We start from the raw sequence: 983,706 nt of genomic DNA, 5'->3' as shown, positions 1-983,706 counted from the left end.
TCTGCTGTGCATCTTGAGGGTCATCAGTTTTACAGTTAATGATATCAACATTCATACTTGACTTGTATCGGAGTGCTGACAATTTGCAAGCATCAGTCAGCATTTATGTATTTAGCTGTGGCGTGTATAAGATGGTAGCAAAAGGGAAGCTATTCGTATCTTGAACAGAGTTCAAAACTAAATCAGCTGCCACAGGCTGAAGATGTAGTTTAATTTGTTATTGATCACCTTTTGTTACATTCGGGATGTAATCTCTGCTTGTATGAGACCAGCGCATTATGTGCTCCTTTGCACCTTTTTAAGCGTCATATAAAAGAAAGTAGAGTATATTTGTCTTAGATCAGGGGATTGATTTTCAAGTCAGACACCATTTTAAGCTTTTAGAGATTTAAAGCTTGACACATACTTATTTAGCGATGCGGTATGTGAGCTGTTCAGAACCTTGAACCATGGATGGGTTGTCTCATACCATTAGTATGGTGTGTTTGAATGGCTTTACATTTTCAGCAGACTTGATTGTTCATTCTTGTAATTGTTGTTCCATTTGTAATTCAAGTAACCTATCTGATTAGATGAGACCTGCTTACTTTTTACTTTTTAAAAATGTTAGTTAGGTACTCTATTTATGTATGTGTGTGCATGCGTGCGTGTGTGTGTGTGCGCGTGTGTGTGCGTGAGTGTGTTGGTGTGTAGATAGAGGCAACTGATCATCTTGTTCAGTTGAGAGATGTGCTTATCTTAAGTATTTTTGATCCATTTCACTGGGCAATTGTCAAATATGGTGCTTTCTAAAAGATATATGACTAATTACCTAAATATTGTGTTCCTTTTTTTATTTAAAGTCTTCATACAAATGAATAATATCTAAATGAATATCCAAAATGCTAGGAATGTACTGTAATATGTCAAAAACTGTATATAATATAATAGCATATATTGCACAATGTGTTAAAACATTTTAGTAATTTTGAATAAATTGGCCAATATATGCACGCAACAAAATATATTGATACAAAACATATTGTTTTATTTTGGATTCAGTTTCTAAAATTACACTTATGTAACTTTTTCATGAGGTTGGAATGCATGAGAGCATTTTAGAGCCAAGAGAGCTATTTTCGTGATGTAGATCTTTCAGTCCACTTTGCATTCACGTTCGCATTGAATTTGCAAATGAAATGTTTATTTTGTCAGTTTCTAGCTAAGAATGAATAGTTAAACATTTTCTGTTTCCACAAAGGCTGTCTAAACCTGAAAGGATACCAGTCTATCTCAAATTTGTCTTTGCAGGTGATTCTGCTACTGTAGCATTAGTCGTTGAACAGATTGGCTAACTCTAATGTGGCCTCATAAATGAGCTGTTTGGGGATTTTGGGAGGTTATTAATGCTAACTTGATTTGGCTCATGGGTGGTAAGATGAGATTCATTGTAAAGGATTCTTGAGCTTGAAGAAATGAACATTTGTCTTTTAGTAGCATTATAGCTGTGGTTGAGATTCATTCAGGTTGAATTATTTATTGTACTGAATTTTATATGCCATTTGTATCTACACAAGGTTAAAACATTCAATTACTTTTGAAAATACATCTCAAGATAAGCTTTTTTTTCCATTTCAGATCATTTTTTGAGGTGCATAATTTTTAATAAAAACATCTCAGTAAATCTTGATTTACTTTGTTTTGATTTTGAATAAATCACTGTTTCAAATCCTAAGTATATTTTGCATCTTCTATTTTTGTCATAAAGCATTCTTTCTTATGTTGACATCTTGTTCACATTTATGTTCTGAGCAGACACCCGCTTTCATAAGCAACTTTCAAGAAATTGCACATACTGTATTGCATTATTGGCAAGTACCCAAATATTACTTAATATTGAAAAGAATGAAGCTCTACACATAGGCAAACAGTTTTTAGCAGGTCTGTTGATTGTTTAGTTGAAGAAGATAATTGATACAGGTTCATGTGCATTAGCAAGAAATATTTGGGAGGGTTAAATGAAGGTGTAGAGCTGTTAAATGAAGCGCTGTTGCAATTCTAAGAGTCAAACCCTTGTTGTATTAGCTACATGTTTATAACAGAGAATACATTTGTATTCGTTATCTTTTTTTTTATCTTGATTTTGGGATTTTCCTGAATGCTACCAAACCTATCAGTCATAACATGGGTGCAAAGAGACATTGATTGATTGTTTGTTTGTTTTTTGGGCGGTTTGATTGTTCTGACACAACAGAAAGTAAAGATAGTTGCAGAAACAAATGGCTCTCTTTATCTTGCCATGAGATAAATTAAATCCCTTAATGGGGTCATGACATGTCTTTTTATTATTTGAATACTATATTATATACATTCTTTATTATGCTTTCTTTCTGATACTGACCGATACCACATCCGATACCCCCACATCAACAGATTTTTTTAATTTTATCATCAAAATGGAGTTTAAATAAATTAATGACTTAAAACTTGAATCAAGTGAATTAATAACAATATTTTTTTTATCAAATGAAGTGCTTATATAAATAGAACAGCACAATCCAAAATACAGCACAAAACTGCATAACAGAGCAGCACATATGTGAGATATTGCTTAAATATAATACATTTACCATTGAATTATATATTATTATTACATTGAATATTACATAACTTTACAATGGTGATATATTTCATACTAATCATAGTCATACTTTTTTTTAATTATTTAAATGTAGCTTTTATTTTGACAGCCTTTTAATTTGAAGTGTTTCTGCGTCATGATGGTAGCTTTTCAGCTGAAAAAGCCAGTCGTTACATCACTCAAATTGATTATTAAACTGCAAAAGCTTGTATGTATGTGCCTCGTACAACAAAGGGAATTTGTGCTCTGTTCGCTGTCATCTGCAACAAACAGAGCGCTCAGTGTGGTGTTTTCCCTGTATGACCAAAGGAGTAGCTTTAAAGGTACATGCAGCTGTTTTTTTTTTTTCTTCTTTTCAAAAAACAGAAACGCTCAGTTTTGGTGCTGCTTCCCCTTTAAGACTTGACCGTAAATGCTGCTGTTTTGATTGGCTACGGAAGTGATTAAAGGTAAAGTAGGCATTAGTGTGTTGTTGTGGAGGCAGATAGATGCAAATGTCTACTAATGTGACATCACAATGTGGAGGAAGTAGAGTCGTCATCATTTTGGTGGCTTGGATTCAACAAATGCTCTTTTGGCAGTGAGAAGGACATTTTGAGTTCTCATGTCATGATCCCTTTAACAGAGATTATGACACCCAAAAAAGATAATTTTCTCATTTACTCACCTTTATGCCAATTTAAAGTCATACGACTTTCTTCTGCCAAAGACAAACCAAGATTAAGTCCAACAATTGAACTATTCCATTAAGTCCAAATAACATGTTTTTCTTCACCTAACATAAATTGTGCCATGAAAACATTTGTATAGTAGTAAATTCACCGAAACATTAGTTATACAAGTAATGTAACAAACGAAATACATTGCACACAAAGTTTAAAATAGTGAAAGTTTAAAACCGATAATCTTCCCATCCACCATCGTGCTTTTTGTTTATTCAATAATATAATATTCAAATATAATATCAAAGATAATAACACCATTAAAATCCTATTTTATCCATGATTTTATAAACATTTTATGTACCCTTGTACAAATGTGCAATGCTTTTCCAATTGTTGACACCACTAATGAGTTAAACAAACTAATCTACAGTACAGAAGTTATCCTCCAAAAAAATGACCTCTTAAAGTACATCAGGGATACAAAAAGCATACAAATTAACTTGCTGCTCATTATTTTGGTATACTGTCTCAGAGAGAGAGAGAGAGAGAGAGAGAAAGAAAGCATGGAATCAGCACAATGTCGAGGACGAGAGAATGTGGAGGTTATGTCCTCACATGGCACTTAGTGCATCATGAGCCTGAAGGGAATGCATAGGGATTATCAGGATACCAGCTTCACATCAGACACATATATAGGTACACATAGGACAACTACCACAATGTGTAAATAAAGAGTGCAAATCATGCAATATATATATTTTTTGTGTATATGAGAATATGTGGTACACTGTGGTTGTTTATGGATGAGTGGTAATAGAGTAATTGTATGGTCTGTCCCTGTAGTACATAGAAAAATGTAGCAGACCTTCACTTTCAGATATCTATAATGTGAAAGAAATAACTATTAAAGATGGTATAACTTAAAAAATATTATGTCTAAAAGTTACAAATGCTATTAGAGTTACAAACCAAAGTGGATGGTGTAAACTACTCTTTTGTTTTACCTTTTGGTAAAATATTTCTTGTCATTGTCATCTATAGCTCTGGTTCAAGCAATACAAACTCAAATAAAGATATTGTCTTATAAATAACTTTGTTGAAGATCATGACAACAATGCAAAGTTGCAGATAAAACCTACATTTAAGTGTCATTTTATTCATTGTCAATTTAATTGTATCATGTTTTCATTTTTAAACATCTTTATCTAATAATTAGGGAACATGTAGTAGCTATATGGCATTTGCTGAATAGTATTTCATTACTGACTATGCCTAAGGAGATGATATTTGCTTCTTTTTATTTGAATGACTAAATGAACTATGAAATGGCCAATGTGAATATATTCGCTGTGTTCATCACTATTTTGTTCACATTTCACATAGTTTGATAATTCCATTCGGACTGAAACATGAATCACGATATAGCATGAATGTTTGAAGTATGTCTGATGACCTTCGCTTATTGTGCAGTAATCACATGCAGTTCAACATACCTGCAGCGATGGATATATTTTTCCCCATTATGTTGTCTAGTTACATTGCAGAGCGACTGATCGGCACAAGATCTCTTTGTCTTGTGTGGTTTATGTTGTTGTGGTAGGGTATATATGGCACCTGCAAGATGTATAGCAGCACAGTCCAAGATATACTGTATGTATTCTGTATTCTTATAGTCAACAGACTGTACCAGTAGAAATATTTTGACAGTGAACTGTGTATATAAATAACAGATATTTATAGTTATGTAACAGGAAAATTGGGAATCTTTAATTTTGTACTGCGATAAAAACCAAGAGAAGATTTGTTCCAATTTAGCTGTCTTGTTTATGGAGAAATATATGTTCCCTCTGCTTTTAGATGCTCATGGTAGCAAGGTGTGGTCATTAGCAAAATAGCAGATGATGCAAACGGTTTTGTAGTAGGTATTCTAACAACCACAGTAACCTTTTTCTAGAGACCTCAGTGTGGTGTGTAAGCAGCCAAACCATATAACATATCATGACCTGGATTGCTGATTTTGTGGACCAGACCAGAGAAAACTCTGCGCCTCACATCTTTCATGTAGATTTACAAAGATGTGAACTCAAGTGAGAAAATCACACATCGATACCTAAATTGATAGATAGATATAGTCTAAATTGTTACTTAAATGTGCTACCAAAAACTAGAGATGAGCTTTGACACATGAGACAATACTAAAACAACGCCTTTGGCAGACAGGAAAAAACAAAACATTTGGAATGTAAGAGGTTGTAGCTATTGTGCAAAATAATTTGGCCAATTTTTATTTGCAGGCCATCTTTTTCTGCTCTTGTATAAAATGTTCTATAGTGCTATAATTCTGGCTTGTTTTTTTTTTTTTTACAAACAAGTCAACATAGCATGTATACTAGCATAGTTTCCTCAATTTTATATATTCATTTTAAACTATAGAAACAACAGTGTTAACCCTGTTAGTAGCCTCAACATTGTACTGATGTGATATGTCTGCAACATCTATCTTTTCTTTTAATTTCTAAAATAATTTGCAGATTTGCACATCACACTATAACCTCATAAATATCCAGAGTAAATCAACTGGCTTTAATATGTCATGACTTAAATGCATTATTTTCTGTTGATATAGGTTTCAATCCATATGCTGTACACTGTTAACATTTGCCAACTAAACTGAATTAAAATGTGCATACACAACTACATTGCGTTGCAAGATGAGATCATAAAGAAAAACAAAGGAATTTATAGTGTAACTGTATCTGGACTTTTGTCAAAATTGTTTTGTCATAAATAACAATGTACTGTTTTTTTTTTTTACTTTTCAGATGGTTATATAAGTATACAATCCTGTATATACATACTGTATACAAATAAATACACACACATTATACATATATACATAGGCATACTTCTCCCAAAAAATACAATTTTATTTTAATTATTCACCCTTATGTCATTTCAATCCCATAATATTGTCTTTCTTCTGTGAAACACCCACAGATCATGGGGTTTTTCCCATCCAAGTTCCAAAAGGACAAAAAAGTACAGTAAAAGTATCATAAAATAGCCCATACAACTTGTGTGCTATATTCAATTTCTTCTAAAGCAATTCAATAGCTTTGTATTTGGAACAAGTCGCTACATCTGTATAATTTGTCAACATTATTAACTTTTCTTTGACTGGACTATATAGTAAATGTGAAGTCATTTAAGCAAAGTGACATGGCATAGGTTCTGGTGGTGATGGGTGGTTAATGCTACCATAGTCTGCAATGTGTTTAGATGAGTTTTTAGATCAGATTTCAATCAATACTTTGAATGGGACATTTTATTTAATCTCCAGCAGCTCTAAAGTGACTGACAGACACACAACCTCAGACATATTGAATCAACATCAAATTAAGACAAATTCTGTATAGCTTTAGTATCCACATTTGATGATGAAATGATGTTGAGTTCTTTGAAAGAATCAGAGGTGCTTTATTCACCAAGACTAAGGTCAGCCATTTTGTATATAGATCAACAATAAAAGCAGAATTCTAGAGGTCATATTAAAGTGCAGTTGTCAAAAAACAACTGACAACAGGGGTGGTGTCTAAGTGACAGATTGAATAGACTAAAGTGGAGCCACTGAGTATATAAATTAATACAAAAATTACAATAATAGTAGATACTGATCTCACCCTCATCACTTCATTTACATCACCCTGGTACAGCTCATAGATATTTTCAAATGCTAGACCCATGTAATCTTTTCGCTGCATCAAAATGTTTTGTATTTTGAGATAATAAAAGAGATATGATGACAGCATATTGGTGTGAGCTTGCTTTGTAAAGACCGGGAGCCGAGATTTTTTTATAGATCAAAGACTAGGCCTACTACTGTACATACTTGCCATCTTTTGGTGTAAGAAACATGTGCAAACAGTAATAGTGCCATTAAATGTTTATATAATATTTTATTTATATATAAAATAATAATAATAATAATAAATTCAGTGTTACAACCTGTACCAGTGGTTGGGGGCAATTTTATCATTTGCCCCACTGTGTTACAATTGCCTATGGACATATTTGAGCAGTGCAATTGTATCATTTACATAGAAAAGTCTTGCATAATTATTGTGTAATAGTCTCACATTGACTGCGTTAATGAGGCACAGTATGACAAATTATTATCATATATCTAGACCTAACAAAAGTCATCTGAACATCTGGGCCAATCGTACTAATGTGGTCACTCGGCGACGCGCATGGAATACCACTGCGCGGTCACGCTTTTGAATGTGGAGCCGAAGTCTTCCCTAGCAAGTGGCGGTAGGCGTGGCTCAACGGAGACGTCCGCTTACAAGACAGCAAGCTTCTCTTCATGTATCCGCAGATATGTAAAGGGACATTACATACGTAACGGTTCCAGTCACATATTCAGTCATATTTGTTTAAAGTTCAGTCAGGAACGCCGTGCGAACAGCTGGTTGGTTATTGCTAGCTGCAAAGCTAGCTCGACAGATTTTTTGAATGTACCTTCATAATTTCATCTCTCTGAAGTACAATTTTCCGCAGCACAGCCCTCTTTTGGGTGGACTTTCTGGGCTTTTCTCGTTTAAATATATATATTTTCACAATGCTACTCTCTGGAACCTGGTTTCTCGGCTGGCTCGATGAGGTCTTCGTAGAGGATCACTGGAGAGATCGGTGCTGAGCCACACTGACACCCAGAATTTTCATTTTCGCCATCGTTTATACGATTCTACCACCGGTGAGTACATACACATTGCGACTTTCCTTTAAAGTTATTTATAACATCAGGGAAATTCATGCGCGAGCGGAGAAAGTGGAGCGGCATGCATGCATATGCGCGCGCGCGTGTGGTCTCCTATAATAAACTCGTTTAAATGGAATAGCCGTACATTTATATCGCTCATTTGAGCAGTGTTCTCTAACAGAGTGTCACACGTAGTGGAGTAGGTGGAAAGTTTCAATCGATTAGGAGATTATATGAATATACGGCACAGTCTCTTGGGGGTAGACTGTGGATCTGTGTAGTCTATAGGCTACTTTTAAGGATGCGTAAGATCTTAATAGTTGTTGTCCTTAAATGGTTTTTAATCGGCCTTTAAGGTGAGATATACACATAAATGATATGCAGTGTTTATAAGCAATACAATTTATTATTATAACATATTTACACATTACGAATGACGACATCGAGAATCGAAAATTATAAAGGCAACCAACACAACAGCAAGGTTTTATGTGTAAATGTCTAGTAGACCATTGAGAATGCAGAAGAGTGTCTACCCTTTTGCTGTACATTTTTTTTTTTTTGATTACGAATCAATCAAATGGGCCAGGTGTCATATGTATGCTTTAGACAGTGAAAAAAGCTCTCCTCTAGGGCGCTTTCTTTTAAAATATAATGATGTGAATCCTAAATTAAAGTCTCTAAAAAGATTACCAGACTTGGCTTTAAGATTTTATATTCAGCTTGAGGGATCTGGTTGCATATTGAAGCAGTTCTGTGCTCTTCGGCTCTGCTCAAAATATTGATTTGGTGATAGAATTATAGCACAACGTATTGCTAAAGCTCTGTCTGTATTGTGATACAGCTTACATCATTATTATGATCATTATTATTATTATTTCTGAGCAAGCTTACTGAGGGCAACCACAATAGTCCAGATAGTCGGAAAGCTGACCTGCACAAAACAAATTCAAACAGATAATCGAGATCATTACTGTGTTGGTATATGTAATGGTAAATGGTCTGCACTTATATAGCACTTTTTTAACCTTAGCGGTTTCAAAGTGCTTTACACTGTGAACTCATTCACCCATTCACACACACACACACACACCAATGACAGCAGAGCTGCCATGCAAGGTGCTAGCCTGCCTTTGTGAACAAATTGGACTTCAGTGTCTTGCCCAAGGTTGCTTTGGCATGTGAAATTGTGTGGGCCAGGAATCAAACCACAAACCCTGCGATTAGTGGCCAACACGCTCTACCACCTGAGCCACAGCCACCCTGTTGGCTACTGTATCAGAGACCTGTTATTGCCCAGCACTGTTATAAACCTATTTTACACTCATTTTCTGTTCGGTGCCTTGCCTTACATTCTTGCCATACTTGAACCACACACATTGACTACTAAAATGATGAGCTGTTATTGATTGGTGCTATGCAGCTTTTCAAGGTCATATTTCCTCTCATCTTTCCATTTTTCTTGTGCCAGTTAACATACAATATCCTTTGCTGCACGATGAAAGATTATTTGGAGAGTAAAGGATGCCTTCCCATATAACATCTCTTGAAGATATACATATTTCTTATAGTTAGACACTAAATGCAAGTTACACACCTAATGGCTTATTGATGAAATAATTGCAGATTGCTTTCATAAGGATAAGCATCCAAACTGGTAACAGCTAATGTACTTTATAATAAAAGATACCATCTATCATGATGACTATTCAAGAGTTTATACAAAGTCTGTGTAAAGCCGACCAAGTAAAAAGCATCTACTTCTTAGCAAAGATTGCATATAGAATATTTTGTAGAATGCTGCAGAAGCTTTTCCTTTCCAAAATTCATTAGTTCATCTATTCTTTAACTCAGACAGGCAGTATGTATATGGCAGTGATATGTGACCTACATACCCAAGGCCGTAACCATGTCTTGAATATTGGGGGGGACCAAACCATTTTGGGGTTGCGGGTGTTGAGGTAAATATAATTGTCCTCTTTGGTCCTTTAAAATAGTAAAGGCTCTGAATGAAATCATTTTGAGTTAGAAATCATTTTCTGAATAAATTCTTTAAAAGTGACAAAGGCCCAAAATGGAATAATTTTGGTTTGAAATTATATATATTTTTTCCACACAGAAGTTCACACAGTACAAGACTACCACGTGTCTACATTGCTAAACATTTGCCTGTTTTAGTAATTTTCTTTCTTTTTGTATCAAAGAAAAGATTAACATGATTTGAATTTATTTTCATCACTGATGTATCTGTAAAACGACATGACTGTGTCAGCTGGCTAGCAAAAAATAAATAAATACACAAAATTATTTACTGACATCAAGTTGTCCCTCATTGTGTTTTTTCCCTCAGTGGAATCTTAACACAGTCTTTTTTTTCTTCAAGAACCCGAATGCTGCTCTTATACATACAAAAATAGTTCATATTGACCACTACTGTCAAGGTCCAAAGAAAAAAAATATTATTAATATATCATAAATTTAGTCCATTGTAACGCACACACAAGACGAGACAGTCACAATGTCCGAGTAAAACTGCTTTAATAAACAGTTCAGGCAACAGTACAAAAAGGGCAAATCCAGTGAAGAGTAGTCAAGGGGGGCGCGAGGTCGAAGCCGGGGAATCGGAGTATATCAAAGGGGCAAATCCACAGAAGAGTAGTCGAGGGGAGCGTTGGGTCAAAGCCGGGGAATCACAGTATATCAAACGAGACGAGACAAGCGAGAGGAAAAGACAGGGGAAGCTAGGGGAACACTAGAGCTGGCAAAGCGAAGGGGTAAACTAAACAATAACCAACAAGAGTGAAGCGAAAGGGCAGCGTATATATAGGGGAAAACGAACAGTGCAGGTGAGACTAATAATCTAGTGATTAGAACGAGTGCGGGTGAAACTAATACTCTGATGAATGTGAGTGAGCGCGAGAGCCAGAGGGGGCGGGTGCAGGTGAAACTAATAACAGGGAACATGAACGCTAACCAGGGGACTGTGGAGTTAAATAAGGGACGAAAGTAAAACTTACGGAAGACCAAAAAGGGACAAAATGGGCAAAGAAGAGGTAAGGGCAAAACGAGACAAGGTGAATGTTACATCCATACAACACAAAGCTGTTGTGGGGCCCCAGAAAGCTTGGAATATAATGCACGAGTCATATGGACATATGGATATGGCTGTTAAGATGTCTTTATACTGAACCTTTGATAGTGCTTTATAGTATTTGACCTTTTTTAAGCTTGACAGCTCCTGCTCACTATAAACTGTTATTCTATGGAATAGAGCTGCTTAAAATATTAAGTATATATTAAAATAATTTCAAGAATTATTTTTGAACAACATAAGGGTAAGACAAAGTACATTTTAAATGTTTTAGGTAAAATACTTTAACTGGTGTCTCATCCTCAAAATAAAATGATCTTTTTAAAAAGAAGACTCTTAGGAGATGCTGTACAGAATTCTGAATTAAAGACATAAATTATTTAGAAAATCTTAAGCTGATATTAAATTGTTACCTACTAATATTTGCATTAAAAAATATGACATTGTACTTGCCACAACCTAAAAAAATCGATCATGTTCTAGTTTTAATCTGAGGGTGATAATGCTCTACTTTCTGTTATAGATCATTCTCTAAGACACTATCAAGTGAATGGTACTTCAGAAACTTACTAGATAACCACATTCATTCAATTCCTTTACAGTATACAGTGCATTCGGAAAGTTTTCACAGCGCTTCACTTTTTCCACTTTTTGTTATGTTACAACCTTATTCTAAAATTTATTAAATTCATAATTTTCCTTAAAATTCTACAAACAATACCTCATAATGACAACGTGAAAGAAGTTTGTTTGAAATCTTTGCAAATTTACTAAAAATAAAGAACTAAAAAAAAAAAATCACATGTACATAAGTATTCACAGCCTTTGCCATGACACTCAAAATTGAGCTCAGGTACATCCTGTTTCCACTGATCATCCTTGAGATGTTTCTACAACTTGATTGGAGTCCACCTGTGGTAAATTCAGTTGATTGGACATGATTTGGAAATGCACACACCTGTCTATATAAGTTCCCACAGTTAACAGTGCATGTCAGAGCACAAACCAAGCCATGAAGTCCAAGGAATTGACTGTAGACCTCCGAGACAGGATTGTATCGAGGCACAGATCTGGGGAAGGGTACAGAAAGTTAGCTCAGTGGCCTCCATCATCCGTAAATGGAAGAAGTTTGGAACCACCAGAACTCTTCCTAGAGCTGGCCGCCCGGCCAAATTGAGCGATCGGGGGAGAAGGGCCTTAGTCAGGGAGGTGACCAAGAACCCGATTGTAACTCTGACAGCGCTCCAGCATTTCTCTGTGGAGAGAGGAGAACCTTCCAGAAGAACAACCATCTCTGCAGAACTCCACCAATCAGGCCTGTTTGTTAGAGTGGCCAGACGGAAGCCACTCCTCTGTAAAAGGCACATGACAGCCCGCCTGGAGTTTGCCAAAGGGCACCTGAAGGACTCTCAGACCATGAGAAACCAAATTCTCTGGTCTGATGAAACAAATATTGAACTCTTTGTCCTGAATGGGAAGTGTCATGTCTGGAGGAAACCAGGCACCGCTCTCACCTGGCCAATACCATCCCTACAGTGCAGCATGGTGGTGGCAGCATCATGCTGTGGGGATGTTTTTCAGCAGCAGGAACTGGGAGACTAGTCAGGATCGAGGGAAAGATGAATGCAGCAATGTACAGAGACATCGTTGATGAAAACCTGCTTCAGAGTGCTCTGGACCTCAGACTGGGGCAAAGGTTCATCTTCCAACTGGACAACGACCCTAAGCACACAGCCAAGATACCAAAGGGGTGGCTACTGGACAACTCCGTGAATGTCTTTGACTGGCTTAGACAGAGCACAGACTTGAACCTGATTGAACATCTCTGGAGAGATCTGAAAATGGCTGTGCACCGGCGCTCCCCATCCAACCTAATGGAGCTTGAGAGGCCCTGCAAAGAAGAATGGGAGAAACTGCCCAAAAATAGGTGTGCCAAGATTGTAGCATCATACTCAAAAAGACTTGAGGCTGTAATTGGTACCAAAGGTGCTTCAACAATGTATTGAGCAAAGGCTGTGAATAATTATGTACATATGATTTTTGTTTTGTTTTTATTTTTAATAATTGTGCAAAGATTTCAAACAAACTCCTTTCACGTTGTCATTATGGGGTATTGTTTGTAGAATTTTGAGGAAAATTATGCATTTAAATAAATTTTGGAAGAAGGCTGTAACATAACAAAATGTGGAAAAAGTGAAGTGCTGTGAATACTTTCCGGATGCACTGTACACACATTCGCGCTTTATCTCAAGGCTGATATGCTGAAAACGGCTTTGTTAATGTTTTCGCATTCAAAATTATGAATGACATCCGAATCACTTACTGTACATTGGCAAATGGCAAATTTTGCCAAATGGTGAATAGTTTGTACCCTTGGAAATTACTGTCAGCTTGTACAACATTTCAATCATAAAATAGTGGGCAAATATTGCATGTTTAGATATATACTGACAGCTTACATAACACTAACACTGTTAACCTGAACTGCTGACACTGATCCGTGTGTGCTGTGTGGCGCTGGAATAATAATAATAATCCACGAGGTTCCCGCTTTGCTTCTTAAATTTGAGTCCCGCCTTCATCCATTTTATTGGCTATCTCAAGTGACATTGACGAGCAGTGTTAGACTACTGTGCACGCTAAAAATGTAACTTTTTTTTAAACCATTATGTTATTCCTGCATCAACTTAATGACAATTAAACGGTGGTGCGTGACTGCAGCAGAACAAGGTTATCAATTATTGTGTATTATTATTATTATTATTATTATTATTATTAGATCTCTGTCATTTAGTCTGATTTTGTTTGAAGATGACTACACTGAAGACATTTTGTTTTGGTTTAACATAATGTTTTATTGTGGACATTGGTTACACACAATGAAAATGAGTTTCTTTGATATGAAATTCAAAATGTAGGCACTACTCAGATACTTCGTGTAGCAAGAACCTAATTGAATTTAGTTAACTTATTGATCTGGTCAAATTACTATATTGAACCTTACAACGTGCTGCTAGCTAGCATATTATATACATTAACATATTATATGTATCGTTTTATTTTGTACAGTATAAGAAGCATGGCGCTGCTGAGAGTTTACAGATCACCAATCAGTCATTATACTGATGACTCCTCAGTTTTTGCTTCATGAAAACAAGCAGTACACTGATTTCTCAGGGTAATGTATCCAACCTCCACCTAACCATTAGTTCCACTCTTCTCCATAATGGTAACTTCCAAAAACAATGTTTTAAATCCCAACATAACAGTACATTAAACACTAACAAGTCTCCTAATGTAGAAATACATTAAAATAGCACATAATTTTAAAATGTACTCTCCCAATCCAGTCCCATGCAAAGCATGATGGCAACTGAAAATCACAACAAATATTAGTCTATTCACATAGTCCCAATACAATTGGATTAAGTAAACATAGATGGATTGTACACAATGAAATTAAGTTGAGACCAAATGCTAAAGAATTGTGTTGCATTAGCTCATTTTAAATCAGTTAATTGAGCAATCAGTAAACATCACGTTTAGTGAACACCATCTGTTTGAAGTCTGAACATTTCATAGCAATGTGATTATATCACTTTTTGATGACTGGATTGAATATCAATTGGACTTTATGCAATATAATTATATTCTTACCTCAAACATAAATATATTAAGTTGATTTGAAGTCTACTGATTTAGTATTTTCAATAGAGCTTCTTTCCCTTTTTTTTGTGTTTCAGTGTTTTTGTTCAAGTTGTATGTTTTTGTCAATACAGCATTATTAAATTTTCTTAAAAGCTTGCCATTTATACTTTCTTTCCAGCATGTTTATTTTTAAGGCTACATTTTGTATCATAAAATGTGTATTGCTCTAAATCGTTTCTCTGAATTAAAGCTGGTAATTTACATTTTCTGAGTAAACAGAGTTTAATTCTAGATTAAATGAAATAAACTGGCTCAATGAAAGTTAGCTCAATCGACATTGCATTATGTTGATTATCACAAAAAGATTATTAAGACTCATCCCTCAAAAAAAAAAGTTTCATTGTCATGACAACAAAGTTGTGATATTGGATATAACTTTACACATGTACAAGACTAGTAAGCGATTTTATCTTACTAAAGTCAACAAAAACAAAGGACAGGTATAAATGATTGTGATGAGGAGGAGTGCGTAGCCAGGAGAGAGACGTGTGTGTGTGTGTGTGTGTGTTTGTTTGTTTGTTTGTGTTTATGTGAAGTTCATTTATATAATTAAACCATTATGTTGACTGTTCAGCCAGTTCCCGCCTCCTCCTTGCCCATCCTTTACCTGTTACATTGATTTTTTTTTTTAACTTAATTGCCACAAATAATGTTGATTGAGTTAACTTGTCTGAAACCCAGAACATTCCTTTTAAAGAATTTATTTCTAGATTTTTAGCTTAATTTGTTTTGTAGAAACCAACATATGTGATTTAAGAAACAGTGTTAGCCATATCTAGCCAATGTAATATTAGCATTTAATTCTCCAAAGCTGCCATCTGTTTTCCTTGTGTGGAGTTGGTGAATGCCTCCAGGTCATAACACTCTTCTGTGAAATGAAGAATTTTAAATCGTAGTGTTGAAACCTTGAAACTTATTGCTGTCATTATTTTTGAACAAAGTTTCTGCAGTTCAGGGGATGTAAACGTATGCAAAACATACAGAAATCCAGTAGAGCATTGTGGGAAGTAGACACACAAACTTTCCTCTTAGTGACTTCTTCTCTGGAATGAACATTTGTGCTTTTGTCAAGGGAATTTGTTAATATATTCTGTTGGATGGGCAACATCCAAGAAAGTAATAATAATGCAAAGTTAGCCCACTTTTGCAATATTTAAATTCCATCTAGCTTATTCTGACGTAGTAGTAACTTTGTATTATGTGGTGCATTATACTGAGAAATATGAATATCTCTTAAGCTATCTGTTAGGATGTTTGTCATGCACCACAACAACTTAGTGATCTCTCATTTATATACTAAAATAATGTTCAGTAAACTGAGAACTCACATAATTAGTTACAGGCAATATGAATTGTGCTCTGAACATTGTCTGGCTCTTTGCTCAGCTGTGGTCAGATATTAAATATTCCAGTAGGGACTTGCATAAGTCAGCTGAGCTGAGGCATAAGAGAACAAGATTGTTGTAATTGGGCTGCTTTTTTGTTTGTTTCGGAGAACCTGAGAGCTGAAATCGTTTGAAGGATGTTTGAGTCAGGCTGACGCAATGCAGCCTAACCAAATAGACTAATTAGACTGGCACTGAGAAAACATGAGGCAAATACATCCAGCAAAGTGCTGTGCATTGAGCTGACTCGTCGTTAGGCCCAGGGAAATGCAAGCTGTACTCAACCATATCATTAGGCTATATAGCTTTCTTTCCTAAAGATATGTCTTTTCAGCTAGTAAGCTGTTTTATGTGTGTTGCTGTTTGCATATGTGTTTATATTTTAAATCATTTTGTTCATGTCATGGTGGTGGAAGCAGCATTCTAATCACTTTATAAACCAGTTTCATTAACAGTTGTGAATGAATGCTCCGCTCAAAACGCTGGTGGTTTTAAGACTTATTCAGCAGGCCCCCCTTTTGTCTGATTGGGGTGGTTGGTTGGGGGAGAGTGTGGACAGTTATTCCATCAGCTTGCGCTACCCCGGCAGCTTTCACTGTTGTTTATTTCCGTGTTGCCCGCTGAACGTGTTTAGATGCGCTCTACAATATGGGACTGCCTTCTGTTAGGGCTGTTCGATATGTCATAAAAAATTCTATATATAACATTTTAACTATCTTTTTAGCCTATTGACGATATTCAATATATATCTTTATAATTATGTATTTGCTCTAAAATGTCTTAAAAGTGTTTTTTTGTTTGTTTGTTATTTTGCCTCAGAGGAACCATCATATTTTAAAGACATTAAATAAAAATCTAATAATTCTTTTTCATTTAAATAAAAACAAGGAAGAATAAAATTCAATCATTTTAACTGATATGCACTTTATATTTATATTTAATACACAATGATATATATTAGCTTTCATAAGAAGTATTATTCACCTTCAAATGTTTTCACTGTGAATGAACAAGGTGTGCAAAGCTACTTCACTGATTTATTTTTGAAACCACGGTTGAACATTGAATACTAAATTATTACTGTGGGACACATCAGTTGAATTTTTATAATATAATGCTGAATTATCATTTATTATTCTAATTATTAGATTGGCGTTATACAAAAGTAATATATTTCTGTCCTGTTTACTTCATCTTCACCTGGGGGCTTTTATTTTGACAACAAAAGTGCTGTCATATTTACTTCAACTTCACAAGGAGCTTTTATTTTGACACAGAAAAGGCAATGAGTATTTGACAGTATACAATGTTTTGCATTTCCTGAAATGTTGTAATCTCCTTTTTTTCTATTATTCTGTGCCATGTTTGTAGATTTGTATAATAACTTGTAACTGTTACTAATGTTTGGAATTGCGCAATTGCTTGAACCTGCATTACTTTGATTTCACAATGCACGTGAACTGATCTGAGATCGCCACCGTGCGCTTGTACACAGATCAGCGTGTCACTGGTTTATTCTGAATCACACACAGACCATGTTTATCTGTCTATAAATCACAGCCTTTTGTGGATTAATAATCACATATGACCAACTTGCCATTTTGATGTTATTTTGTTTAATTGTGCATCCCTGAAGGATCGTGAAATTAGTCTACTGATGCGCTTTTTATAAAAACTAATGGCCAAATGAAAGTACATTAAAATCATCGCGATATTCACGATATTGGTAAATTTTACATTGTAAGCAAAATTATAAATTATTAATATTCAAAATATTGCCCATTTCCACCTTCTGTGCACTTTTACATTTTTGAATGATATAGATTATGAGACTCGAAGCCTAAGATATGATTTAAAAAAAAAACTTGAGCCAGAAATTAACTTTATTTGCTGATTTGACTTTACATATCTCAGGGTTTAAATAAAGTGGCTCTGAAAAACTGGATCACCTTGGATCTTTGTTGATGCAACAAAGCAATCAAAAGTTATAGCATTACAAATATATAATACATTTTAGTGCCCAAAAAACATCTCCAAGTGTCCAAAAGCCTCTCCATACAAATCAAACATAATAATTGTACATAAGAACTAATTACACATTCAAATGAGCATGAGTAACAAGATCTCATTCAGTTCCATTCTGTCATTTGAAACATCATTAAGTCTGCGCTATCTCCTGGTGGCCGAATATAATTGGAGTGAACGATCCTCTCTGCCCAAATTTGGATGACTGTCACCTGGTTGCAGCGATCTGAATCCTAATAGGATTAGTTTAGCATTCCATGATGCTGCACAACATACTGCATAATTTCTGATCAAGTCATCTGATCTAGGAAAGCTATTTAAGTTCTTTTGGCAAATTTCAAAGCACTTGTTCAGTTTTGGTCATAATGGCTACATGCATTAAGTATAGCTTCTAAGCTTTAAGAATATACCTATTTTATTTCGGTTATTAATATTTTGATAATTATATTTTTCTCATGGGCCGCCATCTGAGCTTAAAAGGTTGAACCATTGTTTTTCATTCGCAATGCTTTATGGGAATACAGTTCATATCCTTATTAAAGTTGTTGCACAATGTTGTAACTAGTGATCAACCAATATGGTTTTTTTTAATGGCCGATACCGATATCCAGAATGCAGGGTTGCCAATAGGCTAATACAATGACGATATATCACACAATTTAATATAGCAAATAACATAAACATAAAATTGCATTTAAAAAAAAAACTTATTTAGCACTATATTTTCTCAATTTCCCACAAAACATTTACTTTGTAAAAAAAAATTATATTGTATTTTAAATGGTAGATTGCAGTTTCTTCTAATTTCTGTTTTTTTGTCATAAAAATTTTGTCATTTGTTTGCCCATGAAGAAATTGTTAACAGGAAGAAGGAAATAACAGTACACACAGTAGTCCAGCAACCATGGATTGCATGTCCACATTAGCATTTAGCATTTTCAAAAATACAGAATCAAGCAAATTGTACAGTGCATAGTAAAAATGATATTTACTTATAGCACACGTGAAGTGCTTTTACTTTGAAGTTGCCCTCACACACTCAACCTCCTGGATCGCCTGCTTAGATTTTCACTGAGTGACCATCATGATTTGTGAATTAGAGGAACTTTTGATCCTGATCCTGAAGTTTTGATACTGGCTGATAGAATATGTGCTTCAGAAGAAGATATTACTGTAGATGAGTGCTCGACAGGAAGAGAACGCTGGATTTTCATGAGGTTTGTGAATTACATCTGTTTAAATTAGATATCTTCATATTTGCAGATGGTATATAACAGAAGTTTTATCGATATTTGCCTTTATCATTAGAAAAGAAAGTTAAAAGTAACAGGGAAATGTTGAGGAGAGACTGTTAGAAAATGTGCTTCAGAGGAAGATTTATAAGCGTTCCGCAGGATGCTGGATCTGCTGAAGTTGTGTGTGGTTGGTTTATTACGTCAGTTTAAACTAGATATGTGCATATTTGCAGATGGTATATGATAATAGTTTTATCTATATTTGCCTTTTTATCATTAGACAAGATGGTTAAAAGTTACAGGGAGCTGTTGAGGAGAGGGAGAATGAAACATGTGAGCACTTAAACATTTTGAACTCAAACGCGTCTGCCGTGGCTCTGATATGCGGACTGTTTAAATTAGACTGTTGCACACCGGTCTAGTATTGTATTAATGCAATGGCAACAACAAAACTAAGCATGACTGGTCATTTACATGTCTCAGTCACTTCACATGCAAGCAGGCGATTCTCAGAGACCTCAAGAAACAAATCTGCCTAACAGGAAATTTATCGGCCAATATGATTATTAAGAAAATCTGAAAATCAGCTGATATTTATATATATTGGTCAACCACTAGTTGTAACTCTAACTTTTTGTCTGATTTTCATATACTTTTTTTGCTTTTTTTCTGACAAAAGACATTTGTGATTCTACTTGGAACTGGTTGATTTGGTTCATGTCTTAGAACTCTCTTTAGGAGGATTATATGAAATCCCTACGATAGAGAAGAATGGTAAAAATACTTCCTAAACATAGACGGCTGAAAAAGTTGGTGGGCATTGTTGCGCTGTATATTCGGCTGGTCGTAAAATCTTAATATTACACTACACTGTGTAGAATAAAACAGCTTCATCTTATGAGTTGACATAATTTTGATTCTATTTCAATGCCTTTCAATTTAAAAGTTTAGCAGAGTGCACTTTAATTTTTTCCCTAAGTGTTTTTCATTAATTATTTTTCCCCCTTCACATACAGTTTAAGGCAAAGCGAAGTACTATATTTTGTTAAACCTTCCTGAATATTCCAAATGCTTACATAACCTTTACATTTGCCAAATGAAACCATACTTAAACTCATCCTCTCAAAGGATTCATTGTCTTTTGACAACCAGTACTGCCACACACAAAGACTTGGCTGAACTTTAACCCTCAGCACTGAAGGCTAAGGGCTCATTGTGCTGGAATGAGGGCTTTGTCATTCCAGGCTGCATGTCCATTAATTACTGGAAGCGCATACATCAGTTCATCCCCTGACCCCCTAACTCTAGCTGAGCGAGCGAGTCGTGCAGAGCATGAAAAGCATCTCCATTGGTCTCCACTATGTAGAGATGTATTGGAATTCCTTATTGGATTCTTTGCATGTAAACAAATCCCACATTGAGAGAGGTTGTTGGAGAACAGCCAGGGAATTCCTACAATGGGGAATTCGTAATGAGGAAGTTTTGATAAAGAGTTCTCATTCATTATTCCATTGGTAACATGGTGTGTGAATCTGTGTGAGTGCAGAGGAGCCTCTGTGCACATATCTTGAGTCAGATATCTTGGAAACAGTTTATTACAGTGTTGCACTATTTAATGGTCTTTTCTTTGAGCATATCTACGGTGCATGACAGTAAGGGTTTGTGCTAGAGTGAGATTTTGCTTTCTGTCAATTACTTTTAATTATTTTTTTTTTCATTCAGTGCCCTATATCTTTTGGTTTCTTTGACACTGAGTATAGCTGAGTTAAAATTCAAGAAAGCCATTGGGTTTTTAGAAGACACTGTTTTATCAGTATTATCTGCCTGTACATCTGATAGGTTAGTGATCTTTTTATATATTTGAACAGTATTGTGCCTTGATCATCTCCTGAAATAACAGTTGATGTATATTGCTTCTGTGATTATTTTCACTGCAACCTTCCAAAGCAAAACAAGCATATGGCGTGATCCTCCAGCTGAGGGAATGAGCAATTTGAAGGATGAGTCATCACTGGAGATTCTTAAAAAATTCTGACAGCTATGCTATGTATTATTCTTCCTGTTACCTCTTATTTGACTGAAATGCAAATGGTGCTACATAGCCCTTCCTTTTCCCTGTTCCCATGCATTGCAACTAGGTAGGGCTGGGACAACGTGTCACGCAAAATATGCGCGTCGATTCGTCGGACCCAAAACAAAGATGGCGGCGCCGACGAGTATTAGCAACACGAGTGGCTCCTCAGACTATCAGAAGTGCAAGGCGGCATGCACTCGTTCCTCTAAAGTATGGGAATTCTTTAATTTAAAAGGAAACAATTCCGTGATATGTCGTCTTTGCAAAATGGAGATGCATTCTAGCACCACGGCAATGCACCAGCATCTGAAGAGGCGCCACCCGGGAGCAGCCGCAGATGACAGAGCACCGTAAGTTTTTTTTTCAACTCCCCACTTTGCACTCGATGTTGGAGTAGGCTATAATACGTTGTCGACACCTAAAGTTTTCGCTTATAGCTATTAATAATGTGCTTATAGCTATGAATGTCGTGAAAAATACAAAGAGGACACTGACAACGCGCTGACAGACAGGACCAAGCAGGTAACATTTAATAAAGTCTCAACTTTCAAATTTGGTCATTCAAAGAAAATTAAACCATAAATAGGCCTACTATTTTGTGGCTCTTTAATGTGTCGTGACAGATTGCCTCAGTTAAAGCTGCTCGTGAACCGATCATCTATTCCTTGGTTAATTTATATCATCAAATAGGCTAAACACGAATGTAGCCTACATCAGAAGGACTGTTGTTTTAACCGCGGAAAGATGTCAGTACAGTAGCCTACAATCCATTATTCAAATTCAAATCCACCGACGTTAATTTTCTCTCTCCTGACTACTTTGTCGGACAAAAATGGCGTATTATGATTGATTGATCAGATCGCCAGTCAATCAAACTCCCTGCAAATGTTTTTTTTTTTACATTTTATACACACCCACCCCCGATGAACCGGTATTACCGGTGTTGTCACAAGTCGATTAATCGAATCGAAATCGAATCGGACTGAAAAAGTAATCGTTAGATTAATCGATGCATCGAAAAAATAAATCGCTAGATTAATCGTTTATCCCAGCCCTACAACTAGGGTGTGAATTCATTAATAAGACTTTGGTGTTGGTATGGTTGAATTAATAGACTACAACATTATTGTCAGAATCAACTCATGGCAGGTACACCTTAAGGCCTTTGCACACAAAAGTTGACATGAGTATGAGAGGCAAATCAAAGAGGAATGGCACTTTCCAATATAAAGCGAAGCCAATGTTCGCCATTAGCACATTCAAGACTTTACTATAGGTTGTGCTAATCCACAAGCAATTTTACCCCAGAATGGTTCATGACTCAATGCACCTTTGAGCTGGTCCGCCCTCCACCCATCATCGGGTGAGAAGAAATAACCACTTGACAAGTATGCAAGACAAACAAGAAAAGCAAACGATTCTCTAATGAGCAAATCGAAAAAATTAAACGCATTTCTCTACAAGCTGCAGCAGCGATGTCACCTGCTGGACAAGTTTATCACAAATACACAGTCTGAGGGGTGATTAGAAAGAACTGAATGTAAAGAAAATGGAGTAACAGTTAAAACATATCATTTGGAACAATATTAATTATATGCCATTGTAACGCATACTGTATATACTTGTGTTAAGTATATTTGTTTAAAATCACTGCGTAATGCACACTCATAATGACTGTTAAAACAAATTTTGACTGGAACTTATTTCCATAATAATAATGTGTAATATTTACTCAAATCTCTGCATGTTACAAATAAAATTTGATGAAATGTAAACACTCCAATAATGCAAGCAATAAAATGCAGATCTTACCCAACAAAACCCATCTTCATTTCATCTCATTTTTATACTGTATGTACAGCTTATGACGGACAAGGCTATTAATGACTATTAAAACAGCACAATTTTGTTTTTGGTATTCAAAGGCACACAGAGCGCACTGCAAGTCACAGCAGTAGGATAATATTATTTATATTCTGCTAAGAAACACATTTAAGATCCAAAAAGTTGTTAATTATTATTTTATAAAATGTAAAAAAATGTTGCATGCCCAGTTCCCACTACCTACTAGGTCCTTGTGGTGTCACGGTTACTCACCTCAATCCGGGTGATGGAGGACAAGTCTCAGTTGCCTCCACTTCTGTGAAAGTCAAACTGCACATCTTATCATGTGGCTCAATGTGCATGACACCGCGGAGACTCGTGCTACTCTCCGCGATCCACGCACAACTTGCCATTGAGAGCGAGAACAACTATTAGCGACCACAAGGAGGTTACCCCATGTGACTCTACCCTTCCTAGCAACTGGGCCAATTTGGTGGCTTTGGAGACCTGGCTGGAGTCACTCAGCACACCCTGGATTCGAACTCGCGACTCCAGGGGTGGTAGTCAGTGTGAATACTCGCTGAGATTCCCAGCCCAAAAATGTGTTTATTAAAAAAATGATACAAATGCAAAGTTGCTGCGATATGTAGTATATTATAAATAAGATATAAGAGAACTAGCATAAGATTAATTGCAAAGGCCAAACAATGCAGGAATATGGAATAAATTATAAAGACAATCCACATAAGATCAGATAATTTTTAAAGGGGATGCAAGGCAGTGATGCAGCAATATCATATATATTTTAAGAGAACTCGTTTGCGAATTTAATATTTTTTTATTTTATTTTTTAAGGTGTTTGATGCAAATGACTACATCCTCACTGCTGGTTCAAGATTTCTTAATGGAGTTACTTCAGCATTGAATATCGGTGGTCAAAACAGCTTTCTGAGCTTTTGTCCCATGCACCAGTTGCTCTGGCAATGGTAACTGCAACAGCTTCTGACACATGATCTAAATCTTATGTATTATTGGTCAGGGAATTTCTTCGCGGGCAAAGAAAAAAAATCGACACACTCACCGAAAATAAAATGCTTTGACTATTCGGTGTGAATGTTCACTCCAGGTGAGAATGGCTCATTTGGAATCCATTGTTTCGATTCGTTTGGTGTGCTGATGCCTTTAATCAACGAACAGTTACCCAAAGCTGCTTTACCTATTTTACTATGTAACTAGCCTAATTTTTTATGTTTTCTGAATAAAATATGAGTGGTACTTGCCCAAGCAAATCTAACCATCACCATGTTTTGGCATTGTGGGTGGTTGCCTGGGCTTTCTTGTGCAGTTGCTATGAAGTTCTGATTGTTTTTAGTAGAGATGCACCGATCGACCGGCCAGGAACCGGAATTAGCCGATTTTCCGCATGCTCGGCCCGGACCGGTAACCGGCCGGTCAGCCTCACGTCTTACCGATTCCAAGCCGGTCCGTTTTGTTGCCAGCGGCGCAGGCAATAACGTCACAGCCGCACGTAAACATGTCATTGGCGTGGAAGATCTTCACTGTGAGTGAAGAATACATAAAGTTCGAAATGTGTAATAATTTTAAGGTCAAAGTATACCGTGGGGGAACCACCACAATAACTTTCGGAACAACAAACCTAATTAGACATTTAAAACACCATCACCCAGCTGAAAATGCCCATTTTAAAAAAGAAGCTAAAAAGGGAAAGCGGCTAAAGCTAGCCAGAGCTCAGAGCCAGCCACAAGTCAGCAGCCTCTCCTATCATTCCTTGGTATGAGCAGCGAAAAGACCAAAGCAATTATGAGGAAAATTATGGAATTCATGGCCCTGGATGACCAGCTGTTCTCCCATAGTTGAGGACAGAGGTATCAGAAATCTGATACATTTCCTCGATACAGAGAATGAGGTACTTTCTGACGTCGCGTTGCCTGAGTTGTTTAATCTCGTGTCATGTTACACATGCAGCCTGTTATCTGTCAACATTTGGGTACACAAATCCGGGAGAGGGGGGTGCTGGATGGCAGAGGCAGGCTAAATACTATAGAAATTGTGCCGTTGTGATTTTATGTAATTTTTCACACCGTGTCCGATATTAAAATCAGTGCGACACACATGCAAATGGCATGGGCATTGTCGATATGGCTTCAGGATATGAAATTCAATTCTTCCATCCAGCTGTTGTTAAATGTACATTTATATTTAGTTTTTATCACCGGAGCACCAGCTGAGTCTTCTCCTCCCCTCTACCAGTGATGCTTGATTTAACATCCTGCGTCTACTGCCTGCGCAGATATCAACAGCGCAACTGGGTTGTAGGTTGCCAGGTTGAGGACACAAATGATTTGTAATTTGTATGATGTGTCGTTTGTGTGAGTAGGATGGGTTTCAGTCAAGATCTGGCAACTGGACCACCTTGGAATAATATATTGATGTGATTATTCATATAACGTGGTTTGGGCCATACAAATTACAGGAGTTTTTTTGGGAGAAATAACAAAACGGGAGACTCCCGGGAAAAACGGGAGTGTTGACAGGTATGCAAGCCGTTCCCGAAGCAGTGCTCAGTTTTACAACTGATATTTGGACATCTAACGTAAGTTGAGCGTATTGGACACTTCAGTTTTTCAGATCTTTGGAATTGTTTTGTTAGACGAGTAATAAAGAGAAAAAGGTCCATTTATAAAAATAGTGGAAAATGACATCTGTTATATAAAGCAACTCATTTGCAGTTAATTGTTATTTCTACCTCTTTCCAGTCACAGAGCACTTTATTTTGAGAGTTGTGTGAGAAGTGAGAGAAGATCCTGTAACTTAGTGCAGTTTGGGGGAAATTGTAATGTTTAATAATTTATTTTATTATGAAAATCAAATTTAGCATTGAAGAAAGTTAGATTTTGTTTGTATATGTGGTCAATAATAGTTCTTAGAAAGAAAATCGGAATAAAAAAAAATCGGAAATCGAAATCGTCCAAGGAAATTGCAATCGGTGCAGCTCTATTTTTTAGCCTTTGGAAAATTGAGTGATATGAACAGAAAGGCTTTACTTCAAACAGGGTGCACTGTAAAATAATCACTCACATTAATTGAATTGGGATGTAGGCATTGGGTCAGACAAGGTCAAGCTCTATGTTAGGCTATCAGATAAGTTATGAATGGGCTAATAACAAAGCTAGATTGCAGGTTTGATCTTGGTTAAGGCAGTATTTCAAAACTTAGGGTTGAAAAGTATACAAGTTTCCTGTTACTAGTAAATACAGTTTTTTTTGGCCAGTCATTCTTATGATCTCATTTATTAGGCCTATGACAGTATTAAATTATGTATCGGTTTGAACAAATTAGAATGTGCTGTTCTTTGAGCAATGTTATTTTAGTAACTCTGATTTGACATCTAGACTTTTGAGTTAAAATTTTTGTGGGCCTTTAACTACTAACTACTATATTACTAAAAGCAGTCAGAGGTATAGCATCTGTAATTAAATGTGTTATGCACACATGTACTGTTATGGAGATACACTTTATGCTTTTTACGCTTGACTTATATTAGTCTCTGAGCATTGGGTTCATTTAATTTTTTGCACAGGGATTGCATGCCATGGAAACCTAAAAATCTTAAATTTAAAAATTGTGATTTCTAGGCCTGGAAAAGTTAATAAAAATAATAAAATCTAAAAAGCCCATTAGCTCTAAAATATTTAATCGGCTAACAATTGCTCTTTGTTAGCGCATTCTTTACAAAATTATATATAAAAAAAATATTATCCAATAATTGTGAACAGGGTAATAAATAATCACTCTGCCACACCAAATGCGGGTACTTCTTGTGCAGTGGGGGATCATTTTGGTCATCTTTTCCACCTGTAAGACTTCTCGGAGTGACATATGGAAAGAAATTCCTTCAGACAAACAAGATTTGCACTTGAACAAACACGCCTTATTATATTGTGAAGAACAGGCAAAAGAAAATCCGTTGGTACGCTTGAGTGATTCAATGTGTTTTCAGAGGTTCAGTGGCACTCGTGTTTTATTTGCATTGTGAACACATCACCGTATTTTTACATTACCATACAAAGCAAAGGGCATGCAGCTACATTGGGACTTCAGGTGAATTGACATGCGTTGTCATAATTAATATAGAGTTATCATATACAGTTTCTACGAAGGATTCTACCAAGCTCCTCCTGACTTCCACGATGCTCACACTCCACTGACGAACACACTACTCTGTACTCTGCGCAATGGCAAATTACTGACTTTATAATAAACATTTTTGGAACTGTTACATCTGCTCCTGGGTTATTCTGTCCAGCACATACATGTTACAAGTGTAGTTGAACCAAGATGAATAGTGAGGTTTTGGTCAAAAGATGTGTTGTCTGGGATCCCAAGGAGTCTTGGCAAGGTTGAGCTGAAGGTGTCATTCCTTCATCCAGGCCGAAATGTCAGAGAGGCAGGCAGAGATACAAGCTGAGACAGTAGGGTCATCAGGCTGGAATGACAGGTAGAGTTGCATTTCATCTGTATAGCAGTGAACGGAATAGCCATGCGCCTCAATGACCAGTCCACTGATCCTCGAGGAACCCCAGTGGTCAACTGGTGTGTCTTGGACACCTCTACTTTTCAGGAGACCTTGAATAATCTGCCAGTGAGATATGACTCAAACCATCCAACTGCAGTTCCAGTGATACCCAGGTTTCCAGTTGTGAGAGATGCGTTAATAATATGTGTGAGTGCAGGTAAGATCGATGGAGAGGCAGCTTGCATGAGGGGATAGGGCAAATTTGACAGGTAGTAGGAGCACTTTGGAGACCTCAGTCTCAGAGAGAAAGAGGAAAACAGGATGGGATGTTTGAAGAGAGTAGCTGTGGGTGTTTGGTGTAGAAAACTGGCTGCTGATGCTCACCACCTTGTCAGTAAAAAATGTGAATCAGAGAAGTTTGGGATGTGGTGGTGGAGGATAAAAAGGAGATGAGAAAGTTTACAATAGTTTACAGGAATCTGAAGTGTTACTGATCTTGTTCTGGTAATAATCAGTTTTAGCAGCAGAAACTCTAGCAGAAATAGAGGAGATAAGTGATTGATACTTACATAGGTCAGCAGGGTCTTTTGACATGTGCCACTTTTTCTCTGCAGCCCTCAGTTTGGTTTGGTGATCACAAAGTCTTTTCAACAGCCAGGGGATAGAGGGAGTAGCACGTCCTGGCCTGGAGGTTAGAACACAGACACTATCAGAGCAAGAATTGCATGAGATGTTGTGTTTCTGTAAGTAGAGCCCAAAAGGAGCATACAGTGTATATAGAGTGAACCATATAGAGGACCTATAATTGAGCCTTGGGGAACACAGCAAGTAATAGGAGCAGGGGATGAGGAACAATTTCCTGTTCTAATCTGAAAAGCTCTATCTTTATGCAAGAGGCGAACCACTGAAGAGCCATGCCATGTATACCAACCAAACACTTAAGGCGCTGTAAGGGAAATTTAATTGTTAGACCACCACTGATGTCATCTTCTATCTCTGTTAAAAACTGCTTCATTAAGGGTGAAATGTTCTGGCTTGCTTTGCCAAATCACTCTTTCCAGACTTTATTCCCAATGTTGTTTGAGTTCAAGAGACCTGTCAGAGGTGTTCATGTCATTGACAAGAGTTTCTGGGTCCCATTTTATCTGAGCCCTTAATAAAACAGCTAGAGTTTTCAACCTGACAGATAGGATGGTTCTCTTTGTTGGGCTAGTGTCTCAAAAATTTGCATTATGCCCTTTACTGTCCCTTTTATGGATCTTTTCCAAGTTTATTGACACAGTCTTTCCTCAAAGTATTTGCTTGTCCCAAAAACACAGTTTAACAAAATCAGGTTTGTAAATTTTTTTATATTGGGTAAGTTATTCATTATTTGTTCGGAGCAAACTCATTTGCTGTTGTAAGCTTCCCTAAGACTGCTGAATTGAATTTCAGAATAACTGTCAAAGAAGCAAAAGCCATCAGCTCTCTGTTCTGCACCAGTGAACCTCTTTCTGAGGGCATAGACCTGTTATACTATGGATTGAGACTCATACATTAATGATTAAAGACTGAATATATTCATTATTTATATGCACATTCAGCCAATAAAAGCCATCAGTTAAATCCCATTGGTCCATTCTGGTGTAAAGTGTCAGATATTTATTGTAGATTTCTTCCATTGACCTTTTTAAGCACTTTAAAAACTATTACTTTTAAATCTATGATGTATTTGGAACTGTGTTGTACTGTGCTATATTGACCCTTATTTTCACACTTTGTTCTTAAAAACAGAGTTATTTATTCTCTCTCTCTCTTGCTGGTGTGGTCCCTAATGCCACAGGCTGCCCAATGTTCTTTGATCAGCTGCTGGCACTTGACACTGGCACTGATTGCTCGAGAATGATGCCAGCCATCTGCCTGGGGTGAGTGAGAAGCATCAGAGTGATTGCATTCTGCTCCCTTGATATGCAGGACATCCAGATGTTCCTCAAGAGCTGAAATGATAGAGCTTGCATTGTCCTCACCACTTAGGCTTTTTCCCACACCTTTCTCAACCTCTGAGTTCCCTCAATTGAATGCTCACCCACCCCAAGTTGTGTTTTTCTTCAATGAAATTTACAAAAAAGTTAGTTTTTTTTTTTCTATCTTAGGAGGTCACAAGTCTAAAGGCTCTAGTAATTGTTTTTGATTTATGGTGGACTCTTTGTCTGTAGCGATGGTGACAAACCATCTGCCACAAAGTTACTTTTGGATGTTTAGATGCCAGGGTTTGTCAGTGCTCTGATGCAGATCTGAATTAATTAGCAGTGACCTCTCCTTGGACCCGCACCTGGAGCTGTCCATGTCCCTGTGGGCATGTCAACTGAAGATTACAATAATAACAATCCCAAGACACAACAGCTTGCTTTTTAGCACTGTAATGACAAGACCTTGTCAGATAAATGAAAACCAAAAGTCAAGGCTTTGTGGATTTTAGGTTATTTCTATTTGCTTTTTGCTCATTATGTAGGTGTTTTATAAAAGGTTAATAATTTTAACTTTTAGCAGATATATGTAATTTAAAATGTAGTCTTTCTGCTCAAGGAACATTAACCTTGTTCAGTTTTGTTCCAGACACTGTGGATTCGGCAACATTATGTCTAAAGTTTTGCTGCTGAAATCGGTCTCTTACCAAAACTTCAAACGCTGCCCCTCAGAGGCTGAAGCCGGAAGTGTTGCTTAATGTATGGGCACTTGTGAGCTCCAGTATCCAGTTGAAATGTCCACAGGATGGTGCCATAAGCGAGCTGAATTTTTAGTTATAAATTATGTAATGCAGTCAACAGGAGTGCATATTTTTTTATCCATATACTCTAATCAAAACCCCAACCCTAATCCTAAACATCAGTGGAGTGAAAATGTAACAGCCTCCAAATTGTGTGAAAATACAACCTCCAAATTGTACTTACTATTGTTTATGTGAGCGCTATTACTTCCTAGTTCCAATGAGAACAACCTTCCTGGTTTTGGAGGTTGCATGCACAACAAGCTATCAGCAGCGCTAGAGGGAAATGCGTTCACGCTTGAATTGATGAAAACATTTCTGACTGCGGATGGTGCCTGTCGAAAGTCGACTGAATGGTGTTGATTTCAGGGTTTATTATCTTTCTGAAGAAACACACTGCCCATTGTCCAATAAAGTGCTCTTTAGAATAAGACTAATGCCAATTGCAACAAACTAGCAATAGCAAGAAGCAAATCATGTTTTCACCAGACTGTGACATAAACCAAAGTGTTTCGATATGTCCCACCCCAGCCTCATGTTACGATAGGAAATATGTCAACACTGGAATGAAAATTGCATTCATCAAGTGATTTAATGGGGTCTTTAAGAACTGAAGCCAGCAATTGCCACTCATCCAGGATTAGTTGGTGGATCTTCTGTGATTGTTTCTGTGTCTCATTGAGCCTTTTCACAAAAACTATTTTGGCTTCTGGCTTTATTTAGCCTATTGACGATATTTGAGATTTTGCTTTTGGAAGTGTTTGCTTATGCCAGCAAACATACTGAGATGGAATTTGGATAACATAAATACCAGAGCTCAACAGATTTAATGTTGTTTGCAAATCCTAATATAATAAAATAATGGGGGAATCAGGGAGTCTGAATGTTTCATCTTTTTTTTATTGAAAAGTCTCTCTGGAATATACAACAAGCACATTCGTTTTACTCACAAACTAGTTTTTTTTAGCCATCTTGAGTCACTCCGTAAGAATTATTTCAAGGTTTGGGCTTGTTTTAATCGCCGTTCTTTGCTGTAATTAACAATGTGCTATTTCCCACATTCTGTTTGTTTCATTAAATAAGTGAAAATTATTTCGAAATTGTTCCCACGTAACATGCAAACATGTTTTTGTTACTTTTTGTTTTACTGCCTCATGAAACATAAACAGAATATGGGAAATGGGATTGTGGCGGGGGGAGGGCGAGGCTGTGTCATGATCCTACACACCCGGTCCCGTATTAGGCTAATCAAGCCTCCCGAGAGGGATAAAGGTGGACTGCAGAGGATCGTGTGGGAGAGAGAGATCGTTTACGGACATGTCCGTCACATGTGTGTGTTTGTCTTTTGTTTAAGTTGGTAATTAAAATATTATTTATATCATCAAGCCGGTTCTCGCGGCCTCCTTTCCATTGATCCCTTTACGCTGGTGCCGGAAACCCAGGAAGGAGGAGGGATACGCCGTAGTTCTTTCCACTACCGTCCACCCCAATGGAGCAGCCGCGGCCATCTGCCGGGGGACGAGGAGCCCAGCCGCCTGAAAGAGGACAATGGCTGCCGACCACGAGGAGAGAACGGGCTCCTAACCGACCGCCTGGAGCGGTCAGGGCCGCTGCCAGGGGCGGAGGAGTCCCCTACCAGCCGCTGAAACGCGGCGGGGTTTGAGACCGCCGACCGCAAGCTGGGAGGGGCTCGCTGCTGACCGCCTGGAGCGGGAGAACCGCTGCCAGGGGCGGGAGACCCCTTCTGTTCCCAGAGAACGCGGCGGGGCGTTCCATCCGCCAGGGGCTGGAGGTCTGCCTCTGATCCGCCCGGAGAGGCGCGGCTGTCGTCCGATAGAGGGTGGAGGAGTGGCCGAGGAACAAGCTACGGCGTATCGGAGAACTGGTGAGTAAGAGTTTTTTTTTTCATCTCTCCCTCTTCTCTCTCTCACTGCCGCTCTGTTTTTTTTTGTTTTTTTGGGGGGTACTACACTGTTACAGGAAGTACCCCCCCAGTTTAATTATTTCTGTTTCCCTCCCCTTGTCCCCTCCCTCGTCCAGGTAGACGGGGATGACCTGCCAGCAGACGGGGCTTAGGGCACATGGGCCCCCAGGGAAAGGGGGGGGGTGTACGTCATGCTGGGGGCGCCCCAGCCTGAGAGAACGAGGGAGGAATGTGGCAGGGCGGAGGGCGGCTAATTAGGCTAATCAAGCCTCCCGAGAGGGATAAAGGTCGACTGCAGAGGATCGTGCAGGAGAGAGAGATCGTTTACAGACATGTCCGTCATATGTGTGTGTTTGTCTTTTGTTTAAGTTGGTAAGTAAAATATTGTTTATATCATCAAGCCGTTTCTCGCCTCCTCCTTTCCATTGATCCCTTTACAGGGATGTTGTTACTTACAGCAGATGATACTGATTAAAACCAGCCCCAAAACAATGTAACAATATGGTGCAGAGAGTTTTAAATGATCCTCATAGAGCGACATGGGCTTGGTTTTCTCTCACACAGACATGTTATGTCTCTTGCAGCTGACTAAGTCCATTCCTGAAAGTATCTGCAGGCAGTCAGAGAATTTTTAGGCGCAAGCAAATAAACTGCAACAAATTATTGGTGAAAAAATGTCCTCTAATTGCATTATCTGCGAGATGGTATTAATATTTGTATTTTTATGGTTATCGGCCATAATATATCAGCCGCCAATATATTGTGCATCCCAACTTTCTATCACTTTAACAGTCTGAGATTTTCCTTCATTGAACATTTTTTTGGCAGCAGCCAAAGATACATTTCTGGTCACTAAAGCAAATGTAATGATATTTGTCTTGTGTCAGTGCTTGACTAAATATGCTTCATCTGAAGTGCGTGAGTGAAGCCTAGTTTTACGTGTGATGCACATGATTCGAAAACAGGAGAGATGTGAGCGATGTGATATTCCAGTGGAATAATTTATGGGATATTGTTCATTTGTTCATGTAACAAGATGGCAAGGCAGCAGTGTTGGTTGTGTTTTTCACATTGTAATGGCAGAGTTAACAGAAGAGGGCAAGAACACACAACACAACATAGTGCTATTACAACGAATGACTGTAGCGTAACCTCATCATCGAAAATGCATTTGCATTTACACCTTTGAATATGGTCAGAATCCGTCCTTTACCAACTCCAAATGTGGTTTGAGTGATCTGCTCACGATCCATTCACAATGCATCTTGGGTGCATTGACACCTGTTAGCCAAGAATTTTCATTTTGGTGTATCACTGTTAAATAATATAAACTTGATATACTAACCTTCTGGAACTATGACATTATCCATAATAGTAATCCATTACCAGCCCACAAATGCACACAGCACATTGCAGTCTTTGCTTATCGCAAGGGTAGAGCCATTGAGCAAGTCTAATGCTGATAAATGAGAAACAAGAGAGTAAAAGATACATTTGCATTTACATTTATGCATTTGGAAGATGCTTTTATCCAAAGTGACTTACAGTTCATTCAATGTATGCACTTGATCAGTTTGTGTGTTTCTTGGGAATCTAACCCACGATCTTGGTGTTGCTAGTGCCATGCTCTACTTGTACCGATCCGGTTAAAAACATCAGCATCGGAGACGATACGGATTCAGGTATTGGATTCCTACTTCTAATATTGTTTCTATCTTTACAGACTGGCAGTGTATACTGAGTCATAGTCATAATAGCCCAAAACGTTCTACTAAACCAATAAATAAAGACAATATATTTGCCCAGATATTTTTTGGCAACACCAGGAAATTGTTACAAATGTGAAATTCCAAATTGGTAACTTTTCTATTGCACTATGATATATCCACCAGTTTTCATTTTCAATGTCTCTTACCAAAGTGAAGAAATCCGTGTTCGCGTATGTCTGATTGTTCTTGCCACCATCAGTGGCTCAAACTTTCCTCCGTTGGACACCCTGCTCTCAAGTTTCAAAACAGTGCTTTGAACTAAAACATTTAATCTTTGCAAGGTCTCCAGGGCGACAGTGCGGAGTTTCTCTGTAGTGTGCATAATAGCCAAAAAAGCCCTGTGCTGTCACCAGCTTGCATTCCCATTTTTATCTTTGATATCAGTATGGTATCTTTTGCTGTCTAATTTTGGCACAGACCTTCTTTAGCCAGGCATCAAGATATGGCAACAAACTATGTGTCAATCAAACAGTCACTCCAGTGAATTTCCGCCATGCAGTTTCAGGAAGAGATTTACTGACATGATACAGATTCAACTGTTATTGAAGACACCCTAATGGGATTGAAAATTGAAATGACTTTGTTCATTTAAGATATATTTAAATAATTAGTTCCTGTTCCCTGTCTGTCGCTCTCTCGACGTTGTGTCGGAGAAGCGACACTAGGGGTCTCTCTTGAGCGGCGAATATGCCTTTGATCTATGAAACAAGGCCAATGAGAAGTTGGAAGACAGTATTTGCATACCCGCCCCGGACATACGGGTATAAAGGCGAGGAAATACTACGAGTTCATTCAGAAATATTCTTCAGAGCCGATGGTTGTGCATGCTGTTTGCTACGAATCACACCTGTTCCTGTATTCCTCTGACGCTTGCATGCTGTTGGATTGAAGGCGCATTACAGCGGCTATTTCTCCTTCTTTGCACGGCAGTGCAATTTCCCCGGCGCTTCGGCAGCGCAGAAACAAACTCTAAAGAGTTATTTAAAAGAGTGATTTCTCTAAAAGAGTATATTTCACTAAAAGCAATACATAGCTGAGTTTCAGGACGTATCTTTTTAAAGATGCCTTTCCACCCCTGTGTAGTTCCTGGATGCGGTAGAGTGCTCTCCACTTCAGACGGCCACAGGCGTTGTCTCGTGTGTCTGGGCAGCGCTCACACAGAGGCTGCGTATGTGGATGGTTCATGCTCTCACTGCGAGGGCATGACCTTGGCAACATTGCTGTCGCGGCTCGCTTTCAATAGATAGCAAGCCACTCCAGCCGCCCCCCACATTGCCCTGCTGATCGTGCTCGCCTCCATCAAGAGGGTCGGGGACCTGCAAGCGTTCTTTGTCAGCGACACTTGCCTGGAGTTCGGTCCGGCAGACACACATGTGATCCTAAGACCGCGACCGGGCTACGCGACCAAGGTTCCTACCACACCATTTAGAGACCAGGTAGTGAACCTGCAAGCACTGCCCTGGGAGGAGGCAGACCCAGCCCCTTCGTTGCTGTGTCCGGTATGTGCTTTGCTCACCTATATGGACTGCAAATAGGAGCTTTAGATGCTCTGAGCAGCTCTTTGTCTGCTTTGGTGGACAGCGGAAAGGGAATGCTGTCTCCAAACAGTGGCTTTCCCACTGGATCGTGACACCATTTCATTGGCCTATCACACCCAGGCCGAGCCCCCTGCAGGTCCAAGCACACTCAACAAGAAGTGTTGCATCCTCGTGGGCACTGGCCAGGGGTACCTCCCTGGCGGACATTTGCAGAGCTGCGGGTTGGGCAACACCTAATACCTTTTGCAAGATTTTACAATCTCCGGGTTGAGTCGGTTTCATCCTGTGTCTTCTCAGGTCCGAGCCGGTAGAACTCGGTGGCATGCTGACGAACTGGCCGGGTGGATCACTTTCTCCCAGCACCCTTTCCCTCGGCAGAGGTAAAACTGTGCGCTTTCTCTCCCAGGAGATCCCACTCACTAGGATCCCTGGATGATTCCTCCCTAGCCCTTTTGGGTCTGCAGTTCAGCGAAGAAACTTACCGACCCAGTCCACTACTGGTACTTAATCTACCCTGTACTGGAATAGGTGCTTCACAGGTCAAGGACTCCTACGCGGACTCCCCTATGTGTATTATCCGCGGTACGATCTCCTTACAAAAGTGGACCCGCGTCTCCCTTAGGCAGTCCCCGGCTGCCCTCCGGTCGCCGTGTTGTAGCAACTCCCCCCTCCTTGAAGCTGGATCTACCACCGCGCCACTTTCCACATGTCGCCTAAAAACCCATGTGACGTATTTACCACTCTTACCTCCCCTTCCGGGCAGGTGTGGTCTCTGCAGGGTAAACTGGGTAGGACCCCCTTCCCTTGATGCATGTAAGGGCCCCGGCCGTTTATTGCTCTATGCAGAGAAACATAGAGAGAAAAGAGGCCCAGCCAGGCCCGGCCCGTTCCCAGGTTGGCAAGCGTCACCTTGTTCCCTTGTCTAGGGTAACCAGAAGGATTCAATGACTTTATTGGGGAACGGTACGTGCAGTCTGACACAGCTGGTAGCCTGTGCACGTAAAATACCTGCCCGCTCCTATGTCAGTAGAACACGTGATTTAAATTGGACCCCGAGTGTCGCTCCTCCGACACACCGTTGAGAGAGCGACAGGCGGGGAATGTCTAGGTTACACAAAGTCTTGATACCTCCATCAGGGAACGAAGGTTACATACGGAACCTAGATGTTTTCCAGACATGAATCCTTATACAACAGTGCATATTTTACAACTTGGAGCAGGTTATGACTTTTTCCCAGTGATCTTTCTCAAGATTTGTAAACATTTGAAACGGGGCATAAGCAATTTATGCAATTTTGACTGGCTGGCGATGACTTGTCAAACAGATATTTTTCATACAAATAACAATTGAACTTTTTTTTGTTTAAGGTTCTTGTTTGCTTGTTTACACACATACACAAAGTAATTTACTCGGACAAAAGTGCAGAGAGTAAAATTACATTACAATGTTCTGAATTAGGTGCAGGTAAAAAATATTGATTTCTCGATGCATCACAATCTTCATTTGAACAATCTCAATACCGATTCTTAAATCCCAAGATTAATCTTTTTCTATGTGTGCAACCCTCCACTGCAATGAGAGGAAATCACTTGCATTTGCAACCTATTAAACTTGTCATTTGGCTGGTAAATGTTTACATTTCACTCACCAGTAAATTAATTGTGTAGTATAGTGGTGGAGTAATCAGCACCAATATCCTTTTACGGCTTGTTGGGAGTAAAAGTTGTTCTTTGTGTGTCAAGAGATCTACCCAACTAATTTATCAGTGAAAAATTTCTCTCTTAATTTACATTCAGTTGTTGATTAAAAAAAAGAAACATTTCATTCTAATCAGGCATAGCACAGATGGGATAAAGACTTTCGAGTCTCTCTCATTAACATGCGCTCTTTACAGAAATGCTGGGTTTCCTTAAAGAGACAGTACCGGTTTTTAGCACGTGTGGTGAGCAGGGCAGAGCCGAGCATTGTCTGGTCAGAGCATCTTAGCGAGATGAGGTGGGAGTATTTAAGGAGGAGACAGTGGCTGATGGGAGAGAGATGCTCGTAGCTTGTCCGCATTCTTGTGTTTTTTATGATTTGACGTAGGTGGCTGAAAAGCAGTGCGTATTTTTGTTTCTTTATACATGTATACGTGTTGTTAAATGTCTATGTATTTTTCAAGTCGGCCCCAGCTTCCTCCATTGCCATCTTTAATTGTTACAACATGTTATATATAAAAGGGACATTATATCTGAGATACACCAATATGAAATTATATTGAATTGAGAGCTTGTGAATTGGAATTGAATCTGGAAATCTGTATCAATACCCAGCCTTAATCTGAATATTAAAATGTTTTATATTATTAAATATATTAACCATTTTTTTTTATATTTTCCTTTTTTTCAACTAGTTGGGAAAGTCCACTTCTTATTTGCAGTTAGTTGGAACCCAGCACCAAATATTTTATTTCAAATATAAAGATCACATATTTAAAGCTCCATTCATGAGTATTAGCTAATGCTGACACGTTGATTTGTGTGAAAACCTTCCTATTTGCTTGAGACACTACAATGCAAAATATCTCAAAACATATTCTCAACTTCAGGAAACAGAGTATAGCTAAAGCTTTCGCTATAATAATACCTTGCCAAGACGTTAGGTTCACTCTTTCACAGGCCTGAAGTGCAGTTTGTTTATCATTCATCAGTCAGGCTTTTTCTGGTATGAATGGTTGAAAGTAACTGAATGCTGTTTACAAAGTTGTTGCTCTGTATCTTAATGCTTATTGGCTGGTTACGGAGATTCATTTAGAGACTATAAGCAGGTGTAATGTTCCTGTCATAGGGACTGCCAAATGAAAAGATCAGATTTCTCCTCTTGGTTTCAGGGGTATTGATTTATTGACGAATGGCAGCTGGAATGACTGGATCTTCAAGGTTCCTTTGAAACTCTATGGGTCTCAAAGTCAGACACAAGAACACATGCCTTGCTAAAGGATATCGTTGAGTAGAATGAATTGCCCTCTTAAAACTGAGAATAGATGTGTTTTGTCTGAATGTACTTATCAAGAAAAGGTTTAGTGTTTTTGTCATCCCTGTAATGTTTTTGCATTAGTGAAACAAAAAACACTGCATTCTAAGATACTACATTCCAGTGGTCGACTTCTCAGTTGGTTTGAAGTCAAAACATTACTGCCTAGTCAATTTAAAACATTATCTCTCTGAGCTCAAAAGTATTTACTATTTATTTGTAGGGATGGGAATTTTCAACAAAAAATCCACAAAAAATAACAACTAGTAGTGTTATTATACCTTTTTTTACTATAACTATATATTATATAATTATTTGTTGTTTTTTGTCGCTGTAAGATTCCTCTTTTTGTTGTTGTACATCTTTTTTGCCGTTTTGTTGTTATACCTCTTTCTAGTTGCTCATTACTGTTGTTATACTTTTTTTATATTGCTAAACTCCAATATGTAATCTAACCGTCCAGTGATATAACTAAATAATTCAATAATTTAGTCCTACCTTTGTTGAAATCTTTTTAATTGTCAGATGCTTTTAATTTTTTTTTTCGACAAGAAAAAAGCAACACTGTCCGGTTTTTGAGGTGATCTTGCGTTATGATGTTTCCAGCCACACTGAATACATGTCCAGAATGTGGTGTTCATTTTGTCAACTAAATTACTGACAAAAATGTTTGAGGTGTTGTTTGATTCTGTTAACAAAGACTGGATCATGAGGGTAATTAAACTATTTTAATTTGAACATTGTTGATGAAAATATGAGAGAAACAACACTGCAAGATATTACCAATGCACTGACAATGTTTTAGAAGAAAAACCTTGTTGAATTAAGCCTTGTTTATTCAAATGATCCAGTCATAGTATTGTGAGGATTTTTCCTGCCTAAGCGGCTTGCCATGAGTTGAAACTGCTGATACCTGGTAATATGAAGTCCTTTTTTGATCACCCATTTTCAAATGTGTCAGGTATGATATTAATAGCTGTATCAACAACATCAATTTTAGATTACAATTTAAATCTGCAGTGAAGCAAATGCACAATGGAGCTTGACTTTTGGACAGAACGCATAAATTGGCGCAAGCCCTTTCATTCATGTTGTTGGTGATATATCACGATTAAACTGTCCTGTGCTTATGTTTGTGAAGGAATTTTGGGAAGCTTTTCGTAGCTTCATTCAGGGACAAATGGACATGTAATTGATAAGGCTGCCCCCTAATATTCGACCAAATGTTAGTCAATGAGAAGAGTCTTGGTCGACCAAGTTTTGATAGGTTGGTTGATCGCAGAATAAACCCCACTTACGAACAACAGTATTACCATTGGTTGGATGCTAGGTGGTACTATGGGATCATTTTAGTTAAGCAGGGTTAGGGTTAAGTCTACATATTCTGGTATTTTGGGTATTTTGTTGGCCAGGAAATATATATCACAATATCCAGTTATATCAGCAACCCCTGGGCTGAGGGATCGGTGAATATTCTTGCTTTAGTGATTTTGCATTGAAAATGTATTTATTTAAAAAAACAAAAAACTTTATTGACTTTAACAATATTGTAAAGCCGTTAGTGGGTGAGGAGGCGGCGAGAACCGGCTTGGCAATATAAATAATAGTTTTAATAATAAACTGAACGAAAAACACACAAACATAAACACAGAGCAGCTCCATGTCATTCTCTCTCTCTCCGGAACCGTCGTCACCGGCCGCCTTTATCCCCCGGGTGCGCCCCATCGGGCTGATTGGGGACCCGGCATGCATTGTTCCAGCCTGGTCCCACCCTCCTTCGCTCTACAAATACATTTCTAAATTCAAATTGCACTCCAAACAAAATAAAAAAGCAGTTAAAATAATGAAGTGATCAAAAGAATAATATATATATATATATCTATATATATACAGTGTGTATGTGTATATATAGATATAGATATAGTAACCACCTTTAGATTTACCATCAGGCAAGTATCTGTCTAAACATGAAGGTGGATAATTACACAAATGAAGACATAAAAACAATCATAAATGTAAAAATAATAATTATATTGATGATAATAATCACTGAAATATAAATCATGGTTCGAAGTGAAAGTGTTTTTGTATTTTATTATGTTTTAATCACAGATGGTATAGGCTGTAGAGTTGTGGTCACAATGAACTGCTCTGTGGAAATAAAGTGAACTGAACTCAAAGCACTTCCTGATTTGAGATGTCTGAGGTCATTTGCAGCACTCATAGGCGATACTGTTCTTGCAAAAAAGACAGACACAAAGAAAGAGTGAGAACCTTTAACATGCACGTGTTCCTCGAGACTGCACGCCTCCGTACAAACTGCATGTCATACATGCGCATATCTTCCCGGCATCTCTTAAAATAATATCATAAACGTGTGACAACTAGTCGACCAATGGCTTAAACTAATGCCTACTAGTCGACTAGGAAAATCTGTGGTCAGGGGCAGCCCTATTAATTGATGCACCTAATCTGTGATCAGTCGTGTAGTGTGTGCATCAACACAACCAAATACAAAACACTCTTCATTGAGATGTGATGCAGTCCTCGGAGAGGTGGCCTATTTCCTCCTCTGCGGCATTATGAATTGCCCTGTGAATGCATGCTACCCGCTGAATTAGGGTCAGTGCTTTTTAGAAAGAGAGATCAAACAGGTCTGCTGATGAAAGAGAGAGGATGCCAACACAGAGAAAATCCTGCCATTGTGCTGCTGAAATCAGACTGTGCGAGCCCCTGTCCTTCAGGATAACTTCAACCAGCCTCTCTGATTCTATGTTGTGGAGACACAGCAATTCCCTTTCCTTCTGGATGGGTATATAGCCTTCTGCCTCTCCAATTTATTTTCATTTAGTGCTATTTTTTTATGTTATGCCATCTTTTTGGCCCCAGCCATTTGTCTTCTGGGTTTGTGTTATGACATGTTTGTCAGGATATAAGAAAAACATTATATAGTGATATTCTTGACATTTTGGGTTGATAACGATGTATATGATGATATATCATACACATTTTGATGGAAAGTGATTCAAAAACTTATGGGGAAAAAAATCCTTTTTGTTTTAAACGATGTCCAAAATAGCCTAATGTTATGACAATTATAATGAAATTTGTTTTATCAATGAACAATAATCAATAAAAATTACATTTAAATAGTTTTATCTACTCTGCATAATTTTTTCAATCTAAGCAAAGAATGAAGCTTGGATTTATTTGTTTTGGATTTAGCCTTTCATTGGATGCTGGAAACCTTTTTGGCAGCTACTGTTTTATAGCCTAATACATATAAATGTGCTGTTGACAAAGGTGCTATTTAATAATTCCTGAGGTAATTTACTCGATCACGATACCTTCTCTCTCTGTATTTGCTGAAGTACAGATGCCTGTAGGAAAGCTTGATGGCATCAGCAACAGTTACTAATGCAAGTGGGGCTTAAAGCGTTGGGTCAGTTTCACACCACGGAGAACTAGCATTTTATATGCTCTTCCTCATTTTCTCTCGCAATGTAAAGTGAATAGAACCTGAAGTTCTCTTTCTTTCTCCTGCATGCAGGAATAGCGCTCGTATCCAAGAATGTGAGAAAACTGAACCTTTTAATTGCAGAAAAAAATCCACCTGTGGTTTGACTTGCTTCGGAGTCATCCCGTGTTCTGTGTGTTTCTCAAAGTTTATTTTTTTTATTTTTTTGTCTCTCTTACTATCAGTCTCATGTGGAGCATCATGTGCACACACATTTACATACCACAATATAGACGGAATTGAAAAATCTCTATGTATTGCCAGCCCTAGTGCTTGCATTAATACATAATCAAGGCCGGTATATTCACATAATTTTGAAGAGTATTTGGCCATTTCAGAATCAGAATTAATTTATTGCCAAGTATGCTTACACATACAAGGAATTTGTCTTAGTGACAGAAGCTTCCAGTGTATATAACAGATATATATATATTCAAATACAAATCTGTTATATACAGATGCAAGGTTGTTGAAGTAGTGTTAATTTAGTTTACAAAAACTATGACGAAAAATGACTGCACCGACATTATTAAACACTAACCGGGACTATATCAACAGGCAATTGTTGACGAAAAAGTCGAGACTAAATCTCTCCTTATTTTTGTTGAAAAAAAAAAAAAGAGGAGACAAAATATTATAGTCCGTTTTTTTTTTTCTCTTGCGCTGTGTGCAGGATATCAGGACTAAGCAAGCACAGTGAGGAGTACATTTCAAGTAGTTTATAATAGTTCGTTAAATAATGGCTGCAACAGTTGGACTTGGGAGACAGAGAAGATATGAAGGCTAACCACAATTTGAGGTAGGTTGACCAAGGAACCTCTTGGTGGTAATGTTAGGTTGTTTTTTTTTTAAGCTATATTAAGACAAATAGTGACAACTATATTAGACAACTTAATAAGCTATATTAAGGCGGTGGTGTAACATTATATAGGCTGTGTTTTATAGCTAAACCAAACTCATTAAGCTAATAGGCTAGCATATTGTAGTGAATGAGCTGAAAATGAGCATAGGATTGAGTATAGACCAATGACTTAAGTATTTGGCATGTATTTGTTGACAGTGCTGTTTATTTGTCCTTCACATTGTCATCAAAATGAATTTGAATATGTTATAAAAACTAATTGCCTACAAAAACATACCTCAAAAAAGGTGTCTGCAGAAATACAGTGCATCCGGAAAGTATTCACAGCTCTTCACTTTTTCCACATTTTGTTATGTTACAGCCTTATTCCAAAATTGATTAAATTCATTAATTTCCTCAAAATTCTAAAAAAAACACCCCATAATGACAACGTGAAAGAAGTTTGTTTGAAATCTTTGCAAATTTATAAAAAAAAAAAAAAAGTACATAAGTATTCACAGCCTTTGCCATGACACTCAAAATTGAGCTCAGGTGCATCCTGTTTCCACTGATAATCCTTGAGATGTTTCTACAACTTGATTGGAGTCCACCTGTGGTAAATTCAGTTCATTGGACTTGATTTGGAAAGGCACACACCTGTCTATATAAGGTCCCACAGTTAACAGTGCATGTCAGAGCACAAACCAAGCCATGAAGTCCAAGGAATTGTCTGTAGACCTCCGAGACAGGATTGTTTCGAGGCACAGATCTGGGGAAGGGTACAGAAACATTGCATTGAAGGTCCCAATGAGCACAGTGGCCTACATCTTCCATAAATGGAAGAAGTTTGGAACCACCAGGACTCTTGCTAGAGCTGGCCGCCCAGCCAAACGGAGAGATTGGGAAAGAAGGGCCTTAGTCTGGGAGGTGACCAAGAACCCGATGGTCAATCTGACAGAGCTCCAGCGTTTATCTGTGGAGAGAGGAGAACCTTCCAGAAGAACAACCCTCTGCAGCACTCCAGAGGCATGTATGGTAGAGTGGCCAGACGGAAGCCACTCCTCCGTAAAAGGCACATGACAGCCCTCCTGGAGTTTGCCAAAAGGCACCTAAAAGACTCTCAGACCATTAGAAACAAAATTCTCTGGTCTGATTAAACAAATATTGAACTCTTTAGCCTGAATGGCAAACTTCATGTTTGGAGGAATCCAGGCACCGCTCATTACCTGGCCAATACCATCCCTAGAGTGAAGCATGGTGGTGGCAGCATCATGCTGTGGGGAGGTTTTTCAGTGGCAGGAACTGGGAGACTAGTCAGGATCGAGGTAAAGATGAATGCAGCAATGTACAGAGACATCCTTGATGAAAACCTGCTCCAGAGTTCTCTGGACCTCATACTGGGGTGACACAACCCTAAGCACACAACTCTGTGAATGTCCTTGAGTGGCCCAGCCAGAGCCCAGACTTGAACCTTATTGAACATCTCTGGAGAGATCTGAAAATGGCTGTGCACTGATGGAGCTTGAGAGGCCCTGCCCAAAAATGGGTGTGCCAAGCTTGTAGTTTCATACTCAAAACGACTTGGTTGTAATTGGTAACAGAGGTGCTTCAACAAAGTATAGAGCAAAGGCTGTGAATACATGTGATTTTAATACATTTGCAAAGATTTCAAACAAACTGCTTTCACGTTGTCATTACGGGGTATTGTTTGTAGAATTTTGAGGAAAATAATGAATTTAATCAATTTTGGAATAAGGCTGTAACATAACAAAATGTGGAAAAAGTGAAGCGTTGTGAACACTTTCCGGATGCACTGTATGCCTGCATAACTTGCATAAAGTACTTACTTTGTGAGTATAATACCACCTAGTTTTGATTGTGTAGAGTTTTCTTTTTCTGGATACTCTGGGTTTGTGTTAAGATAAAATCATAGCAATGATTTACTTATAGTGCAACACTTGGATTTATTGATGTTGCATCTGTCTGAATGTGACTAAATGTGACTAAAATACTGAGGGTTTTCTTTGATTAAGATAAGACTAAAATGCCCAAACTTTTAGTCAACTAAAACTTGACTAAAAAAAACAGGATAAGGTTTACTAAATATGATAAGAAGAGGTTTGGCATGTTGGATACATATATATAGACTTAAGTTGTGTATTACATGTAATTATTGCTCAATGGGGCAGTTTTAACGGTAAATGAGATAGATAGCCTTAGGGAAAAAACTGTTCCTGTGCCTAATGGTTCTGTAGCACCATCTAGAAGGCAACAGTTCAAAATGGTAATGGGCTGGGTGAGTGGGGTCCAGAGTGATATTTCCAGCCCTCTCCCTGAAAAGCAGCCTTATTGTGCAACAATACATTTCTACGTGTTTTGTCAAACCCGGGGAATTTGGAGGGAGATCACGCTGTCCTGGAGTCCTCGATGCTGGCTCAAGAATGCTCTACTAAGGACACACTATCTGGTGAGACACAATGGGTTCGTCAGCAGGCTACCGAAAGGGACGGCTGAGTGAGACCAGTGCCATCGCCTGGCATCGTGGATGGAGGTGGACAAGCTGGATAGGGACAGAGTGAGCAGCGTGTCTGGGAGCCGACAAGTTTTTTTTTCCCCTCGCTCTCTTTCTCTCTCGCTCCTCACTCCCCTCTCCTTTCCCTAGGGCTGTTCCAAGATGCAAGTTACAAGATGTGGTGTAATTCAAACATCTTTATTAATTATCTCCCGATTAAATGTCATTAACAATAGTAGCAACCGTAGAGTACAGAAACATGCGCTGTTTCTCCGCTTTCCTATTATTTCTTGCCCTCACGAGAGAGCATGTGTTCCCCCTCATTAAAGTTCAAGCAGCATCAAGTGAAAAATTAACTATTAATATAATCATCCAAATAAACGAAAAGGTAGGGAAGGAATGGATAAATATAATATTTTATACAATATTAAGGTATGATAATATAGTAATGTATATAATAATGCAAAAATAAAATGAGGAATAATAAAAATGACAGTATATGAAATAATGACAATAAATAAATAACCAAAAATGTCACATTAAGTATTATTGCAGTTTATTTATTATCGGTTTGTCTTCGGTATGACACCAAGCTTCATTTTTTTTATTTGATCTTAATATAGAGAATATTTAGTTAGCCTATATATTTTTAAAAGTCTTGTACATATATAAAAAAGCTTTTTTAATAAGACTTTTTAAAACTTTTTTGTCTGCACAACTAGGCTGAGTGATTTTGCTGGGGAGATGAAAATTGTATTACCGGTAATAGTAAAAGTGTGCAGAAATAAAGCTTACATATAGCTAGTTATGACAGAGATCTTGATAAAAGGTGAAATTATTATATCAGGATCGCTATTATCCAATCAAGTGACAAGAAGATTGGTGATCTGTATCGTCTGTAAAAATCCTGATTGGAGCATCCCTAAATACAACCATAGATATTACATGCGTTCACGTGAGGATACAGCCATTAGATTGCATTTCTTTTGAAGCATAAACAAGGTTAGCCACAATTTGATGAAGCAATTATGCATAATGATGCATCCATGCATGCAGACAAAACCTATTCTTCCTGCACACAGAAGGATAATTAATATCAGCGGCACAGGGCATGGATTTGATTGTGCATTTAAAACTAGTCTGTGCATTCTGTGTAAATGACAGTGAGATGAAAGAATGTTTCACTTCCCAAAATCAACCTTTCTGTGAATGATTCAGAATAGTAAGGCCTGGACATGATTTTATGTTTTGGCCTTGCGAGGAGATATATCTTAAGCAACAGGATTGTGGTGCTTTTTCACATTCTCTGTGTAATGAGGTAGTGTATCATTCTGTCTTTCTGAGCAAAAATGCAAGTGAATGCTCTGCATTTAATAAGAGAGTTGAGACTGGTTATCAGGCCTTTTGAATCTTTACTTGAAGAGCTTTGGTGAGGTGCTGTTCCTGTTTAGCACCAGGTTGGCACTGACAGAATTATCATGCTGTTATTTCTCCCTAATTATTCAAAGTAAGAGGCATGACGATGTGATCGAGACATTTAGCTAAGAATTGAATCCATGCGGCGTGCAGGACGAACAGGTTGTGTGCACAGTTAGCCAACGGGCCTTCTGATTGGCTGTTTGTGAGATTCGTTTTTGTTATCATTATCTCATTACTCTATTCAAAGGATGCCAATCGCATTGACAGTTCAGTCGAGTTTTGGCTAAATGGCTGTGTTTCATAAGTAGTGAGTGGGACAGGCTGTAAGTCTTTATTTTCAGTTATTAGGCTACATTGTGTTGGAGACCTTTGGAGGCCATTGCGAAATTATTTTTTATTCTGTGGATAAACAGTCTGATGTCATGTGTGTCTTTCTGTAGCACAAGATCCTGAGATGTGGCCTTAGTCTGAAGTTTGAGACTGCATTTCTCCATTTAACTTCTGTAGAGTTTATTTAGCTCTGAAAACTGGCTCCAGAAAGTAGTGATGTACTACATTAGTGAAATCACTTAACTGTTCCACAGCAGAGCTGCAGAGGCCATAAAAAAAATTAGCCTGCATGCCCAGCTCAGCCAGTCGTTTCTTATCTTAATTTTTTCTCTCTCTCTGCTTTTTTTTAATGCCTTTCCCCTGTTGTTTTGACTGTCAGCTTGTTTTTGTCTGCATGTAGGATGGCGATAGGCCAGTTAATGGACCACTGCCATGATCAGTGTTGGAACAGACAATGTCTTTGTGCAAGAAAACCTTTGAATTTTTTAGTTTCTTTTAAAAAAAAATGTAACTAGTGGACTATTAAAAACACTTCTCGAAAATTGAAAATGAATTTTCCTTTGCGCATTTGCCTGCCGTGAACACAATGAATTGTACTGTACTTTTTGCTCTTTATCTCTCACCAAATCTCAGTTACAACTGAGTTTACTGTATGGTGGTGAGGATATGTGTCATTGAGGAGTTGGATGAGAGGAGATATCATGTTGTTTTTAATGTGTGCTTTTGTGTGGCAGTAATTGTAATATTTTGATCTTTTAGAGTCGAAAGAAAGTGCAAAGTGGTATGAGAAGCTTTGAATCTTATCATAATAGTATGTGTGTATGTTTGTGATATCTCTAAACATGGGCAGAGTGCATTTTGTAAAATGCCAACTTTCATCAATTGTTTTTCTGAATAAAATCATGAATATGTTAATATACTGTCAATTATAAGAATGGAATCGCCTTTATGTATAGACTCAGAGTTTATATATGTGCATTATTCGAATGCAGTCAGCATTGGTTTCTATGTAAGCTCTAAGTGAGTACAAATGTTTTTTACTGTTATTTGTAAATATATATGTTTAGTTTGTTGAAAATGGTTTATTTTGAAACCATTCTTGGTAAAGTTTGTTAATGAAACAAAATATAAATTTCAAGAATGTGTAATACTTATTATTTTTAACTTGCATTTTAATTTACAAGTAATTGATGATACATTTTTTGTGGGTTAGGGTACTTGACTGCAAAATAACTACAAAATGCCCATTTTGCAATGTCAAAATTGCAGTAAATTTTTTGGAGAAGGCTGTATGTGTGAAATTTATAAATTTTCCCCATTACAAATCTGGTGAAACGCTGTCAACTGTTTTCAGTGATACTGTGTCACATTTCACATTACTTTAACTTGTGGCATATACAAATATTTGGAATTGTGCAAATGTGTGAACCTGCAGCACTTTGCTTTCACAATATATGCAAACCGATCTGAGAGAGCTAAAAACTGCATATCACGAGCCCTGCGCGTGTTCTCACATACCATGTAGTGTAATTTAATCGCAGCCTTTTGTGGTTTAATATTTTTATGTTTTTTTTTTATTATTATTTTTTATTTTTTGTATTCATTTTGCAGCCCAGAATGATCGTAAAATGAATATATGGTGCGTTCTATATGAAAAATAGTGACTAAATCTTTGGGATATTCACAATTTTGCTGAATTTTACATTACCAACAAAGTCATTGCGATAATATTGTGAATATTTGATATATTTCCCACCTCTATCCAGGATATATTTTTTCTGTTTACCTTTTGTAATACTGTTTTAGCGCAGTCACATGTGTGGACCACACACACAGAATTGCCTAGAAAAACTAGGCCGCATATTGTTCTGATGGTGGAATTTGGGATGCACACTGTGTGAGACATACTAGTAAACTGGTAAATCATGGTGGTGAGTTATTGCGATGGGAGAAAGGTGCCTGAGGTTGTTCCTAGCAGGGTACTCAGCCTAACCGGTCAGGATTAGGGTTGAGGGTGCAGTTAGTGCATCTGCTGCCTACCAGGAACTAACCCAGGCACTTTTGTACAATGGGTGAGTTTTACACGGGCAAGCACACCATATTTTCATTAGAAAATGGAATAATCTAGTGTTATACACTCACCTAAAGGATTATTAGGAACACCATACTAATACTGTGTTTGACCCCCTTTTGGCTTCAGAACTGCCTTAATTCTACGTGGCATTGATTCAACAAGGTGCTGAAAGCATTCTTTAGAAATGTTGGCCCATATTGATAGGATAGCATCTTGCAGTTGATGGAGATTTGTGGGATGCACATCCAGGGCATGAAGCTCCCGTTCCACCACATCCCAAAGATGCTCTATTGGGTTGAGATCTGGTGAATGTGGGGGCCATTTTAGTACAGTGAACTCACTGTCATGTTCAAGAAACCAATTTGAAATGATTCGAGCTTTGTGACATGGTGCATTATCCTGCTGGAAGTAGCCATCAGAGGATGGGTACATGGTGGCCATAAAGGGATGGACATGGTCAGAAACAATGCTCAGGTAGGCCGTGGCATTTAAACGATGCCCAATTGGCACTAAGGGGCCTAAAGTATGCCAAGAAAACATCCCCACACCATTACACCACCACCACCAGCCTGCACAGTGGTAACAAGGCATGATGGATCCATGTTCTCATTCTGTTTAGGCCAAATTCTGACTCTACCATCTGAATGTCTCAACAGAAATCGAGACTCATCAGACCAGGCAACATTTTTCCAGTCTTCAACTGTCCAATTTTGGTGAGCTCTTGCAAATTGTAGCCTCTTTTTCCTATTTGTAGTGGAGATGAGTGGTACCCGGTGGGGTCTTCTGCTGTTGTAGCCCATCCGCCTCAAGGTTGTGCGTGTTGTGGCTTCACAAATGCTTTGCTGCATACCTCGGTTGTAGCGAGTGGTTATTTCAGGCAAAGTTGCTCTTCTATCAGCTTGAATCAGTCGGCCCATTCTCCTCTGACCTCTAGCATCAACAAGGCATTTTCACCCACAGGACTGCCGCATACTGGATGTTTTTCCTTTTCACACCATTCTTTGTAAACCCTAGAAATGGTTGTGCGTGAAAATCCCAGTAACTGAGCAGATTGTGAAATACTCAGACCGGCCCGTCTGGCACCAACAACCATGCCACGCTCAAAATTGCTTAAATCACCTTTCTTTCCCATTCTGACATTCAGTTTGGAGTTCAGGAGATTGTCTTGACCAGGACCACACCCCTAAATGCATTGAAGCAACTGCCATGTGATTGGTTGATTAGATAATTGCATTAATGAGAAATTGAACAGGTGTTCCTAATAATCCTTTAATTTGAAGTAAACAATCATAATTTGAAGTAAACAATCATATAGTTATTATTAGGGAGGAGAGGTTTAGGAAAGCAATACCGCTGACATACTGGATCACAGAACTGTAGTTTCATATCCGTGATACATTTGAGAAATTGCCTATATATTTCCCTGCTTTGTAGTCTTATGCTTGATGGTGACCCGCAGTCCTCACAGTGGCTACATAGTGGGACAGTTGTCTCTCACCACAACCCCACTGTGCTGGATTTGTACAGCCGATCTGCTGAAGCTGTAGGTCTCCGGCCTATATTGTTTGGACTGGAGAGTCCTTTCTGTGGGCCCACTGAGCCAAAGGATTTAAGAGTTTCCCAGCCCAGCAGTCTCTACCCATTCCCATTCATTCAGATGCCTGCCCAATTCCGATGTAAGCCAGCAATGTAAGCAGAGACCAGGCTATTCATCAACTATGACCTTTTCTCCTTAAGATGTGCCCCGATTGATTACTGATGTCTGATGCATTCCGACATACCCATTCAGCCATGATGTATGTTGTGGAATAGTTAATTACTGTCTGCTGTCTAAATGTAACACACACAGCCGCCTCCTCCTTACTTAAGGTAAGCTAATGTCCATGGAAGATACTGCAAGCTGGGATTTTTGTTGTTGTAGTACCCCAGTCAATCATTAGTCATAAGTGAGAATCATTTCCAAATATAGCAAGTTCAGGTTGGTTTTCAGTACAAACTGTCCCTTTGTTTTCTCTGTCTAATTAAGCATAAGCAGCGCATCTAATAGCCATACCCAGGGGACAGGCAGCAAAGCTTTTCAAAGCATGCTAATTATTCTCACACAGGCATTGGATCTAAAATTCAGAGGCAGTTAAGTAATAAATACCCTTGTAGATCACAACACTCTTGACAGGTCTAACCTCGATGATGCTGTTGAGCTAACACACTTTTTTACTGCAGTGACGACACATACTTCTTCTGCATAGATGGTTTGGCAGGTAGCTGTATTGAATCTGTCAGGGCTTGTCTAAGTTTCCAGGACTCTAAATGAAAGAGAAAGGATGTGCTGAGTCATCCCTTATGGAAAGTGATATGACACCACTATTTCTAAAATACATAGCTCTCTACCTTCCAGATTATTAAAAACTTTGAAAATTTTTAACAGCAATATCAATTATTAAAGTTGGCTAAACAATCAGAAATTGAAAACATTAATGAAATGTTACAAAAATAGTATATTTGTCCTAACTGTATGATTATAATAGAGCTGTTCAGATTGTAAAAGAAGAAAATTAGCATTTCCGAGCCATGGGTTCTCTCTGGATTTTCCTGTGGGTTTTTATAATGAAAGTTTTGCATTTATGACAAAAAAAAGGTTTGTGGTAAACATTACTTGAAAGTAATTTGACGTTTTCTAATACAACATAAATTACACACAGTCATACCTCCAGTTTGAATTTTAAAGCCGCTGTGTTTTACAATGTATTTATTTTTTTTAAACGATGGCTTCACATTAAGGTATGACTGTGTTTAATATACACAGATCAGCCACAACATTAAAACCACCTGACTAATATTGTGTAGCTCCCCCATCGTGCTGCCAAAACAGTGCCAACCCGCATCTCAGAATAGCATTCTAAGATGATATTCTTCTCACCACAACTTTACAGAGTGGTTACTGTGAGAACATGACCATGGCAACGTTGCGGTCGCGGCTTGCTTACAACTGTGAGCAAGCCACTCCAGCCGCCCCCCGTGTTGCTCCTTCTTCCCACGGGATTGAGGACGATGCGGCTGGCGATGGAGGCGACTTGGGGATGGCAGCGGGTGCAGCTCCACGGGTACGCCCCCTCGGACCACCCGCACCCCAGCACGCTCGTTGATTCCCGTCCGTGCTCGAGGTGCCGGCGACTCGCCTCACAGCCAGTCAGCCGACCCTCTTGCGATGGAAGCCGATGAGCTCGCCGCGGCATCTGATGCAGAGGACTCCCCTGGGCTGCAGCCTTCGGGCTTGCACGCCCAGGCTGAGGCTGACGCACAGATATCCGACATGCTTTCCTGGGCAGCCAACAGCGTGGGCTTGGATTGGAACCCTCCATCCTCCCCACAGCCATCACAGCTGGATGACTGGTTCCTGGGGTCTGCGCGCCGCTCACAGCCTCGCCCTCCCGGTTCCGTTTTTCCCGGAAGTGCATGACGAGATGACGTCTTCGTGGAGAGCACCCCTCTCCACTCGTCACACTGCCACAGGCTCGTCTGCCCTCGCCACCCTCGACGGTGGAGCGCGCCACGGGTACGTGGCGATTCCCCAGGTGGATAGGGCGGTTGCGATCCATCTATGCCCCGGTACCCCTACCACCTGGCGAGGTCGCTCCGTACTCCCTTCCTGGACCTGTAGAGCAACCTCCTCGCTGACAGCGAAGGCCTACAGCGCCACCGGATGCGCCGCTTTCGCCCTGCATGCCATGGCCCTCCTGCAGGTCCACCAAGCCAAGGCACTTCGCAACATGCACGGGGGTGGCCCTGATCCCGACACGCTGCAGGAACTGCGCTCAGCGACCGACCTTGCCCTGAGAGCGACGAAGCAGGCGATGGCCACGCTAGTGGTCCAGGAACGTCAACTGTGGCTGAACATGGTCGAGATGCGTGAAGCCGACAAGACTCGCTTCCTCAACGCCCCTGTCTCCCAGTTCGGCCTCTTCGGCGACACCGTCGAGGACTTTGCCCAGCAGTTCTCCACGGTAAAGAAGCAGACGGAGGCCATCTCTCACATCATGCCTCGCCGCAAGCCTGCCGCCACGGCCCATGCCCCGTCTGCTCGCCGAGGGTGTCCTCCCGCGGCCAGAAGACAAGCTCCTGCTCCACCTCAACCCAGGCCCAGCTCTCAGCCCCAGCGTCGAGCAAACCGTGGCAAGCGCACTCCCCGTCTCACGGACCCCCTCGAGGACCCGGAAGGCTCCCAGGCGTTCCTGAGACAACACACCCAGAGTCCAAGAAGTTAGTTCCGGAGGTGGTAAGACCGCTCCATCCCCCGGTGGAGGGCCGGGAGGAGAATCCTTTGTTTTTTCATTTGCTGCACCCCTTAACGGGGGCTGCGGTACCCAAATTCTCAATAAAAGAGCTATTTCCTTTGTCTCTGGGGCATATGGCCCGCAAATGCCGGTCTCACGGCACTCTGCTTTCAGGCCCCAACAGTCCCGGCTCCATGGACGCGGTGTCCCCGCCTTCAGCCCCACAACTGTTCCCCCGCCAGCCGGTTCAGACGAGTCCAGAGGACGCCAGCATCAGACCTCCTCCTCAGTCACGAACCCGCCCCCTGCCGGGTGCACGGATCAAGGTAAGTGCTTTGAGTTTATTCTCAGCACCAGAGCCTCGGGACGCCACATTGCCTCCCGACGCCATGTTACCTGTTCTGCACCGCTGCGAAGCCCCGCCGGGTACGTCCAAAATCCCGTCCCTTTGGTGCCCCTAGCACGGAGTTTAGAGGCGTGGCTTTCACTGCCCAACCCGTCACGCTGGCTGCACTGGACCATTCGACTCTATTGTGGCCGTACATTTTTCCGGAGTACACGGCTAACATGCCAATTCCCTGCGCGAAGAAATCGCCTCCCTTCTATTAAAGGACGCGATAGAGCCTGTCCCTCCAACCGAAACGAAGAAGGGTTTCTACAGCCCTTTGTTGTACCCAAGAAAGGCGGCGGCTTATGACCGATCTTGGACCTGCGAGTTTTCAATCGGACCTTGTCCAAACTCCCGTTCGAAATGCTCACCCAGAAACAAATTCTATCTGGCGTCCGGCATCTAGATTGGTTCGCAGCGGTAGACCTGAAGGACGCGTACTTCCACGTCTCAATTTGCCCTCGACATCGACCCTTCCTACGGTTCGCGTTCGACGGCCAGGCGTATCAGTACAAAGTCCTCCCCTTCGGCCTGTCTCTATCCCCTCGCGTCTTCACGAAAGTCGCAGAGGCAGCTCTTGCCCCGCTCCGAGTAGCCGGCATACGCATACTCAATTACCTCGACGACTGGCTCATACTGGCTCACTCTCGAGAGTTACTATGCGCACACAGAGACCAGGTGCTCAGGCACCTCAGCCGTTTGGGGCTTCAGGTCAACTGGGAAAAGAGCAAGCTCTCCCCAGTCCAGAGCATCTCTTTTCTCGGTCTGGAGTTAGACTCAGTCTCAATGACAGCACGTCTCTCCAACGAGCGTGCTCAGTCAGTGCTGAAATGCCTCGCTTCCTTCAAGCCAGGCGCCGTGGTCCCGCTGAAACGTTTCCAACAGCTCCTGGGGCATATGGCATCCTCCGCGGCGGCCACGCCGCTGGGGTTGATGCATATGAGACCACTTCAGCACTGGCTCCGGACTCGAGTCCCGAGACGAGCATGGCGGCACGCACAACGTAGAAGTTACCTCTGCCTGCTGCCAGACCTTCAAACCCTGGACAGACTTTTGCTTTCTAAGGGCTGGAGTACCCTTGCAGCAGGTGTCCCGACGCGTTCTGGTCACGACCGACGCCTCCAAATTGGGTTGGGGCGCTGTGTGCAAGGGGCGCGCAGCCGCAGGCCGGTGGAACCGAGGCCCGCTGCGCTGGCACATCAACTGCCTAGAGCTGCTGGCTGTTTTTCTGGCCCTGCAGAAGTTTCTTCCGTTAATTCGGCACTAACATGTCTTAGTCAGGACAGACAGCACCACGGTCGTAGCCTACATAAACCGCCAAGGCGGAGTACGCTCCCTCCACATGTCACAGCTTGCCCGTCGTCTCCTCCTATGGAGTCAGCAGCGACTGGAGTCACTGCGCGCCACTCACATCCCCGGCAACCTCAATGTGATGGCGGATGCGCTGTCAAGACAAAGCTTGCCCGGCGGAGAGTGGAGACTCCACCCCCAGTCGGTCCAGCTGATTTGGGACCGGTTCGGCAAGGCCCAGGTAGACCTGTTTGCCTCCCAAGAAACCTCCCACTGCCCGCTCTGGTATGCCCGGACAGAGGCTCCCCTCGGGGCAGATGCGCTGGCACACAGCTGGCCCACGGGGCTGCGCATGTACGCATTTCCCCCAGTGAGCCTTCTTGCACAGGTGCTATGCAAGGTCAGGGAGGATGAGGAGCAAGTCATTCTGGTAGCCCCCTACTGGCCTACCCGGACTTGGTTTTCGGACCTCACACTCCTCACGACAGCCCCTCCCTGGCGAATTCCCCTGAGGAAGGACCTTCTTTCTCAGGGACGGGGCACGCTCTGGCACCCGCACCCAGACCTCTGGAACCTCCACGTCTGGCCCCTGGACGGGATGCGGAAGATCTAGCCGGTCTACCATCTGCCGTCGTAGATGTAATCAATCAAGCCAGAGCCCCCTCTACCAGGCATCTTTACGCCCTAAAGTGGCGTCTGTTCACGGACTGGTGTTCTTCCCGAGCCGAAGACCCGCAGAAGTGCGCAGTTAGGTCAGTGCTCGTGTTTCTTCAGGAGAGGCTGGAGAGGAGGCTGTCCCCCTCCACCCTCAAGGTGTATGTCGCCGCTATCGCGGCCCACCACAACACGGTAGACGGAAAGTCTCTTGGTAAGCACGACTTAATCGTCAGGTTCCTAAAAGGTGCCCGGAGGATAGCTCCCTCCCGGCCTAACCTGTTCCCCTCCTGGGATCTCTCAGTCATCCTTACGGGACTCCAGAGACCCCCCTTCGAGCTGCTTGACTCAGTTGGACTCAGGGCCCTCTCTCTCAAGACCGCCCTGCTGATCGCGCTCGCTTCCATCAAGAGGGTCGGGGACCTGCATGCGTTCTCTGTTAGCGACGCTTGCCTGGAGTTCGGTCCGGCAGACACTTTCGTGATCCTAAGACCGCGACCGGGCTATGTGCCCAAGGTTCCTACCACACCCTTCAGGAATCAGGTAGTGAACCTGCAAGCGCTGTCCCGGGAGGAGGCAGATCCAGCCCTTTCACTGTGTCCAGTACGTGCCTTACGTATCTATCTGGACCGCACACAGAGCACTAGACGATCTGAGCAGCTCTTCGTCTGCTTTGGGGACAGCAGAAAGGGAATGCTGTCTCCAAGCAGAGACTCGCCCACTGGGTTGTCGATGCCATTTCCCTGGCTTATCACACCCAGGCCGTGCCCCCCCCTTTGCGGGTCTGAGCCCACTCCACCAGGAGTGTTGCGTCCTCATGGGCACTGGCTAGGGGCACTGCCCTAGCAGACATTTGTAGAGCAGCGGGCTGGGCAACACCTAACACTTTCACGAGATTCTACAATCTCCCGAGTTGAGTCAGTATCGTCCCGTGTTCTCTCAGGTACCGAGCCCGTAGAACTCTTTGGCACGCCCACGATCTGACCAGGTGAATCGCTTGCATCTAGCGCCCTTCCCCCTAACCAGGGGAAACAGTGCGCCTTCATTCCCAGGAGATCTCAGGTTTGGGACACTGGTTGATTCCTCCCTAGCCCTCGTGGGTTGCAATTCAGCGGAGGAACTCGCCGACCCAAGCCACTACGGGTACCGCAAGCTACCCTGCACTGGTATAGGTGCTCCACAGGTAAGGCCTCCTTCGGACTCCCCCTGTGTGTAACGCCACGGTTCTGTCCCCTCTGGCGAGTGGACTCCCGTGCTTCCCTTAGGCAGCCACGGCTGCCTCGGTTGCCGTGCTGTATGTTCCCCCCTGTATAGGCTGGATCCACCACCGCACCGACTTTTCCACATAGGCCCTAAGTCAGGCCTCTGATGGTTTTGCCACTTAAACTTGCCTCCCCTCTCCGGTAGGCGTGGCCTCCGCAGGTTCTTCTCCGCCCTGAATAAGGGCTAAGACCCCCTTCCCTCAATGCGTGTAAGGGCCCCGGCCTAAGTTGCTCTAATCGAGAAACATAGAGAGAAAAGAGGCCAGGCTTGGCCCGTTCCCGGGTTGGCGGCCAGCACCTTGTTCCCCCCTCCAGGGTAACGATAAGGAATCCTGATGGCTTAAATGGGGCATTGGGGAAGGGTACGTGCGGCCTGATACAGTTGGTCGTCCTGCACGTAAGAATACCTGCTCGCTCCTGTATCAGCAGTTCACGTGCACGGCTCAGCGCGTGGCGCTTTTATAAGTGGACCCCTAGTGTCGCTTCTCTGACACAACGTGGAGAGAGCGACAGAAGGGGAACGTCTAGGTTACGTATGTAACCTCCGTTCCCCGATGGAGGGAACGAGACGTTGTATCTCCCCTGCCACGTTGCTGAGCCGAGCCACTGTTGTGGCCGGACCATTTCCGGCTCCTCAGAAAAATCCTGAATGAACTCCCGTATTTGCGCCGCTTAAATACCCGTATGTCCGGGGGCGGGACATGCAAATACTGGTTGCCAACTCTCATTGGCCTTTTTTCATAGTTCAGAGGTGAATATCGGCGCTCAAGAGAGACCCCTAGTATCGCTTCTCTGACTCAACTTCTTGTTCCCTCCATCAGGGAACGGAGGTTACATACGTAACCTAGACGTTATTTGTGTAGTTTTTCTACTCTTTTATTTTTGGCCTGTCAATAATATCAACCAGTGGATGTGTTGTGATGGATATCAACCAGTCGATTGCAATCAACGTAATGAGCACTGCTGGCATACAGTACATTTCCGATCTTGTGATTCTTCAGAATTTTTTTTTTACACTACTGGATGCGGTTTACACCTTATCTCTGGAATCTTCCCTGGCTTTAGACAGCTTTTATCCTCTTTGACCCAACTTCTAGTAATTGCCTATTTATCAAGCACATGTTTTCTCATCAGCCCAACCTTTGTATTTGTTGTGTCTTGAGATATTGAGACATGCTGTGGTGCCACCCAGCCTTAGCTCTGGGCTCACTGTGATTTATCGAACAATTCACTGATGTTCACCTTGGAGTGTGCATAAGTCTAAGTGCAGATGCAAGGGATGATTTAGGATCACTACTTTATTTGAATGTGAATGTCAGAATAATAGTGGAGAGATTGATTTATTTCAGCTTTTATTTCTTTCATTACATTCCCAGTGGGTCAGAAGTTATACACTTAGCTAGTATTTGGTAGGATTGCCTTTAAATTGTTTAACTTGGGTCAAGCATTTTGGGTAGCCTTCCACAAGCTTTTCACAATAAGTTGCTGGAATTTTGGCCCATTCCTCCTGACAGAACTGGTGTAACTTGGTCAGGTTTGTAGGCCTCCTTGCTCACACACGCATTTCAGTTCTGCCCTCAAGTTTTCTACATTTTCTATCAGATTGAGGTCAGGGCTTTGTGATGGCCACTCCAATACCTTGATTTTGTTGTCCTTAAGGCATTTTGCCACAACTTTGGAGGCATGCTTGGGGCCATTGTCCATTAGGAAGACTCATTTGTGACAAAGCTTTAACTTCCTGGCTGATGTCTTGAGATGTTGCTTCAATATATCCACATAATTGTCCTTCCTCATGATGCCAACTAATTTGTGAACTGCAGCAAAGCCCCCCCACAACATGATGCTACCACCCCATGCTTCTCTGTTGGGATGTTGTTCTTCGGCTTGCAAGCCTTTTTCCTTCTAATGACCTAAAAACAATGGTCATTATATGGCCAAACAATTCAATTATTGTTTCATCAGACCAGAGGACATTTCTCCAAAAAGTAAGATATTTTCTGAGGTCTTGGCTGATTTATTTTGATTTTCCCATGATGTCAAGCAAAGAGGCTCTGAGTTTGAAGGTAGGCCTTAAAATACATCCACAGGTACACCTCCTATCAGAAGCTAATTAGCTCATTGTCTAAAGGCTTGACATCTTTTTCTGGAATTTTCCAAGCTGTTTATAGGTATTGTTAACTTAGTGTATGTAAACTTTTAACCCACTGGAATTGTGATATAGTCAATTAAAAGTGAAACAATCTGTCTGTAAACAACTTTTGGAAAAATTACTTGTGTCATGTTCAAAGTACGAAGTAACATACAAAGTAAACAACTTGCCAAATCTATAGTTTGCTAATATAAAATCTGTGAAGTGGCTAAAACATTTTTTGAATTACTTCAGCCTAAGTGTATGTAAACTTCTGACTTCAGATGTACATTATTTTCACTCAATAATAATAATGGTAACTATTGCCAATAGCAAAAAAAATCTCTGCATTATTGTGGTGTTGCCTGTCAGCTTTGAGAAATGAGGGAAACATTATTCCTTGTCTCAAAGTGGTGTGTATCCCCACGGATATTTTAATAGACCCAGAGTAAAGGCCTCATATTACGCCTGTTGAGGTAATGCTCTGCATAGGCAGTGCCTTGCCCCCTGATGTAATGCCATTTAAGCAATTTCCCATCTTTTTCACATTAGCTCAGACAACCACGTCTTACCCCAGACAGATTGTGTGCTTGTCAGTTAGATCACATTTCTCCCAGAGCTTCATGAACCTGGAACCTTTGTTAACAATGCAATGGACTCTCATAAGCCTGTAATATTTTAATATGCTTTGGCAACTAACACTGAAGTGAAGAATGTTAATTTGTTTGTAACAAAGCAAAATGTTCAGCTATCTAAAAACAAAATAACAAATACAATGGATTCTTGTAGCCTTGACCTATTCCAAGAACAATTCCTCATCTTTTTCACATTAGCACAGACAACCACACTTTGCACCAGACAGATTGTATGCTTGTCAATTAGATAATATTTCTCCCAGAGCTTCATGAAGCTGGAATAGTTGTTAACAATGCAATTTATATTTTATTATTCTCTGATAACTAACAAAATGTTCTGCTATCTGAAAACAATACAAAATAACTAAGACACTGGACTCTCATGACCTTGACCTATTCCAAGAACAAAATGTTATGAATGTTTCTGATTATCTCTCTAGTTTTTGTGATCTAATCAAGGAACAGTATGGTTTTCGTTATCTAGGAAGTGTTGAGTTTCCTTATTCATGTATGTAATGACTGATAGAAACACTTTGTAGAAACACTCAGTCGTCAATGGGAAGCATCATTGTTTCGATGTTTGTCCCAGTTTCTCCCGCTTGCAACTAAATTACATGACATTGAGTAATTTGAATCTCCTGAGAAATCGAATTGTTAGGATGCAGTGTAAATGCCATGATTTTCTTCTCAAAAAAGTCAACCATATTGCTCCAGGGGGTTAATAAATGCCTTCTGACGCATTACCTCGCATTTCCTGCATGAGTACCACCATGTCTCCCGTACTCGCCGTCTACCAGATTATTTTGTTTTTGCCGCTGCTGCAGCCTCCTCCATCTCCCAGAGTTCCTGGTTGGTGTACTCCGGTTCAAACAAATAAGGCTGGGCAAAAAACTCAATCTCCTCTTCTCTTATATTGACATTTTTCTTTAAAAATCCTTGTTGTCTTCTAATTCGTGACCAGCGTTATGTGTTGCTCTATCCTATGCGCTTACCCGTTCATCACTTCTCACCAGAGCTTACGCTACGCCTACATCATAAGCTGAAACACGACCCTCTTGTGAATGCGTGGATGGCCGTTACCAGATAGAGTTTTAGATATTTATATTGGAAAAAAAGCCAAAGCAAAAACAAATCTAAAACATATTTTGTTGCAATGTATAATGGGGTGAAGACTAGCCTCTCTCACCTTTCTGTTCACTTTAATCCATCTTTAACTCTCAAAAAACAAACTCTCTCTTATTAATAAAGCTGCAATAAAGAAATGCACAGTCACATATATTATGATTTAGTAAGTCGAGAGCCATCACGTTATAATCTAGCTGCTAGAGGGATGACCATCCCCGCACCAGAGTGTGCCTCAGCCGGGTGCAGTTTCAATGTCTCCCCCTTAGAATGGAACATTCGCGTTCAACTCATAGAAGAGGCGCTGACCGCACAGTTTCGGAGTTTGTAGTTATTTACATGATCTGTTTCCTTATTATTTGAACTTTAATAAATGCATTAAATAGTACCGCATTTAAGATGTAGTGCTGGGGTGTTTCCTTTAAAGTGCTTTGTCTCCGCTTATTCCACAACGAGAATGCTTCTGTTTTTGCTTATTTGGTAATTTGTATAATTCCCTCATACTTTGCGATTTAAATCACCTGAAGCTGTTTGGAAAGTTCAGAGTGCATCTGGACTGTGAGCTGTGTAATTTTTCCTCTCCTCAGTCAGATGCGAACTGCAGTGTTGCTCTCGCACATTATCATTAGAGTTTAATGTGATCTCATGTTACGTTAAATTAGATCAAATGACAATTTAACAATGAACATTTTTGTCAACAATTTTTTTTTTATTGTCGACGTAGTCGATAACGTTGAAGTTACTTGGATAAGCCAGCTGGCAAAGTATGCTATGTAGCCAGTGATTTGGCTTACTAGGTTTTGGAAAAGAGCTATCATGTTATTATCCTGATCATGGTTTTGTACAGGGGCTGATTTCAACTCTCTTTTGTGCTCTGTGAGAGATTAGCCAGGCATCGATTATATGGTAAAAATCACTTATCCTTAATGGTTTGCTTCTTGGCTTGGCTACTGTTAATGTGTCTTAATGCACATGTGGAAGATGCACTTCGAGATTGTAGCTTTTAACACTTTGAGTCTTGGAAACTTTAGAGTCCATAGGCTTTGATTTTAACACTAATCTATCTTTTGTTTTGGGCGATGAAGTTTGTCCAAACCTTTCCATCAACCAGTCGTTGCTCAACTAAAAAAAATCAATGACAAAGAGAGTTGTTTACAATGGGAAGTTTCCTCAAGTCGAATCCTTGCGGCATGCTCTCTGCCAGTAGCACCTTAATGACACACAACAATCCCAAGCAAGTATGTGGACAACAACCCATCTACCTCATTGATGTGAAGCTGCTTGTCTAGTGTGTGTGGGTGTTCAGCGCTTCCTACAATTTTGCTGCCTGCCACTCTTTCATGTATAGTTCTCCCACCTGCTTCAGAGGACACAAAGAATACTGCACAGCAGTAGTTGAAAGCTACTAGAGGAGGATGGCTGTGTGGGTTTAGGGTTTGTTGTTTTAAATGGATGTGCAATGGTCTCTTATTCAGCATGCCATTTATCTCCTGTCTCTGCAATTAAATCATGAGGCATGGGAGTGGGAGTTTCTCTGTGTGACAAACATTGACTTTGTCTCTGATTGGGTAGCAGTTTTAATGGCCACTATTAGCTTGATTTAATAATCTCTGCTAAGTATCTGCTGTTGTACAAGAAGAGGGTACATTTAAGCAATTTTATCCTTGATGTGTTATTGATTTTAATCAATCAATAAATTAATCAAGGGATCTAGCAATAGGGATTCTCCAGTGATGGCTGTAAATAGCTGAGATGTGCTGATATAATATAAATATAATAAAAGCAAATAAGATGTGTACATATTATCTGAAATCAAATAAAAATATAATTTTACTATTTTACTCAAATTACACTAAAATATTTAAAGACTAAATATGTGCATTGTTCATTGCCAAGGCTTTAATATTTCTGGTTTATTTAAGTAAAAATAAAAAAATAAGTATAAATATAAAAAAGGGTTAACAATATGGGTTATAGTGAGACACTAACACTCTTAGAAGAAAAGGTTCCTTATAGATCCGTTTAAGGGTTCCCAAAATGCAACCGTAACATTGGGTTTTTGTTTTGTTTTTTAATGTATTTTTTGTTTTATTACCAGAAGAATGTTTAATGGTTATGCGACTTGAATAGTTAATTTACTATATCATTAAGAAAGTGACATTTTCACAGTGTTTCCGTTGTGTTTCCAAGGACTCTTATTTTGAAGTGGTATTTGTCTACATTTACACAGACTACATTTCCCATAATGCACTGCCCTCATCACTAGTGATGGGCATTCCGGCTATTTTCAATGAGCCGGCTCGTTCGGCTCAGCTCACCAAAAAGATATATGTTTTGTATTTTGCATTTTTTTTTTTTTACTATAATTGGTGTTAAGACAATTCTAATTAAATTATACTCTAACTACCATGTATTTAAAAATGCATTGGTTTGTTATGAAAAAGAATGCAGTTAAACATTTGCATTTAAAGTATAATTTTTTCTTGATATAAAAAAAGTGCATATAAATCTATCCATTCAAATCTAATACAATCTGAACAAAATAATTAGTTGGCTCCGCCCTCCCTCACACATCTTTAATTCATTGGTTGACACTGCGTGCCTGATTGACAGACGGTCAGAACGAATGTGTGCGCTTGAGCGTTTAGGCCTATATTATTTTATTTATTTTTTCGTTCTTTAAATTCATTAATTCTATTCATTTAAATAATTCGATTATTCATATCTTAATTTTTTTTTAGATTTTCATAAATAGATTTGGCTCTTCTGATATGCAAGCTTTCTGCCAACATTCACCTACAAGAGCCGACTCGTTCACGAAGGACCCATCACTACTCATCACTGCCATTTTCCTCATTGTTCTCACTAGTGTTGTCACGGTACCAAAATATCAGTAGTCGGCACCAAAACCAGTGAAATTTCACGGTACTCGATACCATTTTCGGTACCAAAGCAAAGCATAATAACAAAGTCTACAAAATATTAGCAGCAGAACTAAGAACAAAAATATACCATTGAGCAACACTTCAAGTTAAATATATTATTTTTGAATTATAACAAAACTGTACAATGTATGCTTAAAGTATTTTTGAACACTTATATAAGATTTGCTTCAACTTTTACTTTAAGTTTTTACCAAGTACTAATAAAAAACTAAATAAACAAGCATACAATAGAATGAATAATAAACAATTTCCAAACTAATGCGCAAACTGCTCTCGTATTAATAAAGCTGCATATTGCCAATTTTCTTCACGATAAGAAATGCACAGTGACATATATTATGATTAAATAAGTCGCGAGCCATCGCTTTCTAATCTAGCTGAATTAAGCGTCCGCGCTCGAGGGATGAGCGTCCCCGAGGCAGAGTCTCTCCCAGCCGGGTGCAGATTCAATCTCTCCCCCTTAGATCGAGACATTCGCGCAACTCATAGAAGAGGCACTGACCACACAGAGAAATGCCAGTTTCTGAGTTTATAGTTATTAACATGAGCTGCTTCTGTATTATTTGAACTTAAATAAAGCTATAACACATTAAAATAACTGCATTTAAGATGTAACGCATGTTTCCTTTAAAGAGCTCCGGCTCCGCTTATTCCACAACGAGAGTGCTTCTGAATTTATTCAGATTTTTTTTTAATTTATAATTCCCTATTACTTTAGGATCTACATAAGATGAAGCTGTGAAAGTTTAGAGTGCATCTGGACTGTGATCTGTGTAATTTTTCTCCTCTGTCATGCGTGAACTGCAGTGCTGCTCTCACGCTTCATCATTACAGTTTAATGTGATTTCATGTTACGCTAAATGAGATCAAACGACTATTAGACAACGAAAAATTTTCTCGACAATTTTTTATTTTCGACGTTGTCGATAATGTCGACTAAATGTTTCATCCCTAATGCAAATGATAATATGCTTTTAAACTCACCTGCTTTATTTGCTTGAATAAATCCGGGTGTCTGTCTTTCAGGTGCTTTTTTAAGTTTTATGTGTTTCCTCCTTTCGTCAGAAAATTGTGAAAGCAGCATTTACAAATAGGTTTTTGCTGATCTATGATAGTTCCCTTTTCATCAGCCTCAAATCCAAAGAATTTCCAAACCTGGCTTTTTCCACTTTTCTTTTCGACAAGATTAAGTTGAGACTCCGCATCAGCAGCTACTTTGCTTGTCATCATCTTTTGCTTGTTGTGAGCGTTCGAAAGTTCCCGACTCTGATTGGGAACCAGGTAGACCAGGTACTCTGTACTCCGGTACTCTGTACTCCGGTACCTTCTGAAATTCTGGTATGATACATTTTTTTTGGTTTGAGTACCATCTTGGTACCGGAGTACCGGTATTTTTGACAACACTAGTTTTCACCTGTTCTCCATTCCCTCATTTGCCCTTGTGTGTATAAATACCCTCTAGATTTGTTCCTTCTTTGTCAGTTCATGTTTGTTTGTTTTGCTATCATCATCATCTTCATTAAAAGCCTGCAATTAGACCCAGCATCTCATCTCAGCAACTACTTGTTACAGAAATAACCTTGTAAAAGACCAAGAAAAGTTTCATTAAGTAAAGCATTTTTAATAGTTTGTATTTACAACAACAACAACAACACAAGCAATAATTAACACAATTCATAATGCAATAGTTCAGAGAATTGACTTAATAAATCCACAGCTTTGTAATAATAAGCTAAAAGTTAATTAGTTGTAATATTATTTATATTAAAATCATAAACATTAAATAATTGAACATTATAAGTTAATGTCCCCTTTGACTTCCACTTGTCATGGCTCTGATGATATTGGTGGCCAGAACTTCAGAAGTGCTCTGAGTTAGTTGAAGGCCTTTGCTGAAAACCCATATTACAGTTTTTAACGATCACTATGAACATGTTTTCAATACTTTTACCAATTTTCCTAAACTCTTAACGCACCAACACACCTATAACACACAATTGGCAAAACAGTTAATTTGAGGCTCAAAACCACACTTCGTAAACTAAACTCGAACACTAATTTTCAAATTACTATAATACACTAACACAATACACTATGTCTACCAAAACACTGCAAACATGTCTCAAAATCAAATAATTATTCCAAAACACTAACAAATGTTCTCTTCCAACAGGAACATTTAGTCAATCATAGCATAATGTCTTAAAAAACTAACATCAGATGGAATTACAGAAACTGCATTATTTTGTGTGTCAGGTCGGCCCATATACAATAGACAGTATATTGTATTGATCATAGATTGTGTTTTGGACTGCAGTTTCTTTTGAAGCCTCTCTACATTTTTGTTTTGTTGGGTTTTGTTTCTTTTGCTGCAGAAATGCAATACAAAAAATGAATGACCCATCTCAGAGTATCTTTATAGAATGCACGGTTTATGAAAAAAAGAATTGTTACAATAAAGGCTTTATTTGCAACAGGCCATTACTGCAAGATAAAAATATGCAATATAGCTTTCATTTATTATGTGAAAATACAAAATATACAACAGAAAAAGCCATAGAAGAATAAAAAATAAAATAAAAAAAGTCAACTTTTAATCTGTCCAGTCTTCTGCATTTGGCCACATGTTCTCATTTGATATCTTCTCTGGCAAAGCATCATGGGAAAAATCTTTTGGCATGCCTTATCCACCCCTGGCAGTGTTCAGCCATGATGTATTGGCATGCAGCATCCATTACATTCATGAGGGACATTTGGTCCTGTGGACGATGGTCAAAATCCTTCCATCTCCAGGCTGAGAAAAACTCCTCAATAGGGTTGAGGAAAGGGGAGTAAGGAGCAAGGAAAAGGGACATCATCCTCAGATGGGCGTCAAACCAGGCTGTGACTGCACAGGAATGGTGGAATACCACATTGTCCCATGTGATCACATATATTGGCAAGTGGTCTCCCACCTGTCCCCTTTCTACCTCTGGCACCAGTCTTTCGTGCAGGAGAAGGCGGTCGGTGTTGTAGGGGCCAATCTAACATTTATGCAGGAGTGCACCGTTGTTGGAGATTGCAGCACACATGGTGATGTTGGCTCCTCTCTGGCCCGGCACTGTAACTGTTGCCCTTTTGCCAATTACGTTTCTTTTGTGCCGATGCCTTTTTGCCAAAATGACGCCAGCCTCGTCAACGTAGATAATTTCATGTGGCACTTGATTGGCCTCCAAATCCATGACTCTCTGAAAGTAATCAGACACAGTGTGTGTAAATGCTTTGCTGTATACCTTCTGTATGTCCTACTGTACTCGAGGTTTATAGAGTAATTTACTGCAAAACACACTATGTATAGTACAGTAATGACTGTGTTGCATAACCTTACCTGGATGTATTGGCGACAGAGTTCTTTGATGTGCTCATCGTTCCTTTCAAAATGAAATTTGTATAGTTGTTTCATTCGGACTCTGTGTTTAGCTAGAGTCTGAGAAATGGATGTTATGCTGATTGCTGCCATGTTCCCAAAGACAAGGCTGTCCTCTACAACTCTGGACTGAATGTCCTTCAGTTTTATTTCATTGTCAGCAATCAACATGTTGACAATAGCAAGATCCTGTTCTTCATTTAGGAGCTTTCCTCTGCCCCCTGAGGGAGTTAGACATTGAATCCTTAGAGAGACTAAATGCAGTTACATATTAGAGACCGGAGGATACATTCACTGTAATATATGGTAAAATTATTTACACTTTGCTGTAGGAGAAGCCCTTATAAAATGTCCTACCTGTTGGTTTTTTGAAAAATCCAGACAATGGAGGCCATTGTGTTTATTGCAAATGTGTTTATTGTATATCCTACACAGACAGATGTTGTGCTAACTGTGTTAAGAGTTTAGGAAAATTGTTAAAAGTATTGAAAAAAAAATTGTCATAGCGATTGTAAAAAAAAATAAGTAAAAAAACTGTAAATTAATATGGCATCTTCAAGAAACAAATGAATAATTATCATATTTTTGTAGTCTACATGACAATAAAATTACAAACACCAAATACAAGTTGAGAAATTGAAACATTTCCATAATTTCCTCTCTTTGACTTTGGACACTTGACATATTCACACTCTTGAATAGAGCTTGATTAATCTCTTTATTTCTGTGCAGTTGTCTTAATACAAATAAAAATGACTTGACTTAAACTTGTTTAGTTTTTCCCATGTTTTCTTTTTTCAAATAAATTTTATTATAACAACCTGGTTTCAGGATTACTAGTCAATCCACAGCAGAGATTTTAGTGATTCAAATTTGAAATTACTTGCCTCCTGGCAGAGAATATCGCAGGCCTGGACGAAACAGTTTTGTCAATATTTATTCTTTGTGCTTGCTTAAATAAATGTGTAAGTCATAAATAACATGGAGTTAGGTCAAAATAAATACAAATAACATAAAATTAGCACATTTATTAATTTATCTTACTTTCCAGGGTTACGTCGCCCGCAATCTTTCAGCTCAACTGACCTTCCGTCACCGTTTACAATTTGAAAAAGAATGCTTGTGTGTTTTGATCACTTGCACAAGTTGAACAGCGCTTCACGGTCAAGTTGTTTGTTGTTTGCAATAAAAATAATTTTTGGCATCTTTTGTTGGATTATGAGTCATAAAAAACTATACCATAGACTGTATATTAATGCAAAGATCAAAATGTTGTATAAAAGAGACAGGACATTGGATCTGATCAACTGTTATTCATTCTTTTCTAATCAAACCCAAAGCTGTAGAAGTACAATGTAAAAGTTTTATTTTTCTGCATTATGAAATGCAAAAGTAATGTAATGCAGTTTTCGAGTGCATTTTTTCTGTAAATCTTTGTAAATAGAACCTTTTGGCAGGAGTACTTTGGAGATGAGTAAAGAACCCTAGGGTTCTATATAAAACCCAAAATAACCTTTTTTTCTAAGAGTGTACAATGGAAGTGAATAGGTCCAATACTCACTCTTTCAAAGGTATAACCACAAGATGAAAACCGTATAGTGATTTTAGTGTGATAAAATTGCTCACTTACCTTTTCTGCACAAAGTTGTATCTAATTTTATCTAACTATATTGCCATGACGACGTAAAACTTAAAATCTTAAAACGACTGTAAAAACAACGATTGAACAAACAAATTTACAGTTCAAATAATACATGTTTTAACAGAAGCATTTTTATAAAATTATTAGCTTCACTTCATGCCTTTAAACACTCCATAAATTGGCTCTGTTCATTTCTATTGTAAGTGCCTCTCTGTAACCTCAATTTTTACTTTTTTCAATGAAAAGGAGGGACAAGTTGAAATAATTTATTGATAATGTTAATCAACATTTAGTCACAAATGCTGTCGACTGAGCTTAACTTGTATTGAACCCGGAATATTCCTTTTAAAGATTGGTCACATTTACCTTTGCACTGCGAAAATCTGGCGTGGAAGTTGTGGGCAGATGTGAAGCGAGTGTGAAACCCGCAAAAACTACTAACCATACAAACTTTTTTTTGCCCTTTAAACTTTAGGAGAGTGAGGTTATAAAGAAACTCACTGCTAAAAGAATTCCCTCATCTATTATGAATATTCAATTTAGTATGTACAAAGCACTGCCCACACAGAGGTCACTGCCAAACCATTGTATTTGTCAATGCTTAGAATTTTTGTGTAAAAGCTTAACAAAATTGAACCAAACCCAAAATTTGTGTTAATAAATACAGCAAAAAATCGTCCAGGTTTCCTATTGAAAAAAATTTTTTTAAAGAAAAAAAATAAAACAATTGTTAATCGGCAAAGCGGATTATCATCCAAAACAATGAAAAACATTTTGGCAATAGTACACACTAAAGTACACTCTTTGGCAATAGTACAAAATAGATGTGAGCGCTAGGGCACCACATTTCCATGTGTGGTCCGGTTGAACATGCTTATCGGGCGATCTTGCGTTACCATGATGGGAACAAACCTCAGTACTCAAGGGGGCGATAGAGTTACCTTCAAATGTCTGTGCCATTATACTGGATGTGTTTCATTAAACTGGATGTGTTATTATTCAGGTAAGTTGCAATAAATATATTGACTGTATCTTACTTGCTCAGCAATATTTTCTTCATACTGTTGCTCCACCTTGACAGTTTAGTTGAAAGAGGAAACTCATCATAGAAGCAGACAGTTCAAGCTAACCTCGCTATAGTGGCCCTTGCGGTAACATTGAGAAGTCAAAGTGTAGTTGCATTCAGTTATGCAATTGTCAGACACATTTTAGAATGCAACAATCTGTGAAATCGAGAAGATTTGTCTGCTTTCACTTTCTTGCGTAGGGTGTTTTGGCCCTAAGAGTGTAAATATTTTTTTTATTAGGGATTTGTTGGACTGTGCTGCTTCTTGCCGCCTCAGATGGACACAAAAATCATGCTGTGTCATTGTATCTCCTCTGCTATTTTTAGTATATTTTTTCCATTGTCCATCTTCTACTGGCTCTCTCTTTTCTGACTCTACATCTGTTTTATATTCTCTCTCTCTCTCTTTCTCTCGCTTTCTCTCTCTCTCTCTCTCTCTGGCAGGTTGCTTCTGCAGTGAGTCAGTATAATGGAGGCAGGCAGTGGGGATGCTGCAGTGGTGGGAAGTGCAGCTCTCGGACTGCTCGGAGCCACTGGACGTCATGACATCCCTGACAGGTAAGACTCACCATGTTTCCTACCTCACCTCATCAGACCTCCCCAGGGTCTTCTTACTTGCGCTGCTATTCCAATATTATGTTGCTGCTGCGTTTAAGCTGCCTGTTTGTTTATATATGCGTGTGTCCGCATTCTTGCCCCTGTGTATGTGCATGTCTCTACCTCAGCATGCCCTCTGCTGCCCTGCTTTTTCATTCATAACTGTAGAGGTTATTTCTCTGTGCTGTGTGTGTGCATAATGAAGGCTTGCGCACATACATTCTATTCCTCTCCAGGAGCTCAAAAATAAATGTCAGAATAGTGAGCGCTAGGAGGTTTAAGCAGATGTAGCTGAAATGGTGTATGCTAAAGGTTCTTAGATCCAGTCAAATCTCCAAATCACACTATCACAGGCCAGTTATATGCAGAAGAGACAGACAGATCACCAAGATGCTGTCAAGAATTCATATTCTGGAATTTCACCCAACTTGAGGTCATCAGTCAACTCAAAATAACATCATTCTGCTCATATTTCCCTGCCATCATCAAAACTCAAGTTTTCAGTGTCAAATAACTTGGTGCTGTGTGCACAGCCTGTATGAAAATCCATGATGCAGTGTAGTAAAGCCCTGGCAGCCAATAAAAGCATACAGTGTTAAAATGCTAGTACACTCCCACCCAGCCACCCACTCTCGTGGCTGAGCTCTGAGCTCGAGTCACATGACCGGTAGCGCTTGAGAGCATCTGCATGCTTAGCTAATGCTGTTTTCCTCTATGAAATTTAAGCCTAAATCTGTCTCCTATCACCTTTGTTTAAGTGTCCTGAGTTTGAGGATTATTGTCCAGCAATTTTTTACCCTTAGCCTGTCTTGAACTGGGTCCAAATCTGGGATCTCTAGGTTTGGCAAGCTAAGCATAGATTACATATTTTCACAGCGTTATAGACCATTTCAAGAATGTAAAGTAATTAGAATGGTCCAGACATATTTCAGGGTCCATCCTTTCAAAGTCTCTTTTTCAAGGTATGTCAGTCCACTCTGCGGCTGTTTTTGGAATGTTCATAGGCAGTTTTGGCAGCTATTTTCTATGTAAACAAATGGCATGAAAGTGCAGCTCTTATCTACTAGAATAGGGAATGACCGAAATCTCCAAAATGGTTGGTCAAGTTTACGATAAAAGAACATATTTCAAATAAGCAGTAGAATCTGACAACACTGCGGCTTCACTTGAGTGGTTTGGCATCCGGGCCGTTGGCTGCGATGCATGCTACAACTCACGCCAGAGTTCCGGGGTGCGGGTCAAGCGACGTATCTAACTCGCACCAGACCCTCCCCCCTCCATTCCTAGACCTGTAAAGATGTCAGCAGGTAGAGATCGGTCTCCTGAGGAGAGGTGTGCTCGGTTTTTAAAGGCAACAGTGATGAGGCTCTTCATTGGGATCACGTGAGCCTGGTTGACGATGATCCACGTGAGGGCATGTTGTTCCATCACAACTGGTATAATAAATTGTTTCTTTAACTCCGATTATGCTCTAAACACAATTATACCATCTTTTATAGCTAATGTGCATGCATGTTCTCCAGTTAATTTAATTTTTGTGTCTAAAAGGTGATTGTCTATTTTACCTGTAAGGTGGGTTGACCATTGGCTGCCGTTGGGCATTCCAATTTCTCCCATTAATTTTAAAAGAAGTGGCCCATGTCTGCTAAAAAATCTCTGTTTTGACAAGCAGGAAATGTTCATGGAGCAATGATGTCACCAACAAACAGTCCTTGAAATGGTCTATATTGAAGAAAGGCTTCGTAAGGACAAGGGGATGTGACATGTTCTCTCAGCTGTTGTGAAAAGCATTCAGAATTTGGCCATAGTTTCCATAGACACCAATGATTTATTGTTTCTGGTGGAACGTTTTAGCTGTTTAGAGGCTTTTGCATTTGCTTCACAGTCCCCGGTACTCTGACTTGGACCTCTGCAATACTTCAATTTGCTGTCCTGCCACTTCACTGCATGAATATCTTAAAAAAGAGTCCTCTGGAGTATACTTTGACTTTGAGTAGCCCCCAGCCAGTAAGGCAAGTAGTCCAAAGAATTTGCTTTTTGAAGTGCACAACTGCTTGCAGTGAGTATACTGTAATTCTTAACTTAATATTGGCCATCTCTGTTTCAGCATGCTATCTCTGAAGTAGATCTGTTAGTTGTGTGACCATTTACGTGCCATTACAGAGATGGTTATTATCTGAAGCTTCTTGCTGTGGATTGATTGCAGGGCCAGTTTGCCTGGAGCAACTTGAGGTTCAAGGGCCCTAAAGTGATAAAACAGGTTTGTGATCTCAGTGAATTTTGAGTTACTGCTTGGATTAAAAACCACAACCTTTGTGTTAGTGATTTTTAATCATTAGGTTGCTGTTTCCATGCATGGCTCAATTTCAACTAGCTCAAAACCTTACTGCTGATGTGATTTGCAGGTTAAGTGGGATCTTTGAAATAAATAATTTTACATGTGTAGTGATCGGTTTGTCATGTAGTGAACCTTAATTTATGTAAAAAATTTTTTTTTAACTTTTAATAAAAGAATTAGCTGTTTATTGATAGTTCTTATGATATCTGTGTTTGTCGATATCAATAATGAATTTGTCCCAACTACATACTTTTGGTACATAATTAATGTAATATGTTGTTTTGTAATTACACTTTGTGATATAAACATACAGCCAGTGAGTCAGATGTTAATTCAGTCAAGTAATATGACTGTAAATTGGACTAGACTAGTTTTGCTTTGTTTTTGAGTAGTCTGCAAAGACTTGTCTATTTATTGCCCTCCAAGTCTTTTTTTATTTAATCGCATTCACATTCAGTTCAGACTGCTAACTCACAGCTCTGTTGAAATATAATTCAGTTTGCTGTGGCAGTGTAGAAAATATTTGATTGATATTGATATTATTGAAAACTATTTATTGACTGCTCAGTTACTCTAGCAACATAGATTTACTCATTGTATTCATGAAAAGAATATTGGTCCAGTATAAATCCTTGGGTGAAACTGAGTATACATCAAAGACTTTCAGAGATATTTCATGCAAACCGAGTTAATTTGTATCAGCAGTCACTTGACAATTTGTACAGTTGAAGTCAGAATTTTACATACACTTAGATTGAAGTCATAAAATTTCATATTAGCAAACTATAGTTTTGGCAAGTCGTTTAGGACATCTACTTTGTGCATGATATGAGTCATTTTTCCAACAATTGTTTACAGACAGATTGTTTCACTTTTAATGACTTCCAGTGGGTCAGAAGTTTACGTACACTAAGTTAACTGTGCCTTTAAGCAGCTTGGAAAATTCCAGAAAATTATGTCAAGCCTATGGCAGTTAGCCAAATAGTTTCTGATAGGTATGACGGCTGCTTGACATCATGGGGAAATCAAAAGTATTCAGCCAAGACCTCCACAAGTCTGGTTCATCCTTGGGAGCAATTACCAAATACCTGAAGGTATCACGTTCATCTGTACAAATAATAGTATGCAAGTATAAACACCATGGAACCATAAAGCCATCATACCGCTCAGGAAAGAGACACATTCTGTCTCCTAGTGAATGTAGTTTGGTTTGAAAAGTGCAAATCAATCCTAAAACGAAGCAAAGTGTCTTGTGAAGATCCTGGAGGAAACAGGTAAACAATATCTATAGCCACAGTAAAACAAGTCCTAAATCAGCATAACCTGAATAAAAAACGCAATAAAAAAAAACAGACTACAGTTTGCAAGTGCACATGGGGACAAAGATCGTACTTTTTGGAGAAATGTCCTCTGGTCTGATGAAACAAATCTTGAACTGTTTGGCCATAATGACCATCGTTATGTTTGGAGAAAAAAGGGTGAGGCTTGCAAGCCGAAGAACACCATCCCAACCATGAAGCATGAGAGTGGCAGCATCATGTTGTGGGGGTGCTTTACTGCAGGAGGGACTGGTGCTCTTCACAAAATAGATGGCTTTATGAGGAAGAAAAATTATGTGGATATAAGCTCAGACACAAATGGGTCTTCCAAATGGTCAATGACCTCCAAAGTTGTAGGAGGCCTACAAACCTGACTCACAGTTACACCAGTTCTGTCTGGAGGAATGGGACAAAATACCAGCAACTTATTGTGAGAAGCTTGTGGAAGGCTACTCAAAACGTTTACCCAAAATAAACAATTTAAAGGCAATGCTACTATATACTAACAAAGTGAATGTAAACATCTGACCCACTAGGAATGTGATGAAAGAAATAAATCTGAAATAAATTATTCTCTCTTCTATTATTCTGACATTCCACACTCTTAAAATAAAGTAGTGTTCCCTATCAAAAGCTACACTTTGATGCTGTGCTGATTTAGCGCTTTGGGAACGTCTATAGGAGTGACCAGCTGTGAATATGTGTGCAATACATCAATTAAATTGACTTGAATTTATATCCTCTGCTGATGACATCTTCTGGATGCACCTGTAGCAGGGCTATAAATAGATGCGTCACAGGTGCATCGTCAGGTCTTTTGTCTTCAGACCACTCTGTGTGCGTTGTGCTTCTCAAGCTGTCAGAACTTTCTTTTCCTCTGCCTAACAAATTCTAACTCAAAACAGTGCGCAGAAAACCTTTTCTCCTTTCCAAGAATGAATGTGAAGTAAAGAAAGCAGTGTGTGTTCCCATGTTTATGCTCTATGGCTGAAACGGACACACACCAGTTTTGTTTTGTGTGTTTGGTGGAAGAGCATGCTGCTCTTGCGTTGGGGCGGGTGCGAGAATTGTGATCTGTTTTCAGTCAAAATGCTTCGCACTTGTCTCACTTACTTCCAAGAGCCAGCACCCACTCTTTCATCATGGGTCTCTCGCATGGATCTGGCTTAAATGCGAGAGACAGGTCTGTCCCTATTGCTTGCTCTCTCCCCAGATCCAGCTGGTCCTTCTCGTGAGCGCGCTTCAGAGCCTCTTCGGTTCACGAGGGGGACACTGAATCTCTTGAGTCTTCGGACTTTGAGTTACCCACCTCTGAACATTCCATGCACAATAATAAAGCAGCTGTGGAATTACTCAAGGTGGTTACTCGGGCTGTGACCAGGCTACATTTAGACTGGCCACGTGAACAAGAGACCCCCTGTCTGGTGGCCAAAGGAAGGGAACGCTATATCAGTCCCTTCCTTTCTTTGATGACCTCCATAACAAGCTTTCTCGTTCATGAAGGAATCCTTATACTTCCCGTGTCTTTGTGCCCTCGATGTTGACATATTCGACTGTCGTGGGTGCTGAGACACGGGGGGTATTCCACGAATGCGCTGGTAGAAGAGACACTTGCGGGTTATCTCTCGCCTGGCTTGGCATCATCTCTTAAGAGACCCACTCGCCCCACAAAGACTTCACAAACTGTATCCAGTCCGTGCCCTTCAGACTTATGTCCACCGCACTAGCCAGTGGCGTAAGTCAGGGCAATTATTCGTTTGCCATGGGGCTGACAATGTCACATTGGGTGAGGGATGCTATTGCCCTGGCCTATGAGGCGCACAGTCAAGCTTCGCCAGTAGGGATCAGGGCTCACTGTACCAGAGGGGTCGCCTCCTCTAAAGCCTTGGCTAGAGGTTCCCTCTACATTATATTTGTGGTGCGGCATGCTGGTCCTCTCCGCACATATTCATAAGATTTTTGGATGTTCATGCCACTCCGGGCCCTTACGTCCTTGAGTCAACATCACAAGCTCATGTCTGAGACCCCTCCCGCTCTTGTGAGCACAATTACACAACCGTAAATAGTCCGGACATCCACAGTGCGGTGGCATGGGTATTCTCATTCCCAAAGCGCTAAATCAGCGCAGCATCAAAGTTTATCTTTTGATAGGGAATGTCTCTGGTTACTTAGCTGTAACCCCTGTTCCCTGAAAAAGCGGAAAGAGATGCTGCGCTTCATTTCTGCACTGGGATGCCCCAGGACTGCTCTTCAGACAAAATACTTGACGATACACCTGTGACGCATCTATTTATAGCCCTTCTACAGGTACATCCTGATGATTTCACCAGCAGAAGCTATACATTTTAGTACATTTCATTGATGTGTTGCACACATATTCACATCTGGTCAATCCTAAAGATGTTCCCAAAGTGCTAAATCAGCGCAGCATCTCGTTCCGCTTTTTCAGGGGACAGGGATTACAAGTAGCCTGAGAGGACCCTACTGCCAGACTGTTTTCTAAGATGAAATGCCAGGAATTGTGAAAAACTGATGTTTTAAAAAATTGATTTAGCTAAGGTGTATGTAAATCTCTGATATCAACTGCACATCCTCAGTGACAAAGCATTCCTCCAAGACTTGTCTTTGCTTGAAATAAAACTCGATCTGTAATTTTGACAGGTCCTGTATTACAACATCCCTTAGCCTGTGCTGGTAGCACTCAGCAATTGATTGAAAATCATGTAAAAATGTGTGATTCATCTGGTTTTGATACACCAGTCTTCCATCATTCTGTTCTCCAAAAATCCCTCTTTATGATTGAAGAGTCGCAAAAGCATATGGCCTGTGATTTCAGTGCCAGCAGTCTCTCATCTTGAAACCGTTTCATCTTGAGCAATTTTAATAGAAAAGTGTTGCTCTCTGTGTGCTGTTCTGATTCACAGAATCACATTACTTCACTGACACTATGCTACTGAAGTTGGCAGATAGAAAATGCTCTTCAGGCACAGCATGCTCTAAAGGCCCAGTGTCTCCTATGAACAATAATTTAGACCAGCTCTCTGAACAGAGTCTCAGAGGCATTTGTAGCTGTTGTTTTGATTCAAACTCAAATATGCCGGTGATTCTACATGGTTGTGTGTGATTTAAATTACATATTTCAATGCAGTGCCTTCTCTCAAGTATAGAACAAGTTACCTAATGAAAATGCTATACAGTATTTTTGATATTTGATATCAAATATCTTTGATATTAATTTTCCCCATTCTTTTGCCTTCTCTCTTTCTCCCCTCTAATCTGAGTTTTAATAAAATGCTGACTCAGAATATAGAGCCACTTTCATGATTTATGAAGACCAAGCATGACCTGCACTATCCTGCAGGACTTAATGACCTCCTTTGGGATGTGAGGAGGGTATCGTGACATAACACAGCGACCACTAAATGTTGACCAATTAAACATTCCAATTATTTCTGTTGTCCTGCACTGGATGTAGAACAACCATCCATACTCCAGTTGAATTATTTATCAAGATCCAGTAGGCCAGAATGTTATTGTAACCTTCACACAAACACACAAGATGAGACAGTCACAATGTCGGTGAGAACTGCTTTTATTGTTAGTAAAAGCAGTGCAGGCAAAAGTACAAAAACAGGGCAAATCCAGTGAAGAATGGTCAAAAAGAGTCGAAAGCCGGGGAATCAAGGAGAGTAAAGGGGGCAAATCCGGGAGAGAAGTCGAGGGGAGCGAGGGTCAAAGCCGGGGTAAACAGGATGTATCACAAGTGGGAGCAAAGACAGGGGAACTAGGGGAGCTGGCAAGCTAAGAGGAAGAATAGTAGGGAGGTCAGAACTAGACGAGACTAGCGGGGGGGCAAAACTAGGCGAGCCTCCGGGGCAAAGATACGGGGAACTAAATACAATAACCAACACCAAACAAACGAAAGGATAGTGAGTTAAATAGGGGAACTAACGAGCGGTGCGGGTGTAACGAATATCAGTGATGAGACGAGTGCAGGTGTCACTAATGTGTGGGGATTGGAAGCGCGTGAGTGCAGGTGGTCATAATGTTCTGGCTGAAGCGGACATGTGAGTCAGAGGGGGGAGATAGTTTACGAGCGAGAGCTCGTAATAGCAAAACCGGGCGTGGAAGCCTGAGGGAGGAAAAAGAGCGTACAAGCTCAAGGGGGCGGAGCGAAGGAGCGGGAAGCGAGCACGCTCGCGGAGTGCATGTGTGCGTGCTCGAGGAAGCGGAGATGGGGCAGAGGAGCGGGGTTCGTGACAGTACTCCCCCCTCTATAACGGACGGCTCCTGACGGCGTGTGAGCTCGCGGGGGGCGGAACGAGCGTGTGAGCTCGCGGGGGGCGGAATGAGCGTGTGAGCTCGCGGGGGGCGGAACGAGCGTTTGAGCTCGCGGGGCAGAAGGCACAAAGGGAAATTAAACAGTCCATGGGCAGTTCAAGGTAAGGTCAGGGGGAACATAGTGGACAGGCGGGTGGTCGGGAGATCTAGGGGGCAGCCATGGGGCAGAGACTGGGTCAGGGGGTCTGGAAGGCGACTGGAGGACAGGGACTGGGTCCGGGGGTCTGGAAGGTGACCACCGGACAGGAACAGGGTCAGGAGGCCAGGGAAGAGGCCACAGGACAGGGAGAGTGTCAGGGGGCCACCGGACAGGGTCAGGGGGCCAGGGAAGAGCCGTGAAAGGCGGAGCCGTCAGAGGCGGCACCATAGGTGGCTCTGGAGGTGGGGTCCTGGAAGGCTCCGGAGGTGGAGCCGACAGAGGCTTTAGAGGCGAAGGCCTGGAAGGCTCTGGAGGTGGAGCCGAAGGAGGCTTTAGGGGCGAAGGCCTGGAAGGCTCAGGAAGTGGAGCCCATGGAGGTGGCGCCGTAGGAGGCTCCAGAGGTGAAGCCCTGGAAGGCTCTGAAGGCAGAGCTGAGGGAGGTGACGCCGTGGGAGGTGGCGCCGTAGAAGGCTCCAGGAGTGAAGCCCTGGTAGGCTCTGGAGGCAGAGCCGGGGGAGGTGGCGCCGTAGGAGGTTTGGGAGGCGGAGCCGCAGGAGACTCGGGAGGCGAATCTCTAGAAGGCTCTGGAGTCTTAGGGAGCAGAGCCAGAGGAGGCTCGGGTGGTGGAGCCGTGGAAGGCTCGAGAGGCAGAGCCCTAGGAAGCTCTGGTGTCTTTGGGAGCAGAGCCATGAGAGGCTCGGGAGGTGGAGCCGTAGGAGGCTCTGGAGGGGGAGCCGTAGGAGGCTCGGGAGGCAGAGCCATAGGAGCCTCTAGTGGCCGAGCCCTGGAAGGCTCGAGAGGCTTGAGGGGGCGAGCCATGAAAGACTCGAGAGATGAAGCCCTGAGAGGCTTGAGAGGAGGAGGAGCCCTGAAAGACTCGAGAGGGGGAGCCCTGAGAGGCTTGAGAGGGGGAGGAGACCTGAGAGACTCGAGAGGCAAAGCTGTGAGAGGCTTGAGGGGTGGAGCCATGAGAGACTCGAGGGGCGGAGCCCTGAGAGGCGGAGGAGCCCTGAGAGGCTCGAGAGGCGAAGCCGTGAGAGTCTTGAGGGGTGGAGCCATGAAAGACTCGAGGGATGGAGCCCTGAGAGACTCGAGAGGCGAAGCCGTGAGAGGCTTGAGGGGTGGAGCCATGAAAGACTCGAGGGATGGAGCCCTGAGAGACTCGAAAGGCGAAGCTGTGAGAGGCTTGAGGGGTGGAGCCATGGAAGACTCGAGGGACGGAGCCCTGAGGGGCTCGAGGGGAGGAGGAGCCCTGAGAGACTCGAGAGGCGAAGCCGTGAGAGGCTTGAGGGGTGGAGCCATGAAAGACTCGAGGGACGGAGCCCTGGGAGGCTTGGGAGGAGGAGCCTTGGGAGGCTCGTGAGGCGGAGCCCTGGGAGGCTCGAGAGGAGGAGCCCTGGGAGGCTTGGGAGGAGGAGCCTTGAAAGACTCGGTAGGAGAAGCCCTGAGAGGCTTGAGAGGCGGAGCTCTGGGAGGCTCGAGGGGTAGAGCTCTGGGAGGCTCGAGAGGAGGAGCCTTAGGAGGCTCGAGAGGAAGAGCCCTGGGAGGCTTGAGAGGAAGAGCCCTGGGAGGCTTAGGAGGAGGAGCCTTGGGAGGCTCGTGAGGCGGAGGCCGCGAGGGCTCTGAGGGGCGAGCAGAGGCTGGCAGAGCCGTGGAAGACTCTGGGGGCGGAGCAGAACCCGGTAGAGCCGTGGAAGACTCTGGGGGCGGAGCAGAACCCGGCAGAGCCGTGGAAGACTCTGGGGGCGGAGCAGAACCTGGCAGAGCCGTGGAAGACTCTGGGGGCAGAGCAGAACCCGGCAGAGCCGTGGAAGACTCTGGGGGAGGAGCAGAACCTGGCAGAGCCGTGGAAGACTCTGAGGGAACCTCTGCGGTCTTGAGCACAAGACGAGACTGGGGAGAAGGGGCCCTCTTCCTTCTCTTACGTCTTCGGCCAACAGAGGACGTGGCCATGGGGACAGTCGAGGCTACAGGCGCTGGCTCTGGGGCGGTCGAGGCTACAGGCGTTGGCTCGCTGACCGTGGCAGACATGGGCGCTGGCTCGCCGGCCGTGGCAGGCAGGGGCGCTGGCTCGTTGGCCATGGCAGACCTGGGCGCTGGCTCGTTGGCCGTGGCGGGCATGGGCGCTGGCTCGTTGGCCGTGGCGGGCATGGGCGCTGGCTCGTTGGCCGTGGCGGGCATGGGCGCTGGCTCGTTGGCCGTGGCAGGTATGGGCATTGACTCGCTGGCCGTGCCAGGCTTCGAGGCTGGGGCCGTGACAGGCATGGGCGTTGACTCACTGGCCGTGCCAGGCTTCGAGGCTGGGGCCGTGACAGGCCTCGGGATTGGGGCCGTGTCAGGCTTCGGGACTGGGGCCGTGTAAGGCTTCGGGACTAGGGCCGTGTAAGGCTTCAAGACGGGGGCCGTGCAAGGCTTCAGGACGGGGGCCGTGTAAGGCTTCGTGACGGGGGCCGTGTAAGGCTTCAAGACGGGGGCCGTGTAAGGCTTCAAGACGGGGGCCGTGTAAGGCTTCGAGACGGGGGCCGTGTAAGGCTTCGAGACGGGGGCCGTGTAAGGCTTCGAGACGGGGGCCGTAGTAGGCCTCGAGATGGGGGCCGTGGTAGGCCTCGAGACGGGGGCCGTGGTAGGCCTCGAGATGGGGGCCGTGGTGTAGAGCGCTGGTTCAGTATCTGCCTCCCCCACAGTAAACGAGGAATCAACGCACAGCAGGGCGAGGTCAATAAACTGAGTCAGGTTGAGAGAGCAGTGACCACCAGGCATGTATGATGAGGCTGGCTCATTCAGTCCATCTTGAAAAATGTCTTTCAGAACCACCTCATCAAAATTCACCTGGTTGGCCAGGGCACAAAAATCAGTAACATAAGCCTCCAAGGTTTGGCTCCCCTGACGCAAAACCATGAGTTGGGCCGCTGGGTCCATGATGTCGAGGGCGGGGTTATGAGTTACACAACCGCTGCCTCGCATAAAAAACCCTAGGTTAAGCGTCAAAAGAGCCGTCAAACCTCTCAGGGGTTGAAGGCTCACGGCGCTCAGAAATGCGCTGGGAGTATAAACGGGCTCAGGGACAGACACAGGCAGAACAGGGTGACAAAAGTCAAACAAAGTGCTTACCTGCTGTCCCTGGGCCGTGAGTGCGTGGTAATCTCTCCCAGCCGCAAATCCGCGCTCGGAACACGCCACGAAAATCCGCTCTAGTGAGCTGCGCGAATCCGTGGGGTGCATTGTGACTGCCTTTGGTTAGGTTGGTTATTCTGTAACCCGCACACAAACACACAAGTTGAGACAGTCACAATGTCGGTGAGAACTGCTTTTATTGTTAGTAAAAGCAGTGCAGGCAAAAGTACAAAAACAGGGCAAATCCAGTGAAGAATGGTCAGGGAAAACGTAGAGTCGAAAGCCGGGGAATCAAGGAGAGTAAAGGGGCAAATCCGGGAGAGTAGTCGAGGGGAGCGAGGGTCAAAGCCGGGGTAAACAGGATGTATCACAAGTGGGAGCAAAGACAGGGGAACTAGGGGAGCTGGCAAGCTAAGAGGAAGAATAGTAGGGAGGTCAGAACTAGACGAGACTAGCGGGGGGGCAAAACTAGGCGAGACTAGCGGGGCAAAGATACGGGGAACTAAATACAATAACCAACACCAAACAAACGAAAGGATAGTGAGTTAAATAGGGGAACTAACAAGCGGTGCGGGTGTAACGAATATCAGTGATGAGACGAGTGCAGGTGTCACTAATGTGTGGGGATTGGAAGCGCGTGAGTGCAGGTGGTCATAATGTTCTGGCTGAAGCGGACATGTGAGTCAGAGGGGGGAGATAGTTTACGAGCGAGAGCTCGTAATAGCAAAACCGGGCATGGAAGCCCGAGGGAGGAAAAAGAGCGTACGAGTTCAAGGGGGCGGAGCGAGGGAGCGGGAAGCGAGCACGCTCGCGGAGTGCATGTTTGCGTGCTCGAGGAAGCGGAGATGGGGCAGAGGAGCGGGGTTCGTGACAGTTATCATATTGAAAGAACTCGTTGGGATTTTCTATGCCTTTATTGAATAGATCCAGCCTGATCTCATGATAATAACACTTTGGAAACATTATATAATGTTGTTCCTTATGTATCAAGGCTGATCCAAGGTGAAATGTCCACTGTGTGGTGCAAAAAAAGAATAACATTTTCTATCAAATAGCTTATTTTAATGCTCCATTGAAAAAAAACCTGCCCTAAACCTTAAACCTAAATGAAAGTGTCATCATAAGGAAATGTAAGATGAAATACAGATGAGGTTTTGAAGGTTTATGCTCTACCGAGTTTTAAATCTACAAAACCTACCTCCTTACCCTAAACCTAACCGATATGTCATAAAAGCAAACACTTAATTTTTTGGTGCTTCTATGACACTTTCGGTTTATGTGTTGACTTGCATGCTCTTCTGGACTTGTACACTGTGCAGTTTTATTGCATTTGAACAAGCTAGTAAATGTAGTTGGTTATGTAATGCAAACTTTAAAATGTTTACAAGCCACCTTACAAATCATGCTCTATAGTTAAGTTGTTTATATGTTTATGAGTAGTAAGTATTTATGATCTGATACTCTGCCAACTTACTCGTGGTTTGTGTGAAAGTTGAATAAAACACAGTTAGCATGGGGAAATTCTCTCAGAAAACTAGACTTTATATGTATCCCCTTTAAAGCACAACCCCTTCAGCCATACACATTCAGATGGACATTTTTTGCCATCACGTGCTGTTTTTTAAGCATCCTGCGATGCAAGTGTTTGACAAATTGTGTCAAGTTCAAAATAGTTCATCTTTTAAAAACATGTCTTGAGACTTGTTTTGCACATCCCCAAAAGAACACAATGCTCTGCACCACTGCTTGCACACCATAGTCAAAGTTATTTTTTGTTTTAGCTTGCCGTACAATGGAAGTATATAAGAGGAAGATCTCATTGATGCATATATTTTCTAACATCACCAAGAAAACACTGCTCCTCTCCACACAAACATAATAAGATCTCATGGTCCATCGCACCATGCCTTATTGAACACACTTGTTCCATGAATGATTCCCCCACCCAAAATACACACAGATTTATGGCCGATCTTTGTTGTAGTTCAAAATAATGTGATTAATCAAGACATTGATTAAGCACTGCAGTTGGAAAGCACCTGAATCAGCAGAGTCCTGGCAACAGTGTCATAATGCAGCACTCTGTTGCTTTCTGGATATTCTCCATGATTACTGTTGCAAACTCTGCTGTTTCAGAACTTCATAGAGAATGACAGTTTGAGGTCAGCTACGTATGGATAACCCACCTCCCCAATTCCCCCCAGAAGTATGAGGAGTAAGAGTGTGGTGCTGGATCCGTGTCATGTGATTCTAAACTGACAGTGAGAGGGGGAAGATAGAGATACATGTAGTTTTCATCTGATATTTAACCTGGATGAATCCTGCTGTGCCACATTGAGGCATTAACAAACTAATGTCCTGTTTACACCTGGTTTTCAAGTAGGACTGGAACTAACGATTATTTTGATAATTTACTTATCTAATGATTATTAGAACGATTATTTGACTATTTGGGTGATTATTGCTTGCTAACAATAGAGGACAAAATCATCTTTTAAAAATAAATGACATTCACTGAATTAAAGGAAGAAAATACTTTTTATTAATTTTAATTCAGTAAAAAATTCACTGCAGCTAGATTATAACGTGATGGCTTGCAACTTATTTAATCATAATATATGTCATTGTGCATTTCTTATCTTGAAGAAAATTGGCAATACACAGATTTATTAATAATTAAGTTTGAGTTTTTTGTAAGTTAAAGATGGATTGAAGTGAACATAAAGGTGAGAGTGAATGTAGTGAGAGCAGAGGGTCGTCTTCGCCCCATTATACAAAAAGCAAAATACGTTTTAGATTGGTTTTTGTTTTGCCTTGTTTTCCAATATAATCATTGGGATGGCTGTGACTCAGGTGGTAGAGTGGGTTGGCCACTAATCACAGGGTTGGCGGTTCAATTCCTGCCCCACGTGACTCCATATGCCAAAGTGTCCTTGGGCAAGACACTGAACCCCAAGTTGCTCCCAATGGCAGGCTAGCACCTTGCATGACATCTCTGCTGTCATTGATGTGTGAGTGTGGGTGAATGAGTCACAGTGTAAAGCGTTTTGAAAACCGCTAAAGTTAAAAAAGTGCTATATAAGTGCAGACCATTTAACGTTTAAATATCTAAAACTCATTTAAAACAGTATACATTTACTTTAGCAGCTATACTGCAGTAGAAAAAATAGTTATCTGAGAATGTTTAATAAAATATTAAAAATACAAATATTTTTAAATATCTACAAATCTTTAAAAAAAGATGCATTCACCTGAGAAGTAACATATAAGATATTTAGACTCTCATTCATTCAGGGTGGAATGAATATATTTTTTTATAATGTATCACCACTTAAAATGAAGATCCCGTTCACTTACAGTATGTTAGCAAATGTTTCTATGTGCTGTTGTGGAGGGATCTCTCAGATCCTCGATTTGATCTGCTGCATACTGGATAATCAATTTTCCCCTTTGTCACTGTGATTAGTTTCGACATCTTGCCTAATTGAAATGATGCTGCTATTAACACCTATGTGAAGGATGGGATGTTGTAATTTACCATTGAGGATGTGTCATTTTCACTGCCACACTGTCTGTCTGATATTATATTCAGCTCCACTGTATTAATTCTCTATGGCAGGCACAAGGCAGCCTGTATCCTTTTAAGTTCACAGCCAGGCTATCAGTCTGACCTTTCACTCTTTATTTTCCCCTCTCGCTCCAGGGGTCTGAGGCCTGGACGGCACCCGGAAGAGGACGACATCGTGCCAGAGCTTGCCAGAAGTATCCACCCCCGAGAGCGACCTGATTGGGAAGAAACAATCAGCGCAATGGTGAGAAGCTCACAGTCTCACACAAGTTCAACGTCTGCCACCCACACTCTTCATTTAGAATGCCAGTAGTAAAGAGTGCAGATAGCACATTTTCTCTGAAGCTGTGAAAATTAAAGGTTGCTGTCTGATAGAGTCTCAGGCAATATCGCACTGGAAATCTCAGAAGGATAATAATTTATTGTGAAATTGGACTTTAAAGTCTTATTTCTTTTACACGACAAGACCTGTATTGGTGCGCTAGACTTGTATGTATTATTACCTGTTCATGTAAACTATGTGTTGTCAAATACCTACAGACAAAATATTAATAAATAGATTTTCACTGAAGCACTACACCATCCACGACAACTTTCTTTTCCCAACCTTTCTTCAATATTATATTAGTTGAATTCAGGATTATTTTACCACCACTGACATACTTGCATTCAGTGGATCTGAAACCTGAAACCTGTCTCCATGGCAACCTGATTGTTGGCTGATGTTGTTTTTGAGCACAAACAGATTAGCGAGGGAATATCAAGGGAATCACCATGTATCAGCTTACTGGTATAGTAAATTAATTTAATGCTCTTCTGCTTGATTTTACACCATTGTGTACCAGGGAATTAATTTAACTTGTTAACTCGTCAAGGGGATTGAGCTCAAGTCACTGTTGTCTCTTCACCAGCATGACCTAGTTTTGGTGTCATTTATAGTGAAGTGAGACTGTAAAGATCAACAGACTGTGTGATACAAATAATGAAATGTAACCGAATCTAGACTGGACCCTGTTGGGTAGTCACACCATGTTTTAAACTAGAAACTTGAGCACTGCATGGTTAACATACATTTAATAAACCCTTGTCTGGCAGATAAGAGCCACACTTTCAAAAGCATTATTCATATTTCATAGGTGTTCTGTGTTTTGGTTGGCCTTGCGAAGATTACTGAGTGTGTCTTTCACTTGGCAGGGCATTGAAGTGACTGGTAACAGAGTTTTATAAAGCATACCAGCTGTCAAAAGATTTATTCTCCATTTTTGTTTAAGGAAGGCAGAGCACACTTTTAACCTTCGTAAAAAAGGAGTTCAGGGGCACTGGGTCTCTTTTTTTGCCTTGTTTTTGTTTATTTAACCTGTCTTTGGCCCTGTCATGGCTCTCCATCTTCTTCCATTTCTCAGTAGGTCTATTTTTTTAAGGCAGCTGGTACTCCCTGATGCTGCTAAAATATATTCTCATTGTATTGTGCTCTGCACTTTAAAAGGGTGGTTCTTAAGTGATCAGTCTCTCAAAAGCTATTATTTGCACAGAAAAACTTGATATAGGAGGGGAATATTCATGTCTAGTTAAAGGCTATATTTAATGCTTGTATACGCCATCATTTTGTCCAAGCTCCTGCCTGTATTTGGTAGTATTTTTTCTAATTATTCAGGTTTCCTCTGTTAGGTTTTTCAAACAATAATGAAAACTCAGGATTAAACACAGTGGGAGTAGTTTTACTGCAAAAACTTGTTCTCAAAATAATCAAATATTTGCAAACTTGTCATTTTGCCGAATTGGACTTTGTGTGAATAAAGGCCCCGATATACTCTCATTTACCACTTTATTAGGAAAACTAATAAAATGGTCATAATAATGTGCCCAATGTGGTCTTCTGCTGTTGCAGCACATCCACCTTAATGTTTGACGTGTCGTGCATTCTGAGATGCTATTCTGCTCACTACAGAATAGCATCTGTCTGCTTGAACCAGTCTGGCCATTCTCTATTGACTTCTTTCATCAATAAGGTGTTTCCGTTTGCAGAACTGCTGCTCACTGGATGTTTTTTGTTTTTGACACCATTCTTAGTAAACTCTAGAGACTGTGCATGTAAATCTCAGGAGATCAGCAGTTATAGAACTACACAAATCAGCCCGTCTTGCACCAACAATCACACCATGGTCGAAATCACTGAGATCAAATTTTTTCCCCCCTTTCTTATGGTTGAACATTAACCGAAGCTACTGACTCATATCTGCATGATTTTATGCATTGCACTGCTGTCACATAATTGGCTGATTAGATAATTGCATGAATATGTAGGTGTACAGGTGTTCCTAATAAAGTGTTCAGTGAGTGTACTTCAGGAGATGTTCTTATTTGTTCAGAGGTAAAAAAAAAAAAAAAAGTTCTAAACAGCTGAGCAACATTATACTGTGAGAGGTGTTTAGAAGTACTTTTAAATATGAGGATTTTACATGTATACCTTAACTAATATGACATTTAAATGTGTTATCAATGGCTTTATGCCTCATTCTATGAGTATAATTCACATGAGGTCAGTATAAGAAGCTGTTTTAGCAACTCCTTGATTATTTAAAGTAATATAAGCAGTAGAAATTGTTTTATTTGTCTTGTTTACATTCTGAATTGATGACGCTAATGTGCTAACATGCTATACGCAGGCAGGATATGTACGGGTACACTTTGTTATTGTAATATATGATGACTGATACTATTGCAAATATGGGTGAATAACAGAGTGGTAATGGGCCAATTAAAGACAAAATAATAATATTTTACTTTGGGTAGATGTGTGAATGTCTTTTGCTGAAGATGGCAAATAAGTGAATTTGGAGTAAGAGTAATCAAGTAAACAAGATGGCGAGACCCATTGCTCTGACATCTGTGGTCATGAAATAATTTGAGAGACTGATGTTTGCCCATCTGAAGGACATTACTGGACCCTTTCTAGATCCCCTTCAATTTTCTTATTGAGAGAACAGGTCTGTGGATGATGTCAACATTGGATTTCATCATTTCCTGCAACATCTGTACAGACATAAGGATCCATTTTGTGGACTTCAGTTCGGCTTTCAACACCATCATCCCAGCTATTCTCCAGACTAAATTACACCAACTCTGTTCCCAAATCTATCTGTCAGTGGATCCCCAGCTTTCTGTTTTAAAGGCAGCAGCTAGTGAGACAGGAGAAATTCACTACCAGCACATGTACAATCAGCACTGGTGCCCCCCAGGGATGTGTGCCCTCCCCACTAGTCTTCTCCCTGTATACAAATTACCGCACCAGCAAGGACCCCTCTGTCAAGCTCCTGAAGTTTGTACACAACACTACTGTCATCGGTCTCATCCAAGATGACAAAACGTCTGTATACAGAAGGGAGGTTGAACGGCTGGCTCACTGGTGTAGTCAAAACAACCTGGAGCTGAACACGCTCAAAACGGTAGAGATGATTGTGGACATTGGGAGGAACACCAAACATTGTATTGATATATACATATATATATATATATATATATATATATATATAGTCTTATTGTGTGTTTCTATATACTTTATTTTCTATCCACTTTTTATTGTTATCCAATTAATTAATTTATTTTATTATCTGTGTCTAGTTGCTGTATTGTTTGTGCACTGGAAGCTTCTGTCACCAAGACAAATTCCTTGTATGTGTAAGCATACTTGGCAATAAATCTAATTCTGATTCAGTAGATTTGATTCCTCGTGTAGACTAATTAAACAAAAACAAAAATCGCAAACATTTGGACAGATGTAGGTACATTTGCAACAGCTCCCTAATAACTCTACACCCTGGTGTGTTCACGTTGACAGATCTTGACTGACTGAAAAATGTAAACAAAATTAGCTGTCTGCCTCATGGTAGGTGGAGCACCAGGTCACACCTACCGATGACATCGACCAATGGCAGTAAGGTGTCTAGCTGCTAGTAAGGCACGCTAGGCGTGCTGTTACAAACCACTGAAACAAAGGCAAAAGCACTTTCTTTTTGGACAGATTTTATTCTAAATGACACCCGAGATTAAAGGACTAGTGTCTGGCAGGTAATGTTATAATAACATGGCAACCCCCATGTCAGACCCCCTCCATGTTCATTTACATGAACGTTCTTACACTGATTATGCTTAATAAGCCGACAACGCGTCCGGTCATGTATCGGCATAAAGGCCATAAACGGGTTAGAATAACGCGATCGACACAGGTAGATTTTTGCCCATCACGCTGATTTTGCGTGCCATGTAACACCTTACCCCATGTTCTTACCGGCTCATCCAGTGTGCACACATGTTGAGCACATGCCTCTTCATGGTTTGATGTCAAAAGTAAAGAATAAAGCAATTATTTAAAATGTCACGTAAACGCAGATTTCTTGCATTGTCAGATTTTTTAAATGAGCTGATTGTAGAGAGTAATCAGCGTATTGGTGTGCATGTAAGTGGGCACATTGATTGTCATGACAAAAGCATGTATTGACAAACCATGTATCCTTGTTTCAGGCACGGAGTGCTGAAGTTCCAGAATTGATCTCCGAGCCTCCCATGCGCTCTTGCTGCAACACTGCCAGCATGAAGGTGAAGAACGTCAAGAAGTAAGTGTCAAAACATCTGAGTCTCTCAAAAGCTTATTAAACTGCAAAATGACATTTGTCTACTTGGTGAACGTCATTACATAAAAACACTATATATCTAGCACACACACACACACACACACACACACACACACACACACACACACACACACACAGACTTGTCCTTGAAATAGACATTGTGCACCATAGCTGAATGTTTAACAAATTTTCCTGTGATGTTTTCAGGCTCTCATTCACCAAGGGCCACTTCCCAAAGTTAGCTGAATGTGCCCACTTCCACTATGAAAACGTTGACATTGGAACAATACTGGTAAGAACAACAATAAACCTACTGTACTGTATCTACAGAGTGCACTTAATGACAGACCTGGGAGCTTGTGGAGATTAATTTCTAATGTGCATGTATGTTTGTGTGCAATGAAATGTCAAGCTTGCGCTTGCAGATAACAGCGAGAGTACTACAGCTGGGAGAAGACCAGGGGATTGGAAATTGAGGATCAACATGATTAAACCCATTTAAGCCTGCAGGCAACTAAAGTTGGAGAAGGCCTGTGCTTTTGTTGTTTTAAAAACAACAGGTGTACAAGTACACAACTTTAGAAAGACTTTAGACAAAATTCCTCTATATTAAAACATCTTTACGTGAAAAATGCAGTTAACAATTTTAATGTATTGCACATAAAAGTTTAAATACTTCTAAGACATGGTAAATTCTGGGCATTAACGGGTTAACATGCCTCTCAAACCTAGAGCAGCTCTCAGCTACTGTGACTATTTCATCATCTGTTTACTACAGTACATATGAACTCTCTATAACAACACAACTGATTCAAAGATCTGGGTGTCCTGTGGATATGAAGCTCTCACATTCTATCTATGTGTGGCAAGCCTCATAAGAGGTGTAAGGTGCCCATATTACTTGCCCATGCCTTCAATTTTTATTTTTTTTATTTTACATAAGACATTGTACTTTTTAAACAAGAAAGAAACGTATCTATGCTAATGCCTTGATGAATAGAGTCAGCTTCCTCAGAATGTCTTTTCAGACCTGCTGTTCCTTTTAAAAATTTTCCACTTTTTTACATTTCTCATTATAAACTGTAGCAAGTCTCAGTGAAAGGCTAAAAGGATTGCTAAGAGTGCTGAATAGCGCCTTGTTGTGTAAGGACAGGAGGTGGGGTGGTGCGACAGTGTCGGAGATCTTGGTGCTTCTGTGTTTGGGATTAAGGGGTATAATGGAGCGCTCAAAGAATGAGAAAATAGATTGGCATGGTGCAGAGGGCCAGACAATTGAGAGAGAGTGAAGCAGTGGTTTCTTGTGGGGCCCTTCTCACTGAATGGTAATCCTGCTTTGGGAGGCCAGGTCTGAATAATCTGAATTGCCCTGGGAAAGCCCAAGTATAAGACAGCTATTTACATGCACATGTGTTGTTGTGTTCTTGCAGCATTGACATTACTGTGCTCCCCCTGTTCTATTGTTGTTGGTATATTATTTATTAAGCATTATGTAGGAACAAGCATGAAGATAACTAAGGCTGTCCAGTAGGGGGCACCAGCTCCTTGGACTTTTCAATAGGCAACTGGTGCAGCAGGGTGTCATGGCGACGACAAAGAACATTGATAATTCTCTTTACTCTCCTGCATAATCATGGTTTATGCACAAAACACAACTAAAGCTGGAGAAGTCCCTTGCTGCCTATAATGAATGAGCTTGCGGTTGTGCTGCTTCAGTTCTTGGCATGGATACTTTAGTTGTGTTTGCTGGGTTCCTAACAAAGCTTGCATGTCATCCTTCTGGTGGTGATTTATGAATGGTTTGTAATTACAGGCAGATGACTAACTGATATTCCCAAAAGAGCTGCACAATGATTGGGTTTCTCAGGGCTCTGAAACAGTTCCATTGAAACAGTGTTGTCCACAGCCCTTTTGCTGAGAATCTGAATAGTTCACCCAATAGGCCTTTATTTTACTCACCTCCATGTTGTTCCAAACCCATATTACTTTCTTGGTTTCATGGAACACAAAAGGGGATGTTAGGCGATATGTACCAGTGTTAAAGCTGTTGCAGATAGAGGGCCTATATTAATGTGTATCTTTAAGGGAGGGGTTTATTTCACCCACTGCAAAATGTTTAGCAATAATCACTGCATGGCTCACATGGCATTGACCCCTTTGCCTTTAGCTTCAATCATGGATTATATTGCATTTTGCACTGCTCTACAGGGTCATACAATATATATTTTAACAAAACATGGTTCAGAACTTCGTAAATAGACTTGTACATTGCACAAATATCTTCTCATATTTATTGAGAGATTATGTTTCATGCTATTAAAAATTGTTGTTGATATTCCCAAGCTCCGGAGGTGACTTTGCATTGACATTAAAGGAATATTCTGGGTTCAGTTCAAGTTAAGATGAATTGACAGCATTTGTGGTATAATATTGATTGCCAAAAAACATTTATTTTGACGGCTCTTTTTCTTTAACAAAAATAAATAAAAATGTGTTAACATGATTTTAGTGTGAGAAAAATCACTTACTAACCTTTTCTTTGTAAAGTTATAGCCAATTTTACAACTTTGTTGCCATGGCCACAAACCCCAAAACCCTAAAGCGACTGAAAAATTACAATTTATACTACTATTCAACTCAAATAATACATGCGTATTAACATAATAATTAATAAGTGCTTTTATAAAATTATAACCTTCATAATTCTGCCTTTTAAACCCTCCAAAATTTGGCCCCATTGACAGTGCCTCACTTTAACCTCAATTTTTGCTTTTTTTACAGAAAAGATGGGACGAGTCAAAATAATATTTTGTGGTAATCAACATGATGCTGCAAATGCTGTCTATTGACCTTAACTTATTGAACACAGAAAATTATTTTAATAGAAATGTTGGATTTTGAGGTCAATTGTTTGTTGGCTTACACTTTTGCACAAAGGAGAACTTGTCTTGTGGTCTTTTAAACCCCTTTGCTCAGCTGTTTGGTAACTGGCACTATCCACTAACCACAGCCAGCCAAAGACAAAAGCTCTACTTAGATTCTATTACAGATATGTCTCAAGTTTGCCAGTCACAGAAAATGCATAAAGAGACCCAGCACTGCGTTCCAGTGTGTGTGGTGCCCCCTGGACAGCACGTGTGTGTTGTGCCAATGTACTGAGACTCATACTGGAGGAAATAGTTTCCATGGCTAACCCATCATGCTGGTGAATGAGTAAGTGAGGCAAGTTGTCAAGTGTTTTTAGAGCATATATTGGTGCTGTTACTGTGCAACACTGTCCCTTCCCCCATAATCTGCTTCAGGCTCAAATAGCTACTCTAGTGCACTCTCCAGCTATATGACCCATTAACACACCACTTTCTTTGGGCAGAGTCTGTACCAGGTTATATGCTCTACCCACCATTCATCATGAGGCTCTTTATAATGCATTCTTGCTTGTTCCAAATCTGTTACTTTTTTATTTTTTATTTTAAAAGGGTTATACAATTATTGGGTAGCTAAGCAGTGAGGGGAGACTTTTAGGGCTAAAACGCATCCCTGGTGGAAAAACGGGTGATTCCAGCTTAAGGTGGTCAAGCTGTTCAACCATTTTAAGCTGTTTTGGAACATCGTTAACCATGCTCAACCAGATTCCACCAGCTTAAAGTGTCGAAGCTGGTTAACCAGTTCAAGCTGTTTTAGAACATTGTTAGCCAGCTTAACCTGGATCACACCAACGTATGCTTAAGCAAATACACATGCACAAAACTAGGGATGCTCTGAACAGGATTTTCATGTCATCTGTTTGGAGACTGATCCTGACATCGCTCATTTAACCTTTTATCAGAGCTCTGTCATAACAGATTATATATAAACTTTCTGTTTACTGTCACTGTGAACTGAATTATCCTGTTGGTATTAACATTGTGGTTGCTTAGTTTTTGCTGACAAAAATACTGTTGGTTAGTTAATTAATAATCAAATAAACACTGTAAAACAGTTAAAGGATAGGCAAGGAGGAGGTGAGAACCGGCTTGTCAATATAAATCATAATTTAATGAAAACTCAAAACACAACATAAACAAACACACATGCAGACATGCCCGTAATTCTCTCTCTCGAACAATCGTCACCGGCCGCCTTTATCCCTCGCGCGCCTCATCAGGCCGATTGGGGACCGGGCGCGCGATATTCCGACCCGGCCCCGCCCCCCTCTGCTCCACAAACACAAAATAATTGATAATCAAACTCAAAATATTAATTTTTAAAATGAAAGTTTTTAAAAACAAGTAGGCTTATCCAAAATATTTTCTACATTAAGATAGATAGCCCTATAAAAAATGAGACTTTGTGTAAAACTGGTAACCAATAGGTGTGATTAAACTTAATGTGACATACACCGATGAGCCAAAACATCGACCACTCACAGGTGAAGCGAATAACATTGATCATTTCCTAACTCCTAATTTTTGTAGAGTAGAGTAGATATCATCTGATACCGAATGATGGGCAATTGATCAGAGCATCCCTACACAAAACACAACTAAAGCTGGAGAAATGCCTTACAGTTGTTAAGAGAGGTCAACCAGTGCAAGCTGTGTTTTGAGATCTGGTTAACCAGCTCAACTAGGTAACCTAGAACCTAGATGATCAACCATCTAAAACCAGCTAATGACCAGGCAAGCTTTTACTAGCTTAAAACCAAGTAAAACCAGCCACAATCAGAAGCTGGTTTTAGATGTATTTTGCTGCAAACACTACACTTTTTTCAAATTGTACTGTATCACTGACCAGATACAATGACACATCGATCTTCTGCATTTCTAATCAGCATGGCTCATCTTGTGCTATTCTCAGCTCTGTGAGTGTTTGAATTACCATCTACAGCCTGACCTATTATTATTTACCATATGTCTCTGTGTTGCAATTTATCGGCATATCTGTCTCTCTGTCTCTTAGTCATTTATATTGCCCATGTAAATAGTCAGATGATCTTAGCCCTGATTGTTGCACAAATCCAATCTCCTGAGCTATTAGGTAGCCTGGAGCGAAGATCCAACACGCAGGTCAAACATGCTGTCGGTGGGAATCTGAAGTCACACAGCTAAAGAAAAGTCCAGAGCGGCAAGAACAAATAATCCAATTTAATATGCTAGTTAGATGGTAGATGTCTCCAACTAGGACTCTCGGATGGACCGAATACTAAAAGAAACCTGCTCAGCCCTTCCCTTCCTTCTACCCCTCATCACTTTCTTTTTTCTTCTCTTTTTCACACTTTCTCTCTTTGTTGTCCATCCCACCACAGGCCAGGAAAGCTTGGAATTGCATCCTGCTTTGGATTGGTCAGCTGTTGATTTTTAGCGCCATTTTAATGTGTTGATCAGCATCATCTGGTGCTAATGAACAAGCTATAGGAAATAGCTTCTGCTTTGTTAACATTGCTATCCAGATTTATCAGTATTTGTTTAACACTGAGTCTTGATGACTGAGTATCTATATTTCTCTCTCATTTAGTGTTCCAGTATGAAGCTGCCTTATATCTCCTTTTGTGTTCCACAGAGAAAAGAAAGTGATATTGTTTTTTTGGGGGGGGGGTTTCTCCACATTTGACATTTAGCAAGCACTTCATTGCACATTCCATCTTACATTATAGTGTATTAGGACTTTTCATGCTAGCTGCCCTTTTTATTATATTGTCTGCAGAACAAACTCCAAAGAGTAATGCACATTCTTGGCATGACGTCTCATGTAACCTGCCCCCTCTCCATCTGAGCTTCACTGACTGCAGTGTGCATATACTGTACGTCTTGTCTTGTGTGCATGTGTAGCCTTATAAATCAAGTCAGTCAGGTAACCTAATCTATCCATGTATACTTGTTAATGATAGCATGCCTCAGCTGGTGTAGTAGGGCAGAGATATCAAGAGGAAATGGCCAGTGAAATAAAGCTTGGGGAGGGGATACTGACTGTCAGTCTCCCTCTTGCCCTGCCCCGTATCCTCTGTGTTCGATCTATCATTCTATCAATCTATCGTTTGGTCTATCTGTCTTTCTGTCTCGCTCTCTCTATCGCTTGCTCTCTCTGTCTATCTCACTCATTACTATATCTCTATCACCATCTCTTATCTGCAATGCATTTCTGTAGATACCACTGGTCTACCCTATTCCACCCTACAACCCCTCTACCTCAGTGTATTTCAGGATATTTGGAGCAGCTTTTAAAAAGCTGCATGCAATCTCGTTCTCGTTCCATGGAAATGCGTGTGAGGAGGAGGAGGGTGGGGCCGGGCCATGACTACACACATACGGCAGTCGGAAGAGAAAGAGAGAGCCACACGCAGCTACCGTGTGTGTATTTGTGTTTGCGTCTTTTTGTTTCATTAAATATTACTTTGACTGTTCAGCCGGTTCCCGCTTCCTCCTTGTTACTGTTACATACCAGGATGTTGTTCATTTAGATCAGTGTGCAGCATTGTTTACTTTTTATACTTTTTTAAGGATTTATTGTCGAGTTTTAATTTGGCACAATCTCCTGTAATAACAGAAGTAAACAACAAACCAGGCATATTTTTCAGTCTGATCTTATGAAAATTATGTGACTGTCTAAATTTTTGCAAAATATTACATGGTTCTGAGGTGAAATATCCACTGTGTGGCAATAAAAGTGAGTCAAATTTTCTTAGAGACAGATGAGTTTTTCTAATGTTAATGCTCTATTGAGTTTTAAATCAACAAAACCTACCTTCCTACTCTAAACCTTAAACCTAACCGATGGTGTCATAAAATCCAAATGTGAGACGCATAAGTCATTTTGTTGTGCTTTTATGGCACTTTTGACTAACATGTCATCTGTACCCTGGCCCTTTGAATCGCAAGTGTAATGTTCGATGAGTTGAGCAACTGTGCAATTTGATCGCACTTGAACAAGCTCCCAAATTTATTTGGTTATGAAATTAGAATTTTAAAATGTAAAGAAATTTGTTGTTGTAGCACCTATACTGTTTATTTAACCAGAAAACTGCTGCAATACAAATGAGCCATGTAAAAATTATTTCGCAAGAATGTAGATCTAGTAATTCTATGAGACCAGGTTGACATTTTTATATTGTTCCAGATGAAATTCAGTGATATTTTTCATGCGATTTCATGTTTCATAGCTATTTTATAAGGAGATTTGTAGTTGTAGTTCATTACCCTCTTCTGTATGTTTTAATCTTATCCACTTCAATCTCTTGTCAGTTTCAAATCCTGTCAAAGCAACCTTGCCTGGTTATGTCATCCTCAGAGACGCTGCAGTATCTGGGTCCCGCCTCTGCAATGATGCAGTGCAGTATTGCCCTATGGGCACCTGCACTCAAACACAACCACTCTGCAGCCCCCAAAAAATACCAGTTGTCCTACCCCCTTGGATATGTGAGCATGTGGGAAGACCACTTTATATGCACAAACCTGCTTGTACTTCTGCAATCCCTCCCATTCACCCGAAACGGTCTCTCTCCACATACTGGAGTTATCTAGCATGGAAATGTTTTGCTTGTATCATCACTTATATAATGTAAAACATACTTATTTGATGACAGATTATGAAACAGTTTCCTCTGGATTTTTATGATTTTTATGACATGTTCACCTCTGTGATCTCCTGGATTGTCTTCTCCAAGCATGATTTGTGGAATCATGTAAAGGATTTGCCCTGCTAAAGTTGGCAAGATATCCAGCAAATCTGGATAAACTAGGTCACTATTAGATGATCATTTTATGGTATTAATAGCTGTTCAGAGAGAGAGCATTATTTTGGTGTATCATCCAGTTGATGATGCTGTGTGTTGCCCCTTGGGTCTCAGAAGCAGTTCATTGCTCTCAGGGAGATTAGGTTTGATTTTCTGAGGGACACAGTTTTAAACACTCCTGCTCTGTTTGGTAGATTCTAGGGATGTTCAAAACGACACATTTTCAAAATCAGTGGGTTGTCTGAACAACTAGTATACTAATCGGTCTTAAGGAAGCCCTGTATATTTAGGCTAGTTTAGGTTAATGTTCATTAGTAGTTCACTACGTATGAACAGTCCTGTCAAACAAATAGACGAAATATCTATAATGTTACATTAATAATAATTGTAATAGATAATAATTATAGTGATAAAATTGCTTAAGGCTATGGTATACTTTTTTTCTACATGCTGCTCTGTGTCACGCACAGTCAAGCGCTCGGCATGCAAAGTATAATCGTTTGACCAGGAGCATATATGGCCGGATCTTCTGCATGCGGACAACGACTGCTTTGTAGTACTCTTTAGTACAGTTAATGACAGCCACAGCCGCATGCGCTGATGATGCACACAGACTCCATGTATCTACAAAAAACTGGGCTGATGATGAAATTTGCATCACGCGCACTGTGCTCCAGACATACGGAAAATCAATGTAAACATTTGCCTTTAGTAGCTTACAATAAAGTACTTGAATCATAATGATAAACTGTCTGTAATCCTAACACTAACACTTTGTATTTTAAGTGCTGATAAAATCTTGATGTACTGCCTAGTTACTGCCTTAGTCTCCGACCTGGGCCGGATGGGACTGAGCCTGGTTTGGTTTAGTTTAAGTAGTCTGGTAATTAATGAAAAAATAAATAGGCTTACCGAACTTGTTTCAGGCATGCACTCTCACTCACAAGAGAAGGAATTATAAAACAAGTAGAAGAAATTGTAAAGAGAGTAAGAAATGTGGGTTGGGTTCAGGTGCAAAATCTGGCAAAAAATTCAGGCCAGGTAGGGGCAGGCCACACGGTCTTGGGAACGGGTCAGGTTTGGGTTTCGTTTAAGCCCCGTGCTTAAATCGATTTATTGATTGTTGGACGACTCGTCAACTATCAGGTCCCATCCCTAATACATTCGGCCTGCTTTTAGGTATGTGTAATTTTCAAACAAGAGTTTTCAAACACAGCGTCTTGATTTGTTACAAAACTTGAGTATGCTAAATCTTACATTGGAATGTGTCCACCCTAAAGGATGGTCTTTTGCAGCACATCCAGACACATTGAGTAACTAAATAATCATCCAACTTGGCTTTTTTATTCAGTGGGATCACAATTCTGGCAGTTCAAATATCACCATTGCGTAACTTTAAAAAATTTTCTTCTAAGAATGGTTAATTTCATCATACAGTATGTGTTTCTAATCTTGCTGGAACACGCATTGTTATCCTTAGCAAATGGCATGACATGTGTCATTGATTAAGTCAAGGCATTTGTATAATCATCCTCACGATTCAGCTGTGGTCTCTAAGCTCTCATATTTGTTTTAGTGTTCCTGACCTTCTCCACCACCATGAAATCATGCAAGCATAGTGCACGTTAGTCCTAACCCAAACACAAATGATACCATCCTCCTTCCCCAAACACACACATACACACTCCCATATAATCATGTGTTTTTGAACGAGATGTACATTAGGGAAGGATTTGTCATTTCTGCCTGTTGAATAGCAAAACACTTGGATCCCTTTTGCATTACTACTTTTCACAACATTCCCCCTGGAAATGTTTTTTTTTTTTTAAATCTCACTGAGATGTTATGTGATGGTGCAAGAGATGTCATGTGCAGTGACCCTTTTTTGGGGGGGTTATTCTCTGTCCCCTGCTCTGTGGCATGAAAACGTTACTGATTTACAGCAGAAAAGTGTGTACTACCATTCAAACGTTTAGGGTCACTTACTCATTCTTTATTTATTTAGATTTTTTTCACATTTTAGAATAATAGTAAAGTCATCACAACTATGGAATAATAGAAATGGAAATATGGGATTTATGTTGTGAAAAAAAAAATCCAAAATAAATCAAAACTGTGTTATATTTTAGCATTTTCAAAGTGGCCACACTTTGCCTAGATTTTACAGACTTTTGAACTCTTGGCATTTTCTCAACCAACTTCTTGAGGTATCACCCTGAGATGGTTTTTAAACAGTATTGAATGAGTTCCCATATATATGCTGGGCACTTAGTGGCTTCTTTTCTTAATTATTCTGTCTAAGTCATCAATTTCAAAAACTTTTGGGTTTTTTTAAATAAAATTTTAGTTTTGTAATTAAATAAATTAATATGTTGGCACAATTATATTTTAGTCTACAAAACTAATTTCAAACATTTAAGCATACGCCTTTAGATCAAAAGGTTTTTAAGATCATGTGAAACATTTCAGGTAAGTGACCCCAAACTTTTGAATGGTAGTGTATATCTGGGTGCACATCTTTGCACTTGTGTTGGAGCCACTGCTTTAAGCCACATCTTAGCTTCAGGACCAATAAGGTCCCAAAGTGGAGAGAAGGATGGCCGACCATCAAGAGCCTGTCTGTCCCTCTGAAGTCACCTTCTGAGTTGGCATAAATGGATAGAATTCAGCTTAAAGGGATACTTCAGCCAAACATGAAACTATGCCATATTTACTTACCCTTATAGTATTCTAAATCCATATGGCAGACTTTCTTCCATGGACACAAAAGATGTTAGGTAGAAGGACAGCCTCAGTCACCATTCACTTTCATTGTATGTAAAAAGATGCAGGCTGTCAGTCACTAATATTCTGCCTAACATCTCCCTTTGTGTTCCATGGATTTGGAACAACATGGCTGAGCATATATTATCTCAGAATTATTTTTTTGGGTAAACTAATGTAATACTTTAAGTCCTGTATAATTAAGCTGGTTTAGGGTAATGAAAAATGCTCACTGCAGGCAATTTGAAGTTGGACAGTAATTGTGTTGAAATGTATTTTTAATGGCAGTGAATTTGTTACAAAAGCAGTGCTTTGATGGTTGTAGAACAGTATTTTAACCTGGGACAAATTTAGAGACACAACTTGGAAAGGGTTTAACATGCTGATAGTTATTTTTACAAGTGACATTTAAAGCATCACACTAAAAAAAGCTGGAAAGAAAAAACTCACAAATTGAAAATTACATTTTTTGACAACTTGACCACCATCCTGACCCATCCCCTATCAGCTTCATTAAACTCACACTTTAAAATGCTTCTAAACAGACAACATCCCATACTAAATTACGAGACATATGGGAGCTCTTTGTTCCCACTCATTATCTTTTATGTTACTCAAATGGTTTGATTTGTTGACAGTGCACCCATGCTGCCTTGAGCACCCTTTGTCATTCATAAAGGATTTTCAGGACTTCATACTGCAGGACTAACAGTTTTCTATGTAATTCATTTCCTCTCACTCTGGACTGCACTGGTCTCAAAGGATCAGGAGGAAAGAGTGAAGGGCACTTGGAGAAACACTCTGTCCAGGGGAAACCCCCTCTCTAGAGTTCTACCTACTGTTTCTATTGGCTCACTGGTTCTGCGCTTTGTCCCAGGGACTGTACCATTGAGAGCAAGCAAGGGGGAGGCTCTGGGGGTTGGGAACGGGGGGCAGAGCGTTAGAGTAAAAGAAGAAAACAAGCACATTGTGATTGAGGGAACACCACACCAGATTGGTGCAAAGGAGAACTGCTTTTTTCCATCAGCTTATTTTTTTTTTCCCTTCTATTTTTTCCCAAACCACTTTTGGCCTGGAATCCTAGCATGCAGTGTGCGCAGATGTTGAGAAATGTCCAAGGAAATAACTTGGAGTGAGAAAGACAGAGACAGACTAGTGTATTTAGCATCTCCAAGCAGAAACAAAAACTGCAGAAAGAAGGCCTGGAAAATTGAGATTCAGCAGTAAGCTGACCAGCTATCCACTCTGTTTAGGAGTGTGCAGGGAAGCCTCAGTCTGCGTGCTTCTCAACAACTCAGCCGGGACGCTGCCCTGGAGGGTGCGGGAAACTCAGTTGACATCTGTGTTTTACCGAGTGGATATTTGCCGGACAAGAACAGCAAGTGACCTGATCACTCTTTTCTCTCTCACACACTGATTGGTGGATGTAGAAAGCTTGAATGTTTAGGAGTGTGGCTCCTGGAATTAGCCTGCAACGTGCAGTCAGTATCTCATGGTGAACAAAAGATGCTGTGTTAATCAGTGTGGACGGGATGTTGTGCCTCTGTAAGTCGTTTTTGCAAGCCCGCTATTGCTCTCTTGCACTCACTTGCACTGTCTGCTTATTTTCCACCTTTTTCTTTTATGTTTGGTCTTTCCTCCACTTTAATATCTTGTGTTCTTTATTTAAACCTAGAGGCTGCAGACGTTCTACTGTTGAGAGATATGAAATGGCTTCAGGTCTCACTAGGGCTGTTGACTTCTTGCTTTGTACTTGAGATTACTGCTTTGCTGCCATATGTTTTGGATGTTTGCCTGCTAAATTAATTTCTATAACAGCTCTTGTGAAGATATCATGCCTCTTATGCACCCTCAGTACTTTAATATTTTTAATGCCTGTCAGTGTGTGCAAATGATTAGCTGAAGCATCCCCATAAAGCACATGCATGGTTTCCATGAGGGATTCCCACTCCGTCAAACAATAGACTTGAACATTCTGTCCCACCAAGGATCACTGATCACCTCTGTGAATGATTTTACCATGCTTACTATGTATGAGTGCTTTTGTGTATGTCCCACTGGACTTTTGTTAAAAATCCTCTTTGGTCATCGGTCAAGTATGTTTCCCTTGCCATTTTGTTCTGGAAACCAAGCTGAGTACATTTTCCTTGAACTTGTACCGGGATACCTCTCTTTCTCTCTTTTAGCTGCATGGAAAGCTGTTGCAGAGTTGGTATTGAGCTGTGCTGGATTACTGGGTCATTAGATCTCATGTTACCCTGTGTTCTGAGGAGTTCCACTTGCTCACGGACCACATGGCACTAAGCTCACTGCTTCCACTCAAACTTCCACTTACACCTGGTTTTGCTTCTTGTTAATCTCTTCCCACTCTTCTCAGATAGACAGGCACTAGCTAGTCAGGTTTGTTTCCTTGCTCCTGACAGACTGGCAGCATTAGATTTCATTTTTTGCATGTATGGATGTGGAGTACACTGTTGAATAAGCCTCAGACCGTAACAGAGTCTAGCCTTCATGTGGTATTGTTAAGATTTCTAAAGTTCACTCTCATAGAGACAGATATTTAATACATCACAGCTCCGTGTCTTTTTTTTAAGTGCTTAATCCTCTCACCCCAAAGAGTGTGGTGCCACAGAGTGTTCACAAAACCTTGACAAGAATACAACCTATTGGCTTCTTTCTAAACTCTGTGAGTATAATTAACACAGCTAAATACTCCTATTGGTGAGAATTGGCTGCTGGTTTTGGGGTTCACATGATAATTTTTTATGAAGGAAGATATTTAAGTTGTAACTCTATGGCTGGATCCTTTAGTTAGAAAAGGGAGAAATGTTCTGTTTGCATACACAGTATGTATGTTTACATGCTCAGTTATTATTGAGCTACAGTAGATTGTTGCGTTGTCGAACTACAGTTTTCATCTGTCTTTATTATTCGTCTTTATTAGGAACACCTGTGCACCTACCTATTCATGTAATTATCTAATCAGTCAATCATGTGGCAGCAGTGCAATGCATAAATTCTTGCAGATAAGGGTCATAAACTTCAGTTAATTTCACAACAGTCATCAGAATGGGGAAAAATGTGATTTCAACCATAGCACAATTGTTGGTGCCTGATGGGCTGGTTTGAGTATTTCTGTAACTGCTGATCTCCTGAAATTTTCACACACAACCTTCTCCAGAGTTTACCCAGAATGGTGCCAAAAACTAAATTGGCGGTTCTGTGGACGGAAACTGCTTGATGAGAGAGATCAACAGAAAATGGTCAGACCGGTTCGAGCTGACAGAAAGGCTACCGTAACTCAGATAACCACTCTGAACTATGGTAGTGAGCAAAATAGCATCTCAGAATGCAAAACCCAGCAACATTTAGGTGGATGGGCTACTAGTGTTCCAAATAAAGTGCTCAGTAAGTGTATACCTGAAACAATCTGTAATCGAATATTTGAAGAAAGGACATCAGCAGAGGAAGTAAATCTCCTCCAAAATGTCTGCTTGTAGGCACATGACTGGATTGTTGCTGCGATTTTGATTCATCTTCCCTTTTTTATTCATCCATTTTCCCTATAATAGCTCCGTTTGAGGTGTTTCCATTGTTATATGCAGTTTAAACGTTTGATTTCAGTTGGACTAGAACAATTTGTGTTTTTAAAATGTCATGTAAATGATTAAGTTAAGACTGAAATCATACAAGTACAATTTTTGAGAAGTTAACCAACAGTTAACTAACAGACCTAGATTCAAATGTAGTATGGCTTTGTCCAGCATGTATACATGTTAATTAGACCACAACTGGCCTCGGTATTGTGTATGTGTTCCTGAAGACAGAGGTGATGTGCAGCATGAATGGCTAAAAACGAGGAATGACAAGCTTCTTTAAAAAGTGAACAAAAAGCAAGTAAAAGCAGGCTTTATGTGAAGCTGAAACATTTTGTTATTCAAACACTAAAACCACATTCAGAGGTTGTTAGAAATGGGGATGTGCAAGGGTGGTCGACTAATCGACTAGTTGTCCAACAACTGACTAGACGATCACTATCAGACGTTATATCCTCTGTTGTGAGTAATACTCTTGTGTTTTTGAGGTGCTTTGACCAGATTAATGTATTTTGCTGATACTGTCTGACAGTTTAAATTACAGTTCAAGTCAGAAGTTTACATGCACCTTAGGCTAATATATTTAATTAACTGTATTTCACAATTCCTGACATTTAATCGTGGAAAACATCCACTGTTTTAGGTCTGTTAGGATGACTACTTTATTTTATGAATGTGAAATGTCAGAATAATAATAGAGAGAATTATTTATTTCAGTTTTAATTTCTTTCATCACATTCCCAGTTGATCACAAGTTTACGTTCACTTTGTTAGCATTCTGACCTATATTGTGATATAGTCAATTGAAAATGGAAAAACCTGTCTGTAAACAATTGTTGGAAAAATTCCTCATGTCATGCACAAAGTAGATGTCCTAAACGACTTGCCTAAACTATAGTTTGCTCATATTAAATCTGTGGACAGCCTAAATGTATGTAAACTTTTGACTTCAACTGTAATAGTTGTAGTTAAAACGTTTTAAACTGCTTGCTGTGTACCCACAATATTATCTAGGATTTCTGCGCATTTGAATGCACAACGAGGATCGACCTGAAGCACTCCAGTTACGATGACGCTTGTCATTCTGTGTTCAGGATACTCATAAGCAGTTTCATGAGTTGGAACCTTTTTTAATTCTTACTTTTCTTATTCTGATAGTTTTGTGCAATAAGATGTTATAGTTATTTAGTCTTTTTATTTGTCCTTAGCATCCATATATCCCTTTAAAATGCATCTGATCAGGGTCACATAAACATCCTAATTATACATTATCGTTGACACCGACTAGTCGACTACTTGTTCAAACATCCGACTGACTAGTCAGTTATGAAAATTAGTAGTTTTGCACATCCCTAGTCAGAAATGCACATGACCATTTGAAGTGTCACAGTGGTCATTGATGAGAGACGCATTTGTGATGTTTGTTAATGCCAGGTTTAAACGGTACCGTAATATGTCTTGTCTGATCACTTGGGGTCAAATCACTTTACAGATGTTAATACCAGTTGAAAACAGGGCTATAGAATTGTTTTACTCTTTCATTCTCATTTTTTTCTAAGTCTTTTGCCTGTGTCTGCCACATACATTCAGGCTATTTAGCTCCAGATAGAGATGGAGAAATACTTTATTGATCCCTAGGGGACATTTAGTGTAAATAATTGTATTATACATCAGTGGAGCCACCTGGATGCAACTTTTTATACTCCCTGTAAAATGGACAGTGTGTAAGTCTAGTACAGAGTGTTTGTATGAGGATGTTTAGTTTTATGTGGGAGCATGACTAGCTGCACATGACAGGCATGTGGTCTTCCAAGTTCTCTGTTTGTTCTTGGCAAGACAAAGATTTTTTAATGTGTGTGTTTTTTTTGTGAGTGTCTCATTCAGGTCATCACTGGTGTGCATCGCCCATCTCACAGTATGAAAAAAGCCATATGTGTCACTGTAGAACAACTCAGGCTGTTCACACACAATCAAGTGTGTGAACAGCCTGAGTTGGGAATATTTTTTAATACACAATTGAGCAGGGTAAGGGGACATTTAATTTAAATGATAGGTGCCTTTACCCTCAGGCACCCAAATGAGAGGTCTATTTGTTGTATTACAGACAACAATCAGATCCTTTGCATATGTTATTGGACAACCAGTCAGCCTATACTGAAATAATAGTCTTGGCTTTAAAATTGGCACACAGATGCCCTGTGGTTTGCATCCCAGGACATTTTTCAAGAAAACTGATATGTGATGGACTGCTCCTCCCATCACTGCATGCAATGTGCTTTATCTTCATTTATTTTTCAAAATATGTGGCAATATGCTCAGCTGGTGACACTTCTATCAACGCCTCTTCTAACCTGTGGTTCCATCTTAGAGAAATGGCTCTTTTCCAAAACCTTGTCAGCTCCCTTGCTACTCATTAGTCATAGAATACATAGGCAGCTGCCTTCAAAAGCAGCATCCTACCTAAAATGGAACCTTAAAAGTGACTGATTTAGCAACTCTGTGTCATACAAATTTTGCACATGCAATATGCACAGGGGACTCCATGCGCAATTGTTTTCAATAGAGTTTGGTAGTAGAATGTTGCTTTGCTTACTACTTGATACTCTAATAAGCATGCAAATACATAGCACATACAAATATTGGGTAAAATAATGATTTTTGTAATACTTTCTGGTAGTTAATGAATCATACGGGGTTTTTTTTTCCATATATACTAAATCCCAATCTTAGATGGAGTCTGTCACTATGTATTATAGGATTGCTTTTTGGGTGAAGAATACATGTGATGTTGCCTTTCAGAAGGCAGTATAATTATGCTGCCTACCTTTTGGAAGCATGCATTTGATGTCTTTAAATGACAGGCAGTTCATTAGCTCCTATGATATATATCTTATGTACTCTAAGCATCTGTAGCCTGTAGCTACAACAAGAAAACATCCTTAAATATTCTGTTCATCCATTCACTCATCATTTCTTTCTCTTTCCCATAGCTGACTCTAGCAGATGAACAAGGTGAAGTAACGCGGAATGGCCTGGAGTCAAAAGAGCCTGTGTATTTGGTCCAAATCTACTGTCAGGTAGGACATTAAATTAAGTTGTGTGGTGGTGGTGGTGTAGTGGGCTAAAGCACATAACTGTAAATCAGAAGGTCGCTGGTTCGATCCCCACGTCCACCACCATTGTGTCCTTGAGCAAGACACTTAACTCCAGGGGGGATTGTCCCTGTAATATGTGCTCTGTAAGTCGCTTTGGATAAAAGCGTCAGCCAAATGCATAAATGTAAATGTTGATTGAGACATGTATCACTGGTCTCAATCAACCATGGACTTGTGGAAGTATTCAGACAAAAGCAATTATCAAACAATTGTACCGATTTGTAAATACAAGAATGCCTGGTGGTTACTTACAGAGAAAAATCACACAGTTGAGATGGCACAATAAGACTACAAAATAAGCCCTATGCACAGATGCTTATAAATGTGTGATATAAACCTCCTACTTTTGGGGCATTGTTGGTTGCTACAAAATGTATTTGGTTGAGCTAACTATTTCAAAAAATATATATATATATAGTTTTTGAAATCTGTAACAAAATTCAAAACCTTTAAGAGCAGCTGTGTGTGCACTTGCTTTCAGTGCTGGCAGATCTAGTTGAGAACTCAATGGAAAAATATCTCAAGTCAGGTTTTGTGTGTGCAAACCTCATTCCATCCTGGTCTGTTAGACAATGTCCAAATTCACAGCACTGCTCCTGTGTGATTATAAAGAGAGAGAGAAAAAAAGCCTTGCCAACCAAGGGTGCAGATCTGGCCTGGAGCCGCATGAACTGAGAGGGATCAGACACACAGGAAAAGCACTTTAGTTCCACTCACATTGCAGTTTTTCCAAACAAATGCACTGCTCAGCCCGCTATGAAATGAGGTAGAAGTAAGAAAGCTGAACTACTGTTTTTGTTTTCTCTGTGGCTGCACTAGACGGCCAGGCTCTGTTAAGCTATTTTTTTTTAGATCTTTTTCTGCCTGGCCCTGGTTCAGAGGGATGTGTTTATTCCAAATCAAAGGCACTCTGAGGTTTTCCATTACTGTGTATATGGACTTTGTGGCTTGGAAAAAGTACAGATATGTACAGAAAAGTACAGATATTTCAAAAGATCCATGGGTGAGTCATAAACATACTTAAGGGTAAGGTTCATTAGAACAGGTTATACTCAATATAAATGTAATAAAGCATAGAATTCATAATGGTCTGATAATGTATATTGAAGTCAGAAGTTTATATACAACTTAGCCAAATATATTTAAACTCAGTTTTTCACAGTTCATGACATTAAATCATAGGAAACATTCCCTGTCTTAGGTCAATTAGAATCACTACTTTATTTTAAGAATGTGAAATGTCATGACGGCCTGGGTAGCTCAGCGAGTGAAAGATGCTGACTACCACCCCTGGAGTCACAAGTTCGAATCCAGGGCATACTGAGTGACTCCAGCCAGGTCTCCTAAGCAACCAAATTGGCCCAGTTGCTAGGGAGGGTAGAGTCACATGGGGTAACCCCCTCGTGGTCGCTATAATGTGGTTCGCTCTCGGTGGGGCACGTGGTAAGTTGTACGTGGATGCCACGGAGAAGATATTGCAGCAAAAAGGATATTATATCACGCACAGCATCATAGACCAACCAGTCTCTCTGTGGCACCTCACAAAATCTAATATTTTCATTTTCTAATCAGTTCTAATCTAATCATGTTTACTGGCCAGTTACCCAAAGCTAATTTGTTACTTGCATTTGGTGCACGTTAATTTTGGATGATGTATTTATATCATGCCAGTTTATGCTGTGTATACCAGGTTCAACAAAACCTTTATTCAAACTTATAAACATGCACATGCTGCAGTGTGCTGTTCAATTAAGAGATCTCAATGGATTGAAGGGAGATTGTGTGAGAGATTGCTTGTCGACTGTAGGTCTGCAGCAGTGCACCATGTGCCCTGAGTCAGGCTGCACCACGCTGTCAGGATGATTGATGCATTACACAGAGCAGCCACGAAGGCACTGGGTAAGAGGTAACCTATCAGCCTCCCACGAGAGGCAAGGAAGAGGAAGTAAACATACCCAATCCATTTCTGCACTCCTCCCCTTGGAATCTAATCAGCATACTCTTCTATTCATATTCATCAGTATCTTCACATTGGGAACGCTCAGGTGCTATTGTACAGCTGGTGATGTTCATGTCATCAATTGCATCCTGTTTTCAGACAGTGATGTAGTGCATTTCATTTAGATTAGAGCACTGCAGATACAGGCTGATGTTTCTACAAACCTGCCAGGGAAAATTTTGCCCTATTTAAGTGCACCTTATGATGTATTGATTTAGATGTAGAGTTCAAGTGTTTATTACTGAGGAATGTAAGTCAGCTTGTTTTGGCACTCCATAATTCATCATTATTTATTTCTGCATATCATAGTTGACGTTTTTATATTTAGAGGAATGAAATAAGGAACCAGTAACGTGCCCCAAATGTCCAAATTCACAGTCTAATTATAATGTGGATTAAAATATATGTTGACTATTGTCCACACATTCAGTTGTGAATTAGAGAAAACAGAATGATTGTCAATGGATGAAAAGACATGTGCAATCTAATAATGAAATCATGGTAATAACATTATAATAACAATAATGTTATACATTTACATAAATAAATATAAGGAAAAATAAGTAATTTGGAAATATAAAAACTTCCATTGTGAAGTCTCAAATAAATCTCTCTCTCTTTGTCTGTTCCTTCCCTATATCTACAGTATATTTAGGTTTACACCTTTTCAAATGCTCATATTACCTTTTTATTTATGTTTGTATTTTTTTACTTTGTCTGTTCTGGTATTTCCTCCAGGAAATGCAAATATAGTTGAATGATTGAACATTACACTTAAATAGATATTTTCTGACACTACACTCAAAGCACTTAACAGTTCTAACTGTTGGTGGATTTAGTTGTTTTCTGTGTGTCCCTCTCCTCTATGCGTACAATGCTCATCGCCTTGAATTCTACTTAGTCACACACAGCTGGTTGTGGTGGTTCCACTGAAGTGGTGGATGTGTGTGGTCAGTGTGGTGTTACACTGGCCTGATGACATTTAGCCTAGGAGACCAAACATCAACACACAGCAAGGCCTGTTTGTTTAACTTTTGAATTTATGGCCCTCTCTTTCTGCCCCACAGGGACGAAGCTGGATCGTGAGGCGCAGCTATGAAGATTTCCGAGTGTTGGATAAGCATCTCCATCTCTGCATCTATGACAGGCGCTTTTCTCAGCTCCCTGAGTTGCCACGTTTCGACAGCCTGAGGGAGAGAGCAGAGGTAGGAGTCTCAAACTCTTCTTTTTTTTTTTATGCTCTCCTGGGGCCAATGAGACATTTAAGACTCTTGGCTTTTACAGCCGAATGGTCAGACCTTTTTACCCCCTGTATACATGGTGCTTATCCTCTCAGAGTAGCTTTTGTCATCTGTAAGATGAATAAATGCTCAGTTAGGCCGGTTAACAGCACCTAATGGCCTCTTGTCAGATGGATGTCCCTGTAGTATTTTTGTTAGATAAACTTCATCTGCCGGCTGTGTTGGGTATCTCTGGCATTTGTTTCACAGATAAGTATACTTGAACCATGGCATTTCTTCACAGCTAAATCAATCTGCTTTGAAGTTTGAGTGACTGATGATGACATCCATTATGTTTTGTTGTATGGAAGTCTTTCTGAGCTGGTAAGTGGAGGCCCCCACAATGGTTGCCTGTGTAATCGGGTGTTCTGAGTCACCCAATGTTAGAACGAAGCTCCAAGGTCATATTTCACCTATAGGATCCCAGCCACTCCACTGTTATACATAATGCTAGGGTTAAAAGAGAGGCAGTCTAGTAGTTATGGTGAAGATAGATTGGGGATGGAGATCTAGATATGCACCAAAAAACTCCTGTCCTGAACTTACAAGTCCTGAAATCAAACCACTAATTGATTAGGTCAAATAATTTTAGATTATACAGTGTGTATGTGTGTAATAGAAATGCCTTGTTGATGAGAGAGGTCAATGGAGAATGGCCAGACTGGTTCGAGCTGACAGAAAGGCTACCGTAACTCGAACAACCGCTCTGTACATTTGTAGTGAGCAGAATAGCATCTCAGAATGCACAACATGTCGAACCTTGAGGTGAATGGGCTACAACAGCTGAAGACCACGTCGAGCACTTTATTAGGACCATGGTGTTCGCAATAAAGTGCTCAGTGAGTGTATATTAGTAGTGGTGCTTTAATTAGCATGCTGACAGTGTGCCATGCATTAGCTGTTAAATAGTTCACTCTGTAAAAACCTCTCAGCCATAGACATGCAGATAGATAGCTTTGGCTGTTATGTCTGGATATTCTTTTCTTTTTAATTTCCTTTTTTTTTAGCATCTCTGCCATAACTTTTATTGGTATATAAAGTTCATAATAACTGCATTTTTTAAAACACGTGTCTCTTGACCCTCATGTTCCGTTCCATTCCGTTGCGCTGTGTCTTGCTGTGTTTTAAGAAACGAACACATTTTATGTGAATGCCTCCTAAAAAAAAATGTCTGATCAGGGAAACAAGTGTAATTATACTTTGCTTCCTTAAAACCGATTAGTCAACTAGTTATTCAGGCAACCCAATGACTAGTTGATTTCAAAAGTATATGGTGTAGCACATCCCTGAAGGGTTTGAAAGGTTCACTGACTGATTTATAGCAACAAAAACACCTGAGGACTATGAAGCTTGACAGATGTGTGATATCTCACAAAAAAAACGAGCCTCATTGGCTCATGGGAGCAAAGTAACTCCCAAATAACAAATAACTGAAGCAGGCTGTCTTGTCATTATAGAATTCCATAAAAATTTTGTTTACCTACTTTATGTCATGCTCTAGTATAGTCAACATAAACCAGTTGCCTTGGTTCCTGGAGATGCATGAAACCGTATTGAACATTAGAGATCTTCCAGCTGTCTGTATTAGGGCAGAAATGATTAGTCAACATTATCAACAACGTCAACAATAAAAAATTGTCGACAGAGTTTTCATTTTCGAATAGTCGTCTGATTTCATTTAACACAACATGAGATCTTTTGAAATGCTAATGATGATGCTGGAGAGTAGCACTTCAGCTCTCACTTGATTGAGGAGAGGAAGAAAGAACAACTCACAGTCCAGATGCACTCCAAACTTTCCAAACCGATTAAGGTGATCTAGATCACAGAGTATTATAATACAAAAATGCAAAATGAGTAAATACAGAAGCAGTGTATTAAAGCGGAGCCGTACCTGGTGTTCCGATTGAGCAAAACTTGAGTCAGAGCACCTAAAAAGGAAACACTTCGCCGTTATATAGTATATTTAATGCATCCTTTATTAAAGTTCAAATAATATGGAATCGGACTGTATAAATAAGCACAAATTCTGATGGCATTTGTCTGTGCGGTCAGAGCTGCTTATATGTGTCACGTGAAAAACGCGACAGAGTTTCAAACTTCTCCCGGCTGAAGCACTCTCGCGCGGAGACGGTCATCACTGGCGCACGCTTACTGCAGCTAGATTTTGTTTATAGTGTTTGCTCACGACATAGTGAATAATAATATGTGTGTCATAATGTGTATGTTAGGGTGAAGAAAATTGGCAATACGAAGCTCTATAAAGAAGAAAGAATTCGTTTTTTGTGAGTTAAAGATGGATCGAAATCAAGTGAACAAAAAAGTGTGAGGGTGTAGTCTTAGCCCCATTATACATTGCAAAAAAATTAGATTTTGATTTGTCTTTTTTGGTTTTCTGTCCAATATAAATATATAAAACTCCATATGTACATTTATTTAGCAGCTATACCGCAGAAGAAATTATTTTAGTCTGAGAATTTTGAATATAATATTTAAATAATTTTAATATTTAAATATTTTAAATTATCGAAAAAACACTTAAAACAAGATACATTTACCTGAGAAGAAGCATATAAGATATTTAGACTTGCTTTTAGAGAATTTATGTTGAATGTAAGTATATTTTTTCTTTACTGCACAGCCAGAAGTATGAACAAGTGAAAAAATACACATATCAAAATACATGTATATTTAAGATACATTCTCTTAAAGCAAGTCTAAATATCTTATATGTTGCTTCTCAAGTAAATATATCTTGTTTTAAGGATTTTTAAATAATGTTAAATGGAAAAAAGACAAAAACACTTGATAAGAATAGGATTTTTTGCAGTGACATTTTTCAATAATTAAACAATAAAATTCCAAGTAGTTTTTCCCTTTTAATTCCCTGAATGTCATTTAGAGGTATTTTTAAAATATGATTTTGTCCTCTTTGTTGTTAGTAAGCACGTTTAATGCAACCTTTTAAATCGAGGCATAAGCTGAATAGTCGATTAAGAGCTAATGAGTAATCGCTGCAATAATCGCCCGAATAGTCGAATAATCATTCTAATAATCGTTAGATTAGTCAATTATAAAAATAATCGTTACTTGCAGCCCTAGTCTGTATAGTCTTCTTTGACATTATTATGCTTCCTTTGCAGCACCAGTTGGCCATAGTTTTACATTTTACATCTGTCTCTCCACTAATCTCAAGGAAGACAATGCTTTTTGCATTAATTACTGTAATATACTAATCATTGTAGATGTATATATTAGATTAGATGTATATATATATATATGATGTTTTTTAACACAAGACGTGTCTTATGTGAACCCCTCCTAAGAAATGCTTTTGATCGGAGAAACCCAAAACAATTATTTTAATACCCTCATTTATTTATGTTATTTTAATAACATTTGCATTACAGTGCATTCAGAAAGTATTCAGACACCTAAAATGCTTTACATTATTTATTTATTTCACATTTTTCAATCTACACTCCATACCCCATAGTGACGAAGCACAAAAATAGATTTTTGATAACTTTGCAAATTCATTAAAAAGGAAAAACTGAAATATCACATTGACATAAGTAATGAGACCCTTTTCTCATTTACTTAGGTGATTTTAAATTTAGCTCAGGTGCATCCCATTTCTCTGGATGTTTCTACACTTTGATTGGAGTCCAGCTGTGACAAATTCAATTGATTGGACATTATTTGGAAAGGCACACACCTGTCTATTTAAGGTCTCTCAGCATAAAATGCATATAAGAGCAAAAACCAAGCCATGAGATGAAAGGACCTGCCTTCAGATCTCAGAGGCATTATTGTGTCGAAGCACAGATCTGGGGAAGGCTACAAACTTTTTTTGGCTTCATTAAAGGTTCCCGAGAGCACAGTGGCCTCCATAATTCTTAAATGGAAGAAGTTTGGAAAAACCAGGATAAAGCAAAGCATTCACTAGACAAAACACTGGCGGCCAAAAGTTTGAAATAATGTACAGATTTTGCTGTTTCAGAAGGAAATTGATATTTTAATTCACCAAAGTGGCATTCAACTGATCAAAGTATAGTCAGGTCATTACTGATGTAAAAAACATCACCATCACTATTTGAAAAAGTAATTTTTGATGAAATCTAGACAGACCCCATTTCCAGCAGCCATCACTCCAACACCTTATCTTTAAGTAATCATGCTAAATTGCTAATTGTGGTACTAGATTGTACTAGAAAATAATGTGCCATTATATCAAGTAGTTTAAAATCAATTTGTAATAGTAATTTTCTCCCCAATTGGGAATGCCTAATGCGCTCCAAGTCCTCGTGGTGGCATAGTGACTCGACTCAGTCTGGGTGGCGGAGGACAAATCTCAGTTGTCTCTGAGACCATCAATCCACGTATCTTATTACGTGGTTACCGCGGAGACGTTGCGCGTGTGGAGGCTTCACGCTATTCTCCGCGGCATCCACGCACAACTCGCAATGCGCCCCACTGAGAGCGAGAACCACACATTATAGCGACCATGAGGAGGTTACCCCATGTGACTCTACCCTCCCTAGAAACCAGGGAAATTTGGTTGCTTAGGAGACCTGGCTGGAGTCACTCAGCATGCCCTGGATTCAAACTCACGACTCCAGGGGTGGTAGTCAGTGCCTTTACTTGCTGAGCTACCCAGGCCCCCAATTTTTCACATTATTATTGTAATGACTATACATTGTGATCAGTTGAATGCCACTTTGGTGAATAAAAGTACCAATTTCTTTCCATAAGAGCAAAATCTGTACATTTTTCCAAACTTTTGGACACCAGTGTACATCAGTCATTACGTCTGTGTTTTACTTAATGATAATAAAGCGTAAAAAAATTAAAAGGCGAGAAAGAAAGTGCTAAAAACCAGAGCACAGTTTCTCTTAATATTCCCAAAAATATTTCCAATCATACGCTTATTCCTTTGAAATCCGCACAGAACTTTCCGCACACCATTTCAAGTTGCCCTTAACGTCGTTCTGTTTCAAACGGATCGCCAAAAATACATCTTAAAATAAAGATCACGAAATTCATTAACAAACTTGCACACTCCTCCAATCTGGACTTTATGGCAGAGTGGCTAGACAGAAGACTCTCCTCAGTGCAAGACACATACATGAGAGCCCAATCGAAATATGAAAAAAGCACCTAAAGGACTCTTAGACTGTGAGAAACAAGATTCTTTGGTCTGATGAAATGAAAATGGAACTGTTTGGCCTCAATTCCAAGCTTCATGTCTGGAGGAAACCAGGCACTGCTCAACACCTATGCAATACCATCCCAACAGTAAAGCATGGTGGTGGTAGCTGTGGGGGTGTTTTTCAGCAGCAGGGACTGGGGGACTGGTCAGGGTTGAATGAAAGCTGAACACAGCAAAGCACAGAGATATTCTTAATGAAAGCCTTGTACAGAGTGCTCAGGACCTCAGAATGGGCTGAAAGTTCTCCTACCAACAGGACAATTACCCTAAGCACACAGCTGAGACAATGCAAGAGTAGCTTAGGGACAACTCTGTGAATGTCCTTGAGTGGCCCAGCCAGAGCCCGGACTTGAACCCAATTGAACATATCTGGAGAGACCTGAAAATAGTTGTCCACCGACTGTCCCCATCCAAACTGACAGAACTTGAGAGGATCTGCAGAGAAGAATGGCAGAAATCCCCAAAACCAGGTGTGAAAACTTGTCGCATCATTCCCAAAAAGACTTGAGGCTGTAATCACTGCCAAAGGTGCTTCGAGTTAATGGTCTGAATACTTATGTCAATGTGATATTTAAGTTTTTTTCTTTTTAATACATTTGTAAAGTTATCAAAAATGTGGGTTTTGCTTTGTAATTATGGAGTGTAGATTGATGTGAGAGAATTTTTTTTTTTAAAGCATTTTAGCATAAGGCTGCAACATAACAAAATGTAAAAACAAAAGAAGGGGTCTGAATATTTTGCACTGTGTATGTGTATATGCTCTGACTATGACAAGAAATGTTACCATTACATATCAGAGTTCATCAACATTTACACCATGAATTTCTATGGCATATAAAAAAATACACATAACCAAAATGTGCATTGAATGGCTGTCAGTGCTGGAATATTTACCAGGCTAATTTACATTATCAGAAAAAAATGCATGGAGCCAGATATCTGTTATAGAAAGGAGTTAACTGTGATTACTGGTCCCCTGATGTTTGTTACTGTGTAAAATATCATTAAGTGAAGCTTCAAGCTCTGTGAAACCAGGTCAAAAGACTGATGCAGATGCTTCTGTTATTGCAATTAAATCCTAAAATCTTCATGTTTGATGTCATTTAATTGGTGTATAATCCTTTAACATACAAAATATGCTTAGTGATTAAACTAGATCCTAAAATGGATGCTGTTGTCAGCTCATTGTAGCATTTCTAAAGTGGAAATATTGATATCTTGAGAGTGAAGATGTTTTGGAGTTTTTGACTTGCCTTGTCACTATGGCCACATATTGTACACACTGGAAAATTTTGGAGTTTCAACCACATTTAAATATGTGATTCCTTTAAAGTTTAGTTATTTGTGTGTACATAATTGAGTCCTCAGCTTGTGATGGTTGACATTGATAACAATAGTAACATTTTGGCATCTTGTTGCTGTAAACAAGAAGCGCGACACTAATTTGATTTAGTACTTACTATTTTTGTTCAAAGGAATATTAGTGACCCAAGACATATTATTGTCTAGTCATTTTTAGTAAACGACTGTAAACAGAGGTGCAAAATGTTGTTTATGCTTTAATATATTACGTATAAACAGTTCGCAAAGTATATATATATGTATGTATGTGTGTATATATATTTTTTCTCATTTTATAATAATAGTTTAGTCATCAAAACTATATATAAGAGTAATATATATATATATATATATATATATATATATATATATATATATATATACACTGATTAGCCACAACATTAAAACCACTTGCAGGTCAAGTGAATAACATTGATTATATCAATACAATGGCACCTGTCAAGGAGTTGGATATCTTAGGCAGCAAGTGAACAGTCAGTTCTTGAATTTAATGTGTTGGAAGCAGGAAAAATGGGCAAGCACAAGGATCTGAGCGACTTTGTCAAGGGCCAAATTGTGATGGCTAGATGACTGGGTCAGAGCATCTCCAAAACTGCAGGTCTTGTGGGGTGTTCCCAGTATGCAGTGGTTAGTACCTACTAAAAGTGGTCCAAGGAAGGACAACCAAGTGACAATGCCATGGGTGCCCAAGGCTCATTGATGCATGTGGGGAGCAAAGGTTTGCCTGTCTGGTACGATCCCACAGAAGAGCTACTATAGCACAAATTGCTGAAAAATGTAATGCTGGCCACGATAGAGAGGTGTCAGTACACATAGTGCATCGCAGCTGCAAAACCCATGCCATTGCTGACCCCTGTCCATTGCCGAAAGCACCAACAATGGGCATGTGAGCATCAGAACTGGACCATGGAGCAATGGATTAAGGTGGCCTGGTTTGATGTATCAAGTTTTCTTTTAGATCATGTGGAATGCCGGGTGGATATGCATCATTTACCTGGGGAAGAGATGGGAGCAGAATGCACTATGGAAAGAAGTCTGGCCGGTGGAGGCAGTGTGATGCTCTGGGCAATGTTCTTCGGCATTCATGTGGATGTTTCTTTGACACATACCACCTACCTAAAGATTGTTGCAGACCACGTACACCCCTTCATGGCAACTGTATTCCCTGATGGTAGTGGCCTCTTTCAGCAGATTAATGCACCCTGCCGCACTGCAAAAATTGTTCAGGAATGGTTTGAGGAACATGACAAAATAGTTAAAGGTGTTGAAATTCCCCAGATCTCAATCTGATTGAGCATCTATGGGATGTGCTGGACCAACAAGTCAGATCCATGGAGGCCCAACCTTGCTACTTACAGGACTTAAAGGATCTGCTGCTAACATCTTGGTGCCAGATACCACAGGAAACCTTCAGAGATCTTGTGAAGGCCATGCATCGACGAGTCAGAGCCGTTTTGGCAGCACGAGGAGGACCTACACGATATTAGGCAGGTGGTTTTAATGTTGTGGCTGATCGTTGTATAAAGTTTTCTAGGGTTTAACTGTAAGATTTTTGTAGATGAGCTCACATCCTCTTTGCTCTTATTTTCCACATGGAGAGAATTTATTATAATGGCTGTATTTTTAGATTGGGCTCTATGTGATAATTTTTAAAGAGGATGTACTGTTTTAGAGGGAGATGAGCAGTTGATGCATTAACTCTTTAATAGTCAAACTGATCTTTGAGCAGTATAAAATTAGACCGCTCCACCTCACCTTCTGTCATATGACTCCTTGTGAGAACATGTGGAATTATTATCAAGATCATTTTATAATTCAGGATGCAGCTGTTGCCATCTTAAACTTACATTGTTTTGTTTAAATAACTGCAGTCATTCTCATACACTTAATCTTTCTATAAAGCACGCACACCCAAAAATAAACTCTAAAACAATGAGAATTTTACACTGCTAATAAATGTATACCAAGCCCTTTACTTACTCTTTTACCTTTTTCTGAGTGTTGTTTAAATGCAATAAGGCATATTTTGCTCTTGCTTTGATGTCTCAAGGACTGAAGAGGAACAAGCAAACCTTCTGAACTATTGTTGACTTGCATACATTAAATATTTATAGATTTTATGCTACACTTTTTAATATGCAACCTATTTTAAGTATGTTTCTATCACTAAGTGTTGCCCATATAAGGCGACTGACTTTTAGAAAGCTACATTCCTTAAACCTACCCTACCATTTTATAATGAGAAAGTATGCAAACTCAAAACATTTGCTCTTCAATGCTCTCAATCTCCCTTGGAAGTTAGCATGCTTGTTAACCCTTCCTTTCACTTTTCTTCTTTCCTGATAGGCAGTTTCCCAAATGCTCATGGCTTACCTCTCCCGTCTCTCAGTAATTGCTGATAACAAAATCAACTGTGGGCCAGCCCTGACATGGATGGAGGTACTCTTTACATTTTGTTATTTCAGTACAGAGAGCTGATTGGTTTCTCTTTGATAATCAGTGAGGATGAATTTCACAAACCTTTCTTTACAAAATACTATTTTAATACTGCAATTAGCTTGTGTATCAGTTTTTGAATTAACTGACATTTATTTCTGCAGGTTGACAACAAAGGGAATCACTTGCTAGTACATGAGGAGTCCTCCATTAATGTTCCAGCTATCGCAGCGGCCCACGTCATCAAGCGCTACATTGCCCAGGCAGCTGATGAGCTGTCTTTTGAGGTGACTTGGCTAAAAATGAAGACAGCAACTGAAAAATTTGTTTTATTTTCAGTAGGACTGTCAATTGTTAATTGTATAATTAAAAAACAACAACAATTAATCATGCAAATTTTAAGTAAATTCCGTAAGAAATCAGCAAGCCATGAGAGGTTGTGTGGTACAGTGATTTTATCACAGCTTTTTGCAAAAGACTATGCTTCATAGCTCTTGACCCTCTGTCAGTGTTGTGCTATCCCGGACGAGCCCCCAATTATGTTACAACCAGTCGCAGGATCAGGACATAGATTTAAGGTCAAAAGTGGGTAGTTTAAGCAGCAAAATTGAGTGAAAGAGACACATTTTCTAAAGATGTTCAATACTCTTACCCAAGCAGGTCTAATTGGTGTGGATTTATAGGGGAGCTCGTCTCCCCTTGTCATGATGGTACAGGTTTACTACACCTATATTTGATTGAACAAAATATATAGAGGTAAAACAGAACAAAGGCTGCCTGCAGGCCAGCCAAAAAAAACACAACTTTTGATTTTGTTTCACCAAATAGACAGAGGGAAATAACAATTGACAGCCCTAATTTTCAGTATTGAAGATCTGTGATTGCTCTGCTAATAATTTTGTCAGGAGTGGTGTTAATGCATCTCTCTCTCTCTCTCTCTCTCTCTCTCTCTCTCTCTCTCTCAGGTGGGGGATATTGTTTCAGTAATAGACATGCCACCCAAAGAGGACACCACCTGGTGGAGAGGAAAGCATGGTTTCCAGGTTTGTTCTGTTTGATTTAGCCTTACTAGTTTAAGGTACATGGCAGTTAAGAAAATGTTCATTCTCTTGAGCAACCTACATTTAACTGTTTTTCTCAGTGATAATGGGGGATCAGAGTAACATGGGTTGTTCCTACATCAGATGGAGTCTGCAACCTTTAGCATACCTGGCCAGATCTTTGAGCAGAACTTAGCCATCACCCAGAAAGCACCAAAAACCTCAAGTTGATGTGATTTGTAATATTAATATTACCACTAACAAAATGACTCTGTTGTCAGTGTGTTTTTGGAAAATATGGTCTGTGTTTAAAAGAATTCAATAACAGTTAATAGCATTGCGCAGTTATGGCTAACTGGTTTCATTTCCAAGAGTGTGGCTCATTACCCACCCCAGGGAACATGTACAAACACACACATTTCTTGCCAAATCAAACTGCTCTCTCTTACTGGCCCACAAGCATATGCCCAGCATTTCTATCTTTGTTTGGCCCTTTATGTTTCAGTTTGTATTCAGTGCTGCTATAAAAGTTTTATTTTTGAGTGAACTATTCCAGATAAATAATACGTAGCTTACACATATTATAACTTGCCACGTTGGCAGCAATAGTACTTTGTAAAATAAATAAATAAATTATAATAATAATAAAAAGCAAATCCTAAACAGTCAAAATAGTCTCTACAAAACTTGGCAGGGATGAGTATATTGGGGGCTCAGAGACAGCCAAAGTAGTGGGGTCTGAGGGATCTTCTACCAAACGATTCAAATATTTCATCAAGACTTCATCAGTCGAGGGCACTTGGATATGAATATTAAAAGATAAGATCAACAGTTTGTTTTGAAGCTGAATGACAGCAGTCCAGTTTTTGTATTTAAATATTTGTACATTGTATGGAATGCAGGAAATAAAAGCGCGTCCAGCACTAGGGAATAATTGCGTAGCGCTGGACACGCTTTATTCCCAATCTAGAGAGAAATATTTCACTCTAGCACTGGGCATGCTTTATTGCACTATATCACTTAGCCAGGTGTCAGATAACTAGCACAAAGATGTCTTAGATCTCTGCCTGGATTGGATTGTCCTTCGGTAAAACCATAGTTAACAATATTTTTTTAATTACTTATTAACAACAATTACTCACAAACTCATAAGAAATGTCACCTATAGATATGTTGTTATTTTAGCGTGAATTTACTTTAAGCTGTTACTCTGATTTTCTATCTAATCATTACCTCTAATGATAGCACTGATCCCTCTTGTTTGAACGAGCCTTGTGATGGCTCAAACGCTTGTCTGCTTGTGTCTTTCTGCATGCATTTTAAGATGAGCGGAATAAGAAATTGTTCCTATCCTGCACAAGTATTTGCTAATATAGCCTTTTTATTTCACTTTGAATCTTATGATTATTGTTATTGTTAATGTTCATGGTAACCAAATGATAATATCCCTAGTTTAAAAAAAAAAAAAATTTATAATCGTTATTTTTGTGTGAGGATCAATACTTTTTATACAACATCAGTATCGGAAGTATCTTTACTTTAGGATCGATCCGCCCATCCCTACTAACAAGCTCAGCTTCAGGCATGTGATGTGAATCACTTCGCTTGTAAGCATCAAAGAATAAATTCTGATTGGACACATTTTTTATTTTTCCCTATTCGTTTGTAGATGAATTAGGAGTGGAAAGCGATTGAAAATACATAGGTAAAAAGTTAAAGAAATTAAATGAAAAAATGTTTAATTATTAGCCATGTTATGCCAGCAGAGAAGGCTTTGCTGGCCCTGAAAATTCACCACTGTTCAAAAGGCTGCCAATTCATCAAAGTTCACTTCTCACTTGACTTGCAGACCTAATATTGATATATAAATATCATATGCACTAATATTAGTGTATTTAAGTCTCTAGAATATAACATTTTAGCATAGTCACACAGAAAAGATTTCCTGCATGTGTTTTTATGTTATAACACTTTAGTATAACACCGGTGTGTTTCTGGATGTGCAGAATACATAAAATTATGAAGCCTTGGCATTTATGTCTCTGCTAGCTTTTTAAACCTTCTTTGCTCTCCACAGGTTGGCTTCTTTCCCAGCGAGTGTGTGGAGCTGATAAATGACAAGGTCCCGCAGTCTGTCACCAATTCAGTGCCAAAACCAGGTACCATAGCAAATACGTACACCAATGCATTCCTCAAATCCTGCCAGGATAGCTCATCAGTTCCTCAGCTCATGTCTATATTAACCATCCCATAATAGCCTGCTTCCACTGCAGGGTGTTATAAACAAAACCAACCCTATTAACATCATCAGGAAAGCAAATGCAAGGTCACGCTTGTTATTCAGAGTCAGATGCATTCATATTCCTCCTGAGGCAGTTGAAGCATTCAGTAAATGCTGGATTTTGAAAGCTAGCTTATGTGTTTCCATGAGATATGAATTATGTGAGTGAGAGATGGGGGCAAAGAAAATACTGTAAGAGGTGCCTTCAAGCCTATATGAAGAAAAGACTACAAGCTGCTATTTGATGTTGTGGAGCTTGACAGTCTTAGAAAGGAACCAATTGTTTTTTTTGTTTTGATTTTTCTGAAAGTGTCACTTCAAATTTCAAAACTCTTTGAAAAATTCAAAGAGTCATGCAAGATTTTCAGATTTCTAAGCACATTGTCAACATGCTGCATGGGAAATTTGTGGTTCACACCCAGCCCTACATGTGTCTATCCCTTTTTGTCCCTCTTTCACTTTGTCTCTTTTTCTCCTTCGTCTCTGTACCCCTTCCTGCCTCGCCATAGGAACGCTATGACCCTCTCTTTTTATCACCTTTATAATTGAATGTCTTTTGCACTGTTGTTGGCTTTCCATTATTTCATTCTGGTGTGTTGGAGGTCGCCGTATGTACCTTTTAATGTACATCAGACACTGTGGAACGGTGTGGCATGTGTACTATATCTCCTCTATTTATAGAACATTGAGCATACATCTAACTGGCCAAGCACTGAAAAGTCTAACTACAGACATCCCAAGTCTCCCGGAAGTTCCGGGAGTCTCCCGCGTATTGATAGCGGAATCAAGAGCGAGCGAGCAAGAGCGGTTAGACTGTGCTCCAAACCGTGTAGCGCGCACGGCAGAGAGGGAGAGAGCGAGAGACCTTGCGTGTGTGTGTGCGTGTGTGTGTATCAAGAAGTGCATGTAAGACAGAGAGCATCCTGATTGGCCTGTTTCGGTAAGTCAACCAATCAATTGTCAGTGTGGGCGGGCTTTTATCTCTTCTCCCGAACCTAATTAATCAGGACAGTGTATCTAGACACAGGAGCGCCATGGCAGAGGGAGAGTGCCCCAAAAAGCGAAAATATAAGACACATTTTACGCCAGACTACACGAAAGTGTACCCCTGTCTAATAAGAGTGAAACATAATGACAGTCTTGCACGCTGTACAGTTTGTAACAGTGACTTCAGCATTGCCCATGGCGGGTTAAATGATTGTAAAAGACATGTTGAGGTGAGTTAAACAACTTTCATTTCATGTGCATATTATTCAGGCCGGCTAGTTACCTAGGCAAAAATAGTTATTTTATTCATTCATTGTTCTGTTATTTTAAACTGGGGGGTCAGGGATACCTCCCTGAAATGACTTTTTGCAGGTTGGGATGCCTGTAACTATACAAACAACGTGATAAACAGCTGTCTGAAATGCAGTGTTGCTAGCTCACTATCCCAATGCGAGTAATGAATTTTGTCATGTTTGGAGTGGCCATGGACCATGCGGACTAAACCAAGCTTTTTATAGGAGGTCTGTTTACATCACAACTTGGACTGATCAACTTGCCAAGACCTCCAGAGAACTATCCATCATCTACAGATGTTTCTGTTTGGTTTCGGATGCCTTGTGTATCAAATCAATGCTAATAGGCATCCATGGAGGGGTGAATCACCATGACTCATCTGGCCAATCAGCGTGCTGTCTTGCGGTGGGTGGGAGGGTTCAATGGTACACAGTGTCTTGTGGGAGTAATATCATCACAAGATGCAATGACATGGCACAGCTCATGGTGCGTTTGGGTTGGAATTACAACACTGCTTTTTACTGGTTTATTATTAAGGGTAACGCAAGACTGGATTGAAGTACATGGAGTTTATAAGATTAGCTTTGCCACTGGAGAGACATAATAGCACATTGATTTCTGCTGTGGTTTAGCTTTTTTACTGCTTGTACACTTACTGACCTCCCTGTGGTATGTAATGTTTTTTAATGTATGTGGCATTGTTTTGCACTTGTTTGACAGTTCAGCCACAAACCTATTGCATGCAGGTGTAATGTATTTGACTGTGCTTCCCTCCACTGCTCCTCAGCGTCTCCCTGCTCTGGTCTGCGGCCGGCCTCCTGGAGTCTGTTCCCACCCTGTGCGTGCTGGTATACTCCCCCCAACACCTCCCTTTTTTCCTTAAAGGGATAGTTCACCCAAAAATGATTTACTCATATGATTACTAGGAATGGGAATCGTAAAGAATTAAACTATTCTAGTGCCGATTCCTCCTAATGATTAAATGGTTCTTTAACCGTTCCAGTAACGATTCCAGAAATTATTTAGGAAATTTTTAAACAATAATTTGAAAATGAGAAATACAATTCTTATTGTTTTTACTACTCTCTGCTACAGAGCAGATATAACAAATCAGAAATACACTTAATGCAATTCTTATAAAAGGTGTGTTTGCAGACCTTTTAGAGACATAAATACAGTCCAATAATAGAGTCTGATTTATACTTCTGCGTTGAATGTTCGAAAGAAAGATTCAATGGAAGTGATTGGTGACAGAGGCTAACATTCTGCCTAACATCTCCTTTTGTGTTCCACAAAAGAAAGAAAGTCATATGGGTTTGGAAAATCATGAGAGTGAGTAAATGATGACACAATTTTCATGTTTGGGTAAACTATCTCTTTAAACACACACCAACATATACACACGTACAGTCACACACCCTCCCTATTCTCTCTCTCTCTCTCTCTCTCTCTCTCTCTCTCTCACACACACACACACACAAACAAACACATGCACATATTTTCTCGCTTTATCTTTCTTTATCACACTTTCTCCCTGAATGCCTCAGTTGTCCTTTGACAGTATCATAAAACAGCATTTCTCTTCCATTGCAGCTTAGAGCACTTGGTAGCCATGTATATTTGTATTGAAGCGCATTTTACTGCACCAACTTGTTTATGATCAGTTTATGGCACCATCATTACAATTGTGAAATATTACCTAATGGACAGGAAATGTGAAGTGAGGAAATATAGAAATCCTCTCCTGAAAGAGTTTCAAGTGTCAAGCTAATAGAGAGCTGCATGTGCAGCTGTTTTTCTCATGTTCTCTAACTGGGTCCTCCCCTTCTCTCCTCCTGGCATGCAGATTTGGAGATGGAGAGTATAAAGCAGGACAGTGCATGGGCATCTGACCCATTAAAACCCTACAGGCTGAGCTCAGGTAGAGCAAAATTATCCATGTATTACGTTTTAACACAGACTAACCCCAAACTCCCCTGTGCATCTATGCACAGTCACTTCCACTCACTGGTCTTCTAAACACTACTGGCACTCCATAGTGTTAGAATAGTATCACTGGTCTTTCCTATCATCACAAGCAGAATGACTAACTTTAACCTGAATATTTAAATCTGTGATCACCCTCATGCTGTTTCAAATCCTGAAATCCTGACTCACTTCTGTAAGAACACTAAAAGAGAACAGTAAAGGGCAGATGGTTAGTCTCAGTCAACATTCACTATCACTGCATCTTCTTTTCCATACAATGATAGTGAAAGATGACTGAGGTTAACATTTTGTCTAACATCTCTTCTAGTGTTCCACTGAAAAAAGAAAGTCATATGGGTTTGGAACAACATAAGGGTGACTTAAAAACGTGGACTATCCCCTTTACCATACCAGGATCTGCTCTTATTTTGTGTGACAGTTAAGAAAAGGAGTCTTGTTTTTCACTTATCACACTTAGTGTCTCAGTGGCATGTGACTTTGAACCTTATGTCCTTTCTCATAGATTTGCCTTCATAGCATTCTGTCTCTCTTGCCCTGCATTATACCTGCATGTGAAAGCCTTTATCAATGTTTTGCATTTTATGTGGTCATATTGTAAACTGTCTTTTTTGACTATGTCCACACTTCAATACCTATGAGGTTCTTCTCCACAGATCTTGTCCAGTTTATGCTACACTTCCTCTGCTCTTTCAAATGCATTGTGTTTGCCAGACATTGTTAAAGGTTGTTTTGCAACACATTGTGGGGCTGATTTACATGACCCTTTATAAGAAAGGCTATAAAATAATCTCAGCTTTGTTCACTGACAATATGAACTACAGTCTCACCATGGTGACTCGAACACATTCTTGAGTGCTGCCTTAGTGCATGCTCAAATACAGCATACCTCTCAGCTCCCCTGCAGAGCTTTGACAAGCCTACCAAATGACACACAAATGCCTTATGAATCACTCACCTCATTAAGCAAATGCCCTGGGTAAATGGTTAACTTCACTATGTCCTATCATCTGTATTGTGGCACAGGTGGCATAACAGTGATAAAGGTTGTTGTAATGTTTTTTTTTACCAAGGAAAACTGGATATTTTAGGTTATGAAAACTTTGTATCCCTCACACTTTTACAAGTCCCCCCTTCACAATTATGGATTTATTCAGTCACAAAATAAGATTAGAGACTGAATTTAGTTTTGTTCCCATAAACTCAGATTTAGCAGGTCCTGCTCCAGATGTAGCTTCCTTCACTCCCTAACTTCCTTTTGGGGCACCAGTGTCTTCCTCTCAATGGAGCAAAGGGCAGCTGCCTCAGTGAACAAGCCAAGACAGCTGGAAGGATCTGTGCGAGTAAATGAGAGAGAAACCATATTAGAGTTACATGATAATATCGATCCTTTTGTCCTAGAGGGGATTGTGCGTTTCCTGACTGACCTGGTCTGAATGTAAGAGTAAAACACAGACTTTTCTTTGAACTTCAGCTAGATGTTAGGATTGGAGACCACTGGTTCATTTCTGGTTTTCATGACCCCTTTTTCTTTGCAGTGATTTAAACTTTACTTCAAAAAAGTATTTGGCCAAAAGGGAAGAAATATTTGGCCAAAAGGAAACCTTGATTGTACACATTTTTAGTAAGCCATTTCTCTTCTGTTTCAGAGATTGCATAGCTTTTGTCCATTATTAACACTGAGCCAGAGTTATTACCTTGCAAGTGTCTGAATATCTTTGTTTATTGTTTGACAGTTCAGCCACAAACCTATTGCTTTGGAGTCCAGTCCAGACAAGGTTGTCTTTGTCAAGTCCCTGTGGCTGCATTATGTCAATGTGTTTCATAAAAGCTGGATAGAACTTGGCCTTGGCATTAAATCGAGTTTCTTTAGAAATAAAGAATGTATTGTTGTTGCCCTTGTGGTGTAGTCAAATAAAAATGAAATGCCTTCCATATTTCATTCTAACCTCTTGCTTGGCTCTAATGTAACAGTTGGTGTGCACAGTAAATATTTTAAGGTGATTTTACCATATTTTGCTAATGTAATTATTATTTTTTTTAAATAATAATTTAATTTGCCGTCTTCTGCCTGTTTCCATTCAAATGGTCTGTTATCGATAAATATTGTGTGCCTGATGACATCATGTTTAAACATTTTGTTGCATAAGTTTGTTTATTGCAAAAGAAATATGCCCTTAAGCTGTTTCCATACAGAAATGTGTGTATATTGCTAATTGTGTACCTTTCACCTCCCAATGTCCCTAATTTTTCCCCACAAAGTTTTGGTAAAATGGGGAGAGGATTGAGACATTAATTTCACAAATAAATGCAATCAGAAGATGGAATTCCAATCAAAAGGGAGCAGTTGCCCTTCTGATAGGACTGTAATATTGGTCCTCCTGATGTTGCTTTATAAACTTTAGTGTCATAATGCAATTTACATTTTCTGAAGAAGCTCAGCAAATGTGATCCGATGTAAAGAGGGTTAGATTGAAAATATTTAAAAGTTTTAAAATGTTCAAAAGCTAGTTTGCTGAAAGTGAACTCAGCATTGGACAAATTGTTCTGATAGTTTATAGTCTTGAAAAAAGTGTAGAGCATTCTGAAAATATCATTCAGATGACTTTTTTCATCTACTGAACACTAAGTCTAATTTAAGTTTGTGTAAAGAAAAGAAAATTATATAGGACAAACAATATAATTTTTTAGTTTAGTAATTTAATTTTTTTAATGTAATGCTTTATTCGTTTTATAATTTATTTAACTTAATACAGGGAATTTTGCTGGCATTATTATAAAAAGTAAGCTAAACAATAATTTTATAGAACTGGGCTATATATGCCCATATAAGTGTTCCAAAAAAGCACACTGAAGCTTTTCTCCTTTTGTGTATTCTTTTTAATTTAAAGCATCTCTGTGCACAGAAATATGTTTTTTTGTATTGTGGGCCAATTCCGTGACTGCCGTCTATTATTTTGAATTGTGTGGAAAAGAAAAAACTTTAATAAGTAAATGGATGTCTACCGTGATTAAATTAATCGCAAAGAGTTGCCATTAATTTGTTCTCCATTATAAGAGATATTTGTGTTGGCACTCCTAAGTGTTCTGAAGTGTCCATGTTTGCGGCATCGGATCTGTGCAGGTATAGGCCCTACCGTTAAAATGGATCCATAATCACGTACAATAAATTGGCTTTCAATGATTTGTACCTTGTCGTCATGATCAACACAGGCTAAGGATTGTTGTTAATTCTGTGGTGTGACAATATTTTTACGTTAATGCCAATTTTCTCACACATTTTTTTCCCCAAACCAGTTTTTCACGACATTTTAAGTGTCAACATCGAGTTTTTGATGCTCTACATTTTGTTGCAAAAAAAAAAAACTTGTATGGAAACGTAGATAAGCGACATTCAACACTCGATATTGAATACCCGATAAATGCAACATTACCTGCAGGCTGAAACTATCTCGTTCTGGGTTGCACGAGCGCTCACGCCCCGATTACTGCAGTTAGAAGCCCGCACAGTTGAAAGTTGATATAAGGGGCTGGACAAACTCTTAGAGGAAAGAGAGAAGGGGGGAAAAGAGAAGAGGAAAGAATGCATGCTGACTACTAGCTTTAACCGGCTGACAGAAGAGAGAGAGAGAGGAGAGAGAGAGAGAGAGAGAGAGAGAGAGAGCGGTCTTGTGATGATTTTTAACGTTGTCTCAGGTCTATAAAAAGGATGCCGTTGTTGATAAAGCGCTGATTTTAAACTACATGTCTTTTTAATCGGTTATCTTCGCAACAACTGCTGCCAAAGTTCAGCATTCTTCACCTAGTCACAGTTTTCCCATCCTCGGATTCTTCCACGGATATTTCACATTTGAATCTAAGGTAAGATTTAATGTTGCTTTATTATTACCTCTAATACAATGGTTACAAGAGATAAAACAGCTGAAACTGTTTTTAAACAGCTGAATACTCGTGCACTAGGGTTTACTTAATCGTCTAAATACTTGCCGTTATTTGTTAAACTAGTATTGTTCTCCTTGAGACAAAACGCCCTTTCCGATAGATTTTGTGTTGTTGGTGCTGTTTTAAGTTATGTTTATATCATTTAAATTCGACATTAACTTAATGACTAAAGCTAGAGAGATTAATTTCAAACGTCACCCAAACTCACGCCAAAAAAAAAACAAACAAAAAAAAAAAAAACATCTAACCAAAGCTTTGAGGAGGGGAATAAAATCATATAATGCAGTCGGGCACGTTGTGATGTGACGTCACCAGTGTCTCAGCGGGGGTTAAGTGCAGCCTCGAGCACATTTTGGTTCTGTTGGAAAATAAATACTGTAGCATCTTTTCAATTTATGATTGGGCATGACTTCCCGGTAGTGTTTAAAGAATATAACACTCTGCTCAGAGTCATTCCTGTTTGGCCTAGCTCACCTTATTTAGAATCACTTTGGGCAGGGGAGGCACGCTGAAATCTGCTTTTTGTTATTTGGTAGAATGAAAATGTACTTTATAAGAAATGTGATGTAAAATATATTCACCAATTTCTCCAAAGAAAATAACTAAATTGTTCCTAGAGGCAAAAAGTCAAATAACAGTTGTTGATCCAGTGTGAAATAACTGAAAGTGGTCTTATGTGTGCTCTTATCTCATTAAGCCTTTATAAAATCACCCAGTCATTTAATCTCAAAGAAAACATCTGTTATAATAGTAGTACTATGGTATAACATTGTAATCAATTTCTTTATTTTATGTTTTTTTTAAAGTAGCGGATAGTTGTACTGTGTAACATATTACTATATAGTACCACCATGGTGAATTGCTTTAAAACTGGCTTCTGCCAAAAATCATGGTTAGTACAATATTACTATAGTAAAACCATGTTTAATTTTACCCATTTAATTTAGAACTCACTGACAGTCACCATGACTAAATCACTGTGAGGAATTCAAACTTTTTATTTATTTTTATTTTTATTTATTATTATAAGGAGAATTTAAGAAAATATCATGGGAAAAAGTGGGACAAAAGGTGGAATCGAACCCAGGTCCTCCATACCAGAGGAAAAAAAAAAAAAAAAACATTTACCCACCGTCATCACATCCCACACCACTGCAGCAACACTAGGGGTTCAGCTTGTCTTCAATTTCAGTTTTTCCACTAGACTATTGGAGTGCAAATATCCCTGCAGTGTGGCTAGTGCTATTTACACCTAATGCAAATAGTAACTTAGATGTATCTTTATACACAAAAGTTCTCAAATTCACAGCCTAATCTTCCCCACTTTTTAATTTTCAAATCTCTTTATTATACTAAAATCTAAGAAAAGAGGCAGATACACTACAAATTTGTTTTAAACAAAAGTCTGTAAAAAGTCTGCTTTTGTCCCATGTATTTTTATCCTTACACCAAACTGCTTTTGTCCCATATTTTTTATCCTATTTTTTTTGACTGTATGAAAAACGTAATGTGAGTACTTATTGTTGTCCTGCATATGTATGTACAATTACCTTTTCTTGTGGAGACTGGAGGGAACTTTCTGTAGCAACAGAATAGCACATGCATACAGCTAGACTTATCACACTTCTGCTTGCAGCTTCTCTGGGTTTTAGTACATGCCTATGTTTAGATTTTTCAAAATAAGAGGATCTGTGAATCTGTTTTTTATTGACCCTAAAGAGGAGAACAGGACATTTATATATTGTCCTCTTTTATTATTAACCTTACTGGATATAAGAGAATTAATTGCCTTCGTACCGGTTGCAACCTCTGGTTTTGATACTTTTCATAAGGAACAAAATATTGAGTAATGTTCCTTTTAAAAGTTAATGGCTCACAAAGGAGCAGCCATTGATGAGATCACAGCTGGCAGATATCCCCTGCCATGTCCACTTTGGCTTCAGTGTACCGAGATCACACATCCTTCAAATCAAAAGGGAGTGTTTAAAAAAAAAAAAAAAAAAAAATTATATTTGCAATTATTTTGCTAACCAAAATTGCTCCGCCTTCTGCAAACTCCATCACACATGCCCACACATATAAACACAAACACAGATTGACCATCATGCTTTTCAGGAATTCCACAGAATTTATAGTGTCTCAGACAGTATTTCTGGCAACAGATTGTGGGCTGATCCAGAAGGCTTCAATATCCAAACAGTTTTTGGTTAGTTTTGGTAAAAACAAAACAAAGAGAACAGAATATTCTAAATTGGCTCCAATATGCAATTGCCCAGGAAGTCCTCAATTTTTGTCGGTGTACAGGCAGATTTTAAAGCAAATATAGTGGAATTATTGTGGTGCACTTGTGCTTTCCTGTTTAATCCTTGACATTTCTCTGTTTTCTCACTGATATTTGTCTTCATTGGCATCCTAGGTCTCATACAAATTCTAGGCCAGACTGCTGGAATTATCATTATTATTTTTCTCATGGCTGTTACTGTCAGTATGTAATGTCAGCACAAGCTGCTCAGGAGACCAAATAGCTTGAGATGTCATTCCTGCTTCTTGGCCTCCTTCAAAAATCAAATGAAAGGAAACATTTATTACTTTCTTTAAAAGACTTCCACAGATGTTGTATGTCAGCCAATCATCATGCAATCAATTTTCAGAGCTGAGCCTCTGTGCTGTAATTCATAATTTACATGTTATAATATTAAACTTATGGCTGTTCAGTTTGCTTTATTTACAAATTAGAAAGCAGCTTGGTTCAGTATTGCTGTACCAGATGTACTACAAACACCCAAATAATAGTACTTTTGCCAGAACAATTTGAATCCATTTTGGGGTGGATGCACTAGTTCTGCTTGGCTGCTGAAAAAGCCTTTTTGTGTTTCAGGTTGTGACAAAATTTACAATGGAGGATTTGGAAAATTCCTTCTGTAAAGGAACAAAGACACTAATAATCCTAAATCAATTCTTTTCACACAACCCTGTGGTTTGTTTCACTTTTCATTTCATAAGATCTTGGCTCACTTACATGGTGTAGCTGGCACCGGCCTGTGCTAAAAAACAGATCTTTCTTGGGTTCATTATTGCCATATTACTTGTAATTCAGGGTGCGTCATTAGTTTCCCTGACATGTAAAATTACTAACGGTGTTTATTTCTGTTTATTTTCATTTTTATAATTCAGTGTCCAAGAAACACGGAAAACTGATAACGTTTCTGCGCACATTCATGAAGTCCAGGCCGACCAAACAGAAGCTGAAGCAGAGAGGTATCCTCAGGGAGAGGGTCTTTGGCTGCGACCTGGGAGAACATCTCCTCAACTCAGGCCATGATGGTAAGCTTGCCCCCTTCTGGCCATTCTCAATAACTTGCTCATTTTGTTTCAACCATTGTTCAATGGTTTAGCTTGACACCAGCCTTAGTGGCTTTCATACTGGGTACATGTGATATTGTTCCCGGCGCCCCATGTAGGCTTGGTCTGGTTTCAGACTCACGCATTCTGTCAAACCCTGGTGTGTTTACATACAACTTGTGTCATGACAATCGTGCACAGTGCACATGATGGAAAACACAATGTGGGTATAACTATTATTTTACAGATGTGCATGTACAGGAGAAGGCTTTTTTTTAAGAGACTCATTGGCTGCCCTGCATACATTGCACGCTTGCTCCCGCATGTATCTTAAAGGTATCTCACCTGTTCTGTGTCCCACAACATTCCCCTACCACTCCTGGTGCACATGTGTATGTGCAACTGATTATGTTGTTATACTTAAATCTGCAAAAATGCATACAGTTGTTATTTTACTTCTTGAGCAAGTGCAAACTCATGCAAACCACGCCACAGTTCCATTAAAACTGAGCTCCGACCACCTCCTTCAGGTAGTCTAGGGTTCGGTATGCTGATTTGGACAACACTGCCAGTGTGAAAGCCCTTTTAACACTGAGTGGGTGGGCTGGAGAGCAGACCCACCCCACCCCCTCCAGAATAGCCCTTGGATGTGCCTGCCTGGTTTGCCAACCGATTGATTGGCTTAAAGGGGTGGAAAGTCAGGAATAATGGTTAGGGAGCCATGTCTGGAAATGCATTCCCCATTGATTTAAAGTTCCATGGCAGCTTCAGCACTTGCTCCATTTGCGTGTCTCCAAATCTTCCCTTGAGCTATTACCTGACCCTACAATGTAATCCTTGTCCTTTTCAAACGGTCTCCTCGCAACTTGTGAAAAAAAACCTAAGCTTTTATTAAAATGCTTAAGAGATTTCATTTGTTGTCAGAGGAGCAAAGAAATGCAGACATGCTCTGTATCCACAAACCAGAGACGCTTCCAGTCATAAAAAAAAAAAAAAAACATTCCTGAAACTGCTACAAAAGATCACCAACTGTGGCGAGTTGGAGTGTACAGATGAGTGTGTTAAAAGACAAGTCTTTAGGTTCACTACCTAGATCTGAGCCCTGTGCCCCCTCCACTGTCCTTCCCTACTCATGAGCACACATACCTTTAAATGTGTTTATGAAGCAGGTGAAGGCAGATTGCTCTCCATGTCAGATGCTGTGATCTCAAAGAAACATGAGAATACAGGGATGAACACTTTGTTCAAGTAGTGAGCCAGTAGTATGGGTCAGTCACATTAGCGTAAAGCTCTTCAGATCTCCATGCATTGCAAAACAAAATATCCAGTTTCTTTTTATGTTTCCCATTTGATGGCATAAGCATTTTGACTTATTTCTTGCTTTGATGCATTTTGAACACATTGATTGATTTTTAAGATAACGTAGCTTAGAGATGGAACTTCTGGAGGATTTTTTGCTTCAGACTGCTATGTGAGGAATGTAGATGAACAGCTGCCTCTGAGAGACTGAGACTCACTCATCAGCCGGATAAAGATTTTCAAGAGCAGGAGGCCTGTCAAGGTTGTCTGCATCTCTGTGACCAAGATTCTTCTGAGTAAAGTTGGAGATCTGGAGTATATCTATTGTTACTGGAGCAAATATGAACTAATAAACTCTTATGTTAACCATGTCTTATTATGGTTAACAAAAACTCATTTAAAGTATTTTCATAAACTAAAACAAAAATAAAAACCAACATTATTTGGGGGGGATTAAACTAAATGATAATACTTTTTCATTAATCAAAATCCAAAACGAGCTAAAATAAAAATGACTACGAATTACGTTTATTTTTACGTTTATGTTTGAAACAGTTGAAACCTTTATGGCATCTAGCATTTAAATTATATCAGTTAGTGTATTAACTTGGCTGCCCTAAAATACAAAAAAAGTCAAACAAAAACTTGAAGCTGTAACCTTTTCTGTCTTAAAATACTTTCTCCTATCCCAGCTTAATATGCAGAAATTACTATTAGTAAGCCATTCATAGGTTAATTTTCTCAAACTGTAAACAGTTTCTGTTGAAAATGACTGTTTCTTTTGAGCGACCCGCTTAGACCCACCCCAACAATGTTTTTCAACCAATGGTGTGAGTTGGGGGTGGGATTATCTCTTTGATACAGATGGGGGACGTATTCAGAAACCAGTTTTGAAAAAAATAAAATAAAAATGAGCAATTCCGTTTGGTGTAGATATTACATTTTTCAGCTTTAAACTAAACTGAAACAATAAAACGCTGAAAAAACTCAACTATAAATGAAAACTGATGAAAACTAAACTAACTTGAAAGGACAAATTGAAAATAAGATGTAACTTTTATAAATATAATAACCCTGATGTGAACTCAATAAACTGCTTATACAAGAGAGTCTATCATGTACATGTTATCTGATAATCAGGTCCAGTTAACTGCCATCACCCCGTGCAGTGCTGTGCTGCACTGCAGCAGTTGTCCAGTTTATATATATCATGACAAATCCAAGAAGATTGTTGAAATATCGGTGCACAAAAATATCTGGCATTTTGACAAGTCTCACACTTTTCATGCCAAAAAGGATGCTCCAGTAACATTTTGTCTAAACCTCTAGTCCCCCAGGTACTCAAGAGTTGCACTGAGTTCATTGAGAAACATGGAGTTGTTGATGGAATGTACCGTCTCTCTGGGATTGCTTCCAACATTCAGAAGCTGCGGTAGGATATAAACACACTCCTCTTATTAAGTAGCAGAGATAGGGATTTATCATACTGCACAAGAAACTCTGAATACAAAGACTGAATATAAAGCGGCTGCTAATTATATTTAGTGATTGGAATGTTTGTATGAATCTAGATACAAGAGGAAGTGAGTGGACCAGAGATTAAATGGGGTTTATTACCATAGGTCCAGGAAAAGTTGACTCTGAATGTATAATGGCAATGCATAATTGCATGTTAACTTGCTCTATCATATGTTGATGTTAGTAGCACAGGGTAAATTATTGGTTAAAATGTAAATTAACAACAATGTCCATGCATGTCATTATGTATCATAATCTATTACTTCAAAACACTCTCTCATTTTAGGCATGAGTTTGACTCTGAACAGATCCCAGATCTGACAAAAGATGTTTATATCCAGGACATACACTGTGTGGGTTCCCTGTGCAAGCTTTATTTTCGAGAGCTTCCCAACCCACTTCTCACCTACCAGTTGTATGAGAAATTCTCGGTAAGCACTTACACCAGAGAGACCATTAAAAAACCTTTTCTCACTCACACACACTCTTTATCATACAATTAATTCTGGGTGAGAGAACCATTATATCAGAACAATAAGTCTATACTTATGATATCACAACCTTTCTAGTTTAGTTCTTGGTGTGACAGTATGCGTGGGTCTCTTATCTGAGACTGGCAAAACTGTGCAGTAGTCACTGAAGAGCTTAGAGTATTCATTCTATTGATTGGGTTTAATGCTTATGCAAAGTGCATTGGTTATTTTTTTAGAGTCTTTGCTTACTTTACAAGCAGTTCATCTGTATTCAAAACAAAACACTGACATTTACAACAGAGATAAAAGTCTTTGCAAATGGAAAAGGCCAGAGCAGGGTGGATAAATGTTTTCAGGTTGCTATGGGGGCAGTGAAACTGGATTTGACAGTAGAGGGGGACTTTCCATTTGCTTTTGTCCACTCAGCAGTATATTGTGAACATGCATCCCTTAGCTGGATTGTGTTTGAGAGTATTTTTGTTGGTCGTTGTTCTGGATGCAGTGACACTGATATACATCCGCTCTGCTCCTTTTTAGGAGGCTGTGTCAGCAGCCACAGATGAGGAGAGGCTGATCAAAATACATGATGTCATTCAGCAGTTGCCGCCTCCGCATTATAGGTTTGTAAATTACCACAGTGCCCTCTGCAGTTTGCCAGAGGACTCACAGTTCAATATGGCCTCATATTTCAAATGTTGCAGCTTTAAACTTTTGCATTAATGATACTTATTGAATTACTAATGCAGTTACAACTCTGTTAACATAAATGGATATCCAGTTGTTATGCCAGTTCTATGTAGCATATGCTTTTAATGGATCAATAGTTTTAATGCTTAGTATTTCTGCTTTTTTTAAGGACCTTAGAGTTTCTTATGAGACATCTGTCATGCTTGGCCACTTTCAGCTATGTAACAAATATGCATACAAAGAATTTGGCCATCGTTTGGGCGCCCAACTTACTGAGGTAAGATATCTGCATGATAAAATGTGCCTTTACTGCACAACACAGTAAAAAACAGTTACATTTGGTAAGTAATTTTTCAAATTCAGTTTCTATGATCTCTCCTGTGACAGATGGGTTTGGCTCAGCTATTCTTGCATTCAGGGAAAACTATGTGAAAAAAGGCAGTAACTACAAAATTCACCCTAAAACTAGGGCTGGGCGATATGGCCAAAATATTTATCACGATATACATTTAAATTTTTTATTTTTATTTCAAAGTTGAAGGAAGAAAAGAAGAAAAAATTAATTCTAAACAGTCAAAATAGTCTCTTCAAAACTGCACAGGGGGTCCAGAGATGGCCAAAGCAGTGGGGTCTGTGGGATCTTTTACCAGTTTTACCGTCTTTTACCATTTATCAATTGAAAATGAATGTTAAAAGATCATCTGTTTGTTCTGAAGCATAGTGACAGCAATATTGTTAAAATATTTTTACATTAAAATTAAATATTTTTATATTTCTTTAGATTCAGATACACAAGTATTGGGCATAGAAGCCCTTGTGACTGTGGAATGATGCATGTGGGTTCAGGGGTGTCCCGAGAGAAGATTTTAAAAATGTTTTTAAAAATAAATGTAAAAAACATTTGTATATTTTCAATAAAGTGAGAGACTAGTCTGCCAACTAGTAATTTTAGTCTTTCCTTATTCATTCCAGACATCTAATTTATTTTCACAAAATTAGAACAGAAATCAATTTGTTTATTATTAAAGGCTCATAACATGCTGATTAATAAAGATACATTTAGAAGGGAAAAATTTTGGTCTTAAAGGTGCTTTGAAACCACGTTAACTCTTGCGGCGCTTCATGTCTACACACATGCAAGGAAAAGAGGCAACGTGTGTGGAGCGGGACAGGGCAGAAATGATGCATGTTTGTTGCTAGAGAAAAATATTCACGATTACAGCGCAGAAAGATCAGAGCTGTTGTCCACATCACTGTTGATCTGTCATGTTCTTCACTAGAGATGATGAGAGGGCGCAACCGTTGTAATGAAGTCTTGCTGTGCGGATGGATTGTCCGACGTATCGTAATGGTTAGCAAGGCAGCTAGCATTAGCAAGTTCATCCAGTCTGACCCTACGTAACCACTGGCGCGTTGTGAGCGAAGCTGAGAGCGTTTTCAATTCATTCCTATGAAAGCCGAGCGTTATGCTCGCTAGGTGGATCGTTGAAATGGCAGTGGTGCGTTGCAAGCTCTCGCCTAGTGCTGTGAGCGCCTTTGAGCAGATTTTGTCTGCCCCTGTGGAAATGCAGCCTGAGAAAACCGAACTGCTTGTGTTTTAGTGACGCAGTAAATATCGAAAATTCCTCAAAAGCTTATCGTGGATTTTCTTTATCGTGATATATATCAATATCATTTTATTGCCCAGTCCTACCTAAAACCAAAAAACTTTGAAGGAATTTATATCAGAGTCCTTTTGATTTTTCTAACTGTGTTTTGTCCTTGTGGGGCATTTCAAGTGTTATTTATTTCCTTTTGTTAATATAAATGTGGGGAAAAAATATAATTGCCTCAATCCATGTTATCTTAACCTGACTATAAACCCCAGAATTCATAATTGTTTTTGCCTTTTATTCTATATCAATAAGGTCAAAGCAGATTGAATCAGCTTGCTTCAGCGGTACAGCAGCCTTCATGGAGGTGCGAATACAGTCAGTTGTGGTGGAGTTCATCCTTAATCATGTGGATGTTCTCTTCAGTCCTAAACTTAGCTCACTCATACGAGAGGGAACAGGTAAATTCATTTAGATTTCTATTTCTGTTTCCTATGTTTTTGAATATTTTTTATGTTTAATTAATTTCTTTGTTTTTGCCTGCTTAGGACACAACTCATTGTCTCGGCCAAAATCTTTGCTGGTGCCCTCCCCCTCTACAAAGCTGCTAACACTAGAGGAGGCACAAGCACGTACCCAGGCACAGATAAACTCCCCCATCACTGCAGACAGCAAGTACATTGAGGTGGGCGAGGGGCCCGCAGCCTTACAGGGAAAATTCCACACAGTCATTGAATTCCCCTCTGAGAGGTATATTGCAAGCTTTAAAGCCTTTATCCATGTCAGTGTCTGTATTACATTTTTTTATATTGCCATAAAGAATAAAGAGAGTGACTGTGTGCCTGCTATTCTCATAAATATACATTTTTGTACCTACTGTCATTGTTTCCTAGGAAAAGGCAGCCCATTAAGTCTAAAAAGTCCCCAGTTGGCAGTTGGCGGTCCTTTTTCAACCTGGGCAAATCCTCCTCGATGTCTAAACGCAAACTACACCGCAATCCCAGTGAACCAAACGAACTTAAGGCCATGGCATTGGCTGGTTAGTATTTTGCCATAATGTCATCAGATACCTATTAAGCAGAGCTCTGCTCAGTCATATATAAACAGATTAAATTAATTTCTCTGTTCTCACTTAAATTTTACTTAGGAGGAAGAGGAGACACTGGTACTCTTCGGTCTGCCAAAAGTGAGGAGTCGCTCACATCTCTACATAATGTTGAAGGTAACGGTGTACTTGAGAACAGTGGCATTTTAGAAATCTAAAGAGTCACGTTGTAAATCAAATAAAAGGAAAGAAAAGGTTGCAGACTGTGTCCATAGAAAAAATCCTAAAAAGTTCTATAATTTTTGTTGTACAGAGGACAAAGAGTGCTCATTGCAATACAAAACGTTTTCAAATTACATCATGGTCAGTGCACTTTTTGGCCTCTGTACAAGTGGTTGACCGATATGTTTTTTTTTTTTTGTTTTTTTTATGGCCGATGTGGATATCCAGAGAGCATGTTGGCCGATACAATGCCGATATATCACACAATTTAATATTGTAAATAACATAAACATAAAATATCTAAAAAATTAATAAACTCTTATTCAGCACTATATTTACTCAATTTCGCACAAATATTTTTAAAAAACTTTGTATTTGCGTCTTTGTAAAAAAAAAAATATAATAAAAATAATTTGAAAATAAGATTGTATTTTAAACGGTAGATAGCTGTTTCTACTGATTTCTGTTTAGTCAAAGTTTTGTAATTGATTTGCACATGAAGAAATAACAGTACATACAGTAGTCCAGCAATCACAGATGGCATGTGCGCATTAGTAATCACATTTTCTCACAAAAGACTGAATCAAACCAATTGTACATACAGTGCACAGAGAATATGACATTTACTATGAAGTTGCACCTATGCGTTAGTGTGGATCCAGCAATCTCCTGACAGTTCAAACGGCCTTGATTGTCACAGACTGAAAATCATTATTTGTGAATCCTGAAGTTTTTCTTTTGGCTGATAAAAGATATTATTAGATGAGCGCTCATCTTGTCACATTTCTTTTAGAGGACAGGTTTGTGTATTACATCTGCTTAAACAAAACTTTGTCATATTTGCAGAGAGTACATGATAGAAGTATGATATTTGCCTTTTTATCATTAGACAAGGAAGTTAAAAGTTATAGGGAAATGCTGAGGAGGGTCTGACAGAAAACGAAATATGAGCGCTCCACAGGATGCTGTATTTGCTCTAGTTTGTGAGGTTTGTTTATTACATCTATTTAAACAAGGTATATGCATATTTGCGGATGGTATATGATATTAGTTTTATTGATATTTGCCTTTTAAACATTAGACAAGTTAGTTAAAAGTTCCAGAGAACTGTTGAAGAGAGAGAGGGAGAGTGAAATGTGAGCTTTTTAACATTATGAGCTCAGCGTTTATTGACTTGCCTTTTAATCATTAGACAAGTTAGTTAAAAGTTACAAAGAACTGTTGAAAAGAGAGAGAGAGAGTGAAACGTGAGCTTTTTAACATTGAGCTCAGTGTCTATCGCAGACTTAAATGAGTTTGTGTTGTACACCGGCCTATTATTGTAGTAACACGATGGCACATAACAAAAAAATGAACTGTGATTGGTCATTTACATGTCTCAGACGCTTCACATGCAAGCAGACGATTCTTGGCGCCCTCGAGGCCTGAAGAATCAAATATGTGCTGATAATTAAAAAATTCCAAATATCGGCTGATTTATCAGCCTCCACAATATATCGGTTTAAGACTACTCTGTACACAAATAAAGAGAGAACTTTTAAGGATTTTATTCCATGGACACTGTGTGCAAACCTTTCCTTCCTGATTTTTTTAGACCAAGCACCTAAGGAATGTGGATACAAATATTTTTGCCCGGGCATCTGAGCTGTTGTAGATGTAAAGCAAGCATGGTAAAATAATTGTTTCTGCTGTTTCTTTAACACAGGAGAGTCTAAGGTGTACAGGCCACGTAGGCCTCGCTCCAGCAGTGATGCTCTGTCTGCTTCCTTCAATGGGGATCTGCTTGATAGCAGGCAACATTGTAACTCCTACGACAACCTGGACCATGGAGAGAGTGATGGGGATGACGGTCTAATCTGTGTGCCTGCTCTCATTTCCCCCCCACGCTCTGCTGATGATGTAGACCTGAGCCCCCCTGACATTGGCATGGCCACTCTAGACTTTGACCCAATGTCTTTCCAGTGTAGCCTTCCTCTGGCAGAAACTTCCATTTTCTCACTTGACACAGATGCCGGCAGTCTGAAGAGGAGCCCCGGCAGTGCCAGTGGCTCAGAGCCCATCTCACCAGTTAGAGCTAAGGTTACGAGCCGTTCTCTATCTCCAGAACACAGCCTGGCTCTAGGAGATACTTATGAACTGCCCTCTGCACCTTTCTCAGAGAACATTGCAGTTCAATCCATTGAGAGCAGTGAGAAGTCAATGGTTTTGACTCATTTAAACATCTCTGAATCAACTGGCCTCACGATAAGGAAAGGGCCAGAGAGCACTGTGCTTCAGCCCTCTTCTCCTTCATCTCCACTCGACTCTCCAGCAAAATTGTGCTCCACTGATCTGCCCCTGAGTGAAGCCATTCAACAAGAGCTACTTTCTAAAGCTTCTACTTTTGAGAGTAAAGACATTTCAAGCATTGAATGTTCACAGCCACCACAGACCATCTGCTCTCAAGAGCAGCCAGGTAAGCAGAACTGCAAAACAGGACTATGCTAGTCTAAATTCTTGACAGTATTTCTTGATGCTGCTGTGAAATAGCTGGATTGCAATTTAATAAGAGAATTATTTGATTTTTCAGGTTTAGTTCTCCAGTCTTTTTACCAATAACACATTGCAAAATTGCCCTCAGTGTAGAGAAATCTGTCCACAATCTGTAGATAGTACAAGCTTAACATTTCCCGCTCTTTCCTACTCGTGAAGATTAGCCTGCCTTCTTGTTTGAGTTCCCTCTGTTTTGTCCATCCATAGGAGCCGTAGTTCTGGACTCACCAAAGGACACTGTCCCTGTCAGCTCTGTGTCCCTTCTCCCTCCCCCTCCCCCACCAAAGAACGCTGCCCGCATGCTTGCACTAGCTCTGGCTGAATCTGCCCAGCAGGCCACCATTCTCTCTCAGAGGCGATCCTCTGGACCCCCAACACCAGTCTCTCCCCTTAGACCACAGGAGTTGCTGGAGACCCTGGACTGGCCACATCCTCCTTCGTTGCAGTCACAGTCATCCCTGGAAGAAGCTGCAGTAGAAATGTTGCAGATTTCCACTCCTACGTCCTCACCATCCTCCACGCCAACTGAAAAACAAACTCACTCAGATATCCTGCAGCTGAACACAGCTGATAGCGGAAAGCAATCTAGGACTTTGTGCAACAGCCAGGACAATGTCACACCAGTGACCCCAAGCCAGATTGCTATAACTTCCAGACAACCTTCTCAGTCTCAGATTTCCCAAAAACAAAAAAGCCCAGAAAGGCAGCAGCCTGCTGTGGGGCAGACACCTGTGAGCACAACCAAAACAACTACTACAGCCACTACACCGACCATCAGCAGCAAGGATATTGTCACTCAACAACCCAGCTCTGAGGTGAGCAGTGGCACATGAGTGAAATATTTGTACACTAATTGTTTAAATCTATTAATCTGAAACATTAGGACTTGAAATGAAAATCCACCTCAGAAATATCTGTAAATAATCTTTTTTTTTTTTTATAATTGTCCTATAATTATAAACAACTGGAAAGCAATGATATCAGTAGTACTGACTCAATTTGCTATGGCATTGATGAAATTCTGAATAATACTACAATGAAGAATTAACTAATGAAAATGTGGTCTATTTTGTTGCTTTTTAACTTTCCTGGAGTATCCAGATACCAGAGAAATATGCCAGGGCTAATATTTGCCATATTAGGATCGTTACATTTCCAATGTCTGCTTTTTAGCAAATCAGGAAATATTCATGACTTAGGCCTTCGCCATTGTAGAACTTGTAAAGTTGCAACTGGTTGCTGTCTGCCTGGCAGCCTGCCAGGAACCTGTGAATGTTCACAGGTACAACAAAAAAACGTGGTGAGCAGTAGTGCAATTGAGGCAGTATCACCTCCAAGGCTAATCGAAAGGAAATGTATCAACAGACACGTACGGAAGTACTTATTTTAAAGCTACATGCATTTTTTTTTTATTACATTTTTATGCTCCTTTTTAAAATCAATGTTTTTGTTGTGGTATTGGAATTGGTATCAACAATCCTAATGTTTCACTGGTATTGTTATCAACTTTTTAAATTACAGCACATGTAAATACCAAAAGAAAAAGACACTAACAGTGTTTGTTCATGCTTGATCCATAGATCCATATGGCTGAAAATATCCTGCCACCAAAACCCACAAAGGGGCCAGAACAACCAGTTGCTATTCTCCAGCCTCAGCCTCAAATACAAACTTTACTTCATTCAACATTTCGGTTTCAAACTCAAGCGCAGCCTCAGTCACAAGCGCAGCCTCAGTTTCAGCCAAAATCTCAGCCCAATGCTAGAGTTGCACCTACCCCTGCAACACCTCTTGACCCTGTGGAAAAACCATGGGAAGCCATAAAGCCTGTCCATCCAAAAGCAGATAGAGCTCCTCAACATTACACTCATGGAGTGACACCCCCGATACCCCCTGTTCGCTCTAATGAGAGTAAACTAGCAATGGCTGCTCTCTGCAATACTGAGGCTGCAAATCCAGCCAACATTCATGCTATCTCATCAGAGACATCCATGCGAGGCTCAGTGGATGAGACTCCTTCACAATCTCATCCACCTCATCGCAGGTCTTTCAGTCAACAATCAGGTTATATTTACCACTCGAAAGGAGAGGCATCCCTACTGCAGCCCACAGCAGAGGCATATTACAATCAGCGGGTAACCCCTTCAGGCCTGTCCTCAGTGGGATACAATTACCGACCAGAGAGTGTCCCACCACACATTTCTTATGTGTCTAAATCAGAGCCACAGATTTTTTTTAGAGGTCACGTTGATGGGCGATACAATACAATTGGACCCAGGTCTTATCATCAGTCCTTCAAATCTCGTGGCCCACCAAAAGGTGAATACATCTCCCCAAGCTCAGCGCATCACATCCATGGCTACAGTCCTGTAGATGGACCTACTCTATACCCAACTATACGTAGGGTTCACTCCCTACATGCGCCCCCCACTGCTATTCGATCAATGCCAATCTCCAGAACTGAGGTTCCACCAGATGATGAGTTATTTTATTACCAGCGGCCAGTCTACCAGTGCAAGTCTCCCCAACCCTCGTCTCAAGCTGACTATCACGTCACACAACTTCAGCCTTATTTTGAAAATGGAAGAGTACAGTACCGCTATAGCCCCTACTCTGGCTCTCATCCCCTGGATTCCACATACTATGATGTAGACCATTATGGTACTATCCGCTTACGTCATGTCCATTCTTTCAGTGGTCGGGACACAGCCCCTCTCCAAAGCAGGTCTGGAGCCAAGTCTGGTGGATATCACTACCTTTCACGGCATGTCATTCCTTTAAAGGAGCATGGCTTTATTAGCAGGGACATGCCTCCTTATGGTGGTTCTAAGGGGAGTGTTTACTTTTGGGACCCAGAAGAAGCAGAAAGGCTTCGTATGCACTCTATCCGAAGAGAAAGCCAAGCAAGGCAAAAGGTGAAGGGTTCTGTCATGTCTCAGTATGACAATGTGGGACCGTATATACCCGTGGATATTAGTGGATTAGACAATTTACATTTGCGCAGCAAATCAGATCCTGGCAAAACTGTTTTGATGAATGCTGAGGGAAAGGAGGCCAGATACAATATAGCTGCTGGATCTCAGCATGCTCCCAGGCATCTTATCTCAGATCCAGATGTCCTTTTGTATATGGAAACAGAGAAGCATTGCCAGGGAAATGGGATGGGAGACAAACCCACCAAACAAGGCAGCTCGAGAACCTACTCGTCGATCCATTCACATCAACCACAACTTCCACCACGAAGTATGCACCACTTACCTGAGGGTTCCCATGTTGACCCAAAGTTTGAGCCAGGGGAAAAGCAACTGAGTGGTAAACATTGGCAGGAACATTCAGAGGGCCGAAGCGCACAACCTCATTATGAAAGATCAGATTTAGATCGGCATATATGCAAGGTTAAAACCACTAGCAGCACCAGTGAAGATGAACAAGCAGCTCCTGTGATGCCAGCTCCTCCACCCAAGCCTGAGAGATCGCATAGTGTACAAGAATGGCAGCATTATAACCAGTCCAGTCTTCCCTCCAATCGACCAGACTGCTCAGAACATAGTGGATCCTACTCTCATCAATCACAGGGGCAGAGACAAAGCACCATAACTGTACAGTCACACTACGACAACCTGGATGATTACCACCCAGTACCTCAGTCCCAAACCTCAGTAGCAAATCGGGGTGGCTCCAGCTCCTATCACAGCCCTGGTTTCTCATCTACAAACAGTAATCAGGCATACTCCACTGCCTTGGGACAGGGCGCATTTATCCAAGCAAATGAGTTTTCATCACAAAGACTCGAGACGGAGATTAATGCTGAGTGATTCAGGCTTTTAAAAACAATGGGTGGGATGGATTTTTGACATTAATTGAATTATTATTGAAAACTTCAATATAGTTCAGCAGCCTCTGCAGGACAGTGGACTGTCTCATGACTGTATACATTCAGTTTCCTTAATTTTTTTTAAATGTGCAAAGAAATGTAAGACTTTTTACTGAGCTGAATGTACCATAATTTCATCAGTTGTTAAACAGCCACATTGTGACATGGAAATATAACTTGTCATAGATTGTATATACTCTATGATATTAACAATGGTACAAAAATCTTAACCAGAAGAGTAATGTATATTTGGAAGAAAGAAAAAACTACTGGTTATAAGAGATTCTTTTGTTGTTTTATTATTTTGAAAACGTCTGGTATGGGATATAATTGGAACTTAAAGGTTTGCATTTTAGAAATGCATGTAATCTATCTTTACAGAACAGTTCTGTGTACCTTGATATACAGTATATTGTGTACTTTCTGAATGTTACAGTAACAGTGAAAGGGAAAAACTGTTAATGTCATCATACCTTCCTTTTACACTCAATGTACTCAACTAGGTTGGACATGGAATTCTTATATATCTGCCTTCAGGTTGGGGGTCTAAAATGTAAATTTTTGTCATTTGTCCAAACTGTACCATTACCTTACGTCTGGTAAAGTTTAATCACAAGCAGCTGGATTTATTTTTTCTTATTCATTTGAAAACTTGTGAATGACTGACAAGATTGTCTGAACTGAGGATTGATAGGTTTCTCTTTGTTGTTAGAGGGACCAAACAATGAATGAGGACTGCTGTTGCAGAAGTTTTCATACAGATGTTGGTCTGCATAGTCCTTTCATTTATTTCTACTGAACTGTTTGTGCTTTTACAATGTAAATGACAGCACATTACCCAAGGAATGAAAAATCTCTCAGCTTGAGCTGACATTATTTTAGTTATTTAAAACAGTTTATTATTGGGGGACCCATAGTTTTTATGTTGTTTTGCCAAGTCATTGCATGTTCCATTCTGTCAAACAGTAATTAATATGGCAAAACAATGCCTATAAATTAGTGTTTAATTTAGGTATTTAATGGAGCCCAAGCTCAAAATGGCGTGTTTGTGGTTAGTTCCCTGATAACATCTGTTTTTTGTCTTATGAAGTTCATTTTTGTCGGCACTTTTATGATCGAAGTTAATATGCCGTGTTTTTGTTTTTAGACTGAAAGAATGGTTGGGTGGCTATTGTTAAAAAAAATAAAGGTACTCATATGTAACCTCTATGTTATGGGACCAAACTGAAATCATAAATCAGTATTTCTAAACTTGCACACCCCTCAAGATGACTTGACCCAAAATCTATCTTTAGCATTAAGCCTTAGGGCCTAATTTAATTATGCATGTATGAACCTGCAGTCTGATTTCATTAAGCCCCAATGACACAACTTTTTGGGCTGATTTTTTCTTTCTAACATTTTAAAGTATAGCTAGCAAATGAGTTAACCTAAATTAATATTTTTCTCTGTAAAATAAATACATTCCCCAACTAGCATTATATGTCAAATACTATAGCTGTTGTAAAATAAAGTATTTTTTATTGAATTTGGACAATACACTGCTGTAAAAGGCCATCGATTTAATATGTTAATATCAAGACATTATAAATGGGATAGATGTTTGGTCTTGATCCCCCAACCCTCTATGCATCTGCATCACCTAGTTGACAATATCTTTATGTAAAACCAAGACAGTATTATACTATACATGTTGGCTATTACTGAAACATAATATTATCCAAGTTAGCCATGGTTCAAATATATATTTGTGCTATTTGTTATAACATTTGGAGCATTTCAGTGTCATCTTTAAACACAAATAAAATTCAGTCTAGCCTGAGAGAAGGATTGATTTATTGATTCCTTTCTCTTTTGCATTTTTAATCCAATTATTATATAGTTAATGCTAATATAGTCCAATATTTTTTCCAGTCATTATATATATATATAAAATTTTAGCAGAATCCTCAGCATAGTTCAATCACAATTACATGTCACAAACTATCATCATCATCATAAATTGTTTCGTTTGTGTAATCAATGAGTCTAATTCATATTATGGTCTTCAATCCTTCACCCAAAATGTTTTACTAATAGACCTATAAGGATGCTGAGGAGTGGTGACACAATCACACAACGTTTGTGACTACAGGTTGCTGTTTCAAGCAGAGACAGTATGGGAGTGTTACTGATATTGGATGACAACATTTTTTCAGGATAGCTGTCCCTGCAATCAGAGTAATGTATGGATGAGGGGCAACTGCTAAATTACTAACTTACCTAGAAAGAAGTATTATACATTTTCATGTGATAAACCTCAATTGCCAATACCGATTTCTAGGAAGCATGGTAACCGATGGGTAATATAATTTTGATATAGGCAAGACAATTCAATGATGGCAAATTAAATGCATACAATATGGCTGATACAAATAAATATGATGGTAACAAATCAGACCCCCAAAAAAACAGTCATTGTTCATTATTTAATGACAAGGTTATTAGTAGATTTAGAAACACACAAGGGAGAACTAACCCTTATGTTAATTAAGTGTTCAAGCAGACACCGATATCATTCTTATCGATAAACTCGAAATGCCCAAATATCGGCCTATTAAATTGGACATGAACAATATATCAGTCTATGACTTAAAACTTTTAGTCCAAACAGCATCAGTGAACCACTATGATGGGCCTTTAAACATGCATATCACCAAGACAGAAGTCTAAATTTTAACTGCATTTGAATTCCACTTTCATTTTTTATTAATTATTTTGATATAAACACATGGAAACTACATGGAGTTAAATAGAGCATGTTGCTGAGCTCATTCCATCGTAAATCCTGAATCAGAGACTGATATGGTAGACAGATACATGGCTGGAGTTCAAGAGGACGGAGCACCTTCTCATCTATGACCCAAGGTTTGAGGTGTTTTCATGCAAACTTTGAAGGGCGAGATCTGACCACTTCATCTCTTGCTCTTTGACTGACTCAGTCGATCCACCGTTGTCTTGCTCTGCTTCTGGAAGTTCACTCTAGGTAAGAAAAAAGAATTAAAGGAATATTCCAGGTTCAATACAAGTTAAGCTCAATCTACAGCATTTTTGGCATAATGCTGATAACTACAAAAATGTATTTTGACTTGTCCTCCCTTTTCTTTGAAAAAAGCAAAAATTGAGTTCCAGTGTGGCACTTACAATGGAAGTAAATGGGCCAATCTCTTAACATTACTTTTAAAACAATGAATATTTTATAGACAAGACATAAACAATATGCATGATTTTAGTGTGATAAAATAACTTACCAATGTTTTCTGTGTAAAGTTATAGCCAATTTTACAACCTCACAACCATGATGATGTAATGTCAACAAAGCTTAAAATGACAATTTAAACTACTCTGCGGCTCAAATAATACATTAGTTTTAACAGAAGAATGAATGTGCGTTTTTATAAAATCAAAAGTTTCACATTTCTGCCTTTAAACCCTCCAAAAATCAGCCCCTTTTACTTCCATTGTAAGTGCCTCACTGTCACTTCGATTGTTTTCTTTTTTTTTCTAAGAAATAGAGGGACATGACAAAATATGTTTTGTGTGGCCATCAACATTATGCCACAAATGCTGTTGATATTAGTTTAAATTACACCATACATATCGGTTGTGGGTACTTTCAATTGGTAAAACACAATATATAAAGAACATACTGTATATAAAGAATATGTGGAATATTGCCATGACTATTAGGGCTGAGTATCGATAGCCGATTCGATTCCAATTCAAAAGCTCTTGATGTCGATTCAGATGGATATATTTCAGTTATAATGTTATTTTTGTTTTTGATCAACAACTGACTGTAAAGAACAGAAAGGGTATTAAAAGAGGCAATATTCAGTGATAAATGGGTCGCGTGTATCTTGGCTTTATATAGAGACTTTTCATGCAATCATTCTACAGACAAACGTCCCAGGAACAATTTTGCCCAACGATGACGTGAGGTTATAAGCAGTGATTTAACAAATAAACTGATTTACCAGTGGGATTGTCACATCCTCATATGGCAGTCTGTCTTCTCTCCAGGCATCATCTGTGAGATCAAGAACTCTTCCATCTCTCTGCACCTCACTATCCATCTGGACTGTTCAACGGCACACAAATATCAAACTTAGTTTGAAACACTGAATCGTAACTTGGAGATATGTGATGTATTATTGTGCAGTAATGCACTATTATCATAAAAGCTCTCTAAAGGCTCTCCGTTTTGCACACAGACCGTTGTTACGTCGCTTTCTGGTGACGACATCATATTGGTTGGTTATTTCCTGCAATAATTTTATTTTATTTTTAAGTGTTATAATCACAACGATATCCATGCATAACACACATATGTAACGTGGATAAAGCAATTAAAAAAATTACAATGTTTCTTTAAGTGATTCCGCTACATCTATCTGTAACGCCATGACCAGATCTCGCATCTGTCCAATGAAATGTCAAGAAACGGGCTCACCCGGTGAGGAAGTGAGCCGCTATTGGCTGCGTCGCGGTTTGATTATTAATGGTTTCTACGAAGTGATTGAACCGGTGTTGCCAACTTAGCGACTTTTCAGACCTCCTTAGCGAATTGTATTAAAAAAAATCGACTAGCGACTTTTTGGACAAACCTTAGCTACTTCCGTAGAAGAAAGTCGCCAATACTGCCCTCGAGCGCGTGGTCTTGCTTTCCTGTCCGGACTCGGAGGCACACCTCTCTCTGCGTCTACTTTGTTTAGTGAGACTAACAGAGAGGTGAGAAGGCAGAGCAGCACAATAAATTGACCGCACCAGTGTTGCCAACTATTTTCAATGGAAAGTAGCTAAAGCCTGCTCGAAAAGTAGCTAAATGTCGCGAGATGACGTCATGCGTCATTAGCATATTAATGACGTAATCGCGTCGTTTTTGCATTCTGCCTAATTTGTCGGTACTGTAGCCTACTTCAGTTTATAATAACGGTTATCTCCCCTAAACCGTGCTCATACTGTTTTTATATAAGTATATAGCCGAAAAACGGTCAAATTAAATGTTTTGAATTAAAACAAAGGAGAAGGCGGCTGCTATGTGATCACTGATTGGTTCCTGCTAACACAGCGTGCACATGCGCAGCTCATTCATGTCTATGTCCGCTGGCGTGCAGTCAACGGAATGTGCTGCTCCTCTCATCCGCTCACTGAACAGAGCAGACGCAGCGGGGAAGTAAGGCCTCACGCTTGCAGTACTGGCGATATTTGGAATTTGGAAAGTTGCTAAGGTTTGTCCAAAAAGTCGCTAGATTTGTCGCTAGTCGCTTTTTTGAAAAAATGTCGCTAAAAATAGCGACAAAGTCGCTAAGTTGGCAACAATGGACCGCACGGCAACTGACATATTAGACGTGAATGAGCTGCACATGTGCAAACAGCGTTGTCAATGACCAATCATGAATCTATATTGTTTGCTCTCCTTTATTTTTACATTGAAAGAGTTTAATTTTACCGTTTATTTTTATTCTTTTCATGCACTTGTTCATTCCTGTTTCTAAACTCTCTGAATTCAGACTCTTGATTGTTTTATTTTTTTGTAAATCTGCAAAACAAAATTGTAAACATGCAGTGTTTTTCTAAACATGCACATAGATTTTTGTAAATATGCACATAGTTGTTTTTTATTTTTTGTAAATATGCACATAGTGGTTTGTTATGGCTGAACGCTATGTGAGAGAAAAAAATAAGTTACCGTCGCTTCTAACTTTCTGAGTAATTGATATTGGGAATTAAAAGGGTATTACGGAATGTACGGTAAGCACAGTGCAGCAAAAACCTGTAAAGGGCGGACACTATGCAAAATGCAAATGAAACGAGGTGGCGGCACGAATATGTTAATTAGCGTATGGCGACATTTAGCGCCTTTGAGCAGGCTTTAGCTACTTTCCATTGAAACTAGTTCCCTTTCGAGAGGTCTCTCCTATTGCGTAAGTAGCTTACGCTATGGGAAAACTCAGTTTCTCGAGAAATATTGAAGTCTTTATGTAAAACGCATTGCAGCTGCACAGCAGACAGCAATGAGCGAGGCAGCTCGGTCATTGGCTGTGCTGCTGCAACTTGCTCGAACCAATGACGGGGCAACTCTGAACGCGCGACCAATGAGGGCGCTTCGCGCCCGCGCGCTCAGAGCCCGCCAAGATGGCCGTGGCTAAGGCTATATATTAGGCGCCCCGTCATGAGAGTTCTTTAGATTTACTCTCCTTCAGCAAAGACCTTCTCTTCGCTGCATCCTCCGGATTATTGGAGTCTTTTCGCCCGCCATCGACAAGCGTACAGCAGGACTGCTACGAGGACGCCGGCGCCTTCAGCCGCCTTCAAAGCCTTCTGCTACGCCATCCGGCACGCATCACCTTGATATCCTTTTACTAAAAGCTACTTTGCAAGTGTTCGCCTCTGCGACGCTTTTTGTCCTTTAGTGAAAGAGCAAATTCGAGGCGTTGTTTCAAATGCCTTCGACCTGCGCCTCGTGCATAGGCCCTCTTCCTGACGGGGACCATCACATTTTCTGCGCTCGCTGCCTGGGACCTGACCACACAGAAGCTGCTCTCACTTGAGGCGGATGCCCCGAATGTGACTCCCTGGGCCTCACCGAGCTGCGCGCTCGCTTTGCCGCCTTCGCCGCGAACGAGCCTGCTACCACCGTGCTGCCATCCCCTCTGTTCGAGCCGCGCAAGAAAAAGCGCCGCTCACGGAGGCCGCTAGAGCACGCGGACTTCAGTGACGTCACTTGGGCCAGTCCCCGCGTGCTTCACCACCACCCGAGGACTCCCTGCCGCCAGTTCAATTCACGCAGGCAGACTAGCACCCCTCCAGAGCGATGGGTCTCGTCTCGTTCGGCGCGTCAGGGGACGACGGTGAAAAGGATGACAGCCTTTCCATTGACGATGCATCCGACGACTGGCCGGGCTCGGCCTTCGACCCCGCGCCGTCGACATTAGCGGACACGAGCAGGGGCACCAGCATGGACTCAGAGATCGTCCGCATCCTGTCTAAAGCCATGGAAGACCTCGGGCTCGACTGAGAGTTCGCTGAACGCTTCACTGAAGCCCGGAAGAATTCGCAGGCTATGCGTCACTTCCTGCCCTAGTGCTCCAGCTCATCACAGAGCCACAAAGAGACTGCCTCAGCTGCAGCAGCGAGCCAGGGCGGCGCCTCCCGTCTCCCAGCCCAGACCTGAAACGGATGCTCGACGCCGCTCGCGTTCCGCTAACCGAAAGCAGCCACCTGAGCGACGGGGACCTCGGCCCAAGATCGTGCTGAACCCGGAGCCTCATAAGTCTTCCTAGCCATAGGAAGAAAAAGAGAGTGTGCGTGTCTCGCAAAAGCCGGACCACTCTCTCCAAAACGTGTAAAACATTACCCAGTCCCCTTACAGGCGGCTGGAAATGTCTGTACAGCAGTCAATGGGCCAGTCACAGAACTCGCTCACCTGCAATCAAATGCCGTTTTAACGGCAACACACAGAAATCACAAAAATAGTCATTTTCTGCCTGTGTCACTAAGGGGTCACGTGTCCACACTAAAGTGCGCATTCCCACATATCAATACTGTCCAAACAGTGCCGAATACTTCCCCAGCTCAAGCTGGACGCCCCATAAATGTGGATCGTGTGCCTATTGTCATGTATGCACCACTACACACAAGCACTGTTCCCACAGTTATAAACACTTCCCCAGTAAAAGCGGGAAATACTATAAAGGTAGCGCGCGTGCCTGCTGTCATGCATGCACCTCTACACACAAACACTGTATGCATGCCCAAAAACCCCCCGCCGCGAGCGGGAGGCTTTATGAAAATGGTGCACGTGCCTACTACGGTATATGCACCCCCACCCATAAGCGCTGCTCATACAGTTTCAAACAGTTCTCTGGCTCATGCCGCGAGCATCACAGATGCGACGATCAGACGCACCCCTGCACTCGGCACTCAACAAAGCTGCTCAGCGCGCTCCCGCGCCTCTGAGAGCAGTAAGCTCAGTGTTAACACAAGGCAATTCGCCGGCAGGGCCCATACGTCACTGCGACACGCCCCCAGCCAGCATTCAGCCCATATCTGTGCGAGCAAAAGCCTGGGAAAAAATCCCCGACATGCCGAAATGGGTTTTGAACATAATAAAACATGGTTACTCGCTTCAATTCGCTGGCAGACCACCCCGCTTTTCAGCGGTGTTCGAGACGAAAGTGAGGAAAGATGTTTCACATGTTCTACGCACCGAGGTGCTCAAACTGATAGAGAAGAGCGTTATAGAAACTGTTCCTCCCTCTATGAGCGAGGCGGGTTTTTACAGCCGCTACTTTCTCGTTTCTCGGTGCCTCCGCCCCATCCTAGATCTCAGACATCTGAACAAAGCTTTAATGATTCGCTCGTTCAGAATGTTAACGACCAAACATATCCTCGCGTAAGTTCGCCCCGGGGATTGGTTTCTATCAGTGGATTTGAAAGACGCTTACTTTCACATTCCGATAGCGCCTCATCACAGGCCATTTCTGAGATTTGCTTTCGAGGGACAGTCATACCAGTACACAGTACTACCATTCGGCCTATCATTGGCCCCCCGTACATTCACGAAATGTATGGACGCAGCACTTTCCCCCCTGAGACAGCGGGGAGTGTGAATACTGAATTACCTCGACGATTGACTAATCCTAGCACAATCAGAGAGTCAGTTAACGACGCACAGATCTTGGATTATCAGGCATCTAGAATGCCTGGGTCTGAGAATCAATTTTGCAAAGAGCGTGCTATCCCCCAGCCAGAATATCTCTTTTCTGGGAATAGTGCTAGACTCAGTGCAGATGACGGCGCGCCTCTCATCAGAGCGCCGCTCGCTATTCGGCGCTTTGCAACATCATTCAGAGCGGTAGCGCTCCGTCAAACGATTTCAAAGGATGCTCGGTCTCATGGCCTCAGCATCAGCTGTACTCCAGCTAGGATTGTTGCACATGCGTCCTCTCCAACGCTGGCTCAAGAGCTGTGACCCCACTCACGCGTGGCGCTCGGGCCACTGTTTAATCAGAGCGAATCACGGCTGTATAAAAGCCCTGACGCCCTGGAAGGCCGTCGACTGGTATCAAACCGGCGTGAGTCTGGGCGTGAACACACGAAGAAAAATGATCACGACAGATGCCTCCAAAATAGGATAGGGGGCCCTTTACGAGGGCAGGCCTGTCTCCGGTTTTTGGTCAAACCCGGAAAAGTGCCTACATATAAACTGTCTGGAAATGAAAGCGGTCGCCTTGGCTCTCAGAGCCCTGCTTCCGTACCTGAAAAATGAACACGTCCTGGTCCGAACGGACAACATGACGGTAGTATCGTATATAAATCGCCAGGGTGGACTCAGGTCGAGCTCCCTGCACTCTAAGGCCAGGGAGCTCATCTTATGGTCACAGCACAACCTGCGCTCGCTGAGAGCAGCGCATGTGCCAGGCGTCCTGAACCAGGGAGCGGACATGCTGTCCAGAGACAAAGTTCTCCCAGGAGAATGGTCTCTCCACCCCCTAACGGTTCAGTGGTTATGGCAAACCTTTGGCGAGGCAGAGATCGACCTCTTCGCCTCCAGGGAAAATGCGCACTGCCCTCTTTTCTTCTCAAAGAGCACGGACGCGCTCGCCCAAGTCTGGCCGAGCCGCCCCTTGTATGCTTTTCCCCCGATCGCGATGCTACCTCAGGTCATCAGTCGGATCAGGGAGGTGAAATGTGCAGTGCTCCTGGTAGCCCCACTCTGGAAGAACCAGACATGGTTTCCAGAACTGATGCAGATGATGCAATCTGCCCCATGGCCGATTCCGTTGAGGCTGGACCTCCTCAGGCAGGCCAACGGGTTGATTCTTCATCCCCGCCCCGATCTGTGGGCCCTTCATGCATGGCCCCTCAACGGGTTCCAGAGAACCTCCCCAGCGGAGTGTTGAGAACCATCACTGAGGCGCGAGCGCCCTCTACGAGGCGCTTATATGCCCAAAAGTGGAAAGTGTTCAGTGACTGGTATGATACCAAGAGCTTGAACCCCAAATCGTGCGAGATACCAAGTGTACTCGCCTTTTTTGCAAGAGCTGCTGGAGGCGGGCCGCACACCCTCCAGGCTCAAAGTCTATGTGGCTGCCATAGCAGCGTCACACAATCCTGATAAAGGACGCCCATTAGGGAAAAACGACCTAATCATTCGTTTTCTAAGAGGCGCTAGGAGGATGAACCCTCCTCGCCCCCCCTCGGTACCGATCTGGGACCTGGCCACGGTCCTGGACGCACTCAAGAGTGCCCCGTTCGAACCTCTCCGAACCGTGCACCTTAAACAGCTCTCGCTCAAAACTGCGCTCTTGCTGGCACTCGCCTCAGTCAAGAGAGTGGGCGACCTGCACGCGCTGTCATCAAGCGCTGCTTGCTTGGAATTTGGACCTAACGACTGCAGAGTTGTCCTTAGGCCAAAGCACGGGTATATTCCTAAAGTGCTCTCCACACCCTTCAGAGTACAGGTGATATCTCTGGCAGCGCTATCATCTCCAGCAGACGAAAGCGATGCTAATTTACTCTGCCCGGTCAGGGCGCTCAGAGTATACTTGGAACGTTCTGCCCCGTTCAGACAGACGGAACAATTATTCGTATGCTTTGGCGGCCGCACTAAAGGTCTCGCAGTTTCAAAGCAAAGAATATCGCGCTGGATAGTAGATGCTATAGCGCTGGCTTATGAAGCCAAGGGCCTTCAATGCCCCTTAGGCGTCAGAGCTCACTCTACGAGGAGCATGGCCTCCTCGTGGGCGTGGTCGAGTGGGATACCCATTGAGGATATTTGTGTGGCGGCAGGCAGAGCCTCGCCTTCGACATTTATCAGGTTTTATAACCTACAGGTCCCCTCATTGCATTCCAACATTCTATCAGCCTGACTGTAGTATGGACTGGAGTAGGTATGTGCTGAGCATTATCTCCTCCCTTATAAGGTCCGTCTCTGACTGACTTAGAGAGTTTTTTATGCATATCAGTAAATAGAAAAATCAGTACATAAGATATGTGCTTGTGTTTTTACAATGAGCGCCCCACCATGGGCCAAAGGCGCTCTGTATTATCCCATTATATAGCTCGCCGTTGGCCGGCTCACTTTGCTTTAAGGCTCAGGCATCTGCCTCTGGCTTTATAGAGCGAAGTCAGCACGCACGGCGTTTTGCATGGTGTTCCCATAGCGTAAGCTACTTACGCAATAGGAGAGACCTCTCGAAGGGAACGACTCGGTTACTAACGTAACCTCGGTTCCCTGAGAGGAGGGAACGAGTATTGCGTAAGCTGCCGTGCTTGTGCTTGGTCAGTCGCTTGAACCTAAAGAACTCTCATGATGGGCGCCTAATATATAGCCTTAGCCACGGCCATCTTGGCGGGCTCTGAGCGCGCGGGCGCGAAGCACGCTCATTGGTTGCGCGTTCAGAGTCGCCCCTTCATTGGTTCGAGCAAGTTGCCGCAGCACAGCCAATGACCGAGCTGCCTCGCTCATTGCTGTCTGCTGTGCAGCTGCAATGCGTTTTACATAAAGACTTCAATATTTCTCGAGAAACTGAGTTTTCCCATAGCGTAAGCTACTTACGCAATACTCGTTCCCTCCTCTCAGGGAACCGAGGTTACATTAGTAACCGAGTCGTTTGCAACACTGGATTGAACTTACTCTTGTTATTTCCTTCGCTGGCGTGTCTTCGACGACACCTTTACAGTGAGATAATTTTTCATACATTTATAGTATTCAGTCTAATGGCCATTTGTTATTCTTATGAATAGTTATCAATACTGCGTTTATGTTTATTCCTATTATAAGGCTTCATTATTTTATTTATGTTTTCATAATTTTTTATTTTACATTATTTTCATGACAGTTACACAAATTGCATATTATACATAAGTAATGTTATGTACAACAGCATATTTGTATTATAATACAGTAAAAAGAAAATTACTTATGGTAACGAGAGTCCTTATTTAAAAAAAAAAAATAAAAAAAATATGTTAAATATGTTAGGTTAAATATGACCAGAAACTTTTGGTGACAGTTTTGGTTAGAATCACCCCCCTAAAAAGTTTATTTTTGCCTATTATTCATGTATTATAGTGAGTTAACCACACTTTTTTCTATCTCATAGGGTTAAAGATGGACCTTGTGCTGAATGTTGCAGATTATTACTTCTTCACTCCATATGTATACCCCTCATCATGGCCTGAGGACCAGCCTCTGCGACAGATCATCAGCTTGATGGTGGTCACCAACCTGGGCACTGCAATCCTGTATTTAGGCCTGGGTGCATTAAGCTACTTTTTCATTTTTGTCCACAAATTGAAGCAACACCCTCAATTTTTGGAGGTTTGTTGATCAGCTATGTGTTTATGATCTGAAATAAAAGGAGTGTATTAAGTTCCACTTTTTCTTCCCTTTACACAAGGTGCTGTATTTAGCCCTGTACGTGTTTGTCAACATATGGACCGTCTCCATTCATGATGGGGACTACCGCATCCCCAGCCTGTTTGAGAATGTCATTAATGGTTCAGCACACCACACAGACCACCACCTCTTCTTTGACCACAACTATGGGCAGTACTTCACCTTGTGGGACCGCCTTGGAAGCTCTTACCGGTACCCTTCTGCGCTGATGGGAAAGGGGCCGCACGACCACATCAAGAAATTAATGACAGAAGGGAAGCTGAACTCAAATGGTGTAAATAGGCACAACAATAATAATAATGGTGCTCATGTCAAGAAAGAGTAGGTAGACACTCAAAAACATGAATATGTTTTTAAAGGTAAGTTTTCTACCCTTAAAATATGTCTTTATTCATATAAGGATCTAAAATTCTTCAGAAATAATCAGTTATGCATAAAATGTGTTTACTGTTGCCAAAAAGAAACATGCACAATATGTCTATCATCGCCATATAAAAACATTCACTATGGCTACCCAGTTGATACTCTTTTGTTTGCGTGCAACTTAATATGAATCATTACCCATCATTACTAAAATGAGTATTTACCAGGCTGATCTGTCACGTAAGCGTCTATAATTTTGCTGTCTTAAACATTCAAAGAATATTAAAACACTGTCAGTACTATCCCTTGCCTTTACATGACCCCGGTTCACCTTTCTTATAGCAGTATGCTGTCTTTAAAGTAAATTCGAATTTAGCTGTGTTTATCTGATCAAAGTTAAGGGCTTTCTGATTTACAGTCATCTTATTTTAAAGGGAAGCTGTAATCTCTGGTATGCTTTTGATATGATATGCACATTCTTTCCAAATAAAATGGAGTATATTTAATGGGTGTTGTAGTTGTTTCGTCTCTTAAATTCATTGACCGTGGACTTATAAATACTAGCTGTCAATGCTATTAAAATATACATTTATTTATACTGTAAATCTGAGTTCAAGTCAGGTTGTATTATCCTATACACATTCTTCAAACTGATGGACACCTCGGCTGGGGAGAAGAAAGCTGTATCGCTCAAGTTACACAATTGTTGACAGTGGACTTTGCAGCTTTGATACAAGAGTTGTATTGTCCTTTTATAGCTTAGCAACGGAGTACAATGTGGTACACAGTAGAGGGCGCTGTTGAATCAAACTTTATTCAGTCATTTGTGATGAGAAATGAAGTTCTGTAGAGGAAACGTACCTTTTCTGTTCAGTTTCTTTGTAGTTTTCTTGACAAACTAATGCCGTGGAAAGGGGCATCTGTATCAGAATTCTAATGAATATATTTCTACCTATTATGAACATCCAAGACATGCATTATGGCAAAATCATGCTCAAGTTAATAGCTAGATAAACATTTTGCCAAGCTAATTAGTGGCTGTAGCAACCATTTATTATTTGTTACAATATATAATAAGGGATTAACGTAAGAACAAATTTGCAAGTAGTTTAATCAATTGTTGAAGATGTTTGCAAAATGTTCCCAAATTCAATTAAGCTGGTGAGTGTTACATGTGCATCTGTGAGTGTGTGATGTCTGATGTACATGAGCAGGGTACCTTTTGGTCTTTATGCTGTGGCTTTTATAAAAACAGAAGATTGTTTTATCCTTCATTCTTTTAATTAATTTACTTAAAGGAATATTGCAGGTTCAATACAAGTTAAGCTCAAGCGACAGCATTTTTGGCACAATGTTGAATATTATATTGAATGTTGAATAATAGAAGTTATTGGGGCCAATCCTTAAACATTAAAGTACTCACCATTATAAAAGTATCGCCACAAATGGACAACTATGTGTGTTAACATGATTTTAGTGTGATACAGTCACGTTCTAACCTTTTTGGTGTAAAGTTATGGACAATTTAACAACTTCGTTGCCATGACGATGCAATGTCAACAAACCCTAAAATTATGTTTTAAACAACTTTACAGCGCAATTTTTTTTTTTATAATACAGAATAAATGTAAGTGCTTTTATAAAATTAAGCTTCACGTTTTCACCTTTAAAGCCTCCAAAAATTGGCCCCATTCACTTCCACTGTGAGTGCCTCACTGTAACCTCCATTTGAAAGAAAAAGGACAGACGAGTCAAAAGAATTAGTAGTGAGCAACATTATACCACAAATGCTGTCGACTGAGGTTAAAAAGGTGCTGTAAACGAGTTTAGCCTACCTAGAATTTCTTCAAATTGACCCGTTGGATTAGCCATGACACATTTTCCCCAAAATCCCGCACTCCAAAAAATACCAAATTAGTTTTATTAAAAGCAGAACGGTTGTCAAAAACAGCAGCAACTGTAGACGGCGTTTTCCTTCTACAGTCTAGCCTAGAGTTTTCAAAGAGACATGTGTGATATCTCAGGACAGTTATTTTATTAATATTTTTCAGGGAGTAGTAAAATATATTTGTGCACACCTTTCCTTTGAATAAATAAAAACACACCACACGTTTACAGCACGTACCTTGCATTTAACTTGGAATATTCCTTTAAACGGTGCAGCAAGCGATTTTTTTGTTTGTTTTTTAATTAATGGAATGGAGAAAATATTCCTTCTACCTGAAAGATATCACTGAAATGAGTGTGCAGAGATATCTCACAAGATCTAAGTGACAGCACTACACAAGTCATTCTATGAGACGGGTGCCATTTGTGTCCCCAACGTTTGATAAGATGCATAAGGCACAAAAAATGTCCCAAAGTGTGTTTCCAAAGCTTAAAGTTATTAAATCAAGTGTTCTTGTTAAAATGATATATGATAAAAAATACTATTCTTAAAGAGTAACATACTATTTTTAATCATTTTTCATTAGTACATAGCCAATTTCACATGTTCGTGTTGACCAACATGACATTGTCATCTAAAATATCACCACATAAGTTTTATAATTTTTTCAAACATGTATTTTTTTCAGGATTTTATGTGTGTCCCTGTATATATGAGATATATTTATTCAAAATAAACCTTATTTTTTTGTAATTATTTTATGATTTGTGTGCGTCCCTCAGTTTGACTTGCCATCCCGTCACACTAACTTGTTTTATCTATAAATAATGTACCATTGCTTTAAATGACATCACAAAGTGGAAATGACAAAATTTGAGCCTTGTAGCCACCAAGAACAAAAGCAGGCAAGTACTGACATTCTTTTACTTTGTTTATTTGTTGCTTTTTCATGTTAGGCAGAGTCTGTCAAGCTTAAACCAACCACCCCGTCATGCAAAATAGATAGGGAAAACTGTTTTTTATTAAAATATTTACATTATTAATGCAAAGAAAATTATATTTCAGATTGAATGCATTTATGCTATGTGAGGAACTTGACCACATGTGAGATCTGCAGCCATTTTGGGATGAAATTTACCACCCCGTCACATGTTTTATTGTGACGTGGTGGTAAGGGATGTGATGTGGTGATTCTGCTTTCCGTTTGAATGTGAGAATGTGTGAAATCAAGGATTCTAATATAGGCTAAGCAATTTATTTTCTGTTAACTTAACCCTGTTTGGTTCACTCACTCACTCACACACTCATCACTTACTATATCTTTCAGTCACTCACTCTCTCACTATATCTTTCACTCAATCATCACTTACTATCTCTTTCACTCACTCACTCACTCATCACTCACTATATCTTTCACTCACTCACTCACTATATCTTTCACTCACTCATCACTCACTATATCTTTCACTCACTCATCACTCACTATATCTTTCACTGACTCACTCACTATATCTTTCACTCACTCATCACTCACTATATCTTTCACTCACTCATCACTCACTATATCTTTCACTCACTCATCACTCACTATATCTTTCAGTCACTCATCACTCACTATATCTTTCACTCACTCATCACTCACTATATCTTTCATTCACTCACTCACTCACTCATCACTCACTATATCTTTCACTCACTATCTCTTTCAGTCACTACTTGCTCACTCACTATATCTTTCACTCACTCACTCACTCACTCACTCACTCATCACTCACTATATCTTTCACTCAGTCACTCACTATCTCTTTCAGTCACTCATCATTTATCTTGTTTTATTTACTGTACAACTTCCTTTATACAGTTGAATGCAAAAAGTATTGTGACATATATGATGATTATTACAAGGACAAAATTGTTTGTTAATAATTTTATTGTAAAATTTTCTAAATATAATTGGTTCTAAAGTTTGCATCCCCATTTCTGAATGTAACAGCAATGTTCTCAAATAATATATTTTTCCATTAAATGTTCATCCAACCTCTTTGGGTATTCTTTGAGCAGCTTTTTTTGTAGTTTAGAGGGATGTGTGGATGCGATACTCCCATTCACCATTATGATGCTCTTTTCAGGTATTCAGAGCATGACCAAAGTTTTCCATTACATCTCCAATTTTAATTTTCCCCTCCCCCAGTTTTATAAAGGTTAAAACCAGCAGATCATTTAGAAAAACACTTTGTCCATACCACCCTGTCACAGTGAACCACCCCGCCACATCAGTTACCACCCCGAAACGGGGTCATTTTTAAAATATTTTATGGAAAGGAAATAACATTTTACATAAATGAATGTTGAATGATGTTCTTGTTGTGTGGACTAATCAGATACATGTACATTATTTGTATTTTTTAAGTTAATTTGTTTTTTCAGTACAAACAATGAGGCCATTTAAATGTTGAATTCATATTTCAAGATTAAAAATCTAAAAATAAAAATAAAAATATTAAAATTACAGACTTTTTATTGATGGTTTCCAAAAAAGGGACATTTTACTATCAGGAAAACATTAGATTTAAAAAATCTATTTCTTGTTTTACTACTCTAAATGGCGTACATATTGTCCGTAACTGGGTGGTACGAGAAAGGCTCCCATGCCTGAATAAAAAGGATAATATTAATAAGGATTTTCTGCCTGAGGTGGGAAAATATGTTTTTTTGAAGGATTAACATATCTTTCAAGTTGTAAGTTTTTAAATTTTTTTTTTTTTTGAAAATTGCAAAGTGGAAATGGCACCCGTTTGGTAGAATGACAAATAACAAAAAGGTGACTGTGGGCCGCAGACAATAACGCTTTTCTGCCTGAAATTGACATTGTGTGCACATGTTCAGCGGTGCATGCCTATGTACCAGAGGACCAGGGTTGGGGAGTAACGGAATTACATAAAATACAAAATATAAGTAACTGTATTCCACTACGGTTACAATTTAAATAATGGGTGGAATACAGTTACATTCTAAAAGAATTTTGATTACTGAAGAGATTACATTGCATTTTATTGTCATTAAATATTTATTCCTTTCAGATGGAAGCACAACCGCCACAAAAATCAAAGAAAACAAAACGTGCAATAGAAACAAACATGAAATCGGAACAAAACAGCAGCACTTGCATAGGGCAACCAGAGTTTTAGCCTTGTTGCCCCGGCAACAGGAACAAGCCGCCAGCCATAAAAGGGTGCCTACAGAGAAGACAATACATTTAACAACAGAAAAACCATGATTTTTTTTTACCATGGTTAGGGTCAACAGCAAGCGTGAAAAACCCACGGGCAGCGGCTATCTAAAACACAAAGCATAAACAGCGAATCCCTGCTACGGGCTCAAGACATTAACGCTTGGTTAAAAACACCCATAAAACATTCCTGGGAGTAAGCAGGCAGTAGTTAACGTGCTATGAAGTGCAGGGAAGTCTCCGAATCCCAGTCTCAGGAGACGTAAAACGACTCGGTTACAAACGTAACCTCGGTTCCCTGAGAGGAGGGAACGAGTATTGCGAAGTAGCTTACGCTATGGGAAAACTCAGTTTCTCGAGAAATATTGAAGTCTTTATGTAAAACGCATTGCAGCTGCACAGCAGACAGCAATGAGCGAGGCAGCTCGGTCATTGGCTGTGCTGCGGCAACTTGCTCGAACCAATGACGGGGCGACTCTGAACGCGCAACCAATGAGCGCGCTCGGCCAGCGCTCAGAGCCCGCCAAGATGGGCGTGGCTGAGGCTATATATTAGGCGCCCCGTCATGAGAGTTCTTTAGGTTCAATCGACTGAAGGGACTGACCAAGCACAAGCACGGCAGCTTACGCAATACTCGTTCCCTCCTCTCAGGGAACCGAGGTTACGTTAGTAACCGAGTCGTTCCCTCTCGAGAGGTCTCTCCTATTGCGTAAGTAACTTACGCTATGAGAACACCATGCAAAACACCGTGCATGCTGACTTCGCTCTATAAAGCCAGAGGCAGATGCCTGAGCCTTAAAGCAAAGTGATTATTCAACGAGCCGGCCAACGGCGAGCTATATAATGGGATAATATAGAGCGCCTTTGCCCCAAGGTGGCCCATGGTGGGGCGCTCATTGTAAAAACACAAGCACATATCTTATGTACTGATTTTTCTATTTACTGATATGCATAAAAAAACCTCTAAGTCAGTCAGAGACGGACCTTATAAGGGAGGAGATAATGCTCAGCATATACATACTCCAGTCCATACTACAGTCAGGCTGATAGAATGTTGGAATAAAATGAGGGGACCTGTAGGTTATAAAACCTGATAAATGTCGAAGGCGAGGCCCAGCCTGCCGCCGCACAAATATCCTCAATGGGTATCCCACTCGATCACGCCCACGAGGAGGCCATGCTCCTCGTAGAGTGAGCTCTGACGCCTAAGGGGCATTGAAGGCCCTTGGCTTCATAAGCCAGCGCTATAGCATCTACTATCCAGCGCGATATTCTTTGCTTTGAAACTGCGAGACCTTTAGTGCGGCCGCCAAAGCATACGAATAATTGTTCCGTCTGTCTGAACGAGGCAGAACGTTCCAAGTATACTCTGAGCGCCCTGACCGGGCAGAGTAAATTAGCGTCGCTTTCGTCTGTTGGAGACGATAGCGCTGCCAGAGATATCACCTGTACTCTGAAGGGTGTGGAGAGCACTTTAGGAATATACCCGTGCTTTGGCCTAAGGACAACTCTGCAGTCGTTAGGTCCAAATTCCAAGCAAGCAACACTTGATGACAGCGCGTGCAGGTCGCCCACTCTATTGACTGAGGCGAGTGCCAGCAAGAGTGCAGTTTTGAGCGAGAGCTGTTTAAGGTGTCATAGAGTGCAGGGAGCTCGACCTGAGTCCACCCTGGCGATTTATATACGATACTACCGTCATGTTGTCCGTTCGGACCAGGACGTGTTCATTTTTCAGGTACGGAAGCAGGGCTCTGAGAGCCAAGGCGACCGCTTTCATTTCCAGACAGTTTATATGTAGGCGCTTTTCCGGGTTTGACCAAAAACCGGAGACAGGCCTGCCCTCGTAAAGGGCCCCCCCATCCTATTTTGAAGGCATCTGTCGTGATAATTTTTCTTTGTGTGTTCACGCCCAGACTCACGCCGGTTTGATACCAGTCGACGGCCTTCCAGGGCATCAGGGCTTTTATACAGCCGTGATTCGCTCTGATTAAAAAGTGGCCCGAGCGCCACGCATGAGTGGGGACACGGCTCTTGAGCCTGCGTTGGAGAGGACGCACGTGCAACAATCCTAGCTGGAGTACAGCTGATGCCGAGGCCATGAGACCGAGCATCCTTTGAAATCGTTTGACGGGGGCGCGCGCCCGCTCTGAATGATGTTGCAAGGCGCCGAATAGCGAGCGCGCGCTCTGATGAGAGGTGCGCCGTCATCTGAACTGAGTCTAGCACTATTCCCAGAAAAGAGATATTCTGGCTGGGGGATAGCACGCTCTTTGCAAAATTGATTCTCAGACCCAGGCATTCTAGATGGCCTATAATCCAAGATCTGTGCGTCGTTAACTGACTCTCTGATTGTGCTAGGATTAGCCAATCGTCGAGGTAATTCAGTATTCGCACTCCCCGCTGTCTCAGGGGGGAAAGTGCTGCGTCCATACATTTCGTGAATGTACGGGGGGGCCAATGATAGGCCGAATGGTAGTACTGTGTACTGGTATGACTGTCCCTCGAAAGCGAATCTCAGAAATGGCCTGTGATGAGGCGCTATCGGAATGTGAAAGTAAGCGTCTTTCAAATCCACTGATAGAAACCAATCCCCTGGGTGAACTTGCGCGAGGATATGTTTGGTCGTTAACATTCTGAACGAGCGAATCATTAAAGCTTTGTTCAGATGTCTGAGATCTAGGATGGGGCGGAGGCCACCGTCCTTTTTCGGGACGAGAAAGTAGCGGCTGTAAAAACCCGCCTCGCTCATAGAGGGAGGAACAGTTTCTATAGCGCCCTTCTCTATCAGTTTGAGCACCTCGGTGCGTAGAACATGTGAAACATCTTTCCTCACTTTCGTCTCGACCACCGCTGAAAAGCGGGGTGGTCTGCGAGCGAATTGAAGCGAGTAACCGTGTTTTATTATGTTCAAAACCCATTTCGGCATGTCAGGGATTTTTTTCCCAGGCTTTTGCTCGCACAGATATGGGCTGAATGCTGGCTGGGGGCGTGTCGCAGTGACGTATAGGCCCTGCCGGCGAATTGCCTTGTGCTAACACTGAGCTTACAGCTCTCAGAGGCGCGGGAGCGCGCTGAGCAGCTTTGTTGAGTGCCGAGTGCAGGGGTGCGTGTGAGATTACAGGCACGTGCGCTATCTCCGTAATGCTCGCAGCATGAGCTGGAGAAATGTTTGAAACTTTATAGATAGTGTTTACGGGTGGGGGTGCATACATTGTAATAGGCACGCGCGCCACTTTCATAAAGCTTCCCGTTCTTAGCGGGGAGTTTCTATGCTCGCGGCATGAGCCAGAGAACTGTTTGAAACTGTATGGGCAGCGCTTATGGGTGGGGGTGCATATACCATAGTAGGCACGCGCGCCATTTTCATAAAGCCTCCCGCTCGCGGCAGGGGGTTTTTGGGCATGCATACAGTGTTTGTGTGTAGGGGTGCATGCATGACAGCAGGCACGCGCGCTACCTTTATAGTATTTCCCGCTTTTACTGGGGAAGTGTTTATAACTGTGGGAACAGTGCTTGTGTGTAGTGGTGCATACATGACAATAGGCACACGATCCACATTTATGGGGCGTCCAGCTTGAGCTGGGGAAGTATTCGGCACTGTTTGGACAGTATTGATATGTGGGAATGCGCACTTTAGTGTGGACACGTGACCCCTTAGTGACACAGGCAGAAAATGACTCTTTTTGTGAAAAGGCTGTCATCCTTTTCACCGTCGTCCCCTGACACGCCGAACGAGACGAGACCCTTCGCTTCGGAGGGGTGCTGGTCTGCCTGCTTGAATTGAAGCAGGCAGGGATTCCTCGGGCGGCAGGGATTCCTCGGGTGGTGGTGAAGCACGCGGGGACTGGCCCTGCGTGACGTCACTGAAGTCCGCGTGCTCTGGTGGCCTCCGTGAGCGGCGCTTTTTCTTGCGCGGCTCGAACAGAGGGGAAGGCAGCACGGTGGTAGCAGGCTCGTTCGCGGCGAAGGCGGCAAAGCGAGCGCGCAGCTCAGAGAGGCCCAGTGAGTCACATTCGGGGCATCCACCTCGAGTGAGAGCAGCTTCTGCGTGGTCAGGTCCCAGGCAGCGAGCGCAGAAAATGTGACGGTCCCTGTCAGGAAGAGGGCCTCTGCACGAGGCGCAGGTCGAAGGCATTTGAAACAACGCCTCGAATTTGCTCTTTTACTAAATGACAAAAAAGCGTCGCAGAGGCGAACACTTGCAAAGTAGCTTAGTTAAAGGATATCAAGATGATGCGCGCCGGATGGCGTAGCAGAAGGCTTTGAAGGCGGCTGAAGGCGCCGGCGTCCTCGTAGCAGTCCTGCTGTAGGCTTGTCGACGGCGGGCGAAAAGACTCCAATAATCCGGAGGATCCAGCGAAGAGAAGGTCTTTGCTGAAGGAGATTAAATCTAAAGAACTCTCATGACCGGGCGCCTAATATATAGCCTTAGCCACGCCCATCTTGGCGGGCTCTGAGCGCGCGAGTGCGAAGCGCGCTCATTGGTTGCGCGTTCAGAGTCGCCCCGTCATTGGTTCGAGCAAGTTGCCGCAGCACAGCCAATGACCGAGCTGCCTCGCTCATTGCTGTCTGCTGTGCAGCTGCAATGCGTTTTACATAAAGACTTCAATATTTCTCGAGAAACGGAGTTTTCCCATAGCGTAAGCTTCTTACGCAATAGGAGAGACCTCTCGAGAGGGAACAGGAAATGTTAGCTCCCAGACCGTGACGCATTCCCGGTGACATGTACTGGCCTTAAATATGCGGGCTGTGACATCATTATGATGTGACGCAAGTCACTGATTCAAAGGAGGGTTTAAACTGCCCTGCCACACATCCTTTGGTATTCATGCAGTGTGTGTGTTTGTGTGTGTGTTTTAGGCAGAGAGAGTTTATGAACCCAATCACTGAACTTGAAAATGGTCTTTTATTTCATGCTGGGTGAAATGGCTTTATTATACAGTGGATGTGAATGCAGGCGTGGGATGCTGGCTGACCTATTTATATCATGGCAGCTAACTGAGTTAAGGAATCATTTGAAAGTTCACACTGTGGGTACCACAACGGACACATATTGATTTTTGTGCAACAATGCAAAATTTTCTTACTCATTATTATGATCATGAGAAACACAAAGAGGAAATTAATCATTATATTTTGGTCTACCTGCTATAATCTAACCCCATTACTTGAATCAGCATCATTGCATGGTGAACAGAGCTGGCTCTACTGCAGCTGGGGCACTATCTTTCAATTACAGAACACACCAACCCTCATTCTGTCTGTCTCCTAATGATATCTCCAGGCTGTTTACAAATGTGCCTGCCACAAAATTTATTTCCATACAAATTAACAAGAAATAAGAAATATTTTATTTCAAAGGTATAAGACATGTTTTTAGCATACTGTATGGTGGTTGATGCCGGCTTGTTTTTTGTTTTTAAATTAGGAGATCCAAAGGAGATATTTAACAGAATTTCTGAGCTGACCCCTTCCATACAGTCAAAGTGGATGGGAACCAGGGGCTTCCATGCTCTTGAAAGGACAAAAAAGTAGGGATGTCCTGAGACCGCTATTGGTATCAGAATCGGGTCCGATACCACGTTCATTTATTCATACTTGTACTCATAAAAATGCTCATATACCAAGAACCAATACCATCTGATGTAAGAATATCATTATGTAAACATTCAGCACACAAATTAAAATCCTGTTATGTCCTAGTGAGATTATTTTACTGCAAAAGCTGCAATTTAATTATATAAATATATAGTTTGCTTGAGCGGCACACTTCAAATGTGAGCACTTGTGAATGTGTGGAGACAGTGTTGTGCTGACTGGTGAGACAGTGTTATGGTTCAACTGGTTTTCATGTTAACTAGTGAACTTCTTTTTACACCATATGTTAATCAACGGTGGCAGATTTGTATGCTCCTGTCAGAAGGCAGAAATATGCAATATTTTAAAAAACTTGCAGAGGAAGGAGATTTGAACTCGTCATCAATAACATCTGATCAGCGCAACACTATAGCACATTATCAATTTGAGCTACCAGATGACGTTAAGACATGCCAGCCTCTTTATATTCAACTGAGTCTGTGTTCGGTGTGAGATTGTGCACATTTTCCAGAAATGTGTCCATGCCTCATGCCAATGTCCGTCTTGACGCATTTATGTAAACGTAGTCGGTATGGATGAAAGTGAACGTATATGTTGTTGGACATATCAAATGTTGGACTTGAAGTGTAATTCATGTTGACTTGTAACCAAATTGAGCACTGTTTAGCAGGCTACAACATATAAAGTTTATTAATCTAACAACAATAACAAGGAAACGAGAAAACCATGCACTACTTTTAGATTAATAACTTGAGTAACTTTAAAAGTATTAATGTAATATACAGGGTTCTTACATCTTTTCCAAAGTCAAATTCAAGCACTTTTCAAGCATTTTCAAGGTGCATTTTCAAGCTTTTCCAGCACCTTACAATTGTGGTAAATTATATGTTTACATACGTATACATACTTCATTACATTAAATCAGATGTTATTGTGCAATTAAAAAAAAACATCATACAACAATGTGAAAACAGGTCTCTAGCTTGCAAGCAAATGTGAGTGGAAAATACTGCATGTGAATGTGGAAAATGATTTGGTGCTGCTGAATGTCTGACACCTGTCATCAAAGCTTATCAACTTACACCATCAGAATCAAAACTCCCTATGCATCTAAACTTAAATAAAATTTACGTTTTAAACTGCAAAAGAACAAACAAAAAAAATAATATCGTGGATGACTGACATGTGCGAGTCTGGTTAAACAGTGAAGTATTTTGCTTGATATCACTAAGCTATGTCACCTAGCAATGTACCTGGCTGGCAAAAAAAGATACTTGTGTGACGCACGACGTACGAGTAGGAGCATTTTTTAACTTAAGATTGAGTTATTTCATTGCATATTTTTCTGACCTTTATGACACAACTATTTTGGTGTTTCTACACTAGAGGGCACACACAATTATTTTTGCCATTGAGAAATACATTAACGTTTTGAATGTTATTTTAGACTGTGATGAAATTGAAAGAACTGTAGGGTGACCATATTCAAAACAGTGTTACTATGAATGCAGACTTTAATACAGTGAAAAAGACACTCTATTAGCATAACATGCTAATACACACACACACACACACACACACATACATACATAGGCCTATATATATATATATATATATATATATATATATATATATATATATATATATATATATATAACGGTTTTGTACTGTTGAGTAATAAATTAAGATAAAAATTCAGATATATAAATAATATATAAAAATGTCCAACATTCTTGTGAATGTCCGTGTACTAAAATAAAATATTTTATGCCACGAGTGTGTCATCATTTACTATTACTATTTTTAATGGCCATTGAAAATGAAGCAATGTGATCATTTTACCTGGTCGCAAAAAGTTGTCTTTACCTGATGAACTTTCACCTTTTGCTGACCATTTATGCTTCGCAGAGCTAATGTGTGCCTCTAAATCACTTGCACCTTTATTAGCAAAGACACATAAGTGCCAGCTTTACATGTCATACATTCTGCTTCACACGGATATCCACCTGGACGAAAGCATGGGAATTTGTGTTGCAAATATTCTGTACATTTTCGTAAACTTTCGTTTGGGCATTGTTTCCAATCAGCTTTAATTTGCTGCTGTCAAGCAACTGTTTGATGCTGAACACAACAACGCTTTGCGCGTTCCCGGATAGACTGACAGGCAGGAATTTGGCCAATAGTTGCTGTAAGCCTCTTACACACACAATGAAGTATTAGACCAGATGCACATCATAATGCAAGTAAAGCCGAATCCAGGATATTTTCTCAAATTTAGAAATCCCGGCCGGACGCTTTTTTTAAGATCCCAAAAAAGAGGACGTATGGTCACCCTAAAGAACGGCAAATCTCAATGTTATTCGCATACCGCAGTTCGGGAAACACTGATATAATGAAAACGAGCAGCGACGTTCCCAATCACTGAAACGGAAGACTTCAGTCTAGCGCGAGCTCACTATGCACTCTCACATAAACTCCCGTTATAATCACTGAATCGAACTGTCTAAACTGCTAAATGAATCTCTTATTTACGTCTTATCTGCACTTTGTTGTTTATGATGAGATAATTCACGAGGGTGCCGAACTCAACACTCACTACTCATGAGTACTTTTAAATGAGCTACTCTTACTTGAGTAGCTTTTAGGACAGGGGCTTTTAATCTACTCAAACTACATTTTTTAAGAAGTAACTGCCATCATTCATAAAGCCATACTGAGTTTATTAGTGTGTGACGATTTCGGGACGAACCCGCACTTAATTATTGTATGAATGAATGAGACCAACCAATCAGGAGACAGACAGAGGATGAAGCAACGAGTATAAAAAGGGAGCGGAAAGGAAATGAAGGGAGTTCGGTAAACGAGAAGGCAGAAGTGGAACAGTCAGCAGTCATAGCTCAAGTTATCTTCATTCACGCTTGAATCTTCCTCTTGCTACTAAGAGTTATGTGTGGAAGGAACGTTACGGGTGAAGCGGGTTGACTCGGATCACCTGTGTGGAGCGTCTGCAGCGCACGCTGTTTCCAAGTTTGTCAACGGCGAGAGAACGAGCCAAAGAGGGTTTTTCTTGCCGCATATCTTTGGAGCCTTTCGGATATCAACTGCCACGCGTTGATCGTCCCTAAAACCTTGCCGTCTCAGGTACTCACACCAAACTCAAGCCCTGAAATCTTCAACGTTGGGGGTGTGCATTCACGACAGTGACTGATGAACATAACATTATACACCTCCCCACGACTGCACACACAAACACACACATACGTGCTTAATCCACGCACAGTGCGTGCGCTTTTGTTTTGTTGTTGTTTGGTTACATGATTATGTTTTTGAGAATGACGATCTGCATTTGAATGCAAATGTGCGTGCTCTTGCGGTACTAATTTGCATTTGTGGACTCTTTCCGAAATCTTGGACTAAGCATTAATGTGAACCTACACCACCCAACCTTCATTCATTGTGAACTGTCAATATACCAAACTTCATGTGTGAAATGTTACTACTTCTGTTTGTTTTGAACAAAAACGAAGAATATAAATATTTACTTCGAACCCCTTCTGTTTTGTATGGGTTATTCTATCTTTTGTTTTGTGTGTAACTGGTGGCCTTTGAGCTATCCGGCCTAACCATTGAATGTGGTAGACTAAATCTACCTGGCACCCGAAATAAATAATTTCGAATTTAAAGAATCTTTTTACAAGGGTGTGCCACCGTTACATAAGTGGCACCCAAACAGGGACTTGAACCTTTCTTTTGTTCTTTAGTAGATAACTCAGACTCAGATATTTTTATACTTGTGGGGTTATATTGTTATATTGTTTGACTTTTGAATGTGAATTCGAATATTTTTTGTGAAAATGTGTGACTATTATTCTGTGAAAAAAGGTGTTCAAAGGAACTGATTTATTTTGTTTTTGGTTATGTTTTTTTCTTTTTTTTTTATCCCTCAGGCTAGCAAATGTGAAGGCTAGGCCTATGTTAAATCGCTGTGGGGGATATTGAACATTGTGAGGTTTTTTTTGTGTGACTTACATACACACCACACCCATTGAAAGATAGTACTTTTATTCAGCATTCTATACATTGACTGATATAATATATATATATACACTATACCTATGGCCACAAAACCACCCTCTCCATCCACTTTGGTGGATATCGATTCTCCTCTGGACATCCCTACTCCATGTGGACTAACAGGGCGACAGCAAAATGTGCAACAATTCAGTCAACCGCCAAGCACTTCCATGTTCCACTCTTCATCCATACTGCCCCCCCCAAGCTCCACAGGAATGGAATGTCCGTTTTGCTTCTACACCACCTACTGATAACCTTCGGGTCCAAGGCCAATCCTGGGGGCTGGAACTAGATCCTATGCATCTGTGCACCCCATCTGAAACCTCTTTTCCAGAAATACAACATGGCTTACCTGGTTCCCTACCTGGTTTCTTTCCCACGCCTGGAAAAGAAATACATCATCTCACCACACAACTACAAGGGAATTGGGATCGTATATTTGAAGGACAAAAAAATCAAGAAAAGACTGTGAGTGAACTTACCCATGAAATAAAACTACTAACTTCTCACACTGGTGGGCAACTGGATGTTTTGACTTCAAAAATGGATTCCAACTATCAACAACTCTTCACCACCTTAACTGCAACAAAACAAGAAGAAACTGAGACTGATCAATTAATTAAAGCCATGCGAATACTACTACCAGAGAAACTACAAAAAACTGAAGCTACCATGAGTACTGAATTCCGCTTTATGATGGAACAACTACAACTGGAGTTACAGCAGGACATCAAGAATACCCAGCGAATTTTGCAAAAAGATCATGAGCAACTTTCTGCAGAAGTTACCAGAGGTAATATCAAGATAAACGAACTGGACAAGAAGGTCACTGAACTTCAACTTGAAATGAACAGTTTAAAAACAATTAAGGAAGATCGAGAAAGCCAAAGTGAGTCCTCCTCTACAACCACCCCCCCTACCGTACCCGCTCTACCAACAGTAAGTCCTGCACATCTAACTCCTGCCATTAAAAGTGACCATTTAAGATTGACTTTTCCTACCTTTGGAAGATCATCTGATGACACAGACCCACTACTATATCTAGCACAATGTCAAGACTTCCTAGCATTGCACCCTCTTGCCGACATTGACATTTTAGCAACTTTTCGCACAGTCCTACATGGCACAGCACGAGACTGGTGGGAGGTCGCCAGATCTTCAATAACCACTTGGGATGAATTTGAAACTTCTTTTCTTTCTGCTTTTCTATCAGAAGATTGGCGGAACGAGTCCGTACTCGAACACAAGGAAAAAAAGAGACAATTCGAGATTTTGCTTTCACATATCGAGCCCTGTGTAAACGGTGGAAACCAACCTTAACAGAAACCGAGGTGGTTAAATTGATTCTCAAAAACATAAAACCTCACCTGGCCAGCCAGTTACGTAGCCGTGTCACCACAGTGGAAGAACTCGTAAAGTTGGGTCATCAACTGGAGAAAGATTACGAGCAACAACCGCAACATGGAACTCATGTGAGTAACCCATCATTTCCAGTTGTGGTACAAAAATCCACCAACAGAACTGCTGACAAATCCTCTTCTGTCCGATGCTGGAGATGTAAAGGATATCACGCACCGGGTAACTGTCCTCATTATTCATCCACTTCTGAGAATCAACAGCACCTACTGGGTAATAAAAGGACATTTCAACCCCACAAACATGGTAGTCAACCAACCAGTAATGCTGTAACTGCTACAACCTTACCTAAAAAGCAAACAACCACAAACTTACCTTCACCACCTCCTCCTATCATTCCGCCACAGTTAGTAGTACCTGTCTGCATTGGTGTTTGGGCAGGAAAAGCTATTGTAGATACAGGAGCAAGTTATACTATGGTGCATGAAAATGTATGGAGAAAACTTACCTCACATGATAAACTGCAACCTTGGACTTTAGGGCCTCTGTATCTGGCCAATGGTGAAGCTGAAGTACCTTTGGGATGGATACATCAGCAAATTTCCCTACACGATTATTCATTTACGTTACCCATTGCTGTCTTGTCTTCCAAAGCCCTCGCCTATTCTGTAGTTTTGGGTTTGGACTTCATATTTTTCAGTGGCATGCAAATCAACGTCATTGACCGACAGTACTTCTTCAAGTCAAATCCAGAAGAACAATATTCATTTCAACCTGGAAATGCCAATGTTCCTTCAAGTAGCTCACAACGACAAAAAACGTCAGGCTGCGGAGTTTGTCCCTATTAAGTGCCATACCTCCTCAACCCACACTTGTATTGCCATCTTTTGAGAACACTGATGTAAGTCTGATTGAATATGCTGTGAATAAAGCTTGCTTGCCTCCAGATGGTAAACATCAGCTACAGGAACTCCTGGAGATGAACTCTCAAGTATGCACACTTCAACTTGGTCGCACTAATGTTCTGCAACATTTCATCTACACAAGTCAACAAGTACCCGTTAAACAGAAACCTTACCGCATGTCTCCTGTCAAGCAAGCTTTGGTAAAGGAACAACTGGAAGAAATGCTCAAGACAGGAATTGTAGAACCTTCACACTCAGGTTGGGCCTCTCCGGTCGTTCTTGTTCCCAAGAAGAACGGGAGCATGAGATTTTGTGTGGATTACCGGAAGTTAAATGCCATAACCGAAACAGATGCTTACCCTCTGCCAAACATTGCAGAGATCCTTGAATCACTTTCAGGGGCAGCCATTTTTTCCACAGTAGACCTCAACAGTGGGTACTGGCAAGTGGCTATGGACCCCTCAAGTAAACACAAAACTGCTTTCATCACTCCTTTAGGACTCTTCCAATTTAACGTTATGCCTTATGGGCTCAGAAACGCCCCAGCGACCTTCCAAAGGTTAATGGAGACGGTTTTGGGAAAGTTGCGAGGAGAACTGTGTTTTGTCTACATAGATGATATAATCATTTATTCATCAAACCTAACTCAGCATCTACAAGACCTACAGACTGTCTTCCACAGGCTACACGAAGCGGGATTGACTGTCAATTTAAAAAAGAGTAAGTTCTGCCTCCAAGAGATTTCGTTCCTTGGGCATGTTGTGAGTACGCAAGGTATTATGGCGGACCCAAGCAAAGTTGAGGCCATACGGTCTTATCCAGTACCTACCAACCTCAAAGAGGTACAGCGGTTTCTTGGACTAGCCGGATGGTACCATCGATTTGTGGCAAATTTCTCACAAATTGCAGAACCCATTAATGAACTGAAAAAGAATGGGAAGAAATTTAATTGGTCAGATCAATGTCAACAGTCATTTGAACAGCTCAAGATATGTTTGTCCTCCCCTCCCATCCTTAGTCATCCAAATCTGCAGCATCCTTTCACAGTATACACAGACGCAAGTGACACAGGCTTAGGAGCTGTGTTAACTCAAAGAAAGGAACAAGGAATGGAAGAAGTAATAGCTTACGCAAGCAGAAGTTTAAACCCAGCAGAAACGAACTACTCTGTCACAGAAAAAGAGTGTCTGGCAGTCATCTGGGCGTTAGAGAAATGGCAACATTACCTTGAGTACAGGATGTTCACAGTAGTGACTGATCACTCTGCCCTTCAGTGGGTAATGTCCTCGACGAAAACCACAGGTCGTCTCATCCGATGGGCCCTGCGGTTACAAAAGTTTGACTTTGTCATAGAATACAGAAAAGGAAAATTAAATGCAGCACCTGATGCCCTTTCCAGAATCACCAACTTACCTGCATGCAATGTGTTCACCAGCCTGAAGAAGGAAGTTGACTTTCCACTTACCGCAATGGACCTATGGGTAGAACAACATAAGGACCCTGAAATTCAAAAGATTTTCAAAAGAATCGCAGAGAACAAGCACGATACACCTGAACAATTTGAGATTGTGGAAGACAAGTTGTATCTCAAGACTCAACTGGGCAAAGGACAAGTTCAGTACCGAATGTACTTACCTAAAAGCCTTATTCCTGAAATTCTCCAGCATTACCATTCAGATCCTTTGAGTGGACATGGGGGTATCTTTAAAACTTACAAACGTCTACAGGATGTTGTCTTCTGGCCTAAAATGTGGACAAATGTCAAGAATTATGTTAAAAGTTGTAAGAAGTGTCAAACCTACAAGTATGATAATCGAAAACCTGCAGGCAAGTTACAACCTATCACTGTCACACGACCCATGGAAATGTTGGGAGTGGATATCATGGGACCATTGCCCAGCAGCAGCCCACACCGTCACGAATATCTTCTAGTCTGTGTAGACTATTTCTCTCGGTGGGTGGAAATGTTCCCAATGCGTAAAGCAAATGCACAAACCATTGCTCTGATTCTCCGGAAAGAAATTCTTACCCGTTGGGGTGTGCCAGACTTTATCTTATCCGATCGAGGAACCCAATTCGTCTCATCACTTTTCAAGGAATTGTGTTTAAAGTGGAACATTGCACAGAAATTGACGACAGCGTACCATCCACAGACAAACATGACGGAGAGAGTAAACCGCACATTAAAATGTATGATTGCCTCTTACCTGGAGGAAAACCACAAGAGATGGGACCAATACATACCCGAGCTTCGTTTCGCTGTCAACTCTGCCGTCCAAGAGAGTATTGGAATGTCACCTGCCGAATTACAAATGGGCCGCAAGCTCCAAGGTCCGATGGACAAACTGCTTCAGCCTCAAGGAAACAACCTCTCACCATCTGATCCATCTTACGATGTCATAACACACATAGCTCAGCTGCAGGAAAGAGCTAAAGAGAATTGCATACGAGCGAAGAAACGCCAACTACGAAACTACAATAAAAACAGACGAGAAGTTCTGTTCAAGGAACAGGATCGCGTTTGGCTGAGGAACTTTCCCCAATCCAGCGCTCAACACAATTTCAGTGCTAAATTGGCACCCAAGTGGAAAGGACCATATCGGGTACTCCAGCAGATGGGTCCCATTAACTATCAAATAGTTCTGGAATCTACAGGCGAAGATGTTCGAGTTACTCATGTCTGTAATTTGAAACCATGCTATCCCACCGCTGCTGATTTAGAGTTCTATGGTAAACAAAGACTCCAGGAACTTTTTCAAGAATCCTCAGATGAAGATACAGAATTCCGGGGATTTTAAAGCATATAACTCCCACAAACCTTGAGGTCGTTTTTCCCAGCGGGGGGGAATGTGACGATTTCGGGACGAACCCGCACTTAATTATTGTATGAATGAATGAGACCAACCAATCAGGAGACAGACAGAGGATGAAGCAACGAGTATAAAAAGGGAGCGGAAAGGAAATGAAGGGAGTTCGGTAAACGAGAAGGCAGAAGTGGAACAGTCAGCAGTCATAGCTCAAGTTATCTTCATTCACGCTTGAATCTTCCTCTTGCTACTAAGAGTTATGTGTGGAAGGAACGTTACGGGTGAAGCGGGTTGACTCGGATCACCTGTGTGGAGCGTCTGCAGCGCACGCTGTTTCCAAGTTTGTCAACGGCGAGAGAACGAGCCAAAGAGGGTTTTTCTTGCCGCGTATCTTTGGAGCCTTTCGGATATCAACTGCCACGCGTTGATCGTCCCTAAAACCTTGCCGTCTCAGGTACTCACACCAAACTCAAGCCCTGAAATCTTCAACGTTGGGGGTGTGCATTCACGACAGTGACTGATGAACATAACATTATACACCTCCCCACGACTGCACACACAAACACACACATACGTGCTTACTCAATCCACGCACAGTGCGTGCGCTTTTGTTTTGTTGTTGTTTGGTTACATGATTATGTTTTTGAGAATGACGATCTGCATATGAATGTAAATGTGCGTGTTCTAGCGGTACTAACACACATACACCCATACGTGCTCACTCAATCCACGCACAGTGCGTGCGCTTTTGTTTTGTTGTTGTTTGGTTACATGATTATGTTTTTGAGAATGACGATCTGCATATGAATGTAAATGTGCGTGTTCTAGCGGTACTAACACACATACACCCATACGTGCTCACTCAATCCACGCACAGTGCGTGCGCTTTTGTTTTGTTGTTGTTTGGTTACATGATTATGTTTTTGAGAATGACGATCTGCATTTGAATGCAAATGTGCGTGCTCCTGCGGTACTAATTTGCATTTGTGGACTCTTTCCGAAATCTTGGACTAAGCATTAATGTGAACCTACACCACCCAACCTTCATTCATTGTGAACTGTCAATATACCAAACTTCATGTGTGAAATGTTACTACTTCTGTTTGTTTTGAACAAAAACGAAGAATATAAATATTTACTTCGAACCCCTTCTGTTTTGTATGGGTTATTCTATCTTTTGTTTTGTGTGTAACTGGTGGCCTTTGAGCTATCCGGCCTAACCATTGAATGTGGTAGACTAAATCTACCTGGCACCCGAAATAAATAATTTCGAATTTAAAGAATCTTTTTACAAGGGTGTGCCACCGTTACAAGTGCAAACATGCTCACTAGGCTTGGGTCTCAATATTGACATTATTGTAGGTCGTCATCATAAGATCAGAAATCAAGTAGCCAAAATTACCCTTTGTCAATCAGTTTACTACACAGTCATTTTAACATTTAATGACATAGTTTGTCATGTTGGCATGCATTGTGTTTATGTGTCAAATAGTGTAACCATTTGTACCAGACTGCAGACTATTCAGACTATATTTGTGCAAACTTCAAAAGGACATGTGTACAACTGCATCAGAAAAGGTCTTGCTCAAATAAAGGCAATCAAAAACACCTTGGAGTTGGTTTCTTTGTTTTTATGGAAACTTTGAAGGGCGAGATCTGACCACTTCATCTCTTGCTCTTTGACTGACTCAGTCGATCCACCGTTGTCTTGCTCTGCTTCTGGAAGTTCACTCTAGGTAAGAAAAAAGAATTAAAGGAATATTCCAGGTTCAATACAAGTTAAGCTCAATCTACAGCATTTTTGGCATAATGCTGATAACTACAAAAATGTATTTTGACTTGTCCTCCCTTTTCTTTGAAAAAAGCAAAAATTGAGTTCCAGTGTGGCACTTACAATGGAAGTAAATGGGCCAATCTCTTAACATTACTTTTAAAACAATGAATATTTTATAGACAAGACATAAACAATATGCATGATTTTAGTGTGATAAAATAACTTACCAATGTTTTCTGTGTAAAGTTATAGCCAATTTTACAACCTCACAACCATGATGATGTAATGTCAACAAAGCTTAAAATGACAATTTAAACTACTCTGTGGCTCAAATAATACATTAGTTTTAACAGAAGAATGAATGTGCGTTTTTATAAAATCAAAAGTTTCACATTTCTGCCTTTAAACCCTCCAAAAATCAGCCCCTTTTACTTCCATTGTAAGTGCCTCACTGTCACTTCGATTGTTTTCTTTTTTTTTCTAAGAAATAGAGGGACATGACAAAATATGTTTTGTGTGGCCATCAACATTATGCCACAAATGCTGTTGATATTAGTTTAAATTACACCATACATATCGATTGTGGGTACTTTCAATTGGTAAAACACAATATATAAAGAACATACTGTATATAAAGAATATGTGGAATATTGCCATGACTATTAGGATGGGTATCGATACCCGATTCGATTCCAATTCAAAAGCTCTTGATTCGATTTCAAGTCAATGTCGATGTCGCGTGTAATCTTGGCTTTATATAGAGACTTTTCATGCAATCATTCTACAGACAAACGTCCCAGGAACAATTTTGCCCAACGATGACGTCAGGTTATAAGCAGTGATTTAACAAATAAACTGATTTACCAGTGGGATTGTCACATCCTCATATGGCAGTCTGTCTTCTCTCCAGGCATCATCTGTGAGATCAAGAACTCTTCCATCTCCCTGCACCTCACTATCCATCTGGACTGTTCAACGGCACACAAATATCAAACTTAGTTTGAAACACTGAATCGTAACTTGGAGATATGTGATGTATTATTGTGCAGTAATGCACTATTATCATAAAAGCTCTCTAAAGGCTCTCCGTAAAAGGAATTATTTTGCACACAGACCGTTGTTACGTCGCTTTCTGATGACGACATCATATTCTCTAACTTTTATTTTATTTTTAAGTGTTATAATCACAACGATATCCATGCATAACACACATATGTAACCCGATTAACGTGGATAAAGCAATTAAAAAATTGCGATGTTTCTTTAAGTGATTCCGCTACATCAATCTGTAACGCCATGACCAGATCTCGCATCTGTCCAATGAAATGTCAAGAAATTGGCTCACCCGGTGAGGAAGTGAGCCGCTATTGGCTGCGTCGCGATTTTAGGATTAAATGGTTTCTACGGAGTGATTGAACTTACTCTCGTTATTTCCTTCTCTGGTGTGTCTACGACGACACCTTTACAGGTGAGATAATTTTTCATACATTTATAGTATTCAGTCTAATGGCCATTTGTTATTCTTATGAATAGTTATCAATACTGCGTTTATTCTGATTCCCTTTGTCTTCAGGGAAACTGCATTATTGCTCGCAAGTTTGGGTGAATAACGTGTCATTTTCAAATGTTCCTCTCAATATTCTTTTAAATCATGCATTTTTATGATAAAAACAAAAAAACGGCAGCGATGCTCAGGTTTTGAAATCGGGTCCTATTTTGCTTCGAAATCAAATGAAACAAACAAGAAATGTTTTGCATATAGAAAATGAAGCCTATTATAAGGGCTTCATTATTTTATCATTTATTTATTTATTTTTACATTATTTTCATGACAGTTACGCACATTACATATTATACATAATAAATAATATTATATAATAATAATTAATACTCAATGCACTTTACATAGTTTAGGGGGGAAATCTCCTCAACCACCACCAGCACTTTGTTTATATGTACTGCCTTTCATTTCCCCTGATTTTAATTAATAAATAAATAATTCTACAACCGTATATTTTTATTATAATACAGTAAAAAGAAAATGACTGTTATGGTATTGAGAGTCCTTGTTAAAAAGGAAAATGTCCAGATGCGTTATGGAAATTAAAATTGATTTCCTGACAATAATGTCACAATGCAAAAAAAAAATAAAAATGTAGGCTTAATTTTTGTATGCAAAATGTACTTTTATTATTAATTGTTATTATTATTTGGGGTTAAATATGACCAGAAACTTTTGGTGACAGTTTTGGTTAGAATCACCCCCCTAAAATTTTTTTTTGCCTATTATTCATGTATTATAGTGAGTTAACCACACTTTTTACTATCTCATAGGGTTAAAGATGGACCTTGTGCTGAACGTTGCAGATTATTACTTCTTCACTCCATATGTATACCCCTCATCATGGCCTGAGGACCAGCCTCTGCGACAGATCATCAGCTTGATGGTGGTCACCAACCTGGGCGCTGTGATCCTGTATTTAGGCCTGGGTTCATTAAGCTACTTTTTCATTTTTGACCACAAATTGAAGCAGCACCCTCAATTTCTGGAGGTTTGTTGATCCATTCAGCTATATGTTTATGATCTGAAATAAAAGGAGTGCATTTAAGTTTAGGAGTGTAACCTTTATTTCCCCCCACAGAACCAGGTGCAACGAGAAATAAAGTACGCATTGTGGTCTCTGCCCTGGATCAGCATACCCACAGTTGCATTGTTTTTTGCCGAGGTTAGAGGCTACAGCAAACTGTATGACAATGTTGACGAATCACCGCTTGGTAAGAGAGCAGGGATATATTTAGTTATGTCAATCAAAGTTCATTTTAAATGAGCACTATGTAAACATGTCCTTTTGCTTTATCAGCTGGGTTGTAGTTAATATTCAAGTAAAAAGCAAGTTAAATAAAGAGTGAGTTTTAATGCACTGAAAGAAAACCATACCAGACACATTAAAAATGATTGAAATGAAATCAAACACACAAACAGCCTTAATGTTAGAATATGCTATTGCTGCAGGCTGTCAGATGTGCTTTGGGTGAGCTTGTTGCTATGGGCATAACCATCTCATAATGTTTTTGCTTGTTTTCTTGGTTGGACAGGGCTGATTTTCAGCATGGTGTCCTTCCTTTTTTTTACTGACATGTGCATTTACTGGATTCATAGATTCCTTCATCACAAGTTGATATATAAGGTAAATAAAACATTAAAAGCAGTTTATACTGTATACGTATAAGTAATATACTGCATGGAATCTATTTAGCCAAATTTGAAAACTGATCATTCAGAAATTGTAATACATTGAATTTTTGTTTCTTAAACATGATGGCTAATTTGATATATTTAATCATTTCAAATACAAATGAGAGTGTAGTACTGTCAACTCTATGTAATTTTACAATATTTAAATCCTATTTGCATATTTTCCAAAGATAAAAACAATAAAAATGTGATATTCACATGCTTTTTCAACTTTTCCCTAATACTCAGTATTTTCACAAACCGCACCACATTTGGAAGATACCATCTCCATTTGCCAGCCACGCTTTCCACCCTGTGGACGGATTTCTTCAGGGTCTACCCTACCACATCTACCCCTTTTTCTTCCCTTTACACAAGGTGCTGTATTTAGCCCTGTACGTGTTTGTCAACATATGGACCGTCTCCATTCATGATGGGGACTACCGCATCCCCAGCCTGTTTGAGAATGTCATTAATGGTTCAGCACACCACACAGACCACCACCTCTTCTTTGACTACAACTATGGGCAGTACTTCACCTTGTGGGACCGCCTTGGAAGCTCTTACCGGTACCCTTCTGCGCTGATGGGAAAGGGGCCGCATGACCACATCAAGAAATTAATGACAGAAGGGAAGCTGAACTCAAATGGTGTAAATAGGCACAACAATAATAATAATTGTGCTCATGTCAAGAAAGAGTAGGTAGACACTCAAAAACATGAATATGTTTTTAAATGTAAGTTTTCTACCCTTAAAATATGTCTTAATTCATATAAGGATCTAAAATTCTTCAGAAATAATCAGTTATGCATAAAATGTGTTTACTGTTGCCAAAAAGAAACATGCACAATATGTCTATCATCGCCATATAAAAACATTCACTATGGCTACCCAGTTGATACTCTTTTGTTTGCGTGCAACTTAATATGAATCATTACCCATCATTACTAAAATGAGTATTTACCAGGCTGATCCGTCCCGTAAGCGTCTATAATTTTGCTGTCTTAAACATTCAAAGAATATTAAAACACTGTCAGTACTAACCCTTGCCTTTACATGACCCCGGTTCACCTTTCTTATAGCAGTATGCTGTCTTTAAAGTAAATTCGAATTTAGCTGTGTTTATCTGATCAAAGTTAAGGGCTTTCTGATTTACAGTCATCTTATTTTAAAGGGAAGCTGTAATCTCTGGTATGCTTTTGATATGATATGCACATTCTTTCCAAATAAAATGGAGTATATTTAATGGGTGTTGTAGTTGTTTCGTCTCTTAAATTCATTGACAGTGGACTTATAAATACTAGCTGTCAATGCTATTAAAATATACATTTATTTATACTGTAAATCTGAGTTCAAGTCAGGTTGTATTATCCTATACACATTCTTCAAACTGATAGACACCTCGGCTGGGGAGAAGAAAGCTGTATCGCTCAAGTTACACAATTGTTGACAGTGGACTTTGCAGCTTTGATACAAGAGTTGTATTGTCCTTTTATAGCTTAGCAACGGAGTACAATGTGGTACACAGTAGAGGGCGCTGTTTAATCAAACTTTATTCAGTCATTTGTGATGAGAAATGAAGTTCTGTAGAGGAAACGTACCTTTTCTGTTCAGTTTCTTTGTAGTTTTCTTGACAAACTAATGCCGTGGAAAGGGGCATCTGTATCAGAATTCTAATGAATATATTTCTACCTATTATGAACATCCAAGACATGCATTATGGCAAAATCATGCTCAAGTTAATAGCTAGATAAACATTTTGCCAAGCTAATTAGTGGCTGTAGCAACCATTTATTATTTGTTACAATATATAATAAGGGATTAACGTAAGAACAAATTTGCAAGTAGTTTAATCAATTGTTGAAGATGTTTGCAAAATGTTCCCAAATTCAATTAAGCTGGTGAGTGTTACATGTGCATCTGTGAGTGTGTGATGTCTGATGTACATGAGCAGGGTACCTTTTGGTCTTTATGCTGTGGCTTTTATAAAAACAGAAGATTGTTTTATCCTTCATTCTTTTAATTAATTTACTTAAAGGAATATTTCAGGTTCAATACAAGTTAAGCTCAAGCGACAGCATTTTTGGCACAATGTTGAATATTATATTGAATGTTGAATAATTGAAATTATTGGGGCCAATCCTTAAACATTAAAGTACTCACCATTATAAATGTTTAGCCACAAATGGACAACTATTTGTGTTAACATGATTTTAGTGTGATACAGTCACTTTCTAACCTTTTTGGTCTAAAGTTATATATATTTAACAACTTTGTTGCCATGATGGTGTAATGTCAACAAACCCTAAAATGACTGTAAAAATGACGATTTAAACAACTTTACAGCTCAAAAAATAAATATATTTTAACAGAATAAATGTAAGCGCTTTTATAAAATTAAGCTTCACGTTTTCACCTTTAAACCCTCCAAAAATTGGCCCCATTTACTATAATAATTTGTGGAATCAACAAATGCTGTCGACTGAGTTTAAAAAGTTGCTGTAAACGAGTTTAGCCTTTTTACAATTTCTACAAATCGAGTTGTTGGATTAGCCACACCCCATTTTCCAAAAACCTTGCACTCCAAAAAATACCAAATGAGCTTTATTTAAAGCAGAAACGGTTGTCAAAAACATCTCGGTTACGTACGTAACCTCGGTTCCCTGAGACGAAGGGAACGAGACATTGCATTTACTAACTGAAACCTCTCTACAATAATGGCAATATTCTAATATTGGCTATGGTGTTTGAGCCCCGCCTGTTTTGGCGCGAACTGACCACTTTAAAACAGGTGCACAGACACCATTTTCTCAGAATTTCTGACTGAGAACAAGGAGCGCATTGCTCGTGCCTCAAGAACTCTGAGTCGTGTGGTGCGACTAGCATTCACAATATCTCGTTCCCTTCGTCTCAGGGAACCTAGACATTCCCTTACGAATTCAGTCCACTTGACATTGCGTTTACTAACGCATATGGGGAAGAGAGTCCATCACGCCGCACTACACGACATCCTATTGATGTACATGTGTATGCTGCAGTGAGTGATCCTCATGATGGGCAGGAGGAGAGCACTCATAATTAATATATGAGCTATAGCCATATAGTATGAATTACTCCTTATAAACACGGCCGGGAAGGGAGTTTATTTATAATGAAGTGCTTGTGCTTATGTTACACAATAGCCTGAATGCAGGCGGTTGTGTAAATGATGCAGAGCCCGTACTTAAAAGGGGAATACATATATATATATATATATATATATATATATATATATATATATATATATATATATATATATGGCAAATGAATAGCAAGTGCTCTAAACAGAGAGGACTTGTGAAGCAAGAGGCATTACGTCTAGGTTGTAAAACCTTGCAAACGTGTTTTGCGAGGACCATCCTGCTGCAAAACATATGTCTTGTAAGGACACACCATTCGTCCACGCCCATGAGGAGGCCATGCCTCTAGTTGAGTGTTCTTTAACACAAATTGGGTAAGTCTGACCCTGTGATGTGTAAGCCAGGGTAATTGCATCAACAATCCAGTGAGAAAGTCTTTGCTTGGAGACAGACATTCTTTTTGTGCATCCTCCATAGCATATAAAGAGCTGATCAGACAGTCTGAACTGGCAAGTACACTCAACTGATGTATTTAGCGCCCGCACAGGGCATAACAAATGCAATGATTGTTCCTCATCTGAATTAAATGGAGGAGGGAGGAAGGCCTGAAGGTGACCAACTGCGCTTTGAAGGGTGTGGTCAGGACCTTGGGTACATAGCCTTTTCCTGGGTTTGACAGTGGCTCTTGAAAGACCGGGGCCAAACTCCAGACAAAAATTGTCAACTGATAATGGATGTAGGTCACAACCCGTTTTACTGAGGCCAGAGCCAGCAGTAGTGTGGTCTTAACGGAAAGCATGCGCAAATCAACAGAGTTCAAAGGGGGGCCTTGCGAGAGCTTTTAGGACTAATGTTAAGTCCCAAGTCGGGACTGTAGCTGGCCGAGGCGGGTTTAATCGTCTTGCTCCTTTTAGGAACTTTATGATTAAATCATGCTTGCCTATAGAGGTGCCGGCTTCATGTGCGTGAACAGATATAGTTGCCACATACACTTTGAGCATTGACTGGGTGAGTCCTGCGTCTAATCGCTCTTGAAGAAATATTAGAATTTCATGTATGGGGCAGTTGCATGAGACACCACTCCATTTTAGTGCATAGAGGCATCTTGTGGACGGTGCTCTGGCTTGTAAAATGGTGTTCAAGACTGAACACGTCAGTTCTGGCGTGTACCCTGTTCAGGGGCCACACATGCAGGTTCCACAGCTGGGGCTGGGGATGCCAGATTGTGCCATGCACATGAGAGAGGAGATCCCTCCTCAGCGGTATTTCCCATGGTGGGCTGTACAACATCTCTATCATTTCCAGAAACCATGGCTGGTTGGGCCATTTCGGGGCAACTAATAGAATCGTTTCCTTGTCTTCCCGGACTTGACAGAGTGGATCAGGCATACAGGAGGAAATGTGTATTTGCATTTTGCCAGCCATTTCTGTGCCATTGCATCCATTTTCAACGGGCTTGGTACTTCGAATACCAAAGGGGACAGTGGGTATTCTCCATTGAGGCAAATAGAAAGATTTCTGCTTTGCTGAATATTTCCCAAATCATCAACACAGTTTGAGGATGAAGTCTCCATTCGCCGGTATCCCCCTTGGCGTGACAGTAGGTCTGTGCCATAATTCAGGGAGCCTGGGACATATGTTGCTCTCAGGGAGAGCAGATGGCGCTCACTCCATAGGAGGAGTCCCAACAGTGGTGGAGAATGAATTCCGCCTTGGTGGCTTATATATGCCACAACTGTCATGTTGTCTGAGCAAACCATGACATGACAGTTTGCTATTTCTGACTGAAAAGCCTTTATGGCTAGAATTACTGCTGATAGCTCTAGGCTGCTGATATGCCACGTCTTCCTCGCACCTGTTGGAAGCATCCATAGTCACCACTTTATGCCTGACAACCTGTCCCAGTGTGACACCTCACTGGTAATATGCAGGAGCTGTCCATGGTACCAAAGCGGTTATATAGCTGTGGGATGTAGTGATGCGCATGAGCCCTTGGCGCCAAGCATGTTGTGGCACACGGTGCTTCAGCCAGCACTGAAGTGGTCTCATGTGTAATAGACCTAATGGGATGATGGCCGATGCCGATGACGGTTTCAGAGGAAGTTTTCTCCCCAGTTTGAACTGAGACAGACACTGTAGAATGGCCTGAATGTGCTCGCTCGTGAGGTGCACACTCCCGCTCGTGGAGTCGAGGCAGACTCCCAAAAAGGAGATATTTTGGTTGGGAGAGAGCGTGCTCTTCACCCAGTTTACATCGAGGCCCAAGCTGTTTAGATGCTGAAGCAGTAAGTCTCATTGTTTTCATAACAGAGCCTCTGATTGTGCTAGTATCAGCCAATCGTCGAGAGTCTCAGATTCAGACCGCTCAGTGTGAGGAGCCAGAGACAGTCCGAAGGGCAGGACTTTGAATTGATACATTGTTCCCTCGAACGCGAATCTCAAAAACATCCAGTGGTGTTGTACAATTTGGATATGGAAGTACGCATCCTTCAGATCTATCGACGCAAACAAATCGTGTGGGCGTACATGCGATAGAATCTGTTTCTGAGTAATCATTTTGAATGGGCACTTTATAAGTGCACGATTTAAATGTCTAGTGGCCGAAGTCCGCCGCCTCTCTTTGGGACAAGAAAATAATGGATGTAAAGCCCTTTTTGTGCTTGACAATTTGGCACAATCTCTATCGCGTTTTTCACGATTAGTGTATTTCGGCTCGTAACACGGGTTCGTCTTCGGACGAAACCATGGAAGACAGAACACCATTGAAATGGGGTGGCCGGCGAGCAAATTGGATCGTATAACCATGTTCGATAATTTTTTGTCACCCATTCTAAAATGCCCGTTAGGGCTCGCCACACGTCCGCGTAATGGGACAGAGGGCAATTTGGTTTGCTCACCGTATGATATAATGTGTTGCTTACCACAGGGAAGCGGTTGTGCATTATGTGTGTGCTTTGAAGATGAAAAGGTCTCTTTTTTTTGAGAATATATGAGCATCTCGTTTATTTGCAATGAGTGTTGTATTCTTTATTGCATTTTTTATTGCATATGACACAGAAACAACATCTTTTAAAACATTGTGAACAACAGTATTCCTTTCCCGATGAACAGCAGTGGGGAGGTGGGGAACAGTGTTCTGTGTCTCCAATCGAGCCTTCTTCGGAGCAACGGAGGGAACCATGTGCTCCGCATTCCGCTTCAAAGTGTTGCGCCTGTCAGGAGCGCTTCCACTGCATGGGGGAGTTTTTTTAAATCAAGAAAATTCACATTGGATCATAATTTCTTTTTTATTAAGACCTTTGATATTGGGACAAATTATATTCTTGATCATTTGTATTCTTTTCCTGTAAAACTATCTAAAAATCTTTAAAACAAGATCAATTTGATTGATCTTGTTTTAGAAACAACACTACAGAAGATATTTAGGTTTTTTCATAGAATATATTTTTAACATGTGTATTTTGTCTTACTGTACTTGCAGTTTTTAATAGTTAAATCTACCAGTACTGAAGTAGTAATTCAAAGTATTTAGAATACATTACTGACCTTGAGTAATCTAATTGAATATGTTACAAATTACATTTTACAGCATGTATTCTGTAATGGAATACACTTCAAAAGTAACCCTCCCAACCCTGCAGAGGATGGATAAGAGGTTTCAAGTTAGAAAAGAGTTTGACTACACCACCCTGGGAAATGTTAATTAAAACACCAGATTTAACCAAACAGGTCACACAGGGTCATTCTACACACAAGGCAGTATTATTTAGTACAAAAAAAAAAAAAGAGTTCAAACCAATACAGCAAGAACAACTAAATGGCACATGCAGTATTGGAATCCAATCACAGAGTTCCCATTCAAATTATATATAATTTAAGTTTAAAAACAAATATTAATAAACTGCTCTGGGCACACAGCTCCTGCAATAGACAAAACACAATAAATTGACAAAACCAGTTGGCACTATATGAGTAGGCCCTTGTTATAAATATTGAGCAAGGCTTAAGCTGATCCAGTGCAAAAGCAGCAGTTTGGGCATAATATGTAAACAAATTACAGATAAAGTTCCTCAAAAGCAAGCAAATGCAAGATGCTCACAAAATAAGGAATTCCAAAACATAAGAAAATAAAATACAAAACACCTTGAGAAAAGACACCATCAGGGTATAAATTCATAAAGGGAAAGCAACTCTGAGTGTCCTAATATGAATCGACCTGGGACAGGGAGATGGAAGGGTTTCCCTGAGGGCAAAATACAGCGTTGAAACAAATAGCTGCAAACTCAATGAAGCTAATCTGGCTTCATTGAAGAATACAACCCACTGTAAGAAGAAGCCCAACTGCCACAAAAATCAAAGAAAACACAACATGTGCAATAGAAACAAACATGAATTCGGAACAAAACAGCAGCGCTTGCATAGGGCAACCAGAGTTTTAGCCTTGTTGCCCCGGCAACAGGAACACGCCGCCAGCCATACAAGGGTGCCTACAGAGAAGACAATACATTTAACAACAGAAAAACAAAAGACAAAACTAAAACCAAACAACAAAACACAGAGAAGCTGGTCACTCATTTTAACATGGTTAGGGTCAACAGCAAGCGTGAAAAATGCTAATTAACGGGAACCCACGGGCAGCGGCTATCTAAAACACAAATCATAAACGGTGAATCCCTGCTACGGGCTCAGGACATTAACGCTTGGTTAAAAACACCCATAAAACATTCCTGGGAGTAAGCAGGCAGTAGTTAATGTGCAATGAAGTGCAGGGAAGTCTACGAATCCTACTCTTAGGAGATGTAAAACAGGAAATGTTGAGTCGCAGAACATGACGCATTCCCGGTGACATGTACTAGCCTTAAATATGCGGGCTGTGACATCATTATGATGTGACGCAAGTCACTGATTCAAAGGAGGGTTTAACCTGCCCTGCCACACATCCTTTGTTATTCATGCAGTGTGTGTGTTTGTGTGTGTGTTTTAGGCAGAGAGAGTTTATGAACCCAATCACTGAACTTGAAAATGGTCTTTTATTTCATGCTGGGTGAAATGGCTTTATTATACAGTGGATGTGAATGCAGGCGTGGGATGCTGGCTGACCTATTTATATCATGGCAGCTAACTGAGTTAAGGAACATCATTTGAAAGTTCACACTGTGGGTACCACCACAGACACTATTGCTTTGTGTGCAACAATGCCAAGTTTTCTTACCCATTATTATGATCATGAGAAACCCAAAGAGGAAATTAATCATTATATTTTGGTCTACCTGCTATAATCCCCCCCATTATTTGAATCAGCATCATTGCATGGTGAACAGAGCTGGCTCTACTGCAGCTGGGGCACTATCTTTCAATTACAGAACACACCAACCCTCATTCTGTCTGCCTCCTAATGATATCTCCAGGCTGTTTACAAATGTCCCTTCCACAAAATGTATTACCATACAAATTAATAAGAAATAAGAAATATTTTATTTCAAAGGTATAAGACATGTTTTTAGCATACTGTATGGTGGTTGATGCAGGCTTGTTTATTTGTTTTTAACTGAGGAGATCCAAAGGAGATATTTAACAGAATTTCTGAGCTGATCCCTTCCATACAGTCAAAGTGGATGGGAACCAGGGACTTCCATGCTCTTAAAAGGACAAAAAAGTAGGGATGTCCTGAGACCGCTATTGGTACCAGAATTGGGTCCGATACCACGTTCATTTATTCATACTTGTAAAAATGCTCATATACCAAGAACCAATACCATCTGATGTAAGAATATCATTATGTAAACATTCAGCACACAAATTAAAATCCTGTTATGTCCTAGTGAGATTATTTTACCACAAATATCAGAAGTGTCTTCAGAAGTGATCTGGTAGGTTTGGGTGAGAAAGATATACATATTTAAGTAACTATTTGCTAGAAATTCTTCTCCCTGCCCAGTAAATGGTGATATGCACGAAGAATATGAATGTTAAAGTGGAGATTGACTGAGCAGAGAGGAGAATTTCTAGCTAAAATGGACTTAAATATTGATCTATTTCTCACCCAAACCTACCATATCACTTCTGAAGACATGGATTCTTCTCAGCTCAAGCTCTTGCTCAAGCAAACTGTGTATTTATTTTCTGAATTCTTCAGAAGACATGGATTTAACGTCTGGAGGCACATGGATTAGGCTACTTTTATGCTGACTAATATGATATTTGGAGCTTCAAAATTATGATGAGAGAATAACATTTTTGGTGAATTTTTCCTTTAAAGTCCGATGTGACCCATGTAATTATTTGAACTGCTCTACCGCCTCTATTGTGGCAAGTGACCATGATTTTTAAGTGTTTTGAACATGTTTTATGCGCAACAATAACTCTCTCAGTCGGCATTAAGGGAAATTTAGACCCTGTATATAAACTGATTTTAATTTAATTGTTTCATACATTATTGAAAAATATTGTATGAACTTGATAAAAACTTTTTTATCTTTTAATTTCTGTAATCATGTCGCCCTTTTATTTATGTATTTTGATCAGATTCATGTAGTGTTTACAGTATCATAGATAAGTGATGTATTTCAAAAGTTGTCAGTCACAAACACTTATAAAATACCTATATTTTTTATTCTTTCTGACAAACAGTTGCTTTCGCAACTCGGTACTCAACACTCACTACTCATGTGTACTTTTAAATGAGCTACTCTTACTTGATTAGCTTTTAGGACTGGGGCTTTTAATCTACTCAAACTAAATTTTTTAAGAAGTAACGTTAATTTTACTTGAGTAATATTTTTCAGTACTCTTTCCACCCCTGGCCTCATGTTGACAATATTATGTCTTGTCTGAATATTGTATGAAATATGAACAGCATTTTCTTGTCGAAACCCAAATATTATGTGACATAATTAAACCAATCAGTAATTGAATGAACAAACTGCCAACATTCATAAAGCCATACTGAGTTTATTAGTGCAAACATGCTCATAAGGTCGTCATCATAAGATCAGAAAAACAAGTAGCCAAAATTACCCTTTGTCAATCAGTTTACTACACAGTCATTTTAACATTTAATGACATAGTTTGTCATGTTGGCATGCATTATGTTTATGTGTCAAATAGTGTAACCATTTGTACCAGACTGCAGACTATTCAGACTATATTTGTGCAAACTTCAAAAGGACATGTGTACAACTGCATCAGAAAAGGTCTTGCTCAAATAAAGGCAATCAAAAACACCTTGGAGTTGGTTTCTTTGTTTTTACAACAGGCTTCTTCATTTAGAGTGACATGGGTCACATCTGTGTTCAGTATGTATGGTATGTGTGTTCAGTTGGTTCACCCAGGGAAAGAAAAAAGTTCTGTGATAAAGGAGCTTGACTAAAATGGTTTCAGCAGATTATCACATTGCCTACTGCATAGTTTGCAGTGCTAAGGGGGAAGGTGGTAGATGACATGCCACACAAAATTATTCCATAGAATAACTGACCATGGCAAAGTGTTTTTGATTGCCTTTATTTGAGCAAAACCTTTTTGATGGGATTATAAATTGTCACTGACATGTCCTTTTGAAGTTTGCACAAATATACGTTATGTACTTCTGCAGATTAATCTAATACTACCTCTTATTTTAATCTGTACAATGATACCAGCAAAAGTTTGTGAATTACACTGAATGGAGAGCAAAATATTGAGTCAGGAGCATGATTTTCAGAATCAACTAATCTGCTGCTGGTCATTCACATCTGGTGTATAAGTTAACATGAAAACCTGTTGAACCATAACACCGGCTGCACCACGTTCATTTAATAGATCCTCCTTGGCTCATACTGGGAATACATGCCGTCATGAGCATCAAACGCTCTGTTTCTTACAGATGACAGCAAACAGATCACAAATATTTTGTAGCGAGATGCACATACAGAGTACATATTTATTTATTTAAATAGCAGCCTTTTGTCATTAAACAATCACTATGAGTCACATAGCGACCAGCTTTTCTGGAGTGGGAAGTTCCTGTCTTATGTGAGAGCTCCATGGTCATAACAACACAGAAATACTAGCTCTGCCAAAATAAAAGCTCAATTTAAATAAAAACGTATTACAGAAATGTCATATTCACTGTGATACTACTACTACAACTACTACTACTGTTACTTATAATAATAATAATAAATAATTGGTAATTGTATTATATTTAAGCAATATATTACATCTGTGATGCTCATTATGCAGAAATTTATTTGACAAAAAATAACTCCAATGTAACTACAAGATTGTGCTGTGAGATTTTGAATAAAAGCACTTAATTTGATAAAAAATAATACAATATCATATTGAAAATTAATTGTTATACTTTCGTTTAATTAAAGTTTTAATGAATGTATTTATTTGAAAACCATTTTGATGATAAAACGTTGATGATATGCAGTTTAGAAAAAAAATAAGCAGGTATCGGACTCAGTATCGGCGAGTACTAAAAAAAAGAAGTAACGATACTCGTACTCGGTCTAAAAAATAATGGTATCGGGACATCCCTACAACAAAACATAATAAAAGCAGACCATATGATTCGTGCACTATATTCCTAGTCTTCTGAAGCCATGTGATAACATTGTGTGTATCTGATGAAATGTAAAAAATTGTATTCACTGGTTAGCCATGGTTAGCCTACCATTTACTTATATTGCATTGAAAAAATGGAGCTTGGACATTCTGCTATAAATAATTCTGTTTGTTTTCCCAGATAGATGATGGAAGATAGAAAGTCATACAGATTTTAAAAGACACAAGGTGAATAAATTATGTCAGAACTTTCATTTTTAGGTTAACAATTTAACTATTTAAGCATTTTCTCGATTAATCGCAGTTTAAAATGGGAAAAAGTGCAATCTAAAGACAATTCTGTTTTTAAAACTATGATAAATGTTGTCACAATGTTGTCGAAAACCATGAGTATGTGACAACATTGTGACAACATTTATCATAGTTTTAAAAACAGAATTGTCTTTAGATTGCACTTTTTCCCATTTTAAACTGCGATTAATCGAGAAAATGCTTAAATAGTTAAATTGTTAACCTAAAAATGAAAGTTCTGACATAATTTATTCACCTTGTGTCTTTTAAAATCTGTATGACAAGAGCTTTTATATAATCCACTAGGGAGAAAGTCAGTCTATATAGACAATGATAGACTGACTTTCTCCCTAGTGGATTATATAAAAGCTCTTGTAGCTCTGCCTGCTCCATCAAAAATGAAAAGCCCAAAGCAAATACCTGAGGTTGTCTATCAGTTCCACTTAGATGAAAAACAATTCCTCTTTCTTTTTTAGCACAGCTCTTATAATGTGGAGATATTGGAGATGTCATTTTTAATTTATGATAACCATCAAACTGAGACCGACTGGCCTCTTTTTTGTGTTTGTTTGTTTGTTTGTTTCTGTGTGTGCCTATTTGTAGTAGTGTATACGTTTATTTCTGATTCAGTCACTGAGCAGCTAATAGTACTAGAAATGAACTGCCATGCTTGTTTATAGATAACGCAGAACTGAACTATAGATTCAGGTAGCAACATTCCCTATCATGATATCCCTGTGTGTGCATGTTGCCTCTTTCCACGCGGGATCACAGTTTTGTTTACATTAACTGCATGTTATTACCATACAATTATTATTTAATCATTATAAACTATACATAATTAGAAAGGTATAATAATCCAGGTTTGATATTTAGCACCGTATCACAATAAAAAAGTTTCTTCATTTATGTCGAAATATAAAAAAATCAAATCAAGAGTTATGAAAATGAAACTGTTATAAAGATGCACATACCAATTCAGTGATATAAACTACTGTTGATTTGTCCCAAGCAGGTTTCAGTGAACAAAAAGAACCTTTTGTCAAAAAGTGTTAAATTTAGAGAAATACTGATGGATTCTCATAAGCTTATTTCATAAAGTATTATTATACATGTGCATTTTCCACTAAAGTATGCTATATGTAGTTCTGACGCACACTAATACTAATTCCATTATCTATTAACTAATCAGACACTAATCTATTCCCCAAGGAAATATATATATGGTTTGTCTATAATTTGTATGTGGCCTCTGGTATTTGTATGTTTATTGACAGATCTGTCACTGCAGTCAATACAGAATTAGATTATTTTAGAAAATTTTGTACTATAATGTTTGAGTTATTAACACTTTAAATCTATGGAATTTTAAGATTAATAAGTTCAATGAACTTAAATATTTGAGTTATGAGCCCCAAACCTGACATTTCAAGTAATGATAACTTTAGGGTTTACATTGTATGAATGGAACCTACATGAGATCATTAGAAGACACTGTTATAGCAACTAGATTATAATTTGAACTAAAAGACAGTATAATATGCCCTAGATAATGTGTAATTTGTCATGTGTACATTTTACACTCACCTAAAGGATTATTAGGAACACCTGTTCAATTTCTCATTAATGCAATTATCTAATCAACCAATCACATGGCAGTTGCTTCAATGCATTTAGGGGTGTGGTCCTGGTCAAGACAATCTCCTAAACTCCAAACTGAATGTCAGAATGGGAAAGAAAGGTGATTTAAGCAATTTTGAGCGTGGCATGGTTGTTGGTACCAGACGAGTATTTCACAATCTGCTCAGTTACTGGGATTTTCACGCACAACCATTTCTAGGGTTTACAAAGAATGGTGTGAAAAGGGAAAAACATCCAGTATGCGGCAGTCCTGTGGGCGAAAATGCCTTGTTGATGCTAGAGGTCAGAGGAGAATGGGCCGACTGATTCAAGCTGATAGAAGAGCAACTTTGCCTGAAATAACCACTCGTTACAACCGAGGTATGCAGCAAAGCATTTGTGAAGCCACAACATGCACAACCTTGAGGCGGATGGGCTACAACAGCAGAAGACCCCACCGGGTACCAATCATCTTCACTACAAATAGGAAAAAGAGGCTACAATTTGCAAGAGCTCACCAAAATTGGACAGTTGAAGACTGGAAAAATGTTGCCTGGTCTGATGAGTCTCGATTTCTGTTGAGACATTCAGATGGTAGAGTCAGAATTTGGCGTAAACAGAATGAGAACATGGATCCATCATGCCTTGTTACCACTGTGCAGGCTGGTGGTGGTGGTGTAATGGTGTGGGGGATGTTTTCTTGGCACATCGTTTAAATGCCACGGCCTACCTGAGCATTGTTTCTGACCATGTCCATCCCTTTATGGCCACCATAAACCCATCCTCTGATGGCTACTTCCAGCAGGATAATGCACCATGTCACAAAGCTCGAATCATTTCAAATTGGTTTCTTGAACATGACAATGAGTTCACTGTACTAAAATGGCCCCCACAGTCACCAGATCTCAACCCAATAGAGCAGCTTTGGGATGTGGTGGAACGGGAGCTTCGTGTCCTGGATGTGCATCCCACAAATCTCCATCAACTGCAAGATGCTATCCTATCAATATGGGCCAACCTTTCTAAAGAATGCTTTCAGCACCTTGTTGAATCAATGCCACGTAGAATTAAGGCAGTTCTGAAGGCGAAAGGGGGTCAAACACAGTATTAGTATGGTGTTCCTAATAATCCTTTAGGTGAGTGTATATTCTTGGAGCAAATGCTAATAGTTGGTGCTATACATGGCCATAATCACATGTCTTCTAAAAGTTTTAAAGTGATCAACCTCAAATTTTTAATAGAACCTTATCAGACTTGTGGCTTTAGATACATTGTGTTAATATAGATCTACTATATCAGTGTTATATATGATTTAATATAAATATTAGCAAAATAAATGGCATCTTTAATTATACCACAAACCAGACAAGTACTAATTGTAGTATCTCATGGGCAGAAGAAAATATTAATTTCCATGCTGAAGGAACTTAATAAAAAAAGAAGCATCAGATTTACTCAAAGATGGCCTATGAGAAAATTCAGCTAGGAGCCATTAAGTCTATGGCCGTGACATCTGTTGAGTGTCAACCTCTTGAAAACAATGAGAGCTCTGTGGACCATCAAGATCTTTCCTCACACTTTTTGTAAATCAGGAACTATCCCCACATTTAATGGTCGTCCATGACACTGCCATCTCAACCACCTCAGCAAAATGACCGCTCAAGGGCAGAGGTGATGGGCAATAAAAGACAGATCCTCCTGAATTAAAATGAACAACACAATGCCAGTTCTATGACTCTTTATTCTGGACAATAACCAATTTCCTAGGCTCCAAATTAGTAATTAGACATCCTCTCTGATCAGTATTCTGCATACAGCAGCTAAAAAAGAAGTCCCTTTGTTTCAATCATTTAGTAACACACAAACACTTAAAATGAGACATTTCCTGTCACAAGCTAAAAAACTCATTACCAAGACACAGAGCTAAAGACCCTCATGTTTGCACGATTCTAATATGAAGACATCTCATCTTAATCCAGGAAAATGTTACACAAAGTCACAGTACTTCGCTAAGTTAAGCCTATAAAATGTACAGAATACGCTTGGAACAAAATTTACACAATACCTTTTCTTGCTATATAATTCTGAAAATTACATTTTGCCCTGTGATCACTTTTATGACTGACAAATTAATAATTATAATCTTTAATCTTGTGTTAGTCATGTAATTTTTTTTACTAAGGATGGTAACTATTCAGGATAAAACGCCTCATGTTTACTATCGTTGAGATTCTTTCTGTATTTCATGATGTTTAAATTAATTATTTTTTTATATATTCAGTTGTATCCAAGATATAAAACGTATGGTTAAAGCATGTACTATTTTGAGCGGAAATTTTTAAGAATCCTTTACACAGGATTGTAAATCAACTTTGGAAAAGACAGACAGGTTGACCATGTGACTGAAAAACCACCTCTGATTGGCTTAGAGCCTCTTTGAGGTGTGAACAAACCAAATGGGTTAAAAAGGCAAGCTTGAACAACCCCCAGTGGAGTACAAGTACTGAGTTCGAGTTCTGAGCTCTGCAGCCTCCGTTGCAATGTAGAAGTCCAGGAAGGCTCAGAGTATAGCTCTGAGGAAGACCTTCTCTTTTCTGTGCTACAACAAACACATGTGGCTGTCCTCCCTGCAGAAGGGCTTGCTTCAAATCCCTCATCATCCATCGATACAACAGACAAAAACTATACATGTTCTTAACAGATGTCCAAAACCTTGAAGGAACCTCCCGAACTTTCTACAAAGAGCCAAAGAACCAAGCAACACAAGGAAAAGCAACGGCAGGCAAGTACATCTCCAGACATGGCTGAAAGTGCTGGTGTCTCTTTAATATAATTTAGGTTACCCGATTGCAATTCGAGTTAGACTGAAATAAGTATTAATGGTTCTTAAGACATTGTCTACAGACTCCATAAAGTTCCATTTCTCTGTATAGATGTTTTCAATCCAAGTCACTCTTTCACATTACTAAACAACCTGTTTCATGTTTGTATGTTAGATTAGTTTTTATGTTTAGATTAGCAATAAAGATTTGTTTGTATTAAAAGATAATTTGACTGTGGTATATTTTGAAAAATAATCTCATCACTTGATTTTTTTTAAAGCTATACCTAAAATATCTGTGATATTATTTTCAATAAGCATGAGAATAATATTACTCCAATAAGTGAATTAATTATAGTTAATTCAATTCATTTCAAATTCATTGTCTTATTAAAGATAATTCCTTACAATAGAATTTGTGAGCGGATACAACATTGTATTCCGATTTTAATGGTGGAAAATTTTATTCAGACAAATAATCGAATCATTTGTCATTTATCTTTCTTATAATGGTTGTCGAATGTGACTAATTCCATTATAAATAGACATACGGAAAATTGTATTTAATTCCTAACACACATACTGTTCCCCTACATACTGTTTCATTCTGTTTGTTGCAATGAACAGTTCAGCACTTGCAATGTAATGAAGATGAAAAGGCATGTGAAATGAACAAAACATGATGCTATTGACAGACAAAATCTGCATACAAATCAATCCACAATGGAAAGTTTGTAATGACTCCAAAGTGCCATTTTTGTGCCTCTAAATCAGATGCAATATTTGAGAATTGGCTCCCTTAAATTCATGAGTTTCTAATCAATCTAATCTGTAAATCCTTTATAACTTTACTTTTTATAAACTAACTTTTCAATCTAATATGCAAAGTCTTGATGGACTTTCCTTCAAAATTATGCACATTATAATTATTATTAATTGTATAATAATAAGCTTATTGGTGAAGAGTTCTCCACATCACCATCAAAGACACTCTCGGTGAACGGGTTCTTTGCTTCAGGCACTTCAGCAAAATTCTACCTGCTCCAGCGCTCCCATCTGGAGTTACAGTATCCTTTTTATATATACAAAATTAACTAAAGAGCCGCTTGCACGATATGCATATTTTTAAAGATGTTGTTCCACAAGTGTTTCCTAAGTAAACAGCACATCCCACCATCTGATGAGCGCGAGAGCTGTGTTTACTGCGTGGGCCGCTCCCACGCACAAGCAGTTCTCATGCAGACAAACTGCCCTCACTGCAAGGGCATGAATCTCTGGGCGTTGCGCTCTAGGATCGAACTTGTTTTGAGGGAAAATCCATCCTCTCGTGCCCTCTCACTCGCCTCTTCTGTGTTAAGTCCCAAGGGACCGCATGAGGAGGCACGGCAGCGCAGTAAAGTTAAGCTGGAAGAATTAGAGGAGGACTCGTGCTGGTGCAAGCCCTGTGATACTCCCAAACTTCTGATCTAACGTCCTCACCTGTGCAATATGTGTGTGATGAGCTCAGGCCCTCTATTGCAGTGAATGGGCGAATACGGCTCTGATGATGGGGATGATACTGTGTCACTCCCAGCTTCATGCACGTGGTTCACAGAGGATGTTGCCACATCTTCCCCCAGCGAGGGTGAAGAACGTGCACACTCCACGGACAAGGAGCTTCTTCATGTTTTTGAGGGAGCGTTGAAGGTCTTGGTCATGAGTGGCTCCCTCCAGAAGAGCCAGAAAAGTCTCGCCTGGATGAATGTTTTTTGCAAAATGGCCGTCTTCAACAGGCCACGGTCCGGTGGAGCATATCATTCTTCTCTGTGGTCCATGCGGAGCAAAAAAGTCACAAAGTCCTTGTGTGCACCCTACTTCTCACTCAGGTCGGAGATGCTGCCTTCCTCACTAAAGTGGATTACACAAAGGAAAAAGGCTACTCAAAGCTTCCCCCAGTGAAACATGTAGTCGCAGCTCACCTCTGCCATAATACTGCCATGATATGGAAATCCCACTCACCCCGCCCACCCCTCCAAGCCACCAAATAATGCGAGAGAGACTGACCCAGACTAAGACACACACAGCGGGGTTTACAGCAGTTATATTCTCATTCCGAAGAAAGGTGGCGGGCTTTGGCCCTTTCTAGATTTGAGATGCTTGAATTGCGAATCAAGAAGTGCCCATTCAAAATGATAACTCAAAAAGTCCTCAGGAATGGTTTGCGTCAAGAGATCTGAAGAACGTGTACATTCATGTTCCAAATGCACCACGTCACAGGAGGAAATTTGCATTCGAGGGGAATGTGTATCAATTCAAATCCTTCCCTTCATCTGTCTCTGGCCTAATGAGGTGTACCGATGCAGGACACGACCCATTGAAAAATTACGGTGTGAGTGTTTTGAATTACAGTTTCATTTTACATTTATGCATTTGGCAGACGCTTTTATTCAAAGTGACTTACAGTGCAATTATTACAGGGACAATCCCCCCAGAGCAATGTGGAGTTGAGTGCCTTGCTCAAGGACACAATGGTGGTGGCTGTGGGGATCGAACCATCGACCTTCTGATTAACAGTTATGTGCTTTAGCCCACTACACCACCACCACTCCACTAATCATTGAATTACCTCAATGTTTGGCTATTACTAGCCCAATAAGAAGCACTATTGAACGAACATAGAGACTTGCTGCTTTGCCATCTGAAAAATCTGGGTCTGAATTTCAACTGGGTGGAAAGCACACTTTTCCCTAGCCAGCAAATCTCCTTATTTGGGGTTCGTCTCGACTCCATGAGCATGCGCGAGCACCTCACGAATGAGCGAGTACAGATCATTATTCAATGTTTTTCTCAGTTCAAACTAGGTAAAACATTACCACTGAAGTAATTTCATAGAATGCCGGGTTTTATGGTGGCAGCATTCACCACCATACAGTTAGGTCTGTTACACATGAGACCTCTCCAGTACTGGCTCAAGCGGCATGTTCCACATCATGCCTGGAGCCTTGGGGTGACTAACTGCTGTCTGTCTGCTCTTGCACCATGGATAGTGCCAGCCTTCTACCAACAGGGTGTTATGCTGGATCACAGATGCATCAAACACAGGTTGGGGCATGGTGAGTGATGGATGCCCGACTTTCGGCAACTGGACATGTATGAAACGAGTGTGACATATCAACCGCCTAGAACTTCTGGCTGTCTTTCTAGCTTTGAGAGCTTTTCATTTCGACATTGTGAATCTCCACGTTATGATTCGTTAGGACAACACAACAGTAGTGGCATACATAAATTGTCAGGGTGGACTCTGATCGCCATAACTAATTATTAAACAGTGATAAGGATTTGGGAAATATTCAGCAAAGCAGAAGTCAACATATTGGCCTCTGTGGAGAAAACCCACTGTCCCCTCTGGAACGCCAAGTCCCAAGCCCCGCTGGGCATGGACGCGCTGGCTCACAAATGGCCAGTAAAGCAAAAGTTGCATTTCCACCTTCATTCTGTTATCAGCAAAGCCTGAGAAGACATGGAAACAGTTCTGTTAGTTGTGCAGAAATGGTTAAATCAATCCTGGTTTCCGAAGATTATAGAAATACTAGCCAGCCCTACGTGGGAAATAGTGCTAAGGAGAGACTTTCTCTCTCATGCATAGGGCACAATTTGGCATCCCCAGCCACATGTGTAAACTACATGAATGGCCCCTGAATAGAGGACATCGGACCCCCTAGAATTGTCTCAGACGGTGATGAATACCATTTACCGGATAATTGCGAGATGCCTCTATGCACTTAAATGGTATATGTTTGCAAATTGGTGCTCTTCATGTGGTAAAAACCCAGTGAATTGCCCCATAGCTGAGATTTTTACATTCCTTCACCTCGTCAATGCTCAAGGTTTATGTAGTGATTATCTCAGCATATCACGTCCTGAGGCTGGCTCTTTGATAGGCAAACATAATCTAGTCATAAAGTTCCTTAGGGTAGTGAGGCATTTGAACACCCTTCGCCCTGCTATGGTGCCAACTTTGGACTTGAATCTGTGCTGGAGGCACTCACAAACTCCCTGTTCGAGCCACTGCAATCTGTTGAGCTGCAGGTGCTTTCCATAAAGACCGCACTCCTATTGGCTTTGGCCTCATTTAAATGGGTGGGTGACATGCAGATGCTGTCGACTGACAGCTGATGCCTGGAGTATGGTCCAGATCTGTCAAAAGCCACCATTAAACCTAGAAAAGTGCCCAAGGTTTTATCAACACTCTTCAGGGCTCAGGTGGTTCGTTTACAAGCGTTCTTACCCACACCATTTAATTCAGATGAAGAGCCATCTATGCATATGTTATGCCTGGTGAGAGCACTGCATGCATATGTTGAGCGCACCTATCAGTTTGGGCTGTCGGATCAGCTCTTTATTTGTTATGGAGTATGCACAAAAGGAATGTCCATCTGCAAACAAAGGCTCTCTCGCAGGATCTTTGATCCCCAGTAACCAGTGACAAAGTGCATTCAACCAGACACATGGCCTCTTCATGGGCCTGGACAAATGGTGTGTCCTAACAGGACATATGTTTGGCAGCAGGATGGTCCTCAAAAAACACGTTTGCGAGGTTTTATAACCTGGACGTGGCGTCCATCTCTTCACAAGTCCTCTCTGTATAGAGCGCTTCTTAATTTCAAGCGGGTGAGCCCAAGCCCTTATTACAGGTGGGCTGCCGACTGTAATCAACACAGACCTGCTTCTTTTAAAAACATGAGCACTCCCATACAAAATAACACCTACTTTCCCAACCTTGTTGTGAGCTGGTTAATAATCCATTCTGTGTATATCTAAATTTTTGGTTCATATAGATCCCAGACTACATTAGTTTCCATCTGGCATCCGCCATGTGGGACTATTCGCATACACCATAATATGACATATAAGTCATCGGCCTGTGACTCCTCGTGAATATCTCTATTTAGTGTTATAACTCCGGGAGTGTAATGTCACGTAGTGTGGTGTGATGGGATATAATTTCCACTAGCACTCATGGCAATGCTGAGTGATCTGAATCTATATGAAACATCTCTGGTTTCACATGTAACCTCAGTCCTTGAGATGAAGGGAACGAGACATTACCAAAGTTGGCCACACTACTACTTCAAATTTCATAAAACGAGTGACTCACTCTTGTCCCTCAGTCATAAAATTCTAAAGAAAAGGTGACTGAGCGCCCGCTTATATAGGCCAACTGCGTGCCTAAAGGAGCAGGGCTCAGACACAATATTGTCTAGAAGGACTTCCCCATAGTGCTTACAGCAATGTCTCGTTACCTTCTTCTCAGGGAACCGAGGTTACATGTGAAATCTGAGACGTTACAATGCCATTGAAGAAATTCACTATTCACAGTAGGCCGTGATTGATTTTACCCATGATTCATTTTAAATGTCCAATAACAGGGCGGTTCCTGAGATTAAGCGATTATCTTTAATTTTATGATCATGTGATCTTAACATGGCAGCTCTATGAGGGGACTCCCTTCATGCAAAATAAAACCGTTTTTATAAAGTTACTGATATGACTGTAATCTTCATCTCATGTGAGTGGTTAGGAATGTTTCAACATTTCTATTGATTTCTATGGGAGTAAACTTTTTAAATGCAGAATATACACTCACCTAAAGGATTATTAGGAACACCTGTTCAATTTCTCATTAATGCAATTATCTAATCAACCAATCACATGGCAGTTGCTTCAATGCATTTAGGGGTGTGGTCCTGGTCAAGACAATCTCCTGAACTCCAAACTGAATGTCAGAATGGGAAAGAAAGGTGATTTAAGCAATTTTGAGCGTGGCATGGTTGTTGGTGCCAGACGGGCCGGTCTGAGTATTTCACAATCTGCTCAGTTACTGGGATTTTCACTCACAACCATTTCTAGGGTTTACAAAGAATGGTGTGAAAAGGGAAAAACATCCAGTATGAGGCAGTCCTGTGGGCGAAAATGCCTTGTTGATGCTAGAGGTCAGAGGAGAATGGGCCGACTGATTCAAGCTGATAGAAGAGCAACTTTGCCTGAAAGAACCACTCGTTACAACCGAGGTATGCAGCAAAGCATTTGTGAAGCCACAACACGCACAACCTTGAGGCGGATGGGCTACAACAGCAGAAGACCCCACCGGGTACCACTCATCTCCACTACAAATAGGAAAAAGAGGCTACAATTTGCAAGAGCTCACCAAAATTGGACCGTTGAAGACTGGAAAAATGTTGCCAGGTCTGATGAGTCTCGATTTCTGTTGAGACATTCAGATGGTAGAGTCAGAATTTGGCGTAAACAGAATGAGAACATGGATCCATCATGCCTTGTTACCACTGTGCAGGCTGGTGGTGGTGGTGTAATGGTGTCGGGGATGTTTTCTTGGCACACTTTAGGCCCCTTAGTGCCAATTGGGCATCGTTTAAATGCCACGGCCTACCTGAGCATTGTTTCTGACCATGTCCATCCCTTTATGGCCACCATGTACCCATCCTCTGATGGCTACTTCCAGCAGGATAATGCACCATGTCACAAAGCTCGAACAATTTCAAATTGGTTTCTTGAACATGAAAATGAGTTCACTGTACTAAAATGGCCCCCACAGTCACCAGATCTCAACCCAATAGAGCATCTTTGGGATGTGGTGGAACGGGAGCTTCCTGCCCTGGATGTGCATCCCACAAATCCCCATCAACTGCAAGATGCTATCCTATCAATATGGGCCAACATTTCTAAAGAATGCGTTCAGCACCTTGTTGAATCAATGCCACGTAGAATTAAGGCAGTTCTGAAGGCGAAAGGGGGTCAAACACAGTATTAGTATGGTGTTCCTAATAATCCTTTAGGTGAGTGTATTACTGAGTGCACCTTCAATGCACAACCCTGTTCAAATGTCTTTAAAAAAAATTCCCCTGCTTAAAAATTCTTAAAAGGTTTAAAATGGACATAAATATGTGTGCTCATTAGACTTGGCATATGAAGTAAACTAATGTACAGGTGTGAGTGATCATCAACTTGAGAATTCTGGGCCTTTTCTCCTGTCAACACTAAACTCTACAGAGGCACACATCATTCGATAGTACCCACTCTCAAAATAATCTATCCATACTGGCAGTTGCGCATTGCCTCACAGCAGGGGAAGCAGCCTCAAATCAGAGGGAAATCTGCTGGAGGCCAGATAACCTTCTTAATGAATAAGAGAAGACTTTCTGGAAGACATTAAGAAGTGACAACAAAGATGCAGAGCTGATTTTGTGTGTGAATGCAGTTTGTATAGAGTTTGTGAATTGTGTTTGTGAAACTGTGCTGTTGGTTGCACTGATCAATGCAACCAAGGGGTAAGGCATCACTTCACTTTTAAGGCGATGCATGTTGCATGATTTGCCCATAATTGGAGGGAACACTGTGGAGAGCTTGTTAATAACAGGATACAGAGTAAACACACTTAAATCAGTTACACGCTAAGCACAGTGTGATGGCTTGACTGATACACTCCCTTATTGGAGGTCCTTTTTTAAGGCAAGGCCATCTTGTGAAATGTCATGGTATTTATCAGTGCAACTAAATGTCATCTAGAGCTTCTTTGACTGAATCGGTGACCTATGCATGCCATAGATTTTCAGATATTATTTGTTTTTATAGTTGTGAAGATGTCCCTTATGGATCTAAAACTAAAAAGACAAATGTTTATGATATACACGTATTTCCTCATTCACATGACAAGATATATAATGTACACACACACACACACACACACACACACACACACACACAGTTGTGTTTCCATGTGTTATGGGGACTTTCCATAGACATAATGGTTTTTATACTGTACAAACTTTATATTCTATCCCCTAAACCTAACCCTACCCCTAAACCTAACCCTCACAGAAAACTTTCTGCATTTTTACATTTTCAAAAAACATAATTTAGTATGATTTATAAGCTGTTTTCCTCATGGGGACCAACAAAATGTCCCCACAAGGTCAAAAATTTCGGGTTTTACTACCCTTATGGGGACATTTGGTCCCCACAAAGTGATAAATACACGCTCACACACACACACACACACACACACACCATTTATAGGCCTAAATTGATTAATATTTAAATGCAGCAACATGGACAAAAGGTGTCCTTACTTTAAAATGGTTACTCAGCATTGCAGCATGAATCAATTTTAATATAGTTCAGTGGTTCCCAACCTGGGGAGTTCACACTGAAAGACTGCAAAAACCTCTTTAAACAACATAATTTGTTGGCATGTTAATGCATTTATAAAGAGACCGTCAAGCAGCTGCAGGCTCTGAATGTACACCGCAAGAAAAGTTCAACTATTGCTTCTATCACGGTTATGCAAAATACAACCGCATGGCAGGGAATGTGCATTCCAAAAAATATACTATTGTAATCATAATTTTTTTTAATCGGTCTTTAAACTTCTGCATGATTTTTGCATTTCTCATGACCTTTGCACTCTATCTCATAAGCAAATGCAGGCACACAGTAAGAGAGAGATTGAAAACACTTTTAGTTACTGTTGCTTACACTGTCGTTAAGCTTTCCTTTTAGCATCTGTTCTACCACAAAGCATAGAGGGGGAAGAGATGGAGTAAATTACCTCAGAAATGATTAAATAACACATTTTCTAACCATTGTGTTATATATAAATATAATATATAGTTCCCCTTCTGTCGCTCTGTCCACGTTGTGTCGGAGAAGCGACACTAGGGGTCTCTCTTGAGCGCCGATATCCACCTCTGATCTATGAAAAAAGGCCAATGAGAGTTGGCAGCTGGTATTTGCATGTCCCGCCCCCGGACACACGGGTATTTAAGCGGCGCAAATACGGGAGTTCATTCAGAAAATTTCTTCGGAGCCGATGGTCTGTCTGCAGTTTGCTGCGAGTTACACACCACTAACGTTCCTGTTTCCTCTGACGATCTGCATGCTGTTGGATCTTGACGCCGCACAACAGCGGCTTTCTCCTTCACATTGCACGGCGTGCATTGTTGCCCCTGAGCGCCGACAGCGCAGACACACACACACATTGTGTATTTAAAAGAGCAAATTTCTATTAAAAGAGTAATTTCTCTAAAAGAGCAAAACACAGCGGCGTTGAACGTCCTTTTCAGGACGTGTCTTTTTCAAGATGCCCTTCCGCCCCTGTGTTGTTCCTGGATGCGGTAGAAGCCTCTCCGCTTCAGACGGCCACAGGCGCTGTCTCATGTGTTTGGGCCGCGATCACATCGAGGCGGCGTTTGTGGATGGTTCATGTTCTCACTGCGAGAACATGACCATGACCTCGTTGCGGTCGCGGCTTGCTTTCAACAGAAAGCAAGCCACCCCAGCTGCACCCCGCATTGCTCCTTCCCACGGGATTGAGGATGATGCGGTTGGCGCTGGGGGCGATTTGGGGGCGGCAGCGGGTGCAGTTTCGCCGGGTAGCCCCCCGCGAACCTCCCGTTCCCCGACACGCTCGCTGGTCTCCGTCCTTGCTCGCGGCGATAGCGGCTCGCCTCACGGCCTGGCTGTCTATCCTCCTGAGCCCGAAGCAGATGAGCTCGCCGCTGCATCGGAGAGTGTGATGTCTGATGCCGAGGACTCCCCTGGACTGCCGCCTTTGGGCCAACAGGCCCAGGCTGAGGCCGACGCTCAGATGTCTGACATGTAGGCCGACGCTCAGATGTCTGGCGAAGGCCTACAGTGCGGCTGGACGCGCTGCCTCCGCCCTGCATGCGATGGCCCTCCTACAATTCCACCAGGCCAAAGCACTCAGAAGCATGCACGGGGGTGGACCTGATCCTGATGTGCTGCAGGAACTGCGCTCAGCGACCGACCTCGCCCTGAGAGCGACGAAGGCCACAGCGCAGGCACTCGGACAGGCGATGGCCACTCTAGTGGTCCAGGAACGCCATCTCTGGCTCAATCTGTTCGAGATGCGTGAGGCTGACAAGAACCGCTTCCTGGACACACCTGTCTCCCAGATTGACGAGGGCTGTGGTACCCACATTCTCAATAAAAGAGCTATTTTCTTTGCCTCTGGGTCACCTGGCCCGCAAATGCCGTTCTCACGGCAATGTGCTTTCAGATTACGGCAGTCCCGGTACACCGGACGTGGCAATCCCGCCTTCCGCCTGCCCACGACTGTCCCCCGGCTGGCCGGTTCAGACGAGTCCAGAGGACGCCAACATCAGACCTCCTCCTCAGTCACGAACCCGCCCCTGCCGGGCGCGTGGAGCAAGGTAAGTGCTTTGTGTCTATTCTCAGCACCTCAGACTCAGGCCGCAATGAAGCCGCCCAACGCTGCATTACCTGTTCCGCCCCGCTGCGAGGCCCTGCCGGGTACGTCCAAAATACTCGTCCCTTTGGTGCCCCTAGCGCAGAGCTGGGAAGCGTGGCATTCGCTTCCAACGCATCACGCTGGCTGCACCGGACCATTCGACTCGGTTACGCAATTCAGTTTGCCCGGCTCCGCCCCTTCAGGGCGTCCGCTTCCGCAGTACACGGCGAGCATGCCAGTTCCCTGCGCATGGAAATCGCGACCCTCTTAGCCAAGGGCGCGGTAGAGCCCGTCCCTCCAACCGAAATGAGGAAGGGTTTCTACAGCCCTTACTTCATTGTACCCAAGAAAGGCGGCGGCTTACGACCAATCCTGGACCTGCGAGTTTTCAATCGGGCCTTGCTAAAACTCCCGTTCAAAATGCTCACGCAGAGAAATATTCTGGCTGGTGTTCAGCATCTAGATTGGTTCGCAGTGGTAGACCTGAAGGACGCGTACTTCCACGTCTCAATTCTGCCACGACACCGACCCTTCTTACGGTTTGCGTTCGACGGCCAGGCATTTCAGTACAAAGTCCTCCCCTTCGGCCTGTCTCTGTCCCCTCGCGTCTTCACGAAGGTCGCAGAGGCGGCCCTTGCCCCGCTACGAGTAGCCGGCATCCACATTCTCAACTACCTCGACGACTGGCTCATCCTAGCACACTCTCGAGTGTTACTATGCACACACAGAGACCAGGTGCTCCGGCACCTCAGCCGCTTGGGGCTTCAGGTCAACTGGGAAAAGAGCAAGTTCACTCTGGTTCAGAGCATCTCTTTTCTCGGGTTGGAGTTAGACTCAGTCTCAATGACAGCATGTCTCACGAGCGAGCGTGCTCAGTCGGTGCTGGACTGCCTCGCTTCCTTCAAGCCAGGCACATTGGTCTCTCTAAAACTTTTCCAGAGGCTCCTGGGGCATATGGCGTAATCCGCGGCGGTCGCGCTGCTGGGGTTGATGCATATGAGACCACTCCAGCACTGGCTCCAGACTCGAGTCCCGAGACAAGCATGGCACCACGGCACGCATCGGGTAAGGATCACCCCCGCCTGCCTCAAAACACTCCGACCCTGGACAGACCTCTGCTTTTTACGGGCAGGAGTGTCCCGACGCATTCTGGTCACAACCGACGCCTCCCGGTCCGGGTGGGGTGCCGTGTGCAGCGGGCACGCAGCAGCGGGCCGTTGGAAAAGGGCCCCGCTGCGTTGGCACATCAATTGCCTGGAGTTGCTGACCATCCTTCTTGCTCTCAGGAAGTTCCTCCCATTAGTTTGGGACAAACATGTCCTTGTGAGATCGGACAGCACCACGGTGGTGACGTACATACATTGCCAAGGTGGCGTACGCTCCCGCCACATGTCACAACTCGCCCGCCGTCTCCTCCTATGGAGCCAGCAGTGACTCAAGTCGCTGCGTGCCACTCACATCCCCGGCAAGCTCAACGTCGTAGTGGATGCGCTATCACGACAATGCCTGCCTGGCGGGGAGTGGAGGCTCCGTTGGGAACGGTTTGGCAAGGCCCAGGTAGACCTGTTTGCCTCCCAGGAAACCTCCCACTGCCCGCTCTGGTACGCCCTAACAGAGGCTCCCCTCGGGACAGACGTGCTGGCACACAGCTGGCCCTCGGGGCTGCGCAAGTATGCATTTCCCCCAGTGAGCCTTCTTGCACCGGTGCTGTGCAAGGTCAGGGAGGACGAGGAGCAAGTCACGTTAGTGGCCCCCTACTGGCCCACTCGGACTTGGTTCTCGGAACTCAGACTTCTCGCGACAGCTCCTCCCTGGCGAATTCCCCTGAGAAAGGACCTCCTCTCTCAGGGACGGGGCACACTCTGGAACCCGCGCCCAGACCTCTGGAACCTCCACGTCTGGTCCCTGGACGGGATACGGAAGAGCTAGCCGGCTTACCGGCGACCGTTGTGAATACAATCAACCAAGCCAGAGCCCCCTCTACCAGGCACCTTTACGCCCTAAAGTGGCGCTTGTTCGCAGATTGGTGTTCTTCCCGAACTGAAGACCCGCAGAGATGCACGATCAAGTCAGTGCTCCTGTTCCTACAGGAGAGGCTGGACAGGAGGCTGTCCCCGTCCACCCTCAAGGTGTATGTTGCCGCCATTGCTGCCCACCACGATCCTGTAGGCGGCAAGTCTTTGGGTAAGCACGACCTGATCCTCAGGTTCCTGAGAGGCTCGGAGGTTGAATCCCTCCCGGCCAGGCCTAGTTCCCTCCTGGGATCTCTCGGTAGTCTTGGCAGGACTCCAGAGACCTCCCTTCGAGCCACTTGAATCAATTGGACTCAGGGCCCTCTCTCTTAAGACGGCCCTGCTGATCGCACTCGCCTCTATCAAGAGGGTCGGGGACCTGCAAGCGTTCTCTGTCAGCAACACTTGCCTGGAGTTCGGTCCGGCAGATACGTCTGTGATCCTAAGACCGCGACCGGGCTATGTGCCCAAGGTTCCTACCACACCCTTCCGAGATCAGGTAGTGAACCTGCAAGCGCTGCCCCGGGAGGAGGCAGACCCAGCCCTTTTGTTGCTATGTCCAGTGCGCGCCCTGCGCATTTACCTGGACCGCACACAGAGCACTAGACGCTCTGAGCAGCTCTTTGTCTGCTTTGGGGGACGGCAGAAAGGGAATGCCATCTCCAAACAGAGGCTCGCCCACTGGGTTGTCAACGCCATCACACTGGCTTATCACACCCAGGCCGTGCCCCTACCCTTGCGGGTCCGAGCTCACTCAACAAGGGGTGTTGCGTCCTCGTGGGCACTGGCCAAGGGCACCTCCCTAGCAGACATCTGTAGCGCCGCGGGTTGGGCAACACCCAACACCTTTGCGAGGTTTTACAACCTCCGCGTTGAGTGTGTCTCGTGTTTTGTCAGGTCCGAGCCCGTAGAACTTGGTAACACGTAGACCGACCAGCTGGGTGGATCGCTTGCGCCCAGCGCCCTTTTCCTGACATCAAGGTAAAGTAGTGCGCCTTCTTCCCAGGGCGCCCACTCGAGTCGGGACCCTGGTCGATTCCTCCCCAGCCCTCCGGGTCCGCGGTTCAGCGGAGGAACTTCGCCGACCCAAGCCACTCGCGGGTACCCTGATGGCTACCCTGTACTGGTATAGGTGCTCCACAGGTAAGGCCTCCTGCTCGGACTCCCCTGTGTGTAATTCCACGGTTCTGTCCCCTACGAGCGGACCCCCGTGTCTCCCTTAGGCAGTTACAGCTGCCCCGGTCGCCGTGCTGTAGCAACTCCCCCCTTTCGAGGCTGGATCTACCACTTTCCACACGAGCCCTAAGACGGCTGTGTGACGTGTCTACCACTTTTCCTCCCCAAGAAAAAGGGCAGGTGTGGTCTCTGCGGGGTCTGGGTAAGACCCCCTTCCCTATATGCGTGTAAGGGCCCTGGCCGTGATTGCTCTATGTGAGAAACATAGAGAGAAAAGAGGCCCAGCTAGGCTGGCCCGTTCCCATGTTGGCAAACATCGCCTTGTTCCCCTTCCAGGGTAACTAGAAGGATTCCGATGTTCTTATGGGGCATTGGGGAAGGGTACGTGCAGCCAGGTACAGACGATGCGCGGCACTGGATGAAATCCCTGCCCGCCTCTGTATCGGCGGTTCACGTACACGGTTCAGCGCATGGCAAGATTGGAATGGGTCCCCTAGTGTCGCTTCTCCGACACAACGTGGAGAGAGCGACAGAAGGGAACGCTTGGTTATGTATGTAACCTCCGTTCCCGAGGGAGGGAACGACACGTTGTGTCTTTCCTCCGCCATGTCGCTGAACCGAGCCACTGTTGTGGCCGGACCATTTCCGGCTCCTCAGAAAAATCCTGAATGAACTCCCGTATTTGCACCGCTTAAATACCCGTATGTCCGGGGGCGGGACATGCAAATACCGGCTGCCAACTCTCATTGGCCTTTTTTCATAGATCAGAGGTGGATATCGGCGCTCAAGAGAGACCCCTAGTGTCGCTTCTCCGACACAACGTGTCGTTCCCTCCCTTGGGGAACGGAGGTTACATACGTAACCAAACGGTCATTGACTAATAAGGTTGCCAGAGGTGATAAAAATAAAAATAAATATATATAAAAAAATCTGGTTCAAAAGTTCGTAGAGCTTTTAATCTTTGAGTTAATGATGTTTATCACATTTTGTAAAAAGAAAAAAGATTTAAAGACTTTAAAAATATCATGTGGTGCAACCATCAAGTAAAAGGTGTCCAATGACAACAAAATTGCTACTTAAATGTTTGTTGCACCACATGACTTTTGTGGACAAAAGTTTTTCAAATATTAATCAAATTTTTTAAATATATTTTTTTACTGCATTAAAAAAAATGTATAATTTTAAAAGATTTCGCACAACTCATGGCAACATTTTTTTTTTTTTTTTTTTCAAGAATTTCAGCTTTTAATGAGACTGAATTTTTTTACTGTCTCTGGATGGTTGCACAATGTGACATTTTTTACTTTAAGCCTAAGAAAAAATATCAAAATGACTTTGAACTTATTAATTGAAAACATGTTCCTCATAGACAAGGTATATTTAACAAATTGTTGTGTTGCATTTGTAATGGTTTTTGAATCATTTATTAGATGCGAAAAAAAAACGAGCGTCACATCATTGACCCATATATACAAAATATATATATATATATGGTTTATAGTTGAAATCGAAATTATTTAACCCCCCAAAGACAGTAAGGATTTACAAAGGTAAGCTTTTCTGATGACCCATCATTTATAAACTTTACATCTATATCAGTTGAGTGACACATTCAAAGTCATAGTATGAATATATAACCTAATATTTCTAAATAGCTGGATTTAAAAAAAATACAGTCATGTGATAATTATTCAACTCCTATTGCATGTAGCTGTTTCTTAAATATGTAAGGCTACACAAGTAATTGTTTTAAAACAAAATTAAGTCATCAATCTGCATTGGCACTTATTTAAGTTTTAAAATGTAAGTTTAGTGTTGTAAGCAAAAATGTATTTCTGTGTAAAAAATGCAATTATAAATAAGCTGTCACAAAAGCTAATAGAGGAGATTATTTCATTACACAAGAAAGCTCATGGTTAAAAGTACATTTCCAAGGCACTTCAATTTCCTATAGACAAAGTTGTCAGCACCATTCATACATTTTTTAAATATGGTACAACAGCAACCTTCTTGGGGTGTGGAAGAAAGTAAAACTTCATCAAGGGAAATGTTGACTCCAGTTGACTGAATATTCTAGAAGTAATTAGGAAAGACCTGTGGAGTCCTGGAAGGTTTTATAGACATATAACTCTAAACTAAAAATGAGTTTAAGACCCATGGGTCAGCAGTATGTCTGGAGTAAGATGACAAGGTGATGACAAGAACGACACCATCCCCACAGTCAAGCATGGAGGTGGGTCAGTCCTGTTATGGGGGTGTTTTTTGGCAGCAGAAAATGGCTAACCTGACTATGTGACTGACACCATGTATTCTTTCTGGTATCAGTCCATTTTGGCATGAAAAATGTGATGCCTTCAGTGTGTAAATTGAAGCATGGTGATCACTGGACTTTCTAGCAAGACAATAACACCAAGGATACATCCAAGTTGTCCAAAATCTGGTTCAGGGATGGTTCGGGGAATGTCCTTAAATGGCCCTTTCAGTCCATCATTGAAATCCCATTGCAAACCTTTGTTGGGATTTCAAGGAAGCAGTGGTAGCACAGAAACCAAAGAATGCCAATGAGCTGGAAGCTTTTGCTCATGAGAAATGTGTAAAGATTCTAAATAGAGAGGTGTCCGAATCCTGAGAACACTTACCTGAAACATTTATTTGCTGTTATTAAGGATAAAGGATGCTCCACAAATGATTGACTTTGGTGGTTGAATATTTTTGACATGACATTTGTGGAGATAATTAGTAATTTTTTATTTAAAAATTTGGGTAACCTGAACTCTTTGATCTCAAAATCACTCAAATGTGTTTAAAAATGTACTTTGACTGTTTACTGAGGTTTTAATTGATGTGTTTTAATTCACATCACCAGAATGTATTGCTGGTCAAGAGGGTTGAATAATTTCGATTACAAATATATATATATATATATATATATATATATATTCTCATATGTAAGTATGGGGACTTCAAGGGAAAAAGGTTGGGAACCACTGCTCTAGCTTGTCTGCGAGCTCACATTTCTAAGAGCGAAATGTGGTGATGAGAATCTAAAATACAAAGAATTTGTTTTGTATCCTTTAGAGAAGCCTGGGGTTTGTGACATATACATACAACAGAAATTACACCATATCAGCGAATGACACCATAAAGGTCAATGGATGTGTGCAATCTTCCACATTCAATGTGGAAATTACTGTCAGTCTGACTGAAAGCTCAGGCAGGATTACTCTGCATGATGCAAAATGCGAAAGAGCAGTGCAAGGAATGCAATGGCTTCAATGATCTGCCTCACTAATGATAAACAATGACTGCTAAAATGTAAAAATGTTATCTGCTTCTTTCTGAATATATAAAAAAAATGTTTTTATGTTCCATTTCCATACATTATTTTCACATTTTAATTGTAGCGGGTACTAAGTATTTTTTAAGGGCTGGGTATCAGCAGCCACCTCATTATACGATACACATTGCGATACACATGCCACGATTCAATATACTCAATACATCATGATACATATGTCATGATCCAATATATTGTGATACATCACGATATGATGATTTGATTCCGATTCACAAGCTTTAAATTTATTTGGGTATATTTCAGTTATCATGTCCAGTATGAAAGTATGAAAATTCTCTTAAGCTAATACGGTTATTCTTTATATATAATGGACATTCTAACTTGCTAAATTACGGAAACATTAATTTTAAAAATTTTATTTTCATAAGTTTCACTTATTGGTCACATTTGAGCTTTTTAAATAAATATTATGTCTTGAAATTGCATACTGTGTATTGTATTGTATTGCATTTATATATAGTTAAATGTTTGTTGTTAACATGCCTAATTTGCAATACTTACAAGTATTTTCATTGATACAGTATGCAGAACAAGTGCTTAAACTCATTAAGACTAGTGGCAGTTACTTTAACAGAAGTGTTTTGGTCGAATGGTTTCTTTACAGCATTTGTGCTATGTTTGATTATTAGAATTAACCATTTATTTTGTTGTTTTTGATTTATAACTGACTGCAAAGAACAGAATGGGTATTAAAAAGAGACATTATTAAATAAAAATGAAATATGAGATTTGTTTTAGACACACTTTACACAGAAAGAGTCAAACAACCAAACTTTTACTCAAACAAAACTGGTGTGTGTCCGTTTCAGCCATAGAGCATAAACATGGGAACACACACCGCTTGCTTTGTTTATCAGTCATTCTTTTTCCTCTTTTTTTTTTTTAAGAAAAGAGAAAGGTTTCTGCGCACTGCCTAACAATTCTAACTCCTAACAGAGGAAAGTCAAAAGTTCTGACAGTCAAGAAGCACAACACACACAGAATGATCTGAAGACAAATTATCTGACGATGCACCTGTGACGCATCTATTTATAGCCCTGCTACAGGTGCATCCAATGATGTCATCAGCAGAGGCTATAAAGTCTGGTCAATTTCATTGACGTGTTGCACATATATTCACAGCTGGTCACACCTAAAGTTGTTCCCAAAACGCTAAATCAGCGTAGCATCAAAGTGTAGCTTTTTGACAGGGAACAACAATAGTTGACCAATGTGCTGTACAATGTGTTTGGAAGAACTTTTTAAATACAATAAAACACACAATAAAACATAATACCATAGACCCAAAGACATAAAAAGATGGCGGCCCATGTTGTAGCTGCATTGTTGTGCCATATTCACTTTGATAGCGTTGTAAAAGATAAATGTTAATTTGTACATCCTTCACATTGCATTCATTCAAAGACGACGGGAAGTTTACTCAGAATTGCTGTAGTAGTGTCTAAACCAGGAGTGACCAACCCTGCTGCTGGAGAGCTACCGTCCTGCAGAGTTTAGATCCAACCCTAATCAAACACACCTGAACCAGCTTATCAAGGTCTTTAGAATTACTTGAAAATGACAGGCCAATGACAGGTGTTAGAGCTAAACTCTGCAGGAAGTTAGCTCTCCAGGAGCCGGGTTGTTCACCCCTGGTCTAAACCAATGTCCTTGTGTCAAATGTATTTATTTATTTATTTTTTATGGCAGCAGACATAGGCTTTTCTAGCTTAAAAGCATCCAAATGAGGGTTTGGTCTGGAAGCTAATTAAGCCCACAGATGAGAAGGTTTGCTTTGAGTTGGTATATCATCATTTGCTCTGAGGCAGAAACCAGAGATTGTTTGCCTTTGTTCTTCAGATGTCTCATTTGATCTCTCACCGTCTGGCTTCCACAGACAGTCATCCTCATTGCTGCCATCAGCTCTGTTGTACTCACTGCATCTCTCTTACTCTGTGCTATTTGTACACAATTATATCATAGTTCAAATCCATCACTCACTAATGTTTAGGTGTAATGCACATGAGTGTTATCGTTAAAGACCCCATAAAATGTTATTACAAGTGCAGTTTTCCTCCTGTGTTGACATATTTCCTATTGAAACAGGAAGTTTGTGCAAGACATATTTAATTGATGTCTCAGCTGCGGCACCTGTTTGGAGTTCTACAGTTTATATTTCCTATTGACACACTAAAGATGAAGATATAAATAACCATCTTCAGACAAATGTTTTTGTGAAACATTTTATGTGCCTAAAACTTTTGCACAGTACACATATAAGTTATAATACTATATAGAAGTAAGTTATAATATTAAAGCAATATTACATGAGCAAGAGTTCTGTATGGCCCTATGTCAGCATCAGGGCTGGATTGGTAATCTGGCATACTTGGCATTGTCCCAGTGGGCCGGCGAACTTTGTGGCCGTTCAGGGGCTAACTGGCCATCGGGAGAATTGAGTGCGCTGGTGGGTCGGCCGCGAAACGGGCCGAATGTGCCACGATAAGCTAAAATGAGCCGCCGCGTTATGCAGAACGGACCACAAAACGGCGACGCGCAGAAAAGGACAGCAAACTATTTTCTAATTAGATAAGGGCACCGGAACTAACTACTGTATTCATATAATTTAATTTAATATAATATAATATAATATAATATAAATCAACAAATGGTCAAATGAAAACTTTCTCTTTGTGTTTTCAGTTAGCATGCTAAGATATAATTTCATCATACATTCCCTACAGTTAGCAAGCTAATACACTATCTTTCTAAGAGAACATATTCAGCGTTAGTACTCATTGTTATTATATAAAAATGGTGAATTTGTGCTATATGGTAAATAGATATGCTAATGATATATTTACTGATTGTATTTATGTGATCAGCTAAAACAGGAATTAGTAACAGACGCTTCTGATCAGGTATTACAAACAACTACCATTGTGGGACAAGATTTTATGGGTGACAGAATATTGCATGACTAAATGTGTATATCTATATATTTTGTCAATGTTAAGGAGTACACTAGCATGCAGAAAATTAGTTAATAAACATGGCATAAATGCTACAAAACTAGCATTTACATTACATTTTTAGATTTTATTTCAGATAAATTATTTCCACAAATTGTATATTTGTATCTAGAAAATACCAAGGACCACATTTACAACAGGTAAGATAGCAGTAGCAGGGGAAAAAAAACTTCCGGACATTTTCTCTATGTTTCTCTCAGCATTTATCTCATTATGTTTCTCTCATTTGCTGGTGCTTAAAGTGGAGAATTTGTGTGTTCATTGAGTCATCAGTGTGTCTTGAGATCTGGTTAAATGGAGTTTTGTCAAGCAGGAACAGGAGGTGGTCAATCACTGCCTACTTTAACCCCAGCCACTTAAATAGCAGCCCTATCCTACGCTTCCTCAATCCATATTTAATGTAAGTGAGGACATGAAGAATTCTAATTTCCTACTCTCTTTAGGAAGTAATTTCCCTCCAATGAATAAATATCAGAAATTACAGACATATTCGCTTCTCTATGCACTATAATGTTCTGTGAAATGACGACTTACAGTATTCAATGTGTCACTTGATTGCTGTTCTTTTTTGTTACTTTATGTGTGTTTCTAATCACCTTACACACATATCACAGAAGATTGTATATTTTTCCCACTGTTTTAAGCAGAGATGTTGTACAATGGCATATGAAGTAGTTTTCAGATAGATTTAAGTATTCACGTATAACTTGTTTGTCAAATCTTTTTTGTCAATGTCAAGTTGTCAGAATAGACATACGAGAAACATGACAGAAATGTGAAGTATGTAGCCAGAAATGCCTGCACACTTAGTACTGCACACAGAGCTACAGGAAAAGGGGAAGAAAAAGGAAGAAATGAAGGTAGGGAAGGCAACGTGACATCAAGTCTGGCAGATCTCATGCCACCAAGTTACTGGATAGAAATGGGGCTTTGTTGTTACAAGTGCACACTTCAGTAAAATCTGGGAGCTTGTCAGAGCAATGCACTGCTGTGGAGAGTGAGCCTGTCTCTCTCTAAAATTCTAGCTGAGACACTGCTCCATTCTCATTAAAATGCACCCCATCTCTCTCTGCTTTTGCTACACATATGTGCCCTGTCCATTGTGTATCAAACAGATTCTTTCGTGATTCAGCGATTCAGTGATTCTATTACTGTACAAAATAAGAAATAAATGATGTAGAAGTCTTACCAAGACTGAATAAAGAACATACAATAATCAGGGGGCCTAGAGTCTCCTTCAAGGAGTCAGAGAGACTCGGATATGTGGCACTTGTGGGTATTATTTTTTTTTCAGATATTTTTTCAGAAATTGTTTTGCGTGCCCTTGCAACAAGTTTTGCATTCCCTTGCAATACATTTACAATGGTTTTTACTACAATAACAATATTTTAACCATGATATTTCAAGTGAAACCATAGTGACAATACAGGAAAACAAAAACTATGGAAATAAAAATACATTTTGAGGTTATTATGGTTTTACTATAGTAATATTACACTGTAGTAATCATACATTTTGGCATAAATTACTTGTCTATATAATATTGTAGTAACTATGACTTTTATAGTCTATATTTTGTTTTTGTTTTTTTGGTGGAAGCTTTAACTATAGTAATATTGTAGTAACGATTAAAGAATTAAGCAACCATGATTTTTTGGTGGAAATCATGGTTTAAATACAGTATACTGTATCCATATAGTAATCATACAAATTACAAACACATCTGTAGTAAAACCATAATAACCACAAAATTATGATTTTCATTACCATTTTTTTCATTTTCCTGTATTATTTCTATGGTTTTACAAAAAATATCAAGGTTAAAATATAGTTGCAAGCAGCGATGATGGACCCAAGCACCATGGGTCCATTTCTACCTGGTGGCTTTTGGAAAACAATGCAAGATGGGCACATGCATTTGGAATTTCACATTATTCTAAACAATTTTAAATCAATTAATGTAAACATAACAGGGTTTTTTCAAAGTCTGTTAAAAGTGCCATACTTCCTGCTGCCAGTTTACATTTATGTTTACATTTACATTTATGCATTTGGCAGACGCATTTATCCAAACCGACTTACAGTACACTTATTACAGGGACAATCCCCCCCAGAGCAACCTGGAGTTAAGTGTCTTGCTCATGGACACAATGGTGGTGGCTGTGGGGATCGAACCAGCAACCTTCTGATTACCAGTTATGTGCTTTAGCCCACTACGCCACCACCACTCCAGTTGGTGGCGCTATGAAAGTTCAGAGCTTACTATTTTCAGAAAATCAAAAATGGCTGACTTCCTGTTGGGTGGCGCTAATGAACATAATTATGAAAGTTGTCCAGCTTGGTGAGCGCTATATATGTACCAAGTTTGGTGACATGGGGCGCCCCATCCCCCTGCAACTTTGCCTAGCCCTAAAGGCCAACAAATCTGATAGGTGTGCATCATTTCAAGAGTGAAAACCAAAAAACCTAACTATAAAACGAGAAACATAAACATGAACTTGACTTGACTTAAAACTTGACTTGACTTGAACATGGCTTGACATGAACACGTTACCAAACACACAAAGTTACATTCACATTCAATACTTGACAAAGGACAATGGTAAACATTAGGGCTTAAATACATAGACATGGGAGAACAATGACGATAACAAGGTTATTAAACAATAAACCAATGAAAACCAGACACATGAACATGGAACAGGAACTAAGCTTTTCAAAATAAAAGACATGAAAAACATGACTTAACAAAAGACATAATGTTTTCTCTACATGTGAAGTGACAACATTTTATTGCATAACATAATATAAAACTTTTACAAGATTATTATAATAACTATTGTAATATCTTCTAAAATAACTGGTAACAATGTAAGTACAGTTAGCAGTTGGAGCCAGCAACTATTTTTATTTTCAACAAACATATTATATACTTTCTGCTATATATATTATACAAGATAATTCATCCGGAATGCTCCAAATGATCACATGGTTAATGTCGCTTTCTAAACTGAGAAAGGCCAGCCCATGTAACCATGGAAACCTCACACTATAGATAAAACAACTCAAGAAACCACGCTTCTGGGTTCTTTCGAGCAGCAGATTTCAATGGTGGTAAAAGGTAGCGCTGCAGTTTTAATAATCTTTTAAGCTTTATAGGATATAATAATGTATTTTAATGTTAATAAAAAGTGTGTATATAGGAATATCTATGGTATACAGTGAAAAAAGTATGTGGGTTCTTTTCCGAAATATCAGCAAAACAAGTTTAAACTTGGTTCAATGCCTGTATGATTATGTATTTCTTTCTACAGAAAATCCAGAACTGAAGCAAACTGGCAGTTAGCTGGTTCTGTAATAAGAACTTTAGTAGAAGGAAACGCATGCAGGTGCATTTGCGTTACTACGTTCAGCCCCTCCCAAGGGGGAGGGGGGGGACTGGGCGACTTGGGGAGAAGTAGAGGAGACATTGCGCTATCAACAGAGGCGAAGAGGTCCTCTTCTGCCCTGTAAAATCTACCCAGATCAGTTCCAAGTGGAGGGAGCCCTAGCACTTGAAATGGTCTCGATAACCTCAAGAGAAAAACCCTGTGAACCTCATTTGGTACCCTTAGGGGTCAGACATGAAAGGTTTCACAATTCGGGCCAAGGATGAGAAGGTCCTCCCTGTTCGGAATCGCAAAAGGCGAGCCGTCGAGGAGAGGAATTAACTCCGAGAAACATATCTTGTTCAGCCAGCGCAGCACCATTAATAGGAGGCAAGACCCTTGCTGGTGAACATTGCCAAGACTCCCGGGAGCAGAGAAACTGGGGAAAGAAACAGATGCATTCTGGGTCATGTATGTGTCTTAACGTCCAGACCCAAGGGGGCTGGGTGATTTCAGGGAGAGGTAGAGGAGACATTGCACTATTCATAGAGGCGAAGAGGTCCTCTTCTGCCCTAAGATCTCACCCAAACTTGTTCCAAGTGGAAAAAGCCCGGCATTTAAAAAGGTCTCGATAACCTCAGGAGAGAGCCCTGTGTCCCTCAGTTGGTACCCTTAGGGGCCAAACATGAAAGATTCCACAATTCGGGGCAGGGATGAAATATTGCCCTGTGCCTGAGATAGAAGATCCTTCCTCTTCGGAATCGCCTCAAGGCGAGCCGTCGAGGGAAGAAATTAGCCCGAGAACCAAGCCCTGTTCGGCCAGCTGGTGCTATCAGTAAGAGGCAAAAACCCTTGCTGGCTGAACTCTGGCCAACTACTACCTTAGGGTGGAGTTCTTAACTCCCCGTTGGTATTTTCTGTCTGGACAGTAAATCTGCTCCCATATACGGGCATCCAGGGATTAAACTGACCTGAGTGACAGGAGCTTGCCCTGGGCCCTAAGGAGAATCCGACGTGTCAGAAATACAGCTGACAGGAACGTGGGTCTCCTTGATGATTTATATAAGAGGCTACCGCTGTATTGTCCACCCACACCAAGACATGGCAGCCTCAGGAGGAGGTATTTCAGGGCCAGAAATACAGCCATCAAACCGAGACAGTGACTGTGACAACCGAGTTGACAACCCTCCTATCCCCTTAAGCTGGACGACCACTTAAGGCCGCTACCCCGCCTGTCAGGGAGGCGTCTGTCGTTAGCAGCCTGCGACAACAAGACGCACCTAGAGTGGGACCCAAGGCAGAAAACTGGGGTCTGAACCCCATAGGAAGGGAACAAAGCCTGAGGCCTGTAACCCTATTTAGCCTAGGGGTTTTGGCCCTTGGAAGAAATCCGCTGGCTTTTGGCCACAACAAAAACGGTCTCATGAGCAGAAGGTCCAGAGGGTTCACCGTGGACGTGGTCGCCCTGAGACCTGGAAATCGTTGATAATGATAGCTGTGCAACCTTGACCTAGCCTGACTTTGCTCAGGGTGATCTGAATGGACTCAGTCCTAGCGGGAGACAGTTGTGCCCACATTGTGATTGAACTCCATACAATGCCCCGATAGACAGTGTTCTGAGTGGGAGAGAGGATGCTTTTCTTGGCGTTGAGCCTCAACCCCAGAGAAACAAATGAGCTAAGACGATGTCCCTGTGCTGAACTGCCAGTTCCTGGAACTGCGCTAGGATCAGTCAGTCGTCTACATAATTCAGAATGCAGATGCCCCGGAGTTGCAAGGAGCGAGCGCTACATCATGCATAGTGAATGTGCGGGTAAAAAGGGCTAGGCCGAGTGAAAGAACCTGATCCTGGAAGACTTCGCCCCGGAAGCGAACCTCAGGAACTTTCCATGTTGTGGCAGAACTTCTAAATGAAGTATAGAAGTATGTCATAAGATCGATGGTGACCAGCCAAACGAGTTGTAGGACTTGAGACACGACCGTCTTGACAGGCATCATCTTGGACTTGAACACCCATGGGCAGTTCAAGCTTTAAGACCTAAGCCAGATGCCACCCCTCACCCTCCATGGGAAATGGGAAGTATTTAGTGTAATAACCTAACTCTCTCTCTGGAAGGGGAACACATATCATGGCCCCTTTAACCAGGAGATTGAGGTTTTTTTTTTACATAAAACAGAAATCCGGTTTACGGTAGTGAGAACAAGCCGTGGAAACACGGAAAAGAGGCGAGTGAATTAAATCCTGACGCCCTTATAAGACCCACAGAAAAGAATATATCCGGCAGAAGTTTCCACGCTGCCAGGATCTCTGAGATGGGTATTATATTTGAACACTTCCTGTTGAGGGGTTGTCGAGTGTTTCGCGTCCTGAGTAAAATGCAGGAACAGCGAAAACACCCAATTTTGACGGAAGCCTCTGCAACCCGAAACACCAAGAGGTGGCGGGAATGGAGGGGGTACCGGGAGGGGTGAAGTGAAGCATGCGCCCCGTCCCGATGGGAGCTACCCCCTAATCTAGGCGCAAGACCGTCAGGGTTTTCTCTTACTAGAAACGATAGCCCTGAGGTCTTGCTTCGGGGGCTGGCGAGGGAGGCGAGACTGTCCCCAATCCCTGGGAGGAGGAGCACGACTCGCCACGCTTTGCTTTTGAGCCTCCGTTCAGACAGGACTGAGGCGGGTCTGAGGCTTGCTCGTCAAGCGCAGAACCCACACTCAGGTCGCCGGGAGGTCATTCTGGTAGGCCTGTAAAACAGCATAGTGTGCAGAGCAGCACCAGCCTGACCTGCTGCTTGATAAGCCCTTCCCACTAAAGTGGAGGTTGTCCTACAAGGCTTTGAGGGGAGCGAGTGCTTCTTAATTGACGATGCCGAGCCCGGCGAGAGATAGCCCGCAAGCGTCTCTTCAACCGGCGGCATCACTGAATACCCCCGTGCCTCAGCACCCACGATGGTCGAATATAATGACGTCGAGGGTATGTGGACACGGGAAGAAAAATAAAAAATATATATATATATATATATATATATATATATATATATATATATATATATATATATATATAATTTATTTATTTATTTATTTATTTAGGGGTTCCTCCATGAGCTGAAAAAGCTCTTCATGGAAGTTATCAAAGAAGGGAAGGGACTCATGAGGCGTTCCCTTTCTTAGACTGGCAGATAAAATCTATCCCCTAATTTGGAGGGTTTGGTGTCTCTTTTCACGTGGCCAGTCCAATCTGGCAACCGCTTGAGTAACAACATCGAGCAATTCCTCCGTAGATTTTTTTATCGCGGACGGAAAGCTCGGAGGCGGAAGAGAATCGCGATCCTCCTCATGATCCGAAGAAGCGCCGAACGCGCCGAGATCATGTGAAGGACCAGCTGGGTTCGGGAGAGAGCGAGAGAAAGGGATCAACCCGTCTCTTGCTCCTCAGCCAAATCCATGCAAGAGCCCCACGAACGATCTTTATTGTTTTCTTTTCGTGAGTGCTGACTCCGAAGCAAGCTAGGCGAGCACGAAGCACTCTGCCTGTTAAAGCAAATCGCAGTGCTCGCACCCGCCCTGCTGCAACGCGAGAGCAGCGTGCTCTTACCCCCAAACGAACAGAGCAAAAACTGATGTGTGTCCTCTTCAGCTATAGAGCAAGAAGAGGGGAACACACACCGTTTGCGGCTTTCAGTCATTCTTTCTTTTTTTTCTTTCTTTTTTTTTTAGAAATATATATATATATATATATATATATAATATTTTCTAAACAGAAGAGAAAAGAGAACAACGTTCACTGCACACTGCCTAACTGATTCTAACTCCTAACAGAGGAAAGAAAGTTTTGACAGGGTTTGTGAAACACACAGAAAGAGAATCGCTCTGAAAAAAAGAGTTTCTGATGACACCTGGTGACGTATCCATTTATAGCCTGGCCGCAGGTGCATCTAATGATTACATCAGCCGAGGCTATAAATTCCGGTCAATGTTCATTGACGTGTTACACACACTATTTCTGCTCGGTTCACAGCTAGAGTTGTTTCCCGTAGCGCTTAGCAGTGCAGCATCGTAGTGAAGCTTTTTGTAAAGGGAACAATGACGTAATGTACAAAGAGACTGAACGTGATTCACTGGCATCATAATGACAGTTGAGGTAGCATAATTAAAATTACACAGTTGTTATTGTTTTACTACAAATGTTGAGACTAAACTAAAACTACTTATCAGCTAACATAGCATACTGATGCACACATACAGCTACATACTACTGAACTATACCAGTTTACTGTTGCACTGCACTGTTATGTTGCACTATATGTGCATGTAACTAAGGAGTTCTACTTCCGCTGCCTTGAGTGTGCGGTCGACCATTTCCGGTTCGCGACATTGCTATAGCAGCGAGACGGCAGGTTTTGATTGCGAAAGATGGCATATTTCACCCGTTGTCTACAAGGCCTCCCGAAAATTGACATGAACGACGTCCACAGGATTGTCGATCACTGTTCACCTGCACCCGGTTGCAAGCGAGAAAAAGGATTTAGATTGTACATATCAAGTTACATTCAAAACTTTGAAGGTGAGTAGCGATACGTTACCTCAGGTGTTAGCGGCTAGATCAGCTGTTAGACATTGACTAGCTAGTATTTTAACTCACATCAAATAGTGACAATATTAAGACATACTTTATTAGTGTTATTAAATACCTTGTTATGTTGATATGATTATCAACTGGTTGTGTGTATTTTTAATTTGGGTTTTGTATTTCCTCTCAGTGTCCAAGAAAGATCCAGTGACAGGAGTAGTGTGTGTGAGGGTGTTATGTCATCCGTCAATGGACCGATCTAAACCACCTCACAGTTTAAGTGTAGGATGAGTGTAGCGTTAAGATGGTTACCCATGTTCCTGGGTTAATCGTGTTCTTTTTGGTTCTTTGCTCTAGGTATCCATGTTCATTTGGTTGACCATGTCCCCCATTCACGTTAAAAATGACCAGTGTACACTTAGTGCTACGTTACTACTATGTTTTCACTAACAGCAATCAGTGGTGTAGTATAGTTTGTTTTTCCAGGTATGCTGAACATCCCAGGTGAAAGGTGAAAGAAAGGCATAAGATAGGTATAGAAGTTTATGTAAACCTGCTAAGTCTAAGTAGGTATACTGCAGTCTTGGTACTTTTTAAGTGGGGATTCTGAGTGTAAGTTACCTGCAAATCAAATAGACTGCTCCACTGACCACATTAAAAGAAAAAGATTATTAATCCCTTTACTAAAAGTGTTTACAAGGGAAAAAAGGTTACGTTTTTACTAGCTATTTTAACTAACAGTGTACAAAAATAAATAGTATCTTACTTGAGTAGTCCATATAAAAAACTTGTTGCAGGTGGGGCTGAAGGACTCGATCCCTGTTGAGCTGGTCCATCACAGCTGTACATGTGTAGCTGGATCAGTGCTCTGTAACCATTGTGTGGCTCTACTTTTTCAGTCTGCACATTATTCTCAGCTAGACATGCCAGTTGTTCCACCAGTGCTGAGCTGTATGGAGAGTGAACAACAGTGGCACAAGCCAAGAACCCTGGCAAGTCTTGGAATAATGTAACAATAATTTCAATACTACATCTACACACACACATCACATACGCTCATCACTGCTTATGGCCTATATTCACAGGGTGTTAAAACAGGTCCCGTCGAGAAGATGGCTGTGATGTCTGCCAAACCAAAGCAGAGGACCTTGGCCGAGGGAGTAAAGTGAGAATTTGGCTAGTAGTTAGTAATCTTGTAATTAATTTGTTAGGCCTACTTTTCTCAATCAAATCAAGAAAACTGTAGTTTTGTTACTTGTAGTTATGAAGTGATGTATCTTACTGGAGTTTCTTAATTTGTTTCAAATAGGTCCACACTGTACAAAGCCATCAGTGGAGAGTTGCTGGACCTGTCCATTCTCAGAGTGTCAGAGATCTACAAAGATTTCACCCCTGTTTCTGCACCAACCATTTGTACAATGGGTATCACCTGTGAGGTGCCACTAGTGGACTCTGCACTCGGTTTGGTACAAGCAGGCAGTCCCCTGTCATACCAACAACCCAAGGCAAGAAATCACCCTGTTGCTCACTATGACGCTCCACCATGCCCAGATTTGCCATTGGCTAGCTGCAGACTGGAGACATCATGCAGTATGTTTGTTTTCACTGAGCATCAACAGCTGCACTTCAAGTCACTTGAGGTTACCTGGGAGATGGCTAACAAAATAGAGGATGCAACTAGGAGTCAAAGTACATCAGCAGACTGGCATAGACTGAGAAAACCCAGACTCACTTCCTCACATTTTGGGGAAATATGCCATGCTAAACCATGCACCTTAGATAAGATGGCAGACCGGCTGCTCAAAGGGGTTCGTCAGACAGCAGCAATGAAGAGGGGTCTCGTAATGGAAGCTGATGCCATCGAAGAGTACTGCAAGCTCAAGAGGGTGAACTACTACCCTTGTGGCTTCATTATACACCCTGACACTCCATGGCTAGGTACATCCCCAGATGGGGTTGTCTTTGACCCAACAGAAAGTACTGAATTCGGCCTTGTGGAAATAAAATGTCCAAACGTTAAGAGCTATGTGGATTATCAACATCTGAAAATGAAAGACGGCAACCTGGAATTGAAGCAGGGTCATGGCTACTACTGGCAGGTGCAGGGTCAGCTGCTCCTAACAGGGATGGAGTGGTGCGATTTTGTGGTTTTTGCGGAGGAAGACACCCTGATTCAAAGAATATACTGGGACAGTGGTGTGATGCAAAAAATAAGAGAGCAGACTTCTTTTTTTTCTACACATACCTACATAAATATCTGCTGTAATAAAATGAATTATCAGTGAACAATAACTTCTAAGAACTGTCTTATTCTTTTTGATATCTCATTATAGTGTGAAGCCTTCAAGTGGGTTGTTTTAAAATATGTGCTAAACAGAGTTGTAACACTTTTAGGATTGACCACTTGACTTAAAGTGTACACAGCAAAGGTGAACCCACACCAATGTATTGCTAGATGTTAACCCTTTAACTGCCCCCCCCCCCCTCCCCTTTTTTTTTTCTCACAGACATGAAAATCACTATCAAAACTTAAATGGTTGTAATTCAAGAATGCTTTGGAATATAGACCTATGGTTGGTCTTGTTTTAAAGAAGACATTTGCCCAATTATTGTAGAAGTTAAATAAAAAAAAAATCTTAAGAAGTTGTGTTCCAAATTTTAGATTGATATCTCAAAAATGTATCTTTCAGTAAGATTTTATTTTGGCGCAGTACCAAACTTTTTTCGCACACAGGGGTACACAACAATGGAGTGCGGTCTTTTTCACGTGTTGATACGCCAACTGCCTCTCTTTTACCCGAAATCCGCTCATATTTAAACTTTTTCTATGTCTGTCTACTCAAAACTAGCGACTCCGGAAAATCTCCACTACAACAACACGACCTACCGGAAGTAGTCGACCGCACACTCAACACACGGAAGTTAACCGGAAGTTCTATTGTGCACGTAGGCTATTGTATGTTTTGTATGTCATATGTTGTACTACGATCAAGAAACCAGCAAATTTGCTTAAATTTATCCTAAATACCTGACTTTTATTATAAAGAGAAGATCATTGAAATTATTTGAAAGTTACGAAGCAAGGTAGCTTGCAATTCGTCAGCGTTAGCAGGCAAGATCAAGTTAGCTAAAATTACACAGATCAATCCTTATGGCACTATATTTCACATGCTTTGCCATTATGTAAACTTACCTGTCAAATAAGAAGAACGCCAATTCAGGGTTGATTTTTATCCCCTAAACTGGTTTTGATCCCACAAACCGAACGGAGTTCCTTCCAGGAATCAAATGCCCTGCAGATGTTCAATCTAGTTTTGACTCTACCATGATCACATTTCCGTTTAGCCAGACAGGATTCAGAAGTTAAATGTATTTATTTTTTTGGCTTACTCTGAGTTTGTGTATGTGTTGTGATGGGCATTTATACCTTCCTGATGAGGAGGAGATTTCAGTTTGGTGCTTTTTGTTTCAGGGTTATGATTGGCTGCTGAGATTGGAGGGAGCCCACACAATTGTGTTGTGCTGGGAGCCGGACGTTTGCTGGATTCCATCTTTAAGATAACGTTACCTAGTGTTGCAGTCTCTCTGTTGACGCTATTGAATAGCGGAAGAGCACTGAGGCAAGGCCTCAGTAAAATTGTAAGTAAAATTGTTTGTAACCTGATATTATGAAAACTATCTGAATGTGGTGACATTTTTGCAAAATTATATTATGTGGTTCATTGCAAGCATCAAAGCATTTCCAAGGTGAAGTGTCCACTGTGTGTGGTTTAAACAGATGCGGTTTTTAAACTTAACGCAATTAAGTTTTAAATCAACAAAACCTTCTTCTCTAACCTTAACCTTTAACCTAAACTTAACCAAAAGTCAGTGGCATCTCTACATTAGGGGTAAGTGGGGCTGAGCACCACCAGATGTGGTGCTGTTGTGCAAAATGCATGGCATAATAATACATTTATTTTAAGAAATACTATATTTTCCGCATCTAAACTTTTTGTCCTTTATACAAGAGAACAGTAGATATTCTTTTTTATAAATTCTGTAATTATTAAAGTCTGTTGCTTTACAGCCATTGAATCATTCTCATTTGCTATGCGTGAGCTATAGCCCACTGTCTTCAGTGTTAATCAAGGGAGATCTGGAGGACGTAATGCGCATGTTTAACAAGCATGCAATGTTAGACTGAGAGGCTTGTTTGCCTTTGCCCTTTAGCCAATCAAAATCTTTGATCATGTGGATCTCAAGCTTGAAATTTACCGTAAGTGTTAAGTTTTAAAAGCTAATTTTATTCCAATGTGCTGCTGGTTGGATTAGTTAAAGTGCACTGCTCATCATTTCAATTAAGTGTATGCCATATCTTTGAGATGTTGTAGATGTATTGGTTTGTATTATTACAATAACTGCAAAATATTGAGAATCTTTCATTTTATGGTTAGTTTTGTATGCAATGCTGTTCATGCGAGTTATTTAGATCATATACCTTTGAATATTTGTCTATATCTGGCTTTCTTTTTCTGGTCACTTGAACTTGTTGATGTTGTGTTTTAGTGATTTTATTTGCTGAGATAAAATTATTATATTTGTGCATAGCATAATGTTCAGAGGTTGCACTCGAGAGAATCTTTATCTATCACTCTGTAATTGTAAAATTTCTGACATGTTCTATTTTTATCCTTCTAACGTGTTTTCATTTTAAAAGTACTAGGGCTACATTCAGAGGCTTAGCATCCATTATACTGGTGTATACATTACAGTGGATAGGCCTCTATGATAGATCTTTTGACTCCCTATGTTTGAGCCTAGTAAAAGATAAAAGTTCTACCTGTCAATCAACCACTGCAATAAAACAAGTTTTTTGAATAGGTTGAAGCACATAATATATGCAAAAGTTCATGGAACTTTTTCAGTGTGCCTGAAACCTACATAAAGTGTAACAGAAGTTAATACATTTACTCCAATAAAATAACAGACAATTCTGCTCTAAATGTAATGTTGTGCTTATATGCAGAAACGATGCACCATTTTTTCAAGCTTTCTTTTTGTTATAATTTTTTTAAACTTTATTATCATGCAGGAACACACTAACATAATCCAAGCACAATTAGTCAAAAGAGATGCATATTGCCAGGTTTAAATGGCAATGTGCCTGTCAATACGCATCTTAATATCAGAAAATAAACAGGGCACACACAAAGTGTGTCTCTGTGTGTGAGAAAGAGAGTGAAAAATTATTTTTTTTTTAAATTCTGTCAAAACAACATTTGGAATTATGTCAATGTTTTAAAAATTGGCAAATGATGGAGAATTTTCGGTTAACGCAACAGAACCCCAAACATTTAGGGTTTAGTGAATATTTGTGCCCCACCAAAAATAATGAGCCTGAGACAATGCCAATAGTGTCATAAAAGCAAATGTTTGCAAATTACTGAAGCAACCATGCCATTTTGTGGCGCTTCTATGACACTTTCAGCTCACATGTCAAATTGAATGTGCTTCTGGACTCATAGCCACATGTATTGTCTTACAATTTATGGGCTTAAGTTAAAGAGTTTGGATGTCATAAGATAGCACTGTGTGAGAAATAGAGCAAATGGTTAAGTATTTAGGATCTAATACACTGCCGTTTTACTTGTGATTTGTGTGGATGTGAATAAAATCTTTGTTGTAGTGTTTATTTCATCAGCAAACTGCCACGATACAACCTGTACAACCAGGTGTTTAAAAATAATTTTGCAAATATGAGACCATGTTTTAGGATTTAGGAATGTACTAGCTTAAAGTTGGTCTAAAAATGAATAGACATGGACAAAAGCCACAAAGTTTCAATTTTAATTTAATGGGTTTATAAAGTAGTGTCCAAATACTTGTGGAATCCAAAAAATATAATTTCCCTGCAGGCTGCAATTGAGAGAATGTCTTTGAATATGCATGTGTAGTCAACTGGCCTTTGAACTGCTGCCTTCTCAGACCTTGAAAATTGTAAAAAAAAAAAAAAAAAAGACTTCTTTTGAACGCCCAAACACAAACTAATCTTGACAAGGCAGAGGAGGTGATTCTAATTAGATTCTGCACATCTGAAAGCTCACATGCTTGTATGGAGAATGATTCATGTTCTCTGTGGATGCAAATCTTGCTACAGGACATCCAGTTGCCTTGAATTCTATGCCAGTGCCCAGGGCTGTCTCTATTTGGGTGAAAGGTGGTGACAATTCTTGGGGCCCACACAAACTCCAGTAGATACACTACAATCACCCCACCCCACTGCAATGCGATATATTTGTGTATTAGTCAATCCTCTTTATCTCGCTTGCAGCTTTTACAAAATGCCACTGCGAGGCTTCTGACAAACAAAAAGAAAAGGGATCATATTTCACATGTTTTAGCCTCATTACACTGGTTACCTATACAATACAGAATTCAATAAAAATGTCTCCTAATTTGTTTTTAACGCTGTTCATGGTCTGCTCCAGAGTACATCTTGAATTTAATCAGTGTCTCTCAATCACAAAGATCTCTTCGTTCAACAGATCATCTGCTTCTCACTGTCCTCCGCTCTCGTCTGAAGCGTAAAGGTGATTGCTACTTTTCGGTTGCAGCACTGAGATTGTGGAATGACTTACCTCTGTACCTTAAATAATTCTGAACGTTTGACATGTTTAGAAGTGTTCTTAAGACTTATTTATTCTCTTTGGATTTTTATTTGGTATTTTGCAATTTTCTGCTCATCTTTTACTATGTAATGTATTTTTTTTTATCTTTGTACAGCACTTTGTTCTACTCTGTAGAGTTGAAAGTGCTTTATAAATAAAGTTTGAGCTGAGTTGTGAAAACATACAGGAGAATAGCAGAAAATGTGTAGTCTCAGTACAGAACAGAAAAACTCATTATAGAGAATTTCACAGACAGAACTTAGTAAACAAAGCAGAAAATGCAGCTTTGCTTGTGGATATCCACTTTACTTTCTGCTACATGCCTCAAATGAAACTCTGAATATCTGTAAAAGATATGATGTCTCTAATTTGGCAAATTTGTGTAAATTCTGTGATTATTTCATCCTCTAAAGTGCTTATTCTATCAATGTGGAACCTTGTGAACTCGGCTTTCAGAAGGACTGATCCTGTGTGCGTCTACTCGCAGAACTTCCATTGAACCAGCCAATCAGATTTGCACTGACTGATCAGGAACGTATTTTCCAGTTTTGTGTGCTATAAGCATCAGACGGTTAGTGCACAGACTGTGAGCTGTTCGTGGGTGTGCCATCTGAGGCAGTTACAGAAATACGTAAACCAGTCCGTCTAGCAGCAACAAACATGACATGCTCAAAATCACTGAGATCATATGTTTTCTACATTCTCATGGTTGATGTAAACATTAACTGAAGCGCCTGACCCATATCTGGGTTTTTATATTATATATGTTTTATGCACTGCTTCCACACTATTGGCTGAGATAATCGCATGAATAAGTAGTTGTACAGGTGTTCCTAATTAAATGCTCAGTGAGTGTATTATTTACTTGAATTTATTGAAATATTTGATACTGCTGTTAGTCACCTGAATAACTAGAAGAAACTTTTATTATATTGCTTGTATTTATTTCTTTGTTCTTATTTAAGTAAGTTTTCTTTAATAATTGCTTGAAGGCTAAATGCCATTTTTAAAAACAATATTTAGATAAACATTTCACTTCTTAAATAAAAGAAGATATACAATAACATAGGCTATCATTTTTGGAAATTGATATTTAGAAGGGTGAAATTTCACTAGCATTGGCATAGAATACTGAAATGTTACTGCACTACTGAAATTTAGGGATTAATGTGAAGATCTCTTAGGATGGTTGATGATCAGCTGTTATATAACAAGTATATGTAAATACAGTACTGTCTGGTACAGCTGATATCATAGACATTATAAAGTGAATTGGTCAGCAAAAAGGGCCAGCATTTTGGTTCAGCCAAGGTGTAATGAGGTAGCCTTTTTATGGATTTTAGAATTAGAAAAATGATTTACTTTAAAAAAATATCTAACAGTAGAGAGTGCTTCAAAAGTGGGGTGTACATTTAAGGTGCTCTAAGATAAAGGGTTCAAATTAGTTAAAAAAGAAAAATATCCAAAGCACTCATATTAGCCTACATTAAAAATACTTTATGGCTGTAGACAAATTCGGGAGTATTAAACATTTTGTCAACAGCTATGTATTAATAAAGGCTTTTTATTTCTTTTTTTAATAAAATAAGAATGCCATGTTTTATGCTTTTTAAGAGCAATTTTCACTGTTCAATTTACTCATTCATGTGATTATCTTATCAGCCAATCACATGACAGCAGTGCAATGCATAACATCAGGCAGATATGGGTCAGGAAATTCAGTTAATGTTCACTTCAACCACCAGAATGAGGAAAAAACTAATTATTTCAGGGATTTTAACCGTGGCATGATTGTTGGTGCCAGATGGGCTGGTTTGAGTATTTCTGTAACTGCTGATCTTCTGGGATTTTCACACAAAACAGGCTTTAGAATTTACACAGAATGGAGCCAAAAACGAAAAACCTCCATTGACCAACAGTTCTGAGGAAGGAAATGCCTTGATGATGAGAGAGGTCAATGGAGAATGGACAGACTGGTTCGAGTTGACAGAAAGGCTACAGTAACTCAGATAACCACTCTGTACAATTGTAGTGAGCAGAATAGTATCTCAGAATGCACAACACTTCGACCCTTGAGGTGGATGAGCTACAATAGCAGAAGACCATGTCGAGCACTTTATTAAGACTATAGTGTTCCCAATAAAGTGCTCAGTGAGTGTGTGTGTGTGTGTGTGTATATATATATATACACACACAGTGCATTCAGAAATTATTCAGACCCCTTCATTTTTTTCACATTTTGTTATGTTGCAGCCTTATGCTAAAATGCTTTAAACTGTTTTTTTTTCTTCACATCAATGTACAATATGTAACCCATAACGACAAAGCAAAAAACAGATTTTTGATAACTTTGCAAATGTATTAAAAAGAAAAAACTGTAATATCACATTGACATAAGTATTCCTCCAGGTAGTTCTCCAGAGGAGGAGCCGCGGCCATTCACCGGGGGACGGAGGAGTCGCTACCGGCCACCGGGAGTCGGAGGACTCGCTGCCGTCCACCCGGAGAGGAGCGGTTGTTGAGGACCAGTCCAGATGGCGCCCTGGCCTGAATCGTGCAGGGGAGGAGAGTGATGAGGATGATGAGGGTTCACGGCTGTCACTGAGTCAACTGATCAGTGGCAGAGCGAGATAAAGGGGAGCTGGAGACACCAGTTCGGAGAGAGAGAGAGAGAGAGAGAGAGAGAGAGAGAGAGAGATACACACGGCTGTGGATGTGTGTCTTCTGATTTATGTTTTAAGTATAGCCGGTGCCTCCTCCTTGCCCATCACCTACCAGTTACAGTAATATTTAGTTTTATTTAACATATTAGTAACATTAGTAATATTTAACATAGTTTGGACTCTATATCTTCACATAAATGCCAAGAGTATTTTTGAAGAAGTTTGGAAAAGGAACAATGCAGAGATAAAACTTTAAAGACATTGTTCTAACTATGTACTTATAATATGCAAATATTCCACACATAGAAGGGAGGGTGAGCCACATTGTGTGGGCTCCCTCCAATCTCAGCAGCCAATCATAACCCTGAAACAAAAAGCACCAAACTGAAATCTCCTCCTCATCAGGAAGGTATAAATCTATCCTCCTGATGACCACACCTTTGTCCTGAGTTGTGTTCTTTAGATTACATAACCTGTGGATCAAATATCTTGTGAAAAATGTATGAGTAATTTTTTTATATAGAAATAAGGTTTTCACCTTATTAATTAAGAGAGAAACAGCTATTTATATTTCAATAAGATAATAGTGATACTTTGCCATTGCTACATCCAATTCAACCACTTGCATTTTTCCATCCTATGCACATATATTTACCGGTTCATTTATGTTATCTTTTAGCATATTAGTACTAATTTGTAGTTTTATTAGTTATTCTGATTTATCGTTTTGATAATAAAACTCATTTTATTAAAACTGTGTGTTTCTTGTGTTGATGATACCGAAAAGCTCTAAAGAGTTAGGCCAAGACTCTTGAATCCTTCAGATTAATCAGATGACCAGCTCCTTCCAATTGACATATTTCTAATTTACTGAATGTTCTTTAGTCATTCTTTTACTGTTAAGGTGAAAATGCTTAGCTGGTGGCATGAGGATGGAGGGGCTGTTTGATATTAATAAACACATGCACATACACCCATAGTAATGAAGTACAAATACTTCGTTACTCTATTTAAGTACAGTTTTTAAATTTTTCTACTTTATTGAGTATAAAAATTTCTTGGGACTTTGACTTTCACTTTACTAAATTTTGAAGAGAACATTTATACTTTTACTCCGATAAATTTCTCCAGACCCTTTCATTACTTTTGTGACTGAATACAGCAAAAAAAATAAAAAAAAATAAAAATAAAAATAGCAACTGTAGGTGTAAAAATGCATGCTGATTCGTTAAAAGAATCAAAATAGTCGAATCTTTTAATTTTGATTCCTTTGAACTGAACAAAAAGATTCAGAAAGTGGTCTGAATGATTCGTTTTGTGAAAAACAAATCTGAATCAAAATCACAAGGGAAGGGTGTGCCAGATTGCGTGTTCTGTCGTTCACCTCCTCTGGTGAAGACAAGAAACTGATCAAGTAAGTTTTTTTTAAATTTTTTTTTTTAAATTTTTTTTATACTGATTAATGTGATAAGTTTAGGGTTAAACGTTATGAAAGCTGTGAAATAATGAAGTTGTGCGATCAGTCTCCTGAGACTTGTTCATATAATCACATGCGTTTACATTTTGCATTTTAACAAGGTATGATGTGAATGAATAATTAACAGCACTCGTGAAAATGTCCATAAATAGTTATTTTGATATTTTATGAAGATGCGAATGGTCTCTGCCTAAGCAAAAGTTGTTTTCTGGTGGTTGCTAAAGTGTTTGCTTTATAGCATATTTCGGGCATGCTATGCAGTTGTCAAGGTGATCTCTGCTGTGTGTTTGCTACAATATGTGGTTGTCAGGTTGTTACTATGCTGTTGCTAAGTTGCTTTCTGTGTTTTTTGCAGATTGGTCTGCAGTTTACATGATGTTCTAAGTGGTTGTCAGGTTGTTACTATGCTGTTAAGTTGTTTTAACTATGTTTCAGCACATTGCTATAAAGTTGGCAGGGTGTTCTGGGTTGCTGCTTATTGGTCCAAATGAAAAGAGCCCACCCCCACAAGTCTCTGTTCTGGTCACTAATATGACTTAACTCCCTCCTTCAATGTTCCAAAGAGTGTGGTGTTCATTTACGCTCATCCCATAAATATTATCATTCTGATTTGACTTGAATGCAAGTCAAATGCAGACCAGAAAACAACTTTTGCTTAGGCAGAGACCATTCGCATCTTCATAAAATATCAAAATAACTATTTATGGACATTTTCACGAGTGCTGTTAATTATTCATTCACATCATACCTTGTTAAAATGCAAAATGTAAACGCATGTGATTATATGAACAAGTCTCAGGAGACTGATCGTACAACTTCATTATTTCACAGCTTTCATAACGTTTAACCCTAAACTTATCACATTAATCAGTATTAAAAAAAAAAAAAAAAAAAAAACTTACTTGATCAGTTTCTTGTCTTCACCAGAGGAGGTGAACGACAGAACAGGCAATCTGGCACACCCTTCCCTTGTGATTTTGATTCAGATTTGTTTTTCACAAAACGAATCATTCAGACCACTTTCTGAATCTTTTTGTTCAGTTCAAAGGAATCAAAATTAAAAGATTCGACTATTTTGATTCTTTTAACGAATCAGCATGCATTTTTACACCTACAGTTGCTATTTTTATTTTTATTTTTTTATTTTTTTTGCTGTATTCAGTCACAGAAGTAATGAAAGGGTCTGGAGAAATTTATCGGAGTAAAAGTATAAATGTTCTCTTCAAAATGTAGTAAAGTGAAAGTCAAAGTCCAAAGAAATTTTTAATCTTATTCGATCCAAGATGTGTATGACTTTTATTTTGTTTGTGCAGAATACACACACACACACACACAAATTATTTTCAGAAGAATATTGCTGTTATGTAGATCAATTAAATGTAAGTGAATGGTGAACAGAACTTTGAAGCTTAAGAAAAGCACATAAATGCAGCATAAGAATCCAGTGGTTTCAACCAATGTCATCTGAACAGATCCAATTTGTTTTTGGTGAGAATAGTCCAAAATATAACTCCTTTTTCAACTATAAATCTTTACATTAGCAGTCTCCTTGGCGATAAGGATTTCAAGCTCAATTACACTTCCTATAGTGCAATCTAGGGCTCTGCGCATGCGTCAAGCACTAGAAGATGAAATCAAACTTGAAATCATGATCATGCCTAGAGATTGCAATGGCAAGATATTCAGTGAAAATTTGTTACAATTTGGTTTGTTCGCACCCAAATCTAACTAAATTGCTTCAGAGGACATTGATTTAACCTCTGTAGCATTATGGGTAACTTTATGTTCTCTTAATCTGCTTTTTGTAGCTTGAAATGTCTGTCCACCATTGACTTGACCTATAAAGCTGAAATATTCTTCTAAAAATCTTTGTATGTTCTTTAGACGAAAGAAAGTCAAACACATTTGGGATGGTAAATGATGAGCACCACCAATCCATGGGTCCATGGGTTTAATTAAATCTTCTGTAATGCATGCAATATACTTTTGATACTTAAGTAAATTGAATATCAGTTACTTTAATATTTTGCTTGAGTTGTTTTCTCATGATCTACTTTAACTTTTACTTAAGTCAGTTTCCATGAAGGTTACTTTACTTTTACTCAAGTATGACAAATGGATACTTTATACAACACTGCATACACCTTAAATGAAGTGTGATAAAAAAAAATCACCACATATTTTGGTGTCTTGTGTGCCCAGTTCATTTCAGTTGGTGCCAGGGTGATTCTCACTGCAACATCCAAGTATCCAAGCAACAGTGGCAGTGGCTGTCCTTGGTGCTCCCTCAAAAAACAAAAAATAAAATACAAAATAGGAGCCCCTGGGGATAGGACATGGGTGGTGGTGTCCCAAATCAATATTCTTTCAGGAGGCCCAGAATTCCCTAGCTATGGCCTTGCCAGAACCTTTGCACAACAAGACTTCTATTTAATGATATAAAAAGTGAGAAATACATGGAGAAGAGCTGAAGTCTCCAGTACTTGTGATGAGTCCATTGGTGTACCTCAACCAAATGTCCTCTGCCTCTCACAAACTTTTTTAATAGGTTGAACATGCCAGGATGGCTCTATGCGGGAGTGATATTTCATTTTGACAGGAAGCGAGTTAGTCTGTCGAATATCCTACCATCAAAGACGAAATGAAATTGAAGTGCCACACTTGACCAAAAGACCCTTTGCTAAGATTCACTCCTTGGTTAGTCGCTAAGACAAGCTTTACTGGTAACACTTTACAATAAGGTTCAATTTGTTAACATTAGTTAACAACATTAGTTAACATGAACTAACAATTAAACATTTATTAATCGTAGTTAATGTTAATTTCAACATATATGAATATTTTATTTTTAATCAAAAGTTGTATTTGTTAACATTAGATAGCAAACATTGACAAAAATTAATAAAGGATCTAAAAATATAATAACATATTTTAAATTCAATGTTCATGATACATTATGCATTAACTAATTTTAACGAATGGAACCTTATTGTAAAGTGTTACCGCTTTACTGAATGTCCATAGGAATAAATAATGGAGGTTTCTGTTATTTGTTCAGACATATATATTTAGTGGAATGAAGCATGACATTGCAAAACCTTTTTGATCTACTATTTTTCAAGGAAATTGTTATTACATAGTAACATGGTTTAAAACGGCAGAGGTATCTGATAACATTAGATCAGAACTGATCATAATGTTCTATAACGTACTATGCTACTTCGAACTTTTTAGCTACTATTGCTTTTGCTGTGACCTGAATAAATATGCTAATGTTTATGCGCTGTGGCTATACTTTTGAAACTGTGTGTTTTTGACTGGAGTTCCATTCATTTCCATTGTAATTGCCTCAATATAACTGCATTTATTTTATTTTTTATAAACAAGGGACAAGTTGAAAATATTTTCTGTACTAATCAACATTCAACACAAATTGAGCTTAATGTTTATTTGTTAAGCTCAATAGTATTGAATCAGAAATTATAAACATTAATTAGCCTTAGAGCAAACATTTAGGGGTCCCAACTAATGTTATATGTTCATTTGGGAATGAGGGCTGACCCATAGTCAGACACATTTTCAAGATTTACTTTAAGATTTGGAATATTTGTGAAAGATTTTTCATCATCTTGCTGTATTTTTGTCCTCTCTCAGCTCTGAAAGAGAAATGCTATTGGAGGAGATAGTCATGTTTGATCTATTTGTCACTTGAAAAACACATTCACCAATGTCTGAGACAAAAAAATCTTTCAAATGGAAATTTACCAGCTATTTTTGGGATGACGCAATGGCATGGCAATACGTGCCATCAAATTATTATTTATATGACTTCACATAGAACTATTCATGAAAAGATAAACCGGAACGAAGAAGATAAAACTGAGTGTTAATTAACCAAGAATACCCAAGTCTATGTCATAGCATATACTATTTATCCTGATCCATCTTTCATAGATGGATAAATACATGCTGTCCTCTGTAAATCATTAGCAGTCAGAGAGTTGCAGTGAGTGTCTTCTGTGAATAAGCTTTACCAGTGCAGACAGCCAGAGCGGCACTCTGAATAAATGCTGGAGCCGAGCTAAGCTCAAGAGCTGTCAATCATACACCTCAAGGATTGCACCCAACCTACTCTAGAGATTACTAAACATTACAGAATATCTGCTTTGGGGGGTCATCAGATTAATCTGGCACTGCCACATTGAAAATTATGAAGGGTGGCATGAAAAGAGTTTTTCTCACAAGTGGCAATTAAATGGAGTGATATGTGTGTTTATCTCTTTCACAGAGTGCAGGTGCTGAAGTTTGATAATATTCCTCAATGGACTTCATTATAGTTTATCTAAACTGACCAGGGTGTCAGTGGTTATATACCTGAGTGCTGTCAGTGAAGAGTACAAAAATTATAACCTAAGTGAGCCTAGATTGAGCCGCATTCTCTTAATACCTTCAAGGTTATAGAATATGTGGAATTCCATCATTTACGATATTAAAAAAAAGTATTTGGACACAAAAGCAACATTTATTTTAAAGAAAGTATCAAAAGCATGCTTTTCAGGCAAAATATTTCACAAAAAGAAGTTTTAAATGACTAAACAATAGAAATATTGTGAAAATGAAGACAGAGGTATCTGACACTTTCTGGCTGTCAAACCTAGTGAAGCATATTCATATTTAATTGGATGATTTACAACTTTGGATATTTTGCTTGAAAAAATCAGTATGAACTTGAGGGCCATTGACACATACATCCACTAAAATTACCTTTGGGACTAATTAGTCAAAAGTATTTAAATGGCTAAGGAAAGTGAAGTTAGTTCTTACAAAAGATCTGACACTTATTGTTTGCAGATGCCACTGTTTAAATGCAAATTGTGCCCAAACTAGAGTGTCCAAATACTTTTTGGGGCAACTGTAGATACCATAACCACTCAACTGTTAAAGTGGTGTCCCACTCATCAAGGGATTTTATTTTAATGGGTGTAAGTATTGTAGGATATTATGAGCAGAAGCATTAACAAATTCTATGCAGAATGACTTAAACACAGAATCTACACTGACATTCCCCTGAGGAATAAAGATATTCGCACTGGTGTCGGCCTTTCTGAATTTCTGGAATCTGGCAAATCTTATCTGTTTTAAATACAAAGGGCAGATCTGTCAAAACACACTCATAGAAAATCCCCACAACTGGTACACACATTCTAAGAGATCTGTTGCCACGGAAACCCGTGAAATCAGAGAACAAAGACATTCCATGGTTCTTCAATATAACCAAATCTCTACGGAGCCAGAAATCTGACTAAACAATTTGAATTCGAATTGTGTAAATTTGAATTATAGACTTTTGAATTTGAATTATAAGTGTGATTTGTCCAAATGTAATATTACGTTGTATTTTAAATAGGTTTGAATTTGACATTTTTAAACTCCAATCCTGGACATTTCATATTTAACCAAGTTGAAATGTTGTTTTTTTTATGGTACAATTTTATAAATATGTATTTTCAAACTGCAAATTTTTAGTTCTGCATTCTTACACTGTAAATATTCCATTTTAAAAAATACAGCTTTAAGTTTTCAAGATGAAGAAGAAATTCAGAACACCAAATTCAATATCTAAAATTCAAACCGCAGAAATTCAGATCTACAGAAAGTGGGCATTTTGGCCAATTACAGGCCGAGGTGCAATAATTCTCTGGCGCTAGCATGATTCAAAGGTCTTCATTCTGACCATGAAGTGGTTCTTAAACTTTTATGATTTATATTTTTATGGTTAGCACGTTAGCACATTCTCAGCACATGAGACATTTGTCTAAGCCAGGGGTCGGGAACATAACACAATCTTTCTGAGAGAATTAAGTTGTGAGTCTGATCACTCTTTAGAGTAATACTAGTTAACTCTCTGAGAGAGATTGAATTGTAAGTGGTAGTTCTCGCAGGGAGACTCCTAGTAGCTTCATACCTTTCAATGAATTCAATCTCATCCAATCATAATCCTGCCTCTGCTTCATAAATTTCAGCTTTTGTTCACCTCTCATTATGTTACATTTTGTTTTCACCCACCTTCACCCCATCACCACCAGTTCGAGTCACGTCTTGCCAGGAGGTAAGCTCCTCTCCCCTGCTGTCATTGCTTTCTGGCAGGATCTGAAGGTTCGAGTGATAAATCTGAGCAGTGAACCGCACTGCGATTGCAAAGCTTGAAGTCAATGACACTGTTTTTATTTCCTTTCTCCCGAATTTTAAAGCCTTCTTCTAGTTAACAAGGTTTGAAATTAACACCCGCCAAATGCAGATTTTTCATGGCGAGTATTTTTCTGATGTACCAGCTTCCACTACCTGTGAAAAGTGACCTATAAGACTTATTGGAGTGTTATATTACAATAAACGAAGACACAAAAATGCGCGTTTGATGAAACGTGATTTATATTTTGACGACAAGACGAAAGAAAAGCCGCCGATGCGAGTCTGATTTGATGTGTGTGCGCAGTGAGCTGTGCGCGAACATTCATAGAGTTCTGGGACTCGTTTCCCAATAACTATTGATCTTAACTGTTAAGAGCATTTTCTTCAAGCGATATTTTGAACGTTCGTTATTTTTACGTGCAACCAGGGTGTGATATAGCACCCGCAAAACGCGATGAGACTCAATACAGTTCGCAAGCTCCTCTCCAAATGCATTTCATGCACGGGTAATTTTGCTCATCTACCTGCAAAAGGTGTCTCGGAGTGACATATGACAAGAAATGCTGACGTGCTTGAAGAAACACTTTATTATGATGATTATTATAATTATCTTTATTAATTATATAATTATCATTTCAACTCCATTAATCCACGCACGTTATTGACGCTCACACGCGAGCATTTACACGGTGTGTAAATTAGCCATTAAATGCCTTACAATAATCCTACAATTTGCATGAAACGAATCGTATAATGTAATCACACCCGCTAAATCACACACATCTGAATGATCATTCGTGATGTTCATGTCTTGAGCTCAAAACGCAATTCAATCAATCTCTCTCAGAGAGTTAACTCGTATTACTCTAAAGAGTGATCAGACCCACAACTTAATTCTCTCAGAAAGACTAATGTCAATGCAAATTGATTATGAGTGGTGATAGAATCATTTCCCTTGGCACAAGCCCTGTCCCACAGTTAAACTCAGATTTATCACTCGAACCTTCAGATCCCGCTGGAAAGCGATGATGGCAGAGGAGAGGAGCTTACCCCTTAAGGAAATTTGAACCTAATTTGAACTGTATCCCCCAAAAGAAGATGAGAACTAGTACAACTCTGAGCACGGACAAGTTCTTCAGAAGCAGGAACAAATCTGAAAGAAAAATAATATGTAAAAAGTTATTAACATAATCCTGGATATGACAGTGTGATTAGCCCTCTAGAAAATGAGCACTAGTTGCATTGGTTATGCAATACCCTGCAAAGACAAACATTGCCCTCGTCCAAAAGATTCGCTTATGTTATCCTCTTTTGTAAGTCGCTTTGGATAAAAGTGTCTGCCAAATGAATAAATGTAAATGTAAAGAAAGGATAAAGCAGTATAACCAATAATAGTACAAATAAAACTGCACTGCAATGTGACAAAAGACAAAAAGTAAACATAAACATTATAGTAAACAGAAAAATGCATACATGATTTACCAATGAAGCACCCTGCACTGCATGTGTAATGTCAATATTTTCAAAGTGATAGCTGGTATTTGTATAGGATAGATTGTAAGCTCACTTGAGCAGTTCTTTTTTTTTGGGAGACCAAACATTGTGTAAAAAATTCTGTGAACCAAAATGATGCACAAACCAGAAAAACAACTGCCACAGAAAGTGAAAGTGGTTGGCACTGCCACGATCATGCAAATTCAACTTCCATTCATTGTCATTTTCATAAAAGTGGGGAAAACCAGGGTTACGGATATGACATCTCTTCATTGGACATAACAGTTGTGAAGCAGCACTTACATCATGAGGAAAAACAATAGAAAAATGCCATGACACCTGCAGACATAAACCCCTGAAACATTGTTATGATGTCCATCATGGCTGCATGATGAATTCAAATGAATAAAACTGGCATTTTTTCCATGATATATTTGACATTTCCATGAATGCCCTGCTACTTAAGTAATTAAATGGTATAGTGGTACGATGCCCATCCTATTTGGCAAGAGGCATGCATGCAATGACAAAACTCCCCTTAAGGAGAACTGTGATAGACCCATTTTAAATAAAAGGAAGAGTTAAGATTTATGTGACATAAAATAACAATCTAGTTGAAATTGCTTAGACAGATGCATGAGACAGAAAAAACTAATGAAATATGAACTGAAGACTAAAATTGTCATGTTTATCAGTATTATTGATTATCATCAGTATTTGTAATAATTTTGTAACATTATTGATAATTTACATTGCATTTTTCCACTTGTGCTTTTACGTCATGTGTCTTATATGCATTCTTTTTTCCTATGGATGGATTTAAGTATGCCATGTTTGAGTATGCTATTCAGAGAAAGGCTGCTTTTCAGAGAAATTCGAGAAAGAGGAAGAGAAAGATGGGAAAGACAACAAAGACCATCGCATAACACCATTATAATGAAAATTTTATTTTCTCTCCTGTGTCTAAAAATTTTAATATTTAATAAATGTACTTTTTCTTGGACTCTGTTGTGGCTCCGTGACTTCACAACAAGGAAAAAGTCATACAATTAAATCTTTCAATTTGGTGTCACCATTACACAATCAGCGTCTTCAGGCATCTGTCTCAAAACAATCAGGTAAGACTTTTGTTGATAATTTTGAAATCTGTCTGATATTAGTCAGTTATGAGGCTTATTGTCTAAGAACTGTGTTATCAACTGATACTAGTGGGTGTTGCCAAGATTCAGTAAATGTTAGACACAGCTAAATAAAGTTCCTAAATTTATGAGTAATTTAAGTTGATTGATTCTGTAGCATCTGGACCAATCAGACACGCAAGTATTCATTATTTAATGAATAAGCCAACAGATTCCTCAAGACTGTAACAAGCAAAGGTCCAAGTTGGCCCAAGCGGACTCCGTTATGTCTGCTCCCCTACTGATCATTATCAAGCCTTTACACTGTCTTTATAAGGTCCAGCAACCAGTGGACATCGGTGACATTCTAAGCGGGGGAGATTAGCTGCATGCCAGAGCAATCTTTCCCCCATAAGAAATGAACTCAAAGCCCAGAACAACAGACTTTTGTTATTATAATTATAGACAAACTGTCCATAAATTCACATGAATATCCCCAGGACATTGTGTATAGGATCATTACTGTCTTGTAAATAGTATTTTGTACTGTATACTGTTTTACACTTGACTTAGGACATGGCTACCAGCTAATATAAAATTATTTAGTATCATGTTTCCTACCAAATTAATCCTTGTGTGACATCCTGCACAATATGTATATCATTCTGACAGCATGCATTGTATGCTTGCTATATTAATCAGAGCATAAAGGGGCTTAAACTAACCCCAATCATGCAAATGACTCAGCTTATAAACAAAGGAACATTTCCCACTTGGAAATTGCACTCATTGGTCAAGCCAGACAGAAGTTAAAAGATACGTCCCGCCTCTTACTGTTGCTCTTTCCCCTGACCTTCTGCTGCTGGTCATGCCAACCCTGAGGTTGCAGATGTGCAACTACCTTAGAGTCAATGAACACCACAGTTCATCCTAATTTCTTCTTTCAACAAGGAAGAAATTGATTACAACTTGAACACCATCGATTCGAGGAACCATCAATATGTTCTCCTGTGACTGCATCCGGGCTCTCTCAACAGCCAAGGCAATTGCAAGTATCGTACCATTAGCTAACTGAACCTTTGTTTAATATAAGAGGTAAACCCCTTTGTAACAAAAGGTGCTTTTTAATTAAGAACTTGATGGTCCTCTCAAATGGTCAAATTATTATTTTCATAACTGCATTTCCCATATTCTGGTTTAATTTTATTTTCACTTTTCCCTTTCCCATGTATGAGTGATTTTGAGTGTATGTTTTTGTTTAGATTAGTTATGTGTTCGTATTTTAGTTAAATAAACTTTTGTGTACATTCTTGCTAGTTGATTCTGGTCTGCTTATAAATCAATGTAAATTTAAAGATTTGAATGATCTCAGCTCCATGCAAAGAAAGAGTTATTTTTGTTTGATATAGACGATCAATACTGAGTGTTCGCTGGATGAACTGATAAATTGATTGTAATATTAATTCAGCTACCTCAAGTTAATTCAATTAATCAATCAAATACTCATAATTAATTATAACAAATTATGATAAATTATAAATTTTTCCCTTTTAAAGATATTTTGACTGTGGTATATTTTGATAAATAATCTCATCCCTGTTTCTAAAAGATTTTGCTTCAAAGCTATACCTATATGTGTAATATTATTGTCAATAAGCCATGATAATAATATTAATCCAATAAGTGAATCAATCATAATTCTCTTATTAAAGATAATTCCCTACAGTAGAAATGGTGAGCTGATACAACGAGACGCTGTATTACGATTTTAATGGTGGAGAATTTTATTCAGACAAATAATTTTGTTATTTGTCATTTTTCTAAATTATGACGGTTGTCAAACGCAACTGTTTCTATTATAAATGACCTTACATTGTAATGTAGAAATAGGACTGTTTAATTTAATTCCTAGCTCACACATACTGTTCCCTTTACAAAAAGCTTCACTATGATGCTGCGCTTTTGCTAAGCGCTACGGGGAACAATCCTGCATTGTGAACAGCTGTGAATTTGTGTGAAACACGTCAATGAACATTGACCTGAATTTATAGCCTCGGCTGGTGATGATCATTAGATGCACCTGTGGCCAGGCTATAAAACAGAGGCGTCACCAGCGTGTCGACAGATATTTTTCATTCAGAGTATACTGTGCTGTGTGTCTCACAACCTGCTAAGAAAAATTTCTTCCCTCTTTGTTAGGAGTTAGAAATTGTTAGGCAGTGCACAGAACTTTCTTTCCTTTCTCTCTCTGCTCTGAAAGAGATTATATATATATAAAAAAAAGAGAATGGCGGAGAAACAGAGCAAACGATGCGTGTTTCCTTGACAAGGACACGCATGAGTTTTGCTTTGTTTGTTTGGGGGAAGAGCACGTGGCTCTCGCGTTGGGGCGGGTGCGCGCATTGTGACCTTCTTTCGGTCGGGATGCTTCGCGCTCGCCTCGCTTACTTCCGAGAGCCAGCACCCGCACTTCATTCATGGGGCTCTCGTATGGATCTGGCTGAGGAGCGAGAGACGGGTGCGTCCCTTTCGCTCGCTCGCTCCCCAGATCCGGCTGGTCCTTCTCGTGATCTTGAAGCGCGCTCCGGCGCCTCTTCAGTTCAGGAGGGGGACCTCGATTCTCTTGGATCTATAGATTTCGAGTTACCCACATCCGAGCACTCAAAGCATGACGCAAAATCCTCTGAGGAGTTACTCGATGTGGTTACTCGTGCTGTGGCCAGACTTCAGTTAGACTGGCCACGTGACCAAGAAACCCCCAAACGCTACAAGTTAGAGGATAGATTTCTGTCTGATGGCCAAGGGAAGGGAACACCTCATCAGTCCCTTCCCTTCTTTAATGACATCCACGATGAGCTTGCTCGTTCGTGGAGGAAACCTTATACCTCGCGCGTTCACGTGCCCTCGACGTCGTTATATTCGACTATCGTGGGTACTGAGGCGCGAGGGTATTCAAGGATGCCGCCGGTCGAAGAGACACTTGCGGGTTATCTCTCGCCGGGTTCGGCATCGTCTTTGAAAAAACCTGCTCTCCCCTCTAAGCCATGCAGAACTACCTCCATGCTAGTGGGGAGGGCTTATCAAGCGGCAGGTCAGGCTGGTGCTGCGCTGCACACCATGGCTGTGTTACAGGCGTACCAGGCTGACCTGCTAAAAGATCTGAGTGCGGGTAAAACTCTCGACGAAGAGGCCTTTTCAGAGCTTCATCGAGCTATGGATTTGTCTCTCCGCGCGACCAAGCAGTCAGCCCGTGCCATTGGCCGATCTATGTCCGCTTTGGTCAGTACGGAGAGGCATTTATGGCTTAACCTGTCAGGCATCCGAGATAGGGACAGAGTTTTCTTAATCGATGCCCCGGTTTCGCCTTCTGGTCTCTTTGGAGACGCCATGAATACGGTTATCTCCAGATTCCAGGAGGCGAAAAGCCATGAGGAAGCCTTTGGGCAGTTTCTTCCTCGCCGCACTCTGGGGCGGGGCCGTCGGCCACCCAGTCTCGCCCCGATTATGCTAGGCGAAAGGCTCAAAAACAGAGCGTGGCGAGTCGTGCTCCCCCTCGTAGGGACTGGGGACAGGCTCGTCGCCCTCAGCAGCCGCCCAAGAAAGACCTCATGGCTGTGATTTCTAAAAGAAAGAAGCCCTGACGGTCTTTTACCCAACTTTGTGAGGGTAGTTCCCTTCGGGACGGGGCGCGTGTATCATCCACTTCGGCCCTCCCGATACCCTCACGAAACCTCTTCACTCCCGCCGCCTTTGGTTTTTCGGGTGATAGAGGCTTCCAACAAAGAGTTGGGTGTACCGTTGCTTCCTGCCTTAATCCAGGACACGGAACACTCAACATCCCCTCAACAGGAAGTGTTGAAATTAGTACCCATCTCAGAGAACCTGGCAGCGTGGAAACTTCTGCCAGGTATTTCTATGTGGGTTCTAAAGACAGTAGAAAGAGACTACAGAATTCAATTCGCTCGCCGCCCTCCGCGTTTCAACGGCGTGGTTCCCACTACCGTAAGACCGGAGCAGGCATGTCTACTGTGGAGAGAACTGCAAAATCTCTTGGCAAAAGGGGCCATAGAACATGTTCCCCTTCCAGAGAAAGAGCCAGGCTATTATAGCAGATACTTCCTGGTTCCCAAGAAGGGTGGGGGGTTGCGTCCAATTCTAGATCTTCGAGGCTTGAACTGCTCGGTCAGGGTGTTCAAGTTCAAGATGCTAATGTCAAGTCGGTCATGTCTCAGATCCAACATCACGATTGGATGGTCATGATCGATCTCATGGACGCATATTTCCATATTGGAATTCTGCCACAGCACAGGAAGTTCCTGAGGTTCGCTTTCGGGGACGAAGCCTTCCAGTATCGGGTTCTTCCATTCGGCCTAGCCCTATCACCCCGCACATTCACGAAATGCATGGATGCAGCACTGGCTCCTTTGCGACTCCAGGGCATCCGCATTCTGAATTATTTAGACGACTGGCTGATACTAGCACAATCTCAAGAACTGGCAGTTCAGCACAGGGATATCGTCTTGGCTCATCTAGGTTCTCTGGGTCTGAGACTCAATGTCCAAAAGAGCGTTCTTTCTCCAACCCAGGAAATTACCTATCTAGGGATTATATGGAACTCGATCACGATGCGGGCACAGTTGTCTCCCGCTCGTGTCAGGTCCATCCAGAACTCCCTGAGCAATCTCAGGCAAGGTCAAAGTTGCACTGTTCATCAGTATCAACGAATACTAGGTCTCATGGCGTCTGCGTCCACAGTGATTCCTTTGGGCCTTCTCCATATGAGACCATTTCAGCTGTGGCTAAAAGCCTGGGGATTTCAGTCCCCTAAGGCAAATAAGGGTTACGCGCCGAGCGCTTCGTTCCCTTTCTGTGTGGTTCAGACCCCGGTTCCTTACCTTGGGTCCCACTCTCGGTGGGTCATGTCGTCGCAGGATGCTAACGACAGACGCCTCTCTGACGGGTTGGGGTGCGATCTTAAGTGGTCGTCCAGCCCAAGGGGAATGGGAAGGTCATCAGCTCGATTGGCACATCAACTGCCTCGAGCTAATGGAGGTATTTCTGGCCCTGAAATACTTCCTCCGACATCTGAGAGGCTGCCATGTCCTTGTGCGGGTGGACAACATAGCAGCAGTCTCCTACATAAACCATCAAGGAGGTCTACGTTCTCGCCACCTGAATTTGCTGGCACGTCGGATTCTCCTTTGGGCCCAGGGCAAGCTCCTGTCACTCAGGGCAATTTACATCCCTGGACGCCTAAATGTGGGAGCAGATTTTCTGTCCAGACAAAACATACCGAGGGGCGAGTGGAAACTCCACGCCGAGGTATTACAACAAATTTGGGAGAGATTTTACAGAGCAGAAGTGGACCTCTTCGCCTCAAGAGACTGCGCAATGTCCCCTCTACTTCTCTCTGAGTCACCCAGCCCCCCCTGGGTCTGGACGGCGATGGCGCATACATGGCCCAGAATGTGTCTGTATGCGTTTCCCCCGGTTTCTCTGCTCCCGGGAGTCTTAGCCAGAGTTCGCCAGCAATGGTCTTGCCTTTTACTGATAGCGCCTCCCTGGCCGAACAGGATTTGGTTCTCAGAAATTATATCTCTCCTCGACGGCTCGCCTTGGGCGATTCCGGACAGGAGGGACCTTCTGTCTCAGGCACAGGGGACGATATTTCATCCCCGGCCCGAATTGTGGAAACTTCATGTTTGGCCCCTGAAGGGTACCAACTGAGGGACACAGGGCTGTCACCTGAAGTTATCGAGACCATTCTTAGTGCTAGGGCTCCCTCCACCAGAAGAATCTACACCAATAAATGGGGTGTCTTCGAAAAGTGGTGCAGTTTACATGGTGCAGATCCAGTTAACTGCCAAATTGTTTCAGTTCTGGACTTTTTGCAGGAAAAACTGTTAGCAGGCATATGCCCCGCTACTCTCAGGGTTTATGTGGCCGCCATTTCGGCTTGCCACGCCTTGATGGACGGGGCGCCTTTGGGGAGGCACCCTCTACTCGCTCGCTTCATTCGTGGAGCCAGGCGACTGAGGCCTCCTGTTAGGACCAGAACTCCCTCATGGGACTTAGCAATAGTCCTGGAGGGTCTGGCTGAAACCCCCTTTGAACCTCTAGAGTCAGCGTCTGACAGACTTCTGACTTTCAAGCTGGTTTTTCTTGTGGCAATTACCTCTCTTAAGAGAATCGGGGATCTACAGGCTCTGTCTGTTTTGCCGGCCTGTTTAGAGTTTGCCCCAGGTATGGCCAAAGCTATCCTGCATCCTCATCCTGACTACCTTCCTAAGATGCCTTTTTCGACACTACACCCTGTCACTCTGGAAGCCTTCTGCTCCCCGCCGTTTTTAACGCCGGAGCAGGAAAGTCTTCACGGACTCTTCAGACTTATGTCCACCGCACTAGCCAGTTTAATTATTTGTCTGCTTTGGGGGCCGCAACAGGGGGGCAGCCGCTACCAAGCAGACTATGTCACATTGGGTGAGGGATGCTATTACCCTGGCCTATGAGGCGCGCGGTCAATCTTCGCCAGTAGGTGTCAGGGCTCACTCCACCAGAGGGGTCGCCACCTCTAAAGCCTTGGCTAGAGGGGTCCCTCTGCAGCAGGTTTGTGATGCGGCAGGCTGGTCCTCTCCGCACACATTCATCAGATTTTATAGTTTGGATGTTCATGCTACTCCGGGCTCTTACGTCCTTGACTCGACATCCCAAGCTCATGCCTGAATGGGTTTGTGACGCGGCGGGCTGGTCCTCTCCATGCACATTCTTCAGTTTTTTATGGCAGGCTCATGCCTGAACATGTTCGTGATGCGGCAGGCTGGTCCTTTCCGCACACGTTCATCGAACTTCATGGGTTAGATGTTTCTGCTACTCCGGATTCTTATGTCCTTGAGTCGACATCTCAAGCTCATGTCTGAACAAGTTTGTGATGCGGCAGGCTGGTCCTCTCCGCACACATTCATCAGATTTTATCTTTTGGATGTTCATGCTACTCCGGGCTCTTACGTCCTTGAGTCGACATCCCAAACTCATGCCTGAACAAGTTTGTGAAGCGGCAGGCTGGTCCTCTCCACGCACACTCTTCAGTTTTTTATGGCAGGCTCATGCCTGAACACGTTCGTGATGCGGCAGGCTGGTCCTCTCCGCTCACATTCATCAGTTTTTACAACAAGTTTGTGTTGCGATAGGGTTCTCTTCGCACACATTCATCGAACTTTATGGGTTAGATGCTTTGCTACTCCGGACTCTTATGTCCTTGAGTCGACATCTCAGCCCATGCCTAAACAAGTTTGTGATGCGGCAGGCTGGTCCTCTCCGCTCACATTCATCAGTTTTATGACAAGTTTGTGTTGCGATAGGGTTCTCTTCGCACACATTCATCGAACTTTATGGGTTAGATGCTTTGCTACTCCGGACTCTTATGTCCTTGAGTCGACATCTCAGCCCATGCCTAAACAAGTTTGTGATGCGGCAGGCTGGTCCTCTCCGCTCACATCCATCAGTTTTTATGACAAGTTTGTGTTGCGATAGGGTTCTCTTCGCACACATTCATCGAACTTTATGGGTTAGATGCTTTGCTACTCCGGCTCTTATGCCCTTAAGTCGACATCTCAGCCCATGCCTAAACAAGTTTGTGATGCGGCAGGCTGGTCCTCTCCGCACACATTCATCAAAATTGAATGGTTTAGATGTTTATGCTACTCCGGGCTCTTATGCCCTCGAGTCGACATCTCAAGCTCATGTCTGAGACCTCTCGCATTTTTGTGAGTACACTGCACAACCGTAGGGGTCCGGACAGCCCCAAGTGCGGCAGCGTGGGTATTGCGTTCCCCGTAGCGCTTAGCAGCGCAGCATCGTTGTGAAGCTTTTTGTAAAGAGAACGTCTCGGGTTACCCTTGTTCCCTGAAAAAAGCGGAACGAGATGCTGCGCTTTTTTGCCGCACTGGGACGTCCCAGGACTGCTCTTCAGAAGAAGGTATCTGTCGACACACTGGTGACGCCTCTATTTTATAGCCTGGCCACAGGTGCATCTAATGATCATCACCAGCCGTGGCTATAAATTCAGGTCAATGTTCATTGACGTGTTTCACACAAATTCACAGCTGTTCATAATGCAGGATTGTTCCCCATAGCGTTTAGCAAAAGTGCAGCATCTCGTTCCGCTTTTTTCAGGGAACAAGGGTTACACATGTAACCCGAGACGTTTCCCTTACAACTAATGGTAATATGCACAACACTTTAAATCGTGCAGTGTACATTTATCATACCAAATTCGCTACATATATTGGTGTGAGAATTTGAGCACTTTAACTGATTACTGTTTATTTGTGCATTGTGGAGCGTGCTGACGTTCATATGCATCAATGAAACTGTTATCATTAGGGTTGACCCAGATCACAAATCACTGGTGTTGGTTGCTATGGCAACGAAAGTTCATAGGAAGTCCTAAAGAGACTCTTCCGGGGCAACTAACCTCACATGCGCAACCTGCCAACGCCATATTGTAAAAACAGTACAGCTAAGCTAATAGTATAACAAAACACCGCTAAACTAACCAGTTAGCGAACTTTCATTGAAACCCCTAAATACGCTACATATTATGGTGTTGGAATGTGGGCAAGAATCTAAATTAGTTATTTGTTGTTTTATACACTGTCATTATTTCCTTTGAAGCCGGAAACATAGAAACTAAAGTTTGTGCCTTTGACGTATATATTATGCACCTGTTGGTGTCATGACAGCGAGAAACTTAGAGCTGTATTTACCTCTGTTATAAGTTAGGCTGAACGCCGCCTTCAGCGCTCATGAAAAGAGCACAGAAATTGAACTGAACTCTCTGATTAAACATGCCCAGACGCCCTTATGGAATAAGTTCCAGTTAAACTAAAACTCCACGAAGGAATTTAAAGAAAAGATATGAGTGATGTTCCTCTATCTCTTTCTAAATGGCCTTATTTAATAGATAGATTAATGACATTGCGATATTCCAGTGCATTCAACTAGACTATTTTAACAGTCTGAGGTTTAATCTTTGAAATAATTGTTCACATTTTTATGTCTGCTTGCTGAGCGAATGGAAAATAACATTTTCCAAGTGTAATTATGAATGGGAGTGTAAATGTTTGATCGTTAAAGATTTTCAGTAAATCTGGTTTAACCTCAGTGAAAGACCCTCTTGCGTATCCAGAAACTGACACAAAATCCGCTCTGATCAATTACGTGTTACATAAATACAATTCTTCTCGCTCCGAACATGTTGAAAGTATAAGTGCCATTCCGTAAAACAATTATGTGAGTTGTCTGTAATTCGCTATGTTAATAAATTGCCCTGTATAAGAACTAGAGTGATAATACCACACTGCAAACTGCATGATTTAGTTGTGCATTAAGATTCAACTTGAATGCATTGAGATCACAAGCGCCATGTTGAGCTACGAGCTAGACGGAACGGCTGTGATTTGTGCCTTGTAGAAAAAGACATTGTTTTAAGCGTTGTTTGCAAGCAACCCAGTAATCAGAGTGGGAGTGGTGGTGGCGTAGTGGGCTAAAGCACATAACTTGTAATCAGAAGGTCGCTGGTTCGATCCCCACAGCCACCACCATTGTGTCCTTGAGCAAGGCACTTAAATCCAGGTTGCTCCAGGGGAATTGTCCCTGTAATAAGTGCACTGTAAGTCGCTTTGGATAAAAGCATCTGCCAAATGCTTAAATGTAAATGTAAATGTAATCAATCTTGTGTGTTTGTCCCATAAGTTTTAACATCTTATTAATGCATACCCGTTTCTGATCAAATCAGATAGAACTATAGCTTGAAAGTGCCTTCCTATGAACATAGAAATCCTAATTTCAGTTGTTAACAGAGTGTAAATCTTCTCTGACGAAGAAATCTCAGATTAGCAGCACTTATAAATGGTACCGTAATAAATTAACCTGATCTTGGGCGATGAAATCCCCACTTTCAGCTTTAAATGTGTAAGTCTTCTCTGACAAAGAAATCTCAGATTAGTGGCATTAATTAAACTGGGTGACGAAGAAATCTCACTACAGTGAATAATGGTGATTTGAGCAACGCTCCTTGTTTCTCCGAACTTGTTAAGTATTATTGTATTCATATTGACCCGCTCATGTGAAACAAATGTATCAAATTAATGGTGTAATTCTAGCCTAGCAAAGTGGTTATACGCCATTGTCTGTGACGTGAATGTGCTGTTTTGATTTGTGAAAGAGTTGCATGCGATGTCATAACTGACAGTGCTTGAGTTGCCTCTGCGAGTTCACAGTGACTTCAAATGCTGCTCCATTTGTGGTGCTGTGAGCTTAGTGGTCTCTTAGCAATGCATGACCCGCGAGCAGGCTTTTCCAGTTCAATCTGATACCAGCGCAACACGTCACAGACCTTCATGTAAACAAACGGAACCACGTGTAGCCAAAAGCTAGCTCTTTAGCAGCCCTACATGCATACAAGTTAAAGCCCTTTACATCAGCCGTTAGCTGTTTGCATCTGACTAACGCTTAGATACGGTGTGAGTGTAATGTGTTAAAACACTTCCCCCTCTCTCTGCCCCTCACTCTGGTTTTACCAGTTGTTTGAGCTCTCTATCAGTTAGGTCGGTCCTTCTCCTTTGGATTTATTTGTGTTTTATTTTATTCCTCCCCTATTTTGTTTTATTTCAGTAATTCACCATTGTTTTGGCCTGAATATCCCTATTCAGCTAAATTGAATTTAATTAAGTTTGAAATGTAATTAAATACATTTATTTACCTTTCCTTTTAGCTTCCTAGAGCTATAAGGACATTTTATTTTTTACCTTATTTTAGTTATTTTACCATCACCACCTTCCCTCTAGGTAAAGGATTACAGTAGTTGGTGTATGAGTGTGAATGTGTGTGTGAATGGTTGATTGGGACACAGTGTAAAGCACTTTGGTAACCTCTAAAGTAAAAAAAAAAAAGCACTATATAAGTGCAGATCATTTAGTTCTAGCAATTGTTGTTTCCAGAGAGCACAAGAAACATTTCCTATTGTTTCTGTTTATTGAACTTGAGGTGTTGGGTGTATCCCTGCTAGCTTAGCTAACAGCCCCTCTAGGATTTATGAGTCTACTGCAGCATTACTCAAACTATTGACACCTGCTTAGCCATATCTCCTAGCCTAAACTAAATAAGGAAAACCCTCCTTTCTCCCTTTCTCTTTCTGATTATTGTTTTATTTCAGTTTAGTTTTAGTTGTTACCCTCATTGTGACCAAACCTGTGCGAACCATCAATGTTTAGAGTAATAGTTTGATAACATGTGTAGCCCCAGTCATTAGCTGACCCCTCCTTACATCCCGTCAACCAAGATTCTCCAACCTTTTATTTGTGTTCACCAACATACATTTTATCACCCTGCCTTACTAGCTGCCCCACATCAGCTATCCACACCTTACAAAGCCCATATAGCCGTTCCCCCCACACAGATAACTTAGCACCTCTGTACGAACTTGCATTTGCCTTTGCCATTTCTCTGTCGTGTTTCCACAAGTGTGCCAGCATGCCTCAGACATCAAACCCTGCCACCTGCCAGGACCCACTGAAGACCCGGCAGAGCAGGGTGATGGACATCTTTCAGCCCAAAGCAGCAAACGACCTGCAACGGCAGAGAAAGGAACAGCGAGACGGCAACACAAGTGAACACCTGACACCCAGCCTAAGCCACAAAGAGCTGACCAGCACCATCCTCTCCTTTGTCCATGCTCTCATGGACCTCAGACAGGAGGTAAATGAACTAAAGTTGCAAGTCACAGAGTTCCACAGGGATCCAATCCCCACTCAGCAAGAGAAAGAACAGCACAGATGTAAGGACCCTGACAGAATGGAGCAACAGAAGGCGATCACCAGCCTTCAGGAGGCTCTGACAGCTGCTGAACACAGAGAGCAGCTGGAGACAGCCACCAGCCAGGAGTTGGAAAAAGAACTGTTTCACACAAGGACACTGTTAAAAACAGCCTATGTGAAACTTAAAGAGAGAGAGATGCTAAAGCTAAGGCCCTTGAAGGCCATCTGCGTGCAGCCAGAACTGAAGTCCAAACCCTGACTCAGCAATTCTGCAGCATCAACAAGGAGCATGGTCCAAAAGGAACTGAAACAGTCCTACCAACTACAAATAGACCCCACAAGGAAAAGGTACCCAGCTGAACTTCACATCAGCAGTGCAAACTCCCCCAGCCCTGCACACAGGCACAAAGGGGGGAGGAGTCATATCCCTCTGCTTAACACTAAACCAGCCAGTTTCCTGAAAGCCTCTGTAGCTGCAGAAGGAAATACATTAATTCAGACAAACCCTGAAACGACACATGTAGTGACGCTTAAAGACCTCAACCGAATGGCTAGAAACATCCCTACATTCTCACCAGATCTCGCAGGAGACCACGACGTCCACGCTTACTTGCAACACATTGACTTTCACCTGCAGTCTTTGGCCAGTGTAAACCACCCAGATAAACTCTATCTGCTCTGGATCACTTCCAGCCCAGAGTTGCGATGCTTTCTGGCTCGGCAGCCAGGAAACATCCAATCAGACTACCAGCAACTGAAACAAGCCATTATTGAGGAATTTTCAGACCCAGAGTCTGAAAACGGACTGAGCACTGCCCTAGACACCAAACAGGGCCGGCATGAAACTCCTTATATCTATTACCACAGACACAGACAAGCTTACTTTGGAGCTCGCAACAAATCTGGGATTTTCCTCCAAAACCTCCATCCTATTGTAAGTCACCATTTAGGCATTGGGGCACCCACAAAATGCCTATCCAACAACTGCGTGACCTGACACAGAAGGCCTTTAACAAACACAAGGCCTCCTCAATAAAGGTTTTGTAAGACCCCAGTGATTCTGAACTGCAAAACCCAGAATCCAAAGCTGGCACCAGAAGGCAACCCGCATTGCCACAATGCAAGACCCTTCAACAAAATCTCCTAGCCAGCAGAGGGTAGAACCGTCACCATGGCAACAGACCCAGATACCAGACCAACTGCTGGGAGGAGCTATGGAAACAACACCCTCAACCTGCAAACTCCACTGGACGTCCCACAGCCATCTACCACAGCATCCTCATCCACACCCTTCACACAACCTGCTGACACCATATTGTAAACACAGTACAGCTAATCTAATAGCGTAACACAACACCGCTAAATTAACCAGTTAGCAAACTTTCATTGAAACCCCTAAATACGCTACAATTCATTTAAGTTTGATTAGATTAATTTGAGTCGATTTGTCCACGTTAGGTTGATCTGGTTGGTTGAGTAAATCTGATCAGTAAAACTCTGTGAAAAAGACCTCGGAAAAGAGGCATTTTAAGCTATAAAATAAGGTTAACAAGATCTGGTGTCATGACCTGGAGACCAGAAATGGTTAGCTATTCAAAAGGAGAGTAGGATTACTTGATTATAGCATTTCAGTTGGTTTTAATGTAAGTGGTATTTACAGTATAGAGAAAAAAGAGGAAATGTGAAAGAATAAAAGAAAGAGAAAAAAATATATATTTTTAAAAAGTATTCATAAAAGAACATTGTAAAACCAGATGTCTAGAATAGGAGAGTGAGCTAGCTCTCTTGCTCTCTCTATTGCTCCCTGTCCTTACACATATGAATACACATATGCACATGGGAGGGAGAGAAAGGGGGGTTCCAGATCACAGCAAAAGAGAGGACACACACATGCATACATTGACTGGACACACATTCCTTTCTAATACACACACACATAGCCCCCTGCCGTTCGGATTTCATACTCAGATCAGTTACACAAGTTTTTATATACATATACAGAGGATTTCAATTAAGTTTAGAAATTTAGATTACAAATACATATACACATCCCAATTGTACTATGGCTGAAAGTCAAAAAATAGTTTCTTTGGATGAGAATATTGAACTATCCATTAATGAACAGATTGATTGATTTAAAAGACAAAAAAACTGTATCAAGCATATGCAATACTCACAGCTCAATGGATTTTGAAACAAGGAAGAATTTGTTGTCATGTTGATGATTATCCAGTTCCACATGCTGAAGCAGTGAATCCTCCAATAAAAGCATATCACAAGTTGAATAAAATCATGTCAAATAAATGCCCAGATGAAGAAAATACAAACAGCAATGATACATTTGATCCAGACACTACAAACATAATACCTGAGGCTGAATGAACATATATCTGCAAGCACCTATCAACACAGCAATGATTTTAATGTCACCACCTTACAGACTGATATACTCAAAGCTATCTAAGCTGAGAGAAAACTGTTCCACTATACTCTTTACAGAGCCTCATGTATTGGGTCCAAATGGAGCCACAGTTGATAAACGTTATGTTGCCTATGCACAAGCAGCTCCTATAACTGCCTAATCCAAATCTGTCCAGCCAAACAGAGAAACACAAAGATTTAAACTGGCAAGTACTCATGATTAGACTGAGATTTGTTCACCTACAACCAGAAGAGCAGGATCCCATTCTGAGTTGACAACAGCTGAAGAAATACCATTTACACCAGTAGAATGTCAAGCCATTCTCACAGCCTTGCCACCGCTGAAGAGACAAGTCCCAATCACAGAGTTCTGGTGAGAGCAAGATTCCTTGTTTGAAGCACATCAAAGGACTTTAAGAGACATTCACATCATTGTGAAAGCTAAAACCACAAGTGATCGATGGAAATTATTACCATCCTCCATAACGACAGCCCAATGGATGGACTTGTGGACAGACGGTCAGGGATGACCATTGGGTCTCTAACAGACTTTGGATACGTTTTGAAAATAAATCCAAGACAGTAGTGGAAAGATTTTTTTCACAACATTGATAATGATTAAGCAAAAATATGGTGAATCATCAGATTATTATGTCCTATTTAAATGGAATGCCTATGAAAGGTGGGCTATTTGTGCTAAAAAGGTTCCTGACAGAGATGATTTTCAGTTCACTGATATGCTTGTGGATGGAATTGGCCCAAAATACCATCAAGCATTATCACTGGTGGTCAATCCAGGAGAAACGTATGACCAAATCCTGCAATGGGCATGTCGCCTATGAGATCAGATAAAGAATAAGGAAAAAAGCCAAGCTGGAAGGGTGTCTGCTTTATATATAATATAATCCCTTTCAACATGTTACAATTCACAATTCAATATTACATACCTTTATACATTATACGTGTTATGAATAACATCATCCTATGTGCATTTCCAGTTTAATTGTATCCGAATCAATGATGGTATAAATATAATTGACACATATACAGATAACCGACATGTCTGAATAAATGCATAAACACCAAAAAGTGTTATTATCCCCACTCGCCCCGTTCATCGCTGCTTGACTTGGCTAAATTAAGCCGTCTTTTTGAAAGATAAAACTTTAATGAGAAAAAAAAAATGTTGGCTTTGGTGATTAAACAGTAGTATCAACTTTTAAAGATATATAAATAGAAACAAAAATTTTGCCGACATCTGTCACATTGTTAGGAATGCAGACGACGGCAGATGAGGAGTGGGGATCTAACTGCAGGTTTTATTGAAAACAAAGTGAAAACAAACAAACAGGAACAAAAGAAACATCCACAATGGGAAAACTGAAACTAAAACATGAAAACATCGAAGGAACACGGACTGGGAAAACACGGCAGGATGAACACGGCTAGACAGGTAACAGAGTAAACATCAGGATACAAATCATCTGAAACATTCAACGATCGACAAAGGAATGGAGAAACAAACAGGGTTTAAATACACAGACACAGGATGATCTCAAACGACAATCAGGTGCGAACAATGAGTGATGAGGGCCGGGAATCATGGGAATTGGAGTTTTTTGACAAAGACTAGTGAAACACAGGGCAGACAACAAGGGAATCGTGACACACATTCCACAGCGCTCTACAATAAAGAAATGTTGAATTTTGGTAACAAAAATCGCGCGGTCATATGGTGATGTCACATGAAACAGGTCAATAGATTACATTAGTCTGATGTCACATCACAGACAACCGAGCTTCCAGGTTCTTTTGAGCAGCAGATTTCAATGGTGGAAATGGGCAGCACTGCCATTATAATAATTTTTAAACATTATATAATGTAATAATGTTTGTTAATGCTACTAAATGTTATTATAAAAGGGATATCTATGGTTTACAGTAAAGAAATTATCTAGGTTCTTTTTGAATTATTGAAAAAAACAAGTTCTAACTTGATTCAATATAATTATGTCAGACATGTAACAGGTTAATAAATACACCTCCTCACACTCTTCAAAAACCTGAGAAATGTGGCTTATAAAAATGAAAACCAGACATACAATATGCATATTTATTGCTTAAAATATTAACCCACATACAGTATATGATAATATTTTACTTCAATATCATCATATTCCATGTTCAAACCTAATTGTAGATGTTTCTGATTAAACAACTGTTACTTCATTCAGAATTAATGTAATGACATTGATTTAGCCATATTACATTATTTTTACTTGCATATCCTTTCACAAACAGTAGCCAATTCCATGGATTTTGTTCAAATATGATCATCATTAGGTCATATTTTTTTCTCATATCTGTCACAGCGATTGCACTTTTGGAAATTAAAAATATCAGTTTGTTATCAGAGTTTGTGCGATTCCTTCGTGAAAAGTTAATATCTACCAACAGAAAAAAAAAGTGGAGAGTTTTTTTGTAATTAGTAACTTCATCTATTCAGAGCCCAAATCAAAGAACATCTGCTATCATAAGAAAATCACAGATCACCACATTCTTTAAACTAAATCCTTTTGTGTTCAGCAAAAGACAAAAAGTCATACGGGTTTGAAATGACATGAGGGTGACACGTATTACCAAATCCTGCAATGGGAAACTCACCCATGAGACCAGATAAAGAAGAAGGAAACAAGCCAAGCCGGAAGGGTGGCTGCTTTAGACATAGAAACTTATGTTGTTTTTTCCCTATACACCATCTTTGAGTATGTTCATCAGAGAAAGACTGCTATTTTGAGAAAGAGGAAGAGAAAGATATCAAAGACTACAAAGACCATCGCATAACAAAAAAATTGACTTTCTCTCCTATGTCTGATATCTAAAAGATTTAATAAATGTACTTTTTATTGGCAATTAACTGGTGTGGCTCCGTGACTTCAGAACGGGGAAAAATATCAATTTAAAGTATTCATGAACTATGAAGAACATGTCTACAGATGATAGAGATAAATAACTATGAATACTAGAGGTGCATACATAAATAAATGCATGAACACAACCGGATTTCTCAAATGCAGGAATGTATTATCATAGCATGCTGATGCTACTGATAGTAAACAATATGACTTTGTTATCCACGTGGTGTGGAGTCGCCATCTGGCGGGAACATTCAATGTGAAAACGGAAGACTGCCAAATAGTAAAAATGAGACATAGTCACTTAAAAAGCATTTACTGCTGCTGTATGATGAAAATAATGAGCAGTGAAAGAAAAACATGGAACCCAAACCCCATCAGCCACCAGCTAGATGCATGATATTTGTTTCCCCCAAAGAAAATAAACTATGAACTTGCGTATCTTGAATGTGGTAACCAGCTGCTTTGCAGAAATAAGCGTTTATGGTTTCGCGTGAGGAGCAACCGACAGAAAACTCTGACTAATAGAAATAATAATACCATACACTGAAGACTTATGCATAAGTCAATATGCATGCATGACATTGCCCAATGCAGGAATTACAACTTCTCGGTTACGGAAGTAACCTCCGTTCCCTGATGGTTGTGTCGGTGAGTTGACACTAGGTGTCGCTCCTGCGGAGCCTAGACATCTCTGATCTTCAAATCAAATCAAATCACTTTATTGTCACACTACCTTGTACACAAGTGGAACAGTAGGTGAAAGTCTTGTGTGCAGTTCCGAGCAACATAGCAGTCATGACAGTGATGAGACATATACCAATTACAATAAACAACATATTTACACAACACAATTTACATATCAAATGTACACATACTTACCCAACCCAATAATTATATACAATGTACAGTAAACAATACACACAATATAGAATACACATCCAATAAAAAAAATAAATAAAGAGTATATCAAAATATATATATACAGTAGTTGTATTGAGGAGAATATATTTGACAGTCCAGTGTGAGATATAAGATTAATAAAGTGCAGTGCTGATTATTGATCGTGAGAGATAAAAAAAAAAAGTCTGATTTCTTGGGGGAAGAAGCTGTCATGCAGTTGGCTGGTGCGGGTCCTGATGCTGCGATACCGCCTGCCTGATGGTAGCAGTGAGAGCAGACCATGACTCAGGTGGCTGGATTCTCTGATGATCCTCCGAGCTTTTTTCACACACCGCCTGTTATATATGTCCTGGAGGGAGGGAAGCTCACCTCCGATGATGTTTCTGGCAGTTCGCACCACCCTTTGCAGGGCTTTGCGGTTGTAAGCGGTGCTATTGCCGTACCACGCGGTGATGCAGCCAGTCAGGATGCTCTCTACAGTGCTGATGGAGAACTGTGTGAGGATGTGGTGGTTCATTCCAAACTTCCTCAGCCGTCTTCGGAAGAAGAGGCGCTGGTGAGCCTTCTTCACAACGGCCTCAGTGTGGACGGACCATGTGAGTTCCTCAGTGATGTGAATACTGAGGAACTTGAAACTGATGACTCTCTCCACCGGTGCTCCATTAATGGTGATGGGGCTGTGTTCTCTGTCTTTCTTCCTGAAGTCCATCACAAGCTCCTTGGTTTTACTGACATTGAGGGAGAGGTTGTGCTCCTGACACCAGCGTGTCAGAGTGTGCATCTCCTCTCTGTAGGCTGTTTCATCATTGTCAGTGATCAGACCTACCACCGTCGTATCGTCAGCAAACTTAATGATGGCATTAGAGCTATGTGTTGTTATACAGGTACGGGGAATACAGGAGTGGGCTGAGAACACAGCCCCGCGGGGATCCATTATTGAGGGTCTGTGATGAGGAGATGTTGCTGCCCATTCTAACCACCTGGCGTCTGCCTGACTGAAAGTCCAGGATCCAGCTGCACAGCGAGCTGTTTAAGCCCAGAGCCCGGAGTTTCTCATCAAGCTTGGAGGGCACTATGGTGTTGAATGCTGAGCTGTAGTCTACAAACAGCATTCTCACATATGTGTTCCTTTTTTCCAGATGGGAGAGAGCAGTGTGTATTGTAGATGCAATGGCATCATCAGTGGAGCGGTTGTTGCGGTAGGCAAACTGCAATGGGTCCAAAGACGTGGGCAGCACAGAGCAGATGTGATCTCTGATTAACCTCTCAAAGCATTTGCTGATGATGGGGGTCAGAGCAACAGGGCTCCAGTCATTTAAGCAAGTAATTTGGGCTTGCTTCGGTACAGGCATAATGGTTGACGTTTTGAAGCATGTGGGGACTACAGACAGGGAGAGGGACAGGTTGAAAATGTCCGTTAAAAACACCAGCCAGCTGGTTCGTGCACACTCTGATGACATGGCCCGGAATGCCGTCTGGACCCGCGGCTTTACGGATGTTCACCCTTCGGAAGGATCGGGTTACATCTGCAACAGACACGGAGAGTGAACCATCATCTGTAGCGTCAGCCACGAGTGCTCTCTCCATGGGCGGTGTTATTGTCCTCGAAACAAGCATAAAATGTATTAAGCTCATCTGGAAGCGAGGCAGCGGTGTTCACGGCGGAGTTTTTATTCCCTTTGTAGTCCGTGATGATGTTAATTCCCTGCCACATACTTCTAGGGTTAGTGGTGTTGAACTGTCCTTCAATTTTGTGCCTGTACTGGTGTTTAGCTGCACTGATAGAGTTACGGAGGGCATAACTGGCTTGTTTATGCTCCTCCGCGTTCCCAGAATTAAAAGCGGAGGTCCGCGCATTAAGTGCCGTGCGAACATCGGCTTTAACCCATGGTTTCTGGTTGGGGTAGAGCCATATTGTTTTGGTTGGTTATTGTTATCGTCCTCTACGCACTTCCTGATGAAACACGTTACGCTATCAGCGTAAGCCTTGGTGTCATCATCAGAGGCGGACCGGAGTCTGATTGGTCCGACCAGCACTGGATCGTTCTGAGGGTGGGTGCTTCCCGTTTCAGTTTCTATCTGATCTTGAGAAAAGGCCAATGAAAATTGGCGTGTGGAATTTGCATGCCACTTCCCTGGGCATATTTGGCTCGTACTGAGGAGGCGAGCCAAAGACCCGGCTAATGGTTCAGTGTTGTGGCCGGAGGGACACAACGTCTCGTTCCCTCCATCAGTGAGAGAAGGTTACGTCAGTAACCGAGACGTTCCCTATCTGTCACTCACTTGACATTGTGTTGGTGAGTTGACACTAGGGGTCCCAATGGAAACCGCCACAAGAGCTGAACCGAGTTACGCAGACTGGCGGTACGAGATGGGCAGACCCCTGTGTCCGCGTCCTCCCTGACTTTGCACAATGTCTGTGCAAGTAGGCTCACTGGGGGAAATGCATACTTGCGTAGCCCCAGGGGCCAGCTGTGTGCCTAGGCATCTGTGCCAAGGGGAGCCTCAGTCAGAAAGCACCATAGTGAGCAATGGGAGGATTCTGGGGAAGCGAACAGGTCTACCTGTGCTTGGCCACCTGAGGGTCAGCTGGCCACCTGTGGGTGGAGCCTCCACTCTCCCCTGGCCACAACCTGCCGTGACAGCACGTCCGCTGTTCTGTTGAGGTGGCCCGGGATATGAGTGGCTTGCAACAACTTGAGCCAATGCTGACTCGAAAGGAGGAGACGGCAGGCAAGTTGTGACATAGGCGAGAGTGTAGGCCACCTTGGTGGTTGATATACGCTACCATAGATGTGTTGTCCGTCCGGAGCAACACATGCTTGCCCCGGATCAACGACAATAGCCTCCTCAGGGCAAGTACCACCAGCAACTCGAGGCATTTGATGTGCCAACGCAGTCGTGGACCAGTCCAAGGGCCGGCGACTAAGTGACCATAGCATACAGCGCCCCAGCCCCATTGGGAGGCATCTGTTGTGACCACGAAATGCCTGGGGACCTGGCCTAGGGGAACTCCTGCCCATAGGAACGCTAGGTCTGACCAAGGGCTGAAAAGGCGACAACAAGCCTGCGTTACAAGGATGCGGTGTTTGCCGTGGCACCATGCTTGTCTATCGACTCGGGTGTGTAGCCAGTGCTGAAGTGGTCTCATATGCATCAACCCAAGCGTCGTGACTTTCGCTGAGGATGCAATATGCCCCAGGAGTCTCTCAAAGGATTTCAGTGGGACCAACGTGTTCTGTCTGAATGTATGCAGACAGCTTAGCACTGACTATATGCGCTCGTTGGTGAGGAGCGCTGTCATTGAAACGGAGTACAACCTATTACAGAGAAAAGAGATGCTCTGAAACGGGATGAGCTTGCTCTTTTCCCAGTTGACTCGAAGCCCCAAGTGGCTGAGGTGCCTGAGTATCAGGTCCCTGTGAGCACACAACACGTCTCGCGAGTGAGCTAAGATTAGCCAGTCATCGAGATAGTTGAGGATGCGGACGCCCGCTTCCCTTAGCGGGGCAAGGGCTGCCTCTGCGACTTTCGTGAAGGAGCGAGGGTACAGGGACAGGCCGAAGGGGAGGACTTCAGGTCTACCCCGCAAACCATCTTGAATGGGAGTCTGTGCAGAGCCCGGTTCAGAACTTGTAGATCGAGGATTGGCCGCAACCTGCCGCCTTTTTTGGGTACGATGAAGTAGGGGCTGTAAAACCCCTTCTTTACCTCAGCTGGAGGGACAGGCTCTATCGCACCCTTTTGCAAAAGGGAGGCGATTTCCGCACGCAAGGCAGCGGCATTCTCGCCTCTCACCATGGTGGAGTGGACGCCATTGAACCTGGGCGGGCGCCTGGCGAACTGAATCGCGTTGCATAGTCGGACGATAATGATCAACCAATGCGACGAGGCTTGCCACTCTTACAAGGGCAAGCCTTGACCGCAACGTAGCCATGGTCATGCCCTCGCAGTGAGGGCATGAACATCCACGAACGGCGACTCCACGTGGGTGGCACCCAGACATGAGAGGCAGCGATCGTGGCCATCAGACGGGGAGAGACATTGACCGCAACAAGGAAATACACACAAACGGAAAGACATCTTGAAAAAGACGCTTCCCGTTTGTGCCACTCTTTTAGAGAAATATCACTCATTTATTTGTGTTTATATATGTATATAGGGATATAAATATATATAAACAAAGCTATTCAATCCTTGGATTTTTTCTCTGCTGCTGAAGTGCCCAGGGGTGTGTGCTCAGCACAACGTAGTGTGCGAGGGGGAGAACCACTGGAAAGCACCGTAGATCCAACAGCTTGGAGAGATGAATAGATGTGCTAGAGGAATTCAGCTCTGTGACTCGGCTCCGAAGAAGATATCTGATGTGTGTTTGCTGCGTCACTCCATTTATACCCGTGTGTCCGGGGGAGGGGCATGCAAATTCCACACGCCAATTTTCCTTGGCCTTTTCTCAAGATCAGAGATGTCTGGGCTCTGCAGGAGCAACCTCTAGTGTCAACTCACCAACACAACTTAGAGTGAGTGACAGATAGGAAACATGCAAACATTGTTGAAAACAGATAAGCAAAGAATGTGGACTAAGTTATCCCATATGGCATGGTGGCCGCTATATGCCGAGACACACAATTTTCCCCACAACAAGAAATCGGTGTAGGCTTGTAAAAGTAAAACATTGTTGTAAAAACTGTTTGGGAAGGATATCCCAGTGGGATACTGTGAGATCCCATGAAATGGATGTGTTTTGATGTATAACCCAGAGTTTGCGATTGTTTGCTTGAGAGCATAGGCATAGCGTTTGTTCCGCTCACGTGTGTGAAAGCAAACAGCGACATAATGAGAGGTGAACAACAGCTGGAGTTTATGAAGCAGAGGCTGGATTATGATTGGATGAGATACATTAATTGATTGAAAGGAATGGAGCAACTAGGAGTCTCCCTGTGTGAACTATCGCTTACACTTCCATTTCTTTCAATATTCCCCGAAATAATCATAATTGTCTTCTTGAGCTAAAATTCCTCATATATAAATTGTGAGCAGACACAACTAGCCTGTTGTATTAAATTTTTAAAGGTGGAGAATTTGTTTCAGATTTCTAATCTGATCATTTGTAATTTTTCCTTCGTATAATGGTGGTTGAACACAGCCAAGTTTCCTAAACTAATTATTTACAAATAAAATCCTACATATTTTTGGTGGATAAATGTGGGCATGTTTAAATCTGCCCATTACATTTAGCGTTCCATTATACAATTCTTACATATTATTGGTGATGAATGCTGGCAGTTGTAAATAAACCCTGCCACAAAGTTGTTCAGTATACACCTGAAACCCTTTTCAAATTAATAGTATGTAACAGAGTTTACTCTTTAGTACTTTTAGTGTCTAACTTCTATCAGGGGTCATGTGGGGAGACCTTTTTTTACTGACAGTAAAGATGGGTTTTGAGGGAATGTGATAAGTGTTATTGAAGGGAGACAAACAGTCCCTTGAGCATCATGTATGACTCAAATCACTGAGAGGGAAAGCAATCCAATATCATTGACTCTCAGCCTACATTACCAGGAACCAATTTTATCTCCTTTAGTGAAATTATCAAACATATCAACTGGAACTGACTTATGGGAAATATGTCAGCTTTTAGGATAAAGCTCCTGGTTGTGTAATCGACAAGTTTATGAAAGATAAGCATACAACTTTGGAGATACAAATTCTCTCCCAGAGCAGGAAATCAGTGACAGAAAGTTACATTTTTTGTCTGCTAAAATCAGTTTATGCTTTCTACATTTCTAAACTTCCCCCAGTGTCCAAAGCTGGAACTTTGCTCAACATTCCAAGTGAGTGCAAGACATATACCCTAAACCTAACCCTTAACCCGAAACAGTACTGAGTTATTTTACTTACTTTTTTGAAAATGTTGTATCTCGTTAGATGGATATCAAAATGAACGTGGCTTCAAAGATTTTTGGGTCATGAATATTTACCTCCTGATGGCATTTGTCCAGAATTTGGCAAATCGGGTGAAAATATCAGATTTTCTGCAAGGAAAACTGATTTCCTGCTAAATAAATTTGGAGACAGTGCAAAGTTCCAATGAAAATATTGCTAAAACACTAGTCCATCTTAAAAATCAAAATGTTTAGTTGCCTTGTAAACTTTTTTTTGCCTCATTTTCTGCATGCAACTTAATTCCTAAAAAAAATATGAAAAGAAGGTAGGATTTTTTATTGTATTTTTTGTGAGCTATTGTTTTTTTTTAAATATTCTTCTCCACATCACAGGCCTTGCTGTAACTTGTAAATGGCTTGAGTCTGTCAGCTAGGTTTGGCTGTCATCACTGTCTTCCACCTCAGACTAGTGACAGACTGCAAACAGCAGATATATCCTGGTGATATCCAAGCACCTGCTGTCATTATTTGAAATCAAGCATGACCAGATGCAGTAATAGCAGAATTCAATCATCCATCCCTCTACCTCTCCTTCAGTTGACATTAAGCAAGTGGCCTCTCTCTTTCATCTGCGCTTCCAGTGTTAACTGTACTCTTTATTATTATGTTTTCTTTAACACATTGTTATGCACAATCACAGTCTTCCTTTCAAGATGAGAAGTGACATGTTGTCATTTGTTTTCTTGCAAAAAAATTGCCTGTAACACAAGGCACAAAACCCTGTTTTGATATTTGTTTATCTTGTCAAGTGGTTCAGATCACTTTCTCAAACAGCTGTGACAAAACACCCCATTGTCTAAGACATTTAGTCAGGCAAGCACTGTAATTCTCACTAAATGGATAGAAAATGGAAAGTATAAATGTACAATTGTTTTTTGAACCTTGCCAAAACAAGGAAATACACCTTGATCGTCTTCAAAGTTGTCAGTTTGGAATTAATTTGTTCTCCACTTTTTTCCAAAATCCCCATATTTCCCCAATTACATTGTCATTCTGACTGCTTGCCTAAGATGGAGCAACAAGCTGTGCTGAATATTAATATATTGAAAATAACAGGTAGACTCCTGCTCTATGTCAGAGCAGCGTACTTTACAAAATGCTCTTGCAGTGGAGAAGGCAGAGCATGTTCATGCATTCATATTACAACCAAACAACCCATACGGCTGGGCTAAATTTGGCAAGTGCTAACAGCCTCGAAATGAAATCAAAAGGTACAGAGGCATTCAAACCGGACATGGTACGTTATAAGTGTGGGCACATTGAAAGCAAATCTTTATATTTCAGTCACGTTGCCTGGGGAGCTTTCATTCGAATGATTAAATGCAAACAAATAAACACAAACTGGACTGTTCACTTCAGCATTTTATGTCAGAGGGATCCAGGCTTGTGAAGGGACTTCGCGGTCTGTTGTGATCCAATCTCTTCTCTTCTCCCTAGCCAGCCTGGCTGTATGCTATCAGTGCTAGCCACAAAAATATGACAGACAATAGTGGCTCTACTGAATCCTGCACTAACTGGGCTTCCAGATTTGTTAGCTCAACAAATATGGGCAATGAAGCTTTCCTCGAGCCACAAGACTCTTCTGCTCCTGCCAACGGTCAGATAATAAGACGGGCATACTTTTCCAGCAGACTTTTCTGTCAATATTTCTCTTTGCACAGAGCAGACAGCTGGCTGCTATTAGAGATATGCTGGTGGGTGAGAGTGTTTGAGCTGGCTCTAACTGTGACACCTGACCAGTCAGTCATGACACACTGGCAGGTGGAGGGAATCCACTTCATCAGTCCATTTACAAAAGAGAAATGGATTAAAATGAAAATCCTTCGAGGGTAACGCTGCCTTTGTGTGCTTTTTTTAAAAAAAATATGGACATTATTTTACATTATAAGACCCAGAAAGTCATAGCTGAGCTAAATTGAAAGACAGTTGGCCTTAATTCTTGGTGGACTGAAGTTAAAGTTTCAATATCGATGTTTGAGAAAACTGAAGGATCTATGGTACCAGTATTCCAATGGATAATTTACCCAAAGAATTAATTCTCCTATCATTTACTTACACACACAAAATATAATTTGTGCTGCTTGTTCAATTTACTTAATTAAAATGAACTAAAGAAGCACAATTCTTGAATTTTTTGTCACAACTTGATTTCATTGTGTTCTCTCCATTTAAATTTGTAAAATGGAAGTTTAATTAATCCATTTGAGTTGGGACTACACGGATACTTTTTGAGGCAGCTTGCTTCGCATGGGACTCAATAGGGAGAGTAAATATTCAACTTATATGTTATTTTATGTGTTTTTGTGCAAGATGAATATAAAGGTTTTTGTGTTGAGATTACATAGTCATTTTAAGTTAAGAAAATTTATTTAAAACACGTGGAACCACTGTCCATGATTGAGTCAATTCCAACCAAAGATATATATATTTTTTTGAGTGTACCAACATGTGTTTTTAACCTGTTAACCTTCACCCCCACTCAGGGGCTCACAGCTGAAAATGACATACCTGAATTAAAATAAATATAGCTCCTGAGAACAGTGTACCACAGGCACAATTAAGGTCTCTTTGGAAAGAAGACACTTGGCACTCTACTAACAATAAATCAGAGTTGATAATGCTCAAACAAATAAAAAGTTATAAAAGTTGAAGTGCCTCATAAATAATGTGAACTTCAAAAAATGTTTTATTATTTCATGTACAAATATATAAAAATAGACCTGGAGGAATCCAATTAGGGAAAGGATTGAAAGCCACAAGTCTCATCAGTTTATATTTCAAATTTGAGGAAGATATAATGAAAAATGGGGTTCCTGCAAGCTTTTTTCCAAGACTATGTCAGTTCCCTTTCTCCCTTCCCTGCGCGAGGCACATCCCCAGAAATGACATCCCCAAACTAAAATAATTGTAGTTACTGAACAATTTGCTCTACATGCACAATTTAGACATATTTAAAAAGAAGACACTTTGGAGTTTATTACCCAAATGTAAAAGTTGAAAAACTTACACAGACAAACATTTATAGAATTTAAAGTGTCTTGAAGATAATTTGTACTGCAAGTAACATTGCATTATTTTATGAAAAAATAAATGAAAACGAACCTGGAGGAATCCAGTTAGGTAACTGATTGAAAGCCACAAGTCTCATCAGTTTATATTTCACATTTGAGGAAGATATTATGAAAAATGAGATTTCTGCAATATGTTTTCCAAGACTATGTCCAGGTACCAAGAAGCCTCCTTGGATACCTCAAAAAGCAACCTAATGACCAAATGTTATGAAGGGTACTGCAAGCTATTTTAGTCATCATATACACTGTTCCATGCTTTTTCAATTATAAAATAATCCACACAGCTGTTGCATGGGAAAGAATGGAAAGATAATTAGCACCGCATGTCAAGTGGCCATTCAATCAACAATCAAACTGATGGGCAGTCGCTTAGACAGCATTCATAAATCAACAATCAAACTGATGGGCAGTCGCTTAGACAGCATTCATACTAAAGGTCGTCCATACAATCAAACTGATGGGCAGTCGCTTAGACACGTATAATGTGTGCATGTTACATAGCAACTCACCGATGTGAAATTGGACCATCTTTTCCGGCCCTCAAGCATATCACCCTCGACGCTGTCTTCACTCTCCTCAATTTCGCCATCGCTGCTTCGAAAGTGATCGCAAATAAAACATCTTCAGCAGAAAAAACTTCTTTTGACGATCCATTTGATGAGATAATCCGCCCAGTAAGTAAGACGCTAAAACAGATGTTGACTGGGGAACCGCTTTTTACTATGGCTTGTTTGTTGTCAAATGACGGGGTGTGGTCACAGCCTACATCGCAGGTTAGCTCCTCAATAGAGAGTGGCTGATTCAAATAAATAAAAAAATATCTTGTTCGCGAGGAATTTAGACTTTCCTGTATCGTTGGAATCGTGCACTGCTTGGCTACATTTTCTATCAGTCATACAATTTCAATTCTTTCATTGGCTTTCGTTGTAAAGACAAAATAATAGGATCAGCATTTCATGACGCCAGAAAAACTGACCGCAGTGTTTGGATATTTTGACCTATATATTGCCTATCTTTGTATTTGTGTGTGTGTGTGCGGTCTTAATTTGTTCATTACACTCTAAGCAACACACCCATATAACGCTCGGCTACCGGAGTCTGTTTTTATGCATAATTTTATTGCATAACCGACAAGTATGATACTTCACCCTGAAGAAACTCGATGTAAACAAAGGAATAACCATCGATGTTACAACGTTATTGTTTCTTTGGACTAAAAATGCTCTATGGGATGTTATTCAGTGGACCCTCACCTTTCCATTCAATCTGGAACTTTTAGCAGTGGATGCGTGTGTGGCTCGTTATTACGACACTACTGGTATGTACTCCGCTTTTGATTACGCGTGTTTTGATCTGTACTGCTTACATAAATGCAAGAAATACATTCATTATAAGCTTTTCATCAAAAAACAGAGCTCTATCATCGATGCTTGAGGCTTACACCTTTAAAATGATATATAGTTTGCCAAGATTAATGATGTTCTTTCACGTTAAATCTATTCATAAACATTAAACTTGTGGGGGAAAAAAACTCTTCCGTGCGCTGGCGCTCTGGCAAAGGTTAACAGGTTAAACTCATATGACTTTATAACTTTATTGGAGCAGAAAAGAAGGCTTTTTGAAGAATAGCTCTTTTTCCATAATATAAAAGTGAACAGGGTTAGGTGCAGCAAAGCTTAGACATTATTCAAAAGTACCATTTAACAGAGGTGGGGGACTCGAGTAACAACTTGATTCACGATTAATCTCATGTTTTGAGTGCGACAAGTTTGAAATGACCCAACATTGCCTCTAAATGTGTATGCTTTTTCTAAACCTTCTCAACAGTCAACAATATACCATAACCATTTGTTGGCAATATAAAAACATAACGGCAGATTTGCAGTCACAACACTTTATTTAAAAAGTGACAAGTAGTATAAAATATATAGAATCACTTGTGACAAAATCTAAGTGTGCTCATAGTGATTATGACTTCTGAAGACATTTACTAAAGCCTTTGAATGCAATACTTTTATGACTATTTGATATAAATGTATCTCTGAAGGGAACTGACTGTCTTCCATAGCATTTTCTTTTCATCTTTCCTCCGTTTATTGCCTAATAATGTATTGTTTATAAGCGCAGGGCTGCTTTGTGTACATGCGTTACCAGGGTAACAGCTATATTTCTGCTGCATAAGCGCCACCTACTGTTAGAGAGCGAATTTGCATTTTCATTCAGCCCGTCTGCTGTTTTTGTAAGATCAATGTGAAAATCTGACCACATTTTTACATGGCATACACGCAGTGTTATACATTTTAACCGGTTAATTCTAAAAATGTAACAATTCGGATAATAAGGTATCTAGAAGTATTCACAGTAGTTTTAAGTGCCCACGATAAAAATACTGTGCATGTTTATTAACGAATTCACTGATATATATATATATATATATATATATATATATATATATATATATATATATAGATAGATAGATAGATAGATAGATAGATAGTATAACACATTACTGTTATACAATTCATATAATAAATTAATGTAAAGATATGTATACAAGTTAATCTTTTCAGAGCAAAAATAAATATTTCTATAAAATTTAACCTCTATTTATTTTAATACTGTGGCTTGACTCGACTTGACTTGAAACTCATCAGGACTCAACTTGACTTACTTGAGGTGAGTCACTGACTTTACTTGCTTGATTTGTCTGCACTGCACTTGAGACTTGACTCGAGACTTGCTTGTGACTTGAACATGTGTGACTTGCTCCCACCTCTGCCATTTAAGCACCATAAAAGCAGGCCATATGACTCAATATTGCAAGTCTTCTAAAGCCATTCAATACATTTGATAAACAGACAGAATTTTAGGTCAGTGGTTCTAGAGTGTCTCATAATCCAAACATAATTGATGTGATGCATCAAAGGTATCATATTTGATTTGATAGCTGCACAGGAGGGTTTGAAATTCTCATTCATGTGGGTTTGGAACAACAGCAGGGTGGACTCTAGTAAATGCATTTGACTAGGGCAAAATAATAAGAGGGTGATTATAGGGTAGGTAGATGAGAGAGAGTGTTTTGAGCTTTTGCTGTCTACAAGTGAGAGACCACTCACTCTAGAGATCATACTTAAATTACATGAAGACTTAAAAAGCAAAACTCAAGATGCATAACCTATTTCTTGAACATTCAGAAACAAATAACAAATCCCGGCTTAATGGAAAAGATGGATTTATTTTACATAAAACTAATTGTCCAGTGATGAGGATTAAGCATATATTTTGTGAGATAATGCAACAGTCTAAGTTCTTTTTTCTGCTCAAGTATATTTCTGCCCAGTATTATATTATACAAATGTTTCCATGCCAACAAAATACAAGGCAATAGCATGCAGTTTAACTTCTGCAGTTAATTACATGCCATTGCTTTCATCTGATGGATTTCTAATGTTTTAATTTATGTCTGTTTAATTAATCATGTCACTTTTAATAACCAGCTCTATTAATTTAACAAGCAAGAATGGTGTAGGTTTACTGGTGGTGAAATAGTAGTGTACCTCTATGGCAACCGCATGGCTCTACAAACATTAAACACTCATTGTACTGAAGGTCTTTTAATGCATAATTTATTAAATGAATGTGGATGCTTGCTATCATTTCTGTTTACAAAGTCAAACAAAAGCAATCAGTGCTTAAGGCAAATGTAGCTGTTACATATTTCAAATTTGGTTTACAGGCTTAAAGGAATACTGTAGTTCACCCAAAAACGAAAATTCTGTCATTACATATGCACTTTTATGTTATTCCTCTCTTCTGAGGAACATTCAAATATATTAAAGAATACTGCAATATCTGATTTCCATACAATAGCAGATGATTGTGACTCTCCCCCAAAGTGTCATAAAAGTAACCCATCTGACTCATGTGTCATATTCCAAGTCCTCTGAAAACGTATTATCACTTTGTATTATGACTTGAACAAAATTGAAGTCGTTATTTATTCTCACAACAAATTAATTATCAACTCATGTATTGACCTGTTTCAGTGACACAACTTTTCCCTCACAGCCTCCTTATTTGTGACCATCAGCGGGAGGAAACAATGGCGGTGAATGGAAAAATACCTGTAAAACTATATCAAGAAAAACCTAAAAAAAAACCCTGCTTTTGGTCCGTGCCAACTCCCAGGAAAGGTGCATACAGGTCTGAGGTCAACACAAATATTGCCAAATTCGACTTTCACGGACATTTTAATATATTTTATCCATGAATCATCACTGTACGCCGGCAAGAATGTTGTGTGACCAGCGAGTACGAATGACAACTGGTACAATAATGCAAACATCTCTCATTCAGAAGTTACAAATGTTTGTGTTGTATTCTGCTCTGATTTGGTCACAATATTACAACACATCTGTGATGATCCCATCTGTATGAATGTAAAAGCTGCTTTTAACTTGTGAATAATACACAGAAAGCAACCAAGGCATATTAGTGAATAATACTAATATGTTTACATTGTATTCTGGTGGTGTGAATAAAGTCTGTGCTTCATAATTTTATGATGCGTTGTTTATTAACAAACATTAGTATATCCACATTAAATATAATATATTCACATTATATTGATTTATCATTCATTACAATGAGTTACAATTCACAATTTAATATCACATACCTTTATACAGTCTGCGTGTTATGAAGAACATCATCCTATGTGCATTTCCAGGTTAATTGTATCCGAATCGATGATGGAATCAAAATAACTGACACATGTACAGATAACTGATGTCTAAAAAAATGCATAAACACCAAAAATGTTTATATCCCCACTCTCCCCCCTCATCGCTGCTTTACTTTGGTAAAATTAAGCCGTCTTTTGAAAGATAAAACCTTATTGAATAATTTTTTTGGGGGTCTGTGGTTATTAAACAGTAGTATTACCTTTTCAAGATTTATAAATACAAACAAAAATTTCTGTCGCATCCCACAGCGCACCACAATGAAAAATTTTGAATTTTGGTCACAAACATCGCAGCGCGGTCATACAGGGAAGTCACATGAAACAGGCCAATAGATTACATTAGTCTGATGTCACATCGCAGGCAACCGAGCTTCCAGGTTCTTTTGAGTCTGATTTGTGGGAAACAAAAACAAGATATTTAATGAATACCTGGAATAATAAATGATAAAATAAATTTCTTTCAAAGATTCAGCAAAGAAACATTCAGCCATGATTGAAATAACTTAGGGAATGAATACGGGTCATTTTAGACTCATGTTGTGCATTAGAAGGTTAGAGATACAAAAAAGAATTTTATTCAAAAAGTAAGAAAGGAAAAAAGAAAATAAGGATTTGTGATGACCAAAAAAAAGTTCAATGAGGAATACCTGGAATAATGAATGATAAAATTTATTTCTTGGAAAGATATAGAAAATAAAAACTAAGTTGGGTCACTTTTGACCCACGTTGTGCATCAAAGGGTTAAAGATCTCTAAAAATCTTTGTGAAACATGCTGTTTCAAACCCACAAACAATTCTGGGCCATTTTTAGCTAAGTTTGAGCAAAGCATCCATAGACAGCAGTTATTTTCTCCACTGCCAAAAACCCCCGGAAGTGCAGGAGCAGAGTGTTTGTTTGTAATTTGTAACTTCATCTATACAGAGCCCAAATCAAAGAACATCAGCTATTATAAGAAAATCACAGATCACCACATTCTTTAATATAAATGATTTTGTGTTCCAAAGAAGACAAAAAGTGATACAGGTTTGAAATGACATGAGGGTGAGTAAATGATGACAGAATTTTCATTTTTGGGTGAACTGTTCTTTAACTGAAAATATATTCTGTTGTTTGTGATTCAATAACATGTCTCAAAAAAAAACAATAGCATGGCGAATTTAGCAAATCAAAGGAGAGTAACGGCCCTGTGGATAATGACAATGGTGGTAAAGTATTTGGTCCGGTGTCTTATCTGAAGTGCCTATTTTATATGCATGCTCACTGACAAGACTTCAGCACCTAGGCTACAATACCTCAGTTATCAGCCGAGACTTCAAACCTCTTGCTTTAAATGACCTAGTTACAGAAGGGTGTCTGAGGATCCTTAAAGTAATGATCCCTGGCATCTTGGGGAGTTCAAAGTAAATTGGCAAGGGCTGTAAAGCGCACCGTATCTTCATTCTCACTGATCAAAATAGAGAAATCAGCCAACTATGTTAAATAGAAATTTCATCACTGCTCAACCAATGCCACAAATAGGTTATCTTGGATAATTACTGTGAGGCTTCATTACCTCCTTATCAAATTAGATTTATTTTTCTCTTTAAGCTAGATTTGAGGCTGATTACGAATTTCACCATAAGCTCTGAAAAACTCACTATGATGGAAAGCAGTTTGGAAGAGACGTGGATATTACCTTCATTTCTTTCTCTCTATTTGGCTTCAAATTTGTGTGAGACTGAGGCGTACTCGAAATGAAGAATACAAGGCCAAATCAATCCTCAGCTTATGGCAAAGCAGCCTTGTTTCCCCCCAATTTCACAAAATTTTCATAAGCATATAAGGCTTCTTTTCTTTGCCCTGCAGAGCAAAGACTGTCTAATTTTGTTGAATTTTAACAGGGCACGCCATTTCTCATCGGTTCCCGCATCACGCATTCATCCAATCATGTTTCAAAGATGCCAGTTTTCACCATTCTATACACCTCTACAGTGGCAGACGCTGCTGCAGAGTTAACTGTCCCATTTCATATTTTGTTGAGATCTCAGGTTTTATGCATGGTTGTCTTGGTGACAGCACATTGCGGCTTTAAATTATCAGTGGCTGCCTCTGGTTGGCGGGTGACTTGCATTGATTCAAGGTTAGACTGACAGGCATGTCACAGATGGTGCCACTGAGGTCCACTGCTGCAGAGCTGGATGATGAAACAAGAGGTAAGAAGGGACCACTGATGCTCGGAGAGGGAAATGTCCAAAAGAAGCCCAGCATCATGTCATCTCCTTGGTGAGATAGTCACAAGTTGGTAACCTCAGAGCATGGCAAGTGTTCATCCAATTATACTGTTCGGGTCATGAGAGCCACACGCGCTTTATTTAATTAAATCTGGGAGTGATAACACTTCACTGCCAAATGGTTGCATAAGCTTCGGCTGCTAATACTCACTGTGGCGTAGTGAGTTTAATCTCTACATACCCTAGATGCTCAGTCAATGAAGATTTACAACAACAACAGAAAAACCTTTACTCTGAGCTTCTTATCTATAACTTTTTGTTGTGGCTGAGCTAATTGTCTTTTATCATATTGCCCTGGGTTGGAGAACTTGAGGTGCTTATGATTTTAGAGTTTGTTTCAGTCTTACGGTCATAAAGTTGCAATGACTCATATAGCTTCAACATGTTCACATTAATTTTTTTATTTAATTTTTGCTCATGTACAAGCCCTTATTGTTTCTATACATATATGTTTAATAAACTGGTTTGTATCCATATATATACATCTATAGTATAAAAATAGACACAGGATGATGGAAATGTTTCCACATAAATTAACATTACGTTTTAAGACTGGCACAGCACTTATGTAAATGTGTTCCTATTTGCTTGCTACCCTCTTGTTTGATGAATTCTATGCCAGTTATGTATCATTGAATGCAACAATCCCATATGGTCATCATTTTATGCAGAAAGACTGAACACAAATATGCCATTATTTTTTTATTTATTTGTTTGCTTTTATCCCTAAATCCTCCGACAGAGGAACCACACTCTGTTTTCAGAGAGTGTGCTAAATTATTGTTACTTTCGCTGAGCTGAGTCAAAATAGGCAAAAAGGATGCTTTGTCAAAAACACCAATTACTAGCTACTTGATTCAAGTTCAGCACAGTCAACAGCATTTGTGGCAAAATGTTGATTATGACAAAACATAATTTCAACTCATACCTCCTTTTCTTAAAAGTTACAGTAGGACATTTACAATGGAAGTGAATGGGGCCAATTTTTTGAGGGTTCAAATGTAGAAATATGAAGCTTATAATTTTTTATAAAAGCTCTTAAAAATATTTCTGTTTAAAAACATATATATTGTGAGATGAAAAGGAGTTTTAATTGTTGTTTTTATGGTCGTTTCAGGGTTTTTTATTGTGTTACATCATCATGGTAACAAGTTGTAAATTTGGATATATAACTTTACAAAGAAAAGGTTAGTTAGCGATTTTATCACACTAAAATCATGTTAACACACATATTTCATTTGTCTTATGACTATTGTAATACAACTCTCCAAGGAGGGAAGGAGGATACAGGGAACAGGGCTTCAAAATCACAGGTAACGTTTAATTTAGCACTTTTATAGACATGTAATCTTTTGCATACAAAGAACACAGTAGGCTTCTTTGTGTCAGACTCTCTCTCGCCTCTGGAGGTTCTGTGGCTGCTTCTTATGCCGCTCTCCCCGTGCTTACTGAAATTAGAGACAGGTGTTAGACATAATTTAGCTCAGGTGCAAGCGCCCTTACCGCTTTCTCCCCTGGACGGGCGCTTGACCACGCCCCCGCTGCCACAGCTATACTTTTGAAACAGTGGGTATTTTAACGTTTACGAGTTGGCCCCATTCACTTCCATTGTAGGTGCCCCACAGAAACCCAGATTTTTGCTTTTTAAGTAAAAAATGTATAAAAATGTTGGTAATCAAAATTAGGCCACAAATTCTGATGGCCAAGGAACTTGACAAAATTACTTTAAGGTGTGCATTTTATGCAACAGTGTTGATGTTGCAGTGTATGTAGTATAGAACATAATTAATTATAAACAAGTAAACAACATAAGGCTGTAGTGCTGCTTGTGAAAAATACACACTGACATTTTTTTTTATTAATTCAAGTAATAATTATTTTCTAATTACAATTATTATTTTTTACATTTCATTATTCTTAAATAATTATGTGTAATATGGACACTATGATGTGTTACTTAGTTTAACTTTTCACAAATGGACCAAACAACTGGTTCTAAAACACTGCATCTGCAGACAATCAACTTTCAACACAATATGAATGTAGTAGGTGTAAGAGCCATTTCAATGTTTATGTCCAGGTTTGGCCATTAGGTGGTGACATGTTCATGGTATAGCTATTGGGGCTCAACTACTTAGGAGGATAGGTGTAATCAGACACAGGTGTTGCCAGAGGGAAAATGCCAACTAGTTTTTGACCGCCAAAGGAGGCTGTGGCTGTATGTTTGATAATGTGACAGTGTCGATGAAGATGGAATATTGTTTCGTTGTGGATAATGAAGACCTTGTGTAACAATAAATCATATCTCTCACGACAGAGAAGAAATCAGAACTTGAACTCCTGTAACATTATTTCTGAACCGAACTAAGCGACCACGGTAAGCGCGTCAACTAGCCTACTTCAACCCTCTGTGTAACCCTCAGCTGTTCTAAGCTTAGGCTGGCTTAGCGGTTACAGTAGGTGTTTTGTTAATTAGTAGCTACACTTGTAACAAGTAGTTGGTGAGATGAGACTGGAGACACTGGATCTAATTTTAAGCTTTTAATGAAGATGATGGAAGTGAAACAAACTGAAATAGAATCAAACAAGAACTGACAAAGAGGGAACAAAACTATAAGGTATTTATACAAGCAGGAATAAATGAGGGAATGGAGAACAGGTGAGGATGTTGGGGAACAGATTGCTGTGATGAGGGCAGTGCACCATAGGACATTTATTTAATGGAAAACAAAGGGCAGAAGACAAAAACTATTGAAATTAGAGTCCTTGGAAACATAATTGAAACACACTGTGACAACGCTAAAGAGTACATGCACAAATATGATACATAACTGGACCGTAATCAGCATGATCACAGCCAATTCAAAGTAATACAGCCTGTTTTAAGTGCTTTGTTTAACTTTGAAGCAAATATAAAATGCCATATTTGTCTCACTTAATGTCAGTTCAAACTTTTGATAAGTGATCGCCTACAAAGCCTCACTGTTTTACCATTAAAAAAGAACAGCGTAATTGTCTTTGAAAACTCCCACTGCTTTTGATAGGGGAGTTTGTGAGCAGAGATCATTAAAGCTATAATCCACCCAAAAATGAAAATTTGTCACTTTCTTTCTTCAGCAGAACACTTTTGAAGATACATAAAAATATCTTAGCTCAGTAGGTCCTTAAAATGTAAGTAGATGGTGATATGATTGTTGAAACTCCAAAAATCACAGACAGTCAGCACAAACATCATCCATACGACTCCACTGGTTAAATATCTTCTAAAGTGAAACGATTGCTTTTGTTGTGAAAAAGATAAATATTTAAGTGCTTTTTAACTATAAAGCATAGCTTATGGTCAGCAGCAGTATGCACATTCATATGCTGACTGTCTGTTCTTTTTGGAGCTTCAAAGGTCGGATCACCATCCAGTTGCATTTTAAGGAACTACTGAGCTAAGATATATTTCTTCAAATGTGTTTTGCTGAAGAAAGGAAGTCATACACACATGGGATGGTATGAGGGTGAGTAAATTATGAGAGAATTTTCATTTTTGGGTGAATTAACCCTTTAAGGGCTCACTATACTGTCTCACAATGTTATGATGCTGAACTTCATCCATCCATCCATCCATCCATCCATCTAGTTTGTGTGTGTAAAAGAATGTTGAGAGGTATTCAATAAATCCCAATACTCCAGTCTAACAAACTATTACTTTTACAGGCCGGTACTATTGACATTCAAGTCATATTCAACACTTCCGTGGTGGACAGACCATCAAACAAAAAGGATTTGACCCAAAAGTGAGGAGCACAATGTATCCTGATCTTGTGCTGAACTATCCCATCAGATGAAAAGCCCCCTGTTCACCTGTGTCATCAGAAAAGATAGCCATACTACCGGCATCATTTGCAGGGGAAACAAAACAATTGACAGTTTTATTTTCTGTCTCAATCTAGAGATTAAACTGTGCCCTATGAAAGCAAACCGCTCTTTCCATCTACCTCTGTCGCAGTGTAAGTGTGATTCAGTGTCCATTTGGCCAGAGATTGAAGTCATTTTGTGGGCTAAATACTGTCCCCCTGTAAACACAGCACAATTACTCCTCACTCCCCTCACTGTTTTATCTGTTCCCTCATACATCAAAGCAATGAATTCTTCAAAAGGCTAGCCTAGGCAAAGCTCTCCACAGGACTGCATTATGGATCAGCTTTGGGAGGCACTGTCAAGATGTATTATGATGGAGAATTAATAAGGGAAAAATACTTTGCCTAACACAAGCAACTATTGCATAGTTCTGCCCTTAAATAAGCATTCCCTCTGTCTGCACTGAAGCCACCATTTCATGAATGTGACATAATAGAGTCCTTTAGAGTTCTGACTGCTGATTTTGTTTCCCCCCTTCTTTGTATTCATATTAGATGTTTTATAGATCTATATACAGTGGGGCTCAAAAGTCTGAGGCCACATTAAAAATCTGGGATTAAAAATCTAGTTCAAACCTGAAAATACACGGGAAGTTTTAGGATTTAGAAAAATTGTAAACAAAGATATGTTATGACAAAATGAAGAAGAAATAGTTAAAATTCCAGGTCTCTATATAAATAAGGAAAAGTGAGACATTGATTATGGTTACTCCTTTGAGTGAAAGATCAAATTTTCACTGAAGCACATAACCCCTCTTTCAAAAAATCTCAAATCTTGCTAAATAACATGGATTATCACATTTTACACAAACTTATGGAGTCCATGTCAGTTCGCGTGCAAAGTTAACCACTACAAATGACCAACTCATCTAAAATTATAATCAGATTACTTTACTAAAAAGTAATCATAGTACTAATTACTTTACTTTTTATTTAACTTTCTAGAATACTTTTCACAAATGTTTGTTTTTCCACTCAACGCATTCAAAATAATGTCTATATTTTCTCCTTACATATGAACACAAGGCATGTATCGATTCACAAATTTCACAATATGATACAATGCATAGCCTCATTATACGATACAATACAATAGAATACGAGCACAGATATTTTGCTCAAGCTTATTAAAGGATTCTACATAAAAGTCTTTGTGGTGATGTGGCCGAGTGACATCTGTGGAGAGTAAGGCCAGGAGAGGAAGAAAGGTAAGGATTGACACCTGTGGGAAATTATCTCGAACAGCTGTTCTGTGTTGCAGTGAGAGCTGGAGAGGAATAAAAGGGCAGTCCTGACCGGCGGAGGATAGAGAGATGCACAAAGCTGTCTTTGTGTGTGTGTCAATTTGTTTAACGTAACTGATGAAAAGCAGTGTGTGTATTTTATGTGGTGCTGAAAACACCCCATTAAGTTGTACACTGAAAAGTGTTAATTAAAGAATTACTTAGACTGTTCACCTGACCCTGCTTCCTTCTTCATAGTAGAGAACTAGAGATCTGTCACAGTTGTGCTGAAACCCAGAATTAGGAGGAAGAAACACCATCATGGAGCTGGCCAAAGTAATCAAGGCCCTCGCCGGCATCCACCAAGCCCAACATCAGGCTCTGCTTGAGCTGCACATGGAAAAGGAGCAGCTGTTCCAGGCTCAAGCGAAGGACCAGCATGTGCTACGGAGCTTCATACACCAGGAGGGGTCTTCTGCTGCGACCCCGGACCAACCAATTGCCATGCCGCATGTCACGCTAACCAAGAAGGGACCTCTATCGAGCTCTATCAAGCAAACAGCCAAAGCGTGGAAGTAGCTGAGCCTCCAGTGGGTGGTCTGCCTACTGCCGCTGTTGTCTGGGGAAGCCTAACTTGTGGCTCAGCAATTTCCTGGGACCAAACTCCTGGTTATGAGGAAGGCCATCCTGCAACAGGTCTGCCACAGCCCAGAACAACATCGGCAACACTTCCGCTCATGGGAGCTTGGTGAGCATGGCCGTCCATTCGCATTCGACCAACAGCAAAGGTGGCAGCTGGCTGAAGATTGCAACGCCGAGGAGATACTTGATCTGGTGGTACTGGAGCAATTCATTGCCCGGTTACAAAAAGGACAGCAGAGTGCTTCCAGTGCCATCAACTGGAGTCACTGGATGGGGTGGTCCAGCTGGCTGAGGACCATATTGGGCCCGACGAGCCTTCTTCTTTTCTCTTTCTCTCCCTCTCTCTTTCCTCCATCCCCCTCTCCTTCCCCTAGTCCTGTTCCTATTCCCCAGAAGTGGGGAATTCTGACTCTAAATCTGGTTCCCCAGTCCCCTAACCCTCTCTGCTCTCCCCCACAGGTTGATGAATCTGCTGCCGCAGGTGTGGCTGTGAAGTTTGGGCCGGTCTGCTGGAACTGTGGGAATCTGGGCATTCCCAGGACCGATGACCTGCGATGGAGGTGGAGACATTGTTCTGGATCCCCAATGCACCACAGGCCATCCCCGGTCGAGTAGGAGCGTACTTGATACCTGTGAGTATTTAGTGGGTACATACCAAGTCTTGGTGGATTCGGGTTGTAATCAAACCTCCATTCACCAGAGCTTGTTTCAATCTGAGGTGTTGGATACGAGTGGTTGGGGGAGGTAAGGTGTATGCATGGGGATATTCAAAATGCCCCTGTATAATGGTCATTATTCAATTTCGGGGACAAAAGCATAGTGTCGAGGCTGCGGTTAGTCCCTGCCTCTCCATCCACTAATCTTGGAAATGAATTGGCTGGCATTTACAACTTTATTAAGGGGAATGTGTGTGGATGGGTCCTGCAACAAAATGTATCATTGTGTGGTGTGTGATTTTCTGGCTGGCAAGGCGGTGCCAGGGCCATCTACATCAGCTCCACATCAGGAGGACGTAAGGGAGGGGGAAGTCTTGACTTCCCCAGCACTTAGAGGATTCCCTGCTGGGGATATACCTCTGGAGCAGATGTGAGAAGAGACCCTTCAGCACACCTTTGATCAAGTGAAAGTGATTGATGGCCAACGCCTCCAGCCAGACATTGCACTTGCATATCTGCATTTTTCAATTATCAAGGATTGCGTGACACAGGATACTCAGACAAAGGAGGATAAAACCAAATTTATCAATACTGCAGAGCCATCAGGAAATGTTATTCCAGATGGCTCATTATAATCCAATGGCGGGTCACTTAGGGCAGTAAAAGACACTGAACCATTTCTATTGGCTGAGCATTCACGGGGATGTTTTCAGGTGGTGTGCGGCATGCCTTGAATGTCAGCTGGTGTATCCGCCGGCCATTCCAAGAGCGTCATTGCGCCCCTTCCATTAATCAAGGTCTTTTCACAATGCACATAGTTTCAAAACAGTTTTACTGAAAATCATGCCTTGTTGTCTGAAATCCCCCTGTGAACACCAAAGAAACAAAGAAAACAATTGTAACAAAGAAAACAATTATTTGAGAGAAACCTAACCTCTGGTTCTACGATACTTGTACATAATCCAATATTATTTAGCGGCTTGAGCAAAAACCGTTAGGCGAACATAATTATTAGTTTTTTGCCCTCTTCTCCATGGTTCACATTGCATGTAAAATTTACCAGCATTATTACCGGTCATAAGATGTGCTCAAGTGTTGTTCTCAAAGCAGTTTACATTTCAAGTCAAAAGCGAATAATTCTAAGTCTCATGTAATTGTGGGTTTCTTAAATTTTTTTGAATAAGCTGTTTTTTGATAGTTATGACTCATAACTTGTGAGTGTCTTACTGTGCATGTCACGCTCAGTGTCGACTGGGACAGACGTCTGTTAAACTTACTGCTGCTGTTTCTGCCTCACAAATCCAACAATTTGCATGGTGATGTTGGTATAAATAAAATTACATGTTTGATGAACTGTAGCACCAGGACATAACACCCTTGTTTGGTAAATTTGCGATCTACTTGTCGTTTGCCATCAATCTTCTCGACTATGTTATGTAAGTGTGTTTCTCTGTTTTCCTGTGAGCGCTCAGTGCCGCTTGTTAAGGAAGGAGACTGTTCCGTAGCTCTGAATATTGTGCTGCTTGGTTTTATTTACACTGTTTAATTACAAATGTGTTTGTTATGGTATAATACAATACATATGGTATTGTATATTAAGCATCGTATCGCACGATGCAAAATAATACTATATGTTTTACACCCCTAATGAACACATAAATTCATATTTTGGTAACACTTAACAATACAGTTCAATTTGTTAACATAAGTAAATGCATTAAGGATCATGAACTAACCATGAACACGTTTTTTACAGCATTTATTATCTTGGTTAATGTTAATAGCTAAATATACAATTGTTCATTTTTAGTTCATAATGCATTATCTAATGTTAACATATACAAATTTAATGGTAAAATATTTTAGTATTTGTGGAAATGTACATACACTTAATAAGTAGTTAGTCTATGTAGTTAACTAATGCTATCATATGCAAACATTTTGTAAAGTGTTATCCTTATTTTAAATGTATTATACATAAATATTATTTTAGAAATATGTGTAGCCCAAGTAATGTACTTAACCTTGTGTGATCCTGCATCCACTTGCATGGATATTGTATTTTGGCTTCCTAAATGCAACACATCATTTAAGTGAATAAAAAACAACTTAATATGGTTCACAAGAATCTAGACTGTCATTTAAAGGGTTAACTTCGAGTGCACAGAGTCACGTGACACAACAGCATGCTGTCGATTTCCTTGAAGCATTCCTACGGATGCAGAGCCAACAAAAGTGTCTTTGGTAAGACATCTCTTTAAGTTTTTTTCATTGAAACCTGTTTGGTTGTTAAGAGTAGAGCTTATAGTTTTGTTTGATTAGCTGCTTTTCCTTCAGTGCATCGGTTGTGTAGCATCTGGACCAATCAGACATACATTTATTCATTATTTAATGAATAAGCCAACAGATGTCTCAAGACTGCAGCAAGCAGAGGCCCACACAGGCTCCGTTATGTCTGCTCCCCCACTGATCATTATCAAGCCTTTACACTGTCTTTGCTGCCACTGGACCAGCAAAGAGTGGACCCCCCAGTGACATTCCAAGTGGGAGATGTAGACTGCTGCATGCCGGGGAATCTTTCCCCCATAAGAAATGGACTCAAAGCCCAGAACAACAGACATTTCTTCACTAAATTATAGACAAACTGTCCATAAATGAACACGTATATCCCCAGGACATTGTGTTTTTATACTGTATACTGTTTTATGCATGTCTTATGACAGGACTACCAGCTAATGTAAAATTATTTAGTATCATGTTTCCTACCAAATTAATCCTTGTTTGATGCCATGCACAATGGTGTGTATATATATATATATATATATATACACTCACCTAAAGGATTATTAGGAACACCTGTTCAATTTCTCATTAATGCAATTATCTAATCAACCAATCACATGGCAGTTGCTTCAATGCATTTAGGGGTGTGGTCCTGGTCAAGACAATCTCCTGAACTCCAAACTGAATGTCAGAATGGGAAAGAAAGGTGATTTAAGCAATTTTGAGCGTGGCATGGTTGTTGGTGCCAGACGGGCCGGTCTGAGTATTTCACAATCTGCTCAGTTACTGGGATTTTCACGCACAACCATTTCTAGGGTTTACAAAGAATGGTGTGAAAAGGAAAAACATCCAGTATGCAGCAGTCCTGTGGGTGAAAATGCCTTGTTGATGCTAGAGGTCAGAGGAGAATGGGCTGATTGATTCAAGCTGATAGAAGAGCAACTTTGCCTGAAATAACCACTCGTTACAACCGAGGTATGCAGCAAAGCATTTGTGAAGCCACAACACGCACAACCTTGAGGCGGATGGGCTACAACAGCAGAAGACCCCACTGGGTACCACTCATCTCCACTACAAATAGGAAAAAGAGGCTACAATTTGCAAGAGCTCACCAAAATTGGACAGTTGAAGACTGGAAAAATGTTGCCTGGTCTGATGATTCTCGATTTCTGTTGAGACATTCGGATGGTAGAGTCAGAATTTGGCGTAAACAGAATGAGAACATGGATCCATCATGCCTTGTTACCACTGTGCAGGCTGGTGGTGGTGGTGTAATGGTGTGGGGGATGTTTTCTTGGCACACTTTAGGCCCCTTAGTGCCAATTGGGCATTGTTTAAATGCCACGGCCTACCTGAGCATTGTTTCTGACCATGTCCATCCCTTTATGGCCACCATGTACCCATCCTCTGATGGCTACTTCCAGCAGGATAATGCACCATGTCACAAAGCTCGAATCATTTTAAATTGGTTTCTTGAACATGACAATGAGTTCACTGTACTAAAATGGCCCCCACAGTCACCAGATCTCAACCCAATAGAGCATCTTTGGGATGTGGTGGAATGGGAGCTTCGTGCCCTGGATGTGCATCCCACAAATCTCCATCAACTGCAAGATGCTATCCTATCAATATGGGCCAACATTTCTAAAGAATGCTTTCAGCACCTTGTTGAATCAATGCCACGTAGAATTAAGGCAGTTCTGAAGGCGAAAGGGGTCAAACACAGTATTAGTATGGTGTTCCTAATAATCCTGTAGGTGAGTGTATGTATATATATATATATATATATATATATATATATATATATATATATATATATATATATATATACATATAATTCTGACAGCATGCATTGTATGCTTGCTATATTAATCAGAGCATAAAGGGGCTTAAATTAACCCCCAATCATGCAAATGAGTCAGCTTCCAAAAAAAAAAAGGAACATTTCCCACTTGGAAAGTGCACCATTCTCATTGGTCAAGCCAGACTTGAGAGGAGGGACCTCCATCAGAATTTAAAAGACACGTCTTACTCTCTCTCTCTGCCCCTGGCTCTTTTCCCCTGACTCTCTCTTCCCTCTGCTGCTGGTCGTGCTGACCACGAGGTCTGCAATGCCAGCAGGCTTCAACACCTCATGCCATGTGCAACTTGAACACCATCGACTCGAGAAACCATCAACACATTCTCTTGCGACTGTATCTGGGCTCTCTCAACAGCCAAGGAAATTGCAAGTATCGTACCAGTAGCTAACTGAACCTATGTTTAGTATAAGAGGTAAACCCATTTGTAACAAAGGTGCTTTTAAATTAAGAGCTCGATGGTTCTCTCAGATGGTCAAAATGACTTATCATAAGTGCATTTCTCCAATTCTGTTCCAGTTTCATTTTATTTTCACTTTTCCCTTTCGCATGTATGAGTGATTTCATGCATATGTTTTTGTTTATATTAGTTATGTGTTCGTGTTTTAGTTAAATAAAATGTTGTGTACATTCTTGCGAGTTGATTTTGGTCTGCTTGAAAATCAACGTAAATTTAAGGATTCGATTTCAGCTCCATGCTAAGGAAGAGTTATTTTTGTGTGGCCACGAAAAATATCCTTTCTGAGAATTGATAGACGATCAATACTGAGTGTTCGCTGGACAAACAGATAAATTGATTGTAATGTTAATTCAGCTACCTCAAGTTGATTCTATTAACCGATAAAATGTTCATAATTAATTATAAGAGTTCATGTTTCCCTTTTAATAATATGTTGACTGTGGTATATTTTGAGAAATAAACTCATCCCTGTTTCTAAAAGATTTAGCTTCAAAGCTATACCTATATGTGTAATATTATTGTCAATAAGCCATGAGAATAATATTACTCCAATAAGAGAATGGAACGGGAACAATGGAAAGGAGGAGGCGAGAACCGGCTTAACAATATAAATAATAGTTTAATAAAGAAATAAACCAACAGAAACAAACACACACATGGGACGGACAGCTGCCCATAAACATTCTCTCTCTGTCGCACAACCGTCCCCAATCGACCTTTATCCCTCTCGGAGGCTTGATTAGCCTGATAAGGGACCGGGTGTGTAAAATCACGACCCGACCCCGCCCTCCGCCCTGGCACATTCCTCCCTCGTTCTCTCAGGCCAAGGAGCCCCCTGCACGACGTACACCCCCCTCTTTCCCTGGGGGAGGGCATGCCTTATGCCTCGTCTGCCAGCAGGTCATCCCCTCCTTCCTGAATCTGGGAGGGGACAGGGGGAGGCTAAACTAATAGCATAACACAACACCGCTAAGCGAACTTTCATTGAAACCTCTAAATACACCACAGTTGATTAACGGGTGAGTAGATCACGAAATTCATGCACAAACTCAACAGGAGTTTTAATTCGTGATAACATATAAACAAACAAAATAAAAGATCGGCTCGCACCGTTTGGGGTGATTCAAACAGAAGTGGAAAAGGGAGAGACACATCACCATTATATCTGGTCGTGTTATGCTTCTTTTTTGACCACTTTTATTTGGATTTCATGGGGGAAACTCTGGTAGAATGACACATTAATCATTAGGCCTATGTAAGAGTATTATTGCAGGGTATAGTGCAAAAAGTAAAAGACGAAAAAAACGCTTAAAACACACAATTTCTCTTAATTATACTTGCATTTAATATAAGAACAAACATGATATTACGAGCAGAATTCGAAGTAATGTAGAGTAATACCTGAGTTAAAAGAGCTTCAAATGTGCATGCCTAGAGATGAGGTTAGTGGATTTTTTCCCCATTTATACTGCGAACTTTATCATTCCTGGACATGTTGGATAGCATTAAACTCTGGTGTGCACTGGAAGGCAGGTGTTCAAATGCTGCAATCATGTTACAAGCACTAAATGTATTTTTTGTGTGCTTCATTCCAGTGGCGATTTCTCAGGGCCAGCAAAGCCTTCTCTGCTGGAGTAACATGCCTAATAAATAAATATTTTTTCATCCTTCCATTTTCATTTATCTTTTTGCCAATGTATTTTCAACCGCGTTCCACTCCTAATTCATCTACAAATGAATAGCAAAAAATAAAAGTTTATCCAATCAGAATTCATTCCTCGATGCTTACAAGCGAAATGTGACAACTGTTTCACAATTTGCATGCCCGAAGCCATGCTCCTTAGCGGAAGTATCGTGTGACTCTGAACTCCACCCCGTCAGGCCTTCAGAATATCCACAGAATCCCTAAACACTGCAGTAAATAGGCATCTAAATCAGATTGGGTTTTTTTTTGTCTTGGTGGGTGTGGTCTTTAGTATATGTCCCAGTCCAGGCCTTCTAGCTGGCCTTGAGTAACGTAATCACACTTTAAGTGATGTACGTAATTTGAAAGCAAAGAGTGCAAGATCTTGCTGATGAGTCGGCTGTCATCACTGCTGTTATTGCTGTTGAGAAAGAGATCCTTATGGATTTAAAAACCTGAGATGTTCTGCATGATTGTGCGATTGATTAATTAAACAGGAAATTAGGGCTTATTTTCACCATAAGCTAATTAGTAAGTGCTTTTTGCATTGTTATAGCAACATCAGGAGTTTTCTAAATGTAAATTAGGCTGCTTGAGCATTCAGTGTCAGATCATGTTTTGAAAATTAACCATGTACCCTGATGAAACAAATTTTATTGCAAGCAAAATTTAAATTGCAAATATTATTAGAGCTTTTGTGTGTGGATTTGTTTTTAAAATGTCAATTGGTATTATTAGCTGACTGTCATGTAATGTATGATAGGCATACTGTGTCTTATTCATTATGAAACTATGTTTTTTTAATGGCATGGATCGCACTGAAGGCCAAGACTTAAAATGCACGGTCCACCACTGCTTCATTCTAAATGTTCCACTGCTTTGCTTAATTGATAAAATACTTGCTACAGGCCTCAGCATAATGTCTCCCACCATCTGCTTTTGGTCAATGCATGTTTTTAAAAGGGCCATACACAGTTGAAGTCAGAAGTTTATGTACATTTAGGTTGAAGTCATTAAAACATTTTTTTTAACCACTCAACAGATTTCATATTAGCAAACTATAGTTTTGTCAAGTCATTTAGGATATCTACTTTGTGCATGATTTGAGTCATTTTTCCAAAATTGTTTACAGACAGATTGTTTCACTTTTAGTTACCTATATCACAATTTCAGTGGGTCAGAAGTTTACATTCATTAAGTTAACTGTGCCTTTAACCAGCTTGGAAAGTTCTAGGAAATTATGTCAAGCCTAATTTAGCTTCTGATAGGCAAATTGGAGTCAATTGGAGGTGTACCTGTGGATGTATTTTAAGGGCTACCTTCAATCTTAGTGCCTCTTTGCTTGACATCATGGGAAAATCAAAATAAATCTGTCAAGACCTTAGAAACAACAATTGTGGACCTCCACAAGTCTGGTTCATATTTGGGAGCAATTTACAAATGCCTGAAGGTATCACGTTCATCTGTACAAACAATAGTACGCAAGTATAAACATCTTGGTACCACGCAGCCATCATACCGCTCAGGAAAGAGACGCATTCTGTCTCCTAGAGATGAATATAGTTTGATGCGAAAAGTGCAAATCAATCACAGTAATCACAAGAGCAACGTGCCTTGTGAAGATGCTGGAGGAAACAGGTAGAAAAGTATCTAAATCCACATTAAAACAAGTCTAATATTGACATAACATGAAAGGATGCTCAGCAATGAAGAAGCCACTGCTCCAAAACCACCATAAAAAAGGCAGACTACAGTTTGCAAGTGCACATAGGGCATGTCTGATTAAACAAATCTTTTTGGACATAATGACCATCGCTACACTGTAAAATATTTCTGTAAATGGCCTAATTACTGAAGCAAACTACTGTGATTCTTAAAAACAATAATTTGCTGTTAAAAATGTTGCATTCTGGGAGATCAAGAGCAGGCTCACAGTGATGTGACTAGTTTTATGGTAAATAGCTGTTTAAAGCATGCCAAGTGTTTGCAAGGAATTAGGGGAAAATGTACATTCAAAATCAAAATATCATCTTGGTAAAAGCTAGTGACATTTTGAAACTCCATCTAATGAGATGTCAAATTACAAAAAGTATAAATTAACATTCGAAGCAAATGCATATTAAATGTAAAATGTTGCCATGATTGAACAGTATATTTTTTAATTAAAAAAAAAAAAAAAACCTACGCAATAACCTAAAGTCAAACTGAATATCTGACCCTACCTTGCAAATGGCACTATATGTGGCAATAGTGATGCATTACGCATAAAAACATAAAAAGTAAAAACAGTAAAGAATATTTCAGCAAACATTATATCAGCAAATTTAGTGTTTGATGTTTTTAACTTACAGCATATCTACAGTTGTTATAAAGACACACACAGAAATCAACTCTCGGCATACAAAACACAACAATGGTGACAATTAACAAACATACATTTAATGTAAAAAGTAAAACTGAACATTAAAATACAAGTAACTTGGAGTGCAACAAAAACAATGTCAAAATAAACCAGTAATGTAAGTCATTTCTTTATGCCGCAGTGCATGATGGGAACTTTCTGTTAATTTCAACAACAGCAAGACACCGTTAATTTTACAGTATCTTGCTGGCAACCCTGCTGCTAGTTCTTTACTGTTTTTTTTTATAAGGAAAATCTTTAACAGTGTATGTTTGGAGGGAAAAGGGTGAGGCTTGCAAGCCGAAGAACACCATCCCAACCGTGAAGCATGGGGATGGCATTATCAATTTGTGGGGGTGCTTTACTGCAGGAGGAACTGGTGCATTTAAAAAAAAGGATGGCATCATGAGGAAAGAAAAGGATGTGGATACATTGAAGCAACATCTCAAGACATCAGCCATGAAGTTCCAAATGGACAATGACCACAAGTATACCTCCAAAGTTGTGGCAAAATGGCAAAATCAAGGTATTGGAGTGGCCATCACGAAGCCTTGTGCGAGCAAGGAGGCCTACAAACCTGACTCCGTTACACCAGTTCTGTCTGGAGGAATGGGCCAAAATTCCAGCAACTTATTGTGAGAAGCTTGTGGAAGGCTTCCCAAAATGTTTGACCCAAGTTAAACTATTTGAAGGTAATGCCACCAAATACTATCAAATTGTATGTAAACTTATGATCCTCTGGGAATGTGATGAAAGTAATTATTCTCTATTTTAAGAATGTGAAATGATCCTATCTGACCTATGACAGGCAATGTTTTCTTCGATTAAATGTCAGGACTTGTGAAAAACTGAATTTAAATGCATTTGGCTTAGGTTTATGTAAACTTCTGACTTCAACTGTGTGTTAAAGGCGTTAAAATAATAGTGGCATTAAAGGAATATTGCGTTAACGTGTTATTAATGCATTAACTTCGACAGCTCTAGTAATGACCTTAATTGAAAGTCAGTAACTGTAATCTGATAACTGTTCATTTAAAATATAATGTTACACTACTTCTAATCTGATCACACTCAGCACAGATGCTGTCATTAAAGCAAAAGGGTGGTGTACCAAATTCTAAAATACTAAATCTGAGATTCATGTTACATTTTAATTTCCAACTTTTTGTCAAATTGTTATGTTAATAATATAATCTGTATGGGAAAAAACTGCATTACATTTTTTAAAATACAAGCATTTTCACAAGTGGAATCCCACTTTATAGCATTGACACTTAAAGGTGATTTGTATGTCACTGAAGTCTGCACTGTAAATAAACACACCCAAAAGCTCTATATAATAACTTTCAGTATGTTTGCATGTTTTTCTTTTCTGATGAAAGAAACACTTTAGAAATGAAATAGACATTAATTTATATCAAGGTCATTGGGATCATAAAATTGGAAATGGAGGCAGACTAAAAGGCTCTTCAGACAAAGAGAGAGAGGCTGTATTCTCGGAGGAAGATTACAAATTACCAGTGCTGCCTTTCTGTCCTTTTCCCAGCTGAGGTCCAGTGGATGTCTCGCCCGTCTGCAGGACCTTGCTGTTTGTGGTGATTGGTGACGGGGGTACTGACAGCTCCCCATTTTGTCAAAGTGCTTTTGTCACAGCCTGTGTTAATGCCTGGTAAAAATAATTCCCCTTGTGCCACTTCTGAAGGTTTCCAATAAACACAGCTTTTTTGGTGCATGCAATTGCTCTCTACTCCTCTGACATTGAGAGAGGGGAAAGGGGTTTGTTAAAAAGCAATGACATATACTAAATAGTAGTTTGTGAATTTTGGCATTCAAGGAGGAGATTGGAGCACAGATAGTGACAAAGCTTATCTGTGGGTGTATTAGGCAGTCTATTTAAATGCTTAGATAAAGTAACCTTGTGGAACATGTAAATCACCATTGACCAGTAATCAATTAAAAAATTGCACAATATGGCTGCTTGCATGCATGGCATGCATGTATAAAAATCCTCCACACTAACCTACAATTATGATGAAACCCTTTAAATATATACAGAATTGATGCCCTCACTTATGTGGCATATGAATACCCAGTACTCTTTAACAGGTGGAATTACAGTAATTCTTTACCATTATTGAATTTTTAATGTCGCACCAGTTTGACTAATGAAGGCAATTAAGAAACCTATTTTCTTGATGATACAGACATTAAGGGTACCAGTGGGAAGTGGTTTAAAACAACAGATGTGTTTAGTGAATCTTTTTAACAGAAAGCTCTCTTTCTCTCAATATGTAACTCCCCAACCCCCAACTATGACTTGTCAAGACTTTAATCTGACATGGTATTGGACCAAACCTTCAAGAAGCTTAAAATGAAGTAAACAAAACAATATGCGTTCCGCCAATCACAAAAAGTACATTTTGGGAATCTTTCCTGGTAAACTGTCAACTCTCAATAGACAGTTTTATAAAATGGGTTTTCTAATTACCCTAAGTAAATTCAAGAGTAAATCTCTGTTGTACTTTATTAAAACATCCCCTGCTTGTACAATTGGAAGCATTAAATGCAAAGAGATACAGGTAAATGCTTTTACCCACGCTTTGAAAGTGTGGCGATCTGAAGAGCGGTTTAATTATCAATCCTCACATCTACATCACTTGACAACATTGGAGTGCCACTACTTGAAAATTACACTTATTATTGTTTTGCAGCATACATTTTTTGTTCATTTTTTATATTAAGTGTGTCATCATGTGGATCATGTCTCACATGTTATAATAAAGAAGTGTTAAATACATACATATCCAGTAATATATATATACTGTGTGTGTGTGTGTATGTATGTATATATATATATATATATATATATATATATATATATATATATATATATATACAGCCTACTCCCAGGGCAGCTTTGCTTGCAGGCTCACCACCTGATCACTAAAGGGGGTCATGGGAACCTGGGCACATAGTCGGGGTCTTAAGACCACGTGAGAACACTCCGGACCAAACTCTAGGCAGGTGTCGCTGCCAGAGGATGCCTGCAGGTCCCTAATCCTCTTGATGGATTTTGTGAGCACAGTCAAGAGGGCTGCCTTCTTTTTTCTTTCTCAAAAAGAAAAATGATCTAGAAACAAGAATGTGCAATCAAGCTTCCTTTCAGAACAGTGCCATAGTAAAAATAGTTAACACTTTTCCCGGCGGCGGTCCTTTAGCTCAACTGACTCTAAGGGCTCAAACGTGGCTCTCCGTAGGCCCAGGAGGACCATGGAGAGACTCTATGAGGAAAAGAGGCATAGCCTAGGAGGATTCAGCCTCCTATTGCCTTTCAGGAACCTGATAATCAGGTTGTGCTTCCCCAAATAATTGCCGTCTACTGTGTTGTGGTGTGTCACTATAGTGGCTATGTGCACCTTCAAGGTGGAGGGGGACTGCCACCCCTCCAGCCTCTCTTGCAGGAAGGAAGCACTGACCCGACTGCGCATCTCTGGGGGTCTTCACCTCGTAGAGGCGCCCATATGACCCGTGTCTACCACTGCCAGTAGTAGGCCACTTGGATCTTCCACGTCCTGTCCAGGGGCCAGACATGGAGATTCCAGAGGTCTGGGCTCGGGTGCCAGATGGTGCCCCATCCCTGAGAAAGGAGGTCCTGCCTCAGGGTAACTTGCCAGAGAAGGGCTGTCGCGAGGAGCGTGAGATCCGAGAACCAAGTCTGAATGGGCCACTACGGTGCCACGAGGGTGACCAGTTCCTCGTCCTTCCTGACCTTGCACAAAGTCTGTGCAAGCCGGCTCACTGGGGGGAATGCACATTTGCTTCCTGTACCGAGGGGAGCCCCTGTCAAAGAATACCAGAGCAAGTAGTGGGAGGATTCCTGGGAAGCAAACAGGTCTATCTGTGCTTCACCGACTCGACTCCAAATCAGCTGGACCACCTGGGGGTAGATTCTCCACTGTCTCCTGAGCATCAGCTGCTACTACAGTGCATCTACTGTTTGATTGAGGTCACCTGGGATGTGAGTCGCCGCAGAATTCAGAGGAGGAGACGGCGGGCGAGTTGTGGCATGTAACTTGACTTTAAGCAGCCATGGTGATTTATATATGACACCGTCGCTGTGTTGTCCATCCGGACCAACATGTGCTTGCCCTGGATCAATGGCAAAAGCCTCCGTAGGGCGAGCAGTACCGCCAACAACAGTAGCGGTCCTGTCCAGGAGCCAGCTTCTGCGTGCCCGTTGCACATGGTGCACCAGCCTAGCTTGGAGGCGTCTGTCGTAACTATAACGCGCCTAAACACTTTCTGTAAGGGAACCCCTGCCAGTAAAAATGCAAGGTCTGCCAAGGGCTGAAGAAGAGGCGGCAGATCTGCATGATGGCCACGCGATGTGTGCCATGGCACCATGCCCATCTCGTGGCTTGAGTCTGAAGCCAATGCTAGAGTGGTCTCATATGCATAAACCCGCGCGGTCACCGGCGAGGATGTCATATGACCCAGAAGCCTCTGAAACTGTTTCAGTGGGATAACATTACTCCGCCTGAATGACTTCAGGCAGTTCAGCACTGACTGCATGTACTCGCTCCTGAGGCAGGCCATCATGGACACTGAGTCTAACTCCATCCCGAGAAAAGAGATGCTCTGAACCGTGGAGAGCTTGCTCTTTTCTCAATAGACCCGAAGCTCCAACTGGCTGAGGTGCACAAGCACTAGGTCCCTGTGGGCACACAACAAATCTCGAGAGTGAGCTAGAATCAGCCGATCATCGAGGTAGTTGAAATTGCGAACGGCCACTACTCTTAATGGGGCAAGGGCTGCCTCCACGAATTTCGTGAAGACGCGAGGCGTCAGGGACTGACCGAAGGGGAGGACCTTGTACTGATATACTGGCCCTCGAAAGCAAACCGTAGGAAGGGTCTGTGTCAAGGTAGAACCGAGACATGGAAGTACGCGTCCTTCAGGTCTACCAGCAGGAACCAATCTTGATGCCGGACGCACGCCAAAATGCGTTTCCGTGTCAGCATCTTGAACAGGAGTCTGTGCAAGGCCCGGTTCAGAACTCGCAGGTCCAAGATGGCCGCAACCCCTTCACCGGGGCAGGCACTTGGCAAATTGAATCGTGTAGCAGAGTCGTATGGTCCTGGCCAGACATCGCGACAGGTTGGAGAGCGCTTGCCACACCTCCAAGCAAGGGGCACTATGGGGACAATCGTGTCTGACGTAACTGGGGGTGGGGCCTGCTCCACATCGAGGAGACTTGCTTTGTCCCGAGCTCGTGGCTGCACTGAGGGGAACCTCAAAGCACTTACCTTGATCATGTACCCAGCATAGGGTGGGTCAGTGATGGGGAGGAGGGGCCCTCTGACTGTCTTCATAGCTCATCACAACCGCTGGCCATGGGTGTGTGTGTGGTGCGGCTGGAGTGGCTTTCCCCTTAAGAAGGAATGCCGCGACCGCAGCGTTACCATGGTCATGTTCTCGTAATGAGAACATGAACCATCCAAGAACATTGCCTCAACATGATTATGGACCAGGCACGTGAGGCAGCGATCATGGAAACAGATAGAAGAAATGTGGCAAATTCTCCAAGAAACTTGGAACATCCTATCTGCCAACATCCAAGAAAAACTGTGTCCAGGAGTACCTAGGAGAATTGGTGCTGTTTTGAAGGCAAAGGTGGTCACATCAAATATTGATTTAGCTTTTTTATGTTTACTGGACTTTGCATGACATTAATTGATAAATGAAAACTATTTATGGCATTGTTTTTGAAGACATCCTTACTATGCAACATTTTTCACCAGTACCTAAAACTTTTGCACAGTATTGTGTGTATATATACGTGTAGGCCTATATATATGTGTGTGTGTTTGTGCGTGCGTGTGTGTGTGTACCATGAGAAATGTCTTGATAAATCAAAAGGCATTGCAGAAGTGTTTTATGTGTGTGAATTTTCCTTTGTTTTCTCTGACCAAAACCTACAGTGCTTTCTTTGACAGGCCGTCTCCACACTGACAACAAGCCTTGTATAAATGTGTGCAATTTGCTAACCACATAGCTAAATCTAGAAAATAGAACAAAGAATGCCAAACATAAGCAAAGCAGCCTATTTAAAATGTAATTTTTATATATATATATAAATGGAGGCGCATTACTCGGTCTCCACTCTCTGCTGTCCCATCTCTAACTCTCTCACCCAGGTGAGGGAGTGTTTCCATGGTGTGTAGCATTTATGTCAGAGCTGACATTAGTTAATGTTGATGCAACTTAACTTTACATTATATACATTAGCTACATAGCTTTATGTGGCCTGTCTCGTCATTGTATATTACAAGCAAAATGTAAATTGGGAACAACAATTTGTCACTACATGCCCTGTCCCCTCAATCTCTCACAAAGTTAGCACTGCATTAGCTACATCCCTCAAAATATATTAAATAAATTATGTAGCTTGTGCACCTAGCTAGATGTCAAATAGCTGGCAAGCAACTGAAACTAGCACCCTAAAAAACTGTTAATATATAGGTAGCTAATATGTATAGTTTATACTCGCTAAATCTCTTTGGGTGTGGGGAGAAGATGAGTTAAGGTACAGATGCTGCGTTCCGTTCAATTCAGTTGTGGGATTTTCCACTTGATATCTCCGATCTCGGACAAAAGGCATTCCAATGCCATGATGCTCGGAAGATGATGTTAAAGGAAACAAAACTGCAATGCTCCCATTAGCCGAGCAGGTGTTTGACTGTCACCAGAGATGCCTCCTAACAACCCAGTTCATAAACAATCTGCAACACTAGCATTTGTGCTACAGGTGTACGAGTATAATATACCATGTTTTGAACACCTGCTACTCTGCTAATGTTTGTTAAAAAAGCTTTAATATCATGTAATGTAGGAACTTTGACTAATTTATCTATATTATTTAATAAAAGTGAATGTTTATTACTTATTTTGTACATCTTCGAGGGTGCCGACAAGATTGTGTGACGTCACGCACCTGCATATTGGCGAGTAATAAAATAAAATAAATGGCGAGTTTAAAATTTCCGCACAACTTCAAGTGGTGTTCCATTGCACTTTTCCCAGTAGGAAGTTGGAAAATCCGGCTTTCCGAGTTGAATGTAATGCAGCAAGAGGCAGATTGCTAACGTTAGCTTGCTAGCTTTGCTAGCATCACTTACACTTCTTTATGCATCCTTTCTAATTGCTGATCAAATTTTGATGTGGTCTCAGCTGTCTCGGTAAGCATTGCATTGCAGAATTAACATAATGCTGTGTTTTCTTTTGGATGCTTTTTTGCAGATGATCTCTTTGTTGTTTAGGTCAATGTTTCCCAACCTTTTTTCTGCCATGACACAATGTTTATGATTAAAACCAGTATCGCACATAACCATCGTCGATAGAGGTCACAGATGCCAAGCGCACTAATTGGATAATGAAAAACCAACAGATTTGTGTCTTTTCCAATTTAGATTTGTTCTTGCAAATAAATTCTTGCAACAGCACAGCAAATACATTTTTTATTATTTATTTACTATATTTTATGTTGATAGAGAGAAAAAAAACACATTTCACACCGACAGAGATTGGATCCGGCACTAGGATCTGGGAGCAGCCGCCCGGCCTCCATTCACTGGTTCAGATGTCAAACGCTCTCTGTGAAGATTAAAGTACCTCAGAACCTACACATCGTTTCACAGTGTTTTAGGGCTTGTTTTTAACATGAGAATTTGCTTTAAGTAATCGTGTGTAACATTTTCTCATATTCTTTTCATAAGCGAAACACGACAAGTAATCCACATCTGTTCATAACATCTTTAACTCTATGCTGTGCACAAATAAACAGCTTTTAGTCTTTGAGTAAAACAAGACACCTGCTGTATTGTATTCATTCATTCGGTTCACTGACTGAATGTTTTTACTACAAGTGTGATGTTGAAGCATCATTTTGCGGGCATGTGAGGAGTTGCGTTTGACAGCGGACTAGCTTTTTAGAACAATAATGTTGTGAAGGATAAAATATTTAAACTGGTTGCATAAAATACTTTGTAATGGAAAATATACTGAATTGGCAACTTTAAAACTCTTCTACCATCTCCATGCCTTCACTAAAATTCTAAGTAATTGAGGAATTTAATAATTTTCCATGGCGCACCTGACAATCTTTCACAGCACACCAATGGGCAGAGTGGTTGTGAAACACTGGTTTAGGTAGACAAATTGTATTACAGAAGATCTCTCAGACAGCCAAAGTTTCTTCTCCTGTCACTCGCATTCACTTTCTTGGAGTGCGTGTGAAGGAGGGGCGGGGAGGGGTGACAGCCGTTAACAATAACAACAATTACAAAATAGAAATGAGTCAAGTTATTGCTTGCATTTGAAGCAGTAACTTACATCCAATCAGAGTAATGATGTTAAAAAATAAATCAGACAGTGCACAGGCAATTAATTTAGTGATATACCCTCTGTTGTGGTCTTGACTGGTCTTGAAATAAAATCCTGAGTCCTCTTTGGCTGAGACCGAGACAAGAGTAAGACCTTCAAAAAGTAAGTCAAGACCTTCAAAAAAGTGGTCTCGAGACCAAGACAGATCTTGAGTACTACAACACTGGTAATTACACTGTAATGTGTTTATGTATCGTACAATACATATGCTGTTGTATAGTGAGCGGCATATCATATGATACAATATGATAAGCTATATTTTTCACACCTAATAAATATATATACAGTCTCTGAGCACTTCATAGGTACACCTGTATACCTTCTTATTCATGCGATTATTATCAGCCAAATGGGTGGCAGCAGTGCAATGCATAAAATGATACAGATTCGGGTCTTCAGCTTCAGTTACAGTTCACATCAACCATCAGTACTCAGAAAAAATTTGATCTCAATGATTTAAATAGTGGCATGATTGTTGGTGCCAGATGGGCTGGTTTCAGTATTTCTGTAACTGTTGATATACTGGGATTTTCACGCACAACAGTCTCTAGAGTTTACTTAAAATATTGCCAAAAACATCCATTGAGTGGCAGATATGCAGACAGAAATGCCTTGATAAGCAAGGTTAACGGGGAATGGCAAGACTGCTTCAAGCTGACAAAAAGTCTACGATAACTGTTGTAGTGAGCAGAATATCATCTCAGAATGTCGTTTGGGCTACAACAGCAGATGACCATGTCGGGTTCCTCTTCTGTCAGCAAAGAACAAAAAGCTAAGGCTGCAGTGGGCCTACAATCTGTGTACCTCAGCAGAAATAGAGATTAATCGGACCAGGCTATGTTTTTCCAGTCTTTAACTGTCCAGTTTTGGAGAGCTTGTGCCCACTGCACACTCACTAAGAAAACCTTACCAATTTAAACACTTGAGCTGATCGATCTCTGGTTGTGTTTTCAGACTTGTTTGTAATTGTTTGAATTGGTATGACAGAAAAGGTTTGAGTTCATTTAATAATGAATAACAATATAACTATGAAACCTTTCGTGGCATATATACCATTACAAACACAACCAGAGACAGAGGAGCTATAAGCAAAAAAATCTAATATTCCCTAGATATGCATTATGAATGTTTATACAATACTGCTACTATCATTCAGAGAAGGGATGAATAACCTTTTGTTTCCCTGACAAATATGAATAACTGATCTTGAACACTATTGAGCAATGTAAAGTAAAGCCTTATGAAAAAAAATTAATGAAATGAAAACATGGTTCATCATTTGTGAAGCAGCACTAAGAAAATATAATATTTGAAAGGAACTGAAATGATGTTTCATTGAAACCGAGTCTATTATTTTCAGTTGGAAATGTTAAGTGCAGATTTTCTGTTTCAATGCACTGACCATCAAAATGTTCTGCATCTTCTCAGGCTTACACCACAGTAAAATGTCAAGATGTGGTTTACAGTGTTCCCGGTTATAACATTGTTATATTATCACCTTGTTGGAATTGCAGGACCCATTCTGTATGATGTTTTTACATAAAAATGAAGAAGCTAACATAAACTAATAATAATAATACTTTTACAAGACTTATTAATCTTTGTTTATGTTAATTTCAACATATACTAAACACTGATTATTGACATAATGGACAAAACATGTCTTGCATACAAAAATCATCTTTATTTTAAAAAACAAGAAATTCACAGCAATTTATTTGACACAAATGACAGTAAGTTATGAAGTGAATAAATGTCAATTTCAACCTGTTCTCTTACATAGTTCATTAGCTGAGACCTTTGTCTACAAATATATCAATTCCAAATTAATTTAGGATTAAAAAATAAAACTCTTTAAGATTTTAAACATGTTTTGTCCCTTATCACTAGACTCAGTGTAATACATTTTGTTAATTAAAAGTTGTATTCACATTAACATTAATTAATGCATTATGAACTAAAATGAACAATTGTATTTTAATAAATTAATATTAACCAATTTTTTCCCTCAAGATTTTCATGGTTAATTCATGATACCTAATGCATTAATAATGTTAACACTACACTTAGTGTGTACATACGTAAATACTAGGAATGCTAATGTATTAAAATACATAATCACAATTAATCTTGTGATTTCAGGCATTCCAGTACTGTCAGTTTATATTTTGTAGGCCTACGTCATGATTTTAGCTTCATTTAGCATGTGTAATGAAGTTCATTTATTCAATGTATCTTAAAAAAAATAATATTTAAGTCATCTAGAGGCCCCATTTGAAGTTTTCTTTTGCCCCTATAGTGGGCCCTGGCCCCTGGTTGAGAACTACCACTCTTAACCTTCACCTTACTCTACCCCTAATCTTAATCCTAACCTACCCATTTCCATACCTCTATAGCAGCAAATGTGAATCTCACGAGAGTTTCATAGAATAACATGTATACATAGAACATTATATCAAATGTTGACATTTTAAAATTTAAGTACTTAGTTGTTAAAGACACGTAATATAAAAAGAAACCGAATTCCACAGCAATAATAGCTCCCAGATCGCTCTGGGTTGGAGATGAAGGCCATGCGGATCATAGGGTCTGAAGTTTTTCTGGGTCACCACGGCCTCAACAGTGGGTGTTATTGTCAAAACAAAGGAGGGTGCAAATTACCCATGCAAGTCATTTTAAATGTAAAAGATGCAGAGAATTTGGATAGTTAAGTCAGAACCTGGAAGCGATTCAAGACTTCCTCTATTTCATCTCGGTGCCAGCCACTTAACCAGATGTCCAACAACATGCTGCCTTTTGCCTGATGCCTTTGTGGAGCTTGCCAACGGCTGCTGAAATAATTGAAAAATAGAGCTCATCTGGCTAAGCGAGGACGGTCTGGTCCCCTGTGAGTATGTGAGCACTACTGAAGCCAGAGGGACCGGGGGGTGATAGATGAAGTGGAGCGGTCACACCTCTCTCCGCCGTGCGGACACTGCTCTAAGCTCAGGAGAGCCAAAAACAGCACTGGGAGCCTCTTTTATCTTTGAACTCACAAATACCTTTCCGGTCTCCCAACCAGATCAGTAAAAGGTCAGAAACAGGCTTTTAAATCCCATCATCCTCTACTGCTTCATAAGATTGGAGTGTAGGGACATGGGCGGCATATTCAGTACAGAAATCAGAAATACCAAATGCTAATTGCACCACTGTCTATTTGTGGGGCTTTAACGAGACAGAGCTAAATTGGGATGGATGGATCATGCCCTTCTTTATCTGTGGGACTATTTTTCTAAGTCCAGTGTTGTTCTGCTGGATGCAGGACTCAACATTAATCAAAGCACAAATAGAATGTCAGCAGCCTCATACAGGCAGAAAGCAAAAGTGAGAAGCCAGTCTATTTAGATGAATTCAATACCTGAGGATGTGGTTAGATACATTGGTAACACTTTACAATAAGGTTCCATTTGTTAACATTAGTTAACAAAATTAGATTTCATGAACTAACAATGAACAAGACTTTTACAGCATTAATCAATCTTAGTTAATGTTAATTTCAGCATTTATTAATACATTTTTAAAATCAAAAGTTGTGTCTGTTAACATTAGTTAATGCCAGTGGTGTAAAGTAAAAAACTGTATGTTTCACAGATCACATTACTTGTTTATTATAAAACAAAAACGTCAAAAATTTTAAGAAATTATGACATTTTGTCTGCGTACACAAACCATGTAGTACGTTGATCACAGGTGCTGATCCAGAGTCAGGTTTTCTCATCGCATTTTCCTAGTCACAGGAGCTGTAACCATCAGCGATCATTCCACGTTGTATGTAACTATATAGACTAATCATGCCGTGGCCTGGATAGACTTCTCCAAGCTTATGCCTGTGCTATATTATACCACGAAAATGCAGCCTACATGAAGCAATTGCGAGAAAGTTTAGCTTACACGAATGTTCCATTTTTGACAAAATGTTGCTTTATGACAGTGGTTCTCAATGTTATTTGGTCACACCCCCCTTTGAAACAAGAAACATTTGTGAAGGTGGCGAACGTTTAAACAAGGCAGGAGAAAAGGAAGAGAACAAATCACTCACATTGGTTCTTGTGTGTTTTGTCACTAATTTTATTGAATGTGTGAAGTGATTTGAGAACACAGCATTAATAATTGCTGTGAATAATATATATTTCATTTTTTATTCATGATACCTAATGCATAGGGTCAAGTCAAGTCAAGCTTTATTAAGATCCCTTATGGGCAATTTGAGTGCAGCACAGATAAACAGACACAAACTGACACATATAATACATCATAATAGCAATAACAATACACAATTACAACAATACAATTAAGGATTTAAAATACAATAAATACATAAAATATAGAATAAAAAAAAAATAAAAATAAAATAAAACCCTTAATAAATACCTTTAAGACTTATTTAGTAGTCTAATTGCACTCGGAACAAAGGAGAATTTATATCGATTATTTTTAATCTTTGGTAATCGATAACGACGAACTGAGGGCAGCATGGAGAACTCTGGGTATAGGAAGTGTTCACTGTCTAAAATCACAGAGTGCGCTCGACTCAAAACATTTCTGTTGAACAGACCTGTCAAGCATCTTTGCTCTTTGCCTATGATCTGCCCACTGTTTCTGACTAATTTATTTAGTGCATTTTTGTATGATGTTGCATTTTTTCCAGGACAATCTTGTATTACTATGTCTAGTGTCCCGACTTATTCAGAAAAAAATCATGTTTTGTCCCATATTTTCCTAAAATTACTCTATGGCCTTAACGGCTTTCTCAGTCACGTGATTATTCTAATCAAAGGTAGCCAAGGATACAGCTTGTAAAACCAATAAAATCACACCACGTTATATGGAGTATATGACTGCATTAAACTATCCAATCACAATCCCCTATCAATACATGTGCAGTTAGTAAACTGATTGAAGAGTCAATTTGAAAGAGCACATAGATGAAATTGCAGTTGGAAAAATGTCAAGGAAGCGTGCATGTACATTTATTGAGGATCTTCAAGAAGAGTTTAAATTTCTAGACCGATAGAGCCTAGTAAAGTGAGGTGTGAGATTTGTGGATCTCGCTTTTCCATCGTCCATGGAGGCCGCACCGACATCGTGCAGCATGTTCATACAAAAAAGCATGTGGATGCTGCTAAAAGTAAGTGTGCCACACCAAGTGTTAGTAATGTTTTTGCTAAGCAAAGTTCAGAATCTGACAAGGTGCACGCAAGTGAAAAAATATAACTGACATCACTTGGCTTGTTCAAGGGTTGATAGGATAAATGTCTGCACCCTGCCCCCATCCCCGTCGGACAATGAATAAGAAGGGGGCACTCTGAAAACATTTAGTACCGGACCCAAGAATTCCTAACTGCAGCCCTGTGTATACTTATACATACAGTATATACACACACTGAGCACTTTATTAGGAACACTATGGTCATAAATTGCCCGACGTAGTCTTCTACTGTTGTAGCACATCTGACTCAAGGTTCAACATGTTGTGCATTCTAAGATGCTATTCTACTTACTACAATTGTACAGAGTGGTTTTCTGAATTACCATAGACTTTCTGTCAGCACAAACCAGTCCAGCCATTCTCCATTGACCTCTCTCATCAAAAAGGTGTTTCCTTTCGGGGAAGTCCCACTCACTGGATGTTTTTGTACGTGGCACCATTCTAGAGTGGTGAGTACAGAGAGTAAATTCTAGAGACTGTTGTGTGTGAAAATTCCAGGAGATCAGCGCTTACAGAAATACTCAAACCAGCCTGCCTCGCACCAACAATCATGCCATGGTCGAAATCACTGAGATCACATTTTCCCCATTCTGATGGTTGATGTGAACATTAACTGAAGAACCATATCTGCATGATTTTTTCCATTGCACTGCTGCCACACGTTTGGCTGATTAGATATAATCACATGAATATGAAGGTGTACAGGTGTTCCTAATAAAGTTCTCAGTGAGTGTAAATGCATATATGATGTGTAGATAAACTAAACAGTCCAAGCCATATTTCTAATCAATTTAGAGTAATGTGTATTGCAGTGCTGTACCTTAGAAAAACAACAAAAATGCAACCTCATGCAATGCCATATCTGGTCCACTCTTTATGAAAATGAACGCGCTTTCATCTTGGGATCAAAGCCAGGTCTTGTGTCTTTTGAAGTTCTAAGAGACAGCAAAAAAAAAGAAAATGTGCTTTATCTACTCATTTATGTGACCCTTCCGAACTCTACTGCCCAGTATTTAAAACACAAGAAAGAAAAACCCTGAAAACTACAATGAAAACTCACGTAACAAGCATTTCTCTGTGGTTTTGTATATTCAGAGCAGTCATTTTTCAGTCCATTCAATTAAGATTGGGTGCAGGCATTAAGGTAGTGTGTGATTCCAGTACTGTAAATATTGTGGCTAAAAAGTGTTTGTATTCAAGGCCTCCACTAGGAGCTGCTCCAACGCTTGTGTGAATTCAGTTCTTGTGGTGCACGACCCTCGGAGGAGAAAGGAGGGAGACAAGCTGAATGAATGACAACAATATAACAAACCCTCAAATACATCTGCAGAACATGTTAGTGCATGAGCGTGTCTGTGAATGATTAGGAAAGAACAGAACTGTATTTAGTGTGCACTGTTCCTTCCCATATCTTTGGCCGGCATATTGTTTGAAAGCTAATTATGCTTTGCTACACACTGACATTTTGACAATATGACCAATACAGCTGACATTAAAGCAAAGCTTTTCTACAATAAATATAATAAATATAGCTGAATAATTTACAACTGTAAATGTCATATAATTAATGATGACATTAACTGGACATTAATGTTTACAATATCAGGCAATGCTGTTCAGAGAGGTTAGTGAAATGAAGGTCATTTTAAGCCCTAATTATGGGTAAGTTTTACAAACATGGTGTTTCTTTCTATATATACACTGATCAGCCACAACATTAAAACCACCTACCTAATATTGTGTAGGTCCCACTCATGCCACCAAAACAGCATCAACCCAAATCTCAGAATAGCATTCTGAGATGCTGTTCTTCTCACCACAATTGTACAAAGTGGTTATCTGAGTTACTGAAGACTTTGCCAGTTCGAACCAGTCTGGCCATTCTCTGTTGACCTCTCATCAACAAGGCATTTCCGTCCACAGAACTGCCGCTCATTGGATGTTTTTTGTTTTTGGCACTATTCTGAGTAAATTCTAGAGATTGTTGTGTGTGAAAATCCCAGGAGATCAGCAGTTACAGAAATAATTAAACCAGCCCATTTGGCACCAACAATCATGATATGACCAAATCACTGAGATCAATTTTTTTCCCAATTCTGATGGTTGATGTGAACATTAACTGAAGCTCCTGGCCTGTATCTGCTTGATTTTATGCACTGCACTGCTCTCATACGATTGGCTGATTAGATAATCGCATGGATGTTTGTTGCTGCCAGACAGGCTGGTTTGAGTATTCCTATAACTGCTCATCTCCTGGGATTTTCACACAGAATAATCTCTAGAAGTTACACCGAATGGTGCCAAAAACAAAAAACATCCAGTGAGTGGCAGTTTTGCAAATGGAAATGCGTTGATGATAAGAAAGGTCAATGGAGAATGGCCAGACTGGTTCCAACTGGCAAAGTCTACAGTAACACAGGTAACTGTTTGTTCCATTGTGGTGAGAAGAAAATAATTTCAGAATGCTGTTCTGAGATGTCGGTTGAAGCTGATTGGTGGCACGAGGGGGACCTACACAATATTAGGCAGTTGGTTTTAATGCTGTGGCAGATCGGTGTAAAGCAGTGGTTCTCAACAAGTGGGTCACATGTCTGTTCTGATAGGTTCACCGACAACAGAGAATGCGAAATTCAACATGCTAAATGCAACTACTAAAATGCCACTGACCACATAAGCATGCTTAGTTAGAATAGTGAAATAAATAGGCTTATCAACTTTTAAAAGAGAAGAAGAAATGCTTCCCATATCTTGTCTTGTCAAAGGCAGTTTTCTTTTTTCTTTAATTTTTTTTTTACATCATTTTGCTGCATTTGGCTATGCTGGTCCACCAGATAGACCAGCACTAATCAGTATAATACAGCCTTAGACCAGCATGGGAATTGCAATATAAAAAAATTTGGTACTGTGTTGGGTCCAGACAAATTTCATGAAAAAAACAAAATTATCGACAGGAGTTTGAATGTTTTGTCAGCAAATATTGTTGTATGCTCTTTGAATGTTCAACTGCCCCTCCTAGTTGCTGAAGCTGGGACTACTTTTGCAGCGCACTGCACATGAGCAAATTTTGTGTTTTGAAAGGCACAGTGCTTCAAATTTTCGAAAAACATTTGAGGATTAATGACATGAATGTACTCCAAACCATAAACCTAACCATAAAAGTACTGAGACCATTTCTTGTACTTCCTTGCAAAATTAGTACCTGGGATGTGACATCAAAGGCACAGCACAGGCAATTTCAAGTTTATTGGATCACTGATGTCCAATATAAAAACTGTGTCATTAAGCAAAACCAGTTGAAAACCACTTATGTAAAGGCTGCATAGAGGCAATGCTATCCAATGTTGAGGATTCCCACTGAAACAAAACACAACATATTTACTGTAGCTTTACGATTTCCCTCATGTGACTTCCACCAGTCTGTTTTAGCGCAGTTAGAGCAGCATATGAAATAAAACATAATCAGCAGCACCAGCAGTAGCAGCATCACCCACTGTCTCTCTTAGCTGCACGGAGCATCTGCATAAGGTCAGGCTGTGCTCAGCATTCTCCTGATACTTCACAGGCGTCTGCTGCTAGGCCATGGGCTATGCAGGGAGACACACTGCTTTGTGAGGCACAGAGATAAGTTCCAGCCAGTGGCACACATGCATTTTTCCCTCCCGCCTTGTCATTCCTGCATTTCAGCTCATTACCTTTTTCAGGCCTCTGAGTGCTCAGAAGACTCCGTCTCTCGGCTGCTGTGGGCGAGCAAGCGCTGGATTCATGAGAGTATTAACGGCCTTGGCTGCTAATTCCTCCATGCACCTCTCATCTGCAGCCAGAAGATTGAGAGATAGCGATTTACCATTCTGATTAGATAAGAAGCGATGGTGGGCGAGTGCAGGGATTTTACAGCAGGGTTGACCTTTGATGTGCTTTGACTTACTTCAGAGGTAACAGGGGCAAAGTGGCAACTGACTTATAGGGCCGCAGGTGCTCTATATGAACTGGCTATGCACTTTATCCAAAGCCTTCATGTGGTTTAAGGAGACAGTTTTGAGACTGTGGAATTTAGATGAAAAGTTTCTGACTCTGAGTACTTGGGCAGGGCATAAAAATTGTGGAGATTGTCCTTAGTTTTATAATTATGTTTTAGAAAGCATGCAGTGCCTTGCTGTAAGTAGAAGAGTGTAATAGAATGAACTGCTATCATAGAACATAGCTTGAATTTTAACCAGTGGAAACTTACGTACTGAAATTGAATTTGTAATATGTAAAACTGAAAATTCCCAGGGGAATTAAAGTGGAGTAACGCTGCCAGAGGTTGTTTGCATTGGTCCAGAAAGTCTTGCGTGACTTCAGACATACTGTGGATAAGGGACAATATTTTGGTTTTAGTAGATTGGGAGATGTTCGTTGCAATCTATTTGTTGTGCTTCCCGGACGGTTATACATTGTGGCGTATGGATGGTGGAGCAATGTGGGACAGTACAGGTTGCCAGGGTGTTGGGGTTGCTTTGAGGGTTTCTGTGATGCCATGTTCAGATGGGCATGAACATACTGAGTGAGGGTACTTCTGGCCTCTTCCGGTGCACAATACTCGGCTACAGAGTACACCAGGGCCAATGCCCTCTAGGTTAACTCTCATCTTAGTCTTAGCAGCTACCTTCCTCAGGTGGTCATGGCTGTGTTATCACGTGGTCCAGCTGTACTCTCATAGGTTGGAGAGTGGTCATGGTGCACAGTGTTACCACAGAATGTCACGTTCGGGGCGCAGTCAGCACTCCTGTTATCAAGATTAAATACAGTGAATGCTGTTTTCTTTGGGTTCGGATTAAGCCTACATTTTTGGAAGTATTCAGCCATGGCATCGAGGTCCTCCAATGCTTGCATTACAAAGGCAAGGTCATCCGTATATGCAAATTTGCACAACATTTTTGATTGCAGGCATGTCGCTCGTGTAGAGGTTGAAGAGCTTTGGTGTGAATACTAGGTATGAAAACATGTTACATAATATGACGTGTTTTTCTGTGGATTAGTTGCTGTGTTTTCTCTCTCTTTCTCTTTGTTTTCCCAGATTGCTGCTAATTCGCAGAGCATTTATTCCACCTTTCAGCAACCATTAGCTGCTTTGATGGCATTGCCTTATATAACCTCTCTTCCGCTTGGCAGTAGAGGGCTGTTGCGACTTCGGTCCAGTTGCGCTCCTCTGTGCTCCACTCCAGCAGCCAGACCAACCCTTTGTGCTAATAACCAGTCTGATGATATTTCTTGGTATTGGTGCTCATCCAAAATATGTGGTTTAAGTACGGTCTTTATGGCAGTTAGGTCTTGTAGGGGTGACCTGCCTTGTTTATTTTGATATTGTTCATTCTGTTTTTTTGTTAACGAAGTTAATCAAGTTTAGTTAATCTTTCTTTTTCACTCTTTTGAAGTTGCTTTGTTTATTTATTTGGGCCAGGGGTCACCCTGAAGTCAAACTACCTGATGCTTTTTCCATTCTAAAAACATTTCTTCCAATATAGATAATATTGGATTGATGATCTTTGTCTTCTTTTTGGGTTTTGGTCTGATGGTTGTTCAGGGAGGTAAATCTCCCTTGTATTTATTGCATCCTAACCTCTATGGGGCATAATAACTTAGAACAAAAATAACATAAAAAGCTAATAGAAAGTAAATCACAAAGTATTAGTAATTAAAAAAAAAATCATAATAATGCTCTATTGAAACTTCAAGCTGTAATTAAAATACTTGCTGTTAAATTTGGCAAAATATTCATGTTTGTCTTCTGTCATTTAGTTTTGATATGGAGGATTTTCCACTAACATGCATCCCATTTTGACCAACCACCACCCCCAATCCCCCTCCCACCCACCCCACACAAACACACACATCAATATTTTACTCTATTAAGCAGACAGTGTGTTTTACCATAGCCGGTGCTTCTAGCAAGCAACAGCCTCATTACTCATATGGACCAATGAGAATGAGATTATTCCAATACCATGAAAGTTTAATATGCCTTTAAAATCTTATATTTCAGATAATAGCTTACAGCTGATGTATGTCATTTTTGACACTAGCACCACCAAACGGAATTGCAAAAATAAACAATGTTTTAAAACAGCTTTCTGAATATGCTGCTCATCTGCTTTTGTTCAATCAGTCAGATAGTCCCGCCCCTAACTCACTCCATTGGTTATGTTATTGGGGCGGGTCTTAGCGGGTTACTCAAAACAAAAACAGGAATTTTTATAATGTCACAGAGACACAAGGTTTACAGTTTTTGAGAAAAATAACCTATGAATGGCTAACTTATATTTGTCTCTGCATATTAATATTAACACTGAAAAAGTTACATCAGCTTTAATTAAATAAAATAAACACACTGCTATGACAATAATATTAAAATGCAAATGATGTGCTTAATGCATATAACCTTTAGCAGAGCATAAAGTGGGACAACTATTAAGAATTAAGACACTTTCCTTCAAAGACATTGAGGAGGATATGTACCCCCAATATTCATAATAGTAGTCAACTGATATTTTCTTCCATTGTTGATTATTAAATTAATAATTTTATTTGGTCCCCTCGAATCCAGAATATGTGGTTATATCCTTGCTTTCCTTAAGAGGCTGCATTTATGCTTGTCTTGTAAGTGAAGAATAAACCGCAGTGATTCATATTGAGCTGAGTCAATCCATGCTCACCCACAGAGGCACGAACTCTCCACTCTAAAGTAATTGGGAAAGCTGTGTCTCCATGGAGAAAAAAATTCAAACCTTTTTTCAAATAATAACAATCCTTGAAATACATTCAGTGGATGCAGATCACTAAATAGATAAAAATGCTAAAGAAGGAAACATAATTAGATGTTAAATATACAATTCCAGGCATTATTTGTAATTATGTGACATGATCACTTTTTTTTGACCACTGTGAAGGCAGGTAATTAAAGGGGTGAACGTGAGAATGATTAAACACAGGTGATTTTTTTTTTTCAAAGTGCTAACCACATAAATTAAAGTAGATTTCCTCACAAAACATATTACATTTATAAAAAGCAATGCTGCCTCTGGAGATTCAATGCAAACAGTATGATGGTAGAGAAAGGGAGTCAATTTTCATTCTGACTCTTTAGCCAGAGGAGAGATTAATGCTCCACCATCAGGTGAACAGATTAATTGATTCCCCACCACTTCCCTTCACTAACTCCTTGCACTGGGTGACATTTATACAAACAGCAAAATACAAAAATGTTGTTGCAAGATCATGAGTGCAATTCTGACCTTATAAAACCCTAGGAGAGAAGCCAAAAAAGTGATGTGTACTCAGGACTGAAAGAGGGGCATTTGCTATTACACAGCACAATTACAGAGATCCCACTGCTCGAATAAGATCCTCCATAAATGGACTGTGTGTGTGTGGATAAAGACACAGAGTGGGACCCTTGAGACTCCAAATGCTACGATGCTGAGGCTCAGCCAATTATGTGCTCTCAATTGCTTAGGTCTGCTATCAATGGCCAGTCATATGCGGTTACCTCTGCCAGTTTATAGCATAAACAGAATCAGCAGCACTATCATACTGTGTAATACTAACAAATAAAAAGACAACAATATTTACTCACACCGGCGCGTTACATAAAACGCTGTACAACAATATGAGTGTAATTCTTCAAAGCACCTTGACAAGCAATCAATTCTGCTCAAGTCAACTCATTTCAGTTAAACATAATTTGAGATGTTATAACAGGATCCAGCGGATAGCTTCCACCCGTCCCTACGGCATTAAAGAATGCCAATTCCAATCATCACTCAGATGCTGTAGTAGAATCCCTTCATAATAAAGCTCTATTGAAACTGGCAGGGTAAACAAAAACTCAGTTCAAGCTGTATAATGTTTATGCTTATCAGTGACTAAAAGCTATATTTCTACAGAATGGGGAGGTGGATAAAAATAAATCTTTGTTGGATGACTGGATCAGATGTAGATTTTACACTTCACACCAGGGGTGGACGGAAAGTCTTGACCACCATAGACTGATTTATAGACTGACCCATGTCCTGCTTTGTAATAAACACTAATGTAATAAATATTGAATGTTTTAATGTTTTTATTAACTCAAAAATTATTTCAATCTCAATTACAATTCCTATAGCGCAATCTAGCACTCCGCGTCAAGCATAGGAAGTGTAATGACATCATGATCATACCCAGAGTCTACAATGACAAAATGTACAGTGAAAAATATTAATTTTGGTCTTTCTCACCCAAAACCAACTGGATCGCTTCAAAAGACATGGATTAAACCACTGGAGTTTTATGGATTACATTTATGATGGCTTTATCTCCTTTTTAGAGCGCTGATCCCCATTCACTTGCATTGTTTGGACATACATACAGAACTAAAATATGCTTCTAAAAATCTTCTAAAAGAAAGTCATACACATTAGAAAAGGCATGAATGTGAATAAATTAGTCATTTTAAGTTTTAAGGTGAACTATACCTTTAAGAACAGACCACTGAAATACCCATATCTGCAGAACACAAATATGAATAGCCTATTTAGAAATGCAAACATGCTGAATTCAGTGTTTCTTGGTCAAAATCTCAAAATTTTTAAGCTGGCTCTTTATGAGTCAAGCATCCAGTTACTCACAGACATGCGTGCAAACAGAATAATAGGTCCTATCTCGCTTTTTATTGGATTGCCTCTCAGTTTTTTTCTGCCTTTTTTTTTTTTTTTTTTTTTGCTTGCAGCAAAAAAATTTTAGTTCACGGCTCTTGACAAGTAGGTATAGCTGCAGCCTGGAGATCCCCAAAAGAGGGTGTGGCAACTCCAAAAGGGGATGTCACCTCCACACACTGTTAGGGAAAGGATTACGTTAGGTGCTATCTTTGCTGCTGCTTTGGCACACCAGCCCTCTTTTATTTTTAGCTCTGCCTGCAGCTACATCCGTCTCACCGCACGTGCAAAGCTGAGGGAACATTTTCTCGACCCTGCAAACATGTCCATTTATGTGCACTTAAGTTTGCACATTTTAAATTTCATAATAGCATAGTAGACATCAGACATAATTCTTGTTTTTTCTAACATTGATAATAGGTGTCACTTCCAAGCACTAGAATGGGTCAAAATTTATTTTTGCATAATTTGTAATCTCAGTTGCGAGCAAAACTATTAAATATCACACAAACACCCATTTCAAGCAAAACATTTCACAAAAATAACTTTGCTAGGTTTCAAATTCAACAAGATATATTGTTCAAAATTAATACAAAATGTATTTGGAAACTTTCTGGTTGTCAAACATTAGTGGAATATGCCCATAGTTACCAAATTACCCTTGGACCTGTTGGTTTATAGTGGGGAAAAAATATGGAAAAAATTTCAGAGAAAACTTCCAAAATCATTTGTTTGGCAATACCTCATAGTTTGATATTTTGTTTCTAATTCAATAAAAATCATATTTTTTTAAGGGTGACTTAAAAGAGTCAGATAATTTTTAGGGCAATTGTATATCTGTGGCATTCCAACTTCAGGGAATGTTGCAGACTTTATTAGGAAGCTCTTGTATCTTGATTAATTGTACCAATTGAGGAAGATTGATAGACTACCAGCAATGCAAACATATGATACAGCACATGCAAACATGGCACTTTATCACATTTCAGCTTGGATTTATGAGTGTTGAAAATAATTATTCTTCCTGCTATATTGCTTTAGGTGCACCATTTGTGTATTATATAACAAACACTGTTACCTTCATCAATGTCTCATTAACGCTCTCTCGCTTCAGCTAAAATCGAAAAATAAAAAAACAAAACAAATCTGCTGTCTGGGAAACAGCGATTTGCCAGCGATTGGTGAAGTTTGAGCACAACACAGAACTAATAAGAAAATTCTGTTTGTTTCCCAAATCCCAGATCATTAATTGCTTCGTCTGGATCTGTTATGAAGTCATAGAAAAAGGGCTCCGCTTTATTCCAGACCCCCTGATATTCTGTTGCTGAGGCTGTCGCCATGGCACAAATCTCTGCATTCCAGTAACAAGAGATGAGATGAAAGTTAAGCCAAACAGACTTCAAAGACATAAATATGATTTATAGTGACCTACATGCTGTTTGTAGTCTTATTACTCATTTACACACAACTGGCAAAATGTTTTAGGTGACACCCAGCTGGGATTTGTTTGTCTTTTACTAAAAAGAAATAATAGATACTATATATAGTACAAACTCGCTTTAGAGTTCACACAAGTCTGTGTTTAGGGTTTCCACACTTTTTGACCAATCAAGTGCTAGAACTTTTCCATGACCTTACCAGCCATTTGTGATTACTGGATAAAGAGTTTGAAAATCATTCAAAATCAGACCAACTTTCTAATGAATCATTCAGCCCAATTTGTGAACCGGATTGATAGATTCATTTAAAAGAACAAAGTCAAAAGAATGATTTGAATGTTTCACTCAGCAATATCTAGCTGATTAAATACTTTAGATGCACATACTGTCACAGTCTGTCTCTCTCATGCTTCCCAAGGACTCTTATGTTGAAGTTTTCACCCGGACTACATTTCCCATTGTGCACTGCCCTCATCACTTCCATCTGTTTCCTATCATCCTCACCTGTCCTTCATTCCATCATCTGCCTCTGTTTGCAAAAATACCCTACTGTTTTGTTAATTCCCTGACAGTTCTGGTATTGCAATGTTGTGTAGTTGTATCGATTCCTTGCTTGATATCTTCCACTCCAGCGACAATTATTAAATAACTTAAGTTACTCCTGCGACTCCTCTCCCTTTTACACAACTTTACTCATAGAAAGTATTTTAACTGTAGAAATTTCCATGACCGTGGGAGTTATACTTTGCTAACAGTCTGTATTTTATTGCTGACTGGATTGATCAGGTCTATTGTTTTTTTTTCAATCAACAAGAGAAACAAAACAAAATGTACAAATCATATGGCAAAAAAAGTGAAGTGCTTTTATGTTGTCTAATATGCTAATTTGAATACATGCTTAATATATGCTGTTTTGCTCTGTTGTTTTTGCAATAGAACCAAACCTCTATTTAATAAATGCATTTATTCCAAATGCCATGATCATTTTTGTCATTATTGCAGTGTAATTAACAGTTACTTTGCCATTTCGGGATCAAAAAATATCCAATAATTTCATATCCATATAATTTAGTCACATATATGGAAACATGCAGAATTATAGTTAGAGTGTGCAGGTGATTGCAAAGACATTGTGGATTATTCTTTCCATGAGTCTCAGATGATATCACAAAATAAAGGGATAACTCTGTCTAGTCTAGTGCCTGTATGGAGACAAAAAACAATACTGGCTTTAATAGACTATTACTCCATATCTATCCCTTAAATCTCTTGCAATTTCATTAATCAGTCCTCTTCTCACTTGTGGACCCAGACAACAGAGAGTGGAGAGCCTATGCTATTAAGAAACATCATTGTTGTTGTGAATGATCTTCCCTTTTCCAGCTACCTTCAACGATCCATTTAGAGTCTGCAAAGGTTGGCTCTCTCTCTATATATATCAGACTGCAGTAGAACTGATGTTCTGTAGTTAAATCATTTGTGCTGAGAGCTACTCAATCTCATCGGCTCAAGAAAATGTCAGAAAGTATTCAAATGTGATTTTTAGTCCAGATAAAGTAATACTTTATAGGTTCTGGTATTATCTTGAAAAGCTACAGGCCATGATTAAATCCTGCCACAGCCTTGAGCTAAGAAATGCTCCAGATCTCTTTCTGTCTCCCTCTGGAAGATGATTCCACGTGACATCTGTGCTCCTCTCTGCCTGTACCTTGAGATCCACCCTATCTGAGCAGAGGGTGACTTTGAGCTTTGGCAGTGTGACAACCCTGGTGCTGTGCTCATGCAATCAAAAACCAGGCATCATATAGAAGTAGGGAAAAAAGAAGCTCAAACTCAAGGTCAGTCAGGATGAGGACATGATGAAGCTTGAGAAAGAAGCAGTGGGACGTGTGCTATACCTTTGAGATATCTTCTGTCTGTAGGTTGCCTCGGTCGAAGTTCAGCTGAATAAAAGTATTTTGCAGCAGTGTAACATTGCTGGTGAATGCCATGGATAACAAGGAGGTGGGAAAATGTGAGGAAAGATAGATAGATAGATAGATAGTTAAATAAATAGACAGATAGACTTTATCTCATTATGTATTCTTACATATATTGTAACCAGTGTTGGGAGTATCCAATTAATAAATAACTGTAATCTAATTACTTTGAAGTCAATAAAGAAATGTAACACATTACATTTTAAATTCTTGTAATCAGATTACAGTTTCAGTCTTTCAATTAAGTCGTCATTTTTATTTGTATAGCACCTTTCACTACACGCGTCATTTCAAAGCAGCTTAACAGAAAATCATGAAATATGAATTCATATGTTCATCTGTTACTGTGACAGCTGAAGGGTGTGCAAAAATGAATGAGGAGGAAATATAGACATTTTGAAATTAGCGGAAAACCAAAACTTTATTCTAGGAAAAATTTTAATTTTTTATTTTTTTTATTTGTAGTCAGTTACTTATTTTGAGTAACTTATCCAATACTATTATTGTCACTGTACATTTATCTGCCTATTATGTTTTTTAATGTGTATTATTGAAAAGTGGTTGGGTAGGGTTAAGGGATCTAAAGAAATCAATAAAAATGTGGCTATATATATTTACATTTAGATTTATGCATTTGGCAGACACTTTTATCCAAAGCGACTTACAGTGCACTTATTACAGGGACAATCCCCCCGGAGCAACCTGGAGTTAAGTGCCTTGCTCAAGGACACAATGGTGGTGGCTGTGGGGGTCGAACCAGCAACCTTCTGATTAACAGATATGTGCTTTAGCCCACTACGCCCCCATCACTCCATACACATACACTGTATATTTAGAATATAATGAATTCATAAAAATCTAAAGCTGTAAATGCATACAAATGTTTGTTTAGATGCTGTCAATACATCCATATTATACATTCCAGCATCTATCCAAACATACTAAAATTTAGTTTTACACGTTATGTACAAATAGATACATAAAACATTTTGACCAGGCTGGCTAGATAGATAAAACTATTGATATCTGTGGGAGTATAAACACTTTATATTTGAAGTACTGAGTTTAACTTTATGTAATTTAATGTAACTATTTTGTGGTGCTGATTGTAATTAGGGCCCAAGCCTTGAAAAGGCAAGGCCCTATTGTTTTCGTTAGGATGACTATGATTATTATTTTTTTTACGACTATTGGGGCACTTTTGGGGCTCTTAACGTGCTCGAAAACTCTTGAAACTTTGCACACGGGTCAGAACCCGCGGCCATTAGGGCCAGGCTGAAGCTGGTACCGGGGCGTGGCAGGGGGGCTCGACGGCGCCCCCTGGAACGGGGTCCGAAAACTTGGTCCATAAATCAAACACACTTGCATGTAATAATATGAAACTTGGTACACATATAGATCTCATCGTTTCATATATCCTTCATATTTTTACTTTTTACCTCAGCCCAACAGGAAATCGTCTATTTAGGGTTGTTTGGAAAAGGCATGCAATGGAATTTGAAATACTCCTCCTAGAGAATTCCACCAATCGCCACGAAACTCGGTCAGCATGAAGTCAAGACATTGAGGATGAAAAATTGCCGGCGGATTTTTGATATCTCGAACAGTTTGGCCGTGGCGAGGAAACGAAATGATGGCGCGAAAAGAGAAACAGGAAGTGTGTTATAACTTCTGCATAAATTAATTGATCTCGATGAAACTTCAGCAGTTTGTTCGCTGTAAGAGCCCGATCGCATGGATGTGACTATTGTGAGTCAAAGTTATAGCGCCACCAACTGGCAGAAGGAAGTGTGTCACTATCAAAATGCTTTGAAATCACCCTCTTATTTTTACCCGATTTACTTAAAACTTTTGGTGTGTAATGTAAACACACGGCAGATGTAGACATGTGAAAGGATTATTGATATCTTGGATACTGTTGCAGCGGCAATGCTTCAAACTCGAATATTCTTTTTGATGCTTTTAGACTCTTAGCATACTTGAAATTGCATGAAACTCGACAGACACATCACATTTATTAGCCAGTAGACATGTGCAAAGTTTCAGAAACGGGCGTGGTGCAGGGGCTCAGTAGCGCCACCTTTTGACAAAAGTGAGGGGTTGGTTTTATACTTTAACCCACAGTCACAAAACTCAGTAATTATATTGTTCTCATCGAGCCGGACAACTTTCTAATTTACAGTCATTAGCTCAGACCAACAGAAAGTCAGATATTTTGGTTTGAATGTGGATTTTTGGAGAATTTTCTCTGCCTCTCCCACTGACCCTACGTCTCTCTGTGTCTGGGGGAGGGGCTGATTTTGCTGATGAGTGAAATGCTTTTATTTTGGTTTTTCAAGGTTTTGGGGCCCTTAACGTGCTCAAAAACTCTTGAAACTTTGCACACGGGTCGGAACCCGCGGCCATCAGGGCCGGGCCGAAGATGGTACCCGAGCGTGGCAGGGGGCTCGACAGCGCACCCTGGAATGGGATTCAAACACTTGTCCAGTATATCAAACATGCTTGCATGTAATAATATGAAACTCAGTACACTTGTAGATCACATCGGGCCGAACAACTTTCGTGCTCTAAGTTTTACGCCAGCCCAACAGGAAGTCGGCTATTATGGGTTGTTTGGAAACACATGCTCTGGAATTATATATATTTCTCCTAGAGAATGAATCCAATCGCCACCAAACTCGGTCGGCATGATGTCAAGACATTGAGGATGCTACATTCGGACGGATTTTTGATATCTCGAACGGTTTGGCCGTGGCGAGGAAATTGATTTAGGACTAAAAAGGACACATGAAGTGTGTTATAACTTAGTTAGTTCTATCTACAGTTACAAAACTCGGCGTGTATATTGTTCTCGTCGAGCTGAACAACTTTCTAATTTACAGTCATTAGCTCCGACCAACAGTCAGATATTGTGGTTTGAATGTGGATTTCTCTGAATTTTTCTCTCTCTGACAGACAGACCTGCGATTCTGTGTGTGTGTGTGTGTGTGTGTGTGGGGAGGGAGGGAGGGAGGGGAGGGAGAGGGTTTTCTCTGTTGGGTGAGATTTGCATTAAGATATTGTTTTTCAAGGTTTCCGGGACTTTTGGGGCCCTTAACGTGCTCAAAAACTCTTGAAACTTTGCACACGGGTCAGAACCCGCGGCCATCGGGGCCGGGCTGAAGCTGGTACCCGGGTGTGACAGGGGGGCTCGACAGCGCCCCCTTGAACGGGGTCTGAAAACTTGGTCCATATATCAAACATGCTTGCATGTAATAATATGAAACTTGGAACACTTCTAGATCTCATGGGGCCGAACAACTTTCGTGCTCTAAGTTTTACGCCAGCCCAACAGGAAGTCGGCTATTATAGGTTGTTTGGAAACACATGCTCTGGAATTATATATATTCCTCCTAGAGAATTAATCCAATCGCCACCAAGCTCGGTCAGCATGAGTGGTGGTGGCGTAGTGGGCTAAAGCGCATAAATGTTAATCAGAAGGTTGCTGGTTCGATCCCCACAGTCACCACCATTGTGTCCTTGAGTAAGGCACTTAACTCCAGGTTGCTCCGGGGGGATTGTCCCTGTAATAAGTGCACTGTAAGTCGCTTTGTATAAAAGCATCTGCCAAATGCATAAATGTAAATGTAAATGTAAATGTAAATGCATGAAGTCAAGACATTGAGGATGCTACATTGCGGATGGATTTTTGATATCTCCAACGTTTTGGCCGTGGCGAGGAAATTAATTTATGAATAAAAAAGGACAGCATAATAATGGGAGCATAAAAGCAATCCATACGACTCCATTGGTATAATTCATAATTCCCACAGTGTACTTGCTTGTTATATTAGCTACTACAAAATATATAAATACATTTACTATCTTAACTTTAATGATCTACTTAACATAATGATAAATAATTGTAAAATATGATATCGTATGCTATGTACTGTGAATACACCCATGTTAAACATAAAAATGTACTTCCATTGCATATCATACGAACACATAAGCGTAAATTATAATTACATTGATAAACCTGTACAAAGACCTCCAGATAAATACTGGCCTTCTGGATTAACACATTTAAGTGCTGCAAAAGATATTGACCTATGACATCCTATGACATCAAAAATTATTCTACATTTGAATTATCTCATAGATGTGACTATTGTGGTTCACGGTCATTGGCCCTGTCCTAAATGGCACACTTCATATGAATTTTCAGTCTTGTGTACTTATTTCATGTGTCCATTAACTCCATGAGACCGTAGGGTGTCTCATTTTTCATTTTAGGTATCGGAAGGGTGCTCACGCATACTTTGTGGTCGATATGTGCCCTCGATGCGCACTTTTGCAGAGCACACACTGATGCGAGCTCTACAGCACACATCTTCTCAACAGTCAAACCGAGGTTACGTTATTGCCCATCGTGCACAGCAACCCTAAAGGCACGGGGGTAGCGGTGCCACCGGCTTGGGCCCGCCATCGCTGCTCGCAGCTATATTTACACATTGTTATTGTTATTACATAAGTAATTATTGGTAGTAACGTAATATGTGTAAAAGTATTCTCATACTTTTAAAGCAGTATAGGTTCTTCGTTCCTATAGCTCTATTGGTAGAGCATGCACAAGCAATGCCAAGGTCATATGTTTGATTCTCAGGGAAAACACTGTATGTCACTTTGGATAAAAGTGTCTACCAAATGAATAAATGTAGAAAATCAGGCACAATAAATAAATAGCCATATGATATGACATATGCCTTTATTTTAAATGAGGCATTATCTTCACTGGCCTAAATAACATTCCAAGGACATAAATATTTGAATAGAGCAACAGCTAAACTGTTCAGGAAAGGAAAAACAATATTTTAGTGTAAAAGGAAAAGGGAATATTTGATGTAATAGATTCTTTGAAGGTTTGTGAGAAAAATCTATACAGAAGTTGGTGAATCTCAAATATTAATGTCACAAGCATCCTGTAAGATAAACTTACCTCATTTTCTTGATGAGGTTCTGTTCGCTTTGAAATGGATTCAAATCCCAGCGCTGTGTAGATCATTGATGACAGTTAAATACTGTCGCTCTCTTCACAGTCATGCTTTTAGAAGTCTGATTTAAAGAAAAACTATATTTTTTCTTGCAATACAACATCACAGGCAATACTGGAAGAAATACAACCAAAGCCATTAATTACTTTGAACATTAATATCTTTTCTTTTTATTAAGACAAGAACTCTCCATTTGTATTTTTATTTTGTAAAAATGTCTAATATGAATGAATACAAAATGTGTATGGGAATGTGGATATCATTTTTCTTCATTAATACACAGTAACATTGCCCAAGTACAGCAAAAAGACAAAAATAATCAACCTAAAAACAGTGAGTGATAAACTTTCAGAACTTTCAAGAATTCCAACCCATCTGGAATAAAAATGAGAAACATGTCAACTTGTTAACTGTGTTTGCACTTTCCTGTTCTTTCTACAGTTTGTGAAGTAGGCATTAAAAGGTACCGTAATACTCAACATAGTGTGAACATTATGTACACATGTTGTACAGGGCACCAAATAAACAAAAACAAAATGCATAACACATGTATAGAGTCCAAATGCAAAATTCAGTGTTTGTTTTGAGATCCAACTCGATTCGCTTCCTTAATCGGGGGTCGTAACTTTGCATTCTACCTGAGATGCAAACAGACCTTCAAATTGTATATGAACCTGAGACAGGGCTGAAACGAAACTGTGTCAAGTTCAAATAAAACAAATGAAATTACTTTCTCATCTCAAAAACAAGCAGTTATATTTGAACACTTTCAATTCAACCTCTTCCAACTTGCTGTACAAGAGACAGACAACAAAATAGATGTTTCAAAATCACTAGGGTAACCGTGTATTCTCACCAAAAATCTGTCTTAAAGTCCTCAAAAAACTATTCGGGTGGTTACTGCTTAAAACCACGATCACATTTAAAACAGGTCTAACATAACAAGTTCAACAAAATGTATATCAGTCCAGTCTAAATACCACAAATTAGTATACTGATGTCATGTCTCTCACATATGCAAAAGAGAAGAGATATCTGAACTCTTGTTCAGAAGCTGCCAGACCAAAGCTAAATGATGCTCACTAGTTAAGCACAAGCCACACAACTGTATATCTCAACTGCAACGGTTACCATCAAGCTGCAAGACATTCCCTCTGATTGGTATTCTACATAAAAAAAAATCTATAAAATAAAACACATTGAAAGTATTTCATATGGATAATGCACATACTCTAAAACGTCTCAGTGGATGTTCCTTGTTTTAAATAAGAAAATAATGCAAACAACAATGTTTTCCCCCTTAACCTCATAGTTCTATTTACACAGAGGTTGGTGCCTAATCTATGGCATCTAAATTCATCTCCACTACAGAGAGAGAGAGATAGCAATGAGAAAATGAAATGAAATAATTCTCTTTAGGAAAATTAGTTTAGACATTTTAGCCACCTTACATAATGTACCCTTAATAGGGTGCAGTTCCTGGTCTACATTTGTAGCTAGGCTTCAGCGAAATGTCTAATGTGTTCACAGGAGCGAAGACGGCATGGATACTTGAGCGTGTCGCTAGAGTTGTTTGGTTAGCATCATGTGTTGATGACTGTAAATGCAGGGGAAATCCACATAGCTAATTACATCATAGACAGTAATTTTACTAAAATATTTGGAATGTTATTAAAAGCTTTTGCAATTATTTTTATTTATTGGTAATAGAGGAGTGTTTGCTTCAGGGACACTCTCTCAAATTTAAACTAACCTCATTTCAAGCCCAAAACGATTATAAACAGGAACCCGGAGGAGCAACTCACAGCAATTATAAACAATAAAACGCACATTGTTTACACTTCAAGTCAAAATTATTTCTGTGCAGTGGTTTGTTTGTATTTTGCACAATGGAGTCTTTGATATTGGGCAGTTTATATTCAAATACAAATTCCACTAGGATAAGCTTCAATTGCCACAGTTTCATCCGAGGAAGAAGAAACAGACAATTAACTTGACAGGCAATCATATGCCATTACACACTTGTTGGACTGCTTAACATCAATGTCACATCCTCACTGACTTGCCTACAATTGAGAGACACATATGGAGATGTTTTTTGGCTGTTAAAATGCATTTTAAGGTAGTAACGTTATTATAATCAAATCTTTCCCCTCTTTATACCCTAGAGCCTGTTGAAACCAGACTTTAAAATATAAAACAGCTTGCTTTGACACAATTTTAGGTAGTCATTTATGTGTGCTCAAGGATCACCTTCACCAGTCTGGGAAAATGACAGATAAAGACAAAGATAAACTAACAAACATAAGTGACGGCATTTACACCTTTTTTTCAGTGATTTGAGAAAAATTTCTGGATGAAAATGCCTGTCAAAGACATCATTACACCAAAACAATAAATACCTGCTAGGGCTTTCAGCTGGGCAGAACGGGACAATAAGACTCTGTAAGTGCATCGTTGACAGTCAACAGAATCATTTGTCTGCACCTATACTTATTCTGATCAGCAGTGATGCTTCAAATGTACTGGCACATATAATTTTGAAAAAAACTAATGAAGTAAACAGAGGATAAAAGCATTCTACAGCAGTGCAGACGCAGCCTGTCAGAATGAAAACAGATGCAGTGTTCAGGATCAATTCTTTACCGGTCTCATCAGATTGTTGGGGGATGGGTAGGAAGGAAGGGAGGAACTTCCCATGCGATGCTAAAGGCATCAGATGCTGTGTGTCCTGGAGCTATCTTTAGGGTCGAGAAAATTAAAATGCTGTCATGTGATTAGGCCTGCTCATTGTACAGAGGATATGACATTTTGATGGAGAGGAAAGAAATGCCCACAGTGTAGGGAGGTGCCATATATACTTGCCCTCGTGTACCTTCATAGGAAAGCCAACAGGAGGTTGATAATTAAAGATGGGTATGTGTGTGCGTGTTTAGGGAGGGGGGCTTGGGTGGTGTGGCATGGTAGAGAAGGTTTAAAGCATGACTAAGAAAAAAAATTCAGAACAAGGCACAGAATTTTCTGCAAATGGTTGAAAAATGAAGAAAAATACCAGAAGTTGGGGAAGTGCTTTGTGGTGACGCTTTCTACACTAATTTCTGGCAACGTCTGGTAGGCTGCCCACCCTCAAAACAACCCACCCCTGACCTGTGTAACACAAATACCTACATCTTCTCAGCTGCCCGGGTAGCATTCTACATCATTCAATCCCCCCGGGAAAATCAAACAAATAGATAAACAAAAAAAACACTTCCTCATTTCAAATGCCCCATGTCCCACCCTCCCTTCCACCCACCAAATGATGAAAAAAATCAGCAACAGAGGCATCTGGTCTCAGATGTAGTACTCTTTCTTCTCGTCCGAGTTGTTGTGCCCCCCCTCGGCATTGATGATGGCTGTGTCGGCGTCCGCAGCGTCGTCCGCTCCCTTGGCTTCGTGTGTGAAGTAGGTGCCTGTGTGAGTTTCAAAGAAAGGGTTGTTGATAAAAGCAATATCTCCACCACCTCAGAGCCTCTTATTGCTGGGTTTTAAAAGAGATTAAAGACCATCTTGAGCAGCTTCTCTAATTTAGAGTGAGGGTCGATTCCAGGGACGCGCAAGAAGAATGCCCACAAGTACAACATTAATTTCACCACACTGCAGTCAGTTGTGCTGTACTGTCTTTCAACAGATAATACAGCCCAAACTAAAACTCCATGATGGAACATGGGAGACACTTTGATTGCAGCACATATTTCGGCAAATGAAACCTGACCCTCAAGATTGAGCTCTATTGGATAGAAAAAACAAAGGAACCAACAACAAATAAGATATGAAACAAAACGGTCTTGGTATGACAAATGCTCAAAAGAATAAACCTGTTATATTCTTGCTAATAATTAAAACAAATCCATAAAATTCTCTCCAGATTTGAGGAGGTTTTGTTTCAGTTTGACTTTGCACTTTGGAGTTAACCTTGGAAAGCGTTGCAAGGTAGTGGGAATAAGCGATCCAATTCAAACTTAATTTCCAAGTGGGATTATTCCCATTCTCTCCATCTGTGACGTGATAATGAAGGCAGTAGACCTGATAAAAAGCAGAGATGCTGTGGCTACTTTATATTACAGAACACAACAGCGCAGTGCACTCAGAGGGATAGCGGTCTTAATGCGGTCGTAGCCACGGGCTAATTCTAAGCACCCACAGAGCTTTAATGGTTGGCCACCGCTCTCAAATGATTTCTTCATCTAGAAAGAATCTTATTCAAAATAATGAGTGTATTGACCTTAGAAATGTGCCAAACCTTAAGAAAAAAGAAAAGAAAAATAAATTACCTTTGTGTCTTGCGAAGTATCGCCCCAAAACAATGAGAAGACACAACATGGCAAAGACCACAACGGCCACCACTCCTCCAATAACTGCATGGTCCACCGATCTCTGTGCTTCTGTTCCTGCTCGAGAGTCTTTTAGAAAGAGGACAGAGAATATGTATTATTTCCAAAGGTCCAACAAATGGTAATTAAAATAAAATGTTAGCTAACACTTTCTATGTAGACTATTTATAATAGCTTTTACTACACATTTTAATTGTTTAGTTCAAAAACAGTTATGATACATTATCATACCAGCTTATAATACATTATAACACATGATAATGCACAAGAAAACATTCATTTTAATGTTAATCATGTGTTTTAAATGCATTATCCTCTTTAAAGGTACAACCATTAATAAATATATATATAGTTCTATAACATACTGATTATAATATATATTAATATAAGGAATAACTTGAGAATGCATACCTCAAGACGTTAATATATAGGTTTCATAGAAAGTGCAGCCACTTCAGTCAAGCATGACCACAAATTTACATTCTGTGATTCCATAATGGCCAAAATATATGAGTTAATTAATTAGGGATGGGTCCATTTATAAATCACAATCTTTATTTGAACAATATTGATTCTTAAATCAATCTTGTACATTAAAGTTTACTTCAGTTGTGGTTGTGTTATTTATAATATTTGTCAAACAAATAGCAATTGAACTGCATATTTTGGGCCTGCTGTTACATTTCTTAATTCATATTTTTGTAATGTACCAAGTTAGAAGGTTCTTGTTTAATTTACAGCATTAGCTGAGAGAGAATTTCTTTCATATGTAAGCAAAAAGGACATTATAAATGAATATACCTATATTTATGAGAATCAAATTGCATCAAAATTCCAACCGGCGTTGAGTAAAAAAACATGTAAAAATAATAATAAAAGTGTCTGCAAAATGTTAATGTAAATACTCAGCACTAGTAATAATCTTTTGAATAGCAAAATTGCTGGAAATATTAATTAACATAAAATTAAAAGATTCCCTGGAAAACAAATGTGGTCCACAGAAGGAGATCACTTATGTTAGAAGAATGAACAAAATTTAACACAGCAGTGAACAAAGACATCAGGTAGTTTTGTTAGGTTAATTCATACAAGAGGTACATATAACACACAACAACTACGTAACAAGTATTTTCAAATGACATATACATTGGTATAAATATTTTGTGTGTCTTCTGTACAAGATAGTTTGGATACAGCCTTCCATAGAAAGAAGCATATTTGAAATCCTTCTGAAAAAGACCTCAAACTGTAGACATGAATAAACAAACGGAACTGGTGCAAAAAAAGTCTGAAAATGGTTAAACATTTACGAAGGTGACAGTGGAGTTTTGAAGAGATGGGGTTTGTTGTTTAGATTCCTCTGTCGACTACAGTCCTGACTTTAACTCAAACGAAACTGGCACAAACTCTGAGCTATCTACCAGCTAAAGCTGAAGAAATACACTTTGCCCCAAGACTAAAAGTACAAATCACAAGCCATTTTTAACAAAGATTTATTCCATTTGAGCCAGAGAGCCAGGCAGGCCTCTGAGGCTGCGTGGCGTAATGATATGTGAAGTTTATTGATCAAGTGTAGGGATCCATGACAACCCAAAGTTAATGCTGGTTTGTGGACTTGATTGGTTCTTCACAGCGCAAAGGAGGAGCAAAATTTTTCATCAATATCTCACACTCGGCTCGGAAATTAAAGAGTTTGAAGAGAGGTAGTGGGAGAAAATAGATAGAGGAGACGTCGCTCTACAGACTTCCAACATCATCTTTAAAGGCAAGAGTCAAAACTGAAAGCCAAGATCTTGAAGTCACCAAGGCTGATTAGTAACACCTGAGATTTGTGAAAAACTCTTCTGTGTATTTAAAGAGGAGGAGAGCATTTGAGTGTAGGAGCCAATTAAAAGTTTAGGGTTGAAGACATTTCGTGGCCAAATGTGAATACAATCAGTTATTAGCAACACCGTTTGATGATGCGACTTGGCTTACCAGTAGTAGACACAGCTGCACACTTCCAGAGGATGCCAAGTTGATTACGTTTGTCAACAGGGTTTTTTTTTGCTTTACTTTTCTATTTGGAATATCATATCCTATGTTGTTTGTTACATTTATCTCTGGTGTTTATAATTTAGAAATACTACTCTCATCAATTAAGTAGTTTATCATATAAACAGCATATATTATCTCAGCATATCCAAAGTCATCTATCTACAGTATGTGGACAGAGAATCAACAGCAAATAAACAACAACGTAAAGGCCTTTTCACACCAAACGCAAATTTTCGCTGCAATAAATATTTGAAATAAAAACATTGGATTCCTATGGAGCCATTCCCGGGTTTTATGAAGCGTGTTGATTTTGTATCCTCGTCTGGTCACACTGACTAATAAAATATGAGCTTTGGATCACATGTCAGAAGCTGTTGCAGTTCCCAAAATCAGTGCAACTAGTGGCGCTAAAGCACAGAAAGCTGTCTTAACCACCAACATTAAATGCTGAAGTAACTCAAAGGGAGAAATGCTGAACCAACTGCGAGGACGTACAGTATGAGTATTTTCTTTGCATCAAATGCCAAACAAAAACATCTTTTCTCAAATAGGTTTTCTTAAAATTTTAATTATATTTCTGCATCTCTGCCTTTCATCCCCTTTTAAAAACGTAATGATACATGAATTGTCTTCATAATGTATTTCATATTGCTGCATTTTCACCTTTGCATTTAATCTCACATGAGTTCTCTTCACCATAAAATATATATTGCAACATATTTGCCTTTATATAACTTTCAAAAACTTATTTATGGATCTTACGTAGTTTTTCTTCACCAAATATATGAAAACTATTTAATCAGCTTTATACTGTATGTCTTTGTATCAAAGTGTCCTTCATCCAAACAATATTGTGGTTTCTCCACAAAATTATGTAATCATTATTGCTGTGCTGTCATTAAAAGCTGTGCTGTCTTTAACAGTTTTAATGTATATTACATTGGGTCAGACTTAAGTTGGGTTTTGTCGGGATTTGTTTTTTATTGCTTTGTTATTCTACAGACTCTAAGAGCGTTATGTCATCAAGTTTATTTGGTAATGTAGAGTTTTGAACAAATGCAAACAAAGTAGATGTACATGGCAGTCACACGTCACAACATTTATTTTAACAGTAAATGTGTTATCGGTTAAATTTTTGGATAGGCTTGCTAGAGAATTCGGTTGTCTCTTATACTGTGCTTCCATGAACTTGCCAATAATTTCTTCTCATCCATGACATGTGGAGGGCGGACCAGCAGAAAGGTGCAGTGTGCCACTTACTGTACAATAGTAAAATTGACTGTCGATCAGCGGCACATATTGTAAAGGCATGGTTGTGCTATTGCAAATTATTCGCCTTGCTTTTAATGTGAACAGGTCAGTCGTCAGCAATCTGTCTCTCATTATTGCGTCACCTCCTGTGTGAAGGGTCTTAATAACAAAATAAACTCTATTTATATCTCGGAAACCTGCTGGGAAATATGTTTTTTTTTAAAGACAGGGAGCCATTATATGGAGGTCTGAAGTATCTTTTCCATCTTAGAGTCTGTGTACTATTTTATCGGTTCATGTGCTCATCCCCACTCCAAACATCTCACTTGATAAAAACGGCAATGAGAGAGGAAAGATAGGCAAAGGGAGGATGTCGCGACTGAGCAATCCAACACTTGGTAATCCAGTCACGAGGAGTTGATCAGCCTTCCCTGTTTATCCACGGCAATCTCCTGCTCTCATCTGTGGCCTGAGCCAGAGAGCTGAGGGGATTTCCTGGGGGAGTTAAAAAAACAAAAACGGCAGGCCACAACTTATTAGAGGATAACGAAAAGCAAGAAAACACAGAGCGGTGTGCTTGTACAACATCCCACCCAATCTCACCTCATAAACAACTCTTGTGTGAGGAGGGTGAGGATGGGATGTGGAAATGATGCTGTGTTGCAAACCACCATACCCAACAAAACATTACTTGAAAAACCTAATAAGCTATTTTGAGTTCAGATTTCCCTTTTTTTTCCTGAGGGAAGGCAGATTCAATTAAAGTCTGCTTGACACCTAATTCAGGCTTGTCAAAAGGAAGGGAGGGGGTTAGAGACATGGTTTAACACACATTCCTATTAAGATGTTAATGTGAACTGGACTTCAGATGGGGATAAACAAACTATAGGAATGTCAAGGATCTCTCTTCTTTCCAAACACACTTTGCTCTAAGATACTGTGCTGGTCCTGTCCACTGGCTCATGGGCTTGTTGCTGGCTTGGGTAATTCTCTCTGACTGAATGGAATTTAAAGAATCAACATAACTTAACTAATAGAGTGAGGACAGGGACGGGACTGTCTTTACCCATCCAGCTTAAAGTGATTTTAATGTCCTCTTTCTCCTATCCACCTTCCAACATTTTCTCTCTCACAGTAAGATAGATGAAAGGGCTGTATGAAGAAAGAATATTGAAGCTCACGATTTTGCCGTATTTGGAGGTGCGCTGGCGTGCGGAGCCACCCTTAACACAATGACTGAACCGTAATTCAATAAGAGTCCACTGTGAACCAACAGTTTGGATAATGTGTAATTTGAGAAACAGATGGTTAAGAAATTAGTAATTCTCCAGCAACCACCTCTAATCTCACCAGCTATTTTGCCTCCAGAATATCCAATAATTCCAAGAAATTGCCATCTTAATGAAACCCCAGAAATTTGCTCTCAATTTGACTAGAGTGAGTCACATAATTACACGTACTGCATGGTGCTTATGGAAGAATCATTACCATAAACAGTATTCCTGTTTAACGTTTATAAGTGCAGAGTAAGAGACTGGATACCCAATTACCCAATTGTAGCGAGCAAGATAGTGAAGGAAGACAGAGAATGCTGTTTAACTCTACGTATATGAAGTTGGAGGGAAAGTATATGAACATTCTCCAGAAATTGGCAAGCAAGAGTGCCATCGGGCACTGATAAAAGCCACTTTGATCTAATCCAAATTAACTGTGTCTGCGCTGAGGTCATGCTCAGCAGCTTCTATCTATATTGCTAAGGAATGCCCTTTGTGGAAAGCTCATCAAAGATTGACGTCAGAGGAAAACTTCAATTTGGAGTGTCCCATTGCATTGCATTGCATTGCACCGCCCCTCTAGCTAGCACAATGAATCATTGGTAGGATCTGACACTCATCCAAGAGTCCACAGTCTCCAGTTTCTGAAATATCTCTCCTGTGGTGAAGGAGGATTGCTGTGAGCTCTCAGGGTTCACACATCAGACTGCTGGAGGTGGTGTTGAGGAATATGAGACGAGAAAGGGAAAGAAAGAGGGGGGGTTTAGCTGCATCAGTCTAGAAGATGCACCAAACATATTTCTTGCTTGAAACAGGGCAAATCACCCGGCTGGAGTGGACACATTCTACCAAACTACAGTGAGAGGACTTGATGAAAGATCCTATGAGCTCTGGTGTTCAACTAAACAGTTTTCTCTACCTGAAATGATAACTCTTTGCCAGAAAACCTATAGTACTTTTCTTTGACAATCTAATCCAGTTATGCTAAAATGAATGTATCCCACTCAAACACACAGACCATTATACAACTCTTCATTAGATTCCCCGTTTCTTGCCTCAATATAGTTTACAGCTTTGGCTTGCAGATTTAAAGGAATAGTTCACACAAAATTAAAATTCTGTCATAATTTACTCAAACCTATATGTCTTTCTTATGTGAATGTTTTCATGAATATCTTGGCCTATCTTTTCAAAACAATGGCTAGTGCCTCACTTTAAAGATTAAAAAAGGACCAAAAGTATAATAAAAGTAGTCCAAGCGACTCCCATGAATGCTATGAGATAAGCTTGTTCAGAGTGCCTTGCGAAGAACATTTTAAGTGCTACAAACAACGTAAGTTTTTGCATGAACACGTGCATGAAAAGGCAACTGACATCAAGATTTTCACTGAATTTACAATTTCATGTTGTATCTAACAAAAACCTAAAATATGTCATCAGAAGACTTGGGAATATTATGCAGAAATAGCATGGACTACTTTTATAATACTTTTGAGTCCTGTTTACAGCTCTAAAGTGATTGACTATTAACTGCCATTGCATTGAAAAGACGGATCAGGTTTGGGGTTTGGAAGGATAGTTAATTTTTGGTTAAACTATTCCTTTAAAAGGTTATCAATCCCTTTAGCCTTTTCGGTCCAAAGATCCTTATAAAGTTCAATATTTTTTGTTTTTACACATAATTAAAAAATGTAAAACATGGTGTTACTTCAAATGGAGAGTTTCAAAGCAAAGCCAATGAGCGGAAAACATAAATCAAAGAATACTTATATAACAGACATACCAACATACTGTACTTCCATCACGTCTCAGCCCTACTTCACACAACCTCAAAGGAAAGCCAAAACCCAAAGCTTACATTTCATTCTGGTGTTCAAAGTCCAAATGAAGACGAAAGGTGGAAGAGAGAGAACGAGAGCAAACAAAGCTCTGCATGATGCCAAGACCTTGAGTTATAAGCGAAATACCACCGCAAAAGCAATCTGGTCAGCAGGACGAGAGGACATGTCTCTGAGGGCTTTCAGGTGAGGACTCTAAGGGCAGAAGTGCAGCAACACATCTCTTCCTACAGAAGTCATTCTTACTGGTTTGGAGAAATCTCCCAAGACAATGAAGTGTGATAGTTGGACTGATATTAGCGGGTCATCAAACTGTCCCATCAACACCATGTGTGTTGTGGACAAGTCAGTGGCCTCTCGTGGTACAACTAGATACTGTACCATTATTTACTGATTTCACTCCTTTTTTCTCCATCAGTGACGACATTTCAGAGAGAGGAGGATTTTTTTAAAGAATTACTTAAAATTAGATTACTTTGTGTCTTCACAGTATCTCTTCATACACTTCAATGGGTGTCCACATGTGAACATTTCTCCCTCTTTTCCTTATTTCTTAGTTAATGCAAAAATATTCTTTAAATGAATTAATTTGTTGAATAATGCATTAAATAATCTATTAAATAATCTAGTAGCCTATTAATCATCTGGTGACTCCAAGGTTAGGGTATATGAGGGTATGAAAAACGAAATAATAATAATTTTGAGTCTTTCATAATGAATACGTTTTTGAGAAAGGCCTGTGATTTTCATAGTTAATATCACATGATTAGGCTGTAATTATACAGCTCCACACAGAGCCATTTCACAGAGGCAGTTTCAGCTTCGAGGCAGAGTCTTAGTTTGGATTCAGCGTTTTTCTAAAACTACCAAACCAAATTATCCAACAGGTATCACAGCAAAGGTTTCACCACTAAAAATAAAATTCAGCCTCAATATTTGACCAGTAAATATACAGATGTCATCATACTAAGGCAGCTTAAAGGGATAATTAACTCAAAAAGAGTTAGGCAGTTTGTTAGTCTGTGTCTGAAAGTGACTTATAGGAATGGTGGTTGTCATTCTACCTAAATATCTCAGTTTGTGTTCCCCGGAAGACAGAAAGACACACAGAAACAATATGAGGGTGAGTATGATGACTGAATTTTCATTTTTGGGTGAACTATCCCTTTAATAATCAAACATTTCCAATGATACGTATATCTGCAACTATAACAAGCTGATTTGCAATGGTCTAGCTGGTAGATCATATGAAGGCTAATTGTTGCTCTGTTTGCCGTCCTTCATATTTTAATAAAGTTCAACAAATCCCTCAATCCAGAAATCTCATTAAATTCATCAAGCGTTTACTCACTCATGAAACTTCAACATCAATCCGTCATGGCAATATGAGAAGCGAGGCATTAGAATGTTCAATAAGCTTCTAATCACTTACAATGTACTGACTGCAAAAATGAACACCCAAAATGTGCCTCAAATCAGATGGAAGGATCATAAAAAGGCAATTTTTCTGCATCAGGTGTATCTGTTTTGACTTTGAAAACTAAGGCATGACTGTGGCAATTTTCTTAATTCCTCTCTCTAGGTATGCCATTTCCATGATAGATGGAATGAGAAGAGACAATGCTGCACTTCACTGCATTTTACTTTTACTTTCAAGCACTGCTATTAGACTAAGTGATAGGTAAATTAAAAGATGTGCTAAATGGAATGGTGGGTTTCAGAAAAGAAAAGGAATAAAATGACAGTAGGGTGTGCAAGGTGGCTGTTGACTGACTTCCTGAGACTGCTTGCGTTAATGTGTTTTCTCTTCGTATTGAGACACTGAAATCTCCTTTGAAAAAAAAAATGGCAGGGTCACTGTGTTCATGGGCAAACAGAACACATCGCACTCACTCAAGCGCAATCGATTTGACAAGGAGTCTACCCTCTGGGCAAAGAAAGTGTCTCATTTTAAAGGATGTGTTGATGTCAAAGACAGCAGATCTTCTAATTGGATCCTCTAATCTTGTAATTAAGCAAAAGTGATTGCCATGGTGAAAGTGTGAAACAGATTGGAATTAAATAACTCTGCACTCGGGCCTATGGATCACAGATGTGTTTTTACAAACCTTGGCTATATTTACCTGTTCCTTCAGCCCAGCAGCAATTTTGTGCTGTAGTGGAAATGTAATTAAAAATCTCATTGACCCCCAGTGTTGCTGTCACCCCGATCGGAGGATTATGTATAATGTTTGAATTTGTTATGGGCACTTAGCGGTAAAACATACGCAGCGGTTTTTCTCTATGAAATTGGATTTGAATGTATTTTTTCTGAAGGTATTTCTTTTAAATATTTGAATGAATTGAGAACTGTGGTATTTTATAGGGGCCATGGATATTGGCATATAGAAGACGATGATTTAAATTAGATATCTATTAAAGATAAGCATTAAAGTCTAGGTTGATTTTGTTAAGCATTGTGCAGGGCAAAGTCTTAGCCCAGTAGCATTAATAGAGCAACATTTGAAAGAGAAAAAAAAATCCTGTGAGAATGAAAGCGATGTCACATTGTCTGTGAAAAAATTAAGGCAAAGTCAGGAACAGTAAGATTTAATCTCTCTCAAGTAACCATTTTGTTTCCTATTACATTGTCTTTTTAGTTTGAGATAAAGGGTGTCATGGGTTCCTCCAGACAAATCATTATGATTAGCGATTACACTCAAGCGTGGCCTATTGAAGATGACAAACACTGGTTATATTCAATTCAATTTCCAAAGCTAAAATCTCTAGGGCCATTCTAAAGGGTTCCCACTTAAACATATTAAAATCGAATTGTTTTAAAAGGAAGTTCATAATGGCACCCACTAGAGTGTCAGGTGAAAATAGATCAACAAAAGGAATGCAGTTAGGAAACCATGGTATACCTAGCTTCCATATTCCACAAATGAATAGGGCTGACTTTAATTCTGGAAAACCTGGGAACATTAACATCCAGGTTGCCCTTTCTTTTTTCTACTGTCTGTTTATCATCTCCTCTACTGTGGCCACTCCTCCTTTTTAGTCCCTGCCTGAAGCTCCATCACCACTGACACATACGGCAGCCTCCCCAGATTTATAGGTACAGTACACAGAACTGGGGCAGAAGGGGCATTTGGAGGCAGGGCATGGAATGAGGGCAACCTTTACAAGGTGCTTTGTTTTCATAAATTTTTAGCTCGTCAGGTGTGCTTGAGGCTTACTTGTAGATGATAATCCAACAATCGTACAATCCTGCAATTAAGATATGTTTTCTAATACACTTGATCATTTGCGAGTTCAGACACTTTCCAGTACAATCAGGCCATGTTTTGCCTTTGCTTCTTCTCGTCTGCCCTTCAAACATCAATAAATCCTCAGCCTGCTTCTACTGCTTTTGTGGACTAACTCGCATTTACAACAATCCTGCATTATGCAAATCTGGTAACAACACATTCAACACAAGGGACTTGCGTTATTCCATTCTGTGAGAAGCAGGGGAAGTGAAGTTTGTCAGAGCTAATCCAGGATAAAATGTCCATTCCAGGGAACCGTACAAAGCCATTGGTGAGATGGGTGTATTCCTCTGATGCATCCTCCCTCATTTCCCTCGAGCTTAGGGATCTGTGTTAATTCTTCCCCCTTGGTTGCCAGTAAACCATCAGAGCCAGACAATATCCGATCGCCTTCGGCAGAGTGGAGCCACAAACTAGGCTCAACAGGCTGGGGTCATCAATAGAGCAGAGATCTGCCTCCCACACTCTCACTGACTTTACCAGAGCTAGCACGTAAATGGCTATATCTTCCGCAATGAGTCTCGAAACAGTAGGGGTAAAGTCATGAATTAAAAAGTCATAAGATGTCTTGTAAGGGGACATATCTAGCTGAGGCCCCTGGAACCTCATTTTGTGTGGCTTCTGCCAAATTTCTGTTGCTTTGAGAACTAACAAAGCGATGCTGTATCTCCAACACAGCAGGTAGGCCACTTCCTGGTTGTGTAAATGAAAACATTTGGCTGGCTGACTGGAGGAAGCCTGCACAGGTGTCCATCTAATACAGTCCTCACATGAAAGGATAGTCTGCTCTTAGCTTCAGTTCCTGGGCTGGAGAGGGAAAAGTTTCCCTGCTCTCAGCATGAGCTTTTTGGCCAACTATAGTTACAGAGTCAGCAGGGAGGAGATTATAGATGTTCAAACATTAATTTTTTTCTCAGCAAGCTAGACTATGAACAGTAATGTTTCACGTGAGGCTTAAACGATGCTCAAGGACACTTAATTGCTTGATGAAAGAGGTAGGATGGATGACCTAGTTTCACTTAATAACACTTATGTTACCTTTCAGGCAAACCTTGCAGTAAACTCTTGTAAGGGAAAGTGGGAGACACAGAATTTTAATAATGAGGAAAGATTTTCAGAGCTGTGGACTAGTGCATCCATATGTGTGCTCCGACACGTATGGATGCACTCATGTGGGTGATTGTGGGTATCCTTTTTAAACTATTTATTTTTCTTACCCCATTGGCAACTTGCATTTTCTTGATAGTTCTCCCAAAAATTATTTTATATCATTTGATCATTTACACACCCTCATGCGGTGTCAAATTTGTATGACTTTCTTATGTGGAACACGGATATATTTCACAGGATGTATGATGTATATTTGTCCATACAATGTAAGTCAATGGGGTCCAAAACTCCCAAGCTCCAAAAACGCTTTTCAAATGAATGTATCTTGTTTAAGGATGTTGGATAGTTTACATGAATATATTTGACATAAGATTTGAGAAAAGATCTTGTTTAGTGTGGATTATGCTTAAAACATGTAAAAATTATTTGACAGTGGGGCAAGGAATTAAGACTTATGTCACTTTGCTTTTCAAGTAAATGTATCTTGTTTTTAGTATGCTTAGATTTTTTTTACTGGAAAATAAGATTAAAAATACTGATTAAGAAAATGATCTTTAGCAGTGAGCCAATTGGGCTTGCATTATTTCTCAATCCAAAAAAAGAGGTACAAATCTGGAGAGCAGATTATATATATGGACAACTTGACTGTGGCTGGGTCATCTCTGATGTGTATGGGACTAGGCGCCATGCAGGTAAGGGTAATCTTCTTTCAGAAATTCACGTCTGGTTTGTCTGCATCTACTGGAGGAAAGAAGCTATCTTACAACCAAGTTCTTTCAACCTCCTCCCGGGCAGCCTCTCCGAGCTGTATCCCTACATTCCAGTTACCAGTCAGTGGAGGAGATTTCTGAGCAGTGAGAGAGGTGCACACTCGCCATCCTAAACCTCTGCTTCTGTTAATGCTGTGCGATTCTCAGACTAATTACTGCGGCATATGCGCATCACTTGCGAGGCCCCCGCAGGCAGTCCTGAAGGCGCCTCGTAGCCCTGCCTTAACCATTCACACGCCAGCACTACTACAAACCCAGCTCATCACACACACTACACACCACAGCAAAGCTTTACCGACAGCCATGTCAGTCGCTCAAAACGAGGAACTATGGTTGTGAGAAGGAAGATATAAGGAAAGATGAGTGTAAAGGCAGACTCAGAGAAAGTCTGCAAAGGAGGCTACCCTTGAAGCTGCAGAATAACTTATTCCTGTTGATTGATGAAAGCCCCAGCAGTGATGGCATCCAAATGTGACAATTCGGGGACATTAAAGGTACCAACTCTTCTGCTTCACCTGCCGCAGTCCAGCTGGGAACAAAGTGGTCATTATCCCACTGTATTCTGCTGTGGCACTCCCTGAGGTTCAGAATCTGCTCAATTATCTTCTTCTCCTGGGCTAAGGCTGACAGGCGTGTTGGCAGGCGTGTCCTTTCCATCCTGTTCTCCTCTCCTACTGGAGGACAAAAGAGCGAAAGGGGCATCGACTAACACTACAGATCCAGAGCTGTTATGATCCTGCCCTTTTCTGCCAGGTGGACAGATGAGCGATAAAAGAGCAAATGCTCGTCTTTGGAGAAGGAGCAAGGACACTAAGCCTCAGGTGACCACATATAACTGTTCCAAAGTGAGGGGACCATATGTAAGCTAAAAGGGAGCTTTATCAATGAGTAGAATTAGGAAAAATAGGAAAATGTTGCATTTGACACAAATGGATAAAGATGGATGTCCCACCTTATTAGTCTCTGAGGATGAAACCATAAAAAAATAACAAATATCAACAACATCCAGAATATCAACAGTTTAGTGAAGATAAAATATTTAATAATGAATATTTGTGCAGTGCTCGCACAATGCTAGTGTGTTGAAGATGGTTACTAGGGCATAGCTATGAATTGCCAAGATGGTCTGAGTCATTTTAATGCATTGCTAAATGGTTTCCAGGGTGTTCTGTGTGGTTACATTCTGGCCCAAGTCAACATAGCAAACTGCCAAGTCTCTGTGATATTTTGGTCTCTAGCTATGGCCTTCAATGCTTCAATGTAAGTATACATACCTCTCAAAAAACAACACATAATTTGAGGTAACACTGTAGCACAACCGTGTAGGATGAGTTTATATTTAGAGTTATGGGGTTTGCTCAAATGAGTAATAGTATGTTAAATAATGGTTACTAAATACTTACTAACTAAAATCATCAGTAGGTACAACCACGAGAACACACATTTGTTTACATGTACATCCTCACAGAGTCAAACCTTTTCGTGTGGTTTTTTCCTATGCATGAAGGGAATTCAAATCAGTGTTTGAAAACAAGACGTTAAGTAACAGGCTTTACTATGCCACAATGGGCAAGGGAATTGTCATGGCGACTGCTTTGAGAGGATGAGGGAGAAGCAGTTAACATGGGCTCTGTCAGCATATAAAACAGCTTCACATCAGAGGTGGCTAAGTTCATGTCAAACAGGGGCTTAGATTTACCGGTGAGAGAGCGAGGGGTGCGTTGGAGGGAGAGATAGGCTTAAATAAGCCCTTGCTTAATTTTGGCACCATGTGTGACACTCGCAGATTTTTATTCATCCTTTTCTAAAGCATGCCATTTATTATAGCGGCTTTGTTTCACAAAAGACACTCTTTTTATCATTCATAGGACAAAAATGTAGATTTAATTCATTCGTTGCTATTATGGAAATTGTGACAGAGGTGTGGCCAAGCAACAGAAAAATGAAAACCATTATTACATCCGTTATTAAAAGACCCATTCCTTTATGTAAAGACCAACTCCATCAAATTGAAAACAAGGATTGAAAAGTTTTACTTTTATAATTGCAAGCAAACAGTCCTCCAAAAGCAGTTGGCCAGTGTGGAGTGATTTCCAATTTGTCAAAATCCATGACAGACAAAGCAGTTATTACACCTGGTTTCATGCAGGCTCTTGCACCATTGTTACTTGGAACAAATCATCAAAAGATGCTACCATCATGTTAACTGAGCCCAGCCTTAAACATGTTGAGCAGTGCAACACTGAACAATGGATGACAAAATGAAGTGAAGTGTGTTCAATCATTCTCTTTGGAAATAAACAGGAATGAGGAGTATGCCTGGATGGAGCGATATAGAGTGAGAGCCAGATGGAGAGGAGCTGCTAAATGGGTTCTCACTATCAGAATTTACTACAGATCCCCAACGCACAGAAAACAGTGTCATGATAGCAATAAATCAGCTTGAGAGGAGGCAGGCAGAGAAGGGTGTGATAGCACACAAGCATTGGGTCAGGTGAAGAAGGGTGAGATTAATACCAGGGGTTCCAGTGTGTGATGATACAGTAAGAGTTTGACAGGGTTGCTGACACGCAGATAAAGATTTGATCTATCTGACCCCAAAAGCTATGTTTCTTTTATTCTGCAGTGTAATTCATATTCAGCCACACCACACTGCCTATCCTGTTAAAAGACAATTTGAAATGGTACTTGCAATCCATTTAACTTCCATATTGTGATATATTTCAGAGTGATGTTTGATTGCTCATATCTTAAAAATGCAAGGTGTTTGCAAGAATTTTGGTGTACTTCTACGATTTTTTGTAAACAACAAAATGACGTAACTGTGACGCCATCATGAGCAACAACCTGCTACAAATACATAAATATGTAAATCATTTGCCCCCCCACACACAAAATGGGCCTCACAATGATGTCACAGGTGTATTTTTGTTACAAAAAGTTATAGCAGTTCACCAAAAATCGTGCAAGTGACTTTATGCATTTTTAAGGTATGAGCAATCAAACATAGAGGCCCCCTTTTTGGTGGGCTAATAAAGTGCCCAACATAGTCTTCTGCTGTTGTAAGCTATCCACCTCAAGGTTCGAATTTAAATTTTTGGGTGAACGAACCCTTTAAAGTTGAAGTGTGTTATTTTTTCAGTGTTACAATACTTTTTACTATCCCAACTTAATATGCAGTATTACTTACAAACTAAAAGTAAGACATTTGTAGGTTCAATTTGTCTCTGTGTGCATTATATTTTTGCAGTTCCATTCTGGGGCACAAGTGGGAAAGAAATTACATGTTGTGCATTCTGAGATGCTATTCTGCCCATTACAACTGTACAGAGGGCTAATCTGAGTTACCGTAGCCTTTCTGTCAGCTCAAACCAGTCTGGCCATCCTCTGTTGACCTCTCCCATTAACAAGGCGTTTCAGTCCGCAGAACAGCTGCTCACTGGATGTTTTTGTTTTTGGCACCATTCGCAGCAAACTCTAAAGACTTTTGAAAATCCCAGGAGATCAGCAGTTACAGATAAACTAAAACCAGACGATTTGGCAGCAACAATTATGCCATGGTCAAAATCAACGAGATCAAAATTTTTCCCCATTCTGATTGTTGATGAGAACATAAACTGAAGCTCCTGACCTGTATTTGCGTGATTTTATGAATTACACTGCTGCCACATAATTGGCTGATTAGATAATCGTATGACTAAGCTGGTTTACCTAATGAAGTGCTCAGTGAGTGCATATACTGTATACAGTATATATAAAATCGGACAAAGTTAAAGGGATGTTTCACCCCAAAAAGAATGTCAACATTTGCTGACCATTAGCTTGTTCTAAACATATATGCCTTTCAATCTAACACAAAAATGGAACACAAAAGAACATGGTCAAGCAGAAATGTGTAAGCCACATTTCACTTTCATGTATGTAAAAACAAAGTTACAATGACAGTGAATGGTGATGAAGACTTCTACATTCTACATCACATCTTTTATGTTCCACATAAGAAAGAATGTCAAATAAGTTTGGAATGAGGATGAGCAAATTATGACAGAATTTTCATCTTTGGGTGAACTAACCCTTTAAAGTTGTAGTGTGTAATTCTTCCAGCATTATAATACTATCCCAACTATAAGTAAGACATCTGTAGGTTAATTCTCTCTAAAACTGTAAACACTCACTGTGGCACTATATTTTTGCAGTTCCATTCTGGGGGCACAAGTGGGACAGAAATTACAAACTTCAGCTTTAAGTCAAATGACACTGATTTAGTCTCCTGACTAAAAAAGAAAGTCTCGATGAAGGGCAACAAATGTAACAAAAATACACAAATAGGTCTGTTTTTCTAGCAACACAGTAGCTTTCGGTTCTAGTAAGGATTCTTGCCCACTGTTTCAGCCTCCTAACTCAACCTCTGCTGAAAACCCCACTTATTGCTTGAACAGCTTGTTGCTAGGCTACACCAGAGCGGGTGAAAAAAGACTGTTATCAGAGAGAAGAGAAATCTCCCAAACAGTTAGAGCAGCCCAGAAAAATAAGATGGAAAACAGAGTATGTGCATGAGCTACAAAGTGAACCACATAAAACACACAAGGTGTGACAAGATGGAAATTCGAGATACTTCTGAAGAGGAACATATGCTTTACACTGCCATCATAAACTGCTCTATGAGGGCAACTACGTTTTTCTGTTAACAATGTGCCTTAATTCTTGGTAGCTGCATTTGGAGTAAACACTGAATGTTTTATTTTGCACTTGTATTATAGCTGTTAGACAGCAGTGTGAAATGCTGTTTCCAACACAAACAAGCATCTTAACATTACCAGAAACACATATTTGCAACAGGTCAGGACATCAGTTTCACAGTCGGATTAAAGAATGAAGGAGCATGCCTGACATTTTACAAACAAGGTATTTCCTGTCCATTTTGATAATGAGAAAAGCGCACATGAAGTACTGAGATGACTAACACTAACCCTTTTTATTGCACTGAAAGAACATTTTAAGCACACAAAAAGTTATATGTCATATCTAGACAACACAAAGATAAGAAGCACTATACATTTAAAACCAATGTATTTCCCAAGATAAAACCTTGCACTCTTTGAGCATGACCAAAACCCTTTTGTAGAATCAAAAACTGCCTGGATTTTTTTGAAGGCTTACAGTGATACTGTGTAATACATCACTGGTAGGCTGATACAACTGTACAAGGTTAACACTGGCCTTGCAACATTGTATTTAGAAATGCAGTGAACTGCACAAAAGCTCAATTATAGCTCTGCTACACAGTTGAGCCTGACCACGTTTCTGCAGTCAAAGATGGCACGTCAAAATTATGCAAATAGAAAAGAATAGCTCTAACCTTTAGCTGTTCAATCACTTATATATGGTTTAACCTTTTACATAAGTAAAGCTGTAGATATGAGTAAACAAATAGTGATACCCAACTGATCCAAGCACAAGGTCACTGGAGGTACTTTAAAGAAAAATTCTGTTGAAGTGTGATCTGCTGCAACATACAACACAACTACTAATTAAATAATTAGAGGGTGTTATATGAGGCACAGGTGACATAATTACACAGTATCATGATATTATTTTTACTTAATCTAACACATTAACACAAGCATCTTCCTCTGCACACTGAAAGTTAGAGAAAGATAAAGGGATTAATTATTTTAGAAAGTGTTTTGTATTATATTGTAAAATACAATAAAGACCATGAGCTATGCAAATAGTCCCCTTTCTGTGACTTCAGCACAGAGCTGGCATACCAAGGTGAAGTACAATGCCATCTGCATCATGTAGAGAAAGAGCCCTCCATTAGTTTCTCAGAAATAAAAAAACAGCCATTTGGAAATAATATAAATTTATGAAAAATGATTGCTGGTGGACTTAGGAGTGTCTGTTGGGAGCTCTACAAGGACTCAAAAGGTGAGTAAAAATGCCAATAAGGACTTGACGAGGGCTCATGCAAGAGGATGGAGATGTGATGTGGCTTGGAATGATGGGGTATATGGGATTAAAACTCCCAGAGGAGCGTTCTGGCAAACAGCCAGGTCTTTGTGGGTGACTGACGATAGGGATAAAGCATATGTGGCATATATATGGGATTATTTTTTTGGTCACATGACAACACAATGGCTACCTGCATGTTGGTTACACCACCTGACTTTGATTTGATAGACTTTTTTTTTTTTTTTCAAATAATAATAAAAGATTATTTCAAACTTCTTATGCCAGCATTTGTTTTTTCAATAAGTACAGTTTGTAATAAGTCTCTAGACAGTTACATCACTAAGACATTTTAACTTTAAGCCCCAGAAAAAAATATCAAAATGACTTAACTCATAAGCTTGAAAGCATGTTCATCATAGTAGAGGCGTATTCATGCAATAGTTTTGTGTGAATTGAATGTTGAGTGAATTTTTGAATAACTTAATAGATCTGGAAATAATGGAAATAATTTAAATTAATGAAACATTTTTGTCGGGGGATTAAGAGTGTCTGCTGGGAGCTCTACAAGGACTCAAAAGGTGAGTAAAAATGCCAATAAGGACTTGACGAGGGCTCATGCAAGAGGATGGAGATGTGATCTGGAATGATGGGGTGAATTGGATTAAAACTCTTAGAGGAGCGTTCTGGCAAACAGCCAGGTCTTTGTGGGTAACTGACGATAGGGATAAAGCATATGTGGCATATGGACAGTTAAGGGCCATTGACAAATAAGATTGCACAAGATTATATAAATTAGAAATCTTTTAAATATCTAGATTAAAATACATGTCGAGTTCATAGAAATGTACTCTTTGTGTTCATGTCAGTTTTATTATATTTTGAAAAAAATAAATAAAGAAATTACATTATTTAATGACTTAACAAGTAAAAGATATAAAAATTCTTTACACCTGAATGAACATACTGTAACTTCATAATTAATAATAATGTAAAAACAAATCTAGATACTATATATATATATGTGTGTAATTTTTTGGGTCATTAATAAGTTTTCTCATTGTTACTCCATTTGACCCAAACAAACTATACCTTTTCATGCAAAAGTCAGAATATCTGAATTTTATTTTAAATGTAATGACCTCATAAGTCAGTCATGACGCTTAAAGATTTTATTTTTCTACTCACTTGACAACAAAATGGCTACCTGCATGTTGGTTACACCACCTGACTTTTATTATTATAAAAAAAAAAAAAAAAAAAGTCTATCAAATCAAAGATTATTTCAAACTTCTTATACCAGCACATTTTTTCAATAAGTAAAGTTTGTAATGAATTACATCACTAAGACTTTTTAACTTTAAACCCCAGAAAAAAATATCAAAATGACTTTGAACTCATAAGCTTGAAAGCATGTTCATCATAGTAGAGGTGTATTCATGCAATAGTTTTGTGTGAATTGAATGTTGAATATATTTTTGAATAACTTAAAACAAAAAATAAAATAAACAAGCACCACGTTATTGGCCCCTAAACAGACAGACAGGCAAACAGACAGACAGGAAGACATATATAGTGCAAATTAATATTAGTTTTATTCCCACATCCCATGCATGTCTCCAGCAATCTGTAAAAGCAGGAGGTATTACGTGCCACACTGTACTCAGCTGGCATGCAGATAATGCCATGCTGTGCTGGCAGAAGAAGGAGGGAAAGGTACCAACCGTGAGCTGCGGCTTCAGTGCTGGGCGCAGCTTCTGAGCACACGAGGAGAGGAGGTGCGGTGGAGGAGGAGGAAGGAGGGGAACAGGAGGAACAGCATGCATAAAAAGGAGAAATGGGGGAAAAAACAAGTGGAACTGATAAGCAAGCATTTACAGACAATTACAACAGTAAAGTACAGTACGACCAACACATTGGAGCAAACTCACAGTAGAATGAAAACGGTACACAAAATCAAATATATTGTACATTAAACAGGGCATCACCACATTACAAGTCTGACAGCTAAAACACAGTAACATTGTTCTCTTTGGAAATGGAGCAGAATATTTATGGTCATTTTTTTATTTAAGGTCTACATTAAAGGTACACAAAACCTTCAGTGCTTTTACCATTGAAGACTCAAAAAATGTGATGTTATAGGTGATAGTTCTCCCACAAAAATTCTGTCATCATTTACTTTTGTTCCAAAACCATATTATTTTCTTTATTACATGGAACACAAAAGGAATTAGTCTCAGTCACCATTCACTTTGAATATATGAAAAAAGTTGCAATGAAAGTGATTGGTGACCGAGGCTAACTCTTTGCATTAGGGTTTTACCTTGCTTGCTTCTCTCCTTTGGGTTTTACACAAGAAAAATTAATACAGGTTTGTCTTGGACATGAGGTTGAGTAAATGACTACAAACATTTTTATTTTTGGGTGAACTATCCCTTTAAATTGCAGAAAATCTGTTTTAATGTCTAAACCAGGTCAAAATTACATGCAAAACACTGAAGAGTTAAACATGACTATGTGGTGAGTTGCTTTGAAAATGTATTGTAGATAATTTCCAATGCACAGACAATCACTCCTGCATCCAAAATCAATATAGCAGGACCACAGCACTCTCAATAAATGATAACAACATTACATTACCTTTTCTATTGCTTCTCACAGCTCTGACTGTTGAGTTAAAAGGGACACTGTGGCACATTAAAATCACATGGAATGACTAATAAGCCCCAATCCACATTATATGCTATATAAAATAGAACTATGGCATAAAATAATAATACAAACACCAATTTTACAGCTTTACCACTATCACACGTAATTAGTCAATCGTACAGGAAGGACTTTTTGAAATGTTGACAACTCATTTGAAGTGTAAACCTGCATTACTGCTTGAGGTAATTCCTCTGATATGACATAGGAATTGAGGCTCCCTTTTCCGCTTTGAGCTGATGAAAAGCCCTGACTGAAATATGGAAGCAAACATATAACATAAAAAAATGTGAGCCCCGATCCTGGTGCATTACCTTAGGGCAGAGAGCACTTCAAACACACCAGGAGAACAATGATGCAGAGGTGCTCGTTATGGACAGACACATTAGAGATGTCAATCAACTGTAAGGGCAACACAAACTTTGCCCTTATTGCACAACTTGCTGTCTCCCGGCTCGATTAGATAGGATCTAGTCCTAATCCAGTTGTTGGCTTTGATGATTCGCATTCAGTTAAGTATTCCTCAATATTTATCAGAGATTGATGGATAGAAGTGGTGCAGATGGTGCACAGAATACCAAGCACAGTTAGAAAAGGTAGATGAGTAAGGAGTGTTCCCTGGATCTGAAGACAGAGATCAAGAATGCTTCAAAGATTTTCTTTGGAAGACTTTCTTCAAGTCACAAAGTAATTAATATAAAGTGTGTATTTTTTATGTTAAATTTTTTTTCTCATATCCCAGCTTAATATGCAGAAATTAGCTTTATTTAAGCCAATTTATAGGTTGATTTCCCCAAATAGTATAAACACTGTGGCACTATGAAAAAATGTCTCTATGCATCTCCTGTGACCACTTGTGTTCGGATTTGGCGGGGAGGGCGTACTGTATGACGACATACAGTACATCAATCAATATGTCAGTGTGTTAATGCATGACATTAAAGCACAACAAAGAAATTTAATATAAGCATAGATGCAATATGTCAAGCAGAATTATGTGCTTTTTTAGTGGAGTATGTCCGTGCTTGTCATTTGTGTTAAAATCAGACACACTAAAGAAGAACCGTGAAGCTCTCATGATTGTGTACGTATTTGCTTTTTTTAATTTTCTGGACATTTTGTTTTAAATCTGCTTGTAAACATCAAAGTTTAAACTCTTGTTTGAGCACAGCGGTTTGATTGACAGGTGAGGGGTAGCGTGCCACTGCTGACAAGAAGCATACAGGACGGATAAGTGTTCACACCACAAATGCAGTGTGGACACATTCGTTTTTGACAATATTCCTATGTGGTTTCTGCGATCCGATCACAAAATGTTTTAGACCCTGTTTAGACCTGTATTTAGGGCAGACCACATGTGATTGGATCACCCGAAATGCATCTTAATATTAGTTGGAATTAGGGCCTGATACAGCAAGATTGGCTGAACCAATGGTGGGTTTAGGGCAAGACTATCTATTTCCTACCAACAGAATATGTGGGGAGTGTTCGGGAAACCTGTTTGAAAACAGTCAATTTGCAAAGTTAGCTATTACTTTGCCATTAATTCAATGTGAATTGCAGTGCATTATCTACAGGGGTAATCTCCTTGAAGCAACCTGAGGTTACATCCCTGGCATTTATAGTTTGCCCTTTTGTGAATTTAGATCTTGGGACCTTTGGGTTACAAGACCTTTAAACACTACATGCATTTTCAGCAAAAGGAAGTATGTGAGAGGCTCTCAGCTCTTATATACTTGAGAGAAAATAATGTAACAAAGAACTAGAGAGAGAGAAGGTCTTTCTTGCCACCCTTGCTGTAAGGCCTTTAGGTAAAAACCTTGAGGTGGGTCAGGAGGATCAACCCACTGAGTGTTAGATTGCTCTTTCAGTTTCAAAATAAAACGTGCTCTCATTAAAGGCATCCACCATGCACAAAAGCACAGTGAGTCATTTAGCATACTCATTGAAAGAACTTCTCAGCAAACCACTGGCATTAGGTCCTTCAAATGGGTTTCCACCTTCCATTGAAATAAAATGAAAGACTTGTATACCACTGCACTTACTGCCACACAGCATGTTTGTGCAAGTCTTGAGCTGCTGTGCTTTTGGCTGGAGAAGTTTGAAAGTGAAACATGATCAAACATTAACTGTCAGTCCCTATGAATGTGAGCACAAAATTCTTTAGGCAAATAGTTCAAGGACAAAGTGGTGAGATGATGCAGGTGCCTACAAATAAAACACAATCAACATGAGCAATACCATCTTCAGGTTTTTATTTGACATTAAGAGGGAAGTGGGGGTTTCCATCAACCCTCGATTCCCATCAGGCAGAAGGTTTTGAGAATGTTTTTGCAAAAAAGGAGAAAGCATGGCATATATAATGGAGCTGGCCTGGTTATTTATTGCCATCAAGGGACAAAAAAATAAGGGATCTGTTCCAAAATAAGCATTACAATCATCAACCTCTCCTCCAACTCTCAATCATCACAGAGGCCTCTGGAAGCCTGCTGAGCCCATTAATGGTTCAGGCAAGAAGCCCCTCATTTAGTCAGCTGACGAGCAATGGCTTTCCCCTCTTGCGCCTGGACCGTTGTCTCAGTCTAGGTCACCTGAGGCGTTGTCCTTGCTTACATCAGCAGCTGATATCAGCAGAGATGACAATAGGCACACAGCTTTGTGGCTAATTGTGACAGCTTTGTGTGGCTCAGGAGACAACAGCAGAACATGTGCCCAGTGCCCAGGGGAAGTACACAACTCCTGAATCTCAACAGCATGCAGATTTTCATTGCAAAATGAGGGTAAAAATATACTAAAGCATTACGCATTTAGATAAATCTATTAAGCAATGAAGGCTTAATTAAAGCTGTTTATATAAACCAGAAAATATTGTATAATAAACACAGGAAAATGTAGTCTGTTATTAAACTATTATTACACTGCTCTCTGGAAAACTTGATTCTTACTAGTCAACACACTATCCAACGGTCAGATTTTTCTGAATAATGACCGCACATACAGGTATACTGTGTGATATATAATACATTTTTCACTGGTTATCTGGGTATTGCAGTCATCTTTCCTACTTCTTGTCTCACTGTACTCACTTTTCATTGTACTGAAAATCAGCAAGGCTGATAATCAGCCATAGGCACAAGGCTGCAGGCCAAATACTTAACTTGCAATTTTTACACAATATGGCCAGTTATTTCTGGCCATATTGTGCCATCATTGGCCTACTCAACCAACATTGAGTTTGTCCTGTGTACATCTATACCTGTCTGGTTTTGTTCAGCCACCAAATCAGACTACAACTGACAGTCAGGACTGCTGAGAGTATTTTTGGTGCCCCCCTGCCCACCATCCAAAACCTGTACGTCTCCAGAGTGAGGAAACGTGCAGGTAGAACCACTCAGGACCCCACACCCTTTCTACTGTTGACCTCTGGCCAGCGCTACAGAGCACTCAGCACCAGGACATCCAGCCACAAGAACAGTTTTTACCCTCAGGCCATTTACAACATGAACAATAGTGCAAAAAAACTCCCCGTGGTGCAATAAAATAAATAAATACATATGTACATGTGTAAATTCACTCACATTTAATTCAATATCTGTACATAACTGCCCTAACTTGTACATATATTACCACTTACACACGTACATATGCCATTCTATGTTATATGTCCTATTTTTTTTATGTCTATTTATACTCTTACCTTCTTTTACATTCTGTGTCTCACTGTATGTTCTATGTGCACTTGTTTCTCCTATCACAAAAAAAAATTCCTTGTGTACGTGAGCACACTTGGCAATAAAGCTCATTCTGATTGTCATTTTTTGCTCAGCTAACGTTCCAATGAAGCCAAAGCAGGATCAACACTGTGATCACAGTCAAGCGGAGTGATATAGTGAAGCATCCCAGTGCTATTATTATTAAATATAAGCACTTTTGCTTATCCACATTACAAAGCTTGTCCAATCATATTAGAGGACCTGAATTAACTGATGTATAATCTGTATTATATAATCACACATACAAGAGCCATCTGGCTACTGCTGCTAATTGCATCTGTAAAACAGACGGCTGGTGAGGTCTGCATGGTCAAATCAACTACTACATGGTGGACTCTACTCTTCTGTTCACCCCACAGGGTTTCTATGGAGTTCAGGTCAGGAGACTGGGATGGCCATGGCAGAACCTTGATTTTGTGGTCAGTAAACCATTTTTGTGTTGATTTTGATGTGTGTTTTGGATCAATGTCTTGCTGGAAGATCCAACCAGGGCCCATTTTAAGCTTTTTGGCAGAGGCAGTCAGGTTTTGCTTTTTTTATCTTTTGGTATTTGATAAATTGAGTCCATGATGCAATGTATCTGAACAAGATGTCCAGGACCTTTGGCATAAAAAGAGCCTCACAACGTTTTAAGATCCACGCTCTCTCTCCACTCGGACGTGCCTTTTCAGGTCAACATCCACCATCACTACAATGAGAAACAGGTGTTAGAGATAATTACGGCATAGGTAACGAGCCTTACAGCTCACTCTGTCCCACAGACTGACACATGACCACGCCCCCCATGCCACAGTCTGATTGTAGTTTTGGAGACTTTCTGAGCCCAAGACCCAACAAATTTTTGCAATTCTCCAGCTGTAATCCTTGGAGAATTTTTGGCCACTCGAACCATCCTCCTCATCATACTTGGAAACAATATCAACACACATCTTCTTCAAATCCAGTTGATTGGAACTTCTTAATTATTGCCCTGATGGTGGCAATGGGTATTTTCAATGCTCTATCTATTTTCTTATAGCCATTTTCCATTTTGAGAAGCTCAACAACCTTTTGCCGCACCCTTAGAATTTTGCTTGTGTGTTACTTCATATTTATACCTTTCTGAAACAGGAAGTCATGGCTGAACAATTGCATGTTCCTAGTCACTCAGGTGTACTAAAAAAATTAAAAATATAAATGGGAATATGCTTCAGATATATTTTACTCATAAGAATTTCCCAGGGTGCTAATAAATGTGCCACAAATATATTTGGCAAAAATATTTGTTTTTGATAAAACTTGTTTTGTGTTTGCAATTGTTTGATATCCATTAGAGGACATATTTTTGTGAATATTTGAATGAAAAATCAAAAGGATAAACAATAAAGACATATTTTTCAAAGCCTTCTTTGCTCATATTTACCAAGGGTGCCAATATATTTGGCCACCACTGTATATCCATTCTGTTTACTTTGTAATTTGTGTTTCAGCTCTCATGCTTTGTCAGCACAATAATGATCTGTAAGGTTTACGTTTTATCCCATTTCACCAAATGGGGAATACATTTACTGTTGGTTCTGGATATAATCTGCAGCTAAGTACATTAAGCATCTGTTTGAATATGCAAATGACTGGCAGGATGTCTGCAACAAAAACTTAAAAATGCATAAGGTTTATTCTATATATATGTGTGCGCACATGCGTGAGAAGTCAGACTTGGCTCACTGAATATTCTTAGCCTTTATACCTGCCTATCTCCACATCAGAGAATGTAATCATGGCTCCCATAACAATATAAATCTACATAAAAAAATAAATATTGGGAGCATTTGAGTGTATGCACAATGCTAAGTGCAATAAATTCTAGGTGGAATGTCTCCCTGGGTTGTGTATCAAAGCACTGCAGTTGTTGTTTTCCCTGTGGTAATGCAATTGACCTTTAGTGAATTAGCCTTTTCTCTGCCAGCGATCTCTCTTTGTCTGGCCTGTATTCTGCTGTAGGAATCAAACAGGGAGAGAAAAGGACTTCTATCTTAAATGCAAATGCTTTTGCTAGGCAATTCATTTGTTCAATTCCAAAATAAGTTTACCAGATGGTGTTTATGCAATTTAAGCCCAGACAAAAGCTCCCCCCCCCCACACACTCTTTCTATTTTTTTGTTACTTGCTAAAATAAATAGGATGCAGATGTCCTTTTATAGTCTTTCAAAGTGGCACATAAAATATTATTTACAAGTGTTTTATTAGCAAGGCTAAACATGTCATTGATTAAATATTTGCTCTGTTTGAGGTAACGATTGTTTTAGCGGTGGCTTTTGTTGTGTCCAGTTATTCCGAATATTTTATTGGTCCTGTAGTGGTCCAGTGAAGTTTGGGAATACTTAGTCAGACTTTATATTCCAGTGGTCATGATACAGTGCATTTATGTAGAGTTGTAACTGTTTTGGAAAGCTACTTGTTATTTTACATGGTTATTACTATTGTTATTAATTAATTATAGTTACATTAAATGCAGTGGTGCCCCAAAAGTACTGTGAAATTTCAGCCACACTTACAAATGTATGAATGTCATGTTATAAAACAAAAAATAGACATATTTCCCACAGAGATGGGAACTTGAGGGTGAATAGACTTCATACAATACATCCACTAACACTTGGCAAGTGACCAAAAGTGACCAAATAAATTCGAGGCAACGGTGACAGCAACACTGTGATAAAAACAGTTACCTAAATACTTTTTACATTTACTGTACATTAAATTGCTAATGGTTGCTTCCCCAAAGTCACATATACAATATAACAGAAAAACGGAGAAAGAGAAAAGGAGATTGAGCAAAGGTTTGAAAGGAAAAATAAGAAAGGAGACACAGAATAGATTAAGAGAGGGAGGACATATTGTGTTGTCAGCCACAGAGTATGAAATGCCTCATCTTTGATCAAATTTGCAAAAGCTTTGTGGGGAAAAAAAAGAGCTCTTAGAAATATCGATAAACATCCATTTTTGAGCTGTGTTTAGTGGAAAAAAAGGCAATACAAATAGAAATTAATGACATCTGTCCCCTTTGCGTATGGTGGAAAGCAAGGCCCCCTCCATTTAGCCATTTATTTTTCAGTGTAAATGGCAATTTAGTCATCTCTAAATGTCACCTCCTGAAGCTGTGGAGCACTTTAGCCTTGCGTTAGTGCTTTAATACATTTTTTAAAAGTGCAGTATAGCCCATTCCATTTCTCTTATAGCCAGTTTATCAAAAATGTATTAAATTTCTAAGTGGCCTCAACCTCTGTGGACTGATAAATTCAAGTTCTGTTTCTGAACTATACACATCCACCCAGAGGATAAATGAAAACAGAAGGATGGAGCACTGTGGCTGCTTAGGGCCCACTCTTTTTATTGAAGAACATGGGCATAATGGGATGCACTATAAGGGAAAAAAAAGAAGCTTGATTTAGCAAAGCTATAGGTTTATGCGGACTAAAGGAGGAAACTCTATCTGAAACCAAGGCTTTGCCTAGATAATTTCATACAAACAATGCAATATGACTTTAATTGAATAATATTTTTCCATTCAGGGCCGTTTATCCAAACCAATGCCTGAGTTAGACCTCTGGAGGATTTCAATGTGTGCAGCAGGCAGCAGTGTTAAAGAGATTCATTCACCTCGTTAATGAAGAAAGAGGGTGTGTCTCATTAGTATGCGTCATCGGTTCTTTCATTAACCACAATCATGTAGCCTAATCATGGCCGATTCATTTTTCTAGCCCTTTATAGATTCTCTCAAATCATCCGCACAAGTGCGTCCAAGATTTTGATTGCTTGCGTATCTGGGAGTTTCATGAGTACACAACTAAAGCGCAGAGCCGCATCTGCACCAATCTGTGAACGCTTTTCACTGTAATATAAAGTATTGCCTTGAGGAAGAAGGAAAACAGAGTAAAATGATCTCAATCGGTTGCTTCAATATCACAATCATTACAGGCAGAAAATTACATCAGCGTCTCTTTTAGTGATTGAAACCAGCAGCAACATTGATTTAGCTTTCCATCATCTGGGGGCCCTATTAGCTTTTGTGTGCTTTTTAGGTTGAGTAGAGTGGATTAGAGTAGCTAATGAGCTTGCTGTGGTCAGTATCGCTGGGGCATTCGTATCATTCGGACACAGATCCGGCCCTGCAAACAGTGTTTATTCAATTATAATATAAGTAGTGGTTCAAATGAACCCAGCGCTTAAAAGCAGAACTAAATTGTAACAACTACAAAATGGTGGTATTCCAGGATCTAAGCTTGGACTTACGCTACATTAGATCAGAGAGTAGTGATTATTTCAGAAGATGCTGGCTATATAAGAGTTTGTTTGTACTTACCAAGCCTTATAGCAAAAAACAACAACTCATAACACTCAAGAGAGCTGCTCAGTAAATGTTAAAGATGAAATTTGTAATTCTGTGCAACTAGTGGCACCAAACGGAATAAATGAACACTCCACCTGTCTGAAAAAAAGATACTATAGACCCATCCCAAAGTAATGCCTTTGGTTGAGCCAACGTTGCTGTGTCAGGCATGTCAGGATGCTCAAACAAACAGCAGTGTATTGATAGCCCACAAAGTTTAAACTTTAAGGTGAAATCAACCTAAAAATGGCTTACTTACAGTAATTTCTGCATATATGGCTGGGATAGAAGAAATTATTTTAACACACAAAAAAAAAAAGAAATGTTTAAATTGTATTCAATACTAGTGAAATAAATTTTAGTACCACAAAAAAATCATTTTAATGTAAATATTAACATTATATTAAAAAATGGCATGTTGCCTTCAAGTGTTTCTCAATTAAAGTTAAAGACCTATAAAGAACATTACTAAAAAAAAATAATAATAATTAATGCATTAAAATAAGAACATTAATAGAAAAAAGAACTGTTTTCTGTTAAATGTAAAAAAAAAAAGAATAAAAACAAAATAACGGTTAACAACACATTAGAAAGCAACACGTGCATTAGGCTTCATTTACACTGCAAGGTCTGCACAGATGTGATATTTTGACACATAGCCTACCTGGTTTTTGTTGCTTGTTTGCAATCATGTAAGACATAACTGTCTGTGTTTACATTGACCACTGATAGGACGGGAATTGTGTCCATTAAGTGAATTTTACTGTTCATGCGAATAGCATAGCATTTATTACTGAGAACGCTCGTGCCTGACACTGATTATTGATTCTGCCTGCAGGTTTTATTCCTGAACATGTGGGAGAAACACAAGAAATGCACAGCCATGCACACGTGCAGCTTACAGGGAACATTGCCTCCAAACTGGTATGACTTTCTTCCATGGAACAAAAAAGAAGATCTTATCAGAATGTTAGGGACTGATAGCCTCAATCACCATTCACTTCATTGCATCTTTTTTTTTCGCAATACAATGAAATTGACAGTTAAGTGAGGGTTATTAAATGACAACAGTATTACAATCTTTGGGTGAACCAACCGTTTAACAAAAATTATAATACACTATTGGATATGAGATTCAGTTATAAAATCTAAATGGCTTGGACAATAAATAACATGGACAGCTATATTGGTATTTTGTATAATGACAATGTTTTTCAGTATCATTATACCTGGATGTAGTCGGATATAGCAGGCTGAGCCATAAATAACACAAACATGAATGAACAAGCTTGTTCCTGGTTCCACTTGGCTACAAAGGCTCTGCTGTTATTGTCAGCCCACAGGAAACATAAAGGGGGTTCTGTAATCCCTGCACCAGACAGGCCTAGATACAGCTCCAGATCCTGATAAGATTAGAGTGCTAAAGAAGGAAACCGATCACAAATTTTAGAGAATTGTGAAGGGAGCCAGCTCTGACATGTGGCACTGACTGCACTGGACGCTCAGCCCTGGCCCGGTCTCATATGGGACACGGCCCTCTCCTAATCAACAAGATAATTTTATCAGGCCTAGATGGCTGCTGGCAGTCTCTATCTGTCTCTCTCGCTCCCTTGCACATCCACACACACATCCACACAGGTGGGGCAGGTGGAGGTCATACCATACCTTGTATGATGTCTGGAGGGGGAGTAGTGGCAGAGATGGTGGTGGTGGTGGTGGTGGTGGTTGTGGGTTTAGGGGATGTGGTAGGGGCATCTAGATGAAAAAACACAATACAAAAAACATGACATACGGGGAAAATCAGGGAAAAACTAAATCAAACATGATCAAATCAACAATAATGGGAATCAGATCTGTGTGTGTTGTGTAGTATGTGTACAGACCTTTACATATGGTAAATTAGTCTATAAACTGAAGGTAATTTATCAACCATTACAACAAAACCATATATTTCTCTCTTATGAGGTAATTACACAAGTTGATTGTGGCAATAGTATTGTCATCATGTGTTCTTGTTAGTTGCAAGTAGAAATATTTACTGTTAATTTTGTGTTTCTGTGTTTGCAAAATATAATAAAATATAGTGTAACAACAATAAAAAGGAACCCAACAAAAATGAAAATGGCATGAGGGAATGATTTGAAGTGATATCACACAACACAAAAGGCAGATGAAAAATCATGTTTCAAACCTATGAAGAAAGCAAGGACACCAGAGACATGGGGAAGTTGTCACTAGGGCTATATCTCAGTAACCACTAGATTTGCTACATTTTTGAGGGGTAAACAAGTGAACAAAATAAATTGACATTAAAATAATATAATTAAACTGAAAAGTTTAACTGTGTTCTCAAGACAGGGGCTTATTTTTTAATCATTGGCCAAAATATATTATAATACATTTTTGGCCAAAACAATAGTTGGATATTTTTACGTTACCTATTCCATTTTCTGCTAATTCATGAATTGTTTTGTGTTTTCTAGTTGATTTTATGTTTAAAGCCTATAATGGGTAATTTAATGACAGGCCATTTAAAGTCATTGTGACAACAACCCCATAAAGTATGACCCTGTATCAGGACGTTTTCATAAAAGGTCAATGGAAGGAGCAGAATGGAAAGTGTAGAATAATTAATTTCACTGATGTTTAAACAAAAATTGTGAAGTCGACTAGTCTAAAAAAAAGAACTTTCAGAAAACAGTAAAAAAAAGTGTTTACGCGGCCCATTTAAAATACTTAATCTATTCAAAATCCGATGCTAAATTCCACTGAAAAATGGTATATGGTCTGCACTTATAATCACCCATTCACACACACATTCACACACCAATGACGGCAGAGCTGCAACGCAAGGTGCTAGCCTGCCATTGGGAGCAACTTCAGTGTCTTGCCCAAGGACACTTCGGCATGTGGAGTAGCGTGGGCTGGGAATCGAAACGCCAACCCTGCAATTAGTGGACAAGCTGCTCTACCACCTGAGCCACAGCCGCCCCAGAAAAGGAAATGTATCTGTGACGTGCTTACCTTGCATTGTGATCATTATACATTTAAAAATAGAACATGACACGCACTAACTGAAATCAACATTATTTAACAGGCATATTTATTGAAAACAATTGAATGAATAGTTCAGGGCCAATAGAGGAGCCCAGCCTGTTCTAAACAGAATTTACCAAGTAAAAGTTACTTAAAATATTAAAACAGTCTGGGAAGTTTTCAAAAATTTTAAAGGTAGGCTAGGCCAAATCCATGAGAGAATAAATATGTGCTGAAAAGTCATGCAGTCGTGCAATCAAGTTAGCAATTGATCTAATATGGTGAAAAATGTTAACCAATAACAGTTACAATGTAAAAAAAATACAAAATAGCTATAGTTATAAAAAAACAGACCTGTGATGTAGCCTACAATAAACATAACACAGAACAAAAGATAGTTTAAACCATTAAGCAGTCGGCACCTTGTTGAAAATAGCCTTCTTAATCAGCAGATTAAAAAAATGTCATACCTAGCCTAAAACAGTCAGTTTATAGGCTACTTGCTCAAAAGCATATCTTTTTTGATGAGCAAAATTAACACGTTGACGTGGTCACCTGAGGTGGTAATGCTGCGCTCGAAAAAGCCTGCACAATGGAAAAATAACATACAAGCACACAGATTTAAAGAAGACACAATTGTGAAAACATCCATAAACTTTCAAACGTTTGGAAATCTGATTCCCGCACCACCACCGAAGTGATCTCATAACTACTTTGCTGAGTTTACTTGTCTAGTGAGAGGACATTTTCCTGCATGCCGCGAGTCAGAGAGGGATGAAGCATGCACAGCCTGAGGTGAAATGAAACTTTGTATCGTCTCCAGATATTCTCTTTTTTAAATAATATTTGTATTATTAATTCTATTTAAAATATGTAACCTTAACAGTAATTGAAGCACAGCCTCTGTAATAATATAAAGCCAAACGTAAATGTGTAAATATGTTGATCAGTTTAATGGGGGGAAATATTAACAGACTAGTAATTCAAATGCCGACTAGCAGCATCAGAACCGTTTAGTCGACTAGTCTCGCACATCCCTAGTCAATGTGTATTCAAAGAACAGTCTTTTTTCTTGGGCAAAAAAAAAAAAAAGAAATATTTAGTAGCTTTTGGTTGCCAAGACTTGACTTTCAAAAACAAACCTTCGTAAATTCACTGGAGTACAAATTGTGACAACAAGGCCAAGACTCCAGTATTTTCCATGCCAACAAATGACCATAGCAATGCCATACTGAAGGGGTACTTGGCATACATTCTCCAGATTGTTTTTTAGCATTTTCACACTTCATTAGCTGCTCTCCCTTTTATCTACTATCGTTGTTTATGATTTTGCAATTTGCAGTGCGGAGTCCTGGACGCAGAACTGATAGGAACCTGAGCCCGAGCTGGCCATGACAAGCTTAGCATGTTTGATGTCAGCGAGTTAACCCAGCATGAGTGTTAGCCAGTAAGAGGCATGGGGTGATCAGGATTTTTCACAGAGAGACAAACAGGCAAACATTAATAAAATGAAAAGAATGGGAAAGGAGGGTGTGCGGGCATGAGGTGGAGAGGGTGAAAGCGATGTTTCTCGTGAGATAACAGGCGTGAAAAGTGATGCGGCCCACGCTACTGTTTGCCCACCGCGTCCAGACAGATACCACTGTGTTAACATCTGTGGTGGGGGAAATTGGCCGACTCTCTCCCCTCCCCGCTTTGCTGTTTGCACTCTATCAAAAGAGCTCGGTGGGAGCCCAGAAACACTTCCACTCTCTAATGATAAACATTTAGCAGGATGAAGAATAGGCAGAGAGAGAGAGACTGCCTCCATCTCCTCTGCTGATACACAGAGATCAGTCAGAAAATGGAAGCTACATTTTGCATGTCACACTCTGGCATTATAAGGCTTTCCTATTGCCCTATGTATATGATCAGAACGAGTGACTAATGATCAAACAGTGCATATCCAAGTTAATGAAATATAAGTTTTAGAAATGCGATCGCGATAAAATTTTTACGAAAAACATTAATATTTCACGGTGGTGGAAAAAGATTGCAAGATACAACGCTTCCACAAGCATTTAATTAATCCATAATAACCATAAACAACAACACATTTTGTAAATAAATAAAACTTTTCCGCTTTTACATGTCTGGCTTCATTACTACTCTATTTACTCTCTAAACACTGTACTGTCTGTAACACCGCACCAATGCCATAATGTCCATGTCGTGACCAATGTGGTGGTTTGTATTTATAGTTCTGCGTTGGTATGTCTGCATTATTCTGTGAGTACACAGTATGTTGAGAGAAAATGTCTTCATTTCTAAATAAATATATATATATATATATATATATATATATATACATATATATACATTTCATAAAAAAAGAAATCCAACAATTAGATTATGCGTAGATTTAAAAGTTTTATTAAATTGTTTTCACCTTAAATACGAGTTTTTAGGAGATTTAGGTTCATATTATTTATTATACATGTTTTCTGCAATGAAGAGTGAAAATTAATTAGGCACATACTTTAAGATCTTGAAGTGCTTAAATAATAATAAATATTTTGTCATACTTTGACTCTCCATGCTGAATAAAAAAAAAATTAAAAAAATCAACAAACTAATAACTACTCCATTCACAAACACACAATGTCACACATATAGGCAATGTAACCATATTGTAACAGCTGCTTTTTATTTTACTGATACATTAAACAAACAAAAGGTCAAAAAATACAGATCGGAAAGGTTTCGAGTAGAATACTCAATAAATATTGTATATCAAGTAAAACCCCTTAGAAAAAAGCACAGAGTTTGTAATCTGTAAACAGATGTGTCTTTTTGTTGCATATTCACTTGTAACTTCATGAAAAACTAACAGTATATAAAACAGCAGATGCTCCTAATAAAAAACTAGCACAAATACAATGTGATACGATTTATAGATGATTAAAATCTTTGAGAAAATGCAAAGGTACATCATATATCCTTTTTTTTATTATTCTGAGGGATATAGCCTGGTTACAGAGTGGACCAATGCCAGCTGTTGTGGTCTGCTTTGGTGTGGTGCATGGTCAGAGATTATTTTATACTGAGATATCAACCTCAACGGCTTTATCATAGGAGAGAGCATAACTGCCATATTGGATTATGTGAGTCTAAGCCAATCATACACTCACTGCAGATATGTGTGAGGAGCTTCAGTTAATGTTCACATCAACCATCAGAATGGGGGAAAACATTTAATCTCAGTGATTTCTACCATAAGTTCTGTGGACAGAAATGCATTGTTGATGAGAAATCAACTGAGAATGGACAGACTGGTTTGAGCTGACAGAAAGGCTACAGTAACTCAGATAACCACTCAGTACAATTGTAGTGAGCAGAATAGCACCTCAGAATGCACAAAACATCAAAACTTGAGGTGGATGGGCTACAACAGCAGATGACCATATTGGGCACTTTATTAGGACCACAATGTACCTCAAAGTTCTCGGTAAGTGTATAATGGCCCTGATGTCAATGAACCATGTTCAGAGTGTTACAACAGTAAATCACCATTTGCAGACACCATTCAAATGAATGGGTTGAGTCATAAACTGACACCTACCTGTCATAAAATTGTCTGTGACTTCTCTTATAAAACAGCAATTTTATCGTAGTAATCGCCACAAATAATTTACTCCAAAAGGATTGTTTAGTGTAAAACATGTTGATGATTAGCAGACAGGTGGCCAATTCATTAAGTGATGAGCTGTTTCCTCAAAAAAGCAGTTTATTCAGCATACTGAAGCGTCTCCTCCATAGACATACATAAAAAAAAATAACAGCCCCTGGTCTCATCGTCACTGCTTTATGCTTTGTTTTGCTAACCTTGTAGGTTCCCCGGTAGAAGGGTTCTGGCGTGGTAACATTTTTGGAGAGGTGTATATCAGCCTATGCCATAGCTTAAATTGCTTAGGAGGAAAGCGTCTGCTTAAATGATGAAATGTAAATGTAAGCATTAGAGATGATAATTTTTATTGAAACCAATTAAACAATAAGCCAGTATAAACTTTAAAAATGAAGATGCTCTTATAAGAAATAATTAAATATTATACTTACATACTTCTTGCACCCTGCCCATCATTAAGGGACAGGAGAGGATGTGAATGCTTTATTGCACTTTCTGAGGGAAAAGGCAATTTCAATGATTTGAATGTTTGGCATGCCAATAAAATACCTTAATGTATAAGAAGTTGTCAGAGGTAAGTTGTAACCTGTCTCAAACTACAGTGATTCACGAGGCAATTGTAGCTAGGTAAAAATAAATTCTTCTAGACATCATTCAGAAATTCACAGCCATGTTGATTTCTCTTGCCAAAAATGAAGAAATGTTTGCATACTGATGTCAGGAAGTAGACTGAGTGAACCTGTTAGCCTGAATTATAAAAAGGGTCCTTTAAACACAATCATAGTATGAGAAACGTCAATAGTCTTTTTGTGTTAAAAAGTCAAAATGGGGTGTGCGTTATGATCAAAATCTTATAGCACAGAGTATATTTTGAAAATCAAGGTAACGGTGCATATCACCATTTAAAAAAAATTTTGGTGGATAATTCAGTTCATTTTAGATAAAAGTATATTTTTTTATGATTATTTAATTTTTATATTTGGAAGTTGATATCTGTGCCTAAACAGCTGCTTCAAATTATATGAGTTAACACTTCAGTTAAAAGAAATACCAAAACACTATGAAAAAGTGATATATTCTAAATTCTGATTGGATGAGACGCTGCCATTATAATCAATGAAGCTGTCTACAATCTGAGTTCATATATTTTTTTTCTACATCGCAAATACATCAAGATATAAATGGTACATAATCCATTTATAATCCACAACATAATCTCAGCCCTATGTCAGAATATTGCAATATGCTTGTTCATCCTTAATATCTTCTCGACTGAACAAATTTTTTGTGGAAAAAGAAACAGCTGACCAAGAAGTCTCAGCGAGCAGTCAAGCGTGGAAAATATAGCCTAATGAAGAGCTATATAGCTACTAGTACTACTAGTAGCATATTTGAACAATATCCACTCTATATTGGCATGAAATCATTTGTGATGAGCTTTTGAAACACACAGCTGTGGATAAATATATGTTTAAAAAAACCTCTGGATGTGGCACTGTGTGGTTAAATCCAACCTCCGACTCAGTGGAGGGCCAACTTTATTGGCTCTACTCTGTTATGAACTGTGAATGCCCAACAGATGTTTGAGATCACCAGTGTCAATAGCTCATTAAAAATTTGGCAGCCTGGATCTATAGCACACCACGTTTCGAAACAGACTGTTTTTGGAGGACCTCTTTTTAGAATGTAAACCAGTACCTCAGTGTATCAGGAGTTTTGAGCTTATTGACTTTCACAGCACATATCTGCCATGTCATCCCAGCATGTGATTGTCATGGCACATTATGAATCATGGCAACAAGCTGGGGCATGTGTGTGTAGCAGGCTCATTAAACCTGGGCCACTGCAAAATACTGCCGGTTTCATAAATTTCCCAGACACACAAAGGCTAACGATAGGATGGGAACCCATATTTTACACTCTCTCTCTCTCTCTCTCTCTCTCTCTCTCTCTCTCTCTCTCTCTCTCTCTCTATGTCTCTCTCTATGTCTCTCTCACTGAACCACTTGCTAAAAGGGCACATCTCCCAAAAGAAATACAGACCAATGCATGAGTGGCTCCAAAGTCTTAAAGAGGAATGGAAGGGTATCAGGAGAGCGAGGTACATACAAGGAAGAGAGTAGATGAGTGCTTTAATCGGCATGATACATCCTGGCATGTCCTGGGATTCTTAACAGATAACAGTCATTCAGGAACGACAGAGAGAGGGAAAAACACACATGAGTAATAGTGTGATTAGCAAAGGGGGCTGGGGCTGTTGATTTGCCCATGAGCAACCTTCTGACATCAGGCGGCTTTGCGTGTTTGTTCATTTTAACTTGCTGTAGCAAAACTAACAACAAGGAGGGAGGGAGCTCAATCCATTTATTGCAATGCATATGGTACTTTGGGGCCATACGGGATGTGGGGAAACCACATTTTTGCTCCTTTTGTACACAAGCATAAACACAGACAGACTAACCTTGGAAAATAACCTGTTGGGATCTGTGTTTCCTGACTTGGTAAAAATGTTCTAGGGCTGGGCAAGGTCAGAAATTCAGGGGACTCTGGGCAAAAATGCCACCAAAAGTGACAAAAATGACCCTGAAATTCAAAATGTGACTTTTATTTTAAATTTTTTAACATCATGGTCCGTATTCAAATTTTTGGTGAAAGATTTTTATCTTACCACTAGGAGTTCTCTGCAGGGTTCCTAGCTAGGAGTTTTTGCTTAAAACCTATTCACAAAACTGCTAAGAGCAAGTTTTAGAAAGGAAATCTTAAGATAATAGTAAGGCAGAGTTGACCTCCTTGCTATGGATGAAGTAATGTTTTATTAACATGCTCTTTAAAATCACCCTCAGTTATTGGTAAACAGGAAACTGCTTTTTGTCCGCAAAGATAGACAACAATACATACAGTATATACAGAATATAGATGGATGGATGAACAGATAGATAAAATACGCAATGAATTGTCAGACGATGTGCGGTCTGGAGAGGACATACTGTATATAGATATATTATTCTACTGATGGATGACAGAAATTCCCAATTCATCCATGCTACTCAGTTTAATTTTGATGTGGCCAGGCAGCCGAGAGTTGTCAAAACCTTTATCTCCGGTGTAATTGGGTTGTTTCAGGTTGTGGGAGAGGTAACTGCATCTCTAACTAAGTTTACAATAATAAAAACACCCTTGCAATTTAGGCGATACATTTTTTAAAGGTCAATGTCAGCATTATAATATTTATAGTATTATATAACTAAAATACATAGACAGATGTGATTCAGGCGATACCTTTTTAAACAGTCAATGTAATAATAATATTCTAATACATCGTTTTTACTGTGGATTGATGGCAGCAGCCATGCTTCGGATGATATGTGAGTCACTCTTAAGGATTTATAAGTCATCAGGATGACATCTAAGCCGACGTGGGTTTAGGAGCTACTTTTTGTGTTAAAATGCTTCATGAATTACTCTTAGATAAAAATGTTATGAGTCCTTAAATTAGGAGTGACATGCCCCTAATTTTTAAAAGTTGCTCTTAAATTTCCACGATTGTAGCTACATTTAGCCTTAAGATGTTTTGTGAAAACAGGCCCTGATATACACAATAGTTTGATCAATACAGTGTACAACATGCATTATGAATGTAACATGTAGCAAGTTCACTAATACTGCTACTACATGTTTACAAAGCTTAAAAAGTTAATATAATGAAACAGAGACAGAGATGACAACATATCTCCTTATATTCCTAATCATATAAGTATTATTTAACATTAGGGTTATTTAACATATCAGAATTTTTGTTTAGGTTAGGTTACACAGACATTATTTATTTTCATTTATTTCATTGTCTTAATATACATGGACATACCTGAGATAGGGACCATATAAGTGATAGAAGTGGCATATTTGCCCTAGTAAAGTAATTAAATTAGTATAAAATCCCCCTTCATAAATTGTATGTTCATTCTCTCTTTAGAATCAATGAGCAAGAGAGGTGAATGAATGGCATATAATAACAATAGGTAAACTCAAATCTGACTTTGGCAGCACCGCTACAGCGAACGACTCCAATGAAAGCCTAATGAAGGTAGGGCATAGGGTTGGCCCTTGTTAATGACTCTAGCAGACAGAATAAAATGGGTGTGGATGGAAGAGACTCTTCTGCCTCTGAGACATGGTGAGTACTTACAAACTGCACCCATACAATTTGTCAGTTGAAACATGAGATTGATAAGACTCTTCTTAAATATGATGAAGCAACTCAAAGAGTCCTACAAAACATGCAACAATGCATATTCAAAAATAAGAATGTAGACTGTGATTTACTGAGAGAATTGTGTAATCATATAACTATAGTACATTTCATGTTTGTATTGACAGTTTGCTTTCTTTGTACACAGTATTACATACTAATTGCTACAATTAGGGGAACAGGTGATTTTTTTTATTTTAAGCACAAAACAGTGAAGGAATAGACATTTAATTCATTTTGACTGGTCGAGTACTCTGGGATAGGGGGCAATGAAGCGAGTTCTGTCTACAATTTATTTTATTATTGTTGGCCTATATGCATCTGTCAGATTGGTATCTTTGTTCATTCTTTGCATCTAGCTGTTTTTCCACCAGCTTACATCAAGTAGTTTCAATTTAAAATTGCATAAAAAAAAATAAAAATAAATATTTGTCAACAAATCCTATCTCAAGACCACTGCATTTTGTTTCATGCCATCAGGTGTGCTATGACAAAATGCTGCAACTCAATATTAAAAATACATATTTTTGAAGGACTGAAAAAGTCTTGCAATTATTATTATATTTTAATGATTGAACAATCAAAGTGATTATACCAGTGATTAGGGCTGGCGGGTGTGGTGATTTACACCATATCATGGCGACAGTATAAAGTGTCAACCAGTAGAGATTTTTCTATACCATGTACTGTATATCGCAGTATTTAAATATCAGTGTGTGCAACATTTCAACTGGCTGCACGTGAGACTGAGAGAGATGAATAAACATGGAGAAAGATTAACACACAGAATGTTTGAAAAGGCATGTTAAGAAAATGATGTGCTAATTCTGTTTTTCGTGCTTTGGAACTGACCTTCAGCTATAATCCCCGCTGCCCATAGTTACTGTTGCAGATGCTGTCTAGCTTTTCTACGGTATCTGTTCTCCCGTAAGCACAGAGAGAGAAGTGAGATTTGCAACTGTGCATTTATATCTTCAATATAGTAGTTGCCAATAAAGGTTTAAATGGAAGGCTAAATCCGAATAAAATATCAGAATAAAATCTAACAAAATGTACAACTAAAAGGAGAGAAGACTCATTTTTTCTATTTTGTTTTTTTTTTACAAAATAATATATTTAATAATTGGTTATTTATTGATAAAGTTTTGCAAAAGGCATGATAGGTCTACCATTAAGCTACTTTGGACAATGTTTTAAATCAAAAGTAAAACATTTTTATTTTATCAGAAATTTTTAATCACTTAAAGTGTATAACGTCATATATATTGTTTTTGACCACAAATGTAAAGAATTGTGCTATATCAATTTTTGCTCGTATCACCCACTCCTACAAAATGGTTATTTAATATATATATAATTCCCTTTCTTGTTGACTTTCCAGAAAGAAAGACCTATACATATACCATTACCGTGATTTAGATGTTTGGTCATATTGCCCACCCCTACTAGTGATGCAACTCTGCAACTGAGTCAACTATAAGATAACAGTCAACTCATTCACATGAAGTACTTATTAATATTCATGAAACATAATTCCTTAAAACATAAACAAACAATCATATAACTCATAACTAAATGTGAATGACAGCTCTGATGCTCTAGTTTGAGCTTAGATACGATAGCCTACATGTCATTTGCAATGCATTCTTTCATCTTCAGATGTCCAGAAGGAAGGTTTTACATTGCCGACACTATTAAAGGCACATTTGCATGTTTGAATTTACAACTGACTGGATTCTTGAATAGCGGGCTGCAGAAAGTGTTTGACAGCAACCAAATTGATCAGAGCAATCTGAAATTTAAATGTGCAAATCACCAATACAATGAATTGCAAGGGGAACATTGATGGGGCAAATTGAATGAAAGTGAGCAAGGCCTTAAAAATGGAAGGAAAATGTGGAGAGATGTGATTTGCAGCTCCATTATTATAACAGCCGTGGCAGCACTGCAGAGCTGGTAGTTTTTTTCGTTTCCAACATATGTTGAGATTGCTGGACCGAGGATGGATCTTTCTGAGTTACATGCACTGCTAGGATGACTGCTGTTCTCCCGTACGGTTCTTTTTGTGTTACACATGTTGTTGGATATACGGGACAATTAGTTACTTCAAACAGTCTGAGTCTTGTCACAAAACGAGGCTGTTTATCATTCACCAAACAATTTGTTTTCCACAAGCTGTGTTGTTGAATCCACACTGATTTAGGTTGAGGATTGGGGATTCAGGTTTACACTAAAACAAATATATGTTTATGCTTGCCATTTACACAACCACATGAGATTCGCCCGTAGAAAGCACTTCGGAGCCCGTTCAAAATTTTGCAGTGCCACTCACATAATTTCTCATTAAATTAGACTCAAATCATTATCAAAGGAAATAGATTATTTACTTTAGCCATGACATGATGATACATTATGTATATGTACCTTTTATAGCCTAGACAATGTATTGTCAGTTACAAGTATGTTTTTTTGTGGTTTGAAAGCTCAAATGAAGCCTACTCAAGGTTACATACAGAGAAATTGCATAATAAATTAGTTTTATCATTTGTAATTGTTCAGTTTGCGCAGCTGCACCGGTTTCATTCACAAACCAGTAAAATTATCAATGTCACTTCAGTTCAGTTCAGTCTTAAAGAAGTACAAAAAACCTTTGTAACTTTTGTGTGTACGGTGACTAGACTAACAACTTTGAACTGCCATCAGCACTGCATCTACGCATCCTGTGTCCAATACCTGTGGCTTGTGCAACCGGCTTAAGGAATTCCATTTTGGTCATTACTCAGTTTTGACAAAATGTTTAGTTACTGTGTATTGTCTTTGCATGGTAGCACAGTACAATGTTTTACTATAAACATATAATACAATGTGCCAGGTGCCACATAATAAAGCAACTAGTGATGAGCTATCTTTTCCAAGTAAACTTTTTTGTCCTAACCAGCTGCGACCACAATAAGTGACAGGATTTTGTTGGTTGCTTAGTTTCTATACCTACGGCATTGCTTTGGTTAGCCACACCCAATGTGAACACCTCTCTATGGGTGCAACACATTCTTGACCAACAATGGGTGAATGAAAATATGAGATGTATGTGTTTGGGTTCAGAATTGAGGTAAACACAGTAAAGGAAGTGTATTGCCGTGATCGATTTCTGCCGGTAGGCTGTGAGATACCAGAGGAAAGCCCTCTAAGCATGGAGGAATTGTTATGGAGAGGAAACGAGAGCGAGGGTGACAGGCAGAGGAGGAGTGCGCAATATTAAAGGCCAGGGCTGTGGAGGCAAAGGAAGTCTTTATTAGGTTAGAGGCACTCTGTAAACTTGTTACAGGCCGGTGTGTTAGATCTCATTCTCCCGCTGGGGCATGCTGGGATGGGGGCCCTGGATATGTGTCTCAGGGAATGTATTTTTTCCCCATAACCAGTTTAGTGCCAGCCACTCTCCAAGTGTTCTCCATCACTTAGCTTCACAACAGTTGGGGAACAAATGCATTAGAGAAAAATTGCCTCTGCAGTACATCTGTTCTGGCTGTCTATTGAGGAGGCAGGAAGCTCTTCCACCAAAAACCAAGGATTTGAGATAAACATTAATGTTCTGAATTCTGAACTTTATGGAACTAATTTTTTTAAATAATTTTAACAGAATAAGACTGTAAAAATACTACAGTAAATACATATGAACTGGTTAACTGTAAGTTACCTTACAATATATGGTGAAAATTGTATAAGATTGAATATAATAGTTTACAGAAAAATGTAAAGCCATATGGGTTTTTACGACGAGAGGGCGGGCAAGTGATTACATAATTTTTGGGTTAACTTTAAACATGCCAATACATGTAATGTTACTCTAAAATACTGTAAACATTGTGTTGCTGAAAGTCAAGAGTATAATCTACCATATAATTTAAGGAAGAAATCTGTATTTAATTTATATAAAGCTATATCATAATATTTGCCACCTGTATTATTATAGTGGTTATCAGCAGGCCCAGTGCTATGATTTCCAAGCCACATATACAGTGCATCCGGAAAGTATTCACAGCGCTTCCCTTTTTCCACATTTGTTATGTTACAGCCTTATTCCAAAATTGATTAAATTAATTATTTTCATCAATATTCTACTAACAATACCCCATAATGACAACGTGAAAGAAGTTTGTTTGAAATCTTTGCAAATGTATAAAAAAATTAAAAAAGTACATAAGTATTCACAGCCTTTGCCATGACACTCAAAATTGAGCTCAGGTGCATCCTGTTTCCACTGATAATCCTTGAGATGTTTCTACAACTTGATTGGAGTCCACCTGTGGTAAATTCAGTTGATTGGACATGATTTGGAAAGGCACACACCTGTCTATATAAGGTCCCACTGTTAACAATGCATGTCAGAGCACAAACCAAGCCATGAAGTCCAAGGAATTCTCTGTAGAATTCTCATGATTGTATCAAGGCACAGATATGGGGAAGGGTACAGAAACATTTATGCAGCATTGAAGGTCCCAATGAGCACAGTGGCCTCCATCATCCATAAATGGAAGAAGTTTGGAACCACCAGGACTCTTCCTAGAGCTGGCCGTCCGGCCAAACTGAGCGATCGAGGGAGAGTCAGGGAGGTGACCAAGAACCCGATTGTCACTCTGACAGAGCTCCAGCATTTCTCTGTGGATAGAGGAGAAACTTCCAGAAGAACAACCATCTCTGCATCACTCCACCAAGCAGGCCTGTATGGTAGAGTGGCCAGACAGAAGCCACTCCTCAGTAAAAGGCATATGACAGCCTGCATGGAGTTTTCCAAAAGGCACCTGAAGGACTCTCAGACCATGAGAAACAAAATTCTCTGGTCTGATGAAATATTGAACTCTTTGGCCTGACTGGCAAGCCTCATGCCTGGAGGAAACCAGGCACCGCTCACCTGGCCAATACCATCCCTACAGTGAAGCATGGTAGTGGCATCATCATGCTGTGGGGATGTTTTTCAGCGGCAGGTACTGGGAGACTAGTCAGGATCGAGGGAAAGATGAATGCAACAATGTACAGAGACATCCTTGATGAAAACTTGCTCCAGAGCACTCTGGACCTCAGACTGGTGCGAAGGTTCATCTTCCAACAGGACAACGACCCTAAGAACACAGTCAAGATAACAAAGGAGTAGCTACAGGACAACTGTGTGAATGTACTTTAGTGGCCCAGCCAGAGCCGAGACTTGAACCCGATTGAACATCTCTGGAGAGATCTGAAAATGGCTGTGCACCAACGTTCCCCATCCAACCTGATGGATCTTGAGAGGTCCTGCCCAGAAGAATGGGAGAAACTGCCCAAAAATATGTGTGCCAAGCTTGTAGCATCATACACCAAAAGACTTGAGGCTGTAATTGGTTCCAAAGGTGCTTCAACAAAGTAGTGAGCAAAGGCTGTGAATATTTATGTACATGTAATTTTTACATGATGCTAGATTAAATGTTGACAGACCAGCCCTGCAGCCCCCTTTCTGCATTAGCAATTCTAATGTCAGACAAGATATGTGGTTGAATCACTGTAGATATTAAAAGTAGCATCAAACATCCTGATAGATTCTGTTACAATCATTGCTGTTTTTAATAGGGGAGGGATTTGAGCTCTCCGAGCAACATACGTGGCTGTGTCACTCTCTCTTCTATTCTGTTGGTTCAAATCTCATAAAATTCTCGTGGAATGACTGCCAAGCTGCTCATGGGAGAGACGTGTGAAAAGCCTGTCGCAATTACTGCCACATTTGCACATCGTGCTGGGGCAACTTTTTGGAACATGCACAATCAGGATGAAGCCAAGTTTCTGTGGCGACTCACCGACAACACACAATGTTGAAGAGCTTGAGCGATGGGTTCCCACACACACAAAGTTTGGCTTCTGCCTTTCTTCTTTAATGCTTATTCACACTAATGGTATAAAAAAAAAAAAAATGGTTTTGAATGATTAAGATGATTTAAGACTGGTTCACACAGACAAATTTTGGTAATCGTAAAATATTTTGTTGATCACAAGACAAAATAGGAAGTCTTTGATCATTTATGAACAACAGATGATTGTATTTGTGATTAATCTAAACTTTTGAAAAAGTGCCAATGGTGTCCGAAATTTTGGGTCACAATCCTGCAGTTTGACTGCTCGTATGACGCCGATCATTATGAAAAAACAATACTAGACACTCCTTTTCCTTTCCAGCAAAAACATTGGTGATATTGGCAAAAGGGCTTGCATGAATTTATGTGGTACCAATTTAATTTTGCATCAGAACTTGGTGCATGGCCAGTCAATGCTGTCAATCATGACGAAAGTTCTCAGATGTGTGTCGTACTGTCTGACGCTGTAGTTACACAGTTTTCCTTGGCTTTTACCCAAGATCTCACTGAGCACATATCATACAATCGACTAACAACAATTGTTAAAGGACAATAAATAAATAAATATACAGAAACATTAAGATGCTCTCTATCAGATGGTCTTTTGCAAGTTTGCCTCCCTTACTACTGGGACAGTTGTGCATTATAAATTGTTCTATCTATTCAGTCATAAAACCTCATTACAGCACACATCCATTTTTTTTAAGAGCTTTGAGTCCATGGTTACACTGTTAAAATGGAGAACAGCAATTTCAAAACAGGCTTAGTGCACCAAACCATATTAGAAGTAAATTCCAAGAGGAAAATTGTCAGATTAAAACGTGCCCTAAAGGAAAGAAAATGTCATTGAGATCAATGTTATTGACCCATATGGAGCAGTGAATTGGGTGAATAAGGGAGGGAGAAAGAGCAAGAGAGAGAGAGAACTGCATGGCCACTTTGAACTTACCGTACACATATAGAATGTAGTCATCATACGATTCGCCCACTGAGTTGGAAGCCACACATCGGTAAGTGCCGTTGTAGGACTTGTTGAGGTTCTCAATGAAGAGATCTGAGCCAGTGATGACTGCGTGTAAGGGCACGTCATCATCCACCTTGACCCAATTCACCTGTCGAGGCCTGAATGAAGAGACAGAATAGAAATGGCTATGGTGTAGTATTAGATAGACAGAGTTTTGACAGTCAATATAAAGACAATTTCACATTCAGGGGCCAGTTAGCACCTGCTGGTAGATGCTGTAACTGTACCATACTGGGGCAAAAGGCATTTTCTCCATTGATGGCCATTCAATAGTATCTGTTTATTTGGACAAACTACATTTTTGTTCAAGCAACATATAACTCGCAAATATTGAATATTATATTAGATGTTCCCCTTCTGTTACTCACACAACATTGTGTTGAGTACATGTAGTGACACTAGGGGTAACCCTTGAGAGCCCCAGACACCTCTGATCTTTGAGAAAAGGCCAATGGGAATTGGCAAGTGTATTTTGCATGCCACTCCCCCGGATATACAGGTATAAAAGGAGCTGGAATGCAACCATTCATTCAGATTTTTTCTTCGGAGCCGAGCGTTTGTGTTCAGCGAGCTGAATTATTCTGCAGATTGTCAGGTACGAACAGGTAAGTTCAGGGAAAGCTGTCCGGGTGTACCGCTTGCACATTGTGCATAGTACCGCTTTCCCCTCCTTTGAGGTGAAGACATGCACATTTTCTTCGCATTCACAAAGGCGTGGACTCTGGATGTCCTTCCTCCTTAGCCCTGTGGCTGGCAAATATTCGGAGAAACTCGCTGCCAGCCCAGTCTGTGAGCTAACTAGGCCCTGTACTTGGGTAGGTGGTCCACATGCGCTGGTTACCCCATTGGTATCCCTGTGTGTTGTAATTTCCATAAAGTGGTTTCCCTGTTGGTAAACTGCGTCTTCCTGGTCACCATGTCTGTAGAAACTCCTCCCCCCTCAGGTAGGACCTACCATGGGACCTCTCCACATGAGATGCTTCTGACAGGGTTCGGTATGACCATGTGATGTATTTTCACTCAAATGCTCCTCAGCACAAAACCTGAATGAGTGGTTGCATTCCAGCTCCTTTTATACCCGTATGTCCAGGGGAGTGGTATGCAAATTCCACTCGCCAATTCCCATTGTCCTTTTCTTAAAGATCAGAGGTGTCTTGGGCTCCTAAGGGTGACCCCTAGTGTTACTACAATGACACAACAGGTTACAACAGAATCCGAGACGTTTTGCACCAGCCCAGCACATGCCATTTGAGGTACATTGGAATGCTAACGGCTAGTTTTATCCCTGCTTCTTCCAACATCCAGCTAAAGGCATGGGTGGATATTGGGTGCATGTAAAACCAACACAAAACAAATTGCCTTTTCAAAGCCGCACTTTATATTCTAGGAGAGTGAAGTTAAAAATAAACTTGACCCTAAAATGATATCCTTGTCTTTTGTAGCTGTGCACGAAGCACCACCCAGATGGAGGTCACTGCCAAACCAAGCAACTTCCTATTGGTTGATGCAACAAATCAACCAGTTAAGGTTCATCAAACTTGAACTCCATGTGAAATCACCACCAGAAGTCCAACGCGCAAATTTCACAATTATTCACAAAAAACACATCCAATGATTTCAGGCATTTATTTGTGCAATATAAATCAGGTCAATATGTGCAGTCAGAGGCTGAGACAAGCCATGTAATATATCTGTCTTGGATCTGACCAATGATTTGACCATCGTCACAGCTTACAGCATTGGCAAACAAACTAAATATTGGCAAACTAACAAAAACCGAAAGGCTGTGATTTTCTCTCGTCTGCCTCCATTAACTGCCACAGCGAGCGATCTCCTTTTGTTTCTCTAAACACCTGAGCCAAGCACACAACAGTCTATTCTACACTCCCAGTGATGATAAGAATGAGCTAAACCCACTGTGGAAAACTAAAAGCGGCTCTAAACTCTGCTCGGCTCTCACAAGTTTCAATGGAACTGCAGCAGTGTAGTTATTTCCCATGAGCTTCTGGGGAGCCTTTCCCTTGTTGTTATGTTTTTTTGTGCCAGTGTTTAAACTTGTTACTATCCATTTGAAAAGGAGAGAGAGGGTGAGGAGGGAGAAAAAAAAAAAAAAAACATAACAAAAACATAAAAAAAAATTCACAGTTTTAAAACGAAGGACTGGTTTGAGCTCTTCAGCAGTTGATCCTCAGCCTTTGAGGATGGAAAACAACATTTGATGGTGAGCAGTTACTGAATTCCATATAGAGAGGAATCTAAAGAGTCTCAATCTGAGGTTAAATATACATGCATATCATAAAACTGCCAACGTACCTGATACGGAGAAGGAAGAAATGACCTAGAAAAAGTGTGTTACTGAGAGGAAGGCATGGGGAAAAACACAGTGGAGGGGCTGCAGAGAACCATGGGTGAGACTGAGAATACAAATGGGATGGTGAGCCAAGCCCTGCACTGTCTGACAGTAATGACTGCGGCTCCTTTCCAAGCTTTAATGAAAATGACTTCCAATTTTCTGCTCACTGTATTGATTGTATTTTCATCTTTATTAAATGAATTCGGGTGGTGCCTCTGCTCCCTGCAGCATTTCGGTTTGAGGATGTTAGGGGTTGTTGAGAGTAAAAACACAGGAAAGGCTTTCATTACATGTGCACACATTGGCCTGAGACTGATAACTCACCTTATGCCCACGTATGTCTTTATTTTCAGCATGAACTGCATTAACTTCCTGTGCAGAGGTGTTTGATGTGTTCTGTGGCCTTATAGATGCTGTGATTGATGACATCATTTGGCCTGTATACACCTCTTTAGTATGCATGCACATTCACTGGCAGTATTTGAGTGAAGATACACGATCACACACTTACCGCACACCAAGCCGAAAAATAACAGGTGCAACCTGTTTCAAGTTCGTTAAATCTTCATGATCCAAATAAATATTAATAGTGCTGGAAAAATACAGCCATCAAATTAATTTACTTCAGTTGCTTTAGCAACTGCAGTCAGTGTAAAGAAATAGTTCACCTAAAAATGAAAGTTCTGTCTTCATGTATTCACCCTTACACTTCAAAACCTGTAAGAATTTATTTTTCACATGTGTAACAAAATGAGGAATTTTGAAGAATGTTACTGTCCCTGTTTTTCATACAATTACACTGAATGGTGAATGAGGATTTGAAACTTCAAAAAGGACGCATTAGCACCATATATGTATCAGAAAAGTGGCCCATACGACTTACAGTATGTGCTATATTACAAGACTGATCCATTTTTATGATACTTTTGCATTCTTGAAAGACTCAGTGCCCATGCATTGTAATTGCCTGGAAAAGAACAACCAGTCCAATACTTAAAAATGTCTCCATTCATGATCAACGGAAGTAAATAAGTCATATGGATTTGGAACAACATGAAGGTGAGTAATAACAGAATTCTAAATGAACTATTCCTTTAAAGCATCACTAATATTGAGATCGTGTAGAGAAGCATCTTACTCTGGTTTGCCTTTAGTTCGGCATGTCAGTTCCAGATTCTCGCCCTCCCTAGTAAGGCCTGCCGGAAACTCCACCACGATCTTCACCTCAGGTTTATCTGCGGAGGATAGAGGCAAAGAACATGAGCACATTGTGCCCCCAGGCTGCATGAAACTTTAAACAGCCTAGGCTTTGTTCAACACTTATTGGATTGCTCTCAGCCATTTGATTATACTCTTCAGCATTACCATTGTTTTAAATGAAATATTTGCATTTTTTTTTTATATTAACCTTTAGAGTCATTTAAACTAAATCAATATACACAGATGTATGCCATGTATACATTTAGAAAAGCCACACCATCATGAATGTCCATTTTAAATGGCACATTTGTGTCAACAGCCTATTCCTCAGCATTGATCTTTCTGATTCATAAGTACTGCCCTTTTCCCTTTCTATTAAAACGACTGGCCACCCAATGGTTCTATTCTCCAGTGACTGGCAGCAGGTAGCCTGCTGGCTTTTTGCACCTTGCGTCAGCCGTGCCTTTCAGCCATAGCTGCTACATTCAGCATGAAATGCGCACTTCTCCTTGGTAAGGCTCAGTTCTTTTCCAATTCAGCTGGGATTAGAGTTCCTGCTGTGTTGGTACAGTGTAGCAGTAGGGGTGACATTCAAACTGACGTTGGACACATAACTAACACTCTCTCACGCATAAAATATCAAGAGCCTTGGATGTTGCCAGTGTCTTGAATATATCCGAGTCATAGTTATGAGCTGACAATTGTTAGCCCCAAAAAAGTATTTGGACAATTTTGGACTCTAAAGCCACACTTAAAAATGTATGAATTTCATTTAATAGATAACAACATGTCAAACCAATAGCATCTACACAACAAATTATGCTACAGCGCTTCTCAGAACTAACCTAATTTTTCTGAGCCATTTTTGTAATTACTTTTGGCCAACCGATACCAAGCAATTTTTTGGGATGCATAAAGTTAGTTTGAACCCAAGGTCGCCACAGGTGTCTTAGCAGAGTACCCACAGGTATAGTTCATCACAATAAATATGAACATGTTCCTCTAATGTTCACAACCAGAAAGTCAACAAATAGTACTTCATTTATAACACTTTATAAATCACTCACTGAGCACTTTATTAGGAACACCTGTACACCTACTTATTTATGTGATTATCCAATCAGTCAATCGTGTGGCAGCAGTGCAATGCATAAAATCAGGCAGATACGGGTCAGGAGCTTCAGTTAATGTTCACATCAATCAGAAAGGGGAAAAAAAATTGATCTCAGTGATTTCGACCATGGCATGATTGTTGGTGCCAGATGGGCTGGTTTGAGGATTTATGTAACTGCTGTTTTTTATATTTAAACTGTTGTGTATATAGATACAGCACTGTATATTGTTTTGTCACTAAAAACCTATTATTTTTGTGAAATGATATGAAAAGATTGACATATTTCTTTAAAATAAATGTCATTTGATTTGATATTTTTTCATCTAATGCAATGACATTCGTGCATTTTTAAGTGTGGCGAAGTGTCCAAATACATTTTGCTCCACTGTATATGGCTAAGTAATTACATCTATGTGGGCTTGTCACTCACTCAACATGTTGCAGAACAAGTGTGCCAAGTTCTGATACCTAATAGGATTTTTCAGTCTGTGTGCTGGACTAATGACATGATGAAACTTAATGGCAAACCGCATATGTAAGACAATCATAAAGACATTTAGGGCCCTTGGCATTTAATGGAATACACAAGGCTGCTGTGCTGTTCCTTTGTTTGAATGGGTCTAATATCAGGCAATTACTAAATACAGTTACTTCCTGTTTGACAGGTACATAGGGGGACATGGCATGCAAAAACAGGAAACATCAACCTCTGGGTTACCCAAAGTGCTAATGAGAGAACAAGCAAAAAACTGAAAGGCAGAAAAGTGTTACTAGCCTTTCATTAGGCATAAAAGGATCCAAGGAACAACACTTAGGTGTGCCAAATAAATAAACAACAGATATACAAAGCAACAAAAACACCCTGAACAGCCTTTCCCAATAGTAATGTGTAATTATAGTAATATGACCAGAAATTTTGCAATAATGTCAAGCTTTATGAAACATGTATTTTTAATCATTGACCCTACTAGCACTATCATCCCCTTTTTAAAGGTGAATGGTTTAATATCTGTGCCTGAACATTCATGAACACTACCCCCATCTTCCATTGGTTGAACAAATAGAAGTCCCGCCCCAAACTCACATCGAGCAATATTTTCAAAGCACCACAGAGCCACTTTGTTCAAATTTTTGGAGGGAATCAACATACAAATGGCTAATTATAGTTGCCTCTGCATATTAAGCTATGGAATGAGAAAGCATTTAAAAAAAATAATAAAAATAATAATATTTAAAATGGAAAATGCCACCAGAACACAGAATTGCAATCTGTTTAAATGGCCTGATTGGGCCTGATATAACATTAACCCAACCAATTCTTTAAATTTAGGACAGATTACCTGTTTGTAGAAACAATGGAAGATGTGGGAGCATTTGAAGTTTATTTGCCAAAAAGTATTTTTGCAATTCTGTTTTGAGCCACTAGTGGAACAGTAAGGCTTACATTTGGCCAAGATGCGCTTGCCAACTCCTCCATGGTTATAGAAGTGGGCTTCACATGAGTTGCATGCTCTGAGATTCCTGCCGTTTCCTTGGAGGTATGTATCCTTTCTAACTGACAGGTTGCAATGGCTAAGCTATGCCTTTCCAGTGCTACACTCCATTCCAGCACTGGCTGGCTTCCAGCTCTCTAGATACTTAAAGGATTTTGAATCTAATATTCTCCTAGTAATAGAGCTTGAAGTGGCATACCACTGATGCCTATGCAACAATGTTGTGTGTTTGTTCCATGGGAGTGGGGAGATTTGAGATGCTCACATGTGAAACTTCATTACATCAACATAATTTAGTGTGCAATGTGGGTAGATACGTTATTTTAGTGTAATATAAATAGTCCTGAATCATTGGTATGCATTGTAATGGTAAGGAGCAGACCTTGTGTTGGAGGCAGGTCAAGAATAAGGGCAAAGGAATTTACAAAAAATCCACATGGAGAGATGTTGAGTGTCCTTCTGCACTCAAAGGCCAAATGATTACTTGGCTGTAACCATGTCAAAGTCATCTAAAATAACCCCCAGATTCTTCTCTTTCAATTTCACTGGCTTTTTAACAGCACTCTGAATAGACTGAAAGCTGGGTAAACAGTGACCTCCCTTTGACCCACAGATTTCACACTTTCCTGGATTTTAAAATGCAAGAGGAAAAAGTGTTGATGTCCTGACAAGATTTATCACATTATTTCAGGCCTGACGTTTCAACCGGCTTCTTGGCAATCACTAAATTTGTTAAGTGCTTTGCCCACTTGACGTTTTCCTGTTTGACCTCTTCTACCAACAAAAAGTGATCTGTTGGCCTTCGATCTGTCCAAATTACACCCTGTCAGGGCTAACATTCTTTGTCCATGATGGACAGCCCAGACTGAGGAGAGAGAGCGGCCCGCTCAGAAGTTCAAAAAAGAGGAATATCCACCTGTTTGTTTCAGCTCTATTGAGACACCTTCCATTTCTTCCCTTGTCATCTTCAAACTCGCAGCATGAAAGGCTCTGAGTGAAAGTTTCTTGCTTTGAAGCTTCCTCTGCACTAGTTCCTTTCCAAAGCTTTCTCTCCTGAGCTCACAAACCTATGAAAAGCAGTGCCAGTGGCCTCCAGTTTTTCTCTTCTTGGAGTACTGGTATGCCAGGCATAAAGGTCACTCAAATTTTAATAACACAATTATTGACACAAGATCTCGTCGTCATCTCATAAATCACTTGCACCACAAAACGTTTAATTTCTCTGGAGCTGCATCAGTTGGTAGGTGCTGCTAGGCAGCAAAGTGAAACTTTTTGCATGCACCAGCCATCAATATTTCTGAGATTATTTAATATCCTGACCAATGTTTTTCTATTTTCTGTTGTGAAAATGATCTCCATTAAGGCTGCCTTCGCTCAATGATATTAAACATTGATTGTTTTGCCAGTTTCAGCAGCACAATTTGAAAGAAGCATGAACCAGACAATGACTAGTGTGCTATCTCTCCCCAGAGCATGACAAAGGCTGCCAGCAAGCGTGAAAGCCAGTTAAATAGCATAAACAAAACAATAAAAATGTTTTAAAGGGGAATGCAAGTAGCACGGTACAAATATCATGTGATTCTGTGTATGTTGTCTTTGATAGATAAAGGTCAGGTGAGCCATCCTTTTCTTACATCTGTGGCAGGCAGGATTAACTCATAGATGATACAAAACAAAAAAAAGCATATTTAAAAATCAAACCTGTATATAAAGACGAAGTCAGCACCCAAGGTTATTCTTCTCTCAGAAGCACAATCACTGGGCAGCGTGTCGGAGCTGAATTACCGAAGCGCAAAAACATGCTTAATCTTTCATCACAGGCCAAGTGACTAGGCTGATCTAATGTTTGCTCTCACAAGGGAAAGGACAGGTCTGACTGATTTCTAACACAAGGACAAAAGATAACAACCTCATACAGGTTTTCCAAAAATAAATCTTTATCCACTCAAAGATATCTCTGACTTCAAGCTTTGTGTGTAGAAATGGAATATAGCTAAATGTGTTAAACATTACTTGTGTTAAATTCTTTTGAATTGATGATTTAATAGGGATAGGCTGGTTTTATGTTCACTTGACCCCGTTTACATAAGCCGTGGTTTTGTGCAATGAAGCGCAACGGAATGGAAAAGAAAATGGAGGGGTCTTGAGATGCATTTTAAAAAGGTGGACTGTTTTTACCTTGACAGGCAGTCTTCAAAGTGCAATGCTCAGGGCTGGATGCTCAAAAAACAGATCGAGTCGAAATACAAAGATATGTATTGCAGTGGTGCTTTAAAGGGGATGAATTTAAAGAGGTAGCTTTTCCAAGTGGGCCTGAATGTGCAACAGCTAAAGCAAAGCACACTGTCAGCATACTATTTAAAGCACTGCCATATCGTCTTGGTTACTGTTATAACCTTCCCTGAGGGAGGGAACGAGACGATGTGTCGATGTAGTGACACTAGGGGTCTTACTTGGGAGCCCCAATCACCTCTGATATTTGAGAAAAGGGCAATGAGAATTGGCGAGTGGAATTTGCATGCCACTCCCCCGGACAGATGGGTATAAAAGGAGACAGCTTGAGTCAATGTAGTGATATTAGGATATCTCATCGGAACCAGATCCATGCTTTGTGAGGTCCAAGGAAGCTCGGGACTCGACGTCCCTAGAAAGGTCTTCACTCTAAATATGTGTGATATTATTTTCAATAAGCCGTGAGAATAATATCACTCCAATAAATGAATTCATCATAATTCACTTATTAAAGCTAATTCTTACAGTAGAGCTGATACAACTAGAAGTTGTATTATGATTGTAATGGTGGAGAATTTATTCAGACAAATAATCTTAGTTTTTTGTCATTTATCGAATTTATAATGGTTGTCGAACATGTGTGCCAACGTGTCCACGCCGAGCGAGAATCGATTGAGATTCAAATATGGCTGTATTTGAGGAGCTGCATGATATTAGCCAACCATAACAGTGGGTGTTGGAGTTTAAAGGAGGCACTTAGGCCAAAACTGAGCATTTCATATAAAAGGGCTAGAGACAGGGTCATGACTGTATTGGTTAAAAAAAAAACTTTACTAACATTATCAGCGGACCTCAGGGAAGATAATAAAAATATAAAAAAAATAGCATTTCACATACCCTTTAAATTCAATGAATGTTCGAATTTTAATTTGACAGCCTTAATCCCTACTATTTAAAATGATGTCCACTGTTTCATTGCAGAGAACAATGCAGCACACTCACATTGTACTTCTAAGTACATCTGGGCCTGGAAGTCTTTGACTGCTGGATGGTCCACAATGCAGAAAACAGGAACCCCATCATCCTCTCTTGTGACGGTAAACCTCAGCAAACTTGTCACAGTGTACATCCTATCGTACGTGAGCTCCACATTAGACTTACCTGTGAAAGATAAATTCAGTATAAATGAAAAACACAGAATAAAAAAATTACAAATTAAATTGAACATCTTTCAGTACTATTTGTTAAAAAAAAAACATCATGTACTTAATTTATAAAAAAATTAAATAAGTTTGTTAGGCTTTAATTAGGGTTGTGCCGATGGATGATATCATCGTCCATCGTGATGGCTGACCAACATCACGATGTAGAGCCACCATCGTGATGCCACGCCCCCTTTTGCGAGTCTTGCTAGTGTGACTCACTAATCCTAGTCTCTTCTATAGTTAACCTAAAAACTTTGCAGGGATTGCTCTGTAAATTAAATTGAGAATATAACTAATGCATATATGCTATTTTAAATACTGTAGTATATGCCAGAGACGTGACGTGTTAGTCTGTGAAAATACCGTGTCAGGCAGGCTGCACAAGTATTGATCTTGACATTGTTAGCTTCTTGTCTTTTTTTACATGTCTTACACTGTACATTTAGATTAAAATATTTTATGTTGTAGGCTACAAGAAAATAGCCTTTATTAATTAATTATTAGTAGTTGTAGTGTCTCAGAAAATCTTGCTCATTGTCACATAGCTCTTGTATACACTGAAGCGGCAGTTTAAGATAAACCCAGACCAGCTGAATGTCAAATAACTTTTGTCTGGTTAATACTTTTAAAGAAAAATTTCCTTGGCCATAAATCCATAATGTCAAATCAAATGAAAGAAACAAGGTGAATATGAATAACACACATTTATTAAAACATAGAAGAACAACAAATAAAGAACAAGAAAACGGGAACAACACTCAGACCGAAACTCGGCATTAACATTTCACTTATAATTAGCAGCACAATTAACTTCAGCACAGGCTACACAATAAATTATGTTATTGAAATATTGTAAAGTGGTCATATGAACTACACAAATGAACGTTTAAAAAATAATATGCAAAATCGAATAGCTCCAAGAACGGATGGCTGAAAAATGCAGATTGGTCGTCTGCCCATCTTTTGCGCGGATCACACATGAGCAGATCTTGCACAAAACTTCGGACGGGTCCCTTGGCTGTACACTCTCATCAGGTCTAAATCCAAAAAATTGCCATATAGGCGAAGTAGTACCCTTTTTAGCAACCAACGCCATTGTATCAACTCTACGTGGAAGGAAGCTACTTTTTTTTCTTACGTTTAATATATTAAAAAGCCCGGATGAGTAGGCTACTAATTAGTTTGGCTAGTAAAATAACGAAATTATAGTTTTTCAGTAGAAAAAAATATATCTATATAAAGAGATATATTAAAATAAAAAGTGATTAAAAGTGCACAACTCTTCTTAAGTGGAAGAAATATTTTTTCCCCCTTACGTGCAACCTATTGGAAAGCGCGGATGAGTCAGTTGGGATAGTAAAATAACGAAATTATAGTTTTTAAGTGGAAAATAGTATTTATGTAAAGAGATATATTAAAATAAAAAGTGCACAACTCTTCTTAAGTGAAAGCTAAAAAAAAAAAAATGCTTACGTGTCGTGCAACCTACTGATACAGCGCCGACGAGTCATTAGTTGGGTTAGTAAAATAACGAAATTATAATTTTTCATATATTTTTTGAAAATTATATGAAATTATATAACCCCCCGCCCCGCCCCACCCCACCGACGATATCATCGTCCGTCACGATGTTTTACTGTCAACATCGTCAACTGCCAATTTAGGGGACATCGCCCAACCCTAGCTTTAATTAGTAAAACAACAGATACTGATGACCTACACCTGTGCATACTCTGTTACCCTGTGTGAACTTGATGGGAACTGACTTAATACATCCACAAAAACTTTACCTTTATACCAGGTACTGAAATTCTGTTTCTATTGCAATGATATTAATATATTTTCAAGTGTCCAAACCCTTTTTGGGACCAATGTATACTGTATGTTTGCATGATCAAGGCCAAATAAATGCTTTACACAAAACACATACAGTATGTGGCATATGGTAGTAAAATGTGGCAATCAATAACATGTGTACAGTAAATCTCCCCGCAGCAGCACCTGTAATATGACCATATGGGAGGAGCCGTGTGGTTGAATAAGCGCCAAACCACTTCCTGTCGGTGCTTGTTATGCAGAGGCCACTCACTGGCAAGTGTGTGGGCTGTGATGGTGTATTTGTGCTTTATGAAGTGAGATATAATGGCTGTAGTGGCCGCCTCTGACCCACAGCCCTCCTTCAACAGCATCAAGTGGGCATGAAGAACACAAAAGACTCAGAGTCATTGTGTGGCTCCAGACAATAGCCTTGCAGCTCCGCTCAGCCCTCCATCACTCAATTACTGCTCTGGCCTTGTGGAGAGAAACAGGCGTGGGTGGAAAGAAAGAAAGAAAGAAAGAAAGAAAGAAAGAAAGAAAAGAAAGGCGGAGAGAGACAGAAGGGGTGAGTGAAAAAAATAAGGAGAGAAAAAGGGGCCTTTTGTCCTGTTTGTGTTTTTGTAAAAAAAATAATAATAAAAAGATAATAAATCCACTTGACCATTAAAGGTCAGAGAAAGGAAATTCTTAACTTTCAGAAAATGTTTGTCCAGCTCAGGAGGTCAAACTTAATATTATATGAGCTTTTTTCTCCATTTAATTTTGATGTATGCAATGAATCTAACTTTGTAACCAAAATGTGTAAATGTTTAAAGTTTAAAGTTTAAAACCCTGATTTGTGTGATTTATTTTAGCAATAAGCATTAAAAAACAGCAAAATAAAATAGACCAAAGTTATTAAATAAAACAATATATAAAATAGTTTTATAGTATATTCAACATATTATGTCAAAAGTATGACATTGAGGTTTGATTTCAATTGCGGGATACAGTTGAGAATGTCAAGGCCTCTGAGGTGGGACAGGGCAAAATCCCCAATTTAACCCTCTGGGGTCGACGGATGCGCCGGCGCGTCCTGCTGGATATTTTCGTCATTACAGCAGAAACAACTTAAAATACTCCATCATTTTGGGGTATACAGATGAGTGTAAGACATCATTAGAGACTATAAAGGGTCTACGTTTATTTGTGTACACTCACAATAACAACAAAATCTTGTGCTTTTGTAAAATAAAGAAAATAAAAAGGGTGAGCTTTCAGCAATCTGTGTGTTCACGAGCATATTTCTGAAACACGTCACAAAAAAGAACTGAAACTCCATGAATACTTATCACACAAACATGAAACATATGTCTACTTTTAAATAAAACAATTCAAATGGGAAATGTGCACGCCCCCGACGGTGAGGTTTAATGTAAACACAACACAACTCAACTTTTCTGCGTGTTTGCAACGTTACACAGGCGATGAAACTTCTGGATATTAAGGAAGGGTTAACATTTTCCTCAGAAAAAGAGTGGGACTCCGATGAACGTTTGTATTTTGAAGAGAGACTTGATCCAGCCGAGGATACAATTTCAGATGAGTAAGTAATTTAGTTTTCTTTAGTTGACATGATATTTTATATAAACGTGCATATTTTACTAGTGGGACTGTTTCCAGACTTGCCAGCCAGGATTCAGAGTATTGAAACTTGAAATATGTCCTAATAAGCAAGTTTTAGTTATGTTTAAATGTTGTTTCAGCTAAAGTAGGTATTTAAATTGTATGCTGTATGATATAAATATGATATGTAATATGATATAAAATTATATGAATGTTTAGAATATGTTATCTAGTGTTTATGCTGACTCATTATCATCAACAAAGCTTGTGCTTGCAAATATGTGTTCAGGTTAAATGAGTACTGAAAATATGCCATATTAGAAAATCAGCATATTATAATGATTTCTGAAGTATCATGTGACACTGAAGAATGTGTACCATATTCTTTGAATGTGGCATGATGAACTGTAGTTCATTAAATTCTTTACGGTGTATGGACATGTGGTTTAATTCTGTCTTTTGAATCTCTTTGGAATGACGTGATTGTTTCTTTTTCCTAAAACACAAGTTAATCTTATCAATAATCCAAAATGCTAATTTCACAGGAAATTTGAAAAATGCTCAGCAATGGGACTGCTGTGTGGAAATCTGGACATCTCTTTTATTTCCCAGACTTCATTTTGTGAAAATTTCCAGTCATTCAGTCATTCAGTGCATTCAGCATTATCAGAAATGAATATACTGTATATTCAGACAATCATCTTGAATAAGAGAAGACACAAAGCTCATTGCGAGCCCAGAACCACGTCTATATTCTCGCTCACAATGCCGCAGTCACTAGTGATAAAGAGATAATCACAGGTCAATCACTGTCATTCAGAGATTTCTTCATTTCAATACCTTCTCCATTTTTGAAATGCAAAGAAGCTCTGATTAGTCCTGATCTGCAGTGATACAGTGGGCTGCATATCAAAAGAGATCCTGTCCCTTTTGAATTCACCAATTCTTTACTTTTTTGCTCTCTCTAATTTGCCCTCCCTTCTTCTCCCATTATTCAACACCTTCTAAAAGAAAGTCACTTCCTCAAAGAGGGCCATCAGGAAATCAGGCGGTATTTAAATTAGTATTTATCAAACTTCCTTAAAGCTGAAGCATGTGATTTATTGATGGTAAAATACTTTCTCCTTTCACAGGTTTTATTTGCAGAGGCAAATATAAGTAAGCCTTTTGTAGGTGTAAAAGTGTAAACACTAGTTCTATGGTGCTTTCAAAACATTACAAAGCATTGCTGTTACAGTACAGCTGATAGACATAGCAAAAATGGCTCAAGCAATAGCTTGGGGCCGTACTCTCTGTTTGAACTCTCAACCAATGGCAGACATACAACCATAATAAAAGTGGCTAGTTGTGAACTCTGTTCCAAGTATTCTGCAGCCATATGATCGTAATGAGTGATGAATAGTAGGGGTGGGTAAAAATATAGATTTTACGATGCATTGCGATCTTAATTTGAACAATCTTGATATCGATTCTTAAATCCCAAGATCGATCTTTTACACTATGCGCAACCCTCCACTAAAATTAGAGCAATTCACTCACATTTGAAACTATTTAATATGAAACTAATTCCAATCATGCATGGCACAGATAAGAGGAAGCCATTCGAGTCATCTCTCGATAACATACGCTCATTTACAGATGCTCTTTACAGAAATCTATGTAAATACTTGTAAATAGTACAAATTATGCAATTAAACAATAATCAAGTAACAAAATATGATATATGGAATATACATTTATTATTTATTGAATACATGGATTAATTCATTTTTTAAAAACCCAAATATGACCAAAATTATGAAAAACAAATCAAATCTAATTAGTAAACTAAACATTTTCATAACGTACCTAGTTAGTAGGTCTCATGTATAATTAACAGCACAAGCTGGGAGATAATAAATTTTTTATATAGAGCAAAAGGGACATTATAATTGAAATATACCCATATGAATCAACTTAAACCAAATTAAATCATATTGGGAAATCTGTACCAATACCCATCCCTAAAGAAAAGATGGACATTTTAGTCTTTGAGCACTCTCAAATCCAATAATTGATTTGTTGAGTGTGTGAATATGCAAATATGGTGACAACGGCATAGTTTGGACATCATGAGGGCTTCAGAAGACTTGGAATATAATGCACTTATCGACTACTTTTACAGTACTGTTATGGTGTTTTTTGTCCTTTTAAAAGCATAACAGCCCAGTCACTTTTCATTTTAATTATGTCAAAATGCTGTGTGAAGACTATTTTCATTTATTTATATTTTTTACTTGAGTGTTCCACGAAAGAGAGTCAAATGGGTTTAGACTGACATTATGGTGAGTTCTAATTTTGGGGTGAACCATTCCTTTAAAGTCAATTCAAAATATAGAATCAACCCATTGTTTCATAGCTGAGCTTAGTTGGCTAATTGAAATGAGGTTTAATTTTTAAGCAATGAGCAGGCCTGTGTCATCTGACAGGAGGAAATTAACAACTCATTGTTTCTTGATTTTCATTCAAATTGTCTTATGAGATTGTTTTGTATCAACAATGCAGCACGATTCATTGGAAGAAACGCAGCACAAAACATGGATAAGAGTGCAAAGATTGTGTATGTGTGAGTGTACATGTGTGTGTAAGAGAAAGAGAGAGAGAGAGAGAGGGAGGGAGGATGAGGCATTACATCGAGGGGGCGGCTGAGTTTACATTCCGGGGCTATATGGGTGTAACCTTTAAATGATATTTAAAAAAGCCTGATTATCCTAGAGGTAATTAGGCAGAAGGATGAGGACATTTAATTAAAAATAAATCCAAAAAGGTGCAGAGGTCAAAAGCAATTTCCAGCCAGTGAGGGCCAGCATTGAGCCAGCTGTGTCAGGAGAGGTGGTCCCACTTTTCTTGTACTCTGTTTTTTTCGATCGTTTCTGCTCCCCCTATTCATCAGTTCAGCTAAACAAGAACATAATACTCATGTCTTGCTGTCTGTGTCACTGTGGAGAACTCGTTCATCTTTAACACAACATTTGTCTAACTGTCCAATAATATATTGATGTTACATAAAAACAAAACACCCACAGACATGTGAACAGAAGAACTCTGTTTAATAGCCGCTGAAAACTCCCTATGGGGGAAAACCATTGTCAGACCACTGACTGAGCTTATCATTAATTACCAAATGAAAATTTCTGGTGTTGGTACGACAGCTTCGATCCTGTACATAATACGCAAATTGCTCGTGTCTAGACAGCTGTGGGTCAAAGGTACAGCCTCTCATTCTCCCTCACAGATCCAAGTGGAAATGAGTTGAGCTTTTGGAGAGTGTTATGGTAAGCAATTGTTTAAAGTGGGTGGTCAGCTTAAGAGTAAGACCTTTAGATTATGATATGTGGAGTATATGTATGTCAAATTAAAGATTCAATATATATATATATATATACACACACACACACACACACACACACACACACACACACACACACACACACACACACACACACACACACACACACAGAGTTGAAGTCAGAAGTTTACATACCCTTAGGTTGAAGTCATTACAACTAGTTTATAACCGCCATAAAAGCCAGACTACAGTTTGAAAATGCACATGGGGACAAAGATCTTACTTTTTTTGAAGAAATGTCCTCTAGTCTGATGAAACAAAAATGTTACTGTTTGGCCATAATGACCATCGTTATGTTTGGAGGAAAAAGGGTGAGACTTGCAAGCCAAAGAAAACCATCCCAACCATGAAGCATGGGGGTGGCAGCATCATGTTGTGTGGGTGCTTTGCTGCAGGAGGGACTGCTGAACTTCACAAAATTGATGGCATCATGAGGAAGGAAAATGATATGAATATATTGAAGCAACATCTAAAGAAATCAGCCAGGAAGTTAAAGCTCAGTCGCAAATGGGTCTTCTAAATGGACAATGGCCCCAAGTATACCTCCAAAGTTGTGGCAAAATGCCTTAAGGACAACAAAGTCAAGGTATTGGAGTGGCCATCACAAAGCCCTGACCTCAATCTGATAGAAAATTTGTGGGCAAAATTGAAAAAGTATGTGCGAGCAAGGAGGTCTACAAACCTGACACGGTTACACCAGTTCTGTCTGGAGGAATGGGCTAAAATTCCAGCAACTTATTGTGAGAAGCTTGTGCAAAGCTACCCAAAATGTTTGACCCAAGTTAAACAATTTAAAGGTAATGCTACCAAATACTAACAAAGTGTATGTAAACTTATGATCCACTGGGAATGTGATAAAAGAAAAAAAGCTGAAATAAATAATTCTCTCTACTCTTACTCTGACATTTCAAATTCTTAAAATAGTGATCCTAACTGACCTAAGACAAGGAATTTTTTCTACGATTAAATGTCAGGACTTGTGAAAAACTGAGTATAAATGTATTTGGATAAGGTGTATGTAAACTAAATATACACATATACATATGTATATAAAATATATATATATATATACACACACATATATACACTGATTAGCCACAACATTAAAACCGCTGACAGGTGAAGTGAATAACATTGATTGATTATATCTTTTCAATGGCACCCGTCAAGTGGTGTAATATATTATGCATCAAATGAACAGTCAGTTCTTGAATTTCATGTGACTTGGTCAAAGCATCTTATGATCAATATGCAGTGGTTAGTACCACTGCATATCCAAGAAAGGACAACTGGTGAACCGCCGACAGGGTCATGGGTGCCCAAGGCTCATTGATACGTGTGCGGAGCGAGGTTAGCCTATATGGTCCGGTCCCAAAAAGAAGAGCTAATATAGTACAAATTGCTGAAAAATGTAATGCTGGGCATGACAGAAAGGTGCCAGAACATACAGTGCATTGCAGCTTAATGCATATGGGGCTGTGTAGCTGCAGACCAGTCAGAGTGCCCATGCTGACCTATGTGCACCGCCAAAAGCGCCTACAATGGGCACCTGAGCCCATTGTATGTCAGTACTGGACCATGGAGCAATGGAAGAAGGTGGCCTAGTCTGATGAATCATGGTTTCTTTTAGATCATGTGGATGGCCAGGTGCGTGTGCATCATTTACCAGTGGAAGAGATGGCAGCAGGATGCACCATTGGAAGAAGTCAGGCCAGCGGAGGGAGTGTGCTGCTCTGGGCAATGTTCTGCTGGGAAACCTTGGGTCTTGGCATTCATGTAGATGTTACTATGGCACGTACCACCTACCTAAATATTGTTGCAGAACAGGTACACCCTTTCATAGCAACGGTATTCTCTGATGGCAGTGGCCTCTTTCAGCAAGATAATGCGCCCTGCCACATTGGAAAAACTGGAGGCCCCACCTCGCAACTTACAAGACTTAAAGGATCTGCAGCTAACGTCTTGGTGCTAGATACAACAGGACACCTCCAGAGGTCTTGTGGGGTCCATGCCTTGGTGGGTACGATGGGGAGCTACACAATATGCCTCCATGCTGTTTTGGCGGTACGATGGGGAGCTACACAATATTTGGCAAGTGGTTTTAATGTTGTGGCTGATTGGTGTATAGGGAGTTGATGTAAAAAAGTGTATATTGACTTTTTGTCATTAAGTTTTTAGGATAAAATGTCTATGAATGTGTAAGGGAAAGTGTACATCTTAGGTCTTGTAACTGGTCAACAAGTTTTTCTCCATTTGAATAACCTTTCACCTAAACTAAACTAAAAAAAAAATTAATTAATAAAAACAAATTGTCAAATCACCATACATGTCAACTTCCTAAATATATTTCATTTCAACTGTATAAATTCCTTTATGCATTCAAATTTCTTACTTTTTAAAAGCAAATTAATTCATGTTTGATGCTATTATTATACAGTGTAACCAATGAAAGTATAAAGAATGTACCAGAGGAAAGTTTTCTAGGGAAAACTCACACTTTCAGGAATATAAAATATACTTCAGGACACAGAGCAGAGAGGATAAAAGGGCAGGTAAACAAGTGGTTTGTTTGTATGTATGTATGTGAGTTGACCCACCCTGCAGCTCTTTGTCTCCTTTCATCCATCTGATGGCTGCGGCAGGTTTGCTGCCCATGGAGGTGCAGCTCATCTCTGTCTCGTTGCCCTCGCTTACGATCTCCTCGCGGGACTCTATGATTGGGTTTCCTGGTGGGACTGAGAAAGGACAGACAGGTTTTGCAAGGGAGTTCGTAAATCACCACTACCGCTTGAATCTACAGTCAAATTTAGCCCAGGGTGTGCACGCTGAGGAAGTGGAGCACCGAGTAGTGTAAAATCAATGGGGAATGTAGGCTCCAGGAAAGTGCTGAAAAAAAATTTATATCGACATATCGTGTTATTTTTTTTCCTCACAAAATTGTATTGACACTTACAATTTATTTATTTTTACCTTCATGTCATGTTCCACAATAAGCATTTGCAGCATTTTCAGCTGCAATCCATTTATGATATATTGATATACAGTAGTTGCTATATTGATCTAGTGATGTATTAAATTGTGACATATGTATTGCAATGTGTATCATATTACAAGGTAGTTAGCGATACCCAGCCCTAGTATGCTCAGATTCAGCTTGGATATGCTATTTAAAATAGGGGCTTCGTTGAGAAGTGAAAAAGAGAGAAATAAATATAAAATGGGACAGTATATCCATTTTATTCAGATCAAAATCACATCGTAATCACAACTTTTGAACTCGGAAGAAGAGACCTCCCAGGAGGCAGAATAAACGTTTGGGAATGAGAGATGAAACATCTGGAGAGACAGAAAACAACACATCTAGTTGACTAGAATAAATCTATTAGACACTCTACAATGACATGGATAACTGAATCCTTTTACATATTGTAACAGAAGGACGCATCCTCTTGCAGAAGTACTATGACTCTGCATACTGAATTGAAGCACAATTCCAATTCGCACAGGATTAACGTAGAAATACACTGTGATAACATTAATGTTTTCAAATGGCACGCTCACATTAAGTGTCATACCTGTGCAAGCATGACTTTCCACTTTGTCCTTTGTACCAGGAGAGCTTCCAACTAAAATGCTTACCTGAGAGGTTTGCATTTATGCAAAAACCTTAAAAAAATGTGGAAAAGTGTGACAGATTTTGGACAGAGTAATTCAGCAGCAGTGGTATAGCAAGGCTTCTCGTTCTCACTGAGCAGCATGGCTCCATTCAAGCATTCTGCTTTAGCTTGGGCGTCGGAAGCTTTGGAGCGGCAGCCAGCCACTCAATGGCATTCAGAGAGCTCTTTACCAAGAGACTCCCTCAATACCCACCCTGTGCTAAACTCGAAAACGAAAAAATCACTTTTAAGTGCTGGCGATTTTTTTCGTGCTGTTATGTCAAAATGCTCACATGTACACACATACACAATAATTCCACTAAATGTCTCCATCATAATACGCAGCTGAGTCCTCAAAGAAAGTGTTTGTTGAGTTTTAAAGGGCTTTCAGCAAACCATTTAAACAGCAATGAGTGTGTGTGTGTATGTGTGTGTGGGACAACAGCTCTGTGCTGAAATATGAATGACTTCATGCTCAGGATCCGGCTTGGCTGTGTCTCGGGCCTTCTGTTAGGTGAAGAAGAATGGCTATATCTTGATTCTACACTGCTGCAGCATCTCATAAAAGCTGCTCCACTCTGGTGCTTGATCATAAAAGGATTTCTCAGGAAACAAAGAAGCCCAGTGAATCTGTATCTAGGGGTGTTAGTGTGTTTTGCTTGTGTGCCAGGTGCCTTGTGGGAAATGTGGCAGCCCAAAAACTGATTTGGGTTTGTCAAGACGTCAGACATTTATTTAGTAACCGCTCTGATGGATTTTGGATGAATAGCAGAGCTCATTCAGTGAAGAATTTTTAATACTGATTTAAACTTTTTAACTTTATATGACAAAAATCATTTTCTTAATCAGTATTTTTGTCTTGTTTTCCGGTAAAAATATCTGAGCATCCTTAAAACAAAATACATTTATTTTAGAAGCAAAATTGTGTGAGATAAAATGACTTGTTTTAGACAAACATTTCTTGAATTCAGTTAATATTTCTTAGACCACAAGTGAATAGTTTTTTTCTTGTTTTAAGCATAAATCTAAATAACTTAAGTTATTGCTTAAAACAAGAAAAAAAATACTACTTAAGACTATACTTTACTATTCAGTGTATTAAAAGAACAGTCTCATGAGTCATTAGTTCGTGAATCAAACTGCACTAGTTACTCTGTACATTTAAGTGCAGCCAGTGAAAACAATGCAATAGAAATATGAGCTGTCTTCATATTATTTTGAGGTATCCATCTTTTCATATTATTACATTCAATTTAAACTGCGAGCACACAACTCAGGCAAAAAATATATTTATTTCAATTTCATCTGCCATGGTGCTGTAAAAACAGTGGACAGTTGTATGTGTTTTTTACATGCGTGTTTCATACCTAACACAGTGATGTCAGCGTAGGCTTCCTGTGGGGGGTCTGTATAGAGCTGGCACACGTATCGACCCTCATCTGATAGAGACACGTTGGATAGCGCCACACGCAGCTCATTGTCTGAGAAGTTGACCAGCTGGAATCGAGCATCTTTCAGGGCTGGGAACAGAGAAAGAGAACAAATGAAGTCACATTCTCACATTCCATATCCACTTCTATTACAACCCACACAAGTAAGAGAAAATTATTCGTATTTTTTCACATTTAAAAGATAGATTGTGTTTGCAGAAAAAAAATATTATTTTAAAGACCCCATAAAACTTGAACTTTTGTGGCTTTTAGTCAAAGTTAGAATAGCTTTGAGGCCATCTTTACTGATGACTCATGTTTCACTACACAGATTTTTGCCAGTCAAATGCACACTAGAATGAGAATCTCCCTCTGGCAAATAAAAAAAAAGGAAAAGCCCCAACTTCTTGTCTCAATAGGAAATATGTCAACACAGGAAAGGAAACTATTCTTGTTAAGCGATTTTATGGGGTCTTTAAGCTATTGCTTATAACTGGCACCAAGGGAGCGTAACCAACATGCTCCTTGGGAATAACAGAAGTGATTGAGATTGCTTCACACACCAAAACATACCCATCTTTATTTCTACGTTTGACCTGAGTACTGGAGTTTGTAAAAGGGATGCTAGCCATAGGACATTGCAAGCTAGTCTAGAGTGATACTTAAGAGCCTATCTTGTCATTTTCGGGGAATATGTCTACCACAACGTGGGTTTCTTCTGTCGAATACAAAAGAAGAAAATCTAAAGAATGCACTGGTTGCTATTTTATACATATAATTACAATGAACGATTATTTGAGCTTTGAAGCTTCAAACAGGATATAAAAGTCTATTAAAAGTATCCTGAAAGAATCATAAAAGTGGTCAATATGTCTTTTGTGATAAACAGCCGTAGCCAAAAGTATTGGCTGTGACATACATTTTGTGTTTTGCAAAGTTTTCTGCTTTAGTTGTTGTGGTGTTGATTCACATTGTTTCTAGATTATTGTGCAGAGTGCTCAGATGCATTTTAAATAATTGCAAAAAGCATCATTGGCAAAAACAAATGACCAGCTAACATCATTTCACTAATCATATCAGCAGCACCTGGGAAAGTGTGAACGAGTAGTCAGGTGAAATCACTCTATCATTCTGATTGGATTATACGAGCAGACTGATTGCTATGATGACCTCTAAAGAAAGATGTGCAGCCATCATCGCTTTGCATGAAAATGGCCTCACATGCAAGGAAATTGCTGCAAAGAATATTGCACCTGAAAGAACCGTTTACCGGATCATCAAGAACTTCAAGGAGAGAGGTTCAACTGCAGTGAAGAAGGCTTCAGGACGTCCCAAAGTGTCCAGCAAGTGCCAGGACCGTCTCCTCATGAAGTGTCGGCTACAGAATCATGTCACCACCACAGCAGAGCTTGCTCAATATTGGCAGCAGGTTGGTGTGAGTGCATCTGAACGCACATTGAGGCGAAGACTTTTGGACAATGGTCTGGTGTCAAGAAGGGCAGCAAAAAAGCCACTTCTCTCCAAGAAAAACATCAAGGATAGACTGAAATTCTGCAGGAAGTACTAGGATTGGACAACAGAAGACTGGTGCAAAGTTATATTCTCTGATGAAGCCCCCTTCCGACTGTTTGGGACATCTGGAAAATCAATAGTCCGAAGAAGAAAAGGTGAACGCTACCATGAGTCCTGTGTAGTGCCAACAGTGAAGCATCCTGAGACCATCTATGTGTGGGGTTGCTATTCATCCAAGGGAGTGGATTCTCTCACAATTCTGCCGAAAAATACTGCCATGAATAAAGAATGGTATCAAAACTTCCTGCAAGAGCAGATTCTACCAACGATCCAGGACCAATTTGGTGATGATCCGTGCATTTTCCAGTATGATGGAGCACCATGTCACAAGGCAAGAGTGATAATGAAATGGCTCAGAGATCACTACATATAAATTTTGGATCTGTGGCCAGGCAACTCCCCAGATCTTAATCCCATTGGGAACCTGTGGTCAGTCCTCAAAAGGCGAGTGGACAAGCAGAAGCCCACAAATTGTGATCAACTCTGAGCACTAATAAGGCAAGAATGGATCACCATCAGTCAGGATTTGGCCCAAAAGCTGATATCTAGCATGCCAGAGCGAATTGCAGAGGTTATGAAAAACAAGGGTCAACACTGTAAATATGAACTCTTTGCATTAATTGAATGTTTTTGCCAATAAAAGTATTTCAAACTCATAAAACGCTTTTCATTGTTTTCCAGTATACCATAGAAACATGTTAAAAAATAATCTACAAATACTGAGGCAGCAAACTTTGCAAAACACAAAATGTATGTCACTGCCAATACTTTTGGCCAAGGCTGTATATTCAACATTTTCTTATTGCCATGATTGCATTTCATGAGGAACAGACCACACAATTCTTTGATTCATGAATGAACAGTGGCCGGCCATGGCAGTTCTCAAGTTAACAGGTCACTATAGGGAAGGAGTGAATAATGACTTAAGTTTCAGTCTGTTCCAAAGTTATCGTATGGCTTAAGAAGGCTTAACAAATATTGTAGGAGTTGTATAGACCACTTTGTTGATGCATTTGTGTCATTGTTCCTCCACTTACGGGTTTGGAACAGCATGAGAGTTAGTAAATTATGCCTTTAACACTTAAGAAATATTGATTTTGCTTTGTGGTGAGCATAAGCACGAATGTATGATTCAGAACCAACTGGCTCTTGCTCAGTCAAAGCCAGATCTGAAAGTAATGCTCCAGCGATACAGTAAGAATCTAACACCAATCCTAACTTCTATCAGGAGATAGGTTCTCTCTCCTAATTACGTAGAGGAATGGAATCCTTTTGGCCAGAAATAATGAGGAGTTCATTAGGGCCGGTGTAGGTGGGTGAGAGACGAAAGTGAATAGTGCCAGGAAGAGAGGGAGAGAGAGGGAGAGAGAGGGAGAGAGAGAGAGAGATGGCGAAACAGAGATGAAAGGCTACCGGCACCCCCATCCGCCCCTCACTCGCAGATAAATTCCAACCTGATCGACAGACCATTTACGACACAGAGAGCACTCGCGCATGCGTTTGTTCTTGCCCGCGACAGCCGAGTTCAAAGGAGCATGAAAAATGAGGACCATGAATAAATAAAGAAATAAATAAATAAAAGGGAAAATAAATAAAGAAATAATTGGGCATCATTAGAGGTTTTTGAGGCGATGGGATCATGAAAGCAGACCCTGATGGTGCGGGGGGGGTTGATTGTTCTTGGTTCCAGTTGGTTAGCTATGCTCTTTAGCTTTTATTCAAAAAGAAAGAGAGATAGACACACAGAGAGAGAGAGAAAGAGAGCGAGAATGAGAGGGAAAAAAAAGGATGACAAACATATTGCTCTACAAAAGCTCCAGTTTCTCAATGTGCATTGCAAAAGGAAAAGATCTTCTCCATTTTCTATCATGAATTGTCTTCTTACACTTCCATTTCCCCTGCACAACTTCCTCAACCCCCCCAGAGCCCCCCCGCCCAAATGTGCTGCTGCCATACTCAGCATGGAAGAAGTGGAGATTCCTCCCTTTTCCTCTCTCGCGGTCCATTTCTCTTCCCCTTTCTCACACAGATCACCGCACATGCTAGAAGACCCTGCTGCCAAGGAAACACATTTCTCACCTTTGATAATGATGTCAGGTGGTGTAAGCTCACAGGGAAAAATACAAATAAATAAAACATCATGCACATGTAGCTTTCACATCTTTATTCCACAGAAAAGAGGTGTATGTGCATGAGTTTATTCAAGTTTATTCAGGTACATGTCTGAGCTTGCATGTCAGAAAGCCACACGCTTCTGAAAGAAAAAAAAAAAACATTGAGATGGAAAAAAAATAAATACTTCTTGTGTATGGACCAACAGCAGAGCTATGATCTGCAGTGGGTATTGTGAAGGTCTTTTTTTTGCAACACCAAGCACCGTGCCTTTTATATGGCCTGTGCATAATGTGCGACTAATTAGAGCGGCCAATGTGGCTGTCTGGGGGAGGGCAGGCAGAAGCTAATGATTTAATTCAATTTATTGATCGGGGAAATGTGTGGATTAAAATAAACCGATAAAGAGCAGGGCGCAAAACCGGTTTATAATCTATTGTGACTGTGTGTCGGGTGGAGAGACAGCAATAATTAGAGCATTATAAAAACATGAATAAGTGTGGTGTCAGCTCTAATGGGGGAACAGAGGGCAGGAAACTAGGGAGCCTATATCAGTGAAGCAGATAAAACCAGGCAAACTTCGGAGGTAAAGAAAGCCTTTGCCCTTCTATTGAGGAAAGCCAAGAAGTCAAATAAAAATGACATAGTTGTACAGAATTTATAGTTTTCTTTTCAACATTCTTTTCAAAGCAGTGAGAGTTCCTTTACAAGCATGTTCTTACACAGATTATGTATAATAAACCGGCAACGTGTAAGGTCATGTAAAGGTCTTAAACAGCGTTCCTTTATCAAGGTAAGGTCAAAAACAGTTTAAGCAAAAACTGATCAGCACACATAGATTTTTGCCCATTACCCCGATATTACTCTGCATGTTAACACCTATACCAGTGTTCTTACAGGCTTATCCAATGTGCGCAAGTGTTGTACGCATGTATGTTTATGTTTTGAAGCAGAGAATAATCTGATGATTTAAAATCTCATATACACAGGGTTTTCTTGTGCTGACAGATTTTTTAAATAAGCAGAATTTTGCTATTTATCAGCATATTGGTGTGCATGTTAACACACTCAATGAGTCTGTTTACATGCACACCAATACGCTGATAACTCACAAAAATCGGCTTATTCAAAAAAAAATCTGACAAAGCAAGAAAACCTTGCTTACGTGCAGAGGCATGCGCATAACACTTAAATAAAGTGTAAAATGTCGATTGGTTTATTCTTAAGTGGATTATGACCTTATAGCAATACAATAAATTAGTTTGATGTATTTACATGACCAAACACTTTTTTATTAAACATAACCAATTTAAGAACATGCTTGTCAACATGCTCACTGTTCCCTACCCATTTTATTTCGGTAATTTTAAGTGAAAAAAGGGTATTCAATGAGAACAAAAATGAGGGTGGGGCTTGATTTGATGCATTACGAATTGATTGGCTCGTGAACAGGGGTCTCTATATGACAGGTGGTTGGAGGGGAGGGTTTTAAAAAAGAGGGCTAGGTAATCATTCCCAAAAGAAAGCAGTTTCGGAGGCAGAGCATTTTATTTTGGTAAAATATTAAAAAGGGAAACATTTGTTTTCTTCTGAATAATGTGAAATCATTACAATAAGACTAGCAACATGTACTAAGAAAGTAAACATTGATTTATTTTCTTAAATAAGAAAAGTATGCAAATTGCATAAGCAGGCTGTTGTAAAATAATAGTTTGGGTTGGGCAGGGGGAATCAACAAAGTTGAGAAAAAAAAACAGCACTTTGATATCCAAATCACAACAACATGTCTGACTGCGAACATGCCCTTTGCTGCTGCTGTGGCATTTTCGGACACAGTGCCGGACACGGTGACAGCAAGAGCTTGCAGTGCCCCAGGAGGTTGTCCCACCCCATGAGAGGGAACGTTCCTGTCGGCTGCTACCTCCCGTGCACTGTGGGAGTGTAGGAGCTCAGTGTGGTTTCTGGTCCATTCTGAAGGCACACTGCCCAATAAAGTAGCCTCCCTGCTTGACAAAACCCTTTAAAGCTTATCACCCTGAAAAAAGCATGGAAAAACATTTTGCACTCATTTTGTTTTTAAACTGTCTTTCATTTGCTGGGGATTTTACAAGACTTTAATCTGCATTATGTTCTCACAGTTTTATTCAGCCAGAGGGTGTCTGGGACCAGTGAGGCTGCGTAGTCTCTGTCATTTGTTTTTTATTTTAGTTACAATGAGTGGGTGTCGTAACCTACAGTATGGCAATTAGCATACATGCAATGGATCGAATATCTACAGTATACAGAAATTCAAAAGGCTCAGTAAGCAGGAAAATAATAGATTAGATGCAGCAAGGACAAAGTGACAATGTGAAATAACACAGTCTCACTACTGGATTTTCTCAGCATGGCCAATTCCAGAGAAAATACAGACTGGCCTATAGGCAGGATACATTGCGTGCTGGTTAAGTGTTGTAATGCAGTACTCAATGTTCAAACAATGTCAACTTTGAAACAATTTATGGCAGGCCATTTGAAGCACACACAGTGATCAATGGGCAATTGACATGATCTATAATTTTATGAAGAGATTTTAAATGCCTCGTTTTGTTTTTATGTATGTTATATCTATATAATATACACTCACTGGGCACTTTATTAGGAATGCTATGGCCAACAAGGTTTGATGTGTTGTGCATTCTGAAATGCTATTCTGCTCAATACAATTGTACACAGTGGTTATCGGAGTTACCATAGCCTTTCTGTCAGCTCAAACCAGTCTTGCCATTCACCGTTGACCTCTCTCATCAACAAGGCATTTCCATCTGCATAACTGCCGCTCACTGGATGTTCCCTTTCTTTGGAACTCAAGCTGTGTAATCACATTGGGACACACCCTGAATGTCACGTGGTCTGAAGCCCTTATACAATCACGCCAATTCATTGGCTGATGGCGCTTAAGCAAAGCCCATAGGGAGATACGTCAAGGGTACCATAAAGGTGCACAATCTCATCTGGCTGGAATAAGAGAATATTCCCCAACGGAGAGATGTTGAACAAAATGCACGATCACGTCGTCAGTCTCTGTCATTATTCTTTCGGGATGCTATCAAGAGATGTCTTTTGCCTGTTCATTTAAGAGACGCGCACAGTTAACTCTGCTCGGTTTTTCTGTGGCATCATGGTTGCCGCTCTTTTCAGTCAGCTGTTGAATCTACATATGAATGTTTTGCAGTCCAACCAATCGAATCGAGATAAGGAATGACTTTGAGCTAATATAGGCTCCGTTTGGAATTTCCCTAATTTTTCCCCTCTGGCTTGCTCTGGGGAATGGATGGTCAAGGCAATAGTTTTGGTGCTTCACGCCATCTGTGTACTACGTGTTGTTCCCCTATTATATGTTGGGACCAGTTTAGTTCTAACCCATTTTTTCAGTACACCAATTTAGCTCAGTCTCCCCCTTAATTTACGCTGGCGAACAAGCATTGAATATTTCAGCTTGAGTTTTGCCTCTGCCTCCATGTCCCAGGGTCTCGGGGCACGTGTAATATAACTCAACGTATGATAAAAATAGGTTTACGCATGAGCCTGATGGACATGCTGTGTAATGAAGGATGAGGAAACTATTTAATGAATGAAATTGGACCATATACATATCCATTTCTCTCCTGTTTGCCCTTCCGTCAGTATTGGGATGAGTTCACCATTGTACACGCCTTGAACGTCCAACAACCAGAATATGGTTCAGTTTTCCCACGCAGCTTGCTGGGGAGCAAACATCCTAAAATCTGTTTGCTTTGAGCGAGACATCACACTGTTCCCTCTAGTTTTCCCTCTCTCACCAGGCACCGTATGGTGCATCAGTGGCCGACGAGATTTTAAGCTTCTCCCCCTATCAGTCAGCTGCACACACTTCTACAGAGAGTTTGGGAGGATCGGGTTCGGCTTTTTTATGGGTGGCAATTTGGCCATCTCAAGTATGGTTTTCGACTCTGGTCTCTCTCCTGGGGAAAGGACCTTGGGATATTCCAGTCAAAACAGACATGTTGTCTCAGGCTCGGGGCAGCATTTGTCACCCCCGACCAGACTTGTGGAAGTTATGGGTATGGCCCCTCAACGGGGAGAAGTGGTTGTGGTTGATACCATTCTAAATGCTAGAGCTTCATCAACTAGGAAGCTTTATACATTCAAGTGGCATATTTTTGCTTCTTGGTGTACAGCATGAAGTGATGATCCAGTTCACTGCCCTGTCGGAACAGTGCTGGATGTTTTGCAAGAGCGTTTTGGGGCCAGGTTGCCCTGGCAACGCTTAAAGTCTATGTTGCTGCTATAGAGGCAGAGCATGCGCTTATCAATAAAGTCTTTGTCGGTAGACATTCTCTTGTCTCTTGTTTTATGGGTGGGGTATGCAGGCTTAGACCTGTTCCTGTTCCTTTATGGGATTTATCTGTTGTTTTAGATGCACTCTTGGGTGCTCCTTTTGAGCCCTTGTCAACAGTTGCCGATACGTTTCTGAATCTTAAAATGGCACTGCTGGTAGCATTAGCATTTAAAAGGGTTGGTGATTTGCATACGTTGTCGATTAATCCCTTATGTGTGGATGTTGCGACAGGGTGTTCAAGGGTGGTCGCTTGAGCTATTTGCCCAAGGTAACTTCTAAATCATTTTGCTAGCAGTCTTAATTTTCAGGCTTTCTATCCTCCCCCATTTGAGTCAGAGGAGCATGAAAGTTTGCATATGCTTTGCCAAGTTCGGGGGCTGCGACTTGTTGACCATACTAGCCAGTGGCATTGGTCCGAGCAGATGTTTGTGTGCTTTGGTGGCCACAACAGGGGTGTTTCGGTGTCCTCATTGGCTAGTTGATGCAATTTTATGTGCTTACGAAGTGCAAGGTTTACTTTCGCTTTTGGATATTCAAGCTCATGGCATCATCATTGTCTTCGGCTAAAGGTACATGGAGGACATTTGTATGGTGGTAGGATGGTCCTCTTCACATACATTGGCTAGATTTTATAATCTGGATGATGGTTTGACACCTACTTCCAAGATTATCTCTGTTGGAACAGGAATACAATTATAATTCCCACTGTTTAATTCAGAAGCTTTAGCTCGCTTGTGTGGCGCTATATGCTTGAAAAAGGTATAGACAGTTGGCAGCTACTGTTTGTAGAGCATATCGTTCCCAATGCGATTACACAGTTCAAGTTCCTATGAAAGTTAACGTCTCGGATATGTGAAGCATAATCCTGGTTCCCTGAGTGGGAACAAGATGCTGCATTAGTTGGCCATTCTCTCTAGCAGCTGCAAAGGCTCGTGCCTTCATGCAGAAAATCTGACCCGATTGCATGAAACGAGTGTCTGTATAGAGCCCATGACGTAGCTCTCTAGTGGCTTAAGCGCCATCAGCCAATAAATTGGTGTACATGCATTATAAAAGGGACAGTTCACGCAAACATGAACATTCTCTTATCATTTACTCGCCCTCATGCCATCCCAGAAGTGTATGATTTTCTTTATTTTGCAGAACACAAACACATTTTTTTTTAAAGAATATCTCACTCACTCTATGATAATAGAATAATGGTGACCATTGAATCTCCACAAATTGTATAAGGGCTTCAAACCACGTGACACTCAGGGCATGTCCCAATGCGATTACGTCACATTCCCACTCAGGAAACCATGTTTATGCTTCACGCAATCAAGATGTTTTTTTGGCACCATTCTGAGTAAACTCTAGAGACTTGTGCGTAAAAATCCCAGGAGATCAGTTACAAAGTACAGAGTAACAGAAATACTCAAACCAACCCATCAGTCCAAGGTTGAAATCACTGAGATCACATTTTTTCCCCCAATTCTAATGGTTGATGTGAAAATTAACTGAAGTTCCTGACCTGTATCTGCCTGATTATGCATTGCACTGCTAGCACACAATTGGCTAATTAGATAATCACATGAATAAGTAGGTCTACAGGTGTTCCTAATAAAGTACTCAGTGAGTGTATCTCTTTCTATTAGTTGTCTGTATAACATCCTCAATATTTACCTTTTTATTTTATTTATTTTCAATACGTACTCTGTCTTTGTTTGCGGTCATCTGATGTGTTTTTGGTAGTCTTCTCCTGCAACCTGACAGTATTTGTAAGTCATGCCCATTTAATAATAACAAAATTTTTTAATTTTTACACTAAGATCATTCCGAGACAGAATACTTTTTGCAATGTATCAAAGTAATCGGCAGGCCTTTTTTCATTTACATGGGTGACCATATGTGTTTCACTGCACACATCCACTTTCTTGCTACCTAGTAATGCCATAAAATGGTCTGAAACTCTTTTCAAATAAGGAGGTCTAAGCGGTGCATGATATTGCATTTAAGCCCTGTTGTGAGTCATCTGAAAAGGTCTTTGCTAAAAAAATGGAAATAAATAAGTACACGAATAAATGCTGCTTTCTCCTTGCAATAGGTGGGTGGTGTAAGAGGTGTGTAAAGAGGAGGTGCTTTAGTAACTCCACAATGGTTAATGCCTCCCACTGAACTAGCGCTGAATACTGCCAAGGAATCTCACAATTTCAGTTTTTTCCCCCACACATTTCCTTCACCTACTGAGAAGCCAAGAGCTCAGAAGGGCCTTTATGTTCCAACTTTACTATCACCATAAAACATTTCTAAATTTAGTCTAGATTAGTGTTGAATTACTCAAGCCATTTTATGAAGACTTCTGAGTTTTGTGGTTAATATAAAATGTTTTAGAATGTGCTGTACTTGAAAAAAGGGAAATAGATACTTGAAAATATTTAGAGGACTCTACGTACACCTATCATCAACTGAGCGTTTTATGGTTTCCAATTTTCTGTTGAAAGCATTTGGTTATTTGGTAAGTAAAATAAAGTCAAAGAATTTAAGCCAAAATGTATTTCTGAGCCGGATTAAACTACAGCTAGTTTTTACATTACAAAAAGCTAGGAATTAACATTCAGTGACAGCTAGTGTCAGTCTCGTCAACGAAACACTGTCGAAAACATGTTGACAAAGAGTTTTTTGATTTTGTCAATGATTACGAAACAAAAAAGTTGCATTATTAGGACCGTCAATCGATTTCAATTTTTAATCGAATTAATTACATGGTGTCCTGATTAATTAATCGTGATTAATCGCATACACAAATATTTGCTGATGAAGCCCCTCATATAACAATAATTCAATATATAATGATTATATAATGATTAAATAATTATACATAGTTATCGTTAAATATTAAAAAATTATATATAAATAAAAAATATTCAGATAATTAAAATGCATTACATTCTTGTGGCAGAAGAGTTAATCATTGATAAGACCATTCAAAAAGCGGCTTTAGAAAACAATGTATTGTTTACTACCATATTATTGAACATAAATCAATCATTGTCACACAGTTCACAGCAATCCATTTCACAAGTGAATTTGTCAATCTGTTGGAGATTTATTATGAGGGCTTGTTTAAGGACCCGTCAATGTACACCTGCGTCAGACATTTAATTTTTTTTTAGAAACAAGCAAGGGGTATACATAGTACACAATACTACAGATATATATTAAAATAATGCCAATACATTATATTCATTACATAGTGCAATGGTTTTCAATGCTTTGGAGTTGTTGAAGTTACAAGATTTAAATAATATTTCAAGTCTTTACAAAATTGCAAATAGGGGCTTTATAGACATAAATGTACACTTATGTATAAAAACTTGGCAAGAAAAATAAACAGATTAATCAGAAAATATTAACTTAAATTATCAAAACTGTGAAAACCAAATAAAACGTCTTTATAAAGCAAAGAAAAACTAGTTAAAATAGAGGTACGTACAAACAAACAAAATGTTCTCCAAAATACTACAGCGTGGACACATTCCAAAAAAGGGGAGGGGCAGATTCATCTACAGCATTACAGAAGGAGCAAAGTGGATCTATTTCAGGGAGCATGTTTATAAATAAAGATTGACTGGGTAAAAACGGTGTAACAGTTTAAAGGACACCTCCTTAACCTTTTTGGTAATTAAATATTTGTGAGGTAAAGACCATATGACCTGCGTCAGACATGCTTGGGTCGCGTCTCGGGTGTGTTGCCTTCATAAAAATAAAATGTTTAGGTCACTGTGTCAAGTTAAATATAGTTTAATACTCAATATTTAAACACATCTTGAGATCTCTTAGTTCACATTTGCGCTCCTTCAAGTGTTTTGAACGCAAGAACGTAACGCATGTTTGTGTTGTGTGTCCGCTGAAGGGTTGTTAATGTTTTGTTCACTGTAATAAACTGTGTGTTGCTCACACAGCTGAAATTTCACTTACTGCCATCTGGAGTAAACAGGTGGTACTACAAGCTTGCATTCTCAGGAATTTCTCAGGAAAGTATGCGATTAATTGCGTAAATTTTTTTAACGCGTTATTTTTTGAACAATTAATTGGACGTTATTAACGCGTTAAATCGAAAGCCCTAATAATTATATAATTATTAAAGCATATTGTTGACAAAAACGTGATATGAAAAAGTAATACTACAAACTTTAACAGTGCAAGATATATAAAGAAGAAACATCGAGATAAACATCTGTTTATAGAAGAAAATATTACATATGTATTCATCTAATCCAATAATCCAATATGTTAGTGATTTCCGTGCTTGAGCCTGCTGAACACCGGCAAAATGAACTCCTTTAAAAACAGTTAATTACCTCACTCAAATGCATCCTATTTATTTATAGATGAGATTAATCACTATATCAACAACATATACTGTATGTAATATTACAACTTACATCTGTACAGACAATGAAGTGAATGAACAGGTAAACTTGAACTTAGTCATAATATGTGTAACTTACGTTGCATAACCTGTTTTGTGAATTCGCCATTTCTGTAAAAAAACATGCTACATGCAATGCAATACCCTAAAATAACTAACCACAGAAAATGAATAACAGTCTCTAAGAATTAAGAAAAGAGTAGTTAATAATTCAGTATAGTCACTATATGCTTTTATTTCAGGAGCTCAGGTTTTCCCACAGTACTTTGTATGTAGTCTCTTTATTTTTTTATATGTTTAAATTAAGAAAATGTTTGAATATTTGATTAAAGTGTGGACTGTTACAGTTTGACACACGTTTTTGTCATTTTACACATTATCAACCACTAAAATATATTATTTCAGTTGACTAAAATGATATACCATTTCAGTCAAAGTAAAAATGACATGACAAATAAAGACTCACTTTAAAGACATTTTTCATCAAAAGACTAAAATTATGACTAAAAACTTTATCTAAAATTATTTTAATCAACTTTTTTTCTTGTATATTAAATTCTGTGTTTGCGTCAAGCTTCTGCTCATATTCTTTCTCATTTCCTTTCCTTTGCTCTTCTGCTCCTCTTCCAAATCTCATTTGTATTGTTTTCTCGGGTTTAATTCCAAAGGCTCCAAGACACATGCTGCTGCTTCTAAATGGCAGCAATCAATTTTGATTACTGGCCATGGTTACTTTGAGAAGAGCCCATCAAAGTTTTATTAAGAAGACGGGCGATAATTACGGCCTTGCACGGACCAAAAAACCTGGAGTCTGAGCCTTGCTAATGATTAAAAACTAAGAGATAAAATGACGGTTCAGAGGACCTTAATCCAAACTCTGAGAGCACCAGGCACACAATCACTTTAAACGTTACTTGATGAGGACAGTTCCTCAGGCGACAGACCGCTCTCCCGTTCTCTCTCCTTGACTGGAACAGTCTTAAACCACAGTGCCGTTTATAGGGAAGGTGATGAAAATGACTCGATCTGGCACCTCACTCAGGCTTATCATTATTTCATAGAAAAAAGTTGTAATAAAAAAGACATACCTTTCTGGAGGCCGTTTGTGGAGACAGGCACCATATCATTGACACGGCATGATACGTGCCTGATTGAATTTAGACTCAAAAGCACTTTGGAACTATTTAAGACAGGATTCCCTCACTTTTTCCATTACCAGTGAACTTCCATGACTTTTCAATGTAATACAGTCATCTGTGATTACTGGCTAATGATTTAAAAAAAAATATTTTCATTCAGACCATTTCAGCAATTAATCATTCAGAATGATTTGTGAACCAGTTTGACCAATTGTGTGACAAACAACATTTTATGGTTTGTGAGCAAGTTTTACTCAACACAAGAGCAATATCTAGCTGATATTTTAGACCACAGCATAACAACTAAAATGTACACTATATTTACTACAGAAATTGCCATGACTTAAAGGTATAGTTAGGAGTGGTGGTGGCATAGTGGGCTAAAGCACAATAAACAGAAGGTTGTCGGTTCGATCCCCACAGCCTCAACCATTGTGTCCTTGTGTAAGGCACTTAACTCCAGGTTGCTCCAGGGGGATTGACCCTGTAATAAGTGTACTGTAATTTGCTTTGGATAAAAGCGTCTGCCAAATGCATAAATGTAAATGCATAGTTCAACCAAAAATTACAATTCAGTAATTGTTTACTCACTCCTGTGTTGTTATAACCCTACATGACTTTCTTTTTTTTTCTTATCACAAAGAGAGAACTTGTGAGAAAATGCTGTGCTTTGTGATGTCATACAATGGCAGTTTATGATGACTACTTCAAGCTACAAAAGAAAGCAAAAGTATCATTCAGAATTCTAATAAATGATTCCATGAGACAGATGATTGTTATGAAAGCATACGATAAGGTTTTGTGAGAAACAAAATTAAATCGACTGTATTATTTAGTGAAAATATTCACTGACTGTTGATCTCCAGTGCACTTTCATAATAGGACCACAAAACTCCCTCACGTCATTGGGACGTTCAAGTGAAAACTTGTTTATCTAAAAACAGGTCCGCCACAGTGAACACAACACAACTGCACTCAAAACAAAGAACAGAACTTGCTTAACATGGCTGAAGAGTTTGTAGTTTTTGAAGAATTTATGCATTTCTATGCCAAGCCTTTTTTTGACTGAAGTTTTTGGACTGGTGCCAGTTCACAGTGGACGGAGTTACCCGAACAATGCTGAAAATAGAAAACAAGTGATGTACTGTCACTTGTCACTGCTGGTTAGGACAAAAACTCTGATTACCATGGAAAATATACCTTTTATTGTGTGCCGTTTGCCATCAGGTTAGGACACAGTGTGACTGTGGCTGCCTGTAGCCTCCTCTATGTTTCTGTTTGATTTTCAAATATCAAAAAATATATGGCTGGGCATAGAAATGCATAAATTGTTCAACTATAAACTCTTCAGACATGTTTAGTAAGTTCTGTTCTCTGTTTTGTGTTCTGTCATCACTATTGCTGTGTAGTACCTATTTTTAGATAAACAAAACAAGTATTCGCTTGAACGGCCCAATGTCGCGAAGGTGCTGTGGGAACTGTTGCTCTTGTGAGCTATCATGAACACGCACAGGAGATCAACATTCAGAACAGTTTCACTAAATAATAAATTTGATTTTGGTTTGTTTCTCACCAAACCTTATCACATGCGTTCATAACAATCACGAGTCTCATGGAATAATTTATTAGAATTCTGATTTATACTTTTACATTCTTTTGAAGCTTGAAGAGGTGGTCACCATAAACTGCCATTGTATGACATCACAGAGCACAGCATTTTCTCACAATTTCTCCCTTTGTGTTATGAAAAAGAAAGAAAGTCATATAGGGTTATAACAACAGGAATATTTCAGGTTCAATACTAGTTAAGCTCAATCGACAGCAATTATGGCACGATGTTGATTAACACAAAAAATAATTTTGACTTGTCCCTCCATTTCTTAAAAAAAAAAAAGAAGCAAAATCTGGGTTAAAGTGTGTGATAAAATCACTAACTAACCTTTTCTGCATAAAGTTATATCCAATTTTACAAGTTTGTTGCCATGACGATGTAACACTGTACACCCCAAAACAACAGTTTGACAGATTTAAGAAACTTTACTGCTCAAATACACACGTTTTAACAGAGCAATGATGTAAGTGCTTTTATAAATGTATAAACTTCAAATTAGACCCAATCACTTCAATTGTAAGTGCCTCAATGTACACTTGATTTCTTTTTTCTTTTTTCTTTTTCTTTACATTTTTGTGGTAATCAACATTATGCAACAAATGCTGTTGATTGAGCTTAACTTGTATGGAATATTCCTTTAAAAATTCCCTGATATTCCCTGTGTTTCAGAGAAGTGTGGAAGACAAAGACTCCACTATAATTATACAGTGCAGCGGTAGGAATATATCAGAAAGTTCTTTGGTAAGACAGATCACACGAGAACAAGGCATAAGGCTGACAAAATAACATGCCCTGACCAACTGGAGTTCTCTATCTCCTGCCCTCAAAAGGGCAGTGGATTACTCTGATTTCTAAACACTTCCAGTCCATCAGGGAAGCTTCCTGGTAAGAGTGGGCTGTTTGTGTATGTATCTGCAAGTGGGTGTGTGAACTCACGTCTGACGTCTCTGAAGTAAATGGTCTGTCTGTTGGGATTGAGGAGCTGGATGACGGAGTCGTCGTTGTTTTTGACTCGACAGCTGATTGTGGCTGTCTCCCCTTCCACCACTGAAACGTTGTCCGTTACAAGGTTCTGGCTTTGGACTGCAAAGGGAGAGAAAGAGAAAAGAAAGGTGGAGAGTGAAATAAAGGCTGGTATGTAGAAAGTACATATAGGCCAATAAATATATACGGCACATTTTTTGGGGGTGAGTTTTTAGTATACGTTGTATACAATGTGTTAATTTAATAATTATTAACTAATAATGAATAAATAACTTCACATCTCATACGTTTTTGAAATGGCTTTAACAAGTGTCCAAGCAGAGTAACAACAAGTGTAGTTCGTCACAATTAAGTTGCTATAAGCAATGTTAGCCATTCTGAAACTTCTGCCAATGACATGTCCTCTCTTTCCAAAACTGTCCTTTCAAAGTCATGCATGCACACAGAGATGCATGGAGGCCATTCAGCAGCAGTGTGTCATCTCAATGGCATGATGTCAGCCAACCTGAACAGGGAACTCTCATTGAAAACCTCCAATTGGTCAACCACTAGTGGGGGCAACAAACAAAATGAAAGAAAAAACTGGGAAAAAATGGCACCACTGTCCATTTCCTTAATGCAGAGATGTAACCCTGCATAAACTGAACCCACAATCTCACACTTACATGAGTGCACAATGAAGAGCAGGTGGCAAATCACAGCTAGAGTGGGTGTGAATATCCAACAGAGTGTGAAAGTGTTTTTTCTCTCTCTTTCCTGTATAGTGTGTGCTTCATGAGATTGCCTGTTTTCATGTTACACATGCTTGGTCCAAATCCCCTCTCTGGATCAGATCACCACATGATAAAAGCATTGGAGGCGTCAGACCTTGACTTGTTGAACAAAAGCTAGAAGCACCTCTCAAAATGTATGTTTTTGAGATAGCCTCAGGGCAACGAAGCTATAAATAAGGACAGATCATTAAGACACAGCTCCATCAGAGTAGGGCTGGGCGATATATTGCAATATATAATTCACTAAGGGTGGGAGATCTAAAATGAAGCAATATTGTGAATATCACAATTAAATTTAGCCATTAAGTTTCCTAAATACCATGCCATTAGACTAGTTTTGCAATCCTTCCTTGTCTTGCGACTTGCGAGAATAATATTCATTAATATGTTCATAATGACTTTGCCGTTGATCTAAAATTAATGGAATATTTCTGGTTCAGTACAAGTTAGGCTCAATCAACAGCATTTGTGTCATGATGTTGTTTAACACAAAAATACATAAAAAAAAATCTAGGTTACAGTGAGGCACTTACAATGGAAGTGGATGGAGCCAATCCATAAAGGTTAAAATACTCAATGTATTATACACACATTAATGGAAGTATTTTAATAATTTTATAAGCATTTCTGCCTTTAAACCTTCCTTCCATTGTAAGTGCCTGACTTTAACCTCAATTTTTTCTTCTTCTTCTTTTTTTTTTTTTTTTTTTTTAATAAAAGTAGGGACAAGTCGAATAAATCTTTTTTTAGATTAATCAACATTACACCACAAATGCTGTTGGCATTAGAGTAAAAACTTAAATATTTGTGTATAAATATATGCGGTATATATCTGTATATTTTCAAAAGGCTAAAATTATCCAGTCTCTATATTGGTTTTTGCGGTGACTCCCTGGGATAAATAAATAACACCCACAGCTGCCTACCCAACAGAGCCGAGATAAAACATGAATGGGCCAAAGCTGGAGATAAATAAATATATAAATGTGAAATGTGACATGACTTTAAGACACCATCAACTGCTAATTTGCATGCCTCAGTTGTCAGGCACCCCTAAACAGCCCTGTCACTTAAAGCAGAAGGGAAGAATGCAATCAGATCGTGCGATGGCGACAGATAAGGGAAGACAGTTTAACAAAACTGAATTCAATCAGCCTGCCAGTAACACAAAGTCAAAACAGACCAAAACAAATGAACCTCGCAAGAGAGCCACTTCCTAAAGACTTGTAAAAAAGGATGAGATGTTGATTGAGAGGACTGGATTGGAAATGCAAATTTAAAGGCTGTTTATCTGAGAGAGGGGTTATGGATGAAGGTTAAGTGTGCTACAGCGGTTGTCACAGAGACTGTATTACATGTTGGACACTCCGTGGCCCGTCAGCTGGTGGGTGGTAATCATGCTAAGTGACAGAAGATGCATGGAAAGGGTAAACACATTGGCAAGCTCTATAGGAAAAATCGAAATACACTGAAACATTTTGCATTTGTTAGAGCTAGCTAAGGAGATAACAGTGACTAGCAACACAAGAACAGAATACAAAATCATAATTAGATTTGTGATTGACTCATGCTTGTTATTCAAATTGACAACAGCAGAACAAGTACACACATTAACTTATTTTAAACACTATTATGTTTTTGTTTCAAAACACCACTTTTTCTAAATTTACACCTCTTTTCCACACTAGAATGGTAGCACTATTGAAAACGCTCTTAATTACCACATACTTGGGAAAACACGTTGATGTTAAGAAGTATTAAAACAAAAATGTACTAACTGGTGGGTCGTGACCCAAACACTTGTCACAAATGTGTTCTGAAACGGTCACCAATAGCAGAAAAAAGATAAATGCAAATAATACAATGGAACGAATCATTTAATCACACATAGTAAGAAGATTAAACCGGTTTATGACTTTTTTGAAAATGAGGATGCTTCCCATATCCTTTGTGTTTGTTTTCTTTTGCTTTGATAAACAGTGCTTAACACAATTCGTTTTTTGCAATGCATTATTTTCTGCCGAGAACACCGCATCAAAATTCTAAATATATTTACAAACAAAAATGTCTGTTTTCAATTCAGCCAAATAATTTATTTAGGGCCCATTTTGTTGGGAATGTACAGTTCATAGTAATATTAGTAATTTCAATGATTGTTTTAAATTACATTTTGTTTTGTTCTTTATTCAATATACAAATTTGGTGCTGTGTTTGGTCACTACTCGATGTCTAATGTAAAACCTTTGAAACACTCCTCTACCCTACATTACAAATTACTGCAATTTTGTTTTATTACCCAACCCTTCTTTTATCTTCCCACTTAAAATCCCATAACTCCAGTCTTGGCTGAGCACTTTTACCTCAAATCTTCCTCATTTAAATGTACAGTATTCAAGGGATAACTCAACTTACATGTAATTAGCCATTTTGATGTTTACTTTGAGCAAATCTGGGGTGATGAGCTGGATGCCATTATGTTATGTGGGCTGATTCTAATCATCAGTAGACCTCCTGAGATGCTGCACATCTCTGTTACTTTTAAAAAGTTCTGTGAAATCTTTGGGAGCAAACCTTGGCCAGGTATAACTTAACCATTAATGCTCTGGAAAGCAAATTCTTACCCTAAAGCTTCAGGAAATCATGTGGCCTACATAAACCTACTGAAGGAACAGACATGAACCACTAGGGTATGCCAATGAGTCAAACTCAAAAAGGGAGGGAAAAAAAGTAAACATTTTATTTACATTAAAAGAAAAAACTGTATGCAGAATAGGAAGGATAATTTTGGTAAACAAAACCATATCATATGTTAATATGCATCTTCCTTGGGTAACTATTATGAGAAATTACCCCAGATATATTACATTTTAAGCAAATCTTGTGCACGGATCATGCCGTATTAAAACAGACATTAAACTTGATAAGGCTCCAAATTATTATTGATTATTGGCGTGCAGCTCGGTTTAATTAGGCTAATTGTTGTCACTGGAGCTAGAACGACTGAACAGATGATGAATTCCTATTTAAATGACGCATTCATTAGCCCTAATGCTCAGGCAAAGACCATCAAAAAAGGGCCCTCGTAAGAATTAGCTTTCCGTGCATGTGTCAACAACAAACAAGGCATTGCAGAAATGGCAAAGAAATCTGTGTGCGGTGCATTTGCATAACTTGTTCAAACAGATCCGTGACATTATCTCTGTATTTAATTACGACATTCAAAATAAGTAGCACAGTACATTGATCATTTTGGTCTAGATTAAAGCTGTCAGAGGACGATACTCCACTCTCAGCGAGGCAGACAAGCCATTTATATCACTACAGGCCCAACGCAATCCCAGCAACCTTCATACATCAAATCAGAGGAACACCCAGAGTGAATGTGTGTGTGTGTGTGTGTGTGTGTGTGTGTGTGTGTGTGTGTGTGTGACAGAGAACAGGGTAATGCAGGAGTGCACAGCCGTGCTGAAAAGGTCAAAGCACTCTACTGTCCGCCTCAATAGCTCATCCTGCCTGTTGCACTTTTTTTTATAAACAGCATGTGTGAGAGAGGAAAACCATGACTTTGAATTAGGTATAAATGCTTGTGATTGTACAAGAGTGAGATTCACATTAACCTGTGTGCTGGGATCACTGATACCCATCACTACTCTAAAGCCTAAAGGTCATTGTTCTTGCTCAAATAATACAGTCTGTCTAATAGAGAACTCCATGGTTACGGAGCGTTTAACTTTTTGAAGGAGTGTATTCCATTTGTGTGAACTACTTTTGTATTACTGGACTCCCTGCTTCTTAAACCTAGTTTATATTTTCATCGTTAATGCTGACAGTTTATCTGAATATGCCAATAAAGTCGCAATTAGCACAGTGTCTACACTGTGACCAATGATGTGTTGCACAACAGCGGCTTGAGGCTGCATACAATGGAAGTGGCGAAGTTGCACAACATCTCAAGAGTGTTCACTGACATGAACCAATCAGGTGTAAACTTGAGGCTAAGCTTCAGCAACAGTGACATGTAAATAAAATAAGTTAAAAATAAAATAACATTTGATTTTGAGGAGAAATTCATTGGTATGCATGAGACATTTTATAATCGCAAAATGAATTTACACATAATGCTAGTATTACTAAAACTGTGTATATACACTCACTGAGCACTTTATTAAGAACACTAAGGTCTTAATAAAGTACCCGACATGGTCTTCTGCTGTTGTAGCCCATCTGCCTCAAGGTTCGACATGTTGTGCATTCTGAGATGCTATTCTGCTCACTAAAATTGTACAGAGTGGTTATCTGAGTTACCGTTGCCTTTCTGTCAGCTCGAACCAGTCTGGCCATTCTCATTTGACCTCTCCCATCAACAAGACATTTCAGTCCACAGAACTGCTGCTCACTGGAGGTTGTTTTTGGCACTTTCTGAGTAAACTCAAGAGATTGTTGCATGTGGAAATCCCAGGAGATCGGCAGTTGAAGAAAAACTCAAAACGGCCCATCTGGTACCAACAATCATGCTACTGTAGAAATCACTGAGATCACATTTTTTTCCCCATTCTGATGGTTGATGTAATCATTAACTGAAGCTCCTGACCCGTATATTTACATTTACATTTATGCATTTGGCAGACGCTTTTATCCAAAGTGACTTACAGTGCAATTATTACAGGGACAATCCCCCCCAGAGCAACCTGGAGTTAAGTGCCTTGCTCAAGGACACAATGGTGGTGGCTGTGGGGCTTGAACCAGCATCCTTCTGATTACCAGATTACCAGTTATGTGCTTAGACCACTACACCACCACCACTCCTTATGCATGATTTTATGCATTTACTGCCAAGTGATTGGCTGATTATATTATCGCATAATTATCCACTTGTGAAAATGTCTCTATTTTACATTTTTCTAATTTAATCTTTCTTTATTTTTTCATTAAAATTATATTATCAGCATAAAATTTTGAAAACCCTATGATCCTGTATGTGAATTTTCACAGAGCATTTTGTGAAAGTGCTTTAATGAAAGAAAACCAGTCCTTTTGTACAAAATGAGTAACACAGTTGTCATAAATGTGCTTATATGATTACTGATCACGAAATTGTGTGGAATCTTAAATATTTTTTATATTTATATTTTATAAAAATTAAGTATTTCGCACGTGCATCCCAATCTACATCTTGATGTAATATTTCCTCATGATCACGTAGTATGTTTTCATGAGCTTAATGGGCGACTAAACACTGCTTTTCAGTGATATATATATATATCTTTGTTTAAAATAATATAGCAGTGATAGCAGCGTGAGCAGAATGCATTTAATATATATATATACACATGTTGGAAGTTCCAGCAATGGACCCTTGAGAGTCTTTCAGGTTTGTTGTGTTTATTTAGGAAGAATAGAAACTTGTTTTACATGCAAGATATTAAATGCAGAGTGTAATCTGAACTTCTACTCCTCTCACTGGAACACACCGCAGTGAGTTCCCTCAAAGGCTCCGCAAGCCCTAGACCCCACAGTCACAAAGACTCCCTCCCACTCTGTGCATACACTTAGGAGCCACCGTAAAAATTTCACACAAATGTACGGCTAAGAAAATGACTATGATACTATTGCTAACGAAGGGTAAAATGCTGTTTGGATGGGAGCAGCAGTGGAATGTGGCATGGGATGGATGGCAGCCTGGTGATTAATGCGTCAGAGAGTCAATGGGGGCGGGCGCTACACAAGGGGCCTTGCCACCCCTGCTTGCTCATTTAGAAATCTCTCTCAGTGGAGGGAGAGGAAGAGAAGACTTGTGCCTATGTGACTGAATCTCCACGGAATCGGATAAACAAACAAGACCAGATAAACAAAAGGCCAGAGAACAACAGAAAAGCAAGAGATATAAAGAAATGGGGCTTAGGGATGAAAATTATGGACCTTTGATTAAAAATTTAAAGACAGAAACTAATTATAAATTATACAAGTGATATTATTGTATTACAAAAAACAAAAAGGCAATTGGCAAAAATATTGCGTATTTTATCTCACTTAAATGCTCACACGATAGTAAGACATTGGTTTTCATTTTGGATTCAGATGTACATTTACTGGTATTAGAAACAGAAAGGTTATCTATAACATCAATAAAAAGTTAACACCTAATTTATATAAGGCTAAATTATTCTGTAAGTGTGACTGAGTTGGCAATATTTAACATATTCTATCAGGCTATTAGTGATAAAAGTTCAGATTTGGAATTTGTAAAGGTGGAAAAATCCAGTTATCTTTTCTTACAATCAGAGAGCATTAGAAGACAACCGATTTTACACAGAAGGAAAATTAACTTTGTCCACATTTGAAATGTAATGTGTGAAGTATTCTAATTTATGTCTGTGCATGTCACAGTGTTTTGATCTGTTCATCTAGTCAGTGTTGTTTAGAATGTTGGGTCATTTAATGTGGTTTTAAACAAGTTTACTCAGCAAAGGTTTTCACCAGAAAATTTCACGCTGAATTCAAATAGGTTTCGCTGCATACTTCTCACTGGTTCTCACAATGCTGTAATGTTCTGTGCTGCATGAATGAATATTCCAGGTTCAAAACAAGTCAAGCTCAATCGACAGCATTTGTGGAATAATGCTGATTACCACTGAAATAATTTTCTTAAAAAAATGCAAAACTTTAAAAATGTTTACATTGAAGCACTTAAAATGTAAGTGAATGGGGGCCAAGTATTGGAGGGTTTAAAGGCAGAAATGTGAAGCTTATAATTTTATAAAAGCACTTACATTAATTACTCAGTTAAAACTCCTGTATTATTTGAGCTGTAAAGTTGTTTAAATAATCGTTTTCACTGTCATTTTAGTGTTTAAGGGTAATTTTAGTTGTAAAATTGGCTATAACTTTATGTAGAAAAATTATTTTATAACAATGGACTATACTTTTGACATGATGAGTATTTTAATGTTACCGGATTGGTCACCATTCTCTTCCATTGTAAGTGCCTCACTGGAATCCAGATTTTATATATATATATATATATATATATATATAAAAAATATTTTTATTAAGGCAATTTGAAGTGGTCAAAAATAAAAAATAAAACATTTTCATAATCAATATGCCACAAATGCTGTACCTGGAGGTAAATGTTGTACCTCTTGTACATGGAATATTCCTTTAGCAGCTCAAGGCTGTTACGCAAGTAACGCACCTGCTTTGGTTTCGCTACTCTGTCCATTGAACCATGCTGATTATTGGCCCAGGAAGTGGAATGCGCTGTTTCATTCCGCTCTTGATGTATTTGCCATTTGATTTGGCTTAACAGGAAATGACAGCACATAATTGGAGAGAGATATTTGGCCAACTCTATAGTTGCACCAGTGCAACCTATAACAAAATTTAGTTGCACTGATGGAAAAAACAGTTGCAAAATGCGACCATTTAGTCACAACAGAGTTTTGGAATGGAATTTTTCATCGATTAAGATATTTGGGAATAATCACATAGAACTAGAAAGCAGGTAAGATAAATACTGCAGAAGAACAGAGAAGGACTTGCTCTGCTCCTCGCTCTCCCTCCCTCTCTCCCTCCCACTCTCCCTCCCACTTTCATTCCTTCCCAGCATTCCTGCTCTCAGCAGGCCGGTGCCCCATGAGGACCTCCAGCACCTGTCCTTCACTCTGGAATCACTGAGCTGTGCAGGAGTCACACAGCCTCTCTTCAGCATCCATCTAGACACAACATCCTTGAGCTGAGATTGTGTGGCTAGTTTGCAGTTTATTTGCATTGTCTCCTAGAACCTATCCTCATCTTGGCAATATTTGTGCACACAAGGATAAGAATCCCCATGCAGGCTGCAGGAGATTATCTGTCCACCGCCTCACATCTTCCTCTATCGATCAGCAAAAAAACAAAAAAACAAAACAGAAGCCTCACACGTGTTCACACCGATGACATCACAGGCAAAGAGGCAGAACAAGGAGTCCTTGTGGTAGAGGCACGTCCTTAAGGTCAGGGGAAGCAGCGACATAGAAAGCCTCTCTCCAAAGGAGACAGAGAGAGAGAGAGAGAAGGGGGTTTTTAAAGGTGGTGCGAGAAAATTTTACGCCACTTGTGTCACAAAATGGAATTCCAAAAATAGCTGTTTTCAAACAGAGTGTTACGATTCTCTGTTGTTTGCCCTGTGTTTAGCCTCTGTCATCTGTGTCGCCCTGGAATACACTTCCTATGATTCCTTGCCCTGATCTCTACCCCATTTTTTTCACCTGTCTTCTATTACTTCATTTATCATATATATAATGCCCTTTTGTCTGTTTATTTCTTGTTGGTTGTTAATGCTTCTCCCCTGTTCATGCTCCGGTTCCAGTCCTGTTTGTTTACTTTTGTTTTACTTCCTGGTTTCCTGTCTTGCCCTGTTTCTGCGTTTATTCAGCCTTGTATTCTTTTTTATTGTTATTAAAGAAGCTGCGTTTAGATCCTGCTCCTGTGACCTCCTTCATTGCAACACAGGGTTCCCCAACACTTCCATTGGTCGACAAACAGATAGTCCGACACCAAACTCATGCCATTGGTTGAGCGAATGCTGCTGTGTCAGGCTGGTCAGGATTCTCAAATAAACAGTGTTTTGATAGTACCACAAAGCATCGTTAGCCTCGTCAACTAAATTAATGATGAATATATTCACTGACGAATGGTTTTTGATTTTGCCAGCGATCACGAACAGATGCATTATGATGATAATTAAATTATTTTAATAAAAAGATATTGTTGAAGAAAACATGTCACGAAAAAATTATGCTGCAAGATATTAACAGTGCACAAACAAGAAACAACAAACATCAAGAACAAGAAACATCTAGGAGAAACATCTAGAAACAATTGATTCATGTAAACCAGTATGTTGGGGATTTCTGCGCTTGAGCTGCGTTAACAGGAACAGCTGAACACCGGCAAAATGAACCACTTTTCAAACAGGTTAATTACCTCACTCAAACGTATCCTATTTTTTTTAGATGAATCACTGTTTCCACAACATATATGCAATATTACAATTGACAGTACATCTGCATAGATAATGAATGAACAGTTAAACATGAACTAAGTTATGCGCTAATCATAATGTGAAACTTGTGTAGAAAAAAAAACATGCTACACGCAATAAAATATACAAAAAAACAGCTAAAGCATGGAATATTTATAATGAATGAATTCATAATACAGTAACTTCTGAAAAGTAGCTTAAACTTCAATATATTCATGATATACTATTATTTTAGGAGATTTTAAGCTATTTTGTTTGTATCTTTTATACCGTATGTTTAATATATGTTGGCATTAATAAATGTTTCTGCAGTTTTCAAACATTTTTAATATTTAAAGATTGGTCTGTTATAGTTCGACACATGTTTTTTTTATAATTCGTTACATTATCATCTACTCTGTCAACACACAAATGGCTTACATATTTGCATATTACAGGAACTTTCTTTCTTTCATGGAAAACAAAAAATGTTAGGATAATCACTTTCATTGTATGGAAAAAGTTGCAGTAACCATTCACTTTCATTGTACTTTGGAAAAGAGATGCAGTGAAAATGTGGTCTGAGGCTACCATTCTGTCTTATATTTCCTTTTGAGTTTTATTATTAGCTGCTGTGTCCTCTAATAATAAATACATGACAGCACAGCACCCCCCCCCCATTATTGACTCGATAAGTGCCAAAATTCCATCTGTCACGCTGAGCGATGACAACATGGAGACAACATTTTTGCATTGCACTACCATGTACTTTTAGTGTTATTGGGTGCTAAAGTTTTTAGCTAGCACTGTTCTTCTGGATCATTTTACAGTAATTTCACAGCAGCCAGCAAACACATTGATAGGAGCAGCATCAGCACGGTCTGCTATTTAGTATTATGTGCTAGTATATTTCTTTGGTAGGAGAGTGTTCTGTTTACAAGCAGAGTTGGAGGAGAAAGAGAGAGAAAAAGAGGCATAAACCAAGCAGAAGGTCATGAAGGACTAGGGCCTTTAACAAGGACTGGGATCCACCCAATCCCTCTTGGGAGCGTCTTCACTTTTAATTTATACCCATACAAATAACTTGGCTTCGATTAGTAACTGAATAGCAAGGCAAAAAAATAGAGAGCCTTTGCCAAGTGGAATGTGTGTGTGTGTGTGTGTGGGGTGAAATTTCTCCTATGCCTCAGCATGTTTGGGCTGATAGACTGTGGAGGAGAAAGGCATTTATCGTAAAAGGGCTGCTGGAGTGTGGGCTAAAGTTGCTGGCCGTAATACTGTCTGTCTGAATGATCGCCTCGCTTCAGGTCCAGCCCAAGGCGGGTGTCTAGTTTTCCGTTCTAATGTGGGCTGACACTCAAAGAGAAGCATCATTCCTTCCTCTGGGCTGATGAGTAGACCCACACGCAATCTGAGGCTGCAGAAAACTCCACCAGATTTTTGAAGAATAGGAAAGCCCTTCATTCAAAGTTCAACACATCCTCTGCCCTTTGTGTTTTGATTTATTAAAGGGATAGGTCACCCAAAAATAAAAATTCTGTCATTTACTCACCCAGAGATTATTCAAAACTAAATTACTTTCTTTCTTCAGTAGAACAGTATTTTAGGATTTTAGGCAGAAAGTTAGCCTAAGTGCATAAAACAAAAAAGAAATGCAATAAAAGTGAATGTTGACTAACACTCTAGAGCAGTGGTTTCCAAACTTTATTAAACTACGACACCCCTTTATGGTGTTTTCTTTATGGCACCCCGACCAAAAATATAGAAATATGCTTTGGAAAAAACTTAAAAAAGCGTATATGTGGAGTGGAGGAGTGCGGGGCTGGGCTGGAATGACACACGCCCGGTCCCCTATCAGCCCGATGGGGCTCGTGAGGGATAAAGGTGACCGGTGATGAGAGTTCGAGAGAGAGAGAATTACAGAATTGCAGCTGCCCTGTATGTGTTTGTGTGTGTCTTATTATTTGATTAAATATTATTTATATTGTTAAGAAGGTTCTCGCCACCTCCTTGCCCTTTATCCTTTTTACACTGGTGCCGAAACCTGGGAGGGAGGAGGGATGCCCGTCGTAAAGTCCTCGACACTGCCATCCACCCAGTGGAGCACCGGTGCCATCTGCCGGGGGACAGAGTAGCCCGACCGCCCGGATGTGGGGAACGGCCGCCGTCCGCGAGGCGAGGAGGGACGGGACTCCCCGACCGCCTGGAGCGATGGAGTGTCCCCACATGCTACCAGAAAAGAAGACAGGCGTTCTGTCCACTGGGGGTCGGAGGTTTGACTCAGGTCTGCCCAGAGAGGAGAGGGGGCTGTACGTCATGCCGGGGGCTCCACAGCCTGAGGCAACGCCGGGAGGAGTGTGGAGCGAAGGAGGGTGGGGCCGGGCTGGAACGACTCGTGCCCGTTCCCTAATCAGCCCAGATGGGGCGCGCGAGGGATAAAGTCGACTGGTGACAACAGTTCGAGAGAGAGAGAATTACAGGCAGCTGCCCAGTACGTGTTTGTGAGTGTCTTTTTATTTAATTAAATATTATTTATATTGTTAAGCCGTTTCTCAACTCCTCCTTTCCCTTTATCCCCTTTACAGTATTATTAATATAAATAATAACAAATTAAATTAAACCAGTTTAGCCTTTAAGTATTTCTATAGTAAACATTGCTTCAAGCTTTTCAAGTAATTATTCAAGAGCTAGTAATAAAATCATCAAATAGAGAAGAGAAAACAATGCTTTAAGTTTTCAGTAATGGCAGCAATTAAACATAAAACAAATTATAATATAAGAACATTAAAAAAGTAATGTTAAATACTTCATTGTGTTATTATTAGATATTGTTATTCTATGAGATACTGTTAGATAGGTATGTTAATATTGATTCCATGCAGTCAGAGTTTGACTGAGAAGCAGACATTATTGAAACATATTGGGCTTAAAGCTACTAAAGATATTCAGGCTGCCAAGGACAGTGAGTGTTTTGCTCATTTTATTTTCAATATTGCTGTTTGATTAATATTAACGATATAACAGTTGGCAGCAGGTCTATTAAGGTGTATTTACACACTGCACAAATCTGATATTTTGAGATATAAGATTTTTTGTCCTGCCTGCTTAAACTCATGTACATAATACAGTTTCCCCTTCTGTCGCTCTCTCCACGTTGTGTCGGAGAAGCGACACTAGGGGTCTCTCTTGAGCGCCGATATCCACCTCTGATCTATGAAAAAAGGCCAATGAGAGTTGGCAGCCAGTATTTGCATGTCCCGCCCCCGGACATACGGGTATTTAAGCGGCGCAAATACAGGAGTTCATTCAGAAAATTTCTTCGGAGCCGATGGTCTGTCTGCAGTTTGCTGCGAGTTACACACCACTAACGTTCCTGTTTCCTCTGACGATCTGCATGCTGTTGGATCTTGACGGCGCACAACAGCGGCTTTCTCCTTCGCGATTGCACAGCGTGCATTGTTGCCCCTGAGTGCTTCGACAGCGCAGACACACACACATACTGTGTATTAAAGAGTTATTTCCTTAAAAGAGTGAATTTCTCTAAAAGAGCAAAACACAGCGGCGTTGAACGTCCTTTTCAGGACGCGTCTTTTTCAAGATGCCCTTCCACCCCTGTGTTGTTCCTGGATGCGGTAGAGTGCTCTCCGCTTCAGACGGCCACAGGCGCTGTCTCGTGTGTTTGGGCCGCGATCACACCAAGGCGGCGTTTGTGGATGGCTCATGTTCTCACTGCGAGAACATGACCATGACCACGTTGCGGTCGCGGCTTGCTTTCAACAGAGAGCAAGCCACCCCAGCAGCACCCCGCATAGCTCCTTCTTCCTACGGGATTGAGGATGATGCGGTTGGCCACGCATCCCCCCGGTCCCGTTTGTCCCAGAGGTGCATGAGGAGCTGACGTCTACGTGGAGAGCCCTGCTCTCCGCTCGTCTAGGTGCCACCCGCTCCACTCTCACCACCCTCGATGGCCCTCCTGCAAGTCCACCAGGCCAAAGCACTCAGAAACATGCACGGGGGTGGACCTGATCCTGATGTGCTGCAGGAACTGCGCTCAGCGACCGACCTTGCCCTGAGAGCGATGAAGGCCACAGCGCAGGCACTCGGACAGGCGATGGCCACCCTAGTGGTCCAGGAACGCCATCTCTGGCTCAATCTGGTCGAGATGCGTGAGGCCGACAAGAACCGCTTCCTAGACGCACCTGTCTCCCAGATTGGCCTTTTCGGCGACACCGTCGAGGACTTCTGCCCAACAGTTCTCCACGGTGAAGAAGCAGACAGAGGCCATCTCTCACATCATGCCCCGCTGCACACCTGCCGCTACGGGCCCTGCCCTGTCTGCCCGCCGAGGGCGTCCCCCTGCGAAGAAACCAGCTCCTGCTCCACCTCAACCCGGGCCCAGCTCTCAGCCCCAGCGTCGAGCACCCCGCAGGTGGCGCACGCCCCGACTCATGAACCCCCTCTAGGACACGGAAGGCTCCCAAGCGTTCCTGAAACAGCCGACCCAGAGCCCAAGACGTTAGCTCCGGAGGTGGTAAGACCGCTCCGTCCCCCGGTGGAGGGCCGGGAGGAGAATCCTTTGTTTTTTAATTTGCCACACCCCCAGACGGGGGCTGTGGTACCCACATTCTCAATAAAAGAGCTATTTCCTTTGCCTCTGGGTCACCTGGCCCGCAAATGCCGTTCTCACGGCAATCTGCTTTCAGATTACGACAGTCCCGGTACACCGGATGCGGCGATCCCGCCTTCTGCCTGCCTACGACTGCCCCCCGGCTGGCCGGTTCAAACGAGTCCAGAGGACGCCAGCAGACCTCCTCCTCAGTCACGAACCCGCCCCCTGCCGGGTGCGCGGAGCAAGGTAAGTGCTTTGAGTCTATTCTCAGCACCCCAGCCTCAGGCCGCAACGAAGCTGCCCGACGCTGCATTACCTGTTCCGCCCCGCTGCGAGGCCCCGCCGGGTACGTCCAAAATACTCGTCCCTTTGGTGCCCCTAGCGCAGAGCTGGGAAGCGTGGTTTTCGCTTCCCAACGCATCACGCTGGCTGCACCGGACCATTCGACTCGGTTACGCAATTCAGTTTGCCCGGCTCCCGCCCCCCTTCAGGGGCGTCCGCTTTTCAGCAGTACACAGCGAGCATGCCAGTTCCCTGCGTACGGAAATCGCGACCCTCTTAGCCAAGGGCGCGGTAGAGCCTGTCCCTCCAACCGAAATGAGGAAGGGTTTCTACAGCCCTTACTTCATTGTACCCAAGAAAGGCGACGGCTTACGACCAATCCTGGACCTGCGAGTTTTCAATCGGGCCTTGTTACAACTCCCGTTCAAAATGCTCACGCAGAGAACTATTCTGGCTGGCGTTCAGCATCTAGATTGTTTCGCAGCGGTAGACCTGAAGGACGCGTACTTCTACGTCTCAATTCTGCCACGACACCGACCCTTCTTACGGTTCGCGTTCGACGGCCAGACGTTTCAGTACAAAGTCCTCCCCTTCGGCCTGTCTCTGTCCCCTCGCGTCTTCACGAAGGTCGCAGAGGCGGCTCTTGCCCCGCTACGAGTAGCCGGCATCCGCATTCTCAACTACCTCGATGACTGGCTTATCCTAGCACACTCTCGAGAGTTACTATGCACACACAGAGACCAGGTGCTCCGGCGCCTCAGCCGCTTGGGGCTTCAGGTCAACTGGGAAAAGAGCAAGCTCACTCTGGTTCAGAGCATCTCTTTTCTCGGGTTGGAGTTAGACTCAGTCTCAATGACAGCACGTCTCACGAGCAAGCGTGCTCAGTCGGTGCTGAATTGCCTCGCTTCCTTCAAGCCAGGCACAGTGGTCCCTCTAAAACTTTTCCAGAGGCTCCTGGGGCATATGGCGTCCTCCGCGGCGGTCGCGCCGCTGGGGTTGATGCATATGAGACCACTCCAGCATTGGCTCCAGACTCGAGTCCCGAGACAAGCATGGCACCACGGCACGCATCAAGTAAGGATCACCCCTGCCTGCCTCAAACACTCCGACCCTGGACAGACCTCTGCTTTTTACGGGCAGGAGTGCCCCTGCAGCAGGTGTCCCGACGCGCTCTGGTCACAACCGACGCCTCCCGGTCCGGGTGGGGTGCCGTGTGCGGCGGGCACGCAGCAGCAGGCCATTGGAAAGGGGCCCCGCTGCGTTGGCACATCAACTGCCTGGAGTTGCTGACCATCCTTCTCGCCCTCAGGAAGTTCCTCCCGTTAATTCGGGACAAACACGTCCTCGTGAGATCGGACAGCACCACGGTGGTGGCGTACATAAATCGCCAAGGCGGCGTACGCTCCCGCCACATGTCACAACTCGCCCGCCGTCTCCTCCTATGGAGCCAGCAGCGACTCAGGTCACTGCGTGCAAATCACATCCCTGGCAAGCTCAACGTCGTAGCGGACACGCTATCACGACAACGCCTGCCCGGCGGGTAGTGGAGGCTTCACCCCCAGGCGGTCCAGCTGATTTGGGAACGGTTTGGCAAGGCCCAGGTAGACCTGTTTGCCTCCCAGGAAACCTCCCACTGCCCGCTCTGGTATGCCCTAACAGATGCTCCCCTTGGGACAGACGCGCTGGCACACAGCTGGCCCTCAGGGCTGCGCAAGTACGCATTTCCCCCAGTGAGACTTCTTGCACTGGTGCTGTGCAAGGTCAGGGAGGACGAGGAGCGAGTCATGTTAGTGGCCCCCTACTGGCCCACTCGGACTTGGTTCTCGGAACTCAGACTTCTCGCGACAGCTCCTCCCTGGCGAATTCCCCTGATAAAGGACCTCCTCTCTCAGGGACGGGGCACGCTCGGCACCCGCGCCCAGACCTCTGGAACCTCCACGTCTGGTCCCTGGACGGGATGCGGAAGAGCTAGCCGGCTTACCGGCGACCGTTGTGAATACAATTAATCAAGCCAGAGCCCCCTCTACCAGGCACCTTTACGCCCTAAAGTGGCGCTGGTTCATGAGATTGGTGTTCTTCCCGAACTGAAGACCCGCAGAGATGCTGCGATTAGGTCAGTGCTCCTGTTCCTACAGGAGAGGCTGGACAGGAGGCTGTCCCCGTCCACCCTCAAGGTGTATGTTGCCGCCATTGCCGCCCACCACGATCCTGTAGACGGCAAGTCTTTGGGTAAGCACGACCTGATCCTCAGGTTCCTGAGAGCGCTCGGAGGTTGAATCCCTCCCGGCCAGGCCTAGTTCCCTCCTGTGATCTCTCGGTAGTCTTGGCAGGACTCCAGAGACCCCCCTTCGAGCCGCTTGAATCAATTGGACTCAGGGCCCTCTCTCTTAAGACGGCCCTGCTGATCGCGCTCACCTCTATCAAGAGGGTCGGGGACCTGCAAGCGTTCTCTGTCAGCGACATTTGCCTGGAGTTCGGTCCGGCAGATACGTCTGTGATCCTAAGACCGCGACCGGGCTATGTGCCCAAGGTTCCTACCACACCGTTCCGAGATCAGGTAGTGAACCTGCAAGCGCTGCCCCGGGAGGAGGCAGACCCAGCCCTTTCGTTGCTATGTCCAGTGCGCGCCCTGCGCATTTACCTGGACCGCACACAGAGCACTAGACGCTCTGAGCAGCTCTTTGTCTGCTTTGGGGGACGGCAGAAAGGGAATGCCGTCTCCAAACAGAGGCTCGCCCACTGGGTTGTCGATGCCATCACACTGGCTTATAACACCCAGGCCGTGCCCCTACCCTTGCGGGTCCGAGCTCACTCAACAAAGGGTGTTGCGTCCTCGTGGGCACTGGCCAAAGGCACCTCCCTAGCAGACATCTGTAGAGCTGCGGGTTGGGCAACACCCAACACCTTCGCAAGGTTTTACAACCTCCGCGTTGAGTCGGTTGCGTCTCGTGTTTTGTCACGTCCGAGCCCGTAGAACTCGGTAACACGTAGACCGACTGGCCGGGTGGATCGCTTGCGCCCAGCGGCCTTTTCCTGACGTCAAGGTTAAGTAGTGTGCCTTTTTTCCCAGGGCGCCCCACTCCGAGTCGGGACCCTGGTCGATTCCTCCCTAGCCCTCCGGGTCCGCGGTTCAGCGGAGGAACTCGCCGACCCAAGCCACTGTGGGTACCCTGATGGCTACCCTGTACTGGTATAGGTGCTCCACAGGTAAGGCCTCCTGCTCGGACTCCCCCGTGTGTATTTCCACGGTTCTGTCCCCTTACGAGCGGACCCCCGTGTCTCCATTAGGCAGTTACAGCTGCCCCGGTCGCCGTGCTGTAGCAACTCCCCCCTTTCGAGGCTGGATCTACCACCGCACCATACTTTCTACACGAGCCCTAAGACGGCCGTGTGACGTGTCTACCACTTTTCCTCCCCTCCCTATATGCGTGTAAGGGCACCGGCCGTGATTGCTCTATGCGAGAAACATAGAGAGAAAAGAGGCCCAGCCAGGCTGGCCCATTCCCATGTTGGCAAACATCGCCTTGTTCCCCTCTCAGGGTAACTAGAAGAATCCCGATGTTCATATGGGGCATTGGGGAAGGGTACATGCAGCCGGGTACAGACAATGCGTGGCACTGGATGAATCCCTGCCCGCCTCTGTATCGGCAGTTCACGTACACGGTTCAGCACATGGCAAGATTGGAATGGGTCCCCTAGTGTCGCTTCTCCGACACAACGTGGCGAGAGCGACAGAAGGGGAACGTTTGGTTACGTATGTAACCTCCGTTCCCCGAGGGAGGGAACGACACGTTGTGTCTTTCCTCCGCCATGTCGCTGAACCGAGCCACTGTTGTGGCCGGACCATTTCCGGCTCCTCAGAAAAATCCTGAATGAACTCCAGTATTTGCGCCGCTTAAATACCCGTATGTCCGGGGACGGGACATGCAAATACTGGCTGCCAACTCTCATTGGCCTTTTTTCATAGATCAGAGGTGGATATCGGCGCTCAAGAGAGACCCCTAGTGTCGCTTCTCCGACACAACGTGTCGTTCCCTCCCTCTGGGAACGGAGGTTACATACGTAACCAAACGATATCAATGGCTGTTTAATTAATATCACATCGATGGCAGATTTTGTACCTTCTGCTTACACTCCCGTAATACATTATATTAATTGTTCACGCATGCAGCTGCATTCACCACAAGGACTCTATAGAGCATGCTTAGACAAACTGTATGCGTGTTATCGTTTGTAAGCAGCTAGCTGTAGAGACACAGTGCGGGTACCAAAATGAGTCTGCCGGTACTTTTAACATTGGTGGCAAATAAAATATTGAACTGAGCAGAGATTACATGGCACCCCTAGCCAGTCGTGGAAGCACCAATATTGTGAATCACTGCTCTAGAGGCTAAATCTTTAAATTCTTCAAAAATCTCAATTTCTGTTCCATGGAGAGAGAGAAAAAAGTAATATGGGTTTGGAACAACATGATGAAGTGTAAATGATGGCAGAATTACATTTTTTGCGTGAACTATCCCTTTAAATATTTTGGATAATTGAATAATGAATAATCCAAGAAGAGCATAGTACTTTCAGCTCTGTTTAACACATTTTGCTATGTTAAAATAGATTACACAGAATTCTACAGATTTTCCTCCAAAATCAGCTCAGAAAAGTCTGAAGATTCCATCTGGGCTTACTGATGAGGGAAATTTAGGAAGGGGATGGTTAATAGCCTAGTGCTAAATGGCTTCTAAGAATTGGTTCTTTAATCGCTTAAGATTTTCTCTGGATCGAATCAGAAAATACAATATAAAATTGTTAATGCTATGGCCGATAACCGAATATGGCCTATATTATAAACCTATATTGTTTTTTCTATATTGTAAAAAGAGCAGCACAGTAATGCTGCATTATAAAATTCATGCTTCCAGTGAAACCAGGAATCAAAACATTATAATTAATTGTTATACAGATGGATAACTGTCAAGTACTTTTGACACATGGCATAGAAATATTATTTATAATGTTTAAATCTGATTACATAATAAAATAAAAAAATATAGAATAATTATACAAATAATAATAATAATAAAATACAAATAAGCCCTGTTATTATCTGCCTCCAATATTAGTATAATCAGACCACTGCTGATAATTTCATAAAGTGCAAAAAACAAAACAGAAAAAACTATGCATTCCAACTTTAGGTATGTACTGTATTTCAGCCTTATGTTGCTTTTGGTCCCAAACACAAAGTGTTAAAGCATTTAAAATACATTAAGTGAGTCATCAAACACTTATACATAAAAAAAATTAATTAAAAAAAGTCACTCTGGTGATACCTGCATTATAGATTACACTGATAAGCCACAACATTAAAACCACCTGCCTAATATTGTGTAGGTCCAAATCGTGCCACCAAAATAGCACCAAACCGCATATAAGAATAGCATTCTGAGATTATATTTTTCTCACCACAATTTTACAGAGCGGTTATCAGAGTTACCATAGACTTTGCCAGTTCGAACCAGTCTGGTCATTCTCTGTTGACCTCTCTCAACGACTGCCCCTAAGTGGATGTTTTTTTTGTTTTTGGCACCATTCTGAGTAAATTCTAGAGACTGTTGTGCGTGAAAATCCCAGGAGATCAGCAGTTCCAGAAATACTTCAACCAGCCTGTCTGGAACCAACAATCATCCATGTTATTATCTAATCAGCCAATTATATATACAGTGAGGAAAATAAGTATTTGAACACCCTGCTATTTTGCAAGTTCTCCCACTTAGAAATCATGGAGGGGTCTGAAATTGTCATCGTAGGTGCATGTCCACTGTGAGAGACATAATCTGTTTTTTTTAAAAAAAATCCAGAAATCACAATGTATGATTTTTTAACTATTTATTTGTATGATACAGCTGCAAATAAGTATTTGAACACCTGAGAAAATCAATGTTAATATTTGGTACAGTAGCCTTTGTTTGCAATTAAACGTTTCCTGTAGTTTTTCACCAGGTTTGCACACACTGCAGGAGGGATTTTGGCCCACTCCTCCACACAGATCTTCTCTAGATCAGTCAGATTTCTGGGCTGTCGCTGAGAAACACGGAGTTTGAGCTCCCTCCAAAGATTCTCTATTGGGTTTAGGTCTGGAGACTGGCTAGGCCACGTCAGAACCTTGATATGCTTCTTACAGAGCCACTCCTTGGTTATCCTGGCTGTGTGCTTCGGGTCATTGTCATGTTGGAAGCCCCAGCCTCGACCCATCTTCAATGCTCTAACTGAGGGAAGGAGGTTGTTCCCCAAAATCTCGCAATACATGGCCCCGGTCATCCTCTCCTTAATACAGTGCAGTCAGCCCTGTCCCATGTGCAGAAAAACACCCCCAAAGCATGATGCTACCACCCCCATGCTTCACAGTAGGGATGGTGTTCTTGGGATGGTACTCATCATTCTTCTTCCTCCAAACACGGTTAGTGGAATTATGACCAAAAGGTCTCATCTGACCACATGACTTTCTCCCATGACTCCTCTGGATCATCCAAATGGTCATTGGCAAACTTAAGACGGGCCTTGACATGTGCTGGTTTAAGCAGGGGAACCTTCCGTGCCATGCATGATTTCAAACCATGACGTCTTAGTGTATTACCAACAGTAACCTTGGAAACGGTGGTCCCAGCTCTTTTCAGGTCATTGACCAGCTCCTCCAGTGTAGTTCTGGGCTGATTTCTCACCTTTCTTAGGATCATTGAGACCCCACGAGGTGAGATCTTGCATGGAGCCCCAGTCCGAGGGAGATTGACAGTCATGTTTAGCTTCTTCCATTTTCTAATGATTGCTCCAACAGTGGACCTTTTTTCACCAAGCTGCTTGGCGATTTCCCTGTAGCCCTTTCCAGCCTTGTGGAGGTGTACAATTTTGTCTCTAGTGTCTTTGGACAGCTCTTTGGTCTTGGCCATGTTAGTAGTTGGATTCTTACTGATTGTATGGGGTGGACAGGTGTCTTTATGCAGCTAACGACCTCAAACAGGTGCATCTAATTTAGGATAATAAATGGAGTGGAGGTGGACATTTTAAAGGCAGACTAACAGGTCTTTGAGGGTCAGAATTCTAGCTGATAGACAGGTGTTCAAATACTTATTTGCAGCTGTATCATACAAATAAATAGTTAAAGAATCATACATTGTGATTTCTGGATTTTTTTTTAGATTATGTCTCTCACAGTGGACATGCACCTACGATGACAATTTCAGACCCCTCCATGATTTCTAAGTGGGAGAACTTGCAAAATAGCAGGGTGTTCAAATACTTATTTTCCTCACTGTATATATATATATATATATATATATATATATATATATATATATATATATATATATATATATCATTCTGTTATCTGGAACCTACACAAGCATGTTCATGGCAAAAAAACATTTACAAAAATGTCAAGAAAGGAAATGAGTAAGACCTGGGAAACTCTGACAAGACAATGATAGAGTGGAGAGTTAGAGAATGGTTTAAAAAATGACTTATTTTACTGGCCTCCTTCAAGATACATTTCCCACATTTGACAGAGGAAATGACTGTATATGTACAGTAAACGTGCTCACTGAAAATTGAGAAATTTGATCAGATACTGGAGAAAATAGGGTGGAATTTCCATTCTAAAAGGTTGAGAAAAGGATGATGTTAGATGCAGGGTTCCTAAAAATCTTTAACAAAAGTTTTTACTGATTTTTCCATGATCTTCCAATCATTTGTGATTACTGAATAAGATTTTGTTTATATATATATATATAATTTTGAATTAGACCAATTGACTCAAATTCATATTTCACTTCATATATATATAGGCCTATATATATATATATATATATATATATATATATATATATATATATATATATATATATATATATATGTTATGTTACCCAACTCTTCCACCAAGGCACTTGCAAGTTCCCGGACATTTCTGGGGGATTGGCCCTAGCCTTCACCTTCTGATACAATAGGTCCCAGACGGCTCAATGGGATTGACATACGGCAGAACATTGACATTCCAGTCTTGCAGGAAATCATGCACAGAATGAGCAGTATGGCTGGTGGCATTGTCATGCTGGAGGGTCATGTCAGAATGAGCCTGCAGGAAGGGAGGAGGATGAGGGAGGAGGATGTCTTCCCTGTAACGCAAAGCATTGAGATTGCCTGCAATGACAACAAGCTCACTCCGATGATGCTGTGACACAATGCCCCAGACCATGATGGACGCTCCACCTCCAAATCAATCCCACTCCAGAGTACAGGCCTTGGTGTATGCTCATTCCTTCGATGATACACACGAGTCCGACCATCACCACTGGTGAGACAAAACCGCGACTCGTCAGTGAAGAGCACTTTTTGCCATTACAGTCTGGTGGGTTTGTGCCCATAGGCGACGTTGTTGCCGGTGATGTCTGGTAAGGACCTGCCTTACAACAGGCCTACAAGCCCTCAGTACAGCCTCTCTAAGCCTATTACAGACAGTCTGAGCACTGATGGAGGGGTTGTGCATTCCTGGTGTAACTCGGAAAGTTGTTATTGCCATCCTGTACCTGTCCTGCAGTACGATCCTGTGCAGGTGTTGTTACACGTGGTCTGCCACTGTGAGGACAATCAGCTGTCCTTCCTGTGTCCATATAGCACTGTCTTAGGCATCTCACATTACAGACATTGACATTTATTGCCCTGGCCACATCTACATTCCTCATGCCTTAATGCAGCATGCCTAAGGTACGTTCACGCAGATGAGCAGGAACCCTAAGCATCTTTCTTTTTGTGTTTTTCAGAGTCGGTAGAAGGGTCTTTTTAATGTTTTAAGTTTTTATAACGTGACCTTAATTGCCTAAGATCTGTAAGCTGTTAGTGTTTTAATGACCATTCCACAGGTGCATGTTAATTAATTGTTTATGGTTCATTGAACAAGCATGGAAAACGTCTAGGTTACTGTTGTAACCTCCGTTCTCTGATGGAGGGAACGAGAGGTTGTGTAGATGAAGTGACACAAGTGGTCCCTCTTGGGAGAACCAAACATCTCTGATCTTTGAGAAAAGGCCTATGGGAATTGGCAAGTGGCATTTGCATGTCACTTCCCCAGACATACGGGTATAAAAGGACACTTATTCAGGTTTTGCGCTGAGCAGCCGATACAGGGTCCTGGCCATTTCAGCGGGTAGCTCAGCATTGTGGGAAGAGGGACACAACATCTCATTCCCTCCATCATGTAACAGAGATTATTACAGTAACCAAGATGTTCCCTATCTGTCATTCACTCGACATTGTGTCGATGTAGTGACATTAGGGGTCCCTATACAAAATGCAACAACCAGCCGAACTGCGTTACATGGACTTGAGGTGCAGGTGCATTCAAGCCACTGTGTGCCTCGTAGCATGTCCCCCGGCCCCCACATAATCTTCCCCAAAGCCAAACGAACATCGTAAGGTCCCTCACACCCCGGGACAAGACGAACGCATAGTGGCCTCTTCTCTTCTCTGAAAATAATTCAGCTGGGGCTATAAGTATCTGCATCGGGGAAGGTGTCCTTTCCCATAAGTGAAAGACACCGCGATGACCAAATCCTGCCATAGCGGAGGTAACGTGTGGAAAATACGTCATATGGACTTACCGACCGGCGGGATAACATGTGGAAGAAGTCCCTGAAGTAGGTCCTGAAGTAGGGGACGAGCTCTACAAACACGGCGACTGGTGGCAGATGGGCTCTGCCCAAAGAAGACGCGGGATTACCAACAGGGAATACGTACCGCAGAGAACACACAGAGTTACCCACGGGCAACCAGCACATGTGGAGCAACTACCCCAGTACAGGGCATACTAGCGCACGTAATGAGCCAGGCATCGAATTTCTCCGCTGAATTTGCCTGTCACAGGGCTGAGGAGGAGAAGCAACCAGGGTTCATCGGTCTCAGGATCTCACATGGGGGAAAAGAGCACACATCTTCCCCTCAGGGAGGGGAAAGACACTGTATACAAGTGGTACACCCAGCCAGCTGTCCCGCATACTTACCTGTTCGTACCTGACAACACACAGGACAAAACCGGCTCAACCGGGGATGAAAAAATCTCGCAAAGGTATTGGGTGTCACCCAGACCGCTGCCCAACAGATGTCTGTAGGGAGGCACCATTATTGGCCGCCACACTCCTAGTGGAGTGTGCCCATAGTCCCAAAGGGGGCGGAACGCCCTGGTATGCCAAAGCAGTGGCATCCACGATCCAAAGGGCGATCCTCTGTTTGGAGACATCCTTCCCTTTCCGCTGTCCCTCAAAGCAGACAAAGAGCTGCTCAGAGCGTCTAAAGCTCTGCGTGCAGTCCAAGTAGATGCTAAAGCGTGCACTGGACACTGCAACAACAAGGCAGAGATTGCAGGCTCACCACCTGATCCCTAAAAGGGGTCGTGGGAACCTTGGGTACATAGCTCCGTAGGGGTCAAAATCACATGTGAGTACGCCTGACAGAACTCCAGGCAGGTGGTGTCGCTGACAGAGACTGCCTGCAGGTCACCAACCCTCTTGAAGGACAATAACGCAGTTAGAAGTGCAGTCTTCAACGAGAGAGCCTTTAGCTCAACTGACACTAGGGGCTCAATCGGGGTTCTCCGCAGGACCATCAGGACCATGGAGAGACCCCATGAGGAAATGATGCACGGCCTAGGCGGATTCAACCTTCTAGCTCCTCTAAGGAACTTGATGACCAGGTCGTGCTTCCCCAGGGACTTACCGTCCACCGCGTCATGGTACACCGCAATAGCAGCCACATACACCTTCAAGGTGGAGGGGGACAGCCACCCCTCCTGCAGGAAGGAAAGCACTGACCAGACTGCACATCTCTGGGGTCTTCACCTCGGGAAGAACACCAATTTGTGAACAAATGCCACTTCAAGGAATACAGCTGCCTCATAGAGGGAACCCTGGCCTGACTGATCGTGTCTACCACCGCCGGTGGTAGGCCACTTAGGACTTCTGCGTTGCCGAATTGACTCCAAATCAGCTGGACCACCTGGGGGTCAAATACTTTTTTAGAATATACTCTTTTTTTTTTAGCTTTGAAGCACTCAGGGGCATTCTCTGCACTTTATCTGTGCACGAGGGGGAGAAACCACTGAAATGCGCAGAGGTGAATGGAATACAAGGGAATGGAACGGCAGTGGATTTAAGTGAATGAACACCACTCTGCTCCGAGTGTCACTACATCGACATAACGTGGAGTAAGCAGATATGGAACATTGTTTAAACCCTTTACGTCAAAGATCTGTAAAGTTATTTGGATTTTTACAAAGTTATCTTTAAAATACAGTGCCCTGAGTTTATATACAGTATATATATATATATATATATATATATATACACAGGTGCTGGTCATATAATTAGAATATCATCAAAAAGTTGATTTATTTCAGTAATTCCATTCAAAAAGTGAAACTTGGATAATGTATACATTCATTCCACAAAGACTGATGTATTTCAAGTGTTCATTCCTTTTAATTTTTATGATTATAACTGACAACTAATGAAAAACCCCAAAATCAGTATCTCAGAAAATTAGAATATTGTGAAAAGGTTCAATATTGAAGACACCTGGTGCCACACTCTAATCAGCTAATTAACTCAAAACACCTGCAAAGGCCTTTAAATGGTCTCTCAGTCTAGTTCTGTAGGCTACACAATCATGGGGAATACTGCTGACTTTACAGCTGTCCAAAAGACGACCATTGACACCTTGCACAAGGAGGGCAAGACACAAAAGGTCATTGCTAAAGAGGCTGGCTGTTCACAGAGCTCTGTGTCCAAGCACATTAATAGCGAGGCGAAGGGAAGGAAAAGATGTGGAAGAAAAAAGTGTACAAGCAATAGGGATAACCGCACCCTGGAGAGGATTGTGAAACAAAACCCATTCAAAAATGTGGGGGAGATTAACAAAGAGTGGACTGCAGCTGGAGTCAGTGCTTCAAGAACCACCACGCACAGACGTATGCAAGACATGGGTTTCAGCTGTCGCATTCCTTGTGTCAAGCCACTCTTGAACAAGACACAGCGTCAGAAGTGTCTCGCCAGGGCTAAAGACAAAAAGGACTGGACTGCTGCTGAGTGGTCCAAAGTTATGTTCTCTGATGAAAGTAAATTTTGCATTTGCCTTTGGAAATCAAGGTCACAGAGTCTGGAGGAAGAGAAGAGAGGCACAGAATCCACGTTGCTTGAAGTCCAGTGTAAAGTTTCCACAGTCAGTGATGGTTTGGGGTGCAATGTCATCTGCTGGTGTTGGTCCACTGTGTTTTCTGAGGTCCAAGGTCAACGCAGCTGTCTACCAGGAAGTTTTAGAGCACTTCATGCTTCCTGCTGCTGACCAACTTTATGGAGATGCAGATTTCATTTTCCAACAGGACTTGGCACCTGCACACAGTGCCAAAGCTACCAGTACCTGGTTTAAGGACCATGGTATCCCTGTTCTTAATTGGCCAGCAAACTCGCCTGACCTTAACCCTATAGAAAATCTATGGGGTATTGTGAAGAGGAAGATGCGATACGCCAAACCCAACAATGCAGAAGAGCTTAAGGCCACTATCAGAGCAACCTGGGCTCTCATAACACCCGAGCAGTGCCACAGATTGATCGACTCCATGCCACGCTGCATTGCTGCTGTAATTCAGGCAAAAGGAGCCCCAATGCTCATACTTTTCAGTTAGCCAACATTTCAAAAAATCCTTTTTTCGTATTGGTCTTAAGTAATATTCTAATTTTCGGAGATACTGAATTTGGGATTTTCATTAGTTGTCAGTTTTAATCATCACAATTAAATGAAATAAACATTTGAAATATATCAGTCTGTGTGGAATGACTGTATACATTATCCAAGTTTCACTTTTTGAATGGAATTACTGAAAAAAATCAACTTTTTGATGATATTCTAATTATATGACCAGCACCTATATATATTAGTACTGTGCAAAAGTATTAGGCACTCAAAATTTTACATATTGAGGATTTCTTCAAAAATACTGCCATAATTAGTTTTAATTTTTCGATGAATATTATCCAAAGTCTAGTAAACATAAAACAAGCTAAATCAATATTTGGTGTGATCAATTTTGCCTTCAAAATAGCACCTATTTCTATATAAAACTATTCAGTTTTTCTTGGTTGTTGGCAGATAGGATTTTCCAAGCTTCTTGGAGAATTTGCCACAGTTATTCTATATATTAGGCTGTCTCAATTGCTTCCGTCTCTTCATGTAATCCCAGACTGACTCGATGTTCAGTGGGGGTCTCTGTGGGGCCATGCCATCTGTTGCAGGACTACATGTTCTTCTATTCTATTCTATTTGCAGAAGAAATGTTTGGATGATTTCACATCAGAGCATGTCTATCCGTCTTTTAAAGTTGATCACATTTATGTCCACATCAGTGATTAAAGAAAATTATGTGGTTAAGACTTTAAACAGAAAAAAAGTAAAAATGCTCAATAAAGGTTTAAATGTTCCACAGAGTATTCACTAGGAACATTCCTCCTTATGTAAAACGAAGAAACATTCTCTGCCTTTATTTGTATTTTTTTTTTGCTTCTTCTTTAAACTGTGCTACCTCTGGTAAAAATGCCTGATAGATTTATGTGACTTTCACCTGTTTGTAGGCTATATTGATTTTATATTAATTTCTTTTAATGTTTAAATACAAATTCAAACATAGCACCTATTTCAAATGTCAAGCAAAATGTGTGCTTGACATTTCACATTTTGCTTGTCACCTACTGCCTCCAGAATAATGTTGTAAACGAATATTTGGCTTCATGCAGATATTAATACCTGAAATACCAGGAGAAACCACAATTAATGTAGCCTACAAATTCAGCTTCATCTGGTGAGAAAAAAATAAAATAAAATAAAATAAAATAATATATATTTTTAAATAATTGTTGAATTATAATAATAATAATAATAATAATTATTATTATGCTATTATTATGAAAATTCATATTTTATTAATAGAAACTATATAAATGTAAAAGTAGCATTTAAAAATGTGCATTTCATTTAGTTTTGATGCACTTCCGGTTTAAGCCACACACTTTTTATCTGAATACAGAGAAAGATACATATTTCATATGAACAGATACAAATACAGACAATGGCTTAGCTGCACACCCCTAATTTTTACTGTATTCACTTTAGAAATGTAAATGACTTTTTCCGTTTAAGGTGCTTTCACACTAGCACTTCTAGTGCACACCTGGGGTTATGTAAAAGTTTGGTTCATTTGGATAATGTGAACGCTGTTTTCTGAACTCGGGTGCGTACAAGTGAACCACACCCGTGAATGCACCCAGTCCACTTGAAAAGGTGGTCTGGCAAATGGTTTATGTGAACTCTGGTATGGTCGCCTCTAATATGAACGCAATTATACCAAATCGCAGAAGTAAACAGCTTGTGATTACGTATAATTCACATCTTCGCAGGCTCTTGAACGCAGTTATTATGGTATAATGCATTTCTCATATCTGCTTGTGTCCAAATACGCCGTCTTCAGAAAGCAGCTCACATTCTTCGCATCCGCGGACTCGTGGCAGACAAATATGAGGTGCCCCTAGGGACATTATTCAGAATTACATGTATGTTACCATGCACATACATGTACCTTTCCTCTCACATACAAATATGAAACCAAATTCATTCACATACTATAGTGAAATGCTCACACACATACAAGTGAAATGCTTTTACAAACACAACTGAAACGCTCTCATACATACAACTGAAAATATTACGCTCACACACACAACTGAAATGCTCACACACACACAACTGAAATGCTCTCACACACACAACTGAAATGCTCTCACACACACACAACTGAAATGCTCACACACACGCAACTGAAATGCACTCACACACAACTGAAACGCGCTCTCACACACACAAGTGAAATGCTCTCATACATACAACTAAAATGATTACACTCTCACACACACAACTGAAAAGCATTTCAGTATGTTGTATGAAAGCATTTCAGTTGTGTGTGTGAGAGCATTTCAGTTGTGTGTGTGTGTGAGCATTTCTGTTGTGTGTGTGAGAGCATTTCAGTTGAAACGGAAGCACATTTCAGTTGAAACGGAAGGTGGTTAAAGTACCCACTCCACTCCAGTTGGTGGCAGTAGTGCACCTCAAGACGAATAACTAGAAGCTGTTGAAAGAAAGCATATAGGCGGTGGGCCGAGTCCGTCTATCTCGTTTAGTTTTTGATTTGATAGTTACCCAGCAGCTGTCTGGCTCATTTTTTTATTTGTCTGTATGAATAATTCACAAAAGATTACCGATTGTTTCCAACGCCAATTGTTGCACATTAAAGTATAAAAATAGATTTAATTTCGCTAGCTGATCACAAACGTTGGCCGGAGTGAGATCCAATCAACGCTTGTGTTGTTACCTTGTTGAATTGATTTGGCCAATCACGTTATTCGTTGAACCGGCATCGCGTGACTCGCGTCAGTCTGAAGCCAAATTAGTCTACAACCCAAGAGAGACCGGTGTGTCTCGGCAAGACAACGTCAAGGTAAGATTTGTTTTACAATGATTACACACCCCTATATCTTAATGCTTTTCATATAAGTTGTATTTAAGACTTCAAGCTATACTTCATCGTGAATATATGCGTTGTCGTTGATGAGAACAGTAGCCACGAAAGAATGTTGGTAGTGGAGCAGTAAAGCTAGGTCTAACGGTATGTTGCTTAGGCTAATCCAAATCATTCGGTACATACACAATGAACTAAGCAAAGAGTATTCAAATACGGGATAATTATGGGTAAATATATAAACGGGAAGACAGTAGGAAATAATTTGACAGGTATGTCAAGGTTGGATTGGTTTATAGCAAGCTACCTAGGCTACAAGTAAGCTAGACTAATTATCAGCTAAAAAGAGTGCAAAGCAAAACAAAGAAATTATTTCAAATCAACTTTATAGTGGTAGTCATGGAGTTATATAAGCCATTTATGGTTGATCGTCAGAGTTTATACAATGACACAATTCTGTGCATGGTAGCTTATGTGATTTAAAATTATCTAGTAATGTGTGCTTTCTGTGTTTATTTATCTGAATATAATTCAGTTGTTTATCTACCACACAGACACGGACAGGACAACATCATATCTCTCCACACCCAAATGACTACAGAGGTGATCGTTGACAATCATCACATCAACAGCACCATGAATGGAGCAGGTCAAGATCACGGAGTGATGGTTATAAGTTGCAATCCTAAATTCACATAATATTTTTATACATTTTATAAATATATTCTTAATATTTGTTGTTTTTGTTTCTATGTTTGAGCTTATATATCTCAATATTAATAACAGTCTGGTTAATTTTGAGTCTTGAAATGTAAACTCTCAAGGGTTGGCTTTCTAAATATATGTTGGTTATGTGTATATTCAGAAGGACTTCTGAGCAGCAACCTTTTTATTTTGGGGATGTCATGAATGCATCACTTGCCAAAATTGGGGCTGACTAGTAAGGGGTTAAACGTATATAAATGAAACGTTTTATATAAAAATTATACATTTGATACAAACCTTCACTGTTGTTAGCTGCATTTTCTATCTTCTTACGTGCTCTTCTTATGTGTTCTTTGTTGGTGAAGAGCATAGCATTCTCTGTGAAATCCAACATTAGCCGGCACATCTTGGACGTCTTCGGAATTTAAGTTAAATGCCAATACGGCTTTTTCAGCTACTGTACTCTCTGTGGTTTGCAGGTTCACCCATAAATTTGTACATTGAACAATCTTTGCCCAACTTGTCTGGGAAAGGGGGGTTACAGGGCTTTTTACATTTGAGGCTAAATGGATAAAACACCTCATTTTTACCACAGTATTACTGAACTACAGAACTAAATTTACATTTTTAATGATTTACAGCAAAATTGTAATTTCAAGAACGCAGCTTCCTGGTCATCTGTGTTCATTATTTACATTGGTTGTCAAGGAAACGGGAGGTTTTCTAACGTTATGATTAGTACTCCTGCTTATTTGCAGGTTTAAAAAAGTAAGAGTTTGTAAGGACATTTTGCGTCAAATGTGCAAACAACAAAGTTGGAAACAATGTCTGTAGTACTTATACGATTTTATTACATGACCTCAGCAAAAAAAGACTTACACAGCTGTGAGGTAAGTATTAAATTCATAATTTCGAGGTCCGCCCATCGCCTAATAGTAGGTGATGGGCCTACTATGCTTTCTTTCAACAGCTTCTAGTTATTCGTCTTGAGGTGCACTATTGCCACCAACTGGAGTGGAGTGGGTACTTTAACCACCTTCCGTTTCAACTGAAATGTGCTTCCGTTTCAACTGAAATGCTCTCACACACACAACTGAAATGCTCTCACACACACAACTGAAATGCTCACACACACACACACAACTGAAATGCTCACACACACACAACTGAAACGCACTCACACACACAACTGAAACGCGCTCTCACACACACAAGTGAAATGCTCTCATACATACAACTAAAATGATTACACTCTCACACACACAACTGAAAAGCATTTCAGTATGTTGTATGAAAGCATTTCAGTTGTGTGTGTGAGAGCATTTCAGTTGTGTGTGTGAGAGCATTTCAGTTGTGTGTGTGTGAGCATTTCAGTTGTGTGTGTGAGCGTAATATTTTCAGTTGTATGTATGAGAGCGTTTCAGTTGTGTTTGTAAAAGCATTTCACTTGTATGTGTGTGAGCATTTCACTATAGTATGTGAATGAATTTGGTTTCATATGTGTATGTGAGAGGAAAAGTACATGTATGTGCATGGTAACATACACGTAATGATCCAAGATGGCGGCGCGGTAGCACGCAGCGGCCACTCCGGATCCACAATGGTGCTATTTTTGTTAAAAAAGCCCGACTTTTGCAACACATGGACATCGGAGCAACCGGTGTTCGTGTCTACCATCGCCAGACACTACTGAAATATAAGACTCATGCAAAAACCAAGCTGCATGATGACCTGCAGGAGGCGCTACGCGTACTCGGCTTGCTGCGGAGACCAGGCCTCCAGCCCTCGGCGTCGCCTGATGCCGGTGGCCGGGGGAGAGGACGTCGTAAGCGGTGTCGCGAAAGCGAAGCGGAAAGAGGGCGGGGTCCATGCTAGGCTAAAACAAACCCTAGCCGGCCGGCTCTCCCGTCTATCCTGCTCTCAAATGTTTGCTCCTGGACAATAAACTGGACTATATCCGACTCCAGCAGGCTACGCAGCGTGAGTTTAGGGACTGCTGCGTCTTTGTTTTCACGGAGACGTGGCTCAGCGACAGAGTTCCGGATGCCGCCATTCAGCTAGACGGGCTCGCCTCGTTTCGTGCCGACAGAAATACAGCTCTCTGCGGTAAGACTTGTGGTGGTGGCTTGTGTGTTTACATCAACACGGAATGGTGCAAGAACTCTATGCTAGTCTCTAGTTACTGTTCATCGCTGTTGGAGCTTGTGACTGTTAGATGCAGACCTTTTTATCTACCACGGGAATTCACCAGTTTGCATAACCGGAGTTTACATTCCCCCCAGCGCTAACGCTAAGGAAGCGTTCTGTGAACTGTATGGGGCTATGAGAGAACTGCAGAACGCTCACCCCGACGGACTGTTTATTGTCGCCGGAGATTTCAACCATGCAAATCTCAAGACAGTGCTCCCTAAATTCCATCAGTATGTGGACTTTGCAACGAGAGGGCTGAACACGCTTGATCTTGTTTACACAAACATCCCAGGCGCGTGCCGGGCGGAGCCCCGCCCCACCTCGGCTACTCAGACCACATCTCTGTTATGTTAATTCCAGCATACAGACCGCTCATCAGATGCACAAAACCGCTTCAGAAGCAGGTGAAAACCTGGCCAGCAGGAGCCATCTCTGCTCTTCAGGACTGTTTTGAGTGTACTGACTGGCACATGTTCAGGGAGGCTGCAACATATGGCGATTCTACCAACTTGGAGGAATACACAGCATCAGTGACCAGCTACATCAGCAAGTGCATTGATGATGTCACTTTCTCCAAGACCATCACCACACGCTCCAACCAGAAGCCGTGGATGACTGCGGAGGTGCGCACGCTGCTGAGGTCCCGAGACTCCACCTTCAGAGCGGGTGATAAGGCAGCCCTAAGAACAGCTAGGGCCAAACTGTCACGGGCAATCAGAAAGGCAAAGCGCACACACGCCCAGAGAATCCACAGTCACTTCCAGGACAGCGGTGACACGCGGCGCATGTGGCAGGGCATCCAGGCCATCACCAACAACAGGACAACATCAGTTGCCTGTGACAAAGATGCCTCCCTTCCAGATGCGCTGAACGACTTCTACGCTCGGTTTGAAGTGCAGAACGACGTGATGGCGAGGAAGTCCACCCCTCCTCCCAACGACCAGGTGCTCTGTCTTACCACGGCAGATGTGAGGAAAACTCTACGTAGAGTCAACCCACGGAAGGCTGCTGGACCAGACAACATTCCTGGCAGAGTGCTCAGAGGATGTGCAGACCAGCTAGCAGATGTTCTTACCGACATCTTCAACATCTCTCTGAGCAGCGCCGTTGTCCCAACGTGCTTCAAGGCCACCACCATCATCCCCATGCCAAAGAAGTCTTCAGTGTCCTGCCTCAACGACTACCGTCCCGTCGCACTTACACCCATCATCATGAAGTGCTTCGAGAGGCTCGTCACGAGGCAGATTAAGACCCAGCTGCCCCCTCACTAGACCCACTGCAGTTTGCGTGATCGTTCAAACCGTTCAACGAACGATGCCATCACCACAACCCTCCATCTGGCCCTCACCCACCTAGACAATAAGGACTCATACGTTCGAATGCTGTTCATAGATTTCAGCTCAGCATTCAACACAATCATTCCCCAGCACCTGATTGGAAAGCTGAACCTGCTGGGCCTGGACACCTCCCTCTGCAACTGGATCCTGGACTTCCTGACTGGGAGACCTCAGTCAGTCCGGATCGGGAACAGCATCTCCACCACCACCACACTGAGCACTGGGGCCCCCCAGGGCTGTGTGCTCAGTCTACTGCTGCTCACTCTGCTGACTCACGACTGTGCAGCAATGCACAGCTCGAATCACATCATCAAGTTCGCCGATGACACGACCGTGGTGGGTCTCATCAGCAAGAACGACGAGTCAGCATACAGAGAGGAGGTGCAGTGGCTGACGAACTGGTGTAGAGCCAACAACCTGTCCCTGAATGTCGACAAAACAAAAGAGATGGTTGTTGACTTTAGGAGAGCACAAGGTGAACACACTCCGCTGAACATCGACGGCTCCTCTGTGGAGATCGTCAAGAGCACCAAATTCCTTGGTGTTCACCTGGCGGAGAACCTCACCTGGTCCCTCAACACCAGCTCTATCACCAAGAAAGCCCAGCAGCGTCTCTACTTTCTTCGAAGGCTGAGGAAAGCACATCTCCCAACCCCCATCCTCACTACATTCTATAGAGGGACTATTGAGAGCATCCTGAGCAGCTGCATCACTGCCTGGTTTGGGACTTGCACCGTTTCGGACCGCACAGCCCTGCAGAGGATAGTGAGGACAGCTGAGAAGATCATTGGGGTCTCTCTTCCCTCCATCAAAGACATTTACAAAAAACACTGTATCCACAAAGCAACCAGCATTGTGGACGACCCCACACACCCCTCACACAAACTCTTTACCCTCCTCCCGTCTGGCAAGAGGTACCGAAGCATTCGGGCCCTCACGGCCAGACTGTGTAACAGCTTCTTCCCCAAGCCATCAGACTCCTCAATACTCAGAGACTGGTTTGACACACACGTGTCCTGAGTTGCACTTTAATTACTGTCACTTTATAACTGTCTGCTACCTCAATAACTGCTATGTGCATAGAACATTATCTCATAGTATGTTATGTTTACATTTTTAGAAACTGTCATCTTTTTGCACTACTGAGTACTGGTCGGCGCTGCACTGTCTATTGTCCTGTTCATTGTCAGTAATTTGTTGTACTGTCCTGTACTTTTTGCACATGTTTGCACGTGCACTTTATATAGGTATATAGGTAGTTTATATAGGTATTTTATTTCGTTGTGTAGTCTCATGTGGTCCTATGTTGGTCCTTTGTTGTTTTTATGTAGCACCATGGTCCTGGAGGAACGTTGTCTCGTTTTGCTGTGTACTGTACTAAATGTATATGGTTGAAACGACAATAAAAACCACTTGACTTGACTTGACTAATTCTGAATAATGTCCCTAGGGGCACCTCATAGACAAAGGCTAATATTCATCACATCATTGCAGATTCAATGCATCCACGGGAGACAAACATAAGTGTTGTTCTGTGCATAGCAAGTTTTTGTGGTAAATCCAAAGAGACAAACTTTAATACTTCACTTAACACAGTGATGTCTTCTCGAGATTATCTAGTTACTGTGGTAAACAGCTACCGCTTGTACTCACGTTGATGACATAATTGGACCACAGTTCGGACCCAAATAATATGAATGTGAACACAGACCAGCACATGCAGCGGGAGGGGGAGGAAACAAACTCTGGTTCGGTCCAAACAATCGAACCAAGTGTGAAAGCACCCCAAAGTTCCCTGATAATTTCAGGTTTCCCACTATGGTTACATTTTAAAAGGGATGAGAAAAATTGAGTGCTGGAGAAGCAAATTACCTGCTCTACAGATGTCTAGAGGTTAGAGGTTGAAGAAAGTCAAGATGGTGTTAGTTATGACCAGCAATGCTAGCTGTAAAAAACTATTTAGGAAATGAGGATGGAAATGGGCAAAAAAGAAAAGGCACACACAGGGGACAGAGTAAAAAGTGAATGAAATCATACCTGGGTCCTGAGCAGCTCCTGTGTGAAAGAGAAAGGAAAAAGGGAAACAAATTATGATAAATATGTTGTTCTCCATAGTTATGCTCACCATTAACATAATAATGAAAGTTTTGGACCCCAATTGGATTACTCGAAGTAGATCTAAATAACAGGCCTAAACAGGGCCATTGTGAATAAAACTAAAAAAAAAAATAAAAAATAAAAAATAATAATAAATAAATAAATAGATTTTGACTGCACATTGACAGCAATACAAGTACATCTTAACAGTAACTGTTAAAAACAGTGTGTGCTTCATGAATATAAAACAATAGAGAAAACAATGACGTCAACCTTGCATGAGGTCACCGGCAGAGCATCAGTTTAACTCATTCAGTGCTTTCTCTAACTGTGGTGTACTGTGAAACATATCAACAACACACGGTCCTAAGCTCATCTATGTGTGGCTAAGGCCTCAAATTAGAGGCTTAGCTAATTCACTGCTTTTGGTAGGCCTACCCATATAACAGTTTTAAAAAGCACTTAAGAGCTGACATGGCTGTGTGAAATTGTGCAATTGTGCAATGAGTCAGTGTCTGATAAGAAAAACAAGCTTCTTATTAGAATTTTCACAAAATGTTCATCTTAGCTAATGTGCTAATTAGCATTCCTCTTCTGGGACTTGAAGCAAAGCCATCGAAGAAAATATATTTGTGTCTGAGCTTTGCTCAGAGTGTCTGTGTGTCTATTGAATTTAAACAATATTAGAAAAGGTGCACATAAATCCATGCAAATATCCATGGATGACCACGGCATAAATCATTCCTCAGTACCAAATGAAACTCTTCAAACACAACCGCTTACAACAAGCCCTTGAGACAAAGGCTCTAAATATACCTCACACAGCTTTACATTTAAAACAGGCTTGCAAGCATTGTTGTTTTAGCTGGATATCACGCTCTCTGTCTGGGCCTTTTCGTTTTTATGATGTCTTTGAATGCCTATACATTGCAATGTCCTTATACTTTCAATTATTGATTTGGCAGATTATTTTATCCAAAGCAACTTATAGTGCATTCAAGGTATACATTTTAACAGTTTGAGTGTTCCCTGGATATCAAAATCATGTCCTTGGGTTGGTAGATGATTGGTGCTGCCCAAGTGGCTCTGAATTTGGGTGCTGCTACTAACTGGTTGAAAGCCACAGGGGACCTGGGGCCACCAACGAACTTAGACCCCTGGAACGCAGGCCATGCAAATAGGGCTATCTATGTTAAGTAAATGTCAGCCATCGGAATAACTCTGCATTGGCTTTTCAGCCCTAGGGTTTGCTGGGGCCTAGAGCGGAGAGCTAAGGGACTGCTAAGGCCCAGTTCGTGTCACACTCTATCCCACTATCCTCAGGTGCGGTTAAAATCTCTGACCTGTGGAATGCATTAAACATGAGTTATCCCACTTGAGCGAAGTCCCATACTCCAAAATGATAGGGACATTAACTTCATTGCATTCGTGAACCCTTGTGCTTCTCTTTACAGGCACACCAACCTGAGAGCACTTCACATAGTCAAAAGCTTGGAAGCAAAACATGCTGTCATCAGTTCGCATTTACTGTTGCAGATAGAAAGATATTAATACAGACATCTCATGACCACACAAGATAATAATTCCTTTTTGCATTACTATATTTCAATATATCACAATAATCATTATTTAAATCAGGGCTAGTCGCTGCATAGGGGGTAATAGATAATTCAAAAGTATCACGATTCTTGAATGTACACTCAATTATGAAAACTTAAAACATGTTAAAATAAGAATATCAAAGTCTATAACTTGTGGCATTTGTAAGGATATCCACATACATCCACCATACTTCAAGGGTTTAACCCTTTAAGCTCCAAAGGTGTGGTTAAAGATTTCCTGTTTCAGTGACATGCCTAACATTTGAACTTTTAAACAACAACAACAGCAACAACAACAGCAACAACAAAGAGGATCAATTGTTTAGTATAATTTTAAAGAAAAGTTTTCAAATGTTTTAATTATATAGATTATAATAAGACTCTTAGACAAAGAAACTGCTTAACAAACATAAAAATGAATAAATAAATAATAATAATAAAATAAATCTTATTTTTCTGATTTCACATTATATATTTCAGGATGTAAAAAAGGTAGCTCCGAAAAAGATTTTGTTTTGTTCCCAATCATGTCTCTTGTAACTGAGTAAAAGTTTGTGTTGATAAAACAAAGTAATCAAAAGTTATGGTATTGCCAAAATTATTTACCCTAGTGTATAAAAATGTCTCCAAGTATTCAAAAGACTCTCTAAACCTATAACATAATAAGTGTACAAAGGAACTAATTACACAAACAAATACAATAATGTCTAAAGGTATGATCTCTCTCCAAATCATGGAGGAATGAGTAACGAGATCTCATTCAGTTCCATTCTGCCTTATTTGAGCCAACACTGAGTCTGTGTTATGTACACAGTGCAATACAAGCACCATCTCTTTTAGGCCATATATTATTAGTGAACAATCCTCTCTGCCCATATTTTGACAACTATTTTTCTCTTTGCGGGCCCGAGTTTAAAGGGTTAAATAAATAAATAAATAAAACAACCCCAATTCCGAAAAGGTTGGGACAGTATGAACAATGCTAATAAAAACAAAAAGGAGTGATTTGTAAATTATATTCACCCTTTGCTATATTGAAAGCACGACAACCACACATTATATGATGTTTTAACTTGTGAATTTCATTTTTTTATTTTTTTTTTATAAATGTACAGTAAAATTCAAAATCAGATGATTGCAAAAAAGAAAGCAAAAATTCATATTTGGACCATTGGGAAATTGAAAGTATAAACCAAAGCAAATTGGAATGTGTAAAGCAGTCAATGGAAAGGAGGAGGCGAGAACTGGCTTGACAATATAAATTATAGTTTAATTTAAACTTAAAAGACAACAACACACATATGACGGACATGTCCGTAAACTATCTCTGTCTCCCGCACAATTCTCCGCATTTGGCCTTTATACTTCTCGGAGGCTTGATTAGCCTAATACGGCACCGGGTGTGTAGAATCACGACCCAGCCCCGCCCTCCGCCCTGCCACATTCCTCCCTCGTTCTCTCAGGCAGAGGAGACCACGGCATGACGTACATCCCCCCTTTCCCTGGGGGAGGGCGTGCCCGAAGCCCCGTCTGCCGGCAAACACAGAGAAACATGGCTTCCAAAGGAAGAACGAGTCTGTGCTCACTGTGACACTGGTGACGTCGAGACAGAGACACACTTTCTCTTTCACTGTGAGAAATTTACAGAGTTGAGAGAGAAATACCACCACAAACTCTCAAACCTCATGCCAAAGTTTTCCAGTTCAGCAGAAACAGATCAGATGCTGGTGTTACTGGGCGAGGACAATCATGCATCAGTTGCAGCTAAATTCATTTTTGAGATGCACACCCTCAGAAACCAATCACTGCCTTAATGTACTTAAGCAAGTAAAAGTACTGTGTCTGATGTTCATAATGTCCTGTTAAATGCTTATTTCATTTTATATTGTATAGTGTATATTGTTATTATAGATTTTATTTGATTTGATTCATTTACCTGGCACCTTATTTTAATTCTATCTTTATTGTTATTTGTTACTATTTTATTATTATTATTTGTCTTGTCATTATGTGTTTTGTGTATTAATGCTTTGGCAATATTGTATGTAAACACAATCATGCCAATAATGTACTTTTAAATTGAATTTAATTGATTGCAACTTGCTACAAGAAAGTTGGGACAGTCTAGTGTTTACCACTGTGAAACATCAACATTTCTTCTAAAAACAACTATTAAGCATTTGGTCACTGAAGACACAAGTTTGTTATGTTTAGAAATGGAATTTGGAATTTTCCCCCATTCACAATTGTACAGGGTCTTCATTGTCGTATGGTGTACTTCATAATGTGCCACATATTCTCAATTGGAGACAGTTCAGGACTACAGCCAGGCCAATCCACACCCGCACTCTCTACTTACACAGCCATGCACTTGAAATCCGGCCAATATGTGGTTTGAAATTGTCCTGCTGGAAAATGCAGGGACGTTCCAAGAAGAGACGGTGCTGGATGGCAGTATATGTTGCTCCAAGTACATATGTGTCTGCATTAAATGTGCCCTCACAGATGTACAAGTTACCCATGCCATAGGCACTGACACACCCCTGGCCCATACAGACACTGACTTTTGGACCTGACACTGATAATAGCTTGGATGGTAATTTTCATCTTTGGCCCGGAGAACAAGATGGCTACGTTTTTCAAAAACTATTTGAAATGTGGACTCGTCGGACCAAAAAACACAGTTCCACTGTTCTACTTTGATCTAAGATGAGACTGAGCCCAGAGAAGTCAGCAGTGCTTCTGGACAGTGTTGATGTATGGCATCTGCTTTGCATAGTAAGGTCTTACTGTAACTTGCATCTGTGGATGTAGCAGTGTATGGTGTTGACTAACAAAGGTTTAATGAAGTATTCCCATGTCCATGCCCATGCCATATCAATTTCTGATTTGAAATGACTGTACATTTTCAAAAAACAATGAAATTCACAAATTAAATTATCATGTAATGTGCAGTTGTGGTGCTTTCAATATAGCAAAGGGTGAATATAATATACAAATCACTAATTTTTGTTTTTATTAGCATTCTTCATACTGTCCCAACCATTTCGGAATTGGGGTTGTAATACCAAACATGCTGGATCCAATTACTGCAATTCGCTCACATTATTTTATAATTGACACAGACGTTTAAATGGATCTATGATGGTGTAAAGCAGGAAGTTCAACAAGTTGTTGTGCAAAGCACTTAAGTCCAATATAAATGAATGGGAAACTATTGAGTAAAAGGTTGCACTATATCACAATTTTGAATTGCAATACACTAAACATAATGAATTGCAATTTATTCATATTACAATTTACATATCAATATAATATTGTATCACCAGGTCCACGCCAATTGTCACTCCTAATAAACTCACACTATAAAACACTCAAGAGGTTTACTCAGAACAAGTCTTGTGGTCCTGAGGATTTTTGGACATGATTTCCAGAGCTTAACTGCAGACTTCCACTGAGGCCAAGGCCAAATCATAGCCTCAGTCCACTTTACACCAAACATACTGCCTTCACATGTCTCCCACTTAAGTGGTGCGAGAATGAGACAAGCCTTTTGCTCTTCATTACTGCTGTGTTAACACACACCTGTCACACAGGCTTCAAAATAATTTCTAGCCTTATCCAAAACTAGAAATATTATGTACATGAAATATTAACCTTCTGATGCATAAATGATTAAATCACAAATTATCTTTCTATTTTACTTAGATCAAGAATATAATCATTCACAATAGTTTACATTCCAAAGTAAAGTATTTTGAGCGAGTTACACATCTGTCCACTTCAACAGAAGACAAAAGCAAATTTTCTAGATCAAGTCAAGTCAAGTCAAGTGGTTTTTATTGTCGTTTCAACCATATACAGTTAGTACAGTACACAGCAAAACGAGACAACGTTCCTCCAGGACCATGGTGCTACATAAAAACAACAAAGGACCAACATAGGACCACATGAGACTACACAACGAAATAAAATACCTATATAAACTACCTATATAAAGTGCACGTGCAAACATGTGCAAAAAGTACGGGACAGTACAACAAATTACTGACAATGAACAGGACAATAGACAGTGCAGCGCCGACCAGTACTCAGTAGTGCAAAAAGATGACAGTTTCTAAAAATGTAAACATAACATACTATGAGATAATGTTCTATGCACATAGCAGTTATTGAGGTAGCAGATGGTTATAAAGTGACAGTTATTAAAGTGCAACTCAGGACACGTGTGTGTCAAACCAGTCTCTGAGTATTGAGAAGTCTGATGGCTTGGGGAAGAAGCTGTTACACAGTCTGGCCGTGAGGGCCCGAATGCTTCGGTACCTCTTGCCAGACGGGAGGAGGGTAAAGAGTTTGTGTGAGGGGTGTGTGGGGTCGTCCACAATGCTGGTTGCTTTGTGGATACAGTGTTTTTTGTAAATGTCTTTGATGGAGGGAAGAGAGACCCCAATGATCTTCTCAGCTGTCCTCACTATCCTCTGCAGGGCTTTGCGGTCCGAAACGGTGCAAATCCCAAACCAGGCAGTGATGCAGCTGCTCAGGATGCTCTCAATAGTCCCTCTATAGAATGTAGTGAGGATGGGGGTTGGGAGATGTGCTTTCCTCAGCCTTCGAAGAAAGTAGAGACGCTGCTGGGCTTTCTTGGTGATAGAGCTGGTGTTGAGGGACCAGGTGAGGTTCTCCGCCAGGTGAACACCAAGAAATTTGGTGCTCTTGACGATCTCCACAGAGGAGCTGTCGATGTTCAGCGGAGTGTGTTCACCTTGTGCTCTCCTAAAGTCAACAACCATCTCTTTTGTTTTGTCGACATTCAGGGACAGGTTGTTGGCTCTACACCAGTTCGTTAGCCGCTGCACCTCCTCTCTGTATGCTGACTCGTTGTTCTTGCTGATGAGACCCACCACGGTCGGTGTCATCGGCGAACTTGATGATGTGATTCGAGCTGTGCATTGCTGCACAGTCGTGAGTCAGCAGAGTGAACAGCAGTGGACTGAGCACATAGCCCTGGGGGCCCCAGTGCTCAGTGTGGTGGTGGTGGAGATGCTGTTCCCGATCCGGACTGACTGAGGTCTCCCAGTCAGGAAGTCCAGGATCCAGTTGCAGAGGGAGGTGTCCAGGCCCAGCAGGTTCAGCTTTCCAATCAGGTGCTGGGGAATGATTGTGTTGAATGCTGAGCTGAAATCTATGAACAGCATTCGAACGTATGAGTCCTTATTGTCTAGGTGGGTGAGGGCCAGATGGAGGGTTGTGGTGATGGCATCGTCCGTTGAACGGTTTGAACGATACGCAAACTGCAGTGGGTCTAGTGAGGGGGCAGCTGGGTCTTAATCTGCCTCATGACGAGCCTCTCGAAGCACTTCATGATGATGGGTGTAAGTGCGACGGGACGGTAGTCGTTGAGGCAGGACACTGAAGACTTCTTTGGCATGGGGATGATGGTGGTGGCCTTGAAGCACGTTGGAACAACGGCGCTGCTCAGAGAGATGTTGAAGATGTCGGTAAGAACATCTGCTAGCTGGTCTGCACATCCTCTGAGCACTCTGCCAGGAATGTTGTCTGGTCCAGCAGCCTTCCGTGGGTTGACTCTACGTAGAGTTTTCCTCACATCTGCCGTGGTAAGACAGAGCACCTGGTCGTTGGGAGGAGGGGTGGACTTCCTCGCCATCACGTCGTTCTGCACTTCAAACCGAGCGTAGAAGTCGTTCAGCGCATCTGGAAGGGAGGCATCTTTGTCACAGGCAACTGATGTTGTCCTGTAGTTGGTGATGGCCTGGATGCCCTGCCACATGCGCCACGTGTCACCGCTGTCCTGGAAGTGACTGTGGATTCTCTGGGCGTGTGCGCGCTTTGCCTCTCTGATTGCCCGTGACAGTTTGGCCCTAGCTGTTCTTAGGGATGCCTTATCGCCTGCTCTGAAGGCGGAGTCTCGGACCTCAGCAGCGTGCGCACCTCCGCAGTCATCCACGGCTTCTGGTTGGAGCGTGTAGTGATGGTCTTGGAGAAAGTGACATCATCAATGCACTTGCTGATGTAGCTGGTCACTGATGCTGTGTATTCCTCCAAGTTGGTAGAATCGCCATATGTTGCAGCCTCCCTGAACATGTGCCAGTCAGTACACTCAAAACAGTCCTGAAGAGCAGAGATGGCTCCTGCTGGCCAGGTTTTCACCTGCTTCTGAAGCGGTTTTGTGCGTCTGACGAGCGGTCTGTATGCTGGAATTAACATAACAGAGATGTGGTCTGAGTAGCCGAGGTGGGGGCGGGGCTCCGCCGGTACGTCGCCTGGGATGTTTGTGTAAACAAGATCAAGCGCGTTCGCCCTCTCGTTGCAAAGTCCACATACCGATGGAATTTAGGAGCACTGTCTTGAGATTTGCATGGTTGAAATCTCCGGCGACAATAAACAGTCCGTCGGGGTGAGCGTTCTGCAGTTCGCTCATAGCCCCATACAGTTCACAGAGCGCTTCCTTAGCGTTAGCGCTGGGGGGAATGTAAACTCCGGTTATGCAAACAGTGGTGAATTCCCGTGGTAGATAAAAAGGTCTGCATCTAACAGTCACAAGCTCCAACAGCGATGAACAGTAACTAGAGACTAACATCAATCAGATTTGCTTGGTGCACCACTTTCACCACCATTTAATGAAAGTTTTTACCCAAAGTGGTTTGGATATAACATCACACCCTGAGTAGCTAAAAATGGTCTTTTAAAGATGTGTCCATCAGGGACTAAAAACGGTTCAAGGAATGAAAATGAAAACCGAAAACGAATTCAATGTTTGAAAACCGGAACAAAGTGCTTTTCAGTTGTTCCAGAGTGAAAACATTATTTTTAAATGTTGGTAACCGGTTATATCCGGTTAATTTTTTTCCAATAATTTTTTCGCATGAAACTAAAGGCCAAAGGGTATATCACAGTACATTTTTGGAACTACATCACTTCCTGTTGCCCCCAAAGATTTGCCATTGTGGATGTTGAATTCTGTGAATGAAGATATTTTTAACAACTATGTATATTTACTACATATACTGTCCATGCACAGCTCATCCAGGAACAACATGTACACATTATTAGAGGAAAAAGTATATTTCTCAGTTGTTCCCAATTCTTCACTGAATTATTGTTAGATAAAATGTATTCATACAGATTTGATGCTGCTGGATTTTAACTCAGAAGCAGATATGTAAATAAAATTACACTTAACTGTTAATTAACTACTTGTTATGATTTCAATACCGATAAATCCACCACACAGGAAAAAAAATGTAAAACAAAATTTATATTAGCTTATTTTGGTGAGGCAAGTGGCTTAATTTGGGCATGTTTTCCCAGAGCATGTTGCTTGTTTCTCTTGCAAGATCTGACAACACTGCAATTGGTATTTCACCCACCCCTTAGTGCAGAGAAATGTCAATTTTTAAAAGAAAGATATTAACTGTTCTTTTATTTTGTTCTAACTGGTAATCTTATGGAAAGGAGGCTGCGGATCATTTGAACCGGAATGAAAAAAAAAAAAAATGTTTTACTCCGAATGATCCGGAATGAAAAACATTTAGTTTTTAGTCCCTGGTGTCCACTGTGGTGCCCACTGTGGTGGATACCATGCATCAAAGGGTTAAATTAAACATAAAAAAACAATCATCAGTAATCTTCAAATTTGTACAACAGATAAAAGACTAGAGATGAAAGTATTTCCAGCTAAAAATATCACTGGACAAAAAGGTGTTTGACCCATGTGACTTCAAAGACAGCGACAAAGTGCAAATGTTTCTAAGGATCAATTATTTGTCCTATCAGGCTCCAATAGGCTGCTTTAGTCAAAGGATTGAAGCGTGTGTACCTGAGCCATAATAGGTAGGGATTTATTGTCTGTCTGCTGGACTGTGATTAGACACCACTGCTGCCACTCTGATAAGCCTCACTGATGGGAATAGACACTTACTCCAGTGTCCTAAAACTACCTTGGAGGAACCAGAAAGGGAGGTCACATCTGACTTTTGAGGTTTTTTGAAACTTAGGGGAAGTCTACATGACTTGAGTGAGCATGTCTGTGAGCATGAGTGAGCATGTCTCATTAAGCAAAAATGAATTGTAAACCAGCTATTTTAGAATCCAAGATCCAGCACAAGTCTGTATTTTTATGGATTCAATTCCATTCACTTTTGGGAAGTCGACATAGCTATGTGACATTTCAGAGAACATGTATGAGAAGATTCAATGTAGGGCAACCAGCAGTGTGTGCCAGCTAACTTGCCATGAACAATTTGGTATTTTCAGATGTTTTTTTATGGCTACAGCAGTAGTTCAAAATATGGTTTTACTTCAGTATCCAGTTTTTACATTTGCCATTAATTGTGGCCCAACAGTACCAAAATTGTTGGTCGTATAAATGTAAACAAAAATGTCCTTTGCCAAACATGGACATTTAATAATAACATATTTGGGGGGATGAGGATGTATAGGTAATAAGGAAAACAAAATAAGGTAATTCGATTGGACGCATGACCTTTGACCTCAACATCAAAAGATATGGGAAGCGTTTTCTCCTCCCTTTTAAAAGTAGCCTATATTTTTCACTATCCTAACCAGGAGGTCAGGAATTGACTGGTTAGCAACTGCTAATAGATACTGGAAATTCACCCTATGATGGGAAAAGCATATTTCTCAGTTTAACAAAAGTAGCCTTGTCTTCTGGTAGTTTCCCCCCAAGAAACATTTAAATCACAATTATTTCATTACATTATAGTTAGGGATGCACGATATATCAGAGGCCGATATATTATTGGCTGATAACTGGGAAAATCAAAATATTATTATGGAGCAAATAATGGAATTACAGCCGATATTTTCGCAGATTATTTGTTATGGTTTATTTGCTTGTGGCTGAGAATCTCTGACTGCTTAAGGCTTCTTTCCTTCAGACAGGAACTCAGGCAGTTGCAAGCGACAGTGCGCGTGCGTGTGCGCATACACAACGTGTCTGTGTGAGTGCAAGCCTAGCTCATGATGCTATGTGAGGATTATTTCAACATCTCTGCACCTTGTTACCTTGTTTTGGGGCTGGTTTTAGTCATCTGCTTTAAGTAACAACATGTAATTTCCCATATTCTGTTTGTTTCATGAGACAATAAACGAAAGCAAGACAAAAACATGTGTGTTACTTGGGGGTGATCATATTCGCTTATTATTTCATGAAACATAAACAGACTGTGGGAAATAGCACACACACAACACACACACACACACACACACACACACACACACACACACACACACAACACACACACACACACACACACACACACACACACACACACACACACAATAATATCTGAGATGTCAAACGGTGCATAGGCAAACCGGACTGCTGATATAATTTGTTCATTTGTTTTTACAGCTATAAAAATGAAATACATAAATCAAAAACAGTAGAGCAGACATAACCCATTTGTTCATATGTTTACTATATTATTTACAGTATTTTTTATGACAAGAAATAAACTAAATTAAAAATACCAGTCTACACTCTGCCCCCCTCTACTGGCTGTGCAGTGTCATGTGCAAAAATAACTCAATCCAGGGGGCACTCCAGAGGAATTAAGACCCAACTCATGAATAGGTTAAACCACCACTGCACTCAGTCTGGCTGCTTGCATAAATATTACGCCATGTATACAAAGATTAGGGTTAGTATTGTCATTCAAATCAGTATTCATCTGTAATATAGGAACATTTCTGGTTCATGTTACATCTGCCAAACCTTAAATTGCAGAAAGTCCAAATTAAAATTTTTGTATCGGCCCAGAAATTCCATATTATACCCCTTAATTATAGTACATATTTTCCCAGTGACAAATTGTTTTTGAATGGCTCACTAGCATAAAATTAACTTTTATTTTTATGTAGCTGTTGCCTTTGATGAGTGATCGGTCACGTGACAGCCAATCCAGGAACTAAGTACCCATGAGCAAAGATGGCAGCCAAACAGATACCACTTATATAAATGAGAATGCTAACGGATTGCTTTCTCCAGGTAATTTAGTGCTCCTTCATCCTAACTATACATGGTAATGAGGTTTGTTTCATTTTCTTATTTGCATGAACCTTCTCAGAACAGACCTGCCACCCACTTATTGTGTCGCAACACACAAGTTGAGAACCACTGGGCTATGTTATGTCTCTCCAGTTTAGGAATTGACACACCAGAGTATGGAACTTATGCATTTAGGGCACTGATGAGTTCCGTTCAGTTGCACCTAACCACTGTAAATACTTGAGTTTCAGGCCTGACCTGCTGAGCTTTCATTTAATTAAAAGGTTAGGAGTGAAGTCATATTTTCATCTCAAAGGGGATTTGATGGAAAGAGCAGGGTTGTATGGCCTAGCACGGTCCACACAACACACAGATTGACCTGCACATTCGTGGCTTTCTGAACAGTATGCCAAAGAGTGCAGTTGAACATCTCTATGCCAAACACCAGGAGGCCACACAGACATTGATGCTATCTAATAAAAAACAAAAACAATCTAGAATCAGAATATGATTGGAAATCCTTGAAAAGAGGTGACATTTACATTTGTCATACTTTTGACACAGCTGATAGAGCTGAGAAAAGAAAAAGAAGAAAAAAAAAAAAAGACAAGGCAAAAGGAAAGAAGAAAAAAGAAAGGACAATGATAAGACCTGAATACCAGAATGTTTTGGTGTTGGACGTTCAAAAGAGGATCTAAATGTTACAGTCAGTTGTTGAAAATAGCTTCAGATGAAAACCATCAGGTGTTTGGGGACCGAAGGGAGCGAGACAGAGAATTGATACAGTGAAGGGGCAGTTGTGGTGGTCAGAGATGCGACCTGGAGACCAAAAAGGGAATACTACCATACATTTTGAATGAGAGGCACAGATTTGCAGTAATTGCGATATGATATCACACCCAGCAGTCATGAAACTCAGGGCACATCTCTGTGGCATCACCTGAGGTAAAGTGACCCTGTATAACTTAGAAGTCTACTTAGAATACTTATTAACCGAGAGGATTTTACACAATTGCACATAATCTGCTAATTATAGTTCTAATTGCTATTACATCCCTGCTGAAACAAACAAACAACAACAACAATAACAAACACAGTTGACCAGCCTAAGCTAGTCTTAGCTGGTCATGCTGGTCTGTTTTTTTGCTTTTAGAGTGGCTTTGGACACTTGTGAAGAACAGCTGGCTGACCAGCTAAAGACAAGCTTGGCTAGACTGAGAGACCAGCTAGAACACTTAAACCAGCTAAGCTAAAGCCGGTGCAACACTAGCCGATTTGTCATGTGATTTTCAGGTGTGAGCTTAATTTACATAATCAGTGGCCAGTAGGTGAGAGGCAAAGTGTGCATTAGCATCTGCCAGCAGGAGGTCGTTAATCACTTGACCGTCGGGACTAACTGCTGAGTTAATGGCTTCAAAAACTAAAAAGAGGCACATCGAGCTTGCTTGGTGGAAACATTTGTTTTTTTCTTAAATCACTATGTTGCCGGGGTGGGCGGGCCTTGTGTTCTCGTCAAGTGACCAAGACATCAAGCTGATCTGAACATTTTCATCTGCAATCACACTCACCTGCCTATTATCACAAACGCTGATTATAATTCATAGCAATACTGTCACCAAGCGTTTTTTCCCCCCTACATTTTTCTCCTACACTAAAATCAGTGTAGATTTAAAAAAAATAAAAATCAGAAACACAACAGTTTTTATTGAACTCAATTTCTTAAATCACCGAAAGCTGCATATGGACATAAGCATTCTCAAGGGGATAAATACACATCCACACACATTCACAAGGTAAAGTTACTCCATGAATCACTTCTTAAATCCATCCGTTACAATTGTTTATGCTCAAGTGGTTCTCATGTTGTTATTTCGACAAGCTTCACATGACAGGGAATCAGAGAGAAAGAGAGTTGCGGTAAGCTGGTATGGCAGTCAACCCTCCACCATTTTTAATCGCCAAGTGTGTAATGCCTCCAATTAATGAGAGCGAGATCTCAGAGAAATGTCAGATTGTGTGACACCCTTGGGCAAAATAGAGTTGTTTTGAGTCTGCTAGTGTGGTGCCAGCTTAAGACAAACAAACCACATTAGGATAGTTTATTTTATTTTTTATTCAGCAAGGATATGCATCATGCCACTGGCCTAATATGTGTATGTGACGTTATCTGCATATATGACATTGTATAAAATAAAAATGTTATAACAACTTTTTATTTTTCATCTATTTAAATTTTTAATTATTATTATTTAGTATGTTCATTTTTTTTTTTTTTTACAGTGCAGTAGAAACTTTACTATTGTGAATATACTGTATATGAACAGTACAGCAAAAGTAGTGAGCAATGTTACGGCCTGCAATTCAAAAAATTCTACAAATTCTGAAAGGAATGTCAGTCACATATTTTAAATAAGTGTCCTTGAGCCAAAACAAAAGCAAACACATAAATAAATTATAAAGTACCATTCAGCACAAAATCAATATTGCACTCTGAAGTGTTGACCCAGTAGAGGCCATGGAGAGCCTACATTCATGCGTTTCATGACAACTACATTTTTCGGCTATTATTAGTAAATAGAAAGGTTATAGTGGAGGTCACAATCACAAAAAATACTAAAATGAATAGAAAACATTTGACATTTTTGCATCATTTTTGCAAATAGACATAGAAAAGGTTCTTATTTGTTCCAAAAAACAATGTTGTATTTAAGTGAAGCCAAAGGAAATTTAAGGTCAGTGTTTTCTTGAAAAAAAAAAAAATAATAAATAAACACCAAATGTAGCCTCTTTCCAAATGAATTGAATCTTTTTTCTATGAGCAAGGGAAACACTGACTTCAGATTTTATTGATCTTTATGGATATTTATTTATCTGCAGCTCTATATGCTCTACTTTACATTTACATTTACATTTATGCATTTGGCAGACGCTTTTATCCAAAGTGACTTACAGTGCAGTTATTACAGGGACAATCCCCCCGGAGCAACCTGGAGTTAAGTGCCTTGCTCAAGGGCCCAACAGTGGCATCTTGGTGGTGCTGGGGCTTGAATCCCCAACCTTCTGGTTAGTAACCCTGAGCCTCAACCACTGAGCCACCACTGCCCCACATTTACATTTTTTACATTTTATGCATTTGGCAGACGCTTTTATCCAAAGCGACTTACAGTGTCCTTATTACAGGGACAATCCACCCGGAGCAACCTGGAGTTAAGTGCCTTGCTCATGGACACAATGGTGGTGGCTGTGGGGATCAAACCTACAACCTTCTGATTACCAGTTTACCAGTTATGTGGTTTAGACCACTACACCACCACCACTCCTAGCACCACTTTGTGCTCACCACTCTATCGCTTTTCAACTGCTTGCTAACCTTAATGAAAACACAAAAGAAAATGCTAAAAAAATGTGTCCCTGCTGCTGATATAAATCCACTAATGAAAAAGTGGCAGTGGTAAATTTGGTTTATTGAAGCAAAAACTTTAATTATTATGTAAACCCGAAGCCCTTGAAGTCAAAATGTAAACATTACCACTGGACCAAGAGGTCATGTCTGATACAATGGAATATATGAGGCTGTGCGAGTTATTAAAAAAAAAAACATACAAGATAATTTGAGTGAATTTGTAGACAAGAATGATTTCTCTCTCAAATCACTGTGAAACAAGAATATTTTATGTTTAAAAACAGCCTCTCTGTTAAAATGGATGTTCAAATTATTTCTTATTATTCCTGAGCCTTTGCCATGTCATAATGTTTTAACCAGCATGTGATATCCCCCTGCCCGTTCCCGTTCAAACTTGTTCTGCTTCCACTTTCCCCACCACATTTAATACAAAGTGACGGCCATGGGAACACTGTATCGACAAATCAGCTTCCAGGATCACAACTAGCAATTTAAAATTCATTTTAAAATACGAGACCTGTTGGTAAAAGGGAGAGGGAATGGACGGTGTAAAGATTAACTTTGTCAAAACATTCTCATGGAACTCCAAGGCCGAAGTGACTACGCATGGTTGCTGAGAGACTACACACTAAATTCAGTTTTATATCTATCTGCCCGTCTGTCTCCCTCACTCCAGTGTTTGCCTTTGTTGGTCTCTCTCTCACTCTCTCTCAGGTCTAGCTTTTAACTTAATAAAATCATCCAGCCCCTCATATCAGATATTCTTTAAAGGAATACTAAAACATATCCATTCCCTAATACAATTATAGCAAGCAGAGGGCAGACAAATGCTTTAATCCCCTGTTTCAGCCTACACAAAAGAAAAAAAGGCTGCCAGACTGCCATTAGCCACATATTTGCTCCTGGGTTGGGAACACTAACCTGCTGCTTGAATTCTGCACCACTGACAGATATGACAGGCCCTCTGTGGGACACTAAATAGACAAAAAAAAAAAAAAAGCTATATATATATATATATATATATATATATATATATATATATATATATATATATATATATATAGTTGTTGAGGAATTACAGATTTTTTGACATGGCACAGTGGTACCCACATTTACTTTGAACTTTTTTTTCTTTCTGTTACCACATTGGCTGCTGCAAAATGGAACAAAACTGAAGACGTCAGAGTAAATGGAACAAAACGGTAATACCTATTGAAGGATCTAAGGATTTGAATGTCCAACCTCTGTGTGTTGTACTTCATTTATGTTGTTTCTTTATTCCTTTTATATTGTTTTCTTATTCATATGTGCTATATATATATATATATATATATATATATATATATATATATATATATATATATATATACACAGCTCTGGTTAAGAGACCACTGCAAAATACATTTCTCTGGATTTACTATGTGTAGGTTTGTGTTTGAGTAAATTTAATATTTTTGTATTCTTCTATAAAGTACTGACAACATTTCTCCCAAATTCCAAGTAAAAATATTGTCATTTAGAGCATTTATTTGCAGAAAATGGCATCTGGTCAAAATAACAAACAAAATGCAGTGTTTTCAGACCTCAAATAATGCAAAGAAAACCAGTCATTATTCATTTTAAAACAACACAATATATATATATATATATATATATATATATATATATATATATATATATATATATATATATACATACAGTTGAGTGCATAAGTTTGCTTCCCCTTTTGTCTCACATGTGCACACAACATTTAACATTTTCACAAAGAAGAGTAATATATATATATAAACAGGATTGGGGAGTAACGGTAACAACTACAAGTAACAGTATTACGTATTTAAAATACAAAATATAAGTAACTGTATTCCACTATAGTTACAATTTAAATAATAGGTAATTAGAATAGTTACATTCAAAATGTATTTTGATAACTGTAGAGATTACTTTGCATTTTATTGGCATTTGTTTCATTTAATATTTAGTCCTTTCAGATGGAAAACATTCATACATATAAATGATGCAATCCATAGTGCATTTGAACAGCGGTGAAACACTTTGTTCCCCTTCTGTCGCTCTCTCCACGTTGTGTCGGAGATGCGACACTAGGGGTCTCTCTTGAGCGCCGATATTCACCTCTGATCTTATTGAAAAGGGCCAATGGGAGTTGGCAGTCAGTATTTGCATACCCCGCCCCCGGACATACGGGTATTTAAGCGGGGCAAATGCAGGAGTTCATTCAGAAAATGTCTTCGGAGCCGATGGTCTGTCTGCAGTTTGCTGCGAGTTACACGCCACTTAAATGTTCCTGTTTTCCTCTGACGATCTGCATGCTGTTGGATCTTGACGGCGCACAACAGCGGCTTTCTCCTTCTCAGTGCACGGCGTGTATTGTTGCCCGAGCGCTTCGACAGCGCAGACACGTACACACACACACTGTGTATTAAAAGAGTTTTTACTAAAAGAGTAAATTTCTCTAAAAGAGCAAACACAGCGGCGTTGAACATCCTTTTAAGGACGCGTCTTTTTCAAGATGCCTTTCCGCCCCTGTGTCGTTCCTGGATGCGGTAGAGTGCTCTCTGCTTCAGACGGCCACAGGCGCTGTCTCGTGTGTTTGGGCCGCGATCACACCAAGGCGGCGTTTGTGGATGGTTCATGTTCTCACTGCGAGAACATGACCATGACCACGTTGCGGTCGCGGCTCGCTTTCAACAGAAAGCAAGCCACCCCAGCTGCACCCCGCATTGCTCCTTCTTCCCACGGGATTAAGGACGGTGCGGTTGGCGCTAGGGGCGATTTGAGGGTGGCAGCGGGTGCAGTTTCGCCGGGTAGCCCCCGCGAACCTCCCGTTCCCGACACGCTCGCTGGTCTCCGTCCACGCTCGTGGCGATAGCGGCTCGCCTCACGGCCCGGCTGTCTATCCTCCCGAGTCCGAAGCAGATGAGTTCGCCGCTGCATCGGAGAGTGCGGTGTCTGATGCCGAGGACTCCCCTGGACTGCCGCCTTCGGTCCAGCAGGCCCAGGCTGAGGCTGACACTCAGATGTCCGACATGCTTGCCCGGGCCGCCTTGAGCGTGGGGTTGGACTGGAACCCTCCATCCTCCCCACAGCCTTCTCGGTTGGATGATTGGTTCCTGGGGGCAGCGCGCCGTTCGCGGCCTCGCATCCCCCCGGTCCCTTTCTTCCCGGAGGTGCATGATGAGCTGATGTCTACGTGGAGAGCCACGGGTACGACGCGATTCCCCAGGTTGATAGGGCAGTTGCGCACCATCTATGCCCCGGTAGCCCTACCTCCTGGAGGGGTCGCCCCGTATTCCCATCCAAGCCCTGTAGGACAACATCCTCACTTAACGCGAAGGCCAACACTACGGCTGGATGCGCTGCCTCCGCCCTGCATGCGATGGCCCTCCTGCAAGTCCACCAGGCCAAAGCTCTCAGAAACATGCACGGGGTGGACCTGATCCTGATGTGCTGCAGGAACTGCGCTCAGCGACCGACCTCGCCCTGAGAGCGACGAAGGCCACAGCGCAGGCACTTTCGGACAGGCGATGGCCACCCTAGTGGTCCAGGAACGCCATCTTTGGCTCAACCTGGTCGAGATGCGTGAGGCTGAAAAAACCGCTTCCTGGACGCACCTGTCTCCCAGATTGGCCTTTTCGGTGACACCGTCGAGGACTTCGCCCAACAGTTCTCCGCAGTGAAGAAGCAGGCGGAGGCCATTTCAGCACATCATGCCCGCGCCGCAGACCTGCCGCTCACGGGCCCTGCCCGTCTGCCCGCCGAGGCGTCCCCCTGCGAGGAAACCAGCTCCTGCTCCGCCTCAACTCGGGCCCAGCTCTCAGCCCCAGCGTCGAGCACTCCGCAGGCGGCGCGCGCCCCTGTCTCACGAACCCCCTCCAGGACCCGGAAGGCTCCCAAGCGTTCCTGAGACAGCCGACCCAGAGCCGAAGGCGTTAGCTCGGAGGTGGTAAGACCGCTCCATCCCCGGTGGAGGGCCGGGAGGACAATCCTTTGTTTTTTCATTTGCCACACCCCTTGGCCGGGGCTGTGGTACCCACATTCTCAATAAAAGAGCTATTTCCTTTGCCTCTGGGTCACCTGGCCCGCAAATGCCGTTTTCACGGCAATGTGCTTTCAGATCACAACAGTCCGGTACACCGGACACGGCGATCCCGCCTTCCGCCTGCCCACGACTGTCTCCCGGCCGGCCGGTTCAGGCGAGTCCAGAGGACGCCAACATCAGACCTCCTCCTCAGTCAAGAACCCGCCCCTGCCGGGCAGCGGAGCAAGGTAAGTGCTTTGAGTCTATTCTCAGCACCTCAGCCTCAGGCCGCAACGAAGCTGCCCGACGCTGCATTACCTGTTCTGCCCGCTGCGAGGCCCGCCCGGTACGTCCAAAATACTCGTCCCTTTGGTGCCCCTAAGCGCAGAGCTGGGAAGCGTGGCTTTAGCTTCCCAACGCATCACGCTGGCTGCACGGACCATTCGACTTCGGTTACGCCAATTCAGTTTGCCCGGCTCCGCCCCCTTCAGGGGCGTCCGCTTTCCGCAGTACACGGCGAGCACGCCAGTTCTCTGCGCACGGAAATCACGACCCTCTTAGCCAAGGGCGCGGTAGAGCCCGTCCCTCCAACCGAAATGAGGAAGGGTTTCTACAGCCCTTACTTCATTGTACCCAAGAAAGGCAGCGGCTTACGACCAATCCTGGACTTGCGAGTTTTCAATCGGGCATTGTTAAAACTCCCGTTCAAAATGCTTACGCAGAGAAATATTCTGGCTGGCGTTCAGCATCTAGATTGGTTCGCAGCGGTGGACCTGAAGGACGCGTACTTCCACGTCTCAATTCTGCCACGACACCGACCCTTCCTACAGTTCGCGTTCGACAGCCAGGCGTTTCAGTACAAAGTCCTCCCCTTCGGCCTGTCTCTGTCCCCTCGCGTCTTCACGAAAGTCGCAGAGGCGTCCCTTGCCCCGCTACGAGTAGCCGGCATCCACATTCTCAACAACCTCGACGACTGGCTCATCCTAGCACACTATCGAGAGTTACTATGCACACACAGAGACCAGGTGCTCCGGCACCTCAGCCGCTTGGGGCTTCAGGTCAACTGGGAAAAGAGCAAGCTCACTCCGGTTCAGAGCATCTCTTTTCTCTGGTTGATGCATATGAGACCACTCCAGCACTGGCTCCAGACTCGAGTCCGAGACAAGCATGGCACCACGGCACACATCGGGTAAGGATCACCCCCGCCTGCCTGAAAACACTCTGACCCTGGACAGACCTCTGCTTTTTACGGGCAGGAGTGCCCCTGCAGCAGGTGTCCCGACGCGTCCTGGTCACAACCGACGCCTCCCGGTCCAGGTGGGGTGCCATGTGCAGCGGGCACGCAGCAGCGGGCCATTGGAAAGGGGCCCCGCTGCGTTGGCACATCAATTGCCTGGAGTTGCTGATGTCCTTCTTGCTCTCAGGAAGTTCCTCCCGTTAGTTCGGGACAAACATGTCCTCGTGAGATCGGACAGCACCACGGTGGTGGCGTACATAAATCGCCAAGGCGGCGTACGCTCCCGCCACATGTCACAACTCGCCCGCCGTCTCCTCCTATGGAGCCAGCAGCAACTCATGTCGCTGCGTGCCACTCACATCCCCGGCAAGCTCAACGTCGTAGCGGACGCGCTATCACGACAACGCCTGCCCGGCGGGGAGTGGAGGCTTCACCCCCAGTCGGTCCAACTGATTTGGGAATGGTTTGGCAAGGCCCAGGTAGACCTGTTCGTCGCCCAGGAAACCTCCCACTGCCCGCTCTGGTACGCCCTAACAGAGGCTCCCCTCGGGACAGACGCGCTGGCACACAGCTGGCCCTCGGGGCTGCACAAGTACGCATTTCCCGAATCAGCTGGACTCAGGGCCCTCTCTCTTAAGATGGCCCTGCTGATCGCGCTCGCCTCCATTAAGAGGGTCGGGGACCTGCAGGCGTTCTCTGTCAGCGACACTTGCCTGGAGTTCGGTCCGGCAGATACGTCTGTGATCCTAAGACCGCGACCGGGCTATGTGCCCAAGGTTCCTACCACACCATTCCGAGATCAGGTAGTGAACCTGCAAGCGCTGCCCCGGGAGGAGGCAGACCCAGCCCTTTCGTTGCTGTGTCCAGTGCGCGCCCTGCGCATTTACCTGGACCGCACACAGAGCACCAGACGCTCTGAGCAGCTCTTTGTCTGCTTTGGGGGACGGCAGAAAGGGAACGCCGTCTCCAAACAGAGGCTCGCCCACTGGGTTGTCGACGCCATCACACTGGCTTATCACACCCAGGCCGTGCCCCTACCCTTGCGGGTCCGAGCTCACTCAACAAGGGGTGTTGCGTCCTCATGGGCACTGGCCAAGGGCACCTCCCTAGCAGACATCTGTAGAGCCGTGGGTTGGGCAACACCCAACACCTTCGCGAGGTTTTACAACCTCCGTGTTGAGTCGGTTGCGTTTCGTGTTTTCTCAGGTCCGAGCCCGTAGAACTCGGTAACACGTAGACCGACCGGCCGGGTGGATCGCTTGCGCCCAGCGCCCTTTTCCTGACGTCAAGGTAAAGTAGTGCGCCTTTTTCCCAGGGCGCCCCACTCCGAGTCGGGACCCTGGTTGATTCCTCCCCAGCCCTCCGGGTCCGCGGTTCAGCGGAGGATCTCGCCGACCCAAGCCACTGCGGGTACCCTGGTGGCCACCCCGTACTGGTATAGGGGCTCCACAGGTAAAATAAGAAGGCCTCCTGTTCGGTCTGCCCCTGTGTGTAATTCCACGGTTCTGTCCCCTTACGAGCGGACCCCCGTGTCTCCCTTAGGCAGTTACAGCTGCCCCGGTCACCGTGCTTTAGCAACTCCCCCTTTCGAGGCTGGATCTACCACCGCACCTTACTTTCCACACGAGCCCTAAGACGGCCGTGTGACGTGTCTACCACTTTTCCTCCCCAAGAAAAAGGGCAGGTGTGGTCTCCGCAGGGTCTGGGTAAGACCCCTTCCCTATATGCGTGTAAGGGCCCCGGCCGTGATTGCTCTATCGCGAGAAACATAGAGAGAAAAGAGGCCCAGCCAGGCTGGCCCGTTCCCATGTTGGCAAACATCGCCCTGTTCCCCTCCCAGGGTAACTAGAAGGACTCCGATGTTCTTATGGGGCATTGGGGAAGAGTACGTGCAGCCAGGTACAGACGATGCGTGGCACTGGATGAAATCCCTGCCCGCCTCTGTATCGGCGGTTCACGTACAAGGTTCAGCGCATGGCAAGATTGGAATGGGTCCCCTAGTGTCGCTTCTCCGACACAACGTGGAGAGAGCGACAGAAGGGAACGTTTGGTTACGTATGTAACCTCCGTTCCCCGAGGGAGGAACGACACGTTGTGTCTTTCCTCCGCCATGTCGCTGAACCGAGCCACTATTGTGGCCGGATCAAAATCCTGAATGAACTCCCGTATTTGCCCCGCTTAAAAACCCGTATGTCCGGGGGCGAGGTATGCAAATACTGACTGCCAACTACCATTGGCCCTTTTCAATAAGATCAGAGGTGAATATCGGCGCTCAAGAGAGACCTCTAGTGTCGCTTCTCCGACACAACGTGTCGTTCCCTCCCTCGGGGAATGGAGGTTACATACGTAACCAAACGTTATGATGTGTACGAGCAGACAGAGAAGTAAGATTGAATAAAGTTTGGAGCAGAAGAAATAGAAATAAACCTTGTGTAAATTGTCAGCTTTACGCTAAGCTAAAATGCTATTTCTAGCCATTTTACATGCACATGTTACCAGACACGATCATGTTTTTTTTTATAAAGAAAATTCACATTGGATAATATTTTAATTAATTTTTTCTAGTATGACTTTTGATATTAGGGCAAAAATCATATCCTTGACAATACTTTTAGATGAAAATATTTAAGTTTTTCAGCGAATGTATTTTTAACATGTGTATTTTGTCCTACTGTTTTTATTGTCAAAATCTACCAGTGCTGAAGAAGTAATCCAAAGTGTTTAGAATAAGTTACTGACATTGAGTAAGCTAATGGAATAAGTTACAAATTTTACAAAATGTATGCTGTAATCTGTAGTGGAATACATTTAAAAAATATCCCAACCCTGTATTTATGTTTTTATATTAAATACTACCCTTCAGAAGCTATATATACCCCTAAAGACAAAATATTAAAAATGTACACAAATTATCCTGTTGAAAAGCTTACATGCCCTCAGTTATTAAAGGAAAAGTTCACCCAAAAAAAAAGAAAGTTCTCATCATTTACTCACCCTCAAGCCATCCCAGATGTACATGACTTTCTTCTGCAAAAACACAAACAACATTTTTTAGAAGAATATCTCAGCTCTGTAGGTCCACACAATGCAACTGAATGGAGACCAACATTTTGAAGCTACAAAAATCACATAAAGGTTGCATTAAAGTAATCCATAAGACTCCAGTGGTTTAATCAATGTTAAATATGGCCATTGAGTGGACTGACTTACATTAAAATGGACTTTGGTACTAGGAAGTGTAATCAAGCTGGAACTTATGATTGTGCCTAGAGACTACAATGGTAAGATGTACAGTGAAAATGAAGTTACATTTTGGTCTGTTCTCACACAAAATGTACTATATCGATTCAGAAGTCATTAACTAAACACCTGGAGCCTTATGGATCACCATTCACTTAAATTATATGGACCTACAGAGCTGAGAAATCCTTCTAAAAATCTACATTTGTTTTATGCAGAAGAAATAAAGTCATAAATATTCTGGGGTTGCATGATAAGTGTTAAAATAATGAGAAAATGCAATTATTTATTTATTTTCATTTTGTAAGCTATTTATTTAATTCAGAGAATAATGATTTCATATTGCTGACATGTTACAATTTTCTCCAAGTATTTTCTGCTTATTTATTTATAAAAATATTTTATATAAAATTAAAAGAAAAAACATTGAAAGTGCTTGAGTAGAGTGATAACTGGGCCCAACTGTTGCTATCAAGGGGAAAACGCAGAGCAGGTTTCTTTCCAAGTAGGGTGCGAGAGAGGAGCGGAATATCTCATCCTGTCGTAATAGCAGTCACACTATACGGCTACGATGCTAAATTTCAGACACTGCCAGTACTTCGTCAGAGGCTGAAGATCATTGAAAATGCTATTAATCGGCCGTCTGTGAAAATTTGTCTCAGATGGCAGAATTGTGGCCAAAATCATACAGTGTGCAGTGTTGCAGCCAGCTCCTTTTATACCCGTATGTCCGGGGGAGTGCTATGCAAATTCCACTCAACATTTCTCATTGGCCTTTTCTCAAAGAACAACCCCTAGTGTCACTACATCGACACAACATTGAGTGAGTGATAAAAGAGGAAAATATATTTATATATATAAATTATATAAACTAATATAATTTTTTTGCGTTCGCTTTTATGCCTTATGTTGTGTAGTATTTTGTCTGGTTAGAGATAAGATGTTGTCTCCATTCAAGATCTTCAAGGTTATATGACACTGTTAAGAACACTTGATTAATTTGTTTATGTTCAGACGATGTCGGACTTAGCTTTGAGGACACGCAATTACAAATATTCAATAAACTCTTTTCTAAAGTATTGACTGATTTTGAATATCAGAGGATACAAATCTGATCTTTCCTTATGGAGAGAGAGAGATCTAAAGGGATCTAACACCATTATTAATGGAGAAAAAGTTCAAGTACTAAAAACTCCCACTAAACAAGATACATTTTATTTGATGGGGAGAGAAAAATAAACATTTGTGAACAGGTTGTGAAAAGTAGCTACATAGTGGCATGCAACCTGAAGCAACACAATTCTGCTAAAATGGCCCATCATGAGTCTTTAAACTTTTCATATTGTATAAAACTGATTTAACCCTCTATGGTCGATGGATGTGCCGGCGCGTCCTGCTGGACGTCATTACAGCAGAAACAACATAAAATTCTCCAAAATTTTGGGGCATACAGATAAGTGTAAGACATCATTAGAGACTATAAAGGGTCTACCTTTATTTGTGTACACTCACAATAACAACAAAACCTTGTTACTTTATTTTACAAAACTTTTGTAAAATAAATAAAATAAAAAGGGTGAGCTTTCAGCTGCTTCTGTGTTTGCAGGCATATTTCTGAAACACATCACAAAAATTTACTGAAACTCAATGCGAATACTTATCACACAAACATGAAACGTGTGTAAAATGTGTAAAGAAAGCTTAAAATGTCTAGTTTTAAATAAAACAATTAAAATGTAAGACAAATATTCTCTTACAATGTAATCTGTATGAAACAAAGTGATGTACAATTTCTCCTGGCTCAGCTAATTATCCCTAATCTGATCACACCCACAGCAGAGGGCGCCATTCATACGGTAATGTGCTGAGACGATCAATGCAAATGGTGAATGCCCCCGACTGTGCCATAAAACATCAAATTCATTCACTTTTCTGCACGTTTGGAAGATTGCACAATACACAGGCGAGGAAGCTCCTGGATAGTGATGAAGAGTTAACATTTTCCTCAGAAGAACAGCGGGACTCCGATGAACATTTGTATTTTGAAGAGAGACTTGATCCAGCCGAGGATACAATTTCGGTTGAGTAAGTCATTGAGTTTTACTTACATTAGTCGACATGCTATTTGATATAAACGTGCATATTTTACTAGTGGGACTGTTTCCAGACTTGCCAGCCAGGATTCAGAGTATTGAAACTTGAAATATGTCCTAATAGGCATTTATATGCTGTTTTGGCTAAAGCAGGCATTTAAATTGTATGCTGTATGATATAAATATTTTTAAGATTATATTTTAACTAGTGTTTATGCTGCCTCATTATCATCAATGAAGCTTGCGCTTGCAAATATGTGTTCAGGTGTAAATGTGTCAAATGTGATGTAAATATGCCCATATTAGAAAATCTGCATATTATAATGATTTCTGAAGGATCATGTGACACTGAAGCCTGCAGTAATGATGCTGAAAATACAGCTTTGATCACAAATTGCATTTTTCAATATATTTGAATAGAAAACTGTTCTTTTAAATTGTAAAAAGAGGTCACAATATCAATGTTTTTACTGTATTTTGGATCAAATAAATGCAGCCTTGGTGAGCAGAAGAGACTACTTTTAAACGGTAGTGTAGGTCTAAAATTACGTAAAATGTTTATGTAAAGAAAACATATCGTCAGATTACTTCTTTTAACTTAAAACTTGATTTTGCTCATTAAGTCTCCTCACATTCATTCTCTTTCTGTCACATTCCTCAGTGATAGGCCCAGGGGAGGGGTCTTTTGTCTCCTCAGGTGTGAATTACAATCAATATTCATTATAGTTCACGCCTCCTCGCATATGACCTTTCTAACACTAAAAGTGTCTTACAAAAGTTAAATTACTATATTGTGTTGTATGAATGAGTGATCAGGATGGTTTTCACATTATTTTGTAGCAATAATTATAGGCTACAAGATCCAGTTCTCAAAAGTCTTGTGGACAAATATTTAGTATGTGTTATATGGCCTTATTTCAATGACTTAAAAATTTAGTTTTTTCAAAAACCATGCATAAACGTTATTTTCTCAAAAATTCAAACATGTACACACATGTTGCTCACATATTATTGTAGCCCAGTTTGTGCTGAATACAGTGTTATCAGAATTTAGCCATTAATATGTTTTTAAGCAACTAAAAAATTTACAAATTTCAAGGCATATCAAAACTTATCCAGGGCCCAAAACACCCTCAGACCCCAGAGGGTTAAGCCTGGCCTATAATAACGGTACCATATTAATATACATATATGGTCCTAATAAAGTGCCTGACATGGTCTTCTGCTGTGTAGTCCATCTGCCTCAAGGTTCAACATGTTGTGCATTTTTAGATGCTATTCTGTTCACTAAAATTGTAGTGGTTATCTGCGTTGTCGTACATTTTCTGTCAGCTTGAACCAGCCTGGCCATTCCCCGTTGACCTCTCACATCAACAAGGGTATCAACAAAGGTATTTCCATCTGCAGAACTGTGGCTCACTGGATGTTTTTTTGTTTTTGGCACCATTCTGAGTAAACTCTAGAGCATGAAAATCCCAGTAGATAAGCAGTTACAGAAATACTCAAATCAGCCCGTCTGGCACCAACAATCATGCCATGGTTGAAATCACCGAGATCACATTTGTTCCTCATTCTGATGGTTGATGTGAATTAATATTAACTGAATCCCCTCAGCTGTATCTGAATGATTTTATACAAAAATCTGGTGCCACACAATTGGCTGATTAGATAATCACATGAATATGTAGGTGTACAGGTGTTCCTAATAAAGTGCAATAGAGTGTATTTACATACTTTGATACATTGCAAAGCCTTAAAATAATTATTATTGATGTACAGTGTCAAATACTTGTACATTAGGCCTATATTTTAATTTAACTTATAACCGACAATCATTTTAATATGGGAGGGACAATGAAACATATAGCTGAACTTGAGCTTTTTTCCAAAAGTTTAGATACAATTATGAAGTCACGCTCAGTTTGCTTCCCTAAGCCTATAGCCACACTGACGTGTTGCACTTTTCTGGCTTGTTTTGCATGTGCCTCAAGTCAGTATACATACTAATGGAGGACTAGCAGGCAGCTGCAGTGGGTAAGATTAAAGCAGGTGCATGGGTAGTGTAGGTTCCCTAGTTTGACAGTGCAGGTGAAAGCCACACCCAGGGCCCATTTGTGCAGACAGGTGCTTGACAGTATGGAGCACCATACAGAGCCCAGGGCCCATTATTTTTGCTCTCACCAATCCTAGCTTAATCCTCTCATTTGCGAGGTCACCGTGAATCATTATACAGTAGGGTTCCATTCCCCAACTTAAATACATGACCTTAGGGATCTGCTTAGCCCCACTCTTCTGTCTCTCTTCACTCACTGTCTTTCTCACCCTCTCTGTCTCTCATCCACTTTTTTTTTTATTTGAGTCCAGAAAAGCGTGTAATTAAATCTGCAGAGAGTGCATGGGCAGGAACAAGTGATGCAGTCAGGAAGAATATGTGCATTGCTGCACAGCGGAATAAACAGAGGCATGATGAAAGATGGAATGTAAGTTGCACTGCATCTGACAAAGCAATAGAGACATGCTTGCCGCTCTAAAGCATACAAGGGTGGTTTTCCCACTGTGCCCTTACAAAGGCAGGGCACACTCATTTTAGGCGACAAGGGGTGTTTTTAAACTTTTCCATATGGTGTTATTCTCAACTTAGGTCCTCAAATACCTCTAGTATAGCATCCAGAGAGTGATAAAGTGCTTGTAATAGTACAAAGTCAACAAAATATGTCCATCAGATAAGAGCTCTTTTTGTGAACATAGGGAGCTGCCTTGAAGCCTACGGCCTACATGCATCAGGGGCTGTATTTCCGAAACTACCCATCTTAGGTTTTTACAATATTTGACAAGTAGAACATATCCACCCTTTTCCTGAAAGCAGAATTGTTCCATGATTCATAACATTTAAGCATTTACATTTGTTTGACAGACACTTTTATCCAAAGCAAAGTACACTATAGTCGCATTATTTAAGACAGAATTTTTCTAGTGCTTTCACTCGCATTGGCGCATGATAATGTGATGTTTAGTGCATTACACTTGTAAAAATACCACAAAAAAACAAACATGTTGCTCTATGACCATTGTTTGACAGTGCCACACACATTAAAGTTTAGAGAGTGGTTGGATGACGTGAAGCTATGGACTCAGGTTAGTTACTTTAATATCATGAACTAAATTGAGTTGTTACGACAGCCACCATTTAGAATGTTCATGTTGGTATTCTTTACACTGCTTCTTTTGGAGACCGGAACCAGAAAAAAGTCCAGTGGCAATTAGAATCATCATGGTGGTGCCCAGTGATTGGTGTGTGTATAGATGTTAACTGGATTCACCATGGTTACTAAGAGATAAGGTAGCATTCTACAGTTAGGATGCGTCTGTAATATGGCATCGACATCAGATCTATGGTGCCTAAATGGAAAAGTACACAGGAAAAAAAAATATAATTGTGTCTTAATATTCTCACTCTCAAGTTATTCCAAACACATTGGCATTCTTTCTTCTGTAGAACTCAAAAGAAGCTATTAGGTAGAATGACAGCTTTAGTCACCATTCACTTTCATTGTATGAAAAACAAAAACAAAAAGATGCATTGAATTGTGACTGAGGATATCAGTCCCTAACATTCTGCCTAACATCTCCTTTTGTGTTCCACAGAAAAGAAAAAAAAAAGTAATACTGGTTTGGTACAACATGAGGCTGAGTAAATGATTACTGAATATTATTTTTGGGGTGAATTATCCATTTAAAATTTGACCTCCATGAGCAGCTCCCTGGGTTTTGAAACAGAGCAAAAATGTACAAGAAAGGCCTTGAGACAGGGGGGCGAGGCGACTTGCTTCATTGACTTATAAACCATGCAAGAACATTGTCTTTCAACTAAAACTTTGGTTTAGTTGAAAGACAATTTTGAGGTATTAAAAAGAGAGTTGCAGAGACATTTATTTAATCCCAGGAGTTACAGTCGCAGAAGGGACAGCAGGCTGCCTCTAAAATCGCTTTGGGTTCCTGCTGCTGCTATGCCACTTATATAAGTACAGCAGTTCACTGCACTGCAGGGTGCATGCATGGAGCAACAGCCAACAGAACGGCACCAAAAGCTGACAATGCATTGTTGTTATGGAGTCCCATAAATATTTAATACATAAGCTATTTCCTTAAAAGAGGGAGATGTTCAGATCTTCTGCACCCTTCGGCACCATCTCCAACAAGGATGAATCTTCTGTGTAAAGCTCTTGGATCTGCAGAGCACCTATAGTCAGTGCCAGTCCTACCCCATTTGGCACCCTAGGCTAGACCCTCCAGTACCCCCTGCCCATCTCTAAAATTATTAGAGAGATGTATATTACTTTTTACAAAAAAAGTACAAATTAACACATAATACACCCTAACGTGTATAACCCCAAACTAGCAAAACATTAATTATAACAATGTGTCATGGCTCCGGTGAATTTGTTTGGTTGTTATTTCTCTCCCTAATGTTTCACAGGCACTGCTGGTATGCATGATCAGTGTTACCATGGGAACACTGATTGTTAACAGGGGAACATTTATAATGCCACTAATTAGTAAGCAAGCAGCACCTGGTTCTCCGCTGATTCACTCCCTACTTAATCCCTTCGTGTTGTCAGTATCTTAGCTAGATTTTGGTTTGGTGTGAAGTCACTGAACCTCCAACAAATTGCAAAATCGGTGTGAGACACAGTGGCTTGAAAACTTCTACAGGTCTCTATCTAACCATTAGATGACCAGGTGGAGGATCGGTTCTGATCTGGGGGTGCTCAGTAAGGCTGGTATTGGGCAGATTCATCTTTGATTAGGACGCATGAATCAAGCTTCGTACAAGATTATCCTGGAAGAAAATTTCCTTCTGCTCTGACAATGTTCCCCAACTCTGAGGATTGGTTAATCCAGCAGGACAATGCTCCATGATCAAGATTACATTTTTATTTGAAATTTGGGAAAAATGTTGTCAGTACTTTTTAGAATCTAACAAAAATTGCATTTTTACATATATATATATATATATATATATATATATATATATATATATATATATATATATTAGTAAATCCAGAGAAACCAGGGCTGTATATTGTAGAGCTGTTGGAAAAAATTGTTTCAGCGATGCATAGTGATTCATACTCAAACGATTCTGAATCGATTCTCAAAAGATTCAAAATCGATTCTTATGGTAGTAAGGCATTTAGTACATGGTCTGTTTGTTCTGTGGGAGGGGTGCCACAACACCTCAGAGGAACACACAGGGCGCATTTTGTTCGACATAGATTGAACACATACTTATTGGCTCGGTAGATCCTCGCCCTTGTCTATGTCACCTAATGGGTTGACCAGCCCTGCCTAAAGTGAACATTCCCCCCACCTTGATGCCTGTAGCGAAAAGTAAAACAATTGAGGTGGTGGGGTAAAAATTTTGAAGTTTCAAGTTTATAATTTTACCTAAAAAATATATTGCATTTATATTCTATCATCGATAGCTATCATTTTATTTTTCATATTGATTGAGCACCACTTAAGACAAGTGTGTGAAAAGATGAAACATACTGTGCCATTAAGTCAACGAACACTATTTCTATTCAACCATAACACAAACTCAGAACAAGAAGTTAGTTTACGAAATATAAACTGTTTTTCTATAACTTGTTTTTATTTGTAAGGATGTTCGCACACAACCTTCATACAGCTAGACTGCAAAGGTTTTCCTGTCATTATAAAAATAATGGAATCATTGTACTTCCATGTCTTTTTTTTACATTTATGCATTTGGCAGATGCTTTTATCCAAAACGACTTAGCCCTTATTACAGGGACAATCCCCCAGGAGCAACCTGGAGTTAAGTGCCTTGCTCAAGGACACAATGGTGGTGGCTGTGGGGATTGAACCGACAACCTTCTGCTTAACAGTTTAGTGCTTTAGCCCACTACGCCACCACCACAGCTCTACGCTCCTGTAATGGCTTTACGATGAAATACAGCAGAACGTTCAGCAAAGTCCAGTGAAGATGAATGTGAAACAAGTGAGTAAAAATTGCAATATATCAGTTTTAAATCGAAATACACTAAACAGAGAATCACATTATTATATCACAACCCAGATATTGATATATCATATCACTAGGTCCCTGCTGATTCCCACCCCCTAAAAAATGTCCTCTAAACAAACACCAAAAGACTTCCTTGTGCATTAGATACATTTCTATTTTCAGAATTGTCTGAAGGTACGACACAAAATCCTCCCAGAGGCTTTGAGCTCTGTTTTTCTGTTTTTCTACAGAGGTGAAGGGCGAGAGAGAGAGAGAGAGGGTGTGTATGCACGCTGGAAATAGGGCAGCTGCTCCTACAGGAGGCATCATTCATCATCCCCTCAGATGGTCTTCATCTCTTCCTGCTGCACTCGAGGCCAAAACACATTTACCTAAAAGGATTTCTGCAAGCTAAGGTGGCACTCATTCCCAGTGTTGGTGTGTAAGTTTGTGTGTTTTTGCAGTGATAGGAAACAAAATTGCATGCAGCAGGGTAGGGCTACAAAATAATGATGAAAATCATAAAAGTCGATTATAGATTCTAATTGCAATCAATCATTTCAACTAATTGAAATTGCAAACGCAAACACTAAGTGACTGATAAGGTGTAGGTGTAACAACACTATGCATTGCTTACATAACCCACGTCTGAAGTGTCATTCCTCCTTATTTCTTCTTCTCTCACACTCTATCCGTCCAATCTCAATACAAAGCGAGAGGGTAAAAACAGTGAGAATTGTGTTCCTGAATTACTTTAAACATCATTAAATTAAGACTTTTAAATGGTCAAATAAATGGTTAGCTTCACATTGGACCACTTAACAGAAGGCTTGAGATCAATGTCTTTTTCATGCATTGATAATCTGAAGCTTTTACCGATGATTAGTGATACATATTGGCATATATTTCAGATATAAATTGGGCTGCTCGTTGCACAATAGTCTGTCAGTCATTTTCCTCAATACAGCTTTGGTAAAGTGTGTGGCAACAGAAAAAAATCCATAGTCCAAATAAACTACACTTACAGCAGTAATCATTTTGAAATTCATTCAATTTTAATTGTAATTTCTGAAATTTAAATTAAAATAATGCATCTTGTGTACACTCTAATTTCAGGAATTGAATTTAACTGGAATTTGAAAAGCATTCTTACACTGAATTCTGAAAGACAAACAACCTCGGCATCAAGATACTTGACCTGCATTTTCTACACCATTTAATGAACTTCTACGATGCTGATGCAGTACTGCTGAAAAATGCATTTAAACCAAGCATGTGAGATGACGGGAATTAATTGTCAGCTGTTGTTTTAAACAACTCCAAGTTTTCAATTATTCTACTGACACTACAAAATAACTGATTAAAGAGACAAGGTTACATTCAAGGTGGAGCTTTCTGATGGAATCAAGTAGGAATCATGTGTAACCAAGCAAGCTCAGTTATTTAGATGGACATGTGACTTTGAATAGAGAACGTCTAGGTTACTGTTGTATCCTCCAATCCCTGATGGAGGGAACGAGACGTTGTGTCGAATAAGCGACACTAGGGGCCTCTCTTGAGAGCCTCGCGCATCTCTGAACTTGAGAAAAGGCCAATGAGAAATTGGCAGACAGAATTTGCATGTCCCGCCCCCGGACTTACGGGTATAAAGGGAGGGAAATGCATCTCTTCATTCAGGATTTTGCCTGATTAGCCGACAATGAGGTTCGGCTGTAACAGTGGCTCGGTTCAGTGACGTGGCCGGGAGGACAAAATGTCACGTTCCCTCCATCAGGGAATGGAGGTTACAACAGTAACCTAGACCTTCTCAGTCTGTCACTCACTTCGACATTGTGGGTGTCCAATTTTAATCACCCCATGCACTGAACCGTGTACGTGCGCTGATTACGCAGGTGCGGGCAGGCAGTTGTGTGCCAAAAATGACAGGCCGTGTCAGATTGCACGTACCCTTCCCCAATGCCCCATAAGATCGTCATAGCCTTCTGGTTCCCTATGCCCCGATATGGGGGGAACAAGGCGACGTGCCAAGCATGGGATCAAGCTGAGCCAGCCGTGTCTTTTCTCTCTCTATGTTTTTCGCATAGGTTAAAGCGGCTGGGGCCATCTTAACGCTATCACATGCATAGGGGAAGGTGTTCTTTCCCAATTCCTATTCTTTCAGGGGGGAAAGACCCTGCGAAGACCACACCTGCCCAAGCAGGGGGAGGGAAAGAGTGGTGGAATACATCACACGGGATTCTAAGTCGCATGTGGAGAATCTCGTGGTGGTAGATCCTATCTCATTGGGAGGGAGGAGTTGCTACAAACACGGCGACCGGGGGGCAGTGAGGAATGCCCAAGGGAGCCGCTGTGTACTGCTCTTTTAGAGAATTAAACTATTCTCTTTTAGATAGCACTGTCGAAGCACCCAGGGACAAAGCTGCACTGCCGTACAGAGGAGAAAGCTGCTGATATGCACCGTAGATCCAACAGCATACGCTCTCAGAGATGAAATGAACAGTCTTGTGAATCGCTGCTCACACAACCGGTCAGCTCTGAAGAAACTTTCTGAATGAACAGACTCATTTTCCTCCCCATATACCCGTATGACCGGGGGAGTGACATGCAAATTCTATCTGCCAATTTCTCATTGGCCTTTTCTCAAGTTCAGTGATGCATGAGGCTCTCAAAAGAGACCCCTAGTGTCGCTTCTTCGACACAACGTTGAAGTGAGCGACAGGTGGGGAACAACTATATTGCTCTCCAGACTCCATTAGTCTTGGGAACAAATAGACCCACCACTATGCATTACATCATTCCATGCAAAGGACCGATTGTGCATCCATGGTTGTTCCATGTGAAGTGCTGCTTCACCGCTATTATATAAAAATACTTTTTTCAAAAATATGTACTGCCAGCCTCAGGATAGCCTCAGAAAATGTAACATTCTGCAAAGATACCAAGGCAACAGGGTTAAATATTGTGGTCGTTGCAAAGAAACTGATCTCGCAGAGAAAGTATTGTATTCCAGTTAGAAATAGAGTATAATAGTAGGTACCTAGGCATTTGTGGGGCATTAAATGGCCATGCCTTTGTCAGCCTTTCTCACCCACTGTATGGTGAGAACAAAGTATTTTGCTTTGCATCACAGGGATTATTGCTGTAACAATGGTTAAACAAAAACACTGCTGGCAGACATGAGTGTAAGAGTTGACTGAAGTTGCACTGGCATATAAAGTAATATTAAGAGTGGATGGTTTGCCTACATGCTTCTGCTGACCAATATGGCTTATCCATGTTGTCAAAAGTAATAACACAAGCAGTAGTCTGTTACCCATTTTGAGTGACATAAGGGTTATATTAAAAAAAAGACCTATGTGACTCAATTCAGACATTGTCCAAGAGATAAAATTGGCATACACAGCTGCCACTAATCAATGGTGTCCATACAGACATGACTGTGTGCACCTGCCATATTGGCATATTATGAAGCATCATAATCGCCGTCTAGCCCATTTTCATGGGCTGTCATATTTATACTGACAAAAAATTGTTGTATGGGAAATATAGTGGGTGAGAAAAGCAGGTTGGGAGGTAATGGAAAATGATTGGAAAAAACAAACAAGAAAAGCTCAAAGATGTCTCAATCAGAAAGAGACTTGCTATCATTTGAAATTGGATTATAGGGAAAGTCAATACCAAACAAACAGCTTTTGCAGTTAAAGCTCAACTTACAAAAGGTATTAAGATTAGAGCGGGTGATAAAAACAGTGATTCAAGATTCTTTTGTCTTGGGATTGTTGGTGAAGAGAGTGCCAACATCAGTTTAAAGCCTTTTGTTGGATTTCCATATACTGTGCCGCAAGCCGCATGGATTTCTTCCAGCATTCCATTCCCAGAGTTGGTGTGTATTTTGGGCTAGACTTATAGAGGACCTGGCAGGTTGCAAACGCAAACACTAAGTGACTGATAAGGTGTCAGTGTTTGACAACGCTATGGATTGCTTACATAACCCACGTCTGAAGTGTCATTCCTCCTTATTTCTTCTTCTCTCACACTATCCGTCGGCTTCCAATCTCAATACAGAGCGAGAGGGTAAAAAACAGCTTAATCTTTCTTTCCTCACAAATCAGTGCGGTGACCAGAGATCATCTTTTCTAATGTCGTCTCTCTTTATCTGGAGCTGACAGACACCCAGTGCACCATGGGCCATTTGTCCCATAAAGGTCACTGTAGTGCAAATAACACTGAATTCCTCAACTGAAGAATGCTGAAACAAGACTATACTGGTTTGCTGGTCTTTAAACTTGTCTTCCAGCCTGGCCAAGCTGGATAGTACCCAAAACCAGCAAACAGACTAGCCTGACAAATAGAAGAGAATGCAGTTTTAAATTTAACTTGAAACTTAAAAAACCTGGTGCTCCTGTGTGAGATGCTAACAACAGTGAGATGTGGTGCAATGGTCAAAGATGTCTGTTAGGTGCACGTTAACATAGAACAATAACACTAATATTGTATTAATATAATATTGATGATGGATGCAAAAAATTATTCAGCAAGAATGGTCCCTTAGGCCGCTTTTAGCTTTTTTTTCAGCAGGTTTAAAAATCATGCTTTTAGAATCTTCTACAAACTGTGGTGGCTGTGTTAACCAGTGGAGCAGCATGGCTACAAAGGGGCATACAGTAGCTTTGTCTCATTCTCATAAATATTCTAGAAGGGTTCCTTTCTTCTTTTCTTTTTCTCACTTTTTCTTGTATCTCACTTCACTCCATCTCACTGCCACTCCCCCTCCCTCACTGCACCTGGGCTCCTTGGAAACACAGTCCAGGGATTGCATCCCAGGGTGGTAACATCCATCAACCCTGACACCAATCACCGGAAACCCCCACAAAATGCTTCCTCCAATTTGTTTGCTATTTCAATGTCTTTCAGTGAAGCCTCCATCACACCTGTCACAACCACCTGCTACACATTCCACAGAGCATGGAAGGAAAAGGAGAGAAAGCGTTTATGATTGGGCCATAATTTATAATCTTCAGGCATTATTTTTACCCACCAAACACCAACACTACTCCATTGATCTCCACTAACAGTGAATGGTAGCAGTATGCAAAATCGGAGAGCACTGCCAACAGATAGTTTATTACAAAGCAACTCCATTTGTGAAAAAAAAACTAGGCCTAAACATATTGTGGATGTATTAAGAGTCTACCAGTCACGTTTTAGTTAAAATGAAGTCAAATTTTACCTGTGTTAAGATTAGTTTTAAAATTATTTTTTTTAGAAGTGGTAATGTTGTGCACATGTCCACAAAACCACAACGCCACACCCATATTTACATACATAGCTTAAAACGACCTTAGAAACATTATAGATGGGTTAGTCATGTTCACCTTGTCATGTGTGCATTTATTTACTGGAAAATGTTTACACTTGAAGAGCTCTGAAAGCCTAGATAGCTGTAATAATAACTGTAAAATAATTAAATGCCTCAAAGCAGAGCATTTTCATTAAACATAAAAACACATATAATATAAACCAGGGGCGATTCTAGGATTTCAAACTTAGGAGGTAAACATTTTTAATGTATAAAAATAACCAAAATAGAGTTATATGGTGCCATTTGAGAGTCATGAGACGTGTCAATGGGGATCTCTGTGCACTTTGCTAGTTTTTAATTATTTTTGTGTCATAAACCGGTGAGATTCGATACACTCTGACATATTGAACTCACAGAACAGTTATGAACAAATAATTCAAAATCCTCGGACTCTGGAGACATTTAAAGATTCTTACGTGTTCAAGCTGATACCCCAGAAAGGGCCGCAGGCCACGGACTCATATTGGACAGAGCTGTGGGAGAAAATCAGCGTCAACTCTCCAGCATGTCCGTGATTCTGACGAAGGTCATACATCGATCAATCACTTCCATGGAGACAAAATCACTGAGTTGGTTACAAGAATCGGGAACATCGAGAAACAAATAGATTATCAGAAGTCATCGGAGAGGGAATTAGCTGCTAACCCGCTAGAGACCCAGGCAAAATGTACGTTTCATAGGATGTGAAAAATCTTTGACTTACAGATATTTGGAGACTGTTGAACACATCTGGTAGGGTCTATAATTTATTTAATTTAATTATTAATTTATTTCATCATAATTTATTCTAGAATAGATTTTTTCTGATACCTAAGTCCCTCATTTCATATGTTTTTGATTGTTCAATTGGAAACATCTTAGTCTTCTATCACTGCCTGGTGTGTTCAGAGGTGTTGCCACATATGGAGAAAAGGCAATCATATAGTTGGCGCTTTAATGTATCCCTTTTGAAAAATCCTGATTTCCAACAAATGTTAAAGGCTGAAATCAATGTTTATATGGAGAACAAATGATCCTCAGTATCCTCTGTGGGTGTGGATTGGGAGGCACTTAAGGTGGTTCTTAGCAGTCGGATCATACAGTAAGCCTCATTCATCAAAAAATCCAACGCATGAGAACTCTTGGATGTGGAAGGGAATATTAAAAATGTGGAGGCAGAACTGTAGCACCGAATGTCGTTTGATGGCCTCAGAGAATTGACCAATTTAAATACAGATATAATACTATTTTCTCATGGAAGGTAGAGTTTTGGCTGTTCAAGGCAAGACAGTCATACTTTGAGTCGGGGGATAAAGCAAGGAAGCTTTTGATTACATATATATAACAGAGAGTGCCTTTTTCTACCATTTCCTCAGAGAAAACGGCTAGTGCTGAAATATTTACCTCAGCCATTGATATTAATAATGCTTTTAAAGAATTCTATATTGATTTCTATAGTTCCACATATACTGATGAAGATATTAGAAATTTTGTGGAACCATTAGATCTCCCTAAACTGACGACTGAGCAAAAAAAATTATCTTGATTCTGAGATAACCTTGGAGGAGCTTGGCGAGGTAATTAAGGCCTTGCCTACAGGCAAGGCTCCGGGGCAAGATGGCTTTGCCTCTGAGTTTTTTAGATCTTATGCTACAGAATTGGCACCACTTTTGAAAGAAGTTTATACGGAATCATTAAAGCTTCCACCAACCATGACGCAAGCCCAGATCAGTCTGATTCTTAAAAGACTAAAGAGGATCTGGCAGGTAGCAAACGCAACACTAAGTGACTGATAAGGTGTCAGTGTTTGACAAAGCTATGGATTGCTTAGATAACCCACGTCTGAAGTGTCATTTATATAAGGTTATCGTCTAATTTCCCTGATCCAGCTAGACGTAAAAATATTGTCAAAACTTTTGGCTAAACGATTAAATAAAGTTATTACACCTCTTATAGATCGGGTGGGGTTTATTCGGGGGCCACAGCTATTCTGATAACATTTGGCGTTTCATCAATATCATGCGGTCAGTGGCGAATGATCAGACTCTGGTCGCTACCCTCTCACTTGATGCCGGAAAGGCATTTAATATTGTAGAGTGGGATAATCTTTTTAAAGTTTTGGAAAGATATGGGTTAAGAACTACTTTTATTGAATGGATTGTTACTTTATAGACACCCAGTAGTGGCTTTACAAACACATTGATTCATTTCAGATTATTTGAGTCTGAGTAGGGGCATCTGGCAGGGTTACCCTCTTTCCCCATTATTGTTCTGTCTTGCCCTGAAACCATTATCAGCCAAAATAAGAAAGGAGGATGATTGTCCAGGGGTGATGGTGGGAGGTGTGACACATAAGATATTGCTTTATGCAGATTATATTTTATTATTGGTCTCTGACCCCACTAGATCTATGCCTTGCCTCCACAGGATTATTCATTCCTTCTCTAAATTCTCAGGATACAGAGTCCGTTGGTCTAAATTCGAAACTTTGGCTCTGAGAGCTTTTCAACTGGGCACCTTCCAGTGGCCCAAACAGGGCATTAAGGGCATTTTATTCCCAGCAAATATGTGTGATTTAGTTAATTTTGACCCTTTAATAAAAAGGTTTTCGAATGATGTGAGAAGGTGGGCTTCATTACATTTATCTATGATTGGGAAGGTTCATGTTATTAAAATGAATTGTATTCCAAAATTCAACTACCTATTCAACTACAGTTCATGTAGATGTCCCCCTCTCTTTAAGCAATTTGATAGCATAGCAAAGACCTTTCTTTGGAATGATGAACCTCCCAGTTTACATTTCGACAAATTACATGGATTTTAGGGGGGAGGAGTTTAATGTGAATAATTTATTCCATATTCTATGTTGTGTTTGTTTGTTTTATGACTGGAATCATAAAAAAAAAAAATATTTATATAAAAAAGATAACCAAAATAACGTTTATACAGACAAACCACATATTATTGTAGCTGTCTATTAATTGGCAGAACATTTCATCTGTCATACTCATTCCTTTTTTTCCTCTCTCCATTTATTAACAAACATTATAGAACATGAATCAATTTCTATAGTTTCTTTAGTTTCACAACTTCTATAGTTTAAAATATTTCTAACCACCAAAAAAAATTACTACAGTACATTACAATTATTTAGTGGAGTGAATTACATTTAGATGGTGTTTCAGACACTGTTTCAGGTGTCTGTCATTCAGATTTGTTCACTGATTTTGTAGTGGCAATTTTTGTAAATTACACCTTATCCAGTAGGTAGCAATAAATTAAGGTCTTTTATGTGTTTTGAGTGCATCATTATACCATTAATAAAGCACAGAGTTGTTCACAATCAAAACAAGTCTAATTATACTTGCGTATCTACAAACCTAAAAAGGGAATTCGCCAGAGTGTTTAAGGATCATAAGCGTTTTCAACACAACTGACAACAGAGCTAACATTTTGTGAACTGCTATGCATTATTTTACAAAAAGACAACATAATAATTGATTCAATTATGTCCTGATGTAATTCTAATGCCATCAGTCACTTGTACAAAACACTTTTACAAAAAAAAAAGGTATATGCATTCTGTTGGTAAAAATAATTATATGCTCACTCACAGCCCACACTCGAATGCTATTGCTCGAGCTATAGTCAGTGTTTACAAGCATGAAAAGCCACCAAAGCAGCCTGGCGCTTTAAAATAGAGATCATTGCGGGAGAGGCATTGAGAAATATGAGCCAGTGTATGAATGTGAAAGACAATGATTTGTTAATTTAAAAGACCTGTTCGAAAAGACAGAAAAGTAAAAAAACAAAACATCACTACTGTGCACAGTGTAGAAAGCGCACAGCTGACTGGGGCAAGCAAGCGTTACATTGCGTCAAGAATATTAATGAACCATGTGGAATTTCAGCACCGGCGCTCAATATTCAGCAGCGGTGGTGCGCCACTGCTAAATGCATTTAGGGGAACCACTGAACTCTATTCACATTATTAATATAGTACATGATTCTGTCCTCATTATTTGTATAAAGTGTATGTTATTCCAAAGGGGGGGAAAAAAGAAAGTTTTAGAAGTTTCAGGCACCTCTTATTTTCTAAAGAAAATGTAAACATCTAGTTGAAAATACAGTTTCAATGAATAATACATAACATGACAGAAGTAAAATGGGTTGCAAATGCCCTGTCATGTTCACTTTAGAGGCTGCGAAGGCAGAGAAAAGGGTGAATCCCAAACTTAACCGTAAAAATGTCTTTAAATCTATTGGAAATGAAAATTCTCCTGATAGTTCCGTATGAAAGGTAAATCGAAAATTCAGATATGAACACTGATTTGTCACCACAGCTTGAAGTAGATCTGAGGCTTATAATCTTTATGAATTTCTTCTTTCAAGAAACTCATGATGCACTGTGATAAATAATAATCAGACACTGAATTGCATGGTTCAGCAGAGCAACAATTTAGGAAATGTTCGAATCACTATTCTTAGACAGCGAAGCACTGATCTCCAAAGAAACCACAATGATGCACATTAGCACTGTTGTACCCCCCGGTGTCCATATTCATTAGAAATGACTGCTTGTAAGGCTTAGCCAGCCATTCGCACATACATATTTTGAGCTCAGAACACCAGGGATGGGGTTGGCTGATACAATCTAGCTCAGATCTCTCCCTGTCGGGGCAACCTTTGCTGTGTGTATGAGTGTTTGTGCAGAGCAGAGGAAATTTGACAGTGGTCTGACATTGCAGTGGTCTTCAGCTAGAAATGCCCCCACCTCCTCCAACCTCCATCACATGCCTGTCCTTGAGACCCAAACAAAACATCCAGTGCAGAATTTTAGTCAATCACAAGTCAACACATGCTTGGCCCTTGACAATACATGACAGCACATGCTAATGGCTTTCACCGGGGCCTTTGACAGGGCTTCTCAATCTCATAGGTCACAGGAACCTCATTTCAATGAGAAGTAGTTAGCACACATTAAGGTATACAGTGAACATGGACATCTAACCTTATGGCTTTCTGAGTAAGATCGTTCAGGTAGTGCCTGAAGAGTCACTGAACTTTCTATTTCACTTTTGACTTTCCACCCCATTAGTGTGAAGGCCTCTGCTCAGGGTAACGGTAGAGAAATGGCTCATACGACAAGAGCCTGATGGCTTCACATTAGACATTATCAATATTCAACTTGACACGGAATGCCAAATGTGTTTCCAACATTTTGTTTTTGCAGCTGAGAGCTTTCATACTCGCAACTTCCACAGCTAATAAATAACTCATAAGTTTGTGAGTCTTTTTGAGTCATTAAAGGGTTAAAAATATAGTATTATTATCTCTATGGTGTAACTTACCATACTTCTCTGTAAAAAACAACAACAACAAAAAGAAACCATACGTTTCGCCACCCATGGTTCAGTAAACATTTGCACCGCAGTTCATGTCAAGTCAGACAAGAACGCATCTGAAGCATATGGTTTGGCGAAGAAAAAACAATGTCAAATACAGTATATATAGTTAGAACCTCCGCTAATGCACCTGTATGACACCGTATATGGATGCAATGTGAGTGCCGTAAACTCATGGTAAAACAACGAATATGATGACGATATAAGCGCAGGTGAGCCCGGAATGTACACAGTCCCTTCTGTTTTTAAGCAGACACTGTCTATTTTGATAGACATAAAACAACAACTAAAGTGCCTGGGTTGTTCATTGACAAATATATTGCCCTACTCAGTTGATGAATATTTGGAATTTCAGAATATGATTAAAACGTATCTCATATCTATTTGAATAGCAGGGTTAATCCATCTATATTGATGTACAGCATCTGAATGTTAACTATATGTTAACTTGAGTTTTAAATGCACTTCATGTTGATGCGTGTGGCATAATAATGAAAGTATTTTGATAAAATGTTGATCTAGTAATTAGAGAAAAGCGTTTTGTTTTTTTAAAGGACCCTAACAAAAACAAACCATAGCTTTATTATAGTAATATTGTAGTAATGATGACTGAAGTAACCATGAATATTGTAACTATGGATTTATTGGCTGAAACCATGGTTTTGCTACAGCAATACAGTAGTATCCATATAATAACCATGATTTTACTATATTAATATTGTAGTAACCATGACTGTATGCACCATGGTTAATTTTGTCGTTTTCTGGGCGATATGGCTAAAATTGTTATCACGATAATCTTTTTCATATTGTTCGATATCGATATTTATCACAATATACATTTACACATTGCACTTTCTTTTTTTTATTTCAAAGTTGATGGAAGAAAAGAAGAAACAATTCATTCTAAACAGTCAAAATAGTCTCTTCAAAACTGCACAGGGGGTCCAGAGACGGCCAAAGCAGTGGGGTCTGTGGGATCTTTTACCAAAGATATTTATAGTTTATCAATTGAAAATGAATGTTAAAAGATCATCTGTTTGTTCTGAAGCATAGTGACAGCAGTCCAATATTTGTTGGAATATTTTTACATTAAAATGAAATATTTTTTATATTTCTTTAGATTCAGATACCCAAGTATGGGGCATATAAGCCCTTGTGACTGTGGAATGATGCTGAATGTGGGTTCAGGGGTGTTCCAAGTGAAAATGTAGAAAACGTTTTTTTTTTTAAATGTAAACATTTGTATATTTTCAATAAAGTGAGAGACTAGTCAACCAACAGGGTGGGAAATTAACTTTTTTGCCCACCAGCCACAGTGGCTGGTGGATGCCCAATTTTACCAGCCACTTATATTTTTTACTAGCCACTTTTTCCGGAATTCAAATTTATAAAAGAAAGTGCACTAGCATATTTTGAATTGCTTCAATAATTTTTTTTTTATTATTAATACAAAAGTAATACATAATAAATCAATAAAAAGTGATGTGAAAAAAGTCACTTTAGTCTTCTCCTGGGGTCCCGTCTTCGCCAGCTGTATGGCAGTGCACTTGATATGAGACTTGGATGACTCGTGCTCTTTTATTGACTCTATTTTAAGGTTAGTTGTTCCTCTAACGAACGAATTGTTTGCATTTTCGGACGACGCATAGGTTCGACAGTAAGTACAGTGCATGGACTGTTCGACGGGAAGGTAGGCTAACCATTCCCTCGTTTTCCCTTCGTCATCAATGCGCCACTTATTCGAAAAGTACCTTCTCTTTTTATTTACTTCGCCCTCAACAGTTTGTACAGCTACTGCTGACTCCGCGGCGGGCCTCTTAACACCGGGTATATGTCGCCACATTTTTTTAATTTTCCTTTCGTCTGTACTGTATGTAGGCCTACCTCAGCTCAGCTATATGTGTCACTGAAAACCAATCAAATTAGTTACTTGACAAAAGTGCATTATTGTTACTTAGCAACAGCATTCTTTGACAAAAGCTGTCCAATCCGTTACAAGGAATGTTTTAAGTAGTAACCAATAAAAATATGTTTTACAATCTACCCGCCACTGTGGCTGGTATACAAGGCAAAGTCATGCGCCACTTTGAAAAAGTACCCGCCATTGGCTGGTGGCGGGTGCTAATTTCCCACCCTCTTTTCTTTATCCATTCCAAACATCTAATTAATTTTCACAAAATTAGAACAGAAATCGATTTGTTTATTATTAAAGGCTCATAACATGCTGATTAATAAAGATACATTTAGAAGGGAAAAACTATTTGGTCTTAAAGGTGCTTTGAAACCACGTTAACTCATGCGGCGCTTCATGTCTACACACATGCAAGGAAAAGAGGCAACGTGTGTGGAGCGGGACAGGGCAGAAATTATGCATGTTTGTTGCAAGAGAACAATATTCAAGATTACAGCGCAGAAAGATCAGAGCTGTTGTCCACATCACTGTTGATCTGTCATGTTCTTCACTAGAGACGAAGTCTCTGTAATGAAGTCTTGCGGTGCGGATGGAATCAATCCGGTGTCCGATGTAACCTAATTGTTAGCAAGGCAACTAGCATTAGCAAGTTCATCCAGTCTGACCCTACGTAACCACTGCCAAATTGTGAGCGAAGCTGAGAGAGTTTTCAATTAATTCCTATGAAAGTCGAGCGTCATGCTCGCAAGGTGGATCATAGGATTGGTAGCGGTACGGAGAAAGCTCTCTCCTAGCGCTGTGAGCGCCTTTTGAGTGGATTTCGTCCGCCCCAGCGGAAATGCAGCCTGAGAATGCCGAAGTGCTTGTGTTTTAGCGACACGTAGTACATATCGAAAATCCCTCAAAAGCTTATCGTGGATTTTCTTTATCGTGATATATATCAATATCATTTTATCGCCCAGCCCTAGTAGTTACTATGGTTTTACTAAAAATACCATGTTGAAACTATGGTTACTGTACTAAAACCGTAGTGATTTTTCATAAGTTGCTAAAGTGGAACTGCAGTGTTTGTTACCAAACTGTCCTTACTTTGGATTTTTTCTTTTCTTTTCCTGTACATAAAAAACAAACTGTACCAAAACCGTGACCCTAACACCGTGATACAAACTGAACCATGAGGAATTTGAACCATTGCACCCCTAACAGTTTCATTTTTTTGTGCACGCCCAGTTGGGCTACTAATGGAAAGATTAGTTTAATGCTGCCTTTATTTCCTGTTTGGAGCTTGACATTTTTGGACCCCATTGACTTGCATTGTATGGCCAAAAACACATAGACTCTTCAAAATACCTTAGTTTATATTCAACAGATGAAATAATGTCATACGAATTTGGGGCAGCATGAAGGTGAATAAACAATGAGAGAATTTTCATTTTATGGTGAACTATCCCTTTACGATCAGACTAAAATGAGCAGGATCCTCGTTAAAAATACACTTCAGCAGCTCATCTCTAACATCAGGATCCTTCTGAAGTTTTTGCAGCGCTGCAGGTGTCACACACAGCCAGGAACTGAGCAAGGTTGGACAGACTTTCCCCATTTTTGCTCTTTCAGTTAGTTCTGGTTCTGACTGGGTGGGCAAAGTTTTTGATCTCTCAGTGGGTGTCACTGATATACCTGTAAACGTGAAAAAGCATGTGTTGGAGAGCCATGTATGTCACAAACAGCATATTTTCACAGCTTTCTGTAGATTTGACTGGAGGTTTTGTGTTTTAAAAGTTACAACCACATACACTATGTTTCCAGTGCATATCAAGCTCTTTAATCTTAAAACAATCAAGGGAAATTTGATTCCTCATGATAGTTCCCCAAAAAAGAAATGGCTCACAACAGACATCTGTTCATGAATGGGACTACAATTGTCATGCTGTGTATTTGTCTATGCGTACAGCCATAAAAGCCAAATATTGCATTGATTTCTGAACCCATTCTTTTTATCTCATCACATTCAATTCAGACAGTGAGAATACAACTGAAATATAATTTATTTTACCCGGTGCTGCAGATTCAGCGGTGGTGGTCAGTGGAGGAAATAATGTCTTAAATTCTATAAATTCAAGTCATCCACTGCAAAGAGTGCCCGGGAATAATTATTGTTTTTTATTTATATGACAGGAACAACACAGAATGACATGTTTAAATAATGCTTAATGCAGCAGATGGTCTGTACAAAGCTTTTTCCTCTACCTCTACCTCTATGTTTTTAAATAAGTTAATAGCTTTAAATATCATCACCTTACTGCTTTGTTTTTGTCACAATTATTGAAGATATTAATGTTTGAAAGTAGAGAGACTTGCTGAAAGCAGAAAGACTTGCTAAGGGCCATTTAAGATTTGGCCTAAACATTAAGCTATTTAAAATAAGTTCAAATCAATTAACAGGATTTAAATATTTCACATTTTAACCGCAACTGATTAACATAGTTTAAAGCAAAGCTGAAGCATTATGTGTAAGTCAGACCAAACCCCACACGCATTTAAGCAGCTTTATATAAAATCTTTTTTTTTTTTTTTTAATCCCATAAAATGTGTAAACTTGACAGCTTTAAACTCCTAACATTTGTTAGGTTCAAGTCCAAATCCTTTGTGTATGTTGATGGAGAGCCCCTTAACACATGACGCAGTTAATAAATAGAGTTATAGTGTTCTATTCGACATTAAAATAAAAGACTGTACTTGTGGGGAGGAACAGACATGCTTGCTCTACAAAGAAAAGCTAGAGTGGGTTTATGTAATTGGATTATTAGTGTTTAAATGGGTACTGTGGGCCTACAGCCTCACTCAAACTGGTCCCCTGTTGGAGGAAAGGCAATATTTTGCACCCCAATGTTGTGTTCCACACAAAAATGTATTTATCAGAGTTGAAACCCAACAAAAAAGGCCTGCCAAAGTAAGATTTGCAGCTGTCTGGGTGTGAAAAAGCAGAATTAGAGCACTATACAATATGACTGGGATGTCTGTGTCTGCCATAGCCAGATCCAATTCCAGCCTGGCTAATCCTTAATTTATTTAGCATGGAAAACCAGCATCTTTGTGCTTACCAATTATTTAGGCAGGAAAGAAATTATGTAAAATTCAAATTACATTTGCTGATTCGATGCAACATTACTGTGATTCGCCTGTTACCGGAAGACAACAGGTATTGTCTGTCTGCATGAAAAACAACTAATCATTCCTCTAAATTGCATATTATGAAAAGCCAAATAAATAGACACAAAAAGATGTAAAACATCCAGCAAATCTCTTGCATGCTCCGACAGAAAGATCAATTGTCTGCGAGTTATGCAAGAGAGGATGTGGTTATACAGCACCGCTGTTATCCATCAGAAAAACAGCATTGGCACAGTATTTAGAGAGAGTAAATGTGTGTGTGTGTGTGAGAGAGAGAGAGAGAGAGAGAGAGAGAGACTTCTACATGGGTGACATAATTAATTGACAGCCTGGTTTTAGATATAACCCCCCCAATTGGCAATTTAAATGGCAGAAAGCACTTTTAATGAGTACTCTATTTGCTTCCTTCAAATACCTACACAGTTGCATTATGATGTACAGTTCTGTGCAAAACTCTTGGGCACATTAGATGTTTGACAAAGCCATTTGTCTTAAGATGGTAATGTTATACAGTATATTCTGCTTTAGTTTGTCAATAGGAAATTCCTGCATTCTTAGCCTTCCTGTTGCAAATAGAATACAATAGACACAGAACAAAGATTCCTGCAACAGATAGTATCAAACCCAGATTAGCATCATCAGTTGGATTGCAAGAAGCTTGGAACAACCTAACTGCTGTTGGTGAATTTAGAATTGGTGCTGTTTTAAAGGCATAGGGTGATTGTTTACTGAACATTGTATGAAGTTAATTGAAAAATAAAATAAATTTAATTATTTCTGAAAACATCCTCACTGACCAACATTTTTCATAACTACCAAAAACTCGCACAGTACTGTATGTTGATAGTTAAAATGTCATGTCATATATCATATTATAAAGCTAGGTCAAATTAAATATCGCAAGTTATCCAGTGTCATGAAATATTCAGTCCCCACATAAAATCCTGTCCCCATTGGGTTGTTTGTAATGCATGATCAGAAATGTTTGTTACAAATTCTTGATCATGTAAATACAGTCAGTAAATGTAGTATTACCATATCCATTTGCCTTATAGCATGAAAATCTCTTTTCTAGCTTCTTTCCGCAGTGGAGCACAGATCACAGACCAGCCTCTCTTTTCTGTGATCCAAACTCTACACTGGTTTATTAGATATTACACCATTGTACAAGACATACAAAGCAAAAGAAAAGTAATGAAACTTAATTTATAAGGCCCCCCCTCTTTTCTGTTTTGAGTCTATTCATACGGAAAGCAAGACTGCCCCTCTCATCTACAAAAGTTCAGTTCGCAAACTACTTTGTAAAAAAACGCCCAGGATGCATAAATATCATCCGACTGAGGGGAAATTAAATTCTCCTCAGTTCCGATAATAAACAGTGTTATGGATGCAGGAGCTCAGCTGAGTTGCTTAGATAAAATGAAGGGTCTCTATATTATTGACAATGACCTCATCATTTGTATGTATTTCTCTCCACACGAATCTGTACCAAACGCCCTCTCCAACAGACCCCAATAATACGCATTATTGCATGAGCACGTAATCCGTGATCAATAAAAACATTGATTTTTCTTTCCTGCCTTGTCAAAAAAAAAAAAAAAACAGCAAACAGGAGAAAATGCTGATGAATGAAAGGTCATGTGCAGAAATGGGTCATAATGAATCAAAATCAATCACCAATACAGATGTGAGGATTGCACATTGATCAAGCCCGAAAACAGACAAAATAGTGAATATGTTCTACAATGACCTGGTGGAACGTGAATCTACGTAGACCATTAATTGTGAGTATGCTGAAAAGCACTGTTAGAATTCTGCTGATGTCAGGGATACCCAATGTTTTAACTAAGCAAACTCTGAAAGGAAGGCTAATTAGATCTGGATTAGTCAGATCCAACATACAGACTAAAAGCTTTATTGAATATTGCACTCCAGCGACTTCCAGGAGGGGAGTACAAGCAGACAGACAAGCCCACCCGGTACACAGCTCATCCGCAGCTGATCACACTACAAATGCTACAAGCAATCACAGACATCCATCAGCAATTGATTTAGCTTTTTTCTTGTCAAAGCTAATCTTTTCACTGCTGTTCAGGCTCAATTAGATTAAAAATATGACTGAGCCTCATCAAAACTTTCATCCTGCTAGTTGCACCGCTTGCTCTTGTAAATAAATGTAATGGAGGAGACCGAGCTAAAAGACAATGTCACAATCAAGTAAAATCCAATAATTATCCACCACCAAAACAGAGCTTCAGTAGATGGTGTGGGTGTCGTGTATCCATGGTCAACTAGGCAGACAAGGCGTATAGTTGGAATGGACTCTTTTTACATTTCTATAATTGGAACGTAGAAGTAAACTATTGTGGCGTAAACTTCAATAGGCTCCGTCACATTTACCTTGCCTCTGGCAAAATACAGTTGTCCCAATGGGAATCTGCACATTTAGGAATATGACCTTCCAATGGCAAAGAAATTTCACGTGGGGTTCAAGTTTGGTAAACTTTGAAATTCAAATTGACAGCGTTGACCAATAAGTATGTTTCTTGGTTTAGCAGTGACCTCTATGTGGGTAGTACTTCATACAATACAATTCTACAATGAATATTCACTATGAACGAGTAAATCATTTTTGTGGTGAGTTTTTTACATAACTTTAGTCTCTAAGAGAATAATGTACATCATAAAAATATGCTGCTTGGCTGGGGGGGGGGGGTCTACCCCTACAAGGCTGGGCCCAAAACCGTCAGGGTTTTTTCCTTTTTAGAAATAAACTGCCCTGAGCTCTTGCTTTGGGGGCTGCTGAGGGCTACGAACCAGCCCCCAGTCTTTACGAGGGGGAGAACGATTCGCCACGCTTTGTTTTTGAGCCTCTTGTCTAGAAGGACCAGGGTGGGGCTGGGTGGCTGATGGCTCCTCCCCCTGAGTGTGGCAAGGAAGGAATTGCCCGAAGGCTTCCTCATGGCTTTTTGCCTCCTGGAACCTGGTGATGACTACATTCATAGCGTCACCAAATAAGTCAGAAGGCAAAACCTGGGCATCGAGAAGGAAAACTTTCTCCTTTTCACTAATGCCCAACAGGTTGAGCCATAAGTGTCACTCCGTGCTGACTAAAGCAGACATAGACTGGCCAATGGCTCGAGCCATCTGCTTGGTCGCGCGGAGAGACAGATCCGTGGCTAGACAAAGCTCAGAGAAAGCCTCTTCGTCAACCATGATGCCTACACTCAGGTCCTTCAACAGATCAACCTGGTATGCCTGTAACACTGCCATAGTGTGCAGGGCAGCACCAGCCTGACCTGCTGCCTGATAAGCCTTCCCCCACAAGCATGGAGGTGGTCCTGCACGGCTTTGTGTGGAGAGTGGGTCTCTTTAGTGATGATGCCGAGCCAGGCGAGAGATAACCCGCAAGTGTCTCTTCTACCGGCGAATACCCCCATGTCTCAGCACCTACGATAGTCGAATATGTTGAAGTCGAGGGCACGAAGATACAGGAAGTATAAAGATTCCTCCATGAACGAGAAAGCTCCTCATGGAGGTCATCAAAGAATGGAAGGGACTGAAATAGCGTTCCCTTTTTTTTTGGCCACAAGACAGAAATCTGTCTTCTAGTTTGGAGCGTTTGGGGGTCTCTTATTCAAGTGGCCAGTCTAACTGTAGCCTGGTCACAGCCCGAGTAACCACCTTGAGTAATTCCTCAGCAACTTTATTATTGTGCGTGGGATGTTCAGAGGTGGGTGCTCAAAGTCCGCAGACTCAAGAGATTCAGCGTCCCCCTCGTGAACCGAAGAGGTGCCAAAGCGCGCTTCAGGCTCACGAGAAGGATCAGCTGGATCTGGGGAGAGAGCGAGCGAAAGGGACGGATCCGTCTCTCGCTCCTCAGCCAGATCAATGCGAGAGCCCCACAGTGAAAGAGTGGTGCTGGCTCTTGGAAGTATGCCAGACGAGGGTGAAGCATTTTGACTGTAAACAGATCGCAATGCTAACTTCATAAATTGGACAAAGCATATATCTAAAAAATAATTAGTGATATTATTGGGGATTTTGGATTGATATGGTTATATTACATTTCTGGAGCTTGCACCTATCTTAGGCATCGAAATGCCAAGCTTCACTGTTTAGCATGAAGTGGAAGTTAAACACAGCATTATGCTCTTTAGCCCATGATATGGTAAACCAAATTAAATCCATGTTTTGGTTTGAGGTAGAGAGGCTTTTAAATGAAAGCTTGGAATACAGGTGACAGCCTACAGTAAGGTCACTGCATTTGCTTGAAAATGCACATTTCTCAGTGTGTCATTATGCAGCTTCTTGACACCATGTTGCATAATGTGAAACACATGTAGGAGTCGACCAAGCACTACTAAAGGTAAAGAAAAACACCCTGTTAAAAGAAGCATGTCGATCAGGCATATTAAAAGAAACGATGAGCCAAAGTTGTCGGCAGATGTCTCAAACAGTTACAGGTGGAAGAGTACGGTGCCTCTGGCTCACTAGTGTCGAAAGATGGCTTATGCAGAGGCTTAGATGTATCAACCTTTTCCAGCAGGTTGAGTGAATGAGAGTAGAGGACCTTGTGCAAAGTTGGCTCAAAGAAGTGTGTGTGTGTGTGTGGGGGGTCTGAGTGAAGTGCTTCCTGATGGTCTACCTCCAAGCATATCTGCAGCCTCAGCCAAAGTATGAGTCTACAGATGCCTCACACTCCATGAGACGACTGTGGCAGCTGTCCTGGAGCCCTAAAGTGCCCACGGCTTCTGTTACAAAAGTGCGTCCATGCCCATGTTTGTGAGTGCATTTTCCTTCACGACAACTCGTACAGCCATCAATCCACCACACACTGTATGAGCCACATGAAAAATGACTTTCTTCACTCTGCAGATTTGCCTCCTAAGGACAACAATCCCATCATAAATCAGCTAAAGTGGTATGTATTTCAGAGTGCAGCCACTCGCGCTATAATAGACCTGACTGCTAAATAGAGCTCCAATTTGATTAAGGTACAGAGGAGGGGCCTGAATCAATACTCTTGTGTTATGCACCCAGACTTGGCTCTTTTGTACCACATTAGAAGCCTATACAGATACAGGCCTATACGCAAAACCACGGCAACACTGAAACTGAGGAAAATTGAGTTAAAGGTTTTTTAAAGATCTAGCAAAATGTGGATTATAAAATAGTCTCACTCTTAGCTAAAATAGCAAATCCCATTAGTCTGTGTACCTCAGTGGTACCTGGTGCTTTTCAATAATGGGAAAGAACACTGTTTTTGATTCAGATACAATGTTGATCCCAAAAGCTGCTCAAAAACTACTACTCAAACAGTGAACAAAAATAATTAACTGTTTTTGCAACAACATAGGAAGAATTTCCTATTGTAAAAATGTAAATAAATGTGCTATGTCAGATTGCAAATAACTGCGTATGAGTCTTTGAGTTGCCGGAACACACATTTCATCTGCTGTCAATTACATGGATCACAGTTTCAATTGTTGGCCATTTGTGGTGAAGTTCTGCCCATTTGAGAGTTTAGCTAATCATACTATAGTGAAGCTGGGCTTCCGAACAGGACAAAAATACATTGATTGAAAGCCCAATGTCCAATAGGCAATCGGATGCAGATACAATGAAAAAAGCGCCCATGAGCGTCCAGGCATAGATACCTTTGTCCAATTGACATGTATCTTTTGTGCCATTAATTGAATGATACAGGTATATATCACAGACTTCCATTGATGCATGACTTCAATAGCACTATATGGGCCGTGCGTCCACTGACGTTTATGGACGTATATTCATGCAGAAAAAAGCAGATTGCATTTCTTAAACTAACAGCGCGTTAGAGATGTGTGATATTTGACACTTTAATTTGCTAACATATAGAAAACCACAAAGAGAAATATGCAATTTATATAGATTATTTGTACATATATTAAACTTGTCATTGCCACATTACTAATGAAGCTTTAGGGAAAGCCATGCATTCTGTGTAGTCTTAGGGGCTTTCACATGCTTTGATTGCTTGGACCGAACATGAGTTCATTTCATTAATTCACAGGTAACTCTAATTGTCTTTCCGGCCCAACAACACCACAATGACTGTTCGAATCTCTGCCTGCCTGGCAGACATCTCGGCCTGGATGAAGGAACACCAACTCCAACTAGGGTTGCAGCAGTATACCGGTTTCACGGTATACCACGGTTTGAAAATTGAAAGTTGTCATACCATGTACATTTGCTTATCTACGTTATTGAAAAAAAAATGCAACTGGACAGAGAATCTCACCTGCACGGGCACATCTTCTTTCCTCCTCGAATGCCCGTCAGACTCGTCAACTTGCGCCCCACACACACGCAGCGGAGTAAATGTCAGAGAGAAGCGAAGTGAGGGGGTCTGACATAAGCGAGTGCGTGTGTGAGTTAGCAGTGTTTCTCAACTGGTGGGTCACAGGTCTATTCGGCCTGGTCGCGAACAGCAGGGAAAGAACAATGCCATGGTTCTCCCATTGCAGATATTTCGGAGGCCGCCCAAGTGATAGTTTATTTAGGACTGCAGAGGCAGATTGAATGATATTCTTGCAATCAGCTAAAGGCTTCTCATCTGCACATTTGCACGAGTGTAACAGAACCAGCTCGCGATCATGATCTGCTCTGGTCTTTGGAGCACGCAAATGCAACAGCCGGGCTTCACTTGAGCGCAGACTGAAAACACTCAAAACTGATGTGACCAATTTAAATTACAGTGAGACTTTTCTAGTTTAAAGTGTTACAGAGGAACCTCTCAAACAGTAGGCAGCCCTGACTTGCCAAACAGCACTGAGGAAAAGAGCAACACTGAAATGCGCCAAAACATTTAATTATTACACATTATCACCTTTACTAAATTGTTTCACGATTTTACATGAGTAAAAGTAACTTATATTTTCACAAAATATTATAGTTTCATATGAAATAATCTAAAAGTAGAATCTATTAGACCTTATTTTATATCAACAGTGGCAGTTGTAGTTAACGTTTTAAGAAGTGTTTCAGTTAGTACTTCTTTTTTCACAAATACTATAATTTATTATTATTATTATTATTATTAATAATATATTTTAGACTAGCTACACTGACCTAACATGGTAATGAGTAGCCTTTTCTCCACTGGCTACCAGTTGATGCACATATCAAATTTAAGGCTCTGATGCTGGCATACAGAACAGTCACTGGGTCTGCTCCAACATACCTAAAATCATTTCTGCAGAGCTACACACCCACCAGAAGCCTGCGGTCGGCCAAGGAACGTCGCCTTGTTGTACCAACACAAAGAGGGACCAAAAGACTTTCCCGGGCTTTTTTCCTCAGCTTCATCATACCACATTGGTGGAATGACCTTCCCAACTCAATCCGTGAAGTTGACACACTCTCTGTCTTCAAAAAATGACTTAAAACACATGTTTTCATGAGCACTTAACCAGTCACAAAAAAAAAAAAAAACCTTGTTGCACTTTAATCTGTTTAGAATACTATTCTGATGCTCGTTAAACTTTTCATACCACTGTCTCCTTAAAATCATTTGCTTATGTTTTTCCTCTTTTGTAAGTCGCTTTGGATAAAAGTGTCACATAAATGTAAATGTAGAACAACACTTGTGTTTGTGTCCCGCAGATGCATTGAATGTGCAAAAATGTGATGAATATTAACGTTTGTCTGCCGCGAGCCCGCAGATGCATTGCAAGAGATGTGAAGAATGTGAACTGCTCTCTGAAGATGGTGTATCTGGACACAAGCAGATATGAGAAAAATATTATACCATAATAACTGGGATCGCAATCTTGCAAGATGCAAATTATATGTCATCACAAGCAGTTCACTTCCCCGATTTGGTACATTTGCGAACCGTACCGCAGACCACCTATTCAAGTGGACCTGGGTCCACATCTGAGTTCGGTGTGGAAACAGTGTTCACATTATCCAAACAAACCAATCTTTGACATCATTTGATCCCAGGTGTGCACCTAATGTGCTAGTGTGAAAACACCCTTGAATCTATTGCCACTGATGTACCTCCTGCTTCGTTCTCCAAATAGTTAACCCTGAAGTGTGTAATATCTTTTCTACTAGCATTACCAAGCAAACCTGTCTTTATATACCTGTCAGCCATTGTTCAAACAAACACATAGTTCTTCACAAAACACACACTATTGTTTGTCACTGTTGCTTTGTCGGGATGGACGGGCCAATCAAAAAACAGAGTAAACTTTTGATGCCACAGTGCTTAACGTTTACAAGGAAATGAACCTTTGAATTGCCTACTCAGAGGTGTTTATTAGATGGGGCATATAAAGTATTTTAATATAAAAAATACACCAATTAGCTTTAAATCTCACCAATGAATACTCAAGCCATAAGCATGGCATCCAATATCTGTGCACTTAAAATGACTTGATAGACACAAACAGTGGGAGAAGAAGAGAAAGACTTTACTACCAAACAACTGAGTCGTTGACTCCTGAGAAAAATGTAAACAGTATGTCATGGATGTATTCTCATGTCTTTATCTCTCATGGATCAATGAGCAGACTTTGCATTGGAAATTATTTCTCTTTGTAGACAAGTGCACATGCACACATACCCCACTGTGTAATAGAGAGTATATTTCTAACAGAAAGCTAAATTAATATTTGATTTTGGCACAGCACTTTTTCAGTTTCAGGGATAATTAATTATTTGTGTATGCTTTGCTGAGACAGCCCAGCTCTGCTTTGATAGATTTGATGAACTGTAGAAGAGTGCGTATTAAAAGGGCAAGATACATTATTATCAATCATCTAGGGTTTTAATGGAAGAGACTAGTTCTAATCTTTTATTTGGCAACCTTGCCTCTCAAATTTAGAGAGAGGAGAGATGGCCGGCTGAGACAAACGAAAAAGCAGATTTGTTTATGTGACCAGGGTACTTTTGGCTGCATGTGCTAGTTCTACGATGGCCGGTCTAACCAACTGATGTCCAGTAAAAGGTAACATGGTGCAGTCTGCAATAAGGATGTCACTTTTCAGGACTTTTCATAATCGATCATCACTTAAAGGAATACATTATTTGATTAATCATTGACATAAATACTACAAAACACATGTGGAAGACTCCAAATAGCATGTGCACATGGTTCAATTTTTAAATACAATTTAGATAACAATTTACAATAAGGTTCTGTGTGTTAACATACCTAAATGCAATAGTTAACACAATGAACAACATATTTAAATCATTATTAATATTGGTTAATTTTAATTAATAAAAAACACCATTATTTATGGTTAGTACATGCTAGTTTTTAATGCATTAACAAATATTGACATATACAGCCTTTAGTTGAAACATGTATTAGTATATGTTGACATTAAAATTAACCAAGATTAATAAGTGCTGAAAAAGCATTTTCCATTGTTAATTCATGTTAACTAATGTAGTTAAATAATTGTAACAAATACAACCAGTGTTACCATAATTTAAATAAAGCTGCTTAAGAAATGCAAGTATTAGTATTTTCCTCTTAATACATTTTTGGCTCACAGTCTTTCAATACAATTAGGCCATGTTTAGTATGGATGTAATTTAAATATACCATTAATTTGAAACTATTAAAACATAACATTACATATAGCTATAGAAATTACAAATACAACACTTTCTCTGATAAAACTTCACTTTGTGGATTGCGAAATATTTACTAACACTGTGTAAATGCAGATATATTGGGTGAGTGTCTCCTAGCAGCATGTAGCCTGCAAGCACTCTAGCTTTGGATGATGGAACTTATTCACAGAATTGCCAATATATGATAGAGAAGACAACAATGCTGTGATAGACTTAGTCATCTGTTGATTTAATGTTTTGGATTGCACTGCTGATAAAATATATATATATAAAATAAATCTAATAAATATATATATATATATATATATATATATATATATATATATATATACAAAAACATTCAGATGACAAGAAAACAAACATGAGCTGTGAAAAATGAGATGTAATCTGTAAGCTTTAAACAGTGGATGCCATTGAGGAGACAGTAAGTCTATTTATCACAATCACAATCTCATTTTCATTCATGTCAAATAGCAAACAAACATGGTGATACTGCGAATAAGGTCTATAGGCTGTGTTTCCACCATCTGCTTGCATAATTACTGGGCATATTTGTGCTAAAATTGATTAATAGACAATCAATAAGCTTAATATAATTATTAAAAACAATAACAGATCATCAATTAATCATGACTAACCCTAGTACGCTAACTGGTTTTGTTTGCTAGTCCAAGCAGGCACATTAACATCGAGACAAAACCTACAAAAAACATTCAAACGCTAATGAAATATAGCTCTATTTTTCTACTGTGCATTATGTATAGTGTAGTAAAAGAAACACAGAGCAGCTCTTTCGCCTCTAGACCTACCATGGTTAGTATTTAAATACAATTCTTATCACACGAAACCAAGCCTCCGGCCCATTCAGAGGGATGCAGAGCACAGGTGAGCACTGTACACAAAACGCTGTAATGAATAGCCATTGCTTCAGCTGCTATAATAGATGACAGTCAGCAAAGGTTGGTTTGAATAGCTTGTGCTACTGTAAGTGTTGTCATGGCCAGAAGGAACAGTCCATCCATGATAATGACACTGCGGTACTGCTGTTTTAAACTGATGCTTTCTCTCAGAGTGCACTGGGGTGTCAACGAAACGCACTGCAGCATAAAGAAAGCAAGTCTCTTCAACAGCAAAATCACCTCTATCAGCTCAGGCAATCAGCCCTGAGCCCTGGTTAGTGTCTCCAACCGGAGGTCACAAACTACTAGGGAGCCATTAGTGAGGAGGGTAATTTGATTCCGTGGACTGATACCATATTAATACTTCAGAGATACTGCTTAGGTTGAAAAAACAATTCTGCTTACACGGACAACAAAAGGAACGTGTTGCAATGAATGCCTGAGCAGAAGACTTTTTGCTTGATAAATGAGAAGTAAATTACACTCAAATGTTGTTGCCAAAATAGCTGGTCCGACACTTGGACCCAAGGGAATCTGATGATGACAGCTGGCAATTTTGCTAATTATATGGCATTTTCAAAGCATCTATATATATTTTTTTATTATTTTTTTAATCACTTTAAGTGCTGAAAAGCTAGAATGTACTGTATCACACTTTCCATCTGTCAGACTTTTTGTGACACTTCAACTAGGCCTATAGGTGTATATTTAGGCATACAAATTATGTCTGGTTATTCTACATCTCATTTAATTCCTCTTCAAAAATAACATTTCCAATGACGTGACTTAGCCGTGTAAGCTATAAGAAAATATTAACCAGTAGGCAAATAGCTTTTTATGCATCAATTTTACAAACTAGCATTCAGGTCTGGCTCCATTCTGTTATGTTACGCCCCAACTTTTGATTATTAATTGCTATACATATTGTTCATTGTTAGTTAATGTTAACTAATGTTAACAAATGCAACCTTATTGTAAAGTGCTACCAATGATGCTCTGTGAAGGATTAAAGCATTTATCGTACCTTCAACCTAATTTTTCTTCTCTTTACACCGCTTTACCTCTTCTTCCATGCACAAATCTGCTCTTTCATATGGCTGCTCTCTCTCCTGTACACTATTTAGGGTCTGTCTTTTCATCCCTTATGTAAAGAGCTCTGACTCTAAGCCTTTGGATAGTCTCAGTCAGACACTAAATTTGGTAGCTTTGCTGCTCTTTTAAATAAATGCCACGGAAATCTTCCACTCCGTATCGTCCACTTTGCAGAGCCAGATATGACAACATCTTTTATACTGAGTTCACACCAGCCCATTCCACCTATTCAACACACTCAACTCCCAAAGTGCTTACTTAACATTTGTGTCAGTGGGTTCTATGGTAATAGGCTCGCACCCATTGATTATCTGCCATTTTCTCAGTGTGGCGAGCTGGGCCTGTGCCTCGATGTGCTGGATGCAGTGTGACTACCCACTGAATTGCCACCGCAAATATAACTAAGCATCTCTTGGGCTCTTTTAGCATTTCATTTAATTTATTTACCTTTTATTAGCTTTGAGAGTCTGCAACACAAATTATGGTTTTCTCATGGTGAATATGTGAGGACTGTACTGCACTAAAAAAAGACAAAACACAGGTACTAAAGCAGCAATTAAACAGAGAAAAATGGCTTCACCTTTTGAAAACCCAGTCAAATATGGTGTACAGTACATACACATATTGATATGCACTGATTCGATATGAACATGACTCTGAGGTGAGCTAAACGTGTCTGTCACAGATCAGACCTACTGTAAGTCAAAATTTTAGTCATGACTTAATATTGACAAAATGTTTATTTGCTAATGTGAGTAAAGAGTTAGTAAATAATGAGAGACTGTTCTTTACTTTCATATGTATGTACTTATGAGGTAAACTATCCCTTTAGACTTCCTTGGTCAAACCAGTTTGAGCCGAAAACTATGCAGGTTGAATCATGCTGTGATCGCCATGACCAGGGTTTACATTTTTTTATTTTTTTATTGCAAAGACAGAAAAAAAGGCATTTATAGAAAGTTTTACATTACCAAATGTAACATTATTACATTAACACACATTGTTAGGAATGAAAACAAATCTGCATGTAGTTTCATTCTGCATGTAGCTGCATTATACAAATGCATTTTAATTTAATTATAGCCTAAATGTTTCTTTTCAGGTTTATATATTTATCATTACTCTAATAATGAAAATAAAAATAATAAACAAATTATAAAAATGAGATGATGTATATATATATATATATATATATATATATATATATATATATATACACACACACACACACACACACACACACACACACACACATGTTGTGTTTCCATGTTTTATGGGGACTTTCCATAGACATAATGGTTTTTATACTGTACAAACTTTATATTCTATCCCTTAAACCTAAACCTAACCCTCACAGAAAACATTCTGCATTTTTAAATTTTCAAAAAACATAATTTAGTATGATTTATAAGCTGTTTTCCTCATGGGGACCGACAAAATGTCCCCACAAGGTCAAAAATTTCAGGTTTTACTATCCTTATGGGGACATTTGGTCCCCACAAAGTGATAAATACACGCACACACACACACACACACACACACACACACACACACACACACACAAACACACAGTATTTTTCTTATTTGAGTGCAACGACAATATAAAAGTAAATTACACATTTTGCTAACATGTTGTCTTCATAATACCATGCTTACTATTTTTCTCACACAAAATGGGTAAAGGGTTTTTATAGCTGCCTTTATATTTTCGGAAGGGGGTTCCTTTCAAGACTATCATCATACTTGGGGATCCTTGGCACTGAAAATTTGAAAACCACTGGCCATGTCCATCACCTAATCAAGCACCAGACCAGCTTAAACCATCCTGGAAAATCATGCCGGTCTTTTCGTCAGGCAGTCAAACAGTTTATAAAGTGCGTTTTCGTTAGGCAGAAACAGAGGGCCAGCAGTCTTGAAGGTCTCCACACCTAATTGGTTGATGTCTGCAGATGAGCTGCCCTCATAGCACAACCTCCTAAACGACCCCCAACATCAGTCTGACAAGGCTTCACAAATAAATTGTGCACACATATGAAGGCCAGGGTAGCATCAGCAGACAAGAGCAGCAGCTTAACCCCTGCACCATCAACATCCATCAGCTCAAGAAATCATGGTGGTTCTGCTCTCTCATTCCAAACATATGGTGAGATCCCGCACTCAGACAGGTGTGACTGAGACGATGGCTTTCTGAGCAGGCAACCTTTAAATGTCATTCCAGATGGAGATTCTGATACATAGCATAAAGACGGAGGGATGTTTTCGAAGTGTTTCGAAGATGGACTGTATTATGCATTGACATTGATCCATCCTGGAACAACAACAAGCAACTCAAACGTGTTGACATTCATCTGATATCTGGCAAATAACAAACCAGCGGAGAACACAAACATCTTGTGCAATCCGCCTTCCAATGTTGTGTGAATTTAATTAGAGGTCATATCCTCTGTGAAAAATAAATACTTTTGAGAATTATTTATCTTATGTGCACTAAGGCTGAAAAACTATAAATAAGACACAGCTCTAGTTAAGAGGTTTCACGGCACGTAGCGCTTGTTTTCCAGGAAAAACCACCACTACCTTTACTCAATTCCAGCACATATATCGCTCTGTCATCAACAATCATCAAATTAATATGACGAGCAAAAACAGGAGCAGCATGCAGAGGCTCTCGGTTTCCCGAGCTGAGTGCAGCTGTCAAGGGCAATCAAATGAAAAACATGCCTGTGTGCTCTACGGAGAAACCAGTTCCCACTGCAGAGAAGCACATGGATACATATTGAGAACCTGTGGAACAGACACATCACTTCTTTTTACTTATTCTCTATCTACTATCTTTCTTTCCTCTTCTTTTCTCTGGACATCTCTCATTCTACTCATTTTGTGCTCTCTTCTAAATAATACAGGACCAAATTCCTGATGTCTAGGACTATCCTATGTATTCATCTTAATGAACCTGTGAGACTTTGCAGACTTCTCCATGTGTTATGTATGAATGCAATTGTTTCAGTTGGTAAGGAACTTGCAGCAACCAAACAGGAGAGAAGTGTGCATCATGCATATATAATTGTGTGATACATCTACTTTTCAGACAAAACAAGGAAAACAACCAGAACTCTGGAGTGTGCTGTCAGCTATGTCATGATAGACACTTTCTTTGCCTGATATTAGCATGTCTGTTTGAATACTTGTGCAATGCAAGTTCTTTCTTTTTTTTTTTAAAACAAAAAATACATTTGTGTCTGCTTGAAGTTTGAACATCTACATTGAGATAAAAGAGGAGTAAGGCAGTTCCCCATCATCATCATCAGCTTCCTTTATTTGTTGAATTTTACAAAGCTGTGGAGACACGAAGCCTTAGATTGAACTTCTCTATTTTTTACTGCTGTGAGTTCTACACAGGAGCTTCAATAGGGTATTAGATATCTTATATTAGCCAGCAAAGAGCTGATTGATATGTATGTTTATGACAGGAACTCCTTCAATGACAACATGCATTCCTTCTACTAAGGCTTTGTAATGAAAGCCATGCACTCCACACCTCTCCTTCCTTACAGATCACTAAAGAACATCCATTCAAAGTGTGAATCCCTCAAGCCAGGTTTTCACACGAGATGTCTAATGCATTTCAAATGTGATATACTTCTCGAAAATAATTAATACATGGCAACAGGATTCATGTAACTATAGATCTCTAGCAGCTGTCATTAGGGCTGCAACGAACAATTATTTTGATAATCGTTTAATCTAACAATTATTAGAATGATTATTCAACTATTCAGAGATTATATATAGGAAACCAAGCCAAAACAAATCAAAAACATATTTTGTTGAAGAGTATAATGGGGCGAAGACTCCCCTCTCTCACCTTTCTGTTCACTTCAATCCATCTTTAACTCACTAAAAAACAAACTCTCTCATATTAATAAAGCTGAGTATTGGCAATTTTCTTCATGATAAGAAATGCACAATGACATATATTCTGATTCAATAAGTCACGAGCCAATATGTTATAATCTAGCTGCAGCAAGCATGTGCACTCGAGGGACGAGTGTCCCCGCGACAGAGTGTGCATCAGCCGGGTGCAGTTTCAATCTCTCCCCTCATATCGGGACATTCGCACAACTCATAGAAGAGGTGCTGAACGCACAGAGAAATGTCAGTTTTGGAGTTTGTAGTTATTTACACAATCTGCTTCCATATTAATTTAACTTTAATAAAGCTATTACGCGTTAAATATAATTGCATTTAAGATGTAACATCAGGGTGTTTCCTTTAAAGACGCTCGACACGCAAGTTTTGCTTCAGCGGAGCAGAGCGGCAGCTCAGCTCCACTTATTCCACAACGAGAGGGCTTCTGTATTTACTTACTTTGTATTTTTGCATTATAATTCCATCATACTTTGTGATCTACATCACCTGAAGCTGTTTGGAAAGTTTAGAGTGCATCTGGACTGTGAGCTGTGTAATTCCTCAGTCAGGTGCAGCTCGCAGCAGTGCTGCTCTCTTCATTAGAGTTACATTATGTTACATTAAATTAGATCAAATGACTTTGACAACGAATATTTTTGTCTACAATTTTTATTGTCGACGTTGTCGGTAATGTCGATTAATCGTTTCAGCCCTAGCTGTCATACATGCTACATATACATTAGGAATACTTTCCCAAATGTGTTCAGAGGTGAGGATGAATTAGACATGCCCGTGTAGACTTTGCAGCAATGAGGCCCTCGTAAAGACAAAACCATGTTGACCCTTACTGTCAAGAGTGGGATTATAACAGAGGCTGGTGACATTTGCTATGCCTGACCATGCCTAGGTGAGCATGTTTAAATCAAGCCTAGTGGGTTTTGACGATTTATCCATATAGCATTAACAAATGTACCACATACGTCTTTCTTCACAAGGCTGTGAAGGTCCCCACTGACCTGAACTCTGCTCTCCCAGAAATATTTGATTAAGTCAGAAATGTATAACACGCTATCCTATGCCCAATAAATGCATCCCCAGAGCTACTTTTTTTCACTTTCAAAATCAATGCCCTTGTATTACCCCACTTCGTTAATACAAAGGAGTAGAGCATATCACAAGCCAGTTCATATCCACTGCCAGCACAGCTAAATGGCTCTCATCCCAGCTATAGATCACACCTGTTTGCAAGTGGCCAAATGGAGCTGTTGAGAACAACGGTTAATTTTATAAAGCCCTATGGATTGCAACACATGTGGGAGTGCATGACCAAACTTCTTCAAACAAGCTCATGGGAAAGATCAGAGTACTGGGGGGCCTCCAACGTATCAAAAGTCTGGCACGTCTGGAATGGATCTAGCTTTCGTCCTGAAAGATGCGAGGCCACTTCATAATTCAAACGAGCAGATGGCAGGCTAGCAACATCTCTGCTTGATCAGCATGTCTCAGTGTTGTGATGGTCTGGGCGGTTGGGTTAGGCAGAGCCAGAGGACGAGTTGGGGGGACATGAGGAGATGGAATCCTGGCAACGGCTTGTTAAATCTGGAAGCCGGCAATGGGCTAAGCACACAAAGCGAGGAAGAAATAACTAACTATGGTGAGAGTGCCTTCCTAGCTGGCCTCTCTCTGTAAGAGAATGACAGTGGTCATGTTGATGTTGATGAGCATTTGTGTAGGTTTGAATGAAGAACAAGAACCTTCTCACTAGTGTCAGGCCAATGGAAAACTCTGGGGAGTGTGACTCACACACACATATATACAATGATCAAACAGGTCTAAAATTGTGGCTGTGATGACCGAGGCCTGCTTGTGATCTTGGCCCACACTATCAGCCAATTAAAAAAAGGGGGTGAAAGGCAGACAGAAGAGCTCCTCAGTCAGGTAGGACACCAAACACAGGATGGCACTGGGCTTTGATCAGGCCCTTCTGTGCCCGTCACAGCCTCTCCAGGGAAACAGGCAATACCTCCACTTATGGCTCCAACTCTAGTGTACTGTACATGATCGGCACCCAGTTCATCTCCATGAAAGTATTTAACGTAACTGCCAGGGAAGTTAAGAAAGGACAAGACAAAAACACCATAAAGAAAGTGAACAAAGAGTTCAAGAAGTATTGCAAGTGAGTTACTAAGATAAGTTATATCACATTGCGGTATACAAAAAAGTAAGATGAGCAACCCTGTTGATAATTATTTTCTGCTTATAAGGATGAAGCTTGCAAAAAAAAAAAAAAACATTTATGGACAAATATGAAGGAAAGATTTGTCTGTATAAAGGCAATTAAAGTTGAAAACTAAATAGACTGTCCTTGAATCTTGTGGCCCTAAATAAGAACAGATAACAAAAATGTCCATACAAGCCAGGAAATTTGGAGAATAATATATATATATTTGGAGTGATTTAAAAACTGGCAAGTGCAGTGTAAATTGGCAAAGATAGTATTACCCACCCTTATTCTGTAATTAGTCACTGGTACTGTAGATATAAAATCTAAACATTCTTCCTTACAAAATATCTTTCTTCTATGTGTCCCTTTCAAAGGGCAGCTGGAGTCAGCAGCAACTCTGCAATACCATTTTTTGCTAATCTAAAACGTGGAGGTAGAAAACCAGACATTTTTCCAGCCATCTCTCAGCAGGGGATGTCCTGATTGACAAACACCCTTGTTTGAGGAGAAAGGCATACAGGGAATATGACCTCCCCTGCGCAGACTGTTGGCACAAACGCTTTATTCAGCCCACAGTAACCATGATTAGATTTGAGAGTGGGCATGCCAATCAAGTAGGAGGAGGGCTGATCTCAATCAAACATGACGTAGGGGCCACTTAAAAGTGTTTCTGCCCACCTCAAAACATTTGCTCTCCGTGTACACCGTATATTCATACCCATTTACTTTCTACATCGACTAGTGTGCTTTCTTGATTATGGTTGATCATTAGGGGACGGATATAGCAGGAGAGTTCAAATTAAAATCATATACTTTCAATATAACTCTCATTTATAGAAAAAATACTCCCCCCAAACGAAAAAAACCTCTCTCTCCTTTATGACTGTCTCTCTGCAGCAGAAATGAGGTTGAAATCAGTAATCAGATGTGACTGCAGACTGCTAATGTCAGAGCTAGCCGATAGGGGTAAGTTAGAAAGAGCAGCCTATCGCTTAAAAAAAATCCCCCATCTGCATGCTTGCTGCAATTAACAGCTCTGTGGGGTGAGATCCAAAAAGTGTGGGCAATTGCCTGGGTGACGGAGCCCACTCTGCCTCCTGGAATGAAAGAGGGCCTCATCTATGCTGCTGTATGCTACAACATGGCAATGGGAATTGGATGAAAGGTTTAACAAATCTGCTGTCCAGTTTCCAAACCCAGAGCTTTGTTCATGCAAACCAGGTTAAATGTCTGAATCTTCTAGTCAGCTCTGTCAAGCCAAAAGTTAGGTGGCACCAAAGGGACAATGGCATTGAGTGTTAAAGATGGCCACAAACCCATATGACTTTCATTTTCTCCATGGAACACAAATTAGAGGTTAGAGAGAATGACATTCGAATGAAAGTGGATCGTGACTGAGGCTTATTGTGTTCCATGGAAGAAAGTGTTGACAGAAGTTTCTTTTTGGGGAGGACTAGCCCTTACTAACATGCTTAGCCAGCAAGTATTTCTTGGTCAACCAGCTTCACTAGAAAGACCATTCTGGTTGACCAGCATTTTTTTCATGCTGGTCTAAGCTAATATTTTCACCAGGGTTGTACAGACTGCTGTCACCTGGTGGAGTGTCTTTAATATTCCTCAGAACCAGTGAGGATGGAGGTGGTCATGGCTGCCTGGGCAGAGGAGGCAGATGCTGGCCAGAGCTGAAGGCAGGTCCCGCTAGGCCCAGCTCATACAGCAGTGAGACAGAGCATGCAGCTGCCAGAACCCAGGAGACAGTGAGAAGAAGACAAGGACTGAGAGTGGGAGACAGGGAAATGGAAAGACAGCTGGAGAGATTGGGCATTAGCTCTTGAATATGCAAGCAACGGTGGGCCCCCTTATCCTCTTCTTCTCTAGGGGCCAGTGAGATGGGTCACATCATCTATCAGCATGCTCAAGCGTGTGTGAGTGTGTCTCTGGATGTATGTGAAGGAGTTGGACAGGTCTTCAATCACACTTTCAGACTTCTTCCTGGGATTCGGTGGGCAAAAACTGTCTTTCATAGATGTCATGTTAGTCACAGCCCAATGGACAAGGTTGTTAGGGAGTCAGCGTGAGTGTTTAAGCATGCCCTGGGTTGACTTACAGAACCTTGGATGTGTTTGGATAACGACGACCCTCGTGAGACAATTACGAACAACGCAACACTACATATTTCTCATCCAGACCGCAGCAAGACAAACTGAGGCAGAGTCTAAGATGTACATACGATCAATACCGTGGGACCCATGTGAATGAGGTTGACAGCGTTTTGTCCTGATTAAACACCACGGTGTAAATTTAATATCCACTGAAATGGTCTCTCATCTTTCATTTCTGATATTTAGTGTGAGTTTACTTTACGTATGTGTGTTTTTTGTGTGTTTATAGAGGAATAAATATATTTTATATATAAAATACATATAAAATATAACAGACCCAATATAACAGACCCAAGGAGTTGCTATGGCAACAAACAAAGTATCATTTATCTTGTCACATTTGCATTATTTTTCATGGTGTAGAAAATACCCAACGTTCTCTCAGCTGAAATGTTGCTATACAGGAAGTATGCAATGTGCTAAGTCGTGGCATATAAATAGATGGCCAGCATCCCACAAGCGCTGCAATAATTTGCAATGGCAAAATGCTACACTGCAGCACCAAAGAGTAAACATACAAAACAAAATACATTTTTATTTGTTTAATGCTGCCATTATCTTATTTGTCTCACAGGCTGCATTTACTCTGTAAGCTTTAATGCACATAGCTGGGTCCTGATGTAAATGCTGCATGGGATGAAAATTGCAATGTTCATTTTGTGCATACACACTTTCCCATGCACACAGCGAGCAAATAAACTTGAAATAAAAATATGTGCAATATCCGCACAGTATGCACTGTTTTACTGATGTGAGTATATTGATGACTCCACCTGGACAGGTAAAAGGCCCTTTCACCCTGGCAGTTCTAAAGCCCATTTTAGGTTCTTTTCCCTGGGACTATTACTTTTATTTACTTTTGCACCTAAGGAAGTATAGATCCTCAGAACTGTTTTTAGCTCCAACTCCAACTTCCATTCATCCAAAAATGCTGTCAATTAAACCATTAACTAATTAGGCAGCTGCCTACGTTTTCAGATGCAGCTAAAGTTCCAACCATGTCAGTAGAAAAATGGTCGATACTAGATGACATCTCTAAGGTGGTAACTTTCTGAATTTGATGGCAACAGGGGAAAAGTCTCCATGGGTGTTCCACTCCACACAAGAGTTATAAACTACAAAGTTACAAAAGGAAAAGTAACAGGACTGTAGGTGGGAAATGGCCAGTAGAATGCAACAGAATGACTCTAAACTCCACTATAGTTTAATACAAATTAGAACATTTAGAATAAAAAAATAAATAAATATGGAGTTCAGCACTCCATTTGTTATCCAGACGAAATTAGGCTATATTTAATGTAACTAATTGAAAAGGCATTAAAATATAGGTACTAAATATAGGTAATGAATGCGCTGCTTTTTGAAGATTTTCCTGTGGCAGTATACGGAGGGAACATCCTTAAATGGCAGCCAGTATATCTTGGCTTGTGATATTTTCGCTTTCCAAAGGCCATGCAATTAGAATTGTGTTCAGCATCTCATACCTACAGAATAACTTTGATATACACTGACGGCCAAAGGTTTGGAACAATGATACAGATTTTGCTCTTATGGAATGAAATTGGTACTTATATTCACCAAAGTGGCATTCAAATGATCACAGTGTGTAGTCAGGACATTAATAACTTGAAAAATTACTATTACAATAAAAAAAATAAAAAATAAAAAAGTTCAGAACTTCTTAAACTACTTCAAAGAGTTCTCATCAAAAAAATCCTCCACATGCAGCAATGGCAGTCTCTCATCCTTGACATTCTAGCTGTCAGTTTTTCCAGATACTCAGGTGACATTTCACCCCACGCTTCATGTACACTTGCCATAGATGTGGCTGTCTTGTCAGGCACTTCTCACGCACTTACAGTCTAGATGATCCCACAAAAGCTCAATGGGGTTAAGACCCATAACACTCTTTTCCAATAATCTGTTGTCCAGTGTCTGTGTTTCTTTGCCAACTCTAAACTTTTCTTTATGTTTTTCTGTTTCAAAAGTGGCTTTTTATTTGCAATTCTCCCCATAAGGTCTGCACCCCTGAATCATCTCTTTACTGTTGTTCATGAAACTGGTGTTGAGCGGGTAGAATTCAATGAAGCTGTCAAGTGAGGACACGTGAGGCGTCTATTTCTCAAACTAGAGACTCTGATGTACTTATCCTCTAGTTTATTTGTACATCTGGCCTTCCACATCTCTTTCTGTCCTTGTTAGAGCTGTTGTCCTTTGTCTTTGAAGACTGCAGTGTACACCTTTGTATGACATCTTCAGTTTCTTTGGCAATTTCAAGCATTGTATAGCCTTCATTTCTCAAAACAATGATTGACTGACGAGTTTCAAGAGAAAGCTGTTACTTTTTTGTCATTGTTGACCTAATATTGACCTTAACAAATGGCAGTCTATTGCATAATGTGGAAATAATGGCAAGTGATTTTCAAGTATCAAATAAGGAATTTAGCAAGATTACTCAAGGATAAGATGTTGGAGTGATGGAGCTTCTGGAAATGGGGCCTGTCTTGATTTGGTGCTGTAATTTTTTTACATCACTAATTTCCTGACTATACTTTGTGATCAGTAGAATGGCACTTTGGTAAATTAAAGTACCAATTTCCTTCTGAAACAACAAAATCTGTACATTATTACAAACGTTTTGCTGCCACTGTACATTCAGAGATATAAATGAAAATTATGTTTCAGCAGATATTAATGCAAGAAAAACTAGGAGAATCACATACAAGTGTTTAGACTTAGGTTGGATGTCCAGATACAGGATATGTATCTGACTTAGAACCACATTTGGAGTGGCTCAAAATGATATCTGTGCTAGATATATGTGAAGAAAATCAGTAATGGTTGAGTGTAATGTAATGCAGCCCTCCTTACAAAAGAGCCTACCTTAGAGCTGTTCACACAGGATGTGATTTTTAATCCATCTGTGCTGTGTTTTTAATTCTTTTTCTATTTAAATGTGCTAGATAGACGTCTTTAACCATTGTGACACCATGTTTTCAAGTAAAAAGAGATAATAAATAAAAAAAAAATGCATTTCGAGACATCAGAATTCTGTTTAATTGTGTTGTGCTACGTCTAGTTGTTATTGAATGCAATCACATTTACTGTGTGAACAGCCACTCATATTAGCTCAAATCAGCCTGAGTGACACGTGGAACTTTGGTAAACAGGCTTGTTTTAGGCATGCTGTGCTTATGTCCCTCGCTGGCAATGTGCTGATTGATCAGTGTGTGGGTGCCTCATGTACACCTCCAAAATGCTGCCATAAATCACAGCCCCACAGCCCACAATGCACCCTGGCCCTGACAGCAGAGGATGGATGAAATCAAAGAGCTGGTTTGTATTAATACCCCTCTGCGTCCTGCACATACGACAGGTAATTGTGGCACAACATATGCAAATACAAACGACATAATGACTGTCGCCCAGCCAAGCAGCACTTATGAGAGCATCACACAGACAAATTATCAATATTCATTTCTGAAAATAATCTCAGAGAAGACATCCCGCCTTGTTAAAACCTATCAGCGCAGAAATGCACCCTGCTTAGCACAGGCCTGTAGCAGAATCTTAATATCAAAATGTTTCCTTTCTTTTTCGATCCACTCACTAGGGGTTGGGTTGTTTAAAAAGTACAATGCAAGCTCCTTTTGTACAGATAGTTGAACCGCCGGCAATCATTTTGAAAACAACAGAAACCAACAGAAAGACTCATCCACATCAGAGGAGCTGGAGATGAGGATCAATGTGTCATTATCTTGGGCTGTCAATATTCCAACAGGGAACATTCAAATTTCTTTCCTTTGGCTTTCTAAGTCACATGTTATGCATTTTTACTCAGGTAGATGCTGACAGGGCTCAGTTAATCCATTTCACTTCCCTGCCCTCAGTTATCCTCAACTCAAATGCCAATCATAACTTTCCCTGTTCAATACAAATTTGCTGCATTAAGTGCTCTGCCATGTCAAAATGATTCCTGGCTTAAAAATAAAAAAAAAAATAATATGTAAATCTGACATCACTGTAGTGCGTTTTTGGGGATTTTAGCTAACTTTGGTCGTTTAAATTGCAACGTGAGAACACTAAGAGGCATGTTACATCGGAAATAATTAGCTGAAAAGGCCAGCTTTTGTTTTTAAGCATGTTTAACTAGTGCTGGTCTAGTGCTAGTTTATCTGGTGGACCAGCATGGACATGTTGCAGCAAAAAATCCACTATTAGGGAACAGCATCCCAAACACAACATATGCTTTTAAACAAGGTTGTAAAGAGTAAAATTGCACGTGCATACAAGACAAAGTATTTTTGCAAAAAATGTTTATATATGAACAATAACAGCACACACTTCAAGCTGGTTAGAACAACAATGTTGACTTGCAATATATAAAAAATACACATAATAGGAAAATGAGTACAAATACGCCTTGTTTTTCAGCATGTGGTGTGTTGACTATTGTTTTTAAATTTCACTGAAGGTTGTTTCTGTCTCTCATCGTGGTCCTTGTTTGGTGTCACTTTGAGCAGGGATATTTGTCACTACTTAGCACCTTTTAGCTGTGCAACTAAAAGTGAAGTATTCCGTCAGTACACACAACCCCATTTTGAATTCCTAATGCTCTTCACAAAGGCAATGACCTGATAGCATGAGGTACTTGTGACAAACAAAAGGAGTGAAACGAGCAAGAAACCTCATTCTGGAATCCATCAGCAAAGGACGTGGTTATATATATTTATAAGTTATATTCAATGCCTTTGAGGAGGGAATAGAAGACAAAATATTCCCTTGAGGAATTAGTCATATTCAAATCCGGATTGCCATTGAAAATATTGGATTTACAAGCTTTTGTGGACGTTAGATTTTAATTTGTGTGAAGGGTTTTTTACGCTTGATTATGCTCTACAGATTTTGGTAACACTTTATAATAACTACACAGTATAAAGTATTTTTAAGCATTAGTTTAGAGTCAATTGATCATTTATAAATTATTGTTCCTACACAAATAAGCTACATACAAATAGTTTGTTATGCTTTTATATTCACTGTAGCAAATTATTTATTATTGTTTAATAAGTTTATAGGCAGATTGATCATGTTTTTTTATATGAACAAGGCATGAATTTGAAATAGTAAAAAAAAATATATATATATATATACGTAATTAATTGGATTTACATTCAAATGTAATTAATGCATTTGTTACTGTATAAGTAATATTTACAATTAAAGCAAGTATTACTTAATATGTAGACCATAATAAAGCATTGACTAATTGCTAACTAAGTATTTTGTGTGACCTAATCTAAATTGAGAACCGTATATGCCTAATTAAACATTTATTAATGATCCATTTCTCTGAAAACTTGGCCCTTAAATAACCATCTCAATCACAAAGGCTCAAAACAGACACTAAAGCTTAAAAAACAACAACAAAAAACAACAACACAAAAGTAGAGGATAAGACAGAAAAATCCACAGTATATTAAAAGAGATCCTCTTCAGTGGTTCCAAAACATTTTTACAGTGGCGTACCCCTCCAAACTTTCAACATCTATTCATATACCCCCCTCTCTAAAGCATAGATAACATTCACACAATGTATTTTTAAAATATGTATATTTAACACAATTATCTTTGTATAACAACTCCCAGCTGTAAGTTAAGCCATTAACTGATTAGGCAGCAAGTTAACTGCCTACGTTTTCGGATGCAGCCTGGATGTTGTAGCTGAGTCGGTAGTTGAGGAGTGGGGAGAGACATGGAGAAAAAAACAAGTTCATTTGAATGGACAGGGGACAAAAAGTGATATACAGTGCATCCGGAAAGTTTTTTTATGTTAGAGCCTTATTCCAAAATTTATTAAATTCATTATTTTCCAAAAAATTCTACAAACAATACCCCATAATGACAACGTGAAAGATGTTTGTTTGAAATCTTTGCAAATTTATTAAAAATAAAAACCGAAAAAAAAAAAAAAAACACATGTCCATAAGTATTCACAGCCTTTGCCGTGACACTCAAAATTGAGCTCAGGTACATCCTGTTTCCACTGATCATCCTTGAGATGTTTCTACAACTTGATTGGAGTCCACCTGTGGTAAATTCAGTTGATTGGACATGATTTGGAAAGGCACACACCTGTCTATATAAGGTCCCACAGTTAACAGTGCATGTCAGAGCACAAACCAAGCCATGAAGTCCAAGGAATTGTAGACCTCAGAGACAGGATTGTATCGAGGCACAGATCTGGGGAAGGGTACTGAAAAATGTCTGCAGCACTGAAGGTCCCAATGAGCACAGTGGCCTCCATCATCCGTAAATGGAAGAAGTTTGGAACCACCAGTACTCTTCCTAGAGCTGGCAACCTGGCCAAACTGAGCGAACGGGGGAGAAGGGTCTTAGTCAGGTAGGTGACCAAGAACCCGATGGTCACTCTGATAGTGCTCCAGCATTTCTCTGTGGAGAGAGGAGAAACTGTATATTTCCAGAAAAGATTAAACTCAAACTGCTGCCAGATTCCGCCATGGCAGTTGTTGATTGAAAGAAGAAAATCCACTCTAGCACCCTTTGCGGCAATGCTGAGAATGCAGTGCATACTAGCGTTGTGTTTTGAATTGAGCACTGACACATTTCACAACGCAACGACGCGTGAAATCGAGCTTGCGTAGCAAGGTATGTCTGCATTCACGTACTTCCATAAGAGTATATTTGGGCCTTAAAAGTAGTTTGTGGTTACTGAATACTGCATTTTATGTAATACTTTTCCAGAGATTGCAGGGGCAGATTTGTATCTCCGGCAGTAATCCTTGTAGTAAAAAGATACAAGAACAGTATTTAATGTACTAATGTCTGCAGTATGACAAAAACTTCCTAAGATTTGAATGCTGATCAACGAAGAATTCTGCTTTCAGGATTCAGGCCGGAAGGCGCCCCCTTAAGGAAGACATGTTTGTCTCTCATATAATTATAATTTTTTTGTTAAATCACCACTTTGAATAAACAGTTTGCCACATGGTCGTTTGACTGTTACACCGTAACCGTAATACAATTTCATTAAATAAATAGTCTGGAATGTGCTGCACACTTGACATTAAATGAGTGTTTTGCTTTCTGTAATTTAATACACAGATTAAAGAAGTCATAATGTGATGTTTTTAGTGGGTCAACACCTTCACGCATCACTTTAAAGCATGCAACACAAGAGAACTAGATATTTCTTAAATGAAATCGCAGGCTGCTGTTGTTTAATAATCAGACTAGGACACATGTACAAATTTACAAGATTAATGGAAGATTTAGTGACAATGCAGTACTGGTTTTTTAGAGTTTATGGAGAAGGCGGAGTGCACCATAAGAACCATAATCTTCATACTTAAAACACAACAAACTAACTCTAAATTTCCATATTAATTGGGACGCTTGGCTATTGACCTTGATAATGTTAAATGTCTGTGTGGAAAAAATATTAAAATAAAATAAATAAGACTTTCTCATTTGATGTCTCCTGCACGTCTCAAACTACAGTGCCCCCTCAGATTACTGTGATATGCTTCAAAATCACTGATACACACAGTGACACTTGTAATATGTGATACATTATTCAGAACTGTTGGGTCATTTCAGTCTGCATGTCCTGAATCCCAATCAAATCCCAATATAATCACATTTTTAAACTCTGTAGCCATAATAAGTGTGTGGCAAGAAGCCTATATGGGTTAATGTGGTGTGCGTGTGACTTTAGGGTCAAAGTAATATAATAACATGTTACTCTCTTTAATTAGCATAGTGCAGAGATGTTAAGCCTAATGGGGTGTACTGCTCACCCACAATCAAGGGAAATATTACACAGGCACCATGTCCTTTGGCATGCAGAGCTAAAGATATATTCAGCAGTTTTGTGATGCAAAACTCTAAAACGACAGTAAAATGATGAAGTGTTTAAAGGTTGGAGTCACTCTTGTAAGCATGAAATTATACACTCCTGGTGCAGATTTATTCATAACACTTTAAAAACTACCTTCATATCCCAACAACACCTTGAAAGATAGCACTGCTGTTTTCCCAAAATGAGGTACAGTGCTTTGGTATTAGCCTGACAATACAGGTAGGAATAAACATGCAAATTAGTGAGTGTAATGCCAAAAACAAGCTCTATGTGTGTTTGTTCTTTGATTGCATTTTGGTTGCTGTTCTTATTAATAAAAAAACATGTGGACTTGATTTGTCAGCAGAAATGGGAAAAATGCTTGGATTGCCTATAAATCAGAGGCAGACCAGTGTACCTTAAAGGAAAAAGGGAATTTCAAACCAACACAAGATGTACATTATATTGATGTAGCACTGTGGTTAAAGATTTGGTCTGGTAACAGAAAGGTTCACTGTTGTGTCCTTGAGTTAACCCAAGTACTTGATTAATCCAGATTTGTAAATTGCTTTGGCTAAAAGCAACTTCTGATTTAATATTTACTTAATACATGTAGTTTTATGACCCAGCACTTTTAAAAAGACCAGATGATATATGCTGGATAGTGCTGGTTTGGGGCTGGTCTAGATGGCGGACCATCAGATGCCTTGTTTCCATCCAATTTTCTTCGCTATTTTGAGTGAAAATGCGTAAAAATGTATTTAGCAAAATTTGCCATCTTCTGCCTGTTACCATTCAAATGATCTTTTATCGATAAAAATGTTGTGTGTGATGACGTCATAACTAAAAAAACACTTTGTTGCATACGTTTTGGTTTATCGCTAAATAAATCTGCCCTTAAGCTGTTCCAATACAGAAATGTGTGTTTATTGCTAATTGTGTACCTTTCGCCTCCCAGATGTCCCTATTTTTTATTTTATTTTTTTTCACCAAAGTTTTGGTAAAATGGGGAGAGTATTGAGACAATTAATTGAAATTAGACAGCTTAATGTCATTTTAATTTCACAAATAAATGCAATCAGAAGAGGAGGAACTGCAATCGAAAGGGAGCAGTTGCCCTTCTGATAGGCATGTAATATCGGTCCTGATGTTGTGCATATCACAGGTTGCCACCTGTTCTGACCCAAAAGTGAATTGTCGTGGCCCTGTTCAAGTTGGCAACCTGCACCAAGTAGTGGGGGAAAATTTTGGTCTTAGTATAAGGACCATCCATCGATGTGTATATGCTGTGTGCACAGCTATTAAATAAAAATTATGCGGTGTAATATCAGGGTTTACATATTATACATTCCTGATATTCAATAGGCTATTTTGAACAATCATCTAATCTAAAGCATTGCCATCACAACTGCATTATGTCCCGCATATTTGTTCAGCAACTTTTAAAGACCAACTGAACTTGATAGTCTAAGCAAATGTGTTCCGAGGTAGCCTAAAGGGGGTTAGATTTAAAATATTTCAAAGTTTTAAGATGTTGAAAAGCTTATCTAAAAGTGAACTCAGCATTGGACAAATAGTTCTGATAGTTTATAGTCCTGAAAAAAAGTGTAGAACATTCTGAGAATATCATTTCAGACAACTTTTTTGTCTACAGAAGAGGGTAAGGCTAATTTATTATAATTACACATATACACAATTACATCAAATTATATAGGTCTAACAATATAATTATTTTTTTTTCGTTTCTGAATTTTCAGATGTGCATGACGAGCTCATGAGATTGTGGCGGGCATCTTTTTACTGTCCGGACCCGATTTATATGCTCCTCCGCTCTCACAGCCCTCAATGGCGGGGCTACCAGGATGTACTTGGCGATTCCCCAGGTGGATCAAGCGGTCGAGGTGCACCCATGCCCGCAGAGTGCCGCCACCTGGCGGAACCGTCCGAGACACCCATCCAGGGCCTGTAGGCTTATGTCGTCACTGGCATCTAATGCCTACTGTGCCATTGGACAGGTCGCCAATGCCACTGGACAGTTCGCCTCCGATGAAGGACACGACGCAGTCTCTCGGGCAGGCAATGTCCACCCTGTTGGTACAGGAGCGCCACCTTTGGCTCAACCTGGTCGAGATGGAGGCTGAAAAGGTAAGATTCCTTGGCATCCCCATCTCCCAGGTTGGTCTATTCAACAGCACTGTCGGGGACTTTGCCCAGCAGTTCATGACGGTTAAGAAGCAAATGGCGGCCATCCAACACATCCTACCCAGGCGTGGCTCAAGAACCCGCACCCAGTCTGCTCGTCGCCAAGTGCGTCCCCCGGTGGCAGCAACATCGGCTCTGCCACACACAGCCCGCCCCAGTAGACGTGGAGCCACCCGCAAGAAGAAGATGCCACCCGTCTCACGACCGGCCATTTCAAACCACCCGAGGAAGGCTTCAAAACGCCCCTGAGACGGGTGACACAGGGAGTCGGAGAATCGCTAAACAGGAGCTGGGAACACTCAATCCCATGGTGGAAGGCCCGGTGGAAAATCCTTGTTTGCCTTTTCTTTCAATTTCGCCGCATACCTAAGGGGCTGCAGTACCCAAATTTTCTTTATGGCAGGTATGCTGCTTTGGAGGCGGTTCCCCGTGACCAGCTGTAGCACAATCCCACCCACGACAGAAAGGTTGCGACAGGTCACAAGGACAATTTCTCTCCTCCCCCCTCCCAGACTGCTCCTACGGTGGGTATACGGAGCAAGGTAAGTGCTTCGATGTCCCCGGACACAGCACGGCCACGACTGGCACCTCAGGATCTGTCCCGCCGCAAGGCCTCACCCGCTGGTGCATCCGACACGATTGTCCCCTTGGTCCTCTCACCCAGAGTGTGAGGGAGTGGCTCGCGCTCCCCAACCCATCGCGGTGGCTGATCAGAACCGTCAGACTCCGCTATGTGATTCAGTTCACCAGACGCCTGCCCATGTTCTGAGCAGCTCTTTGTCTGATTGAGGACAGCGGAAAGGGAGTGCTGTCTCAAAACAGAGGATCACCCACTGGGCCATTGATGCCATCAATTTTGCACATCACATCCAGGAAGTGCCCCCCCCCAGCACAATATAATAGGAATGTGGTAGCCTCCTGGGCCCTGACCAATGGCGCTTCTTCAGCAGACATCTGCAGAACAGCGGGCTGGGCAACACCCAAGGTTTTACAATCGCCGTGTTGAGTCGGTCTCATCTCGTGTGTTATCAGGTACGAGCAAGGCTCCTATGCCCCCGGTCACAGTATTTGTAGAACTCCTCCCCCCCGGGGTAGGACCTACCATGGGACTTCGCCACATGAGACACTGCCAACAAGACTCTGTATATTTTCTCAAACCCACGCGGGTGGGGTGTAGTCTCCGGGGTGTCCTCCACTTGGGAGGGATCAGTCCCCCAGTGGAACAATTTTGTTCCTTTTTGGGAGAAAACACGAGAAGCGGCCACGGCTGGGTCAGCCGGTCCCTATTTTTAGTTATAGTTGTGGTGTTTTATATATGGACCCCTAGTGTCACTACATCAACACAACGTTGAGTGAGTGACAGATAGGGAACGTCCTGGTTACTTCCCTGATGAAGGGAACGAGACGTTGTGTCCATCCTCCACAACACTGAACTACCCACTGAAATGGCCGGGACCTTGTCTCGGCTCCTCAGCACAAAACCTGAATGAGTGGTTGCAAGCCAGCTCCTTTTATACCCGTATGTCTGGGGGAGTGGCATACAAATTCCACTCGCCAATTCCCATTGGCCTTTTTTCAAAGATAGAGGTGTTTGGGACTCCCAAGGGCGACCCCTAGTGTCATTACATCCTCCATCAGGGAAAGGAGTTTTTTTTTTTTTTTTTTTTATGGTTATTTGTTTTTGCCCTATTTAAAATAAGTTTTATTCCTATTAATAGTAATTTTGAAACATGAGATGAAAAGTTTTGATATATCGATTATGGATCATTATTTTATCTGTATATTTTTGAGGCATTGACACATATTAAATTAGAAGCATAATTTGCATGGTTTCCAATTCACTCAGTTGGCCTTTTGTTTAACAGTCTGGCATTATTGCATTGGGAGACCACTGGGGTGATTTAACATCTACTGAGGCTGGTCACAAGACACGGGTATCACAACACAGAGGAATAGCTGATGTGGCGAAACAGATGGCAGTCTAACGCTACAAAGTTTGTTGTACTTTAAGAATAAACAAAGTGACGCTGATGAGTTTGCAAGTTAGTGTAAGAAATTGCTGTAACTGTGCAAAACAAACTATTAGAAATGGTACAATTTCTCTATTTGCAGCCTCGAATAGGTTTTTCATTCAAGCTGTCAAACCACAAAATGACATACTTGCAAATGAAAATACATTGTGTAGATGGCTAGAGCAAATAAACATTGTCCTTTGATAATGATGTGGGTAAAATGTAATGGAAAGCTATGCGAGTTGGGCTCTGTGGCACTGCATAGTTTTGACGCTGAGCATTGGCAGTGTGTTCGTGACTTCGTAGAATAAAACAAATAAATTATCATAATTTTAGAATGCACCATGTCATACGCCAGACATGTCCAGTGTGCGACCTCTATAATTTACCCTGCTGCTTGCACTTCACCAAAGGCAAAGACAAAGACTATTGTGCATCTAGTAGCCCTATGTATAGCTGAGAAAATCCTGCTATATATCAATAATCATCAGGAAAATCTCACAAAATAAATGCATGAAAAATGCATCAATCCTGAGTCTACCAGTAACTTTATAAAAGTAGTTTTATTCTACATTTAGAGGGTCCTCTTGTGGGGGCTGTTATGTTATAATCACATGACCAGCAAAATACTATTCATTTCATCCCTGTTATGGAACTCTTTAAATGATCAATTAAATAAATCATGGCTGACAGTGAATTTTTAACGTGAAATTGGTAACTGAAAACTGTTGTGTTTGAATAATGCTGCATCCGAGCCTCTATGTGTGAGCGTAAGTCTAACTGTACGTGGACTTCTGGCTGCCCTGCCTTCGACGCTCAAGGACGCTCGTGGACGCTCTGACGTAGTTGAAATAGGCGGCAACGGTTGTTCAGAATGCTTTGTTTTGTGAACTGTATTTAAAGGGGCCGCAATTTAAACATCCAGACATGTCGACCATTTACTTTTTGCCGACCTATCACAAGTAGCGTATATCCTCATAAACTCTTTAAAATGTGAAAATAAGAAATCGATCGATGGCAGAAAGTAATTAAAATTATAGTTGTTTGTTATCAAAATAAAATACATTTGTAATAATAACTGTGGTCTTGGTTGTTTTATATCCCTGTAAGCAAACAGGGACATATCATATATTACTGGGAAACCCGCCACAGCAATAATTAGTTTCTCCTCCATTTTATCTTCGGAACGAATGTTTGGTGGGAACCAAAGTTTACACGGTTATGTTCTCTAGACTTCGCTAGAGCGGAGCACTTCTATATTCCAATAGGTTGCCGCCGAACCGCGTCACAGCTCATTACCATAATGTTGACTGCACTTGAACTTCCATCTGACGCCCACGCCGCCCAAGACTCACCGCGCCGCTTCTCGCCGCCGAGAGACGCTGGCTGTCATTGAAAATGAATGACTTCCGGTCGATTTGACGCTCTCGCCGCCTCTGGTGTGAACGTACGGTAAGAAGACTGCCATATTGACCATAACAACATAATAAAAAAAAAAAAAGAAAAAGAAAAACTGGTGGATGCTAGTGGCCTGCAACAATGATCTTTTAAACAGGGAGTCTCACATCTTTCCTGTAATATTTAGTTCAGGTTTTGATATATTTAACAACAGTGGGCTAGTGGCCAGAAATGATTACACATCCACTTGGAGGATCTGATATTTGAAAGTGCCTGTATGACTCGGGACAAGTTTAGTATGTCTGAATTCATCATTGCCAGCAATGGGAGGCTGGCCGCCAAATACACCTCTAAGTTAAAAACAATTCTGAGAAGCCAGCGAGGTCAGTAGCAATCCATAAATTATCCCTGAGACAAAGACTCTGCCACTGTGCATTATTCAACACAAAGATCAATACACTTTTGCGAGTCAAACTTTACAACCTATTCTTCTTGCTTATCAGCAAACTTCAAAACAGGCACTTTCCCATGGTCAATTATTCAAATAAGCCTTGAAATTGCTGGCTTTGTACACATAGAGGGGTCTTCAGATTTATTTAGCTATATCAACCCAAGAGTGTTTTTTTTTGTTTGTTTTTTTGTTTTTTATCTAAATGGCTATTCAAATTTCATGTTAAAGTTCATTACAGTGATTTAGGTTTACTTAGTCATAATAATTGATAATTCATCAAGATTACAGCCATTATTTAATTATCAAATGGTGTCCTGGCATAAGACAAACAGATTAAGAATTTAAGGTACCTAATTTGATCATATTAAATCATCTCTGACCATCATGGTGAAAGGTGATAAGCATCAGACCATAGAGGGTCAGTTCTTACAGATTTTAATTATCAGCAATAATCTGACGGTGCCATTCTGAAAATGGAAGGGGGGAAAGCAAACAAACAAACAAACAAACAAATCTCTTTAAAGTTGGTGTGTGATATGTGTAATTTGTAACTTTCCAGACAATGTTTTAATGCATTGTAAACTAACAAATTAACAATTACAAATTGTTTGTGTGTGTGTGTGTGTGTGTGTGTGTGTGTATATGTGTATATATATATATGTATATATATATATATATATATATATATATATATATATATATATATATATATATAAACGAAAATAACCAAGATTAATAAATGCTATAAAATATTGTTAATTGTTTCCAAATACCTAATGCATTTACCAATGTTAATGAATATAAAGTCATTGTTAGGGCACTGCCTTTATACAGATTTCCCTATTTGATTTGATTCAGATTCACAAGCTCTCGATTTGCTTCGATTCGAAATTCGTTTGATTCGATTCATATGGATATATTTAATGTCCCTTTTACTTACATATGAGATATATTTTCTCCCAGTTAATGCTGTTAATTAGACAGGGGACCTTCTAACTAGGTACATTACAAAAATATTAATCTTAATAATTATATTTTATTAGTTTTTCATAATTTTGGTCACATTATAAATAAATAAAAAATAAACAAATTAAAGTATTAAATCAATACATGTTATAATATATTGCATATCTATTTTTTTTTACATGTTTATTGTTTAATAAAATAATTTTCACCATTTACTGGTATATTGATTTGTTGAACCAGTGTTAAAACCAGTACAGGTTGTGCATAGTGTAAAATATATATCTTGGGATTTAAGATTCAGTATCGAGATATGTTCAAATGAAGATCGTGTTGCATTGGAAAATCTGTATTTTTACCCACACCTACTAATTCTAAAGTTTAACTCTGTATTTATATTTATTTATTCACAAAAAGTTATTTAATCAAACTTTCTTCTCGATCTTTTGAGATAAACAAGTTCAGTGTACTAAGAAAACATAATGTAACTTTCGGAACCAAAAAGCCCATCTATAAAAACAGCTCATTCTGATTCCAATCAAAAAATAAAACGGTTCTTATTTTTTTGACAACAATGGCCAAAAAATTGTACAGTTCACCTTTAAGGAAAGTTATGTCAGACCACTTTTCAGCTTTAATAAAATCCCTGATCCTTTAATTCTCCTTTAAATGTTGATCCAAATAGATCCAAAGGAAGACAAGCCTTAAGAGTTAAGCTGTAAGCACGAAGACGACTTCAATCTATGGCTCTCTGCAGGAAGTGACACATGCAGACCTCTTTGATTCCCTTCCTTCCCAAACAGTGATGGCTGCAAGGAGTCCCTCTATTGCTCAGGGAGAATTAATCAGCCTTTATTTCCATTCACCACAGGCACCTCAATGAGCTCAGACTGCAGATGACTGAAGTGAGAGCTGTGTGTCTGCCTTACAATCAACTCCTTAATCCACTGAGAACTCCAGCTCCCACAAGCCCTAGGAAGAAAGCCCAAAAATCTCGCTACCCTTATGCCTTTTAAATAGATAAAATAACTTTTTACCTGGCCTTTTATCTATGCTATCTGACCTTTAGCTAGTGAGAGGGATGGCTGCCATTATGCACTCTTTTTTTGAATGATCTTTGCTGTAGGCCACGCAGACCTTTTCCAACCTTCAGTGTTCAAAGGACAGAATCCCCATTAGCTGCCTAATACCTCACTTTGTATTGGACAACTCCTGAGAGGAAGCTGACAAACATTGAAATGGCGAGATCAAAGTGTGGAATGGGTCTATTAAACACCCCAATTTCCCTAATGAAGACAGTCGATACATTCACTTTAATCTCCTCCAAGATCAAGCTGTCCTCCTGCTCTGACATGCAATGTACGAGTCAATAACTTAATCCGACATGCACCTCAATCAGGACTATCTTCCTTATCCGGTTCCCTCTCCATCCCTAAAAACCATCTGAAAAGACCAGCTTAGATCCAGTTTGAATTGCCAGGAGTGTCCTGGTTTGAAAGAATAGTTAACCCCCAAATCTTAATTTGCTCACCATCATGTTGTTCCAACTCTGTATGACTTACTTTCTTCCATGGATTACAAAAGGAGATGCTAGATAGAACGACGACCACAGTCACCAATCACTTTCATTATATGGACAAAAAATAAATAAATAGGCTAGGCTTTGTACATCTTATTTTGTGTTCTATGGATGAAAGTGAGTATTATGGGTTTGAAATGTGGGTGAGTAAATGATGAATTCAGCAGCTATATCAACCTGTAGCTCAAGACTGGTTGCATACTGAAGCTAAGCAGGCCTGAACCTAGTCAGTACATGGATGGGAGACCTCCTGGGAAAAATTAAGTTTGCTGCTGGAAGAGGTATTAGGGCAGGGGTGTCAAACTTGGTTCCTGGAGGGCCAAAGTCCAGCAGAGTTTAGCTCCAACCATAAATAAACACACCTGAAGCAGCTAATCAAGATCTTCAGGAGTGCTTGAAGATTACAAGGAGTCATTTTGGAGCAGGGCTGGAACTAAAATGTGCAGGGCTGCGGCCCTCCAGAAACTGAGTTTGACACCCCTGTATTAGGGAGTCCAGCAGGGGGTGCTCAACCTGTGGACTGTGTATGCACGCACTAGTATAGTAATGGGGACAGTATACTGTAAAAAAGACAGTGTCCTTTGGATGAGATGTTACACTGTGGTCCTGATTCTCTGTGGTCATTAAAAATCCCAGGACATGGCTTCCTAATAATCCCCATCCATTGATTGTCTCTATCTCTCCTCTCCACCAATAGCTGGTGTGTGGTGAGCATACTGGTGCACTATGGCTGCTGTTGCATCATCAAGGTGAATGCTGCACACCATGGTGGTTGAGGAGAGTTCAATGTGTAAAGTGCTTTTAGTATAGCGTCAGAAAAGTGCTATGAATGTAACATTCATTCAACCAGCATCCAGGCACAACATATGTTGGCTCCCAACTCTGCAAATTTCTTTTTTTTTTTCAGTGCTGTGTGAAACATCAGGCTGGGTCCTAAAGTTCCCCCCACCTCACGCTCTGATAGCTCTATTTCTGAAATAGATCCCTCAAACCCCTCCCAGTGGAGCAGAAGCAGAGCTGAGCTGCTGGCTCTTAGATACAGCCACCCCGAAGGCTTTCCATCAGATGGCTGACATGTTTAAAAGGCTTCGATTTAGACAGCACTCCCCAAGGACCCTGACACACACTGGAAGCAGGTGTCATGGCTCTCCGACAGGTGGATCCTCTGTCATGAAAGAGTAATTTTCTGTGAGATGAGGTAAACAGGCTGTATATAAAAAGAGTCACGAGAGCTGGGCAATAGAGATAAAAATTCGTAATATTTTTTTAGCCTTTTTACAATATAATGTGTATATACAGCATAAATAAATGGTTTAAAATTTGATTATTTTGTAATTTTTTAAATATCTGTCTTTACATTCTAATACCTCAAATTACATACTCTTTCAGAACCATTAAAGGCCAAATAAAGGGTGCATTAAAATATTTGTGACATTCACAGTGTGGCATATATTTAAATTGCCAGCATTGTGAATATTAAAAAAAATATCCTGAATATTCAGTATACTGAGTATGTATTATATGTAATATATATACACACACACGCACAAACACACTGTATGTGATTTACACTTGGTGGACTTTACACCCGGGCACTGAAGCAGAGCATCAGTAGAGCACTAGAAGTAATTAGTGATCTTGATAATGGGATGAGGCCAAGAAAGGTTGCCACTGATCTGGCCTAATTGCTCAGATCCATGCCAGCCCTGGGTAGGCCACAGAGCCAGATATTGGCCTTGGCATGACAAGCCTTTCTAAGCACAAGGGAGAGCAGCTTTCATTTCACAGAAATATCTATTTTAATCTATGCCTCTGGGGAAGAATGGAATACAAAATACATGAGCAAAAAATGGGTTTCGGAGGAGCACGGCAACTCGATTGCGATTGAAATCATAAGGTATTTTGCATCTAGGTGTATGGGACAAAATCTGTCTGACATTTCATAAGGCACCTTTGCTGAAACACACACAATAAAACAGAGAAGTGTCTAAATTTGTTTTAAGCTGACAGAGCTTTGATCTTGAAAGGAATGATAACACTGAAGATGTGGAATTACTTGTGAAAAGGTTGTTGGTATATTGACAGATAGCCCAGTCTCATATAAAATTTAAGATGTGATACGCACAAGACAAACCGCACCCAATGACTTTTGGAAAAGCAGAGTCATGAAGTCAGGTATTCCAAAGAAACCAAACCAAACTACAGGGTTCGCACATTTTTTCACCACTGAATTTCCATTCAATTCAAATTTTTAATTTTCCTTGAACTTTATGGTTGTTTGTGATTATTGGATTAGGATTTTTAAAAATCATCCAAATTCAGATCGTTTGGCAAGCCAATTTGTTTTCAATGATAAAAAACAAACACACTGTTCACAAATCAGAAATCAACAGGATTTAAGAATGAGTATTACTCTACACACAATAGTATTAACCAGCCAATTAAATTTTTTAGAGCAACCCTAAAACCTTTTAAATGGGAACCATCACACCTGAGTTTAGAGCCCCAATCGGATATGGCACTCAATTGACAGGACCACCCATGTTGATTCCAGGGAAGCAAGAATGACATCCAAAATGTTGAGAGACTTACCTAAAAGAAAGGAAAAGAAAAAAAGCAATTAATCCACAACTCCAAAGCAACTTTTCAACTACTTTTTGATGCTTTTTAAAAGTGAGAAAAGGCGAGACTGCTATGTCCTTTTGTCTGACTTCCCTATTCAGTCACTTCTCCAAATGTCTCTAAACTCGAATAAGGCCAATACACAATGCGAACAGCAAACAAACTGACTCCAAGGCATAATTAACAGAGAATCATGTGCAAAATTGCAACGAGGCACCAAACACTTTATTGTCTGCATAACATTAAGGCCCCGACTGATTAATAATTTATCTTAAAAAAGTATCTTGAAATTAAAGCTTTTTTGCACTTGGCGGCAGGAAGGGAGAAAGCTGTTTCGAAGGATGGAGAAGCAATGTCGGTACTTAATAACTCTGACACCAAGGGATAGCAATTAAGGGTTCACATTATAATCTGCAATCTTGTTTTATTAGGTGGATGTGATGGTAATAACTAGTGTTCGGCATAGATAATTTTGACGCCGGTTAACGCAATGACTGTCCATCAGGACGCACTGCCACCAAGGAGCCGGAGAAGGAGGGAAAAGTAGCAGGATGAAAAAAAAAAAAATTATATCAAGGTAGCAATCATGGCTGCTCATCAAAAACATAAAAAAGCATATAGCACCTCACATCACTGTCAGAGCGTTTCTTTTCATGAGGGCTTCATGCATAATGCCTCACATGAAAACTGCACTTGGTGAGAGACGACACGGATGAGACCTCAAAGAGGAGAGAAAAGTAAAACGGGAAAAAGAGTGGGAACTTTGCAAAGTCTGCAGGGGAAAAGCCATTTAAGGCACCTCAGCAGGATGTGTTGGCTGATGAGCCCACATACTCAACTGAAGCTGCTCACTACTCTCTCGCACAAATACACAAAGAAGAAAACACAGAAACGTAGTATGTGTGATTTCAGCTCTCACATCTTACGAAGCGCTCTGAGTGACACTTCAGCCATTTTTACGCGCTCCGTCTCTCAGACACACAATAAATCTGACATCTAGGTCTCAAATAAAGAGAGAATATTGAATCCCAAAAAATTTCGCTAAAATATATAACGTCTGAAACAGCAAGCGGGTGATGCGTGATAAGTGACAGCTAAATGTTTTGAAGGAAGATGCTAACAATGATACATGATATTTCATGAAATGAAGACACCGATTCACTTCAGCAGTGAGCAATTAAATGAATTGTATATTATATACACAAACCCAAAAACAGTCAATGGATAATATAAATGAAAACATCAACACTTTTCTGATAAATTTCTGATAAACACTTTTTTTTTACCATACTGTGGGTTGGACACTTTGTAGTTGTGCTAAAGATATGTTGCAATGTAACCATCATGTCATTTAAAACATCCACCAGTCAGTACATTCCTTTGCATACTTACAAATCACTTTTTATTTTTCACTTTTGATCTGATAAATGGTCTGCACTTATATAGCGCCTTTTTAACCTTAACGGTATTCAAAATGCTTTACACTGTGACTCATTCACCCATTCACACACACATTCATACATCAAGGCGCTAGCCTGCCATTGGGAGCAACTTGGGGTTCAGTGTCTTGCCCAAGGACACTTCGGCATGTGGGCCGGGATTCAAACCACCAACCCTGTGATAAGTGGCCGACCCGCTCTACCACCTGAGCCACAGCCACCCCCAAGGTAATCAGTATATTTTTGTTAATGTTGTGCAGTCCGACATTAATCAACATTTCAGTTTACGGATACCCTATTTACAGTCAGGCATGTTTAATTTACACTTTTGAGTAATGGTATGGTCCTAATAAAGTGCCCAATGTGGTCTTCTGCTGTTGTAGACCATCAGCCTCAAGGATTGAAGTGTTGTGCATTCTGAGATGCTATTCTGCTTCAATTGTACAGAGTGGTTATATGAGTTACCGTTGCCTTTCTGTCAGCTCGGGCCAATCTGGCCATTTTCCATTGACCTCTTTCATCAACAAGGCATTTCCGTCCGCATAACCGCCGCTTGATGATTTACTATTGTGCATGAAAATCCCAAGAGATCAGCAGTTACAGAAATACTCAAACCAGCTCGTCTGGTACCTACAATCATGCCACAGTTGAAATCACAGAGATCACATATTTTCCCCATTTAAATGGCTGATGTGAACATTAAATTATGCTCCTGACCTGTATCTGACTGATTTTATGCGTTGCACTGCTGCCACACTATTGGCTGATGTACAAGTGTACAAGTGTTCCTAATATAGTGCTCAGTGAGTGTATATCACCAAGCAAAAGTGTTCAATTCGGCTAGTCATGTGATTTCAATATGTCAGCCTCCATGTGGTGACCTGCTCTATGTGGGATAAAACACCTATTTGTTAGCCACAGATAGGACTGCAGTCTTCATTTCAAGTGAGCATACATATTTCCAAACATATTGATAAGAATTACTAACAGTTTATTTGTGTAAAACGTTTTAATGAGGAATAAAATACTGAATGCACCTTTAAGAAAGGCCTACTGTAGTTGATTACAGTGATTTATTTCACTATAACTGTAGTCAAATAGACAAAGAAACACAGAGAGAGAAGAGGAGTAGTAAGACAGACAGACTGAGACAGAGACTGGGAAAGGTTTGGAAGCAGAGACAGCACCGTGACAGAAAGAACACTTTAGTGAACACACTGGTGCTGACAGCTTGTTTGTGACTTGATGTGTTCACCAGCTGAAAACTCTTCTGTTGAGTCAATGGAGCTAGGAATTACTCTCTTTTGGCAAACAGCACCTTACACTATGGAAGCCAACGGTGAGAGCAGCCTACTGCCTGAGCACTCAGCCTGCATATCAGAATCAGAGAGATAGAGACGTTAGAAGCAATTTGAAATCATATCTGCAGTGTGTTGCTATGAAACGGGGACCAAAAAAACAAAACTTTAATTTGTATGTTGAGCATATAGCTCAAGGGCACTACAGTGCTAGCTCCCATTGTGGGGTTCAAATAGGGCTATCGCCAACCACCTCAAGTTATGATTTGTATCTCAATACATGTGTCACGATTCAATATATCAAGATATCATAATTGGATGCCAACTGAAAATGGCCCAAATGTGTGAGAGAGACCCAGCATGTCTGTAAGTGAATATGCAGATTCATACAATATCGTAAGAAAAACGATTTTTATTTATTTATTTTTTTTACAGTGATTTGATTGTATCAAACCTACAGTACAACCTTTTGAATTACTAGCCCAAATCTTTTGGGTTACTGGTCCAGAATACTATGCTACCCCTTCAACTACTTTTGCTATGCTAAAATATGCCCTCATTCCAAACAGGTATCTCCTTCATCATTCTTTGCATAATAAAGCTCCAATGTCTCCATAAAACTTTAAGGCGGTACTCTTAAAGCATATCATAGTCTCCTGTGGCGAGCATACTTGGCATGCAGTGTGCAAACTGAATTAGCCTTACCCTATCAAATTATTGATAATGACCGATAATTAGCAAGCAATAGTGGATGTGGAATTGTCTCCAACTAATTCTGATCAACCTCCGAGCTCTGCTCAGTGCATTCACATCCCTTTAAAAGTTACAAATTAAACGTGTAATAGATTTCCACTGATATGAACATTGGAATGGTGCATATTAATGATAACATTAACCAGCCACCATCACACTACAGTCAAATATTAATGAGCTGTCCCAATGAGAAAATTAAAATATTTAATGTGTTGGTTGGATATTTTTACGCAGAGCTATTGTTTTCCTTTGTGGTCCCAAAAGGGAAAGATAAGATAATTTTACACAAGAGTTTATGTAGATATCTCTGCATTCAGACACTCTCTGAATTCAGATGTCTTCTTCGGTGTAAGTTGAGCTAAATTGCTATTCTTGCAGATACACACACACACAATCTTCATATGACAGCAGCATGTCTTCCTCTGTTCTAGCTGGAGCAAAGCATTTATGGCAGGGGAACAGCTTTGGCAAATGACTCCTCAGAGGGGTGAATCAAAGCAGAATGACATCTGGGGTGACCTAGATTTCATTGTGCGTCCACAGTAAAAAGTCACTTGACTCCACATTACATCAGTTAAGAAATGCCTCTCATAAAGTAACAAAGACCAGGTCGCTATATAATTTAAATGGTAAAAATAATACGTGGGAAAGTCTGTTTCAAAGTCTTCTGTCATTGCAGTGCCTGTTAATCCACATTTGCAATCACCAAAAATGATTTAAAAAAAACAACAAAAAAGTTGGAGTAATGAAAGTCTTATCTAGTGGCTGATCAACATGGATTTTTTGATGGCTCATGCATATATGATATAAAGAGAGAGTCTTGTACAATCATTCTGTAAACTGTTTGCATGCTGACAACCTTCCTGGATGTCTAACCTGTTGGCACCCCACACTGAGAATAGCGACGAAGCCAATATAGAACAAGAAGTGAGAATAATCTATAGTTTAGTATTCGTGATCTCCTGACTTGAAAATCAACCACATGCTTTACAGGTGGGAAACGTTCAAACCAAAGAGGAAAGGAATGTCACTCTATGCAGGGTGGGGAGGCACAGTGATAAAATACAATAAAAAAAAGACACCAATCTGACTAAACTTTGTATGCCAGTCCTAGGTCCCCTTAGGCAGGATAACTTCATACTGTAATCGTTGCCGTGTTAGTATTAAATCATTAGCATCAAATAGTTGGGGCCTGAGATCACAGGAGTATGGGACCCTCATGGTGTGCATTCAGGGTTTCCACAAGGCTAGGCACTGCCTGTGGCAAAGAGCCCTGATTGAATAGGAAAAGGGCCAAAATGTCACTTAATAATAATAATAATAATATATTTATTTTGTATAGCGCCTTTAAAAGTAGCTTTCTCAAAGCGCTTTACAGACAGATGTAAGGTATGGCGGAGGATCAGTGGCTTTAACAGATTCCCGAACAAACAAGAACTTACTGTTAAAAACCCCCCCTAATTACTGAAATAGCCAACCAGCCTCCACAAGCACAATAAATGTATTGACAAAGAGACAATGAACTATTGACAGAGAACCGCATGTGACATCCGCGATGCTCACCACGTGCTTATCGTGTGGACAGGAAGGGGAAACTTTGAACGCAACAATGTGTGTGTGTGTGTTTTTCAGTTAAACACAGAACTGCATATTGCTAATGAAATACGTGTAATCCCTGTATGTTGTGTATTTCTGAGGTATATCAAACTCGTTAGAACTGTTTCGTTGTGTGTTTTAAACTCTGAGGCCTCATATTTAATAGCCTCAGTGTATATTCCCTTATTAAGTGTACCAAATATACTTTTCTTGGTATCAAATTAAACCTTACAATTTGGCCTAGCTAAATTCGAATATAAGATCTTCGTAGAATGATATTACGTTATGTTTTGCCATCTTTTGAGTCATTCAGCCCAAAATCTCTTACCGCCATAAACCCAGCCAGAAACATGCAAATGAGCCGTGACGGAACAAAGGAATCATTCTCCTGCCCAGAGTAATGGAGGCCTTTACGACCTCCAAAGGAATGTTCAGAGAAGTGCTGACCCTCCCTTCATTCTCTTACTGAGAAAGAGAAATGAACCCTGTTAATCCTATATATATATTCTATATATCCATGTGATAAATATTGACATGTATCTAATGTGCCATCTCACATTTTCCCTTAAATGTGCTTGATCTATGTTTTCTTGCAAACTAATGGGTTAATGTTTCAGACTTTGCATACTATGGTTAACCAAAATCATATGTGTGGCATATTTGGTCTCTATAACTTGGTATTTTGAAGATTGAAATGACTGTGTACATGATATGTCGATAACAACAGCATATTAGTATTACCAGTATGTTTCCTATTTTCTTTCTTGCACATGCAATGGGCAATTTTACAACAAAGAGCAATAAACCAAATTCCCGCCTAGAACTCAAACCCTTCTTATTGGTCGAGCCAATGAGAGGTGGGACCTGTTTCCCGAGGGTATAAAATTGCTGCGCCCACTTCCTCTATACTCTCTCTTATCTTACCAACTCTTATCCTCTTCGCTGCTCTTAGCCTCTCTTGCTCTCTGAGCCTTGTGCTCTCTCACTCTCTCGCTGAATGATGCCAAACTAAAGGCCCCAAGGACTCCCAAGCGTGCGCCAGGCTACCTACGGCCTTGACTGCCCATTCACCAAGATCCTCTGACTCTCACTGGTTCTCTCTCTCATCAAGACAACATCAAAGATCAACTGGAGCCTCAACAAATTGCATCAGGACAGTTTATTTCAAATGGGACATGCAAGTATCAAACTTAGTCTCATTATTTGATACATTAAGTATCCTTAACCCCTTTCTAAAAAGGGCGTGTCAGAACTAATATGATGGTTTGCTCAGGCTGTTGATCTGCTGAACTTCAAACAATGCTATAACTTCTTGCCTTCCTGTATTCTGCTTCAGCCCTCTTTCCCTTGGTAAACTGTATGAATGTATGTATATGTATGTTAGAGTAGTTTAAATGTTTAGTCTAGTTAATAAAGTCTTGTTCATGTCACACGTAAAGTTGTCTGTGTCTCAAGCTCATATCTAAAGTCACTAATCATAGATTTTGACTACTTGCTCTTAATACTTAGTAAGAAAGACATTTCCCATGCCCCGAAATGTACCTTTCTATTAATTAATTAATTAATAACCAATATTGAGTGTTCACGGGATGAACCGAGTATTTGGTTGTAATGTTAATGTAGCTACATCAAGTTAACCCGATTAACTGATCCAAATATTCATAATTGATTATAACAAGTTATGATTGATCATTAATATTTCATAGAGCTGATTCGCTACCTAATGGTGGAAGAATATAGAGCTGATTCGCTACACAGACATAACAGCAGAGGAATAAGACAATGTAAATACAAAAATAAACACATAACATTATGATCATGTAAAAGCAATCCTAAAATAAAATGTTTTAAGAAGAGATTTAAAAGTCACTAAAGTTTTTGCTTCCCTGATGTCGGCCGGAAGAGAATTCCAGAGCTTAGGAGCATAGACAGAAAATGCTCGGTCACCCCACGTATGAAGCCGTGTCTTCGGAACAACCAAAAGACCACTCTGAGAGGAGCGCAGATTGCGACGTGGTAAGTAAGGGATTAATAAGTTAGTCAAATACTGAGGTGCCAGATTGTGCAGAGATTTATAGGCCAGCATAATGATTTTAAAATCAATACGGTACCTAACAGGTAGCCAGTGCAGGCACTCCAAGACCGGGGTTATATGGTCCCTGGCCCTGACCCCAGACAGTACTCTAGCAGCTGAATTTTGAAGATATTGCAATTTATCCAATGATGATTTAGATACCCCAGCTAAAAGACCATTGCAGTAGTCAACGCGAAAAGACAAAAGAGTTTATCAACTTCTCAGCTACCGAGAAGGACAGCATGGGACGTAGCCGAGCTATATTTCTGAGGTGATAAAATGATGTTTTAACTGTATTTTGGATAAAAGGCTGAAATGACAGTGTGGCGTCAAATATGACACCCAGATTTTTTTATTTGGTCTTAAACTCCAATGCAACACCATCAACAGATAGAGTAGGGGACCCAACCTTTCGCAGTTGATGAGTAGATCCAAGGAGCATGACTTCTGTTTTTGAGCCGTTTAGTGACAGAAAATTATTGGACATCCAAGTCTTTATCTCAGCAATACAGTTAGAAAGATGCCCAACGTTCACTTGCTGACCCGGTGTAGTATGTATATAAATCTGTGTATCGTCAGCATAACAGTGATAGTTAAGGTTGAGAGAATGTAGTAATTGACCAAGTGGATAGATGTACATACTAAAGAATAAAGGACCCAAGACTGATCCTTGAGGAACACCTGTATGAACAGAACCAACTTTGGACCTATAACCACCCATAAAAACAAATTGACTGCGGTCAGTGAAATAGGACTTGAACCAGTCAAGAACAGTCTCTGATAAACCAAAAACATGTTCAAGGCGATTGAATAATAGGGCATGGTCAATAGTGTCGAAGGCTGAACTGAGATCCAAGAGAATGAGAATAGACGTGGAGCCGGAGTCAGAGGCAATTAGTAAGTCATTAGCGACTTTCACCAATGCAGTCTCAGTGCTGTGTAATTTTCGAAATCCTGATTGATGAGGCTCAAAAAGTTTATTTTCAATTAAGTGCTTGTTTAGTTGTGCTGCGACCACACCCTCCAAGATTTTTGACAGAAATTAGAGATTTGAGATTGGGCGATAATTTGACAGATTTTTAACCTCAGAATTTTGCTTTTTTTACAACCGGAGTAACCACAGCAGTTTTAAGTGCTTGCCCTGGTCTTTCACTCCAGCTTCCATATCATTGATAACCTCAGCAGTACGAGGGGAATGCTTTACTTCTGACACACGTGCATATCAACTCAAAGTAATTCTAATATAATACACCACAACATGTTGCCAAAATGTAAAAATGTAAAAGTTAAAGGTGAAGTAATTTAAAAAAGAAAGATAAGAAAAAGGCAAAGTTAAGCCACAGTCATAATAAACGTTCTTCTTTCACTCCCTTTCAAATACAACCGAAAGAGAGACTGGAAACGCAAGCTCATGATTTGTGAACTCTCACTTGCAAATTCTTATGAGGAGAAGACGTGTGACCTATAGAAGATTGAAACATCACACACTGGCCTCCTGACTAAAAAAAAAAAAAAATACACGTTTCAAAGCTGCATGTTTTTATGGTTGCAGGAAAGTGAGAAGATGGTATATTTGAAAATGAATGTAATATTATTTGTTATTTTTAATGTAGTGTTTTTTAAAACCAGATGCCCCAAAGTGTGACATTATATCCTGTCCACTGCAGTGTCCAAAATAGTTTTGCATGCTCAAAGACTAGTGTGACCGTGGCTTTACTTTTTTTGAAGTTAACAAAAAATACACTTTTTGCAATCCCTGAAAATATTTTCACAATTTGATCCTACTGTAGGGGCACAGAAATCACATTCTTCACCTTTTAAGCTCTCAGTAAATGATGATCTACTCAATAATCATTCAAAAACAAGATGGTAACACTCTAATTTTGAACATCATCTTGACGACACATTGAATTCTCAAAAATAATTGTACTAGTTATCCTAGTTTTTCCAAGAAAGCTGTGTTGCATGGAGCTGATTAGAGACAATTGAGGCCTTGACTCCATCCTCTATCATTCTGAGTTCTAACAAGCTTTTCTGGTCTTATTTCAGTCTCAACATCCCTGCAACTCCTTTGTCAGCTCTGCAACCTCCTGAACCCTCCCACATCTTCCCGGTCCTGTCCAAATTCACCAATCACTCATGTCTTCTCTTTGACAGCTCCCGGTCAATGGCGGGCTGACTCAGATTGACACAGACAGCTGCAACTCAAGGGTTGGAGACTTATCACCAGGAGGCAGCTGGAGGAGACTGAGAGGGCCAGTGATGCCAGATCCACAACACAGCCATTTCTCCACTTCTACAACATTTGTCAGTAAATGCTAAAAGAGGCAATTAGCCGACTAGGTGTTTCTCAGAAGGAAGTGATTCTTTACTAATATTTATACATGCTGGTAGTTAATCTTTTTTACCTGCTTCATCCTTTCAATCACAGTATGAAATTGAATTACACATTCAAAATAATATGTGGCGGTTACATTTCAATTATGTTGAACTTACGGAGCTTTCAAAAGACAATGTGTCAAGGCGAAACCTTCAGAAGGTGCAGCATATCACAGGGCAAGATACTATGCTACACTTGTTCTGACAGTAAGAATTTGTGTGGAGAGGAGCGATAAAGGAAAAGGTGACTGAGAAAAAAAACTGACAAAAATGTAGTTTTATAATACTTCTGTTTTGAAAGTTACTGTTTCTTATATTCAGAACCTTATTGTGGGTGGTTATTCCTCAGAAGCTAATGTGGGCAGGCTGTAATGTGTTTTAACTAGTGCAATGTAATTTATTTACAAAAAAATAAATGTATAAATAAAAAATAGAGCATTCTATTTAATTAATAAACTAAAACTCATGTCATAAGTTTAAAATATTTTAAGACTTAAATCTATCACTGACAGAGTATGGTATGGCAATGTGTAGTTAAAGATATGACTTCTATTGTTGCAATAAATTATATATACAGTATATTAAAACAAAGATAATATAATACCAAAATTGAATTTGTATTTATTATATTAGGATTAAGTAATGGGGAGGGCTCAGAATCACTAAACAAATTGATACTGGAATAGATGTTTATTACCCAAACCCCAAATATGAGCAATAGTAATAGTGATGCTTACCTTTGTAAGCACACATAATAATTAATGCACAACCGATATATATCGGTTGGCCGATATTAGCCTTTCACTGATATATAGGTATTGGCGTATATGTTTACCGATATGTGCAGATATTATTTTTTTTTTCAGAACATATTTTACAGAAAAAAATGGTTTAGAATTGGTGTCATAATGTAGTTTGTCCAGCAGAGCGTGCTCCGTCTCCGACTGTTTACAGAGCTGAGCTGACGGTGGCTCTGCAGACAGGGCGGTGTTAAGCGGTGCAGTGTTAAGCGATGTCTTCTCGGTAAGTTGCTAAATAGTTTGTGAAATACATACTGGAATGTTAATAAACAATGACCCAAAATTCTCCCTTTTCAGTACAACTAATATAACGTTAACCCTGTCCCTGACAACCATGTCACTCCTGTTTGTCACTATTAGCCAGATATAGTTTGTCAATGCAGTCAGAAATGTAAGAGATTGAAAGGTAAACATCAGCAGACAATGATTTCAAGCTACATTGTTACCTAGTTGGTGAGACACAATGCTGGAAAGTAAATAAGGTCCATCTTTTACTCTCCATGACAACAAACTAATAGCTAACTAGCTAACACTTAGCTACTTTCATTGCTTGTCAGCTGAGTGGAAGCTAATGTGTAAACATGTATTCACCAAACTGTTTGGTTCAGGATTATGGGCTGAAATATGTGCCACCAGAAACTGAATTTGAACCATTATATTTGAATTTGGATGGCTAAACTTGAATAATTGCATTGAAAAACTGAATTTGAATCACATCATTTGAAATTGTATTGTTTAATTAAAATTGAATTTATTCAAAAACTGAATCTGAATTGTATCATTTGAAATTGAATTTATTCGTTTGGAACTGAAGTCCAATAAAATTTGATCCTCACTGAAAATTAAACTCTCTATATATCTTCACATTCACTTCTCACAATTCAGATTCAGTTCTCAAATTCAATTTCAAGTTACTGAGACAGACATCCGGGTAGTTGGAGGATGAAGGAAGAGCAATCGAGCGCAGATCGATAGATAGCGTTCATTGGCGCACAGGACTCCTCTTGGGCCAATCAGCACCAATGTTTTGGAGCACAGTACGTTACCCGCCATGAAACTATGGAATTACGATTGTGTCAATAATAATGAATGTAACTTTATAAAACTGAGCGTAACTTTTTCAGAAACTATCAAAAATATTCCATTACAAAAGAAGAAAAACACAATTCAAATGAAAAAAAAAATGAACTCAGTCGCATCGAATTTAACAGGCTCTTCAAATATGCTTCATTTTTTGTTAATGTTTTTCAAAGATTCGTTTTCGCAAATCGTGGATTCTGAATACATTGCCACAGATTTAAGCTTACGCTTCGCAGTTTTTCGTTTGCTGTTTTGAGACAAACCTCTCGTGGGGGTGGGCTTAACAGTGAGCTACTCTGATTGGATAGTGAGCTTTTGATGGACAGGTGCTCTCTGACCCGGATGTACAGGCGTCACTCAGTGGCGCGCATATTGGAAAGCTCTCGCGGTGATTTGTAGTTATGCAATACGTCGTGCTTTGTTGTATTACTTACTAACAATATGTAAATAATATTTGACCTATAATTATATAATTTAATATTATATGAGACCTTCGATCGTCTAATAATCGTCTTCGATCAGTCTGTAAAGATGAGCTTTCAGGAGAGACATGGAGCGGCATCATCTTCCTCTTATTTATTTAAAACATATATATATATATATCTTTTTAATGCAAAACAGGAACATACAAAGAAAGCATCACATCACATAATATCAACCAAAACAATAAAGAAGACAAAAATAAATAGAAAAAATAATAATAATTAAAAAAAGATAATAATAATAATGTATATAACAATAAAAGAAGAGGTAGGGCATTACATCACACAAAAATGTTCACATGAAGAGATCAAATGCAATGCAGATTCTAACAGTCCTTATGGCTTTCTTATTAGTAGATACTGAAATCAAATTTAGATAATTTTCTATTTCTTTTAAGAAGACAGAGAAGATAGGTTTACAGTTTAAAAATTTGTATTTGTGAATATAGAATTTGCTTAAGAAAATAATTAAATTAATAACAAAACAGACATTTTCAGTTTGTGGGGTCTGAATCAAAATACCCAAATATAATGTTTCTCATATGTATTGAGAAGCCTGGCAAAATCTTACACTTGATAAAAACATCAATTTCATTCCAGAGCTTCTGAGTGTAATGACACGACCAAAATAAATGAACCACTGTTTCATCAGAATTCACACAAAAAGAGCATGTTAGCTCAATGTCAGATTTAAATCTTTGTATAAATTTCTTAACAGGATAGAACCTGTGTATCAACTTAAAGGAAATTTCTTTCACTTTATTTGTGATAATGAATTTCTGCTGTAAAGACCAGATTTTTTCTAATTAAGGTTACCAAACAAATTATTCCAAAAGGAAATAACAGGTGGAACAGAAATCAAATCCTTAAGAAATAAAGATCTTATAGTTTTTAGCTTTCGACTCTGAAAAACAGATTTGACCAACAGAAGTATCACAAGGTTTAGGAAAGGATGGAGTAGATACTGGTGTGAAGTAATTACGGTTTTTAAAATGCATACATAAACCAGAGGGAATAGCACCCATTACTGTAGCAAATTCTTTTGGGGTTACTGGTATTTGGTATTCAGAAAGAAATTCTGAATATCTGAATAAAAGACCTTGCTTATTAAACAAATGCTCCACTCCTCCTCCTCTTGTCCTTCAAGGCAGCTTGAAGTAAGTTTGTGTTACTTAAGTAACCAATAACATCGATACAATTTTCTAATTTTACAGAAAACACTCTAAATTTCAACACAGTGGTGGAATATTGCATATATCTTATTATATTTATTCACAATGTTTTGATAAACACATATAAAATATCATAATTTTATATATTTTTAATAATTTTTATTGTCATTCACAAGTTTGCAATGCACTGATGTCATGTCATGATGTTATGTAGTTTGATTGTTTGCTCTTTTGCAAAGTTATTATATTCAAGGGCGTGTCAATGTAGACAGTGCAGATATCAAACTGGTCTTCATTCTACAGCAAGGCAGAAATCTTGGTGCAGATGCTGCATCTGTACATAACAACCTTGAAATTCTTAACCAGTCAGCTCGGGAATACCAGCACAAGGCAGGGTCAGCAGCAGTCCGTTCAGCAGTCGGGGCAGAGTCAAACAGTGGACCAAGATATGGCCAGGTTTCAGTTTTGCAGTCATGACAATGACAAAACAGCAACATTTTATTTAGCATGCATTTACAATACAACAATAAATTTGCAAACTAAAGCCAGAACTGTTGCACACTGTAGCGTTACATGAATAAAAGTTTTATCGATGTTATTGGTTACTTCAGTAACACGAACTTACTTCAAGCTGCCTTGAAGGACAAGAGGAGGAAGATGATGCGCTCCGTGTCTCTCCTGAGAGCTCATCTTTACAGACTGATCGAAGACGATTATTAGGCGATCGAAGGTCTCATATAATATTAAATTATATAATTATAGGTCAAATATTATTTACATATTGTTAGTAAGTAATACAACAAAGCACGACGTATTGCATAACTACAAATCACGCGAGAGCTTTCTAATATCGCGCCACTGAGTGGCGTCTGTACATCCGGGTCAGAGAGCACCTGTCCATCAAAAGCTCACTATCCAATCAGAGTAGCTCACTGTTAAGCCCACCCCACGAGAGGTTTGTCTCAAAACAGCAAGCGAAAAACTGCGAAGCGTAAGCGAAATCTGTGGCAATGTATTCAGAATCCACGATTTGCAAGCGAATCTTTGAAAAACATTAACAAAAAATGAAGCATATTTGAAGAGCCTGTTAAATTAGATGCGACTGAGTTCATTTTTTCATTTGAATTGTATTTTTCTTCTTTTGTAATGGAATATTTTTCATAGTTTCTGAAAAAGTTACGTTCAGTTTTATAAAGTTACATTCATTATTATTGACACAATCGTAATTCCATAGTTTCATGGCGGAGTAGCGTACTGTGCTCCAAAACATTGGTGCTGATTGGCCCAAGAGGAGTTCTGTGCGCCAATGAGCGCTATCTATCGATCTCTGCTCGATTGCTCTTCCTTCATCCTCCAACTACCCGGATGTCTGTCTCAGTAACTTGAAATTGAATTTGAGAACTGAATCTGAATTGTGAGAAGTGAATGTGAAGATATATAGAGAGTTTAATTTTCAGTGAGGATCAAATTTTATTGGACTTCAGTTCCAAGCGAATAAATTCAATTTCAAATGATACAATTCAGATTCAGTTTTTGAATAAATTCAATTTTAATTAAACAATACAATTTCAAATGATGTGATTCAAATTCAGTTTTTCAATGCAATTATTCAAGTTTAGCCATTCAAATTCAAATATAAATGGTTCAAATTCAGTTTCTGGTGGCACATATTTCAGCCCATACAGGATTCAGTTTGTTACCCCCTTCAACCGAACAATTCCAGTTGCATTTATAAAATGTAATATTTAAAAGTCTGGTTTTCCACCGTTGAAAGCTTCACCTGAACTTGTATAGCAGAATACGGTGTAACACCACTTGACTCAGCAGGTGTAAATGCTTATTGTTTCACAACCTTCCCCTAATTTACTGTCATTATTTAAATAGTCAGCATTTGACTGATACTAAACAGTATTACTGATGTATATTTAGCTCTTTATTGTATTTTTATTTATTCTTTATTTAAATGGTCAGCAACTGACTTATACTAAACAGTACTGAACTTTATTTAGCTATTTATTGAATTTGTATTTATACTTTATATAAATGGTCAGCAACTGACAGATACTGAACATACAGTACTGAAGTTTACTAAGCTATTTATTGTATTTTTACTAATTCTTATTTTCTCAGTGTTAATTTCTAGAATTTGTTGGCAATGTATAATAATAATGTCAAATATTCTTAGATAAAAAATGTCTGAATACCTTTGCATGGTCATATCGGTGCACAATCGTTGAACAATCCACATAGAAAGGTTACATTACATTACATTACAGCTAAAAAAAATTAAATATATCGGCCACCATATCGGTAATCGGTGAATTTCCCCCTCTAAAATCGGTATCAGTATCAAAAATCCCATATCGGTTGGGCTCTAATAATAATTTAAACATCAATACTTAAGGCCATTATTGATTGGGGCTTTCAGTATTGTAACATATTGGACTGAGTAAAAATATAGATTTTCTGATGCATCGCAATCTTCATCGCAATATTGATTATTAAATCCCAAGATCAATCTTTTACTCTATAGGGAAAACCTCTAAAATGTGAATAAATAACTTGCATATAAGACCAAATTTTGTGCTATGCAACTTGAAATGTCTGCGATTAGCCAATGGGTAGTAAGTGTTCAGATTTCACTAACCAGTGATTTAGATAGATAGATAGATAGATAGATAGATAGATAGATAGATAGATAGATAGATAGATAGATAGATAGATAGATAGATAGATAGATAGATAGATAGATAGACAGACAGACAGACAGATAGATCGATCTAAATATATATAGTTTTATATATAATATACAAATATATTAATTATATAATATAGTTTGAATATTTTTTTTGTTCTGTAATGTCCTTAGTTACAAGGTCCTCTTTATAAGTAATAGCATTAGCTGAGAGATAATTTATTTAATATGTAAACAAAATGGACATTACAACTGAATATAAATCAATACTGAATCGAAATTGAAAGCTTGTGAATCAGAATCGAATCGATTCAGGAAATGGGAATCAATACCTAGCCCTAGTAACATTTGTACATACTTTAGCGATCCTGTACTGCATAGATTGTTTCCTTCCACCTGTATTTTTCAAAGCCAACATCAGCACAGGATTTACGTAACCACACCCACACATTTCAAAGATATTGATTATCTCCTCTGGCTTTGCTGTGTTAGCTAACAAGCTCTAGTAGCATGCTGTGTGTTCACACCTGCTTCTCCATTCATCCACTTATGAGCATGGAAACTTTTTGCCATGTTGTAAAAGAGCTGACTGCATAAGACTGCAACAGAGCAGGGAAATTTTCCAATTCATTTCCATCTTCTTCTTTACCATATTTTGAAAAAACTAATTCAATAAACCTCTCCAAAACCACTTCCATTAAGTAGCAGGATTTATGTTCATATGTCTTTTTTGTCTTGTCTTTTATTTTGAAGCTTAGCTCTAGTGTCCTTGTCATGGCAGTGGTTACACTTCCTCTTTTTGATTCAAGTATGATTGGTTTGTTTAGATCTGTCTTGTCAGTTCATAGGTTATTGCTAAATATATTGTTTTCAGGTTATTCCCTCATGTTTTTCTTTATTTCATCTTTATTTCTATGCTGTTAGGCTCCCAATGAAAATAATAATTTCACATGAGTCTCCTCTAGAATGTATTATATTTCAGCAATGTCTCAACGTGTGCTCAAATTTGAGATATCAATATGAACTCAAATGTTCTCATCAAATTATTTTGAGAATAAATGATCTGTTATGAACATTAACTATATAGCTCTATACTCTTAGTGTATGTCAATAATTGTATAATTTGTGTCTATTTCTACTGTGTTCGGAGCTATATAAAGCAGCCTCTGAGAAGTATGCTTGTCCTCTGGACTATTTCTGGCTACTTCTGTTTGTTTTCTAGTTTATGTCAAGTTCTAGTAAAGCCATTGATTTGGCTCTTTGTTTACTAAGATTTGTGTTACTTTAATTTGTGAGTTATTTTATCTGCAGTTGGGTTTGCATTCATCTCGTCTCTTGAGCCTACATTACACATTTCAGCTTAATAAAGCATGAAGCCCATAGTAGTTTTATGACTGAGGCATTTTGTATTATCTCAGTTAAACCCAAATACAGATCCATATCTGCTTAATTACCTCATAAGTGAATTGAGGCAAAGCCTGACATGATTTTCTTTACCCATCTCCAAAAAGCTGAGAAGGATTGAACACGGTCTGAAAGCAGCCTTCTATTTTAAAACGTGTCATGATATGAAACTTAAGGAGCATTTAACTGACAGTATCTCCACTGCTGGAGGCGCTTTCTTGTCACAGAAGGCAGACAAAGGTGAAGCTTTTAAGAGGGATTAGATGTCTCCTTTACATGTATTGGATTTTCTGAAGCACTTGTGTGGACAGTTGTTCTGGAAAACCACAAAGAACTTTGTTTTCAACCTTTTGGAGAACCCTGCAGAGCAGGATGCAGAAACGTTCAGACAGGCAGTTCAAAATACAGACAATCTCAAAACTCAACCAAAGCTCAAAAACTCTGGAAGCAAGAAGTGTCTTTTCATGTAACGACTTCCACTTGCCTTCATCAAAGATGAGTGTTCTGTAACAGAATGAAAGAGTGCTTTTTTTTTTTTCTTTCCATTATTTACATCGAAAATGACTATTTCCCTTTTCTTTCCCTTTTAAACCTTATTCTAACCACTTCTTGATGTCTGTGATCTGTCAGATCAGATGACAGAACCTTGTGACACACACAGCAATAACCTCTCTTGATACCACACTACTAAGAGTAGAAGTAATGCTTTCATCTTAAAACTCACTGAAGTCTGTGGACTGCATGCTACAGAACATTTAGGAGATATCACCACTGCAAAATAAGAGATGGATGGTGTTTGCCAAAAAGGTACTACTGTAAGCTTAAAAACATGTTCTGGCTTTGCATTGGTTTTAAGTTGCAATTTAATTGCATACAATATTTTGTAAACATATCTCAACTGAGGATGGCGCTACCAACGCCAAGGTCACAGGTTTAATTCCCAGGGATCACACACTAATATGCATTGGACAGATACACAGTGCTTGAAAACAGCCACTTTGACCACCATTAGCAGGCAAAATAAATTAAATGAGACGTCACATGCAGAGAAATTGACAGAAAATGACCACTGAATCCCAATACAAAATATATTATGTATTCTCTTGATGTCCTGACAGTGAACGTTGGCATCTGTCATTTTGCATTGGCTAAATAAACACAGTGAAGATATCTGGGTGGTGATTAGCATTGCCAATATCTCAGCTAAAGATTTAAAATCCAACAACAACACAATAGGACAGGGATCAGCAACCTATGGTATACGTGCCAGCATTGGCACGCAGAAGGGTAATCACTGGCACGCAGGCAATGGCGAGAGAGGAATAGACTATTATATTTATATAAATTCTGCACCTGCATTCCGATCTACATCTTGATATAATCCTACTTTATGATCACTAAGCATGTTTTCATCAAATGAATGGGAGGCTAAACAAAAAATTAAAATGTGACGAGACTGCAGTATATCCAACAGACTCGTGCAGTGTGTTCAAGTAATTTGTGCATTATGAGTAATGAGTAAACGCGCCTGCTTTGCTTCGGTCAGACTGTGCGGATAACAACCTATATTCCATGTTTTTTTTGCTTTCAGAACAACATGCAATGCAATAAGAAAAACACCAGTATTAATCCTTCAGATTTCCAACCCAGCATACAGGTACACCCTCCTTAAACCACGGACATTCAAAATTACATTCAATGATTAACAGAGAAAACAAAGCCACATCGTGGGGTTCAAAAATCTGATTATATTCAAAATATAAATATATAACCTGGAAATAATGTTTTAGGATTTTGCAGGTGTGATTCACTTAACTCTGAACATGGTACTACATGTCAAAAAGGTTGCCGACTCCTGCAAAAGGAGATAAACACGAAGTCTCTGATGTTCTTTATTCTGAATATCCAACAGCAGAAAATAGAGGTGAAATCTAATAGCACACATCTATATCTTTTATCGGCATTTACTTTAGTGTCACTTCAAGGATGATTGTGTGCTCTGTTCAGCAACACCATAGCAGAAGAAAACAAACATTAACTTTCTTTAAAACATGCAAAAGAGTGTGTACTTACATTAAGTGGAATTGAATTACTCAGATTATATACACAAGAAATTTTCAAACATTTGCTAGATACAACGAAAAGCCTTCCCCACAAATTCATTTTCCTCAAAACACAAGCTACTTGTCTAAGGAAATCTACAGGGATTACAAGACTTCGACAACGCAGCCCACATCCTTCACCTATTTCAGTTATAACTTCAGGGTGTAAACCTTTTTTCTTTCATATATCTCCAGCACTCCACCTTAAATGGAGTAGACACATATTTTGTAATGGGGCCCATTCTTACCTCATTTACGCACCTTGGGGAGTGGGGTGAGATACAATTTGTAATAATAAAACATCTGAATTATTACATCTGTCTAACCTAAAGATCACAGAGGGCTACTTTTCTCAATGCTTACCTCTTGTTTTATTCAGATAGAATTATTACTTTAAATATACAGTCTATATTATGGTCCTTTTCTTCAGACAATTGTTTTCCAGCAAGGTGTAATGCAGTCATGTGTTGACTTACATTTATGATGTTCTTTGTAGATAACTTAAACAAATACTTTACATTTCTATCATTATTTACCGTCAAGTCTGTAGGAATTTGCTTTTTTCGTAGAACACAAAAGGATATGTTAGGCAGTATGACTGGACCTACATCTCTACAAAAAATGAATGGTGACTGAAACTAGCATTCTCAATAACATCTCCTGAACAATATAAACATAAACAATATTTTACTCTCAATATAGAGCGGAGGAGGGCAGGCCGGGCTTTTCATTATTTATTTATTATATTGTCAAGCCAGTTCTCGCCTCCTCCTTGCCCTATAACCCCTTTACACTGGTGCCGAACCTAGGAGGGTGGAGATATGGAGGGCCGGTGATGACAGTTCGAGAGAGAGAGAATTACGGCCAGCTGCCCTGTATGTGTTTGTGTGTCTTTTTATTTAATTAAATATTATTTATATTGTTAAGCCAGTTCTCGCCTGCTCCTTTCCCTTTAACCCCCTTACACACATATTTATTAAAACTGCTCTAGGTAGATTAGATGCAGCTTAATAGCTGTTTAAGTGTTTCGTTTCACCCTGCAGCTGAAAGGTATTTATTTACTTATATTGCTATTTCTGCCTTTCTTGGTGCTGTATTTTTATGATGGAGTGCCACGGTTTGGAAGGCGGCAAATGGCAACAGGTTTATAGATCTGTAAAATCTTAATTCAGTAAATATGCGCGTCCTCACTGTGCATGTTCACACTGAACTCAAATAGTGTTTAATGAGCAGACGTGGAAAAGATTATTTATTCATGCAGATGTGGAATTATAGTTTGATACAAAGACAAGATTATTTGATTTGTTTATCTGTATGTACTGGTTTACCAGTTCTAAACTACATGATAATATGGATAAAATAGTGCAGAAATTCCCCACATTATGAACGTAGAACACGCAAGATTGATTACATTTGTGTGCAATACCCACATTCACACAGAATTTAATGTCCTAATAAAATTCATAATTATAGTTATTATTACTAAGAAATTACAAAATTATATTTGGCCTACAATTATATAAAAAAAAAATAATCTTAATCCAAGTCTCTAATAATTGAAAAAACTTGCAAGTGGCCTTGCTATGAGATCTGGTTGATCTCACCTCATCTTCAGTCCACAAAAACCTGGTGTCATAGGGTAGTTTATGATTTATATATAGGAACTTGTAGTGAACACACGTTTCCAAACTGAAACCAATGAAACACGTCTGTTATTCTGTGCACGAGATAAGAACCGCCTCACATGTGCCTGCTCAGAACAGTGCTGTGCACGAGCATCACGTGCAGACTGTTTGATTAATTCACACACAGTCATATCTTGATTTCAACAAGCAGTGCTTACCTAACAGTGGGGTGAAAAGAAAAATTACACTATTAAATATTTCCATATAATTGTTAATATAAACTACTGTTTTTGTTTAAATTAGTCATCTTTCATCTCAGTTGAGCTGCACAGACGCCACCCTCAGGTATGAGCATTTTATGTTATGCTTTCTATGATTAAAAGCATTGTTTACCACCCAATTGTTTACCATCAAGCCTGCTAGTACAAATGGCCAAGGTGAGCATGCTTACCAAAATGAGTAAGCCAATCAGAATGCTCCTTCCTTCAGTCACGCTATCTGATAGGCTTCTGTTTTTCATCAACACGTTCAAGTTCACGTAACTAATGCATTATTAAGCGCTAAAAAGGATATAGTGTAAACATAGGCAACTTACGGGGATTTCACAAAGTTGATTTCAATGGAATCGAGAAATAGAGGCAATCGAAACTTCAACATGTGGACACTTTTACAACAAAGTGACAGGGGGGTTCAGTCGCAAAGAGAGACACATACATGTTGTGTTCCAGTAAAGTTAAGATAATATATTAATTAAAAATTTGTGTTTTTGATACTAGGTCATAGATACTATATTGTTTCTGGTTAGTCTGAGGCCATGAAGTATTGATCTGGCAATCTTGTCCTTCTTGTGTTATGCTCTGTCTGTTTTATAGTTCTAATGTTAGGGCGGTGTTAAAATGTTTTTTTTTTTTAATAATAATTAAGGTATGTAGACTGCCATGTTTACATTACATTTGTGCATTAAGGTTAAGATTGTTGTCTTTGGTTGTCAGATTAGTTAATTGATTAGCTGTCCATTCCAGTGGTCCTGAACTGTGCGAAGAGTGAAGTTTGAGGCCTATGATGAAACTAGTAATTGCCAATACAATGCAAAAGAAAGACGTGATATTGCTGCAGTATTTCATGGCATGCACTAATTTTAGACTGCAAACTTACAACTTGAGTTTCTTCCTTTGCTGTGGCGCTGGAGATTCAGTAGCAGCAGAGCTGAACAGTGGTGCAGAAAACACTGGCATATTTTGTGCACTGAGATGCACATTTGAAAGTTAGGCATTGAATTTGAGGTTGGGATGCAGATGTAAATCAGTAACATCTGAGGAAAAAATGAACATCTAATTTTTATAGGGCTAAATTGAAATATTCTGACTGTGACTAAGTTAGGTCTACTTTCAATCGCTTCCTACATATTAAACTACTGTCATCTCTTGGAAATTCTGAAGGCAAACAAAACCTCTTACATTTTTGTACATTTTACACAAGTGGAAAACTGATTTGTCCATAATTATGAAAATGCACCATAATATCCATAGTGTTAACAATGATATTTGTAATAAGACCATGGTAACCATAGGTAAAACCATGCATGGCTCCTCACTACCATGGTTAGTAACTAAGATTTCAATATAAAGAACTATGGCATTATTTTAAAAACAGCAGTCTAAATACATTTAGAATATTTTTCTGCCATAAATACCATAGTTAATACAGATAGTGTTACTACAGTAAATGCATGGTACATTTTTATAAGTGTTGAGATGTGAGGACTGAAAAGCCTTCTCATTCATGTTTTCTCCTGTTTTCAGCGTCAGCGCCATTTAGAATGTGGAACTGTTGTTTTAAAATTTACATTTGGAGTTTTGCAACAGAAAATTCCATGCTGCTTTCAAAAGGGTTTTGTGATCCCCACTACATATCTCATTGGTTCACAAGTGCATTTAAAATAGTCTGTGCAGTGTGGTTGAGGCCAGTCCGTGAGTAAATGCATCTACCCTATCACTGTTGATAATGATCTGTATGGTCCGGGAGTTAAAACACCTGCTCTGCGCTGCTCTATACAATGAGACGTGTTGATCAATTGTTTCATTATGCTTTAGAATCGATTAAAATGCACTCCAAAACATACTGTTAAGATGACAGTGAAAGGCTCATTCATATTGATGAGGAAAGTGCTAACTGATTGGTCAGTAGGATGTTCCTATACCCTGCCATCCTACGTTTAAGTAAATGAAGTGAGATTGTGATTGACATCTGTGTTATGCGGTGACTTCACTGTGAGTAGGTGTGTGTATTTGTGTGTGTGTGTGTGTGTGTGTGTGTGTGTGTGTGTGTGTGTGTGTGTGTGTGTGTGTGTGTGTGTGTGCGCGCAGTGGGGTCTCTTTTGCAGTGTAGAAAGAGCACAGGCATTACGTTGCGTCAATACTATTAAATATACCACTCACAATTTCAGCAGCGGCAGTGTGCCACGGCAGAATGCATATAGGGGAAACACTGAAGGGATTTTGCACCCAGGTTTAATATTTATATTTTAAGATTTTTTTTTTTTCAGTAGCTCTGTATGAGCAATAATAATTGTGATACTTGCCTTGGCAAGCACCACTAATTTTCATGAGCTACCTTAATGACACTGATTCAATAATTATAAATATTTCTTGACAAATCTTGATATAGAAAGTTTGACTGTCCTTAATTGTGCAGTTTTTCACTGAGTGTAACTTCCATTTATATAAGAAAGACCCATGGGAGCAATTACATTGGGTAGCAACATGTGGGCGTGCAGACTACAGTAAGAACAGAGATATGCATGTCCTTAGTTTGGCCAAAGCTTTTAGCACTATTAGGGGTTGTTACATTGCTTGTTTTGTTGCTTTGATAATAAAAGCGAGGATTTGTGTTGCACACCATGACAACCACAACAAACTTTTGTGGAGAAATAAATTATTTAACAACCGGAAAACGAAGCCAGTTCTCCAGAATGTTGTCAATATATATTTTTCTACACTATCCTGCTGTAAAGAAAAGAAACAAACCAGCATATGTTGTGTTTTGAATGCTGGTCCACAATATGTAATTATAGTATACTGAACAGCTAAGATTTGCTGGTGAACAACATGGCTATTCTGGTCCCCATTAAAGCAACAAAAAATCTACACTTACCAATGTAAACAAGCCTAGCCCTGTAAGATCTGTTGTTGTAAAATCACAACATCACTTTTAGCTCTCCAAAAACATATTTGCAAATGTTTTTTTTTTTTAAAGACTACATTTACATAACCAATGGTGCATCACAATGCCATTGGATAGTAAATGTGTAAATAGGTCTGGCCATAAGGCCTTGAACTCATTTCACCTGCAAACTTTCCTGAAAGCGCATCTCCTTGTTTCATTCGACTGGATATATCAACATTGAAGTAAGTAAAATTTTGTGATTGTTAGTATTTACATGAGCTGCATATTTTAAGTTATTGTGGAATGCATGCATCACATTTGATTTTCAGCTTGTTATATTTTTGTTGTAACTTTACAACATTGGATGAAAATGGTAGTCAAAATAGCATGTGCACCTTGCACATTACATGGAGACGTTACTCTTCTCAAATGTTCACACATAGGATAAATACTTACAGAAATACAATATATTTGATGATTCACTCGTTATACATGTGTTATTTGTAATAATTATCAGTTTAGACCAGATTTGAATAAGTCTAAATCAATGTTATTTCTGTAAGCAGTCAAATATAGTTAACTGTTTTTTATCTGGACTTTGCTTGTTTGCCCAAATATATGCTTGTTGCACAAGGCAGATACTGTTTGTGGAATGCTTTGGAGAATGGTTGTTCAGGGACAAGTGCAAATGTTTTGGAATGTGGGGGTTGCATGTTTGGAGCATTGTTCAGGGACAGGTGTGAATGTTCTGGAAAGTTGGGATTTATGAGGTCTGGGGGTTTGTATATTCCTTTTAGATTAAGTAGAGAGCACATTAGGCTAGCCAGACAGTATTGTGTGACTTCAGTGGAATGTATAGCATAAATAGGACTCATTTGCATTGGAATTAGTTATATTTGAACATACTCTAACTATTATTTCCATTTCAGAATGACACCAGCAAGGAGAGTTGTGTACTGCACTGTGCAAATTCTGATTCATAAAAATATGACTGTTGGGTGATTATTATTAATGAAATGTACTGTTATAGTGCTATGTAAACAATCCACACTCCAAATGAACCCTTAGTTGTTCTGTGTATTTGTTCTGACAGTTTGATTGCAAATGCTGAAATTCTGCTCCAACTAGGCCCAACGTTGCAATATTACAATGTTTCCCTAAAAACGTACAAAAACAATTTGTTTTAATAAATCCTTCATTATCTGCATCAGAGGACTCCTACAACAACATCTGACTTACACATTTAAAAAATATATATTTGTATATATATTGGGGTCTTACAGGGCTAGAGCAGCATGTGTCATTTCAGCAGCTAGCTCATTTAAGAAAATGAAAAGGAAAAAGCCAAATAGAGAAGATCTGTAAGTAGATGGCTTGAGTCACTAGATAAATGAATGTGGGGTTGCACATGTTCATGTACCATCACTCAATAACGATTTCAGTCAATTTCATTAATTATGCCAGAGATAATTTAAGGTGCACTGAGTAATTGTTTCCTCATTAAAAAAGTTTAACTCTTAAAGACATGAATTGTAATTTTGCAATATATATATGTATATATATATATATATATATATATATATATATATATATATATATATATATATATATATATATATAGGAAACCATGACCACTCACATCAAAATGAAGACTCAAATCATATCATTAACCTTATAAAAGCTGTTTTATTCTACATGGAGAGGGTCCGCACATGGGGGCTGTCATGTTAGAATCACATGACCAGCCGAATACTACTCGCTTAATCTCAGTAACCATCCTGATACTTGACACTTTCATTCATTGATTAAAGTAATCATGTCTGACTGTCAATACATAATTCTACAATGGCATCTGTAACTGAAAACTATTGATTTTAAATGATGCCGCATCCAAGCCACTAGGTAAGTCCAAGATGACACAAAAACAAAAGTTATTGAGTGCACCTTTAACAAATCTAAAGCTCCCTCAGGTGAGAGAGGGATCTGAGAAATGGGAGAGTGGAGACAGTGTAATGTGAATCAGCATGCAAAAAAAATAAAAAAATTCTTTAGAAATGGCAGATATCATCCTGCTCTTTTAAAGCCTCGCTCACTCTAACATCTGACTTTTTCACTGGAGGTCGGCAGATTGCTGTGCTGCTGGTCATCACTAGTAGGCATTCCTACAGTTGGATTCCATAATGTTACTGTTGCGCAACTGGTCATGGCTTTTGAAAATCGTATGGTAAAAACAAGATGCCATTCTATTTTGACAAACTATCCATTCTCTATTTTGACAATGAATACTGTAGAACGCAGACAATTTGGGGCATGGTTTTCAGATTTGAATGATATCCCTGCATTTATTATAACCTCCATCTGGCCTACACGATACAGAATCTCACAGGAGTGTTGATCTCAATTTCTTCACTTGCATTGGTAGTTGTTACAGTACATTGCTTTGCTGCTCATTTGCATACAAAAAAAATCTTCTCAACTTTATCGCGTCGCTGGACACATTTACATTGCATCGACAATTATAGCTTTTGCTCATGTTGGTGGAATTCAACTCAGGTTGAAAAGTAAGGACTTCTGGTCACTTTGATGCTGTATGTCACTGTCAGTGTGAACAGGGTATTTGGTTGTGCCAAATATTGCATTTACTGGGTGTCAGGCAACCGCAAACACAGAGTACAGAAGACAACTAATGCCATCTTTGCTGCAGTGTACGATTTATGGTTCTTTATCTTTATACCACAGTTTCTTTTTTTAAAAAAGAACAGTCACAATATAAATAATTCTTTTAAAAAAAAATTCAAAAAAAACTTTTCTATCCCACAGAAGGAGCTGCCAGGAAACCAGAATGACAGCAGCTGTTGCCTGCATGCTGCTGTGGCTGAAGCCCAGTGGGATTTAGCTGAAACTTTACTCCCTTGAAAAACACAAAATTGTGAGACATTCTATAAGCTATTGTTCTGACATGATCCATTATGCGCACACACCAAACACATCAGCGTCACTTTTTTGGACAACCATTTTTTAAAGACTGCTTCAGACGCAGTGAAGGCCATTTTGCCATTCTGTTATATTCTGTGACACACCCACACGTAAGTTGACAAGGATGGGGTTGGGTTTTGAATATTCCTTGCCCAACAGATTGAGGTATTGTGTTTTCAGCGGGGAGAGGTGTGTTGGACAGGGCGTCCCGGATAGGTGTGGACTAGAAGTATGGTGTGAGCTTTAGGGATCTGGAAAAGGAGGGCCTCAGCTCCAGTCTGTAATGCTCTTGATTACACTTAACAGATGCAGCCAGCCATGGAGAGATGTACAGGGGAAACATGGATGACTGGATGGGTTCTAAACGCATGAGGCTGCCTCTCTCTGTGCATAAACATGCAAGCATTAAAACAAAAAACTGAACAGAAGACACAACATGACGCACTATGTATGTTGTGGTGACTCATTCTCTGAGGTTTTCCAACAGGTGTCTTATGTTTGTGAGTTGGGTAGGGAACTGAGGACTGTTTCTTACTCAAACCCAGTTTCGTTAATAAATACTGCAACCAAATGATTTCCATGATGTTCAGTTCATTTAAAAAACAAGTATGTAACTTCTCATTAACAGAATTGCAAAAATAATCAGATTACAAGAAGTACCTTATCTTCCATTGTTTGAACAAACAGATAGTACCGCTCCAAACTTACACCATTGGTTGAGACAATGTTGCTGTGTCAGGGTGGACAGATTGGTCAAACAAACAAAGTAAAGTTCTGATATTGCCACAGAGCCACAGTGAAATCAACCTCCAAGTGACTGCATATTAAGCTGACAAATGAGAAATAATTTGTATATATATATATATATATATATATATATATATATATATCTATGTATATGTTGCCGTGGCACTTTTCACTACTATTTATATATATATATATATATATAAAACATCAGATTCTTGATGTCAGACGGTCCTTGAACATCTGCATTCTTTTGTTGATGCAGACAGAACACTTCATTTAAAAATAGTAGTGAAAAGTGCCACGGCAACATACCGGGGGGTTGCAGACATTGTACAGTATGTAATGAGAGAGAAAGACACTAAATAATTATCATGATTATGTTTATGGAATTGTTAAGAAACCAGAATCATTAAGTTCATTATAATCTTTACATTCCATACAAATCTCATCCCTACTTGCGAGTAGCTGAAATGAGTGAGGTAAATGTTGTATTCTCTGTCTCTTGCAAAAACACACAAGAGACTAAGCCAAATGAACACAAGATGGAGACGTGTTGCGTATTTCTGTTAAAAGCAGTAGTGAAGTCTTGTCAAGGGTCCGATGGTGAGCTGTGAAACACAATGCACAAACTGCTGCTATAAATCTTACCCTCAGTAAAACTCATTATCTCTTTGTGGAGATTAAAGCCCCCCCCCTTTCTGAACTCCTGCCCACGTAACTCCCAGACATGGAGAAAAAATTGTGGTGGATGGATACTTGATTACTGTAATTTATAACTGCAGACTTTGCAGGGAGACGTGTGTGATAATTAATGTGTTATCTCTCATTTGTTTCAAATGGATAAAGGTGACTCTTTCGGACTAAGAGTGGGGATACTGGCTATTTGTGTGGGAACGCATACAGGGTGAGAAGGCTAGCTCAGCCTGGGCAGACCTAATCTACCATCGTCCATCACTTTATAAACACACCACACACACATTTTTGTATTATTCAGTCCGGGCCATGAATGACCTCCTAGGAGGCAGGAAGTAGCCCACCAGGCATATGTGTGCTTATACCGGATTTTGTAGCAAAGCCTGACCTCAAAACTACATAGGACACTTTTAAATCCATAAATCTCTCCATATTTAGCCTGCCTGACGTGGAACAAGAAGCCATTAACAAAAGCATTAACTTCAGCAAGTCATTATAAAAAATTTCAATTGGAGCGCCAATACCAAGGGAAGAAACTCATTAGCAGTACTGAACATGTATACAGGTAATCTGTAAATGAGGCAGCCTTCAATTACAGCTAGTTTCTTTCATCAACAGAGCTTTGTATTTTTAGGATTAGTATTATGTAGAATGCTGAAGAGAACACTGGAATCTTATGGTTAAGCATGAATTATTCATGTTGGGCCACCAGATAGTACAGCCGTGGCCAAAATTACTGAAAGTGACATACATTTAGTATTTTGCTAAATTTGCTGCTTCAGTATTTGTAGATTACTTTTCCACATGTTTCTATGGTATACTGGAAAATAATGATAAGCATTTCATGAGTTTTAAAGGCTTTTATTGGAAAAAACATTCAATAGATGCAAAGAGTCAATATTTACAGTGTTGACCCTTGTTCTTCATAACCTATACAATTCACTCTGCCATGCTACATATCAGCTTCTGTGCCAAATCCTGACTGATGGTGATCCATTCTTGCCTTATTAGTGCTCAGAGTTGATCACAATTTGTGGGCTTCTGCTTATCCACTCGCCTTTTGAGGATTGACCACAGGTTCTCTATGTGATTAAGATCCGGGGATTTGCATAGCCACGGATCCCAAAATTCTATGCAATGATCTCCGAGCCACTTAATTATCACTCCTGCCTTGTGACATGGTGCTCCATCATGCAGGAAAATGCACAGATCATAACCAAATTGCTCCTGGATTATTGGGAGAAGTTGCTCTTGCAGGAAGTTTTGATAACATTCTTTATTCATGGCAGTGACTTTGGGCAGAATTGTGAGAGCCCCCACGCCTTTGGATGAAAAGCAACCCCACACATGGATGGTCTCAGGATGCTTCACTGTTGGCATGACACAGGACTCATGGTAGCGTTCATCTTTTCTTCTACGGACTATCGATTTTCAAGATGTCCCAAACAGTCGGAAGGGAACTTCATCAGAGAAAATATCTTAGCACCAGTCTTCTGCTGTCCAATCCTTGTACTTCCTGCAGAATTTCAGTCTGTCCTTGATGTTTTTCTTGGAGAGAAGTGGCTTCTTTGCTGACCTTCTTGACACCAGGCCATTGTCCAAAAGTCTTCGCCTCAATGTGCGTGCAGATGCACTCACACCAACCTGCTGCCAATATTGAGCAAGCTCTGCTCTGGTGGTGACACAATTTCGTAGCTGATTCCTCAGTAGGAGACGATCCTTGCGCTTGCTGGACACTCTGGGACGTCCTGAAGCCGCCTTCACTGCAGTTGAACCTCTCTCCTTGAAGTTCTTGATGACCCGGTAAATGGTTCTTTCAGGTGCAATATTATTTGCAGCAATGTCCTTGTATGTGAGGCCATTTTGATGCAATGATGGCTGCACATCTTTCTTAGATGTAACCATTGCTAACAAGAACGCAATGATTGGAAGCACTTCTTCCCTCCTTTAATAGCACTCAGTCTACTCTTATAATCCAATCAGAATGATAGATTTATTTCACATGATTAGAATTCATTCATACTTTCCCAGGTGCTGCTGATATGATTAGTGAAATTATGTTAGCTGGTCATTTTGTGCCAGCACTAAAAAACAGTGAAATTTAGGTTTTTGTGATAAAGTTAATTGTTTTGGCCAATTAAGCTTTTTGCAATTATTTAAAATGCATCTGATGAATCTTCACAATAATCTAGAAACAATGTGAATCAACACCACAACAACTAAAGCAGAAAACTTAAAATACATAAACATAAAATGTATGTCACTGTCAATACTTTTTACCACGGCTGTAGTCTCACACAGTCAGACCTTTAGAGGAAAAATGCAATATGCGATAAGATGTTGGCAAATACAATATACAAATGCAATATGATTGTGGCATGGGGGGGCTCTAGAGGTAATTACAAACCAGGTGACAAGCCTTACCGCTCTCTCTCTCTCTCCCACACACCGACACACGACCACGCCCCCCATGCCACAATGATAATCCTGATGACGTCATCAGAGGGCACGGAACACCGGAATTCCCCACCACCCTAATAAACTGAAATTTATTGGAATAAAAAAAGGACAATCTTTTCCAGATATCACAAACATAGATGTATTTTGTTCCAAATTGCATATATGTACAGTTTAAATATTAGCTATGAACCACAACCAAAAATAATCTGAGTTATGAAATATTTTATTTTTACACTTTAAATCATGTTCGTATTAATTTCAAATTTAGTTCATTGAACGTATGGCTTTTATATGGAAAAAAGATGTTCCAGAAGTGCTTGTATTTCATCTCATTATCCACACACACACACACACAAACAGAGTGAAATTACAGGACAGTGCCAGTTACAGCTACATTTGCACAAATTGTGACGCACTCCATTTCAATCAGATGTAGTCTTTTTTTTTTTAAAACATTTTTATTAGTCTCAGCTTTCAAATGAGGACACTTTTATCTCGAAATTAAACAATAAATGCTGTGGTCATGTCATTCAAACAGAGTGGGGAACAACTCTCTCTCCAACTTATAGCACAAAAAAAATCTAATGGTATTTTGAAAGCTTGAGTACAACTTATTGAAATGTGTCTTCTCTCATGTAATTGCCCAGTCTGTTAATGTTGCAATGACAATGGAGAAAATTAATGGGGAATATCTTGAGCCCCCGGAGCAGCACTCAAAAAATCAGTGCCTATGTACACTGAATGCACACACAGGTGACAATCACGCGGCAAGTCAATCTCTGCTATCTGCTTCGCCTTAAACTTTAATGTAATAAATTCATTCCATTATTGCAAGCCCTTGAGAAATGCATAAATCAATATGCACATTTGGGATATTTCGATAAATTCGATATGTCGTCTAGCCCTACGCGGAACCTTGTGAACAAGATTCTGTTTTCAGCCACTGATGAAAAGTCCTGTGTGCTTCTACTCACAGAAGTTCTATCAAACTAGCCAATCGGATTTGTGCTGAGTGGTTCGAAAATGTGTTTTCCAATTTTGTGTACTATGTACATCAGACAGATAGTGCACAGACTGTGGGCGGGGACTGAGGCTGAGACTAAGTAGATAGAGGAAATGTGTGAGATTCATAAAAAGTATGGCATTTACAAATGAATTAAAATGATAACATTGATTATGATCTGCAGAGTTTTTAAATAGCGATAATCTAAAAGTTACATTTTGCCTTGACAACACAGAATATTTTATCGTACTGAGCTACTAAATATCAAATCTGTATAAATATAAGGCTCTACAATCGGGTGTCATAAACTTTGCATCAGCTGATTTAAAGGCAGTGCCCTGTTAACAGATAGAGTCATAATGATTCAAGTTTCCAGTTGTCACGAATGATTAGTGAAGTCAGGAGAAGGCAGACGAGGAGGTGCGGATCCAAATGCAGTTATCTTTATTAGGTTAACAAAACACAAAGGAAAAACCCTCAATGGGGAAATAAACATAAAACAGAGAACATGGGTAGGGACAGCAAACCAGGCTGAACAACTTACATAAACATTCAACGATCGACAAGGACAGAACCAAAACCCAAGGTATAAATACATGAACATAGGACAAAAGGGGCCAATGAACAAACAGAACTCCAACAAGATAACGAGGGAATAAACAGAAACCAATGGTAAACTAATGAGGACAGGTGAAAACAATGGCAGAGAACACGAACGCTAACAGGGAGACTGTGGAGCTAAACAAGGGACAAAAGTGAAAACTACAGAATACGAAAGGGACAAAAATGGTAAACAAAGGGGCAACGGTAAAACAAGACAAGGTATATGTAACACCAGTAGTGTCAATATCTTTACAAGCTTGAGTGATGTTCAAAACGGGCCCATCAACAGCACAACATTGTCCAGAGAGAAGTAATAATTCCAACCCCTTGAGCTACCGGTCTTGTTTTGATAGCTGGAAGTAAATGTCAGGCACAACATGAGTTTAGTTTTGTGTTCTTTCAGTGGACAAAAAAAAGAAACAATCCATATTTTGCTGGGGCACAAAAGCACAAACAGCCTTGTGAACAGACCCCTGCAGCTCACCCACAGGCGTACAGTATGTCCCACCTAAGTGTCTTGGTTTCCTCTCCAGCTGGCCAGTGGGAGAAAATCGCTGCATGACAGGGTGCCAGATTATGTGCAAAGGCATAGGGATAGCAAATGGAAGACACCGGATGCTTAGAAATGTGGGTGTGTTACTATTTGAAATAACTGCCAATGATTGGACTTCGAGCATCAATTGTTACCATTGACCACATATACAAAGAGCCACCGTGTAGATGTGATTGTCTACCTCATTCAGAGGGACCTTTTTAGAAAACTTTTAAAACATTAAAAAAAAAAAAAAAAGCATGGACAAACACCAAAAACAATCAATATATGCTTTGTTATGAACTGGCCATAAACAACAAATTCACCACGTCAAATATGTTTTTGAAAATAAATGTGCAAAAAAAAAAAAAAATCTGGTGACAAATATACTTTGAGTTTTGGTTGCTGGTCCCCCACATGAGATGCTTAATGTGCTGTTGTTTCAAAAAAGCTTCTTTACTTAACCAGCACAGTTATTTTTTTTTAATCAGGCGATTCATTTTTACATCACCTTAGCTATCGAATCGCAAATTTGATGTTATTTTGTGACATCAGTCTAATGGCATGGCCTTTAGGAAATATAGGCTAGTGGCCAAAATAAAGGTGCTTTAAAATAAATCATAATTAAATTTACGGTATTACTTAAATTTATATCCCCTGCTAAATTATCATGATTATATCGTGAATATTTCATAAATCACTGTAAAGTATTCAATGGAAATGAGGAGGCGAGAACCGGCTTGATAATATAAATGATAGTTTAATGGTAAACTTAAAACAAAGACACAAACACATATGACGGACACTGTCCGCTAACGATCTCTCTCTCCCACACGGCCCTCTGCAGTCAGCCTTTAAACCTCATGGAGGCATAATTAGCCTAATACGGGACCAGGTGTGTAGTATCACGACCCGGCCCCACCCTCCACCCTGCCACAATCACCTAATTCTAACCTACATGGGTAGTCATGCTGGTCCATACTGTTTTTTGGGGGGTTTCAGCAGGGACAACAAACTGTTTCCACCCGTTCTACGTAAATGAATAGACAACAATACTGAGAAGTCAAAAACCTGAAAATGAGAACCCACATATATATTCTCCTATACTCTGTATAGCCTTGTTATCTTACCCCATTGACAGGTCAGTTATTATTGTGAATGATCACTGAACATACTTAGAGTTCTCAACATACTTTTCTATAAAGATGTCAAATGAAGGACTCCTTTACTCATCTCTCAGATCCTGTCTAAATGAGAAAGTTTGTGTTTATCTTGGACACAGCAGCATACCCGGGAAAAAAGCCATTTGTGGGAAAGCTTCAGTCAAGTAATACACCACAATTCTAACAATGTCAAGAAAGACTTCTAGAAGAACAAAAACCTGGAGCACTGCTCACAAAGCACAGTCCTAACATCTGCTGAGAGCTGAGCAACAAAAAATATGTTTTCTTTCTAGTAGTAGTGCTGGTGTACTCTGAGGAAAATGAGCTGGCCTGTTGCACTGAGGTCTTCATCAGCTCTGAGATCTTTGATGTCGGCCTTACTCCGCTCCTCATATCCTCCTCCCTTCATTCTCTTCTGTTTATTTAACCTTTACAGAGTCCTCATTAGCCAGCTCACCCACAAGACCACCCTGGATTGTCAGTAGAAGGATAAATTAACAGTTGGAGCATTGATGTGACTAATGCCTTGAGCTGGGATCATGTTGGCCAGTACGTTATGTGTAATTACTTCATCACCAAGAAGTAGTGATTAATCGCATATGCCCCCACCCCCATACACTTGCCATGGTGTCGAAGTGCGGCAAAAGTTTGATATCTGGTTGTTAAGAAGCGTCCGCCAGGGCTTTGTGAAAGGGTTGCTCACTTTAAGGGTTCGAAGCCACAAACATGTACCGCTTTAATGAATTCTGAGTCCTCAAGGCATCATGCACAGAGTACTTGAGCAGAAAGAAAATGGAAGAGGGGAAAAATCAGAGTCAAAAACCACCCACGCTCTAATAGTGTTGTGGACATGGTCTGAAAATGTATGTGTGTAATTTGGTAAGTAATTAATTAGGCACGACAAACATAAACAAGGCACCACATCCGTTATCAGCGAGCGCCTCAGCCAATGGACAGAGTCCAGTGCATTCAAGAACAAAAAGATTGGCTCTCCTTTTCTCCCTTCCAGAAACATAATTATCGGCAAGCAAGGTGGCACATTGAGAATCAGTTCAGGGTCTTACAGAGTAAACAGAAAGAAACAAAGGAACAAAGAGAGGGAGCGAGAAACTAGAGCAAATAAGACAGAAAGGCAGACAAAGAAAGCAAGAGAGGGTGGTCCCCACAGAGGTCTCTCGCCCCAGGCCTCTAGACACACTTGCTATGGGGACAGACAGAAGCAAATGCTGTCCTTGCTGTACCATGCAGATGAAAAAAAAATGGGAATGACAGAGGGAAAGAGAAAGAGATAGAAGGACAGAGAAGACTACAGGTACTGTGCTTGTGATCTTTCAGCTTTGGCTGTGCAGAAACCTCATTATCAGATAGAGAGATGTGAGGGTTGGGTAATGAATCCCAGTGCTATGTATGTGTGTTTCAGTTCTGGTACGAGGGAAGGTTCGGCGTTTGGAGTGAACCCAGCAAGAGAAGGACGCATGCTGAGCTGAGCAGACTCCTGAAGATAATTGACAGTTTGCCTCAACAGGTTGCAGCTTTTCACTAATGCACTCTCCTGCAGCAGACTGACCGACATTTGATAATTGGGTGGCAGCGGCGGGTGAGCTGTCCCCTGACCGAGGCCCTTCTCCACAGCTAGCCCTCACTCAGACCTGTTTGACAGCTGCCGCAAAGATACGGGGCTTAAGCAGCTCTGTGGGATACAGTCATCAGTCAACAATGCTAAAAATATCCTGCGTGGACTAAGACATCACACTATTTGCCATTTTCAATCTTTCAAAACTACAGAAGGAAAAGACATGAAAGGATGGCAGAGCTGTATTGCGGTTGAGGTGAGAGGAGTCAAGTGAATGGTGGTTGCTAATTAGAGGCAATTCACTTTTGTGAATATAGATGTGTACGAAACCTAGAACCAATCAGTCAATGATTAAACAGGCAGCGGTTTGTGTAGAAAGGTATCTTCTAAGGAAACTAGCTGACTGAACATAATGTCAAGTCTAATGCCCTAAAACAAATATAAGTGAGATTTTAAATTTAAGTAAAAAGTTGTATTGTCTCTAAAGATGTATTAATTGAATTACATAACAAAATATCAAACCATGTGAGGTTTATTTAAAAAAAAAAAAATCTTTATAACAAAGATTTTTTGCCAAAACAGATTTTTTAAGGAGCTTAAAATTCTATACTCAACATTAACACATCTTTAGATATGTTCTGGTTGTCAAATGTTGGTGGAACATGTCCATCGTGAATGTGATTAACTGCACCTTTTATTACTCTGATAGGGCACATGTGTGAGTTTTAGTACATCCACTCAAAATCACCCTGAAACCAGTTGTTAAAATGACTCAGAAAAGAGAGTTTACTTCTAAGTTGGTTTGATATTTTTTTAAATATTAAAAGTTTAAATATTGAAGTTTTGCAATGAAAAATGAGTGGATTTTGTGTCCAATAAGTTGTGGTGCCAATGCATGTGGCACATTGTGGCTGCTGTGAATTTTGCAGAGCCTGTAATATTTCCCCACTAATTTTGAAGTGTCCTTCCACACACTAAACTACCATGCACTTTACTCCAAACAAACAGCAACACAAACAGCCTACTAGCACACATTTGCAAAGCCCCTGAGTGACTCTGCATTTCCATAGCCTTTCATAATAACCCTCCGTTTATTCCAGCTCAGGCCTGAAGCTAATGGATTCAGGAGCTTTTTCCTCTTTTTTCCTTCAATGGCTTCCGGCCAACTGGCAATAAGACACTCTGCTTAGGGTTTGGCTTCCCAACTTCTAAAGTCTCACCCTCATTTAATGCGTGGGGAGAAAACTATTTCCTGATTGTCCTCTACATTTGTAATGAAAAATTCAAGCCCTCCTTTGTGGCAAGATTATGATAAGACAAGACGGCAACCATAGAGAGTCTGCACATATATAAAGATGCTAAATATCACTACAGAAAGCCTCCCTACTACACATTAGCAAAACTAGTGGTTCCCTGTATGTCACTCACTCGAGACACTTTGTGTCCATGTAGTGACAATAGGGGTTCCATCTTGACAGCCCCAATCACCTTTGCTTAAAATAGAAAAGGCCAATGAGCCAATTGGCGAGTGGAATTTACATGCCACTCTCTGCCCGGAAATACAGGTATAAAAGGATATCTCTGAGCCGAATGCCTGCTTGTGTTCGTCCTCTCACCTTTCGCTATGCTGCTGGATTTTTGATTTAGCCTATGTGAAAGGTGACTGGTTTAGAAGACTCTTGGATAGGGCAGGGCTTTCCTGGGCGGTTGCGAACATCGCGCTAAAGTGGAACCCTCCACCCTGCCCTGAGCATTCCCAGCTGGATGATTGGTTTCTGGGCTCGAGGTGTGACTCACGGCCGCACCCACCCTGGTGCCTTTCTTCTTGGAAGTGCATGAGGAGCTAACAAATTCACCTTTTGGAAGGCACCTTTTCTGCCCGTAAACACTTTGTGGGCTCATCCACTCTGACTACCCTCGATGGTGAAGCAGCTAAGGGATATGTCGAGATTCCCCAGGTAGAGCATGCTGTAGTGGTGCATTTATGCCTGCAGGGCGCAGCCACCTGGCGCGACCGACCAAGGCTCCCTTCCAAGGCCAATAAGTTCTCTTCCTCTTCCGCTTACAAGGCCGTGGGTCAGGCCGCTTCCACCCTGCACGCCATGGCCATATTGCAGGTCCACCAGGCCAAGGCGCTGAAAGATCTGCATGAGGTTAGGCCCGACCCAGGGCTGATGCAGGAACTGCGTACTGTGACCGACAACATGTTAAGTGCGATGAGGGCCAGATAATGTCCACTTTTGTGGTCCAAGAGCAGCACCTGTTGCTCAAACTTGCGGAGATGCGTGAAGCCAAGAAAGTCCGCTTTCTCGATGCCCCAAGGGGGGCTTTTAGGCAACACCGTCAAGGATTTCGCCCATCAGTTCTCGATGGTGAGGAAGCAAACCGAGGCGATAAGGCACATCCTGCGGCGGTGCAACTCGTCCGCCTTCAGGCCTTCAAAGTCCCGTGCCCTGTCTGTTTCTTGCCAGAGCTGTTGCCCTGAGTTGCAGGCCCTGGCTCCTGTACCATTAGAGCATGTATGCCAGCCTCAGAGAAAGATATCCTCCAGTGGGAAGATGGCTCCACCTGCCCGTCAGCTGACCCCGAAGAACCTTAAACAGGCTTTGAGGCGGACCTGATAGGGGCAGCCCAGGGATAAGGTAACTGCTTCTGACCGGTCTGGCCCAGGTGATCTCTCCAGACCAAGCACGTGGTGAGTATTCCATCGCCGAGTGCCCTCTGGGCCTCGGCACCCACATGGTCAAATAAAAGAGCAGTTTCCTTATTCCCTGGGCCAATGCACTCGAGATGGCCAGGCGCTGGAAGTCATTCGGGTCAATCAGTTGAACGCGAGCACCTCCCATTCCCTCATGCTGGTCTCTGGGGCCGCTCATCCACCCCAGTCACTGGCCACCGTTGCAAGCGTATGGAGCAGTACTGAACCAAACTGCCCGGGCACAGTAAGTCCAGTTGTCCCCTTGGCGCAGCTGTCACGGAGGCTGGAGGCCTGGTTAGCGCTATCCAGCCCCTCGCAGTGGTTCATCAGTACGATCCAGTTTGCCAGGCGCCCGCCCAGGTTCAGTGGCATCCTCTCCAATACGGTGTGGGGCGAGGGTGCCACTCTTTTGGCGAAGGGAGCAATAGAGGCCATCCCCGTAGCAGAGTTGCATAAGGGCTTTTAGAGCCCTAAATTTATCATGCCCAAGAGAGGAGGAGGGTCGTGCCCAATCTTGGATCTGCATGCCTTGAACAAAGCCTTATAGGCTTCCGTTCAAGATGTTAAAGCAGAAGTGCATCCTGGTGTCAGTACGACATCAGGATTGGTTCGCAGCCAACGACCTGATGGACGCGTACTTTCACGTATCGATCCATCCTCGACACAGACCCTTTCTTCAGTTTACTTTCAAGGGATGAGCATACCAGAACAAGGTCCTCCCCTTTGGTCTATCCCTTTACAAAAGGTTGCAGAGGCTGCCATGGCCCCGCTGAGGGAAAAGGCAAGCACATTCTCAATCTAATCCTAGGCTAATCTTAGCTCACTCTATTGATATATATTGTATGCGCACAGGAAGCATGTGCTTCAGCACCTCGACTGATTTGGGCTTCAGGTCAACTGGGAGAAGAGCAATCTCTCCCCTGTGCAGATTCATCTCTTTTCTCAGTATGGAGTTTGACTCTCAAGGCATGTGAAGACCTTCAGGCAGAAGGTAGCAGTGCCAGTGAAACTATTTCAGAGGCTCTTGGGGCTCGAGTCTAGAAGAGGGCAGGGCACCACGGCACAGTACCATCAGACTTTCAGCCCTTGGTCGGACATGGCATTTCTACGGGCACTAAAGCAGGTCTCAAAGGGCGTCATGGTCAAGACCGAGGCCCTGGAGCAGGCCAAGCTCAGCACTTTGTCTCTGAAGACGGCCCTCCTAATGGCACTCACTTCAATCAAGAGTGTGGGGGACCTGCATGTGCTCTCTGTCACCAGCGTAAGGCATGGAGTTTGGGCCGGCACACTCTATTAATCAAAAACAGAGTGTCAAAATTAACGGTTTTCGTTTCTGCTCTAAAGTGACATCACGTTAGAGCAGGCCTCGCCCATGACTGGTGACAGACTCTAACCGCCTCCCCTGAGAAATCTACACACAGTCCCCCATTTTTTTTTATGGAAAAGTGCCTCAAAACATACAAAAATCTGTGTATGTTTGTGCAAATAATTTTACACCAGACTGCTTTGTGAATGAGTGTCAATATAAAGCAGGATTTAAAAAAAAAAAAAAAGCATGGATCAGTACCAACTGTTTGTGTTCCAGCTTTATGTCCTGAAGATGTAAGTATTGCACTTTTTTTGTGAATGTTTGCAAATTGCCTTTCCAAATGTGCTTGTTAGCTGATTCCATGGTAAAGATACCATTTTCTCAAATTGTATTCACGGAAACAATATATTATATATATATATATATATATATATATATATATATATATATATATATATATATATATATATATATTCATACATATATGGCTGAACTCAGGGCTGCACTAGTAATCTGGCATACTGGGCATTTTTCCGGTGGGCCGACGCCCTTTGGGGCAGATCAGGGGCGGACTAGCCATCGGAAGAACCGAGCGGGCCGGTGGGTCAACTGCGAAACAGGCCGAGATATGCTAGAATGAGCCGCCATGAAATGCAGAAAAGGACAGCGAACACCCCCCCGCTTATCTTTTGGGCCAGTTGATATGTAAAATCCTGGGCCGATTTCTCTTCCCAGTCCAGCCCTGCCTGAAATCCGGTATATGTCAGTCATATTTGTTATGATTTGTTGTTGCTTTAGTAACAAAAGCATGAGCTGTAAAGGTACAGCCCTCTTACGGAAAGGGATTTTTTTTTGTTTTTACATGATGTGGATGAAATGTCTGTGGAATTTCACAACAAAAGCATAGTATGAGTTTGTAATGTTGTATCATATACAGTACATACAGTATATGTAAAATGTGAGTTCAGATGTTTTAAACTGCAAATACAAAAGTGAAAACATTTACAAAATAAGTCTTTCATATCAGTCATGTTATCATATTTAGTTATTTTTTGCATCTACTTTTTATATTTGTATCTTCTATTTATATTTAATTGTACCTTTCTTTAAAATGCTGGCCTGTCATGTATTCAACAGATCCAATCCATGTTCAGTGGAAATTATTTATTGTTAGAACAGTACAATTTTTTTTTAATTTTTAAAGCATACTTCATAAGTAAAACCTATATCGGTATCATTCATATCAGCCAAAAATATATACATCTGTGCATCCTTTTAAAAAAAAAAATCGAGTTAAAAATAGTCACGTCACACATATTATTTATATGCACAAAAAACTAAAACAAAAAACAAAAAACAGATAATACACAGTAATTACATGTTTACATTTTCACCAGAAAAAACATCACAAAAATATTGTGAATATTATTATATTTCATATAATATATATTTACATATTTCTCCAGCTGCCATCTTTTGAATGCATTTCACAACAAATCCTTTCATAAAATGCACAGACTCCACAGCATGAAAGGAATCCGATGCATGTGCTCTGATGCAAATATTAGCACCAAGCCCAGCATCAGCTACAGACTCCTCATACAATAAGGACGTTTCCATTGAATAACCAATTCAAATGATTCATGAAGAAACTGTATCTCTAAAATGAACCAATTTGGGGGGTGAAATGAAGCAGCTCTGCATCTTTTAAATGAACCACCTTGGGGATGATTTTACCTTTCTGTATCTCAGCACATCCGATGGCGGAAACGTCAACATTTAACAAGAGACAAATCTACAGCAGCATGTTGGTGCGCTGTGTGCCCACCTGTGAAGGGCATTTTAAAACATGGACGTCACCATTCATCACAGTCGCTGAATGTACTAAATCTTTTCATCCTTGGACGTTCAATCAATGTTTTCGTAGGTTACTCCGATGGAAAATAGGCTAACACATCTTACATAATTGCTTCTTTTTTCTCTCTCTCTGTCTGCTCCAATGAAGCCAGATTACTATATTTGCATACATTGATATGAAATCTGTTACTGAGATTATATTGAGTAGCAATGAAGGGAGAAATAAACGGGGCTATCTTCTCTTTGAGATCCTTTTGCTTTCAGATTAATCATTCCATGCATGCTATCAGTGCTCCCTTCAAAAAATTAAGCAGGGACATAATTTCTTTTTAAAGCTCTTCCTGAACACAAATTGTTTTTGTCTATGCTTAAACTGGAAAACAGTTCTGCAAGGATTGGGTATTATATGACATATTTGTTTTATAATCATCTTTCAAAAGGGCAAGACAACTGGGAACAGTGTCTTTGTTGTTGTTTGTTTATTTGCATCATATATCATATACATATAAAATGTAAAACTCATATGATAATTTGCTTATCAATAATACATAATGTCTTGCACTCCACTTATCTGCTAAACTGTTGCAAATGAGGGAGAGTATGTAAGAAAAAAACTTTGCCCTGGCAGACAATGTGGAGTTTCAAATTAAATAATCCTCCAATTATCTTTATTTTATCCATTTAGAATTTTGGATTACTACCAAACAAGACTAAGTAAAGCCAAAAAAGAAAAGAATAGTGGGTAACAATCATTTGGAGTGTGGTCGAGAATGTTGATGCGAAATAACGTATATACTATGTCTTCTTTTGTGCAGAAGTTTGCTTTGTAATAATAGTAAAAAAAAAAAAAAGCTGTCAAGGCAGATGTCCTTTGTGGTGTATCTAATGCCCTGATTTGATTAGACTTAAAATTTGGTTTAAAAACTCACTTCATCTGCAACACAATTAGGTTTTTAATTGTGAACTGGTGAACCACTCCATGCACTGATCTCAATAGGCTTATCTTCCTCTGTGTTGCTTTTAAATGGTAAAATGTTACTGCAATTATACAGTAAATTGAAACTATAATTGGAAACAAGCGCTTCATTGGAGGGACCTAAATCAATCTCGGGTGGGCCATGAACTCCTGAAAAAGGTGCAGTCCTTCTACGTTGAGCAAGTGACAGAACACAAGTCAGCAAAGAATCGGCTAATCAGTAATGGATGCAAGTGCTGGAAGCAACCAGGCTGTTGCATGTGACCTTTCTGTGACCGGACAGGAAAAGGAATAGCTCGCACATGAAAACATACCTCATGACAACATGCCATTTACCACTGAAATTTACATATACTGTGTGGGAACCAGGGTACGAAATGAACTTTTTTACACATAGCCACAGTGGCTGGTGAATGTCCAATGTAACTCAATATAATGTTTGTTTTATTCTCAAGCCTACGGTTGAAAACAATCTGCTTTGCATTGAGTTCGTCAATATGTCTAGTATGAGTTCTTGCATTTCATCTGCACTTTTTTGAATTGTCACTCTATGAACATGTGCCTGCCTCAAACATTTCAAGATTCCTGTATTCTGTTGTGTTTCGCCCACCTTTTGTGCTTCTGCTTCCTCAGAGTGAGCAAATCTCATTCTTTGGCTGCGCTGCTTGTGAGGTTTGTTGAGACATGCTGCCACCTATTCACGTGCCTCACAAAAACAGATGTATTTCAAGCTTGAAAATGTCTTGCTGACATCGCCTCTATAAATGCTTCACATATGTAATGAACACTGGAAATGTCTCCACCCACCTGAGGCTTGAATGTTTGGAAAATATTGTATTACAGAATTTACCTCCACGTCAGGGTACGTGATTAATTGCGTTATTGTATTTAAACATGTTATTTTTTAAATAATTAAAAAAGTTCAGTTTTGAAGATGCTGCATTCTGTTCCATTTAGCTGCGCTCTGACTAGCTGTTTGAAACACTCGCCTGCTGTATATGCACTTCTTCAGCAAGGTGTGTTAACTGCCACACACCTGGTGTGTTCGTATGTGTCTCCCCAAGTGTTTGCTCCTGTGGGGAAAGCAGTGATGCTCTATATTTTTGCTGTGATGATTCATGAAGCGTTCCATTCAACTCGGAGAGTCAGAATTTCCACCTTTCAACTGGGGAAAGAGCAACGGATTGACACTTTATGTCAGACTTCTAACTCGGAAACTCATGCAGAAATCTTGAACTCCCATTTTGTCGAGACGCAGGTGTGTTACATCATGCAAACATTTCAGCACCCAGGGCAGGAAGGTTTACAGTCAGTGACAAGCATTCACTTTATTAAATAATATCCATTAACAAGTCAAAGTTTTACATTAAATTATAATAAAACGTGTTTAGCAAACGTTTTGCAGAGACAGGTGTCCAAAACACAGTCTATTACACTCACTTTTGATTATCGTAACAATAGCATTGCAGCATCGTATATCAGTTTGGTTGCTATGAGACATCTCTGACAATCAATATACCCCTCAAAATCACAACGTAATCAATCTCAAAACTACAAATAATCTCCCTCTTTGACACATTTGTGTTTAGTTGTCAAGAAATTGTCATTGAAGTTTGAATCAAGTAAACATTCACATCATACATGATCACCATCTATCATCGTTTTCATGATCAATCAATCCTGCTACGTCCAAGTACCCAAGTACTCGTGCCCATCCCTAATAAACCGTGGTAGAAATTGACATGCATAGAACATTTGCTGTATATAAGAGCATTTATAACACATAATTAAACCATAATTCTATTATTATCTTAATTGTATACTTGCATCACACAAAGAGGCTAAAAAGTAGAAAAGCACAGAAGGTAAACTTCTTGTTCAAGCACCATTTCTGAGGCTGTACTGAATTATTATGACTACAGATGAGGATTTACCTGTAGAACTGATGTTGCTGCTGCATGCCCTTTGCTTTTTGCAGTAAAGTATATAGCCACAAATACCCAGAATTATTGGAATCATAATGTCAAAATACAGTGAACCTGAGAGTTGCATTCACAATGCATGTAAAACACGAACTGTCCCGCGGAAAAAAGCTAATTAAACTCAAAGAGCTCCTGAGATAGTCGGAGATCATTTGCAGAGTTCAACTTCAACGACTGACATATAAGAATGGTTGATAACTCTTTAGTGTTTTTATCCGCGAGAAGCTCTCGCGCTATGTGTGTGAGCACCAGGGTGCCACTGAACCTATGAACAAACAGCAAATCAGACACACGCATCAACGCGTCTTTTGTCTGTTCAAAATACAATCAGGTGTGTTTCTGTGTCTAAAGGCATTTCTTGTCATACGTCACTCTGAGACATCTAAGGAGGCTTTCACACTGGGCACATTTGCTGTGGTCCGATTTCGAGTGCGTGTGTTCCCGGTGCCCCCGGCAGTGTTGGTCTGGTTTCACACTCACTTTATTCAATCGAACCCCGGTCCATTTGCATTCATTTTACATAATGGTGAACACAACCCGACTCATCATACTTTTATTGTTTTTGTTATTTTGGTGCCATTTTGCACAGCAAAGTGAATGACAACTGCGTATATGTGCGCTTCATGGCGTAACTCATTAGATGTCTAGGGGAAGGTGGTTTGCTGGTGCTCGCAAACTGCGTTTTTTGAGGAGACAGCTGATTGCAAGGAATTCATTTGCATCTTTGTTTACACTGCACTCTTACGCTCGTGTCCAATGTGAAGTTATCGCCACTGTCATCTCCTATTCTACTCTATATTTATTACCTATAATAGTATTTATAAGATGCATAGATAGATAGATAGACAGACAGACAGATAGATAGACAGACAGTATTTATAGTGTTTAATCTACTTGTATGTCATTGTGGTAATTTTTGGGGACTTTCGGAAATGTGTGGATCCTCGTGTGTTGTCGAAACTAATGATGTCATCATCGGCTAAAACGCATGCGCAGGTTGTTTTACTTCTTGAACGAATGCATATCCGAGTCTGAGTTGCTTTTACATTCATGTGAATCACGCTACAGTTAAATTGCAACCGAACTCAGACCACCTCTTACATGTAGTCTCAGGTTCGGTAACATGGTGCGCACCGCTGTCCGCACGACAGCTTTCACATTACCAATTTTTCATGTGAACTGTGCCCTGTTTCGAACTAAACTGCCAGTGTGAAAGCACCCTTACAAGTCACCTGGCACTGTGGCAGTCAGAACATCAAAATTACCCACCACTGCACAAAATTGCATAATTTGTTTCTTGGCAGATGCTTCTCTAACAATGCAGCCTACAAAAAACTGAACATATACTTTTGATGATATAGTGCTATGACAATAGCTCAACAAGTTGCTAATGCCTCCTACACACTACACAGACATCGGATCGTGGTGCTATCACAACAGAGTACACGTTAGAAGTGATACGAGATTCGAAAACATATGCATGATCACATGTTATTCAGAATATGATGTGTATGTTTTTAATCGCCTAAAAGCATCATATATTGTATTGGTTACAATATGAAAAAATACCTCATACTGAAAAATCTATCTATTTGTTTACCTGACTGTCCAATAGAATTGACAATTTCTCTCCAACTCTTCTCTTTCTCCACCCGGTTGTGGTACAGTTCAGATGAAACATCAAATTTGGTGCTCCTGCCAATGTTCCAATAATTTTTCCTCCATTGCTTCAGTCCAATGTGACTGTCTTGATACCGCAGCCTGTTGCAGGTACATCAGGACTAACACCGAAACTTACCGCGCCCCGTTTCTTGTTCTCTCATTGGCTGTAGGTCAACGCTGCTGTCGTATTCAGTCAAAACATATTCTACATTGCGCGATTTGGAATCGCCGACTGGTCCAGATATTTAACATTCTAAATATCTCTCTGACATCGGCGACGCACCTGCAATTCTCTCAGATTGCGTCTTTGATAATTTATACATTGCGATTGTCGCTCACGGGAACGAGCTCTGATTTGACTATGATTTGGGGCTTTTGTTGGTGATCACCACAAAACTGTCGGCGAGCAAATATCGGGCTTAAAATCGTGTAAACTCACATAAGAATGCCAAAAAGGTAGTAAGAAGAAACAAAGTGTGAATAATATTATTGTTAACAGGAGGATAATATTGTTTTTTCTCAAAGGCATTTCAAAACAGAACTTTCAGAAAAATCTCCAGTCCGAAAATTATGCAATTTTCACCAATGTTTCAAAATACCAATAACTACAGTGTGTAACAAAAACCCCCATGCCACTCCACACATCAGCTTTAAATGAGTCAGACAGATGTGGTGTGAATGATCCAATCTGCAGTGAAATGGATACATGCAATCCATAGGAACTCTAGCCATTAATGTCCTATGTATTCCCGAGTCTATACAGGTGGGCAACGCTAGTCCTCAAACAGCAGGCTACCAACACTATGCAAACACAAGGCAGTATATCATGCACTGTTTACTAAGCAGGCCTGTTCTTTTACATTTTCATAGAATAACTTGCTAGAAGGCCTATTCTTTCATTTCCATACAAAGCCATGTTTGAAGGCCTTTTCCTTTCTATGTGTTTCACAAAGACTGGCTCAAGGTAATGCTGTTTTGTACACACACATTAGATTGACCCTTTACATTAGGGCTTTGGACGAATACAAATCTCCATTGTGTGATCCACACATTTTCTCTAACAAAGACTTTAATTGTTATGAATTAAAGATGTGGTCTGTGATCTCCATGAGAGCATGCAATCTAGTGAATTAAATTAACCTGCTCTCCCTTAACAATGTTATTTAAATTGCATTAGGCTTTGCAAAATCTAATCAATAGTTTTTAGCTTGTTTAACCAATTCTACATGACAAATAGCTGGCCCTTCTTTGCACAACAAGCACGAAATGCCACATCAAATAGGCTCCATGCTCACACGGTGTGATAGAGAGCACCACTTCTAAACCAACATCAATGTCCACAGCATCAAGAAATGAAACAGGATGAATGAAGATCACAAACCAAGATATCCCCCTCCAGTATAAAACCATATAAGATGGGACAGATGGGAGGTTGATCAGCTGGCTGTCTGGTGGGGTCACAACAACCTTGAGCTGAACACTCTCAAAACAGTGGAGATGATAGTGGACTTCAGGATCCTGATCCATCCTGGACAGAACTGTAATGGCAGTGGAGTTATTCAGGTTCCTGGGCTCTACCATCTTTCAGGACCTGAAGTGGGACACCCATATAGAAGGAGGCTCGGCAGAGTTTGAAATTCCTTTGCATACTGAGGAAGTTCAACCTGCCACAGGAGCTGCTGACACAGTTCTACCCAGCTGTCACTGAGTCTGTCCTGTGTACATCTAAATCTGCCTGGTTTGGTTCCACCAAATCAGACAGAAGGAAAATACAATGGACAGTCAGGACTGCTCAGAGGATTATAGGTGCCTGTATATCGCCAGAGTGAGGAAACATGCAAGTAGAATAACTCTGTGCCCCACACACCCCACCATCTTTGAACTGTTGCCCTCTGGCCGGCACTACAGAGCACCAGGACATCCAGACACAAGAACAGTTTTTACCCTCAGACCATTTTCCACATGAACAATTAAACTGCCTCAGGACTCCCCTGAGTGCAATAATGTAAATACATATCCCATGTGCATATGTAAATTCACATATTTAATTCAATAACTGTAAATACCCCTACCTCGCATTACCACTTGCACATGTACATATGCCATTCTGTTACTTGTCCTATTATTTGTATGTCTATTTATACTCTTACTGTACCTTGTTTTATATTCTGTCTCACTGTAATGTTCTGTGTGCACTCGTTTCTCCTATCACCAAAAATAAATTATTTGTGTACACAATAAAGCTCATTCTGATTCTGGTAATGAGAAACTATCCACTTTAGTCTCAGCGCGAGTTGCACACATTTCAACAACTTGTGCATAATCAAAAACAATGCTGTGAAGCATTTAGAGTTTAAGACTGTCATCACACTTTGATAAGTTAATTAAAAACTGGTTATGACTTAAGCCTGGGAAAGCTGGGATCAGCACTTGAAGATATGCAGCAGTTCTCTGTATCATACCGCATCATTTAAAAAAATCAAAATAGACTAATCTTTTTGATGCTGCACACGCAGAGTGTGGCAAATGAGATTGAGAGAAGCACTTTCTCCTGGGGCCAAAAAACAAATGTCATCATAAATTCCTCCACAGTTTATGATAACCATTCTATGAGACAATTCAGAATCACCATAATAAGTGGTGTGGCATTGTGACTGAAGCCTAAGGTTAGTAATAAGAAGATTGCTAGGTCAACCCCATTAGGTGAGAACCATGATATATAGGCATTGTGCCTTTAAAGACCCCATGACATTGTGTGATAAGTGGAATGTCCCATGAAATTTACCATAGTTGTATACAGTATATATATATATATATATATATATATGGCAAGAATGCATGTGTGAAGAGGTCAGGAAATACCTGCATTTGTGTAACTCGAGTCTAAATGAACATAAAGACATATTTATGCATCTAAACTCTTGAAGATAAATAGTCCAGACTCTCATGGCAGTCTTAGCATGCATGCGCCAACCAAATGTACATGTTCGCACAGTCAAATTAAGCATACCTTGAAAGGACAGAATTTGCATCAAAACCTAAATATACCTTGGGTTTAAGAGTGACTGCTTGATAAAATCGCCTGCTTAATGGCTACTTAATAAATTATTATTTATTACCTTAATTACAGCCATTGAGTAGCCCACTACTTACGAGAACTCAAGCTAGATAGATTTAGTAAGGGCTCCTTGTGGAAAGGTTCAAACCATGAACTGAAATCCCCAGAGACAAAGCAGGTCTTAATCTCTGTTCAACCTCCTGTTTACATACCGCACACGCAAAGAGATTGCTGAAGCAGGACAGAACTCCCCTATTAGTGTGTCGCTGAGTGATTTGTTTGTGTCGACTCAAATGTTATTGTATTGCACAAGTCGTTCATTAAATCCTCCAGCAGTTAAGACCACCTTAATCCGGGCCCTGCTCCTGGGAATTCAAATGACTCAGACAGAGGACTGTTATACAAAGCTGGAGGTTTGGCTCCATTGCTGCTGCTCACAAAAGTAGTCATTACCCAGGAGAGAGCTGCTCCAGCCAGGCAGGACAGAGGTGAGGGCACCTTTAATGAGTGGTTCTTCAAGAGAGGAGCTACTCCAAACAAAACCCTTTCATTTTAGGTCAGCCTCACTTCTGGCCTTTACACTCAAGCTACTGGCTCATGTGAAGTCTAAAAGAGAGGAAAATTAGCTGTTCATTCTGGCACAGCTGTGAGAGCAAATGCTTATTCAATAGATTGCTCAGAAACCAGACCCTGCATCACATAGAATACAGAAACATGTGCTTATTGTCATGTCACGTCATTCTTATGTTTTCCCCAAGGACTCTTATGTTGAAAGTTTGAAGAGACTCTTATTTTGAAGTTCTGTTATGTCTGTTTACCTGTCCATTGCCCTAATTGTATCCCAGGTGTTACTCGTCTTCTTGTTCGTCCATGTGTACAAATACCCTCTTGTTCTTTGTTCCTGGTCAGTTCTCGTTTGTATGTGGTGCATTGTTGGCAGCATTCTGCTGTAGAGTTTGTTACTTTCTTCTTCGTATGTTTACATTTACCGTTGTATCCTCTTCTTTAGTTTACAAATAAAGTTATGCGTTTGGATCCTCACTCTCTCATCTCTTCCCTTCAGAAACTTAGACAGAAGAACTGACCATCCTTTATGGATCCAGCAGAACAGATTGAACGGCTTCCCCAAGGGTCCACTCCTGCGGCGGAGAATTTTTTAATTGGAAATTTGCTACTCATTTGGACTGGCATGAGAGATTCCTCAGGACCATGTTTTGGATGGGACTTAATGGCCTTGTGAGGAAGCTGGTTCAATTTGACTGTGATTGTCTCCCACTAAAGGATTTTATCGACAACATCATAAGGGCTAACCTTCTGCTCTCTACTCCAGTGGTCCATTCTTTGGTGGTCCCAGTCTATGTGGTCCCGGTGGTTCCTACCTCTCCATCCTCAGAGACCCTATCCTCTTCAGGTATTACAAATTTGTATATATGCCGTCCTCATCCTGAGTATTCAAAGTATCCACCTCCTGAGACTCTCTTCCCTGATCCTCCTGTGGCTCAGCCTCCTGAGACTCCATCCCCTGAGTCGCTTTCAGCTCCGCCCACTCCGCCTCTTGCGGCTCCACCCGCTCTGCATCCTTTGTCTCCATCTTCTGAGCCTCCTGTGACACCACCTACTGCGGCTTTGCCCATTCCACTTCCTAAAGCTCCACCTACTTCTCTTCCTGAGCCTCCTGTGGCTCTGCCTCCTGAGGCTTCATCCCCTGAGCCACCTGCGATTCCGCCCTCTCTGTGTCGTGTGTCTCTGTCTCCTGAGCCTCCTGTGACTCCACCTCCTGCGGCTCCACTCACTCCACCTCCTGCAGCTCCATCCACTTCTCTTCCTGGGCCTCTGCCTCCTGGGGCTCCATCCCCTGAGCCTTCTGCGGTTCTGCCCGCTCTACCTCTTATGGCTCCGCCTGCTCTGCGTCCTGTGTCTCCATCTACTGAGCCTCCTGTGACTCCGCCTCCTGCAGCTCCACTCGCATCTCTTTCAGAGACTCCTGAGGCTCCATCAATTTCACCTCCTGAGATTCCTGCACTTCTGTCCGCTCTACCCCTAGCAGCTCCACTCACTGAATATCCAGCATCCCTGCCCCCTGAAATTCCTACATACCACTCTGCCTTGTCGAGCCCTGTTCCACAGCCCAGGCCTCCAAGGCCTCCGGACCCCGCTCCTTTCCTGGAGCCGCATCACTGGCTGCCAGTCCTCACTTCATTCCTGAAGCCACGTCCCAGGCCTCCGGACCCCACTCAATTCCTAAAGCCACCTCCCTGGCCTCCGGACACCGCTCCCTTCCTGAGGCCACTTCCCTGGTCACCGGCTTCACCCTGGTCTATGCCTTTCTCTGGATATTCCACTGGCTCCATCATAGACTATTGTGATTTTCTTTTCTGTGGGCTTCAGTACCTACCACGTTCTTATGTTTATGACAGGAAACATGCATTTAACATCATATTGTAATTACAAGTGAATTTCCTAATCAGTAAATAGTGGTGGCAAGCAATTATTCTTGCAATTTTTGCACATGGGTTGTTTCTTGGAGTGAGAGCATGGGTTCCAGTTGCAATCAAGTCTCAGTGGCTTGTTGGAGGTTTCAACTCCAGTTAAGGTCTTTAATTCAATTTTTTTGTGGTAATGGGGCTTCTGAGCTTTTATAGTCTCATTTGCACTAGACTAGGTGGAGAGTTCAACAATAAGAGCTACTGAAGACACTTCTGAATGGAGTGAGTCTGAAAGATTGGCCAATAGCTAGATGAATAAAGGTCTCAGAAGTGTGTAATGCCAATGCTTGCCATGTCAGAAGAATGGAGACTTGGCATGATCGTGGGGGGGAAACAGCCACTCTGTACAATTTATTGCAAAAAAGCAGAACACTACTGCATTTCCTGAAGAGTTCACTTTTCCCATGTAGCAGTTGATATCTAGTATAATGCTTTGTGTTGTAGGTTGTGCATTTGGTCATTTTGACTGCTCAAGTGCTCGACAGAAAAATCAATGCAACCAATGGCAAAATTAAAACTGAAAGGTTATGAAGTTGAAAAGGCATGCCAAAGATAATGTTTTCTTGGTCAACCACTACTGTTACTTCTGAGTACTTGTGCCTATTTAAATAAACAATCTATGGATTCTGAAGTCAGAAAAAAGAACCGCACAGCAAAATACTATTTGATGTAATCTGATTGTAATTTTATTGGCATCTAGGGGCAACACCTGGTAGTGTTAACAAGATATGACAAGAACAATAGGGAAATGATTTAATTGAGAGAAAACCTGTGGAATAGGGCTGGGCAGAATGACTGATTATTCCATGCAATGGTAGAAATGTGTCAACCTGTACAGTTTCTTCTATATACTGTTTAAGTTGTGGTATATCAACGGCATTATTTTAAAAATCTAAAACAATGAAAAAACTATAGTCTACTGGTCTGCAAACTGTTACAGAAGGGTGCTTCATGTGTAGAGAGGCTCACTAATTATAATGAGAGCAAATTAGTTTTGATCTTTCATGACACACTGCGCTTGTCTAGTGTAGACCTTAACTGTATGTTTACAGTTCACAAGTGTGACGGCCAGTGGGTGTGGCTTGGAGGCTCATCACGGTCTCATTACATCAATTTCTCACACCTGATTTTGCTTTATTAGTACTGGGTACTGTTAGTATGGCTGATCACAGCTCTGAGCTGGTCATATTAATACAATTTTGTACATTAATACAGAATTCAACTGATGTGCGTTTCAGCATGGCTCATTCAACCAGATATGCAATGTATTACTCTTTTCAGTATTTTTTGTTTTGTTTTACTTTGGTGTTACATAATGTGAAGTACCTGTTTTTACCCTGATGCAAGACTTGGGCAACAGTATCATTAATTTGTTAAATAAGCTTATCTTTTGGTTTACATCCATTAAGTTTCAAATAAAAAACAAAATAATCAAATAAGACATAAGTAGCTTTCATCTGTAAAGTATTTAATTAACTGAATTTACAAAAAAAATAGATATTACTGCATGAATATTTAATACATTTTTAGGTTGGATTTCTAGAAATGACTACTACAGTAAATCTTGATATCTATTGTTACCCTGATATAAGAATTTGTTTGTACCACATACCACATATAGTCTTCTCGCTTCATTAATACAAATAATTACTTTAAAATATAAGTAGCACAGCCCTTGAGGGTAAAGGAACCTGCTTTATGGCCCGTGAGCTTTACGAAGTTGAGTAGCACTGTGCAAGCTAATGTAATCTGACCTAAATTTAATTACATCTTGGGGCAACACCTGGTCATGTAGAAGATATGACAAGAACCAAAGGTAAGTGAAATTTCTTTGAGAGAGAACATGTGGAAGATGAATGTTCATTGTCCATTAAAGAAACCCATTGAGTAAAGCTATTCGTTGAAAGTGAAATCGTTAAAAGACATAGTTTAAACATTCCACTGAAAGACTCTTGGATAGGACACATTATGATTGTACCATAGCAACACTGCTTTGAAAATGCACAGCGTGGCTTGGTAGATGCTACAGAAACAAGATAAATCACTGAACCCCAGCTTCTTTCTCAGAGGCAACAGCTGATAAGCATGTGCCAAGGTAATAACTTGTGTGTGAGCTCACCTCTAATGGAGGATCATATCTAAGGCAAAATGGAGATTGGCTTACTAAATAATGTGGTTTAAGGAAGGAGGTATGAGCTGGACTAAATTACAATACATAGTCCATGCCACACAGAACAGAGAGAGAGAGAAAAAAAGATGCATCCAAGTGCCAGTTAACAGGTTTTGAGTAACAAGTCCATTTACACAAATGTCTGTTTACTCTAGGCATGGTTTAATATGTAATAATAGCAATATTAATTAGTACAATTTCTGTTGGCCAAAATAGTGGTTTCGTATTTTGCTATGTTAACTGTAAACATTTTATTTGAAAATTAAATTATTATTTTTTCTGTATCTTTACTGTTTTACTATTTAAATTTTGATTAATGGCATGTTCCCATTGTGATAAACCTCCATAGTATGACCATAGTATGACAACATACCCCAAAAAAGTAAATGTGTGTTCAATTGACTGTATCTTATCTCCTGGGAAATATCTGTGAAATGCTTGGTAGATTTTATTTGTAGCCAATGCATTAAGGCACATGGCTATGTAGAAATTAACCTTTCAAACAGAAAACCTAACTTGAGAAATATTTACTTAAGAAAAAAATGTGACAACTAGCCTCTGTGTCTCCTATAATGTTACTCTGGGTGCAATTAGTTGCTATGCTTCAAGCTAGGCATTGTACCTACTCCTCTGTTAACCTTTTCATTTATAAATAATGTACGATACCAGAGAGTACAATTTATCACCAGAACAGCACGTACCACAAGCCAAGTACAAACAAACACAGGTACTCAAAGTGAATCCTTTAAGCCTTAAAGAATTAAAGATCTCAGAATGACTGGTGCAGTCCAGTCATAATATGCATGCCATTTAATGACTTAATTCCTTAATCTGCTTCTCTGCAGACTGTCAAGCTGGTCTATAACAAGTCAAGACAAATGTGTTGCATCACTCCCTAGAAGTCAAAGCTCTCTGTTATTTTATTTCTATGTTTACAAATATGCGTATCTGTTCTAAAAGCTGTTTGATTGGGGATGGATTTAAAACATCAGAGGGAGGTGAAGTCCATTGCCCTTTAACCCTTTTTGTGTTCCTGTCAAAACTGAACCATTAACTTTATTTTTTTGTAATTCATTTCATCTAGTTGGAATTAAATTCCATGATTTTAATCACATGGGGCATCTGAACACAAATAATAAAACAAATATATATATTTTTTAAGATAATTTTCATAAAATTGCATTGGTTTTATTTCACTTTGTTACACCTGGGAGAACATAAACCAATGAACAAACAGAACTCCAAACAAGATAATCAACCAATAAACCAATGAAAACGAGACACATGAACATGGAGGGAAACATGAAATCACATGACAAGGGAACCACATGATATGAAACAGGAACTAAACTTTTCAAAATAAAAAACATGAAAAATATGAATCAACAAGATACACATGACAGGATCATTCCAATCCCTTAGATGAGCACATATGTGGATGTATGCTTGGACACACAAAGTCCTCGACATGTGTGCGCACACACACACACACACTCACACACACATGCACAAACACGAACACACAATGTGTGTAGAGCACCCTTTTGTGCATCATTTTCCATGTACGCTCTTTGAGGAACATTTTAATATCTACTCATCATATTATGTTTTTTGAGGGCTCATTTGAATAGGGAACAATATGTCATTGTCTGTGTTATATGTATGTTTCAGTAATCTCATAATTTGTTTATATTTTTATCAGCTCACAAATATAATTTGAAAACAAATTACAAATCAGTTCTAGTTTGTCAACAAATTAAAAAGCATTATTTAAGAATCGGTAGGATCAGTTATATGCATTGTAAAGTACAGATTCTATGCTTAAAAATGACATATATTTTGTAAGTGGTAAGTGGTAGAGCGGTTTGGCCACAAATCGCAGGGTTGGCGGTTTGAATCTTGGCCCACATGACTTCACATGCCGAAGTGTCCTTGGGCAAGACACTGAAACCCAAGTTGTTCCCAATGACAGGCTAGTGCCTTGCATGGCAGCTCTGCCGTCATTGGTGTGAGTGTGAGTCACAGTAAAAAGCACTATATAAGTGCAGACCATTTACCATGTAGTAAAAATCAATAAAATTCATGAAAAACAAATGTTCAAAAGCTCCCATTTTTTGTGAAATTATCAGCTTTATTTTAACTTTTTTTTTCATAAATATTTATATGAAATAATATATGACACTGACCTTGTTGACGCATAGAAACATAATGGAGCGATGCCACAAGTCCGAGCGATGATTCTGGCCACAAACAGCCATTAGCTTTAGCGGATAAATACAGAATTGTAAACAGTATAAAATAAACATTATTTTGTCATATTTTACTTCCAATCATAATTGAGTTGTTATAGCAGTGTGTTTTCATAATCTCATGTGGATTCCAATCATATAATGAGGCAAAAAGCAGACTATTGGCAGGTGAGGGTGATAGAAGGTATACAGCTCTTCTGCAATTACAGCTACAGAACTGTCAATGATCGTATAAAATACAGAGACTGCATGGAAATAATAGACAAACCATATATTTTTGTAATCATCTATTTATTTACAATAAGTCTCAGCTGTCAACTGATTTGTTTTATCCTTGATATGTAATTTATTCTACTATGGTATGGGGAAGTCCCTGTCATGTGGGCACTGTGATATGCATGATGTCCTAACTTCCTCATTATCTTCACCATATTTGGACAGAGAAATTAACTAGTGCACCTCCATTCCTCAGACTGAATGTGTTCCACATAGGTGTGACGTGAATAGAATGAGGTGCATATTTCTTGCCACGCAAAGAATTTTATAGAAGATTTTGGGTTCTCACAATACAGACGATAATCCAAAATGTAAACTGGTTACAGTTTATCATGTATCCTGGTATATAGCCTGCCCGTAATCAATATATATATATACAAACACACACACATGAAAAAAAAAATTATTACTAAAGAAGTAGCTGACAAAAAGATCCAATGCAATATCTTGGGATAATACATGCAATGTGAGAGATGTATTAACTTAATTAATTAATCTTAGTGTGCCAGTAGTTTTGAAACGAGAAAACGTCTCTGGTTACATGTTGTAAACCTTGTTCCCTGAAAAAAGCGGAACGAGATGCTGCGCTTTGCTATGCGCTTTGCGAACAATCCTGCATTGTGACCAGCTGTGAATATGCGTGTAACACGTCAATGAACATTGACCGGAATTTATAGCCTCGGCTGGTGAGATCATTAGACGCACCTGTGGCCAGGCTATAAATAAAGGCGTCACCAGCGTGTCGTCAGATATTTTTTCTGAAGAGCAGTCCTGGGACGTCCCAGTGTGGCAAAGAAGCGCAGCATCTCGTTCCGCTTTTTTCAGGGAACAAGGGTTACACATGTAACCCGAGACGTTCCCTTTACAAAAAGCTTCACTATGATGCTGCGTTTTGCTAAGCGCTTTGGAAACGCAATACCCACGCCGCCGCACTGGAGCTGTCCGGACCCCTACGGTTGTGAAGTGTGCTCACAATAACATGAGAGGTCTCAGACATGAGCTTGAGATGTCGACTCAAGGATGCAAGAGCCCGGAGTAGCATAAACATCTAACCCATAAAATTCGATGAATGTGTGCGGAGAGGACCAGCCTTCCGCATCAAAAACTTGTTCAGGCATGAGCTTGAGATGACGACTCAAGGGCATAAGAGCCCGGAGTAGCGTGAACATCTATACCATAAAATCTGATGAATGTGTGGGGAGAGGATCAGCCTGCAGCATCACAACTTGTTCAGGCATGAGCTTGAGATGTCGACTCAAGGACATAAGAGCCCGGAGTAGCATGAATATCTAAACTATAAAATCTGATGAATTTGTGCAGAGAGGACCAGCCTGCCGCATCACAAACCTGCTGCAGAGGGACCCATCTAGCCAAGGCTTTAGAGGAGGCGACCCCTCTGGTGGAGTGAGCTCTGACACCTACTGGCGAAGCTTGACTGCGCAACTCATAGGCCAGAGCAATAGCATCCCTCACCCAATGTGACATAGTCTGCTTGGTAGCGGCCGCCACCCTGTTGCGGCCCCCATAGCAGACAAATAATTGCCTTGACTTACACCACTGGCTAGTGCGGTGGACATAAGTCTGAAGGGCACGGACTGGGCAGAGTCCGTGAAGTCTTTCCTGCTCCGGCATTAAAAACGGTGGGGAGCAGAAGGCTTCCAGAGTGACAGGATGTAGTGTCGAAAAAGGCACCTTAGGAAGGTAGTCAGGATGAGGATGCAGTATAGCTTTGGCCATACCTAGGGCAAATTCTAAACAGGCCAGCAAAACAGACAGCGCCTGTAGATCCCCAATCCTCTTAAGAGAGGTAATCACCATTAGAAAGACCATCTTGAGAGTCAGAAGTCTGTCAGACGCTGACTCTAGAGGTTCAAAGGGGGTCTCAACCAGATCCTCCAGGACTAAAGCTAAGTCCCATGAAGGAGTTCTGGTCCTAACAGGAGGCCTCAGTCGCATGGCTCCACGAATGAAGCGAGCGAGTAGAGGATGCCTCCCCAAAGGCACCCCGTCCATCAAGGCGTGGCAAGCCGAAATGGTGGCCACATAAACCCTGAGAGTAGCGGGGCCAAACATGAAGTTTCCACAATTCGGGCTGGGGATGAAATATCGTCCTCTGCGCCTGAGTCCCACCTGTCCGGAATCGCCCAAGGCGAGCCGTCAAGGAGAGATATCAGCTCTGAGAACCAAACCCTGTTCGGCCAGCAAGGCGCTATCAGTAAGAGGCAAGACCCTTGCTGAAAAACTCTGGCCAAGACTCCCGGGAGCAGAGAATCCAGGGGAAACGCATACATACACACTCTGGGCCATGTATGCGCCATCGCGTCCAGACCCAGGGAGGCTGGGTGACTCAGAGAGAAGTAGAGGGGACATTGCACAGTCTCTTGAGAGGCGAAGAGGTCCACTTCTGCTCTGTAAAATCTCTCCCAAATTTTTTGTACTACCTCGGGGTGGAGTTTCCAATCGCCCCTCGGTATGTTTTGTCTGGACAGAAAATCTGCTCCCACATTTAGGCGTCCAGGGATATAAACTGCCCTGACTGACAGGAGCTTGCCCTAGGCCCAAAGGAGAATCCGACGTGCCAGCAAATTCAGGTGGCGAGAATGTAGACCTCCTTGATGGTTTATGTAGGAGACTGCTGCTGTGTTGTCCAACCTCACAAGGACATGGCAGCCTCTCAGATGTCGGAGGAAGTATTTCAGGGCCAGAAATACCACCATAAGCTCGAGGCAGTTGATGTGCCAATCGAGCTGATGACCCTCCCATTCCCCTTGGGCTGGATGACCACTTAAGGCTGCACCCCAACCCGTCAGAGAGGCATCTGTCATTAGCATCCTGCGACAACATGACGCACCGAGAGTGGGACCCAAGGTAAGAAACCAGGATCTGATCCACATAGAAAGGGAACGAAGCACTCTGTGCATAACCATTATTTGCCTTAGGGGACTGGCCCTGGGATGAAATCCCCTGGCTTTTAGCCACAGCTGAAATGGTCTCATATGGAGAAGGCCCAAAGGAATCACTGTGGACGCAGACGCCATGAGACCTAGTATTTGTTGATACTAGAAAACAGTGCAACCTTGACCTAGCCTGAGATTGCTCAGGGAGTTCTGGATGGACATGACACGAGCGGGAGACAACTGTGCCCGAGTCCATATAACCCCTAGATGAGCCAAGTCGATATCTCTGTGCTGAACTGCCAGTTCTTGAGACTGTGCTAGTATCAGCCAGTCGTCTAAATAATTCAGAATACGGATGCCCTGGAGTCGCAAAGGAGCCAGTGCTGCATCCATGCATTTTGTGAATGTGCGGGGTGATAGGGCTAGGCTGAATGGAAGAACCAGAAACTGGAAGGCTTCATCCCCGAAAGCGAACCTCAGGAACTTCCTGTGCTGTGGCAGAATTCCAATATGGAAATATGCATCCATGAGGTCGATCGTGACCAGCCAATTGTGATGTTGGAACTGAGACACGACTGACTTGACAGTTAGCATCTTGAACTTGAACACCCTGACAGAGCGGTTCAAACCTCAAAGATCTAGAATCGGACGCAACCACCCACCCTTCTTGGGAACCAGGAAGTATCTGCTGTAATAGCCTGAATCTCTCTCTGGTAGGGGAACATGTTCTATGGCCCCTTTTACCAAGAGATTTTGCAGTTCTTTCCACAGTAGCCATGCCTGCTCCGGTTTTACGGTAGTGGGAACCATGCCGTTGAAACGCGGAGGGTGGTGAGCGAACTGAATTCTGAAGCCTCTTTCTACTGTCTTTAGAACCCACATAGAAATACCTGGCAGAAGTTTCCACGCTGCCAGGTTCTCTGAGATGGGTACCAATTTCAACACTTCCTGTTGAGGGGGTGTTGAGTGTTCCGTGTCCTGGATTAAGGCAGGAAGCAACGGTACACCAAACTCTTTGTTGGAAGCCTCTATCACCCGAAACACCAAAGGCGGCGGGAGTGAAGAGGTTTTGTGAGGGTATCGTGAGGGCCGAAGTGGATGATACACGCGCCCCGTCCCGAGGGGAACTACCCTCACAAGGCTTTGTTACAAATCATGGCCCTGAGTTCTTGCTTGGGCGGCTGCTGAGAGAGACGAGCCTGTCCCCAGTCCCTACGAGGGGGAACATGACTCGCCACGCTCTGTTTTTGAGCCTCCAAGCAGAATCGGGGCGAGACAGTCCCGCCCCCTGAGTGCGGCGAAGAAACTGTCCAAAGGCTTCCTCGTGTCTTTTTTTTTTAACCTGTAGCCCGACGAAGTTCTGAAAAAGCCTCTTCGTCAAGAGCTTCACCCGCACTCAGGTCTTTCAGTAGGTCAGCCTGGTATGCCTGTAACACAGCCATGGTGTGCAGCACAGCACAGCACCAGCCTGACCTGCTGCTGGATAAGCCCTCCCCACTAGCATGGAGGTAGATCTGCATGGCTTAAGAGGGAAGAGCAGGTTTTTTTATTGATGATGCCGAACCCGGCAAGAGATAACCCGCAAATGTCTCTTCGACCGGCGGCATCATTGAATACCCTTGCGCCTCAGCACCCACGATAGTCGAATATAACTACGTTGAGGGCACGTGAACGCACAAGGTATAAGGTTTCCTCCACAAACTCATTGTGGAGGTCATCAAAGAAGGGAAGGGACTGGTGAGGCATTCCCTTCCCTTGGCCACTAGACAGAAATCTGTCCTCTAATTTGGAGCGTTTGGGGGTTTCTTGGTCACGTGGCCAGTCTAATCGAAGTCTGGCCAATGCACAAGTAATCACATCGAGTAACTCTTCAGAAGATTTAGAGTCATGCTTTGAATGCTCAGACGTGGGTACCTCGAAATCTGCAGATCCAAGAGAATCGAGGTCCCCCTCATGAACTGAAGAGGCGCCGGAGCGCGCTTCAAGATCACGTGAAGGACCAGCCGGATCTGGGGAGAAAGCGAGCGAAAGGGACGGACCCGTCTCTCGCTCCTCAGCCAGATCCATACGAGAGCCCCACGAATTAAGTGTGGGTGCCAGCTCTCGGAAGTAAGCAAGGCGAGCGCGAAGCATTCTGACCAAAAGTAAAACAAAACAAAACTCATGTAACGCTGACAAGGAAACACGCATTGTTTGCTCTGTTTCTCTGACATTTTCTCTCTTTTTCTTTTATATATATATATATATATATATATATATATATATATATATATATATATATATATATATATATATAAAATCTCTTTAGAGCAGAGAGAGAAAGGAAAGAAAGCTCTGTGCACTGCCTAACAATTTCTAACTCCTAACAAAAGGGAAGAAAGTTTTTTTTTTTTTTGCAGGCTTGTGAAACACACAGACAAAGTATGCTCTGAAGAAAATGGATCTGACGACAAGCTGGTGACGCCTCTATTTATAGCCTGGCCACAGGTGCATCTAATGATCTCACCAGCCGAGGCTATAAATTCCGGTCAATGTTCATTTACGTGTTACAGACATATTCACAGCTGGTCACAATGCAGGATTGTTCCCAAAGCGCTTAGTAAAGCGCAGCATCATAGTGAAGCTTTTTGTAAAGGGAACACAGGTGTTAGCACAAACAAAAACAACACAAGGGTTAAAATAAAATATTACTTGAAAAATAATTATATAGGAATATTATGAAGAACAATAGTCAAGCTGCCAAATTGTTTAAATCTGCTATGCTTGATATTTAAAAAAAAAAAAAAACTTGAATGTGAAAAAAAAAAAACAGGTTATCATTGATTCTTGTTTCACTTTTTGTATTGTTTTGGTTTGGTGTATTTTTTTATCAAAATTGAACATTCTCATTACTCTGCACTGTCTTCCATTTCTACAAACAAATTATGCATTTTGTATTTAATAAAATTTATAGAAGTGGTAAAAAATAGTATATTCACAAAGTTTCGCACTTCATCTCAGAAGCACCCCAGTGAATGCGACCAGGAGTTTACAGGATTATTTAACAAAAAGTTTTACTTTGTAACATACAAAGAAAAAAGCTCAATCTTATGCAGCAAAGTGCTACATCTAAAATTGTATGCACTACCGAACCTGGATTTGACAGCTTTACACTACAAATTATATATGTAGTCCCACGTCAAAAAATAAAGCTGTTTTTTTTTTTTTTTTTTTACTTACTATGGCCAAGAGGCAGACAATATGACTATTCATACAGTACTTGTGCTTCTTACTTGGTTCACTGCTGATCTCTGACACATAGCTATTTTTCAAAACACTTTCAAAACATTCTTCAAATATCCCATCCTTGGAGGGATTGGACTGCATTTAAATTTGTGTAGCAATCACAGAGTCCATTTGTATAGCACTAAGCCCATTGTTGCGAGAAGTGTGGGTGGATGTCATGCATGTTTGTGTGCAAATGCGTGGCAGGTCAAAGCAGCAGGACTCACCCAATGTCTTACTTCAGAACTAAAGATGCACTTGGCTTGATTGTTGAAAGAGATGGTTTGGTAGAGACAACTGTATATGTACCATGATTACCATGCACTTCTTAAAAATTATCTATAAGAAATATATTTTTATTTACATATTCGTCCGTTAGAAAATACCATTAGCACTAAAGTGGGATACAATTTATAATAATGATAATAAAAAAAGGTTTTAGGAGAAACTCTTCAACATGGTCTTAATTGCCGTTTTAGTGATATTGAACAGAATAAAATATCAGTCCCAATTATAATTGTAAAAAAAAATAAAAAATAAAAAGGCAGATGGCACCGGTTCCTCCAACTCCCGGTGGACGGCAGCAACTCCTTCATCCCCCGGTGGACGGCAGAGGTTCCTCCCTTGGAAGATGGCAGCAATGAGGACGAGGGCTTTCGGTTACCAATACAACGAGTATACCATGGGCAAGGGCAAGGAGGATGCGGGAACTGGCAGAACAGTCAACGTAAACTTTAATGACAGAAATTAACTTAAAACAACATAAAACCCAGCAGCCGCGTGTGTCTCTCTCTCTCTCGCTGATAAGTTGACTCAGTAACAGCAATGCACCCTCATGGCCCAGCCATGCCCTCCTCCTCGTCAGAGAGTAATAGTACTTTAAAATCAATTCTAAATGTAACTGGAAGCCTGTGAAAAGACATGAGGACTGGAGTAATAGGCTCTGATTTTTTGGTTCTGATTAGAATCCTGGTAGCAAAATTATGAATGAGCTGCAGATGTCTAATGGTCTTCTTGGGATGGGTGTTGAGAAGTCCACCCTACTAATGATGAATGATTGAACAAGTTTCTCTAAGTCTTGACTGGATACAAAACATCTAATTGTGAATATATTTTTTAGATGATAGTAGGCTGATTTAGTTAATGCTTTGATGTGACTACTAAAACTAAGGTCCAACTCCAAAATGACACCAAGATTCCTGACTTGATTTTTTGTCTTTAGACCCCTGGAGTCAAGGTATGTGTTCATCTTGTGAATTTTGCCTTTGTTGCCAAATACAATGACCTCTGTCTTGTCAGTGTTTAACTGAAGTTTCAGCACATCCAACAGTTGATTTCAACAATGCACTTGCACAGAGAATCTATGGGGCTGTAGTCATTTGGCAATAAAAAGTGTTTAAATGATCACCCTTTACAAATGGTTTGACATCTCTCCATTCAAGACAGCTTTAAGAGAAACAAGTGAAAATCTTGTCAAATCATGATCACCTTTTCACCCTTTCACATCAAAAAATTAATTACGATCACAGCAAGAAGTCAGAAGGCATTTCACATTAAAAACATCCAACATTCACTCAACTTGTGCTTGAGTAGCTCAATATTTTTCCAGACCTTCAGCTTTTCAGGTTTCAAATAGGTCCTCCTTCCATGTTGCCCCCAGTGAACAACCATTTATAGAACATGTAGAGTCCCAGGGAGGTTAATTATGTGGGGCATGATCTGTTTACTTATTTAACCCGCCTGCACGAGGCCTATAGCACAGCTAGCTAATTCACTTTATAATTGTCCTTCCCTGGGAGTTTATCACTGACAATCTACACAAACACTCGCAACATACGAATATTAAAAAAGTTTTGCAAATCTAGAAAGAGCGTGGAATGTTTTTTTTTATTATTTATTTGTATTAATAAGTTATTTTATTAAGTAATACAAATGTGTAATTAATAAGTAATTTTGCATTTCCACGTCAAGCTCCATCAAAGTTAAGATGTGGTGCTAATGTGGACAACAAAACTGTGAATCTGACTTGCATTACATGTCGATTGCATTCTACTCTAAAATTTTGTGATTTTCTGCTTTCTATCTACTATCTGTGTTGAAAAGACCATAATTGCTGGTTACCAGCATATGCTTTGGATGCTGGGAGCCAGCATGGTATAGTTGTGTGCTTGGCCAACCAACTTCACCAGAGAGATCATAGGTATGCTGATCCATCAGCAACAATCCACCAATAACCAGCCTGAAACAGCATTGGAATTCATTTTAGCATGGATTACTGTCAAGAAAAGTGGCAAAAAGGGTAAGACAATTCAATCACTAAGAAATCAGTAATCAGCAAGACAATTCCTCCCAAACAAGAAATAAAAGCAATGAACTGTCACAATGCTTAGTCTTATCAGAAGATTCATGCACTGTGTTTCTAATTCAATTATAATGCTTTCATGTAAAAGTAAGAGAATTATCAGTGGCAGCCATATATTTTCTCTCTATCAGTGAGTTGATTGTTATCCTGGTCAGCACCATCTCCAGACAATATGGGCTCATCACTTCAATAATGTTCCTCTCAGCCCCTGATTGTCTCAGATATGTGCGAAGTTTATGCATGCACCAGCGAGATGAAAGAGGGACATTCCTCTAATATTGTCAGTTTGTATCTAGGCCAGGAGACACTCCCTGTCATTCACTCTTAAGTTTGGTGTGACTGACTGACTGACTGACGTGCCAAGGGTATGTGTGTATGAGGTGTATGAGAGAGGATAATGTATTACCCAGAATTTTCCCCTGCAGTCAGTATGGATGTAAAGGCCATAACCCGTTGCACCATCCATTCCCATAAACCTGCTCTAGGATCGGTTGCTTGCTTTCAAATGACCCGGCTAATGCATTATAAATCAATTATCTTCTACTATGTGTTGAACTCTCAAATTTTTTCTGACATCCAATTAAATAATATGAGAGCAATACAGATGGGATCCCACCCAGTCTATTCACCTTGATGCTAACATGTTTCAGAAACTATGTAAAGAAGATCTATGAATTAAATTATAGATTTTTTTATTCATTAAATCTTAAATCATAGGCCTCTGCAGCTAAGAGAGCAAACGCTGATTGGCTGTTGCTCATGTAAATGCTACGTATGAAAAAAAAAAAAATTAGATATAGAGTGCCTATACATTATTTAAAAAAAAATGTTACACTTTAAAATGTTTGAATGTCATTTGTTGTCAATTGCTGTGCTAGAAACTTGTGTCTGTGCTATATCCATTTATAATAAATGCTGCATCCTTTGAATATTATATTATACACAATGACATTCATACTGTACATTTTAAGAGTGAGGTTTCAAAATACTCTTTTGGGATCCACCATTTTGTATTGTTTTTAATTTTTACATTACATTATTGTAGGACAGAATAGGAGATGATCGGAAATGATAGGGGAGAAAAAGGTAGGATTTGGAACTGTTGTGAACCAGATTCAAACTTGATTCAAACATGTTGTAATACACTAAACAATATGCCACATATCTAAACAAAGCTTGTTTTGAAAGTGTGCCAGGAACTCTTAATAACTCACTGAGCATAAAAGGCAAGGAAATTCCTCTCAGACTGTGACATGGGGTGCCACAGGAGATCAGTTAATGATGCCTCAGTTTTGACTTTTCCACATGACAGACCTAGCGCGGAGCTCTATGGGATGGACCTGGAGCCCCTGAGCACTTCTCCATTTATCTCTCAATTGCTCTCATGACGATACATTTCTGTTTTACAAGCACATAAAAGCAATGGAATGCACACGTGCCCACTCTCAATCTCTAACCCTAGTCTCTCTTAAATACACAAACATGATCCTCTTCCAGCATGCATTAGGACTGGGAATCAGCAAGCACTTGGCGATATGATTTATAACGATATCTGAGTCATGACTTGATACTAATAATGTATTGTTGTTTTTTTTGTTTTTTTATGTTTAGTGTTTTGCAATTAAAATCTGTGACATATACTGCAATCTTTTACATCAAAGGTGATTGTTTTTAGACTATATGGAAATTAGAGTTTCCCCTAATATTTCATAAGGAACGTTGCGATGATGAGTTAATATTTGTATAAATAATCTTTATACATTACATATTACTATTTGTGCAATTCAGTGTTATAGCGAATAAAAGTGTAAAATATCCCCACATCACTATTGTGCTGTTCGTTCAAGTACTGCAATTCACTTCTTTCTACACGAATAAGTCATTATAACACATTGGACGCACGGCCCATAGAGCCCCATTGAAGCCGTGCTATGGCAGTCTATGGCAGATACATGTACCATTAGATTTTAGGGGAGTAAAGATTGATGTTGATTGGACGAGAGGCTCTAAGCAAGTAATTTTGCGTCGTGTCCTGGATGGCGTGCTTCTCTTTGAGTCTTCATTAGTGATATTTGCATCAGATCTGCATTTGTTTGCCTAATGAACATTGGACTTTCAATCAATGTATTTTTTCCCACCCTAAAGCCTGGCTTCTCTATATATATATGATTGGTTGAACTCTAAAATGGTTAATAATTGAAATGGTTATGTACATAATTGACAGAGTATGAAATGTAAAAACACTAAAGCAGAGTGCAGAGAGTGTTTGACAGCTCAGAGATTTATGTGCAGTAATTTGCATTCTGACATTCCATTCCGTTTACCTTTAAAAATCAAATTTGTATTTTTAAGGAATTTATCTGTTTGAAAGAAAGTTTAAGCAGCTAACTCTCATTCAACTTAATTGGACATTGGTGCTGTGATGAACTTTCTGCTTTACTCCAACAATGACATGAGTGAATAGCATAACTTCCTGCGTGTTTATCAGTACACAAAAACTCTGTATCGAGAATCTTCCCTCATCAATAAAGATTGCCTCATCAATCTATATGATGAGGCAAAATTATTTTTCCCCCTCCTCTAACATGCATGTACAACTTATCTTTCATATATGCTAATAAAACAGGTCAGATGGACCTGGAGTGAGTGATAAATAGAAAATAACTGGTGCCAGCTTGACATCTGTGTTGCAAATGCAAGTGATTTGCTGTACATGACAAAATCACATCTTTTGCTTCAAATCCACACACTCGACTTTTATTTTCTTGAACTCATGCACACACTGTAGAACTTCTGGATTTCTAGCAAAAAAAACAAGAGAAAGCCAGGAGTGTAATTTCAAATCTGAGCTGCGTAGGCAAGCGGGAGATGTAGCCAAACAATAAACAGGGCTAGACTGAGAAGAGGTCGGTCAGGCGTTGATGGGGTCTGCGATTGAAATGGGTGAGGAGAGCGTTGGATGCGGTGGAGAGGCGAAGCTGGTGACAGAGCTTTATTTTTAATATGGTATTGATGAGTGAGGTCACCGGCAATGATTAAACTTGCAGTCGATAATCAGTGCATAGCAGGATCCCTGCGTACTGTTTGCACGGTGATGAGATGAAAAAACAGGGTGGCAGAATGGAGTGCTACGCTACACCTTAAGCCTTGATTTAGTGCCTTCATGGGGATTGATTGAAAAGAGCAGCATGTCTCTGCTAATCTATGGGACGAAGGGGCTCTAGAGGCCCCTGCTGCCACCACACATACTGACGAACGCTAGAATGAGTCAGTAAGTCAGAGTGTGTCTTATTAACATAGGCTACAGTCAGATCGATTCGAAGGTGCATGCGTATACAAACCTTCACATGCATGATTAAATGTAGTTATTAAAAAACATCCAGTCATGTTCATGCACGTACAATCTGCTAAATGACTAAATGTAAAGGTAAACAACTACAGGACAGATCTGAGCACAAATACACTTTAGCTCCTATATTACACACACACATACACAACTGTTGTGAACCACCATATACAAACGCAATGAAAGCATGAAGCTTTATTCAAAAGTGAGTCATACACACATATAATGACAAGCATGCAAAACTATATAATATAGTATACAGTAGGTAACAAAAAATATAAAGATTATGATTACAGAAACATCACCTGACTTTAACTCTCTGGGGTCAACGGACGCGCCAGCGAGTCCTGCCAGACTTTTTCAGCATTACAGTGGAAACAACATAAGATTCTCCAACATTTTGGGGCATACAGATAAGTGTAAGACATCATTAGAGACTATAAAGAATCTACTTTTATTTGTGTACACTCACAATAACAACAAAACCTTGTGCTTTTGTAAAATAAAGAAAATAAAAAGGGTGAGCTGTAAGCATTTTCTGGGTTTGCGAGCATATATCGGAAACATGAAACATATTTCTAAAGAAAGCTTAAAATGTCTCAGTTCAAATTTAAAACAAATATTCTGCTGCAATGTAATCTGTATGAAACAAAGTGATGTACAATTTCTCCTGGCTCAGCAAATTTATCTGTAATGTGATCACACCCACATACAGAGGGCGCTATTCATACGGTAATGTGATGAGACGATCAATGCAAATGGGACACACCCCGACTTTGTCTTAAAAACAACAAGTGCGTTCACTTTTCTGCGCATTTGAAAGACAGCACGATACACAAGTGAGAAAACTCCTGGATAGTGACGAAGAGTTACAATTTCCCTCAGAAGAAGAGCGGGACTCCGATGAACGTTTGTATTTTGAAGAAAGACTTGATCCAGCCGAGGATACAATTTCGGATGAGTAAGTAATTTAGTTTTAATTAGCTGACATGCTATTTTAAATAAACATGTACATATTTTACTAGTGGGACTGTTTCCAGACTTGCCGGCCAGGATTCAGACTATTGAAATTTGAAATATGCCCTAATAAGAAAGTTTTAGTTACATTTAAATGCTGTTTCCCCTAAAGCAGGTATTTAAATTGTATGCTGTATGATATAAATATGATATGTAATATGATATAAAAATAATATGAATGTTTAGATTATATTTTATCTAGTGTTTATGCTGACTCATTATCATCAACAAAGCTTGTGCTTGCAAATATGTGTTCGGGTGCAAATGTGATGTAAATATGCCCATATCAGAAAATCTGCATATTATAATGATTTCTGAAGGATTATGTGACACTGAAGTCTGTGGTAATGATGCTGAAAATACAGCTTTGATCACAAATTGCATTTTACAATATATTCAAATAGAAAACTGTTCTTTTAAATTGTAAAAAGAGGTCACAATATCAATGTGTTTACTGTATTTTGGTGAGCAGAAGAGACTTCTTTTAAACGGTAATGTAGGTCTAAAATTAAGTAAAATGTTTATTTAAAGAAAACATGTAGTCAGATTACTTATTTTAACTTAAAACTTGATTTTGATCATTAAGTCTCCTCACATTCATTCTCTTTCTGTCACATTCCTCAGTGATAGGCCCAGGGGAGGGGTCTTTTGTATCCTCAGGTGTGAATTACAATCAATATTCATTACAGTTCACGCCTCCTCGCATATGACCTTTCTAACACTAAAAGTGTCTTACAAAAGTTCAAATACTATATTGTTTTGTATGAATGAGTGATCAGGATGGTTTTCACATCATTTTGTAGCAAAAACTCTAGGCTTCAAGAGCAAGTTCTCAAAAGGCTTGTGGACGAATGTTTATTATGTGTTATATGGCCTTATTTCAATTTTTTAAATTTAGTTTTTTTTTTTCAAAAACCATGCATAAACATTACTTCCCTTTCGAGAGGTCTCTCCTATTGCGTAAGTAGCTTACGCTATGGGAAAACTCCATTTCTCGAGAAATATTGAAGTCTTTATGTAAAACGCATTGCAGCTGCACAGCAGACAGCAATGAGCGAGGCAGCTCAGTCATTGGCTGTGCTGCGGCAACTTGCTTGAACCAATGACGGGGCGACTCTGAACGCGCGACCAATGAGCGCGCTTCGCGCTCGAGCGCTCAGAGCCCGCCAAGATGGGCGTGGCTAAGGCTATATATTAGGCGCCCCGTCATGAGAGTTCTTTAGATTTAATCTCCTTCAGCAAAGACCTTCTCTTCGCTGGATCCTCTGGATTATTGGAGTCTATTCGCCCGCCGTCGACAAGCCTACAGCAGGACTGCTACAAGGATGCCGGCGCCTTCAGTCGCCTTCAAAGCCTTCTGCTACGCCATCCGGCGCGCATCACCTTTGACATCCTTTTACTGAAAGCTACTTTGCAAGTGTTCGCCTCTGCGACGCTTTTGTCTTTTAGTGAAAGAGCAAATTTGAGGTGTTGTATCAAATGCCTTCGACCTTTGATGCTGCATCCGACGACTGGCCAGGCTCGGCCTTCGACCCCGCGCCGTCGACATTAGCGGACACGAGCACGGGCACCAGCATGGACTCAGAGATCGTCCGCATCCTGTCTAAAGCTGTGGAAGACCTCGGGCTCGACTGGTCTTCTCCGGAAGAACCCGCCCGCAGCCGGCTGGACGAGTGGTTCCTGCAGGGGCGCCGGCAGGCCCCTCGACAGAGACCCTCCCCTTTCTTCCCCGAAGTTCACGATGAACTCACAAAGTCGTGGAAAGCCCCGCACTCTGCTCGCCTGAAGCCTTCTTTCTCTTCCTCGCTCTCCTCGGTGGACGGCGCGAGAGAAAGAGGCTACGAGGGAACCCCGCCCCTCGAGGAGGCTGTGGCCAACCATCTGTGCCCACCCTCCACCGCTGGATGGAAAGCCAAAGCTTCTCATCCCTCGAAGCCCTGCCGATCTACCTCAGCTCTCGCCGGTCGCACATATGCCGCCGGCCAAGCTGCGTCAGCGCTTCATTCCATGGCTGTTCTGCAAGTCTATCAGGCCAAACTTCTCCGCACCATGGACGAGTCTGGACCTGAACCTGAGGCTTTCAAGGACCTGCGCAGTGCCACTGATGTAGCCCTGCGAGCCACAAAGGCCACCGCCCAATCCATCGGCCAGTCCATGGCTAACCTGACTGTCCTTGAGCGCCATCTGTGGTTGACGCTAACAGAAATGAAGGACGCGGATAAGGCGCCATTCCTCGACGCGCCTAACGCTCCAAGCGGCCTGTTCGGACCGGCGGTAAGAGAGTTCGCTGAACGCTTCACTGAAGCTCGGAAGGATTCGCAGGCTATGCGTCACTTCCTGCCCAAGCGCTCCAGCTTGTCAAACCTGAAACGGACGCTCGACGCCGCTAGCGTTCCGCTAACCGAAAGCAGCCGCCTGAGCGACGGGGACCTCGGCCAAGATCGTGCTGAACCCGGAGCCTCGTAAGTCTTCCTAGCCATAGGAAGAAAAAGAGAGAGTGCGTGTCTCGCAAAAGCCGGAACACTCTCTCCAAAACATGTAAAACATTACCCAGTCCCCTTACAGGCGGCTGGAAATGTCTGTACAGCAGTCAATGGGCCAGTCACAGAACTCGCTCACCTGCAATCAAACGCCGTTTTAACGGCAACACACAGAAATCACAGAGTCATTTTCTGCCTGTGTCACTAAGGGGTCACGTGTCCACACTAAAGTGCGCATTCCCACATATCAATACTGTCCAAACAGTGCCGAATACTTCCCCAGCTCAAGCTGGACGCCCCATAAATGTAGATCGTGTGCCTATTGTCATGTACGCACCACTACACACAAGCACTGTTCCCACAGTTATAAACACTTCCCCAGTAAAAGCGGGAAACACTATAAAGGTAGCGCGCGTGCCTGCTGTCATGCATGCACCCCTACACACAAACACTGTATGCATGGCCAAAAACCCCCCGCCGCGAGCGGGAGGCTTTATGAAAGTGGCGCGCGTGCCTGCTACAGTATATGCACCCCCACCCATAAGCGCTGCTCATACAGTTTCAAACAGTTCTCTGGCTCATGCCGCGAGCATCACAGATGCGATGCGCGAGCCAAGAAACTCCCCGCTAAGAGCGGGAAGCTTTATGAAAGTGGCGCGCGTGCCTATTACAATGTATGCACCCCCACCCGTAAACACTGTCAATACAGTTTCAAACATTTCTCCAGCTCATGCTACGAGCATTACGGAGATAGCGCACGTGCCTATAATCTCACACGCACCCCTGCACTCGGCACTCAACAAAGCTGCTCAGCGCGCGCCCGCGCCTCTGAGAGCTGTAAGCTCAGTGTTAGCACAAGGCGATTCGCCGGCAGGGCCCATACGTCACTGCGACACGCCCCCAGCCAGCATTCAGCCCATATCTGTGCGAGCAAAAGCCTGGGAAAAAAATCCCCGACATGCCGAAATGGGTTTTGAACATAATAAAACACGGTTACTCGCTTCAATTCGCTCGCAGACCACCCCGATTTTCAGCGGTGGTCGAGACGAAAGTGAGGAAAGATGTTTCACATGTCCTACGCACCGAGGTGCTCAAACTGATAGAAAAGGGCGCTATAGAAACTGTTCCTCCATCTATGAGCGAGGCGGGATTTTACAGCCGCTATTTTCTCGTCCCGAAAAAGGACGGTGGCCTCCGCCCCATCCTAGATCTCAGACATCTGAACAAAGCTTTAATGATTCGCTCGTTCAGAATGTTAACGACCAAACATATCCTCGCGCAAGTTCGCCCCGGGGATTGGTTTCTATCAGTGGATTTGAAAGACACTTACTTTCACATTCCGATAGCGCGTCATCACAGGCCATTTCTGAGATTCGCTTTTGAGGGACAGTCATACCAGTACACAGTACTACCATTCGGCCTATCATTGGCCCCCCGTACATTCACGAAATGTATGGACGCAGCACTTTCCCCCCTGAGACAGCGGGGAGTGCGAATACTGAATTACCTCGACGATTGGCTAATCCTAGCACAATCAGAGAGTCCGTTAACGACGCACAGATCTTGGATGATCAGCCATCTAGAATGCCTGGGTCTGAGAATCAATTTTGCAAAGAGTGTGCTATCCCCCAGCCAGAATATCTCTTTTCTGGGAATAGTGCTAGACTCAGTGCAGATGACGGCGTGCCTCTCATCAGAGCGCGCGCGCTATTCGGCGCCTTGCAACATCATTCAGAGCGGGCGCGCACCCCTGTCAAACGATTTCAAAGGATGCTCGGTCTCATGGCCTCGGCATCAGCTGTACTCCAGCTAGGATTGTTGCACATGCGTCCTCTCCAACGCTGACTCAAGAGCCGTGTCCCCACTGGGGGGGCTCGGGCCACTTTTTAATCAGAGCGAATCACGGCTGTATAAAAGCCCTGACGCCCTGGAAAGCCGTCGACTGGTATCAAACCGGCGTGAGTCTGGGCGTGAACACACGGAGAAAAATTATCACGACAGATGCCTCCAAAATAGGATGGGGGGCCCTCTACGAGGTCAGGCCTGTCTCCGGCTTTTGGTCAAACCCGGAAAAGCGCCTACATATAAACTGTCTGGAAATGAAAGCGGTCGCCTTGGCTCTCAGAGCCCTGCTTCCGTACCTGAAAAACGAACACGTCCTGGTCCGAACGGACAACATGACGGTAGTATCGTATATAAATCGCCAGGGTGGACTCAGGTCGAGCTCCCTGCACTCTATGGCCAGGGAGCTCATCTTATGGTCACAGCACAACCTGCGCTCGCTGAGAGCAGCGCATGTGCCAGGCGTCCTGAACCAGGGAGCGGACATGCTGTCCAGAGACAAAGTTCTCCCAGGAGAATGGTCTCTCCACCCCCTGATGGTTCAGTGGTTATGGCAAACCTTTGGCGAGGCAGAGGTCGACCTCTTCGCCTCCAGGGAAAATGCGCACTGCCCTCTTTTCTTCTCAGAGCACGGACGCGCTCGCCCAAGTCTAGCCGAGCTGCCCCTTGTATGCTTTTCCCCCGATCGCGATGCTATCTCAGGTCATCAGTCGGATCAGGGAGGTGAAATGTGCAGTGCTCCTGGTAGCCCCACTCTGGAAGAACCAGACGTGGTTTCCAGAACTGATGCAGACGGAACAATTATTCGTATGCTTTGGCGGCCGCACTAAAGGTCTCGCAGTTTCAAAGCAAAGAATATCACGCTGGATAGTGGATGCTATAGCGCTGGCTTATGAAGCCAAGGGCCTTCAATGCCCCTTAGGCGTCAGAGCTCACTCTACGAGGAGCATGGCCTCCTCGTGGGCGTGGTCGAGTGGGATACCCATTGAAGATATTTGTGCGGTGGCAGGCTGGGCCTCGCCTTCGACATTTATCAGGTTTTATAACCTACAGGTCCCCTCATTGCATTCCAACATTCTATCAGCCTGACTGTAGTATGAACTGGAGTATGTATATGCTGAACATTATCTCCTCCCTTATAAGGTCTGTCTCTGACTGACTTAGAGGGTCTTTTACGCATATCAGTAAATAGAAAAATCAGTACATAAGATATGTGCTTGTGTTTTTACAATGAGCGCCCCACCATGGGCCACCTTGGGGCAAAGGCGCTCTGTATTATCCCATTATATAGCTCGCCGTTGGCCGGCTCGTTGAATATTCACTTTGCTTTAAGGCTCAGGCATCTGCCTCTGGCTTTATAGAGCGAAGTCAGCACGCACTGGCGTTTTGCATGGTGTTCCCATAGCGTAAGCTACTTACACAATAGGAGAGACCTCTCGAAGGGAATGACTCGGTTACTAACGTAACCTCGGTTCCCTGAGAGGAGGGAACGAGTATTAGCGTAAGCTGCCGTGCTTGTGCTTGGTCAGTTCAGCTTCAGTCGATTGAACCTAAAGAACTCTCATGACGGGGCTCCTAATATATAGCCTTAGCCACGCCCATCTTGGCGGGCTCTGAGCGCTGGCGCTCATTGGTCGCGCGTGCAGAGTCGCCCCGTCATTGGTTCGAGCAAGTTGCCGCAGCACAGCCAATGACCGAGCTGCCTCGCTCATTGCTGTCTGCTGTGCAGCTGCAAAGCGTTTTACATAAAGACTTCAATATTTCTCGAGAAACTGAGTTTTCCCATAGTGTAAGCTACTTACGCAATACTCGTTCCCTCCTCTCAGGGAACCGAGGTTACGTTAGTAACCGAGTCGTTTCTCAAAAATACAAACATGTACACACATGTTGCTCACATATTATTGTAGCCCAGTTTGTGCTGAATACAGTGTTATCAGACTTTAGCCATTAATGTGTTTTTAAGCAACTGAAAAAAGCACAAATGTCAAGGCATGTCAGAACTTCTCCATGGCCCAAATCACCATCAGACCCCAGAGTGTTAAAAGAAGCTTGTTGTAATTTGGCATTATTTTGGATTCACTAGATGTGGTGCAACTCATATATACTTTAAAATATACATTGCAAGCAAGCTACGAAACAAAACTAGAATGTTCCCATTATAATCAAGGTGTAGATACGGCATACATAACTGATACAGTGTAAACAGCTTTGTTGATTATAATGGGAGCATTTGTCCAGCCCCGTTGCAGAAACCCCTTAAGTTAAGAAAACCCTTAGTTCTATTTGTAAGTTTATTCAGAACTCTGTGTACAAATGGTCATTTAGCTCACGCTAAACTGCATACTCAAATGGTCGATTAAATGCAGTTACCCAAGGCAAAATAAGTTTTACATTGAAATGTTCATATAATTGTAATTAATAACTACTAAAGATATCATCTACATATATATATATATATATATATATATATATATATATATATATTTTATTTTTTTTTTTTTTTCATAAATGCACAGCCTAAGTATACAGGAAAAAAATGGAGGCATTTTCTTTCTTTCCCTTTAAATGATCAAAGAGGAAAAGTACAAATATAAACAAGTGCACCCACAGCAATAACAACTGAAATCCTTTTAGGTTTTTGTAGTCTGAACAGGACAAAAAACACAAAAATGCTAATTTTTACAAGCCTGATCCAAACCACATTTGTATGATCTTATTAACAGATATAAATCAGATCTGTCCACAGACACCCTACAGTTTGAAGTCAGTCTAAAATATCAGATTTTTGCAGTGTGAACAAAGCTTTATAACTAAGCTCAAAACTCCTACTCAAGGTTTCTGGTATTATCTACACAAACTGCACATGTATCCATTGCATGTAGGTTCCCATTTTAAAAAGCTGAATCACACAATACTCGGAGCAGAGAGGGGGACTTCAACAATGTATAAAGATCACATTCTCAATTCAGTGATCAAGGCAGAGAGACATTCTTTACTGACCCACTCAACACAGCCTAAAAAACATCCACATTGTCCACACACAGGCATCCAAATAAAGCATTAGTTTGTACTTCGACAAAAAGGGATTTCCATGACATAAATTGCCGTGCAAACAACTGCTGGAAGGTCCCTTCAGAAAAATAATTGTGACCTCGGTCTTTAAAAACTAACATCCAGCAGAGGCCCAGTGTGGCTTGAGTACTGAGGAAAGGCCTGAGGCAGTGGGATTGGATTGGAATAAAGATGCTAATTGCCTAAATGAGCAGAGGTCCTGTGTCATCGCAGCTGACTTTCTCTTTCACTTCCTACTGAAAAACTGCCAATTGTTTTAACTCTAATTAGCTTGGAGACAACACCCTTAATGACTTTCCGATTAAAGTGAAAGTGGCACTTTGCTTCTATGGCAACGTGTATTACTCTGTCAATCGTGTCTTAACCCAAGCATATAATTTGCTAAGAATAAAACAAAACAAAAATAGCAAGCCATAAATATGTGTGGTTTATGTCATCATGGCAACAAAGTTGTAATATTTTATATAACTTTACATAGAAAAGGTTAATAAGTGATTTTATTACTCTAAAATCACGTTTACGTGTATATTGTTTACGGCTTGTGGCTATACTTTTGAAACAAAGAGTATAGTTACATTTACAGATTGACCTACTTTTCACTTCCATTGTAAAAAATCAAAAAGTGCCTCACTGTAACCCAGATTGTGGCTTAAAAAACAAAACAAAACTGAGGAATAGGTCGAAATAAATTTTTTGTTACTCAAAAATATGCCAGACATTCTGTTGATTGAGCTTAACTTATTGAACAAGTATTGAACCTGGAATATTCCATTATTCCCCCAGTAATCTCCTGTGTCTCCTCTAGAGTTTTAGAGGAAATTTCAACATTGTCTCAAACTGTGGTCAGATTTTCCAAGATAACAAATTATCTAATTAGAAGTGAGATTAAATATGAACTCTATTCCAAAATACGAATAATGTTATAGGTCTATATACTCTTATTGCATGTCAAAATGAGACTAAACTAATACTTTGAAAGTTGAAACAAAATTGAGCACTCCAAGTCTCCCGAGCAATGTAAGAGCAACCACTGTCTGAGCAATAAAAGTTTTCTCTGGGCATATGTAGATTATTTGGTTTGAGTATACACATACATCAGTCAATGTATGCGGTATGCATACATTTCTACTCCCAAATATGCTTGTGGACTTTATTTGCACCTCAGTCTGTTTTTGGCAAACAGCTTTGCATAGGCTGATACATAACAGGCTCAGTAAACAAAGAATATTATGGCATTTAACTGATATTCTATGAAGAAACTGGAGAAAATAGCAATAACAGATGGAAAATTACAGAACAGACAACAACTCCGTTCCAAACACTATCCAAACACAGCTATCCTCTCAGGTTAATAAGAAGTGCTACTTCAAACAGGGACCGCACTAAGAAGCTCCAAAGCTATTAATTCTCCTCACAATCATCTCAGTGAATCCGTATTCTATCCAGACACACACATTCCACTCACAAAGAGCAATTTCAAAGACAGAAACTTTTTTTTTATGTGTGTGTGTGTGTGTGTGTGTGTGTGTGTGTGTCTTGTGTCAACACTCATTTTTAGTTGTGGTGCTGCTTCACTTTAAACCAATACATTCAAACAAACCTTAGAGAGTTAAGGTCACATTTTTGTATTATTTTATTCTGTGGCCTCCCAGCAGGGAACAGAAAAATAATCCCTCCACAGACCCTTTAGCCTGAAACTACAGCTACAACACAGGAGGAGCCGATGAAACCCCAGGCAGGGATAGATGAGGGCCCATAGCTGCTCTGAGCTATACCAAACCATGTACTGACAAACTGAATTAAGGGATAAGTAGACAGCTCAGGCCAGGCTCTGCATTTGGATTCATCTTGCTTCAAGAGGATGGGCAGGGATGAAAGTGCAGCTAGCAGAAGCAAACAACTGCATGTGGACCAAACAGCACCTTACCGGTGGACTCCAAAATGTAGACCATTTGACACTTTTGTAGAGTATTTCAAACTGAGCCTTATTGATTGGAGAACTAGGACTGGGCTCCCTTTTCAATTCTGTTCTCAATTTCATTTGATTTTCATTCAATTTGATTCAATATTGATTCAATTAGAAGTGCTCATTTTGCTAAGATGTTTTGGTAACCTGACTTTCCGTAGTAAGATAAAAGAAATGCATCCCAATGCGACAACCACAAGTGTCACGGATGGTGTGGAAGCTGGACAAGACAGACGAGAGGTGCGGATCCAAAAGCGGTTTTATTAAATAATAGAGGAACACAAGACACTGGAACAAATTAAAGGTCCATGATGGGAAAATGAAATAAACACACAAACCATCCACGAACGATCAAACAAGGGAACAAGAGCAGGCATAAAACATTGGAAACATGGAACATCAAATACAACGACCGACAAGGAAATGGAGGAACAAACAGGGTTTAAATACACAAGGACACAATAAAGACTAAACGAGACACAGGTGAGAACAATGATGAGTGCAGGCAGTAGGGAGGCCGGGAATTGTGGGAATTGAAGTTTTCTACACAGACAGTGAGACTCAGGGTGGAAAACAGGGAAAACGTGACATGGAGCGGGATCGGTGACGGGTGAAATGGAAAACACGGAGCAGACCACACGGAAACATGACATAAACGTGATGGGTGAAACAGAGAACATAGGGCAGCCAACACAGGAACGTTACAACAAGAGGGGAAGCATGCTACAAAAAGTTAGCAAAAATCTTGCAAATACTAAAAAAATGGCTGTTGAAAAGACCAGAATAGGTTGTGTTATGGATGATGGAGTCCACTCAAGGCTTAACCAGTAAGGTCAACTAGAATAAAACATGATGCTGACCAGCACTTTTTGCTAATAAAATATACATCTGAATTTTTTTTTTACACTATAGTAATGTATTTCAAGAAACTGAGCTCCTTTTTTGTTTCTTTTTGTGCTGGATCCGCCTAGCGGCTGGAATACTAAAAAAATGGCTGTTGAAAAGACCAGAATAGGGTCTGTTATGAATGATGGAGTCCCCTCAAGACTTATTACCTAGCTTAACCAGTAAGGTCAACTAGAATAAAACATGATGCTGACCAGCACTTTTTGCTATTGAACATCACGCTTATGCTGTCCCACCAGCTCAAAGAGCATAAACCGGTCTGGACCACTATTTTGCAGTCTTTTTTTTTTTATACTGGAAAAAAGCATGTATTTAAAGACTAATCTTGAGATTTCAAGAATCAATATTGTAACATCCAAATAAGGATCACAATAAATTAGACAATAAATATTTTTTACTAGGGATGAACAGATACTATTTTTTCACTCCCAATCCGATTCCAAAGCATTAACTCTCAGTATCGGCCAATACCGACCCCAGTGTTTTATTGCTTATAATCTGTTTAGAATATCTTTATCTCCCTGCTTGGAACTGATTGGCGGAACTCTTTTAAATATAAAGAAACAAAAACCTCTAACTACAAAAAAAAAGTTCTCTTTCCAAATTTTTTTCAAGTTGTATCTGGACTGGATTTAGACCACTTTTTTGTTCACTTCAGCTGTAATAGGATATCAGTCTAATTTAATTACAAAACGTATAATTGTAAAATAAAAATGATATTAATAATAATAATAATAATAATAATAACAATAAAAATATTAACAACAACAATAATAATAATATAAATTCGAATTTTATTACACTCTAGTAGGGGAGGGCGATATCTCGATATTTAAAATATATCGAGATATTTTTTAAACACGATATGAATTTTGACATATCGTATATATCGATATATTGTTTATATTCAATTCTGATTTCGTAACTTTGCTCGTTTGCTTTCTCTGTGCTGTGCTCGCTCCGCCTCCGCTTGCCCCGCCTCCTTGCTTTTGCTCCCCTCCCTTAGCGTGTTGTCTCATTCAACATGGCGTCGCCCGCAACCAGCCCGGAGGCAGAACTTGTCTAAAAAAAAAGGACAACTGGCTCCATTATATGGAGATACTTCGGTTTTAAAGCGTCGGATGAACAGCAGACAGATGTCTACTGTCGTGAATGCCGGAAGTTGGTGCCAACCAAAGCTTCTAGCAAACTTGTTTTTTGGCTATTTGTTGATGGCTACAACAGAGTTAATGCAAAGATGAGCTTGAGTTGTTTTATTTTTAAATGAAAAGGCCATATGTATTATTTGTTTTAATTTACAGTTAAATTATTATTATTTATGTAATCAGGGATTTTTTTTTCTTGAATGTCGCAGAAGCACTTTGTTCTTATATATGCACTGCCTACCTTGAGTTGAGTTGTTTCATTTTTGAATGAAAAGGCAATATGTATTTCCTTTATTGTACAGTTAAATAATAAGAAGCACTTTGTTCTTACGTGAACTGCCTACCTCTTTGCACTTTAATAAAAAATGACTGTGGTATTTGTCATATTTGTTTTTGCAGTAGTTTTTGGGGGGTTATTTTTCCTGTAAAGATATCGAGATATATCGTAAATTGAGATATAGCAAAATATATCGAGATATATTTTTTGCTCCATATCGCCCAGCCCTACACTCTAGTAATGTATTTCAGTCGCAATTTCTTAACTAAAACCCTGGATCTTCCTGGGTCTACAGTAAGGCGGTGAACAATAGCTGCGTTTCCAGTATCGGGTAAAACTGCCAGCGCAGTTGCGTTCCGATCGTGTCTAGCAGGGATCCCATGCAGATTCTGACACATTCTGACAGCAACCAGAAGCGTTCGAAAAATATTATTTTAAATTGTCTGTATTGAGGTGAGCTACGTGACACAATGCGAGTTTCGGATGTGTGAACGGAGAGCTCTGTGCACTTTGCTAGTTTTAATCATTTTTAAGTTATAAACCATTGAGATTCTATACTAGGAAGACAATGTGTCAAAGAATTCAAAATCCTCGCTCTGGAGACATTAAAAGACACTTAAGTTCTCAAGCTGAAGCTCCTGAGCAGCAGGCCGCAAGCCCGGGAACCGATTTGGCCGTAGAATTCCAAGAAAGATAATTCGGCGAGAATTGTTGAACGTGTCAATAATGCTGACGAAGGTCTTGCTGACTTGGAGGATCTTGCTGTAATACGTTGATTAATCACTGGCATGGAGACGAAATTCACTGAGGTGGTTACTAGAGTGGGGGAAGTCAAGAAACAGATAAATTATCTGCAGTCATCGGAGAGGGAATAAGCTGCTAATCCGCTAGCGACCAAGGTGGAATTGGAGCACGTCTGGGAGAAGTTGGAGGACTTGGAGAATCGTAACAGGTGGAATAACATTCAAGTTGTTGGAAGGAGGGAGACAGGCCAAATCAATTCTGGACAAATTTCAGAGATCATCCGATAATGTGTTACGTGAGGCGAGGAGTAAAGGAAGACTTTCTTGGAAGAGCCACAGCATTTTCTTTATCGCAGACTTTGCAAATTCGACACGAGAGAAACAAGAGTGATTCAAGGAATGCAAGAAACTCTTACATCAACGGAAGGTTTCTTTTGCACTGATGTTTCTGGCCAAATTGAGAATAGATGCTAAGGATGGCCACAAAATAGTTACATGTCCCCAGCAAGCGATTGGCTTCATAAAGCCAATGGACTGAGTAAGTTATTTTGTAGTTCTCACATTGAAGCCAAAAGGTCTGACTCACTGAACACTCACTTGACTGTCCGAAGAAACTGAGCTCCTTTTGTGTTACTTTTTGTGCTGGAGCCGCCTAGAGGCTGGAGTTTGTTTTGTGTCCTTCGGGACAGTGTTGTTGATGAATCTGCACATTCTTTGTGCTTATGCCTCCTATTGGTTGGAGTTTGTTTTGTGGAGTATTTCTTGCCAGACATTGGATTGACTGGGAAATTTGTTGCACTCATGTAGCAGTCGAATGGGCCAGCTCACTGAACATTTGTTCTGCCCGAGGAATCTGAACAGATTTTGTGTGTGTGTGTGTGTGTGCAGGTTCCGCTAGTGGCTGGAGCTTGTTTTGTGAAGGAACACACTTAGGGACAGTTATGTGGATGAATCTACACATTCTTTGTGTGTATTCCACCAATTGGCTGGAGTTTTTTTATATATTATCTTCTGTTGTGTAACTCTGTCTCACAAAATTTGTAGAGAAACACCAGACTTGAGCAATCCGACTGCAAAGTTTTCACGGGGGCTCTAGTAGGCGTACATGGACTGTTTGAGTTTAGAGGGATGTACGGCAGTTGGCGCTGTGGTGTGCGGGTTAATGCACGCATTTTCTTTTTTTCTGTTTGTTTGGTTCAGGGGAAAGTTTGGGGTTTGATTGTTGCACTAATGTTGGAATGTGGTCTATATCATTTTGATTTTTGACATGCAATCTATTTGTTCTAATATGTCAAAATGTCAAATGTTTATATGAGTGGATTGTCTCTCTCCACTAGGGCTGCAACTAATGATTATTTTGATAATCGATTAATCTAACAATTAATAAAATGATTATTCAACTATCTTGCGATTGTTGCAACGATTAATCATTAGCTCTTAACCAATTATTCAGCTTGTGCCCTAACTTAAAAGGTTGTATTTGTATGCTTACTAACAATAAAGAGGACAAAATCATCTTTTAAAAATTCCTCTAAATGACATTCACTAAGTTAAAGGAATTTTTTTTATTATTATTAAGTTTAATTCAGTAAAAAAAATTCACTGCAAAAAACCCTCCCTCTTAGATCAAGACATTTGCGCAACTCATAGAAGAGGCACTGACCGCACAGAATTTTTTTTGGAGTTTGTAGTTAATTACATGACCAGCTTCCGTATAATTTGAACTTTAATAAAGCTATAATGCAGTAAATATAACTGCATTTAAGATGTAACACAGGGATATTTCTATTTAAAGAGTTCCAACACCACTTATTCCACCACTTAGAGTGCTTCTATATTTACTTATTTGTTTTTTTTTTTGTATAATTCCCTTGTACTTTGCGATCTACATAAGCTTACGCTGTTTGGAATGTTTAGAGTGCATCTGGACTGCGAGCTGACTGTGTAATTCTTCCTCTCTTCAGTCAGGCGCGAGCTGCAGTGCTGCTCTCATGCGTCATCATTAGAGTTTCATATGATCTCATGATACGTTAAATGAGATCAAACGACTATTCGACAATGACAATTTTTTTATTGTCGACGTTGTCGAAAAGTCGACTAAACGTTTCATCCCTACTCTCCAAGTGGAATGTGAAAGGGTTGGGAACCCCATAAAAAGAAGGCAGGTTATTTCTCTTAAACATAAAAAATATGGTATAGTTTTTATTCAAGATACGCATCTTTCCCTGCAAGATGCTGAAAAATTTGGTGAAGATATGGGGTGGACATATTTTCTTTAGTGCTGGCTCAAGTAACAGCAGGGGAGTCATTACACAGATAAGTAAACATCAAAAATTCTAATGTCTCAAACAAATTAAAGATGAATTAGGAAAAGTCATTATTGTTTTAGCAGACATTCAGGGGCAAAGGTTGATTTTGGCTAATATGTACGCACCTAACACTGATGAACAGGGCTTTTTTATAGACCTTGAAGGGATGTTGCAAGCTGCTGGTACCCGTCATGATATAATATTGGGAGGTTTCTTTAATCTATTTTCTTAGATAGTGAAGAAAAAGTGTGTAAGCCCCTGTAACACAGTTCAGTGGAAAAGAGGAGGTGAGAACCAGCTTAACAATATAAAAAATATTTAATGATTAACTAAAACAAAAATACACAACCAAACACATACAGGTAAGCTACCTGTAATTCTCTCCCTCTCTCTTGAACTGCCATCTCCGGACAGCCTTATCCTTATCGGGCTTGATCAGCCTCATTTGGGACCAGGTGTGCAGAATTATGGCCCATCCCAGCCCTCCGCCCTGCTACATTCCTCCCTCATTCTTTCAGGCCGGGAAGCCCCCGGCATGATGTACACCTCCACCTCTTATCCGGGGCATATGCCAAGTAGAGTTGAATCGCTGAATGTCATAATATGGCCTCAGAGAATTGACCCAATTGAAATACAGATATAATAATATATTGTCAAAGAAGGTGGAGTTTTGGCTATTCAGGGCAATACATTCATACTTTCAGTCTGGGAAAAGCAGGGAAGCTTTTGTCTATATATATATATATATATATATATATATATATATATATATGAGAGAGTCTTTTCTACAATTTCCTCAGTGAAATCTGCTGGTGGAAAAAATGTGTCCTTGACTATTGTTATTAATAATGCTTTTAAAGAATTCTATTTTCATCTCTATAGTACCACGTCTTCATCTACTGATGAAGATATTAGAAACTTTGTGGAACCATTAGAACTCCCTAAACTGATGATGGAGCAAAAAATTATCTTAATTCTGAGATAACATTGGAGGAGCTTGGTGAGGTATTTAAGGCCTTGCCTACAGGCAAGGTTCCAGGGCCAGATGGCTTTGCCACTGAATTTTTTAGATCTTATGCTATAGAACTGTCTAGACACCATCTGTCCTCTCTCCTCTAGACCAGCATGGACTACACCACCCAGCCCCTGGCTGTCTGACATCCTTCGTGAACATCGGACTGTTCTCAGGGCAGCTGAGAGGAGATGGCGGAAATCTAAAGATCCAGCTGATCTAGGTAAATATCAGCTTCTGCTCGCAACTTTTTCAAATAACGTTAAAACTGCAAAAACTTCATATTACCAGACCAAAATCAACAGCACCACAGACACTCGTAGCTTGTTTAGAACATTTAACACACTTCTCTGCCCTCCCCTCCACCACCTGACACATCACTGACAGCAGATATATTCAGCCACATTTTTTACTGATAAGGTTACAGCCATCAGCAATACATTCACAGCACCACACCCTGTCAAACACCTGGCTCCTGTATGCAACCCTTCTTTCACTATGTTCTCTCCTTTAACTGACACTGAGGTCTCTAAACTCCTCCTCTCCAACCACCCCACAACCTGTTCCCTTGACCCCATTCCATCACACCTTCTCCAGGCCATCTCTCCATCCATCCTACCGGCACTTACACACATAATTAACACATCCCTTCTTGCAGGCACTTTTCCCACTACATTTAAGCAGGCTCGAGTAACCCCACTGCTGAAAAAACCTGCACTTAACCCCACACAGATAGAACACTACAGACCAGTCTCTCTCATCCCATTCATGGCAAAAACACTTGAAAGGGCAGTTTTCGATCAGATCTCCGCCTATCTCTCACAGAACAAGCTGCTGGATGACAATCAGTCGGGCTTCAAAAGTGGACACTCCACTGAGACTGCCCTGCTGTCTGTCATCGAGTCGCTGAGACTGGCGAGAGCTGAATCGAGATCATCCGTTCTGATTTTGCTGGACCTTTCTGCTGCCTTTGACACAGTCAACCATCAGATCCTACTCTCCACCCTCTCTAAACTGGGTATCACTGGAACTGTGCTTGACTGGTTCAACTCTTATCTCTCAGAAAGGTCCTTTGAGGTAGCATGGAGAGGGAAGTATCCAAGCCACACCAGTTACTTACTGGGGTACCTCAGGGATCAGTGCTTGGGCCACTTCTCTTCTCCATATACACAACATCACTGGGACCCATCATCCAGTCACATGGTTTCTCTTACCACTGCTACGCTGATGACACGCTAACTCTACTTGTCTTTCCAGCCCAACAACACCACAGTGACCGTTCGAATCGCTGCCTGTCTGGCAGACATCTCGGCCTGGATGAAGGAACACCACCTTCAACTCAACCCTGCCAAGACAGAACTCCTTGTCTTTCCAGCCAACCCTGCTGTTGAACACAACATCACCGTGCAGCTGGGTCCAACTACAGTTTCGCCTTCCAAAGCGGTCAGAAATCTAGGGGTAACCATTGATGATGAGCTAAATTTCACAGACCACATTTCAAAAACTGCAAGATCTTGTAGATTTACACTCTACAATATCAGGAAGATAAGACCCTTCCTCTCTGTACATGCCACACAACTGCTCGTTCAGTCCCTTGTCATAACTAGACTGGACTACTGTAATGCTCTCATTGCAGGCCTTCCTGCATGTGCTATTAGACCTCTCCAAATGATCCAGAATGCAGCAGCACGTCTGGTCTTTAATGAACCTAAGAGAGCACATGTTACACCACTCTTTGTCTCTCTCCACTGGCTGCCGGTTCATGCACGTATTAAATTCAAGGCCCTGATGCTGGCATATAAAACAGTCACTGGGTCTGCTCCAGCATACCTAAAAACATTTATGCAGAGCTACGTTCCCACCAGAAGCCTGCGGTCGGCTAAGGAACGTCGCCTTGTCGTACCAAAACAAAGAGGCACCAAAACACTTTCCCGGACTTTCAGTTTCATCATACCACGGTGGTGGAATGACCTTCCCAACTCAATCCGGGAAGCTAACTCACTCTCTATCTTCAAAAAGCGCTAAAAACACATCTTTTCCAAAAGCACTTAACCGGTCAATAAAAAAAAAAATAATAATAATAATATATATATATATATATATATATATATATATATATATATATATATATATATATATATATATATATATATTTACATTTCTTGTTGCACTTAAATCTGTTTTGTATACTATTATGATGATAGTGAAACTTTGTAATATGGCACTTTTTGTACCACTGTCTCCCTAAGATGATTCGCTGATGTTCTTCCTTTTTTGTAAGTCGCTTTGGATAAAAGCGTCTGCCAAATGAATAAATGTAAATGTAAATGTAGAACTGGCTCCACTTTTGTTAGAAGTTTATACAAAATCATTAAAGAATGGAAAGCTTCCGCCAATCATGACACATGCACGGGTAAGTACGATTCTTTAAAAGGACAAAGATCCAAGGAGTGTATGAGTTACTGTCCAATTTCCCTGATCCAGCCAGACATAAAAATATTGTCAAACATTTTGGCTAACTGTAAAGTTGTGACATCTCTTATACATATAGATCAGGTGGGGTTTATTCCGGGCCACAGCAATTTTGATAACATTTAACAGGCATTTCATCAATATCATGCTGTCAGTGGCAAATGATCAGACTCCGGTCGCTGCCATCTTACTTGACATTGAAAAGGCATTTGATTTGGTAGAATGGGAGTATCTATTTAAGATTTTGGAAATATAAGGGTTTGGGAATACTTTTAAAAGATAGATTAAGTTACTTTATAGACACCCGGTAGTGGCGGTACAATCAAATGGATTAAGTTCAGATTGACTGATACAGAGTCAATTGGTCTAAATCCGAAGCTTTGGCTCTGATAGCGTACTGCCCAGCGATGGTTTTTCAGCTGGGCATCTTCCAGTGGCCCAAACTGGGCATTAAGTAGTTGGTCATTTGATTCCCAGCAAATTTGTGTGATTTAGTTTAATTTTGACCCCTTAATAAAATGGTTTTCAACCGATGTGGGTAGATGGGCTTCATTACATTTATCTATGATTGGGAAGGTTCATGTTATTAAAATGAATTTTATTCCAAACTTCAACTACCTACTACAGTCTCTCCCTGTAGATGTCCCCCTCTCTTATTTCAAGCAATTTGATAGCATAGTGAAGTCCTTCATTTTTAATGGTAAGCGTTCCAGATTACATTTCAATAAGTTACATAGGCCGATTAACAAATGTGTGCTAGGCCTACCCAAGATTTTGCTTTATTATTATGCATTCGGTCTCAGAAATTTGTCTCTTTGGTCACTTACACCTGAGAGAGCCCCTCCCTGGTTTTGTATTGAACAGGAAGATCTTGACCCTATTTCATCATTGCAAAGCCTTTCTGTTATCTTGCATTTGCACTCGGTATGGACAAAAGTGTCCAGTGTATAATTCAGACATTTATTTAAATGTTGCCTGGACCATTAGGTTGAACCCAAAATTATGTATTAAGTCCCTTTTCTGCTTGTCAGAGTGGATTGTGAGGGAGATTAATACACTCGGTGACCTATATGAGAGCAGAGTGTTGAGATCCTTTGAAAATTTGGTTCAACATTTTAGGATTCCCAGATCTCAGTTCTTTATGTATTTACAGCTGTGCCATCTGCTCTGTACTATTTTTGGAGTAGCACACCCCCAAAGTGACAGATTACATTAGAAATCAAGTACGACCCACCATAGTAAAAACATAACCTGTATTTAATGTATGCTGGGTTGCACATGGTTTTGTTCATGGTTTTCAAGTACAAGGACATGCATCAAGTAACATTATTTGTGTTGTTGACGTCAACAACAAAGTGTCAGGAAGTTTTCTCTCCCCCCTTTTAAAAACAGAAGAGCATATTTACTTATATGAGCCCATTATTATCCCGTTTGTTTCCTAATTTCAAACATAATTCAAACAGAACATACATATTACACAGGAGGAAAGGCTCCTCATTACCATGGTTAGGTCAGTGTAGCTAGTCTTAAATATAATAATAATAATAACAAATTATTGTATTTATGAAAAAACAAATACTTACTTAAACACATCTTGAAACTTTAACTTCAACTGTTACTGTTGATATAAAATGATGTCTAATAGATTCTACCTTTAGATTATTTCATATGAAACTATAACATTTTGTCAAAATATAACATTTACTTTTAATCATGTAAAATTGTGGAACAATTTTGTAAAGGTGATGAAAAACAAAAACAATTAGCGCATAGCACAGTGTTGATCTTTTCCTCCTCAATGCTGTTCGGCATGTCAGGGCTGTTTGAGAGGTTCGACTTGACTTCATCTGTAACGCTTTAAACTAGAAAAGTCTAACTAGAATTAAAATTGGACAAATCAGTTTTGAGGTCTGCACTCCGCAATATCAAGTGAAACCCGGTTGTTGCGCACGCACGCCAGAGAGAAGAGCAGATCATGATCACGAGCTGGTTCAATTACACTCGTGCAAAAGTGCCTATGAGAAGCCTTTAGCTGATTTTGAGATTATCAATAAATCTGCCTTGGCAGTCCTAAATAAGCTATCACTTGGGTGGACTCTAAAATATCTTCAATGCGAGAACCATGGCATTGTTCTTTCTCTGCTGTCCACGACCTAGTACGAATAGACCTGCGACCCACCAGTTCAGAAACACTGCTCTAGATTGTATAGGCTTGGTCTTAAAGACACACCCACCTGCTGGCGATGTCAATCGGAGGACAGAGACACGGCAAATATTTTTTAGTGGTGTGTTGAGATCCAGGAATTTTGGTTTAAGGTTCAGAGTCTTGTGTGTGACAAGTTGGGCACTCGGGTTTCATTTTGCCCCAGACTCTGTGTTGTGGGTGATGGGGCGGTCATCGATATAGGGGATGAAAAAATACAAAATTGGGTCCTGAATAGTGTTATGACAGGCAAACAAATTGTTTTTAGGGGATGGAAGTCGGCTGGAGCGCCCTCGTTTCGGGAGTGGAATGTGGAGATGGGGAGGTGTCATTCGAAGGCTGGTGATCTGGGATTCATTTGATGGGAAATGGGGTATTTATTTCAGTTATTGGGGGGCTCTCGGGAAGGGGCTGTGGAGTGAGAGGCATAGTTTTAGATGTGTATGATTATTATATGTATAGTTTTTGTTTGTTTGTTTTGTGTGTGACCATGGGGATGTCCGTTGGGGGTCAGGGTAGGGTTGGTGATTAGGGAGGGGTGGTAGTGGGAGTTAAATGTTGATGCGGTGTATATCGGTTTTGTTTTTCTTTGTCATCTATATGAATCAATAAAAAAAGTTATCTGAAAAAATACTTTCGGTCATAAGATAATGTTCACTGGGGAAGTACATCAATCATCTCACTTGTTAAGAATCTGACAGGTTGGTCAAGTGGTATATTTGCTCCTTGTAAAAGAAGCCCTGTGTTCTAATCCACTCAGATGCAACTTCATATTTTAACATCAAAGATTGCATCCACAATTCAGTGGAACACATTTGTTTGCATTTTCTTTTTCTTTTTTTTGCGATTCGACTGGAAAGGAACACAAACAAAATCTCCACAAAATTTGATTTACATTGTCTAGTTCTAAGAGATAAATGTCTTAAATCACCATAATTGTATTTATATTATAAGTATTATTAAAGAAAAATATATTATGAGTGGAGACAGGAAACAGGATGGGGAAATCTGGGTCAAGAGGAGGATTAAAACCCAGGTCATCCACAAAGAAAAAGCACATTCACAGTGTCACAGCCACTGCTGTGATGCTCAAGCAGAATATTTCAGTGCAAATCACTTCCGGGGCTTCACTGTGCCTTCTCTAGTTTTCTAGATTACCCTTGGGCCAAACAAGACCAACAGGGGATTGAGGCAGGTTCAATGTCAGAGTTTCGGGACAATGTCAGGTTGTTTATCCAGCACACACCAAGGTTCGGGAAAAATATAAATAAAAAAAGGCGGGCATAGTACAAATCAGTTAAAATGGACAATGGGCAAAGCAGTAAGCAAACTTATAAATGTACATTTATAGATGGTGTGCTGGGACATCGTCCTACTGTTAATGGAGAGACAACAGAAGAGTTACAGTCGATGAGTTGTTAACGCTAACTTATCTTGCTGTTTACATTCAATATAAGCACGATTTTCTAGATAACTAGATAACATGACACCTCAGCTTGACCTTTCCTCTTACTTGTGAAATGGGCAGGGTGTGCGATGTTTGCCCCTCAGAATTAAGGGCAGATTTTTGGGAAACGCTGGAGTTACTGGCCCGATGATGGGAACGCAGATCGATATTGGTCTTTCGGCTCGAAGTCCGAGGCTATTGGCCCTGGCTGGACAGTTGATAGCCCTGGCTCTGGAGAAGCATCTATAGAGTGTCTTTGTTTGGGCTAGTTCAAAGTAGTTCAATATGCTTTTCATTCAAAATCTGGTGAATTTCTCCTCCGGTCTCAATGAATGTTATGAACAAACCCATCTATAGAGCACTGACACCTAAGATGTAGTTTGTGTGGAGCGCCTACATCTTGCGTGGTGCTCCAATAGCTAAAAAAAGCAGCGCCAGTGTGTGCTATGAGTGTGTGCGTAACTCAACACAGCACTGCTTATTTACAGAAAATTGCTGAGCATGCAGACTACATATTCATTTATTAAATGCAGCATTTTGAGATTAGCTATAGTACGTCTTCAAGAAACTTTCAATAAAATGCAAGAGTCATATTGACTACTTTAATTAAGCTTTTATAAGTGTTTTATACCATTATTGGAGCTTGAGGGTAACAACCATGACTAACACATAGTATCAGATTTGAATTGTGTTCCGTAAGACCGATATTGATCCGGTTAAAAATGTCAGTATCAAAGCAGATCCCTATACAGGATCAGTGCATCTCTAATTTTTACCCAGTTCAACAAAGGACCTTTATTTTGATGTAATATCATGAACAATCTGCGACTCTTATTTTTTCATATTTGTTTTATAATGGTTTATAAAGTCTGACACATTTAAAAAGTATTATAAAGCTAAAATCATAGTGATGTAATGCTATTGCATTGTGTGGAGTGCCTACTTTAAAGTGCAAGTATGGCCTACATCCTGAAAACTGGTAACTGCTCTAAGACATCAATGTATTGAGTTAATGGAGTTAAGCTTGGCTAAGCTGCTCCCTTTGCCAAAATGCATCCATTAAAGCACAGGAAGTGGGCAGAGATGGGCTCATTTAAAAAATGGTAGAAGCAATCACTCTTCTCTCGCATCCACAATTACCACCATCTGGTTTAGGGGCCTCCAACTCTTTAATTACCCCACATTTATCAATTTGGGAGTGGTGGGCCTAGACTCTTCCTGTTTCAGGTAGCAAAATATAAATCATGCCAGGATAGTGCAGCATGCTATGTATGGGAACGTAGCATGTCCCTGTGAATAGTTTTGCATAAGTTCAGTGAGTGATGGTGTTAGTATGTGTGTGTTTGTGTAAAAAGCTTTTTTCTCTGGAGTTCCCACAATGTTGACCAATGATATTTTTTATTTTTTTTTATATGTATTTTTTTTAATGAGCATTCCAGTAATTTGTAATTTTTGGATAAGGGGCAGTTCAGACCGAACATGTTTTTGTGCTAAAAAAAAACAACAACAAAAAGCTTGACATGGTATCTAAAAAAAACATACATCAAGCACGTGTTAACGTAATAATATATTGAAAAACATAACAGATGGAAAAATGTGCTACGTGTGAATGGCCCTGAAAGACCAATTAAGACCAATTTGTGAACTGTTTTGACCAATTCATTGTGAGAAAAAAATCAGACTCAAATGAACAATTCAACCTCTAATATTTTAACATTGTGAACGGCTGATACCAATTTAATCACCAAGATTTATTTTTAATCTGCCACCTGCTACAATTTTACAAGTTATATGCTGCAGTTATATATTCATGTGGCACACTGTAAAATGTGATATGTTTTGAAAAGTTCTGTTGTCACTATCAAAAGATCATTGTGACATACTGGCAACCAGTAAACACCATATGAGCATCACACACAGCAGAGACATTTTCCAAAATAAGAGATAGGCCTATATATCCATTACAATCTCAATCTGCTCCAGTAAGAAATAATTAGTATCTGTGATTTATTTACTATCTTTTGCATTTTGCTGTAATACAAATCACTAATTATTAAGCATACTCATTTGAATTACAGCATGTCTGAAAGTGTAAATTTGAATAAAGCTAAGAATTGCCAATAATCACCCTCCAGTGGCTGCAATGTCATGCTTCGAGGGCTGAGCAAATTTCATTAGAGTAGCAGTGTATGTGTGAATTTGTGCATGCTGCAATTAAAAAAGATCGGCCCTGAATCTAGGTGCAGTCGTTCGACTGACGATCACAAATTTAAGTCGAAGATTGGCTAATCGTGTTCGGTGCATCCCTATGTGTGTGTCTTTGTGTGTGCCTGTGCATAAAAGTATATGCCTCTGTAGCCCAGGGCAAGGTATAGCCCCTTCTAAAGGCCAGTCTACAGAAGGTGTTTTGCTGAGAGGATGAAAAGAGCGTAGAGGGAAAATACATGCAAGTCTGTATGGAACTGAATGTGTGTCTATGAGGCAGAGTATCAGCCTTTCTCGGCTGTCAGTTCGGATGATGTGTATAGGGAGACAGATTGCGGAGTCAGCGGGGCCTAGGGGTTCTGGTTCCTCTCTGCAATGCATTAAGTGTGCAGTGGTGTGTTACATCACCATCATCAGTCTCATTGGTCTCAACTTCATTCAGAACAATCTAGAACAACGTGGCGACGAGGTGCCTCTTATTCAATCGCCAACACATTGCAGTGGACGGAAAGTGCTTACCTATGGGAAAAGAAGGAAAGAGAGAGAGAGAGAGAGAGAGAGAGAGAGGATTTAAGCACCAGCTGCATTATGTTACAGTCAGCAGAACATATTACAGTAAAATATTCAACTAGAGTTCCAAGATTATCTTATCTCTACACTTATGGAAAAGCATATGCAGTGGTGTTTTATATGAATATACAAACATGGTTAAAGAAAGAGGTGTAGAGAGAAAGAAAGAGGCACTTTCCACAAATAGATTATAAAACGGGACCAGAAATGCTTTAAATTCAACAAATGGTCAGTGAAATGAGGTGCTTTACCTTAAGAAATTGTTGATTGTCTGCTCAGGAGGTCAGACTAAATATGTAATCTTAAACCTTTTTTCTCTGATTTTGTATTATTGTAGCAATAAACATTTAATAAACATAAAAATGTTATATAAAAATGTACATCACAAATTATACATTCTAATATTTATGTTTTAAATTAAATTATAATCTACACTAGAATAGGTAACAGGGTTTCAAGAAACAGGTTTAGTGTAAATTAAGCTATCACTTAGTAGGGGGTAGCTAGCTTGGGACAACATGTTGGTTTTGTTATTGACAAACGTATATTTCCCCAAAACAGTCGAAGCAGAATTGTATTTTTTTTATACAATAACTTGAGTAAAGGGTTAAATGTCTGATGAATTACAGAGATTACACTGAGAAAATAAAATTATGTTTTCACTGCTACTTTTAATAATTATATGTTAGATAATAGTTTATCTTTCAAATTTAATATATCTAAAAACTTTTTTTGTCTATAATGCTTAAAAAGTTTAAAAAAAATATTTGGACATTAAAGTGTACTGTATTCATGGAAAGTGCTGAGAGAGAGAGAGAGAGAGAGAGAGAGAGAGAGAGAGAGAGAGAGAGAGAGAGAGAGAGAGAGAGAATCCAATACAATGAGAAAACATTCTTGGCAAATGAACTTGAAAATGCCTGTGCCCTTTAAATGCTTCCGCTGGTAAGATGCCTCCAGGCAAACACTTTAACTGACTCGACTGGTTTTCTGGCCTCAGCACAATCAGTGCATAAGAGGACGTCCGCCATCAGCCGCACTGTGCAAACAAACATGCAATGCCGTTCTCCCCAGATTGCTGGACAGCAGCTCTGGGTGGCGGTATGGCTGCTCTGATTCTGCAATCAGCGCCTACATCAGATATCAGCAACTAAGCCAACCAGTTTTCTGACAACCCCGTTGTAGACAAGCCCTAAAGATTAGTATTTTAATGGTCAAATTATGAAGGCTTTTATGAGGGGAAATTAAAGGAGAAACAAATTATGTAACAATCTTAAATTGCAAAAAATATTATCCGCAGGCTCTGACTTTAATGCAGAAGTTCAAGCCATGAACTGACATAAATATGTGAGGTTTCCATCAGTTGCTGCAATCAAGGCAGACATCTAATATTGGCTGTGAGGAGCAGATACTAATGTTTAAACCAGGGGGGAGGAGAGAGCTGGAGAGATTGAATTACCAGGGTTCATTTATTCCAGCAACTTCAGCCAGTGCCTGAATCAAGACTGATCGAGCTTTCATTTATCCCAGGCCCAAAGAGCAGCGTAGCTCGGGAACTACTTCTCAAGGAATAAGAAAAATCCCACTGGCAGAGTAAAAAGAGCAGTGGTAGCAATCTCATGCTATGACCTCATTTGTCATGAAATAAAAGCCATTCCCTTGTAGTACACAATCCCTCTCTTGGTCTGAGGACGATGAGAAGATATGTATTGTATCCGAAAGCGCTTAGTGGTAAAACGTCTTGGTCAGAGTGCCTGCCCCAGTAAAGCTTGTCTGGTGAATACAAGGCACATTCTTAGCTATACAGATGACACAGCACTCCAGCTTTAGAAAATGATGTTAAAAGACATGTACTATGAGAAGACATTTGTCAAACAAGTAATTTTGAAAAGTAATTTTTAAGTTTTTTTCTACCTATTTGGTTTCAAGCCGATACCACAGCAGAGTTGTTACAATGACATTAAAAGACCCCAAGTCAAAATTGCAGTTTTGTGGACTTTAGTCGATGTCTATTAAAGGAATTATGGGCTCAGTAAAAGTTAAGAAAAATGTATTTAGACTTGTCCCACATTTTCTATAAAAACAAAACAAAAGTAAAAATCTGGGTTACAGTGAGGCACTTACAATGGAAGTGAATGGGCCAAAACAAAAAGGTTAAAATACTATGTTTAAAAATAAAAGCCACAAGATGTAAACAATGAGCGTGTTTACATTAGGGGTGTAACGATGCATCGATCTGGATCAATCCAGTAACCAATGATCCAATATTATCGATACAACGCATTAATATCAATATAGACTTTTTTTAAGATGCAGCTTTATTTTAATATTCTCATGTCAGTCACGTCCATACTCATTTTCATCAGGCGATGAAGCAACCTTATTACATTAATTTGACATTAGGATGTGCACGGGGTCTTTGAAGCCAAATTGCGCTCTGCTATCTTTGTACACGTGTCAACCAGGCTTCCCGTGAAACACAAGCTCCAGACCAGTGACAGGATCAGTGCGCGGAAGTCAACCGGCACTCCTTAAATTGTGAGCCCTTCTGACAACCGCAGAGTGGCTCACATCCACGATTAATTCGGGCTTCCATCGATATCATTGTGCATGCGACCCATTTGAAATTTACATGACAATTTGCAATTTAAAAGTACCATGGAGCAGTTCAACCATCATGTGAAACGTCTTGACAACACAGACATTCTGAACAGCACCAAGGAGGGAAAGAGAAATCACCTGCCACCCAGAACTAGCATCAATTATAAGACTTAACATATACATCAACACCCTTACCAACATTTATTCCTGTAAACTGTAACACAATTTTTCATTACAACTGTGGAAGTTGTAACCAAGAAAAAAGCAGACAGCACGGATAGTTGGAAACAAGTCATAGGTATGTAAGTACTTTGAATTGGATTAAACTGAAAAATAAACTACAATCAAACGATTGATGACATTGTGTGATGTTATTTTTATCTGTATAAAAATTTTAAGTACCTTATTTTGCTGTAGATGTCCCAATGTGGATACAAAATTTGCACTTTTCAGAGAGCTCAATAAAATATTAAAATTATATTTTGGTTGCATTTGAGGGCAAAAAAAAAAAAGAATGAAAAAAGAATTTATTGTGTAAAATAGGCATATAATATCGGAATATCGTATCGTGATGAAGCATCCTATTTACACCATTAATTTACATGCATGTTCTTCCACCGGTTATGCTTAATTAACAGACAACGCGTGCAGTCATGTAAACCCAATAAACTGCGTTCTTTTATAGGCGTAAAGGCCATAAACGGCTTATGAATAACCAGGTCGACGTGCAGATTGTTGCCCATTACGCCAATATTGCATGCCATGTAAACACCTTACCCGGTGTTCTTACCAGCTTACCAGTGTGAGCACTTCACAGTTTGACTTCAAAAGCAGAGAATAACATGATTATTTGGAGCATACCACACATGTGCAGCTGATCAGATCAGGAGTGGCATTAAGACAAGTGCTGTGAAATCTTTTTCTCGTCCTTACTCAGCCTTTGGTGGTTTTACAACGTATATAACTATAGCTTTTGCAGTGGTTTTTATTTATTTATTTATTATAATTTTTTTATGCAAAATCTAAATTTCTCGATTAAAAAATAAATAAGTCATCATGTCAAAACGCAACTTCAAATGAATCAGAAAAATCAGAAAAACCGCCAAGCCCTTTAAACCCTCCAAAAATTGGCCCATTCACTTCCATTGTAAATGCCTCACTGTAACAGTGTTTTGATTTGTTCGTTTTTTAGAAAAGGAGGAGAGTAGTCAAAATTATTTTAGTGGTAATCAAAATTATGCCACAAATGCTGTCAATTGAGCTTAACTTGTATTAAGCCTGGAATTTTCCTTTAACTTTGGCAAAACCCATTATATTTCTAGCCTATATTAGGGATGGGCATTTTGGGCATGTTGGTCATTTTGTCTACTCGAGTACTCTGACTGATTACTCAGATTACTTGATGGGCAATGACATGTACATAACCATTTATATAATAACATGTCTCACAAACGTCTTTGGCTGCTGCATTGTGTCTTTTTGTTCCAGTGTATCTTCTATTCATTATTATTAAATCATTTGTTACAAAATGAACAAAAGATTGCATAATCAAAATATAATGCATCAAATTTTATCATTATGTGAAAATTTGCTGGCCAAATCAACGAAAGGATGTGCACAAAACGTCTGTCTGTTCTTCCTTCAGTTTACCGTAGTAATCTTATCAAGCACGCAACAGTTTTTTTAGGGACTGTCTGAACATCTGTTTTTAAATTGAGGTGGGCTTAACAGGAGACACCATAACATTGCATTTTAATATGCGTGTTAAGTTGAAGTTGAGTTTTGAAGAAGCTGCATTCTGTTCCATTTAGTTGCGCTCTGTCTATCGGTTTGAAACACTTGCCTGCTGTATATGTTGAGTCAACTGCCACACACCTGGTGTGTGTGTGTGTGTGTGTGTGTGTGTGTGTGTGTGTGTGTGTCTCCCGAAGTGTTTACTCATCTAGGCAATGCCGCAATGCTCTGCATTGTTGTTGCTGTGATGATTCATGAAGCATTCCATTCAACTCGGAGAGTCAGAATTTCTACCTTTCAACTGGGGAAAGTGCAGCAGAATGACACTTATTATCGGACTTCTAATTTGGAAACTCGTGCGGAAATCATCAACTCCCTCGTCGAGACGCAAACATGTCGGCGCCCAGGTCAGGGAGGTTTACAGTCAGTGACAAACATTTACTTTTATTAAATAATATATATTAGCAAGTCAAATTTCTTACATTAAATGGTAATAAAACGTGTTTAGCAAACATTTTGCAGAATGTGTTTGGCTATTTAAAATTGAACATATCCTGCCCAAACTTGATGTCTCAAAAGAAAATATGTCAACACAGAAAAGAAAACTGTGCTCTTTAAGCACTTTCATGGGGTTATTTAGATTCATAGAGATGACGACAACAACCAAATCTCATCTACCTTATTACATTAAATGGCTTTGACGACCAATCCCAGCAGGCATGCTGTCCCCACAGTAAATTCCTGGCAAAAAAGACAATGCATGGGGCAATTCTATGGTTGAGCTTTATGTTAAGGTGGTCGCACACTGAATGCGTCTGGTGGACGACATGGTGCATTCTAAAATTCTAAACAATTATTTTCAATGAAGGTACGCACATCACCGCCACCACTCTCCATCTGTCGGCGGCCCCCAGTTACGACTCCGGAAGGCTGCTCAAATTTATGCCGGGCCACTAGGGCTGCAACTAATGATTAATTTGATAACTGATTAATCTAACGATTATTAGAACGATTATTTGACTATTCGTGATTATTGCAATGATTAATCATTAGCTCTTTTCTTAGGTTGTATTAAATGTGCTTCCTAACAATAAAGAGGCCAAATCATCTTTTAAAAATTCTTCTAAATAACATTCACTGAATTAAATGGAAAAAAATACTTTTTGTTAAATTTAATTCAGTAAAGAAATTCACTGCTATCCTATAGTTGTGTTTTTGTTTGTATTCCGTTTAAAATGTCTAAAAATCCTTAAAACAAGATGTATTTACTTGAGAAGCAACATATAAGATATTTATACTTGTTTTAAGAGAATGTATCTTAACTATAAGTGTATTTTGTATATGTGCATGTGACGAGGAGGAGGGTGTGGTCGGGCCGTGATCACAGCTAACACTGAATCAGTTGATCAGCAAGAGAGCGAGATAAGGGGCAGCCAGAAATGCCGGTTTGAGAGACCGAACCGGGATTTTGTATTCTGTTGAGTTTCTTATTAAATTTGTTTACTGTTCAGCCAGTTACCACCTCCTCCTTGCCCATTCTGAACCTGTTAGTGTATTTATTCACTTGGTTATACTTATACGAGTGCAGTAAAGACAAAATATACTTATATTCAAGATCTAAAAAGCTATTCTAAATATCTTATATGCTGCTTCTCAGGTGAATGCATCTTTTTTTAAATGATAAAAGATATTGATAAAATGATAAAAATATATTTTAATATATTTGTATTTTTAATATTATATTCAACATTCTCAGATAAAAAATTTTTGTTCTGCAGAATAGCTGCTAAAGATATTTATACTGGAAAACAAAAACAAATCAAAAACGTATTTTGTTGCAGTGTATAAAGGGGTGAAGACTCCCCTCTCTCACCTTTCTGTTCACTTCAATCCATCTTTAACTCACAAAAAAAACTCTCGCATTATTAAAGCTTAGTATTGCCAATTTTCTTCACGATAAAAAATGCACAGTGACATATATTATGATTCAATAAGTTGCAAGTCATCACGTTATAATCTAGCTGCACTAAGCACGCGTGGGACGAGGGTCCCCACATCAGAGTGTGCCTCAGCCGGGTGCAGTTTCAATCTCTCCCCTTTGATGGGGCCATTCGGGCAACTTAAAAAGAAACGCTGACCTTGTACAGTTTGCAGCTATTAACATGATCTGAATCAGTGTTATTTGAACTTTAATAAAGCTATAACTCCTATATAGCTATAATAAAGGAAAGTTGTTTCCTTTAAAGAGCTCCAGCTCCACTTATTTCACAATGAGAGGGCTTCTGTATTTACTTTTTGTATTTTTGCATTATAATTTCCTCATACTTTGTGATCTACATCACATGAAGCTGTTTGGAAGAGTGCATCTGGACTGTGTGCTGTGTAATTCTTCCTCTCCTCAGTCAGGCGTGAACTGCAGTGCTGCTCTCGCGTGTCATCATTAGAGTTTAATGTGATCTCATGTTACGTTAAATGAGATCAAACGACTATTCAGCAACAACATTTTTTTATTGTCGACATTGCCGATAACATCGACTAATAATTTCAGCCTTACGGGCTACGGAGTGCAACTCGCATATTTTCCATTAAATTCAACCCAAATCATTATCAAAGGACATAGCTAATTTATTTTAGTGTTCTTCGTTCTTGAACAAGGGAAAAACCTTGGAAACTTTTGTGTGTACTGCTCACATCGACGTGCCCCGTGTTTGATACATGTGCCGTGTCCTAGCCACGACGCGGTGTGTGCTTCTCGTCTGGTGTGCGACTGCCTTTCCTGTATTGGCTAATCCCTGGAGAGCTATGAATGCAGTCAATCAGACAACATCAGGCTGCAATTAATGGCTATGATGCAAGCATCTCTCCTGTCCTATTTACTACCCAAATCGAGCCAACTAATAAATGAGACCTTGTGCACTCAAATCGGACAATGACAAAACAATTCCTTGAGGAAGACTCAAAAGGGTTTACGAAATGTTCATAAAACAGCAGAAATCCCTGAAGATGGCAGACAGCTCACCAAATGCTAATTTGCTGAACAGGCTGGAGATGATGCAGAACAAGACATTCACCTACTCCTGCCATAAATTATTCATACTATTGACTCGTGAAGCAATGCCACTTTCATGCACTGGGTGAGCACAGGGGTGCCACTTTCACACACTAGGACGATCCAACAAATCTCAACCAACTGTGCCACTCCACAAGGCTAGCAGCGCAAAGCACAATGGAGGGAAAATACAAAGACAAACACATTAAAGCTGAATGCTTTAATGGAACATCACATGTTTCATAATATTTATACAAGTAAGCAAAAACAATTGTATGTACAGTATATGAGAGCCTGGGTACAATGTAGCGATTGTATACACAGTCTAAAATTATTAATGGATTGCTGCACCACTCCCAAAGGGTACATGAATTATAAATTAATGTGTGCTCCTCCATCTGACCCACTTTGGAATATCCCTCTGCAGATAACAAAAAGACAGATTGTGGCTTTGGTGCTTGATGAACAAGTAGAGTAAGATTACAAAAATAAAACAAAAAAACAACATTCAATCCATTTATTTTTGATGTAAGAATAAACAGGCAGGCTTGTGGAAAGGGAGTTGTTGCTATTTTGAATGTGTGCTGTGCATATGGCAAAGTAAAGGGGTGTTCACACTCAACTGACAACAAAGAGAAAAAAAGATTCCCGCTCAGACCCAGATCTGCTGCACAGATGGTACCCGACACTGGACCAACTCAGCTAAATCTGATAGTTGGAGACTATTCTGAGCCCATATGCAACAGAACGCTGAAGCGATTCCACACAAAAAAAAAAAAAACCTTGCCTACTGATTCCTTTGCCTATTTTTTTTTTCATTATCGTGAGAGATGAGCTGTTCAGCAAAACCAAGGCATCATCACTCTATAAGCCGTAAGCTATTTTTTGTAAATGCGGAAAAACTTTAGAAAGTTAGTGCTTTGTTAACCAGCTATCTGGACAAGCTGATTAGTACTGGACTGGAATGCTCAGGCTTACTCTTTCTGCACTGATAGGACATAGAATGCAAGTTGCTTACTAAAAACCTTTGTTTTTGTTTTTTATAAAAGTCATTTGAGACACACACTAGTCGTTAATTTGATAAATCGTCCAATTAATAAAATGTCTTCTAACAGGACCCATGCAAGCACTGCAGGGGCCTCCGCTACACCACCAGTTGCTTGACTAATTAAAATCATCCATATATTATTGAGATACTTAAGGAGCCTTCCCTTTAAACGCCGTCATATCAATTTGACTCGGATGATAAATAAATAGAGAAGACTAAGCACAAAGCCAACCCAGCAAGCCATGACACATGCCAATAACAGGAGGGGAGCTTTTGTGTACAATCATTATGATTACTTCATCAAATGCAAGTTTTTTACAAAGCTGAACATGTCAAACATTCATATGAGAGCTTTGATGAGAATGACTGGCGTCTCTCAAGAGCTTGGGCATGGTGCGTCGATGCAGCATGTGGTCTTTGAATAAACATCTGCAGGAAAATGTCTCTGTCAAAACAAGCTCTTGTAAAGGACTGCTTTGTTCAACTTCTATTTCATGCTGAATAGTGATTGATAGACCGGTAATGCCATTTCATTGGCTGGATTTGCATAGCACTTAAAAAGGTCACCAGCTCCACTTATTTTTGTGACATGCATTAAGAATGACAATGGACTAATATATAGAAAATTTCAGGAGTTGATACGAGCTTTTGATATAGAGGCATTCCAGGTGCCTCTGCGTTGACTTGCAGTCATTTTGAATTATAATCATCCTTGGATTTCTTGGACCTTTAAAGTCTCATGTCAAAAGAGGTAATGATTTATGCAGGGTTCCCACTCCTTTTGTCCAAATAATTGTCATGATTTGTCCATGATTTACCAAGTTGTTTGTGATTTTTCATAAGTTATTTTTTTTTAGAGGTTACATTTAGGGCTGCACGATTAAGATGAAAATCATAATTGTTGATCATCTCCCTTGATACAGTATTTGTGATTATTAATGTAAATTAAAAGAAGTTACATTAAATACTTATTTGTTCAACTTTATGCTATATTCTTTATTTAAGCTACATATCCAAAGCAAGTGGAGAACTGCTGACCTCAATTTATTTATTGTTGTTCTATATGTCAGTAAATCAACTTCACATTGGCCTAATTATTAGCATGACAAAACTTTACTGTTGTTATTATTATATTTATTTTTTTCACAGAAATCAACAAGTCTACTATTATATCTATCTACACCGTGTTGTTTATAGGGAGCATTCTAGTTTTGTCGCATTGCTCGTTTCATGTTTATTTACATGCTCATACACATGCACTTCTCTGCAAGCAAGCTGCACGACATGCAAAAAATACAAAATAATTCCAAATGACCTACTATGTTTTTTGCTTTTGTTCTAAAGCTACTTTCCGTGTGCCAGGTGATGTTTCTTTACAACTAATTTGTATGCCTCCTCAAAAAGATGTGAGACCTAAAGCAAGCATTTGGGCATTAGACCGTTTAAAACTTTCACATTAGGATCATTTATCATTACTGATAGGACTTTTGACTAATTTAAGCATCTCTGATTAACCATTCCCATTCCCATTAACATGCCTGGGAGGGGTTAGAGTACTCAACTGCTACAAAAACATTCTAATAAACCTTTGATGAGACGAAATGGAATGCTGTAATCGTCAGTTTTTATGATTAGTTAATCGTGGCTGCCGTAATTGTAATCTTGTATACTTTTCCAATTACTTAAGCAGCCCTAATTGCATTCACAAACAAAATGTATAGCTAATGAAATATTTCTGAGCACAGCATTACCAAAAACAAATAACAATAAAAAAAAAAAAAAAAAAAACAATTCACTAAAGAAATTTCCATGACATTCCCAGATTTTATTAAATTTCATTATTTTTCCGGACCTAGAAATCACTATCAAAATTGTGCATTTCTAGGTTTTCCATGTCCATTGACAATGTTTAATGTAAGGTTTAGATATTAAAAGGGAACATGGCTTTGTCACCATCAGCATTCCCTGATCAAGTACAGTTGTTGAGACAAGATTAATGGAAATTTCAACACCTCATTACTTTTATTATTATTTATTTTTTTGTTGACGGAAACCTTTAAGAACGATGACAGAGACCAGTCATGGAGGGAGCAGACCAGGCACTACGAACACCATAAACTAGCCTCTCAAGAGACAACATGGTAATTAAACAGATCATTAAAGCAAAAACGACTTTAATTTTTAATTGGAGTTGTCCTTTACAAGTCAAATTCAATTTCCTCTCGGTGCAGCCGTGGCATTTTAAGATTGGCCTTATCAGTCAAACGATTTAACCTCAGGATGAGTGGAAGATCACATGCACCTCACATGGCCATGGCACACCGTTTCTACACTTAAACAAACCTCAGAGCTCAGAACAGGCCTTAAGAAATAGGGGTTGAAGTTCTAAACCAAAGGCCTAAAAGCTTTCAGCTTTTTTCTTCAAACAGTAGTTTTTTGTTTTGTTTTGATTTTTAATCAGTCGACTTAGAATTATACTGACTATATACAAAAATAAGCCTGAGTCCCAGAAGAAAGGAAAAAAGCACAATCAATAAAGTTTCCATTTTGCTTTGGTTTAGTGTTTTTCAAATGTGATTTACAACCTCTGTTTATAAAAAAATATCTGCCTTTGACTCTGGAGAGGGAATGAATAATCATGCATGCATTATTTCATTTTGTAATTCAAATGTTGGCTTATCACCTTGTGTCAAAAATGAATAATTCTTCCTCAACAACATTTGTTTTAGACAGTCGTAATGTAGGGTACAGAACATGAGAATGTTTTTTTAAAACAGATGATAGCATGTTATAGAGGACTATATGAGCAGTCTGTCAGAGAGCTCTACAAACATCTCCGTAATGATGAGGGATGGTAATCAAGGAATGTTAATGTCTCTTCCTTTAAAATCGAGGGTCTAAGGACAATTGCATATCATTGACTTGGGTCCTCTCTCTCTTCTTTTAGCATCTGGAGAAGGTGCTGACTAGATACTCCTGCTACTGTGTGCCCCTGCTGAGTGTCAGGAGGGTCTGTATTTTGTTTAAATTTGCATGTGGCAGCTGCATACGTCTGTCCTGCACTCAGCCATTGCTCCCCTAAACTTTGAGAGCCTCTACTGCATACTCAACAAGTAGAAGAGGAGGAAACAGTCAATACTCTCTCTCTTTCACTTACACACAATTTTTTTTTTCTATCAGTATGGAACTTTCCATTGACTTCTAGGCTATTCCTTTTTAGAATGAGCTAGTAACCCTACTCCTACCCCTAAACTTAACCCTCACCCAAACCTTTTGCATAATTCGATTTTTATTATAGGAATAGTTCACCCTCGTTATTTACTTTCCTCCTTAGGTTGTTTCAAAGCCTTATTAATTTCTGTCTTCCTTGTAACACAAAAGACTAATGTTAGGGACTGACAACTTCAGTGACTATTTACTTTCATTTTTTTTTCTATACAATTAACGTGAATAGTGACTGAGACTGTCATTCTGCCTCACGTCTCCTTTTGTGTTCCATGAAAGAAAGAAAGTCATACAGGTTTGTAACAATACGACATTGAGTAAATGAATTTTCATTTTTGGGTGAGCTATCCATGTAAGAGATTATTTACTTCTTTCTTTTAAGGACTGTTGACTGGTTCCCTACAATGTAGGTGATTTCATGTTTTACTAATCTTGTGAAAACATTTGGTCATACAGAAGACACTTTATACCAAAGCGACCTTTGGTAAACTTATTACTGGGACAATCATCAAGGAGCAACCCAGGGTTAAGTGCTTTATTCAAGGACACAATAACAGGGCTCAAAAATAAGAATGGTGAGAGTGGTTTGGGCCAGTTAAACGAGTTCACTGTTGATATGGTAGCTTATTGTTCACTTCCTGCAGAGCTCAAACCAGTAACCTTACAGTTTGAGCCCTGAGATGCAGCTACTATGCCACACCACCCTATACCCTCTTGTTCATAACAATAACAGCTGCTTTCCACATTTGAGCATTCAGACCTTTTTTTAGTTGGAATAAAATCTTTGTGTCCTTCTATAGTTCGGTTAATCTAAAGGTGGGAGAGATAAAGAGCATTCTTAAATCTGGTTGGCTGTTGCCACATTGGAAGCTAATTCCCTTGGAAAGGAAAAATAAGTTCTTTTGATATTTTATTTGGGTATTATAATATACCTTTTCAGTCACTTTCAGTCACTGTATATAAACAAGGAGACTGTTTGCCCTTCTGATTTTATCATATGAGTGCAATTTCTGCACCCAACAATGACATTAATAAGAAGCCCTGATGGCTGGAAAACTGCCCAAGGGAGGGTAACTCTACGGACAAAACTCATCTGTAAATGCTTGCACATTCATCCACTGTCGGACATTAGAGACTGGCTGGATTCCATTTGAATGACATTTACATTAGAATTAGCTTCATGGTGCCAGGGAGAATAACATCTAAAAATAAAAAAACTCAAAAAAATCAGTCCCCACGCATAGCTGCGCCAGTCACTCTCACGCAAAGAATACAGACAGTTACTGAAAAGCATTGCTTTGCATACCACATTATTTCATTCGTGCTTGTGGCACATGCAATTTGCATTGCAGACAATGCTAACATGACCACCGTGTCAATGTTGCTCAAAGCGTCTTAAAGTAGAACAGGTGTGTCAGCTTCAATATCAGCCTTCACTGACATAAGTGATTTTCTTTTTCATCGGATTGATATGAATCGCATAGCTACATGCTTAAAGCTGCAGTGTGTATTTTCTGAACCACAAGCAGCACCAAATGGAATTGGAAGTTCCAAACTCACTCCATTGGTTGAGACAATGTTGCCAAGGTAGGCCACTCAAACAAACAGAGCATGTTGAGAGTAACAATGTTTACACTTTTCAGAGATATCACTCTATGAATAGTTTACTTACAATTATCTGTATACATAAAGCTGGGGTGGAAGAAAGTATTTTAACATTGAACAAAAATTACACACAGCATCTTTAGACACAGCCTAGTCTCCAAGGACAAGAAATAGAAACCAAACAATCAACAAAATGTCCTGTTGCTCATCGTGGCTGACAAAAAATGCAGTGACAAAGCTGATGTTAAAAAAAAATTCTATTACTTTTATCAAATCCCAGTTTAATTTGTAAGAACAACTACCAAGTAAGCCATTTGTAGGCAGATTTTCCCAAAAAGTTTAAACACTATCAAAACATCTGTTTATCTGTTGTTTGAGCATTCTGACAAGCCAGACAAAGCAAAATTGTCTTAACCAATTGCTAGTTGAGCAATTAAATTTTAGGGAAACTATTTGGCAACAGACATTACTTTTGCAATCCCATTTGATGCTAATGGCGCAGAAATTACACACTTTAAGGCTTTAATTGCATGATTCCACATGACTCATCTTGATAGAATGAGATTAATTCCATACAGCTTAACCATATCTTTATTTTTCTCTTAGTTGACATCATCACCTGCCCCCCTAAAAGCTTCTTAAGCATCAAGCCGGAAGCATTCCCCAGTGCAGCATGTTTGTTGGCCCCCAGACACTCAGTCTGACATCTTCCAGGAAGTGCTGAATTGGGTGAACTGGGTGAGTATTGCCCTGAGAGCTCTTCAGTCCAGCAGGAGCAGGCAGACTGCAGGAGGTCAGTGTGGGAGAGGAAATGTATGTGGGTGGGAATGCCAGAAGGAAGGGTGACGTGGGGACTGTAATCTTTCCCTTCTCAGTGATGGGGTCACATTAGCTCACTTCTGTACAGATTTGATGAGGGAGAAAAAAGCATAAAAAGGAAATGTTTTCAGATTTTTTCCTATGATGTGCTCCTAGTGGTGGTGATGAGGAATGGTGAGGGGAAGGGAAATAACCGCAACTAATCCACAAGACAGACTCTTCCAGAAGGTAAATATGCACTTAAATGAGATATGGGGTGATTCAGATCTAAATCAGTTATTCTAGCCCATGTGCACAAAAATATAGAGGAAGGTCAATGAGAAGGTAGGGCCCTCGCTCCCAATCTGCATTTAACATTGGCATGGATCTTGAAGACCCTCCCTTTACATTCAGGGTTCCCACACACTTAAACCAATGATTTTTCATGACGTTAACAGTTTATTGTGATTACAGGATAAGGATTTAAAAAATAAATAAATAAATTCAAAATCAGAGCAATTCGCTAATGAAATATTTAGACCAATTTGTGAACTGGTCTGACAAATTAATTGAAAATGAATGATTTAAAAGAACAATTTGCACACAAACTGAAGATCACCATGGTTTGCAAGCATGTTTTATTCTACATAAACAAGAGCAATATCTGTCCATTTACATATAGATATCTTATTTAGCTATTAAAAGTAGAAAAAAGTATATTCACTATAAAAATGTTGAGAAAAAAAAAAAAAGACTTGAAAAACACAATAAAAAATTCTGATATTTTTACGTTTTGACCACAAGAATCTTGTAAATTTGACTCGGGTGACTGAAATCAAAATTGGTTTGTGTTAGCCCATGTTGATTTGAACTGTAAGGCTGATGCTCCAAATTAAGGTGGAAAGTCAAGAAGAAAGTACTGTAGGACTCTTGGCCCTAATCTACATTTAACATGGAAACAGGACCTGCAGACTCTCAATTTATATTCCTTATTGTACAATGGATCTGCTTCATTATTTCTGGGGCATGTAGAGGTGGTCAGAAGATCTCAGTTGGATGGTCCAGTCTGCTGCTGTTAGCAAAAAGCCAGATGGAAATGGTAGCACACTGAAAATGAATTAGTGCCTGGCTGAACCTATGCTCTCTTTCATGTCAAGCTTAAGACAGTGCTTTGCATTATGGTCCGATTTGACTTCAAAGTAATTTACCTCGTTTCAAACTGTTGAATTCTCCATTTGTCTTTTTATACGCAAAAAAGGCCCACACTCTCTATTATAAGCTACCTTCAAATTAAGATTGGACGAAGAACATTCAATATTTTCGGACAATGAAACCACACTGAAAGGTGTTCAAAGGCATTTGATGTTACAAGGCTCATAAAAGAGCAATTGCTTTGAGTGACTTTGTATTCATACATCTTTTTGTCTGGGCACTATTCATTAAGAACATCCTCATTTTGCATCCCACTCTTTCAGGGCACAGACCGAATGAATGAAGCAGAAATTTAATCAGTCCAAAATGGTGTTCTGCCTAGATCATTTATAAGCATATTCGCAACAAAAAACAAAACGATGTCTACTCAGGGCTCTCTTTCAGCTGTCTGAATCAGTACAGATTTAGAAATGATCATCAACCAGCTTCTAGTGCCTCATTTAATAAATCAGAACAATAAAAGCATTTTAAAAAACCTTCATTACAATCAAACTGCCCTTTAAGAGGAGAGCACAAAGATAAACAGCACATATGTATGCATGCATGCATATGTACAGTATATTAAATAAAGCCATGCAAAGGCCTTAATCAAAACTTATTATGGTCAGTAAATTAAATAAGTAGACAAAGAGACGGTGACCCTTTTTACCCCAGAATATTGAAAGACAGAGCACTTGGCCTGAGCTTTTCATCTATTTATCATTGACATAAAGGTAATAGAGCTTCACAGAACCACTAACGATCAACGACAGCCTCCCTCCAAAATAGATGAAAGCTTGCAAGCAATGAGAGGGGCTAAAACGAAAGACAGTGCAGCTAATGAGTAATTAGGCCGATGTGTAGGGGGACAAGCCTGGGGCTTAAAGGCCACCAGTAATTTGAGGAACTCGATACGGAGATGACACTAATTGTGTCAGTCAGAATGGCATTGATTCTCATTTGAAATAAAACTGGCCAGAGTGTCTTTTTGATGTGCTGTGCTGACAGCTACTGTCTGCCACTGAGCTAGCAACCCACAAGCCCCAGTTTACCTCAGAGCCTCCAAATTGGCTGCTAGTGTTTTGCTGGACCAGAGAATGTTAGTCCATTGCCTGCCCTTTCTCATTTGCTCTATACCATCAAATCAGTCTTCAGACTATAATAGACTCTGATATTCATTGAGAGAAGCAAATTAAGGATGATTTTTTTTAATGTACTTAAACATGCAAGATTTAAAAAACAAAAATAGGCTACTTTCTTTATATGAATAGGTTTATACGAACAGCATGCAAAATGCACTATGTGAGAGGTAAGCAAGGCCCTGGCATGGGTGGCGAGTTTTTATATAAGCTATGTTGATTTATGAGGTGACTTTTCTTGTTTTCTTTGCTTTCACTTGCAGGGGTTGAGATTTGGCATGTGATATATTTCACAACTTTACACCTTCAATGGGAATAAATGCAACAGTGTGGAGTCCCCCAGTGCATCACAAATCATCATGGTAACCTCACTGGCTCCATCTGTCAAAAGCTAAGAGTCAACACGAAAAAGCATTCGCAACCCATTTTACTTCCATAATATGAAGCTGGGGATATGCCAAATATATTAAATAGTAGCCCAGTAGTTATCATGCACTTTAGATTTGAGAAACGAATCAAACTAATAAACCTTTACATAACGGACTAAAGAGGCCAATTGCGTGTCGATATTTACTACATATATGTTCTCTGAATTAGTACTATTATGTTGGCAATTATTTACCACAGCGGTGGTTAAGGGCTAACCACAGTCAACGGGAAGTTTTGTAAGGTGGTTGAGGGCAGGAGAGGGGGTGCGCACAAATCACAAGCTTAACGTAGATCAACACTTAAAAAAGTGCATGACCGAAGACGGAATAAAATTAAACCCTATGTAAAATATCAAGAAGTACGCAAAATAATACTCTGGCATCTGTCAGAGGGTGAAGGACCGGTTGAGGACCGGGTGACAGTGGGATGGCAAGCAAGTTCTTCTCTCTCTGCTCGCCCTTTCCCTCTCCCCACACCTCCCCTCGTCTCTCCCCCAGGTTTACAGGAGGCGGGGTGGATCACCGTCTGACAGAACGGCCAGAAGGGCAGAGTCTCCCCGGGGGTGTTAGTCAGCACCGTGACGCTCCGGCCTGAATCATGCAGGGGAGGTGTGTGGCCGGGCCGTGAGGGTGCACGGCCGGTGCTGAATCAGCTGATCAGCGGGATTGTGAGATAAAGGGGAGCCGGAGGCACTTGTTTGAGAGAGAGAGAGAGAGAAGCACATGGCCACGCTGCAAGTGTGTCTGTGTTTGTTTATGTTTTAAGTTCATTTTTATCATTAAACATTTATGTTGACTGTTCAGCTGGTTCCCGCATTCCTCCTTGCCCATCCTTACACTGTTACAATGTGAAATTTTTTTACCACTACATTATTTAAATTGCTTTAAATTGTTTCATTTTAAAGTGTAATTTGAATTTAGAAATATCTTAGGTTTAAAGTTCCGTCATTCTATAAATTAATTTCCATACCCTAACCTGGAAGCCCGACACACAAACAATATTTTAAAAAGCTTATTATTACTTATTATTAGATAAAATACAGGAAAAAACTTTACCTTTTTTGTAACATCATCTAATGCAGGTTTCTATACAGGAAATCATGAATATTCACCTTCTCCAAGGTTAAAGCATTGCGGAATAACTGTGACAAGCTGAAACCCCATTCTGACTGCTTGTCACAGACACATACACGAACTTTCGGATTGTGAAACGTGTGGAAAGCATAGAATGTGATGCCAGTTCTGTTTGGTGCAGGTTTTAATAATATTTGTTTTAATACATTTATTTATTTATTTGTCCTACTTCTTTATACCACTTATAACTTAGTGTCAGTTAGGTAATACGTTAACAAAATGGCTCGGCAGTGGGGACAGGGAGGTTGATGACGTAATCAGATATTAGTATATATTTTTAATAAGAATATCGTGAAAATATTTCTTGCATATCGCCCAGCCCTATTGGTTGTTTGGATGGATGGATGGATGTTTATCAAGCAAATAGGGTCCATTTTGATTTCATACTGACTTTAAAGGGAAGGAATTAATTGCATAAATGACAATTTGCTTGAAAAAGGCCAGCCAAGTTCTGAAAAACTGCAGCTGCAAAGTAGTTTTCAAACACAGTGTGCTTAATATTTCACCACTCTCAGCATGCCAGAATGCAAAAACACATTTTGCTGGGGACATGAATTGTGAGCAGACATAATAACAACAAGCATTCCATCTAAGGCCAACTTCTCAAAGTCAACTACAGCAGCTTTGTTTTCTTTTCTTTTTTCCCATGCCGAGCAAATAGCTCCGCATGAGAACAGGCAAACTATTTCAGTGAGGAGGGAAATATCATCCATACTAGAAAACCCTAAATAATATCAGACCACAATTCCCAAATCCGTTTTCACTAACACTTAAGCTTTGCTCCTAAATTTTCATTTAAAGTACCCTTGAACTGTATCTCAGTCTATCTAACTCTTGTCAACATGACAAAATTGGAGATGCATTTCTAAAAAAAAAACGTCTTCTGAGAGTTTTCCGAACAGGCAAATAACAAATGAAAGTATCTGAAGCAGTGAAGCTCAACACCTCCGAGATCTTGTGCTCTTCAGTGTGTCATATCTGTGTGCTGGAGAACGTATAGGCTAATCTTTACTGGCTTCTTTGTGTACTAGTGAATTAAAAGCGGATGCATGAAAGCATTTCATGATGACTTCCTGAAGATAGCATTTGCACTATGAAAAGGAGCACCATTTATAGACACACTCGCCATTGCATCTGGCAAGCAAGATCTTCATGTCATCACCTTGTCCATGAGCTTTTCCTTACATTAGGCATAGGCATGAGTTTTTTTTTTTTTTTTTTTTTTAGACATCCATCTGACATTGTACATAGAGCAGTTAAAAATACATACTGGGGTGGGCGATAAGTGGGCTATTATCCAAAATCCTATATCACGATACAAATAATTTAATATCATGATAACGATATATATCACAATGGGTTTTTTTTCTTCTAAAAAATCTATAAAATTGGTTTAAATATTAAATAACCATATTGTAGTGCCTATATTGTATAATCCAGTCAGTGAATAAATGAAAATCATTTCCTCTTATATAATTTTCACTTTATTTGGAACTTGACAAACAAAATGAAAGTAAAAAAAGAAAACAAATTTTTTTGAAAAAAAAACTACATTTGGTTTTAAATCAACCTTACCATAATGCTAAATTTCACATTATTCCACAATTCAGTCTAAAGATGCCGACTATAACTGTTATTATAAGTTGCCCTCAAGGGGCCTGGTTAACTCAGCAAGTAAAGACGGTTGCTAGGGTGGGTAGAGTCACATGGGGTAACCTTGTAACAGCAGGGAAAGAATAATGCCATAGTTCTCCCATTGATAATATTTCAGAAGCCGTCCAAGTAATAGCCTATTTAGGACTGCCGAGGCAAATTTAATGATAATAAATTCTCATCTGCACTTTCGCACGAGTGTAACGGAACCAGCACACGATCATGATCTGGTCTGGTCTGGTCTGGTCTGGTCTGGTCTGGTCTGGTCTGGTCTGGTCTCTGGAGCGCGCGCGTCCAACAACCAGGATTCACTCAATATCGCGCCGTGCAGACCTTTACGGAGAAAGTCAAGTTCAACTTCTCAAACAGTAGGCAGCCCTGACATGCCAAACAGCTCTGAGGAGGAAAAGAGCAACACTGTGCTATATGCCAAAAAATAAAATAATTACACATCATCATCTTTACAAAATAGTTTCACAATTTTACTTGAGTAAAAGTAAAGTTATATTTTGACAAAATGTTATAGTTTCATATGAAATAATCTAAAAGTAGAATCTATTAGACCTTATTTTATATCAACAGTGGCAGTTGTAGTTAAAATTTCAAGATGTGTTTCAGAAAGTATTTATTTTTTCATAAATATAATAATTTGTTATTATTATTACTATTATATAAGACTAGCTACACTGACCTAACATGGTAATGAGGCCTTTCCTCCTGTGTAATATGTATGTTCTGTTTGAATTATGTTTGAAATTAGGAAACAAACGGGATAATAATGGGCTCATGTAAGTAAATATGCTCTTCCATTTTTAAAAGGGGGGAGAAAAACTTCCTGACACTTTGTTGTTGACGTCAACAACACAAATAATGTGACTTGATGCATGTCCTTGTACTTGAAAACCATGAACAAAACTATGCAACTTAAAAGTAAATGTGACCCAGAATACATTAAATACAGGTTACGTTTGATCTATGGCAGGTCGACACTTGATTTCCCATGTAAAATCTGTCCTGAAGCAAAACCAGTTGAGAACCACTAAGTTAAATGTACAGACAGGAACAGTATGTTAAATATTAATAATCATAGAACATTACTTAAAAAGCTCGCACAGCTGATGTTATTTTTCATTTAGTAGTTAATTTATCATGCTATGCTAACATGAAAACAAACTTGCTTTAATTATATAACATGTTATAGTTACATGCAATTTTGTATCATGTTTATAATTCGCACCTTTAAGAGTCATTGTAACTGATAATAATAATTGTGTATAACCGTATACCGTGAAACCGTAATATTTTCTGAGACGTTATCGTACCGTGAAAATCTCATACTTTTGCAACCCTGGAGGTCATTATAATGTGTGGTTCGGAGAACAGCGTGAAGCTTCCACACGAGCTGCATCTCTGCGGTAAAGCGATCAACAAGCCATGTGATAAAATACGCAGATTGACGCCTCAGATGTGTAGGCAACTGAGATTCATCCTCTGCCACCACGAGGCGAGTCACTACACCAAAAGGACTCAGAGTGCATTGGGAATTGGGCATTCCAAATTGGGGGAAAAAGCAGAGTAAAAAAAAAAAAAAAAAGAACACTTCATTAGGCTCTTAATTATTTTAGTTGTCTCTGTAGAGAATATTTAAATATCTGAGGGCAAAGATGGCCAGATTGTTTCCTAATATCTAGCATTATTCTACTGAATTTTATTAAGGGTGATGATGTGTAGTTAAAAATACAGTAGTTCCCACTCTGCGCTCTCCTGTTTCTTGAGCACAAATATTTGGAAGCCTGTTGGACTTGCGTGCACTTGCATGCTCCAGAGATGAACATTCACATAAAGAAAACACAGCTGCGTGTGTCAGATAAGTAGCATATTTGTAACCGCGATAGACACGATAATCCAAAATGTATACCGGTTGTCAAATATCTACCAGTTTATTGTGTCTACCGGCATAACGCCCACTCCAAATAAATACTATTTAAAAATATAGTGCAGACTTGATTCAAACTTGTATCTCCCATATGAATACCACAGCTCAACATGTTTGAAGAACATGCCATAACCACTAGGACACGGTAAACTGAAAAAGCCAATTCTTCAAACCTATTTGAATCTCTAAACTATAAATCTAAAGTCTCTTCTTCAGTTGTCTCTTACAGTTAGAAGTCTTCACACATAAAATAATTCAGTTTAAATAAAACTGATGCACACTGGCATTGAGGTGCATTATGCATGTTTCAGACACTTCCATTAAATCCACCAAGATCAGTTTCACAGATTTAAACACTCATCCTCATGAAACACATACACAAACACACACACTCAAACACAGAAGCTAAGAGGTTAGGGCAGGATAACATTTACAATACGTAATAATAATAACATAGGATAGCTGCCACTTTAATCACCCTTGAACTCAGCTTAGGCCAGTCTTATTGCAGTTATTACAGAGGTAATTCCAGCCACCGCTGAGAATCTTTAGATTTCATTTAAGACTTTTGGGATGATCCTGAGCAGTGACAATGGCTATCCATCTTTCTAAACAGTCCTAATCTTAATGGAGGATCCCAGCTTCCAATTGTGCTGTTGATGGATAGCTCTCTGTTTCCCCCCGCTCCTTTCATCCGGTCTGAGTAATTTCTTCTCCTACAGTAACCAAACCGAGTGCATGTCATGTTTAAGTGTGTTGATCTACAAGGCCTTAAGCAAGGGCTTACTCCCAAACAAAACCACAGTAAGGCCAAACCCATCATTATAACTGAGAAAGATAACCTAAGTAGCCTATAGGTTTTGCTACAAAATGATGTGAAAACCATCCTGATCACTCATTCATACAAAACAATATAGTAATTTAACTTTTGTAAGACACTTTTAGTGTTGAAAGGTAATATGCGAGGAGGCGTGAACTATCACAAATATTTATGTGATTCACACCTGAGGATAAAAAGACCCCTCCCCTGGGCCTATCAATGAGGAATGTGACAAAGAGAATGAATGTGAGGAGACTTAATGATCAAAATCAAGTTTTAAGTTAAAAGAAGTAATCTGACTATACATTTTCTTTACATAAAGACTTTACTTGTTGTCACAAAGATTCAACATTCTTAACAAGTTCAGGCTGTATAGAAGGGACTGTTGCATTGTTATATTATTACATATTGTTCTGCATCAGGTAAAGTGTTGACGCATAAACGGAAAAGAAATGCTTTTATCCCTTCTGCTCTAGTGAACTAAGGGGCTGCCGTGCCTTGTTAAAACTGTGTATGTTTACTGTTTCAGTACTTTTACGAATGTTGCCAATATGCTTACATAAAATACAGCCTATTCCAAAAGTACTTGCTAGGAGAAGAAAATAGATGGTAAGCAATTTCGTGTTCGTGTCGGGTTCAGGCTTAAAATTCTACGGCATAATTTGGGCCGGGTAGGGTCAGGCCACGCAGTCTGGAGCAGTCCGGCACACTTTTTAAAATTAAACAAATCCCATGGCACACCTCTATTCCACTGTCTCACATAGCAATCATTGACAGTTTTCCTTTTCAAGAACTCCCATGTTTTCTGTCCACTTTAGTTGTGTGTTTACTCGTAATGTTTGAAATTCAGCGATGCAAAAAATGCAAGTCAAGTAGGTAAGGTGTATAATGACATCACAGGTGGCAAGAGTGCAAATTGGTTAATGAATAGTAACCAAAGTAAAACCAAAATTAGCTGAAACCATAAAACAAATGATGGCACTTTCATATGAAAAACCCATCCAGAAATGAAATTGCATTCTCTCACTATTATATTGATATAAGTTCATGGTACATACTGTATATATTTTTAATATCTGTGATGTGTGGATTGAAACCTTACCATTTCTGCCTGTTCATATTGCAGATTTCTCCTTTATTCCTTTTCAGTGCTGTTTAGAATGTTGGGGCCGTTTAATAACATTTTAAACTGGTTTAATCATTGACAAATTATGGGCTTTCATAGAGGTTTTAAACAATTAATCAATGCCTAATTCATGACCCAGCCCATGCTTCTCGCAGCTCTGTTTATGATGATCTGCATGGCAGAGCGCTCAAGACTGGTCCACATGTAAATACACGTCTCTACACTGATCTGTCCATTGAGCAGCGCTGACTGATCCGGGTAAAGATGTTTCCTTTCGCGTTTGGAACGTTTGCCGTTTGATATTTCTCATATGGAACAAAAAACGACAGAGCACAATCAGAGAGTCAGCCAACTTTGTAGTCGCACCAATGCAACCTCTTGCAAAGTTTAATCGCACTGTTAGGAAAAATGTTTGAAAAGTAGTCTCAAAGCAGAGCCCTGATATATTTTGTGGAATCTGATAATTTTCTACAGCACACCTGACAATCTTTCACGGCACAGTGGTTGGGAAACACTGGTCTAGAGTATGGGTCGGGTTCGGTTTTCATTTTAAGGCCCATGCAGACCTCTATTCTTCAGCTCGAGATGAGACCTAAAGTGCTACCTGTAGACCAATTCCCAAAAAAAATGTTTTTTTTAACCGGTTCTTTTTAGTGAATCAAAAAGATCAGTTGGAGCTTACAAAGATAAATTACTCCAAGTAAACCAAGAACTGTTACTGTGTTATGTGTACTTGAGGCTCACTCATATGACAGTGGTGATGTAGTTAAACCTGTTTACAAATTGAGTTTTCATTGTAGTAAGTGAATAATCTGAAAAATAAGAATATCTGGCTATTAAATATTTAATAAATAATAAAAACAATACAATTCCTTTTTAAGGTAATTTTAAACATGTTTACACTATTGTTTATTTGTCTCTCAAATCCGTAAAATCCACTTGTAAATTACAATTAAAAAAATAAATATATAAATAAAAATGGGCCAGTACGAAATTTGAATCACTGGTAATTTTTTTCATCTACCAGCCACCTTGGCTGGTGGGCTAAAATGTTAATTTCGGACCCTGACAGTACATTTTCTATTTAACGTGGCAGATGTCATCAAATAATGAAGAACAGTGTTATAGGTTGGCAATAAGCACACTTTTGACATTTTATAGAGGCAATTCAGGAGCCTTAATCACGGTGAGAGAGAGATGCTGTACAGTTGCAGTAAAATATGCCTCATTCTGGTAGTCTACTGTATCCTCCACAACCAAACCTCAGAACAGATCCACAAAATCCGTAAATGCACTATGCAAATAGGTTACCTAATTTGCATAATACCTTTAGTGAATCAACACAGACAGTTTGTGCAAATAAGTAACACTATCAGCAGGAGCAATTCACTCTTTGGAAAGCCACTGTAACTATCTGAAAAAAAAGTAATGAAGTTATTTAAAAACTTTTTTTCCCTTTACCTTCCTTTATTTATTTGAATTTGTGAAGCTTTTAGTCATGCCCCAAAGAACAGATTTGATTGGACAGGTTGTTGGCCATTAGTCACTCACCAGCTTCCACAAGGGAAATGTGAATTTTAGAGGTAATACTGTCATGAATAGCAGTCACAAGATCTACAATGTAGTCATACACATCGAGAAACACGACTCACTTATCCCATGGGTCCACCATAAGGCTACCTTTGATAGGGAGATGCCAAGCTCTGTTCTACTGTATGAAATGTGAAAACCAGTCTGCCTCAACACACCAGAGAAAAGAAAAAAATAAACACCTTTTATTCCAAATGGTTTATGCACGCTCTGGGTGCATGTACGTTTAGTATGTAGTATCTCAAGTGAATGGTACAGAGCAACAGCCCAACAAACATTTTAAGAGTTTTATTCATCCACGTGTGGGAGACATCACCCAGGATGCCTGAGAAATAAGAGGAGAAACCATGAGGGTATTTCTTCTAGTCCTCTGAGTGTTGTCAGCCTGTCACCTAGACTAAACAATCACAGCCAGATTATAAATCAGCTATCTCCACCCTTCTAAGCAGGACGTTATTCACGCAGAAAGACCCAGACAAGGGGAAAACCAGCTTAACTGCTCAGGATTCAAGGTAAACAGCCCATGTTCCCTCAGGATTTAGGCAAAGATGGCAGTTTTTGTTCGGAGGTGTCCTTTCAAACAGTGGAAGATCAAAAATGTAGCTGGTTAATGAAGGTACTCAATACACTCCTCCCAGTGTGGGATATAAGCGGATGTGGCTGTGATCAAATGGTTTGTCTGGGTTCTGACATAAGAACCACAGCTTTGACCCTCAGTCTCTAACAACCTGAGTTCAAACACCTGACAGATAACTCAGCTGCATCTGAGAAGCAGTAATATTTAAGAATGAGGGCCTTATTTGCTAAAATGGAAATATTAATTAGTCATTTAGCTGGCACTTTAATCCAAAATGACTTGCAGTTCACCATTGTCAGTGATAGTTTACAGATCAACATTTTTGGGGTTCAAACCTTGAATCTTTTGCTTACCAGCCCAGCTCTTTAACCGCTAAGACATCTTGAAAGGCCTATTAGAAATAAAAATAAAAAAGAAAAGCTCTTTCATATCACAGTTTTCTCCTAGACAGCAAAGAGATTAAATGGAGACTTTTGTTCAAGTCTCCTATTTCTGATTTCCACCTGAGAAAATGACCACATTAATCTAACGTGTCTCCTCTTTCAGAATATTTGAAGCTAAAAGATCTAAAAAATGTCTTACACTGTGCTCAGATTTGCCAAGTTACTAAAGTCTGCAATCAAAAGAAATAGATGTTAATTTGAACTTCATGAATATAAATTTCTAATATTATTTTTAAATGATTTATTTTAAGCAATTTTAAGAGAAACATCTAAGACAAAGTTGACTTAAAATACAACCAAATGCTCCATGACGATGCAACCAGTGAGCAATAAAACTAGATAGACAGAACGAGTTTTTTTAAACTGGCAACAGATGTCAAATGTTTTTATTAAAGCATATAAAAGCATCATTTCACATTTTCACAAATAAAACTAAATCATTTTTACACGATTTCAAGGTCCAAATGGTTTTATGTGTGCACCTCTTTATTGGCTTGAAAGGCCACATGTTTTAAAGCATTAGTAGAAATTCCAAAGTACATTCTGATCGTCCAGTTCTTGACCTTTTCCCATTACGTGAGAAATGCCACAGCTGATGCATGATGGCCTATTTTCGATGAGTAATGGCCTCCCAAAAACTCTTTTTAAAGCACATCACTGCGGCTCAGGTGGTGCATTGTTTATCACGCATTGAGAAGAACTTTTAAAGGATGTTTACTGCCAGTGTGGGGTAAAGAGCAGTAATTAAAGAATTAAGGCAAGCTTCAATGCCTAAGGAATTAATAGATAAATGCTTTCATGACTAAATAAACAGACACACAAATCCATCTACCATCAGAGACCTCATGTCATCTCTCACTGTGAGGCAAGCATCCCATCTGTAATTAACTCATTTTGGGACAACATGAGAGAGGAAATAAAAAATAAATGAAAAAAAAAAAAAACCTCAAATATAAGATGAAAAGAAAACTCAAGAAGATAAAACTCCTAAAGAAAGTTTTGGAATCCAGGATGTAGCAAATCTTAAGCAGCCAATTCAGATTTTAATAAAAAGAAAACAATTTACAAACAATTTTCAGATTGTCATTTATGAAAAAAATAAAAAAATTAATAAAAATCTAAACAAAAGCATTAAGCAACCTCATATGCCCCTGTACTGAGCCAAGTCAAGTTTAAAAGCAACTTATAAATAAATAGATACATACATGGGCATTTTCAAAACAAAATTGTAGTTGAGTACTCTTACCAATAAAAAAAATTTGTAATCAATTATTTATAAATTAAAATGTAAGTTAAAAATAACAAGTATGACACATACGTGAAATGTATATTTTTTTTCATTCACAAGCTTTACCAAGGATGGTTTCATAATAAAGTAACTTATATTATTCCCCTTCTGTCACTCGCTCGAAGTTCTGTCGATGCAGTGACTCTTGCGGTCGCTCTTGACAGCCCGAACACCTCCCATTCTTTGAGAAAAGGCCAATGAGAATTGGCGAGTGGAATTTGCATGTCCTGGTATTCCCTGACGAGAGCCCCCCTAGGGACAACCGCGCTGGCCCACAGCTGGCCCCGTGGGCTTTTCTCAAAGAATGGGAGGTGTTCGAGCTCTCAAGAGTGACCCCTAGTGTCACTCCATCGACACAACGTCTCATTCCCTCCATCACTGAATGGAAGTTACGACAGTAACCATGGTGTTTTTCTTTTGGGGAAAAATGCACTTAGAATTCTCATATGTTAAATCTGATTCTAAATAAAAGCTATTCCATTTTCAGCATTTCGCATGTTATTATTCAGAAAACAAGTGATGAAAGGTGGCCTTTACCAATGTTATCTTGCACTATGTGAGCCAGGACTGACACTGGAATTACAACAGTAATAATGACAAAAACTTCATCCAAGATCTGGAGCACAGTGCAAATATTAGTAAATGATATGCATTTGACAGGAACGCTCTCTCTCTCTCTCTCTCTCTCTCTCTCTCTCTCTCTCTCTCTCTCTCTCTCAAATTCAAATGAGCTTTATTGGCATGACAAATTGTACATTGTATTGCCAAAGCATTTATAGGAGTATGAAAGAAAATAAAAAATAAAAATAAAATAAAAACAAAAAAATTAACTAAGTAAAACAAATTATGTATTGAATAATTGTGGAAAAACAGGAGAAAATTGTATATACTTTCAGTAGTGTGTGTTTGTTTGCATTTGTGAGTATCTCTCTCTCTCTCTCTCTCTCTCTCTCTCTCTCTCTCTCTCTCTCTCTCTTGTGAATGGTGAAAGTAGTCTAAATGCATTACAATCAGGTTCTTGTTCATGCACCTGCAGAGGTGCAATTTAAGCATGAGGCCTCAGCTCAGCAGGAAGGCTGGAAAGAAGTGGGGTGGGTAATAAGCTCACTGCAATTCTCCCATTATCATAGTGTCTGTTCTCCCCTCTCCATCCTCATATGGTAAACTGTCTCAGCCATCAATCATATTTATGGCCTATGGGGGGGATTCATTAGCCCTGTAATACTTGTAATACTTGTAATACTTGCAGATGGGGTCAAAGATGAGATCCCTCACATTCAGATTAAGTTTTGCGAGGACAGAGGAGGAAGGAAGAAAACAGCAAGAAAGAGTGCAATGGAATGTAACAGAATGCAGGGGTCTCAAGATGTATTTTTACAAGTTTTACAACTTGATGCTCATACATTTTTTTAAATAAATAAATAAATAAATGAAATTAAATATGCAACCCAACAGCCAAAAAATTGTTAAAAAGATTTAAAGACAAACTTTCTAAAAGGTTGAACCATGCAAACAGTCTAACCGCACACATGCTGTCAGCACACTAATTAAAGTACCACCACTAAAAATATAAAAACTAAAATATATATGACAAAACACTGTACTATGCAAAAGTTGTATGCACTTGTGAAAAATGCTGCATAGTGAGGATGTCTTAAAAAATAATGACATAAATAGTTTTCATTTATCACTTAATTTCATACAAAAACAGTTAAAAAAAACAAATCAATATTCCGTATGACCACCATTGCATTTAAAACAGCACCAATTCTCCTAAGTACACCTGGACACCATTTTTCTTGGTTGTTGGCAGATAGGATATTCCAAGCTTCTTGGATTATTAGCCACAGTTCTTCTATTTAGGTTGTCTCAATTGCTTCTGTCTCTTTATGTTATCTCAGACTGACACAATGTTTATTGGTGGGCTTTGTGGGGGCCATGACATCTGTTGCAGGGCTCTGTTCTTCTAGTCTAATCTTTTCTATTTGCAAAAGTCATGTTTGGGAGTCTAACATTTATATTTCCTATTGTAACAATAAATGTGAAGATATAAATAACCATCTTAAGACAAATGCTTTTGTGAAACATTGTACACTGTACAGTATATAGGCTAGACAAACTAATCAATCTCACTAACCGACAAGTCGGTTGTTGGACATATAGTTGACCATCATGACCCATCCCTAGTAAATAACAGACAGAGCCAAAAACTGTACTCAAGTAAAAACAGTAATTAAAAAAAAAAAAAAAAAACTCAAGTAGAAGTAAAAGTAATAATGTTAATAATTACTTGAGTACCGTAAGAAAGTATCCAATTAAAAGAATCCTCAAATAGCAAGTAACTAGTTACTTCCGATCTGATTATTATTACCTTGTGTGCATGGAGCATATGTCTTTCATCCCATTTACCCTCTGTAACTGTGATAGTTCAAAGATGACAATTCTGTTATCATTTATTGGCCCTCATGTTCTAAACCCATATGATTTGAACACAATTAATACAATTAAGTAGGCCTGTCACCATAACTACTTTTGTTGGACAATATATTGTCCCAGAAATAATTGCAATAAACTATATTATTGTCATTTTAAGACCATTTTATGCCACTGATACAATAATAATATAATAACACACCCTTTCAAAAAGCAATTAACTTTTAATTCTTAAGAATATTCAGACATTGGAATTGTAATGTCAAAAGCTCCCTCTTCGTCTCCCACTTCCTACTGCCGAATCACAGCAGTGCTGATGTAGGGCCATATCACACTCTTGCTTGTGTGATATTGCTTAAATGTATTTCAGCACTGAACTAAGAAAATGTTTACTTAGAAACTGATGTCAGCAGAGCCCATAGTTACAGAATCAACCTGAAACTAACCATTATCATAAAAAAACAAGCCCAAGTTATAATTATCACCACAACTTACCGCAGCGTGTTTTCTTAAGTTGGATCCGAAACTCAACATGCTCTAATTTCCGCTAGTTTTGGTGTTGAATAAAGGCATTGCGTAATGTAAGGGGTAAAGAAAGTGTGTGTTTTGAGCAATAGCTGCTGCAGCAGTGATGAGTTCAGCAGTAAAGTTCTGGGTGTTGTAAATTCATTCAAAAATCTCTCAATAATTATGTATTTATTAACACTTATTGAATTAAAACCAATAATGTATCTACAGTAGCGTCCTCCATTGTAAAAAAGAGTAAAAATTTTATTAGAAATTTACTTGAGTAAAATGTACCCACTATTAAACCTATTCTTAAAAGTATGTTTTCTCCCAGAAAGTTACTCAAGTAAACGCAACCGAGTAAAGGTAGTGTGTTACTATCAACCTCTGATAACAGATGCCTCAAAATGCTCAAAATTGCAATTACGATTGGATGTCCCCAGAAACAATCATAGGGGAGATATGGAGACATCAGAAGTTACATTGGCTCATTTCGCAGAGGGAAAAAGTCTCCTAGCAGAGTGAAAGAGTACAGTTTTGCATTTGCATTTAATATCTTTCCAAGGCCAGTTTCACACATAGGTAATAGATGGTGGTGCAGAGAGAATGGAAAGAACCTTGCGGCAGCATTTAACATACATTTGAGAGTCAGGAACTTCAAAAGATATGAATAACTAGGTTCAGTAGAAAGTGCTCTGCAAGTTTGAAACAAGGAGGATCTACTGAGTTGTGGTTCACTCGCCTCCCCTTACAGTGCCTGCAATTCGCCTTGAAACAAACTCACATTGAGCAAGATGCAGTTTTATAATCTTGTGATTTACGATACTGCACTGACTGATGAACTGACTTGGAGGTAAAAGAGTAAATAATAATAATAATAAAAAAGATTATTTCCATTTTCTTAAGAAACTTGTCACCATGATGCTAGCTAGGGTGGTTTAGGTAAATGGTTTTTAACATGTTCATGTGCAGTTATTAGGGAGTTCAGGGTGGTTTCTAGGGCCTTGCTTGTTGGTTGCAAGGGAGTCCTCAGTGGTTGTTTAATGATCCAAGATGAAAGAGTGCACACTCAAGTTATATTTTGGCTTATAGAATGGTCCTTATGGATTGAGTCTCTCTTTGTACACTAAAGACAAAGACGAAGTTTATGGGACATTTTCACCTGTTATTTCATCACTGAAGAAAATCGTATGTCTAATCGCAAAAAACAAAAGAAGTATACCTGTCCTGAACAAACCACATGATTTAAAGTATCATTCATGTCTATAGCACATACTGTAAGTCGCAGAAGTATATTATTTTAAAACAAATCTCTAACAACAAGTATGAGCTATAACAATAGAGATGCTTGTCTTAGCAAGCACCAATAATACATTTTAAGTAAATAGAAAGAAATGTATCAATAAGTGGTTACTCCATTGCAATATTCAAATAACATCTTCTTTGGAGCTTTGTTTCAAACAGACATGACCTAATATGATATAAAAAAGCCTCCACACTAACATTTTGGCTATCATCTCAAACAGTGTTTTGTAACACGTATAAGTGCACAGAACAGAAGCCGCCCCTCCTCCCAAGCTAAATCTCCACAAGACCCTAAAAATAAAATCATTTCATATATAATTAAATCTCACAGAATAAAATATGCAGGTGCATAGGTGCAACAGGATGGCTGGGAGGTTGGTCAGTTCCCAACCCAATCACAAAGGCGTACTCATTTCCAAGGATTTATTTAATGGTGGTAATGAGCATGGTAGTGCTGGTGATACAGTGCTGAACACAAACAGACCGTACAGTAGGGGGTAGAGATCTTGCCAACTCTATTCACTGACTTATATATGAAGCTAAATGTGGAAACAGAACAGCAGGGGCGTTTTCTCTAAGGAGGCAAGCAAGGCAGTGAAAAGGGGGAAATGATGAACTAATTGACATTACAGAAATAAAGCAAAACAAATATGACTAAATATATGATAGAATAGTGTATTAACCACATTTTCTTTAATCTAACACAGCAACTGAAGTGTAAAACCAATACAAGGAATCTGTCAAGCTCTAAAATACACTGTAAAAATAGAGGTAGCGGTAGACAGATATATCGGTTTTAACAATTAAACGTGCCAATAGTTACTTTTTGGAACTATGGAATTATCGCAAAAAATCTATGCTGAAAGTTGCTGATCGTTTTTTCATTTATTTATATTTTGTTTTCAAAATAAGAGTCCTTGTGTGTTTCTGGCTTGTTTACACAAAAAAGTCCCATGTTACGCATCAAATCTACATTTTTTCTGGTGTTGGATTATACAAGCATTAGAATTGAAAGGACAGGATTTGAATCTAGGATTTACCCTTTTAACTCTCTGGGGTCGACGGATATTTTCTGTCATTACAGAAGGAACAATTTAAAATACTCATCATTTTTGGGTATACAGATAAGTGTAAGACATCATTAGAGACTATAAAGGGTCTACTTTTATTTGTGTTCACTCACAACAAAATCTTGTGCTTTTGTAAAATAAAGAAAATAAAAAGGGTGAGCTTTCAGCAATCTCTGTGTTCACCAGCATATTTCAGAAACACGTCACAAAAATGAACAAACTCCGCGAATACTTATCACACAAATTAAAGAAAAGCTTAAAATGTCTATTTAAATGTAAATTGAAAACAAATATTCTCCTGCAATGCAATCTGTTTGAAACTAAGCGATGTACAGTTTTTACCGGTCCATCTCATTATCTGTAATGTGATCCCACCCACCAGCAGAGAGTACCATTCATACGCTAATGTGCTGAGACGATCAACGCAAATGTACACGCCCCCGACTGTGTTCAGAGGTTTGATGTAAACACAACACAACTCAACTTTTCTGCGTGTTTGTAACAATGCACATCCGAGGAATCTCCTGGATATTAAGGAAGCGTTAACGTTTTCCTCAGAAGAAGAGCGGGACTCCGATGAACATTTGTATTTTGAATAGAGACTTGATCCAGCCGAGGATACAATTTTGGACGAGTAAGTCAATTAGTTTTCATTAGCTGACATGCTATTTTATATATATACATGTACATATTTTACTAGTGGGACTGTTTCCAGACTTGCCAGACAGGATTCAGAGTATTGACATTTGAAATATGACTCCTAATAAGCAAGTTTTAGTTACATTTAAATGCTGTTTAGGCTAAAGCAGGTATTTAAATTGTATGCTGTATAATATAAATATGGTATGTAATATGATATGATATAAAAAATAATATGAATGTTTACATTATATTTTATCTATTTATTATATAAAATTCAGATTTGATCACAAATTGCCTTTTACAATATATTTAAATAGAAAACAGTTCTTTTAAATTGTAAAAAGAGTTCAGAATTGTAAAAAGAAATCCATATTCATGATAGTTCACGCCTCCTCGCATATTACCTTTCAACACTAAAATTGTCTAACAAAAGTTAAATTACTATATTGTTTTGTATGAATGAGTGATCAGGATGGTTTTCACATAATTTTGTAGCAAGGACTCTAGGCTACAAGATCCAGTTCTCAAAAGTCTTGTGGACAAATATTTAGTATGTGTTATATGGCCTTATTTCAGTGACTTGAAATTTTAGTTTTTTCAAAAAACATGCATAAACGTTATTTTCTCAAAAAAACAAACCTGTACACACATGTTGCTCACATATTATTGTAGCCCAGTTTGTGTTGAATACAGTGTTATCAGACTTTAGCCATTAATATGTTTTTAAGCAACTGAAAAAAAGCACAAATGTCAAGGCATGTCAAAACTTCTCCAGGGCTCAATATACCCTCAGACCCCAGAGGGTTAATCCTGGAATTCACCTGCAACATAAAGTAACGGACCAAGCCTCAACTTCAAACTGAAGGTGGAAGTTGAGGCTTGGTCCGTTACTTTAAGACAATAAAATGGTCAAGACACTCTAAATAACCTAATTTAAAGCAAAAGGGTCATGGGTCAGCAAGGCCCCTCTGCACGACCTCCCAAACTTCCACACAGAGTTAAAGCAGACTTCTCTTTGAAAGGTTTCCAAAGACCCTCAGATTTGCACGACTCGAATACTAACACATTTCATCTTAATTCAGGAACCTTCTACACAAAGTCACAGTAATTTAACGAATCAAACTTCTAAAATGTACAGAATGCATTTTAAATCCACGATTTATACAATACTTCTTACCAGTTCTTTGAACTGTGGTAACTTGTATAACTGACAAATTACTTTTAAAGCTAACTAATATAGCTTGATATACCTCTTTAAAATGTTTTATCCATGTGGTATAACCAAGGAATTAACCAGTATGCTTTGTAACTAGGGATTTTCATGTTTTGTTACCTAAACATATAATATCCATGAAAATGTCATGTTTAGTATGTAAGTGTTCGATGGCGTATGCAGAGAAAGCTGATGACAACGAATAGGATGTTTCTTGTTCCATTCTCAAGATATAAAATTTCATGATTAAATACGCACTATTTTTGAGTGTGAGATTTGTAAGAATCTGAAACAAAGGACCATAAATCAACTGTCAGAAAAGATAGCCCAGTTGACCATGTGAATCTGAAAAATCACTTGGCACAGGACACCTTTGGGGATGCGGCCAATTTCAGTTCAAATTCAGAACACGCTCTCTTCCTCTCTTCTCTCTTCGCTCGTCTGGTCGCTCCGCTGACTGCCAGGTCCACGCCATGTGAGGCCCAAGGAAGCTCGGGACTTGACGTCCTGAGAAAGCTTGTCACTCTCTATGGTTCACACCACCCATGAGAAGGCCTCGCTTCAAAGCCAACCTCATCATTCATACAGACAATAACTTTGATCTTACAGAGGTCAAAAACATCGACGGAACGGACTTTCGACCAAACGCCAAGAACCAAGCAACACAAAGAATGCAAAGGAACACCTCAAAGACACGCAAGTACAATATTGTGCTCAAAGTGCTGGTGTATTAGTTAAATACTTTGGGTAATCCAAATTGATGTAGACTCAAAGAAGGATAAATGGTTCTTAACGCATTGTCAACAGACTCCATAAGGTTCATTTTCATTTATTTCACATTCTGTCACTCTTTTCACCAACCTGTCTTATGTATATACTGTATGTGTTAGATTAGATTATGTTTAGAATAGCAATAAAGTTTGTCTGGATTCAAAGATGAATGACTGTGGTATATTTTGATAAATAATCTCATCCCTGTTTCTAAAAGATTTAGCTTCAAAGCTGTAGCTAAATACGTGTGATATTATTTTCAATAAGCCATGAGAATAATATTACTCCAATAAGTGAATTAATAATTCACTTATTAAAGATAATTCCTTAGAGTAGAAATTGTGAGCGGACACAACGAAACATTGCATTACAATTTTAATGGTGGAGAATCTAAAAGACAAATAATCTAGTTTTTTTGTCATTTATCTAATTTATATTGGTTGTCGAACACAACTAATTCCATTATACATTTCATTACCTAATAATGTACAATAAGGACAGTTTAAGTTAGATCATAGCTCACATATTTCGAGACCCTAAATTCCCTTCTAAATTTAGCATACCAAATATCTTACATATAATGGTGTGAGAATGAGGGCAAATTAACGGTTCCCTCCTAAATGTCGCATACCAAATATCTTACATATAATGGTGTGAGAATAAGGGCAAATTAACGGTTCCCTCCTAAATGTCGCATACCAAATATCTTACACTGGTTATTACTGGGATTTGGGTTGAAAAATAAACCGCATCTGGGATTTCATTCATTTTTGACTCTTGTCTGTGCCTTAGTAAGAAAAGAATAAGAACATTTCTATAAATTTTACAGTCTATAAATCGATTTTAGAAACTATTGGCCAATTAATCAGTTATTGGCCTTTACCACCAGTTATCGTATCAGCAAAATCCACTATCGGTCGACCTCTAGTTTGTACAAAAATACCTGTATAACTATATCCTTTTGTCTTCTGAAGCCATATGTAAGCTTTGTGAAAGGAACAGATAAAAACTTTATCAGAATGATACCAACTTAATTTCCGCTCTAACTTCAGAGGCCAAAGTTGGAAGTGTTTTTGAGGTAAAATATTTTTAGTTGTAAATGATGTCAGTAAACAGGAATGCCTCTTTTATTAACACTATTCCCTAACCTATACCCCAAACCTAAGCCTAACTGTGAGTGAAGTAAAAAATAATGCTTTATTAATAGCCCACAGGGAAGGGTAAACACGTTCAAACTGCTGCAAAAATGTGTGCTTTTCAGTTGTTCGGGAGATGGTGGATGGCACTTGATAGAAATTCACCAGCATGGGGTCAATTTTAGGGTACATGAAAATCTTTCAAATCTGACATATAAATAATTTATAGTATTATGTCTTTGTTTACATAAGTACAGCACATTGCACACAACACCATATAAGGAGAAGAAACCGTGCACAATTTTAATTAATTTGTATCATCAACTAGGGCTGGGACGATTCATCGACGTCATCGATTACAGAACTACGTCGATTTGCATAACATGCGTCGGTGCGTCGCATTGCAATAAATAAAATGGCATCACCCAGTTTAACCATGGATTCCCCGAAGAACAAACTGCAGCTATAAAAACGTGCCCATGGTGATCTAAAGCGTGGGAGTATTTTAGCCAGAAACCCAACGATGTGGTGCTGTGTAAGATATGCAAATTGGAAATGGTTTATCACAGCCGTACAACCGCCATAAACGAACACTTGAAGCGAAAGCATCCCGGAGCGCTTATTAAAACGGCAGCACCGTAAGTCCTGTTTACTTTTTGTCCCCACCCAAACACGATATAGTATTACAACATGTGTTTCTGTTAGTAGTAGTCACTTAAAATAGATTTTCTAAATGTTTCCTCATCGCCCCATGTTAAAAGTAATTTCTGCACAGCTGCTAATGTAACTTTACAACATGCGTCATCCAATTTTGTTATTTGGCCATTTTATATTTTCTGTTTACTTTAACGGCCATGCAGCCCTCTAAATTGCGAGTAAATCACTTGCATATGCAAATAAATTTCGCACTTTGCGACCAAAAAAACCCTGTTATTAGCCACTGGCAAGTAAACATTAACATTTCACTCGCCAGTAAAAGAGTTGTGTAGCGTCCGCGGCCCCTTTTCTGAATAAAAAGCAGTTAATTAAGAAGCTGGATCCAGCCTCGTCTTTCCCTGCATGCTGTCTCAAGCGCGCAGGAAAAAGCACTTGTGTCTCATTCAATTTAACTCAAAGCATCTCAGGGAACCACACCGCGGACGCCACAAGAGCAGCTCTCTTGAGCGCGTGTGAAGATGAACCATTTCTCAAGCGCACCGAGTTGCACGCCATCTACAGAGGCTTGCGCCAAACTCCCGCAAAAATATATACAAGGTATAAAAGTATTCATTTTGTGAACGCAAATCGCTCCAGTTTCACTTAACGGCAAATATCCGTGGTCATTGTGGGTTTATTCATGCAGTGTTAATAACAGGCAGTGATTGAGAGGAGATGTCCTGCTCTACTTCTGTGGAGATGATAAAATGCATGAAACAGAATCTCAAAGTCTTCCTTCATGAGAAATAAGGGCTTGTGAGTTAATCAGAGAGCCTTAAAATAATGTATGAAAGTGAAGAATGTAAGGCAGAAATATTTTACTATTGCATAAAATAATATAATATAATATAATATAATATAATGGTTGGCTGGATTACAAAAGAAGCAAAATAAAACAAAACATTGAATGTCCTAGTGTTGTCAAAAATATCGATATTTCGATAAATATCGATACTGAAATATCTGAACGGTACCAATACTAATTTCCCTAAGTATCGATACTAGCCGAGCTGTCACTTTCACTTCTCTCCAAAGGCGCGTTGACAAACACCACACACACTCGCACTCCTCTCATTCGCTCTGGTTAAATAGCAAAAGTGAAGTGAATGTAAAGATGGCGAGTGCATGCGGCGCCCCCGCGACCAGTTTTGTTTGATAAAGAACACAGCAGGAGTGCTATCTGGAAATATTTTTGATATGAAGCCAGACATCCCAAGTCTCCCGGAAGTTCCGGAGTCTCCACGCATATTGATAGCTTCTCCCTGATGCCCGCAATTTAGTTCAAATCTCCCGGAATCTATAGCGCACATGCGAGACAGAACATACTGCACGCATAACATAGATAGCGCAGCACACAACATACATAGCGCGTGCACGGCAGAGAGGGAGAGAGCGAGAGACCTTATGAAAGCTAGTCAACCCCAACCCCCGACGTTTAAGTATCTTCTGTTGACATTGAGATTGGATTTGATTTGACTTGGAAATACAAAAGATTGCACTTTTTATTTACTTGCACTTTATTGGTTTTTGAATGTATGGCAATCTGAGAGGCTTTTGAACAAGTGCAATACCTCAGGACATTTTGTTCATGTAAAATATACCTCATTGTCATGTTCTAGACAGTTCTACCCTCTTAATATTGTGGCAGTTTTTTTCTCTGTGGTATCGAAAATGGTATCGAATATCGATATTTTTCAAGGTATCGTATCGAAGTTAGAAATTCTAGTATCGTGACAACACTAGAATGTCCATGTGGCAGGGTGGAGGGCGGGACCGGGTCGTGATCATACACACCTGGTCCCTTATCAGGCAAATTAAGCCACTGAGAGGGATAAAGGCCAATGATAGATGGTGGTGCGACGAGAGAGAGATAGTTTACAGACATGTCTGTCGTGTGTGTTTGTCTTTTAAGTTTGTCATTAAAACTATTATTTATATTGTCAAGCCGGTTCTCGCCTACTCCTTGCCCATCTTAACCCCCTTACATTGGTGCTGAAACCCGGGAGAGAGGAGGGATGCCTGTCGCAGAGTCCTCGACACTGCCGTCCACCCGGGGAGCGTCGCTGCCATCTGCCGGAGTAGCCCGACCGCCCGGATGCGGGGAACGGCCGCCGTTCGCGCGGCGAGTGGGGACTGGATTCCCTGACCTCCTGGAGCGATGGAGCCGCTGCCAGGGGCGCCGCTGCCCTGCCGTCCCCCAGAAACGCGGAGGGGTCGAGGGAAGACCGCCGTCCGCGAGGGGAGGAGGGAAGTAACTCCCCAATCGCCTGGAGCGGTAGGGCCGGTGGCACCCCGGCCTGAGGTAACACCGGGAGGAGTGTGGAGCGGAGGGGGGCCCCTCGACCCTGCCCACATACATAGCACACATAGTGAGTTTGTATGGTAATTAATCATCATATTCGTGAAACACCTAAAACAGACAATTAATCATCATAGTCCTAAAACAGTAATCATATTCATAATCGCAATTATTTGTTTGACAATTAATTGTCATCCAAATTTCACAATCGTGACATCTAATTTTCATTATTAGGTTCCTACCTTGTGAATTGTTTTGTTAAAAATGTGTATGAAATTTCAAACAGTGACAACAGCTTGTAACATTATTAAAAATGCAATTTCATGACATCATATAAATTGAAATTTGTACAATTTTAAAAAGCTGAAATGAGATTAAAATCATAAAGCAAAAAATAAATAAATACAATAAATTATATATATACTATATTATGTGAATATATATGAAGAGGACCCCTCTCTCAGTTTGCTTAATATATCTTTTAGTAACATAATGCTTACGTGTCATCAAAAATCTGGCGAGTAAAAACTAAAATTTACAAGCCAATGACGATTCTCCAACATGATCGTAAAGGGTTGCCATGTATGAGTGAGAAAATGGCGTAAACTGTGTGACTGTTACAGTCTGTAAATCGTTTCAATTATATTCCTTGCCCCACTGAGATTAATGCAGATTGCAATAGTTTGTTATTCCTGTTGCTCGAATTGCACTAATGTTACTGAAAGATGAGGGGGAGGGAGAGAGGAGGAGAGGTGAAATGTGGAGGGAGGGGAGGGAAAGGAGGGGGAGAGAGATTGTGTGTATGTGGTAAATTGGCTGTGTGTATTACTGAGAGTTGATTAAGAATGCACAAGTTTGACTTATTCCTGTTAAAAAACATGTAAGTGTTACTCAAATTGCTCTAATTTTACTGTGAAATAATTTTATGTTGGACTGCTAAACTCGAGGTTGCACAATGTTTTGATATTCCTCCAGAAAGTGACTTGAATTTTACATTGTTTAATTTATTTTGTTGTTGGATTGCTAAATGTAGATTGCACTTTCCTTTTACTCGAATTGATCAAGTTTTTACTTAAAATCACTCCAAAATAAAAGTAAAGTAATCTACATTTAGCAATCCAACAACAAAATAAATGAAACAACATCGAAACATTGTGCAACCTCGAGTTTAGCAGTCCAACATAAAATCGCTCCAAAATAAATTTTATGTTGGACTGTAAAATGGAGATTACCAGTTAAGACAGGGCTATTTTTGCAGAATAATGCCCTGCAATTTGTTTGTGTTTAATTTATTAAAATATTGTAAGGTTTTTTATATTTATTTTGGGTTAATTAATTGTTATATTAATCAAGAAATAATAATGATTAACCGTTAGATTAATCGATAAAAAAAATAATTGTTAGGTGCAGCCCTAGAGAACTTGAGTACTATCATAACTTTCCACTGATATGTGGTGGAATTTGCCAGGTAATTTCAGTGGACCACCAAATGCCACTGAGATAGAACCATCTGGATCACTCACACAAAATTTCAGGCCAAAAAACTGAGTGAAGCCACCAAACAAATTCCACATCTAGTCTTCATTTTACTCTTATTTGAGCAGATATCAGACAAGACACCTAAGCCTTCTGTTTAGCTTTAACCCATGATGACTTGGAAGAAAGGACAGAGCTACCTTTGCTTTTGCTCCTTCTACCTTCACAGAGTATCCTTGTTACAAAACAGAACATAGGATCATTAGCCAAAGTCTTGAGTGGCAAGTTCATGGCTGATTGACCCTATTAGCAGCTGTAATTAATAATGACTTTGGGTCTGGCATCTGGACCCAAGAGTCGATTGTGTTTCGAAGTCAATCACTCAGGGCCTCATTCCTTTCAATCGGCATACTGGCTGCTGTATTCTGGGCTTTTTGTATGCACTAATGGGCCTACCCTGTAGTCACAAAACATAATCCTATCAATAATAAAACATGAGGTGCATCTGTGAAAGCACATCCCTCTCTGTCATCACTTTCTATTTTCTGAAATAAGGTTCTACAAACCGCCTGTCCACCTTGAGCATCTCCCCCACCCCCATCTCGCACCGTTTTTCCATCTCAGCCAAGAGCTTGTGTGTGAAGGATTGTGTTGTCAGCTTTGGTTTAATACAGCTACACTTGATATTTTTTTAGCATGAGATACCAAAGAAAGTGTGCATGGCATCTCCCAACCTAGAAAAAAATTGAAAACTTTAAAGTTCATCCATTTTAACAGTCAAAACAAAGACATTGTCACCATTAATGTGAACTAACAGTCTTAAAGGTGCTGTAAACAATTTTAGCCGTTCAGGAACTTCTACGAGACTGAGCTGTTGAATAAGACATGCCCCTTCTTTCCAAAACACCGTCCTCCAAAGATAGCATTGAGAATGACAATGAACAGCAGAACAGCACTGCATCTTCTCACGGTTGTTAAACACAATGGTAGCAAAACAGCGCACTTAGCTGTCAACTGGTGTGAATCTGAATATGACATTAAATGTAAATTAACCACTTCAACTACTACGCTATAAGAACACGAAAAATGATTGTCTTCTGAAGTCTTCTGGTTGGCTGATCAAAGAAAGTGTCCACGGCCCGTGGTCACACTTTTGTTTGCAATTTACAGTCTATTGCTGTCTAAGAGACCAGCAAGTCGTCACAGGATATTTATTTCAATGATATACAGTATTTCAGGGAGAAGGACAATTTTCTGCATACCATTCCATATAAAAATGGCTTAAAGCACCTTAAATCCAGCACATGGGTTCTAACCAAATCATACAACGTAAAACATAATGTCCTTGTAAATGTTATATGTCCCCATGATTGTGTTTGCAAGCACAATGCAACTCAAGTACAGGAACATTTTACAACAATCTCACCTAAATCTACTTTTCTAATTTTTTTACCTCAATTATTATACAGATGGAATGATTTTTAATGTATATAGCAAGGCTCGACATTAAGCATTGTCATGTCAAATTGGTAATGCACTAGTCCAAGTGAACACAATTAGTGAAAATAGGACCTTATGTCATTTTTTTTCAATTGTGGTGTAAATATAATTTATTCTTTTTATTTTATTTCTTATAAATATTCTTAATTAGACACTTGTTTCCAAGGAAGACGTGATGCAATCGTGTACCGACTTATATTGTGTTTTTGTTCTTGGAAAATACCTGTAAAAAATACTTAAGCAGGTAGTTAAAAGAATAGTTTACCCAAAAATAAAAAATCTGTCATGATTACCCAACCTCATGTTGTTCCAAGCCCATAGATGAGAGACATTCAAATGGAACACAAAAGGAGATGTTAAGTAGAATGTTTCCCAGTGAACATTCTCTTTCATTTATTTTTTTTTCCATTCAATGAAAGTGAATGGAGACTAACATCCTGCAAAACATCTACTTTTGTGGTTCATGGATGAAAAAAAAGGCATACAGGTTTGCAAACATTAGGTGAGTAAGTTATGACAGAATTTTCTTTTTTGTGTCAGCTATACCTTTAAGAGGTTAAGTCAGATGAACTGAGAAGTTAACAAAATGCATTGAAAATTAATAGATGAAATCCTGAAAGAGGGGGACCTTGCTGTTAAATCAGTTATGATGTTTATGGAAAATAGACAATAATTTGTAGCCTATAAGGCGCGCTCTGAGTCGGGACTCCGGCATGGTTCCATCTGGAACATGAGATACTGACAACGGTTTTCCTATTGTAACATTTCTACAGTTTTAGTGAGCAGTGCGTCAAAACAACGGAGCTATACAGACCACAAGCACTCGATCGCACTATATCATCTTTTTCAAGCGCCAAACATGCTTAATTTCCTGATCCGTGTGTGTTTCCTCTCTCCCTCACGATATACACAAGGCATTACATAAAGCCTGATTAGGCTATGTAGAGTTTCAGGCACGGTTATTTTAACAACAGCAGCGGAGACATGGTAGGCAGCAATGTAGATGGAGACTGGCATCTTTCACTAAAACACACTGCAGAAAATTGCAATAAAGCAAAGTTAAACTATCTTCATTTGTCTGATAAATGACTCGGATGGTTCACCGTGTCACCTTTTTAGGCTAACGTCTTTTTCCATCTCAATTTAGCTTTATTAATTAGCATATTACTTGCCTTTCATGACAAAATTGTCATGAATAAATAATCTGTGATTATTAGTTATAATTAATGGAAATAATTAGTTAGCCTGGCTAGTAGAGTTATTCTGCTTCTGACGAGAAAGTTCCCATTACTTCATAGTCAGCCCATTTATACTTAACTTAAGCAAACAGTGTTTTTAAGTTGTAAAATTTTTAGTTGTAAATTGTTAGTCTTTAGGTTCTCACTTTAGGTAAATCTATAAATGGTCTGTTCAGACTTTTTCATTATCTAAAATTTCTCTCAGGGGTTACCCCTGAACCCCCATACAGCAACCTATATTTTCTCAGACAGAAGTACTCCTCTGTCCCATACAAAGGCATCTGAATGTAAAAATTTTAATAAATATAAATGTAATGTAAAAATAATCAAACACAAAATTTGGGCTGCTGTCACCCAGCTTGAAACCAAATGTGATCTTATCTTGTAATATTAATATCCAAGTGCCCTTGAATAATGAACTCAATGAAATGTATTAGCCTAAACTTTTAGTAGACAAAAGCTCACTGCTATGGCTTTGGGTCTCTGGGTCATTGTCCTCATCTCTGCTTTGAAGATACTATTTTGACGGTTTAATTTTATTTTTATTTTTACAAAGTAGTATTGCTGCCAAAAGTTATAACTATAAAAAAAAAAAGAATTATAATAATTTTAAAGCCATACTGACACCTGACACTGTGCAAGTTATTATTTTCCAGAGCTTTGCTGGAAAGGAAATGTAGAGACCGGGTCTCTTGAAACTTAAATTAAATACCCCTGCTATAGGCTATTAAAGATTATTAATATGATGATATTTTAAATATGTATATTATTAATATATTATTTATATTACACAAATGGGTACATAGGCCTACTTATAATATTGAAACTGACTGATTCACAAGGAAAAGAAAATAGCTGTATACGTCAGATGGAGTGTCAGAGAGATGGAGATGAGAGATGTAACAGGTGTTTATAAGGATGATGAAGTTGTCTGTTTTAAGCATTTCTTTTCACTCAGCAGTAGTTCTGGTAGCATTACTTAAAGCTGCCTTTCTTGCGCTTGCACCATGTGATAAATCAAAATTAGATTGTTCCAATGTCAAAAGACAGCACTATATAGTCAGCGTCGTTGTTTATAAACAGAAGCGATAGTTTAAATCGTGTTTCTCACTTGCAGAGATGCAGTATAACGTCATTTGCATGTCAAATTAACAGGTTATACATAGGGCTGGGTATCGAGTTCGATATATTTTAGTCACCAACCGAATTGCCTCTAAACAATCGAGTATCAAAAAATGTCTTGTCGTTCTGTACCAAATTTCGATACCTAAGGGGTTAATCTCGTCAACGTTAGTGATAAGCATGTAGCATGCTAGATGTGCCCAAATCTAAAAGTGCTGGTGATTGGCTGTGTTTAGGCATCAAGGAAAAACACTAGTATCAGAAAATGGTTTGAGTTTCAGGGCTGAGAAAGAGTGTTGTAAGTAACATTGCTAACACTGTTCTAACATTACAGAGTAAATTGACAGAGTATTACTAAACCGTAATAACGAGCCTTTAAAATATCATTTTTACAAGCACACGCAAGAAGCAAGCCACAGCGACACAGGCAAAAGCGGTAATGATTCTGAATGTGTCGGAAAAAACAGCAAGAGACTGTCTGAACATTTTGTTAATTTATAGAGAGAAATGCACATTCGGGTTGAGCAAACAGACGATGATCGCGGGATCAATGATGGTCAGAGTGATCTCCAATAGCTGATGCCTTTGACCATGTCATGACTATATTTGATTCGTTTTCCTAATAATCTATTAAATTATTATTATTATTATTATTATTATTAGACTACGATTATTTTCAAATTAATATAACAAATAATTTGCCAGTAGACCCAAAGACACACGTTTGGAGTGCAAATGAATTTAGAAATGTATTTGATTTAAGTATTTAGTTTTTCAAATAAATTACTTAATTTTCAATGCAAAATCAATAAACAAGAATATTCACTAATCCCTCAGCCCCGAGGTTTTTGATGTAATTGGATATATATATATATATATATATATATATATATATATATATATATATATATATACACACAGTGAAGTAGGGAACTAAACAAGTTTATTCAAACGCATTATATATTTTCCTGGATAACAAAATACCCTACATGTAGAGAATGCACAGATGAAGCATTCAAGCATTCAACTCACATTTGCAAGGTGCCGTCTACAAAAAATAGTTGTCCTTCAAGACTTTTTGAAATTCTGGCCAGGTGCCCCAACATAGGTAATGTCTTTTTCTCCATCTACTGTCACAAAAGGAGAGCAATCACATTCTGTAAGGAATAACCAATGAAATCTTTCTTTGTTACCACAGTTTAGATAGAGAGAGCCCAGGACATGAACAAATGGAAGTCAAGTGCCTATTGTGCTTGCCAAGACAAGGCACTGTTTCTATCAGCCCTGCCATCACCATCCCTGCATCTGAGAACACTTGGAGTCATTACAGAACCAAGGGAAGCCTAATAGACTGACTGACAGATATGAACTTTCAAAGACCTAAGGGAAAGAATCAAAAGAATGGCAGAACAATGCTGTTTGTCTGCACAGATTTTAAAGAAGTACAATTGGCCTGAGATCCACAATGCACACAGCCTTTAAGGGTACTGCACCAGGGCATGGGTGATTTGTTGCAACAAGCAGTTTGTTTTTTGGTTGGACGAAAGCCAACTGAAGTGGGCTTATACTGTATATGAAGGCAAGCTTCAAACATACAGTGGCCCCAAAAAAGGAATAATTTACACAAAATTAAATGTAATTATTATTTACACATTATAGAATTTCCTTACAAATTATCTCATTATTTACAAACCAGTGTGATCCTTCTATCTTCCAAGCAGAGTTTCCGCTAGAAAAAAATGGTGGTTTCGTTTTACGGACATTTTGATGATATGCCGGTCAAATATATCGCCTCTTAATTAGTCAAGTTGAGGAAAACTGGAGGCAGTCTATGTAACTTAAAAAATGACACAATCAGGCCATATAGAATGCAACATATTATTATTAGCTTAACTTTCAAATAGACGAAAAAAAAAACATGAACGTCCGATTGGCGTCAATCAACGCCAATTGTTTTTTACTGTGGTTTCACACACATTCACTTTTTGAAACATTGAGGCACGGATGTACCAAATACAAATAAATAAAACATCTCCAGTTAACTAGCAGATCATTCATTTAGTCCGTTATTAAATAAGAGATCTAGCGCTAAAATCTGTTGTTTTTTAAATCAAGCTGAACGCTCGTGTCCGCTGCTATCAGTTGCATGGACGACGCCTGCGTGAGTTGGCGCAATCTTCACTAGGACGCAGCGTTTCAATCTATCGCCGTTCGGAGACTCTCTATTAATTCCGGTGAAATCACAAAATAAAATGCACACAAACGTGTCCCTGCTTGATATAGACTGTAACCATGCACTGATGAACATAGGCTATTCAGTTTTGATGATAGAGAAAAAACTGCACGAATCGCGCGGATTAGAAGCACTGATCTATCTATAATGAGATGTTCCTGATTCACCATCGTCTGGCCTCTGAAAAAAGCTTTTAAAGCTAGTCTGCCTGGGCCTGGCCATATTTGAAACGTCTCACTCAATCGTTCGTTGTTTAGGTATATATTGCAGCCGTTTTAGGCGTGCGCTTTATTTGAAATGCAGCATGCGATGTTGTTTCATAACTTTCAAACGATAGAGCCTGTTCCTGTATAACATAGCAAAAGATCGGTGTATTTTTGCTTTATACATTTTAGGCTTATTCTCAAATTCAGATTGTGTTAGGGGGACGGGATTATTAGGACAATTTGACCGGAGAGATTTAATTTGAATTTGTATTCAATATGTGCACAGATGTCATGCTACGTCAGTTTCAGATCCTCACATCTTTCCCATGATGATTGGTAAGACAGCTCAGCTAAAACATGACACCCGCATTCTGTCTGTGATTTCGGCTCCAGCAGGTTACCATGCACACTGTTCAATTAGCTGGAGAGCGCAACATTCTTCCGGGCCCAAATGAAAGCAGACTGTGGTGCATTAGGGGCACTTGCTCTCCATCTGTGAGATATAACAGAGATGCATACGCAGTGATGAGGAAAGGCTCCGGTGGACGAGCAGGGCCTCTGGTGCCCAGCTTTTAGGCTCAGCTGTTTCCATGCTAATTGCCCAACAAACAGAAGGGCTCAAGGCTCCCCTTTGCACACACCAGTGCCTGAAGTGAGGCAGGGATTTATGGTGCCTGTCTCACTGATGCCACCAGTGTTTGACAGCAGTCCATTAACCACTGCAGAAAGGTCCAGAACCACTACCACCACTGTTCTCCATTCCCACTGGTGCTCTTCTACAATGCGGAACACTGTAAATACAACAGGCATATGCTAATGATAACAACTAAAGTTTAAACAGCTAATGCCAGCTTTTCTTCACTATTTAGGTCCTGTATGTAAAGTCCTACACAGACAGGACTACTATTCCCTGAGGGGGTTAGATACATTTGTGTTTACCTATGCTTACTGACGTACTTCGAATGCCTTCCAGCAGGGCTGGACTGGGAAGAGAAATCGTCCTGGGATTTTTCATAGCCACTGGCCCAAAATTTGTTGAGCAGGGCTGGGTTGTTTGCTGTCATTTTCTACATATCGCGGTACCGTTTTTTGGTCCGTTCTGCATAACGTGGCGGCTCATTTTAGATTATGGTGGCCCATTTGGCATGCTCGGTTCTCCCAATGACCAGTGCGATTTTATGTGTATAACAACAGTTGGTAGTTGTGCTGCTAGCATCACATCTCACGTAAAGAGTGAGAGAGAGTCCAGACAGAATGACTGCTGTAATAGGACTATCCTCCTTACTATCCTCCTTACCCTTAAAGAGATAGTTCACCCAAAAATGTAAAAAAAAAAATATATATATATATACACTCGCCTAAAGGATTATTAGGAACACCTGTTCAATTTCTCATTAATGCAATTATCTAATCAACCAATCACATGGCAGTTGCTTCAATGCATTTAGGGGTGTGGTCCTGGTCAAGACAATCTCCTGAACTCCAAACTGAATGTCAGAATGGGAAAGAAAGGTGATTTAAGCAATTTTGAGCGTGGCATGGTTGTTGGTGCCAGACGGGCCGGTCTGAGTATTTCACAATCTGCTCAGTTACTGGGATTTTCACGCACAACCATTTCTAGGGTTTACAAAGAATGGTGTGAAAAGGAAAAACATCCAGTATGCGGCAGTCCTGTGGGCTGAAAATGCCTTGTTGATGCTAGAGGTCAGAGGAGAATGGGCCGACTGATTCAAGCTGATAGAAGAGCAACTTTGCCTGAAATAACCACTCGTTACAACCGAGGTATGCAGCAAAGCATTTGTGAAGCCACAACACGCACAACCTTGAGGCGGATGGGCTACAACAGCAGAAGACCCCACCGGGTACCACTCATCTCCACTACAAATAGGAAAAAGAGGCTACAATTTGCAAGAGATCACCAAAATTGGACCGTTGAAGACTGGAAAAATGTTGCCAGGTCTGATGAGTCTCGATTTCTGTTGAGACATTCAGATGGTAGAGTCAGAATTTGGCGTAAACAGAATGAGAACATGGATCCATCATGCCTTGTTACCACTGTGCAGGCTGGTGGTGGTGGTGTAATGGTGTGGGGGATGTTTTCTTGGCACATCGTTTAAATGCCACGGCCTACCTGAGCATTGTTTCTGACCATGTCCATCCCTTTATGGCCACCATAAACCCATCCTCTGATGGCTACTTCCAGCAGGATAATGCACCATGTCACAAAGCTCGAATCATTTCAAATTGGTTTCTTGAACATGACAATGAGTTCACTGTACTAAAATGGCCCCCACAGTCACCAGATCTCAACCCAATAGAGCATCTTTGGGATGTGGTGGAACGGGAGCTTCGTGCCCTGAATGTGCATCCCACAAATCTCCATCAACTGCAAGATGCTATCCTATCAATATGGGCCAACATTTCTAAAGAATGCTTTCAGCACCTTGTTGAATCAATGCCACGTAGAATTAAGGCAGTTCTGAAGGCTGAAAGGGGGTCAAACACAGTATTAGTATGTGTTCCTAATAATCCTTTAGGTGAGTGTGTATATATATATATATATATATATATATATATATATATATATATATATATATATATATATATATATATATAAAATCATATAAACAATGGAGTCTAATGGATTACTTTTATGATGCCTTTATGTGATTTTTGGTGCTTGAAAGGTCTGGTCACCATTAAGTTGCATTGTATGGACCTACAGAACTGAAATATTCTTTTTAAAATCTTTGTGTTCTGCCTAAGAAAGTAAGTCATACACATCTGGGATGGCATGAGGGTGAGTAAATGAATATAGTATTTTAATTTTTGGTTGAACTATCCCTTTAATCTCTAGCCTTAAAGGCATAGTTTACCATGACAACATAGTTTACTCGTGTTGTTCCAATCTTGTATGACTTTCATGGAACATAAATGGAAATTTTAGGAAAAACGACATTGTCACCATTCACTTTCAATTTATCTATATTTTTGCATATAGTAAAACTGAATGTTGAACAAGTCAGTCTGCCAAAAAAAGTTCCTCTTGTGTAAAAAAAAAATAAATAAATAAAAAATCAACAATAAAAAGGCAAAAAAATAAATCAATAAATGTAAATAATTACACTTAATTTGGAGGAACTATCCAATTAATTATATGTAAAATGTTATAAATATATCACATACCATATTTATTCAATGAGGTTTGTGATGCATGAATCCACATGACCATGTGAAACACCCACATCTAAAAAATTCAACATCAAAAATTTCACCTTAGTAATTACTACAGAAATCCGAATCCGAAGCATGAAATCATATACGTCTTTCAAAATAATTAATAATTGTACCTCAAATGTCATTTGGAAAACTGCTACCATATGGGTTAAGTCGTAGAGCGGGAACTTGATGTTATGTTATATTCTCATGGGTACTGTAAAGTCAAGGAAAGCAAATTGGATACATTAAAGCTAAATTTCAAGGAACAAATATGACAAAGCTGTTAATGACACTGGTAAGAAGAAAAAAAATGCATTGGCTTGGCACCATGAACAAAGGCAATTAAAACAAGCTGAAATTATTTAGAACATACACCAGAGGGTTTTTTCTTGCCTTGCCTTGCCTTGCTTTTTCATTTCCCAATAATAGTCCTTTAATTGAACATAACACAAACAGGATATACCTGTCAGTCACAAGGCTTGTCACAAATATGTTTGACAAAATCAACATTGCTGATGCTCGTTAATGAGAAATGATGGATTCCACTATCTCTCTCGTAAGCAACGTCACAAACAACTCTATAAGCTGTGTTCCTAGATCCCTAGAGCAGAGTGGCACTTGATACCATTACGAGGGGGTAATAAACATTCGCACAAGACCTGCGGTTAGTCCCTCAGGAGGTGAGCTAAGACCATGAGTACCAATATTTAGCAAGCAAGACCTCCTATTAAATTTATAGGTTATTATATCAGCTACTAGCAAATGCCAATGGCTCACAGTTATGGTTAAACCTGTGTCCAAAAATCTCATATTCTCTCCTAGTTAAGCTATATATCTCCCATGGAATGCAAAGCACCATGATATTCTTCAAGGTCTCTTAGCACCTCATGTTCAAATTATTACATCCAGGAAATATTTTAAATATTGATACAAGAAAATGTTACTTATGCACAGACTAAACCTACAGCATATGGGCCAAACATATGCGCATGGATTTACTGCTTAACATTTTCTAAGAGACATTATCAACATTCACAGATTTGTTGATGCAAAGCATGTATTTTTGCCATGTAAGGGAAAAGGTCTTTTTTTTTTTTTTTTTTTGGTGCATGTTACAGTGAATTTACCACTGTAAAATCACTGTATAGGTAAGGGGATTTTTTTAAGCATGACACAATGTGACATTATGTTGTAATGCACAGACTCTTTTTTTGTCTGTTTTGCTAAATTAATTTTTTATTATTATAGCTGTGGACAGAACCAGATCCATTTTATCAGTGCAAATAAAGTGGTCTATATGGAAACGGAGCATCTGTCCTAGAAAGAGCAACGACCCCACAGCATTGTTCGCATGGATGTTTCCCTCCATCTGCTTCTTATGGTTATCAACATAATCATAAGACTCTTAACAGGCTTTTTAGTGCTGTTTTGACTGACAGTGTCCTAATTAAAACAAGCTTACACATGTTGAGACAACTCCCCAGACCAATTACAAATGACCAGCTTATTATATTTCCTTTTTTTCTAACTTCATCTCTTCAAACAAATTTGGGCCATATCCCCCAGAGATGGCTACATATATGCTGGATGCTTTGCTGTCTTTTGAAAACCGTTTCTGAAACCGTATTCCCTAAGCATTAATTTGTGCCAGCGTCTGTGTTTGTTATCCAGCGAGTTCTAAATGATTCTCTGTGTTTGATCCCAGTGTCCTAATAAAAGTGGAAGCTGCCAGACAAATGCTCCTGCAGGGTACAATAAACTGTGAAGTCAATACATCAGGGGAAGTTAAAATTTGCACAGGAAGACAGAGATGGAGAGCTTGAGAGAAATAAATGAAGACAGGAGAAACCAGGTCAGACCTGACAGGTCAGAAATAGCCACTGTCCACCCCAAAGCGCCCAGCGTTTACCACAGAAGACTGGTCAAGACATTCGAGGGGCCAGTCAAGTAGATTAGCTTAAGGCCGTTTTCACACCTACTTTGTTTGAGTACTCAAAGTGCTCTCAGAGCGGTATAATGTGAACAACCCAAGTGGTCTCAGACCCCACTAAAATGATCCAAAAGGAAACCGTACTCAGACCACCTTCGTTCGTGTGTCCTTTTGTGGTTTGATTGATTTGTGCGATGTGAAAGCGAAAGTAGTCCGCTTTGCATTTAATGATATAAGTAGGCTACCTCATGGCTTGCCATATATACAGTAGCTGCATTACATACTTAATATTCCAGTTACAATTTACTGTCCACATATGAGAATTTTCAGAAAATATAGATATACCCTGATTACCATAACATTTTATGAGGTATCATAAAAATTGTATTTAGTTTTATTTAGTAATGCCCCGAAGAAGCTATTTCACATAACACATCTTTACATATATTCCACACGACAAAATAGTAACTGAATTTACACAAATTATCCTGTTAAGATGTTTACATTCCCTTGGTTTCTAATAGGGTGTGTTTCTTTCTCGATGATCAATGACTGTTTGTGAAATAATGTTCATGAATCCCTGCTTTGTCCTGAGCAGTGAAGATGTCCACTTTTCTTTATAAAAAAAACCCAACTACAGAAAAATACTCACTTACATATTCACATGCCGCACGATGAAATGGATCGGCTTCTTTCAGCTCGTTGTTGAAAACACATTTTTTGCCAGGATGAAAAAGAGTGGCGCTAAGCGTATGACGTCATTGCCATGGTATCCTGATACATTTCAGCAGATTTGCAAATTTAAAAGAATCGTCAAATCAATGTGCAACGCTTCAAAATTTCTTCTCTTTTCTGCAAATGATACCAAAGAATATAGCAAGAAGGAAAATTAGTACATTAAATGTAAGTAAAAAAAAATCAGTGAGCCTTTCGGAAGGGGAGGAGGAGGGAGAGAAGAGGAAGAAGGGAAAGATTAAAAATGAGAAAATAAGAGAAATATGGCAGATGGCAGGAAGAGGAAGAGGACAGTGAGAGGAAGATGGGAGGAAAAGATGACACAAGACAAGAAAAGATGAGAATAGACAATACAAGTGGAGACGAGAAGAGGAAGATAAGATGAAGAAGAGAGGAAGAAGAGGTATAGAAGAGGAAGATTACAGAAAGAGGGGAAGAAGAGAAGGGTTAAGAAGAGTATAGAAGAGGAAGATAGCAATAAGAGGAAGATGGTAGACAGAGGATGTGGGGAGGAAGAGGATGACAGGAAGAAGAGGATGATGAGAGGAAGAGCAAGATGGGTGGAAGAGAAGAGCCAAGAATAAAGATGAGAAGAGGAAGAGCAGGAGAGGAAAATAAATTAGGAAGAGGAATGGGAAGACAGGACAAAAAGAGAGGAGGAAGTGGAAAAGAGGAAGAGAAGGCATGGGGAGGTGCAGTCCAGAACATCTGGGTGAATATAGATGGCTTCGACAGCAACATAAAGGAGACAAAAGATAAAGCTCTCTAGAGCTCCACTGCTCTGCTAAGGCAGCCAAAATACATGAAACAATAGAGGATATGTTTAATGAATGTTCCCTTTGATGTGCTACTGCTTTGACATCAATAAATATTTCAACAGGTCATCTTGAAGTCATATTGAGAAATAACAGCATGGCTAGGTCATGCACTCTTTTTATTCCATGGTCTGCTTAATCTTTAAAAGAGCACCTCAATCTTGGAAAATCTCAAATTACTAATGACTTTGCATTTTACAGCATTTTAATATAGAGGATAGCCATTTATTCACCCTGTTAAATCCTGTAACCTCACTTCCATAACTTATTACCCTTTTGAAAGTTTAAGCCTTCTTGAGTAATAAACGAAACCACTTGCGCATGTTAAGGTCTGTTCCAGCGGAATAGGAGCTGTTCTGTTGAGTCGACCGCATCGAGTATAAGTGCTTTCAAGCAGCAAAGACGAGATGCTTATTTCAAAATGCATTTCAGCATTAGGGCCCTTTGGAAGTCAGAACATCAAGGCAACCTTCGAGTTCAATTTTTAATGCCATCAGAGCCAAACATGCCCCACAGACCATGTTATTTTAGGAACGCTGGTCTGGGGATTCAGTCATGTTATATTTTGTATCAGGTTTGCTAAGTTTGGAGTTATATAACTGCCACACTAACTGCTTTTGACTCAGTGAGAGAGGAGTGCCATTGGACACCTTGATGAAGGAGACATGGCAAAATATCAAAAAAATTGTGGAAACTGCGGGGGTAGTCCAATTCTCCATTACTGACCCTGCAGTGCAAAACAGCAGAAGGGAGGATGCAGAGGGAGTGCAAGATGGCTACTTTATTTTCATCTGGCCATACAATTTGACCCATGCCAATGTGTCAGCCCTCAGGAAGAGCTTAAATATAATTAAGAAGCTCATATGAGAGACTGACAGTGTTGCGAAGCATGGACATGGAGGACTAAAATTTGTGAGCATTCATAATTTGATTTGTTACCCCTACTGAAAAACACAATGCGTTAAAATTAATGGTGGCATTAGCCGGTGTTATAACTGGACAGGCTAGTCACTAGTGGTAACCTAACAAAGAGTTATTACACAAACCCCACTCATAAGCATACATTTTTGTGTTTTTTTTTAATTTCATTGTTATTATTTGTGATATGCATTTAAATTTACAGAAGGTGGTGTGTAGTAGTAATAGTTCATTAGAAGTCTTTGATGACGCGAGTGAACCACACTCGTCTCATCAAAGAAAGCGTGTTTAACTTTGATGCAGAAGAGGAAATTTAAGACTCGCTTTAACTTATACATGTGGAAAAGTAAAATACAACTACCAGACAAGCAATAAGCATTTATTGCACAAATACACATTTGACCACAAAAATAGTTATTTAAGCATTACAGGGTTTTATTTGTATACCAAACTCCAGGATTCCACCAGCACACTTGAATGCAAATATGGATGCGAGGGGAAAGTAGTTGATTTTGAAAATTGCTGTGGCCTGCTGATTTATTTGGACAGTTCAAATAAATTAAACAGTTAAAAAAATTATTTTTTTTAAATCACAGAATAACTTGATCCTCTGCTTAAAAGTCAACTGCATTTTAATTGTTTAAAAAAACAAATATGAAAGTAATTTTAATATGTATGTAGTTTTTGCCTTTTAATTTAATGTTGTTACACTAATCAGTCATGTTTGATCTTGCCTGGCAACATGTGAGTTACCACCGCAATAAAATATGAATATATTTTATGAATATGAAATTATGAATTCGAAATATTGTATATTATTTTTTATAAAAATAATGTGTCTATCTTCACCAGAGCATGTGATCGGAACGGAGCAAACACAGAGCGTTGAGTGGAGCGGTGATAATTCCACCTGAGCAGTGAGCGCCTTTTTGAAGATTCCGCTCCACTCTCTCAGGCCGCGCTCAGTGCCACGCGCTCAACCCAGAATGCGCTTTGTGATATGCTGGTTTGTGAATCTGCGAAATAAGCAATAGGCCTGAGGTTATGGAGCTCAAACATTGTTTTTGTGAAGTTGCAAACCTTATAGAAATACTAAGTCAAAGATAAGAATGAGGAAATAGAAAGGAAGTGTGGAGAGACAGTGTGAATAAGCAAATATTCCTTTTGGAATAATATTGCCAGATAAAACGAGGATATGCTATACGAACACAGTTGTGCAGCAAATGGTGAGCTAGTAGACTACACTACTATTCGATAATAAATTAATAGATAAGTAAGGTATCTTGTTGTTTTGCCATCATGTCAGTGCAGCTGCCAGCTAGATGCATGCCCATTTCTGTAGTGTTGTGAAATTTAGAGAACCCTCAGTTGAATATGTAAGCTTAATAATACTGTATATTGGCAAAGCATATTTTCATGAATCCCTGTGAACACACATAAAATTCCTGCATCAAAACCAATAAACATGTATGATCTTGCAGATCAGTGTGTCCTAATTTGCAGGCGGAACATTCTGCTTTCATACCTCCATTGTACAATTGAGTATTTGATTATTAAAGATTTCCGCTCTCGCATAGAGAATTTCAAGGCGAAATTATCTCACTTAATCGACCACCTGTTGCTTTCGATTTCTGCTTTAGAATAAATTGCCACATAATTGCTGGTCGGTTTCCCAAAGCCAAATCCACACATTAACGATAAGTGAAACGTAAAAAACTGAGATTAGATTATTGGTTGAAGATAACATCTTCGACATCACTTGCTGCATTCATGCACAGAGAATAAAGCTATAAATAATTGTACATTAGAGAGAAAGAAAAAAAGTGTAATTTGTGAATTCAATCATTTGTATTTGCTTTGGGATCATTAAACATGATTTTAACTAACTGTCAATTTAACGTGTTAATTCAGTGCGGAAAAATAACATGTTAAAAATGAACGCAATTAATTGCAATTCCCCCAGACCATAAAAAGGAAGAGTCGTGAGAAATGCAAGCTTGTAGTACCACCTGTTTACTCCAGAGGGCAGTAAGTGAAATTTCAGCTGTATGAGCAACGCGCAGTTTATACAGTGAAGAAAACAGAACAACACAAACATGCGTTACGGTCTTCCGTTCAAAACACTTGAAGGAGCGCAAATGCGAACTAAGGGATCTCAAGATGTGTTTAAAGATTGAGTATTAAACTTGACACAGTGACCTAAAAATGTTATGTTTATGATGCAACGCACCCGAGACACTACACAAGCATGTCTGACGCAGGGTGTGGCTGGATTGAGATGGTGCAAAATCACGAATAAAATCAAAGACATTTCCTTCAAACTTATTTACAAGAACTACCTCACTAATTATTTTCTTGTAGAGAGATTTAATTGCGATGTCAAAATATTCTGTACATTTTGTGGTCTGCGGGCGGAAACATTTTTTCATATATTTTGGAGTGGTCCCTACTCAACTTTTTTTTGGTCTGATTTCTGCAAGATTGTTAGAGATCATAACAGTCCCAGCTCTCAACTTTTTTTTGAAAATGTTTTATTTGTTTTTCTTTTTAGCTATGACATGTCTCTTAATAAGGAATATTATTTGATTAATGTTCTGCTTTTGTTGGCAAAGTTTAGTATTCATAAATTTAAGTATGGTGGTTATAAACCATTAGATTTCATTTTTATTTCAGAGGTTCAGCAATACCTAAGAACAATTTCCAATTTGAGTAACAAGAAAGCTGTAAAGTGTATTGAAATATGTAAACAATTTTATATTTTTATTAAACTGTTTATTTATTTATTTTCCTTTTTGTTGTTGTTTGTTTTAATACACCTCTTGGCTCTATATGTAAAAAGTCTGATGCAGGTGTAAATTGACTAGTCCTTAAACAAGCCCTCATAATAAATCTCCTACTGATTGACAAATTCACTTGTGAAATGGATTGCTGTGAACTTTTTTGCTGTATGCCAATGATTGACTTATGTTCAATAATATGGTAGTAAACAATACATTGCATTCTAAAGCCGCTTTTTGTATTGTCTTATCAATGATTAACTCTTCTGCCACAAGAATGTAATGCATTTTAATTATCTGAATATTTTTTCATATATTTTTTCATATATATATATATATATATATATATATATATATATATATATATATATATATATATATATATATGAAGCGGAAGCCGCTGAACCCCGGCAGGCGGCCTGGCGAACTGAATCGCATAGCTGATTCTTGGCCAGCCATCATGACGGGTTGGAGAGCGTTAACCACGGCTCCAAGCTCCGGGCACAAAGGGGACAATAGTGTCTGACGTACCTGTGGGTGGGGCATACCTTATCAGCGTCATTCATCTTGACCAGATTCAGCCATAGGTGGTGCTCCTGGACCACCAAGGTGGACATCGCATGCCCGAGAGCCCACGCCGTGACTTATCACCCAGAGGGTGAGATCGTTCGCCGAGTAGAGCTCCTGCATCACTTCGGGGTTAGGACTACCCACATGCAGCTCTTTTAATGCCTTAGCCTGGTGTATTTGCAGGTGGGCCATGGCATGCAGGGCGGAGGCGGCCTGTCCAGCAGCACTGTAAGCTTTGGTCACGAAGACCTACAGGCCCTGGACGGGAGTCTACGCCGATTCCGCCAGCTGGTGCCATTTTGCGGGCAAAAAAGGAGGAATCTCCGTATACCCCCTGGCCGCCCCACCATCGAGCGTAGTCAGAGCAGATGAACCCAGAAATCGGGTCCAGGCAGTAAAAGGTGCCCTCCACGACTCTGAGTTCTTCGTGCACCTCCAGGAAAAATAAAACCGGGGCAGGGCGTGGCCGTGAGACACATTCCGAACCCAGGAACCAATCATCGAGCCGCAAGGGTTCAGGGCAGGGTTCACTCCGGCCTGACACTTGCAGCAGCCCGGGCAAGCATGGTGGTCAGCTCAGCATCGGCCTCAGACTGGGCAGCCACGTCCGAAGTTGGAAGCACAGTCGAGTCCTCAGCGTCCAAATGCACCAACCTGCAATCCGATGCAGCGATCGAGAGCTCATCCTGCTCACAAGCTCCAAAAGAGACTTTAAACTCGTCCTGAGGCAAGCTGCCAGTCTCATCCCAGAACACGACCAGGGCAAACGAGCATGCTGGGTTGAGTGGTTGCATGCCAGCTCCTTTTATACCCGTATGTCCGGAGGAGTGGCATGCAAATTCCACTCGCCAATTCCCATTGGTCTTTTCTAAAAAATCAGAGGTGTTTGGGGCTCCCAAGACCCCTAGTGTCACTACATTGACACAACGTCAAGTGAGTGACAGATAGGAAACTAGTTTACTGCTGGTTTTGGATATCAGTCTCAATATAAATATTTTGTTTCTCAAAATAATTAATCGTTTGCGTTCATAAGAACTTTATTTGTCAACTGGAGTCATGTGAATTATTTTTATGCACCCTAAATATGCATTGTGGACCATCAAAAAAATGTTGTACATTCACTTGCATTGTTAAGAGGATGAGGCCTGAAATGAAATCCTAAAAGTCTTAAATTCTGTTTTGATGAAGAATGAATTAGATACATCTTGGATGGTAAATTATCAGCAAATTTTCATTTTCAAACTCACCCGGATTGAGGTTGATTGAGTAACCGTGCCACCACGAGGACCTACTAAGTAGTAGGAATTGGACATTCCAAACTGGAAGAATAGGGGATCAAACAAAAAAGAACACCAAATGTATAGTTGCTATGGCAACCGAGGTGGGAAATAGTTAATTCTGGTTGAATACCATCTGTAGCTGCCTCTGCGTATTAAACTGGGATAGAAGAATGCAACGTAACATTGAAAAACACATTCAAATGCATTGTTTAGAGGAGGAGGCCTGAAATGAAATCCTAAAAGTCTTAAATTCTGTTTTGATGAAGAATGATACATCTTGAATGGTAAATTATCAGCCAATTGTCATTTTGGGTGAACTAATCCTTTAATGTCGGTGGTCAAAACAGCTTATCTATGCACCAGTTGCACTGGTATGGTAACTGCAGCAGCTTCTGACATGTAATATAAAGTTCATATTTTATTGGTTAGGGCAATCATTTCCGGGCGAGAAAAAAATTGACAACGTCATTGTAAAAATGATATTTTTATTTTTTTTTTGCTTTGTCAGCATGTGAATGTTCGCTACAGATGTAATCAGCTCTATGGGCATCTACTGTTTCCAAATTGCTGGAAATAGGGGCCAAAACTGCATTTGGTGTGCAAAGACCTTAACACTGAAAAGGAGGTTGTGGATGAAGCCGTATTCATACCCATAGTTCATGCAGTCGCATTCTCTAAAAGCAAATCACACGCAAAGTTTGTTGGTGTTTATTAGTGCATTCTGAAAATAAGAATTTGTTTCCCAGTAGTAATCTTCTACTCACCAGAATGATCTGTGACTCGCTCAGCATCAGCATTTTGAAACTGTATGGTTATAGTGCCACCTAGTGGTTAAGAGCTCCAAATGCGTGGCCTCGGTAGCTCAGCGAGTATTGATGCCGACTACCACCCCTGGAGTCGCAAGTTCGAATCCAGGGTGTGCTGAGTGCCTCCAGCCAGGTCTCCTAAGAAAAAAAATTGGCCCGGTTGCTAGGGAGGGTAGAGTCACTTGGTGTATCCCCCTCATGGTCGTGATTAGGGGTTTTCGCTCTCAATGGGGCACGTGGAAAGTTCTGCATGAATCACGGAGAATAGCATGAGCCTCCATGTACTGTGAGTCTCCACGTTGTCATGCACAGCGAGCAACGTGATAAGATGCACGGATTTACATCTCAGAAATGGAGGCAACTGAGACTTGTCCTCCACCACCCGGATTGAGGTGAGTAACTGTGCCACCACGAGGACCTACTAAGTAGTAGGAATTGGACATTCCAAACTGGGAAAAAAGGGAATAAAAGGAAAAAAGAACACCAAATGTATAATTGTTACGACAACCGAGGTGGAAAAGAGTTAATTCTGGTTGAATAGCATCTGTAGCTGCCCCTGCGTATTAAGCTGGGATAGAAGAATGCATCGTAACATTGAAAAACATTGCACACAACTATTCAGTACTTGATTTTGGGCGAATTATTGTTCATTGTGGGCAGGGCTACCCAGCATGACAAAACAGGAATAGAAACCAAGCAACCAAAATGTTTTATTTTTTTATGGTCATGGCTGGTTAGAACAAAAACTTTGACATGGAAGACATGTATCACTTGTCCCTTTATCATGGCTTGTTAGAACACAGTGTAAGAACATTGAACACACTTTTCTTCACACAATTCTATCTGTTGTGTTTACTGCTAATGGTCTGAGAATGTGTCATGTGCTGCCAGTATAGTCCAAAGCTGCAAGTCTGTGCAAGCACTACTGTTCACGCTGAAATCTTGTGAACATTCGAAGCGCATCAAGCTTTTCTTAGACGTTCACCTGGCTGATCCGTGCTTAATGCAGCTGCCAGAAACACAGCTCTTGACTGGCAACCTCCACTCCCCACTCAGAGAAGAGGGGTGAGGAATCAGGTTCTCGGTGAATCTTCCTGCTGACCTGCATCCACCACACACACATACACACACACTCACAAACATAACCCCTTCCCCACTGTGTGCAGGTGACCGGTTCAGTTTATTCCTGCACACCTTATCTCTCTAAACACAGTACAAACTGAGTACAAAAACCAAGGATGTAACCAAATATTCAAGATTAAAGGGGAACAATAGTAAAAGTTTAAGAATTGATCATTGAAACACTCATATTGAACTAACTGATATTAAGGGGGGTGTCTAAGGTGGTTACAGCCTTGACATAGATTTTTTACAACACTAAATAACTAATTTGAATCAGTCATTGAAATATCAAAATATAGTTTTATGTTCAAATCAAATGGGAAATAAATGTTAAAAAAGCATTTGAGAGCTTGATATTAATGACTAGCTCAAATATTTCAGTGCATGTTTCATTCAATTGATTTAAAATCCAACACTAAGCAAAGGTAAACAAAATTCACACCTGGACAATTTTGTTACTCATATGCTTCTACCCCTTTGAACCAGATTTCACAACCAATGAAACATTATTTTGTAACTACAGCAATAAATAATTAAATTAGTAGAGCTTCCTAATTTCCTGGAGTCAAAAGGCTGCTCTAATTAGAAGTAGGCTATTTTTATCTCACCATTAAATTGACAAAATAAACAGCACTCTTTACAATTTCAAAATTGGATGACACATGCCATTGCTGAAAAAGAGGTCATAATGATTTACCCTGAAGTCTCAATCAACTACCAACTTTTAAGGAACAAAAGCACATTTTACAGTCACAAATCAAAATCATCACTTGCTTCATGACACACACTCATAGGTTGGAAAGCACCCTCACTGGTCCCTACTGGCACTTAAAAGGTATGATTAAGAAAACATACAGTGATTACTGTCAGAAGTATGTTCCATCATGGCTTAATACACCTATCAAGTCATTATATCACATTTATGATGACCATAAAAGACTTCCCTGTGAGCCCATCAACACTGTTTTCATTAGTGCTCAGCATGAGCACATTACATGTGAGCAAACCTTTGTGAGACAATGTTCAGTGGTCTATAAGACTCAATGGTCATCTGGGATGAGACCACACAAAAGCACATTCACTGGCCTGCCCCATGACGCACAGCAATCCATATTCAAGAAACTGAATCCAGCTACAATTCAATAACATGCATAGCATGTCGCAAGTAGTTTCGTCTAGCCAAAACAGTTAACTAAAAAGCAAAAGAGCTGGTCCACATAGCAGCTTCTAACGCCAAAGATCCGCCTCCTTGGACAGGAAAAGCTGACTGAAATGTAAATAATATAGGCTACAGCATGTAAATCGACCAACCTCTGTTAGTTTTGGTTCGGGTTTACCTGAAATAGGTCAGCGTGAAAAAATTATATTTAAAGTCAAGACAAACAAACGGTTTAACAGAAAGAAGAATTATTTACAAAGGCAAATCCAGCTATTATTTCACCCTCAAAAGTGCACATTGTATCAACACGGTTCTTGTCTCAAGTGATCGACAGGGACTCATTAGTGACATCACAAGGATGGCTTTGAGAAAGTAGCTTAATGCGGTTGAGATATACTGCAGCAGGAAGATTAGGCCTCTTCCAAACTTCATTGTCACAGTCCCCCAGCTAATTTGTCCAAACTAGCTTTTTGGCAACAGTTAATCCCTTTATTCTCACCTGGACAGGGGGGAATGGGGCTGATAACAGATGCCCTAAGACGAGCACTTAGACAAGTCACAGAAATTGAAAACAAAAGTTTAAAAGGAAACAATTGTGTTACATCCTGTTGCATCAGATGGCAGTGAGGCTGGATAGGAGTTGCTTTAGAATTCATCATCCCTAAACTACCACCACATCAAAATTCAGAAAAAACAATGTTCCTGCGTGATTGATCTTTCTGGCATAAAAATTTCTGCTCTTTGAAAAAGTAACTGTGTGGCAGGCACAGACAAGCAGGCGGGGGTGTGTAGGGGGTTGCTAAGCCATTCTACTCAACACTAACGGATTAAACTCTTTTCTGCAGGAACATCATAAAAGTTCTACACAAATGCATGTGAAACCAGGTCAAATGGGGGACTTGAGTAAGATGAAAATGCTTTGTGTAAGAGCATGAAACGAGACCTTCCACCTCAAATAGTGATTAATGATTTCATGCTTGAGAAAAGAAAAGAAAAAGTCAATATCTGTATAAATATAAATAGATTTTCTCCAGGATTTGTTTGTCTATGATTTCACTTGGTCTATAATTGATTAGTGGTTTGTGCAATTTCATGTCAGATCTACCATCTATAGCTCTCTTTTTCTATTAAATGCATCCTTTTTTCCAACAGTACTTATATACCAATTTATATATCTGTTTTCTGCACGCTAATTATATTCTTCATTTTAATAGTCTATGATAAACTTCAATCATAGTGCCAGTTATATCTAAAACCCATGTTAGTAGACTGATACCAGGAAAATATATACACATAAAATCATCCATAAGAAATGCCAAACGTATAATGGGTAGTATTTTAGGCTACCATCTGCATACTCTTACATGTGACACAGAAACTAATTCTATCTTGAGATATATTTCAAAGATTGAAGTATGAGATTATGAAAGTAAAATAATAGCAGAGTAAATTACATTAAATTAATTTTCAAAAATGTCTAATTTCATTGGTAAAATAAAATAATTTCCTAGTCACACAAATACTTCACTGACAACATTTAAAGGGTATTGAATGCGCAATAAGAGTATGTGCAGAATTTTTAGTTTCAAAACCTAGGTTATAAAAAGAACGTTGGCTTGAAATTAACAGATTGACAGGTGTTTATTTTTTTCAACTGCTTTGCATCCATAGGCCTGCTACTCTTGTGTGCTCTGCAACCTCAAAATGTACTTACTCAGTCAATTGCTTCATTTTAGCCTTGCAGTAAATAAATTAACCATTAAAATGATCCATAAGAGCTCAAAGTATCTTAGTTGCCAATCTTAAACCAAGAGAGAGAGAGAGAGAGAGAGAGAGAGAGAGAGAGAGAGAGAGAGAGAGAGAGAGAGAGAGAGAGAGAGAGAGAGAGAGAGAGAGAGAGAGATGGACACTGCTGTGGCACAAGTGTCATTTCCTGTTATGTGGAGATGGTTCAGGGTATTTTTAAAACCCTCCTGCCAATGAATAATCACCTCAGTGGCCATTACTAAGAGGCATGCACAGGGTCTTCTGCAACTGAGAGCACAAGATACAGAGCCAAACATCTCCATCACTTACCTACAGAGAGAGAGAGAGAGAGAGAGAGAGAGAGAGAGAGAGAGAGAGAGAGAGAGAGAGAGAGAGAGAGAGAGAGAGAGAGAAGGGGAAAAATATAGGCATAAATCACTCCTCATCACATGATTGACATTTTACATGCTGCATGTACATCATAAGCTACCCGATTACCCTTTGAACAGAAGAAAAAACTCTTGTTGAAGTTTGCTCATCAGACAGATACATATGGACCATATGCTTCTAAGTATAGTAAGGCAGCTTGAAATGCATCAGTCACAAATTTCAGTTAATTCCAGCCATTCTTGCTTAAAAAAAACATTTATGAGGGTCTATGTTACATAACAAATAAAAATAAAAATCTCAGTCTCCCACCATAATGTGCTTAGGGCAGTTAGCAACCTGTGGTAACATCTGGAGTGCTTGCTGGGAAAAGGCCCAACTGCAGTTTACGATTCTTAGAGAGCAAGGCTTTGTTGGCAATGTCATTACCTGAGCTAACAAGCTACATGAACAGAGCTGTGTTTAGTGAGAGGGTGTTTACTTTTGGCATGCAGGTGCTCTCACACAAAATGAAATTCTAGTTAAGGCTTTTTATAGCACTGTGAAAATAAACTCAATACACAAAAAAGGCTGCAATATACAACTTATAGCCAACCCTTCATAAACAACTTCTTAATTACGAAAAGGAAGAAACTCTTACAATGTATTTACATCTAATAGACTTTACTCAAAGGAGAAGATGCCATTTGTAATAAAAAAATAAAATAAAAAAAAAACTGAAATACAGTCATTCAATAGGCTTCATTCATGAAGCACAAGCAGGACGAATTTGTCTAAAACTTCATTAAAAGTATTTGTACATAAATCGTTGCAGTCAGTGCTATGAGTTTGAGATTTTATGAGTGATTTACACAAATGTATTCTGCTTGTGTTCAATAATTATGTTATACTCTTCTGTAACTGGGTGTCGATGGATAAGTCCAGTTCTACTCAACACACAGCCCCTGGCCCACGTTATGTTATCATTATCAAAAATATATTTATAAACATAAAATGTGTATAAATTGTAAGGTGTCAATTTTCAAGAGTATTTACAGTAGTTTTCTGTATTGTTAAATCGCAGTACAGTTGATTCCAAGTGACTTTGCCCACTGGAAAGGTCTCAAAAAGCATTTCATTTTCGTACAAGTTAAATTGTCAGATACACACCAGCCAGTTTCCCCCAGTTTGATCAAATTAAAACAACCATTTATTTTTTTAGTTTCTCTCTGCCTGCTTATAGCAGCATTGAATTAACTGCTGAAGCAGACTAAAGAATGATAATGACTCAATTATACGATGTGGCACTTGGCCAATAGCAAGAGAAAATAGGTACACTGACGGTATACAGAGCTTCTTATCATCACCTTGCCAAGATCAAGAAAACAATGACAACTATATCAGCAATATAAACTATATCAGCAGCTGTGTTTCGAAATAAGATAAAAAGTAAACAAATGTAATAAAAGCAAAAAGATATGACACATTGTTTTATTTATACTGGACGAGCAGTTTACTCGTGTGGCAACAAATTTGATAATTTAGAGAATTCATATTTTCTTTAACTAAAGGCTGTAAACATGGCACTTCTGACAGATCCAAGCTTCCAGCTAGATGATGCAAGCTTTGAGGACATTTTGAAGCAGTTTCAACGACTTTCATCTCAGCTGACCCACACTTATAAATGATAAGTGATCAATCACAGCAAACATGTTCATCAAGTCTTCAACAGCATGTCTTCAAGTCAGTGCAAGTCCAAAAACCTCTTATTAGCCCCATCATTTTGAGTAGGGCTGTGAGGTCTACTGGTGTGAAGTGTGAAAATTGGGCCATGATTAAGATGCTATATTTGTTTTGTGCTGAAGACAAAGTGATTATTTGCTTGAATATGTGTTATAGAAAAAACAGAGCATTGCACATGCACTTTGAATCACACAGAGCATGCAAACTACATATTAATTTAAGTATTTCTAAGATTTTACAGTTTTGCACAATGCTAATTTCGATTTTATTGTAATAAATTGTGCAGCCCTAATCATTAATGAACACAACACGCCAGTTCGAGTGCAGAGGAGGGGAAGATTTTCTTTGCATAACTATGTAAATTTCATTTCGTTTTTCAAAGAATGTTATTGTATCTGTAAAATGAATGTATCTGAATGTTATTGGTATCTGTAAAAAAATCTTAATAAAGTTGAGTGAACTACTTTTATGGACCTTTATGTTGATTTTTGTCCCTTTTGGAGCTTGGCAATAACAACCACCCAATGTTGACTTTGGATCAATTACGTCTGACCAGTATTGGATCCATTTGCAACGGTCACAATTGGTGCCACTACCAATATTGGATTGGTGCATTCCTAACTGGCATGAATGTTACAAAATTGAGCCCTGATACAGATTCCTTGTCCTGAGGACAAAGTGGGATAAAACAAGATAGAAAGAAAAAAAAAACAACAACAGAAGGTAGTTCCAGGAGAATGTGGTCTCCGATTCATTTGTTGGCTAGTGTTTTTCTCATCTCCCCAGCTGCACTGAGCTGGTGCGATATTCAAGTCCCACACAATCTGTGAGCCTCGCCTGCCATTACGCAGAAAAGTGTTTCATTTTGAGCCCATGTGACATCTCCAACTTATTGTGTTCAATCTGTACACATTAGACTGTACACCAAGAGCTGCTTGAGGACCTGTCAACTGAACTGTCTAGCATATGCAAATACTCCATACATAAATAATAGCGGGTACGACAGAGTATAAATAATCCAGCACTTCAGGGCACAATCGGAGAACAGCTGTCCCATAGGAGTGGCAGACATTTGGGCAGGCAATTCCGCCCACGTCCCCTCCTTTCCCGCCAAATAATAATTAAATAAATTGATAAAAAGTCAGTCAGTAGAGCATTTATGAACAGATGGAACATGGCTCTTGTTAAGGCTTCTAACTCATCCCCTTGGCCCCCTTTTGGTTCCCCTGAGGTACCGGCCGTCTGGTGACCAGCCCATCCCATCGTCCCGAGGAGCAGGGGATCAATCAGCAATGGATGTGTACAAATCACCACATCAGATGAGAACTGCTGACGGACTGTTGTAGTGTCTCTAGCTGTTAACCGCTGAGGTAATTAGGGTTATTGGAAAAGAAAACCTCTGGGCCTCTACACTATAATTTTAATTCCCTTAAGTTGATGCTGCCACAGGTATCATCCAGAACTGTGGCAAAACAACGGTGATACAAAAGCTCAGCCTCAGCTGAAATACCAGAGAAAAAGGAAAATGGCAATATTGTTCTTGTCAATCTGTTTACCTTGTCAACCATGCAACAGCAGGCCATGATGATCCATGATGTAATTATGATACATGCAGGAAGAACAAAAAATGTGTGCACTGAAATGCAGGAAGTTTGGGCATGACAAAATGAAGTATTCCTTTAAATGGCCGATAAGCTATTAAGTTACTGTACGTCACAGCCATTAACTATGATTTGCTACATTCTGGTCGGTTGCAGGTGGTATTAAAGGGAGGACATTCGATTTGGCAAAAATATATGGAGTGCAAGACTGCAAGACTTATAAATGCGTAAGTGCCAAAATGCATGGTGGAGCTCTAATCTGTCTTGGTTTCTAAATCTCATTTAATTTAGACATGAAACCGGTTTCATGTTAAACCACGATAAAATTCCCAGTATTACCGGCTAGTATTACCATGTCACATTTAATTATAATTAAAACCGTGGCCGATTATCATGATTTGTAAAACTAGCGGTAAATGCTGTCCACACACACCCAGCATGGCCGCAGCATACAACATAGTTATTGTTGTTTTTTTAACGTGAAAACATGGCGGAAGGCAATGAGAGTGCTCGGAAGAATTTCCAACCTTACAAAAAGACCAAATCAGAAGTCTGGTAATATTTTTGATTTTATAAGAATGCTGAGGGAAAATTAGTAGAAGATATTATCCTGTCTGCAGAGCTTGCCAGAGGAAAGTCGCTGCGAAACGGGGCAATGCGTCCAATCTGGGTCATCTTCGTGACGACCATCCATCACTTTATAGTGCATGCAATGTAAGTTAACTTTTAGCTCAGTGCATGAGTTGGGGAAAAGTATGAGGAAAAGCAAATAGTTGGACAAAATATTTAATTGGGATGAAATAATTTCTTATCTCACTAGTAAAAAAATGCCAGCTTCCGCAAAGAAAAAGTTCCTAGAAAGTGGATCGCTTTGAGCCAAGAAAAACTAACAAGAAAACAACACAGTAACAAGTAACAAATACGTGGGACATTTAAGTGATGTACATTCATACCACTAATACACGGCTTTTGAAATAATTACAGGGAAATTAAATAGTGATTTGAGATGAATGAGTTAAAATTTTCGCTGTTATGATTATTTTATAATCCGTTGCAGTCTACAAAACAATCGTCCAATACAAATACTAAAGTCCTCCGATTTCATTTCGGAGGACTATAACAGATGCACGATGGCACCAGTTGTGTTTGTATGAAAGGAGAGAGTGTGAGACATGAAAGAAGCTGGAGTTTCAGGATGAACGACCAGAATCAAGAATTTCAGAGAGCTATGTGTTATGTTTATATGAACTACATTTTATGTAGTTTAGTCACCCAACCAACATATTTTGATCATTTAAAATGTGTAAGTTAATAATAATAATAATGTAACCACACCATAATAATAATAATTATTATTATGATTATTATTATTATTATTATTATTATTATACTGCATTTGCTATTCCCTTGCTTACTAATTGTATGTGTGGACATATTTATATTATATTGCTTATATTTTAATACTTGTTTTTTATATTTAGAGAATGTGTGACACGCGCCTACAACACCAAAACAAATTCCTTGTATGCGTACAAAACGTACTTGGCAATAAAGCTTTTTCTGATTTCTGATTGTTGTTTGTTGATTTTCAAATATAACCTGTTCAAATGATTTCAGTGTGTGTATCAGTACTTTTTGTACATTTTCTGCATATTTTAACAATACCGTGATAATACTGATAACCGTGATAGTTTTGGTCAGGATAATCGTGATTTGAAATTTTCATACCGTTACACCTCTAACTGAATTATATATAAAAGTTATTCCTCATGAAATTATATGTATATTGGTATCGCCTACTGTCATTTTGGAATTGTGAATGTCAGTGTGTAATTATGTGTTGTTGTCACCCTTCAAACGATGTGGAACATAAATATTTCAATCAGTCACTGTGTGCACAAGTCACTCATATCACAAGTATGTGGCGTCTTAACTGACACATTCGCATACTGCAGGACTGTAAACCACACAAACCCCCTAAGAGTGCAGTCAATCTTCAGCTCAAAACAACAGAGGAAATGTAATAAATTCCATGTTATGATTTTCCATTTAGTCTTAGAACTCAAAACTCAAAACATAATTTCTCAATCATTCTTGATTATAATAGTCTGCTTGCTGGGCACCCTGATGTCATCTGAGGACTGAGTGAATTAAAAAACAATTTAGGAAAATGAATCCTAGCACAGTCCCAACAAGAATAGGAGGAGACTTCCACAGAGATTTTTCTTTTTTGTTAATTCTCTTTCAGATTATTCAGAATTGAAATTGGCAGGTGACGTATCACAGCTTTATCAGAGGTTTGACTGACATACCATGAAGCAGAACGTGCCGGAGTGAAAACAAGACCAATGTTCCTGCTGCCTATTTCAAAACCAAAACAACACAGAGTTTGAGAGAAGTACAAAAAATGGGGGCACTATATTTAAAAAGGGGAAAAAAATCTGCAATAGTAGCTAGTGTGGTGACTACGGGAAGTAAATGAAAACAAGGTTAATGCATTCACTTCTCATTATCCCTGCTGGAAGGAGCCACACATATCAAGTAAAGAACAGGAAATCAAAACAGTGTGAGGCACAGGCAACATGCCAGCAGCTCCACAGACAAGACAAACTCTGTTCCTCTCCATTCCAGAGAGCTTGGAAAAAATAATGTAAAGAGAGGGAGCTATCTGGCACGCTCCTAAGCCCCACTCAATGTCACGCCCTCAGAACCAGCTCCTGGGCGGCAGGAAAAAGCATTTCAGGTGAATTATGACATAGTGATGGTGTGGTCAACTGGTGAGCTGCAAAATGACTACCCAAGGCTGTGGGGAAAAGCATTAAGCTCTGTGCATTAAACAAAACAATGCAGGAATAAAAGTTTTATATTTGTATATAACAATATCAAATCCATATGCATAATTTTGATGATATGATGAATGCTGTATAAACCCAACCCTTTAAAATATATATTTAGATTTATATAGATTTATAAAGAAATGTGATTTCTTTAAATATGAAGGTTGTAATTTTTTGTGACATAACTGTTTTCAAACCAGGTTACCCAAACACTACCTCTTTCTTCCATTGACAGGACAAAAAGTTAATACCACCTTCAGACTCATGCCACTGGTTGAGCCAATGATCCTGTGTCAAGCTGGACCAAATGCGCAAACAAACCGAGCAATGTTCTGATTACACCACAGAGCCACAGTGTTTACACTTTCTGGGAGAATAAATCTACGAATCGCTTTTGAATCGCTCTGTGCATTAAGCTGGTATAGGAGAAAGTATTTTTAAAAAATGTATATACCATCCAGATCGGGAGCATCTGGATGACTTCAACCACACCAGGCTGACCCACCCATTGTGGTTTACAATGAGAGGCAGAGACAGGCATTAAATCCACCTGAGGCACATCCCTGCATCCCGCTGCATCGTGACACCTAATCACTGAACAAGGACTGTCTGCCGGCCAGCGCTCACCATCAATCTCTCTAATGTAGCCAAGCAACTTCCACCCATAGGAAGAACCTCTGCAAACATAATACAAGCCAGTCTGCATTACAAACCACAAGGGAAGAGCAAAGGGCACTCTACGTAGAGGGGAGGTGGGTTCTCCCAGTTTGCTGAAAAATAAAGAGAAAACAAAAGGGAAGGGTAGCAAGGGGGTGATGCATTTACTTTTCCACTGAATTACCACAGGTCCATTAAACACAACCTGCAGCAATCTGCTAAAGTGCAGCTTACCCCCATATAGCCACATCTGTCTGCTCTGAAATAATGCCTATAATAGTGTTTCGATAAAGAATGATCTTAACAGGTAAATGTGGTAAAAATGTGTCAAAGAAATATTCCCTGATGAAAACAGGGCCGGATGCACATTAGTCCTTATTCATCATTCTTACAAGTTCAGGAAGGACTCTCATTTATTCCTATGGTTTATCGGTAACCTTGCTAAATTCTGCAGTAGCTCAGCAAATCCACACAAATAAACTCCATACTGTTTATTGTTAAAAAAGAACATTCAACAAATTCTGGAAACGCAAAATGTGTCCACTCTTTTTTAGCAATTCATTTCCATTACTTTTTCAATCATTTGTGATTACTGGATAATAAAACCAGGAATCGGCAACCACCTCACAATACAATATGTACTGCGATATATAAGCCATTTCAAGATTCAATGTCAAGATACAGCACACCAAATGAACGAGAGACCCTCCGTGTCCACGAGAAAGTATTTCATGCGGGCCGAGTTTCATCTCTCAATCCTTTTAGAACCGTCTCTGACTGCACTGAGAAACACCATTCTCAAAAGTTTCACTTATTTTGATGATCTACTTCATTACTGCAAAGTTTGACATATGATTACGCAGATAAAACATATCAATTAAACTTAAAAGATACAGGAATCAAATGTAACGATACATTATCGTAAGAAAAATTGCACAGCTGGACTATTGAATTCTACAAATACTGCACTCACAAAAACCAATTTCTAGCTAATATATTTGTAATATTGTAGAAATCTTAGAAACATTATAGAGTTGAGCATAACTAATATATATAATATATTTGTAATATTGTAGAAATCTTAGAAACACTATAGAGTTGAGCATAACTTGTATATATAATGGTCTGCACTTATATAGCGCCTTTTTAACCTTAACAGTATTCAAAGCGCTTTACACTCTGACACCCATTCATCCACACATTCATACACCAATGGCGGCAGAGCTGCCATGCAAGGCGCTAGCCTGTCATTGGGAGCAACTTGGGGTTCAGTGTCTTGCTCAAGGACACTTCCTTTGCCTAAGGAGTCATGTGGGCCGGGATTCGAACCACCAATCCTGCAATTAATGGCCGACCCACTCTACCAACTGTACCAACATACACAGACAAAAACACACACAAACACAAACACACACACCGTGAAAAGAAAATGTATGTGAACACTTTGGAATGACCTATTTTTTTTTTTTTAATAAAATATGATTTCATCTTAATCAAAGTCACAAGTATAGACAAATATAATGTGCTTAAGCTAACAAAACACAAACAATTATAATATTTTATGTCTTTATTGAACACATCCTATTTAACATTCAAAATGCTGTTGAAAAAGTAAGTGAACCCTTGGATTTAATAACTGATCGATTCTTCTTTGGCAGCAATAGCCTCTACCAAGCATTTATGGAATCTGCAGATAAGACCTGCACAACGTTTAGTAGGAATTTTGGCCCATTCTAACTTGCAGAACTGCTTCACCTCAGCTATTCTTAGGATGTCTGGTGTGAACGGCCCTCTTGAGGTCATTCTACAGCATCTCTATTGGGCTGAGGGCTGGGCTCTTACTAGGTCACTCAAAAAGATGGATTTTATTTTTTGAAGCCATTCTGTAGTGGATTTACTTAGATTTTTAGGGTCATTGCCCTTCTGCATTACCCAACTTCTACTGAGCTTCAGCTGATGCACAGCCACCCTGACATTATTCTGTCCAGCAAGCAGTCCAGGCCCGAAGCAGCAAAGCTTATATACCCATAAGTTGTGCTGTGTGTTCTTCCCAAAAAATTTTACCTTCGTTTTATCCGTCCACAAGACATTTTCCCAGTAGCGTTGTGGAGTGTCAAGGTGGTCTTTTGCAAACTTCAGGCATGCAGCAATGTTTTTGTTGGAAAGCAGCGGCTTCCTTCTTGGTGTCCTACCAAGGGCACCATGCCTGTTTAATATTTTCTGTATAGTGAACTCATGAACAGAGATGTAAACTAGTTCCAATGATTCCTTCAAGTCTTTAGTTGTCCCTCTAGGGTGTGCCCTTCCAGTCATCTTGGCTGGGCAGTCACTTCTAGTGAGAGTAGTCACAGTACTAAATCATCGCCATTTATAGAAAATTTATCCAACTGATGAAAGCTGAATTTCCAAGCTTTTTGAGCGTTTTATCTTTGTAACCATTTCCAGCTTTATGTAAACCAACAATTCTTGATCGTAGTTCTTCTGAGGTGGTCCTCTTTTTTGCAAGGCATGGTCCACATCAGCAGATGCTTCTTGTGAATAGCAAACTCCAAATGTGCTTTGTATAAGTCAAAGTAGCTCTAACCCACACTTCCACACTCGTTTCAATAATTGGATGCCAGGTTCGCCAACTCCTGACTCTAATTAGCTGTTGTTGATGTTAGCTTAAGCATATTGTTGTTTGCCTATACTTGTGACTGATGAAGATGAGATCACATTTTATGACCTCTTAATGCAAAAAACTGTCAGAATCCTGTCACGTTGTTAGTCATGTTTATTGTGGTGACAGGATCTTGGCACCCATGTCTTATGTGCTGTGAGTGCACTTGGCTGTGTTTGATTCTTCATCGCAATGTGCACTTGTGCGTGTTTGGTCGTGCATGTTTGCACATAGCTTTGGGTTTATCTTGCCATGTGCGTCCCTGACTCCGCCTCCTCATAACCTCATCACTCTCCCTCATTTAGTCCTTAGGTTAATTAGTTTGACCTGTTCCTCATGTGTGTTCCTTCTATATATTGTACCCGCTTTCCTCATGTCTCTGCCAGATTGTTTTGTGTGTTCGTGAGTTTGTCAGTCCATGTTTTCAGTCGGTTCATGTATTCCTCGGTCAGTCCTTGTCTTTATTTTGATTTATCCTGTTTGTTTTATTTTTTCCCTTGTGAAAGTTTTTCTTTCTGTTTTTTCATTATTTTCACCAAAGCAATTTTTTTACATGCCTCCTGCATTTGGGTCCTATCTCAACAATTTATGACATAACAATCTGGCCAACCTTGGACTCCTTGCGGAGGCAATATGGGTATTTTTCTCGACCCAGCTCCAGTCCAGAAGAAGCTGGTCTCTCATGGCACCACCCAGGACAAGATCTTTCAGAATGGGTGGCCCCTTGGCATTTATGACAGAGAGCAGTCCAATGAGCCCCACATGTAGTGCTATGATGATACCAGTCATAAACATCTCTTTCTGTCGGGTCTGGCAACCCGCTCAGTGCTAGTAGCTAACATGCAACTTCGGCATCTTAGAAGAGTGTATGTAATGCGTCATGCTGTACACTATCACAGTCAGAGTAGACGTGTCATGCTGTGGGTGAATGATGTAAAGATATACGACAGATATGCACTCTACCTAAGCGGCTAGTTTAGCTCAGAGCTGAAAAAACCATAACCACAACAGAGAGCCAGATTTAATTTAACCATCACAGCCCTTTGCAGCAACATAAACAAACACCTCCATATGATTCCCCATGAAGCTTAACCTCTTACTCTTCTCTCGCTGTATAAATATTACATTTGGTTGGCTTTCAGATCCAGGACAGAGCAGTCAAGGGGAATGCTCTATACATACTGACTTACAAGCTACATGCTTTCGGAGCACTCTGTCTATTTACTCTTGAGGTGATGTCTACTGTGGATTTGATGCAATACAATATGTTCTATTTCAGTGAAGGCTTTAAATTGATGTTGTAGATTCTATATGAATTATATCTTTAAAAAAAAAAAAAGGTCCAAAGAGCTGTCTTAATGAATATGTCATTTCTGCACCACAAGCGTCACCAACAGATTTCCAAAAAATTATAGCTTTTCAAATAGGTTTTGTTAGCCATTGGTAGGACAATATACTCATGGCATTAGTTGAGCCTATGTTGCTGTGTTAGGATGGTCGAAATGCTCAAACCAACAGAGCAACAGTTTAATAGCTGCACAAAGTGGTAGTTTTTACACATTTCAGGAAAATCAACCTAATCAATTGAAATCATATTTTAAAATTAAAAAAAAATTACACACTGCCATTAAATCTGTCATTGAAATCAAACCTAATTAGCCTAATTATGGAAGCAGTTTTATTTCTTTCACAACTTCTTTCACATAAACCAAATCTGAGTATGGAGACTGCCAGTTAACTGTGAACTAGCCCTTGAAATGGCCTAACTCCCAAAACAATCTGGGAATTCAAAACCAGAATGCTAAATCTAATCTGTAACTTCCTTCTGTAGCATTTGTGTAGTCCATTAAACCACCATCGCAAAGAACTCACTTAAGAACTAATTTATGATAAGATTTGATCCTAAATTGCATCGATGTCATCCTACGTCAAAAGCGAGGACTAAATCTGGATTTATAAAGGCAGAAACTGATGTGAAAATATTCTTATGTGTACGTCAACTGACAAGCCTGCGTACAGTACACACTTTTTCTGTGCTTTTACTCAGAATGTTGTCTTATTAAGATTATGTATGTGTAATGTAAATGTTTTATTTTGGATACTCGCTGTAAAAGAATATTTATGTATCCCTATGAGATAACAGGCAGGTGTAATATACAGTATGTACAGTATATAATATGTCAAGCACATTTTTGGAGCGGGGAGGAGCAGAGATTATAGTTAAATGTAGCTAAATCAAAATACAGATGGTTAAAAAGCACAACAGACTTATATTTCAAACTTGCCTACCTTTTATCAATGCATCCTTCTGACTCTTGTCTGCTGTTGTTGGGACATAAACAAAAATGCAGCAAAATCAATGGCAAGAGTGAGCAGAAGAGAACAGCGAGAAAAGAAAGTGCAGGTAGTTTACACAGAACACGATTGCCATGTATACTATGCATATTTTATTATATGAAAAGATCATGTAAACCAATTTTTAGAATTAAGGTTGAGCAAGTATATGATTATAGTTTGAAGAATGGTGTGGATTTCTGTAAACTCTGTCAGTGAATGGATTTAATATTGATAATGAAAATGAAGAAATGATGATGAATTGTTGAATATGCTGCATTATATGGGCAGAAATAGGTAGCTTCACTTATGTTTTTTTCTCCAACCGCACAAGTACATTCCTTATGAATCAATGATCGAATGAATAACTTACACTAGGGATGCACCGAAAAGAAAATTCTGGGCCGAAACCGAAAATCCAGGATGCACTTGGCCGAAAACCGAAACCGAAATTTTTACCTATTTTAAAAATAAAAAAATGGTGTGTATAATTGTATTAATTTTATACTTTTTCATTAATTTCATGAATTTAATTAATCTGAATTGAAAAATTACAAACCAATCAAATAAATCACACTTTTATTGAAAGTAACACCAAAATTGGACAAAAAATATATTAAAACTATATTAAATATTCTTCTTCTTTCAATTTTGTAAAAATCAAATTTTACAGACTTTATTAACAATTATCCAAATAATGTAAAGTTTTAGAAAACTATTATATGAAAAACAACAGTCAAGTAATGAACTTAGCTAACATCTTTCAAAAAGTTTAAATATGCAACAGTAATTTTAATTAAAACAACAGGCAGAACACAGAATGGCAGAGGGCCTCTATTCCACTGATATATAACTATAATATATATATATATATATATATATATATATATATATATATATATATCAGTGCTCTATTCTGTTTATGTAAACGTATGTACACTTTAAGTGAAAATGATTGTGCAAAACAACAGTGCAAAACAGCAGTAATTTAACTAAATTCAACCTCAACTGTAAACGACAGATGTATCCTCGAGTGAAGAACAAGTGTAATGTAATTGCTATACACATCATATTGGACCGCTTTCTATTTAAGTACAAGTGAAAGGTTTCTCTTCAAGAACAAAAATTGCTAAACTTTCTGACAGTCTCTCCTGTCAGAAAGCTCATCAAGAACATGAGATGCTGCACTGAACAGTCTCTCACTCTCTGTGCTGGTGCTTGGGCAGATAAATACCTGTGCGCAATCCGCACAAGCAAAGGAAACGGTCTTTGTTTATGCGACTGTAGTCAAGGGGATTGTCGCTTCTGGCGTAGTTCCGCTAGATACGCCTCAAGTTGTGGTGTAGCTGCGCTAGTTGTGACACTTTCCTATAGAATCTCTTGCTGTACTCTGTGTGTATATATATATATATCTTGACATTGCAGCTGAATAAACACTGCAGATCGCAAATTTGATGTCCTTATCAGAAACTTCCACACCGCTGACATAATTGGCCTTTGTTTGGTAGCGCTTTGATAAGGGCTAGATCAATCCAGAGTGAAATCTGAGCACTGAGGGGCGGGGCGAGGAGGTATTTTCGGCTCATATTTTTTGCCTTTTTTCTCTTTTGGCCAAAAACCGAAAGTGCCATTTTCGTCCGAAAACTTTCGGCGGCCGAAATTTCGGTGCATCCCTAACTTACACATGCCTTTTATTGTATTCTGTCTCACCATTTTAGGATATTTGTGGCCGTTTTGTAGGCGGAGTCCATGCGCTCGTTCGCGTAAACGTTTTTAAGATGAATTGAGATTTATCAGTGGGATGTATGAAAACAAATTGTGCGTATTGACGGGTTTTTTTTTTTTTCAATCTGGGAATTGCTGAACGTTCACATTTAACCTCCTGAGATCTGAGAGTGACTACTGTGTGCAGTACAAATTTAATACAAATTCTAGAGCAAATAGTTTTCCTAAACAGTTACATGTGGACAGTGGGACTGTGTTGTGAAATTTCAAACAAGTATTCATGTTTTGGTTTTGGTTTTTGCCGTTACATATGTAACATCATAAATTACCATAATTAATTCTGATTTAAACTAATGTCTAGTATCATTCAAATTACTGCCAAACATTTTAAAATAAAATTGCAGCATTACAAAATTCTGAATTCATGTACTGATTACCATGTCTGCCAAAACATGTTGGGTGGTCCAAACATAATCTGCAGCCTGAAACTGAACTTTAGCTCAGATTTTAGGATTGAATGCACTTAGCTACATAGAAAGCTATAGGATGCTCCCTTGCTCCCTACTTAGTGAATGACTTAACCTCCATTGTGCTGTCTGTCTTCACTGGTCTGACTAGTTTGAAATGCATAATATTTTCATCCTAACTCAATATAAATCCTCTGAAAGCAAACATTTTTCAGCTTTTGGATGAACCCACGTATTCTCAATGTGAAAATACACAGTAAAAATATAGGAATATATTTAAACCTCAAACATCATAACCAGTAAATTATATCTTTAATTTCTGAATCTGGCAGTCCTTATAATTTTTCTCCCTGCAATGAAAACAGATTCAGTATGCAGCATTGACAAGGAAATTAGTTTGATATGAGGTTCAATGGGTTACTTACTCAGTGGGCTTATTAGGAACGATAGTAGTCAGTGGAAAATAAACCTAAATAATTTAAAGTAGAGTCAAGTTAAACACTTTTTTTCATGAATAGAAAAACACTATATTTTACAACATGGAGCATGTTTGTTATTGTTGTATAACCCTTGTGTGTGAATATAAAAAAAAGTTACTCAGAGGTCCTTAGAGGACAAAAAAGTCTGCATAAATAAAGTGCCATAAAATATTATTTATTAATATTATTTACCACTTTTCTGACATACTCTGACATCCATACCAACACACACACACATGAAAGTTCAATATAACAGCATTTATCTTAAATAGAAACCTTTTGTAACATTATATGCTACTGTTCAAAAGTTTGGGGTCAGTAAGATTTTCTTTTTTCTTTTTTTTTGGAAAGAATGTAATACTTTTATTCAGCAAGGATATATTATATTGATCAAAAGCAATAGTAAAGACATTTAAATGCTGTTATTTTGAACTTCTATTCATCAAAGAATCCTGAATTGTTTTATATATATTGTTTAAATGCTCTATATCAGATATTAAAAAAAAATCTGTTACCAGGGGAGGGGTCTTTGTCTCCTCAGGTCTGAATCACATCAATATTCATGATCATTCACTCCTCCTCGGCACTGGGACCAAATATTGCAAATATTCAAATATTATATCAAATATTGGGTTTCAATGGGGACATTTATTATAATTGTATTATAGGAACAGGAGGTTGAACTATAAACATTCCCCAAAAAAGACACACCTTTGGTAAAAATGTATGGCGTTGGCATTAACACAGCCAAAATTATCAAAAAAACTAAAATTAAATGACAAAATATCCCAAAGGTTGCAAAAGGGTTAAACAAATACAAAAATGTATCTGCTTTTAAGCCTTTTGGAAACAGGCTTTTCAAAGCCACTGTTCCTCGTAAGCCCACATGAAAACTAAGTTATATTTCTGGATTATAATTACAGACAGAGCACTAAATCTTGTTTGAGCTCAAGAAGTTTCTTAAATGTTTTCATTTAATGTGTTTATCATAAGTTTTTATTCATTAATTTTCTTTAACTGCATCTATCTTCATGAGCATCACAGGCTGCACTAGCTCCAGAAACTCATGAAATCCATCTTTTCAAATACAAAGTATTGATGTTAAATACTAAGTAAATAAATACTATCAAGTATCGTCTAGGTTACGTATGTAACCTCCGTTCCCTGATGGAGGGAACGAGACGTTGTGTCAGAGAAGCGACACTAGGGGTCTCTCTTGAGCGCCGATATTCACCTCTGGACTATGAAAAAAGGCCAATGAGAGTTGGCAATCAGTATTTGCATGTCCCGCCCCCGGACATACGGGTATTTAAGCGGCGCAAATACGGGAGTTCATTCAGGATTTTTCTGAGGAGCCGGAAATGGTCCGACGTGGCAGGGGAGACACAACGTCTCGTTCCCTCCATCAGGGAACGGAGGTTACATACGTAACCTAGACGTTCCCCTTCTGTCGCTCTCTCCACGTTGTGTCAGAGAAGCGACACTAGGGGTCCACTTATAAAAGCGCCATGCGCTGAGCCGTGTACGTGAACTGCTGATACAGGAGCGAGCAGGTATTCTTACGTGCAGGACGACCAACTGTATCAGGCTGCACGTACCCTTCCCCAATGCCCCATTTAAGTCATCAGGATTCCTTATCGTTTCCCTGGAGGGGAACAAGGTGCTGGCCGCCAACCTGGGAACGGGCCAAGCCTGGCCGGGCCTCTTTCTCTCTATGTTTCTCGCATAGAGCAACTAAGGCCGGGCCCTTACACGATTGAGGGAAGGGGGTCTTAGCCCTTATTCAGGGCGGAGAAGACCCTGTGGAGGCCACGCCTACCCGAGAGGGGAGGCAAGTTTAAGTGGCAAAACCATCAGAGGCCTGCTTAGGGCCTATGTGGAAAAGTCAGTGAGGTGGTGGATCCAGCCTCATAGAGGGGGGAAACATACAGCACGGCAGCCAAGGCAGCCATGACTGCCTAAGGGAAACACGGGAGTCAGCTCGCCAGAGGGGACAGAACTGTGGTGTTACACACAGGGGGAGTCCGAAGGAGGCCTTACCTGTGGACCACCTATACCAGTACAGGGTAGCTTGCAGTACCCGCAGTGGTTTGGGTCAGCGAGTTCCTCCGCTGAACTGCGACCCACGAGGGCTAGGGAGGAATCGACCAGTGTCCCAAACCTGAGATCTCCTGGGAATGAAGGCGCACTGTTTCCCCTGGTTAGGGGAAGGGCCTAGGTGCAAGCGATTCACCCGGTCAGATCGTGGGCGTGCCACCGAGTTCTACGGGCTCGGTACCTGAGAAAACACAGGATGATACTGACTCAACTCGGAGATTGTAGAATCTCGCAAAAGTGTTAGGTGTTGCCCAGCCCGCTGCTCTACAAATGTCTGCTAGGGCAGTGCCCCTAGCCAGTGCCCATGAGGACGCAACTCCTGGTGGAGTGAGTTCGGACCCCCAAGGGGGGGGGGCACGGCATGGGTGTAATAAGCCAGGGAAATGGCGTCGACAACCCAGTGGGCGAGTCTCTGCTTGGAGACCTAAAAGCAGACGAAGAGCTGCTCAGAGTGTCTGGTGCTCTGTGTGCGGTCCAGATAAATACGTAAAGCACATACTGGACACAGCAGTGAAAGGGCTGGGTCTGCCTCCTCCCGGGGCAGCGCTTGCAGGTGCACCACCTGATCCCTGAAGGGGGTGGTAGGAACCTTGGGCACATAGCCCGGTCGCGGTCTTAGGATCACGAGAGTATCTGCCGGACCGAACTCCAGGCAAGCGTCGCTAAAAGAGAACGCATGCAGGTCCCCGACCCTCTTGATGGAAGCGAGCGCGATCAGCAGGGCAGTCTTGAGAGAGAGGGCCCTGAGTCCAGCTGAGTCAAGCGGCTCGAAGGGGGTCTCTGGAGTCCCGTGAGGACGACCGAGAGATCCCAGCAGGGGAACAGGTTAGGCCGGAGGGAGTTATCCTCCGGGCACCTTTTAGGAACCTGACGATTAAGTCGTGCTTACCAAGAGACTTGCCGCCTATCGTAGTCGTGGTGGGCGCGATAGCGGCGACATACACCTTGAGGGTGGAGGGGACAGCCTCCTCTCCAGCCTCTCCTGTAGAAACACGAGCACTGACCTAACTGCGCACTTCTGCGGGTCTTCGCTCGGAAGAACACCAGTCCGCAAACAGACACCACTTTAGAGCGTAGAGATGCCTGGTAGAGGGGCTCTGGCTTGATTGATTGTATCTATGACGGTCGGTGGTAGGTCGGCTAGATCTTCCGCGATCCCGCCCAAGGGCCAGACGTGGAGGTTCCAGAGGTCTGGGTGCGGATGCCAGAGCGTGCCCCGGCCCCTGAGAAAGAAGGTCCTTCCTCAGGGGAATTTGCCAGGGAGGGGCTGTCGTGAGGAGCGTGAGGTCCGAAAACCAAGTCCGGGTAGGCCAGTAAGGGTCTACCAGAATGACTTGCTCCTCGTCCTCCCTGACCTTGCATAGCACCTGTGCAAGAAGGCTCACTGGGGGGAATGCGTACTTGCGCAGCCCCGCAGGCCAGCTGTGTGCCAACGCATCTGCCCCGAGGGGAGCCTCTGTCCGGGCATACCAGAGCGGGCAGTGGGAGGTTTCTTGGGAGGCAAACAGGTCTACCTGAGCCTTGCCGAACTGGTCCCATATCAGCTGGACTGACTGGGGGTGGAGCCTCCACTCTCCGCCAGGCAAGCTTTGGATTGACAGCGCGTCCGCTATCACATTGAGGTTGCCGGGGATGTGAGTGGCGCGCAGTGACTCCAGTCGCTGCTGACTCCAAAGGAGGAGACGACGGACGAGCTGTGACATGTGGAGGGAGCGTACACCGCCTTGGCGGTTTATGTAGGCTACGACCGTGGTGCTGTCTGTCCTGACTAGGACGTGTTTGTTCCGAATTAACGGGAGAAACTTCTGCAGGGCCAGAATAACAGCCAGCAGCTCTAGGCAGTTGATGTGCCAGCGCAGCGGGCCTCGGTTCCACCGGCCTGCAGCTGTGCGCCCATTGCACACGGCGCCCCAACCCAATTTGGAGGCGTCGGTTGTGACCAGAACGCCGGGACACCTGCTGCAAGGGTACTCCTGCCCTTAGGAAGCAGAGGTCTGTCCAGGGTTTGAAGGTTTGGCGGCAGGCAGAGGTAACTTTATGTTGTGCGTGACGTGGCGCCATGCTCGCCTCGGACTCGAGTCCGAGCCAGTGCTGAAGTGGTCTCATATGCATCAACCCCAGCGGTGCGGCCGCCGGAGGATGCCATATGCCCCAGGAGCTGTTGGAAACCTTTTAGCGGGACCATGGCTCTGGCTTGAAGGAAGCGAGGCATTTCAGCACTGACTGAGCACGCCGTTGGAGAGACGTGCTGTCATTGGGACTGAGTCTAACTCCAGACCGAGAAAAGAGATGCTCTGGACCAGGGAGAGCTTGCTCTTTTCCCAGTTGACCTGAAACCCCAAACGGCTGAGGTGGCTGAGCACCTGGTCTCTGTGTACGCATAGTAACTCTCGGGAGGGCCAGTATGAGCCAGTCATCGAGGTAATTGAGTATGCGTATGCCGGCTTCTCGAGCTGGGCAAGAGCTGCCTCTGCGACTTTCGTGAAGACGCGAGGGGACAGAGACAGGCCGAAGGGGAGGACTTTGTACTGATACGCCTGGCCATCGAACGCGAACCTTAGGAAGGGCCGATGTCGAGGGCGAATTGAGACGTGGAAGTACGCGTCCTTCAGGTCTACCACTGCGAACCAATCTAGATGCCGGACACCAGATAGACTTTGTTTCTGGGTGAGCATTTTGAACGGGAGTTTGGACAAGGTCCGATTGAAAACTCGCAGGTCCAAGATCGGTCGTAAGCTGCCGCCTGTCTTGGGTACAACGAAGTAAGGGCTGTAGAAACCCTTCTTCGTTTCGGTTGGAGGGACAGGCTCTATCGCGTCCTTTAAAAGAAGGGAGGCGATTTCTTCGCGCAGGGAGTGGGCATGTTGGCCGTGTACTGCGGAAAAATGTATGCCCACGAAGGGGGGCGGAGACCTGGCAAACTGAATTTGCGTAACCGAGTCGAATGGTCCGGTGCAGCCAGTGTGACGGGTTGGGCAGTGAAAGCCACGCCTCTAAACTCCGTGCCAGAGGCACCAAGGGGACGGGTTTTTGGACGTACCCGGCGGGGCTTCGCAGCGGTGCGGAACAGGTAACACGGCGTTGGGAGGCAACGCGGCATCCCGAGACTCTGGTGCTGAGAATAAACTCAAAGCACTTACTCTTGTTCAGCGCACCCGGGCGGGGCGGTTCGTGACTGAGGAGGAGGTCTGATGTTGGCGCCCTCTGGACTCGCCGAACCGGCCGGCCGGGAACAGTCCTGGGGCTGGAGGCGGGACACCGCGCCCATGGAGCCGGGACTGTTGAGGCCTGAAAGCAGAGTGCCGTGAGAACGGCATTTGCGGGCCAGGTGACCCCAGAGACAACAAGGAAATAGCTCTATAGAGTGTAAAGAATTTAACAAAAAATCTCCTTCCGGCCCTCCACTGGGGAACGGAGTGGTCTTACCAGCTCCGGAGCTAACGCCTCGGTCTCTGGGTCTGTCATCTCAGGAGCCTGGGAGCCTTCTGGGTCCTCAAGGGGGTCCGTGAGACGATGGGCGTCCAACTTCTGCGGGGAGCACAACGCTGGGGCTGAGAGCTGGGCCCACTCACTTGTTAGTTGAGGCGGAGCACCACTTTCTTTCTTTCTTGAAAGCCGCAGGAGGACGCCCTCGGCGAGCAGACAGGGCATGGCCCCTGGCGGCAGGTTTGCGGCAGGGCAGGATGCATTTGCTTGAAAATAGCCTTGGTCTGTTTCTTCACCACTGAGGACTGCTGGGTGAAGTCGTCAAGTGGTGTCGCTGAATGGACGGAGCTGGGAGACGGGGGCGTTTGAGAAAGTGTGCTTTGTCTGCCTCCCATACTTCTTGTCCATCGTTGCGTTTCTGGACCACGGAGTCCCATTGCGTTTCTGTCCATCGCCTGTTTGAGTGCAGTTCCTGCAGCACGTCAAAAATAGGACTACCCAAGTGCAGATTTGAAGGGCCCTGGCCCGTGCCATGGCGTGCAGGGGGGTGCGGTCTGGGACCGTTCTACCACCGAGGGTAGCGAGAGCAGAGGAGCGAGGAAGCTGGGCTTGCTCAGCTCGTCATGCACATCCGGGAAGAAATCCGGGGGGGGGTGGGGGGGGGTGCGTCTGTGAGCGGCGCACATGCCCGCAGAACCAATTAAGCCCGGGGAAGCATAGCGGACCTTCTTGCGTCAGGCTCAGACTGGGCGGAGACCCCGAAGGTGGCGGCCCAGGCGAGTTATCCGCATTCGGCGCCGCTGTTACGCTCTCCGATGCAGCGGTGATGTCATCATCCAATGCCGGGGAGCTCGAGGGACCGGCAGGCTGTTAAGCGGACCGCACTAATCCCGAGCTCGGACGGAAACAAGCAAGCGTGCCGGGGAGGCGGGGGGTTTCGAGGGGGTTCACCTGGCGAAACGGAGCCCGTCACTGTCCCCAGATCGTTTTCATCACCCGCGGCGCCTGCCTCAATCCCGTAGGAAGGAGGCGAGGTGCGGGTGGGCCGGCTGAAGCGGCTTTTTCTCACTACAAGAAAAAGGCTACGACCGCAATGCTGTCATGGCTATGTTCTCGTATTGAAAACATAGACCATTCATAAAAACGCTGCCTGCGTGTGATCGCAACCCAGGAATGCAAGGCAGTTTTTATGGCTGTCAGAAGTGGGGAGAATCAACGCATCCAGAAACTACACAGAGGCGGAAAATCGTCTTTAAAAAGACTGAGAAGGACGTTCAACGCCGCTGTGTTTTGCTCTTTTAGAGCGAAATTCACTCTTTTAGAATAACTCTTTCGAGTTGTCTGCGCTGTCGAAGCGCCCAGGGGCAAGAATGCACAGCCGTGCACGAATGAGAAAGCCGCTGTTGTGCGCCGTCAGATCCAACAGCATGCAGACCGTCAGAGGACTAAACAGGAACTGCATGCACGACCATCGGCTCCGAAGAAAGTTTCTGAATGAACTCCCGTATTTGCGCTGCTTAAATACCCGTATGTCCAGGGGCGGGACATGCAAATACTGGTTGCCAACTCTCATTGGCCTTTTTTCACAGTCCACAGGTGAATATCGGCGCTCAAGAGAGACCCCTAGTGTCGCTTCTCTGACACAACGTGGAGAGAGCGACAGAAGGGGAACATTTGGTTTATTAATCTCTTAATTTAAAATTAAAATGTTTATCATTCCTTGCCTGGTTTGTTCATCTGACTCCAGAATTATAGAGGTCATCAAAAACAGTGTATTTTTGGAGCAACTTCCAAAATCGTTGCCAAACAGTGGCTGCATATGTTCCCAAATAACTCAAGAATGAAAAATATGATTGGCTCCAAAGATTAGCTCCAAGATTTCCTCTGCAACTATTTTTTTTTGTCTTGCTTTCTGATATTATATTTCAAAGTAAAACAATATGTGTGTTTAAATGGTTTCAGTAGTTTGCAAGTTAATGTAATCCTGTAGTGAGGATAGTGTAAACGAGTTTGGCTCGTTGTCCCTGGAGGCAGGCTGGAGACTTGACCCGAGCTCAAATACCACCCCCGGACTTGTAGAGTTATTGATGAGTGGATGGAGGAGATGGGGTGGATGGAGGGATGCCAGAAGAATTGTCGCCACCATGGAGGTAAGCAGCTGTTTATATGCTTACTCTGGCAATGAGATTGTTAGGATTAAATGAACATGCTCCTCCCGAACTTTGATATGAAATTCCAAATGTGGGCTTAATTGGGTCACTTCCCCTAGATATCATATAAAAACAGAATTAATTTATATTAAAATGGAGCTAAATTAGAGTTGAAAGTTATTCAAAATAACTAACATGTTTTTTCTACTTTTAAGCAAATGCAATACCAGTTTACATATATGTGGACAGCATGTTTATCAGCGCACTGACGCACAAAACTGATATTTTAAAGCAGCATATCAAACGAAACTAGAGACTCACTCTTTATAACCAAACAGGTTTAAATACATTTTTTTAAAGAGATTTCTTACCAGAGGCACTTTTGTTGGTGCTGTGTTCGTTCGAGCGTGTTAAGGAAATCGACGGCATACTGTTGTGTCACGTGACTCTGTGCGGCACTCTTTAAAGCAGTCTAGAGTCTTACAAACAGTACTAAGTTGGTTTTTATTCATTTAAATTATGGGTTTCATTGAGTGAAGCCAAAATGCAATGTCAACGCATGTGGACGCAGGGTTGCACAAGGTTAAGATAATTTTAAGAACGTCTTTAGAAATTAGGCTCCAGGCCTCAAGCTCTGTAACCAGAACATCAATTGAAGCCCAAAGGAGACACTTCTTTTTAAAATAACACAGTAAATAATATACTACCTTAACAAGATTACACCGACCCACCAAGAACAGTTGGATTATTCAAGTGATTCGATGTTTTACTTACATCACAGAGTTAGAGTATAGACTATCTCCTCCAGTGGTGTTAGGACTGTATCATTGTTTACTCGTGTGCTAGCAGAAAAGCTAAACAATTCCAGCATTTTCCAATATTAGGATAATTTGAAAGAAAACAGCATCTGGCACACCAACACAGCTCACTGCTCACCCTCTCAAATGATTTAATTACAAGCTTGCAGATGAGTATGTATTTTAAGCCATCATTATCTACAGGAGAACACGTGGTTGGAGAATTGTAAATGTGACAGGTTTATACCACATAAAAAGCTTAATGACGCCATGCAGCAGACCATTGCAAGCCAGCCAGAGGGTATCTATCAACTTTCTGGATCCAACTGGAAGATGTATTACAGAATCAGGTTCTATCAATCGTATCTTACTGAATTTGAGGTTTAACATGTTTTATTCAGGTCTGGATATAGCTAAATGTACAAAACTAACAAGAATACTCCAAGGATCGAATTATGCCAGTTCTTTCATTTGCACGCTGCCTCCTAAAGCCCTTTCAGCCTCAACAAAATGAAAATTTGGGTACTACCATTATGATTTTACCCACAGAGGAGACTCTAGATTCTGAGGCAATGCAGACAAAAATAAGTCCCCTGGAGCAGACTCATTAATAGGGAAAAACTGACAATTCATGCTTTCATGGAGAGATTGGGTATCTGGAAATCTACTGGTTAGGAACAGCACAAGGTTCATTCTTAAACTGTAACACAAGTCACTGCCCATGACTGCATTTCTACAGACCCGCTGTGTATAAAAGGGTCACCGTGAAGCAGTCTATGAATTTATGACAGATGACGATATCTAACAATCCAATTTGAGAGTCGCTCTCTATACTACACTACTTTTATGACTCGTTTCACATAATCCAATATGTGAGGTATATTTCTACTGTATATCATGTTAATACATGTCAATAAATTTCTTTAACTTGCTGCTGTCAACCCTATTGCATTCTATACCTATTCTTTGTGAAGTACAGAAAAAAAGGGACCCGCTGATAAGCAGGTGACATTTTATAATTAAAAATCACTACAGCGGAAGTTCTCTTCTGAGAAACCCTGTGGCTTACTAGTTTATTTACTCAACAATGACAAAATGTCAGCATGAGGCTGTCTTCCTTCGGCCTCTGTCCAATGTCTGGCCTGGAGATAGAAGTAGAAACATAAAAAACATAGTCTAAGTATAGAGGGACATGGTAACTAGGGATGGGCAAATCGATCATGAAATATCCATACTTGAAATACTGATGTTGTATTTAGAGGGTCATAACTCGCATTAAAATATCAAGTGATATATTTTTAACTAGTGTTTTTATAATTTTTTGTGAATATGAATGTAGCCTACATTATAAGCTTTGATTTGAAAAAAAAATTACTTTTAGTAAATAGTTATTATAATAGGTTTATCAAGTGTATATTTTTTCAGTTTGTTGACTTTTTACAGACTCAAAGACTCCTCTCCTGAGCCTTCTTATCTCCTCATGCCAGAATCAGCAGGGGCAGAGGCTATAACGTTAATGTGAATAGGAAGAAAAATAAAAATAAAATAAGCTAAACTGTTAATTCAGCAAACCCAAAGGATAAGTACAGTTTAACAAGATAACTAGTTTAATGTACATTAAACTTGATCAGTTACTGTCAACCTTAAAGCATTTTTAGCATCGATTTAGATAGCTATCTATAGCCATACATCCAAACAATATCTAACGTTACGTATGTCCCAGTTTATAGGACTATGTCACCGTGCACAGAAACGTTAATTTAATATGTACACAAGCATGTACCACTACAAGTTAGCCAATTTAATTTGTTGGTTTGTTTGCAAAACATGAACCTTACCTGTCAGTGTCCCAGTTATAGTGCCCCTGCATTCATCAGTAGTTTTGGAGGACTCGTGTGGTGGGCATGTTGAAGGAAGCTAACCAATTCATTATATTTAGCATGAAAGGTAATGTAAATTATTAACTTTGGTGTGAAAAAGTAAACTAAGCAACTAGTTGTGCTATTATAATAGGTGTCAGTGGTATTTGATATAATTTTGAATTTAACTGCTGCCTGGTCAGCATATTTCAGTAAACTCATAGAAAATAACCACAACAATCCTAGATGTTTATTCAGTACTGTGGCTAAATTGGTTAGGAATGTAGCCTCAACAAAACCAGATATTACATCACAGCTCAAGAGTAATGACTTCATGAATTTCTTTACAGATAAAATTGAAATAATCAGAAATAAAATTGGAATTATGCAATCGTCTGTCATCACACCTCAGAAAACAGTGCCTAATAATTTTCCTCACGTGCAAATTCAATCTTTCTCTGTCATAGGTCATGAAGAGCTAACAAAAAATCAAAAGCCACAACTTGTTTGTTAGATCCTATACCAACTAAGTTCTTAAAAGAGGTATCTCTTGTAATCTCAGAACCTCTTCTTAATATCATTAACTCCTCGCAATGCTTAGGACATGTCCCAAGAAACTTTAAAATGGCAATTATCAAACCGCTTATTAAGAAGCCACAACTTGATCCTGGAGAACTTGCTAATTATAGACCTATTTCAAATCTCCCGTTTATGTCAAAAATACTAGAAAAGGTAGTATCCCCCCAAATATGTTAATTTCTACAGAGAAATAGTATATACACAAAGAATTTCAATCAGGATTTAGGCCTCATCACAGTACACAGACTGCACTCAGAGTTACAAATGACTTGCTCTTATCATCTGCTAACGGCTGCATTTCTCTTCTAGTGCTTTCAGATCTTAGTACTGCATTCAACGTGATAGATCACGACATTCTCTTGAATAGGCTGGAGAATTATGTTGGCATTTATGGAGTCGCATTAGCATGGCTTAGGTCATATTTAGCAGACCGTTACCACATTGTCTATGTAAATGAGGAATTGTCAAACCAAACAAAAGTAAAATATGGAGTGCCACAGGGATCAGTTTTAGGGCCTCTGCTTTTCGCCATGTATATGCTTCCCCTGGGAGATATTATCAGGAATCGTGGAATAAGTTTCCACTGTTATGCTGATGATACACAAATTTATATTTCTTCAAAACCTGATGAGATTTCACAATTCTCGAAATTAGCAGAGTGCATCAATGAAATAAAAGATTGGATGGCCATAAATTTCCTTCTACTCAATTCTGACAAAACAGAGGTTCTAATTATTGGACCAAAAAACTCAAAAAATAAGCCACTACAATATAATTTGACTCTAGATGGATGTACTGTTACATCATCTTCAACAGCGAAGAACTTAGGTGTTATACCAATCTGTCCTTTGAAAATCAAATTACCAATGTTTGTAGAACAGTATACTTCCACCTAAGAAATATTGCTTAATGAAGGCGTATGCTCTGTTGCTGATGCCGAAAAAAGAATTCATGCATTCATGACCTCAAGACTAGATTATTGTAATGCATTACTAGGAGGATGTCCAGCAAGATCAATAAATAAACTTAAATTGGTTAAAAATGCAGCAGCCAGAGTGCTAACAAGAACCAAGAAATATGATCATATTAGCCCCATTTTATCATCGTTACATTGGCTACCTGTTAAATTCCATATTAACTTTAAAATTCTGTTAACTACGTACAAAACTTTGAATAGTCTAGCTCCGCAGTAGTTCCTAGAATATCAAAATCCACAAAAGGAGGTAGATCCTTTTCATATTTGGATCCTAAACTATGGAATAGTCTCCCTAACACTGTTTGAGATGCAGACACACTCTCTCAGTTTAAGTCTAGACTAAAGACTAATTTATTTAGCCAGGCATACACCTAATTTATCCTCCAACCCACAATTAGGCTGCTTTAGTTGGGTCTGCCAGAACCAGAAACATTGATCATTATCTCTAACTCTGCAATAAATTGAATGTCATCTATGCTAATATTATTTTATTTGTTTCCATGTCTCAACCTCAGGACTCCTATCCTGAGGTCACCAGAACCGGATGGATCAAGCTCCATTCCTGCTTCATGTTGGACTCCACTGCTACATGTCGCAGAATGATGATGACTAAAGGCAGCTGGTGCCAGCCAAACATCACTTTAGTCTATTATGATGGACTTCAGAGGATGAACTGATGCCAACTCCAACCTGCTTCACCTCGGTCTATTGATGGACTACAATCCTAAAATGGAATGCATAGACTATTGCCAACAAAAGCCTTCATCAGCCAATTAACAAGGACAATTGTATCTATGTGAACTTCTGCAATCTATCAAGGATGGACTTCAAAGACATTGGTCATTAATCTTAGTTCAAACACAATCGATGTTTAAACACTGACCCGTAATAATTTTAAACCATGATTTTAACTATACATAAGTAATATTTACATTATATTCATGATGTTAGCCAGAGGGGAACTGGCCCCTACAGTGAGTCTGGTTTCTCCCATGGTTATTTTTCTCCATTAATCTACAGCTTATGGAGTTTTGTGTTCCTTGCCACAGTCGCCTTCAGCTTGCTCACTGGGGTTATTAATACAATTACTATTTAATTATTTTTAAACATGATTAATAATGGTATTTTATCGAATTACACAATAATGATTCATCGACTTCATAGACATTACAGTTTTATCTTCTGTTAATGCTGATCTTCTGTAAAGCTGCTTTGAAACTATGTGTGTTGTGAAAGGCGCTATACAAATAAAATTGAATTGAATTGAACTGATCTAAAACTAAAAGTGATCATGTTCTATAATTGTTATCAATAATGATACATTTAAAAAAAGTGATCATTAAGTTTAGGCTTATTTAATGATGGTTTAAAAATATACTGTCAAATCCCTATAATTACCCATTTTATCCTTAAATCACAAAACATTCAATTTAGGCTAAGTGAGGTATCAGTATTTAAGAAAATCATAAAGAATTTTAATCAAAATTATTTTCAGATTGAAAAGAAAATAAGTGGCTATCGCCCATCTCTAAAGGGAACACACCATAATGTTATGAGGCACTGAAAACAGCACAAAGAGACATGAATAAACAAAAAACAACTTGATTAAACATGGAATAACATATAAATACCAAATAATTTGGCCATTAGATGATCAGCCACACAATTCTCAGAGCCTTGAACATACAATATAATTCGGTGTACATAAAACTGTCTATTCAACTTCTGGAGTGCTGGAGTGCTCTTAAATAAGCAATGTGCAACATCCAGAGTTTTTTAATTAAAGCTTTCAGTTTTCAGAAAAACTTTTCATTTGCATGATAATACTGGCAAGCTGAGTCATTTATGTCCATGTGCCTTGGGGGCCAATTAGAAAATAATATTAATAATCCACATTCCACTCTCACTTTTTGGTTTGCTAAAGAATGATCTTTCATCAATGTGCATATAACCTTCTCATGGGCCGTCAAGTTTTATGGATTAATCCAAGAATGCAGAAAATAAAACTGTCATAATCATCTTTTCTAATTCCTACATGAATGTTCTCCATGGGAGCCCATGAACAAGTCCGGGAGGATTTGTATGGACTATTGAGCATGTTAATTTATAGCAGGATTTGAACGCTTCTGCCCGGCTGTTTTGGTGAGCATCAGATTTAAGAAAAATCCTGATGCTTTCAAAAAGACACATTTAATATGAAGGCTGACAATAGTCTTTCTCTGATATAGAAATAAGAGCCTCAAATAAGATTTATTTTTGGGAAAAAAGGGAATCTAATCTTTTAGCAGTTGCAATTTAATTTCAAAATCGAACAAATGGGATAAATCAAATGGAATATCTTACAGCTGCAAGGGTTATGTAGTCAGAAAGAAGGATTGGGGGCCCATTATTCAAGATTAGTTATTTAATAAATCATTGATGCTTTCTATGAATATCTGGAGTGAAGGGCCCAGGAGTGAGGGACAGCTCGGCCAGGCTGCTGACACAGCACACCGGGCAATACCTGAGCACACTCTCGCATACAAATACACACACCCCACTCACACACAAACAGACCCCAAAGCTGTGATTTATTGCCATGCACTGGTTTGTAGTAATACAGTGAACAACATTCACCACTGTCTGAATAAAAGTTGACTGGCTTTTGATCCATAGTCCACAGCATATACAATGACCATCAATTGTGTTTTTTTAAAAGCATATATGATACAAGGATATATTGCCATAACTAGCCTTGCCGCGAACTTTGCAGATCATCTATGAATCTAGTTATACACATTTTCCAATATTTTGGCTAAATTGATTATGGTGTCAGAGATTATCTTTCCCCATAATCGACATATAAAATGTGAATAAAAAATATTGTAGGTCCTACACATTTTTGTATAAATTTTTTTGGTAAAATAAAATTATAAAATAATATGTGTTCAGTGACTACCAGGTTTAGCCTCGTTACAGGGCTAAACTTGGGCTTAGAAACAGAGAGTTTTGTGAGATTTCCACCACCCTCGCATCACCCAAAGCATCATAAGCTGTCTAAGAGAGACTGAGAGATTTCGAATTGAGAGAGAGATTGAGGGTGTATAAAAAATATAGATTTTCCAAATAATTGCAATCTTCAACAATCTGACAACTTAAGTGGTTTGTTGCAACCTGTTCAAGTTAGGTATAAATGAAATGCACGTATCCACATTTTACAGTGCATATGTGTGTGTGTATGTGTGTATGTGTGTATGTGTGTGTGTGTGGGGGGTGTTAAATGGTTTATAAGGACTTTTTTTAGGTTACAAACTGGTAAGTGCAAGGGTATTATGCTATACATGTCTGGTGTCCCCATAATTAAAATCACTTAAAAAAAAAAACATACTAAACTGTTTTTTTTTTTTTTTTTTTAATGTAAAAATGCATAAAGTTTTTTATGAGGGTTAGGTTTAAGAGTAGGGTTAGGGGATAGAATCTATAGTTTGTGCAGTATAAAAAATCATTATGTCTATGGAGAGTCCTCATAATGATAGCTGCACCAAACTGTGTGTGTGTGTGTGTGTGTGTGTGTGTGTGTGTGTGTGTGTGTGTGTGTGTGTGTGTGTGTGTGTGTGTGTGTGTGTGTGTGTGTGTGCGTGTGCGTGTATTTATCACTTTGTGGGGACCAAATGTCCCCATAAGGATAGTAAAACCTGAAATTTTTGACCTTGTGGGGACATTTTGTCAGTCCCCATGAGGAAAACAGCTTATAAATCATACTAAATTATGTTTTTTGAAAATGTAAAAGTGCAGAAATTTTTCTGTGAGGGTTAGGTTTAGGGGTAGGGTTAGGTTTAGGGGATAGAATATAAAGTTTGTACAGTATAAAAACCATTATGTCTATGGAAAGTCCCCATAAAACATGGAAACACAATGTGTGTGTGTGTGTGTGTGTGTGTGTGTGTGTGTGTGTGTGTGTGTGTGTGTGTGTGTGTGTACCAAGTCATAACTGAAGATGATTTTGAAAATCTAAATCTAAATTATTAATTTATGATAGATATTAAATGGTCCAAATAGTTGGTTGTTTCAATGGTTAATTCAAACATGTAAAAAATTATGCTCTAACTTATAAATTAATATTATTAATTATTATTTGTTATCTTTACAATTTATCATAATGTATCAATTCTAAATTAGAACACCGTGTCATATTTATTTGCTAATTTAAGTAAATTTCACTAAGAAAATAAAACAAGTAAATTTTACTCAACTTTTCAAAGCTGGTGTTCCCAGCAATCACTGGTCTTGAATAATTAATGAGCTTGCATGGTTTCACGGTTTGTATGTTTATTTACATGTTTTTATTTTTGATTTTGTTGTTACGTTTGGTAACTTCTAGTTTTGTGATGTCTGGTAAATTTTCTCCTAAAAATTACTCATTCATGATAAAAAAAAGATCTGATAATTATTTAAGTCATTGTTTGTTGAGCACAAAGTGTTGAGATCTGCATGCAAAGCTCTACATCTCGTTTTTAATGCAAGATGATATTGTCGAATAGACTTCATAGCATGTATTAAGCTTCCCTGTGGAAGTTTTCGGTATGTCATGTGGTAAATGATTAAACATGATTGTAAGGAAAGTTCAAAATGTAAAATGTTAAAATAATGTTTATTTATTGTTTATTTATTTATTTATATATTTTAAATGTATTAGCTAAAATGCTTTAGGTGCAAGATGGAAAATGGTTCATGTAATATTCACCTTTTTAGCCAATGTGTGAACGGATTGTAACGCAATTTAAAAATGAGCCTTTCTGGACTTCCTAGGTTGCCTATTAAAGCCTGTATACTGATTTTCATGCAAAGGGAGCGGGTCGTTTTTGCCGAAAAATACAAAGAATGTGATATTTATGCGCACCCCCGAGAACCTTGCCTCAGACAGTAATAGCTTCTCTTCCGCTGTTCAACAGCGACAACAAACTGCAACACTAGGTTACATTATCTTAGAGATGGAATCCAGCAAATGTCCGGCTCCCAGCACAACAACGACTCCTACACAAACTTATTTAAAAAAGAAAAAAAACATTTATCTGCTGAATCCCGCCTGGCTAAGCGGAAAGGTGATCATGGTCGAGCGAAAACTAGAGTGAACATCGGCAGGGCATTTGATTCGTGGACCTGGAGAGAACTTGGGAATCAAAACCGACCCTGAATTGGCGTTCTTCTTATTCGTCAGGTAAGCTTACACAACTGCAAAGCATGTGAAATATAATGCCATAAGGATTTATCTGTGTAATTTTAGCTAACTTAAACTTGCCTGCTAATGCTGGCAAGCTAACTTGCTCCGTAACTTTCAAATAATTTAAACAATATTCTCTTTATACTAAAATTCAGGTTAATGTCAATGTTAATCTGTAATTATTCAGCCAGGTAAACTACAATAATACATGAAATGAATGCTAGACAATGATCAAGAAAATGCAAAAAGACCCATTAGTTAGTGTAACGTAACTTGTTTATACAGAAAATATATACAATCTATTATTATAAAACAATAGCACATCGATATATCAAAATGACAGTCATAATGGCATAACATCAATACTGAATTGTGTCAACATATTTATAATGTACAGTCTATTTTATAAACAGCTACTGTCATCCACCAAATTTAGCTATTGATAACGCTGGCTAGCTAGCAAACGCCGACATTGACTGCATTTATACGATAGCCTATGTATAATGCAAAGAAAAGTGATTACTTCAAACTAGTCACGCATAGTCAGACCTACAACCACACTTAGTTTCAGCCCTGTTCCAGCACTGAAGAGTCAAATATAATCTGCAGACTCAAAGTTTGTAGTAAAACTGTCAGCATGATGTCATTGAATCACGTTCAGCCTCTTTGTACGTTACATAATTATTTTGGGCAATGCTCGCTTGCTCGCATCCCTATGGAGTGTGTTTGCGTTCACGAGCAACATGTAGCTAGCTGCAGTTCACTTAACGGCCACAGGTGTCATTAATAACAAGGGTTTCTTAATCTTTCATACTGCACCTTTAAGTTATTTTTACTCACTTTCATGAAGGTAAGTAGATTTTACTTAATTTTATACCATTAAAGTTTACTAAGAAAAACATGTGAAATTAAAATTAAATCTTACAAGTCATTTTTTTTGTATTGTTGAGCTCAAGGTTTTGATATGTAATATGATATTGAGATATGTGTTGACTAGCATTTGACAGAGGCATCTCTCATTCGCTCGGAATTGTTCTGCCTTAAGGCTGACTGATGCATCCCCATGGAAGTCAGGGCGTCACCCTAGTAACATAGAAGATACAACAGCACTTGTCAGGAAGCATTTAGATCACTTATGTCTCCCCAGTGTGGGCCGATGTTGCCTCCGCCTCACCTAGAATGAGGCCTGAGCCCGGTCCCCTCGTTACAGGGCTAAACTTGGGCTTAGAAACAGAGAGTTTTGTGAGATTTCCACCACCCTCGCATCACCCAAAGCATCATAAGCTGTCTAAGAGAGACTGAGAGATTTCGAATTGAGAGAGAGATTGAGGGTGTATAAAAAATATAGATTTTCCAAATAATTGCAATCTTCAACAATCTGACATCAATTCTTAAGATTCCAAGATCAGTCTATTAATCTATGCCTTTAAATGTATGCCATCAATATCTAAATCAAATTTAATTGGAATTGGAATCAGATGGAATCTAATTTAACTGAATCAAAACTGAATCAAGAGCTTTTGAATCAGGATCATATGGGACCAGAAAATCAGTGCTGACACCTAGCCCTATAAGAGAAAGTAAAAATGAGAGAGAGGTGAATTGGAATATTGGAAAAAGACAACGAGGAAGAGAACAGACAGAGAAACAGTGAGGTGAATGAACATGGCTGATTACCTAAAAAAGCAATCCGTCATGATGGGCTGGAGAGTAGATCGCTCAATCTGCTCGGTGAGAGCTCAGTAGGGGATCAAGAACCAGCCCTGCAGTGCTGAACTGCCCATCTCTCCCCCATCAATCAAGTCAACTCCACCAGGAGTTACAACCAGCCAACAAAACCAGCCTTGGCGACACAGGGCAATTACAGTTTACACAGGAACACAGTGCTGGTACCCGTGTGAAACTCCCAAACAGTGTTGCTCTATCAGGAACAAAAACATTTTTATTTTTGCCTCTTTATTACACCCGTTCATTGAGGAGGGATAAGTTAACTTTTGGGGAGAGAGGGTGGAAAAGACCAGATTAAACCTGCAACATATGTGAGCACTACGTCTCTAACATACCAAGACATCACATCTGCAACAGAAATGGAATTTCTGTTAAAAGCCCTGGCATGCTAACTGCCGCTTTAACCTTATAAGGTACTATTTATATATTCATAATCAACTATTGAATATCTGAATGTAAGGTAGGCTATCCTGAATGATGTTTATGATGGTCTCTATAAGACAAAAATCTGTGATTTGCAAAACAACCTAATTATTTTATGAAAAAGATTATTAAGTTGCAGGCATAGTTTAGCGAACACCCATCAGTAGGCCTGAATCGATTATTAAATAACCATTTGACACGACCACGATTATTGGGCATTCAAATTCCAATCACATTTTAATGCCCAAATAAGGGAATTTGAAGCAAATAAACTGTATAAATGCCATGAACGGCTCTTTTGTGTTATTCAGTTGAACTCTGAGTCCGAGCGTCACTCAGCCACACTGCAGAGGTCAACAAGCTCCTGTCCTGAAGAGCGCGTGAACCACTCTGATGCATGCTCTGACAGCAGAGGGTCTTGCCAAACTCCATCGAAAATATAAACGAACAAGTATAAACATTGATAGTGAATGCAAAGCGCTCCGGTTTCACTTTAAACAATCATGTAATGGCAAATGTTCCTGGTTCAATCACACATGCTGTGTTAATGGCATGCAGTGACAAAGAGGAGATGCACGCTTACACTTTCTGTTGAGTGATAAAATGCTGAAACGAAATCTCAAAGGTTTTGCTTCATGACAAATAAGGCCTCAAGGGTTTCATCAGATCATTAAAATAACATGTGAAAGAAATGTTTTACTATTGCATAATAAAATAACAAAATGTAATAAACATAATCACATATATATATGAGTATATTTATAAAATATATGAGTTCAAAAACAAGTATAAATGTAAAATTGATCAAAACTAAAGTTGACTAAAAAGTATTTAGAAATATTTTTACATTTAAAACTTTTTCATTCATAAGTTAAAACCTTAAAAGCAAATCATAGTTCATTCCTATTTTATTTTTTGATTTATATATATTTGAAGTTAAATCTGTAAAAATTACTAAAAGTGTATGCAGAAAAAAATTATGCATATGCAGAATAAAAACCTTAAAAAAAAAAGTCAATTAATCGTGAAAACCACATCCCTAAAACAGACAATAAATCGTCATAATCGCAATTATGTGTTTGACAATTAATCGTCAAAGAAATTTCATAATTGTGACAGCCCTACCCATCAGCTAAAATGGGCTACTTTATAAAAACGGACTTACAAGAGATATTTTGATGTTGCTTTCATTAATACTGCTCAAATAATACCAAAAGAATCCAAATTTAAAGAATGGACATGTTACATTAGAATTGTAGGAGTTGGGGATGGGCATTTAAAAATATTTTTTTTTTTTATTAAATGAACAATATGCATTAATACAAATAGAGAACAAAAAAGAGAACTCGTAAAGGGACAGAACGCTAGTTTTATTCCCACTGTAAAACAAACATATTTTCTCTCATTAATTCGCCTTTAGAGATGAAGCACTGAATGAGACATAATAAACTTTGTTAAACCCCAGTTATACACGTGTCTGGAAATCACAAGCTGCGCAATATCCAAAATGTAATTATCCATTTAATTAGGTAATGTTTCAAAACATAAACATTAGTTTGACATCATAATGTCATTTGATATGAAATGAAGCAAGATCACTATGGCTATTAGGCTACTATTATCAGAGCTGTTCAGCTGCAGGGTGAAGATGAATATTTGAACAGTCTACTGCATATGATCTTCATAAAACACCTGTTTCATGTCTAATTTCTGGACCAAACATGTATTTTTGTTTTTGTTCTTTGTATATCAGTCAGTGTTGGTCTTGTTATATACACATTGCAAATTCACAGATTAGGCCTAATATCTACCTACTGTATATTACACATCACAACCGATTTAGTAGCAAGTCTGTTCTCTCAGTCAATAATCAAATCTTTAACTCAGTGACTAAATCTTTGAGCCTTCTAGTGAAAACACTACACATGGGCAAAAGTTGCATGACAGAATGACTAAACGGGTGACCGAAAACCCAACATCACAGAACTCTCAAAACACATGTGTAAATGGCAGGACGGCTGTATTTATGAATTTATATCTGTAAAGCGCATATATGGGATTACATGAGGCATAAATCATATCTTGCCAAATATAAATGTGATAAAATTTTCGGGACATTGTATTTTTTATTTTTTTTCTCCCCTTTTTCTCCCAGTTTGGAATGCCCAATTCACAATGCGCTCTAAGTCCTCGTGGTGGCGTAGTGACTCACATCAATCCGGGTGGCGGAGGACGAATCTCAGTTGCCTCTGCATCTGAGGCAGTCAATCCACACATTTTATCACATGGCTTGTTGAGCGCATGTGGAGGCCCACACTATTCTCCATGGCATACACACACAACTCACCACATGCCCCATGCAGAGCAACAACCACACATTATAGTGACCATAAGGAGGTTACCCCATGTGACTCTACCCTCCCTAGCAACCGGGCCAAATTGGTTGCTTAGGAGACCTGGTTGGAGTCACTCAGCACACCCCGGATTCGGATACCCAAGCCCCTGGGGGACATTGTATTAAAAACATAAGATATGTAAAAAAAAGATTTATCTTCTGACATATTTTTTAAAGCTATGAAAAAACAGCTATTTGTCATTTTTGTGTTGGGGCCAGTGAAAATCTTGGCAGGGCCAGTAAAAATCTGAAGCACTGGCCCAACCGGGCCAGTAGAAAAAAATCTTAGCATTGAGCCCTGCACAGTGTCAAATTATTCAACACTAAAAATTGAAGTTACATTTATTTCATTGGACTAAAGAAAACCAACAGCTTGACCTCATCAGCTAATGAATATCTCCTTGAAACGATTTGTAAAGGCTAATCCAATTGCTATAAACTTGTTCATGTTTTAATAAGCCATTTAACTTCACTAATCAATGCAGTGTTCATTTAGAAAAGAGATATGGCTTGGTATTAGGTGCTATTTTTGTTATGAATATCAAATGGTGCATATTAAAAGACTTATAGTTTAAGTGCTAGTGCTGCTTAGATGTCTTTATACCTAGGTGTATCTTCACTCTTGCCCTCCAATTGGTTTCCGTTCACACGTGATATAAGTAGGTTTGATGAGGCAGTAAATACACGAGCTCTGCATCTGCCAATATTGCGATACTACAATACTGTATATGTAGACTGAACAGCATGTGAACTTTCCATAATTGTAAACATTTTAGCCTGTGGTAATGATAATAAATATTAAATGAGGATCAGAGCTTTTTTTTTTTTGGAACTACTTCACTAGTCCACTTAATCCATCTCATAATGCACTAGGGAAATTTCAAGTAATACGCTGTAAATATGTATAAAAGCATTACAGGAGCCCTCGTTCCCTGTGAGAGCAGTCCAAGTGACAGCAGGAGAGGCAGACTAACCATTTCCTGCACTCATTAATATAAACTGAAAATGAAAAATTCCTCAGAGTGCTAACCCTCCCCTCCAGCCCCATTTTGAGAGTGGCAGGGTTACTTTACAGGAGTGATAGCTTTGGGGAAGGATGCTCAGGGGTTAACACAGAATCTCATTCGCTATAACATTATGGATCCTTCATTTCGCCGCTATCTGATGGAGGCCTCCGACTTGCTCGCCTTCCTTCTTGCCCTCTCTATGGAAATATGGCACTTCCTCTGCCCACAGCCCCCTGCGTCCTCCACAGATAAATGCAAGGGAGAGAGACTGTGTGAGAGGAGCCTCTACAAATTATCCTTCATCCATGCCAGCAAACCAATTACCATGACTACTATAACCCCATTTTCCAGGAGGGGAATACAGCACAGTGGATGCAATGCCTTTAAGAGGACAAAACAGGCCTATTAAAAGTCAGTCATAGTTACTTTTTTCACCCATGATATGCCATCTATACCAACACACACACACACACACTCTAACATCGCCTACCTTTCCACCCCCATAAAAACACATTAACAGCAGTCACATGCACTGCGCCTCGTGGGAAAGTGACATTTTACTAACAGCACTTCATTTACATTTTCCTACAGTATCTTTAACTGATAAATGTCATTTCTGTTCCTCCCGGCTATAAGTCATGCTGTTTGGCGATGAGTAGCTCTTGTTGTGGTGCCAAACTTCTGTTGTAAGCTCAAGGCTTTGATTTATTCCTGCTGCCTTGCTCTGACAAACTTCCTGATTTATGCTTTGTTTGGGAACCTTTTCGATTTCTACCAGTGTATAGAGAAGTCTGCCAGTGCTACAGAAAGGTAAGGATTAACGCTAAGGTTCTAGGGAGAAACATCCTAAATCAAGCCATAATTTTAGTCTTAGAGGACATGCCATATTGAAGAAATTTAAGATAGTTGAATAAATTCAAATTTTGTACAACGCGGCGGACAAAAAATTGCAATGATTTCCATCAGTCAGATTTTAAAAATCTGAGGCAATACAACAAATGGCTTGTCGTAAAAATATATTTTTGCTGTCACAGAGGTGTAATCATCCAAAAAAGAGAGTACACACAGTATCCTCAATCAGAGTTTCCGCTAGAAAAAAATGGTGCCGGTCAAAGTGACGGTCAAAGTTTCGTTTTACGGACATTTTGATGATATGCCGGTCAAATATATCGCCTCTTAATTAGTCAAGTTGAGGAAAACTGGAGGCAGTCTATGTAACTTAAAAAATGACATAATCAGGCCGTATAGAATGCAACATATTATTATTAGCTTAACTTTCAAATAGAGCGAAAAAAAAAACATGAACGTCCGATTGGCGTCAATCAACGGCAATTGTTTTTTACTGTGGTTTCACACACATTCAATTTTTGAAACATTGAGGCACGGATGTACCTAATACAAATAAATAAAACATCTCCAGTTAACTAGCAGATCATTCATTTAGTCCGTTATTAAATAAGAGATCTAGCGCTAAAATCTGTTGTTTTTGAAATCAAGCTGAGCGCTCGTGTCCGCTGCTATCAGTTGCATGGACGACGCGCTGCGCGAAGTTGCGCAATCTTCACTGGGACGCGTTTCAATCTATCGCCGTTGTGGAGACTCTCTATTAATTCGGTGAAATCACAAAATAAAATGCACACAAACGTGTCCCTGCTTGATATAGACTGTAACCATGCACTGATGAACATAGGCTATTCAGTTTTGATGATAGAGAAAAAACTGCACGAATGCGCGGATTAGAAGCACTGATCTATCTATAATGAGATGTTCCTGATTCACCATCGTCTGGCCTCTGAAAAAAGCTTTTAAAGCTAGTCTGCCTGGGCCTGGCCATATTTGAAACGTCTCACTCAATCGTTCGTTGTTTAGGTATATATTGCAGCCGTTTTAGGCGTGCGCTTTATTTGAAATGCAGCATGCGATGTTGTTTCATAACTTTCAAACGATAGAGCCTGTTCCTGTATAACATAGCAAAAGATCGGTGTATTTTTGCTTTATACATTTTAGGCTTATTCTCAAATTCAGATTGTGTTAGGGGGACGGGATTATTAGGCAATTTTAATCGGACAATTTGACCGGAGAGATTTAATTTTGTCGGACATTTAATTTTTTTACCGGCCAATGTCCGGTAATTACCGGACAACGGAAACCCTGTCCTCAATCTATACCCTCACCACCACATTAAAATGTATGAAAATGTAATGTACAAATATGACTCTGTACATCAGTACAGTATTTGCAAAGTATGTAAATACTGCATATCACTATGGTACTAGAAGCATGTTACAGGCCAGGCTTAAAGAGAATGAAAAGTATGTCATAATTTACTCACCGACATGCTGTTCCAAACCAGACTTTCTTTTCAAACTTTTGGATTGCAAAAGAAAATACTATGCAAAAGTGTTTATCTTGGTGACTGTTTACTTTCATTGCATCTTCATTTCATTTTATGAAAGTGAAAGCTGACTGAGACTGTCATTGTGCCTAACATCTTTTGTGTTCCACAGAAGAAAGTAAGTCAGACCCCGTTTACACCTGGTATTAAGATGCATCTCAGGTGATCCGATCACATGTGGTCAGGTGAGACACATCGCTGTTTACACCTGATCACTTAAATGCATCTCCTGTGACCACTTGTGTTCGGGTTTGTAGGAGAGGGTCTCTGCATCATGACGACATACATCAATTGCTATATCATTGTGTTCCTACATGATATTAAAGAGTCAGAAAAAAGAAAGTGCAGAAAAAATGGTGCACTGTTTCTCCCAGATGTGGTTGAAATGTAATCCAAGCACAAAAGCAACATCTCAAGCAGAATTATTTGTTGTTTTAGTGGATTACCCATATCAAAGGAGATTCAGGTGTGTCCTCATGGCCCAGCCCCACTCTCCTCCTCGTCACACTTCTCCATCACCTGACTCAGGCCGGGGAAACCCCCAGCATGATGCACTACTCTCCCCACCCTTCCTGGAAGGGGGCGTTGCCATGCTCGCCATGCCTGCCGGCAGGTCTTTCCTGCCTTTCTGGAGCCGTTGGAGAGACGAGGGCAGGGAAAGGAGAGAGGGAAAGAGCAAGGCGGAGCGACAGAGAGAAAAAAATTTGCTTTCCGGTCTCCAGACATGCTGGTTGCCCGGTCCTCAACTGCTCCTCCGCTCTCTGGTGGATGGCAGGTCGCTCCTCCCCCAGTGGAAAGCAGCGAGTCCTCCAGCCCCTGGCACACAGTGTTCTTCAGTGTACTGCAGCGGTTCTTCCAGCCGTTTCTTTAACAGACGTCAAGGGCGAGGACTCCACGACAGCGTATCCCTCCAACCTCTCGGGCTGCGGCACCACTGTAACAGTTCAAGGACAGGCAAGGAGGTGGCCGGAACTGGCTAAACTGTCAACATAAATGGTTTAATTATATAAATTAACTTAAAACAACATAAAACATAAACGAACAGACACACGTAGCGCAGCCACGTGCACGCACCTCTCTCTCTCCCCCTCCCCCTCCCCCACAAACACAACACAACAGAAGAAAGATTGACTATAAAGCTAGAGCACAATTTCACCAATTTTTCTATGCCACTCTGTGTACACTGTAAAATATGAATGCCTTATGTATTTTATAATGTAATAAATGTGCCTTCAGTTATTTGTGTAAAGCAGGGGTGCCCACACTTTTTTGTGTGATGATCTACTTTTAAATGACCAACTCAATAAGATCTACCAACTAAAAAAAAAACAGTTTCATTTAAAATAAGAAAATGCTTGTTGGGACTACTGCATGTATCCCTACATGGAATTCATCTTCTAATTAATAAAAAAATATATAATAATGTTCAATGTTGATATCATTCAGTTTTAAAACTAAACCCAAAACACCTACAGCACAATAGATTACAATAGCCAGGGCATTTACCTTATTCTGATGACTTGCACTGAATGGAATCAGACAGTTTTGCCTAATCCGAGCAGTAGCGTCACAAATTCACGCTCTGTTCTCAGAAGTCCTTGGAAGGCGCGTATGCGCAAACCAAGTTGTCATGGCAACTGAATAAACAAAACCTCGCCTGGTCAATATTTACTCGTCAAGTGCAAGTCAGACAGAAACTAAAAGAAGGAAAGACATTATACTTCTTTCTATTAAAATTTAACGAAAGTACATTTACATTTTGTGCGATCTACCAGCTTTGCGATCGACTGGTAGATCGCGATCGACGTATTGGGCACCCCTGGTGTAAAGCATCAAAGCTCTCCAATGCAACAGACATCCAAGTTATTCTCAAGGTTAAACAGGCCTAAGACTAACAGACGTCTATGGGACCTTTGCCAGCACTGAAGATAAATAACTCCAGTAGATCTGTATCTCATTCATCTTCACCAGGTTTCACCATAGTCTGTTTGTGTAGCTCTGTTGTGCTGATCTGCTTTGACTGGCTTGCCTCCAAACTTCCCTGGTAAAAGGCATCAGTGCTGAGCAAAAAAGGGCTGCTGCTGTTTCTACCCCAGCCTCTATAAACATTTACAGCACTTGGCTCATGACTCCAGATTTCACCTGAAGTGTATAATGCTTTACACAACAGACACTTTATAGATCTAGCACAGGGGTGTCCAAAGTCCATCCCCCGGGCCATCTGCGGCCCTCCGACTCCTCCGATGAGGCCTGGGAGAGACTTTAGAAATAGAACAGAATAAGGCCCGCTATGCTGATTATAAGAAATTCATAAGCTGGGCACTGGATGTCACCATTACGTGCAGCCACTATTCACAGCGCATCATCTTCAGTGAGTTTCTGTGCTGTCGTCATCAGCTTCATCCACAGGCAGAATTCAACAGGAGTTTGGAATACTCTTTATTTCCAAGGATGAAGCGCCACAAGGATTTACATCAGGTTAGAGACTTTACTTATGTACATGATCTTGTTAAAATGTCCAGATACCGCACATAATACAAATGATTAGAGCTGCTGTTGTACGAGTGGCTGAACAGAGTTTATTCAGCGTGCAAAGAGATGCACACACCGAGCATTCTCTTCTAGAACATCCTCTGTAGCACCAGGAAGTATACTGTAATTAATTGGTTCATTCTGATATTTCACTGAAACAAAAAAAATTATTCCCAGGCTTCCCAGCACCATTTGTGTGAGGACATACTGTAGAAGAGAGCGCTTTAAACACTTGCATATCTGTGCCTGATGCGCAAGCTCATGCACGTCTATGAAATAAAATGAAGCGCAATCATTTTGATCAAATTAAAATCGTATTTTTAATGCAAGTAACAACAGAAAAGCAGTTATAATTGTATAGCTATAGAGAGTAATTCCTTGCAAAATAGAGAATTCCTTGCATCACTTCATAAAGTGATGTAATCTGATTCTGACTATTGTGATGGGTCACACAAACACTCAGTAGCAGATCTATAAGTCCTTTGCAGTGCCACTGAATGGACTTCAAAAAGTAAAAATCAGAATAAATGAGTATAACATTTTGTATAAGAAGCATCCCTTGCTGGGTTTCAATCCAAAATGTGCGCATTTCTAAAATACGAATTGTTGCGCATTTCCATCCACTACGTAATGCACATTATCATGAGGGAGCCGCTTCGTCATGATGGAGCAGCTGAATGACCTCTCTCTGCTTTGGGGACAGTTTTATTTCAAGATTGGAGCAAGTATCTCATTTTATTAAATGTGTCTACAAGACACCGCAGAATAAGTGTAATATCTGATATAATATGGGCTGGAATAGCTGCGATGCCCACACAACGCAGGTCTCCGCATTCCTGGGAGTGCCCGCTCTCAAAACTGTTCTAGCGGATTGTGAGGACCCACTTTATCAACAAGCGGTGGGTTAAACACTTCAGAATGACAAGCGCTATGTTCAAAGAATTGCGTCACAAGGTCAGTCCCTTTGGTGTGCTAGTCACATCAAGATATCACATACTTATAACACATGCACAAATGGTCAAAACACATCATCGTTATGCAAATAAACCATTTCCATCAACTTAATTCACATTTTAACTAATGCGAAACTCTAGAAAATACACCTCCTAGCACATTAAGTTTGAAGCGATTTTAGAATGTTTATTCGCATAAATCTTTTCCATTCAGGATTTCTTATGTCAATTACTTCAATTTCAAAATGCGCATAAAATTTGTTGGATGGAAACCTGTGGACTGTTCCATTGTAATAGTTCTTTGTGAGTGAAATACCCTATCCTTAATTTACATGTAGGTCCAACACAAGCATGCCATAGAGCACAAATTGTGATTAAAACTTGAACAATATTAAGCATACAATATAAAGATAATGCATAGTGGCAATCTAGTAGCTTCAAACACTTTTTTTATTTTGTATTATTATTATTACAGCAATTCGGCCAACGGCACCTTATTTTTTTCTGCATTTGGCCCCTGACCGAAAATGTTTGAATACCCCTGATATAGCAGGAGTTTCCTTAAGCTCAGGAAAAGTCAAAAGGTTGGGGGACTCCTAGAATGCAGGTTGAACCACCACAGTAAAAAAATTAGATCTGAATTCACAAGGTCGCAGAGAAAGTTTGCAAGTATGCAGTTTTCCTACACTGTTTGTGTAAAGCTTTTCTGTCATATTTTATTAAATGATGGTGAATTTAGCAAATGTAAAAATCCAGGTGCTGTGACAAACCAACTCTTAAAAAAAACATGCAATACAAACTGCTGTTGCTGACATGAGGTTTATCTGTATATTATGCAGTTTTGAGTCAGGAAAAAAAAAAATGTGCCTTTGTGGTTTTGTCTGACACCAACAAAAATATGTCAGAGGGCAAAAAGTAGCATTATAATATTCAAAGCAAATACTCATGTGTCCCTCTACATTCAACATCCACATGAAGGCCTAGTCATGTTATCTCTTAAAATATATGTAGTTTCTAACCACAGATATTTGAGATGGGTTGTGTTACATAATAAAAGAGGAAAAGTTTGACAAGCAATGTGCAGTGAGTCATGCCTTCCATTTACACCATACTGATCTAAATTCCCTCTCTTTGAAAAGTAAGAACAATGTCCAAGTTCATCTGTGATGGAAATCTGCTAGATCCAACAGACAGTGATATGGATGGAAAATAGGGCTGAAATGATTAGTCGAAGTTATCGACAATAAAAAATTGTCAACAGACATTTTCGTTGATGAATAGCAATTTAATCTCATTTAAAGTAACATGATATCACATTTAACTCTAATGACACGCGAGAGCAGCACTGCAGTTCACGCCTGACAGAGAGAGGAAGAATTACACAGCACAAAGCCCAGATGCACTCTAAACTTTCCATATAGCTTCAGGTGATGTAAATCACAAAGTATGGGGGAGTTATACAAAAATACCAAATGAGTAAACACAGAAGCACTCTCATTGTGGAATAAGTGGAGCCGTAGCTCTTTAAAAGAAATGCCCAGGCATTCCATCTTACATGCAGTTACATTTAATAATATAAATTGTATTCAATTAATTAATATTTAATGCGTAATAGCTTTATTGAAAGCAGATCATATAAATAACTACAAACTCCAAAACTGGCATTTCTCTGTGCGTTCAGCGCCTCTTCTATGAGTTGTGCGAATGTCCCGATCTGAGGTGGAGAGATTGAAACTGCACCCGGCTGATGCACACTCTGTCGCGGGGACGCTCATCCCTCGAGCACACACTCTTAACGCAGCTAGATTCTAATGTGATAGCTCGTGACTTATTGAATCATATGTCACTGTGCATTTCTTCTCGTGAAGAAAATTATCAATACGCATCTTTATTAATAAGAGAGACTTTGTTTTTTTGTGAGTTAAAAGTGGATTGATAATTTTAGATATTTTAAAATATCTAAAAATCCTTTAAAAAAGATTCACCTGAGAAGCAGCATATAAGATATTTACACTTGATTTTAGAGAATAGATCTTGAATATAAGTACATTTTGTCTTTACTGCACTTGCAGAAGTTTAACTAATTGAAAAAATACATTTATTTACACAATACACTTATATTTAAGATACATTCTCTTAGAGCAAGTCTAAATGTCTTTTATGTTGCTTCTCAAGTAAATGTATCTTGTTTTAAGGATTTTTAGACCATTTTAAATGGAAAACAGGATTTGTTGCTGTGAATTTCTTTACTGAATTAAACTTAATAAAAAAGTATTTTTCCTTTTAATTCAGTGAATGTAATTTAGGTATTTTTAAAAGATGATTTTGTCCTCTTTGTTGTTAGTAAGCACATTTAATACAACCTTATAAGTTGGGGCACAAGCTGAATAATCAGGTTAGAGCCAATGATTAATCGTTGCAATAACTGCCGAAAAGTTGAATAATCATTTATTATTATCGATTATCAAAATAAACGTTAGTTGCAGCCCTAAAAGAAAATGGAAAGCTATGCCTTTAAATGATTAAAGGCATACTTCACCTAAAAATTATCATAATTATCATCATTTACTTACCCTCATGTTCCAAACCTATATGACTTATTTGTTATGATTTCTTACGTGGGACACTCAAAAAAGATATTAGGCAGAATGTTAGCATCTTTCCCCATTCACTTTTTTTTTGCAAATAAAATATAAATGTGAATGGTGACTGGGGCTATCATTCTGCCTAACATCTCTTCAGTCGTGCAGTTCTGGGATGAGACCGCTTCAGTGCCAGCCTAATGTCTCTTTCGGAGCTCGCGAGATGGATGAGATTTCAATCGCAGCATCGGAAAGCGCCTTGGTGATGTCGGATGCTGAGGACTCGATTGAGCCAGTGCCTTCGGGTGTGCCGGCTGGAGTGGAACCCTCCACCCACCCCTGAACACTCGTGCTTGACAATTGGTTGATGGTGTCGGGGCCTCCTCTCTCAGGGACGGGGCACCATCCGGCACCCGCGCCCAGACCTCTGGAACCTCCATGTCTGGTCCCTGGAGGGTGGTCTACTGCCTGAGGTGGTAAACACGATCTCTCAGGCCAGGTGTCCCCCTACAAGGCAACTGTATACCCTGAAGTGGCATGTGTTCGCAAACTGGAGTTCTCCCTGAAGCACAGACCCCCAGAGATGTGCAGCTAGGTCAGTGCTTTCCTTCCTGCAGGAGTAGTTGGAGGGACGGCTGTCCCCTTTCACCTTGAAGGTGTATGTAGCTGCTATAGCAGCACACCATGTGGAAGGTAAGTCTCTTGGGAAGCACGACTTTATCATCAGGTTCCTGAGAGGCGCCATGAGGCTGAAACCTCCTTGGCCGCACCTCTTTCCCTCATGGGACCTCTCTGTGGTCCTTCTGGGCCTACGGAGAGCCCCTTTCAAGCCACTAGAGTCAGTCTCGTTGAAGACCACGCTCCTGACAGTGCTCACTTCCATCAAGAGGGTCGGGGACCTGCAAGCATTCTCTGTCACATGGTCTCACAGTCTTTTCCCCCGTGAAAGAACAGGAAAGGAAAAGAAAACTTTCACAGGCGCATATGAGCGTTAAATGGCCCAAGCCGAATAAATAAATACTCTGTGGAGAGAAAAGGCTGCAGCTGGCACGGCCTGCACCCATAATAGATACGTCTAGGAACTATAGAATGTTTTTTGGGGTGTTGGGGGAGGCTATGTGCAGTCCGAGTCCATCTGTATTTACGCACGCAGTAGCCTGCTTGCACCTGCAGCTCACGTACCAGTTCAGCTTTTGTGGCGTTTTGTATAGGGACCCCTAGTGTCACTAAATCGACACAACGTTAAGTGAGCGACAGAAGGGAAATGTCTCAGTTACTGTCGTAACCTCCGTTCCCTGATAGAGTGAACAAAACATTTTGTCCCTCTGGCCACAATGCTGTACTACCCGCTGAAATGTCCGGGACCTTGTCTCGGTTCCTCAGCACAAAACCTGATAAGTGGATGCATTCCAGCTCCTTTTATATCCAAATGTCCGGGGCAGTGGCATTCACATTCCACTCGCCAATTCTCAAAGATTTGAGGTAACTGGGGCTCCCAACAGCGACCCATGGTCACTACATCGACGCAATGTCTCGTTCCCTCCATCAGAGAATGCAGGTTATGACAGAAACCGAGACGTTAACTATCTGAAATAGGGAAAAAAGTCTATATATTGAACAGTGCAGTGCATCAGCAGTGCTTGGTAGTAACAGATTACATGTAATCTGGATTATGAAATCAGATTACAAACATTTTGAATTTGTAATTGGAATAAATTACATTTTATAATATGCATAGGCAGATTACAGTTGCTTTTTTATGGATTACATTATTACATTCTTAATTACATTACCAGTCATTTAATGGAAATAACTAGTGCTTTATTTACGGATTATGCTCATTTTAAAGAGCAGTCTGAGCCTGAAATACGTGTGATAGGTCTAGCCAGGTGGCACTACAAACATTTTAGATGGGCAGTCCAGTTTCTCATTTGAACACAAATAAATAGACTTTCAAAGAGACACGGGGGGGAAAAAATAACTGAGCAATGCAATCTTTGCTTTATAAAAATAATATCCATTCAAAAAGACCACATACAATTTTAAGAAGCACTTGGTGATTTTGTATATATGTTTTAATATTGTTTAATGAAAGTAGGCAATTAATTGGTACTAGGGCTGGGCGATATAGCTAGAAATATTCTACCTTGATATTTTCAGCCTATTGAAGATGTTTGATATTTATCTCAATAATTATTTATTTTTTCTGAAATGGCTCATAAGTTATTTTAACAGAAACCATAATTTCATCCAAACAGCTATTGTAGCCAAGTAGATTCTATATTTTAAAGGCACTGAATAAAATCTATTTAAAATTAATGAAGGCATGTTTCCCACAGTTTTAAAAAATTAATGCAAGAAAGAAAGTTAATTAATTTCATTAATATGCACTTAAAATATATACACTCACAGAGCACTTCATTAGGAACACCAACACACCTACTTCATGTGATTATCTAATCACTAAATTGTGTGGCAGCAGTGCAATGGTAAAATCATGCAGGTACAGGTCAGGAGCTCAGATCAGAATGGTGAAAAATGTGATCTCAGTGATTTTGACCATGGCATGAGTGTTGGTCCCAGACAGGCTGGTTTGAGTATTTCTGTAACTGCTGATCTCTTGGGATTTTCACACACAAAAGTCTCTAGTTTTTTCTCAGAATGGTGCCAAAAACAAGAAACATCCAGTGAGTGGCAGTTGTGCAGATGGAAATGCCTTGTTGATGAGAGAGGTCAACTGAGAATGGCCAGACTGGTTTGAGCTGACAGAAAGGCTACAGTAACTCAGATAACCACTCTGTACAATTGTAGTGAGCAGAATATCATCTCAGAACACAACACGTCGAACACTGAGGTTGGGCACAAAAGCAGAACAACAAGTTGGGCACATTATTAGGAATAAAATGTTCAAATAAAGTGAGTGTATATTTATATTTTATATACAATGATACATAGTATCTTAATAAAAAGCATTATTTGCCTTCATAAAAATGTTTTGTGAATGAACAAGGTGCGCAAAAACTACTTCACTTATTTATTTTAATTATTATTATAACATCTTTGATCCCATTTACTCCCAATTTGGAATGCCCAATTCCCATTACTTAGTAGGTCCTCGTGGTGGCACGGTTACTCACCTCAATCCAGGTGGTGGAGGACAAGTCTCAGTTGCCTCCGCTTCTGAGACAGTCAGTCCGCACATCTTATCACATGGCTCGCTGTGCATGACACCGCGGAGACTCCTGCTACTCTCCGCGATCCACACACAACTTACCACGTGCCCCATTGAATGCGAGAACCACTAATTGTGACCACGAGGAGGTTACCCCATGTTACTCCACACTCCCTAGCAACCAGGCCAATTTGGTTTCTTAGGAGACCTAGATGGAGTCGCTCAGCACACCCTGGATTCGAACTAGCGACTCCAGGGGTGGTAGTCAGCGTCAATACTCGCTGAGCTACCCAGGCGCCACACTTCACTTAATTTTTGGAACCCAGTTGAATATTGAATAATACTAAATTATTACTGTGGGACCCAGTCAAGTTTATTATTATAATATAATACTGAACTATAATTTTATTTTGAGGATTACATTTGTTTTACATGAACATAATACTATATATTTCAGTATATATATATCTATCTATATATCTAATGTTTGTAATTGCACTAATGCTTGAAATTGCAGTATTTTTTCTTTCACAATGCATGTGATCTGCTCTAAAAGCACTTAAAACACAAGTGTCATGCATGCACAGAACAGCTGGTCATCCAATTATTCTGGAGCGCACACAGACCAACGTTATCTGTCTTTAATCGCAGCCATTTGCAGTTTAATAATCACATATGGCCATATCACCATTTTGATGTTAGTTTGATTAATTGAGCAGTCCTAAAAAATCATGGAGCTAGTCTTCTGATGTGTTCTTTATGAAATTAATGGCTAAATAAAAATCACAAAATCATTGTGATATTCAGAATATTGCATTCATTGTGAACGACGCAGCACATGTAAAATATATATTTATATAATTCAAATCACAGCATTTGCGCTTTCATTTCAACTCAGCTTTATTTATATCTCATTTAGTTGAGCAAAGTGCCTCACAGTAATAACGTTTAAAACATAACATTTAAAAATTACCACATACACAAGCACCAATAATCTAAAATACAAACTCTCCAAAACTGTGTCCTACATTTCATTTGTCAGACTCAAAGCCAGTGTAAAGAGATGAGATTTCAGATGTGACTTAAAGGGTAACTAAACACCTGCTCAGAGTCTGACTCCACCCACTAGAAATATTTGAAAATTCTGGAAAAGTGGGCAGATAGAGGGAACGAACCGAGTGCGGGGCTGAGCTGGGGCACCTGAGACTCGTAGTGACGGATTAATTGACAGCTGCTGTCAGACTCTGGTATTATTATTCCTCACACGGTCGCAAGACGACATGTACATGAATCTGGCGTGGTGAGCTGGAACCTGCTTACGTCACAAAGTACCGCAACAGCCAATAGGAAAATTCAACTGCAGTAGCCACCGTTCAACCTGAAGAGGGCAGCACTCAGACGTTTTTACACTATATATTGTAGTATTAAAACACTTTATACACAAATGTCAAAAAAATTACTTGAATCAATGACCAGTACTAATAAAGCCCCATGCTTACAGATCATTAACTAAAAAAAGTTGGTTTAGGGTTTAGTTACCTTTTAAAAGTCTTTAATAATCACACTGTGCCGTGACGTGAAATGTTTATCTGGAAAAGTGAAGCATCATGCTAAACTAGTAAAAAAAAAGATATTGTAATTTGTTAGAAATGTGTCATTCCTTTGCAAACAAATCTTAATATTAGACTATACTGCACAAAAATACAAATTGCTGCTGACACTAAAATTGTTCTTCTTTGCCTCAGGATCAGTGATAAATGTCACCAGGCCAAATAAAAATCTGAAATACTAGCCTGACTGAGCCAGCAAAAATTTAATGTTATTGTTGAACCCTGAAATGTGTAGCACCACAAACCAAAAAGTAAAATCATTGCAGAGCTTTTGCTACTTTGACATTCAATGCCACAACGTGTTTAAAATGAACTCATCAAATCTATCAGAAGCTTTTGTTATGGATTGTATGGGTGCCCTTTCAACCGTTTCTTTTGATTGCAGTCTTCAAAAAAAAAAATAAGGGAAGTGGAATGAACAGATTAATTTATACTGTGGAACAGGCACTTTAAAATGATAAACAGATCTGCTTTCTTTCATAAACATTTGACAATGTCATTAATGTTTCATGAGAATAACCTCCAGGAAAAAAGAAGCCAGATGGTATCAGTACCCAGAATGTCACATCTTTATACATTTTTCAACATGAGGTAGAAAATCATGAGAGCTTTATATAGAATAAAGATATGTGTGAGGCTCCAGGCCGTGATGGCAAAATGAAGACAAAAGTTCAAATTAAGCAAGGCTATCACGAACATCATTCTCTTCTCCACGGCACAAAGTGAATTCACACATCAAATCACAACGTTTCACATTTTGTCAGGGCCATCAAATAAATACCCCTGGGTTTGAATTGACACTTTCTGTAAATGTATTACAAAACTTGCCTGCAAACGCTATCAACTGTAATCCTTCCCTGACAATTTAGTGGTTTAAACACCTCAGGGCTTGTTACAGACAGATTTAAAATCCTATAGTCAAACAGAGAATCAAAATAAATGCTGCTGCTCTATTCCCGGCAGGCTGGCAGTGGAATCTTTAGCCATAGCACTGGCATGTCGAGACAGGGCTCCTCCTTGATCATTTGTTGGAGTATTCACACAGCCTCTTCTTGAAGAGGTTATCATTTGTATTCGTCGCAACTCGACAACATCAATTACATTCTCAAATGCTGTAGTGCAGGTTTAGCCTGCGCTTTTACACTCCCAACTTAACTCATTATGGCTGTCAAATGTGGGAGAGGCTTATTAAATTAACAAGCCTTTCTACGCAACTAAGTGATTTAGCTTGATTTACAGTTTGTCAGTGTTGTAAACAAAAACAGCCTAAATAGATGGGAGGTAAAAGTTTTGCATCGCTGTGAAAGTAATTGATGGATTGTTTTAGCTACTGTAGTTCGACACACTGGATGTAATGATAAGTAAGCTAAACATACCTCTACATGCTCTTTAACTACAGCGTTGGCACTTGATGCAAAATATACATGTACTTCGGTTCCAAGTTGACACTAAATAAAAAAATACTAAATAACAATAGTCTTTCAGCAGTATCAGTACATAGTAACAAGTACTGACTCAATTCTGTAACAGCACTTTCAAATGTATTATACTTCTAATGTATTATTACTGTAGATATCAATGTAAACACAGTCAGTTATGTGTTAAGTGAATGTAAGAAAAAAAATCTACTTTGTGTTAAAATATCGGATCTGTGCAATAAGGCTTGCAGTGTAAATACAACCTATTTGACCTGCTGCTGCATATTATGTCATTAATATTTATCAAACAGCAAATATAATATGAAACAAGAAAACCACTCACTTTGAAACCTCTCAATTTTGGTTTTAATTACTGGTGTCTTTAATAATTACTTACATTTTTTTAGTCGATGTTTACTTAATTTAGAAATACTTGAAGGCTACATAACATTCTCTTAATTTGCAAATATTTACATGAATATTAACCTTCTTAAAACATTATTATAATTATTTTATATTAAAATGTATATTGGTATGAACTACTGAAGTTTTCGTATTGACAATCCCTTGCATCAACCATAAGCATCTGCTCTATTTCCTTTTGCCTTCAACAGGTTAAACAAACAGGCCTCCTATACTGAAATGTCTTCTCGGCATTACCAGTACCTCCGCCCACCACAAGAACGGCTCTATTTCACAGACAGGATGGAGAAGAGCATGATGGCTCCTAACAGGACAGAATGGACACCAACGTTGTTGTCAGGAGGGTTACTGATGCTATCTTTCAAAACCAGTCAGCAGCTTCAGCTTTGAACAGAGGCGTTTGGGGAGCAGCAAAGAAAGATGGCCTCCCACATGATCACTAATCCCATCTTTTCACACCCTCACCAGTCTCCTCATGTGTCCAATAACCTTCCTAATCTCTCAGATCTAGCTAGTCATATTTAGTCTATTATCTGGCATCTTTCTGGTTTTGATCGGACACATCTGTGTGGGCCTCATAGCAGGGGAGGCAGGCTGCCTGTGTAGTTAGTTGAGACACTGATAGGACCTTAGGCAAATTTAGAGTGGTGACACTACATTTTCTATTAGAGATGTGAGGTGTCAGATGGCAAAAATCTAGCTTTGCAAGCATTTAGACAAAGGCAATGATTTAAACATTTTAAGATATATTTGTACATTGCAAAAAAAAAAATCCTGGTTGTCAGAATAATTATGTAAAAAATACAGTCAAATATTAAACAAATGTACAGAACAACCTGTACATTTTACAACCTGCATACTTTCACATCTCGGGTTTACCTCGACACAGACCCTTCCTACGGTTTGCTTTCGACGGCCAGGCGTATCAGTACAAGGTCCTACCCTTCGGCAAGTCCCTGTCTACTCGCGTCTTCACGAAGGTCGCAGAGCCCACTCTTGCCCCGTTAAGGGAAGTGGGCATCCACATACTTAACAACCTTGATGACTAGCTTTTTCTAGCACACTCTCGAGAGTTGCTTTGTGCATAAAGGGACCTGGTGCTCACGCACCTCAGCCGTCTAGAGCTTCAGGTCAACTGAGAAAAGAGCAAGCTCTCCCCGGTTCAGAACATCTTTTTTCTCTGCATGGAGTTAGACTCGGTCTCAATGATAGCACGCCTCACAGCACGTCGGTGCTGAACTGCCTGATGTCATTCACCCGGAAGACAGCGGTTCCACTGAAACACTTTCAGAGGCTCCTTGGGCATAAGGCATCCTCGGCAGTTATCATGCCACTCGGATTGATACATATGAGACTGCTTCAGCACTGGCTGAATACTTCATCCTTGAGTCCCGAGATGGGCATGGCGCCACGGCACACATCGTGTACCCATTACGCCGGTATGCCACCACTTGTTCAGCCCTTGGACAGACCTTATGTTTCTGCGGGCAGCAGGATACCTATTTGCTTCCCGGGGATCCTTCCACTGCCTGGTATTCCTTGACGGGAGCCCTCCTCTTGACAGACGTGCTGGCACACAGCTGGCCGGTTTGGAACAAGTCACCCTCGTGGCCCCATACTGGTCCACCCAGACTTGGTTCTCGGACCTCGCGCTCCTCGCAACAGAACCTCCCTTGCTAATTCCCCTAAGGAAGGACATTCTCTCAAAGGGACAGGGCACCATCTGGCAACTGCGCCCAGACATCTGGAATCTCTATGTCTTTGTTTTTTGTTTTCCAATAAATTTATTTAATTTCTAAATCAAAACAATACAGCAAAAATATTTACAGATTCCTCAGCTATGGGGGTAGGGGGGTTGACATTGTAATCGGATCAAATATTTTTTGCATATCGCACAGCCCAACCGTTGCTTTGACGCTTCTCACTTTATCTGAAATGCCGAACTGTGCTGAATAGCAATGTATTGCCGTCAGGTATCGAACTCGAAATGATAGTATTGTAACATTTTAAAAGTTTAGAATCTATTTTACCACACAAACCTGGTTGTAAGGGACTCCATGTGATTTTGAGAGACAGATTTTCCAAGTTTATGTTGGGGGAATAAGAGGTGTTACACATTGGGATGTTCATTACTGTCATTGAGAATGTGACCCACTACAAAATTTCTATTGATCTGGTGCTACAATCATGCTAACAAGAGAACAGTCCTGGTAGGCCTATATGAAAACAATCCAGTTGTGTGTGTGTGTGTGTGGCTGGGTGGTTGTCCATTGAGCTATCGGTCAATGTGCACTCACTTGGCATTTACCATTACCGTCAAAATAACTGAATTTAAAATTAATAATTTTCAAGGAGAAATTTCAAATGTGGACTTTTATCCTGCTTTGGCCACCATCACTGTCCATTAGCTGTCAAGAAACACAAGACTATATCTACCATCTGAATAGTAATTATTTGCTCTCTCCCATCTAAGTGGCCCATTCTGCTGCACTTTGCTGAAATAAGACATGACGTGTTTTCAAAAATCTGAGCACCAAATATGACACGTTAAGCAGGTGAGACTCAGCTGCTCGCCATTCCTTGACTATTTTTTCGATTTGTTCAATAAATTGCTGCTTCCAGCCATTTCACGTCCTAACAATAGGGCAATTAGACATGTGTGCATGAAACCTTCCAGTCTCATTAACATTAGCTGAGAACTGTAAAATGGCGGCTAATGGGAGTGGGATGAGCTGTTTTCTTCATGACACATCTCTACCCTTGAAATACATTACAGATTCATTGATAGCCATAGCATGGGCAGCAATCGATTGAGCGCTTGAACTGAAGTGACAGTATTGCTTAGGTTGCACTCTGGACTGCAAATGATAAATTTATAGGCCAGTTTGGCAGGGTAATAAAACGTTTAGACTAAACTAAGGTCTCGTTTTTCCTAGTACTCGTTCAAGACAAAGTACCACAGATAACCTTTGTTTTAAACACTTTGCTGACAGTAAAACAGAGGGTTCCTGTGAGTGTCTTTCATCAATGTAATCTGAGTGGCAAGCTTCGGTGGGCTGATTATGTAGTGGGTGTAGATGGTTACTTATCTGTTTTAACATTATTATTGTGCCACCCTCATGTTATTCCATGTGTACCGTATTTTCCGGAATATAATTTTTTTATAGGAAAAGAATAGACTCCAAAACATTCCTTTTGCAAATAGAAAAGATTAGAATATAAGAAAAGGGCGCTCTGCAAGAGATGGCATTGCCCCCACGGAGGCCCCACTGAACATTGAGTCAGTCTGGGATTATATGAAGAGACAGAAGCAACTGAGACAGCCTAAACAGATAGAAGAACTGTGGTGAATTCTCCAAAAAGCTTGGTACATCCTATCTGCCAACAACCAAGAAAAACTGTGTCCAGGTGTACCTTGGAGAATTGGGGCTGTTTTAAAGGCAAAGGCCACACCAAATATTGATTTAGCTTTTTTATATTCACTGGACTTTGTATGATGTTAATCGATAAATGAAAACTATTCATGGCATTATTTTTGATCATGAGATTTCTGATACTTGAAAATACTGATTTTAGAGGGAGAAAATTCACAGATTAACGTTATGATGGCCGATATAGTTAATTTTTATGCTGGAATGAAAATAGATGAATTGTGCACAGACTTTGCACCAATATGACTATAAAAAGGTACTCAGAAGGCTGCTTTCTTAAACAAATATTTTTATCAAAGTATATTTGACATTATTATTATATATTGTCAACATTGGAAAAAGTACAATATTTCACTCTCAAATATAGTAGAGTGGAAGTATAACGTAATAGAAAACGCCATGGTAATAAGTAAAGTACAAGCGCCTCTTAATAGCACTTAAGTACAGTTTTCTTGCTTATCAAAACATCATCAGCAATATTTAGCTGTTAATGTATAACAAAACAGTCACAAACAATAACTCAGCGGTGTTACACCCTATTCCTGTTGAAAACCAGATTTTACATATTACATTTTGTAAATGCAATACTGGAATTGTTGATTGAAGGGGGTACCAAACTGCGAATCCTGAACAAAACATTTTACTGAATATATGTTTACATTAGCTTCCACTCAGCTGACAAGCAACGAAAGTAGCTACGTGGTTAGCAAGTTAGCTATAAACTCATTGTCATGGAGAGAAAAATATGGACATTGTTTATTTACTTTCCAGCATTGTGTCTCACCAACTAGGTAACAACGTATTGTGAATCAACACTCAACAGCCACAATATACCACCGCACCATTATCTGCTGAGCTGCAAAAATATGCTCTGATGCTGCCTTTCAATCTGTCATGTTACTGACTGCACAGACAAATTATAGCTGAATAACATGGCAAAGACATGTGAAAAACAGGAGTGACATGGTTGTCAGGGACAGGGTTAAGGTTATATTAGTTATATCAAAAAGGGAAAATGATGGAGTCATTGTCTATTAACATTCCAGTATGCATTTCACAAACTAGTTAGCAACTTACCGAGAAGATACCGCTTAAATCTGCACCACTTAACTCCGCCCTGTCTACAGAACCACCGTCAGCTCAGCTCTATAAACAATGGAGCCGAAGTGCACTCTGCTGGAAAAACTATGCTATGACACCAATTCTAAATCACCCAAGCATTGTTTTCTGCATTATATGTTCTGGAAAAAATTTCCAGTGTTTTAATATCTGCACATTTCAGAAAACATATACGCCGACACTGATATATCTGTGTAAGACTAATAAATCGGTCATGCACTACTGAAACAGCAAACAAAATTTTTTCCGCAGGCTGCGGTCTTTGATGCATTCTGCCTGTTAATCATTTTCTAATAGTGCTGGTGTTGCAATATATTATTGAGGCTTAATGCCATATTCTGATTTATATTTTGTCAGTTGAGGGCACTATTTCCCTACTGTTGTGTATGGAAACCGTGGGAACATGCTTTGTTTCGGTTTCAATGGTATCGATGAGGTGTTATGGAAAGAACATGGATACATTTTTATTTTTTTAAATGTTTTTCATTTAATAAATACATTGAAACTCATTATTGCAGATTAAACATTTGAAAAGTTTGATTGGCAACATGCCTAAACTTTCAGAGGGCGACGACATCAAATCAATAAATTCTACATCACAAACTATAAAAATCAACGATGAAAATAATGAATCATATATGCCTGATAGCTCTGCCACGGAGATCCTGCATCATTGACGTTACTTTACAGTAGTTTCTATGAAAAAAAAATGAAATTTGCAAAATGGTACAGAGCTGAAAAGCCAAATACTGTGTGATAAGATGTGTGGATCCTGCGGTAATCTTCACACAGTGTTTTGACATAAGGAAAGTTGAACGGCTACTCCCGGGCCCTAATGCCTGCTGCATTTGACAAGGTGCAACTTTATTTCCGGAAAATACAGTATACAATTTCACTTTGTTTCTTCTGTACAATGCAAAAGTAGTGTTTTCTCTCCTTTTATATTCTATGTAAGAAAGAGTGTCATATGGGTTTGGAACAACATGAGGGTGAGTAAATCATGACAGAATTGTCATTTTTGGACAAACTATCCCTTTAAACATGCAAGGACATCACTTCAATTGTTATGTTAGAACATGAGCTGCTTCTAAATTAATAAAAAGGAAGCTGTTGTCTTGGAAGGGAACTAAAGAAAAATCAGGAATATGTTAATTTATGGTATATTTACACCATTAAGAAAGTAAGTTAATTACTCTCCAATCAAACATGAATGACACTATGCAGCATTATATTAAGAGGCCCCCTTGTACCTTCATGAACAAGTGTTTTGTACCTAGATTCACATTTTAATTACAGATCAGCTTGTGAGAGGTCACGTTGTTGTGGTGCCGGTACATATGAAGCTCAAGGGTTAAATAAACAACAAGCAAGACTAAATGAAAGCTCCTCTGGCCCACAAGTCTCATTCTCCAAGCCAGCAAGTTTGACAGGGGCCAGATTAGCCAAGCTTTAAATACCATCATCATGCCTCCGGAGAGCCTTTTTCCCTTGCATTTATTTCAGGGCTAAAGAATTCCCCATGCACAGAGAGATGGATGCACATGAAATATTAATGGAGTGGAGTAAGAATGCAAAGTGCATTGTCCTGAGACTTTAATTTTACATATCCTTACAGGGCAGTTCTTTCCTGCTGTGCTTGTTAAATGAAAGAAGTCCTGGCTGGTACACAGAGTTTCGGCAGGAGAATTAGAGGCCTGCCATCATGTGACATATAAAAGCAGCTGCAAGCAGGGGCATCATCCCAAAGAGACATATGGAAAATTAAAGTCTCATGATGTAATCAAACACAATAATGAATCTTAAATGCGGCTGCAGCATTTTCTCAATTGTAGCCCTAAAAAAAACAGCATGGAGGTGAACTTAAATCCTGAAAGGGGCTATCTTAAATGCTCTTAAACTTCAGAAAACCAAGGCAACCACCCAGATGTTCAAAATTCAGCTTTATCACTCTATGGGTTCATATTATATCAATGGTTACAAATAATGGGATTTTATGTGTGAATAAAAGCAAATCCGCTAAACAAATTTGGCAGCTGTCTGGTAAGCTTCCAGGAAATCGGTAACGTTATTGACCCCTAAGAATATGTTCAGCAGTACCTCTGTTTCGGTGGAACATAATAATAGTCTTTCCTCTAGAAAAGATTGAAACTTAAATGTATCACTGAGTAATGAATCTGCACCAAAATGGCTGTGGTTCATAGCAGCTCACAGCAGGATGTCACCTCCAAGTGCAGAAGAGTTTAATTTGCACACTCTACTTTTCCAATTTGCCCTTTGCCCTAAGTATGAATGTCTTTGAGACAGCAACTTGCTACACTCCAGGTAGATAGGTTTGGAGCAGCAATTTGCATTCTTTTCCATGCCTTGTAGTATGGGCAGGGTGATATACCCAACATTCACAGTTTATTGTGAATGGAATATTTATCATTTAAAATAAATGTTTAAATTGTAATTTTAACAGTCATTTTAGGGTTTTCAGAATTAATTTTAGACCGATATATCGGTCGGCCAATATTATTTGCCGATATTAGCCTTTCACCGCTATATCGGTATCGGCGTATATTTTACCGATACGTGCATACATGAAAACTTTTTTCAGAACATATAATGCAGAAAACAATGCTTTAGAATTGGTGTCATTATATAGTTTGTCTAGCAGAGTGTGCTCCGACACCAATATTTACACAACTGACTCTGAACTTACTGTGGCTCTGCAGACAGGGTGGAGTTAAGTGGTAAGTCACAATTCAACGGAGTTGAATGGTATAAGTTGCTAACTAGTTTGTGAAATCCATACTGGAATGTTAATAAACAATGACTCCATGTTCCCTTTTCAATACAATTTATATAACGTTAACCATGTCCCTGACAACCATGTCACTCATGTCTGTTTGCTGTTAGCCAGCTATAGTTTGTCAGTGCAGTAAGTAATGTAGCACAATGAAAGGTATACATCAGAGCAGTGGTTCCCAAAATTTGTACAGTGGCGTACCCCTCCAAACATTCAACATCCTTTTGCGTACCCCCTCTCTAACGCATAGATAAAATTCACACAAGGTAATTTGAAAATATGTCTGTTTAACACAAATATCTTTGTAAAACAACTCCCTTATATTAAACATGTTATATTTGTACATGTTATATTTATCATATACATATTGAATTAATGGCTTACCGATTGAGATGGGAATGCAAGAAATTATATAACTGCATAACTTGAAAACTCCCCCCTCATCGCATCGCTGTATGCAAGAATAGAGTTCGGTTCTGCGCCTGGAATTCCGCATCATTGAAGGTACGGTGTAGCCGGCCAAATTCGAGCATTGAGGTTAAGTATCTGTTAAATTGCACGGTCAGCTCAAGGTGCTTTTTTATGTCACATTTGACACTTAGCAAGGTTGAGCTCATTTGCTGAAAAAACATCATGCAACAATGTGACATCATGCAACAGGCGAGCAAATGTGATTCAAAATGAATGCGTGTGAATATAGAAAATGATTTGGTGGTGCTGCATATCTGACACCTGTCATCAAAGCTTTTAACTTATACCGTCAGTATTAAAACTCCCTATGCATCTAACCTTAAATACCAATTACGTTTTAAACTGCGAAAAACTCGAGTCTGAAGCCGGTGCTGAAGCGGTCTCATATGCATCAACCCCAGCGGCGTGACTGCAGAGGAGGATGCTATATGCCCCAGGAGCCTCTGGAAGAGTTTTAGAGGGACCGTTGTGCCTGGCTTGAACTTTGCAAGGCATTTCAGCACGCTCGTTGGTGAGACGTGCAGACATTGAGACTGAGTCTAACTCCATGCTGAGAAAGGAGATGCTCTGAACCGGAGTGAGCTAGCTCCTTTCTCGGTTGACCTGAAGCCCCAAGCGGCTGAGGTGTTTAAGCACCTGGTCTCTGTGAGCGCATAGTAACTCTCGGGAGTGGGCCAGTATGAGGCAGTCGTCGAGGTAGTTGAGTATGCGGATGCCGAAGGGGAGGACTTTGTACTGAAACGCCTGGCCGCTGAACGCGAACCATAGGAAGGGTTGGTGTTGCGGCAGAATTTAGACGTGGAAGTACGCGTCCCTCAGGTCTACTGCTGCGAACCAATCTAGGTGCCGGACGCATGTTAAGATACACTTTTGCGTGAGCATTTTGAACGGGAGTTTGAGTACCCGTATGTCCGGGGGCGGGGTATGCAAATACTAACTGCCAACTTCTCATTGGCCTTTTTTCATAGATCAGAGGTATATTCGGTGGCTCAAGAGAGACCCCTAGTGTCGCTTCTCCGACACAACGTGGAGAGAGCGACAGAAGGGGGAACAGTGAATTTCCCCTCTCTAAAATCGGTATCGGTCTCAAAATCCCGGTGTGGCAGGGCGGAGGGCAGGGCCGGGTCGTGATTCCGCACACCCGGCCCCTAATCAGGCTATCAAGCCTCCGAGAGGGATAAAGGCTGATTGGAGACTGCAGTGCAGGAGAGAGATTTACGGACAGCTGTCTGACACCTGTGTGAGTGTGTTTGTCTTATTGTTTAAGTTTTTTATAAAAATATTATTTATATTTTCAAGCAGGTTCTCACCTCCTCCTTTCCCTTAATCCCTTTACACTGGTGCCGAATCCGGGAAGGAGGAGGGATGCGCCATTTTGTAGTTCTCGCTGCTACCATCCACCCCAAAGGAGCGGCCACCGACCACGAGGGGAGGAAGGGCTCCCAACCATCCAATGGCTGTTTATTACTTTGTATTTGTTTTATACTGGTAAAAATGAAAATGATTGCATAACCTATATATGTGTTCAATCTAATTTCAGGCAACAATGGCTGTATGGCTAAAATTATGGATATTGAGATATATTGTCAAAAATCTGACAAATATTAAAGCTATATTGCACAGCCCTTGATGTGGAGGATGTCAAGACTTCAGTGATTTAGTGTTATGCTGTCTGGTGCAGGCGGAAGAAAGCTAATGATGGATATGTAAATGTAACATTAGTGACAAAACATGCGATCACAAACAAACACTATATTAAAAGACATACAGATGGCGACACAAAGGGGGAGGACTTGCATCAGGGATAAGCAGAATACTGCACATCTGTCAGTCTACACCAGTCACAGTGGGACCCAAATTGCCACATCTACTCTATTAGCCTTCCTAGCTAAAAAGGACCAGAGTAGGGTTGCACCAGCTGTGGGTAAGGTCTCACTTAAATTGAGAAGTAAAGTTCACACCAAGGGCTTAGCTACTAGCTAGTTTGTAACTAAGTCAGTACTTAATTTGGTTGTACTACCTGTTCTTAAGGCAAGACTTGACTAGTAGGTCGTAAGCTCTCCATAAAGTAATGTATAGTCTATATGATGTTTACCTGTATTTATCCAATAAACAGCCTTCAAAGTTGTACACATAAGTATTTTCTGTGACATTTATTCATTTTAATATCTATTTCGTATGAAACTTGACTCCGGGCAGCGTACACAGGAAAGTGCACCATTAGAGCAGTTTCATGCTGAAGTAGTACGTTTTTTTTATTCCATCTGTTACTCCTGGGCTTCCATGAATATTTAGTTTATACGTATTTTTGATGATACATAAGCTTAATGATGTAATGCTCAAATATTTAGTTGTGTGTAAATTGTGACTTAGTGCCCATTTACGCCACAACTAGGCTAAGTTGTAACGTACGTATAGTTGGTGCAAACGGCCCCAGGTCTGCAGAGCTTAGATCAGGCCCACTGGGTGAGTCTCAGGGAAGATTCATCAAGTTCGGTTTCATGTGAACGAATTTAATCAAGGGACATGCAAAGATTTCAGAATGCTCTTACAAGCCTGGGCACAGCACAAAACAAATGAAAGAAGCAGGCAGAGCAACTGGCAGCCATTTCTCAAAGCCTGAGATCACTGCAGCAAATACTCTTATCACAGCTCAAGCAGACCAAAACAAACAGAAAAATTCAAGAGCAGTTTCTTGTGCACTCACTTCTAAAAATATCTCTATTGAATTAGTTCAGCGCACAAGCCCTTATGGTATTCAAGAACGATCTCATCTACAAAGCTTTCTCTGGGCCTAAATATTTAGCAAGTTCACATCCATAAAAGAAGATATTACATTTTAGGATTTACTCTACTAGCATTAAAGGAATAATTAACCCAAAAAATGAAAATTCTGTCATAATTTAATCACCCTCATGTTGTGCCACACCTGGCTTTCTTCCATGCAACACTAAAACAGATGTTAGGCAGAACTACAGCTTAAGCCACCATTCACTTCCATTGAATGAAAAAAATTATGTAGCCTAGTAAAAGTGAATAGTGACTGAGACTATCATGCTGCCATGAATCTCCTTTTGTGTTCCACAGAAAAAATTAAGTCATTCAGACTTGGAACAACATGAGGGTGAGTAAATGACAACAGAATTACACATTTTCGGTGGACTATCCTTTAGTAGCTTAACCTTGTGCGACCCTGAGTCCACGCACGTGGACGCTGTATTTTGGCTTCGCTAAACACAACACAAATTATTCTAAACCAACTGAATACTATTCAAAAACTCTAGATTGTAATTTAATGGTTAAACTTCTGATGCATAGAGTCACATGACACAACAGCATGGCGTAGAATTCCTTGAAGAGCTTCTGTCCTTGCCAAATTCCCCCATTGGCCCTTATCAATCATGGCTGCCTAATAATCCCCATCCATTAACTGGCTCAATAATTCTACTCTCTCCTCTCCACCAAGAGCTGGTGTGTGGTGAGCATATTGGTGCACTATGGCTGCCATCGCATCATCCAGGCGGATGCAGCATACTGGTGGTGGTTGAGGACAGTCCCCTGTTCAATGTGTTAAGTGCTTTGAGTGTAGTGTCAGGATATGCCACTTTAAAACTTCATTCATTTTTCATGCGGCAGTGTGCAGATAAACATGTTGTCCACATACATGGAAATCAGGACAGTATTGCCTCAAACGATGAAAAAACATGTTAGTTATTTTGAATAACTTTCAACAATAAAACATATTTATTTAGCTTCATATACATTAATGAGGCTAATTTCAGATGCAATGTATGTTACGTCTCAACTTGAATAGCCAACACTTCTGGAAACATAAACAGCTGTTAGCTGTGCTATAGCTTGGTATTATACAATTTCACAACTTAGTCCCGCTGTCCTCATATGTGGACAGAAAAATTGTTTTGAAGGGAGGCCGTTGCCTTGCTCTGTCGGCGGGCAATACGGCTGCTGATTCTCTGCGGGCTGGCGGAGAAATCAGCGATGTAGACTCGATTGAAGATGTAAGAGAAATCTTTCTTCACTTCTGCAGGCATACGGATGAAGATGCGGATTGCTCAGCTGTCTCCTTCTGATCAGTTAGTGTTCGGTGGAACACAGAGTAATCTCAACTCGTCCAGGCAAGATGGAGATTGTATGGCCACAGTTTCAAGTCATACGTTACTTTCTTGTGCAACGAGGCTACACCAGAGAGCAGCGATGAGCTGCATCTACGTACGGCACGCAAAGTCTCTGGAAGCAATGCTCAGAAGGAATTCGGATGTATTTCTACTCCCGATAACATTATGGTTGAGGGGTGTTCTGTTGAGCACCTCATCCAATAGGAGTTGAGAGTTTGATCCTTTGGAATTTCACCCAGTTGTAAAGCGAGCACTGCTTCATGGGATTTATAGTCCATTTTGTACTCCCTTTGTTTGATTTTGGCGCGGTTTTTATCAGTAAGACTTATGACTTTGTGTTTGTGGGCATCAGTCAGGCTTTACGACTTTGTTAGGCCTGCCTTTGTCTTGTATCTGAATACATGAGGCCCAACACCTTGAATACTTGATACTACTGTTAGATATGTCTTGCCTTCATTTTGTTAATATTTAGAGTAACATTCAAATTAACAACTGAGTGTTAAAAAAAAAAAAGTCTGATCAATAGCATATTCATTTTTGCCGTGGTATCAAAATTGGTGTTTTACTGATTTTGGTATAGGCTACTGAAATTGGTATCATGAAAATCCAACTCATACATACAGTAGAGGCAACAATAGGGAAATTCAAAGCATTTTGGGGCACATGTTATCAAAAAGAAGTGATTATTTTAGGTGTTAAATGGGTCATAGCTTGCAGTAGTAAGACAATGTCGTAATTACTGCATTTATAGCAGCTGTCTTAAAAACATTTCCTAAGGCAAAGAACATTAAAGTAGGCCATTCCTATAGCAAAAAATATAATTTATAACTTTATTAGCATTGGACTATAGCCTCCAACTCATCTTTGCAGTCCCTCAGTCTGTCATCGCCTCTTTCATCTGGCTTACCACATACTTAACCCAGCAAGGACAGGACTTTGGCAGCTTTCAAAACAAGTTCTGCGTTTGCAAATTATCAGCTTCTTCGCAATCCTCTTCTCAGCCCCTCTTGTCAGGTTAATTCCTAATCTCTAAAGCAAGGAAAAATAATAACAGCAAGGGAAGAATGGAGCTATATTGCAACAAAATATTTCTGACAGCAACAAATCAGGATGCTGCCACAAGAAAGACTGCACCACAAGTATGTATGCCTGTTTTTACCATTAGACATAAAACAAGTGCCAAGCTGTTAGCTCATCGCCATTGAGCACCAAGCACACTGTATTAAAATGTCAGCCTACCCTTAAATGAATGTCAGTTCCTAATAGTTCCTAATTAACCAATCAGACACTTTTTCTACCATTCTTTTGTATTTTATGGGTTGTTTAAAATGACACTTTTTGAGAGCTGACTTTGCATGACTTCCTCTGCTTTAGGCCTTGTCATTGTTGATTTTCTTTTGATAAATCTCTAGACCCATTTTGTCTAGTGTCAATCACACAACAACCTTCATCAGGTGATCAGAGTAGAACTGTTTGATTGCATAAATGATTTACACATTACAATAAATTATCAAATAAAAAAAATGGAAAGATATAAAACAATTCATTTAAAGTTGTTGATTATGATCATATGAAGAATATATTTGACTTTAAATGCAAAATATTCAGATATATGCAAATATATAAGTAATTTTAAAGTGTAGAGAGACTGCCTCGATTGTGTCATTCACAATGCATTATGGGAGTGGACAGTCACTGATGGATATTCTGGCGCACTTTGTTCATTGTGATGCTCTGATTGGTGGATTATTTCCCTTCAGGTTCATAGGTAGTGTAGTTCCTCACCAGAGATTCCACTAATAACTTTTTTTTTTATTAAAGTTTTTATGAAGAATTAAGCACACTGATGCTTCAACATAAGCAAATACCATCGATTAGCAAACTCTGAGCTCATGGCAAGTCGTTCTTCAATGGTTTATAAGACATTGTTTATAAAATATAAATATAAAATCTATTTCCCTATGAAGAAAATGAATGGGACTTCAGCTACTTCCAGAATCTGACTGTTGGAAGCATACTGTATAGAAATGTCACCCTACCCTTAAAAGTATCTCTGTGGTGTTCCTGACTCTCGGTAAGAATAAACACAAAACCACTTTTTCAACCATTTTTGATTTTAGTTTATGGGTTGTTTGAGAGCTGACAGTGCATAACTGCCTCTGCTTTAAGCACTGCCATTGCTGAATTTTTTATAAATCTCTAGACCCATTCTCCAAGAAGGAAAAATTTTGTCTAGCGTCAATCACACAACACAAACTCCATCAGGTTGTCAAGAGTAGGTCTGGGTGATGGCCTAAATGCTTTCCCTAAGTTTCTCTTGCATGATTTGGTTTGCAAGTGCCATGCCCAAGTCATGATGTCATCCCATGGGTCCCTGTTAATGTGGGCCACAGTGGAGACAATGTCATATTCACTGTCTTCCTTCCTCTTCTGACCCCAATACTCATTAGCACGGACCTGCCATGAATGGTGCATTATCTGGCGGTTGGCGAGAAAGGCCATCACTCTTGCCACCCCATAATTAATTCACCATTCTATAGTGTAGCCACATTCTGTGGCAACTCCCCACATGTTTTTCTCTCACATTGTTCCATAAAATCCAATGTCTGAAAGGCGCACTCACAAAGCTTCCATCCCTCTCTACTTTAAAAGGTACAGTGTCATTGAAGCAGGTATAGCGTTTACATAGATACAGCTTTCTAGTTCATTTCATGCACCCAGGTGAAGATGTAACCTTGACCCACATTTTTTAATGAGAATTATAAACCGTCACACTCCTATATCGTGCAGCCGCGATTCAGTTCCAGAGAACGAAAATGCAAGTGAGAGGCATGAGAAACAGTAAGCCTTTCATTAATTTGTGAATGAGTCAGGGCTATTCCTAACAGAGAGCTTCTGGGAGCTGAAGGGGTCTGCAAAAGCAGCAGCTAAAGCAGTGCCTTCATTCTGTTTGTTTTGCAAGGCCACTCATTGCAGTGAAACTTTGTTCCATTCCCTGACCCTCGGCACGCCACTGACACTAGCCCACATTGTCATAGGTCCTTCCTGTGGATCTCAATTCACGTGGGCAAACAAAGCTGGGATAACAAGCTCTGTAAATGCTGACTGTAGGTCTAGAATGAGCATTCTGTCACGAAGAATGTAAGAGAAGCGTGGGCCACACATCATACTAGGGGTCACGGAAGGAGCATTTCAATTCAGCTTAGCACAGAAAAGTAGGAAGGATTTCTAAAAGACAAATATTGATGCCTCATTTAAGACTTTTGCTTGTATGAAAGTCCTGTTTTTAAAGGGATAGTTCACCCAAAATGTTGTATTCTCTTATAATTTGCTCACCCTCATGCCACCTAAGATGGCATGGTGTATGACTTTCTTTATTCTGCAGGACACAAAGGAGATTTAGAAGAATATCTCAGGTCTGTAGGTCAATAAAGTGCAAGTGAATGGTGATCAGGCCTTTGAAGCTCCAAAAAGGAGATAAAGTCAGTATTTTAGTAATTCATACAACCCTAGTGGTTTAACCTGTTGATAAGCACCCCCTTTTTGAGCACAAACCATGAAAATGACATACCTAAACTTAAATGGTTGTATTTACTGGACCCTTTGGAGTATGGACACAGTTTTATTATCTTTTGAAAGAAGACACTTTGGGCTTTATTTCCCAAGTTAAATTTTTTAAAGCTAGAGAAGCTGAAGTTTATAGTAATGGAAATATTTTGTGCTGAACATGTTTTTATAATCTAAAAAAAAAAACAATAATAGAAGTGCCAAGACAAGTGTCAAATACAATGTTCTGAAAGCCACAAGTCTAAAAAGTTACATTTCAAATTTGAAGATGCTCTAACAAAAAATGAGGTTCCTGCAAGCTTTATTCTCTGAAAATCGCTGCCGGTATACAGAGTAAAATTAAGGCTCCGCCTTTCAAGACGACACCGCATTTTTTTAAAATAGACTTTGGTGACTTCAGAGCATTTTGCATTCCTTTATTATGTCAGTAGTACCATGCAAACTCATGTGAGGTTCTATTGTAAGGTCAATATGTAAAGCAACCTCTGCAGTCTTTGTTTTAATGGATAAAGAGATGAAACAGGTTTTAGAGAGATGAGGTATATCAAGTATCTGATCGTACATTCCGAATCCCTCACACAATTCCTTTTGGCACTACAATGAAAATCTTGTCATTGCAGTCTCTAGGCACAATCATGATTTCAATCTCGATTACACTTTCAAGTGCTTGACCCATGCGCAGAGCACTAGACAGTGCTATAGGAAGTGTAATCAAACTTGAATTCATGATCACCAAGGAGACAGGCTCATTTTGTTTACAGGACTCTAATATATAAGATCATATACAGCTTTACAACATGAATGCTGCTCAGATTGCATAGTTTGTTGAAGAACGATGACAAAAGGTCATTCTTTCAGGCGAGATTGAATGTAAACAATAGAGAATATATAAATATTTCTCAGATGTATCACTTTTATGATTGGATTTTATGAACTGGATTCATCTGGCGATCGCGTTTTCATAACAAAGGTATGGAGTCCCGTTTTTATATTGCATGTTTTAATTTGTACTCCTGGCACAAATAACTAAATTGCTGTTTATGGAGCATTGATATCGTGAAACAGAGATCAGATATCAATGTTGAGCTCTTAGACCTTTGAAAAGATGTATAATTTGTTAACATTAATTACATTTCTAGATGGTAAATTATATTGTAAATGTAAGCAGAGAGACGTCACTACCGAGTGCGGTGAAATTGCATATCAACAGGTTAGTCAATGTCTTCTGATGGGTGAAAACTTATCAAAATATAACCTCCTTTTCACTGTACATCTTGTCATTGCAGTCTCTAGGCACAATCATGATTTCAATCTCGAGTACACTTTCAAGTGCTTGACCCATGCGAAGAGCACTAGACAGTGCTATAGGAAGTGTAATCAAACTTGAATGATCACCAAGGAGACTACTTTCAAAATGTACAGTGAAAAAGGAGTTACATTTTGGTCTGTTCTTACCCAAAACCAGCTGGATCACTTTAGAAGACATGGATTAAACCAGTGGAGTCTGATGTGTTTATGCTGATCTTTTGGAGCTTCAAAGACCTAATCACCATTCACTTCCATTGCTTAGACCTACAAAGCTGTGATATTCTTCTAAAAATCTTTTATGTTCAGCAGAAGAAAGTCATACACATCTGGGATGGCATGATGGTGATGAAATAATTGTCATCTTTGTGTTAATTAACCCTTTAAGCATCGTTCATGCATTGTTCATCATTCAGAGCATTTTGCATTCCTTTATTATGTCAGTAGTACCATGCAAACTTATAATTTGAGCTGCTATTGTAAGGTCAATATGTAAAGCAACCTCTGCAGTTTTGTTTTAATGGATAAAGAGATGAAACAGGTTTAGAGAGATGAGGTATCTTTTCAAGTGTCTGACCGTACATTCTGAATCCCTCACACAATTCCTTTGGGCACTACAATGAATACGAACCCTTTAGCTGTCTGTAGTTTTGCTGTATCTCTGTAGCAAGATGCTCTGGAAGCAAATCAAGAAAATCCATCACCTCAGACTACATCCTTCACAAGGAGCAGCACTCTGTTTTTCAAGCCTGACCACAGTAGGCTGCCAGTTGCATCAATACTCAAAGAGAGTAGGGAGGAGGAAAGGCAGCTTCTGCTTGAATTAGCGATAATCAACATTCACCCCAGAGAGCTCTGAAGTCACAGATGTGCAGAGTTAGGATTACCACCAAAGATATTCAAGCCAACCCTCAAACACCCACAATCATGGGGCAGAAAGGGGAATCCATACACACTCACCCTCTCACTCACATACGTACATAACAGCGGCACTTAATTTACTTTCTCATGAGCTTAAACTGAATACAAATATGCAACACCAGCTGTTATCTCTTCAGCAAATGCTGCATCAGAGGGAGATTGCCTTGTCACTCACATGTTCCATGTTTAATCCTTCCATGTATGACAGACGGCCCTTTAACCCTCTGGGGTCGACGGACGCCCCAGCACATCCTGCTGGATATTTTCGTCATTACAGCAGAAACAACTTAAAATACTCCATCATTTTTGGGTATACAGATAAGTGTAAGACATCATTAGAGACTATAACGGGTCTACTTTTATTTGTGTACACTCACAATAACAACAAAACCTTGTGCTTTTTGATTGCCTTGTGAATCACCTCAATATTCATGATAGTTCACGATGTTTACCAACAAAGATTTTTTCCAAATTCCAATCTGGAGTAAGACCCCTAGAGACCCATTTTAGAATTCACAAAAGAATGGTGATATTGATAATATCATCATATTGACAGAAGTCATTCAGTTGGCATTTGCATGGTTTTGACGCTCCTTTTGACCAAATAATATTTTTTCAATTACTTTTCCAGTTGTTTATGATTGCTGGGTGTATTTAGAAAAATCATTCTATTTAGACTGCTCTCACAAAGAGCAATTTCTTGCCAAAAGCATTTTTATATATTTTTATATATATATATATTTTTATATATATATATATATATATATATATATATATATATATAAAGATTTACATTCACAACAGAAATGTCATGACAAGGTTTTAATAACTTTAATAACAGATCTGGAAATCACAATTTCAAAATTCCCTAATATTTCCACATTATTCATGTCTGTGGGAACCCTGCATTCTAGGGCTGGGAATCGATTATTATCGATAATGGAACTCATCCACAACTAATTTCATCATCCATTAGTTGGAAATTTGTGGAGAGCACGGACAAGCTACGCCAGTGAACTTTACAGCCCGGTGGAAAATGTGTGGCATGATGAAACTCATTTGAAAAACAAGACAAGCTGAAGCAGAAAAAAACACTGCCCAAGTTGTCCAGCACAAGAGAGCACTTTATAAACTCTTCAAAGAAGACCATAATAAGCATACAGTTTAATGTGGAGCAGTTGCTGCATCAACTGCATTGAAAGAGGGTGTGTGCCATTTGATAGGCTTAAGAGTTGTTTCTCTCCAGCACATGACTTACATTTTACTGCTATTTTCTGTTTTGTAATGTATACATTTTATGAATTAAAAATCAGGCAAGTATTTCGCAAAACAGTTTGTTTTTACCAAATGCGAGTCTCCGTTAAACTTAACTGAGCAAGCGAGCACACACATCCACTTCAATCAAACCGATCGCAATGAAGAAAAGGAGTGCAGTCACTTTGAATTAACTCGTGGAACATCATACTGCACTTTCAGTTTCAATGTAATTGAATTGTGCAGCTTTCATGTATGTCATGCTGATGTCTCAGAGGTCAAAGTGTGCAGTTTAAAGTGTTTTAGATAATTTTTCATCATGTGAGTGCATGTAAAACAATGAGCACTGAGACTTTTCGAGAGTAAATCTGCACTTCATTTACAGATGATTGAACTGTATTAACTTGTATATAATGCTGAAATAATGTATAATAATGCTAAGGGTCCTTATATTTGATCGTCCTGATAATGCCAAATGTAAAGTCTGATTCCACCATTACATTTAAACCATGGCAAGCATTATTTTACTGGATAAGCATACACATAGACCACTTGTAGTAACTCCATAAACCAATGTTCAGAGTGGTTCAAAACACACAATTTGTTTATATTTCAATTTAAAAAATACCACACAAACCAAAATATACATGAAGATATCATTTTCTTATTATTTGGGAATATGTTATAATGCATTCCATATATATTTATTCATTTTATAAACAATGTGAAAAGAACATTGCAATTTGAAAAGTTGCAATGGAATTAAACTTTTACTTACAATAAAGATGCTTCTGTTCATTTTAGACTTGGTGATTTTTAAGAGCTTTTGCTGTGCCGTTCACCCAGGGTCTTTAGCCACTGCCTCAAGCCGGGGACCCTCACTCTCCCTGGCTTCGATCACCGTCAGTGAAACCTTGAGCAAACCTGCTCCCAATGCAAATTGAACGAAAAGCATTGGGGGTAAAAACGAGTCAATGCATTGGGAGCGTGTGTGCTCCGGGGTCTAACTCAAGGTGAGTGAAGCCAGGGAGGGTGGCTCATTTCAGCTTGAATGACATGTCTGAGCCTCCAGGATCTGCAGTTGAACAGGGGGTTTGATGAAAAAATGCAGTCGGGAGGAGCGGATCCTCCAGGCCCCCAGTGATGGTGACTGACACAGAGGAGGGTGGATCATATCGCGGGGCCAAAAGCAAAGTTCTTTGTCGACAGTACAGCAGGAACACACTGTGCATAAAGCGCAAACACAAACAAACACAGTCCACGGTTTCCACTCCTAACTTTCACAAATATTGGCTATCGCTGCTGAATACTACACCACTATACTACACAATTCATTCACTGGTGAAGAAAATCTATACATTTACAAGCCAGTTGCCAAATATATAAATTTGTAGTCGCATAGTGCGAAATTTGCTTGCAAATGCGAGTGATTTCCTCTCATTGTAGTGAAAGGTTGTGCAAAGATTAAAAGACTGAACCATGGTTTTGAGAATTGATATCGAAACAACCAAATAAAACAAAATCCAGCCCTCGTGCATTCTAAAACATTTCAATAAATGTGTTCAAATTATGAGAGTGATATTTCCTCTGTTGCATATTTTTTTCAAGAGACAAAAAATAAGTGCTGCATTGAAGGGAGGCTAAAGCTGCCTTGATAATGCACCCCTTCATCATCCAAGCATGGCCTTTTTTGTGTCAGCAAAACTGTACATGCCAGATATATAGATTTCTTGCAAATTAAAATGGCAGGCAGATTGCGCCACTGCATTCCATTTACAAAACTGAAAACCTGAAAGCTGATGCTTGGCAGATTTGAAGATCAGTCATTCTATTGTGTCCCCTCTGGACCTGAGGGAAGCGAGCATAGAAAAAAAATTTCCTAGGCAATTTCAGTCCTGTTTCAATCCCAAAGCAGCAGACTTTTGTACTCCTAAAGAGCCACAAAAAAAACCTCTGCTGCTGTAATGCAGACTAAAGCTCTAATTAAAATTTTGGTCTTGCTTTAGAGAAGTCATAATTATACTACCTTTATTATGCAAATTAATGGACAGATTTCAAAGAATTATTAACCCTTGTCCAAAGTTTGATTAGTAAATGGGTGTTTTCTGGTTCTAGCAATTTTTTATGTATTTCTTTATTTATTATAATTTTTTTGCATTGTTTTGTACATTTGGGAATTTAGCATTTCAGACTAAACATTCTGAGATGAAAGCCCTACATAAACAACTAAAAAACAGAACTGATTGCTTTCATTTATACTATACTAATATCATAATACTTCTTAAGTGCCATAAAATGGTAAGGACATTCCTACAAGCTCACACTTGAAATTAAATAAATAAACAAAATTAAATAATAAAATGGAGCCTTTTTCTTAGCACGAGTGCCTTTAATTGGTGCTGTTAGCATGATTCATCTGATAAGAGTAACTTAATTTAAAAGTCTCTGTTGCTTTAACCTCCATAAAACTAAAGGTATTCAGAGGATTAAAGTGATACAGCTTTAAAACAAAAGCTAAACTCAATGCTTCCATCTTATTTCAGAAGTAGTCCAGACAAAAGCCTAGTAAATGAAATGCAAGAGCAGAGCGGGCCACAATGGGCCATCTGAATGGGCTGAAATTAGTTAGCCGAACATAAAGAACAGGATGAAAAAGGAAGGCCTGCAAGACTCTGTGGATTAGTAGCCAATGGAGGCGGAAGATGATTCTGGAACCTGAATGAGAACTCTCAGGCCAATCAAACTCAATCAAACCAAACTCTTCACCTCTGCCGGTGGATGACCTCAAATGGAGAGAAGCCTCTTCTCCTTGTGCTCATAATTGCAACATAAGGACTCGAGAGATAATCACACATGCAGCTTCTTTATTCACACTAATGTATTCAGACTCTGTAAACTGAAAGAGGTCAATATACTTTTTGAATAGGCCAAAATGAAAAAAAGTTTTAATAAACTCACAGGATTGTTTGAATGAAACAAACCACATAGCACTAATACATTGCAGAGATGTCTGTTCCTTGTTTCTATTGACATCTTTACTATGTCATTTTTTGAGAATACTGTATATACTCAAGACATCGAACAGTAATCAAACACTCGCAACAGACGATGTGCTCTTTCACAGGTTCCCCATACCACATGCAGTGTTTCCCCTTAATTACCTAGACTGTGGCAGCCCTAGAGGGTCTGAGGTACACCCACCACAGTCTCAAAAAATCCTGAGGGAAACAATGCACACGTGTGCTGTCTGAAAATAGCATGCGTAATAGATGTCTGTAGCGAAGAGGGCTGGGTATTGATATAGGTTTCCAGATTAAAATAGATTCCAATTCGATTCCGGTCTCGATTCGCTATCGATTCATGTGGGTACAATTTTGTTACAATGTCCATGTGACAGGGCGGAGGGCGGGGCCGGGTCGTGATTTTACACACCCGGTCCCTTATTAGGCTAATCAAGCCTCCGAGAGGGATAAAGACCGACAGTGGTGCACAGATTGAGTATGTTTACAGGCAGCTGTCCGCCCTATGTGTGTGTTTGTGTCTTTCAGTTTATTTCTTCATTAAACCTATTATTTATATTGTCCATTGAACTGCTTTACAGTCCATTTTAAAAATAAATTCTCTCTGAGCTAATACTCTTAACTATAAAGGAGCCTTTTAGACAACCCTTCTAGACACAATTCGAAAATATACATTTTACAAATTATTTATTTTTTTCAAATCCAGTCTATTCCATCAATGAATGCCTTATATTATGTAACATATATTTACTAGAGATGCACCGATCGACTGGCCAGGGACCAGAATGAGCCCATTTTCCACATGCTCTGTCCAGACCGGTGATTCAGAACCGGTCCATTTTGATGCCAGCGGCAGAGGCAATAACGTTACAGCCACGACTTGGGGGCGATAGGCCAACGTCATGGCATCCACTACCCAGTGGAAAAGCCTCTGTTTGGAGACAGCGTTCCTTTTCGCTTTCCACCAAAGCAGACAAAGAGCTGCTCAGAACATCTAAAGCTCTGTGTGCGGTCCAAGCAGATACGCAAAGCACATACCGGACACAGCAACGAAGAGGCTGGGCCTTCCTCCTCCCGGGGCAGCGCTTGCAGGTTCACGACCTGGTCCCTGAAGGGAGTGGTGGGAACCTTGGGCACGTAGCCCAGTCACGGTCTTAGGATCACGTGAGTGTCTGCCAGACCGAACGCTCGCAACCCTTTAGATGGAGGCGAGCGCGATAAGGAGGGCCGTCTTCAAGGAGAGGGCCCTGAGTCCGACTGATTCTAGCGGCTCAAAGGGGGGTCTCTGAATGCCAGAGAGGACCACTGAGAGATCCCAGAGGGGAACAGGCTCAGACAGGAGGGATTTAACCTCCAGTCGCCTCTTAGGAACCTGATAATTAACTCATGCTTACCCAAAGACTTGCCGTCTACTATGTCGTGGTGGGCCGCGATAGCAGCTAGATACACCTTCAAGGTGGAAGGGGACAGCCTCCCCTCCAACTTCTCCTGCAGGAATGAAAGCACTGACCGAACTGCTTACCTCTGTGGGTCTTCAGCCCGGGAAGAACACCAATTTGCGAACAAGCGCCACTTCAGGGCGTAAAGTTGCCTGGTAGAAGGGGCTCTGGCTTGGTTGATCGTGTCTACGACAGCAGGTGGTAGATCAGCTAGATCTTCTGCATCCCGTCCAGGGGCCAGACGTGGAGGTTCCAGAGGTTTGGGTGCGGATGCCAGAGCATGCCCTGTCCCTGAGAAAGAAGGTCCTTCCTCAGATTTGCCAAAGGAGGGACTGTCGCGAGGAGTACGAGATCCAATAACCAAGTCCGAGTGGGCCAATAGGGAGCCACTAAAATGACTTATTCCCCGTCCTCCCTGACCTTGCACAGCACCTGTGCAACCATGCTCACTGGTGGAAATGCGTACTTGCGCAACCCCATGGGCCAGCTGTGTGCCAGTGCGTCTGCCCCGAGGGGAGCCTCTGTTCGGGCATACCAGAGCGGGCAGTGGGAGGTCTCTGTGGAGGTGAACAGGTCTACCTGGACCTTGCCGAACCATTTCCAAATCAGCTGGACCGACTGGGGGGTGAAGCCTCCACTCTCCACTGGGCAAGCGTTGCGCATCCGCTACCATGTTGAGGTTGCCCGGAATGTGTGTGGCACGCAGCGACCCGAGTTGCTGCTGACTCCAAAGGAGGAGACGACGGGCGAGTTGTGACATGTGATGGGAGCGTACACCGCCTTGGCAATTTATGTACGCTACCATGGTGGGACTGTCTGATCGATCAAGACGTGTTTGCCCTGAACTAGCGGATGAGAAACCTCCGCAGGGCAAAAGGTACAGCCAACAACTCTAGGCAGTTGATGTGCCAGCGCAGCAGGGCCCTTTTCCAACAGCCCACGGCTTCGTGCGCATTGCACATGGTGCCCCAACCCAATTTGGAGGCGTCTGTGGTGACCAGGACGCGTCGGGACACCTGCTGCAAGGGGACTCCTGTCTGTAGAAAGCAGAGGTCTGTCCAGGGTTTGAAAGTTTGGCGGCAGGCGGGGCTAATGAACACACGGTGCGTGCCGCGGCACCATAATAGTCTCGGGACTCGAATCTGGAGCCAGTGCTGTGAGGCATTTGTGAGACAGCACTGACTGTGCGCGCTCGTTGGTGAGCCGCACTAACATTGAGACTGAGTCTAACTCCATGCCGAGAAAAGAGATGCTCTGAACAGTTGACCCGAAGCCCTAAACGGCTGAGGTGCCGGAGCACCTGGTCCCTGTGGGCACATAGTAACTCTCGGGAGTGGGCCAGAATGAGCCAGTTGAGGGAGTTGAGAATGCGGATGCCTGCTTCCCGAAGCGGGGCAAGGGCTGCCTCTGTGACCTTCATGAAGACGCGAGGGGACAGGGACATGCCGAAGGGGAGGCAAACTGAATTGCTTAACCGAGTCGAATGGCCCTGGCCAGCCTAAGTGACGGATTGGAAGCGAGAGCCACGAGTCCAAGCTCTGTGCTAGGGGCACTAAGGGGACGATTATTTTTGATGTACCCGGTGGGGCATCGCAGAGGGGCAGAGTAGGTAATGCCGCGTCGGGAGGCAAAAACACGTCACGAGGCTCTGGTGCTGAGAGAAGACTCGAAGCACTTACCTTGCTCCGCACAAAAGAGAATTGCTCTTTTATTGACATTGTGGGTACAGCAGACCGAAGGGGGTGTGGTAAAGTAAGTAAACTTAACTGAAAATTCTCCTCCCGGCCCTTCACCAGGGGATGGAGTGGTCTGCTTATCAACTCCGGAGCAAACATCTTGGTCCCTGGGTCGTCCGTCTCAGGAACGCTTGGGAGCCTTCCGGGTCCTCGAAGGGGTTCATGAGACAGGGGGCGTGGCATGATGTGAGATATGGCCTCCGTCTGCTTTTTCACCACTGAGATCTGCTGGGCAAAGTCCTCTACAGTGCCGCCGAAAAGGCCGAACTGGGAGACAGGTGCGTCGAGGAAGATTGTTTTGTCCACTTCACGCATCTCGATCATGTTCAGCCACAGATGTCGTTCCTGAACCACGAGAGTGGCCATCGCCTGCCCGAGTGACCGTGCTGTAACCTTTGTGGCCCTGAGGGCGAGGTTCCTGCAGCACGTCGGGATCAGGACTACCCAAGTGCAGATCTTTAAGAGCCTTGACCTGGTGGACTTGCAGGAGGGCTATGGCATGCAGGGAGGAAGCAGCCTGTCTGGTGGCACTGTAGGCTTTGGAGGTCAGTGAAGACGTCATCCTACAGGCCTTGGAGGGCAGCACAGGGTGGCGGCGTTCTCGGGGCAAAGGTGGATTGCAAACACGCTGTCCACCTGGGGGACCGCCGTGTACCTGTGGGCCGCTCCGCCTTTGAGAGCGGATGAGCGAGAGGCACGGTGACGGGTGGAGAAGGGAGTTCTCCAGGAACTCATCAGCAGGATGGCCGTGAGGCGAGCCACTGTTGCCTCGAGCCCAGACAGAAGTCAACGAGCGTGTCGGTGGGCGGGTGGTTTGCGGGGACGTACCCGTCCCCAAATCGCCTCCATCGCCAGCTGGGTCGTCCTCAATCCCGTGGGAAGGAGTGAAGCAGGGGGCGGCTGGAGTGGCATTCCTTCTGAGGAAGGAAAGCGTCCCACTACGTTGCCATGGTCATGTTCTCACAGTGAGAACATGAGACATCCACTAACGCTGCCTCGGTGTGATCGCTGCCCAGACACACGAGACAGCGCCTGTGGTCGTCAGGAGCGGAGAGCACTTCTACCGCATCCAGAAACTACACAGGGGCGGAAGGGCATATTTATAAAGACGCATCCTGAAAAGGACGTTCAACGCCAGCTATGTATATGCTCTTTTAGAAAAATAAATCTTTTAACTGCGCTGCTGAAGCGCCCAGGGGCAAAGCTGCACTGCCGTGCCGGGAAGGAGAAAGACGCTGATATGCTCTGTAGATCCAACGGCAATCGCTCAGAGATGGGAAGAACAGTGTGTGACTCGCAGCTCGCTGCATACACAACCAGTCGGCTCCGAAGAAAATGTATGAATGAAACAGACGCATTTCCCTCCCTTTATGCAAATTCTGTATGCCAATTTCTCATTTGCATTTTCTCATAGATCAGAGATGCAAAAGGCTCTCAAGAGAGACCCCTAGTGTCGCTTCTTCGACACAACGTCAAAGTGAGCGACAGACAGACGGTCTCTTATAAGGAAAAGTTCACCCCAAAAAAAATTCTCATCATTTACTCGCCCTCATGCTATCGCAGATGTGTATGGCTTTCTTTCTTCTGCAGAAAACAAATTAATATTTTTAAAAGAACATTTCAGCTATGTGGGTCCATACAATGCAAGTGAAACTTTTTTTTTTTTTTTTTTTAACACACATAACTGTGTGACTCCAGTGGTTAAATCCATACTTCAGAAGTGATATGATAGGAGTGGGTAAGAAACTGATGCATTTTTAAGTCTATTTTTGCTAGAAATTCTTCTCCATGCCTAGTAGGGGGCATATGTATGAAGAATTTGAATCACTAAAAACACAAGAAGAAGAATATAGTTAAAGTGGAGATTGACTGAGCGGGGAGGAGAATTTATTGAAAAATATTTTTACTTAAATATTGTTCTGTTTCTCACCCACACCCATCACATCGCTTCTGAAGATATTGATTTTACCACTTAAGTCATATGGATTACTTTTTATGGTGACTTATGTGATTTTTGGAGCATATAAATTTTGGCACCCATTCACTTGCATTGTATTCTAAAAATCTTCCTTTATGTTATGCTGAAGAAAGTAAGTCACATCTGGGATGGCATAAGGGTGAGAAAATTATGACAGCATAAGATTTGGTTTCACATGCAAGTGATTTACTTGCATTATAGAGGGTTGCCACATGAAGTGAAAGATTGATCTTGAGATTTAAGAATCAATATCGAGATCATTCAAACGAAGATCACAATGCATCGTAAAATCTATATTTTTACCCAGCTTAGTAGCAAACATTTATGTGAAAGTAATGATTGGACTAATTTATGTAATGGCTGCCACACTTTTACCATCTGAGGATTTATGACATTATGAAGCTGTGACAAACACTTAATAATAAGATAAGCACATCAAGAATGACATTCTAAAGTTGTGACAAACACTTAAAGAAATGTCAAGCACATCAGGAGCCCAGCGGATATGATAGAGTGACAATCCTCTGACCATGCTAAGAGACAGATTGAAAAGTAGCCCTCTCTTCCACACATTTAAATTCAATAGTTAGGCGTGCAAGATGAAAAATTACACATTTATCGGTTTTGCAGGCATATTGTCCTTTCCCGATAATGACTAAAAACACTAGAACAACATTAGCAAAGTACTGTTTTTCACATAATGGTCTTCCAAAATCACAGATAAGAATAGGAAAACATTGCAAGATGACAGCTTGCTCACCAACAGGTTGGATCAGAGTACAGCTCCCTGTATGCAGATAAGAGGACGTTAAAGCAGAAATAAAGCCTATGCCAGTCCCTCCCAGCACGGATGTTGGGTGTGCCAGTTGGGAAAGACAGGCCTCAGAAGGTTTCCTGGCTGTATTTAGTGGCAGAATCTCTGTAAGTGTTTTGTTAAATGCTGAATGCTGGAAAAAATGTAATCACAGTAAAGAGCAAGAATGCCAAACATTACATTGAGACAGAACCGATGCACTTAATCCAGTGAGTTTAAGAACATGACCCCTGACATCTCAGCCACAGCGGCTTGCTTTCATCTTTACACATTGGGCAACAACACAATATTACAATTAGCATGCTGATTAATACCTACCCAGACTCACTGGGAATGACAGGGGGCTAATGACAAAGTGGGGCAGTGTTGTATGTCATGTTCATTGGTAAATATCAACCACTTGGCATTCAGCATGCCTGCATACACGCAAAAAGGACTTGTTTAGTTGAAAGCAAGACTGAGGGAGACCGTGGTCATGGGTGCGTCTCATTATTTCTTCCCATATCTGAAAATCAGAGCTGCAAACAACAGAGAATATCAAAGCATTTAATTGTCCGCAACCTTTACTTAATAAGCAGCTTTCCCAGACAAAATGGCCAGTAATGTTTTATCATTGATGATGCAGCTTGCTTTTCATGCAGAGAGAGACTGGACAGAAACCCGGAACAGCTCTGAACAAAACAGGCTATTTTTTAAATAGAATACTAGTTTACTATACTGAATACTCTGCAGTATACAGCTTAATATTTTATGTTTTAAAGTACTGTAAGTGTAGGCATTATTCCACTATAAATGTTTCAAACAGTAGTAAGCTACATTGTAGTCAAATGACCTCATGTGACAAGTTATCATTTTAATTGTAATTAAAGGGATGCAAACTCATGAGAGGTGAAAAAGGTGAGAAAGTCATAGCAGGTGATTAAAATGCATATTTTCAATTGATTTGTTTGTTGTGTTTAAAGCTTTTTGTTTTAAGTGTTTAAGACAATTTTAATAAGGAAAATTTAGAACATTTTACCAAACAATTTTGGCAAAGAATTTTTGGATAAGGTGACTTTAGCTAAAAGTAGGGATGGGCATTTTTAAAAATATTGCATTCGAATATTCGAGCTCACAGAAAACGAATATTCGTTTATTTAAATAAGTTTATTGAGAAAGACGTTACTTCAAACAAACGTTAGTTTTGTCACCTATGAACATCTCTGAACAAGCCTATATGACTATATTAACAAGCTTATACATTTCATCCTTTGTATAATTGTTGAAAACATTGTGTGCACAAAAAAAGACACATAAGAATAAGAAATACATAAGATAAAAACCATTTAAGCACTAAACGCAGAGGCACAAAAAAACGCCAATAAAGCAGGCTGCCCCAATTATTGTACAGAACGTTTAGCCTACACTCAAGTCTGGATGTTATTGCGTTGTTTTACATATTCTTGTTGAGAAAAACAAGCATATCAACATGCTCGGGTGAAAGTCGGCATCTTAGTCTGTTAACAATAAGGCCGGCTGCAGAGAAAACGCGCTCCGCCGGAACAGACGTTGCAGGGACACATAAATAACGGTGTGCTAAGCGGCCAAGTTTCTTGAAGCGCTTTGTGTTGTCTCTCCACCAATTCATGGGATCTTCATCTGGTGGAATACACGGTTCCATCAAGAACTGTTCCCACTCGTCTCGGCTTGACTCTCTGTAATCTTCGCCGAAGAACAGGCTCAGCCTTCTCCGATGACTGGGCACTGGCTCATCCTCTCTATCATTGGCGGGGGCGGCGGCGGCGGCAACGGCTGCACCCGCACCACTCACATCAAAAGAAATGCTCTGATATTGTTCAAAAAGTTTTTCTCTTACGGCTTCTCTCATGTTTTCGTCGAGGAACCTGAGGTTTTTGTGCCGAGGATCTAGAGCGGACGCGAGAAGAGGCGTTTTCCCGTTCTGCAAGTTAGCGATGTTTATTCGTTGCTTGAGAGATGCTGCAACTGTGTTTTTGAACTCATTCACTTTCTGTGATTCTCCACCGCTCATCTGAAGGTGTCTGTAGATACAGATTAAATAACTGAATATGAAAACTGAATTGTAGTCTTATTCCGTATTGCCTGTTTATATTTAATTTGTAAGTCATTTAAATAAATGATAAAACAGTTGACTGAATTTCTTAAATTAACGTTTTATTTGTTTTTATAAATGCATATATTTAAATGGAAAGAACCCGATAGAATAATTAAAAATAGACCATAATCAAATTAACTAGAACTGAGTAATATGCTACATTTATTCGTTCATTCGAATTATAGACGAACCTGGATAGAAGGCTTTGCACAAGTGGATACACCATGGAGACAGACACGTAGTTTTCGCCACCCAGTGCTTCACTTGCTATTTTCAGGGACTGGAGAACAGGTAATATTTCCTCAATTGTCTGCCAATGATCATCGATTAATTCCAGAGTCTTGGCATCCGCCAGCTTGGTTGTGGTCCTGTCAGACAGGACAGCGGTGATCGCCCAGCGTTGTTCGTGCAAACGTGCAAGCATTTCAGCAGCCGAATTCCAGCGTGTTTTGCAGTATTGCACGAGCTTGTGCGAAGGCAATTCCAGCTGTCTTTGTTTCTGTTTTAGTGCATTTGAGGCAATCGTGCTATGATGGAAATGTCCAACAAGTTTACTACATGCACCAATGAGTCTATTCATGCTTGCAGCTTTAAATCCATCATTAATGGCCAACTGAAGTGTGTGTGCGAAGCAAGGTAGAGATTCCCAGTCCACGTCTCTGTTTGCAGCTACTATATTGCTTGCATTGTCATGCACGCACGCGACCACTTTGCCGTCCAGGCCCCATTGTTCCACAGACGTTTTCAAATAATCCGCCAGGTTGGCAGCGGAGTGTCACTCTTCCATTGCTCGGGTTTGCAGAACATAACTGTTCACCTTACTATCAACTGTAGTTAATGTTGTCCAACTGTCAGTTGTAATGGCCACGAACTCTACTGTCCCTAAAGTAGTTTTGAGTTCGGAAACCATGCATTCATATTGAAGCTCGATTCTCGCTGTTATGGTTTTCCGTGAGGGAGTGTTGTAATCTGGTTCAAGAAACTGTAAGACTTCCTTAAATCCGTCTCCTTCAACGAAACTTAATGGAAGCATATCTCTTGCGATCATTTTTGCTATTAGATGAGTGGTCTTCTCGGCTCGCTCGGGGGTACATCTGGGCCTAACATTACCTGCAGTCGTGAAAGCAGTGATGGGTAGCTGTCTTTCTTCGCTTGGCTGGTCAATAATGACGTTTCGGTGTTTGGATTTCATATGACTCCTCATTGTGCTGGTACTGTTATGATAACTCATTTGACAAATTTTGCACACGACATGTTGGTCATTTTGATCAAAGTAATTCCAGACTCCACTGCGTCTAGATTTAGACGACGCCATTCTTCAAACACCAGTCATCAAATGCACATCATCAAATGCACAGGTGCCACAGCGCCACCCAATGCATTTAGTTATAACTGTGAGATTTAGTTTGCGTGACCATGATTTATGAGGGATTTTTTTTACGGCCATCAAAGCAACCTTTTGCGAAATTCGAATAGTGTTTTTATTTTTCGAATAATTATTGCAGATAAAATTTTCGAATATTCGAATATTCGTGCACATCCCTAGCTAAAAAGTGAGTAGTTTGCATCCCTGGTTTACATTTTTGCATTTTAATAAAATTTTGCAGGGGGAAAATGCCTTTTTGTTTGTTTGATTTTAGTTTTTTGCAGTTTAATCAAATAAAAAATATATAGAATTATTTTTCTTAATCAAAAGCTTTGAAATTACTTCTGTAATTACCACCAGTTTATTAATCGCAATTGAAATGGAATATCAAGTCGAACACATAGAATTGTTCAAACACTGTATTGTACGCAATGGGTTTTGTGGTACACTGCACAAATTCAGTCCACATACTGGTTTCCCATGGATAGAGAAAACTTGCATACTGTGTGCAGTATAACTACAACATACTGTGCAGTATAACTACAACATACTGCAGAGTATATAGTATAAGTATGTTAGTATGCTACTCCAAATATGACCTATAAAATAAAGGTAATCGGATGAGACAAAAGGGGAACAAGGGGATCAGGTGATGCTTTGTGTGCTCTTGAAAATTGATTCCAACCATGTGATATTTGTATCTATTTTTTTTTTTATCAGAGCATTGTTTTCATCACCTCACTTCCTGATTCCAGTGAATCAATATGTGGACATTCTCTAGGCAAGGAGAATGCATCGATTTGGTTCTTAAGGCTGTACAACTTTTAATCTCCAGAAACGTTGCTTAGCCCCTGAATGTTTTGAGGGTACTTTGTGCTGGACTGTGCTAAAGCTAAACTGGGCAGGAAATCTATTTACAATCAACAATCCAGCCATTACAGCAAACCTAAGGGTTAAAAAGTTTATTTCTGTAAAAGAAAAGGGTGACGATGATGTTTAACGACGAGCAATGATGTGTAATAGGTTCTTCAGTGGGGGGTTTTGTAGCAGGCATTGTGAGAGGCCAAGGCCACGTTAATGAATAAGTACGCTGTCCCCCATTAGATAAAGCTGAAAAGTAATTAGCAGCTGCAAAACAACTGAACTAATTCGGCCCTAATTTATGGCCTCTGAGACAATACTTACACAGTCCTCCTCTTATAGCAGGGAGGGCACAGTGTTTAGAGAATATTCCAGATGTATGAGCTCCAATCAGATATTGATGAAACAAGTACGTTTTCATGTTCCATTTATACACTGGAATTTTGTTGAGCAGTTAGTCAAATCTGAAACCATTTATAAACTGTTGTATATAACAAAATCTGACTAGACTGTTGAGTCATTTGAGTGTAACTAAATCAACTCCTCATTTAAAATAAATGAATCCATTGGCAAATCGCAACAATTTTGCAGCATATGCCTTGGGCATGAGTAAATATTTTAGAAAGGGAAGGTTTTTTTTTAATTATTAGACTGTGTCTGTTTTTCAGATATTTCAATGATTCATATCATCTTCAGCATTACTTCACAGGCTTCACTGATTCACAGAGAAAGATCATAATTCAGAGAATTTAAATGAACAACTCGTTAGGACTAGGGCGGTCACACATGCCAAGTAGGCCCACCAAAATGTAGTCATTACCCCAAAAATTAACAAATCTATAAAAATCTGATGGATCTATGGGGGATAATTTCCGACTTCCCAAACAAATGAATAAGTGGGTGGCGTTATATAGCAATTAACGAAAGAGTACAATAAGTGGGTTATTGATCTTTATCAATATAAAGATCATATCTTTAAAGATATGATCTTTAAACACATTTTTTCTGGAAATTATATTATTGCAGTGATGATATACGGGATCTAAATAGGACATTTAAAATAGCTTATTGGTTGGCACAAGACAGATGATGCAGAACATAAATTATACCAAATTAAATGCATGTGTGTGTAAAAAAACTCAACAAAAACGGAATGAAGATAGTAGAATCCAACTACACAACATCCGGTATGCTATCTCTTCCCATTAGTGACTACACAGACACCCCACTCTTAGCACTTTATCATGGTCCTTAAAAAGGGCTGTGGATTTATAAAAGAAGTCATTAGATTTAATTAGACCAATTAGATCCAAATTGGAACAGAATGATGCCTGTGCATGCCACCAAACAACATGGCACAGATCCATAGACAGAGGGAAAAAAGGCAAACAGGCACATTTAAGAATAACATTTTAAAATCCTACATTTCTGCTCATCATCAAAGATTGCTCGAAAAGTAACAGAGATCCCACTGTCAGCATGTATATGCATGCATTGAGCTTACAGAGAAATGGGGACCACACTGATTTTTTGTGATTGGCAGTGTTTAAAAGAAAATTACAGGCCTCCCTCCCTACAGGTTCAGCTGATTATTCTCAAAAGACAAGCAGAGCTGCACCATAATCTCTGTTTTTCCATGGGGTCCTGATTGTAGCAGAGCCCTGGAAGTTTGATAGAGCAAACTTCAAAAGGAACGAACAAGGCTAGGTGCCAGTTCTCAGGATAGTAGTTGTGCAGGCGAGGGTATCGAAGCATGAATTATCTATTAGTGTGACTGATATTACAGCAGGGGCCTATTTTGAGACTGAAAATAGACATCTGTATCATGAACTTGTGGCTGCATGGTGTTTTTTGTGCTGCCACTAAAGCTGCTTCATATTCTACCTTGTGATTATACCACCATTATTAGATCAGATTCAATGAGCCCTGAACATAGATAATTGGTACCAGTGCCAAAAATGCACCACAATTTATACTTGTAAAAAAATCCACCTAATTACAAATTAAATATGAGTCTGTTCTAGGCCTGGGAGATTGGGCAATGTTATCGGATATCAAAAATGTCTCAATGATCCTCATTGACAGACGATGATTGACAATATCGGAAAATGGAAAAATCATGTATCTGGGAAGTTGACAAATATATTAAACAGTACCCCAGGGTGTGAAACTAGCACCCGCAAAATCCGGCGAGGCTGAATACAGTCCGCAAGCTCCTTGTCCAAATGTATTTCATGCACGGGTAATTTTGCTCATCTACCCACAACAGGCTGGCGACCTGCAAAACGTCTTGGAGTGACACGACAAGAAATGCTGTTAGACACAAAGACACATTTATAATTATATTTAGTTCTTAACCTGAAGGTTATTAGTAATTTTCCACCTATTGTTGTTGACAGATACTTGCGTGATAGCAAATTGAGCTGTTGAAGATGGTAAATGTTTAAATAAGGTGGTTAAATAAGTCCACTTTATTTCCTCAGAGCAGTTAATTGTGACCACAACTCTGCAGCCTATACATCTTTGATTAAAACAATACATAAAATAATACAAAAACACTTTCACCTTGAACCATGATTTATATTTCAGTGATTATTATTATTATTATTATCATTATAATTATTATTTTTACATTTATAATTGTTTTTATGTCTTCATTTGTGTAAGTAATTTTCCAGCTGCATGTTTAGACAGATACTTGCCTGATGGTAAATGTAAAGGTGGTTACTTATATTGTTTTTTTGATCACTGTTATTTTAACTGCTTTTTTGTTTTGTTTGGAGTGTAATTTTAATTTAGAATGTAATTGCATTTTATGTATTTGATTGGGGGCCTAGGTAGCTAAGCAAGTAAAGACACTGACTACCACACCAGGAGTCGCAAGATCAAATCTAGAGCGCGCTGAGTGACTCCAGCCAGATCTCCTAAGCAACCAAATTGCCCCATTGCTAGGGAGGGTAGAGTCACATGCGGTAACCTCCACATGGTGAATTGTGCGTGTATACTGTGGAGAATAGTGTTAAGCCTCCACACACGACTATGTAAGACTATGTCTCTGCAGTAGCACTCTCAACAATCCATGTGATAAGAAGCGTGGATTGACTGTCTCAGACGCAGAGGCAACTGAGATTCGTCCTCCACCTCACTACGCCACCGCAAGGATTTAGAATGCTTTGGGAATTGGGCTTTCCAATTTGGGGAGAAAAGGGGAGAAATTAAAAAAAAAGAAAAGGTATTTGATTTAAGTTTTTTTTTTTTTTTAATTCATTACATTTTCAAATGCAAAATCAATAAAGCAAGAATATTCACTGATCCCTCAGTCATATAACTGAATATTGCGAAATATATATATATATATATATATATGTGTGTGTGTGTTCAACTTTTTGAAAGATGGCTATAAAACAGTTGTGAAGGGCACACATTAGGGCTGGGATAAACGATTATTTTTTAAACGATTAATGTAGCGATTATTTTTTCGATGCATCGATTAATCTAACGATTCATTTTTCCAGTCCGATTCGATTTCGATTATCTCCCCATTAATTGACTAATAGCAATTTATACATGTTGATTTACATATCTGCATGAAAAAAAAAATTAATTCCTTAACATTGCAATATATGTTTATTGCTCTTAAAATTCCAAAATAAAAGACTATACAAGTGCAAAGTAATGGATTCTTAGTCAGAGGTAGCATTCAACCTTGAAGCCTTGAAAACACACAGGCCTAGCTTACTGAAAAAAAGTGCATCTTGTAATTCTTCTTTCAGAATAAAATAACAACAACTTGATGTCTAGCATTCAATAAAAAAATTTAAAGGTCACCCAAAATACTTTAGAGCAATTGAAAGAATACAGTAACCAATGTATACTTGAGGGCTTTAAGCTAATATAGAGAGTGCTTTTCCAACAAAAAATAAATAAAAATTAAGAGCGACAGTGGGAGCCAGCAGCCTGTCATGGCGTCCTTCCTGAACCAACAGAATTGAACATTTATGTTGAAAACACACAGTCCTAGCTTACTGAAAAAAGTGCATCTTTTAATTCTTCATTCACATAAAAATAACAACAACATATAGTAATACACTCTGCCACTCACCTTTTTCGTAAACTCAAAATTCAAAAATAAAATTCAAGTAAAAGTGTACAAGAGCAAAATAATGCATTCTGATGTCTAGCATTCAATAAAAAAATAAAAAGGTCACCCAGACACCCAGACACCCTTTCTTAGAGCTATTGAAAGAATACAGTAACTATTGTAAAGTTGGGGGCTTTAAGCTAATACAGAAAATGCTTTTCCAACAAAAAATAAATAATGAAAATAAACATTCAGAATTCAACATTTATGTTGAACATACTGAAAAAAAGCATCTTCATTCACATGCAAATAACAACTTACACTCTGACACTTTCCTTTCACCTTAAGAATACTGTGTGTGAGTGTGTGTGTGTGTGTGTGTGTGTGTGTGTGTGTGTGTGTGTGTGTGTGTGAGTGTGTGTGCGGCCTCTTCAGGTGCTGGTGCATTGCCGTGGCGCAAGAATGGAAGGCCATCTCCATTTTGCAAAGACGACATATCACGGAATTGTTTCCTTTAATTCAAAAGAATTCCCATACTTTAGAGGAATGAGTGCCTTGCACTTCTGATAGTCTGAGGAGCCACTCGTGTTGCTACTACTCAACGCCGCCATCTTTGTTTTGGGTCTGACGAATCGGCGAGCATAGTTTGCGTCGATGTATTTTTTGCGTCTACGTCATCGATGACGTCGACGCGTTGTCCCAGCCCTAGCACACATATACATACATACGTACATACATTTATATGTGTGTGTAAATATATATGTATGTATGTGTGTATATATACACATGTATGTGTATATATATATATATGTGTGTGTGTGTGTGTGCCCTTCACAACTGTTTTATAGCCATCTTTCAAAAAGTTGAACACAGATTTTAATTGCACTTCATTTGTTTCCAGTTTCATTTGAATTTTTTGTTAAAATAAATAATAATAAGTTCAAAGTATGAAATCAAGGAGTCTAGCTTATTGTGTAGGCTTAACCTTAACCCTGCTTAACGGAAATTAGCCCATAGTACCACCTAGCATCTAACCAGCGGCAGTACCGGTGTTTGTCGGTTTCCTATGGAGTTTCTTTTTTTTTTCTGCGACCAACCGACCAAATCAAAATTTTGTCGACCAAGACTCTTCTCATCGACAAAATTTTGGTCGACTATTAGGGAGCAGCCCTAAACACTATAATGTTCAAGCTTTGAAATAAACCCCTGCCTCAAACAGGGATTAAAATATGACTGTATGGAGATCACATTTTTCCATTATTCATCATTTGCTTTCTCGACCCCAATCATGCTACTATTGTATGCCACTGTTAAATTAAGCCATACATTCCGATGTCTCTTCAAACTTTCAGTTCATCTTTTTCCTCTCCACCTCTATCAGCTTTATATTCATCTGACACGAACTTCACATGCTTTACCCTGAATCATAATCCTCCAATACTGCAACAATTTCCTCTTTACCTGACCTAGAATGGGTAGCCATCATATTAGTGCCTAACCTACAGCACTAACTCTGACCTGGAAAATAAAAAGCGCACATCCAGATGGCTTCTTTAACAGAGCTCATGTCTGGAGCCCAAATATGTCTGTTGTCGGCACAGTAGGGGGGAAAAAAGAAGAAACCCCTCAGATAACAGGATTAACAAATCCAGATTGGGAAGATTTTGTCTATATGGCATAAACACACATAAAGAATAGCTTGCTAGTCCATTTAATGAGCCTTTAAGACCATAAGGCACACTTATCACTAAATCGTATTACGTTTTTTTTTAAGATCCACAAATTAATGAACATGGTACTTTACTCCCAGACATCTTGCCAGGCAAAAAAAAAAAAAAAAGAAAGCTGATTAAACAGATTTTAATTCTTGACAAGGATTAGTCATTTTAAAGGCTAGTTAAACAAGCTTACAACAAAACATAATATTGTTACTAACAATAGGAGACTTCAGAGAATTGTTTTCCCCATTTTGTTTTTCTATACAGTCAAAATGTTAAAACTACTGTAAAGAAAACAACCTTGATGTATATTTGGTAGATAAACACAACTGTCTCGTTCACTGATTCAATGCTCAAGTATCACAGTAAAATGAAGGTGGCATTGCAGGTAACTACGAACATAGTAACAGATGTAGCCAAGGATATTTGCTCAATAAATGTGGCACTTGATTCAAAAGCAAAGAAAATCATGAAGAAAACTTAAAAGCAGCAGCACAGCAGCAACTTTAATACTGCATTGGACAATCACTTTCTTGACTAAAGGACAACCTAAAATGTTATGCTGAAATAAACAATCTTGCTGGGCCTGGATTCTCTTCATTTTTATGTAAAAGAGCACAAAAAGATGTCTTTGCTGACGGACAAATCTGACGGGTACATCAGTGGATGGCAAAATGACTGAAAGCAGCTTATTCCTCAACACTATTGTGAGTCCATCAGTGTGCTCTGAGTGACCGGATTAGTGAGTATCTGTTCAGAGAGTGCATAAAAAAAATCCATGATTACAGGCACAGCGTCTGCTTTCTATATTAAGGACAAGCAGATTCTGCACAGGCGAGACCCTTAAGGCTGGGAATTGCCACAGACCTTCTGACTCGATATTACAACGATATTTCAAAGCCGAATCTATATGCATGGCGATATTACGATTCAGTAAGTATTGCGATTTGATGTTTTGACATAAAAACAACATAAAAGATGAAAAAACGTTTGTCCTTAATCTCAGAAAGAAATGTCTAATCAAGAACAGTTGTACCTGAAATGAAGAAAAAAAAAAAGTCACACTTTAATATATAATTTGTAGGTAAAGGGTAGGGATTCCCTCCGTTCCCTGATGGAGGGAGAACTTGCACGTAACCCTCCCCAACGGCCCAAGAAAAAGGTGTCATAAACAGACCTTAGGTTCCCAGCACCCCTAAGGGGGGAACAGGTGCTACATGACCATCATGGGAGCAAGCCAGCCAGCCGCTGCATTTTTTCCTCTCTATGTTTCTCGCATAGAGTGTAAAGCGTTAAATCTTAACGCTATGAAATGCATAGGGGAAGGCGATCTTTCCCGGTCCTATTCTTTCAGGGGGAAAAGACCCTGTGGAGACCACATCCTGCCCAGATTAGGGGGAGGTGATATGTGGCCAATACACCACATGGGTTGTCAAGCCACACGTGGGAGTGGCGCTGTGGCAGGTCCTACCTGATGAGGGAGGAGCTCTACAAATACAGTGACCGGGGTCAGAGGGACTGCCCAAGGGAAACGCAGGTCCGCCAACAGGGGGACCATACAGCGGAAAATACATCACAGCGAGTTGTCTGAGGGAATTAGGCCCGTGAAGCCCTACCCCAGTACAGAGCACTTGCGGCTCGTAGTGGCTCTTGTCACAAATTCCTCCACTGAATTTTCAGGCCAGAAGGCTAGGGAGGAAGAACATCCAGAAAGCGAGAGCTTAGTGGCAAACCTGGGAGAGAAAGCACACTGGATCAACTTGATGAAGGGCACTAGGTGCAAGCGGAACACCCGATCGGCTGTTCCATATTACCGAGTTCTACCTGCTCAGACCTGACAAAACACAGGATGAGAATGACTCAACCCTGAGATTGTAGAATCACGCAAAGGTGTTGGGTGTTGCCCAGCCTGCTGCTCTGCAGATGTCTGCTAGGGAGGTGCCATTGGCCAGTGCCCACGAGGATGCCACACTTCTTGTTGAGTGTGCTCGAACCCACAAGGGGGCGGGCACGGTCTGGTAGGCCAGAGAGATAGCATCAATGACCCAGTGAGCTAACCTCTGTTTGGACACGGCGTTCCCTTTCCGTCGTCCACCAAAGCAGACAAAGAGCTGCTCAGAACATCTAAAGCTCATTGTGTGGCCCAAATAGATACGCAAAGCACGTACCGGACACAGCAACGAAAAGGCTGGGTCTGCCTCCTCCCGGGGCAGCGCTTGAAGGTTCACGACCTGAGCCCTGAAGGGAGTCGTAGGAACCTTGGGCATGTAGTCTGGTCGCGGTCTTAGGATGACGCGAGTATCTGCCGGACCAAACTCCAGGCAAATGTCGCTGACAGAGAACGCTTGCAGGTCCCCAACCCTCTTGATGGACGCAAGCACTATCAGGAGGGCCGTCTTCAAGGAGTGGGCCTTGAGTCAAGTGGCTCGAAGGGGGCACTCTGAAGGCCTGAAAGGACCACTGAGAGATCCCAGGGGGGAAACAGGCTTGGCCAGGAAGGATTCAGCCTCTGGGCGCCTCTAAGCAACCTGATAATCAAGTCGTGCTTATCGTGCTTACCAAGTCGTCTTTTGTATTCAACAAATACAAACTATCATTTCAACTTATCAAACAAATTTTGTTATTTTAGAATATAAAATATAACATACATTACCACAGGCTATTACTGTTATCATAATGATAATTTTGTAACATACAAATGGAGGATAAAGAGTAAACTTGTTCAAGAACCATTTCTGGGGCTATACTGATTATACTGATTATGACACACATAACAATTCACCTGTAGTGCAAGTGTTGTTGCATGTTATTTGCATATCCATCCTGAGATCCTATCCAGCATTCTCATAGACAACACTATCCTTACAAACCACTCCCAGATGACTGACAGACTAACAGTGTCTTGCGCGTGTTCCGCGAGACATGGGCACCAAAGCGCAAATGAACTTCTGAACAAAAAAGCAAATCAGACACGCACATCACCGGCATTTCTTTCATCTGTTCTTCAAAATATAATCAGGTGTGCTTCTTCAAGCACATGTCTTTGTGTCTAGCATCATTTCTTGTCGACACTGGCGGGTAAATATGCAAAACGTTTCCTCCATTATACTTGAATACCATGGCTGTTAGATTATAAATATTGCGTTGGCGCTACATGTAACTTACTGCATCCAACAATTTAATAAGCCTTTTTACAGTTAAAATTTTTGTTAAAGCTGTATCAGACAAAATCTGCAGAATTACTTTTAAACATACTCTCCACAACACCTCTCAAATAAACTTTTGGATTATGCATAATAACAGGAACATTGATCATAGCAGAGGATTTTGACATCCTACAGTGAACAAACGGTGCTTTGATGGCTGTAGCAGCAGTGCATTAAAGGACTAAATATAAAGAATTAAGAGACAAAACTTATCAGAGAATATCTGTTATTTGCCCCTCTGCACAAATAAAGTACCTATATATTATCTAGTAATCATTGTAGCATTAAGATAAACATTTTATTAAATAAAATAAAAAAATCATCAGGGAGACGATTTTAATACGTTTGGCTCAAGAATCACGAATTGTAACATAATCGGGTTTTTTTTTTCCAGCCCTACCCTATTGTTTTGCCAAATAGAGAACACAAATTAGACAAACAATCAGTTCTCATGAAACAGATTTGCTTCTGGTTTGCCTTAGTTCTTAGCATCAAGATCTATGCTAATGGTAAAACGTAATCCTAATAAGCCTTTGATATATGATAACTGCAGTCTCTGAGATGGATTGGCAAACACAGATACTATATTCCCTCATGTGGCTTGAGGGATCTGATGTTGTCCTAAGGCATGACACTTCCAGAGCTTCCAGATTCTTGCAATGTTGTTAGATGAACATCGCAGATCACTCTAGCGGGCCCACTCTACCAGATTTTGCCAGACACTGAGAGATTACAGCATGACCTATTTTGTTTTATTAGGAAAGTTGAATCCTTTGACATTGTAGGTCAGATGAGATGGCTACATCTTTTCATTGCAAAACAAATATCGCCCAAACGCAGCACCTTTCACATCTACCCTTTAAGTGTGACTTGAGAAAATAATTCTAATAAACCCTAAGGAAGTGTAAAGGGGATGAGAGTGTTGATTGTCAGCCATGTATATTGCTGATATAATGCCCTGGCAATCTCAAATGACAAGACAAAATGGGGAGTGAAATATAAATTGTAATGTACCCAATGATTAAACAACACAATAAAATGACTAGCGCAAAAAAAATAGGCTCACAAGCACTTGTGCATGGGCTGTAATGAATGGACTGAAACTCCAAAAGATTGCGTGCACATTTATCTTTTTGTCTGCATGCTTCAGCTCGAAGCCACAAAAAGCTCTGAACAATACAAGCAGTGAACAAAGAGAACTATCATAGAACAAACTGTTATCTAAAAAAGAGCCAACAACTTCCAGTTCATTTAACATCTTCAATAGATACAAGTTCAAGGTTTTTTCTTCATTGAAAATTTTCAGTAGCCACCCAAACAAAATTTCAGGCCTCCAAAACTAAATTAATGATATCCATTTTGCATTCTGCACTTTATAGACCATTTCAAAGACTTTAACATTAACAAAGGAATTAGAACGCTACTGCGCATGTCTGGCACTGAAGCATTTCCAGGAGCGGCATTTTTACAATCCAGAACTGACAAAATAAAATGACTAACACGTCCTTTTAGATTCTAGCTAAATTGAACAAACAAGATATTTATAAAAACTGAAAATAAATGAGGTGTCATTGCCAGATCCTTTAAATAATCCTTTGATTTTATCAAAGAACATCTAGCATTTACCTGAAGTGACTTATTCAGATGTGTTGTTGATACTGAGCACGTCTACTGACAACGATGAAGAGTATCGTAGTTTAGATGCTCACGATTATTTCCTCAGTTAGGAGATCGGTAATATTGAATCGCTCCTGTTTTAATCAAAAACGCTGATCAATAAAGCTGTATACATGATCTGTGAACAAGGTAAGGATTTATTTTTTAATGATAAAAATACTTTTCTTGTCTCTTTCTTCTGAATAAAAGCGTCTGCTAAATGTAAAAGTAAATGACTTGTGCATCTTCATTCATTATAATGGGAGTGATAGTCACTTTAAGAGCTCTACCTCTCAAACTTCCAATTATTTGGCTTAAAATTTGTTCACCTACCAGAGATAAGATGTGTGCTACAGTTGTTAGTACTTCATGTATCCATCTAGCCCTCTCACTTCACTGAAGCGGTTTGTGCGTCCGTTTGTCGTTGCTTTTTCTGAAATCTAAACACTTTAATTTCTGTTAGTTCCAGGGATCCAGGGGTCATCCAGCCACAGAACAACATGGTCCACATTTCAATTATGGCATTTTATTTTAATTGTCTTAACATTATTAAGGTTAAACATGTTAAATTCAGTATAAATGAAGCGCCTCCCATCTTACAGCATGATTATCATGATTGCTCTCCCTTCAAAATGCCTTTCAGAGGGTGATTTATCCCATTTGGAATGCAGTCTGAGTTCAACAAGTAGCAGGAAATGTTCAAGGAACAAAAAAACTTCACCTCCTTAAAATCCTTGAAATGGTCTATATGCACTAAATATGCTTCGCATTTGTGCAGCATGACTGAAGCCAGTGTGGCGCAATCATAAAACCACTCATGCAAGGAATCCACTCTGCTGTATTAATTTGAAATGTGCCAAAATAAAGGTTTTTCAATTTCACATAATCACCCTTGCTAAAATTTATAGCAGTAACAGTAAAATTTTTACAGAAAATCTCCTCTATTAGCTTTTGTGACAGCTTATTTTTAATTGCATGTTTTGCATAGAAATCCATTTTTGCTTACGACACTAAACTTACATTTTAAATCTTAAATAAGCGCCATTGTTGAGTATTGGCTTGATTTTGTTTTAAAACAATTACTTGTGTTGCCTTACATATTTAAGAAACCGCTACATACAATAGGGGTTGAACAATAATGACATGGCTGTGTTTTAAAAAATCCTATTTATAAAATATTAGGTAAAGCGATCTATCGTCAGGAGTATGCAGTTGTGTGCAAGTGTGTTTATTTCATTGTTTTTACTTTGTTGAATAGTGGTATTCATCACTAGACTTGTGCTGTTTGTTTAATAACTTGAACTCACGTCGCTTAAATGTGTGTGTGTGTGTGTGTGTGTGTGTGTGTGTGTGTGTGTGTGTGTGTGTGTGTGTGTGTGTGCTATATTGTTTGCTGTGTACTGAAACAGCGTTTGTTCCCGCACTTGTCACCTCGCGCACCACTCAGTTTCGGTTGACCACGTGATTAGCTTTGTTGTGCTTGGTAGCATTACACCGTGTCCTAACTACACGCGACGCGATAAAATTCCAGCGACAGCAAGTGTGTCTGTCCACACTAGACGCGACGCGACTGTGAGACGCCACACGTCAATCAAAAATCACAGCCATTCAGAACAGCGCGTGGGCGGAGTCTCTCTGTGAAAGCGCACTGCTGGCCCGCACTCGCATTGGAAATGGTGTGCACAGCTCGGACTACTGTCATTGTGACTCCCCACCCTGCCTGGATTTCAGTAGATTGTCTGGAATGACACCCCTGGATACAGGGACACAAATCGTCATGCCTATTCACTCTACTTTACACTGAAATTAAAGCGGAATTTTTTTTACACAGGTTGATGCGTCATTAGTAGCCTACTATAGCTAAATGCTACATTCATTCATTCATTCGCTGTAGATGAAAGTCTAAACTTAACTTACCATGTGTATTCAATGCTTCAGCTATACTTCTCCAGACGGAATCCTTTTTCCTGATGTCTTTGTGGAATTTGTGGGATTTATCGTAGAGAATTGAATGCCTTTGAACTTCGACAATCAGTTCCTCGTCGTCCATGTTTGATGATTCAATATTCATGACACGCAGAACTTCCATCCAATCTCTGTGTGGGCGGATCTGTCAGCCGCGACGTCGCAGAAATAGGAACCGTTTCTAAATTAGAAACTTTGCGTGTCACCGTCGCGTCTGGTTAGGACAAAAACGCTGATTAACATGGAAAAGATACCTTTTATCGCGTGTCGCGGCGTCGCGTCGCGTGTAGTTAGGACACGGTGTTAGGGTGTGACCTGCTTTTTTTCCCACTGAACGGCTCGTTTACAGCATGTATATATATTTTGATCTGAATGCTGATGTTGAAGCGACAGCAGAAGTGGTGGCCCTTGTGTAAAGCCCTCCTCATGTGAAGATCTACATGTGTAAAGACCAGCGAGTCTACCTGTGCGAGTCCACCGAGCAAGGACGCCGACAAGGCGCCACTCACCTTAGCACTTAAGTATTTTTTTGATTATCTTTACTTATTTTTTTTGCCATCTACATACTCACATGTCTACCTCACGATTAACACATGCCTTAGCATATGTTATAGACAATCTACACGGTATAGATGCAAGAGCAAATGCAACCCACAAAGCCTACGTCCACTTTGCACTTCAACAGCTGCTCCGTTCTCATTTACAGTGGGACTCTGGAACTGCCAGTCAGCTGTGAACAAAGCTGATTTCATTCCAGCCTATGCCACACAGTCCATCCTTAGCATCCTAGAATTGACGGAAACATGGATACATCCGGAGGATACAGCAACACCTGCTGCTCTCTCTCAGAAACCACCAGATTCTGCTCTCCCCCCTCTCCTTGCTGGGTATTACAGGAACTAAGCTTGAATGGTTTAACTCCTATCTCTCAGGTAGGTCCTACAAGGTAGCCTGGAGAGGTGAGATATCCAAGCCACATGAACTACTTACTGGGGTACCTCAGGGATCAGTGCTCGGGCCACTCCTCTTCTCTATATACACAACATCACTGGGACCCATCATTCAGGCACATGGTTTCTCATACCACGGTTACGCCGATGACACACAACTCTACTTGTCTTTCCACCCCGACGACGCCACTGTGACTGCTTGAATCTCTGCCTGCCTGGCAGACATCTCGGCCTGGACGAAGGAACACCACCTGCAACTCAATCCAGCCAACCCTGCTGTTGAAAACAACATCACCGTGCAGCTGGGTTCGACTTCAGTAACGCCTTCAAAAACAAAGTAACGCCTACAATCAGAAATCTCGGGGTAACCATAGATAACTAACTATATTTCACGGACCACATCTCAACGACCACAAGATCATGTAGATTTATACTCTACAACATCAGGAAGGTAAGACCCTTCTTATCTGAACATGTCACACAACTGCTTGTTTAGTCACTTGTCATAACTAGACTGGACTACTGTTACGCTAATGTGCAATTAGACCTCTGCAAATGATCCAGAATGCAGCAGCACATCTGGTCTTTGATGAACCAAAGAGAGCACATGTTACACCACTCCTTGTCTATCTACACTGGCTACCGGTTGATGCACATATCAAGGCTCTGGATGCTGGCATACAGAACAGTCACTGGGTCTGCTCCAACATACCTAAAATCATTTCTGCAGAGCTACACGCCCACTAGAAGCCTACGTTTGGCTAAGGAACATCGCCTTGTTGTACCAATACAAAGAGGCACCAAAACACTTTCTCAGACTTTCAGCTTCATCCTACCACATTGGTGGAATGACCTTTTAAATACTATTATGATGCTAGTGAAAGTTTGTAATATGGCACTTTTGTACCACTGTCTCCTTAAGATGATTCGCTTATGTTTTCCTCTTTTGTGAGTTGCTTTGGATAAAAGCATCTGCCAAATGAATAAATGTAAATGTTATATATTCATACTATGACTTTGAATATGTCACTCAACTGATAGAGATGTAATCTTTAAAAATGCTGGGTCATCAGAAATGCTAACCTTTGTAAATGGGGGAGTTGAATAATTTTGATTGCAACTGTAAATTAAGTTTAGTTTTATTTCACATAGAATCAGAATCAGCTTATTTGCCAAGTATGCATACACATACAAGGAATTTGTCTCGATGACAGGAGCATCCAGTGCACCAACTCTGAGTTGAATGGAACGCTTCGTGAATTACAGCAATAACAACACAAAGCATTGTGGATTGCCTCAAAAGAGCAAACATTTGGACACACATATACATATATTAATTAAATGCAATTATGTAAACCAACTTCGAGCATGTGAATGACCATATACGTCAGTCAGCAACAAAGCCCGTTATTGACCTAGGAAAAACCCTGCAAGTTAAATTCTTGCTGGATTGACCGAATATGTAGGCTAATCCAGCAGTTTGGGATTTCCAAATTATGAACAGACCAAGTACATGGATTTGTTATGATTTCTGAACCAAAGAGTTTTTATTCTCCAGTTGGTGCTTATCAGAGAGCACTAAATCCTTGTTTGTACAGCCAGAAGATAGACAGTTGTGTATCCCAAGTGACCTATGCTTAATGATAACATGCATAGCCCCTCTCGCTCGATGGGGACAAGATATATTTTGAGAAATGAGTGTGCCGATTTACCTGATACGTAAGACTTCTGAGTGGGTGAGTAGTTCTTAAACGGTAATGCTAATAGGCGCTTGTAATTTCCATTTAATGAGAACTCTCTCAGCATGAGCTGCAGTATGATATTTGGTAAACTGCTCCATCGTAAACTGCTCCATCATCAACTGCTCTGAAGCACAGGATAGAAGTGGGAGGTTGCAGTGGTGCTGTTTCAAAATTTGATCATCAACCATCTGTAAAACAAGCTTACACAAATATAAAAAAAAACTGTCTGATTACCACCAAGCATCAAGATGCATCCACATAATGACTGACTACTATATGTTTCTAATAAGGTTGCACCGATTGATTAGCCACCGATCTAAATCGGCCGATCTTCGACTTAAATCTGTGATCGGCTGATCGTGCCTAGATTTAGGGCCAATCATATTTACAGCATGCAGGGAATCACACACATAGTGCTACAGTGCTAATGACTGCTAATGAATGAGCGCTTGCTCAGCTATTGACGCTTGTAGAGTGGCCTTTGGAGGGTGAATTGTTGGCAAATCAAAGCGTTCACAAATTTAAACTTTCAGACCTTATGTAATTCACATGAATATGCCATTTTGTTTTTAAAAATATGTAAGAATAACATGTGTATGAATATTAAGTTGCTCATTTTCTAGAGGCATTACGGTAGTTATTCATACTAGTTGCTCTTTGTGCAGAAAGAGGATAAAGAGAATGCAAACAGGTATAAAAACTAACTAAACAACAAATAAACATGCAAATACAAATCAGAGTACATGGGATGTAACGCGACAATGTAGTCAAATTGTAGACAATCAGACGTTGTGTGGAGCGATAGAGGCTGTTTGTGTGATCATCATGAGCACTCTGTCAATCATCCCTGCACTATTCTGTGAGAATCCCAATTTAAATCAGATTAATGTTGGTCACAATACAACAAATAACAGATGTAACTGTTTAACCTTCAATGATGACACCGCGTCTTCATGAATTTGCTTAATAATTAGTGATTTTTGTTACAACAATATGCCAAAGACAGTAAACAAATCATAGATATTAATGACTTCTGACTGGAGCAGTATTAGGGCTTGTAATTAATACATTTCTTATTTTAGAACATATATCTACAGTGTGTGATGAACTCCTGGTTTTTGGTTGCCAGTATGTCACAATGACCTTTTGATATTGGCAACAGACCTATTCCTAACTGCTATCAATACAAATAAATGTTAGCCATTCACAATTATTGTAATTATAATATAATTTTGTGAACACTTTATCAAAAGGTTTAATTCTTTAACATTGAACAAACAATAACAATATATTTTTTACAGCATTTATTAATCATTATGTTAGTTAATAAAAATACAATTGTTCATTGTTAGTTCATAGTGCACTAATGTTACTAATAGAACTTTTGATTTTAAAAATGTATTAGTATATGTTAACATTAAGTTGATTAGTTCATGTTAACTTCAGTAATGAACAAATTGAACCTTTTTGTAAAGTGTTATCATAATTTTACTGTGTGGGGCATAAACATATAACTGCATCATATAACTTGCAAAAGTGTGACAATGGGCACTTTGACAAAAAATCGGTATCGGAATTGGTCGATCTTACTGTAAAAAAATCCAAGATCATATCGGTCTCAAATGTAAAATTTAATTTGAGTTTAAAATATGAATATGTAAGGTATCATTTACAAACAGCAGTTAATTATCAACAGATAATAAATCAGCTTTTATAATCAGCAGGTCTTGTATCACTCTGTTTATTTTGCGATAATGACTGGGTTGTTGTAAATTATCTTACTTATACATGGCTACTAAAAAATAAATGCATGGACATGAAATTTTCTTATTTGAGTTCATATTATTTTATAAGTGAGTCAGACCACAGCTATGTAGGAAACATAGACTGTCTCTAATACAGTGTCGCTTTGAGCAATGACCATTTTTCCAAAATGTCTGGCAACTGAATGCTGCGATTAACCAATCCAAATCCAGTTCCAGAGAGCTGTGTGTATATATATATATATATATATATATATATATATATTTATTTATATATATATATATATATATATATTAAAACTAAAAACTAGCTTTAATATAAACTGTATCTGGAAGTTGGAGAACTATTAATATCCTGTTCACTTTTTAAAGGGCATTTTTTAAATACATTTTTGATCATCTATTGAGTTATGTATGGAGCGGCTGATTGCATGACAATGATTCTTGTGGATTGTCTTATTCAGCAAACAGGCATCACAGTTTGGCTCCAGAAAAACAGAGCATGCTTGGAATTTTCATCCAATCAAAAAGCAATTTACAAGAACTTAGGATCAAACAACTCATGTACTGGTGGTCAGCATGTATTTTGCCATCGGGGCCTTCATTGTGTTGCAACAAATGAATGTCATTACAGAATTTCAATCAAGACACAACTGCCCTTATTTTGTTGAAATAAATAAAGAAATAATTTAATCCATGAGCCAAGTTCACAATGGAATATGAATGGGAGCTTTGGTCTTTGTCAAAGAAGTCAATGAGTTGATGATATTGACCAAGTGGTTGAAATCTGTGTTCCCATTCAGTAACTTGACTCATCTAGGGCCCTATGATTTCAGCATTGCGGAAAACACAGACGGGATCGTGGAATTCAGTCATAACAGAATTAACTATGAAATGCAAAATGTCACGGAATTTGACATATTTGGGATGAAATTAATGTATAAATTCACAATTAATCAGGTTTAAATTTGTTTGACGACTAAACCACTAAAGGCTGAGATTTAATTAAACATGAGCTGCATTCTTCAACAGTAAGTGATGGTTAGAAGCCACTGCTTATACACTAACCGCATCATTAACATTGCGTGCGCTGTGTGTGTATTAATGACAATGAGCAGAGCACTTTATTCACAGTGAAGTGTGTAGCTCATGCAGAATATATATTTATAAAATTAAATTATAACCTTTTGTGGTTTAATAAGCACATTAGCCCATATAGCGAACTGCTTTTCTGGAGGTGAGAAGTGAGCCGTCAAAAACATTCGGTTTTCTGCCAAAACTGCAAAATAAAAGCTTCATTTAACTAGATGTGTGAAATTGAAAAAATGCAACAGAAATATATTACTTCTTTATAATGGTCGAGCGATATATTCCCCGATAATTTTTTCATTATCGCATCAGTCGATAAATGATCCCGTTTGGCCATTTATTTTCTTAGGGCCGCGAGGGCACTGAGAATCGCCTGTTTACATGTTAAGCGTCTGACAATCACAGTTTGTTTGTTTTTTGTTATGTGTTATTGTGTACAATAATAGACCATTGTGCAACACAACCTCATTTAAACAGTCCCATATCAGAGACGGACCTGATGATAAATGTCTAATGACAAAATGGCAAAATATCAGTGAAACTAATATCATATACCGTCTGCAAATATGCGGATATCTCGTTTAAACAGATGTAATAATCATACCTAACAAAACTTTAAGAAATCCATCGTCAGGGGGCCTGAGTAGCTCAGCGAGTTTTGAACGCAGTTACGTTACAAGCTGCCAGATTCATATCATCTTTCATTCCGACATAGGCTACGTTGGTTAAGCTATGCACACACGATGTTTGAGAAGTCAAACCAGAGTGCTGATATTATTTCTTAATTTTATTATTTTTATATAGTTATATATAAACAAAAAATTATAATACAATACAGCAGACATAACACATTTTTTCATATGTTTACTACATTATATACAGTTTTTTTTATGACAAGAAATCAGAAATTAAAATAAAATAAAAAATACTCGTCTACACTCTGCTCCCTCTACCGGCTGTGCAGTGTCACATGCAAAATTAACTCACTCCATGGGGCACAGAAGTGGAATTTAGACTCTACTCATGAAAAGGTTAAACAGATGTATTTCATTCTCACAAAATTCCAACTCTTCTAATATCTACCTCTGAAGGGCATATCCAATCAGCCAGAATCAAAACTTCAGGCTCAGTATGAAAAGTTCCTCTGATTTCCAAATCATGACGGTCAGTCCATGACAATCCAAGCAGGTGATTCGGCCCATTTAAACTGTCAGGAGCTTACTGCTCATGCTGGATGCAAGTGTGCGAGTGCAACCTTAAAGTAAAAGCACTTCACATGCGCTTTAAGTAAATGTCATATTTACTATGCACTGTATGTACAATGAGTTTGATTCTGCCTTTTGTGAGAAAATGCGATCACTAATGCGCACATGCGATCCATGGTTGCTGGACTACTGTGTGTACTGTTATATTCTTCTTCCTAATATATGATCAGTTTCTTCATGTGCAAATAAATTACTCAAATTTGATGACTAAACAGAAATCAGAAGAAACTGCTATCTACCATTTAAAATCGTATTTTTTAAAGAATTTTATACAAAGTTAAAAAAATTTAAATTGAGTAAATATAGTGCTAAATAAGAGTTTATTTATTTTTTAGCAATTTTTTGTTAGTGTTATGCTATATTAAATTGTGTGATACATCTGCATTGTATCGGCCTATCAGCCACCCTGCTCTGATATACATCTGCACATCAGCATCGGCCATTAAAAAACTCATATTTGTCGACCACTACTTCTGTATAGTAAAATATAATATTCAGTGTATTAGCAGTAGTAGTAGTAGTAATAATAATAATAATGATGATAATAATAACATATCACTAATAATTATATTATATTTAGGCAATATCTCAAGCAACAGTTTCATCACTGCTTTCATTAATACTGTGATGCTCTACTGTGCATAGGGCTGGACGATTAATCGGAAAGTAATCGAAACCAAAATTCAGAACCTCTAACCGACCCCTTTTCCCATGTCGGTTATTTCATTTTTTTAATCCTGTTACTACTTTCCCTTCAAAACATACAACCGCATGTGTAGTCACGTGACTCCACCCCGTCCAGTCAGTGGCATAGAAGCAACATGAAGGCGAACTCAAACACAGAGTCAACTGAGCAACAGGAGCAGCTTGTACCAAAGAAAAACACAGTGTCCGTCGTTTGGACACATTTCGGCTTCAGTAAAGAAGACAACGAACAAAATGAAGTCAAATGTAAACACTGCAGAAAAAAAACATTTCAATGACCAAAGGTAATACCACCAATCAGTTTCAACACTTGGAGCACAATCACGTTACCGAATATGAACAGTGCATGGCTCAAAAAAAGAGAGACTGACAAGCGCCCAGCAACAAGTGCATCCACAAAGCAGGTGTCGATAACACAAGCATTTACAAATGTTACACAATATGAAAATTATTCAAGAAGATGGAAAGAAATAACTGACACCATTTGTCACTACATCCCGAAGGATATGGCTCTCATAGCTACAGTGGAGCGCAGTGGATTTAAACACCTTGTTAAAACTCTCGACAGAAGATAAACTATGCCATCGCAACCATATTTTTCCCAAACTGCGCTGCCTCAGATCCTGCCTGAAACGGTAAACATGCTAGTGTTTCTTAGTAAGAACCTAGAGTAAATACTTGTGCATATAGAGTGACAGGACAAGGTCACTGAGAGGAAGATCACATGCAACAGCGATCATGAGTCAGGTTAACATCTATAACGCTATGAGAACACAGGATACACAGCCTGCTGATCCATTAGAGGTACCCTGTCCAAGCCCTGCTCTTGCTCTTCAGCAGTGTTCTATTTAAATTTTTGCACATGGCATTATTTAAAATATTTATTTACAGGAGATACAAGTTATTATTTTCTACTTTTCACATTGCACTATTTAAAATAAAATTTATTTACAAGAGATGCTGGTTATTTTCTACTTTTGACATAGCAATTTTTTAAATAATGTATTTTCTTTGCAAAAAATGCAAGTTATTTATTTTCTACTTTTTTAGGAAACTTGCTTTTTACATTAAAACTGAAATGTGACTTTTTTCATAAGACATTTCATAAGATGTGTGCTTTGATTTCAATTGTTCAAAATATTCAATTAATAACCATAAATAGTTTGTGTTTCCTTCAATTATTTTAAAATCACAATGATAAGAAATGTACTTGGTTTATTAGAAAAAATATCCCACCTATAATAGTTGAGCATATTTACAGTGCAAACCTTGTCAGTGAAGAGGGCAAAAAAATAAATACATAAATAATCGTTCATTAATCGTAAGCAAGGTAAAATGTTCAATTAATCAAGATTTTGACATTAGGTCATATCGTCCAGCCCTAACTGTGCAGCACTATATAAGAAAATATAAAAATATATAAAAATATTATCCAATATTAGGTTTTGGATTGTGCTGTGACGATCAGCGTAGATGCTCTTCATTTATTAAAAAATAATGCAACGGTATGTTGAAAAATAATTGTTCTGTTTTCATTTGATTACAATTCTTCAGTTATTTTATGATAAAATGTTATTAAACTTCAAATAAAATAAAACGGAAAACATGTAATTTGGGTAAAAATAAAACTACATTTGGAAAATTTTTTACAGGTTTCATAGGGCCCTATACCACCACGTCTTTGTCATAAAGAGTCATTAAAACAGTGGCAAATAAATTGACCTTTGTTAAATGACCAGAAGGAATTTTCTCTAGTCCCAAACATCCTACTGCCAATGCCAATATATTGATTTGCATTTCTTTCTAATCTCGTCTCTTGCCACATTTCTATTAGCAGTCAACAGATACGTGAGCCATACCATAAAGTTTCTAGAAAATAAATAATACCATAAACAAGCATATGTAAATATATATATATATATATATATATATATATATATATATATATATATATATATATATATTACCAATAACACCAGTAATCTGTCTAGCTAGCTACAGCCTGAACTGAAAGAATTAAGAGAGCTCTTGTCTCCCTTGTGCTGTCATTTCTACAGAGCAAAGTAACCAATCAATAGCAAGGCGGGCAAGGCAGACTCCAGCCGTAATCCTCAAAATATTCTTATGTGGATTAGCTTCTCCCATTCAGCCATTTTCATTTTCACTCTGTAAGGTTAGTCTGACAGCCAAGTGGAGCAAAACAAATAATACGCACTTCAAAGGGGAAGAAATGCCTAATAACAGCAAACTGGTTAAGCTACTGCTTTCTTTTTCAATTTCCATATAAACACATTATTTGCTGCAGGCCCTAAACAAGTTATCTGTTCTTCTATATGCTGTATGCTTAGTGTTTATCTGATATGAAAGCATTCTCACTGGCTAATGGAAACTGAGGGATTCCCTGAAATATGAGGTTATTGTCAATGCAGTGTTATTAGTCATAAGCCTCTCCTTGCATTCAAAGAAATTGAGAGGAAACACCCTATAAAGATTGAATAATGCTTAAAGCCTCAAAACAATGGGTACTGAGACACCAAGCATTGAAAGAGCCGGAGGGGACTGAAAGGGCAAATACATATAAAGCAAATGCTTTGAGGCTATATTAATGATACTTGGTAGCTAGATAAGCTACCCAAGATAAATTATTTGTATTTAATATTAACTTGTGTTAATATATATGGTTTTGTTAAAGTAAGTAATGACTGAAGGTAAACAAGTATATAGTTCCACTGAAAATGCAAGCGGTGGCAGATCAAATAAAATGTTAATGTACTGCTGCAACTACTATATTATAATGATGACAACAAAGATATCTTGTCCCTGACATTTTAAAAAAAATCATGTTAAGAGGACAGACTCAAACCGGTTTATCCATGCTGTATTTCTGAACACTATCGCTGGCAAGGCGCACCGTAACGCACTTCCAAGGAAAGTCCTTTTTTATATATATACTCGACGTGTTTGCAATCACTGCGTAGGCTACATCTCCGTTTCCTCCCAAACCTGAATGAAGCTTTGTTTTAGTGTCGTAACTGCACGTACTATTTCCTAGAGATGTATGTTTAAGATTAGATAAAACCATACTGCAATCGAACGACGCGACAGATTTCAAGTCCTCCCATTTTAACCGACAGCGCGACAAAACTAGAACGCACCCGTTATAACCAATGAAGGTGTGCGCACTGCAAGCGCGCGATACACGTATTGCAGAGGATAATTTCCAAAACCTTTCAAAGGCAAACACAAAACGCATCGAGACACACCACACGGTGCTAAATATACGAGTAAAACGGCACTAACTTTACCGAGTTAAAAAAAATCACTTGTTGACTATTTGAATAAAAAATTAGAAACGACTGCTATTCGCAAAAAACGTCGATCTAAAAGATAAATAAAAGGCTACTTGGAGAACGACGGAGGAAATGTTGCATTGTCACTCCAAACGGTTCCATGGCTTATTTTCTAATTACAGCCACAAGCAACGAACATATCAAATAGTAAAAAGGATTTATGTTAATTCTTAACCGAAACTACAACCGCTGCTTATGGAACTAAGGTAAACAATGGCTTTATGTGTGTGTGTGTTTTAAATATCGAGAAATGATACCGATTGTACACTACTGATGAACTGACGCTGCCAAATACTGTTTAAAAGATACCGGTTACACATATGCGCTCCTCTGGCACAGAGCGATAACAAAAGGCAAATTATGTGTATTTCGTGTTTCTTCATGTCAAACACATTGGCGTTAAAGCCTATTTCCAAACTTTGTTTTGGAAGCTCATTCAAGGCTTATGTGAGCTGCAGGAAGCCCGAGTCTTTGGATGCTCGTAATTGCTGTTTACGTGTTCACAAACGTTATACATTACTTGCCAACTCAGCGCGGCTGAAATTGCTTTGTTTTGACTGCATTTTATAAAACTATTTAAAAGCACTGTCCACATTTGCTCTGAGATCAAACATTATTAATGCAATGAGTTGGCAAAAAGAAACAATAATTCAAATGAAAGTTCATTGCAATAGACCATCCAAACAGGAGCAATTAATTCAGAACAATGATGCTCGGCGTTGCGTTAAATAAATGGTTAGTGTGTGTTTGCAGTGTTCCTCTGTGTACATCTTTTGTGCAACTGATTTGATGTGGGAAACAAATGTTAGTTGTGTAAAATCGCAGTGGAGACAAAGATCCCGCTACTGCGAGACTCCTGACTCACTTCTCCCGCATGCAGGCGTAGAGAGACCCGCAGCCAAAGCAACTGGAAAACAGCTGCAGACTTTGTCGCGTCAAAGTTAACATCAATGAGCAGAAAAATACGCATATAGCTCGAACCTTTGAGTGGCAAAACACACGTAGCTAACTTTTGCAACCCATCACTACTTTGAATTTATCACTTTCAATCCAAACGCCACAAATCCTCCGCTTGCGTCGAAGGTCAACCATCTTTTCCATCAGCGTATACATGGAGTCCAAATACACAATTCCTACCTGTAAGGATTGCTGCCGAAATGGTGAAGAGGAGGAGGAGAGTAGTGAAAGATCCGTTGCTCGTGTTCGCCATGTTGGACACCTGCTTCATTCTGAAGCTCGCGAGTGAGTTGAGCTTCACCTCCTAGAGCAACCGGGTGACGCGCGTGCAATGAGATGCGGGTAAAAGGGCGGGAACAAACCCCCATTCAAAAATCACTTCAACACACTTAATCCAAACTTTACATTAAAGGCATCAAACGTGTATCGTAAATGAATGTAGAATCACGTTTGTGTGCTAATGAAAAAAAAATGTGTCGTGATTTGTTTGTTTCTTGGGACAAAAACACCCTTGATATTTCGTTAAAAAAGAAGTTCCATTAAAAAATTTTCCATTTTAAACATAGATTCTGGCAAAATTCCATGTAGCAAATAGTGCAATTATTACAATTTTACAGTTACCATTAATACAACTATAAAATATGAATTATGTGTATCATAAAATCAATTTCAGAATTTATTTTAATAATACAAATATACCGATGTTTTCTTGTAATAAAACTAATTATAGTAACTATGGTATTTTGGTAACGACAATGGTTACCATGGGTTAACGTTGTTCCCATTGTGGTCCTCTGCAAAATAACGTCTTTAGAGAAAAAGAGTGCCTCTAGTGGCGTTACCCCTCTCTCTCTTTCTCTCTCTCTCTCTCTCTCTCTCTCTCTCTCTCTCTCTCTCTCACTCACTCACTCACTCACTCACTCACTCACTCACTCACTCACACACACACACACACACACACACACACACACACACACACACACACACACACACACACACTTCTCCAGCACTAGTCAATTGTATTTCACGTTATTGTGTATTAAGCTTCCATGAAGAAGAGAAAAAATATATAATCTGACAAAATAACTGGCAGGCATGTAGATCTATTTCTTGTAACTTGTAATAGTTTTCACAATGTTAATTTTGCTGGAATATAACTCCACTGAATTGAGATTCACACAGGAATGAAACCAAAATAAGGATAGCTAAGGGATATTAACATCACACTCGGTAATTACTGAAATAATACCGTTTTGAACAGTAGGAATTTGATTTGTTTGACAGTTGAAATAAAGACATAACAAAGTTAAAGAATTAGATTGATGACAAAATACATTAAGAAAATGGATTTTCCAAAAGACTATTACAAATGATCAGAAGTACACTGTTATTACCAGGTTTAATCAGTACAAAAGTATTGAGAGGAAAAGGTTCCTGTCTGGTTCAGATATCTTCTCCCTCAATATGAAAGGGACTTCTCATCAACATAATTATGTTGACTTTTTAATATAAGTTAATTGGGTACTTTCTCAAATTGACTCGCAGTTGGAGCCAGGGTTGTAAATTGATAAGGTAATCCAGGTAGCTCTACCCTTGGTGGCTCATTATGCTAATTCACTTGGAAAGCTCACAGGGCAAGTGCTTTAATTTTCTGGAGATGAACAGGAATTAAAGAAATGTTTATACAAGCTTCAGATTTTTATGATACACCCTAATTCTTACGGCTGAAGATTATTTCCCATGTTCTTTTCCTGATCAATTTTAGTAATTGTTTACAAATGAGTTTGTGATACCTATTTCCTTATATATACACTCACTGAGCACTTTATTAGGAACATTGTGGTCCTTATAAAGTGCCTGACGTGGTCTTCTGCTGTTGTAGCCCATCCTCCTCAAGGTTCAACATGTTGTGCATTCTGAGATGCTATTCAGCTCACTTCAATTGTACAAAGTGGTTATCTGAGTTACCATATCCTTTCTGTCAGCTCAAACCAGTCTGACCATTCTCTGTTGACCTCTCTCTTCAGGCATTTTCGTTTGAAGAACTGCCACTCACTGGATATTTTTTGTTGTTGTTGTTGTTGTTGTTTTTTGGCACCATTCTGAGTAAACTCAAGTGACTGTTGTGCGTGAAAATCCCAGGAGACAGAATAAAGGTAAGAATATGTCAGAAATACTGGAACCAAACATTGTGACTTTGTCAAGACCATAAAAACAAACAAAATAAAAAAAAAATGTAATGTATTTTTGTATATAATTGTTTAAGAGACGTAACAATTTAAAACAAATAGTTCCTTCCATTGTCTAAATGGGTCAGTTTTGACCCGGATGAGAGGAATGAGTTGTGACCTTTCACCTTTCTGGATGTTTACAGTTTTAAATAGATTTTTTGTACATCCAATAATCAAATTTGACCAAATTATTTTTATAAGAGGGACAGGTAGAACAGATATGATGCATTTTATGATGAGATGGCCTGACAGCTTAAATCAAGCATTTTCAAAAATGTTTCATCCTACCAAGACAGAAGCAGGCATAGTGACTGAGAGGTCCTTGAGAAACGGCTGAATCTGAGAACACTGATAAAACTGAAAGTTGGAGTAAGAGCAGGAAATCTACCTGTTTGAGTTTTTATCCCTTGAGGCAGGGCGAGGTTACTGAAATTACTAATGGCACAATGTTTTGTTTAATCTGTATTTAATATTCAAGGTAGCGTATACTGTAGGCTAACATCAAAGCAAATACTTAAACTTGTATGTAGCCATGAGATACATAACCAATCTTTTATGCAGCCATGAGATACATAACGGTTTTCAGTGATGTAAAATACATTTTAGGTTGCACCTTTCCTTTAAAGAATATCAAAGCCTGGGTTAGATGAAAGAAACCCCATGGAGAGCAACAGACAGCACAATGTTATGTCAGAGCCAAACAGTCATGTTATGACCATATGCTGCAACTTAAGCAAACTAATTCTGTCCTATGCGTATACTGGTTCATATTTTTCATATTTTCCTTTAAAAGTCACTATGAAAGCTCTTTACGTAATTAAATCTTCCTGTTATTTATTGATTTTCCTCTAGGGTATTGTTTCTGCTTGCAAATAAGTATTGTTTCATTTGGTATCAACACTAGAGTGCACATTTTGTCCCATGATACCAACTCAGCAGGGGTTTTCCATAATTATTCATTTAATGACTTACCCAAAGCACATGATTCCTACAACAAAAAAGTAGACTGATATGTGCTCTAAATGGGGGAATTTTTACTGTTGGATTGTTGTGATTAGGGGTTGACTCATTCAAAACACTGTTTGTACAATGATTCTGAGGTTTTTCAATGTGTATGGATGCATTGAGTAGGGATACAATACAGATTTTAACAAAAAACAAATGGCAGATACTGATATTTTGCCACTTACCTTATTTTGTCATCAGACAACTGTTTTGTTCAGAAATTATGTATTAAAAATGTTCAAAGTGGTACAAAAGCTTTTTATTGTTCTAAAAAAATTATAATTTCTTTTGCACATGGATTGGATCTGTTGAACACCTGATTCAAGTGAGCCAAAATGAAAGATAAATAGAATATAAAAATATTTTTTTTAAATGAAAAATAACTCAATATCAAAGCCTGATGATTGATGTGAAAAAATATGCAACACAATTCAAAACAACATAAAGTTTGCTGGTTTCAAAGCATTTTCTATGGTTTTGCCTTATCATGTATAGGTAAGTGCAACTTTCCCAATTGTCACGTCTGTATCTGCGATTTTCATCATTAAAGTGAGAACGAAAATGAAACTAAATTAAATATGATTTTCTTAGGAGTGCAAACCCTTCTACATTCTGTGGCTATCATTATTTCTGTACTGTGCATTTTAATTCAAAGAGATTTTATAAAGTGTGATGATAATTATTTATGAGTAAACCATCGGTTTTTCATATAGAAGATTTCATGCTTAAATCCGATTTGCCAATAGTTTTAAATTGGCCGATGTATATATCGGCCAATTTAAAACTATTGGCAACTAGTCTATCCCTAATTGAGCAGAATAATTTAAATATAAAGCTTTTAAAAAAATTACTATGGCTATGTGTATTCAGTCTTAATCAAAAGAGAAAACCCACATTTCTTTCAAATGTGCTGTTTAATATAATTATGCTCATCATTGTCAGAATGATCAGAATAGAACAAAATACAAAGTGAATGTTATACCTTCTTACCTCATGCCACCATGCTAAAAAAAAAAGAAATGGGCTTTTCCTTGATCCAAACCCTAGTTCAGGTACTACAATCATAATAGTAATAGATCACTCTTTTATGACAGTTTTATTATATCTTCGGAGTCAGTGGCATAGCTGACATTCATTTTCAGTGGTACATTAAGTTAAACTGAAGTGTGTGATTTGTTTAAATTGTACTTTATACATACAATACTTCCTGTCAGTTTACTAATATGCAGAGGCAACTTTTGGTAAGCCATTAGCAGGTTGATTTCCCTGAAAATTATAAACACTATGGCCATTAAAAGCATGATAATTTCCCCAAACTCTCGGACATTTTCAGGCCTTTAGAGACTCGGCACTTATATCTATCAAAAATGAATGTACAAAATGCCCAGATAGTGTTCTTTTTTTTTATTTAATTTTTTTTTAAAGAAAATTCGAAAATTAAACATATTTTGATATATTTGTATGCTTTATTTTCCATAAATAAAAGAGATAATGCAACAAATCAGGACAAATCTAGAACAGGATTCATTGTTATCATATTTAAATTTCATGAGCTGCAGCTGGCTGTCAAACACATTTTGAGCTACACATAACACATAATCTACACATAAGATACCCATCAGCTACACATACGTTACACATACTGTATGTATTTTCTCAGGTGCTTATCAAGTCTAAATAGATAAACAACTTACATTATTTCAGTATTACACCCAAATAACAATAGTCCTATCATACTGTTCATGTGTTCATGTACTTCCATGTTTCTTCTATGTCAGCTAGCGATGTCAAATGTAAATCAAATCAATCACAGAAACATCAGCACCACCTTGACTAAGAAATAAGAAGTTTAATATGTATGTGTACAAGCATATGGGATACTGATAATTCACCACTGGTGTTAATTCATTGTTGCACAAAAAATCTACGTGATATTGTGTTTACTTGTATGACTATAGTACTCATTTCTCTTGAAATAATCTAAGAAATAGATGCCCTGTGATAGTATATAGATATGAAATAATCATAAAATATAAGTTATGGAAATGTGAAAAAAAAACCCAGCCACTCTTACATACCTCTTTTAATACTTAAACCATTATAAGAAAAAATTGTGTTGCAATTTTGTTTTTTTTTTGTGCTACACTATTTTTGAGAGATAGATTGAGGAATACTAAAGAGGTTTCCAATAAATTGAGGTACAGGGGGTGGAACGAGGTCCCTGGTCTCTAAAGATGTGTTTAAGGGTTAAAACATTGATAATTATTTTTGTAAATTAATTTGGTGATGCTAATTTGTGCAGAAATTACAAACTTCAGGTTTAAACATTTAGTGACATACATGGTTAGGCCTTAGTCAGTAAGATTGAGGCCTTAAAATAAGTTATTTATCCAAACACTCAAGAATGTGCTAGGAAATAAAAAGTAACTTTGCTACTATATGCACAAGTGTGAGTGAAAGGCAGCTTCAGTCTGAGTTGCCAATAGAGGAAATGTTGAAGCTTGGAGAATCTGATCCAAGCATGTCTATCCTCATAAATCTTGCGGTGACTGGATTGGAATACACAAGGAACTAATGCTAGATGCATCTATGCATGGCACACATTTATTTCGCCCACATCCCTTGCTTTTAAAGTAATTGGATAAATGTGGCATCGAGACAAACAGGACCTTAAACGACAGTTATCATTTAACACTGACTGAACTCAAAACAAGTTGATTTCTAAAAGTGTTCCTGTTCAGGCTTGTGTCACCAAAATAATCTGAAAGGAAACACAAAAGTAATTGAGGTGAAATTCTGCAAAAGGAGTGCAGATCATAGGAAGAGAATGTCAGTTTACTCCTGATATGAGCTGTCTCTAATATGAGGAAATGATTTAGGGACGTTTTGCATCATTCATTGATTTCTACTCTAAATTGTGTGACAAGGAGAACAAATTTCCTAGGTGTAACAGAGTGTGTATAGACCGCTGCACATTTCACAACATTCATCACTGTCAGAGCGGACCAGTTTATTATTAAATGCAGAAATCATTAATCTGTTGTGGACACAAAGATTTTTTGTACTGCAAGATAACGAGGATGACACAGTCACTGTCATGGCAGAGTGTTTTATGAAAATCACAGCCACCTGGTGTCCATTCATTGCAGTTGCTCGAGACGGCACATCAGCGTGGATCATTCTGTCATGATTTTGACAGTACGCTGGTTGGAGCTGCCTGTTGTTAACCACGTCCCCTGAGAAGTCTGAACAATGTCATAATTTATTATTTATTTATTTTGCTCACTTTCCTTTCTGTGTCCTCTCTCTGCATCTTTTTACTGTCTCAAATAGTATATGTATAACCTATGTCAGAGTGTGTGAATGTGTGTCTTTATGGACCTTGTTAGATTGCTATTTGTTTTACCTGTATGGTACACAACCACCTTCTCTTAGGCATATAGACTGTTGCAGCCTCTGTAACTAGGGCTGAGGGCTCAGGTTCCCTGCGGCATATTCACAGTGTGTTTGGAGGCTAGTTATCCAGGCAGCTTGTGGCTTTCTCATGATTGGCCCTGATAAGCCTGACACAACTGTAATTTCGAATTCTTAGCCCTGTTAGTGGATGCAGAAGTTTTTCTTGTTAGCTTGTTTTATTTGCATCATGAATGCGGCCGTTAATTAACTTCATTCACCCATGTTTATGCATGTGATTTTCTAAGTGCCAATGTTTGTGTCTTTTGAAGAAACAGGCCTCATTAAATTTTTTGTTTGTCCAGGCAAATTTCTGCTTAAAAATCTGTATGTTGAAATTTAGATACTAATTGTTTGGCTTTTGAAATGTCTTTTAACGTTTTTTTCCAAACTTCTGCTATGATGGCAACCTTGCAGCCTATAACCATAAGCTTTTTTTTTTTTTTACTTTTTGCCATAATAGGACAGGAAATGACAGAGAGAACAATGGAGAAGGGAAATGACACACAAGCCAGGTATAAACTCTGTTCATTCACATAACCACCATCGCTCATGTAGGAGCATGTTCACTAACTACCAGGCTACATTTCAGGCCATAAGAGAGTCATTTGGATGGTTCTGAGCCACAGAAAAAATTAGGTTACCCTCATTTGGTTCACTTACCTAACAAGGGGCATAGTTTTAAATAAATGTAATAACCTTTTGGAAACAATCCTATTCTTTAAAGTCAAACAGCGACTGGGGCTAGTTGTCACATAGGATGCTGTCACAAATGCTATATTTCAGTAACAATAAAGGTCATCATGTGTTCCATGAAATTCAGTTCATAATTTTTTCCTAGAAACACATTAATGTCCAATAGCTTTTTTTGTAGCCAAGACTTACAAGTATGACCCTATATACTGTAGAAGTTGACTTTCAACATATCTATCTATCTATCTATCTATCTATCTATCTATCTATCTATCTATCTATCTATCTATCTATCTATCTATCTATCCATCCATCCATCCATCCATCCATCCATCCATCCATCCATCCATCCATCCATCCATCCAACTATATGTATATATATATATATATATATAAATCCTACTCTTTTCACTGGAGTAACAAGGGTGACAACTAGTCTTCCCTATAGCTTTAGACTCATGAAAATGATTTTCTTCCCTATTTAGACCTACTGTATTAAAGTAAAGAATTCTAACATTTGAGAAAGGTTGTGTGAGGCTAAATAAAGAATAGGTTGCTCATATAACATGAATTACCAGGATAAAGCCTAAATCTCTTTTAAATGTGTGCTAATTGTGCCAAAAGACTGTTTTGCAGATTTTTTGTGAAACGGGAAATTTTTTATATATGAATGACGAAAAACAATCTAAAAGGCCACATTAGCGAGCATAGCATAAGTGTTTGTATTACGTTGGCAGAATGAGATGTCCTTGGACATACAAGAAATAACATTGATTCTTTGGGAACACTACTGAGATTACAACTTGACAGCAAGTATCTATCCATCTTTTGAGTATACCTAACTTATCAGAGCTTCACATTCAATTCAAATGCATTAGTCCTTGAGTCATATTCTAGCAGCATCATGGCAGTTGTGTAAGATTTTGAAATTGTTTTCTTAGAAGTCTCAATGCAAAATGTAGATGTCCTTGTCATCCTTCCACCAATGAGGTTAATTATTTTAAGTGAGTGCTGCTAAATGCAGAGCCAATAGAAATATAAAATCTCCTGATTATCTGCCATTAATGATCTGTCTTAATTAATCAATGTTATGCATTTAATAATGGCAATAAAATAAAAATGAAAATCAAACAGTAGTGCATGCAATCTTATTTCTGAACAAATATGCTTGCAAATAAATTCCACCCTCTCTGACTGCACTAATGCACCTGTATTACTGACAGAGGGAAGCAGACATGTAGGTTGACCCACTGTCTCAAGAGAGTAGTAGTTCACAGTGTCCTCTTGTAATGTGGAGTTGTGAGGTCAGCCAAAGAGCAGGCCGCTGTCATGCTGATGGGAGGACAAAGCACACACGTGACTGCCCCGAGAGAGTATATGCTTTATGGCTAAGTGTGTTGCACATTATGAACTCTGTGATAGCAGAATAAAAGCCCTGAATGGGGCAGGCCGAGGTCAGGATTCAGGTGTGTCACCCAAAGAATGGTAGTCTGTAACAAATTTTCTAAAAGCAATGACATGTACTCACCTATCTGACAATCATTTTAACCTTGCCATAAACGTAACTACTTAAAATATCTAAAATATAAATGTCCAAATGGAGTTCTAAACCAGTGGTTCTAAACTGGTGGGACTTGACCCAAAAAAGGGTCACAGGTCTGACTAAATGTTACATCCCTGCCTGGGTTGGCAGTGTGTAATTGTTATTTTATTATTATTATAAATCCCTCTCTCACTCCCTCTTCTGGTATGGATAGAATGTGTAAAACCCACTATTAGGCTGAACTGATTGGGTTGGGTTAATTAATATTCACAGGTGTTGGAGGGTAGTAAGAGGCCTATGTAAACCCTCTGTTTGTGGCTTTCCATGAAATGGAAAAGAAGGAGAGTTTGAATGTTGGAGGAATATTTTATATTAGTTTGACTGAAATCTTATGATTATAAAGTGATGGTGAAAATAAGTGTATGCGTATAAAGTAAAAAAGAATGAAAAGAGAGAAAAAAGAGAGAATTAGACAAAGTGGGAAAAAGAAATGTTTTTGTTTTCTCAAAGAGATTTTGAGCTGTTTGATCTCTTGCTAAATAAAACTTGATAGTAGAATACTAGAATAGAATTGAAAATAGAGATAATTTCCCACAGGTGTCAATCCTTACTGCTCTTCTTTTCCCAGCCTCGCTCTCTACAGACGTCGCTCGGCCATGTCCCCATCTCAGGTAGGGACGACTGTGCACCACTACCCCTGGGGTCCTTTCATTATGGTGCTCTAAGACATTCGAACAAATGAGGAGAGGCGAGAACATGTCAGAGTATTCTCCTTGCAACCTCTGTTCACCTCCGGCCCGAGCTGCTTCCTCTCTGGAACCACTATCACCAAAGTCACAGGAACAGACTCTCTCCAGGGTTTTAGGAGGTTGAGGTGGTAAATCTGACATGCTCCACCTCTATCTGTTAGTTTCAAGTCAAGTCATTTTTATTTGTATAGCGCCTTTCACAACACACATCATTTCAAAGCAGCTTTACAGAAGATCAGCATTAACAGACGATAAAACTGTAATGTCTATAAAGTCGATGAATCATCATTGTGTAATTAGATAAAATATGATTCTTAATCGTGTTTAAAAATAATAAAATAATAGTTGTATTAATAATTCCAGTGAGCAAGCTGTAGGTTTCACCTCATAATCAATTTCCCCAACTTGCCGCGTAACCTCAAAGGGCCCTTGCCACTTGGCGAGTAATTTAGAGCTGGATGTGGAGACCAATACAATGACTTTATCTCCCGGTGTAAATTCCAGTGGTCGATTCCCCCTTTTATACAGCCGGCTTTGACATTCTTGAGCCTGGAGAAAATGTTCCTGTGTAAATTTCCCCAGTGTGTGGAGTTTTGCTTTCAGGTCAAGAACGTATTGAATTTCAATTTGCTGTTTGAAATTTTCCAGTAGGATGTGAAGCACGTTGTGCGGTCAACGGCCATTCAATAACTCAAATGGGGAGAACCCTGTGGACATGTGTGTGACCTCTCAAACTGCTAATAAAAGGGGCTTGATCCCCAGTTTTGAGTGTCCTCGTGCATTAACATACGAATCATACTCTTTAGGTTCTGATTAATTGTTCAGCCATTTGGGGATGGTAAATGCTGGTCCGAATCAATTTAATCCCCAATAGTTCATACAGTTCATGTTGTGTACTTGACATGAACGTAGTGCCCTAATCAGTGTGGATTTCTTTCAGAATCCCCACTCGAGAGATAATTCTGAAGGGTGCCTAAGCAACACTTCGCACTGAAATGTTCTGCAGAGGCACTACTTCCAGATATCACATTGCGTAGTCCACCAGAACCAACACAAAGCGATGCCCACATGCCATCCATACTAATGGCCTGATGAGGTCTATACCAATTCTTTCGAAGGGGACCGTGATCAACAGAAGGGTGCGCAATGTTGCTCTAGGGGTGGCCGGCAGATTCAACAGCCTGTGGGGGAGAGTGGAGGGGGTTTGGGAAAACTGGCAGGTAGAAAGGTCCATGGGACCGGGGAACTGGTTTTGGGGACATAATTCCCAGTTTCTTAGGAACTGGAACAGGATGAGTGGAAGGAGAGGGGTAGGAAGGAGAGGGGGGAGAGAGAAGAGGACTCACAGACTCCTGAATTTGCCGCCATATGGTCCTCAGCCAGCTGGACCACCTCATCCAGCGACGCCAGTCAGTGGCACTGGACCAACTCTGCCGTCTCTTTTGGTAGCCAGGTGATGAATTGTTCCAATACCACCAGATTGAACACTTCATCTGCGTCACATTCTTCAGCCAGCAGCTACCAAGCTCTGTAGCACCTGCTGGTCCTCTGCTTGAGCTTGGAAGAGCACCTTGAACCTCTGCTCCTGTTCCACATGTAGCTCAAACAGAGCCTGATTTTGGGCTTGGGGGATGTTGGCAAGGGTCTTGATTACTTTGGCCAGTGGTGAGGACTCGATAATGGCATTTCTTGCACAAAAATCCTGTGTTACGTCACCACTGTGATACGTCACTTGTTCAGGTAGGAAGGAGACAATCCATAAGTCTTTAATATCAACACTTTTCAGTGACACACACAAACTAATGCTTTTCAGCAGAACAAATGAACACACACATAGACACTGTTGCGTGCATCTCCCTCTCTACAATTTACTGTGATATGTCATTTGTTCAGGTAGGAAGGAGGAAACAGGAGCCGGACAAACAATCCACATAAGTCTTTAATATCAACACTTTTCAGTGACACACACAAACTAATGCTTTTCAGCAGAACAAATGAACACACACATAGACACTGCTGCCTGCATCTCCCTCTCTCCCCTCTGGCAGTCTGGACTGAGCTTTTATCCCTCTCCAGCTCTCACTGCAAATTACCACAGATGTAAATCCTTATCTCTCTTCCTCTCCTGGCCTCACTCTCTACAGATGTCGCTCAGCCACGCCCCCATCTCCACAGTCGTAATGATAACCTCCTCCAAATAGCTGAGTATTTCCAAGTACACATGTCTAGGTCCGTGTAGTCATGCATGCATAATAGAGATGGCAAGACAACTATCATCTTATAAAAGGAGAAAATACTTCCCATATCTTCCCATATACACCAAAGAGCCAAAAAATTATGACCACTCACAGGTGAAGCAAATAACATTGATTACTAACAAGGCCACATGTCTGGGTAGAATAGATGATAAACGAACAATCAGTTCTATCAGAAAGACTCAAGATTATTGAAAGTTTATTGAAAACTTATATAAATTGTTATTGTGCCAGCCGAGATGAAGAAGGGTTTCTACAGCCCTTACTTCATCATACCCAAAAAAGGCGGTGGGTTGTGGCCAATCTTGGACTTGCAAGTTCTCAACCGTTCATGCAGAAACAAATTCTAACCTGCGTTCGGCATCAGATTGGTTCGCAGCGGTAGACCTGAAGGACGCGTACCGTACTTACATGTCTCCATTCTGCCTCGACATCGACCCTTCCTACGATTTGCGTTCGACGGCCAGGTGTTTCAGTACAAGGTCCTCCCTTCGGCCTGTCCCTGTCCCCTCGTGTCTTCACAAAGGTTGCAGAGGCAGCCTTAGCCCCGCTATGGAAAGTGGGCATCCGCATACTCAACTACCTCAGACGACTGGCTTATTCTAGCTCACTCTCGAGAGCCCACAGGGACCAGGTGCTCAGGCACCTCAGCCGTCTAGGGCTTAAGGTGAATTGGGAAAAGAGCAAGCTCGCCCTGGTTCAGGGTATCTCATTTCTCGGTATGGAGTTAGACTCAGTCTAAATGACATCACGCCTCACGAATGAGCGTGCGCACTCGCTCTCTTCGGGCCCGGCACAGTGGTTCCTCTAAAACAGTTCCAGAGGCTCCTGGGGCATATGGCATCCTCGGCTGTTGTCGCGCCACTCGGGTTGATGCATTGAGACCGCTTCAGCACTGGCTCCAGACTCGAGTCCCGAGATGGGCATGGCGCCGGAGCACATACTGTGTGTTAATCACCTCTTCCTGACTTTCAACCCTTGGATAGACCTCTGTTTTCTGAATCCCCCTACTGCAGGTGTCCAGACGTGTCGTGGTCACCACAGACGCCTCTCAACTGGGTTGGGGCGCCATGTGCTATAGGCACACAGCCGCTGGGTCCTGGACAGGGCCCCGGCTGCGTTGGGACATTAACTGCCTAGAGTCGCTGGCTGTATTCCTTGCCCTACGGAGGTTTCTCCCACTGATTTGGGGCAAGCACATTTTGATCTGTTCAGTACATAAATTGTCAAGGCGGCGTGCGCTCTCGTCATATGTCATAACTCGCTCAGGTCGCTGCAGACCAGGTACACCCCTTCATGGCAATGGTATTCCCTGATGGTATTATCCTCATTCAACAGGATCATGCGCCCTGCCACACTGCACACATTGTTCGGGAATGGTTTAAGGAACATGATGAAGAGTGTTGCCCTGGCCTCCAAATTCCCCAGATCTCAATCCAATTGAGCATATGTGGGATGTGCTGGACCAACAAGTCCAATACACAGCGGCTCCACCTTGAAATTTACAGGACTTGAAGGATCTGCTTGGTGCCAGTTTGTATGTTTGCATTTTACAACCAACATTGTGAATATTTAAATGTATTATAACGTGTGTACAAGAACAATACAATAATTGATTTACTTCAAACAGATTTAGTTTTTTCATTATTGTAACTTAGATGAAGATCAAATCTAGTTTTAAGACAAATGTATATATAAATGCAGGTCATTCCAAAAGGTTAAAATACTTTTTATTACCACTGTGTGTGTGTGTATTTATATATAATTGTATAATTTATAAGTAATATATACATTATATATACATTGTATACATATGTATACAGTATAACCGAGGGTCCTCATAAAAGACAACTCCTGAACTTTATCTGCCTCTGAAACCCGGTGCTGAGTTTTTTTTTCTGATATACAATTTATTTCCTTCAATTGTTGTTTAGAAACAGCTTTTAATTAAGTCATAAACTCAGTGTTTCTGTCTTCTTTTCTAAGCATGTGCATACATACAGACACCTAGGCAGAAAATAAATGTGCAATTCTGTTGTTGTTACAAATTAACACATTTTGATTTGAAGTACAACTTACATATTTAAAAGATAATGTCAGTATGTATTACATATAAACCATAAAATTACAAATGTGCATGCATTAAAGATAAATTATCTTTATTTAAAAATGTTAAATGTTTGTTGTGTTCCACAGGCTCTGGTCAACAGCAGGTTTAACTGACCGGAAAATAGTTGTTTTTCTTCAACAGGGAGGTTTTGGTTTAATAATAAAAGACTTCTAATATCCATAAGGAGCTGATCATTTACTTATCTGGTTCTACAACATGATTTTACCTCCCTTCTGTATTAAAAAGCTATAAAAAGGGGGATGGCATCCACATTTAAATGTTTGTTTTTTGGTTCTCCCCATTCAAGTAGTACTCTTCAGAGATAGAATAACAGACACATGCAGTAGAGGGATGAAGAAACATTTTGTTCCTGCCACAGACTGTGTTGAGTGGCAAGCTGCTTCTCACAGCCTTCCGGTGGTATTAGCCAGATCCAACAAACCAGGCTGATTGCCACACCGGACAAGAATGGCATTGTATGTTATTCCCAACAGGAGAGCAGAGTGCATGGGGCAGTGTACTCTGACTTCTAGCATCATGAGGAATTAACTATGAAAATTCCCATAAATCGCTCAGACTGTAGGCTCTGGCATCTCCAATTTGTCTGAAGTGGAGAGGAAAGTGAGAAGAGTGCCTGGGTAATCATGATTGTAATTACTGTTCTGAAACTGCCATCTTTTAGAATGGAGGAATGGGTCAGCATCCAAAAAAAAAAAAAAAAAAAAAAAATCCAGCTGTTGTTTTTAGGCAAACATACTCAATGGTGATTCATTGTTGCTGTTTGAGAACATTTAAGAATCCATTCCTGGGACTTGTGTCCCAAACGTATGCTGACAATTGTCTCTGTGTGTAATGGTGATGGGAAAACTTATTTTAACTTTGAAATAAATAACACATATCACATTAAAGCATTGTTTAGATGGTTTGGAAGTTATATTCTGAGATAAAGGAAGGTGGTATTGGGTACAGCAAGTCATGTGTCATCCTCACCCTCATAATCATGGTTTCTTTGCAACAATGGACCATCACTGGCCTAATTTGAAGGAATACTCTCCAATGAGGCAGTGCATTGGGGTACTGTGAATAAATAAGCCCTGACTCTACAGATGATTAAATTATGCATTTCATAGACATAGATACAGTATGATCAAATTTGATAAATCAAAGAAAGCTTATAGATGACTGAAATATCAATAGAACAAATATTTTATTATTTTTAAAATAATTAGATAATTAAAATCCTTATAAAGGTTAATTATGTTTAACAAACAGAACATCAAACTGTACCACAATGTTTCATGCAAAAGAACATTATGCCACTGCAGACAGGATCAGTCACATAAAGCACCAGACAGTCATAATGCTGAGCTAATAGGTCAATTCATTAAGTCCCTTCAATAGGTATCAATGAGCTATCAGTATCAATGGGCAGTGCTGTGTTGGTAGGGCCCTTGCTAATGTACTCTCTGCATTATCTTGTTGAAAGACCAAGTTAGATTATTATATCATCTATAAAGGCATAGCTTGTGAGGTTCTAAATAATTTAAAGCATAATGCAGAGGCTTTATAAATGAATGGTGCTGTAATTCTCAGTGTAAAAGCATACATCTCTTCTTTCCTATTTGGAATACTACTCAGTTATCGGCAATGTACTGTGAAATAAACATGTTTAATTAATGACTTCTTCGAAGGTTGAGTATCATATTGCTCTTAGATCTGTGCATGAAATTATCTTTTTATGATTAAATTGTGAATCTGTTAGAAAGCAGAGACTTGCATTATTGATATTGGTATTTTTATGGTCAGTGATTTTAATGATTTTTTTGGCAGAATTATTAATATATTAAATCTCAGAAAGACGGAAAGACTGAATTATTCAGATCCAAAACAAAAAAAGCACATTTTGATGAAAAGTTAGGCTACTACACTTTTGCCAATTGAAGAAACATACAAATATTACAAATGTGCATGCTTTTTAGACTTTTGTTGCATATACTTTAAAAGTCTTGCTATATTTGCTATTCATTATCCACATTGCCTGGAGAAAGAAAATTTTACGAGAAGAGGTTTGTAGAATTTTTATGCCACCATCTGGAAAAGTGAATTTAAAACAGAGCACTATTCATTTCCAACCGGATAAAAAGTAAAAATGAATAGGGTTCCAGAGCAAGATAAGCCCTTCATTGTCAGAGTATATCTATCTAAATGAAATCAGAGTATGCATTGGAAAATTCTTGTTGAAATGTGGAATGTGACATTTTGCTGCTTTATAATAGTATGTTTCTAAGTTAGTGGGAACTGATCATGAATACAGAGTAGAGAGACATGGAAATGAAACAGTCGGCCATGTACAAGATAAATGACTCCTCTTGTGTTTTACGATACTGGAAGTAAATAATAATCAACATTATTTAAATATGCAGTTCAAATATAACTGTTCCTTCATAACAGTTTCTTTGCAACACTTGAATCGTATTATGACTGATTCACAAGAAAACCATGCTGGATGGTTATGCTGGATATGAGCCAAATAAACAAAAAACAAATTGTACACACATAGTTCAAAGCAGGATGAACAAGACTCACACATAGGCGCACTAAGGTGCACATCACTAGAAACACATCAAAACAGTCAACAACGTCCATCTAGTGTATGTTTACATACACCAACAATTCAAAATAGCACAGATGGATGCAAGAACATATCCTGAATGAGTTTGTTCTCAAAACAGCAAGAGGCAGAGAAGCTGAATGAATCTCCTTTTCTGAGTTGTAATTTGACACCGCATTTTTTAAAAGCGGCACATAATACATGACAACAGTCAAAAACATCTTTCTAGTATTCAACGAATTCAAAATAGCCGAGGTGGCTCCCTTTGGTGTTCAGGAATAGTAAGTGAACAGAGCGCCAGTGGGCGAGGCCAAGGGTGCGATGACGCATGTTGTGGGATGTGTAAATTTCAAATGAGCAATGTCTCGTGACATCACGAACACTCAAATTTCAAAACTCATATTTATTCATATTTCTGTTAAGCTATCCTGCATAATGCTGCATAGTGTTTGGCTCTCTTTCATAAATGTCTATTTTTTTTTCATTTAGCATACGCTTTTGTGATTTATAAAAGAGAATGATACAAGAAATTGCAATTAATGCAATGGTGAACAACACAATGTCACATGTCTACCAGAGTTGTATAATAATAGATCAGATGTGTAAGTTTTTGTAATTTTGGTGGTGCAGAATTTTGTTTTTTTTAAATCTAGAAGAATCACATGGCAAGTCTGTATTTTGCTTTTGAGAGTTCCAGTACCCTAATATCATCTATGCGGACTCATTGACAAGCAGCATCAAGCATGCCATTCTCTGAGTAGAGAAGCGTGCAAAACAGCCTACACAGCTGAAAACATCTCACTTCACAACCCACTTTTGGCACCCCTCTGTGGACATTACACCTGAAAAAAATACCCTTATGGCCCACAGCACTTACTGCTTTGGCCACTGGAGGGGCAATGTTTTGTATTTGGATAAGCACATACCAATTTTAGATAAAGAGAAGTCAACCTACTGTTTCCAAATTCACTGTGGGAACAGTCTGGTTAGTAAGTGAAGTACTCTCAAAGAGGTGTGTCTTCTGCTGTTTTTTGAAGACAGCAAGATAGTAAAGGCTGGGAATTTGTTCCACTACCAAGTGAAAGTGTGTACCACCACTGAAGGTGTGTTTAGGATGAGCTTACAAAACGTCGCAGTTACTGTTGTAACCTCCGTTCCCTGATGGAGCGATTGAGACGTGTCGATGTAGTGACACTAGGGGTCGCCTTTGGGTACCCCAAACACCTCTGATCTTTGAGAACAGGCCAATGGGAATTGGCGAGTGGAATTTGCCTGCCACTACCCCGGACATACGGGTATAAAAGGAGCTGGCTTGCAACCACTAATTTAGGTTTTGTGCTGAGGAGCCAAGACAAGCAAGTAATTCAGTGATGTGACAGGAGGGACGCAATGTCTCGTTCTCTCCATCAGGGAACGGAGGTTACAACAGTAAATGAGACGTACCCCTTCTGTCACTCACTCAACGTTGTGTCGATGCAGTAGGGACCGGCTGACTCAACTGTGGCCTCTTCTCTTCTCTTTTTTCTCCCAAAAGAAATTAAATCGTTCAGCATATAGCATTGGGGGAAGGACACCATGGAGGCATTTGAGTGGATATACATCATGTGGTCTTACCGAGTCTTGTCGGTAGCATCTCATGTGGAGAAGTTCCGTGGTAGATCTATCGCGTACTTCCATAGATGGGATGCGATCTCCGCGCACAAAGCAGCAGTGTTCTCAACTTTCACCGAAGTGAACTATATCACATAGCCAAGTCGGACGGTCCCGATCAGCCACCGTGACAGGTTGGGGAGCGCGAGCCATGCCCCCAACCTCCAAACGAGGGGGGCCAAGGGGACAATCGATTGAACGTACCGGTGGGTGGGGCCTTGCTATGGGGCAGAGCCTGAGGTGCTACTCATGGCCGTGCTGAGTTCAGAGACATTGAAGCACTTACCTGGCTCCTTATACCCACTGTAGGAGGAGTATGGGACGGGGAGGAGGAGAATTGTCCTCGCGACCTGTCGTGACTGTCGTGTCAAGGGTAGGATTGTGTCACAGACGGGCTCATGGGGGCGGTAGGTCCCGTATCTCCCAAAAATAATAACGACCGTGGACACTGACTGTGTGGCCCAGGAAGTGAGGAACCCACACTTTTCTTGAAAATGCGGGTACAGCAGACCTTTGGGAGTGCGGTGAATTATAAGAAAAGGAAAACAAGGATTCTTCACCTGGCCCTCCACCGGGGGAAGGAGTGGTGCTCTTACCAGCTCCTGTGTCACAGGTCTCCGAATTGCTGGGCTGCCCGTCTCAGGGGCGCTTCAAAGCCTTCCTCGGGTTCTTGGAGGCTGGCCGTGAGACGGGTGGTGTTTGCGTCCTGCGGGCAGCTCCATGCTGGGGCTGGCCTGCTTGGGTGGGCTGTGGTGGAACTGGTGTTGTTGCCACAGGGTGACGCCCTTGGCAACGAACAGACGGGTTGCGGGATTTTGAGCCATGCCGGGGAAAGATATGTTGAATGGCCTCTGTCTGCTTCCTCACCATCGAAAACAGCCAGGCAAAGTCTCTGACGGGGTCGCACCCAATGCTAACCGGCTCTGCCTCATACCCGCAGGTAGAAGGACCTAGGTGGGGAGCTGCGGGGGTGGCTTTCCCTCTAACTAAAGAAAGCTGCGTCCACAACTGCCATGGTCATGTTCTCGCAATGAGGACATGAACCATCCATGAAAGATGTCTTCGTGCGGGTAACGCCCAGACACGTGAGACAGCGATCGTGGCCATCAGAAGTGGAGAGATAGTGACGGCAACCAGGAATAGTACACAAACGAAAAGGCATTTTAATACTCTTTATGAGGAAAGAATATACTATTTTAGCTGCTGAAGCACCCAGGGGCGTTCTCTGCACAACGGCGGTGCAAGAGGGGGAGAAACCGCTGTAATGAGGCGTAAATCCAACAGCACACAGAGGTGATTTGATCAGCGGAGTAATTCAGCTCGCTGAACACAACTGCTCGGCTCAGAAGAATAAATCTGAATGAGTGGTTGCAAGCCAGCTCCTTTTATACCGTATGTCCTGGGGAGTGGCATGCAAATTCCACTTGCCAATTCCCATTGGTCTTTTCTCAAAGATCAGAGGTTTTTGGGGCTCCCAAGGGTGACCCCTAGTGTCACTACATCGACACATCGTCGAGTGAGTGACAGAAGGGGAACAAGTTGCTCCTGTAGGCAAGCATTAGTGACTTGAATTGGATGTGGGTGACAAAAAATTGGATGTGGGCAGTCAGTGGAGAGAGACCAAGATGGGTGAAAAGATCAGATGCGCTGCTGCGTTCTGGATCATCTGTAAAGGCTTGATGGTCCTATTTGGAATGCCAACTAGTAAAGCTCTCTTTATGGTCCATGTTTGCCTGGTATGTCACTTTTTGCATTTGTAACTTCAAACATTGTTATGTAAAAGACATTGTGCTTTACTCTAACGTGTGAGAACAAAAGAAGTTTATACATTGCTAGTCAGGTCATAATTTGATACTCCTCTTTGATTATAAAATTATCAAAGGTCGCCATCTCTTTGAAAAAAGGAGTCCCTTTTAACCACTCTCTCTTCACATGGACACTCAGTGCATAACAAATCCTTTCAGCCTGGAAATATTGAAAACTCTATGCAGCACAGATAGGGCTATAACCACAATAAACATTGAGGGGGTATGACACCCCAATAATCACAACACCCCCAATAATTGATATCCTTGTTGCTGTTGTGCTGCAGTACATTATGCACCACTGTTTAATTGTCATTAAGCAGGGATTATATAACAGTTTAAGAAAGCTTGTTTTTTGCGTGCTCAGTGGTCACACCACTTGTCAATGACGATAGCCAAACAAATCAAAGAAGGCAGAACTCATAAAAACTATGCATGAATTGAGTTATTCCAGCGCCATGCAGGCACACATCAGCACAGCTAGCATTTCAGGTTAAGAGTGTATATAAATATATATATTTTTTACTAAAACAATTTTTGTATGAAAACAGCTTAAAACTCTTGAAGAAAAGACTCCATTGAAAAAAAAAAACACAAGGAGGGTGAAAAACATGAGGGTGAGTTAATAATTTTGTTTAAGTATTTTTTTGTTGGCCAGCTAACACAATCATGTCATTTTACAGATTAATCAGTGATAAAAAATTTGGTTTTAATTATATTTGTATTTTCGTTGAGTACAAAAAAGAAAAATAAGCTGACTGCTAGCAGACACATTGGTAGTCTTGCATTATGTGAATTTAAAAAACAACAACATATCTTTTAAAAACAAAAATTCTAAAATGATAGGCCTATATCAAATTTAAAGCCATTATTCAGAAAATTATTTCATTCAGCTATATTAACACAAAATATGGTTTCTTTCTTAAAGGCCAAAGCATTGCTTGCCCAATGTTGAAGGTAGTTAATAGTTCAGTCACTGTATGAGCCAAAGAAAAATGTGTTTATCAGCTATGTTGAAGTTCCCCATCTGTTGCTCACTTTGGCATTGAGTCGAAGAAGCAACACTAGGGGTCTCCCTTGAGAGCCTAGCGCATCTCTGAACTTGAGAAAAGGCCAATGAGAAATTGGCAGACAGAATTTGCATGTCCCTCCCCCAGACATACGGGTATAAGGGAGGGAAATATGCGTCTGTCCATTCAGATTTTTCCTTCGGAGCCGAGCGGTTGTGTGATCAGTGAGCTACATTCACTTACTTAGCTCTCAGCTCCAGCGTCGAGCGCCCCGCAGGAAGCGTACGCCCCCCCATCTCCCGAACGTCCTCGAAGACCCAGAAGGCTCCCAAGCGATAGCACCTCCCTGGCAAATTCCCCTGAGGAAGGATCTGCTTTCTCTGCTTTTTCACCCTCTTGTATCCGCACCCAGACCTCTGAAACCTCCATGTCTGGCCCCTGGACGGTATGCGGAAGATCTGAGTGATCTACTATCTGCGGTCGTAGACATGATCAACCAAGCCAGAGCTCCCTCTACCAGGTAACTTTACGCCCTAAAGTGGCACTTGTTCGCAAATTGGTGTTCTTCCCAGACTGAAGACCCGCTGAGGTGCGCAGTTCAGTCAGTGCTTTCATCCCTGCAAGAGAGGTTGGATGGGAGGCTGTCCCCCTCAATCTTGAAGGTGTATTTAGCTACTATCGCGGCCAACCATGACGCAGTGGACGGCAAGTCCTTAGGCAAGCATGACTTGATTATCAGGTTCCTTAGAGGCCCCCGGAAGCTGAATCCTCCACGGCCAAGCCTGTTCCCCTCCTTGTATCTCTCAGTGGTCCACTTGACTCAGTTAAGCTGAAGGCCCTCTCCTTGAAGACGGCCCTCCCGATCACGCTCGCTTCCATCAAGAGGGTTAGGGACCTGCAAGTGTTCTCTGTCAGCGACACCTGCCTGTAGTTCGGTCCGGCAGACACCCATGTTGCCCACGGTTCCCACAACCCCCTTCAGGGACCAAGTAGTGAACTTGCAAGCGTAGCTGCCCCGGGAGGAGGCAGACCCAGTCTTTTCGTTGCCGTATCCGTTGCGTGCTTTGCGTACTTATGTGGACTGCACGCAGAGCCTGCTCCCATGCTTGGCATGCTGCTTTGTTCCCCTCTTCGGGGTGCTGGGAACCTAAAAGGTTTATGATGATTTTATGGGGCATTGGGATAGGGTACGTGCAGTCTGAGGCAGCCTGTCACTTTGGCACACAACTGCTTGCCCGTACCTGCATTAGCAGTGCACGTACAAGGGTTCAGCGCATGCCGTGATTGAATATGGACCCCTAGTGTCACTTATTTGACACAACATTGAAGTGAGCGACAGACGGGAATGTCTAATTTACTGTTGTAACCTCCATTTCCTGATGGAGGGAACGAGACGTTGTACCCTCCCAGCCACGACACTGAACCGAGCCACTGTTATGGCCGAACCTCATTCTCGGCTCCTCAGGGCAAAACCTGAATGGACATATGCATATTTCCCTCCCTTTATACCTATGTCCGGGGGAGGGACAAGCAAATTCTGTCTGCCAATTTCTCATTGGCCTTTTCTCAAGTTCAGAGATGCGCGAGGCTCTCAAGAGAGACCCCTCACGTTCCATCAGGGAACGGAGGTTACAACAGTAATCTAGACGGTATACATATCAAAATGGAATAAACAGTATGTTAAAATATACTTGAAAAAGAACAATCAGGCAAGAAAAAAGAAAGAAAAGAAAGAAAATGGAAGACAAAATGGAAAAAAGAATCCAAAAGGAGGAAAAGAAAAGAAGAAAAGGAGATGGAAGAGGAGAGGAGAGAAGGAAGGAAGGACAGAGGAAGAGAAAGAAAGGAGTTGGAGGAGAGGAGAGAAGGATAGTAGGAGAGAGAGAAGGAAAGAAAGAGGGAGAGAAGGAAAGAAAGAAGGAAAAATAAGAAAAGAAAGAAAGAAAATTCTAATATCTGAGTTTATTGGAAGGTTCAGATATCGGAAATTACATTATGTCTGTGGTAAACCCACTATTCCAGTCACCCGTGAGTTATATTTTATTTAAAAAATTAGGGCACCAGTGCCAAAGCTAACACTTAAAATGTATTTTCATTATATCATCTGTGAACCTGTGGTAGAGGAGTTTTAAACGGCCTTTGGGTGGTTGTTAACTTTAATTTTGACATGGACCCTGTTGGCATTAATTATTTAAAGCCAAAGTGTGGATAAAAGAGAAAGAAGATAATCTGTGGAAAAAGTCTGTGTTTCTAAGTTTTATTTGGTCTTAATTGTCCACGAATTTGGTTATGGGCACTGCATATTCCTGTGGGGTCCTGCTTGTCAGAAGTGAGTCAGTTTAAGAATGTTCAGGGATCATGGTATTTCATTGACATCTGATGCTATTTATATTGCAGGTAAAAATGACAAGGAATGATTAACATTGCAAGTTCCAATTCTGAGGCTAGCTACTTGTGCAACTAGGGAATTGTATTATTATTATTATTATTATTATTATTGTTGTTTTTAATCAGGCTGTCTGGAAGCAGTCACATTTAGAATGTACTTGATACAATGAGTGTTTTTAAGAAGGAACTCATTTCTGGATTTGCCAATGTTCTTTATGTAACCCCTTTAAATTTAGGTAGTTAACAGACTCTTAATTTGAAGAAAAAAGTAGTAAGTACTATTCTCCACTGGGGGGGGGGGGGTGTTTTCTCCGTGACTAGAGAAATAATAGGAAAAAACCGAGAGAAAGAGCAGAGAAAGAAAAAGACGATTCAGAGTGTAAATATTTTAAAAGAGAGTAATAGAGTGTGAGAAAAAAAAGTTTTAAGTTATTTTCTAGTGAAATCTGGGGGGAAGAAACATCTTTTCTTATGTTTATTTCGAGGAACTCCGGTAAGTGTTTTGTTACTCCGTTGTAGCTCTGTAATCAGTCATGTGTGTTCAATTAATGTTTTGCGGTAAGAAATATGATTGATAACTAACTGATGATGAGTAAATATGGAAATATGCATGTTGTGACGAAGAGATAAAGGATAGTTTTGTTATTAAACCAATCGGAGTTTAAATCCAATGTGATGTTAAAATCAACTGTATCACACACAAATTAATGTGTATTGTTTTGTGTAAACAGAGTCATTTGATGATAATTTGATATTGTTAATTAACCCTGAGGATATATTGTAAAAGAATCAGAGTATGTGATTTGATGAATATGTATGTATGACATTCAGTTTGAGTCATACAATAATAATATGTCCGACATTGCTCTGTTTAGTGTATTCTCCTAGGATTTTCTTTGTTAATGAGTAATATGCAGTTGAAGAAAGTAAAGCGAAAGATCTGAAATTTAATGTGATTTATATCTGTTGTCAATTCAGATGAAGTGAATGTGAATGAGTGACAAGTTCTCTGCATTATGCAGGTTGTTTTTTTCCCCCTTCTTGTTGTTCTCTGTTGATGTGTACTCCTTGAGTTGATCGTGGACGAGTGAACGGCGAGCCAACAGTGTCTAGTTGATGTCACAACACGTCTTCCTCTGGAGCAAGCTCAGTATCCTTGATCTGTCCTCAAACAGATAAGAGAATAGCACACACCATATACTTCGGATACTTGGAGTGAAATTGAGTTTAAAACTACCCGGGTAGTAATTATTTCTTCTGTCACGTGACTACCTCTGCTTCCATTTTTTTTTACTTCAATATTTCTTGTCTGGAAGGATCAGACTTTATAAAAAAAACAAGTGACAACACAAGGAAAAGACTTTCTGAACTGTGTTTCGGGAACCATTTATTTCATTTATCAAACAGGCCTGATTGTATTTTTGTTTTTGTTTTATGTATTTGTATGTTTACAAATATTGAACTGGTACCAATACAGTAACTTTTGTTATATCATAAGTTGTAGTGAAATTGCTGTCTCAAATCCTCCTTACGAACCTAAACGTTAAATATATTTTAATGCTACTGTGCCCATTCAACCTGATCAGTTAAATTAGAGTCCTACACTAGAGTGATGCAACGTGTTACATATAAAAGTGGCGAGCCAGCCAGGAGGATTTTTATTGACAGCTTTAATTTTGACTAATCTTATTATTTGACATTCAAAGCTTAAATTCAAGTGCTCTGAAATCCTTTGAAACCAACAAAGTTTTGTATTTTGTGTCATATTAATTGTAGTTCTTTGGGGAAAAAAGAGGAAAAGAAACATGGATCTTGAAAGTGCATTTGGAGTAGATGTGCAGAAGTCCCTTTGTGTGTTAAACCTTTCTGGGACTGATTCTTATGATGACCTAGTGGCATCCTTTGCTACTTACGGAAATGTAACTAAGGTCGTACGGTGGGTAAACCAGATAGAGCCGGTAATACCAAAGCAGTTGTCGAGTTTGATTCTGATCAGCCTATAAGTATTTTAAAGCCAGATTTCCCTTGCTATGTACCAAGTGTAGCTGATGCTACAGTAACCTGGCTAGTTGATAATGTAAGTGTCTTGACAAAGGAAACCGACCAGACTGTGAATACAGTAGATCTTGCTTCACCTGATGAACCAGGTCCAGATACAGACTTAAATAGCTCTGACTCTGACGGTAGTCAAACCCCTCTCCTTAAAAGAAAGACAAAGAAATTAGGTCAGAATCATGGCTCAGTTGTTCGACCTAAAGTGCCAAATTCCACACCTGTACAGAAGCCTGTTACTTGGATCTCCTCTGATATGTTGAACCCATCTGAAATTCAAAGAATTGTAGTTGAACATGTGATTAAGAATGACACTTCTGCAGCTTCATCCATTCAAGGGTCAAAATGGCTGAAATCTTTCTCAGGTCGCATTCCAAGACCACCTGGTGAGGCAGATTTTGAGACATGGTGTTGCAACGTGTTACATTTAAAAGATATTAGGTGCTAAAAGATTGCTTAAGGTGCTGAAAGTAGTAGCAATTTAACTAGATATCCACGAGCAGAACTGTATATATTTCTAAAAAAAATATATCTGTATATAAAAAAAAAACTGTATATATTTCTAAAAAAATATATCTACTTAAGGGTTTGAATTTGCACTAGAAAGCCTTGGATTGCCATTAACTAAAAATAATACTTCCATAAATAAGAATAACTGAGTGTTGTGTAAATAGAAAAACAGAAGATCAGAATGTTGACGTGCTAATTAAAAGGTCCTGGTTAGTGACCATATCTTTATCCACATGCACACTATTAAAAGTTTAGTGGTCAACTTTAAGCAACTTTGAAACGTTCTGTCCACATACAAGATTAAAACACTTTTATATCTTAGTTCCATCTACCAATAGTGATCTACATTTCCCTTTGGCCAGGGACATCTATGCACATGTCGACATCGCCAGAGCAATAGCAACAGCTCGGTCACTTTGCAAGCTAGACATATGAAACAGTTGTTTTCAAGTCCATTTAATTGAGAGAACCAACAGTGTGTCAACATCCTAATATGAGTTCATTCACAAGGGGAGACTAAACAGGTTCATCAATTTCCCTTAAAGGGATAGTTCACCCAAAAATGAAACTTCTGTCATCATTTACTCACCCCCATGTCATTACAAACCCATATGACTTTCTTCCTTCACAAACAAATAAACAAAAATATTTTTTTAAGATATGCTCTGGTCACTCTTTTCCATATAATGAAAGCAAATGAAAGCTTGAAAAAGGGTTGAAAAGCTCCAAAATTACAAAAAAATTATCATAAAAGTGATTCATCAACCCATGAACTATATTTCAAGTCATCTGAAGCCATATAATAGCTTTGTGTGAGGAACAGACTGAAATTAAAGTAATTATTCACTGATAATCTTCCCCTGTATAGAGAGCTGTTAACCGCAATGATCGAATCGAGTCAGTGAGTTGAACTCTTGAATTAGATGTACCAATTGGGTAAATTCATTAACAAATCATTTAGACCAGTCTTGTGAACTGGATCAATCGATTCATTGAAAAGATCCTTCTCAAAAGAGTGATTCATTTACGAATGAGACTGCTTTTCTCATGAACATGCCAAAGAGAACTATGGTGGATGTCTACATTTTCAGTGAATAACTATTTAAATTTCAGTCTGTTCTAACAGGATCACTACCATATGGCTTCAGAAGATTTGGAATATAACTCACGAGTAGTATGGGCCACTTTTATGATACATTAATGGTGCATTTTATTATTTGACAGACCAAGTCATTATTTACTTTCACTGGAAAAGATTAGCCAGGATATTCTTCAAATCCATCCTGTTCTACATACAGCTTTGTAACGATATGAGGGTAAATAAATAATGACAAAATTTTTATTTTAGCTTGAACTATTCATTTATTCCACTTGCCGTGTACCTCAAAACCTGAAATCACCCACACCCTTCACACATGCCTGCTTCCTGAAGTACCAAAGACCAATAATTCACCCCTGAACTGCTCATATTTTCCCACCTTTCTCACATCAGTTGTCAACAGATGTCCCTCTGGGGTAATTTGCACTTTAAGATCTGTTCCGCTTTCTTCCACCACACTACCCATTCTAGAAGAAGATGGGCATCTAAGATATCTGCGGATCCCTTCTGTGTTTTAAGTGTCATTATGCATCCTTTTGTAAATGAGCTAGCACATCTAGAAACATTTAAAGCCAACAGAATTCCCTAGTCAGTCATCTGCCATTTTTCACTATGCTAAAGACCCACAGTCCTTTTTCCATCTGCCTCTCTGAGTCCTCAAACAGAACAACGAGTCCCAGGGTAGTCCCACTGACTATGTTATCAAAAGCGTACAGTATGAAATGTAAATTCATAGTTCACTGCTGTTATGACAAAGCACTGAGCAAACTGTATACAAATAAACAGTGTGCACATGGGTACCTTGGGAACACCTTCATATAGTGAGATACTCATTTAGTGAGAGAGGACTATCTGCTCTATGATGTGGGACTGTGTTTGGTGATTGTCTCATGAATAGTCTTGGGGTTTTGTGGCTCTTGGACATCAGCCAAGAAATATGTTGCTATTGTTGATGAGCTACTGTCATAGTTTGAAAGCATTGTTTTTCTTATCCTTGCTCTTTTCAATACATTCTTTTTTCAAGCTAACGTTTCTCTCACATTTCAGTCCCTGGATCCCTCTGTCTGTTTCTTTTTATCTCTTTAATTCCCCAGTCACTCTTGAGGACATTCGAAATCTTGCTTCAGATAGGCCATTTATTTAAAATCATAATTAAAGATGATCTAATCAAGAGAACACACCTGTCACACTTCAGGAACAGTGAGTATGCATGCATTACAGTTGCTAATGTTAAGTGGTACCTTGTTCTTAATTGGTTTTAACAGCATATGCTTTGAAATGATACAGCACTTTCTAAAGACTAGTTTATATCACTTTAATTCAAAATTTAAACTTGATCACTCAAGACACTTGAGAACACAGTGGCCAATGTGCAGTGTTTTTTTTATTTACTTTTTTTGTTTGTTTTGTTGTTGTTGTAATTAACTCTATCCACCAAAACACTGCACAAACATGGACTTATTTCTTCATGACATAATTGCAACATGGGGCTCTATGATATCTTCATTTGATGATGATGAGCAGTTATACACATACCTCTTAAAGTTCAGCCATTAACTTATTCTCCTGGTTATAATAACAAGGGTTTCATCTGTAATTGCATCTGTAAAGGTAAAATGTGCAATATCTGTGCCACTAGCAAAAAATTACAAATTAAAATAAATTATATGTATCGTCTAGGTTACGTATGTAACCTCCGTTCCCTGATGGAGGGAACGAGACGTTGTGTCAGAGAAGCGACACTAGGGGTCTCTCTTGAGCGCCGATATTCACCTCTGGACTATGAAAAAAGGCCAATGAGAGTTGGCAAACAGTATTTGCATGTCCCACCCCCGTACATACGGGTATTTAAGCGGCGCAAATACTGGAGTTCATTCAGGATTTTTCTGAGGAGCCGGAAATGGTCCGGCCACAACAGTGGCTCGGCTCAGCGACATGGCAGGGGAGACACAACGTCTCGTTCCCTCCATCAGGGAACGGAGGTTACATACGTAACCTAGACGTTCCCCTTCTGTCGCTCTCTCCACGTTGTGTCAGAGAAGCGACACTAGGGGTCCACTTATAACAGCGCCATGCGCTGAGCCGTGTACGTGAACTTCTGATACAGGAGCGAGCAGGTATTCTTACGTGCAGGACGACCAACTGTATCAGGCTGCACGTACCCTTCCCCAATGCCCCATTTAAGCCATCAGGATTCCTTATCGTTACCCTGGAGGGGAACAAGGTGCTGGCCGCCAACCTGGGAACGGGCCAAGCCTGGCCGGGCCTCTTTTCTCTCTATGTTTCTCACATAGAGCAACTTAGGCAGGGGCCCTTACACGCATTGAGGGAAGGGGGTCTTAGCCCTTATTCAGGAAGGAGAAGACCCTGCGGAGGCCACGCCTACCCGAGAGAAGGCAAGTTCAAGTGAACTGCGACCCACGGGGGCTAGGGAGGAATCGACCAGTGTCCCAAACCTGAGATCTCCTGGGAATGAAGGCGCACTGTTTCCCCTGGTTAGGGGGAAGGGCGCTAGGTGCAAGCGATTCACCTGGTCAGATCGTGGGCGTGCCACCGAGTTCTACGGGCTCGGTACCTGAGAGAACACGGGACGATACTGACTCAACTCGGAGATTGTAGAATCTCGCAAAAGTGTTAGGTGTTGCCCAGCCCGCTGCTCTACAAATGTCTGCTAGGGCAGTGCCCCTAGCCAGTGCCCATGAGGACGCAACACTCCTGGTGGAGTGAGCTCGGACCCGCAAGGGGGGGCACAGCCTGGGTGTGATAAGCCAGGGAAATGGTGTCGACAACCCAGTGGGCGAGTCTCTGCTTGGAGACAGCATTCCCTTTCTGCTGTCCCCCAAAGCAGACGAAGAGCTGCTCAGAGCGTCTGGTGCTCTGTGTGCGGTCCAGATAAATACGTAAAGCACGTACTGGATACAGCAGTGAAAGGGCTGGGTCTGCCTCCTCCCGGGCAGCGCTTGCAGGTTCACTACCTGATCCCCGGAGGGCATGGTAGGAACCTTGGGCACATAGCCCGGTCGCGGTCTTAGGATCACGAAAGTATCTGCCGGACCGAACTCCAGGCAAGCGTCGCTAACAGAGAACGCATGCAGGTCCCCGACCCTCTTGATGGAAGCGAGCACGATCAGCAGGGCAGTCTTGAGAGAGAGGGCCCTGAGTCCAGCTGAGTCAAGCGGCTCGAAGGGGGGTCTCTGGAGGCCCGTAAGGATGACCGAGATCCCAGGAGGGGAACAGGTTAGGCCGGGAGGGAGTTATCCTCCGTTTAGGAACCTGACGATTAAGTCGTGCTTACCAAGAGACTTGCTGTCTACCGTGTCGTGGTGGGCCGCGATAGTGGCGACATACACCTTGAGGGTGGAGGGGGACAGCCTCCTCTCCAGCCTCTCCTGAAGAAACACGAGCACTGACCTAACTGCGCACTTCTGCGGGTCTTCGGCTCGGGAAGAACACCAGTCCGCGAACAGATGCCACTTTAGAGCGTAGAGATGCCTGGTAGAGGGGGCTCTGGCTTGATTGATTGTATCTATGACGGTCGGTGGTAGGCCGGCTAGATCTTCCGCATCCCGTCCAAGGGCCAGACGTGGAGGTTCCAGAGGTCTGGGTGCGGGTGCCAGAGCGTGCACCGTCCCTGAGAAAGAAGGTCCTTCCTCAGGGGAATCCGCCAGGGAGGGGCTGTCGTGAGGAGCGTGAGGTCCGAAAACCAAGTCCGGGTAGGCCAGTAAGGGGCTACCAGAATGACTTGCTCCTCGTCCTCCCTGACCTTGCATAGCACCTGTGCAAGAAGGCTCACTGGGGGAATGCGTACTTTGGAGGCGTCGATTGTGACCAGAACGCGTCGGGACACCTGCTGCAAGGGTACTCCTGCCCTTAGGAAGCAGAGGTCTGTCCAGGGTTTGAAGGTATGGCGGCAGGCAGAGGTAACTTTTATGTTGTGCGTGCCGCGGTGCCATGCTCATCTCAGGACTCGAGTCCGGAGCCAGTGCTGAAGTGGTCTCATATGCATCAACCCCAGCGGCGCGGCCACTGCGGAGGATGCCATATGCCCCAGGAGCTGTTGGAAACGTTTTAGCGGGACCATGGCGCCTGGCTTGAAGAAAGCGAGGCATTTCAGCACTGAATGAGCACGCTCGTTGGAGAGACGTGCTGTCATTGGGACTGAGTCTAACTCCAGACCGAGAAAAAAGATGCTCTGGACCGGGGAGAGCTTGCTCTTTTCCCAGTTGACCTGAAACACTAAACGGCTGAGGTGGCTGAGCACCTGGTCTCTGTGTGCGCATAGTAACTCTCGGGAGTGGGCCAGTATGAGCCAGTCGTCGAGGTAATTGAGTATGCGTATGCCGGCTTCTCGGAGCGGAGAAAGAGCTGCCTCTGCGACTTTCGTGAAGACGCGAGGGGACAGAGACAGGCCGAAGGGGAGGACTTTGTACTGATACGCCTGGCCGTCGAACGCGAACCTTAGGAAGGGGCGGTGTCGAGGGCGAATTGAGACGTGGAAGTACGCGTCTTTCAGGTCTACCGCTGCGAACCAATCTAGATGCTGGACGCCAGATAGAATTTGTTTCTGGGTGAGCATTTTGAACGGGAGTTTGGACAAGGTCCGATTGAGAACTCACAGGTCCAAGATCGGTCGTAAGCCGCCGCCTTTCTTGGGTACAACGAAGTAAGGGCTGTAGAAACCCTTCTTCGTTTTGGTTGGAGGGACAGGCTCTATCGCGTCCTTTAGTAGAAGGGAGGCGATTTCTTCGCACAGGGAGAGGGCATGTTGGCCGTGTACTGCGGAAAAATGTACGCCCACGAAGGGGGGCGGAGACCTGGCAAACTGAATTGCGTAACCGAGTCGAATGGTCCGGTGCAGCCAGCGTAACGGGTTGGGCAGTGAGAGCCACGCCTCTAAACTCTGTGCTAGGGGCACCAAGAGGACGGGTTTTTTGGACGTACCGGCGGGGCTTCGCAGCGGTGCGGAACAGGTAACGTGGCGTCGGGAGGCAACGTGGCATCCTGAGGCTCTGGGGCTGAGAATGAACTCAAAGCACTTACCTTGCTCCGCGCACCCGGCAGGGGGCGGGTTCGTGACTTAGGAGGATGTCTGATGTTTTAAGTCCTCTGGACTCGTCTGAACCGGCCGGCCAGGGAACAGTCGTGGCGCTGAAGGCGGGGACACCGCGTCCATGGAGCCGGGACTGTTGAGGCCTGAAAGCAGAGTGCCGTGAGAACGGCATTTGCGGGCCATGTGCCCCAGAGACAAAGGAAATAGCTCTTTTATTGAGAATTTGGGCACCGCAGCCCGTGTTAGGGGGTGCGGCAAATGAAAAAACAAAGGATTCTCCTCCTGGCCCTCCACCGGGGGACGGAGCAGTCTTACCACCTCCGGAGCTAACGTCTAGGGCTCTGGGTGCGTTGTCTCAGGAGCGCCTGGGAGCCTTCCGGGTCCTCGAGGGGGTCCGTGAGACAGGGGGCGTGTGCTTCCCGCGGTTTGCTCGACGATGGGGCTGAGAGCTGGGCCCGGGTTGAGGCAGAGCAGGGGTTTACCTTCTGGCCGCGGGAAGACGCCCTCGGCGGGCAGACGGGGCATGGGCTGTGGCGGCAGGCTTGCGGCGAGGCATGATGTGAGAGATGGCCTCCGTCCACTTCTTCACCATGGAGAACTGCTGGGCAAAGTCCTCGACGGTGTCGCCGAAGAGGCCGAACTGGGAGACAGGGGCGCTGAGGAAGCGAGTCTTGTCATCTTCACGCATCTCGACCATGTTCAGCCACAGTTGACGTTCCTGGACCACTAGCGTGGCCATCGCCTGCCCGAGTGCTTGCACTGTGACCTTCGTCGCTCTCAGGGCGAGGTCGGTTGCTGAGCGCAGTTCCTGCAGCGTGTCGGGATCAGGGCCACCCCCGTGCATGTTGCGTAGTGCCTTGGCTTGGTGGACCTGCAGGAGAGCCATGGCATGCAGGGCGGAAGCGGCGCGTCCGGTGGCGCTGTAGGCCTTCGCTGTCAGTGAGGAGGTTGCTCTACAGGTCCGGGAAGGGAGTACAGGGCGACCTCGCCAGGTGGTAGGGGTACCGGGGCATAGATGGATCGCAACCGCCCTATCCACCTGGGGAATCGCCTCGTACCCATCGAGGGTGGCGAGGGCGGACGAGCCTGTGGCAATGTGACGAGTGGAGAGAGGTGCTCTCCACGAAGACGTCAGCTCATCATGCACTTCCGGGAAAAACGGGACCGGGGGGGGCGAGGCTGTGAGCGGCGCCCAGACCCCAGGAACCAGTCGTCGAGCCGTGGTGGTTGTGGGGAGGATGGAGGGTTCCAATCCAAGCCCATGCTGTCGGCTGCCCGGGAAAGCATGTTCGTCATCTGTGCGTCAGCCTCAGCCTGGGCGTGCAAGCCCGAAAGCGGCAGCCCAGGGGAGTCCTCAGCATCAGATAACCCGCCCTCCGATGCCGCGGCGAGCTCATCGGCTTCCATCGCAAGAGGGTCAGCTGACTGGCTGTGAGGCGAGTCACCGCTACCTCGAGCACGGACGGGAATCAACGAGCGTGTCGGGGCGTGGGTGGTCCGAGGGGGCGTACCCGGCGGAGCTGCACCCGCTGCCATCCCCAAATCGCCTCCATCGCCAGCCGCATCGTCCTTAATCCCGTGGGAAGAAGGAGCGACACGGGGGGCGGCTGGAGTGGCTTGCTCACGGTTGTAAGCAAGCCGCGATCGCAACGTTGTCATGGTCATCTTCTTGCAGTGAGAACATGAACCATCCACAAACGCAGCCTCGGTGTGATCGCTACCCAGACACACGAGACAGCACCTGTGGCCGTCGGAAGCGGAGAGCACTCTACCGCATCCAGAAACAACACAGGGGCGGAAGGGCATCTTTATAAAGACGCGTCCTTAAAAGGACGTTCAACGCCACTGTGTTTTGCTCTTTTAGAGGAAATTACTCTTTTAAATAAAATCACTCTTTTAGGGAAAAAACTCATGAGAGTTTTTAAATCTGCACTGTCGAATCCAACAGCATGCAGCAGAGGGATAACAGGAACTCGGTGTGTACTCGGTGTGTACATGCAGCAGTTGCAGACACGACCATCGGCTCCGAAGAAATTTTCTGAATGAACTCCCGTATTTGCGCCGCTTAAATACCCGTATGTCCGGGGGCGGGACATGCAAATACTGGTTGCCAACTCTCATTGGCCTTTTTTCATAGTCCAGAGGTGAATATCGGCGCTCAAGAGAGACCCCTAGTGTCGCTTCTCTGACACAACGTGGAGAGAGCGACAGAAGGGGAAATATATTGAAACAATAATCGCACATTTTTTTTTTTTTTTCTGAAATAGTTTTGCCCTCGCAATAAATTTACCATGGTATTACTACAGTGACCATACTTTAACCTTGATATTCATAGTGAAAACATAGTAATACTACAGGAAAATGCTAAATATGGTAATTACAATACTACTATTGTGGTTATTATGGTTTTTACTACAAATATCATATTACTTGTTGTAAAACCATATTAACCACAAGATTAACCAATGTATGTTATTTGGTACTGATGAATTTAGATGGGAACCGTTAAAGTGCCCTCATTCTCACACCATTATATCTAAGGGAATTTAGTGTCTCTAAATATTTGAGCTTTGAACTAAATTAAACTGTCCTGATTCTACATTAATATGTGAGGCAATTTATTATGGAATCAGCCGTGGTTGACAACCATTATAATTGAGATAAATGACAAATAGCTAGATTATTTGTCTGAATAAAATTCTCTACCATAAAATTCGTAATACAACGTCTCGTTGTATCTGCTCACAATTTCTACCGTAAGAAATTACCTTTAATATGTGAATTATGATTCATTCACTTATTGGAGTAATATTATTCTCATGGCTTATTGAAAATAATATCACACGTATTTAGGTACAGCTTTGAAGTGAAATCTTTTAGAAACAAGGATGAGGTTATTTATCAAAATATACCACAGTCAAATCATCTTTGAATACAGACAAACTTTATTGCTATTCTAAACATTTACATTTATGCATTTGACAGACGCTTTTAACCAAAGCTACTTACAGTGCACTTATTACAGGGACAATCCCCCCAGAGCAACCTGGAGTTAAGTGCCTTGCTCAAGGTCACAATCGTGAGTCTACACACCCGGCCCCTTATCAGGCTAATCAAGCTTCTGAGAGGGATAAAGGCCAACTGCGGACGGTGGTGTGACAGAGAGAGAGAGCGTTTATGGGCAGCTGTTCATCATATGTGTGTGTTTGTGTCTTTTGGGTTAAGTTTGTCATTAAATATTATTTATATTGTCAAGCCGGTTCTTGCCTCCTCCTTTCCATAACTCCCTTTACAGTTTTATTGGCCTTATTTGATAATTATAACTATGATATCAATAGAAATATCATCTTATTAAACAGATTTCTTGTGACATATGTGAGTAAAGTGACCCTGCAGTTTAAAACTTATATAAATAGGCCTAAATATTTTTTTTTATAAATGTATCAAAGGAGGATAGAGTGAGTGTGCAATTAAAGATTTCCTTGATTCTGTTTAGAAAGGTCTATGAGTAGTTCTGTACTGATGTCCGTCATTTTAATCCTCTTCTTTGTGCATCTGTTCAGTTTGCAGCCAAAGAAACAACACAGGATATGTGAGATTCCCTTATTATGATGTGATGCTCATTGGGTACATTCATGCAACATGCGCTCCTTGCATCACTTTTATTAATATCTACAAGCTGAGTAAACTTCCGAAACCCTGTCTTGCCAAAGGTTTCATGTAACATTTTTCAGACCATACCAATCCAAATGCAAAAATAGAAAAAACGATTTAAACTTTCATTTTTCCCAGTTACTTCAAGAATGGATAAAGGTCCTTTTCTCTCCTTTTCTTCAATTTTATTACTTCTAAAATGCGACTTTAGAAATTATTTTTTGAATAATTGACATGATGGGGTGTGGGTTAGGGAACGGAATGCATACATGTTGAAGAGTAGTTAACAAAGCTTGCCCAGGGATCGACAAACGAAGGAAGACTTGCCAACTTTGCCACGAGGAGGGGTTGACACGTCAGCAATAGCAAGAAAGTGGACAGACCATTCCCATGACAAACTTGGCGCCAAGCTATCTCTAAACATTAAGTGTGTTGCGCAAGCATAAAGGGTTCAAATTTACGCTGTTTGCTCTGTGCTGTGGTTAATAGGGGTTTGAGCTCTCACTGGCTGGCAGAAGCTGGCACTGATGGATCACATGATATGTCAGTCCTCTTGCAACTTGTATCACCTTTTTTCTCTAAGTTTATTTACAAAGCATACTTGAAATAAACAGTGGTGACCTCTGTATTGCTTTTCATTTCCTTTTAAATTTAAGATTATTAGTATTTCCTTATGCATTAAGGCCTTTATACAGAGTTTACTTGCAATTTTCAGGTCCATCTATCCTTGTACGATATTCATTTCTAGAAATTACATTGTTTTATTCTTATATATCTATACATTAATGCCTTTTTATGGAATTTACTTGCTTTATAGTGGTCAAATTACTAAAATGGCCCGTTGGTCAGTCCAGCCAGCCGCTATTGTGTTAAAGAGCACCGAATCATTCCAAAACTTAGGCTACATATATGTATTATTATCTAGTCTTATACATATATTAACACCTTTATATGGAATTTAGTTGTGAATAATTTTCTTCCCTTAGCCAGCCACCATGCAGCAGTTTTCTTCCAGTGAATATCTGTAACATCTGAGGTTGTTACCCATCCTACCAACCACCAGAGAGAGCCCTCTTCTGAATACTGATCTTCACTCATTTCTCCACTGCTCATTTCCTGTTTACCACATGTATATACAGTATATAGCCATGCAGTTCCATTGTTCATTGCGAAGTATTGCCAGTTTACCCTGCCTTACCGAGCCTACAAGACACCAGCGAATATTTGACTCATTACATTCAGTCACTGTCAGCTCCCCATGCTAAACCGGTAAGCTTTGCTCTTCCTGACTAGATTGATGGTTCTGCTGATAAATACCAGGATTTTTTACAACATTGTAAAGTCTATTTCTCTAACCAACCTGAATAATTTTATCAAGATGCCAAGAAATGAACCTTTATGTTCTCTGCTTACTCTCGATTGGGCCACCACTTTTTGAAACAAAGATACTCAAATCCAGACCTCGTCTTTGAGTATCCAGTTGGTGGTCAAGATATCTCTGTTCAGCTGCTTCATTTACGCCTGGGCCATCGATCTGCAGCAGACTACGCAATTCTGTTCAGTATGCTATTGGCTCAAAGTGGGTGGAATGTTGTCACTCTGAAAATATTTTCCACAAGGGGCTTAACCAAGAACTCAAGGCAGAACTGACATGCAAGTTTGAGGGTTCTACTCAGAATTCTGCCAGAATTCATTACCATGGCTATCAAGATGGATACCTGTGTCGTAATACTCCACGGCCCCAGTTTCACTCTGCTTCTAAGTCTACAGTCTCAGTACAGGCACAGGCATTCACTGAATCACCCGAACCTATGCAAGTTGTTTTCGCCCACGTTGTTTACGTGCCAACGTCGACGTAACGAAAAACTTTGCTGTGGTGAACCAGGTCATCTCAATGCTGCATGCCCACACAAGAAATCAAGTTCCCATGAATCAAAGCTGAACGTGAGTAACACAAACTTTGTATCACCTATCCTTCACAGTTTTTTGTTGCCTGCTGAGATCTCCATTGGTGATCATATAAAACCTTTTACAGATTTTGTGGATTCTGGGGCTTCTGTGAATCTCATAAATAAAGAGATTGTACAAGAAATCTATATACCCACCATTCAATGCATTCCAACAATATCCCCACAGTTGGAAACGCTCCCATTGGTACTGGTATAACCCAACAGACTGTTCCCATAACCATCAAGATTGGACTATTCATGTGGAGAACATTTAATTATATGTCATAAATTCACCCAATCACGCTCTCATACTGGGTCATCCTTGGCTGGCCATCCACAACCCTTCTATATCATGGAACCAGGGTGAGCTCAAGCAATGGTCAAGTTTCTGTCATGAACATTGTCTCCATGTTGCTGTCTCCATACCTTGTCTTACCACCAGCATTGAAAGCCCTGAATTCCAAACAGTAACCACGATTCCCGAGGAATATTCAGAATTGAATGAAGATAAAGTCAAAGTTAGTCAAATTCCTCGTCACCGTCCATGGGACTGCACCATTGAACTTCTGTCTAATACAGCTGCATCTAGAAGCAAGGCTTATTCATCGTCACACCATGAGACCCTAGCTATGGAAACTTATATCGAGGAATCCCTTGCCTCCAGTTACATCCGACTCTCCACCTCTCCAGCAGCTGCAGGTTTTTTCTTTGTGGAGAAAAAGGATGGAGGTCTATGTCCATGTATCGACTATCGAGGCCTGAACTCTGTCACCTTGAAACACAGTTACCCACTGCCACTTATCCCCTCAGCCCTTGAACAACTCCTTGAGGCTAAGATTTATACTAGGCTCGATCTAAGAAGTGCTGATAACCTCATCAGAATCAGAGAAGGAGATGAGTGGAAAACTGCATTCATCACCACCAGGGGGCATTATGAATATCTGGTCATGTCATATGGACTTGCAACGTCCCCTCTGTCTTTTGTCAATGAGATTTTCAGAGACCAACTGAATCCGTGTGTGGTGGCCTACATTGATGACATCCTCATCTACTCTCAAAACAAGGAACAACATATCCAGCATGTCAGAACAGTCCTATCACGTCTCGAGGAACACCAGCTATTTGTCAAAGCTGCTGCCTGTAATTCTCTCTCTCTTGAACCGTCATCCCGGCCGCCTTTATCCTTTGCACGCCCCATCAGGGTGATTGAGGACCGGGCGTGCGTTGTTCCAGCCCGGCCCCGCCCTCCTACGCTCTACACTCCCATACCACATTTCTAGGTTACAATTTCAGCCACTAAGGTGTAGCAATGGCCATAACATGAATCAAGAAACAATGACAATGGAAAAACACTCAGTAAGGCAGGGTAAACTGGCAATACTTTGCAATGAACAATGGAACTGCATGGCTATATAAACATGTGGTAAACATGAAATGAGCAGTGAAGAAATTGGTGAAAATCAGTATTTGGTAGAGGACTCCCTCTGGTGGTGGGGAGGATGGATCCAGGATGAGTTTGGATGTGGGGCCGATTGTGAAAGTGCATCTGCTTTGATAATTTTTCTGCCAGGGTAAGTGACAGTAAAATTGAATCTGGTGAAGAACAATGACCATCTGGCTTGTCGTGGATTCAGTCTCTTGGCTGCCTTGATGTTTTCAAGGTTCTTGTGATCAGTGATAGCTTGGAATGGGTGGACTGCCCCCTCTAACCAGTGACACCACTTTTCAAGTGTTGCCATCATGGAAAGTAATTCCTTGTTCCCCACATCATAGTTTCGTTCAGCAGAATTTAACTTTCTGGAGAAAGATGTTCAAGGGTAAATCTTGCCTGGGGTTCCGTGACGCTGTGACAGGACTGTTCCAATCCCACAATCAGAGGCGTCTACTTCATTGACGAAAGGAAGATTGGGGTCGGGGTGTTTCAGTATAGGAGCGGTCGCGAAGCTTGACTTGAGGGAGATTAAGGCTTGGTATACGGTGTCGTACCATGGCAACTTGTTGGGTTTTCCCTTGAGCAATGACATGAGTGGTGCTGCAATGATACTGTAGTTTCTGAAGTGTAGGATATTAGGTGCAGAAGAGCAAACAATTGATGGCAATATGACTTGAATATAGAAAACCCAAACTTTTAACCCTGGAATTCCTGAAGAATTCTCACATCTGGCCAATAAAACTAACAAAAGGGTCTTGTCCAGATAAAGCTTGACTTGAGAACTTCTCTGCAAAGAGACCCTAAGTACAAAGGTTACAGGCAATAAAAGACAGAACACACTCCCTGGAATCCCTGGGAAAGGCTTAAAACACATTCTGTTTTCCTTTGATATAAACCAATAAGATACAATTAGACTCATCAGATCATGAGATCCTCATGATCATTATTCTGCAAACAGCAGCTAAAAAGGAATTAATGAACATTTCATGCAAAGTCCCAGTACTTGTGATTTAACCCTCTAAAATGTACAGAATGCATTTGGACCCAAAATGTACACAATACCTAGACTTGCTAGATAATTCTGAAAATTACATTGAATTATGATTACTTTTATAACTGTCAAATGAATAATTATAGACTGATGTACCTTTTAAAATATGTGTAGTGATTTGTAATCACTTATAATTGACAAATCGATAAGTATAATCCTTAATCTTGTATTATTTATCTAATTTGACCAAGAATGATAACTATTCAAGACTTGACCTGATAATATACCCTGACAATCAGGTTTCTCATAACGTGTAATGTATTAACCATGTTTTAAAACTAATGAATTAACTAATATGATTTGCAACCAGTGATTTATATGTTTTGCTACTTACATGTATAATATTCATGAAAGAATGTCATATTTAGTATGTAAATGCTTGCTTGTTTAAATAGAGAATGTTGATGACATCGAATGTCATGTCTCTTGTACCGTTTTCAAGATATAAATGTTCATGATTAAACATGCACTATTTTTGATCGAGAGTTTGTAAGAATCCTCCACAAAGGATCATATATCAACTTTTGAAAAGGACAGCCCAGTTGACCATGTGACTCCGGAAAGTCACTTCTGATTGGCTCAAGACATCTTTGGGGTGCAACCATTTTCAATTCAAAACGTTCCTACCAAAGAAAGAACTTCTCTCTTGCAGTGCTTGTTTCTGGACTGCCGCTTGCTGCTTCCATATCCTCCGTGCCAAGTAGAGTCCAAGGAAAACTGGGGACACACAAAGTCCAGAGGAAGCCTCTCACTCTCTGCTCTAGAGCTCCCAACGGGAGTCACAAGTCCTCCTTGAAGAAGGCCTTGCTTCATCCAGACAATAGCTGTCCATGATTATAATAGAGTCCAAAACATATACGGAATGAACTTTCTGCAAATGCCAAAGAACCAAGCAACACAAATAATGCAATTCAAGGAAACGCATCTCCAAGACTTTTGCTCAAAGTGCTGGTGTATAAATTAAATATTTGGGTAATCTTACTGCAAGTCGATTTAGACTCAAAGAAGGATAAATGGTTCTTAAGGCATTGTCAACAGACTCTATAAAGTTAATTTTCACTGTATTGATCCTTCTGTCACTTTACTCACCAACCTGTTTCATGTTTTAGATTAGATTAGTTTATGTTTATAATAGCAATAATATTTGTCTGTATTCAAAGATAATTTGACTGTGGTATAATTTGATAAATAATCGCATCCATGTTTTTAAAAGGTTTCGCTTCAAAGTTGTACCTAAATATGTGTAATATTATTTTCAATAAGCCATGAGAATAATATTACTCCAATAAGTGAATTAATCATAATTCCCTTATTAAAGTTAATTCCTTGCAATAGAAATTGTTAGTGGATACAACAAGACATTGTATTAAAAATTTAATGGTGAAGAATGTTATTCAGACAAATAATGTAGTTATTTGTCATATATCTAATTTATAATGGTTGTCGAAGGTGACTAATTCCATTATACATTTCCTTACATAATAATGTAGAATAAGGACCGTTTAATTTAAGTCCTAGCTCACACATACAGTTCCTACATATAATGGAGGAGGTACATGGGAACTCCGTACAGTGTACATCTACATCAACCAAATTTCCTACATCCCTTATTAAAGCAAATTCCTTACAATAGAAATTGTGAGTGGATACAACGAGATGTTGTATTACAATTTTAATGGTGGAGAATTTTGTTCAGAAAAATAATCTAATTATTTGTGATTTATCTTTCTTATAATGGTTGTCGAACATGACTTATTCCATTATACATTTCCTTACATAATAATGATGTAGAATAAGGACAGATTAATTTAATTCCTAGCTCACATACTGTTCCTACAGAAGTGGTGGTAGAAATTGGCAAAGCCAAGAAACTGCTGTAGTTCTTTGACTGTGGAAGGTTGATGCCATTCAGTAACTGCTGTGATTTCCTGTTTACCTCATATATATATATATATATATATATATATATATATATATATATATAGTCATGTAGTTCCATTGTTTATTGCGAAGTATTGCCAGTTTACCCTGCCTTACTGAGCATTTTTCCATTGCCAATGTTCTTGATTCATGTTATGACCATTGCGTGTTTTTCAGGATTTACTGCTTTTTGCATTACACTTTGTTATCTTTGCCTGGTTGGACTGTGTATTTGGTTTACTGGATTTATCTGCCTGCTTTACGACTTCGTCTCTCTGCCTACTGTTTTGGATTGTTTGCTTGTGTCTCTTTTAATAAACTTCCTGCACATGGATCCTAACACCGTCTCCATGGCCAGTTCGTTACAATATCATACAAGGAGAATTGGACCTGGTAAATTTCAATTTATGCTCCTTAAAAAGGCCATAATACATTAAAATATTATTATTGTTACTACTACTACTTATAATAATACAATTAAGTAAGTTGTGACCCCTGCTAGCCTTTAAACTCCCCAACATCCATTCAGTAAGTAATATGCAGTCCATTCCATCCCACAACCCCATGCTAATGGCACAGCTCACAGCACATATTGCAAGACACAAAAAATGAAAAAATTGAGACAGTTATTCCAAAATTCATTTCTGAAGTCACAATTAAGAAAAAGTAAATGATAAAAAAGATTATTGATCCATTCTTAAAGTAACCGGAAAAAACGAAAAATTAAAGTTTCAAACCATTTTTCTATTTTTGCAAACTATTGTGAGGGAACACAAAATTTCTTGCGAGGAAATGTTAACTATTGTTAGAGAATGCAAACTTATTGCGAGGGCATGCAAAACTATTTCAGAAAGAAAAAAAAATCCCACCCTGTCGTAGTGTCCATCTCCCATTGGTGAAAAATAAATAAATAAAAAACGTAGTTCCAACCCAAACTCATGTCATTGTTTGAGCCGATGTTGATGTGCTGGATTGAACGGAATGCTCAAACAAACAAACAAAAAACCTACTAAGGGTTTATAGTTGTCTAAGCACGCTAAAGTTGAATTGTGTGCTAGCAAAAATTGCAAAAATAATGATTTCTTTCAGCCAGGTTTCCCAAAACACTCTGTCTTTCTGACATTGGTCAGACAACTGGTCAGACTTAGTGTACCATCATGTTAGATTTGTAGATTTGTAAACAGCAGCACTGTTTCTTTTAAATCCAAGATACTAATGTTTAATCATGCTAATAACAAGGGCACATGGCTTTGACCTTCAGCATTCAAAGGAGGCTGCCCATAAACCTTCACATTCAGCATAAAGTTCTCCAGTCAGCAAGCTTGTAATTGAATGGCCTCACATTTCTGCTAAAGTAACCTCTAAAAACTTGCCCTCAGCGTTAACAGTCCCCTGAAAGGAAATGTTGAAATGGTTGGCATACCCATCAGCAGAATTATGATTTGCATTCACAAACATACTCAAACATCTGCTATTAAATTTCTTTAACAGAAAGTCAAAGAGATAGTTCACCCAAAAAGGACAATCACGACATAATTTACTAATCCTCGTATTGTTCCAAACCTGTATTACATACTTTCTTTCATGGAACACGAAAAGAGCATCAGCCACCATTGACTTGCATTGCATCTTTTTATCTATACAATAAAAGTGAATGGGGGCTAATGCTTAATATTCTGCTTAATATATCCTTTTGTGTTGCACAGAGGAAAGAAAGTCATACAGGTTTGGAACAACATGAGGGTGAGTAAATGATAGCAGAATTGAAATTTTAGGGTGAAATATCCCTCAAAATTATAAAATCAACATACTCATTTTAAAAGCCAGATGTTGTTAAAGTAACTGCACACTTGTTTAACGCTACCCAATACACAAAAACATTCAAATAAATCAGCGATTGCAAGTGTCCAGTTAAATCAGAGGCTGAATCAAATTTTTGTAGAGCTATGCATATGCTTTGTTTAAGAACAACATGAGAGTTAATAAAGGCCGACAATAGACCACAACTTATTAATGATGTTAAATTAATGGGAACATTTTTATACTTTACTTGTCAGTATTCGCCTTAATAAATGTCAAATGATTAAACAAAACTGAATTAATTTATTTTTCCTGTTATATTAACTTTGAATCTAAGCCCCTCAGCTGTGCTCGACTCATTTTAATGATCACCTCAAGCAATTATTTAAAAATGTGTGCCATCTCGACCAACCAATTAGGCTGCTTTTACAAAAACATCCTTGCGCTTCCCTGAACTCAAATTATAAGTGGATATTTGTTTTAGTCTTGAAGCTATGTATGTTCAGTAAAATTTTCTCCATGTTCACACTCTTCAAAATACATAATTGGCCCAGCGCGACAGCCGCTTAAACCATAATTTGGTCCTACAGCAGTGATTTGTTATATGTAACATAGTTGGTATGATGTACCAGAAAGTTGAAACAGACATGACAATATATAAACTGAATTTGTTTTAAAATTATCATTTCAAACAGGTTTCCTGAACACTGAATGAACAGTCACGCCCAAACTCAAGGCACTGGTTGAGCCAATGTTGCTATGTCAGGCTGGTCAGGATGCACCAATAAACAGAGCAATGTTTTTAAAAGCACCTCAAAGCCACAGTGTTTACACTATTTACCTACAAATTAACCTTCAAATGGCTTACTTATCCTGTAATTGTCTCTGCATATTAAACTGGGATAGGAGAAAGTGTTTTAATATCAACAAAATTACACACTTCAGAATTAATTCTTAATTACTTATGAGCTTTTCACCTCAAAATCTCTGCACAATATTTCAAAAGAGAGCTTTTGAAGAGATCAATTTGCTGCAGCACATAATTAAATCATCAGTTCAATGTTGAAGCAATAGATTAGATTATAAGAAAAAATGTGGACAGTACTCTTGTTAGCTTTTTCTATGCTGAATCTTCTCTTTAAAAATAATGTATATACACTCACTTAACACATTATTAGGAACACAATTGTGCTAATAAAGTGTCAGACGTGGTCTTCTGCTATTGTATACCATCCGCCTCAAGGTTTGACGTCCTGTGAATTCTGAGATGTTATTCTGCTCACTGCAATTGTACAGAGTGGTTATTTGAATTACTGTACCCTTTCTGTCAGCTCAAACCAGTCTGAAAATTCTCTAATTGAACTCTCTTATCAACAAGGCTTTTCCTGGCCATTCTCTGTTGACCTCTCTCATCAAAAAGGGTTTTCCATCTGCAGAGTTGCCGCTCACTGGATGTTTGTTTGTTGCACTAAACTCAAGAAACTGTTGTGCGTGAAAATCCCAGAAGATCAGCAGTTACAGAAATACTCATACCAGCCCGTCTGGCACCAACAATCATGGCTAGGGGGTTAATCCATCTCAAGTGGTCTAAAATAGGTTATTTTTAATTTTCCAAATTTCCTAATTGAGTGATTTTCTCTATGTATTGGTATTGCAAAACCACCAGTTTTTAATTTTTATTTTGCTAGGTTTAACCATGGCAGCCATCATTTTGTCATGGTGCTCAACAAATTTTGGTTATACAGATCTCTACAGAAATCTAAATATCTCAGCTCAAGATGGTCCGAGTTCCTTGAAACAAAAAAAATATCTCTAGAGCACATTACAAGGCACATATATATATATATATATACATTCTTCACATTCTTGTTCCTTAGACTTAGAACTTAAGTCCTAATATGATGATTAAGATCACTGAAAGTTCCACTTTTAGGGTCAACTTATAATGGGAAGGATTCGAGTCTCAGTCCAACATTTTTTAAGGGGTACCTAGGTAAGTACAGTGTGCATGCAGAACATTTCAAGTTTGAGAAATCTCGTATTTTTTTATGAGGCGAGAAAGTGTAATTTTTTTTTTTTTTTTTACATCTCCATCACTTTCTGGTGGGGACCAAATAGGAACCTGACATTTTTGCAAATCCTATATGGTAGCATTCTGCTTGAAAATTTTGAGTTTGAGATTCCAGTGGTTACAGAGCTAGGGCAAGTAGAAATCTGGGGAAAAGTCTACTTTAATCATGCGTTTTGAGAAACGAACAGATGTAATATAAGCATAACAAATAATAAAAATGTAAAGTATTTTACAGTAATTAGGTTTATGATTGATATACCACAATTTCAAGCTACATGTTTGATTAGAAGCTGTGAGATTTCCTCACTCAGTCTCTCAGAAATGTTGTGGGAGCATCCGGTGGCAGTAATCAACTTATCAGTAATCAAGTTTTCTGAGAAAATTGTTCATGGGAACCCATGCTTTGTCCTCCTCAGTAGATATTTTGAATTAAGGTCTTGGTCCAGGTGGATGGAACATCACACAAAATCAAGAAGTTCCATTCAGTTTTATACTAAGTCCTTCTCATGGTTGCACAGATTGGCAAAAATCTTCTTGTTTTTATATTAGCTTGCAGATCCATCAGAAATATAGATAATATTTTCTGTCCCAGGGAGAGACTCAGTGATGTGTTCCAAGCGCTTCTTTTGGAATGTGTGAACTGTGACTTTGTTGTGTTCTAGATAAGATCTAGTATCAATTATAATTCAAACACTGTGGCTCTTAATTATTTTCCCTTTGAAGAATTTTGCCAATCTGTGCAACCATGAGATGGACTGTGGAATAAAAGCCGAATGGAACTTCTTTGCAACGTCCCATGGCAAAAATGCATGTGATGGGGTTGGAGGACTAACTAAGAGGGAAACAACAAAGGTCAGTTTGCAGAAGACAACAGAGGGTCAAATCCTCACCCCTGAAGATATGTTCCTCTTTTGCAAGGAGAAGATTAAGGGGGTTACATACATCTACGTCAAAAGCGAGTAAGTAAATGAACTTCATGAACTGAAACTCAAGGGCAGGTTCGATAAGTGTGACAGAATTCCAAGTACAAGAAAATGTTACCATTTTGAGGTATCAGAGACTACTATTAGGTGCTTCTTTACATCTGCATCAGAAGAGTTTGAAGAACATGCAGTGATGAAATTTGTGTCTATGATGACCAGGGGTGGTTAGGCTTGGTTGAGGAAATCAGAGAACAATGTTTTGTAAAGTTCTTTCACCCATCTGGACAAAGAACATCATTCAAGATATCTACTGAAGACAAAGCATGGGTTCACATGAACAATGTTCTCAGAAAACTGACACCTGCCGAATTGATTACTGCCACCGGATGCTCCTACAACATTTCAGAGAGACTGAGTGAGGAAATCTCACAGTTCTAATCAAATATGTAGCTTGAAATTGCGGCATGCCAATCATAAACATAATTACTGTAATATAATGGTCATTTTTATTAGTCGCTATACTTATATAACATCTGATCATTTCTCAAAACTCATGAATAAAGTAGGCTTTATGCCAGATTTCTACTAGCCCTAGCTCTGTAACCTGTAAAACTGTAAAACTGAAACTCAAAATGTATACAGCAGAATTCTACCTTAGAGGACTTATATCTGTGAAAAATTCAGGTTCCTATCTGGTCCCCCACCAGAGATAATCAACCCGAAATTGAGGGGAAATGTAAAAAAATTGCACTTTCTCTCCCACTTAAAAATAAATTAAAATAAGATAAGTCTCAAACATATAATGTTCTGCATGCACACTAAAATTAAAAACTACACACATAAAAGCATTAATTCGTTCTGTTTTATATCTATCATCAAAAGCTAATGATCAGTTTTTCTTAGACACTCCAAATATTCAGCCTATATTTAACATTTAGGAAGTTACTGAATGGTGATGAATAGGAGGACACAAAGTAAAATTGCTTTTTAAATCATCGAGACATGTTAGGAGCTGCAGTGAAATAAAGGGAATTGATGGCAGAGGAGGATAGGGTTGTATAAGAGCTTTTGTTTTAGATGGCTTGGCATTATCATTCAAAGGCAATATTTTGTCTGCTGGATTTATTGAAAAGGCAGCCTCTCATTCCCACATAGAATGCATATATCCGCAAACTTAGATATGGTTTGGAATAATCATTGCCAAAACAGAGAGTGGGACTGGAGAAAATGAATTTTCTTTTACAATAAAACAGAATTTGAAGAGCTACACTTGAGTGAGGCATTTTAATACAATATGGCTCATTAAACTTTGCTGACTTGGCCCGGGTGGCAGATGAACATTAGCTTCGCAAGTCATAATGTGGAACTGGAGTCTTGAGGCAATTTGGGTGCGCACAGACCCGACGAAGCTTCAGAAGTCATTTTGTTTTTCCTCTGAAGAGCTGTCAATCATGACGCGAACTAAAGGGAGAGTATTCTGACTGTAATTTATTTGCTACACTTCACTTCACTTGATGAAAATCCAATTCAAAATTGATCGCTATAATGTACACAGATACTGTGTGTCTTCTGTCTTAGTATGTTTGAATATACCTGCAAATGATAACGTCTTTATTTTCAGTTTGCAGAGGGATTAGAAAGGCTAACAAAAACATAATATTTTGATAATGTGAATAATTAACTGTGCACACTGTCCATCAAAAAGTATATCTGGCAGCATGCAGCAGAACTTCACTTTTATATTTACTGAGAAAACTAAGGCCCTAGCATTTTACAGATGTCAATCTGTATCTAAAGTTAACATTTTATTATTTTACAGATATTTGACCAGTACAGACAGGCATAATTGGTTCCACCAGAGCTGAGGTTCTGTTTATATTAATGCCATTCTGTGTGTGTGATTTTTTTTTAAAATGGTCTGAGGCCTTGAATGATATTCCAAAGAAAAAACTTGAAGCCCAATAAAAGAACTAGTGTGAGACTCTCATTTGCCCCTTTAAATAAGTAAAGTACAGAATTTCATTCTCATTCAGTTAGCTAGCACTGAGGATTTAATTAAATCTAGGGGAATAATGGTTTTAACATAATTATCAAATGCCAAATTTAATTATTAAATCTAAAATGCATTTATGATGGTGCACAGGCATTTTAGCTTGTATTTGACACATGCCTAAATTGGAGAGGATTGTTATTCTTCAAAATACAAATAATATAATATGTATGCTTGGCCATTTCTCAGGCAGTTTGGCATTAATGGAACTGCAACATGAAATCTTTTTATCGTCACACTTTTAATACTATGTTTAGATAAATCTGTATCCAAAAGACACTGTACCATGAAAAAAAGATAAATTTCATTAATTTGATGTACACGGCTATTCACTTTACAGATAGTCAAGGTTAGGCTGTTTACATGTCAAGACTATTTTACAGGTTGCATAAAAACAGCTACTTTTAAAATGAACCAATTCCTACAAAATCCTACCTTAAAATTACACTAACCTTGAGACTTTCACTGATTAATTGGTTTAGAATTTTTGGAAGGAATGGAAAAGTTTTAAGGACAAACACTAGAGTTTTATTTGGGCTTTTTAAACAAGTTTTATGGTATTCTAGGTTGAATAGGAACTTGGCTCTGTCATGACTGTGTGTGGGAAAGCTTACAATGACTAGTGCCATTTTTCTTAATATCACAATAAAGTAATAGTTCATCCAAAAATGCAAATTCTCTGACCATTTTCAAACTCTCTTGTCATCCCAGATTTAGGGGTAGAAAGTGCCAGTCAGAATTTTTCTTCGGATCCGAAAGGTTGTGCAACAGCAAAGCTGAGTTCACCACTGTTTCACTCACCTCTGTTGGCAAGAAGCACTGCTGTTGGATCTAAGGTGTGTTTCCAGCTGGCATTCTCTCTTTCTGCACGCTGTGCACTCCACGCCCCTGGGTGCTTCGACAGCGATTTCATTGATTTCTGACGGTCATAAAAGCTGCCTCGCGTGCCTGGGCTGCGATCGCACACAGGCAGCGGTTTATGAATGGTTCATGTTCTCAATGCGAGAACATAGCCAAGGCAACATTTCGGTCGCGGCTTTCTTTTCTCACGGGAGAAAGCCACTTCAGTCATTCCTTCTTCCCACGGGATTGGCTGACGCGCAGATGTCCGCTATGCTTTCCCGGGCTGCTGCGAGCACAAGGCTGGACTGGAAACCTCCCCCCCCCCCCGGCTACTCAATTGGTTCCTCGGGTCAGGGCGCTGCTCATAGCCACGAAGACGCCTCTCTAGGACCTCTTCCTCAGTCTCTAACCCGCCCCCTGTCGGTTCTACAGCCCTTACTTCATCATACCGAAGAAAGGCAGTGGGTTGCTGCAATATTGGACCTGTGAGTTCTGAAACGGGCCTTGCACAGACTCCCGTTCCAAGATGCTGATACAGAAGTGCATTTTGGCGTGTGTCCGGCATCAAGATTGGTTCACAGCGATAGACCTGAAGGACGCGTACAGCTCCTTTTATACCTGTAAGTCCAGGGGAGTGGCATGCAAATTCCACTTGCCAATTCTCATTAGCCTTTTCTCAGATCTGAGGTCTTTTGGCACTCCCAGGAGTGACCCCTAGTGTCACTACATCGACACAATGTCTTGTTCCCTCCATTAGGGAATGGAGAATACGACAGTAATTGAGATATTATGGATTTAACCACTGGAGTCTTTTTTATAATTTTTATACTGCCTTTATGTGCTATTTGGTGATAAAAAATGTTGTTACCCATTCACTTGCATTGTGTGGACTTACAGAGCTGAAGCATTCTTCTAAAAACCTTAGTTTGTGTTCAGCAGAAGAAAGTCATGCACATCTGGGATGGCACGACGGTGAGTTAATGATGAGAAAATTTTAATTTTTGAGTGAATTATCCCACTAACTCTTCAAGGCTAGAAAAAATGTATAGCCAGCATATAAGTCATTACACCAGACTGCTAGTGAATCCATGTTTTAGATGAAGAGACATGCATATATCATAAATCAGTTGTAAAAGCCATAAACAAATACACAGTATCTAGTGAAATGAGGTATTAACATCCTGGATATTTAATATGTATAGGGCCAATAAGTACCATGTGTTTCATTAGTACACGACAACAAGGGCATAGGTTTGATTTTAAAGTTTGTAGGGACATTGCAAGGAGGATGATATTTAAAATGTTGGTATTAAGGAAATGCGAGAATGTTAGTTTGGTAATTTAGGCAATACAAGATTCCTTTCTCTTACAACAAGTCTCATTTGACCCTTTCTCATTTTATTTGTTATTTTAGAATGTTTTTTTTCTCTCTCTATGATGAATAAAAAGTTTTAGAACTGACCACTATAGGGCTGCACAAAATGAAGGAAAAATGTTGTTGGAGAGTGCACGTCATTGATAAGTTATGCAAAAATCTAATTCAATTGTTTTCAATCAGACCGGCATCATGAAAACAGTGATATCCAAGGGCCATAAAGTGACATTCTGTAAAATGTATTATCCAGCATTAAATAAATGGAAATCTAAACAAAGACCTTCTAAAGTTAGACAAATTATGGGGAGAATGGAGCTTTGACACCACTTTATATTTTTCCCCACTTTCTGCTTTCCAATGCCCCTCACCCCACATAATCTTTTCTCATATTGCCATCCCAAATCAGATATCTGTGCAGTTATACTAGCATCTTAAAATCCTGAACCTCTAATCCACCCCATTACCTAAACAGTCATTCAAATTTAAAGGTGTCTTCCTAAAGAGGGCACTTACCAGCCATAAATGTAGAATCCATTGTGCTGCATGCAAAACTCAGGATGTTTTTGTACTTAGACAGAAAACATCTGTACACAAAAAGTATGCTTAATTAAATATATTAAAATATTAAATCTATATTTTTAAGGGATAGACCTAAGATACAAATGGAAATTTGCCCATTTAATCTCCAGAAACATATTTTTTAAAAAGTATCTCTTACCCTTGGAAATTCAGGCATCAAATATGGAATCATTCAACATCATACATTTTAATTCACAAAAAACAAGCTCTGAAACCTCCTGTCAGCTGAGACAAAATTATCTGACAAATAAAACAGTGGCATATTCAAGAATAAACTGTTTACTGAACTGCACCAGGTACAGTTTCTATTTACAGTAACTGTATCTTGCTGTATTAAATCAATGCCTTAAGTAAATCAAATCAAGTCAGCCCTGTCTAATCTTTCATCACAGAGTAGAGACATCTACTGAATGTAGAGACATTCTATGTTGTAGACACATTTGGCTTGTTTATAAATCAAATAAACTAGTTCTTTGCCACGTGAGAAGAAAACTAACAATGTAAAGATGAACAATGTCCTTGCGGTGTCCCAAATGTCATTATGAAATACACCATCTGCCTTTTATCTTGTTCATAGACTCCAGTGGTGTCCCCCTTATGCCCCACTGTGACACTCTCACAGACCACCAGTCATCAATACTGTACTATCAAGGAAACAGAGGCATAATAAAAGAGATACATCCTATGAATACATCTTCAGCATATCAGACATGATCTCACATCAGCAAATAAATATTGTTGCCTTTGTCTCACATAGCCAGACCTTTGACTAAATGGCATTATTCTGGTATATTCAGCATATATCCTACTTAGACAGGTAGAGACCATCAGTAAAGTGACTGACCACAGTTTTTATGTGGTATTTGGGGTTGTTCCCCTTCTGTCACTCACTCGACATTGTGTCAAATGAAGTGACACAAGGGGTCTTCCTTGGGAGCCTCGCATACCTCTGAACTTGAGAAAAGGCCAAATAGAAATTGGCAGACAGAATTTACACGTTCCGCCCCCAGACATACGGGTATAAAGGGAAGCGGATGTGCGTCTGTCAGTCAGATTTTCTCTTCGGAGCCGAGCGGTTGTGCAACAGCAAGTTGAGTTCACCACTGTTCCACTCACCTCTACTGGCAAGAAGCACTGCTGTTGGATCTTACGAAGTGTTTCCAGCTGGCGTTCTCTCTGTATATGACATCTTTTTTGGGGGAGTTGGGGAGGGCTACTTGCAGTCAATACAGTTGCCTGTAGCATGAAGCAGTCTGCTTGCATCTGTATCGGCAGTTCACGTAACACAGACTTGTGCGTGGCGCTTTTGAATGGAACTCCTTGTGTCACTTCATTCGACACAACGTCGAGTGAGTGACAGAAGGGGAACGTGACGGTTACTTTTATAACCTCCATTCTCTGAGGGAGGGAACGATACATTCCCTTCTGCCACGACACTAGACCTAGTAAGCGGCCGTGCCTTATTCTCGGCTCCACAGTGCAAAAACCTGACTGACAGACGCACGCCCGCTTCCCTTTATACCTGTATGTCCTGAGCGGGACATGCAAATTCTGTCTGCCAATTTCTCATTGGCCTTTTCTCGCGAGGCTCCCAAGGAAGACCACTTGTGTCACTTCATTCGACACAACGTCTCGTTCCCTCCCTCAGGGAACGGAGGTTACAACAGTAACTGTGACATTTTCTGAAGTAGAAAACACCACAATAACTACTGTGAAATTTTTTTTTTTTATTAATATCATGGAGTGCTTGTGTTCCAGAATGATTGGCCACAAATGTGTCTAGACTCTATTAATGTTACAGTATAAGTACTGATTATTTCACAAACATAACACATAAAACAAAGTTGTATATACAATTGACCCCTCACTAAGCCCCGGCTTAAAATAGTTTCTGACCAATACTATCTTAGCAACTTTTGCCATCCACCATATCTATAACAAGCGTTTGCTTTTTTCCAATGTCTACGAGAGTAACGTGTGTTTGAATAGTATTAAGAGGAATTTATAGAAATTATTCCAAAAATGTTAAAAACATGTTGCTGGGTCACTTGTAATAGTGACACAAGGTATGTAGAGAGGATACTCGCAGTGTTTTTGTGAACATGTATTACATCAGCAAGGACACCTACATTTTTTCTCATATTTATGTATTGATTCAGGTCTTAGTAAAGATGAAAGTAAATAAAGAGTTAACGTTATCACAGTGAGTGTGTTATGAGACGTTATGAGAAGTTTTGTTCACTTACACTAATGTCATCAGGTGTATCATCGTCAAATTACGCTTTGCTATTTTCATGTGACTATGATAATCATTTGCCTCAATTCTGATTCACTGTCTCCAAAGTTTTCAATCAATTTAATATGCAATTTAACGATTTATTTGACAAAAAAATGTACATTGTCACTCTTTATTCAAGCCCGTATAAGAATATTATCAAGGAATAATTAGCCAAAAACCATGTCGTTCATGGCACTCTCCCATTAATTCCTATTGGAAGTTCTGAAACGCCTCTCAGAGCAAGCAACTTTAACCAAGGAGAGTGGAGCTTAGCAAAGTGTCCATTCTGCTCATGATATATTGTTAACTCTGATTATCTTTTAAAGATTTGAAGGCAAATAGGAATGTGCACATGTAATTGACTAATCGAGGACTTGTTCTGCACCAGCTGTCAACTATTAAAAACTCTACTCGAATTTCGCAAATTAATTTTTCTTCATGCATTTGCCTACTAATTATCCTGTATTTTCCCTCTGAATCAGTCACCAAATATCCCCGTTACAATTGAGTCAACTGGGGGGCACAGTGGATATGTGTTGTCGAGGTGTTGGTTGAGACATGGAGAGATGATGGTGTCTTTGTTTGCTTTCTAGCAAAGCTAAGTGAAGCAATATTTGTAAAATTTGTATTCTTGGATTATTATTGGATTCTACTTTATTGGTATTCGTTTCTTGTTGGAGTCATGCATATCAAGGATCTATTTTTATGGTGGAAAGAAAATCCGAAGTGGTATGAGAATCTCTGAAGCTTATCAGACCAGTATGTGTAGTATCCTAATGATGGCAGTATAGTATTGATTTCTTTGTAAGTTCCAGATGAATGCAAATGTTTTTTACTGTTATTTTAATATCTTTAAAAAAATGTATGCATATTTATTAATCAGTTCATTTTTTTATAAATAAGTTTGCTTATTTTGAAACCGTTCTTGGTAACATTTGACAATAAAACTAAATAAAAATTTCACGTATGTGTCATACTTCATGTTTTATCTGACATTTTAATTTACGAGTAATCGATAACAAAATTCCCATTCCTAATGCCAAGTGCATCCTCATAAGTGCTGTTTTATCTGGTACCCAGAGTTGGAGAGTGACAGAATACCTGTAACGAGATTACATATTTCAAATTCTAAGGATTGAGGAGCTACATAATGTTTCTACAGCTTCACAAAAAACAGTTAGAAATGCTTTGACAGATGAAACATAAATCCAATAAATACTTGATTACATGACTTGTCAATGTTATATATGTGGTTAGGGTATTTAAAAATATTTTTTTTTACAAGAAATGCTAACCAATGTAGCCTTTAACATCATGTAGAAAACAACAAATAATATATTTTATGCCTCATTCTATGAACAGAATTTGCATACGATATCAGAAAAGGATGACATTGAGTACTCTGTGGGCTTTTGAAGTTTGGTGCAGCAAAAATAGTTAACCTTGTGTAAATTGTCATGTGAACATTTAGATTTATGCTAAGCTAAAACAATATTTCTTGCCTTTACATGCAACTGTTGCCAGGCACGATTATATTTTATAATGAATTCTGTGAAGAAAATTCACATTAGAGCATAACTTTTTTCTCTAGTAAGACCTTGGTTATTATGGCAAAGATGTACTGCAAAAAAAATATTCTTAATTAGAATTTAAATATTGTTTTCCTGTAAAAATATTTAAAATCCTAAATGTTTAGCATTAATATGCTTTATTAATTACTCTTATATGAAAATGTTATGAGTCCTAAAATTATGAGTAACACAGCCCTAATTTTTAAGAGCTGCTCCTAAATTTCCATGTTAGGAACTACTTTTAGCCTTTTCAATTTTTTGTGAATATGGGCTCTGGTCATTTAAATGCATCTCCTGTGAACATTTGTGTTCGGATTTGGAAGGGAGGGTCTCTGTTTCATCACGACATACATCAATCACTATGTCATTGTGTTACTGCATGATATTAAAGCAAAGTTGGAAAAGACAAAGAAAGCGTAAAAAAAAAACGGCACGCTGTTTCTCCCAGTTGCAATTAAAATTTTATATAAGCACAAACGTGTTAAGCAGAATTATCTGTTATTTTAGTTCAGCAGTTGATTGACAGGTGAGGGGTGGTGCTTCACTGCTGCCGGAATGCAAGATGGATTAGTGTTTACACCTCAGATGTGATGTGGTCAAATGCATTTTTGACCACATTTGTATGTGGTTTCTGTCATCCGATTACAAAATGGTTTACACCCTATTTAGAACTGTATTTAGTGCTGACCACGTGATTGGATAACCCGAAACGGATCTTAATACCAGATGAAAACAGAGCCAGAGAGAAGGACAAAAGGCCTACTGTGGCCTCACTTCTCCTGAATGCCAAATGGGACCCATCTGGACTATTTTCAATTATTTTATAAGCATTCCCTACACAGACGTCTTTGACTTTTGTCATGTTGTCATGGGGCATATGGGGCCCTAGGCAAAATTATGAAAATGCACCCCCACGGTGAAAATTTTCATAAGTTTAAAACATCCGTTGAACCACTGCAAACGTGATGAGCAGATTTTTTATTAGAAACCACTCAAAAACAAGCACTATACTGTATATGGATCACAAATAACGTGTTCCAATAGCTTTTTTTCCCAACATGAAGATGTACATGCATGCATAAAGGAATATATGTATTTTAACTCTAAGCCCACCCAAACGTAAGTCTTGCCCACCCAATCAAACATTTTGGAAACATGGTTTTAAATTAAAAAAAAATTAAACACATTTCTCCAATTTTTCATTGGATAAAAGCTAATAGTTTTAGCTTTTGGTAGACTGCCCAACCAATCACAAAACAGGAAATGAGTAGTGTTTTTATATTTTTGTCATTGGCTGAAAGCAACATCACACTCAAGAAGCGGCTGCTGCAAACCAGAGAGTCCGAGACATCACGCGTGCGAGAACGGTAATTAGATATATTTTTGTGCAATGCATAGATTCTTAATGCCCATAAAGATACCTGGTGCTTCCACAGTGTGCAGTGACCATGTGGCTGCTGTTAATGTACCACAGGCTCCTCTTATGAAATATCTCCCTGACTCCCTCTCCCTCCACATCAGCTCCCTAAAATCGTGCTGCGGGTGTTCATGAAATACTGGACCTGAATTATAAAGTTGAGGTCTGCGCTGGATGGATTTTCAGACCCGCTCCCACGAGATTCTGTCACACTCCTGCAAAATATTATGTAATATATTGTCCCACTCTGCCTGCAACTTTCACGTTTTTGAGAGATGTTTTCTGTCTCCTTGTGTCTTACATCTCATTATATACAAATATTTACAGTGCTGTGATAGTTTGTTGTTTATTGTTTGTCACTGCGCTTTCAACTTCTCTGCCTTGAAAATAATCTTTGGTGCGTGCATGGCATTTCCATCCATCCATCCATCCATCCTACTACCTACATGATTTACACATAGTTTCATTGGTAAAAATATCCCACCATACAAAGGCCATACTCATTAACTAGCACTGAAACTGAGAAAAATGGCTTGAATTATTTTGATGTAGTTACTGCATTTTCACTCAATGGTTACTCTGAATATCAGCATACGAGACAAACTCATCTGTCACTGGACCGATCATAAGAGACCTGTTTCATTCATAACTCTATTTTGCATTTTGCCTTTGTGGGGCAGGGTCATTGCTTATAAAATTTCGGTCAAACAGAATTAGTCGTCATAATTTATTGTTTCCATCTGTGTCAACTTTTAGGTTCTTAATCTTGATCTCTCCATTTAATATATTTCCTTTCACTCCATCCTTATTTCCTCATTGATATTATTTCTCTCCACTCCATCCTTGCATTCGTGGGGATACTGATTTGTGTTTATCAGTATATTTATTTCAATTTTGTATTTATATATTTTTTTAATATGGGGAATAAGTGTAATATATACTGTAGTTATATTGGGGCTTATGATCTTGACAATTGCGCCATGTCACACCAGTTAAAGACAAGAAGCCACACTCTAGTTCCCAGCAATGATTTGCATTATGCAGAAATTATGCAAAATAATGTGTAGTGCTTAGCTTTACTTATTACCGATTTGAGATACACTCTTGTTATTTTATTTGTTGCACTTTCAGTTAATTGTCGTTTTTGTGATTATTCAGAGCTCATTTTATATGTATTATGTTTTAGGTTTCACCGTCATTGTGATTTTTATGTTAAATGATCAGGTCCACATGCGTTGCACATTATCCAGCATATATGTGCTCTGGAAACCATTGGACTGTAAAGAGTTTCAAATGAGAAATGATCAGTGTTTTAAATTCTAGGCTTTGTTCATATGCTTTGCATGTTTGCACATGTTCGCTCAGACATGTTGGGCCCCAGGCAGCCACCTGGTTGCCTGTATTGTCTGTAGGACGGGCCGGCCCTGGCTGCTGCCACTTTTTGTTTGTTTGCTCAAACTTTTCTTTCCCCCATCTTGTATTTTTAACTCTTGTTGTATGTAAACATGCACTAGATGGATGTCATTGACTGTTTGATTTGTTTCTGGTGATGTGCACCTCAGTACAGGATGATACTGGAAACTGGATGTGTGTGTCTTGTAGGGGTGCACCGATCGATCGGCCAATGATCGAAATCAGCTGATATTCGTCTTAAATCTGTGATTGGTGGTCGGCTGATTGTGCATAGATTTAGGTCCGATCTTTTTTGCAGCACGCAGGGAATCACACATACTCTGCTACTCAAATGAATGAGCGCTTGCTCATCCCTTGAAGCATGACAGAATGGCCTTTGGAGGGAGAATTGTTGGCAATTAAGCATTCACGAATTTAAACTTTCAGACATGATGTAATTCAGATGAATATGCCAGTTTGTTTTTAAAAATGTGTAAGAATTATATGTGTATGAATATTAAGATGCCCATTTTCTAGAGTCGTTACAGTAGTAATTCTGACTCGTTGCACAGTGAGCAGGAAGAGGATATAGAGGCTGTTAATGGTTATAAAAAGGAATTAAACAACAAATAAACATGCAAATACATGATACATGACGTGAGTCATGTATCGCTTTCAGCGTCACTCCCTTCAATATGAGCACTTTCTGTCAATCAAAATCAATCACTCATCCCTGCGCTATTCTGTGAGGATCCCAATTTAAATCAGATTAATTGGTCACAATACCACTAATAACAGATATAACTCTTGAACCTTCAATAGCGGTACACATTTTCTTAATAATTAGTGATTTGTGTTACAACACAATGCCAAAGACACTAAACAAATCATAGATATGAATGATTTCTCACTGGAGCAGTTTTAGAGCTTGTTATGAATATATTTTTCTTATTTTTGAATGTATCCCTGCGGTGTGTGATGCTCTCATGGTTTTTACTGGTTGTCAGTATGATATTGGCCTTTTGATATTGGCAACAGACCTATTCATAACTGTTATCAATACAAATAAATACAGGTTTTATGCTGCTGGGTTTTGACTACTTAACTGTGATTAAACTGCATGCTATGATTTCCATGCCGATAAATCCACCACACAGGAAACATTTTTTTTTCATATATGCTTATTGTGGTGAGGCAAGTGGCTTATTTTGGGCTTATTTTTCCAGAGCATGTTGCTTGTTTCTCTAGAAAGATCTGGCAACACTGCAATTGGTATTTCACCTAGATTTGTGCAGCATACTGTAATTTGAAAAAGAATGTTATTAATCATTCTTTTATTTTGTTCTAACCGGTAACATTTTGGAAAGGAGGCTGCAGAACTTCTGAACCGGAATTAAAAAATACAGATTTTGCTCAGAACGAATTGAAATGAAAAACATTTTGTCAAGCTTTGCCAATGAAATGTAACACATAATAATCAAAACAAGTAAGTACAACCAGCAATATTTATAACATGATCAATGAAACATGTAAATGCTTCACGATGCAACCCCCAGTGTTCAAGTCAAATCTACACCCGTGGGTACTTCTATTGCTTTTGATGTGACGTACCTCTCACGTCTGGTGTAGACAGGGTTGTGAACAGTTGTGCTTGAGATGAACAGTTTAATATTTTGATAAACAATGGGTTGGATATGTGTTATATGTAAACCATGAAATTTATAATGTTTTGGTGCTTGATCATTGTCTTTAGATTGAGTTTCAAAAATGGCTGATTTTGAGGGACTGCATGCTGTAAGCCAATCAAATCTCTGGGCGTTCACATTGAAGTTTTAAGGAGGAGCTGAAGCAAAAATCTAGTTTTTCAGAAAGATGGCCTGAGACAGGGTGGAAAATGATCATATATTACTAAATTGTGAAATTATTGATTTTTGGTGAAGAAAAAAAAGAGCATTTCATGACCCCTTTAAAGCAATAGAGGCATGACAAGCATGAGATAGATGCAATCAAGCATGACAAGTATCTAGATTTAAACTAGTCAAATGAGTGTGTGTCTCACCCAACCCCCCCCAGCTGTATTAAACAATTAATAATCACATGTCATAATAATTTACATTTCCACTCAGTATATTTTAATAAAAGGATATTTTTAAATCTTAACTAATTAAAAACAAAAATCACACAAATCAGGGATTTGAACTGTAGAAAACTCTACATATTTAGTTAACAACTAACATTTCTGAAGGTTGAGCACCTCTTTTTACTGACCATTTGTTGAAGAAAAAAAATACTTTTAAAAAATATTTCAGGCCCTATTTGTGAAAAGTGTTAAAATTTCAAGGACACATCACACAATGTGCATCTACAGCAATGTTAATCTGAGTTATGCTGTTAAAGCTGGCTAAATGGAATTATTGACCCTATAATTGACAGCCCAGCTTTCGTTTAACAGCTCAATAATATGTAAGTGTGCTTATGGCACATTCTTCAAGGTTATTTAGCATTATGTATTGCAAGAAAACTCCATTCTGCCATTGAAGTAATACAATTCTAAGGTTATTGCACAAATATATTTTTTAAATGTCTGGCATTCAGTGTGTTTAGATGATATTCAAATAGTTCAAATTCACATCCCCAAAGCAAGCAGACTGAAAGCTCTTTAAAAGGAATTGTTCACCCAAAAATTTTAATTATGTCACAACATACTCACCCTCATGTCATTCCAAACATCTATGACTTTTTCTTATGTGGATATCAAAATGAGATGTTTTAATAAATTCCACAGGTCTTTTTAATACAATGCCAGTGGACACAATGGCGCCTTTGTAACGTACTGTAGCTGGCAATGGGAATGATGAAGAAATTAAGAACCCAAGTGCAATTTATTAATAAATGTGAAAACTATAAACATGAATACAACATACTATAAACTTGAAACATTAACATGAACTTTGCTAGGCTAGGCTTAATCTTGACTTGACATGAACTTGAAATAAACTACACAAACTCCCATCAATACTAGACAAAGGACAATGGTAAACACGAGGGCTTAAATACATGACATGGGGGAACATAAACCAATGATCAAACAGAACACTAAGCAAGATAACAAGACAGTTAAACTAAACCAATGAAAAACTAATGAAACAATAAACCAATGAAAACAAGACACATGAACATGGAGGGAAAACAGGACATCACATGGCTAGGCAACCACATGACATGAAATAGTAACTAGACTTTGGCAATTCAAAGCAATTCAAAACACGAACAAAAACACATCTAAACATGACATATCCCCCCTCTAGGGGTGGCTCCATACACCCCCCCAAAAAATACAGTGCTCAAGAGGGAACAGGAGGAATATGGGGGCAACTTGACTTAGCAGGGTGTGGAGCATGGGATTGAAGTTCTCTGCGCTGTTCTGTCTTTTCTGAGTGCTGAAGTAAAGCAATTATTGTTAATAATTTTCACTTTACAAATTCATCCCGTCATTCATTTTATCTGACTCCAAATTTAAATTGACCTCTAATTTAGATTAAGGCTCTAATTACTGTCTGATCATTCTTTTATTTTTATCTTTTAAGTTATTGATTACTCTGAATCCGCTTCTATTCATTTACCTTTTGATCAGTTTCTAATGAGATTCAGACTAATAGTCTTTAAGTGGCTTCCTCCTACATTAAAGCTTCAGTTATGATATAAATTATTCTTAAAATGGTATTCTCCTGCTCGGTTCCTCCAGAGTGGTTTCTCCTATTTTAAAGAAAGTTCTATTCTATTTTTCTATTGAAATTCAAACTGATAGTCTTTAGGTGGCTTACTCCTACATTAAAGCTTCAGTTATGATATAAATTATTCTTAAAATGGTATTCTCCTGCTCGGTTCCTCCAGAGCGGTTGCTCCTATTTTAAAGACCCAGCAGAGCCAGCCCAAGGCATAAGTGAACTAAGCGGCTGCTTAGGGCCCCGGTGGCCACCAGGGGGCCCCCAAGAGCACATCATTTTATTTATTTTTTTTTTTTTTGGTGATTATACTGTCAATGGACAATGGTGATTATACAAAAACGCAATATTAAATGCAATATTATGTTAACGGGCTGCAGGATGCAAGCACATTCAGACAGCAAAAACAGCAATGTCACAAAAAAGGACATATCCTCTGGTGCAAAGAAAAGGAAAAAGAAGAAAACAGAGGAAGAGAAAAAACAGCACGATAAAGGTATGTTAAGTAGCTAGGCTAAGTTATGAGCTAACATTAGATGGCTAGTTAGTTAACATAGCCTATGTAGCATATCTTTTTTTTTTTTTTAGGAAAGTTTGATTAATCATCCATAAATAGCCTTGACATCTTAATATATTATTAGTACAACATATTACTTAGCAAGTTTTAGATTAAAGTTTTTGTCTTCTGTGTAAAAATAACTTTCCTGGGTATATATTTTTGTAATAAAAATAAGCTTCTGTTCCATAAACTTTGTACTGATAACTGAACAACTTAACATTATTTACATTAGTCTACCATTTTGGGGTCTTTGCTATTATATTCCAATATCATTATGCCTCAATTAGCTAGTTATAGATTAAGAGTTGTTGTTTTAGGAGTACAGATGGCTTGCTGCTGTGTATAATTTATGTTGAGAAAATAACATATTTTATCAAATATTCTGTCAAATATGTACTCTTACGAAACTTCCCTAGGAGCACTGTTGAAATATTTTGGACGTAGGGCACAACCAACGCCACCTGCCCTAAATTCCAGTGCTACAGCTGATGATGATTTTTCAACAATCCCAGATCATTATATTTATATGGATAAACCATGCCTTTGTTTTTGACAGAGAGTTGCATTACCTTCTAATATGACATCTAACATGACTAGCTTTTATTATTATTTTCATCTTTCATCAGGTCCATCCTCTGCATGCGAGGAGCACTTCCCAGCACATGCATCCACTGATGTTGTCATCTATCCTGTCTGATTCAGAAAGGACTGATCTGGTAAGCAGAGGGCCACTGCCTATAAAGGAAAACTTCACATTCCCTGAAAAACCTGATGGCCGAAGCTTCCACTACCAATACACCTACAGAAAGTTAATTAATGGGGAAAAATTTAAGTGGAGCTGCTCACTTATTCAAAAAGAAATGATACTGTCTACAGCTTCTGCTGCAATTTGTTCTCTAGGAAGTACACAAAACTGGTAAAAGAGGATCAACAGGATTGGGTAAATATAGGTGTGCTACTGTTACATTTAAAACCGTAGAAGGGTAAAATCATGCCAGGCAGACATTGGTATGTTGTAAGCAACACAGCTATAACTAATAAAATTGATAAGGGGTGTGTTAGACTTATAGTGTGCGAATAATCAAGCATTGACAATATTCAATAATATTGACAATTTGGGGGCACCGAGGGGCCCCCAAATCAAATTCTGCTTAGGGCCCCATAAAGGCTTGGGCCGGCCCTGAGACCCAGTATTGATGTAAATGATTTCAGAGGAATACAGAATAAATAAAAAAGTAATAATTGATTTGCCAGGTATGATTTAAAACATAAGTTACAGAAACAAGTCAAAGAACATGCCTGGCAGTTGAGAAAACTACATGTAATTGCAAAGCATGGGAGATCTGAATACAGGTTCCTATTATTAATGTTACACACATTGAGGTGTGGGATCATCTGACTACAGAGAAACCTGAGCTCTGGGCCAGCTTTCCATAAATATACAGACAGAATACACATTGTGTACCAAATGGTGTTATCCTTTGAACAATGAGAATTTGGGTATTAATGGGTTCTAGGCTTCCTGGTGTTTAACCTTCAAGGAGGGCGATAGACCTCCAGAATTATTCAGTATTTGGCAAAGACATTATAACTTTGTTGTCATGAAGTTTTACAATCCTGGGAAAAAGAACACTATACCAGTCACACTGACACATTTTAAATTATACCAAACATTTTACACTAGTTACATTATTTGTATACATCAGATATGGTATTTTGTTACATACAGATCTTAGGTGAGTTTGAGGTGATTCTGAGCTGAAGGGGAACGGATAAGGAGGAGATAGGAGAGAATGATAAAGATGTGGAAGGGCAACAATGAGGTGTGAATCTGCAATCTTTGCTCAGTGGGGTGTGATGCCTCAGGTAGAGTTGCTAATTGTGAGAAAGATCATATATTGATTTTCTCAAAGATCATACATTTGCTCTTTGCTTTTGATTGCAAACACATTGGCACCCTGCCTTACAGTAATTTGATTTTCAAAGGACAGATTGGTATCAAGTATAACACCTAAGTTCTTCGCTGTTGAAGATGATGTAACAGTACATCCATCGAGAGTCAAATTATATTGTAGTGGCTTATTTTTAGATTTTTTTGGTCCAATAATTAGTACCTCTGTTTTGTCATAATTGAGTAGAAGGAAATTTCTGGCAATCCAATCTTTTATTTAATTGATACACTCTGCTAATTTGGAGAATTGTGAAACCTCATCAGGTTTTGAAGAAATATAAAGTTGTGTGTCGTCGGCATAGCAGTGGAGACTTATTCCACAATTCCAGATAATATCTCCCAGGGGAAGCATATACAAGGAGAAAAGCAGAGGCCCTAAAACTGATCCCTGTGGCACTCCATATAAAAGACAAAGTGGTAGCGGTCTGCTAAATATGACCTGAACCATGCTAATGCAACTCGACAAATGCCAACATAATTCTCTAGCTTATTCAAGAGAATGTCGTGATCTATCATGTCGAATGCAGCACTAAGATCTAAAAGCACTAGCAGTGAAATGCAGCCATGATCAGATGATAAGAGCAAGTCATTTGTAACTCTGATAAGTGCTGTCTCTGTACTGTGATGAGGCCTAAATCCTGACTTTCTTCGTATATACTATTTCTCTGTAGAAATGAACATATTTGGGAGGATACTGCCTTTTCTAGAATTTTCGACATAAACGGGAGATTTGAAATTGGTCTATAATTAGCCAGTTCTACAGGATCAAGTTGTGGCTTCTTAATAAGCTGTTTGATAACTGCCATTTTAAAGTTTCTTGGGACATGTCCTAAGCATAGCGAGGAGTTAATAATAATATTATGAAGAGGTTCTGAAATTACAGGAGATACCACTTTTAAGAGCTTAGTTGGTATTGGATCAAACAAATATGTTGTGGATTTTGATGTTTCAATAAGTTTTGTTAGCTCTTCATGAGCTATGACAGCCAAGCATTGAAGTTGCACGTGAGGAAAATGATTAGGCACTGTTTTCTGAGGTGCTATGACAGATGATTGCATAATTCCAATTTTATTTCTGATTATTTCAATTTTATCTGTAAAGATATCTGAAAGTCATTACTCTTGTGCTACGACGTAATATCTGCTCCTGTTGAGGCTTTATTCCTAACCAATTTAGCCACAGTACTGAATAAACATCTAGGATTGTTGTGGTTATTTTCTATGAGTTTACTAAAATATGCTGACCTGGCAGCTTTTAGTGCCTGTCTGTAGCTACAGACACTATCCTTCCATGCACCAAGAAATACTTCGACATGTGATTTTTTAATTTTTAATTTTAAATACATTTGCAAAGATTTCAAATAAACTTCTTTCACGTTGTCATTACGGGGTACTGTTTGTAGAATTTTGAGGAAAATAATGAATTTAATCCATTTTGGAATAAGGCACATAATAAAATGTGGAAAAAGTGAAGCGCTGTGAATACTTTCCGGATGCACTGTATATCCTTTCCTCTGAGTAACACCAAAAATTTAACTGTAAATTGTAGCAAAAACTCCTCCTTGACCTTTCAGATGAGGCTCATATTTATAACAATAACCTGGGGGAGTAGATTCATTTAAACTAATATATTCATCCAGTTTAAGTCAGGTTTCGGTCAAACAGAGTGCATCCAAACTATGATCTGTAATAATTTAATTTACAATTAGTGCTTTGGTAGAATGAGATCTAATGTTTAGTAGCCCTATTTTTATATGATGTGTAGCTTTAATTTATTTGTTTTGTTCAAGTTTGACCTTAATCAGTTTTTTTCTGAATTATTTAGTTAGCGTTTTGTTGTTGGTAGTTCGGGGAACAGACACAGTCTCTTTGAAATATCTTGGAGATACTGTCTCTAAGTGTTGTAGTTTATGTGACCTGTGTGACGTCTCAAGGCAGCTAGCAGGATTAAGCAATTTGTCTGCTTCCTGACTGGGCCCCAGTTAGTCAAATACTATCATTATTAAGACTATGAGCCAAATTACTAGAGAGGAGAGTGGCACCTTCCCTGGAGGGATGGAGTCCATCTCTCTTTAGTAGGCCAGGTCTACCCCAAAAACTCTTCCAATTGTCTATAAATCCTATTTTTTTCTTCAGACACCACTCAGACATCAGCCATTCAGTGACACTAATCTACTATAAACCTCATCACCACGACCAGAGCATATTACAGTGTCTGACATCGTTTTTGCAAATTCACACACCTCTTTAACATTATCTTTCGTGATCTCCGACTGGCGAAGCCCGACATCGTTAGTGCCGACATGGATAACAATTTTACAAAAAAAATCTGCATTTGCATTAGCCAGCACTTGTAAATTTGATTTGATGTCAGACACTCTGGCACCTGAAATGCAATTAACAATAGTAGCTGGAGACTCTATTTCCACATTCCTTACAATAGAATCGCCAATAACAAGGGCTCTTTCAACATGATTCTCAGTGGGTGCATCACTGAGTGAGGAGAATCGATTTGAAACCCTAACAGGAATGGGAGAGTGGTGTCTCTTTGCTGAGCGAGTATGCTGTCGAGACGTCACCCGTCAGCCTGACTAATTCCTTACATTTATCACATGTGAATCCCTCACTGCTGATGGAGGAGGCTATTGTAAACATGTGACATGCAATGCAGGAAGAAATAACATGAGCGGATGCCACGACTAACCGCAAATTGTTTGTTGTTGTTGGTTGTTCCTGAGCGGTGAGGGTTTGAGATTGATGTGAATCCTTCACGTAATTGTTTGTTGTTGTAGGTTCTTCTTGATGAGTGGTGCTTTAAGATCGATGCAATAATCTGGGTAACACAGAGGAGAAAACCTTAAAAATGGCAGATGATAAGGATTAAAGGCTGAAAACAGATATATAAGCGATGCTAAAAAAACTAGCAGGCTACAAACACAGACTCTAGCTAGGCGCCAGTAGCAAGAGGTAAAATACAGTAGAAACCTGAAATGCGGTAAAATGACAAAGGATACAATGATGAACGTTAGAGAATAAGAATAAGCAGGATACAAACAAACAATTGTGCAGTGTGCCATCAGTAAGAGGATGTCCAGTGACGTCAGCCTGAGTGAAAATTCTTTGCATTTTCATGAGCACTACGGGAGAAACTCGTTTACATTAATTTACAAAAATTAAAGAAAATTCTCACATGAGCACAAAAGCCACTGTGTACAAGCTCTCATAGCACTCATTAACACAAACTTAAAGATTTTAACTGAAAAATGACTAAAATGATGCCTCTTATGTTTTCAGAAGACTTTGAATGTGGCAGAAATGTGTGTGAACTTTTCTTTTAAGCATTTAGAAAGGCTGTAAAATTCTGATAATCACTGTGAAAGTATATATTGTGAAGATGTTTTGTGTGCATTTTCCAACGAGCAAAAATTGCAGAGGGTAGTAGATAATATTTGTCATTATCTACAACCACCACTTTAGCAACCCATGCAAAAATATCAGAATAAGTCATGTATCTTTGTCAAAGCAAAAAAAAAATTCTGGCTAAGGAAATTATTTCTCCCTGCAATGGTGCACTGTAAAACCATAATGTCTCTGATGAAGAAGAAGTTTTCTGGCCCCAGAAGAGATGAGACTGAATTGGTGTCATTGCCTATCTGGACAGGTTGCTATCAAGGAGGTAGAGGCCAACAAAGCAAAGCTTGTAAAATCCAACAAAAAGATGACGAAATGGAGAGAAATTCCATTTTGATTGAAATGTAATGCAGCATGTATTCCAGAAATGGAAGATGGAGGTTTTTCAGCTCACTGTGCTGCCTATACAGCCTGAAGGCATCTGTCACTAAGCCATTACCGTTCATTGACAATAGTGGGTGTATAGCCTGCAAATCTCTAACATTACAACTCACACAGTAACCTCTCATTTGTTTATAATAACAAGAAATCCCCTGTAATTCAGTAATAATGGTGTATTAATTTGTTTCACCATTGGCAGGCACACCAAAAACCAATTAGGGTTACAATCGTAATTTTTAAAAAGCTAGGATCTTTAAATATAGAATAGAGTAAGAAGCCATTCACACCAAAGAAATAGGCCTATTTGTGCTAAAATCAGCTAGACGCAGTGAATAGAGCAAAATAGATATGTCGTATGGAAGCCCAGGAGTGCCATTTAAGAAAGAATGAAGGAATAAATGATCCGTCTATTAATTTGAAAATGTGAATAAATAAAACAATTTATACATGGACAAATAAATAGATACATTAAATGTGTTTATTTAATTCATGTTTTAAAATGTTATTGTTCCAAATTGGCCCTGTTGCTTGGTAGGGTAGTCACGTGGAGTAACCTCCTTGTGGTTGCAATTAGTGGTTTTCGCTCACAATGAGACACGTGGTAAGTTGTGCATGGATCGCGGAGAGTAGTATGAGCCTCTACATGCTGGGAGTCTCCGCGGTGTCACGCACAATGAGCCATGTGATAAGATGTGCGGATTGACTGTCTCAGAAGCGGAGGCACTTGAGACTTGTCCTACGCCACCAGGAATGAGGTGAGTAACCACGCCAACAAGGACCTACTAAGTAGTGGGAATTGGGCATTCCAAATTGGGGAGAAAAGGGGATAAAAAAAATTAAAACAATGTTGTGTAGTACTTATGTGTATTTCGCAAGTGTCTCTTTCAAATGAAAATTTGAATATATATACACAGGCTGCCAAAAGTTTGGAATAAAGTACTGTTATAAAAGTACAGAATAAAGCTGTTTTGGAAGGAAATTCACCACTTTAATTCTAAAGTGGCATTCAGCTGATCACAAAGTATAGTCAGGACATTACTGGTGTAAAAATAAAGCACCATACCTATTTGAAAAAAGTTATTTTTTATCAAATCTAGACAGGCCCCAATTCCAGCAGCATCACTCAAACACTTTATCCTTGATAGCTAAATGCTAAATAGCTAATTTGGTAGTAGAAACTTACTTGCCATTATATCAAGCACAGTTGATTGCTAAGTGGTTCTTTAACCTGTTAACCTGCACCAGTGCGCAGTCGCACCGAAGAGTCCCCCCAGTTTAATGTTTATGAATAGATTTAACGTGAAAGAACATCATTAATCTTGGCAAACTATATATCATTTTAAAGGTGTAAGCCTTTAGAGCTCTGTTTTTCGATGAAAAGCTTATAACGAATGTATTTCTTGCATTTATGTAAGCAATACAGATCAAACACACGTAATCAAAAACGGAGTACTTACCAGTAGTGTCGTAATAATGAGCCACACACGCATCCACTGCTAAAAGTTCCAGATTGGATGGAAAGGTGAGGGTCCACTGAATAACATCCCATAGAGCATTTTTAGTCCAAAGAAACGATAACGTTGTAACATTGATGGTTATTCCTTTGTTTACATCGAGTTTCTTCAGGGTGAAGTATCATACTTGTCGGTTATGCAATAAAATTATGCATAAAAACAGACTCCCGGTAGCCGAACGTTATATGGGTGTGTTGCTTAGAGTGTAATGAACAAATTAAGACCGCACACACACACACACAAATACAAAGATAGGCAATATATAGGTCGAAATATCCAAACACTGCGGTCAGTTTTTTTGACGTCATGATATGCTGATCCTATTGTTTTGTCTTTACAACGAAAGCCAATGAAAGAATTGAAATGATATGACTGATAGAAAATGTAGCCAAGCAGTGCACGATTCCAACGATATCCGGGAAGTTTAAATTCCTCGCGAACAAGATGTTTTTTTATTTATTTGAATCAGCCACTCTAACCTGCGAATTAGGCTGTGACCACACCCCCGTCATTTGACAACAAACGAGCCATAGTAAAAAGACGGTTCCCCAGTCAACATCTGTTTTCGCGTCTTACTTACTGGACGGATTATCTCATCAAATGGATCATCAAAAGAAGTTTTTTTCTGCTGAAGATGTTTTATTTGAGATCACTCGAAGCAGCGATGACGAAATTGAGGAGTGAATACAGCGACGACGGTGATATACTTGAGGACGGAAAAGATGGTCCAATTTTACATCGGTGAGTTGCTATGTAACATGCACACATTATACGTGTGTGTGTGTGTGAGAGAGAGAGAGCGAGAGAGTGTGTGTGTGTGTGTGTGTGAGAGAGAGAGAGCGAGAGAGTGTGTGTGTGTGTGTGTGTGTGAGAGAGAGAGAGCGAGAGAGTGTGTGTGTGTGTGTGTTTGTTTTCCCATTTGATTTATATGGTAAATGCATTGTGGTCTGAAAAGACCAAATATAAAACAAATGGCTTGTCTGATGGCTGGCCATCAGTGTGATTGTTTGTTGGTTCTATGTCTAACCATCCATATGAATGCTGTCTGTATCACTGGCCATCACCAGCCATTGAATGTTGAATGGGCGATTATCGGTATGAATAGTGTATATGACTAAAATAGCTTGCAGTACCCTTCATAACATTTGATCATTAGGTTGCTTTTTGAGGTATCCAAGGAGGCTTCTTGGTACCTGGACATAGTCTTGGAAAAAATATTGCAGAAATCTCATTTTTCATAATATCTTCCTCAAATGTGAAATATAAACTGATGAGACTTGTGGCTTTCAATCAATTGCCTAACTGGATTCATCCAGGTTTGTTTTCATTGATTTTTCCATAAAATAATGAAATGTTACTTGCAGTACAAATTATCTTCAAGACACTTTAAATTCTATAAATTTTTGTCTGTGTAAGTTTTTTCAACTTTTACATTTGTGTAATAAACTCCAAAGTGTCTTCTTTTTAAATATGTCTAAATTGTGCATGTAGAGCAAATTGTTCAGTAACTACAATTATTTTAGTTTGGGGGTGTCATTTCTGGGGATGTGCCTCAGGCAGGGGGAGGTATAAAGGGAACCGACATAGTCTTGGAAAAAAGCTTGCAGGAACCCCATTTTTCATTATATCTTCCTCAAATTTGAAATATAAACTGATGAGACTTGTGGCTTTCAATCCTTTACATAATTGGATTCCTCCAGGTCTATTTTTATATATTTGTACATGAAATAATAAAACATTTTTTGAAGTTCACATTATTTATGAGGCACTTCAACCTTTATAACTTTTTATTTGTTTGAGCATTATCAACTTTGATTTGTTGTTAGTAGAGTGCCAAGTGTCTTCTTTCCAAAGAGACCCTAATTGTGCCTGTGGTACACTGTTCTCAGGAGCTATATTTATTTTAATTCAGGTATGTCATTTTCAGCTGTGAGCCCCTGAGTGGGGGTGCAGGTTAACAGGTTAAATGAAGCTTTACATTGTCTTTGTGTGCATTAAACTTGCATGTCTTAAGGTCAATATTAGATAAAAGATTGCCAAACATAAACAGCTTTCTCTGGAAACTTGTCTGTCAATCATTGTTTTAAGGAAAGAAGGCTGTACAATGCTTGAAATTCATACAAAATGTCTACACTACAGTCTTCAAAGACAAAGGACAACTGACTCTAACATGGACAGAAAAAGATGTGGAAGGCCAGATGTACAACTAAACAAGTGGATATGTACATCAGAGTCTCTAGTTTGAGAAATAGATACCTCACATGTCATCAGCTGACAGCTTCATTGAATTTTACATGCTTAACACCAGTTTCATGTACAACAATAAAGAGAAGACTCAGGGGTGCAGGCCCAATGGGAAGAATTATAAAGAAAAAGCCACTTTTGAAACAGAAAAACATAAAGACAAGTTTAGAGTGGGCAAAGAAACACAGACATTAGACAACATTGAGCTTTTGTGGGATCAGCTAGACTTTAAGGTGTGTGAGAAGTGCCCAACAAGACAGCCACATCTATGGAAACTGCTACAGGAAGCATGGTGTTAAATGTCACCTGAGTATCTGGGCAAACTGACAGCTAGAATGCTAAGGATCTGCAAAGCTGTCATTGCTGCACTTGGAGGATTTTTTGATGAGAATCCTTTGAAGTAGTTTAAGCATTTCTTATTTTTTTTTTCAAATTGTAATAGTAACGTAATTGTAATAGCAATCACGTTATTAATGTCCTGATTATACATTGTGATCAGTTGAATGCCACTTTGATGAATAAAAGTAACAATTTCTTTCCATAAGTGCAAAACCTGACATTATTTCAAACTTTTGGCCGCCCGTGTACATATTTTCCACACCATCCTGCTGTATATATCTGTTTATAATCTCTAAAATAAAGTTTATGCTTGAACTTTTGTTGTGCTCATCTTCGTAAAGATGTTTATTGACTGATAGTAGCTATACACACAGTAAATGCACAATGTACACATTCTTTTATCACATTCCTCTTTTACAATTGTAGTCTGGATTTTATGGATTTAACATTTACCATGTAGCATTGTACCATTACATTGTACCTGAATAGATTATGTTATAGGCATAGGTGTGTCTTATAACTGAGTCAAAAGTTAATTGGTTGCTCCCATGAGTCAACAGTCCAATGGCATTTTTTTAAAAATCTATTCTCAATTGGAGAAAGAAAATGAAAAAAGGGAAAAGAAAAGGAAAAGAAAAACGAAAAAAGAAAATCCATTGACAAATGGATGAGGAAATTGGCAAAAACGTTTTCAAAATTCATTTAAAAGCACCATTAATATACTCATTTATTGCTACATTTAATTACATTTTAAACATAACAAATGGAAAAATTCAAACAATAAAGAAAAGCATTTGGCAAATGGATGAAGAAAAGAAATTAGCAAATGGATGAAGAAGAGGCCAAATGCTTTTTAAAATGCAATTTAAAAGTTGTATTTAATGTGCTGTTTTATTGCTAAATATAGGTTCATTTTAAAACATTAATTAAATAAGTGTTTTTAAAAGGTTATTTTTAACTTGACATTTTGTCTAAAAACTTGCCGATCCTACAAGAGATGGTAAAAAAAGTAGTGTGTCACACCTCAATGGTCAAAAAGCGCATGTTTACATTTGAAAAACTGTGCAAACATACACAAAAACACATTTATGAGCACCAACATGTTGAGTTTATATGACAAGCTGAATATTGTTATTTTTGTTCTTCATAATCCCCTGTAATTAGCAAACCGATCTCATGAGAAGTCATACAGATTTGTTCGAGCCGGTTTGTTCATATGAATTAGTACGAATTCTATACGTGCAAATATCACAATGTGTAATGCGGAAGTAAGCGAAGCTTCTGCGTGTCATACATTGTGAAGATGTTGAATTTTTTTGCCTTGACCCAAATCCCATATCTAAACCTCAACATAGAGTAGAGTCTGTAAATATGATCTGAAGCATAAAGAGAATGTTTTGTATGATTAAAGAAATTAATTGTCGCATTTTAGAAGGAGACGAGGGAGAGTCACCTGATTCACTGTTGCAAAAGTCTCCAATACGAATTAATATGGATTAGCCATCTCGTACGAATCTGATTTTTTTTTACATTAAAGTGTGTAGGTAATTAGGACAATTTCACTCACAAAATATATGGACCAAATTTTGTATTAGCTGTCTTTAACTACTATGTACTTAAGCATTTATTACAATGTACTTATGCACATACATGTTGTTTTACTTAAATTTAATGTACCTGCATTTAAATACATATATAGTTACATTGTTTACCCTACCCCTACACCTAACCCTTCCCCAGTCCTTACCCTAAACCCTAACCCTAAACCTTAACCCTTCATCTATTCCTAAACCTACCCGTACCTCAACCTCAGTAGCAGAAAATATACATTTTTTTTTAATATTTTGCAGAACAATGTGTAGCTACACAATAAGCACATCGTATTGTATGTCTTTTAATGTTAGTATATACATAGTAGTTTAAGACACCTAATATAAAGTAGGACCAAATATATTAATCATGGCTTAATGCAAATAACACATTTCTACAATAGCATAGGTAACTGAGAACTTCTGCTTTAACTTGATGCTGCAATAAACACTGCTAAGTGTCAACGCAACATGAACACAAATATTTTCAAATATGAGTGCACCTTTTTACTCACTCAAATCATCTATTTTTAGTGCCATTAAACATGATTCCATCTCTAAAATTGTAAACAAAGGTTTTTTTGTGTATTGTTTCTTTTCAAGCCTAAAGGTTAAAAAGTTTCAGTAACAAGTCTGTGAATTACTGTAGACATTATTGCATGCAATTTTTTCTTATGGCATTTAGCAAGAGTTCTAGTTATTATGACTCACACTGTATGATGGCAGAAGATAGTTCTGATTCATGACTTTTCAAAACTAAATGCAAAAGGCATCAGTAATCTACAGTTACTTGAACTCCAAACATCCACGTCATTAGCAGGCTTTCTTTGAACCTAAAGGCAATTAATAAGTAGCGATGGAAGCAGAAAGCAATAATTTCTCATCATATTAGAAATAAAACACACCGCTGTTTAATCCAGTTATGAAACTTAATTTAACTTAATCTATATTGCATTTATATTTGGCTGGTTAAAGTTACTTACTGTCACATTTATTTATTTTTTGAGCCATTCAAGGCAGAATATACAGCATGATAGCATGCATCAAGTTTCTTATGCTTTCAGATAGAGAACACAGAAAAAACATACAGTTTATCTTTGTCAAACTGTCAAATCAACCACTCAAAATAGATCTTTAGATCTTTTGAATCAATTCTAGACAGTAATAGCATCTGCTACCATTTAGGGAAAAACAACAACATTCTATTCAGAAAGCTGTCTTTGTTTATGCCTTTTATTTATTTGAGCTTGTACAAAACATGTTTGGATTATGTCTTTATTAATTCAGGAAGATCAGTTTAGCTTCCTTTTTTCCTCAGTCCCTGTCAACAGTTTTCTTTTCAGTCAAAGCACTTAATTAGAGCAATAGAAGTGAGATGATCATATTTATAATGACTATATTTCTGCCTAAATTATAGTTAAACAGTTAGTATTACTATGGTAAATTCAAGGGTGGTGATGTGTGTAATTTATGTTTTCTCCTTTTCCTGTCAATGCTGTTGAATAATGTCGGGCAGTTTAATGTGGTTTTAAACTAGTTTACCTGCTGGGAGTTTTCATAGAGGTTTGCACTAGAGAATTATGTGCCATATTCAGATGGGTACCAAAATCTAGTCACACCAGTGTGAGAAATGGTCACAGTCTGAAGGCCTGCATATGCTGTATGCACTGGAAAAAAGGAAACACTTCATATGGTAAGCTGTGAATGAGTCACAATTTTACTTTAAATACTACAGATTTTTAGTCAGCTGATCTGGGGTGCTTCTCCCAAAAGCATTGTATGCCAACCAGGGGCGTCGGACTGGGGGGTAAAGGGTACCGAGTACCCAGGGCCCGAGGCAGGGGGGGCCCCTTAGAAGTCAGTTTTCTATACATACATATTTGGTACGGGGGCCCAGCAAGATGGTTTGTACCCAGGGCCCAAAATTTGGTGATACGCCCCTGATGCCAACTATGTTCACAAGTTCCATCGTTACATCATAGTTCCACAATTTGGTGTTTCCCCAAACCGTAGTTCCAATTAACATTTACAAACAGCATTGAAAGTTGTATAGTTTGAACTACAGCTCTCCACCTGTGGTTAGAAGCATAGTTCCTTGTTACGCTGAGTTCACATATCCTCCACGAGTGGGGCATTTTCGTTTCGGCACCCATATTAACAGATGACACCATTTTTAATGCAAGCATGAGTCGGGAGGTGACGCGACCCAGAAGCATCCCAGACGTGGCAGTGAGCGGATATTTTTTGGCTTTGAGCCTATTTTTGACATGCGGCTCATGCTGACCTCAGCGGCTCTGGGTGCAGTACAACACTAAAATAATCAGGAGATTGTAGAAAAGACACAAAAGCAAATCAAAATTATTCTAACCGAACCTATAGTACACTACAATTTATATGTTTGCATGCAAGTAAACTCAATAAAATAACTTAATAAAGGAAAGAATTAATCAATTGGCTGACCTTTTGCCATTCTGTGTGTATAGGTGTACAGTATAGACACAACACTATCCAGTCACAGCCAAGTGTGCTGATAAAGATGAAGTGCAGGTGACTGCCCAGCTTATTATTACCTTTTTAAAGAATAAAAATTATCCCAAAGATAACTTTATTATCCTGCGCAGAAGCACTGCTATTTCTCGCAAAAGAGACACGGCCAATGTGAACGTCCAAAGTGACAGCCCCGATCACGCGCCTCTTGTGCCTCGCTAACGCCACCCTCATGGAAGATGTGCTATCCCGGCGTTGATTTGCTGTGTGGACATCATTTGACATTGCTGAGGCTTTTATATCTTTCATTCTGTATATATCTTTCATTCTGTCAAGACTTTGACCACGTTTACATGCAGATAAGAAAATAACATGAAATTTAATGTAAATGCCAGAGCAGCATTTTAAGGGATTAAAGGCTGTTAAAAGAAAGTGCTTTATCATATTGTTATGTGTTTATGTTTTAAATTTATCAAATTTAAAGTAGGCGTGTCTGGATCACGTGTTTGCATAGAGGGTTGGAATATTCACAATTATTTCTCTAACCTAGGTTCAATAATTTGTCTTGGTCTTGGAAATGCAATTTCAAAGGTGAAGTATGGACTGTACTGTATGTATGTAATGTCTTTGAGTGTATGTATATCCAATCCATGCACTGTACATCTTCTGAATCAGCATTGAATAAGATAAATAATTTTCACTGATATTTTAATTTTCCTGTTTTTTTTTTTAGTAGTAGGCAAACATTGAATACTAATCATATTATAGAGGGTTTATATAAATAATGGTGACATCAAAGAAATGCATAAAAACATATGGATGCTCATTATTAAAAAAAATAGGCCTAGCTTTTATGGGTTTTTGTCGTGAATTTGCCTTTCCTTCCAGTTTTGTTTTCACAGTCTGTCACAGAATTGATATATTTTTTATTCTTAAGCATTTTCATTTACAGCTGTTGATGACTTAATTAAGCCATTATTTTGTAATTTTGGATGGAGGCTTTTGATGTTTTATTTAAATGTCACGGATCTTTCACAATATGATTAGATTTTTTAAATAACTGTGGCATTATATTTTCTGTACTCGATGAAGAATTTCTCAAATTATATTAGCATTTTACTTGTTTGATAGGCTTGTCAAAATTTCCCAGATTTAAGCGATGTTCTGTGAACTACTGATCAAAATACCAATTATAATTAAAACACAAACCATGACCTCATCTTATTTAGTCATTGTACTCTAGATTGTACGCAAGATGTCTAAAATTACAGTTTTTCTTTTAACCAAATTTAAAGTATATGAGATGTTACTTGCCTGATTTAAACAAATGGCATTGTGTTGATTTTCATTTCCTGACTTACTTGTGAAATGATGAAAGAGCTCATGACTTGAGATGACTGTATTTGTGAACTGAACTTCCACCTGTCAAAATGCTTTGCTTATGAAACCCATCATTACCTTTCAGAAGTTAGACAACTAAGATGTACTTTCAAAAGAATGGGAAGCCTTGAACTGTGGACTTAACGTCAGCTCAAATAAACCACAGAAAAATGGATTGCTGCAGTTGCTCTAGTCTTGCAAGATTTTTGTTCCGCTTCAAATATCGAAACAATATCCAAAACAATCCCATGCAATTTACTCTTAAAGATCAAGTTCAGGGCCGGCAGAAAACATAGACGTGAACTTTGTTTAAAAACCTTCAGTGAGATGAACAGCAAACAGGAAACTACAATAACTTTGAGGTATAGTTCATAGTCTCTGGAGATGGCTTTCACAATAATATGTGATACTTGCTTTGCAACAGAGGAGGTTAACAGTGGAACCTGCAAATATTATAGCCAGTGTGCTCTCCATGTGAGAAAAAGCCAACCTATCCATTTACGAACACTATCTCATTTGTCACTGTCAGTTTCAGCCAGATATTTATTTAACACCCAATTTCATTTCAATTTAACTAATTTCAGCATGGTGCATCACACAGAGTAAGTTAGACATCAATCTACACTGTGTTCTCAACCAAGCCTGTTAATTTAAAACCTCACCTAAGTGCTGACGTTATATTCCTGCTGTTGGGAATTCATCAGTTAAAAGTGTGATTCGTCTTTTTGATGGGCAATAGCATGTCCTCCCACTGACCTTGTGGAAAATCAAACATTTCATAAACCATTTGGACTATTTTGCATAAAAAACAACTAGCGTCCACTACTCCACTTATATTCTGAAAAATAAAAAAGATAAATGATAGTATCTAGAAATAGTGCAGATGATAGTCCATTTGGCAATTCCTTTTTGAGGGCCTTTGGATAATGTGCTTCAGACCAAAGCCATTTTGCTGTTCTAAGCAAAGAAGGAATGATACAGAGAATAATGTTTTCAGACAGCCTGGCTGCGTGCAAAAAATCAAATGCATTCTTTAAAAGATGGGCAAAAAGTGCAAATGTGCATCCTCATAACAGTCCTTTTAAGTGAGCCATTCAAAACTACTTCTATTATGTCTTTTTTCTAGGTTGTTATCTGCAGATATTGTCACCTAAATTAAAAACATCATTTACTCAACACATTCTTATGATGAAAGTCACTGAGCTGACCAAATCCTTGCAGTTTGTCCATATTTTAAATGTCACTCTGATGCCATATTCATATTATTTTGGAGGATTAAAGGTCGACTTTTATCCCGCTCGAAGGCTTGATTAGCCTAATATGGGACCGGATGTGTAGGATCACGACCCGGCCCCATCCTCCGCCCTGCCACATATGCATTACTATATTATTCATTTTTTATTTTGTTTGCCATGGGATACTAAGGTTTTATATATATCTGATAAAAGCACCATAAAAATGATCCAAAAAGTTATTTATTCTTGCGCTGTATTTCAGGTCATCTGATGCCGTATGATTGCTTTGTGCAAGGCAAAGATCTAAATTTAAGCTTTATTTGATGATTAGAATTAACATTGAACATTGAAAAATTGTCACGTCAAGACGAATTTCAATGGCTTCTACCATTGGTTCTTGTGTGTCTTGCGATGGATTGCGACATTCAAATGTTTCGATGCATGCTTTTAAATGAGATGTGAAGATTTTCAGCGATTAAAACAGAGTTTCACTCTGTTCCTTACATGACTTTGGAGGAATTTGAATGCAGCTTTAGTTATTTGGAAAACTTTTACAGCATTTTGTTTTATTTTGGGACTTGTTTCTGCTTGTTTCTTCTCTTATATTGTTGATAATAGGTTAGGTTTAGGTGTTAGGATGGGGTTAGGTGCTTAAAATATCTAAATAATAGTGTATAATAATGATACAATATATATTACTAAACTTACCTGTCTGTTAAATATTTTATATTGTTTATAAGTGGTTATGTTTAGGAATGGGTTTGGGTTAGGGGATTTTAAAGGGGTCTTGTCATGAGGTATCACATTTTTCTTGATATTTTGACATATACAAGTTAATTTTACTATTTTACTATAAAATACTGTAAATTTCAGAACTCAAACCTTAATTCCCAATGCAGTAAAAGCATTTATTGAAACCAAGCAGCAAAACGTCTTGTTCTCTACTTCCACGATTTCCCCCTCATTTGGATGCCCATTAATTCATTACCGCCTTTACAGTGGAAAAAACGTTAACACCTACTTTACACAATCACATCCTTGGCCACACCCAGTTGTGCTTCAGTATATAAACTGAGAGAGATCAGGACAGACAGGCCTAGTGTGGCCTCAATATTCCTGAACACCAATGGGGACTCATCTGGACCATTTTTTTTAATTATTTTTGTATATAAACATGCACCACATAGACGTCTTTGATCGCTGTCATGTATCTGGCACTGCTTTTAAAAGATGCAGTTCAGGTTACAACTCTGAAGAGAAGACCCCATTCTCTTTCATTCAGCTGCTCTTGCCGTTTTGTCATGGTCACATGCTTTTGCTTATCTCTGCTATTTTTTATATTTGGTCTATGTAAACATGCACTAGATGGACGTCTTGGACCATTTTGATGTGTTTACAGCGATGTGATACTGTATGTGTGTGCATCTATTCACCGTGCTTTGGACTATGTATGTGTGTTTCGTTCCCTGCTCATATCAGCATTGATTGTATGTTTTCTTTTTTGCTCATTTCAGTGAGTATCGCTTGTGAACCAGTCATAACTGCAAAGGAACTGTTATTGAAGGATAGGGCAGTTAAAAACACTCGGACCCAGTCAAAAATGTAAACAATTTAATTCATGATTATTTCAAATGTTTATGGTGCTGAGTATTAACAGTTTTGCTTGAGATATACAGTCTAATATATTCGGATGCAACGTTTTGGATGTGCATAATGATTAAAACCTGAAATTTTAATTTATAATGTTGTGGACCTTGTTCATTCTCTTCCAATTGAGTTTCAAGTATGGCTGTATTTGAGGGGCTGCCCGATGTTAGCTATCATAAGATTGGTGCTTAGGCCAAAACCAAGTGTTTCAGACAGAGGGCCAGATAACATTGTGGAAAAAAAATCTACCTGTTCATTTTAATATGCAAACATTCTTTACTTACATTATCATTGGACCTTGGGGAAGATACCAAAAAAAAAGAATACAATTTCATGACCCCTTTAAAATCAATCTGATTGGATAGTGTAACTAAAATAATGTACTGAATTTCTAAGTATAACAAAACATTTTATTTTTAACATGTGACATAATTGTCCGAAATGAGGAGAGAACTTTCTCTCCATGACGTTTTCATCAGCGATTATTTTTGCAAATTCGGTTAGTGACGCTAGTGGTGCAGAAATGAAAAGAAAATGATAAAATCCCATTTAATAGCACATAAAAAAACTAATGCTATGAAGTGCATGTTGAAACCACAGTAATAAAACAAGTAAAGTTCCTACATCCTGTGTTGCTTTACAAGTATATATACAGTATTTATTCTATTCAGCAAGTGTTAGCATTGAAAACATTTGCCACGATTAAACAGAACTACAATAAATTCTCAAATTCAAAAGCACATGTGGAGAGAATCCATACTTCAAAGATAACTAATCATACAGGCATACATGCATTTAAATGGTAAATGAATGAAACCCATCCACAAAGAAGTACCTATCACAACATATCCAAACAGAACTATGCTTGTATTTGTTTCTCCATAATAGACTGCAATTGCAGTTGAAAAGCATGGAATTTTGTGCAGATGGAGAGAAAACATACAATTATGAATGGCTATTAATTGTCCAAAGACTCAACCATGTCATTGCATTTGAGAGAGAAAGACAACATTTCCTGCACTTGACTGCTCATTTAAATGTTTATGATCTTTCCCAGTGACCCTTCAAAAAATTTATCATGGCAAATTTACTCTGTGATTATCAAGTTCTTGTTGTTTTCCCCTGACACAGGATGCAATTACTTGTCTTAATGGCAATTTGGATGGTGACCTTTTGTGCACACAGAAAGAGATGCACATAAGAATTTACAGCTTCTTTTGGACAGACCACCAATATGAGTTTAGTGCAGGTCTTCCAACGGACTAGCTTTGTTTTACACCCTAAATTAAAAAAATACAAAAAAACAATAAAATTGACAATTACCCAATTATATATTGAAGATCACTTAGGTCAAATCAAATGCTGTCTGGCTTAATTTGTCTCATATTCACTCGTGCCTTGATATCCTCTGATACAGGATTTGATACCAGTTCCTTTAAACTGTATAATTAATTCCAGAGATGTACACAAATTTTTTTATAATTAGATGATACAGTTACTTTATCTTAGCTGAAGTATTTTTTTTTGCACTTCTTAAAGTTTGTAATATTTTCTATTTTAAAATTCTTTATCTTCTCCCGGTTTAATATGCAGAGACAACTATAATTAAGACATACAGTACTGTGCAAAAGTCTTAGGAACATAAGATACTTCACAAAAGCATTTGTCTTAAGATAGTTACTTATATCTTCAGCTTTAGTGTGTGGAGTGGTGGTGGTGTAGTGGGCTAAAGCACTAAACTGCTAAGCAGAAGGTTGTTGGTTCGATCCCCACAGTCACCACCATTGTGTCCTTGAGCAAGGCACTTAACTCCAGGTTGCTCTGGGGGAATTGTCCCTGTAATAAGGGCTCTGTAAGTCACTTTGGATAAAAGTGTCTGCCAAATGCATAAATGTAAATGCAATAGGAAATATAAATGTTAGACTCCCAAACATTACTTTTGCAAATAGAAAAGATTAGAATAGAAGAACAGGGAGCCCTGCAACAGATGCCATTGCACCCTCAGAGCCCTAGCCTAAATAGATAAAAGAACTGTGGTGAATTCTCCAAGAATCTTGGAATATCCTATCTGCCAGCAACCAAGAAAAACTGTCCAGGTATATCTAGGAGAATTGGGGCTGTTTTAAAGGCAAAGGTGGCCACAGCAAATATTGATTTAGCTTTTTTCATGTTTACTAGACTTTGTATGATGTTAATTGATAAATGAAAACAATAAATTTTTATTATTATAAATTATACTTTTTTTGAAGACATCTAGTAACATTTTTCAGTGCAAACTTTGCACAGTATGATGATTACCAAATGTGTAATCACTATAGAAAAAGTTTGACTCATCCTTGTTTAAAAGAAAGAAGTTACAGTTGAATAACAGAATGTACCCTCCATAAAGTCAAATACGTTCGTCGTCGTCACTTCAACATTGTGTCGAAGAAGCGACACTAGGGGTCTCTCTTGAGAGCCTTGTGCATCTCTGAACTTGAGAAAAGGCCAATGAGAAATTGGCAGACAGAATTTGCATGTCCCGCCCCCAGACATACGGTATAAAAGGAGGGAAATGAATCTGTTCATTCTGAAATTTTCTTCGGAGCCGACTGGTTGTGTGAGCAACAAGCTGCGATTCACAAGACTGTTCATCTCATCTCTCAGAGTGTATGCTGTTGGATCTACAGCGCATATCAGCAGCTTTCTCCTTCTCAGCAGGCAGTGCAGCTTTACCCCTGGGTGCTTCGACAGCACTCTCTAAAAGATAATTTTTGTAAAAGAGTTTAATTCTCTAAAAGAGCAATACACAGCAGCATTGAACGTTGAACCTTTTTATGTCGCATCTTTATAAAGATGCCCTTCCGCCCCTGTGTAGTTCCTGGAAGCAGTCGAGTGCTCTCCGCTCCTGACGGTCACAGGTGCTGCCTTGTGTGTCTGGGCTGTGATCACACCAAGGCAGCGTTTGTGGATGGTTCGTATTCTCACTGTGAGAACCTTACCATGGCAACGTTGTGGTCGCAGCTTTCCTTCTTAAAAAGGAACACCACTCCAGCCGCACCCCGCGTTGCCTCTTCTTCCCACGGGATTGAGGACGACCCGGCTGGCGATGGAGGCGATTTGGGGATGGCAGCCGGGCACGGTTTTGCCAGGTACAGTGGGTGGTTGACACCCAGGCCGTGCCCGCCCCCTTGCGGGTTCGAGCACACTTGACGAGAAGTGTGGCATCGTCGAAAGGCACCTCCTTAGCAGACATATGCAGAGCAGCATGGTGGGCAACACCCAATACGCTTTATGAGATTTTACAATCTCAGGGTTGAGTCCGTTTCATCCCGTGTTTTCTCAGGTTTGAACCGGTAGAACTCGGTAACGCGGTAACAACTGACCGGGTGTACCACTTGCACCTAGTGCCCTATCCCTCTGCTGAGGTAATATTGTGCGCTCTTATCCTAGGATATCCCACTAACTCAGCTCCCTGGATGACTCCTCCCTAGCCCTCTGGTCCGCAAATTCAGCAGAGAAATGGCCCCTGCCGCTTTAACTCTATGCGAGAAACATAGAGAGAGAAAAGGCGCGTGCTCCCATGCTTGTTCCCCCCATATCGGGGCGTAGGGAACCAGAAGGCTATGACGATCTTATGGGGCGTTGGGGAAGGGTACTTGCAGTCTGACAAGGGCTGTCGTTTTTTGTATGCAACTGCCTGCCCGCACCTGTGTCAGCAGCACACGTACACGGTTCAGCACATGGCATGATTAAAATCGGACCCCTAGTGTCGCTTCTTCGACACAACGTCGAAGTGAGCGACAGACGGGGAATGTCTAGGTTACTGTTGTAACCTCTGTTCCCTGATGGAGGGAACGAGACGTTGTGTCCTCCCGGCCACGTCGCTGAACCTCATTGTCGGCTCCTAAGGCAAAAACCTGAATGAACAGACGCATTTCCCTCCCTTTATACCTATATGTCCAGGGGCGGGATATGCAAATTCTGTCTGCCAATTTCTCATTGGCCTTTTCTTCAGAGATGCGCGAGGCTCTCAAGAGAGACCCCTAGTGTCGCTTCTTCGACACAACATCTTGTTCCCTCCATCAGGGAATGGAGGTTACAACAGTAACCTAGATGTTTTAAAAAGTATAGTCACAAAATGTAAATGTTATACGTGTATACATGACTTACTGATGTTACAGCGTTTTAAGGTTTACCAGCGTTTTGACGTCATTATGACAACAAAGTTTTAATATTGGATATACACTGTAACATTACACAGATGCGGTTAGTAAGAGATTTTATTAAAAACAAATCATGTTAACACATATAATGTTCATATCTTGTGGCTATACTTTTGAAACAGTCTGCATTTTCAGTTAAATATGTATGTATTTCCTGGCCCCATTCACTTCCATTATAACTACCTTACTGTAACCATGATATTTGCTTCTTCTTTTTTGTGAGTTGAAACTATGTTTTGTATTAATCAACATTATGCTAGAAATGCTTAACTTGCATTGAACCCAGAACATTCCTATAAGTCTCAATGTATAAAGGCTTTCTATTTCTTCAAAGTAAAGGCAAAGTTTGTTTTTCTGCTTATACTTGAAATCAGAGGAAGGAGTGAGAGCATTTCCTTGTTTTCACACCCGTGTAGTAACTTTTCGAGTTAAGTGCCGTACTCTAGGGCACAATGACCATGGGCAAAGGAGCTGCATGGATATAAGTACCAGCGGCCCTTGAAGAAAATATCCCTTATGCCCTACCACCTGCCACAATAACACTCAGACTGCTAGTGTGAATTCTTTCCCCAATGCACCATTGCTTTACACACTAAACCTACAGCTAAATCTATAGGCTCACAATAAACCTTCAAATGGATCCTGACCAGAACAGTCACAAACCTGTCAAGTGTTTCATCAGGGCACGTATTTTGAATGTGATTCTCCATGCTTGTTCCAATTCACTAGTTTATGTAGCAAGTCATAAAACGTTATATACAAAATTTATTTCTTTGTAGTCCTGCTCAGAATTATTGCTTATTGTTTTCAATTTCAAGTATTTTTTAAGTGCTTATACTGTATAGTCGCTGTATAACTCCTGTGAGCTTTTGTTGTCCACTCTAATGTCTATGCTAATGAATGGATCATTTCTTATTAAGATGTGTTTATCTATAAAATCTTTGCCTGTTCATTATAATCCCACATTAATTCCTGACCTTTAATGGGGCACCTCCATTACTGAAATACAGGTCAATATTAATATCCACGTATTGTAAAGATGATCAGGTCCCATAATTTAAATCTCCCTTATTAGGAAACCTTTTCCTCCCTGCTTTATTAAACTTAAAATTTCCACATTTATCATGCTCCAAAGATTTCCACTCATCTAATTCTCGGGAAGATCAGAGGGCATAAGTTGCAGGCATGAGTGACTGAGTGAATAAATGAGCAAGCACCATCTTACATACGAATATTGCCATTTCCATGTTATATGTGTGCTGTATCTGCTCATGTGTCTCATATGTGGAACGTACTTTCTGCTTGGTTACACTCATACAGGTACTTCACATTTTTGCACTAACAGGAGTGGATGAGTATTAACCGTGTGCCCCAAGTGCAGGCCCATCTTGTTTCCCCCGCATTTCAATTTCAGGAAGAAAGAATGCAATGACGGACACAGAATTGGACAGGTTGACAGTGCGGATGCAGAATGGTGTCATCAGGCACTCGACTCTGTTCATTCAAAAGGTTATCTGACAGTCTGCAGACAAGATGTACTTTGTTTGTGGCTGGATTCTGGTCTAGCTAACTGACACTGAGAAAAACTCTTGTTCTCGTGTAAAAAAATCTATTAAAATGGAAGTATTTCAATAAGACCTATTATGACCTTCTGCTGATGCCATATTAACAGTGTTACATTCAAATGTATTGCTGGCTCACCATCTTAAAACATACACACAGCATCAAACTTGAACAGCTTGCAAAACTTATTTTTATTAAGTTGCTAATGTGCTGTAATAGAACACAATAGAGTTGCTCAGTCATGACGTTGATTTGCAAGCCTACCGAGAAGGCTAATTTGCCATGGCTTCTCTCAAGAATTTCCAGTGGGTTTTTAGAATAGCAGTTTTCGATTTATGAGTAAAATAACTGTTATGTAACATTAACCTTGTGCGAACCCGCATACACATGCGTGGACATTTTATTTTGGCTTCGGTATACACAATGCATAATTAAAATTTATTTAAACTGACTATTCTCAGTTCAGGAGACTCTGAGCTGTCATTAAAGGGTTAAAATTTCAACGTATGGAGTTATGTGACAAAACATGGCACTGATGCCAGCCGAGTTTGTCTTTGGGAGAAACACCAATAAAGCTATCTGGTAAGAAACCAGTTTTTACATTGAAACCTGTTTGAGTCAAAAGAGTCCTAGTTTGACATTTTAAATATTTTTGCGATATATTGTGAAATGCCAAGCTGCTAAACACAATGTAAACTAATGTGTACTTTAGCATAGTTTTTCCTTAGAAATCCTATATTTACTGTGCATTTTTACTCTGGGAATCAATTGGGTAATTCAAAAGCAGACATATTTTGCTTTCAGAGGTTTTATATGGAGTTAGGATTAAAATAAGATGCATTTCGAACTGTTCTGTTACCAGTGCAGACAGATAGCACACTGGAGATTAAGCCATTCAGTAAATAGGGAGCATCCTATATCTCTATATGCATCTAAATACATTCACTCCTAAAATTTGACCAAAAGTTCAGTTTCAGGCTGCAGATGATGTTTGGATCACTCAACATGTTTGGCAGATATAGGACAATATTAATCAGCACATACTGTAGATTCAGAATTTATAATGTATTATTTTATTTTAACATGGTTGGCAGTGATTGGATGATGCTGGCCATTACATTGAATCAGAATTAATTATTATATTTTATGATGTAATGTCTGTAATATCTCAAAAGCATGAATAACCAACACTCCTGGAAACATAATGAACAATTTGATAAAAAAAAAAATAGACTTTCTATAGCTTGGTATTATTTCAAATTTCACAACTTAGTCCCGCTGTCCACATATGTTGGCATACATTTTTGATATTGATAATTTATGAAACAGCAATTTGAAGTTAATCACAGACCTTATTTTAAGAAAAACTTTATTTGAATGATAATACTCTCACATGTTTTAACTATATTTTGACTATAATAAGAGTTCATTTAAAGTTGCACTCAGTAGTATATGTTTATTACACAGCACTCGGAAATACTCGATTCTGGTTGGTCAATTGCGCTATCCAGCAGTTTTTATATTTCTGAATAATGATAAAATGATATCAGTCCGCTCATGCGGTTATTGTGAGTTATCTTTCCTATTTCTCATTCTGTGTTCTCTACATGTAAGCTGATTCCAGCTCAAATAATTATTTCATGTCCATTTATTTATTTTGCAGGTAGTCATATAAGAAGCAGAATAATGAGCAGTCAGACAGTAATGAATGTTATGTATCCACTTCCAATTTCCGAAACATTCTTTTGTATTCTTTATCTTTAATCGTGTTACAGTATCTCACCATGTTTCTTTGCGATGAGAGCCTATTGATTCACAACATAAAAACACTGAAGATATGACATATAAAGTAACTGAGATGATCCTCTTGAAATCTAGGCTATGCGCTGTGAATAAATAATTATTTTGGTAAATTAGCCCTTTGGTTGAAGGTATTGAGGTGAGCTCTGAATTTACAGCTGCTGGGCAGAGAGCTGGTGTTAGCGCGAGTGTTTTTGTAGCATAATGAACCGAGCTGAGCAGTCACTGCAAGGTCAGTCATGCACCATGGAGAATAAAGAGAAACACTTGGCATCTTGTCCTCCTACACTGCAAGGGTAAAAACATCCATAATTTGTCTATCTATGTGGTAAGTTTGGTCTATAAGCTCTCAGGGGCCTGATATACCACCTGTCCCCCTTAAAGCTTATGATGCTGACTGGCATTCTTACATGTGAAAGTCATACAGTACAGTTAAATCCATAAGGACCTTACAGCATTGATGGTCATGATTAAAATGAATGAATCTTATTATAAAAAAAAATAATAATAATAAAAAAAACATTCAGAATTAGAATGGTTTTATTGGCCAAGTGTGCTCACATGCAGAAGGAATTTGACTTGGTAACAGAAGCTTCCATTACTCAAAGACATTCAAAAGATATATGCAGAATTATAGAAGAAAACATGCTGTTAACACTTTATTTTGATGGTCCCAAGTAGATATTTAAATGACTATTAGTGACTATTTAACAGACTATAATTGATCAGTCGACCCTCACTTATCAACTGGCTTGCTATAGCTAGTAAACAGTGTTTCAACAAACATTCGTTAGACTTGCTGTAGCCTGTATATAGATCTTTTTTAATGACCTTTTAATGAACTAATGTTCTCAAAAATAATGTAAGTAGGTAATTAATAGAGATCTATATACAGGCTACTGAAAGTCTACTGAATGTTTGTTGGAACATTGTTTACTAGCTATAGCAAGTCAGTCGAAAAGCTGTTATTTTGCTGCTGTTATATAGGCTATTGATAGTCTACTGAATGTTTGTTGAAACACTGTTTATTAGCTAAAACAAGCTAGTTGATAAGTCACTTATAGTCAGTTAAATATCTACTTGGGACCATCAAAATCAAGTGTAACCAACATGCTTTCAGATTAATATTAACACACTAATGCAAAAATGAATTTATACGTCTCTCCAAAGTTTTGTATAAATAAGTTTGTGCAAAGGAGAATGAGTATGTGCAGAGATGTCTGTAAAGGTAGTATAAATATGAAAAGAATATTGAAATATGAAATATACTAATAGTGAATCTGCATATTGCACACATGGTTTTGTACAGGTACAGTATAAAAATTACTAAAAATTTTGAAACACACAGAAGTATATATGCTCAGGTATCATGCTGTGTAATTTGCTGCTTTTAATTTTTGACTTGTTAAAGATAATTTCGGCCTAATTCTTTCACAGCCTGCACTTGCGCAGGCAGGGCACAGGTAATACTCAATGAGCTGCCATGTATCCCTCCACATAACACAAACATTTTTACTAACTAAATAAAAATCCTGTTGTTTATTTAAGCATTTATCATATGGAGAGGTTGTCAGTTCCTTTACTCCAAGTAGCACAGTGAACTGAGTATGAATTATAATAGGCAAGAGTCCATATTAAGATAAAGTGGAATAATAGCATGCCAAACATTAATTTGATATATTCTACTCTACAGCAAATGCTGTACAGGAGCGATCAATCAAAGTAGGAAGTGTAAAATTATCCTTACAGAGAAATGAGGAAGTGTTGTGGGAGTTTATATTTAGACTATACTTCTTGTCCCTCTGTGTGACCATTCTGTAAGATGTGTGTTAGGGAATTGTTTTTTACATTTCAACAATGATCAGCTCATTCGTAGTTATTGTTATATTTAGATAGCACAAAGGTTCGAAGGCACATGTAAAGCACTCAGCAATGCAGTCTATTTCTAAGAGATCAAATTCAACAGTGCTACAGCATACATATCATATAAAAATGTAACCATTTTAAAGTCTTCATCTAATCATCCATGTAAGGTTTAACTATATCACCGTGGAATTTTTTACATTTAGTATTACTGCATGTAATGAATAACTGATGAGATACTAGTTGTAATACATCTCAAATGTTTCTTTTAAGAGTTTAACATAATAACTAATATCGAGTTATAGTAGCTTTAAGCAAATGAGAACACTTTAAAGATCTTCGTTATGTGGACCCACTCAGACTGTTTATTTCTTAACATAAATAATGAGGAATTAAAGAACATATCCCTGTGATATGTAAAAGTATTTCACAAGAGTTTAAAGTGCTATAGGTTATTTCTTAAAAAGAAGAAGAAAAGAATCTACTGCCAAGATTGTGAGAAGTTTATTCTTTGGCAAGAGGAATCTTGTCACTCAGGGCCAGGCATAGGTTCAGGTGTCAGCTCTCTTTGCCATTCAATTAATCTTCAGAAAAGTGTTCTATTGCCAATAGTCTGCCACAAATTACAGTTAGAATTAATTTTCAAGGGATTGTTCAGCTAAAAATTAAGATTATCTCATAATTTACTCAATTTCATGCCATCCCAGATGTTTATGATTTTCGTTATTTTTATGAACAATAATGAAGATGTTTAAAAGAATATCTCAGCTATCTCCTTTCAATACAAGTAAATGTTGACCAGACCTTTTTAAGCTCTGACAGCTTATGCCTGCAGTTTGGTCCAGATCTGTCAAAAGCCACCATTAAGCCCAGAAAAGGCTATGTGCCTAAGGTTTTATCAATGCCCTTCAGGGATCAGGTGGTTTGTTTGCAAGCCTTCTTTCCCCCACCATTTAATTCAAATGAAGAGTAATCTATGCATATGTTATGCCCGGTGAGGGCATTGCATACATACAGTATATTGAGCACAAACATCAGTTTAGGCTGTCAAATCAGCTCCTTATTTGTTATGGAAGACGCACAAAAGAAATGTCCATCTCCAAACAAAAGCTCTCTCACTGGATCGTTGATGCGATCGCCCTCGCTTACGAATCTCAGGGCACGATTTGTCCCATTGGTGTCAAAGCGCATTCAACCAGAGTAACGGCATCTTCATGGGCATGGACAAATGGTGTGGTCAAAACACGTTATAACCTGGACATGGTGTCCATCTCCTCACAAGTTCTCTCTGTATAGAGCACCTCTTACTTTCAAGCGGTGAGTCCAAGCCCTTATTACAGGTGGGCTACCGATTAAAATCAATACACCCATCTAATTATATGCCATTAAACTGCCCCTTTAAAAGTCATATGTACTCCCATAAGAAATAAAACCTACTTTTCTATCCATGTTGTGAGAGTGTTAATAAAAAATTATGTTAATTTCTATATGGTTCATATAGATCTCAGACTACATTAATTTCCATCTGGCATCTGCCATGTGGGACTATTCATATACACTTAAGATGACTTATTATTCATCGGCCCGTGGCCTTATGAATATCTCTATTTAATGTTATAACTCTGGGTGTGTAATGTCACATAGTGCAGCGTGATGAAATATCATTCCCCATAGTGCTTACAGCAATGTCGAGTGAACTGAATCGAAAGGGAACGTCTCTGGTTACACATGTAACCTTGGTTCCCTGAGATGAAGGGAACGAGACATTGCAAAAGCTGGCTGAACTACTACTTCAGAGTTTTATAGTACGAGTGACACACTCTTGTCCCTCAGTTCAAAAATTCTGAATAAATGGCGACTGAGCACCAGTTTATATAAGCCAAATCGCACCTGAAAGAGCGGGGCTCAGACACCATTGCAATCAGAGGATTGGTGTGATTGAATAAGGATTTCAACAAGATAGTCTAAGAAGGACTTCCCCATAGTGCTTACTGCAATGTCTCTTTCCCTTCATCTCAGGGAACCGGGTTACATGTGTAACCAGAGATGATTTCTATGCCCTGAAATATTCATGAATATTAGTTAAATCTTAAACAAGCCATGGAAAGGTAATACACATTTCTATATAAAATATTATATTTATAGTAATGTAAAGGCTTTGTGTTTCTGTGTTTGTGCATCAGTGTTTTCTTGTTCCTGTTTCTTGTAAGGTGATTTTCTGTTCCCCTCATGTGATCCTGTCTTTTATAGTCATGTGACCATCATGTTTAATATGTTTTGTTCTATGTTATTAGTCTTTTCATTGGTTCATGTTTATTAGTCTTGCTATCAGTTCTGTCTATTCATTGGTTATCTTGTTATCAATTCAGTCTTTTCATTGGTTGTTTTGTTATCTTGTAACCCAAGTCTGTGTATTTAAGCTCTCATGTTTGCCATTGTCCTTGGTCAAGTATTGTGTTAATGCTGTTCAGTTCTTATTGTACCGCTTTAATAGTCATGTTTTTTTGTTTTGTTTTGGATACTTTCATGTTTTTATGTACTGCATTTGGGTTCTTCATCTCATCATTGTCTTCATCATTCTTGTCCTGCTCGCCTGCTTACAAGTTACAGTTAGTTACACTTAGCTATAAAATAGCTAGGCCTATTTCATTGTCTAGAAAATAACATCATGAGGGTGATCTCTAAGTAGTTATATAGTAGTAGTAGTAGTAGTATATATATACTATATATAGTGCAATATTTATTGCAAAATAATCACACTTTTTTGACCAATTAATTTCCATGATGTTTCCAAGACTTTAAAGTTGTTTGGATTACTAGAAAAGTCTTGGAAACATCATTGAAATTAATTGGTCAAAAATAGAGTGGCTATTTTGCAATACATATTGCATTCCTCTGAAAGAGGCAAATTCTACTGAGATGAGCTTTGCTGGTTGTGTTTGATTCTCTGCATTCCTACTCTCTCATCTCAAGTTTAGCTGGGACCCATGCGGAACAGTCCTTGCTGTCAAGATGACAGTGTCCTCTTGCTTTAATCTCTGCTCCAGGTCTCTGTGCCAAATCAGATTCCACCTACGCAGACCCACCACCTGTTCTGCCCAGCCATGATGTTGTCCTCTAACACCGCCTGACCCCTCCGAGCTCTTAGGTTTGTTTTCAGATTCATTTCCACCCCATTATGGAACTGAAACTATGGCATATTTCCACCCTCTCTGTGTCAAAAATAACTTATTAGAACTTCCTCTAAGTATAATATTTTTTTCTAGGTTAATGTCCTAACTGATTGTCAACAATCTATAGCAAAAATATAATAATAAATATAAGAAAGAATATCCTGGTTACTTTTGTAACCTCCGTTCCCTGATGGAGGGAACGAGACGTTGTGTCGTTGTTGTGACACTAGGGGGTCATCTCTTGGGAGCCCCAAACACCTCTGATCTTTGAGAAAAGGCCAATGGAAATTGGCGAGTGGAATTCGCATGCCACTCCCCTGCGTGTATAAAAGGAGCTGGCTCGCAACCACTCATTCAGGTTTTGTTCATTCGGCTGTCACATAACCTCCCCCAATGCACCTACGAGGGTCGTATGGTCCCCTGTACCTCACCCAAAAATTGGGACAGGCTGCCCCAGCCTGTTAGCCTCCTTGTAGAGTGTGCTCATAGCCCCAAGGGGCCGGCACGTCCTGTGCGTGATATGCCAAAGCGATGGTGTCAATGACCCAGTGGGCGATCCTCTGTTTGGAAACAGCGCTATCTTTCTGCTGTCCTTCAAAGCAGATAAAGAGCTGCTCAGAGTGTCTGAAGCTCTGCATTTGATCCAAATAAATGCGTAAAGCACGCACCAGACACAGCAACGACAAGGCTGGGTCTGCCTCCTCCTGGGACAGTGCTTGCATGTTCACCACCTGATCCCTAAATGGAGTTGTGGGAACCTTGGGCACATAGCCCAGTTGGGGTCTCAGGACCATGTGAGAGTATTCTGGACCAAAATCCAAGCACGTGTCACTGACAGAGAACACCTGCAGGTCCCCTACCCTCTTGATGGACATGAGCGCAGTCAGTAGGGCAGTCTTCAGAGAGACCCCTTTAGCTCAACTGACTCCAGGGGCTCAAACGGGGCCCCCTGTAGGACCACGGAGAGATCCCATTAGGGAATGAGGTGCAGTCTAGGAGGATTCAGCCTCCTCATCCCTCTTTGGAACCTGATGATCAGATCATACTTCCCAAGAGACTTACTGTCAACTGCATCATGGTGCACTGCTATTGCGGCCACATACACCTTCAAGGTGGAGTCTGTCCGTGTCCCCTCGCATCTTCACAAAAGTCGCGGAGGCAGACCTTGTCCCGCTAAGGTAAGTGGGCATCCACATCCTCGGATCAGTATTTTCCTTCCTGCAGGAGAGGCTGGAGGGGTGGACAAGGTCTGCCTCCGCGACGTTTGTGAAGATGCCACCCCTCCAGCCTCTCCTGCATGAAGGAAAATACTGATCCGACTGCACATCTCTGTGGGTCTTCGCATCGGGAAGAACACCACTTTGCGAACAGATGCCACTTCAAGGCATACAGGAGGGGGGCAGGGCGATCTGGGTTGGCCATTAGGGTGCTACTAGGATGACCTGCTCCTCGTCCTCCCTGACCTTGCTCAGGGTGTTTGCAAGTAGGCTCACTGGGGGGAGTGCATTCTTGCATTGCCCCTGGGGCCAGCTATGTGCCAGAGCATCTGTGCCGAGGGGAACCTCGGTCAGGGCATAGCAGAGCGGGCAGAGGGAGGATTCCCGGGAAGCAAACAGGTCTACCTGCACTTGACCGAATCGACTCCGGATCACCAGGTGGTGTGGTCTCCACTCTCAGTCGTCAAGATAGTTGAGGATGTGGATGCCCACTTACCTTAGCGGGACAAGGTCTGCCTCCGCGACTTTTGTGAAGATGCGAGGGGACACGGACAGACTGATGGGGAGGACTTTGTACTGGTACGCCCTGCCCTCGATAAGAAAACCACAGAATAGTCTTGTGTTGAGGTAAAACAGAGACGTGGAAGTATGTGTCCTCATAGCCAAGACAGACGGTCCTGGTCAGCCACCGTGACGGGTTGGAGAGCGCAAGCCACTGCTCCAAGCTCTGGGCGAGTGGACCAAAGGGGACAATCGCGTCGGATGTACCGGTGGGTGGGGTCTCACAGCGGGGCAGAGCCTAAGGCACCACATTGAGGGGGCTCAAACCCCGAACTCGCGGCTGTGCTAAGTCTGGGGACATCGAAACACATACCTGGCTCCCGATACCCACCATCGAACCAGTCAGGGACAAGGGAGGAGGGGAATCGTCCTCGTAGTCCGTCACAACTGCCCTGGCATGGGTGTGCCTCTGTGGTGCTGTTCATGCCGTAAAACCTCTCTTTTCTTGAAAATGCGGGTAACACTGCCCCTTGTGCATGTGGCGAAATCAAAAGAAAATGTAACAAAACATTCTCCTCCCGGCCCGGGGGATGGAGTAGTTTACTTACCACCTTCAGTGCAGCAGATTTCCATGTTCCTGGGTCACCAAGGTGGACATCACCTGCCCAAGAGTCCATGCCGTGATCTTGGTCACCCGGAGGGCGAGATTGGTCACCAAGCGCAGCTCCTGCATCAATCCTGGGTCAGAACTACCCTTGTGCAGTTCTCTAAGCACCTTGGCTTGGTACACCTGACATTGATGGTAGTGAGAGCGGAGGAGCTCAGAGACCGGGTCCGGGCAGTAAAAGGTATCTGCCATGACTTCGTGAGCTTCTCATGCACCTCCTGGAAGAAAGGGACCGGGTGGGGCATGGCCGTGAGCAGCGCTCCGGGCTCAGGAACCAATCATCAAGCCGCAAGGGTTCAGGGCTGGGTGGAGGGCTTTATCTATCATTATTAGTTTGTATTCGGTTTATTATAATTATTCTGAAATTCAACCTCTTAAAGCTGAAGTATGTAATTTCTACCACACTAGCACCACTGAATGGGATTGCCAAAATAAACAATGTTTTCAAAACAGCTTTCTGAGTACGCCCCTTTTCTGCTGATGTTAGACCCTGGCGGGTCTAAGCAGGTCGCTAAAAACAAACGTTAATATTTATAATTCCACAGAATTTGTAGTTTTGAAGAAAATTAACCTATGAATGGCTTTGGCTTACTTGCATACTTCAGTTTTAAATCCAGCACAAAAATAGATATCTTCCGTAGCAGCAGTACAAGTGTTGAATCTAATGAGCATGCACAAGCGGAAGTATTGTAAAAGACTTTTCAGTAAAGCCAGAGACTATTTAGATTGAGACAGAGAACATGTATTAAAATTAGAAAACGGAATGCCAAATATGGTGGATGAAAAGGATGTCCGCTTTACAGATAAAAGAGCCAGTCACCTTTTAGAGACAGACATCGACTGTAAGCCACTTGTATCCATAGAAAATAGATGCCTGAGAGTTTTCCCAAGATGGCAGCCTAGTTGAGGGACTTTAAACACTAGATTGCTTTTAGATAAAAGCATAAATATCCAAATTCCAATGTTGTTTAGTTGAGTGGAGATGTAGAAAACAATCCCTTGTCATAATAAAAATACCTTTGTAAGATCTGTGTTCTTGTATCGCTTGTATATCATTACAACTCAATTGTCGGATGGAACAAGTAACATCTACAATAACCTGAAATGTCAGCTTCGCTGCATGTTGAAACTGGCCATGCAACTAATCATATGCAGGCTGCAAAACTTAGGCACACATTTTCCGCATCTCAAATCTTTTAATTTGTCAACGTTGAACAGCAGTGTTAAGAGGGATGTTTATCAGCTGAGGGGTTTCTATCATGCAAGTAATGAACCATGCAGTGTGCTCATCAAACACATAGTGCTGCCTGGCATTTTTCAAGTCAGACTCACTGTGTTGTTAGAATACTACTCGAGCCCTGGATCATGCTCTGAATATACCAGGATATATTAATTCTGTTCCAGTCTCCTATATTGCAGTAGTTATGCGTCAGGGTTGCATTAGAATGTTCAGCATCCCTCTGCTATTTGATGCAATGGACTTCAGGCTACAGCTGCCAAGCCACTGCATGACATTATCAGCTGAAGTGTTATTGCAGACTTCCTTCCATCTACTGTGTGGTGTGACAGTTTGTGGATGGCTCTTCGAGGCCTTGCTGAGGAGACTTTCAAGAGGTGTGTCAGGAGGCAGCCTGAACATGTACAGTACAGACACTGTTACAGCCCTTATTCAAGCTATAGTTCACCCAAAAATGAAAATTCTGTCATCATTTACTCCTTCCCATGTTCTTTCAGACCTATATGACTTTCTCTCTTCCATGGGAAGCAAAAGGAGCTGTGTGTTCATTTCCTGATTTGATTCTGTTCACAAGCTCTCGATTTGATTCCGATATTAAATTAGATTCAATATAATTTTCATATGGGTATATTTCAATTATAATCTTTTTCTTACATATGAAAAAAAATATCTTCCAGCAAATCCTGTTAATAAAACAGGAGACCTCTTAACTAGGTACATTAAGAAATTTTTAATTTTAATTATATGTGTATATATATATTATAATTTTGGTCACATTTTGGCTTATTAAAAATGAACAAATCCATGTATTCAGTCAATAAATAAGATATCATATTTCCTATATTATGTTTTGTTACATGTTTATTGGTAAATTGCATAATTTGTACTATTTACAATTATCTACATTGATTTGTTAGACACATGCTAAAACTGGTATTGTCTCTTTAACAAAACCATGTTTCTGTAAAGAGCGTCTGTAGATGAGTGCATATTAATGAGAAAGGACTCAATGGCTTTAATCTCATCTGAGCCATGCATGATTGGAATTCAATTCAAATTTTTTATTTTTTTATTTTATATTTGTCAACTGACTGTATAGAACAGAAAGGGTATTAAACAAGACATTCAATGACAAATAGGTTGTGCGGATCTCATCTATGGAAACACAATTTTAACTCTCAACACAGTGAAATAATCTCAATTACTGGTGAGTGAAATGTAAACATTTGCCAGCCAGTTGTCAGATATATACATTTAAGTTGTATTTGGTTTGTAAATGCGAGTGATTTCCTCTAATTGTAGTAGAGGGTTGCAACAGAGTAAAATATCGATCTTGGGATTTAAGAATCGATATCAGTATTGTTATTAAGTCTGCGATGCATCAGAAAATCTATATTTTTACCCACCTCTAGTCACCATTCACATTTATTATGTGGAAAAAGATGCAATAAAAAATAATGGTGACTGAGACATACTCTCAAATCGGTATCCTAAGAATCCTATTTTACATTGGCCTCCTTTGGGCCTGGCATGTTAAGATCACATGAACAGCTAAATGCTTCTTGCTGCATCTCGGTGTCCCCCCATAGGAGTGGAATAAAGGAATAAATTAATTATCAATAACCAAAATCATAAATTTTGTATGATGCTGACACCATGCAGCTGTCAGTTTAAGCTGGGTAATGTTAGGTAAACAAAATAATACTGAGCGCATCTTGAACACAATGTGAATGCAGTGAGTGATGGCAGTCAACTGGTTAACGTTTAGTTATTGGTGAGCTGTAGCACTGCATTATGCCCAAGATGCTCAGTTGCAGCATCACAACATTATTCCTCTTTGATGTTTTTAGCCACATGATGGGGGAATGTCTATCCCTTTTCAAAGTTTAATCTTTGCCTTTCCACAGCTTATTTCACTTTTAGTTTTGATGATGTTCATAGAGTTTAATCAAACTCGTGGTGAGTGGACATTACGTAACACATTGCATTTTTTTTGACAGACATACAGATTCTCAAAGACTCTATGTATCTTTCATTTGGCAGGCTTGATCTGGCAGAGATCTGAAACTGACCATGCGGTTTATTTTTGAGATGTACAAATCTCTGAGCCCAGTGATCAAAATATAGCCTGGAGCAACCAGATATTTTGTTTTAAACATATGGTTATGAAAAAAGTTTTTGAAGCCTTTTTAATTTAATTGGATTTCTGCATGAATGGATCTTAAAATAAGAGCTGCCTTTAATCATTTTATACTTGGATTTTTCCTCAGGGATTAATAAATATGATGTGTATGCCTGTCTATCAATCTATCAGGCATCTTCTTCTTTTCTTTTTTTTTTTTTTTAAAGAAGAACAGATTACATTATGCTTTATGGTTCTTCAATAACAAAGCAAAGTACTTGCTGAAAAAGTCATGCTTGATCCTGCTTTATATCATAACCTTGCATTTTATTTTGACTGGTATTATGTACTGTACAATATGTACTTTTTTCACTTAATAACAAATGCAGGACAAGCACATATAATGGAATTCTACTGTTCAACAGCTACAAGGTAGATGCACAATAATGTGTTACGGCAATGTTGTTGATAAATACCAGTTAGCTATATATTTTATGTGCGACCTCGTAATCGTGTCACAGAAACTTAATTTATTAGAGTCCCAAAGTTTTGTGGATAAAATAGAAATCATCATTTACTCACCCTCATGCCATCTAACATGTGTATTACTTCCTTTCTTCAGCTAAAAACAGATGACGATTTTCTTTAAGAATATCTCAGCTCTGTAGGTCCATACAATGCTAGTGAATGGTGATCAGGCCTTTGAAGCCCCAATAAGGAGATAAAGTCAGTGTAAAGAAATCCATACTCCAACTCCAGTGGTTTAATTAATGTCTTCTGAAGTAATCCAGTTGGCTTTGGGTGAGAACAGACAATAATATATATCCATATATTAGTAAGTATAAATAATTTCAAAGTCTATTACATGAAGTTCTTATTTCTTGGTGTTCTATACAACCAGTCACAGGCTGACACTGCTGTTATTTTGTTCCATTCCAGTCTCTGTGTGATATAACTAGTTGAGATAAATCTGACCATAAATAGGACATTTAAGCTAAACCAACTGCGATTGGCCACTGTTCACGTCTGTCAGACAGACCTTTCCTGTCAAAGTGGACCAGACTTTAAGCTGATAGACAAAAGTCTGGCTATGTGAGACCAGATAAGAACTAAAGAACAAAATGACAAAGCTAAGTTAATAATAAGTAATGGAAAGACTAGGAGGAACCAAAGCAGCTTACAGCTATAATAGCAGTTATAATACTTCCTACACCATGGATCTTTGATACTCGAAAATGGAAAACAGGGAGTGTTTTAATAAAAATTAAACCCAAGATCAAGTTTATGTCATTCATATGAGTTTAAAATAGGTTTTAAATTTAGTACACAATAGCTATTATGTTTGGAAATGCATGTAAATGATAATATCTTATATGCTTCTGCATCGTGACTGGCAACATTAACAACAGAGCAGGTCTTGTATGTTCTTTTTCTACTTATGCAATGCTGTCACCTGCTGGTTCAAAAAGACATTACTTGTCAAATATGATTGTCATTGCAATGGTTTTCTATTCTAGTATTGATAATTCTGTTAAATCCAAATTTTAAACACTTTGACAGTAACTTTAAAAATATCTTTACATTTACTCATGTTATTTTAGTAAAGTCCAAAGTAAAAACACATTTTATACCTAAGAAATGTACATTGGGTTGATGTGCAAATGAAATAACTCAGAATAGCTTTGTGAAATGTTGGTGCAAAGACACTGTAGGTCAAAAGTTTATTTTTTTGCGAACTTAAAATGCAATGGTGACAGGCATTCTCTATTTACAATTTTGTAAATAGGCCACATCATTTTTTCTACTATTTAATGTCTGTCAAAAAAAATTCTTGTCTGTAAAGCTCATGAAGCTCAAAAGCACTATGCCTGAGAATGCATGTCCAAACTATAAAGTTCAGGCAGCATGGAGGCTGGTACAGACTGAAAACAACATTCACCTGCTCCTCTTTTCAGAACCTCAATACACTGAATCAAGCAGCCTACATACAATAACTACCATATATACCTCAAGGGAAGCCACCTGCACAACAGGAATATCCTCTGAAAAACAAGTTTGGTGCTCACCAAATGTTGGCCATTTTTAGGATCAATTGTAAATTCCAATATGCCAGTTAAAGGTGTAAAACGATTGTTTTGTAAAGTAAAATGAAATGAAAAAAAAAAATAAAATCTGTCATTATTTATCACCCTGATCTTGTTCCAAACCTGTATGACATTTTTTCTTCTGTGGAACACAAAAGGAGATTTTAGGTTGAATGTTTGTCTCAGTCACCATTCACTTTCATTTCATCTTTTGCATTACATACAAACAAATAAATGGTGACTAAGGTTAATAATCATCTTTTTGTGTTCAACAGAAGAAAGTCACACAGGTTTGGAACAACATGAGGTTGAGAAAATAATGACAGAATTTTCATTTTTGGGTGAAGTATCCCTTTAACAATATAGAGTAGTGCATCTTGTCAGACAGGAAATACCCAACTAGATGTACTACCATATTAATAGCAATCAGGTGTTCTTGAAAATGTAGGGGATACATTTATTAAATGCTATTTTTAGTGCCTTTAAAGGTGAACTCTGTAATGTTTTCCCCATTAAAAAAATTATTCTAAAAATTAATTGTAGTTTTGAAACATATGTTTAAAACCATGAGCACTTGAGAGGAAGGTCATATCAGTAACCTAATAAAAGCTGATTTGTTCTGCATGTAGGGTGTCCCATCATGGAGCCTGCAGTGTTAGGATCACACACCCAGCCAAATACAACCTTAAACTCAGTAATCGCCCTGTTATTGACACTTTCACTCATGTATTAAATTAACAATCAATGATTAATGGAACATTCCTACAGTGGAATCAGTAACTAAAAAACAATTGTGTTTGAATCAGAATCAGAATCAGCTTTATGCTTACACATACAAGAAATTTGTCTTGGTGACAGGAGCTTCCAGTGTACTGTACAGCAATACAAACAATACAACAGCAGCAAGACAGGTAATTAAAAAAATAAATAAATAAATAAATAAATTATTATACATATAAGTACATACACTCACCTTCATACATACCCACTTACACACACGTAGTGCAAATCTATTACAAATCTGTTATATAAAGAACAAAAATACAGTATATTATGTACAGAGCAATGTATGTAATAGCAGAAGTGGATATGTTGGATAATATAAATAGACTTAACTGTGTATTGCACATAATTATTGCTCAATGGGGCATGTGAATGTTGTGAATGATAATGCATACCCTAGGTGCCAGTCAGTGTTGTTCAAATCATGAAATTTAGCCTTCAAACAAGATTTATGAAAGCTACCTGCATGAAGGTACACACTAACTCTACTTTTATTTGTGCCTTTCTACATATATTTATTTTTATTCAGAGGAAAATGTACATAAAGGACAGGAAATTCCATGGAGAAGGGGGAATGGGATGGACAAAAGACATGACCTGGACTTGAATTTGCATCAGCCACATGAGCACCAAAGCTAGGCCTTGCTAACAAAGCACTATAACTGCTAGGCCACACTAGCATACTAACAGTGTGAATCTCTTGAAACCTGTAAAGAAGAGTTATCAGGGTTCCAACTCTTTTCATGGCACATTTTATGTCCCCATCGGGTGTAATATAAAAAAAACAAGAGCGGTCATGATGTACATTGGTGTTTCTTGCTGGATCCATTGATGCTGAGTCAAGTATCTAGATACTCACAGACTTTCGAGCAAACTCAAAAATATCTTGCATTTTAACTGACTGCCTCTCAGTTTCTGCTGCTCTTGTTTTTGCATGCAGCATCTACATTTGTGGTTCTTGAGGGTGGCCACACAAACTAAATATTAACTTGACCTTGAAAACATATACATGGCCATTCGCTAAAGTTTGAGTGTTTGAGATTTTGCACAAGCAAATAAGACATCAATAGTTGAATTATTGAAAATTAATTCACATGTGTAAAGGTTGTATCAACATGCTTCCACCTTGGTGTGTGAATTCATATAAAAATCTGCATTTTTGACTGTTGTAATTGTCTAAAGTTTACAACTCAAATGTTTTTATAGTTAACACAACATCAATGTTGGAGCGAAAATTTATATTTTGCACTATATCAGTACTTACATAAACTATTTAGTTGGAGCAAAACAGAGATGAAAGCAGATGATGTTTGTGACAGGGCTTTGTTCATGACATTCAACTGTTGACATTTTTTAACAATGCGCAGTTTCTGCTGACTACCACCCCTGGAGTCGCGAGTTTGAATCCAGGGTGTGCTGAGTGACTTCAGCCAGGTCTCCTAAGCAACCAAATTGGCCCGGTTGCTAGGGAGGGTAGAGTCACATGGGGTAACCACCTCGTGGTCGCGATTAGTGGTTCTCGCTCTTAATGGGGAGCGTGATAAGTTGTGCATGGATCACAGAGAGTAGCATGCGCCTCCATGTGCTGAGTCTCCACGGTGTCGTGCACAGTGATCCACGTGATTAGATGCGTGGATTGACTGTCTCAGAATTGGAGGCAACTGAGACTTGTCCTCCGCCACCCAGATTGAGGTGAGTAACTGTGCCACCAAGAAAACCTACTAAGTAGTGGAAATTGGGCAATCCAAATTGAGGAGAAAAGGGGATTAAAAAAAAAACTAAATAAAAAAACACAATGCGCAGCCGCCAGCAGTGACAAAGCGATATGAATTTCTGTATTTGACACCTATTCCGAGACCTGATCATTACTATGTTTTTTGTAGATGTAACAAAAGCCTTATTAGCAACACAGTCAAGCAGTTTTATTATACAAAAAAAAATTCCAGGACAAAAAATTATTTTCCAGGACATTAAGGATTTTTTTTTTTTTTTTACATTTTGCATGACCTTTCCATGACTGGAAAACGTCTCGGTTACAGTCGTAACCTTCGTTCCCTGATGGAGGAAACGAGACGTTGTGTTGATGTAGTGACAATAGGGGTAGCTCTTGGGAGCCCCAAAACACTTTCAAATCTTTGAGAAAAGGCCAATGGGAATTGGCAAGTGGAATTTGCATGCCACTCCCTTGGACATACGGGTATAAAAGGAGAAGGAATGCCCACTCTCATTCAGGTTTTGTGCTGAGGAGCTGAGACAAGGTCCCGGCCATTTCAGCCGATTGCAGAGCGTTGTAGCAAGAGGGACACAACGTCTGGCCAGCTGTTCCGTGCTACCAAACTCTACCTGTTCGTACCTGAAAGAACATGGGATGAAACCGGCTCAACCCGGAGATTGTAAAATCTCGTGAAGGTATTGGGTGTTAACCAGCCCACTGCTTTGCAGATGTCTGTTAGAGAGGTGCCATTGGCCAGTGCCCATGAGGATGCCACACTCCTTGTAGAGTGTGCTCAAACCCGCAAGGGGGTGGGCACGGCCTGGGTCTTGTAGGACAATGTGATGGCGTCCACGATCCAGTGGGCAAGCCTCTGTTTGGAGACAGTGTTCCCTTTCCAAAGTCCACCAAAGCAGACAAAGAGCTGCTCAGAGCGTCTAAAGATCTGTATGCGATTCAAGTAGATGCGCAAAGCACGCACTGGACACGGCAACGATAAGACTGGGTCTGCCTCCTCCCGGGGCAGTACTTGCAGACTCACCATCTGATCCCTAAAAGGGGTCGAGGGAACCTTAGGCACATAGCCCAGTCAGGGTCTCAGGATCATGTGCGAGTCTGCCGGACTGAACTCCAGGCACGTTTTGCTTACAGACAACGCTTGCAGGTCCCCGACCCTCTTGACGGAAGTGAGCACGGTAAGGAGTGTGGTCTTTAATGAGGCTGCCTTTAACTCGACTGGCTCTAGGGACTCGAATGGAGTTCTCCGAATGCCCAGCAGGACCACAAAGAGGTCCCATCAGGGATAGAGGCACGGCCAAGGAGGGTTCAGCCTCCTGGCGCCTCTTAGGAACCTGATGAGCAGGGGACTTACCTTCAGCTGCGTCATGGTGCGCTGCTATAGCAACTATGCACACCTTCAGGGAGGAGGGGGACAGCTACTCCTGCAGGAAGGAAAGCACAGACCCGACTTCACATCTCTGGGGGTCTTCGCTACAGGAAGAACACCTCTTAGCAAACACAAGCCACTTCAGGGAATACACCTCCCTTGTAGAAGGGCCTGAGTGATGGTGTTTACTACTGTAGGCGGTAGACCTCTTAAGTCTTCCACGTCCCATCCATGGACCAGACGTGGAGTTTCCAGAGGTCTGGGCGCGGGTGCCAGATTGTGCCCCATCCCTGAGAAAGAAGGTACTTCCTCAGAGGAATCTGCCAGGTAGGTGCTGTCACGAGGAGCGTGAGGTCAGAGAACCAAGTCTGGGTGGGCCAGTATGGGGCCACGAGGGTGACATGTTCCTCGTCTTCCCTGACTTTGCCTCCTCATGCTCATGATCCGCAATAGGGCAAGATGTGCTGGATGGCCTCTGTCTGCTTCTTCACTACCGAGAACTACTGGATGAAGTCCTCAATGGTGTCGCAGAAAAGTTAAATCAGGGAGATCGGCGCGTTGAGAAAATGGGCATTGTCGACGTCCCTCATCTCGATCCGATTCAGCCACAGGTGGTGCTGCTGGACCACCAAGGTGGACATCACTTGCCCTAGTCATCGCGCTGGGGGGGATGGGTGCGTGGCCTTGAGCGCCGCCCCGAACCCAGGAACCAATCATCAATCCGTGAGCGGGTGATGGGTTCCAGTCCAACCCGATGTCACGGCGGCCCAGCCAATCATGGCAGTCAGCTCTCCATCAGCCTCAGATTGGGCAGGCAGACCCGAAGCCCAGTCAAGTCATCGGCGTCTGACATCACCAGTGCACTCTCTGTTGCAGCGATCGAAGACTCATCCTGCTTGTAGGCCCCGAAAGAAACGTCATGCTGGCTGTGAGGCTGGCTGGTCTCATTTCAGAACCGGATGGGATCAAACGAACGTGCTGGGGAACGGGAGGTCCGCAGGGAATTACCCGGCGAGACCACACCCACTGAACTCCCCAAATCACCTCCATCGCCGGTCTCATACCCGTGGGTAGAAGATGCAGCGTGGGAGGCAGCTAGAGTGGCTTTCCTACAGAAGGTAATTCCTGCAGAATTTCCCTCACAATGAGAACATGAACCATCCATAAACGCTGCCTCAGACACATGAGGCAGTGCCCGTGGCCTTTGGAAGTGGAGAGATAACAACCGCATCAGGAATCACACAAAGACGGAAAGGAATCTTTATAAAGATGCATCTTTAAAAAGACGTTCAACATCAATGTGTGTGCTCTAATAGAGAAAATATACTCTTTAGCTGGAATATACACACTTTTAGCACTGTTGAAGTGCCCAGGGGTGAAATCTACACTTGTCGTGCAGAAGGAGAGTAGGCGCTGGAAATGTGCTGTATATCCAACAGCATACGCTTCTTAAGAGGTAAATGGAACAGCAGTAGTCTTCAGCTCACTGATAGTACAACCGCTCTGCCCCGAAGAGAAAATCTGAATGGAGTGGGCATTCCAGCTCCTTTTATACCCGTATGTCCAGGGGAGTGGCATGCAAATTCCACTCGCCAATTCTCATTGGCCTTTTCTCAAAGAATGGGAGGTGTTTAGGTCTCTCAAGAGCTACCCCTAGTGTCAATACATCGACACAACGTTGAGTGAGTGACAGAAGGGGAATGTTTGTTTCATCACTGACTGTGGCAGAACAATATTTTACTGTCACTTTTGAATTGATAACATATGAAATCACACCACATGGCCTCAGTATCACATCACAATCACTCAACAGCATCTTCATTTTCTGACAATGTTTACATGTATGTCAAATGCATGCAGACGGCAAACAGTGAACGCATGTTTAGTGTCTTGGGAAGATTTGAAGACACTAAGCATGATCTGAACTGAATTTCTAAGCACAAATATGCTTTTTGTACACTTTTGTACTTCTCTCTGATACTATATACTGTACTCAGTTTTCTTTTAACTGAATTTGAGATTCAACTCTAGATGGCAGCATGAGTCCACCAGTGAAATGTATAAAAACGCTACTTTAAAAGATGTTAACAGCTGTGTTTTGAATTAAAGGAGAGCTAGGTCATATTTGTTAGGGTGTGATCTTAGTTGACAGATTTCTCAGAAGTAGCACTTCAAAGTTGCTGTTTCATTTGCATGTCTCATGTTCCTTGAATACCATTCTGTGAATATGTAATGAGTGCAAATTACTGGAAATTGTGTCGGCTTTATCCATCTTCGCATTCATTTCTGAAAGAAATTAATTAATTAAAAATAACCTTGTATAGTATCTGTTAGCATACACAAAATGACTGAATTGGATAACTGTGCATAAACATTTGCATAAATATTGCAAAATAGGCAGCTCTTTTTATTACATTGAAATATGAGCACATGCTCCTTTCACAAGGAGCATGTGTTATTGGTATGCATTCTGAAAATATTAAATATTTATTTATAATGTAAACTTTGTAACACCACTGTTGTAACACCAAGAGCAAATGCTTTAGGAAGTAAAGGTTATTTTAAAGGTTGGGCTGCAGCTGGAAAGCAGAGAACTAAAGATGAAAAGCTCAGATAGAGTGTGCAGTAACCTCAGAGAAGACTCAAAACCTCAATATGTGCTAATGATTTCAATTCAACAGCTTTATGAATGTCTAGGTTTCACTGCTCCACTGAAGACTCACGTTAAAAACAAACTTGTTAATATTTTTGTTTGGAAAAGATGAAAGCAGCCACGGCTTTCATGTTGGATTAGAGGGTGATGATGATTCTTTGCAATCTTCTGATATCAATTTACTTTACAGTGAGACGGGGCTAGCTGTCACATGGGGAGGTTGACTCAAGGGTTATATCTCAGAAATGTTTTTGAGTCAAAAATCCAAATACACACACACACACACACACACACACATATATATATATATGCTTTATCTAACAGTGGTTTTGTATGTTGGTTTCAGACATCAATTTCAAAAGCCTCTTAAATTAGAATAATATTAGTGACTTCTATCCTCCAAACTATTCCAATAGCATATGGATAGACGTAAAGTCTCTTCAAATGGTTGTTTAAAGTGTTTTTGGATCATTCCGCTGGCGAAATCGTTCCGAGAAATTTCATTAGACAAAAAACACCAGACAAAATTTGATGTGAACTAAGAGCTTTTTGATAGCTTTATACAGTGCATGTCAATGAAGAGACTGTAAGTCTATCCCTCTAAACCTTGGTTTCATTAAAAAATGACACTACTGTGAATAAGGTAAACAAGTGAACACAATAAAACCACACTGGCATGGTGTGGAACATTTTCTCAATGAAACTTGGACTGCTGATAATGAAGAGGAAACATGTGAACTGAAAATAAAAAAGAGTGCACTGTCCTATCATGGAACTGGTGTCACTTTGGGTCTCACGTCCTGCACATGGTTATAACACAACACTATCTATGAAAAGCTAAAGAGGGAATGTAACCTCCAGAAGCTTGTACCTCACAGACACGATTATCTGCGCCTTCCTTTCTCTCTGTCCCTCTGCGGCAGATGAGCGCTGTGCAGCTGCACAGGAGATGAAGCTCAGGAAAGGACAAAAGAGACAACCGAGATGAAATGAGCTCTACACTCATTTGACACTTTCCTTCAAGTGACTTTAAAACAAAATGCAATCTTAAATACCATATCACTGTGATTACTTTTTCTTGACAGCTTTTGTTGTGTTCAGTTTCCCTTCATTTTCTTAATTTACAATGATACAACATTAAGTTCCATTCCTCTAATCTGTTTGGACAAGCATCAGTTCCATTTAGTATAATTATACTGGGAAGCTTCACTGTTTGTATCTCTCCGCTTGTCTATGTTTCACGGCATTCCATGGCTGAGGTTGATCTGGCTTTGGCTATTATTGTTTGAGGATCAACAATTTACAAAATAACTGACAATATTGTGTCTAGAATGTAAGTTACTTCATTTTAACTTCTTGTCTACAGAAATTATGAATAAAAGCAATATCACACTTGTTGTACCGAAAATCAAGTTATAACTTCATTGATTTGAAATTGTTTGAGTAGATGATAACACAGAATAAAAAGCCGGAAAATATGTCTTACCTTGTCTGTAATTGTCACTATATGGATATATATAAAAAACACCATTCAAACATACATAGAAAAAAATATCAAATATTTGTTACATTTAAGATAAAAATGCACATTTGAATGCTAAAATGAGCATTCAAATTCTGGATATTTGCCTAGCACTGACTTTCAGACCGATTGTATTCTTGGGCTAAAACAGACACAGTGTTACAAATAAAACAGAAAGCGGGTGTCTCGAGACACAAAAAAATGCAAACATTTTTAACAATCTAACAAGATCAGCAACTGTTAAAGATGTCTGTCTAGTGCATGCTTACATAGAAAAAGATGGAGCCATTTGGAGTGAATGGCCCCTTAGGTAGTGGATTTAGCAGTTGTGTCTTGACCATGACTTGGTTTGCTCTTATAAGCATCTCGATGCATAAGCATTAGGTAGGTACATACTGTATTTGATGAAAACACTGTGGTAACACCAGTAATTTAAGGCTTATGTTCATGGTAGTACTTTGAGAATATCTCAACTATTTTAGTCCATACAATGCAAGTGAATCGGTGACAAATTTCTGAATCCATATGACTCCAGTGGTTAAGTTGATGTCTTCAGGAGCGATGTGATAGGTGTGGGTGAGAAACAGATCTATATTTAAATAAATATGGTAACACTTTAGAATACAGTATCTTACTTAATGCATAACTAATAAGGAATTACTGCAGAACTAATTAGGTAATTCTTCATTAACAATTAAGTCACTACTATTAACTACTAAGGAAGATGTGTTAACTAATCAGTGTGTAATAGCATTTTATAGTTGTGTTAAGTAACAATTAGCTAGTCAATAACTATTGAATTCAGTCATGCCTCCTGATGAACTACTTTTAATTATCTGCTAATTCAGCTTCAGGAGAAATAACTATTGAGTAACTACTAATGAACTGTCAATTAATTACAATTACAATAATATCATAAAAATGTTCAGGTTGTGGCCCTTTCTTCTTCCTTACTTCTAATGTTATTATTACTATGGAAATGCAGTATTCTAAAGTGAAAATACAGGGAACCCCATTAATGAATGATTATCTGGTAATTCTGTATTAAATAATCATGCGTTCCCTGTATTTTCACTTTAGAATACTGTTCCAGGTTGTAAGTAATTCCCTCATAATTATGTGGTAATTCTTTATTAATTACTCAGGGGTTCCCTGTATGTTCCCTTCCCCTCAATCATTGCCTTACATACAGGAATAATTTGTAACATAGTGATATGTGCTGAGGAAAACAAGAGACACACACACTATACTGTATATAAATCATAAACCTACCTGAGGTAAGTTGGCTAGTCACTTAAAGTGGGTATGGGGTTCCATTCCGTTGTTGATTTCTAGTTACAGACCACACTCACAAAGCAATTGACCATACAGGCCAAAACTACTAAATTCGCTGTAATGACTCATTTTGGGAGTGTAGTAATTCCACGAAATGCGTATTGCATTTCCATAGTAATAATAACATTAGAAGTAAGGAAGAAGAAAGGGCCACAACCTGAATATTGTAATGGCTAATTGTTATGATATTATTGTAATTGTAATTAATTGACTGTTCATTAGTAGTTACTCAATAGTTATTTCTCCTGAAGCTGAATTAGTAGATAATTAAAAGTAGTTCATCAGGAGGCATGACTGAATTCAACAGTTATTGATTAGCTAATTGTTACTTAACACAACTATAAAATGCTATTACATACTGATTAGTTAACACATCTTCCTTAGTAGTTAATAGTAGTGACTTAAGTGTTATTGAAGAATTGCCTATTAGTTCTGCAGTAATTCCTTATTAGTTATGCATTAAGTAAGATACAGTATTCTAAACTGTTACCATACATTTTTACAGTAAATTCTGCTCCATGCTCAGTCAATCTCCACTTTAACTTTCACATTCTTCTTCTTTTATTTTTGGTGATTCACATTATTCATGCACACTCCCTACTAGGCAGGGAGAAGAATTTCTTGCAAAAATGGGCTTAAATATTGATTGGTTTGTCACCCACACCCATCATATCACTTCTGAAGATATTGATTTAACCACTGGAGTCATATGGATTACTTTTATGCTGATTTTTTTTTGGGACTTGTTGTTGGCAACCATTCACTAAAGAGCTGAGATATCCTTATAAAATCCTTATAAAATCATAATTTGTGTTCTACAGAAGAAATTAAGTCATGCACATCTGGGATGTCATGAGGGTGAGTAAATGATTATGGAATGTTCATTTTTGGGTGAACTATTTCTTTAATATTTGAGAATAGGAACTGGCTAAATCTTTTGACTTCATCATTTTATGCACAGTTATTAACAGCCAGATATGTTCTTTGCAATAAACAATAGCTCTAACACGGTGCAAATTGGTTTATCTTGATTCGTTGTGGACATATTATATATATATATATATATTGTATATTTCCCCCTACCGGAAATTATATCTTCAAAATTTGAATATATATATTTACTTCTCAACCATGATGAAAGCCCTAACGTGCATGTTATTTTTTTTGTTCAAAACACTTGCTCTACCGATTACAGTTAACATATAATAATTCATAATCCACAGCAAAGATTCAACACAAGAGCTGGATCTAACCAGTAACTCATATTCCGATGTTTAGCCATTACATGATAATACCTGGAAAAGTCTGGTACAGTCAAGTGCAATATCAATAATTGATTGAGATTCATAAAAAATACTTTACACATTTCTTTCCCAGATTTGAATTTTTTTTAACAATATGCCATCTACTAGCTCAGTCACACATGGGACAATCTCTGCTTTACATTAAATATATGCCCTATATGTATCTATCTGATAAACTTGATTAACTCTTTGCATTGCACATCATCAAATTTGCTTCCTTTATAAATTAAAACCCTCTATACCCAAACTGCTATGAACTGTGGACACTGAAATAGTTTTCATAACACCGAATAAATGTTCAAACCTAGAGAATTGCCTCCATAGCCCCTGTCTCATCAAATTATCCACAAATCACTGAACACACACCTTTTCTTTGCAATGTGTGAGAGAATATCCATATCCAATGTCTTATTTATTGTTGTTACAAAGGCATGAATACTTGGATTATCGAGCATGTATCTGTAAGTTTGTTGTGTTTTAAAGTACTTTTCAAAAGCAGAGCCACTTGTGGAGTTTATTTTAGACTTTAACTAAATTGCAAGGGTTGCTATTATAGTAAAGACTTAAAGGTGTTTCTCATTAATTTCTCATTCAAATTCAATATGGTTTACTTGTCAATTGAACTGTATGGGTCTATGAGCGAACTGCAGAACGCTCACCCTGACGGACTGTTTATTGTCGCCGGAGATTTCAACCATGCAAATCTCAAGACAGTGCTCCCTAAATTCCATAAGTATGTGGACTTGTGAACGAGAGGGGCGAACGCACTTGATCTTGTATACACAAACATCCCAGGTGCATACCGGGCGGTGCCCCGCCCCCAACTCGGCTTCTCAGACCACATCTCTGTTATACTAATTCCAGCATACAGACCACTCGTCAGACGCACAAAACCGATTCAGAAGTAGGTGAAAACCTGGCCAACAGGAGCCATCTCTGCTCTTCAAGACTTTGGTTTTGAGTATACTGACTGGCAAATGTTCAGGGAGGCTGCAACATATGGCAATGTGGTATGTGTAGAATGTGTTTTTATATATGTGTATATTTCATGCCCGTATAAGGGGATATATGTATGTTGATATGTGTATATACATGTGCATATGTATGTGTATATGTGTATGTGTTTGTGTATCCATCACCAACTACAGGACAACTTCAGTTGCCTGTGACAAAGATGCCTCCCTTCCAGATGCGCTGAACGACTTCTACGCTCGGTTTGAAGGTTAGAACGATGTGGTGGCGAGGAAGACCACCCCTCCTCCCAACGGCCAGGTGCTCTGTCTTACCACGGCTGATGTGAGGAAAACTCTATGTAGAGTCAACCCACAGAAGGCTGCTGCACCAGACAACAATCCTGGTAGAGTGTTCAGAGGATGTGCAGACCAGCTGGCAGATGTTTTTACCGACATCTTCAACATCTCTCTGAGCAGCGCCGTCGTTCCAACGTGCTTCAAGGCCACCACCACCATCATCCCCATGCCAAAGAAGTCTTCAGTGTCCTGCCTCAACGACTACCGTCCCGTCGCACTCACACCCATCATCATGAAGTGCTTCGAGAGGCTCATCATGAGGCACATTAAGACTCAGCTGCCCCCCTCACTAGACCCACTGCAGTTTGCGTATCTTCCAAATCGTTCAACAGACGATGCCATCGCCACCACCCTCCATCTGGCCCTCACCCACCTAGATAAAAAGGACTCATATGTTTGAATGCTGTTCATAGACTTCAGCTCAGTATTCAACACAATCATTCCCCAGAACTTGATTGGAAAGCTGCACCTGCTGGGCCTGGACACCTCCCTCTGCAACTGGATCCTGGACTTCATGACTGGGAGACCTCAGTCAGTCCGGATCGGGAACAGCATCTCCACCACCACCACACTGAGTACTGGGGCCCCCCAGGGCTGTGTGCTCAGTCCACTGCTGTTCACTCTGCTGACTCATGACTGTGCAGTAATGCACAGCTCGAATCACACCATCAAGTTTGCCGATGACACGACCGTGGTGTGTCTCATCAGCAAGAACGACGAGTCAGCATACAGAGAGGAGGTGCAGCGTCTAACGGACTAGTGTAGAGCCAACAACCTGTCTCTGAATGTCTACAAAACAAAAGAGATGGTTGTTGACTTTAGGAGAGCACAGAGTGACCACTCTCCGCTGAACATCGATGGCTCCTCTGTGGAGATCGTCTAGAGCACCAAATTCCTTGGTGTTCACCTGGCGGAGAACCTCACCTGGTCCCTCAACACCAGCTCTATTATCAAGAAAGCCCAGCAGCGTCTCTACTTTCTTCGAAGGCTGAGGAAAGCACATCTCCCACCCCCCATCCTCACTACATTCTATAGAGGGACTATTGAGAGCATCCTGAGCAGCTGCATCACTGCCTGATTTGGGACTTGCACCATTTCGCAAAGCCCTGCAGAGGATAGTGAGGACAGCTGAGAAGATCATTGGGATCTCTCTTCCCTCCATCAAAGACATTTACAAAAAACACTGCATCCGCAAAGCAACCAGCATTGTGGACAACCCCTCACACCCCTCACACAAACTCTTCACCCGCTTGCCATCTGGCAAGAGGTACCGAAGCATTCGGGTCCTCAGGGCCAGACTGTGTAACAGCTTCTTCCCCCAAGCCATCAGACTCCTCAATACTCAGAGACTGGTTTGACACACACACATGTCCTGAGTTGCAGTTTAATTTTGTCACTTTATAACTGGCTGCTACCTCAATAACTGCTATGTGCATAGAACACTATCTCATAGTATGTTATGTTTACATTTGGCATATTTAGAAACTGTCATCTTTTGCACTACTGTGTACAGGTCGGTGCTGCACTGTCTGTTACTGTGTCTATTGTCTTGTTCATTGTTAGTAATTTATTGTTCTGTCCCATACTTTTTGCACATGTTTGCATGTGCACTTTATATAGGTATGTTATTTAGTCTGTGTAGTCTCATGTAGTTCTGGATTTGTCCTATGTTGTTTTATGTAGCACCATGGTCCTGGAGGAACGTTGTCTCGTTCGGCTGTTACTGTACTAACTGTATATGGTTGAAACGACAATAAAAGCCACTTGACTTGACTTGACTAAATTGTGTGTTGTTAGCCAAAGACCACTTGCCACTAATTATACAATGACACTATTATAAAAGTGTATTAATATAACTTATTCAAAGTTCTTTGTTGAAAAAATTATTAATTTCTAACAGAGAACGAGAACTTCAAAGCCATATACTTTGTGGATTAGTCATTGCAATGTTGGAATTTATATTGCAATGAAAAGCAACATGCTTGGATTTAATATGCAAAGTTTGTTTACTTATATGTACAAATATGAAATCAACAGTACATGTCTGGAAAAGCATTCATCAGAACCAGACACAGCTCAAGTCTCAGGGTTGTGTTTGCTGAACAGGTGCTGTCATTACCAGACCTGTCCTCAAATATCACAGCAGTGCACTCTCTTGTCCAAATACAGCAGGTGCTTTTTCACAGGTCATCCAGAATGGTCCCACAGCCTAATGGCAAACACAACCAGAATGCAAACACACGCTGACAGATGTAGCCACTCTATGCGGCTCACTTTTCACATGCATTTATGTCCAAAGTACATTTCCTCAGATGTAAAGACAACCTATTATGGGTTGTACAGATGGGGACTACTACTAGATCCTTTTTAACAGATTCCTTCAATTTGTCATGGGTAATGGGCCACTTCCACTAAAGCACTGATGGTACAAAAAACTTAATGGTACAAAAAACTTAACACTGATCACAAACAGAAACTTATAAACATTTTAGCAAGTTAGTCCATTTGCACAAAGTTAAAGCAATTAATTAATTAATTAATTAAATAATAATAATAATTATTATATAAAATGTAAATGATAAATTATATCAATTTCTTATATTTTATTTTATTTATTTTATAAAAAAATTTTGCTTCAACTTTGTGTAAATGGACTAACTTGCTAAAATGTTTATAAGATGCCATCTGTGACAAATTTAAATATAAAATATTAAATATATATATATATATATATATATATATATATATATATATATATATATATATATATATATATATATTAAATGTGTAAAGACAATGACAGTATTGACAATTACAGGAATTATTGAGTGACCTTGGAAACAATCAATGAACCTTTATGATAACAACGAGGGAAAGTTCAATAATTCACAGACATAAAAATTGGGTGCCGAACAATCTGTGTGATTGTGTGTGTGTGTGTGGGTGGGGTGGTGGGGGTGGTATGGAAAAATGGAAGTGTTGTTGAATGTATGTGCATGTTTGAGCTTATATTTTTTGGATGAAATGTCCACAAAGTGAGATGTATTTTTATTTGTAAATGATTAAACATAGTCAACTATACTAGGAATGCATATTTTAACCTAAAACCCAACCCTAAACCTAACCATCAGTGGCATAAAAATGTCATTTTGGAGTGAAAATGCAACCTCTGATGCGTGCTCATCACTAATTATGTGAACGCAATAACTTCCTGGATCCCATGGGACCAGAACCGATATCTCGGATGTTGCTCAGTAAAGTGCTAGAGAAAGGTGACCTTGGTAGAAATTATACAAAAATGTCTGATGGGGTTGACTTCAGGGAACATGAACTGGTTCAAAGCCAGTTCTCACCTACTCCTTTCCATTAATCCCTTTGAAGAGGATAATCTTAAAGAATGTATCATATATGAATACTGAATTTTGATGGTAAACCAGAGTAGTACAGAAGCCAGAAAAATGCACAAGAGTAGAGAAAACAGAAAAATTATTTCTTGAAGGTTGTGATGGTCTCACCTTATTGGGTGGAGGTTAGAAACTCATTCCACCACAGAGGAACAGAAAACATGAATGTTCTTGAAAGTGACTTTGTATCTCATTGTGATGGTACCACCGAGTGCACTTACTGAGTGTAGAGGACGGAAAGGAGCAAAGATCTATAGGAGTGGGTTAAAGTAAGAGGGTGCTTTTTCAGAGGCAGTTTTTAATGGCAACATCAGATCCATTGACTTTGATGCAGGCAGCTAAAAGTAGCCAGTGGAGTGAGACCATGAGGAGGTTGATGTGGGCTCTCATGGGGACTAACGAAGTTGTGACCATCCAATGATTTTGATAACTTCTAGACTGTGTAAAGGGAGACCGTAATCTAAGACATTTGTTTGATTACTTCTATAAATATTCTTATGTTAGTTTACGCAAGTACAAGATCATGGAGTCCATGTTATGAAAATGAAGTGGGATGTTTAATCAAAGAGGGATGCAGTTTATAAATGGAGTCTAATTAATGACTTTCATAATATTTCCTCCTGGGTTATATAATTTGCTCTGATGATGATGATATCAGAGGCCCTTCAGAGGTTGTACTTCCTTCGCCAGCTGAGGAAGTTCAACCTGCCACAGGCGCTGCTGATGTAGTTCTACTCAGGAGTCATTGAGTCTGTCCTCTGCACTTCAATAACTGTCTGGTTTGGTGCAGCTACAAAATCAGACATGAGAAGACTACAAAGGACAGTTCGGACTGCTGAGCGGATTATTGGTTGCCCCCTGCCCCTTTTTGCACTGTACATAACATACTGTATTTTTGTACTTTACATAACAGATTTGTTTTAGATTGCACTACGTATGTGTGTGTATGTATGAAGGTGAGTGTCTGTGTGTATGCATTTATATTGTAACTGTTACCCTGTCTTGTCTCACTGTTGCCCTTTGTTTGTAATTTTGTCACTTTTGTTATTCCTTAGTTTTCACTTTTGTCACCCTTGTACCTCCATAGTCTTCCTGTCAGCCCTCGTGTTCACTGTTCATTGTTTTCACCTGCCCTCGTTAAGTTTGCCATTTGCTTCTGTTTGTCATCTTGTTATCTTGTTTGGTGTTCTGTTTGTTCATTGGCCCTTAGTTCTATGTTCATGTATATATACCCTGGTTTTTGGTTCAGTCCCTGTCTTTCGTTGATTGTTTGTGAATGTGGTTGTATGTTGGTGATGTTCGTTCCCATGCCTGTGTTCCCAGTTCCAGTGTTCTCGTGTTTTGTTTTCATTTTTGCCCATCGTGGTAGTTTTGTTTGTTCATCTCTGTTTGTTTCCATTCGTTTAAATAAAGTTAACTGCACTTGGATCCTCAACCTTTGTCAGCCTCAGTCCTCAATCGTTACAGAACGAAAGAACACACCATGGATCCAGCAGTATTACGCGCCAGATATCACCTGCTCTGCCTGAGGCAAGAGGACCGTCCTATTGAGGCTCACGTCCGCGACTTCCTTAAACTGGCGGCTATTGCGGACTTCTCGGACTCCTCCCTGGTGGTCTTCTTCAGGGAAAACCTGAGTGGCTGGCTGAAGGAGCGGCTGCCGCCGGCATCACGCGGCTGGACTCTCCGCGACTTCCTGGAGTTAACCTTGCTGTTGTGCGGCTCCCCGTTCACGCCTGCCCTGGTCTGCGAGCCAGAGCCTACGCCTGCCCCGGCCAGCGAGCCTGAAGTCACGCCGACCAGGAACAGCGTTCCAGCGTCGCCAGTCACCTTCCATGAGCCAGCCGGCCCGCTCGTCTGCCCGAGGAGGGAGAGAAGACGGGCTTCCGCCTCCCGGCCCGCGCCTGCCCCGATCTGCGAGCTAGAGCCCACGCATGTCACGGTGAGCGAGCTAGAGCCCACGCATGTCACTGTGAGCGAGCCTGAGTCCTCGTCAGCCACGGTGAGCGAACCTGAACCCTCGACCGTCCCCGAGCCAGCGCCAGTAGCCTCAGACGTCAGTGAGCCAGAGCCGATAGCCTCAAACGTCAATGAGCCAGTGCCTGTAGCCTCAGACGTCAGTGAGCCAGCGCCTGTAGCCTCGACCGTCCCTGAGCCAGCGCCTGTAGCCTCGACCGTCCCTGAGCCAGCGCCTGTAGCCTCGACCGTCCCTGAGCCAGCGCCTGTAGCCTCGACCGTCCCTGAGCCAGCGCCTGTAGCCTCGACCGTCCCTGAGCCAGCGCCTGTAGCCTCGACCGTCCCTGAGCCAGCGCCAGTAGCCGTGACCGTCCAAGCGCCAGTGGCCGTGACCGTCCAAGAGCCAGCGCCAGTAGCCAGGACTGTCCCAGAGCCAGCGCCAGTGGTCGAGCCCGTCCTAGAGCCAGCGCCTCCCAAGTCTCCCAAGTCTCTCAAGTCTCTCGAGTCTTCCAGGGCTCCTCCTCCCGAGCTTTCCAGAGCTCCGCCTTCCGAGTTTCCCGAGCTTTCCAGAGCTCCGCCTTCCGAGTTTCCCGAGCTTTCCAGAGCTCCGCCTTCCGAGTTTCCCGAGTTTCCAGAGCTCCGCCTTCCGGGCTTTCCAGAGACCTGCCTTCCGAGCTTCCTGAGCTTTCCAGAGCTCCGCCTTCCGGGCTTTCCAGAGCCCTGCCTTCCGAGCTTCTTGAGCCTTCCAGAGCTCCGCCTTCCGAGCTTTCCAGAGCTCCGCCTTCCGAGCTTTCCAGAGCTCCGCTTTCCAGAGCTCCACCTTCCGAGCTTCCTGAGCCTTCCAGAGCTCTGCCTCCCGAGCTTTCCAGAGCTCCGCCCTCCGAGCTTCCCAGAGCTCCGCCTCTCAAGCCTCTCGAGCCTTCCAGGGCTTCGCCTCTCGAGCCTTCCAGGGCTTCGCCTCTCGAGCCTTCCAGGGCTCCGCCCCTCAAGCCTTGCGAGCCTTCCAGGGCTCCGCCCCACAAGCCTTGCAAGCCTTCCAGGGCTCCGCCCCTCAAGCCCCTCGAGCCTTCCAGGGCTCCGCCCCTCGAGCCTTCCAGGGCTCCACCCTCAAGCCCCTCGAGCCTTCCAGGGCTCCGCCCTCAAGCCTCTCGAGCCTCCCAGGGCTCCGGCCCTCAAGTCCCTCGAGCCACCCACAGCTCTACCTTCCGAGCCTCCTCCAGAGCCTTCTATGGCTCTGCCTCCAGAGCCTTCTATGGCTCCACCTCCAGAGCCTCCTGCGGCCCCGCCTCCAGAGCCTGCTGCGGCTCCGCCTCCTGCGGCTCTGCCTCCAGAGCCTTCTGCGGCTCCGCCTCCCAAGCCTCCTATGGCTCTTCTCCGAGCCTTCCTCGGCTCCGTCTCCTGAGCCTTCCTCGGCTCCGTCTCCTGAGCCTTCCTCGGCTCCGTCACCTGAGCCTCCAGAGCCTCCCTCAGCTCCGCCTCCTGAGCTTCCAGAGCCTCCCTCAGCTCTGCCTCCTGCTCCTCCTGAGCTTTCCATGGGTCCGCCTCCCTTGGCTCCGCCTCCTGGGCCTCCAGAACCTCCCACAGCCTCGTCTCCAGAGCCCCTCTCAGCTCCGCCTCCAGGACCTGTCCCTGTCCTGAGGCTGCCTCCCAGGCCTCCTAGACCTGTCCCTGTCCAGTGGCCTCCTCCCAGGCCCCATGACCCGGTCCCTGTCCTTGCCAAGTGGCCAGATCCCGGGCCATCTAAACCGGCCTCTGTCCTGTGGCCACCTCCCAGGTGCCCTGAACCGGCCCCTGCTCTGCGGCCATCTCCCAGTCCACCTAAACCCGCCCCTACCCGGTGGAAGCTCCCCAGGCCACCCGACCTGGTTCCCAGCACACACCCCCAGAGACTGCTTATCTGCCCTCTCGCCCTCCTTGGTCTGTCTCCGTGTCCCTTGTGCCCCCCGTGGACTGCCTGTCTGCCCCTCGTTGCCCCCTGGACTGCCTGTCTGCCCTTTGTGCCCCCAGTCATTGGTTATTTGTTCTTCCCGTTTTTGTTTTTGTTGATCGTCTGGTATCCGATCCTTGAGGGGGGGGCTATGTAACGGTTACCCTGTCTTGTCTCACTGTTGCCCTTTGTTTGTAATTTTGTCACTTATGTTATTCCTTAGTTTTCACTTTTGTCACCCTTGTACCTCCATAGTCTTCCTGTCAGCCCTCGTGTTCACTGTTCATTGTTTTCACCTGCCCTCGTTAAGTTTGCCATTTGCTTCTGTTTGTCATCTTGTTATCTTGTTTGGTGTTCTGTTTGTTCATTGGCCCCTTAGTTCTATGTTCGTGTATATATACCCTGGTTTTTGGTTCAGTCCCTGTCTTTCGTTGATTGTTTGTGAACGTGGTTGTATGTTGGTGATGTTCCTTCCCATGCCTGTGTTCCCAGTTCCAGTGTTCTCGTGTTTTGTTTTCATTTTTGCCCATCGTGGTAGTTTTGTTTGTTCATCTATGTTTGTTTCCATTCGTTTAAATAAAGTTAACTGCACTTGGATCCTCAACCTTTGTCAGCCTCAGTCCTCAATCGTTACATATATATATATATATATATTTTTAATTATCTATGTCTATACAGGTTTTGTATAGTTTTTTGTATTGTTGTGCAATGGAAGCTCCTGTCACCAAGACAAATTCCTTGTATGTGTAAGCATACTTGGCAATAAAGCTGATTCTGATTCTGATATGCTTTTCATATCAAGGATTAATTGAATATATTCTATGAAAGACTTCTGAAATTTGTGCAAAAGGAAGGAGGAGAGAAAGAAGCAATCTAATACTTAATATATCCATGGGCTGAATTATGCCTAGTAAATGGTAAATGGTCTGCACCATTAGTGTCTTGCCCATAGACACTTTGGCATGTGGAGTCGAGTGAGCCGGGAATCGCACCAACCCTGCTATGACATTTACATTTATGCATTTGGCAGACGCTTTTATCCAAAGCGACTTACATTGCACTTATTACAGGGACAATCCCCCCCTGGAGCAACCGGGAGTTAAGTGCCTTGCTCAAGGACACAATGGTGGTGGATGTGGGGATCAAACCGCCAACCTTCTGATTAACAGTTCAGTGCTTTAGCCCACTACATCACCACCACAAACAATTAGTGGCTGACCCGCTCAACCACCTGCGCTACAGCACTCCCTAGTGTCGTAGTGGACACTACATGACTCAAGCTTGTTTTCTTTGATGTTTTAAGTCGGTTACTTGTCTGCGACAAGACGTTTCGGATCTCACGACGAGAAGTCTTGGATCTTGTTTTGTGAACACTTCTGTGACGGGCCGAGACGAACTGCTTGATAAAACTGCTTGATATCTAGACGTCTTGTCTTCATTTGTGTGCACTGTCCTGACAAGCAAAAGACGGACAATGAGTCACAGCCAATGAACTATAGGGAGCATGCATGAGGGGGCAAGGTATTAGGAAGCAGAAGACAAAATATGATTGCAATATAATAAAATCAAACTTCACCCACATCTCCCTATGCCCTCAGTCTTTATTTTAATCGTTTTTTTTTTTTTTAATGTTTATTTTTGCAAATAGCAAAATGGGCACGAGCCATTCATTCATGTTTTCAAGAGGAGAGCAAGATTTGGGCTGCAGAAGACAAAAAATTATTAGAAAATAAAATTGGAAAATCTCCCTACCCACAGTCTATTATTTTCAGCTGTTTTTTCTTCCCTTTTGCAAATTAGAGCAAAAATGTGTAATACGGGAGTGAGCCGTGTTTGTTGAAAGAGGATTGCAAGGTATTGGGTTGAAGGAGACAAAATAATAAGAACATAAAATAAAACCTGTACTGTGAGACCCCTAAGACAGCACTACAGGGAGACAGGAAGGACAGCTAATCATCCTTGCAGTGGCAGACCACGTGTAACAACATCTGCACAGAATTGGTACATCCGAATATCACACCTGCGGGACAGGTACAGGATGGCAACAACAACTGCCCGAGTTACACCAGGAACACACAATCCCTCCATCATTGCTCAGACTGTCTGCAATAGAGAGGCTGGACTGAGGGCTTGCAGGCCTGTTGTAAGCCAGATTCTTACCAGACATCACCGGCAACAACGTCGCCTGTGGGCACAAACCCACCTTTACTGGACCAGACAGGAATGGCAAAAAGTGCTCTTCACTGAGAAGTCGCGGTTTTGTCTCACCTGGAGTGATGGTCAAACTTGTGTTTATCGTCGAAGGAATGAGCATTACACGACAACTGTACTATGGATTGGGATCGATTTGGAGGTGGAGTGTTCGTCATGGTCAGGGCAGGTATGTCACAGCATCATCGGACTGAGCTTGTTGTCGTTGCAGGCAATCTCAACACTGTGCTTTACAGGGAAGACATCCTCCTCCCTCATGTGGTAACCTTCCTGCAGGATCATCCTGACCCTCCAGCGTGACAATGCCACCAGCCATACTGCTCTTTCTGTGCATGATTTTCTGCCATGGTCAATGAAGAGCCCCGGATCTCAATCCCATAGAGCACATCTGGGACCTGTTGGATTGGAGTGTGAGGGCTAGGGCCATTCCCCCCAGAAATGTCTGGGAACTTGCAAGTGCCTTGGTGGAAGATTGGGGTAACATCTTGCAGCAAGAACTGGCAAATCTGGTGCAGTGCATGTTGAGGAGATGCACTGCAGTGCTTAATGCAGCTGATGGCCACACCTGATACTGACTCTTGCTTTTGATTTTGACCCCTCGTTGTTCAGGGACACATTATTCCATTTCTGTTAGTCACATGTCTGTGAAACTTGTTCAGTTCATGTTAAGTTTGCTGAAAATAAAAAATTGTGAAAGTGAGAGGACATTTATTTTTTTGCTGAGTTTAGTATGTATTAACCCCTTCTCAAACCCAGTTGGGAAGGAAGTTTATTTATAACGAAAGTGCTTGTGACTTTATGGTAAATTACAACGGACTGAATGCAGACGGTTGTGAAAAATGGTGGGAGCCCGTACTTAAAGGGAGGGGCATAAGTAATAATTTGGCAAACGAAATAGCATGCGCTCTAAACAGAGAGGACTTGTGAAGAGAGGTATGTTATATCTAGTTTGTAAAACCTCGAGAATGTGTTTTGAGAAGACCATCCTGCTGCAAAACAGGTCTTATATAGACACAACGTTCATCCATGCCCATGAGGAGGCCATGCCTGTAGTTGAGTGTGCTTAAATACCAAATGGGCAAATCTTACCCTGCGACCTGTGAGCCAGGGCAATCGCTTTAATGATCCAGTGAGAAAGTCTTTGCTTGGAGATAGACATACCTTTTGTGCGTCTTCCATAGAGCTGATCAGAGAGTCTGAACTGGTGAGTGCACTCAAATTATGTGTGTAGCACCAACACAGGGCAAAACAAATGCAAGGATTGTTCCTCATACAAATTAAATGAAGGAGGGAAGAAGGATTGAAGGTGAACCACCTGCACTCTGAAGGGCATGGTTAGAACCTTAGGCACATAGCCTTTTCTGGGTTTGACAGTGGCTTTTGAAAGTCCGGGGCCAGACTCCAGAAATTAATTGTCAATTGATAGGGCATGTAAGTCACTGACCCATTTTACTGAGGCCAGAGTCTGTAGTAGTGCGGTCTTATTAGAGAGTATGCAAAAACTGACGCAGTGAGTCCTGCGTCTAATTGCTCTTGAACAAATATGAGAATTTCACGTATGCGGCTGTTGAAAGACACCAATAAGTGAACACTTTCCATTTTAGGGCATAGAAGCTTCTTGTGGACAGTGCTCTGGCCTGTAAAATGGTGTTCATGACTGATTTTGTCAGTTTCTGGTGCGTTTAGTGTGCTCTATTCAAAGGCCACACATGTAGGCTTCGCAGGTCTGGCTGGGGATGCCAAACCGTGCCTTATGTTTGAGAGAGAAGATCTTATTTTCCATATGTCAAAGCAGCAAGTCTCTGTGTTCACTCAGTGTTGCCTCTAATTGGCAAGTAATAACCAATCGCTGAGGTAATTCAAAACACACATACCATTCATTTTCAGTGGGCCGAGCATCACATCGATACATTTCATGAATGTGTGGGGAGCAAGAGACAGATTGAAATGAAGAACTTAAAATTGATACGCAGTTTCCTCGAACATAAATCTAAAATGCCACCTGTAACATGGTGTAATTGGTACATGAAGTACGTGTACTTCAGGTCTATTGATGCAAATCAGTCCTGAGGATGGATGTGCGATAAGATCTGTTTCTGAGTTTACATTTTGAGTGGACTCATCGCGAGTGTGTGATTCAAGCGTCTCAGAACTAAAATGGGCCGAAGCCCGCCGTCTTTCTCCAGAATGAGGAAATAACAACTGTAAATCCCACTGTGTCTGTCACAGTCTGTGCATGCAACACAGGCATATTGTATGGTCAGCCCACAGATTGTGCTTGATTGTTGTAAACACCAGCTCTGACATGCCTGTGAGGACTTGCCATGCATTCGCACAGCATGCCAACAGGCTTATTAATTCATCTAACGCAACCTCTATCGTGTTCTTTGTGAGAACATTGAGTATTTCAGCTAGTAACACTGGTGAGTCTTCAGCCGGAACCATGGAAGACAGAACACCATTGAAACGGGGTGGTGGACATGAAAGTTGGATCACATAACCATGTTTGATTGGTTTTTAGCACCCAGTAGGAATGCCAGTAAGAGCTTGCCATGTGTCTGCGTAACGGGAAAGAGGGTAATTTGGCTCACCATTGGGAAGCGGTTGTGCATAATGTGTAAACTTTATTGCATGTGATTAGTGTGAGACACAGAAAACGACATATTGAACATTTTGAACAACAATATATAACCCTTTTCTTCCCTGTGATCTACATTAGAGAGGATGTAATCGCTGCGTGGGCGAGTTGAATAGGGATTCTGTGGCAGGGTGAAGGGCAGGGCCGGGTTGTGATTATACACACCCGGTCCCTTATCAGGCTAATTAAGCCTCCGAGAGGGATAAAGGCTGATGGCAGACGGTGGTACGACGAGAGAGAGAGATCATTTACGGACATGTCCGTCATGTGTGTGTGTGTTGTTGTCTTTTGTTTAAGTTAACAATTAAAATATTATTTATGTCGTCAAGCCGGTTCTCGCCTCCTCCTTTCCATTGAGCATTACACTGGTGCCGAAGCCCGGGAAGGAGGAGGGATGCCCGTCGCGGAGTCCTCGACACTGTCGTCCACCCAGGGGAGCGCCGCTGCCATCCACCGGGGGAGGGGTGAGTGGGGACTGGACTCCCCGACCGCCTGGAGCGATGGAGCCGCTGCCAGGGGCAGAGGAGAGCCCTGCCATCACCCAGAAACGCAGAGGGTTCGAAGGAAGACCGCCGTCCGCGAGGGGAGGAGGGAAGTGTCTCCCCGACCACCTGGAGCGGTAGGGCCTCTGCCAGGGGTGGAGGAATGTCCCCACTAGTCGCTGAGAACGTGGAGGGGCGTTCTGACTGCCGGGGGTCGTGAGTCTGACTCCGGTCCACCCGGGGAGAAGTGGCTGGCGTCCGCCTGAGAGGGTGGAGAAGTGATCGAGGACCATGCGACGTAGGTTTTGAGAACCTGCAAGTAGGTTTTTTTCATCTCTCTCCTCTCTCTCTCTCACTGCTGCTCTACGTTGGCCTTTTCCCTCTCGTTTAAATTTGACAGTGTTAAATCATCCCCAGCGTCAGAAATGCCGAATGAGACGAGGCCATGCGCTCCTGCAGAGGGTCGGTGCTCGTCACGCACATAATGTATTGGCATAGACACGTTACATGGAGATTGAGGGGCTCGCGGGGCAAGTGATCACTCGGGTGATCCCTCGGGTGTCAGAGAAGAGGGGGGTGAGAGGGTAAGGGAGACTGAATCATCCCCCAGAATGAGGAAGATTCTCAAGTGAAGCGTCTTGAGACTCATGCTCTCGCAGTGAGGGCAGTCCGTCTCCATGAGAAGTGTCTCTGCTTGGGCATGTACCAGACAGTGAATGCAGCTCTCATGCTGATCTGATTGTAGGATGTGCCTCTCGCACAAGGAACACTTATGGAACGACATCTTAAAAAAGACACGAACACGTAGCTTGACTGATATACTGTATATATATATATATATATATATATATACAGTATATATATATATATATATATATATATATATATATATATATATATATATATATATTTATACATTTGCAGCCATACAAGGTTTGGAATATTGTATTTTGCTTTTTCGGAAGGAAATTGGTACTTTAAAGATCCGTTGAATGCCGCTTTGGTGAATTAAAGTATACAGTAGTCAGGACATTACTGATGTAAAAAAACAGCACCATCACTATTTGAAAAAGTCATTTTTTTTATCAAGTTTATCAAGCTGCTGCCTAATTTACAGCAGCCATCACTCCAACAATTTATCCTTGAATAATCATGTTAAATTGCTGATTTGGTACTAGAAAATCATTTGCCATTATATCAAACACTGCTGAAAGCTATTTGGTTTGTTAAATGAAGCTTAACATTGTATTTGTGTTTGTTTTAGAGTTGCCACAAAATACAATAGACTGGCATGTCTTAAGGTCAATATAAGTTCAAAAATGGCACAAAAAATAAACTGCTTTCTCTAGAAACTTGTCAGTCAATCATTGTTTTGAGGAATGAGGGCTATTCAATGCTTTGAATTTGAATGGGAGATTTCATACAAAGGTGTACACTACATTCTTCAAAGACAAAGGACAATTGGCTCTAAAAGGAAAGAAAGAGACATGGAAGGCCTAGATACAACTAAACAACAGGATAAGTACATCTGAGTCTCTAGTTTGAGAAAAAGATGCATCACATGTCCCCAGCTGACAGCTTCATTGAATTCTGCCCACTCAACACCAGTTTGGTTAACCAATATGACTCTACCCTCCATAGCAACTGGGCCAATTTGGTTGCTTAGGAGACCTGGCTGGAGTCAATTAGCATGCCCTGGATTCGAACTCATGACTTCAGGTGCGGTAGTCAGTGTAAGGTATGGCGGAGGATCAGTGGCCTTAACAGATTCACGAACAAACAAGAACTTACTGTTAAAAACTCCCCTAATTACTGAAATAGCGCCAACCAGTCTCCACAAGCACAATAAATGTATTGACAAAGAGACAATGAACTATTGACAGAGAATCGCATGTGACATCCGCATGCTCACCACGTGCTTATCGTGTGGACAGGAAGGGGGAAACTTTGAACGTAAAAATGTGTGTGTGTGTGTTTTTCAGTTAAACACAGAACTGCATATTGCTAATGAAATACGTGTAATCCCTGTATGTTGTGTATTTCTGAGGTATATCAAACTCGTTAGAACTGTTTCAGTTGTGTGTTTTAAACTCTGAGGCCTCATATTTAATAGCCTCAGTGTATATTCCCTTTCCAAATATACTTTTCTTGGTATCAAATTAAACCTTACAATTTGGCCTAGCTAAATTCGAATGTAAGAATGATATTACGTTATGTTTTGCCATCTTTTGAGTCATTCAGCCCAAAATCTCTTACCGTCATAAACCCAGCCAGAAACATGCAAATGAGCCGTGATCGGAACAAAGGAATCATTCTCCTGTCCCAATGGAAGGAGAATTTTACGACCTCCAAAGGAATGTTCAGAGAAGTGCTGACCCTCACTTCATTCTCTTACTGAGAAAGAGAAATGAACCCTGTTAATCCTATATATATATTCTATATATCCATGTGATAAATATTGACATGTATCTAATGTGCCATCTCACATTTTCCCTTAAATGTGCTTGATCTATGTTTTCTTGCAAACTAATGGGTTAATGTTTCAGACTTTGCATACTATGGTTAACCAAGATCATATGTGTGGCATATTTGGTCTCTATAACTTGGTATTTTGAAGATTGAAATGACTGTGTACATGATATGTCGATAACAACAACATATTAGTATTACAAGTATATTTCCTATTTTCTTTCTTGCACATGCAATGGGCAATTTTACAACAAAGAGCAATAAACCAAATTCCGCCTAGAACTCAAACCCTTCTTATTGGTCGAGCCAATGAGAGGTGGGACCTGTTTCCTGAGGGTATAAAATTGCTGCGCCCACTTCCTCGCTCTTTCTTTTTCTCTTAGTCTTATCTTCGCGCTCTTAGCCCTCTCTTGTCTCTTATGCTCCTCTGGCTTCCTGCCTCTCTTGCCCTCTGAGCCTTGTGCTCTCTCACTCTCTCGCTGAATGATGCCAAACTAGAAGGCCCCAAGGACTCCCAAGCGTGTGCCAGGCTCCGGCCTTGTCTCTGACTCTCACTGGTTCTCTCTCATCAAGACAACATCATCAAAGATCAACTGGAGCCTCAACAAATTGCATCAGGACAGTTTAATTCAAATGGGACATGCAAGTATCAAACTTAGTCTCATTATTTGATACGTTAAGTATCCTTAACCCCTTTCTAAAAAGGGCGTGTCAGAACTAATATGATGGTTTGCTCAGGCTGTTGATCTGCTGAACTTCAAACAATGCTATAACTTCTTGCCTTCCTGTATTCTGCTTCAGCCCTCTTTCCCTTGGGAAACTGTATGAATGTATGTATACGTATGTTAGAGTAGTTTAAATGTTTAGTCTAGTTAATAAAGTCTTGTTCACGTCACACGTAAAGTTGTCTGTGTCTCAAGCTCATATCTAAAGTCACTAATCATAGATTTTGACTACTTGCTCTTAATACTTAGTAAGAAAGACATTTCCTTGCCCCGAAATGTACATTTCTATTAATTAATTAATTAATAACCAAAATTGAGTGTTCACGGGATGAACCGAGTATTTGGTTGTAATGTTAATGTAGCTACATCAAGTTAACCCGATTAACTGATCCAAATATTCATAATTGATTATAACAAGTTATGATTGATTATTAATATTTCATAGAGCTGATTCGCTACCTAATGGTGGAAGAATGTAGAGCTGATTCGCTACATAATGGTGGAGAATGCGGGCATGATTAAACAAAGGTTATGAGCTTGAACCACTGTCAACCTAAAAGTGTGCATTGAATAATTCCGGTCAGAATAGGACATGACATGCTGAAACGGCATTTGCTTCACTAGTTGCTGGCTTGTTTGGATGCGGATAAGGTGATGGCTTGAATTGACATCTCTACTGTAATTGAAAGAGTCTTAACACATTTAAGCATATTTTCAAAAGGTATCAGTGTACTGAGTGATATGATTTTAGCGAAGAAACCCTAATTTCAGTATTAAAGTGTAAGTCTGTTTTGATGAAGGAATCTCAGCTCAGCGGCATGTAAACTGTACCAGAATTGATTGCTTAACCTGTTTCTGATGAAGAAATCTCAGTACAGTGTTATATAAATGTAGATTTGGGCGATGCTCCCTTTTCACAGTATAAAGGCCTTACAAATTATAGTTAGATTGATGTCCTTCATCTAAACTATCTGTGCATCTAAAAGGCTTAGCTCCCTGGTGATCAAAACTGTGTTTCACTCACTGAAACTCTGAAGTGCATTGGTTCCCATGACAACGACTTGTCACAGGAAGTGCTCACTCCAGATAGCACATGTGTTTCCTTCCGACGCCATTTTGTAAACAAACCAGCCTAGGTGGCTAAGCTAACCCAACTTAGCAGCCCCTTAGCTTAGGCTAAGCTAACTAATAGCTTCAACAGTTAGCTGCTAGCATAATTTACATGAAGCCTTTATCTACAGCTTGTGTGCATGCAGAGTGACGTGATCTAAACCATTTTCCTTTAACCCCATTTCTGGTTTCTTAATTTTCACTTTCTCTTTCCTTAACTTTAATTCTTCTCATCTAACTTCACCTGCACCTTTCAGGTGCATCCCTTACTGAACGCTGTTCAGCTAAATTTGCAGTTACTTTGTTAATTAAATCTAAAACTTAATTACATGTAAACTGTTTAGATAGAGAATAATTTTTATAGTTATTGGGAACTTTCAATGGCACGTTGACTAAACTTTATAGAGGGACAAACACATTGTGTGGTCTTGAACACGCAACAGCTGTGACCAACTATAGAATGATGTCCAAAGCAAATCTAATTGTTGATCATAAGTGCTATTGATTATTCCCAATACAAGGTTATTCTGCTATTTTAATCACTTCTTCAAGTCCTTTTATTATTTTTACTAATAATAGAAGTCAGCTATTCATTTTCCCATTTAACCCTCTTGGTCTAGTGTGGTTTTATTTCCCATAAAACTGCAAAAGTAACTAGACATACTTTTCTTCTCGATTTTGTGTTTATTTGCAACAAGTTGCTTAAATTTTATGAGCCAGCTACACTAGTAATCTAGACGATTTCTATGGCATAATTTTGAGCACCACTAATAGACACAATCTAATAGGAAAGCTCTTTTCTTCCTCTTTCTTTCTCCTCTTCATGTGTTCAAAGATCAAGCCTGTTGTATGCTATCAGTAAGTGCTGATAAATAATTTGACCCAAAGAAACATCTTAAGTCATTTATTAAATCTGGGCTTACGCTCTTTTAGCAAAGCCACTCAGATCCACACAAATCTGAGCACCCTGCTATTTGCAGCTAAGATAGTAATAATCAGGAACACATTTCAATTGTTAACCACACCTAGCAAAACCTAGCTGTACATTATACACCTTGCTGTCTCACTTTGCCTTTAGCTCCAAATTCTGTTTGATCTTGCATTAGTCTCTTGCCCTTACTCTCACCAGAAGTGTGCCAAAATGTTGCAGATGCTCAGCCTAACTGCCCAGATGGCAGGCCAAAAGGACTGGCTAGGTGTTTTGAGGAACACCCTTTTATCCATGGCTGCTGACTGACCTTCAGCAACAGAACAAAAAGCAACTGGAAAACGAGGGAAAAGAACTAATGACAGACGACTCAAACCAGAGGTATGAGCACAAATATCTGACTGAGGTTATCGTCCTGGCCCACAACCTCACAGGTTTGAAACAGGAGGTAAACAACCTCAAACGCCAGATCACTGAGTCCCAAATGGAGCTGACACATGCTAAAAACCGCATAGACCAGCTAGAGATGGAGGCTCAGGACAGACACAAGGACCCTGGCAGAAGGGAGTCACAGGAGGTAATCCACAGACTTCAAACGGCTCTGACAGCTGCTAAACAACAAGAGCAGCTGGAAAAGACAGCCAGAGAGCACCTGGAAAAGGTACTTTTTCACAAAGATTCACTGTTAAAAACAGCAAATTCTGAACTCTTGGACAAAGATGCCAGAATCATGGCCTGTGAAGGTCAACTGAATGTGTCCAGAGCTGAAGTTAAAGTGCTGACTCAGCAGCTGGACAACACCAAAGATGAACTTGACATGGTCCAACGAGAACTGAGACACTCTTACCTGCTGCAAAAGGAACCACAGCAGGAGAGACATCTCACTCCCCACTTGCAATCAGCAGAGAAACCTCCCCAGCCAAGCACAGATTTACAAAGGGGGAGACAAACCCCTCTGCTTAACACGCCATCGGACAGTTTCCTTAAAGCTTCTGCAGCCGTGGAAGGAAAAGGATTGATTCAGACGAATCTTGAAACGACACGTGTAGCGACACTCAAAGACCTCAACCGAATGGCCAGACATATCCCTGCATTTACACCAGAGCTTGCAGGAGACCACGACGCCCACGCTTACCTGCGAGACATTGACTTTCACCTGCAGTCTTTGATGAGTGTGAACCATCAAGATAGACTCCATCTGATCTGGATCACGTCCAGCCCAGAGTTGCGACGCTTTCTGGCTCGACAGCCAGAAAACATCCAGTCTAACTACCAGCAGCTGAAACAAGCCATCATAAGGGAATTCTCAGAGTCTAAAAACGGACTGATCGCTGCCCTAGACACCAAACAGGGTCGGCATGAAACTCCCTATGTTTACTACCACAGACTCAGACCGAGCTTACTCGAGCTCGCGAACAAACCTGGGATGGAGGAGGACACCAGCTTCAAGAGCCTTTTCCTCCGAAACCTCCATGCTATGGTAAGTCACCATTTAGGCATTATGGCCTGCCCCCACACAATGCCTATCCAACAACTGCGTGACCTGACACAGAAGGCCTTTAACAAACACAAGGCCTCACCCAGCAAACACCACAGGACGTCCCACAGCAGTCTACAACAACATCCTCCTGTACACCTTTCAAACAGGTGCCAAACAGAGGCTGCACAAAGACAGCTAGAAACGCCTGTTACTGAGTTACAAGAGCTGCTAGCACTAGCAAAAGAGCTCCTGGAACAGAACTCCCCTGAGGAGTACTGGGAAGAACAAACCTCTGACTCTTGCCCAACACCACTCAGGCAAGCTCAAGTCAGCACTGCTGCCAGAGCAGAGTAACACTGCAGACTTCAGACACCTGGTGACTGGGTGCCGAACCAAGGGCTGAACGGCCACCTGCTGCCCTTTTGCTACCAGTACTAGGTCAGTCTGAAACTCTCTCCACACTACACAATGCCCATAACCACTCCCTGCAGCCACAAACAAGCACCTGCCTCAAACGAACTGACTTCATAATGACAGGTGACACACTGTCAAGGCACCTGCTGCCTCTGCACCTGCTGCAGAGACCTGGATGTGGCTACTGTCTACATCACCCACCGTGGAACAACCACCTTCTACAAAACCCTCATGATTCACCTGCCATCCGCCATTGTGATGATTGTCGTCCGATGATGTCTCCAACAGGGACACCACCTGGCGAAAAAGGGGACTGTAAGGTATGGCGGAGGATCAGTGGCCTTAACAGATTCACGTAACAAACAAGAACTTACTGTTAAAAACTCCCTAATTACTGAAATAAGCCAACCAGTCTCCACAAGCACAATAAATGTATTGACAAAGAGACAATGAACTATTGACAGAGAACCGCATGTGACATCCGCATGCTCACCACGTGCTTATCGTGTGGACAGGAAGGGGGAAACTTTGAACGTAAAAATGTGTGTGTGTGTGTTTTTCAGTTAAACACAGAACTGCATATTGCTAATGAAATACGTGTAATCCCTGTATGTTGTGTATTTCTGAGGTATATCAAACTCGTTAGAACTGTTTCGTTGTGTGTTTTAAACTCTGAGGCCTCATATTTAATAGCCTCAGTGTATATTCCCTTTCCAAATATACTTTTCTTGGTATCAAATTAAACCTTACAATTTGGCCTAGCTAAATTCGAATGTAAGAATGATATTATGTTATGTTTTGCCATCTTTTGAGTCATTCAGCCCAAAATCTCTTACCGTCATAAACCCAGCCAGAAACATGCAAATGAGCCGTGACGGAACAAAGGAATCATTCTCCTGTCCCAATGGAAGGAGAATTTTACGACCTCCAAAGGAATGTTCAGAGAAGTGCTGACCCTCACTTCATTCTCTTACTGAGAAAGAGAAATGAACCCTGTTAATCCTATATATATATTCTAATATATCCATGTGATAAATATTGACATGTATCTAATGTGCCATCTCACATTTTCCCTTAAATGTGCTTGATCTATGTTTTCTTGCAAACTAATGGGTTAATGTTTCAGACTTTGCATACTATGGTTAACCAAGATCATATGTGTGGCATATTTGGTCTCTATAACTTGGTATTTTGAAGATTGAAATGACTGTGTGTATGTCGATAAAAACAACATATTAGTATTACAAGTATATTTCCTATTTTCTTTCTTGCACATGCAATGGGCAATTTTACAACAAAGAGCAATAAACCAAATTCCCGCCTAGAACTCAAACCCTTCTTATTGGTCGAGCCAATGAGAGGTGGGACCTGTTTCCTGAGGGTATAAAATTGCTGCGCCCACTTCCTCGCTCTTTCTTTTTCTCTTAGTCTTATCTTCGCGCTCTTAGCCCTCTCTTGTCTCTTATGCTCCTCTGGCTTCCTGCCTCTCTTGCCCTCTGAGCCTTGTGCTCTCACTCTCTCGCTGAATGATGCCAAACTAGAAGGCCCCAAGGACTCCCAAGCGTGTGCCAGGCTCCGGCCTTGTCTCTGACTCTCACTGGTTCTCTCTCATCAAGACAACATCATCAAAGATCAACTGGAGCCTCAACAAATTGCATCAGGACAGTTTAATTCAAATGGGACATGCAAGTATCAAACTTAGTCTCATTATTTGATATGTTAAGTATCCTTAACCCCTTTCTAAAAAGGGCGTGTCAGAACTAATATGATGGTTTGCTCAGGCTGTTGATCTGCTGAACTTCAAACAATGCTATAACTTCTTGCCTTCCTGTATTCTGCTTCAGCCCTCTTTCCCTTGGTAAACTGTATGAATGTATGTATATGTATGTTAGAGTAGTTTAAATGTTTAGTCTAGTTAATAAAGTCTTGTTCACGTCACACGTAAAGTTGTCTGTGTCTCAAGCTCATATCTAAAGTCACTAATCATAGATTTTGACTACTTGCTCTTAATACTTAGTAAGAAAGACATTTCCCTTGCCCCGGAAATGTACATTTCTATTAATTAATTAATTAATAACCAAAATTGAGTGTTCACGGGATGAACCGAGTATTTGGTTGTAATGTTAATGTAGCTACATCAAGTTAACCCGATTAACTGATCCAAATATTCATAATTGATTATAACAAGTTATGATTGATTATTAATATTTCATAGAGCTGATTCGCTACCTAATGGTGGAAGAATGTAGAGCTGATTCGCTACATCAGCGTCTTTAATCTACTAAGGCCCCCAGTTTAAGAAGTTTGAAAAAAAAACATCTAATTGTAATAGTCATTTTTCACGTTATTAATGTCCTGACTGTATATTGTGATCTGTTGAATGCTACTTTGGTGAATAAAAGTACCAAAATGACACGTCCGTCGACCCCAGAGGCTTAATAGAATAGGGATACAAATGTGAGAGCTTAAAAAATATTTGTTTACGGCCTTCAAATTGTTAGTGTGACAACAACAACAACAATCATGGTCTGACTGAAGCTGTCTGAGCCCAGGGATGGTCTGAGCTTAATCAAGTGTAAAATAACAGGTAGGATTTCAAAATTGACTGAGAGCGAGTCTGCTTTAAGAGCTGACAGGAATAGGACAAGTGCTCTTAAATTACATGTGTTTGCATGGAGAGTCAGTGGAGTGAATGATGACACTAGCTTGAGTTGCCAACTAGAATAGTGATTTTTTTTTTAATTAAGGCCTTGTGCTTGAGGTCTGAAACTTGTTTAGGTGGCTTATGTTACACAATGTTCTTTATTACACCAGTTTGGGTGAAATGTTTTTGCAGTTTACATGAAATTCTGATAGTCCAACCCCTTTGCATGTATAGCCTGTTAATTGCTGTAAATAACCTCCAGTTTAAAGGTCAAGCAGCTCTATTGGAAATACTAAACCAGCAAACATGAAATCAACTTAATACATTTATGTTTGAGAAGAGAACATAATTATATTGTGTAAAGTCTTGTGATTGTGATTTTGTGATTTTTACTGCTTGCTCAATTAATTTATTTAAAATAAGCTAATGCAGCACAATTCTTTAGCACTGGGCCTCAACTTAATTTAATTGTATACTGTACAATCCATATAATTGAACAATGTACTGTACAATTGTGTTGGGACTATGTGAACTATTTTTGTTGCATCAATGTATTGCTGAAATTGGGTAGGGGATTTCCAGTTCCCAGAATGCTTGGGATTAGATTGGGAAAGTACATTTGAAAATTAAGTGTTATTTTAATGTATTTCTATGCAAAACAAAACAAGTAGGAGATTAGGGGTTTTTAGTGTTCAATGTTCTGTTATTCTGGGATTTAGAGGAGTTTCTTTCATGTTGAAGGTTATAAATTGTTGAGAAGAGTGGAGCTAATGGTTAGGTTGGGTACATTACTACTGAAATTTCAGTATGCTATTGCTTTTGTACATGCTAATGTATTGCTTTTCTGTAAAGTTGCTGGCAAGGACAGGCTGACGAAGACGATGATGAAGTTAGAACCCAGGTGCAGTTTATTTACATAAGTGAAATTCAACAACCGTAAATCCAAACGTGAAACAAAACATAAACTTGACTTGACTTGACTTAATACCTGACAATGGATAATGGCAAATATGAGGCTTATATACATGGACAAGGGAGAAACATGACAATGATAACCAATGACAAGACAGAACTGATAACAAGGTAACAATACATTAAACCAATGAAAGCAAGACACATGAACATGGAGGGAAACATTAAATCACATGACCAGGGGACCACATGACATGAAACAGGGAATAATGTAATATGGAACACATGACTATAAAACAGGAACTAAACTTCCAAAATAAAAGACATTAACACATAAAACCTTGACATTTTCTCATGAAGGAATTGTAAAGGGATCATCAGTATTATAACTGATTGGGGATCTAAAAACTCTCAGCAGCACCATATATGTTATTCAGTACAAAAAGGTATATAGTATGCTAATGTTAATGATAGATAATGGCTATCAATAAGCTGCATAGTTCAAAAGTGTTATTTATTTGAACAGGTCAAATTTAAGTTAGGTTAACTCAAGGTTCATTAATTTTGATTAGAGCCCTAATTTTGTATTGTGTGGAACCAATGTCCACAATTGAATTATGGTACGTATCCATACTGAATTAAATAATATAAAAATAAAAGTCCTTATCAAGTATCTCTAGAATACCTGGAGAAAGCTATACCCATTAGCTACTGTATATCCCTTGCAGTTACTTGGCTGATGCTGGACCCTTCGGAATATTTTAAATCTGCTATCTTATCTCATGGGCACTGAGCAAAGACCGGGCACTGGTAAAACATCTACTTTAAGATTCATAATTTGACTGTAAATCTAATTTTTTTAAATATTTGGCTACTTTTGAGGAAGATTTGTTGATTCTTAAAATGTAGTAGAATGTAAATTGTGAAATGAAGAATGTAACTGGAATATTGCCCATCACATAATTGTTTGTAATGTAATAAATAACTTTTAGCTATTTTTCAAAAGTTTAGTATTTAAAAAAGCACAACTAAAAGGTTGAGCCAGCTTTGCTATCTTTGTAGGGAGTTATCTTTCTTAAACACAGTCCGTCAGCATTAGCCCTGACAGTAATGCCACAGCAGAATGGATTTTTTAGTCCTATGCTGGTTATTTTTGGCTGCTTTCTGATACTGTGAGGGTATAAAACTAAATGTTCTGTTTTACTCTCTCACCTCAGCAAGGAATGGCCATCAATGAAGAAAGATGCTTTTAGTCCCCAGAATGGTGTAGTATAAATAATAATAATATAAAATAATAAAGATTTGGACAATAAAGTGGTCCACAAATAAGCTTGTAATTTTTGTGAACATTTAATATGATCATTTCAAATTCAGCCTTTACAAAAAAGGGAATGAAAATAACCAAACTTTTAATTCGATAAAAAATGTTAATCGCATTTAATCACACAATGTTTTGTTGTTAAACTCGATGAATCTCAGACTTGAAAAATGTTGAAATTTGACAATATATATATATATATATATATATATATATATATATATATATATATATATATATACTGTATATACAGTTTATTTATTTTCCCATCAAAATGCATTTATTTCAACCTTAGGAAAGAAATCAGAATAATATGAAATTATTTAATGCTTTATTAACATTTTTCAAGCAAAGTCTTCCACAGTATAAAGATAGAAATGCAATAAGATAGCACCAATTAAAGTAACATTAAACGTTTCCCAAAGTTTAAGTGGGAGTTTGACTTATTAAAAAACGAATTTCCCTATAGGTTGAATTTTCATTGTAATAAGCATTAAATCTCTTAGACTCTCATCCTCCACAATATATAGCCAATAGACTGTGGCTATATGCTTTCCTACATCTTGGATCATGAAGCTACGTTCAGGATTCGCATCAGGGAGTCAGCGCAGGCATCAAGAACTCCACATGAAAAGTCTCATTCTGTGTTTTGTGATAGTTAAGACTTGGGGTTCTAGTGGTAATTAAAATGGGCGTTATAGGCTAAAACTTAAAAAGTCCCATCTGGGCTTGTTTTGAACATATAATAACGTTAAGAATATCTTTCTTCATCATTTTATCACTGACACAGAAGTGCTGTTGTGTGTGTGTGTGTGTGTGTGTGTGTGTGTGTATTGACTAGGCAGACACATTGCAAAGGTTCCTCCAAGTGTTTATACTGGTTTATACTGAATTAACGATAAATGTCGAGATTACAAAAAATGTAAGCGTTAAACTTTTTAATTACATGCATTCATTAACATGTTCATTCTGGCAGCTCTAATTGCAATAATGTACCTGATGATGCTTCTCAGTATCGATAATCTATTGCCAAGAATCAATATGTTTAGTTAACTTTTTTCAATATGTTTAGTTACACAAGAAGATGAAACACACTGCAGCTTTAAGACAACAAATACTAAATTATTTCTATTCAACAAAATTGTAAACTTAGAACAAGCTAATTGAACCCGGTTCTTGAGTGTCGTGCCTGGTTAAATAAAGGTTAAATTATAATAAGTAAAAAATTGTATACGGTAAGTCTCTAACTTCTTTCATTTGTAAGGATGTCTGTATAGATCTTTAGAGTTAGACTGGAAGGTTACAGTTAGACTGGAGGTTTCCCCATGTGACTCTACTCCTCCTAGCAACTGGGCCAATTTGGTTGCCTAGGAGACCTGGCTGGAGTACCTCAACACACATTTGATTCGAACTCGCGACTCCAGGGGTGGCAGTCAGCGTCAATTCTTGCTGAGCTACCTAGGCCCCTGACTGGAAAGGTTTTTGTTTTGAAACATAGTTATTATTTATTTATTATATACTCGCCTTTATTGGCTCCTGCTCTATTAGCACTTGTTGTGCAAAGTACAGAAATCTGATGAAGGTGAATGAGAAACAAAGTAAAAAAAAACTTTCATAATTACACTAAACATAAAGAATCGCAATATTATACTTTTGCGATCCAGATATCGAAAAATGTATTGTATCACAGAGTCCTTTCTGATTCGCACCCATACAAACTGAGAATATTCCATATGATGCTGTCCACATATACTCTTGACTATGTCTTTTGGTTTTGAGACCGAACAAGACCCCATGATTGTCTCAATGGATAATGGAGGGTGAGTTCTCACACTTCTTGGAAATGAAGAAAGTTGAGAGAGCGCCTGGATGGAATTCTATGAAATGTTGATCAAATGTTGATCAAATCCCTGAACCACAAACCTTCTGCCTTGAACCAACCATCTCTTGAGTAATGACTCTTATTCTTATTTGCAGCAATGGAAAAAAGTATTTGACTTCAGAAAATAAGCAGCTGGGTTCACTTCTATCAGGGCATAGATTTTCTATTGGGAATTAGTTAAAACGAATGTATATAACGATCATTCCTGAAACTTTACTGTATGCTGAATTTTCATGAAAGGCATTTATTTTAGAGGGATGATATCCAGCTGTCTTCAGTAGACTTCTTGGTTTAATCTACTGAATGCATCATTCCTACCATACAGTACCTGTCTCTAATAATAGTGTGTTTACATGGTTTCTGCATCTGCAACTTCACCCAGCTACCTCAGTCTTCAAATTACCTCCAAGTATTCCAAATACTTTAGAACAATTTAATAAGAAATGTTTCCATAATATATTCATGGAGGGGTGATCAATTTCCTTTTGGACCATGGGCAAAACTATATTAAAGACAAACCTAACCAATGTCTGGTTTAATAATGCTTTTCAGATTGTAGAGCGAGGAAGAACAATGAAACCATTGAGGTCATGTCAACCTAGGTCAGATGACCTCAAACATAAAAGACAAATGTAACATTGCATTATACTCATGGGTTTCTATGATTAGCAAAGAGAGCCAAGCGGGTGACCTTGTTGAGGCTTTGACAAACTGCTTGCCATTCTTTTTAAGGAAACAGGTAAGTCCTAAAAGATGTGGACAGCCTCTTGGATCTTAAAAACAACAGATTTTCTTGATGCAAATCAAACATTATTATTTTTTCAATTGCAGAAATACACTTTAACTAAATTAAACAATAAGTAAGGACCAAAAGTAAACAACCATATAATTTGAAGAAGTGACAGGTATATATATATATATATATATATTTTTAAAAGATAACCCAGTGGCATTTGAAAATATTATTAGAAGGAAATACTTTTTATAATTCATGCATTTCTTCTAGTAATCTTCCTTGGGCCTTATAAAGAGATTTTGATTATTTAGAATTTGTACAGTAAATACATGTCATGCATTGCAGTTCGTTCTGAAAATTCTTGAGACAGCATAAGAGAGAGTGCTTTGTCGGCCTGTTGCATAATGTATGACATTTCTAATTCAGTTTAAGTGCACTTGGCTGTATTTTTGGCTAAAATCCACCAATTCTCCTACTGGAATCCCTCACACCTTGACTGCAACTGAGGTTTATGACTTATATTTAAAATTAATGTGACCGGTGAAGCGAGACTAGCCAATACTGATTCCAAACCAACGTCAAGTCCTGCCAATCAGACCAACTTTAGCTCAAGGTTAGAGGTATGTTGGCCTTCTGCACTTCTTCATTTCGATGCTCTTAATAATTTTTTAGAACAGTTGCTTTAAATCACTTCATCCAACATGAAAAATATTCTGTTTCCCTCGGAAAATGTGTGAATGTATTCATTGTTCATGTACATTATCTGGTTTTTCATTACTACACCTAGGTTTATTTGAAGTATAAACAATGTTTTGTGCTGAATAGATGCTCTTTTCTAGAATGATCTATTCACATGACCTCTTGCTGTAAGGTTTACTGATTGTTTATCAGTGCTGGCCAGGAACACATCCAATGTCTTAAAATGCAGGAAAAGATGGACGCCACCATGATAAATAAACATGGACATAGTTTCAGACATTTATCTTGTCATGTTAGACTTCATTTCCTAAGTTTCTTCTTCTTCTGCAAAAATATTCTGGAATATTCTACTGTATCTTTGTCAAAACTGAACATGAACTTCAAGTAATCTTATTTTGGCTCTGAAGATTTCCGTCCAGTGTTTGCTTTTGTGAGGTGAGATTACTGAATGTACTGGTTCCTTGAAATGCAAACCTGTTTAAACTTTGTATTTCAAAGATGTGGGGGAAGATATCGCAGGGATCTGTGGTAAATATTCTGACTCCAGTTACTGGGCCTTTAGAGTAACAATATTTTTCTCTTTGTCTACTCAAAAAAAATGTTTAAAAAATAAAATAAAACTAAGTTAGTAATTTTACCTCTAAATCAATCTAAAACAGCTGATTTGTCTTTGTCCATAATGTGCTATGTAGATGTCATAATTAATTTGGCATAATTATAGTTTGTCTGAATATCTTCTTTCAAATACAGATTGTTTATGTATATTGTGTTGATCATTGAAAGCAATCATTAGAACAGTCAATTCTTTATGGATAAAGAGACAATATAATGTAACTGTTAATATCATCATGGTGGCATTATAATGGCAATTCCAAATAACTAAGCTTGAAATGGGTACATCTAATCCAATATATCGTAATCATTTGCTACATACAACGTACTTAAATGGTTAGTTCATCCAAAATTTTTTAGTTCAGTCATAATTTACTCAACTTCATGTTGTTCCAAAATTGTATGACTTTCTTTCTTTTTGGAACTCAAAAGGAGATGTTATGCATAATGTTAGGGATTGACAGCCTCAGTCCCCATTCACTTTAATGGAGAAAAGATGAAATGAAAGTGAAAGGGGCCTGAGGCTAACATCCCTTTTAGTGTTCCACTTAAGAAAGAAAATTATATGGGTTTGTAACAACACAATGGTGAGTAAATGATTGTGATTTTCATTTTGGGTGAACCACCCTCTTAATTCCTTTTTTACCTGGACAGTCCTGCTCACAGGACTTCCATATCCCCATGGTCATGGGATCCAATGTTCTTTGTGAATTCTCTTGTGGTAACACTAGTCTGCAACCAGTGACCTTAACGGCCAATAGAAGTGGAGCTTGAACGTCATCAAAGTCACGTAACTCACCAGATGACACCAATTGCCCTTCCGTGACCTTTGCCAACATTGATTCCTGTGTAAAGCCAGAGATCATTTAGCAGAGATGGGCCACTTCTATTAAAATTAATGGGAGAAATTGGAACACTGAACCAAGGAGCTCTGAGCACCCACTGGTCAAAAGGTAAAGAAAGGAAGTCCTGCCTTACAGTTAAAAGAGCCAATCATCTTTTAGATACAGACATCACCTGTCAATCAACTCTAGAACGCACATGTGCATTAGCTATACAAGCTTTTTTTTTTTGCGTAATATTAGGTAAAGAATCACAATTTATGAAACCAGTATTGTCAGATTTGTATTGCTTATTTGAAATGTGTTCGTTGATCGCAATCTTGACCAATCATTTTTGAGATTTTGGTCTTTCTCCATTCAAGCAGATAGGAGTTGCAATGTCATGACTGGAAATAGCCTCCCAAGAGCATTCCAAAGATGGCTGACAGTGGTCTGGCTTGCTAGAAGTACTTTGGTAAAGCCCAACTTTCTTTAGACACGTTTTTATCACTCTGGCTTTGAGGCATCTGCTATCTTGCTTCTCTCCCACATGATGATCAATACAGAGATATCTTTTTGGTTTACTGAGGAAAAGACCTTGTGGGCACACATAATATCTTGGGCAAAGCACAATTTGATTAAGAGCAATGCTCAGTTACAATTATTCTACTTTTCCAACACCACTGTTTATGTTTAGATATTGAATCTTAAGACTGAAGTTTGTCCTTTCTGAGCCACTACCATAACCAATACCACCCCAAAAAGTAAATCTAGCTGTATCAGGCTAGTCACAATGCTCAAATAAACAGAGGAATGTTTTGATATCGCCAGAGAGCCACAGTATTTTCGGGACTTTTCAGACAAATTAATCTACAAATAGCTTACTTAAAGTTGATTTAGCTTGAGTTAAATCTTTTGCTAGCAAATGATTAGTCAGCTCACTTATTCATAGTTTCATGACAAGCACATAATTAAAACTTGAGTTTAGATGCACCAGAATGCTATTTATTGATGCTGAGATAAAAACAAACAGCATATCTGTTAGACTGTTTGACAGGCAGTAAGATAAAATTATAGAGACCCCTTTCTCCTCATGTTGTTAGTAAAATGTGGATATGTGGTGTACGTGTAAACATTTTATTACTGTAGTCCAAACTATCATCCTAAAGTTTAAAGCAATGCCTGAAATATTTAAATATTTATATAAACAAGTATTAAATGTAACAGACATAATGTTAACATCCACTGTCCATGACTTTTTTGTGGTCTTTTACCTTTAATGGGCAGAACATTGGGGGCAGAGAAAATAAAATAATCTTACCTATATCCCCTTGAGCACAACAGTCATGTGCATTTTCCACTGGGATACGACTCCACTAACACTGTCCATGACTTTAGTGCTTTGTGTCCCAAAATGTGAATCGCTTTTATTAATAATTGCACACTATTCAGTTGTTATTGCTTGCTTGCTATGATTGACATTCAGACATATCCTTCATTGATAAAAAATGACCAAGGATCTGTGCACTGTGCTATGCACAAAGAAAAGGTCTTGGTGACCCAGATAATGGAATATTAATGAGAGCTTCATCCGTAACCTGTGGCTTTGAACCAATCCCCAGGTTTCTACAGAGACACAATCTTTATTACCAGTGTACAACACATCACTTTGGAAGATTAAGTGATGTGTACTTCGGTGTCAATAAACAACTAAACCAATGATTAGGTAATTTGCTGTTCCTGCTTGAATGATAGTGCCAAAATATGGATTCAGTCTCTTAATATTGTGTTTCTATATTTCCTTCTCATTTTAGATATTTTTCAGAGCTTTCCATTTAGCTTAGATGCCATTAATTAACAGTGTTGGGGAGTAGCTAACAACATGTACAACTTATCCAAATTTTTCTGTAGCTTGACACTTGCTCAGCTGCTTTTAAAACAGAGTAGCTTTTCCAGTAGCAAACTACTTTTTCCAGCAAGTATTGGTGTAGCGTGACCAAACACTACATCATGTTGATCAGATTAGAACTAATAGCTTTCCTTATTGCATAGAAGCCAAACGTTTACCAGCAAAACGTCCAACGATCTGACAGCATATTTTTGTCTGCTGATCAGAATCAGGCAATGTCGTCTTCTTTTGTAATGGCAGACTGCAAAAAAAAAATAGTGCATTACTGCCATCCACTGTAGATAGTGGTACTTTTTTTAGTACCACCTCAGTCGAGGTTCCAAGCAAGCCGAGCCCATACTAAATGTGATGTCAAAACCTTGCAGATCACACTGATTGTCAGAGAGAATCTTCTCTACCAGCGCCACTGGATTTCCGACAAGTGACATCAACCCACTAGTTTTAAAGTTAGCTACAGCGATAGCAGCATCATTTGTTCATGCGACTTTTGAATTGTAAAAAGAAATGGATGTGCGCAGCAACACACCGTGGTCAATAAACGAGGTGCAGACGTTCCACTCGTTAGCGATGAACGAAATGACGCAAAATGACAATGTCTTTCAGGAAGTGTCTCAGCTGTTGGCCGTACATGGCTACCACCAGACCTACGTAACGTAAAAGTGACTACAGAACCATCAAGGAAACGTGGAAGTGGTTTGACCAAATGGATACTATCTAGACCGGCGAACAATGGGAGGGAGAGTGCCCTGGACTCAACAATGGAGTATGGTACTTTAACTCTATACTGTGCTTGAAAGCTTCACTTCATTTAGTTGACCAGCTACTGGAAAGCTTGCTTCTAAAACAACCAGGCCAATTTAACTGTTACACTTGTGTAAAATCACCATGCATCAACTGCTTTATGCAGTACAGTGAGCTAGTAGCTAACAGCTAGCAGTTGTGTTATTGTTTATTGTTTTGTGTTGCGTTTAAGATGATGTCACGGCAGTATAGGCGGCGCAACTACGACGATCAGCCTATAATCCCTCCCACGTTGATGCGGCACTAAACAGCAGTGGAAAAGCATGCTCAAAAAAGCGAGTAGAGTCGAGCCGAACCATAACTTGCAGTGGAAAAGTGCCATTGGATAAGAAGGGATTGTCTGATGGTTACTAAAAGAGCACCATTTTATTCTTCTATGAAACAAAGAATGTTTCAAACACTTTGTTCTTAATAGATCACACAACAGCATATTTACCTTTAGTATTTTAAATAAAATAATTCAAAAAGTTACTATTGCCTTTTGAGGGATTTTGTTTCTGTTCTAAATATGTTTATTTTGCTTCTCATCATCTGTGCGTTATTGGGAGCAGCGAATGAATTATTGTTATAATATTTATACATATACAGTATATATTATTATAATACTATATATTACTATCATGCAGAACTATTTGATTTCTCAATTTCTTAGCATTTAATTAGCTATACTTTTCATGTAAAATAAATAAAATGATTGGTAAAAGACATCATATATGGCATTATTATGCAACAATCTAGGATGACCATACGTCCACGAACAACTATTTGAAGAGCAACCTCTGTATGTGACCTGTAAAGCTGGCACTTGCATGTCACTGGCAAAAAAGTCAGAAAATAAAATGAGCATGAACCCAGGTGATGGGAGAAACAGGTCTTTATTCACATATTATCCACACTAAATATTATGTGACAAGGACCATAAATGCCAACCCATGGAGAGTTTGTCATAAAAATTTGATCTTTAGGGAGGTAGGCTACACCTCGCAACAGCTGGTCTGAAAAGTGTGAAATATAGAATAAAAAATATTTTTTAATGGCATCTGATCTTTTTTGTTTTTATTTTATACTGTTGTATTTTATGGCCATTATTAACTGTATTAATGTTACTATTCATTAAATTTATTCAATATGTTTAATATATTTAATTAAACACATTAAATGTATTTAATTAATACATTAATTAATAAATGCCATTAGTGTAAAATTTGTTATTAATATTATTGGTTTGATAGTAACATAAAAAATAATTGCCCCATTTATGAGCTTCAATGTAGCTAGCTACTTTTTGATTGTAACTTGTAGTGTAGCTAACTTCATGGTTACTGATGTAACCTCCGTTCCCTGATGGAGGGAACGAGACGTTGTGTCGATGAGTTCACACTAGCGGTCACCCTTGGGAGCTCTACAGATGTCTGCTAGAGAGGCGCTGTGGGACAACGCCCAAGAAGCCGCTATGCCCCTGGTAGAGAGGGCTCGCAGGCCAGCAGGGGGCGGCACATGCTGGGCATGGTATGCCATAGTAATGGCATCCATGACTCAGTGAGCGATCCTCTCTTTGGAGACAGTGCTTCCTTTCCGCTGTCCACCCAAGAAGACAAAAGCTGCTTGGAGCTTCGAAAGCTCTGCACGCAATCCAAGTAGATGCGAAGACCACACACCGGACAAAGCAACGCCAAGGCTGGGTCTACCTCCTCCTGTGGCAGTGCTTGCACTTTGTGCGTTAGCATCTTGTACGGGAGTCTGTGCAAAGCCCAATTCAGACTCACAGGTACAAGAGGCGCAACCTGCCGCATTTATTTTTTGGGGTATGATGAAGTAAGGGCTGTAAGACCCCTTCTTCATCTCAGCTGGAGGGACAGGCTCTATCGCATCCTTCTGTAGGAGGGAGACGATCTCCGCACACAGAGCAATGGTGTTCTCGCCTCTCACCATTGTGAAGCGGATGCCGCTGGACCTGGGCGGGCGCCTAGCGAACTAAATTGCGTAGCCGAGTCAGATAGTCCTGATCTGCCTTCACGGGGGGTTGGCAAGAGCGAGCCATGGCCCCAAGCTCTACACGAGGGGGAACAAAAAATATTGGGATATGCATGTGTTATAATCTAAAAGAGGAAGTGTGCAATTTCTGTGCCACTACAATACTGAATTGCAAAAATGCTATTTATTATTATTATTTTTTTTCAAACAGGTTTTGAAAAAAAACATCTTAGGCGCACCACCCTACGAATGCCTTACTTATACATAAAACTGGGAATGGCTTTAAATTAGCCTAACATCTGTATGGCACAACACTGAAAATGTTTATCAGGAGGTAATCTTGTTTTGGACTCTAGATGTACATACTAGCATATATTATTGTTTTAAAATTATTTATACTATTAGCAAAACCAGCAATAAAGGTCATTTTTAATTGGATGCCACAAGAGACAGCAGAATATAATGTCATGTTTGACACGACAAGCTCTAATTAATTATAACTAATTGTAAATCTTTCCATACTGGCTCTCATTTACCAAAGCCACACTAATATTATTCATATTAGAAAATATAAACATTTGAATGAGTTATCTTCAAAATCATCAGAAATGTAAATAAATGTTTTCTAACAAATTTAAAATTCCACTGGAATTAACTTGCAAGTGCTTCACAGAAATTCTTGTCAAACCACAAGAAGACAGGACTATCTGTTAGTTGGCAAATGGCAAATGGGGGAGTGCTTGGAAACCCCTTTAAAAACAATCATTCTTTTTTGTAATTCCGATTGTCACTGAAATTGCAGACTTCCCATTTCATGCCATATTTAAGCACTCTAAACAGGAGAGTGATATTGCTGAAGATTCTGCCATAACAAGACCCTTAAACATGTCAATGTTTCTGCACATCCTTGGATTGACAGAGTGCCTGTCAGAGGCAGCCAGATTAGTAATCAAACAAGCTGCTATGCTATCATTATAATTTTTCCATATCTCAATGCCACACTGTCACCACTGTTCTTTCCCACCCCTAAACTGTGTCTGTGCCCCTAGGTAAAGGAGATATCAGAAGCTCTTCTCCTCTGTAACTATCTCATAGTCTCTACTGTCACACACAGGCACACACACACACATACAGTATGCAATGTGAGTCTTCACCCTCCTCCGCTCAGAGGGAGATGGTTGTTTACTGCGAGTTGCCAACTTGTCGCTGAAAGAGTCTGTTGGGAGATTGGTGTAAATATGGTGACAGGCAGGAAGCAGCCCACTGTTCCCTTACTTCATCTCCAAGAGCTGCTCTGAGGAACAGGGGTAAGAGGTTGCAGTGGGCGGCTGTGGACAGAAAACAAAGTGAAATCTATCTCACAGTGATGCCATTCCATTGGGAGTTCATGCAGTCACTTATTGGATGCCTGGCTATATACTGCAGCCAGTGATTTTAGTGTGGTTGCCAAGGCAAGCATCACTATCAGTATTACTTGTACTTAAGAGATATTTAGGGATTTTTAAAAGTCTAATCCTAAGATTAAACTCCGCCATGTAACTGGCCCTGTACCGTGGTACGGACATGAATGACACCAGTCATGCAGCTGGTTGAGGAGCGATGTGCTATTACTTTTCTTAGCAATATAACTTAATTTTACTATAAAACAGGAGAAAGAAATCCCATAGACTTTGAGGCATCCAGTCCATGTCCAAGGACCAGGACCATCTAAGTACCATATCATGGAGAATTGGGAGTGGACTCTTTGACAACTGGGCCAGCAAGCATCCCAGAACACCCTGGCACAGATAACCATTCAGATTACCTTTACAAATACATAGCAGTGCCCCGGCCACCAACCACAACACCTTAGCATTGTGGCGGCGAGTTTTGCATCGGCAAACAATACTCACATTTTATTTTGTTAAAATAATATTGTTTATTATTATTCTGTGATATCAAACTAAGCACATACCAGGTTCTCTCTCAAGGCTGTAGCATTGTGGAAACTTATTGCAATGATGGAAAACAATGACTCCTTCAATTTGCGGTGAATCTGTTTCACTATGCATAGAAAACAAATCACAGCAAGGCTGGCTGTCTGGCTGGATAGACACTGGTTTAAGAAGAAATGTGTTTGTGAGATATGGAGTCTCCTAACAGGAATATTTTATTGACACTGAATACGACAGCAGGAGATGTTGATGAAATTTTTCCTCATTTTAAATATAAAACAATTTACAGCTCTTATTGGCTACAGTTTATGTAATTACTACCCTTATATCTTTTGTAATATATATAATATGATGTAATATACTCTAACATAAATACTGTTGCATGGTTAAGCCAAAATGTTCAGACTGTAATTGTAAATTCAACATCACATTATTGTCAAATAATAATAAATATATGGCTGTATGTGACATGTAATGAAGGTGATTCAATTTGTTTTCTTATTTGAATTTTATCAAGGGAGTTTATGACAGCACAACATTGTCAGTTTTCTCCTTTAGCACAGCAGCTTGTGTTTAACCGGCTGTTGGCGGTTGATGTTACTCATTATATCAGAGTAAGTAATAACTGTAATGGAGTGGTAAAAACAAACAATTGGCTCGAGCTAAATTTATTTTGGCAGTGAGTATACTGTAACATTCAAATCCTGGTCTGCTGCATCAGACTGAGCTGAAATTAAAAAACATACATTTTAAATTAAAACACTCCACATAATTATTATCAATTTTATGGACTGATTTTCCAACCATTTTGAATGGCCATTGTAGCCCAGCTTCTATGTATACTTAAGACAATGGCAATGCAGCTTTAAACTTTATATGCATCAGTGGACAGGTAAAAATAGAAATCTCCTTCTTAATAATCTTAATTTCCCTTTATTGAGCTGGATTGAGGCTGAGATATTTATAGGCTTGTGCCTTAGGCCTGACCAGTGAATGTTTACCTGTGGTTTTATTAGTTTAATGCATCATCCCTCGAGATCTCTGCTTAGATTCATCTCTTTCCAGAAGTAACACAGGGCTGGACTCGGTCCAAGAAAATGTCTAGCTTTTTTTCAACAATGCAAACACTGTGGTTCATCAACAATGTGCTGCATTGGTATTGAAGTCAATTTAGCAAATATTGATGTAAATTGTAGTTATGTAAATTGTCTCAAATTATGGGCAATTTACCTGCCACTGACTTTCCTCTATAAATTTCTCAAAATCTGCCTTGAGCAGTACAAGAAAAAAAGCATTGCAGCTTTTAATTAAGTCCACACTTTAAAGTCCCTTAATTCCACCCACATGCTCTTAAAGGGATAGTTCACCCAAAAATTAAACTCTTTCGCACATATGATCAAACTGGTGCAATCTGCATTTATGCTGCTGTTTACCAGCAAAAGAGGGACTGAAGTCGTTGTCATAATGAACCAGCTGCTCAAATCGTCTTTTCAATATCACTATATCTTTATTTTTATATTAACAGTCACTAAATAAAAGTTTAAAGCTGTTACTGTCAGAGCTGACGGATTTGATGCCGTGATGAGGCCATGCTTTCTGATGTCAAACAATGACTTGTTTGTATATATATATATATATATATATATATATATATATATATATATATATATATATACAATATTCTGTCCAAACGAGCCTTCTCCTATTCCTTATGACACTCATTCTAACCACTTCCTGTGCTGAGAAAGTGGAAGGGCTAGGTTTTTAGAACCTTCTATGCTTCTTTGCTATGATGAAATCAGAATCCCATGCTGCATTGCATTGTAAACAATATGGCGGCCCTCCTAGCTGGCAAGCGCTTTTGCAATTGCATCTTTTCTATCAAAGTCAATCATTATAAACATCAAAAAACCACATTATACGTCTGATAATATATAATCTGATTTTCAGTGCACCTGCTTTTATATAATATGTCCTCCAGTGCATCTGCTGTGAAGTGTAAGGTAAGATTTTTTTTAATGACAGCATGCTTTATAGAACTCTTGCTGGGAGATCCATCAGTAAAGGAGACACTCGAACCCAGATGTTTATGACTATCTTTCTTCTGCTGAACACAAACAAAAGATTTTTATAAGGATATCTAAGTTATGTAGGTCCTCACAATGCAAGTGAATAAAAGCACAAAGGCTACAAAAGTAACCCATAAGACTTCAGTGGTTAAATCCATATCTTCAGGAGCTTTATGATAGGTGTGGGTAAGAAACTGATCAATATTTAAGTCCCTTTTTACTATCAATCTCCACTTTCACTTTCACATTTTTCTTCTTTTGTTTTTGGCAATTCACATTCTTTGTACATATTGCCACCTACTGGGCAGGGTGGAGAATGAAAAGTAAAAATTGACATATATTGATCTGTTTCTCATCCACACCTATCATATTGCTTCAGAAGATATAGATTTAACCACTGGAGTCTTATGGATTACTCTTACGCTATATTTATGTCAAAATTTTGATACCATTCACTTGCATTGTGAGGACCAACAGAGCTGAGATATTCTTGTAAAAATCTTTGTTTGTGTTCATCAAAAGAAGAAAAGTTATTTACTTCTTGGATGGCATGAGGGTGAGAAATATTTGGGTGAACTATTCCTTTAATATAAATCACAGTCTTGTTTCATTATGGTAAAATTCTTGCTTCCTCAGGCTTACAACAGCAACAAATTTAGGGGTCAAATCGTTAAAGTTACCGACCCATACAAGATTTTCTTTTGATTTTGTTGAAGCCAGAAATAGTTCCTATTGTACGTCATGAATCTTAGACTGCCAGACACGTTTCGCTAAGTCACAACAATTTACGGCTGTTTTGAACAATACTAATGCATAAGTTTAATCATGATGGGTTAAACGGCTCACAGAATTGCATCAGATTTCCTGGGTGGATTAAATGGCTCATTAATCAAGCAATATAAGGAAGATGCATCAAATGAGGCAATAGAGGCCATGCAAACCACACCAATTGCTATCCAACTGATATCACATTATAGAAACCCTCAGCCTTATTACAACCCATATTAGTTTTGGATGAGTTTTCACTCTAGCCTCACATTGAAAAGAAATGGAAAATGATTCAGATGATAATCTGAAAGTGCTGAGGCTTCTCCTTTGTGTTCTTATGAAATAGAAGCTTTATTTCAGTGGATTTCAACTGATGGGTCACAGGTCTGTTTTAATATGGTCGCGGACAGCAGGACAAAATGGTGTTAAATGCATCTAACCATGTAATCGTGTTTAGTTAGGATAGCAAAATTAATTGGCTTATCAAAATTCAGAATGATATTTTTGCATCCTTTAGAAGCTTGAAGAAAAGGTCACCATCCACTGCCATTATATGACAGTGAGCAGAATTTGTTTTCAAACTTTCTCCCTTTGTGTACTGAAAAACAAAGAAAATCTAATGGGTTTAGAACAACATGAGGCAACATTAAATGACAACACAAGTGTGAGTAAATAATGACATTTCTTTTTATCTGTCCATAGGGAGGAGAACATGTTTCCTATATCTTCTGTTGTTGACACCAAAAGCATTCGTCCAACCAAATTTTACAGTATTTTAGTGAATTTATCTGTCACTTGATAGAAGTTAGCCAAATTACACAGAAGCCAACATGGACAGGTTGTGTGACATGCCCTCATCCTCAAAAACTACGGACAAAACTACAAAAGGTTAAATGAAAGTATTAAATACAGGTTCACAGACAAATAACAATTCTGCTATTCCTTTTCTGTTTAAAAATAGTCCAATTTCCTATTAGTCATATTTATGCTCTGAGGTTTATGCTAATATGAATACATTTCATTTTTCAATTTCTTATTTTCTATTTTCCTTATAAATAAAACCTTACCTTTTACCCTGGCCATTGCACCTTTTGTTTTCTACTTTTGAAGGCTTCTTATGTTGGGCCCAAACTTGGGTTGTAACACCCATCGTTCAAGACAATGATAGTAAGCATCATTGTGGGGGGGGCTGAAAAGGTGACCATGTATGTGACTGTATACTTTAGATTTACACTCAATTTGAATGCATATACATAATAGGTTTCTCTCGACATCATTCATAAGATGCCTCTTTCTCAGCCAGTCAGATGTGTTGGTCCTAAAGCAAAATCAGTTGAAAACCACTGTTTAGTATCATTAGACTTTGTAATTAAGAAGGCCAGTGTTGAGCATACTTTTTGCTATACAATCCTCAAAAGCAAAATTAAGGAATAATTGATAATGTTAACATTTAAATAAGTAAATAAGTATGTAAATACTTGTTCATTGGGTTCATATGTATCTTTGCAGAAGACATGTGCTAAACTATAAGAAAAACAAAGAAATTGAGAAGGACAATGAAAATACATTTTACAGCCAGAAAACCATGCAGTAATTTATTCAGAAACTGACTGGATTAATGAACACTTAACTGCTCTGTATTTGCAGGCGATGGATGGGTTTCCCTGTTGCTCATGGTTATGCTTCACGATGAGGATGGGATTATACTCAACTCTGATGAAGGGGCCTATGGGGACCTGGAACTGGAGACATCTTGCAGAGGAAGGGTTAGGTGGTCGTGTGGAGAAGTCCCCCCTGACTGGGGCCGTGACAGCCCACTGACAAGTAACAGCTGTCGGGAAAGCCTCCTATCACTTCAGGCTACTGTTCCATAAGTCTGCAGCTTGTGGTGTTCTTCAACATTAATCTTTCTCTTTTTCAGAAAGCTCTGAAACCATAATGCTGGCAAGCATTGGATTGTACAGTCTTATCAGTACAACAGGACATTTGTCAATTTTTGGAACACTTAATCATACTTTTGGAACACTTAAACTACCCCCCCAATATTTATACCGTGATAAAGTAAAACATGTAGATGCTTCATGCTGTGCACATTTATAGGTTTAGTTTAGTTTTCGAACTCAAGCAAACTACCATTTTTAATTTCCATTAACAATAACCTTGCTATGAACAAAAATGTTCTTAATGTACTGTTCGAACAATTATAAACAATGAGACATTTGAATTTTTCAAAACTGCTGTCCATGAAATCAGCTTCTGTGCTAAGACAGACTATAAAGACTTCCATTTCCTTGATGAGACAGGGGCACTTTCATCAGCGATTGGCGATTTAATAAGCATGCCATTCATGTAATTTCAGTTAGCTTAACATGAGACACACTCTCTCTGTAGCCTTTTGTTGGACCCAGCGGACGTCCACGGAAGCAGATCTTTATGAGAAGCCCAAACACAGAGCAAACTTCTGAACTGAAGTATTACAAAAACAGCTTTCTTCACTGAGCAGCAAATTGTAATACTCAATTGTAACAGATTACACCAAAACAGATAAATGCATTAATTATTACTGTGACACAAATGCCACAACTCTGAGATGTGACGATTACAGGTCCTCGGTTGAGCATGCTGGGATACAGAACATTAGTAACAGAGAGGAATCAATGGGTAGGGTATGCGATGAACTCTTTGCAGCCTGGGAATACAGTCAGATGGTTCTGATTTCACAGCCCACTGAACAGGTTCCCAACAAACACACACAAAGTCGGTGTAAGCAGGCTGAGAAACTGCTGTCCCCTCATAATTCATTCTAATTACCACCCTGTCAGGGCTGGTTACTTATCAGTACAGTGAAAGCTTATTATTGCCTTTCTCTTTTATCCTTTTCCCACTGGCATACTGATAGTCTCTAGAACATTTCTTAGAGTTTAGAATCCTTGCTGGCTGACACCCTCTGCTGATTTCTGTGTGACAGGCAATTAGTATATAAAGTGTTTTATTTGAGGGACTGGGTTGTGCTGCATTTTTCATTTTAAATTGGTGTTAATTGGGAAAATTGCAAATGGTCAATTTAAAGACTGATTTACAGGCTCTTAGTCTTAAAGAACGTTTAGCTGAGCTTCATGCTTGTCAGTCCAATTTGTGCCAAAATAGGGTTAGGGTTAGAATTTTTTTTTATAAAAATACCCACTGCTAGATGTAAAAAATGAAATGCTACTGACCATATACAATCACTGAGCACTTTATAAGGAAAACCTGTACACCTGAAACTCATGTCCCTTTTTCAGAACACTGTATTTTAAAGATAATTTTTTACAAATCCAAATAACTTTACAGATCTTTATTGTAAAGTGTTTAAACAATGTTGTCCATGCTTGTACAATGAACCATTAACAATTAATGAACATGCACCTGTGGAATGGTCGTTAAGACTCTAACAGCTTACAGACAGTAGGCAATTAAGGTCACAGTTATAAAAACTTAGGACATTAAAGAGACCTTTCTACTGACTCTGAAAAACACCAAATAAAAGATGCCCAGGTTCCCTGCTCATCTGCATGAATGTGCCTTAGGCATGCTGTATGGAGGCATGAGGACTGCAGATGTGGCCAGGGCAATAAATTGCAATGTCTGTACTGTGAGACGCTAAGACAGCGCTACAGGGAGACAACAAGTACAGCTGATCTTTCTCACATTGGCAGACCACGTGTAACAACACCTGCACAGGATCGATACATCCGAATATCACACATGCGGGACAGGTACAGGATGACAACAATAACTGCCCGAGTTACACCAGGAATGCGCAATCCCTCCATCAGTGCTCAGACGGTCCGCAATAGGCTGAGAGAGGCTGGACTGAGGGCTTGTAGGCCTGTTGTAAGGCAGGTCCTTACAGACATCACCGGCAACAACGTCGCCTATGGGCACAAACACACCTTCGCTGGACCAGACAGGACTGGCAAAAAGTGCTCTTCACTGACGAGTCGCAGTTTTGTCTCACCAGGGATGATGGTCGGATTTATCATCAAAGGAATGAGAGTTACACCGAGGCCTGTACTCTGGAGCGGGATCAATTTGGAGGTGGAATGTCATGGTCTGGGGGCGGTGTGTCACAGCATCATCGGACTGAGTTACAGGGAAGGCATCCTCCTCCCTCATGTGGTACCCTTTCTGCAGGCTCATTCTGACATGACCCTCCAGCATGACAATGCCACCAGCCATACTGCTCGTTCAGTGAATTCCTGCAAGACAGGAATGTCAGTATTCTGCCATGGCCAGCGAAGAGCCTGGATCTCATTCCTTTTGAGCACATCTGGGACCTGTTGGATCAGAGGGTGAAGGCTAGGGCCATTCCCCCCAGAAATGTCCGGGAACTTGCAAGTGCCTCTGTGGATGAGTGGGGTTTCAAAATAAAAGACAAGAAAACACTAATAATAAACAAATGTGATCTCATTGATTTCGACCATGGCATGATTGTTGGTGCCAGATGGGCTGGATTGAGTTTTTCTGTAACTGCTGATCTCCTGGGATTTTTTTCATGCACAGCAGTTTCTAGAGTTTACTCAGAATGGTGCCATAAACAAATAAAAAAACATACAGTGAGCTGCAGTTCTGTGGACGGAAACACCTTGTTGATAAGAGAGGTCAACAGAGAATGACCAGACTGGTTCGAGCTGACAGAAAATCTACGGTAACATAGATAACCACTCTGTACAGATGTAGTGAGTGGAAATGAACACTAGAGGTGCTACAACAACTGTGTGTTTTATTCACTTTCACACAAATATCAAGGACTACTGATTATTACTTTTAAAACATTTTGCTTTCGCTCTGTTAGTAACACATTGCTATGTTATGATATCAGAACCCTTTTACTGTAATGCATCATTATATATACAACTATATATTTTTAATGTTCATTTTACAGACTACATTTACACATAAATTCTATTTTTTTAGCTTGAGCGAAAGCTTATCTTTTAGAGTTTTGGATTTTTGGACTCGGCTCAAAACTAGCCAAGCACGCAAGCTGACACATGAGCAAAAATTGTCATAGAAGTGGCACAAAATGATATGGAAAGTTTTCATGTCAAATTTGCTTTTAGAACATTATCAGTTAGGTTCAGGTGTTGGTTTAGGGTAAGGGTGTATGTTTTGTTTACCTCTCATTTGCTTTTAGGACACTATAGACTAAAGTTTTATAGGGAGGTACTGTCACGGGTTTGGGGAGGGGCAAGGCAAAACCAAAACATTTTATTAATAAAAATAAACAAAATTACACAAGGGGAAAAACACAAACTAACCCAAAGAGATAATGCCAATGTCATGACAGGTACTGTACGTTTTACTCATTAAAATCTCCATCTAACATCCACCTTAAAAACCTTGTCTGATTATGGCACCATTTAACTCGTTTTTTGTGCCCCTCACAGGACATTACACAGGAAAACTGCAGCAAAAACGTGTAAGAAAGCAAGTAATATTCTCTTGCAAAATGTTTCCACAGTCATGTAATTTTCATGAGCTAATGCTGTTAATAGGATAGCAAAATAAATAGGCTAATAATTTTTTGAAAGGAAGGAGAAAATGCTGCACATATTGAAGATCCTAAACGTAATTTTGGGAGGAGCGAGTCCATCTAATCTTTCAATTAACAGCCAGAGTATATCAGTTGCTGTTTACCTCTCTTCTGTCTCAGCTGTTTCCAGCATTCATCCCCTCCCACCAGCGACAGATCCACACGTTGTCTTATTACTAGTTGTATGTCCCCGAAACGTTGACCGCATGCTTTCCCCTCAAATAAGCATTAGTATAAGTTCCCCTTCTGTCACTCTCTCCACGTTGTGTCGGAGAAGCGACACTAGGGGTCTCTCTTGAGCGCCGATATTCACCTCTGATCTATTGAAAAGGGCCAATGGGAGTTGGCAGTCAGTATTTGCATACCCCGCCCCCGGACATACGGGTATTTAAGCGGGGCAAATACGGGAGTTCATTCAGAAAATTTCTTCGGAGCCGATGGCCTGTCTGCAGTTGCTGCAAGTTTACACACCACTATAAAATGTTCCTGTTTCCTCTGACGATCTGCATGCTGTTGGATCTTGACGGCGCACAACAACGGCTTTCTCCTTCACTTTGCACGGCGTGCATTGTTGCCCCTGAGCGCTTCGACAGCGCAGACACACATACACACTGTGTATATTAAAAGAGGTATTTTCCTTAAAAGAGTAAATTTCTCTAAAAGAGCAAACACAGCGGCGTTGAACGTCCTTTTCAGGACGCGTCTTTCTGAAGATGCCTTTCCGCCCCTGTGTAGTTTTTGGAGGCGGTGATTTCTCCCCACCTCTGACGGTCATAAAACCGCCTGGCGTACCTGGGTTGCGAAACACGCAGGCAGCGTTTTTATGAATGGTCTATGTTTTCAGTACGAAAACATAGCCATGACAGCATTGCGGTCGTAGGCTTTCTCTTGTAGTGAGAGAGACGCTTCAGCCGCCCAGCGCCTCGCCTCCTTCCCACGGGATTGAGGCAGGCGCATGGCGATGAAAGCGATCTGGGGTCAATGAAGGGCTGCGTTTGCCGGGTGAACCCCTTGAAACCCCCGCCTCCCGGCACGCTTGCTGTTTTCTGTCCGGGCTCAGGATGAGCATGCTCTCCAATGGGTTATGTTTTCAGCCTGAGAACATAGCTGCAGCAGCGTTGCGATCCCTGCTTTCTTGTGAGGAAGAAAGCCACTTCAGCCGCCCTCCGCTCCTCGCCTCCTTCCTACGGGATTGACGCAGGTGCCGCGAGCGATGAAGATGATCCGGGATAATGGCGGGCTGCGTTTGCCGGGTAAAACCGCTCGAAACCCCCCCCCCCTGCACGCTTGCTTGCTCCCCTCACGAGCTCGGGATAAGCGCAGTCCGCCTAACGGCCGGCCGCCCGGTCCCTGGAGCTCCCGGACATTGGATGACGACATCACCGCTGCATCGGAGAGCGTCACAGCGGCATCGGATGCGGATAACTCGCCTGGGCCGCCACCTACGGGTCTGCTTGCCCAGTCTGAGCCTGACGCACGGAGATCCGCTATGCTTCCCCGGGCTTGATGATTCACGGGCTGGTGCGCCGCCCACAGCCGCGCCCCCCCTTTCCTTCCCGGACGTGCACGACGAGCTGAGCGAGCCAAGCTCCCTCCCTCCTCCGCTCTCACTACCATTGGCGGTAGAACGGTCCCAGACCGCTCCCCCCCTGTATGCCATGGCCCCTCCCTGCAAGTCCACCGGGCCAAGGCACTTCAAGATTTGCACTTGGGTAGTCCTGTTCTTAACGTGCTGCAGGAACTGCACTCGGACAGGCGATGTCCACCCTCGTGGTCCAGAAACATAACAAATGGACTGGATCTGGTCGTAGTACAGGAGGTAGACAAAGCATGTTTCTCAAAACTCTCCAGTCTCCCAGCTCCATTCGGCGACACCACCTGACGACTCCACCCAGCAGTCCTCAGTGGTGAAGAAACAGACGGAGGCCAGGTCACACGTCCTGCCCCGCCGCAAACCTGCCGCCAGGGGCCATGCCCTGTCTGCTCGCCGAGGGCGTTCTCCTGTGGCTTTCAAGGAAGGAAAGTGGAAGTGGTGCTCCGCCTCAACGAACGAGAGTGGGCCTAGCTCTCAGCCCCGCGTTGAGCTCCCCGCAGAAAGAGGACGCCCCCTCGTCTCACGGACCCCCTCGAGGACCCGGAAGGCTCCCAGGCGCTCCTGAGACGACCGACCCAGAGACTTTAGCTCCGGAGGTGGTAAGACCTCTCCGTTCCCCGGTGAAGGGCCAGGAGGAGAATCCTTTGTTTTTACATTTTCCACATTCTCAATAATAGAGCTATTTCCTTTGCCTCTGGGTCACCTGGCCCGCAAATGCCGTTCTCACGGCAATCTGCTTTCAGATTACGACAGTCCCAGTACACCGGACGCGGCGATCCCGCCTTCCGCCTGCCCACGACTGTCCCACGGCCGGCCGGTTCAGACGACTCCAGAGGACGCCAGCATCAGACCTCCTCCTCAGTCACGAACCCGGACCATTCGACTCGGTTACGCAATTCAGTTTGCCCGGCTCCCGCCCCCCTTCAGGGGCGTCAGCGGAAATCGCGACCCTCTTAGCCAAGGGCTGCGGGTATCCTGATGGCTACCCTGTACTGGTATAGGTGCTCCACAGGTAAAGTAGAAGGACTCCTGTGCGGACGCCCCCTGTGTGTATTTCCACGGTTCTGTCCCCTTACGAGCGGACCCCCGTGTCTCCCTTACGCAGTTACAGCTGCCCTGGTCGCCGTGCTGTAGCAACTCCCCCCTTCGAGGCTGGGATCTACCACCGCACCATACTTTCCACACGAGCCCTAAGACGGCCGTGTGACGAGTCTACCACTTTTCCTCCCCAAGAAAAAGGGCATGTGTGGTCTCCGCAGGGTCTGGGAAGACCCCCTTCCCTATATGCGTGTAAGGGCCCCGGCCGTGATTGCTCTATGCGAGAAACATAGAGAGAAAAGAGGCCCAGCCAGGCTGGCCCATTCCCATGTTGGCAAACATCGCCTTTTTCCCCTCCCAGGGTAACTAAAAGGATCCTGATGTTCTTATGGGGCATTGGGGAAGGGTACGTGCAGCCAGGTACAGACGACTGGATGAAATCCCTGCCCGCCTCTGTGTCGGCGGTTCATGTACACGGTTCAGCGCATGGCAAGATTGGAATGGGTCCCCTAGTGTCGCTTCTCTGACACAACATGGAGAGAGCGACAGAAGGGGAACGTTTGGTTACGTATGTAACCTCCGTTCCCCGAGGGAGGGAACGACACGTTGTGTCTTTCCTCCGCCATGTCGCTGAACCGAGCCACTGTTGTGGCCGGACCATTTCCGGCTCCTCAGAAAAATCCTGAATGAACTCCCGTATTTGCCCCGCTTAAATACCCGTATGTCCGGGGGCGGGGTGTGCAAATACTGACTGCCAACTCCCATTGGCCCTTTTCAATAGATCAGAGGTGAATATCGGTGCTCAAGAGAGACCCCTAGTGTCGCTTCTCCGACACAACGTGTCGTTCCCTCCCTCGGGGAACGGAGGTTACATACGTAACCAAACGTTTTCCCTCTTCAGGTGCAAGTGCAGCCCACTCTCCAGTGGCCATGTATCTAACTTTTCACAGATTATTTCATATTCACAGGGGTGTGAAATGTCTCCCTAGTACAAGTTTCACCTAAATATGACTATTTTGTCTTTTCTACAGCAACGCCTGAAATTGTGCCTTCCACAGAGGTTTCACCAATATTACTTCCAGCAGGTCCATGCGAGAGCCCATTTAAATTCCTGTCACTGGATTGCACGCAGGTTTACCTCTTGCTTTCTCTATCTAGGTGTTTTACCAAGACTTCACCATTACCTACCGAGGAGCCAAAGATGGCAAATATTTAAGTTGTTAAGAAAGCACAACTGCGGTGCCCCTGCCATTGGCTCAAAACATCACTAAGCAGAACAAATGTGCTGTTCACTTGCCACAACTACGGTATCTTTCGGACCATGCGACAAACTCCCACGATACTGCAAAGCAGTGCAATGTGCTTTCCAGTTTCCGCAATTGCAGTGTCTTTTAGGCCGTGCCACTAATTCTCCCACAACACCACAACCATGTTTCCTCTCATAAATTCTAGGAGCATAGCTCCACAAATATATACCACAAACCACAATTCAACAAGGTTCTTTACTCTGCACCACATGGCATTTGAATGCAGTGTGGGCTCTCGTGTTCGGACGCAGTGTGAGCCACAGCAAGTTGGTCGCAGGCCCTCCCATTCGAATCGCAGTGTGGGCCCTCCTGTTCAAATGCTATGCGGGCTTTCCCGTTGATTTGCAGTGTGGGCCCTCCCGTTCGAATGCAGTGTGAGCCTCCGCACATTGGTCGCAGGCCCTCCCATTCGTATTGTTGTGTGGGCCCTCCCATTCGATCACAATGCAGGCTCTCCTGTTCTAATTGCCGTGTGGACTCTCCCATTCAAATGCAGTGTGAAATTTCATGTCATACATTCCGTGAGCTCTCTCATCCAAAACGCACTATGAGCTCTTCCGTTCAAGTGCAGTTGTGGTGCAGTAATCTTAAGAACCTTTAGCATTTCCCGTTAGCCTTCACATTGGCATTTCTTTGCTCATGGCACTTTTGCTTCCCTTATAGTACAGTTATTTTTTATTTCTCTCCACAGGCTCTTTCAATGTCTAAGATCACTACTTTTATAGTAGTGCATCTACAGAAATGGTAACACAGCAGCACTCCCACATGAGCTCCTTCACTATGCCCCCTTTTTACTATTCCATCTCCTCTACTCCACTGCCACAGCACTGCCTTAACCCTGCTTCTGCAGGAGACCCACTTTACTCTACTGCCACAGCAGTGTTTTAATATGCTTCTGCTAAATCCCTTTTGTCCTCACTTCACAGCAGCTGCAACGAACATTACAACTGTGGTCACCATCTCCTCCTGTTCATTTCAAGCACCATATTTCCCTGTCTCTGGGTAGACATTTGAACGAGGCTATCATCGCAAGCGAGTTGATCTGACAGTATACCAATGGTACAACTCCCTATTGTCATAGGGAATCCTTTTAATCTAAACCTTCCACCCTGATCAGGCTGCTTCCGTAAGCTTGCCGATTAGATGCAATATATCAGTGGTACAGCCCCTATAGCTGCATAAATGTCCTTCGTCTAAACCTTCCACCCGGATCGGCCCCTTGCGTGAGGCTGCCTCCGTAAACTGGCCGATTAGATGCAATATATCAATGGTACAGCCCCCTATAGCTACATAAATGTCCTTCGTCTAAACCTTCCACCCAGAGCAAGCCCTTGATTGAGGCTGCTTCCCTAAACCAGCTGCTTCAATGCAGTTTACCAAATTCTAGCTCCTGTAGACCACCCTCTTAGACAACTCCACACCCTATCTATGGGTTCAATATTAAAAGCCATCTCTCCTAGAACACTCCAAACCTACTGGACAGCTTGGAGTTCCTTCAAAAACTTCCACAGAGCATACAACTTAGTTTTTCCAGATTTTACCCTACCCGTCATATCCCACCTCCATAATACCAAATCAATTCAGCCAGAAAAGTCTACGTTTCTTCTTTAAACTCATCCACTTCCATTACAAAACCCCAGATAGTTCTCCTTATCAAGGGTTTATACAAAATTAATCCCACCCTTCCGGACACCTGATAACAACCAACTTCTGACATCCTAACCAAATGCCTTGTTAATCTTCGCTCCGGTCTAACCACCCACCCAACAAAACAAGAACCCTAAACGCCATGTTCATGTTCTTCGGCTTCCTCATAGTCTCAGAACTCACCAACTCCACCTTTAACCCAGCCATCCGCCCCACCTTCTAAGACCTTAAATGCTTAAACCATGACACAATCCGTTTCAACATCAAACAGAGTTAAACTGATAAATTGAAACACTGACATTCAGTTTTCATTTTCAATCTGCCAACCCCCATTCAGCCATACCAGCCCCTGGCCTTTTATCTACTCCAGAGAAACTCCCAAATAATCTCTCTGCTCAACCCTCTATTTGTTGATTGACAAAAACCTTCCCATGTCTAGACAGTGGTTTCAAAAGAATCAAAAAATGATCCTCAACAGATCCGGAATTCCTACCGAATATTTCTCTTCCCATTTGTTCCGCATAGGGGGTGCTATTTCCAGTAGCTACTTGCTGCCCAGAGGGGTCTATCCAAGCATCAAATTAAAATGCTCGGTCGGTGGTCATCCCACACCTTTGAAACATACATTCGATCCAACCTCGTATCCATCTGGATGCAGCGAGGGCTCTCCTATTCGAGTGCACGTGAGCTACCAATCCTGGCGTGGACGCTCTCATTCGAATCGCTGTGTGAAACTTGAAACTAGGTAACCACCATCAAATATCTGCATCCGTTCTTTTTTGGGGGAGTACAACCAAGCCTAATGATCATCTACATCAATTCAACCTCTCAGCATACAACTTGCTCCAACGTGGCCAAAGTGAGATGGGTGTTGGGTAGACATCAATACTCTGAGAGATGCCAACATGGTGTAATGTTTATGTGTGTGTTCATCTATTTCATGTCTTTTATTTTTAAATGTTTATTTCCTGTATCACTAGCCATGTGATTCCTGTTTCCCTCCACGTTCATGTGTCTTGTTTTCATTGGTTTATTGTCTTGTTACTCATTATCAGTTCTAGTTTGTCATTGGTTTTTGTTTATTAGTCTTGTTATCTTGTTTATATTTCTGTCTGTTCATTGGTTGTCTTGTTACCCGTGGCTGTGTATTTCAGCCCTCATATTTTCCATTGTCCTTTGTCAAGTATTGGATGTGTTTTGTGTATCAGAATGCCGAGTCTGCCACGTTTATGTCAAGCCACATTTATGTCAAGTCATTTATGTTTTGGTTTGTACTCACACTTGGATTACTGCACTTTGTAAATAAATAGCACTTGGGTTCTCTTTATGTCATTGTCATTTGCCAGTGCCAGCAAAAGGTTACACACGGAAAGGTTGTGTTACAAGCGCAAATCTTCGACTGTACCATGAACAAAACAAAGTGCAGAAAATGTACATTTTAGAAATTCCTATTCAACCTACAGTATATCAACCTTTTGGTTTAGTAAGGGATAATTTTTTTTTATCCATTGTGATGAATGTGAAAGTTGATGCATGCTTTATGAGTACAGACTTTTTAGAGCGGTATTAGGCCCATAAGTTCATTACATACAAGTATGAAATGTAATTAAGCCCTGTTAATGTGTTCATGCGTCCTCTTCCTTGATAATTAGAATTACTGGTGATGAAATAAGATGACTCATAATTGAGAAGTGAGAGAACATGTAAGAAGACGTGTATATATCAGGGAAAACTGCTCATTCCACACTGAAGGAAAAGTTATTGATGCTATGGGCCAATTTAATACGACTTCCGGGTTTAATACAAGTTAAGCTCAATCAACAGCATTTGTGGCATAATATTGATTACCACAAAAATTTATTTTGACTTACTCCTTTTTTTCTTTATAAAAAGCCCAAATATGAGTTACAGTGAGGCACGTACAATGGAAGTGAATGGGAGTGAATGGGCCAATCCATAAATGTTAATATAATCACTATTTCAAAAGTATAGCCACAAGATGTAAACAATATGTGTTAACATGATTTTAGTGTTATAAAATAGCTGACTAACCTTTTCTGTGTAAAGTTATAAACCAATTTACAACTTTGTTGCCATGACATAATGTCAACAAACCCTGCAACAACATTTAAAAATGAAGATTAAAACAACTTAATAGCTCAAATAATACATGAGTGTTAACAGAAGCATTAATGTGTAGTAATGTAAGTGCTTTTATAAAATTAAATGCTTCACAGTTCTGCCTTTAAACCCTCCAAAATTGACTCACTTCCATTGTAAGTGTTTTAATGTAATCTCTATTTTTGTAAGTTGTAAGCTGTAAGTTGATTTTTTTTATATTGTATTTTATTTTTTTTTTTTTGTGGTAATCAATATTAAGCCACAAATTCATTTATAAATTATCTGAATTAGAGATAAGCCTTTCCTTTTGTTTTTTTTACATTATGTGAGCTCACAATATCAATGTAATAACTTATAAGGTATTGATGGGGTGCATGCACATATGGATCCTAGAGCACTTTGATCTGTCATGACTAAGATAAGGTCACTGACTTCCAACTGACATTCTGTATTTAAATTTTTTACTAGTTCAGGAATAACTAATTGTTTTATAATGTGAAATGAGTAAAATAACAAATATGAAAATATAAATATAACTTAATAATGTTTTTTTTTTTTTTTTTTCAGAACATGTTCTGAGCTGACATATACAGCAACTGTATCTTTGAGATATACTTAAATAATCCATAAAGTGGCATAATTTGTTTTTTGTATTTTGCACCATTTGGCACAGCTAATGAATTTCAACATCATGCATTTGTGATCATATAGGGACTTCCTCCATAATGGTTTTAAGCATTATTGCATGTTTAATTTTGCAGTTCAGTATAATGTGATGAGCCACAATATAATGCCTTGCCCCCATCTGCTTAACAGCCTCATAACGTCTTCCCACAACTCATTTATCTATGACTTAGATGAGGTGTACATATGTTTTGTGCTTAAAATCTGTTACCAGTAATATTCTGTAGACCGTTGACTTTTATAGTAATCAGAGATCACTGGAAAGATTTTGTATATAAAAAGTAAAATGAAAAGACACTTTTTAAAGCATTTTCTTTTTTCCCATATGAAGAAAATAAAAAAGTTATTCAGTGGCTGAAAAAGCATTATAACATCACAATAAAAATGTCTGTATTACACACAAACTATTAAACTAAGTGGCATCTGCAAACAAATAAATTGACACAAACTAAATAAACTATCTGTAGTGGCCTACGTACCTCCTGCTATGGAAGGCATGCTTAGAAAATTTGTTTGTGAAACATAATATAAGGATAACTCGTTATTGTGTTCAACTCAATTCAGCTGTTTGAGCCATTGGATTTAAAGGTATGTGTAACAGGGTTTAAAATGGGCAAGGAGGAGGCGGCAACTGGCTGAACAGTCAAAATAAAGTTTAATGAAATCTTAAAAAGACAAAAACATAAACACACACGGCAGCTGCGTGTGGCTCTCTCTCTTCATATCTGCCACAACTGGCTTGGCATTATCTCTCTCCTCGGCTGATTAGCCCGATTGGGGGCTGGCCGTGCGCACCCACCCTCCTCCTTGTCACAGCATGGTTCACCCAAAAATTTAAATTCTCATATAATTTACTCACCCCCATGCTATCCCATATGTATTTGACTTTCTTTCTTTGCAGAATACGTTTAAAGAAAAACAGAAGAATATCTCAGCTCAGTAGGTCCTTAAAATGCAAGTTGATAGTGATCAGATGTTTAAATCCAAAAAAAGAACAGACAGTCAGCATAAACACCATATGATTAAATGAATGCCTTCTAAAGTGAAACAACCGCATTTGCTGCAAAAAAAGAGAGAACTATTTAAGTATAAATCATCGCTTCTGGTTAAAAGCAGTATGCACATTCATGAGAGGACGGATTTAACAAGGTCTCGTTTCATGTATATGTGTTGGCATGTTATGAATGTAATCTCATGTTTTTCTCTTTGTTGAGACTTCCAGGATGACACAAATGCACCATTTTGTGTAAACAAACAGATACAAATACAGTGAAGCTTCAGTACAGTATTCCTCTCCATTCACAATCGATCCACTCCGACATGAGCCCCAAAAAACACACACACAGTCCAGAGTGGTGAAACTAGACGCACATACATACAAAACCATCCTGCACTGAGGCACACATCGCTGGAAACACATCAAAACGTTCAAAGACGTCCATTTTAGTACATGTTTACATACTCTGGTGAGCCAAAACATTATGACCACTCACAGGTGAAGCGAATAATGTTGATCATCTAAGAAGGCCACATAGAATTGCCTTTCAGAGTTGTAACTTGACACTGCATCTTTTAAAAGCAGCGAAATACATGGCAGCGGTCAAAGAGTCTGCGTAGTTCATGTTTATATACAAAATAATTAAAAACAGTCCAGTTGGGTCCCCTTAGGTGTTATGTTAGGTATAGTTAGCCACACAAGGCCTCCTCTCTCAAACTGCGAGCCAGAGGGCGGGGCCATGGGTGTGATGGCGCATGGGATGTGTAAGTACAAATGAGCAGTGTTTCATGTTGTCATGAACTGACAGATTTCAAAATGTGATGTTTCAGCAGGATGGCAACTATAAATGCTTTTTAAAGAAAGGGGAGGAAGTTTTGAATTCTGATATTTACAGTATGTTTTTATAGTAGTTACCTCTTATATGTCTAAATATCAAGAGAAATTTGATTCTCCATTTCATGACCCTTTTAAGTCTCAAACTAGCTCTGAGAAACCAGTAGAGAATGAGAGAAACAAGAGAGGCCATCATTCATTACCAACACTTCAGCAGATCTCTGCTGCTGGCTCTCATCCTGTGAAGCCTCCCCTGCAGGCTGTGCCTTCAAACACCATGTGCCTTGTTTACTGAGAGAGGGACAAGTTTGAAACAGCAAACAGAGAGGCAAAAATAGGATCTCAGTGAAGCATAGAAATTAATCTTTACATCTGTGTTAGAGCTCAAAATAAATTGAACAATGATTTAAAGGAGGGGGGCACACGAAAGTGCATCTGTCAAGTCTGTTTAAAGGGGAATTCTGTCTCAAATTAGAGATTTTACATGCTATTGAGCAGAGTAGTGCCATATAAAATTTTTGATGGCAATAAAACCACAGTCTCTTAGGTGGATTGTGCTGTTGTTTAATTTGGGGTTGAAATAGAAAAAACACATGTACATCAACTTTCAAGAGACAAAAAGCTCCAGAAAATCATTAAGAAATAAATATGTTAGACATTTTTACCTCTTTACAGTGAATGCCTTTTAAAAGACTGTACTTCTATTAAATTCTATCCCTCACAGCCTCGATTTTATTCCTGTCAGAAATTAAATGGCGCTATCAAATATTATCTTGAATACACAAAGTGTCACAGTCTGGCCTGACTGTGACTCCCCTGACTGTCTGTGTGTGCCATGTATGTGTGTGTCTGTGTTTTCCCATGCCTTTCTCACAGGTATAGGAATGGTGGTAGCATAGCTCATTTAACAGATCTGCAGCACCTGTGTCCCTTTATTTTCTCCTCTGCCTCATGTTCCCCACTCATTTGTTTTTTGAGTTTGTATTTGTTGTTCCCTGTCTTGTCAGTTTCCTGTGCCTGAAGATTCTCTGGTTGGTTAGATTCTTGTCCTTTTTCTGTTTCTGTTGGTTTAGTGCATTGTGGCCAATTTTATGTTGACAATTTTTCTCCATTTTGAGAGTTTTTGTTTGTATTTTGTCTTTGTTTAATAAAACTTATTTTGCATCCATCTCTGTGTTTGGATCCTTCATCTCTGCAACACAACTGTGACACAAAGAGCTTCATTTCCTGTCTCTTCCTTATGTATTGGCTACTAACATACTGTATCTAGTCCATTCCTTCTCTTAGTCAATGTGGTTAATGAAATGTTCCTTATTTAGTAGTTTGTGTTGTGAAATGTTACATGATAAGCAATAAGACAAATGCATATAAAGTGGGAATATTGTCCTTTACGTCAATGTTAAAGGGTACAAACTAATCAAGCAATCTTGAGAACGAGACAAAGTGAAATGGGTGTTGGGCAGACCTCAATGTTCTGAGTAAGCAGGTATGAAAAAGAATCATGGAAATTGTTCTCAAATTGGAAGTGTGTAATTTTTGCCCCTCTAGTGTCACCAAACGCATTTGCAAAATTCAGTAATGCTCTTTGATGTAAATAGTGTCACAGAGCCACAGTGTTCATGCTTTTAAGGGCATTTAACTTGCTGATTGCTTTCTTAGAGATGTCTCTGCAAATTATTTTTGGATAGGAGAAAGTTTATTAATATAGTATAACAAATAATACACTTCAGATTTAATGGTTATGGCTGTGTGGAAAGTAAACATGTTTACAGAGTTTGGATGTATGCTGTACTTACAATTTCCTGTACCTACTAAAAATGGTAAGTAATTGGTGTCATTTATATAATATAGAGGAGCTGTTCATCAGACTGAGGTACACAGTGTGTTTATTTTCTTAAAGACTGCCATTAAAAAGACAATTTGGTGTTGTAATCTTTCCACTGTGGGCCGAATCTGCCGTTTTCCTCCATATCAGTTTCTGTTATGTAAGAGTCTGACCATCTTTGGAGTTTCCTCCTTTCTCAAGTGTTCAGAGGGTCAATTTAAAAAGAAAATTTTTAAAATGCTCATCAGTGGCGGAGCCAGGAATTTTTCATAGGGGTGGCCGGGCAGGGGCCAGCATTTACTCTGGGGTGGCACAAAAAACATAATTTTGCAAACAAACATGGCACTCATCCAACCTTAAAATAATTTTTAAAGTATTGTAGGTGCCCAAAATCACAATGATGTATAATGTACAATAGCTAGCCTACAATGACATTTTTATTAAAGTTCACCAAATAACTGTGTGTCATAATTTTACTCACCCTCAAGTTATTTAATCAAATAAAACTTAGGAAATTCACTTTGAAAACAGAATACATATTTCCCAATGCTGAAAAAAAAAAAAAACAGTTTAAACAGGACCAGAAAATCATGTTCAAGATCACTTTATTTATTTATTTTTATTTAGCACAATTACAACAGCCAAAAGGCTGACCAAACCTATTTAACAAATAGCAATCAATATCTATAATAAAAAAGATTATGTACATGTCAATTATGTAAGTGCAAACTATGAAAACTCAGCAAACTTACAAGCTGTTTCCAAATTACATGACACTTGTACAAACAACCTACATTAGTTGGATTCTACGGTTATTGTGGTTTAAAGCAAAGAAATTCACAAATTCATCAAGGTTCAGAGACTTGGCTCTTGTGGACTCCACACTTAAGACACCTAGATTGCTCAGTCTATCATCATGCATGGTTGAGCGCAGGTAACTCTTTACAGTTTGAGAGTAGAGAAGCTGCGTTCACATGCAGCTGTACTCACAGGAATGGCAACTGCAATTTTGCACAATCTAAAGAGCTCGTGGAATACCTCTTTAAATGGCTCAATGAGCACAGTCAAATCTACAACACTAGTGGGCTTCTGTATACCAGCTTGCACTTTCCTCTCCAAAATTCTTTTCATTTGGTGAAGTTCATGTCTTAGGTCATTAGGAAAAATTAGAATATTGTGCAAAAGTTTGTGTATTTCAGTAATTCAAATTAAAAAGTGAAACTAATATATTTAGTATAAATAACTATACACATATGCATGATTATACTTTTCAGAGGGCCGACATTTCTGTTTTTAAAATCCTTTTTTTTTATTGATTTCATGTAATATTATTCTAATTTTCTGATATTTTGAATTTGGGGTTTTCATAAGCTGTAAGCCATAATCATCAAAATTATAATTTTTGCACGATATTCTAATTTTTCCAGTTTCACCTGTATAATCAAGGTATGTGTGATAGGTACTGTAGTTTACCTGGAGGTCCTATTGGGTCAGCGTGGTTACTGGTAGTTGGCTCCTCTTCATTCTCAAAGTTTGTCTCCTGAACTGTCTGAGAAAGTGCTAGAATACAAAAATCAGTCTCAGTTGGTTTTCATACACTTTAAACAGTTTTATATATTATTGATTTCTATATCACTTGTTGTATTCAAACATATATACCAGTAGAGTACTCAAGTGTGTGAGTGGAGGTATACCTAACATTTCTCTTGGGCTTGTGCTCTCTGGAGATTCTTCTCCCTCACTCTCTGGGTCAGTCTGTTCTTTCTCTCTTTCATCCTGCCTATTATTCTCCTGTGTCTTAGAGTCATTTGGCTGCTTCTTGCTACTCTTCCTGAAGAAGGATGCTATATCTGGTGCCTTTCTTTTCATTTTCCACACATTTCACTGACTGTCTGACATAAATACACCTGAGCAAAACATTTCAACATTAACATCACGTTTGAAAAAAACAAACAAAAATGGAGGACTATTATTGAACAAAGATTAGAATGTTTTTGTTATACTGTATATAAAATCGACCTAAAACCTAGGCTAGTAATTATATTGGAATGTTGAATCACATTAAATGTCTCATGATAAAAACATAACTTAATAAATGTCCTTATATATTCAGAGATAACATGGAAATAGTTCTGAGCATCCAAGTCAAGTCAGCTAATATAAAGCCAACTGCTTCCTAACTGTTCACTTTGATACAACTTCACTGACACAAAGAGTTGAAAGGAACTAAAATAATAATTTATCTGATATTAATAACTCACCTGAATAGATGTGTTCGTGTGCTCAACACAAGTTGATCCAGGCACCAAAACGAAGCTGCACCCCTCTTCACAGTCGAAACTCTCGCGATAGCACATTTGCCTCGCGATAGTTTAATGATTAAACTGTCGCGATAGTTTCGCAGTCTGAACGTAATAGTTTAGCCATGATCGATCGAGGTCCTTTTGATCAATTTCTACGAAATTATTATTATTATTTATAATAGATCGTAATTACGATCGGGGTGGCCAGTGGGGTGGCCGCGATTATTTCCATGGTGGCCGTGGCCACCTCTGGCCACCCCTTAGCTCCGCCCCTGATGCTCATCCCATAGCATATGTGGATGCACCATAGCAATGTTTATAAGGATTTGCAAAAATGTTGTCTCGCTTGCTTGAATTTTGATTAAAAATGGATATGTTGGAGACCTTTCCCTCCAACCTCTGACAGTTCATGGAACACAGTTTCACACTTGGTTATAAATGACTGAGATAACTCTGAAGTAGTTCTTTCCTCATGCAACTCTTGTCTTGTCTGTAGTGAATTATTGTTATTGACCTTTTCACAGAAGAAAACCAGGACATAAGTATTGGCAAGCCACAAGCCATTCACCTTCCCTTTCACCTCTGTCACCAAAAAGGATTTGAATCCTAAGTGCGTTGTTTAATTTTGGCATATTAAAAAGAGAAAATGTTCTTTGGCTACCTTAAAGGGACAGTTAATGGAACATTTTAAATTATTTTGCCATTTACTCACCCTCATGTCATTCCAGTTGAATGTGGAACACATAATGAGAATGGGAAGAATGTTAGAGATTGACAGGCTCAGTAATCTTCAATTTGTATAAAAAAAGAAAGACAAAGATGCAATGAAAATGAATAATGAGGCTAACATTCTAACATCCCCTTGTGTATTCCACAGATAGAAAGAAAGCCAGTTTAAAATGACATGAGGGGGAGTAAATAATATTTATTTCTGTATAGGTTCTGTAATTATTGCTTGTTCAAAACACAAACTTTAATGAATGTCAAGGCCTCAGATTTAGACCAGTTTGTCAGGTAACCTAAAAATGTTTTCATGTGGTATCAGTTAAACTAACTGGTTTTATTTAAGTCAAACATATGATTTAATATGACTAAATACACCTGACTACATTAGGCTGCAACAGGGCTGCCATCAGGATTTATGGACAGTGGGACAACATTTTCAAAATTGGGCCCCTCCAAATTGTGGGGTGCGACAGACTATGACTGTGTGGAGTGCTTGTACGCTGCTTGTACGTGCTCATTGCCAACCTGAATATGAAACACAAATATTCTAATAAAGAACGTTTTCTTACTCTTAATGATTTTTGTTTTATTTGTTTAAAAAAACAACAACAAAAACAGCAACCCCTACTTACCACAACATTGCCCTCATCCACACCTACTCCAGCACAGTCCACCACCATCCACCCATCCTTGTGTTACTCACTCACTTACTCACTCACTCACTCACTCACTCACTGTTTAGGGATGCTAGTCTCTCCATCAGTTTCTGATAGAGGGTGATATCATAGGAAGATTCTGATCATTTTCTTGCTGACTTCAGGCCTAAAAATGAGCTAATTGCAAGCTTTAGTAATTCCATCCGGTTGCAATATAATTGCCTTATAATTAGGGTTGATATTGTTAGGATTTTATCAATACTATTACTCTGATTGATACTCCTTATTGGTTTGTTTTTTTATCAATTATTAAATAATTGATAAGAATATATAATTTTTTAAAAGAATGTTGTTTCTAGAGTAGCAACAGTAATGTTTACAACAGCAAAGTCACTATATAAGCTCAATATCTTACTGGAAACAAATCTAAAATGTCAATAAAATTATTGTATCCAATGGCTGTGAAGAAAGCAGGGAAGGCTGTCATCAAGGGACTGTGTTTGATGTCAATCAAACTGCACACATATGGGTCAAGTGCAGTTGGACCTGTCATCATCTTTGCTGCCTACATAGCGCCGGGGAAAATTGCAATGTTAATTTTTTTATTTAGATAAACGTCATATAAAAAAATTAGACTTCTCAGCATTGTAACGTGTCCCACATTAACTTGGCTACTCTTTGTCCCACATTTGGTTTGTTTGTTGGTCATCCCTTGTGTGTGTGTGTGTGTGTGTGTGTGTGTGTGTGTGTGGAGCGCAGCTCCGAAACAGAGTAGAGAGACTGCAGCGATGTGATTATACATTACATCAAAACGTTAAAAAGAACCATAATGTCGGAGCTTATCAATACTACGGTCTTTATTAATTTAGCACTGGGGCCTGTTTTATACCGGTTTTGGTACCCATCACTACTTATAAGGTCATTTATATCTATCTATTATATTGATATTGTATGCTAACATTATTTAAAGGTTAAGCTAGCTAGCTTCAGTTTTATTTGCTAGTCTACACTAGCTCCTCGCTTTTGCCACGTTCAGCTTCGCCATTCATACCTAGTGCTTCATGCTTGGCAAGAAATTTGGCCATTGCCTCTCTGCTTCTTTCAGTCACTTTTGCTCTCTGTTTGCTATCTTTTCTTTTTTTAAACCTGATTTTAGCCTTTGGTGAGGCATTTTGACTCTCTAGTCAGTGCACGCTTTGCACAATGCACATTGTGTGTGTTCCGCACATCTGATTGGCCAGGTGTTTCAACCAAACCATTTTCACAATAACAGCGGGGGGATGGGTATCAGAATCAGATGACAAGTTGAAATGTGTTTTAATGATACAAATTAATGTATATATCATGTAAATACATATGCATTCTATTTTCGGTTATATAAGTCTGTAAGTAAATTGTTGTGCTTGATCCCATTAAGAGTCAACTATAGACCTTTGCATGGGCCCCTCTGGGCCTTTGGCCCGGGATCATCTGTACTCTTTGACCCCCCCTGACGGCGGACCTGGACTGCAACAACAAAAGTCATTTTTAAGGGTTAGATCAGGTAGAAATATAAAGGTAACATTTGCAGGTTCAAAAAAATTATTCATTAAAATGAATTAAAGCACCACAATTCTTGAAAATTTTGTCACATCTTGATTTCACTGCATTCTATCCATTGTAAAATGGAAGTTTGCTTAATCCATTTGAGTTGGTACTTTGTGTCTACATACTCTCACAGCAAAATCGTAAGGATTCATAAGACATTCTAAATTTGGCTAATTCATATGATATCGTACGACAAAACTTGTATGAATTCATATGACTTTCACTACAGCCAATGATGTCGCTGTACATAATTTCCATCTAATACACAGCAATTTCTTGATTCTGTAACAAACAACAGCTTCCTTTCATGTTTACACACTCTACTGATCGGTTAGGTTTAGATAAGGGGTTTGGGTAAGGACATCAAATTTAACAAGCATGTCCTAAATGCTTTGTTCGTGAAACTCCTGCTTCCGCATTAGACATCCAGGCATTTGCATGTGATGAAATCGTACAAATTTGTACAAACAAACTCATACGAAATCATACGAAATAGACAACTTGTATAATATGTACGCATTTTCATGAGACTGGGTTGCTTTTGTTGTTGATGAAACAAAGCATGTGATTTCGCTTTCCCAGCATGCTTGCATGGGACCTGCTAGAGAGTAAATGTTAAACTTAAGTGTTATTTTATGTGTTTTTGTGCAAGATGAATAACAAGAGGGATACTTGTAAATGGTTAATGTTTTGTTTTTTGAGATTCAGAAGAGTATCTGTTATGTTGAAGTTTTGGGGCTTTCCATTGTGGTGAACATTGGAGCTTAAGTTAACAATGAAGACAGGTAAAAATGATGGGCAGTAGCTACGCTACAAATAGCAAAGCTATTAGCATAACCACATTCCGAGTAGCAAGTCAGTAGATTCACTCATTTGTAAATCAAGTAGCTTTATAGTAGCTAA

The 983,706-nt window shown here is 39.7% G+C and overlaps 5 protein-coding genes across 12 annotated transcripts; 3 read left to right on the top strand and 2 right to left on the bottom strand.

The window, feature by feature from the left end:
* Positions 1 to 70,907: 70,907 nt before the first annotated feature.
* arhgap32b (Rho GTPase activating protein 32b) lies at positions 70,908 to 147,034 on the top strand. The gene is made up of 24 exons (XM_052103777.1): positions 70,908 to 70,976; positions 85,970 to 86,078; positions 90,356 to 90,447; positions 90,673 to 90,757; positions 107,520 to 107,606; positions 110,751 to 110,888; positions 119,884 to 119,976; positions 120,138 to 120,260; positions 120,939 to 121,016; positions 123,091 to 123,172; positions 125,363 to 125,413; positions 126,422 to 126,496; positions 133,678 to 133,827; positions 136,474 to 136,576; positions 136,949 to 137,093; positions 137,673 to 137,755; positions 137,992 to 138,099; positions 139,730 to 139,875; positions 139,963 to 140,164; positions 140,308 to 140,453; positions 140,562 to 140,636; positions 142,387 to 143,136; positions 143,421 to 144,028; positions 144,794 to 147,034. The coding sequence occupies exons 2-24, from the start codon at positions 86,076 to 86,078 to the stop codon at positions 147,026 to 147,028; spliced, it is 5,658 nt and encodes a 1,885-aa protein (XP_051959737.1). The 5' UTR covers positions 70,908 to 70,976; positions 85,970 to 86,075; the 3' UTR covers positions 147,029 to 147,034.
* A 16-nt stretch (positions 147,035 to 147,050) lies between these two features.
* anapc13 (anaphase promoting complex subunit 13) lies at positions 147,051 to 181,383 on the bottom strand. Of its 4 annotated transcripts, XM_052103785.1 has the most exons (4): positions 151,489 to 151,670; positions 151,343 to 151,391; positions 151,104 to 151,207; positions 147,064 to 150,108 (listed from the first exon to the last, which is right to left on the bottom strand). In XM_052103785.1, the coding sequence occupies exons 3-4, from the start codon at positions 151,200 to 151,202 to the stop codon at positions 149,983 to 149,985; spliced, it is 225 nt and encodes a 74-aa protein (XP_051959745.1). In that variant the 5' UTR covers positions 151,203 to 151,207; positions 151,343 to 151,391; positions 151,489 to 151,670; the 3' UTR covers positions 147,064 to 149,982. The 4 variants fall into 4 exon arrangements, with proteins under 4 accessions (XP_051959743.1, XP_051959745.1, XP_051959747.1 ...); XM_052103783.1 differs by having other exon boundaries at positions 147,051 to 150,108; positions 151,343 to 151,676; XM_052103787.1 differs by lacking the exons at positions 151,343 to 151,391; positions 151,489 to 151,670 and adding an exon at positions 181,365 to 181,383.
* LOC127627428 (lathosterol oxidase-like) lies at positions 152,233 to 160,402 on the top strand. 2 transcript variants are annotated; one of them, XM_052103782.1, is made up of 3 exons: positions 152,233 to 152,357; positions 159,240 to 159,457; positions 159,537 to 160,402. In XM_052103782.1, the coding sequence occupies exons 2-3, from the start codon at positions 159,248 to 159,250 to the stop codon at positions 159,858 to 159,860; spliced, it is 534 nt and encodes a 177-aa protein (XP_051959742.1). In that variant the 5' UTR covers positions 152,233 to 152,357; positions 159,240 to 159,247; the 3' UTR covers positions 159,861 to 160,402. The 2 variants fall into 2 exon arrangements, with proteins under 2 accessions (XP_051959742.1, XP_051959741.1); XM_052103781.1 differs by having other exon boundaries at positions 152,238 to 152,302.
* A 1,495-nt stretch (positions 181,384 to 182,878) lies between the features above and the next one.
* LOC127627427 (lathosterol oxidase-like) lies at positions 182,879 to 186,010 on the top strand. The gene is made up of 5 exons (XM_052103779.1): positions 182,879 to 182,997; positions 183,864 to 184,081; positions 184,172 to 184,304; positions 184,626 to 184,717; positions 185,014 to 186,010. Exons 2-5 carry the CDS (start codon positions 183,872 to 183,874, stop codon positions 185,464 to 185,466), a joined length of 888 nt encoding a protein of 295 aa, XP_051959739.1. The 5' UTR covers positions 182,879 to 182,997; positions 183,864 to 183,871; the 3' UTR covers positions 185,467 to 186,010.
* A 142,677-nt stretch (positions 186,011 to 328,687) lies between these two features.
* LOC127627449 (cell adhesion molecule 1-like) lies at positions 328,688 to 807,970 on the bottom strand. Of its 4 annotated transcripts, none has more exons than XM_052103830.1 (13): positions 807,850 to 807,940; positions 476,721 to 476,753; positions 453,357 to 453,374; positions 416,774 to 416,920; positions 400,566 to 400,718; positions 398,140 to 398,277; positions 388,529 to 388,687; positions 382,626 to 382,722; positions 379,060 to 379,232; positions 362,951 to 363,040; positions 352,156 to 352,188; positions 332,850 to 332,978; positions 328,688 to 331,988 (listed from the first exon to the last, which is right to left on the bottom strand). In XM_052103830.1, exons 1-13 carry the CDS (start codon positions 807,938 to 807,940, stop codon positions 331,870 to 331,872), a joined length of 1,380 nt encoding a protein of 459 aa, XP_051959790.1. In that variant the 3' UTR covers positions 328,688 to 331,869. The 4 variants fall into 4 exon arrangements, with proteins under 4 accessions (XP_051959790.1, XP_051959791.1, XP_051959793.1 ...); XM_052103831.1 differs by having other exon boundaries at positions 352,156 to 352,185; XM_052103833.1 differs by lacking the exon at positions 476,721 to 476,753 and having other exon boundaries at positions 807,850 to 807,970.
* Positions 807,971 to 983,706: the final 175,736 nt, after the last annotated feature.

Source organism: Xyrauchen texanus, chromosome 34, assembly GCF_025860055.1.
Source record: "Xyrauchen texanus isolate HMW12.3.18 chromosome 34, RBS_HiC_50CHRs, whole genome shotgun sequence".
NCBI classification, from domain to species: domain Eukaryota; kingdom Metazoa; phylum Chordata; class Actinopteri; order Cypriniformes; family Catostomidae; genus Xyrauchen; species Xyrauchen texanus.
This window is presented reverse-complemented; position numbering and strand designations above follow the sequence as displayed.

Excerpts from the sequence above, each read along its gene's own strand:
- LOC127627449 (XM_052103830.1), bottom strand. The coding sequence starts at position 807,940 with ATGAAGCAGGTGTCCAACATGGCGAACACGAGCAACGGATCTTTCACT. Across the intron at positions 476,754-807,849 it reads TTCGGCAGCAATCCTTACAG|AAGAAAGTCATGTACATCTG; the intron begins GTAGGAATTGTG and ends GTGTTTTTGCAG. Across the intron at positions 331,989-332,849 it reads ATACTTCGCAAGACACAAAG|GCACCTACTTCACACACGAA; the intron begins GTAATTTATTTT and ends AAACTCACACAG.
- anapc13 (XM_052103783.1), bottom strand. The coding sequence starts at position 151,442 with ATGGATATCGTTGTGATTATAACACTTAAAAATAAAATAAAATTATTG. Across the intron at positions 151,208-151,342 it reads CAGAAAGCGACGTAACAACG|TCCAGATGGATAGTGAGGTG; the intron begins GTCTGTGTGCAA and ends GCCGTTGAACAG. Across the intron at positions 150,109-151,103 it reads AGGATGTGACAATCCCACTG|AGTGAACTTCCAGAAGCAGA; the intron begins GTAAATCAGTTT and ends TTTCTTACCTAG.
- LOC127627427 (XM_052103779.1), top strand. The coding sequence starts at position 183,872 with ATGGACCTTGTGCTGAACGTTGCAGATTATTACTTCTTCACTCCATAT. Across the intron at positions 184,082-184,171 it reads AGCACCCTCAATTTCTGGAG|AACCAGGTGCAACGAGAAAT; the intron begins GTTTGTTGATCC and ends TTCCCCCCACAG. Across the intron at positions 184,305-184,625 it reads TGTTGACGAATCACCGCTTG|GGCTGATTTTCAGCATGGTG; the intron begins GTAAGAGAGCAG and ends TTGGTTGGACAG.
- LOC127627428 (XM_052103782.1), top strand. The coding sequence starts at position 159,248 with ATGGACCTTGTGCTGAATGTTGCAGATTATTACTTCTTCACTCCATAT. Across the intron at positions 159,458-159,536 it reads AACACCCTCAATTTTTGGAG|GTGCTGTATTTAGCCCTGTA; the intron begins GTTTGTTGATCA and ends CCTTTACACAAG.
- arhgap32b (XM_052103777.1), top strand. Across the intron at positions 133,828-136,473 it reads CCTCAACTCAGGCCATGATG|TCCCCCAGGTACTCAAGAGT; the intron begins GTAAGCTTGCCC and ends CTAAACCTCTAG. Across the intron at positions 136,577-136,948 it reads TCCAACATTCAGAAGCTGCG|GCATGAGTTTGACTCTGAAC; the intron begins GTAGGATATAAA and ends CTCTCATTTTAG.